The 1,153,433-nt window shown below is 37.2% G+C and overlaps 5 protein-coding genes and 1 non-coding gene across 13 annotated transcripts; 1 reads left to right on the forward strand and 5 right to left on the reverse strand.

The window, feature by feature from the left end:
• The first annotated feature begins 69,197 nt into the window (after positions 1-69,197).
• Positions 69,198-176,659, forward strand: PRKG2 (protein kinase cGMP-dependent 2). Of its 3 annotated transcripts, none has more exons than XM_017659516.3 (19): positions 69,198-69,322; positions 78,074-78,547; positions 99,261-99,427; positions 103,898-104,011; positions 105,431-105,536; positions 108,594-108,657; positions 123,017-123,094; positions 124,725-124,819; positions 127,798-127,866; positions 131,910-132,008; positions 133,397-133,550; positions 135,373-135,509; positions 137,662-137,751; positions 139,725-139,866; positions 158,576-158,739; positions 163,398-163,520; positions 164,489-164,551; positions 171,775-171,841; positions 173,788-176,659. In XM_017659516.3, the coding sequence occupies exons 2-19, from the start codon at positions 78,087-78,089 to the stop codon at positions 173,881-173,883; spliced, it is 2,289 nt and encodes a 762-aa protein (XP_017515005.1). In that variant the 5' UTR covers positions 69,198-69,322; positions 78,074-78,086; the 3' UTR covers positions 173,884-176,659. The 3 variants fall into 3 exon arrangements, with proteins under 3 accessions (XP_017515005.1, XP_036863215.1, XP_036863216.1); XM_037007320.2 differs by having other exon boundaries at positions 133,397-133,463; XM_037007321.2 differs by lacking the exons at positions 69,198-69,322; positions 78,074-78,547; positions 99,261-99,427; ... (5 more) ...; positions 127,798-127,866; positions 131,910-132,008 and having other exon boundaries at positions 133,421-133,527.
• Positions 176,660-206,018: 29,359 nt separating this feature from the next.
• On the reverse strand, positions 206,019-237,086 carry BMP3 (bone morphogenetic protein 3). The gene is made up of 3 exons (XM_017659515.3): positions 233,355-237,086; positions 216,374-217,284; positions 206,019-209,973 (listed from the first exon to the last, which is right to left on the reverse strand). Exons 1-3 carry the CDS (start codon positions 233,662-233,664, stop codon positions 209,782-209,784), a joined length of 1,413 nt encoding a protein of 470 aa, XP_017515004.3. The 5' UTR covers positions 233,665-237,086; the 3' UTR covers positions 206,019-209,781.
• A 44,136-nt stretch (positions 237,087-281,222) lies between these two features.
• Positions 281,223-931,917, reverse strand: CFAP299 (cilia and flagella associated protein 299). 4 transcript variants are annotated; one of them, XM_073237411.1, is made up of 7 exons: positions 931,741-931,911; positions 914,361-914,491; positions 643,584-643,674; positions 383,710-383,852; positions 305,726-305,855; positions 301,082-301,130; positions 281,225-283,575 (listed from the first exon to the last, which is right to left on the reverse strand). In XM_073237411.1, the coding sequence occupies exons 1-7, from the start codon at positions 931,849-931,851 to the stop codon at positions 283,562-283,564; spliced, it is 669 nt and encodes a 222-aa protein (XP_073093512.1). In that variant the 5' UTR covers positions 931,852-931,911; the 3' UTR covers positions 281,225-283,561. The 4 variants fall into 4 exon arrangements, with proteins under 4 accessions (XP_073093513.1, XP_073093512.1, XP_073093511.1 ...); XM_073237410.1 differs by lacking the exon at positions 301,082-301,130 and having other exon boundaries at positions 281,266-283,575; positions 931,741-931,909; XM_073237412.1 differs by lacking the exons at positions 301,082-301,130; positions 305,726-305,855 and having other exon boundaries at positions 281,223-283,575; positions 931,741-931,912.
• On the reverse strand, positions 449,638-449,801 carry LOC140849811 (U1 spliceosomal RNA). Its single transcript, XR_012132000.1, has one exon. It is a non-coding gene; the product is annotated as a U1 spliceosomal RNA (small nuclear RNA).
• A 34,950-nt stretch (positions 931,918-966,867) lies between the features above and the next one.
• On the reverse strand, positions 966,868-987,727 carry FGF5 (fibroblast growth factor 5). Its single transcript, XM_017659144.3, has 3 exons — positions 986,126-987,727; positions 978,915-979,018; positions 966,868-968,503 (listed from the first exon to the last, which is right to left on the reverse strand). The coding sequence occupies exons 1-3, from the start codon at positions 986,484-986,486 to the stop codon at positions 968,156-968,158; spliced, it is 813 nt and encodes a 270-aa protein (XP_017514633.1). The 5' UTR covers positions 986,487-987,727; the 3' UTR covers positions 966,868-968,155.
• A 92,581-nt stretch (positions 987,728-1,080,308) lies between these two features.
• PRDM8 (PR/SET domain 8) lies at positions 1,080,309-1,099,616 on the reverse strand. Of its 3 annotated transcripts, XM_037014873.2 has the most exons (6): positions 1,099,388-1,099,616; positions 1,087,768-1,088,006; positions 1,086,625-1,086,759; positions 1,084,231-1,084,451; positions 1,083,045-1,083,276; positions 1,080,309-1,082,684 (listed from the first exon to the last, which is right to left on the reverse strand). In XM_037014873.2, the coding sequence occupies exons 4-6, from the start codon at positions 1,084,447-1,084,449 to the stop codon at positions 1,081,072-1,081,074; spliced, it is 2,064 nt and encodes a 687-aa protein (XP_036870768.1). In that variant the 5' UTR covers positions 1,084,450-1,084,451; positions 1,086,625-1,086,759; positions 1,087,768-1,088,006; positions 1,099,388-1,099,616; the 3' UTR covers positions 1,080,309-1,081,071. The 3 variants fall into 3 exon arrangements, with proteins under 3 accessions (XP_036870768.1, XP_036870771.1, XP_036870770.1); XM_037014876.2 differs by lacking the exons at positions 1,087,768-1,088,006; positions 1,099,388-1,099,616 and having other exon boundaries at positions 1,080,309-1,082,681; positions 1,086,625-1,086,886; XM_037014875.2 differs by lacking the exons at positions 1,086,625-1,086,759; positions 1,087,768-1,088,006; positions 1,099,388-1,099,616 and having other exon boundaries at positions 1,084,231-1,084,462.
• Positions 1,099,617-1,153,433: the final 53,817 nt, after the last annotated feature.

A 1,153,433-nucleotide genomic window follows, 5' to 3' on the forward strand; every position in this document is an offset into this window, starting at 1 on the left:
ATGTATTCTATGGCTTATTTGTAGCAAATGGTTTCAGTCACTGGATGTGTACAATTCTAAGGATTCAGTTCTCATGGATTCCTAGTCAAAATAGAAGTTTTCTCACATCCAGAATACACTCCATAATGCAGCACATACAGTTATCAGCCTACCACGTTGTTGACAGAAATATGGAAATGGAATTGATCAGAGTTCATGTGTTCATAGGACATAAATCTGTAGTCATTTTACAAATAAGGAGAAGGTCTCTGTGTGAAGCCTCATGTTTTAGTCCTCTCACCTACCAATCATAAAAAACAGATTTTAATTGGTCATGTTAGAAGAAAAATTTATCTTTTTATTCTCTCTATAGAATATTAAAAAAATTGTCATATAAAGAGATGATAAAGGAACATGCAATTGAAAATGTACAGAACAGCAATTATAGACCTATTTTAGCATTGATTTCATAAATATGTTTGTATTATTTTCTGGATTTTTGCAATGTCAGAGGTCATTTTTCAGCCTCTTAAAATTTGTAATTTGTGGTGATTTGTTTTCTCATTCTGAACAAATATTCACCTTGATACCTAATTTTGTATTTGCAGTAGTGTATTTTTCTTAAAAACACCTCTCACAAAACCCAAATCTCTCTCTTCACAAGGCACCATTTTCAATAAATATATTCTTTATCATTCTCACTGAAGAGCACATTTCAAGTATTACTTATTGAGAAGTTGTAATGTACTGTACAAAGTGTTTCGTAGCTATGTTTGACTTGGGGAAATTTGCTCAGCCTCCCTGAACTGAAGATTCTTTATCTATTAAATAGAAACAACAGGCTAGCTCACAACATTGCTTTCCAGATTCAGTGAGGTTAAATGAGGTGCATGGAAGTATATTTTCAATTATCAAGTGTTATCTAGACAGGTCAGCTTGGCAATGCAGTGTTTGAGAACAGACACCTTCTATTTTATTCTGGATTGTACCTTACTAGTGACTAGTCCTTGGGCTGTCTCATTTCTTCACCTGAAAAATGGGAGAAAATGTCCCTAACTCATAGGGTAGTTGTGAGCATTAAAAGGGTAATCACCATTTATTATTATTATAGTATATGTTATTCATCATCAAGATCTATGCCAAATAATGGCTCTTCAGAACTACATGAATATATAGAGACCTTTTAAAATTAGCTTACTGCTTTCAATTAAAATGTATTAATTATTATTTTTGTACATTTACTTATATGAGATTCACTTATTTTGCATCCATGAATATTATACTGGCTTTTGGTTTTGTAATTGATGGTGTTTTGACTTTTTAGCTTGAGCAATATGAATAAAAAATACAGCATGTAGCAGTCTTACTATTTTGTCACATCACTTATATTGTGAAGTCATTCAGATCAATGAGACAACAGCAGACACTCTTAAATATCCAGGACCTTGTAAGCATCAGAAGATTTTGTGCATGATTTGATGAGATGAATCAATAAAATATCTTTATTTTCTTCCAGTTTTTTAAAAATATGGTATTCTTACCATTTCACAACTTTACCATATATTTCAAAAGAATAGAGTCCAAGAGTAACCTTTAGAAAACGAGCTTTCCCAAATGTATGCTCTTTTCCTTCCTCATCCCAGTAGGAGAGAGCTCTTCTTCTCCCATATTCAAAATATTTCTTCCTACATGTATCTGCACCTCACATACAGTGAATCAGGGAAATTGTCTTGGGTCTATCTTTTGGAGGTGTCTGGTGTAGCTTTAGAAATCAGACTACAAGACAGAGAGAAAGGATTAGAAGGAAGATGACAGCATTCACTGGCACTAGAAAGATAAAGATAGGAGATGCCATCTACCTGTACAATAGGCACTTGAATCTAGTTCCTGACAAAAATGTTCTTTTCACGCACAGTCCTCTTTTTTGCTGTGAATTTCCATCTCTCTGGTTTCCCCTGTGGTTCATGCTAAATGTTTCAGTTATTAGTGCTGCATAACAAACCCCCTCTGATTTAGTGGTATAAAACAACCACCATTTATTATGCTTACTGGTTCTGGGGGTCAGGAAGTGTGACAAAGCACAGCAGGGATCGTTTTCTCTGCTCCATAAATCTGAGGCCTCAGTTGGGAAGATTGGAACACTGGTGGTGACTTGAATGGCTGAGAGCTGGAATCATCTGGAAGCTTCTCCACTCACATGTCTGACTCCTGGGCTGGGATGAGTCAAGTTTGGCTTCATCTGTAACTAATGACCAGGAAGTCTATTTCTGGCCTCTGCGTATGGTTCAGACCCCCTCTTAAGGCAGTCTATGGCAGTAAAGGACCCCAAGAGAGTGCTCCAGTGGACAAGGTATAAAATGCAAGGCCCTTTATGACTTAGCCTCAGAGGTAGCATAGTATCATTTCTGTCATTCTCTATTGGACAAAGGAGTTATATGCTAATCTAGGTTCCAAGAAAGGAAACATAGACCCCACTTCTCAATTGAAAATGCATCAAAGAATTTTCAGTGATTTTTTTAAAAACTGCTTCAGTATACAACTTCCCTTCAATTACTGAGGATCAGGAGTGAATGCACATAATTGATATCCCTAGACCATACCACTTAAAATAGAAATCTTGGTGAGAGAAGTGAGATTAGATATTTTGTAGTCTAACAGAGGCAATGTTCTGCACAAGAAAGGGCTTTGTATTGTGGGGACTGATGAGTCAAAAATCCTTTGTTTCATGCTTGAGATTTTTGATCTACAGGATCAGTTTTCCCATCAGGGTTAATAAAACTTGTTAACGTTTCTGGTTGGCATGACAATCCACTGAGATAATACAAAGACCAAAATATGGCTTCTATTAGCATGCCAGATCTCCAAGGCAAATGAAGGCAGAAAAAGATCCAAATTCAATAGCCCCTTAATACTCCATTTTGATTTAGGTTAATGAATCACAGGTTATATCTAGAAAGGAAACTATAATAATCTGATGGGTATTATAAAATTCAATTTTGAAAGAAGTTTTATGACTGGCAATTGGGAATATGTTTCACTGTTTTAAAGACCTAAATTACCCTTTAGGACAATCATATATTATGACCAAGTACCAGATTTGTCTATGACATAAAGGCATGATAATATAGCAGCAAACATTTATTAAGAGCTTACTGTATGTCAGGTGTTATGTTAAGTACTTCACATGGATTTAATTCTAAAAATCCTATTATTATTTTCTAGTGCTCAGATGGAGAAACTGAGGTTTATGGGGATCACGTACTTGATGAAGGTCTGTAAGTGTGTAAGAGATGGAGCTAGAATTTGAATCCAGCTCATATATATTATACTAACTAATGATACAAAACCTTACCTATTTGATAGTGTGTTTGGATTATGTCAACATGACATTAAGTTTTGATACAATCTGGGTAATTTAATTCAATAAATATTTATTAGACAACTTTTCAATCTAACTGAAATAATCTTTAGTGAGAGCAACCAGGCACTGGCATATAGAGTGGACAGGATAAAGACTTCACCTTCAAGGATAGCCCACAGTTTATTAGAATAGAAGAACACATAAACAGATCATTGCAATACTGAGTGATAAATTCCAAACCCAGTTTTAAATATTGTGTGAACACTATGGAAGCAAGAAAAATAAGCCAGATACAGTATCTGCCCTCAAATGTTTGTCATTTACTTGAAGAACTAATTTCTATGCGCATAGCCTCATCAGACAACCTAGGAAGTATCTACTTTGGGCCCTGATTTATGGTTTCTATTATTGATTGTTTCAGATTTCAAGATGGTGCTACTTGGTGAAATATTTCAGCTTTTTAGAATGTAGCTAAACCTGTCAGAAAATAACCAATTATGCTTTTAATAAAATAGCAGCCAATGCAGAGCTTGTATAGATGACTATAGTCACCACACCCAATGACTACAGAGCCACAACACACAATGGATACATTGCCTTCGATTTTCAAAGTGTTAATCACAAAGAGGAAACTTATCCCTGAGGCTTGCCTTTTGGATGGCTTGTTAGTTACATTTTCTTCCTTCCATCCATCCATCCATCCATCCATCTGCCCAACATCCTTCCACTTCCTGAGTATGATGGCATGTTAATGTCAGCTAAAGTTCTATGCTAAAACTGGCTCATACAGGCTTATGAGTGACAATTGTTAAATCCAGGAATTTGTATTCTTTAAACACAGCCATTAAAAAAAATTAATAATAAAAACCTATAATTAAATGAATTAAAAATATAGTTAATACTCAAAACTCATCACTTCCTAATTATTTTACATTTCAGTGTTATCTATGCTCTCAAGGTTATTTAAATTGGATCTGTACAGTAGAAATACAACATAATGGTGAATTATTTTGCATTTCTTCCTGACTCTATATTCAGTCATGTTATGTTGATAGTTTAAAGTCAACCACAGTGGGAATATTTATACTCTGGGAATTAGCAAAAGTACCTTGCTCTATGTCATGAAGTAAAAAATGGCTACCGTTAGTGTTTTAAGTAATGGTGTGCTCTGAAGGTGTTGGTTTGTTTGTTATTTTGTAATTGTCTTTTATTTTATTAAACATTTAAATATACTAAATATATTTCATAGCTTTTTTAAAAAAGTGATATCCTGGAAGAAAAACAAACAAACCCAACTGGGACACAGCCAGTGTAATCCATAATCCTACTCTACATGGCAACAACTTTTAACTCTTAACTGTTTCTTCTGGTAGTTACTTTCCTTACTTAGAAACTGTATTCTTTTTTTCAATATTAAGGTATACAGCATAATGATTTTTAAACTGAGATATAATTGTTGGTAACATTGTACAAGTTCAGTTCAAAGTATACAATTTATTGATTTAATACATTTATGTATTGTAATACGATTATGATCACAGAGTTAGCTAACACCTCCTTCATCAAGTCACATGATTATCATTTCTTTTTTTGTGGTGAGGACATTTAAGATTCAGTTTCTTAGCAACTTTGAAGTCTACAACACAGTCTTGCTGATTTTAATCACCGTGCTGTACACTAAATCTCCAGAACTCATTCATCTTCCAGTTGTAAGTTTGTATCCTTTGACCAAAAAGCAATGTAAGAAACAATATTCTTAAGATGAAAATGGTAAAATGATTGCTTTCAGAAGCAAGGTACCAATTTTATATTGTATTTTTACTGCTCTAAGATAATTAAAACAGTTTTCACTTAAAATATTCCCTCAAATAGAAAATAATGATTTATTTCAACTTCATTTTACTTAATATTTGTACCTAATCATAAGTTCTTGAACTTGCTTGTGAAAATATGTCCCTTCAAATCTACAAAGCAAAGGTTCACTATAATGAGCATTTAAAATTACATAAACCATCTCCACCCACATTTGATTATAGAATTTAAAATTGAAATTATATTCTATTTGAATTTCAAAGACTTCTCCTTTGTCTCCAAGTCATCCACATTGCTATTGGGATGTCTGCTATCTTGTACCTTTGTATTTCCCTCTTTGGAAATTTTTTGGATTTCCTCTTTATTGCTGATGTTCTGGGATTTCAAAATAACATTCCTTTGTGTTTATTTTCAATTCAATGCACTGGACATGCATTTAATCTTTTATTTTCCTTTAGCTTTGTTATAAGAGAGTTGTCTTCCAGCCATACTATTTATTATTATTATTTTTAAATTTCAGGAACCATACTTTAAAGTTCCTGATATGTGTTTCCAAATCACTTTGTTTTCAAATGTGCCACATACAATGTTTTAGTTGGATTTTACTCTATATCCAGTCTGAGAATCTTTTTGTTGTAGTAGGTGACTTCTATACCACTTGTTCATTGATATGACATATATTTTCAGTCTCAACTTTGCCCTTGCATTTTATGTTATGCTGTTTGCTTTCATTTGTTTTATGGGGCACCTGAAGGGATTCCTCAAGCTGCAAAACAGTGCTTCATTGAAAAATACAGCGTGGTGTTGAAGTCTGTTAATTTTATAATCTACGAACTTATAGTCCTATGATAATGCTGAATATGTATTATATATTTAGTAGATATTGTTTATTTGACATTCCATTATGTATTTACTATATAGATGCTGCCAGGAACCTAATTTACTCAATTCTCTCCAGTGCTTGATGTTATTAGGCATTATTTTATTTATAAAGTCAGTAGATTTTTTGTATTGTATCATTGATACACAATCTTATGTTGGTTTCAAATATACAACACAGTATGCAACAGTTACCCATATTACTAAATCCTTACCCCCTCTAGTGTGGTTACTAATATAGGAAGATGTTACAGAATCATTGACTATATTCTCCATGCTGTACTACTATCCCTGTTATCAATTTACGATTGAGAATTTTTGTGCCCCTTTATCCCCCTCACCCTCCCCACCTACCCACCCCAACCTCTTCCCACCCTGGTAACCACTAGTCACTTCTCAGTGTCTATGAGTCTACTGCTATTTTATTGAATGATTAAGTGGTAAAATTAACCCACCCAGGGACAATTTAAAAAAATCAAACTTATTGCTCCAAATTAATTTTAATTTGTGTAACATACGGTAACAATACATCAGAAAAACCCATCTCTTAGCCTGTGACACAGTACCTATAGGATAAGAGAAATGCAATTGTGAGCACTTCTTGTGTTATATCTTTTTGGAAGGAGGGGCTATTCTCACTTATGATCATACTATTATTTTTATCTGGGAATACTCCAATTTATAATAGAGGTCAGTAGGGGAAATTTCCTTTATAAAAATGTACACTATGATCAAAGTCATAGAGCCCATCTTTTCCATAAATGACACAATGTCTAAGAAAAACCAAAAATACCTGTTTTATGATTTTCATACTTATTATATTATTAGAGATCTTTAAACAAAATAGGCATTTAAATAGCTAAATGACACATCTTAAAGTATAGCTTAAGATTTTCCCAGTTTAGTCTTTTTTTTTTTCCTGGTTCCCTTTTGTTAGCCTGATGGAGTGATTTTAAGATATTAAGTCTCATGTGAGTCTGAGCCAAGTTCCTAGCTCAGTAATGTCTTAGTATTTCCAAGTTTCTCAGTTTTCTCCTTAATAGTAAAGCATATCAAACTCTTTAGAAGAAAGAGATCTAAGATAATTCAGATTTGGCTTTTTGTGAATCTAAAACAATATGCTCTGTAGAGTTCAATGAGGTTTCTTATGTAAAAGTTGTCTAGCACTTGAAACTAGACAGATTTTGGGCAAAGTCCCACTCAGTTGCACCCAGGACTAATCTAGAGAATTCTCTCAGTTGTCTATCTCTTATTTCCTTCTTTCACACTTACTTCTTTCTTTCATGTTTAGAAGAAGGGGCAACTTCATCCCTGTCTTCATCTGTGATAACTCCATCAGCCTTTCCTGGCTCTCCTGATGTTTGACATAATCTGATGGCATTAATAAGTAGGTCAGGAGGTAAGAGTGAGGGAAGTGGGCTGCATATATGCCAGTCCTCAACAGAATCATCAATAGACTGTGTCAGGCCTGGAATATAGCTAATTAGGAATCGACATGGACATTTCAGTCTTGGGATTGCCACTTGGTCTAAGACTAGACTAAGATCACACAGTTAACCACCCTGTCTGCTTCCTTCCTTCCCTTCAAACACCACTCTGTGCCAGACACCATTCTGGTGAACAAAACAGAGGAAAAAGACTGACAAAGAGACAGTATACATACTAGGTAATTTACTTATCTAGTATCTTTTTATTAAAAATTTTTTTGCCGATTTTAAAGTTTGTTTTTTAACATTTAGGTTTTCTTTACTAAATGACCATCAGGTAGAATGTTTAATTCTTTTTTTTATTAAGGTATGATTGATATACACTCTTATGAAGGTTTCACATGAAAAAACAATGTGGTTACTACATTTACCCCTATTATCAAGTCCCCACCCATACCCCAGTGCAGTCACTGTCCATCAGTGCAGAGAGATGCCAGAGATCCACTATATCCCTTTTCTCTGATACACTGTTCTCCCCGTGATCCCCCACACCATGTGTACTAAACATAATACCCCTCAATCCCCTTCTCCCTCCCTCTCCACCCACCCTCCCACACCCCTCCCCTTTGGTAACCACTAGTTCATTCTTGGAGTCTCTGAGTCTGCTGCCATTTTGTTCTTTCAGTTTTGCTTCATCGTTACACTCCACAAATGAGAGAAATCATTGGGCATTTGTCTTTCTCTGCCTGGCTTATTTCACTAAGCATAATGTCCTCCAGTTCTATCCATGTTGTTGCAAATGGTAGGATTTGTTTCTTTCTTATGGCTGAATAGTATGCCATTGTATATATGTACCACATCTTCTTTATCCAATCATCTGCTGATGGACACTTAGGTTGCCTCCATATCTTGACTATTGTAAATAGTGCTGCGATAAACATAGGGGTGCATATGTCTTTTTGAATCTGAGAAGTTGTATTCTTTGGGTATATTCCGAGGAGTGGAATTCTGGGGTCAAATGATATTTCTATTTTTAGTTTTTTGAGGAACCTCCATTTTGCTTTCCACAATGGTTGAACTAGCTTACATTCTCACCAGTAGTGTAGGAGGGTTCCCCTTTCTCCACATCCTTGCCAGCATTTGCTGTTCTTAGTCTTTTCGATGTGGGCCATCCTTACTGGTATTAGATGATATCTCATTGTGGTTTTAATTTGCATTTCCCTGATGATTACTGATGTAAAGCATCTTTTCATGTGTCTGTTGGCCATCTGAATTTCTTCTTTGGAGAACTGTCTCTTCATATCCTCTGCCCATTTGTTAATCGGGTTATTTGCTTTTTGGGTGTTGAGGTGTGTAAGTTCTTTATATATTTTGGATGTTAACCCCTTGTCAGATATGTCATTTACAAATATACTCTCCCATACTCTAGAATGCCTTTTTGTTTTGTTGGTGATGTCCTTTGCCGTACAAAAACTTCTTTTAGTTTGATGTAGTCCCATGAGTTTATTTTTGCTTTTGTTTCCCTTTCTTGAGGAGATGGGTTCAGGAAGAAGTTGCTCATGCTTATATTCAGATGTTTGCCTATGTTGTCTTCTAAGAGTTTTATGGTTTCATGACATTCATTCAAGTCTTTAATCCATTTTGAGTTTACTTTTGTGAATGGGCTTAAACAATAATCCAGTTTCATTCTCTTGCATGTAGTTGTCCAGTTTTGCCAACATCAGCTGTTGAAGAAGCTGTCATTTTCCCATTGTATGTCCATGGCTCATTTGTCATATATTGACCATATATGGCTGGGTTTATATCAGGGCTCTCTAGTCTGTTCCATTGGTCTGTGGGTCTGTTCTTGTGCCAGTACCAAATTGTCTTGATTACTGTGGCTTTTTAGTAGAGCTTGAAGTTGGGGAGCATAATTCCCCCTGCTTTATTCTTACTTCTCAGGTCTTTTGTGTTCCATATGAATTTCAGGATGATTTTCTCTAGTTCATTGAAGAATGCTGTTGGTATTTTGATAAAAATTGCATTGAATCTATAGATTGCTTTAGGCAGGATGGGCACTGTGACAACATTAATTCTTCCTATCCATGAGCATGGGATGTGTTTCCATTTATTGGTATCTTCTTTAATTTATCTCATGAGTGTCTTGTAGTTTTCAGAGTATAGGTCTTTCACTTCCTTGGTTAGGTTTATTCCTAGGTATTTTATTCTTTTTGATGCAATTGTGAATGGAATTGTTTTCCTGATTTTTCTCTCTCTGCTAGTTCATTGTTAGTGTATAGGAATTCCACAGATTTCTGTGTATTAATTTTGTATCCTGCAACTTTGCTGAATTCAGATATTAGATCTAGTAGTTTTGGAGTGGATTCTTTAGGGTTTTTTATGTACAATATCATGTCATCTGCAAACAGGGACAGTTTAACTTCTTCCTTGCCAATCTGGATGTCTTTTATTTCTTTGTGTTGTCTGATTGCTGTGGCGAGGACTTCCAGTACTATGTTGAATAGAAGTGGGGAGAGTGGGCATCCTTGTCTTGTTCCCGATCTTAAAGAAAAAGCTTTCAGCCTCTCGCTGTTAAGTATGATGTTGGCTGTAGGTTTATCATATATGGCCTTTATTATGTTGAGGTACTTGCCCTCTATACCCATTTTGTTGAGAGTTTTTATCATGAATGGATGTTGAATTTTGTCAAATGCTTTTTCAGCATCTATGGAGACAATCATGTGGTTTTTGTCCTTCTTTTTGTTGATGTGGTGAATGATGTTGATGGATTTTCGAACGTTGTACCATCCTTGCATCCCTGGCATAAATCCTACTTGATCATGATGGATGATCTTTTTGATGTATTTTTGAATTTGGTTTGTGAATATTTTGTTGAGTATTTTTGCATCTATGTTCATCGGGGATATTGGTCTGTAGTTTTCTTTTTTTGTGGTGTCTTTGCCTGGTTTTGGTATTAGAGTGAGGCTAGCCTCATAGAATGAGTTTGGAAGTATTCCCTCTTCTTCTACTCTTTGGAAAACTTTAAGGAGGATGGGTATTAGGTCTTCACTAAATGTTTGATAAAATTCAGTGGTGAAGCCATCTGGTACTGGGCTTTTGCTCTTAGGTAGCTTTTTGATTACCAGTTCAATTTTATTGCTGGTAATTGGTCTGTTCAGGTTTTCTGTTTCTTGGTCAGCCTTGGAAGGTTGTATTTTTCTAGAACATTGTCCATTTCTTCTAGATTATCCAGTTTGTTAGCATATAATTTTTCATAGTATTCTCTAATAATTCTTTGTATTTCTGTGATGTCTGTAGTGATTTTTCCTTTGTCATTTATTATTCTGTTTATGTGAGTAGACTCTCTTTTTTTATTGATAAGTCTGGTGAGGGGTTTACCTATTTTGTTTATTTTCTCAAAGAACCAGCTCCTGGTTTCATTGATTGTTTCTGTTGTTTTATTCTTCTCAATTTTATTTATTTCTGCTCTAATCTTTATTATGTCCATCCTTCTACTGACTTTGGGCCTCATTTGTTGTTCTTTTTCTAGTTTCATTAATTGTGAGTTTAGACTGCTTGTATGGGATTGTTCTTCTTTCTTGAGGTAGACCTGTATTGCAATATACTTTCCTCTTAGCACGGTCTTGGCGCATCCCACAGATTTTGTGGGGTTGAATTATTGTTGTCATTTGTCTCCATATATTGCTTGATTTCTGTTTTTATTTGGTGATTGATCCATTGATTATTTAGGAGCATGTTGTGAAGCCTCCATGTGTTTGTGGGATTTTTCATTTTCTTTGCATAATTTATTTCTAGTTTCATATCTTTGTGGTCTGAGAAACTGGTTGGTATAATTTCAATCTTTTTGAATTTACTGAGGCTCTTTTTGTGGCCTAGTATATGATGTATTCTTGAAAATGTTCCATATGCACTGGAGAGGAATGTGTATTCTGTTGCATTTGGGTATAGAGTTCTGTAGATGTCTGTTAGGTCCATCTGTTCTATTGTGTTGTTTAGTGCCTCTGTGTCCTTACTTATCTTCTGTCTGGTTGATCTGTCCTTCAGAGTGAGTGGTGTGTTGAAGTCTCCTAAAATGAATGCATTGCATTCTATTACTCCTTTTAATTCTGTTGGTATTTGTTTCACATATGTGGGTGCTGCTGTGTTGGGAGCATAGAAATTTATAATGGTTATATATTCCTGTTGAATTGACCCCTTTATAATTATGTAATGTCCTTCTTTGTCTCTTGTGACTTTCTTTGTTTTGAAGTCTATTTTGTCTGATGCAAGTACTGCAACTCCTGCTTTTTTTCTCTCTGTTAGTTGCATGAAGTATCTTTTTCCATCCCTTCACTTTTAGTCTGTGTATGTCTTTGGGTTTAAAGTGAGTCTCTTGTAGGCAGCATATAGATGGGTCCTGTTTTTTTATCCATTCAGTGACTCTATGTGTTTTGATTGGTGCATTCAGACCATTTACATTTAGGGTGATTATCAATAGGTATATACTTATTGCCATTGCAGGCTTTAGATTCATGGTTACCAAAGGTTCAAGATTAATTTCTTTACTATCTAAGAGTCTAACTTAACTCACTTAATATGCTGTTACAAATATAACCTAAGGGTTCTTTTCTTTTTCTCCTCCTTTTTTTTCCTCCTCCATTCTTTATATTTTAGGTATCATATTCTGTATTCTTTGTCTATCCCTTGATTGACTTTGGGGATAGTTCATTTAATTTTGCATTTGCTTAGTAATTAGCTATTCTACTTTCTTTACTGTGGTTTTATTACCTTTGGTGCCAGCTATTCAAACTTAGGACCACTTCCATCTCTAGGAGTCCCTCCAAATAGACTGTAGAGATGGTTTGTGGGAGGTAAATTCTCTCAGCTTTTGCTTATCTGGAAATTGTTTAATCCCTCCTTCAAATTTAAATGATAGTTTTGCCAGATAAAATAATCTTGTTTCCAGGTCCTTCTGCTTCATTGCATTAAATACATAATGCTACTCCCTTCAGGCCTGTAAGATTTCTTCTGAGAAGACTGATGTTAACCTGATAGGCTTTCCTTTGTATGTGACCTTATTTCTCTCTCTGGCTGCTTTTAATAGTCTGTCCTTATCCTTGATCTTTGCCAGTTTTATTACTATATGTCTTGGTGTTATCTTCCTTGGGTCCCTTGTGTTGGGAGATCTGTGGATCTCCATGGCCTGAGAGACTATCTCCTTCCCCAGATTGGGGAAGTTTTCAGCAATTACCTCATCAAAGACACTTTCATCCCTTTTTCTGTCTTCTTCTTCTTCTGGTATCCTATAATGTGAATATTCTGGTATCCTATAATGTGAGATAACCTCACAGTTATCTCAATATTTAGAGATCCTTTTTTCTCTCTGTGTCTCAGCTTCTTTGTATTCCTCTTCTCTAGTTTCTATTTCATTTATTGTCTCCTCCACTGTAGCCAACCTGCTTTTAATGCCCTCTATTGTGCTCTTCAACGATTGGATCTCCATCTGGGATTCATTCCTGAGTTCTTGGGTATCTTTCTGTAGCTCCATTAGCATGTTGATGATTTTTATTTTGAACTCCCTTTCAGGAAGTCATAAGATCCATGCCATTCAAGTCTTTCTCCTGAGTTATATTAATTTTACTCTGGACCAGGTTCCTTTGGCATTTCATATTTGTATATGGAACCCTCTAGTGTCCAGAAGCTCTACTCTCTGGAGTTGCTCAGTCCCTGAAGCAATGTTAGGGGTCGCAGGGGAGCGGTATTGGTGCCTGGGGGGAGGAAAGAGCTGTTTCCTGCTTCCCAGCTGCTATGCCTGTCTCCACTGCCTGAACCAGTGGGCCAAGCACACAGGTACAAGAGCAGCCAGACATGGATCCTCGCCTTCCACAAGCAGCTGGAATCTCAGTCTCTCCAGGAATTCTGCCTGTCTTAGCCTTCCAACCCTGCAATCATGAGAGTATCACGAAAGCACCATGAAATGTAGGCCAGAGCAGATCTCCTGAGTTAGGTATTCAGCAGTTTCAGGCCTCCACTCCCTCCCCCACTCCGTTTCTCTTCCTCCTTCCAGTAAGCTGGGGTGGGGGGAGGGCTTCGGTCCCACCGGGCCACAGCTTTGGTATGTTACCCTATTCCGTGAGGTCTGCTCTTTTCTCCACGTGTATGCAGTCTCGTGCATCCCTCTTTCCTGTTGCTCTCTCAGAATTAGTTGCACCAACTATATTTTCTAATTGTATATGGTTTTAGGAGGAAGTCTCTGTCTCTCCTCTCACGCTGCCACCTTTAATCCTCTTCAGAATCTACTTATCTAGTATATTAGAAACTGGTAAGTGCTGTGAAGAGAAGTAAAGCAGGGGAGGCAATAGAAAGTGCTGGAAACAGGGAGTGACTCTAGGCTCTAAACTTACTGAGTCAGAATATTTGAGGTGTGAGGAACACTTATCTGAATTATGAACAGGCTGCTCAGGGGCTCATGATGTATTCCAAAATATGAGGAACATTGAAATAAAATTCCTTGTGCTGCACTGTATCTCATAAGTGAAGAAAGAACAAGTATTAACTTTCTTTTTCAAGACTCTAGTTGATTTTATTAGTTGTTGAATATGTCCTCCATTTGTTGGCCTCTGAACAAACACAGAAAACTTGCTAGCATACTCATGTTCTTTTCCATGGCTTTCCTGCTGATATCTGAAGTCTGGCTTTCGGAGGAGGTGGTAAAAGCAAGAATACCAGAGATCTGGGTCTTTAAGTAAGATCTACTGATCAGTTGCAGTTAAATAACTGAAGAAAGTGATACTTAGACAACAAGTTATCATGACGAAATAATTAACTGTCATATTACTTTATTCAATGACACAGCAGTGCTTTTGTTTGGATTTGCAGCTACAAATTCAATTTCCTTTTGCTAAAAACACACATGGGCATAAATTTTTATTATCTTTATCTAAGAAAATAAACTTCTCTTGATGGCTCTAACATCGTAAGACCTGTATGACTAAACATTTGGAAGGGGCACTAAATCTTGATGAACTTTGTCCAGTGCTTTTATTAGTAAAAGATTAAAAACAGATATAGATGAAATGATTTAATAAGTAACTCCCGCTGTTCAGTGGCAGAGGGATTGGGGCTTGCTGTAGGGAAATGCAGCAGAAGCACAGTGCTTTCCCTTCAGCGTCCCTTAGCAACCTCAGGTCTCTGTGCAGTGGATCTTAGAGTCCTCTCAAGAGCTGGCTGTGCAGGTACAAGAAAATCCTTTTGTCCTGACCTCTATCTGAGCCGTGGGAAATAGGATGGAAATTCACACAGAACATGAATAGGACATGTCCCATTCATTTTACAGTGAGAGTGGGTTATTCATTTAACTTTCTTTTAAAAATTACTGCACACCAACATTGTTTTTATATTTTACGCATAGAATGAATATACTCCAATTTAACTTTGGCTCCCAGCAGAGAGGGTAGACTAGGATTTCAACTGGTGAAGTAAATATATTCTCTTTTCTGTCTACAGGGCCTGGTCCTTTATTAAATGGTTCCTAACTTTGAAATTGCTGATATTTTGCAATAGGATGCAGGGAGCAAAATGAAGAAGTGACAGGTATCTTGATAAAGTTAAGTAAATTCTAGATTAGGCTCAGAAGACATGGGTTTGAATTCAGATTACTACTAATTACCTGGTAGCCTTAATTTTTCATTGGCAAAAACTGTAATAATAGGTAAATCACGGGACTATTGGGAGGAATAAATATAATAACATGCAAAAGCTTCGGGCATAATACGTAGCATATCAAATAAGCTCCATTGACAGCTCATGGGGTGATATAACATGGCATGGCATTTCATCCAAGAATCAGTGCATTTTATTCAGCTGGTGAAGCTTTTATGCCTGTAGGAGATTTTTCATATGAGAAATGACAGGGAATTTATTGTCAATGATTTTAGTAGAAATTGTACAAATACTAGAAACGTTAGTATCCTACATTCGCTAGATATAATCATACCAACCAAATGCCAAGCCCTCTCAGGCAACATGCCACGAAAAAATAGCATCCATATATTTTAATAATGCTTTCCATAAAGTGAAGATCTGCTTTAAAAGACAACCCGAAGACTCTGATGCTTAATTCTGTTGGTTCCTAACATAAAAGAAAATGCTGGTCAGTGTATGGGTGGGTAATGGAAGAGACAGGTGTGACTGTGTGGAAGGGGATGGACTGTTTATAAAAGAAGTTTAAATACGTGAAGAATTAGAGCAGATCACAATGGTGACAATGTATTTGCTCTGTGCTAGCTTCTTCAAGTCTAGGAGACTGTTAGCAACTCGGGGTGCTGTCCTACCCAGCATCAGGCTTCCTGTCATCAGCCCCTTTCAGTCTCTGGCTGCCAGTGTGTGTGACAGTGGCACTGAAGTTTATCTCCCGTCTTGCAGACAAATGTGAGCCTTAGTAGCTCTACCCTGGACTTCTAGAGAACAGTTGCTCTTGTGCTTCTCCTCATAACTCAGGAAATATGTTTATTCCTTGGGTAGAACACTCGCTTGCTTTTGGGGCAGGAAGACAAAAATGCTTGCCTTCCAGGCTTTGGTGTCAGGATAATTATCCAGCCGTGGTGTGTGCCTTTCATAGTTACTCTTTGTAAAGTCCTATTTTTACATAGGGCTGAAACATCAAAGCTCTTTTAAAAATGAGTCTTTACTTACTAAACGTTTATCAAAACTTTCCAATGAGAAGGATATAAACCCTAAATGACTAGAACTGGAAAAGGAAGCAATGTAATCCTACAACAGTAATTTTATTTCCAAATCAAGTAATTTTACAAACACTGTCATTTTATTTTCTATATCCTTTTAGTTAGATGCCATTGCTCATTCAGATTTGATTTTTAATTGCTCCTTGGGAGAAATATTTATTACAGTTGGTCCTTTTTAAAAAAACTTTTGCACATAAGTCTAGAATATAAACCTCTAGTATCAAAGAACAAGTTTGTCTTAAGGCATTTTTCACTATAAAAGAATATAGTTCTATTCAGCAAAGTGATTTATTTCAAAGTGATTTATTCAAATGTTGGTGCGCTAAGGCACTGTGGAAGGGGCGAAGGGGAGTGGGCAGTGTGGGGGGTGGTACCCAGCACTGCCCAGGATAGGGCCCCACATCTGACAGGCTCTCAGACTTACTGGGGAAGGTGATGCATAAGTAGGATACAATTAAACTGTAAAGGCAGCACTGTGGGCTTCTGTGCGGGATGAATCACGTAGGCAGAGTTCTAGAAATGGAGCCCAGCCAGCCAGATCCGGCTCCTGGTGTGTGCAGAGTTTTATTACCTCTCCCTGAGGCTCCTGAACATTACTTAAAAGCAAAGAAGAATGGACTGAAGTAGGTGGAAAGTGGTGTGAGGTCTATAGATTTGAACATGGCACAGCAACAGCTCTAGGGCTTGGAGATCCAAAATACCATGGTGGAGGTTTTTCTTAGGCTTCTCTTGAGTCTTCCAGATGCCCGACACAGTCCCTCACATTCCTAAGTGAAAATCTTTCTTTTCTTTAACTAAAGTCAAGTTTGTGTTAGTGATGAACTGACACAGTCCTATGACTTGGTTTCTCTGCCTGAGACTTCTCATAGGGTGAAATTAATAACTCAGAGTCCAAAGCATGAAATCAAGCTATGTCAGGTCAGATAGACTTTATTTACTATCCCAGTGAGGATTTTGGATGTAACGTACACTCTGCCATTGGTCATTACAGTCTGCAAGTCAATACATATTTTCTCTTTCCAGAGATAATGTTTATTCCTGGGACCAAGGCACATACTGGGGACTAGTTTCTAGCCCTGGCACTCATTATAACTAAGTGTTGTAGTGTTTGGGGGTAGATACTGGGTCAGATCTAAGGATGACCTAAGTTAGGATTATTCTTGGAGCAAGCAAGGCAATAAAATCATTCCATTTCAGCCCTTTCACTAAGGTCCCCTTCACCTTTAAATATTCTTTTTAAAAAATAAGGTTTAACTATAAAATATGAGAATGACACCTTGGCATGTTCCTCTTGGTGCCAGCCATCTGGCATTGCTATTCTTGGTAACAGAAACATATTTCAGCCATTATTTATTAATGTTGGGGCCTCATGTCTCTGTCATTGTGAGGGATGTGAGAATGAGGTAACATGCCTGATTCTCATTACTTTCCACTTCCTGCCTAAAAGTAAGTGTGTGAAGCCTTACGTGGCAATACAATGTGAACCACATAACGGGCTGACAGAGCCCTTGAAAAATAAACAGATTCACCCAGATTACTCTCAAGGTAAAATTGAAACCACACTTACATCATCTCTTATTAAAAGAAGTTTCCCCAGACCAAATCTAGAAAAAAGCTTCATTATCTTCAACTCTGGAGTTAGTAGAAGATCTATTATTAGATCCATTTCAGAAGTACTTAGACATTTTTAAAAAATCCATAAAGCATAGAGGGCCTGAACAAATTTAAGATTCTGTGATTTGAAGACCTGTGGATCTTAGAAGACTGTGGCTTCATGTGCCCTTCGTCAAAGTACCGTTTGTCCTGGAGGTGTTGGAAGTTCATTCCTCTTGGCATGCCCTTCCGCATTTCAGGGCTCGAGAGAAAACAAAAGGTCCCAAAACATCTCATCAGCAGGAGTCATGTGGTTGTGTGTGGGGGTCCCTGAGACCATGTGAGACTGTGTCTTTCATGTATCATTAGCCATTCCATACGGAGGCTGATGGCCACTCCATGGACAAGATGTGAACATGCCACATTGCTCATGCGCAGTGGTCGAAAGAGGCACCATTTTTCTTTAGCCTCTCCTTACTCTCCCCTCTAGCTGGTTCTCAGTCTGCAGCTTGGTGTTCCATTAGATGGCTGGCAATCTTGCCTGGTGTTCTAAATAACCGAATTTATTATTTATATCCCATTTACTTCAAGAAAATTTTTGAGATAGTTTCTGCTGAAAGGAATGGACAATAATCCTTTTTTTTCCTAAACTGATGTTGCTTGTGTTGATCTTGATTTGGAAAAAAGGCCACAGATTTCTCTTTTTTAGTATTAGGAAACATGTTGTAACATCATTCTAATCATTCTCGAATAACCAAACAAGGTGATAATGCTCACTATCATTAGATAGCAACTGAAACTAATAAAAATTAGTGAAATGAATGAAAATGAAATGAATGAAATAATGAAATTAAGATGAAAAACTTTTCAATCAGCTATCTCCTATATTAACATAAAAATTTTAAACAGACAAGTCACTATCCTTCTCCTAACAGAGTTTGAAATGCTTGTCATTTTGCATCCAGAACTTTCTTTCAATTCTCCTATTAAGACAACAGCCTTCTCCAATCTACAATGTAGTACTTAATACAGAGTGAGGAAAAGATATTACTTTCCTATGTTTAAAGAAAAAGTTTTCCCCCAAATGAAGAACACTGAATGGAATTCAACATCTTATTTGATTGAAATAAAAAATATGTCTTAGAGTTTAGAAAGAGATTGTCTACAAGTAAATTCCATTGCCAGGTTCTAGACATTTTATTTTTCTCACAAGATTTTTGGTCACCATAAGAGATTTGAGAGAAGAAAAAGCAAAGAAAAGAGGAGAGAGAGGGGAAAAAATTCTGTCACTCAGAAAATTGCTGAAAGAAAAATCCATTATTTCACATTGAGTTGTGTGAAAAAACACCTGTTCTCCCCTGTGATACACTGAAACAAATTGCTGGGAACAGGACCTTGCCTTTGTCCCAGGAAAATGTACATCCCACACTTTAGGTGGGGACTGAACATGGCGAATAGTGTGGCTGGGGAAGAAGTGGGGGAGATCTGTCCGCTTCAGTATGAAGGGAAGACATGTCCACGCCATAGCAGATTGGGGGTGAGGGGTCAGGGAAGGAATAAAAGGACAAAAATTCCTCTTATATCAGAAGCAAGACAGGCACACGGGGGTGGAGGCCTTCCCTGGGTCTCTCTCTGAAGAGGCTTACTGACACATGTCAGAATAATGGGTGTGTTGACTCTGAATTATGCTTCTTGGTGAACAGAGCAACTGCAGTATTTGTCTGTGCATTCGCCCCTAAATTTCTGGAAAGTTTACATCCAGAGATTAATGATCTATTATGTAATCTGTCAGATCAATGGGTTTATTTTTTAAAGACTTGCTAGAGATTGTGATTTAAGTCATCTACCTAAAAACCCAATTCACAGCCTCAGTTTGACAATTCGGCTTTAAGCGCTGCATCCCCTAGGGCTTCATTGGCAGTCTCTGTAGAGAAGGCCTGTGAGATCCTCTCCCCTTTCTTTGCTTCCATGTCCGCCTATACCTCTGTGTGTTCTAGCTGGGCCTGCCAAGGGTGGATTCTCTCTTGTGATGATGTCCAACAAACTCAAGGGGCTGTGGCTCTTGCAAGTGAAACCTGTAACACTCCAAACCCTTACCTGTCTATACTATACTGATGGATTAGAGTTACTAGTAATTCTGTATTGTTAGACATTTGTAGTTGCTGATGTTGTTAGTAACTATAGTAGTATATTAGAATTAAAGGCAGCAGGCATATTAGAATTATTAGTAATATATTACTAATATATAAATATATTAATACTATGTTATATATATTTATATTAATATTAGTCATAGATTAGACATTCATTCAATAAATAATTTTTGAAATACTTTTTATTTGCCAGACACTCTTTCAGATCTATGGACAAAAGCATTTAATAAAACAGACACAAATTCTTGTGACTGTGGAAGTTTACATTTTATTAGGGGAGAACAAATGAACAGTAACTGTAGTAAGTAAGTAAATTGAACAGATGATAACTACCATGGAAAAATAAAAGGAGCAGGACAAGGGAAATCAGTGCTGAGAAGAATGGGGGAGAGGTTGCAATTTTAAAGAAGGTAAGCATCACTGAGAAGTTGGGTTCTGAGCAAAGTCTTGAAGGAGAAGAGGGAGTTATCTGGGCAACAATAGGCCCAAGAGGAGGGAACAGCCAGTTCAAAGGCCTTAAGGCAAGGGGCTACCTGGCTTCTTCAGCAGCAGCAAGGAGGCTGCTGCATCTGGTGCAGAGGCGCTCTGGGGAGAGAAAGGTGATAAGAGCAGGAGCCGGAGAACATGGGATGCCGGCGGGAGAGCCGATCAGGAGTGCCCAATAGGACATTCTAAGCATCTGAGCTCTCCTTGTGAGTAAATTGGGAGCCATGATAGGGATTTTTAATGAAAGGGGTGATATTATCTGATTAAAAAAAAACCACTCTGGCTACATGGTACTCACAAGGGAGGAGGGGAGAGGCTGAGAAAGCAGTTACAAAGCTGCTTCAATAATCAGTACAAGATGATGTGCCTGGACCTGCTGGTAGCCGTGAGGGTGGTGAGGGCCATTTCGAAGTCACCACCAACAGGTTTCCCTACGGTTTTGATCACACCTCCTCTGGGGACCACTTGCCTTTGGGTATATCTATCTGGAGCTCAGATTAAATATGACTAGAGCCCATCCCTCTGCTTTCTCCTTGTTCCTCTATTTCTAATTACATATTCTTTGTTCTTGCTTTAGCACTTAGAGAAAAAAGAATTAAAAATAACACTTGTTTAACAACTACGCAAATCAGGTCTGTTCTGGGCACTTTAAATAATGCATATAATGAATTAACATTTAAGGAGAGCTTACAAAATACCAGGCATTGTGTGAAACACTTATATACAGACCATCTTATTCAATACTCTCAATAATCATGTGAGACAACTATTATTATCCCTCCTTAGAGATGAGGATATTGAGGCTTAAGAAAATGTAAATTAACTGACCACAATTATCTCATAAGCAGCAGAGCAGGGACTCAAACTCCAGTTTGTCTGGAGGTCCTAGTCCTTTGCTTTTCATTTAATCCTTGTTCCTGATACCTCAAAAGGCTGTGAGGTAAGAACTATTGCTTCTATGTGAGTTTAACAAATTTCAGTTTACTGTTATTTTCTATTGCTGGTATGTATGTATCTGCAGACTCTCTCCAACTGGCTTATTAATTTCTTGCATATAGAAAAATTGAATATGTGCCATAGAATCAAGTGTGATGCCTTGAGCATAGCCAGGGTTGAGTAAATACAAGTTGATTGATTTTGTGCTGTGTTGCTTCATGACATCATCTTACACCACATGCAGGGTCAGATTCTACATCTTTATACTCCCCAGAGTACGCACTGCGTGGTGTGTGCTCCAAAAATGTTATTCACAGCATATGTTTGTTACTTAATCTATCTGTGATTCTGCAGTGACTCTTTCAGCTCTCACCCAGCTATTTTGTCTGCTATGACTCTTATGAGAAGAAACAAACACTATTTTTTTCTAGAACATTTTTATTGTGCTCCCACTTGGACAGATAAAAATGAATATGACATCAGTTCTCAAACAACAGCAGTTTTCACATGGACTTGCTTTTCCTATCTTAACCAATCTTATGACATCTGTACATTCATAGTATTCTTAACTTCTTCAACAGATCCTGTAGGGAATTAAAGAAAGAGAGAGCAGTCCTAGCCAGGTCATGGAAATGGATGGGTGTCACTGGCTGACATAAAGAAGAGGCATAAGCCAGTCTGCTAATCGAGGGGTCAGAAGCTCAGGTTTGCTCCTAAAGAACATCAGAGATCTTGTCAAGGATTATATCCAGGGACATGCTAGCTTCTTGCCCTTTGTTTTAATAATCTATTCTGGGACCATGTTGGGGGTCTCCACTTCTGAAAAATAAACAAACAAGCAAACAGTAACTGCAGGAAGACAGTAAAGCACATTCATTCATTACCTAATGAAGTCTTCTTCCCTTATCCTGCTTTAAAAATATTTTCTTCTCTCATCACAGGATCCATATTAGTCAACACAGGCTGCCATGACAGTATAATACAGACTGGGTGGTTTACACAGTAGCAATTTATTTCTCGCAGTTCCAGAGGCTGGAAGTTCAAGATCCAAGTGCTGGCCGACTCAGTTCCCGGTGAGAACTCTTGTCCTGGCTGGCAGATGGCCGCCTTCTCACTGTATTCACATGGAAGAAAGAGAGGTCTGGTGGCTGGCTCTCTTCTTATAAGGATACTAATGCAGTGCAATGCGGGCTCTACCCTTTTGACCTCATTTAACAGTAAATACTTCAGTAAAGGCCCTATCTGGCAATACAGTCATATTTGGGGTTAGAAATTCAAGATATGGGTTTTGGGGGGACAGAATTCAGTCCGTAGTAGGGCCTGTCTTTGTGACTTATCTTAAGGCTGGTATCTGTTTATTGAATTTTTGAATATAAATTTTCTTTATAGTGCTCTCACTAGTGATTTTTAGGAGTGGTAGATCTATTTCTGGGATAGCTGAGTGCTATATTATTCCTATTTTAAGATGACATGAACAACAACTTTAACAATAAAAGCAGATGCAGAAGATGTTTAAAACCAGCCTTGCAGGCCTGACAGCTACTGCTATCAGTGTGTCATCAGAAAACCTCATTAACAATTTAGAAGGTCCCTAAAATGATAAGACAAACCTATTCTACTACTAGCTCTAGGATACTGCATATATCTTCAATAAGGAATCTTTTTAGGTACACTAATTTCCTTCATGGAGAACAGATCATATAATAATAATATTCTAAGCTAAATTTTAATATCCATATTATTAAAAACCATGATATCCTTTGTTTTATGATTCAGTCAAAATAAAATCATGTCATGAAGCCAGCAATGGTGGGAAGAAAAAGTAGTATTGATATTCCCTCAGTTAATGCTTACTTGACTTACTGAATGACAGACAGGTTTCGCCAGTTTACAGAAATAATTGCCAATATAGTAAGAGAGAAAACGACAGTAGTCCAGCTAGTTTTTTTTTTCATCAAACACAAGCAGTACTGACTACAAATCCATGTGAGTCAAACATGTAAATTATGATTTTAAAGGTGCATTTAGACTATAGGCTGCCAAATGCACATCCTGTTGATAGACATCCTGAGAGAAGGAGCTTTAGAGATCTTAGAGTTCAGTTTCTTTTGGTGGCTGAAGTGATCTGTGCAGAGGGAAGGTCAGGAGGTGAGGAAAGGCCCTCATCCAGCAGAACCTGGACTAGAGCTGGGGGCCAGGTGTTATCAGATTGTATCAAGCTTCTCACCAACATCACCCCATTCTAGGTTTAGATTATCTCCAAAATATGCCTCCATGTTCTTTCTCTATCCAATAAAACATTCCTAAACCAGTAATGCCTGAAACATTTTCTCAGGAAAAGGGATTGAAATCCATAAGATATTCTTAAGAATATGAGAAGCAGGCTTTCCTGGATATGCAAGAGCTGTGTGGGCATGGGTCTGTAAATCACTATTCAACTTTTTCTTATAATCATACACTATTTTTTAAAGTTTTAATTTTTAGGTTTAAAGAATTTTCCTGAGTGCCTTAAGGTTTTGTTTACCAGTTCCATTCCCCTATATCAACTACTCTGCTATACATTCTTTTCTTGAATTTGGTTAAACTGCCCCTCCTTCTCCCACTAGCTCTGAAGAATCCACTCCTATTAACTAGGTTTGGTGACTAGTGGAGGTGAGAAAATAATCATATCTATGCATATATCTTCAATAAAGAATTACTGAATTATTACTATTTTTTGAAGGATACAGAATACAAGAATATAGCTGCATATTATATTTTTAAAAACATATTGTAATCATTTCATATTTTTAAGTGGCATGTGATAGGAAACAGCTGAAATGTTTCAAAAATGTGGCAGATATATTAGAAAGCACATGTACATGAAAGATGTAAATTTGTATTGGGTTTGATAAATAACAAGAGACCCTCAGAGAGTGAATATTTTCCATGTGTGATATACTGAGAGTGCTGTCATATTTATGTGGCTGTGTGGTCAAACTTAGGCATGAGAAATAGCTTGGTTTTCTCTGCAAAGTGGGTAGAGTCAGATCATTATGTTGTTGAATTAAAATATGGTAAGTAAAATACATGGGAATAAACCTAACTAAGACAGGAAAAGACCTATACCCTGAAAACTACAAGACACTCATGAGAGAAATTACAGAAGATACCAATAAATGGAAACACATACTGTGCCCATGGATAGGAAGAATTAATATTGTCAAAATGGCCATCCTGCCTAAAGCAATCTACAGATTCAATGTAATTCCTATAAAAATACCAACAGCACTCTTCAATGAACTAGATCAAACAGTTCTAAAATTCATGTGGAACCACAAAGACACTGAATAGCCAAAGCAATCCTGAGAAGGAAGAATAAAGCTGGGGGGGATTATGCTCCCTGACTTCAAGCTCTACTACAAAGCCACAGTAATTAAGACAATTTAGTACTGGCACAAGAACAGACCCATAGACCAATGGAACAGAGTAGAGAGCCCTGATAGAAACCCAAACATATATGGTCAATTAATATATGATAACAGAGTTATGGATATACAGTGGGGAAAAGACAGCTTCTTCAACAGCTGGTGTTGGCAAAACTGGACAGCTACATGTAAGAGAATGAAACTAGATTACTGTCTAACCTCCATACACAAAAGTAAATTTGAAATGGATCAAAGACCTGAATGTAAGTCATGAAACCATAAAATTCTTAGAAGAAAACATAGGCAAAAATCTCTTAAATATAAACATGAGCAACTTTTTCCTGAACGCATCTCCCTGGGCAAGGAAAATAAAATAAAAACTGAACAAATGGGACTACATCATCGTAAAAAGCTTCTGTACAGCAAAGGACACCATCAGCAGAACAAAAAGGCATTCTACAGTATGGGAGAATATATTTGTAAATGACATATCCGACAAGGGGTTAACATCTAAAATACATAAAGAACTCACACACCTCAACACCCAAAAAGTAAATAATCCTATTAATAAATGGGTGGGGGATATGAACAGACACTTCTCCAAAGAAGAAATTCAGATGGCCAACAGGCACATGAAAAGATGCTCCACATTGCTACTTATCCAAATGCAAAAATTAAATGCACATTAAAACCACAATGAGATATCACCTTATACTAGTTAGGATGGCCAACATAGAAAAGAGTAGGAACAACAAATGCTAGTGAGGATGCAGAGAAAGGGGAACCCTCCTATACTGCTTGTAGGAATGTAAACTAGTTTAACCATTGTGGAAAGCAGTATGGAGGTTCCTCAAAAAACTCAAAATAGAAACACCATTTGACCCAGGAATTCCACTTCTAGGAATTTACCCTAAGAATACAGCAGCCCAGTTTGAAAAAGACGGATGCACCCCTATGTTTATCGCAGCACTATTTACAGTAGCCAAGAAATGGAAGCAACGTAAGTGTCCATCAGTAGATGAATGGATAAAGAAAATGTGGTACATATACACAATGGAATATTATTCAGCCATAAGAAGAAAAAAATCCTATCATTCACAACAACATGGATGGAGCTAGAGGGTGTTATGCTCAGTGAAATAAGCCAGGTGGTGAAAGACAAGTACCAAATGATTTCACTCATCTGTGGAGCATAAGAACAAAACAAAAACTGAAGAATGAAACAGCAGCAGACTCAGAACCCAAGAATGGACTAACTGTTACCAAAGGGAAAGGGAATGAGAAGGGTGGGTGGGAAGGGAGGGAGAAAGGGAATAAGGGCCATTACGATTAGCACACAATATGAAGGGGGAGGGAACGGGGAAGGAGGTATAGCACAAAGAAGACAAGTAGTGACTCCATAGCATCTTACTATACTGATGGACAGTGACTGTAATGGGGTATGTGGTGGGGACTTGATAATGTGGGTAATGTAGTAACCACAATGTTACTCATGTGATTTTATATTAATGATACCAAAAAAAGATGTGGTAGATACTATTTATACATACCTATATATGCATAGTAACTCTAAGTATAAATATAAGCCCACATATAAATATATAAATAAGAGCCTATTTACAAATCAGGGTGCTAGATTCTGTGAGAACTGCAAAAGCAAGTAAGAGTGTAGTTGGGGATTGAAGCATGCAAATATTTAAGCACATCGGTTAGAAAATGATCAGAACTCAGGAGAAGCTAGATGTCAGGTAGGGAGTTCTGGAAAAGGTAAAGACACTGAGATCAATGTTTCCAAAACATCAAACAAACCTTCCAAGTGAGACAAAGCAAACAAACAAAATCCACTCTGCCTCCTTCACCACTGTTTTCTAGGACCCTTGAAGAACCTAGATTAGTTCAATTCCTAGGAGTCTCGAACCCAGGTAGTGTGGGTTCAAATCCTGGCTCCATCTCTCATTAACTGTGTGATCTGGGAAAATTACTTCACTTCTTCTTGCCTTAGTTTTTCATCTATAAAATGAAGGTGATGATAGTGCCCATGTCATAGATCATCATAAGGACCAAGTGAGTAAATGTATGTAAAATATTCAGAAACATGGAAGTGCCATAACTCAGTGGGCAGGCCTGGGCGTAATACAGGTGATGGGGAGAATTTGGGATGGGGAGGGGAAAAGGAAGTACTTTCTTTTGCAATTCCCAAGGACAGTATGTTTTCTAGCTTTAAAATCTTTTAAAAAAGAAAGAAAGGAAGGAAGAAAATGAAGGAAGGGAGGGAGGGGGGAGGGGAAATACTATATTGATAAAATATCAAGCTTGCAACAAAATTAAAAGGTCCTAAGAAATTTGAGCACAAGAATCGAACTGCCATAGTCATCTCACAGAGACTCCAAATTTTCTTTGTTGCAGATAAAAATGCAGTAATTATTCCAATCAAATTACAGAGGAACAGATGAATTAACATTGTTTTGTACACTTCACTTCCTGGCATTTGGGTCAGAAAAGAGAAAACTCTAGCCTTTACTCTGATGCGCTATTTTTTTCCCCTTTTATCTGAGAACAACAATATTCCTTCTTGAGTCAATAGGGATCTCTGAGTATACAAGCTATTCCTAGGCTGCTGGATACTTTTAGAAGCAATATTTAGGTCACTATAGCAAAGCATAATGAGATTTTTTTTTAAAAAAACTTAATGTGCTTTGTAAGTAACCGTCATAAAAAATTGTATTAAAATGCCCTCTTTTTAAGTTGCAAATTAGACAGCTCAGACTGTTTTCCCTTTGAAGATTTTTCTACAGAGCACTTTAAAAGATACAAGAAAATAACCCCCCAATGGTCTCAATAATTTCCAGATAAATTCCTTCAATAATGTTAGTATTTAGGCCTTTGAGGCTATGTCATTAAATTGTGAACAGTTTTCTCCTTCAGAATGCTAGTCTTGTTTCTATTTCTCTCTCTCTCACTCTCCCTTCCTCCTCAACATTTCAGAGTGAAGCAGTAGACAGTTTTATGCCTTTAGGATATTGAAAAAGACATAAATTGTTTCTTTCCATAGGAGGACATATTTTGTTTTCATTGATTAGCATTTCCCTGGAAGAAGTCTTGGGGGAAGGCAAGGTTGTGTGGACATTCATACTTTAAATATTGGCCAGAATTAAGGGTTAATGTGAGTAAGCAGAGTTACCTTTCTAAAGTCATAGGGCACATAAAATCATTGATCTCACCAGCAAAAAAAAAGCGAGATTTGAAACAACAGTCTTAACTTTAAGTATAAAGAAATGGGAATTCAGAGGGTGGGCATATCAGATTTAGAAAAGTCTGATTAGCTGATGATTAACGGCAAGAATGTGATTTATAATTAAAGTCAATATGAAGAGAAAAAGTTTGCACATATTTAGGTGGTTCAGCTACCTTTCCTCTTTGATTAATTACTAAATGGTTAATGCAATCAAGTGAATTAAACTGAATAGCTCATCCAGGAAACAAATGGCAATGGTCAAGTTTCAAAGTAGTTATCTGGTTGCTACCAAAGTTTTTTTCAAACATGTATGCTTCTGAAGAAACTACATTTCCACCAGCAATCCTCCATGTGATGTCTAATTGCGTCCCATAATCTTAACAGAGTCCAGTGGGGGTAGGAGAGGACTGTAAGGGGCACTGACAGACTGTAGGTTTGCCTGAAAGATGAGGTGGACAGGAAAGCCTCAGGCTACCTGAGGAAAAGGCGCTCCATTATTTGGGAGGACGATAAGAATTAGGGACAGAGCCCACTGATAAAGGATGGTGAAAGAGAGAGCCATCAAGAGAAGATAGCAATTGACATTTTTATAGACAAGTTACCATTATTATCTGCCAGGCCTTGATTCTTTGTCTGCAGGCTCTCTGACTGCCACAGGGGGCTGGAAGTAAGGGGAATTATCCCTAGGAGATGGGAATTATTTTCCTGAAGCAATCACTGAAGAGAGTTGGTGGAAAAATGTCCAGTTCCCTTGAGGGATTAACTCTGATGTAATTGTCCTACACTGATAACTTGAGCACCCAGTGGGAATAGCGTTAATCGCTTAACAGTGGTAACTGGTTTGATTATACCTTCTTAACTGGCTTCCTTCTCTTTGTCTCTCTGCATTCTACCAGAGTGTCCTGGTACCATCTCCTGACTAACCTGTTTATACTTCATCTGGTCTGAGAGTCAGCTTCAGGAGGAACTCAGACTAAGACAACTCACCCCAGCAAAATACTTGGAAAAGAGGAAGACACGTTTTGTCAGGAGATAGAAAATGTCAATGCATAAATTCCTCTCACAAGACTGCAGTCACAAGGTCCCTGTCATTTGAAGGCTTGACTGGGGTAATAGGATCCCTTCCAAGTCTATTCATATGGTTGTTGTCTCGTGGCCTCAGTTCCTTGCCATGTGGGCCTTCCTATAGGACTGCTCACTACATGGCATCCAGCTTTCTCCATAACAAGTGATCCAAGTGAGAGAAAGAAGCAGCAGAAAGCTGTGGTACTTTGATGTTGTTCCTAATTTTCTGAAATTATAATATAGACTGCAATTAGCATCTTTACAATGAAATATTTTAGACATTCATGTTATTTCTCTAACATATATTTTTAAAGGTAGAATTGTGCTCACACTGCCCTCGTAACTCCAATGTCATCTCCTCTGAGAGGCCTTTCCCAACCTAAAATAGTCTTCTCTCTTGCCACTCTTTATCAAATGATCCTGTTTTACTTCCTATGGGATTATCATTCTCTGAAATTATTTTAATAGTTTATGAAGTTTTCATCTCTTATAATATGTAAGTTCCCTGTAGACAAAGATTTTGCTTTGTTTCATTACTATATTTCTGGAATCTGCAATAGTGTTTGGCAGAAGCTCACTAAATATTCAATGCAAAAATGAATGCATCTGAGCCTCTGTTTTCCTGCCATCTAACACTCTCATTAAGAAAAAAATCTTCAAATAAATGAAAATTGACATCCTGCTAATAGTATCTTTTATGTTTTTGGTCAGTACTTAGGTTAAACTCTTTTTTTCATATGTTTACTGATGACTATAGTTCTACTTTTAAATTCAGTCTTTTGTATTCATTCCCCAGTTGAAAAAATTGGGACATTGTTCTTTTTCCTACTGATCTGTAACAATTCTCTGTATATTGGCTCATCACCTGCCATGCATGTTACTGGGGCAAATTGTTCCAAATTTATTTCTCTATGGAGTCCAGGTCACTTGCAGGCATAGACTTTTCAATTCCAAGATGATAGCGGCTCTGAGTCTGACAGAGACAGGGAGTCTGAATAAGAATGGCTGAAAGGACTCATTCTGTTCTTAGACATGTGGTTGCAACTGCTATTTGCAAAATCTAACCTCTTGCTTGCTCTGTCTGAGTTTTGTGAGTTTGCCTAAGGTCTTTAAAAGTACTTCCCCATCAGACCAATGTGACAAAGCTGGACCTCATCCTCTGAAGCTGTGCTTCAGGGAATCCTTAAAATAGTCCTCCTGCCCCATCCTGCTTGTGGCTGCCCTAGTTTAGCTCACAATTATGAAAGTTCCTTGAGTATCCAGTGGTCATCTGTTTCCCAAATGGGGTCAGTCCCATAAAGATCTGCTAAGATGAACCCTGCTTTACTGTTGGAGTCCCTGGCTGGTCATTTCCTGTTCAATAGGTTCACAGGGAGTGCTTTTGAAAATGCTTGAGCAAGAAGTGACTGCCAAGATAGGTACAATTCTCCACAAGTTCAGAGGTGGGCTTTAAGCTTTGAAGTCACTTTCCGCCTGCCGGCATCTTAATGAGTCAGCCCTCTTGGTTCAGGGTTCGTCAGTCCGTGCAGTTCGGATTGGCAAATCGCTAACACTTTGGGGACTGCTTCCACGTCTGCTTGACTGAAGAAACTTTTTAAATATGAGTATATTCCTCTGAGGTGGTTTAGATACCTTGGCCCTCTCTATCTCTTTCTCTGTCTCTGCCCTCTCTCCATCTGTCTGTCTCTTTGCCTATTTTTCAATGAAGAAGAGGAGAGTGGATCATGACAAGTGACAAAATATGAATAAATATGGTACCATAACTTTGACCTACACCTTTGGTGATGAGGGACTATATATATTATATATGTCTAGAATGGATTTTAAATGAAACCATTACATCAACCTCTTTCTCTATTTAGTATAGCTGGAAAGTAGAACTTTAAACTTCAGCTCTGTATGAAACTTCTAGTTATTATAAAATGGGATGACTAGAGTGGGGAAGGGAGAGACCAGTGTGTGAAAGGTCTTCGTGTTGCCATCTAATTGGGTTGACCCTTGGCTTCTCACTGAACTTTATAAAGGTGTAATTGGAATGTGTGAATGTAGTGCATCAACATCAAAGTGAATCTTCTATCAAAGTTCTGTGTGAAAATTCAGAATCCTTTTTTCCTTTATTGACTGAGCCTTGGTTCAGTGGGTAATTGAATAATTGAATTGGGCCAGTGATAGAATCTTCTACTCAAGGATGATTGCAAAATTATTCTTCTTGAATTGTTAACACAGATGTGAAATTGAGGTCATGTTGTTAATTCTTTTTTTGATTTTGTTTTGATTGAAAACAGTGTGACTGGTGTTTTCTTCTAAGAAAGAGGAGGACTAGTCATTATCTTTTTATTTCATTTTCTGAGAGAACATCTTAATTGGGCCATGGCCATTTTCATCGGTACTTGGGCTATAGCTGAGAATCTGGATGTATGCAGAATATAACTCCAGAGGCCCTGGTAGGAATCTTGTTTTGGAGATTACAAGCTGTAAAGGATCCCTGGGCTTCTGTGGCTTGCTGGTAGTACCCCCTTCCACCAGCTTGGGGGATGCAACTCCTTCCTTAGAAAATGAACTCTAACAACTTTTTGGCTCTGGTCTTCTCTCCTCTGCAAAGGGCAAATAACCAAGTGAGGCTGATGAGCTCACTCCTAGCACAAAGACAGAGCAAGTTCTGCAAGGACCCCATGGTGCTGAGGTGCTTCATAAGCCATGTTAGCAAATCCCCCTAAAGGTCTGTGTTTTAAGATATGCTGCAGTGAGGCTATTATTGCAAGAATCTAAACCAGTGGGGCTATTGTTTTGTTTTCTTAAAAATGGGATTGTTACCTATCATGCCATGTATGCACAATTAGCTACTTCATTTATCAAGACTTCTCTGTAAAGCTGATAATTTTCACTTTCTATATTTCCTTTTCATTTCCATTCTCATTTGTACTTGAATACCATTTTTATTCTTTCTATACTATTGGAGTTGTTTGATGAAGAACGTTTAACATAAACTAAAAAATAATAATCCAGTAACATTTAAAGTGAAGCAGTCGTGCAGACTGAGCGATTTTACCATCACATTTACCAGTTCAGTGATGTGCTGGAAACAGCTTACACTGGCTCCTGAGAGGTGATTTGCTCATCTTTTCCTAGCCCCACATTTAGTGCCGTCACGTTGGCAGAATGAAATTAGCCATGGTGGCTACTCAGGTGTGATCACACCTTTACAAATCACTTGTATTCCCCCCACCCCCACCCCCACCTTCACCTCCAGGAGACCCAATTGTTAAAAAGTGAAAATCCACCGATGGATTCTTCAGAATTGGTGGAGTATTACGGCTACTTAAGTTATGCAGCAATCCATGTAAACGGAGACTATAAAGGACTGAGAACAATTCTTCTGAAAAGCACAACGAAATAGGTTTATTGAAATGTTTTCTTTCAAAATTACCACTATGATAAATGACTCATTTGCTCTACTTAGTCGTCACCACTCAAATTAGTTTTAAAGCCTCTTGAAACCATTTGCTGAGAAATATTTATGAAGCACGTACATGTTTTATTACTCCATAGCCTAATAGGTAAGATACAAGATGCTAAAATACCATATCCTTAGCATATCCCAACGTGAAGCTCCTTAATCTTTTGAGGAACATTCTGTCGTATTTTAGGAATTTATCTTTTAGCAGTCCTCTTGTCACTTAGAAAGAAAATGCAAGAAGAGAAGAAAAGCTTTGAGAAATTGTGTGATAAGTTACATCTACTCATTTTTATATTGTTGGATCAAATTCACTTAACATCAGCTAGCACTCCTCTACTGAGCTCTCTTTGCTCCAATGCTGCTGTGGTTCACAGCGACTCCTGATGTTCCATTTTCCTTGCTTGAGTGGCACTGAGCAGTTGAGTCAGCCCAGCTCCTAAGCGGGTATTAACCAAAACAATGAAACATCAATCTCCACTAAACCTCATTAGAGATCTGGTGGGGCTGCGTGCCCTTTGGATTCAGGGATGAAAAGTCCTCTCTTCCCAGTAGAGGGAGCTGAAGGGCGGAAATGGTTTTTATTCATAACACATCATTGTACCCCCCTAAAAGATGAAGTCTTTCTGGCTTCCATTTCAACTCATCTTGTTGAATGGTGAGAGGAGGAGGAGGAGGAGGAGGAATTCCTCATTCTGACACCTCAAGCTTGCAGAGGTGAGGGGACCCAACTTCTCAGCCAGGGCCGTAATCGTTTAAAAAAGCAGAGTCTTGTCCAGCACCTAATATCAGGAATCCTGTTGAAAAATAGATTTTTTTTTTACAGCTTCTATGTTTGGGGATTCAGGGTGTGAAAAGTGGAAGCAATGCAACACATTAGATTTTTAAATGCTACAACAGAAAGTAACTGGTGAGGTGAGTGTGTGTGTGTGTGTGTGTGTATGGTGTGTGAGTGTGTATGGTGTGAGTGTGTGTGCATGGTGTGTGTGCGTGTGCCAGCTTGTACTTAGAGGAGTCAGGCCTTCCCTCTTTTTTAGTGCCTCACAGGGCTAAGTCTCCTTGGGGCTGCTTATATTGCTGTTCGTTCATTTTTTGATCTATGGTTTTCTCTTTACTCCTTAATCTTTTGAGGAACATTCTGTCATATTTTAGGAACTTATCTTTTAGTAGTCCTCTTGTCACTTAGAAAGAAAAGGTAGAAGGTCAAGAAGAGAAGAAAAGCTTTGAGAAATTGTGTGATAAGTTACATCTACTCATTTTTATACTGTTGGGAGGATCAAATTCACTTAACGTATGCCACTGATTCAAAACAGGTGGACACAATTTTGGAAAAGTGGTAGGAATATTAGAATTTGGTTCCCTTTACCATTTCTCCCTCTCTGTGGGGTCACTATCAGCATTTGAGGGGATAGATTCAGTTGGTTCAGAACTGGCTTGAACTGGGAGATGAGATCAGGGCTTTACTATAGAAAGATTGGAGTCAGGAATGAACAGGAAAGCAGGGAAATAGGACTGGAGTGGATTTTAAAGATAGTGGTGGTTAAAGCAAAGGAGGTTGAGATGGACTTGAGGGTCATCTGGATTAAAAGGCAGGATAAGTGAAAGAAAGGGCACTGCTGGAAGGAAGGTATTTAATTAAACTGAATTCTGTAGTCTGCCCCTGGGAAGTGCTGACACAGATTGAAGAATGATTGGCTTGGGGATGCAAACCACTGTATAAATTATTATTAAATGAATAACACATGGGAAAGGTCTTAGAAGCATACCTGACACATAATGGAAATTCAATTAGTATTAGTTTTCCTTCCCTTCCTGCTCTTGATGATGCTACCAGGTGGCACATAAAACACTATGTGTGAGTTTGGGTCAAAACATCATGTGACAATATTGTTTCAGCAGCATTTCCAATGCAGGTAAAAGTTGAACCAATGTGTGAAATGGCTGAGTGAGAAAAATAGAAGTCACACATCAGGAGAGAAATAAAACTACTTAGCTGAAGTAGAGAAAGAAATAAAGGGGTCTCTTTTCCCTTGGGGGAAGTGGGAGTATCTGGACACCCAAAGTTAACATTCCAAGGGGTCAGTCCATGAGCTAGTGACCACAACTATGACAAACAAGTCAAGGTTAGGGAAGAATATTGGGAAGTCATTAAAACAATCATGTCATAGTGGGAGTCCATGGATAATGAACCATAGCATTTAAGGTGCATCCAAGAATTAATTCCAGTCTCTATCTAAGGGGTCAGGATGCACAGGCTGATTGAAGGGGCCAAGATAGGCAGCTGCATGCTTCTACTGTGTCCTCTGGGTAGCGCCTGGAAGTATGGAGGCTGGGCTTCTGGAATTTGTTTCTAGCTAACTGGGGTCTAGTGTCTCAATTGTTTGCCTTGTCTTTTTAGGGTTTCCTTCTATTTACAAAATTTACACCTACTTGGGAAAAACTCAAAATGAAACTTTCTACTTTACTATTTAATTGATTCCCTCAGTCTTTATATAGATCCTTCACACTCACCCTCCAATCCCCCCACACACTACAAATTAAGCTGTTAATTTCCCACCACCTAAAAATTCTTGCATTTCTACTTGAACCTTGAGACTTAGACCTGATGTCACTTATGAAGTCTTCCCTGACTCCTTCTCTTGCAGTAGTTAAGCTTTTATAACATGCTATAATATTTCAGAACTTCAGAAAACTTTGGTTTGTATAATGGGCCTGCATCATACTCCTGAAGCCATGTTGATTCAGTTATCTTTGTAATCATTTGCTGGGTAGTTATTGTTCTCTGCCACTCACAATCCATCAAACCACCCTTTTTTAAATAAGAATATCTTATTTTCTTTTGGAAGAATTATCCCTCCTCCCTTGTGTATGTGTAGGGAAATGGAAGTTCCTATAGCCAGTATCCTTACCTGACCCTAACATACTTGATGATGTAACTTGCCTACTGCTAGGCTAATGCTTCTACATGCACTAGGAATAAGTTATTATTGACTGAGTCACTACATAAAGAGCTCTGCCCAGTACTCTAGGAAGAGACACAGACAAAGGAGGATTTGGGACCTGTAAACTGCTGGATGCAGATGTGATTCTAGGGCTTGACCTATCGCTGGTAGAATAAAGCCAGGTATAAAACCTTTTACTCTAAGAAGGTTCCATTGTCATTTCTTGGTCTCACTGAATCCATAGTGAACTTGCCTTGGGCTGAAACCCTCAGGCAGTACAGTATGCAGTCTTGTTGAGGATGCCAGTCAACATGCCCTGCCTTCCCCTAGTCAAGAGGTGGGGATAGGAGCCACAATGGCCAATTGGACTCTAGTGGAAATTTCTCTAGCTAACTAAGCAGAAGGAGAGTTATTAGAGGACTGGGCTTTCAGGAATTACAACTACAGTTAGGAAGCTGAAGAATTAGGAAACTAGGCAACTTCTGGTGCCCATTGCAACTGTTGATTTCAGGAATGTGCCACCTTAGCTGTGGCCTGGGAATTAGAAACCACGGCCAGAACTGTCTCCAGAGCCAGTGGACTGCACTAACAAAGTGGGTGATCCATGCCTCTCAACACCTATTAAGCTAGTGGCTATATATTGGGACCTTGGCTAGGGCTACTGCAGAAAAACCAGACATCTTGACATCCATGCTCTCAGAAGAAATCACAGAAACAGCACATGTGTGGTATCCATCTAATTTCTGCCTTTCCAATCCTACACAAATGCATGTGACTAGCTGAATAAAAAATATCTTTGGGATCATTGGCTGCAAGGAAGATTGAAATAAAGTTTTTTGCTTTCTAACCTTTACGATGAGTGAAAGAATCCTGGAACAGGGCAAAATGGATAGTGAGCATCAATCTATCATAAGAGCAATGGACTCTCCCCCAGGCTTTGACTCTTTAGTCTAGTGGCTAAAGGGCAGAAGAATGGTTGAAGCCAGTGCTAAAGATGTTACTTAGATTCCCAAAAGGCCCTGGTTCTTGTCCTTTCAGGCTTTTGCTTCTGCAGATTTCTCCTTGGGTCTCTGAGCCCCATTGTGACTTTAGAATGATTTCCCTTTGACCTGCAGTTAGCCAGAGTTGAGTTCTGTTATTTACAAATATTTTAAATGATACATTTACGATCACTGTTTTGCAATGCCAACAATCCTCAAAGTCTTGTTGAATGAATGCATTAACTCTGCATTTAGAGCTGGCTGCCACTCACTGGTTTGAGTAGTACTCTTGGAATTCTGGTTTCCTGGAACTCAAAATGGAAGAAGTCCTCAGAGAGCATCTATTCCAAGCTCCCCCTCCTCCTCCCCTGTCCTTTTTTTTAAGATGAAGAATTAGAAAAACAGAGATCAGCTAAATGCATTTCTTTCCTTGTTAGATGCATTGCTTTATTATTAACATTATAGGAATTCTTCCTGAAATATTTCATTTTTTAACAAGCACTGTCCAGTTAAGAGCATGGAAATAACTTTGGAAGAAAAACATACACAAACTAGTCTTTTTTTAAAAAGTCATATAGGTTTTAAGTTGTTATTGTCATTAGCTAAGAATTTTATTAAAGAATTTGTAACCAGATTTGTGAAAAGTTGTTAGTTTCTTTGATAAAGAAAATCATGCTCAGTAGAATGATTTGGGGGTTTTCATTCCTCAGTGGAAAGGCTTTGGGGGGTTTTAATGCAGCCATTGAGCTCTCCTCCTTACATTTTCAAAGCTAAAAGGACCTCATCTGTCAAAGCCTTCTGAAGTATTAACTTTGTAACTGGTCCAGCCACAATCTTACATCCTAAGAAGATTTCAAAATACACTCCATGTCCTTCCCGCAGAAATACTTTCTGATGAATAATGTTTAACTAGGTTTTTTATAGTAGTGGCCCAAAGACTTTGAAAACATCCTCAAGGAGCTACTGGAGGAACTTCTAATTTAATGAATTTTAACAGCTGTTTCTGCTATTAGGCCTAACAAGTGGAATTTGATTTCCCTCGAGGCAATTCCATTAATTTGTTTTTATTATTTTAGGACAGCTAATATGCTTTAGCGGCTGGGTTCTGACTAGGAATGGTGCGGGTGGTATGGACATTTTGGTCCTGATCAGTACTCCTCCAGTGCTCCCCTAAAGACCACCCAGATGGTGGCGCTTGCAGGTGGAGGGGGGCAGGGGTGTGTGTACCATGCATTGCCCCTCTCAGCACTCAGCGGCACGGCATTCCTGACAAGCACCCTGGAGAAGTCCTCGGGAGAGCGGGACACACAGTAGTTTCTTTAGGCTATAGAGGAATATTATTTCCTCTCAGCTTTGATGTGCAGACCACCCCTCAGGTATTTAAACCCACATTTGCAGTATGAGGGCAGGCCAGCTGTGCTCAAAATGCAGCTTGGCTTCAAGCGGTCTCAATGGTGGCTTCAAATTCTACATTGGAAAATTAAAGATAATAGTAGCTGCCTTTCTGATTTCTCAGTGCTATAATATGTATAAAATGTGGAAATAATGATGAAGACATTTTAAAAAGAGATACTCCTATTCATTTCATCCAAGGTTTTCTTTTAGACAGGAATCTAATAATAGTGAGCTTGCCTAAAAACTCTGTGCCTTATAGATCATCTTCCTCTCTCCAGCCAGTGAGGTTGAAGTCAGGTTTCTTTTTTATATTTTATTGCCAAAGATGAATTTCAGAGAGAAAGAAGGTAGGATATTCCCTTGAAGAATCTGAGCAGTTTGGTCACAGGGATTCTCTGAGTGAATTATTTCCAGTTTAATAATTTTAGTCCATTTAATAAGCATTTACATTATGGAACGAGGCACAGAATGGTCAGAGCAGTTCTCCTGACAAAATTAATTTGTTAGCTTCTCACATAACACATCAAACTAACAATGACACATTTGAATTTCTGACTAAATGTTCAGATGGTTCAGTTGGTACATTTGGTAAGGACATCATAGGCTTTGTGTATAAAATACATACACACGTGAAACTGTGTAAGGAAACAACCAAATCATACAAATGAATCTGCGCCCTGTGGTTTGTTTTGGTCTGTCTCTGTCATAACAAGCCATTACTTGGGTTTGCCTGGCTTGTAGGATCAAGCATTCAGAAGCAGATCGCTCTGCAATTGATGGAATTGTAAATACTGTCTCAATGAGCAAAATAACTCTGTATCTTCATTTTTATTCCTCTGTATGTAAATCTGTTCTTGTTTGATTATTGTTGCTGATTTTTGGAGTAAGCAGGGCTGGAAAGATGTGGATGTGGCTAGAGCCTTTTGAAAATATAGTTTTCTTCTAATTTAAAAAATTATACATATTCACGGTAGAAAGTATGGAAAATTCAACAAAGAATGAAGGAGGAAATAGAAACCACCCCAGATGGCACTGTTCAGAGCCAGCCATTTCTAACATTCTGGTATAATTTTTTCTGTTTTTTAATTTCCTATGTACATGTATATTTTAGTTTTTAAAAATATGTACTACTCAGTGATCTGATTAGTCCTTGATGTTAAACTATTCATTTGTTCATTAGCTGTTTACTGAGTGTCTTCAATTATGTTTTGCAGTAGCTACAAGACATTCAACATGGTCCTTGTCTTACTAACTTGTAATCAACAAAGGTTGGGAAAGGTGTGGTTTTTTTCTTTCTGCTGTGTGGGCTGCCTTGATTTGGCTCAGTGATATCTCTGAGTCATTCCCAGTTGAATTTCTAAAGACACTCAAGTTTGAAGAACTCGTAAAAATGAGGAAGTATTGTCATTGTCACAAGTATATGAGACATCTTTTTTTGTGTGTGAGCCATTGCTTTTATGTTAATCTCTTTCAATTGAAAGAGCTGCTAGCCATCATCACAGAATATGGAAAGAATCTATAGTACAGTAAGTAAATACCTTATGGCAACAAATTCCTTTCTATAATTTTAAGAACCTTAAATCATTAAATATTATTATCCAAAATGAATATTTATTAAAAGGTTATGTCCACATTTTCCTTTATATTCAAATAAATTGAACAAATGTTTTATATAACTTATCATACATGAGGCATAGAGAAGGAGGATACCAGGGTAAATATGATATGACCCCTACTCACAAGTAGCTCACATTCTAGATGAGGACCCTGTTATGAATGTAATTTTCTAGCATTTACTGGGTGCCAAAGTGCTGTGGCAGTAGAAGAATTAGAGATTAATTCTAATTGGGGATTTAGGAAAGCTTCACAGAGGAGTCAGCATTTTAGTTTGTATTGGAATTCCCTAGACACAGACCCTGATATGAGGATTCATGTGCAAATTATTTTTAAAGGAAGTGCTCCCAGAAGAAACTAGTAAGGAAGTGGGAGAAGTAGGACATGGAAGGGAAAGAAGCCAACACATGGGCAAGCCTTCAGGTAGTCCTGCAGAAGTTTCTCTAGCCTGGTGCTGCCAAGAACCCAGGAGGGTGAGTTCCTCTCGGAGTTGGCCTGAGCTGAAGAGAGTTGGTCTTCATACTCCTGCAGCTGTCAGTCAAGGGCTGAGTGCCATCCTGAAGCGGGGTGTTTGGACACAAACTCCCAGGCTCTCTGCCCTCTACCCCTGCATACACATTGCTCTGGTTGTTTCAGGACAAGCCTCTGAAAAGAAGCGCTATTAGAAACAAAAGCTGAGAGGCCCGGCGAGAGGCACACAGAAGTAATACAAGGGAGCTGAGAGGCTCTGGGTGGAGCACTGACAGTATTCACTACAGTGGTAAACATTGAAAGGCAAGGTGTGCTGGACCATGCAGATATAGAACATTCCCATCAATAGACAAAGTTCTATTGACAGTGCTGAATCTAGACTGAGAATAGTATTAATAAAATCATGGAGATGTGAAGGAGCAAAGTTTAGTAGGGTTATAATGAAGACAGATGGCTGGAATACAGGCTGTGATCAAATTAGAACAAGAACTGGTCCATTGATTGTAGCATGTAAAGCATTGCTGGTGTTCAAGGGGAGCCTGCTGTCTTAAGGACCCCCCTGAAAATGATATAGACACTTGGCAGTACCCAAGTTTGCATCCTAGTGTGCTATAAAAGGGAAACGAAGGCTACTGTGTCATTAAGTTCTTGTTCCACATGCTTCCTGTAGAGCAAAATCTTAACTCCATCCTTTCATCAACCTACATTTTTTTCTATATATGAATTTATGAGAAGACAATGACTGCAAGCTTAAATCATAGAATTTTTAATTTCTAAATAAAAAATATTTGCAGTAACATACACATAACAAAATCCACTGTCTCCATTTTTATGTGTACTTACAGCTCAGGAGTGTTCAGCACATTCACACTGTTGTGCAATGGATCTCCAGAACTTTTCCTCTTCCACAACTGAAACTCTGTATCCATTAAGCAACAATTCCCCATCAACCCCTGCCCTCACTCCTGACAATCATCAGCCCGTGTTTTCATTCTATGAATTCGACTGCTCTGGGTATCTCGGGTAAGCAGAATCATACAGGATTTGTCTTTTTTGTGGCTGTGGCTTAGTTGACTTAGTTTAATGTCCTTATGGTTCATACATGTTGTAGCATGTGATGGAATTTTCTTCCTTTTAAAGCTGGATAATATTCCATTGTATGAATAAGCAGAGTTATAGTCAATTCATGTATATACCACATTTGTTTATTCAGTCATCTGTTGGTAGATACTTGGGCTGCTTCCATCTTTCAGCTGTTATGAATAATACTGCTATGTGCATAACTGATGTAATTTTTATAAACAGATCTTTTAGATTTAGCCTTGGCTTGGTATAAGTTATCATCTTCAATATCACTTAGGTTATGTATTTAATAATCATAATGTTAACCTGAAAGCATGCTGAGGCATTTAAATGGTCAGAAACATTTTTTGGAGACAGGATTCCTTGTTTATGTTCTATTTCCCAGGCCCCAGAGTCAGAGTGAACACAGATTCGGAAGGCAATTATTAAAGATATTTAATATCTTACTCTGCTTTCAGGTTAACATTATTTAAGAAATGATTAAATTATATTCAGTATACTATGATTTCTAAAGCAGCAAAAACTGGTCTAACACATGTTAGCATGGTTCTCAAGAAAATAAACATTGAAATATAAATTGATTATGGGACATTTTATTTAACCAGGATCTCCACTTAACCAGAACATAATAAATATTCTGGTGCTTACTGAGGATACTGCAACTATAAAAAATTGTGCTTCAAAGGATGCGAACCCCTGTTTTAATCAAATGTTGAAAGACTAAAAATGGCATTTGTGTGTGGTTAATTTGGGTAGTATGTTCTCTGCCAGGTGGAAGAACAGCATGATTTCAAATAGGTCCTTTCAGGTCTGAACTTAACCCCAACATGAGGCAAATCTTTTTAAAAAGATGAAGAATTCTCAGCCAATTCAACCAAGTTTCACCAACCATAATTTTTACTGTTATGAATGCCTTCTCTCAAGATTTTTGTTCCTTTTTTTGGAATCTGTTAAATTGCACGGTAAGGTCTTTTTTGCACCACACACTCACTTTAGTCCCAAGCCAATTAAAGGCCTTGCAGCACATCTGTGTAGCTGATAAACAAGCTCACAAAACAGTCACAGGGAACAGTAGAAAATCCGGATTTTCCAAGTTACCATAGTCTCTTCAGTGTGGGAGGAGGAATGTGTGATATTTGATCAAATAGCCAGGCATTTACATGTATCATTTAAATTTAAGTACAAAAGAAATGTAGTCAATCCTGTTAGTTTCATTACCCAAAAGTGAATAAAGCTTGAATCAAGCTTTATTTCTACACTCTTCTTTGGTTTGCAAGGATTTTGTATTTGACCTGTAACTCCCCTTTATTTTTTTCTCCATCAGAGACTAAGTGGTTGCTATAATATCTTGATCTTCTACCTCTCTGTTTAAAATTTTCTATGTGAAAAGCAGAAGGGCTGCCTTCCTGGATAAAGAGACTTGGTTTTATATTTTCTCTATCTCAGCACTCTTTAAAAAGGACCATGACAGATATAAGAGACCAAAATGCAAAAAGCAGAGCCTGCTGCCAAGACTTGGGATCGTGGCCCGCTAGCGTCCCTGGTTTCCTACATGAAACCCCATCTCTGAGTGGGTAATTTCTGTTCTCTTTCATTTCAGCTCCTCTTGGAGGGATGTAATTTTGTCACATGGACACTGTCCACTAAACCAGCCCAAACAGATGGTGAGTTGTAAGATTGTGTACATGGGCAAGGGCCTCGGGAGGAATTTGAGGCTGTGGTACACAGTGACCCCAAATGGGGAGAGATTTCCTGGAAACTGAACTTTAGCTGAAACCCAGGAGCTTAAAAAAGGTAAGAAAGTAAATGTCAGCTTGTACCACTGGAATAAGTTACTGACAGTGGATTAGGGCAAAAAAAAAAAAATCATAGTAATTATCTATATATCCTTATCAACTATGTCTTTTTTTATAACTTAATAATATTAGTACTGGGTTTTAAAATGGTTTCTTTATGTTCATATTTGTATGTGTATGAAAAAAGAATATGTTTTTTAAAAAAATGAAAACTTGAAATGTCTGCCTAGTTTATTTTCCTGCCTACCATTTTCGGGTTCACAAATCTCAATGGCAACTCTGTAAACTAATTTGTCACATGACTCTTACTGACCTGAAAACACAAATGAAAGATATTTGCAAAAGATGAGGTGTATCATTATGTTTCTTTCCCCTTTTCTCTATTCTGAACTTATCTACTTGCTTTTAAGAGGCACTCTTTTCTTTGCTTCACTTTGGCCAGTGTAACATATTTGGTGCAGGCATATATAACTCTTGGCTCACATATCCTTAAAAAATTCTCCTGAGAACATTCAGAAGAAAGTAGGGGAACATGAAAAACTATTATAGAAGCCTTGACTCAGAAGATCTGGATTTAAGTTCTAGCTCAAATATTTAGCAGCTCTGGGATGCTGGGTGCATCTGTTTTTCTCTGTGCTCTGAGGGTCATGAGGCCTGGCTCACAAAGATATTTTAACTAAATGAGATGATAGGTGTGAAGCATTGAGTAAGCTGAAACATACCACACAAATTTGAGACATTTCAATTTTAGATCTAGGTAGGTAAGCTCAAAAGATACCAAGCAAAGGAACTCCCATTCTGGGCTTGAAAATGTGGAACTGATATGATTGAGTAGAAATATGAATGATATCTTAAAAGCCTCTAGATAGTGTTCAAAGCATAATTTTATCAATCCCTTCTATAATCCTGTGAGGTAGTTACTCTTCTCCCATTACATATATGTGGAAAAATGCCCACTTGGATTGGCCTGGTTATATCGCTACTGGGTAGTAGAATCAGGACTCAAACACTGGTCTGTGGGAACAAATGACTTGGTGGTGTGCTGTCTTACCCACTGCTATATACAAGCTTGCTACTAGCTTTTTGTGAAATAGATTGTGTTCTTAAGAAGTCTATGAAATACCTTGGGAACCCCTGGGACAGGCTGAGGATGACCACAGGTTCTGACAGTTAATATTATGATAGAGATTTATAAAATTATTGAGATTCAGAGCATTAGATAATAAGAGGAGGCAGGCTTTAAGTGCTTTCTGTTTACATATTGTTCATTTAATCTTTTTAACCCAGCAAGATGAGCTGTTCTTTACAACCATCCCTGCTTTGTGAATGAGGGAACTATAGCAGGAAGAAGAGGGACTTGAACACGAGCTGTCTGGCTCCAGAGGCCCATGTTCTTCACCACTACGGCTGGGTCTCTGATAATCTGTGGAGGTGAAAGTGCATCCACAAAGTACTCGATCCATATTACTTGATCCTAAGCAATATATTTCCATGTTAATGTTATTCTTTTCAGTCGTTAGTTACTTGTGCAGGAAAAATATACATTCAGTATCACCATGTTCACAAGATTCTGTCTTACACAACATATACATAATTTTCCTAAGGCCCTAGTATGTGTGGAAAATAAGTCAAGTAGGAAATATTACTAAGATAAATCAAGCCTATTCCTTGCCTTTTCTCTTTGTTCTGCTTTGTAGGAAGTAATATGAGTAGAGGGGAATTAGCATGGTCTTTGGAAGGAGACTGACCGGGTTAAAGTCCTGGCTCTAGCCTACTGGCTGACTAGCCAGGACATAATGTGACCTTAGGCTGGGAGCTAAACATCTCTGTTTTTGTTTTGTCCTTTATAAAATAGAGATATAATACTAAGGGATTATTGTGAGGAATAAAGAGACCATTTTGGAAAGTGTCTGCCCTAGAGTCAATGCTGAACGATTTTTGACTTTTTCCGTTTTTGCTTCTATTGGTATACATTCCAGTCATCTAAGTATTTTCACCTTCTGTTTTTTAAAAATCCTAAAACCACAAATTTATCTGAATTTCTCAGACTATCTAATACCTAAGAAGGTGTTTAGGGCATTCAAACATCCAGTTATCCTCACATATCTAGCAACACAGGCAGTCACAGGTTGTATGTAAAGGCCCAGATGATGGCCCCATGACAGAACCTACCGTAAGATTATTCTGACCAGCTCAGTGAGCTCATTAGGTTAGTTGACATTGATTCCATTTATCATGACAACTGTGAAAATTCGTGTTCTGTGTTCTGGCCTTCAGAGCCATACTGATCACAAACCCAGAGGGCTATTTTTGAAATAGCAAAGCAGGGGAATATAAAGGAATAATTCTGGCTGTTGTTGCTGGATATCCCTTTTATTTGGTCTGTTTTTTAAACAAATTGATGTTCCTGGGCAGAGAAACATTTCTCTCCAGATCTCTGGAAAATTTATTGAGTGGGACCAAAGCATTTTATGGACAAGGGAGGCTGCCAGAAACCTTGAAAAGGGGGATTCCAATGGTGATTTTGGCAAGAATATAGACATCAGTGTCTCTTCAACTTAGAAAATTCTGGAGAGAAAAATTATCTAATCTGGTCTGGCACAGACTTTCTGCTCAGGAAGGACTACAACAGGAAATACTTCCTTGTTGGTTCTGAGAAAGTCAAGAAAACTGGATTATGAGAGAGACCCCCGAGGGAACTAGAACAATTCCAGAGTGAATGGGAAAGCAAGGCAATGTTGGAGGACTTCCGTGCCCTCTAATACATGAAGATAAAAAGAAAATTAAAAAAAGAAAGAACTGGTAGAGAGGTTATTACACTACCAGAGATGAAAGACGGAAAGAGGCCCCCAGCCAAAGAAGTGATGATTCTATGCCAAACCAACATTGCCCAGCTACGGACTATTCAAATGAAAGGTCAAAGTTCCAAAGAGTTTCTGGGCAGCCTAATGCGATTGGTAAGCTCTTATTCAGTATAGTCAATTTGCAAACAGAGATAAAATTATCTAGGACTCAATCTACATCCACAAACCAGATACACTTTGTATATTAACAAACTGAATTACAGTCGAGTAAAAGCAGCCGGCTTCCTGGAACATAGGAAATGGCAGACACCCAGTTACAGCTGATGCAAAAAGGCAAGCAGTGTGGAGATCAAGGAGTGGCAAAACCTAGCCATCTCCCCAGACAACCGCAAGGGAAAATGTTGACGCTTTGAAGCAAAATAGTAACTAGCCCTCAATATGGCATGAAACTGGTTGTGGCAGCACAATGGTACTTTTCAGAGTAGGAGTGCCTGTGCTTTTTCGGTGAAGAATCCCAAGGAAATGAAATTTTTGCAAAAAATTGTTCAAATTAAAAATTAAACTACATGTAACATTGACTTAGGTTTACATTGCATTTTAAAGCATGAGTAATCATCCTTCAAAAGCAAAAACATCTCAGTTCTTGGCATTTTCCATACAGTTCTTCATGAAGTGAGGCAATAAGATGTGTAATAAGCATGGTGAGATTTTGGATGAGATTAATCTAGTTAAAATTAGAACAATACATTCTTAGATCCCCAACATGAGAATAATAAGGCTACTTAACTCAACTGGATTTTAAAACATTTCTTGGTAGCAATTTTAGCTGTGCTTAAATATGTAAAGAAAAGTTAAAAGAGAAAAATATGTAACTTTAAGTAAAGGTGAATTAAGTAGAAAAACTTCCTGCTAGGTGAAGAAACTGCCTTCAAAGCAACAGTTGGCTAGGAGATTCATAAGAGCTTTGAGATATGGCCAAAAACATTAGGATAACTTTTGGAATACTAAGTCAAATTTGATGACTGAACACACTTAACACTCACTGTTAAAAAGTAGAATTGCTCATTTCAATGTTTACTCAGTTGGGGAAACATTTCTGACATGCATGAAATTTAATTTCACAAGACTACGTTCATTCTCGTGAAAATATTGGTATTTAGAGATGCAACATTACACACAAAAACAAACAAACCATGGTTTCTACCTATGTGAGGGTGTTGTGAAGTGTGCTTGATTTGATTTTTTAGAAAACAGATCATGTTAAACTTGGACAAGAACATACTCTGAAGAACATTCTTTTGGCAGAGATATAGATTGGAAAGTACTAAATTGGAGTTTGAGGAGATACTGCGATCACTACTAATAGACTTCCCAAAGGATAACCTGAAAGAAAAAATTGAATAGTTGTGGTAAATTACATCTAGCTTATCCGTGCAGTGCTAGAGAGACTAAATCTGTTTTCAGTGAATGTTTACTTCAGCCATGTTTCCATGTCACCAGCACAGCTCTTGTAACTCAGTGATACCTGGGAAGTCAACTGCTGTAGACTGCATGATTGCATCCTGCCCAAACCCACAGCTGAAACTTAATCCCCCAGTGATGGGGGTAGGTAGGAGGGTGATTAGGTCAGAGAGTGAAGCCCTCACAAATGGGATTATTTCCCTTATAAAAGAGACCCTGGAGAGCTGCCTCATCCCTTTACCACATGAGGACACAGGAAGACAGCCACCTTATGAACCAGGAAGTGGGTCCTCGATGGACATCGAAACTGCCAGCACACTGATCCTGGACTTCCCAGCCTCTAGATTTTTGGGAAATAAATGTCTGTTGTTTAAGCCACCCTTCTATGGCATTTGTTGCAGTAGCCCAAATCATAGTCTACAGTCTTAAAACCAAGTAGTAAACACATTGAAATTGAATTAAATATGGTTGTACAACAAACTACTCTAAAACTTAGTAACTTCAAGCAACAGTTGTTTATTTATTTTATTTGGTAGGTCAACAATTTTGGTAAGGCTGAGCTGGGCTGTTCTCCTTGTCTTTGCTGATCTTGGCTGGCATTTGAGCTGAATTGTGTTGTCCCCCATGCACCCGATCTCAAATTAGTATCTTGAAGTCCTACTTCCAAGTATCTCAGAATGTTATCATATTTGGAGATAGGGTTGAAAGAAGTAATTAAGGTAAAATGAGGTCATTTGTGGGGGTGGGGGTCCTAATCCAATATGACTGACTGGTGTTATAAGAAGAGGAAATTTGGACACAGTCACATGCAGAGGGAGGATGATGTGAAGATATAGGAAGAATACCATGTGACTATGAAGACAGTTCTCTGTAAGTCAGGGAGAGAAGCCTGGGACAGATCCTTCCCTCATAACCTTCAAAAGGAGCCAGTCCTGTCAACACTTCGACCTCAGACTTCTAGTGTCCAGAACTTCATGAAAATAAACTGTTGCGCAAGCCACCCAGTCTGTGTTACCTTGTTACAGCAGCCCTAGAAAACTAACATCTCTCTCCTGTATCTGCTGAGATGAGTTAGCCAGCTGTCTGATTATGATGGCTTTAGCTGGGATCTCTGAAAGAACTGGGGTCTCTCTCCATGTGTGCTCTTATTTTCCAGCAGGCTAGCCAAGCTCTTTCACATGGCCTGTGCAGATTTCTCAGAAAGCAAGAGCAGACAATATGAGGCCTTTTGCGACCAAGAGTTAGAACTGGTACAATATTACTGTTGCCCTATTCTATTGTTCAAAACAAGTCCCACGGCCAGCACAGGTTCAACAGTTAGGAAAACAGACTCCACTTTTTGGTGGAAGAAGATACAGGGTATTGTGGCCGTTTCTGCCATCTTCCACTAGCCATTTGACACTATGGCATGATAACTCTTCCACAGATCAGAAGTGTGGGTCAACATTATGTTCCAATAGCAATTCTGGAAACCTCTTAATTGGGACTTTTTATCAAAATTATACTCAAGCCAATATCCAAATAATGAGGACCAGGTTGTTAAACATTGTAGATGCTTAAAAGTACGTACTGTCTCCATAAACAAATAGTCAGTTTCAAGGAGATGTTAATGTATAAGACTGGGTCCCTGATTTTCATAAAAGAAAGTGAAATCTCTGTCCAACAGATTGGTTATTAGATCTTCATTTTTATGGATAAAACTAAACAATTAAAGGGGTCAGAATAAGTCATTACTTGTTGAAACTTGCCATTCCCTAGTTTAGATTATTGAAAACAGAGTTCATCTGCCTTGTTTTGACACAAAGGATTGTCTGGACACTTTAATATTATCTTTTTAAGTATGTTCCATTTGTTTATAATTATGGAATGCATTCATTCAGTGAAGAAATATATGTTAAGGGCCTTATTACTTGCAAGGTCTCATTGATACATTAGTCAACAAAATGAACTTGATCGTTGCACTACTAGATCTTTAATAAAGAAGATATTAAGTCAATAAAAGCACACATAAAATAGAATTAAAATTGTAAAAATTTCTATGAATATAACAAAGTGTGCTATAAAGGATCTCTCATTCAGTAAACATGTGTTGAGTGGCTCTTATGAGCCAGTTAGTGTGCTAAGCATTGAGAATACCAAAGTGAATGAGTCAGAGATATTCTTTATGGAGTTCACTTCCTAATATGAAAGACAGCCCAAAAGACTAATTAATTAATTAAAAATAACGACTTAATGATAACTTGTGATAATGCTAAGAGAAAACAAATGAACAAAGAAAAGGATGAAAGTGGGTCCATCTTTAGAGGCTGTGATTGGATAATGTCTCTAAGAGAAGATGATATTTAAGCTGAGATCTAAAAATGAAAGAAGCTGTCATTTTAAGAAGTAAAAAATGTCCAGGCAGAGGTAACAGGAAGGACAAAACCCTGAGGGTGAAAGATCTTGACATGATGGGGCAGGAATCTTCGTGGAAGTCCAGTGACCAGACCTGAGGGAGGGTGTGAGCCCCGTAAGGCAGGGGCCAGATCACACAGGCCCTCATGGGATGGGGAAAGAAGTCTGGATTTTATTTAAATGCAGTAGAAAGCAGTAATGAAGTAGGAAGGATTTGAAGCAGAGGGTGATAGGACCCATTCTAAGAACAGTGTGCTGCTGTGTGAACAGAAAGAGGGATCAGCAGTGGAAGGAGTGAGACCAGTTACGTAGTTGCTGCAGTGGTCTGGGTCAAGGCTGGTGGTGGCCCAGACTAGGGAGGGAGGAATGGGGTACCGATGTAGGATTTTAACAGGATGGTGTGGTGTAGAGTAGGAGGGGCAAGGAAGGCTTCTCTAAGTAAGGTTACTTTAAGGTGAGACCCATATTTGGGAGGTTAAGAGAGAAGCCTTTATTTATATTGTGAAGGCAGGACTGAATTCAGACCTAAGAAGGCTTAAATTCTGAAAAGGTCATTGCTTTTCATTCCCCAAGACACATGTAATACCTATGCAATTCAAAATTAAACCAGGACTAACCCACAAAACAACTGTAAGAAAGTTCCACTAGATTAAAAATTTTCCTACCATGACTATATTAGAGCTTTTCATTTTGGGATTTCAAATAGTTTTGCTGATATACACATGCTGAATCTTTCTGTTCAATCTGGCTGTGAACAAAGGCCCTGAGAAAGGAATGTGTTGAAGTATTCATCTGGGAAGTTGGAGGTATCCTATTGATCTAGGGGGGAGCCTGGGGCACATCATGCTGTGATCTGCTGTACATGGGGGGTGGCCGGGGGAATGGGTGGACCTTAACTGAGGAACAGAGAAGGAGGCTGTTAGAGAGCAAGGGGCTGGGGAGGGGAGGGAGGAGTCTGGTTAGGATGGGACTGCCCTGACCCCGCGAGAAATGAGCACCCTTGGGGTGCAGGTGATGGCAGTGGAGTGGGGAATGTCCATCAGTCAGAGCCAGGGCCGATGTGTCAGGAGGTCAATTCTGATCAGAAAATGAATAGCTTACCTACTCTACTATTTTTAAAGATACGTTTATTTTAAGGCCATTTCTCTATTTTGACTGGGGAAAAGCAGAGTGGAGAGTTACTTTAGTTGGTGGAAATGTCAAAGGCAATGTATCGGTCTACTGACTTCCTCAAAAGAACTAAAAAATGTCATCATTTTTATATTTAGAAATTCGCTCTCACTTGTTCTGTTTTGATCTGTATGGTTTGCTTTAAACATAATACTGTAGCTACTCAGGCCTGTATGTCTTGCAATGGCTTTTAACCAAACACATTAAAATTCTGACCTATACTGATTCATTTTGACTGCCCCCACCTATTTTTTCTTTTTTACATTTTTGTTTTCTTAACTCTCCTATTAGGCTATGAGCTCCTTTTCAATATTTGAATTATCCAATTCTTTGGTCCACAGGTTTCATAAACTTGAGATGTAACCCTTCATCTTTATATCTTGAGAGAAAGCATAGTGCATGAACAGAAGATCCTTGCTGCTTATGGAATGGAACTGGGGCAGTCCTGCACTCAAGGAGGTGGCAGGTGACTTGGGGGGTCAGATGCATCAAATGTGACACTAACATTAGAAGTGTAACAGGGAAGTATGTCATGACACAGAAGTAGAAGAAAGAGAGATGGATTATTTGCAGAGAGAAGTGTCAGGGAGAACATTAAAAGGAGGTGATTACAGGGGAACAGGTGGGAGAAAGATCATGCAAAGAAGTAATTCAGAGATTATAAAGTTCCAACACCCTTAAATGTGCTAAAAGGTACTAAGAAGATGGCATGTAGAAGGAGACAAAGTCTAGAGATAAGCAGGAGCGAAAATATACAAAGTTTTGTAGATGATGGGGGTAGGGAAAGGTCTTAGAGTGGATAAGCTAAGTCTCACTGTGCTGTGAGATTAGTAAATCTCATAGCAATACGATCAGGCTTGTGCTGTGCAAAGAGCATGCTGGCTGTGCAGTTGGAGTGAGTGCAAGTGCACTGGTGGATTGCCTGGGTGAGGTGCTATGGCAATAGTGTAGATAAGAGCTGACTAAGACTTTCAATACAGCTGAGGCCATGGAAATGAAGAGGCAGGGTAGATATAAGAGATTGCAAAATGGAATGGACAAGAATTGACTGGATATGAGAGTTTGGGGAGAGAAAGGCATTGGGAAGTTTCCAGAGTATGATTTAAGAGACAGGCAAATGACAGTGCCACCCAGCAAGATAGAGTACACAGGATAGGTTGCATGGGTGTGGGGCAAGCTGACAGTAAAGGAGAAAAAAAAGTCAGTGCTCTGGGATGTTTTGAGTGTGGGATAACGGCAGGCCTTTAGGGTAGAGAACACCACACCTTAGTGTCCTTATATAATTCCTTAAGAGCAGCTTTTCAAAGATCTTTTTAATAACACGTATACTTTTGTTATCCCTTTATAGCATCTTCTGTATTATATTGTAATTGTCTTCATCCCTTTAGAAAATCTGCATTTTCTCCTGTGCTCTTCATCCCAATTCATGGTGGCATGTCCTACCCAGTTAATGAAGCTCACCACCTCAGAGTTGATATCAATTCCTCTTTCTTACTAGTCATATCCAATAGGTCATTCATAATGTTCCCAGTAAATCCCCTTCTCTCCTCTTTATGGTAGCTCTTTGGCCCAGTGTACCTGTCCACTGCCATATATACACATATCCCCAGCACTCCCCAGCCAGTTTCCTTCTCCACACTCTCGCAATGATTTCCTAATTGCTATTTCTGCCTTTAAGTTTCCCTGGACCATTCATTAGTCACACTTTTAATGTGGCAGAGTTTAATTTGGCATAATGAAGTTTAATCATATCACTTTGCTACTTAGAAACACCAGTAGTTCCTCAGTGACTAAATGATCATATACAAATATCTTTGTGTTTCATAATTTGGTCCAAACTTATTTGCTAGACATAGCAAATTACTCCTCACTTCACACATGATGCGTGAATTGACTTTAAAGATTCTGAGTCAAAAGCACTTTGATATACTGGTTTTATGACTCTGCATTATCTTAGGTGGATTTTGGACAGTGGGAGTCTGTCTCACTCCCACTACCACTACCACACACACTGTTACATTCATTTCCAACTTTAACTAGTTTAGGATACTGTTATGGGTTGAACTGTGTTCCACCAAAAAACATGTTGGAGTCTTAACCCCTGGTATCTGTGAATGTGATCTTATTTGGAAATTATCTTTGCAGATGGGATCAAGTCAAGATGTGGTCATTAGGGTGATCTCTAATCCAGTATGACTAGTGTCCTTACGAGAAGAGGAAATTAGGACAAGAGTCACACAGGGAGAATATTATGTGATGACAGAGGCAGAGACTGAAGTGCTGTAGCTGCAAGACAGGAAAGGACTGGCAGTCACTACCAGAAGGTATGCAGAAGCAAAGAAGGATTTTCCCTTTCAGGGTTCAGAGGGAGCTGACGTATTGCTTTCAGACTTGTAGCCTCCAAAACTGTGACACAATATATTTCTGTTGTTTTGGTCACCTGGTTTGTGGTGGTTTGTTATGGCAGCCCTGGGAAACTAATACAAGTACCATATTTCACGGAATGTACAGTGGCCACACAGCCTCATTCTCTCAGCCTCCAGCATTTCTGGTGGTACTGTCCCTGCAAGGCAGGTGCCTCAGAGCTGGAAAAAGTGCCATCATTGCACTCTCATTGTCAACTTATAGCACCATTCCTGAAGAATTTACAGTCTCCAGCCTTCTGTTCAAGAAAATGTTTACAAATGTTGCATTCTTCTGGGTCTTGATCCAAATTCAGTGTTGACAAAGCCAAAACTTCATCCAAGGAAAGAAACAACATGAGTGTCAGGCATCTCTGAGTCATGTTTTTGCCTCCAGCTCACTGAAATGCCCATTTCCACACAGACTCACTTTTTGATAAAAACAGTAAAATGGTATCTAGGTTTATACTCAGGAAGGTAATCCTCTTTGTCTTTTACCAACATTGTGATTTACTTTACTAAAAGGCTTTATGTTTTATTTTCTCCCCTGTAGGTATTGCTAGGAGTGATGTTTGAACAAAGGCAATGAAATTCTGATCTTAGCTCAATAAGGAACTTGTGGTATTTTACTCTACCAACTTTATTAATTCTATTTCATTCATTTCCAAATATACTATGTTCTTTTACATCATCTCACTTTTGCATCTGTGGTTTTCATCATCTAGAATATATTCCTTGATTCATTTCTTCCTAAGGAATGTCATCACTTCTGTAATTCTGATAGTCAACTCTGTCCAAGGTACTATATAGACAGGATCATATTTATAGTCTGGACCTTATGATTTAGGCTTAGAGAGGTTAGAAAGGGGTGGAGGTGGCATTAGAACCTGACTCTTTCAGATCACAGAATCAAAGCTCCTGTTTCTTGGCCTCTTGCCAAGCCAGAAATCTTTAACTTCCCTAGCCAAAAATACACTGTTTCCTCCAAGTTCCTATTGAGATTTGCACTTACTTTTATTTTGACTAAGTATTTTTAAATAACTTACTGAGGTTTATAGCCCTATGTGGGGTAAATGGAAGTTTTCACCCACAATTCCCCCCTGGCCTTAGCCTATTTGCATATCAGTGGATGTTTACCATTGCAGAGCCTCTGGTGGAGCCAGGGCAAGTGGTGGAGAGAAAATAGTCACTCTCTCCTCCCTTCCATACCTGGTATGTAATCGGTCTGGTGCCCACCAGTCACCAGGGACCCACTCCCTAGAGTTCCTCATGGAAGGCATGGGTGGGAGAGTGCACATGCATCTTGGAGTCGGGGCTGGCTAGCACAGCCAAGCAAGAGACTGAGCTGTGAGCAATAAAATCCTTCTTCCCAACCTGCCCTTTCCCTTGTCTTCCTTCAGTTTCACCAAATTCATAGGAAACTGGGTCCTGGTGGGGAATCCCCTTACTCCCAGAGCTATACCCTTGTTGGTTGAATTTCATAAGATAAGAAATTATTTTTCTTTCCACCTGCTTTAATAAAGGCACATAATAGGTGCCCAATAAATATCTGTTGAATGGATTAGTACCTGCTGATTAAATGCACGGATTCTAGAATTACAGTATTTTCTATTTGACTGTGAACTTCTTCTAGAAGACAGAGAACTTGCCTTTTTAAATTTTGAATCCTCAGAGTTGAATAAAAGTGTTGGTTGCATGAATAATTTGGTCATGAAGGAATGTTTGAATGAATGATTACAGCTGATTAGAAGCCCAACATGTGGCAGTTTTCCCACCATATTTTATAAGGTCTGGGAGCAGGTGATAAAAGATCACACAAAAAGCCAAAAGCTTGTCTAATCTCTGTTAACCTCAGATTGAATATATCTAATCCAGCTTCATGATGAGGTCTATAATCTAATTTCAAGATCAAGAAAATTCAAATATTAAAACTCAGGAGTGGCTTTATTCTTTCATTCATTCATTCAGTCATTCACTTACACTCAGGAATTGAGAAAGCACCCCAGAGCCGAGTAATTCTCAACCCTCTCTTTTTTGCCATTGTTGGAAGCTTGAGCTTGGGGAGGCCAACTGGGCCACTGGGCTGAATCCCAGAGAGAGCCACTCTGGTGGATGCCTTTGGGACCACCCATGATAAATGAAGTATTATGGAGCTCATAATTTAGAGCGATAGCTCTCCAAATGTAGTCTAGGAACCTATGGGAGTACCCATTATCTTCTCAGGGAATCACAGATCAGAGCAATTATTATGACAATACTGAGACCTTTTTTGCCTTTTTAATTCTCACTCAGTAGAGTTTTCCAGGCACTGTGTGATTAGGTGATAAAACAGCAGATTGAATGTAGAAGTCAATATGCAAATCCAGCTATCTTCCATTAAGCCAAACATTAAAATGATTTTCAAAAACATAAAAACAGGGCTTCTCTTCAATCTTTGTTTGGAAATAGTTATTTTTCATAAAATGATGTCATTCATGTTAATATTTAATGGTTTTATAGTATTTAAAAATAAATAACTACTTATAAAAATATCTCCATTTTAATTTTGAGTATGACAAATATTGATAGATATAACCCACTTAAACAAAAGTATGTTGAGGTCCTTAATAATTTTACAATTGTGAAAGTCTTATGAGTCTCAAAATGCAAGAATCAAGAATCAGTGAATCACTGAATCACAAACATGGACTCACAGGAAGTTTCAAAACCCAGCGCCCTCTCAGGAAGTATTACCTAGAGAGTGTTTCCTTCTAGCTGATGCATAGATTGATGTAAAGGCAGAAGGTGAATCATTTACATAGTTTAGGACACACACCCCCTTCCCTACTGCATTCCTCCGGACTATTCTCTCTAGAAGGCAATACTACTTTTGTTTTCCCAGGAGTCAGCAACTGGAACCCTATAGTTAATGCCTGGCCTGAGGTCAACCTCTACCATCCATTCTCCCTGTGGCAAACCCTCAAAGCATTCTCCTCCCAGCATCATGGAGCCTCAACTCCTACATAAAATCTGTTCAAGGGCAAGTCATTACAATCAGCTACTGGAAAGCATGCTAATTATGTAGTTTCTGAAATGTTCTCTCAATAAGCAGCGATTCATTAATGGGTAAAATAAAATAACTCTTAATCACAGTTACAGAATTTCTAATAAAAATTTATAATTAAAAAATTGATCCTCACACATTTTCACTCTTATTAAATTGCCAAACAAGGTGTGAGCTTCTGGTCTTATAGCTAAGTAACTTAGCAACATTTATACATCAACTCAAGAAATATTTATTGACCACCTACTCTGTGTTAGGTATACTCTGTGAATGTTTGTAAATACCCAGTCTAGAAGATGTATATCCTGTGGCCAACCCCTGATAAATAGTCACTGAATCTTGGCATTTATAATATGAAATAACTAGCAACCAGAACAAATTATGCCTGCAACTCTTAGTATGTTTCATTAATATAGGAATGTATATTTTAAATGGGCCACACTGATCATTAAATTGGTTAATTCACTTCCAATTAGGGTTTGGAAAGGGAAACTAGATGTGTGAATTGCAAAGTCTGTAACATATAAAATGGTCAGGGAAAAGGAGAGGGTCACTTAGTTTAGGTTAATCTGAGGTTACCCCCATTGGTAAGATCATGAAATGGAAATAAACAGAGACAGCTGACAATGTGCTAAGACAGAAGATTATATGTAGCTGTGTTTCACTTGCTTCTTCAAGCAACATGCTGGCTGTATACAGGCCTGGAGATGCTTTATTGTTTGCTGTTTTTGAGCAGATGGTTCTGCCTGGCATTATGGCATCAAATGAGCTCACTTAAAGGTACGTTGTTTACATAGACTGAGCAAAATCAGGAAAACAATTTACCCCGTTGACGTACGGAAACTAAATAGGCTATTACCCTTATTTCAGGGAAATACTATTGCTGACTGATTAAATGAAAACTATGATGTCTGGAGGATTTTCTGGGAGGAAGAATCATTTACAGACAGTCTAGGTTTGGGAAATAAGTCAACTTTATATCTCCAGTGAAGGCCTAATGGGTTTAGTTCCTCTTGAATGGTTACGTGAAAAGATAAATATAATATATAGTTCAAGCCAGGTTTCTTTTGTTTAAATGCCACAATGGGCAAATAATAGCCCATATCACCATGACATGGTGTTCTAAAAAAGCCAAATGAAAAAATGTAACACTCAAGTTACTTTCATTTATCTTTCATTACTTTGATGGTAAAGTTGTCACTACTTTTAATACAAATTAATATATAACAACAACATAAGCAACAAGTACAACAAACCAACAGTTAAACCCAGCCACTATTAGCAAACAGCTTATGTTATCCTGGCTATTGCTAGATAGGCATGGGTGTCCTTTTTAATTTATAGCTAGGACTGACATTTATAGAGCTGTTGCTATGTGCTATTTCCACTTGTTGGCTGTGCTGCATCTGAGTGCCAAAACAGCTAACCCATCTCTAGTCACTGTACACAGGTTCTCCTGCGGGACGGAGGTATTTCCCACCATTCCAGAACAATGTTGCCTCTGGCTGGAAGCTGTATTTGAGTGGCATGTAATGCCATTCTTTCAGTAACTGATAATTCACTAACTGATAACCATGAAGAAGAAGAGCTCATCTCAGCCACACAGGAGTTTACAGCTTAATCCTAATGCAGGTGTGTGAACATGTGATTGTAAGGCTGCTAAATAAAGGCTGTGATACAGACAAATTCTCAGCCAGATTCTTAGTTTAAGGAAGCAGGTTTGGGGCAGGCGTTGGGCTGTGTGAACATGCCTAGAGGACAAGCACATACACATGAAGGAAGTGTATTTGCTTCTCCTGCTGTCCCACCCCTTTCCGTCAGCGCTAACACTGCATAGAGGAAAGCCCAGTGGTGTCTCATCTTCTAATTCTCAAAACCAACTTACGAGTTCAAAAATTGAGTTATTACATGATTCTTCCTTTTTTTCTGATTTAAAATTGATTATATGTATGCATATACATATAAATACATACAAATACACATACACTTGAATTGCTAGTTGGCATAATATTGTGTTGATATGTGTTCTTTCATATACAACAACAATAGTATTATACACAGCAGTAATAGTAGTATAACTCCGTTTGGGTTCCTGACCTGGTTCCAGTGTGTGTAAATATGTGGGAGGGGGTCTTCCTATATATAACACCAAGCAATTCTTGATGCCAGCAGGGTGTCAGAGAAGTCAACTCAATTCGGAGGCTATCTGCCTGGAGATAGCACCAGATTCCCCAGATTAGGGGCTCCATCCTGTAAGACTGCCCTCCACCTCCCAATCCAGACTCCAGTCATAAACCCCAGGCAGTTACTTCTGCCCTCCTGGCTACAGATTGGAGGTTCCTACAACCTTCCCCTTAGGTTCGATTCATTTGCTAGAGTGGCTCACAGAACTCAGAAAAACAATTTAGGTTTACCAGTTTAATAATGGATACTGTAAAGGATGTGAGCCAACAGCCAGATGAAGAGATACACAGGGAAAGTTCCTAAATAAAGGAGCTTCTATCCTCCTGGAGCTTGGGGCCTGGCTTGGTGGCATGTGGAGGTGTTCTGGTTCCCCAAGCATAGAAGCTGTCCCTGACCAAGAAGTAGGATCCAAGAGAGCTGAGAGTGATAAGCTCTTCTCACAGGTTTCGTGAGGCCTTCACTGCATGATTGGCTGATTCAACCTCCAGCCCCTGCCCTTGAATGGGGGTCCAAAAGTCTCTCATTAACATGACAAACACCCATTTTACCTTTAAGTATCTGCAGTGTTTACAGGAACTGTGGATGAAGATCAAATACACCTGGGAAATAAATATTTGGTCTTATAAATGACCGAATATGTATTTCTTATGATTCTTTATATCACATATGCTTTGTAGATACTCAGTTAAACATTTTGTACATTTCTCTTTTACTCTGGAGGTAAGGATTTTTTTTTCCAGGTCCTGTATAATTCCACAGGTCCTTGATAACCGGTCGCCCTAAGCAGTGTGGCTATATGCCTATTAGATTAACCGTGCTTTGAGCGGAGAAGTGACAATGTCTGCTTTGTGTTCTAAAAAGGTCACTTTGGCAGCAGGGTAGAGAATGGGCTGGGGGTTGGGGGATGGGGTGGGAGCAGGAGGGGACTCTCACAGCCACTCAAGCAAGCGATAGTGCTGATAGCGGTGATGGAAAGAATTTCATGGATATTAGAGATATCCATGTGTGTGGCAGAATTGTCAGGACCTTGTGATGGATTTTTTTATGCAGAGTGAAGGAGAGAAGGAGAGAAATAGAATTTTGAACTGGAAAATGGCTTACTCATATAAGAGACACTAAAGGAATAGTTAGTTCTTGGGGAAAATATGTTCCTTTACTTTCAGACATATTATTGAACAGCTTGCATCTTGGTCCCTGAGTGGAAATATCAAAAAATTAGCTGAATAATCTGTTGTGGATCACAGAGAAGAAGTCTGACCTGGAAATGTAGATTTGGGGGTTGACAGCATGCAGATGGTGATTGAAATGCGGGTGTTGCTATGCTTCTTCTTTACTGCAGAACTGAAAGGGGCCACCAGCCACAGAGAGGATAGACAGTCTTGATCGATGCAGCAAAGACTTCCAGCGTTTGTGGCTAGAGGCAGAGTCATTGGCAAGGGGAGCATCTAGTGAAGGAGAGAAATCTGGAATCTCTGTGATCACTGAGGCCATGCCTAGGTAACGAAGTGGGCAACTGTATTCAGTGCTGCTGGGCAGTCAACCAAGATGCAAATTTCCAAGGAAATTAGAAACATGGAGGTCACTGGTGCCCTCAGAGGAAGTATTTTTGGCAGAGTCGTGGGAAAACAGATACTGAGTGTAGTGGGTAGAATAACAGCTTCCCCAAAGGTCCACGTCCTAATATCCAGAACTTGTGAAGATGTTACCTTACACGGGAAAAAGGGGTTTGTGGATGTGATTAAATTAAGGATTTTGAGATGAGATTATCCTGAACTATCTGGATTATCTAAATGTAATCACAAGGGCAAGAATGAGGCAGGAAGGTCAGAATCAGAGAGAGCTTTGAAGATGCCAAGCTGCTGGCTTTGAAGATGGTAGGGGGCCATGAGCCAAGAAATGTGGACAACCTCCAAAAGCTAGAAATGGCAAGGTGGCAGATTGTCCCCCAGAGTGTCCAGAAGGAAGGCAGCCCTAACAAAGACCTGTTTTAGTTCTGACCTCAAGAACTGCAGAAAATAAATTTGTGGTGCAAATTGTTTCAAGTCACTAAGTTGTAGGGAATTTGTTACAGCAGCACTCTGAGACCAATACACTGAGGCTCAAAGGATGACACAGGAAATGAAGACTGTGAGTGCAGATGGGAGCTGTGTTAGACACAATGAAAGAGGCCTTTGCTATAAGGTGGGAGAAACTTAATTTTGAGGAGCAAAGTAGGGTGGGAAGGGATAAACAACCCAGGTGGAAGCATTGACAGACAGGCTGAGGGATACATCATCCTAGGGGAGGTGAGCAAAGACAACACATCCTGGGGCAGGTGGTTTCTAGGTTTGGTGTGGGGATTCTGAGGTAGCTACTTTCTCTGTGCCTCAGTTTCCCTATTTAAAATATTAATAATAATAGTAGCAATAATTGTATCTCAAGGGTCTTTGTGATGATGATTAATTGTATTAATGCATGTCAAGCACAGTGTTCACATGCATTGTATGGGCTAAGCACACGTTAGTTATTATCATCTAGTGGTTTTCTAGAGCCGTATAACAAAGCACCACACACTTGGTGAATTAACAACAGACATTCTTGTCTCATAGACTGGAGGCTAGAAGTCCAAAATCAAAGTGTCAGCAGGGCTAGTTTCCTCCAAGGACTGTGAGGGAAGGGTCTGCTCCAGGCCTCTGTCTTTGGCTTGCAGATGACCATCTCCTTGTGTCAGTTAACATCATCTTTCCTCTATGCGTGTCTGTCTCTGTGTCCACATGTCCCCTTTTTATAAAGACACAAGTCATGTTGCATTAGAGCCCAAATGCTTAAATGCTCTCTCAGAGAGGTCTTGTCTGACCACCTCTCAGAAGTGGTCCTTTACAACCAACCCACATTATTCTGTTTCACTTTCTTTGTAACACTCGTCAATATTGGAAAATGTCTCTTTTAATTGTCTGTTTTTTTTCTATCTCTCCTTCTGTAGAGTTTTTCCTTTTTCCCATTAGTATTTCCTTTATTCAAATACTCTGCTCCCATTCCCCTTCTTCTACAGAAGCAAACATTATAATGTACTGAATTTGTACCTTTTTGTGTTTTTATAAAATGGGTATTGTTGTATTTTATACATATTTTTAATTTATGCAAAGGGTGTTGTGTTTATAAATATCTCATATTCCACTATTTTTAAGGCATATCACTTTCTTTATGAATATCAAATCTGCTGTCCTAAGTGTTATAGAATATTCTATGGCATGCATCCTCTGATAATTTATATATCCTAGAAATGGATATCCAAGTGCCCTCCAGCCCCTATATAACAACGCAGAAGTTTCTATAAACCTCCTTGAACAGTCCCCATATAGACCAGCATGAGAATTTCTCTGGACATGTAGTATACTCAGAAGGGGAATTGCCATTGGGCTGTATACATACTTACTAGAGTAAATCATGCAAGATGGCTCTCCAGATGGCTTTACTAGTCTAATTCCTACCAGTGACCCAGAACTTGAGTTCCATAACAGGGCCAAGTCTGCCTTGCTCCACTAGCACTTACCTTCCATGCACAAGAAAGAGAACATGAGAAGTGGGTTTCCTCCAGGATGGGATCTTCATCTGGCTGTTGCAGGATCCAATACTGAGGCAAGATACCAAGAGTGTGAAATAACTCACTGCATAATTTTGTTGTTGTTTTTATACAAATTGGTATATAGACATACACACACACATTCTGGATTAAAAAAATGTATTCCCATTGCCCCTCTGCTTCTAGCAACCACTAGACCACTAGTCAGTTCATTGTATCTATGAGCTTGTTTTAACTCTTTTTTCAGATTCCACATATAGCATTTGTTTTTCTCTGACCATTTCACTTAGCGTAATGCCCTCAAGGTCTATCCATGTTGTTGTAAATGGCAGGATTTCATTTGTTCTTGTGACTGAAAAACATTCCATCATACATATACCATAGTTTCTTTATCCACTCACACATTGATGAGCACTTAGGTTGTTTCCATATCTTGGCTATTGTAAATAATGCTGCAATGGACATGAAGATGCATACATCTTTTTGAGTTAGTGTTCTCATTTTCTTCAAGTAAATACCTGGAGTGGGATTGTTGGATCATATGATTCAGTAGGTTGCCTTCCATCCAGTAGGCTGCTTTTTTCATTTTGTTGATTGCTTCCTTTGCTGTACAGAAGCTTTTTAGTTTGATATATTTCACTTGTTTATTTTTGTTTTTGCTGCTTTTGGTTTTGGTGTCAGATGAAATATATCATTGCCAAGATATATGTCAGGAAACTTACACCTACGTTTTCTTCTAGGAGCTTTATGGTTTCAGGCCTTATGTTCAAGTCTTTAAGGTATTTCAAGGTAATTTTTGTGTATGGTATACATGGTCCAGTTTCATTCTTTTGCATGTGGCTGTCCAGTTTTCCAAACAGCATTTATTGAAGAGACTGTCTTTTCCCCATTGTATGTTCTTGCCTCCTTTGTCATAAGTTAACTGGCCATATGTGCATGGGTTTATTTCTGGGGTTATTTATTCTATTCCATTGATCTATGGGTCTATTTTTATGCCAATACCATACTGTTTTAATATAGCTCTATATAATATAGTTTGAAATACAATAATGTTTAGTATATTACTATATTCAGTATAGTAGCACATTATCTATTCAGTACAGTAGTATATTCAGTACATATTCAGCATAGTAGCATATTCAGTTTATATTCTGTGTAGTAGCACTATATACAAAACTGAGTAAGAAGCAGGGTAAAGACAGAGAGGAAGGAAATAGAAAGTAAGGAACTAGAGGTCACTTTAAAGTAAAAAATAGTAAAACACTTTATTTGAAGAGAAAGTAATTGAGCAAATAAGCTTGAAGAATGGAAGATGGTGGTCATAGAGTGTACCATTTTATCTTAGCTTAGTTTAGCTTGGGTTCTCTAGAAAACAGAGCCTGAGGCAAAGCTTATGTAATAATTCTTAATTAGGAGATGTCATCTTAATTAACAATCCTTAATTAGGAGATGTAAGCAGGAGTGAGGGGAAAAGAAAAATGAGAGTGAGAAGGAAAAAAAGCAGATTTGAGGTAGTGCATTACCAATCTGTCCACAGCTTCTCTATTAAATGAAGCTGGTTGCTGAGTCATGCTTGAGCGGTCAGAAGTACAGAACCATAGCATCTTCAAACAGCTCCTGGGTGGGCAAGAAGGCTGAGCAATTACTTGCTGGCTTCTTCCTAGTTCCTGTCTCTCAATGGTCAAAGTGAGCCTAACAGGGCATTAATTCTACTGTATTTTTGGGATGTGTTTTGATCCAGTCCAGGCAGTAGCTAGGGAAGTCAGATTTTCTGTGGGTCCAGTCAGATCATACCTGGGAGCTGTAACTACCAGCCCTCCACCTCTGGTGAGTGCTATGGAGGCCATGCTGGTCTAGTTCTCACTCCAGAGGAGGCTGAGGTCAGTGACAGCATTAGTCTAGGCTGTACAACCATGGGACCAGCATGAGGCACTGCTGTGACCATGTCTGAGAAGCAAGGCAAAGGGCTGAAACTGTCGGGGCAGGGAGGGCTGAGCTGATCTGGGGTGCACATAAGCTACCTGAACCAGTGATTTTAGAAGAGATTCCAGGTATGACTATGGGCATGGGTGGCTGAAGCTGAGTGGAGATGAAGGATGTTGGATATGAGGTCTAAGGAGTTGAGAGGTCAAAGTCTTGGATGGATGGTTCACATTGACTTTAAAATAGGACAGGATGGTGGAATGCCATACATAGTGAGCCTAGGGCATACTTAGTATACCCTGGCTATAATACTTAATAAGCATCCATAATTATGAAAAAAATCACTAGGAAAGTCAATACATTATGCACTAAGACTCAGCATATGCAGACAAAAACAGAAAATTAGATGTATTTAAGTGTTGGTCCTTTATGGTAAATTTACTAGCCTCTATTCTAGAAGGAAAATCAAGAACATGTTTTGATTTCTTTCTATAGAATTTCAGAAACATAAGAACAGTTCTTCTCAGTAATAAGTCACAGCTCCCTCTATTCCTAGAATTCAGACCTGTGGTAGATACACTAAGAGATACAGCGAAGATGATCAGATGAGCCATGCCCTCCAGGTGTTTACAGTCAAACAAGAGGGATGAGCAATGCAGGCAGATAGCATTAATACAATGTAGAGAGTGACAAATACCTTAAGAAGGGCTGAGATAAAGGGCCCTTGTGGGAGTTCTGAAGAAAAGACATACATCTGCCTAGTTGCAATGATTGAAAATATGAGGAGAGAGAAAGGCAGGAAGGCAGGAAGGCAGGAAGGCAGGAAGGCAGGAAGGCAGGAAGGCAGGAAGGCAGGAAGGCAGGAAGGAAGGAAGGAAGGAAGGAAGGAAGGAAGGAAGGAAGGAAGGAAGGAAGGAAGGAAGGGACAGACTCCTGAGAAAATTGAGAATGAGTGGGAGTGGGGATAGAAAAGGGAGGACATTCAAGGACAGTGTGGGCAGGAAACCGGCTAATTCAAAGTAGGGAACATACGTAGGCTTTGGAGGAACTGGGATGACATCCAAATGTGCTGTGAGTTAATGCTCATGGGGTTCCCAGTCCTCCCCACCAGGGGTTAGCAGGGAGGGATTTGGCAAATGCCAGGCCATCGTCCTGTGGAGAGATAGGGTGGAATGGAGAATGGTGCTCCATCTGTAGGCTTGGGAGATTGTGTGATGTTAGTAATGAGCTTGCAGGGAGGAGGTCGAGATACACAGGGTAGGGCTCTCTCTCAAGTCTCTAGTATCTTGGTAAACAGGTTTTTCATTTATTTTTTGTTTCAAGAAAATGGAGGCAGCAGATTGAAGAGTGTGATTTTTTGGTTGCTTTTTACATATTGAAAATACTTGAATTGTGTATGTTCTGGAGATACAAGAAATAATACAACAAAGTCTGCTCTGAAATCCAATCAGGGAGATGGACAAGTTAACGAGTGTTTGTGACTCGGAGCAGCATGCTGCTGTAGGGTTGGAGAGAAGAGAATCACCATGCTCCAGAGTCAGTGAGGTTTCATGGAAGAAATGAGTGGCTTTGAGGTGAATAAAGCTACAGGGTGTTGGCTACAGAGAGGCTGGACAACAGGAAACTGTGGTGGAACCAACTGGTCCAGGTTCCTAACCATACTGAGGGATGCTGGCATCTGGAGAGCAAGAACACCAAAGGCGAATGGTAATATTTTTCCTGGGTTAGGGTTTGGTAAAGCTAATAGAAGGGCACAGTGACCCAAGGTTGTAGCCTTAGCAATTGAAATGGCTGCCTGTGGGGCCAGCATGGTAAGATAAGCCATCCAGAAGGCAAAACCAAAGAGAGGGTGAGAAACTGGGCTGGCAGTCCAGATGGTGGACTGGCCTCTTTCATGTCCTCGGGAGATCTTCTGGTGATTTCTAGGAGAGAGCTCAGCTTGAGCCTGGGGGTGATACAGGCTGTGGGGCAAACACTGTGAGCATGAAGGGTGATCTGATGGGGTGGCCTGATAGAAGTCTGTGTGCAAGTACAGCTACAGAGCCTCCTGTGAGGGAATTTATCCCAGGAAAATAGGATTCAGGATAGATGAGCTTGACCCAGAACTTCAGTGTGCAGGGGCCAGGGAGTCTGAGTTCAGCATGGAAGCATTACTGTCATCTGCTCCCAGCTCAGCCCCATGGATGCACGTCCATGTGACAAAGAGAAACTAGGAAGTGCTGAGAGGCTTTATAAAACACTAAGGCTGCTTGGGTACTTCTCCCACTGTGTGCGAAACAATGACATTTCACCCTGCACATCTCCCAGGCTACCTCGGAGCTTTGGCATCATGAGAACCCTAGCTCTCTGGTGACAGTGCTTGGCAGAGACCAGGACACCCAGTGGAGCAGAGGCATACCCAGTAGGAGAGGGTTTATTCATGAACACACGTACTGCACTACAGTGGGCCCAGAGGAACCTGGCAGGGGGAGCCTGACTGTGGGGGAGGGGAGGAGCCTGTATTCCTCAGTCAATGGCCAGGAAAGGCCAGTGGATTTTGCCTTCTTACTACCTTTGTAGAGGCAGAAGAAGTCAAGATTTTAGGCTCTGGAATTAGACTGGCTCTGCAGCTTATTAGTTCTCTGAACTTGACCAAGTTATTTAACTCTTTGAGCTTGCTTCCTGAGGTACACTTACCTCCTTGGATGGATGTGGTGAATGAGAAACTGCATGTATGCCTTTAACATGTGGCACAGAGTTAGATCAGATACTGGACTTCCTCTGCCTGAAGGGTTTCCCTCCACCCTCCTTGCTGACTCTTGCTCATCTTAAGTTTAAATGTCATTTTTTCAGAGGGGTCGTCTCTGAGCTCCTGTAGCAGACTCTGGATTGCCCGCCCAACATCCACTGCCACCTTCTCCTTTCTATTTGGGTATCAGCTCCTCAAAGAATGCAATCCTGAAAAGTTCAGGGACAAACCCTGAAGGGCCTAAACCAATTCTGGTAATCCTCCCTTCATGACCAGCATTTTAGGCATGGGCATGTGACTCAGTTTGGGCTAATGACAAGTGAGAAGAAATCTGCTGGAAGCTTCTGAGAAAGTTTTCCCACTCCAGAAAAGAGACTCTGCTACCAGCGGGCATTGTCAGGGTTGTCTGGCATAATGGGAGCTGCTTTAGCCATGCTGGGACTATGGGTGGGGCAGACTCAGTACAAAGCTGGTGTGATGGAGATGGCGGGGGAATAACGGAAACAGCCGGGCCTGCCCTGACATCACTGAGATGCTGAATTCACCAGCTTAAGCCTTCTGACCTTGGGACTTCTGGCCATATGAAACAATAAATGTCCTTATCATTTAGGACATTTTAAATTGGGTTAATTATTAATTATAGCCTCCCACATCTAAATTATAACCCCATACTTTTTGCCTTCATATCATATTTTCCTTCATAGCATTGCCACAGGCATAGTTACTTTTGTGTATGTTTGCTGACAAGGGAACCAATGAATTGTAGATTTTTAAATTGCCAAGATCATGGGTTGATTTTGTTCACCATCGAATTTCCAGATTTTAGTGTCAGGACTGAGGTATAGGAGCTACTCAAGCACATTTGCTGAAAGAATGGATAGAGGGTTAAAAAATGATCACTTTTCTCCTTTTCCTCACCCTCTTCCTTGTTCTCTTAAGACTCAGTGTGGTATTGTTGACTGTGTACAGGATCCTGGGGAGGAACCTCAGCTGCCCCTAGACTCTGACTAGTCGGGTGACCCTGGGCAGCAGCCTGCACTATATTTGTGGCTTTCAAGCTTTTTCCTTGAGGAACCAAAAATGCGTATTACATGGTTGACCCAGTCCACACATATATCAACACTGAACTGAAATGAAAGATTTATAGACATATTTACTCTTACCATCATGATGTACTCTGATATTTTTATTCTATTCTATTCATTTAAAAAATGCAAGCTTTGATCCAGCACATCAATTTCTGGACCTATTAAATAGCAACTCACAGTTCACCCCAAAAATGGATTAAAGGAACTGTAAGGACTCTGAAAATCTCTGATTTTCTCCTTTTTTTGTTGTTAAACTGTTCATACAAATTCAGTCCATTGACTTAAAAGACCATTATTACCATGACTTAACAATGATTTAATTATTTTTCCTTTTCCTGTGGAATTCTTTCTGGAACCACCTTCTCTAGTTGAGGTATTTTGAAGTCCTGCATAAAGTGGAAAGACTGGTGTATGTTCATGAAAAAGTACTTCATAGTCTTGCTTATTTCATTTCCAGTTAGCATAAAAACAAACAGGGCTACATTATTCCTCATCTTAAATTTAATGGCCCCATTCAACATATGTGGGCCCCATTCCTATATGTTTATGTATGTACTAGTGTAGACCGGTGTTGCATGAGTCCCCTTGCGTGTGGTTTTAAGGCCAGGAGAGCTGGGCTCTAACATTCTCTAGAGGTAGGGTGAAGAAGAAACCCTCACTGTACGTCCCGGTCCTCAGTACAGAAACTGCCCTTGTCCTCGGCGGATTTACCAGTGGAATTCCTCTGGGGGCAGGAGGAGAGGGGGAAAAGCCACACGACGATCTCACAACTCCAGAACACAGCAAATAATGCGGTGGGGTATATATATATTTAGAAAACCATAATGCAAGCTTCAGGAAAAAACATGTAATCAAAAGGCGACGCGGAGAGCATTACCAGTTTGGGCGATCGAGGACGCTCCCTGCCACGACCTGCCGATCGCGAAGGTACAATCTCTGTCCCTTGAAACTCGGTTCAAACCACTGCCCCCGCATCGCCGGCACACTCCGTGGAAGTTACGGAGCCAGAGTCCGGGAAGGGCATGTCGCCCAGCGGCCCCGGGGTCGCATGTGTTCTCGAAGGACGCTGGTGTGAACGAGGAGAGCACGTCCAGGATACAGGCTCTGGTTTGCGCTCTGGGAAGCCAGGCGAGGTGGGGGAGAGCGCGCAGTGAAAACACATTGGAGGGGTGGGGGCACAGGGAGGGGAGGGAGAAGATGAGCATGTCCCTGGACTTTCCTCTCCCCTCGTCCCACACACTTGAAATAGAATAATAACAACATACAAAAAATGCTTACAACCACGATGTTATCTCCCTACTCAGGTTGCTTCACTCTGTAGGGCATGGGGTATAAAGTGCAGACTGCGGCTGTCGCCGCTAGCTTGTCTCGGGAGTAAAGGTCCGGCCTGCGAGGGTGCGCGCTGGCGCGGGTGATCCCACCTCTAGGGAAGCCGGCGGGCTGCCCTTCCCCGCGAGAGCCCCGGCTGACCCCCGCCCCCTTCTTTCCTCCTCTCCTCCCTCCTCTCCTCCCTCCCTCCTTGCGCGTCTCCTCCGCACCGGCCCCCGCGGAGGAGCCAGGCGGCAGCGCCCGAGCCACCGCAGCTCCTGCCCGCAGCGTGCTCGCCCGCGTCCCCGGCTCCCACGTAGCCCGCGCGGCGCGCCCTGCGCACGGCCAGGCTTCGCTGAGCGGACCTGCGGCTAGGGAGGGCGGCGTGGCAGAGGACGCGGAGACGCAGGGGCGGCGACGCCAAGGTGACAAGCTGCGCACCTGGAAAGTTACCCGGCTGTCTGGTGAGGTTCGCGGGTGGAGGGCTCGGGCGCCGGGAGGGCCAGGGTCGGGTGCGCGCGTGTGCCTGCTGGGCAGGCGGTGCGCGCGGGGCGCCTCTGTTTCACACCCAGCCAGTCTCGTGCATGTGCTCTTTGCGTGTGGACGTGTGCACGCGTTGCTTTCGCTTGGGGTGGCAGCCTTTCGTGAGCTCCTGGAGGCAGGGAAAGGCTACTCGATTTTAAGGAGCTCGGCTCGGGGCGGGAGGGGTGAGCTCAGCTCCAGCCGGGAGTCCTCGGGGCTCTCACGCCTTTAGCCCTGAGCAGCCTAGAGGTTGTTGCTCCAGGCTGGGGTTTTGGGCGGTGCAATCGCGGCGTGCGCTCCCGGCTTCGCTTCGCCGAGCTCTGGGTCGCTGGTAGGAGACAAGTACTCGTGCAAGGACTTTTATGAGTCCTTGTAAACTTGTGTGTGTGTCCTGTGGCACTCTCAGCACCTTGAGACAATTTCACATTTTTTTGCTCCGCGTTTCCTTGTGATGAAGAAACAAGAGCAAACAAAAAACCAGAAAATCTACCACTTTGGGGGTGAGAGGAAAATGGATTCAAGTTTGAGAAGAACTAGGATTCGAAGGCATAGCAGTTGAGGCCAGAGCTAAGAACAGAAAGAAACAACGCAGGCAGAATTAGCAGGTAGAAAAGTCTGAGAAACGCCTCGGTTTCCTGATCTTCATCCTGCTCCTGAAGTTCCCAGGGCCTTTTTTTAAAAATAAAGGATGAAAGCAACGTACACCTGCTCCTCCTCCCCCAATACACACAGTTCTTTGAAAATTACTGCCTTTTTTTTCTTTGCAAGTTTCTGTTTAACTCCTGGACAAGATCATTCCACATAACATAGAATTTGTTGCCACTACTTCATGTTAGTTTTACATGGGAGGTTGTAAACTAATGTGGTGGAGAATTCTCTTTGGATAATGAGAAGCCATACTCTTCATTGGAACATTGTGTAACTGAGAATAAGCGACATGAAAACGTGGTACACAGAGATCTTTCTCTTCTATGTGAAATACTTAACTCCAGTCTTCTGAAATCCTTGCAAGTGAGGCTAATTCACGTCACAGTGAAGACATATCTTGCCTGGATGTTGCCCAAGTCTTTTGATCCCATATTGTCTTGCTTCCTCTAGACCGGTTTCCTCCCCTCTTCTCCTTTGATTTCATTTTCTCTGTCTTCACTGATTTATTATTCAGGGATTACAAATACTCTTCAATTTCCACTATTCTAAAAAGCCATTTCATGAACCATGATCCTACCTTGAAGTCCCTGCTCTCAGCATCAGCTCTTCCCATGGTCCTTTGTAATTGGGTTTCTATCCCAACTCTTGGTTAAATTCAATATGTTTTCCTTTGGTCTCATTTGCTTTGATATGTCTCTGGGATGTGTATTGCAGCCTGCTTGTCTCTTGAAAATCTTACATTTCTGGCCTCTTTAATACCTCTCCTAGAACTCTTGTTAGTACAGCTATTCCTTCTCCCTCTTTGTTATTTACTTCTCCTCCTCCTCCTTTTCTCCTCTAAGTAACATCCTCGGGTATTATCTAAATCTACATACATAACAATAGAGACATTTCTTTTTCCTCCCTTAGTGATATCCTCTGCTAATGGGTCTTCACTCTGAAGCGGTCTCTTGCCTTGACTTTTCCTCTTTGCTACTATCTGCTAGATGTTTCCACGTTGAAACCCTCAAACTCAACATACATAAATCCAGACACATTAGTGTCTCCATACGGTGTGCTTATTCCCCTGACTTTGGTCAGGTCTCAGTACTAGCCCACAAATGGTGCTTCATTCATTTTTGAATGAATAAATGAACATGTTACTAGTACTGCCTTCCTCCAAAGCCTTCTAAGATCAAAACACTGGAATTATTTCTGACTCATTTCTTGGGTACACCCATAAGTAGACACATTTAGAGATTTTACCCCACCATTCTCATTTTTTACGTCCTCTTTCACTACTACCAAAGCAATAACTTCTTACCATATATCTAGTTTTTCTTTCAGACCTCGTATAGACCTACACATTATTCCTCTCCTCATTCCCAATCTCTTGGACACTTTCATCTTCTTCAGCTTCAGCTTCTACCTATGTATCCATGATCACTAAATATTTTCAACTTCTTCCTTCTGATTTTCTAGTTCCTAATTTCTTAATGCCTACTGGACACCTGAACCTTAGAGATTCCATAGCTCCCTCAAACTGAGCATGTCCAAAATTAAACTCACTGTCTTACCTTTCACGTATGCTCCTCATTTTGGTAAATGACAACACTTCTTACTCAGTTGCCACAATGGAAACTTACAAATCTTTATTCTCTTTCTTCTTATTGCCACTCATATTCCATCCAATACAATTTCTTGACCTACACCTATAAAATTACATTTCTGTATATTTGCCTGTTTATCTGATAATCTAGCACCCAAAAAGAGCTGAATGAAATGCCACCAAATTTGGCAGTGAGAACATGGGTTACACAGCTTTTATAAGCTCACTGTGAACATTGTGCTGGGGGTGTAGGGGGGCACTTCAAAGAACTAGTCAACCTCTGGAATAGCTGAAACTGGTACAATAAGAATCTCATGTGACTGCCTGATGAGAAAATTGCTCTCCAAATTAACATGCTGTGGACAGGCTAACAAGCAGTGGATTCAAAACTCAGCCTCAAGTCTACAGTCACAAGGTCAGATGGACAGATGCTTTTAATTGTGGTACTGATACAGAATTGTGCTGTTTGTTACAAGGTCAGCTCCATGGGTTTGCTTTAGGGAGGAGAACGGGGATATATATATTCAAGGATGGTTAATCATTTTCTAAAAGAACTTTGGTGAAACAAAGTTAAAGATAACACCAAATGCATCAATTTCACATAGACTTAGAAGACTATCTATAAAAGCCTATATAATCTCTCCTCTCATTTCAGGCTAAACTGCCTGTATCATAAGAAGGAATCCATTCTGTTTTCATGATTAATTGGAAAGGAAATTGAAAGTTGTTGTTTTTCGTTAAATAGCCATAGCTCTTACTAAATCCCTTATGATAATGTTTTTCTCTTCTGGCTACATGGGAGCTGGTCCATTTTTTTCTTGAGTTCAAGAAGTTCAAGACATTACAATAGGGTTGGGACCATCTGGCATTAGTCCTGTCCTCATGGCTTCTTACTTGGATTGGTGCAGTTGTCTCTTACATTTTGTCCTTCACCCATCGTACAGTTCAGCCTGTTCCCTGAATACACTGTCAGCTAGTTTTCTTGCAGTCATTCTTTAGTACATGTTCTTTTTTTTTAATTAATAAACTTTATTTTTTAGAGCAGTTTTTGTTTACAGAAAAAACAGGTGAAAAGTTGAGGGTTACCATCTTTTTTCCCTCATCCCCTTTTCCCCTTTTCTTAACATTTTGCATCAGTGTGGCACATTTGTTAGAATTGACGAACCAGTATTGATATGTTATTATTAGCTGAAGTACTGAGTTTACAATAGAATTCATTCTTTGTGTTGTACCTTCTATGAGCTTAGGCAAATATATAAAGACATGTATCCACCATTACAGTTGTCATACAGAATAGCTTCACTGCCCTAAAATTCCTCTATTCTCCACCAATTAATTCCTCTGTCCTTCTCCCCAAGTCCCAGGCAACCACTTATCTTTTTACTGTCTCTATAGTTTTGCCTTTTCCAGAATGTCACATAGTTGGGATCATATAGTATGTAGCCTTTTCAAATGGGCTTCTTTCACTTAGCAATGTGCATTTAAAGTTCCTCCATATCTTTTTATGGTTTGATAGTCATTACTTTTCATCACTGAATAATAATATTTTATTGTCTGAATGTACCGCAGTTTATTTATCCATCCACCCAATGAAGGACATTTTGGTTGCTTCCAAGTTTTGGCAATTACAAATAAAGCTGCTGTACACTTCCATGAGCAGGTGTTGGTGTGGCTGTACATTATCATATCAGTTGGATAAATACCAAGGAACATGATTGCTAAATCCTAGGATTATTTAGCTTTGCAAGAAATCGCCGAACTGTCTTCCCAAGTGGCTGTATCATTTCTAATTCCCACTAGCAATGAATGCAAATTCTTGGTGCCGCATCCTCTCCAGTATTTGCTATTGTCAGTGTTTTGACCATTATCACAGGTATGTAGTGGTATCTCATTGTTGTTTTAATTTGAGGTTTTTCTATTAATAAATAATGCAAAGCATCTTTCCATATTCTTATTTGTCATGTGTCTAATCATCTGTGGTGAGGTGACTCTATACTTTTGCCCATTTTCAGCTGGGTTGTTTGTTTTCTTGTTGTTGAGTTTTAAGAGTTCTTAATATATTTTGGATACTAGTCCTTTATAAGATATGTGTTTTTTTTCAGATATGTGTTTTGCAAATACTGTCTTCCAGTCTGTAGCTTATTTCATTCTCTTAACAGTGTCTTTTGTAGAGCAGACATTTTTAATTTTAATGAAGTCCAGCTTATTAATTTTTCCCTTCATAGGTTGTACTTTTAGTGTTTTATCTAAAAAGTGTTCACCAAACCCAAGATCATTTAGATTTTCTCCTATATTGTCTACTAGCACAATCTGTATTTTACATTTACATCTTTGATCCATTTTGAGCTAAATTTTGTGAAAGATGTAAGGGATCTGCCTAGATTTACTTATTTTATTGCATACAGATGTCCAGTTGTTCCAATACAATTAGTTAAAAAGATTATCTTTTCCTCATTGAATTGCCTTTGCTCTTTGTCAAAGGTCAGTTGACTATACTTGTGTGGGTCTATTTCTAAGTTCCCTATTCTGTACTACTGATCTATCTGTTCTTTCACTAATACCACACTGTCTTGATTATTGTAGCTTCCTAGAAAGTCTTAAAGTCTGGTAGTGTCACCACTCTGACTTTGTTCTCCTATAATATCGTGTTGGTTTAACACATTTTTTGATCCATAAGTTTTTCTACTAAGATAAGGTACTTTGTTGGGTAAATAATGTTAACAGTAATAATAATAGTAATATTTAATATTAAGTGAACACACACTGTATGTCAGATATGGTGCTAAGTTCTTATCATGGTTTATCTCTTTTAACCCTCTAACAACTTTAAGTGATATGCAACATGATTTTATCTATCTGCCTGTCCATCTATCTATGTATCTATCTATCTCTTCTATTTTTGACACACAAGCCCATTATCATGCCCAAAGGCATATAAAAATTAAGTGAAAGTACTTGGACTGGCACTCTAGCTCTGAAACCTCAGCCAGCACTATACCATCTCCCATATTTACAGATATACATCTATTCATATAATACTCCAGATGGGTAAAGAGAGAAATAGATATTGTCTAGATCAGAGCCAAGATTTTGGTTTCAAACTACTTTGGGGCTGGAGGAAAAACAGACAACAAAGCCTAATTCCGCCCACATTGGCTGCCAGGTGTTAATCCTCATGCAAGAGCCTGCACAGTCAGTTTTACTTTTCCTGTGTCTTTTCTCTTTATCTCTTGTATATGACACTTCCTACATAGTGATTAAATTAATTATGATTTATAACTATATATAAAGTCATGAGGGGAATGCCAAAGCTTGAGGAATCCTTGAAGTCCTGGAATCTGGACTGGGTCATTCATCATGCTTTCTGGGCTCCATCATTTGTGGAGCTCCTCTTTACAAGGAAGGTTTCCCAGGCTGTTTTTTTCTAGAATGACTTCTTTTCTTAATAGGCGATATAAACCAGACAGAGTAAGTTCTCCCCAACTCCAAGGAATAATTTGCAACTTTAAAGACCTCTTGTTTGGAATTCTTCCAGTTTAGTTGACGTCTGTCTCATGCAGCAATGATCCCTTCTGGGCATTTCTGCACACCGAAACACCAAGTGCCTTGTCTCTAGTCACCATGCTGTAAGAGCTACTTGTTGCCTACTGCACGGTAGATATTGTGTTGGAGACCTTACATGATCTTCATAATAACCCTATGAAGTGGATATAATTATATCCATTTTCTAGATTAGAAAACAGGATTTTAAGTAATTTATAGAAGTTTACACAGCTGGAAAAGGGCAAATTGTTTTCTACCCTGGCTGACTTGACTCCATTGCTCAAGGTAAATCCTTATCTTTATCATCTGCAAGCCTATTTCTTCTTATATCATGTGCTGCCTTCTGACTATAAGAATGATTGTAATAACCTAAAGTTGCTAGATTAATGGAGCAACATCTTGTTCAATTCTCCTTGTGGCTAGCAATACATATTTGAGAGAAATAGCTTATCTATCTCAGTAACTGATACAGAAAACAGTGAATCTAATTAGGTGTTGTGAAGCCAGACACTTGAAGCCTTGGCTTGAGGGACATCAAAATTTCAATGGGTGAACTATGAAATCTGATGTGGTATTGAGGCATTCAGTAACTTGCATATCTTAAATTAGTGTTTTGAAAGATGAGTTTAGTTACTATCATTTCATCTCTCTTTGGAATAGCTTGAAAGATTTATACAGCTTCTAAACTGACTTGATTAACACAGAGAATAGTTGGTGTTTGGGAGAACTTAACATCTCCCTAATAGTGCTTCAGGTTTTTAAAATTATTGGATTGGTACAGAATGTTTGGAGTACCATACATAGAGCAAAAATGATTCTAAGCCATTCCACATTTAGAGTACTAGAACTGTTTTTTGTGTCAAATTTGAGTGCAAATTCATGGAGTTACACCCCTGACATAGTATATGACAGTTAGGTTTTAGTAAACCTACAAAATTTTTCCATGAATAAAGACTAAGTCATTAGTTTAATATTAGATTTAAAAGGTTTTGTGCTCACTTTTGTTCTTTATGAGGCAATTTCTTTTCCTCCAACCACTCCCCTTCCTCCATCCTGCCTAGGCTTAAGAATGCTTGTCCAAGAACCAAAAAAGCATGTCTAGAAGGTGGCTTACTGCTGCATGTTAAAAGCTTGTGCACACATTAATTTTAGATACCTTTGGGGGCGCTCTTCTCATGCCTGTCATTCAGAATCTCATTGAAGTTTATTCATAGGTCCCAAGCTAATGTCTTCTGAATTGCTTATTTAGAATACAAGGATGTCCAAGGCCACTTCTTTGAATTCTAGTCTCTTCAACCTTTTAATATATTCTTAATACATGAGAATAGTTAACAGCATGCCAGGTCAACAGGAACTTAAAGGTTAAACTTGCTACATCTCTGCAACATATTAAGGCAGTTCTCTAGAGACCAGTGTTTATTAATGACTACTTTGAACCTGAATTCAATGAGGAATATCTGGGTGTTGCAAGATTATTTCCATAGGTACATTTATTTTCTGGTGGTACCATCCGTCTTAGGCAACCTGTATGGGTGGTTTGGTTGCATCTGTTTAAAACTTAGGGGCTGTTTTGCATCTTTACATCTATGCCTTTGTTGTTACAGAGGTCTTGCTTATTCCTGTAGAGCTAGGGAAGTCAGTCTAAGCATTTCATTTCTTCTCGGAGTTTGAAATTTGGAAGGCAAGAACATGTTGGTTACGTAACTACAAAGTTTCATCTAACTCTTTTGATATTAGATAAAAGAGGTAATTTAAACTTAGTTTACAAGTGTTATAATGTCTCTTGGATTTTGGCTGTCAAAAACCACACTAGCAGAAGTATGAGGTTTAAATAGGTAGACTAAAAAGACTTAAACCTTATGATAATGAATCAAAGCACTATTTTCCAAACTTCACCATTTTGAGTTCTCCTTTTTGATTGTGCTTACATGTGCCTATTATCTGAATATATTTATTTTTTATTTTAATTGAATTGATTCAGTAAATGTAAATACCTAATTTAACCTCTACGTAAGCAATTGTACAATGAAATCACAACTTTGTGGTTCCAGTTATTTATATATCTAATAAATGTTAAATACATAGCTATTGAACTAAAAAACAGTTGTCAATCAACTAAAATCATCCCTCATAATCCCAACCTACCTATCACATCCCAAGACTCACTGGATTAGTGACTACTTTGGGGCCTGAGGATATTTTTACCAGGAAAAGAATGGAGCCTTGCATAGTATGTCACCATTTATTGGACATCCCTGGCTGTAGGATTAAACTAAAGGATGTAAAAGAATACCCATACCTCTGCTTTACCTTTTGGTAACTGCTATCCAGAAGTTTTTAGCAGTGAGCATTATCAGAAGTACTTAATAGGTACATTCAGCAGGAGAAAAGGGCTAATGAAGCAACACCAACTCGGTCTTCTCCTCCTGAGGAATGCAGACGTGTTATCTTCTAAATCAGGGCAACATGTCTTACTTAGTGTAGCTGCATGGGGAACTGGGAGGGTTGTGACATTTCCAAGCCTCTGCTTCTGTGGCTGCTCATTTGTGTTTTATCCTTGCCATGCTGACATCCAAATCGCAGTTTTGCTGTGACGCTTTTGACAGCTGTCCTCAGGGAACAACCAAAGAGGATAGCAGGGAACACACGCCACTTGTGCGAAATGTTTAGGTGTGATGCTTGTACCAGCAAAGGGACAGGGAAGAATGAAACCAAGGGCCAACTCCTCCTTGTGAAGGGATAAAAGAAATCAATCAATAGCTTTCCTTCTGGAAGCATGGGGAAATTTATTGCTTATCGAACAACCGTGACCACTGTGTTAACATTTATGAAACAATTTGGAATGAGAGGCATGGAGGGGGCTGTTGGAAGTGAAACTCCACTAGTTCATTCCCAATTCTGTGCCCTGTTGCAGGTCCTTGAGCAAAATGGGAAATGGTTCAGTGAAACCCAAACATTCCAAGCATCCAGATGGCCATTCTGGGAACCTCACTATCCATGCCCTGCGGAGCAAGGTGACAGAGCTGGAGAGAGAGCTGAGGAGGAAGGATGCTGAGATCCAGGAGCGGGAGTACCATTTGAAGGAGCTGCGAGAGCAGCTGTCCAAGCAGACGGTGGCCATCGCTGAGCTCACGGAGGAGCTCCAGAACAAGTGCATCCAGCTGAACAAACTTCAGGATGTGGTGCACATGCAGGGAGGAAGCCCGCTTCAGGCCTCCCCAGATAAAGTGCCTCTTGAAGTCCACCGCAAGACCTCTGGCTTGGTCTCCCTCCACAGCAGGAGGGGTGCAAAGGCTGGGGTATCTGCCGAGCCTACAACCCGAACCTATGACCTCAACAAACCCCCTGAATTTTCCTTTGAGAAAGCAAGAATCAGAAAGGACTCCAGGTAAGAAGTTTCCATACTCTCTTGGCTAGGATAACTTTAATATTGTAAACACAAGAGTAATATTAAGCTTCCTCAATGGAAAAGAACTTATTAACCCTTTCAGATTTGGGGATAGAGTGGCATTAAAATGGTTTTGTTTTGCAAAAGGGTCTCCCTTTAAGCAAAACTTTCCATTAAAGCAGGAATTATGCTTTACCTGGACTTTGTGATCTGTATAAGTGAGGTCTTGAGTTTATGAATGTCACTTTCATTATCTTGAAAACCCTAGGGGAGTAAAGAGGTAGTTTTTTAAGTCTATCCTTCTCTCTTTCTGTAGCAGTGGACTTAAAAGTATACATGTATCACAATGAATTATGAATAGGTATAGCAAAAACGACTTCTTAACATTTAGTCTGCGAGAGTCATGAAAAGGGAATAAGCTGGAGCCTCAAAGAGGAATGAATCCATTCATTTATTCCACAGTTTAAGTTGAGCACTACCCTCTGCTAGCCACTGTGTTAGATGAGAAGTATACACCAGTGAATAAATAGGCACAGAGCCTTTCTCATGGGGAGACAGTGTACAAGGTAACCAGTAAACACTGTATAATCGTTACTTGGGATTGATGGTGTGATGGGCACCAATAGTCTGGTAGTGGTATCTGGGATGGTGGCAGGGTGGGGGAAGAAGAGCAAGCAAGTAGCAGCATTGGGTTTGTCAAGGAGGCCTGGCTGAGGTGACCTTTAACTGAGACCTGAAGGAGGAAACTAGCATATTCTAAGTGGAAAGAGTAGTTCAGGCAGAGGGAAAAATTAAAAGCTAGAATTAATTTTAAAAATAAGGATTGTTAAAAGAATGTAAAAATATTTACCACAGCATTTTTGTGCTTGTGTGTGTGTGTGTGTGTGTGTGTGTGTGTGCTTCTCTTGATAAAGTTTGACTTTCCTAGTCAGGAAAGATTAATTGGTAGCATCATGAGTTAGGGTGTGTTTTTAAATTATTTTTAAGTGAGTAAATATTTATTAGTTGAAATTAGATCTTTTGCCTTATATCATGGCAGAGCCTGGGTCTCTCTTGCAAAATGCAAGATTTGTGAAACTAAAACAAATTATAATTTACTTACAGGTACAGTAATATAAATCAAGATAAAACACCTGACTTAAACAAAAAAGTGATTAGTTTTGACAACAGAATTATAAAGAGAGGTTTATTTCATCAGTTTGTTGACATTACTTGGCACGTAGCGAATGATCAATAAATATTTGTTAAGGAAATAAATCATGCTAGATTATGATACTCTGTGGCTGATATAAATCTGATTCTTATGAGATTTCAAAAGAGCTTTTTTTAAAGGCAAGAGTTTTATGATTAGTTGATTTAGAAAGGTCTTACCTATTGCCTTTGCAAAAGTAGTAATTACTTAGTTTTAATGGTGTGAATTCAGAAATAAGGTTACAAACTTATGTTTGTTTTTCAAAAATTGAACATCATCTAATGGTTTTTTTTGATATGAGATAGATGCACATAGAGTAATGTCATATATTATGTATTATATCACTATATATATATATATATATATACACATAAGCACAATATATTGTTTACGCCAAATCTTTAAAATAACAATGGGCTTGTATATCTAGGAGAGATGAGAGAATTGACTAACAATTTATATTCTTTGACATTCTCTCTAGCTATTCCACCAGATTTCTCCTCTTGAGCAGAGATTATTTTCAGTTATTTTGTTCCAAAAACTTATGCCCATGTTGAGGCAAAACAGCATTGTTCTGAACAATCGAAGATAAGCATATTCCTTTGTAGTTCTTTCTTGGCTCTACTAAAACACAGGTCTGAAATAACTGGCTAAACACAGGTAGCTAAGCTAATATCAGTTAAGAGATTTTAGATTTTCCAATTTTTTTATTAAAAGTGCTTAATGTTATAGCTCATCGTCCATTTTCAAAGAGTTCCAGTTTTAGAGAAAAGCTATAAGTAAACTTCAGATATTTTTATATGCCTTCTTTACAGTCTATCAAATTTTTGTAAGAAACAATTCTGGAAGCTATAGCACTGAAAAAGATGGGAGTATCATTCACTGATAAAAGGATGATGTACAGTACGCATTGGTTTGGCTACTTTTCCAAGCAGTTCCTGTTCAGTAGTGAAGAATTTAAGATACCAGTCAAAATGACTCCTTTTATTTTTAGGTTCTCATGATTTATTTGTTGAACCTTTATAAAGTTTCTGAGCTGAATTTATGACTAAATTTTTTCCTACTAATGCATTCAACTACGTTTTGGATAAAGTACTCCCTCTACACTGGAACAGAAAGCCATTAAGTGGCTTTATTGAAAAGGATGTCTCTGATGAGTACTTAACAGTGAGAAAGAAAGTGAGGGGAGACTCCCAGCACACCCTGCAATCAGCAGCATGAGGGAGCTATGAAGTGCTGATAGAAACCAGAGGAGAGCATTTGGGGGATTGTAGATTTGGAATTTGAGGATTCAGATTTAGTTACTCACGAGAAAAACCCATTCCACAGCAGTCTGTGAGTGTGCTGAGGTCCCTGTGCTCGAATGTATTGTAAGTGGCAAGGGAACCTCATCAATGCCCAGACTTGTTGTCCTGCACCTACCCAATGTACTTGCAAGGTTTGAAGAGGTAGCTTAGACTGTATATATGTACCTCCCTGCTTTATATAGAGGAACTTATATGCTCTAATGGCATGGAGGAGCTCTCAAAATTTGCTGCTTGCAAAATTTAAGGACCTACTTTTTAAGATCTAGTTCTAGAATAATTTAGTGCTATCTAGTAGAACTTCCTGCACTGATGGAAACATTCTATAATCTACATTGTCCAATATGGTAGCCAATAGCAAATGTAGCTGCTGAGCACTGGAAATGTGAGTAGTGCCACTGAGAAATTGAGTTTTTAATTTTAATTAAATTTAAAATTAAATAGGTGTATGTGTCTAAGGCTACTGTGTTGGACATTGCACTTCTACATAATGTGTTTTTGACTGTAACCTCTGTTTCCTAAGATGGAAATTATGATACAGTGAAGTTTGGAAATACTTTATAGACAAAATAAGACCTGTGTTTGGTTTTAGGGCAAAACCACAGAAAATGAGAATATGCCTGTCAGATGGAGGTGGGCATAATGTGCAATCACTCTTAAGTTGCACTGAACCTGCAGTGTATCGAAGTGTTTGTAGTGACTTGGCTTTGTGCCCACTGACCATTTTAGATCTTCAGAGGCGTGCAACTATGTGGGTATGTAACCCGTTTCTATTGCAGTGCAAGTTTCACTGAAGCACCATAAATCTTGAGGAGTCAGAATGCTGCAGTATATCAGATACTCTGATCTCTGGTTTAAATGTATTATGGTGAACATTGGAAGACTTTAGAGCTAGAAGACCCTTAGAGACTGTTTCATGCTACCACCCTCTTCCTGGAGAAGTGAGGAAACAGGTACATAGGAGTTGCAGATTATACCATGGGAAGTGGCAGAGCTAAGTTTAGAATCCAAGAGTCTTGACTTTTATTTTCTGATAAATGTTGACATGTGTATACACTCATAACTATGACTCAGACCGAGATATCAAACATTATCACTATTTAAAAAAATCTGAAACCAGTTCTTTCCTCCTACAATCCTAGTGTTCTTAGAACTCCCCACAAAGATCAAAGGCATCAAGTCAGACTAGTTTGGGTACCAGTCTGCTTTATGTTGGTGTGCCCTATTGATTGGCAGGAAGAATGATGGAGCTTCCTGGCCTCACCCAAGCTCTGCTGAGCCAAGCTTACCCATGGCGTTGATGTTCCCCAAGTGCTGGATCCTCAGAGCTCTGGTCTGTGTGAAAAGGACACAGAGAGTGGGCTTGATCCATCTGATGGGGCACGAAGGGCTTTCCAAATGGGAACAATGCTTCTCAAGGCTAAGAACTAAATATCAGTGGCAAAGGAGGGCAAGAAAGAGCTCAGACAGCATTTCTGTCCATGCCTGACCTGCCTTGAGCACCAAGACAACAAACAGGCATCTGGAGGTCAGACCTTTCACAGAAATTAAATTTTCTGTTTATGTATACATTGTTTAGCAAACTTCAGCATTGCCAGAGCAAAATTACGAGCTCATGCTGAATGTCTGGTGGAACACAGGCAAATTAGCAGAGACATCTGGCAAGTTGCTGGTATGACTGCCTTTCCCTAAGAATTCCTAAACTATCATTTGAAACTATTGTTCTTCCTTGAAAAGGAAAAATAAAACAAAGACTTGCCATCTGACTTCAGATGTTGACTCTAGTTTTAGGAAGGACAATTAGTTTCATTTGCCACGCCCACCCTAGGAACAGAATAGGTAAAAGTGGAAAATGCTAGTGAGTCATCCATTTAAATAAGACGTGGAAAAGGAGCGAGGAAGAGTATGTTTATTATTGTTTGTTCTTCCTTTCTAAAGCATTTGAATGTGCAGTATGGAAATGTGGCTCCTTTATTGAAAAGTAGGGTTTGTATGGAATAATAATAGTAACATTTATATACCACTAGTTATGTGCCAGGCACCACTCTGAATGCTTCACAAATATTGGATTATTTGATCATCACAATGAACTTATAAGATAGTTATTATTATCCTCACCCCCATTTTCTGTATGAGGAAATGGAGGCATGCAGAATTAAGTAACTTGCCTGGGGTTACACAGTTTTCAATACTGAAACTAGGATTCAAAACCAGAAAATCTGCTATCTAAAGTCAGTTCTGACAAGTCCTATATACTACATTTCTAAGATGAAGACAAGGAGGACTCTTAACAATTAGCTGGGAATGCTTATAAAAAAATAGGTATATAGTTAGAAATAGACACCTTCCTAATGCTTTTTTGGTATTTTTACAAACAGTTCCCCACCAAATCTCCTTGAAAATTATGCTTCCAGAAAGTGCTGCCATGTTACCAGTTTTCAGTAAAGGAAAATTTTGCTGGGGGCTGGAGAGAAAGAAGCCTTTTTTTCTCCATGAAACAGTGACTTAAATGTTGTTTGAGAAACTCTGTAATTAGATTTTAGATATAATTAGATTTTATTTGGATAGATTCTTAGATTTTTAAGTGTATTATTTAATTATCTTAATTCTCAGTGGGATAGTTAAAAAATTAATGCATATGCTTATAAATATTTGTGCCTTAACCTGGGTGCTCAGAAAAGCAGAAAATGAACTCCCTATATAAGGGAAGAAAGAAAAGTCCAATTGTATGGTAATCTGATAGCCAGAAGCTGTGGGTAAAGGCACTGGGTAATGTATCTGGTGAAAGTTGTCAGAATGTTTGAAACCCAAAGGTTATGTTTTACAGCAACACTATGCATTTAGACATCCAGATCAGCTACTCAGGATGGTCTAAGAAAACCAAGTGATTGGTTAACTGCTAGATGTCTGTTGTTTTCTGTCTATTATCTCTTGGAAGCATGAGACTTGCCTAATGAGGTGGGTGTTGCTTTTCTGTTATACCAGAGAAGGTGAAATGAAAGCTCAGAGTCTTTAACAATGAGCCCAAGGTCATGATGTTGGTGGTTCTTTGACCCAGGTTTCAAATCTGAGTCTGCCTGGTGTCAGAAGTGTGTTCTCTTCCAGTGTGCACAACTCTTACAGACCGTGCAGCCTATGATGTGAATGGCTTCCCAGGAGTTGTGTGTCTGTTGAGGGGAGGCAGGGAATCTGGCAGGCTGCTGTTACAAAAAAAGCAAGGGAGTGGTAAGGAGCACAGAGAAGTTAAAGACCCTGCCTAGAATTAAGTGGCAGCTGCCTTGACATCTTGGTGAAGTTAAATAGGTTTTGGCAGACTTTCTGAGTCCTGGCACCCAGTCCCCCTCACTTCCTACTTCTGACTTTTCTCTCTAGGAACCAAAGGCCCTAAGCTCTGCTTACTCTTTACCCCCACGCTGGTCCTATCTCAACCCCTCAAATTATAATCCTTGGTTTATGCCCTCCTCTGTGCTCCTTCTCTCTTGACCCTCAAATCTTCAGTCTATCAGTAGCTAGGTATTAGGAAAAATGCTACATTAGCCTCAGAAGACACTCAGGACTTGAGGGCTTATTGTTGTGAATAGTCAGAAGTCCAAGTACTCCCTGGAAGCATCCAGCTGACTCCAGCCGCCCCTCGCCTGGAGCTCCACATTCCTAAAGTTGTCGCATGTACTAATGCATTTTTATACTACACAAAAACTATAGCAACGTTTGACCCAATAGCCTTGGCTAGCAGCTGTAGTGTTCAAGATTTCCTTTACTTCTTCAGGTTAACAAATTAAATTCAAAAAATATCTATTGAATATTTAGTTTCTTCTTCAGTGAAGCTCATTCTTTAATTTTATTTTTTCCTCTTTTATTTCCTTTTTCTGTATTTCTTTCTGTCCCATCTCCTCTATTTCTGTCACTTACACCTATATTTTGTTTCCTCCTTATTTTCCATTCTCAGTATCAAACAAGTCAATGGCTACCAGTACCAATTTCAAGTACCTATGAGAGGCCAGGCACACTGCACTATGACCTGTATAGAGTTAGCTCATGTATTTTCACCATAAACCTGCTGGGTAAGTGTTACTATCTGAAGGTTAGCAAGCATAAGTTACTAGCCCATGGTCACTGTTAATAGTGTCTAAAGCTGTGTAACTTCACAGATGTTAAGCAGCTGCTTGTTTAATTCGAACAACTATGAAACTTACACTCCTTTTATTTTTCTTGCTATCTTACTCATATATAGGATATTTATAGAAATTTTTGGATCTGCTTAACTCTAAATACATTACTCCAGTGAAATTAGCAGTGCTGGCTTTGAACCAGAATTCTGGAGGCCTAGAAGGAGCTTCCCAGCTTTCCTCACTTACATCTCCTAAATGTCCTCTGAAAGGCGCTACTCTTTTCTAACCCATTTTTTTTTTTCTTGCAAACATGTCATGCCATTCTGGACACCACCCATTCCTTGCTAGATTCCCAGCAAAGAGTATAGTAAAAATAGCATAGTTGAGAAGATAATGTTCTTTTTCTTCACGCTTGTCATATCAGAGGCCACTGACCTTTGCCTCCTAATAAGCAGCACAGTCAGTTTCTCTTGTTCCTGGAAGCCTGAGTGGCTCAGCTCCTGTCATCTACCTTTTTATAGGGTTTGAACTACAATAAAATTCTCAGGAAAGGGAAAGATCAGAAGGGAAGGGTAAAGCTTTTCAGTTTTTAGACTCTGTTTAGAAGCACCATCTATATGAAAGATATTATTTGTATTTATTCTTTGAGTAAAATTGTCTATTTAAAGTCTCATTTTAAAATAATTTGTCTCCTTCCCTCCATGCTGACTCCTCTTAAAGTATTTGTTAGTTGTAAATTTTTCAGTGCAGTCTTGTTTGACAGTTTGTTTATTTTTTAAAGATCTCTAGCCAGTAATGGCCTGAGGTTATCTAATATCTAATTCCTACTAAAATGTGAATGATGAGGAACTCCCAGTTGCCACTTAATCCTTCCAGGAGTGTTTGTCTACCCAAATTAGTTTTAATTGGCAAACTTCAAGTCACAGTCTGATAGTGTTTTTGGAGTTTCTAGATTGACTTTCAGAACTATGAAGGGATGGAAGCTCCGTGGCTTCCAGTCCTTCTCTCCAGATGAGATGAGAAAAAGGAAAGTAAAAAGTGAGCAGAAGAAAACACTACTTGAGATTTCTTGGAAATAGAAACTCAGGGAAACCCAAGTGCATTAGTTTCCCAGGGCTGTGTAGCAAGCCACCCAGAGTTCCTTGCCGTATGTCCTTACAGGCCATCTTACAGCATGGCAGCTTACTTCTTCAAGGTCAGCTGGGGAATCTCTTTACATTTGGCCAAGATGAAGTCTTCCATTATGCACATGGGATGACCCTCCCTCCCATCCTGTTGCCATGTTATGGTGGCAAGGAGCAAGTCACATGTTCCATCCCCACTAAAGAATATGGGATTATATGAGGGCTTGACACCAGGGTGTAGAGATCATGGGGCCATTGTAGAATTCTGCGCATCACATCAGGCCCTTTTGCTTCCTTAGTGTGAGATTCCCTTGCTAAGAATGTTGGCCATACAGGGTATGTAAAGCTGTACATAAAAAGCCCAGAGTTGTAAAGTATGTTCATAGCAGTATTATTCACACTAGCCAAAAGGTAGAAATAACCTAAATTTCCATTGATGGATGAATGGATTAACAAAACACATTATGTCAATAAAATGAGATTTTTTTCAGCCTCAAATAGGAAGGAAATTGCTTCCTTTTCATACTACAACAAGAATGAATCTTGCAGAGATTATGCTAAGTGAAGTAAGTCAGCTTCAATATGACACATATATTAATCCACTTATATGAGATACCTACCTAGAGTAGTCCAATTGCTAGAGATACAAAGTAGAATTAGAGGTTGCCAGAGTCTGGGGGAAGTAGAGAATGGGAGTTACTGTTTAATTGGTATAGAGTTTTAGTTTGGGAGGGTGAAAAAGTTCTAGAGATGGATGGTGGTGGTAGTTGCAAAACAATGGCAATATACCTAATGCCACTGAACTTATACTTCCAAATAGTTATAATGGTACAGTTTATATTAAGCACATTTTACTAAGATTTAAAAAAACAAAGTCCAGAATCCTGGGGCTGACAAGAGAGCAGGTCCCTAAGTGCCAGGCTGTGTTCAGGCTCCATGCAGGATGCTGATCATCTCACATCACTATTTACTTGTTATATTGTAAAAGGACAGTGAGATATGGAAAAGTCTTGTGACAAACATTGATTGATTATTGTTAATTAATCAATCATTGGTAATTACTTAATAATAATTGATCACTTGATGAGCCTTCAATGGAGGATTGTTCCCAGTGCTGTGGGAATACAGAGGCAAGGGACAACTTCAAACTTCCTTGCATTTTCTTGTTTACAGCTGTAATTCTTAATCGTAAATGCACATTTTAATCACCTGGGGAGCATTAAAAAATACCTATGTATGGGGTTCAATCTCCAGGAAGTCTAGTTAAATTGGTTTGGTTGAGCACCCTGGGCATCAGGATTTATGGAAGCTCCCCTGATGCCTGTAATGTGCAGTGACGATGGAGAGCCATTGTGGTAAAGGAGCAGGCTTCCCTGCAGCTGACTCCAGAAATACTCAGTTTGACAGTCTAAGAGAATACTCATCAGAGACATATAAGGAAGCTATTTACCATTTCCACCTAACTGCCGTGCTGCACAATGATGATTATGCATATCATTGAGTGTGTCAGATTAACTGCGTTGTACATTTTGGTTGTTTTCAACATTTCATTATTGAACTGTGTTCTTTGATGCTTCTGGGAATAAGATCATCTGCACACATTTAAGAAAGGGAGAGAGAATGTTTGTTGTGAGCAAGAAGGAACAGTAAACATGATTAAATTACAACCGTACTTAATTACATGGGCATTAGGGTGACTTGACAGGAGACAGTAATGCTCATTTTCTGATTACTCATGGAATGACCTCATTTTTCTCTTGCTAGTTTCTCAAATTATAAACTTGTGCATCCATTAGGGTTTTTTTTTCCTTTTTCGTTTATTACTCAAAAATTTTGGGGGAGAGAAAAATAGAGATGCTTATCCTGCTCATTATTTCTGCCTGGTTTCCTAGGTGACTTGACATTTCCCACTTTCATTCTGGTCTTTGCACCCATAATTTTACACTAAGAGAAAGAATTTGAATGTTCTGTAGCATTCTTAATTTTTTCAAGTCCCTACTCTGTGCCAGGTACAATTCTAGATTTTAGGCAGTGAGGGAATGAAGAAAGCATGGTCATACCATTAAAGATCACAGTCTCTTTGTGGAAATTAAAATACATTGCAGTCTTTTGTGATTAATATTCTAAGAGATAGGTGTACAAAGCAAGGAGCTTGATGGGACCAGGGAAACCTCCTGTGGATAAAGGGAAGGTTCCTGTGGCCAGGATTCTTACCTGGCCCTGGTTAGCTTGCTCACTACACACGTGTGGGCAATACATTGAAAGAGCTCCCGCCTGTGCTCTGGGTGACATGGTGGCAGGGCTGCAAGGCTGGCAGAGAGCAGAGCAGAGGCTGGAGTGGTGGTAGCGCCGAGGACAGAGGCCCAGAGGTGGAGACTGGCTTGCTGCATGCATACTCGCTTTGAGTGGACGGGGTTCTAGTGATTGACCTGCCACCATGGAAATAAAGTTGGATATAACCCTTTCACCCACCCCCAAGGACATTCTACTGTCATTTCTTTGGTCACATTCAATCCATAGTGAACTTGCCTGGGGCTGAAACTGATCGGCAAGATGCCCCCACAGAAGAGACCGTCTTTGGGTTTTGAAGGAGGAATCAATGGCAGGCAGACAGTGGCCTGGCCTGCAGGTAGCTCAGTGGGCCTGGGTGGCCCATGTGGGAGGCTGAAAAGCAGGAGGGCTGGATTGTCAGGAGTTTTACCAACATTGTGAAGAGGGCTCCCTAAAAAAATAGAGGTCTTAATACATAGTTTTTTGAACTAGTTTAAAGGTGCTTAAATTGCTGGTAACTTGCTGACTTAAAATAGTAATAGTTATCCCTTATGTAATGTATTTATGTGCAAGGCACTGTTCTCAGTGTTTTATATTGCTAACGAATTTAAGTTTTGTAGAACTTCTGTGACTTGCGGACAGCTGGGAAAACTTGAGATTAAGTGAATTACCCAGGTTTCTGCAGTTTGTAAACGGCAGAATTAGGAATTAAACTTTGGCATTCCGGCTGCAGATCTGTGCCCTTTACAAATATACTTCACAGGCTCTATTTGTATATAGTCTGACTGTGAAATGCCACCCAAGTGAAATTTCCTCAGCCTCTATGCATACAAGAAATTCTTGATAGATAAGAAAGATGGCAGAGACTGCTGGCCTCTGCTTTGCACTGAGCCTTATGTAAAGAAGGTCACAAGATACCTGCTATGACATGACAAAAACAAACAGTGAGGTCACAGGCCTCTAACAGATGGGACCAGAGAATAAGATTGAGGACCTAGAATAATGAGAACTGTCAGTGGACTTTGACAAATCAAACTTCCTGAAGCCACTTAGAGGCCAAGAATTTATTGCTTCAAAGAATGTTGATTATGTAAACTTGGGGCATAAAAGGATTGAAAGAGGCTTATCATTGGTGCTGATGGGCACGAAATCAGATCCAGTCCTACCAGAAGAACTTTGAGCTGAGCGGAGGGTCTTGGCAGTTCCTCTCTGTTTTTTGCCTGGTCTCTAGAAACTTTCTCATCCTTCTCTTCCCCCAAAAACATGCTCTGACTACCATCATTGCCAACTACTACTACTTTATTACCACCATTTATTATTTACTGGCACCTTATCTTAGTTGATGTGCATTTTATTTTTATGAAGTAGGTAGGATTATTATGCTCTATTCACAGAGGAGAAATCTGAGATTCAGAAAGGTTAAGTGATTTGTCCCAGGGCACACAGCTAGGCTGTAGTAGAGCTGAGATTTGAACCTAGGGTGTTTCTGACTCCAAAGCCATACACACATTTTTTTTTTTTAAATGAACTTTTCACTGAAGTGCACAAACCCCTGTAACCACCAACAGGTTAGGAAATTGAACATTATCAGTACCTTAAAAGCCCCTTCCGGTCCATTTTAGTCTCTACCTCAGAGAGAGTCACTGACTGCATTAGTAATGTCATATATTACTTTTTGCGGCCTGTTTTTGAACTTCATTTTAATAGAATTATAGAGTGTGTACTTTACGGAATCTGGCTTCTTTATACAGTATTGTGAGATTCATTTATGTAACTGTATATAGCACTACATCATTAGCATTGCTATATAGTATTTACTGGGTGACTATACCACAACTTATCAGTTCTATTGATGGGTATTTGCTCATTTCTGGTATTTAGTAATTTTGAATATAATGCTGCCATGAACATTTTTGAGCATGTCTTTACATATGTATTTGAATGGTTTTTTGAGTAAGTATATGACTGATTTATGATGGGTACATACCTAAGAGTAGAAGTGTTGGGTAGTACATTTTATCTAAGTTCACTATTAATATATATCACTAAATAATTTTCCAACATGGTTGAACAAATACATATTCCCACCAGCAGTATATGAGTATTAAGTTGCTCTTCCTCCTCACTGACGTTTGGCATTGTCATCTTTTTCATGTTAGCTATTCTGGTGGGTCTGTTGTGGTAGCTCATTGTGGTTTTGGTTTGCTTTTCCTTGATCATTAACAAGGGTGAGTAGTTTGAAAAGTGTGTATTTTCCATTCATGTCTGTTTTTCCTTCATAGCTCTGTAGTATAACTGTTTCCCTAAATTATATCTGTGTATGTGTAGGTGGGCTTCTGGACTTTTATTTTGTCCCAAAGTTCTTTTTATCCATCCTTATGCTAAGAGTATATTCTCTTAAATAGTTTGAATTATATAATAATTATTGATATCTGTTACTTTGAGTCTTCCAGTTCTGTTTTTCTTCTTCAGTGTTGTGATGGCTACTGTTGGGCTTTCTTATGACTGCAAGAATTTTAGAATCAGCTTGTCAATTTTCATAAACTTTTTTTTGGAGTGTTGATTGGGATTTCACTGAACCTGGTCAATTAGAATAGAATGGACATCATGAAAAATTTTAGTCTTATCTATGACTGGCATATGCAGAGATCTTAACACATTTTTATTACATATAATTCTAACTAGTTGATTTTAAAAAATCTTTCTTAGATGATATTTTTGAAATTTCATTTTTAATTATTTATGTTGGGATACAAAAGTATAATTGAATTTATTTATAAATCTGGTAACCATTGAGATCATTGAATTCACTTGTTAATTTTGATAGCAACTAAGGTATGTTCTTTCAAATTTTTCATTCACACCACCATGTCTTTTAGCAACAATGGCAATGGCAGCTTCATTTCCTCTTTTCCTCTATTTACATCTTTAGTATTTTTTCCTTTTTCTTTTTGTTTCTTTATTTTCCCCTTACTATTCAGACTTCTGGTTCATGGTCAAATTGACGTGTCCTATTTCTGATATCTGGAGGAAAGCTTTCAATATCTTACCATGTGATATGATGCTTTCTGTTTTTGTTTTCTTTACACATATCTTTTGCCAAATTAAGGAAATTCTACTCTATTCTTAATTTGCTAAAAACATTTTTTAAATTGAAAAATCATATATAGGTGTTTAAATTTATCAAATACTTTTTCTGTACCCAATAAGATTTTGCTATACTTTTTTATCCTTCTTCTTTTCATGTGGTTAAGTACATTAATTAATTTTCAGTGTGATTTAGAATACACATTTTACATATTTGTTTGTTTTGTTTTTCACTTTTGCACTTATCTTCATTAAGGATATTAGCCTTTAATGTTTTTTCTTGTAATGTAGATTCTGTCATAAGGCTATTCTGACACTATAAAGTAAGTTGGGGTAAATTCTTCTTTTCTATTTTCTGAACAAGATTATTTAAAATGAATGTTATTTTTTCCTTAAGTGTCTGGAAAACTTAATGGTAATGTCACCTGGGTCTAGAATTTCCTTTGTGAGATAGTTTTTACATTTCAGTAAATTTCTTTATTGCTATTCAGTTTTCTATTTCTTCTTGCATCAGATTTGTTTCATTGTATTTCACTAGGAATTTTTTTCATTTCATCTAAATTGTCAAAAAGTTGGTCATACTATCTACTAAATTTTTGGATCTATAGTGGTGTCTTCTTTCCTATTTCCAATATTGGTAATTATTCTCTTTCTCAATTCCTGTCTTGAAACATATTCTTCAGTTCCATTAGTCTTTCCAAAGAAACTGTGTAGGACTGTATTGATTCTCTTCCTTGTACCTTTTTTATTTTGTTATTTTCTGCTTTCATTTATTATTTCTTTCCTTCTCCCTATTTTGAGCTCAGTGTGCTTTTCTTTTTCTAGCCCTTTGAGATGGACACTTAAGTCATTCACTTTTATCTTTCTTCTTTTTTAATGTGTTTATTTAATTCTTTTAGTTTTCCTCTTAGCATGATTTAACTACATCTCACAACTTTTGGTGTATCATATTGTTATCATTTATGTCAAAATATCTGACTTCCCTAATGATTTATTTTTTAGCTTTTTTTATTGCAATAAAGTTGATATACAGTATTATGTTGGTTTCAGATGTACAACATAATGGCTCATAATTACTAGACGCTTTCCACAATAGGTGTAATTGCCTCATTATCAAATTATACCAAGATATTACAATATTATTGGTTAAATTCTCTCCTCATGATTTAGTCTTTGACTCGTGGGCTGTTTAGAAATATATTGCACAATTCTCAAGCATTTGAGGATTTGGGGATTAGTTTTTACTATTGATCTCAAGCTTAACTCTATTGTAATCAGAGTATTAAGAATATACTCTGATTTTCTTTATCCTATGAATTTATTGAGACTTGCTTTATGGTCTACCATATGATAAATTTTCATGAAAATTCCATTTGCACTTGGAAAGAATGTGTATTCTGAATTTGTTGAATACAATCTTTTCAAACATTAATTAGGTCAAGAGATTAAGTTTGGTAATTAATTGTTTAGAGCTATTTTCGAACTAAATTTTGTCTGCTTATTCTGCCAGTTACTTAGAGAGATGTGTTAAAAATCTCCCAAAATAAGTGTGGATTTGTTTATTCATTTTACTTTTGTTAACTTTGTGTTTCGTATTTTGATGCTATCTGACTGGTTGCACACACATTTAGAGTATTTACATCTTCCTGATGTTATCAATATGAAATATCCCTCCTATTTCTAGAAATGTGTTTTCCATTAACGTCTGCTTTCCTGTATCAAGGAAAATTTTCTTTATGATTGGTGTTCATACATTATATCTCTTTTCACCTTTTTACTTTCAATGTTTTTATATCATCTTTAAGGTACACCTCTTTTAAGTAACAAACCTTTGGTGTTTCCTTTTTATTTAATTTTTTTATCAATCTAACAAACGTCTTTAAATTGAGGTGTTTAGTATATTTATCTTTAATGTAAATACATATATTTGGGTTTAAGTTTAACATATTGCTATTTATTTCTTATTTGTTCTACCTTGATTCTTTTCTTTCCATTTTCTAAGATTTATTAAGTATATGTTATTTTTTTCATTTTTCTTTGATAGCTTTCTAGTTAAACATTCTTTGGGTAAACTTATAGTGGTTACCATAAATTATAACATGCATCCTTAAGTTATTAATTTTCTAATATTGACTAGTACCTTTATCACTTCCTATACCTTAAATTATGTTAAGTCCATTTACTACCCCTCCCCTGCAGTTTGGCTGCTGTTCTCATACATTTGTTTATCATGTATTTTAACTTGTATGAGATACAAGTTACCCTTTTATAAAGACAAGCTCTCTTTAAGCATCCACATATTTGCTTTTTCCATTGCTCTTCCTTCTAATATTTCTTAATTTCCACATGAGATCACTTTCTGTCTCCCTGGAGCTCTCCACTATTATGAGTCTGTTGCCAATTGAGTAACATTTTGGAATGTATTAATTTTTGTATAATTTTTGAGGGCTTTCGTTACTGGGTAGAGACATTGGAAATAGCACTTTTAAGTTCTTTCTAAGTATTCCACTGTGTTCTGGCTTCCATTATTCCAGTTAAAGAGTAAGTTAACCATATTGTTGGTCATTTGATGGTAATGTGTCTCTTCTCTAGCTGCAATATAGATTTTTCTCTTAGTTTTGGTTTTCAACAATTTAACTATGATGGGCCTAGATATGGTTTTCTTTGTATGTGTTTTGTTTGGAGTTTGTAGTGCATCTTGTCTGTTACTTAAGGTCTTTTCATTGACTTTCATTGATTTAAGAAAATTCTTGAATATGTTCCCTTCAAACATTGTTTCAGCCTAATTTTTTCCCTTTCTTCAGGGGCCCATATTACACATATGTTCAACTTTTCTATCATGCTTCATATGTCTCTTAGGTTTGTTTGTTTATTTGTTTGTTTTCCTGGCATAGTGCTACTGTTTTTATTTTGGTATCATTAATGTACAAGTACTTGAACAACATTATGGTTACTAGACACTCCCTATTAACAAATCCCCCCCACATACCCCATTACAGTCACTGTCCATCAGCGTAGTAAGATGCTATAGAATCATTACTTGTCTTCTCTGTGTATACTGCCTTTCCTGTGTCCCCTGCCACTACATTATGTATGCTAATCGTAATGCCCCCTTTTCCCCTTATCCCTCCCTTCCCACCCATCCTCCCAAGTCCCTTTCCCTTTGACAACTGTTAGTCCATTTTTGGGTTCTATAGGTCTGCTGCTGTTTTGTTCCTTCAGTTTTTTCTTTGTTTTTATACTCCACAGATGAGTGAAATCATTTGGTACTTGTCTTTTTCTGCCTGGCTTATTTCACTGAGCGTAATACCCTCTGGCTCCATCCCTGTTGTTGCAAATGGTAGGATTTGTTTTCTTCTTATGGCTGAATAATATTCCATTGTGTATATGTACCACATCTTCTTTATCCATTTATCTACTGATGGACACTTAGGTTGCTTCCATTTCTTGGCTATTGCAAATAATGCTGTGATAAATATAGGGGTGCATATGTCTTTTTGAAACTAGGCTCCTGCATTCTTAGGGTAAGTTCCTAGGAGTGGAATTCCTGGGTCAAATGATATTTCTATTTTGAGTTTTTTGAGGGACCTCCATACTGCTTTCCACAATGGTTGAACTAGTTTACATTCCCACCAGCAGTGTAGGAGGGTTCCCCTTTCTCCGCATCCTCACCAGCATTTGTTGTTGTTTGTCTTTTGGATGTTGGTCATCCTAACTGGTGCAAGGTGATATCTCATTGTGGTTTTAATTTGCATTTCTCTGATGATTAGGGATGTGGAGCATCTTTTCATGTGCCTGTTGGCCATCTGAATTTCTTCTTTGGAGAACTGTCTGTTCAGATCCTGTGCCCATTTTTTAATTGGCTTATTTGCATTTTGTTTGTTGAGGTGCATGAGCTCTTTATATAATTTGGATGTCAACCCCTTATTGGATATGTCATTTATGAATATATTCTCCTATACTGTAAGATGTCTTTTTGTTCTACTGATGGTGTCCGTTGCTGTACAGAAGCTTTTTATTTTGATATAGTCCCACTTGTTCATTTTTACTTTTGTTTCCCTTGCCCAGGAAGATATATTCATGAAGAAGTTGCTCATGTTTATGTCCAAGAGTTTTTTACCTATGTTTTTTTCAAAGAGTTTTATGGTTTAATGACTTACATTCAGGTCTTTGATCCATTTTGAGTTTACTTTTGTGTATGGGGTTAGATAATAATCCAGTTTCATTCTCTTACATTAGGTTTGTTTCTCTTTTGTTGCTCTATTTTCTACCCTAGAAACTCTCCAGTCTTTCATATAGGTATATTCTACCTGCCTATATTCATTTTTTAATCCTTTTCAGCTGTGTTTTATCAGATTTTAAATCCATCTATTAAGTCGCAAACTTCAGATTGTATTTTTCAGTTATAGAATTTCCATTTGATTAAAAAGTTTATGTTCTCCATTTCAGGTTTGGTTTTCTTAAACATATTAATTTTAGGTATATTAAAGTCTATATCTGATACTATAATACCGTGATCTACTATGGTTCTATTTCTGTTGTCTTTTTCCTCTTGGCCTTCAGTCATTCATCTTTTTACCTGACCTGCTTAGTAATTTTTGATGTCATGCCGGATACTCCTTGAGGAAAGCATGTAGAAAAAGTTTGAGTCTCCAGATTTCGTGTATGCATCTACAGAAAATATTTACCTTTGTTTCTGGCAGGCTGTTAGGCTAGGGGCACATCACATCTTAACAAAAGTAGGAATTTATCATTTTGAAGTTGGTTTTTAGTCTTTTTCAGAGCCAGTCTGCTTGGGACTGATCCTTACGCCTAGGTTATAGCCATTCAGACGTCTCATCTGAAATCCTGGGTGTTTACCAGGATTCCTCTTTCATGGTGTGCCTTGAACACTAACTTCTGTCTTCTCAGCCTTTTGAGACCAAAAACTCTGTTCACTGCTGCCTCCAAATCAGCACATTCCCTGAAGGAAAAGCAGAGGTGAATGTCGAGCTCATGTTCTCTTGTTGATCATGGCTTCTCAAGCTGTTGCTATGTTGATAGGTCTTCTGTGCTTCCAAACTGATTTGTAAATATATATTTTTATAAGCTTTTGTAATTGTTTTGTGAGAGCAAGAGAGTTGTGCTGGTAATACCTGGCCTATCACAGTTAGAAGAGCTGCAAAGCTCATACTCTAAATCACTATTGTATGCTGTGTTTTAAACAAAAGAGTCAAGACAACACCCATTCCTCCAAGAATTTATAATCTAGTTTGGAGAGAAAGTCTTTTCTAATAGTAAAGTATTACAATATGTTTATACACTAAACTGAGTTAAAAGGATCTAAGAACTCTTTGAGGCTATGGGCTGTGCTTAATTAATTTTTACATTCTAGGTAAATGCTTGATAAAATTTGTTTAATTGAATAGATATGAATACAAATACTCTAGGAGTTTAGAGTAGAATGAAAGGATTGTGTGAGCTGTGACATCCAGTCAGGGCTGACTAGATCATAACGGGTTTCTTGGCAGATATATAAGGTTTGGGTATGTTGAGGGGAGAAGAAATTAAGTTAGAGGAGAAAACACTGGCCAAGCCTGAAGGTAAATCTGACAGGCACAGGAGACAATGAGGATACCAGTCTATCTGTAACAAAGGATTTTTAGGAATAAAGTTCTAGGTGAAAAGAGTGGAGCCATGCGGTGGAAAGGAGGAATACCAGATTGTAAGATGTTGATTTTCTTTTATGGAAAAAAGGGTTTTCATAGTACTTCCATGGAATGTTCATAGAGGTTAAGCCTAAAGAAGACATTGAGGTTTGGGAAACACTGGTTTAAACAGATTTGTTTACTGCAAGACGTTTTTGAACCTTGAAGTGTGTATTATAAATTTCCAAAATTGTTTAAACTCACTAAAATTTTGCTTATAAAGGACCAGTACTTCTTGGAACATATTTTGTGGAATTGGGATATGTGGGCACTGAGGGAACACTGGCTGGACTTCGCACTAGCATGGAAGGCCCGTGAAGCCAGGGATTTTTAGTATTGTTCATAGTTCTATCACTTCCACTAAGAAGAGAATCTAGTGAAAGTATTTTCTCAGTATATATCAGTGGAATAAATTGTTGGTTTTAGTGGATGAAGGAAGAATGAGATCAAGATGAAGTCAGTTTTTTAGCAAAATTAATCTGATGCTATGGTGTAAAATGGACTGTAGGGGAAAGAGGCCAGAAGCTGAAATACCAAAAACAAAAAAAAAGCTTTTTAAGTTGTCCAGACCTAAGATTTTTTTCTTTGACTGTGGTGACATCCTTGGAAATGGAAATTAAAATGGAAAAGAGTGATATTTTGTAAAGAGAATTGACAAGATTTGGTGATAGATTGGTTGAAGGAGGAAAGAAGTTCTCAAGGTACTCAGAGTTCAGATGGCTCTAAGGATGGTGGAGTCGCTGTAGAGAAGAAGGGATTTCTGCAGAAGACCGTGTTCTGTCTCCCTCCTGTGACCTAAGGGTCTGAAGGCTGGGGTCATGAAGAAAGTATCCAGTATTATGAAATTTTATCTTGTGTTTCAGAACTACCTGTGTAGAAAGAAATCACAGTTTTCCAACCGTAAAGCTACTGGTGAGAGAATTTGAATGACGAATACAGAAAAATACCTTATTTTTAAAAAATCTCAGTGAATTTGAGTTAGAGCAAATGTATTGTGCAAGGATTATGACTTAGCCCTCACGGCAACTTTTCCTTCAGCTCAATAATTTATGATATTTACATATAAAATGTGTTAATTAAAACATTTGACATCTCTGATAATGAAGATTGGGTAATTATTTTGAGCTACTCTTTTCCAAAAGAAACCTTAGTGTTCCATTATTATCAAAATGGGTCTTGGGCTTGGGGAATGAGTAGGTTATGAGATCGGAAATGTGTGTTCTGTTTAGTCTAGACATACCAAGAGTCAAAATCTAGGCAAACCCAGACTGCCACCATCACCCTCTACTTCTGATCAAATCTAGTGAGTCTGCAGGGAGCCAACTTCCCTCGCTCGGGAGAGACAATGGGTGGGATGGAAGCAGCACAAACTTCTGACTCACAGACTTAGATTTAAATTTTGGGAGAATTAAGTTGCTTCTTATCTTTAGTCCATTTATCCATAAAGTAGGAATAGTAATTATCTCACAGGTTAGTGGTAAGGATTAAATAAGATAAAAAGTAACTAGTACTATAGGCATTGTGCATGTGTGCATATGTCAGTAAATGAATACTATGTTGTAGTAGCTTAAATATACTTCTGCTTACAAACCAAATTTACTTTCTGTATAAACTCTATGTGTCCATTAGTAGCATATCTGAGGATCTTAAGAGATGCTGCATTTGTGATGTTGACAATTAGGAGTGATAATAAAATTGGTGTAGTAATGATTATCAGAAAACTATTCAAAAACATTTTCAAAGGTTTTACATATAAAGTATGGTAGTTATAAGGGTCAAGTGTTGGTGGAGCTAGGAAAACAATTTGTCCTTGCTGTTAAATTTGTTTAAGTGTATAGGTAATAATATCAAGAATCAACATGGAGTGAATCTAAACAGCAAAATAGTAGCTTTCATATACTGTTATGTTATGTAACTAACATCTCTTCTATTATACCAGTGAGAAGAAGCTCATTACAGATGCCCTCAATAAAAATCAGTTTCTGAAGAGACTGGATCCTCAGCAGATCAAAGACATGGTGGAATGCATGTATGGGAGAAACTACCAGCAGGGGAGTTACATCATTAAGCAAGGAGAACCAGGAAACCATATCTTTGTGCTAGCAGGTGAGTTTCACAAATTATGCAATTATCATATAACAGATATTTACCCTATTGTCTTATGACGTTGTGCAAATATTTATAAAAAGGCAAAAGTGGTTGTTCTATTTGTAGAAAACATAACAGATCAGGCTCATGAAATAGTAACATTGTTGATGTGATCATGATGATAATATTTACTGATTGCTTCCTGTATGTCAGACATTCTTATTCAGCACTTAACAGAGTTATCTCATTTCATCTTCCCACCAACTCTGTTAGGCAAATACTGTTATGTCCATGTCACTAATGTGGACTATGTCACGGAGAGCTTAAGTAGAGTGGTGGAGGTAGAATGCAAATTTAGGCAATCTGACTCAAGATTCTACACTTTTAATCACAGTGCCACTCAACAACTACAAAAAGGTGTTTCTATTCAAAATACTGCTGCTTATATTCACATTTTAAAGTTGATAAAACAGGGAAAAAAAGTTATTTTCATGGTTCTGTAAAATATTATGGTCATGTACTAAAGATTTCAAAAGAAAATTTAGGTATATTTAACCAACAGGTAAGCCAAATGAAATGCCTTAAGATTAAAACTGGTGTATTTAGAACTATTTAAATGGTTTCCTCTATATATGGTCACTTGAACATGTTTATGTAAATGCTGAGTAGATTTTAATGATTAGATGGACAAAGGATTTTTTTCTCAAAACATATCAAATATATGAGTCTTATACTAGTACTCTAATAAATGCTCTGAGATATAGAAGCAAGAAATTATCAGAACAGAGCTTACGGTTATTGAATACCTTGTCAACAACTCTTTGAGTTTTAGGGTAAAAGGGTACGCTGTCTTACCAGCTGGAGTGGTGACCTCAGATGTGCTGTGGCATTCTATTTTGCATTACAGTTCCTGGAAATCTAAGCCATGCTTTTATGACTCTTGTTTCATTGGGGTCTTAGTTGTAGGCAGAATTTGCCTATCCAAACAAACTAATAAACATGTTTTATTCTATTTATAGTATATAAAAGATTGTTTTCTTATACTTTGACTCTTTAAACATGCTACTTTCATAATTATTGGTGTTTATTTGCCATAAACATCTTTGTAGGCACCCTTACAATTATATAGTCATTCCTAAGAAAAAGTCATTCATTTATTCTACCCAAGAAGTGAGTTATAGTCTCAATTTAGACAGCTTAAATTATTTCTAAAACTAAAAATTTCAAGTTTTTAGGAACAGGTGATCCAGAGCAATTTTCCCCTTTTTCAACTTTTCTCTTGGTCATTTCACTTCTATTTTATCAACACTGGCAAGCAAAGATAGGTCATTAAGTCAACAAATATTTACGGATCGTGCCAGAAAGGATTAGAAACCCATGTCAGTCCATCTTGTTCCTTGCTAATAACTCTGATAAAGGCTTGGAGAGAGAAGAGTTAGAACAGAAGTCAGCATCAATACAGCCACTGAAATCAGGGCTACAACATACATGGAAAAGAAAATTGGATAGTTTCTTATTTGAATTAATTATGATTTATCTAAAGACTGAATTTCCTGATTTGACTGATTGAGCAAATTAATTTGTTAATTAAAAATCTCCCTTTTATAAAATATAATATTGAAGATCAAAAATGGTAAAAGCATATTTAGCTTGAACTTTTGATTCCATATAATTCTTCAGTATTGTTCAAGTCTCATAAGGCATAACCAGTTAGGAAAAAGAAGCCTCAAAATGCATTAAAATTCATGATATCAACTCAACAGTACCACTAAATTGTTTCAATTGAACAGAATTTAGCTGTAATGAGAAATTATTAAATTATATATCATATCTGTAGGAGTTGGAGCCAAAACAGTTTGTTTCTTACTAGAATATAAGTTCCATCGGAATAGTATCTTTTGTTTTTTTTCCTCTGTGTCTCTGACACTTGGACCAGTTCCTGGCACAATGTAGCTACTCAGATTAGATTTGGTGAATGAATGGCCAGACAGAGCTGTTTAGTGGTAAATTAGGCATAGGAAACACTAATTCTTCAAGGGCAGGAAAATAACCTACCATTTTTCTTCCTCTAGGAATATGTCTTTTTTGAATATGACTTTTATTAGGTAGGGTTTTATTTGCATTTATCGGAAGGGAAAGGAAAAGACAATTGCAGGGCATAAGAACTGTGAGGAGTCAAATGATTTCACTCATCTGTAGAGTATAAGAAGAAAGAAAAAACTGAAGGAACCAAACAGCAGCAGACTCACAGAACCCAAGAATGGACTAACAGTTACCAAAGGGAGAGGGGCTGGGGAGGATGGGTGGGAAGGGAGAGATAAGAGGGGTGGAAAGAAAGAGGGCATTAGGATTAGCATGTAAAATGTGCGTGTGGGGCATGGGGAGGGCTGTGCAAGACAGAGAAGACACGTAGTGATTCTACAGCATCTTACTACATTGATGGACAGTGACTGTAATTGGGTATGTGGGAGTGACTTGATAATGGGGGGAGTCTAGTAAACATAATGTTGCTCATGTAATTGTCAATTAATGATAACAACAAAAAAAGAATTGTGCGAGGTTGCCTGAAGTGCTGCCTCTCCCTTCCCCAACCTTTGCCTTGATGAAAACTAGTGTCAAGCACGCTTCTTCTTTGTCTTTTTTACAAGACTTTTCATTTTTTAGAGTAGTTTTAGATTTACAACACATATGAGCAGAAGATACAGAGACTGCCCATATCCCCGCCCCTACACATCCATAGCCTTCCCCATCAACACTATCACTCATCATAATTGTCCTTTTTTTTAATTCAAGGATGAACCTATATCAACATATCATCACACAAAGTTCAGAGTTTACATGAGAGTTAACCCTTGGTGTTGTACATTCTATGGGTTCACACAAGTGTATAGTGACATAGTGACTTATGTCCATAATTATAATGTCATTGAGAGTATTTTCACTGCTTTAAAAATTCTCCAGGCTCTGCCTGTTCATCTGCCCCCATCCTAGCCCTGGAAACTGCTAACTAATCTTGTTATTTTCCCCCCAGTTTTCCCTTTTCCAGAATGTCTAATAGTTGGAATCATATAGTACGTATGTAGCCTTTTCAGATTGGCTTCTTTCACTTAGCATACGCACTTTCATTTCCCCATGTCTTGTCATGGTTTGATGGCTCACATCTTTTTAGTACTGAATGATACTCCACTGTCTGGGTGTATCGTAGTTTATTTATCCATCTATCCACTGAAAGGTATCTTGGTCATTCCCAAGTTTAGCAGTTATGAACAAGGCTTCTGTAAGCATCTGTGTTCAGGTTTTTGTGTGGATCTGTTTTTAACTCCTTTGAGTGAATACTAAGGAGAGCAATGGCTAGATTGTGCAGTAAGAGTATATTTAATTTTGTAAGTAATTGAGAAACTGTCTTCCAAAGTAGCTGTACTATTTTTCACTCTTACCAGCAGTGTATGAGAGTTCCTGTTGCTTCAAATCTTTGCCAACATTTGGTGTAGTCAGTGTTCCAGATTTTGGCCCTTCTAATAGGTGTGTAGCAGTATCTCATTATTGTTTTAATTTGCATTTCCCTGGTAACATATAAGTAGAGCATCTTTGCACATGCTTATTTTCCATCTCTGTATCTTCTTCCATGAGTGTCTGTTTAGGTCTTTGGCCCCTTTCTTAACTGAATTGTTTTCCTATTGTTATGTTTTAAGAGTTCTTTGTATATTTTGTAAAACAGTCCTTTATGAGGTATGTCTTTTGCAAAAATATTTTCTCCCTGTCTATGGCTTGTCTTCTAATTCTCTTGATATTGTCTTTATTAATCACTTATTCTAGAGACTTCTCTTTAATTCACTTCAGTGAATGACAGGCTAGACAGCAACAGAGACATGGTGAACTAATGTACCCAATGTCACACAGCCAAAGAGTAGTCAGGGCCAGGCAGTCTAACTCCAGGGCCAGTGTACTCCTCAGTCATGACAAGTCAGTCCTCCTGTCAGTGTGCACAGCCGTGCTGTGTTCTCAAGACGTACACTGATTGTTGTGTTCTTTGTTTTATGAGCTAGATTTTTCATGGGGTAGAAAGAATTTTAAATTAAACACTTGCCATCCATTGCTTCAGGGAAAGAACTTTATAACAATGATAATAATGTTAACAATAGTTGACACTTACATTGAATTTACTATGTGCTAGCCGTTGTTTTAAGTTCCCTACCTACATTCACTTACTCAATTCTCACAACTGTATGAGGTGAATATCATTATTATCATCCCCATTATCCACAAGGAACCGCAGGCAGAGCGAATAACCCTGTTGAAGTGACCCAGCTAAGAGTAAGTGGCAGAACTGCATTCAGTCTGCACTCTTAACCACTGTGTCAGAATGAAATCATAAGAAATCTTACCTGTACACTTTTTTAAATTAATTAATTAATTAATTTATTTATTTATTTTTAATTTATGGAATCCAGGAGGATTTTGATTGTGTTTTTTTAAAATTCCACTTAGAGGGCCGACTAGAGGTGTTCCAAGGGGAGAAACTGCTGTCATCCATCCCCATGTGGACCACGTTTGGGGAACTAGCCATTTTATACAACTGTACAAGAACAGCCTCCGTGAAAGGTAACAGGAGGCGAAATGCTGTATTTTTGAATTGTGACACAATGTTAAAGACAATCTGAGTCGCTATTGCATTCTGAGTCTTTTTGTCTCCCATTGTGCCTCATGTGCTCTTATTAATAGGAATGCTCTGCTTATAAAGGAATCATATTGAAGCACTTGTCTAAATAACTCAAGCTTACAAGAACCTTTCCATCAGATACCTGTGTATAAAATATTAAAATGGCTTTAAACTGAATGATTCCAATGCTTGCTTTAATTACCACTTCAATTTTTTACTGTCAACACCTGATTTGGTTTATTCAGAATGCTTGATTTCCATTCCGTATGAGGTTCTGACCATATTGTAAATCAGAAAAATTATAACAAAAGAAAGTGGATAAATATCAAAAGGGATATTAATTAATGAGTTTTCATGAATGACTTTTGGTATTAGTTTAATTGCTTTTCCTTCAGGTTCCTGTTTTTATTGACTTAATTCATGGTAGTCTCGAGTTTTCTTCTGAATTAAATAGATGTGATATTTGGTGTTTCTCAGCACTTCGGACTGGGTTCTGTGTCTCAGCACTGTTGAGGTATTTGTAGAGTTGCAGATTCCAGGGCTTTACTCCAAACCTGAACCAGGATCTCTGGCTATGAGGCCCTGGGATCTGTGTTTTTAACAAGAATGTCAAGATGATTCCAGTTTTCTTTGAAGTTTAGTAAATCAGAACTTTGGATTTTGATCTATTTTGTAGACTCTCATTACCCCTTAAAAAATAAAATCTTACAATCATAATTTCACATAGATTATGCAGAATTGCTATTTCGGCTCTTCTTTTTAGATTTTAGTCTTGTTTTCAATGTCTTTCCTATAAAAAAAACTGTCTCAAAAACTGTTTTACTTGTCTTTGAAAATGACTTGTATACATTTTATACTAAAGTAACCATAGAGATCCCTAAAATTTATTGGCTGTCATTAGCAACAATGTCTAAACAACATAAAAAGACATGAAAATACCCTCACACACAAAGAAATCTTTAACTTGCAATTATCTTCTTGTGAATTCTTCATTCTCTGAATTAGCTACAGGCTGGCTGGCTTTCTTCTGTACAGCAGCACAAATCTGAAATACATCCTGATGATGCAGAGTGCAATTAAGAATTGCAAACTAATTTTAATACCATCTTAAGCAAAACACAATTACAAAGGAAATCTTTTGCTTCCATGGTTCATTTCAAAGTCAAAAATGATTTCATAAAATTACTCACTATTTTCATTTTTATTGTTATTTCCTTCCATTTCCATGTTGAAAAATAATGCATTTTCCAAGAAATATTGTTTTATGAGAATATATGAAAAGTTTATTGATTAACATTTTGGAATGTTTTCTTAATGTTTGGGCTACACAATATTTTATTATTTTCTGGATTTTTCTAAAGCTATTACCAATGTTAAAACTTGGGCACTAGATCGAGAGGTATTCCAGAATATAATGAGAAGGACAGCTCAAGCTAGAGATGAACAGTACAGAAACTTCCTCAGAAGGTAAGAATAACACATTGACAAAAGAGCAGAAGATGAGTTGTAGCCATCTTGTGGATATGTCAGTCTTATCAGAATAATTATTCTACTATAGCTTCTCTTGTTTAAACATTTTCCACATGATTAAACCAAAGGGACAGTAGTATTCCCTTGCAGAAAATGCCGTAATACATAAAAAAATTATATTTAATTCCAATTAGCCTTGTGCAGTGATTTATTTCTTTCAGTAATTTTGCCCTTGTATTGATGGAGCCATTGTATACAGTATAGAAAAATGTGCAAAAAAAAATCCTAAAATGTGCACCTGGTTTGCTCAGTTAACTTTGAAAAACTGTATTTTGGAAATAGATAACAGAAGATAATCTTCCTAATAATGCTTTGCTTAGAATAATATTAAAATTAACTTATCCTCCTATCCTCACTTGTTTTTCTTGGGACATTCTTTTTCTCATTTGCATAGCCACACCATCTTCCAAATTACTATTATTTATAGCAAATTAACTTACCAAAAATGTTACCAGGCTTGCTATGATGATACAAACCCTTGGAACACAGTCATTTTGTGAAGTGTTCTGTACCAACAACTTGGGTGCATAAATATACAGAGAAACAAATACATATGTAACTGGAAAAGGCAGTTACACATACAAAAATTTTTTTCTTTAAGAATATAAGTTCCTCATTTAAACTATGTCTGTGTCTTATTGTAGGTGTTTTGGCAATCTCTGCAGCTGTAATAATACATGCTATAATAAATGTTACCTATGATAATTGGTAATATAATAAAGTATCCTGCAATTTCCAAAAATAAATTCTAAGTTCTTTTTAAGTATAGTGATTTTTGTCTTGCATAAGTAGTCTGCAAAGCCAATGATTTTAGGGCTGTACAGTGCCTAGCATATGGCAAGGGCTCAATAAATATTGAATGAGTGCATTGCTAATCACTCGAACATTGTAGGTGTTAAGGTGTCTCAATCAGAATCCTGCTAATTTCCTTTCCAAGAGAAAATAGTGGCTCCTGGCAGAGTGCTGCAATAGTAATAAGCAAGTCCCTTACCAATATGCCAACCAAAGCCTTAGCCATCATGTTATGGGTGTACCTGAGTGTAGGTGATCTCAAAATACAACTAAGCAACACAAGTCAGCATTGAAAGCTAATGAATCATACTCATAACAGGGGCCAAAAAGGGATAAATAAACCAGTACCTGTGGGTCACAATTGAATATCTGAGATAAAACCTTAACCACTAGGCATAGCAATTTATTCCCTTAGAGTTTAGTGTGTTCTGGCTTAGTGAAAGATGCTTGGAGAATTTGCTACTACATACATAACTTTTTCCTTTTTTCTTTCTTTCTTTCCTGTTGTTATCTCATTTCTGCATTCATTCAACAAACACTTATGGCCAGGTCCTCAACACTAATGATTCTGTAGTGAACCAGATAAACCTGATCTCTGCCTTCATAAAGGGGAAACAGATAAAGATATTTTTCTCATATCAATTTCCTCACCAATACCCTAAGGTGATAGGTTCACAGGAGAAAATGTTCACTAATATTATAGATCCCAGTTTGAACCAGAAGTAAAACTGTCATGATGGGCATGTGTTGATCCATGGCAAGTTCTGGTTACCCTTTACCTTTCCTCAATAGGGAGATTAGAGAAATGCAATTCTCTTTATTTTATAATATACAGTTAGCTTTATCTTTTTCCACTTACATCTTTTTATTATGAATTATGTAATGTATACAGAAGATATATAGTATATATAATATATGTAAGTTACATATATAAGTATATATATGTAAGTTATAAAATGTAATTACAAAATGAGCATCATCAAGCCACTGCCCAACCTTCAAAGTAGAAAGTAATGTTGTTGCCCTCATGTCATTTCCCAGCTTCCTGTCCCCCTCTCTTTGGGGTAGTCTGTATTCTGAATTTAGTAATCATTTCTTGGTATTCTTTAGTATTTTGCCTTTAACTTAATTTAGCCTATTTTTTTTAATGTCATAAAAATGGTGTTTTTGTGACTTGATTTTTTTACTTAGTAATTTTTGTTAATGATCATCCACTTGGCTAGTTTAGTCATTTCTCCTGTCAGGGAGTTCTGTCACGTGGCTATGACAGCACATTTATCTGTTCTCCCTTTGGGATGTGTTTTGCAATTACAAACTATTCTGATACAAACATTGTTATACATGTCTCCTGGCCCCATACCTTCATTCCCATGCATGTGTGCAAGGGTCAGTCTAAAGCTGTCTTTTAAAAAATCAGATCCAATTATGTATTTCTGGAGTACAATCATTTTTTCCTCAAAGGCATCAAATTGTAGATGATAAGAAAGAGTATTTATCTTACAGAAATTATATCAACAGTCCTGAGCGAAAATGGGTAAAGTAGAAGGGAAATGTCTCTAAGGAACAATTTAATCATATTGATTGGTTAATCATACTGAGTGGAATTTCTGAGTTTTTTTTTTCAAATAATCAGTTTCAGTATTCTGTTTCATTTTCTGTATATTATTATTATCTCTAAAAATGTTACTATTACATGCCTCTGGCTACCATTAATTTTAAAGGTCAGCACAGTATGACTAATAATCAAAGATCATTTCCATGCTAATTCCCACATGCCCCTGTGGATTCAGTCTTTAAATTGCAAGAATTTAGATGAAAATCCAGTCCTCTCCAGGAAGCAGAACTCCTCACCTGTGCTAATAAAAGAGATATTGCAATGTGGAGAGAAATATATTTCTGGATATGAAAACTGACAACAAAAACAAAATATTTTTTCCCCAAACAGACAAAATTTGATTTTTTTCCCTTTATGGTTTTTTACTATCTTTATTTACTTGCCTATGATAAATGTCTATGATTATATAATTTCAGTGTATTTGAAATACAATTACTTATGTGTGACATATTTGAAGACTTACTTTTGAAAAATTTGAATATTATTTTTTTAAATGCATGTAAAGATTTTTGAATCTACATAAAGATGTGTATTTGTAGTTTGATTCAGGAAGATAATTAAATAAAGATTTCTTTTTAATTTTGAAGTGTATCCTTGCTGAAGAATTTACCTGAAGATAAATTAACCAAGATCATTGACTGCTTGGAAGTGGTAAGAAATTTTAACAGAAAAAATACATTTCATTAAAAGTTAGTGTAGTCTATTTGTTATTAGTAATGTAAATGAATAAAAAGAAAAAGATGGTAGATCACTAGTCTATAGAGACCAGGAGGCTTTTCCTATTGTGAAAAACCTTAGGCCAACTCACCCTGAATTAAGAGGCTCAGATGGTTGAGGCAACTCTTCTGAAATGTGTAAAAGGAAATTGGATTTGCATGTGTTAAGCGACATTTGATTTACATATTTTAATCTTTTTAGTATATTTTATAAAACTAATCTGCTTTACTCAAGAGGCATTTGATTTTCGGCAATTAACATCACAATCCCTTACAGAGTTTTCATTATATAAAGAAATCACTGATGCATAATTAGGTAATGGGGTAAAGTGTGGATTGGAGCTTTTGGTTGCAGGTTTCTGAATCAGGCAACACTCCATACTTGAAAACTCTAGGCCATGAAAAGATGTTTTAAAAAAACCACACTTAAGAAGCACTTTACCTATTTTAACATCTAGGGGCAAATGGCATATTGGAATGTGTACAGAAGTCATAATTAAGGCATCATGCAGATGGTTGGTTGTAGTCCAAGACTAGTCAAGTCTGTCCGTGAATAATGCTTTTACGAAATGTACCTTGGATTCTAATGAGATGTGTTATATGAAAACCTCTTCAGATTTCAGAGATTAAAAATCAAAGCAAATAGCATCTCTCTAATTTATTTGGGGGCCGATTTCATTGAAGCCAGGATGGTTTTTATGGAATTTAAAGGAGGTAAGGCATAGTAAAGGAGTCACATGTAGACTTGAAGCTTTTATAAAGCTGTTCTCAGTGGGAGACATACAATGCCTGCAAGACCGATTGCTGACAGATTCATGCCTCTGTCAATCACAATATACAGTGTAAACTAATATCTGTTGAGAAAGGAGCCCTGACCATTTTATCCTTAAGTGTAAGTGACACCAGTAATGTTTCCATTTACAATTCATGGAACCCATCCAGCCGTTTATCAAGGACAGGCTACGACGACACAGTGCCTGGCCTTGTGTCCTCAGAGCACTCAGATATGAAGTAATTTTCAAGAGGACTGACTGCCCTGCATCTCAGGATTTTCCCAATGTAACATAACCCAATCACAGATGTTACAAATTAATAATTCATCCTAATTTCTGAGAGTGTGTATTTTTTTTTAAAGCTGGAGAAGCTCTATATACATACATAACTATATATATATATATATAGTTAACCAAGGAAATGTGTTTTTAATATAATACTAATAGAGTAGATTTACCAGAGGGGAATTCCATGCTGACAGCAAATATTAAAATTTAGTATCATTAAAAATAAATGGTAAATTGGACATATTTATAGCAGTCATAGGCAATAACTACGGACTGTATAGATGGGGGCCCAAACCCAGTGTTAATTAACACACAATTCAAATTGGAAAGTCTCATCTTTTAAAACATGCTAGAAAAGCTTTTTTATTTCTCAGCATTTACAGACAGCAGCACAGTTTATAAAGGGCTCTTTATTCATACCTGGTAAACAAATGTGTCTCTATAATGTGTGAAAATTCTCAGATGCAGAAGTGATTAATAAGGGAGTAATGGGATCTATTTAGTGCTAAGAAAAGCACATAATTTACCAGTATAGTTTGGACTAATGACCCACCGCCAAGGTCCTGACAGCAGCCAATTACTGCTGCATCAGAGTTAGGCCAGAGGGCCTGCTGAGGTCCAGGGCCAGCTGTCCCTCCCACAGACCGGTTCCCTAATCTTTGAGAAAAACAGGTTGAATCTGGCATGTTGTTTAGTAGTTGATTTGGGAGGTTTTTATTTTTGTGTGGTGGGGTGGGGAGGGGGATTGGAATTACCCATCACTAAATGGTTTGATGTGTTAAGACTGACTGGTGAACTTCTAGACCAAATGGCCCCGATTGTGCAGTGTTCCAGGAGCATTTGTTGCTGTAGCCTAAGTCACCCAGAACATTCAATTCTAGAGGCAGACTTTGCCTTTGAGGCCTCTTGTATTCTGATGGGAAAAGGGGAGTGGTACCAACAGACTCACTGGTGTGCTTTAAGAGTTAACTAATGTACATCATACAGCATGATACAGATTGCAAATGTAATGTAACTATTAGTGATAATGAAAATAATAATGTGACTTGTGTGCCTGGCAGTTGTGCATTATGGAAGAGAAGAATAAGAGGAGTTTCTGGTCCCTTGTGCAGTGATCAATCCAGGAAGCATGGGATTAAACTGTGTGATTAATGGAAAAGTCACCTAACGCTTTGGCGTTTGACCCAGTGACCCTCTGCACTGCAGCCTAGACATGCCACCTTTCGTGAAACTGGAGGTGGGGGTGGGTGGTGTGAAATGTCCTGCCCTTACTCACATCACCTGTAGTGCTGCTTAAAAGGTAGAGTCCCAGGTACTGCCACTTATTACTGAATCAGAAAGGGGTAGGGGACCAGAAATCCACATTTTAACATTTTAACTATGTGATTCTTATGCTTATTAAAGTTTGAGAAGCACTAGTTTAAAGTTATGTATATACCCAGCCAACTTGAGTACAAAGTTACATGATGCAAGGAAGTTGTGCACGTGCATATGTGTGTGTGTGTGTGTGTGTGTGTGTGTGTGTGTGTGTGTGTGTGTGTGATACATCTGATTGTGTATCATCAATACTTCTTTGTAATGAAGATTGCTAGCCACACATTAAAGACTCTAAGGATGTCATCGGCTTCTTTCTTTGTCTTGTCCTCTATCATCTTGTTTTTTTCTTCTGGTTTTATGTGTTCTGTTTACAGACACTCAGCCTCTGTCTAGCATTTTGCTGGATATCACAGAATAAGCATTTTCTTTACAGTGAAGAACTTTCCATCTTTAGCTGCTGCTGTTTGTATAGTTTTCTTCTGACCTCTTCCCCTCAGTCTTCCCTGAAACTGATTTCCTTATTTTTCACTAAGTAACTACTCAGGGTTTCTAGACATCTTCTTTTAGCTAATTTTTTCCAGACTGTGGGTCACAGCTTAGATCATGAGACTGTTTTAAAAATCAGAGTAGGAAGTATAAGCATTCCTTAAATGTGTTTCAGTTTTTTATAAATGTCTTTCTGTGTGCATGCTTGCGTGTCTGTATTTGGGTGCGCATGTAAAATGTATTTCTTACTGTAAGTCAGAGTAAAAAAATGCTTAAAAACCATTGCTCCACAAGTAGGGTCTAGGGCTTCTTTGTCCTCTAAGGGACCCCTTTGCAATGTAACCACAGGACAATAACCACATTGTTTGCATTTCTCTTTTTGGGCTTGGGGACCATGCGGGCTAGACGGGCCACACTCGCCAGTTGACAAACATCGGCCAGTCTAGCGTCATGGCCAGTGCTCACCACTATATATTTTTGGTCTGACCTACATCCACAGCCTTTTCTGATCTATGAAGTTACTGTCAACATCCTGGGAGGTATTATTTATCTTCCTCCCATGGTTTTGGGTGACAAAGAATCATTCCTGGGAAAAGTACCACTAGGAAGCTTGCCCCTTAAGAAACAACAAAGCTCTTTCTCAGTGTTCCTTTCTAGCTTCCTTTCAACATATCTGACTGACAGAAATTAGAGCCGCACAACTGCATACACCAAAGGCTGTACAATAACTGAAGAACAGCCTGCCAACTCTTCAGACATTCCCCATGTTCCTTCTGCTCCTTGTAGGTAATGGGACTGAGATGGGGACAAGTGAGACTAAAGAGCAGACTGCCACAGGAACACCTAACATGACATCACTGTTGTAGAAAGGAGAACTGAGTGGTGGATACACAATGAAGACACCCAGACTGTGGTGGTGTGCTCAGTTACTGCCAAGGGCCAAAGTCGTCTCAACCGTAAAATTGAGCTTGTATGTAGTGAAGTTTTGTGATAAAGCTAAACTGACATGGAATAAAGAGTCAGAGCAAGCAAACTGGTACAAAACCCTCAAAATAGGAGGCGGAGCCAACATGGCAGTGTGAGTAGGACAGTGGGAATCTCCTCCCAAAAACATATATATTTTTGAAAATACAACAAATACAACTAATCCTAAAAGAGAGACCAGAAGACACAGGACAACAGCCAGACTACATCCACACGTGTGAGAGCCCAGCGCCTGGTGAAAAGGGTAAGATACAAGCCCCTGCCCAGCGGGACCCGAGCACACCTCCCGCCAGCTCCCAGCGGGAGGAGAGAAGTTGGAGTGGGAGGGAGAGGGAGCCCAGGACTGCTGAACACCCAGCCCCAGACATCCACACCAGAGCGCAGACACAGTGCATGCGTGGGATCCTGGATGCTAGGGAAACAGGGCAGCAGGACCGGTGAGTGGGTCCTGAAGCTGATGCCCCTGTGACAAAGAAGAGCTAGTGCTTTTTGAAACTCTTAAAGGGACAGGGATGCAACAGCTGGATGGAAACAACACAGGTCACAGTCCAGTAGACGGAAATTACAGGGAAACAGCTCTGAGACCCCTCACGGAGGTAAACAGTCAAACAGTCCCCCGAACATTACCCCACAGGGGTGAGGCGAAAGCAGAGAAGCAGCCTGAGGCAGGCCCCGCCCTCAGAAAGGGAGCTTCTCCATACTGGCCGGGCAAGACACAAAGACCCAGTCTACACGCAATTACCCAACACAAGCCACTAGGGGTCGCAGTTCTCCCAGTAAAGAAAGGCCAGTAGCAAGTGGAAAGTTTGGCCCCCCGCCAGCTGACAGTCAATAGAACCTATCAACATGAAAAGGCAAAAAAATATGATCCAGACAAGACTAACCCAGACAGCTTAAGCATCTGCTACATCTTCCCCTGAGAAGGAACCTGGGAGATAGATTTAACCAGTCTTCCTGAAAAAGAATTCAAAACAAAAGTCATATCCATGCTGATGGACTTGCAGAGAAATATACAAGAACTAAGAAAGGAGAATACAGAAATAAAACAAGCTCTGGAAGGACTTCAAAACAGAATGGACGAGATGCAAGAGACCATTAATGGACTAGAAAACAGAGAACAGGAACGCAGAGAAGCTGATGCAGAGAGCGATAAAAGGATCTCCAGGAATGAAAGAATTCTAAGAGAGCTGAGTGACCAATCGAAATGGAACAATATCCACATTATAGGGGTACCAGAAGAAGAAGAGAGAGAAAAAGGGATAGAAAGTGTCTTTGAACAATATCCGCATTATAGGGGTACCAGAAGAAGAAGAGAGAGAAAAAGGGATAGAAAGTGTCTTTGAAGAAATAATTGCTGAAAACTTCCACAAACTAGGGGAGGAAATGGCCTCTCAGACCACAGAGGTACACAGAACTCCCATGACAAGGGATCCAAGGATGGCAACACCAAGACACATAATAATTAAAATGGCAAAGATCAAAGACAAGGACAAAGTATTAAAGGCAGCCAGAGAGAAAAAAAAGGTTACCTACAAAGGAAAACCCATCAGGCTATCATCAGACTTCTCAACAGAAACTCTACAGGCCAGAAGAGAATGGCATGATATACTTTATGCAATAAAATAGAAGGGCCTCAAACCAAGACTACTGTATCCAGCACGATTATCATTTAAACATGAAGGAGGGAATAAACAATTCCCAGACAAGCAAAAGTTGAGGGAATTTGCCTCCCACAAACCACCTCTACAGGGCACCTTACAGGGACTGCTCTAGATGGGAGCACGCCTAAAAAGAGCACAGAAAAAAACACCCAACATATGAAGAAGGGAGGAGGAGGAATAAGAAGGAGAGAAATAAAGAATCATCAGACCGTGTTTATAATAGCTCAACAAGCGAGTTAAGTTAGACAGTAAGATAGTAAAGAAGCTAACCCTGAACCTTTGATAAACACAAACTTAAAGCCTGCAATGGCAGTAAGTACATACCTTTCAATAATAACCCTAAATGTAAATGGACTGAATGCACCAATCAAAAGACACAGAGTAATAGAATGGATAAACAAGCAAGATCCACCCATATGCTGCTTACAAGAGACTCACCTTAAACCCAAAGACATGCACAGACTTAAAGTCAAGGGATGGAAAAAGATATTTCATGCAAACAACAGAGAGAAAAAAGCAGGTGTTGCAATTCTAGTATCAGACAAAACAGACTTCAAAATAAAGTAACAAAAGATAAAGAAGGACATTACATAATGATAAAGGGCTCAGTCCAACAAGAGGATATAACCATTATAAATATATATGCACCCAATACAGGAGCACCAGCATATCTGAAACAAATACTAACAGAACTAAAGGAGGAAATAGAATGCAATGCATTCATTCTGGGAGACTTCAACACACCACTCACTCCAAAAGACAGATCCACCAGACAGAAAACAAGTAAGGACACAGAGGCACTGAACAACACACTAGAACAGATGGACCTAACAGACATCTACAGAACTCTACATCCAAAAGCAACAGGATACACATTCTTCTCAAGTGCACATGGAACATTTCTCCAGAATAGACCACATACTAGGACACAAAAAGAGCCTCAGTAAATTCCAAAAGACTGAAATCCTACCAACCAACTTTTCAGACCACAAAGGTATAAAACTAGAAATAAACTGTACAAAGAAAGCAAAAAGGCTCACAAACACATGGAGGCTTAACAACACGCTCCTACATAATCAATGGATCAATGACCAAATAAAAATGGAGATCCAGCAATATATGGAAACAAACGACAACAACAACACAAAGCCCCAACTACTGTGGGATACAGCAAAAGCAGTCTTAAGAGGAAAGTATATAGCAATCCAGGCATATTTAAAGAAGGAAGAACAATCCCAAATGAATGGCCTAATGTCAAAATTATCGAAATTGGAAAAAGAAGAACAAATGAGGCCTAAGGTCAGCAGAAGGAGGGACATAATAAAGATCAGAGAAGAAATAAATAAAATTGAGAAGAATAAAACAATAACAAAAATCAATGAAACCAAGAGCTGGTTCTTCAAGAAAATAAACAAAATAGATAGGCCTCTAGCCAGACTTATTAAGAGGAAAAGAAAGTCAATACAAATCTACAGAATCAGAAACGAGAAAGGAAAAATCACGATGGACCCCACAGAAATACAAATAATTGTTAGAGAGTACTATGAAAACCTATATGCTAACAAGCTGGGAAACCTAGGAGAAATGGATAACTTCCTAGAACAATACAGCCTTCCAAGACTGACCCGGAAAGAAACAGAAAATCTAAACAGACCAATTACCAGAAACGAAATTGAAGCGGTAATCAAAAAACTACCAAAGAACAAAACCCCCAGGCCAGATGGATTCACCTCGGAATTTTATCAGACATACAGGGAAGACATAATACCCATTCTCCTTAAAGTTTTCCAAAAAATAGAAGAGGAGGGAATACTCCCAAACTCATTCTATGAAGCCAACATCACCCTAATACCAAAACCAGGCAAAGACCCCACCAAAAAAGAAAACTACAGACCAATATCTCTGATGAACGTAGATGCAAAAATACTCAACAAAATATTAGCAAACCAAATTCAAAAATACATCAAAAGGATCGTACACCATGACCAAGTGGAATTCATCCCAGGGATGCAAGGATGGTACAACATTCGAAAATCCATCAACATCATCCACCACATCAACAAAAAGAAGGACAAAAACCACATGATCATCTCCATAGATGCTGAAAAAGCATTCAACAAAATTCAACATCCATTCATGATAAAAACTCTCAGCAAAATGGGAATAGAGGGCAAGTACCTCAACATAATAAAGGCCATATATGATAAACCCACAGCCAACATTATACTGAACAGCGAGAAGCTGAAAGCTTTTCCTCTGAGATGGGGAACTAGACAGGGATGCCCACTCTCCCCGCTGTTATTTAACATAGTACTGGAGGTCCTAGCCATGGTAATCAGACAAAACAAAGAAATACAAGGAATCCAGATTGGTAAAGAAGAAGTTAAACTGTCACTATTTGCAGATGACATGATACTGTACATAAAAACCCTAAAGACTCCACCCCAAAACTACTAGAACTGATATCGGAATACAGCAACATTGCAGGATACAAAATTAACACACAGAAATCTGTCACTTTCCTATACACTAACAAAGAACCAACAGAAAGAGAAATCAGGAAAACAATTCCATTCACAATAGCATCAAAAAGAATAAAATACCTAGGAATAAACCTAACCAAAGAAGTGAAAGACTTATACTCTGAAAACTACAAGTCACTCTTAAGAGAAATTAAAGGGGACACTAGCAAATGGAAACTCTTCCCATGCTCGTGGCTAGGAAGAATTAATACCATCAAAATGGCCATCCTGCCCAAAGCAATATACAGATTTGATGCAATCCCTATCAAACTACCAGCAACATTCTTCAATGAACTGGAACAAATAATTCAAAAATTCATATGGAAACACCAAAGACCCCAAATAGCCAAAGCAATCCTGAAAAAGAAGAATAAAGTAGGGGGGATCTCACTCCCCAACTTCAAGCTCTACTATAAAGGCATAGTAATCAAGACAATTTGGTACTGGCAGAAGAACAGAGCCACAAACCATTGGAACAGACTAGAGACTCCAGACATTAACCCAGACATATATGGTCAATTAATATTTGATAAAGGAGCCATGGACATACAATGGCAAAATGACAGTCTCTTCAACAGATGGTGCTGGCAAAACTGGACAGCTACATGTAAGAGAATGAAACTGGATCACTGTCTAACCCCATACACAAAAGTAAACTCAAAATGGATCAAAGACCTGAATGTAAGTCATGAAACCATTAAACATAGGAAAAAAACATAGGCAAAAACCTCTTAGACATAAACATGAGTGACCTCTTCTTGAACATATCTCCCCGGGCAAGGAAAACAACAGCAAAAATGAACAAGTGGGACTATATCAAGCTGAAAATCTTCTGTACAGCAAAAGACACCATCAATAGAACAAAAAGGAACCCTGCAATATGGGAGAATATATTCATAAATGACAGATCCGATAAAGGCTTGACATCCAAAATATATAAAGAGCTCACACACCTCAAAAAAAAGAAAGCAAATAATCCAATTAAAAAATGGGCAGAGGAGCTGAACAGACAGTTCACCAAAGAAGAAATTCAGATGGCCAACAGACACATGAAAAGATGCTCCACATCGCTAATTATCAGAGAAATGCAAATTAAAACTACAATGAGGTATCACCTCACACCAGTAAGGATAGCTGCCATCCAAAAGACAAACAACAACAAATGTTGGCAAGACTGTGGAGAAAGGGGAACCCTCCTACACTGCTGGTGGGAATGTAAATTAGTTCAACCATTGTGGAAAGCAGTATGGAAGTTCATCAAAATGCTCAAAACAGACTTACTATTTGACCCAGGAATTCCACTCCTAGGAATTTACCCTAAGAATGCAGCAATCAAGTTTGAGAAAGACAGATGCACCCCTATGTTTATCGCAGCACTATTTACAATAGCCAAGAATTGGAAGCAACCTAAATGTCCATCGATAGATGAATTTATAAAGAAGATGTGGTACATATACACAATGGAATACTACTCAGCCATAAGAATAGGGCAAATCCTACCATTCGCAGCAACATGGATGGAGCTGGAGGGTATTATGCTCAGTGAAATAAGCCAAGCGGAGAAAGAGAAATACCAAATGATTTCACTTATCTGTGGAGTATAAGAACAAAGGAAAACCTGAAGGAACAAAACAGCAGCAGAATCACAGAACCCAAGAATGGACTAACAGGTACCAAAGGGAAAGGGACTGGGGAGGATGGGTGGGTAGGGAGGTATAAGAGGCGGGGAAGATGAAGAAGGAGGGTATTAAGATTAGCATGCATAGGAGGGGTGGGATAAAGGGGAGGGCTGTACAATACAGAGAAGACAAGTAGTGATTCTACAACATTTTGCTATGCTGATCCACAGTGACTGTAAAGGGGTTTATAGCGGGGACCTGGTATAGGGGAGAGCCTAGTAAACATAATATTCTTCATTTAAGTGTAGATTACTGATAACAAAAAAAAAGAAAGAAAGAAAAGGGGGATTACTCCCTGATAGGATAAAACTAACTGTAAATCAACGATTAATGCATGCTTTAAATATCCTTAATTTTTATCACTTAAAGGGTGTCAGATGATTGACTATGGAGGTACATTTTTCTGATAATATTCCTTTCTCTTAAAAAAAAACAACAACCAGTTCCTGTGTGGTGACCTCCAATGAGTTCTACACAATGGTATAAAGGGCATATCAAAGTGTGGGCAAAGGGTCTGTTTGTGTTTATACAGAGGATCAAAGCCTAATTTGGCTACCCAGAAAATGAACTAAGATACGATATGAAGAAGAACTTCCAACATCAGTACTCTCTGGAAGACTCATACCAGAAGATGATCATCAAAAAACCTCAACAAAGATCCAGGCGCTGCTACAGCTGTAGTTGCATTCATCCCACTGGTTCCTGGACTTGCCATGGGAGTGAAGAAGGAGATATCTAAGCTGGTCTGTGCATACAGTAAAACAACAAATTTGACTGGATCTGTACTGTTGGAACTCAACCAAGAATTAGGAGAAGTGCAAGTTGTAGCGCTCCAAAATCTTACAACTACAGACTATCTATTGTTAAAAGAGCATATGGGATGTGAACAGATCCCAGGAATGGGTTGTTTTAATTTGTCTGATTTCTCTCAGACTGTTCAAGTACAGTTGGATAATATCCATCATATCATAGATAAATTTTCACAAATGCCTAGGATGCTTAACTGGTTTTCTTGGTTTTACTGGAGATGGCTGGTAATTATAGGTCTGCTTTGGTTATGTAACTGTATTCCTATTATTTTAATGTGTGTGTGCAATTTAATTAGTAGCTTAAAACCTATACATGCTTAAGTTACTCTACAAGAAGATATGTCAAAGAAATAATCAATCTTCCCATGTTTTCTTCCGCCTGCTACTTCTATAGCTTTTCTTTTTCCTTCCTAATTACAACCCTTAAATAGAATTCGTGCCTCATATCAAATTTACCGAGTATTATAATTCCTCCAAGTGGTAAAGATACCTCAAGACAAATGCTGGGCATAGAAGCCACAGGGCATAAATCTGCAAAGAAGTAAAAAGCTAACCTTTTCAAACAATATTGCCTCTCCTTCACTTACCAACTTTACATTTCCCTGTCTGGCCCCGGAAGATGACTGGTTAGCCAGAGACAGGTAAGATTCCTCAAGGGAGGAACAACCTAAGACAGGCACAGTTAGTCGCAGGGGGGCCATCAGGTGAGAAATTGGGGATCAACAGAGGTGAGGCTTAGAACCTCACCCCTCCTGTTTTGAGAGAAATCTTCTGCATCCGTTGATGTTTTATTGCCCTTGTCTAGCTTAGATTAACACATAGTCTACAGGCACACACCTGATCATCTACATTTGCTCTCTTATAACACTAAACTATGTTTTCTACCTTTATCTTGCATCTACCTACCACCTCAGCATCTTATTAAAAATAATAATAATAATAATAATAATAATAATAATAATAATAATAATAATAATAAAGGGAGAAATGTGGGATCCACATATAAATCAAGTATAAAAATCAAACGAATATTCATATTTGACCTGATTGTTTATAGTTCATAATGTGTAATCAAAACCGAAAGTTTCTGTGATGACTGCCCTTGTACTGTTCACCATGTAAGAACTTATTCACTATGTAAGAATTTGTTCACCATGTAAGAACTTGTTCATTATGCTTCAGAAGATTGGAGACTGACGAAAATTAGGCTTGGGGTGGATTAATGATTGTACATTGAGCATTGACTCCCCTATACAGAATTTTATTGTTGTTAACAACCATTTCATCAATAAATATGAGAGATGCCCTCTCAAAAAATAAAAAATAAAAAATAAAAAAATAAAGGGCTTCTTCTAGGGCTAAAAATTAAAAAAACCCTCAAAATATCATTTTTCAACTAAAACAGAAGTATGTCTCTTGCTCACATACCAGTCCAGGGAGGATGGGCCAGATGGCTGCACTGAGTCATTCAGGAGCCCAGTTGATGGCTGTGCTGACCTTTCAACATGCCGCCTCTCCCACGGTGTCTCTGGGCCATTACAGATGGGGGAAGGTATGAAGACGTTTGCCTGAAATGGTGCATGCCCCTGGCACGGAGGTGGCACACATCTCTTCCGCTCAGATCCTTCAATCACCTGGCTGCAGCTAACAGCAGCAACAGCCACATATTACTGTGGGAAATTCTGATGAACAGTTCATGGACCCTTTCACAGGAATTAACAGCCACCAGGGGCCTGGTGCATACCCAGATATGCTATCTTACTTGGTCCTGGAACATTAAATGTGGTAGACAAGATCATCTTAATTTTATAGAAAAGGAAACTAAAGTCCAGAAGGTATAAGTAACAGCTAAGCAATCAATTATCATCCTTCTCCTTAACATGGCAATCGCTAATTGAGTAATTACTATGTTCCAGGTGCTTTTTGACCCACATAAAAAGGATTGTCTTAAATTGATTCATTGTGATAGCCAGAATGGATCCCCCAAAAAGTCCAGTCCCTAATCCCTGGAATTTGGGAATATGTTGTTCCATGACAAACGGGACTTTGCATATGTGTTCAGATTCAGGAACTTATTTTAGGGACTTTATCCTGGATTATTGAGGTGGGATGAAAATAATTACATAAGCCCTTAAAAGCAGAGAATTTTCTCTGGCCTGAGTCAAATGCACCAGAAGTTTCCAGGTCAGAGTGATTCCAAGTGTAAGAATTCAACATGCCATGCTGGTTCTGAAGCATAGCTTTATGCAAGGACTGGAGAGCGCTAAGGGGCAGCCCCTGGAACTGGGACCTTACCTATCCTATAACTGAAGTCTGTCAACAACCTGATGAAGCTTGAAAGTGGATTTTTCCTGGAGCCTCCAGAAAGGAACACAGGCAGCCCTACTGACACAGTGAAAGACCCTATGCAAAGAAATCCAGTTGAGCCACACTGTGTCCCGACTCTCTGACCCACAGAAACAATGAGATAGTAAAATGGGTGTTGTTTTAAGGGAGCAAGTGGTGGTTATTTGTTAACGGCAGCAATACAACACTAATGTGTTTCTCTTCTCTCAATCTCTGAGGGTAAGTGTTCTTATCTGAACTTTATAGATTGATGAAAGTAAAATTCAAAGCAGAAGTAAAATTTGAATGTAGACCTGTTTGGCTTCAAAGCACTTTTTCCCCTAAAATATTATGCTTCCAGGAAATGCTGAAATGCCTTGTAAAATATACACAGTGCTATGTAAATAAGAGGTATACCTATTCGTATCAAAATGTACAAAATATTAGTATAGGAGTGATATTTATTCCATTAGTGTAAAAAAGGTTTTAAGGGCAAATGACCAAAAAAGATACTGAAATAGAGCAGGCAAAAAAGTAGTCTTGTTTGAATTTATTTTCAAGTCCAAAAAAAAGAAAAGAGAGAGCTATTATGTTGTTATGGCTTTTTAAGAAATTAAACAAGTGCATTTTTCTTTGTATAAATAATTAAGAGACCCATTTCAATTCCATGCCTTTGAGACAACATCAAATTCAAGCAAAGTAAGGGTGGACAGTTTAATCCATCTTTTGTTTTCTAAGAGACTGAATTGCTCTTTTGGTCTGACAGGTGAATCAATTACTCTTTCCTGCCCAAGAATTCTCTTATTACACATATATTAGGGAAACAAAGAAATAAGTGACAATCTGTGATTTCATGTGGTTAAACCTATGGAAGAACAGAGTTTACATGTAAAATTTCAATCTTTTATGAACATAAATCTTTGAAAAGAATCCATATGAAAGAGCTACCTACTGTGTATGTAGAATTTCCCCATCTGTTGTTTTTCAAGGGATGAGAAATTGAGGTTGGTATTCCCACTATCCACTGGGGTTATTTTCAATTTATTAGATAGTCACTTGTTCTTTTTCTGAACTCTAGGCTGAGTTTCAGACTGTTGCAGATCACTGGGGTTTACATTTACATTACGTAGGCAGAAGCCTGCCTGTGGATCAGGGACTGTTACCTTGCTTATAGTTTTCTTCATGTCTTCAGTTTCCGTGCCTGAAACTCAGCACTGCAGAGGGTTTTTCTTCTGTGAAAGATAAACATAAATGCAGATGATAAAGCAAAAGTCTCCTTATTTTTCACAGCTTATGACTGCAATGTTTAAAAAGATTACAGTTAAAATCAACAAAAAATAAAACAGGTGGGGAATGCTCATTTCAAAGACACCAGGAGTTCTAGCTCATTTATGTCTACATCTGTAGGTCTCCCCTGGATTTGACTTTTATTTTTCTCTCATCCCAATAGGAATACTATGACAAAGGAGATTACATTATTAGAGAGGGAGAGGAAGGAAGTACCTTTTTCATTTTAGCAAAAGGAAAGGTAAGTATTGATTAAAGCCTACTTAAAGTAAATCAAAATGTCTTTTCAAATCGGCTCGCCATCAGTACAGCAGTGCTCCACATTGTAGCCAAAATCCTCTGCATTAAATGGGTCAAGGAGCATCTGCACAGAGGAGCAGAGTTTGGTCTGTGCACTGGGTTTGGGCTGCAGGAGACTTGTGATGGGTTCCAGCTGAGACAGTGACTTCTTGTGCTCTTAGGCAGGTCACGTGACTGTATTTGGATCTAGGTTCATTGTGAATAAAGTAACTGGATTATTTCTAAATTCCCTTTTAGCTAGGAGTGTGATTCTCAGTCAGCCCAAGGACAAGATTAGGGCTGGATCATTTCCCCATCCAACAGATAGGGCAAGCAGCAGGTGGAGAAAGCTGAATTCAGCCACTGAGGACTACAGTGATCAGGCATCAAGCTGTAGAATAACATGGTTTAGAACTTCAATTCATATACAATAGTTCGCTTTGATTTAGACTAACATACACAATAGGTCTTTTTCTTTACCTAGGTATGGAGTAGATAATAAGTTGCCAGGTGTTTCTATGTTGACACTTGAGAGTGTTCCTCAAAGATAAAAAGCATTTGTGAAATATTGAAGGAAAGAGTCAAATCTTGAGCACCTGCGTCTATAAACTGTTGGATTTTTACAAATGTTCTTTCTTCTATGAAAGAGTTTATCATCAGAGATGTAGGCACTGCCCTTCGATAAACTGGTTTGTAGTTGAACTACGAACTGGGCCTCCAGTGAAGGAAAAAACAAAATAGTCTCAAACCTCAGAAATTCTTCAGTACTCAGAACCTGTCATTTTCTTCCATCCTGTATCCCTTGCCTTGAAAGAATTCTGGCTAATGAAGAAATTGCACAGATTATTTTAAAAAGTTTTTAATTCATTGTGACTTCCATAAATGCTGATCAGAATTTCTAATCAGAATGAAACATCCTTTGTTACCACATTGAATTGGAATAATTCTAGCCACAAACAGAGAATACTGAAATTTATGTTTAGCTCTGCTATGGGAGTTCTTAAGTCTTCCTGGGCCATGGATCACATCAAAACACCCATAAAACTTGTGGACCCTCCCCATAAGCACATTTTGCATTCAGTTTTAGAGAGTACATAGGATTCAACAAGTGAATCGGGGATACCAGATTCAGAACCTCTGACACTCAACCTTATTCTTGGTTAATTTATCAGCTCTACTTGGCTTTTAGAAATGCAGGTTCCCATAGGACAAAATAGTATATTTGAAATTCCTACTTGAAGCTTAGGTTTTTTGAGGTATGGGTTTATTATTTGTTTTGAGTACCCCTAGGAAGGACTCACTGGATTCATGTAAAAAATTTCTAACTTTGGGAAGTGGGGTTTGAATGGAGAATCTTCCTCTTACAGAGAGTAGAATCAATTGATAGTGTTATATCACAGGATTTCTCAGTCCATCCAAATAAGCTGGCTATAGTTAGATTGTCCTAACTACTGCAAAAATTAAAGGCTTGGCTTTTTCTTTTTTCCTCCAAGTTTATGTAGATCTAGAGGGTCTGGTTGAATTGCTGTGTGTTCAAATTATCCTTTTTTTCCTTCTCTCTCTCTTTTTAAATTGTTTTTGACATCATTTAGGTAAAAGTCACTCAGAGTACAGAGGGCCATGAACAACCACAACTGATAAAAACACTGCAGAAAGGAGATTACTTTGGAGAAAAAGCTCTTATCAGGTGAATCTGTGAATTTATACACCATACTTAAATAATTCTTTGATAGTTTTGCATGTGCAACTACTTATTTAAAGTTGTCAAACTGGCCTACCAAATTAGTGGCAGCTATTATCTAGGAATTAAACAAAAATTTTAAACTGACTTCTAAAAACTTCCATTGTTATGCAGGAAATAAGTACAGGAAATAAATTGGGAAGTCAAGTTTGTTAGGGAAAAAAATTGTCGTATTAGAGTTTTTAGTTTAAAAGAAAAAGAGATTAAGGTTGTAAAAATTGTAATTTTCCTTTGGGAATGAGTTTTATATATCCAAGGTTTGAAATTTTGTCATTTTCCCCTTTCTAAAAAAGTTACCAAATAATGACTTTACATATTTTGTGTGTCCTTAAATCACTATGCCAAAAGTAATATTTTAAAAAATTTTATCAGCTCATTTTGCAAGTTCTAGAAATAACTCAAAATAGTATATTTGAAATTCCTACTTGAAGCTTAGGATTTTTGAGGTATGGGTTTATTATTTACTGTTGCTCTAACTTATGGAAGAAATGTTTGAGAAGATTAATCAAATGCCTTGGGAAACTGTACTTCCTGGAATTCAGAAAACAACCTCAAGTCTGAAGAAATACATTTTCGTAAATATAAATAATTTTATAAAAGATCAGCTTACGGTATTGAACAACACACAATTTTTTGGAGTAATATATGCTTTTAAATGAATACTTGAAATTAGCTGACACTTTTTTATTAGTGTAGTAATTTTTTATTTTTATGTAGTAATCTTTTTTTAAAATTTATACCTATGAAAATGAGTGGTATTTCTGTTCATTTTTTTCCATTTTAATTTTTGTCTGTGAAGCCCCAGTTCTGCTGATTTGTATGTTAGGATCACAGTAAGTACAGAGCAAAGAGTAAGTGTTCATAAATTACATGAAGACAAATATGATTATTTAAAAAATCATAAAACCCCTTTTTTTTAAAGAAAATTAAACTACTTAAACTTAGTAAGTTATGACTATTTTGTAAACAATCTAAAAATGTAATTTAAGTAGTTACATTTTTCTTTTCAATTTTCTAGCTGGTGAACTTGTTTCAATAACAGGGAAAATGTCCTTTTTTGTATGTTTATTATGACAGAATATGAATACATTCATGTAATATAATCACATAACACTATTATTTAAGACTGTAATGTATTTGTTCTTAGTAGTAACAGATTATTTTTCCCATACATCCAAGCAAGACAGCTAAAATTCAAAAGTTTGGAGAATTTTGTAAATGCACTATCGAGTCAAAATAGCTCTTGAAAGGAAATACTCTGTCTGGTTTTGCTGGTTCTGAAATAATTTATACTGTATGTTGCAGCTAGCCAATTATAGCACCTTCCCATAAGAAACATGGGAATTTAGATTCAATTTAGATACTCAGCTCCCCCCTGCATTTGAAAGCATAAAGCTAAAATCAATAAGAAGGATCATTGGATACAAATATTTTTACATTTGTGCATTTTTATGCTATCACTTTTTAAGGCCACAGACTGTGACCCAATATTCCCTATGTTCTGTGTATTTCCATGGCTTGACATTAAATAGTCCCAAGAGTTATTTCAGTATTTTCTGTGCAAAAATAAATCCACAACAGAGTTATTATGAAAGAAACATACATATTTACAAACATCTAACACTTATGAAGTATTTGCAGAGAATATTCCTAGTCAAAATCATGACACTGACAAGGGAAAGAATGCCATCTCTCTTTTCTGTTTCTGAACTCACAAATCAAATAGTTGGCTATATCTAAGATGATATATCTATATCTACATCTATATTTATATCTGTCTAACTAGATATCTACACACATACAAGTTGAGTACTTACTACTCAACTCCCTACTCTAAAGTCCATCAAGCTGAACTGTTTTCACTGATGTCTCCTAGCAAGGACCCTGTGAAGTGGGAGGGACTATGCATTATGTCAGAAGGTCTCTGAATGCCAGCTATGGAGAGAGGGGATTTCTTTTTAATCATTTGGAACCACTGATGCCAACACTTTCCCAGTCCCATCATTAAGGGAAGATGAGGAAACTCTGCTTTGTGTGAGCCACTTTTGATGAAGTTGCTTAGAGCGGTCTAAGCACTATGCATGCAATTCCAGGTTACCTTTAATGAAAGCTCAGCACACTGGGTACTGCATGGGTGTACCTATTTTCAGTGTCTTTAGTTTGTAACTAATAGAGGGAGAAAACTAATATGCATAAAGGTCTCTAAAGAAATACTTTACCTGATGCTTGACCCATTGCTGTTCGTTAGGTAGGTAATTAAATTTATCATCATTAGATCCTTTGCCATAATTCATTATATCTAAGATGCACCATTTAATTATATACCCCTGAGAAAGGAAGACAATGGTGCTAATTATACCAGGACTCACTCATATTACTGTCAGTTGTCATACATACTCTCATTTCAGAGATTTTAAAGGAAAATATAGATTTTAGACTTTATAAAAAGAAGTATTTTACTGTTTGTTTAACTCGTTGGGTGATAGGACACTTTCTTTGGGTTTTATTCTTGATTGCTTATTTTATGTTAATTACTTGGAAGTTTTTCCAATAAACTTCTTTGATCAGTTCATTTCAGTTTTGGCTGCTTATTAATTAACAATTCCCATTTGACCAGAAGAGAGCTGTCTTATCTGGGCCAACACAAAGCACAGAATGAGAGTCCATACCCAGTTGCAGCCACTGGTTTCTCTGTGTTCCCACTGCAGTTCTCTCTCCTTTGAACTCCTTATGTACATCACCCTTACTGGGACACATTCATATTCTTTTTTTGGAAAAGGGTAGACTATAAATTGTAACATTAAAAAAGGTATAATCTTTGGAAGGTTTAAATGATGGTGCTTCATACAAAGTGGCAGATTCCCTAGTAAAAATGGATGCTTCATTTCTAACTAGACAAATGACTTTCCTGTTTTTGTCTGCAGTGAAGATGTTAGGTCGGCTAACATTATTGCTGAAGAAAATGACGTCGCCTGCCTGGTTATAGATCGAGAGTAAGTGTCCTGATGTTCGGAGAAGGCAGGCTGCTGCACCTGGGAAGGCTTGGCCTTCTGTCATTCTGAGGGCCCATCTGTCTTCTCATTATCACTGCTTGGAAATGCTGGCCAATCCTCAGCTGCGAGTACATTTGATTAAAATTCATGGGAAGGAACTGGGCCTTCCCATCTGAATCTGTCTGTGGCAGAGGCAGATGCTGGCAGGCTGAATATTTTGTGCACAATGTTTGTACATAAATATCAGCAATAGACTGATCTGAATTCTACATCTTCCAGAGAAATAAGCTTATTAGTACTTTCATGAATTTTTTTCCCATACCGTATAGTGAGCAATTTTATAATTTATTTCTGAAAGGCTCTAAGCAGTCAAAATAATTTTTGAGCAAAACCTACATCTTTCAGACAAAATATAATATACTCATTAGTTATGTATATTTCCAGAAAAGTTTTAATCTAGCATTTGGAGTAATTTGCAAGTGATATGTGTCAGATGTAATCTCTAAATGTCTTAGGTTTTTCTTCAGAGTAAGTCTCATTTTGTGTCCTTAACTCACTCAGACCACATTTGAATCTGGCCTCTAGACTGCTCAATAATCAGTTAAACATTTATTGATAATCTAGATACAGTGAAGGAAATTCAAATATGCCAAAGCTAGGCATAGAAAAAGAAAAGTCATAGCAGTCAAAGGAGCAGGGCAGACTCATGAAATAGTAATCAAAATAGTAAAATGACAGGAGGCATCACAGGGGAGTATGTAGTTGGTTGCTAATCGATTACAATATTTATTGAATGTAGAATGATAGCGATTTAGAGTTGGAAAGAACTGTAGAATGTTTTTTAAAGTCTGTTTCTAATGGAAAATTTCAGACATATTAAAAATAGACAGCATGGTTTATGAATCCCCAGTGCAAGTTGAACAATTGTCAGTTAAGCCTTTTCTATACCACTTTGCCACCCCCTTCCTGCCTTCTCCACACTATTTTCAAGCAAATTCTAAACAAAATTATTCTGTCTGTAAATTTTAGTAGCATCTCTAATAACTATTACTTACAATGCATGACCACAAGAACTCTCTGAATTTATCATTTATTTTTATTTCTTAATTCTTTTTTATTTTTTAAATTGAGATGGTTTTGACACATACCATGATATTAGTTTCAGGTGTGCAATGATTCAGTATATATATATATTTCAAAATGATCACCACAATAAATCTAGTTAATGTCCATTATCGCATATAGAACAATAATTCTTAATATCACTTTAGGTAATGTAAATCTTTCCCTTACAGATAAGAAAATTAAGTCCCAGACCAGTTAAAGAATTGCCCCAACAGTGCCATCTGTGGTGGAGCAGGGGCTACTGCCCAGGTTTCCCACGTCCTTTCAGTGTTCTTTATACCCTCCCATTTGGTTCGCAAAGCATGTGTTCAGAAGGAGAAGCAATCATAGTGCAGTATAAGTGTGAAAATGGGCTTAATAATTAATAGGCATTTTCTAGGCAAAGAGGAAATGTGGAATTCAATCCAGGTGAAGTAAAACTTAAAGATACAGAGCTAGAAAGTGCAAAGTATATTCAGGTAAGGGTAATCTATGGATGTCAGCTCTCACATGGACAATACATGAGTACAATAATGTCCAGATAATGCATTGTTTTATATGTGAGTCCCTTAGAAATAGTTGCATACCCTGAATAGCAGTAGCTGTGTGGCAAAATATTAAAAATTGCTCCAAAATGCTGGGACTACAACTATGATAGAAAGGAGGAATTCCTTTCCTTTTCCTTCACTGCGATCACAAAATCAAATACTTGTACAATATCTCATGTATTCAAAAGGATGCAATGTTTTTTCTAGAGCTTATAAATTATTTGGAACTGTATAATTTTCAAATGTTTAATTTACATGTGTGTAGTTGAGATTCTATAACATGCAAAATATTATGTTAGGCACAATGAGACATAAAAGATTACCAGGGGTGAGAGAAGCTTGGTATCAGGTATGATTAGGTTGACCAAATATCCTAGATTTCCTGTGACAGTTCTGGTTATCCCAACATATTTATTATTGGCACCCCTCTTTTACTCTGAAAAGTATTCAGTTTGAATGATACATATTATGATCATCATAGCTATGACTTATAGCCTAGATTGAGATCCCAGGATGATTCTCCCATAGCACCCGATATGCCCATATATCATTAATCGCTCTTTATGTAATTGCTTTATCTAACATCTGTCTTCCACTCCTCCATAAGCTCCTTTAGTACAGAAACATGTGCTTGCTCCCTGCTGGTGCAGTCCCTACAGCTGGCACGGTCTTTGGCATATGGGGAGCACTCCACATGTCGGCTGGGTGAGGGCACCATCCTTGCAGTGAAATACAGCATAGTTACTGGAAGCCTATGGCTCTTTATTTCTTCTTTCCTAATTCATTATTTTAAAAAATACATTGAATGCATACAGTGCAAGGAGAATTAAAGGTTAAAATATATTTCCTATTTTGTAAATGTGAGAAAATGTAAAGTATTTGTGGAAAAAGGCAACAGCTCCAAACAAATGGGAAATGTTATTTATGATCTTATTGTCTGGTTGTTGGGACAAATCTTAAAGGAGTTGGTTACCTCTCAGGCTCTAACATCAGAATGAATACATGCTGTATTTGATTGTTACAGTTAGAATGTTGTAGCTGTTTAAAATTGACCTTAACTTCAATTTGCTGAAAATTTCAAGGAACCTGTGACACCGGTGTCACCTGCACTTAAAAATTGAAATTTGTTTGCAAGAGTACTCCAGTTAGTTTAATAGCAAGCAAAACAATGGTGATGTATAGAGTAAATAAAAATAAAACAAAGTACAAAAGGTATTCCCTTTTTACTGGAAAATTTCAATCACTGGAAATGTGAAATTCTGTGCCATTATTGTTTTATTTTTCATGACTCTGCAGTCAACAAAGTCCAGTCCACAGAACAGAATAGAAAAGAGTGGAGAATAGATATAGGGTGGGGAGGGTGGGAGTGGAAAGCACCCAGCACAGTAAATGAGATATGCTTAATACTGTAAATGTAGATTGGTGGTCAGTTAGATGTGGGTAGAGGCCTTCAGGGCTGGGTAGGCAGTAAGGGACAACAGCACACTAATGGGGTGGCTCTGCTTTATTAGCGTTAGGTATGTGTATGTGAGGTCAAAATCCATTCCTTTCATTTTGCCACATCAAGGTGCTTAAGATTCATGAAGATATTGAAGCATGGTTTCTAGAAGGACAGCATTTTGCAGTAGAGACAAGAACTACCCTAAAACTCACAGATCAAAGTAGATTGTCAAGTGTGGGGTGGGGATGCATTGGAAGGAAAAATCAAGAAAATACATGTCACTGGTGAGGGAGGGGATTACTTCTTCTCATGGGCAGTGCTATATATAAGAATTTCCAGAGACAGTGCACTGGGGATGGGGAGATTAGAGGGGGCAAACAATAAACGTGTGAGCTGTGAAGGGTGAGGTGGTCTACAGAAGACTTGTCTGAGCCTCAGACAGAGAGCACTAAGTTAAGGTAAAACATTTGGATTTAATTTTAAGGGAATGTGAAATGAGTGTTATCTAGAGACAAAACAAAGAACAATTTTATCCTTGATTTTAAAAATAAATAGCTTAATTTGATTGAGCGAAGTTAGAAAAATCCATAACCCATTCAGTAAACAGATTAGACTATTTCCTTTCTACTCTCTTCTTGAAAAAAACAAATAATTGTTGGTAACACTGAACTGCAAGGCAGAAAACTATAGAAATGTTTTCTGTTCTCACTGGTAGCCTCTTTGCTTTCATAAACTCAAAGGATCGATTATATAACTTCTATATGACTTGTATTTAGTTCTAATTAATAACTTCTACATTTAGTGGCAACTGTAATATAAAGTAAATTATTGCAAAACAGTTTACAAAGCTTGAACAACCATAGAAGTAATCTTTTGTGAGGTTAAGAAGAATGTCAAGTTGCAACGGTGACTGTCAGTACAGAGCTTTTAATTTTATTTTCTTTATTTAGAACATTCAACCAAACGGTCGGGACTTTCGAAGAACTCCAAAAATACCTGGAAGGGTATGTGGCAAACCTGAACCGTGATGATGAAAAGAGACATGCAAAGTAAGTGAAAGAATATTCACTTACTTCCAGATGTGACTGAAGATGTGACTTCCAGCCATTAATAAAGAAGGGGACTTAGTGATGTGATTCACTATGTGTTCACTTTTAGCGTGCTATCACTAGAATATTTGGGAGAGTTCTTTTAAATTGTTTTTCCACAAAGAGGAAAGAGGATACCACTTATCACTAGTAGGGTATTATTTTAGTCTGTAAGTAGTCAGCTCCTTGTTCTGGGTGATAAGTGGTAATGTTAGGGAGAAATTTCCTGATGGGGAGCCTTGAGAATGGGGGTCTTTACAGTGTCTGGTGTCTTAGCACAAAAGAACATTAACTCAGAAGTGAAGCCTCTCTAGCCCATGAAAATCAAACAGGAAAGCCAGGGCTCTAGAGTGGCCCATTCATTGTGACACTAGGGAAAGAACTAGGGGTAGAGTCAGAATTATTTCAGAGTATTAGGCAGCTGTTGCCCAGGGGTGTGTGTGTGTGTGTGTGTGTGTGTGTGTGTGTGTGTGTGTATGTAGGAAAGGGTTAGATAGGGCTCTAAATGTAGTAATAGCGATGAAAAATTGTTTTAAAAATCTACTGTGTAAAATTAAAGTTATTTGAAAATCCTTTGCTTAAACACTTTGTAGAATGAATACTTCAGTGAAAAATTAAACATACTTACTGGATAGTACTATAGAAGCTGAAGATCAAAACTTCTAGAAAACTGACACTTGAGTTAAATCAGAGGATTCAGTCAGGGCCTCATAAGATTATTTTTTAGCAGGAGTGTATGCACTTGTCATGCCAAAGGCCTTTTGTAGTAAGGACAATTTAGGCATATATAATCCAGAGTAATAAACCTTAATGAAAAGAGAAAAATGAATATTTCCAAATAAAATACTTAGACATAAAGTAAGAAATGTAATTTTCATTTTTCATAAGCAGTTATTCTGGTTCAGCCATGGAAGCATCAAGATCTAACAAAAATAACAGCACACAGCAAAGATTCTCAGTGTGGTATTCCCCTGCATGTGCAGCAAAGGAAATGACTCTCTGGGTTTATTTCCTCTCATCAACTCCTCTTTTTTTTTAAAACAGCTTTATTGAAATAGATGTTCAATATCACACAATTCACCTGTTTTTTTTAACCTCTCATTGATTCCATTTGACATTTGTCTATTTCTTTTCATGCGTGAATATGTCCATTTTTTATTTGCATACTCTATTATTTTTCTCTCCAGATGTAACTGAATCGAGTCCTATCGAAGTTGAAATAGTCTTTGTGGCAATTCTGGGCAGTAATTACTGGCAGATTTAAGACTATTGTAAGAGTGAAATTTATGTGCATCATGGCCCCTGCTTGACTAAGGGGCTGTGTGTAAAGTTTCACTTTCCTTGTACAGGAGATCCATGTCTAACTGGAAGCTGTCCAAAGCACTCTCTCTGGAGATGATTCAGCTGAAGGAGAAGGTGGCCAGATTTTCCTCATCGTCCCCATTCCAGAACCTTGAGATTATTGCAACACTGGGCGTTGGTGGGTTCGGAAGAGTTGAGCTTGTAAGGGGTTTACGTTTCAAGCATCTGAGAGAAGCCTTCTGATTTTTTTTTAATATTCTAGTATATCTTGGAGAAATATGTGAATTAATATTGCTATCTTAAATGTTGCTTTGAACTGAAATTGAGGAAATATACTTTTTACTCTGTATGTTGTATAGTAGCAGGTCATTTCAAGCTTTTCATCACATCTTTTTATGAATTCTTTTCTTGATGGTAATTATTGGAAAATGTACCAAGTAAAGTATTCCCAAAACATAAACCTATAAAACATTAAAAAGTATTTCCTCACAGCCAAATGTGTGTATACACTCATGACACATTAACTATATACTAAAGAAAAGAAGAACATGTCCAGTGGAAATGCCGTAGAAATGAATCTTTAATATTATAGTTCCATTTCTTAAACAGCTCCAATGCCATGTCTATATTTGGCTTTCATTTTCCTCTTTTGGGGTTGCTCAAAATTTAGATTTAAAAAGATAAACACAAGGGGTTGTTTGAAGAACAGCCTTCTGTAGTGTTGATCAGGACAGCTGGGAACGTATGGGCTGGTTTTGGTTGTATCTTCCACATCATCACCTCTCTAAGCTTCATAACCAGCTTCTGAGGAGTAACAGAGTGATACTGTCAGATCAGGTGCTTTGAGGAAACTGTAGAATGGAGGTCTGTGACCTTACTGGGTGCAGGTGGCTCTTAACCCTTGGCAATTACTGAGCCCTTTTTGCCCAGCAGATTTTTAATGATTCACTGTACATTAACCTCTGGGAACTATGCTGACACCTCCATCTGCTGGATGGTCCTGGGCACAAACAGATCTGAAGTGCTGCTAGGAAACTCTGGATAGGACACTTCACAGCCAGTCAATATTTCATCTCTGATGGGTGAGGGGGGAGGAACGATTTCATAATCGGCGAAAGAATATTTGTAAAGTTTCTTACGCCATATGGAGAGATAAGGGCAATATCCATCTGCAGTGGTATTTTTCATCAAAGATCTTGGCAAAAGGATCGATTAACAATGCTGAGATCTGTTTTTTAAATATAGTTAGATAATAATAAAATAATAATTCCACCATTGATTTAAAAGTTATAGCAGCACTAATGGCAGATGTGAGCAAAATATATATGCAGCCATTAGTTGGTAAATGTGGTCTGCCTATGGAGTGTTAAGTCTAATCTTAATAAATACCTATTAATTATTTTTATTTCCTTTTAAGGGAAAATTTTGTTTGCCCATCTAAGGCAGTGATCGCCAATAGAACTTTCTCTGCTGATGGAAGTGTTCTATACCTATGTTGTCAATAGCATAGCTACTAACTAGATGTGGCTGGTGAGCTTTGGAAATTTGGCTAGAGCAACTGAGGAACTGAATTTTCAATTTTAATTAACTTAAAATTAACCTCATGTGACTAGGGGCTATCATATTGAATAGTACAGATGTGGATCTTGAATTTTTGTTTTGAAAATCAAAGGCATGAATCTTAAAGAATAATTTTTGGCAATTTTGAGCAAAGTTTTTCATGTCATATGCTTAAAACTGAATAGATTTCTAATCATTAAGTGGTTTAACTAGAGCTCTCTTCTAGTTTCAATATAAATGTTTTAAAACCGTCTTCCAAATATGTGAACTCTTTTGGAAATCAAATGATAGAGCAGGATTTACACCTGAAATAAACTCAGTTCCCAGAGGGAAAAGTGGTTAAAAGTGTACATACTATCTAAATGTGAAAAAACTTTAGCTCTCATTAGTTAACACATTTTAGATAGATATTGTAACTCTTTCCTAGTAAGTTAATTTTGAGGGATGTTTCTCTCTTACATAGGTTAAAGTAAAAAATGAGAATGTGGCTTTTGCTATGAAGTGTATAAGGAAGAAGCACATAGTTGACACCAAGCAGCAGGAGCATGTCTACTCAGAAAAGAGGATCCTGGAAGAGCTATGTTCTCCCTTCATCGTGAAGTAAGTGAGACTTCGACTCCCAGAACTTAGGAATTCAGGCTCTTATTTTTGAGTATTTATGTGCAAGAGGACAGAAGAGGAAGAGGAGGTGTTACTCTGAATTCTCCATCCCAGTTACAGCGACAATACAAAAAATGTTAGAAGTTTGAGATCTGGAGCCAAGACTCCAGATGTTTTTATTCTAGAGTAAATCTCAGTTGTGTTTGTGTGTGTGTGCATGCACACATATGAAATTATTTGGAATAACTTGAAGTGATTAATGCAGACCTAAAGTAGAATTTGGGAAGCAAGAGTTCATTCCAAACCCTCAGGGGGCATTCAGCTCTTGATTTCTGCAAGAAGTGGCATTTGGACACATATAGGCTGCCAAGGAATAGCAGACCATGGTCCTAGCAGTGCCCAGATGCTGAAAGATCCAGCTCCTAATAGTTACTGTTTTTACTGTAGCTACCACCAGAGTTTGGAAGAGAAATATGTTATTCTAGGCTGCAGCTCTCTTGTGAATTCATAAATTAGTGATACAGGCCAGTTAACTCATATATTTTCATATTTGTCTTAATGCCCCAGAGTTAGCTGTAATGATTTCTAGATGATGTAAAGTGCCCCTATAATGAATAAAATTTGTACTTTTTTGACCAAATGCCTTGAAAGAATTGTCCTGCTGATCCATATTCCCAGACCCATTTTTTCAAGATTAAAAAGACTTCTGAACCCAGACAATGTTGGCAATAGAGTCATCCAACTATCTGTAACTGTATTCCCAGAGTGCCCCCCTTTCTTATTAATAATTCATTAACAAAATATAATGAGCAGCTTCAGGGCATGGATTAGGTTTTATTCATTTTCTAACTTCCATATCTTTTCAAAGTGCCTGGCATATAGTAGGGCAATAATAACAAAAATAAATAGTAATGATGACATTGAGAAATTAACATGTTCTGAGCACTGTTCTAAGCAAATACACACACATACAAACTCACATATGCATCTTATATGTATAAACACTGTATAATATATTCTAAAAAGTTTTATATTTATATTTATTTTGTATATTTATATATACATATATAGATATATAAACAATAATAAAAAATCAATGAAACATATATAATCAAGTGAATATATGTATTCATTTGATCTTTATAAAAGAACAATGAGGTAAATGCTATAAAATTGTCCTTGTTAAATAAGAATAGTAAGAAAACTGAGGTTGCATCGCTAATCAATTGCTGACCAGGGATTCAAGGCTAGGCAGTTTGGTTCCAGAGCCCGTACTGAACCACTTTACTAGGTCACCTCTGCTGTCCATACATGATATGGCTGCTCTGCTTTCTGCTTTAGCCTGGGCAAAGAAGGGTGCCAGGGGAAAAAAGCAGTCTCTTGATTAAAGCTAGGAAACTGTTTTCACCCAGTGTTGGAATATGGCACCCTGCCCAGGTCCCATATCAAGATTGAGATTGTCGACAATTCCTCTAGTTTCTGGGAGTGTTGCCAGCTGAGGACTCTGGCTCATTCCCTCCCTGGCCATCACTGTAAAGTGAGGAGAACTACCTTGCCTGAGGTCATACTCTCTCTCCAGGAACATCCAGCACTAATGATGGCAGAGCTCCTTGAATCTGAGGACTTTGTTGAAATTAGATACTGAACTCTCCCTCTGCTCAAATCTGCTTCCTTCCTCCCTATGGGTACACTCCCCAACTTACTCCTTACAGATCTCTGTCTCAGAGTCTATTCCCTGAGACCAATATGGGACATAAGACATGGGCATGCAAGGGAGACCTTAAAGGAGATACATGCCGAGGTCTCCAGGCTTTTGTGGATGAAGGAGAGGCTATGTTTTGTGCGTGGGACAATGAGCTATTTTCTCAGGAAGATGGACCCTGAGCTTGGCCTTGAGGAATGGATAACACTTTTATAATGAAACTTAATAAGTCTGTAGGTAGAGGGAGGGAAGTCTAAGTAAAAGGGTCAATGTGAGCAAAAGCCAGGCAGGAGGCAAGACCAAAGCATATTGAGTGAGAAGTCCAATATAGCCATAGGGTGTGTGGAAGATGAGGACCATTGTTCAAAACATTGTTTTTTATGATGCTCTAAAGCAACATTTAAGAAACTAGACTTCTAGTAATAACTATGTTTTTATTTGTCTTCACAGATTATATCGCACTTTCAAGGACAATAAGTATGTATACATGCTTCTGGAGGCCTGCTTAGGTGGAGAATTATGGAGTATATTAAGGGACAGGTAATGAAAAAGGATTATAAACAGTAACTTTTGTCTACCCACATCTGGTCTAAAGGATGCTATATTCATCATCATTTAAAGAGATATGAAGAAAAGCATTAAGAAATTATTCAAAGAAAATATGATGAGTTGCTAAGATAAAGAACTAATTGTGACATTTTCTTAGCTAACATTATAATCATGTAACAGATGCTCTGTATCATTCCCTTATTAGAAATTAAAGAATCCCAGGCTTAAGAGAGTACACCCTCTCCGTGTTCACATGGTTAGTATGAGGCGGAGTAGGTATAAGCCCAGATGTTATTAATTCTGAATCTCTAGAAGGGAGATGAAAAAAGGGGTGGGGGGCTGAAAAGCAGGGGAAGATGTCTGTGAAATTCAGTTTTATAAAGGGAGTGGTTTCCACAGATGTTTACTGAGCACCACCTATATACGAGGCTCCACAGAAGACAGTGGAGGTGGGGAGGTGTGGGGGTTTCCAGAAGAGTAAGCTTTTCTAACCAAAACAGTGGAAAATATAAACTTTTCCTCCAGTGAGTTTAGATTTTACTTGGGGAGGTAATATAATATGCAACTTTAAAACATTTCATTATTTAATGTGGAAACTAAGACAAAGAAGTTGGCAGTTTGTCATTAAATGCCAAATGAGTGTCATAGATAGTAAGCTCAGAGGACAAGAAAGATGGAAAACTGTAATGGCAGGGAAAGGACTTGAAGTAAACTCGAGATGATGTTTGAGAAGGCAGAGAGAGGGAAACTGATGTAAGATGCAGGAACGCGGTGGGGGTAGGGTTTCGTCTCAGTGCAATGGACAGCCGGATTGAGTGGAAAGCAAAGGCAGCAAAGGAGGGGAGGAAAGTAGGCTTGCACTAGGCTGTGGAGGAGAATGCCAGGCGAAACACTTAGTATTACCCCAGCCAGTGGTTCCGAACTCTGGCTTCGCATGCCAACCACATGGGCAGCTTTAACAAAGTAAAGATGCAGGGCCCTAAAGCCAGAAGTTGTGGTTCAGTGCCTCTGAGATGTGGTCCAGTTAATGAGTTTTCAGCTGCCTGTCAGGCAGTTCCAATGTGCATGGTCACGACCTAGGAAATAAGAGGCCTTTGAGCATCTGAGTAGAAATGAATGTGCTGTGTCAGGAACATGTGGTTGGATGGATCTGAATGGGGAAAACCTAGAAGGGTGAGGAGAATTGTACAATACCTGCAAGGCATTTGGATCTTCCATCTTTGCTCAACAGGCAAATCTATTTAGAAAATCTAAATCTGTTTACAAAAGGGAGTTCCACTTTGTTCAGTAGGTAGTAAACCCATCATACAGACAGGGATCCAAGGCTCCAAGCAGCAAAACAACTTGCCCAAAGACAGTGAGTAGAAGAAGCCAGAGTCAAAGCCAGGTTCTCTGACTCCAGAGCCACACGCTTCTTTGGTTATACCACACAGCAAACCACATTTTAATAATCTAGTATGCAAATCCACTTAAAGTGCCAACACAAGGCAACGTTACTAAGGTATCCCAAATGGGAAAGAGTTACGACTTTTTTCTATAGGGCATTGTTACATGCAATACAAACAGGAAATGAAAATGATCACTTGAGTCGTTTGAATCCAGCAGTACGTTTCAGAAGCCTGGTTGAAGCTGATTGTGAAATAGTTCCATTTTCTCCAGAGTTTACCATAATGTCTAAAAAAAGTCATTATCTTTCTATTTGATATGACCATATATGAATACCAGAAACAGTCGTCTGGATGTAACTATTTTAATTTTATCGAAGTGCTTCTTCTTTGCATCAAGTGTCCTAAATTTCTTTATGAGTAGTGGTCTAATTCATTGGCAGTATAAAATGCTTTTTAGTGTTGATGCCCTACAAAACATGTATATTGCATAAGTTTACCAATACAATAGCTGGCACCTAGAACAGACAACAAAGATGTGTGTCTAGATTATTAAGAGGGAAAATAATTTCATTGCAGAGGCAGCTTTGATGAGTCTACCTCCAAGTTCTGCGTTGCTTGTGTGACTGAAGCATTTGATTACCTGCATCGACTAGGTATTATCTACAGAGACCTGAAACCAGAAAACTTAATTCTAGATGCTGAGGGTTATCTTAAACTGGTAAGACAAATCTGTAACTTACAAGATATTTCTAAACACAAAGTTGTATTATAGTTGCAATTTTCTTTTAATTTTGTCACACCTGTCATTTACACTTTAGGAGATGTGGCCGTTGAAATTGGCACACTTGGCCACAGAGAACAATGTTACAAGCACATACTTTCTGGCCTCGAAATTTAATGTTTCAACCCTATGTGTGACTCCTACTAAGGATTCACATAATAAAATTGGATTTTGTTAGTATTTTTGTTTAATAATTTTAAGTAGTTTTAATTGATTCCTGCTACATAGAGGGACTGTCTATGAGGAAGAAAGAAAGAAGACAGAATGGCTCCCGCCTCAAGATATCCACTATCTGGAGAAAAAATGCACAAATGAATGTTGGTAGTTTCTTTGAAATGTCACTAGGCTATAGGCTCCTTCAGGACAGAGACTTTCTTTGCTATCTTTCTTTGTAATCCTCCAAGGCCTCACAAGAATCCCTTTGCATTTCACGCTACAGAAAAAAAAAGCCACCAGTCACATAAACTGCTTTCAGTGTGAAACTCTAAGAGAACTGAGCATTCATAACAGATTAGTAACCAAGGCACTTCAGACCTCAGGAGGAAACCCCATCAGGGTGGGAAACCAAGGCTGAATTTTCCTAAGTCCATTTTATCAGTACCTCAAGGACATTAAAACATCTGTGGACTTAATATTTACAAAGATACTGAAAAATTTCTGACATTCAAACTTTCATAAATGGAAATAATAATAGCTACCATTTAATGAACAGTTTGCTACGTAAAAAGCTACTGTGCTAAACATTTTACAATTACTATATTTAACAACTGATAAGATCGTTTTAATCTTTCACATGTTACAGTGTGTAATTTAGCCTTAGGAATTAAGTTTATTATGTGTAATTGCTAAGGGACTTCCATAGTAAAGGAGTAAAATAAGTCCTTTCATGTGAAAGCTGGCCAACTTCCAAGAAACATTTTGATCCATTCAAGCTTTATTTTATCCATGAAAGACAGCTTTGAGAACTGGTGAGGTACTGACACAAGGCCTCAATCACTTTTCTTCTCCACAATTCCTGCATTTGCTATGCCTCTTCCAGCTCTTTAAGGAAACCCTTCAGAATATTCTAGAAGTAAACCATCATGAGGAATGCAGACTGTCCATTAGATTCATTCTTTTTTCCCACAGCTGTTTTTAAAAAATCAGATGGCATATTCAGTATTTATAGGAATAGAAGTCAATAAATATCCTTCCTGTTGGTCATTGTTCTCCATCCAGCTATCTTATTTGCCAACCACCTAATTGAAGAGTATTAACTAAAGCCTTCAGAGATTAAAAAGTAAATGTTGAATATTTCCATTTCTAACTATGTGTCAAACTAGATATACCAAAATTTCTTCACTAAAAATATTTTAAAATACTGGATGAAACATGAAAAGTAGTATTACACACATGGCTAAGTTTATGAGCCAGCACTGGGATTCCCCTGAGGCTGGGAACCAAGCTTGAGTGTAGTATAGGGCAGAACTCAAACACTGAAGCTGCTGTCTTGTGGGCACCCAGCAATTCTAGGTGGCTTGAGGGTTGACTTTAGGAGCTGCATCTTCTGGGAATGGGAGACCAGGTTTTGGACCTAGGCAGTGTGGAAAGTTGAATCAGAGAACATTGTCCAGATCCAGGAATCACAAAGATTATACTCTCAGAGAAATAGAAAACAAGAAAAAAGATCTGATTTATAAAGATCGAATACACACAAGAAAACATGCTTTTCTCATTATTAGGCTCTTGGTAGAAGAACAAAAGTCTCCTCTAAGAATTCTTGGCCATAGGCTGGTTTTCATGGAGTTGGGTGCCCAGTCTTCAAGGATGGAAAAACCCAAGCAAGAATTTAAATGAAAATAGATCCATGTTGTTAGCATGCTCATGCATCCAGGAATCAATGTACATTCTCTCTGGAAAAATATACTCTCAACTCAGGATACAAAGAACTCCCAGAGATAAAATTCCAACAAACATGAGTGACTATTTAAAAAAATAAAACAAAAATGTTTGAGGAAAAGGGTATCATAAACATTATTTAGTAAGTATGTAAGTGTCTGATATACTGGAGTAATTAGTTAAAGATACAAAATAAATATATCTATTGCCTTTTAAAAATTATGGAGGAGAGAGGAGCCAAGATGGCAGCATGAGTAGGGCAGCAGAAATCTCCACCCAAAACCATATATATTTTGAATATACAACCAATATAACTATTCCTAAAAGAGAGACCAGAGGATACAGTACAATAGCTAGGCTACATCTACATCTACAAGAACTCATCACCTCACGAAGGGGGTAAGATACAAGCTGTGGCCTGGCAGGACCTGAGTGCTCTCCCCACCCCAGCTCCCTGGTGGGAGGAAAGGAGTTGGAGTGGGGAGGGAGTGGAGGAAAGGAGTTAGTGGGTAAATACCCAGCCCTAGTCATCTGCACTGGGAGCGCAGACACACACTGCATGGTGTGCTGGATATTAGAGAAATGGAAAAGTAAAATCTACAAGCAGATCCCAGCAGCCGGCTCCTCTGGGACAAAAAAAAGTGGGTGCTTTTTGAAAATCTTAAAGGGCTAGGGGTCTCACAGCTGGATGGAAGCATCCTGGCACACTCAGCCCGGCAGCTGGGTATCCCAGGAACTTCAGGTGCCTCAGACCCCTGGGAGGCCACACAGCTCTGAAGCCCCTCATGGCGATAAACAGTCTGCCAGTCATCCCCCTCCAGCATGGCTCTGCCGGCGTGGCTGAGCAGCCGGAGAGAGGCCCCACACACATGCACAGCAGCTGAACAGCTGGGGAGCAGACGCATGCATGCACGCAGCAGCGGAGCAGCCAGGGAATGACAGCACCCACAGCAATCACTCAGAATCTCCTCCCAGCATGCAGCCATCCGGGCCAGAGCCAGAGGCAGCCACCAATGTGCAGCTGCCCAGCACAGGCAGAGGAAATTGGGGCAAGGCGCAAAGGGGTGCCATTCTCACAGGAGAGCACACCCGGCATGCCTGCCACTCCCTTCAGGGCTCTGGGCTATGCTGGCAGTGACCCTGCCCACGGCAGCTTAGGGGATTAATCTGGAGGCTGCGCCAGGTGTGTGGGTAATTGACACAGGCAGCAAAGAAGGGCAAGGCTACCAGCAAGCAGGAAGGGACTTTGTTCTTCCAGCTGACACTCACTACCTGCCTACAGCTACCTATATCGCCATGAAAAGGCAGAAGAATTTGGTCCAGTCCAGTATTACCCAGACAACCCCGAAGAGAGGGCCTGGGGAGATAGATTTAACCAATTTTCCTGAAAAAGAATTCAAAACAAAGGTCATAACCATGCTGATGGACCTGCAGAGAAATATGCAAGAGCTAAAGGAGTAAGTTGGGAGGGAGAATACAGAAATAAAACAATCTCAGGAAGGACTTAAAAGCAGACTGGATGAGGAGAAGAGGCCACTAATGGAATAGAAATCAGAGAACAGGAATACAAAGAAGCTGAGGAAGAGAGAGATAAAAGGATCTCCAGGAATGAAAGAATATTAAGAGAACTGTGTGACCAATACAAATGGAACAATATCTGCATTATAGGGATACCAGAAGAAGAAGAGAGAGAAAAAGGGATAGAAAGTGTCTTTGAAGAAAAAATTGTTGAAAACTTCCCCAAACTGGGGTAGGAAATAGTCTCTCATATCATGGAAGCCCACAGATCTCCCAACACAAGGGACCCAAGGAAGACAACACTAAGACATATAATAATTAAAATGCCAAAGATCAAAGACAAGCACAGAGTATTAAAGGCAGCCAGAGAGAGAAAAAAGGGTCACCTACAAAGGAAAACCCATCAGGCTATCATCAGATTTCTCAACAGAAACCTTAGAGGCCAGAAGAGAATGGCATGATATATTTAATGCAATGAAACAGAAGGGCCTAGAAACAAGAATACTGTATCCAGCATGATTATCATTTAAATATGAAGGAGGGATTAAACAATTCCCAGACAAGCAAAAGTTGAGGGAATTTGCCTCCCACAAACCACCTCTACAGAATATTTTAAAGGGACTGCTCTAGATGGGAGCACTCCTAAGGCTAAATAGATGTCAACAGAGAAAATAAAATCACAATAAAGAAAGCAGACTATCCAAATACTAACTAAAGACAAAAAATAAAATCAACTACTCATAAAAGCAGTCAAAGGAAACACAAAAGAGTACAGAATAAAACACCTAAAATATAAAGAATGGAGGAGGAGGAATAAGAAGGAAGAGAAATAAAGAATCATCAGACTGTGTTTATAATAGCTTAATAAGAGAGTTAAGTTAGACAGTTAGATAGTAAAGAAGCTACCATTGAACCTTTGGTAACCACGAATCTAAAGCCTGCAATGGCAATAAGTACATATCTTTCAATAATCACCCTAAATGTAAATGGACTGAATGCACCAATCAAAAGACACAGAGTAAAAGAATGGATAAAAAAGCAAGAGACCCATCTATATGCTGTTTACAAGAGACTCACCACAAACCCAAAGACACACACAGACTAAAAGTCAAGGGATGGAAAAAGATATTTCATGCAAACAATAGGGAGAAAAAAGCAGGGGTTGCAGTACTTGTGTCAGACAAAATAGACTTCAAAACAAAGAAAGAACAAGTGATAAAGAAGGACATTATATAATTATAAAGGGGTCAGTCCAGCAAGAGGATATAACCATTATAAATATATGTGCACCCAACACAGGAGCACCAACATATGTGAAAAAAATACTAAGAGAATTAAAGGAGGAAATAGAATGTAATGCATTAATTTTAGGAGACTTCAACACACCACTCACTCCAAAGGACAGATCCACCAGACAGAAAATAAGTAAGGACAGAGAGTCACTGAACAACACACTAGAACAGATAGACCTAACAGACATCTACAGAACTCTACACCTAAAAGCAGTAGGATACACATTCTTCTCAAGTGCACATGGAACATTCTCCAGAGTAGACCACATACTAGGCCACAAAAAGAGCCTCAGTAAATTCAAGAAGATTGAAATTCTACCAACCAACTTCTTGGACCACAAAGGTATAAAACTAGAATTAAATTGCACAAAGAAAACAAAAAGGCTCACAAACACATGGAAGCTTAACAACATGCTCCTAAGTAATCAATGGATCAATGACCAGATTAAAACAGAGATCAAGCAATATATGGAGACAAATAACAACAACAGCAAAAAGCCCCAACTTCTGTAGGATGCAGTGAAGGGAGTTCTAAGAGGAAAGCATATAGTAATCCAGGCCTATTTAAAGAAGGAAGAACAATCCCAAATGAATAGTCTAAAGTCACAATTATTGAGATTGGAAAAAGAGGACCAAATGAGGCCCAAAGTCCGCAGATGGAGGGACATAATAAAAATCAGAGAAGAAATAAATTAAATTTTGAAGAATAAAAGAATAGAAAAAAATCAATGAAACCAAGAGCTGGTTCTTTGAGAAAATAAACAAAATAGAAAGCCCTTCACCAGACTTATCAAGAGAAAAAGAGAATCTACACCCATAAACAGAATGAAAAATGAGAACGGAAAAATCACGATGGACCCCACAGAAATACAAAGAATTATTAGAGAATACTATGAAAATCTATATGCTAAAAAACTGGAAAACCTAGAAGAAATGGACACTACCTAGAAAAATACAACCTTCCAAGACTGACCAAGGAAGAAACAGAAAATCTAAACAGACCAACTACCAGCAATGAAATTGAATCATTAATCAAAAACTACCCAAGAGCAAAACCCCTAGGCCAGGTGGATTCACCACTGAATTTTATCAGACATATAGAGAAGACATAATACCTATTCTCCTTAAAGTTTTCGAAAAATAGAAGAGGAGGGAAAACTTTCAAACTCATTTTATGAAGCCACCGCCACTCTAATACCAAAACCAGGCAAAGACCCCACCAAAAAAGAAAATTACAGACCAATATCCCTGATGAACATAGATGCAAAAATACTCAACAAAATATTAGCAAACCGAATTCAAAAATACATCAAAAGGATCATACACCATGACCAAGTGGGACTCATCTCAGGGATGCAAGGATGGTACAACATTAAAAAATCCATCAACATCATCTACCACATAAACAAACAGAAGGACAAAAACCACATGATCATCTGCATAAATGCTGAAAAAGCATTCAACAGAATTCAACATCCATTCATGATAAAAACTCTCAACAAAATGGGTATAGAGTGCAAGAATCTCAACATAATAGAGGCCATATATGATAAACCCACAGCCAACATCATACTTAACAGTGAGAAGCTGAAAGCTTTTCCTCTAAGGTACAGAACAAGACAGGGATGCCCACTCTCCCCACTTCTATTCAACATAGAACTGGAGGTCCTAGCCATGGCAATCAGACAAAACAAAGAAATACAAGGCATCCAGATTGGTAAAGAAGAAGTTAAACTGTTGCTATTTGCAGATGACATGATATTATACATAAAAAACCCTAAAGACTCCACTCCAGAACTACTAAACTAATATCTGAATTCAGCAAAGTTGCAGGATACAAAAAATTAATACACAGAAATCTGTTGCTTTCCTATACACTACAATGAACTAGGAGAAAGAGAAATCAGGAAAACCATTCCATTCACAATTGCACCAAAAAGAATAAAATACCTAGAAATAAACCTAACCAAGGAAATGAAAGACCTGTACACTGAAAACTACAAGACATTCTTAAGAGAAATTAAAGGGGACACTAACAAATGGAAACTCATCCCATGCTCTTGGCTAGGAAGAATTAATATTGTCAAAATGGCCATCCTGCCAATGCAATCACTATCAAATTACCAACAGCATTCTTCAATGAACTGGAACAAATAGTTTTAAAATTCATATGGAACCACAAAAGATCCCAAATAGCCAAAGCAATCCTGAGAGGGAAGAATAAAGCAGGGGGGATCTTGCTCCCCAACTTTACGCTCTACTACAAAGCCACAGTAATCAAGAGAATTTGGTACTAGCACAAGGTCAGACCCACAGACCAGTGGATCAGAATAGAGAGTCCAGATATTAACCCAACCATATATGGTCAATTAATATATGATAAAGGAGCCATGGACATACAATGGGAAATGACAGTCTCTTCAGCAGCTGGTGTTGGCAAAACTGGAAGCTACATGTAAGAAAATGAAACTGGATCATTGTCTAACCCCATACACAAAAGTAAATTGAAATGGATCAAAGACCTGAATGTAAGTCATGAAACCATAAAACTCTTAGAGAAAAACATAGGCAAAAATCTCTTAGATATAAACATGAGTGACTTCTTCATGATTATATCTCCCCGGGCAAGGGAAACAATACCAAAAATGAACAAGTGGGACTACATCAAACTGAAAAGCTTCTGTACAGCAAAGGACACCACCAATAGAACAAAAAGGCATCCTATAGTATGGATGAATATATTCGTAAATGGGAGAATATATTCATAAATGACATATCCGATAAAGGCTTGACATCCAAAATATATAAAGAGCTTATGCACTTCAACAAACAAAATCAAACAATCTAATTAAAAAATGGTCAGAGTAGCTAAACAGACAGTTCTACAAAGAAGAAATTCAGATGGTCAACAGACACATGAAAAGATGCTCCACATCGCTAGTCATCAGGGAAATGTAAATTAAAACCACAATGAGATATCACCTCACACCAGTAAGGATCGCTACCATCCAAAAGACAGACAACAACAAATGTTGGCAAGGATGTGGAGAAAGGGGAACCCTCCTACACTGCCGGTGGGAATGTAAACTAGTTCAACCATTGTGGAAAGCATTATGGAGGTTCCTCAAAAAACTCAAAATAGACTTACCATTTGACCCAGGAATTCCACTCCTTGGAATTTACCTTAAGAATGCAGCAGCCCAGTTTGAAAAAGATAAATGCACCCCTATGTTTATCACAGCACTATTTACAATAGCCAAGAAATGGAAGCAACCTAAGTGTCTGTCAGTAGATGAATGGATAAAGATGATGTGGTACATATACACAATGGAATATTTTTCAGCTATAAGAAGAAAACAAATCCTACCATTTGCAACAACATGGATGGAGCTAGAGGGTACTATGCTCAGTGAAATAAGGCCAGGTGGAGAAAGGCAATTATTAAATGATTTCACTCATCTGTGGAGTATAAGAACAAAGGTAAAACTGAAGGAACAAAACACCAGAAGACTCACAGAACCCAAGAATGGACTAAAAGTTACCAAAGGGAAAAGGACTGGGGAGGATGGGTGAGAATGGAAGGGTAAGGGGGGCTGAAAAGAAAGGGGGTATTATGATTAGCATGTATTATGTTGGGGGGGCATGGGGAGGGCTGTACATGCAGAGAAGACAAGTAGTGATTCTACAACATCTTACTGCACTGATGGACAATGACTGCAATGGTGCAATGGAGAATGTGGGGGGAACTGGGTGATGGGGGGAGTCTAGTAAAAATAATGTTCCTCATGTAAGTATAGAGTAATGATACCAAAATAAAAATAAATAAATAAACAAGGGAGGAATAACAAATAAGTAAGGAGCAGACTCTCAAAAAAAAAAACCCAAAGATTTTTTTGTAGGTCAGGTATTTGCAGAGTGGTTCAGCTGGGCGGTTCTGACTTAAGGTCTCTCATGAAATTTCAGTCAAATGTTGGCTGGGTCCATAGTCACCTGGAAGCTTAAGTAGAGCTTGAACTAGTAGGGCATCCAGATCTAAGGTGACTCAGTCATATGACTGGAAGTTGATGCTGGCTGGCATTTGGGGGCCTTAATTCATTCTCACACAGGCCTCTTTATAGGTTGAATATCCTCTCATGACTAGCTTGACTAAGAGTGAGTCATCTAATAGACCATGGAAAACTTACAATGCTTTTTAATGTCACATACCAGCATTTTCAATTGCATTCTGTTGGCCACACAGGGCTAGACCCGATTTATTTGGGATGGGACACCTCTGAATATCAAAAGTGGATCATTGGGCCTATCTTGGATTTTGGCCACTGTAATAGCAAAAGAACAGAAACTAAAAGAAAAGAGAGTTTACATAGAAAGGAATAAAAATTAGGCTTTGAGGCGATGTCTCAATAGCAACAGGAAAAGCCAGAATGCAGTGAAATTATATCTTAAATGTACTGAGAGAAAATAACTGTCAAGCTTGAATTATAAATCCAGGGAAACCGTCTTTCAAGAAAGGTGAAATAAAGACATTTTTAAACAAAGATGAAGGGTGTTTACCACCTACATGCAAAGAATGTGCTTATGGGAGATGAAAAATGCTCCCTGACTAAGGTTCTGAGGTACACAGGGAGGAGTGACTATAGAAAAATGGTAAAACATGTTGTTAAATATTTTAAAATGCTCCCTGACTAAGGGTCTGAGGTACACAGGGAGGAGTGACCATAGAAAAATGGTAAAACATGTTGTTAAATATTTTAAAATTATTTTGTAAAGAAATAATTTTCATTCTACTCTACAGTATTAAAAATGAAAAAGTGCAAAACAGCTAAACAGCACCATGTAATCTGAAAGTAAGTGTGATTAGAATTAAAGTAGGAGAAAAATGTTAGTCATTATAAAAGAAGACAGCAAAGGAGACACTGGAAACCTTGAAGACTATCAGAGAAAGCACAAATTGAGAGTAGAAGGAAATACAACATATGTGAATAGGCAACTCTCCAGTTAAAAAACAAAGATTGTCAAACAGATTTAAAAAATAAAAATCAGCTGTACAATGTTTTCCAGAGACAAACATCCTAAAATATGAGGGTGCAAAAAAAGTTGAAATTAAAAGGATAGAAAAAGACCTGTCTGGGAAATAGTCCACAAATTTAAATGCACGTTTCATTATGTTGGTATCAGGGAAGAAGTATTACTGGTCACAAAGAGGATTGCCATTTGACAGTGAAAGGTTCATTTTACCAAGATGATATAAAAACCCTGATTTTTTGTCTGCCTACTAAATGCTTCAAAATTATGAAGGAAAATTTGACAGAACTAATAAGGAGACATGAAAAAATTTAGGAAATTTTAATACACTTCTCTGAGAAATTGATAGAACATTTAGTGATAGACCAAAAATAACTAAAGCTTTACAAGATGTATACGATACAGTTAATAAGTTTGATGTCATGGGCTTATAGAATTTTGTTCCCAATAGTTGGAGAATACACATTAACAAAATTTGATCACATACTGGGCCATTAAGCAAGTTTCAGGCGATATCAAAAAAGGAATTAGGTTGGCAGCTGGCAGCTTCATAGATCAGCTTCTGTTGAGGGTTCCTGAGGGGACTGCAGTGGGGGTGGAGGCAGTAGGGGCTGCCTGGGGACAGCAGGAGCAGGACGTCTGGGTGAAGGTCACCAGGGAATCTGGCCTCAGACACCGAGTCTTTGAAAATGATACTTCCTTGGAAGGGTGAGCTTGGCCTTTCTCTGCAAATTTGGTAAGTGGCATTTTTACCCTTCCTTCATCATTTCTTGACCATATCTGTGAGGGATCAGATGTAAGGACAGCAAGTAAGCAAAGGTGATTTTTGTCCAGCAAAGAATAACCAGAGAAAGCCTAGAAAAAATACTTAAGAGAAGGTCTGGGTTTTAAAAGTGTTTCTCTAGAGGCTGTGGAGCTATGTCCTATTGTGATAACAATAGAGGATGCATTTGTAGTGAGGGATGAAGATTTAATTCTATTCTTCTTCCCCAAATAATGATTGAGACAGGCCAGCCTGATTTATCCCCACTTGGGTCCCACCTGATCCGAACTGTCTCCATCAAGAAACACACTGGAGGAAAAGGATTAGCAAATATTACTGACGGACCATAAAGACTCTCATGTCACTCTCATCTGTCCATCCAATAGTTTCATGAATCTTCCTCTGTGTTCATGGCCAGGAAAAACTGATGAAGGCAATAATGGTTGAAAGCCCTTCTCTGATTATCATGAATGAATCAAGGACAGTACTAAGATGTAGGACAGTACTTAAAGATTTTGAAGAAAAATCCACCTTTTTCTCAACCCAAGCAAAATTTATATAGTAGCTAGCCTTCTTGAGCTGCTCAGGAGAAAACTTGGTCGTAATCTCATAAATCTCAGCTGCTGTTCTATATGATTGTGCTGTTAACTTCTGTGAGTAATACATCTCATTTGGCAACAGAGCAACTTAATCTTACTTATATTGAGTATTGTATAAGAAAAACACTATGTGAAACATATTAAGTGTCCATACTGTTGTCTTCACCTCTAGGATCTATCTGCCCCTCTAAGCTGATAGCTCATGATGGCAGAAATTATGCTGTAGTGTTTACTATTGGATTTAGCATATTGCATAGCATGTAAGAATGAATGAAAGGTCAATGAAGCAACTTCTTCACCACTCCCAAAATAGGAACATAAAGGTTTTGTTCACTGATATCAGAGCATTTAATGTAGAAAACAATAACAATATTTTAAAAACAGGGAGAAACCACTGATAAATATCATATCTTATTGGAATTTTAAGGACATTTCAAAATAACTCAAAGATCAGTGAAAAATTTAATTTAATGAAGGTCATAAGACAGAGTTGCACAGCAGAGAATCCCAATATATGTGGGTTGCAACTAATATGATAGCAAGTGTAATATTTAAAGCCTTTAATATTTCACTAGGAAATAAGAAAGGCTAAAAATTAGTGAGCCAAGCATCTACCTTAAGAAGGAAGAAAAGGGGGAAACAAAACCTAAGAGAAGAAAAAGTAAAATTAAGAACATGAATTTATAAAATATAAAATAAAAGGGATACGGAGCCGAAGGTTGATGTTTGGAAGTGCTAATAAGATTAACAAACTCTGGAAATACTGATCAGTAGAAAAAGAGAAGAGGTACAGATAAATGCAATTATGAATGAATATAATTATACTCAAAGAAGAGATTTATATGGATTAGAAAGTACTTGGGCAGCTCTAGTACTATAATGTGACATGCATGTACTTATATACATGGTGTATATGTATTTATATATAAATGTGTGTTCTGGTGATTGCTCTCTTCTTGGTTTGCAGACAGCTGTCTTCTCACTGTATCCTTACTTCGTGGAGAGGGAGAAATCATCTTTCTTGTGTCTCATTTCATAAGGATACTAATCTGATTCATAAGGGCATCACTTTCACAACCTAATTACCTCCCAAAGGCCCCACCTCCAGATATCATTTTGTAGATTAGAGCTTCAACTTAGTAATTGTACAGGAACACACATATTCAGTCCATAGCACACCAGATCCAGACAATTTACTTCAAGGATTTATACTTGAACTTTTACAGATTCTTTCAGAAAACACTAAAAGGTAATTTCCATCTAACTCCGTCAGGCTAGCTAAGTTTGATTCTCCAAAGGACACTCCTAAGGAAAGCAAATTAATGTCCCAATGTCACTCATGAATTTAGTGTGAAAATCATGAGCAAATATTAGCAAACTGAGTGCTACAATAATTATAAATTACAACAATACATCATAACAAAGTTGGATGTATCTCAGGTTGCAAGCACAGTTTAACATTAAAACTTCTATTAAATCAAATCACTATCTTTATAGATTAAACAAGAAAAACATAATCACATCAATAGATACAGAGAAAATTTTGATGTTTCTACATTCAGTTATAAAATCTCCTAGCAAAGTAGGAATAGAAATACATTTGATTAGCCCAGTGAAAGATACCTAACAAGAATTTAGAGCAAATGCTGTATGTCCGTCATGATGAGACATTAGAGGTATACTCTTAAAGTCAGTTTAACAGTGCTCTTATAAACACTGCTAGTGCTTATACTCAATATTTTACTAAAGGTTCTACTCAGTGCAATAAGAAATACATAAAATTAAAAGAAAGAATGGAAAGTAAACAACAAAGCCTGTTTTCCCATTTGATATGATTAACCCTATAGAAATCTAGAAGTAACAACAAATTATTAAAATTAAGTAGAGTTTAGTATGGTTGCTGTATGTAAGATTAATACTACAAGAAATCAGTCTATTTTAAAATACTAAACAGGAATACAAATGCCATTTACAAAAACCATGAAAATATAATATTTATATAGATATATATAATTTAAATTATAATGTATCTCAAAATAAATCAAACAAAAAAGTATGAGAGTTTTACTAAGAAACTTACACAAATTTTCTTCTGAGCAAAGAGCTGGACAACATACTCCAGCCCTCAGTGTGTTTAGTTGTGACCATATGGCACAATTCCAGCTGGTGAGATGTGAGCCAACACACTATGCACCATATCAGATCTGGGCTGATGCACAGCTGATCTCTATGCAGTCCTTCCAGCTCGTGGCCAACAAGCACAGCAGACTGAAGTTGGCAGAGCCATAAAGTGGAAGGATCCTGCATGTCTGAAACCCTGCTCAGAGGATATCCCCCTGCTGCTTAGAGAAAAACCCATTATATGAGGAAGAAGTAAGTTAGGGTAGAGCTTAAGCTGTTCTATTTTCTTAGATATGTTTGTTGCAGTAGCTAGCATTACCCTAACTCAGAAAGATGTACTAGGTTTAAAAATAGGAAGACTCAACATCCTAAAGACACTAGTAATCTCCATAATGATCTACAGATTTGATCCTTTTCCAGTGGAATTCCAGAAGAGCTTTTCATGAAGTGTGGCAAGCCAATTCTAATGTTTATATAGACTAATCAAGGGCCAAGAATAGCCAAGACATTTCTGAAGGCAAACAAGAGGAAGAGAGTGAGAATAAACTCTCAGATACCAGAACTAATTATAACGTTATAGCTCAAACTAATTACTAATGGTGTGAAAATTGAAACCACAATGATTTAATACTTACAGATGGTAAAAAATAAAAGTTGATATCACTAAAGTATGGTGAGGCTGTAAAATAACAAGAACTCTTACACACTGCCACTGATAAAGGGGATGGTGATGGAGTATAATCCCTAAGAAAAATCATTTGATAATGTGTAGTAAAGTTGAAGATACCGCATCTTTGACCTAGCAATTCTACCTTTTCATTCATGTCCACTGGGTTAAATAGAAAATGATTTTAATAGAAGCATTTTTGTGACAGCATGCAATTAGATATAAGACGAATATCCATCAACAGCACAATGGACAAAAAATTCGTGGCATGTTAATTCAGCAGTATATGGTACAGCATTGAAAATGAATGTACTACAATACAGATGAAATTCACATACATGATTTTAAGTGAAAGTAAAACGCAATTTGCCCAAGAATAGATATGACTTATTAAACATTTAAAAAATGAGAACTATATGTTATTTAAGGATATTAGATAAGTGATAAAATTAGAAATGAATGCAAGACAATGATAAACACAAAAGTCAGAGTAAATGATGACCTCTGGGCAGTGGGCAGGAGGACACTAGGGAGGAGCTCATAAGGCTTCCACATTGGTTCTCTTATAATTATTAAATGGGTGCTGGGTTTTATTTTTATTCTCATGCTTTGTAATTTGAATATATGTCTCATTAGTTTACATGTATCAAGTATTTCCTAACTTGAATGATAAAAGTAATCATCAACTTCAACTACATTCTTTTTGACAGATCATTATTAGCCATACTTATTGACAATTAACTTTTCCCACCAATGTGCTGCACATAATGTTCCTTCTTTTCCCCTAAAAATCTCCTCCTTCACCAGTTGACCTCATTGGAAAGGGTTCCTTTTGGAATCTGGTTCAAATCTCACCTCAATTATCCATGACCTTCCTAGATTTTAATTGTCTCATCTATAACATTGTGATAATAGTCTCTAGCTCACAACATTGTTGTGAAGATTATACATATGCATATTCATATACATATATATCTCACTGAAAGTGATGTTAATGGTTATCTCTTCATTCAGAGATTTTCATCAAACATGTATTGAATATCTGCTGGGTTACAAATGCTGTAGGGGATACAAATAATGTTTTTAACACCTTTCCTCAGAGAGCCAGATTTATTCTCACACAACTACACAATGCTGCCATAAGGGATATCATTATGGAATATAAGGAGTTAAAGAACTTTCACAGGAGAAAGGAATGGGTTTTGTAAATTCAAGGAAGGCTTCAAAGAGGTGGTGGCATGTGAGATGAGCCTCTAGCAATTTTTTCAGTTTGTTTTCGTGTACACAAAGCTCCCCTGAAAATTTCCTACTTTCTTCTAAACACTCTAAGTACCTTAGGTGAGTCACCACACCCCCATAAAGAATGGGTTGTTGATCTGAAAGACTCATTCATCCTATCCCTTAGCCTCTCACTCTTACTTCCATCCAGTGGAAGCCATCCACTGTTAGCCTGGTTAGTGGATGGATGTTAGTATTACAAGGACGTGAAGTCATCACTGGGTTAATGCAAACAGTAAACAGATTCCATTTTACCCTTGTCTAGACTTGAGCAAGTTAAGTGCCCTAAAAATGCCACAGAAATATATATTTTTGCAATGTTATGTCTCCATGAGTCATTTGGCTTAATTAGACTGGTCATTTTGTATGTGTTTTTTATGTGACCAAGGGAACACATATCTGACAAATTTACTGACCCAGGGAGATACTCCTGGGAAGAGGCTAATACTTACTGGACATCCGCTCCAGCAACCACAATGCTAATTTTCTCTCTTTCCAAACGTTGCAATCATCGCGGCAGACTTAAAAGCATCTTTAAACCTTCTGGTTCATTAAAATTTTTGGAGACAATGTTTTTAAACTTTCAGCATAGAGTAAGCCATCTTTAATAACGGGAGCTTGACAGAGGCCACGGAAAACCAGTGCAGTTTCTCCAGAGATTCTTCTTGAAAGCTCAGTTTTGCTAGCAGAATTTACAAAGGGTGGGGGGCAGTCTGTTTTCTTGTCTTCTAAAATGAGCCCTTTAAAACATTAGCCAGCCCATGCATACCCCTTCTCTTTATCATCCAATGGCCTCTTTGAAAAGAAAAATCTGAACCTGTGGTGGTTTACGAGACCACTACATAATCTGCCCTCACTTCCTGCCCCTCTTCCTCCCACACACTATGGCCCAGACACACCGACCACTGCTGGTCCTTAATCTACCACGCACGTTCCCCAGGGCTAGGGAACTCCACTCTAGCTCTTCCTCTGTCAGAATCATTCTTGCTCAGGTTTTTACAGAGCTTGCTTTCTTATTTCACTCAGATTTTGCTTAAATATGCTTAAACACTGTCTCCTCAGAGAGACTTCTCCTGATCACCCTACTCAAACTGCAGTTCATGTTGATCTGTGCACCTAACTCTGCTGTATATTTCTTCATATCTGGCATTATTTTGTACTGTATTACATTTTAATGCTTGTTCACCTTACTCTTGAATGTAAGGTTCAAGAGGACTGGGGCTTTGTCTCTATCCTGCTGCTTGGTACCTACTGGTGTTCAACAAGTAGTCATTGAATAAATAAAGGAAGGACATTACATTTCTGCTGCCTGGAAGAGATAGGGTTAGTAAAAGACTGTGGCTCTATGGTGTTGTACATAGTGGCACATGACATGGTGTACATAATGTAGATTTTTATAGAAAATACACAGAATGTGGCATTAGAAGATCTGGGGCCTTTTATACAAGGCACATGACTTTGTATAGGTCTGAGTGTCAATTTCCTCTGACTAATGGATTAGACTAATGTTGATAAGATAGAAAGAGATGGGGTGGTAAGTTTTATAAATCTTAAAATCGTAATATAAGTATTGCTATCTCTTTGGGCAATATACAAATATTATAAAACCAAAACTAGCTATTCAAATTAACATTTACCACTTACAGAGCTAGAAAAACTCCTAAATATATGCTGAACTTCCAGTTGACCTTAAAAGGAAAACTTAAATGCAATGAAAAAGAATGAGTTGGAAGGCTGTTTTAAAACAACAAAATATAATAAAATATAATGTTTCCATATATGTATGCATACCGATACAATTATAAACATTACTTTCTTATCTCTTAAATTTCAGTCTTCACAAAATTAGCTAGAATTTTCATATTAGTTCTTTCTCTGAGGAATAAGTAGATATGATCTCAGCTGGTTACAAATTTAATTTCATAATATCCCCAGCCATCTCTTAGATAGAATCTTTGTGAGTCATTCTGTATAGATAAAACAATAAAAGCTCACTTCAAATTAGGTTGGTTAATTCCCTTTTTCTAATAAGGAAATCCTTGTTGTTGTGTGATAAGTACTAAAAAGAATTAGCAAAAGAAAGGTAAATTTCTAAAAGATTTATTTAAGGTAAAACAAAGATTTTTAAATATCAGTGTTTGAATAAATATATGAGGGCTGAATTTTATAACTCACTGACATAGTTGTTTTTTTTTTTGTGAGGACCTATTTTGATATGTTAACCTTATTTATTTAGTTTTTAGCTAAGGTTATTCCATATTACTGAGATAGAGGTGTGTGCATAAGGAAGCTATTAAAATGTGCATATTGAAGCCCAGGCGTAATTCATGTGTCTGTTTACTTGAGGGAGGTAGAGGGTGGTTTTAGTAAAATAATATCTGTATGTGTTGGAGATGAAAAGTATGTGCTAAGTAACCCCTGTGGAAGGAAACCAACTGTTTGTTTTATAGAGTAGGATTTCAGTCACATACACTGCCTCCATTCATGAGTGGGTCTTCTATTGCTCCAGCCTTCTGTCCTATTTCTATTCTGTGCACGGAGTTCATTGCATAAAGCCTCAGAACAGTGGAGGGACCCATTCTAGGGAGACAGATGTGGGTAGTACTGATTCCTTAACTTGGGAGAGCTCTTGATCCTCAGTCAGGCCAAGCTCAGATGTCACCTCCTAATGACATCTTCCCCACCCATCTTCTCCCCAGTGTTCCAGAAATATATTTTCTTTGGTCCTCTGAGTTTATGCTTTGCATGGTCTACCATACTATGTATCACATGAAGTAATTAATCACACATGTAAGTATTCCCAACACTCTAGCTTCTCCTGGTGAACTCTGTGACTGTAAGCCTCCCACAGAGCCTGGCCTATCATGGATGCTGGCTGTATTTTTTCAGAATAAATAAATTAATGAGTGCTATCCACCAGCTGCCTCCCTGAAAGGGACTGAAAATGTACAGAGTCCAGCTGAAGTTGAGATGGAATGATCCTGGCCTTTTCTTTTGGAGAGTGCAGACATTGTACTCACTGGTTTTTAAACACTGTTCAGAATTTTAAGCCCCTCTTCTCAACAACAGTCCCTCTTCTTCTCAACAGTAGCCATTTTCCCAAACTCTCAATTCTGCTATTATTTTTCCTTTTATGATGGATCATAAAGTGCACAAAGGTTCATCACTCTCCCGTTCTGTCCTCTTGCCAGTGAACACCACAACTGATTTGAAAAGCATGTGTCTGCTCGCCCTGAGCTTCACATTTGTTGTTAAGGTCTCTCCTTGCTAAAACCTTTCCTCTTGTCCTGTAAGGGTCGTGGGTATAGAGGTGTGTGCATGAAACCTTCTCCCATGTAAATATATTTGTACCTGGCCCTGCAAAAAAATAAATGAAAGGGTCAGGGGTGTGTGTGTGGAAGGTGGGTATGAAGGTGGAGAAAGAAGATTGGTGAAATAAGAGGGAGACTTAAAGAAGAACATGAGTTTTATGGTCTCTGAAAATTTCTTTGACATTCTTTTCCAGGTTGATTTTGGATTTGCTAAGAAAATAGGATCAGGACAGAAAACATGGACATTCTGTGGAACTCCAGAGTATGTAGCTCCTGAAGTCATTCTCAACAAAGGACATGACTTCAGTGTGGATTTTTGGTCCCTGGGAATTCTAGTGTATGAGCTTCTAACTGGCAAGTAAGTATCTTCAATGCACTCAGCCTCTTCTTGAAAGAAGTACAGAAATAATTTACTAATGATAAAAAGTATGTAATTTAAGAGATTAAGATTTTGGAAATGTTTTTGATTAAGTGTGATGCCTTTTCTTCTTTACATTATGTCACATGTAGCAGGCTTTCTAGTTTATAGTGTGGAGAAAAGATTCAGGTAAGGGAATTGCTATGGTTTCCCTAGTATGGTATGGCCTGTTCTTATAAGTGACATTTTAACTGTGAGAAGGTTTTGGTAATCCATCTAAGAAGAAGAAAAGCATAAGATAAATTCTAGCCAAAATAAGCAGGTGCCGAGAGGCAACAAAGTGCCAGGCAGTTTATTTGAGCGCAATTCCCGGGCGAGGTTCACCAGTCTACGTAAATGGAGGCTGGGGAAGTCACGCCCTGTCAGGGAGGTGGGGGCTTATAAGGGATTAGGAGGGGGAGGAGTGGGCAAGCTATCCTAGGGGGTGTGGAGAGGTATGATTGGCTAAAGGTGACATAATAGACAACTAGAAACTTTTTTTCCTTCCAAGAAGGAGGAGGCTAACATCCGGGTCTTAGTTGGCACATCAGAAGGATGGAATTCAGGAAGAGCTGTCCCCTTTCCATATAAGGCACGGACCTTGGGGTCTGGTCTGTTCTCCTTTTATGGTATTTCTCTGTTCTGTTTGCATGTCCTTGTTTTTCCTTCCTTCAGCCTAACAAAAAGGAATTTAAGTTGTGGGCTGTTATTATTTCCTCATATATTTTCTTTATAATTGAGGAAATAGCATTCACAGTTCAGTTAAACCCATTGATAAATTAAACTAAATTTAACCATGTTGTTCCATCTTCCCAATAAATTATCGGCCAGTTATGCTAAGAGAAAGCAACACTGCTGGATTTAAATTTTAATTCCTTTGTCAACTGCCTTCTGGAGGTGCTAATGAACAGAGAGACAAAGCACAGCAGGAGTTTTAGCAGTTAAAATAGAATTGTCATTCCTGAAGAGATTAAAGGGCCATATTAATGAATCCAAGACCCCAGATATTCAACATGCGTGTGCACACACACATTTGTAAGTACACACACATATACACACATGTAGGCTATATATAGTATTACCTCACATTTGTAAAGCACTTTACAGGTTACAAAGCCCTTATAATTGTATTATCTAGTTTAGTTTTCACAACCTTGTGTAGAAGTGAAAGCAGGAATTTTTGTTGCTATTTTATGATTTAAATTTTTATTATGATTCATTAATTTAAATTCTATAGATCTGAAAACTGGATTAGAGGGCTGCCTGCCTAAGGTCAGGGATTTGATCCTAGACTTCTGACTTGGAATGTGACATACTTTCTGTTATACATGTTCACCTTATACATATGTGATTTTAATATATTTCATGCTTACACACACAAGATGAAGATCAATGTGATTTCCAGTTTTCTACCTCCATTTCTCATTAACTGATATATCCATCCTCATAAACCTTTATAACCAGTCTTACAAATTAAGACTTCTCAGTCTTAATCTCAGGGAGGATTTACATATGGAATGGTATAAGAGATAGTGGAAGGAGCCCAGTGATGTGAATTCAGGTCTCAGCACATTTATTACAAAAAGAGTTTTGTAGGATGTTTCTTGAATTACAAATTACAATGCTGGCTACTTCCTTGTCCACATGCATTGAGCAGATGGATATGAAAGATAATTTTACATTATCTGTAATCATTTTCAAATGTTCATTGCTTAAGATTTTAAAGGAAAAAAGGGAAAAATTTCCAATCATTCAGAGAGAAAGTTGCTTCAAGTCTTGGGACATAAGGAATTCTATTTTATGAATTTGTTTCCTCAACCCTGGGAAATTTGTCAGATGCATTTTTGAGAGATGTATGAAGGTTCCTATAGGTAACTAGAGAATTTGCATCACAGTCTTCATCAGTGGAATAAATTGCTATAAGGATAAGGGAAGTGAAGTGAAGCAATTAGAAAAGGGGTGGGGAAACCAAAAACTTGGAGTTGCCCTACTAGCCTTGAGATATCATAAAGAAGTTGAGAAATTGTTTTTGTGAAAGTTTTCAGGGTAATCATGAGAAAAGTTAATTTTAAATGCTCTGAACTGTAGAGAGTAAGTACATGAAAATGAGGAAAGAACTAAAAAACAAAAACAAAACAAAACACGACATAGTTATAAATATATAAGCTGAAAATATTAATGTTCTTGTTTGCTATCTCATTTTCTTTACAAGTGAAACATAGATTATTGAAAAATTGTTACAGCAACCTGGTTTCAAGTTTACCAAGGGTGGGAACTCTCAGTATCAAGAGCTCTCAAACATGACAAAGATACAGCAGAGTATTTCATGAAAGTCATCTTTAATTTTCAAAATTAAAATTACAAAATAAAATGACACAAGGAAATAGATATTAAAGTGTTTTTAAAAGTGAAGTATATGTGTTAAATGTTATCCAAATTCAATGGTCAATTCCCAATGCTTTCTTACTCACCTTAGCAATTTATCCTTGAAATAGTCTCTTCAGGTGGCTTCCAGGACTTTCCTTTCTCTCATTTCTTTTCCTGCAGTGGTGACTCCCTCTCAGTCTCACTGCCAGACCCTTTTCATCATCCTGGCTGTTCCACACTGGGCCACCTCAGTCCTTGACCTCTTCCCTGTCTATTCACTGCTTGTGTGACATCATCAAGGGTCATGGGTGAATACTGTCAGGTGACTCCCCGGAAGCAGACCTGGAGCCCTAACATTTTCCTGAATGCCAGACTTACAAATTCAACTCTGTGTGGATGTTCAAACCATAAATCTTGATTCTCTTCATCATAATTTGCTCTACCACCCTGCATCCCTACTCTGATCCCCACCCTAAACTTTCTACTCTTAGTAAAGATAGCTTCATTTTATAGGTCAAAACACATTACCATTATTCTCAAATCCTTTCTTTCTCCTGCACACTGCATTCACCCCATTAGCAAATCCCATTGGCTTTCCTGCCTAAACAGATCTAGAATCCAACCACATCTGACCACCTTCTCCACCACCAGCCTAGTCTGGGCTACCAGACCCTCTTTCCCTCACCAGTAGCACCACCACAGCTCATTCATCCCACTGTGAAAATAAGCCTACTCTGGCCACTGTAAGTTACAGCCTCTGGCTCAGTACAGTTCCCCAGGCCCTTACCATAGCCGGCTAGCTCTATGTGAGGTCACCTCCTCTCTTATACCCCTCTGCTGCTTGTTTACTGATTCCACCAGCAACACTGCCCTCCTCCCTATTCCAAAAACAACCCATGCCCGCTCCCCACTCACGGTCTTTGTACTTGCTGTCTTGGAACCCTTTCTTAAAACAATGTGGCTCATTCAGTCCTCCTCATTCACACTGTCACTGGCGGCTGCATCTGCGTAGGTCTCTCCCCAGGCACTAGACAAAACCTCAACCTGGATGGGGAGGGAGGGCTTTTGACTCTGATTAATCAGAAAAGAACTCTCAATCAGGTTGAACAAGTGCCCTCAGGGAAGGAATTCATTCAAGTGAAAGCAGAAGTGAATGACAGCAGCCATATAAGCAATAGAGTACAAGGAAGGGCAGAGAGAGAAAAGGGAAGTTCCTTGAACTCCTGCTCAGTGAGGAGCAACTCCCTTGCCAGCTCCTAAAGCCAGAGTCACCTGGAGTCCAGTGTACACTTGAATTTGCATGATGTGGGAATTATATCCCAACCACCCCAGAATTTGGGGGAGCCATGGGCACTTGATGGATTGAATTTATGTTCTGAGAATTTCCACCTCCCTACTGGTGTGAAATAAAACAGGTAGAGAAAAAAGGATTGTTTTAAGATAGAAAGCGGAATGAAATAGCGAAGTGACAAAGCCACTTGCCACTTTCCACCAGAGGTGAAGGTCAGAGAATTCTTGTTTTTATCATGAAAAAGAGTTCAGAGACAAAGTGCAATAGGCTTATGCAATAAGAACATTTATTTGATAAGACAGCACACACACTGATGGGAGTGAAGGCAACCTCAGAGAGGAGGTGCACTTAAGGGTTTAGGGCTTGGGGCCTTCTGGGTAGGGGTCAGCATAAGGCATGATGTATCCAAGTGATTCATAATTCCTTTGAAGTTTTTTCTTGAGAATAGGGTTATTTAGGTTAACTGTGTTGATCTGGATCTCAGTATTCTTTACCCATGTAGGTTCATTTACACTCCAGGGGTCTACTTAACCTAAGGGGCTGGAAGAAGAGGAAGAACAGCATATAGATTAAGTTAAATAATAAATGGGGCCTTTTTCACAGGCTAAGTAGATTTTACAATGGTGTGACCCTTTTCCCATTCCAATGCTCTCTCTCATTCCTGTTATTCCATTGTCAATTTACAGGATAAGCTTTTCCTACCCACTGTGTCTAAAAAATTCACACCTCTCTCTGTCACTCTGTCCATTTCTTTTTAGTGATTATCACCACCTGACAAATTACTTGTACATGTGTGTGATTTGTTAAGTGATATGAAATTAATGAGATTATTTTCTAGCATATATCCAAATTTGTTATAAAACAATTAATTGGAAGGAGGGAGTGAGAAAAAAAAAGAAAGGAACAGTTGTAAATATGTCTCAGGCACTGGTTGTCATGTCCTATTTTGGCTTTTCTCTAGCCCACCCTTTTCTGGGATTGACCAAATGATGACCTACAATTTGATTCTCAAAGGAATTGAAAAAATGGATTTTCCTAGAAAGATAACAAGACGGCCTGAGGATTTGATTCGGAGGCTTTGCAGGTGAGAATGACAATTAAAATCCTCTTGTTCTTGGGGAAAATATGAAGGCTTCTCATTTGTGGTTTCAGACTTTTTAAAATTAGGTATCTGTTTACTTTTTGTACTATTCTATGTAGCTAAATTACATTTAAGGAAAATTATTTTCTGTTCTGTAGTCTATGCTAGGAATTTGAGTTTACTTCATGTTACAGAATCACAGTATCTACTTAAAATTTAAAAGAGATCCAAATATTTCAGGTTATCTTTGGGAATCATCTTTGTTATAGAGCAAAATAGATCCACAAACTTTAGCTTAGTAAAGTAGTAATTAATTTAAAGTCTTGTTATTTTGAGAGAAAATATCAGTGGTAATGATAAAGTGCTACTATATGCCCTCTAAAAAAAATACTCTTCTGGCCTTGTTTTAAATTACTCCAGATTTCTATTTACCAATAAAATAATTTATTGGAGAACAGAAGACTTCTAGAATTTTTGTTAAACATCACTTTTTCACTGTTTTTTGCACATTTGAACTTTTTCTTAAAGCATTAACATTTAGTAAATTTAGAACATGAAACCTAGCTGTGGGTTGCTAAAAGAAATTTCTTCATGTTTCTAAAATTCCAGCTCAGATGTAAATGATTCTCTAAAACTTTCCTTGGCTTTCTCAGCAGAGTTGGTAAGATAGCACCCTCCTGTTCTTTTCAGCATTTATTCATAGCTCATTAGAAGCACCAGGATGTATCTATATATCTGTATACAACTATAGTTATTTTATGTACATATAGAATATATATAAAATAACTCTAATTTGACTGTGGCTCCCCCAGAGAGGGACATGTGTTTTTCATCTCCCTATACGCAGATGCCTGGTCTATGAATACTGACGAATAAATGAATTAATGAGAAAAGAAAGAAAAATGTTGTTTTATTTAAAATTCACTAAGCATAATTATTTTAAACTGCTTTTTAAAAAAATTTCTTTTTAGGCAAAATCCAACAGAAAGACTGGGAAATCTGAAGAATGGAATCAATGACATTAAGAAGCACAGGTACATGTTACTTCTTTGCTCAGAAAGAAAGCACATGTTTATAGAAAAATGTGGTAATCTTGAAGCTTCTCACATTAGGCCACAAGGGTCCCTTTACAGATGCTCAATTTTTACTTTTTTGTATTTTGTTTTTAATTTGTGTCTTACTAGATGCAGTTACAGTAATCTATCTCAGAGTGATTTTTCTTATGTTTGAAATTCATTATCAAGAACAGATGAAGTTATAAAACAGGTTACAAAATCACATTTTCAAGTTATAGCAACTTAGCTTTTTATCCACTGCTATTTTTATTATTTTTCAATATCAACTTGGATTCTATAGAGAAATTAAGTTCTAATTTTGATGTTTGATTTGCAATTAAAGTAGGATATAATTATTGCTGTCAATATTCAAGAGACTGGGTCCACTAAATCAACTGAGATAGTATTATATTTCAGTATTAATTAATATTAATATTTAATTTAAATATAACTTTCCTTTGACTAGTCCTCAAATTCTGAAGCTTCATGTTGTATTTTACTTTTGGTAAAGTATATTGATTTCCACAAAACCTCAATGTTTTATTCTTATATAGTAACCTAACATACATCTTTTCCGTTCTATAAATTTCCAAAGCTGGCCTTCAGAACCATCAATAACTTCCATAATATATCCCCTGAGTTGGTTGTATAGGTAGATGGAAGTTCAAGCCTTTGAGATTTTTATAAAAATTAATACCTAGCTAAAAACCTTCAATCCTCAAGATGTTTTAATTTTTCTCATGAATTACAGATATAAAATACCACCTATTGATAATACCATTGCTAATGCAAAAAGTAAATTTGAGAATTTCATTATGGAAAACCTATGAACACACTGATGTGTTTACTCAGAAATGAAAACACCTCTCCACAGTTTTACTGAAGAGTTAGGGGCACACAACACAGTTTGAAAATAGAGGGAGAGATGCTGCTGAACAGAAACAGTATTCATTTTTCTTAACAATTGTGGTGCAGCTTCAAAACAAAATCCCCAAGCTGCCAGTCCTGCCTTGTCTATGCATGAACTTCAAGTTAAGCCACATATTCCCAACACTGTAAATTGATAGAGAACTCTGCCTTAAGGGTATATTAGGAATGGAGTGGGGTTGGGGAGAGATACATAGAGACACTGACACATCTGTGGATTTTATAGACATCAAAATGTTTATAGTATTTTATTTTTCTTTGTCATCCTTTGTCTTGCCTTCAGGGTAAAGTTCATTATTTGTCTTAGATCCAATTTGTGATTCTTCCTACATACTGTTATCACAATTTCTTTTCTCATTATAAAAATCACACATAACATACCAGGCACACTGAACAAACAAGTGTCCCGTCAATTAAAATCATTCTCCTAATATATTTTCCTCCTTCCTCTCATTAGAGAGACATCTGCATGTTTTACTCTAGGGTAGTTGGGTTAAGAGATTCCAGTTTTATCTTTTACTTCTTATTTAACTGAGGCTCATTTAAATGTAGCTGTCAGGGTGTGATTGGATGCCCCTGCAAACTGATGCTAAAAGATTGTCTCACCTCAGCAAGGTAATGAAGACTTTTGAATTTCCTTCCCCGTAGGGATTAATTTGCCCACAATTCTTACCAGGCAGGATATTCTTTGCCATGTAACTGTAGAGTCAAAGTACAGCTTATAGGGTACATACACAGTGCCTTCCAGCAAACCCAGGGAGCTCAAAAATATTATTTTATCGTATCTTCATAGTGCTTTTTAAGATACAAAGCTGGGGCAGGGGGACCTGAAAAATAGATCTATGCCTTCAAATAGGAGTGTTCTAAAAACATTCCATGCATCTCCAGGCATGTAGTTCCTCTACCCAGTATATTCTTGGAATTAAAAAAAAAAAATCTTTCTAAAATTGACTATCAGATTTCTCCACTCTTTTCTAAAGTAAAACATCAGAATTTTTTTCTTATAGAACTATTCACTTTAATTTTGTATTTAAAAACCATATAGTCAAACATGGTATATTGTTATATATTTGTCCATTTTGGGTTAAATCATCTTTCCTAAAAATAATTAGAGTTACCCCCTCCACCATGTATGAGCTAACTTGTAAACTAGACAGTCATGTCTCCCAACACCTATCTGAAAAGAGGGATGATATATTTGTAGAATACAATTAAACTTTTCCTGCTAGGTAGAGGAATAATTTGTTTCAAGTGTCTTAATGTTACCTTTAATATTTTTAGTTTCTAAAATTACTTTTAAGAGTAGTGCCTACAAGTCTTCTAAAAATGAAGAAGCAATTTGTGTATCATTGCTGCTAACATTTCTTTGGTGAATATTTTTCACACACGAGCGCCTGCCAGTACTTGCACTACTTAAAATGTGGTTAGTGTCAAAAGGCCAAGTGTTAAGTGAATAGCCACTCAGGTTATGTAAATATTGTCATAAGTCTAATTATAACAAGTACTCAGCAAGAAATGCATAGGCTTTTTGATTTAGGAGAGTAACAGTAATGATTTTTATTAATATTTATGGAGCAACTTCTGGGGAGAGACCATTGTAAAATCTGATAAAAGGTATTATGGCAGTATTTGGTAGTAAAAGTAAAGAATCCACAAAACTGTGTGCCTAGAAATCCCTAAAAATAGAGCCTCGGCCTATGCAAGGAAGAGGATGGGTAGATCAAGGAGGGCACATTGGTGGTTTTGTAGCAAGGGTCAGGGAAGCTGGGGCTGCTGTCTGACTCTCACTCTTTGATTACTCTTAGCAGCATATTCCAAAATGGCACTTTGGTTAAGCATGGCATCTGAAATGGAATGCACACCCTCTGGTTTTAGTACTTTTTCTCTTGCTAAGCTTAGATTTGGAATGGTACATCCAGTCAAGGACTGAACCAAAAGCAACTCCAGGGATGAGAAGGGATTGAAAAATGTGGAGGAGGGTAACTTTTGCTATATGGCCGCCAGACAGAGGAATGTGACCACCTCCTAAAATCAACCACCCTTCATTCTGCCTTCCACCTCCCACCACTGTCCTGCCCCGTCACAGCCCCTGGTGGTCATTCTCCACATAGCAGCCAAAATTATCCTTTGAAAACTTATCTACGTTGCAGCATTTTCTTAGAACTTTCAAATGGCTTCCCACTGTTCATAAAATCTTGATTCCTGACTGTGTTCTACAAAGACTTACATGGTCTGGCTTCTAGACAGTTCTTAGACATCTTGTTTCTAGTTTCTCCTCTATTCACCACACTTCAGTTCAGTCCTGTCATTTCCTGTCATTTAGAAGTCCCTTGCCACAGATCTTTCCATGGCTTTCCCTTTCTCTTCATTCTGACCTTAATTCAAATATTATTTCTTTCTCTTTTTATTTCCATTGAATCTTAACCCCAACTTGTGTAGTTACTATCTGTCAACATAGAAAGATGTTATAGAACTATTGACTATATTCTCTACTTTCATCCCCATGACTAATTTTTATTACAATTGAGATTTTGTGCCTCTTTATCCCCTTCACCCACTTCATTCACGGACCCCGACCCCTCCCATGTGGTAACCACCATCACTTCTTAGCGTCTCTGAGTCCACTGCTGTTTTGTTAATTTTGTTTTGTTTTTGTTTTTAGTGAAATTGTATGGTATTTGTCTTTCTCTGACTGGCTTATTTCACTTAGCACAATACCCTCTAGGTCCATCCATGTTGTTACAAATGGCAGGATTTCTTTTTGTTTGTGTGGCTGAATAATATTCCATGTGTGTTTGTACCACATCTTCTTAATCCATTCACCTGTCGATAGACAATTTGGTTGCTTACATATGTTGGCTATTGTAAATAATGGGGCATAAACATAGTGCAAATATATTTGTGAATCAGAGATTTTGTTTTCTTTGGGTGAATTCTTAGAATTTACATACTGGGTTGTATGGTATTTCTATTATTAGTTTTTGAGGATCCTCCACACTGCTTTCCACAGTGGCTGCACCATTTGACATTCCCACCAATAGTGTAGGAAGGCTCCCTTTTCTCCACATCCTCATCAAGACTTGTTATTTCTTGTCTTTAGGATAGTGGCCATTCTGACTGGTGTCAAGTGTTATCTCACTGTGGTTTTCATTTGTATTTCCTGATGATTAGCAATGTAAAGCATCTATTCATGTGCCTGTTGGCCATTGTATGTCTTCTTTGGAAAAATTTCTATTTAGGTTCTCTGCACATTTTTTAATAGGGTTTTTTTTTTTTGCTGTTGAGACATATGAGTTCTTCATATATTTTGGATGTTAACCCTGTATCAGATATATTATTTACAAATATATTCTCCCATACTATAGGCCTTTTTGTTCGGTTGATGGTCTTCTTTGCTGTACTGAAGATTTTTAGTTTGATGTAGTCCCATTTGTTTATTTTTGCTTTTGTTTCCCTTGCCCAGGGAGACAGGCCCAGAAAAAAATTATTCATGCTCATATTTAAGAGGTTTTTGCCTACGTTTTCTTCTAAGAATTTTATGGTTTCGTGTCTTATATTTAGGTCTGTAATCCATTTTGAGTTTACTTTTGTGTATGGAGTTAGACAGTAATCCAGTTTCATTCTCTTGCATGTAGCTGTCCAGTTTTCCCAACACCATTTATAGATAAGATTGTCTTTTCCCCATTGTATTTTCATGACTCCTTTGTCATATATTAATTAACTATATATTGTGGGTTTATTTCTGAGTTCTCTATTTTGTAAATAATATTTCTTTAAATACCACCCCAGCTAAAAGCAACCCCACCCAACCCATCCCTATCCCAGCCATCATCTATCACTTCATTCTCTTTTATCTTCCTAGTACTTACTAGTATCTGAAATTAATTTAAGTTTTTGTATTATTTACTTGTTTTTTTGTTTGTCATCTCCCATACAAATACAAATATCATAAAGGCAGCATCTTTTATTTTTCAGTGCCTGGGAACAAATTGACTTCATATAAACTCTTGTTGTTTGGCTGACCAGACCTCAGTTTCCCCATAGAGAAAGTCAGTGGATATAGAACAGTGTTATTTCATATTCTTTGTAAGATCCTGAGAGACAGACTACATTGTTTATGTCTGAGAGAAGCAAGATCTTCTCACTTCTGGAGTTGCATTTCCAGCCCACCAAGCCTGACATGCATCCTAAAGAACTGATCAGTCCTTTTAGATCAATGATGTAAGAAGCAATACATGAAAGAATTTCATCTGGCCCTCAGCTTAATTCCATTACCAATTACTATAAAATACGTTTGTATCTTGGAGCTTTTTAAATACGTATTAGTAGGAGCATCACTGCCATGGCAGTGTGATGTTATAAGATGTGATAGTAAGAGGTTCTGTGATACAAGAGGTTCTATACATTAGATAGTCAGTGCTAAGGAGAAACAATGAGGCAGGAAAGTAAGATGGGAAGTATGTGGGGGTTAGTGGGTGCAATATTAGATTGGATGGCCAAAGAAGGCCTCACTAAGCAGATGACCTGGAGAAAAGACCTAAAGATGTTGAGGGAATAAACCATGTGGAAATCTGGGGCCAGAATTCAGCCAGATGGCCTTGAGTGCCAAGGTCTTAGAGTGCATCCCTAGCTTGTTGTAAGAATGGCAAGGAGATGACTGATCAAGGGATGGAGAAAGAGAAAAGTAGGACAGTGGTAAGAGTGGTGGTGGGCAGGGTGATTTTGAAAGGCTTTATGGATTATAGTAAAGATGTGGCAATGACTTTGCCTTTTATACTGAGTGAAACGGGAAGCACTGGGGAGTTTTGAATAAGGGTATGATGTGACCTGGCATGTTTTAAATGATCACACTTGCTGCTGGGTGGTTTCCATGGACAAAAATCCATTAGGAAATTATTATAATAATATAGGCAAGGAATAATTGTGGCTTGGCCCCTGCTAGTAGAGTGAATGTGTTTAGAACTCTTCAGATTTTGAATTTATATACATTTTGATGGTAACACTGACAAAACTTGCTTATGAACTGAGGTAGGGTGTGAGAGAAAAGATAACTCCAAGGTGTTTGGTTTGAGTAACTGAAATTATTGAGGCAAGTTTGTTGGGGAAAATCTGAAACCTCAAAGTGGATTTGATACATTGATAGATGCAGGTTAGATATCCAGTTGGGAGATGATAAATAGCAGTTGAAAGTATTAGCCTGTAAAACAATGGGGAAGTCTTGGTTGGGAATAGAAATCTGGGAGTAATCATTATATAAATGCTATTTAAAGACACAAGACTGAATGAAATTCCCTAAGGAAGTGAGAGTAATTACAAAAGAAGAGATCCAAGGACTGAGCCCTAGAGCACACTAAATTCCAATGGGAATAACATTGGAAAATGAAAGAAAACACCCAAGAAAGTAGGAAGGCAGGACAATAGCATGTCCTGGAAGCCAAGTGAAGAAAATATTTCAAAAAGTGTGACTGATGAACTGTGGCAAATGCTATTAATAGGGTAAGTAAGAGGAAAACTGAGAATTGAGGTACTCCCATGGAGTAGAGGGGGTGAGACCTGACTGTAGTGCGGTCAGGAGATAATGGGTCAGTAGAGGGATTAGTTAACTCCAGTGGGAGGAGAGAAATGCAGTGAGAGTTGGAGGGGACCTCAGGTCACAAGAGGATCTTTTGTGGTTGGAAAAAATTAAATGTTTCCATACCAATGGGAATGATCCAGGGGAAGATTCAGGAGAGAGGCAGATGGCAGGAGCAGGTTTTTGAATAGAGAAAAGGCTACAGGATCAAGGACACACAAGAGAAGTTGACCTTAGGTAGAAGCAAAGACAGGTCATTCCCCGGGCAGGAGAGAAGGGATCACAGGGATGTGGGTAGGCAGGCAGATATGCTGGAGGAGGACTGTGAAAGTTCTCTTTTTTGCTTCTGTTTTCTCAGTGAAATAGGAAGCCAGGTCATCACTTGGGAATAAGAATGGGAAGACAGTTCTGAAAGTTTGAGGAAAGAGGACAAAGTATGATTTAGAGTCTAAGGAAGGGAATGTGACAATGAGGGAAACAAGGACATCTAGACTGCTTTTGGGGCAGCATTAAGTGCCCCCTTGTGGTTAGTGGACCCAGGTTGAAGGCGACCAGATGACCAGTGTGGCTGAGTATTCTCTGACCACTTGTGGCTGCACTGTAGCCGGCAGGGAGCAGGCAATGAAATGAATTGACAGGCAACTTGATATGCTAATAGCTTATCAGGCAAGTGATATTCCCCTCTACTCTTCTTATTTCTCAGGTGGTTGAATGGTTTTAATTGGGAGGGACTGAAAGCACGGAACCTTCCCTCACCTTTACAAAGAGAGGTACGGTGTCTATATGTTACTCTCTTGTTTTTTTTTTCTAGGTATTTGTCTTTGTAAACAGATTTTAGGGGTATGTATATATGTAACAGATTTTAGATTTTTAATAGTTTTCCTTTTTAGTTAAGTGAACTTGTCATAACAATTGCATTATAGGGACTAAATAATAATAATAATACCTATTTGATGGACATTAGTTCAAATCTCAGGAACCAATTACATGTAAATCTAACCTCCAGGTAGTCAGTGGTGGTTAGGATAACAAATGGCTCTGGAAATGTAATATGAACCACATATATAGTTTAAAACTTTCTAGTTAGCAACATTAGAAAAGATAAACAGGTGAAATTCATTTTAATTATCACAATATGTCCAAAATATTATCATTTCAAAATGTAATCAGTATAAAATATTAATGAGATGTCATTATTTTTTCATATTGTTTTTGAAATCCCAAGTGGATTTTCATACTTCCAGCACATCTCAATTTGGACGAGCCACATTTCAAGTGTTCCATCACCACATGTTGCTAGTGGGACAGAGCAGCTCTAGAGAAAGCAGAATATCTGCTAGCCTGCAAGGAAGAATGACTCAGGAGTGATATAGGTCAAGACTCTATAGATTTTAGGCTGTGTTCCCTCTAAAGGAATTTTAAAGACCTATGTCTCCCCTTGTACATTTTTAGATTGGCATTTGAAGTCCTTCATTATATGTTTCAATCATTTGGAGAATAAAGTTTCTAGTATGTTATAAATATTGACATTTTAAAGTAAAACATTACTGTACTTCACTCTTTTAAATGTATCCATTGTGATCTAAATGTCACTCAGATTTGATACCCATCAGACATTTAAAAAATAGAAATATTACATCATTCCTTTTCTCTCTGAATTCTTGTTTCCATTTTCCATTCAAAATTTTGTCCTATATAAAATATTTTCATGCTTGACAATCTTTAGTTGATCATTAAGTGCTTTTAAATTACAGTTTTATACATTTAAAAATTTCTGACAACAGAAATTTCTGTGATAACACAAATGTTTTTTCTGGATTCAGTTATAACCACATTTTTACAGCCTGCAGTTTCAAGCAACATAAATATATTGCAAAATTTTAAAGTAGTTATTAAACAAATATTTTGAAAAATTATAAAATGTACTTGTGGAGAAATGTTATTTATTAAAGGAATAGAATCAGACATCAATTTGTTCCTTTTAAAAATTACATAGATGCAAGTGCTAAGAGTTGTTTTTACATAAATAAGTCCATGGGAATGGAAAGTTTTATAATAGTGATGTCACTTTGAATGCTCTCTGAGTGATCTCTCCACCCTCTCAAGAAACATCTTATGATCTATCATAAGTTGTATTTTTAATAAGCTATTAGCTAATAATTCAAGAAGGTGTTTCTTTAATTTGTTTGAAAGTAAGGAATTGGAAACCACCTGATTTGCAAAATAGTATAATTCGAGAGTTATTTCATTCTTTCAACAGGGTCAATAATATTTTGAATTATCCCTTTGTTTGGTATTCTGGAAACTTCATATGGGTCAGTTAACCATATAAAAATTTAAGTTTGGTGAGAAACTTATGAAGTGGAAAAAGATTCTAGCAAATTTTGAGTTTTTTAAAATATTTGCCTTCAAAATGTTTTTCAATTTGAAAAGAAATAGACATTTCTGTCATCTTTTCTCTTTTGGAAATAACTCCTCAGGCCAGGTAGCTTCAATTAAATGTAATCCAGTGACCCAATCCTTTTGGTCTAAAGGAGAGATCTCATGAGGCTGAGAATGTGGTTCAGCCATGATAACTGGTCATCTTTTCCTTATATGTAACTTATCAATGGTTACAGTATAAAATCAGTGCTCAAGTCTAAAAACCATGACCCCTGCATAACAGTATATTTCATCAACATCATCCTCACCTTTGGCTTACTCCTTCCTCTATTAGCTCAGTGGACCCACAGATCACAGCTACTTTGACAAGTACCCTCCTGAAAAGGGAGTGCCTCCAGATGAACTGTCAGGCTGGGATAAAGACTTCTGACAGAAGAAAAATGATTACTGCCTCTACATACAGAAGAGAACTGTGAGGACCAATAACCCAGCAGTGATTATTTCTTTCTTTGAAATATTGTATCTTTTGGAAGACGATTAGGGAAAAGAAATTTCTGCCCATGGGGCTGGGGTGGACAATAGTGGGTATGGAAGTGTCTGAATTACAACATTTCATTTAGATGCTGTGAATTATTCATGTATTCCATTCTTTGCTTTTCTCAAATGTTGAAGGCTATCCTATTCCCCTCTCCACAGTCTGAACCATTTTTGTTGAAGGGGTATCCATTACTCTGCTATCTGTTGCTCCATCCCGATCATACTTGTCTCTTTTGAGTCTTATTAAGGTTTAAAAAGTGTCTTTCCCTTAAGCAAATAAGTCATGCAAACATGAAGGAAGAACAAGGGTGATTTTCGGAAGATTTTCCCTGCTCTAAACAAATGCATGTGCATAACGGTATCTTAAAGTCATGATTTGTGGAAATCTTGGCAGTCAATAGAAACTCTTGATTTTCACCTGCATTCAACCTAGAAATATATTCATATGCTTCTGATACTAGTCTGGGGAAAGGCAAGTTTCAGTATTAGTCAGTGGCACCACTTCCTAACATCAGTGACTTAATTAATCCAGCCCAATAATTTTATTCTAATGGAGAACCTGGAAAAAAACATAGCAAAGAGTATTTTTCATTCTCCTGTGCCCAGCTGCGACACCTCAGAGATTTTTCAAAAGCCTTGTTAAAGGTGGTTATATGTGTTGTTAAGCAATGGGCCTTTGGTAAGCTTTTATCTTATATACTAAATATTTCACAATCAAAGTAGCAAATATGCAGGAAGAAAATTGTGAAGGCTTTTCCTTTCCATTAAATATGAAGGAGAATACATTCTAATAGGTAAGGTTGCTGACTCCTTGAAATTTTGAGCTATGTTGGCCAATTTTGTGGTAGTTTCTATAAATAAACCAAGAATATAGAATAACTACAATTAATTTTTAATGAAAATCCTATTGGCCATTGTTGATGTACTGTAATCACTGCTGCATTAATAACTTTTTACAGATAGTTGAGTCATGGATGTGTTTATAGTTTTAGATTGTTAAGGTAGGCAGGCTGCTGGAGAAGTAATGGGGCTTGAGGAGTAAAAGGACACCCAGCATCTGCCCTCGGTCTCCTCCTTGCAGTCTTCCAAATAATGAATCGATTATCTTCAGTAGCAGTGGACACTAGTACCTAACAACTTCACTGGTGAATGTTTTTATGTATCAACCATGATCCCACCAAATGGATGGGAAGCCAACTTTCTCTATATCTTTTTGATCTGGCAGAGTAAAAATAACATCTAAATTCCTGCATTATTCAAGCTTCTGGTTGTATTTTCATATGCTAAGATTCTATGGGAAAAGTGACCTCTACTCACACTTGACCCACATTTTCAATATTCAGAGAAAGTCAGCTATATGCTTGCTGAAAGGTTAAATCAGATAAGTGAGGTCCAACCCAAGTAACTACATCTTTAACAAACTGCATTTCCACATTTAGAATCCTTTTGCTGAACCAAAGACTTTTTGTTTCCTGGAGTAGTATTTTTAAAGATTATGTATTGTATATAGAAGAACCATTTGTAATAGGGTCAACATAACCTGCTTAATGAATTTCTAAGATTTTTAAAAGATTTTTATTTACATTTAGTTTCTAAGCACTGTATGTTTTTCCATGTATATATTTTTAAATTACTCACCTATAAATGTAGGAAATTTATGCATTGGGTGGATATTAGAACTGTACAGTTACAAAAGCAATGATATTCTCAAAAGAGATACATAGTTGTAATACAAAAAAGACATACCTACAAATAAAAACCAGCTTAGAGTACTACAGGTTTATTTTGCCTGTGATTGGCTATATCAGTATTTTATCTCCACATGTGTTTTTGTTGTGTTTCCTTTAGAATACTTTATAAAGATGAAGAAATAAGAGATTGAATCATCATATAATCCCAATTTCCTAGCTGGGTGGCCTTGGAAAAATGACTTGACTTCTTTGAGTACTAGCTTAGCTTTCTCACCTGCAGAGAAATGTACAGTAAAGTAATACCTTCTTTAGAGGTCTGTTTCAGGGATTAATAAGATATCTAGAACGTTTTTTTGCTGATATCTGTGAAATAACCAGTGCTGTATAGATGGAAACTATTGTTACTATCTCTTTTAGAATTAAAGGGGCCTTAATAACTATTTAGTCCTGAACCTTATGTATCATTGATATCTGTATGTGCAATTGTACCACGTAAATCCAGTAATATTTTTTTCTTTTAAATCATGAACTAAAGATTGCTGATCAAACTTTAGTGCATAGGGTAAAGTGTTAACCCACACCAAAATGAAGTGCTGTATTAAGAGCTCACCTAAATTTCTAAATTTCAATTTTTTTATGAATTAAGGATATACACACACACATATATATATATATTCTTAGAAATAGAAAATCATGAGACTCAATACAAACCTACCATATTCCTAAACATCAAATCATTCATATTCTCTTTTCTCAGTGCAAAATTAATTTTTCATTCTTGAGTCCTTTCTGTATGGGGCCAGACTTTCATAACTGTAGCTTCTTAATCTTTTCTCTAAATATTAAAATATCTGGAGGGTGGAGAATGTAATGGTGAAAAGTAAGATATTTAGAGATGAAAAGATCTGGATTTGAATTCCAGTTTTGCCCAGATTTGTGTGACCTTCCACAATAAACCACATCTTTATTCATCTATAACTTGGAGATGTATATGTAAAGCTTTGGAACACTGGGCCAGAGTATTATTACTCATAAGTCATTAATAATAACCATTTGGAAATAAATATATACATATATTTCTATTATAATAATGATAAATCATTGTTCTTCCTTGCCAGGCATTGTTCTGGGAGTATTTACATCTATTATCTCATTCACACAAGATGCTAACATAGTTATAAACACACACACATATAAAAAACTTTGTGTTTTCTGCCCACAAAGTTAAACATTGGCCTCAAATGTACATTTCTTCCACAATTTAGCTGTGATGGTTTTCCATGACTTAGTCCTAGTTACTACGACTATAAAAATCATCCCCACAACTTGATCTCTCAAAACAACCATTATAATTCTCTGAGATTCTGTGGGTCAGGAATTCAGACAGCACATGGCAAGGATGGCTTGTCTCTGTGCCACAATATCCTGGGCATCAGGTGGAAAGACTCTAAGACTGGGGTGACTCAAAACTGGGAGCCAGAATCACCTGAAGCCTCTTTCACCACATATCTGGAGCCCCAGCTGGGACTACTCAAAGACTAGGACTGCTGAGCACAGCGCCTATACAGGTCCTCTCCATGGCTTGGATTTCTCACATTATGGTGTTTGTAAGCTAGTCAGACTCCTTTCATGGTAGCTTAGAGTTCTAAGAGAAAGTATTCCAGGCAACAAGTGAGAAGCTGTTCAATCCTTTATGGACAAGACTTAGAGTCACATAACATCACTTCTGTGGTACTGTATTGGTGGAAGCCCCTTCCCCCCCAACTCCAGATTTGGGGAGAGAGAACATAGACTTCCCTTCTTAATAAAGAGAGTTTCAAAAACTTTGCAAGCAGGTTTTAAAACTGCCACAATCCGTTTTCTGACCACAGATAAATTATATGACTGCATATGCAAAATGAATTCATTTCTTCCCAAGAGTCTCCTTAAAAATATCATCTCTTTATAGCATCAGGCTCAGGCTCAAGGTCTAGGATCTTACCATTGAGATCCATTCATATGTGAATGAGGCTCCTCAAGTGTTAATTCCTTGCATACATTCCTTTAGGTCTGAAATTCTGTGAACTAAGTAAACAAGTCATCCATCAGCACCCTTACAACATGGAATGGTGAGATGATCAAGAGATTACCACAACAGATACTTGCATTCAGAGAGGGAGAAGATGGGATGCACAAAGCATCACTGGTCTATAGAATTCTGAAATTTGGTCTGACACATGTTACCATTTCTCTGCTTAGAGCTGTCCTATTCCCTGTGAGTTGTTCTTCAAGGCTCATGGATCCACCATGGACAATCTCAGTTCTGCCTTCTGAATTAGCCTTCCTTCTTTGTAAGATGTGGCTGGTACTTGCAGCTAAGTAGACCTCTTAACCTGTTTCCTCCTGGTAAATGCTTAGTAGTAGAGATGCTTCCCACCACCCCCGCCCCCACCCACCCAATTTGTCTGTCTCTGTCTCTTTATTTCAAGCTGATGCATTTTCTTTAAAACCTTTGTGGGTTTCCTATGTATGTATTCATTATCTACTCCATTAGATAAAAGCTACACTCACAAATCTTTTCTGTGAAGATGCTGTAGGGAAAATGATTTTTAGAAGTTCTATTGTTTTGAAAGTATTTGCACAACACATACTTTAGATACTCACAGGCCTTTTGTCTGTTTGAAAGGGTGTGGTAGGCAGCTTCAAAGATGGCTTCCAATGATCCCTGCTTGTGATATTCATGCTGTTTTATAATCCTCTTCCTTGAGTGTTGGGTGAACCTAGTGACTTCCTTCTGACAGAGTATAATAAAAGTGATGGGATGTCACTTCTGAGACTAGGTTACAAAGTAACTCTACTTCTGTCCTGTTTACCCTCCCTTGCTCTCTCATTTGCTCACATCTGGAAGCCAGATGACATGATAGGAACTTCTCAATGGAGAGGCCCATGTAGCAAATAACTGAGTGAACTTCCAACAGCCAGTGAGGAAATGAGGCCCTCAGTCCCACAACCTGTGATAAACTGAATCCTGCCAACAATTACAGGACTGAGGTTGGAAGCAGATTCTCCTCTAGAGGAGCCTCCAGTTGAGACTGTAACCTTGGCCAACACCTTAATTGTAGCCTAGTAAGAATCAATGATGCAGAAGAGCCATATAAATGACTCCCAAGTTCCTGGCCCATAGAAGTTGAGATAAACAGTGTTTATTTTTTTAAACTACTAAGTTGAGAAGGAAAAATGGATATAAAGTGGAGAGGAGCAAAAACAAAGTGTATGCAAGAAAACAATCTGGAATCCTTGAGGAAACACTGTAATTTGTGATGACAAACCAGAACCCCAAGGACAGACTGAAACCTGCATCTGTCTTCCAAGGCTACCAACCTCGGTCAGACAGGTGGCTTGCAGGGAAGCTGGCACTTGTCACAGATACCTGGCATGGGGTTTGTAAATGCTGAAGGAACAATCTGGCTGGAACTGGAGAAAGCACAGACCACCCAGGCTATGGCTCTCCACCAACAAGGTGAGCCAGCCAATCAGCAACAGTGCACATGGGCTGCAACAGTGGTGTGGTCTTGCAATGGCCTCCACAGCATAAACATGGCTGCTACTCACTTTGCATTTCTGATCTCATGCAGGTTTCTTTCATGGCAAAGCCTAACTCAGAATCATACAGTGAAGGGAGTTCTGGGAAGCATATTTCTGGCTTAGCTAAATTAACACAAAATAAAGTCTCTCATTTTCAAACCTAGTAAAATATATTATACAAAATTATTCCCATATAATTTATTTAATTTGAATTTTTCAAGAATGAGATTTGCTTCCTCTTTGTCCACTATTTATCAACACATGAATAGAGCACAGGCCACATGACTTGGTCGAAACCAGCAATAACAATTTGTCTCGGGTGATTTACAGGCAAGCTCTACATTGAATTAGAGCTAGAGCGTTTTCAGTTTTGGAAGATATAAAACCAAAATGTTCTTCTTTATTTCATTGTTGGTTACTAAATTTAGAATGGTTATAATGAAAAGTAACATCGAATTTTTTTTGATAAATATAAATTTCCTCAGTAAGGAAAAAACAACTAGATGTGCAATGACAAGGAAAAAAAAGCAAACAGTCTGAAGTGCTGAAGGAAGAACATGGGTAATGCTTCAGTCCTGGAAAACAAGTGGAGCAAACAGGGCTCACTGTGGAGGGAGAGGGGAGGAAGCCAGGTGTCACGCCGGAGCCCAAGCTGCCTGTGGGTCGACTACCCAGTGCTGCTATTTAGAGTTCAGGAATATGTTCAGATTGCTAAATGGATCATGAAATGCAAGATCTGGAAAGTTGCCTTCTTCTGTATTCTGCTTGGTCTGCCTCTTTTAAAGTCTGTGTGCAGTTGTGCATTTAGGAAAGGTAGTCAAAAAATTAAAATATGTCTAGAAATACTTAAAAATTCAATCCATGAGTCAAAGCCAAAGAACCTAAGGAAAGGATAATAAAAATATAAAATATGTATTTTTATTTTGGAAGGCCCATAAAGATCAAAGGGAAAAGGGTAATCCTCTTATTCTAATGGATAGTAGAAATGAAGAAAAGTATTTAATGTATGTCTTAATTCATTCACAACAACAGTTATTTACTGAGCACTGTTCCAGGCATTATTCTAGGTTCTAGGAGAGCAACAAAAATCACAGTCCTAATATATACGGACATACCTCAGAGATATTGCAGGTTTAGTTCCAGACCACTGCAATAAAGTGAATATTGAAATAAAGTGAGTCAAATGAATTTTTTCATATTTTAATGCATATAAAAGTTATGTTTACACTATACTATAGTCTATTAAATGTTCAATAACATTATGGCTAAAAAAAACAGTGTACACACCTTATTTAAAAAATACTTTATCATTAAAAAATGCTAACCATCATCTGAGCTTTCAGCAAGATGTAATCACTGTTTACAGATCACTATAACAAATACAATAATAATGAAAAAATTTGTGTTATTGCCAGAATTGCCAAAACGTGTAATACAGACATGAAGTAAGCAAATGCTGTGGGAAAAATGGTGCCAATAGACTTGCTTGGTGCAAGGTTGCCATAAGATTTGATGTGCATAAAAAAATATAAATTAAAAAAATAAGTATCCGTATCTTGTTTATTTGAGCTCTACCTACTGGTTGGTGGGAAGGGCATTAAAAGTCTCATCCAGTTTAAAGTTACTTCAACCAAATAATGTAAACAAGTCTCTCTAGGGCGTGGTTTTTAAACTTTGGTGGGTATCAATTTTTGATAGGGAATAATACAAGTATCAAGGCCTAGGCCCCATCCCACTTCAAGGAGCCTGGGTCTCTGTGGGCTTTCACTGGCTCCCCAGGTATTTCTGATAAGCCACAAAGTATGAGAAGTCATTGCTCTCTGAAACATCCAGTGTCTCTTAGACACAAGTACTTATATTCTCATTTCACCTCTTTTCGAATTGCCTGACCAAGATGATTCAAAGCTCTAAGGCAGATACCTGCTGGGTGGCTGTTTGGTGTTGTGGCAGAAGGTTATGGCTGGAGAAGCTAATCATCTGTCTTCTCTGGGCTGAGACAGGACCCAAGGCCACCCTTGATGGTGCAGTTCCTCTTCCTTACTGCTGGCATTAGAAACCTTTGGAGTTTGACTCTGGTCCCTTCCAGCTGAGACCTGCTTTGTAGAGTTCACTACAAAGCCACCTGCTCTGGTTATCCCCTCTGAGAAGCTCCCTAGCCAGAGCTTCAGAGAGCTGCAGTTCCTGTTCTTTTCTGGCAGAAGCCAAGGGGACCCAGTCAGGCCATGCTATGTCCCCGAGGTTACTGTGCTGCGCTCTGCCCAGGGCAGCCTGTGAGCAGACCCAGACAGGCAGGAGGGGCCTCATCTCCTCCTTCTTTCCTTCCAGTAACGCTAGGGCTTTAGAAGAGGGTAGGCTTTTTCCTCTTTCTCTTCTGTCTGGGCTCCTCTACATATATAAAATTCTCTAGTCTCCTCCTCTGATGCTTTAGAAGCTAAAAGAGATGGTGGAATTTAGATAATCATTCTCTGGACCAATGCTCAGCTTTTGAATTTCAAAATCTTAATGTTACCTAACACTCTCTCAGTGCAGCCCTACTGGAATTAATCCTAATCAGCAGGTGGATGATTCTAGAGAAGATCTAAGATTTGTTCTTAGGCAAACCAAGCAGAAACAAGATCACATTAACAATTTCAAAGGAGAATTATTTCCTATGTGCACAAACAAACAGGAAACTTTCATCACAGAGATAAACTCTTATCAATACAATGAAACAGGAAGATATAGAGTGGGGCTGAAGAGACGTGAGAATGGCTTTGAATGAATGCATTGTAAGGAAATGCTTTCCTGAGCGGGTGATATTTGAACTGAGGCGGGTGATATTTGAACTGAGACTTGAATGATGAAAAGGAAACAACAGCCTTGAGACAGTCTAAGAAAAAGGGTTCCAGGCAGAGAAATCTCATGCAAAAGGTTGGGGCTATTAATGAATTTGGCATGTTTGAGAAACAAAGAAGTCTTGAAAGTTTCCAAAATAGTGAGAACTCAAACAGGTAGGCAGGCTATGAGAAACTCACAGGCCACAGTAAAGAGTTTGTCTTTTATACCCTATGAAATATGAAGCCATTTGATTTTTTGTTTTTCTTTTAGAACAGGGCAGTCATTTGATCTGATTTATGTTTCCAAAGATCACTCTGGTGGCTGTGCTATGATGGAGCATAGATGGGGGAATAAAGAAAGCAGGCAGAACAGCAGACAGTTGAATTATTTAATTCAGAGGAAAACTAATGGGAGCTGACTCAGACTAAACTGTCAAATGGGTCATGTGCAAAAAAATCTTACTGATTTTTTGCTTCTGTGGCTTGCATTTATGGGATGCAAGTATGAAAATAAATGAACAAGAACATTTTTAATCGTAGGAAATGCATATTCAAAAGGTGGCTGGCTACTCAGGAAAGTCACCTGCAGAATCGTGTAATAAACCAATTCATCCTTTACTCCAACATCTCTCTAGAGCTATATTTTGGAGAGAGGAGACAGGACTAGATGTGAGAAATAGAGAGAGTAAGCCTGCTAGGATGATTCTTGGGGTTTATAAGGTTCTAAGTGAGTAAGTATATCTTTTCAGGTATATGATTGTGTGTGTGTATGTGTGTGTGTGTGTATATATATATATGTTTATCTAAGTATATAAATGTATATATCTATATATTCATGTATATACATGTTAAATATTATATACACACCTATGTGCATATATATAGGTGTGTGTATATGCGTGTATGTCACTGCTAGCAGACTGTAATCTCAGTTATTTTCAAGTAGGGTTGCCAGATATTGGTGATTACACTGTTTACCGGGAACTGACATTTTGAAGTAAAAATGTTTAAAAAAAAAAGGAAAGGAATTAACATTTTCAGCACTTATGTGACAGGCAGTGTGTGAAGTACTTTATAAAAGTTACCTCTCTTGAAATTTATGACTCAACTTTATCAAGTTACTGTTTCTATTATTTAATAGGTGAGGAAATTTTACACTGAGGGGGAAAGAAGCTAACATCCTTCAAAAATGTATTCAATCAAAATTTTTAAAAGACCTAAAGACCTACTGTGTGCATTATATTTATAGGTGCTGGTCAGAATGAGTAATATCATTACCATTATTATGACTGTTTACTGGAAAAAAAGTCTTAAATCCTTCTTCTTGTATCGTATATTTTCTGGGCACAAAACTAAAATGAAAGCTCTTTACTTCATGCACTAACTTAAACAGACATTAACAGCTGTGGTCAAAATATTCTCAAGCATAAAGATGGCAGCATGAGAGGAGAGACAGAGGCTTCTTCCTAAAACTGGATACAATTAGAAAATTTAATTGGCACAACTAATCCTGAGAGAGAAACAGGAAAGAGGATGGCATCAGACTGCATACACCTGGAGAAAAGAGCAGACCTCACCCAACAGGGTAACGTACCAGAGTGTGGCTCCATGGGACCTGAGCCCTTCCCCCACCCCAGCTCAGTGGCAGGAGGAAGAGAAATGGAGCAGGGAAGTGGAAGGCTTGGGACTGCTGAATGCCTAGCTCTGGAGTCCTGCATTGGGAGCACAAACCTACATTTCATGGTGCTTTCATGAGACTTGCATGACTACCGGGCTGGAAAGTTAATACAGGCAGAGTTCCTGGGGAGACTGGGATTCTGGCTGCTTGTGGAAAGCAGTGATCCATATCCAGCTGCTCTGGGACAAAAACTTATACCTGTGTGACTGGCCCAGGGGCTCAGGCAGTGGAGATAGGCACAGCAGCTGGGAGGCAGGGAACAGCTCTTTCCTCCCCCCAGGCACCAATACTGCTCCCCTGTGATCCCTGACATTGCTTCAGGGGCTGAGCAGCTCCAGAATAGAGCTTCTGGAAACTAGAGGACGCCATATACAAACATGAAATGCCAAAGGAACCTTGTCTAGAGTAATATTATTAATACAACTCCTGAGAAAGATTTAAAAGATATGGACCTTGTGACTCTTCCTGAAAGGGAGTTCAAAATAAAAACAATCAACATTCTAAAGGAGGTACAGAAAGACATCCAAGAACTAAGGAATCAATTCAGGTTGGAGATCTAATCATTGAAGAGCACGATGGAGGGTATTAAAAGCAGGTTGGATACGGTGGAGGAGACAATAAATGAAATAGAAACTAGAGAAGAGGAATACAAAGAAGCTGAGGCACAGAGAGAAAAAAGGATCTCTAAAAATGAAAGAATATTGAGAGAACTGTGTGACCAATCCAAGCAGAACAATATTCACATTATAGGGATACCAGAAGAAGAAGAGAGAGAGAAAGGGATAGAAAGTGTCTTTGAGTAGGTAGTTGCTGAAAACTTCCCCAATCTGGGGAAGGAGATAGTCTCTCAGGCCATGGAAAACCACAGATCTCCCAACACAAGGGACCCAAGGAAGACAACACCAAGACACATAGTAATTAAAATGGGAAAGATCAAGGATAAGGACAGACTGTTAAAAGCAGCCAGAGACAGAAATAAGATCACATACAAAGGAAAGCCCATCAGGCTAACATCAGGCTTCTCAGCAGAAACCTTACAGGCCAGAAGGGAGTGGCATGATGTATTTAATGCCATGAAGCAGAAGGGCCTGGAACCAAGGTTACTTTATCCGGCAAGATTATCATTTAAATTTGAAGAATGGATTAAACAATTTCCAGATAAGCAAAAGCTGAGAGAGTTTACCTTCCACAGACCATCTCTGCAGTCTATTTTGGAGGGACTGCTATAGATGGAAGTGTTCCTAGGGTTGGATAGCTGTCACCAGAGGTAGTAAAATCATGGTAGGGAGGGTGGAGCAGCTGATTGCAAGGCAAATGCAAAATTAAATTGACTATCCCCAAAGTCAATCAAGGGATAGACAAAAAGTACAGTATTTGATACGTAATCTATAAAGAATGAAGGAGGAAGAAAAAGGAGGAGAAATAGAAAAGAACCTTTAGATTGTGTTTGTAACAGCACACTAAGTGAGTTAAGTTAGTCTCTTAGATAGTAAGGAAAGTAACCTAGAATCTTTGGTAACCACAAATCTAAAGCCTGAAATAGCAATAAGTACATACCTATCGGTAATCACCCTAAATGTAAATGGACTGAATGCACTAATCAAAAGACATAGAGTCACTGAATGGATAAAAAAACAAGATCCATCTATATGCTGTTTACAAGTGACTCACCTCAAACCCAAAGACATGCACAGACTAAAAGTCAAGGGATGGAAAAAGATATTTCATGCAAAGAATACGTAGAAAAAATCAGGCATTGCAGTACTAGTATCAGACAAAATAGACTTCAAAACAAAGAAAGTAACAAGAGATAAAGAAGGACATTACATAATGATAAAGGAGTCAGTCCAACAAGAGGATATAACCATTATAAATATATATGCACCCAACACAGGAGCACCTGCATATGTGAAACAAATACTAACAGAACTAAAGGAGGAAAAAGGATGCAATGCATTCATTTTAGGAGACTTCAACACACCATTCACTCCAAAGGACAGATCTACCAGACAGAAAATAAGTAAGAACACAGAGGCACTGAACAACACACTAGAACAGATGGACCTAATAGACATCTGTAGAACTCTACACCCAAAAGCAACAGGATACACATTCTTCTCAAGTACACATGGAACATTCTCCAGAATAGACCACATACTAGGCCACAAAAAGAACCTCAGTAAATTCAAAAAGATTGAAATTCTACCAACCAACTTTTCAGACCACAAAGGTATAAAACTAGAAATAAATTGTACAAAGAAAGCAAAAAGGCTCACAAACACATGGAGGCTTAACAACACTCTCCAAAATAGTCAATGGATCAATGACCAAATTAAAATGGAGATCCAGCAATATATAGAAATAAATGACAACAACAACACAAAGCCACAACTTTTGTGGGACGCAGCAAAAGCAGTCTTAAGAGGAAAGTATACAGCAATCCAGGCATATTTAAAGAAGGAAGAACAATCCCAAATGAATAGTCTAACATCACAATTATCGAAACTGGAAAAAGAAGAACAAATGAAGCTTAAAGTCAGCAGAAGCAGGGACATAATAAAGATCAAAGAAGAAATAAATAAAATTGAGAAGAATAAAACTATAGAAAAAAATCAATGAAACCAAGAGCTGGTTCTTCAAGAAAATAAACAAAATATATAAGCCTCTAGCCAGACTTATTAAGAGAAAAAGAGAATCAACAGACATCAACAGAATCAGAAATGAGAAAGGAAACATCAAACACCATGATGGACCCAACAGAAATACAAAGAATTATTAGAGACTACTATGAAAACCTATATGCAAAGAAGCTGGAAAACCTATAAGAAATGGAGAACTTCCTAGAAAAATGCAACCTTCCAAGACTGACCAAGGAAAAAACACAAAATCTAAACAAATCAATTACCAACAAAGAAATTGAAGTGGTAATCAAAAAACTACCCAAGAAAAAAACCCCTGGGCCATATGGATTTACCTCAGAATTTTGTCAGACATATGGAGAAAATATATTACCCATTCCCATTAAAGTTTTCCAAAAAACAGAAGAGGAGGGAATACTCTCAAACTCATTCTATGAAGCCAACATCACCCTAAAACCAAAACCAGACAAAGACCCCACCAAAAAAGAAAATTACAGACCAATATCCCTGATGAACGTAGATGCAAAAAAACTCAACAAAATATTAGCAAACTGAATTCAAAAACACATCAAAAACACAAATACACCATGACCAAGTGGGATTCATCCCAGGGATGCAAGGATGGTACAACATTCGAAAATCCATCAACATCATCCACCACATCAACAAAAAGAAAGACAAAAACCACATGATCATCTCCATAGATGCTGAAAAAGCATTCAACAAAATTCAACATCCATTCATGATAAAAACTCTCAACAAAATGGGTATAGAGCGCAGGTACCTCAACATAATAAAGGCCATATATGATAAACCCACAGCCAACATCATACTGAACAGTGAAAAGCTGAAGGCTTTTCCTCTGAGTTCGGGAACAAGACAGGGATGCCCACTCTCCCCACTGTTATTCAACATAGTACTGGAGGTCCTAACCATGGCAATTAGACCAAACAAAGAAATACAAGGAATCCAGATTGGTAAAGAAGAAGTTAAACTGTCACTATTTGAAAATGACATGATATTGTACATGAAAAATCTTAAAGACTCCACTCTAAAACTACTAGAATTGATATAGGAATACAGAAAAGTTGCAGGATACAAAATTAACACACAGAAATCTGTGGCTTTCCTATACACTAACAATGAACTAATAGAAAGAGAAATCAGGAAAACAATTCCATTAACAATTGCATCAAAACGAATAAAATATTTAGGAATAAACCTTACCAAGGAAGTGAAAGATATATACCCTGAAAACTATAAGACACTCTTAAGTGAAATTAAAGAGGACACTAACAAATGGAAACTCATCCCATGCTCTTGGCTGGGAAGAATTAATATCATCAAAATGGCCATCCTGCCCAAAGCAATATACAGATATGATGCAATCCCTATAAAATTACCAACAACATTCTTCAACGAACTAGAACAAATAGTTCAAAAATTCATATGGAAACACCAAAGACCCCGAATAGCCAAAGCAATCCTGAGAAAGAAGAATAAATTTGGGGGGATCTCACTCCCCAACTTCAAGCTCTACTACAAAGCCACAGTAATCAAGACAGTTTGGTACTGGCACAAGAACAGAGCCACAGACCAGTGGAACAGAATAGAGACTCCATATATTAACCCAAACATATATGGTCAATTAATATATGGTAAAGGAGCCATGGACATACAATGGGAAATGACAGTCTCTTCAACAGATGGTATTGGCAAAACTGGACAGCTACATGTAAGAGAATGAAACTGGATCACTGTCTAACCCCATACACAAAAGTAAATTCGAAATGGATCAAAGACCTGAATGTAAGTCATGAAACCATTAACCTCTTGGAAAAAAACATAGGCAAAAACCTCTTAGACATAAACATGAGTGACCTCTTCTTGAACATATCTCCCTGGGCAAGGAAAACAACAGCAAAAATGAACAAGTGGGACTATATCAAGCTGAAAAGCTTCTGTACAGCAAAGGACACCATCAATAGAACAAAAAGGAACCCTACAGTATGGGAGAATATATTTGAAAATGACAAATCCGATAAAGGGTTGATATCCAAAATATATAAAGAGCTCATGCACCTCAACAAACAAAAAGTGAACAATACAATTAATAAATGGGCAGAGGAGCTGAACAGTTCTCCAAAGAAGAAATTCAGATGGCCAACAGACACATGAAAAGATTCTCCACATCGCTTGTCATCAGAGAAATGCGAATTAAAACCACAATGAGATATCACCTCACACCAGTAAGGATCGCTACCATCCAAAAGACAAACAACAACAAATGTTGGTGAGATTGCAGAGAAAGGGGAACCCTCCTTCACTGCTGGTGGGAATGCAAATTAGTTCAACCATTGTGGAAAGCAGTATGGAGGTTCCTCAAAAAACTCAAAATAGAAATACCATTTGACCCAGGAATTCCACTTCTAGGAGTTTACCCTAAGAATGCAGCAGCCCAGTTTGAAAAAGACAGATACACCCCTATGTTTATCGCAGCACTATTTACAGTAGCCATGATATGGAAGCAACCTAAATGTCCATCAGTAGATGAATGGATAAAGAAGATGTGGTACATACACACAATGGAATATTACTCAGCCATAAGAAGAAAACAAATCCTACATTTGCAACAACATGGATAGAGCGAGAGGGCATTATGCTCAGTGAAATAAGCCAGGCAGAGAAAGACAAGTACCAAATGATTTCACTCATCTGTGGAGTATAAGAACAAAGTAAAAACTGAAGGAACAAAACAGCAGCAGAGTCACTGAACCCAAAAATGGACTAACGGTTACCAAAGGGAAAGGGACTGGGCAGGAGGGATGGGAAGGGAGGGATAAGGGCAGGGAAAAAGAAAGGCGGGCCTTATGATTAGCATGTATAATGCGGTGGGGTCATAGGGAGAGATGTACAACAAGGAGAAGACAAGTAGTGAGTCTATAGTATCTTACTACGCTGATGGACAGTGACTGTAATGGGGTTTGTGGGGAGGTTCTTGGTGAAGGGGGTGTCTAGTAACCATAATGTTCTTCATGTAAGTGTCGATTAATGATAATAAAATGAATTAAAAAAAAACATGGGTGTGTGTGCATATGGGGAGAGGAGCTGACATGGAAAATCAGGTGTACTGCATTTGCAGTTAACCAGTGTCCCAGCAGGCTTTCCAGGGCATGTGAGCAAGTCAGAAGAACCGAGCTACTTTCTCCAGATGGTCATTCCTATCATGAAATCCCAGAGAGGAAACTGCAATCAGGCATCACGTTGAAATCTTCATTAGGGAGAGGAGAATGGTTCTTAAAAAAGAAAAAAAGAAAAAAAAATTCTCAAGCATATACTGTACCAGGGTATCAGTCAAAATATGTATATGATGTGCAAGTAATGTAATGGTTTTAGATGGTGTGGCATGACCAGGGTGGGAGTGTTTCAAACTTAGTTTTTTAACTCTCTTCATGACAAGTTCAATTTCGGTTATTTTTTTAGTTTTCATTGCAAGCAGAATTGAGGATACCAGATCTTTTATGCAGTTTCTCTCACAGTTGCCGTCAGTTGCTAGGGACATCACGTCTTTCTTTTGCAGGAGTCTACAATACTTCCCTCCTATGGAACAGACCCAATCCACAGACTCCAGTACAGCTTTGACTGCCCTCCTTGGTTAGCTTTTCTGCACTACTTTCAAACTTAAGCTCAATTCTGGTGATCCCCAACAGGAAAAGCTCATCAAATTTATCTTCTGTTTTTCACATAGGACTTACTGATTTTTTGCTTCTGTGGCTTGCATTCATGGGATGCAAGTATGCAAATAAATGAACAAGATTATTTTTAATGGTAGGAAATGCATATTCAAAAGATGGCTGGCTACTCAGGAAAGTCACCTGCAGAATCGTGTAATAAACCAATTCATCCTTTACTCCAACATCTCCCTAGATGGAAAGGGCAACCTAAAGATATATGGGAACAAGTCAGAAATCAGTACAAGTCAAATCTGAAAATATAGATAGTAGGAATGATAAGCAGTACCATCTGGGTTCCAAAAAGTGTGCTGCTATTAAGAGAAGAAATTTGCTTTCTTGTAAATTGAGGGGATGCCAAAATTTTTTGAAGTATGTAGCATTCCAAAGAAATTAGCTTAGGCATGGAGGGCAGCCTAAGCCTCACTTAGAAGAGTGAGTTCTGATACACTTGCTAAATATTGGGTTATATCATCCTGCTTACACCTTCTTCCACCTGCTAAATTTTATTCATATTCTAATTTTTTTACCACCTGAATTCAAGATCAGTGCTTCTATTCTGGGCATTCATATTTTCAGCTTCTGTCATATTTAAAGTTTTAGTACTTTTTGCCAAACATGTCTAAAACACAATTCCTAGTCTTTTATCCCCAAATCTTTCTTCTCTTCCCACTTCTCTATGGAAATCACTAAGGAGCTATTAAACTCAGACTCCATGGACTATAGAGGCCAACTAAATTAATGTAAAGATGCAACTATTAATTCAACATTTATAATTTAATACTCTTATTCAGGATTCTGGTGTTACCTCTCTTTTAATTCCTCACAACGGCTCTGTATCAGATCAGACCTTCACCACTCTTCTCAATTCCTTTGTCCATCGCTCCTTAAAAATGACTCCACCTCCTACTTTATTTTCAATATTACCTGTATGACTGTGATTCCAAGACCCTATCTGCACCTAGACCTTAATGCTAAGATCCAGGCTAACGTGCCTCGGATTATATCCACTTAAATGTTCTAATTACCACAAACTCCGTTTGAAACTTAACTCCTCCTTCTGCCTCTCTCATCTCTGCTCAGGCTAACCCCAGCCCTTGCTGGGGTTATTTGAATTCTTTAGGATTGCTCTCCTTGTCTCCAGCCTAGACTTATGTCAGTTAGCATTAGTATTTATTAGAATGTTTTTTCCAAAACACAAATTTAATGACAGAAAACACTTTGTCTAAATTCGTTTTCTTTGAAAGCATTTTATCCAAATTAAAATCAAGTTTTATGTTGCATTCGATTTTGGATGAAGGGTCTCTAGATCCACCAGAGAGGTACTTATTGTATTCAAAAGTAGATTAGATAAAAACGACCAAGCACAAGATACAATAAAACTAGAACTAATGGTAGGATAGTCCCCGAACAACTCTTTGGTAGAAAATTAGATACTTTTTTTTTTTTCAAAATGACTCTGAGTTTTAAAGATGACTTTAAGATATAACATCTCATGGTAGACATTTTACCATTAAAAACATAAGCAATATATTTCAAAAACCTGTGGGCTATAACTGAAGAATACTCAGAGGAAAATGGTTATTCTTACATGAACTTATTAAAACACAACAAAAATTGAGAGTAAGTGAACTTCATATTCACTCAAGAGGCTAGGAAAAGAAAAAATAAATCCAAAGGAATTAGAAAAATTGCTGATAAAGTTTAGGATTTTTCTTAAGGTAAACAGCAGGAAGCTTGTTCATTACATGAATTGTTTTGAACATTTTGTGATTGGAGCTGACAGAGAAGTTTGTACACTATTCAGTTTCTGATTGGTTGCTTTGGCCAAAGCCAGGTCTATATATGCCCATAACAGAGGGTGGTTTCTGAAATATGGTTTGACAGTAGTTATATCTAGCATTCTTCTGGGAGATGAAACTGCCCACATGTGTGGGCCCCATTTTATCAATGGCCACCTTGCTTCCCTTAGCCATCCTGACTCCATTTTTATTTTAGTTTATCACATTTCACACATTTTATGTATTTACCTTCATGCTTTGCTTATTTTCTGTCTTCTTCCAGTAGAATGTAACCCTGCTGAAGACAGGGTGCTACACCCCCAGTGACTAGAACAGTGCTTGACATATGTAGGTACTGAACAATTTCTTGGATGAAAGAAAGAATTAATCAATCAATTAATTAATTAATGAGAGAATTACAGGTGGGGTAACTGATCCCAGAATAGTTAAGTAACTTCACCCATGTTAGCAAAACTTCATTGTTGCTCCCATCTTATGATTCCTTAGTCTAAGAAATATTTTCAGTATTCTCTGTCATTATGATATCCATATCATAAATTTCAATTGACTTTGAATTTGTTTTGGTTGTCTGTTACTTTTAAAAACTCCCAAATGAGTAGATTTCATTTCCTTACAGAAGAGCCATAGAATTCAGCGTATACGTTGAATCTCTTGATTTCTCAAATACTTTGTTTTTAGAGTTGAGTGCTTTTTAAAATTTTTTATCACATCTATTGCCTCACAAAGACCCTAAAATGTTCAAATTATATATTATATAGAAGAGCATGTTAGAACAACTTCTGCACAGATACACAAAATTCTGTTTTTATGAGTGTCATGAGATGCAGATGAGTAATCTAGAAATTACACAGTTTACAGCAAATTATTCAGGGGATGTCATCTTTAAACTTTTATAAGGGACCACCAACATTATCCAACATTCTGACCTTCACACATGCAAAGCCCAGTCTGTCCTCATGCATTTTGGCTGAGAATTTTAGTGTTCATCTGTAATTAGAGAAAAATAAGGTTTTAGATTATTTTTTCTGCCTGAACATACACATAAAAAGAAAACCTACAGGAATAGCAATATTACATTTATTTTTCAGAGTATTAAAAGTATACCAGGGGACTTTTGTTGTAACCTCAAGGCTTCTCTTTCTTGCAGGTCACACGTATGGCATTCCTTTACTACCTGTTTAAATAATGGATTATTTCTCCAAGCCTGTCTTTTAAATATCTCAATCTTGAGATTCTAAGTAATGTGGAGGTTGATGCAGGGAAGTTCTGTCATATTTGTTGTGAACTTGAGCTATTTAGAGGGGGACAATATTTATGTATATTACATATGTCTTTAAAGTGATACTTTATTTTTAAATGCTAATTAAGTTAACCTGACTGATGTGATAGTGATCCACCCAAGAAGCTGGGGTGATTCATTTTTGTACAAGTGAAGCAAATGATCTTGAATTTTAAAAAGTGGAAATGCTCAAGTTTATGACTGCCCTTCCTTGTTCTCTTTGTCTTGCCTTCAGCCATGTCTCATTTGTGTCTATGTTTGATGGGTCAGGGAAACACAGAAAACTGAAAATGTAAGAAGTATTCAAAGCATAGGAAAATGTGGCAGTTGAAAAATTTGCCATGTCCTCTGTGAAAACTGAACAATAAGTTATGTGACAAAAGGCGCTCCTGAATACTATTTCCTGAAAAAGATTTAATTGAACACGAGATCCAGAGGAATTCCATTCTAGATCCATTTGGCATTTAATCCTTTAGATTAAATTAAGTTAAATTATTTCTTGGTAGTTTTCCTATTTTCTCTTTAAAAACAATAAAGATAAAGGAAAGCGGGAGGAGGAGAGGAAGTTGTATTTATGAACATCTAAATGCAACTTAAATATTCCACTGAAGAGCCTTTACAAATGGACGGTTAAATCACAACAAAGATAAAGACACAACCCTTTGATCTCCAATCTTATCTAGAATTGTCCACACTGGAAGCAAGGGCTGCCTAAGGACTATTTCTGCACAGTGGTAGCGTCACATTCTGGTGAACCTGAGGGCCACTGGACTCACAGGAAGCTAGGATGCAGTTGAGCGGGTACTTTTGTCTCTTCAGGCTTATAACTGGACTCCATCTAGTGGTCAGAATAATGAAGTAGGACCTATCTGCTTACATAAGGAGACGAAATCAAAGCAGACAGACCTGCAATGTTCTTGAGATTTGACTGATGCTGTTGTCAGAGGGCCTGCGGTGGCTACAGCATGAACAAAAGAAGCCTCCAGGCCCTCCGTGCAGCGCCCTGATACCTCCTCTAGGTGAGAGCCGGCGGGCGCGGAGGCCTTGGAGGCTGCACCCTGCATTTGCCCACTGTAAGCCTCCCCACTCTGATGGCTTTGTGTGATGCATTTTATTTTCTGGGAAACAAGACAGGTTGGTGGAAAGAGCACCGGGTGGTGTCAGGAGAATTGTCTTGCTAAGTGACTTTGGGGAGGTCCAGGGGCTAAACCTGGTGAGGCAGTTTCCTTGCGTCTAAGATGAGAGGGTGAGATACACAGCTTTCCTCCCCTTGTCTATTTATACTTGCCACGCACTCTGCTGGGTGCTTTGTGGGGCTCAAGGAGATTAAGAGAAGAGATAAATGTTTACTGTAAACATTGAAAACATATTATAGAAGGCACGAAGTTCTATACCAGAAGGCACAAGACTGCTCATGTAGAAGCCTGAGGGTTAGATAATTCCTCCGGGGTGGTAGGAATGAGGAGGCGGCACAGCGTCTCTATCTGTGTCTGAGACTATCCATGGTTATCACTATATACATTTCTATTCTGTGTAGAATACATATAGATTAAAATATATGCAGACACACTCACATAAGACAGATAACCACCTGGGGAGAACATTTGGAAGATGAATAATGGATTGAAATATTAATGTATAAAGAATTCTTACAAATGAGTAACAAAAACCTCAGTGACTAAATGAACAAAAGGTATATATAAATGGGTCACTTCAGAAAAGAAGTATAGATATTAAAAAAATCTCTTAAAAATATATTTAAGCTTACCAGCAATTAGTAAATTAAGTCATCTTTTAAATAATTAAATCAGTGTTACTTATTATTATTATTCAGTTAATAAAAGATAATTGTTAATGACAATAGATTAAAATTTCTTCATTAGAAAAGTTTAAAGTAGTGAATAATCACTACTATTCAATGCACCACGGGGAAAATGGGCTTTGGACACTGGTGATGGGCATGAATATTGCTAATCTATCTGAATAAAGCTTGGTGATATGAATCAAAATGGAAAAGATTCCATTTTCAGGAGTTTGTCCAAAAGAAAAAACTGGATGGACAATTACTCAGAAATATATTTGTAATAATCTTCATTATAGCATTTTATATAATAGCAAGAGAAACAGCAAAAACAACCAATCAACCCTCAATATTTTGCTGTTTGGAGTGGTGAACAAATTGAGGTATAGCCACATACTAGATTATTATGGTATAATGAAAATGTATATAGATCTCCATTTATATCATAAAAATATTTATACTAAGCTAAGGAGAAAATAGCTTACAGAAGAATATGGACAATATGCCACAACTATATTAAAGCGGTAAGATTGTGTATATATGAATTAGCATGGAAAAGCATCCAGAAAGATATAAATTAAAACATTACTAGTGGTTATCTCTCAATGCTGAAATCAAAGACAATTTTTACTTTCTTTTTATACCTTTCTCAGGTGTCTGTATTTCCCACAATTACGATAGATTACTTCTACTATCAGATAAGCCACTTAGGCAATTTTTATTGAAGATGGCAATAAAAGGTAGGCAACTGGGGCAGATTTCCATGAAAACTTCTAACTATGCCTTCCACAATGTTTCCTAGTCTGAAAGTATAATTTCCTGCTTCGGTTTATGGTACTGCAGAGGTAAATAAAGGGACTAACAAAAGAGATGTATCTTTCACAGACCATGAAAGTTCCTTTTCACTGATGAAAAATTCTCTTCTCATATCCCTCAGGTGCTATATTAAGGCTCCATATGGAAAGAGGGAAAAAGGAAACTTGCAAAGACACCAAGAGTCTCTGAAGGACGCGGGCCAGCAAAGAGAGCTTGTGTGGTCAGGCACATGTGCATCTGCCTACAGTCATGCACAGTGCCCGGGCGTGTGCTGTGGTCACAGTCAGGTTGTCAGAAGCAGAGCAATGGTCAGTGAGAGCTGGCCGAGGCAGGGGAGGGTGATGAGGGATGAGGATATGGGCTTCCCATGAGCTCAGGGAAATCCACAGACCTCCTGTCTCTCCACACTTTGGTCCAGGCCCTGATTGTCTTCCACCTGAGCAAGAAGGATGTTATGTGCAGGTTCTTTGGGGGTAGTCTTCCTCTTTAGTCTTCAATGCTGTTGCCAAGCTTACTCCATCTGCTGCTACAAGGAGTCAGACCTGTGTTACCATTTAATATCTGTGTGATCCCCAGCAAGTAACTGAACTCTACAATTTCAATTTTCTATCTGTAGAGCAGGGATAATAGCATTGCATCTAAGAGTTGTGAAGGGTGAGGTAGCAATAGTAACTAGCACTATGTTCCAGAAATGAAAATAAAGCCACTCCCTGGCTATTAAAGTAAAGCAGGTTTTAACCTCCATTAGACATAAGGTTGGTGACCATATAGTTTATCAAATAAATGAGGTCACTTTTGAGTGTTAAAGGGTGTGCTATACCAGTGCAGGACACATTCTGGGAACTGACCTGGACAAATTAAGATGGATGGTCATTCGGTTACAAGGTTCCTAATTTGAGTCTCTCAAACTGTACAAAAGTCACAGCAGTTGGTGCTGTGTTATAGCACTGAATCTGGATTCGCTGAATCAGCACTGAGTCTTCCCTACGGAACATGGGTGGGGAGAGTCTGATGATGCTCTGAGCGCACATCTATGTGCATTACTATGATTTGCTTGCATGTCAGTGTCCCCATGGTGCATTATGTGACTTTATATCCCTAGTGCCTAGCATATTGTACATGCTCAATAAATGTTTATTGAATTTATGACCAGATGCCCTGGAACTATTAGTCTCAGATGCCAGGAAATAGCTCCTGCACTTTCTGGGTGGTTCCTGGCAGTAAGCCCAGCTTTCTAGCAGTTGGATAATTGCACTCTGATGGTCAGCCCAAGGCAGAAACAATCATCTCTACAATGAAAAAATCTGCTTCCTGGGTCAAAAATAAAGGTTGCTGACTGCTCCATATGACGGTGCTGGGAACTTTGAGGGTGACAGGACACTACCTGGCCCTCTTGGCATCCTGTTGTATCACTCTGCCTGCTGAATCTTCTATTGAGTTTACTAGACTGTGAGCCCTTCGAGAGAAAATGCCAAGAGTGTTTTGTTTAGGCTTGTATTCCCAGCTCTTATTGAGTGTCCAACACAAAGCTCAATAAATGTTTGTAGAATGAATAAGTAAAAATGTTAATAACAAAATAATTATGGAATAAAGAATCAAGAAACAAAGATAGGGAAGAGATTGTAATTTGCCACATAAATTTAGAAGATTCATTTATCTTTGGGCCTCACTTTTAGTAACTATAGAATGGGAATAATAATATCTCACAGTATGGCACCGTGTGTACCTGTTGTCACAGTAAGTTGTAAGCACTCGTAATAAAGAAGTCCGTAAATCCTAGTGGTTATGCCATTAGCTTGGTTTCAGATGACTCAGAGTTCAAGTGGAGTCTATCTAACTTTTATTAACTGTTAGGTCTTGAACATTTACTTAGTTTCTCCAAATCTCAAGTTCCACTGCTGTAAAGATTAAGTTAGATATTGTGGAAAGAAATTAGTATTGTCTATTGCTTAATTCGTGAAAGAGATTATTATTAACATTATTATATAAAGTAATGAAGGTTACTTTATGGTCTTAGAATTTTATGATTTTTGTTCCTATTATCTACATAACACTTGTAAAATAAGAGAGTGTGGTTAACATTCATATTCATAATTAGAAAAACAGAAAGACTTATTAGGTTTGAATTACTGGAAATGAAGCCTGAATTGATAGACACAATGCATCAAAACCAATAATAACTAAAAGTTGCATAGTATTTTATGGGGCACAGAGTATTTCCACAACCACAAGATTCACTACACTGGAATAAACTATGAGCTGTTCGTAAGTTTTCATGCATTACTGTGGATGGCATTTATTCCTCACCATATTATTTGGGACTTCCCATGAATGCTAAGAGCCATTGGTAACTCATTTACCTGGCTGATTTAAGAGGAGTTTGATAGCTTACAAAAGTTTCCACTCTCTCTTTCCTAGCCAGAAAATCAGAATGCAGGTTCATCAGAGGGACTGGAGGGAGTTTAATGTAGATTTGTTGGGTGGGCAAGAATATTTGGAGAAATGCCTTCTGTAACTCGTGTGTGTGGGTATGAACACACAGGCATCCCTGAACACCCACACACTGCACCCGAGTCAGAGGTGCTGGAATGGGGACAGCTCTTCCTGCATTCTAGTGAGAGACACACACTGTGACAGAGAACACCAGAACCACTTTTCCTGGGCCATGGGAGAGTTCCACAGCAGGTGCTTACATTTTACTTCCGAGTCTTTAGAAGTCTTTCACTTACTAAGTCTTTGTTTGCTAAATAAATAAGTCTACTTATTTACTGGTTTCTCAATCAGAACCTATGAACACTTCTCAATCTTAACACTGTATATCCACATGTCATTATATTATCATCTTGATTGCTTATCATTGCTCAGTTTCCATTTAAAAAATCTTATCTCAGCTATTATCTTTCTTTATAAATCTTACTTTCAGTTTTCCTCAAAACTGGCTGGTAAGCAAGTACTCATTTGCATTCATCCCAGTGAATGGGAATAAAATACTGAGAATAAAATCCTAGAGTTACAAACACATTTTGAAAACAAAACTAAGATATATTTCATATGCACAATCCCTTTCTAAGTCCAGAAAACGCTTCCAGCTAGTTGACATAGACATTTGTACCCTGGGAAATTAAAAACAAAAAACTTTTAAGAGTTTTAGAGGAACACAAGTCCTCAACAAAACAGAAAGCAAGTATGTTCTCTGTGTTATACAGACTGAAGGTGTCTCCTTTAAAACTGTGTCTTCTCTGGGCAAACACCCAGTGTTATCCCGAGAAGCAGCTGACTGCTTCTGTCTAGTTTATACCCACAGCTTTCTATTTTAGCCTTGAAAATAGCTACCTTTGTGACCTTATTTTTAAATGTTTATTACTTATTTTGAAAGTGATTTATCTCAAAGGAAAGAGGGCTGATGAGAAATTTGAGGGAACTACTTATCTTTTTATAAAATATAATTGTATAATATAGTTTTAATAATATTGTGATTCTTTTCTATAACAGTTTACATGGTTGCAACTGATGTCTTCCATTTGTCAAGTCATTCACTTGTAGAAAAATTATGAAGTTACTGTCAAAAAGAAATTAAAATAACTTATGAAAACAGTAAAAATGTTTAACAGTGTTTAACTTATCTATCAATTTATCTATGTGCCTACCAGTTATCTACACATACTTCAATGTTCAGAAAGGGCCAAAGACCTGTTTCTTGCAAAAGTGGAATTAATAAATTAAGAATAACTGTGGACAGAGTTAATTATCATAAAAAATTGTTCAGAATTAAAGGAGAAGTGTGTCGGGAGCTTTCACCCCTGTGACTGACAGATATAAGGGCTGAGCATAGCGTGGCTGTGTTTGAATGGTACTTAGCATCTGTATTGTAAATAGCAGGAGAGTAAAAACACTTCCTCAGTGCCAGAAGGAATGACCAGAGGAAGTTTTTTGGGTCAGAGAGTGATTAACTTACAATCTTAGAGAAATATGGGTTATAAATTACATTTTGTGACAGTTCTTCAATTTTAGGTGCTGCATCTTTTATGACTTTCCGAAGCCTGCTGTCAGCCACGGTGCTCCCTGACAGTGTGCTTTGTTCAGATGAAGATCATAAAACAGACCACATTTTTCTGACATCAAAGAGAAATTACTTCCTGTTTCTCTCTTAGATCAACACTGTCCAAGAGAAACTATTTTGATAGTGGACATGCTCTCTACCTGTGCGGTCCAATGCGGTAGCCACTGGCCACATGTGGCTATCGAATGCTTGAAATGTTTGTTTGCTTATTTAAAGTTAAATAACTGTGTAGGGATGTATGGTTAGAGGCTCCATTAATTGTGCAGCATTAGATTCAAGCTTTCCTAACTCTTTTGTTCTCTGAGGGAATTTTTCTCAATGGTTTAGCATTATCAGATGCTAGACCTTTAAAACTTAGGCCAAAACTAAAACTCAAGCTGTCTGCCATACTGACTACTGGGGAACCTCTTGAGGTTGTTCCACTTTCAGAGCCATTGCTGTTTATGTCAATTAATGAATAAATTACTGTTCAGGACCCCTAGCCTCTAGTGGTGGTCATGGAACTACTCTTTACATTACCAGTGGTTTTAGATATTTTTATTTTATCTTTTTGAGTAAAAGTCATTACAAGCAGGAGAATCATTTTTCATTAGTTATACATATCTAGGACTTGGCGCTGTCATTTTTCCAGAAAGTCAATAAACTTAAAAGAAAATCCTTCTAATAAATAAATATTCAATGTGTAGATTCAATTATTCTATTTTCTACTTATTTTATTTTTTCTTTGTATTCTGGTTCAGGTTTGCTTACCATGTATATGTGCCTGATAACCACTGTAGAGGCTATTGATCCTTCTCACAAGTTCAGATTTTATTCCAGAAAGCTAAAATAGGCCTAAGAAAGAATAATAACAAAGTCCAAGATTCTTACATATTTTTAAAATTAAATAAAATATAACATTTTAATTTAAATCAACATATTCATGGTTAGTTGAATTCCCCTTGTTCTCAAAGCATAGCATCATTTTCTTCCATGTCTACTAGATGGTTCAAAGCTAAAGGCAGTAGAAACTGTCTGCTGTGAGACAGAACTATCTCATCTTGATGGTTAGCTCTAGATATCTGTTCTGGACTGTTTGGCATGGAAATTTTCACACAACTCCTACAACCCTCTGCTAGAGGAAATGTGAATGGCTGTTGACATTAGAGGCAACTGTAACTTCAGCATGCTCTCTAAGCCCAGCATATCAAAACTGAAATTTCCCTCAGTAATATGCTGCTGCCCCTTCAAAGTGCTACAAAGTAAGATTCAAGTTAAAGGAAGGAGAAATCACAGCTCCAAGGGCCTTAGTTATCTCTTGATGCATGACCTCTAGCCAAGTAAGCCATCTACTTCTGCATTGTAAAACCATCCAAATGTTACTAACAGCTCTGAGTTTCCTAATTATTTTATTGACACCAGAGTATTGATTCCAGCTTCCACATCACATTTGTCTATCTGCCTGTTTCACCTGCCAAAATGTTGATATTGTGTCATTAGTTTCTCCTGTTTCTAACAAATATAGTGACTTAATGAAAGTACATATGCTGGACTGAATTTTAAAATCCATGTATGTTCATGTGTGTGTATATCAGTGTTTGTCGTGATGGAAAGTCTCCAGAAAGCAGGGCTGAAGTTCTATAAACACCAAAATGTTTCTCTTAAGCCCATTTTGGGAAAAACTCTGTCACATGGTTCTTGCACATAATTGCCTCACTTCTGGACTTCTGCATTCACATCTGGCCTGAGTCCTCATGAGGTGGGGGGTTGGTTTTGACTGTAACCTGATGGCAGTTTGCCAGTGTTTCGAGTCTGAAAATGTATTGGCTAATATTTTGAGCCAGGCAGTTGAACAGAACCATTCCTCATTCCTTGCTTCAGTGACATTGCAGGGGAGCCAGCATCTGTACGTGTGTGTGTGTGTGTGTGTGTGTGTGTGTGTGTGTGTGTGTGATATTGAGTATGGGGGCGGGATGAAGGGAATGCGGGGAAGGGAAACACCTGCCACTCTCTGATTTTTAACTTTGTTTTAGGCCTGGCTTTCCTATTGCCCTCAGAGCAGTGTTGCAATGCCCCAGAAGGAAATAAGAACAAAATGAAAACCAAGTTGTCACAAATTAAAATTAGCAACATTAAGGGTGGGGGGAGCAGTAGGCTTCATATCCTAACCTCATTAATTATCAGGAACTTCCAGTTGTCTCACAGAACAGACATCCTTCTCTCTGCAGGCTGCAGATCAAATACCCAGACAACTAGTAGGGCTTTGTACCTGAGGCAAACCAAAGACATTTTCTTTCCACGTCCTCTGATGAGTCTGGAGAAAATGGGCTTAAACAAAAACAAATCTCAAGACTCAAATCTCAAGACTACCTGAAATGATTACTGTATGCCATACTTTCTCCTTCTAGATTCATGATAAATGTTCATTATAATTTAAAAAGTGATAGGAGACCATTTATTTCACAATTTACGTTAGGGAGTCATTTTATCCCAGTCCCCACCTTTCCGTAAATGGACTCATCTGCTATCTCACAAGCTAAGAGGAAACCATAGCAGAAGACGCGTCTCCGCTCCCTCCTCTCATGGCTCCTGCCCAGGGGAAAAGCAGCAGCCGTCCTCACGGTGAGGGAGGGAAGACTGGCTGTTCACTGGTTGGTCCGTATTTCTCAGTGGGGCCATGTTAAGATTTGAGATTACGGTCATTTGTGCTTTTGCTCGTTGGGGCCCTCCGAGCTTACTGGGATATGGGGAGGGGCATAATTCCCCATACGACGGCATTTTGGGGTGGCTGGAGGAGGCTGTTAATAATACCTGCCTGCTAGTTTCCCCACACAGGGAGTGGGGATTCCCTGTGCTCTCTGGGAGGAAAAGTATCAGAGCAACATTTTCAGTTTCTGTCTCCATCCTTTCTTTATAAGAGGTGCAACTTACCTGATGGATGATGTGGGAACTGAGAGTACACAGTTCAGCCGGCCTCTGCTTTCCCCTTTTCAGAATTACCTACTCAAAACACATATTTTGTTCCATCTCCTCGGACCTCAGCTCACAGGACAGTCTCCATGCCTCCTGGAATTGGCCTACAATTGGGCAGAGAGGTTCAACTCTGGAGAAAGGCCTCAGATCCAAACCCTAATCAAATATTGCCATTATTACAACTGAGTTTTTGCTCTCTATCCAATTCCCTTGTCTACTTCCCCAATATTTTTCAGAACTGTGAGGGAATACTCTGATGGCCTGCTTTAGGGAGAGGCATCTGAAGCAAAGTGGAGAAGAACAGGGCAGTTAGGGTGGGCGTAATTAGTTCAAGCGAGTCTGCCACTGCTTGAACGCCAGCTCAGCCACTAGCATGGTGCTTACCTCGCATAAGTCAATTATTCTTCTTGGTCAGTAAAATAGAGCTAATAACTGACACCCTACTTCTCAGGGTCAAATTAAGACTCATTCCTGGAAAAGTATGAAGCGCATTTCATATACTAAAAAGGTAATATTTTAGAACATTTACTTTACACTAGGAGCAGAGTTTCATGTGTAATAATTCAAATGATCTTCACAACTCTGCAAGGTAGGTTTTGTGTTTTCTCATTTTACACACAAAGACACTGATGCATAGAGAGATTTTATAACTTGCCCAAAGTCACACAGCTAGTGAGTGACAGGGTTGGAATTATAATAATGCAAATAGTCTGGCTCCCTGCCTAAGCTCGTAACTCCCATGATACCCTCTCTTCTTAAATAATGATAGATGGATCTAGTTTTTCAAAATAATTTTGCTTTTAAAATGGGAGGACAAATGCTTCAAATACAAGTTTCTGTCTCCACAAAAACTGGTAGACTCTCACAAATGCTATCATATAACAGAAACAAGATAGCATGCACACTCCCCTTCTGAGCTGACCCATTTCCTTGTCCTTTCCCAGCTTCCTCCCACTTTCTCTTTCATCACTACTTTTGTTGGTGTTTTTCACTAAGATGTGATCTCACGAAAATGTTTGAGTTCTGATTTAGTAAGGATGTTTGGATCATAGAATCTGATATTATAGAGCAAGGAGGGATCTAAAGACCATCTAAGAGAAAATTAAGGCCACCAAGAGATGAAAGAACACAGCAAAGTTCCATCAAATGCAACTGAAAAAAATATTATAACCCAAATTAAATTTAAAAAGTGGTACCATGAGAACATCCATTAAAGTGTGTGTGTATGAAGAAAAGAACTAGAAGAGGAGACTCATAGAATCTTAAATTTTGTGTGCTGTGGATCTTAATGTTTAACCCTGTAGCATTGTGCTTTTTCTTATTGTATGTTTTAGTTTTACTGGTTGATATTCACTTGATAAATCACCTATTGCTAATCTCCGACTCTAACACTGTGGATGATTTAGATAATGATGCTCTGTATCATCAAGCACATCCCCACAGACTAAGGTAGGGTTTGGCACAATGTGAATAATCCTTAGCATATAACTTTTAGGATGACATGGATTTGTACTCAAAATTCTGTTCTCAACCCTAATCTCTACAATATCTTCTAACAGCTGCAAGGTTAAGAGATAGTTTCAGGCAATCCTTTGGCATGAGAACCGAGTCAACCTATTGTGATAGTGACTCTTTTGGGAGCCTTTGTTAGCCCCAGAACAGACCACCCTGATGGGGCGGTGACCCAGTCAGTGCTCCTCAAGAGTCTATGTCACACTGGTAATGTCAGGGTTTGAACACAAGACTGATCTCAAAGACCATGCTGACTCCACATGTTACCAAGGGTTCAAATGCCAGTTTTTTCCAGTAGTTTGCTGTGTGGCACTGGGCATACTGAACAGTTCAGTGTATTTTTGTGAAGATTCCTTTGTTTGCAATTTACATGCATTGGCTGAAATCTGCTTTAGTTAGAGTAAGTACTTTATGGGGTTTACAGGAATTACATGAGAATATAATCCAAGGATGTGAAATACAGTTTATGAAAGACAGAAACAGAAACTGGAATATCAGGAAACAAGGTAGCTGTTTTTCTTACTCTGCATGTCTCAGTGGTCTGTCTGCCCAGCTCATCCCTCTCTCTCTGAACACTGGGTCTTAAAACTTTTCTACATGCCTGGTTTAAAACACTTAATGTCTTCCTTGGCAGGCTTGCTGAATAACCTTCCAACTTTACCAACATTGGTCCAGCTTCTCTTAGATGCCCATTTTTGTCACGTGCCAGGGAACCCATCTTGTTGGTGAGAGCCAGGCTTTAGAGGAGGGCATGACAAGTTGACATGTAAATAAATGTAAACTACAGCCTATCTACATTTCCTCATTTGCAAAATGGGAGGACTGGATTAAATAACAGTAATAACTGATAGTAACTAAGTCTTTATTCTATTTCAGGCATTTGTCAATGTAATTTACACATATTGTCCTATTAAACCTTGTAACAATCCTATGAGGCAGGAAGTTTATTGCCCCATTTTACAGGTGATATGAGGCACATAAAGGTTGAGGAACAATGATCTCTAAAGTGCCCTGTTGTTCCAAAATGTCAAAATTCCAAATGTAGTTCCTGTAGTTTTTAATGAGACATCACAGTCTGAATAAATCTAACAGAGACAGATTAATAGACTGAAAATAATATTAAGGTATATTTAATTTCTTAACCTTGGGCCTTTTTTTTTCTCAAAGATAAAGCTAAACAAAACTGGTAAAATTCATTTCAATGATCAGATTAATTTAGATGCTTGTTATACTAAAATGGACAGGACATGATAACAGTAAGTGATGAAATAGTTATTGTCAAAATAGTGACTCAGGCATCCAGAAAAAATATCTCCAAGTAGGAAATGTGGAGTTTGTCATTAAATAAAAAGCACACACACACACACACACACACACACACACACACACACACACAAAAGCAGAAAGGAAGCAACACAGGAAGAAAGGAAGAAAATATGAAACAATTCAAGTTGAGTTCCTCAACTTTGGAAGACATGAGAATTTTTCCCTTACAGGTGTATTTCAATATTGTTTGAAACGCTGTCAACCATGTTATATTGATAGTAGGTTACGATGCCTCATTCATGATACCACTTGAAAGTGCCCAAGCTATATTACCTCTTTTCAAATGCAGCACAGTAGAAAAAGTTTTGAAAATGTGGTCTTTCCCAATGATAAGGAGAAAAGAATGGGGAAAATGTTTAATTAAACAATTTTTATTTTCATACTATATAATGAAAAGCTCTACATTACTGGAGGAAAGTAATACAAAGTCAGCAAAGCTTATACATCAGTAGTGAAGTGCCCTTCAAAGTTTCACTGCAATATACGCATGAATGGATTTAACTAAAGAACCAAATTTCATTTTGTGTGTAATAACTACAGTAAAAAGAATTTTTTCTCACCATCTAAGGATGAAAATTATTGCCATTATAGAAAGACAACAGTCATTAAATAAATTAACAGCATCTTCAAAGTTTTTCCATATACATACACAATATATATATTTTAAATTGCCATTGACTGTACAAGCATTAAATTCTCAACTGAAACATTTACAGAAACTAGTGTGGAAAGCTGGAGGGAAGGCCTGGTTTTTAGAAAAGGAGGAATCATATAATCACCCATAAACTACATTAAAATACAATCCTCAAGAGAAAAAGCTATACAGAGATGATCTACTCAGGATTTTTTATTTTATTTCATATCTATCATACACATCAGGTATGCATAGCTGTTCTCTAACCCAATCTTGATTTAACAAGAAGTCAATATACAGACATAATTACTTGTTAACACAGAGAAAAGTGAAAGCAGAAGGACTAATGTTATTATATAAAAATTTAATCAGACTGATAATAGTATTATACATAGATATATGATTGTCTATGAAAATATTAAACAGGCAACAGGAGTTTTTTATTAAGGTAACAAATCTCTTAATGAATAAATCATCAATAGTTAATATGTAGCTAGTTAAATGTAAAAATGTATATGGACGATTGGAGTCCTGAGATCTGGGGAATCCAATCTTCCAGTATAAATTCTACAAACCCAAATCCTGTAAATTGTATATTATTTACACAGGTTATAATAAAATACTTTGAAAATGCTATATTGACATTGACAGTCTCTGAATTTGAATTCAAGAGAACAGCTGTTGAAAAAAAATTCCTTTTTAAAGTGACTGTGTGTTTGTCTCACATCTACAAGTGGGGGTGGAGTGGTGGTTGGGAGAGAGAAAGAGGGACAGAGATGCACGACTTAGGAAATGTTTTATAAACATAATTTCTCTTTTCTCTACTGCCACTTTTATGTCAGGAGATTTTTGAAAGTCTATGTAATAATTATACAGACACTAGCACCTAACAAATTATGAGATAGTCACTCAATTTTCCAGATATTTCAAGTAAACTTTTCTTAATTGAAATATTAACTCATTTATTTCAACCTCCACTACTGAAAAGTGATCTTCCTTTATTCTTTGGGAATAAAACTTTTCCTCTTTTTACTGTAATGAATCTTCAATGCAGTAGTGAAATGATAGTTACAAGGCCACTCAGAAATAACTTATGTTAAAAAGCGACTTTGATTGATAAGAGGTTACCCAAGTTCTTTAATTGTGGTGTAATTTCTTCATATAAACTGCTACATAAAATAATATCTTAATTAGTTTATAACTGTAAATTTCTATTACTAACAGGATTTTTTGACCATTGTAGGATCTGTAATAAGTAGGCATCAATTTAAATTGAGAAAGGTAAAAGACATTTGGAATGAGGAAAGCTGAGGTGTAATAGTGGTAGTAATAGTAATAGTAATAATTTTGATTGAGATTTCTTGAAGAAAAACTTAATTAAGAATTTCATAAAATCTACCAGTGGAAAAGAAGTTTTCTTTATTGAAAGACAGTATGACCAGGAAATGGTGGCCACATGTTGGCTCATTTCTACAATTTTGCTTTCAAATTTTTGACAGAATTTATTGGAAAGTAATTTCATCACCTATCTCATTTAAATCTTTCACTTCATATACCAGAGCAAAAAAATGAACTGTAAGAAGCCAGAGTAACTCAGGTGTCAGAACTTAATTTGTTATTTAGAACTGGTGTGTCTCATTCACGTAGTTCACACACATTCACACCAAGCTGTGTGTATTCAAAAAGTGTTAATGAGCTTCTTTTCATGAGTACCTTATTCAATGGGTTTCCAATAAGACAGAAGTACCACTTAAACCACAGAGAATGCCATACTCACTCGCAGACACGGAAGCATAGAATGTTCCTGCCTTTGGTTTATGAACAGAGATACCGCAGTGTTTCTAGATCTATCACCACCATCAATTCAAGGAAAATGGGTATGAAATAGCTACTATGTAAACTCAAACTTTCGGTGCCAGAAGGGCCTTCCACTCAACTAGTCAGGATCTTCATTTCACCAGTGAGGACACGAAAGACACATAATTAACACAGTGTCTTTTACAAAACAGATGCTAAATAAATATTTATTATTAAGTGGTGAACCACCATTAATAGCTATAAGCAGAGAAAGAACAGAACCCCACATCTTCTGATACTTATAGCCTCTGAGATGGTTTAGTTGTCTTGAGTCAGAAAGACTGAACTAAGATGAGGATTAACCACCGATATAATATCAACAACAATCCATGGTCTGAAAACACTTCTGAGACACGTGTATATAGTGAGTAAAAGACTTTTGAAATAATTTTTCGAGGGCAAAGTGTAAAAGAAGATATTTATGACAAATGGCAAAGGGAAAAAAGAGTGTCTATATTTGACTCCCTTTCTTGTTGAGTGAATTTCAGTGGGCTCTAAATCTCAAGTATAGATTTCATGGTTGATTTAGAAACCTTGCTCCATGTGAAAAAATGCATGGATCTGGAGATGGCTGAAGAATGATATTCAACATGTGATTGGAAGAATTTGGACATTTAAAGAACTCTCCGATATTCTGCCAGGTTTTGAGCCTCAGTATCCATTGATTACTTCACAAGAAGTAAAGGCATTTCAAGAGAACTAAAAAATTCAATAGAATTTTAAAAATTTAATTGAATTTTTAAATTCATTTAGAAGAACTAATGAATGTATTTGTGAAAAAGAAGTATAGAAGAGGGATTACATCTGAGTTTTCAAAAATTGGGTTTCTGGTTCCCTTTTCTGGGAGGCAATGAAATGAAAACAACATCATGTCTAATTAAATGGCTGAGCCAAGTGGTAACTCTCTGCATATGCTCTTGGATCACTCTATCCTTTTTGTTAAAACTCTCATAATTGAATGGTGCTTGCCAGAACTAGAAATGAAAAAACCCAAAAGATCCCATGTAGACTGAGTATAAAGCCATGTTAGCAAAGCTTCCTCCAGAGGGCACATGCATCTGGCAATGTGCACACATACATACACACTAACACTTCACACTCTCCACTCACTCATTCACACGGAAAAACACAGGTAAACAAGATTCCCAAAAAATTTTAAGATAAACAACAAAGTTGATTGGCTTAGTTAGCACTTATTTAGCACTTGAGTTGCTCAGGAATCTAAGGCAATTAGCTTACTTACAAATACAAAATTATTCTCTTCTCTATGAGTAGAGATAAATGGTAAGCTATTGGTGCTTTTCCAATCTATTTTCAAGGCCCATTACAAAAATAAATCAGTGTGTCTTCTAATAATTCTAAAAACAGTGGGTGATAATTTTCTTAGTGTGATTTGAAACAAAAGAAATAAATGTCCGTATTTACTAAAATCTTGTTTTTAGTTACATTCAGGAACAAGATACAGTCCAGTTCTCCTTGGTGGAAATCAGCAGTCTATTTGCTAATTCTCTTTTGACTATAAAAAAATCTTCTGGAATGAAATGCATTGGCAGTGCAAAAAAAAAAAGAAAAAGAAAAAGTATAAAAATAAACTAATGATTGAATTAAGCATTCAAATAAGTTCTTTGCCAGGTTATCTGCAAGCACAGGACTCTACTGTCATGTTAGGATATACTTTAAGTACCACATTCTTATTTTCATCAAAGAATAAGATGCTGAGTGAGGACATCTTTTCTGGCACACAGCAAGGCTCAGGGATTCCAGGAACCACCCCCACAGCTCTCACTATACTCTGGATGGTAGCATGATTTGACGGCTTCAAAGACTAGAAAAGAAATGAGAGAAGAACACGTAAATTGGGTGGACCAGCTTTTCTAATCTTCACCCCTCATCACTAAAATGTATATATGAGGATTTTATTTCAACAATTTAGAAAAGCCCTGGCATTCTTACACATTTGGCCCATTCGATCCTATCCCACCACCACCCAAACGGTGGTCATTTGTTAAATGCCTGCTATGTGCGAGGTATGTTTTATGGAGTCTCTCTAATCCTTACAACAAAACCACTTTGTTTAAATTTTACAGGTAAAGAAACAGGCTCAAAAAGCATAAATAACATGTCTAAAGTCAAATAGCCAGTAAGTGGTAGAGTGAAAATTTGACGCCATTTATCTAAGCAAGAATCACTTAATTAAAAACACTTAGTCTCCCATCAGGGGATTAATGCATCCTAAAATGTTTTCAAGAACAGCACTGAAACAAATAGGATTTGTTCTTGATCCTATGTAACCAAGAAACCTAACAAGCATCCTACTTAACACAGATACATTATTGCCACTGCTATGGTGATATTTGTATTTTGTTGTTAAAATAAAACCAAGCAGGTCAAGGGGCATTTATTTATTTAATAATTGCCACCAGGATGAATTGGACAGTGATTGCTCCCCTATATAATTATTCACCTCTTCTTAGAAGCAGAAACGGGGTTAAGAAGACCACACCATTGGCCACCGGGGGTCACTGTTGCTCCATGGGTTCAGACTTGAATGCGGTAGAGTTAAAAATGCTCGTATCCTCTGGGAATAATCCAGGAGGCCTAAGGTTATCCCATGGATGTCAGAAGTTTAACCAAAGAAGCCTGGGTAAAATCCATTCCTGAGAAAATGCCAAATGGGACCATTAACATCCATGTGAGACATGTGGTTCTGTTTAGAGAGTGCCCTACAGCTCTGCTCAGCACTGAAGGACAGTCCTTTTTTCAGGTCCAGAATGTTTACATATTGCCAGAGTGGCAAGAACTTCTTCAGGAGAGATGCCATGCTTTTCAACATTAGTTCTCTCCAATGTCTCTTTTAGGGAGGTGAAATCAGTTTTGTTTTAAACACACTTAGAAACAGAAATTTGGCGACTTGTCAGAGATGACATGTCAATTCAGGAGTGGGATTTAGGCCAAAACTGTGACTTAAATTTCAGGATTTTGAACCATGTTTCTCATTACTCAGAGGCACCTCTGTCCCAGTGAATTGGAATTTTAATTTCAGACTCCTAAAACTTCAGTATGGGAAACTGCAACAAGCTAAACGGCTAAGGTACATACAAGTCAAGGGAGAAGCAAATAATACAGAAAGCTGGCACACTATAAAACACATAGGATTCTTTTTGGCAGAGAAAGGGCAATTCTGATTTGTCACATCTGCATATCTTAATTTTAATGAAAAATTTGTCCATATATTAGACTTCAACTTTATTGTGAGTGGGCATGAATTATTAAAAAATTAGTCTTAATGATGGACAACTGTTTTTCATTCTTTCTTTCTAGAGATTTTATGTTAAAAAGAATACTTAACTTCCAACGAATTAGCTTTGTAAAATAAGGTATTACATCCACTTAAGGAAAAGAAGTCTACTTTGTATCTCATGTGCCCTGTCTGCCTCATCAATAAAATCTGAGTGACTGACACAAAACTGTAATCAGCATTGCACAATAGAGATCAACAACCACTGTTATTCCATCAGGGTTGGCAATTTCCAAAGAACATTTTTGTAACCATCTACTTTTCTCTGCTGGTTTTTCTGAAGACTCGGTCATTCAAACAGCTTATGGCACTGCCTGAAAGGATTTTCTAAGCCATAGATTTCCCAACATTATCTTGTTATTATCAATGTTTTAATGACTCCTACAATATTGAAATTTCATATGAAGTGGATCTACTTAAGTAGATGAGGCCTCAATCAATAAATACTGCTGTGATTCGCTATTCCTCAGTGCCCAAAAGAGTGTGTGCTCTAGGGATGAATATATATACTTGCTAAGTGGGTGAAATACTCCCAAGAAATAGCATGACCTCCATTTTCCTTATTTCTGTGGAAATAATTCCTGTCAACAAAAATAAAAGTTTCTGTGCAAATGACCCGGAGTAGATATGGAAAATATTCATGGGTGTTTCCTAGGAAAATTCTTGTCTTTTTTTAAAGCTCTAACTCACAAATGAAAGATGCAGAAACTATGAGCAGTCTCTGGTGGGCTCACTGGAATTCTGGTGCAAGCCCTTGATTCTGGGGTGGTATGTCTTATCAGGAGCATCTCAGTTTTATAGGGAGTTTCCCTCTTTTTTACTCACTGTGAAATCCTCTGATAAAGCTGCCATTACCAGGAATAATTATGGCATATACAGAAGATCCATGCTGTAATTTGCTTGTTTGAAGTATATTGCCAGTTGATAATTTTTGTTTTTGAGTTCAGTTCATGTTTCTCATGACTCTATGTAACAAGAAATCTATTGATCACAAATGCAGATCTGTGTTATTTCCATGACTTATCTCATCTCTCTTTTTAATGAGGATGAAACATGACTTCAGCATTCATTTGTAATTTTTTGCTTAGGTAACACAGGACATCAAGATGTAGGATTTTTAGAGTTTGTCTTCATGACCAGAGATTGGAATTGGAAAGCTCAGGAAATTTACTGAGGATGTGTCATTTTGAACTCATTTAATGTGAATTTCTTCTTTATATAGGAGCTTGGTTCAAAGTGTTTAGATCTTTGCTGTCTAATTCTGTGTTTTTGCAATTTCTAGCTTTTCTACCATTCCATGCAAAAATAATTTCATTCTCCGAATTCTCGTTGGTTCTCTTGGATCTCTGTCAGCAACAATGGCTCAATCATTTTCATTTGAAATCTGTTTTCCATCTATGCTAAGGTGGTGAGGGAGGCAGAGGCATACTACTTGGCTTCGGTTATATGGGCATTTTTCATCTCATGGCAGAATTCCAGGGTCTCTCCCTGGGAGAACAGATTGACTGTAGGGGCTAGAAATAAAAAAAATCCACACTACTGTGTCTGTGAATGAAATCTGTAGTGGTCAGGCCTGCACCTGCCAAGCTGCACATGATGTCCTCGGGTTGAATTTGATTACAAATGCATTAGCCGGGGGAGAGTATGTCATCAGCTACAAGGCTTCATTCCTGACCCGGGCCGTGGGGTTTTGCTCCGCTCTTCCAGTCCAGCCCACATGGGTGTGATAGCCCAGAAACTATCTAATTGGAATCAGTGAAAGGGCAAAGCCTGGAATTTGGGAAAGGCAGAACACAGCTGTTCTGAATTACAGAACAGGTTGTCAACTTTTGCAGACGAAGGCCCTGCCATATAGAGCAGGCTTTTGCTCAGGAGGCCAAAAGGAAGAAGGGCCAGCAGAGGAGTCTGGGCTGGGAGAACTTTTCTCTGGGGCAAAATGTATATCTAAAGTCTGAAAGTTCTTTGGCGCTTCAGTTATTCCACATGTGTTTGTGCTGATCTGGTCAGAGACCTTATTCTCCCCTGTTGTTTGGACTGTATTTTTATTAAACTAGTTCACTCTGGTTACTCTGTGGGACACGTGCTGAGAACAGTGATGCTCATTAATTACCCTAATGTAGCAGCTTCATATTGTTTTCCGTTTCTCTTCCTTTGATTGCTGTACTGGTTGAAAGCCACAAAGCCTGGAAGGCTCAAAGGGAACCACTAGAAAGCTTTAAACCGTAAGCTGATCCAGGCAAGGTGAAGACAGAGAACGCCACGTAACAGCCAAACTTCCACTCTCAACTTGGCAAAAGGAAATCTCAAGCTCAGAGAGAAAAGTCCACACTTATCCCTGTGATGCCTCCCCAGAGTTCGGATGCCATTCCAAGTTCTGACAAATGTTGTGATGGGTTTGGTTGCTGCAGCCGGTGCTCTCCTGATTCAATTACTCTCCGAAGAAATGTTGTTGGAAGACCGTACAGGCTGTTGAACCCAAGGGGGAAGTCCTATTTTAGGCTTTGTCATGTTTAAAAGGGACTAGTAACATGTACAAAAGTTTTTCTTGTCTTACATCTTTTGTTCTCTTCATCCCTGTGTGGTCTCTCTTCAGTCCCATACACTTAGTGTTCTCTTCTCAGCCTCAACAATGGCTATTAATAACAATGTCAATAGCAAATATTTATGGAGTGCCTACTCTGTGCAAGGTATCCTACTACTTAATTTTCTCAGTGTGCTTATTATGTAGATACTATTGTTTTTATTATGTACTTGTACCCATTCTAAAGGTAAGAATAAAAATTGTTAAACTTATTTTATCAATATAAAGATTGATAGAGAGTTTGAGTAACTTACCCCCAAAAACTATAGCGGGCAAGAGGTGGAACCAATTCAAACCAAAAGGATTTGACTCACAGTTTTGCTATTTGAAGTGTGATTTGTGGACCAGCAGGATCAGCCACATCTAGAAGCTTCTTAGACAGGCAGAATCTAAGAATCTGAGCTGCTGGATTAGAACCTACATGGTGACAAAATCCCCAGGCAATTTGCAGGCACATTAAGGGTAAGAAACCCAGTTATGACCAAGTACACACATTTAGTCATTCTGCTGCACTCGCATGCTTTTCTCCTTAAACTTACTCACTGCTATTCTTAATTTGTTCCTCATACTTATTAAAATTAGTATTCATTAGATCACTGAGAACCTGTAATGAAGATCTACTGAAGCAACAGCAAGGTTTTTGAACAATAAAAGCACAGAGCCAGTAGGCGATGAGAGGGGCATGTTGGGGCAATCGTGGAGCAGTGGCAAGTGGGGATCAGGCTGGATTTCCAGAGTGGGGGTGCCGAAAAGCTAACTGATGAGTGATCATGGCTTCCTGGGTCCTGAAACCTGGAGTCAGGAGGGAAGAAAAAGTTCATTTCCTAGGCTGCTCAGAAAAAACTACAGCCTATGAGAATGAGAGGGATTATTTGGAAGGCTTAGAGACCCACTTATAATCAGGCATTCTAGGTTTAGAGACAGTTTGAATCCATTCTGCCTGTCAGTGCCACAAAGCCAGACACACTGTAAAAGATTCATCATTGCCTGTTTAGACTTGGCATCTCTGCTGTGTGTTTCTAAATGCTATCCCAGTTTGAATAAGTTTTGTTTCATCAGTGAAATGCCCTTTATGAATATTTAGGCAAGACAAGGCTGTTTATATGACTATAAATGTATATAATCCTTACTTTGTGTTTGGACTTGTAAAGCATGGAATCAACAAAAATCCTTTAGAAAGACAAGGTCTTAGAAAATGTAAAAAGCCTGTCCTTCTGAGATTTTCTAACACCAAAATGGGTTTTCAATCAAGCTCCTGGCCCTGAGGCTGACCTGATCTTGTTGAGCCAGACCTTTGCTTTTCGCTGTGTTACAGTTAGTATGCCAAACATCACAGGACTGGAATTGGTCACTCTTTGAGGCAAACGGTTTTTTTTCTCCATTATTACACAACAGCAAAAGTTGATTCACTTCAAGTTTTGGAAAAAACATAAAACCGGAAAACCCTAGCTCTACTCTTCCTCTAAGTTCTATTCCTGCAGCCACTTTTCATGTATAATAGGGATTCAAACTGTTTTGAGCTAAGAGTGAAAGTGTCATAATAAGCTTAACGGAAGGCCAGAGGGCACCACTGTATTTTGGTAACTCTAAACTCAAAGAGAACTGCCACTTGGCCTTGCTATCAAGATGGAAGTAGGACTGGGGAGGCTTCTGAGAATGTATTTTTCAGGATACTGAGTACTGATATGATAGAGCACAGTCCCTTGTTGATTTTGGAAGAGACACAGGTAAGCCCCGGTTGGTTGAAATGAGTCTTGGAAGAAGTTTACAGAGTTAACATATCCTATTCTGCCTCTCTTTTTGATGTTGATCAGGGAAGCAAATGAAATAAGCATCTGGTGGATTTCATGAGTGCGATTACCTGGCTCAACCCTGATCCTGACCCCGTGAGGACAATTCATCTCACAAGAAACAATCTACCAAAAAATGTTCTTCATCAGGGCATCAATCCAATTTGTTATTCCCTTTACTCCAATGACATGCACTCATTCTCTCAACAGCCCCTCCAAGATCAGTCTTCTACCATTTGGGGCTTGCTTATGTGGACAGGTATAGATACACACAGCTGAACAGACCAAGTAGCTGAATATGTAGTATGTTTGGAAGCAAGACAAAAACCATATTTTACACATACATTTTTTCTCATATCCTTCTTTATACCAATACTGACTTCATGTTACTTTAACAACCAGTAAAGAAAACCAAGCATAATCCTATTACCTATTACACTTCAGAATGCAATAAATAAGGGTCCAAAAGGATTTTATAAATGAAAACACCCACTCAACTTAGTGTGTCTTTCTCCTCTGTGGAAATAGAAAGTGCAGGGCAAGGAACAATGGCTACCTTTGGCATGGGAAACTGGCATGCTCCGGAGCAATAATAGGCATCAAAGGACTTAGGGGAGATAATCCATTCACTCCAGCCAATATCCGCAAAGTCCACTTTAAGGTATCGCCTGGCACAATTCCTAGGCTCGATCCATTGCTTTCTTCTTGCCTTCTTCAGGGTCTGTTCATCAAACTGGAGCGTCTGGCTCTTCTGGTGAGGTCCCTTTCTCTGTTTCTTTTTGTTTTTACTCTTCTCAGGGGGCTGAGTCTGAAGGGTCTTATAAGGCTTTCTTTCTTCCCATACCCCTTCTTCCTTATACTGATATTCTGCCCCAGGAAGCTCATTGTTCTGCAGAGGCAGCAGGACCCCAGTAGAGCGCTTCTTCCTCCGTTCCATAGAAAAAGCAGCCCTCATATGGCTATCTAGTTTTGGCACAGTTCCAGTGGGCAAATTCCGGTGTCCTTGCAAGCTTGACACCACACTCTCAGGCTCAGAAATGGCAGCGTCGTTAGCATACACCAGGATATAAGGCTCAGGAAAAGGTAACATCTTCTTTGGCAGCTGGTGTCCTTTGGAGGTAATGTTGAATCCTATAAGGAACTCCTCATTTTCCTTGGCCCTCCTCAAGAGTTGAGTGATGTCTTTCGATAGCCAGGACACAAAGTCTCGGTGAGGTGTGGCTACATCTACTGAAAGATGACACAGAAGTTGACTTTGGTTTCTGTTGGATTTAAGAATCCATGCAGAGAGATCAATCTGGATGTGTTTTCTCTGAGCATGATGTGAGCATCCTCGGGACACTGGACAACTCAGGCTGATATTTATTAGCTCTCCAATATAGAAATACAGTGTGGCAGATAAAATGTTTTCAGACTTGGTTAGAGAAGTCAAGTTAAAAATATGCAGTCCCTTGCTCTCAAGGGTTCCTAGGAAGGAAAAAAAAAAAAAGAAAAGAGTAAATGGGAGTAAACGAGATCCCTACCTCATACCATATACAAAAGGTAACTCAAAATGAATTAATGGCCTAAGTATAGAAGCCAAAACCATTAAATTCTTGGAAGAAAACATAGGGGTAAAATCTTCATGGCCTTGGATTTTGCAATGGATTTTTAAATATGACACCCAAAGTATGAGCAACAAAAGAAAAAAAAACAGATGTTGATAAAATAAATTGATAACATAGATAAAATGGACTTCATCAAAATTAAAAGCTTTGCACATCAAAGGACATTGTCAAGGAAGTCTGTACAAGCTACAGAATGGGGAAGATACTTTCAAATCATATATGTAGTAAAATCTAGTATCCAGTATATATAGGTAACTCTGATAACTCAACAACAAATAAGTCAAATAAACCAATTAAAAAAAACAGGTAAAGACAGATGGTAACTATACTTTTCATGATGAGCATTTCATAATATAAATGTCAAATCACTATGTTGTACACCTGAAACTAATATAATATTGTATGTCAACTCTTCTTCAATTAAACTTTTTTTTTAATGAGCAAAGGAATCAAATAGATGTTTCTCCAAAGTTATGCAAAAGGTCAACAAGGACATGAAAAAAAGCTCAGCATCAATACACATTAGGGATGTGTAAATCAAAACCACAGTGCAGTAGCAGTTGACACGCACTAGGCTGGCTATAATAATAAAAAACAAAATAGCACGTGTTAGCAAGGATGTGGAGAAATTGGAACCCTTTTATATTGCTGGTTGGAATGCAAAATGCAGTAGCTGCTGTAGAAACAGTTCGGCAGTTCCTTAAAAAGTTAAACAGAACTATTATGAGATGCCATAATTCCACTCCTAGGTATATAGCCAAATGTATTGAAAACAGGTACTCGAACAAGTACATGTACATGCATGTTTATGGTAACATTATTACAATAGCCAAAGATGAAAGCACCTCAATTGTCCATCAATGGTGAATGGATAAATGAATTGTGGTATATCTGTACAACAGAATATTATCCAGCTATAAAAAGCAATGAAGGAGCAATACAACTTATAAAGTGGAGGAATCTTGAAAACATTATGTTAAATTAAAGAAGCCAGGAACAAAAGTCACATATTGTTTGATTCCATTTATATGAAATATCCAGAACAAGTAAGTCTGTAGAGGCAGTATGCAGACTGGTGTTTCTCAGGGACCGGAGGCATGGAGGGATGGGGAAAAACCGCTTAATGGATATGGGGTTTTATTTTGGAATGAGAGCAATGTTTTGGAACTAGACTTGGTGATTGTGCAATATTGTGAAGGTACCAAATGCCACTGAATTTTTCAGTTAAAAATAGTTAATTTTATGTTATGTGAATTTCACCTCAATTAAACAAGAAGAGATAATAGGAGTAATTTTAAAGGCTAAAGAAAGATTAAAGCAAGGATCAGCCATTTTACTATAATTTGTTCTTTCCTTTACTGAAACACCATGAATGTGCAAAATCAGCAACACAGTGGTAAAGTTAGTGGTTGCAAGCTGGGTGCTTTGGCGTTTAATTATGAGATTACTTAGAACTGTTCCTGTAAATTTGGCACAGAATTGTAATAGCTTCTTATCAGAGGTGGTGTACAGCCTACTGGCTGTAAGCATTGGTAAAATTAGACTCACTTTGATTCAAGTACTGGCTCAGCCACTTTGGGCAAGCTAGTGTTCTTATTCATAAAATGGTGATAATGTCTTCACATCTGAGAATTAAATAAGATGTGTGCAGAACAGTTCATAAAGGGTCCAATAAGGGTTTCTTAACTACCATTATTATTGTTACAGTGTTGGTATTAACTGCACTACAAGATTATATCTTCTATCTGCTTTACAAAATTTAGGGTGCAGAATGAGGATGGGTAAGAAGACCATCTCAATATTCAGTACTGTATCTGAAAAAATAATCTACATGTTCAAAAGTGTCATAAATAATTAATGCTGTTGTGGAGCTTGTCTGAAGTTTATGACATTCCATGAACTTAAAAGTTGAATTTCTTCTATCAAAATTATTGAAACTGGTCAATCATATTTCCAATTCTTCAGAAGTGAGAGATAGTAATAGAACAAGACTGATTAATAAGGGCAGAAGTTGGTCCCTTCTCCTATGATCATCTGACAAGTTAGGGGTAAGACTAAGGTTAGACTCAAGAAACCCCCGTCTTGGAATGAGTCACCAGAGCCAGAATCCCTCTTCTATGCTCTTGTTCCATATACATGTTTGTTTCAGAAACATACACGCAATCATGAAATTAGGTTCTTGATCAAAAACATATTTCAGTAAAAAAAAATATTTTTATAAAGATGTGGAAACTTAAAATGAGTTCATTGAGTCCCCAAGCACAAGGGAAATGCAATGTGAAACATATTTTGTTCATTTTTAACATTGTGTGAAGGGAAAGGAGGAAACTGCCATTTGTGCACATTTGTATAATCCATGACACCAGTATAATATTTTACAGACATTTATAACAAAGCCATGGCATTGGGGTTGTTCAGGGACTCTAGCCCTAATTCATACCAGTCAGTGCAGAGTATACTTTTATGCAAACTTCATGTAGCAGATGAAGTTTAAAATGGAAGGAAGAGAAATCTCTGTTCTAAGAATGTGGCAATGGAATGACTGCCAAATCAAACATCCTGGCAGGGAAGATGTGAACTACGAGGGATGCGGGTGGCAGCATCTTAATGGGAAAGCTGCTTATACTCCTTTTCCCCACAGTTTGCTTTAAAATGTTTCCTTCTTTCAACCATGTTTCCAGACACCTTGCGACCTGCTGTTAACCAGCTTCCACACCTCTCTCTAATGTTCAATATCTTCTCATTGCCTGAGAATCTGCCATACTGCCTTTCTGATGGCTTCCATTTTAATTCAGTGCATTGTTTTGAAGTCAAGTTGCTGTGGCCCAGTACAAGCTCCACCACATTCTATAGCTGTCTTCAGGCACATGACCTAAGCTCTTTAAGTCTCAGTTTGCTCATCTGTAAAATGAGCCCAATCAGTAGTGCTAACTGAAGAGTGTTGTGAGAATTAATCGAAAGAATGCAGGTAAGTACATAGCATAGATGTAGCTCTGGGAGTAAGGGGGTTCCCCAACTGGGGCAAGTTCCTTACAAATCCAGCAAAACCAAAGGAGGACAAGGAGAAGGGCAGGTTGGGTTATAGGGTTTTTATTGCTTGCAGCTCAGTGTCTTGCTTGGTGTTTTCAGCCCCCTATCACTTGACTCCCCTGGTCCACTCCCAAGCCCTTCCTCTCCAGCCCCCAACCTGCAAGCTCACAGTGACCATTCTTCTGTAGCATGTATGCTCTCCCACACCTGCCCCTTTGGGAGGGAATTCCATGGACAGTCCCTAGTGACTGGTGGGCACCAGACCAATTAGGTACCAGGAATGGAGGGAGGAGAAAATGGCCATTTTCTCTCCACCCCTTGACCCCCATCAACCAGAGACTCTGCAGTGGTAAACATCCATTGATATGTAAATAGACCCTTACCCGCATATCACTATAGAGGTCAGATGGAAATTCTGGGTTGAAACTTCCATTTACACCACAATAGAAAACACTCAATGAGTATCGCTGACTAGAATGCACTCTCCAATATGATAGTGATTAGCCATTTAAGTTTGAATTGAGATGTGCTGTAAGTATAAAACACACACTGAATTTCAAAGACTTAGTATGAAAGTGAATGTAAAATATCACATTGATATATTTTATATTACTTGGATGTTGACATGTTAATTGGATACCTGGGGTTAAATATTGTGATATTATCAATTTATAATAAGAAATATATTTTTGGTCTTCCTCACTATTTGTGGCAGAGAGCTCCTAAAACCTTTGGAATTTCCTAAATGTTGAGTGCTATAAAGGTGTCTTTAGTGATGTTACTGAGGTGACTTTGAGGTCAGGTAAAGATGGGGCTGGTTGCCATGGGAACGAACCCTTTAACTGGAGGGTTGGAACTTGTAGTCCCATCCCCCTGACCTCTGAGAAAGGGAAAAAGAGACTGGAGGTTGAAGCCATCACCAATGGCCAATGATTTAATCAACTGTGCCTATATAATGAAACCTCCATAAAAAACCCAAAAGAATGGGATTTGGAGAGCTTCCAGGTAGGTGAACACATGGAGATTTGGGGAGAGCAGTGTGCCTGGAGAAAGCACGTAAACTCTTTCCCCACACTTGCCACACACATCTTTTCCATCTGGCTGTTCCGAAGTTACATACCTTTATAGCAAGTTATTAATCTATCAAGTAAACAGGTTTTTTGAGTTCTGTGAGCCACTCTAGCAAATTAATCAAACCCCAGGAGGGGGTTTTAGGAACCTCTAATCTGTAGCAGGTTAGTCAGAAGCACAGGATATGACCTGGGCTTTCCACTGGTGACTGGAGTCTGAAGTGGAGGCAGTCTTGTGGGACTCTGCTCGTTACCTGTGGAATCTGATGCTAACTCTGGGTAGATAGTGTCAGAATTGAGTTGAATTCTGACCCCATTCTGGTGTCCACGAATTGCTGATTGGTGTGGGGGACTGCCCATCCCTGACCCACATTGGAATTGGGTGTAGAACATTTTAAATATAAAATATTACTAAAATTAATTTCACCTGTTACATTTCATATTTTAAAATGTGGCTACTAAAATTTTTAAATCACATATGAGGTCACATTTGTGGCTCAAATTAAATTTCTGTTGGACAGTGGTGGTTTAGAATAGCCAGTTTTGTACTCATATAGTCCGAAAGGAAGAAAAAAGATTTATTTTGCCAAATGCAGTGAATAAGTAGGATTTTGCTAGATGTGAATATGCCAACCAAAAAAGCAAATTGAGCAAAATATTCCCTTCTTTGAATGCAATATACCTTCCTTTATCAAGGACATATTATTAAGTAAAGATAATTTTGGTGGTTATTTTAAAAATTTTCCCTCCAGCTGTAGCTAATTTGTTCAATCTGAAGTCTAAGACCTGCTTTAAAATAGAGTCAAATGGGCAGTTTAGCAACAGTGTTTATGACATAGCAATTACATACTTAGCTTCAATTGTGTTATTTGTGTGCTATACATATACATCCACTACAACCAATGAAGAACCAGAACCAAAACAAAACAAATGTTTTACTGTAACAAATATGAGCTGAACAGCTACTATTAGGTGCTGGACCCTGGGGCTGGGCCTTAGGGCTGCACACATGGCCACCCCTGTCCACACTGTGGCAGGAGGACAAGGCTAATTAGCAACATGCAGGTAGCTACGCTGTGGGGATGTTACTTGCTGTCATTGCTCTTGGAGCACAGAGAAGGGAGTGATTTGCTTTGCTCATGTAAGGGGAGGTGGGGGACACAGGGAAGAGGTAAACTTTCAACCAGATTTTTAAGAATGAAGGGAAGAGGAAGTATTGGGAAGGGAATGGAAGGAGCACATTCTAGCAGTCTGCAGTGCTGGCTATCTGGAAGCTTTTGCATAAACAAAATTTACAGCATCTTAAATAGAAACTTACACAAATATCCCAAATTAACCTAGTTATTTGAAGTCCTAGCAGACATCTAAGTTGCCTAAGTTCAGAAAAGGAATGGCCAGTTCACATTTAGCTCCTAACTAAGGGTATTATTTGCCTGGCACTTGGTGCTTTTGCCATTTCCACCCAGGCTGGGAAACACATTCCCTCTGCCTTAGATTCCCTCCCCCAACCCCTTTTTAAACAGAAAGCTAGAAGTCTCTGCCATTCCACAAAACAGTTCTTGACTTCTTTAGCCTATACTTTAATTTTTGCCTTCTCTACTTAATTTCTGTGCAGGTCAGCACTCTCTTCCCAAAAACAACCGTACAAATACTTAATATTTACAATGGACAAAAAGAGTAATCAGAAAGTTGTATGGAGTTGAGCAAATGACTCTAGAAGAAAAAAATAAGAATAATAAGATAAAAATTAAGGTAAACACTTCCCTGCAAGTTGAAATATATGCTGATAATTTCCAATCACTGTCAAGCTTTTTTTTTTTTGATTCTATAACTAAATTTTCAAATCTGTGTCTTCCCATATTTAAGAACAGGAATTTTTCAGTAGCCTTTTCTTGGTTCCCCATGAGTAGAACAGATTTATCTATGGACACAGCTAGGTATGTTCAAACATCAGTGAACAGAAAGTGCTGTAGTGCTCACTTTTTCTGTTCTTCTGAAATATTCTGATACCTATTTGGAATTATTGAATCAGAACCTGAGGTATACTTTCTGATTAATAGAAATAAACTGATACAATAATAATATAAAAACCAGTATGGGTTTTACTGGGTTACAAAACAATAGCTTATGTATTCTTAGGCTGTTCATAGTCTTCAGGTCCTAGGAAACTTTAGCTGTATGCTACGTCCATCCAGTTATATCTAGAGTTGCTTACTTAATTCTGAATGTTCTTATTTTAACCACTTTATTGATACAGAAGAAAGAAACTATCAAAGTAACCACAATGTTGAAGGGTCTGGAAACCATCTCTTACAACTTTGAGTTTAATAAATAGAGAATACATGGCTTGGAGGAAGAAAAAAGAATGGTTTAGCAATGACATGAGAATTTTTGCAAATACTTGAGGGGTTGCCAAGAGATCTGAGTTTTTTTTCCAATGTCAAAAATGAGAATGAGGTCTAAAGGTGAATTTTAAGTTTAGGTAATGACTTTCCAAGTGTCTAGCCTGACAGTGAGACCCTCTATGGGACTGGACAAACAGAAGACAGCCAGTCATAATCAGGATTATCACAGGAAAATCTCTTTATGGGGGAGCAACTAGGCAACCTCTTAGATTCCTTGCAAGGAGCTACAACAGGCTTTATTTTCAGTTCCCAAGGAAATGTTTTTTATGACAAAATATAACTACCAATAGGTGGTGCTGTTTTCTCACTGTTTGCTGGCACCAGCACAAGCTTGCATTTTCCTTGCTGAGAATACATCTACTGAAGTCTAGTTAGGATTTGCCATTGCATTACAGTCTTATTTTGAATTTTTTAGAGTCATAATATCTGTGAATTGAAAAGATGTTTATAATTCAGGTGACTTTCTGAACAAGCCAAATTTCCCTTTTCATACCTATTAGGACTTTACCTGCTGCTTGTCCTGGAATGCTTTCACCACCCTTGTTCCCCTCCATAATCCAGATTTGTTTTTTATGGCAAAGCAGAAGCCCCACCTCTTGTGGCAAGCTTGTCATGACAACCCACTCCGGTTTGGACCCTCCCTCTGTTCCTATTTTCATTTTATTGTTTCTCCTTCCTGAACTCCTTAAAGACATAAGACCATAAACTCCTTAAAGACAAGGCCCTGTAGTAGTTGTATCAGACTTCTCAGCCCCTAGAATAGGGCTGAACTCAGGCTGTGCTCAGTAAATGCTTCTTTTATGAATAAACAGGTTAAGTCTAACCTATGTATGGTAGAAATGCAAAAACAAAGGGCCACAGAAGTTAGCCAGCTAGTTAGCATTGATTTTGGAGAGGAACCCAGGTATTCTATTACCTATATAGATTTTTGGGGGGAGTTAGGTTATTAGATAAGGGCGGAAGATTTATTTCTGTTTTCCTCTAAAAAAGCAAAGCACTTGTACCTATTACGACCAAAGACACAGGAAAGTGTGGCTTGGGACCCACTGTACTATTGCAATGGTTTAGCAAGCCTCAAGGAGTCGCTGAGGTGGTGCCCAGGGAGTGGTAAGTGGAAGTTCACCTTCATGCTAGCCCACACAGAAGGTTTTCAAAGGGAATTAGAACATACAATGGAAAGCTTTCTATGTAAAGTCTGATTTTAAAACAAATAGACTAAATGAAATCTTGATGATTAGTTAAATCCCCAGAAAGCAGGGAAAACATTTTAGTCATACAGAAAATATGTAACTCAGAACAATTCTTTTTCCCACTTCTTTGTCAAACAAAGTACAGCTGCTAGAGATGACAGAGGTGCCTAGGATAGGGCACTATACACCCATAGCTACAGGCTGAGTCCTTGCTGCCCATTACTGAGTCAGGACTGCAGTTTCCCTACGGCATCTTCAGCTTTCAGGCAAAGGCAAGTTGGAGAGTTTCTAAACACAGCACAAAGTCATAGAATTTTATTTTTCTTGCAGAGTCCCAGTCAAAAGACTGAGTTTTATGGAATCTCAAAACAACCGTTCTCTGTGTCCAAAGTAAAAGATGACCAGAGATGATACAATGTGTATTTTTCTAGAATAGCAAAGTGTTCATTAATCAGTTTATCTGCTCTTTACCTCCACCCAAGGGCATTCCTAGACTGTGAGCTCTTGGGGGGCAGACCCATATCCTAATAAATCTCAGAACTCCTAGTACTTTGCTCAGTCTAGAGCATTTATATCTTGAAAAATATTTGTTAAATTTGTTGAATGAACAACTGTGTAAACTTACGAGATTCAGAAGTGTTTCCTACTCAACACCAAGGTAAAACACTTTAAAGTAGTGTCAAGTTTCCAAGGCCAGAAAAGGCCCTTCTTGGGTGTAAGTACCATATGGAGTTTCCTTTCAGTTCATCAGAATAGAAGCATTATTAGGACAGTTGTATATGAAGAAGAATAGTATGGCCATTCAACATATATGTGGTAGAATGCCTTCTGGGAGATTCTTTCATGGTAAGTTTATTTTTAAAGGATTCTTTGCCTGGCTGATAGCTTTCCTAACATCTTTTTTTTTTCCTTCCTTTTTTTTCTTTCGGTATCATTAACGTACAATAACTTGAACATTATGGTTACTAGACTTCCTCTATTATCAAGTCCCCCCCACATACCCCATTACAGTCACCGTCCACCAGCGTAGTAAGATGCTATAGAATCATTACTTGTCTTCTCTCTGTATAATGCCCTTCCTGTGTGCCCCGCCTCCCGCTACATTACGTGTGCTAATTGTAATGCCCCTTATTCCCCTTCTCCCTCCTTGCCCACTCACCCTTCCCAGTCCCTTTCCCTTTGGTAACTGTTAGACGATTCTTGGGTTCTGTGAGTCTGCTATTGTTTTGTTCCTTCAGTTTTTTTCTTTGTTCTTATACTCCACAGATGAGTGATACCATTTGGTACTTGTCTTTTTCTACCTGGCTTATTTCACTGAGCATAATACCCTCTAGCTCCATCCATGTTGTTGCAAATGGTAGGATTTGTTTTCTTATGGCTGAATAATATTCCATTGTGTATATGTACCACCTCTCCTTTATCCATTCATCTACTGATGGACACTTAGGTTGCTTCCATTTCTTGGCTATTGTAAATAGTGCTGCAATAAACATAGGGAAGCATATGTGTTTTTGAAACTGGGCCTCCTGCATTCTTAAGGTAAATTCCTAGGAGTGGAATTCCTGGGTCAAATGGTATTTCTATTTTGAGTTTTTTGAGGAAACTTCATACTGTTTTCCACAATGGTTGAACTAGTTTACATCTCCACCAGCAGTGTCCTACTATCTTTTCTTATCTAGTCCCCAGAACATCTAATTCAGCTCAACTGAAATATTTATTGAGTGTTTACTATATGGCAAACTATGCCAAGTCCTCAGAATACCAGGATGAAATGAGATATTCTCTTTGCCCTCCAGAGACTTGTTTTATAGACCCCTGATCCCATCCTCCTCCTTCTAGCAAATCTATCAGGCCCAAATTCTGCTGCTGGGAAAGAAGAGTAAGAAGTCTTTATTAACTTACTTTGATATCCCCTCCAGGGCAAAAACTGTCATAAAGCCAGTAATATACCTTCTGAAGTGAAAGAAGCATACTATTATATAAATTAATAAACCATTTGCCCAGTGAATGGTCCAATAAGAGGGACAAAGGAGACCCGGACTAGCATGTTAATCAATCTTAGATTTCAGACACTGTTTATAAGATACTCAGAACTCTAGGGACATGGGCATAGAGCCGTGTGTCCCAAACATGCAATGAGAATCATCTCAGCAGCTTGTGAGAGCAGAGATTTCTGTGCTATGCTTGCAGAGTTTAATTCAGATGGCTTCGTGTAGGCTAGAGAGTTTCTAACAAGGAGATGCTGTTACTGCCAATCTAGGGACCATACTCTGAGAACAACTAACTTCAAGAAATCTTTATAAAAAGGTGCAACCCTGCTCCATTCAGCCACCAAGGTTAGGAACAAAACAGTAACTTCTTGAATGTAAGTTTGGGAGACCACAGATTGTCTTACAAGAGGACTACCACTTCTCTGTGTTCATGGTGCCACTGAGATAGGTCCTTTGTGCCATGAACAAGGCACATGATCGACACTGTAGGTGATTCTAAGGCTTTGTGGGAAGTTAGAGAGAGGTAACTGTCAAAATATTAAGAATATATTAAGCATATTTCATTTATATAGAGCTTCTAAACCTTTAATACATTTTCACATTCATTTTGTCAATTGAGTTCACCATCTTTCTGTGAAACTGGCCAGTAGATATGACTTAACTCATTTGACAGATGAAGAAACTGAGCCAGCCATATTAGAAGACATTATTAATTAGTGGTTCAGCCAAGATTATAGTTTACGTCTCTTAACTCTAAGCTTCAAATAATAAAAAAATTGAAACTCTAGGAGTCTCTTTACTAGAAAACCGTTTACCTTAACCTCTGCCCAAGTGCAGCCATTACACTCAACTCAAACAGTCTTTAGATTAATTCAATGCAAGAATTATTCTCTGAAGAAAAAGCAAATAAGATCATGGTGAGTCTCACTTATTTTAACTGTAAAACCAGAGGACTAGACAAAGAACCTTGCATTTCTACAACTATTGGGTGCAATTATTTTATAAAAGGAATGTTTAACAGAATCTTACTCAGTAAGGGAAGAACTTACTAAAGCTAGTTATACAGTCGGATCAGTTTGTTCAGACACTTTTACCCATAGTGTGCCCAAATAAAATCAAGGCACTGAATTTACTGTCATTCTGTTGCCAAGAAAAAATGTATCTTAAAGGAAGTAGATCAGTAAACACACCATGGTCAATTGGAAATTTTCTGGATTTCTAAATATATTCCATATATGAGGGTTCTTTAATTACACTGTCATCATTTACTACTGTCCAAAGAAGATATTTTCCTGGTATATTTTTGTCACTTGATTAATGTTATGTCAATGTATCTATTACAAAATTCTATTTTTGTGAGTTCATAACATAATCATAAAAAAATCCCTCTGCACTGAAATTTGGCATAGGAAGTTTCAAGTTAAAGACTATTTGTGATGCCAAACTTTGTTCCACTACCATCACCAAAATAAAGCTATTAAGATACTGATTACTAGGGTATACAAATTGAATAGATGGGAATCCATCAAAATTTGAGGAGTAAACAGGAAGTATACACAAAGTTGCTCAATAATTTTCACTAGGCTTTTTGATAGGTATGATTTTATTGCATCTAATAAATACAATTGGGGATTTTATAAAGTATTTGATAGGTGCTATGAGTAAATGTATCTTTAGTCAAGGCACTGATGATAAAACATTAACAAAGTGATGTGGATGATCTCTAGTGAATTTTTCCACAAATAAATAATTAAAATAATAAATATGAACCCTATAGAAGAAAACAGTGAAGGAAAATTTATAAAGAAAAGGGAAAACAAAGTTTAACAGCAGGTTCTAAAATTACACTGAGAGAAATTTAAAACATGAAAGCAGGAAGATGGTGCAATGCCAATGAGACCCAAGTCCAAATAGTAACAATGTGAAAAGCTATACTGTGATAGGTACTAAACGAGAAGTGAGAAATTAAATAATTTTCAGTTGTGATATTCACTTAAATTTTGTATATCTTCTTTCTTGAGAAATTTGAAAGACTCTGAACCAGTGTTTCCCTAACCAGGTATCTTGGAACCACATTTCTCTAAAATGCTCTCCTGGGGAGAAAGTACTCCACTCTTAAGAGAACTCAGTAACATGTAAAAGCCCTGAAAAGCACAGCAAAGAAAAATGATAATTTTTTCCAAACTCTTGACCATGGAATCTAATTTTATGTGGCACCTGCTACAAAATCTTCTCCTAGAAAATCAGATCAGATTATTAGAAATATTAGATTTTGAGATGAGTTTAGTATGTTTGAAAAATCGTTTCGCAAATAGGCCATATTTCTTCTTTCATATAGGAAGGAGTTGGGACTTGCTTTCTTTAAAGCCTCTTCCAAATACAAAAAACTGTATTATTCCAAAACGCTTAACAGCAGGGTTGACATTCATGTCCCTGCTTGTTTTTTTAGAAAAATTGGTACCAGGTCAAGTAAGTGCTTATAAAACCACTGCTTAGACAAAATGTATGTAACCGTCTGAATATATTCTTAATTATGTATAGATTTTTAATGTGCAAATATTCCCTGAGTGAATTATCTGCTTAGGGGATATTTTCATTGACACTTGTAGTCTCTTGGTCTCTTTGAATGTGTCTAACTATACTAAAAAGATAAATTTAAATTATTTTCTATGTAACTCATTCTCTTTCTCCTTTCTATTAGCATGGATAATCTAGAATTCATGGTATTATGGATTCTTAAATGTCAGAGATTGTAAAGCTGTCTTGCTTATTATAGTAAAAACTTCATTAAGAGCTATCATGTATTCAAAGTAGTGTGTAATTCAAAGCAGCTGCACATCCAGCTCCCCCTCTCCAGATGTACTATTGTCCTTTGAATAAAAACATCAGATAATCTAACGACTCTTTAATTTCAAGTCTGTTTCTAAGTGCCAGGCATTTCAAGGTAACTATTCTTTAATAAAGTTATTACAGCCAGCCATCAAACCCATCCAAACTGATGCTTTCCCATTGTCCCATGTGTTTTACAGGAATGGCCCCATTGAAATGATCATTCAGCCCTTAATTATATATTTCCCAAAGACTTGCATTTTAGCCTTATACTTCAGAAACATGTCAAGTGATAATTCCTTATTTTTAAACGATTTTGGTCATAGTAGGAAAGAGTTATTGAAGGAAAACATTCACTTTTGTGACCAGATTTCCTCAGTTTTCTTTTATCTATGAAGTCTGTGATTTTTGTAAAAGGTGACACATATCCACTGAAATGCAATCTTTTTGTAGTTATGTGTTATAACTTAAAATAATGATAGCTTCCTAATGAGAATATGTGTCAGTTGCTTAAGAGGTTAAACTTATGATTAAGAAAAATATGATGAAGTGATTATGGGAAAAATGAGAAACTAATGAACACAAAGTATGTGTCTTAAAGGATCAAGCCAGGAGAAAATCCCATTTAAAATCTTCTTTTCTGTACATAGTAGCCAAGGATAACTTAAACTAAGGTTGAAATAAGAGCTGATTTCATATCCCTCTTGTCTTCCTTCAAGAGGGTGTGTTTTTATAAAGCTGAACTTCTCTGTCATCAATAATTTTGTATATTACCTTTTACAAAGGGAAAGATAAAACCTTTATGTAAACTCTTACACATCACAGAAAAACTTACGAGTGTTCCAAACTTTTGGGTTTGGCGCACTATCTGCATAGCGTTGAGGGACGAGAAAAGGGGTTAGCAGAAAGTGTATTTAGGATGATTGCCGCCCACCATCAAGTAATGGTTTAAGTAGAAAGTAATCAGAGGGAGACCACAGCAGCTAAATTTCAACCAAAGATATTCTAGGTTTAGAACAATAAATAATTTTAATCAGGTATGTTCCAAGGAGCAAATAGAGCTCTAAGGCTGTAACTCAGCCTGAATAAGCACTAGAAAGTTTGCCGGATCAGCAGCCCCTCCACATATACAGCGTATCACCTGACCTTCTGTTAAAATCTGTAACATTGTTGGTACAGAAAAGCCCATATGTTGTGAAACCTAAACACTACGGACTAAAAAACACATTTATTAATGCAGACAGCATCTTTCACCCATATCAGAGCATAGGTCATTAGATGAAGGGTGTTACGGAAATGCTGGTATGGGTAGAGGAGAGGGACCCTCACGAATGCCTTAGCACCTTCCTGAAGTCCTGCCTTAGCAGAGCCAGACTGCCTTATAATGAGGTCTTTTTAGTGCATTGGTAACTAAACACTCTTGGAAGGTGTCCAAAGTGAACCACCTCTCCAGGAGGCTCCAATGTAGTAACATGACACTTAGCTTCCTCAAAAAACAGTGTCTACATTTGATGAATAAGTCATTAAGATAGCCTCTAGGATGCTAGACTACTTTTCTTATCAGGGCACACAGCCTTGTATACATGCTTCAAGCTGCAATTCATCATTTAAAGGGAACTTCTGGCATCTGTATCAGAGTTTCTCATTTAATAGTATTAGACTACAGTGAGGCTGATGAGGGACACTCTGAAATTATAATGTACTCAATGAGTTGAGGCCAAATAGTACATGGGTCTGAGTTATTCAAATCCTTAGCCATCTCCCACTTATAGTTCACTCAGCCTTAAACAAATGTACAAAAAACTACATAATATGCATGAATGAAACAAACTTGCATTGTACCTCCAAATTTTGTAATTCATAAATAATGAAACTTGTTGATACAAAAAATACTATTCATCTCTTGGGTGCCCCAGTGACTCCCTAGGAATATTACCAAGAAAATCAGTATCCAGCTAAGAGTGAGTTGGGGGTCTTCATTATTGCCACTTGCCATACCTGCCCGACTTCCTTCCTCATGCCACCCTCACCCTGCTCCTTCATGGAGCTCTGCTGTCAGAGCTGCAATCCAGTAAACAGGGCTTTCCCTGGTGTGGCCCGCTGTCAGGACAGCCTCCTCAAGTGACTGGCACACTGTGGATAACCCAGAGCAGGTTTCTGTTTCCTCAGCAGAGGCAAACTGCTTACAGATTTTGCTCATGCTTTTAAGAAGAAAGTGAAATCTGGCTCAGCTCAGACTCAAGCTAAAGACTTCTGCATTAGAAAGCATAATTCACATTTATTGTAAATGTCATTACGCCTATGAGCTCTGGAGTGTATTTGCAGTGTCAGCCTAGGCTTTCCTTGATGGATGCATTAGTTTTCCTCTTTCCAGGAGTCCTACATATTAAAGCGTTGGGAGATTTCTTTCTAGTGTTTCTGACAGAATTGATAGAGCATGAAGCCTGGTCTCCTTACTTGAAGATTGTTGGCTATTTTTCAACAGTTCACTGAAGACAAGTTTTGCAGTTACATTTCCCTTTACCATGAATGTAGTGAACAAAAAAGCCGACTGCATCCTCGGTGCATATAGACCGAGTTAGTGTCCAAAGAAACCTTCCCTCAAGCTGTTAGCACAAGGGAGACAGGTTGTTAGTATAAGTTACTTGTTTCACCACAGAGGCCAGGAGAAACCTTGTTAAGTCATGAATTTCAGTCTGTGTGTTGAAAAATGGGATGAGCAGATTTTCATCGGCAGATTTCAAGAGGTGTTTACATTCACGTCTGCTCCTCCACACCCCCAACCCCTCCCAGGGTGGATGGCACAACCGCTGTTTGTCCAGATGGGTTTTAAATAATCCCAACACTCCGAGCACCTGGTTTAGTTTGTGTGTTTGCCACCAAGGGACTATCAAGTAGAAAGTGTCAAATACAGCAACACAGAGGACTGGAGTAAGGGGATGCGACGTCTGGAGAAGCGACTGTCTAAGAGGTGTGGGGAGGTGGTCTAGTTCAAGTTTGACTCCCCTCTCTGGTGCCGTGGGGTTGGCATAAAATGACATCTGCTTCTGGGTAAATATGGCTAAATTTCAGTCCGAGGGAATTACTGTAGACCAACTTAAGTATCAGCTGAAGGTAACCCAGAAGTGCTCCAGACACCCAGGGCAGGGGTAGCCCCTTTCCTTTCTCCCCGCAGCTCCTCTAGTCGATGCTCTCCGCAGCCCGGCGCCCTTCTCTCCACTCTTCCTATACTTCGGACTCTCAAATTTGGCTTATTGGCTAGCGAAACGCGCGATGTGGGGCTGGGTGGGCAGCAACGGAGAGGGAGGGACGGTCTCCAGCTAGCACTAAAGAGCACTGGGCAGCCGAGGAAGCTGTGGGGGCCCCAGGACAAACCTGCAGCGGGAGCGCGGAAAGGGGCGCCTCGGGCACTCACCTGCTGCTCCAGCTCGAAAGCTGCGAACTGTGTTTCCTTCGCGCAGGGGCCGCAAGCCCCGCTCCGAGGACCCTGGTGTCTCTGCCGCCTCGGCCCTGCCGCCGCCGCTGTACCTGTCATAGAGCCGCAGCATGTGCTCTGACACCTTGTCGTGTGGCTGCAGCACGGGGTCAAAGCCACCACCTGACGGGCGCTCTCCTGGCACAACCCTGTAGAGCTCCGGGAAACGCTGCTTCAGCCTCTCTCCCAGCGTCAGGCTCCCGCACAAGCAGCCCAGCCACAGCCAGAGCAGCCTGCGCGCCTCAGCCATGGCGAAGGGCCCGGTGCGGCGCGTCCGCTCCCTGCGTCGCCGGGGGACAATCCGAAGGCGCGAACAACCGGCAGCAAAGCCGAGGGTAGAACTCCGAAACTCCAAAGAAGCCGGGGCGAGGGCGCCGGGAACCCCGGACACCGCCTGAGCAAGACAGCGCCAAGCCCCACTTTCTGCGCTGGCCGCTGGAAGACCGGCAGGTGGGCTCCTCCCGGGCAGCGGCGCGGACCCCACGAGCGCTGGGCGCTGCAGCCGCCCTTCTTGCTCCTACGCTGAGGAAGAGCTGAAGTCGCGCCGTGTGTGGCCGGGGTGTTTGCAGGGTCTGTCTGTAACCTCCGTCCCCGCTTTATTTTCCGGACACCCCGGGCCCAAGCGGCCCAGCTGGGGACAGGGACTAGCGCTGCGTCGGGCGCAGGGCCGGAACGGTGCGCCCAGAGGTCCGGAGGCGCTCGCTGGCCTTTTCCAGGGATTGGAGCAGCCGCGGAGTGGCCGGTCGGAGTTTTGAGTGTGAACGTGTGTGTGTGTGTGTGTGTGTGTGTGTGTGTGTGTGTGTGTGTGTGTGTGTGTGTGTGAGAGAGAGAGAGAGAGAGAGAGAGAGAGAGAGAGAGAGAGAGAGAGAGAGAGAGACTGACTTGGTTCTCTCTGATATGTCCAGTCCGCAACCAGTCTCGCCCGCGCCCTCGCCAGCAGCGTGGACCCTGCTGTAGCCAGGAGAGAGGGGAAGGGGAAAGTAACCAGCACACCAGCAGGGGGAGGGAGAGCTGAGGAAGTAGGGGTGGGGTGGTGATGGAGAGAAAGAGAAGATTGAAGAAGAAGGAATGGGTAGGATGGACGTTAAAAAAAAAAAAAAACCCTTCAGGAACTTTGGCTGTCAGGAGCGCAGGGGAAAATAGAGTCCAACAAAATCAAGACGTGAGCACCGTCCTCGCTGCCTTTCCTTGGGCCTCTCCTGCTGCAGGTCTCCGGCACCTGCTCCTGGCTGCCACCCGCTCCTGTCTGAGAGCTTACCCATCACAGCTCCTTCTCTTCTGAATCTTCACTTTGCATTTCCCTCAGGAGAGAAATATATGAAAGTCAATCCCATCTTAACAACAAATAAATGAACAAACAAACACACCACAAACACCCACCCCACCCTTCATTCTCCCTCAAGTTTTCTCTGCAGGATAGTGGGTGGTGGTCAAACCCAAGGGCTTCTGGGAGACCCCGGAGGCCAGGGCAGGCTCTTCCAGTTGCTAACTTGGAGATCCTTACTCACCTTTCTCTTCTTGGCTGAAAAATGGAGATGAAGTTCCTAGCTAACATTTTCCCCCACGCTTATCATGCCTTGGGCATTCATTGTTCTATATATTTCATGTGTATTAGCTTTAAAGAATTTTCACAAAGAAGCCTATTTTACAAGGAAACTGAGGCAGAAGGACACTCAGAGATGGCAAAGGTAAACTCCAAACTCAGGGAGTCTGAGTTCTGAGCTCAAGCCCTTAATCACCACAGTATTAATAATGAAATTAGTATTTAAACTGAAGTTTCAATGTGACAATTCATGCAAATATTCTTAGGACAGTGTCTGGCCTGGTGCAGTAAAGACCCCAGTAAATGTCTGTTGCAGCCATCAGTTCCCTGTGTGGGAACTGTAGTGGGTTCATAGAAAAGGAGATAGGCTCGGGGACCACACTGGGCTTCCAAATCAGTTTCTTTTTTGAAGGTGAATCATACATGCCTATTAGAGGTTTGTTTGGATGAAATCAGAAAACAGTGCTAAAATGACAGGCATGTTACTAGCCTTTAGGAGGGCTCAATCCCTTTTTATCCCTAATTCATCTCAAATGTAGACTACAGACTTCTCAACCCACTGAGGTTTGGATTTTGCCTTTAGCCACCCCCAGAACTGTTCTGCAGGCACTCACACATACTTCAAGGGTGGTTACGACGATTAAATGAGATCATGTGTGTGATCTTTGCTTGGCATAAAGAACATAATAGCTTTTGTGATTAATAATGAAGACTCAATTGCAAAATTCAACAGGCCCTGAAACTCTCTCCCTCTCTGATTTTCCCCTGTGATTCTGTGGTTCTTTCTGCTCTCCCTCAGTTCTGTGGGCTGCCTCCTCTCACTAGGCCTGCCTCCAGTGCTCCTCACATTCTTATACTCCACCCTGGGAGGATGCCAGAGTGAGAAGAAAAATTTGCTTTGACCTTTAAATACATAGTTCCAGGTCTCTCCAAGCCCCCGTCTGCTCTGCCACAGTTGCACCCTCTTCCCCTTTGAAGCCATCCCTTGGACTCCAACAGAGTGCATACCTCTATTGCTCCTTCACTGTTCTGTCCTGGACATCGTCCTTCCTTTGTGGAAGCTGTGTTGTGGGTGCCAGGGCTGATGGCAAGTCCCCGAGGGCCAACATTACTTCTTCCTGGGTGTATGCGTGCTCCCTCCCCTGTGCTTCTGCTTTCTGATTTGAACCACAAGTATAAACCCATCATTCCTGTCTCACAGGGTGTTTGTGAAGAAATCACCAGACAGTCCATGTCAAGAGAGTAGTACAGTGCCCAGCACATAGCAAATGCTTAAGGAGAGTCTGCTATGAGCTGAGGGAATCACCTGTATGTTTTTGTCCAAAAGGGAGGTCAAGCCATACCCATGTTTATACTTTAGTGACCAGCCATTACATTCAGAATAAACATAGTAATAGGAGATGTTAAGCAGATGGAATAATCCCTAGCTGGGATTCTCAGCTGTAATTGCGAGACTGGAAAAGAAAGTATGGATGGAAGCCAGTCAACGGAATACCTGTAGCAGCCAAATCCTGGACCAGAAGTGGCTCACTGGCAGCAAACCTATACCCAAGAAGATGGAGGAAGGAATGAAACTGATGAGGCCAGCAGCATCATGTCCAGGAATGGCAGGTAAGTGGCACCCTTTTCAGACCCTTTGGGTGACCTCCTGTAAGTTGAATTGAGAGCAAATTGATTTGGGGTAATAGATCCTGCATCAGAACACCTGGAGATGCTATCCTGTGATACTTCAAGACCATAGCACAATGCTTCCTTTATCAAAGGCCACAGAATCTCAGATCTGGATGGATGAGGTTGTCTCAGAATGATGGCATTTTTAATGCCTTCCCCAGAAAAGGAATAAATCATGGGATTCATCATCTCAGTCAAGCATCTGGCTTTCTTGGTATATGGAGAATTTGCAGCAATTGAGAAAGAGGAACTTCAGAATTAAATATAATGGTGGTACAAATGCATTGTGTCCGATTTCTTAGTGAGTTTGGTTAATAAAATTTACTTTACATTTTAATAATAGGAACTTCCTATTTTATGCTAGAGAGTAAGTGTTATTGTTACAGCCAACCACTAAATCAGATGACACTTACAATTGTTCTCTTTCTCTAAACATAAGAAGAGTTAAAGAAAGACATTTATATAATTAAAAATAACATCAAACACAAATTTGGAATTTTAGTAAATTATGTTGAGTTGAGCTCTACTTTTGACTGAAAGTTCATGTGCATGTATATGTGTATTATGTATTATGCATGTCTTCATTAGCTCTCTTAAGCATTATATACATTTATTTTCTAAAAACTTCCCATCAACAATTATTATTGAATACTTAAGTAAGGCTGCATTAGCAGTTGTGGGGCAAATATATAAGGAGAATGTGTCTTAGGCTTGGAGGAGTTTACCTTCTAGTAGGTGAACCAAAAAAACCCCATATGGGACAATTAACAAATAATGGGAGAAGTATTAATACAGTATTCAACCATGTTCTCCAGACTCTGTCACAATTTGCTGTGTCAGATGAAAGGAGGAGATCAATGGGAGAGTAACCAGAGAAGATTGCCTGGAAAAATGGGTAGGATTTTAGACAAAGCAGATATAAAGGCCTTGTAATTTAAGAAAGAGTAATAATAAAAGATAAATCACAAAAGTGAGAATGAGCTTGCCATGTTAATACGGTGGTGTCTGTTGGGATATATGCTGACCTGATTTGCAGAGAGTATGTATGTATGCTGGGAAATAGAGATGGCATAGAGGGTATTTTATGGAGAAACTTGAACTAGACCAAGAGGGAACTACGGAACCATAGAAAGTTTCTGAGAAGAGAAGGCTATCTCCTGGTCAAAAATCTCCAAAATGGTCTGGAAAGTTTTAATAAGTAATAAATTTCCTGCCTTTGTAATTATATAAGCATAAGGTAGATAACAACTTGGAGAAATTCTAGAGCTGATTCAAATACCAGAAGATTGATTGAAGGTATTTAAAGCTTTATTAATTGCAAACTTATTTGGCAGCAAGTAATATATATATGTAATAATAATAATAATATGTATATATCTGATTCATACTGGCTTAAACATACAGGATTTATTTTCCCAACTGTTGTAAGAAGTTAGCAGTTAAGGAGCTGCTGGTATTTGTTCAGTGGCTTGACGATATCATTACTAGTGTTTATGTGACTCACCGACCATTTCCACCTCTCTTGCTGTCTCTGGTTTACCAAATGGCTCCTGCAGCTCCAGCCATCAAGTCCTTGCTCAGGAAAAGAGGAGGAAAAGGGAAGCACCAACTATATCTTTTCCTTTTCACTAGGAAAAGCAGAAGCTCCTTGAGCCCTGGCAGTTCTCTCTTATATTCAACGGTCAAAATTTTATGGTCACCTCTACTTGCAAGGGAGACTAGGAAATCAAGTATTTTGTCTGGGTCTCAGCACACTGACCCTGCAAATAGAATTTGAGTACAGTTTTCAAGGAAGAAGAGGCAATGGAAAATGTTAAGTAACAGGGTCTTTTCAAGGACCCTTCCATTGTTGAGAGTCTATGAATCTTCAGTCCATTTATTAGTTATTTCTATTCTGCCTGTAAACTTGTTTTTCCCCATTCTAAAAACAAAAACATCAAAACTATTTTCCTTGTTTGTGTCACAAACTATCATCCTATCACTTTCTTTTATTTGCACTCTGAACACCTTTAAAAAGTAGTCTACACCTGACATTTCACTTTCTCACTACCTATAATCTTATCACTTCGATTTCTTACCATCTGCAATATTATCTTTGTATTCTACTGAAATTGTTCTTGCATTAGCACTCAACTTCTCACCACCAATCCGACACGTCCCCACCATCATGTGCCAAGTCTTTATCCTTATTTATCTTTAACTGTTTGACATTATTTACCACCTCTTCTGGAAACTCTCTTCCTTTTTTATGTATATGATACTGTTCTGGTTACTTCCTATCTCTTTGATTATTCCTATCTTTTTTCATTCACTCAACCAATATTTAGTGTCTACTGTGTCCTTGGTGCTTGATTTGGGGTTGAGAATACAAAGATGAAATGGTCCCAGTCCTCTGAAATCTCAGTCTATTCAGCAAATAGAAATATTACCATTTGAGAAAACTTATGATAATTTTAATGGCTAAGTAAGGCAGGAAGTGATGCATGGAGGAGATGATGCTTGCACTGAGATCTTAGAGTTAAGTAGGTGGGTTTGCAGGACTATTTCAGAAAGGATATTGCAGGCAGAAGTGTCAAGAACATAGAAGTGGGAGAGGCCTTTCTTCTGGCATTCCCTTCCAGCTTCACATAGCTCTTCCTCTCCAATTATTTCCCTAGTCAATTCACTTCAGCTATATAAAAGTTTATTTATTAATCAGGAACTCAAAAAATGACATCCCTAATATAAGCTTCTCTACAGAATTTCAGACTTCCATTTCTTATAAACTTGAGGTTATCCTGTTTGCATCATAAACTCTGTGTATCTGAAGTGAGACTGATCACCCCCTTGATCTTATTCCTGGTTTCCATTTTTCTGTGAATGACACCATTAGCCTTTCAGACACCCAGGTTCCAGGTCTTAGACTCACATTCACCTTCTTCTTCCCTCTGACCACCATATCTAATCCATCTAATCCATCTGCATCACGTGGTGGCTATCTCCTTGATATCTCTCCCATGTGTCCTCTTTATTTTTAGTGTAACCTCCTTCATTTGATTACTAATTATTCTAATCAAGTTTTATAGTTTCCCAAATGGCTTCCAGGTCTTCCTCACCCCAACTGCATTTGATTTCTATTGCTGCATAACAAATTATCACCAATTTAGAGGTTTAAAACAACACCCATTTATCATCTCACAGTTCTGAAGGCCAAAAGTCCATCTGGGCTCATCTGGGTTCTCTGCTCGGGGTCTCACATTCATGGCATTGGATGTGTGGTGTTCTGATCCAAAAACCCTGAGTAGGGATCATCTTCTAAGCTCATTCAGAGTGTTGGCAGGGTCCAGTTCTTTACAGTTGTAGGAATGAGGTCTGATTTGCTTGCTGGCTATTATTAGGGTTTGTTTTAGCTCCCAGAGGCCACCTGTCATTTCTGCCATGTGGTCCCCTGCATCTCCATACCAGCAATGGAGAAATTCCTGAATGTTGAATATAGTATTTCCAATCTCTTTCTCAAGAAATGGCCCCCGTTCTTTTAAGGGACTTGCCTGAGGTCAGGCCCACCAAAGATAACTTCTCTTTCTTAAATATAATTTTGCCATTTAACATAAGCTAATCACCAAAATTCTGTCCCATTATATCCATAGCTTCCTCTTACACTGAAGATGGAGGGATACATACAAATGAAGAGAGCCATTTTTGAATCTTGCCTACCATAGTAATCATCTAAACACTGCCACTAGCTTTATCCTAAAATCCAGAAACATTATAAATGTTCTCAAAAAGCAAAAAGTAGTTGCTGGGAGAGGGGCAAGTGTTATTACACCGATCTTACTTATTAGATGCAAGGATCTTAAAGTCAGGGATAATTGTTCATCTTTGATCCCGTCTGGCTTCCCCTAATTTCCTTATACATCATTACATGCTTAACAAACATCTGCAGAACTAATCCAGTTGAATATGAATAAGCTAAAGGGGTGTTACAGCAGATATTGCTTGCCAAACACATTTGTTTTCCTATATAAATATATAGAATAAAAAAAATAAATTTATCTTCTTATAACACAAAGTAATTTGATTTCAGCTTTTGCATATTTCTTCTTTTCTGAATTCATTTCAACTGCTTTTCATTGATGACATTCCTTAAAATTGCAATGATGTGGAAATTAAAGATGACTAAACAAATACAATAAGGAATAAGAATTAGTCAGCTCCTTGAGGGCAGAAACTGTGTTATATATTTTTGCATCACCTGTAATCAAAGGACTCAAAGAAAACCAAAATTAGTATCTTAGGATATATCTTCCCAGTCTCCCTTCTTCTGTGCCTATGGCATAGAATATTTCTGTGTGTTAACTGTATCTTTATAATCATACAGTACTTTTGTCTTTTTTCTGTGTAATTAAAAAGGAAATAAATTACATCGTGAGGGGATGGATCCCTTTTTATGCTATTTTATATTCTGCTTCATAATGAACATATTGGAACAACATGCACATTCAGATTGTATAAGTAATGGATATGGCTAGTCATATTTCCTCTTGTATTATTCAATTACACCCTATAGCAATATTTTCTACTGATAATGATGCTATGAGAATTTATCACTCTACCTCTCCTTTCTCCCCCAAGCCTCCCCAAAAGAAAAGGATTTTACTTATAACAACTGATGTTTTTCTCTTTGGTAGAATGTTTTGTGCCATGCTCAAATCACAGCATGAGGAATTTTGCAAGCCCATCTTGAAGGTTTTCCTTTGCTGGGGTTTTAACTTACTCCTTGTGATCTGATAGTTGGAGCATCTCCTCAGGTGTTGTTGGGATTGTTTTCCACGTGTGGTCGGTAGGATTTGCATGTGGAACGTGACCCACCACCCTAATCAGCATCTTCCTGCAGGCATTTCAGGTGGCTTCCTTCCTCTGTCATTTGTGTTGAAATTCTTACAGTCTCCTAAAGATTTGCTTTTTACAAGCAGATTCCTCTCTTTGGGACTCAGTTTTCTGAACACAGCAGTTTACTGAATCTTGCCTTTTGGGAAAAGTTACTTTATAAACTCTTTTCTTAGTATTCATCTCATGAACATTTGCATTCAGACTTCCACAGTACGCTCCCAGCAAGTCATGCCTCCGAGCCTCCATAGGGAAGAATTAGCTGGAATATGTGTAGCTCCCTCTTTCCTTTCCCTCACGCTTCCCCTCCCAGGCTCAGTGCCTCTCTCTACTTTCTCCTGTTTCTTAATTCTACCTCCTTTCGTGCTTCCTTCCTCCCAGCAACCCTACCCCTAATGCTGTCCAGAAGATGTTGGCACTAGGACTGTGGACTCGAAAGGTTACTGACCTTCCAGGATCTGGAGCTGAAAGGCACTGCAGGAAGGTGATCTCATTTGTCACCTCAGCAATCTAGGGATCCAGTCATTGGCATGGCTGAAAGCATCTGCCTTTTTCCCCTGCGATTTTCTAGGTGTAGCTGCTCATATGACCTGTGTACATCCTTAGCAGGATCAATTAAAGCGGCTTAGGTATGCTGATGGATGTTTTAAAAATATGGACAGATGGGGGTGTAGAAATGATAAATATTGTCACTGGGAACTAATTTTATTATTTACTTCTGTGTCAGGATTTCCAGGTGTTTTTCTGTCATTTCTTGCTTGAGGGAAGTCATTTCAAACTTCCCCATGGGTATCTGCCCACAGAAAAGCAAACAATTTTTCTTTGACCACAAATGATCACCACCAACAACTCCTCCACCCTGTTTTTCAATTTTTGAACTCTGAGGTAAATTCTTGCCTTATAAAATTAAGATGTAGATAACTCTGGCAAGGAGCCAGGCCCTGCAAACCAGTTCTTTTACTGGGCAATGAAGAGTGATTGCATAAATGCTAGGTAAATATTTCAAGTATCCATGTTGTCAATCCTGGTAACTAGTTCTGAGCTGTAAACATAACAGAGGTGTCTGGACAGTGCTGAGTGGGCTGAGCAGAATTTGGCTGGGCAGGAATTAAAATCGAATGGAAGCTGGTAAATTCTAAGTTTCGCAAGATGAAGAGTTGCTGCTTTTTCATTTTTGCAATCCCTACATTTATACTAACTATGCAACACATTTTTATTGAAGTACATATTTTGGAGGAAGTGAAAATAATTAAAAAGGGATTTGTGATTACCTTTGTACCTACTTCATTATGTATTTTTGAATTCTAGGGAATTGGCAAAAAATACCATTAAGAAATCTGTTGCTGTTCAATGGCAATTCTTGCTTTAAAACACTCTGGTACAAATTTCCTCATGATACGACACACAACCGAAACCAAAATGCTAATCCTTTCCAGATTAGCAAACTGCAGCTTTCATTTGTTTTCATAAAGCCTTCAGGGATGACTCAAGACCATTATTATTTGATGCATAAACATATGAGAAGTTAGCTGACGGCATAAAATGGGCATTTGTTTACACTGGTATCCCTATTTAGAATGCAGCTTTTTAAAGACAAGAATCATGCACAGCACCTACAAGTAGATATTGAGAAAATACCTTTTAGAGGAGCTGCTGAAACAAAGACAGAGTCAGTGATATCCTAATTCTGCCACCTAAGATGGCAGGCAGGTGAAAAAAGAAACTTCTCTTTTTTTTTAACCTGGGCATAATCTGTTTTGTCTCTGCAGCCTCAACAGAGCAGTACAGAGGGACTTCATGTGCACAGCAGAAATTTATTTCCTTTTAGATATAGAAAGGCAGTACTACTTCTCTTTCAGTGCTGAAAAGATTGGGAGAAAAAACATTTTCAGTATTTTTCTCTGTGCATTCAGCACTTGTACATAAAGCGTGATTGTCTTCTCCAAATCTTTTAAATGATGAGTGTCATGAAAGATATTCAAGTGATCATACAGCAAACCTCAGCCCCTGAGTTTCTAGTTCCCATTTTCTTCTTATATTAAACATAATAATAAACTGGCTATTTGAAATTAATTCAGGAAATCAGACATCAGTCCCAATAAAGGGCAAGGGACAACCAACCATTTCCTGGTGGTTTCAAATTGTTCCATTTTGTAACCCCCTTCAGGCAGACAAAGCTCTTAAATCTCATTGATATTGGAAATGCTGTAGAAATTGTCTGTCCTGCTGGGTGAAAGAAATCCCACCTGGTGGCAGTGTTTGGACTGTATTCCCAGTGAACATCAAGAAAGAATTCACTTACTAACAATATTTGGGCACAAAGAGTGGAGTTAACAAAATGCTCAGAAAGAACCTGACCCGTCCTGATCTCAGGTAGTCCTGGGTGCAAAGATGACAGTTTTGTTCCACTTCTGTCCTTAGGACAAAGCAAAAACCTCAGTGCACTGGCTGACATCATAGGAGAGAAGGTTTTTCTCTGAATGGCCCCCCTGGGTAGTACACTTTGTGAGCTTTGAGAAGGGAGCAAACCCTCCATCAGCTGCTCAAAGAGCTCCTTTCTTTGGTTCTTGAAATTCAGCCAGTCTTCAAGAGCCCCCTAATAAAAGGTAGATATCCCTGGGAAGGCTAACACCTTGAACATTATCAACTAGTATCAGTTAACACCTTGAGGGAAACTTAGGAGAGTTGCCAGAAGCTGGTAGAGAAAGAAAGAGGAAGCAGACAGTATTGCCTACCTCCCTCTTCCGTCCAGGGTCAGCCCTGCTTTTGTCTCTAGAACAAGTGGACTTCTGTCTTACCTCACTGGCCTTGGCCTTGGGCAAGTCCTCCAGCTAAGCTAGTTTCCAGCTTACCTGTTAATTGGGGAGAGTAATTATTCTTTATCTCATAAAGGGTGTTGGGAGAATTTATGGTCTATAAAACATTTGAGATATTCAGTGTGAGGCAGTTCATAAGTACAAAGTGTTATCAGTTTTATTATAGGATTGTAAAGGTGATACAAGTAGCATCATAATAGTAGTATTTGGTGCAAGGATTTATCTCTAGTTCTGCAGAGAGGTGGACCTATTGGTATTTGTTTTTCAGGCCATGGTAGAAGTACTACAAATATTGATGAATATATATTCCAGTCCTGATATAAAGGAAATATTGTTGGCTTTTATTACCTACCAGGTGTTTTATGGTATTTCTTATCAAAGTAATACCCAAATGTGTAGCTAAGCCCTGCTCAAAGTCAGTCTGGGTAGGATTTTCTTTTAATACCATGAAAAAATGGGAATGCCTTCTTTTCCTTTTCCACAGTCCTTACTATTAGCATGCTCTCTCTAGGAGGCAGGTCACACTTGTATTCATGCCAGTTTAGAACAATTGCTTGTTTATGCCCGCTATCTCTTTCCGCATGTAGAAAGAGGACAAGGATAGCCAAGGATGGCCTGGTCACTTCATGCTTTGGGTATCTATAGTGACAATCCAGAGCCTAGCATATTTAACATTTGAACTCCTCAGTCCAGAATTCAGGAGTCTCTCTCTTCCATCAACCTCATTTCTATTTACTTTTTCAATAAACTCAATATATCCAATTATTTTGTCACTAATGGCCTACCATCTGTGTAAACTCTATGACTCTAGGATAATTATAACCTCAGTACTATAAAAAGCATCTGGTACCTAGTACTGTGAAGTAGCTGTTCAAAAAAGTGTCTATGAATGCGTGAATAAGTGATTTCCTCATTCTCTCCCGTAATCTGTGTTTCTTCAGTCATCAGGCCAGCTCAAAACTCAATTCTTTCAATATGATACATCTTTCAATTCAATGTGGTACATCATCAGCCATATCCTACATGCTTCACCCTATGAGCTCCTCAACTGAGCCCCCTGATTGTTTGTCCTTCTGTTTCAATACCATACTTAAGTTTGGATTTAATTCTTCTGAGTTGCCATTTCATAAAAAATGAGTGTTTATGGTTTACTATATGCTATAAATATGTGAGAATGAATTGCCCCTATTTAATTGTGATTTGGGGGTAATTTATTGAACCTCCCTAGGCCTTAGCCCCTCTGTATTTTTCACACATACAGATTCATATGTAATAGTACTAGGATATTTGGAGGATTAAATTAATAAAGCCAATCTTTCAAATCTCTTAGCTTCCTCAGTAGTAGAAGAAGGTTGCTAAGTGGTTCGTGCAAAGATTCATATATGTGGAATACACTAGTATAGATGAGTGACATGGTTGGGAGAGGATATTTGCAAAAATCTATCTTTTGGTCCAGAATGAAAACTTTTAAAAAAATCTCAAATTTAAAAAAATTTTTGTTTTGTGAACTCCTTTATAAAACCTGGTATATTGAACATAATGTTTTCAAGGCATATACATGGTATAGCATGTATCAGTACTTCATTCTTTTTCATTGCCTAATAAGATTCCTTGTCTGGATATACCACATTTTATTTATCCATTCATCTATTCATGGATATTTGGGTTATTTCCACATTTTGGTTATTGTAAAATAAGCTGCTATGAACATTTGTGTATGAAATTTTCTTTAAACATAAAGGCCACATATTGCATGATTACATTTGTATGAAATGTCTGGAACAGGCAAATCCATAGAGACAGAAAGCAGATTAGTGGTTGCCAGAAGTCAAGAGAATGGCTGCTTGGTGGGTATGGGATTCTGTTTGGGGTGGTGCAAAGATTCTGCAAGTAGGTAGTGATGATGTGCACACTGATGTGGAATTTTAAAATCGTTTCAGTGGTAGATTTTATGTTATGTGTACTTTCCATACACAAACATAACCTACTAAAGTGCTAAGTTACAATGGTTTGACTTGTGACTGGCTGGATAACTTGTGTTAACAACAATTAGAAGGATTCTGCCAATCTGTCTACCACTAATATTCCTTTTCACCATACAATCTGATGTAGGAAGAGATACTTTAATGCAAGGTGACTAACTTGTCCTGGTTTACTCAAGTCTATCCTTGCTTTAGGATATGTCCATGTCCCAGGCATTCTCTCTGCCCTGGGCAAATCAGATGGCTTGGTCACTGGATTAATCAGGGCTCTCCAGAGGAACAGAATCAATAGGACATACACACACACATAGAGATACAGATTCATAGATATACAGACTCTATATCCATAGATTTAGACAGATATAGATATCTATCCATATATCTATCATCTATCTAACAAGAAATTTATTTCAAGGATTTGGCTCACATGATTGAGGGGCCTGCCAAGTCTGAGATATGTAGAGCCAGGCCAGCAGGCCAGAAATTAAGGGAGAGTTGATGTTGCAGTTTAGAATCTGAAATCCAAAGGATAGGCTGGCAGGCTGGAACCTTAGAAGGGATTTCTATGTAGTCCTCATTCCTCAAAAACCTTGATCTTTGCTCTTAAGACTTTCAACTCATTGGATGAAGCCCACCACATTATGGAGAATAATCTGCTCTACTTAAATTCAAATATCTTCTCAGAAACATATAGACTAGTGTTTGATGAAACATTTAAGTACTTGCCTAGATAAGGTGACACATACAATTAAACATCACACACATTTTCCTTCTAAGCACTTCTTGAGAACTGATGTCTACATTACAAACTTGTGGAAACAATGAAAATAAGATATTTCAAAAAGAAGTCTAGGTAAAATATCAATATTGATAGTATGCTTTTCAGGAAACAAAATATGAAGATGAGCTATTTTATAAAATTGACAGAATTGTCAAAATACTTGAGGGTGCTGAAATAGTTGTCTTTGCAATTACAGAATTTCTAATTCATTTGAAATTGTATATAGAGGTATAAAGCCAGTGAAAGAGGGTAGCATTTTATGCTATGGTACATGCAATCACCTTTAAATAATTATTCTTCAAATATAGATCTTGCAGTGATGGACCAAGAGGCAGTGGGAGGAGGCATTGATACACTGGCTATAGTCAGATTTGAATTAAAATCTGTGTTTCTTTACTAAATGCTCTGGGGACTTGGACAAGCTATTTAATCTCTATGAGCCACAGTTTACTCATCTATAAAATGTGTTTGAACACTTGTCATAAGGATGTTGGAAGCGGGTACATAAGTACTGTGATTCTGGTTCAGTGGTTGACTTGGATGGCATTCCCTATACCACAGCCAAAGAGAAGGAAATAGAGAATTAATGTAGTTCCTAGTCACTGAGCTCTTCCATATGCTAAAGACTGTGCTGGTCTCTTTATAGACATTAGTTGTTTAATCCTCATAGTCACCCAATTATGTACTGATCCTTATTGTCCCCATTTTACCTGTGAGATAATTGAGCTTGGAGGGGTTAACTGATATTCTAAGATCAAACAACTAGTAAATAGCAAATCTGGGATTTGAACCCAGCCATCCAGATTCCAGAACCTATGTTCCTAATCCTTCTAGCACACTGATTACTTGGAAAAATTAGTTAAGGTTAAGGTTGCTAGATGAGGCCGAGTTTACATAATTATTGAGCCAGTTATTTCCTATCCATGTCAAGCTGTTTAAGCTCTCTAAGTCCCTTTTCTTTATTAAACAGGAGTGATAATAACTATAGTCGTTCCTCATATTTGCAGATTCTGTATTTGGAAGCCCACATACTTGCTAGAATTTATTTGTATCCTCAAAATTAATATTTGGCACTTTTGCAGTCATTCCTGGACATGTGCAGAATGGCAAGGAATGTGAGCTGTCCATTACTGGCTGAACAAGGCGGCAATCTGCTTGCTTATTTCAGCTCCCATCTTATAAACAGAGGTATTTTTTCACAGTCTATTTGATGCCATGTTTTTCATATTTTTGTGCTTCTTGTTTGTGATTTTGCCTCCTGTATGGCTTCCAACATAGTAGTCAAATGCTGCCTAGTGTTCTTAAGTGTAGAAAGGCTGTGATATACCTTATGGAGAAAATACATGGTTTATATAAACTTTATTCAGGCATGAATTCTACCTAGATGTTATTCAGTTGGCCACTGAATAATATCAAAATATATTAGATAAGAGGTCTTTAAATACACATGAAACAAGGTTATGTATTGATTGGTTGATGAATATATTGTGACCAGAGGCTTGCAGGACTCTAACCCTGTTATTTCCCCAGGAACAGTGGTTCTGTATCCTCTAATATAGTATCTGTGGTGATTTTATAGAAGAAAACTATTGTGGGAAGCAAGTTGTCTCTATTTCTTAAGAGTATTATAGGGATTTAATAAGATAATGTAATATGCCTGGCACAAAGTAGAAACTCAGCAAACTAGTCAAATTTTTTTTCTCTTTACGGATACTGTATCACTTAATTCTAATTCAGATAGAGATCATTTAGTACAAATCTTACTATGTTGTTCCAAGAGGCCATTTCTAAAAGGCAACTTTAAAAATACATGTTATAACCATATCTCAAGGAATCAACAGAAAACACTTGGAATGTTGTAATTGGAGGATATATGGCAAAAACTGTTGCCTTTTAGACTTACTGGGAATCCTCATGTATAGATAAATGGAATTATGCAATAGAATCCAGTAATTACCATTTCAGAAGACAAACTCTTATTGCCCCAATTCTTCCAATCATAACAATGAAATTTCGATTTAAAACAAAATCAGGAAGCTTATAAGTGTTCCCTACAATTGCACAGAATCCTTTACTTGGTGTTTTTTGTTTGTTTTCTGTTGTTTTAAATTAAGGTCATTATGGCCTTTTCAGTAGAAAAAAACAGAATGAACATTGAAAGAATCTCTAAGAACTTAGGTACTTTGTAAAAATACTGAATTACTAAGTCACTATTTTAAACCATCCTTTATCTGTCTATGTTACTCAGGTAATAAGGAATGGGTATCCAGCTCAATTCTTTTTGAGGGTTTCATAAATTTCTTAATTGCTCTCAAAGACAGTAATTTCTTCACATCCTCTTAACCTCTAATCAAAAGATTATGTATTATTCTCTGGAAAGAAGCCTACATTAGAGTTTAAGATTTATAAGATTGGTTTTAAAAATGTAACACTCAAATGTCAGTCCAGTGGGTTTTAATTTGCTGATCACCAGTCAGTTCTTTCTACAAGTAAAGTCATGCTCAGTGGGGCATGTGGCAAACTGCTCAACCCTTGAGAACCCTTGAGAAGTCAGCTTTTACTTCCTTTGTGAGGTCTATAGCCAAAGGGAGCTTCCTAGGCTTTTGATGGCACACCCAACATACTCTGTTGTCTTGTGTTACACCATTAGTATCTTATTTTCTTCTCTGTCATTCGCCACAGTTGTGAACAGTGCCTAGTACAAAGAGGATATTCAATAAAAGTTTGTTGAATGAATGAATGAATGCCACACAAGTTCCCAGTTTGTGTGTGTCTGTGTATGTGTGTGTTTATTTAGCTACAGCACATTGCTTTACTTATCCAAGGCACATAACTAGTAAGTGGCAGGGGAGGGTTAGGAAAAGAATTGTTCTTTGTGATCCAATGTTATTTACACTTTATCCTTTATCTTTACTCTCTAACCTTAAATCTGGGATCCTTGAGACCTGGTGTATTCTGACAAGGAAATTTTATGGTCTGAGCAAGGAGATGAGTCGGTTAAGTCCATGACCTTAAGAATAAATAAGGGGTCATTCACAAATGTGTTTTTCTTCTCCAACACTTGCCTTTTTCAGCAGAATGAAGGATATCTTCACAAACTGTAAAACAAACTGTTAGCTCTAATGTAGCATATGTTAACATTAAGGATCTTACTGATGAATTTAAGATAAGTAACACTGAAGTCTAAGAGCCACTCTTGACCCCAGTGCCTGGAGAGCTGTGAGTATTCTGACATCAGTTACCACAAGTTGAGAAAAACTTACTGACTTCTTGGTTTTCTATGGTTCTTAAAATGACTGAGGTCCTTTATATTAAGGAAAATATCCTCTATCATGTGGACTTTTTAAACTAAACCTCCCATCATTTTGCAATCTTTCCTCCTCTTTTATCTTATCTCTTATTGTTCCCAAATGTTGCTAGTTCTGGTAAGTATCTGATCCTTTCTCACAGAGAGCACTCTAATTCACATCTCTATGTTCTGAGAACGATATTACTGTAGCAACCTCATGAAACAGTTTTGCAACCTTTCAAATTCTTGATTCTTCTTCCCATCCACCCATTTTGCATACAGTTGACGCATCATCTTTCTGGAGTATACATTGATTCTGTTTTTCCTGTGATAAAACCACATTTAATGGTTTCTTGTTGTCCCTCTGAATAAGGATAAAATTTCTGGGTAACTCAGGGTATGAACATTAAAAGAACCTCATCAACATTCTCATATTTTTATGATTTGGCCATAAAGTTTATGCTTTATGCCCATCTTTGCTAATGGCTCTATCCCAGGGCCCAGTAAGGCATGTGGCAGAAAGGAAGCATACATACATAATTTTTGATTGAACAACTCAATTGATAAATTGACTTTTAAATTCCATTTGATATGGGTTTAACCTCTAAAGGAAATAATGTAGTTCTATGATACTTCATGTTAATGTACATGGAGTTGCAGCCAAAGCAGTTTGAGTCTATAGGAGGCATGAGGCATGAATTTAGTTTTAGCTCTGCTTCCCAGCCAGTGTAGACACATTCAAGTTTCCTCAGCATTTTGCCTTTATAAATTAAAGTTTACAGAAGTAGCAGTGGTTCATGGATAACTTAGTGTGTCTAAATCCATGAACATAATCTAGATCTTTATTTTTTAAAGCTCCTGTTTTTATTCATATTCTAGTATGGCTTCAAGTGATGAAACAATTAGGGTTTGATGATTTTTTCCCCTATTTCTTCCAGACCCATTCCCGTTTCAGTTTTCTTTCCTACCACCTTTCAGTGGGTAGAAAAGGTTTAAATGTTACATAAATTCATCTTTTTCTGTCTCTTCTTTATTGTGTCTCTAGTGATACTGCTATTCTGTTCCATGCTTGGATCTCTAAGGCACCTTTATTTCTAAACCAACTTTCACTATGAGGGGAAGGAATATCTGCTCCTTATCTCACCAGGGGCAGTATCAGTTCATGTGATTAAGGCAGTATTGATCAGCTTTACTGTATTTGCTTCTGTTGAGAGAGTCTTTTAATCCTCACTAGTTGACCACTCCACCCATTAAATCTTTTGAATCCTTTCCTGGATTGTGACAAAGGCTGGGCTCAGCTGTGATTTCTTAATCAGCTCTCATGGGATGTCCATATGGTCTTTTCTACTTCTTTCTGGCCCTTCCTTTCCCTGTCCCCCCTCCCTTCTTCCTGTCTTCTCTGCATGTTCCTGCTCTTGCCCAACATTTGCCCTTGGCCCAAGGGGCAATTTCCAGCTCTGAGTATTGTCTATTTTTTTTTTTACAACATGTCCCTCAGGGCAATAAACACTCATTTGCATTTCAATAGCAACTCCTGGCTATGTTTAAAAAGTACCACCCACAAATAATTAATATTGTAAAACAGGAAACTCTGGCTCCCCTTTCTGATCTGCCACCCCCTGCTTTCAGAAGCAGGGCACATATCTCATACACTGTTTGCTATGAGTGCAAGTGAAGCTTAAAATAGTTATGCTTGCCTAATTGTGCTTTTCACACTTTGAACTGGAGAAAACTGCTTTTCAACTTATGGTTGTGACTGTTATCTGTCACATTTCTCCTCAGGGACGCACCACACCTTGTTCCATATAAACCATCCAGTGCTTGACTCAACAGAGGCAAATGGTGAGGACTCCGTTCTCTCACGTCACACATTCTGCAGACAATCCCTCTGAGTTTTCTTCCCTGAGGAAGATGATTGAAGACTCTCCAACTTTCTCCTGTACAAATGCTCACCTCTCCCTTTTCCATTCTACCATTAACTTCATCCCCACACCTTCATTTTGTAAAGGTAAATGGAGAGGGACAAAATCTGTGGAAACACATTAGTGATTTTTCAAGGAAGTGAAATAAAAATCACTTAATTGTGTATAGCATTTGTCAATTCCAGAACATGCTCACTGAAAGTCACAATAGCCCATTTGGGGTAGGAAGGATTATTTAATTATAATATTATTATATCTATTTTCCTAAAGAAGAAACCGAGGTTAAGAGAGGTAGGTTAATTGATTGCCTTCTGCCAAAAACCAACCAACCAGCCAAAAAACCCCCACATCTTATTCTGTACTTTCTAACCTCTTATAATCTAGGATTAAACTCATTCATTTATTCATTCATCCAGCTAACATTTCTGAATTTCTCCTGTGAGTGAGGCTTATTGTTGAATTCATGACTGGGTTGTGTTTATGCTGGATGGTGTGGTTTAAAGCTGTCCTACAGATGTCTCAATTAGACCAACCCTTCTTTTCTCCCCTCTTAATACTTTGACTCCACTTCAGAATGACACAATTGATTCTTAAATGTTGTGACTTCCCATCCTTCCCATACTGGACATGTCCTGCCTGTACAGTTCACATGAGAACTGGTTTTTTGCAAACATCAGTTGGACTTTTTCTAACTATTAATTGCAATATTTACTTTTCAAGAATTAATGGATTCTTATTTGGTGGACTCAGATTCTCTCTGCTTTTTCAGTTTGATCCTATTTAGGTTTTCTTTTTGGGAGAAAGAGGAATCAGGCATAAATATTTCCTAATCCCAGGTTTAAAAAAAATGCCATATAGACATTTTATTTGCCAACCTTTTATTAGACATTGAAAATAAGATAGCTGATTTTTAGATTATATGTCAATGATTAATAATATACAAACCAAAAAATAATAATAATAATAAACAAATATACCTTTGATGTAACACTTCAAATAATTTGGTCCCAGTGTAACAGGCAGCTCCACTCCTTTGAAAATGTATAGAGACACAGATACTGCATAAGATGTGATACTGCCATCCTGAAGCGTTTTCCTTTAGTTAGCAATTAAAGGAATAAAATATTGGCACTAAGAAATTTGTCAAGAATATTTTCTCACATTGTAAATGCACTTACACAACTACACAGTAGCTACATATTTTAAATTAGAAGCAAGGTACAAGGTAAGACAATTTTCTAAGAATGGGTTAAATTGTCTCAATATTTCCATGGCTTCAGTACAAATTGTACACTCTTCTTATTGCACAGAGCCATTTTTGAGGTAAAATGGCAATAGCTTTATATTGGCCTCATCCAATAATCAATTAAAATGATTAATAGTTAGCTTAGATAAAATACTGAATTAAATTTTGGTGACAATATAGTATGTGCTAAGCACTATTGTAAGTACTTTACACTTATTATCTTACTAAATTATCTAAGTAACCCAGTGGACTATGTACTGTTATTATTCATTTTACAGATGAGAAGATTAAGGCTCCACGTGGCTAAGTTATATTCCCTAGGTTACACAGCAAGTAAGCAGCAAATAAGGGCTATGTTATGAACCCAGGCAATCTGGTTTCAAAACATAAACTCAAAATTAATCCTTCAAGCCCAAGTTCTATGACATACATTTTGAAAGGTCACTTCATATCATAAAACTTATTGATAGTAGAGGAAGTGAAAGTCCATTGTGATCATATTTCCAAACAAAAAATTTGGGCGCATAGTTTGACAAATAATAATAATATACTCTGTATGGCACTTTGGAGCCACTCAATAATGGCTTGGGGTGAACAGGGTAGGATGTTTGAAATCAAGTTTGTTTTGGAAAACCTTAGGAGATTTGGCATTGAGTACCCCTCAATGTGCTAATCATAGACCTTATGCATAAGATGCGTATTAGAAAATCCTCGAAATAAAAGACTATTTGACATTCTTTAAATACTGTTTTAAGTCTATCTAGTCATTCACCTAAAACAGAATCATTTAATCTTTTGTTGACTTCGTTGTAATATTTTAATCTCTTGGTAATGCCTGAGTCAATTGAATGCTTAATTTTCCTGGTAGAGCAGGAAGTATAAAATGGTTTTTGTATTATTTATAATTAATTTTAGTCTAGGCTTGATGCAGTATTATAGTATATTTTGCCTGTTCAATTGGGATAAGTTTGCTGGGGGTTTTCTTAAAATGGTATATTACATACTGATTGCTACTTAGCACACAAAAATAAATCAAACTTATACGAAGGGGGAAAAATAGAGAAATTTATGCTCCTTTAATGTGTTTGTAAAAATAAGACAAACATTTCAAAAAGAAACTTTGTCTAGTTTTAAACTCTAATAGAAGTTACAGCTTCCTAAATCACTTTTTTGGAAAATTCAGTTAACCTATCTCTATCTGACAAAGACTCAGCAACAATATTGGAGAGCACAGTGTGGAAATCTTAGGATGGTGCGTAAGCCAGATCTTCACAGAAAACAAAAGAAATAGTCTGGCCTTATGTCTGGCCTGTTATTCTTGCAGATCCTTACCTCCTAATGTCATTGGTCTTCAAAAGAATCTTTTAAAAATAAATGTAAAAAGGATAAATCAGTTCAGCTTATTGTAAGACATCTTTCATCAGTAGTGATACAATAAGGGGAGTATTGTGAAATAGGAAGTTAAATTAACTTAAGTTCTGATGATTTTGAAATAATTTATCAGTAAAAACATTCAGACAGTTGGAGGGATAAGAACAGTCAGGAGGGATGAGATATTCCCAAGAGAGACATGATATATTTATGTCACACCATCTTTTACTCACTTGGTTTTATATTCCCAGTGACAATTTATGTGTAGAATTCATATTCTATAATTTTAAAGCAATCAATGAATGAGTTGGGTGGATATTATAAAGACAATGTAGTTTTTGGGTGATTCTCCTGTCTGTGTAACAAATATGCTGCTGAGCCAGTTGGACCTTTAATCATCACATTCACATCTTTTCTTTAAGATGTCACCTGAATGTAGAGATGCTTGTCACCATTGAAGATTAAAACTAGAGGAGATGAGCATATGAAATATTTTTAGAAGCAATTAGCAGGGGAGATAAGAGCGTGAACTGAGGCTCAGCTGCAGATGTTCAAATCTCAGCTTCACTGCTTATAGCTGTGTGATCCTCAGAAACTGACCTCACTTCATTGTGTCTAAGTTTCTGTATCTGTACAATGAGGACAACAGAACTTTCTTTATAGGATTGCTGTGAAGAGGAATTAAGATAACACAAGTCAAGTTCTTAGAGCAGTACATGTAAGTGCTAGCTTCTCACTTATCTGGAAAGCTAGTCCCTGCTGGAGAAATACTTTGCAGGTGTGCAAGCAGGAAAACGTCCCATTAACACTCTTAGTTGAGAAACATAAGCTGTTTCTTCAGAAACTAAAAACAAGAATAACAGCCTAGTCTATGTTACTTCACTCTGAGTGATGACGGGAGATTGGAATTGGCCAGCAGAGATAGGAGCAAGAACTTTGTACAAAGTCAGACTTGCGTGCCTGTGGACAGGTCCTCCTCTGGGCTTAGGCCCTGTGGGTGAGGTGTAACTTTTGAGTTACTCCAAACCCTCTTGCACGTGCTTCGTGCTCACTCATCAGGCCCCTTTCTGACAGGAGTTTAGTTTCTCATGTGCTGGGAAGGCAATAGGCTGGTGAGACACCCTGAGTACTACAGCATCGTTGCCACCTGTATTTCTTGTAATTCTTTCTTTATTTGCATTTTGGGGCATATCAGATTCTTGTGGGGTTTAGTTAGTATTGTGCAGAAGCTCTCAAATTTGCAAGTGTGAAACAATTACTTGAGAAACTTGTTTTTTTAAAGAAAACCTAGATTCCTGACCCCTTTACCTCACACCATACACACACACACACACACACACACACACACACACACACACACACACACACACACACACACACAGATGTTGGTGGAAGGAATGGCCTGGGGTCTAGGAGCCTTCGTTACTAGTAGACATCCCAAGTGATGCTGACATAGGTCATCTGCAGAACACACTTTGTATGGGACTATTGGGGAAAATTAACTTTATCACTAGTGAGACCAGGGTTTAAAACCAAGCTTTATATCTTAAAGTCTGTATGTATGATTTGGAGCAAGTTAGTCAACATTTCTGAACTTCAGTTTCCTCATCTTGTAAGACGGAGCTAATGAAGTGCTAGCGAGTACCAGCCTACTGGTAGGCCAAGTGCTGACCAGGCCTTTGTGTGGCGATTCTACTAGGTTACCAGGGTGAGGCAGGCTTTTGGAACTGTTATTCTCTAAGAGAAGTGAAGCCCCTATTCAAGTGCTCCAGACTGTGAATGCTCAGGACTAGAGCAGAGAAAACAGAGCCCACCATGATGCTGCCACTCTCTGCAGCCCTGCCTTTTCTGTACACTTACTTCAAGCATTTAACCCACTGGTTGCCAAATGGATATTAAGTCCCTTCTGTCCTGCATGGACAGAAAGCATCTTTAACTTATTTATCCTTTGTTTCAGAATTCCCAAGATGAAGAAGCGAACTGCCAAAGCACACACTGGTATATCACACTTGTTTTTTTCTGTTTAGGACAAAGAGCCCAAAAGTTAAAATACTCGTTTTTCAACTTGCCAAATCACTGAACCTTATCCATTCAGATAAAAAGATAAACCACAGCCTACTTATGCTTTTATTACTATTATAGGGATTTAAACTTGGAAACAGCCTTGAAATCAGATCCTGTCTAATGTAAAGATGAAGAAACTGAGGCCTAGGGACACTCAGAGCCAGGTCTCAATTCCCGTTTCTAGTCCCTTCTGTTACTCCCTTTTTAAGTGGTCCTTCAGAGAGATGCATCCCAGCTGCTCAGAGTGCTCTGTACTATGAGTGTGGCTCCGGAGTGGCAGGTTTCACATAGGCTGGGTTCTGTTTATTGTAAGGAGGTGGCTGTGTGACTTCAGACAGCTTTGCTTCACTTCCTGGATGAGAAGCTGACAAAGTCCAGGCCCTTTGGATACCGCTGAGTGCTGACAAATGGGAGACAAGGAGAGGGTGCTGGTAGGCAGCAGAGGCTACTTTAGACCAAAAACTAAGGGTTACACAGTGATTCCTGAGGCTGCGGCTTTCCACGTGCCTCATCTGCTTGAACTGCATGCATGCCTCTTTTGGTCATGGCTTGTTTTGTATTTCACTTGATGTGCAATGTCAACCTGCAGAGAATTTGTCCTGTTTATTATAAAGGCTAAGTTAGAAATTCATTTTAGTGCTGTACAGTGTACCAGGCAAGTTCATATATGGGGATAAGAGGAAGTGGACTTTGTCCACTCCTTACTGTCCTATAATCTTTTCCTCTGTAAGATACTGAGATCTGAGAGTTACATGCATAAACATTTAGACTTTACCCTTGCTTTGTGCATACTAAGAAGCAAAAATTCAGCTCGATATTCCAGAAATGAATTTTTCACTCCAAACTTTGAGTGGGAATATTTCACATTCCTCTGGTAAATGCCCCTCACAACGTACTTTTATCCACTCCATTAACATATCCTGACTGAATATATGTATCTGAAAACCTATGATCTCAATATCTCTAGATATCCAATTTCATATCATTTTAATACTGACTTTATGGTATTTTCTTTGACTCAGTTCTCTTCTGTTTCTCTCTCTCTTTCAACATAGCTCAAAAAAGATAAAAAAATTTGCCTCTTTTTTTCCTAATTCTTCTTACATGATATGTAATACAGTGCTCCATAAAGATCATTTTCAGAATGATTTTAAGTGTGGGCATAGGTAGTTCAGCTTCATCTTTAATGGGGTTTAATGAGAGTTAACATCATAGAGTTATAATGGGCTTAGCACATATTAAAGGCAGGAAAAAGGTGGGAAAAAGGGGAAGAGCTTTGGGCTGATCTGTGAAATATGGTAGGACATTTCTGGGAGGAGGGTGAGAATAAAGGGTAAGAAGGATGGGTCAGAGAAGTCTTAACAGCATGAAGAAGGGCAGGAACCTGTATATAGCTGGAGAGATTTGTGTCAGTAAGGGGTGTGAGATACAGTTGCAAGGTCAGACTGAGCCTCCATCTTAAAAGGCAGACAGGAGAGTTTGTACTTCATTGACTAGACAAGAGAATGCAGTATGAAAAAAGTCAGAGCTACATTTAAGGAAGCTTAATTAGGTAGTGTCAAAGATGAAACAGAGAGGAGAGATTAGAGAGTAGTAAAGGGTATCAGTCTCTCCTCACCCCACTCAGTTTCCTTGGCTGCCAAGTGTGAGCAACAGTGTTCTCTTTTAGGGGTTACTGTGATGACCAGGTGAAGCCATATCTATAAATGATGGGATGCACCTGGCACAGAGTAGATATCTAAAGGTACTTCCTCTCCTTCCAAATCCCTCTCTTTATAGCTGACTTTCAATCCCCCAAATAATAGCGTATTTCAGACATAACTGGGAGCTTGGTAACATATGACTGGATGGGAAAGGGGCCAGTAATCTGTATAGAAACAGATGTAAACTGTTTTCCTTAAAAAGACTTAAGGACAAGAGAAAGATGTGTGGGAGGCTGACAAGCTATGGAAATACTGTTCTGCTATGCAGGCTCTGGGTCTCAGCATTCAAGTAATTAGCACATCTTGACATGGTGAAAGCGGCCACCCAGTCTCTCCCTTTGAAGGGGCAGAGGTCATTGACAGCTGCTGCTTGGGCCTTTGGGGGATGTTCTGCTCAGGACCAGCTGGGGGAAATAGATCCCCAGGAAGAGTGGTCACTCAATGAGGAGAGCTCTGCTCCTTTTTCTTGTAAACAGTGCACACCCTTGAAGGCCCATCTGCCCTGTTTCAATATATTCTGCACCTGGGTTTTTGTTTTCTTTGCTGAAAAACAGTTGCCTGGTATGCATCAGGAGTTCCCATCTGTCTTACAGATAGTCATGGAGCTCTTGACTGTGTGCATTTATCTGTGAATGAGTGACTCAGTTCATTCCTACTCCCAAACAAAATCTCATCCTGGCCCCAAATCTCAAAATTATGAATGTTTCAGGGGCATAATTCGATTATAACATAAAATAAACAAATATATACCTACACAAGACTTAGAAAAATGATGTCCTTGTCTGGTCATTTAATTAAAGTCTCATACTTCTGCAGATTTCAACTCCAGAATTTTTAGCAAATTGTGATGTATGTAAAAACACTGTTCCTCTGGAAATTCCAAACATTCTACGTTTGTCACTTGGTGAGAAATACTGAAATTTGTGTTTTATAAGTTAAAAAAGCAGGAAACCAAGTACTAAAATACTTGCCAATACCCTTTTAGAAAGAGAAACAAAAGGACAGGTAATTTATGAATCCATAAGCACCCAAGTTCTAACTCGGTCTACTGATTTTTTTGCAATGTCTCTTTGCAGATTATGTCTGCATGGTTTTTGTTCATATAGAGCATTATGCCTTTCCCAAAAGGCAGCAGCATATAATTGAGGGGTGCACATTTACCCTTTTCTCAAGGAAGTGAGAACCAGAGAGGTTTCTTGTCTCCCTAAAAATCCTGCCTAGTTGCTTGTCATAAACATGTGTCTTAGATGTAGGAGAGCAAAGCTGGGACTCCTATCTAGAGCTAAGAAAAGTCCAGTTTGGAGGAAAGCTGTCTTAATAGACAACAAAAGGTTTTTAACAAAAGGTTAAACTTTACCATTAGGTGCCAAATCCTCTAGCTATGAGTAGGCTGATTACTGCACCCTCTTCTGGGGGCCCACAGAGCTGGGCAGGATGATGTGGAGATCTAACTCAGCACCCTCAGTCAAGACACAGTGACGCCAAAGTGCTTTTCCACTCCGAAGAAGACATCACTGAAAAACAGCTTAAAGAGGTAGTGATATTTACTGCCCAGATGAGCAAACTAATTCCATGAAGACATGGATGACAGAAAGCCTACGTATGCTTTTGACAGAATTTTGTTTGTTTTTTCCTGCTCCGGCATCTTTACTCTTAATATGGGGGATAATATGTTCCTCACAGTCTTACTGTGAGAGTTAAATGAAATAACCTTTGAGAGGTTACCTTACACATTCTATTTTCCTCAATAAATATTTGTTCTAAGTGTGACTGAATCAGTCAACAACCAAAATAGAAGTAGATAGTTTACCTGAAATGCCTTCAATTGAAATTAGAGAAATTTAAAAATTATCTGGCAAGAAAATAAAGTATGTAAAATACAAATATGAATTACATTTTTATATAAAACACAAATATATATAGCTAAAAATATACTCTTCTGAAAGTTTCTGCTAAAAGGTGATTCACTATATGGAAATACTATGAGAAAAGAGAAGGGAGTGGATGACTAGGTCCTGGTTGATGGTCTGTTGTAAATTCAAGAGGCCTGTTAGGTTAGAAGCCACCTTCTGGGACATCCGTCAGTGTAAAGGGGTAATAGCTGCCTGTTTAATTTCCAAATGTAAATGAAATGTAATTAGTTTGAGGAGCATCCCATTTCTTTTCCCCTGAGTATTTTTTTTTCCTTTACATAGGAGTCTTATTGACGTAAGAAGAAAATCTTAATTAGCAAAAATCTTGGTTGGAATTTGCAGCTCTATAAAGACAATTCAGAGAGCTGTGGTATTACTTAATGGAACAATAAATTGCTGGTAGTGGTAAAAAACAGCAATAACAATGAACTATTGGGTTCCTAATAGCTTCTATTAGGTTTCTTTGAGGGCTCGGTAGTTGCAGAAGATGGAAAATAAACTATGGACTGTGAAGTATTTTTTAGATGATTAAAAATAAAAAGTGTAGATAATAATGTAAGTCTATGTCTGAGTATTTTGAACAATTCAATAAAGTCTATTCCATGCTCAAAATAGCTTCCAGGAGTAACATGGAAGGAAGTTTTATTCTATAATGAAAAAAAGTTATATAAATGGAAAGAATAGGAAATATGATGAACATAGTCTTTAAAAATTTTTTTCTCTGAGCTCTGTAAGTCACATTCAGATTCTTATATTTCACTAACAAAATTTATTAAAAATAAAATAAACTTCTGCACACTATAGCCCCAATTACCTCAAATCTGCAATTTACTTCATTTTGTGGATTGCATGAATGCAGTATAACTTTCCATGTATTTCAAACCAAAGTCTCCTAAAACAACATCCAATTAAGTAAAATTAGACACAGTTTTGGTTTCTTTGTTCCTTTGTCAATAACATTCCCTTTCATTTGGTTGACTTTGCATTTTCTACGTCATTTTCACTGCATTTTTTCTTTTCATCATCCTTGTGAGGTAGGTTCCTACGAAGAAGAGGAAGCCTCTGAGAGGCTAGCTGTCCTTAGCTGCACAGCGATTATTAATCAGCAAAATCATGATTGGCATCCAGCTCTTGTGACTACAAATTCAATGCTTGCTTGTTCCACTAGGCTGTAGGTTTTCGTGAATTAAATGAGTTTTAGTTGTAGAGTGGACTATTGTTCAAATCCCATGTCAATTCTAACTGCAGAAATAGTAAAGGAAGTAATACCAGGCAGGCTGGGATAAGAAAAGAAAAAGGAAAATAAAGATATTTGCAATAAGATGAGAGAGAAGAAAAAGAGAAAAATAGTGGTAAAAATGGAGAAGGAGGGGGGAAGAAAAAGCCATACATCAGTGTTTGGATCGTTTCCTTAAAGTCTGCTCCCTTCCACACCCAGATATTCCATGATGCCTTTACTTCTTCCACATACTTCCATAGAATATTGTATCTCTCTAATTATGGTACTTAAGGCATTACATTAATCACTTGTTTAACCATTTCCTTGTTCTTCAGTAGGCTCCATAAAGACAGGCGATATCTCACACCATTGAGATTGGCGTGTTATATGTGCTTACTAGAAGTATTTTGAATGCATTAGTAAGTAAGTAGGGAATAGCAGTGTACCTTGAACTGCTGGATACCACTACATTTTGCTCACATCTATCCTACAAGCAAGGACTTTTGAAGCTGGGATGTTTGCTTAAAAGTGGATCAGAAGTGGTTGGATCCTTTTTGTCATTTGAACTGAGGAAATATTTACTATTATTAAAAAAATGTTATGTATATTGAACACCTTAAATTAATTAAGACAAGTTCCTCTGAATTGAGTTTTCAATTTTTTTCCTGAATGATAGCTGATTGTACTCTGTCTCTTCATGGTAGAATTTTCAAGTTACATAATTAGACATGATTCATGTTATACTCATGTTAAAAAGTGAGTTTGTTTCATAAAACTTAATCTGTTTGGCAGTAGAAAGTTTACTTCTTTTCCTTCACTAATTTGATCAAGAAGCCCCTGGTTCATTCTCCTATAATAATAACAGCTCTAAAGTATTTGATCCTTACCCAAGGTTATCTATGCCTCAAGAGCCTTTATGCATCCTTTTTATCTTGTGTCATTTCCTGAGACTATCTCTGTTAAAATATTAGATAATTAAATAAGAAAACAGGTAAGGAAAAAAAACGTCTCCCCAGGGACAAAAGCAGATTTCTTTAATTGAGTTTTATGTTATAAGAAATATTCATAGAGCCATAGAAAAATGCTTTAAGGGCTTCTTTCTCTCCTACTATTTAGATATTACTTAAGCTGGAGAATAGGCTTGTGTTTTTAGGCCACAGAAATCTTCAAGTGAAACCCTTCAGCTTACACTATGTATTAATTTCTTTGACTAGATTGTATAATATGGATCATGTTATTAACATCAAACTCAAACAAGTAGATGTTTTGTTTTTCTGAAAGGTAGAACCCCTTTACAGTTTTGAGTTTCTGAGACACTAATCCTAGTCCATCTGGTGTATAGTCCAGAAATAGTCCTAGTGAATGAATGAGTCTTTAAATTATAATAAATTTGAATTCAAAGAGAGCTGTGTGTATGTATGAGTGTGTGTGTATATGTATGTGTCTTATTCTTTGACAATGCATTTTGAATTGTAGAAATACCTTTCAGTGGGCATCTCCTGATTGTGCTTGCTAATACGGGGTCCTCTACATGGAGGCAGGACAACTGCTAGGCTGGGATAGGGTCTGGGATTTCTGAAGAGAAAGCAAAGTTTTATAAATAAGATTATTTGGTCTAGTGGGTCTAGTGTATTTTTCTTTTATCTGGTGTTCTAAAGCTTTATTCGGTCTGTGTTATTTCTTTCCTCCTTCTCCTCTTTTTTTCCCCCCTTCTTCTTTCTTCTCCTTCTACTTCACTATCTCCAAACATTTAATAAAGCCTGTTGAATGTGTTGGCTTATCTCCAGCCATGCTAAGAGCAGGCAAGGGGAGTCGTGGATGTACACTAAGGCTGCACTGATGGGCAGCAGTGGCCCTCGATGATGCAGCCATGATTAAAAACCATTTTCCCACGTGGAGGATGAAGCCCAACCCTAGAATGATCAACAGAAGCTGCTGAGTGGGAGAGGGAAAGGAGAAGAGAGAAGAAGCTAGTCATGTTCCTCTGTTCCTCTGCCCCTTTCCAAGCTTCTAACCCTGAAGCTAGAAATAGTTTGGGGGTTAGAGGAATGGGGAGTTATTTTAGTTTTTTTACTATTTTGCCTTTTAAAAAACTTTCATTAACACATTTTTAATGTAACATTCATACTTACAGGATGGTGCACAGATCTTAGGGAGGTGGTAGGTTTAAGTTAAATTTTTTACTATTACCCTTGACTGGTATTAGTAAAACTGGATCTTCCCCTGATAAAAATCCTGATTTTTAGCATTGGTCAATTACATGGTTAAAATATTCCCACCATGGCCAATATCAAGCTGTGAAAGCTTTAACAACTGGCATGAAAAATCTCTGAATAGCAGACAATTAAAAAATTTAGCTGAGTTGGTGCAAGTTAGGTGAGATTGTTTCTGAATCAGCAGAGAACAGAAAGGTTATAAGGTAAGTTTCTCCTCATGGAATTTTGGGTGGGAGTTGGTGTGAGTAATATGACAGGCTCATAGAATCAGTTTATCAGGAAGAAAAAGTTATGTACCTGCATTAGGGATCTCCAGAGAAACAGAACCAACAGAACTCAACAACAGTCTATCTCTATGCCTGTCAATTCATCTACCTTCTTATCTACTTACCATCAATCTATCTTCTATCTTTCATTCATCTGTATCCTCTATCTATATCTATATCTATCTATCTATCTATCTATCTATCTATCTATCTATCTATCTATCATCTCATCTTTCTTTCTGTCTGTCTGTCTATTTATCATAAGGAATTGGCTCATATAATTATAGAGGCTGAGGAGTCCCAAGATCTGCAGTCAGCAGACCAATGGTGTATTTCCAGTCTGAGTCCAAAAGTATGAGAACATGGAGAGACAATGATGTAAGTTTCAATCCAAGTCCAAGTCAGAACACAAGAGGAGACTCATGTCCTACCTTGAAGATAGTTATGCAGAGACAGAATTCTTTCTTTTTCTGTTCTATTTGGGCCTTCGATGGATTCGATAAAGCCCTCCCAACATTAGAGAAGAGCAATCTGCTTTACTCAATTTACTGATTCTAATGTCAATCTTATGCAGAGATACTCTTATGGACACACCAGAAATAACGTTTAACTGAATATTTGAGCACCTTTATGTCTACTTACGTTGACATATAAAATTAACCATCACAATATTTTTATTATTGAATTCAGCTCATTGAGTTAAAGTATCTATGCAATAGGATATTTAAAGTGATTTCCTGAATGTTAGCTAAAGTTGAAAGCTGAAGATAATAAGAGATAAGTATCTGCATATTCTAAAGATAATTAGAAGAGCTAAATTTATCTCTTCTTTTTCTATGCCAAACGAGCTTGTCTTTCAACAAGCAGACCTCATCTCCAGCATACAGGAGAGAAAATTACAATTTAGAAAGATCAATTTTCTAAAGAAATTTATAGGAGTAGAAAATATTTTGACTTTTCTCTTGCCAGAGAGAAGATGGTGCTTCTTTTCCTGGTCAAATGAGTCTCTAAGTCAAGAAACACTTATCAAGACTGGGTGGATATAGATTGGGCTGTAAAATTATGACCTGAAGCATAGTCATGAGCCTTGACCAAAGCATAAAATAACTCAATGCTTGTTCCCTAGTGATCGGAAGTATATGTGGTTATAGAGATTAGTGACTGCTTTCCACTTGGGAATTTTGTAAGCAGGATAGCAGGTTGAGGAAAGAAGGCCATGGTTGGGTAAGCTTAACAGGAAAATAAAGCACGTCGTTTCCTGAAGATTGAGGGACATTTGGACAGTGGCTAGGTCTGAGCTGTCTTGAAAAGAACCTACCTCAAGGGGCTGCCTGGCAGACCATGGCTTCCAAGGAAAGAAGCTGTCTCATACTTTCTAATGAGAGGATATGAAAGTGCCATTGCCTAAATATTTTGATTCATTAGATCCTGGATGTAGCTTAGAATATGTATTTTTAAAAGACTTTCCCAGTTATGTCTAATATTGACCAAATTTAGGATCCACTGGATTTTTAGATGATAACCTTTGTGAATGGACATCCTTCTATAACCACCTGCCTAAATATCCTCATCACTGCCTCGTCACAAACATAATGAACAATTTAGAATAGTACTTTCCAAACTTTTTGGAAATGCATATAATCAAGATGTAAATAGGAATATATATGCAGTTATAGAAATTATTTTTTATCTCCCTTAATGCACAAACAAGTGCATGCTCTATTACTTCTAAGTATAATCTTTTTCCTTAGCATATTGCTGTTACATAGGTGTATACCCAGAAACTGACAATTAACTACTCAGAAAAGATACAACTGTTCCCAGTCCCACCCAGTTTCAAAAATTAGAGGGATTGAAATCTGATAAAACATATTTTTCTGACATTTTCTTTTTAAATTGTAAGATGATTTTGATCTAATATTTCAACATCTGTGTAATTTTCAGCAACCTCAGTTAAACTCACATAGAAGTCATGTTGTAAAGCAGAAGATAACCCTTGAGTGGTGTACACATCTCTACTTTTCTCATGGGAACAAGTTTTTGTTGCTGGTGCTTTTTATTCATTTTAAGGTATAATTTTTCTCCTGATTTTCAAAGTATCACTTGTCCTATAAGGAGAATGGCAGTGGAGTTTAGCAGACAAGCTGTTGCAGTTGAGAAGAAAGCCCTTCTGGTCTGAGTATGCATCTTACCTGAAGCCAGTTCAGCTCTGACGTCACCCTGAGAACAGGGCTTTATTTAGTAGGTGCTTTAGGTTGAACATAATTCCTAATATTACTTTTCCTTATTATTACTTTGAGACACTGCCCAGGGGAATGGCCAGGCTCTGAACTTTGATGATAGATGGCAGGCTTCCGTGATTTACTCATGAAATTTGATTTCTGAATCCATTTTAAAGGTCTAGCTCTGAAAAGTTTGAGGCAGTGAGGAGCTTTCCTGGAGTTGAGCCCATGGAACCTCTAATTTCTTGGCTACAAGTCACATCCTTGAATTTCTCAAAAACGAAAACAAAGAAACAAATAACATCAAAATACACACAGCTCTATATTCCTTCTCTTGGATGAGAGAAAGTCTTAGATTTATTATACAAAGAGAGAAATCAGATAATAATCCCTCCTCCCTTATTGTCACACACAATTCTTCCTCTTCGGTCTTAATACCAAATTCTAGCCAGTTGACACTGTTCTCATTTATTCTCCCTCAAATGCTTGATTTGGGGTTATGCAGCCCCAGATAGACACACATAATATAAGATTCCACAGGTTCCCCAGGGTGGGGGACAGTGAAATATATTCACACCCAGGCCACATCCAGTTCAGGGTGTGTTCATCAGATGTGGATGCTGCAGTTACTGATGTTCACATTTTGTACTGGCACAGAAATTAATTTAATGTGTTCAGATTCTTAAATTTACTATTAGAATACTTAATTTAGACCTTGGCCTCCTGGAGGTAATTTATAACATGTATTGTTTCCATTATAAGGGTAATAGGATTGATCTGCAAGTGTTTGGATGGACTGACTGGCAGGTATAGCCAAGTAGCTTTTTTTCTATTTTCTTTTGGTAAAAAAAACCATTCATGGCTCAGAAAGCCAGAGAATAAATAGGATTTCAGAAATGAAGCTTTAATTAGGGAAACCCTATCAAACATGGTCCCCAACACAGTGAAGTAGACATTGTCTGTTTAGAATATTGCCATCAAGTGTCCAAATGATATATTACAGTTTTAACCTATCACACACCAAAAGGCCAAATGGATTACTACTTTACCTAAGATGTACAAAGCTAAGTGCCCTCAAAATATGAAGTATTATTCTGTCTATGCCCTGCCTTTTTGCTCAGAAATTAAGAGTATTTGCTAGTCTATGGCCTTAGGCATAGAACCAGTAACTTACAAAGTTAATGAATAGGTTATAGATATAGTCAGAGATGACTACTTCTAAATTTCCTGAACTTTCCTGGACATCATTTTCTACAAATTTTGTGACTATTGGAGGACACTGTATGCAAAAATACTCTAAAATAGTTCCTGCATATAATAGGTACCCAGCAAATATTAGTGGCTTTTCCTTTTGCCAAGTAAAAATATATAGAAACGACTCGCAGAAGGTGGAACCTAAGTCCACTGTCATGCATTTGTTCTATGTATTAATGACACATTTGGGCAAAATTGTAGAAAACATTTTAAATGAAACATCATAATAAGTAATAAATTTTTAGCTCTTGGATAACTTTAAGCTTAGATATTTTAAGCTTGGATCCAACTTTAAGCTTGGATATTTTTAGACATCTACCATGAAGATGCTCTGCTAATATATGTAAGTGCCAACATAACAAACCAAGCTTTTCTCCCATTTCCATGATGCACTCTGTGCTACTTTCATCAGGCTTAATATTGTTTAATGCTTTCATCATTTTCCCAGGTTCCCTGGCTCGAGATCACCAGGGCATCTGCAATTTCTTCCTCCTCCATTGCCAATAGGTCTCTAAACAGTGTTAACACTACTTCCAAAACATTTCTCACATTTGTTTCCTTCTTTCTAGACCTCTGTCACTGCTCCATGACCTATTGTGATAGCCTCCTCAGTGACCCTCTTGCCTCTCATCTCTTTAGTCCAATTCATCCATTACACTGAACAATCCAATCATATGATGGCAGAAGCTCAAGAACTAACCAAACCTCTCAGTTCCTCTCTCCAACCCCAAGTAATCTAATCTAAAAACTAAAATGTTCTGTCTTCCATTTCATTGTACCTTACTTTTACTGATATGTCAGCCTTTTCTGTTTAGTTTCCCTTTTTGTCAAATCAAAATACAAATGCACAAGTAGAGGGCATGAGACCTTTCATGATTTGGTTGTTGTTTACTTCTTCTTTGTCTCACATTCATATCCTACTGTAGACATTTTATTCCAGTAGGTCTAATCTACTTGAGTTACTCAAACATGTTCTGTTCTTTCTCTAATTCTTCTATTATTGCAGATGTCTTACCTTTGCTTGCTATTTCCTCTTCCTTTTTCAAGACTTATCTCAGATATCCATTCACTCAGAATGCCATATAGATGTTCTTCGTTAAACTATGAAATAATCTTGTGGAAACTTTGCTTATACTCTTTATCCCACTTCATTAAAATCATTTCACTGTCTATTCTTACTATTATATTCTCCATTCTCAGAAATTCTTAGAAGTCCTCAGGGGCAGGTTAATTTACCAAAAGTTAAATCACTGACAACAAATCACTGAAAGCCAGGTAATCCCTTGGTGAATTAACTCAGTATGAGTTAGCCTAGAACTTAAGTTTCTTGAGGGTAAAGCCTTATATTACTAATTTTGGTGTTCCCAATTCCTAGTCTAGTGCCCAGCAGTGCAGGCATTCAAAATATGACCTCTCCAATATAGTTTAATTACTACTCTCTTTATGTCTCCAAATGTTGTTAGTTTCAACAATGGTGATTTTCCTTTTTTCATAGAAATATCATGTCCCAACAGTACCACTTTAGAAGTAGAGTCAACATTCTGTGGGAATAATGAAGAGATTTTGCAAGTCAAGAAGGTGATTCTCTTTTTAAAAAAATAATGAACCAGTTTACTTATCCTTTTCTTTTTTTATGATTGCCACTTCAGCAAATCTAATTTGCATTTCCTTTGGCTGAAAGTCCCAAAGCCCAGGAGGACATTCTGAGAACTTCCATGTGGTTATTACTTCTGGGAAGATCATTCCCCTGTCACACATATCTTTGGCACATTTGTCTCACTCTGTCTGCCTAGGGCTCTGGGATGGATGACATTGTTTAGAGATAACAGAATTGATATGGAAAAATAAGCAATCAGAGAAAGGAGAATCAAACATTGGAACATCCTTAAAGAACACTATCAACCAAGGGAAATTGTTCAGACTACAAGACTGTTCATGACCTAAAGATTATCTAACAGTGTTTACTGCACTGTATATTATGGAGATGACATTGTTGTATCAGAAGATTTTTATTATGACTGCCTTCTAAGACCATGATATGATATATACTCTTTAGTATCATGAAGATAATTCAATAAAATTAGTTTTAAAAATCTGAAGTGTTCCTTTAAAGCAGATCAGAAATACTACACCGCGCCTTCTTTAAACTGGTCAAGAGAAAATGACATAAATGAGTGTATTATTTATTTATTCATTACTTTATTGTTCCTCTTGTTCAACAACAAAAACAGATTGAGTATTCAGTGCACCGATCTGAACTCAGTCCACTAGGGATGCAAAGAGAAAAGCCAAGATTCTTGTATTTGAAAAGCTCATAGATCTAATAAGGACAAAGTAACATTTCTGCATAAAGAAGGTAGGATAAATTCAAACAAAATTAAGAGACATAACCAATAGCACATAAAAGAACAGAAAAGAAAGATTTTTCAATTTCCAGCTAGATAAATCAGAGAAGGCCACTAGATAGTAATGGATTTCAAATTTGAAAGATCATGAGAATTTCAGCAGGAGGAGATGAAGAGGAAGCACATACCAGACACAAGACATGCAAAGGCACAGTGGTGGGAAAGTGAAGGTCTGATTTGGGGAGTGGCTTATAGACATTTCTTAGGTGTACACTTGTGAAGGATAATAGTGGAAGATGCCTGCAATGAAACCATAAAATCTTTTGTATGTCAGGTTGAGTCATCTGAATTATACTTGGCAGGCAAACGGTTGCTACAAAGAGTCCTGAATTGGAATAAAGGAATAGGGATGTTCTTAAATTGATTAACCTAGGGGCAAATGAGTATTCATTTGCTAATTGCTGCTGTAGCAAATTACTACAAACAGTGACTTAAAACAACATAAATTTATTATAGCTCTGTAGGTCAAAAAGTCTTTGGAACTGAGTGGAAGTTCCTAGATACTAAAAGATGATATCAATAGGAACAGAAAGTTCAGGAGGAGGACAAAGTTTATAAAGAATAATTATGAATTCCATTTTGAATTTGTTGAGCATGATGTGCCAGGGAATTATTCAGGCAGAAAAATCCCACAGGCAGTTGGAAACATGCAACTGAATCTTGGAAGACAGGATGAAGCACAGAAATATTAAAGTTTATAGACTCCATGGCAGAGGACTACACATATCCCTATTGATGATGTGATATATCATCTTAGATAAAAGTCCTTATATAATGTTCATTGTAAAAATAAAAAACAAGTTGCATCTTGTCAAGTGAATACAATTAATGGAACAAAGTTGGTAGTCCCCATATCAAATTTTAATTCGTACTTTAATAATGTACTCTTATTTTATGTTGTCAGCTTTCACATCATAATGTAAAAATATGACCTGACACTTAATATTTCTGCCCTAAGTTTCATTATGTTTGGTAAATTTCTTAGGCATTTAAAAAAATTGCTTACATTTATTTGAAACAAACATCTCAAAATATCAAAGATTGTTATCTCAGTTTAATATTAGGGTATTGAGGTTTGCCTCTCAAAAATGCTTGCAGCTGAGAGAGAATCATCTGAATTTAATTTTGGGGTCTAGCCATCTCTTTCCTGGCTTTTTGCCTATATTATTTTGCCACTGCCTGCTGATGTTCCATTGAAGTTAAGAGAGCATTAGGATACGTTGTGTACTGGGCACACACAACGTGTTTTTTTAGTGTTTATCACTATAATACATTTTTTTTGGTATCATTAATCTACAATTACATGAAGAACTTTATGTTTACTAGACTTCCCCCTTAACCAAGTCCCCCCCCACATACCCCCTTAGTCACTGTCCATCAGCGTAATGAGATGCTGTATAATCACTACTTGTCTTCTCTGTGTTGCACAGCCCTCCCCGTGCCCCACCTTCTCCACATTGTACATGCTAATCGTAAGGCCCACTTTTGGGTATTTTTGCACTCTTCAGTAACTGTAAAAAGGACAATTAGAAGAAGACATTTATTGGTAGAAAGAATACCCTGTTTGAAGATGACTTTAACCTTATAAATATTTTTCTTTCTTTTCAGGATTTATTAGAAGCTATTGTTTCAGGTATTATGTTAGTTAATTTGAACAATAATGGATATTGTTATTCTTATTTTTCATGTGGGGAAAGTGAGGTTAGGAAAATTAAATTGTGATTTTAAAAATAACTTAGCTAAAATATGAATAAATTGGCACACAAATACTGGTCTCTTGAGCCCAAAGTCATTGCTTTTTGTATTATTCTTCAGTTGTCTCTCACTCTAGAAGCACAGTTTAAAATAATAGGGTAATGCTGTTCTTGGCTTTTTCTTTGTTTATTAATAGTCTGTGTTCATCACTGCAAGGTAAGATCTCTGGGATCAGGGGCTTTGACTATACTGTTTACTACTCCAGTGCTAGGGCTTAAGGAGATTGCCTGGCACATAGTAGATGCTCGCTAAGTATTTGTTTTCATTTTTCTAGGCACTATGCAGTATGTGACAGTTCCAGATGCAGGCCTTAAGGTGCCGTGAGTTGAGCACTGATTTTCACTGGGGTATAACTAAAGGAGTGCTCACAAACTAGTCCTAAACCAAATGACTGGGAGGTCCCTGTACAATATCCTGAGCTGTGCTTAACTATAGTTAGAGAATTATGACATGCTAGAGTTGCACAACTGCAGAAGGGTCCAGAGTTGGTTAAAGACCTTACTGAAATAAATTGCAGGGCACTGAAAATCAGAAGATGAAGTGGGATCTTCCAAGGCTAAGGCTGGTGAAGGTTGTTGGGATATGTTGGCATCTAGGTGTGGGAGAACAAGGCCATACTGTAGCTTCTTACTTTGCACTGTAGCTAAGGCTGGGCAGAGTTATATACACCAGTTAACCTGCAGACAAGTCTGAAAAATGCACCTTTCGGTACAGGAATCCAGAATCATAGGTTTTACCATTTGTATTTCCAAGAGCCTCTTGAGAGATTTTGTTTGTTTGAGCCACCTTCTCTTCTCCCCAGGGTATCTGATTCTATGTTTTCAGCTTCTTCAGTACATTTTTGGATATACACTGGAATTTCTCTTTATTATAACAGCTAATCCTTACAGTGATGAGTGAAAGAGACAATTGACCGTTTTAAAACTGGCAAATGAAAAACTGAAAGTTTGATTTATAAGTTCATTGATCTTTTAACTTTTACATAGGTCATAATGTACATAGTACATGCATGTTTTTGTTTTCATCATCACATGACACCTATGGGATAAATAATCTTCCAAGAAAAAACAGAAACTATTTTCAATTTTAAATATTATTAATTACATAATCAGTTTAGCAAACATCTACTTATTTGATTTCCTGAAAGAAGTGGTTAATACAACATACTACTGGCTGAATGCTCATATTTCTTAATAAGGAAGTTATTTTTTGAGAAAAGGAAACTTTTCAAATATTGGTATTTTAATTTTTTTGGTTATGAACCATTATAAAATTGAATGAAATGTTATTCTTCCTTAGCAATTGACAGTTTTGATCTCTAAAAATAGAATCATTGATGATAGGATTGGGAGAACCAAAAGGATGATTCAAAAACTTAGCAATATGCACTGATCCATTTTCGAAAGTGTAAGAGTTGAGCAGATGAAATGTTAGAGAAAACAAGGTTCCAAACTGACCATGTACAGAGAAGTGAAAGTGAAGCCAAGATTGACTGGAGACTAACAGGACAGTTACCAGGGCTCCACTACCTCTGCACGTTTTGATAGGCTACTGAAGGCTGAAACCCACCAATGAGGAGACATTGTTTGATTGTTTCATGTTTATTTGCTGATCATCATTAACTGATTTTTAAGTTCCTTATTACTATGCCAGCAACTTAAAATTTAAAGGTCCCAAGGAGGCTGGTATTAAATGCTATCACACTAGCTTTTCTAACCCTATAAAAATTAAAACACTAAATCTAACAGAGTCTGGAGAGAACCTCTAATTAAAGTCTGCTGAAATGGATTGGTAACACAATTTGTTACCAAAAGCAAACTTGTGAAACTGAAGGAAGTTATGGAAGTACTTCATGCATCTACTATTATGGTTTTGCTATACAAATGTGTGACCTATACCAGTGGTCTCAATTGGTGACAATTTTGCCAACTGTGTGATTTGAGGCAATTTCTGAAGATATTTTTGTCTGCCACAATTGTGAAGGGATTGTTACTAGCTACTAGCTAGAGGCTAGGGAAGTTTCTGAACATTCTACAATTCACAGGCTATCCCGCTGCAGTAAAGATTATCCAGCCCCAAACATCACTAGTGCTGATGTTGAGAAAGCCTGGCCTGTGCACCTGGTGAGTCAGACAGAAGTCTCTCTACTGCCTTGTCCTCCCCTTTCCCACCTTTACTTTTAACTAATGTCATCATTTGTCCAAATGGAGTATTTCTGGAAACAGAAAGGAGAGCTGTTTTGGTTGAAAATGCACAGGCGTCTTGGAGCTACATTAGCTCTGACTCCTATTACCCTTTGAGATGACCCTTAAGGCTTTTAAACATAACCTCAGGGCTCTGAAGAATATAATTAAAGAAGCACTGCTCTCTGACATAGGTACCACTATACTGCCACTCTTAAAATAACTGGAAAAGAGGGGATCTTTGCAGTGGGATGTATGTATGTATGTATGTTTCACATACAATAACCTTGGGCAGAGAGGAGGCATCTTAGTAAAAGTGCAGGCTGGGAACAACAATTGTCATGATATTCTTTGGAATCATGAACATTGAAAGTCCTCCCTCAGCCCAAGAAAGCTCCACTACATAAATGATTTCTAGAGCTGCGTGCATTTGGCTACGGTTGAAGGAAAGATAAAAGTAAAGAATTCAAGCAACATCCAAGTGCAAAGTGAATGGAATGGAGACACAGGAAGTTTCACCTTCTCTGGTAGCAAGCACAAGGACTAGGTAGATTTTGCTTCATTGCAGAATTACTTAAGAAGCTAAAATTTCCTGCTATTTACTATATGACAGGTGTTATTTTAAATGCTTACCTTAAATGCCTATAAAGTCCTCATGTGCTCTTTTGAAACTTCAAAAATGATATTCAAGGAAATGTAAAAAATAATTGAGAACTGTAAAAAAAATGGAATAAAGATAAACTTGCCCTAAAAGATATTAAAAGCTATAAGAAAAAAGAAATTAAAGCACGCAGTGACCCAGCAATATATAACATAGAAATAACAGAAATAAACTGAAAAATAAGAGTGAATTTATTATGATAAATTTGGGATTTTAAGTTAGTGAAGAAAACACATTATTTTGCAAAATACTGGGACAAATTCATAGCTACTTGAAAAAATGTTATGCTAAATTCCAGTATCATTCCTTATATCAAAATAAATCACAAATGGACAAAAACGTACATATAAAAATGACAACAAAAGTAGCAGAAGAAAAATTTAAAAATTTCACCATTTTGGAGCAGAGACATCTTTCACAAAACACAAAAGCTATAAATAAAAGCATGACTGGACTTGACCACTTAAAAACTAAATTCTTTTGCATAACAAAAGTTGCCAGAGAAAATCAAATAACAACTAAAAAAAATCTGTATCACGTATTTTAGAAAAAATTAATTTCTCCAGTGTATCTCAAACTTTTCCAAATCAATTAGAAAAAAATAACATTAAAATAAGAATAGGCCAAACCACAAAATGATATCAAGATATTCTATACATATATGAAAATATGCTCTAACTCCCTTATAATTAAAGAAATTCAACTGAAACATTTGTGTTTTACTATTTTTACTATTAGAGATGTTTACTATTAGAGAGGCAGATAATGAAAAATCGTCTAAGACTCTTTATCAGTGAAGGAAAAGATGCAACTTCATGTACACTTCAGAGTTACGAATTTTTTGAAATGGCAATTTCATAATATCTATCAACACTAAAACATATCTGCCTTTTGGTCCTGCAGTTCCATGTTCAGGTATTTCTCCTATATCTCTTTATATATTCACTTTATTGTATAAAAATACATGAAAAAGAATGTTAACGGAAGTAGAGTTTGCGACAAGTCCCTGCACATCATCAGTATCAGACTGGTTAGAAGCATTATGGCACATTGCTACTCTGGGAGGGCAGTTCTTAGGAGGACTGAGATATATTCATGTTTACTGGGTCTTTGTGTTGTTTAAATGCCTAGGACAGTAAGCAGCCAGAAGGCTTTTAAAAAATACTTGTTGAAGTGAATGGATGACCCTCACTCTAACAGTGGAGCAATGGGGAACAGCAGGTAGTAATGATCTCAAGTATTATAAAGAACAGACCACACACACACATAGGCGTACACTTTGGGCAGTTTTCTGGGGAGATAAGAAACTGTTAGCAGGGGTGTTCTTTTTGGCAATCCAAATTTTACATAAAAACTTTTCTGGATTATGGAAAAAAGCAACTCTAATTTAAAACAAATTTGTTAAAAGTCTGTTTCCAAAACCATATCCTTTAAAAGAATGAAAAGAGAAGCCACAGACTGGGAAAAATATTTGCAAAACACGTATCTGATAAAGGATTTGTGCCCACAATTTACAAAGAACTCTAAAAACTCAACAATAAGAAAACAGTCCAATTAAAAGGTGGGCAAAATATGTGAAGAGATACCTCACCAAAAAAGACATACAGATGAAAAACAGCATAGGAAAAGATGCTGTAAATCATGTGTCATTAAGAAATTGCAAATTAAAAAAACAATAAGATACTACTACATACCTATTAGAATGGCTAAAATCCAAAACACTGACAATACTAAACACTATCAAGGATGTACAACAATAGGAACTGTCATTCATTGCTGGTGATGCAGCATTTTTGAAGGGAGTTTACCAGTTTCTTATAAAGGTAAACATAGTCTACTATAGGATTTAGCAATTATGCCCCTAGATAATTACCCAAATGTGTTGAAAACCTATGTCTTCACAAAAACCTGAACATGGATGTTTATAACAGTTTTACTCATGTCAAAACTTGGGAACCGGAAAGATACGTGAACTGATAAACTGTCATACATCCACACAATGGGATATTTTAAGTAGTAAAAAGAAATGAGCTATCAATGATATGACATGGAGGAACCTTAAATGCATATTACTAAGTGAAAGAAGCCAATCTAAAAAGGCTATACACTGCAAGATTCCAACTATGTGACATTCTGGAAAAGGCAAAACTATGGAGACAGTAAAAAGATAAGTGGTTGACAGAGGTTAAAGGAGATAGAGGGGGAGGGATGAGTGGGGCTTAGAGGACTTTAGGGCTTTATATTTGGATATTTGCATTGATAGTGTCATGGTAGATATGAAAGAGTATGAATTTGTTAAAATCCATAGAATTGAACAACACAAAGAGTGATCCCTAATGTAAACTATGAACTTCAAGTTAATAATTTTTCAGTTTTGGGATAATCAATTGTAACAAATAAAGTGCACTAAGGCAAGATGTTAAGAACAGGGTAAACTGTTTAAGTATAGGGAGAAGAGGTATATGGAATCTATCCGTACTTTCTGCTCAATTTTTCTATAAGCCTAAAGGTTATCTATGAGAATAAAGTATACAAATTTAAAAATTACATAAAATTCAATATCCAGTGTCCATAAATAAGGTTTTAGTGCAAAAGAAGAGAAAAAAAAACTACATATATAGAAAGAACTCTCATAGGGTTGTAAAAAATCTCGAATCATGTATGAGCATACCCATTTGGACAACTTATTGAAGAAATCATTCAATAAGCATTTTTACCTGGAATGCACTTCAAAATGTATATACATATAATTTGTTAATTAAATTTGCTTTATTATTAATTACAACTAGTAACTTTTTTATGATTTCAATTGATGGCAAAACTACATTTGGAAGGATACATGGATATCCATTCCTTGTTATGTTTCAAAACAAAATTAGGAATAGGAGTATATTCTCCCTCCCCCAATTAAAATATTAGTATTAAATCGAGTTGATATCATAATGCCTTTTAGCAAAGTGTTTTACAGTACTAGCTTCAAGAGATTTCATAGCAGCTCTTTCTTGGGGTATCTTCCCAACCCATGGTAGTCCCTTTCTCTCTAGAACAGCCTTTGAGATATACAGATGGACCTCCAGGTGTTACTGCTAACTTCTGAACTTGACCACACCTGACTGATTTAGAGATGGACACCTGAGCCTCATAGCTGATCAGGATCCCATTTCCTTTCCTGAGAATTTGAAATTTGGGATTGGTGAATAGTTGGAGCTCAGCTATATTACTGACAGTGTTTAACAGAAAGGCTTCCAGAAAATTCCTCTTTACTTTTTTCCTGTATCTTGGTCAATTCTTTCTTGGATTCTAGTATATTCCTCTTTCTGCTTAAATGTGCAAGATTGTTTTTATGTGGCTTTCAAACAACGAAAAACCTCAAGTAACACAGACACTAATAGGTGTTTCATGGTGAAAATGGAGGGTTGTTGATCAGTGGGCAATTTGCTTGGGAATTTAGGTTAAAAAGCATGTAGAGCTCTCTTTATTTTGGAACTTCTCAGAGTAAATAACATGTCACATTGTGAGTCTGTAAGAGAAAGCTGTGGTATGCAATTTCACAATCTTGTTCCACCCCGGAATTTTTTTTTTCGGCAGATATTTTAATAAGACTGGTGTGCTGTAATCATGCCTTGGGAAATACTTCCCTATGGTATTCCCAATAAACCAGTATCATCCTCCTCATCTGGTTCTGGAAAGCCTTGGGCAATTCGTGTAGTACATTCAACAGCCTCTTGGTCACTGAGGAGGAAATCTATTCACAATAGCAGCAGCAAGAACAATAACAATAAAAACATACATTCTCTTAGCTTCCTTTTTAGTCCAAGCTGGTGTATTTCTTGAAGGAATTACTGTGCTCCGAAGAGTATCTGGCTCACATAAATAAATGAGTAGATATTTCCTTTCAGTTTCCTTGACATGAAGATTATTTATTGTTATGGCCTATAGTTTAAGTCATATTACTCTGAGATATAGTAAAATTGAAGAGGTTGGTGATATATCAGATAGTTTTGAGTATATAATTGCTTATCTTAGAAAATTCTGTTATAAAACAGGAAGCATACAAAGAGAATATTCATCCAGTCACATGTCCGTGTTGCTTTTCCTTCTGTTGTTACCACCCATGAAAAGGGGAAGAATGAGCTGCTGCTCTAGTGACTGAGTACCTGAGCATCTGGGACTTTCTCCCTTTCCTCTCTCCTGCATTCTCTTTCTGCTCCACTGAACTGGATGCATTGTTGTGTCAAATAATTACCTGCTTTTCTAAAGTGTCATTATCCACCAGGTTTTCATAGTTGCTATAATTATGGAACACAATTCTGCACAGCTTGACCATTTTAGATTTTTAATTTTAGTGGGAGCTGGGTTTGTGATTGAAGTCAGTGAAATGTCCCTTCTGTGGGATTCTGGACTTTGGAAAAAGAGAAGGGAAGGGAGGGAAGAAAAGAGGGAGGAAAGGTTGGGAGAGAAGGGTAAAGTGAAGGAGGGAAGTGGGAAGTAGGAAGGGAATGAGAAGGAGAAAAAGAGAGAGAGGTGTGCGTGTCTGGAGAAAAAGGCTCTTTTGCTGGAAGAATAATGTTGCAGAGGGAGGAACACAATGATGAGACAGAGTGGGATTTCTGATGGCATTCAAGGGTTTGATTATGATTATTCCTGGGATGCAGATATATTCCTTTACTTAGTTCTGGGAGACACCTCCGTGTTTTCATAATAAAAGTTCAAATTGGATTCCATCACTTGCAACCGGAGTCTTGAATAATACACTTGAACTATCACTTGGAGAAAATTATGTTAAACTTGAAAGGCTATCCTATTCAACTGAGGGGAGTCTATAAATAGATTAGAAAAACAGCATGGAGAAATCATAGATGTTTTGGATTTTGAAGGGACATTCAAGAGCCAAAGTCTGGAGAGATAAAGTGATTTGGCCAATTACCAACATCAGCTTGCCAAATAGTCTGGTTCTTAATACTCTACTCGTTACTGCATTGCTCAATTTTTTGTTTCATTTATTTTTGGTCAGCTCACTCATTCCTTGGTCCTGTGTCTTTGGCCCACTGTTCTGCTGACTCTCACATACAGTTCACATATGCCCTTTACCTGGCCCTGCATTCAATCATCAGCTTCAGGTTAAAATTACTTTCTTAGTGTTTCCTGGACCGAAGCATAACAGTTCTCTTACTGCTTTTTCTTCTTTTACTGGGAGCAAGAAATGAGCTTCCATGAAGAGAATTTCCAGTTTCTAGTAGGAGCATTACTTTGACTTTAGAACTGTGACCACAAAGCAAGGCAAGATGTGAGAGATATGCTCAATACTATCACATGTCCTTTAAATACTTATAAGAGTTGTGGCTTTGCTAATGGAAAGAGTATAAAAACAATTTAGAAATAGAATGAAACCTGACATAGATTCACTGAATATCAGTCAACCTGCAATCTCAACTCAGATGACAAAATGAGGTGATAGATGACATTTGAACCCAGGGCTCATGATCAGCAAGGCAACCAATTGAAAGACATGATATTGGAACCCTCAGAGATCTAGACCTGGCTTAGCATTGGCTGAGAGGGTCTAATCAGGAGAAAAATGTCCTGGATATTTGTAATCCACATCCCATGGGTTGGATTGTGTCCCCCCAAATTGATAGTTGGAACTTTACCTCCCAATACCTCAGAATGTGACTGCACTTTGAGACAGCCTTGAAAGAGGTAATGAAGTTACAGTAAGGTCATTAAGTTGGACTCTAATGAATCTGACTAGTGTTCTCATAAGAGACATTTTGACTCTTGGAGGGACACTAGGGATGCCCACGCAGAGGAAAGACCACGGGAAGAAGGAACGAGGAGGCTGCCACCTGCAAGACAGGAGAGAGGTCTCAGAAGAAACCAAACTTGCTGATACCTTGATCTTGAACTCCAGATCTGTCTCCAGAACTGTCAGAAAATAAATTTCTATTGTTTAAACCACCCAGTTTGTGGTATTTTGTTATGGTGGCTCTAGAAAATGAATCCTATAGCCTAACTCAAATTTCCATTCAGTATTTATTCTCGGTAAATTCAGTTCAGAGACCAACATAAAATTTAGTTGTTATGATATACCTGATTCTTTTAGTGGCTTAAACCTTGAGATTAAGTGTAGGAATGATCTGTAAATGTATTAAGTATTTTAAATACTTTAAAAATTTATAATCCAAGATATTTAAAATAGTTTTAACATTTAAGAAAAAGTGTCATATTAGAGGATACAGTTTCTAATAAGTAAGCTTTACTATTCCAATTTAAAATGTAACATTTTAATAATTAATTCAGACATGATTTTAAATTGGAACTGGTAGACTATATTGAAACTTTTAAGAGAGCGTAAGATTAATTTATTAAACTTAGAAGAGTTATTTAAATGTACATAAACCTTGTTAGTTGAAAATTTGAAATTAGAAAATTGAATGAAGTTCACAAATAAAATTTTAAATTTACTTAAATTTATATTAAATTTACTTAAAAAGGAATTTAATTAAACTATAGAAGAACTCTTAAAAATGATTAAAATTTCATCAAATCTATAGATGGAACAATAAACTTTCTACATATACTTCAAGTATAAGTAACTAGAATTTTTGAACTTATAAATGTAGTAAATCGGATTATTTATTTCAAAACAATCTCAGACTTACAGAAAAATTCCAAGTACAGCACAAAGACCTTTTCCCCCTGAAATATTTATAAATAATTTGCTGACATGATGCCCCTTGCTCCCAAATGCTTTAGTGTAATTTCCTACAATCCAGAAGATTTTCCTAATAGAACCACAACATAATCATCAAAATCAGGTCATAAACATTTTTACATTACTACCATCTAATCTTCAGAAACCATTCAACTTTCATCAATTGTTCCCAAATTCCCTTTATAGGATAAGAATACAAATAAAAAATCATGTATTGCATCTGATTACCGCATCTCTCTTGTCTCCCTCAGTCTGGGACAGATTCTCAGCCTTCTGTTTTCATGACCTAGACACTTTTGAAGATCTCAGGCCAGCTGTTTTGTACAATGTTCCTGTATTTGGGTCTGAGTTTTCTTGTGATTACAACCATGATATGCAATTTGGGCAGGATTATTATAAAAGGGATGCTGAGTTCCTCTGTTGCATCTTATTTTGTGGGGAGCAGATTCAGTTTGCCTCATTATTAATCATATTTTCTTCAATCCACTTACTGAAAGTGGTGTCATCCAGCCTTTTCCATTGTTCCCTCTATAATTAATAATTATTTTGCGGGAAATACTACGTAAATATCCTTTTCCTCTTTGAAGTTTCCATTTTATTCATTTATGTAGATCAGAATGGACTCGTGGTTTCCTGTTTTATGCCTGCTCTTATCATTTAATTATTTTGATGTGCAAACTCTCCCTGATTTGGCCAGTGGGAACCTTTTCAATGTGGATTCTGTGTCCTTTTGATAAATTCCCTTCATTTTTCAAGAACTTCTTTGCTTTCTGGCACAAAAAGATGTTCTAGCCTCTTGTATTTTCCTTGCCTCAGCCCTAAAATCAGTCATTTTCCCAAGGATCCTGGCTTTTTTTGGTAGAAAATGGCATTGAGTATCTAAGATCTGGGTGCCAGTGTGCTCGCTGACATTGGGTGTTGTTGCTCTGAAGCCCTCCCAGGGCGCAGAGTGAGGGAATAGGTAGGCATGCATGCATTAACATATATTCTCTATCAGTTGTATATTGAAAACAATGAGATCACAGCAATACATCCAATTCTAATTTAACACCACTCTACTCTGATTGGGTGTGAGTAGTACTCATTGTACTACTCACCTCATGCCAGGCCATCACTTCCCCATGCATACACCCTTTTCACCCCATAGGAGCTCTGACACCTTGCTCAGGGCTCTCCCACCCTGTACATGGAGCAGATTTCCACCTTGCTTGGCCTCATCTAATTGCCTTATCCTGAATTATAGAAAGGGAAGAGAAGGGAGTGGAGAGGAGAAAATGGAGGCCCAAATATTAATTTTAAATCACAAGTGGTCCCTGAATAATATTTTTTCTGCACAAAAGCCACCTGCAGGGGCACAGTAGCAAAGTGTTCTTTTTCTCTTATGCTTTAAAATTTTCTGATTTCCTTTAGATTTCATTTTTTCAGCTTCACTGTCATGAGGTTTAAATGTTCTAGACACAATGATATATCAAATACTGCATTCATTTTATGCATAATCTCATGGGATTTTTCAGATGGTTTTACTCATTTAATGCTACTGAATGAATACCTTGTATTTATATTTCCTTATGCCCATTCTTCAACTTGAGATCTCTTATCAGTATTCAAAAATCGTAGGATATAGCACTAAGACATGGCATAAGGTTTCATCTGCTATATTTGGCAACAGAAAGTGACACATTTTTGTTTTGGAAAATCTGAGTTACAAAATAAGGGACTAATTACTATATCTCTGAAGTAGCACAAAATTTTCTCTCATGAATTGGCTGCAGTTAGCTTCAGGGATTTGGGGGGAAAATTAGAAAAACCTCAAATTAGATTAAGAGGCTATCTGTACTGCAAAAAGACAGTCAATATTACAGTTTTCTTTCTAATTTACCAACTTTTATTATTCTAATCTACCTTCCAGCTAGAGTCCTCAGTTATTATTCTAATTTCTTCTGGTTACAGGATTCATTTCAATTTAAGAAATCATCAGGGAACCATCTACCATGTTAGTTAGTTAAGTCTTTCTTCTGGAAATGTGATCAAAAATGACAGCTTGTATGTAGAGTTCTGTCTGGATAGGAGTTCTGGTAGAGTTGTCACCTGGTTGAGCCTAAAATACACAAATTGTTATTGTTAATCAGTCCAGTCCATGCAAATGATTGGCATTAAATGAATTTTCTTCTTGCTTCAGTATTATAGCAAACAGAACTAAAAGGGATGTGTCCATGGAGACATTTTCACATGTTTCCCCAGATTCTTTTTCTCAGGAGAGATGATCATTCAAATCAGGAGCTTTGGGGCCCTGGGTTGTGACATTACTGAAAATATCTAGGATCAAAGTATTAAAGAATGTCCTAGGCTCATTCTTGTCTAGACTGCTGATCCCCATGGGTCACTTTGCAGAATTCTCAGTGAAGAGCTCTGCAAACACATGTGATTGCAGGTTAGTAAATCAAAAAGAATCCTATCTTGATCTCCAGTTTGTCAAATAAAAATGTCTCAAGTTTGGAATTGATTCAAACTATTGGAAGTACCTGTAGGTTTCATAAAAAGCTTCTCATCACTTAAAGAACTATTTGATCTGCTTTTTTTCCCCCCTTCAAATTACAATCTGTGGAAAAAAAGAATTGTTCCTTTTACCTTTATTCATGATAGTCTATCATACTTACAGGTTTTGAGGGAGCTCCTAGTGGGTCAGATTTTCAGGTGTGCCAGTGTGATATTGATTAGAGAAGAGAAAGATACTATAAGAGTTGGGTAATATCTACAACTGAAAAATATTAGTCATTGGGCTTTTTCCATATTTAATGTACAAAAGAATGATGTTACTTGCTCTCTCTTCTTTTCTTGTAGGAAGATATGATAAGAAATTTATATCTGGGGCTAGAAAGCAGCTTTGGTATTATCTTTTCTCCACAGTACTTGATTTCTTGTGCAAGTGAGAAAGCATATATTGAACCCATCTTTTATAATTATAATTATAAAGACTTTGAAATGAGTAAAATAAAAAATGTGGGTGTTCTGAGTGGCCCACTCCTCCAACATTTTTCTGCCTTTCATTATTTTTGTGCTATTTCACAACTCTTGAAGTTGTAGAAAACTGATAGCAAAATATTGTCTACAGAGATACAAATTAATGGTACCTAGTGGAATACAATTAATTATTGCCCTGTATTGGGACCTGCTTTGCATCTGTTTGTAAATTAATTACAACTTTTCTTATTCCCTATATATATTCTGTTTTTTGAATTCTCATTTGAATGGCTTGTAATATTTTTTCTGGTTTACTCTATATTTAATGAATTAAATAAAATCTTTGGCACATTCATTTCATACCTGTATAAGAATCACGATTTTATCTTTTTTAGAAAAATTTATCTGTAAACATTTCCGAAGTTCCACTGTGATGCCCAGTGGATTCACCTGATGGCTCAGTAACCTGCGCTCCTGGAGAGAAGTGGTTCCTCAGGGATAACTTAAACACAGGCATTTCTTTTCTTGGCTCCAGGAGGTAAATTTGCAGTAGTCATGGAACTTTCACTTTGTTGATCCTCTGTTTGTTTACTTTTTTTTTCACTTTTTTATTTTTTGTGTATTGTTTTTGTTTTTAGAACTTTTACAATCAATAAATTATTCTCTATTGGTGATGGTAATGATTAGGAATTTGGTTTTACTGCTGAATCTTTGTGATCTCTGTAAATGGACTAATAGATGATAGATAGAGATTTATTTGTCCTTAGGTGAGAGACAACAGAAAATCTGACTTGTATTTTATTTTCTTTGTCTACTTGTCTATTTTGAGCTCAAATTAAGAATCTTGTGCCCACCAGGAAAGAGAGCAACTTTATTCTATACAGACTGATAAATTTTTGTGTGTTTACTTTTGACCTGTGGTTAATGTTTAAAATTTCATGAAAATGAGTAAATTAGAGTTTTCATACTTGAAATGCTCTATATCCAAAAAGTTATTCTTACAGAAACTCAGAAACATTTTGAAAATTTAAGGTCATATAATTAAGGTAAAATTTTGGTAAATCAGACTGGTATGATAACTTTGGTTTAATACAAACAACTTGTACTCTGATTTATCAGTGGTAGGTGTAATATAAGCATACATTTTATTCCACTTGGGTTGGTTTTTCTTAAATTTACTCAGGTATACTGGTCAAAAAGCTAACATTATTCCTATACAATATTTGAGATAATGAAAAATAGAAATTTGTATTCAACAAAAGCAATTCATTATTCTGACAACTTTATTTCAACAGTAAATTTTTTTTTATTATGTCAGCTTGAATATAATTCCTCAGACCTTAGGTAGCATAAGTCCTTAGACTGCTATTACGTTGAATTATATAATGAATATTCATTTGATATCTACATACTTTCTAACTAAGAATATTGAAAACCTGATGCCTAATTATTAGGCATAATCTTCAGTTTATATACTTTTGCTTATATTCCACGGAAAGTTCCTATCGTGGGTCATGTCAATGAACACGTTAATTTTGTCTTTTTAAAAAGGCATGCATGTGGCTATAGAAAGTTGCAATATAAACTTTACTAGTATGTTAAAATGCATTTGGAAGACAGACAGTTGTTAATTTTCTACATCTAGTTTTCTTTATGAAATAGAAGTTACTTTGGTTAAAAGTCACAATATGAACAGCTCCAATTACACTATGATTAATAGGGACAGATTAATACCACTGTCTATGTGCTTTCGTGTTCCAAAGAGAAAGTAGTTTTGTGCTATAAAGGAGGTTTTGTAGTAGTATTTAGTAGTGATCACACTCAAACACACACACATAAATAGTTTTCAGGCTGTTTTTTACTTTTTGTTCCTTTTCAGAACCCCTGTCCAATCTTGAGTCTTACTGAGGACCCCAAAGAACTTTCATGTGGGCTATATCTGTCAATGTTTACCATTCTGGCAGTTAAAGTTGGGAAATTTTTAAATACTTACTGGTTCATTTGACTGTAACAGTGATGAACATGCATTGAAATGTTAATAGAAATAACATCTTGCTATTAACATAAAATTATTTTGAGCTAATGGATCCCCTGAGAATTCCGATATGAAAAAGCAAATTAAAGGGCAAATTTGGAAGTACATTTTACTTGCCTTGATTTATAGTATTTGACTCTGAAAAGAAGGGATGAAATATGCTAAAATTTTGGTAAAATTTGTCCCATCTTGATGAGCTTGCCTTCTTGGTTCACTGGTTATTTCCTTTGCCTAATATATGAAAGGTTTTCTTTTCTTTTCTTTTTTTTTAACTTTCTATGTAATCTGACAAGGTAGCAAATATTCCATGTTTTATAAGAATAATTTTCTGTGCTTTATGTTGAATTTATTACATTCTTGATTAAAAAAAGAAAAAATAGAAGCAAAGAACAAAGATTCCTCACTTATAAAGAACTTAGATTCTTTATAATCATGTTAACATTTATGTTTATCTTATTTTTTATTGTTTTAAGTGTTTATTAATTGAATAGTTACTCTATTATTTCTTTAGCACCCTGTTCCTATCTTAATCAAATGTCTAAGTATCTTCTGACAATTTTTTTTACAATTTTGCCTTTACATAATTGGATCCCAGGTATAGAAAAAATTAAAACTTTCAATACATCTTTTTCACCTAAGAGATATCTCTGAGATCTCCCAGAGGGCCCCTGGAAAAATCATAAAGATTTCTTTTTTCATCTTTGGAAAGAGGTTCTTGGAGTAATTAGCTTTGTCTGTAAAATTCCAAGGGAAGACAAAAGAGATGCATGACCTTACCTAGGTAAATGTGTATAGGCACAGTATTATTAATGTATTTCAGAAATTTTGTATGCTTTATGGGAAGTCCCCAGAGTCATGCCATTGCCCTTGCTGTCTTATGGTTTCCCCTTAGGGAAACCAGATCACAGCTCCTAGGAATATATCAGTCAGCTTCCCCTATATTCATCAGAGTTCTGGCAATAGCAGGATAATGTTACCAGTCATAATTTCAGCTATTGTTTTTAAAAATAGAAACGTTACTGCCCACTTACTTACTCTTTACTTGATATTCTTGGTATAAAAAATAATATCTCAGGGTCATTCTATATCATATCTCAATATTTTTTTCCTCTATAAATCATTTTCATATATTTCTTGGATCAGATATAGCATTCACAAACTTCTTTTAAAGTAAATTTAATCATTATACTTAGATGATTTGTCTAATTTTGGGTGTGGGGAATGGCTTTATTACCTTTGTTCTGCATGCCACAGAAGGAACTAAACTCCGTTTTTATTGTGTTATTCTTATTATGAACCCCCATAGGACTGTTCACATTTGATGATTATTAGTAATAAATCACTTATAGCCATTTCAAATCCTATCATCTACAAACAGTATTATTTTATTATGATGCTCCCCCTGAAGTCTGTCTTATAGGTTACAGTTTTACAAGAATAAGTTGTGTGTTTTACAAGAGAATTTGTATCTTCAAGAAGGAACAGTCTCAGAATTTTGTGGAAAAGGACCCTACCAGGCACTTCAATTATTGACACATCAAAGCTTAGCTGACATAGATTACATAACTTTCAGAGTATACCAGAGATGGACTGAGTCAGGATTTCCAGAACTTATTTTAGGCCAAATGAGAAGACTGCATATGACAGCTAATATCAGATCCAGTAGGGCAGGAATCAATGATAGAAAACCAAATAAACTAAGGAGAGAAACTTCATTGTGGCTATTTGTCTAAAATATTGTTGATATTCTTTTAATGTTCTGTTTTCCAGATACATAAGAGCACACTATCTCTTTCTTGTTAAATACTCTGTAATACACAGCAATTTTTTAGTGGACTCTGCTTTTGTAAACTGAAATGATACATTTTAAAATGATATCTGATTTCCACTTATTTCTCTAGGATTCAGAAATTCATCTTATGTCTCCTTACTTTCCATGGTCATTTAGGTTTTTGCATAGGTTCTATGAAAAGCTATCAGTTTTTTTTTACCAGACATTTATGAATTGCAAAACCAAGGCTTTGTCTGGAATGTCTTATTTGAAGCTGATGCTCATTTCATCAGGTAGGAACAGCCATTCTTCAGGGATTAAGTTTGACTTGACTTGTGGAAGTATTGTACACAAAGCCCTGGCCTATTTCTTGGCTTAAAAAGCTCAAGAATATTATTTGTTATACATAAGTAACTGTAGGATATTTGGGACTTTGAGGAGAAAGGAATTTGTTCTGATTTACAGGAATTTCAGGTGGAAATACGGTAGAAAGCATTTCTTGGGCTTGGTTTCCTTACCTCAGGTCAACAAATAATAGAGGGCTTTAAAAATCCAATTTGAGATTCCTTATGGAAACTTAGAGGCATGATTTAATTTAGTATTTGTTCAAAACTGTTTAGCTTCAGTTTACAAAGGAAGCTTTAGTTATCCTATATGGTAAAACAACACTTTTACTACATCTATGTAAACAATCAGGCAAATCTAATGAGACCAGCCTTATTTTATAAGAATAATCTTTGTTTAAAATTTTAGTTGACCCTTGAACAACATGGGAGTTAGGATCACAGAACCCCCTGACCATGCAGTAGAAAGTCAAGTAGAACCTGACTCCCCAAAATCTTAACTACTAATAGCCTAGTGTTGACTGGAAGCCTTACTGAAAACATCAACAGTTGATTAACAAATAATTTGTATGTTATATGTATTCATACTTGCTCTTACAATACAGTAAGCTAAAGAAAAGAAATGTTTTTTTCAAATTGTTCCAAATCTCTAAAAAATTTTCCAATATATTCCTGGGAAAAAAATCCACATGTAGTGGACCCATGTAGTTCAAATCTGTGTTGTTCAAGGGTCAACTGTATTATGATGAAAAGAGGGGAGGGGACTGTCAGGCAAAATCAGGAGAAATTTTGAGATGAGCAAAAAATCAAATAGGGGCTATCTTGATTACTCACTCATCTAGGTTTTCTCATCTTTTTTTTTTCTATTTATGAAGTTTGTGTTTTATTTTTTTGTGTTAAATGTACCTGTCAGTTTCACTTTAAGTTGGCTTCATCCTTATGAACTTACATTTTTACATTGAGAATTTTTCTTCAAAACAATGAGCCCCTTATACCTGTTTATTCTATACTTGATATGTGACCCAGAAAACAGGCAATACAGTCTATCTCATGCTTAGTATCTAGTCTTTTTCAGTGTGTTGTGTGTATGACAATAAAGAGAACAACAACAACAAAATCATTCTTATATTCAGATTAATTGTTGAGAAATTGTTAGAAAACCAGGAAACATTCTCACTTTTGTGATCCTAATACTTTAATACATACCTTATACCCAGTGTTTATTTTGTCTTAATTCAAATCAGTTATGATTTTGTCTTAATTAGTAGTTACTCAGTGTTTGGTATTTCTGTAGTTAAAAGTTTGGATTTTCTTTTTAAAAAAATAAATGTGAACACAGGTTCTGATACTTTCTTTTGTTTTTCAGGATACTATTTTTGAGACAACAAATCAAGGAACTCGAAAAACTAAAAAATCAGAATTCCTTCATGGTGTGAGGATGTGAATAATTGCACATCATTTTGAGTATAGGAACTGTAAATCTATTTAGCCCAATCTTAACATTTTTTTTTTTGAGAGGGCATCTCTCATATTTATTCATCAAATGGTTGTTAACAACAATAAAATTCTGTATAGGGGACTCAATGCACAATCATTAATCAACCCCAAGCCAAGTTCTCAACAGTCTCCAATCTTCTGAAGCATAACGAACAAGTTCTTACATGGTGAACAAATTCTTACATGAATAAGTTCTTACATGGTGAACAGTGCAAGGGCATTCATCACAGAAACTTTTGGTTTTGATCACGCATTATGAACTGTAAACAATCAGGTCAAATATGAATATTCATTTGATTTTTATACTTGATTTATATGTGAATCCCACATTTCTCCTTTATTATTATTATTATTATTTTTTTTTTAAATAAAATGCTGAAGTGGTAGGTAGATGCAAGATAAAGGTAGAAAACATAGTTTAGTGCTGTAAGAGGGCAAATGTAGATGATCAGGTGTGTGCCTATAGACTAAGTATTAATCCAAGCTAGACAAAGGCAACAAAACATTCACGGATGCAGAAGATTTCTCTCAAAACGGGGGGGGGGGTGAGGTTCTAAGCCTCACCTCTGTTGATCCCCAATTTCTCACCTGATGGCCCCCCCATGACTGTGTTTGTCTTAGGTTGTTCCTCCCTTGAGGAATCTTACCTGTCTCTGGCTAACCATTCATCTTCCAGGGCCATACAGGGAAATGTACAGTTGGTAAGTGAGAGAGAAGCCATATTGTTTGAAACGGTAAGCTTTTCACTTCTTTGCAGATTTATGCCCTGTGGCTTCGATGCCCAGCATTTGTCTTGAGGTATCTTTACCACTTGGAAGAATTACGATACTCGGTAATTTTGATATGAGGCACGAATTCTACTTAAGGGTTGTAATTAGGAAGGAAGAAGAAAAGCTATAGAAGTAGCAGATGGAAGAAAACATGGGAAGATTGATTATTTCTTTGACATATCTTCTTGTAGAGTAACATAAGCATGTATAAGTTTTAAACTACTAATTAAATTGCATACACACATTAACAGAATAGGAATACAGATACATAACAAAAGCAGACCTACAATTACCAGCCATCTCCAGTGAAACCAAGAAAACCAGTTAGGTACCCTAGGCATTTGTGAAAACTTACCAATGATATGATGGATGTTGTCTAACTGAATTTGAATAGTTTGAGAAAAATCAGACAAATTAAAACAACACATTCCTGGGAACTGTTCACATCCCATATGTTCTTTTAACAGTAGATAGTCTATAGTCTCAAGATTTTGGAGCGCTGCAACTTGCACTTCTCCTAATTCTTGGTTGAGTTCCAACAGTATAGATCTAGTCAAATTTGTTGTTTTACTGTATGCACAGGCCAGCTTAGATATATCCTTATTCATGTCAATGGCAAGTCCAGGAACCAGTGGGATGAATGCAGCTACAACTGCAACAGTGCCAGGATCTTTGTTGAAGTTTTTTGATGATCATCTTCTGGAATGACTCTTCCAGAGAATGTTGATGTTGGAAGTTCTTCTTCATATTGTATCTTAATTCGTTTTCTGGGTAGCCAAATTCGGCTTTGATCCTCTGTACAAACACAAACAAACCCTTTGCCCACACTTTGATATGCCCTTTATACCATTGTGAAGAACTTATTGGAGATCACCACACAGGAAGTGCTTTTTTTTTTTTTCTTAAGAGAAAGGAATATTGTCAGAAAAATGTACTTCCATAGCTGATCATCTGACACCCTTTAAATGATCAAAATTAAGGATATTTAAAGCATGCATTCATCGTTGATTTACAGTTAGTTTTATCCTATCAGGGAGTAATCCTCCTCTTCTTTCTTTTTTTTTTGTTATCATTAATCTATAATTACATGAAGAATATTATGTTTACTAGGCTTTCCCCTATACCAGATCCCCCCCACAAACCCCTTTACAGTCACTGTCCATCAGAAAAGCAAAATGTTGTAGAATCACTACTTGTCTTCTCTGTGTTGTACAGCCTTCCCCTTTCTCCCACCCCCCCATTATGCATGCTAATCATAATACCCCCTCCTTATCCCTCCCTACCCACCCATCCTCCCCAGTCCCTTTCCCTTTGGTACCTGTTAGTCCATTCTTGGGTTCTGTGATTCTGCTGCTGTTTTGTTCCTTCAGTTTTTCCTTTGTTCTTATACTCCACAGATGACTGAAATCATTTGGTATTTCTCTTTCTCCGCTTGGCTTATTTCACTGAACATAATACCCTCTAGCTCCATCCATGTTGTTGCAAATGGTATGATTTGTTTTCTTCTTATGGCTGAGTAATATTCCATTGTGTATATGTACCACATCTTCTTTATCCATTCATCTACTGATGGACACTTAGGTTGCTTCCAATTCTTGGCTATGTAAATAGTGCCACGATAAACATAGGGGTGCATCTGTCTTTTTCAAACGAGTGCTGCGTTCTTAGGGTAAATTCCTAGGAGTGGAATTCCTGGGTCAAATGGTAAGTCTATTTTGAGCATTTTGAGGAACCTCCATACTGCTTTCCACAATGGTTGAACTAATTTACATTCCCACCAGCAGTGTAGGAGGGTTCCCCTTTCTCCATAACCTCGCCAACATTTGTTGTAGTTTGTCTTTTGGATGGCAGCCTTCCTTACTGCTGTGAGGTGATACCTCATTGTGGTTTTAATTTGCATTTCTCTGATAATTAGCTATGTGGAGCATCTTTTCATGTGTCTGTTGGCCATCTGTATTTCTTTTTCGGAGAAATGTCTGTTCAGTTCCTCTTCCCATTTTTTAATTGGATTAATTGTTTATTGTTTGTTGAGGAGGGTGAGCTCTTTATATATTTTGGACGTCAAGCCTTTATCGGATCTGTCATTTACAAATATATTCTCCCATACTGTAGGGTTCCTTTTTGTTCTATTGATGGTGTCTTTTGCTGTACAGAAGCTTTTCAGCTTAATATAGTCCCACTTGTTCATTTTTGTTGTTGTTTTCCTTGCCCAGGGAGACATGTTCAAGAAGAGGTGACTCATGTTTATGTATAAGAGGATTTTGTCTATGTTTTTTTCTAAGAGTTTTATGGTTTCATGACTTACATTCAGGTCTTTGATCCATTTTGAATTTACTTTAGTGTATGGGGTTTCATTTTCCTACATGTAGCTGTCCAGTTTTGCCAGCACCATCTGTTGAAGAGACTGTCATTTCGCCATTGTATGTCCATGGCTCCTTTATCGTATATTAATTGACCATATATGTTTGGGTTAATGTCTGGAGTCTCTAATCTATTCCACTGGTCTGTGGCTCTGTTCTTGTGCCAGTACCAAATTGTCTTGATTACTATGGCTTTGTAGTAGATCTTGAAGTTGGGGAGTGAGATCCCCCCTACTTTATTCTTCTTTCTCAGGATTGCTTTGGCTATTTGGGGTCTTTGGTGTTTCTATATGTATTTTTGAACTATTTGTTCCAATTTGTTGAAGAATGTTGCTGGTAATTTGATAGGGATTGCACCAAATCTGTATATTGCTTTGGGCAGGATGGCCATTTTGACGATATTAATTCTTCCTAGCCATGAGCATGGGATGACTTTCCATTTGTTAGTGTCCCCTTTAATTTCTCTTAAGAGTGACTTGTAGTTTTCAGGGTATAGGTCTTTCACTTCTTTGGTTAGGTTTATTCTTAGGTATTTTATTCTTTTTGATGCAATTGTGAATGGAGTTGTTTTCCTGATTTCTCTTTCTATTGGTTCATTGTTAGTATATAGGAAAGCCACAGATTTCTGTGTGTTAATTTTGTATCCTGCAACTTTGCTGTATTTGGATATCAGTTCTAGTAGTTTTGGAGTGGAGTCTTTAGGATTTTTATGTACAATATCATGTCATATGCAAATAGTGACAGTTTAACTTCTTCTTTACCAATCTGGATTCCTTGTATTTCTTTGTTTTGTCTGATTGCTGTGGCTAGGACGGACCTCCAGTACTATGTTAAATAACAGTGGGGAGAGTGGGCATCCCTGTCTTGTTCCTGATCTCAGAGGAAATGCTTTCAGCTTCTCGCTGTTCAGTATAATGTTGGCTGTGGGTTTATCATATATGGCCTTTATTATTTTGAGGTACTTGCCCTCTATACCCATTTTGCTGAGAGTTTTTATCATGAATGGATGTTGAATTTTGTCAAATGCTTTTTCAGCATCTATGGAGATGATCATGTGGTTTTTGTCTTTCTTTTTGTTGATGTGGTGGGTGGTGTTGATGGATTTTCGAATGTTGTACCATCCTTGCATCCCTGGGATGAATCCCACTTGGTCATGGTGTATGATCCTTTTGATATACTGTTGAATTCTGTTTGCTAATATTTTATTGAGTATTTTTGCATCTACATTCATCAGGGATATTGGTCTATAATTCTCTTTTTTGGTGGGGTCTTTGCCTGGTTTTGGTATTAGGGTGATGTTGGCCTCATAGAATGAGTTTGGGAGTATTCCCTCTTCTTCTATTTTGTGGAACACTTTAAGGAGAATGGGTATTATGTCTTCTCTGTGTGTCTGATAAAATTCCGAGGTAAATCTGTCTGGCCTGGGGGTTTTGTTCTTGGGTAGTTTTTTGATTACTGTTTAAATTTCTTTGCTCGTAATTGGTTTGTTTAACTTTTGTGTTTCTTCCTTGGTCAGTCTTGGAAGGTTGTATTTTTGTAGGAAGTTGTCCATTTCTTCTAGGTTTTCTAGGGTTTTCTCATCTTTTACTGATATTGCTAACTTTGTAAATTATAGGAATCTGATAATAATGCCAAACTTCTTATCTATATAAATGCAAAGTAGTTGTGCTCGAGGGAATACAATTGATTTTTGCATTGATTTTGATAGATTAGTTTTGTATCTATTTGTAAATTCTTTTCAGAATTCCTTATTCCCTTTATATGTCTCTGCTCTTTGAATTCTTCTTCAAACGAAATATAACACCTTACTGGTCCCCCATTAATTGAGCTAAAAGTCTTTGACACATGTTCATTTATGTCTATATGAGAATCATAATTCTACCTTCTTTTAAAAATAATTCCTTAATAGCAACAGTGCTAAGAACAATCTCATACATAACAGCAACAAACACACTGCAGTTGGTTGAGAAAATTCAGCACTTAGAAAATCCTGACTTCAACTTCATAGCACTGTAAGGAGCTGTTGACAGACTTCTGACTAGAGTCATTATAGGTCCCAGGAGAGATGGGACTGCAGGTCAAATACATAATTGGAGCAAAGCAAGATACTGGGGTAAGATCAGCAGTTATAAATGACTGAAAAATAACAATTTATGGAGTAAAAGGACTCTACCCATACTCCACAAAATCCCAGAAGAAATATAGACTTAAAATGTATTAAAGGAACCACAAACTATTCTTGAAGAAAATACAGGTAAATATTTGCCCAGTCTTAGTAGGGGAACCTTTTTAAACCTGGAAACATAAGAAGAAATCAGAAAGGGAAATCAATAGTTTGGAGTATATAAAAATTTAAAATTTGCATGAAAAAATCATTATAAATGTTAAAAAATAGATTTCTGAATCAGTAAAAAATATGATAGCTAAAGGTTTAATACCTTTTATATACAGAACACTGAAAATTTAATGAAAAAAAAGCCCTAGTAAAAAGTGTGTAGAGAGCAATAATTACAGAATACATTAACATGCATATGAAAAAAGTGTTCATCCCTAATAATAAATGAGGATTAAAATGACTCCAAATGAATTTTAACTATGAAATTATGAATTTAAAAATTATGTTAAATAAATAGGATATGGTAAATGGACAGTCTTATATGGTTCAGGTTAAATTGTAAATTGCTATTGTCTTACTTTAGCAATCTCTCTCTCTCTCTAAAGCTTTAGAATGTATGCATCTTTTGACTAAGCAACTTTCATTTAGGAATCTGGTTTAAAGAAAAAAATCTGAAACTTGTTTTGAGAGTTATTATTTAAACTGGGGAAGGAAAAACAGAAACCAATCTAAATGTCCATCAATGGGAAATTGTTATATAAATTATGATGACCTCACAGGATACAATACTATTTACATTATTTTACAGATTTCTTTTTCACTTAATAATGTATATTGAACATCTATTCACACTAGTACACCAACTTCACTAAGTATAGCTTTAACTCATTTTAAAACTGAGGCATACTATTTCACTGTTTTGATGTATTGAGTTTGTTTAATCATTGCCCAGTCATGGGCATATCGATTACTTCCAAATCTTAACTATTGTAGTGAAAAATGATATTCTTTTAGAACTTTCACTGTTTCTAAGTTCATACACCACCCGGAAGCAAATTTATTCACTGAGCACCTACGCAGTGGCACATTAAACATATTCTCTCATTTAATCTTCACAACAACCTTGGGTGAAATAGCTGTTTTTACAGATACTACAGGTGAGAAAACAAGTGCAGAAGTGCTCAAAGGGGTTAAGTAATTTGCCCTAATTACAAAGCTGATATGATCTATTAACTCCAATTTATTTTATATATTAGCTCCTTTTAAACAGTGTTTGCCTGCCTGAGTTCTGGCTATTCTTGACCCTTTCCTACTTGCCCTGTTCTTCCAGGCCCTTTCAACCACTCCCAGGTATTTTGGAGAGGCCTTAGGTCTTCAGTTCTCAAGCAGAATTCATCAAGAAACTTAGGCAGATCTTTGAATATTCCAAAATATTATAAAACTATTCTGTAAGTATGGCCATATGTGGATTTTCTTTTTGAGCAAATCCATGAAACATCAGATTTTTAAGCTGTATTTCCCAAGATATTAAAAACCTATTTTTTGGAACAGGTTCATGTGCCTATAAAATAGTTTTCTGGGCTAGCAACTTAGGGCTGCCATTCATTTGTTTGTTTCATTGTGTTTTTTACTCTTGGTTCAGCCATTTGAGACAATATTGTTTATCCGAGCCAGCATTAACCACTTCAGAGTTGTCAATGTGATATTTTTCTTTCTTGCCAATGTTGTTGATCACTGTTCATGCTACTGTGTCCCAGGTTTAACATGCTTCAACATCCCTCACTCTCCTTTGGGATTTCACTGCCTCAGAAATTGTTAAGCACCTACTGGGGTGGTGAATGGTTATTTGTTCCGGTGTGGAGACCCAAAAGAAATGATATCCTCTTTGAATTAGAAACAACCCTGCGGTCTTGTGCCCCCATGACTCCATGCTAGACTCATGTGCTTTCTGGTGCCTGCTTCTTCGTCATTAGTTTTTGGGTCCTCAGGCCTTTAAACTATGGAAGTAACACTGATTTTGTTCTTATTCAGTCCTTTCATTCAGCCAGGAAACTGATCTTCCACTTGTCTGGATTGGTGACAATAAATCTGGTTTGAAAGTGAGGATGAATTGTAGCTAAAAACTCTCTTCCTCAAATTTCTCCATTCTCCTTTCTGTATTGGTCCCTTTTACCTTTGGCATAATGTTTGATTAGGTTGCCCTGAAACTGGAAGCATGAAACAGCAATTTTTCTTTGTCATGTATGTTTTACTGGGATATGTACTTTTCTTTTCATGGCACATATTCAACTAGGATGGTGGAAAGTTATCATTTATACTTTCTTATTACTAAGTATTGATACACATACAATAACTCAAATTCATATATTTAATTTCTTTCTTTCCTCCAGATCACCTTTCCTGAACTACACTTCATATATGAGTTCATACATTGAACACTTAACAACATGCTCATCTCTAGAAGTTGTTCCATAATACTGCATATAAAATTAAAACCAGTTTTCCAGGTCAAAAGGAGGGCATAGCATTGAAGTTTTAGGAGTTTTAATTCATAAAAGCCAAGCTCTCTAATGTAATTTTAATGTAGTGCTTAAGGCCATTGACTTTAACTCAGTTGAGTAAATACTTAATTTATATGTGGTGGACTTTTAGTTCAGGTGTATCAGGTGATTGCCCAGGGGAGAAAATGTTTAAAGCTCCTTAGTATGTGGGTGTTTTAGGGCTATAATTAGCCAAACAGTCAGTAATTTGGGCAGCAAAACCAGAAAGTTGGCAAGGTCTTATCTTCACTTAATAACTGTGATCTTGCCACAGTTAAAAAGCAACGTTTACACTAGGCCTGTGAGGAAAATCTAAGAACCAAAGAAGTGGTGTTTGTGATTCAGTAAGTGTCCCCTGGCCCATTAATTCAGTTTGTGCGGAGTGTGAGGAACACTGTTGAAAACTGAGGAAACTATAGCCTTGCTTAAATTTAGTCTATCATTATGGAGTTTTTTTCTTAGGTGTCCAAGCGAAATATACCTGGCCCTGTAAAAAGATGGTAAAGTTGAGGACCTTCACTGAGAGGGTGGCACTTCACGAGATTGAATTTGAAATGTCTGGAGAAAGGATGGTAGGAATGTTATTTATGGGCCTTCATTTTGAGAAGAATGATTTCAAGCTTCTGATAGGTTCTTTTTGATTTTAATTTAGTCAGTGAACTCGGAGGCAACATTAAGAAGGCAATCAGCACCTTTCCTACAAATATAGCACGTGCTTGAGTGGAGTTTGCTTGGGAGGAACAGAAGAGAAGGGAGGAGCGCCCTCTAAATTAAAAAGCAAGCAAACAAAAAACAACAAAAATGTGTTTTTATTGGTAGAAGTCCTTTAAATTTTCAACCTTGTTCATGGTATTCTTTTACTCATAGAAAAAGGCAAATTTGGCATTTTTTGGCATCTGTATAATATGTAATAATGACTACACATTTATTTTAAAGAATAAAATAATTGCTTTTCTCATTCACCCATGGACCTAACAGATCAACGCCATTGTCCTGCACACTCAGGATCAGTGCTCCCAATTTCAGCAAAGAACCCCCAGGGTGAATTCACCTACCAAGGAGAGAAAAGCACCAGAGTCAATTACTCTGGTAATTTTCAGCTAAAAATAGCATTAGCTCTACATATGTTCCTGGTGCCAAAGATCCTAAGATATTTTAAAGTTAACCTCAAAAGTTTCCAGGATTATTTTTGGCCCTACAATTCAGTTCTTTAGCACTATTTAATATTCAATTTATTCATTCCACAGATGTTTACTGAGTATCTAACCTATACTAGCATTGGAGATAGAATGGTAAAATGAACAGAAAGGGTCCTCGCCCTGTTTCAGTTTGTTTTACAAGTCTCTGTCACATGTATTGTTTCATTTGAGCCTCTGGAAAGCCTATCTCACAAAGTGCTTCTTGATGAGGCAGTGATAACAAAAATGGATACTGCCACACCCACTCTATAGTCATCCAGATAAGTAAGAAGAAATAGTAGCAATTTATCAGTGAAAGCATCAAGTACCATCAGTGGTATTACTAAAGAGACGATTATCCAGAAGTCTTTGGTATATGATCTGTGCTTTTTGGTCTGCTTGTGCATCTCTGGAATATGTAATTAGGCTTAAAATTAAGACTGTTGAATTAAAATTTGTTTTAGAGAAATGAAGTTTGACTTTTTTGTGGACATACAATTAAGTGAAACAACAGCTACTAAAATACTACTGTGCAAAGCAGTGGATATCAAATTCAGCTAATCTTTAGGATCACCCGGGAAGACATTTAAAAATACAGATTCCTGGACCTTGCCGCAGACCAATTCAATCTGAATCTCTGTTGGTGGAGCCTAGGGTTCTCCTGACTGGCCAGTGTGAGAAGAAGGGGAAATACTTTACTGAATTGACAGTACTGCTCCTAGGCAAGCCCTGGTGGGCTGGAAGTTGATGGAGACCTCTTGTGGTAACAGTTGCATTTCTAAGTAGCACATTTTTGTGTTTGAACGATCATGATTTTCAAAAAACACAAGTCTGGATTAAGGGGCTACCTGTAGTGAGGGGTATTGATAGGTAAAAAGAAAATAAATACATCTTGCTATGTCAATGCATATTTTGCATTGCACATGCCTTCCAATGTCTGTGACACTCTGGATGGCTCCAGAAAGGTTTAATCTATAGCAGTGTCTTTTGTTTCACCAATTCCCTACACTTCATAGAAATCACACATCTCTAAGATTTTTAAACTATTTTTTTGCTTTTGGCTTGTTCTGTTTTCAGTCATTTATCAAGGAACTATCTTAAAGGTGTACTTTATTAGATACTACACAAAGCAACCAAAAGGAGACTCTGTCCTAAAGAATTTCATGTTTTTCACACAATTGATTTTCTTTTTTGCACCATAAAGCTTAGCCAATTGAAAAATAGCATCACCTTTTTTCAAAATGGCTTAATGATTTTGATACTCAGAAATTCTGATTCTAAGTCATGACATAAATCGTACATATTCTCATTGAACTGAGTAGGATGGAAAAAACCCATTAGATTTGGCTTCCATGGTTGGAGTTCAGTTTTCTCTCCAAACTTCCCTGCTATTACTCTTCTTCCTGCATGTTGGTCTCAACCCTGGAGGCACATGAGAATCACCTGGGGAGCTTTTGAAAAATACAGATGCCCAGGCCTTCCAACCAGACCAATTAAACTGGAGTCTTTGGGGGTGAGGCCAGGCATCATGGATTCTGAAGCTTCATGGGTTATTTTGACATCTGGCTCATGCTGAAAACTCCTCTCTGTCCAAAAGGAGGGCCTCTTTCTTCCTGTGGAGCTCCATGCTCTGTGCTGACACACCTTCACTTGTGAGGTTCCTTCCTACCCCTTCTGCTCCAGTCCTCATGTTCTTATCACACCCGTCCTTCAAGATCCAGTGCAGATGCCATCTATTTTATTAACTTGTTTTTGAAGCAAAGGTTCAAAGTAAATTCTGCCTCCTCTGAATTATGGCAGAGCTTTTCCTGTCATCTCAGGTCACTTTCTAGCTTGCTTTTCTGTTTGTGTTATATTTTCCCAGCCACCCACCAACTAATTTGTAAGTTTTTTAGGGCAAGAAACCCACCTTTATGATGCAGCTTTTGTACCTCACAGTACCCAATAGTTACTCAGGAAACATCACATAAGGAAGAGGAGGATTGGAGGAAAAATGAAGAGGCAACAGACTTACTGACATCAACCAGCTCACCTCTTCTCTGGATACATCCAGCACCAGTCCATTCTCTCTCTCTTGTTTCCTGAGGGTTGGGGTGAAGTGAGATAGCTCATCCACTTTTTCTAGATATGCATTCTTTAAGTTTTAGTTGCAATATTAAAAACATCAGCTCAGATACTTGCTAACTACAGCAAGATCCCCAGTTCTAGTCCTCTTTGCTCTTCACCTGGACTGTTACATTCTCATCTGTTATGTTCCAGTTTTTCCAACTTAGTCTGTCCTAACCTACATTCTCTAATTATTTTAAAACATAGCTTTTCATCCTTTGCATACTTCCATTTTTCCTATCAAGTCCAGTCCAAGATTCTCTCAGTTATGCACTCAAAGTTTTTCATGACCTTTCCACACTTAATTCCCACACCACTCCTTCTGTAAGCCATTACCGCAGCCAAATTGAACTATTTAGGTTTCCCTTTGTCTGTTTTACACTCATCAACTTTATCTTTGCTAACAGGTTTCATTCCTGGTGCTGCCTACCTCTCTATCTCTATGAGTTCAATTCTTAGTAATTCTTTAAGCCCAATTAAAAGATTATGTCTTCCATTACCACCTAATTATCCCCAATACTATCCCTTCACCATATCCTCTCCACTGGTTCCTGCACCAGATCAAAAGTTGTCTCTTCTTCCACTCAGTTTTCAAAGCATTTGTGTCTTTTGCAACATATCACTTTCTGCCTTATACTGAAGTTATGATTTTTACATACCTGTTTCTTTAAAAATACTATAAACACTTAAAGGGCAAGGGTTGAACTCTTGCTCATCTTTATATCCTTCGGGTGTCTCATATGTTAAGCACCACCACCAGGTCTACAAATTATGAACTGTGACCTTGAGTAAATCCTTTAACCTGTTTGAATCAATTTGTTCATAAATCAAAAACATGTTTTAATTCAATGGTCTCAATTTGAAATGGTTTAAATTACATATTCCTGGGACTGCACAAGAAGACTAGAAAGCACATACTAAAATAAGATTTCTGCATAACCTCTACAAAACCTAAAATTATGGCTGTGCTAGCTATGTCCAGTGATAAATTCCTGCAATTCCTTTTTTTTTTTTTACTTATTTAGATCAATAGAATACGGGTGGTGTATCTTTTCTGGCTATCGCTACTGTATCAAGTATCAGTATACTTATCAGTATAATCTACTTCTTTAGTTTTAATTAGTGTAGCATTATTTTTGTGTGGAGGGAATCGCTGAATCATTTGTTCCATGAATATTTACTGAGTATTCATTAGCCAGGCAATTTTCCTGGCGACAGGAGCTCACATTTAGTAAATGGAAGAGGGGAGAGGAGAGAAGAAGGTGTAAGGAAGATTTTTTTGTTTTCACTATTCTACACAATCTCTCTCTCATTAGTAGATCATGAAGGTTTTAGACCACTCAAATTATGTTAAGATTCAAAGCAAACTTTCTCATTGCTAATATTTCTTAAAAGCAAAATAAATATGACTATTTTTTTCACATTTGTCCAAATAATTGAGGGGAATGGGTACAAAGTGCTTCCACTCAATCCTTCTAAAGATAATACACTGGAAACATTTTAGTGGGTGTGAATCACTCAGACAAGCATTCTTCACTCAAAAATAGAAACTTGCCTTATTTGTTCCAGATGTTGAACAGCTGCAGGGAAGTTAAAGCCAGTGGTCCTGTTTTCAATGCAACCAAACTCTTATTGCATTTGGAATTTCTTAACCAATGAACTCATATTATTTGTACTAAGACCTGCATAATTTTCATTTTTCCACTGTTAACCATTCGCAAACAACTGTGTTTCATTGGAACTGTATCAAATATATATCAAGTATGATGGTTCTGAATTAAGTCTACATCTGTGTTGTACAAAGGAAACATGCCCTGTTTATCACTGTCTCTACCTTTCATTTATCTTGACCTCCTTAATTTTAAACCTAAAATATTTCAAAGAGAGTACTTGAAGGAAAGGAAAAGGAGACTTGAGTTGCATTTTTACAATATTTTAAAGCACCTTAACTATTTTATAGGAAGGTGTATTCTTAGGAAATTCTTAGGAAGAATTTAAAGGAAAATTATTAAGAAAAATATTGAGTATAAACATGTAATTCTTATCATTGTGCATTTCTGGTTTTAAAAACCTGACATTTTAGCTTATTTCCTGATTCTCCTGTATGTCTCTCAGAGATGTTATGTGTATGCAGTGAAATATAAAAGGATCATGGCTTTTTGAAGAAGCTGAATAAGAAATTATATAGGAAATGTACATTCTAATTTTATATCTAGTCTATAAAAATGAAAATATATGTGGTATATTTTGAGAACAAAAGGTTGAAAACACTTATGTTTGGGCAAAAGTGCCCTATCTCTTGAGATTATTGTCTTTTTTCTGGAGAAATTTTTCTCAAATTGCAGTTCATAGGAGCAGAAACACACTGGTTGCCTATGAAAATATGTAGTTGTTGACCCAGCTGAGTCAGAATCTCTATGAATTGGGGCTGCAGAGAGACCTTCAAGATCAGGAAACAATGACAACAACAGCATCCTCATCTTTCAGTTATGAACATTAAAGTGCAGGGAGGTTAAAGAGAATTTCTCAAGGCCATGCAACCAGTTAATAGCAAAGTAAGACTAATAATTTCATTTATTGATGCTCAAACCAGCATTCTTTTCCAGTGAATCAGCTATTAATTTTTATTTTCAAAAGATAAAATTAAATTAATATTCAAAGATATATATGTATCCAGATAGTATCAGGTGTTCCAGCCAATAATCTACTCATCACTAATTAACAAAATATTTCTTTTCCCTCCAGGAATTGCAAATAACTTTCCTTCAGACTCATCATATGTCTTGAATTATAATCAAAATACAGCCCTAAAACAGTTTGTGTGATGTCATTCAAAACTGATAAAAAAAATTTGGTTCCCATAATTTAATGAAGCTATTAATAATTTTATATTTTTCTTGTACATAGTTTAGCCTTCTAAGAGGAAAAGACTCTGTCGATGCTGTTTATTAAGTTTTCTGTGCTTTTCCTCAACTGAATAACATTTTGACACCCATTTGGGATAAAGAGGCACCACTAGAGAGAAGATGTGCTGATAAGCTTCCCTGGTGTTCATAAATTCATAATAAATATGGCTCTAGTGATTTTCAGGTCCAGTCCTTTATTTTACTAGTGGGAAACATGAATTAAAAAAAAATAGTATTCTTTTGAAGGAATAACGTTGTCAGAAACTGCTAATTATCTACCAGACTTCTCTTCTCCCTTTCCTAGGACTCCTGATTTCAGCTAAGTGTATGGTCACCTGAATAAAGGATTACATTTCCCAGCCTTCCGTGTAGCTAGGTATTGCATGGGTCTAAGCCCTTGCCATTGGACCATAAGTGAATGTTCATGTGGTAGCTTTTTGGAAACTTCCTTAAAAGACAGTGGGGACATGTGCTCTGCACCTCTGAGCTTCTTACATGGATTCTGTTTGGAATGTGGTTGTTATGGCTGGAAATGTATTTTGGGCCATAAGAATGAGGGCCACCCTGGCTCAGAAGACTATGGACCTACCATTTTAACTTTGGACTGACATGGGATGAGATGAACACATGGAAGAGAAACTTCTATTCTGTTGAAGTCATTGGGTTGGGGTTTCTGGTATTTGGAGATGTATGTGATTGCAGAGAATAATCCATTTCTTGCTACAGAATTTTATTCATTCTTTTTTGAGCATGTAGTTATTGAAGACTTTTTATGAGCATGGAACTATATTATGAAACAAAATCATTTTATTTTTTATTTAAAATTTATAAAAAGTTTTGGAGAAGTTTTCAGAACCAGACTCCTCTTTACCTTTGGTTCATCTTTACTTCTATCCCAGGCATATCATACAATTCCTATTTCTTTCACCATGAAGGAATTATTTTTTCTGACTGTATTTTACACAGATGCTGGCGTGTGAGTATCATATCTTGCAAAAGTTAACAACAATGCCTAAGCAACTCAAGCACATGACTTTCAGTAAGTTTTAACCTTTATTCCCAAACATATGCTAAGTCATGATTAAAAATTATGATGTAAATGCAGCCTTTAAAAATATGAGATGTAAATTTATTTGTCCTTGAACAAATTCAAAATATCATGGGACTAGTCCTAAGATTTTTACATACTATGTACTTTCTAACTTAACACTTAGAAATACTCTAAAGGCCATACTACTCTCAGTGTTACCCGCATAACAAAAAGAGATATTAGAATTCTGGGTATATATGTGAGGTTAGAGTTTCCCTCCCCTTAATGACTCATCTCCCGATTTAGAGCAAAAATGTTACTAGATATCCCCAGGATCAGAGCAAATAAATGCATTGCCCACTGGCTCCCTTAACTAATTCTGCTGGTAGGGATGGGGAAGTGCTCCTACTTTGAGTTCTATTTAAATTCTCCCAAAACTCTTTCTTATTGATTTGTGATTATTTATTAAGTTTTGGAGTTTTTCCTTTAATAATAATACATGCTCTATGTTTCAACATAGTGTTTCATTTCTAGATTTAAAAATTGAAACATGTCAAATATTTAATAGATAGTAGAATAATGATAGAAATACAATAAAATTTGGAAAGATATATAAATGTAAAAGCAGATTTACCTTTGGGTCCACTCTGAGAATTTTTCTGTCTCTTTTGTATTTGAAAAGTAAGCCTTCTGGATTATCAGCAATCACTTGATAATTGGGAGTCGATTTCCAAACAGCAATATGACTGTCCCAGTTATAAAAGCTATAAAAAATATTTATTAGCAATGAATATGCATAATACATAAACTTGACAAGTATATTTCAGAAAATATTTGGGGCAGTTCAGTTTCAAGATAAATGAATCAGACAATAGTCTGTATAATCATGTATTATACATATGATTAAAATTCTTGCAGAAGATTTTAGACTGTTTTATTTTCAAATAATTTAAATTCATTTTTATTTATTATTATTATTTATTTTTTAAATTTTTTAAGAATTCATTTTTATGACAATTTTGCAGGATTTCCTGGTTTGGACACTTTAGGACCTAGGACCCATTCCAATATTAGTTTCCCAGGAAGCCAAGAAGAAAATTGATGCAATTTAAAGCTATGGCTCAGATTCTTCAGAGTATTAAGAGACAGTTTACCGGAGGGAAAGGCAAGCTAAGTCAGCTCCTCTCATTCAAAACAAATTAATTCATTTCTTTCAGTCTCTATTTTTCAATAATATGTTTCCCAGGGAGTGAGGAAACTATTTGAATTTGAGAGGTTGTCATAAGCCAGGTATAAAGTGACGTATTCTATCACAACACCCAAACAAAATTCTTCTCATTTCATGAGACAAGGCTAGTCAACCAAGAGAGGTAAAGTAGCAGGTTAGGGTTGGTAAATAATATGTCATAGGTCTAATGGTTCAACCCAGATACGTGTGTTTCTCATATGAGTTGGAAGAGTCTTCAATATACTTATTTTATTATCTATTCCTGTTAATTCATTTCTAATACTATGTTACTAGTTCAAATAGTAACACATTTCTCATGTCTCATATTATCCTGCTTCTGGGTTGTTTTGCCTGCTATTACTCCCTTTCTTCATTTGAAAGAAATTTTATCGATTAAACTTATTTTGAATTATAATGTTTTTGGAGGCATTAACTTTTGAGCTATTATCTAAAAGTGTAATATTTACCCTCCAATTTTCCGGCATTCAGGAAGGACTGAATACATAGATCATATGTTTGTATCAATGGGGCATATTAGCAAGAACTGTTTTCTCTCTTTCCCTTTACTATTTTTTCTGTAGCCAAGACATAGGAGTGTCTGCCCTATCTGAGCACAAAGTTAGGAAAAGTGATTTTCTAACAATCTTTGTCTGCTTAATTAGTCTTCCCCAAGAGAGCAGGAATGACAGAGAGTATCTGATTGGTGAATTGAGGAAAAGAGCTAAGCATTCATGGCCTTCTAAGTCTTCACTTTGGCTAGCCTTCATAAGTGAAGCTTACCATGGCAAGCTCATCCCCCAGTATGGTGGTAGGGCGCATCTAGAGTCCTGCTGATGAATTCAATTCAGTGGTGAAGCATTAGGAGCCAATCTGACCATACACCCAAGCTGGGTTCTCTAATTCAGCTTAACCCATAATAAAGAAGACAATCTGACCTTCATCATACTGGTGTTCAGTTAGGAGATTGCTAATTGGAATAGAAGACATGAGTGTAATTCTAAACCTTATATATAAGTCTCTCTAAATATTTATAAAATATATAAATATAGATAATCCAGTAAAACATTTGAGTAATAGCTAAGCTTAGAGTGGCGTTGTTTGTATCACACATTCCTATCTTGTTGTTCAGCCTTCACACTAAAAGCCTTTTTGAAATCCAGGCAGATTTTATTTATTTATTAAAAAGTTAATTTATATAGCATACAGTACTTCTGATGAAACAATTTGGATACTTTAGTTCTCCTAGGCAGGAATGGGAACAAATTTTGATTCACATGCCAATTCTAATAGCTAATAATTATTACTGTTTAATAAAGATGATATTTATTTAGTAATTACCATGTGCTAGGTATTGTTCTACCTAATCTATTACCTCATTTAATCCTACCACCAACCTCATGATGTAGGTATAAAATTATCCCATTTTTATATTTGCAGAGTCACGGTGCTCCTGAAATGTACTTGTGGAAGAAAATGAGGGACTGGATTTGAAACATTATTAAAAAGTGGACTCCTCAGTGATTATGAGAGAAGTAAGTGACAAGAGTTTTAGGATTATACTCAGATTTCTGGTTTAGATTGCAAAATGGATGGAATTATTTATTAGGATATAAAATACAAGAGAAGAAAGAGATTTCAGGAGGGTAGGGGAGTTTTGGACATGCTGAACTTGAAGTTCCCATGAAACATCCAAGAAAATGAGAACAAGGATTTGGTTTGTATTATTTACTGCCCTATTTCCAATACCTCTTCTTAGCCCATTTCTGACACATAGTAGATGCTGAATGTGTATTAATTGAGTGAATAAAGAATGTATGAATTTATGAAATTCAGAGAATTTTCTAAGATGAAATAAGAGATCTGGAAGTCAGTGGTACTTAAATTCATAGATGTGGCTGAGGTGGACAAAGGAGATCATGGAGACAGTGATGAAATCTGGGAGCATCAATTTTAGGGAAGGAAGAAGAATCAGCAAAGGAGAATAGAAAAATGGTGATCTGAAGCATCAGAAAGAATGATAGAGTTACTTTATTGTAGAAATTGAAGAGAGGAGAATATTTCAAGAAAAAGCATTTTTAGAAAGATAATAATGCCAAATGCTTTATAAATTAGAGAAGGTATGAAAAGAATCCGTCAAAATTGGTACTTGGAAGAATATTACAGGGAAAGCAGTTGCAGTGAAGTGGTGGGAACAAAATTTGGGTCATAGAGAATTTAGGGAAGGTGAGAAAAGATTACTTAATAAAAATAATTCCTTTAATAATTTAGCTGTGAAGGAAACAAAATTAGAACAGCACTAGAGAAGAGTATAAATAAATTAAGGGGCAGGTTTTTTTTTTAAGATGGAATATTCTTGAGTATGTTTCCATGATGTGAAGAGTTGGAAAAGTAGAGGAAGCAGTAGAAGCAGAGCTGTAAAAAGACTTTGTCATAAAAATTTTTATATAAGAAGATGTATTTAATATGCAACAGCACTATGCTATTGCTTTACCTATGTAGACTAATTTGATTTTCATAAGAGCCCTGCATATTATTTATTACTATTCCTATTATACAGATGAAAGAACTGAAGCTGAGACAAGATCATTATTTTTCCAAGTTCACATATCTATTAAGTACTGGAATACAATCTCAAATCTTGACTACAGAACCTTAAAGAAGTGCTCTTTTATAAGCATTTTATTTTATTATAAGAAGAACATTTAACAGGAGATTAACTCTCTTAATAAATTTTTAAAATTATACATTATACATTGTTGTTGACTGTATGTACAATGTTGTATAGCAGATCTCGGTAGCTTATTCGTCTTGTTTAACTGAAACATTATGCCTCCTGATTATTAACTCCCCAATTTCCCCTCCCTGTCCAGGCTCAGGCAGTCATCATTCTGCTCTTAGAATTTTTTTCTATGAATTTGACTATTTTAGATACCTCATGTAAGTGAAATCATACAATACTTGTGTTTCTTTGACTCAATTATTTCACTTGGCATAATGTACTCAAGGTTTATCCATGTTGTCACATATTGAAGAATTTCCTTCTTATTAAAGGCTGAATAAATATTCCACTGTATGCATAACCACATTTTCTTCATCCTTTTATCTATCAGTGGACAATCAGGTAAGTTCCACATCTATAAATAGTTTCTTTTAGACCGTATATAGTTGAGTGTTTTTGTTTATTTTATCTATTGAGCCACTCTTATGTCTTTTGATTAGTGAGTTTGCTCCATTTATACTTAGAGTAAATATTGATATGGAAGGGTTTTACCCTACCATTTTATTAATTGTTTTCTGTTATGTCTTGGAGTTCTTTTGTCTCTCTTTTCCCCTCTTGCTGTCTTCCTTTGTGTTCTGTTGACTTTTTTATTGATACAGTTTTATTGAAACCTTTCTCTTTTTCTTTTGTGTATCTTTTATAGGTATTTGTTTTGTATTTATCTTAGGGCTCACATAAAGTGTCAAACAGTTGTAACAGTTTTAAGGTGACAATAACTTTAGTTCAATCACATACACAAACTACATTTTAACTTATTCCCCCCTGCCATGCACTTTTATTGTCACAGTTTACATCTATTCATAGTGTGTATCTTATTGGGTCTTTTTTAAAGTTACAGTTATTTTTAATTTTATGGTATATTAAAAGTGATTTTTGCACTACTATTGCAATAATACAGTACTCAGTATTTGCTTATATTTTATCTTTATCAATGAGTTTCATACTTTTATATGCTGTCATATTTCTGTTTAGCATCCTTTTATTTTGAACAACTCCCTTTAGTATTTCTTAAGTAAGTCAGGCCTAGTGCTGATGAACTCTCTTAGCTTTTCTCTGTCTGGGAAAATCTTTATTTCCCCTTCATTTTTGAAGGACAGCTTTGCTGGGTATAGTACTCTTGATTGGTTGCTCTTTTCTTTCAACACTTAATATCACCTGATTCCCTTTTGGCCTGTAAGGTTTCTGCTGAAAACCTGATGGTTGTCTTGTCACTCGGATGTGACAAGTCACTTTTTTTTTGCTTCCTTCAAAACTGTCTCTTTGTATTTGACTTTTGACAATTTGATTATAGTGTGTCTTCATGTAAATTTCTTTGGAGTCATCTAATTGGCTTTTCTTGAGCTTCTTGGATCTGGATGTCCATTACCCTCCCCAGATTTGGGGAGTTTTCATCCATTATTTCTTTGGATAAGTTTCTGGTCTTTTATTTCACTCCTCCTCTGGGAATCCCATAATGTATATATCTGTCCCTTCATGGTGTCCTATTCCCTTAAGATTTCTTTACTCTTTTCTTTTTGTTCTGACTTCAGTTATTTCTAATTATTTGTCTTTGAGTTCACTTATCATTTCTTCTGCTTGATCCAGTCTAATGTTGAAATCATGTAGTGATATTTTAAGTTATGTTATTGATTTAACTTCATTATTTCCATTTGGTCCTGAAATGTTTCCTATCTCTGTTGCATCTGTCACTTTGTTCATTCATTGTTTTTTCTTCACCTCAGTGAGCATCTTTATTACAGTTATTTTGAATTCTCCTTCAGGTAAATCATACTACTCTACTTCTTTAGGATCAGTTTCTGGAAATTTGTCTTGTTCCATTTTAAGGAAATTCATTGCATAGTTCTTGATTTTCCTTGACTTTTTATTTTGATGCCAGCACAGTAGACAAAGTAGGCACCTCTTCTAGTCTTCATGTACTGGCCTCATACAATCAGCTTGGCTAGAAGTTCTGGGGGCCTTTTCCAACTTTTTCCCCTCCCTAGGGAGAATTAGGCAGGTGTAGGTTTTCTCTGCCTTCTCTGTGATAAGTGGGGGATAGGAATATGGTGACTGTCAGCCAAGCCACTGTTTCTCATTCTCCCCTAGGTGAATAGACTGTGCTGGACCCATCAGAATTCCAAGGCTGGAAATATAGAAGCCAGACTTCTGGGAAGCCCTTACAGAAAAGTTGGGGATCTGGATAAATACTACAACCCTTTCTTCCCCTGAGAGAAACTGAGAGATGGGGGTTTCTTTCTGATCATAAGGTGCTGTTCTAGGGGCAGAGAATTCAGCAAGAGCTTGTACCAAACCTTTCCACTGGCTTTGACAACGCTGATTTTACATTTGCTGAGGTTGCAGGAGCCTGTCAATTAGCTTCTAGATTTCTCTCAAAAGGAATCTGTCTGAATTACTGCTGAATTTGTGTGTTTGTAGGAAAGTGAGAGTCTAGAGCTTCCTACACTGCTATCTTGCTGTTGTCACTAATACAAATGCTGTTTTTAACTACTATATTCCTTGTTTACTTTTTTCTTTATTATTTATTTACTTATTTTCATTAAGGTATGATTGATATACACTCTTATGAAGGTTATACATGAAAAAACAATGTGGTTAGTACATTTATCCATATTATCAAGTCCCCACCTATACCATTATGCAGTCATTGTCCATCAGTGTAGTAAGATGCCACAGACCCACTATGTGCCTTCTCTGTGCTACAATGTTCTCCCCGTGATCCCCTAAAACGATGCATATTAAACATAATACCCCTCAATCCCCTTCTCCCTCCATCTCCAACTGCCCTCCCACACCCCTCCTCTTTGGTAACCCTAGTTCATTCTTGGAGTCTCTGTGTCTGCTGCGATTTTGTTCCTTCAGTTTTGCTTCATTGTTATACTCCACAAATGAGAGAAATCATTTGGCATTTGTCTTTCTCCACCTGGCTTATATCACTGAGCATAATGTTCTCCAGCTCCATCCATGTTGTTGCAAATGGTAGGATTTGTTTCTTTCTTATGGCTGAATAGTATTGCATTGTGTATATGTACCACATCTTCTTTATCCACTCATCTACTGATGGACACTTAGGTTGCTTCTATATCTTGGCTATTGAAAAAGTGCTGTGATAAACACAGGGGTACATATGTCTTTTTGAATCTGAAAAGTTGTATTCTTTGGGTAAATTCCAAGGAGTGGGATTCCCAGGTCAAATGGTATTTCTATTTTTAGTTTTTTGAGGAACCTCCATATTGTTTTCCACAATGGTTGAAGTAGCTCACATTCCCACCAGCAGTGTAGGAGGGTTCCCCTTTCTCCACATCCTCACCAGCATTTGTTGTTCTTAGTCTTTTCAATGCTGGCCATCCTTACTGGTGTGAGGTGATATCTCTTTGTGGTTTTAATTTGCATTTCCCTGATAATTAGTGATATGGAGCATCTTTTCATGTGCCTGTTGGCCATCTGAATTTCTTCTTTGGAGAACTGTCTCTTCAAATCTTCTGACCATTTGTTAATCAGGTTATTTGCTTTTTGGGTGTTGAGGCGTGTAAGTTCTTTATATATTTTGGATATTAACCCCTTGTTGGATATGTCATTTACAAATATATTCTCCCATACTGTAGGATGCCTTTTTCTTCTGTTTATGGTGTCCTTTGCTGTACAAAAACTTTTTAGTTTGAAGTAGTCCCATGAGTTCATTTTTGCTTTTGTTTCCCTTGCCTGAGGAGATGCATTCAGGAAGAAGTTGCTCATGCTTATATTCAGGAGATGTTTGCCTATATTGTCTTCTAAGAGTTCTATGGTTTCATGATTTACATTCAAGTCTTTAATCCATTATGAGTTTACTTTGTGTATGGGGTCAAACAATAATCCAGTTTCATTCTCTTGCACGTAGCAGTTCAGTTTTGGCAACGCCAGCTGTTGAAGAGGCTGTAATTTCCCATGGTATATCCATGGCTCCTTTATCATATATCAATTGACCATATATGGTTGGGTATGTATCAGGGGTGTCTAGTCTGTTCCATTGATTTATGGGTCTGTTCTTGTGCCATTACCAAATTGTCTTGATTACTGTGGCTTTGTAGTAGAGCTTGATGTTGGGGGGCATAATTCCCCTAGCTTTATTCTTCCTTCTCATAATTGCTTTGGCTATTCGAGGTCTTTTGTGGTTCCATATGAATTTTAGAACGATTTTCTCTAGTTCATTGAAGAATGCTGCTGATATTTTTATAGGAATTGCATTGAATCTATAGATTGCTTTAGGCAGGATGGGCACTTTGACTATATTAATTCTTCCTATCCATGGGCATGGGATGAGTTTCCATTTATTGGTATCTTCTCTAATTTCTCCTAAGAGTGTCTTATAGTTTTCAGGGTATAGGTCTTTCACATCCTTGGTTAGATTTATTCCTGAGTATTTTATTCTTTTTGATGCAACTGTGAATGGAATTGTTTTCCTGATTTCTCTCTCTGCTCATTGTTAGTGTATAGGAATCCCACAGATTTCTGTGTATTAATTTTGTATCCTGCAACTTTGCTGAATTCAGATATTAGATATAGTAGTTTTGGAGTGGATTCTTTAGGGTTTTTTATGTACAATATCATGTCATCTGCAAACAGGGACAGTCGAACTTCTTCCTTGCCAATCTGGATGCCTTTTATATCTTTGTGTTGTCTGATTGCCATGGCTAGAACCTATGTTGAATAGAAGTGGGGAAAGTGTATATCCTTGTCTTGTTCCCGATCTTAAAGGAAAAGCTTTCAGGTTCTTGCTGTTAAGTATGATATTAGCTGTGGGTTTGTCATATATGGCCTTTATTATGTAGAGGTACTTGCCCTCTTTACCCATTTTGTTGAGATTTTTTATTATGAATGGATATTGAGTTTTCTCAAATGCTTTTTCAGAATCTATGGAGATGATCACATGGTTTTGGTCCATCTTTTTGTTGATGTGGGGGATGATGTTGATGGATTTCCGAATGTTGTTCCATCCTTGCATCCCTGGAATAAATCCTGATTGACCATGATGGATGATCTTTTTGATGCATATTTGAATTCAGTTTGCTAATATTTTGTTGAGTATTTTTGCATCTATGTTAATCAGGGATATTGGTCTGTAATTTTTTTGTGAGGTGTCTATGCCTGGTTTTATTATTAGAGTGATGCTGGCCTCATAGAATGAGTATGGAAATATTCCCTCTTTGTCAACTCTTTGGAAAACTTTAAGGAGGGTGTATTAGTTCTTCACTAAATGTTTGATAAAATCCAGCAGTGAAGCCATCTGGTCTCGGAGTTTTGTTCTTAGGTAGTTTTTTGATTAGCAGTTTGATTTCATTGCTGGTAATTGGTCTGTTCAGATTTTCTGTTTCTTTGTTGGTCAGCATTGGAAGGTTGTATTTTTCTAGAAAGTTGTCCATTTCTTCTAGGTTACCCAGTTTGTCAGCATATACTTTTTCATAGTATTCTCTAATAATTCTTTGTATTTCTGTGGTGTCCATAGTGATTTTTCCTTTCTCATTTCTGACTCTGTTTGTGTGTGTAGACTCTCTTTTTTTCTTGATAAGTCTGGCTAGGGGTTTATCTATGTTGTTAATTTTCTTGAAGAACCACCTCTTGCTTTCATTGATTCTACTGTTTTATTCTTCTTGATTTTATTTATTTCTGCTCTAATCTTTATTATGTCCCTCTTTCTACTTACTTTGGGCCTCATTTGTTCTTCTTTTTCTTGCTTCATTTATTGTGAGTTTAGACTGGTTATATGGGATTGTTCTTCTTTCCCGAGGTATGCTTGTATTGCAATATACTTTCCTCTTAGTATGGCCTTGGCTGTGTCCCACAGATTTTTGTGGTGTTGAATTATTGTTGTCATTTGTTTCCATATATTGCTTGATCTCTGTTTTTATTTGGTCATTGATCCATTGGTTATTTAGGAGCATGTTGTGAAGCCTCTATGTGTTTGTGGGATTTTTCATTTTCTTTACATAATTTATTTCTAGTTTCATACCTTTGTGATCTGAGAAACTGGTTGGTACAATTTCAATCTTTTTGAATTTACTGAAGCTCTTTTTGTGGCCTAGTATATGATGTATTCTTGAAAATGTTCCATGTGCACTTGAGAAGAATGTGAATTCTGCTGCTTTTGGGTGTAGAGTTCTGTAGATGTCTGTTAGATCCATCTGTTCTAATGTGTTGTTCAGTGCCTCTGTCTCCTTACTTATTTTCTGTCTGGTTGATATGTCCTTCAGAGTGAGTGGAGTGTGGAAGTTTCATAGAATGAATGCATTGCATTCTATTTCCCCTTTTAATTCAGTTAGTATTTGTTTCACATATGTAGGTGCTCCTGTGTTGGGAGCACAGATATTTATAATGGTTATATCTTCTTGTTGGATTGAGCCCTCTATCATTATGTAATGTCTTTCTTTGTCTCTTATGACTTTCTTTGTTTTGCAGTCTATTTTGTCTGATACAAGTACTGCAACTCCTGATATTTTCCTCTCAATAAGTTACATGAAATATCTTTTCCATCCCTTCACTTTTAGTCTGTGTATGTCCTTGGGTTTAAAGTGAGACTCTTGAAGGCAGCATATAGATGGGTTTTGTTTTTTTTTATCCATCAGTGACTCTATGTCTTTTTTATTATTATTATTATTTTTATTTTGTTATCAATCTATATGAAGAACATTATGTTTACTAGGCTCTCCCCCACCCCAAGTCCCCCCTACAAACCCCATTACAGTCACTGTCCATCAGCATAGAAAGATATTGTACAATCACTACTTGTCCTCTCTGTGTTGCACAGCCCTCCCATTTCACCCACCCCCCATATTATACATGCTAATTATAATACCCCCTTTCTTCTTCCCCACCCTTATCCATCCCTACCCTCCCATTCTCACCAGTCTCTTTCCCTTTGGCAACTGTTAGTCCATTCTTGGGTTCTGTGATTCTGTTGCTGTTTTGTTCATTCAGTTTTTCTTTTGTTCTTATACTCCACAGATGAGTGAAATCATTTGGTATTTCTCTTTCTCTGCTTGGCTTATTTCACTGAGCATAATACCCTCTAGCTCCATCAATGTTGTTTCAAACTGTAGGATTTGTTTTCTTCTTATGGCTGACTAATATTGCATTGTGTATATGTACTACATATTCTTTATCCATTCATCTACTGATGGACACTTAGGTTGCTTCCATTTCTTGGCTATTGTAAATAGTGCTGCGATAAACATAGGGGTGCATCTCTCTTTTTCAAACTGGAGTGCTGCATCCTTAGGGTAAATTCCTAGAAGTGGAATTCCTGGGTCAAATGGTAAGTCTATTTTGAGCATTTTGAGGAACCTCTATATTGCTTTACACAATGGCTGAACTAATTTACATTCCCACCAGCAGTGTAGGAGGGTTCCCCTTTCTCCACAACCTCGCCAACATTTGTTATTGTTTGTCTTTTGGATGGCAGCCATCCTTACTGCTGTGAGGTGATATCTCTTTGTGGTTTTAATTCGCATTTCTCTGATAACTAGCGATGTGGAGCATCTTTTCATGTGTCTGTTGGCCATCCGAATTTCTTCCTTGGAGAATTATCTATTCAACTCTTCTGCCCATTTTTTAATTAGATTATTTGCTTTTTGTTTGTTGAAGTGCATGAGCTCTTTATATATTTTGGATGTCAAGCCTTTATCGGATCTGTCATTTATGAATATACTCTCCCATACCATAGGATACCTTTTTGTTCTATTGATGGTGTCCTTTGCTGTACAGAAGCTTTTTGGCTTGATATAGTCCCACTTGTTCATTTTTGCTTTTGTTTTCCTTGCCTGGGGAGATATGTTCATGAAGAAGTCACTCATGTTCATGTCAATGAGATTTTTGCCTTTGTTTTTTTCTAAGAGTTTTATGGTTTCATGACTTACATTCAGGTCTTTGACCCATTTTGAAATTACTTTTGTGTATGGGCTTAGACAGTGATCCAGTTTCATTCTCTTATATGTAGCTGTCCAGTTTTGCCAGCACTATCTGTTGAAGAGACTGTCATTTCTCCATTGTATGTCCATGGCTCCTTTATCGAATATTAATTGACCATATATGTTTAGGTTAATGTCTGGAGTCTCTAATCTATTCCACTGGTCTGTGGCTCTGTTCTTGTGCCAGTACCAAATTGCCTTGATTACTGTGGCTTTGTAGTAGAGCTTGAAGTTGGGGAGTGAGGTCCCCCCACTTTATTCTTCTTTCTCAGGATTGCTTTGGCTAATTGGGGTCTTTGGTGTTTCCATATGAATTTTTTAACTATTTGTTCCAGTTCATTGAAGAATGTTGTTGGTAATTTGATAGAGATTGCATCAACTCTGTATATTGCTTTGGGCAGGATGGCCATTTTGACGATATTAATTCTTCCTAGCCAAGAGCATGGGATGAGTTTCCATTTGTTAGTGTCCTCTTTAATTTCTCTTAAGAGTGTCTTATAGTTTTCAGGGTATAGGTCTTTCACTTCTTTGGTTAGGTTTATTCCTAGGTATTTTATTGTTTTTGATGCAATTGTGAATGGAATTGTTTTCCTGATTTCTCTTTCTATTGGTTCATTGTTAGTGTATATGAAAACTGCAGATTTCTGTGTGTTAATTTTGTATCCTGCAACTTTGCTCCATTCCGATATCAGTTCTAGTAGTTTTGGAGTGGAGTCTTTAGGGTTTTTTATGTAGAATATCATGTCATCTGCAAATAGTGATAGTTTAATTTCTTTACGAATCTGAATTCCTTGTATTTCTTTGTTTTGTCTAATTGCCATGGCTAGGACATCCAGTACTATGTTAAATAACAGTGGGGAGAGTGTGCATCCTGGTCTTGTTCCGGATCTCAGAGGAAAAGCTTTGAGCTTCTCACTGTTCAGTATGATGTTGGTTGTGGGTTTATCATATATGGCCTTTATTTTGTTGAGGTACTTGCCCTCTATACCCGTTTTGCTAAGAGTTTTTATCATGAATGGATGTTGAATTTTGTCGAATGCTTTTCCATCATCTATGGAGATGATCATGTGGTTTTTGTCTTTCTTATTGTTGATGTGGTGGATGATGTTGATGGATTTTCGAATGTTGTACCATCCTTGCATCCCTGGAATGAATCCCACTTGGTCGTGGTGTATGATCCTTTTGATAGATTTTTGAATTCGGTTTGCTAATATTTTATTGAGTGTTTTTTTCATCTACATTCATCAGGGATATTGGTCTGTAATTTTCTTTTTTGGTGGGGTCTTTGCCTGGTTTTGGTATTAGGGTGATGTTGGCTTCATAGAATGAGTTTGGGAGTATTCTCTCCTCTTCTATTTTTTTGAAAACTTTCAGGAGAATGGGTATTAGCTCTTCTCTGTATGTCTGATAAAATTCCAAGGTAAATCCATCTGGCCCGGGTTTTTTTTTCTTGGGTAGTTTTTTGATTACCGTTTCAATTTCTTTGCTGGTAATTGGTTTGTTCTGATTTTGTGTTTCTTCCTTGGTCAGTCTTGGAAGGTTATATTTTTCTAGGATGTTGTCCATTTCTTCTAGGTTTTCCAGCTTCTTAGCATATATGTTTTCATAGTAGTCTCTAATAATTCTTTGTATTTCTGTTGGGTCCATCATATTTCCTGTCTCGTTTCTGATTCTGTTGATGTGTGTTGATTCTCTTTTTCTCTTTATAAGTCTGGCTAGAGGCTTTTCTATTTTGTTTGTTTTCTCAAAGAACCAGCTCTTGGTTTCATTGATTTTTTCTATTGTTTTTATTCTTCTCAATTTTGTTTATTTCTTCTCTGATCTTTATTATTTCCCTACTTCTGCTGAGTTTAGGCCTCATTTGTTTTTCTTTTTCCAATTTTGATAATTGTGACATTAGACTATTCATTTAGGTTTGTTTTTCCATCTTTAAATAGGCCTGGATTGCTATATACTTTCCTCTTAAGACTGCTTTTGCTGTGTCCCACAGAAGTTGGGGATTTGTGTTGTTGTTGTCATTTATTTCCATATATTGCTGGATCTCCATTTTGATTTGGTCGTTGATCCATTGACTATTTAGAAGCATGTTGTGAAGCCTCCATGTGTTTGTGATCCTTTTTGCTTTCTTTTTACAATTTTTTTTTCCTTTTTTTTTTTTAGGAAGGAAGAAGAAAAGCTATAGATGTAGCATATGAAGGGAACATGGGAGGATTGATTATTTCTTTGACATACCTTCTTGTATAGTACCTTAAGTATGTATAGGTTTTAAACTACTAACTAATTTGCACACACATATTAACATAATAGGAATACGGTGACATAAACAAAGCAAATCTATAATTACCATCCATCTCCAGTGAAGCCAAGAAAACCATTTAGGCACCCTAGGCATTTGTGAAAATTTATCTATGATATGATGGATATTGTCCAACTGTACTTGAACCATCAGACAAATTAAAGCAGCCCATTTCTGGGATCTGTTCACATCTCATACGTTCTTTTAACCATAGATAGAATATAGTCATGAGATTTTGGAGTGCTACAACTTGCACCCCTCCCAACTCCTGGTTGAGTTCCAACAGTACAGATCCGGTCAAATTCGTTGTCTCATTGTATGCACATGCCAGCCTAGACATCTCCCTCCTCATTCCTATGGCAAGTCCAGGAGACGGTGGGCTGGATGCAGCCACAACCGCAGCATCGTCCGGATCCCTGTGGAGGCTTTTTGATGATCATCCCCCTGCACAAGTCCTCCAGAGAGTGCTGATGCCGGAAGCTCCTCCTCATATCGTATCTTAGTTCATTTTCTGGGTATCCAAGCTAGGCCTTGATCTTCTGCGTAGAAACAAACAGACCCTTTGCCCACACTTTGACATGCCCTCTATACCACTGTGCAGAACTCATTGGAGGTCAGCACACAGTAACTGCTTTTTTTTTTTTAATTAAGAGAAAGGAATATTATCAGAAAAGAGTACCTCCATAGCTGATCATCTGACACCCTTTAAGTGATCAACATTAAGGATATTTAAAGCATGTGTTGATCTTTGATTTACCAATAGTTTTATCCTGTTAAGGAGTAATCCCCCTTTTCTTTCTTTCTTTCTTTCTTTTTTTTTTTTTTTTTAATTTTTAATCTACACTTACATGAAGAATACTATGTTTACTATGCTCTCCCCTATATCAGGTCCCCCCTAACAACCACATTACGGTTACTGTCCATCAGCTTAGCAAAATGTTGTAGAGTCACTACTTGTCCTCTCTGTGTTGTGCGGCCCACCCTCCCCTTTCTCCCTCCCCCCATGCATGCTAATCTTAATACCCCCCTTCTTCTTCCCCCCCTTTATCCCTCCCTGCCCACCCATCCTCCCCAGTTCCTTTCCCTTTGGTACCTGTTAGTCCATTTTTGGGTTCTGTAATTCCACTGCTGTTTTGTTCCTTCAGTTTTTCCTTTGTTCCTATACTCCTCAGATGAGTGAAATCATTTGGTATTTCTCTTTCTCCGCTTGGCTTATTTCACTGAGCATAATACTCTCCAGCTCCATCCATGTTGCTGCAAATGGTTGGATTTTTCCACGTCTTATGGCTGAGTAGTATTCCATTGTGTATATGTACCACATCTTCTTTATCCATTCATCTACCGATGGACATTTAGGTTGCTTCCAAATCTTGACTATTGTAAATAGTGCTGCGATAAACATAGGAGTGCATCTGTCTTTCTCAAACTTGATTGCTGCGTTCTTAGGGTAAATTCCTAGGAGTGGAATTCCTGGGTCAAATGGTAGGTCTGTTTTGAGCATTTTGATGCACCTCCATACTGCTTTCCACAATGGTTGAACTAATTTACATTCCCACCAGCAGTGTAGGAGGGTTCCCCTTTCTCCACAGCCTCGCCAACATTTGTTGTTGTTTGTCTTTTGAATGGCAGCTATCCTTACTGGTGTGAGGTGATACCTCATTGTAGTTTTAATTTGCGTTTCTCTGATAATTAGCGATGTGGAGCATCTTTTCATGTGTCTGTTGGCCATCTGTATTTCTTTTTTGGAGAACTGTCTGTTCAGTTCCTCTGCCCATTTTTTAATTGGGTTATTTGTTTTTTGTTTGTTGAGGCATGTGAGCTCTTTATATATTCTGGACGTCAAGCCTTTATCGGATGTGTCATTTTCAAATATATTCTCCCATACTGTAGGGATCCTTTTTGTTCTATTGATGGTGTCTTTTGCTGTACAGAAGCTTTTCAGCTTAATGTAGTCCCACTTGCTCATTTTTGCTGTTGTTTTCCTTGCCCAGGGAGATATGTTCAAGAAGAGATCACTCATGTTTATGTCTAAGAGGATTTTGCCTATGTTTTTTTCCAAGAGTTTAATGGTTTCATGACTTACATTCAGGTCTTTGATCCATTTTGAGTTTACCTTTGTATATGGGGTTAGACAATGGTCCAGTTTCATTCTCCTACATGTAGCTGTCCAGTTTTGCCAGCACCATCTGTTGAAGAGACTGTCATTTTGCCATTGTATGTCCATGGCTCCTTTATCAAATATTAATTGATCATATATGTTTGGGTTAATTTCTGGGGTCTCTAATCTGTTCCACTGGTCTGTGGCTCTGTTCTTGTGCCAGTACCAAATTGTCCGGATTACTATGGCTTTGTAGTAGATCTTGAAGTTGGGGAGTGAGATCCCCCCTACTTTATTCTTCTTTTTCAGGATTGCTTTGGCTATTCGGGGTCTTTGGTGTTTCCATATGAATTTTTGAATTATTTGTTTCAATTCATTGAAGAATGTTGCTGGTAATTTGAGAGGGATTGCATCAAATCTGTATATTGCTTTGGGCAGGATGGCCATTTTGATGATATTAATTCTTCCTAGCCATGAGCATGGGATGAGTTTCCATTTATTAGTGTCCCCTTTAATTTCTCTTAAGAGTGACTTGTAGTTTTCAGAGTATAAGTCTTTCACTTCCTTGGTTAGGTTTATTCCTAGGTATTTTATTCTTTTTGATGCAATGGTGAATGGAATTGTTTTCCTGATTTCTCTTTCTATTGATTCGTTGTTAGTGTATAGGAAAGCTACAGATTTCTGTGTGTTAATTTTGTATCCTGCAACTTTGCTGTATTCCGATATCAGTTCTAGTAGTTTTGGAGTGGAATCTTTAGGGTTTTTTATGTACAGTATCATATCATCTGCAAATAGTGACAGTTTAACTTCTTCTTTACCAATCTGGATTCCTTGTATTTCTTTGTTTTGTCTGATTGCCGTGGCTAGGACCTCCAGTACTATGTTAAATAACAGTGGGGAGAGTGGGCATCCCTGTCTGGTTCCCGATCTCAGAGGAAATGCTTTCAGCTTCTCGCTGTTCAGTATAATGCTGGCTGTGGGTTTATCATATATGGCCTTTATTATGTTGAGGTACTTGCCCTCTATTCCCATTTTGCTGAGAGTTTTTATCATGAATGGAAGTTGAATTTTGTCAAATGCTTTTTCAGCATCTATGGAGATGATCATGTGGTTTTTGTCTTTCTTTTTGTTGATGTGGTGGATGATGTTGATGGATTTTCGAATGTTGTACCATCCTTGCATCCCTGGGATGAACCCCACTTGGTCATGGTGTATGATCCTTTTGATATACTGTTGAATTCTGTTTGCTAATATTTTATTGAGTATTTTTGCATCTACATTCATCAGGGATATTGGTCTGTAATTTTCTTTTTTGGTGGGTTCTTTGCCTGGTTTTGGTATTAGGGTGATGTTGGCCTCATAGAATGAGTTTGGGAGTATTCCCTCTTCTATTTTGTGGAACACTTTAAGGAGAATGGGTATTATGTCTTCTCTGTGTGTCTGATAAAATTCCGAGGTAAATCCGTCCGGCCACGGGGTTTTGTTCTTGGGTAGTTTTTTTTATTACTGTTTCAATTTCTTTGCTTGTAATTGGTTTGTTTAACTTTTGTGTTTCTTCCTTGGTCAGTCTTGGGAGGTTGTATTTTTCTAGGAAGTTGTCCATTTCTTCTAGGTTTTCCAGCTTGTTGGCATATAGGTTTTCATAGTAGTCTTTAATAATTCTTTGTATTTCTGTGGAGTCTGTCATGATTTTTCCATTCTCATTTCTGATTATGTTGATTTGTGTTGTCTCTCTTTTTCTCTTAATAAGTTGGGCTAGAGGCTTATCTATTTTGTTTATTTTCTCAAAGAACCAGCTCTTGGGTTCGTTGATTTTTGCTATTGTTTTATTCTTCTCAATTTTGTTTATTTCTTCTCTGATCTTTATTATGTCCCTCCTTCTGCTGACTTTAGGCCTCATTTGTTCTTCTTTTTCCAGTTTTAATAATTGTGATGTTAGACTATTCATTTGGGATTGTTCTTCCTTCTTCAAGTGTGCCTGGATTGCTATATACTTTCCTCTTAAGACTGCTTTCGCTGCATCCCACAGAAGTTGGGGCTTATTGTTGTTGTTGTCATTTGTTTCTATATATTCCTTGATCTCTATTTTGATTTGTTCATTGATCCATTGATTATTTAGTAGCATGTTGTTAAGCCTCCATGTGTTTGTGAGCCTTTTTGTTTTCTTTGTAGAATTTATTTCTACTTTCATACCTTTGTGGTCTGAAAAATTGGTTGGTAGAATTTCAATATTTTGGAATTTACTGAGGCTCTTTTTGTGAGCTAGTATGTGGTCTATTCTGGAGAATGTTCCATGTGCACTTGAGAAGAATGTATATCCTGTTGCTTTTGGATGTAGAGTTCTATAGATGTCTATTAGGTCCATCTGTTCTAGTGTGTTGTTCAGTGCCTGTGTGTCTTTACTTATTTTCTGCCCGGTGGATCTATCCTTTGGGGTGAGTGGTGTGTTGAAGTCTCCTACAATGAATGCATTGCAGTCTATTTCCCTCTTTAGTTCTGTTAGTATTTGCTTCACATATGCTGGTGCTCCTGTATTGGGTGCATATATATTTAGAATGGTTATATCCTCTTGTTGGACTGAGCCCTTTAGCATTATGTAGTATCCTTCTTTATCTCTTGTTACTTTCTTTGTTTTGAAGTCTATTTTGTCTGATATTAGTACTGCAACCCCTGCTTTCTTCTCACTGTTGTTTGCCTGAAATATGTTTTTCCATCCCTTGACTTTTAGTCTATGCTTATCTTTGGGTTTAAGGTGAGTTTCTTGTAAGCAGCATATACATGGGTCTTGCTTTTTTATCCATTCTATTACTCTATGCCTTTTGATTGGTGCATTAAGTCCATTTACATTTAGGGTGACTATTGAGAGATATGTACTTATTGCCATTGCAGGCTTTAGATTCGTGGTTACCAAAGGTTCAAGGTTAGCTTCTTTAGTATCTTACTGCCTAACTTAGCTCGCTTATTGAGCTGTTATATACACTGTCTGGAGATTCTTTTCTTCTCTCCCTTATTATTCCTCCTCCTCCATTCTTCATATGTTGTGTGTTTTGTTCTGTGCTCTTTTTAGGGGTGCTCCCATCTAGAGCAGTCCCTGTAGGATGCCCTGTAGAGGTGGTTTGTGGGAAGAAAATTCCCTCAGCTTTTGCTTGTCTGGGAATTGTTTAATCCCGCCATCATATTTAAATGATAGTTGTGCTGGATACAGTATCCTTGGTTCAAGGCCCTTCTGTTTCATTGCATTAAGTATATCATGCCATTCTCTTCTGGCCTGTAGGGTTTCTGTCGAGAAGTCTGATGTTAGCCTGATGGGTTTTCCTTTATAGGTGACCTTTTTCTGTCTAGCTGCCTTTAAAACTCTTTCCTTGCCCTTGATCCTTGCCATTTTAATTACTATGTGTCTTGGTGTTGTCCTCCTTGGATCCTTTCTGTTGGGAGTTCTGTGTAATTCCATGGTCTGTTCGATTATTTCCTCCCCCAGTTTGGGGAAGTTTTCAGCAATTATTTCTTCAAAGAGACTTTCTATCCCTTTTCCTCTTTCTTCCTCTTCTGGTATCCCTATAATACAAATATTATTCCTTTTGTATTGGTCACATATTTCTCTTAGTGTTGTTTCATTCCTGGAGATCCTTTTATCTCTCTCTATGTCAGCTTCTATATGTTCCTGTTCTCTGGCTTCTATTCCTTCAATGGCCTCTTGCATCTTATCCATTCTGCTTATAAATTCTTCCAGGGATTGTTTCTCTTCTGTGATCTCCTTCCTGACATCTGTGATCTCCTTCTGGACTTCATCCCACTGCTCTTGCATTTTTCTCTGCATCTCATCCCACTGCTCTTGCATTTTTCTTTGCATATCATCCCATTGCTCTTGCATTTTTCTCTGCATCTCTGTCAGCATGTTCATGATTTTTATTTTGAATTCTTTTTCAGGAGGACTAGTTAGGTCTGTCTCCCTCTCAGGTGTTGTCTCTGTGATCTTTGTCTGCCTGTAGTTTTGCCTTTTCATGGTGATAGAGATAGTTTGCAGAGCTGGTACAAGTGACCTGTGGAAAACTTCCCTTCTTGTTGGTTTGTGACCTTTTCCTGGGAGAATAGCGACCTCTAGTGGCTTGTGCTGGGCAGCTGTGTGCAGACAGGGCTTCTGCTTCCTGCCCAGTTGCTTTGGGGTTTATCTCCGCTGTTGCTGTGGGCTTGGCCTGGCTGGGGCTGTTCCTCCAAAATGGTGGAGCCCCGTTGGAGGGGGAGCAGCCGGGAGGCTATTTATCTCCGTAAGGGGCTTCTGTGCTCCCTGCTGCCCAGGGGGTTAGAGTGCCCAGAGATCCCCAGATTCCCTGCCTCTGGTCTAAGTGACCTGTCCTGCCCCTTTAAGACTTCCAAAAAGCACTCCCCTTCGCAAGGTGCTGGGTTCTTGCAGGTGTTGATGTGGTCTGGATGTTGTCCTGTGTCCTGTGGTCTCTATTTTAGGAAGATTTTTCTTTGGTATATTTTCATAGCTCTATGTGTTTTTGGGAGGAGATTTCCACTGCTCTACTCATGCCGCCATCCTGGCTCCGCCCTCCGGCATCTCCAGTTTTTCTACCAAATCCTGAAGAAAGTGGAACTATGACCATAGTACTCTGGGAGGCATGGCCAAAACACCTTTCCACAAGTACTTTGAGGTCTTCCACAGCCGCGTTTCCTCCGAGGCCCACCTATCGGAGGTTCCAGAGAAATGACTCGGGCTCTTCTCTTTTTACAATTTATTTCTAGTTTTATACCTTTGTGGTCTGAAAAGTTGGTTGGTAGAATTTCAATCTTTTTGAATTTACTGAGGCTCTTTTTGTGGCCTAGTATGTGGTCTAATCTGGAGAATGTTCTATGTGCAGTTGAGAAGAATGTGTATTCTGTTGCTTTTGGGTGTAGAGTTCTATAGATATCTATTAAGTCCATCTGTTCTAGTGTGTTGTTCAGTGCCTCTGTGTCCTTACTGATTTTCTTTCTGGTGTATCTGTCCTTTGGAGTGAATGGTGTGTTGAAGTCTCCTAAAATGAATGCATTGCATTATATTTCCTCCTTTAGTTCTGTTAGTATTTGTTTCACATATGCTGGTGCTCCAGTGTTGGGTGCATATATATTTATAATGGTTATATTCTCTTGTTGGACTGAGCCCTTTATCATTATGTAATTTCCTTCTTTATCTCTTGTTACTTTCTTTGTTTTGATGTCTATTTTGTCTGATACTAGTACTGCAACACCTGCTTTTTTTCCCTATTGTTTGCATGAAATATCTTTTTCCATCTCTTGACTTTTAGTCCGTGCATGTCTTTGGGTTTGAGGTGAGTCTCTTGTAAGCTGCATATAGATGGGTCTTGTTTTTTTATCCATTCATTGACTCTATGTCTTTTGATTGGTGCATTTAGTCCATTTACATTTAGGGTGATTATCAATAGGTATGTACTTATTGCCATTGCAGACTGTAGATTCGTGGTTACCAAAGGTTCAAGGTTAACTTCCTTACTATCTAAGATTCTAACTTAACTCAATTAATAAGCTATTACACACACAATCTAAGTGTTCTTTTCTTTTTCTCCTCCTTTTTCTTCCTCCTCCATTCTTTATATATTAGGTATAGTGTTCTGTACTCTCTGTCTATACCTTGATTGACTTTGGGGATAGTTAAGTTAATTTTGCATTTACTTAGTAATTAACCTTTATATTTTCCTTACTGTGGTTTTATTACCTCTGGTGACAGCTATTCAACCTTAGGAACATTTCCATCTATAGCAGTCCCTCCAAAATAGACTGTAGAGATGGTTAGTGGAAGGTAAATTCTCTCAGCTTTTGCTTATCTGGAAATTGTTTAATCACTCCTTCAAATTTAAATAATAATCTTGCCAGATAAAGTAATCTTGGTTCCAGGCCCTTCTGCTTCATGGCATTAAATACATCATGCCACTCCCTTCTGGCCTGTAAGATGTCTGCTGAGAAGTCTGATGCTTTCCTTTATATATGATCTTATTTCTGTCTCTGGCTGCTTTTAACAGTCTTTCCTTATTCTTGATCTTTGCCATTTTAATTACTATATGTCTCGGTGTTTTCTTCCTTGGGTCCCTTGTGTTGGGAGATCTGTGGATCTCCATGGCCTGAGGGACTATTTTGTTCCCCAGATTGGGGAAATTTTCAACAATTACCTCCTCAAAGACACTTTCTATCCCTTTCTCTCTCTCTTCTTCTTCTGGTACCCCTATAATGCAAAAATTGTTCCATTTGGATTGGTCACACAGTTCTCTCAATATTCTTTCATTCTTAGAGATCCTTTTTTCTCTGTGTGCCTCAGCTTCTTTGTATTCCTCTTCTCTAGTTTCTATTTCATTTATCATCTCCTTCACCATATCTGGTTTGCTTTCAGTACCCTCCACTGTGCTCTTCAATGATTGGATCTCCGACCGGAATTCATTCCTGAGTTCTTGAATATATTTCCATACCTCCATTTGCATATTAAATATTTCCATTTTGAATTCCCTTTCAGAAAGAGTCATGAGTTCCATGTAATCTTTCTCTGGAGTTATATTAATTTTATTCTGTACCACTTTCCTTTGGCATTTCATATTTGTGTATGGCATTCTCTAGTGTCCAGAAGCTCTACTCTCTGGAGCTGCTCAGCCCCTGAAGCAATGTCGGGGGTCACAGGGGAGCGGTATTGGTGCCTGGGGGGAGGAAATAGCTGTTTCCTGTTTCCCGGCTGCTCTGCCTGTCTCCACTGCCCGAACCCGTGGGCCGAGCACACAGGTCTACGTTTTTGTCCTAGAGCAGCTGGATATAGATCCCTGCTTCCCACAAGCAGTTGTAATCTCAGTCTCTCCAGGATTTCTGCCTGTCTTAGCTTTCCAACCCTGTAATCAGGAGAATATCATGAAGATACCATGACGTGTAGGTTTGTGCTTCCAGAGCAGATCTCTGGAGTTAGTTATTTAGCAGTCCCAGGCTTCCACTTCCTCTGTGCTCAGTTTGGGTGGGGTAAGTACTTGGGTCCTGCTGGGCCACAGCTTTGGTAAGTTTCTCTGTTCCGTGAGGTCTGCTCTTTTCTCCAGGTGTATGCCGTCTGGCGCAGTCTTATTTCCTGTTGCTCCGTCAGGATTAGTTGTAATAATTGTATTTTCATATTATATGCAGCTTTAGGAGGAATCCCGTTTCACCTCTCATGCCACCATCTTTAATCTTCCCTGTTTACTTTAAAGTGACAAAGTAATTGACAACACAGAGTAGGGTAATGTATATTTCAACCTTAATTTCACTTCTTTTAAGCCATCTATGTCCAGATCCACACTCTAGATGTTGTAATAACTCGTAACACTATTTGAATTTTTGTTGTCTATTACTTTTTTGTTAGTTCATCAACACTATGGTTTCAACCTTATCAAGGTCTTGAGTATCTTGGCTCACCCTTTTAATCCTAATTTACAACAAATTTATTTATTTATTAATTTATCCATGATTCAGAAGATATTTGCAAGTAATTACAACTTTCTTACTCAATTGGTCTTCTTCGTATTGAAAAATACGAGCTCTAGACTTTCTCAACTGTTTGTCTTCTCTGTTTCTGCATATGGTCTTCTGACAACTTTTGTTGAAAATACATGGCACATACTGTTCTATTGATGTAATTCTAAAATCCATGAATTTTAAATTTAAATCTCAACCCCACCTGAATTTTAAACACTGCAGAGTAATTTTTTTACATGTCTGTAGTTATCTTTCTCTATCACTCATTACACTGTTCACCTCTCCTATTCCTTACTTTCCTACTACCTCCTTTCATTCAACTAAAAAAAAGAGGTACACCTGTTCCTTTGCAGGATAAAAATCTTCTTCATACTTGTTCTTAAATCTATACTTTATTTCTCTTTATTTCAAATAATTAGCCAAAATGTCCATTATAATCAAACTCACCTCAACATAAAGTGCTCCCCAGAATTAACAAACACATGTAAATGATCCCAGTGAAACAAAGAACAGGAAAGAAGGAAAGAGAAAGAAAGAAAGGAGAGAAAGGAAGGAAGGAAAGAAAGAAAGATGAAAATAAGGAAAGTAGCAGCAAGGGGAATAAGGAGCAGAAAGTGAAAAAGAGAAGAGAGACAAAGATTTCCCTAAACTCAGATTCTTTCCAGGCTATCAACATTTATTCTCCTAATACATTGTATTTATGTATGTCAATTTACCCCACCTCTTGCTCCATTCCAGTTCTCTCATCTGAGCTGCTGATTGAAATGATTTGCTCAATTGTACTTCTTGAAATAAGCCATAGACTCCTCAATCTCAATACATCAAAAACTAAATTTTTCTTTTCCATCATCTAAACCTCTTGCTGTATTCTCTGTATCAATAAGAAGCATTCAACAAATGTATATCAATTAAATGGATATACCCATTTCTACTATTACTATTTATGATCCAATTATATTATTATATAATTATATATTTTTGTTTATATTATTTTCAGTTATTACAGAGTTAAAATAAAGAAGTAGCAAGAAAAATTATTTTCAAAGGAAATTAAGAGAACTGTTCTAGAACATTGACCTGCCATTTGGAAATCTAATTCCTTATGCAATTGCAATGTTTTCACTTTTCTTTTGGTTCAAAGATTGAAATGTATATTGTAAATGCTCTTTATTCTATGATTATAAAGGCGTCCTTTGATTCAGTGGGTTCTTATATTATTTTGATTTATATCTCAGTGTTCACATCTTGAAAATACTTGTAGAAAGTTCAAATGTACTGTATCTATAATTGATAGAAGAACTTATGAGTTAATTTATGTTAAATGATTTAAGGTTGTCGGAATAAAAGAACAATTTTCCATTTGTTACCGAAGATAAACATCATAGGAATTGGGCAACCATAATTATAAGAGTATACTTATGTACAATCTTATACAAAGAAGTTGGAAGATAAAATGTAATAAATATATGTAGCATCTGACCACTAACTGATAAGGAGATCTCATGCATGTTTCTGGAAAAATTACCTGTAATCTATTTTATATGATAACTCCTGATACCAGAGAAAATATTTTGATGACATCAGAGGACAAAAGAGCTTTGGACCACCAGGGGGAATAAATTTCAAAGCCATTGTCTCCAGGATTCCTTTTTTGCCCTAGTTTTGCTCAGATTCTTCCTTCAAATGGAACAGACAGGCCATATTTATGGAAATTATGAAAGCAAAGAATGAACAATGTTTCAAATATTTTTAAAAATTACACATAAAAATACATTTAAAAGCAAGCTAAGGTCTTGTGGGTGAATAAGGAACAAAAACAATGATTGAAACTACTCCAGCCTCTAGTATGTAAAGCATGGAGAAAAAATGAAATCACTACCATGCAAACATGAAATTTGACATTACAGAGAACACATCAGAGAAACTGAAGCTATTATTATCTAATATATTTTCCCCATGAATATAAACAACATTTTTAATGATTAGGGAGGAGTTTTTGCTTCAATCTCCATTAATAATGGAATTTTTTTGGGTTTTATATAGTTGGACAAGTAGGCATTAATAATATCTAAAACTTGTATATGGTTATAAAGTCAAAACCTATTTCATTTGAAAAAAAGAAAAGGAATATTTATAAGATACAACTTTTTTAGGACAGAGAAAAATTCAAATTTAAAGGAAATATATAAAAACAGAAATAAGTTAAAAAAACCCATATACAGAAGTTGTTTCTGTGAAATCAAAAGATTTTATCAAAAAATTAAACTTCAGGAGATTTCATATCAATAATGGGACATTTTAGCGTTAAACATTGTCTCCTTTTTAAATGTCTGTAAGTAGGATATCTTTATAATTTTATTGCTCAAACTAGGATACTTTGGAGAAAAAAAGGGCTGATACTAATAATTGGGACAAGACAACAAGGAGAAGCCCAGATGATACTGGGAAAACTGAGATGTGTAGTCTTCACACCTATGAACCATCTAAATACTGCTGCTTTGTGTAAAATGTTTTCAGAGTTTTACCACAGATTTGTCAAAAAAAAATGATAATGATGTTTGGACAATACTACAATGCTTTTTTCCATGGTTGATACTTTTTATTTTATTTTATTGCTGTGGAAAAATTCTATTATATGCAATTGCAGTTGTGGTATAGAGGCATGAAATTTAACCTAGAATAAGAAATATTCCTGTTCTTTTTCTATTTTTCAAATAATGTCAAAGCAGTAAAACATCCCATAACAACCAACATTCTGAAATATATTCCATGTATAAATGTATGTTCTGATTAGTTATTTTGGTTAGTAAGAATATGAAATTTAAAGTTTAGTGTCTCCATGAGTTTGTTAACTTGGCTTCTATTCATGGCTATATACTGTATTTCTAAATTCAATTTACTATTTAATAAATGCATATGCCAGTTGGATAACTGTTGAACAACCTGCTGTAACTATTAAAATAATTGAGAATATTAAAAGCCCTAGAGACAGATAGTAAGAAGAGTCATTCAATTCAAGTCAACACAATTTTGAGCATCTATTCTGTGCCAGGGAATGGTTCTGAATATTTAACAATGAAAAGAAACAGGTCTTAATTTCAAGGAATTCACAGTCTATGGGACTTCAAAAATGTAAACAAAAGATTATAATACAGCATGAAAAATGATATGATAGAAATTAATATAAGGTATTTGGGGGCCATAGGGGTCAAGAATATGTCTTGGTGAAATGCATTTCTAATAAGAGTTTCCTGGTGGAAAGCAGCAGGGCCAAGCATTGTAGGTTGAAAGGACAGTAAATGTTACATTAGACAAGAACACACATCAATATTATCCACTATAAGGAATTTCTCAGTAGCACACTGGGAGATGGGGCAAAATATAAATTGCTGTGCATTGAGAATTAATATGAAATATGAGTCTTAATTGTCTCCTACCAAAGTGCAGAAACTCTGGGTATCCTTGCTCTTTGGGGCTGAAGTGGGCTTACAGTGAAGGAAGCAAGGAGAGTTGGTATGTTTGGCTCTCCTATCACCTTAAGGGACATGATTAGAAGGTAGAATTGATCGACAGTTGACAGTCACTCCTTATTTTCACTTGAGTAAGAAGACAGATGCACACTGGGGTGGGGTGTAATGGGCACTTCAGTCCTACTATTAGAAGGAACTGAATTCTGCCAGTGATCAAAATGGGCTTGGGGGTGGATTCTTTCTTGTAGCATCCAGAAAGGAATGTAGCCCTGCCAACAATTTCATCTCAGTCTTGTGAGACCCTGAACTGAGAATCCAGCCACATCATGCTGGACTTCTGACCCTCAGGCTGTGCCATAATTAAATGAGTGTTATTTTAAGCCACTGAATTTGTAGTAATTTATTACTCAGCAGTAGTAAACTATATATTAGGCACTGTAGGAGCTTTGGAGTTACCTTATGGGAGCATGTTGAAGAGGAAATAAATGTTTATGACAGTCAGAATGCTAGGATGGACTGGAGGCTCAAAATTAATTTTGAATATTAAATGGAATATGACCTCATTTTGTGCTGAAGACTGGAGAACAGGAATATAAGTTATAATTAGAATGTGATCAGGGAGAAACAACAAAAGTAACACTGAAATAACACAAACTAAATCAGTGAGAATGCACAAAATTAAAAAGCCACCTTAGGCAGAAAGAGAAGCTAAATGCTTCATAGCCTTTGACTTTTCTCTGGGTAATTTTGTATTTCTGCAAATGATATGGAAAGCTATCTTTAAAAAATATCTGTCTACCTCAACAGTACAAAGCTAAATCAAGGAAAAATGTGCTGGGGCTTCTGGGCCAGGATGAAATGGGAGCAGCTATTTGCTGGGGCCCAGTGTGGTAATGGTAGCAAGAATCAACGAGAGAAAACACCGAGTGGAAAGAATCAGAGCTGCTAATACAGCCATCTTTCCTCATCTGACATATCTCCTGAGGGCCTTCTTTATTCAAATAATAGTGTTTAGTGTTTTATATTTTACAAGTAAGACATGAACTTATACTTGTTCTATAAAACTCCTACACCAGAACTCTTTCCACTGTACACAATGCTACTCAGTCTTTTCCTTTACAAGTGATTCTCCTCCTCTTTCCTTTGCCATTTTAAAAAAGTGAAGCATAATAAGCAATGTCCTATCATGTTTATGAGTCATAATTTGATGAATATGAATCATCAGTAAGTGATAGCCCTATCTGCCCAGCACTCAAGCTAAAAATGTGGGTCATTTCAGGCTTTTCCCTGGGCATTCTCTCAAGTCTTGTAGATTCATCTCCATAATCTCTCATGTCCATCTCCTTCTTTCTAAATGCTGCATCATACACCAATTCATACCTGAATTAATATAGTAGCTTCATAATCAGTCCCCCCTTTCTGTCTGCATCCCCTCTCATCCATTATCTTGTAATCAGTTACCTTTAAAATGTCACATCAGATTTCATATCACTGCTTTAAACAATTTCTTAATATCAGTGGCTTCTTAAACACCACTCTGTAGCTTAGGACACAAACTGTCTAAAACTTGGAAGCTGCCTCTCTGGTCATCCCATGCATTCCCAACCCCATATTTCTCTTGAACTTTTTCAACAATGTGCATTTCCTTAAATGCCATTCCAGGCCCTGCTGGTAAATCGCCACCTGTGGACATACTGTGTTCTTTGCCTGGACTGCCCTCACTACAGTTCTTTTTTCCATCTAGTTAAGTCCTACTGATTCTTCAAATTTTGTATCACAGCAATACCTCCTAAGAGAAGCTACAATCCTCAACTAGGCTAATTTATATTCCAGTCTCTGGGCTGAATAATCTACTATAGAAACTAAAGTTCTGTCCTATAATAACTGATTTGCTCTTCTGTCTTCTTAACTAGCTGTAGGCACCATAAGGGTAGGAACCAGGCTTTATCTGACTGTTCCTAGAGTTACTGCAACACCTGGTACTTTGGTTTGTTCCTACAAATGTTTAGTTTACTCTGCTGCTACCATAAGATTGCCATGAGGGGTGTGACTTGGGATTCATCTTTAGCATCAGCTTCTCTTTTGCTCTTGTGTCTGCTTTTACCTTCTTTCTCCTCTAGTTTTCTATCCCACTAAGAGCTTGGGGTCAGGATATTATTAGACACTTACGTATTAGTACAAATATTCTGTCTTTTTTTTCACTTGCTAATACCATGTGTCTCTAATTGTGGGAGTATATGCCCTGTCACTTTTAAGAAGATATATTTTTGGAGTGGAAGGTAAGGCAGTGTCCTGACTCTCCTTCAACCACATCATTGACTCAACAACCTCTTTTGTTTATACAAAGTGTAACTCTCTTGTCAGTAAGACAGAAGCAGCAGGCAGTCCATAAGTTGGGTAAAACACTGCATTTAAAAATTGTTTCTCCCTTAAGAAGTCAGTTAAGATACACCTTTGACACATATTTGAACTTGATAATGACAAAACATAAAAAGGTAAACCAGTATTTTATTAAGGAAAGATAGAGGAAGAAGATTAAAAGAGAATACACGTTGAATATTGTAAAGCCTCTAGAGGAAATGAAAGGGGGATATATAGGTTGCTGTTTATTCAATTGGTACATACTGAAGACTTTCTAAGCTTAAAGGTAATGGAAAAAAATCCTAAAGGAAAAGATAGATCAATTTAACTTCCTATCAGTTTAAAATATCTTTACGTTAAGAAAAGTCATACATAAAAATAAAGGCAAGCGACATATGGGGACAATCAGTGTCATAAACATTCTTAAATTATAAAACTGTCTTATAAAGTATTATATTTTACTCAATTTTACTTTATTATTAACAAAACATGTTCAATTCACTTACTTGTTGGCTATTATTTCCTGTGATACTTCAGGGTCAATTAAAAAATTTCAGTGACCCTAGCTTTAAACATTGGGAGAAGACAAGAATAGAAGTATCACAGGAAATAATAGCCAACAAGTAAGTGAATTGAACATAAATTTTGTTAATAATAAAATAAAATTGAGTAAAATAAAATGTTTTTGTTTTTTAAAATAAGGAATAATTAAAAAGAGTATATTATACCCTACCAGCTCATTGTGGAGAAGCTTGTGAGAAATAAGTTATTACATTTTAGGAGAACAATTTGGCAACATGCAGAACAAGCCTTATAAGTATTCATGTATCTATTGACCCTGCAATTCTACATCTAGGAATTACAGACAAAGGCATATGCACATAAATATTCTTCACAGAAACATTTGTAACAGTGAAGATTTGGACTAGCCTATGTGGCCCAAACTCTTATCTCAGCAATCAGGAGCCAAATTGTGACTTAACTTGAGTCTGCAACAAGCAGTAGCCTTGACAAGTTAGTAGTGAAGAAGGCTGACCAGGAGCTGGACCTTGCAGAGAACAGTGGTTTTTAAGTAGCAGATATCATGGATATCATGGTCCTTTAATATGAATTGCAACATCTATTTGGTGGGCCACAGCCAGAATGAAAATATGTAATAGTGAGAATAGAATAGATATAACAGAAGGCACTTCACTAGGTAGTAGTGAACAAAAAAGTTCCACAAAGTGTTTATCTGTAATATTTATTTAGAGACTCAGATAATCCTCTCTCGCTTTTTTGAAAAACATATTCTGGAACATTTCAAACATACCTAAAATAGAGACTAGAGTAAGGAATCACTATGTACCCATTATCTAACCTCAACAATCATTCACAAACAGCCTACTGGTTTCATTTCTCCTTCCACAAACTCACTCCCAACAACTAGATTATTTTAAGGCAATTCCAACACCATATCATTTTGTCTGAAAAAACACAGCACACATTTGACCTGCAGTCACCAACTTGGTGAACACATAATTCTGCCCAATAGTCAGTCTCTTCTCTCTCTTTAATATATATTTGTGTGTATGTATTATATGTTTATATTATGTATGTATATATACCTACACTATTTGTTTATACTATTTCAAAATATTTTTATAACATTTCATATTTCATATTTATAAATTGTAAAATTTAAAACAATTTCAGATTTTGAGTTGAGAAATTAGGAGTGATTTCAGCTTTTTCTCTGTTATACTTTATAATCTCCTAGAGTTTACATATTTTCCATTATGAGTATGCATTACTTTTAAATCCAAGAAGAGCAAAAGTGTTTCATGTGATGTTTTATAAGATTACATGAAAAATGTTGGGAATATGAACTGGTGTTGACTTTGAGAAACAGAATATCTTTGAAGTTTTTATTTGGGATAGTAAGAACTCCCATAAAATCCATTTATAAACAGAAGCTGTTTTATTATTAAGAACAATATTAAAAATACCCCTCAAATTTTTAGTCATAAAATCATGAAAAAGAATTGTACTGTTTTCTTACCTTTTTATATTTTAATTTGCAAGTAAAGTTTAAGCATTTCTGCCAACTGTATAGCTCAAAAAATATGTGCTATTTACATATATACAAAATAACAGCAGTCATTCTTCAAACACAGCAAATGAAGCTGGTATTCCTATAAAATAACATCATCACTGCTGATGGTAGAAGAACAAATTCTTTGAATAATTTCATGTTCTCTAATTGTTTCAGTTACTGTTTATACTAAAAGAAATTCCCTATTTATTTCTCTGCTCAGCCATCCCAGAGATTCAGTCATATATATGTCTATTGTATTCTAGATATTCCACTGGCATTTTATTTTATTTTAGACAGTAAAGAAAATATTTTTATTAATTGTTAAGTTAAGTTATAATCAAAAACTTCTCAAATCATAGTCAGAGAGGTGGTTCACACAAACATGATCAACTTGAAGGAACAAAATGCTAAATATCCAAATCCTTTTTAATTTGATTAAAATAGGTTCTTTCATTCTTTAGGAAAGGTCCCAGTTTTCAAGATCACATTTGTCATTCTCATGCAATGCTTTTGTGCAGTGATGCTAAGTAATAAAACAGTTCTTGAGCTAGAACCAGAAGTACGCTAGCTTGTGAGAAGTCTAAATGGATTCACACCAAGAAGCAGGAGGTCTCAGAAATGACCTGTTAGATGTAAATGGAAATCTTGCCTCCTGCAATACCATCTGGCTAGCAAAGAGAGGGCTGGGTTAATTTTCAGACGTTAATTATAAATCTGTGCTAATTTAGACTTAAAAAAAGTTACATGGCATGGAGCCTCCATCATCAAGTTAAGAAAACTGAGGCAAATCGTAAGGATACACAAGAATCAACCCTTGAAGGTCTTGGGATCTTAGGCAGGTCTATTGGCCATTCCTTGCTTTCACTCTTGGCTAGTGAAGCCTCTCTCTCATGAGGTGCTACTTTCTTGGGCATATCTATTTCATTAGCCTGTTTCCTTATTTATAAACAGGAGACTAGTTTCTACTGCACAGGGCTACTGTAAGGATTAATGAATTAATTAATGTCAAGCACTTGAAACAAAGGTGCATTGCATTAATCCTTTAATTCTTCCTCTCTCCTCAAAGTGCTTCTCTCTCCATACTCCCTGCCAACCTCACTCTCAGCTGATGACTTGCTTCATATTTCATTGTGAATCCAAAAGCAATCAAAAGAGAATGTCCATAAACTCCTACCATTACCTGGGCTCAGTAACTAGCACTGGTGCTCCACTGGCACTTGAAATGCAACATGTCCACAAATGAGTCCTTGATCTGCTTCCTGAACTACCATCATCCTGAATTTTCTATCTTACACTTGTTGGTATGTCTATTTATTGAGACGCCCATGTTGTAGATTGGAAGTGTGTTCAATTCTTCCCTCGCCACATAGCCAGTTTCCCTCTATAAATATTTCTCCTATCAGGCCCTTATCATCTCATCTCCCCCTCACACTGCCCTAATCCAGGACCTGAGCAGCAGTTTGTCTGTCTCTTGCCTCCTGTCTTCCATCTATTCAATCCATCTTCTACGTTACCTCCAGGGGTGTTTCTCACACACAGATTTAACCAGATTACTCTGTGATGCAAATCCCTTTCAGCGACTCAAATCACCTTTAGCATAAATTCCAAGCTTCTTAATTTAGACTGCATGGCCCTTCATGTCTTATTGTTCCCATTTTGAGGCTTATGCTGTAGCAACCCTAAACTGCTAGTAGTTCCTCTTTCATATTTCATATTGTTTTTCAGTTTTATGCCTTTGTTCATCCTGACCCCTTTTGCCTAATGCTATATCCCCATCTCATTGCCTAGAAACGCCTATGCATTCCTTCAGGATGACCCATGTCAGCACCTCTCCTAGGAATCCTTGCCTTTTCCCCCCACATCAATTCCTACTATTTTCTCCTCTATACTTGGATATGCCCTGGGCATAGCTATATGACTGTATTTCCAAATTGTTTTATAATTGTCTCTCTATGACTGACTTTCTACTACACCATGTGCTCCTTGAGGGAAGGAATTGTGTCTTATTTATCATTTATCAAATCACTTAATACTATGCTCAACACATAGAAGGTTTGTAATAGAAATTTAGAAAATAAAGTAATAAATGATGTGTGAGAGGATATCCTGAACTGTTTCACCAAAATTCCTGTGGATTAAGGACATGTAATTGGGTTTGGTGCTTTTCTTTATCAATTAATGTGGGGGAAATGGTCACAAAAAGTTAGAAGGAGACAAATACACTTTAAGCAAATAAAATGGTCATTAATTCATAAGGAATAGAATAAAAGTTAATAGAAAGTTAATGAAAGTTGTGCAGTGATGCTAAGTAATAAAACAGTTCTTGAGCTAGAACCAGAAGCTAGCTTGTGAGAAGTCTATCTGGATTCACATCAAAAGGCAGAGGCAGAAGGTCTCAGAAATTACCTGTTAGATGTAGATGGAAATCTTTTTCATAAGGACTTATTTGAGTAACCTTTATTAGTGAAAAATATTTTATTGGTAAATTGGATTTAATTTCAGTTGCATTTAGAAAATCAGTCACAGTCCAGAATGGAAGTCCTTATCCTTACCTTAACCACATCTCAACCATTCCTTTCCCAAATCCCCATAGGCACCCTTGTGATAAAATGAGTTATAAGAAATATTTGGTCTTCATCCACATAGTTCCTGAAAATGCTTCAGAGCCTTAAAGGTCAAGTGGGTTTCTTGTTACCTTAATGAGGAGGATTTTGACCCCCATCCAGGGTAGGGGCTGGTTGCCAGGAGAACCAACCATGTCAATAGAGGGCGGGAACCCTCAGTTCCCAGCTCCCAGACCTGGGCAGGGGAGATGGTCAGAAGCACAGATAACAGCCTGAGGCTTGTCAATGGCACCTGGAGTTGGGGGTAGAGGGCAGTCTTGTAGGACAGACCCTTGATCCGGGGAAGCTGGTGCTGTCTGGGAAGATGTCAGAACTAAGTTGAGTTCTTAGACACCCTACTTGTGTTCGAGGATTGCTTGGTGTCGTGCCTGGAAAAAACCCCTCCCATGCACACACACATGGGAATCAGTCTGGGAACCCTAGTGGAGCCCTTGAAGTTAGTAGAAACTGAGACCTGAGCTCACCCCTTCCTGCTACAGAAAGAAGTCATGAACATTCAGAGGAGGTTCGTACATTATTAGTAAGCAACAAAAATGAGGCTAAGGCATCACTGTTTTATAGGAAAAGGTCACATGTCTTAGGACAGCCTGGTTCAGGGACATCAAATGGAAAGTTGCTAAAAAGAAGATGCGTTATAGGAAGGGAAAATAGGAGAAGAAGCTAGAATAAGCGGATAAGAGGGTGCCCATGTGGTAGATCCTTTCACAACCTAAGGATATGGTGTGAAGACTTGAGTCAAGAATTTTACTCCTTTCTGTAGTACAAAGAAGCAGGCTGGATACACTGACATTACAATCTGGCTTGAATCCTATATGATTCAGCTCCCAACGCTTTGATTAGCTTCAGTTGAACTTGGTTTAGTTAGGAAATGCTCCCATCTCCAGCAGGATCCAGCATGTATTCAATGGAGGGAAGACAAGCTGAGTCACAGGTATACTGAAAAGCGAGTAGTCTAGTTCCATATTCATCTCATGGACACTGACCAGTCCTCATTATGAACTATTTGTCAGGAAGGAATTCTGATGAGGATTTTGTCTTACCCCATAAATTTGAAAGGGGACATATGAGGGTAGAAGTAAAAGATCCTGGGGTGGAGGTGTGGATAAGAAATGCATAATACAAAAGTAATATTTTGTATAAAGGAGGTTTTGCAAGTCTAAATTTTTGCTAAAAGTTAAAAAAAATAGGTCACACAGTTTTCTAAGAAGTTATGTTTGTGACTTATATTGTAGAGTTGGATGGAGTATCCTAAGCCTAGATATACTGGGGAGGCACATCAAAACCCAGCCTATGCAAATAATGTGAGGTAGGCAGATAGCTTTTGACACCTGAGAGAGTTGGGTTCATGTAAGAAATTTATAGCTTCCTTTGATTCTCTCTGAATGGTTGTCTTTGTAGTAGTAGTATCCAACATTGGCCTGCAATCAATAGACACAATGAATTTTCCTGGAATGACCTCAATATCCTGATTCTACGTGAACCAGATAAATTTGGACAAAAACAATAGAAAATGGTGTCTGCCTACTAATAAACTGATCCAAACATTGAATTTGTGAGTCATGGACTAAGAAGGAAAACAGTTTCTTGGGTAGTTTGTGTAGTTTGGAAAAATGAAAGAACTGCTTAAGTTTAAGTAATGGATAATTTAACTTTACCTGAGGATCTCATACTCATAGTTGAAAATGGAAATGGAAAACATTGCAATAGCCTGAAACTGTAATAGAAAATTCTACCCACTTGAGTTATAATGTGCTGAGAACTGCAGATGACTGTTTTTCTGCTTTGGACATGATTGTGACCAGGGGCTAAATTCTTGAACTTCATGTACCACATTTGTACAATAAGCTAAATTAGAAGGTTGCATGGTAATTCAACATGGTCATTAAAACATATGGAGGTTAAAATACTGATAAAGTATATTGGATTATAACCTGAATTGTGGAATCTGGAAACCATCTAACTAGGAATATTCTGTTTTGTAATTTGCTCAACTTGTACCATGCTTTAGGAGTAATCTTCAGAACTGAATGTGCATTTAGTGAAAGAGTAAGAAGAAAATAAATTCAGCACCTCAGGGTTTTGGGTTCAGTGCCAAACTGTGGAAACTTCAGATGGTCCCTGGCTTTCACCCATACAACCTAATACCAATCATTGCACATGAGTTCTGAGGGGCTCTTCCTTTACTTCTGATTGAAAGAGGGGCTCCAGATGCTGCCAGACATCCCAGCTACCACCTACAGATCTTTTACTTTCACTTGGCTTCCTTACAGATGAATCCTATAAACAGTACATCCTTAGGAACCACTTCCCTGAGCCCATTACAGCCTCCGTGTTTCAGCCGCTGCCACTGAAGCGACCCAAACATCAAACTGTGAGAACCGCAAGGCTCCCCAAGCCTTTCCTCCCGCCCTCTCAGCACTCTTCCTCTTTAGGAGCTGCGATGTGCAGCCTGTGGCTGGGTAGAGTAGTGTCCTTTCTACCATTTGGGTGGGGAAAATACATTATTAGCAACAAATATTAGAACTTGGTAAAACATTTTTTACATAAAACCAGTGTCATAAATAAAGAAGAGTTAGTTTGCCATTAAAAGTTTACACACATACACACATGCTGTAAAATTAATAGTATCCTGGAATCTACCTAACTGCAATATATAACATTGTTGGGACAATACAATAAACTTTCCTAATAGCCAGTTTGCAAGCTTCTGAAATATAAATCATTTGTAAATTGGGGCCTACAAGGATAAGCTAGATATGATTAGTCATAAATAAGAATCTATTATTTGTTAGCTTTTCCCACTAGTTTAAAGTTGGGAGAAAATTCTCTTTGTTATTCATAGCCATGGAAACCAGAAATTTATCTCATAATCAGAGTCAAGGCATGTAGTAACAAAAGAGATCTAAGCAAAATGCTTGTTTTAGATGTGTTGTGAAATCACTGAATCATTTTAGGTCAACTGGAAATAACCCAGCATTGCCCAGCTGCTTTATGATTGTAGCAGAAAACCAGAACAACGTAAGACAGTGACATCTAAGGTGAATAAATTGAGAAATGCTTGACTGGCATCTTCCTATCTTAAAAGGCTTTTAAAAAATGTTTGCAAAGGAGCAGCATATAGTACTGAACAGAATATCATGAAATTTAATTCCAGTTCTAAGTGTGCCATTCATTTGAACTATACCTTTTTAACCAACAATTTCTACATCAACTCAATAAAGCATCTGGAGTAGATGATTTCTAAAGTCCCCTAGAATTCTATAATTTATGTTTTTGTCTAATGATTAATTCAGAATAGCAAAGGTGATTGGGTTGCTTACTCTAGGAAGTTGTAGAGAATAGACAATTATATGATGTATCCTGGAAGTTGTCTGTATCATAAAATGAGCAAAATAAAGATTGATTGGGTTTTTAGATTATTTTTGCTATATGAAATCTTTCCTCAAATTACAAGAGGCTCAGATTCTTTGGGAAATGTGCCATGGAAAGGAAATGAAAGTATTAGCCTGGCAATTGCTAGTGGTGACTAACTGGACTATTTGGAGGCTTGTTTATCTGATGGTTAGCCAAAATCTGGTAAAGAATACGGACTGGAGTTCCCTCAAACACATTTTATGCCAGGCTTCCAATATTTGTGCAAGTAATTACACAAATAATAGCTTCCCTTGCATTATTATGATATTTCCAATTCTTTTTCAAATCTAGAAACCGAAAGGCATTCAAAATCTTAAACAGAGAAAATATTATTAGTTTTTATTTTACTAGAGTAAGATTGACATGAGGATAGAATTTTGAACAGGAAAATACATTTGAAAAGCAGCTAAACTCATCCATATTTGACGATGTCTTTTTTTTTTGTCCAAACTTAGACCTACTGCCCAGATCTATTATCTGTGAAACAGTAAGTTATCTTTCAACAGACTCCAGGACATTGTTACTTGGATGTATCACCTTCATCATAAAATACAAGTCCAAAACTTACTCATCTCCCCTTTAAAGCTATTTTTCCTTGCTCATTTATTTTAGTATCACCTGGATAGTAATCTTGGAGTCGTCTTTGATCCTTCCTTTTCCATTCCTGATATCACTCTAACCAGCTTGCCACCACACCTTTACTTTCAAATAATTCCTTCCTTACAAATGTTGCTCATATTAACCATTTTTTCTCTTCTTATTTCTCTATGCTTATCACTATTGGGTGATACCTGGGTTATTCAGTCAATCTTAACTGGTCTTCCTATTGCTAGACATTCTTTTCTTGGATACATGGAAGATATCACTTTACCTCATGTTTTATTTCCTTGGATTGTATTATTTGTCTTCTCAAAAATCAATAATAGTTCCATCTTTACTCTTGAATTAAATTGCAACCTGGTTAGTCAGTTTGACTTTCAATGCCTCTTATAATTTGTATTCTCCTACTTATATAATCCAAGGAACCATTATTTCCCTTTCACTTAGAATTTTCTGGAATTTGTTCTGGCTAAATCAAAGAAATAAGGAATTTATATAAAATATCAAAGGAAGAGCTCCCAGAACTCACACAGGATTGGAAGTAGTTCATGTTCCCCTCAACCAGAGTGCAGAGATTTCATAATACATGGGTAATTACGAAGAGTCACTGGAACAACCCAGACCTCGATTCAAGGCTGCCTTTAATCTGACAAAACGTTGCTTAAAAACATGTGTCAGAAAGATCCTACTGATTCTAAATAACTCAATTACATTTCAAGACAAATAATACAAAAATATCCAGTATTCAAAAATGTAAAATCCACAAATCCCAGTATCTAATCAATGTACTAACACATACAAAGAAGTGGGAACAAATGATCCATAACCAAAAGAAAATATCAACTAAGGAAAATAGAAGTGATTAAGATGATGGGACTGGTGGACAACTGTAAAACAGCTAGTACATATCTTATAAATATGCTAAAAAATATACACAGTAAGAAGAGAACATGGAAGATATGCATATAACCCAATTAAATTTTAGAGAGGAAAAATATAGTATCTGAAATCAAAGTACATTTGAAGGGGTGTTAAGAGCAGACTAGACATTGCAGAGAGGAAAAAATTCAGTAAACTTGAAACTATGGCAATAGAAACTATAAAACAGAAAATAATAGAAGTTCAGTGAGCTTACCTATGTGTATCTGGAGTCCTAGGAGAGAAGAGAGAGGAAGGACCCTGAGAGGTGGTAAGAAGGAGATTCAGAAAAAAATACTTTCAAAAGTAAAGGCTTAAAATTTTCCAAATTTAATGAAAACTACAAACTCAGCCCATAAGAAGTTCAATGAACCTTTAATAGAACAAACATTTAAAAAATAAAAAAAACCCTAAACACCAAGGTACCCTAAATTGTGGAAACTACGCCAAATTGTGGAAATCAGTGACAAAACAAAAATCTTAAAAACCAGAGAAAAAGATACATTATGTTCAGTTTAAGGGGTAAGAATTATAGACAATATCTCACCAGAAGCTATGTAAGCTAGAAAAAAATGGAGTGACATCTTTTAAGTACTTTAAAAATCTCTACCAACTTAGAATCCTATACTCAGATGAGTTTATCTTTCAAAAATGAAGGTGACATGAAGGCACTTACAAGAAATGATAATTCAGAGCTACTTTCAAAAATCTTTAAATAACCCATGGGTTAAAGCAAAAATCATAAAAGCATGTAGAAAATACTTGACATAAATGAAAATGAAAAGAAATGTACACAAATTTGTAGGATTGTGCTAAAGCAGTGCGTAGAGAAACATTATAGCAATAAGTGCTCATATCAAAAAAAAGAAAAAGGTCTCAAATCAATTACCTAAAGGAAAAAGAGGAAATAATAGAAAGTATAAATCAATAAAACTGAGGACAGAACAAAATACTCTATGAAATTAAAAAGTTTGTTCCTTGACATGATCAATAAAATTGATAAGGCTGCAGTATGTCCAAAGAAAAAAGAAAAAAGAAGACATATCGTATAAACAGTAAAAAGAGTAATAAGGGAATATTAGAACAACTTTAAGTTAATTTATTTGACAACCTAGATGAGACTGACAATTCCTTGAAAGACACAAACTGTCAAAGCTCAACCGAGAAAATAGATAACTTGAAAGACCCGTATGTAAGTCTCTTCAGAGATGCTTACTGCTACTCATCATTAGAGAAATGTAAATTAAATCCACAATGATATACCATGACATGATTCGTTCTCAACAGGGAAGAGAGTATTTGCCCCCAGGTGAGTTTTGGCAATATCTGGAGACAGTTTTAGCTGTTACAACTGGAGGATTGCTACTGGCATCATGTGGGTAGAGGACAGGTATGCTTCTAAACATATACAGTGAACAGAACCAAAAATTATCTGGTCCCAGATATCAATAGTGCTGAACTTAAGAAACCTGACACTACATGTAACATACGATAATAGCTAAAATTAAGAAGACCTAAAACAACAATGTTGGCAAGGATGTGGAGCAAAAGGAACTCATAAAATACTGGTGGGAGTGTAAAGTGTTCCAACAGCAAAACAGGTTGGCAGCGTCTTATAATGTTGAACATGAGCTTATTGTATCCAACAATCCCTCTGGTAGGTATCTGCCTGAAAAAAAATGAAAAGTTATGTCCACACAAAGACTTATGTATGGTCATAGCCATTTTACTCAGGTTAGCCACAAACTGGGAAGAACTCAAATGCCCATCAACTGGTGAATAAATAGATTGTGGCATCTCTATATAATGGAACACTATTAAGCAATAGAAAGAAATAGACTGATGCATACAACAGCATGGATGAAATCTCAAAAGCATTAGTCTAAATGAAAGAAGCCATTCCCAGAGACTACTTGCTGTTTAATTCCATTTTTATGAAATTTGAGAAAAAGCCATACTGTAGTACCAAAAAACAGATCAGTGGGGCCAGAGTGAGGTTGGGGATTGACTACAAAGGGGTAAATGGTGTATTTTAATAGATGATGAAAATATTCTGTATTTTGATTGTGGTGGTATTTGCATGACAATATACATTTGCTGGAAGTCATGAATTATCCTTTAAAATTAGGAAGTTTTAATCGTTATGAATCTCAAAAGTAAACTGATGAAAGGAATAAAAGAAAACTGCATGCCAAATGAGGAAACCCCCCCTATAACTGGGCTTCAGAACCACTCAGCCTCTGTCAAAATGCTCCTCACCAAGGTGCATACCAGCCAATGAGCGGTTCTGAAGCACCCACCACGATACCTCAGCTCCCCTTCTAGTGGCTGGCTAGTCGCTTCCCTGCTTCTCACATTAATACGTTTATTTTCTTCTTTCTCTTTTGGGACCTTCCTCTTGCTGCCTCTCCAGCTCTCCTTTCACTTAGTGTCAGTCAGCCCTTCCTTCTTCCTATCTGGAGCCTCGCTGTCCTTCCAAGGCAAGCTCCAGCCCTTCTGAGAGTAAGGCTCTTAGGCCCAGGGCTTACATCAAAGGGGGCCCCATGCTTTGGAGTACCTTTCTAAAAGAAGTCTAAGTACCCTTACAATAGTATTTAATAATGGGGACAGACTGGAAGGCAGTGCTGTATGGGGGAGAATCAGACTGCACCAAGAATATGTTATCCCTGATCTCTGTTCCCCTTCAGGTTATTCTCTGATCCTTTACTCTTGACTCCTTGTCAGGTCTACCAGAAGACTCACGGAGCTCCAGGACTCATGCCTACAGAGTCTTCCTGGACCCTCTAGCTGGGCTTTTATTGACGGTCTGGAAAGTGGATTGCTCCCACTGGCTATCACAGCATTTCTTTCGTGGAATCATGAGAGACTGTGCTCCTGGAATGGGGCTGAAGTTTGATTTTGAGTGATTCTCACATCAGACACAGGAAGTGTTCAGGCTACCATGTGTGTCAGCTCTCACCCATCTGTGCAGGGATTGAAGCCCTGCTCAGGTCTGTAGCACCCCATGCCCTCTGCAAGCCCCCGGCAATGAGGGAGCCAGTGTTCCAGGGGTGGCCATGCTTATTGACTCCAAGGACTTTTGATACTGTTGTTCAGCTGCACCAATTAGCTCTTTCAATTGATGCCCAATCTTGAATCTGAAAGACTCGACATCATGTTCTCCTGGGTCTGTCTTAGCCATGTGGATCTAAGGATGCAGCTTCCACACTCACCATGCCCATAAGCCCCTCACCTGTCCTGATGTACCCTGTGGGAAAGCAGGGGGTAATTTGATGCCTAAGTATCTTCTCTAACTGTAGGTTAAATGTTAATTTTGCTGGTGGACTCAGAGTAAGACCTCAGAGAAGAGGAACTGTATCTTAAATATCTTTTGCATTTTCACTACACCTAGCTCTCTATTAGGGCACTAACATTTGACTATTATTTGTGGTTTATCTGACATTAATTGAAAGGCCCATAGAATACTCACTCTTCTCAATCAAACATTTCATTTAGGGCATCAGATGCTTAATTCCCTCTAATAAAAGAAGCTATTAAACAATGTGACTTATTGCCATGATGTCAGCATTCCTCAAATAAAGAAAGGTAAAATACACATTTCTTCTTTGAGTAACTGCAGACAAATTCTGTTTTTGAAATTGAATTCTAAGTTTGTTACAATGTCAAAGACTAAACGATTTTTACATGGTATGAAAAATAATCCAGTAAATGGATACAGGTTTCTTGAATGCAAAACAAGTACCTCTTCCATTTTTGTAAAACAGTTTCCTTTTGAAGACATACTTCTTATGGCATTTTGCTGATCCCGACAGAAGCAATTTTGATTTCTTTTCTCTGATATGTGGTACAGCTTTACAGGTAGGTGTGATATACTTTAGTAGGACATGAAAATCATCATGAGATTTATAGAATTGACCAGAATCTTATCATAGCCAGGTTTTTTCCTCACAACCTAAGCCTGACATCAAGTTGGATGATGAATGCACTAAATTTGTATTTCATTTTAGTATACAGACAAATTGGTGGTAACAACAAAAACAAAAACTGCAATTTGGAATAGATACTTGGTTCCAAATCTACCAAAATTGTGTGTTAATAATAAAATTTACCTGAAATGTATTTGATTTCCTTTTACTTTTAATCAACATAATCACTTGTATATTTACTGTGACATTCCTTATAAACTAATTTGCATTTATGTAAGAATAATGTCTTTGAATGTGAATTTGGCAGAACAGAATGGGAGGAGTGTATGAATGAAAAATATGAGAAAGGTTAGAAAAAAGAATGGTTACAAGAAAAGATACATAAGATGGCTTAAAAAAACAAGCAAAAACTTTGAAACAATAAAACAGTTCAGAAACAGAATCATAGAAATGGACAACTTATGTTTTATTTAAATACTTTGAAGTGCTCAACTGTAAATCCTTAAATAATTTAATATAAATACTTATTTTAAGAATAAAATACTAATCTTGTAATAAGTCAAGAAACTGAAAGCTAAAGAGTAGGAAAAATTCAATAAGATAAAGGGTTACTGAACATGTATTAAATTATTCAGATTGCTTTTTAAAATTTGGTAGCATTTCCAATAATCTATCTTGAGAACTAGAGAGGATGGCACAAATCTTGCAGGGAACTCTAAGTTCATATTTATCAGACTATTCTACTTTTAGAGTGGCCAATGATAACCTGTTTTAGTGAAGTTAATGATTAAAAAAAATAAACTGTCTATTCGGAGGTAAAGTTAAGATGTAAACACTGGTGTGCTGATCAAGTAGGCTAAAAAAACTTAAAAAAAAATTAAAGTATCACTGATATACGATTTTATGAAGGTTTCAGATGAAGAGCATTGTGGTTTCAGCATTCACCCATAACATCAAATCCCTCCCCACCCCATTGCAATTGCTGTCCATCAGCGTAGTAAGGCGCTATAGAGTCATTACTTGTCTTCTCTGTACTTTACCGCCTTCTCTATGACCGACCTATAATATGTGTGCTAATTATAATGCCCTTTAATCCCCTTCTCCCTCCATCCCCTTTGGTAACTGCTAGTCCCTTCTTGGAGTCTGTGAGTCTGCTGCTGTTCTGTTCCTTCAGTTTTGCTTTGTTGTTATACTCCACAAATGACTGAAATCATTCGGTACTTGTCTTTTTTCACCTGGCTTATTTCACTGAGCACAGTACCATCTAGCTCCATCCATGTTGCTGTAAATGGTAGGATTTGTTTACTTTTATGGCTGAATAATATTCCATTGTGTATATGTACCACCTCTTCTTTATCCATTCATCTACTGATGGACACTTAGGTTGTTTCCATATCTTGGCTATTGTAAACAGTGCTGTGATACATGGGGTACACATGTCTTTTTGAATCAAGGATCATGTTTTCTCGGGGCAAATTCCTAGGATTGGAATTACTGGGTCAAATGATATTTCTATTTTTAATTTTTTGAGGAACTTCCATATTGCTTTCCACAATGGTTGAACTAATTTACATTCCTATCAACAGTGTAGGATGGTTCCCCTTCTCTACATCTTCACCAGCAGTTGTTATTTCTTGTCTTTTGCATGTTGGCCATCCTAACTGGTGTGAGGTACTGTGTCATTGTGGTTTTAATTTGCATTTGCCTGATGATTAGTGATGTGGAGCATTTTTCATATGCCTGTTGGCTATTTGAATTTCTTCTTTGGAGAAGTGTCTGTTCAGATACTCTGCCCAATTTTTAATTGTGTTATTTGTTTTTGGATGTTCTTTATATATTTTGGATGTTAACCCCTTATCAGATAAGGCATTTACAAATATAATCTCCCATACTGTAGGATGCCTTTTTGTTCTACTGATGGTGTCCTTTGCTGTACATAAAAGCTTTTTAGTTTGATGTAGTTCCACTTTTCCTTTTGTTTCCCTTGCCTAAGGAGATGTGTTCAGGAAAAAGTTGCTCATATTTATATTCAAGAGATTTTTGCCTAAGTTTTCTTCAATGAGTTTTATGGTTTCATGACTAACATTAGGTCTTTGATCCATTTTGAGTATACTTTTGTGTATGAAGTTAGAGAATAATCATTTCATTCTCTTACATGTAGCTGTCCAGTTTGGCACACAACATTTGTTAAAGAGGTTATCATTTCCCCATTGTATATCCATGGCTCCTCTATTGTATATTAATTGACCATATATGCATGGGTTTATATATGGGTTCTTTACTCTGTTCCATTGATCTGTTCTTGTGCCAGTACCAAGTTCTTTTGATTACTGTGGTTTTGTAGTAGAGCTTGAAGTTAGGGAGCATAGTCTCCAAAGCTTTATTCTTCTTTTTCAGGCTTGCTTAGGCTATTTGGGGTCTTTTGTGGTTCCATATGAATTTTAGAACTATTTGTTCTAGTTTAAAAATGCTGTTGGTATTTTGATTGGTATTGCACTGAATCTGCAGATAGCTTTAGGCAGGATGGCCATTTTGACAATATTAATTCTTCCTATCCATGAGCACAGGATATATTTCCACTTATTGATGTCTTCTTTTACTTCTCTCATGAATGTCTTGTAGATTTCAGTGTGTAGGTATTCACCTCCTTGGTTAGGTTTATTCCTAGGTATTTTATTTTTTTCAAAGCAATTTTAAATGGAGTTGTTTTCCTTATTTCTCTTTCTGCTAGTTCATTATTAGAATGTAGGAATGCAACTGATTTTGGTGTATTAATTTTGTATCCTGCCATTTTGCTGAATTCAATGATTAGTTCTAGTAGTTCTTTTGTGGATTCTTTAGAGTTTTCTATGTACAGTATCATGTCATCTGCAAGCAGTGACAATTTAACTTCTTCCTTATCTGGGTGCCTTTTATTTCTCTGTGTTGTCTGATTGCCATGGCTAGCACTTCCAGTACTATGTTTAATAAAAGTGAGAGTGGGTATCCCTGTCTTGTTCTCAGTCTTAGAGGAAAAGCTTTTGTCTTTTCACTTTTAAGAATGATGTTCGCTGTGGGTTTGTTGTATATGGCCTTCATTATGTTGAGTTATTTGCCCTCTATACCCATTTTGTTGAGAGTTTTTATCATGAATGGATGTTGAATTTTGTCAAATGCTTTTTCAGCATCTATTGATACGATCATATGGTTTTTGTCCCTTTTTGTTAATGTGGTGTATGATGTTGATGGGTTTTCGAATATTGTACCATCCTTGCATCCCTAGAATAAATCTCACTTCATCATGATGGACAATCTTTTTGATTTAATTTTGAATTCGGTTTGGTAATATTTTGTTGAGTATTTTTGCATCTATGTTCATCAGGGATATTGGTCTGTAATTTCTCTTTTTGTGGGGTCTTTGCCTGTTTTTGGTATTAGAGTGATGCTGGCCTCATAGAATGAGTTTGGAAGTATTCCCTCCTGTTCTACTTTTTGGGAAACTTTATGGAGAACAGGTATTACTTCTTCACTAAATGTTTGATAAAATTCAGCAGTGAAGCCATCTGGTCCAGGAGTTTTGTTCTTAGGTAGGTTTTGATTACCAATTCAATTTCATTGCTGGTAATTGGCCTGTTCAGATTTTCTGTTTCTTTCTGGGTCTGTCTTGGAAGGTTGTATTTTTCTAGAAGTTGTCCACTGCTTATTGGTTATTCAATTTGTTAGCATATGATTTTTCATAGTCTTCTCCAATAATTATTTGTATTTCTGTGGTAACTGTAGTGATTTTTCCTTTCTCATTTCTGATTCTGTTTATGTGTATACACTCTTTTTTTTCCTGATAAGTCTGACTAGGGGTTTATCTATTTTGTTTATTTTATCAAAGAACCAGCTCCTGTTTTCATTGATTCTTTCTATTGTATTATTATTCTCAATTTTATTTATTTCTGCTCTGATCTTTATTATGTCCCTCCTTCTACTGACTTTGGGCCTCATTTGTTATTCTTTTTCTAGTTTCATTAGTTGTGCATTTAGACTGTTCATTTAAGATTGTTATTCTTTCTTGAGGCAAGCCTGTATTGTTATATACTTCCCTTTAGAACTGCCTTTGCTGTATCCCACAGGTTTTGGGCTGTTGAGTTGTTGTTTTAATTTGTATCCATATATTACTTGATCTCTGTGTTTATTTGGTCATTCATTAATTATTTAGAAGCATGTTGTTAAGCTTCCATTTGTTTGTTGGATTATTTGTTTTCTTTGAATAATTTATTTCTAGTTTCATACCTTTGTGGTCTGAGAAGCTGGTTGGCACAATTTCAGTCTTTCTGAATTTACTGAGGCTCTTTTTGTGGCTTAGTATATGACCTATTCTGGAAAACATTCCATGTGCACTTGAGAAGAATGTGTATCCTACTACTTTTGGGTGGAGTGTTCTGTAGACATCTGTTAGGTACATTTGTTCTAATGTATTGTACAGTGTCTCCATCTACTTACATTTTTTTCTGTCTAGTTGATCTGTCTTTTGGTGTGAGTGGTGTATTGAAGTCTGTCTCCTAAAATGAATGCATTGCATTCTGTTTTCCCTTAATTTCATTAGTATTTGTTTCACATGTTTAGGTGCTCCTGTGTTGGGTTAATAGACATTTATAATGGTTATATCCTCTTGTTGGACTGACCCCTTTATCATTATGTAATGTCCTTCTTTGTCTCTTGTTACTTTCTTTGTTTTGAAATCTATTTTGTCTGATACAAGTGCTGCTACTCCAGCTTTTTTCTCCTTACTATTTGCATGAAATATCTTTTTCCATCCCTTCACTTTTAGTCTGTATATGCCTTTGGGTTTGAAGTGAGTCTCTTATCCATTCTGTAACTCTATGTATTTTGATTGGTGCATTCAGTACATTTACATTTAGGGTGATTATTGAAAAATATATAGTTATTGCTTTTTAGGCTTTACATTTGTGGTTTCCGAAGGTTCAAGGGCAGCTTCCTTACTATCTAACAGTCTGTCTTAACTGGCTTATTATGCTATTTTAAACACAATCTAAAGGTTCTTTCCCCAACACCCGCCGCTTTCATCTTCTTCCTCCTCTACTCTTTATATTTTCAGTGTCATATTCTGTAGTCTTTGTGTAGCCCTTGACTAACTTTGTGGGTAGTTGATTTAATTTTGCATTTGGTTAGTAATTAATTAGTTTACTTCCATTACTGTGGTTGTATTTTCTATGGTGACAGCTATTTAGCATTAGGAGCACTTCCATCTAGGGCAGTTCTTTTAAAATACACTGTAGAGACAGTTTGAGGGTGGCAAATTCCCTCAACTTTTGTTTATCTGGAAATTGTTTTATTCCTGCTTCAAATGTAAATGATAATATTGCTGGGTAGAGTATTCTTGGTGGGAAGCCCTTCTGTTTCATTGCATTAAATATATTATGCCACTCCCTTCTGGCCTGTACAGTTTCTGCTGAAAAATCTGTTGATAGCCTGATAGGCTTTCCTTTTTAAGTGATCTTTTTTCTCTCTCTGGCTGCTTTCAATACTCTTTCCTCATCCTTGATCTTTGCCATTTTAATTATTTTATGTCTAGTTGGTGTCTTCCTAGGGTTCCTTGTGTTGGGCAATGTCTACACTTATATGGCCTGAGAGACTATTTCCTCCCCCAGATTGGGGATTTTTTCAGCAATTATATCCTTAAGGAGACTTTGTATCCCTTTTTTTCTTTCTTCTTCTTCTGGTACCCCTAATGTGCAAATGCTTCTCTTTTTGGATTGGTCACACAGTTCTTTTATTATTTTTTCATTCCTAGAGATCCTTTTTTCTCCCTGTGCCTCAGCTTATTTTCCTGTTCTCTAATTTCTATTTCACTTACTTTCTCCTCTATCTCTTCTAATCTCTTTTAAATTCATTCATTTTATGTTTCATTTCAGATACTGTATTTTTCAAAATTTCTATCTCTATGTTGAAGTCTTGAATATTTTTCTGTAGCTCTGTGAGCATGTTTATGACTTTTACTTTTGCAATCTTTATGAGGAAGATTGGTGATTTCAGTTTCATTAAGTCATCTTTCTGGTGTTTTTTCTTGTATGTGTGTTTGGACCAAATTCCCCCGTTTCTTCTTTCTTTTCTTTTCTTTTTTTCTGTGTTTCTTATGGGACAATAGATTTGTGCAAAGGCACCCTGTATTGCTCAGAATCTCTACTCTCTGGAGCTGTGGAGCATCTGCAGCAATGGCATGGGTCACAGGTGAGTGGAACCTGCACCTGCTGGGAGGAAAGATCTCTTTTCTGCCTTCCTCATTGTAAGTCCTGCCTCTAATGCCAGGTCCATTGGGATGAGCACACAGGGAGGGGTTTCTGTGCTATGGCCCTGTAGGTGCTGTAGGCATGGCCACCCTCTGGCTTGCTTGGCCCTATGGTGGGGGCAGCAGGTGTGCAGAACCAGTGTCTGCTAGGAGGAAGGAGCAGCAAGCTGCATACCACAGTGGTGGACCTCAGGGCTATGTTTCCAGCCAGAGGGATGGAACATCTGAAGCTCTTGAGAATTCCCAACTTGCTGGGCTGAGTGTATTGGGACAATTTTGTCCACCTGCTTTTCTCCTAAGCAGGAAGCTCTGTGTTATCTTTGCCCCTTTAGCACCCCTCTTGCTGCTGGGAAGTCTTTCAAACTGCCCACCTTTCTTTTGTCTCAGGAGGGCCAGTTGTGTATACCTGTTCTCCACAAGTGGCTGGAATTTCAGTTTCTTCTAGTTTTCTGCTTGTCTTTGCCTTCTCACTAATGCTTTCAAATCCACTAATCTCCAGAGCATCATGTAGTGTGGGTTCCTGCTCCCTCAGCAGATCTCCAGGGCTGGGTGTTCACCAGTCCTGGGATTCTACTCCCTCCCTGCTCTGTTTCTCTTCCTCTTGCCCGTGGGCTTGGGTAGGCGGAGGGCTTGGGTCCTGCCAGATTGCAGCTTTGCTACTTGGCCTTTTTCTGTGAGGTCTTCTCTTTCCCCAGATGTAAGCAGTCTGTTCTGCAGTATTTGAGTTGCTTTTTTCAGGATTAGTTGCATATGCTGTATTTTTGTGTTTTATGTGATTTGGGGAGGAGGTTTCTGCCTTACTTCTCACATTGCCATCTTTTTCCCCTCTCACCACTAGGCTACGAAGGCTTTTTATGATCAAGTGTATATTTAGTTTTTCTGAGCCTTTTCCTTATATACTAAAGTTAGATGCAAATATAAATCTGTGACCTTTAAAAGCATAAATTAATTTAAGTAATTATTATTGAAAGCAAAGTTATTAATGGGTTGTTTGAATTACATTTATGGTTTTCAAAAATTCAATTATTTGACTAATGTGTTCTTTAAGAGAAACCTTGTTATTGTTGCAAGCTTGTTCCTGAAACTTAATAGAGTTTAAACCATACTGTTTTCTAAATCTTACATAGAACTTTTGTTCCTTCTAAAATCACAGATTTTATTTATTGTTTGGGAATGTCAAAATATTTCAATTTGTAAAAGAATAAGAATTTTAAAAAGTTATAGTAAATTCTTTTTCCATTTGAAGTTTAAGAAGGTCATGGCATAAAGAAAAAAACTTTATCAGATGAAAAATTGCAACTTCAAGGCATACATTGCATATGAAATATATAGTTTAAATGTTTTCTGGAACTCTAAAGTTACATATCATTGACACATATTCCTTTGGATTCATTAGACAATTATAATAGGAAATTATAGACTCATTTCCCATATCTGTTTTGAATAGCTAATTAAGAATTTATTATTAAAATTTTAAATATAATTAAATGACAAATTTTAATCTGGTACTAAAGTGGGGAATTAAATCTTGTAACAAAATTTGGATAAATTCTCCTAGAAAATACTAAATTCTTTTTTTCTGCAAAAAGAACCACTCCAGGCACTGGTTGAAGTTTGATGACTATTGAACCAAATATAGTTGTTTGATAGTACTCAGTAGTGGAAAAAGTAAAGTCAATTGATAAGATATTTCAATTTAATTTTACAACCATAACTCTAGATGTTTACATTTGTAAAACCGGGAAGAACTGCAAGAATTAAAGAAAATTGTGTAGGTATTTTGCAGAGTTCAAAGCCTTTACCGTGCTATGAGACTTTCCAGAGGTTTGGGGATACAATGTCAGATTAGCATGTGACTTTCATCATCTGAGCATTTGAGTCAGATGGAACTAAGGCAGAATGCATATGCATGTATATCTGTATGCACACACACATGAATGTTTGCATATTTAAAATGCATTTCCAAACATTTGGATTAAAACCAGAATTATGTTTTTGGTAAAGGTCAAGCACTAGAGTAAAGTATTAATGAGAGATAAGCATTAGCACTGAAGGATAATGTCAACACTGCAATCTGCTTGAGCAAATAAATATACCAACTGAACAACCTTAACAATCTTACCTGAGGCATGGTTCACCAATACCAACGAGGAAATTTGGCTTTCACAGTTACTTTCAGATACATTTTAATCTGGAGATGTAATGAGAAGCAGGACTTAAGGCAATGCTTTCTTTTTGGTGACTCTAACTTATAGAAGATACATTACCAAAGCAGAGCACAGAAGAGTAAAACTCTGGCACAGGAGCAACTCTGTATCTTGGATCAGGTCTCCATTAATTCTTTCCAAACCTTGTTACTTAAGTAGGTAGGTGTGTCATGCTAAATCCATACTCTCAAAATATTAAACAAAGAGTCATGGAGACCAAAACCTGAACTCAGAAAAAATATTTTTAAAGTTTAAACTCTATGGGACATCCTATCAACAGACTAAATTAACATTATTGAAGTGTTTTGCAGCTATTTTCACAATTCTGGTAAATATAACACATAGGATTTGTCCTCCATGTGCTGTCAGGTTGTAACATATACATATGCAAATTGTCTCAATTGCAACACCGCAATTCATGATATACTCTCTAACTTAGTTACTATTGTCGACCACTGAGAGAATAGCAGACAGGTTTGTGAGAGCTGAGCAATTCAAACATCAATGAACAAGACACTCGAGGTTCCCTGAGCAGTTTGAAAACACTTTGCATTTGTCTGTTCATCTTAAAATGAAAAGTTAATCTCAAGTTGAAGAAAAATTTCAGGGATGAGCCCTTTACCCTTTACAGGGAAAGTGCACCAAAAGCGAGTGGGAAATAGCAGAGCTGCTTCTCCACTGTAGCAACAAGGTGCTGGGAAACAGTCCCTTAAACTTCCTAGCAGGGTCTTTTTTTTTTTGGTGGATTTGATGATTTTTTGGTACCATTCTAGGTGAAGGAGATTTGGAGTAAAAATATTTCCAGATTTTCTTTGCGATTTTACTGCTGTGCACATCCTACCCTTTAGAATTCTAGTCTTCTTAAAAAGATATATTTTCTGGTTAAGAACCATTGTAATGATTAGAAGTGACAATGGAAATCAGCCCTGCAGTCTCAGTCCAGGAGCAGGAATTAGATGGCAGTCTCCGTTTATAGGCAAACTCACCAATAAGTTTGATATGATAGTTAACTTCTCTTTTCCTGCCTTTTTTTTTTTTTCACTGAATGGACCAGACTTAAATATATTGATCCTTAGCTTGATGTAAGAAATGATCAAATGATTGAAATAGTAAATGCTGGCAGTCAAGTAATACATGTATTTGCATTGTAACAAAGAGTATTCTATTTGTTAAGTTAAGCATTTCTAGTTTTTCCCAGTCCCAAGAAATGGGGACCTTTAATATAAAAAGTATGGGAAGTGGGAGTACTGTGTCTTTTAAAAATTGTTTTATCTTAACTTATAAAATTTGGATCATGTTTTTATTATAACTCTTCTCATGTAAAATTTCATTATCCAACACATACTTTTAAATACTATAAAGCTGGGTATTCAAACAAAAGCTTATTATATTGGTAAATCACTTTTTATTCATCTCCCAAAGTGCAATACTATTTTTCTTCATATTTAGCACATGCTTTTTATTGCCAGTGACAAAGGCTTAAGATATTCATGTTTGCTTATGACACACATCACAGGGTTCCCTGGGTTCCCTGAAGATCAAAATCAGGTTCACTGTACATCAAAAAGTTCAGTTCTTTACACTAAGATGCATATATGCATGCTTTTCATGGTAAGGCTGAACCAGGGGGAACCAACAAAGATGGATTTTCTCAGTGCAGGCTGACCTAAGGCGTATAACAAACGTTCTAAACAGCTTCTTTGTCCTTTTTATCTAGTCCTGATCTCTAATATTGGTCCCTCCAGATCTTACCACACCAATTGTGAGGAAAGTTAACCTCCAAGGAAAAATCCTTCAAGGAAAATGAGAGGGGAAAGGGAATTCCCTTTGCCAGAGTATGAAACAAAAAGATGAGATTATTCAATTTGGAGCTTTTTAAGAGGGGTTCCCTATAGCACCCAAGCAAAAGGCCCCCACTTGCCAATATTACCAGGACCTTGGGTAGGGGTGGGAGTGGAGAGCGGTGAGTGTCTTTATATCTTTACTGCAGCAGGCCTCACTCATTGATTTGTTAATATGCACTTTAAGACTCTAAAAAGAGTTGAAGCTGTTCCCAGCCTGACTCTGAACCATTCTTTGAGCATTGCTTGGATCTAGTGGCCAAAGATGTTCATTCCTCCAACTGGATCATAAGATTAATCCAGACAACACTTAGCATCGTGCTTGGCAGAGAGCAATGACTCTAACATTTTCAAAAACAATATAATCAAAACTGGGAAACCTTAAACTTTACTTTATATCTACAGATAATCAGCTAACTGTACCTCACATTTGTTGCTCTAAATAGTCTAAAGCGCACAAATACATTATGAGAATTATTTTAAAATAGCATTGCCTCTATGAGGTCAAATAAACAGTGATAGATATTCTACCAAGTGTATATGTCCTTGGGCAATACAGAGAATGCTTCTCTACGTTCCTGATCAAGTATTAATTTAATTTAAATTCTATTTTTCTATGAATCCCTACACAGATAAAGAGAATAATGTAAGTTTCTTAAGACCAATGGCTATGTGTTACATTACTGTGTATGTTATAGTTAACCAATATTATTTAATGGATTTCACTGAACTGACTGATAGATATCTCTCAGATAAATGTTTGAGGGACTTCCTTACAGCGAATGAAATAATTATTCTAAAAAAGACTTTCTTAGAGCAATTGAAATTATTTTCTATGATAGCATGATTCAAATTTTGAAGAAAAGCTGTATTAGGAATTATATATTTATATCTAATTTGTACCTATATTAATATCAATTTTGATATATGCCTCTACACATAAGAGAATACTAAAGGGAAAGAAATCCAAATAATGATAGTAATATCTCCAAGTGGTAAAATTATGGGTGATTTCAATTTCCTTTATACTTTTCTGTACATTCTGTATTTTCTTCAGTAAAGGTAAATTACCTTTATAATTATAATCCAAGTAGTATTATAATAATAAAAATAACTTCTTATGAAAAATTTCTTTATATTTGATTGCAGTTTATTCCAATTTATTTTAAAGGTTACATTGAGATGGTTGGAGAGATACAGTCTTGCCAAAAACCACACCTCTGGCACCATGACTCACAAGCAGGAAAGGTCTCACAAATACGGAGTATCCCTGAGGAGCGAGGGGTTCAAGTCTCATATCAGGCACCCCAACTCTAGGTACCTACACTAGGGATATAAGCCCCAAAATGTCTGGCTTTGAAAAGCTTGGGCACCCCAAGACTCAATGCAAAAGGACCAGGTTGAAAAACACATAACATATTAAAGGAGATTCATTTGCTGTTCTTAAAGCATCTGTTGGTGGGGCATGGGTCTCTTGGAGCCCTCTTTGGAGATGGAAGTGCTGGTGGGAGCTATCCTCCCGTTTGCCCTCTACCTTGCTAGTGTGCTTGCCTTGCTCCTGTGCCCCTCCGAGGCCCCATACCCCTACACCTGGCAGTTGGACTTGACCTGCCCTTGAACTCCTTGATGGCTCTGCCCCAATAAACAGTGAGTAGGCTTGTTACAACCAGGTGCTCCCTCATGACCCCAGTTCACTAAACACAGGAGGTGGGTGTGTCCTGGCCTGGCACTTCCCCTCAAGCCATACCAAAGCTGTGCACTCCACACAGGGAACATTCCTTTAATGTCTGGCTCTGGTGGCCAGAGGGGCTTGTGTTTCTGGGTCCCACAGGAACTGAAACAATTGGAGAGACAGTTCTTGGCAGGCTACCATCCCCATGACACTGCATAGACAGCAGAATGAAACACAGACAGTGGTCTTGCTGTGACCACTGACTGCTTCAAAAGTGGGAACATTAAACATGTTACCGAACCAATGAAGAAATCAAAGGAGAAATAAAAAAATACCTTGAAACAAATGAAAAGGAAAACACACCATACCAAAATATGTGGGATGCAGCATTAATAGCAATACAAGCCTACCTCTAGAAACAAGAAATCTCAAATAAATAACTTAACTTTACACTTAAAGGAGCAAGAAAAAGAAACAAAAATCAGAGTTAGTAGAAGAAGGAAATAATAAGGATCAAATTGGAAATACATGAAATACAGATTAAAAAGATATGGAAACAACCAAAGTGTCCACTGATGGATGCATTGATAAAGAAGATTTGGTATATATGTATGTACATGCATATATATATATATATATATGCAATGGAAAGCTAGTCAGCTATAAAAAATAATGAAATCTTACCATTTGTTAACAACATGGATGAGCCTTGAGGGTATTATGTTAGGTAATATAGTACCAACAGAGAAAGACAAATGACATATGATTTCACTTATATTTGGAATCTAAAAAACAAAATATATGAACAAACAGAACAAAACCAAACTCATAGATACAGAGAGCAGACTGGTGGTTTCTTGAAGAAAGCAGGTGTTGAGGGTGGGTGAAATGGGAGAAGAGGTTCAACAGGTAGACACTTCTAGTCATAGAATAAATAAGTCATGGGGAATGTGATGTACAGCATGGTGGCTACAGTCAGTAATACTGTATTGCATACCATGTAATTTTATACAGCAATAGGGAAATTAGACTTATTGTGATCATTTCATGCTGTATACAAATATTGAATCAGTCCATTGTATCTGAAACTAAAATAATGTTACATGTAAATTACACCACAATTAAAAAAGAAGGTCATATACATATATGCAAAAGTATATAATTTTAGAGATGGGGAGATCAGAGCATGGGAAGAAAGAAAACAAACATTAGCCTGAGCCAAAAACTATTTGGGTAACAGAAGAGGAAGGAGAAAAATTCCATTGGCAATCCTTGAGAAGGAAAAATGAAAACTATTCTAAAACTTTAAAAGAGGGTTTAATTTTGAGTTCTCTTTGGAAATTTTAGGCCTAATAACCCTCTGCTCATATTCAGGCTGAAGTAGGTATCCATATCTGAAAGAAATGAGAGAGTTGGACAAATAGCTGGCAGTGATCAGGCCAAAAGGACAAAATGTTAATAATTATTAAATCTACAGCTTAGAAACCTGTTATTCTAGACAGTAGAATAAGACAAAAATTTTGAGTAGCAACCCAATTTGAGTGAGTTTTAAATTCCAAGCAGATGAAACAGGCTGTCATATACCTGTGGAAAAATTTAAAATCATGAGCATCTTAGAATTGACAAAGTTAAGCCAAATATCTTTCTTAAAAAATGTTTATTACCTTGGATGGTATGACAGCAAATGACTTGTGTTCTTTTTTACCCTCAGAAAGACCCAGAATGTTTAATAACAGTATCTCATAACAGCCATTACATCATTACACTTCTTTATCCAAAGGAGAAGACAATGTTTCTACCAGATCCTGAGAGCTACTAAAAATATAGTCAACCCTTGGATATAGCAATGGATTTCAAAAAATAAAAAATTTTAATATGTGATGTGTACATGTGTATGTGTGTGTATGCTCTAGCCTCATGCTAAAAGAACAGATTCTATACCTGGATTTATGTTTTATACTGCACTAGGTATATTTTGTATGCCTTTCACAACCCTCTTCTACCTTTCTTCATGCTCCAATGGAGAGTCTTACCTCAATAGTCAACTTTGCTGTCTGATTTGAGTATAGTTGCTTACTATGGTGATTTGTGATTTTACTCATGCTCTCCCATAGCTGTCCATTTTCCAGTTTTATGGCCAAAATTATTCCAGTACTTCACATAGTTTTCTCAAAGTATAGTTCAGTTTACGTGAACTATACTAAAGATGGTCCATGAAAATTTACACCTTCACAGGCATGCATAAGTTCTTTTTATCCTACCTATTTTTTTAAACCAACTTCATCACTCATTGATGTATAATACTTAATGAAATGATCAACAGTGTCTTAATTCATTTATCATGTGATTCTCTACCAATTGAAGAGAACGCTATCATCAACTTTTCTGTGGAGTCCGTTGTGATGTTTATTTTCTCATTTCTGATTCTGTTGATGTCTGTTGATTCTCTTTTCCTCTTAATAAGTCTGGCTAGAGGCTTATCTATCTTGTTTATTTTCTCAAAGAACCAGCTCTTGGTTTCATTGATTTTTTTCTATTGTTTTATTCTTCTCAATTTTATTTATCTCCTCTTTATTAAGTCCCTCCTTCTGCTGACTTTGGCCTTCATTTGTTCTTCTTTTTCCAATTTCGATAATCGTGACGTTAGACTATTCATTTGGGTTTGTTCTTCCTTCTTTAAATAGGCCTGGATTGCTATGTACTTTCCTCTTAAGACTGCTTTCACTGCATCCCACAGAAGTTGGGGCTTTGTGTTGTTGTTGTCATTTGTTTCCATATATTGCTTGATCTCTATTTTAATTTGGTCATTGATCCATTGATTATTTAGGAGTATGTTGTTAAGCCTCCATGTGTTTGTAGGCCTTTTTGCTTTCTTTGTATAATTTATTTCTAGTTTTATACCTTTGTGGTCTGAAAGTTGGTTGGTAGAATTTCAATCTTTTTTCATTTACTGAGGCACTTTATGTGGCCTAGTATGTGGTCTATTCTGGAGAATGTTCCATGTGCACTTGAGAAGAATGTGTATCCTGTTGCTTTTGGATATAGAGTTCTATAGATGTCTATTAGGTCCATCTGTTCTAGTGTGTTGTTCAGTGCCTCTGTATCTTTACTTATTTTCTTTCTGGTGGATCTGTCCTTTGGAGTGAATGGTGTGTTGAAGTCTCCTAAAATGAATGCATTGCATTATATTTCCTCCTTTAGTTCTGTTAGTATTTGTTTCACATATGCTGGTGCTCCTGTGTTGGGTGCATATATATTTATAATGGTTATATCCTCTTGTTGGACTGCCCCCTTTATCATTATGTAATGTCCTTCCTCATCTCCTGTTACTTTCTTTGTTTTGAAGTCTATTTTGTCTGATACTAGTACTGCAACACCTGCTTTTTTCTCCCTGTTGTTTGTATGAAATATCTTTTTCCATCCCTTGACTTTTAGTCTGTGGGTTTTAGGTGGGTCTCTTGTAAGCAGCATATAGATGGGTTTTTTTTATCCATTCAGTGATTCTATGTCTTTTGATTGGTGCATTCAGTCCATTTACATTTAGGGTGATTATCTATAGGTATGTACTTATTGCCATTGCAGGCTTTAGATTTGTGGTTACCAAAGGTTCAAGGTTAATTTCCTTACTATCTAAGAGTTTAACTTAACTCACTTAAGATACTGTTACAAACACAATCTAAAGGTTCTTTTCTGTTTCTCTTCCTTTTTTTTCCTCCTCCATTCTTTATATATTAGGTATCATATTCTGTACTTTTTGTCTATCCCTTGATTGAGTTTGGAGATAATTTAATTTTGCATTTGACTCATAATTAGCTGTTATACTTTCTTTACTGTGGTTTTATTACCTCTGGTGACAGCTATTCAACCTTAGGAATACTTCCATCTATAGCAGTCCCTCCAAAATAGACTGTAGAGATGGTTTGTGGAAGGTAAATTCTCTCAGCTTTTGCTTATCTGGAAATCGTTTAATCCTTCCTTCAAATTTAAATGATAATCTTGCCAGATAAAGTAATCTTGGTTTCAGGCCCTTCTGCTTCATGCATAAATACATCATGCCACTCCCTTCTGGCCTGTAAGGTTTCTGCTGAGAAGTCTGATGTTAGCCTGATGGGCTTTCCTTTGTATGTGATCTTATTTCTGTCTCTGGCTGCTTTTAACAGTCTGTCCTTATCCTTGATCTTTGCCATTTTATGTGTCTTGGTGTTGTCTTCCTTGGGCCCCTTGTGTTGGGAGAACTGTGCACCTCCATGGCCTGAAAGACTATCTCCTTCTCCAGATGGGGAAGTTTTCAGCAACTACCTCCTCAAAGACACTTTTTATCCATTTCTCTCTCTCTTCTTCTTCTGGTATCCCTATAATGTAAATATTATTCCATTTGGATTCATCACATAGTTCTCTTAATATTCTTTCTTTCTTAGAGATCCTTTTTTCTCTCTGTGCCTCAGCTTCTTTTTATTCCTTTTCTCTAGTTTCTATTTCATTTATTGTCTCCTCCATCATATCCAACCTGCTTTTAATACCTTTCATCGTGCTTGTCAATGATTGGATCTCTGACCTGAATTCATTCCTGAGTTCTTGGATGGCTTTCCATACCTCCATTAGCATGTTGATGATTTTTATTTTGAACTCCCTTTCAGGAAGAGTCACAAGGTCCATATCATTTAAATCTTTCTCAGGAGTTGTATTAATAATTTTACTCTGGACCAGTTTTCTTTGGCGTTTCATATTTGTATATGGCACCCTCCAGTGTTCAGAAGCTCTATTCTGGAGCTGCTCAGCCCCTGAAGCAATGTCGGGGGTTGCAGGGGAGCAGTATTGGTGCCTGGGGGGTGGAAAGAGCTGTTCCCCACTTCCTGGCTGCTGTGCCTGTCTCCACTGCCTGAACCAGTGGGCTGAACACACAGGTATAAGCTTTTGTCTTAGAGCAGCTGGATATGGATCCCTAATTTCCACATGCAGCCAGAATCCCAGTCTCCCCAGGAATTCCACCTGTCTCAGCTTTCCAACCCTGTAATCAGAAGAGTATGATGAAAGCACCATGAAATGTAGTTTTGTGCTCCCAGTGCAGATCTCCAGAGCTAGGTATTCAGCAGTCCCAAGCTTTCCACTTCCTACCTGCTCAGTTTCTCTTCCTCCCACAGGTGAGCTGGGGTGGGTGAAGGGCTCGGATCCCGCTGAGCCACAGCTCTGGTACGTTACCCTATTCGGTGAGGTCTGCTCTTTTCTCCAGGTGTGTGCAGTCTGACACCATCCTCTTTCCTGTTGTTCTCTCAGGGTTAGTTGCACCAACTATATTTTTTAATTGTATATGGTTTTTGGAGGAAGCCTCTGTCTCTCTGCTCATGCCTCCATCTTTAATCTTATCATCAACTTTTATAAGATGGAGAAACTAAGGACCATAGGGGTCCAGACACTTGTGAGGATAATAGAACCAGAATTAGATTAATGATTCCAAAACCCAGGCTCTTTAAATACAAGATACAACCAAAGGCATTGCTATTTTAATATTTTCCATATTATATTATTGTGTAGTTATAAGGAGTGAACATGTATACATATAAGATGATAAAAACAAAACATAAGAGAATTGATTTAGAATGCCAAAGGATGGAATGATTTGAATGCATTTCTACTTTCTCTTTGCTCTTTTATCTCCTATACTAAAAAACTTTCTTAGTTCCTGTATCTCCCTTCCATAGTGGACTGCTTTTCTCATCTAACCTTACTACGCACATAAACACACACATGTTTCTACAGCTTTCGTTTCTTATCAAGCTTCTAGAATTTTCTACCATGCTGCCTCTTTCTACATCTCCAGATCACCTTTCAAACCATGGCAATAGTTTTCCCCTAATCCAAAACCAACATCATGTGATGGAAATTGTTCTTGTAAAAATTACTACTGTTCTCCATGTTTCCAGTTACAATGAATATTTTTTTAGTGCTTATCTTAACCAATAGATCATATTTCTTCATTCTTTATTTTACAGCTTTATGAGCTATAATTGACACATAACACTGTGAAAGTTTAAGGTATACATGTTGATTTGATATACACATATTGCAAAATGATTAACCATATAGCACTAGCTAACACATTACATCACATAATTAATATGCCTTTTTGTGGTGATAAAATTTAAGATCTCTTAGCAACTTTAAAGTGTATAAACAATAACCACTATGCTATATATTGTAGATCCTCAAGGCTTATTTATCTAATTGTTGGAAGTTTGTACTCTTTGACATTTCACCTTTTTCTCCCACCCCCAAGTCCCTGGTGACTGCAATTCTAGTCTCTGTTTCTATGCATTCAAGTTTTTTTTTGGATTCCACGTGTAAGTGAGATCTTACAGTATTTATGCTTATCTGTCTGGTTTATTCACTTAGCATAATGCCTTCAAGGCCCATTCATTTTGTTACGAATGGCAATATGTCCTTTCTCATGGCTAAATATTTTGTTTTCTTTATCCATTCATCTGTTGATAAATATTTAGGTTGTTTCCATATCTTGGTCATTGGGAATAATGCTGCAATGAACATATGGGTGTAGATGATTCTTCAATATCCTGTTCTCATTTCATTTGGATATATACCCAGAAGTGGGATTGCTGGATCATATGGTAGTTCTATTCTATTTATGTATATATTTGAGGAAACACCATACTGTTTTCCATCACTTAATTCCTGAAATAATCTTCTCTCTTAAGTTCCACAATACGACTGTGCTCTACTTTTCCTCCTGTGCTACTGCATCTTCCTTCTCAGTTTAGTTTACTGGGTTCTTTTCCCTTTCCTAACATTCCCAACATCTAAAAATTGGTTCTCACATTATCTCTCTTCTCTTGTTAGTAACATACCTTCTCAGAGATTTAAACACTAACTTCTTGTGGAAGACTTTCAAATTTGTATCTCCAGACTTCTCTAGGTATATCTCATAGTAACTCAAACTTAACATGTTGAAACAGTTAGTGATAATAACAAACCTTGTTACACGTGCTATGTGTCAGTCACTGTTGGAAGTGTTTTACATACACTAACTCATATTATCTTCACAGTAATCTTCTCAAGTAGGTATTATTATTGTCCCCACTTTATAAACAAAGATAGTAAGTTAAAAGAGTTTGAGTAATTTGTCCCAGATCACAAAGAAAGTTTTAACCTAGTTTAGTTCCAGAGATCTTGTTCTGTAACAACTAGACTCTGTATGATCTCTTTGTCTAAGATCATCTTTTCCTTACTCTTTACATGGGAAGTCAGGAATCACACTCATCTTTTAGGAATGAGCCTAAATCTTACCTTTTCAGAAACGCTCTCCTTGCTCAACTTGTCTAGAACAGCTTCTGCCTGCTTATCAGTCTTAGCCTATTTATTTTCTTGAAATGATTTATTAAATGTTGTAAATCATGCAATTCACTTTAACTTTCATCAAATACCATGGATTATTTTGTTCAATAACTGCTTAATCCCTTTCTGGTGTGCCTTCCTGTACTGTGTATTTTGCTGGCAGAGCTAAAATACACTTTTCTAAGGTTACTTTGCAGTTGGGTTTTTCCATGTATTTATTTCCACCAATCAGAAGAAATTAATTTGGAACTAAGTTATGTGGGGAGAGACACAGAACATAAGGAATAATTTTGCTCAGATTATGTCAGAAAAGGTACAGTTCTAGAGCTGTCCAGTGTGGCAGAAGATTCCAGATACTACATGTTCTGATCGTTGCAGAAGCAACGTGAATTGTCAACAGTGGTGGAAGCTTTCTGATAACATTTCCTGATTGTAGTAGAGGCTTCAGCTTCTTTGTCAACTCAACAGTTCTGCAGTGTGGCTTAAATTTGGGACTCTCAGTTTAGAGTCTGTTTTTTCAGTCCTCCAAGTGATTTTGTGAGCTATTTATATCCTTATTAATCTCTTTGTGCTTAAACCAGCCTCAGTAGAATCTGTTGTCTGCAACTAAGAATGGTGATGAGCACATCTAATCCTTTTTGTGTCTCTCTTATCTACCAGAATGTAAGCACTCCAAGGGAAGTTAACCTTTTACTGTCAGTTGCTGAATTCTCAGTAGCAGGTACAATTTAGCTCATAGTACATGTTAGTATATCATTACTGAATTTCATGACAAGTTTTAGAAAAGCAGCTTCTCATACAATGATAGAAACTGTTTTGGAATACCATCTAAACTAACTTCCTGCCAGCCCATGTTGCTCTTTCTTTATGTGTAATATATTTCATTCAGCTTGGTCCTAGAATATGATATATCTAGGGGACTGAGATGCTGAATAGGTATCAGTTACTCAATGTTTTTAAAATTTCCCATGTTTCCATATATTTCTGCTGATATTTGGAATACCCTGTCTTCCTTTTTTTTTACTGGGAAGACTCCTTCTGATTTTTCAAGGATAAACTTGAATTATTTTCTTGCAGTAGCCATTCCTGTTGCCCAAATGATTAATTAATCACACAGTAATTAGTTTTTCCTGTAATACTTTGTAGATATTTCATTATAGCATTTCTAGATTAGTAGATTACATTTTATTATTCTGAGTCATTGTGTTATAATGAAACAAAATGTATGGGTGAAGAACATTAAAATGACATAATGCTTGTGAAAGTGTGCTATAAACTCATGAATGTAAGTTTTCTTTTTACTACATTCAAAAGTAGGAGAAAAATTATTGTTTGATTTCACGTATTTCTCTTCCCAGCTAGGTAGACTTAAATTTATTACATTTACCTTCTTTTTGTGGACTTACTTGACTTACACATGACCTGGCATTTTCAGGTCCTAGAAGGAAGGGCCCAGAAGCCCTAGGAAGCCACATGTTAATTTGTGTGGCTGACCTGAAGAGCAGAATGCTCCCTCAGAGGAGGTCTTGGAAATTAAGGAATAATTCAGTTTAAAACTAGTTCATTCCTGCAAACAAATATTACAATACTGTTCTCAAACAAATAAACATGAGTAAATCATTTTTATTTCCTTTTGAATGAATTATGCCAATTTGAAAATTATGCTATATTCTAAGTATCTCAAAATAACTATTATTCTGATAATTTTTTTCATAGTATTTAATATATTGGGTGACTCATATTGAAACAATATGAGTGGTTATTTTTTCCAATATATGCAATTTTATTCTTTAGAGACTTTTGTTAGCATATGTTGACAGGTAATTTGTATTTTGAATTTTTATTTGAAATATTAGCATTAGTAATATTAATGCCAAATATTTTTGCTGATTTTGATTTTTGTTAATAAACCAAAATGTACATCAAAATAAAATAAAAAATGAAAGAGGTGATATTTACAATGTTAAACATAAGCCAGATGTGAAAGCATACTTTTCCAGATGAAACATTTACTGAGTTGGCAGGAAAGGACTTTCTTCCCCATTCATCCAAGTAAGTTTTGTTTGAATGGATTTTAATTTCTTATTCTCTTACCCTTTTCACCATCTTTCTGTTGCTTTGTTTACCTAATAGTGGTTTTTCCTTACCACTGCCTTCCACAGTTCTGCACAGCTGCTTCCCAGATGAGCTAACTAGCTCATTTTCATCTTTAGACAAGTTTAAACTAAGGGCTAATCCTATATGGCTTTCACAGAAACAATGACTGAAATATTTTTGACAGTTGCCATTGCTACCTTTTTTTTAAAAGGGAGTATTCAAGAGACCTTGACTACAGAAAAACACTAAACATCAGTATATGATTCTGCATCCTTCAAATCATGTGTCCTTGAAACCAAGTGTGGACAAGCCCTAGATTTATGAAGAACAAAATATGCATTTGGAAAACAAAGCAAATGGACCTTTTTAGCAAACTGAGGAAGTTTCTAATTTTGTTATCTACTAAAAGATGGTTAACCAGTTTCTACGGAGTATTTCCTCCAAATGTCTTTAAAGTGACTTCAATCACCATGAGTGGAGGAACCAAAGCAGTAATTCTTGCTTAATGGACTCATCTCATGTATGCACACATACAATGAAAAGATTCAAGATCTTGCAATTTAGAGACATTTCATTAAACTTCAAGCCATTTTTCCTTCCTATCCTTTTTTCCTTCCTTTATTCATTCTCTCTTTTCCTTCCCTCCCACTTTCTCTTCCTTCTTTCTTGTTTCCTTCTCTTCCCTTCCCATCTTTTCCCTTTCCTTTCCATGTTTACTTTCTGCACTTTCTTGACAGTTCATCAAAAGGACTTAGGCATGCAGCATACTCTAAAATTTAAACAGTAAAATCCCAAGGGTTTGACATTGCAGACTTCCACTCAGATGGACTACAATGGTTAGAGATTATGGAAACCAATAAGAAGATATTTTGGCATTCCCAATGACTTGCCTTTTCATGCTGGACTTGCTTATTGCTTTCTTTATTTGAAGGTGGGAGAGGAAAATGAGTTGAATTCTGAGTTATGACCAAAGAAGCTAAATTACTTAAAAAAGTGCCATTATTCCATTTTATTAAATTTTGGCACAGAGGTGCATGCACAAGTTACTGGATTATGAGGTGTGCTCATGAATCAGAATAACACAACTTGAGGGCTTGTCTAGTTTATACTCTTTTACAAAATGACTATGTAAAAAATAAGTATAAATCAAATATAAATATTGATAGAAAATAAACATGCTGAGGGTTAAAAGAATGAAAATATAGGTATGGGATTCTTAGATCCATGTCACCAACAAGTTTGCTTCCCTTCTTGCGATTGAACATAAATGACTCAGAATATTAATGTGTTAACAGGCCTTTACCAAATTTCTCTGTGCTTATGTGCATATAAGAGTTTGATTATATACCTTTTACTGCTGTTTCTATAGCTAAAAAAACATCCAATTCTACTAATGTGGGAGTCAGGTAATCAAATAGTTATACTAATCATTCCTGAATTTAAATGCTCAGGAAAATGGAGTTAGGTTTAACTACTTCAGTTGAATGTGCTAAGATTAGGTGTGAAATCTTTGTAAGTTCCTGATTTTTTTAATAGAAATAGACAAAGGTAAGGCATAATTGAATCAGGGTTTCTGTTTCATTCTTCTCAGTTGTGTCCATGGATTCAAACTGAGTGATCATCAAATTGAACTGAATGATTTACTCCTTTTAAAATAACAGTTTTTACTCCTAAAGGTAGGGGCAGGGAAAACACAAAATTACACACAGATTTTTCTCTTTACAACAAAATACTTAAGATCAGTTTGACTTTTCAATTGTTCTGGTTTTGAAACTTATGTAACAAACATTTTGAAATACTTGAACTCATATACTGTTTGAAGAAACTTGTCTCACACTGTTTCATTCAATTTCATAAATTAGTAGATGGAATTAATTTAATAGTAATTTGGCATTGAAATTTTAAAGTTTAAGCATAAGCTTGTGTCCCAGTTTATTTTCTAGTGCACTCCTTTTATGTAATGCACTATAACCAAATGGAAATTAGATAATATAAGAAAATAATTCCTATACTAAAGCCAGAAGGAAATTCAGAGACTCTGTACATATCCCATAGTATACTCTTGAATGGTTATGAAACAATGAAAGCAATATTATACTAAATTTTTAACTATTCTCTAGCTTTTACTTCATGTGAAAAGATAGAGTTTGATTTGGAGAACATTTATAAAAAGGTTTTAATGTTACCTGACAGTTTGAAATCTAGTGAAAACTATCCTACAACCAAGAGAAATTTTGTGAATCAATGGCAAACATCCAGACTTAAAACATAATAAATAAAAGAGTATAAATAAATAGAATTACTTTAGTTTTAATAGCCAGTACAATTTCAAAATTATTGTGTCAGATACCCAGGGTCATTGAAATGTAAATATCAATTGTAAGGAAAAATAACATACAACTTCACTCATTTATTTGAATACTCTTCTATAATGGTACATTTCTTTTTTAATTTAATTAATTTAAGTAATACTACATTTCTGAAATCTCCCAAAACTGTGTTAAAGCTCTCCTTAGTAAAAATCACTTGTTTCATTCAACTTATTCCTATAATTGATTTTTAGTAAGTCCCTGCTGCATACCAGATCTTGGGTAGGTACCAGGTATACAAATACTTTATAAACAAAAACATGACCCTCCACATTTCTACAGGAGAGGACTTCCATAGGAAAAGTAACTGATTTGCAGGGTGGTAACCTGATTTACTTTGAGCCATATATTTTTAGTAGTAGGGTTCATAGATTGAATAGTCAGCAGAGAGCTACCTGGGGGCTCTTTTTTCTTTTGCACATTACCTTCAAACTTCAAACTCATTAGTTAACCTGTTTCCCGGGGCCACTTCATGGAAGCCAAGTTGGCCCCTCTGCTCCTCATCACACTGACTGCCTCAGGGCCTTATGTCCTTTGCCTACAAAGACCACCTGGTCTCCCCATGGTTGACGTCCTTCAAGAGTCTGTGCAAATGCTGGTTTCACAGTGCAGTGAGGTCTTCCACAACCACCACAATTTAAAAAGGCAACCAGGAATCCTTTTCCCTGCTTTATTTTCCTCCAAAGCACTTAGCTTCCTCTTACATTTCACACAGAGATACAGGTACTGAACTACTTAACATAAATCTATATATGTATATATAAATGTAGATGTATACACGTGAATAGATAGATACATTGTTGTTGGTTCATTTTCTGTCCCCTATTACTTCATCATAAACTCCATGGGAAAATGCTTCTTTTATTCTTATAATTGTTTGTGTCCTCAGTACCTAGAACTTGGTATATTGAAGGTATTCAGTAACTATCTGTTAAATGTCTCCTCATGGGAATTTCTGTGTTTGTTCTTTGTCAGTTAGAGCCCCGAGAACAGAGAAAGTACAGGTATTAGGTACCCCAAACCTTCAACACCATGGTTTTTCTTGTGTTGAACAACTCACAGTAAACACGACAATATCATGTGGCTGATGTAAAGGAAGAGCTGGACACAATGAGATGGGAATATATTAATGAACTCAGTCCAAGAAACTAAGGAATTTGAGAAAGGAGGTCACACTTGAATTGTGCTCAAGGAAGGGTTCACTAGGTGGAAAATGTGGGTACATGTATGTCTGGGAGAGGGTTATGGAAGGCCATGATATATCTAGGAAACAGTGAGTTGTCATTGTAATTAAAGCATGAGGAGATAGGGTAGACACATGAAACCAAACGGGAAAAGTTAATGGGAATTTTTCATTTCCTGGAAGGTTCTGATTGTCTTGAATCTTAAAAAACATGTTTATTCTGAGGTTTTTAAGTAAAATTCTATTATTACTGAAAGCTAATCTTGAGTCTTGAAGTTTGAGATGATTTTTCTAACATGAAGAGTAGAATTTCTGGGGCAAACAGAAATCAGGGTGGGGAGAGAGAAGTAAATTTGTTAGGTTCAATTCCTGAATGGCTGAAGAACTTCCTCACAGGAAGTATTGTAGATAGATTTGGATTTAGTCCATGTGGTTTTATTCTCCACTCTTCTGCATGTTAACTCAATCACAGACAAGGGAAAATGTCATAAATGATATGTGATTTATAAACAACTAAAAAAATTGAACTAATTTTTGCTCATCACCTGGGTTAAGGTAGTACTGTTTTAAAAATAAATTTTTAAAAAATTTTATTTCAAAGCAAAATAAAGGCACTCAAGTCATATGTACAGATAGAAAAACACACAGCATGCTGTAATGCTAAAAGAATTTGGACTAGGGATTGGGAAACTTAAGATCTAGTCCCATTTCTGTTACCTCTACCCTTCTGTGCTTAAGCAAGCCATCAACCCTCTTCTCATTTGTGACATTTACAACCAAGCATCCTTGGATTTCTAGAAATTCAATCACCACTAGATTCTAGCATTCCCCAAATTTTGAGTGTTGGATTTTTGAACAGATTCTACCAGGAATGTATTGATTTACAGTTATTCTAAGAATAGGAACTGCTCTTGCCTACTACTCCAGAGAGCAAGATGTGCTCCCCCGAAGCATAACATTGCCTTACTTTTGGAATTCTGTGATGGTCACAGTCACGGAATCTGTAAGATGATTATAGTGCATCCTCTACTTATTTTATTGACCTAAATAAGATGGCCACCATACAGCTGGGACAGGGAAATTGCAGGAGGATGTAGACATTTATTTGATGTCCTCAAATTTTTTCTTGCTACATACAACAAAATTAATTTTTCAGTGGAAGTAATAGGTTTGACATTTTGTGAGATGAGCTGGGAAATTGACACTTTCCCTAGAAAAATGATTCTGAGTTTTCAACAAAAAACAAGTGCAATTTTGGTGCACAGTTTATTTGCACATTGGAAGTTGTCTATGATCCCTGATAGCTCTATACTGTAACTTTAACCCTACTTGAAATCTCTTCTAACAAATATAATCATTTCATTTAATGTAGAAAATTAAATGAAAAAACTCTAGGTATCAAGGTTGATTATTTGCTTCTTACAACCCTTTTTTTTTAAAAAAATGTACATTTTAAATTGGAAAAAGACAAATAGGTTTATATAAAATACATTTTAGTTCATACTAGTTTAGCTACTATAAAAATCTACCCCCCAAAAATGAAAATATATCTTTTCATAAAAGATAATTAGCAATTTTTCTTTAACTAAGGGGTCAAACTGACCATCACTAATAATGGGACAACTTGACATTAGGTGCCTCCTGAGATGATTCAATACATAGTTACTCACCAATAGCAAATTCTTGCTGAAAAAATATTTACTCTTAATACAATCAAGCCTTTAGAATCATCTCCCAACTTAAAGAAAATATAGAGATGAGAGGTAGCAGTGAACGGATAGCACAAAGAAACAATGAGACAAATTCAGAATGTGGCACAATGTAAAAGGCAACTGGCCTTATCTCTTCAAAAAAGTCAATGTCATGAACAAGAAAAAAATATCTTGTTGGCAAGTGGTGGATGGGGAGTGAGGGAGCAGCTGTCTAAGAGTAAAAGATAGCCAGGAGATGTAAGCAATGCAATTTTTGTACATTCGTTGAATGATGGTTCACAAACTTAGGTAGAAAACACAGTTTGGAACAATTATGGAAATCTGAATGTGAGCTGAATATTAGATGATAATAGGAATTAATTATCAACTTTCTTATGTATGATAGTGGTGATGTTATATGGGAGAATGTTCTTATTCCTAGGAAATGCATGGTGAAATTCTTAGGTGTGAAATCTGCAAGCTACTTTAAAATGCATTACAGCACTATACTAAAAAGAGTTGAAGCAAATTTGGAGAAATGTTAACAATTGTTTAGTCTAGGTGTGAGTACATTGGTGTTTACTGTACTGTTCTTTGAACTCTTCCAAAACTTTTATGATAAAAAGTTGGAAGAGTTGCACAATTTGAATGTACCTAATTCCACTGAACAGTACAGTTAAAAATGGTTAAAATGGTAAATTCTGTGTTATATATATTTCATAAAAATTTTTTTAATGTCGGAAAGAATCTTTTGCAAAGACGAATCCTGTTGTAACCACAGTAAGTGTTGTCAATAAACCAGAGGCTGTCTCAGATCCATAATTATTCACTTAAGGTTTACCCAGAGACATAGCCTTTGGGAAAGCACATCTCTGATAATTGAAGAGACTAGCTGATGATTATTCTGGGATTCTGACTTTTTTTAAAGCAATGAACCAAACAGGGCTGAGATGAAATTCTGCCATAGAATAATGCGAAAGGATGTTTCAGTAGGAATTCAGTAGGAATGGTTACTTCTATTATGTTTGAGTTTTATAGACAGGCAACAAGAGGTCCATCTGAATACAGCTTTTGGAACCTCTCTTCTCCATCCCTGAGTTTTTCATAAGAGATAGTACTTCATGTTTGCGTGGGATAAAGAAACTAAAATGAGTTAAGCACTGGAAGACTAAATTTATTTGTAAGAGAATTCCAAGTAAATATTACAAAAATTATGTGAACCACAGTTCAGAGGATATGAATAGATTCTAAAAGTATCCTGGGACATAACTGAGGTTCAATGAGTCAGGGCCAATTTTTCCCTAAAGAGTTGTAGGCTGAAGCCACAATTAAAGGCCACTTTTAGTTCTGTCCAGAGCACTTCCAAACACAAAGCTGTGGGACACTCTAATTCTTACTCACAGTGACTGAAAATAAAAGCCTGGTTAAGTACAAAGAGCTGTTTTTTGCCAAGCTCAATGTAAAAAGGAAGTGGCAAGGGTGGGTACAGGATGGCTGAAATTCCCTAGTCCTAACTGTGGATAGCAGGACTGCTTAAAGTTCTGAAAAGCAATCCCAAATTAGGTCTTGTCAAGTCAGATGTACATCTGTAGTGAACTGACAATGACTAGGATATGGATGTAAGACCAAAGGGGAAAATGATATCTTTTCATGACAAAGTTTTAAAGTAGAATCATGTATTGATTTAAAAAAAAACATGGCATTTGGGACCCCACATATCTCTATTTGGTCCTGAATTTCTAGCTGTGAGTACAAATGTATTTGTGTGTAACTCTGGTTAAGCCAGTTAACATGTCTGTGATCCACCTTCTTTGATAATAAAATGTGAAAAATATCCCTAGCCCATATGGCTGTTACCCAGTAAGTGAAATGATGAATATAAATTTTTAGCACAGTTAAGTGCTCACTTAATTTTTATCAGCCTCATAATCATCTCAGACTGACTCAGTCTAACCTGAGCCCAGTGGCTGGAATTAAACCTACCCAGAGTGGGTGAGCAAAGGTCATGACTGGGCTAACGGTAAATAGGATTCCTAAAATTCAAGACAGTAATTTAGACCAGAATTCACAAACATAAATGTAGAAGAATCCTATAGGTACTATATGTGAGTAACTCAAGGATGATGGTGCGGGTGCCAGTATGTGTGAGTGGTCAAATCTATGTTAATCCGATAGGAAGGCACCCCATTTCAGGGGCAGTTATTTAATACTAGATCATGGTTGGGATGAAAGAACAGAGGTTCAATGTGGAAGAACTTACTAGTTTTAAAGAGAAACTGAAAACCTAAGATACTTTATGTGACATTTTCTGTACCTAAAACACTGACCAATTTTTTAAATATATTGTGCAGGACAAATAAAATATGTCTGCAGTCAGATACTATAAATTGGTGATCTCTGGTCCGTGGTTTCTTACATCATGACTATCTAAGATCAGTATTGATCCTAAAGACTGGGATGGGATTGAACCTTTGTGTTGGGGAGAAGTAGACCAGAAGAGTCCGTCCAAGCTGTCATTCACATATATATGTATTAAATGTGAGCCATAGATGTAAGCCATACATGTTATTCTGAATTTTCTAATAGCTACACTAAAAAAGCAAAAAGAAATAGGTGAAAATAATGTTAATAATATATCTCATTTAAGCCAACATGGACAACATACTATTATTTTAACGTGTAATTAATGTGAATTTGCTAATAAGATAGTTTCTATTTTTTGTGATGTCTTTAAATTCGATGTCTATTTTATACTTACAGCACATCTTAATTCGGGGTTAGTCACATTTAAAGTGCTCAATAGCCATAGGTGGCTAGTGGCTACCCTACTGGACAGCACAGGTCTAGAGTATGCTTCTCAAACCTAAATACATGTATTGAAATTTGGGGAATCATGTTAAAATGCCAATTCTGATTTGTTGGTTGGGATACAGAGTGAAATGCTTCACTTCTTATAGGGTTTCAGGTGGTGTCAGTGCTACTGGACCATGGACCACACTTTGAATATCAAGGAGGTAGATGGCTGTGGCAAGTCTCTCAATCCTAGCATTCTTTTTCCACCCAAAGCATTCCCTCCTTTTTCAAATTCAGCAAATAATCTGCTGAAGAGACTAAACTGATATTCTAATAGCTGATCACCATATTTACATGTGGAACATTAATGAACTTTAAAAAGAGGCAAAATTTTATATTCTACTTGTAGAAGCACTGACTCATTTATTCCTTTTTTATTTTAACTTGAGAACCTGCCAATTGTTACCAAATGCTTTTATCAGAATGCACTTAGGCACAAGATAAGCAAAACTTTATAATTTTAACTTCAGAGGTTTGGCACATTACACATTTTAATATAACAGACAATGTTATTGTAAGGGAAATTTATAATAATACCTCGCAAAAGCTTTAGTCCAAGGGGCTTTCCTTGGTCAAGGTATGAATAATTCATGGACTTTCCAAAGAGAAACACATAGAACTTTTTCATTTCCTCTTAACAATTCTTTTGAGGGATGGGTAGAGCTGTAGAGTTGGACCTTAGATCTTTGTTCTACAATACATATATATGGAAATTTAAGCAGCTAAAGGTAGGCAGAATCTAGCTCAAGGATTCTACACAGTGCAATTATTCTCAGGATACAAAAGCTTTCAACCCCATAATAGTGTTCTGGAGGTGAGCAGTGAATCATAATTCATAAGAACTTGTTCTCAGTCATAACTGTTTCACTTGTGAACTTCTGCAAGTAGTTTACTCTATGTTTTCCTCTCTCAGATGGTAAGAATAACGCTTATCAAACCTATTTCATGAAGTTATTGCAGGGAAGGATAAAAGAACTTGGTAAACTGTCACATGCTATTCACTTATGTTATTCACAAGTGTGCTGAGGGGAAGGTTTTGAATCTTAAACACATAATCAAGATGGAGTCAACTGACAAGATAATCAAGTTCTCAGGAGTTTTCTTCTGCTACATTTTATAATAGTTGCAGCTGTCTATTGACATATTTTCTACAGTAAAAATATAAAACAGGATTCTAATCACAGAACTAATTTTTCTTCCTAAGTAGAATAAAACAGTGTGCCAAAAGTTAACTAAATAGAAAGAAACATTATGAAATCTCTAATCTTGAAGTCTTTGCCTTAGTACTGACTCTAAGTATGCAACTACATGTACAAGATATTTTCCCCTTAGTAACAACTGTTCAAGTCATTTATTGGCATGAAACCTATTGAGTGAAAAATCTAAATTTTGATTCTGATAGATTCCTTAAATTAAATTCATGTGGTAACAATCAGTAGGATTACTGGACTAGAGGTAATTTTTGTTTAAATAGTCAGAAATTATCTGGCACTGAGGAGAAAAAAAAACTCAAATGATAAAACTTTAATTAAGAAAATTATAAAATATTATCAGAAGACATTGAAGAAGTCATAAGCAAATGTAAATAAATAATGGAAGACTAATATCATAAAGCTGTCAATTAATTGTCCATTGGTCATAACTTGAAAGAAATTGCCATCAAAATTACAATTTTTTGTGTATGTGAACTTCACAAGTCAATTCTAGAATTTATATGGAAGAGTAAATGGCAAGCATAGCCTAGGTACTCCTGAAGAAAGAAAATAAGGTGAATAAATTACCTTTTTTTCTATTAAGAATTATTATGAAAATATAACAAATGAGAAAGATTTTACTATTTCAAGGAGAGACCAATAAAACAAAAGAGTGAGCCCAGAAACAACCCAACATATACAGAACTTAACTTATGACACAAATTATTAGTCACATGTGAAAATAATAAAAAGTGGACCCTTACCTAACCACTATATGTTATTAAATCTGTGTAGGTTAAAGATATAAAATAGATAGCAAAATTACAATACTCTTTAGGACAATATCCTTATGGCCTCTAGAATGATAAGGCTTTGTTAAAACACAAATATAAATGTTAGAGGAAAAGATTAATAAAATGTGTTAATCTGACTATCAAAACTTTTGACTTCTGACCATCAAAAGTCAATGTAAAGGAAATTAAAGTATTACATACTGGAAGATGATATTTTTTAAAACATGTAAGAGGCAAAGTACTAAACAATATCCAAATAAGAAAAAGAAAAAGAACTCCTACAAGCTACAAGAACAAGAAGAATAAAGAACCAATAGAAAATAATTAAGTCTTAATAGATAATTCACAGAAAGGAAATCTGAACAACCATTAAATACCAACCTGATTAGTAATCATGCAAATGAAAATAAAAACCACAGTGAGAGATCATTTAACTCACCAGAGTAGAAACAAAAGTTTGTTAGCATCTGTGTTAGTGAGGATGAGGGTTAACTAGACCACTTGTGCAGTACTTCTGGGGGACAAAAATTGAAACGACCACTTTGGAAACAATTTGGCATTATCTGTATACTCCTCTGTGCTTTTGGCTTTGCATTTCCTCATACATTTAGTAAAATAATATTTGTTTTTGTCTTTCTGCATGAATTGAATTCTATTTCAGGGTGACCTAATAAGTGATGAGGAAAAGTTACTCTCAATGGAAGAATTCTAGCTAAAATAGCAGAATGAATGATAGAATTAGAAAATAACCATTTTACAACCCTCAGTAAAAATATTTAGGTAGCCTTCATTATTGTATGCTAAAATCACATTGCAAAACTTGATGAAGAAACTATATAATGGAGTGATCAGACTGATACCACCTGAACCCACTGATCAAGCTCACAAAGCTTTATATATTAAAAATTCTCATTTAAAAGAAAAACTGAATTTCATCAAACTACTTGACAGGCAATAGGAGACCAGAAGCAGGGCATAACAAAGAGCAGAATGACGGTGATCAGTCACATGTGGAATATGAGACATTTCTTGGGACAAATGACCTGTTTTCTCCAATAAATCAGTAGCGTGAAAGATAAAAAGGAGAGGGGCTATTTTAATGCAAAAGAGTTGCGAAAGATAGAATAAGAAAACACAATATTGTTTGGATTTTGATTTGTCAAACCGATGGGAAATGATAACTAAGACAATCAATGAAACATGAATGAGAACTAACCAGGTATTAGATGACATTAAGGTATTATTTTGTTAGTTGTCATAATTTCATGATGTTTTCTTTTAAAATGTTATTAGAGTCATACTGTGTTTTCAGGTGAAATGACATATATATTCTGTAGTATAAACAAGGCTGTGAAGGTATTAAAATCTAGTATTTTTAGTAACTCATTAGTTACAGGGATGGTGACGGAGGGGAGGAGGTCTAGGAGAACATCTGGATTTTGCCTTGGACTGTAAGGGTGGTGCCAATTGTTAAGATAGAGGACACAGAAGCAATAGTAGCCTTCTGGGGTTAAAATGAATTTTGAAAATAAATTTCAGTGCTAATGGAAAAACAAGAAGGTTCTCTGAAGTGCGCAGAAGATTTGAGTCTGAAATGAAGAAGAGAAATCTATGCTAGGGTTGAACAAATTGCCCAGTAGAATGTATATGGTAAGAAAAGAAGTCTAAGGGTGAACTCGGGTGAATACCAACATGTATGAAATAAACAAGGGGAGAGTTCAGTGAGGGATTCTGAGAATAAAAATTTAGAGTACTTGAATAGTTTTGAGAAGAAAGGATTAATCACCATGATGATTATCAACTAATTAAATAATACAGAGAAGATAAGTAAGATGAGAACTGAAAATAATCCATAGGATTTTGAAATTAGTGGTCAGTGATGATTTTTAGCAGGAGTCATTTCATTTGAATAATTATGGTAGAGAACTAATTACAATGGGTTAGTGCCTATATGAGAAGTAAGAATTGGAGACATTTAGAGGAGCTTAGCTGGAAACAGAGATAAGGAGTACAAAGACAATTTCCTTTCTTTAATATCAAAATGACTTCAGCATGCTTAGAGGCAAGATAAAGATACCAGTCAAGAGGGTCATTCTGAGACTCTTTTCAGAAAGAGGGAACATCAGATATAGTATAGCTTCAGTGGAAAGAAGGGCAGAAAGCATAAAAAACAAGTTGAATCAATTAGCTTTAAAAAGGACAAGGAGTTCTTCTGTGAATCTGGGAAAATGTGGTAAGAGTAAACACATGTATTAAGGAATATTTTACATAGTAGGAATGAATTACTGTTGTTTTTTTTTTTTTTCAAGAAAAAAAACCTGTTTCTATAAAGTAGAGGGTTCAGTCACCTGAGGTCAGACCTACTTTATTTCAGAAATGTCACCAGAAAAGCTTCAGTTACTCTTAGGGCACATACTCGCTCATGGTTCTGAGGAAACTAAGCCTTGCTGTGTTGGGGGAACATGGATAAATCTGCAGCCAACTGGCCCTCTGAGAGGCAGGCTGCTGGACAAAATAGCATGGTGGTGTTCCAGGAGTGAGGAACAGACATGTTCAGAATGGAGATGCTGGGCCTCGGGAGTGATGGCTTCTGTAACGGAATGGTGACTGGAAATCATCAGAAGGGCACTCTGAGGGGGACACTGGTTAATGAGGAAGTCAATCTTGGTTGACAGACAGATAGCTCAGTTGGTAGTTTTTATGTTTAGACCCAAAACTCTCCTTGAAATGTGAGGCAAATCATATATTTAGAGGGGTCAGGGTCAGCAGCTGAGAACAAAGATTTGCAGAGAGTGGCATAGCTTTAGAATATTTTTGGGAAGGAGGGTGAAACTAAGTATTGAGAAAAAACAATAAATGGTGGCTGGGGCCACAAAGCGCTCAAATGAGTTTGGAGAACTTGACTTATTAATAGCGGCCATCAATGCCTTAGTGAACTTTCCTAAAGTCTCCTTCAGCAGTACCCGGCGTCCAGCTACAGGTACAGTGAAGAGGATGTCCATACTTTCTTAGGCTAGCAGGATAGATACAACTAAATCACAAAAAGACATGGGGAGTGAGGATTATTATAGGAGAGAGGCTAAATGACATGCCTACATCTAGGCTGGGTAGGAAAAGAGTAGGTCCATTAAGTGGTGATGGGTTAGGAAGTTAATAACACTAAGTTAATAGCAATAAGAACAGATAGAAGATGGCAGGGATGTCAGAGAGGGAGAGTGTTGCTACAAGTATCAAATAATGATCAGAGACAACAGCCATAAGTTAAAGCAGAATGGGTTCTATGGAAAGTGGGAGAACAAAAAAATTCAGTTTGAGAGCTACTCAGAAGGTGGTAGAAAGACTGATCTGTGCAACAGTATAGAGTAGATCCTATGTGATGGGATGAGGTCTACAGAGGACAGGGTAGGGGTCAACAGTGAAAAGAATGATGGGTGAGAAGGAATCCCAGAATAGAGCAGTGATGACAGTAAATGAGACTGAGCTGGTCAGAGGCCTGTACTTTGGTTGGGGGCCAAAGAAAAGTGGGAGGAGAATGTGTTAGACTGCTCTTGAGGATTCTAGGCAGAACAAGTGCAAGTCCCAAGTGATGTAAAGCCTTATGAGATTAACAATTTTAGGCTCTACTTAACCTTTAAAAGGAATGTCACTTAGAATTTACTTATCTCATCTCTGAGAAGTTCTCTTCCTTAGCCAGTTAATGGGAAAAATGCATCTGTGTTCATTCCCCATTTTAAATTTTATTTGTTTTTTATTCAAACCACTCTTACATTCCTACTACATGCACACTAGCTCTCTAAGCACAATGTAGAACATAAAATGAGAATCCTTTATTCCTGCTTCTGTGGAACTTGTTCTCCAATTGAAGGTGTGAAAGGTGTGTAACTTACCTCATATCTGTGTGTCTTGGCAGAAGTCGTCTTTTTCCACTAAAGTAGACTTCAAAATCTTCAATCTTTAGCCTGTGGGCATAGTCAATGTATCCTGACACCTCCTGCCCATGAGAATTTCTGTCACGAATAAAGATCACAGACTGGTGGCACAGAGAAAGAGAGAATTGAGTGAATGAATAAAAGTTATTTGCATTAATTACATATAATGATAAAAGCTACAGTTTTTGTGTGCTAGGAGGTTTACATTCATTATCTCATTTAATTCTCTGAAAAGTGTATAATGGCTACATAGCACCACTATCCTCATTTTATAAATGTAGGAGCTGAGAGCACTATGAGTTCTCAAAGCCTCCCCACGGATGTGCGGCTGGAGAGGGGGCACCCACACGTACACCCAGGATGGCTTCCCATGAGGCCCATGCTCTAACCACTGCACAGTGGACACACAGACCTGGATCCAAATGCTCACCCTGCTACCTACTTTGTGAGACTGTTAAGTTAGTTATCCTTTTTAAGATTCAGTTTCTTCTATTATAAAATGGGCATAACACCTACCTCTCAGGGTTACTTTGTGAATTAAATAGCACTATTTTTGTTAAGCACTTAATGCCTGGCACGTCATAGTAAACACTCAGTAAATATTATCACTTTACAATTTTTTTTGTATTTTATTTGTCTTTCCATATTTTTTCTTCCTTCTTGCCTTCGTTTCATTGATCACTGTTTCTCATTTTATTTTTTCTTTTAACATTTTAAAGGTCATATACACTGTTTCCTATTTGTTGATGGTGGTCCTAGATTTATACATGCACATTCATCAAATTCTAAAATTAATGAATACAGCTACTCTCATTCTAAAAAAATCCAAGGACACAACATTTTGATGTTGATTACTCCTTCCAAACATACATAGTTTTTTTAAAAATGTTATATTGTTCTTTTTTACTGATCGCATTAATATTATTTTATACAGTCAATATTTGTTTATATTTACCTATAGATTTACTATTTTCTTTATCATTCTCTTATCTCTGACCTTCTAACTTAAATATTTTCTTTTGCCAGAAGTATGTCCCCCAGAACTTCTTTGAGCAAGATCTACTGCTAGCCAACTCTTTCATTCCCTTGATCTGTAAATTTCTACTATTACTGTTGCTATTGTATTTATAGTATGTTAAGAGATTTATCAGTTCCTTAGGGTAAGGAAATGGAATAATCATATCAGAATTCCATTGCAAGGTGTGTATAATTATGTTTAGGTTGTGTACATGGTTTGATTCCTTTGTTCAGCAATCTCAGTTAAAACTTTGGATGTATTTAGAACTTAAAATTTAAACCATCTTTTCAGGTATTATATACAGGATGGGTCCAATTGACAAAGTCATGATTCTGGCATCTAGAACAGGCAGAAAAGGTTAAGGGAGCCCTTCAAAGATTAGGTTTATTCATCCTGTGATATATTTTAGTAAATGGAAGCTTATTGGAGCCTTCTTGTTTCGATAAGGAATTGGAAAATGTTATAAATAGTTGCAAGTTTCTCTTAAAATATTCCTTTTTCTTTTTTTAATAGAACAATGAGATACAGTTTACATAACATAAAGTTCACCTTAAAGTCTTAAGTGCTCAATTCAATGATTTTTAGTAAATTTGCAGAGCTGTGTAACACAAGCCAGTTTTAGAATATTTTCATCACCGCAAACAGATCTCTCGTGTGCATTTGAAGTCATCCCTGTTCCTACTCTCAGCCCCAGGCAATCACTAATCTATTTTCTGTCTCTCTATATTTGTCTTTTCTGGATTTTTCATATAAATGGAATCATACAATTTATGCATGCTGTTTTTCATTCTAATAACATTTTTTAATCACAGTTAATTTCCCAAAAGACAAGTGAAAACTATATATTTTTATATACTTAGGGCTCTTTAAATGATGATGTTATGTTCATAAAAGGCAAACTTCCAAAATGCTCATTGTCTGTAAATAAGATGCTTTAATCCTTTTTAGAACAAGTCAAAATATAACCAATGCAAGTATTTCAGTTGAAATAAAATATTCATTTGAAGTCACTAGTATTGGTCTGCTCATGAGTATTTGCAACCTAAGAACACTGGATTTTTTAGTAAGACACCCCCCCACACACACAATATTGATAACCATCAAGATACAAGGATTCCCGATACTGAAGTAGAGGCTCAGACACCAAGCAACGTGTGGAATCTGAGGTTTTACTGAGATGGTCTGTGACCTCAAGTGCGAGCCAATTTTAATTGAAAAGACTTATGGAATGCTTAGTTAGGTCTTATTACTTCTCATGTGTTGGGAAAAGATGAATTGAAGTACAATTTAGACCATTAATATATCATTTGGATCTTTGGCTGCTTGTCTTTTCCCAGAAGTGGATTAAAATACAAACTCGTAAACTTGTTATGAGTTGAATACATATGTTGCCTGATTTTTCTTGCCAAACACTAATGAGGAGACATAAACCTGATACACTGAAATGGGACTTTTTGTACAGTGAAGCCAAAATCACTTAAAAAAAAAAAAAGAGCACAGTAAGCAGTCCGTCACTGCATTAAAACTGAAATGGCCATTTCAGGGTATAAGAGCTGTTGAACAAGCTGTCTTGGGCCGCCCCTCTGAGACTGTCAGTGTGTTGCCTAATGAAGGCAAATGAAGAAAGAATTTTTATCTCCTAGAATTTTAAAACTCTGGAATGCTCTTATGAATCATTAGTTTTAGGAATCTTCTTATCGTTTCAGAAAAGCAACGATTTTGCAAACAGAGTCTAACTTCTGACAAGCTATTTTTTTCTAACATTTCAAAAAGTCTGTCATTTAAATTTTCTCCGAAATAGTTTATTTTCTGAAATATCCTATGCTGGCAATTATTTTTCAGTTCTATACCCTCTTACTCAATTGCAATTAGACACATTTCTTTTCACTATACACACAATTCTTAGATTTATGTTTAAGATAGTTCTTTGTCCTTCCTGTTAGAGGCTTACGCCCAGAACCAGCACACTGTTACTTCCACATCCTGTAGCCAAAGCAGATGACAGGCCAGCCCAGATTCAACAGGTGGGGAGAGTAACCTCTCTTGATGGGAGGAGCTGCAAAGTGTCATTGCAAAGGGGCAGAGATAAAGGACAAATGGAGAACAGAGGACATTTTTGCAACCTATAATTATTTACCATAAAGAAAGAGTTTTGTATGTAGCTGGTTTGCTCATATTGCAACACTTGGAGATTCAATTTCTGAGGAGAATCACTGACTTTATTTTTTCTCTTACAGTTTATAAAATACATCTATATTTGAAAAGGCATTTTTGTATTACCCATGAGGTTAAAATAATTTAGAAATACCTGGTCTTACTACTAGTATCCAAAATGTTCTGCAAATTTTAGCAAATGAAAATAATATTGTAAACTCTAAATATTAGAAATAAAAGAAAATCATATTTGTTTATAAGCTGACAATTTATTTAGAAAATCCAAGATGGCTAACTGAAAATTTTGTAAGCTCAGTAAGCTGATATCATATAAAATATTTATTAAAAAATCATAGCTTGGTTTTACAATAGCAAAAATGTATTGGCTATTGCAATGCAATCTTTATTTGCATTATGCTTTTTAAAAAACATAACATTCTTCTAAACATTTTTTATAAAAAACACTTTCTAAAATAATATAAAAGTCAACACAGAGGCTACATTGCTGGAGGGAAGTTATTATAAAATAAATGTATTTAAATCCTAAGCAAAATACCAATGGGGTATTTTTGATTATTTAAAATTTTACCTTGAAGAATAAATGATTAACACTATCTAAGATAATTTAGAAAAGGAGGAATAAACAGCAGAACATGCAGTATTACATATACAGTTACAATGATTAAAACTTACACTATCTGTATTGTGATAGATGAATACTGGAAAGTAATAACTTCAGAACCCGCCTCCTCCTCCACACACACAAATGTGTGTGCATATAGTATACATAGTTTTCTATAGAGTGATATTCTCTATTTTCTGCTATGAGTAACTACTCTTTTTCTAGCTACATGATCCCAAAATCTTGTCTTCACATACCACTCTCTAAACTCCAGCTCTTATTTTTCTAGTTCACATACTCTGGAAGACCCAATTAACAACCCTTTAAGATCTTTGGAGCTGCTAATCCACTAACCACCACATTTCACTGTTTATTGCCCTCCACATATTTATTTTACCCTTTATCCAGCTTAGATTCCAAGATGTAACAGCATCATTGTTTGCTTGCATACCCCTTCAGATTCCTCACACACATCTTTCTGTTTCATTCATTGGAAAAATTCCAACATTGTTGCAAACCAACTTTCTTTTTTATTCTGTTTTTGCATAGCAACAGCTGAATCTGGCTAGAGAAAAAGAAAACTATGATAACTGGTTCCACAAATATTAATGACCATAAACTCAACTGGACCCATAGCCCTTGCATAATAATTATCTATGATATGATGTTGTCTATGATATGATCTTCCTGTCTTCCACAGTCCCAAATGTTTTCATATCTTCTCTCTTCAGACTTTCAGCAATATATTTTTTATACTCAATGATTTTCTCTCTGAAAATACAAGCAATTGGATTGGTACCACATCATTTTCCTCCCAGCAAATCTATCTATGCATCTTCATGTAGATCTACTTTCTTCCTTTTATCCTACTGTAAGAGCTAGGATATCCTGGTGGCCTCTTTTGTGCACTGAGCCACACTTCCACTCTTGTATCATTTGATTTTTTACTTTCTGTAATATCATTATTATTGACATATAAACATGCTGTAGCATCTACTATTTGGAAAAGAAACAGCTAGTTACAGTCCCAGGTTTTGGCTTCTCTTTACAGTTCTTGTGGTCTTTTTAGCCATTACAGTCTTTTTCCTGGAGTACTCAGCTAAATACCTTTGTCTCTCACATCTACCATTTCATCTTGTCAAATCCAATGGTCAATACTTATTTTTTATTTTACTTGAACTCCCTGCAGCATTCAACAAAATTGTTCACTTTTCTCTTTCCTGAAATATATTTTTTTCCCAATCTGGTTTTAGTGAAATCTCATATTCCCAAGATTTCCTTCGGCTTCACCTGTCTTTCCTTTACTGATTCCTTCTTTTCTTTCTGATCTCTAAGTTTGGAGTTCTCCAAGGCTCAATTCTCACTTTTCCTCTGTCTACATTCACCTACCAGTTGATCTTACCCAGTTCCAGAGCTTTAAGTATCAGTTCTTATTCTTTCACGAACTCCAGGCTCATGGATAATTATTCTCAAAATCTTTATCTCCAGCCTTGAAGTCTTCCCTGAATTTCACCATTGTATGTATTCCTGTCTACTACATAACTGTAATTGGATGTAATACAGGCATTTTGGTGTGCAAAACCAATCATTCTATAAATTCACTTTTACCTATACTTCCTACAAAAGCAAATAGCTTCACCATCAAAATATAGGAGCCATTGTATTAACTTTGATTTCTCTTTTACTTCCCATATTTAATCAGTCACCAAGTTCCCCTGATTTTATGTTTAAGATATATCTCAAACCAGGCCTTTCTTTTCTATGACCACTGCCAACATTGCAACCTCATTATTTCGCAAATACCTGCTTTCCTTGACACCATTTATCCTTCACTCCAGCTATCTTCAAAAATCCCCCAGGATTTCCTCTCTAAAACAAAAATATGAATATGTTTCTCTTTGTTTTCTTACCTATAACTTGGAGTCTGAAGCACAAATGCTCTAGTATTGTAGATTGACCATAATATGATGCCAAACTACCATTCCAGGAACCCTCATCTTCCTACATAATTCATTTCATGAAAGATATTCATAGTTAATTTCATATTTATTATTTATTTGTACTCACTAATGCATTCATGTGTTCTCTAAGCTTCAAATACTACCACAAAGCTTACCGAAGAATATAGTTCATCTTCTCAATTCCTCCCTAATCCTGATACCTGTTTCTCACAACCTCATTCAACTCTTTGAGCTGTTTGCAAGTAATACATTAATACTGATATTTCTTTTTTGTACTTTTTCCTGCTTCCTAATGTAGAAGACTATTTATCTCTTTTATCTGTCTCTCTTTTCCTCTTAAACCATTCACTTTTCCTCCTCCTGTATCCCCAATAGAGCAATATCATAATTTTAGTTTAAGTGATTATGCAGTGTTTACAATTTTAGTACCATTTAAACATTAGCTACAGCTGGGCCATAGAATCAGAGAGGCCAAAGTATTTATTCCCTCAGCTATGATTATATTTTTCTTTCTTCAGTAACTTTTTATTTTCAGGAAGTTAATTGCCTTGGCTCCCTCCCCCTCCTCTCTCCCCAGCTAGTTTTCTGTGTACCTATTGCTAATCCACTCCAAAATTTCCAAAACCATACCATACATATTCTCAATGCATTCATAATCTGTCAGTTTTTCTTTCTTATGGACACATACCTTTAAGAGTTCACTGTCTTCTTTTACCTGTACTCTATTCTTTGTAAGCTTCTGCTAGAATTAATCAACATTTTGGGGAATTCTTCTCACAATTATCTTGAGAATGTCTTGTTTCTCCTATGAATTCCCACAACAGTTTTAAAGTATTTCTATTTTTCACCTACTAGTTTATTTTGTAGTTTTTGAAATCCTTGCAGGCTGGAGACCATTTCTTTTTCTAAATTGGTCTGCTTAGTACCTCTTCTAGTTCCTAGCTTATGACAGGTGTGTAATCAACATGGTTTTGGAATTGAGGTGATTATACAAAGTTCAACAATATAATCTGCCAGGGTGCTATTTATTTAATCATGCTTCACCAAAAGGGTCACGATGCAATAGAATAATAGCAGTGCTAAAAGCTATTTAGCTTTTATTTGAATGGGTGTTCATTATGTGCCAAAATTCTCTCTTGTTTAATCCTAACAGAAGTTCCATAATGTAGGTACCGCTATTAGTCCCAATTTATTGATAAGAAAGCTGAAGCAGGAGAGGGTGCTGGGGCCTATTCTCATATAGTTAATGCATCAGTCAGAATTCCAACAGAAAACAATGGCAACATTTGTTTATACACAGAGAGCAATGGATCGTGTGCAGGGTTACTACAAGAGATTCTGCATAAAGCCAGAGCTAGTAATAGTGTGACTATACCTTCACTGACACCAGCCTCTCCTTCACCCCCCAAAGTGGGGGAGTTTATCAGAACCTAAAAAAAGAAGAGAGATGTATAGATTGAGAGCTTCCTGGAGAAGAGCAGAGGCTTGATGTCAAGGGACATAAAAAGCTGTGGAAAACCTGGCAAAAGGTAGGCCAAGGGAATAAGCTTCCTGTTGGAGCCTCATAGTGACTAAGTCTAACTGGGACCAGAACCCTGATACCATATGTAATCCCATAAAAGCAGACTTCTAGGGTAGAAAGTAAGGCAGAGAAGAATGGAAGAGGATCTGGAGCAGCAAAACAAAGATACTAGGAATGGTTAGTTATAATGCTGGGATTTGTACCCAAACATCTGGCTATGAAGCCTATGCTATGCTTGTCGGGTGGCAGGTAGGAAGGGAGGTTCTGTTTTAAGTTCAGATTCCAAAAACAAATTGATTCTTATGAAAAACATTTTTATTTCTTTTCACCATCAACATTGATAGGACATTCATAATGCAGGGAGAATATAATTGCTTAGGAGAATAAGAGATTATCTTGGAACCTAACAGAAAAATGATTGCAAGATTGTGTAGGCATTATGAGCAGGTGGACAGGCACATGTATTTGAACAATGTTTTGGTCTGGATCAAAGGGCTTCAGGCTATAAGCTAAGATTAAAAAATCAGAAATAAGGCTGAAAGAATGTGGTCATCACAGTGGGATAACAGTGCCCTGAGACATACAACAGAGGATATTTCCAAGCTAGAATAGAGTTTCATCAATCAACGAAACTAATTGTAGTTTAAAATCACTTCCGTAGTAAGGAGAAACTGTAAATTGATATCAGAACCCACTATATAGATAGATATAAATTCAATGAGTATGAATATATAGTAAATTATTTATTGTTTTTATTATAGATTGGATTCTGTCAACCTCAAAAAATCTTTTCACTCAGAAAAAATTCTGAGTTAAAAACTCATCTATATCTTTTAATAAAGGCTTCTGAATATAGTAAACCATACTGTGCTTTAGAGGAGCTCATTCAAATATACTTAATCAAAGCTCAGTGTGTACCAGTGCTGTCCTAGGTCCTGGAGATTCAATATTGAACAAAATAAGACCCTGACATCACGGAGTTCATAGTCTAATGAAGAAGACAGCAACTTCTTCCGGAAATCTGGAACGAATTTTGTTTCCTTTACTATCTGGGTATTTTCTCTTATCTTTTGAAACTCCTCTTGGAGGATTCTGTGGACCAATCCTTTCTCCCCCATGCAGAGTTCCCATAGAACCCTTTTCTTAGTTCTCTATAAACTGTCACACAGTATCTTGACTACTTTGTTGCCCTGTTAGACTGTGAGCTTCCTGTGATCAGGGATGCTATCATTATCTTGGTTCTTCCACATTCAAGTCCCATTCCCAGCATGAAGAAGACACACAGAAATGTTTGTTGATTAAATGCATAAATGAACAAAAGAAAAAGATGAATAAATATGTCTTTCTTCTCACCTCTCACATGTTTATTTATCTCAAAATGGACAGGAGCCATCTGCACACTTGATGGTGAGAATAAGAGTCACAATTTATTGATAAGTCTCTATGTAATAGGGACTTTACTTGCATTTCTTTTAAGTAAGAAAAGCATTTCTATTTCATTTTTATTAGTCACATAAGAAAAACTTAAAATTTTCCCCCTAGATCCTCAGCTAGTTAGTGGCTAAGTTGGAACTTAATGTTTACTAATTCCAGTCTTTGCCCCCTGCAGTACACCATCTTCATTCCAGCAAGCATGGAAGAATGCTTCAAATTAGTTGTGATTTGTTGCTATGACAACAAGCATCTCTAGGAAGATGTCCTGAGGCTTATGTATAAATAAGGAACATAGTGGGGTTACGAAAACTCCACGGCTGTGCTTCCCCTTTTATACAAGATTGTGTGTGATCTAAAGGAATGACTCAAATTCTTATTTTATCTTCCCTGCTTAACTACTGAGGGCAGGTGGAGAAGAGTCTTCAACTTGGTTTCAGAGTGACTTTTTCCCCCTAACCTATAGATAAAATATTAAATGTCTCACTTTAGTTGTTGGAATATACTTTTAAAATCCTGTAATCTAATTAGGGTGAAAATCAAAAGAAGTAACTATTTTCCCATGGCCTTCAATAGGCCTTTAAAATGTTTAGGTTTAGGAAAAAGACCTTTAAAATGATATCAACATATCTGAATTTACAAATAACATGTGGTTGCTTAGGAATGGGGGAGGTGCAATGGGAGAAATTTGATGTTCTTGAGAGATATCAGTGTATTACTTGTTTATTCAAGTTAATCCACATTTTAAAAGAGAACTCTCAAATTAAAAATGATGGGACATGCTAAATTCATCTTTGTCACAGCTTGTCAATATTTATATGAACACAAAGCAGTATGTTTATTTCAATATTAATTACCACAAAGTATTGAACAAATAATGATTTACCTAAAAATATCATTCAGAATTCATATACATCATGGCTACTTTACAACAAAATACAATTGTAAGTTTTATGAATAAAGATGGACAATCAAAATTGACATATATTTATTATATATGTACAAAACATAATGCATTTAAAATATATTTTTAACTAACTGCTGTCAATACCTATTGGATGTATAAAACTGGAGGACAGAGACTTAATCCTGTTAATTAGGAATATCTGTTTGAACAGTGTATGACATATACAAGGCCCTTAAATATTTGATGTATGAATAAATGAATGGCTTATTGAGTTAAGGAAAATAAGCACGATAGAAATCCATGTTGATTACTATATTTTCTTGCTTAAGTTGTTGGGGGGTATAATAAGGGGCACAAAAAATGTGAACAAGAGTGAAAAAGAATAAATGTGGTTATGAGAAAAGGCACATTAATGCACAAATAAAGAATGTAAAGAAAAAACAAGTGTACTTTGGAATTGTTTAAAGGGCACAGGGAAGACTCAAAAGATATAGAGAGGTCTTGTGTTTTCTGGACCAGGTATCTCCAAGTGATATTTGCCTGGAAGTGAGTCCCTTCTAGTGGAAAATCTAGGGTCTACCAAATGGCTTTGTAAGTGTCCCACCTCTCCTTCCCCAACCCAAAAAGAGAGGTGATGATGCCCTACTCAGAAGTCAGTCAGCAAATGGACAAAGCAAGACCATGCAGTCTTATCTGAAAGGTGAAACATAGAATGCCTACATGGAGAGTCAGAGGGCTTATGTGAAAGATAACTGATATAAAGGGAACAAAGTCCTACTAAACACTGTTGTTCAGTGTTGAATAAATTTCACAAACATGGAAAGAGCAGTAGGTTAACACCAGCCTACTATTAAAAGATTTCAGGCCACTCATTCATTCTCACATTTAATGAATATTTATTGTGAGTCCATGAACAAGTCGCTGTTCTAGACACTGATGATAAATGGTGAATAAGGTAAGATTCCTGCTTTCAACAGATTGCTTTCAGTGGAAAAGGAAGAATCATAAATATGTAAACAAATTGTTGCAGGTAAAGACATTGTGCTGTGCGAACAATAAAATTGATATGAATTGGAAAGGGCCCAGCTACTTTAGATAGAGAGGTTGAATCAGGTCTCTCTGAGAAACATTCCAGGCAGAGGGAATAGCAAGTGCAATGGCTCTCATTCAGGAATTGGCATGGCTTGTCCAAGAAATGGAAAGAAGATCGATGTGGCTGGATCATTGTGAGAACACTGAAGTGGGTGGGGAAGAGAAGATATGAGATTAATTTGGGATCACGTAGGAGCCAATTCTATAGCCAAGGGGGCTCTAAGTATGATTTCCAATTTTTAAGTGCAATAGGAAGTTACTAAATAGTTTTATGCAACAGAGTACCATGGTCAGAGTTTTAACTTAAAGGCATTATTAGAGAATTTGAAAAGTCTCCTGGAGAAGACAGTGTGGGGCTTGAGCAGAGGGTGCTATGCTAAGAATGGAGATTAGAATAGAAGAGATGATTGAGCCATATAAATCAGATGAAAACTTTGCCCTAACCCTTCAGGACTTGAGGACTCCTACAACCTGTATGAGCACAATAGACTTAAGTTCTATTTATTCATGGTTTAGGCAGTATGTTGGCATTTAACCTACATTATGGTTAAAGGAATGGTAATAAGAGTGGATTTAGCAAGAATACCCCAGACTGTCAAATCTTATCCACTACCTGCTCCTGCAAATCTTTGTTGGCAATACCTGGTGTCATAGTCTAAGGTCTTAGGCTGAACCATATGAAGGTACAACTTGCTTGTGTGCCCAAGGTAACCTTCGGTCAAAGATTATATGTAGCTGGCTGAAAGGCCTCCTCTTCTCACATCCCATTTAAGCTCATACCCAAGCTTTGGCTATTGTTATTAAAAATCTAATATCTATTGAGTGATCAAACTGGGTCATGTACTTTGTGCTAAACGCTTTACATGCATTACTTCATCTACACTGACAATGAACTCACAAGCACAATTACACCACTATTTTACTGATCATAAAACTGTGACTTAAGAGAAGTAATTTTCCAAAGTTATAGCTATGTGACAGAGCTGTAATTAGAAGCCAAATTTGCCTGATTCCTGAACCCACTTTCTGCCCTGTTACCCTCTACTGCCAATCCACCATCCTGATAATGAGGCAAGGCCAGAGGTATCAGCCAGTGAAATGGAAAAGGAAAGAAGGGCCAACTCTTCCCCAGTATCTAGGATAGAACTGGTAAATAACTTGGCCAAGTTCATGCATGTAGTAGGTGGTGGAGCCAAGGTTAGAATTCAGTAAATCACCCATGGACATTGTCTGACAACACGTTTCAGCCTCTTGTCACCTGTAAGCTATTTGTTGTTTCTGTCTAGAGTAAGATCCAGCGAAGTCCTCATGCTCTCCCGCCCCCAGCAGTCATGTTGTGCTCATACCACCTTCAAGAAGAAGTGATGAGTCAGATCCCAGGATACGGGTCTAGCGGAAGTGCCAGGGGCATGCATTTTCTTTCCTTGCTCACAGGAAAGAGAGGCTGGGGTGAATAGATTAGGCTAGTTTCTTCCTGGCTTTAGAAAGGAATTTTGGCTTGTTTTCTTGCCAAGACATTCTTATTAGACTGGTAAACAAAGATTTAGAAGACGGTTGGGTGAAAAGGAAATAAGAAGGACGTTCAATCTACTTCAAATGTCTTAGGTTACTTAGGACAAAATGTAGTACTGACCAAAAGCATTCTTCGTGTGGTTAAGCTGAGCTCATTATAGGTCTACTTTGGGATTTGGGACAAAAGCCTCATTTAAAAGAGGGAGCCATTTGCCCTGGCTATTTTCTTAGGGTGTTATTGGGAAGGTTGTTGTCACACATATTTAAGTTACCAAAGGATCAAATATAACTTTTTGGACTGAGATCAAAATATAGTCATAATACTACCTTAGATATAACTTACATTACCTAGTATGAATTTTATAATTTTTCAATTACTTACTTGGTTTCTCAAAATCTTATTACAGAACCCTATTGTGACAGCCTGTGTAGACTTGTCTACTTATCTGGGCTGCACAGTACAGTCAGTGATTGTGTTGGAATATCAGACTGGGGGGTTGCAAAATGATATTTGCATAGGGACCTGTGTATGTTCACTTTGAGCACAAGGAATTTTCAAGAATAGTCTCTAGTGGTTGTTATTTCCTCTTAGATACAAGGAATTTGTGACCTTTATAGCCAGTGATACCACAAAATTGAGGCTAACTGAACAGCTAGGCTTCAATTAAGATGTTTACCTAAGCTAAAGATGATGCATTGATTCCTACGCCATGTGCAAGAGTGAAATGAGCACTGGTCAGCAGCTCAATTATTTAACATATATTTATAAAGTGTTTATTGTTACTGAGTGCTAGGCATATGGGTGAATAAGATACTATCCTTGCCCCTCAGTGTTCCTACATTTGAATGTATAATTACATACTTATCCTTGGAAACATCCAGTTGTCATGAGTAGCACTTTGGTATGGTGGGAAGAGCCCGAACTGTGCAGGAGTGAAAACATCAGAGTCTACTCCCAGTTCTGCCACCAGCCAGCTACATGACCCAAGGGAAACAACTTACGCTTTTCCTGACTCAATTTCCTCATCTGTAAAAGGAAGGTGGCAGGATTGATTAGACATCTGAATCTAAGAGGAAAACACATTTTTGGGGCCTATTTTAGTTTGTTTTTCAAACTTCTGGAGTAACATGTGTGCTTAATAAATATTAAATAAAAATAAGATCATCTTAATCTTCTTCTTCCTTTGCTCATAAGTACAGAGGATCTTTAAAGAACTCAAAACTCTTATGTATCATGGTAGGGGGAAAAAATCAAAACAAACTCTGAGAGTAAGCATTAGATAAAAAGAACTTCCCTTAATCCTAAATCTCTGAAATCCAAAACAAGCAGGATGTGGTGTAAGGGTAATGTGCAAATACAAAATTGTGTTTTCAAGATTAAAAAAATAATAAATATGTGTTTATCTTTGCTATCTGCCTATCTGAAATACTTTTGTTCTTAACCATGATAATTATGCCAAAGTAACCTAGTAGCATTTACCTTTAAGACAAAACACCAACTTGTCTATTTATATTGATGTTAATTAAATATTAAGTCATCCAAGACCTTTCTGCCTGTAAGATTAGTTAAGGCATTTTTAAGCCCATAAAATGCTAAGCATTTTTGACAAAGACAGAGAGGTAGTTAATGCTATACCTTATTAATTAGTAAAGATTAGAACATACCATATACCACTTAGTTCAAGTTATATATTTTGATTACGAGAAACATTAATTTGAATTTGATCAATTTGTAGATCACTCAAATCTGAGCCATCAAATTTATGAGCTTTTCATAAAATATACTTCTTATGAAGATATGGTACATATATACAATGGAATACTATTCAGCCATAAGAAAGAAACAAATCCTACCATTTGCAACAACATGGAAGGAGCTGGAAGATATTATGCTCAGTGAAATAAGCCAGGCAGAGAAAGACAAATGCCAAATGATTTCCCTCATTTGTGGAGTATAACAATGAAGGAAAGCTGAAGGAACAAAATGGCAGCAGACTCAGAGACTCCAAGAATGACTAGTGGTTACCAAAGGGGCGGGGTGTGGGAGGGAGGGTGGGGAGGGAGAGAGAAGAGGCCTGAGGGGTATTATGTTTAGTACACATGGTGTGGGGGATCAAGGGGAGAACAGTGTATCACAGAGAAGGGACATAGTGGATCTCTGGCAACTTGCTGCACTGATAGACAGTGACTGCATTGGGGCATGGGTGGGGACTTGTAAATGTGGTTAAATGTAGTAATCACATTGTTTTTTCATGTGAAACCTTCATAAGAGTGTATATCAATCATACCTTAATAAAAAAATTTAAAAGATATATATATACTTCTTATGAACATCAACAAAGTAAATTGATTAATAGACAAACATTTTCAATTTTCCTGAGTTAAACACCTAAAGACAATAAACATTTGGAATAGAGTTTTTACAAAAATTATCTCATTTACTACTCACAAGAATCCTCCAAGAGAGTTTCATCATCTGTACAGTGGGGATATGGGTAATAGTTCAGATATAATAGGCCTCAGATTGGGCTTGGTTGTTCCTTGCTGGGACCTTGATCATTTCTTGGATGTTTCCCCGAAACTTGAAGGTATCAGGAACAAAAAAAGCAAATGAGCTGCATTGTGCAACTCTGCAAAGCAGAGCAGGGCATATGCTTCCCTCTTCAGGTGACAATGGATTTTTAAAACGAGAATTTCAGAATGTCTTTAAAAAATCCTTTGTCCCCTTGGGGATTCTTATTTGAGAATGTGATTTTAAGATTACCATGAATAAGAATTTTTTTATATAAGGAATTAACCTTTTCAAAGTGAATTATCTTCCATTTCTTTATTTAACCTACAGTAAATAGCCCAGGGGTATATATAGGAAAGAAATTGTCAGAGTGGCTATTTTACAGATGAGGAAATATAGCAATAGCCAAGATTACCTGGCTTGCCTAAAGTGTGTTGACTAGTAAAGACCTGGACAATGGGAAACAGATCTGGTTTTTTCAATCCCTTAAAATTTCCATTAGAGCACACAGCCTTTTTATTCTCATGCTGGACTGTAAATTCACCAGTACAAGAGACAATATTTCCTTTCCTGTGTATGATGCAAGAAAAAATGTGTTAAACATTTTTGAGGACATTCTTTGCTGTTCTAAACAATGAACTGTTATTTCTCAGCAAATGCTTACTGGGGGTGCTCACAGTGATGATGAGGAAGAGGATGTTATACTGTTGACCAATCAATAAATGTACCCCAATTACCTACAGTGGGTAGAACAACATGATAAGCACAAAAGGAATATGAAGAAACATAGTTATATAATTTGTCACCATGTACTTCACAATTCATTTGGAAGGAAATATTTACCCTTATAAAAAGCAATGAATATCTTTCAATGTCGACAAATAGTAACTGCATTAGTTGGGGTGAGGATTTAATAATGTGGGTAACTGTTGAACCACTGTGTTGTATACTTGAAACCAATATAATATTGTATATGAACTATACTTCAATAAAAAAATACTTTTAAAGCAATGAATAATTCAAGGCAACTTATATGCACCAAATGAACAACATATCAAACAAGCAGTTTAAGTCTTTGGAAGAAGAACCCTATCACTGTGAGATGGGATGGTCAGGATAGGCTCATGGGAAGAGATGAATTTAATGGGTTTTGATGAATTTGTGGATTTGAGACAGAGAGAAGTGTCCACACACATAGAAAGGAAGGGAATCTGCCATTTGTGACAACATGGATGGACCTTGACAGTATTATACTAAATGAAGTAAGTCAGACAGAGAAAGACAAATACTGTCTGATCTTACTTACATGTGGAATCTAAAAAATCCAAACCCACAGAAACAGAGAACAGACTGGTAGTCATCACTGGCAGAGGGTTGAGAGTAAGCAAAATGGGTAAAGGTGGGCAAAAAATACAAACCTCCAGCTGTAAGTAAAGAAGTTCTGGGTATGCAATGGTGACTACAGTTTTAAATAATTATTATATATTTCTAATTTAAGAAAACAATAATTCCAACATAAAAACTACTCTAACAATAATTCTCAAAATAATTAAGTCTAGAAATATATTTTAGCAGCATTATACAAAGATAAAATAGTTGGTTGGCTAATGCTTCAAATAAAAATTCTTTTAAAGTGAGTGACTTTAGAGAATAAAGAAAAAAATCAAAAAGGCTATTTTTCTTCTCTAAAAGTAATATGAAATAATAAAACCTCCTACATCATCAAAATTAGGTTGTCAAACTAGAAAAGTTGTAGAAAGTATGGTGGGCAAATAATGGTTCTCCAAGGAAGTCCATGTCTTAATCTCTGAAACTGTGAATATGTCACCTTACATAGCAAAGTAACTTTGAATTTGTGATTAAGGATCTAGAGACGGAGAGAGATCCTACTGAAGGAGCGTCAGATAGATGCAACATTGCTGCTCTAACTATAAAGGAAGGAACCATGAGCCAAGCAATGTAGGCAACCTCTAGAAGCTATAAAAGGCAAGAAAACAGGTTCCCTTCATAAGTCTGCAGAAAGTAACTTATCCCTGCTGATGGTTTCATTTTAGCCTCAGACGCATGTCAGATTTCTGACTTACAGGACTGTAAGATAATAAATTGTGTTGTTTCAATCTTCTAACTTAGTGATAATTTGTTATAAGCAGCATGGAAAATGATACAGCAAGAAAGTTAGATTACTTTTATATTAGAAGTGGTTATTCAAGTATTAGTTACACTGAGGCATTAATTAGAAGAATCAAATGCTGTAATTAATTATACATAGGTTTAGTGCAGAAGTGCAAAGCCAAGTAAAGAACTGCAATAGTTAATGAAGTAAGTGAACAGGCCCAGTCACTGGGATAAAAACATCTTCCAATGCTGAACATCTAAGTGTATCTAAAACTGAAAAGTAAAACGAGACAAATGAGCAAGTTATCTCATGCAGCAATATGAGGATCTCACACAAAGGACTTTTTACCCTAAAGTTCCTAAAAAGGGTTTTCTGAAAAGATTTGAGTCTTAATTAAGACACTGAAGGATGGGGGATATTTTGTTTGAAAATAAATTAAAGCTGGTACATTTGTTTCCTATAACTGCTGTGAAAAGTACCACAGACTTGGGTGGTTTAAAGCAACAGGTTATTCTGCAGTTCTGGCAGCTGAAAGTCCCAAATCACGGGGTTGGCAGGTCTGTGTTTCCTCCGGAGCCTCTAGTGGAGGAATCCATTCCTTGCTTCTTCCAGCTTCTTGTGGCTGCATTCCTTAGCTTGTGGCTGCAGCACTCCACATCTGTCTCCATGTTCACATGGCTTCTTTGTGTGTCTAATCTCCCTCTAACATTCCTGATGAGACTGAGTGTCCACTTGGATAATGCAGGACAATCTTTCTGAGACCCCAATATAATGATATCTATAAAACTTCATAATATAAGGTAACATGCATAGGTTCCAAGGATTAGGATTTTTGGAGGCCACCATTTAGCCTACTACAGTTGATTTCTGGAGTGCTGGCAATAATTTTTTTTTTATCTGGGTACAACTGTATTTAGTTTATAAAACATGTCTGACTCCAGACCTACTAAAACAGAAGACACATTTTAATAAGATCTCCAGGTGATTTATATGCACATGAAAGTTTGAGAAGGGCTGCTCAAGAGCTATTTGAAGGTAACATTGACATAATTTGATGAGTGATTGGATGGGGTGACTGGCAGTGAAGGAAAGTAAGGATTAAGTGGAAAGGTAGCGTGTGAGACATTATCAAAATGTTTGTAACTTAAAGAAATAAAGTTGTAATCTAAAGAACAAAGTTTTTCAGTTTTAATGAACAAATTTCCAGAATGAAAGAAGAATGGCAGAGATATTTGCAGTCTGTTTGCCACTGAATTCTCCAAGATTGTTCTCTGAAAGTAGATGTCCATTGTTCAGAGGTGTGAGACTGTCCTTCATCCAAGTACTGAGGATGAACTCCAGAATCATCCAAAATGTCCCAGCAAAATCGCCTCCTGCTGTACATGAAATTTGATAAGAACTGCTCTGTAAATATTACTAACCCAGGTTAGTAATAATTTGTTAGTCCAGTATAATGGGCATGAAACTGTTGCAGCTCTGTTCTGAATGTAGTGTCCCTTCCTCTGTCCTAGCAAGCCTAAATAGACACTAGTCCATGGAATTGTTTGGCAGAAAAGTGGAACAATCAGACTGGAAACTCTTAGTGAAAATTCTTTTAGTCATGAAACTCAGAACTTTCAAAACACTTAGGCCTCACATGAAGTATTAGCCATTGTAGCATTGATAACAGCATAATGATCCTAGCAACCATCAAGGGTATATTTAGTGACAGGCATTCTCTCCTAAAGAGGTTTATGGTCTCAGGTAATCTGCACAACGACCCAAGAAGTAGGAAGGTACCTGAAGACGAGAAGACCATGGTCTTCTCTGCACACCTGACCCATGGTCGCTTCCACATTGTCCAGTGCTTCTAATCACAGGCACGTCTTAGAAAGCCTTGCTAGCTCACCCATTCTGTAAATATTTATTAAGTGCTAGATGATGTGAATAAATTGGGAATACACACCAACTTTAAGGGAAAGCAAAGACAAAACAAAAACAAAAGCCAAAAATTGAGCACTCTGCTCTTACAGATGTGGATACAAGTAGCAAACAGAAACTCATGAAGATTAAAGGAGCTTTACTTATTTCTCTCTCCCTGTGAATCTAACCTGCAAATTTATCCATTTACTCTGTAATATGCCACTGATTTGGGTTATTCTCTGCCAGCTTCCACTTTTTACTCTTTTCTGGGCCAAAAATTAATTCCTGGATTTCTCTCAGGAGGAGGAAATGGAATTGTCTTGTGTATCATTGTAGGAGTAATGTCAGTGCCAAGGAGACCAAATACTATTTCATCTCTACAAAGGAAGTTTTTTCCCTCCATAGAATACGCATACTCTAGGATGCAGTTTTCCATGCAAGGCAGGTACCACACACAGTTTGCTTGCATTTGAAATTCATAAAATTATCTCCAATAATCAAGCAGTTCTATATATCGCAGGAGAATCAGAATGGATGTATGAAATATTGAGAAAAATCCCAAACATACTTTTAACCAATAATGTCATGTATTTCTTTAAACTTATCAGAGCTTCCAAGAGATAATAAATTCATCAAATGTATGTTTTGACTCTTCTCCTTCCCCTCCTGATTTTCTAAAAGTACCTGCCTCATCATTGTGTGGCACACAGTAGGTCCAGGACATATTTCTCTTGGACCTCACAGAACTGTTGATAACAAGTAACAACAGCTAGCTGGAGAGGGCAAGATGAGTATTAAGGAGGGCATTCTGGGTTTTTGTTCCAAAATAAGCAAGTGTTGATTTTAACTATTAATATTCAATATATTTTAGGTCCAAAAACATCAACATGTCTTCACTACAGTACTCTGAAATTAAATTGATAGTACTTTATAAACTAGGTTTCTGGACTTGTAATTATTCTTTTTATTATCTAAAATATTTGACCCACTTCTGGTTACTATGTTCAGTAAATATTGCAAAACGTGTTTTGCATAATCACATGCTGAGTATAACATGTTAAATTGAGTAAAATATTGTTAAAGTATATGGTCAAGAAAATATGATTGCTATAAATTCGCAAAAGTTGAAATGTAACACTCTCCGCTATTTGTCAATATTTCTCATTTAGACCCTTTTATTTAGAAGACTCTTGATATAAAATATTTAAAAAACAAAACAAGTCAAATGTAACAGGAAAACACCACATTTTCTTTTTAAGAATTAGAATTTTTATAAACTGGATATATCTAAATGGTAACAATTATTTCAAATTTCTTGAAACATTTGAGACATACTATCTTCTTGTCCGATGTAAAGTGGCATTTTTACATCAGAATCTGATAAGAATGTTTTCTTAATCATCACAACAGGTATTTCTGTAATGGAAAACATTCTTGGAGTGGGATCTCAACTTCTGTGATAACAAACCCTATTGCTCTGGAAATGAATTAAAAATCATCTACATAACACTTACTTAAACAGTCAAGATTAAAATAAATAACATTAAATCTTTACATTTTATATTAAGCCAAATAATGGAAAAACCAGAACTTTATATATACTTTAAAACTTAATATTTTTGAAAATCATATACATGTTTTTGTGACCAGCAGTCACAGTCCTTTTCACATTATTTTCTGTTAGAAATTATTGATAATGTTATCTCTGGCGGATACATGTCTTGCTTTTGTTTTATTTACCAATCCACTCTTAAACTATTTTAGTCAACAAATTTGCATTTACCATTTCAAGTAATGCACATGTTTTCCAAAGCAATGTAATAGGAAATAGTAAAATGACTTACTTCAGAATTTAAACATTCCCTAGGGGTATATTTATTGCCTCTGAGAATGGGCACCAGGTTGCACATGATGGATCACAACATGAATGGTGCTGAGCCCTGGAGTTTTGCAGTGCACATCCTGCATAGCTCTACATGACAGCCCTAACTAAAGGGCACTGGGGACAGCTCCAGGGGAGACTTAAAGTCAGTGCGCGTTAATCAACAAATACTTTGCAGTATCAAAGGAGTAAAAATCCATTTATACTGTGTTCATTGTTCTGACACAGTAAAACAAATCTGACGCGTCTTTTCTGTGGAAGCCTTATTTAGAAAGAGCTTCTGTAACCTTGCCATGGCCTAGATTTATTACGAATGGGTGTAGTGTAGTTTTGACAGGCAAAATTGTTTAGAAGGCCATTAATGAGTATCAGTTCCTGCCGATTCAAGAATTTGCGTTCTCTTTCACACAATAGTGACTGATTCTAGAATGACGAGAAGTATTACGTTTTTAAATGCTTAATAAGAAGGAACAAAATTATAGATGCTAAAATGGTATGTCCTCAGTGGACACCATCAGTGTTACACATTTGGAAGACTAATGGCATAGCTTTTATTATTAAAATATCTAATATGAATGCAGATAAATACCATATACTAAAAGTTTCTAAATGTATCATATTTAACGAGTGGGAAGTCAGTGAAAATGCAGTTTCTAAGCCACCCTTTTGATGAGTTAGATCTAGAAGCATGGGGCGGGGCCTGGAGTGTGCATCCGCAGGAGCCCTCGGGATTCCTAACGCCTGCAACCTTGCTCTCCTGGTTTGAAAAACCACTTCCATGAACTGTATATAATAACGACATCTCTGATAAGTTTAAGAAAAACACAGATACCTCTCCATATATTTATTACATGGGTTGAAGTCCAGACATGCCTAGATTTTTTAAATCATACAGGTGATTCAGATTTGTGGCTAGGCTGAGAAACACTGGTAAATAGAACTATCTTCCATTTGCTGCTTATTATTAAAAGCTTTTAACGGTTTACCTATTTAGCTTAAGAAAACAGCAAAACTTCTTTTGATATTTAGATCATGAAACTAATTAGACGTAACATCCATTTCCTTTAAAATGTCTTAAAAATATTTTTGTTGTCTTTATCCTCTTCCCCAACACATCCTCTCCCATTTTTCTTTACTAGATGGCCATACCATCTACCCGGATGAAGAGAGATTGTCTAGGTTGTGGTTATGAGCATGAATTCGGGAGTGAATAGTCCTTGACTGCAGCCCCACTTCTGCTGTTTCCTATCCGTGCGACACTGGACATGCTCCCCAGCATTTCTAAAATAGCAAATACCTGGTCAAGTATTGTGAGAATTAAATGAGAGGACTTGTGCAAACACGCTTAATGCAATCCCTGGGCCATGAACAGCCTTTTTTAAAAGTCATCTGTTAGTATCACTCTTAACTCCTTCCTTTTCTCATAGGTGTCCCCATTTTCTGACTTTTCAAATTGTTAATTAGCTCGAGTATTGTCCACTCGTATACACCCTGTTGCCACTACCCTGCTCCAGCCAGTATCACCTCTTGCTTGGATTATGACATTTAGCTGAGTTCCTTGTTCTCAGTCTTGCTCCTTCCAGTGGCAGTCAGAGACATTTAACATGCCAATGTCCCACTCAGTTCTTCTGAGGGCTAACTTCTGCCCTTGACATTAAATCTGAACTTCCTAACATGACTTACAAGATCCTCCTCATTCTATTTCCTACCCAAACCTACAGTCTTGTCTCTTGCTACACTTTTGCTCCACTCTTAAATTTCCAACCTTACTGAGCAGTTGTCATTCCAGGAATGTGCTAGACTCTCTTTTGCTTCTGGGTCTATGTACCTCTATTCCATCTACCTAAACACATATGCATCTCTATTCATCTTCTTTACCTTCCTTTAGAAGATTATCCTTCTCTTCAACTGGGCTAGACCACCCCTCTCTGGGCTTTTCCCCTTCAAAATATACATCGTGTTTTACTGTGCTTATTCATTTGAGTGCACTTTGTGCTGGGATGTGGGAGTCGGATTGTCCTTGCAAGCATTATTTGACAACTGGAAATCCTACAGCATTTAAAAAAATTTGAAAATAATCTATAAAATCAAAATAAGTATATTCTGGAGTAGCTGGATGACTACTTGTTTAAGTGTTTGTATTTATTTTCAATTTTTTCATTGTGAGATACAACATTAAAGTTGCCATGTTAACCATTTTTAAGTGTGTAGTTCAGTGGTATAACATATATATATATGTGCAGCCATCAACACCATCCATCTCCAGAACTTTTCATGCTGCAAAACTGAAACTACATATCCATTAAACATTAACTCCCCCCTTTCCCTCCTCTCTCCAGCTTCTCATAACTGCCATTCTACTTTCTGTCTCTATTTTCACTACTCTGGGTATCTCATTCATATAAGAGAACCCTTACAGTATTTGTCTTTTTATGACTTATTTCACTTAGCATATGTCTTCAAAGTTCATATAGTGTATGTTAGAATTTCCTTGTTTTAAAGATAGTAACATTCTATTGTATATATACAAAATAGACATACACAACATCATGCTTAGCCTTTCATCCACTGCTGGATACTTACCTGGCTTCCATGTTTTAGCTGTTGTGAAAAATTTTGCTTTGTACATGGGTATACAAGTATCTCGTCAAGACTGCTTTCATTTCTTTTGGCTATATACCCAGAAGTGGATTTGTTGGATCATATGGTAATTTTATTTTTATTTTTTTTAGGAACTGTCTTACTGTTTTCTATTTTTCTTACTGTTCCATTTTAATTTCCATCAACAATGCATAATGGTTCCAATTCCTCTACATCCTGCAACATTTATTTTCTGCTTTCTGATAGTAGCCATCATAAGAAGTGTGCAGTGTTACCTTATTGTAACTTTGATTTGCATTTCTCTAATGATTAGTGATGGTGACCACTTTTTCCTGTACTTACTGGCTATTTATGTATCTTTGGAGAAGGATTCAAGCCTCTGTTGACTTTTGAATCTAGTTTGCTGTTGTTGATTTTTATCCACATACATCATATTATATTTATCTGTATGTATTATAATGTTTATATATATCCAAATATATTATGGATATTTAACCCTTATAAGATGTGTGATTTCCAAATATTTTCTCCCACTTTGTAGGTTGTCTTTTTATTCTGTTGATAATGTCTTTTGATGAACAAAATTTTTAAATTTTCATTAAGTCCAATTTATTTTTTCTTTTGTTACTTGTGCCCTTAGTTTCATATCCAAGAAATTATTGCCAAATCTAATATCATGGAGCTTTTGTCCTGTGTTTTCTTTTGAGAGTTTTAAAGTTTCAGCTCTTACATTTAGCTCTTTAATCCATTTTGAGTTAATTGTAAATGTGGTAGGAAAGGATCTAATTTCATCCTTTTGCATATGGATATCCAGTTTCACTAGTACCATTTATTGCAAATACTGTCTTTTCCTCATTGAATGGTCTTGGCATCCTTGTGAAAATCATTTGACCATGTATGTGAGGGTTTATTTCTAGGCTCTCTATTCTATTCTGTTGTTCTATATGTCTGTCTATGCATCATGTTGTTTTGATTACTATAGCTTTGTAGTAAGTTTGGAAATCAACTTTGTTCTTTTTCAAGATTGTTTTGGCTCAAAGATACCTTGAGATTTTCCAAGAATTTAGGATGGACTTTTCTATTTTTTCAAAAAACATCATTGAGATTTTTACAGGGATTGCGTATCTATAGATCACATTTGATAGAATGGACATTTTAATAATATTAAGTATTCTAATCCATGAGCATGTAATGTGTTTCCATTATTTATGTCTTTTTAAATTACTTTCAACAATTTTTCTTTGTTTTCAGTGTATGAATCTTTTACCTCCTAGATTAAATTAATCCTAAGTATTTTCTTCTTTATGATGCTGTTACAAATGGAACCATTTTCTTAACTTCCTTTTCATATTGCTTATTTTTAATCTATAGAAATGCAATTTGTCTATACTTTTGTGTGTTGACTTTGTATCCTGATACTTGGATACTTGGATGAATTTGTTTATTAGTTCTAAGAGTATTTTGTGGAATCCTTAGGGTTTTTGACATATAAGATTGTATTTCTGAGAACAGAGATAATTTTACTTCCTCCTTTCTAACCTGGGAGCCCTTTATTTCCTTTTCATGCCTTTACTTTTTCTGGTTAGGATTTTCAGTACTACACTGAATAGGATTGGTCAGAGAGGACACCCTTATCTTGTTCCTGACATTAGGAAAAGCTTTGAGTGTGATGGTCATTGTGGGTTTTTCATATATGAGTTTTACTTTGTTGAATTTATTTATTCTTAATTTGTTGAGTGTTTTTATCATGGAAGAATGTTGGATTGTGTCAAATGCTTTAGATGCACCAGTTGAGATGACCATGTGGTTTTTTCCTTACATTGTTAATGGAATTCATCGATTTTCATATGTTGAACCATCCTGGCATTCAAGAATAAATACAGTTGGTCATGACATATAATCCTTTTATGTTGTTTAATTCAGTTTGATAGTATTTTGATCTTTATTTCTTCATGTGGCTTCAGATTATGTCTAGTGTCCATTCATTTCAACTTGCAGGACACCTGAGCATTTTTTGCAGGGTAGGTCTAGTAACAATCTCCCTTAGCTTGTTTATCTAAAAATTTCTTAATTTTGCATTAGTGCATAATATGGCTCTGAATGGATATCACTCAGTCACAATATGATGTATCAATGAATGCTTCATGCAAATTAAAATAAAAGTTATTTTCTTCTTGATATTTTATGAAAATATACAAATGTGCAGAAATGTTGAAAAAAATTATGCAGTGAACCCTCATACACTTGCTACCTAGATCCTTTAAGTACTATTTTTGCAAGAGATTTTGCAATCCAAATATTAATTCTATTACTTAGCTGGATAACCTTGGGCAAGTTACTTAACTTCTCTGAACCTCAGTTTCCTTATCTAGAAAAAGGGGATAATGATAGTACTTTATGTATTGCTGCAAAACTTACATGATATAACCTATGTAAAGTACTCAACCATCTACCAGGCACAAGATAGATATAAGCAATCAGTGTATACTATAATTAGTATTTGTTGAATAAATGAAAGAATGTGTGAATGCATGGATGATAAAGTTCTGAATCTTCTAAAAGAACTTTAATGTTTGTATTTCATCTGATGGATGTAGAGCAGTGGTGTCTCTATGAAAAGAGAAGCATTGATTTATATGAACTCAGAAAGTTTTCTTAATAGCTGGACCAATGTATCCATGTAAGAGTTGCACCAGCTTGGTTATTTACTACTTGAATTGCTCTGGTTACATGCAGTGAAAGAAGGTCACCCATATATATCTTGGGTTTCTTTCATAAAAACAATAAAAAGACAATATGGGTGAATTGCTATAATATCTGATTAATTAATATAAAGCAGTGACTACTGGCTATATTGGGTTTTGATCATCTGCTGGAGCAGGAGAGAGGTATGGGAGACAGGTGAAAAGCCAAACTAGAGTGAAGTGGGAAAAAGAAGAACCTCGGAACAATCTTGTCAACACAAACTAAGACCTAAGCCTCTTGCTCTCTTTAGGTTCCATTACTGTCCCTTAGGAGTCCAAGGGCATGTGTTCAGAGTTAGGGCAAAGGAAGAGGTGCTAAGTAGGTCCAGGTGGAATTCCTTAAGGCATACTGGCTTTTCTCCAGCTTCAGGTCTTGCTCACATACTTTCTACAGCTGCTTTGCTGCTTAAACCACAGCTGGTGTGTTCTTTCTTGTCCAAGAGTGGTTTGGAGTACAGTTTTCCCCCACTATCCGAAAGTAAAGCATTCCCATGAAAACTTCCACAAGCCAAAATGGTTTAAAATGAAGAATTAATTACCATTAATTTATATAAAAAGTTTTTGAGCATTCTCAGACCCAGAAAATAACTTCTCTTAGGCTTTGCTAATGCCATAGTATGCATCTTGCTAAGAGATGCACAAAATAAATCAAGATAAAGTGCAGACACTCACAGACACAGTTCAGAGCTATGGTGGCCTGATGCTGAGGTGATGAGTGTAGTTCCTGTGGGAGGACCTTAGAGATGCCATTCTTGCTGCTCAGGGTGCACTACCTCTATAACCACAGGCTGCAAAACAAATGCTGAATGCCATTTTCTTTCTTTTTTTTTTTTTGCCTTTTTTTTTGTAAAAGCAAAAGTCCTCTTAGGATTTATTTTGGTTGGCAAAAATAGGTGCTGTCTTGCCAATGGGTTTCAGCCCTGACAAGTTCACTATGGATTCAATGAGACTGAAAAATGACAATGGAATGTTCTTGGGGTGAGAGGGTTTATACGCAACTTTATTCTAATGGTGGCAGGTCAGTCACTAGAATCCCACCCACTCAGAGTGAGTCTGCATGCAGCAAGCCCGTCTCCGCCTCTGGGCCTCTCTACCCCTGCAGCCATCTCAGTCTCTGTTCGCACCTCTGCTCCCCTGCAGCCGTGCAGCAGTGCCACTGTGTCTCCCAGAGCACTGGGCAGAGCTCCTTATATAGAGTCAGTAACAATGTGTTGCCTACATGTGTGTAGTGAGCTAGCCGACCAGGGCCAGGTGAGAATCCTGGCCATAGGCACCTTCACTTTATCCACAGGTGCTAATGTAGGTCTTTTGTAAAAGCAAAATGGCATAATACAAACTTTTGAAAAGCAGGGAATATTTGTGTTCCTAAGACTTGATGTGAGAGTTTTCAAAGACCATCAGAAAGATGTACTTTGCTAATGAGAAAAAAAATGAGACAAAAAGAAAAGATTTCAATATGTAGGACCTCTAAACCAGAATTTTAGAGATCGTACCCAATTTTTACTCACTTTTCCTATAAAAGATTATTGCATCATTGACAAATTCAGAAGGAAGACATGCACAAGGTAGGCTGCACAATATTCTAGAAAAAACACATTGTATTAGACATTTGAAATTTAGGTTCCATGTTAACTCTGTCCTTATCTCATGTGGCCCTTTGTTGTTATATTACATCTTTGGGTTCAATAATTTTTTGTTCTTATGCCCTCTCATAGATCTTATCCAGTTCAAAAATATAAGTGAATTGAATCTTAGGTTTTTGAAGCTGCACAATTATAAAAGTCTGCTTTTTGAAAGTCATTTCTTTTGTCATGAATAAGCATTAATAAAAAATATTGAGTGTACTGAATATTTTAAGTACCAAGCAGGCTCCTTAAAGATATTAATTATTGTACATGAATACATTTAAAATAAGTTACTTTCATAACATGCTGAATGCTATTACACATATATTCTTATTGATCCATTACCAACTTAAATCATATTTTCTGAATTATTTAGAAAAAATTTTCAAACCTGAATTCATGGAAGAAAAAAAGACCTTTGTTGTCAATTCCAAGAAACCCAGTTCTGAAAAGTTTTCAAATGTTAGTGAAGGCTTTTCAGGTTACTTGAATGCACCTGCTTGATCAGACCTTCAACAAAGTATTTTCATTGGCAAATATGTAATTTATGAATAAATAAGAAGTTGGATCCTGAGAAACTGGAATAATAAGCTCCATGCCTTAAAGTCTTTGTGCAAAGGCTTGCCCAAAGTTTCTACCAAACTTTTGCAAAATTAATTTCAGCAAGTCCAAGTGCTTGGGATACAGGGAATGACTGCATACAGAGGCCTTTTCACACATTGCTCCTCACAGTCAGCGGTTCTTTCTTTCAGCTCCACGTTGGCAGTACGGCAGGTCCTCAGGAGGGTCCTTGGTAAACTTTCGGGTGTGTTTGCATGTGTGTGCGTGTATGTGTGGGTACCGAGCCAGTGGATGGCTCCCCGTCCATCCCAGTCCAAATGTTCCCCTCGGAGGAACAATCCCGCACTGTAGTGTTTTGCAGGTGTCTCTGGGTGTCAGCTGGCTTCTGTTTATTATTGGTGCACTGTGTACAGGGAGGCCAAGCAGGCCATCAGTAACAACTCTTTGCAAATGGGTCAAGGCAATGAAAATAAAGCTGTGCTGCAGGAACTTTTAGGGTCTGGGGTTTTGCTGTCAAAGTCTGCCAGAGTTCCTCTTTAGGTGCTACTTTAAAATTGCTACTTGTTTGACTTGGACGAGACTTCACATGGCGAGACCGTGTGAGATATGTCGGTGGCAGGGGGGACCAGCTGGAAGCAGGTGTGCTGCCTCTTCATTTTAGCATTTACCAGAAGATCACATCTCTGCTTGGTTCTGGGGCACTTCTATTCAGAAGCTTGTTTGTATAATTTGTTTTCCAATAATGGAGGTGGGGTTACTATTAAAGGAGTTAGGAATCATTCCCATGATTTTGAATGATGTTGTTTTTCAAATCCATTACTCATGGTTGAATAAAAAGAGGCAAACATCTTTTAAAATGTGAAACCTTTTCTGCCTCAGCCTATGTTTTCTGGGACCCAAGAATAAGAATGGAGTTTTCTTATCAATACTGCTCTGTGATGACTTTCCAAACACACAACACACAGGAAGGCCACTGGTTTACGTATTAGGCTCACTCATAGTAAAGTGTATCAAGTTTGATATCTTAACTGCAAGATAGAAAAACAATTTCTGCTGAAGGAACTGCTAATTTCTAGAAGTTAATTAGCACACCACTTCATGATAAGTTGGTTTTGTGATCATCTATGCCACCATTTCCTATAACAAATAGTATTCTGGATCCTATTGATTACACTTAGAGGGAAGTGATAAAGTTAAAAGTGGTTCAGGATTATTAAGTCTGGGAACCTTATAACTGGTTCACAGTGCTTAAAATATTTCTCTTTCATACCTATATTTTTCAAAATGATATCATCTGAGAAGTTGCTTATAAAATCTATGATCAGTCATCAACTGCTCCATTCATTCATTTATTCACTCACTCCATGAGCACTGACTGAATTACCAATGTGTGCCAGGCACTGTGCTGGGCAAGGCAATGGGGACACTGAAGGTATGATGTTGCACCCACACCCCCTCTGACTGCCCACCACAGTGACCCACAGCAACTAGAGGGACACTCTGAAAGAAGCCAGGTCATGTTGCCCCTTTGCTTAGAACTGCTACAGTGACCACTAAGCCTAGCTCCCTACCCTGATGTCCTACTCCACTCCTGCCCTCACTCTGCTGCAGAAGCACTGGCTTTCTTGCTGTTCCTCAGACTCAGGAAGGAGCCAGCTTCATTGCCAGCTTCCTGTTCTACAAATTGTAGTTGCATATTTCTCTCTTGTATCCGTGGTATTTATCTCTTGATCTGATTCTGTTTTCATTCATCTCAAGCTTTGGTCTGACTTCATGATTATTTTAAGTTTCATGAGGGCAGAGTCCTTGGTGTATCGTTTTTCTCTCTTGTATCCCCTCTGTCTGGGACAATCATTCATATAATAGAAAGTCAATAAACATTTGTTTAGTGACTGAATGTATGAACAAAGTATAATTAGAAAGAGATTATGTGAATAATAATAGATCATCATAAATCACTGGAGTGTTATGGTGTATGTTGTATACCTGTCTCTACTTCACAAAATGTAAAACCATATGATATTAAAGGTGTGTTTATAAATCAAGGAAAACACCACGTGTTTCAAGCTTATATAGCTAGCATTTCTTTTGGGTACCATGATAAAGCCACTTTCATCTGTAATTCTCTTATCACTTCTCAAGCTGTTTGGAGGCCAAAGAAAGGGAAAGGGAGGGAAGGAGGGAAGGAAGGAATTGTTTTTCCATGAATTTCCAGCTGGTTCTTAAGAACTTTGGCTGCAATTTTGGAGTTAATCTTAGGAGAACTTCTCAGACTTTGACTACCCGTGAGAATGGAGCCTTTTTAAGGTCTCTAAATAGTGTGATGTGGACAACATTGTTGTATTTGTTTCTGTCAGTTTTTTATTAAGACTCTCACAGGACTTATTCAAGCTAAAAGCTTTTTTGGATTTTACGAGTTGGGATGTTTCCCAATAGATTTTTCAGTTTAGTAAATAGAAAAAGAATAATAAAGGTCAGTGTTCATAATCATGTAGGCTGGAAATGAATAATTCTATTGCTGCCCTACTTGTTCTTATTGAGATCATGAGTTATGCAATTTTCTCCTCCACACCAGTTAGCTACTCTTTTTTCCTTTTAACTTATCTAGACATCATGTTAATTCTGACCACCTACCTGGCTTATCTGACCTGAAAACGTACTTATTTCTTCAGGTATTATTACTTATTAGTCTAGCTTTTCTCTGATTCCTTCTCTTGACAGTCCCCAGAAGCTAACATTTGATTCAATCTCTTCTTTGAACTAACACACTCTTAACACTCCTACCCAGAAGTCCTAGGTCACCTGCACTCCCTGATGAGGCTTGGCTTTTAGTTGGTACTTTTGTTTTACCAAGGCTGTTTTAGACATCTCCTTTGACTGAAGCCTGCAGAAAGTTTGTTTTTACTCTTGAATTCTTTGTTGTCTACTTGAAGCCCTCATAAATCCTACATAGCTTCTTCCCAGCTGAGGATTGACTGCTCAAATGTTATCACTTTCAACTTTCTCTTGCCGTGCATCAAATCACTTTCATATACAATGATTTCCCAATATACCTAAATCAAAGAAAATCACATTCCTCCAGTTCTCTCACATTGCGTATACCCATCAACTCATCCGAACAGACATCTGCCTCACTCTGAGTTATACGTTCGCATTTCCCAAAGCTCGCTGGTAACACTGTGAAGTTAAAGCTTTTTCCTTGCCCTTACAGGCCATTTCCTGTTGAGAATCTTTCAGCTTACCTCTCATTAATGTGCTTCAGTAATTTAGGTGTTTCTTTTTTTTTCTTTAAAAGATTTTTAGTCAGTAAGTTTTATTTGATTCAACTGAAATAATACTATGATGATTTAATATAAGCCAATATATTTAAAAGGATGGGTAAAAGGACAGCATTTCAGAACAAGCAATGTGAAACATGAGGGAGGGGAGGGAAGGTAGAAAGGATGGCTCATCAGCTACCATTTGCTGGAACAGTATATAATTCTGTTTGATTTGGGAAACAGGCTTTGTATGGATAATATATTTCCCAGTCTCAAATCAGGGACAGGCTGCTGTTATTTTTTAAAAATAAAAGTTGTATATATGTGAGTTGTACATGATGATTTGATATACATATACACAGTGAAATGATTACTACAATCAAGCTAATTAATGTATCATCTCTTCACATATTTACTTTTTCTGTATGGGATGAGAGAGCCTAAAATCTACTTTCTTAGTGTGTTTCCAGTATTCAATATAATATCGTTAACTAGTCATCATACTGTATATCAGATCTCTGGATTTACTCATCCTATGTAACTCCAACTTTGTGCCAGTTGACCAACATCTCCCCATCTTCCCTCACCTTCCCCAGGTCCTGGCATCCTGGCAATCACTGTTCTACTCTGTGTTGCTATGAGTTTATATATATATACATATATATATATTTCACATATAAGTGAAATCATACACAATTTATCTTTCTCTGACTGGATTATAATTTGTTTTTTATTCTGTTTATGCTTACAGATTCTTGAGGTTAAATGATACATTTCTATGGTCCTAGGTGACATTTTAATGTGACAACTCTCTATTTTTAGTTCCTTATGTCAAACTGTTATCAAGTCTGTCCAAATCTGTATTTTGATAGCCCTCTTTGATTTGCTTTTTCTGATTTCAGCAAATTATTTTATACCTTAATTTCTTTCTTTCTCTCTTCCCTTCCTTTCCCTTCCCTTCCCTCCCCTTCCCTTCCTTTTCTTTCTTTATTTCTTTCCTTTTTTATGGTTGAATAAAACAATTCCTTATAGTCTCTTGAAAGAATGTAAGATAATCTAATGGTATGATAGAGAGAAGAATAATGAAGCATGCATGGCTGACTGAATATAAAGAATATTATAAAACTATAATAATTTTACTAATACATCAATAGCCAAGATATTGTCAGATAGAGTAAAAGAACCAAATAGACTATAACAGACCCAAGTACATACAAAATTATTTTGTATATGAAAAAGTAGTGCTTCAAAGCAGTAGTGAGAGGACAGTTTGTTCAATAAATGCTCTTAGAAAACACTGGCAAACTATCTGGACCCAAATGAAAGAAAATGAAAAAGAAAATAGTTACTTTATAAAATTGAAATAGACTACATACAGTTAAAGATGACTGAAGTATAAAATGAAAACTATAAAAGCACTAGAAGAAAATTATGGCACTAAAAGAAACTTGGGATGGTAGTAGACATACTGAGCATGGCACCAAAGCCATAAGTAGGAAAACTCTTCCATCATAAAAGGCTTTTTTTAACCTTGATTTTAAGATATAGGTAAAATTAAGAGGCAAAGAAAAGTATGTGGAAAAAAAAATTTTGACCTACCTACAAAAGTACTTTTGAATAAGAAATATTTCTAATTATATGCTATGTGCCAGATTTGTCCTAAATGCAAATCACTGATGGCCCCTACTCTCATAAAGCTTCTAGTCTAGTGGGATTAAACACATTCTTACTTTATTAAACAAATATTCACCCAGACGAATATACAGTTAGACTCTCTGGTAAGATATGTGAAAAAAACTGCATGATGCTATAGGGAATAATATCAAGGGAATCTAATTTGTATTTTGGATCTAGACCACATTTAGATTGCTATATTTATAATGTTAGTATTTTCATATTAATATTATAAAACCAATTAATTTTAATTTGTTCAGACATCTGTACTTATAAAATATAGATTATGAACATTTCCACTATCAGTTGTTATTGATCAGTCCTTATATTACTAAGTTTTGTATTATATTCTTAATATACAGAGAACTCTTCATTTGAATACTATTTTTAACTTGATAGAAAAAATGGACAGCAATTGCATATATAGCTTATCAAAAAAATTAAAAAATGCCTAATAAACATAGTAAAAAGTTAATCTCACTTGTTATGAAAAATGAAAATTAAAACAAGTATTTTCATGTCTTCCAAGTATCATATGCATTCTCAAACACATCTGGTTGCCAAATTAGTGCAATATTTCTGCAGGGAAATTGAGCAACAGAAACCTTAAATTTGTGCATGGCCTTTGCTCCAGGATTCCACACCCATAAACATGCCTAAGGAAATTATCAAGAGTCTGCATTGACATGTATATAGGATATTTTTCTGAAGAATCATTTAATAGCTTTATTTTTTCAAACCAAAAGCCCATAAATACATAGTGCATTCTTCCACTGAAGCATCATGTAGCAGTCCAAAAAGATATAAATACATAAGATGGAAAACACCTATAATTTATTAAGGTAAAACACAGAGTATGAAATATATTTTTACATGATTTTATTTTTCAAGTAAATATATGATAATGGCAAAGTTAATAGTAGTCATATTTATGCACTTATTTATTTAAAAAACAATCTTTTTGCTTTTGTGCTGTATTTTTGTACAATTTATTTTAAACATTTATTACTTTGTAAACAAAAGTCACCTTCAATGAAAATATTTATATAAAGGAAGAAAACTGGAAAAAAGGTAAATGGAATATTATTGAACTTAGAGTGGGTTAGAAAAGCTGATTATCTTAGATTGGATTCCTCACTAAGCAGATTTTGAGATGAATATTTGTATGGAGTCTTCGGGGACATGGTGTAGGGATGGACACTTGTGAAGGGTGCAGGAGGCAGGGAGGGAGAAGATGAACTGTGATGCAGTTGCAACAGGTGCCTTGACTAATCCTCTGAGATGTCCTAACTGAGGCAAAGAGGACAGGTTTTTTCATTACCTTCCCTTAACCACTGTCCTGGAACAGTCACTGGATACAAGCTGCTCCCAGGGATATACTTAGGAGCTTCTTTTGGTTGATATCATTTCTGGGGAGGAATTCAGCTGCTGGTAGAGGAGTGAGTGCCTTGAACCTAAAAGTGAATGGGGTGGAGCATCCAAGCATCCATTATACTGTTGGTTTCCTATTGATAATTACATGGAATCTATAAAGAGTTATCAAGTGTCTGGACAGAGCTGACAAGGGTAGGGTCTTATATCCTCTTGAATTTATCAATTTCTGCCTTAATGAAGGCAGAAGAAATTGATTTACACAATTCATAAGAGAGTGATATACATATAAAAACTCCAATTTACTAGTTTTCACTGAGCTATATAGCTGACATGAAATCAAAATATTGTCTAGCTGACATCAAATCAAAATATTGTCTTGGCTGATAGTACATTCTCTACTATGTTGGAAAACCTCCTTGTAAAAATATTGATAGTAGGCTTCTTGGTTTGTACTGTGTCAAGAAAAAAGTGATGGTATTAAAAGATGCCTGCTTTCAAACAGAGATAGTCCTGTTACATCATTTTCTATATTAGAAAGATTCATTTTCCTTTACTGGTGAAGATATACTCATAACTTACTTTTCTCAATTTTTTTCCAGACTTAATGTAGATTCTACATTTTACCTTTTTTATAGCTTACATGTTGGTTCTAGATTTGGAAGAATCTTATCCACAACCATTTATAAATCATCTACATTGTGAGTTGCTCTTGGAAAAATTTCACATATATTTTATATGATTTATTATTCCAAACAAGGTGTATTTTAAAAAGAAACATTCTCAAATTCTGACATACTCTAATTCATTGACTTTACAAGTTGCTTTACAGAAGTGGTTTGTCAAACAGGAGTTGTATGATTACATATGTGATAATTTTCTTTTTCAGAGATCAAAATGTCTTTTATTGATAGAATTATCTTTAGAAAATAGCAAAATCTTTCTTATATTTGTTTCAAGTCCTGTAAAAGTATTATATTAAAAAAAATTATTCACTGCAGTTGTTCATCACCAGCCTTGGCCCTAGTTCAGTCCCTGTCCCAGACAGAAACATTGTCAAAATGTTAGAAATTTTATATATACCTTTCTAGTTCTTTACCTATGCATTCACATTTATACATATGTACATATATGCAATATTCAAACATAATTGTGATCATAACATATACATATTGTTTTTCTACTTGCTTTATCTTATTTTTGTGATAGATTTGGGTAACTTTTCAGGGCTCCACAGTATTTTTATAACAAATTGATAGATACAGTATCTTATTTTAATAAATTTACTTAGTTCATATTGTGATTGGCAATGTTTACTACCTTATTTTTCCTGTCATCTTAATTCTTAAATACCTCATCACACAGTTCCATTGTTTTTCATTATTTCATTTTTCTCAATTATTTTATTTGTTTCATATGTTCCTCTTTCTTGAGTTTATTTCATATTGTTTGTATGCAGCCTTCTAATACAGTAGTTGAAAATAATTAGAATAGAAAAGGTTAGTGACTTTCTGAGACCTGACTCTGAAAACTGTTTACAATATTGGGAATTTATTTTTCTTTTTATTTCTTTGTTTATTTTTTCCTCTGCATTTTTTCAGCCCTAGCCTTCTAGAACTCCTAGTAGACAAATGGTAGAATTCGTAAATTAATTTTTTGTGCTTCAACTTTTTTTTCATATTTCCTATTGCTGGATCTTTTTATGTTACACTTGGAAATTACTGTATTATTTGGATGACCACATCTATCCATCATGGTTCAGTTGCTCTTGGGCTAGTTCAATAAGAAAAAAGTTAATAGATGGAATTGGATACTTATAACATCATCTGAAGGGCAGTCTGTAATTGGGAAGTCCAGGAACAACTCTCAGAATATAGTAGCAATGGCCACAAAGAAATCTGCTTCTGCAACTCTGAAGAACCTGCCACCATGATTGCTGGCTTGGTGTCCAAATGTCTCAGCCACAATCCAGGGATAAGGTGCCATCACCTTACAGCCCTGCTGGTTGCAAGACTATGCAGCCTTCTCCCTGACACAAACCAGTAACTGGATGCCACATGCTGAAGGCCCACGGGGCTAGAGAACAGACACTTGGACCTGTACTAGAGCTGCTGTAGAAAAACCAAATGCCCCCTGATTGTACTTGCCAGTAGATAAAACAAAAGCAGCTAGAGCGTGGCCTCCACCTCAGCATGTTCACGTCTGCCTTCCAAGCCTCATGCACTGCATTTCCCTCTTACAAAGCTAGCTAGGTCCTACACTATACCCAAGTGGTAAAGGAGTTTGAGAAATACAGACTTTCTGGTCTCTAGCCCACAATAAACAGGGTATGCTACAAAAGAGTTAGAATAGAGGGAGGAAATCTTAAGCATTTGGCACATCAGATTTTTAATTTTTCAAGTTTTTATTTCTCTTTCATAGCAGCTTGACTTTATTTCATAGATACAATGTCTTTTCAACTCTACATTAAATACCAATTTAAACATTTTTCTGTTTTAGCTATTAACTCTTTTTGGTTGCTAATTATTCTGTTGAGTTTGGCACTTCTCTTTGACTACTGATTTTCATCAGATGTTTGGCACGTTTGGTTTTTTTGCTCATATTTTTACTTGATAAACTCCAGTTTGCCTTTGGCAAATGCAAGGGCTCATTGTGTTGGCCAGCTTCTGTGTGTGTGTGTGTGTGTGTGTGTGTGTGTGTGTGTGTGTGTGCGTGCGTGCAGAATATGTACCTATTTGAGATATCTGGGTGGCAACTCTTCTGAATTTTACATCTCTTGGGGCACTGCCCTGATACCTGAGTCACAATTTTCAATACAGACTTTATCCTAGGAGCAAATACTGGTCCTCAATTTTTTTTTTCTCCCTCAACTGTCCTTATGGGGATAAGATGTTACCTTTGGCTTTGCCTATTTGTATTTTTAGCACTAATATTCACTTGGGAGTTCCTCTCAGCCAAACTATTTAATTTGTTAAGAAAGCAAACTAAGATTTTTTAAAAGCCTTTATTTTAAATTAATAGCTAAAAAAAGCAAGTAAAAATAAATAATTTTGCTAAATACTCTAAGGAAGTATTTTAAATTACATACTTAGAACTTAAACTAGTTGGGAGACATTAAATTACCCCCAAATTACAAAAATATAGGAAATAAATGTAGATATACAAAACTCACTGGGGAGTTGATTTCTTGCATATTTTTCAATGGTGTGTGTGTTTTTGGCTCAAGTACTCCTCTTTCACTGAAACTATCTAAAGGCCTTCAAAATCCACTATAGACATGGGAAATGTCTCTCTTCCTGATTTCCTAATGACACAATGACACTCATATCCATCTGTGTTTGATATAAAGTGCCAACATCAAGTATGCTTAAAAGCATGAAACAGGCACATGCTTTTAACAAGTCTGGGGGATTACTGAGGAACGTGTGTGGATGTCTCAACAAACATTTTAAAAGGAAAGGACATCATAAGCCCACTTGTCTAAAAGAAGTGATGAAGTATATGGAGTTCAACCTGTTTAAACACCCTTTACAAAGCTTTGAGCAGTATAGGTCTACTTCTTAGTGTCTTGAGAGAGAGCAATGGCAGAAGACAGAAGAAGAAAAATTGTGCTAAAAAAACTTTCCAGTACCTTCGAAAGGTAACTAACACACAAGCAATCACAACAGTTTGGAATATGTAGAATGAGGTACACTAACTTATTAAAACAGTTAATTAAAAAAGAGAAAATAAACAATATCAAATGCTTCCTATCTTTTTTAGCAATAACAGTAAATTCAGGTAAGCTGATCAAAATGGTTACATGATGAGCTAAGGACTTTTCAAATAGCCTTCCAATTTGCTGATTTCTTTTTTTCTTTTTGCGGAAAGAAATTATAACACTCTTTGGCATTGGGTTTGGCCTCAAATCTATACTTATACTTTTGGCAATGATTTGATAGTGTTGCTTTTATTTCTTTGACTTATAACACCTGTTTTGAATATAGAGTTATATGTATTTCTCCCACATGCCAAAAAATAGATGTTTAAAGGAACTTGCTTCCTAAACTTCTGCAAGGTCCAGATTAGGTTGTAAAGCTCTAATTCCTGATTCACATATATTCTGTCTCATTTGATGCAGATACAGTTGATGAGGCCTAGGTTTTATTCACAAGCCCAGAGGCTTGTTATTTAGACAAGATATCTACCTCCAGTAAATACACTGGGAGAAACTGAAGATGTCTCTTCTGTTAGTACATAGAGAAAACTGCTTCATCTCATTGCTTACTATATACAACTCTCCTTGATTTTCATAAACATTTTTTGAGGAATTTAATATAGTTTTAATGTTAAACTTCTAAACTCCAGAAAAATTATTTTGTTCATGGAAAGCTGCTTTCTGTAAATCTAGTTTCTGAGTGACAGAAAACTGCTTCTCAATTATGTCGCAGACTCAAGATAATATTTCTCATATGCTTAATGACAACCTAAGATTTGATGATATAAACTTTTTCTCTGTGCTACTAAGTGTACTTTAATTAAGTACATACACTTTTTTATATGCATGTCATCGACATTTGTACATGCAGGCAGAATAAGCATTTTATGTCTGCTGGATATTGTAACTAAATATGTGATGATAGGTTTTCACATCATTCTTATATTCTGAAGTGTTCAGTTAAAATATTTTAAAGTTTTAAAGCAACATATTTTTCTCCAGACTCTAACTGAAAGTTAACTAATAGAATACCATTTTAGAAAATAATACTTCATGTGAAATGTCCACAAACCCTAAAATACAGGTGCCTTTAAATACATTAGTAATACTGTTAGACTCAAATGTGAAATATGAAACCACCAAATAATACAGAATTTTCAACCATATTTTAACCCATTTTTAGGATGAAGTGATATGAAAACAATTTTTGTAAATTATGATTAATTGAAGTATTTCCTCTGTAGCCATTTCATTTTTAATAAGAATACTTTAATCTTCTTAGGCAAAAACTTTGATCAGTTTGACAACAATGTAACAACTATTCCTGCTAATTTGACCATATTGGTTGTCTGCTCTGGACTGCAAGGTCCATATTAGGTTGTAAAGCTCTGAAGGTTTTTCACATCCTCTGTGGTACCTTCAAAATAGCAGGTGGTTCAATAAATATTTACTAAATAAATAAATGGAATAAATGCAAGCTGCTTTTCATGATAGACTTTAGTGCTTCTGCCACTTTTCAGAGCCCCCTTCTTCAGATTAAGAGTTATCTCATCTGAGAAACTTTCCTTGCTCAATTCCAAGATAAAGGAGGGGACTCTTTTATATAGTACCTAACCCTTCTGCATACAAACCTTTACCAAACACTGTCACCTGTTCTTTAATAGTGTCAGTGCATTCACCCACGTCTGCAGTCTTGTGAGAGGCAGGGATGATGTGCAGAGAAGCTTCTAGAATATAACAGCAAACTGATAAATGCTGAAGAAAAAAAATATCATGGCAATTGGAAAACAGTTCCTTCCAGCTACAACTCATTGGTCAGCTTATTTTACTGGATACAGACTGAACACATACTATTCACCACTTTTACAAGCTCAATTTTTGGAATTTTGGAATGTATGAACACATTACTCTGTTTCATTAAAAAGAGATTCCATCTCCCACTGTTAAAACTATGTGGCTGCTATTGAAATCTTCTTTTACATAACCTCTTTGTTCTTCAGCTATTACATATGTCACATTTTTATGTATTTGTTACCTCCTATAATCCTGCTCTATTCCAGATTTGTTCAATTCTCTGACACTTGCAAAATTTCTGCCTTTGCGTTCTGTTGTTTGTTTCCATCTGTTCTCTTTTTCATTCATTTCTGGCTCTGAGTTTTCAGCTTACACCAAGATTAACTGCTCAAGTCTAAAGGGCCAGATGTCCTATCTTTAATCTTTGAAGTCCTTTACAACTGGCTCTCCAGCAATGCAGCTTCTCAACTCACTGCCCTCTGAACACAAAGTGGACACAACTGACCCAGTGTTGGTAGGTCACTCCTCTGTGACCAGGAATCTGTGAGTCAGCCAGCTGCGGTAAAGGGGACAGTCTGCAGCTGTGGAGCTGACCAGGCCATAAGGGGATCAAGCCCATGGCCTTAGCTATGGTCCTCAAAGTGCTAATTATTAACAACTTGGTGGAACAGTCACCCATATATCCACCATATTAACTAGATGGCAAATCTGGGTTACATGCAAACATTTTCATTGAATGGATAAAAAATTTACACAAGAAACAACGTATTATGCCTGATGATGATGTATAAAATTAAGTCATGGCTTAAAGAATAGCTACCGTATGAGGGTCACATGTTATACATAGTATTTGTATTTTGGGGAGGAATATATTATATTTTTTGCAATCAGCGTTGCATACATATGCTTCTGGCTATCAGTGTGACATGACATCACTGAAAAGGTATTTAAATATACATTTTACATATTTTAAATATACAATTTGTATACTAACAGAATTCTTGGTAAAAGATTACAATTTAAATGAGTTTTTCAGTAAATGTATTCATAAAGTTCAGAGGCAATTCGGATCAATAAGTTAACATTTATGATAGCCTATAGTATTAAAATTACTGTAAGGGGTATAAAATGTTTTCATCCTTACAAAGTTGATGGTCCTGCTGTGGACCCAAGACATATATATATCCGTGCAAAGGAAAAAAGGAAGGACAATATCGGAGCCTAGTGGACAGATGGCACATTTCAGTGAAGGTTCAGAACAGGGAGCATTTGTATCAGGCTGGAGTGATTGTTTTTTTTAAATTTGTTGTTACTTTATTGGTTTGGAATAGAACAAAGATAATATTGAAAGTAAAATACATTTATACTTTTCTCTATGCTGTACTTTAATCCCTGTGATTAATTTATATTATGATTGAGATTTTGGGCCTCTTTATCCCCTTCACCTCACCCAATCTCTCCTCCATGGTAACCACCAGTCCCTTCTCAGTGCCTGTTTTGTTTTTTATATTCTACATACAAGTGAAATCATATGACATTTGTCTTTCTCTGCCTGGTTTATCTCACTTAGCATAATACCCTCTAGACTCATCCATGTTGTTGCAAGTGGAAAGAATTCTTTTTTTCTTAAGGCTGAATAATATTCTATTGTATATATGTGCCATGCCTCCTTCATGCATTCTTCTACTGATGGGCACTTTGGTTGCCTCCTGGAGTGATTTAATCTGTGAAGGTTTCACCACATAGGTGGGAACTGAACTGAATCTTGAAATAGAGATAGAATGATGCTTTCATATTAGTTTCCTGAGGCTTTTATAACAAATTACCACAAACTGGTGGCTTATGTCAACAGGAACTTGTTCCCTAGTAGTTCCGGAGGTCAGGAATCTGGAAATTAAATATGGGCAGGACGGTGTCCTTCTGGGGCCTCTAAGTGAGAAACCAGCACATGCTTCTCTCCTAGCTTCTGGTTTGGTAGCAAGCTTGGTATTCCTTGGTTTGTAGATGAATTTCTCCAATCTCTGTCTCTGTCTTCACATGATCCTCTTTCCTTTTTTCTCTCTTCTTAGAAAGATACCAGTTAATGGATTTAGAGCCCACAGTAAATTCAGGTGATTTCATCTCAAGATTCTTAACCAATTCCATGTTCAAAGCCACTGATTCCAAATAAGGTCACATTCTGAAGTTAAGGATGAGCATGAATTTTGGGAGAATACCGTTCAACCTATTGTACATGGATAGGAGAGTGTTCACAGAGGCAGAGGACTCCAATTACATTCTTTCAAAGACTGGGTAAGTGACAAATAAGTTATTAGACAACAAAATCAGTCTAAAAACATACAAATACAAAAAATAATTAAACATAGCTTGCCAGATAATACACTTCTGGAGGAAAGATTCAGCCAAAGGATATCCAGTGAATTCTCCAGTAAACAACAGCAGCAATAAATAGCTATCAGTGTGTGAGTGCTAGCTATGTGCAGGCACTGTTATAAGTGTTTAACAAGTGTTACTAATATGTCGAATGTTCACCCAAACCCTAAAATACAGGTCCAACTATTAGAGACACTTCATAGGTGAAGATCTTGAGCACCACTGTTATTAAATCACTGACCCCCAATCATCTAGCTGGTAAATGACATGACAGGACCTCAAACCTGGACAATCCGAATTCAAGAGGCCATGAGCATTTCCAAACACAATACTGATACAGCACTTTAGGTAGCGAAACAGCTACAAAAAGAGTTTGAGGACAGCTTTTAAGGTCTGTGAAAGCCAGATAAAAGAATTTTGTCTCTGTTCTGTAAGGAATGGGAATCAATGAGGTTTTTGAGAGGATGTGTGACAGGATTGAAACACGGGGATGAGAAGATTTTGTCAGTGGTTAGTAGCATGGAGAGACTCAGGAATGGGGATCTTGATTCATCTGTTAGGCGACATTTGCACCAAGAAGCTTTTGCAATAGTCAAGAGATGATAAGCACATGAACGAGGGCAGTGGTAACCATGACTAACATCAAACATATGCTGGAGGGAATAACCCTAGCTGTGTAGAGATCCCTCTTTCCCCCTTTCTCTTTTTCTTTCACAGAATTTAAAGAGTCTCTCTTTGTAGGTAAGGAAAAGTATGAAAGGTTATCATAGAACACTTGCATGGTTTATGCTGTGGACAATTTCACCTCCTTAATTTTGTCACCTAGATCAAAACAGTGCAACCCCTCCTGCCCTTCCCCAAAGGGTTTAGCTATAATACACTATCAACAAAGTCATGGGTGATCCCTTCCCATGTAATTAGAGGGTGTGCCACAGTACAGATGTCACCATGCAGAGCTGGAGTAGCCTGCAATTAGCTGGAAGAATTCTGCAGCAAATGTGGTTAGAGGCAAAAGGTTTAATCTAAATTTGACAGCTTTAGCTATAGCTATAAATAGTTTAATCTTTTTTTTTTTTGTCTTTGTCAAGGATATTTTTTGCTTCATCTGAGCATTTTCTGCAAACCAGTGTTACAGCTATGGGTGCCATATGTAAAAGCTGTTTCTGCTTTGGTTTCTCTCCACTCAAAAGTCAGAATAATCTATTATGAAAATATCTCTGCATTTTCCCTGCATCTGGAAGGTACGCATATGGGTTTATAATGTTTATGTGAGGCAAAAGCCAGTAGCTAATCCATCTGATTTTAAATCATGTGACCACATTAAAACTTAGCCACAAATAAAACTTAACCTATAACTGGGGCTCTTAGAATCACGCCACTCACAAGCATTCAATCCTAAATGTGTCATATGTAAGAGATGCTTGAAAAATCTTATTAGTTAATATCTAACATGTATAGCACATGGAGTGGCAGGTTAGCAGGTTTTGAAATGCTTATTTTATGGAGCAACAGAGAGGACCACTCAATACTCAATGCAAATACATTATGGCTGACCATGTAACATATACTGAAATCAAAGATCTTTACTTCACGAAACTCAATAAATTCCCTGCACAGCAGAACTAAAGATATATTTTAGAGCATTTATGGATCATACACTTGACTGGAAAAATAAGTTCAACTTCTTTTTTCATGAAATTATGGCGCTATTCTGTAGGAAAATAACTTAAAATACAGATTGACAACATGTCACTATGTTTGGTATTGCAGGTTAACTAATACTCCCACCATTTTGCATTCAAGTGCTTTCATAAAGGTCACCCAGGGTAGCAGCATATTATGATCTATGAATGCCAAATTCTTTGCTCAAATAGAATTTTGATTAGCAACCAAAAGAACTCTGAAAGAATATGGCTTTATCATAATAGTAAACATATGCATCTTAGAAAAATTTAAACAGCCAAATTAATTGGTTTAACTCAGTATTTCAGTATTGGCGTATCAAAAGGGAAAAATGAAATATAATTTTATGAGCTTTCAAATATTTCTGTACAAAATCCTGTATTTTATGTTTAACATTTTTAAAAGTTCCATATTATAAAATAAAATGCTTGTTTCCCCCTTTGTTTTCTTTGCTGCTCACTAACAGTGTTTACATTGCTCAAGGTCCATGGGCAAGTTCTCTTCTTGGTTTTCCTGTTTGTGACATCTGCATGCAAGTTTTGGAAACAGGGCAATTCAGCCAGTGAGGTACCCTCATCCTCTATTTCCACTTTTAATTATGCCACACAGTGTAATGGGTTACATTTTTAACTCCAAGACACATCATTACTGAACTGAGGTTCCCAAGCATGTAAGCTTTGAAATGTCTGAAAAATATCATCAGTCAGGGGAATATACTAAATTACTATCAAAATGGCGTTTTTTAAAAAAAATGAAAGCTCTTTGTCCTGTTTATTCAACATGAAAGCCCTTTAAACCAGTTAGAGCAAAAGAACAGCATATTTTCAGGATATTGCCATTACCCGGGCTGAAACCTTCTATTAAAAAACAGATTTAAGAGTGCATTTTCCTATTAAAGTCTCTTTATTAAAAATGGACTCACTTTAATGCACCACATTTAAGTCACTGAATTTTTTAAAGTATTAATAAATGTCTCTGAACAATTACTGATTTTTTCTCTGGTGCCTCTTTGTGATTAAATGAGCATAACCTAAAATGTGTATGGTATGCCATAGTGCAGTATCTATTAATTACTTCAAACTGGCAGATATATGTATTACTTTTGAATCTAAACTAAATTAACCCCCAAATCGCAATGTATGCCTACTTGGTGATTCTTGGGATGATTATACGTTTACAACATATATCATATATTTCATTGTAAAGATAAATTTTTATTTAAAATATTTGACTTGCCTGTAGGCAAAATGTAGTGCTAAAGAGTAAGTTTATATGTTTAAGGAAAAAAAAATCCCTTTTTAAAATACTGAACTCTGTTTCAGGGGATAATTTGCTTTGAATACAAGAAATACTTAGTGCAACTTTGTATCTTTAAACCACCATCCTTCAGTTGAAAATTTCAATACCTCATGAATGAATCCAAAGGTAGTTCTTTCTTATTTTCAATGCATACTTAATATAATTTGGTCTATATTCTTACAATATTAAAAGAAGCCTAACATCTTCAGATGATTAAAAATTAACAAGATACAACCTAGAGATGGATGACCTGGCATTTTCCACTATCTAATTGGTTTTAAATTTCCTTACCATCAAAGTAATCGAATGTCGTCTGTGAACAGATACCATGTCAACCCTGTTCCCCTCAGTAACTTTGCAAAGACTTCCACTTTCACCAGGGACATCTAACACCTCCTTGTCAACCCAGAAAATTCCAGTTCATCCTTCAAGGCTAACCCCACGTGTCCCTGACCTCTGCAGTTTTATTGACTCTTCAGAATTAATTATCTCTTCATTTAAGGTCCAATGGCACTGGAAAATTAACTGCAAGGGCAGAAATTTTTGATGGTATTGCTTGTAATGTACCTCCACAGATATCTCTTGAACAGAGCCTGGCTAGTGGTAGGAGTTCAATAAAATTCATTGAATGAATCTCTCTTTGCAAATTACTTATTTATAGAGGCATTTTCACATTATATTTTGGTTCTGTATCTGATTGCCATAAGAAAGTTCTTCAAAGACACCTTTATAACTCTAGACTCTTTATCAGGCCCTATCATGGTGTATGTGCTCAGTAAATACCTAATGAATCAAAGTTTTGTAAAATGACTTTAGAAAGAAAGTAAAGGGTCATTTTCTGAAAAGTTAAAAGAAAGGTAGAAGATGAGAAATTATGGGTTAATCTCTTTAACAGGAGTTGAATGTTAAATGATAACGTCTGAAGTATGCTCCTCAATAACTGGCATATAGAATGTATTCAGTAAATCACCCATTTACAATCATTAAATCAATCAGTATGAATATTAATTTACATTGTTTTTTAAGAATGCACAGAGACAAATGAGTTCACAGTCTCCCTTAGTTGCTATTTAGTATTTTATTGTTCTGGTGCTTAAGACATCCTTCTTATATTTAATTTATTATTATTTTACATGTTATTAATTACTATAATTTTCCCCCATATGTTATAGGATCCTTGAGTGCAGAGACTATTATATTTATATTCTCAGAGGTTTTGTCATACTACTAGGCTCTGAATAGGTGTTTAAAACTAACTGCTAGTTTATCTGCTAAGTACATTTTTGCTTTAATTTAGAATCATTTATTTTATGAATTGAAGATACGTAATCCCTGCTTTCATGGAACATTATAATTCAGAGGAAAGATCCCTTTATATCACTTTCCTCTGAAGGTTTGTCATTCTTTTCTTTTTTAAAATATATGGTAAGAAAAATTATACCAACAGGAGCTTGAGTTGCAGAGTATAGTGAAAAATTTTAAATATGATTTTTGTATTTCTCAGTATTATCTATAAAAGACCCTATTCTCAAAATTTCTTTCACATATACAACCTAAATGTTATACCCTGAAATTTGTGTTCTCAAAATGAAAATTTCAATGGACAGGGCTCTGTGTCTTAGTTTCCTTCTCTGTAAAATAGAAATGATAATAACAGTATGGCCACAAGGATTATATGATTGATATAGTTAAACTCTCAAACATGGCAGCTATCATTTCTTAATCATCATATTTTCTATAAATTTGACTATTTTCAATTTTTCAAGGTCATTTGGAATTTAATAGTACTGTAAGACATTGTTCTTGAAATTATCTAGAGATAAATTATGTGAATAAAGAAAGATAAGGATCATGTATAATAATAACAAATCAGTAAAAATAATATCTAGGTGGTAGAGAAGAATGGAAGAGGCAATGGTTAAATGGTTAAATTTATGTATCATCTGCATGAGAATTTCACAAACCACAACAGAAGTTTGTGTAACTATATAAATAAGAATAAAGTAAATTTTCTCATTTAGTCACATTTGTTAACATACTGATAAATGTGTGTCCCTACTATACTTACAAAGTTGTTTTCAATACTATTTTAAAGGTATGTTTTCTAATATTTTTAGTGATTCTACTACTAGATGTAGAGGTAAAAAACAGATCAGCAAATTCTCATTTATCCAGATGGGTAGTAGTTGTTCTAGTTAATTGAATATTTGGGTTAAGAGTGATGTTACCTCATAATTTATACATAAATTATCAATTCCCAAGTGATTAAAGTGGTAACTAACACTCATATTATTTAACAGTATGCCCGGACTGCTCTAAGTGCATCACATTCATTAACTAAATTAACCCTCACAACAACCCTGTGAGGAAGGTAAGCTATTATCTCCATTTTACAAAGGGAAAACTAAAGTACAGAGAGGTTAAGTAACTCACCCCCCCAATGATTTCCCCTATTACACTGTATCATAATTATTGGTGAACACCTGTCTTCTATAACAGAGTAAGTTCTTTCATAAATTCTAGGTGGAGGCACTTAATAAGTGTTTATAGAATAAAAGAACATAAGGGGAATTTGGAGTCAAACAGATTTAGTTTGAATTTTGTCTCTATCACTGATTAGATATGTAAATTTGAAAAATTTGTTTAAACTCTAATACACAGATGGTGTAAGAGGTTGAGATGACTTGTGCTTTACTGCATACCACTTGACACTCCTTTAAAAAATACATCCTTTATATTAGCTTCATTGTCTATATCTCTTGTCAATAAAGTATATTTCCAGATTTTATAAATAAAGATGTTTCTAGGTTTTGGTTTATGGTTAATGAGAGACAGCATACAAGAGTTACTGGAATTATACAAGTTAATAATGCAAGTGCAATGATTTAGAATGGCAATGTTTTACATGTTTGCTTTTTAAAATTAAGCAATTTTTCTAAACATGAAATTCATTACAGTTAAGTAGATACAAAAAGCTCATACTTAAGAAAGACCAAGTGAAAGATGGTACAATCTTTTCAAATTATACTTTAGTGAGGGACATGGAAGGATGAAAAGGCCTGGTGGAGCTCATGTCAAATACTGATCATTTTCCCTGAATTTCTTCTAAATACTGGAGGTTTCAAATATCAAAGACTGTCTCTGATGGCAGCAAGAGTGGAGTTCCCCTAACATGGCGGAAGGAGAGTGTAAAGCCCGCATAGATGGCGACTAACGAACTGACATCCTCGTGGCTAGAAATGAGGTCATGTTAAAGGCAGGTATTAGAGAACCCTTCATTCTATTATTCTTTTAAAGTTAAATGTGATAGAATGAGAATAAGAAATGAAAAATAAGCAATACCACAATCATATAGACAATAAACTCAAAGCACTCATCCACTTCTAAAAACACGTATTTTGAGTAAAGCTAGGCCTCAAAATGGATAAGCCTATGTGTTCTAAAACTTCTGCTCCATTGCATTCAAATATATTTAAAATTTTATTTACTCCCTCTTTACATCCAGTCTTTCTGTTGTAAAATAAGTCAGGTGTTTCAGATAAGAATGTTTTCAAGTTCTTTAATTAAAATGATGAATAAAGCAATCATACTTTAACAAATTTTAGGCTGATCGTGAAAGTTTAATTTACGTTTTGAAAACACAGTGATTTGTTCTTTGTGCTATTTTATGACTTCCTGCTTCAACAAGAAATGGCTTTATAGAGACAATACAATGTATTTCTCTGACATCAAAAAGTGCTTGCAAAATGTTCTGCTGAGGTAGCTGAAAATGAATCAGAAACATAAGGATTGTATTTCTACTGAACTTCATAGGACCTTGAATGTGAGAAAGCAAAGTGATTTGGGTAGAATGCTTTTGTGATTTTTTTAACTTATCTTGTGAAAGTTAGAGGCACATCTTTTTGCACCAAGATTTGCCTATCCCAATTTGACCAGCAGTTTATTTAGCTCTCCATTCTTCTGCACAGTTGATGCTATAACTGTACAGAACTTGAGAAAAATCTACAATTCTCTGATGCTAAGTGGAACATGATTGTTACCCCTTCATGATTTCTTCTGAATCATGAATCAGAAGAAGCAAGAGATTCTGGTGTAATAGTTAATAGACTGATTTAATTTTATTAATTACATGGTCAGAAAATAAACAAATTGAATATTGTTAGAAAGCTACTTTTACATGAACATTATCTAAGGATCAAGCTTAGAATCTCTTTTTGATGTACAGCTAAATAAATATATGCATTAGATGTCCAAGTTTTTAGTTAGACCTAAGAGTTGTACATGGATATATACTGATCTTGCAAAAGTCAAGTTGCCTACACAAACTGAGTTGTGGAAGGGGTAAATATACAGAACTACCTGAACAAACATTTCCCAAAGAGGCTTTGTTTATGTAGGGACATAAAGAAAAGAAATTCCAGGTATGATTTTCTTAACAACTTTTGACTATTTGCCCATTAATGCTGTCTTAAACCCACAGTCACTGCAAAAATAACATTTAATGAAGTAGGCTTAAAATTTGTAATCACTATAATGATAGCAACAAATATCAACACTACAATTTTACCCAGAATGTTTTTAGTTCTAACTCATTTCTATCTTCTCTGAATAATTCTTTCACTATCTCTGGGAGGTATTCTTTTACTTTCTTGTTTAGTCTGTCATTCATGGTGTAGGAATTTAATCCAAAACTATAGTAAATCCTATTGCAACTCATTGAGAACAATTAACTTATTTATGAGTAAGTTAAATAAATTAACAAACTGAGATATCATTTTGCTTTAAAGTTCTACCTGATGCCTGTAAAGCCTTTACTAGATCAATTGTGTGGAATAGAGATCATAGCTATTTATTTTTTTAATTGAATGATATTAAAAGTCCAACTCAGTATCACTGAGGTGCTATGTTTTTAACTTAATTTTAATAGCCACATGTAGTTATCAACTATCATACTGGAAGATTATCTGATAAAAACTTCAGGACAAATATAATATATATATAATAATGTGACATAATAATATATATGTGTGTGTGTATATATATACATATATATATGTATATATATACACACAAAATGTGATTACAACACTATAAATTTTCAGGTAAAATTTATTGTGACATCAAGTTATTAATTTCACCTGATTTGGCATGTTTTTGTTTAGTAGTTCTTTGCCTAACTTGTTTGTATTTTTGATACCTGTGACTCAGTGCTGTCCACCATTCTACCATGCTTTTAAGAACACATGCAGGTAGCTAAACTAAGATTTTATGCATTTCAAACATATATTTGTCAATATTCCATTATGTGATGAAAAAAGATCTCAACATCTTTTTTTTTTTAATGTTCCAATGGTCCTTTTTTTTTTTTTTGAGAGGGCATTTCTCATATTTATTGATCAAATGGTTGTTAACAACAATAAAATTCTGTATAGGGGGGTCAATGCTCAATGCACAATCATTAATCCATCTCAAGCCTAATTCTCGTCAGTCTCCAATCTTCTGAAGCATAACGAACAAGTTCTTATATGGTGAACGAATTCTTACATAGTGAATAAATTCTTACATGGTGAACAGTACAAGGGCATTCATCACAGAAACTTTCGGTTTTGATCAAGCATTATGAACTATAAACAATCAGGTCAAATATGAATATTCGTTTGATTTTTATACTTGATTTATATATTGATCCCACATTTCTCCCTTTATTATTATTATTATTTTTATTTTTAATAAAATGCTGAAGTGGTAGGTAGATGCAAGATAAAGGTAGAAAACATAGTTTAGTGCTGTAAGAGGGCAAATATAGATGATCAGGTGTGTGCCTATGGACTAAGTATTAATCCAGGCTAGACAAGGGCAGCAAAACATCCACGGATGCAGAAGATTTCTCTCAATACAGGGGGGGTGAGGTTCTGAGCCTCACCTCTGTTGATCCCCAATTTCTCACCTGGTGGCCCCCCTGCGACTGTGCCTGTCTTAGGTTGTTCCTCCCTTGAGAAATCTTACCCATCTCTGGCTAACCAGTCATCTTCCGGGGCCATACAGGGAAATGTAAAGTTGGTAAGTGAGAGAGAAGCCATATTGTTTGAAAAGGTTAGCTTTTTACTTCTTTGCAGATTTATGCCCTGTGGCTTCTATGCCCAGCACTTGTCTCGAGGTATCTTTACCACCTGGAGGAATTATGATACTCGGTAAATTCGATATGAGGCACGAATTCTATTTAAGCGTTGTAATTAGGAAGGAAGAAGAAAAGCTATAGAGGTAGCATATGGAAGAAAACATGGGAGGATTGATTATTTCTTTGACATATCTTCTTGTAGAGTACCTTAAGTATGTATAGGTTTTAAACTACTAATTTGCACACATCCAATGGTCCTTTTTATTTATTTATATTTTTATTTTTATTAAGGTATCATTGATATACACTCTTATGAAGGTTTCACAAGAAAAACAATGTGGTTACTACAATCACCCATATTATTGAGTCCCCCCATACCCCACTGTAGTCACTGCCCAACAACATAGTAAGATGCCAGAGTCACTACTTGTCTTCTCTAAGCTACACTGTCCATATCTTTTTTCAGTGAGGTTCTAAAATTTTTATTTCATTTATGTAGGTAATAATACAGCTTACTCCTTGAAATCTTCACTCATTAGCCATTATCCCCAGACTTGTTTTCTTTATAAAGTCAGTTTGCACATATTTAAGGATTTGCAAATGTGTAGTAAAGCACGTTACTTTTCTTCCTCTTCACCAATGACATGTCATGTCTAGATTTCAGTGTTAGGTTTTAATGTGCACGGAGGGTTTACTTCTATTTTATCAAAATACATTTTATGGTGTAGTGATTGCTAGAGCTGCTAATACATATTGAAGACCTCCTGTGTGCAGTAATGGTACTAAATACATTATGTGGATGATCTCAATCCTTACTACTCCTCTCAAAAGTAGGCATTTTTATCCCTCTGTATATCCTCTTGACTAACAGTCAATGAGGCTAAGTATTTGCCCAAGTTCACACAGCTAGGTAATAAGAGAGCTAGGATTCAAATCCAATGTCTGCTTTTAAAGCCCATAAACTTAAGTATTTCTTCCCTGAAATTCTGAGACATCCATAATAGAGAACCTTTATCTTTTGTGATCACGGAACAAAAAGAGACTTGCTAAGTAACACATTTCCTTTCTCTAGAATAATAATGAAACCTGCAGCCAGTCAGAAATTTCAACTGAAAACTTTGTTCATGTTTCCTCTAAGCTGGTAAAGATCTAGTCATTGGAAACAGGTTTTTCTGTTCCCCGCCCCGACCCAAGGGAAGAGGCATGTATGTTTAGCATTATACAACTGGAAAATTGCAAGGCTTCAGTTATATAGTCCCTAGTTTAAGATATATTCAAAATTAAGTGTCTCCTTTAAAATTTTCTCACGGGACTAATTTCTGCTATTGAGTATGTGGAGTGAAATATTTATAATTTCATAATTGTATAAATGTTTTTTGCTAAAATGTAATGACTGTGATACAGTTAACAAATAAATCTTTTCAGTAATCATGAGTGTTTTGACTGTGGTTCAAGGTGGGTCTCAGTGTTTATGAAAAAGGAGATCATGCCATGACCATTAAGACAAAGACTTTCAAACCTTTTAGAGCCTGTGAGATCTCTGTGTTGTACTATGACTATGAAATTTCAAAATGCTGTGTGAACTAGAGGACAACGGAGAAGCTGCACTTGTTTTTGCCACAGGTAAATTCCTGTTTCAAGGAAACCTGTGTGTCTGAAGACTATAGCCAATGGTTCTGTAGCATCTTTCTATTTCGAGAGATAGTAACTGTACTAATTGGGGTGAGGATTTAATACTGTGTATAAATGTTGAATCACTCTGTTGTGTACTTGAAACCAACAGAATATTGTGTATAAACTATACTTCAACTTAAAAGAGGGGGAAAATGGAACCTGGTGGTTTTCAAACTCTTAAACAGTAAATTACAGTTTTGTTTCAATAAACATAATACTTGATATTACTTTATGCATAAAGGAACTGTAACAGGAATTCACAAAGGTAAAAAAATTAGATTTTGGGGGAGAGAATGTATGATGTAGACTCTAACTTATTTGTTGAATAATCTTGAGCAAGTCTTCTAGGTTCCTACTAATGAAATAAGATATTAGTAGATATATTAGTGTTTGTCTTTATCTGCCCATTACAAGTTGAATTTGTAAGGGTGGACAGCACATTTTCATTTTTTTAAAGGCAAATTACCCTTAGGTGAGTGATCTATGTCAGCAAAATAACTGGATGGCTAACACAGAGAAAGAGTTAATGCAGCTTTAAAATATATGCATGGTGAATTGATTTTCATGCTTAACAAGAAGGACTTAGCTGGAATGTGGTAAGTGCTATATTTGCAGTCAGGAATTGGTCCCAAGTTTGCTTACTAAGAGTTATTGCCTTGGGAGAATCTCTCTTATTCAGAGCTTCTGTTAGCTCATCCAAGATAGTAATAAAAATCAGCCATGTGAATAATAAACATATATCAAAGAGCCTGAAACAGTATATGTTTAATTAACAATGACTGGTTTTTCATTCACAGGTGAAAGAAACTGGGCATCAGTCTGTAAGGATGTTTAGGACAGAAAATAATTTTTTAGAGTATTAATAAAATCATCATCCAATAATCCTGTGTCAGGTAACTTTGTATCTGTATTAATTTTATCCAAGTTAATGAGATTATGTGAAGTAAGTAGAGTAGGATAGGTTCTAACTGAAATCAACTGTCCTTTCTAAAAGTTCATTCTACTCTCCTCCCAAATCCCCATTTACATACACTAAAGATTCAGTTTATTCTTGGTACTTAAGTCATTCCAACATCTGAGTAAGATTATTTCCAAAGCATGCCCAGTTTTCAGGATTTCAGTGGTAAAAATTGCCTCAATGACATCCTAAAGATCTGGCAGACTGAGGTACCTGCCTACCTATCCAACAATGGTCAGAACAGAGCCAATTATATATTTCTATCAGACAATAGCTGTTCAACTGTATCTCCAAGAATTTGGAATTTTTTTTTCACAGTCAAATCTTTAGCATTTTAGTGTGCACATATGTAAAACCTCCAGATGACTAACCTCATACTATATATTAACCATTACTCAAAAACTGTGTTTCAGCAAAACCTTCAAGTGACTCGGCAATGTGCCGAGAAGAGCAGATATAGGAGATGAAGAAAGGGTTAGATGTTTATGTTAAGTCAACCACATTTAATTTACAGGCTTACCCATTCCAATGAACACCAAAGCTTTGAAAATTCAGGAACATATTGTGTAACCCTGAACCACTTTTAATAAACAAGGACTTTCCAGTTACCATAGAAAACCATGTTTCAGAGGCCTATTACATTTCCTCCTGCCCTTTACATAATGGCTTTTCTCCTCCTGCTGCTTCCCTTGCCCTCCCACCCCCCACAGACTCAGGTCAATATAAACTGTGCAGCTAATACAGTTAGTAAGCAGAAGAGGGAGACTTTTCAAACAAATGTCTTCATACTTATTAGATACCACTTACTAAGTATTTAAGATGTACTGATCCATGAGCTTCTCACTACACACACACACACACACACACACACACACACACACATACTCCCCAAACCCCAGAGGATTACATTCAATATATATGTATATATGTAACATGTATGTCAATATATTTAATTTACTCTTCTTACCAGATATATTAGATACTAGTTTTTAATCCTTAAATGGAGATAAGGAAACTGAAGACTTAACAGCTAAAGTTAGTTACTCAATAGCTAGTTCAGCTAGATACTACTACAATAAGGTTACAAATGGATTTCTGCCATCTTCCAAGTCTGTATGTTTTTATTTTTCAGCATTGATTGCTTACTGAGTATCCAGCTCTGTGCTTGGGTACTAAAACTAAATGTATAGACAAATAAGACCAAGTCCTTTGCCTTCAAAGAGTTCATAGTTGCATTGGAGAAACTACATTGTCTTATCATTTCCTGTGTTTAATTAAAATCTGGTATAGTGATTCTAAAAGTGTAATCCCTAGACTATTAGCATCAATTTCCCCTATGTATGTATTAAAAATGCACCCTCTCATGCCCCATCCAAGATCTACTGAATCTGGATTTTAAAAAGCCCTCCAGTTTATTTTAGTGCACACTGAAGTTTGGAACCAGTGACCTAATTAGACAGGGGTGGGAGAGAAGATGTAGTTTAATTTGGAGATGTGAGAAGGCTTCCTGGAGGAACTGACACTAGACTTGTATTAAGGAGGATGTATACATTTTTTTCCAGGCAAAAAGGACAACATTAATAAAAACAGAGAGGGAAGAATGCCATGTGTTTGACATTCCTAAAAATTAAAATTCAGAGGCAGGGATGGTAATAGACAAATAGTAATTATACAGGGCCACAGTCAATGTGTGTGCCTTAAATATTTTAGGCTTTATCTCATACAATGCTTGGTATAAGGGTTGTAGTAAATAACTTCAGAGACCCACTGTGAATAGGACCTGGAATTGATGTTCCTGCAAAATTAGGGTTTCTTGTTGATAGCCTGTTACTGCCCATGACTTCCTGAAGCTCCTCAGGGTACTCTTAGGCAATGTGAGGAGGATACTTTGCTGTCCAAGAAGGAGATGCTGGGAAAAAAGGAGAGAACCAGAAGGAAGCCTCAGACTCAGGTGCTTCTAGACAGGAGCAGACGCTCTGGGACCCAGTGGGGCGGTAGCAAATTAAATCAAAAGTGACTAGGTTGGAGTAAAGAGAGGGAAGAAGAGGGGTGGAAGGATGGGAAAAGGTGACTAAAATTCAGGTTAACTTTATTCTAAATAAGACACATACCATAACTACAACAATAACAAAAACAGCAAAGGGGAAATTAAGATTAACCACATAGATATCTATGACTATTACACAGCTACTATACATACTCAGTCACAGACCAGGATATAAGGACATTATCTATACTTCATCATTAGCGAATATACTCTTGACAATAACAGTTCAAGGATTATCTCTGCACACTTCTATTTATTCCCTCCTGTGTCTTCACAGCAATCTGTTACTTACAAGTTTGGAAGTATTATTTTATAATCAGCAACCCGTTTTATAGGGGCAACCTCTGCATATCTTACTTGTCCTTTTTATCGATCAAGTGTGTTAGAAGGACAAATTTCTTTGCACAAATGGTATAAACATTTTGAACAGTGACGGATTACATTGAAAGTAAATATTTTGTATTAATCACTGGGGAATCTGGGTTATAGAGTGTGGTTGACTTCAAGAATTGGTAGCAATGTAGCAACCAAAAAACACTTTTGAACTCTGGGGCCTCCAGTGGCTGAGGCACAGCTACAGATTTAGCATTCCCCCATTTTAAGCATTCCAAAACATTTTAGTGATTGTCTTGATAGGGTTCCAGTAAAAGACAGCTGTCAAAATCTATCATATATTTACAAACCTCCTACATAGCAAGTTACTATAATTGGTTGAGGTTTGTTTTTTTTTTCATTTCACTTTTAAAAGGTTGTGGAAAGCATAATTTAGGTTTGGTCAAGCTTTTATTAATGTTCACAGGAGGACTACAGTCCATAATTATACTTCAGTTTTTAAATTGTTTCATATTTGAAAAGCAGGCAAGCACATAGGCATCAAATTATCTTTACAACTTTGCTAATCTGAAAGTCGAAGCCCTCCTGAACTCTATATAATATGTACATAGTATTGCAAATCACCACATTTTACTCTATTGTATCTGCCCCATCAAATAACCAAACTAATTTGGTCAGCAGCGTTTTCATTGGTTTTATTATCTCCTTCCCCACCTCCTTTCCACTTCAGACTATGATTTAATTGCACTGAGGTTACGCTTTTAAAACCATGACATGAAATAGCCCGCAGTACTACAGCTCTTTCTCAGAAACCATAGTGCACTAAACAGAGGGGCTATTTCACTAGCCACATGTCTTTCACGAGTGTCTTAAGAGTCCAGGGTAACTGGTTTACTGGTTAAATCAGAGCCAAAGACAATAGCAATTCTAAATTGCAAAATTTCTAGAAAATATGTGGAGGTCCCTTCTGACATTAAAAGAAAAAAAAACATTAAAACTTATGAGACGTTTTTTTTTTTTTCATTATTCTGTTCTGCTTGGCCCCGAACACTGAGTTTTACTGCCAGATCCAAGAAAGGTACCTCAAAAAATATTATTTTACTATTCTGAATTACTTTAACTGTGTTTTGAAGCAAGGCACTTTGCTATATTGATGAAACCAATTATAGACTCATTCAATTTAAGAAAAAAAGTTACACTGTGGATAATATCAACTCTAGTAATCACTGGGGGAAATATCTATTAATATGGCTTCAATAGATAGCTCTATATGCCTCAGAGATCAGAACTTCTATCCTGGCCGCTTGCCCTCCATGCACTGTAATGATCCTTACTATCTTTAGAACATTGCTATTTTATTACTATCCAAAGCAAGTCTGTCTATGTAAGAGCCCATTAATTCCCTATTTTCACTATTTTCAGTAAATGAATGCTTGGGTCTCAGCATTAATGCATGAGTCCCAGCAGTGAGTTGCCAGGGTGATAAGAATATGGATTGAAATTTTGGTTGTGTTAATGGAGATGAAACAGATGAAACGGTGAATTTCCAGAGATGCTTTGCAAGAATTCTAGACTTCATGGGTAAGAGAACACCTTTGCTCAAGGGTGTGATAAATGGGATAACATTGGTGGGGGTGAGAAAGTAGGATGCTATATATAGATATCCCCATGAAAGTGTGACCTAATGTTTTTAGCAGGGAACTTCTAACACTTGTAAAATAAGAACCTTAGGTTGAAGCAAAAAAAAAAAAAATCATAGATGATTATCAAACGTGAAATGCAAAACCTACAGGCACAAGGGAAATATTTAAGAGTTTTCTTTTTGCCATTTAGTCATACATAGTTTCTCACTGAAAATGATATTGAAACTTGGTTGAGCATATCAGCCAATATATGTCCACTAAAATAATTTTTAAAATAAATTCTTTGATACAACTTGTCTTCTTTATCAATCTCAAAGCTGTTTCGTAATATGAAACATGCCATGTGGACAGCAGAGCATAAAGACATTTAAACAGTTATTAAAGTCTTGACTTTGAACTGGGAAAAGCCTTCTAAATATACTGTTGATCCAAAAGAAAACCAATATGAAAGGATGAGGAAAGACAGGCTATTTAAAGCAGGAAGAAGGAAGGAATAAGGATGAAATATTAACCACTCAGGATATTTTGGTGAGCTAACATTTTTTTGGAAAATCCTTTTTAAAATGTTCTACATAGGGTTCTTTTTAACTTTACTTACAATTTGCTTCCTTCCAAGTAAGTTATTTACTAATTAACAGTTGAACTTGTACTTTTCTCTTTGCCTCTGTGGAATGTCTTTGCCCTTCCCTGCCCGTCTCCGTGCCCCTGAAGGCGGACCTAGAGAAGCACACTCAAGGCCCCATGCAGGAGGCTGCCTTCTGACTGGGTCTGGCCAGTGGAGATGTCAGGGATGTTTTTCCAAATGCCATAATAAATGTGAAATCTCTGAAAAAGTCTTTGGCAGAGATATATTACTTTAAGCCTTACTAATATGTTATAGTTTTAAAAACAAAGACATATTATAGTATTAAAATGATAGAAATAAACATCGAATAGGTTTTACATTCTACAGTTTTACATCCGTTTATAAAGGAAAGTGAGTTGCTGAATACATTATAATTAAGTAATAATGGATAACTTCTACTGAGGCAGTTTGCTAAAAACATTGCATTGAGGTTAAGAGAGTAGGTTTTGGAATAGACTGGTTAATTACCAAAACTTCTTCCATCACTTAATAGCTATGTGACATTAGACAAAGTACTTAAATATTCTAAGCCTTAATTTCTTCATTTATAAAATGGAGATAATGATATACTCCATGTGTTTAGCCAGTCTCCAAGACGACCCCCAATGGTCCCTGTCTCCTGGTATTCATGTCCTTGTGTAGTCCCCTCCAACACTAAACAGGGCTAGCTAGAGTAACCAAAAATATTATGTTATGTAAGTGATGTAGTGTCACTTCCAATACTGAATCATAAAATATATCAAAGCTTCTTTTATTGCATCATCAGTCTTCCATCTTGAAAGTGGATTCTCTAGCCCCAGTCAGGCCTTCAGATATCTGCAATCCCAAATGACATTTTAACTGAAACCTCATGAGAGATTTTGAGCCAGCATTACTTAAACTGCTCCCATATAATTCCTGATTTACAGAAACTATGAAAAAATAAATGAAAGTTTTGGTGTAATTTGTTACACAGTAATAAATAACTAATATATCCTGCCTGATAAGGATGTAAGGATTATATGAGATAATTAGGTGAAGCCAATAGAATAGTTTCCAGAATATGATGAATACAGAAGTAGTCTCAGTTACATTCCTGAGCACCAGCCTGTTTTTGGAACTGGGATATAGTTAGCATGCTTTGTGTTTCAGTTGCCAAAAGACCCAACTCAAACTGGCTCAAGCTGAACTTCCTCCCATCCCACAAACAGGGAATTTATTGGTTCAGGTAATTAAAGTACAAGGGGAGAACTTGTTTCACAGACTACTAGATTCGGGGCTTAAACAGTATCTCCCTGGTCTCCCTGTATCCTTGGGCTTTGTTATTTATGCTCCCATTTTATTTTAGTTCTCAAGCTCTTCATAGCAAGATGACACCTGCAGCTTCAGTCTTAACTTCTCCTAGGTTCCAGTCTGGTGGGAAAGAAAATGCTTTTGCCTCCCAACAGTCCCAGAAAAATCTCATTGTGTCACTTTTGCTCTGAATGGACAATGTCAATGTCTGTGACCCAATCACAAAGACAGGAAAAGGAGAGCATAATTAGCCAGGTTAAATTATTTACACGCTTCTTCTTATGAGCACCCAGGTTAAAAGTGGAGCAGGGGTAGTTGCCAGAGGAAAACCAGGGTACTAGGGTGTTATGATTAGAAGAAGAGTAAGATGGATGCTGGGCAAAAATAACAGTATGTCCCAGGCCTCATAATAGTGATATGAAGTAGGTGATGTTATCATGTTCCACAGACAATGGAGCATAGAGCTTGAGTGGCTTGTTTGAAATTTACTCTTAGCCCTGGCTCTTTTAAAGTACTGGGAAATTGTTAGTGATTATTAAAACCATTCTGTTAAGTTTTTCAAGATCAACAATATTAGAACTGTTCGGATGATGATGAAATAATTTCCCTTTATGTTATCTTCCCTGAAACAAAGAAAATGGTATGACTTTTCCCTCAAAACAGGATTATTTAAATTATTCATGAACAGCAGTAGACATTTGGGGCACCTAAGTTTTCTTCTTCCCCTCCTTAATATCTCATAATAGGGATTCTTGACCTGATTAAATATGTTTCTTTTAAAGAAAACAATGTGATATGATAATGTTATCTAAATATAAAAAGCACATATTTATATATGTTATAATTATGTAATATACACTTTGTATAAATTTCTTATAGCAGAATGTCACAAAGAGTTGGCATGAGAATGAAAATACATGAGTTTGGGGTCTAATTCATAGGCATAATGTATCAACTGAACACTTTTTATTCTTTAGATTTTTATTTATATCAACTATAAATCTATTTCTACCATAAATGTAGACTGTGTCAACTTAGTCACTGTGTAATCATTGACAGGCTTAGATTTTATATTTTATATGTGTCTTTTCTACATTCAGTTATTTAAGTATATAGGTTCAACTCAAATTTCCTTCAGCACAAGTCATTAGCAGTAACTGCATGCATTTGATTAAAGAAAAATATTTTTCTAACTAAAAGTTTGTAGCAATAGATATGAAGGGAATTACTGATTTTAAAGGTACTATGAAGCCTATAAGAATCATCGGCTTGTTTCTAAGGCTCCCCAGAATTTCAGTGTTTCCCGTAAACCTGAGTACATCATATTTCTATACCCTATACTGTGATGCTGTAAATATCTCAGTTATTTATTCAACAGAACTGTCTGGGTGGGCCACATAGTATGCTGTGCTAGTTGCCATGGAAATACAAAGAAGTACTTTGCCTGAGATTATGTAGTGGCGAAGATGGGAGTCTAAGAAAGTGACACTGCCATTCAAGGACTTAAAATGGCACAGAGACCAGCAACAGCAAGAGATCTCAGTGCTAGGTGACATATTATTAAATGACAAAATGATGCATTGGTACAGGCCATTGCAGCCAAGTGATACTGGTGAGGAACATACGGGGCTGGGGTGGAGTGATGGGAGGCAGCTTCTCAGAAAACCTTCTTGAGTTTGGTTGAAGAATTAATAGGAATTGCAAATGTGAAGGGGAGGTAGGAGAACATTTCAGGTAAGAGTAAAAGCTAGGGGTCAAAGCAAAAAATGAACCATCATGACAGAAAAATTGGAAATGTGGGAAGCAGAAGAGGAAGGTCCAGAGGGGGGCGGCATCAAGTTGCAGGAAATAATGTAAAAGTGGAGTAAATACAAGTAGAGGTGTTTTCACACTAGAGCTTAGAGCCTAGAACTCTAGGTCAATGGGATTCTGGAGACTTTTTTTTTCAGTACCTTTCACAAACTTTTACAGAGGCTTTTACATTTGCTGTCTTCAGAGAAGAGTACTACCACTTTATACATACATAGGTAAGTAAATCCATAATAAATAAATAAAAGCTGACAGCCAAAGACTGAGAAGACACTACAATGCTGAGTAGGGGTGCAACAAGGTGAAAATTTAGGAAATGATGTGCCGAGGGGATGCAAAGGAAAATACATGTCATTCTGGGGGTTGAGTGTGGAGGCAGGGCTGGCAGAGGCTAGAGGAAGACAAAGGGGTCACAGTCTGTTACAGCAACATATGAACACTGTCTGAATATCTGAATTTATTATCTCGAAGGAATTCAGATGTCTGATGACAGGGTCTGGCCCTCCCTGTGGTGGAGTGGAGAAGGAACAGCAGATTCAAGGGGAAGAGAAGGCAAATATTCTTGTTATGATCTCTCCAACACTGTGCCAGACGGCTGACTTGCCTGGTCTCATTCAATCTTCATATCACTCCAGTAAAGCAGGATAGAGTGTGGCTAGTCAGGTGCTGGCCACATTGTGACCTGACCTTAGAGTCACAAAAAGTAGCTTTTCCATGGCAAAACTAGGTAATATATTGAATAGAGATGTTGACTCAAAACATTTTCATAGGACCCACTTAAAAAATATGGAAAAGCTGAAAAATAAAGTGATTTGTCATGGCATACAGTGTAGAGATTAGGAGCAGAGACTTTGGATCAGAAAGCCAAGTTTAGTTCTGCCCCTGGTTTGCTGTGTGACACAGGTGCTAAGGTACTAAACCTCTCTGTGCCTCAGATTTTCCCTTTACAACAGAAATAATAAATAGTGCCTACTTTCTGCCTGTTCTCAGTATTGAGTTGATATATGTAAAATGCTTAGAACATTGTTGAACATATATTAAATACTACATGTGTTGGGCATTATTTTTATAATAGTTCAGGTAAGACAGTATCCGTAAAAAAGCATGTGAGTAAAAATGTGTGGGTTAATCTATATGTGTGGCAAAGCTGCACTAAACTGAGTACATATAATCAAATGAATAGAAGTAAAATTGAGGAAATCTCAATAAGATCTGTGTGTCGTATCTGTCAATAGACCTGGTTGTGATGTTGTACTACAGTTTGTAAGATGTTAGCATAAGGTAAAACTGTAAGGGATATTATTTCTTAACAACTGCATGTGACTCTACAGTGATCACAAAGTAAAAAGTATAATTAAAAAAAATGTGGATTTTTCCCTATCCCTTTATAAATCAGTGGAAGGGCTGGGCACAGTGCACTGGGTTTTGTGAAGGGCAGGATTTTGTGTGACATGAAGAGACAAGTCCTTTATTAAGAGCTTAAAAGCAGTCTGTGCTAGCAGTGTGTGAAGGCAGGAGAGAGTAGAAATCACGTCACAAGAAAGGCTCTGACACTGCATCGGAGTAATATGCATTTCAAGATAATTTCTTCTTCTTCCTCCTCTTCCTCCTCCTACCTGTCTGATAAAGAAATCAGGTCATATGCCATTAGAGTTTTTGACATTCTGGATTTGGTTGACTTTATAGCTGATGACACTTAACATGTTCCTCTATATTCTTGTGTTTTCTGTAGTTACATATTTAGAAGTTTAATCAGATTCATCTGATTTCTGTACTTTCTAGTTAATAGTCAATGTCAGTCTTACTGCAGGTTCATTGAGTGAAATGTACCTTTTTTTTCTCTTTCTGACTGTTTTAACAATTTTTCTCTTTATCTTAGGTTTTCATAAAATTTATTATTGGATACATAGGCATGGCTTCTTTTCAATCACCCTTTTAGGGAATAATAGGGCTTAATTAATTTTTAATTTGACATCTTTTTCATTTTTTTAAACCTCAACAGTATCTCTTCAAATTTTGTTTCCACCTCATTATCTTTCTTCTCTATATTAGGACCCCTATGACAGTCCCATGTCTCTTATACTCCATTATATATTGACCATCCTTTCTTTCAGGGCTTTATGTAGTTTTTATCTGCTTTTAAATCTATCTATTGTTCTTTATTTCATTAATTGTATTTTTCATTTTTAGAATTTTCAGTTTTTGCATACATTATGGTTCTGTGGTGAGTTATCAATATTGTCATCTATTTTCTTAAATGTATTAATCAGTTATTTTGAAGTCTTTGCCTAGTATCTTCAATATCTTGACCACTTTACAGTCCCTTCCTACTATTTGTTGTTTTCTCTTACTTTTCTGTCATTTGTCCCTATTTCCTAATGTTTCTGGTAGTTACTGATTAAATGTGAGGCACTGAGTATTGAAAAACTATAGAAGTTCTGGACAAAGTTACGTTCTCCCTGAGAGGGTATACTTTACTTCAAGTTGTAGATAAGAATAGGTGTAAATCAAGGACTTTGATCAATCAAGAAGTGAGATGGATTGAGGCGGGTATTAGGTTTTATGGAAGCTGTCTATTTTGAATTTCCCTTATTAATAGAGCATAGCCTTTCAGAGGTCTCAACTGAAATGTGTTTTCCAGGGCCCTTTCTCACTGGCAGTCCTAAAATCCAATATTTATCCTTGCATCTCTGTGAGGTGACATAAATACTGCTTTATATTCTACAGTCTCTGATAAACTACTCAGCTCTGTTACTGTCTTGTAGAGGCAGCCACAGACATTATGTAAGCCAATGAGCATGGGGCACACCAAGTGAGATTCGGCCCACAGGTTGTAGTTTGCTGACCCCTGCTATAGGCCGTAATTTCTCTTTCACTTCAGTGCTCAGCCTAAAATTTGGCTAATATTCTACAGGGTAAAAAATTGCTGAGAAAGTTGGCTAAAATTTGCTAATTTGGCTAATATTCTACAGGGTAAAAAATTGCTGAGAAAGTTGGCTCACCTAAATTTCTGTCTGGAATGTGGGACCTTTCAATGCTGGCTACTTTACTTTAAAACATTGAATATATTTATTTACCTATTTTTATCCTGCCCTTATAATTATATGCAGTAAAACAAATGATCTGGTACAGATTACTCCATAATACCTAGAAATAGAAGTTTCATCTAGGTTTCATTTTCTTCTTTTATGAAACAGTTTTCAACACATCTCGGTATTCTTTGACAGCTTCCCTGATTTCTGCATTATCAGGACACTCCACGTTGATCTACATTTCAAGGGGGCAAGTGTTATAATCTTGATAGGCTGACTTCACTTGAAAAATAAAGATGTGAAGGAGAGGAAATACTTCTTTTTTTTTTTTAATTGCAGGGAGCAATCCAGACAAAATAAAGAGAAAATCAAAAGCCTTGATGTGGGAGTTTGTGTGGAAAGTGCTAGGAACTGCAACAAAGTCAGTGTGGCAAAAGCCAAGGGCAAAAGGAGGCAGTAGAGTTCAAGGGCAGAAGGGTGCATGTGGCATAGGCCTAAGAATTTTCTAAGCATCCCTTAGTTTCCTACATAAATATATTGCTGTGGAAGTATAAACACTGTTAAAAATTCAATGTGGGGAAGTGGGAAAGGAAAGAGCTATTCTAGAAAATTATGTACAGAGAATCTTTTTTAATTCTTAAAACACTATGAATTAGATATTAATATTTCCATTTTATAGATTAAGAAAGAACCTGATGCTTTGAGATGTTAAGTAAACTGTCCAAGATTATGTAACTAGTAAGTGATAAAACCCTAATTCAGACTTCAGTGTTTCACATCTACATGACTTGTATTTCTCCATATTTCATGCTGGGAAATTTCAGAGGGTCAGTTAAGATGTGTGTTGATGTAATTAACAGAGAGTTTAGCCTTAATGGAACGCAAAAGCAAGCAAAGGAGTGTTTCAGCAGAGGGGGAAATAAAATAATTAAATGTCCTAGTGACAAGAAAGAGGATATGCAGTTGGTGTGGGGGCTGGGATAGGAACAAGGGATACACAGTTTCAGTATATTTATTTCTATTTTTCTATTTTAAATTTTTTTTTTTTTTTTTTTTTTTAATCAGGGGAAAGCGTGAACGCAGTCCCCCACTACCACAAATAATGCAGTCGAGTTTCCCACATTTGGGGAAATCGCAGGGGTCAGCACATCCGCAGTGCAATGGATAAGCCTCGCCCTGGGAAAACCACCTTCGTGATCATGGTATCTCCCCTGCCAGGTAAGTATTTAAATTTTTTTAAAGATACAAAATACATATTTAATGTTATATATTATACATAATATGTAGATAATTAGACAAAATTCTATAGGATATAAGAATGGGTTATTGTCCCGACCCGCGGGATTAACGTGGAGTGTAGCCGGAGACGCCTGCAGAAATGAACAAGCAAGGGACACAAAGAACAACCAGCAAGACAGGGTGTCTGATCAAGCTGGCAAAGTTTATTGTTCACAGGCTCAATTTATACAAGTAGCAAGTAAGGGGTGGGTCAGGAGATAATTGGACCTTAGGTGGCGCTGGCGGGGAGGTGTTTTCACACATCCTCAAGGTCTCCCTATTTTCAGAGCGAGGAGTCTTGGCTCATCTTCAAGGACAAGATATGTTTTTGTGAGCAGATAACTTCCAAGGACTGCACCGGTTGCTCTCAAGCTTGTGCTTTCCCATGCTGCGTTCAGACGTGGGGGAAGGGACATAGCCCCGGCTCCCAACATCTCCCCCTTTTTTCTTTAATAAAATAACCAGCCTAACTCAGACTGGGTCAAGGTATGTGCCTGTCTTAGGTTGTACGGTTGAAGTAAATCCTTACCCGTCATGGGGGCATAGTCCTCTGTCGACCACTCCCTGTCTTAGGTTGGTATTTACTATTCAACCATATCTTACCCGTCACTGGCTACCATACTTGACTTTAGATCTTATGATTTACAAGTGGGGGAGCCGTCTGCAATTTCAAATAATGCAGGTCTCTTAAGGCTTGTTGGATGAGTTAGGAGGGATTGGGACAGGAACTTGGAGCTTTTTATCTACTGGGTAGACGGTGCCTGTCTTAGGTTTAGAGGTTTTGTACCTGGCCTCTGTTTTTCAGGAGCTTGCCTCTTTTTGGAGTCGGCCTGATATCTTCAGGGGAGCTTGCCCTAATACTGGATCGGCCTACATAAATAGGAGCTTGCCCCAGTATTAGATCGGCCCCTGTTATTTTTATCAGAGGTCTTATGTCTGTCCTGTATTTCTGCAGGTACAACCTCTTAATTACCCGTCATTGACTACCCGCCTTAATTGCCCAGAGATGTTGTCAAGGGACAGGACAAGAAACCTTGACATAGCTCGTTCCTGGTTTATTTTGTCGCCAGCTCAGGGCTCTATGTAAAGATTCACACCTTGGTCAGCTAAAGCAAGGCGGTGATAATGAACTTGTATGGGTTTTGCTACGAGGGAGTCAATTTGCTGTTTGATTAACATTGTAAGTTTTTGAAAAGCCCAGGGGCCGAAAGAAAGTACTAGTAGTAATCCTAAAAGGGGGCCTAATATAGGAAGGAGGTATGGGAGGAGTCCATTTAGTCCTGTCCAAAGAGGGTTGTTCTGAAGTTCTTTCCTTCTTCTCTCGAGATCTTCTTGAAGAATCTTTATTTTATCTCGAACAATGCCGGACTTATTGGCATAGAAGCAGCATTTTTCCTGTAAGGCTAAACAGATACCTCCCTGTTCTGCTGTGAGAAGATCTAAACCCCTACGATTTTGCAAAACTACTTCTGCGAGTGAATTACAGTAGCGATAAGGGAATGGGTAGTAGACATGATGACAAGTTTAATATCTCAACAAAATCAGTACGCCATAAGACATACTCTCCTCCTGACAAAGCAGCTCGGGCTAGGGAAAGCCAGTCATTAGGGATTAGCCACCGATCACTCAGGCTTTCAATTAATGCTAATGTGAAAGGAGCTGCGGGGCCGTAATTGGTGACGGCTGCCTTTAAGTCTTTTAAATGTTTAAGATTCAGGCGGCGATATTTTTGGGCTTTAACTGGATCTCTTATGTTGGTATTGGGCTCTTCATGGTCTGAGGGCTCTCCCTCGGGGTTTTGTTCCTGGTCTGAAATATCTGGATCTTGAGAATCGGGGGCATTTTCATCCTCACTCTCTCCTACGACTTCTGGGGGGGTCTCTGGGCGGCGACCACGGACGAGCGGGCGGCCGCGGGTGACTGGAAAGGCTAAAACTGGGTTTTTAGGTTTCGCATTCTTCGTGGGTTTTTTAGGAAGCGAGGAAGCATGCGCAGAATGTAGTGAAGTGAGCTCTGAGTCAAGGGCTTTAATCTCTTTAACGAGCTGAACATGTTCACGCTTTTGTTGTAGTATCTCTTTAAGCGAAGAGACTTCTTTAATTAGAGAAAGTTTTACTTGCCTGATGGGGTCAGTGGAAGAAGATAAGTTATGAAGTACTTCTAGAGTAGGATTTTGAGGTATGGGGGCGCCTTTTGGAAGAGTGGGATTATACGGAGGGGGTCTATAACCTATGTAGGTGGTATTATAAAAGGGTGGCGCTGTAGGGCGCCAGGGGTCTCTTTCAGCCTGGCAAGGGATGGTCTGATTTTCTAGGGGTTCTTCAGTTTGCGATTTAAAGGACGTAAGTGCAGGATAAATATTTGGAATCTTAGGGGGATCAGCCATGTCCTGGGTATCAATTTTATCATGGGTATTTGGAGATTCTGTGTCTGGTTGAGATTCGGGGGATTTGTCAGTATGGGTTATGGGTTCATCAGGAATATCTACGGCTACAGAAGGGCAGGCAGAGGGCGGTCGGGAGTCCTCTCTGAGAGCTTTTTCTCCTGTTTTGATTATAGTTTTAATGTCAGGATCTTGTGAATGAACCTCAAGGACGTCATGAATAAGGTTCCAATATGAAAATGCTGAGACGGGAACCTTTTCAGGGCCAAAGGTCCGATAAAAATCTTGAAGGGCATCACCAACTCTTTTCCACTGTTTGTGATCAATAGTGCCCTCTAGGGGAAACCATGGACAAGTCTCATGGATAAAAGTAAAAAAATACCTAAGGTCTTTTCTTTTAACCCTAATTCCTCGTGTCCTGAGGGACTCCTTGAGTCCAGTAAGGAAAACCTCATGGGAGTTCAGAGAGTTGCCCATCACTATGGCCGCAACCCTTGCACTGTAAAAATTTGAAACTTTTCCTCCAATGTAGCCGCAACTACATCAATGTCCTGAAACACTGGAGCCACTCTCGTCAGCTCTGACGAGCCCTTGTTTACGTAGGACAGTCGGCAGGTACAATCCGCCTGCTCGGACCCTCTAGGGCAGGGACTCTGGAGTCGGAGTCCCCTGGGTATGCCTTCGAGGTGGACGACCTTTAGCCCAAAGTAAACACAAGGTTTTCAGAGAGGAACGGCCAGTGAACAAAACAAGGAATAAATCGCGGCAGCAAACTGGAGGAAAGTGATAAGATCAAATGGACTGCTGAACACCCAAGAGGTTGTCTGGAATCTTGCTTGGGGAATTCGTCTACTCACCTCTCAAGGATCTGTGTTACGGACGGGTGAGCCGCAGTGATCCTTCTCCATGCAGAGTCGACATCAGGTCAATACCCGTGCGGTGACTCAAATGAATGCCTGGCCAGGGCTTCCGAGCAGACGTTTCAGCAGGAGTCCCGGGGGGCCCCACGTTGGGCGCCAGTTGTCCCGACCCGCGGGATTAACGTGGAGTGTAGCCGGAGACGCCTGCAGAAATGAACAAGCAAGGGACACAAAGAACGACCAGCAAGACAGGGTGTCTGATCAAGCTGGCAAAGTTTATTGTTTACAGGCTCAATTTATACAAGTAGCAAGTAAGGGGTGGGTCAGGAGATAATTGGACCTTAGGTGGCGCTGGCGGGGAGGTGTTTTCACACATCCTCAAGGTCTCCCTATTTTCAGAGCGAGGAGTCTTGGCTCATCTTCAAGGACAAGATATGTTTTTGTGAGCAGATAACTTCCAAGGACTGCACCGGTTGCTCTCAAGCTTGTGCTTTCCCATGCTGCGTTCAGACGTGGGGGAAGGGACATAGCCCCGGCTCCCAACAGGTTATATAATTAGACATAGTATATAATAGTATGTAATTACAAATAAAACATTATGTATTATTTGTTGTGTATTCTATTACATCCATAGTTTCAGTATATTTCATGTAATTGTAGCAAATGCAGTTTCCAAACAGGTAAGACAAGTTATATTTCAAAGAGGAAAAACATTTTATGGCTCCTTCCAAAAGGCAAATATTTCTCTATTAAGAAGAGTGAATAAAGGGCTAGACTTATTCTGTATTGTCCCAGAGGGTTTTGGGGATAGAAAGGTAGAAATTATTCTAATATCATTTTGTATGTGCCTTTTCAATTATTTGAGCTGTTTGAAAATGGAATCAGCTGCCTTTGCAGTTGTTCTAATTCTTTTGAGGTCACTGACACTTTTGGGAATTTGGTTAAGTATAGAAGCTAACCCACATATCCAAAAATTAACATAGAACTTCAAGGTGTTACCTGATCCCCAAAACTTATTTAGGCACTCTCATGGCATTTATGACCCCAAGTTAAGAACCTGGAAGAGACTGAGAGCTTTCTGGTTTTATAAACATTCACGTAGAGGCTGGACAACTTTAGCCTAACACAGCAGAGAAAATGGAAGCACAGACTGATGAAATCCTGGCAGTGGTCCTAAAACAATTGTGAAAATTGCCAAATTAGCAGTGATACACCTGTATGTTCCCTCTCTTGATCACCTGCATGAGTATACCCTTGTATCCTAAACAGTCATATAAAAGCCTGTATTTTCTTGAAGCATTTTTATCCTTGCACCTTTTAAATTATTTCCATGGTGTTAGAGTTGGCAAGAGTGTGCTATGAACCTAGTGAAAATGATCATCCAGGGGGAGAAACAGGTCTAAAAGAGATGTAATATGAGCCAGAACCACCATCTACTCTACAAGACAATTTCTTTTATAAAATGCCAATATCCTCAAATGGCATCAAATTGTCATATTTATTTTGTTGACTCAGCTGGTTCCTAAATTGCAACTCAAATCAGTTACTTGAATATTTCAATGTGTTAAAAATAATGTCGAAGCAAACAAAGACTCATGCCTTTTTCACTTCATACAACCATCTTGTTTATTAATCTGCATCCCAGACGAACTTGTTTTATTTGGATACACAATTTTTCAAAAATATTCTCCAAAATTCTCACCAGCCCAAGATTTTTAACTTTTGTGCAAACATATGTGCACTGTTTTTGCTTTTTATTTCACTTTTAGTGTTCTGGTGCTACTTTAGTTAATTTTCAAATTATTTCTTATTTTGCAGTGTAGTCTTGGGAAAGGAATACTTGGTTGGAATTTGGAAGAATGTGTTCTAATTTCATTCCCAAACTGATGAGCTAGATGACTTAAAAATACATCAACTAAACAGAGCCACCTAGCAAGAAAATAAATATGGTGCTTAACACATGGAAGAGATCTCATCAGGATTCAGTAAATATATGAATGAATACAGAACATTGACTACTCATTATTTTATTATTTTATTATTAAATTTTAAATCATTTATTGTTTGTGATTATTAAAGCATTGCACACTCGCTGAAGAAATCCTGGATATACAGAGAACAGAGGAAACATATTTAAGAGTTTGTAATTCTACTACCCTGAGATATTAAAATTATAATACTTTTCCTATCTTTTTTATACCGCAAATGGCATAAATATCTCTATTTTATATGTTCATTTTAATTAGAAGCAGGTTTAATAGGTTTATATACAGGGTGTATACACATACACACACACACACACACACACACACACATATATGTATATCCCCACACCATAATTCTTTGAGAACACAGTTTAATGTCTATATCATAGTTCACCAAATGTAAGCATTATTTTTTAATGAGTCCTTCCTTTGGACATTTAATTTATTCCAAATTTTTTACAAGTACAAGTTTAATGAATATCCTTGTCCACAAATATTCAGAAATAGGATCATTAGAACACAGAATGTGGACATTATAAGCTATTTGTCACATATCACTGAAGTATGTCTGACCATTTTCAAGAGCATCACCCATGTATATGAACACTCATTTCACATCATTAATTTTGCCAACAATGCTTATTCAATACCAGATTGAAATATGAAAATTATGTAATTATCCTAATATAATCTATTTAATTGAAGCTGAGTCTGAATATTTTTCACATATTTTTTTAGACATTTTTTTGTGAATTAGTTTTTTAAGTCTTGGTCTAAGGAAATGTGTTTTTTTAAAAAAGAAAATAAACTAAGTACACATATATATGTGTATATTTCTATTACCAGAGGAAAAAATGCAAAAGGATATACACACTGGAAGGGGGTATTTGGAAGTGCAGAAAGATTATTTAGTTTTTACATGTAACTTTGTTTTGTTTAAATTGGTATTACTTTTGCTTTTAAAAATATAAAGTAATAGTATGCTTCTCTGAAAAAGCATATATACCTGTCTAAAATTTTGATGATTCTGAGGATAATTTGTGTGCCTGAAAAAATTAATTATTTGGGTTTGTTAAATTAATATTAAACAATAAATTCATAGTTTAAATTTTATCTTATATTTTTCTTCATTAGTCTCTTTGTAAATTGAGTAAATTTTAACAGTATCTTCAAGAGAACTTTTGATTGATGTACAAGCAGTCTAATATAAACAAACTAAAATTTCTTAACAATCTCTACCATTTACAAAGTCAGTTAAATTCTTTGAAACACTTTCAACTACAGCTCATGTATAAATTGAATATATTAACTTTCTTTTGAAGTATTTCAATTATACTTTTTCTAGTCATTGTAACAGCCATGGATTCAAGTCCATACCTTCCAAATGGAATTGGCTAGTAGCACTAGGCCTCTCAACTCAAAAAACTAACAGAGATTTTCTTCTGTTTGGTATCAGTCAATAGCCTCATACCCTAGTCTCTGCTTCATACTATTCTGAATTTGTTTCATATTCTTACAGTATAACCAGGCCACAATTCTTAAAGATAAATGGTATTTCATTACATTCCTTTTATCTCTCAGAGCTAAGCTGATTCTAGGATTACACTGATTATAACTGTCATTAGTATAACTTTAATAATGTAAAGAAAGCAATGCATATTAGAAAAATGTGCTTTTTCATGTAGTTATAGACAAATGTGAGAGTTCAGTTTGATGACTAATAGGAGTCACTATTCTTCTCAGTGGAGGGGACAAGTTTCTGAAAAGGAAGCATCACCTGAATCAGAGCTGACTAAAACTGATGGTGCCTGCTGCCCACATAGCTGTGTTCCTGTCTTTATATGGCCAGTCGCATCCCCTTTGGTTGACATCCACTGAAGCAATCAGGTGCCTGCATCATATTTTTTTCTGGCAAATCTTGACATGTTTTTGTCACTTTCCTTCATGCTCCATTGATGTTTATAATGTCCTTTGTAAAGTGAAGAATTTCCATTCATTTCTTATTGATAATCTGTCCTTATTACCTGTTTCTTTTCTTGGTATCTTAAAGGTGCTTCTCTTCCCCAAGCTAGCAAAACTCTAGGTTTTCATATCTTAGATTTTCATTAGTGATTCTTCTTACTAATATTTGCCTACCTTTCATTAGCCAGAATGGGCAGATCTAAACTGGCGATAACAACCTAAAGTATTGGCAATAAAACTCAGGGCAGAAATTACAAAACACATGACAGTCATTGCTAATGGTCCTTTGAACTCCATTTTTCCTTTTCCTATAATAACACAACTTTAGGCTGGATCTGCCATAGTTCAGCATAGACTAAATTTCTTAGAGTTCCTTATAGTTTGGAATGGCCATTTGACTAGGCTCCATAAAAACGGGATGAGAGAGGAAATAACTTCTAGTCATTCTCTTTAATAGAAATATCCATGCCCTCTCTGTTCTTCCCATTTTCCATGTTAGCTGGAGTTATGGCAGGGACCAGAGAAGCCACTTACAGTACATAATGAGAGACATGTATTTAGAATGGTTGAAAAATAACATAGAAGGAGTATGTGTCCCTGGGATGACAGGGTCACTGTGTCAGACCTAGAAGTTTATGTTCAGTCTGTTGATAAACAGAGATAAAAAAGTCCATCTTGCACTTTACCATTTATTACTAGTTGAATAGACTTCGAACTAGTAATGTGAGCTGAGGAGACAAACTGTAATGTGCCATTGTTGTTTCCATTGGTTGAAGACATATAATAGATTTTATTCAATTGAATTGATCAGGTAGGAAGAAATGTAGTTATATTAGCAGTACCAGTCAGTATTTCAATTAATGTTTATATATTTAAAATATTTCTCTAGCAAATACCTACATTTCTGAACACATATGAACCTCTTCATCAGTGGGAGGTAAATAAATTTGGCTTGTGCCTGATACTTTGAAAAAGCATGAACATCTATGCTTTTAACATGTTAACTAAGAAATATGCTTCAAAATAACTTCAAGAGAAGACAGTACAGCCTATTATTAAGGGAGGGGGCTGTAGTGCACAGGGATCTGGATTTGGATTATGGCTCGGCCACTATAGTAGGCACAATTCTAAATGACCCACACAATACTCACCCCATGGTATGCATACTTACTATAATTTTCTCCCTTTGAATATGGGAAGAACCTGAGAATATAATAGGATATCACTCCTATAATTGGTTATGTTTTCAGCTGACTTTGAGTTAATCAAAAGGGGGGAAAAATCCAGGTGGGTCTAATTAGACGAGCTCTTAAAAAATGACAGGATCATTTCTGTTCATCCTGAAGTCAGAACAAATTGCGTGTGAGAGGGCCTCTGCGGGGGGGTTGTGAGGCAAGGACCTGGAAGCAGCCTCTAGGAGCTGGCAGTGGTCCCCAGCTGCCAAATAACAACACAACAGGGATCCTACTCCCACAACCAAAATAACTGAATTCTGCAAACAACCTGAGGGAGGCTGGAAGCAAAAATTTCTGTAATTGAGCCTCCAAATGAGGAGGTAGCTGGCTCACACACTGATTTCAAAGAAATGTGTTTTTGAAAGAAAAGATAAAATAAACTTTAGATACACAGACATGTATTTGTACCTTTTTACACTAGCAAATAAGAGAAGTGTGAAAGGATACACACCTCTGGAGGGGATGTTTGGAGTGCAGAAATGTTAGTATTATATGTATCTCATTTGGACTTTAAAAGAGGAAGAGAGATTCTTGTAATGGCATAATGCTTATTAGAAAAACTGTCTCCTGCATTTAAGTGCAAAGCTGAGCTTTTAATCAACATACTTGGACCTAAAGTTGAGATTTCTGAGCAAAGTACTGAAGGTGCTGCCTGGGTTCTTTTTGCCACTTACAGTGTAATGTTGGAGAATTTAGTTACATGAAAGCTGTTTTAAGAGATGAGGCATTGCCTCACAGATCTCAAATAAACCAGAGGACCTCTAAGAAGAGAAGCCAAAAAGAAAGAATAGATCTGTGGGTATGGCTTTTGTCCAATGGAGTGAATACCATGGAAATCCATGGAAGATGCACAAAGTCCTTGAAAGAATCGTATCAGCAGAAACACCCCAAGCTTGGCCTGAAGAAGATAAGAGAAGTACAAACGTTAGAAGGTTGTCAGAACCCTGGAAATTCTACAGGCAGGAATCAGGCTGATAAATTGCCAAGAGACACAGAGAATTTTACAGTCTTTATAAACTAATCAAGAAACTCCCATTTGCCAGCCAGATTACAGAATTGGTTTGGACCGGTGACACCTTTTTACCTTCCATTACCCCTTTTTTGAACCAGAATGTTCATAGCTATTATTCTCTATGCCTGTCTCACCATTGCATGTTGGAAATATTGTGGGAAGGTAACTTTTTCCTTTGATAGGTCCACAGACAGAGAGGCATAGTGCCCCAGGAATTGTATTTATGAAATATAATAGAAGCCTCATTTGCCACTCATTAAGATGATTTAGATGATTAAATTTGTTTTACCTTAAGCTAAGGAAATTGAGCTACCATTTTGGACTTGACTTGATGAGATGATGAAATTCATATTTAGATGATAAGATTTTGGACTACAGCTGATGCCATAATGGGATGAGTCTTTTGGGGACCCACTTAGGAAGGGCAGACCGTGGTAGGCAGAATTCTTAGAGGGCCTCCAAGATTTCTGCTCCCTGCTCTAATACCCTGTATAGTCATTTGCCTTCTGTTGTGGGTGGCACCTATGACTATAATGCATATCGCTCATTTTCAGATTAAGTTTTATGCCAAATGGTGATGGGATTGCCACTCAGTGATTACTTTACATTATATAAAACTCCGTCATAGAAGAAAATAGAGGTATTTGATGTCAGAGCGATCAACTTCTGCTGGCTAGAGAGAAAGCAAATTGATACACTGTGAACTTCCTATGGGACTCAGCTGGAAAGGAACTGGGGGCAGCCTCTTGTTGCCAAAAGTGGTTCCCAGCCAACAGCTAGTTAAGATGATGGATGTTAGTCACAGCCACACAGAAATGAGTCATGTCAACAACAAATGCACTTGGAAAAGATGTCCAAGCCTCAGAGAAGAATCATAGCCCTGGTTAACACCTTGATTTCAGCTTGTTAAGACACTGAGCAGGGGACTGAGCTGACCTGTACATGCACTTCTGAACTACAGTACTATAAAATAATAAATGATAATTGTTTCAAGCCACTAACTTTATGGTAACTTGTTGCACAGCAATATAAATCTAATATAGCTACTAATGAACTATGGCATCCTCAGTAAAATTCTGAAACAGTCTCACTAAGCCTCAGTCTCACTAAGCATCAGTAAAAGAGGATGGTAATACCTATGTCATACCATAGTGTATTGAATGAAATAATTTCTATTAAGCTGCAGTAAAATGTCAGGCACCTAGTAAGTTTTAACATGTATATATCATTATTTCCAAGAAAACTGTAAAGATCTTAAATTTTCTTTCAACTGACTTATTGGCATCTACCAAAGTTTTAACCTAAGGTAATCTAATCGGCTCTGCTCACCACCTATTCTTACTCTTGTGGTATAGTAAAGAAAGCAAAGACTCCAAAGAACTGGAGTCAAAAGGCCTGGAAAAGTAAAAAAAATCTTTCAAAGCCTTATTCACACTCTCTGTAAAAAAGAAATAATAATCCTATCTGATCTAATTTTAAGTGAGTATGTGTGTGTGTGGGGGGCGGGGGGCATGCCCATATCAGAGTTATATAGAAATGTTGTTGAAGTGCTGTATTAGCTGCAAAGACCCGTAAATGATATAAAACTTTTTGCCACTGCCAATGATTTCTTATTGTAACTGCATAGGGAGGATAAAATTTAATCATCCTAAGAACTTACAAATAAGCAAGGTATTTCCTGTATATATTTGGTATCTGTAAAATGGACTCTTACACTTAAACAGCAGTTCAGCTGAGTCTAGAACTCTAGTGGAACATTTATCATCCCTATGAAAGTTAGAGCTATCTTCTCATTGTCTTTTGATGTCTATTGCTGTTGACATTTTAGATTATTGCAGACATTTTGACTTGTCAGCTCAACTATTTTTCCCTTATAGGTGATTTGGGTTTTTCTACAGTTCTTTTAAAGATTTTCTATTTGTCTTTGGTGTTATATACTTACACTAAATTGTGTCTAGGCAATGGTTTATTTTTATGTACTGTGCTGTTAACTCATTGTGCTTGTTAAGTCTTAAGGTTCCTTCCGTTTATTCAAAAGAACTTTTAGCTATTGTTTTTTCAAGTATTGTCTTAGTGTCATTCTCTCTACTCTGTCCTGAAACTCAGAGTAGAAAGGTGCTGCACCATCTTATTTTATTATCTGTGTGTCATAATCTCATAATTTTTCAAGTTTTATATCTCCATACTATATTCTGGATAATTTCTTCAATTCTATATTCCAAATTACTAATTGTGTCTTCAGTTTCTTTAATGTTATTTAACCTGTCCATTGAGATTTTTCTCCCTTAATTATGATGTTTTTATTTCATTTTAGAAGTTTACATTAGTTCTTTTAAAATTTAACATTTTCACAGGTCCTATTTGTAAAGGTCCAATAATTTAACTTATAAATTTCTTCATTTAAAAAACGCTTCTTTTAAATTCTCAATCTAATTATCTTAAATTCTTGAAACTAATGCTTTTAATCTAAAAATTAACCCATAGGGAATTTTCTTGATGTGTTCTGTCAGTTTTTATTGTGAGCTCATCTCCAGTAGCTAGCAATGTTTCTTTTTTTTTTTTATGGGAATCACTTGCACTCTGGGTGGTGTAATTGCTTCTTGAAAGAGGTTTAGCATTCCTTTTTATGCCAGTAAGGTAAAGTGCTATTTCTGACTAAGGACTGATTTTGTTATATTTTTTAGTTAAATGAGGCTTCCTCAACCACGTGGTCTGAATAAATTTGGACCTCAAAATAAGCAAGGCCCACATCTAGCAGTTAGATTTCTCAGAAAAACTTTTTATATTCTCCTCCTACCCAGGATTTTGGGAAAGACAGACTGCCTTTCTGTGCCATTAGGCATATTATCTTTAGCCAGCTCTTTCACCAAGCATACATGTTGCAGATTGGGTTCCCTGGAAAACAGGTTGAGAAAGAGTTTAGGGTTCAAGCCATTGGTTAGGAAATGCTCTTAGGATTAACATCTGTGGAAGGAAAAGAAAGAAAATAAGACTGGACAGTGGAAGAAGTTGAGCTGTGATGCAGTCATATTAAATACCTCGGCTAACCTTCTGTGTGACTTTGGAGTTGATACAACCCTTTATAGTTGCTTCCCAATGGGGAAACAGGGCCAGGCCTTTATACCCTGTCAGTCCTTGGATGCTGGCTACCCCAGGAAAGAGACATGGCTTTGCTGAGACAACTCTCTTTAGCTGAGATCATTCCCAAAGGGGGCTGGCAACAAAGGACTGTCTTCCAGTCACTCCCAACAACTAGGATTATAAATCCTTTGTTCCTGAGGGCATCTAGCAGCACTTCATTCACCCCAGTACAGACATCAGAGGCCCCAGCTCTCTTCAGGTAAGCTCTGAATCTCATCTCCTATTCCCATATGAACATTAAGCATATGTTCTAACTACCGGCATCGTAATTACCAGCACCATTCCCTCCACACTCCCCACTGCCTAGATCAGGACCAGGTGCATTAATAGTTCATGAGTTTCTAGTTCCTGTTTACAGTTATTGGAGTCAATCCAAGCCAGACATTTTGTGAAGTTGAATTACACTTGGACAGTAAGAGCAGGATTGTCCCAGGAAAAATGGGAAGTATATTTTTATTTTAAGTATCTTTTTTTCTTGTGATTTTATTCACAAGATCAATTTTTGGTTCTTATATTTTCTTCCTCTGGCACTTCTATGTATATTTGGGGAGTTTTTATGTTATGTTAGTCCACCAACTTGCAGGAAAGGAAAGGTATGCTTTCACTTTTTAAAACTTAACCTGAATTTATCAGAATTGCAGCAAAGGTAATATATGTATACGTCATTACATTTTATTTCAAGCTAAAGTCTAGCACTATTTATCAACCAATTAATAATTTTTGCATTGATTTAAAATGACACTTATATTATATGCAAGTCCCAGACACATATATGTACACAGATATTCAACTCTAAAATCTGTTCTTGTGTTTTTTTATTCATTTCCATTAATCTGCTCATTTCTGTACCAGCGTCACATTGATTTGACATTTGTAGATTTGTAACTTATTTTACTATGCAAGATCCTCTTCTGCTTTCCTTACACAGGCTATTACTTAAAATAAAACTGCACAAAACTCCCACTGGAAATTTAATTGGAGTTTATTACATTACATAGACATGTATAATTTTTTTATTTGCCTAAATATTTTATATTTATTGTTATTATTATTCAACAGCTTTTCCTTTACAGAGTTGATTATTGTAGATGTAGAGGAGAGTTTTTGCTTTTTTTCTGTTTATGTTCTGCAGTCATCTACTTTATTAGACAGACATTTTAGTTGTTACAGGCTGGGTATCTGAATCCAAGGTGAAGCATTTTCTTTTTTCCTTTTCATACAAACATACCAATTTCTTAGTTTTGAACAGTGCAGCATATCACTGTCACTAGAGATTGACTGCACTGATAATAACCGTGGGAAGTAATGCACAATTGTGGTTTCTATAGTGGTCTAATTCTAAGCAAAATTCCACTGAGGTTTAGTTTACAGGAGAGTCTTCCTATATTTTGCTTTGTATAAAAACAAAGACCACAATTGTGACCACCCAGAAGCAAAGGACTTGTTGCCAGGAGGATATGGAGAGAAGAAGTTTGTGTAAACACATGTTCTTGTTTATAATACTTTTAGACAAATTTAAATCAAGATTTTAAAATGAAATGCTGTTTTTATCTGATTTAATTATTTCTAAAACATCTGCTGTGAGACAATAACATCAATTAAAAAGCACTCTTATCCAGGATTGGAGGCACTTTTAAAATGACAATCCTCAGATAACTGAATTAATATCAAAATGAGTATGGGAGCAGGAATAAAACATACTTATAAAAATTTACCAAAGAAATAGTAATTTGTTTATCACAGGTTACTCATTCCTTCTGGGGACTCACTATTCTTTTTATCCTGAACTTTCTTCAGGTGTCCCAAGATGCCATGATAGCTCTTGGTTCTGGGGCATTTCACAAATTACTTTCCTTTCCCCCATCTCTCCCTCTTCTGTCACATCTGCGCATCCATCAGGTGTCAGTTTAGATGTTTCACTGCCAAAGGAGGCTTCCCTTCCCTGGTGACCTCCTTTGGAAGGGCCTTCGTTATTCTCTCCCACTTTAACCTGTACTTCTACTTACACTTTTATTGTATTTGATTCTTATATTTGTGTCCCTGAAAAAAAGTTAAAATTTGAAGTGTTGTTATGCCTGTATTACTATCATTTATGTCCACAAACTTATGCCATTTAGACATTATTGTCCTTTATTGTTTATACTATGAATGTTATAGAACATAATAGTTTAATGCAACTGAGACTGGGAAAATAAAAGATGAATTTGTGAAAAAGTTAGAACTAATGTTTAATTAAGAAATAATGTCCACATTAACTAGCTAATATCTAATACTTGACTAGTAAACTGAATAGTGGAATATTAACTCTGGTAAGGAGATACGGAAATTTGCGGGACTGAAGAATTGCCTTGACATTAGGGAAACTATAAGGGGACCTAAGTTTGGTATAAATAATTTGGTTATCAGTAAATATTTTGAATAAATAAATACAAACTAAAATAACTGAAATTTACTACTGAAATATCCTTAATGCATTGATATTCTCATTGGTGATAAATCCCATTGTTTGCAGTCATGAGAAAAAACAATTTTAAAATTACTTTTTAACTGAGTTTTGAATATTAAACTTTAGATTAATATTTTAAAAATTGAACTTTCAGTAATTATTAAATATCCTATATTTTGTATCTAATTATAATTTTGCCTTCTGTTTTTAAAAAATTCCTTCCAATGTTTCCTATATGAAGTAATAAAGAGAGAGCATAAAAACCAACTTATTAGAACACAAAAACCACCGAACCTTGACAAGTTGTGAGAATAGAAATAATAATAATAGTTTCTATGTGGTTTGAGTAATTATTCTCATTATTTTAAAACTGTTCATCATATGAAATGATTAAAACTCAAACCATGGTGTGTGCATTCTTAGGGAGTCATACTAATAGCTGCATGTAACCACAAAAGGTCAAACACAATATTTTTTAAATATCTGATATAGTTGAGGAAGTCATGAATTCTATGATAATGATAACAATATCCACTCCTTCATATCATCTATTGTTTGGCCCATGTTTTTCTCCTTAAAATATTCCTGATCTTGATCAATCTAGATACTTTATATATAGCATAAGTCAGCAAACATTTCTGTAAATTGGCAAATAATAAATATATTTTAGGCTTTGTAGGCTGTAGGGAAGTTGGGGTTCCTATGGCCAGGATCCTCACTGAACTTAAACCACCTGATGATGCAACTGGCTTGTTGCTAGGATACTACTTTCACACCTTTAGGCAATAAGCTCTTATTGCGCTATATAGAGAGCTCAGCCCAGTGCTCTGGGCAGAGGTAGAGGTGCTAGTGTTCAACCTACCGCCAGGAGAACAAGTTGGGTAATAAACCCTTTCTCCCCGAAGAACGCTTTGTTGTTAATTTCTTTGGTTACATTGAGTCACAAGAGAACTTGCCCAGGGCTGAAACCCAATGGCAAGACAATTGGTGAAACTTGGCAGGGTTCATTGTTGAATAAGGAAAAAGACAGGCTGCCCTTATGGGAGGGGTGCTTCAGCAGGCTGCCCCTGTGAATGGGGAGACAGTGAATTGTCCCCCAGTGGGTATGTGGTCTGAGGTGGCTTGCCTCCTAGAGGACTGGGCCCCATCCCAGGACTGGAGGCAAGTGGAGGTGACACCTGAGGCTGTAGGGGTGGCCCTTGGTATAGTAGGTAGGTCTTTTGAGAAACAGAGTGCCCGTGAGGCAATGGGGACTGTGAGTTGGCTGCTTCTCTGAGTATTAAAACGGTCTGCAGAAGAGACCCAGAAATCATGGCATGAGAACACGAGCTGCAAACTTCTGTGGATTCACCGAAGAAGGAAATGGCATTGATGTGAGAGGAGGCAGCACGAGAACACCAGGAGCAAGGTACCATTGAAGAGGTAAAAAATTCCTTACAGAATGAGACAGCAGTGCTGCCAGGTGTTCTGAAGGAGGAAGAGGCCATGAAGGAAAAGGATGAACTCCTGAGGGAAGCACAGGTGGGGGTGGCACGAGAACGTCAGCTGCGCAGCATTGAGCTGAAGGTAAGAGAGCTTCTGAAGACAGAGGCAGCATTGCTGCGAGGCACAGTAGTTACAGTAAAAGTTGTAGCAGTGGAGGCACTCGGGGGAGGGGAGAGAAAGCTGCCATCAGCCCCAGAAATGGAGGAGCTGGGGAAGGATGAAGGGGTGGTGCTGGAGGCATCGGCACCTCCTGTGTTGAAAGCATGCCCAGTGGTTGTAAAGAAAATAAAGACCCAGCAGCTGAAAGTTCCCCAAGGAGAGGAGCAGCCCCCTCCCCAGGTCGTGGGGCACTCTATGGTTCGCCTCTATACTCAGGCTGAGCCGGTGGATTTGGGCTCCCGGTTTAGGCAGAAGCCCTCGGAGTCAATAGAAGCTTGGCTCCTGTGTCTGTGGGACTTAGGGGTGGATGGAATTGTTCTGTCGTGATCAGAGATGGGAAAGCTGTCTTCCCTGAAAGTGCAGCCCGCTTTGAGGCAGCAATTACAAAATGAACATCAGACCCCAGGGAGTCACTCCCTCCTCGACTGGCTTATGGCTGCACTTTGTGCTGTGTGGCCCAATCTGGGTGATCTGCCATCCTCTCCTGTTAGATGGCAGACATATGCTGAGCTCCAACAGGTGCTACGAGAGCTAGGCATAAGAAATGCCATCTATAGTCCAGAGAATTATGGCCCAGATGAAGAGATTTTCACTACTGGAATGAGAAATATTGTGCTTCAAATGGCTCCTACATCCCTCTTTGGGTCTCTAATGGCCATTCTTTCCCCTCACTTAGGGCAGCCCATAAGCGAAGTGACACATACAGTGGCAGACTTAGGAGAGGCAGAAGCAATGAGAATCTGGAAAGAAAGAAGATCTGTTACTCACAAGAAGAATTTACAGGGCCCCATGAAGGTTACAAGGACCCAGATGTGGGTTGATTTAATATGGGCAGGAGCAGATGGAAATAAATTAGATGGAAAGTCCCACTGGAGCTATGGCAACAGCTGAAACCAGAGCAGCAGTTCCAGCCATTAAGACCAAAGAGGCAGAGATCAGAGACAGAACCATGAGTCTGGCCTGTGTGTTTGCAAGACTTGCTGCTGGAGAGTGAGCCAACCTAACTTGAGCCCACACAGTAAGGTGATTGGGGAACATGGTTTGACTGACGGGAAGGTCAAGTTATCTGCCCTGAGGGACCGGGGAGGACCAGAGGCCACATGTTGAAATAGCTATGCATTGGTCTCCAGTGAACCTAGAACATGTCCTGGCTTTGGTGGACACTGGGGTTGAATGTTCACTGATTCATGGTAACCCTGAGCAGTTCCCTGGGACCCCCACTATCATAGATGGATACGGGGAGAAGACTATCAGAGTGAAAAAAGCCCAAATCCCTTTGGGAATAGGGCGTCTACCCCCAAAAGAGTATTCTTTGTATATATCTCCTATCCCTGAGTATATTTTGAGGATTGATATCCTGCAGGGTCTATGGTTGCAGACCACTGCAGGTGAGTTCAGACTGAGTGTATGTGTGGTAATGGCAGTTCTGACGGGACATGTTAGGTACCCACCCATAGATTTGCCTTTGCCTCTGTGGATGACTAATACCAAACAATACAAACTGCCTGGAGGGCATAAAGAGATTGGATAAACTCTCCAGGAGCTGGAAAAGGTGGGTATTATAAAGCCCACCCATAGTCCTTTCAATTTCCCAGTGTGGCCTGTAAAAAAGTCAGATGGCTCCTGGCATATGACTGTGGATTACACATACCCCCTATGCATGCTGCTGTCCCCTCTATTGCAGGCCTGATGGATACCCTCAGCAATGAACTAGGAACATACCATTATGTGGTAGATCTTGCTAATGCCTTCTTGTCCATTGACATTGAGCAGGGAAGTCAGCAACAGTTTGCCTTCACGTGGGAAGGACGGCAATGGACTTTCACTGTCCTTCCATAGGGATACCTCCACAGCCCCACCATGTGTCATGGACTTGTAGCCCAGGACTTGGCTACATGGGAGAAACCGCCAATGGTGAGGCTGTATCATTATATTGATGATGTCATGGTCACGTCCAATTCTCTTTCAGATCTAGAAGGTGCAGCACCTAGACTGCTGTAACATCTACAGGAGAAAGGATGGGCTATGAACAGCACTAAGGTTCAGGGACCTGGTATGCCTGTCAAATTCTTGGGGGTCATCTGGTCGGATAAGACCGAAGTCATACCAGAAGCAGTTATAGGTAAAGTCCAGACCTTTTCTATTTCCTGCCCCTACAACTGTAGCATTGCTACAGGAGTTTTTGGGTCTTCTAGGCTACCAGAAAGTGTTTATCCCACACTTGGCACAAATTCTGAAGCCCTTATACTGGTTGGTACAAAAGGGTGTCAGGTGGGACTGGGATGAGACATGTGCATCTGCCTTTACTAAAGCAAAACAGGCAGTCAAGGCCGTGCAGGCCTTGAGTGTGATAGATCCATCAAGGCCCTATGAGCTGGATGTTCATGTGACTGAAGGTGATTATGGCTGAAGTCTCTGGCAGCAGCTTGAATGAACTCACCAAGCCATTGGATTCTGGTCACAACTCTGGAAAGGGGTAGAGGTATGATACACTTTGATAGAAAAACAACTGGCTGCTGTGTATCATGCCTTGCTGGCTACAGAACCCATCACTGGAATGGCCCCGATAAAGGTAATAACCACCTATCCCATCTTGGGGTGGGTACAAGACTGGACCCAAAAGCCAAGGAGTGATGTGGCACAAATGCCCACACTGGCCAAGCGGGGTGCTTACCTACAGCAGTGTAGTGCCCTCTCTAGTAGCTTCTTGAGTGAAGAACTCAAACACTTGTTGGGGACTGTGACATATACTAGTGAAAAGCATAAGAACCTGCTTTTGAATCATTAGCAGAGAGAGTACCTATCGGGAATGAAAATACCTGAAGACACATGGTACACAGATTGCTCCAGCCATGGGCAGCCCCCAAAATGGGGGGCCATAGCTTTCCATCCTAAGACTGAGACAATATGGCTGGAAGAGGGTGAAGGGAAGAGCAGCGAAAGGGCAGAGTTGTGGGCCATGTGGCTTGTGATCAGCCAGGAGCCCACCCCCATATTTGTCTGCACTGAAAGTTGGGCTGTCTATTGGGGCTTCATCCTGTGGCTACCAACCTGGTACCATGCCAACTGGCTGGTTGGTCACCAACCCCTTTGGGGGCAAGAATTGTGGCAAGACTTATAGGCCTGTGGTCAGACTAAAATAATTACAGTATATACCATGTGACAGGTCATTTGCCACTGGCATCCCTAAGAAATGATAAAGCAGTTAAATTGGCCCAGATATGTTGGTTAGAAGGAAAGCCTGCCTCTGACGTAGCCCAATGGTTACACCAGCGTTTGTTGCATGTGGGGCAAAAGACAATGTGGGCTGTAGCTTGTCGGTGGGGCTTGCCTTTGACCTTTGAAGAAGTTAGTAGAGCCTGGCAGGAGTGTGTTGTGTGCTCCAAAAGGGACTTACACTGAGTTCCACAGCAACATGGGACAATAGCTTAGGGACCTATACCCCTCGTCAGGTGGCAGATAGACTATATTGGGCCTCTACCTGTGTCTGAAGCATATTAGTATGCTATGATTTGTGTGGACACAGCTATTGGACTTCTGGTTGCTTTTCCTACCCATTGTGTAGACCAGCAGATGACCAAAAGGGGCCTGGAGCGTCTCTTTGCTGCCTATAGCCAACCAGAGGTAATTGAGAGTGATCAGGGCACCCATTTTACTGGACATACACTGCAAGAATGGATGCGACAGATGGGAATCAAACGGAAGTTTCATATGCCATATAATCCTACCGCAGCAGGCATGATAGAGAGGCACAATGGCTTGTTAAAATCTAAACTGAAGTCAGATATAAATAGTCTGTGGGGACAGTCAGTCTGCTTACAGACTGGTACGGCATTTGAATGAGAGACCCCAAAAGGGAGCCCTGAGCCCCATAGACATGTTAACACATATGGCTGCCTACCCTGTACAACTGCAAGTACAAACCAAGGAAAAGTCACTGAAGCCAAGTTCCAGCCACCAGAATAACATCTTGCTGCCAGCACCAACTGTACTGAACCCCAGAGACTCCATTGAGGGGACATGGCCTTGGACCCTTAGACACATGGATTAACAATGGCTGGCTCTCCTGGCACACTGGGGACAGGGCCTGGAAGCTGGTCTCCCGTGTATTCCTGGAATAACAGCAGAGTAGCTGCTAAATGTCACAGTAGTATATCCTGAATGGCCGGAAGGTAGGAGTATCTTACAGGGAGTTTTCTTTTATCATTATGGCCAGTGCATGCACCTCCAGTAGCACTATATATAGACCCTTCAGTAACCCTCATGGGGAAGGGAGTAAAAGTATGGTATACTAGACCTGGAAGGGACCCCCTTCCTGCTACAGTCCTATCACAGGACCACTCTGTTGCATGCATCCTACCTGATGAATAAGATTTGCCTATGTTGGTGTCATTAAAACATGTGTCTTATCACCCCTAAAGTCTTTGTGGATTGGGAACTTCCTCTGGCTTGAAGATTATTATAATTTTTTGTTATTAGGAACCTCCTCTAGCTTGAGGATTATTATAATTTTTGTTACCTATATCAAAATCTTGCTGTATCTTAATTTTTATTTTCTCTAATTTGTTATCCTCTGTTGCTATTGTGGAATCTGGTTACAGTGCTCCAGCTTTTTCACACAGGGATCATTGCAGATTGAAAGCATGTAGATTGTAAGGTGAGAATCCTGGAGGAGTGGAGTGTGGGGAAGTTGGGGTTCCTATGGCCAGGGGATCCTCACTGAACTTAAACCAGCTGATGATGTAACTGGCCTGTTGCTAGGCTACCATTTCCATACCTTTAGGCAATAAGCCATTATTGCCCTATATAGAGAAATCAGCCCAGTGCTCTGGGCGGAGGCAGAGATGCTAGTGCTGGACCCACTGCTGGGAGAACAAGCCGGGTAATAAACCCTTTCACGCCAAAGAACGTTTTGTTGTCAATTTCTTTGGTCACATTGAATCCATAGCGAACGTGACTGGGGCTGAAACCCATTGGCAAGACAGATACACAGTATGCTGTAGAACTATTTCTGGGGTTGGGACAGGATCACAGGGATGGCCCTACTTTAATACCTGTTGACTAAGTGCTTGCCTAAGACTAGGTCTTAATCAGTACAACAAAGAATGTTCCTGTCCTCCACCCGCAGCAGGATGGCAAGCATTGGGGCCAGTAGTCTTGGGAGAGGGACAAGAGCTTATAAGAAGACATTCTAAGGCACCAAGCAAAGGGGCCTAAAATATATAGAACAGGAAAAAAAAAGATGAAATTTGATAGTCCTAAGTATTCATCTCGGAGAGAAACATATTTTTATCTTTGATAATAACAATGAAAATGTCCCCTGGAGATACTGATTGAAAATAAAAAGAGTGAAAGCATAAATAACCAAAACCAAGAATGAAAAAAGAATGCTACTTCAGATCATACAGACTTTAGAAAGATCATAAAAGAATTTTATAAACAAGTTTATGGCAATAAATTGAAAAATCAATGAAGATATAAAATTCCTAGAAAAGCACATCCTACTAATCTGACTTAAGAAAAATAATTTCCTTATATCCTCAAAAAAATTTTATTTGAATCCATAAATAAAAATCTTTTGTACATCAAAGCTCTGGCTGAGATGGTTTCATCAATGAGCTTTACCAACATTTAAGGAAGAAATAATGTCAATCTTATAAAAATCTTCCAGGAATATAGAAAAGGAGAAAATACCTCCAAACTTGTTTTATGGGGCTAGGATAATCTTGCTGCCAAAATCTGTAAAAGATCATTCCAAAAGGAGAAAATCATAGGCTGAGCTAACTGATGAATGAAACTGCAATATTTATGTGCAAAATACTGACAAATGAAATACAGTTATATACAAAATAGTAATATGTCATTACCGGGTTAGGTTTATAATAATTAGAAAATGAATTGCTCTAATTCAACAGATTACAGAGAACAAAGTAGGGAAATGAAATTATTTTCTCAAGTAACATCCAAATCAAAGCATAAGTAAATTTGTGATTTAAAAACTCAGCAAAATTAAGATTAGAAGGGAATATTCTTAATCTGATTAAGAAGATCAACAAAAATATCTAACTAGATTTCATACTTACTGGTAAATATTTCCCTCTGCTCTTAGGAGCAAGATATGGATGTCTACTGTTAACACTTTTATTCAAGTTATAGTGGAGATACTCATCAATGAAAGAAAGCTACATCTATGAGTTTTAAAATGAAAAATGATCCATTATTTGATTATGATATAGAAAATGCAAAATAATACTTTTAAAGTAAATAAATGAGCTAAGACAGTTGGCTTAATAGAAAGTCAATACTTAAAAAAATAAATTCATATTTCTATTTTTTAGTCACAAAGAGTTAAAAACTGACATTTTCAAGCTATAATTCATAGCAACACCACCACCAAACACTTAGAAATAAATCTAATGAAAAGTTTAAAACATTATCTTGAGACACTAAGTAAGTCCTACATAATGGAAGGAAATACCATATTCATTAATTTTAAAAGCCATTTTTTACAGGCTCCCAATTTTCTCCAACTGTTATATAGAGTCAATAAAACTCAAAGATTGTTTTTGTGAAAACTGACAAAATGATTATAAAACAGTTATAGATATGCAAAGGTCAATTAGCCAAGACAACCTTGAAGAACAAGATGAGAGAATTTACTCTGCCTAATATCGACACCTTAATTCAGAGAGCTGTTTGTGTAAGGACAAATAGATCAATAAAATAGAGAAACAGATGTACAATGTATAATCATTTCATTTACAAGAAAGATGCCTCTAAAGTGCTGAGGTGAAAGGGCAGTTGTTTTAATAAATGGTCCTGAATCCAAGGGATATCTATATAGGGGTAAAAATAAAACTGGATCTTCCTACCTCATCTTATGAACACAACAGTTCATTCTATGTAGTTGGTAAACATATATATGGAACAGGAAAACGTTTCTTAAACAAGACAGGAAAAAGGCACCCACCGTAAGAGATTGGTATCATCGGCTACATTCATCCTGGGAGCTTCTGTTCATCAAAGACACAATTAAAAGAATGAAAACACAAGCTGTAGAGATGATATTTGCAACCTGTGTGTTAAGTTTTCTTTCATAGTTCTGGATGACTGGACTCTGAAATCAGTGATCATTGGGCCAAATTAAGGTGTCAGCAGGTCCTAGGAGAGAATCTGTTCTTTGCCTTTTCCAGCTTCTGATGGTTGCATCAATCCACGCTCTAATTCCTTGTTACCTTATGTTTGTGCCAAATCTTCCTCTTAAAATGATTGCATTTATAATCCACCCAGATAATCCAGGAAATTCCTCCATCTCAAGACCCTTAACTCATTTATACTCACAAAATCTTTAGCATATAAAGAAACATTTACAGGTTTCAGGGATTAGGACCTAATGTATTTAGGGGGCCATTAGTCAGCCTACTCTACAATGTAACTGACAGGGCTCCAATATAACTGCATAAGAAAACTTCTGTACATCAACAAGAGAAAGGCAATCAGTCAAAAATTAAACACATAACTTCACAAAAGAGGATATCCAAATAGCCAATAAACATGAAAAAAAGAGTCAACTCCATTAGAAGTCAGGGAAATGCAAGCTCACTAGAATGGCTAAAAAAAGAGACTGATACATCTCAAATTTTGTTAAGATATTGAGTAACTGGAAGTGTACCACAACCTGATGGGAGTATAAACTGTTCAAACTTCTGTGGGGAACTGTTAATATTTCCTACTAAAAAAGAAGCTAACAACAACCTGTGGCAAAGAAATCCCACAGTTAGGTATGTTTCCTATAGTAATATATGCAGAACTCCACCAAAAGACAAGTCAAAGAATGTGCACAGCAGCATTATTTATAATAGCCCAGAGCTAGAAACCAACCCAAAGGTCTACCAACAGTATAATGGATAAATAAATCATGGTATATTTACACAATGGTGTATTATTGGTAACAGATCTTTTAGTGCTCTACTTAATATCTTCTTATATGTCTGCCATCTTCATAAGTGTACTTCCAATAGCCAACACCTGCACCCCTAGATCACAAGGCTGTCTTTAGATTATAGGAACCTAATTTACCATGTAGCCAGAGTGCCAGAAGAGCTTGGAAACTTATGTACTTTATGGGCAATCCTTAACCAATGAGTGACAGGGGCAAGAGTGTAAATTTCCCAGCATTTCTATTCCTGCTCCAGACACCTCTGACTTCAAGTTACACTCTTCCCAGAGTGCCCCTGTGGGATGGGGCAAGTACCCTTCCTGGTGCCTTTGCTTGATATTGTACCTGCCTTGCTTGGCCTCCAACCTTTCCACTCCCATTCTTACAGTCCCCTACCTTTTATCTCCCTGGGATTTTATTAGGAATGGTGAAATCACTTAATACAAATCTCTGTCAGATTTTGCTTCTGGGGAACACAATGGAAGACATTTTCAAACATGAAAATGAACAGAATATTGCTACACATAACACAAATGAATCCCACAATAATGATATTGGGCAAAATAAACCAAACACAAAAGATACATACTGAATGGTTTATTTACATAAAGTTTAGTATCAGGAAAAACTAATCTAATGTAGTTAGAAGTCAGGATATTGGTTTACTTTGCAGATGAAAAAGATCTTCAATGATGAAAGGGGTGTGCTGGCAGTGTTTTATTTCTTGATCTTGGTGATATTTATGTGAGTGTGCTCACTTTGTGGTAAAACTCTGAGCCACAGATTTGTGATTTATCTATTTTCTATATTTAATGGAATATTTAAATAAAGGTTTAAGCCACATAATGTACTATAATAGCTATAGCATAATCAAAGCTATCGATGAAATCATCCTTTTTGTTTAATATATATTATAGCAGGTGTACATTTCAAATTTAAGATTTTATATATATATATATATAAATGAATTATTTAATATATGACCAAGTAATTGGATTATACTTCAATCATAACTAATTAAATCTAAATAGTAACTAATCAAATCTAGATAACAACTAGATACACATACAGTATAACTGAGATAAAAGATTTTAGGCACTAGTGTAATTTAGATGCACTTACTTTGCTAGCCTGCCATTTTCCCTAAAATTAACCTTAATAACATTCTTAGAGAGCTCTTCTTAATATCAATTTCAATTGTGCTAAGAATTATTACCTTGGGAGTGTAACAGAATTGAGAAGTAGATACACATTAAGGTGTAAATGTTGGAAAGCCAGGCACTACAGATAATAGGCTCCCCAAATTGTTTACAGTTGCCTGCTTCCTCTGGACCAGAGTGATAAATGGGAACCACAGACAATTTTCAGCTACTTAATAATTTGGTTAATGAAACTACAACTTCATCTCCATTATCACTAACATCCTTGCCTTAATCCTCAACTCTGCCATAATCTATATAAACTAGTAAGTACTTCATATCCTTAAGTGAAGGCTGTATATTGAATCACAGTCTGTATTATTTTTTAAACCTATCAGATTGTATTTACTGAGATTTTTCTTGATCAAAGTGTTTGCAACAGCTTCCCCCCCCCACCAAATACAGAAACATTTCTTTAAATTGTTCAAATAAATTTAAATATTTAAGAAATTAAACATTTCTTAAATATTACAGACAAAACATTGTCTGTAATATCACAAACTGAGTGGCTTATGAACAACATACATTTCGTACAGCTTGGCGGCTGGGGAGGCCAAAGTCAAGGGACTGGCATACTCAAGTGTCTGGTGAGAGCCTGCTTTCTGGCTCACAGATGGTTGCTTTCTCCCTGTGTCCTTCCACAGTGGAAGGGAGAAGGGAGTTCTCTGGGGTCCTTTTACAAAGGCACTAATGCCATTCATGAGGTCTCCACTCTCATGACTTAATCACCCCCCAAAGGATCCCCTTCAAATACCATCACATTTGGGATTAGGTATCAATATATGAATTTCAGGGTACACAGACATTCAGTCTATAACAGACATCTGAAATTCATGTGCAGAAAAATTTACAAAAATTACATTGCAAATAGAATGCTTCATCTTTTCTGTTTCAGACAACAGAAATGGAGGTTGAATTTAAGCCAATGAGATAATGTTTTACAAAAATAGCATTCCGTTTTGTAATATTTAACAAAAATGAGACAACTCATACTAGAATTCCTGCATACCTTTATAATTTTTCACTTCTCAGTTTATAGCTTGTTAGTTTTTAAAAACTTAAACATAATTAAAAAATGGACTTTTTTTCCCTTTTAAATGAAACCTACCTAACTCCTCTGCACTTCAAGTTCTTATTCTGGAGTGGTAGCAAAGGTAAAACTATAGGGCATATATTAGTGCATATACATTTGGAAAGAATTTTGGGAAATAGCCCATGTATATGCTTATAACTAAAAGAATCTTCAATACAGAGTATTTATTTGACTTGAATATTAATGTAGAGGGCTTGACATGCTTCAACATTTCTCCTGCAGGGGACATTATTCTTACCTTGCTGTCTGAAAAATTAATCCTACTTAGACGAATGACATTTATTACATTTAATATAATAAGTATTGATTAAAAATTCAAAGAGCCATAAAATTCAAATCTATCCTTGTGTGATGACATCTATATGAATTTAATATATATTCTCTCTACTAGGAACTTCTCCCAGATTTCTTTGGCTGGAATTGTTCCTTCTATCCGTATTCTGATTTGCTCAAAAATCTATTATAGGAATTTGAGCTATGTCCCCCCAAAATTCATGTGTTGAAGTCCTAACCCCAGTACCTCAGAATATGGCTGTATTTGGAGACGGAGCTTTCAAAGAAGTAATTAAGGTAAAACAAAGTCATGCGGGTGGGCCCTAATCCAATATGACTGGTGTGCTGATAAGAAGGGATGATTAAGACACAGATGCACTGAGGGAAGACCATGTGAAGACACTTGAGGAAGAAGGACAACTACAAACCAGACTCACTGCTCTGCAGGCATGTTACTTGGTAGGCTCAGTATTTGGAAATTTATTGGAGAAAATGCTGCCTGGAAATTTGCTTTCCTTTTCCTCCCTCCTCCTTTCTCAGGCCTCTATTTTAACTTGACAAGTGAACCAAACTCCTGAAACTCTGAACATGGTATTAACATTCTTTATGATTTTGCCTTTCTTAAGGAATAGTTTAAGCAGAGCCTCAAATAATCCAAACAAAAATCCATTTTGTTTCTGATGTCTTAACAAAAAGATCAAATCATGATATTGCTGAAGTAACTCACACATGGACTGCAGCTTTCATTATAGCTTAAATCAAACACAAAGTCTGTCCTGTAAATAACACTAATGGTTCCAAGCCCATAAGATAATGAAAAAAAGAATATAATTAATGGCCACTGTGTTTTCTTATCTGATAGACAGGTGCACTTTCACTGGAGCTGAAAAATTATGGCTCAGTTCCAAGACCATAAAGCCACAGGTGGATTCTTATTATACAAGATTTATGATTCTTATTCACATATTTCATTGTTACCAGACTTGTAATGAGCTTGATAATGACATTATTCCACATGTAACCCAACAATTATAAGAAATTATATCACAATATTACAAAGTCTAACAATTACTTGAATATTAAGAATATAATCCTCTTCCCATTTAAGTATGCAAAACACTTGGCAATTTATGATCTAGATATGTCAAGCATGTTATAAATAAAGTGCTATCCTTTTTTTAAAAAAAATTACTATTTTCAAAAGTGATTCTATAACAAGTGGTAGAGAATCTTTTCATTATAATGCCATTTATAAAGTTTGAATGATTTATCACTCATTTGTATAATCTTTACAATATTAACAATTTACATTAGAATGAATAAGTATTGGCATGTTTTAAAATATATTTTATAATACCAAGCAATAATTTCAAATGAAAGATTTATCTTCCTAAGTTTTAGTTTAGTAATTGCTAAGATTTATTAATTGTTTACCAAATGCCAATTCTATGTTATACACAAGGAAATCAAAACAAGTAGTTTGAATAGCATTTACGTGGTGCAATAAAGATTCAAAATCTGGTTATAGATTCCAAAGCCTTGTACCTTCTACTCAGTACAGTCTCTCAGGCATTGAACAGTACATAAGGAATTATTCATGATTTCCTAATTATTCAATACATGTTTTAAAATAAATGGATGAACGTTATCTTTCTATTTAATGATGTATAAGCAGATCTCAATCATATATGGCTTCATAAATGCTGCCTATTAAAAGGGTGAAGGTAAAATGTTTAAAGAGAAAAAGTAATTTCATTCTATAAAGAGAGAGGAAATTAAAATAGTTAAATCGAAGCTACTACGGTATTCATCCTGCAATACTGTGTATATGGACAGATGTTTACTTTTCATATTGGATGCCAAATTTTTGCTGAAAACAGAAAGTACCCTGTCCACCGTTTCAGTATGATATAGAATACACAGGCTTACCACATGAGACAAGTGACCAAAATGTATAATCCTTCTATGAGAGCAAGGCCAGTCCCAAACCCAGAAGCAAACAGTGGCAGAAATTTTGCAGAGCATAACTGGAGAGCAGAGTTCTCCTTAAGAATATAATATATAAAGACACTGTAGGTAAAATGTATTTGAGCAAATTCATAAACAACATTGGTGATAAATATCTAAAATTAAAAAAGCGATACTCTAATACACAAGAATATGGAAAAGAATACCATGATACATTGTACCCACTCAATAAAATAGTACATTGAACTATTAGGTGTGCAAAAGAAAAAAATAGTATGTTTTCATGGAGTTTGCCATCCAGTAGAGAAGACAGACATTTATTTAGGAGAGTGATAAGACATGAGGCTGGGGAAGTCAGCAAGGTTAAGTCATACCTGATTGTTTAAGTCATTTTAAAGGATTAGAAATTAGGACTTTTTATAAAGGTATAAGCAATCATTGAAACAGGTTAAGTAATGACAAGTTAATATTTACATTCTAAATTGGTAACTCTTCACTGTGAAGAAGGAAGTCACAGAGTAGATGTAAGGGGGCTAAGAGCTGTTGGTATAATCTAAGACTTGATAGTGGCCTGAAAAAGAGAAATATTTAATTAGTAGAATGGCAGGATTAGGTAACTTAATAAACAAGGGATAATAAAGAAAAGATGGGTATAAAACCTGGTCTGCTAGAACATGGGATAGAGGATGTATGGTTGTATGATTTATCTAGATAGAAAACATTGGAGAATTGTCAAGTTCATGAGTACATTTTTAGGCATGTGTGATTTAAAGTGCCTATAAAACATCCAGATATTACTTAGTTGGGTCTATAAATCAGAAATTCAGAAAGGTTGTTTGATTTGAATATATAAATGTGTAAGTCATTTGCATATGGCCATGAATAAGGATAAGAAAATACCTGAGAGAGAATAAACAGTGAGAAAAGAAGAAAGTATAGGAGAGAGAGCTCTATGAATTTCACCATTTCAAGTCAGAAACTGTAGAATTTGACAAAAGAGCTAACAAGTTACAAAATCTGTAAAGTATTAGCTATGTGAGGGAAGACAAGGGAATGAATTGAATAACTAGTATGTTATCAATATAGATGACTATCAAAACATTACAGAAGATGAGAATGTGAAAGCATAAACGAAACCATACCCAGGATTATTCTTATCATTATCGATGGCTCCCCGCAAGATCATCAGGAAGGACCAAGTCAAAATTTATTTCAGAACTTTACTATATAACTGTTTATGTATATAGTACCATAAGGGAAAAGATCTTCTTGACCCTAATCTTTCTCTTACAATGTTCCATGCAGTTTTAAATCATAGTTCATAAAAAAGATGCCATTTTCCATGTGCATAACATCAAACACTGAAATTAATAATCTAATAATTTTAAGTAGATAAAATTTGTATCAGAGTAGAAAAAGAATCTGTTAAGCAACATGCACATAGAAACAAAATCATCACTGGTTGGCTAATAGCTGCCTCTTGCTATCTCACACTACAGGGCTGGAGCCTATGGAAATCCAGGAAGGGTCATTATAAGAATGAATCAAGGAAATGCAGAAGAAAAAAGAGAAAGAACATCATAGGCATCAGTTTTGCTTGGTATATTGATTATTTTAGGCATTCAGTCGAGTGCCAGTTAGATGCCAGCAATTTCATTCAATATGGTAAGTTTTTGTTACATCATCAGTGTGTTAAATGTGTACCTGCTAAAGGACAGTTCCCTTAAACCCCTGGTAATCCCATGGGCAGATCAGAAAGCCCTCAGTTAACAAATGCATAGCAATGAAGCATACCACTGTGTGGTTAAGTGCCAACAGTCTCTTTACCCTCCCTACCCCTTCTTTTTTTAAGTGACTGCTCCTTGTCAAAGTAATTTGATTAGTAGTGAAATCACAGACTGTTTAGAACTATTGCCTTGGCAATGTATATACGAAGCCTGATTTAGAGAAACAGAGCTGGACGCTTGGGATACTGTCAATAGATATGCTGATGTCATAGCATCTGGAAACAGAAAATGTCTCATCTGTAAACCAGTTGGGCTCTAAACATAAGGCTCCTATTTGTTTGCTCATTGATTAGTTTTGTTGAAGCTTTTATTCCACTATGACCCTAATAAAAAATATTAAAGTAAAGGAAACTTGGATTTAAGAATAGTTTTCTTTTGTGTATGTAGTCACTCTTTCCTTTTTTCCCCACCTTTATAAAATATGTGTAGGAATATTAGCTACATGAAGGTCTCAAAATGTATTAATAATTAATGCTGTTTTGTTCTAATAAAGCATCAAACAGTGAAACCACCAAATATGTCTGTATTTCTTATGACTGTAATTATTATTATTAGTTGGAAATATATTCAAATTTAAAGCCCAGGTGAAATTTGCAAACTTAAAAAGAGCACATTTATTTAACAGACATTAATACAACTTGCTTACAGAATGTTACAATTTTTAAGTATTTTCATTTAGAGCATATATTAGATTCAGTTAATCTACACAACAATATTACTTACAGATAAAACAAATCTAACTTATGGATGGTCCTGACATGACACTGTTCAAAATAAGAGATAGATTTTTAAGAAGAAAAAAAATTAACTAGAACTCAGGATTCTGGTAAGAATACCCTTTTCTCCATTTTTAATTTACTTAAATTAAATTTACTTAAAATAAAATTTGAAAAAGTTCAGTAAAAATAAAATCACTATCAAGCTAGTATTTACATTTACTGAAAACTGAAGAGACATGGGGGAAATTCATTTGCAAATTTCTTATTTATATACTCCATTCATATTAAATTTCAAAGTTCCTTCCATACCTGATATTTTCTTTCAGTTTCACTTAGTAAAATCTTAGAGCATTTTAGCCATAATACACATATATAAACAACCTCTTTACATTGATTGGAGCACATAAAATTTTATTCTTATTAGATGTATCAGTTAGTTCTTCTCCTCCCTCATTAAATGTTTATTCTCATTTGAATTTCCAGAGCATGACACTGTTCTTTATATTCACAGCCTTAAAAAAGATTGGGCTTAAAGCAAAATGAAATAAATCCTCTTTATATTTAGATATACTTTATGAATATATGGAATCTGATAAAAGTAAATCAAACGTGCAGGGTTTTTTTTTTTTTTGAGATTGTTACATTCTGTTACAATAACGGAGGACCAGTTGGCTAAACTATGAGACAAGGGCAGTCAAATATCCAGCTCAATCAGGCAAAAGTTATAAATCCCCTTAGATTACAAAGGATTAAATTTTATCTGCAAAGATTTCCATAGTCTCTTTGACATATACCAGTAGTGCCTTCTCCTTTTTTCTGATATCATTCTCTGCTTCTCCATTTCAGTAGATTTAAAACCATCATCCACCTGCTTCAGATAAACTTAAAATTCTCTTATAAATAGAGATTTCTTCCAAAACCAAATTAAATAGAAAACAGAAAGAAGCAGCAGAGAACATTAAATTTCCTTTAGGCTCCCTGCCTAATTCTTCTTGGGCTCAGAGCCCAATTTCCATTGGGCCATTCTGGTTTCTTTAAAGCCATGGATACAAAATCCAGTCCTTATTTTCATGATCACTCAATTTTATCTAGCTTGTCATATTCTGAAGACCACTTTTTAGTTTCTAGTTTGTTTTTCTAACAGCCTTATTCGTGCACACAAGCTTTGAATGGGCTTGATTGGGTTACTTTTCAAAGGCTAAACTGAAAAATGCATTACAAATAATACTACATACTATCTCTTGCTATTTTCACTATCCACTTGAATAGAGGTCTGTGAAAACAGCTGTCTGTTCCAATAGTAGATTATTTTCACCACAGAATTAACTATTGTTTGACTATGAATATAATGTTAATCGTTAGTTAGTCAAGGGTGATCAGCCACTAAGGAGCTGATCTGTCTCTGCTTCTGAAGGAAGTCACATCAATTTGATTGACATCAACCTCTAAATTTGATGAACAAAATTTTAGCACTATAAAACCTGAATAGTATGATTTTTTACTCAGAAAAAGAGCTATGGTATCATTCTGGTGACATCATATGCAAAAATGTTACTTCCTTTAGGATAATATGTATTTCCAAATTAAATATTTTCACGAATTTAATAGGCTTACTTCTCAAATCACTCATTTTCAACAGGTTTTTATAATGGCTTATTCTATGCCTCTCTTTGTAGGTAGCATCTAATACTATTATTTAAAGTTACTACTACTTATTAATAGCTTACTATGTCAAGGAACTATATTAGAAACTTAGACATGCTTCATTTCTTTTAATCTTTACAACATGCTCTAGACTGGAAGATGGCCCTTTACTTAAAAATAAACTGGCTCTAGGAGATTAATTTATTTGCCCAAGTACAAAAATCTAGTAAGTGGTTAAACCAGACTCAAGCACATGTCCTGTCTGCCTTCTGTACTATTCCCAGTTCTTTGTTGGAAGAAATCTCCAGGTCCTAAACTGCTTCTACCTTGAGATGTTTACACCATGACATCAACCCAGGAGACTGAGAGCCAGAAGACTGTAGAAAATTGGGATAGGATTTGAATTCTTTGGGAGATTTCTTAGCATCAGACAAATCCCTGCTGAGGGAAGTTCCAGTGAGGTGAGTACCCCTCAACATTGTGAAATTTCCAAAAACACTGAGGCAGAGAGGAGACCAAGGAAACATGGCTAAATGAAGTGTGATCTCCTGGATGGGATCCTGGAAGAGAAAAAGGGACTTAGGCAAAAACTAAGGAAATTTTAATGAAATACAGACTTTAGTTAGTAATAATAAATCAACACTGGTTCATTAATTCTGATAAATGTATTATACTTATGTAAGACACCAATAGTGTAAACTGGGTGTGTAGTGTATGGGAATCTTCTGTACTGTGTTCACTAATTTTCGGTAAATCTAAATCTATCCTAAAATAAAATCTATTTAAAAAAATTTAAGTGCTACTCTGTAATTGTTTTTATTAAATGAGACACAATTATCAAAGTAAATGCAGTATTTCTGGTGAAGACTAATTTTATTTGGTGCATCTAATCCATGTGTAATATTCCAACCTGCAACTTAAATTAATTAAGGTTTGGTTCATATTCTGTTTGGGAATGCTGGTCATTCTAGCAATATTTTTATACAACCTATGTCATTAGTTTAATCTTTATTTTCAAGGCATGATCTTCACAAAGTCCTTAACTAGTCTCAATCTGTTTCCTTAAGTGGAAAGTGGGTTTAACAATGGAAAACTCACAGGACTGAGGTTAGATGAAATGAAATAATGGCATCAAGTTCCAATCGAAGACCTTCATATATGTAAGCTCTTAAAAATACTGCTGTCCTTTCAAACATAATTTTTGAGTACAGAACATCAAATTTGGTTCCCCTGCCTGTACCATCTGAAAACTTTCAGAAGGAATTGGAGCAGATTAGAAATATCCCTTTGAGATTTCACTACAATATGGGCTGGGACACATAGCATCTGGATGAATCACAAAATATGAGTCTTCAGGTGTTACAAGTTATGTGCAGAAATGGTGATTTTTCAAGATTTGCTGTCTCACTGTTTCTAGGTCATGTTATTCCCATGATTTAATGCCTGCCTATACCGTGCAGTTGGCTTAGACACTTAGTGTAATCTTTATTTCAAAGTTAGTTTTTATCTGTCCTTTTCAATTTTGTTAGCCAGATGAGCCATTTGGCTTCATCTTGGTTGAAAGAAACAGTGTCCTGGAAACCTCTCTTTGATAGTGTGAGCCTTAGTTCAGAATACTTTTATTCATCTATCAGAAATATTTTCTTATCCCTCAGGAATATTCACTGCCACATATAAGGTGACCAACCCAACTCCCAACCAGTGGAGCAGCATTTTGCATAATTTTTTTAAGTGATCTGCATCTGAGATATTTGGGTTGTTTTCAGTCATGGAACTCATTTCTCAAGCTCATGGAACTCATTCCTCTCAAGAGGAAATTAGAGGTTTATCATTATTATAAAAGGTGGTCAAATTGTTAACAAATCAAGGTACTTCCTGTCAACTATATAAATGACTCCAAAGGAATAATTGTATGTTGGGTTGATCTTGTGTATTAAAAGGAATTAATAAAGTGAACAGACTTCAAAAAGAAAAGGAAGAAAATCATAAAAGGAAGAGGAGGTGCTCATGAGAAGCAGGACTGTTTGCCAAAAATGGAACCCAATTTGAAAAATGTTAGGGCCAACCTGCATTAGTAAAATAGGTACATCACATTTTCCAGAAGTGGAGATAAGTACCTATCCACATACTTTCATTATTTTTTGCCCAGTTCTTCTGAATCATGGGAAACACCTCTGAGCTGGCTGGTCAAATTTGGAGGAGAGCTATAAACTGAGGTAGAGAACACAGCAGGGAATACAACCAGGACTTAAATGAGGCACACTCTCCTGGGGCTCTTCCTACGACATCCAGGCAATGGAAACACAGAAATGGCACTTCTGTCAAGGTCATTATATTGCTGTCTTTTAAATGAGATGTCTCTATAATGAAGAAACTGCCATCTTACTTTCCTAACTTTTTCTCCCATTATCTTTTTACAAAAAATCAAGAGCATTCAGTGGTAACATGAATTATTTAAATAATCTTATATACCTTTAAAAGTAAATGAAATAATCTAATCTACAGAGTGTAGCAAAGTAGAAAGATATTATATTTATGGAAAATTCACATCTGTAAAGAGTTGCAAACAGATTGAACTAAATTTCCCAAGTAACAGCCTGGGCCCATATTTACAATCTGGCAATAATCTTATTTACTATAAATGATGAAAAAGACCACTTGTGTTGTACATGCAGGCATGAAAGACCTTTAGATACATTTGCTTTTATGGCTTCTGACATGTGGCAAATGAAGTCATATTTTATAGATTTCAATTCTACTCATTCTCAAATACCACTGAGCAGCTGAATAGTCTTTCTAAGATCCCTACTTAGGCTAAACCAGAAACTAGTTTGTGAAAACCAAGTCATTATATATTGAGGAATAAAATTCAATTTAACATTATTTTATACTTATGATCATTTATCTACATATATTAATAGCCTTATCAAATACATTTCCTATTTTATCACAGGTGAAAAGCTAACCACAGGGTCAGATAAATGTAACTCTGTGTGTGAGGGGTGTGTGTGTGTGTGTAAAACAGTATATATAAATATAAATTTATTGAAAGAATTAAGTTGGGTTAAGATGTCTAACATTTTCCTTCCTCTTATTTTCATGTAATTTCTAACAACTTTATATGTGTGTAAGTCATAGTTGTACAAATATTTTTTTCCGAATAGTTCCATGCTGGTTTAAGGTTGCTCCTTTAGCATTTACATGCCAAGTTACAGTATTAGTGGAAGAAATTCAAGGAATTATGTACTAAAAGTAAGCATTGCTAATGTGGAGTGAAGCCTGGCTTATGACAATATTTAAACTCTTTGAAGTCAAGTGTGTTCATGCATGTAAATACATATTTAATAGTTATTTTTTGAGACTTGGGGCAAGAATTTAGATCTCCCCTTTAAAGAAGAAAAGAATTATTTTATCTACCTAGATGTATGCTTTCAAAAATGAATATTTACCATTTCCTAGTCTTTTTTTTTTTTATCAAAAAATGAGTGGAAGTGAAACAAATGTTACCAGATACTTAAACATGAGAAAGATATCTGATGATCTAAATACAACTTCTTTCTAGAAATAAAAATAACACCCTACAGTGTGCTCTTAGCTAATTACTTGCCAATCCACCTCAAAGAAACCCTAATATTTTAATGATTATTAAGAAAATGATGTTTGAAAACTGGCCTGAACCTTTCTATGAATGAGACACATCATGATATAACTTAAATGCATTGTGTTTGTAAACACACACACACACACACACACACACACACACACACACACACTTACATAACTACTGATGACATATATGATACTCAAATTTGATAAGAAGGTACACAATCAGGTTGAGTCAACCTCAGAAGTAGTTAGACATAACCAAGTCAATTGATTTCACACTTTCTAGGATAAATTTTTTATATAATATCTAAGTATTTTTCACAAACAGAGCTCTCAATGAAGAAACAATACAAATTGCCAGAGTAAGTCACATTTCCTGGAAGATACAACATTGCTTCTGTTTCTGAAATGAATTTGTCTTGTTTTGAGCTTTAAAACAGAACATTGAGGCTGTTTATATGTCAAATCAAATTAAGACCAATAATTTTTGGTTTCCCTGGGCATCCACAGCTGGTTTGCTACATCTCAGTTATCTAAAGTTACATAGTCTTCAAAATTATCCCCTACGTAGAAACATTTTCAGATCTTGCTATCATTATTCTGATAAACAGTTCTCTTCTTATCACTTACCAAAATCGCCTACTTACTCTCTGACTAACCAGTTTTCTTTATAGCACTTATCAAAGGCCCACATTCTTTTTGTCTCTCTGTCTGCCTATCTGTATGTGTGCCTGTTTATCATCAGTCTATGTTAGATTTGTTTATGGTCTATCTCCAACACTATAATGTTACCTCTATGAGGCAGAGAATTTTTTTTTTCTTCTGTTACAGCCTAGTACTAGAATGATGCCTGGCACTTTTTAGAAACTCAGTAATTATTTCTTGAATAAAAAAGGAAATAAACAAACACAATGCCTTTCATTATAAATGCACATTTCTTCTATGAAAACTCTATAAAGTTCTTATTTTATTCCCCATGTTAAGCTGAGACACTATTAGCTGTTCATTAAAATTGGCATAAGTTCAAAGAGTAATGTAGTAGTTTATTAAAAGTTTATTTGCATGCCTTTATAAGTTTTAATTTATATCCAATACCTATTCATAGATTTTCAATGATAGTTCAGGCTGGTAGATTTAAGTATATTTCAAAAGTATTACATACAGAATTTACCATATTATCATCTCAAAAGTATAGCTACACACAGATGATAAACAATCATAGTCACATTACTGATGTGGGTCCAAATAACTGGTGTAGTAGTGTACTTGAAAGTAACCCACACCAAGCACTTCATTAAGGCTTATGATCCATCAAAAGCTAGAAAACAATCCTAAAACTGCTGTCACAGCTCTTGGAAGATGATGAAAACTTCTACTGCAGTTCTTTCCTCTTGCTTCCTTTCCTAAAAACATTTGATTGAGAGTCCATTATATAACAGACTTTCTTCTAACACAAAGAATACAGACAAACATGAGCTCACAGTCTAAAGGGAGATAGAAAGGAGTAAAGCAATGTGATGAGCACTCAGTGCAGGGACCCAGGAATGCGTGTCAGAGACTTTCCTTAAGGAGAACAGTTGATCTTGAGGTTAGAAGAGAAGTTCAGTGGGAAAGAAGAGAAGGATAACAGCCAGGAGGGACAACTGCTGCTCTGATTCTAAAAGTGAATTGGAACAGTAAGAATTAAAGACTATAATGTTTCACAAGAATTTTTTTTGCAGTCACTGGTTCTTTCCTTTATTGGCTCTGTAAATAAAAGATCAGATGCATTTTCTAACTAACCTTGTATATAATCTCACTGTTTTCTCTATTGCCAGTCAAATATGAAGGTTATTTCTTAATTATTAAAAAGCTGAGGAACCAAGGTTAATGTGTAATGGAAGAATAGGCAACAGGTGATGCTATGCATCTGGAAATAACAAGCAGAGCTCATAGTTCAAGGTGTATGACTCTTAAAGCAAACTCCCAGAGCATCTATGGCCTTTCTCCAAGTAAACATCAAGATTTATGAAGGGAAACCATGAAACTGAATCATTTCTTTCAAATAGTCCACCCTTTCTGGCATGTTTCCAATCAGATTGGTCTTTTTCCTGCTTAGAGTGTCTCCACTCAAAACACACAATATTGTTTTTTTTAAATGCAGGGAAACCACTGCACAGCATTTTTAAGGAGAAATCACATATAAAAAAAGAGAAAAGTTATGGAAGCTTTTAGTAATGGACAATTAGGGGTTGTACTATAGCAAACACGTGACAAGCTGATGATTTAAAAATTATAAATTATAAAAATAAATAAGCAAAGGCCACATTGGCAGTTGATGAGAATTTTAAAAGTTGGGGATTTTTTGGAATTCTATATCTAGGAAATGAACAGGCAATAATCATGACATTATGAGAGAAAGCATGAATAGCTGACGAAAATCAACTCAGCCAAAGTTTTTCATAGTTTCAGGCCAATGAACTTAAAAGAATACAGGGTCACTCACTATTTGATTGTGGTGATACCAAAGAATTTTTCTTTTTTCTTTCCACTGGCAAATTGAACTTGCCATGGCAGTGCTAAATGAGTGAGATGATGAGGGTGAACAGATGGAGCAGGCACTGGGGTAACAGCCAGTGATAACGGGATTAAGTGAAAACAAAAACATGTTAAAAACAACTGCACCTGCACCCGTTAAAGCCTGGGAATGGCCACTGGGCCCTGATAGAAACCAGAATGCTTGACTCCTTGTAATTTGTAAGTTATTTTACAAGCCATTATTGTGCATTTCCTCATGCATGCCTTCCTTTTTATTGTCAATGGAGGTTTCAAGGAAAATTGCCACAGGGCGTTTTTACAATGCACATGATCTGGTGATTTTACTGTGCCTGTTTTTGTTTACCCATGTATTCTAAGCTAACACTTATTTTAGCAATGTGGAATTACCTTGTACCTGTTTCAATATGTGATTTGATTGGAATTTTAAAGCTTTCAGAGGTTGAAAAATGTAAATAAACCAGGCACATACTACTTTCACAAAGGTTTTCCTTTATATTTTCTAAGAGGAAAAAAAAGTAGCTGTAATCTTTAAGCATATACACAGAGAAAGGAGGCACTTAGAATCAGGTTATATAGTTGTGAGTCAGAGTAAATCTCAAGTTATTACAATAGAATATGAGCAGTAGGTACAAAGCATAGAGGTAATATGGTAGGAGAGTTTTTTACCACCTTAGGAAATCTCAGAGTAAGACTATAGAACAAGGACAGTCTAAGAAGAATAAAGGCATGTGCACAGACCAGAAGTGAAAAACATGGTGTGTATGGAAATTTCTAAGTTCATGAGTTTAGCAGTGTAATTAAGTTAATAGCACCCAGTGCATTGAATAGAAAAGCAATGGCTGTGAAGAACAAAGTATTAGTTACCTATTGTCCAAATAACCCCTAAAATCTAGCAGCTTAAAACAACAATTTATTAGTTCACAGCTCCTGTGAGTCAAGAATCTGGACCTGCCTCAAATGGGTTCCTCTGATTCAGGAGCTGTTGGTCAGGGCTATAGTCATCCAGTGACTGGGACTGGAGGACCTACTTTCAAGCTCACTCAAGTGGATCTCTCCCCACAGCTGCTCACAGTGAGTGATCTAAAGGAAAGTACCCAAGAAAAAAGCCACAGTCTTTATATAACCCAGTCTCACAAGTGACATATCATCATTTCTGCTGTATTCTATTTGTTAAAAATGATTCACAAAGTCCAGCCCACTCATAGGGAGGTGATTGCCTAGGTGTGTGAATATCAGAAGGGAAGAAGACATCTAGGAGGTGCCTACCACAAATACACGTGAATTTAGTTCCAGGCATGGCTTAATATGGCCTTGCTGAGGTTGAGGAATCAAAAGAGCAACCAAAAGAGCTAACCGGTATTAGCCAAAAATTTCAGGTAGAACCTTATCTACTGCTCTGTCTGGGACACCAAACTGGCAGCTTAATTCTGCAGGTGGCTAGGAAACCTGTGAAAGTGTTGTAGCAGCACTACAGACATGCACTTGTGGTAAAGACACATCTATCTTCTAACTTTCTGTAATCTTAACCTCCATCACTGAAGGGGGACAAACCAACAACAACCGGCAACCTTCTTTTTCATCTAAGAAACTTTATCTTGGCGAATCAAACTCATTTTTCCTGATCACATGCAACAGGAGTTGATCTCTTTTGGCTGCATGTGGGTTGAGGGGAGCTTTTATGCACTGATTTTTTAAAATGAGTGTACTTTTGGTGCAAAGGGAAAATCAAGACACTGGACAGGTAGACAGGTACCAGGAAAGAGATTTTTTTCTCTTGAATGAAGTTTGTATTTATGCTGTGGGCAACATGTAGCCTCTGAAGGGGACTGCCTTTTATAGTGATCATATTGACAGTAATGTGGAAAGAGAGTGGGCTTGAGGGATATCTGGCAAGGATGATCATTTCTGCAAGCCCTTGTATTTGGGACAAGGGCAGGAACTTAGAAGCAAAGAAGGCAGAATGGAACTGAGAGATTTTTACGAAGCAAAATGTGTGGGACTTGGCAAGTGAATGCAGAGTGTATGGAAGAAGGAAGGGTTTATGTTAGTTCCTACTCTCCTGGTCTAGTTGATGAGATTAATTGGGAATATAGAAGGGAATATAAATTCAAAAGAAATGATAATAGGAAAGGATAAATAGAGAATATGACTGAATAGTTTTATAATGTAAGGTCAAAAGCAAATAAAGAAAACTAAAATATGCTGTGGTGCTAGGAAGACTACTTTCTTTTTAAAATAAGAAAATAGAATCCACAGTAACATTCTTCAGACTGTCTTTTGTTTTTCCACAATATTTTTCAGTCTATTACTCCTTTGTCATTGGAATTGTTGGAAGTGCTTAGCCAATGTTGTGTGGACTTGGAATTAAAGGAAAAACTCTAAGATCTCTTAACCATCCTATATGATTTTCCAAGCATTTGGAAACACAAGGGGATAGAAAGTTTTGTGCAACAAATCATATCAGTTGGAAAATTACTTATTGAGCTTTGAATATGGAAATATTAAGGATAGTTTTTTTTCCAAAACCAACTGGAGTTTTTTTAATTGATATTAATTTTTAAGTTGTAATATATTCTGAAGAAAAATCCCTGACATTCACGGTTTTGGACATAGAAATTGTTTTTGTTATTCATTAAATACATAGTTAATTCGAGATTTTCTTAGACTGCAAGTTAACTGCTGTGTAAAAATATTTACAAATTTATTACTGCTATCATTTCAAAACAGTACAGGGAATTTCCTAACATTTTATCAAACAGTTCACATTTGTCTTCTAGACTGTTCTGAAATATATTTTGCTAGCCAATTGAAGCCGAGTAAGTCAGGAATCAATAATGTACTTGGTAACATCTTAAAATGAGCTTCCTTGACTTGGTAATAATGATGCTAATAATTTATGATAATAATGAGAGTTTATACATAATATCTGTTGAGTTCTTGCTAATTAGCTATGTTATACTTTTTATGTGTGTTACCTTTCTTTAAATTTCTTAACATTTCTATGTGGCACTATTATTAGCCCTTTTTAAGAAATGAGAAAAGCAAGGTCCACGCTTCTATAAGACACTAAGTGGTGGAATCAAGTTTTGAAATCAGGAAGACTGGGCTCAAGAGTCTATTATTCTTAACCATTCTATATGTTTTTCTAAGCATTTGCTGTCCTTAAAGCAACAACCCATGACAGCAGCATGCAAGTTAATACAACTCATGTTCTACAATCTTTATCCTTTTGGAGGAATAAAGTGAAGCACAGGCTATAAAATAATTTTCTGAAAATGTTCCAGGTATTTAAAAATCTTAGAGTAGTAACATGATAAAAAAAATCCATGAAGAAAATAAGGACATGTAGATACCTTCATTAAAAGACCTGGCATTCTGAACTATGTCATATTTTACTAGTGTGCTGAAATAAAAATATTTTTTCTAGAAAGGATATGTAGATGTTCTTTCACATTGAAAGTAAATATTTTTCTTAAAATATCTAAATGTTATCTTGGAACATATAGGACATTGCCCTAAGTCATGACTATCTTTTTTCTTTTATTTATTTTTGCTGGAATGTTGGGGGTACGGTGTGGAAAGAGAAAAACCTAACATGTTTCCTGAACTAAATTACTGAACTGAAAGAAAAACAATACAATCATGAACAGTATTCCTAGATGAGAAAAAAACCAGTTGATAAATACATATCTGTATCCAACTGATTATATAATACCTCATGGGTCCTGTGGTAATACTGTAAAAACATGGTTTGTATCTTTGAAATATCAGACTTAATTTAAATCAATTTCAAGCCAACTACTTTATTCCACCACTGGTGAGTAATACAGCCAATCCCCACAATGTTTAAGTTAGTGAAGAAATGGAAAATCAGGGAAAGAACATATGCTAATGCTGAACTGCTATAGATGTGAAATGCCAAAAGCATTACAAAGAAAGATAGCTTGTAACATGTTTCAGCACCAGTGAAGTATGGGGAAAAAAGTAAATCTCTTCTTGATGCATTTTGTTTTTCCTTCCCTTTTCATTCTCACTCTTTGAATGGTTACTTATTTAATTTTGAATACAAGTTGTATGGATACATTTGTTTTATTTTAAATTTAAGTATATTTAAAATAAGAAAAGTGTAAAGTAAGTATAAAATAAATAGATTTGGAGCCTTTTTAAGAGACATTTTCTTCTCCCTCCTAATACAATTTAAATTTATGGGGCAATTTCTTAAAAAGGCAAAAGAAAACCCACCCAAATACTGGAAAATTACAAGCAGCTTCAGTATATCAATCTTAATGTTAGTATTTTAATTGTGTCATAGAGGAAGAGTCCAAACTTCTGGTTAAATATGTCAGGTTGAACATGCCTATTTACCTTTTCTCCCTTTGGAAAAACCTAATGAAATAACAGTAAAGGAATAAAGATTACATAAACTCATTAAGGGCAATGAGAACTAGAGAGGAAGTGAGTGAAGCAGAGAGGAATCCATGAAACTGTGGATGTGAAACAGATCATTGAGCATTAGCTGATACAGCAGAAGAGGACGATACCCAAGCAGGTGTGAGTGAGAAAATTAGAGAATTAGGTGCATGAAGATGCCAGTTGGTGTGGGGCTAAAGTCAGGAGAATTAGTGAAAGTCTGTATGAGGACTAGTTAGAACTCCCTTCCATCCCCTCTCTAGCTTTGGCAGCCAGAAAAGTTTCCCTCTCTTCCTTACCCTAGCAAAGGTTAGAGAAGTTAAAAAAACACAGGTCTCTGGAACTCAGATATCAGCCCAGCAGGAGGATCAGAAGCCATATGAAAAACAGGATCATGAAGTGAAAGCCAACAAACTGACAGGTCTGAATAAGAAGACCCCAGCCCCTTTTCCTACTTAGCTCTTAGGTTGGCAGTGAACTCTGTTTTTGACACTTTTTTTTATCCCCAATATGCAAAGAAGATTAGAGAAGTCTTTACTGGTGCAACTGACCTCTGAAGAATCTCAGTTGCAGGAGACCTCTCCTAACTATTTGCTTCTGCATTCATACTTCCATGGCGAGATATACCTATGCACTTTTGGAAAAAGTCAGACAGGGATAAAGATCCTAATGGCTTTTTAGTGCTTTCTTTTAAATATAAATAAAAATGAATCTCCAGATATTGAAGTTTCTAACATGAAAGATGACAAAAAAGCCAAACAGTAAAAAAAGAGACTCAGAGGAAATACAGTCAATGAAGAAAAGAACCTCAAAATACATAACATCAATATCCGCAAAGAGTTAAAAGAAAGTAGTTCACCCATGATATAAAAAAAGAAACATTCAGAGAATAAGATAACTTTTAGGAATTAGAAATATAATGGAAAGAAAATATTCAACAGGAAATATTTAGAAAGTATTTGGAGATAATCGTGTATCAAGGCAATGGGAGTGGCCTTCACTGGGTGCAGCTGTGTGTAGAAAATTTAAAATTTAAAAATAATAAAATGAACTAAAAGCAGTCTTCTTTTCACTATTATAATGAATAAACATTTCCAAACAATGCCAGTGTTAAAATATTCTTACCCACAAGTTTGCGTGCATCTAACCTCTAACAAGTGCATTACACTTTTGTAGTTTCTGTTGAGGCTAAGAAGAAATGTACCCACTGAATAAAGATATGGACAATATTATAATTTCTGGAATTGATTGTGAAATGAGGTTTTAATGTTTTAATAGTTATTTACTTCATCACTTCCTATCTAATTTTGATCTGATAGTTTTGTATGATTTTGTTTCCCTTCCTCCCTTTTTAAATTAAATTAGCTGGTGGTTTGTCTGTTTTGTTAATTTTTTTCAAAACAACAGAATTTTGAATTATTAGATAGGTGGACTATTTTCCATTGTAACTCAATGATCTCTATTTTTATATTTAATAATTTTCCTTGAGCTTCCTTTGGTTTATGTTGTTTTTTATCCAGTTATTTTTTTTGGGGGTATTTAATCTATTTATTCATTTAATTTTTATATTTTTAATATGTACTAGACACACATTAAAATATGCACATATTTAAAGTGCACTATTTATCTGTACAACCCATAAAATCATCCTATCAATAAGCAAGAATAATGAAGCTAGCCATTGTCCACAGTTTTGTTGTCACCTTCTTTGACCTGTCTCCTACCTATGCCAGCTCCTCATCCTGGGACAATCACAGATCTGCTTTCTTTCAGTACATATTTGTTTGCATTTTTAGAATTTTGTATAAATAGAATCATCTATGGACTCCTTATCTAACTTCTTTCACTCAGCATAACCATTTTGGGATACATCCATGTTATAACATGTATCAGTATTTCATTCCTTTTTTGCTAAGGAATATTCCTTTGTATGTCTATGGCACTACTTTTTTATCCTACAGCCTATTAATGGACGTTTGGGTTGTTTCCAGTTTGGGGCTCTTATGAATCATGCTTCAGTGACCTTTCATGTTAAAGTCATTGTATGGGCATATTCTTTTGATAACTAACTAGGAGAATGGCTAAGTCATATGGTAGTTGTGTATTTAACCTTTAAGAAAGTGTCAAAGAAGTTCTCCAAAGTGATTGTACCATTTTGCATTCCCACTAGCAGAGAATGAGAGTTCCAATTCCTCCACATCCTTACCTATAGGTGGTATGGTCTGTCTTGTTTATTTTAGATATATTAAAAGGTGTAGTGTTTTCCCATTGTGGTTTTAACTTGCATTTCCCTAATAAAACTAGTGATGTTGAATATCTTTTCAAGCATTTATTAGCTATCTATATACTTTCTTTCATAAAGTGTTCAAATTTTTGCTTGCTTTTATTATTGCATTGTTTATTTTCTAGTCATTGAGTTTTGAGATTTCTTTATATATTCTGGATACAAATATTTTATCAGATATATGCTTGGGAAGTATTTTTTCCCAGTCTGTGGTTTGTCTTTAAATTTCACTTGAAGCATTGCTTGAAGAACAAACATCCTTAATTTTTGTAAAGTACAATTTATCAATTCCTGTTTATGGATTATACATTTACATATGTTAGAAAACCCACAATTTATTATTTTTGCTTTAAACAGTTTATTATATTTTAAAGATATTTAAATAATTAAATCTTAAAACATCTCTTCATCAACATCCTTACCATTTCTGGTGTTCTTCATTCATCTGTGTGGATCAGGTTTCTATCCAGCAGTCTTCCTTCTGCTTGAATGATTTCCACTAACATTTGTTGTAATACATGTTTGCTGGTGATGAATTATTTCAGCTTTTCTATGTTCAGCAACATCTTTATTTTGCCTTGATTTCATGAACAATAGTTGTCTATTTGGGGGGTGTAACACGAATCCTACATTGACAGGTTTGTTTTTTTCAGGTCTTTACAGATGTTTCTCCACTTTGTTCTCACTTGCATTATTTTCTACCAGAAATATGCTGTCTTCCTTATCTTTGTTTCTCTACATATAATGTATCTTCTCTCCTTCCCTTTGTCTTGCTATTTTAAGTTTTTCTATCACTGGTCTTGAGGAATTTGATTTTGATGTGCCTTAGTGTGATTTTTTTTTTATATTATTACACATGGGATTCACTGGGCTTCTTGGATCTGTTGGTCTATATATTCCATATTTGGAATTTTTCAGCCATTATTGGTTTTTTTGTCCCTTTTTCTTTTGTGAACTCAAATTATACATATAGTAGGTTGTCTGAAGTTATCCCTCAGCTCACAGAATTGCTGTACATTTTTAAATTATTTTTTCTCTGTGTTTAATTTTGTATAGATACTATTATTTATTTTTAAGTTCATTAATCTTTTTTTCTCAATGTCTAATCTTCTACTAATCCTATCCAGTATATTTTTCATTTAAAACACTGTAGTTCTCATGACTGAAAGTTCAATTTGGGTCAATTTAAAAATATCTTCCAACTCTTTACTTAATATGCTGAGTCTTTTCTCTAATTTCTTGAACATATTGAATATAGTTATAATTATTTTAATATTGTTTATCATTAATTATATCATCTGTATCAATTCTGAGTTAGTTTTGTTGGTTGATTTTTCTCCTTTCCTGTTGCATACAGTATTTCCCTGTTTCTTTGTGTATTCGGTAATTTCTATTAGATGCCAGGCATTGTGAATTTACCTTTCAGAGTCCTAGATATTTTTGTATTCATATAAATCTTCTTGAGCTTTATTCTGGAAAGTGATCAAATAACTTAGAATTAGCTTTATTCCTTCAATTCTTGCTTTTAAGATTGGTTAGGTGGGGCCAGATCAACATTTAGTCAAGGGCTAATTTTCCCTACCACTGAGGCAAAATCCCTCTGAGCATTCTATCTGATGCTCTGTGAATTGTGAGATTTTTCTGTTCAGGCTAGTAGCCCTGTTTTGGCTTTAAATATTTGTGCTTTTTCATCCTTTCAGGTAATTCATTCTCCCACACCAGGTAAGATGCTCACATGCATCACTGATACTCAGTTCAAGCATTGAGCTGATCTCAGAGGTTGTCTCCTTATGCAGCTCACTTTTCTCTAGTCTACTTCCCAGAGAACCATAGCTGTTCTGGCCTCTTCAGTTTACTAACTTTGTCTCCTCCACTCATGGAGACTTCTGGGCTCTGCTTGGTTTCCCCTTTTCTGCACTGCAACCCAGATACTTTCTCCAGGCTGTAATTTGGATAAATTGCAGGACTCATCTCATTTATTTCATGTATTTACCATCATCTCTCAGGGGTCACTGCCCTTTGTTCCCAGATACCCAACCTCATGACAATTGTTGTTTCATTTGTTTTATGTATTTCTTTAGCTGTTTCATGAAGGAGGTAAATCTGGCCCCCTTTTACTCCACCTTGGTTGGATGTGAAAATCCCTTAACTCTTTGCAAATCATTTGGGGCTGATGTCTCCTTCACTTGCATCTCCTGCCAATTCTCTACCTTTTCACTAAGACAGTAGCAGCAAAGGTCTTAATTCATGTTTTTGTGATGAAAACATTAAGAGCTTTGAATTTTCTTCTTTAACTATTTAAATATATGCCATTGGTCTTGACACGTAGTTTTTAAAATTATTACTGTTAGGAAATTATGTTATTTCAGTTTATTTTTCTTTTTTTCATCTGAAAGTTGTTTAATAGAAGAGTTTAATTTACAGGTGAAAGGGCCATTTTGGACTTTGTCAATAATTTCTAATTTTATTGCCATGTGATTGAATTTTTTTGGTAATAATTTTACTTCCATAAACTTACTGATGTTTTTATTTGTGACCTAATATATGATCAATCTTTTAAATATGAACATGTTTTTAAGTATTATTTTTATTTTTTTGTCCTTGTCTTCAATACTTTTCAAACCTCCTCTCTCACTTCCATTAAATTCCCCAAATCCCCCTACCATTGGGCGGGTGATTGTTTACTCTTGACAACTGTTGAAAAACAGTGTTCAGAGACACAATTCCTGTATGTTTACACTGATGAAAATACCCGTTTTAAGCTCATTCCTTCCTGAAGCGATCCTTTCCCTGCCACCTGTTTATTATTCAATTCATCAAAAATTTATTGAGTTTAATGTGGATGCCATAGACACCAGGTTGGAGATGTGGTCCCTGCCCCAGAGGAAGCATGGTAATCTGACATGTTTTTCCCTCCTTGAGTGTTGCAAGTATATCTCATGGCTTTGTTTCCATATTTGCAAGTACAAAGTTCCACAGATTTACTGCCACAGAGTGTTACTCATTGTGCCGCCTCTCCACAAACCTATGTGGATGACCTCTGATAACAAGACTGCGCATCATCCTCACTTCTTCATGTTCTCTCTTATCTTTCCCTAGGTTACAAAGACTCTGGCGTCAACACTTAGTAGGGTATTATTATTACAAAGGGTAAAATTAAAGGAGAAACCAGAAAAAAATAGATACTGGAGAATTAATATAAAATCATAATTGCAAAAATAAAAATGGTCAAATATTATGGTGATTAATAATGAAAATGTATTTGTGAAATGGGGAAAGTCAAATGTTTCAACCAGCACACAGCTGTACATCCAATATTTTAAAAGTGAAACTTCATGATTAATAGAATAAAATGAGAATCAAACTAACTTAATTTCAATTTTTACTTGTACAAAATGGTGATAAAAATAGCAACCATTTGAGGTTGTTGATTAACATTAAAACTAATGAATGAAAGAGATTTCCTGACAAATAGCAGTAGTTATGTTTTCACTATTATTAATTCATTCTTATATAAAGATAGACATTAACTTTTCTTTTTAAAACAGTGATCCTGAGACATAAATAACTTAAAGGTTATGGGAATTCAAATGTTTTTTGTCTACCAGTAGGTGGAAAGAAATAGTAGTAGTCATATGTGATTTCTGCTGACCCGAGTTTATTTCTAGTAACACACAGAGGTCACAACAAGCATTCAAATATGACTATGTATATTGCAAATGTCATGGGAGAAGCTAGAATGACACAGGAGAAAATCAGTGACAGACATTCTGGTTCCCCTCTCCTATTTAAAAAACAGCTAACTCAACTCATCCTTCAGTTTTCTGCTTAACTATGCTAATTTCCTCAGTAATGCCATCCCCTTTAGGCTAGACTCCTCTAAGTGGTCCTATGCCAAAACCCCAATTTCCCTTACCATAATATTCATCACTTTTTTTCATAATTACTTTTTAGTTGTATTACTTCCCAGTATATTGCAAACTTCATAAGAGGAAGAGACATGTTTGTTTTATTCATTGTTGTAGCCCCAGAACTAGGCAGACTGTTTGGCACTTTGGTAATTCAACAAATATTTATTGAATGAATGAATAGGTAAATGAATACATTCCCTAATTGGTAAGCAATTTTAAGTTTAGGGCCTGAGAGAGCTCTAGAATCTGGGTCTGAAACAAACACCAGAGAACAAGCAAACACCTCTCCAAGAGTTTTGATAGAATGAGAAAATGTTATTTGCATCTCCAGGACAACCTCTCACTCTCTGGTAATCATTGCAGACCCTCAGAGGCCTTCAGGATTCATTGCTTTGGAATCAGGTAGGACTCCTTAATCCAAAGCTCTACGTTGAACATACATACATTCAAATTCAACTAAAACTTGTTTATAGAGGACTAACTATGTATCAGAGCAATGTGCTTTATCATGTAATTTCACTAAATGGCACACACTTTAATGGGGCAGGATGAGCATTTCTACTGTAAATAGGGTGAATGTTACAAAGATATCATAACTTAAGCAAAGTCATCTAGCTTGTCAATAGGAGAACCAGGATGTATGGATAAGGTAGAAGCTCTCATGTTGGGAGTGAATGCTTTAGGGTAAGGCACAGCAATGTAATTATGTTTCAGTTGTTTTCACCTGGGTATAGACAGGTCTATACATGTCATTAACAAGCTCAAGTGAAGCCCAAATTAACTTGCTCAAATATATATTAGGAGTCAGAGTTATCCTTACTGACATTCACTTGCTGTCGGACATTATGTATTTAAGCTTTCTAAACTTCATTTTCCTTATTTGCAAAGTAAAAATACCATGTGCCTTGTTTCTGTCACATGGTCATTAGGAGAAACATAAGATACCATTTAGACTTAGAAATTTGATCTGGTGAGTATTTTGGAAATGGATGTGTGTCTTAAGAAGTGACTCACATTAACTAATATATGTATCACCAATATGTAACAGATAAATCCAGATGCTATTTTAAGTATTAAAACTGAGAACTATAACTGCCTGTGTATCTGTGTACTTCATCCTTTACCCAGATCCTTTACCAGGCAGTCCAACCACACTCAAAGTCATATTATTAATTCTAAGTTTGCCTTGAAAGACAGAATCTGAGTAAGGATTATTTACTTTGTGATTTTGAATGTTTAATTCATCATACCAGATGACTATTTAAAAAGTAGAGTTAGTCCTTTCAGGAGGCAACCCTTTCCAAGTACTTCTGAAGCCTCTTTCTCCCCATCTCTCCCTATAGCCCACTCTTCACACAAAAACATCTTCCAGGAGGAATAATCCACTGAGTCACTAACAAATAGCTGTTCAAATCAGTTTCTCAGATAAATTTTATCCCTAGATGTGGGGAGACAACAGTAGATCATAGATAAATTAGGGAGGAGGACAAGTCAGTAAGAAATAAAAGTGAAGAGATAAGAAGAGCTGAAGGTACATTCTGCTTCTTTGTAAGTTTAATAGGACGTGCTTTGTGGCTTCCTTCTGTTGGATTTAAGCAGCTTCCTCTGGAGTTCAGGCACCCAACAAAATGACTGCCAACTTGGAGTCAAATGCCTCTTGAAGAGAGGACAAAAGCAGTCAGAATGCCCATTTACTTTGATTACATTAGGAGAGAAATTTATTCAGTTTTTATTCTGAAATCCATTATATTATGCAAAGTAATAAATAAGGTTGGTCATATAGCAATTTAACACTACAGCTCTAAAAATAATGTGGCTTTGAGTCTCAGCTCACCCATTTCCTAGTTGTACGACCTCAAAACATTGGGATAAATAAGAGCACCTAACACAAAATCATAGTAAGGATTGTGCTGGAAAATGCACAGTCTTGGCAGGGTGCCTGGCACATAGTAAGTGCTCCCTAATTTCTGGTTGCTACTATGTTACTGTTGCTATTGGTGATGTCTTTGTGGGATTCTTCCAATGCCCTCAAATTCCTCCCACATTACTGAAACTATTTTCTATGGGGTAAGAACAGCTTAGATCAGACTGTCATCATCTTTTGCCTGGCTCCTTGCCTTAGAGTCTCATAGTTCTCTTTCTCAGAATTGTACACAGCTTCCTGTTGACAACTGGATATGCAATTCTCTTGTTTTCAGCATCCTCAGTGGTCTCCTACAGGGGCTTGATAACAGGGGCTCTCCTTCCGGACAAACGTTTGCCCAACTCCAGCCTCTTCTTTTTACTTTATGATCTGTTAACACCATTAACCTTTAGTCCTTACTACATCATCTTTCTCACTTCCAAAGCTTTGCTCCAGGCTCTCTGCTCTCCTGGAATGTCCTCTCATCCCATATCAGATTAACTCCTGCATATCCTTAAATAGTCAGTTCTTACATACTTTCCTAGCCCCCACCAACTCAATGGTTGCCTCACCACTCTTCCTTAGCACCCAACACAGTTCTTGGCACACTGTAGCCTCTCAAAGAATGAATGAGAAGATACCCCTCTGACAGAGTAGCCCACTACAGAGAGATGAGAAAATGGAGGTACAGGAAAGTTCCAATTTGCAGGTGTGAAATACAATATTGGTCATATTGGGAAAACAGTCTTTACATATATAAACACAGAAGACCTTTTAGTACCATTTTTGTTTAATCTAAAGGTCAACGGATCATTTTAGGACAAGCTATTTACTGATGTGTCAAATTAATCCAATTATTATGGAAGGACAAATCATTCAAATCATCTCTATACCAGATTTTTTAAAGTTTTTGGACAGAATATATTTGGTTATTGATTTGAAAGTTTAGAGTTTACTCATTTTAGTGAAGAAATATTTGAAAATTCTTAAGTATGGATCATACACTTAGCCACCACCACTGACTTACACATTTAACTTGCTCAAGTTAAAATAAGATTTTTCATACAGCCAGTGCTGCAAGCTCAAGCGAGTAGCTAAGGAATGAAGACTGTCATTATTAGATGTTCTTCGTCATACTTTGTTATCACATATAACCTAGAATCTAGACTTGTATTTATCAGTTTTTGCTAATACATGAGGTTTAATGAAGATAATCTCTATCCTTGCTGCAATTCTTTGTAATATTAACAGCAGTACAAAAGTAGGGCTTTTCTATCAGTATGCTTAACAGAATTAGATAGTACTTAAGGAGCAGATATTGGAAGATTATTGTTCTGAGGACAGTATAGCTATTGAGAAATAACCAAATGGCTTAAATATATAAATGTGGTATGTTGTCTGAGACTTCTACCTTTAGCTTTCAAGAAGGGAGGTTACCTCATAAACACAGCCATAGCATATCTGAACCCACCAGAAGTTTGGCTTGTTAAACTTGAGGAGTTTTGAAGGACATTTTGAACTAGGTAACTATTGCTTCCTCATTTCTAATATTAGAGTTTAAACATAGAGAATGCTGCATTTTAGAAATTCAAGCAAAGGATGTAACTTTAAACTCTGGAATGGTAACTCCAACTTCACATTTTAATCTCCTTCAAGAGAACAGAATCAATTCATAGAACTTGTTGTTCTATCATGTCTGGGTGACAACATATCTCAAGTCTACTGGGAGAGTCCAATCTTGAAGTAGCCTTATCCTGATGAAAGGTAGCAACTCATTTTTCCAGCATAATTAGAAAATATGTCACTCTAAATAAGAACATCTCTCAAATGACTAAATATTTGCACTTTTTAGGCCCATAATTTTAAAAAATAACAATAATGGAAGATACTTTAAGGGAGTATGGTATAAGGGAAGACCTTCAGCTTTGGTTCCATTTAGGTGAGAATTAGGACCCTTGCCCTGCTACTCATTAAGCTATTGGCTTTAGACAAGTCACTTAGCATCCCTTAGCCACAGCCTCAGTTCCATCATCTATAGAATAAATAAAATGTTACCCCTTAAGGTAGTTCTGAGGATTAGCCTAAGGCACATTAAAGATATCCAATGGTTAGCCAGTGTTACAGTTCATTCCATCATTATACAAAGAGACGGATGGAATTTTAGAGCCAAAAAAAAAACAGTAGAAAGGTAGAGAGTTTTCAAATTTACATGCTGTCAGGAGCAATGCAAGTGCATGAGTTAAGGGGCACAAAGGGTAAAGAGACTAGGAGAGCCCTGATAGAATTCGGGAATGTATAAAAGCCTCTATAAGACTTTTAAATCCAAAATCTTTGAAATATATGGGCAAAAAAGAAAAAAACCCACTTCAGTTCTTCAGATTTGATACCATCAATCTGTAATGTTTGATATTCCAACAGAATTATTTTGAAAGTAAGAAAGTCAATGAGCAGAGAGACTATTACTTGATCTAATCACCCAGCAGCTTAGTGGAACTTGGAGGAATCACAGTCGGCTTCTCCAATGTGTGTACTTGAGCTTCCTTCTTTCAATCTCAAGTTTGTCTCTTTCTGGAATCCCTGAGAAATCCAATTTCCTTTTCTGGTTTCTGCATGTTGTTTTCCTTGGATGAAGTTAAACCTATTTTCCTCAACTGTCTTAGCCAATGAGAAAACAACTTCATCTACTTCCACACTGAACCTCAAAGAATGCAGCTAAATAAAATGTTCTCCCAGCTCACATTCTTCTGATTTTTCAACAACCCTGGAAATAGCTAGTTACAGAGCTTTCTTCCTTCTTTAAGCCCCAATTTCTAACCCCACCAATTTTCTTTCAGCTACTCCATGTTCACTATTGCCTTATGTAGTTCAGTCTTGAGTTATCCTTCTCATTATTCTGAGATCAATATCTCTATCTGGAATTCAGATAAATTTGATAGTTGCCTAATAGCCATTAATTTTTATTGCTTATCAGAGGTATAATGAGAAGTCAATGATTGTGCACTACTTAACTGCATATGTGTAGTCACAAATGAGTTCACAGGTTCTAGTGTGTCCTAGCTGAGTAACAGCTGGGATAGCTGCCAACACTTATTATGTGCTTAATAATTTCCATAGAAACTTTACATGTATTCATTAATTCTTACATTTGAAGGTAGGTAGTATTATTCCCATTTTACAGATGAAAAAATGGAGACTTAACAAACACTGAGCAACTTGCCTGAGGTCACAGAGCTGTACACTTGGAATCCTACTTCTGAGCACCTTGAAATATATTCATATTATGTAAACAAAAGTTGTATTAAGTTAAAAGACTTTTAAAGAAAATGAGAGACCCCTTACACCTGGGCTCAAATTCTGACCCTATTTTCCTTCCTTTTTCAGACACATCTTGAGCCCCTACAATGTTGAAGCAATACACCAAGATTTTTGCACATTGCCACCAGCATGAGTGAAATCTGGTTCACTGTATGAAGTGTTGACTTAACAAAACAAACTTCTTGTACAACCAGTCTGTTCAACCCTGTGCCTAATGACCCCATGGACCCATCTGTGTTTGTGTTACAGTTTATCTGACTTTTGGAGGACAGAACACCGTGGGCCTTTGCTGAATCAGATTGTCCAGCATCTGAACTGGTAGGGGGCAGGTTTAGCACTGACCCATTTAGACTGAAGAAGCAATTTGAAGTTGGGAAGAAACTTGCTCAATAAAGGTTCTTAATCATAGGAATAGTGATTTATATCAAAATATGAACGAGGAGAGCAGCAATACATAACAGTGCTCTGACAACCCTGATATTTAACCCAGATTATTTATATGTGTTACAAGCTTATACTCGTTTGTAACCTTGGAAAAATTTTCTTTTATCTTTATTCTTTACAACAGCATAATTTGCTTTCATTTACCCATACAACAGAGAGACTGTAAATCAAGCTGTTTTTCAAAGGAGCCACATCCTTTAACAAATGTAAAACATGTGGAAGACTAAAACAGCTATACTCTAAAAAGAAAAATGAGGTTTTCTAGCTACTGATATCTAAATGTAAAAGGATTTGACTGTAGGGATATATTTGCCTTAGTTATAACATTTATTAGGCTCATTTTGATTTAGCGTACTTTTTCCAGCTATGGAAAAAAAATAAAACTGTTAATAGCCATAGTATTTACAATAGTAAAAACAAAGCTGACGTTTTATTTTGTGTAAATTTTATAGTTTAAATCTAATGTTCTACAGATCAGGCATCAAATTAATCATGTCCTGGTTCTCGATATTAATCTTTAAATATGTTTTTCTTTATATTTCAAGACAATCTATTTTAATATTTTATGTTGTGCTGCGGTTTTGGTAACTGGAAGTTTAAATTCAAGGGCATTTTCTCATAATATCTCAACCTTAAATGTTATTTTTTAAATAACATTAGTATTAAAAATTTTTTGTGTGTGTTTGACTAATCATAAGGAGAGAGACCTTATAGTTTAACAACTCTGAAAAATTGCCTAACAGATTCTTTCCATTGAAAGAAAGCTGCTTGGACAGGTCCATGTGTACTCCTTCCAGCGGGTTAAAGATACTAACATCAAAGGTATTTTTTCCCATAAATATTTTACACTAATTTAAAATAGAATTCTAGTAAACCTTATAAGATACTAACTGACAGTCTTTCCTAACTGAATTTCTCTATGAAGTGTATAATTTGAACTATAAATAGTTATTGAATCTAATAAAGAAAATGACAGGCAATGAGTGGAATGTTGGATTCAGTTTTACCTACATTCAGTAAAGCAGAATGAATTTGAAGTACATTTATATAAAGAGCAAAAAGACAAAGAATGTGCCTGTTTTCTACTAGGAGTGGGCTCTTACTTAGGTGGTCTGCAAATACAACATAAATGTAAAAGTGTAAAACACAAATTGATCAGTCCTTTCTTTCTAGCCAGTTCAAAAGGGGAACAGATTGGAATCTAACAGGAAAGCCTTGTGAACTGATTAGAATCTAACAGGAAAACATTTGTGGATATGTATCAAATGGCCAAACTGTGAAAATCACATTAAATGAAGCAACATAATTGAAAAATTTGCTAAGAGTTGTGTTTTCCGGTGAGCAGCTGTCACCTGGATATACTAGTAAAGTTACCATTCCTGATTGCTTTGATACTGTATCCAGATTTCCTGATATGGAACCAATAGTCTCAAGCTTATATTACCTGTCCTTTATGGATGATGATAATTAAAAGCTCCTGATTTCTGTTGCCTGGACTTTCAGAAAGTTCCTCATTAGGTTCCTGAAATGTTCCTGCCTCTAAAGACTATTTAGTTTGATTCATCACAGATAAAGCAATTGTGACAAATGGTCACATGTACAATGGTACTCTGAATACTCATTTATATCAATTTTGCATTTGCTACACAGATACTTATAACTTAACAACATGTGTGACTCACTTAATGAAGTTTTAAAATAATCAAAGTTGAAAGTTATGGGATTACTATTCAGATAGCAGATGGAAATAAAGTGGAATGAAATATCTGGGAATCTAGAATTTATTTTCTATGCCTAGGACCAGAAGAGTGGGAATTAAGAAGCATTGTAAAATAAATAAATATTAGGCAAGGTGAGCTATTGAGCCATAGTAATGGTGAGGTTGTGCATGTCCTAGAAGTTACACAATTTTAGTAGTTGAAATGACAATTAGAGCATGTCTAAAGTATAGGTAATCTAAATGTCAAAGGAAAGTAAACTATTGGTGATTACAAGGATTGCCAGGATAGGAAAGATATGATGAAGTACACTGGGTGTATTAGCTGAGAATGCTGCTAGATGGCTGATTAGTCACTGTGGCTAAAAGAATAAAAGAAGTTATGTAAGAATGAGATTGAAGACACAATTTCAATTAAGAAAGATAGGAGGCTGCTATGGCAAGGGAAACCATAATTAATGACTGAGAATATAGGAAAGTTGAAAACATAGGAGCTTGTTATTTTACAAAGTTGACAATACTGGAGATAAGGCAGCTGTGAATGACACATGGAGCAGATTTGCAAGTGGGTAACTGTCACAGTGTGACAGGAAAACCTAAAAGGCCAGGAAGGACATAAAAGTTGTGAGATCAGAACATTAGAACTGTCATTATATAAATGTTGAAGTTACTGAAGGTAGATATAATTGATAGGTGAAGAGAAAAAAGTATGTTTTCTATTACTATATTTGAAGAAGACAGAATCATTCACTTTCATTCAACCACCTAATATTTGTTGAGATCATTCTACTTCTCAATGATACTGAATCAAGTGCAAGAAATAACATATCTGTTTATCTTAGAGATAAAGGTGGAGATCAAATTTATATGTAGATATCAAAGAAACTCACAAGAACTTAATTCTCTTTATTTTTTCTCAAGAGAATCTTATAATTTATCTATCCTAACACAGATAAGAAAAAATTAATTATTCCATGTTTTTAGTTATAGGTAGTTGTATTATTTATGCCTGCCAAATTTCACAGTATTACTCATGAGATTCAAATAGTCTATCAGCACTTGGCATTCACCACTGTTTCGTACAACCAGGGGTCAGAAGTGTCAGTTCATTCCTGGATAAATTTTTAGCATATTTTGGTTTCCAAAAATGTGATCCTGGCCTGTCATAACAAACTCAACCAGTTCAAGCATCAAATGTAAAATGTTTCTGTTATATTTCACATGAGTAGTTGTGAGCAGTTAAGCAGAAGGAAAGCTGATTTTAGAACTGAGATGTCTCAGATTTTGTTCTCCATATCTTCATGTGTTGCTTCTGGAAATCACCATCCAGGGCTTCATTTAAACTCTTGTCCCATTGATCCAATCTCAGTCTATAAAGATTTGTAGAAATAATTCCTCCCCAAACAGCTTTTAACAAAAGCTTCATTGTTTCTTTTCAGCCTCAAGAGGCTGCCTACATTCCTTGGCCTTCCTTCAAAGCCAGCAGTATAACATCTTCAGCTCTATTTTTCTCTCTCATGATCTCTTCCTCTATCATCACATCTCTCAAGATCTTAATTCTTAGGACTCTCACTTTGATACAGAATTTTACTTTATAGTATCATACACTTTTCTTGTTTTTATTTTAAGATAGACATTTTTAAAACACCCTTTATAAAATATTTCCTCATTTACAGCAGAATTGCAGGATTGATTCAGTACTTTTTAAAAAGTAATCTGAAATGGAATTAGTAGTTGGACTCTAAACTCATTTTTTTTCTTTTTCTAGCCAAAATATACTTACTCAAATTATTGTGATTCCAACAATTGAAGTGATTAATTTTTGTAAATCCACCAGTTCTGGAAATCATGGTTTTTAAAAAGTAATAAATAAATCTTATATCAGGGGATAAAATGTTTCACCATTTTCCTTATTTAGTCAACATTTTCTGAACACCTACTATATTCCAAGCACAGTAAAAGAAACAGAAGATATTTAAATTAGTAAGAGTTGTATTTGTGGAAAATTCACATTCAAGTAATTGGAGACAGATATAATCATGTGACATGAACTAGAATAGAATTCTATCAAAGCTATATGGAACTAGCAGACAAGCAACTAAATATGTTAGGAGTCAGGAAAGGCTTCATAGAATAGTTAATAATGGAGCCAGGTTGTAAAGGATGTGGGAGAAGACTGCAGAAAGAAGGGGTATGTCAGAATCTTTTGGGTACAGAGAATAGTACAGACATGGAATGCTGAGCGGGTATGTAACGTTTAGGGAATGATGTGAAGCACAGTTTGGTTAGACGACAGGGTATAGAAAGGGACTGATTGATTGGGGTGGTGGTAGGTGTAATGTATGCAGGTGTTAATGATGCAGTATTTGACCTTCTCAAAACATAAACCTACAATACTATCCCTTACTTAAAACACTTTAATGGCTTATTCTTTCATTTAGGATAACTCTGTGCAACAAACTATGCAATGCTTTGAATAATGTGTCTTTTCCTCCTTCCCTTATGTCACTCTTTTCCTCATATGTGATGCTACATGCCACAAAAACAAATTTTAAAAAATGTTTACTAATTACCTACTAGGTGCTGGAGATGTTGCAGTGAGCAAAACAGGCCCTGCCTCAGGACCTCTGAACACATTGTTCCCTTAATCAGAATGCTTTTCTTTCCAGTTTTTTCATGAATAGTTCATATCATTTGAGTCTCTATATTCACCACAGGAAAGGATACCCTATGCATCTGATAGAATGGAGACCCTTATTATTTACTCCTTTTCAATTTTTGCTTGTTTTTTCCCACCGGAATAAACTCCATGAGCAAAAGTATTTTTGACTGTTTTGTTCACTGCTGTATCTGCAATGCCTAGAACAGTGCTTTGATCAGAGAAAGAAACTTAGTATGTATTTTGGGTGAGTTAATAGTATTAGCTACATTTTATAAATATTTTAAATATTTGCTTTTTATTTTACTTAATTTTGTTTTTGTTATGCTTCCCAAACTAGAATAAAAACTCATGAGAGCAGGAACTAGCAAGCCTGTCTAGTTCAGCCTATACCTCTCTGCCATGACTAACACAAGTGCCTGGCACCTAATAAGTGCTAAATACTTATTATAGCAATGAGTAAGGAAATGGAGGAGTTGAGGGGTAGGGAGGATGAAGAAGCCATACCAAAATAGAAAATTCATGGAGAAAAGCTGGACATTTTGTTGGTTTTGTTTCATCCTGAGAAAAATAAAGAGATGGGTGCAGTTGAAGTACTGTAAGTTAGACAGGCCTCCTTCATACGAGTTTAAAATATGAAACTTGAGTTTGGAATAAAATGTAATATTGAGTGGCCAGAAATTGAAATTATAGGAGTGAATGAGATTATCTTAGGAAATCATGAAGTACACTCATCTCAAAGTGGAGGTCAGAAATGGTAATACACAAACAGTAGCTTGATTTATGTTACCAAAGGATATGTAGCTGTATCTTAATATTTTGAGGTTGTATCTTTCTTAGGGGAGCCTTTATTTCAGTAATAACACAGAACTATTATGTAGGCACTCTACAGGTTTCAATTTTCCACCTCAAGATTTTATAATAGGATAAAAAGTTTATTGATGGAAACTCACTAGTAAACTAACAATTTCACTCTTACAGGTCTATTTTTGGCATATATAGGTACTTACACATACAATTATATAACTTCTAAATCTACTATCTAATAATATAAAGAACATTATGAGATTATTAACAGAAAATGCTATGTGTGCTGAAATTTCCAGAGTATGAAATTTATAATAAAGCTTAATCAACCTGAGAACTACAGCAGTGGTCAAAACAGAACTGCAAAGAAAGAAATCATGGAGACATTCTTGATGAGGGGGTTGTGTAGTCAGTACTACACAAGCCATCACTCAGAAACTAGGACCAAAATATATAGACTACCACAGTCAACATGGCCTCATAGCAAATTGCATGATTCTAAAGCAAGTGATAACAATTTTTTTTTCCTTTAAAAAAAGACAGATAGTAAGTATTTTGGGTTTTGTAAAGAAACAAAAATGAGGAAATTATATAGGTAATTATATAACAATAAAAGTAATTTATTAATGAACTTCAGACAATAATGATAGAATTAAACTTTTTCTAAGACAGGCCTATTAACAATTTTTAAAAAATATTTTGCTCAATTGGGGGTTCAAGTATATTGTTCCATATCATCAAAATCAATTGTAAATTTTCATCTGTTAATGATGATCTGCAATGAGATGTTACCTACTTATATTTCACACAGATAGGTATTGCCAAATATTCTTATCAATCCACAGAAATATTATTTTAATTGAATATATTCACTTCTTGGAAGGCATTTATAGAATTCTATGACATTCTTTTGATATTTTCCTTTTAGCATGTTATTTATTACGTTGCAGATCAATCACTCCCAATTGAAAGTTATATAGAAGCTTCTCAATTGCACTGTTAAATGGATTTTTAAGTATGGAAATTTCTTTTGTACTTACATAGAGGTCTGAAAAACATTACTGAATCTATAATTTATCTATAGTTTACAAAATACATCCACTGCAAATTTGTATGGAAATGGAGTTCTTGCTTTTCATCTTACCTTTTGACAGCACAGGAAGTACATAAAGTACCTTGATACCATTTGTGTGTGATAGGCAGAATTCTCAGATGATTCCCCAGATCCCTGCCTTCTGATGTTCAAACTCTATATAATTTCTGGGACTGTGAATAAAATGGATTTTACTCTCATGATCACATTTAGTCATATGAGCCCTTTATATACGGTCTAGAGGGATAGATGAAGTCTGAAATTCTAAGGATGAGAAGGATCGCTCGTTTACAGATGGAGAGGACCATGTGGCAGTAAGTGTGCGCCTTTTTAGATTCTCAGAGTGGTTCTTAGCAGAAACAATCATGGAAACTTGATTTTCTGTCCTATAATGGGAAAGAATTGAATTCTGCCAACAAGCATGAGCTTGGAAGTCGGTTTTTCCCTAGAGCCTCAATAGGAGAACTCAACTTGGCTGACACTTTGATTTCAGCAGACAGAACCGTGAGTTAATAAATGGGTTTTGCTTTAAACTGCCTTGTTTGTAGTAATTTGTTATGCGGTAATAGAAAAGTAACTTACTTGATTCAAATGTATGTTATTGTTGAAATGATGTTATTACAGTAAAAATTTCACATATAAGCCCTGTTTTGCCTGTAAGTTTAGCTTGAATCCATTAAGAAACATTATCAAGTCTGAAGTAATACTAATTTCCAAAATCATTTACTATTTGATAGTGGTTTCAAGGTTGTTCCTCTTGTTCAGAAAAATTTCAATCTCAGCCCAAGCTAAGAAAAAAAAAAACTGTCATAAAATTGACCACTGTTAAGCCATTGAATTGCTGCATGGTGGGGCAACTCAGGATACTCAGTTTATATTTCTGGCAAAATTCATGGAACTGACAATGGTTTAAGCCACAAGAGTGAATAAAGCTCACCATTGACACTATTGGTTCAATAATACACTATAAATTCAAATGTTTTCCACTAAGTACCAAGTAACAGATAATATTTTAAACCCCTTTTTGTTTCCCCAAAATTTCTAAATTTGTATAACTGCTTTCTCTGCTCTACACATATTTTCAATACCATTAGCTATAACATCTTGGCTCATTCCACTTCAGGTTGTTCTGAATTAGTGTTTTCTCAACTTCTTTAAAAATTTCTTTCCTGTCATTGTCTCATGCAGATTATTCACAGGGGCTAATCCTTCAGTACTTTCCACCTGGTACTGCCTCCTCACATACACAACAATATTTGGCAGTATCAGCAACATATGTGAGCTGATAAACAGCCAGGAAAACCACTCAAAATCACTTATTTTGTTTTTCAATTGACTATTGATGTTCCTCTCCAAATCCTCAATTCTTTCACAACTGTTCGGACAAAAAGGCTAAAAGTTTTAAACAAGTTTATTTTCTCTGAATAAATTTCTTCAGCTACTATAATCAAACATGACGTAATTAACTCAACATATGCAAGTAGCTTTCCTTGCTTGACTAACAAATGAGTGACTCTGAAACTTGGTCGTCTGTTCATTTTCATTTTTTACTTTTATGAAGAAATCTGCTGTGATGAGATTCCATTTTAATTTTCTGATTTTTCCAACTATTTTTTTCTTAAGAACTGGAAATATTATTGATGAGTGCTTAGTTTGGTAATATGGACATATGTTGTATTATTTTAACATAACTATAGTGTCACTGTATAATAAACACAATGTTTTGCCAAAGCTGTGATATGAGCATATGTGTGACCCTTGAAAACCTATAGAATTATAACTGTGTTATTGTGATTGGTAGTGCACTGAGCAGCAATGTGAAGTGATGAGAGAACAACATACAGTGTCTGTGGTGGCTACTCAACTGTCATTGTAGTGCATGAATGGCCAGTTAACAAATAGATGAGAATGTTCCAATAAAACTTTATTTATGGGCACTGAAATTTGAATGTAATATTCACATGTTATTAAATATTCTTAAGTATTTTTTTTCAACCACTTCAAAATATAAAAGCCATTCTTAGCTCACAGGTCCAACAAATACAGATGGCAGGGCAGATCTGGATCAAAGGCCACAGTTTGCCAGCCCCTGTTCTAGAGCTTGGATGTCATGCTGAAAGGTTAAATAGGGTAGGTTACTGATCAGAGCTTTCATGTGTCACTACAGAATTCAGATTAAATATGAATCTGAAAGAACACAAAATATTTAAGAAACTTCACTTTGCTTATGCCTTGATGTAAGATGCATGATAAAAGAGTCAACATGGAAATACTCCTTGAAGCACTCCCTAAGGCAGTGTTCCTTGACATGTGTTCCATGGATCAAGCACCTTGTGGATGCACACTGTAAATGAATATTCATGCCTAGTTTTATTTCATTAGAAATCTACACTTTTAATAAACCATCTGGTTAATTTTTATATGTACTAAAGTTCAAGAACAACTTCCTTAAGATGGAGATATTTTGGTAGGTTCTACAAGTGACCAAATCAATGTTTCATGCTCATGCATGAAACTAGAAGAGCCCATGTGTATATCTGATTATAAATAGAAATGTCAAAACTGACTGTGGCATAAACCCATTCAGTAAATATCACTCTAACAAACTGGTACGAGGACAAAGGGAAACTAGGAAATTCAGTCTTACATGTATTCTAAACATACATATATAGTACACACACACAAACACATAGACACACAATCTTCTGTCCCTCAGCAGGAAATGATTTAATGTATCTATTAACTTTTTATAACTATCTCCTTATAATTATTCATGCTATAATTTCATGTATTGATATTTATGACTATTCAGAATTTGTATTATTACATGTTGGTAGGGTATCAAGAGAGAAGAGGATAATAATTTAAAACCTGATTTCAATTCTTATTTTCCCCAGAAAACCTTTCCTTTGGCAAAACCTTTATTCCTTAAGACTTTGAAGCTTGTGCTAACTGGTGAGGGCAAGACTTAATATGAATCATTTTTCATCTAATTCTCAGACCATTCAGGGGTTCTGGAACATTCTCATTTGTCTTAATTAAAATTTTCAATTTTTAAAAATACATTCACAGAAACCCAACTCTCAAATGTGAGAAAAAATAAATAATAGTTTCATAAGACATAGCACAGAGTACATAGTAACAAAGGCAATAATAATGACAATTTTTAAAGAATGAATCTGGGTATACTTGCTTATGAAAATGTATATTCTAAGTCAAGTTAGGATTATAAGGGACACATAATCTGAATTTAGAACATCTGTAGCTGCCATTTAAAGATAAAATAAATGTTAACCAATCTCAACACAGGAACTTAAATACATTGTAGAAACTTGTACTCATCATTAAAAAAGCAAGTGTTTATTTATTACATAAGCAATATTGCAGTAATAGAAGAAATTTTAAAAATAAAAAAAGATAATTTACTACCTTAACAACAAATCAATATTCTGCCCCCTAGTCAAAATGCACTCATTATTTTTATAGTTATCAATCATAGTGGGGATAAAACTCTTTGTGTCTTTGCAAAAAACAAAAATTTTCCATGTTGCTTCACTATCATCATTAAAGGTCATTTATAGAATTGGCATTGAGTAGGTGAATTCTAATTAAATTCAACTGTCTCTGAATGTTGGATAATGAAGTTAATTGTTGATTTCTTAATTTTGAAAATGTTTTCCAACAAGAACAAACCATCAAAGTGTTCCCAGTCATAAAGAGGAGATTGGGGTTAGGTAGGAGATAGCTTTCCCTAGTAGATCAATATACTAGTCGTTGTCACACCTCTTACTCAGGTGTTAGTATGGCACTGACTATGAAACAGAGTTGTCCCATGCCAGCTTTCCTCTTTTTCTGGGTACACACGATTAAACACTCAGTTTACCTTACAATTAATTCAGCCACATGGCAGAGTTCTGGATAATGGAACTCTGGATAAAGCATACTCAGCTTGCAACACTTCTAAACTGCCATCAAACTTCCAATAAACCCAATTATATGACTTGACTCATTCTCTCATTGGAAAGAGACAACTATACAACCTTGGAAGCCATGTGTTGATGATTTTAGAGACTCCATTAACCTGGTCCCTGGATAACTAAATACTAGAGTATTCTCTACTTTTCACTAAGCAGGAATAGCTCAGGACTGTTCTATGAGCAAGAAATAAACTTCTAGTTGTTTAAGCAATTATAATTGTGGTCAATTTTTGCAGCAGTTACTATTACTCTACTATTATGTAATTGGGGATTACTGGCAAAAAGAAGGTTGTATTTTCTTTCTTTTTTCACTACAAATCAAAACTGCTAGCTCTCTTGTCCTTCAATGCCTGCACCACTTCTAACTTCATTGTCATCATCTCTAGTTTCTACCGGATCCTGTAATAGAGCCTAAAGACAATGGTTCTATACTCTTTTATCTATACCAGAACTGGGAAACCTTATCCTATTTCTAACATCACATCTAAAATGGTGAAATAACCACTTAGTCCTATAGTCTTAGTTCTTCTTAACTGACAACTCCTATAATATAAAAATCATGTATATCAATACTTTATAAAATATAATGAATTAGAATTGACTGAAACCTCCAAAAATGCCTGGCACATCTGCTGATACCATTCTATCTAGAACAGGCAGGGTTGGTATTGTATTAGATTGTTTTGGCTATCAATATTTATCCATTTTATTAAAATTAAAGGTTTGAAGCATGCTGCTTGTACAATTTCAGGAATGCTAGGTCTTTTGCCAACAGTTACACTGTCATGTAATTATGCTTATCATTTGCTGTATCTATCATGAACCTAACCATAAAATGTAACTTTACAACATCATGTCTTCTTAGAAGTTAACAAAATATGAGATTGTAGAAGTATAATTTGCATCATCTCTATATGTGTCTAATCTCAAGCAGGTCTCCAATTTAACTTTACATTCCTTAAACTCAGCTGACAACCTACCTTATTTCCTATGAGAGCTCGCCCAAAACTTCTTACATGTCCACCTTCAACCCTGCATTTTTCATTTTCAGCAGTTATGTTACTGAGAAGATGCAGGCCATCATAGTGAGTTCATTCAAATTCTTTAACTTTCACCTATCTATGTCTCGATCTATATGTTCCTCCTAACTTATCATAGAAGACAGATAACTTCCCAGTATCTCCTTGAAGCCATAGCATATACCTCCTAGATGTTAGGTACACACCCACGCTTACTCTTCATTACATTTATTTTCACCTCTTCCAGGTTTTCTCTGTCAAGTTTCCTCATTTCCCAGTTCATACAATATTCTCTTCCTCTCTATTAATTTATTTTTCTCAGTCTAAAGAAAAATTCTACATATCCATTAGGACCAAAAAAGAAAAAAAAAAGATAAAGGAAATTTTCCTCAAGGACTCTCAATGTTATTCCATCTTTCTTCTCCTTTTTACTAATGGATTTTTAAAAGAATGTATTTTCTGCTTCTTTTTGCTTCCCCAGGTACTGGCTTCTTAATTTTTCTTAATCTAGACTTATGAGGAGGTAGACTGGATATTGTCAGCTGAAGATGGACCAAGACAGCCATAGGAATAAATGAGCAAAGGCAAGACAAACGGACAACATGTTTGGAGAGAAATATACTTACCTTGCCTGGTGGCAGGATTGTGTACTTGCGGGAAGAACAACAGAAAGGGCTGGGAAAATAGAGGGTAACAGAATGTAGAGAGCCTTGAATGTCAAGATCTATGTAGTATAGTCAGTGGTGTCATTGTAGCTATTTTTAAGCAAATCAATGCTTCATAAACTCTGAAACCACCAAACTATGAGAACACACTTAAATCCAGGAAAATGGGTAATAAGGGACCTTAGCTACTCTTCTTAGTCCCAACTCTTTGCCTTTTGCTACATTTTATCATTTATTTTTTGTCATTCTATTCTCCTGCCTTTAGACCATATCTAATTATCCATGTTCTTGTCACATTATAACAATTCACAGCTTTCTTGGTCAATCAGAACGGACATTTTCATATGTTATATTTCACATAATACACTAAAAACAGTGAAGAGAAATCTGAGTGTGTACATAAGCCATTATGTATCATTAAGATATTTTGGTTTACATAAAACAAGATTTTTTTTTTTACCATCACTTCCATGATTTCCTATGGGCTTTTTAAGATCTGATAATTTCACAAGTTGCTGTGACTGTAATACGAAACTCACTAAATCAGTGATTCAGCCTTGAACAGAAGCACTCTTTTAGAAATTCAACATGCATAGTTGTCACTGTTCCTTCTGCGCTTTCTCATAGAATCATGGTGTACAACGATGTCCTACGTGCTCACTGAGGCAAAGTCTACAGGATGACCTGGTATGTGCACAACTATCCATAGGAACTGAAGGCTCTCACTTACTGATTGCTTTCTCTGCTCTAGACATTGTTCCATAAGCTTTGCACTTGCTAACTTATTTAATTCTTAAAATAAGAAAGGTTGCTCAGAGAGAACAAGAGTTGGGTTATAATGGAAGAAGCAGGATCAGGCCAGGCAAATGAGTACTTGGCCCATGCTCTCACCATCACATAATCTGGTCCTTTCCCATGGCACCAAAAGCTGCCGCTTACATGTATGACATATCTTAAGTTAAATCCAGTAAAAACAGTTTGTGCAGACAACAAAGGCAAGGAATATTTTCACAAAAATGCAACAATTTAAGAAAAAGTGGCCTTGAGGAAAGAGATGTTATATTTTTCCATAATAACAAACAATTGTGCATGCGTCAGTTTATGTGTTTTTCAGTTTAGAAAGCAGATGGCACTACTCTGTAACAACTAAATGGAAATTATATCATTTTTGTGTATAGAAGGGAAGGGCCAAGATTGTTTATGCACTGGTGATTACATAGGGACAGACGGGTGCAAAAAGGAATGAGAGTGTTTTCCTGGATGTCAGAGACCTGCGGAGAATAAGAGAACACAGAAAAGACAGGAAGAGGCTAGAAAGAATGCTACAGATAATTTGCATACATTTCTAATGATATTTCAGTTCTGTTTATAGTTCTTATTTTCTCTCTTTAACTCAACTGTCTTATTTATTAAAATTTTCACCCTTGGTAACAAAAAAATATGCTGTTATTCTGCACAGGTCTAAAAATATGCTGATTATCAGTATTATTCCTATCATCTAATTATCACTTAGTTGTCTTTAAGGAGATGTATAAGGCAAGATAGATTATTCTTTTCTTGAGATCTTTCAGACATTGACATTTCCTTTGAGGTAATAGTGTTTGTTTTATAAACAGCATTAGGTCAACAAATTCAGGGCCAAAGATAGTCTTTGGTCAGAAAGATTTCAGTTTAAATTAACAAGAAAACTATAGACGTTGACTAGGGTCAACTTGTAGGGAGATCTATTAACTTCTTTATTAAGTAGACATATGCTTGTTTATATTAGTGGGCAGGTGTAGATTCCCCTCCAGTTCCACCTAAGTCAGAAAAGATTATGGAAGGTGAAATGGACTTAAATAGGAAAAAAGCTGAGTATATACTGAACTGGAGGTGGATCTAACTATGAAGGATGGTATTAGCAGTTTATTTCCATGATAAATTTCCAGAAAGTTAAGCATTTTTTCTTCCACTATCTCAGTTTTTCCAAGGCTAATACGGAAATACTCCATGAATCAGAATACAGACTCAACTGGAATATTTTCAAGTTTTTCTGATGAGGCTTTTTTGTTACATGATAAAATATTTTAAACCTCACTAGCAATTAACTAGGATAAAATGCTTAATGTAGGCAAATTTAATTGGGGCCTCATATGCTTACTTTTAAAGAATATAAAACATAAACTACCACAGAGATGCATTTATTTCTTACTTAGCAGACACTGATGAGGCAAGATGGCCAGGAAAAAAATATTCAATAAAATTCCAGAATTTACTCAAATGGCAATAACTTTAGAAGGAATAAATAAAAAATAGTTGAATGGTCTTATCTGAGTACAATTTTCTAGAATGACCTAATTTCCACCACAGACACAGATTATCCTGCACTGATGCCAACATTTCAGACATTTGGTAAGGTCTTTATCTCCATTCCACTTAAGCAGCTCTGAGCTGTGTATTAAAGCAGAGAAATCACTTATTTCTTCAGCATTTCCAAGAGAAATTTTCTGTGCCATAAATTTAATTGATAAATATCTTTTTACAGAAATAGAAAATTGAATAAACCAAGTATGGACTCATAAAATATATGTAAAAGGAGTTTCTGAAAAATGAGTTACTTGAAAACATTGAAATATGTCCTCTACATTGTGTTAAGTAAAAGAAAATACAAACTATGTAATGAGAACTTCCTAACCTTGCAATTCACTTGAGTAATTGAAAAAGGCCAAGAAGAGTTTTGAAAGGACATTTCAAAAATATATCTATGCATCTTTTCAAGCATCATTGTAGAGGTTTTCTATTCCACCTCATTCTCCCACCTGCTTTGAAAGATATGTCCTGGCAGCTTGTCCAGGACCTAAGATCATTCCTAACCACATACAAATGAATTCCAGCCTCATAGCATCAAACCTCTGGGGAATAAAATTTGGCCACATACAAAGAACACAAACTGTTCCTTAACAAGACAGCAGGTATTTGGCACATGCTTTAGATTTTGTTTAAACAAGCTGATTAGCAGTATCACTTTGGCAAGTTCATTGTTTATAATCATTCTATTTCATTTGCCTATAAAAAGTAGAAGCACACATTCTGTTTTATGAGCCTGGTATGAATCAATAGGAATTTTTTTTTCCTTTCAAGTAAATACTGCATAGCTACAAACAAGGGGGAAAAAGGATAATTTAAGCGTAAGGGATTTTAAAGCCCACCAACATTGCTGTAAGAAAAAGATTTCTGCTAACAATTACCCCATTAACCACACTCAGACTTCTGTGGAAAAAAAAAGAGACACACCAGTAAATCTCACTGTATTTCCTGTCTAAAATCAGTGTAGATAAATGGACTCACATCTAGGATTATTACTTTTAAATATCACTTTCAAATCCTTCTTGCCAAAGGAGTCTCAGAACTTTCTTAAGAGAACCAACATATTTAAATATTTTGAAAAAGCAGTAAGTTAATTAGATTTGTTTGATGACTGGTGTTTGACAACTGAATATTAAGGTTCAGACATTTCTAATACAAATAATGTCATTTCTACTTTCACAGAGATAGAGCTATGAAATATCTATTTTCCATAGCCTTTTATTATTTAATATCTCCTTTTCTAACCCAACCCAAAGATTCTTAGACCATATCCTCAATTATTTGATGCTCTTGATATTTTCATTTCTGTTCTCAATTCTAATCCCTACTATTGTACTTAGGACCATTGTTCATTATCCCTTTTATTCCTAGTGGGAAACAAAATAGTACAGTGCTTAGAGGCATAAATTTGGGTACCAGGCTGTCCCGGGTTCAAGGCCACACACCCAAGCTCAGCCTCTCAAAACCTAAGCTTCCTCATCTAGTACCCATCTTACCTGGTTGTGAGGCTCCAGTGAGATAATGCATGGAAGTGCTTAAAACAATGACTGACAAACAATAAATATGTTTTTCTCTTAGCATATAATATATATCAATATTCATTATTTTTATTGTTAAGTATTTTCATTTCCTTGCCCTTTTCTGGCTTTGTATAAATTCAGTCTATAAATATATTAAATCTATTCTATTTTTGTTTAAAATATTAAAAAATTTTATTTTAAAAAACTTTGTTAAAAATTTTTTTTTCCCTCTCTCTGGCTACAGCCGTACTTATTTTCTTTCTCATCTACAGCTTCTCTAAAAAATAGGCTCGCCATCCTGTCACATTTTCATTTCATTTATTCCTGAACACACTGGTTTCCAGTTAGTACCCCAATCCTAGCACACTGTTTTAGAAGGCAATCTTACCTACTCAAGTTTTTCTAGCTAGAACCCTTGTTAGAACTTCAGAATCATCTTCTGGTTGTATGTTGCTCCCTGGCTATGTGACTGGTGCATCAAACTCAGTAAGTCTAAATTAAAACACTCTTAGTTTTCAAATTTGCTTTGCCTCTTCTATTGCCTGTTCCAGTTTGTGGCACCATTACCATCCATTTGACCATACCAAAATAGCAAGTATTATATTAACTGCAAACTGTGACATCAATCACTAAAGCTGTCTGAATGTTTACTGTGTGTCAAGCATTGTTCTAAGTATTTATAAATATTAACTCAGTGTTCACAAAAATCCTATGAAGTAATTACTATCCTTATCTGATGAAGAGTAGGCTTAAGAACTTGCCCAGGTCACATGGCTAGTAAGTAGTAAAACCAGGTATTCTGCCTTTGGACCCTACATATTTAACCACTTCACTGTTGTGACTGAAGCTTGGAAGTCAGAAAGATGAAAGCCACCTTTAACTTCTCAATTTCCTTCACTTCCTTTATTGGGTTAGTATCAAATTTTACTCATTTTAACTCCTATATACCTAATAAATAGATCTCTTCAGATTATTATTTTATCTTACCTATGTGAGTGTTACATTCTTTGTTTCTAGTTTTTTCCAATCCATCTACCCTAACCCTGCTAAAAGGATCTACCTAGTATTACATTCTGATGAGTTACTTCACAGCTTAAAGGGTTCCTAATGACCTGGAGGATAAAACTAAGTTTCTTACAGACACTTTTCATTGCCAACTCTTGTCATTTTTATCCCCACATATACTGTTACAGGAGAATAGGGATCCCAAACTGAGTCTAGGCTGTGTCCAGGTCTGTGGTTCAGGCATGTGTAATGACCTAGCAGAGTCTCTGATCAGGGGACTTCAGAACTTTCTAAGAGAACTCAAGCCTAGGAATGAATGTACTAACTAACTGACTAAATAAGATCAAGAACTAACCAAAGAATGGGATAGGACAGTAGGAGTCAGTAAGTTTGAGACATAACACAATAAGTTAAATTTTGGAAGTACTGAATTTGAGGAGCCAGTGGCATATCCACATGGTAATGTACAACACATAGTTACACCTGTAACAAAGCCCTAGTTATCAGAGTTAAGGAGGTATTTCAAATGTGGCACATTGACTTTTTTTTATTATTTTCTTGTTGATGAACAGTTATTCCTTGAATAGTTTAGACATTAATCTCTTACTTACTCAGACATTATAAATAAAACTTTACCCATAATATGTTTTGTTGAAAGGAATCCTTAATTTTGACTTTTCAACTGTTCTCTGGAACTTAACTACCTGTAACACAACTGAGAAACTGTAAATACTACTTAGCAGCATTTCTTGGGACTCTAATAAAGTGTAGATTAGAGACAAAGTCACCTTGTCCATTTTCCCACAGAATTACTTCGCATTTCATGCACTATGGGGATTCAGGGTGTTGCTGGTACTGCCTGGTGGAACAGTAACTGGGCTTTCTGCATCTGGAAGAAATGCTGCAGCTGATGGGAAATTATGGACTCTGGAAAAGTAGCTACAGATAACGTGGTATCTTTTGGAGCAACAGTGTTGTACAGTGAAATGTTGACAGGCCACCCACAGCCCAGCAGAGTCTACCCCGACCAACAGAGCAAATGAAAAACCTATTTGGAATAAAGTTTTTAGAAACACATTTGAGATAACATAAACTAATTTCAGGTGTAACTAGGTTTCCAGGGGGTAGGAATCAATTACACCCCCCTGGGTCTGGGTGCCCAGGACACTTCTTAGAAAGGAAGAAGGAACAGAATATAAATATTCACTGTTAAGTTACTTATTTGGTATAAATAAGCTTATGAGGATCGAGGGAATTAAAATTATGCCAAAAACAAAACACGTGGCAATTTTCCAAATACATTTGACCTGTTTACTATTCTAACCCTTATTTGTGTTGGGATTGTCTTGTGAACTCTCTGAAGACAGTAATTATTTAACCTAAAAGAGTGCTTAGTAAGTACCTAAAAATATTTACTGCACTGATTGAATAATAGTTGAGATAACATCCAATTATTTAACTAAAGAAATTCAAATGCAATAGACACATTCACTTACTCATTCATTCTTTCACTCATTCAAAAACATTTGTTGACTTCTACACACTAGACTAGATCCTGGCAATGTAATGGTACAAAAGATGTTATTTGTGTCCTTAAGGAGACCACTGTGATAGAAAATAGCAATGGCATATTTCGGTGTACTTACTATAAGACAGACACTATGACAGTGTCTTCATATGAGCTCTCTCATTTAATTCCCACAAAATAATGATGAAGTTTGCATTATTTTCCCTATTTTACAAGAAGTGGTCCATTAAAGTTTAAAGTGATTTACCAAAGTCACACAGCTAGGAAACTACAGAGCCAGAATTTCAATTTTGGAATCTATGTTAGGTCAATGCTAGCATTTCTCAATCTTTCATCATTTAGCTATGACATTGACAATTTTCTCATATCAGGTACTATTTCCCTTTATGTATTTTTATTTTTATTTTTATCTTTTTCTAGGGCTAAAGTAATCTTTTTTTTTATTAAGGTATCATTGATATACACTCTTATGAAGGTTTTACATGAAAAACAATGTGGTTATTACATTCACCCTTATTATTGAGTCCCTCCCCATACCCCATTGCAGTCACTGTCCATCGGTGTAGTAAGATGCCACAGAGTCCCTATTTGTCTTCTCTAAGCTACAGTGTCTTCCCTGTGACCCCACATACACCATGTGCACCAATCATGATACCCCACAATCCCCTTCTCCCTCCCTCTCCACCCACCCTCCCACACCCCTCCCCTTTGGTAACCACTAGTTCATTCTTGGAGTTTGTGAGTCTGCTGCTATTTTGTTCCTTCAGTTTTGCTTCATTGTTATAATCCACAAATGAGGGAAATGATTTGATACTTGTCTTTCTCTGCCTGACTTATTTCACTGAGCATAATACCCTCTAGCTCCATCCATGTTATCGCAAATGGTAGGATTTGTTTCTTTCTTATGGCTGAATAGTATTCTGTTGTGTATATGTACCACACCTTCTTTATCCATTCATCTACTGATGGACACTTAGGTTGCTTCCATATAGTGGCTATTGTGAACAGTGCTGTGATAAACATAGGTATGCATACATCTTTTTCAAACTGGGATCCTGCATTCTTAGGGTAAGTGAATTCCTAGGAGTAGAATTCCTGAGTCAAATAGTATTTCTATTTTTAGTTTTTTGAGGAACCTCTATATTACTTTCCACAATGGTTGAATTAGTTTATATTCCCACCAGCAGTGTAGGAGGGTTCCCCTTTTTCTGCATCCTTGCCAGCATTTGTTGTTCCTAGTCTTTTCTATGTTGGCTATCCTAACTGGTGTGAAGTGATACCTCATTGTGGTTTTAATTTGCACTTCCCTGATAATTAGTGATGCTGAGCATCTTTTCATGTGCCTGTTGGCCATCTGAATTTCTTCTTTGGAGAAGTGTCTGTTCATATCCTATCCCCATTTTTTAATAGGGTTATTTGCTTTTTGGGTGTTGAGGTGTGTGAGTTCTCTATATATTTTGGATGTTAACCCCTTGTTGGATAGCATTTACAAATATATTCTCCATACTGTGGGATACCTTTTTGTTCTGCTGATTGTGTCCTTTGCTGTACAGAAGCTTTTTAGCATGATGTAGTCCCATTTGTTCATTTTTAATTTTGTTTCCCTTGCCCGAGGAGGTGTGTTCAACTATTTCCATTTAAATTAAGTCACTTGGACTTATCTAGAAAATGTCTATGAAATCCTTATTTGAGTTGTTTTTTTCATAATATGCACTATAATAAATGTATTCCCATCATAATAAAAGGCTTATCCCCATACTAATTCCAAATTATGTTGAGCGTCACCTTGTCATGTTACTTCACATGAAACTGGAGGGCCAAAGTGAAGCCTGGTGCTAGCAGTCATAAATCTTGCTCTTGTGTGCTACCATCGTGAGAAATCTAATTGTTATGATCATTCTTACTTTCACCTTGGTCCAAAGCCATTACTGAATAGATCTAGAAGGTACCAAGGACCCCTCCTGTGGAGTGGCCCCCACTACTTTCACCCAATGACACGGCTGAGGATAGCCTTAGTTACGTACATTCGTAACACCATGCTCAGAAGGCCAGGGACCACTTGATCCTCATTTCACTTTGTCTTTCACTATTGTTGCCTTGTTTTGTTTATTTGTTTGTTTGGAGATAGGGGTAGTCATGGGCTCTGATATCTGTTTCAGTAGACTGGGAAGGATGAGGCAATAAGGTTCTATTATGAGAATGACAGAAATTAAAAAGACCACAGAAACAATGGTTGTACAAATACATTTGTTTCTAAAATTACCTTCAAACCTTAGAGTGTCCTATGAAGACATTCATTGTCTTTAAAACTTCATTTAACAAGGATCTCCAGTCCTGAGTTGTTTCACATAGATCATTCTCCTCACAACTAGAAACAACTTCTTTAAGTAGTGACTAATTTTTAAAGATTTACTTTGATTAAAATCTTTATTCAAACATTAGTCCTCTATATGTCTCAAGTGTAGTGAGCATCACTTCACTTTTTCCACTGACACATAAAATATAATTCAAATTGCTTTTCTTTTCAAATGGTCCTATATGATTTGTGCCTGGCCACCTCCCCACCTTCATCTCATCCTGCTCTTTTCAGTGTTCACCATAGTCCGAGTACATTGAGCTGCTCCCATTCCTCATGCAAATTAAGCTTATTTATGCCTCAGGGTATATAATTCACACTTACTATTCCTTCTGCCTAGAACACTCTCATCTGTCTTTCCACTGCTATTAGCCATTCAGACCTCACCTCAGTGTCACCATCTCAGAGTAGCTTGGGCCACCCTTTGAAAGTTGCCCCTCACTCTTTATCACATACCTTGTTTTTATTCCCTTTTGCATTTATCACAAGATTATCAAGTTTATTTTTCATTTTTGTTTATTGTCTATCTCCCTGACTAGAACACAAATCATATACGAAGAGAGACTTTGTGTTATCCTCTGCTCTACATACTCAGTGTCCACTTTATTCACTGTCCATATCCTTACTATCTAGGACCTAGAAAAAAGTTCATTAAAGAGAATAATTTTAGAGATTAGGTGACAAAGTCTGTAGATTCACTCTACTTTTACAGATCTTGTGCTGCGTTATTTCTCTGTCTTGTGTCTTAGTATTTGACTGTCATTTGTCACTTTTGACCCCTGTCAGGGTGTTTCTCATATGGTGAAGTAAGACCACAGTTTTTCATGCATACAGCCTCTTCTTCTTCCTATTTGTCCACTGATCAAATGACTCATTTGAAATTAGTATATTTAAGAGAGTGGATCAAATTTTTTTCTCCTCTTCTTATCATTTTAATATATGAAACTCTGTGTAGACCCAAGTTTTTATTACATTTTAGATGATAAAGAAAAGACCCATGGTTGTTTCCTACTCTAGTACAGTAGAAATGTGTGGTCTGTATTTTTTGATTTCTGATACAGTCAACTCTAGCTATATGAAAGGAGATGGTCATCTGCAGGTAATGTGGTGGGTAATAACACAAACAATATTTATACAGATGCACACATCCATTTGGGTCCCACTTTCATTCTGAAAAAGAACATGCAGATCAACAGAATACAGATTGTCCCATCTGAGTAGTGAAGGTATCTCCTGACGATGGCAACTGAACCTCATTCATGTGAGAAAACTGTCTCTGGAATAAGGTAAGTGGGAAGAAGCTAAGTGGTAAAAAAGACAAAACAAAACAAGAAGTCTCTAGCAGTGCAAAGATTATCACTAGACTTTACTTGGAAGAGGTGTTTATGGAACTGATTTTCTTATTTATCTAGGATTATCCAGAAAAGTCCATACTGGTTATTATTTAACAACACATCAATTATTTCCCTAAATGAATAATGAGGTGTGGAGGTGCTAAAGAAATATCATCCTGTGCCCAAATAAGGAAGCTACCTGCACATATGTATTAACTTGGTTTTCATCACAACTAAGTATATACTTTGCTTTTATGAGGCTACTATGAGACATTTCCAAATACTACTGATACTATAGGGTTTGTTAGAAAACTTAATGATCTGGTCACCACTTTAACAGTTTTAGCCCCCAAAATCTGGCTCTTGCATCTAACAATAGGTTAAGTTATAGAGATCCATTCAAGCTATGCAAATGAAGTTTTTGTTTTGCTTTGGACTCAAACTTATAATGCAATTGTTCTGTACAATTCAATCACAGTAGCTTTTTCAATTTACTTTTTAAAGTTTCAAATTCAAGACACAACCAAAAAAAAAAGATACCCCAATTTCATCTAAATACATGTTGCAAATAACCTGAGATTTCTTAAAAATAGCAAAGATGCTTTCTATCAGAAACTGACATCTATTAAGTAATGGAAACAATGATTTCTAATGAAAGCTGAAACTTCTGAAAGAGCTAGTGCCAAATTAGCATTCAAGATACCAGTTAAACACCATTTTATTCTGGCAAATAATCAAACACAAATATTGTGCAGATACTGGCAATTCTTCTGCATACCTGTTATTACATGCTACAATAAAATTAAAATATTCAGAATATTTGGCAAGTAATCTGGCTTGAAACTATTGGTAATCAAAGTTGAGAGTAACATATAGATATATACTGTTCTTTCCTACTGGGAAAACATTAGCATATATAAAACTGCTGGTGCCCAGCATCTGGACTTGCAAAATAAGAAGGAAAAATACAGACTTCTCATTCTCAGTCAGGTGGTATGAGTGCTGAACTTTTTGCTTTTCATTAGAATCTGCAGGAGAAGAGCTGAAGAAGCCTGTCTTGTGAAACGTATGTATTGACCTCAAAGGGTGAAATGCAGGGCACTATTTATTCAGGTGAAAAAATACAAAGCTTTGCATGTTGTTCAGCAGTGATCAAACAAGGAAGATTCCAAAGAATGTCCTCCATGTGTGATTTTCAGAACTCAACTGTTGTATTTCCAGTATTAAGTAGTGAGACAGTTATTCCCTAACACCACAGTTGTTAGAGAAGTGAAAATTTTAACCATATTAAGTTTTCAAATACAGGATTTTTATAATTTTGTGCATAGAGAAATACTAGGAATGATTTCCTCTGTGACTAAATTTAGCTGTTTATTATAGCTAATAATCTACTGAGTTGAATGAAAGAATCTTACAAATTATTTTGTTGCTAAATTTCTAATGATGGAAGCTAAAATTCTATGGTTTGGATAACCTTTAGGTGACTAAAAATGCTTACCATATTCTATCATGCAAATCTGATCAGTGCGTCATCATCAGTGCACGTATTATGTACCTGCTTGGGGATGGATGTAAGACGGAGACCCTGATCTCAAAGAATTTACAACAGCTATGTCTTCACAGACAGTGTGAATATCTCCTCTGTGAATATTTAATACTTTCTGCAATAGCAACCTAGCAATTTTATCTTCTGTGGGTCTCATTTTCTTATTAATACAATGAAGATATTAAGATAGATTACTTACAAAGCTCATTTTAAGTATGAAAATTCTTATATATTACAATAATTAATTTCAAGAGTTCTGAGGCTGAGAAGATCATGGGTGTGGGGGCTGAAGTTTGAGATTAATGTGGAATACAGGGCTTTAGTATAGATAGGAAGGAAGAGCACATTCAGGGAAATGGAGCTGGGAAGCACAGGTTAAAGAACGTTGACATACAGTATCAAAAGTCTAGAGATAGGATGGATTTGCTGTAGTGCAGACATGTATTGGAGGGCAGTAAGGGAGAGATATGGTCCAGATAGTGGGATAACTTGATTATTCAGCTGGGGTTAGGGTTTTATTATACAGACAAAAGTGTTTTCTAAGGAGAAGGGTAACTTTTGTAAAGTATGTTTCATAGAGATTTATGAAACTGACATGCATGGGTGTATTAGAGGGGATAAGTCCAATCAGAAAGCCATAAGTATACAGGGACAGTTACATAAGGAGCGTTGCTCAGGTGGTTTCAGTTGGAAGCACAAAGGAAGGAACAGAAATGTTATACCACGCGTGTGGTCTCCAAATCATTGTGCTGCAGGGTGGAGATCAGTTCTGCATGCATCTTTGGAGGAAATCTGTCCATATTTTAATTTTGCAGGGCAGATGCTTCACATAACAGCAGAAATTTAGGCTCAGGAAAGACCATATCCTGATTAAGTGCCAAAGATATGATCAATAATTATATTCTCTAGAAATCTTCCTGCTCCTCAGAATTAGGAATGATGTCCAGCTGCTGCCACTCACTTATGAACCCCACAGTTGCTCAATGTCAGTAAAACGCACAAAATAGTGTCAGTTTGGGAGCATTTCTTCATCCAGTAGGGTGACGAAATTTTCCTTGACACACATGTATATGATTATAATGAACTAAAGAATTACTTAACTTTAATGATTTTTTTTTAAGAAAGAGAGATTTGCCTATAACCTCAGAAAGGATTAAAGGGATAGTATAAAAAGCTAGAGAAGCATATGAGCAACTAGAAGGCAGAAGGTTGCAAAATGTGGATTTCACTAGATACGGCAACAATCTAAAAAGTTCCCTTAGGGGTTGATGCTAATAGCATTCAAACAAAATTTTCATAGACATTCTCATGGATTTATTTAATCCTCAACATGTAGGTTATACTTGGTTGGTTAATGCAAATTTGCAATTAAATTGTGAAAATGGTTCTTAGTATGTTATACCTCTGGGGTCTTTTTTCTGACTTAGTTCCCACAAGAAGATGAAATATATTAAGAACCTGAATCACTCAATATTACTTGTGCCAGACACACTATGTAGATCCCATGGTAGGCATATTTAATGAGGGAGTCAATTGCTGCCTCAGTTCTAATTTGGCCTTTCCCAGTGTCCAATATATTTCTCTCAGATGAACTGGTCCACAGGGAGCTTCAAAAAGTCAGGGTGTGTGAAGAGAAGGAACAGGAAAAATTTCAGCATTATGACAGTTTTCTGCAAGCTTTATTTTCTTAAAAAGTTATGTCAATTTATTATTATGGTTTAAATTAAGCAGAGCATAGGCACCTTAATTAATCAAAAAATTCCCCTTAATATCAACTCAAACATATGCTACCATTCCACTGTGGAGAAACGTATTTCTGCATTGTTGTACATATGGTCCAAATTAGCACCTGCATAGTTCAGTTATTAAATGAAAAACAGCTCTTTACTTGACCTATAGAGTTCTTGTATACAAGACCTATCCAACAGCATTATGTCGTCCCTTATCAGATGTGTGTGGTATGACATAATGAATGTAACACTTCAGTGCAATTGGCAAGAGTTCAATTCCCAAGCATGGAGTCACATTTCCCGTCTCATTGTTTTGAAAGCAGACATTATGCATTGGGTAGCTAACAGTGAAGCTCTGGATTTTTTCCCCTAGCGATTTCAACCAAATCTGAAAAACTAGTAACCTAAATTTAATAACAGTCTGAAAATTCACTTGCTGAACAAGAGCTTCTTACAATAAGTGATGAAAACCCCAGAGAAATGTTAGGTGAATGTGTGGGGCCAGCCCAAAATTCTCTTTAAAATGAAAAAAATTTAAAGGACTATTGAGTTGCAGCGAGTATTTAATTCTGGCTTTATAAGTAAGTTTCTTTTTTTGTCGCCTTGATAAAGCACTGTCCAGATCCAAATTTTAAATCATTTTCTAGTATATTTAAGTTATATGTAATTATAAAAATACTAAATACCAATATCATTGTGCTATTTATGTGAACTTTAGTGCTTTACTTCCATTATTTAAAATTTTTTTTCTGGACTTTAAATTGGGACAAACATAATATATACACTTACATGTGAAGTTCCTAGCTTCAGTGGAAGAGAAATAAAGTCTTGAGACTGTAATCAGACATAATAGAATCAATAGAATTATATATATTTACTCCAAAAAATAAAAGCATTAACATGATTGTAACAAGAGTTTTCAGTGATGTTAAAGACTAGTAATCCTGGCAAATAGTGGCTAAATCTTATTTGTTGGGTAAAAACAAGAAAAATGGAATTCATTTGGGAAAGAGGAGCCTACATTAGATAATATTAATTGCTTCCTGATTCTCTTAAAGTATTAAACTAGCGTATAATAGAAAGATAAAAAAAATAGATACCTTTGGGTAAATGGCAGAAATAAAACAAACAAAAACATCTTAAGATGGCTTCAAACAACAAACAGTGGTCAGGTATATCTGGAAGCTTACATTCTGATGAATCAGTTGTAGAAAAATAAAAATATAACTACTTTGGCAAGAGTCAGAAATAAACAACTGCAATTAGCAAGAATGGTATATAGCTGTCATATAAGACTATATTTGAAACAACTGGGACTTTAGAAAGTAAAATTTAAAAACAGGATTAAATTCTATGGAATCCTAAAAGTTATAAAAATGGAGTTATCTGCCAAATATTAAGATACTAGGACTAATGTGCCCTCCTTGGCACTCAAAGAAGGAAGTTTTAGAATACAAAAAAAGAAATAAACTAGCTTTTCATGATAATACAAAAGCTCTTTAAATAAATATTTTCTTGAGCATCTGCTGTGGATGAGGCACTGTGTAAATAATATGTGCTCAGTAACTATTTCATAAATGTGCTATTCCTATTTCCCAAAACTAAAATTGTAAAAAAGTTCTAAAATAATTAATTAGTTAAGTAATAAATATATGGAATTCAACTTTTAAAGTTAAGCTACAAATATAAATACATTCAAGATAATATATTAGTTTAGTTGAAGGAAAGTAGAGACTTGCTAAATATACCTGTAAGTTTCATGTTAAAAGATAATTACCTGTCTCCCCTATTTAAAAACATCTCTTGGTAAATAATAACAAAATATCAGGTTGAATAATCAAGGGAAACTTTATTAGGCACTAGATTTTATTACTAACAGCATGAGGACCTATAGAGATTTAAGAATTGAATGATAAAACTATCTGTCATTATGGAGGAGAATGTATTGAGAGACCCTTTGAGATATTCCCTACCTTTGTGAATCTACAATAATAGATTATAGACATTTCACATTTACATTGTGCTCTTCCCACCAGCACCACCACATCAGCCCATAGAATAGCAATTTTAGTCTTGTATTGTCTTTGACACAGAGGTGTTATACTAGAGAGAGAAGAAAAATTTGGCAAAATCTGTGGACCAGATGAAGAAAAATGGGCTGAATCACAGGTAATTTACAACCTGTAAATCAGCAGTCAGAATTGATAGGGTGAAACTTGGAAGATGAAACCTAAGCAACATATATAAAATACTGCCTTAGAGTCTTAAAATAAAGGGTGGAGAAGACCTAGCCAAAAGGCAGTGAAAATATGACTTTTGAGAAAGGGACTTAACCTTCTAAGTCTAATTTCCCTCACCTGTGTGATGGAGGTAACAGAAACGTTGTTAAAAAGAATAAGTGTGCTATGCATAGAAAATGCATAATGCTTAGCATTTAGTAAGGTTGAAGAAATTTAAGCTATTGGTCTTATTAAATACCTTATAAGGGATAACTGTAATCTGCCAAATATCTCTTGTGAGTCTGTAACAAACTATCAAAATAAAATAAATGGCAGATACCATGTGCTGTTCAACAGAACACACTAATTCTAATTATAAAAATTGTATTACTCTTAAGAATATAGAATGTTGGTAATACTTTTAAGATATAAGAGATAGGTACAATTTAAGAGTGGAAGACTTGACTTTGAAATGAGATTAACCAGCTCTGTTGCTAGCTACTAGTCTGATTTAGGACATGTTATTTGAGGTGCCCATTCCTCAATTTCCTCATCTGTAAAATGAGAATAATAAGAATAGCTAAATCACATAGTTGCTGGGAGGGAAAACTCCAGAGATAAAATGTGCAGAGCTCTTAGCACAAGTCTGACTCATCGGAAATGCTCAATAAATATTAGTTATTACCATTAACAATGTGTGTTCATCATCTAAATTAGACAATGAAAACTGAAAGATAAAAGGCCTTTGACAATATTTTGTATGTCTTCACAGTAAGTCCTGGTTTTAACACAAACTAGAAATAAGTGAGAAAATTTATATTTTACAAAGCAATTTAATGAGGTTAAACTTTCCATGCTTTACACAATATTCAATTGTAATTATCCATTCCAAAGCTATGGCTTATATTGACAAGAAATTGAATTAGTTCCACATTTTTACCTTAATATTAATGATACTACTGATTAAGAACTTAATTTATGCATGCAAAATCCTATACTTGAAGGCTTCATATTTATTAAATACTAACTTCATGTCAGGTCTGGTCTCCAGAAAACTGGAGAGAAAGTAGTAGTTCCTCCAAGTACAGCTTCTTTCGTAATGCCTTTTCTGCTAACCCTTTCCACTACACAATGTTCTCCTTTATCTCTTTTTCACTTTTATTTGAAGTAAAAAGTTATACTGTTAAATTGTTAATATCTGCAAAGCTGTGATTCTTTGATTGTCTCATGCATATTTACTTTTCAAAGAACTGAAATCTTAAAACAAAGGATTGAATCTATTGACTGGGATTATCTGTTGAGTTCTGCAAAAATCACCGAACCCTGCAGTCATTTACAACTCTGCATGTTTAATTCATCAAAGACATGAAAAGATGCTAGTAAGAGATAATCAAAATCAATGAATTTTGAAGGCCAATCAAGATATTCACTTCTTAAACTCACAAGTCAAAAAGTACAAATGGTGCCAAGAAATTTGATTTTATGGAAGCTGAGAATTATTGCACTTTAAGAATTATAATGTTCATTTTCCCTTAATTTTCATTACCATAGATAAGAAAATCAGGAGGTTGGCCAGAATAAGCCTATTTAATACATGGGGTATATTTAAAATCCCCAACTATCCTTCATATATTTGGAGTAAACAAAGAACACTAACAATTTGAAAATTACCTTCTTCAGACAGACAATTTGCTTTCAATTACAAAATGCTGTGCTTTAAAATATAATTGAATGTATATATTTCTGAAACTTTTATCCTTGAATATTTAAAATCCCCTTTTAAATGGTTTGAGTATCTTTAAAATTTTTCTCTGATGGCTGTTAGAATGTTGGGGAAATGTCTAGAAAATAAGTTCAATTTCCTTTCTTTCCTATTTCTAACAAAGTCTCCAAACAAATCAAATTCATGAGTTTGAATATAAAACAATAAGCATTTCCTAACTACAATAATGAGATTAATGACTATAGAATGAAAAATAAAACCTTCAGGAACTAACCTACTGGACATCTACAGAACTCTACACCCAAAAGCAACAGAATACAGATTCTTTTCAAGTGCATATGGAACATTTTCAAGAATAGATCATATACTAGGCCACAAAAAGAGCCTCAGTAAATTCAAAAAGACTGAAATTGTAGCAACCAGTGTCTCAGATTTCAAAGGTATGAAACAAGAAATAAATTACACAAAGAAAATGAAAAATCCCACAATCACATGGAGGCTTCACAATAGGCTCCTAAATAACAATGGATCAATGACCAAATAAAAAGAAAGATCAAGCAATATATGGACACAAATGACAACAATAATTCAACACCGCAAATTTTGTGGGATGCAGCCAAGGCTGTGCTAAGAGGAAAGTAATTGCAATATAGGCCTACCACAAAAAGGAAGAACAATCCCATATAACCAGTCTAAACCAACAATTAATGAAACTGGAAAAAGAACAACAAATGAGGCCCAAAGTCAGTAGAAGGAGGGACATAATAAAGATTAGAGCAGAAATAAATAAAATTGAGAAGAATAAAACAATAGAAAGAATCAATGAAAGCCAAGAGCTACTTCTTGGAGAAAATAAACAAAATAGATAAACCCCTAGCAACTTATCAAGAAAAAAAGAGAGTCTACTCACATAAACAGAATAAGAAATGAGAAAGGAAAAATCACTACAGACACCACAGAAATATGAAGAATTATGAGAGAATACTATGAAAAATTATATGCTAACAAACTGGATAACCTAGAAGAAATGGACAACTTTCTAGAATAATACAACCTTCCAAGGCTGACCACGGAAGAAACAGAAAATCTAAACAGACCAATTACCAGCAATGAAATTGAACTGGTAATCAAAAACCTACCTAAGAACAAAACCCCTGGACCAGATGGCTTCATGGCTGAATTTTATGAAACATTTAGTGAAGACCTAATACCCATCCTCCTTAAAGTTTTCCAAAGAGTAGAAGAACAGGGAATACTTCCAAACCCATTCGATGAGGCTAGCATCACTCTAATACCTAAACCAGGCAAAGACACCACAGAAAAAGAAAATTACAGACCAATATCCCTGATGAACATAGATGCAAAAATACTCGACAAAATATTAGCAAACTGAATTCAAAAATACATCAAAAAATCATCCACCATGAAGAAGTAGGATTTATTCCTGAGATGCAAGAATGGTACAATATTCAAAAATCCATCAACATCATCCACCACATCAAAAAAAAGGACAGAAACCACATGATAATTTCCATAGATGCTGAAAAAGCATTCAACAAAATTCACCATCCATTCATGATAAAAACTGTAAATAAAATGGGTATAAAGGGAAAGTACCTCAACACAATAAAGGCCATATATGACAAACCCACAGCCAACATTATACTTAACAGGGAAAAGCTGAAAGCTTTTCCTTTAAGATCGGGAACAAGACAAGGATGCCCACTCTCCCCACTTCTATTCAACATAGTTCTGGAGATCCTAGCCACAGCAATCAGACAACACAAAGATATAAAAGGCATCCAGACTGGCAAGGAAGAAGTTAAACTGTCCCTGTTTGCAGATGACATGATATTGTACATAAAAAACCCTAAAGAAACCACTCCCAAACTACTAGATCTAATATCTGAATTCAGCAAAGTTGCAGGTTACAAAATTAGTACACAGAAATCTGTGGCATTCCTATACACTAACAATGAGCTAGCAGAGAGATAAATCAGGAAAACAATTCCATTCACAATTGCATAAAAAAGAATGAAATACCTAGGAATAAACCTAACTAAGGAAGTGAAAGACCTATACTCTAAAAACTATAAGACACTCAGGAGAGGAATTAAAGAAGATTCCAATAAATAGAAACACATCCCGTGCTCATGGACAGGAAGAATTAATACTGTCAAAATGGCCATCCTGCCTAAAGCAATCTATAGATTCAATGCAATCCCTATCAAAATACCAACAGCATTCTTCAACGAACTAGAGAAAATCATCCTAAAATTCATATGGGAAGGATCACGGGAAGATGGCAGCATGAGTAGTTCAGAGGAAATCTTCTCCCCAAAACATACATATTTATGAAAATACAAGGAATACAACTTATTCCTAAGAGACACCAATGGATGCAGTACAACAGCCAGGATACATCTACATCTGTGAGAACTCAACATCACACAAAGGGGGTAAGATACAAGCCCCGGCCAGGTGGGACCTGACCACTCCCCCACCCCAGAACCCGGTGGGAAGAAAGGAGTTGGAACAGGGAGGGAGTGGAAGCCTAGGACTGCTAAACAACCAGCTCTAGAAATCCGCACCCGGAGTGCAGACACAAGGTGCATGGGGTGCTGGATATTAGAGAAACGGAAAAGCAAAATCTGTGGGCAGGTCCTCGCAACCAGCACCCCTGAGATAAAAGAAAAGCGAGTGCTTTCTGCATGTCTTAAAGAGACAGGGACCCCATAGCTGGATGAAGTCATCCTGGCACACTTGGCCAGCAGCGGGGAATCCCGGGGAACCTTAGGCACCCTAAATCCTGGGGAGGCAGCACAGCTCTGAAGTCCCTCATGGCACTAAGCAGCCTGCCAGTTGTTCCTCCAACTGGCGTGGACCCCGACACACCGGCCCAGTAGCGGGAGATTGGCAGTGTGTGCCAAGGGGGGGCGGTGCCAGAAGGGACTGGGAGCAGATTGCATTCGCCAACAGCACCAGAGCGGATCAGGAGAGGCTTGTGCGAGCCCGCAGCGGTGACAACCGAACAGCCCAAGTGTGGCTTGCACGCACTGGCGGCAGTGGAGCCAGAGAAGCCCGGTAGAGACATGCGTGGGAGATCCCCATGCACACCAGCAGTGGAGCAAAAGGGACAGGTGCGCTCCCAGCAGCCGACCGGAATCCCAGCCCAATGCACAGCCACCCGGGTCAGACCCAAAGGCCGCTGCTGCAACACAGCTGCCCTGCAGGCGCACCACCGTCATGGAGTAGAGCACCTGGTATGCCTGCCACTCCCCACAGGGCTCCGCGCTGCTCTGACGGAGATCCTGCCCACAGCAGCTTAGGGGACTAACTCGGTGGCTGCTCCAGGAGTGCGGGTAACTGACACAGGCAGCGGAGAAGGGCAAGGCATCTAGCAAGCAGGAAAGGACTTTCTTCTCCCAACTGACACACCTGCAACCAGCCTAGAGCCACTGCTATCACCATGAAAAGGCAAAAAAATTTAGTCCAGTCCAAGATAGTGCAGACAACACCTGAGAGAGGATCTGCAGAGACAGACCTAACCAGTCTCCCTGAAAAAGAATTCAAAATAAAAATCATAAACATGCTGACAGAGCTGCAGAGAAATATGCAAGAGCTAAGGGATGACATCCAGAGGGAGATTACAGACATCCAGTGGGAGATTACAGAAGGGAAACAAACTCTGGAAGGATGTATAACTAGAATGGATAAGAGGCAAGAGGCCATTGATGGAATACAAACCAGAGAACAGGAATGCATAGAAGCTGATGCAGAGAGAGATAAAAGGATCTCCAGGAATGAAACAATATTAAGAGAACTGTGTGACCAATCCAAAAGGAACAATATCTGCATTATAGGGGTACCAGAAGAAGAAGAGAGAGAAAAAGGGATAGAAAGTGTCTTTGAAGAAATAATTGCTGAGAACTTCCCCAAACTGGGGGAGGAAATAGTTGCTCAGACTACGGAGGAACACAGAACTCCCGAGAGACGGGATCCAAAGAGGACAACACCAAGACACATAATAATTAAAATGGCAAAGATCAAGGACAAGGACAGAGTATTAAAGGCAGCCAGAGAGAGAAAAAAGGTCACCCACAAAGGAAAATCCATCAGGCTATCATCAGACTTCTTAACAGAAACCTTACAGGCCAGAAGAGAATGGCATGATATATTTAATGCAATGAAACAGAAGGGCCTTGAATCAAGGATACTGTATCCAGCACGATTACCACTTAAATATGAAGAAGGGATTAAACAATTCCCAGACAAGCAAAAGTTGAGGGAATTTGAATCCCACAAACCACCTCTACAGGGTTTCTTAGAGGGACTGCTCTAGATGGGAGCACTCCTAAAAAGAGCACAGAACAAAACACCCAACATATGAAGAATGGGGGAGGAGGAATAAGAAGGGAGAGAAATAATCATCAGACTTTGTTTATAATAGCTCAATAAGCAAGTTAAGTTAGACAGTAAGGTAGTAAAGAAGCTAACATTGAACCTTTGGTAACCATGAATCTAAAGCCTGCAATGGCAAAAAGTACATACCTATAGATAATCACCCTAAATGAAATGGACTGAATGCACCAATCAAAAGACACAGTCACTGAATAGATAAAAAAGGAAGACCCATCTATATACTGCTTACAAGAGACTCACTTCAAACCCAAAGACATGCACAGACTAAAAGTCAAGGGATGGAAAAAGATATTTCATGCAAAGAATAGGTAGAAAAAAGCAGGTGTTGCAGTACTAGTATCAGACAAAATAGACTTCAAAACAAAGAAAGTAACAAGAGATAAAGAAGGACATTACATAATGATAAAGGGCTCAGACCAACAAGAGGCTATAACATTATAAATATATATGTACCCAATACAAGAGCACCAATATATGTTAAACAAATACTAACAGAATTAAAGGAGGAAATAGAATGCAATGCATTCATTTTGGGAGACTTTAACACACCACTCACTCCAAAGGACAGATCCAGCAGACAGAAAATAAGTAAGGACACAGAGGCACTTAACAACACACTAGAACAGATAGAACTAGCAGACATCTATAGAACTCTACATCCAAAAGCAACAGGATACACATTCTTCTCAATTGCACATGGAACATTCTCCAGAAGAGACCACATACTAGGCCACAAAAAGAACCTCAGTAAATTCCAAAAGATTGAAATCCTACCAAACAACATTTCAGACCACAAAGGTATAAAACTAGAAATAAATTGTACAAAGAAAGCACAAAGGCTCACAAACACATGGAGGCTTAACAACATGCTCCTAAATAATCAATGGATCAATGAACAAATTAAAATGGAGATCCAGCAATATATGGAAACAAATGACAACAACAACAAAAAGCCCCAACTTCTGTGGGACGCAGCAAAAGCAGTCTTCAGAGGAAAGTATATAGCAATCCAGGCATATTTAAAGAAGGAAGAACAATCCCAAATGAATAGTCTAATGTCACAATTATCAAAATTGGAAAAAGAAGAACAAATGAGGCCTAACTAAGGTCAGCAGATGGAGGGATATAATAAAGATCAAAGAAGAAATAAATAAAATTGAGAAGAATAAAACAATAAGAAAAATCAATAAAACCAAGAGCTGGTTCTTTGAGAAAATAAACAAAATAGATAAGCCTCTAGCAAGACTTATTAAGAGAAAAAGAGAGTCAACACACAACAGAATCAGAAACGAGAAAGGAAAAATCACGACGGACCACATAAAAATACAAAGAATTATTAAGAATACTATGAAAACCTATATGCTAACAAGGTGGAAAACCCAGGAGAAATGGACAACTTCCTAGAAAAATACAACTTTCCAAGAGTGACCCAGAAAGAAACAGAAAATCTAAACAGACCAATTACCAGCAACAAAATTGAATCAGTAATCAAAAACCTACCCAAGAACAAAACCCCCAGGTCAAATGGATTTATGTCGGAATTTTATCAGACATACAGAGAAGACATAACACCCATTCTCCTTAAAGTTTTCCAAAAAATAGAAGAGGAGGGAATACTCCCAAACTTATTCTATGAAGCCAACATCACCCTAATACCAAAACCAGGCAAAGACCCCACCAAAAAAGAAAACTACAGACCAATATCCCTGATGAATGTAGATGCAAAAATAATCAACAAAGTATTAGCAAACCAAATTCAAAAACACATCAAGAGGATCATACACCATGACCAAGTGGGATTCATCCCAGGGATGCAAGGATGGTACAACATTTGAAAATCCATCAACATCATCCACCACATCAACAAAAAGAAGGACAAAAACCACATGATCATTTCCATAGATGCTGAAAAAGCATTCGACAAAATTCAACATCCATTCATGATAAAAACTCTCAACAAAATGGGCATAGAGGGTAAGTACCTCAACATAATAAAGGCCATATATGATAAACCCACAGCTAACATCATACTGAACAGCAAGAGGCTGAAAGCTTTTCCTCTGAGATTGGGAACAAGACAGGGATGCCCACTCGCCCCACTGTTATACAACATAGTAATGGAGGTCCTAGCTACAGCAATCAGACAAAACAAAGAAATACAAGGAATTCAAATTGGTAAAGAAGTTAAACTGTCACTATTTGTAGATGACATGATGTACATAAAAAACCCTAAAGACTCCACTGCAAAACTACTAGAACTAGTATCGGAATTCAGCAACATTGCAGGATACAAAATTAACACACAGAAATCTGTAGCTTTCCTATACACTAACAAGGAACTAATAGAAAGAGAAATCAGGAAAACAATTCCATTCACAATAGCATCAAAAAGAATAAAATACCTAGGAATAAACCTTACCAAGGAAGTGAAAGACCTATACCCTGAAAACTACAAGTCACTCTTAAGAGAAATCACAGAGCTCACTAACAGATGGAAACTCATCCCATGCTCCTGGCTAGGAAGAATTAATACCGTCAAAATGCCCATCCTGCCCAAAGCAATATACAGATTTGATGCTATCCCTATCAAATTACCAACAGCATTCTTCAATGAACCGGAACAAATAGTTCAAAAAATCATATGGAACAGCCAAAGACCCCGAATAGCCAAAGCAATCCTGAGAAGGAAGAATAAAGTGTTGGGGGGGGATCTTGCTCCCCAGCTTCAAGCTCTACTACAAAGCCACATTAATCAGGACAATTTGGTACTGCCACAAGAACAGAGCCACAGACCAGTGGAACAGAACAGATTCTCCAGACATTAGCACAAACATATATGGCCAATTAATATATGATAAAGTAGCCAAGGACATACAATGGGGAACTGACAGTCTCTTCAACAGATGGTGCTGGCAAAACTGGACAGCTACATGTAAGAGAATGAAACTGGATCACTGTCTAACCTCATACACAAAAGTAAATTCGAAATGGATCAAAGACCTGAATGTAAGTCATGAAACCATAAAACTCTTAGAAAAAAACATAGGCAAAAATCTCATGGACATAAACATGAGTGACTTCTTCATGAACATATCTCCCCAGGTAAGGGAAACAAAGGCAAAAATTAACAAGTGGGACTATATTAAGCTAAAAACCTTCTGTACACCAAAGGACATCATCAATATAACAAAAAGGTATCCTACAGTATGGGAGAATATATTCGTAAATGACAGATCCGATAAAGGATTGACATCCAAAATATATAAAGAGCTCACACACCTCAACAAACAAAAAGCAAATAATACAATTAAAAAGAGCTGAATAGACAGTTCTCTAAAGAAGAAATCCAGATGGCCAACAGGCACATGAAAAGATGGTCCACATCACTAATCATCAGAGAAATGCCAATTAAAACCACAATGAGATATCACCTCACACCAGTAAGGATCGCCATCATTGAAAAGACAAACAACAACAAATGTTGGCAAGGCTGTGGAGAAAGGGGAACCCTCCTACACTGCTGGTGGGAATGTAGATTAGTTCAACCATTGTGGAAAGCAGTATGGAGGTTCCTCAAAATGCTCAAAATAGACTTACCATTTGATCTAGGAATTCCACTTCTAGGAATTTACCCTAAGAATGCAGCACTCCAGTTTGAAAAAGACAGATGCACCTCTATGTTTATCGCTGCACTATTTACAATAGCCAAGATATGGAAGCAACCTAAATATACATCAGTAGATGAATGGACAAAGAAGATGTGGTACATATACACAATGGAATATTACTCAGCCATAAGAAAAAACAGATCCTACCATTCACAACAACATGGATGGAGCTAGAGGGTATTATTTCTCCAGGTGGAGAAAGACAAGTACCAAATGATTTCACTCATATGTGGAGTATAAGAATAAAGGAAAACTGAAGGAACAAAACAGCAGCAGAAGCACAGAACCCAAGAATGGACTAACAGTTACCAAAGGGAAAGGGACTGGGGAGGATGGGTGGGAACGGAGGGATAAGGATGGGGAAAAAGAAAGAGGGCATTATGATTAGCATGTATAGTGTGTCGGGGACACAGGGAGGGCTGCGCAACACAGAGAAGACAAGTAGTGATTTTACAGCATCTTACTACGCTGATGGACAGTGACTGTGAAAGGGTATGTGGGGGGGGGGACTTGGTGAAGGGGGGAGCCTAGTAAACATAATGTTCTTCATGTAAATGTAGATTAAGATACAAAAAAAAAATTCATATGGAAACACAAAAGACCTCGAATAGCCAAAGCAATCCTGAGAAGGAAGAATAAAGCAGGGGGAATTATGCTCCCCAACTTCAAGCTCTACTACAAAACCACAGTAATCAAGACAATTTGGTACTGGCATAAGAACATACCCATAGGCCAATGGAATAGACTAGAGAGCCCTGATAGAAACCCAACCATATATGGTCAATTAATATATGATAAAGGAGCTATGGACATACAATGGGGAAATGACAGCCTCTTCAACAGCTGGTGTTGGCAAAACTGGACAGCTACATGCAAGAGAATGAAACTGGATATGTCTAAGTCTAACCCCATAAACAAAAGTAAACTCAAAATGGATTAAAGACTTGAATGTAAGTCATGAAACTATAAAACTCTTAGAAGACAACATCGGCAAACATCTCCTGAATATAAGCTTGAGCGACTTCTGCCTGAACCCATCTCCTCAAGAAAGGGAAATGAAAGCAAAAATGAACTCATGGGACTACATCAAACTAAAAAGTTTTTGTACAGAAAAATACATCATCAATGAAACAAAAAGGCATCCTACAGTATGGGAAAATATATTTATAAATGACATATCTGACAAGGAGTTAACATCAAAAATATATATAGAACTTACACACCTCAACACCCAAAAAGCAAATAACCTGATTAACAAATGGGCAGAGGATATGGAGACAGTTCTCCAAAGAAGAAATTCAGATGGCCAACAGACACTTGAGAAAATGCTCCACATCACTAATCATTAGGGAAATTCAAATTAAAACCACAGTGAGATATCACCTTACACCAGTAAGGATGGCCAGCATCGAAAAGACTAAGAACAACAAATGCTGGCAAGGATGCGGAGAAAGGGGAACCCTCCTACACTGCTGGTGGAAATGTAAGCTAGTTCAACCATTGTGGAAAGCAATATGGAGGTACCTCAAAAAACTAAAAATAGAAATAGCATTTGACCCCGGAATCCCACTCCTAATATACCCTAAGAATACAACTTCTCAGATTCAAAAAGACATGTGCACCCCTATGTTTATTGCAGCACTTTTTACAATAGCCAAGATACGGAAGCAACCGAAGTGCCATCTGTAGATGAATGGATAAAGATGATGTGGTACATATATACATATATGATGTGGTACATAAATACTATTTAGCCATAAGAAAGAAACAAATCCTACCATTTGCAACAACATGGATGGAGCTGGAGGACATTATGCTCAATGAAATAAGCCAGGCAGAGAAAGACAAATGCCAAATGATTTCCCCCATTTGTGGAGTATAACAACGAAGCAAAACTGAAGGAACAAAATGGCAGCGGACTCACAAACCCCAAGAATGAACTAGTGGTTACCAAAGGGAAGGGGTGTGGGAGGGCAGGTAGAGAGGAGAGAGAAGGGGACTGAGGGGTATTGTAGTTAATACACATGGTGTAGGGGATCACGGGGAGAACAGTGTATCACAGAGAAGGAACATAGTGGATCTCTGGCAACTTGCTGCACTGATGGACAGTGACTGTATTGGGTTATGGGTGGGGACCTGATAATATGGGTAAATGTAGTAACCACATTGTTTTTCATGTGAAACCTTCATAAGAGTGTATATCAATCATACCTTAATGAAGAAAAAAAAGAACTAAACTGCTGTTTGTGATAGAACCAAGGGACCAGTTAGATGTTAACATGGCTTCGTCCTTGTTCTATATTCTCTGGTCTGAAAATTTTGCTCCAAAATGGGATATTAAATAAAATTTTATGTCTGTTATCTCAGAATTTGGCTAAAGTCTTGACACTGAAGATAATAGTTGAGAAACGTTCCACATTCTAAGGAGACATTCTAGATGATAGGATTTACCAAGTGGTTGGACAGATTCCTCCATCAAACTCTCTTTTTCACCCTGCGCAGAGACAGTTAGAGAGTTAGGAACAGGACAATTTGTAGCAGTAAAGACAGCATTGCTTTTCTCTTTCCCTTGGGATGGGAAGATAGCTGGAGTGGTATACAAAAGTAGAGCCAGGAGAAAGTGGTCAACAGTGGGGCAAATGTCACTTTTCCATGTGGCAGGATAAGAATGTCTCAGTTCTAGTGGGTCAAGTCTTCAGATGGAAGGTTTGAGGCATGCCCTCTCCTCTTACCTATTTAAGAAGACTGTTTAGTGCAACAAGGGAACTCAGCTCCAATAATAAGAGACAATATTACATAGTATGTGCCAGCAATGTCTAAGCTCTTTATACATCTTAAACTATTATATCTAAGTGGAGGGAATGATTCCAAGTTTACAAATGGGAAGTTCAGATATGAAAACTTACTCTGTGATGATGGGTAAGTTAAACAGTTCATAACTTTTTCTTTATGTCTGGTAGGCTGTATAAAGAAAATGAACTGGAGTAGCAAAGAGATTAACTCAAAATTGTACTACTTGTGTCAGGACACTGTATAGTGGGAATTTCCATGGTTGGGGTACGTGGAGAGGTCGTGCAAAGAGCCCTTTGGCATAATCTATGAGGGAGGTCATCTTTTGGGCACCACTTATAACCAAAAGAATTGATTGAAATTGATACTGAATACAAAAGCCTAAATCACATAAAACCATTCTCCCCTCTTTCTCTAATCTCTTTCTTTCTCCAACATGAGAAGCCAGATGCAAAGGAGGATAGGTTCAAAAGACTATAAAATAAACAACAAAACAGATCTCAGTTTCCTACCTAAATGTAAGGTGAGACCCTATCTGATAACAATAATTGCACACTAAAGATATGATTTAGACTGAACTGGAGGTTTAGAAACTAAAAGTGAATTTGAATTACTGTAAGACTATTTTTAGTGGTGAAAAAATAGAAAACTGTGACCATGATACTGTCTGGGGAAAAGAAAAGCAGATTCCACTGAACAAATTGGAAAGCAGTGGATGGAGAAAAATAAAATTAACCTTTTTTGTATATCCCACTGAATTCAGCCCATTCAACAAGCTAATTGTTCCTTTTTCTCTTTCATATATATTCCAACATCACTTTGACACTGTATGCTTCACAGTTCCCGAGGTAGTAAATTTTTACGGTCTTCCCCCAAATTCTGGATGGTTCTGATGGGCTAATGTTCCCCAGGTTCTTCAATTCTTAAGGTTTAGCTTTGCATCAGACTACATTAATATATGAAAATTCACCATTTGTCAGTTCCCACACACCAAATGTTTGTCACACAGCATTCATGAGCTTAGGGGACTTTACTGAATATTTGGTAGTTATTGGTCAGGATCATGTAATGCATCTGACATATTTGGCATTTGTTAAATTACATTTGGCTAATCCTATGTCACATACATTCTCCTTGTAATTTCATCCTGTTTTAATTTTTCTGCCTTCCCTTTCAACATTTCAGAAATATTTTTTCTTTTTTTCTCTGCCTCTGTACCTCTAGGTCTCTGGCAACTAAAGGAGTGGGTGGACCTAATTCTAGTTGAGATCCCTAAATAGATATGTCCTTTGCTGCCAAAGTTTCCAGCATTCCAGTCTCCAAATTTCTAGTTCTACAGGCTTTCTACCTCCCTTCCTTCACTGCCCTCTCACAACTTTTTGCCTCTGGCACTAACTCTTATGATTTCTCTTATTTACCTGATTCCTTCTCTCTGCACACCTGGGTACAACTTGTCTTTCATCCTTTGTTAAACTTCCACCTCATCAATTTTCTGATTCATGGAATATTAACAAACACATGCATATAAAAAATTCACAAGAGAAATTTCCCTCTGACACAGGAAGGGACACACATAATACACATTCAGTAAAGAGAAGGACAATTTCTCATCCTCATAATATTTAGTTAGGAGTAGGTAGAGAAAGGGATTAAAAAACTATCATGCAGATTTTTGCAAAGATTACATTTTTCATAAAATTTTAGAGTTGGAATACATCTTAAAGATAATCCACTTCAATGCCCTCATTATAAGAATGAGGAAACTGAGGCCCAGAAGGATTAAATAGTTGGCTGATGACTACACAGCTAGTTAGAGGTTAGAACCAGATTTCTCAACTTCTCAACTACTATTCCAGAGTTTTTTCCATTACAATGATACTTTCTTTGTATTCTAAAAGTAATATTACAGGTAATAGAATAAAAATATGTGCAATATTCTCCAGCACTAAAAAAAAGTTGATGGAATACTAATTGCTTTTGTTCTTATGGTCATTTGTGTGCAAATGAGCAAGGAGAAGATGAAAAATGTAGTTGATAACTGAGATTCATATGGAATCTCAAGGGACCCTGACTAGCCTAAACAATATTGAAAAAGAACAAAGTTGGAGGTCCCACATTTCCTTATTTCAAAATTTAGTACAAATTAAATCAAACAGTGTGATACCATCATAAAGAGAGATATATTGAACAATGGAATGGAATATAGAGTTAAAAAATAAACCCTCATATGTATGGTCAAACGATTTTCAGCAAGGATGTCAAGACCATTCAATGGAGGGAAAGAATAATCTTTTGAACAAATGATGTTGAAAAACTAGATAACCACATGCAGAAGATGTTAGACCCTTACCTTATGTTATTTATAGAACTGAACTCAAAATTGATTAAATACTAAATGTAAGATCTAAAACTATAAAACTCTTGGAAGAAACAAGAGGGAAAAATTTCATGACATTGGATTTTTCCATGGTTTCTTATATATGACACCAAAAGCACAGGCAAGAAAATAAACAGAAAAATTAGACTTTACCAAAATTACAAAATTTTTTGCATCAAAGACATTATCAACAGAGTGATAAGGCAGCCCATACAATGGAAGAAAGTATTTTCAAATCATATATCTGATAAGGGATTAATATCCAGAATATATAAAAGAACTGCTAGAACTCAAGAACAACAATAAAAAATGAACAACCCGATTAACAAATAAAGGACTTGAATAAACATTTCTCCAAAGAAGACATACAAATGGCGAGCAGCACATACAAAGATTTTTCAAAATCTTTAATCATTAGGGCAATGTCAATCAAAACTACTTCACACACATTAGGATGGCTACTATTGAAGACAAACAAACAAAGAGGAAAAAAATTAGTGCTGACAAGGATATAGAGAAATTAGTGCTTTTCTTATGGGAATGTAAAATGGTAGTCACTGTTGAAAACGGTACGGAAGCTCCACCAAAGGTTAAATACAGAATTATCACATGATCCAGCAACTCCATTTCTGGCTATATACCCAAAATAACTGAAATCAGGGACTTGAACAGACATGTGTACACCCATATTCATAGCAACATATTCACAACAGCCAAAAGGTGGAAGCAACCCAGGTGTCCATCAACAGATGAATGGATAAACAAATGTGGTATATACTTACAATGAAATACTATTCAGCCTTAAAAAGGAATGAAATTCTGATACATGGAACAACCTAGATGAATTCTCTAGAATATTACGCTAAGTGAAATAAGCCAGTCACAAAAGGACAAATGTGTGATTCCACTTAAATGAGGTACCTAAAGCAGTTAAATTCATTGAGGCAGAAAATAGAATGGTATAATTTGAAATCAGAATATAAGTTGGTTACAGGGATGGTAGTACAGAATGGAGAATGCAGTTAATAATTCTGTAACATCTTAATACATTGATGGACAGTGACACTGGAGGGGGTGAGGACTTAATAATATGGGCAAATGTTGAACCACTGTGTTGTGTATTTGAAACCAGCATAAGATTGTATATCAATGATACTTTAACTTAAAAAAAAGGCATGTCAGTTTTGCCACTTCTTTAGGTCTTCATTTTACTATGAAGGCTCCTGAGGCATGTAAAACTTACATCAAATAAATTTGTATGCTTTTCTCCTGCTAAAAAGAAAAGAAAAGAAAATAGACTGGTGGTTCACAGGAGCTAGGGCTAGTTCTTGTGGAATGGAAAGTTTTTGTTTAATGGGTATGAAGTTTCAGTTCAGGAAGATGAAAAAGTCCTAGAGATAGACAGTGATGACAGTTGCACAACAATAAGAATTACTTAATTCCATTACACTGTACACTTAAAAGTTAAACTGGCAAATTTTATGTTTTGTGTATTTTTACCACATATAAAATGTTGATCAATAATTTCATTTATATCTCAGTAATCCTTACTCAAAACCATTTATTCATTCAAAATATTTAAATATTAAAGGTCAAAAACTCATGCTAAAAGCTGTGGGAATACAAAGAAAAATATCAACCATTTCTTAAAGAAAATTATAAAACACTAGAGCAGAAAAAATCTTTATGTAAATAAATAAATTCCAATATATAAAATGGTAAAAGAATAGAATTTAAGTGGTTTATGAATGGTAAGATTACATTTTTAGGATTGAGGCTAGGATCCTACATGTGATATGGTCTAGGTATGAATAACAAAAGCACTTGTGTTTGTAGTACAGAAAATGGCAGATATAAAAAGGTAGGTGGGCTGGTCATGGAGAGCTTTGAATGCCAGACTGGAAATTGGAGATAATTCAGTCAGTAGAAATTTTCAATCACTCTTCCTCTCCTGGCACCTTTCCCACTAGGAACTCCACACAGGCTGTCTAAAAAAGTCATATAGTACGCAAGACCTGACAGAAGATATGATGATTGGTAAGTGTGAATACTACTTCTTTCTGCTTAGCTCTTCCCTACTTGGTGGTATCTATGTCACCTGTAGAAACCTAGTTGCAAGAGAGTCTGGAACACACACACACACACACACACACACACACACACACACACACACACACACACACACAACTTTGTTATTTTCCACACACACACACACACACACACACACACACACACACACACACACACACACACACACACACACACAAAACTTTGTTATTTTCCAGCTTCTAGAATACAAGAAGTCAAGATTGAAGTGGGTTGGAATGAATGCTGAAAGAGACAATCTGCTATAGGTAATGTAAAGCTGAGTTTGAAGAGTCTTGAGGAATATTGTGAAAGATAAGGTGGGAAGGAAGACAGTATCTATAGGATGATGTCCATGTTCCTGGCTTTGTCAAATGGTGGTGGGGAAATATGGGGCTGGGATCAGGCTGGAATAGTGAGAAATGAAAAATGGTATGTTCTGTTTTGGGTAAGTTAAGTTCAAAGTATCTGAAGAGCAACTCAGTGGAGATTTACAGTAGCATTTGATGATATGGTTCTCAAATTTAGGGGATAAAGCTGAGATGAAGACAGAGATCTGTGAGACTTGAGCATGGAGTGAAAACATAAGGAAAAAAATACTCAGGGTAAAGTAAACAAATTTAGCCATGGTGAACAGTTCTAACTCCAGATACCTCAGAATTTTGAGACTGAGAGGTAGTTTATTTTTTAAATAATTTAAATGATATTTTTATCAGAATTTAGAAAATTTCCTAAAATACTGATAATAATTCAAAATCATTTGCCACTTCCAAATTCACAATAATGGATATCAATAATGTTTACACTTTAAATATTCACTTTCCTTCCAAGGCATCCTTTAGCATTTAGAATCCTCAAGAGATAAACAAGATAAAAATTGATTAAAGTACATGTTTTTAGCATTAGTTTAAATAGCAGATGCTGACCCTAAATGCAAATAGTAACCAATATTTTTTCTCGTTTGGAGATTTTTTATGAAAAGATCTAAAGTTATAGCTGAAACTATATTATAGACAATAACTTAAAATTTAAGGCAATAATGAACACAAAGAGGTAACAATTTCAAAAAATTATATTTTTCAAAAATTTAAGAAAGAAATTATTAAAAAATAGAACATATAGCTAGACAGACTCAAAAACTGCATTAAAAATGAAAACTAATGAAACGGCACATACTTGTAGTATTGCTGCAATGTGGAGGAATCTGTGGAGAGGAGCACATTTTTTCACATGGCTTTGAGAGAAGCAAATGACCATCATCAACCACCAAAAACTGGATTAATAATTTTGAGGAGTAATCATAAAAATGACTATGTAAAATTTTTTAGAAACTTTGAGAAGGAAAAATTCATCTGATTTTTGTCAGAGGTTGCTAAGAATTTCCAAAGTATAAAGAAAATAATTAAATATATCTCAAAATCCCCAAATAATAATCCATTTTGTACAGTATCAAAGGGCAACAATAATTGTTCTCCTCCAGTTTTTGAAAGTGCCTTAAAATTTTTCATTGCAAACATTAAAACAGCCAAGAAGCAGAGTTACACTGTTCTTTTAATCTGAGCTGATTACTGGCTTACGCATATTTAAAATGATGGCACACAATTCAGTGCAGCTGTTCATTATGAGCAGATGAGAGGAAATCATTAAAGCAACTTCCAACCACCTGACTTCCACCTTCAACTAGAAGTAGAAAACAAGGAGATGGTTTACATGCCACTAAAGATGAGAGGGTGACAAAATGTAAATTTCTTTGTGATATATTTAAATGTTTTCATAAAATTCAGTTGGCAATTTTCCAGCTTTCCTTGTGAGACCCATATTTGTAATTCCAGTTGCTAAAATTCACATAATTACAATTTCAATTTTACTTTGAGAATATTGTTGGGCTTCTTTTGTGCCTGATCAACTGAACAGCTGTGTATTCAAGTTGAAGAGTCTATTGTTTCTCCTCAGTCAAACATTTGAAGAAAATAAAATGAGGATCATATTTGTGGCTATTATTAAAAGGAAAAAAAGTATTCCCGCATCCTTGGAAGATGAGGACTTTTTTATTTGCTCTCCAAGAACAAAACATGCAAAGCATTTCTGAAGCCAACACAGCTGCAGGACTCACATAACATACCAATTCTGTCTACCCAGTATCCTTTCTAGCTTTTATAGATTCATATTTAAGATACATGAAGTTTATTTCCTGCCACAACCCTAGAATATTTGTTTTTAATATCAATATTTCAGTGATAATGTATCAGGTACCAATGGAAATAGCTTATCTTAGTATCTGCCATTGTCATCTTTACCTCACAGTAAACCTTTTCTTTTATCTATCATGCTAAAGAGACTGCTTAGCTTTAGCCCCTACCTACTTTACCCATCCCTTTACCCCCTTCCCCTATGGCAACCACCAGTTTGTTTTCTGTATTTATGAGTCTATTTCTGTTTTGTTCATTCATTTGTTTTGTTTTTCAGATTCTGCATATAAGTGAAATAAGATGGTATTCCTATTTGTCTGAATTATTTCACTCAGCGTAATGTCACAAATTTCATCCTTTTTATGGCTGAGTAATATTCTATCATATATGTGTACCAATCTTCTTTATCTATTCATCTACTCATGGACAATAGGGTTTGATTCCTTATCTTGGTTATTTTGCATAATGCTATAAATAGAAGAGTACCTATATCTTTTTGAATTAGGGATTTTGTGTTTTTTTTGGTAAATACCCAGAAGTGGAATTACTGGGTCATATGGTATGTCTTGCCAACGGGTTTCAGCCCTTGGAAAGTTCACTATGGATTCAGTGAGACTGAAAAATGACAATGGAATGTTCTTGGGGTACAAGGGTTTATTACCTGGCTTGTTCTCCTGGCAATAGGTTGAGCACTAGAATTATGTCTGCATCCAACAGTCTATAGGTCTGTAATCCTCCTTCATCTCTACCTCCTCCCAGAGCACGGGGCAGAGTTCTTTATATGGTGCCTCAGTCAATAATAACTTATTGCCTACAGGTGTGGAAGCAGTAGCCTAGCAGTAGGCCAGTTACATCATCAAATAGTTTAGGTTTAGGTGAGGATCCTGGCCAAAACTTTAATTTTCCTCACATGGTATTTCTATTTTTAATTTTTTGAGGAACCTCCCTACTGTTTTCCATAATGGCTGCACAAGTTTACATTCCCACTGACAATGCATAAGGGCTTCTTTTTCTCCACATCCTTGCTGACACTTGTTATTTCTTGTGTTTTTGATACTACACTGGTATGAGGTGATACCTCATTGTGATTTTGATTTGCATTTCCCTGATGATTAGTGATGTTTACCATCATTTCATGTGTCTGTTGGCCATCTATCTATATGTTGTCTTTGGAAAAATGTCTATTCAGGTCCTCTGCCCATTTTTTCAATCATATCATTTTTTTTTGTAAGAGTTGTAAGGTGAATTGTAAGAGTTCCTTATATATTTTGGATATTAACCACTTGTTGGATACATCATTTGCAGATATCTTCTCCCATTCAGTAGGCTGTCTTCATTTTATTGACGGTTTCTTTCATTGTGCAGAGGCCTTTGTATCTATTGTAGTCCCACTTGTTTATTTTTACTTCTCTTTCCCTTGACCAGGGAGATCTATCCAGAAAAAAACTGCTAAGACCAATGTCCAAGGGTTGACTGCCTGTTTTCTTTTAGGAATTTCAAGGTTTCAGGTCTTACATTTAGGTCCTCAATCCATTTTAAGTTTATTTTATATGTGGTAGTAAATAAATTTAATTGAAAACCTTGACTGTCTTTGCTTAATTCTGAACAGAATACAAACTCTAGGGACATTTTTAAATAAAAGTAATAACTTAATGTTGATAAATAGATGCCATCACCTAGAATTCATCTTTAATGTCTTTTATAAAAATGTTCCCTTTTTTGGGATGGGGTATGGTTCAAGGGACTAGGAAACAGAAATCTTGGAATATTTCTTATTTAAAAAAATAGACCTATCATTCTTTGAAAACAATAACTTAGAATAATTAACATACAATTGTATGCATTAGTAAAGTAGTGTGATATAGGCAGCGTGTCTGTGGATCTCATATATTTGTGTACTTTCATTTTCTACTGACATTTTGTCCTCCAATAATCATTCATTTATATCAGAAAATTTCATAATAGGTTAATCAGACCTTAAACAAGAGTGACCTAAAGGCTGAAAAGAGGAGAGACCAAGTAAACACATTATTATTTAACATGGAGTTTAACAAGACCTAATAAAAGCCATGAGGACTTTGGTACACTGAAGGGTTTATGAAAATTCCATGAATCATTTACACTGACAAATAAATGCCACCTAAATACCTGCCATCTGACTTTATGCCTTTTTTGTGCCTCATATTATCTTGAGTGCATAATGAATTATTAAATGTGCTTCACTTTCCTTGAACATGAACAATTAAAAAGATACACAAAAGTTCAGAAAACATTAATCCAATAGTATATTGATATTGTTGATCTTATTAATCTGCTTTCAGAAGATTCCTGTCACTCCCCATGGAGCTTTATGATCAGGTTAGTGATAATTCAAAGCAAATCTTATATTTAAAATGTAGTAATGGCAAAGAGTGAGCATCTGAAATAAAATCGCTTAATGCCTGCCTACCACAGTCATTGTGTAAAAACAAATTCTCCTTAATTAGCATGATATGCATACCCACATACATATAACAGACATTAACTGATACGTGAGCAAATGATGGCAGTGAATAATTTCATAAAATATCACATGGCATGTCCAGCAAGGAAAGAACACTATTGTCCAATTTGCTGTCAAGAAAAAAATCTTAGACTATGAAAAATGTTTCAATACTGGAAATGTAAAATTTCAAGTGATAAACTTTAAATAATTTCAGTGAAAATCAAAACAATTTAATATAAAACAAGTCTTTCTTTATACCATCATGAATATCTTTTTATATAAAGCATTGTATAACTGGGTAAACACTTTTGAGACAGTTTCTGATTTTTCCTTTGCTCTCAGAATGTTAGCTATCTCTTTGGACTTTTATGCCTGTGCCTCTCTCACAAATAACCTTCCTCTAGGAAGAGCAGGAAACCAGACAGTAAAATTTATTACACACCTGTATTTAAATTAGATGGTCAGGATTATGAGTGGCCCTATTTATTTAACTTTATCCTTCCACAAATATCCTAAGTTTATGCTAATTTTATGAATCTTTTCATTATACATTATCAGTAAAAATTAAAAAACAGTATCAGTAAAAATTTAAAAACTTTTGCTTAATCTAGTGAAGCTAAGGAAGAAGGCTTTTAAACTTGTGCCCTGTTTTTATTTAAAATGCATACATACATGCATTTATTACTTTCCTATGTTTAAACACACATAATGATATTTTTTAGAGGATGTACTAGAGATAAAATATAGAGTACTTTAAAAATAAACATGCCTCATTTTCCCTTCATATTTACATCTAACATTGTAAAATAGTGCTTTAAAATCTAGTCCTATATTCGGATTAGATGCCCACTTGTTCTTAATGTCTGTCAGAACTGAAAAAAAAACTCACAAACTTAATTAGATGCAAGTAGGGAGAGTGCAACCCAAGCTGCTCTCACTAAATCATGACTCATTTTTCAGTTCCATCAATAAATGACACAATAGTTTTGGTTAAAATTCAGTTAGCAAATTTCCATCTTCCCTAATATTAATCAGGGTTTTTTTTCTGGTAAATTAATTGAAAGATACCAGATATTGTAGTGTTGTTGGTTTATTTACTAAAACTTTTATTTAATCTAGTGAAGCTAAGGAAGAAGGCTCTTCATTCCTCATCTAAAAAATGCTTTCAGTGACATATGGAAAAGATAGTGTTTAGAAATGCAGTTTTTATTTTTAACAGTTTCCAAAGATCACAAAACCTCTTCATTTAACAATAAAAGATTTAAAGATTCATTTTCTAAAACTTTTAATTCATAGATGGTTATTTAGAATTGTTCCAAAATTATTTTCAGCAATACAATAGTAGTGGAAAATTTTCAAATCAATTTTCAAAAACCTCTCTCCCATAACAGGAGTGCTTCAAAATGTGGTTTGTTTTCATGCTCTAGGTACTTGACTTGCAAATCACTTGCGTGTCATACTCTACTTTCATTACTATCTGAAGGCTCAGCATATACTTCTGGTAAGATTTACTATTAAAGATAATGGCTGTAAATCCGTATTTCCTATTATCTAATTTAGCTTGCCCAACTTCTTGTCATTCTAACTAGCTCATTGCTGTTTTATATGCAATGTGAATGGTATTAGCTTGTACCACATGTAGAAGGGTCAGTTCTACCACCTACACATTACCACTTGTGTTTTCATCATTGGTGTTATTCCTAATCACCAGGTTTTCTTTCTTCACTCCATTTCTTTCCCTTCTTCTCCTCTCTTCCTTCCTCCCTCCACTCCTTCTTACTTTCCTTCTTTCCTTCCTCTCCCCTCTCTCCTTCTCTCTCCCTCCTTTCATTCTGCAAAAATATTTCTTAGTTTTTTGACTATTTTCTGAGGGCGAATTGAATTGAAAAAAGGTACTATACTTAGTAAATTCATTTAGCCTGACATGGAAACTGCAATATGTCAACACATGATACCACCACCAACTCCAGTTTTTTAATTCCCACACTTTCCTCAATATATCTTGTTGCTATTCATAACCACTGGCCAGAGAGTATATAGATTGAATGAAAAAAGTGACAATCCATACTTTAACAATAAAAATTTATATCTTCCTCATTTTTTGCATTCAAAACAAACAAAGTATTCTCAGAACAAAAAAGAAATGATAATTGTGGTGTGACACAGTGGTAGCTAAAATTAATAATCATATGGTAATATGTAAATGTATCAAATCAACACATGTACATCTTAAACTTACACAATGTTTTATGTCAATTATATCAAAATAAAATAATAAATACAAAAATATAAAGACAAGTGCTAATGTCTTCTTCATGCACTGCATTGGCTTGTCTTATCCACCCTTGAAGTTTGTGCTGTGGAGATCAGTGACAAAGACATTAAGGAGACATGATTTTTGAACAGGAAGATGACATCAACAGATAGACATTCAAGAATGCTCACTCTGTGTAGGGAATAAATTTGGGTAGTCCACCTGGTGAATCAATGAGAAGAATGTTTTTAATTTTTACTACATAATACTATAGCTGGGTAAAAATGGAGCCCTCTATTTTTTATTTGAAAATACAACAGTGAGAGGGAAGGAGAAAAGGAAATAGATGGCATTGGTGGAGTCACTGGAAATAGAGAAGTGAGAGGGCAGCATGACTTCAGGATGCCTCTTATGTATCTTACCTACATCAATTGGCACTAGCCCTGAAATTCACCAAGACATGGCACAGGGAGAGGCGGTTTGAATAAGTGTGAAGAATTAAAACATTCAATTCTGTATATGCTTGACATGCAATTAGAGCATGCAATTGAAAATAGAAATGTAGAGCTGACAAAAGAGATTTGGGATGAAAATTAAGCATCATTTCATAGCTTTAAGTAAACAGCAAAGGTGTGGGAGACTGTATCTGAAGGCCACTGATAACGTGAGACAAGGAGAGAAGAGGCTCTATGCCTTTTATTAGCAACATTCACATATCAATTTTTTAGATTCACTGATTCTCTTCTTGGAAAACATGGGGCATGAATCTGAGACTCTGTGGCAAATAAGTCACAGGTAAGTGAATTGGAGGTAAGTCAAGTCTCAAACCTCAAGCTAATTTGTATGTCTAGAGAGAACTAACCCAGGCTATATCTGCAGAGAAAACTCTGGTCTACCAATTAAGGGCGGTGGTGGAGTTCATCAGAGAGGAGTGAGGGAGCACCAGAGGCACAAAGACACAGAAGGAAAGAGGGGTGGGTGGTCTCTAGCTATGGGAACGTGATGCGGGAGAGGGAACGAGAACGTGATGGAAGTGCCTGGCACACAGAGACACATTCAGTAAATACTATTATTGTATTCATTTTAAATATTTTTGTCTTTTAATTAATTATTAAAATATTTTAATAGCTTATTAAAGCTAGGCCTATGCCTATATAAAGAATAATTATCATTAAAAAAATCTGTAAAACCACCACCAATTTAAATATTCTCAGTACCACTGTTGCCCCCATTTACTCTACCTGATCATACCCCCTTCTTTCCTTCCAACAGGTAACTACTAACCTGAAATTTATTTTCCATTTCTTGCTTTTCTCTATAGTTTTGCCAAATACATAAATACATATTTTATAAAATGTTGTTCATAAAATTTTTATACTTGGTGAAATTTTACCACATGCAGAGAAGTCACTTGATGAAATATTTTTGGTATCATTGACGCTCTACATCAGCTAACAAAAGTATTTCATTATCTATAATGTACAGGGCTACTTCTAATGGGAAACATTTATTAGGAGCCATGTAGTCAGCTAGAAGTTACCATCAGATAACAATTTTATTGTGATAATCAAAGTGTAATTTGCCGTGAGTATTATGAGAGACTTAATTATAGCACTGATTTTTACCTTATAGCATATATGTAGCTTTTCATCTTCCTAAAACTTTCAATCTTCTAAAGCTACCTGAATATATTTTGAGTAAAATATATCATAGTTTCTGATAGTAAATGTAAGAGCTTCCTTTTAGAGAAGCCCCACATTTTTAAGTCCTCAACCTTGCAACTTAAGACTCCTCAAATTCATAAATATATGGACTATTTACATAGACTCTTTGACTTTGTCCTGAATAAAATTGAATAATATGCAGTGGATTAATATTTTAAAACTTACCTGAGTGCTTTTCCTTTTTATGTGCCCATTTGCTATGGTCCCACACTACAAGCACACACACCCATACACACACACACACACACTCCAACACTTGTGTACATACCTAATAGACTAGTTAGGGAAGTGAGGTCCTTCGGTTAGACTTACCAAACTATAAATACCTGCATTTGAAAAATGCCATAAACAAAATATCAAAGAAAGGACAAAGGAGAAAAATACTTGTGACCTGAATGACAAAAAGCACCCACATAAATTCACAGAAGAGTACATTAACATGCAATTCACAAAAAAATACAAATAGCCAATAAATGTGAAGCATGTTCAATATCAAATAAATGATTTTTAAGCAGAAAACTACAAAAGAAAATACAAAAATGAAAACAAAACAAAGGTACTACCTAGGATAGGAGAGTTTAGAGAGAGCAAACATATAAATAGGATAATTATTTCACACTATGAATCAAAAGCTTTAAGATGCTTACTACCTATATCCCTATACTGTCCTATAAGAGATGGGCACAAGTATTTAGTTCTCAGAAAGTTTGCCCCAATGGCAACATTAGAGACAATATTAACAGTGTAAATGCCACCCATAGATGATTGACTAAATAAAATATGATACATCACTATGATAACATTTGTATATGTCATTAACATTCTTTGAAAATGATTTAGAATATTAAACGTTGCTAAACAGATATCCTAAGAACTAAAGCCAAGAAATGATGTATCAGTGCAATTTTTATAAGAAAATACTAAAAAAAAGTACTTTACATAGTTTTATGTATGCAGAAAAAAATCTACCCTACAAAATACTCTTGGGCATGATTGAATAAAAAAGTAATTTTTTTGTTATTGGTGTTTCTAAATCTTTTTCTTTATGTATTAATTTAAGGAATGCTATGCACTCTGCAAATTCTTGCAAATATTAACCTTCCCAATATATTTAAAAATGATTCCATACATAAGCTCTACTCATGTTGTTGCCTGGCAGCTGCATCTGGGAGGTCTCTCCTTGTGCACTAAGTGAAGCCTCAACCTGGATGAGGTGGGCTCTTGACTTTGACTGAGAAAAAATTTCCAAACAGGTCAGGACAATGCAGATAAAGAAGGAATTCATTAAAGCCATAGCAGTAGCAAATGGCAGCAGCTGTGCAGGCAGTAGAGCGCAAGGAAGATTAGAGGGAGAAAAGGAAATTTCACTGAACTCCTGCTTAGCATAGGGCAGATCCCTTGCCAACTCCTAAAGCCAGGGTCACCTGGCATCCAGGGTCTGCTTGAATCTGCATGGCATGAGAACTAAGCCCCTATCACTCCAGGATTTGGAGGAGCTTCAGAGCACTGGATGGAGTGAGATTATGTTCTGAGAACTTGCAAAAGGCAAGGAAAGGGTATTTATAGGCAGGCTACTAAAGAGCATGATTGTCCAGCTGCAGTCCTGTCTGGGTCACCCGACGGGAACTTGCAACGCCAAATCAGAGATCTTAGTAGCCCTTCTGGACTTGTCTGAAGTAGAACAGAGACAGTGAAGAGTTGTGCGTAAGTCTAGAAAATTGAATGAAATAGCAAAGTAACAAAGATGCTTACCACTGCAAAAGCACACAGACAAAGCATGGTCAGTTGAGCAGTGAGAAGTCTGTCTTTATGGCACAGTACACACTCAAAGAAAGGGGAATGAGGGCAACCTCAGGGAGGAGGCATGCTTAAAGCTTAGGATTCTTCCTTTTAAGGATTTCAAGGATGGGGCAAAGGGGTTAGGGAGTGTAGGCTTGGCATGTGGTCTCATGAAGTCTATTTCCAGTGAGATACATTATGTCACCATCCATAGTCAGTCCTCTAGATATTCTTTCTGTAAGATAAACTTAACACAATGAATTTGTTTATCCTGTTCTTCTCCAAGATAGTGGTCACCCTCAAGCAGTGGGGACATATCATTAAGGACTACTTGCCCTGCCTTAGATAAGATTAGTTGTTGGCTTATTACCATAAAATGTTAGGAATCTTACTTCCTAACTCTCTGGTTTTTAAATGGAATCTTAGCCTGAAGATGGAGTCCCTTCTGCTCTTATGATACTATTTATAGCTCAGCATTTTTCATCATAGGTAGAAAAATTAATCATAATGCTTGTCCCATGTCCCTGCCCTGCCTCAATATTTTTCTATATTGTATATATGATATAAGGCACTTCTGTATTATGAAGCCATTTTGTCACTATTTTGCTTATTTACAAGCTAACCTCTCAGCTGAAAGCCAATACATATAGCACTGAAAAAAACTGATACAACTGTACTGCTTTTCCCTATTAATCATGCATACAACTGAAAGTTCATTGCATAAAGAATGTATTCTTCAGTGATTTATGGAAGGAAACTTCTTTATGTTTAAAGAAGACATTTTTCTTAAACATACATGAAACAACTATACAAAAACAATTAGGAATCTTTCAAAAGAGTTAAAAAATTCAATTTTAGTGGTTTTTCAATAATAGTACAATTGAGCTAACATTTTATTTTTCTGTACAATAAAATTGTATTTTTGTTTCACCTTTCATTTTATTTAGTCATAATGATTCAGTTTTGATCTAATGGTTTTTAAAATTAATTTTTTACTTTAAATAAATTAAAAGGTTCCAAGATACTTAGTGGTGTTATTTCTGAATATAAAAGGGCTAATAAAGTAGGAGGAAATGAAAATGTCTTAATTTCCACTCGTTTGGAGTTTACTTTTAAAAATCAATGGAAACTGCCTTAAAATGAAGAGCGACTGCTACTAAGTTCATGAAGGACTGCATTGCACCATATCAACAGCAGTCTTTCTGCCTCTGCTCTTCTCCCTCTTCAAACAGTAATAACCTGTAGTCCCCAGTATGTCTCCATCAAGTCAAAATGACTGTCATTTCCTCTAGCAAGAAGCTTTCCTACAGGCAGAATTAGTCACTGTTCCACAGGTTCTCCCATAATACTTTATACCCATCTGAACAGATGTTCCATGAATTAATGATTGATGTCATTTTCAGACTCGGGTAATGTCACTAGTTAAGTAAAAGTCCACCTTACTTACAAGTTCCAATGCCCTGGCCTACAGGCAGCTCCTTCCCACACCTGACTGTAGGACCAACAGCTTCTTCCCTTCTCTATAAATGCTTTCTGTTTATCTTGTACCTCTTTTTTGTTGGTTGTAACTCCAGAGGGAAAATATTTTCCCAGCCTGGGGCAAATTACCTTTCAAGCTAAAATCAGTCAAAGGGAGAAATAAAGTGGGAGAAATCTGTTTATTGCTTACAAGCAGTCATCCACTTCTACTCACCCATGTGTCCTGCAACCTGGCTATAAAAAGGAACTCCACCCAACCTCTGCAGTCCAGATATGCCCTCACTCCCGCTTGTAATTACCTATTGACACAGAGATGGACTTAGGCCAGGTGAGATAATCTAGAAATACCATGGGCTCCTGAACAGGGAGAAGCCACCCCCTCCCCAGGTTCTGGAGTACTCCATGCTCTTCTCCTATACCCAAAAATAGCTGGTGAACATGAGCATCCAGTATCAGCAGAAGTCATCAGAACCTCTGCCTACATGGCTTTTGCGCCTCTGTGATATGGGGGTGGAAAACATTGTTGTGTCAGCTTCTGAAATGAGTAGACTAGCTTCCCTGACAACTCACCCTTCTCTCTGGCAGTGGTTGCAAAATACCTGTCACACCTAAGGGAACTGGGTGCTTCTGGATTGGCTGACAGCAACCACCAGGGCAGTGTGACCTAATCAGGGTGATTTACCATACTTACCCACTAGCTGGAAAATGAATGCAGACCTCCAACAGGTGTTGTGGGAATTGGGCATGAAAAATATCATCTATAATATGGACCCCCAGGACCCCAATGAGCAGTTGTTCACTGTAGGAATGAGAAATCTGGTGCCGCATACAGCTCTCCCATCTCTTTTTGGGTCCCTAGTGACTGTTCTTACACCTCCACATAGGGCAACCCATAAGTGAGGCTACTCATACTTCAGCAGATCTGGGGGAGATTGAAACAATAAGGGCACAGAAGGAAGTATGGGCTATGACTGAAAGGAGAGGTGCAAAAAGCCCCGTGAAGGTCTCAAGGATCCAGATGTGGGTTGACTTGATAAAAGTTGGGGCAGTGAAAGACAAACTTGATGGGCATCCCAATAGGATCTTATTAGAATTGTGGCACCAATTAAAGCCAGAGCAGCAGTTCCAGCCGCTGATGTCCAGGACATGAAAGTTGGAGGCAAAACCCCATGTTCAGCCTGCGTCCCTGCAAGACTTCCTTGGGGACAGCACTCAGGCTCTGCCTAGGCCCTCACCTCTACAGAAGAATGATTGGGCATTGTAGTTTGACTGAGGGGAGAGTAAAGGCTCCCACCTTGGGGGACCTGATGGGGACCAAAGGCCACATGTAGAATTAGCAATTCATTGGTCCTCTGTGAATGGACAATGTGTCCTGGTGTTGGTGGACACAGGAGCTGACTGTCATAGGCTGAAGCAGTCATAGACAAGGTCTAGGCTATCCCTACTCCTACCACTGTGGCAGGCAGTCCTACAAGAGTTTTCGGGTCTTTTGGGCTACTGGAGAGTGTTTATCCCACACTTGGCACAAATTCTGAAGCCCTTATACCGGTTGGTATGAAAGGGCATCAGGTGGGACTGGGATGAGACATGTGCAGCTGCAAAGCAAGCAGTCAAGGCTGTGCAGGCCTTGAGTGTAATGGACTCATCAAGGTCCTGTGAACTAGATGTTCATAAAATCGAAGATGGTTGTGGATGGGGTCTTTGGCAGTGGCTTGAATGGACATGCGAACCTAGTGGATTTTGTTCACAACTATGAAAAGGAGCAGAGGTCCGGTACACACTGACAGAGAAGTAACTGGTTTCTGTGTACCATGCCTTGTTGGCTACAGAGCCCATAGCTAGAACAGCTCCAACCAAGGTAATAACCACCCATCCCATCACAGGGTGGGTGGGTGCAAGACTGGACCCAAAGGCTACAAAGTAGTGTGGCACAGATGCCTACACTAGCCAAATGGGGTGCATATTTACAGCAGTGTAATGCCCTTTCTACTAGCCCCGTAAGTGAAGAACTCCAATGCTTATTGGGGCAATGATGTATACCAGTGGAAAGCAGAAAGAACTTGCTTTTGAGTCATTGGTAGCTGAGAGTCCTTATCAGGATGGAGAAGCCCCTATATCTGAAGATGCTTGGTACACAGATGGCTCCAGTCATAGGCAGCCCTCGAAGTGGAGGGCTATGGCTTTCCATCCTAAGACTGAGACAATATGGATGGAGGATGAAGAGGGGAAGAGCAGCCAGTGGGCTGAGTTGTGGGCTGTATGGCTTGTGATCACCCAGGAGCCCTCCCCTATAGTTGTCCGCACTGGCAGCTGGGCTGTCTATTGGGACTTGACCCTGTGACTACCAACATGGTACCATGCCAACTGGATGGTTAGTCACCAGACGCTTTGCATACAAGAGTTGTGGCAAGACCAGTGGGCCTCTGGGCAGAGTAAGACTGTTACCATATATCATGTGACTGGTCATTTGCCTTTGGCATCCCCAGGGAATGATGAAGCAGACAACTGGCCCAGATGTGTTGGCTAGAAGGAAAGCCTGCCTCTGATGTAGCCCAATGGTTACATCAGCATTTGTTGCATGCAGGGCAAAAGACAATGTGGGCTGTAGCCCATAGGTGGGGCTTGCCACTGACCTTTGAAGAAGTCAGCAGAGCCAGAAGGAGTGCCTTGTGTGCTCTAAGAGGGACTTACACCAACATGGGGACATAGAAAAGGGGCTGCTACCCCTTGTCAGGTGGCAGACTGTCTTGGGTATATCAGAAGGGTATCAATATGCCATGACTTGTGTGGACACAGCTACTGGCCTGTTGGTTGCTTTTCCTTTATATCGTGCTGATCAGCAAACCACCAAAAAAGGGGCCTAGAGCATCTCTTTGCAGCCTAAGGCTGGCCGTAGGTGATGAAGAGTGATCAAGGCACCCACTTTACTAGACATGCATTACAAGAATGGGTGCAGCAATTAGGAATACAGTGGTAGTTTAATTTACCATATAACCCTACTGGGGTAGGAATGATAGAGCGGTACAATGGTTTGTTGAAATCTGGCCTGAAGTCAGACACCAGTAGTCTACAGGGCTAGTCAGTCGCTTATGGACAGTGCTACAGCATTCGAATGAGAAGCCCCAAAAAAGGAGCCTTAAGCCCTGTGGATATGCTAACATGCATTGCTGCCTCTCCTATACAACTTCATGTGCAAAGCAAAGAGGAGTTATTGAAGCCAGGATATGGCCAGCAGAGCAACATCTTGTTGCCAGCCACAACTGCATTAAATCCTGGAGACACTGTTGAATGGATGTGGCCCTGGACAATTCGACACATAGACCAGTGATGGCTGGCCATTCTGGCACCTTGTAGAAAGGTCTGGAAGCTGGCCTCATGTATATCCCTGGAGTAACAGCAGAGTGGCCCCCAAAGATCATGGAAGGTACTCAAAACATACAGAGGGGTAAGAGCATCTTACAGGCAAGTTTTGTTTTATCTTTATGACCAGTGCATGTACCTCCCATAGCTCTATATATTGACCCATCTGCAACTCCCACAGGGAGAGGGGTGAAAGTCTGGTATACTAGACCAGGACGAGACCCCATTCCTGCCACTCTCCTATCACAGGACCACTCCTTACATGTATCCTACCTAATGGACAAGATTTGCCTATGCTGGTGTCATTAAAACATGTATCTTATCACCCTTAAGGTTATTTTCTTCTTCAGTCCCTGTGGCCTGGATGTGCACCCTGGCTGCAACTGCAGTGTGATGATTGCTCTGAACTCCCTACCTGTTCAGCTACTGACTGCCTGTGGAATGGGAGAACTATGGACTTAATCTGTCCAGGACTTTGAACCTAGTTGAATCCTCCAGCTTGAGGGTTATCATGATTTTATTGATGTTGTTATTTTATGTTATTAGCCTGGTTATAATGTTCCAGTTCTCTCACACAGGGGCCATTGCAGAAGATGGGGAACATGTAGATTTTGAGGCATAATTTCTGGAGGGGTGGGCTATAGGCAAAACTGCAATATTTCCAGAACCTCTCACCTAGCTTTAGTGCATCTGCATATCAACAGGTGTTTCTAAGGGGTGGAGAGAGGTAATCCCTCTCCATATCAATAGGTAATTACATGGGCAGTGAGTGAGGGCTTATCTGGACCAGAGAGGTTGGGTGGAGCTCTCTTCTGCTGCAGACTGGTCAAGAGAGAGATGGGACAACTGTTTTAAGAAATAAATGGGTTTCTTAAACTTTATTTCTCCTTTTGACTGATTTTCATTTCAAAGGTATTTTGCTGTGGGATTTCCCCCCTGAGTTACAATCCCCAAGGCTTATATCTGCACAAAGGACACCAAGATATGTCTGAGAATAACCTTGGCCTGTTCCCATTAACATTAGATTCCGTGCTCCCCTACCCCCCACCCAACCTGGGTTTTTATGTTGCATTATGGGTAAGAACATATGCAGAACCAGAGCAGTTTTACACTCTGAACCTGTCAATCAGCTAGCTCTGCCTTAACCCAATCCTCACACTTTCCTATGAAACCAGTCAAATACTCAGATAAGCAGGGCTGGTCCTGGCCTCTCAGGCTGCTTGCTCTCTCTTTGAGAGGGTCGTTCTGCCTTGCCAAATAAAACTGTCTTCTAGCCTTCTCATTTTGCTTCATATTCCCTGCTCATGTGCACCAAAGGAAGTGTGAGAAAGACCCCTCCCTGTAACAAAAACATAAAATATGTGCTAAATCTATCTATATCATCTTACTACTTGCTCTTAAAATGTTACTTGATACTGTTCAACTGACTATAGAAACAAGAGCAAACACCAAAGAAATGTGTCTGAGACAACTGACATTTGACTGAGCTCTATGCAAGCAGGTTGAACTTATCATTTATAATCAAATTAATTAATATTCATTGACTCCCAAAACATGCAACAAACTGTGCTAGGTTCTAGAAGTATACTGATAAGAAGTTCTATTCCTTTATAGAACTTACTTTCTTGAGCTTCGTCTCTAAAAGTTTTTGTTCACTCATCTCACCAGTAAAAATATTTGAAGATTATCTATATCCATATATCTTTATTTATTTGTATATACACATATCAATATACTTTTACATACACATTAACATATAAATACACATATATACATATTATACATTTATAATCATAGGCAGGCACATCTATGGACATTATACTTTACAAAATATGCCTAGTAAATTTTGAATTCCATAATTCTAACATGGTACAATCATGTTTTACTTCTACTATTTTACATAAGGAACAAGCAAAGAAGTGTAACAAGATCAGTGAAAAGATACAGTCATCCATCCATTTGATAAAAATAATTATAAGATGAACCATATGCATAGATATCAAAAGAGAAAGTTTATTTACCTATCTTCATAAGGTAACAAACTGGTAAGCACAGCAAGTTTTATAATACATGAGAGGGTGTTGCTCTATTTTAGGGAATATTCATAGAGCCTTGGCAAAACCCTAGTACTCACCAGCACACGCTTGAAGACCATTGCTCTCTGGTCTGGAGCACTGAGAGCAGCGTCTGGCACAGAAGGTCTATATACTATTTATTACTTGACAAATGTTATTTTAAGGAAAATTGTTCACATACTTGCACAGACTATATTCTTACACTTTATTTTTTAGTGCTTTAGAAATATTTATATAATCAAAGAATTGAAAAACCTAATTGAAATCCAATTTCCAACCCTTTTTTTACACTACATGTTTCAAAACCATATTGTCAGTTTAGAGAATGTATTATAAAACTGAAACATTTATTAATCCATTCTGCATTTATGTTGTTACCTTATTAGCACAACTAAATATGGCTTATAGTTTGGAAAGGGAAAGAAAAAGAGGAGAGGGAAGAGAGAAGGAGCCAGAGAAGGTAGAAGAGGGAAGGCGGACGGTAGAACAAAACAACATGAAAAGTCCACACATTATCTGGAATCCAGGATTGAGAGAAGACAATGAATATCACCAGTTAAAATTACTGTGCATTGTTTTCCAGAAATGAATATGATAAAGTCTGAAATGAGACCTTGCTATCTGATAAATTTGAAAAATGATTTGGATTGCTTTTTTTCTTCATCCTTTAAAGACACTAAAAAATTCAAGTGGCACACACAGGACAGTTAAAAGTAGAATTTGTAAATATGTAACTGAAAATAAAGCTTTTAATGGAATAAACTGCGGTATTCTTGTTCTATACAGATCTCTTATAATTAGCTGATTAGAAATTAGGATAATATGTCACCAACAATCATCAACCTAAATTGGATGCAGGAGGCCAGCACTGGCTCTGTGACAGGAAAGAGCAGTGGTGAAAGAATTTCCAGGCTGACTAAATATCACATCTGGGTGAAGCATGTCTGCTTCTTTCTTTTTCTTTTATTTAACAAATATTGCATGGGACGAAGGAATGTCAAGGCTAAACTCTCTAATACAGATGTAGAACACATGCATTTGTGCCAGCTCAAAGGAGATTACAGACACTGGAAGCACTGTTGTGGTTTGGCAGTTAAAACTGTCCATTTTCATTAACTTGTGGTTCAAAGATACTACCACATTTAGGAAAAGGATGCTGCCTTTTCAGTAACTAGTGTGTTAAAAGCTAAGTCCTAAAAGCTAAAGGGTAGAAAGAACCACTTGCTTGGAGATCATGCTAAGTTTTGAATATTTCAAACTGAAAGCAATTCAGCTGCAGTAAGAACTCAGGTTCTTAACAAAAATTCTTTGCAAAAAATGTCTACAAGCATTCTCCCCATTTTTACTGCTACAGTTTGTGAGAAAAGCCACAACCGGCCCTTGATCATACAAGTCATGAAGGCCTCAGAAAATATGCCAAGTAAGAGAATGAGCCCTGCATGAGAGTAGCCAAGTATCTCGTCCCCGCCTCCAAAATAATCCCAGTGATGGGAAGATATTTCCATTACCTAGAAAGCTATTAACTCCTCTTTCCCTCCTAGTATTTTACATTCCATAAATTAGATGGCATGCACTCAAAACATCCTAAGTTCTAGCTATTTTCCCAACTGATTGCTGCAGAGGTGACCTAAATTTTTAAAAAATTAATTCATCTTCTAAATATAGTATTACTTTAAATTAGCTATAAATCTAAACAGTCACATTATATAAAGTTGAATCTCTTGCTCTCAATATTCATCATCTATTGAAATAACATTTCATTTATTCTTTCAAGGCAAATAAAAGGCTACCTCTATAATATAAATGGGGTTTGCCCTGGCATAATGATTCTTGATTAGTATTATTGACCATAAAAGTCAGAGGGTTTTGGAGATGGAACAGAATTTCTTATTTCCTAGATGGGGGACACAGGTTGAACCTGCCCAGGATAGGGAGCTTATTAAAAAAGGTGGTGACTAGGCAGGTGTCCGGCACTACTACTGTGCTATGGGCTGTTTCCCATCTGCACAGGTCTAGCCACATGGAACAAGTGTGATCTCAGGAGATTCACTATCACAAAGAGCCTCAACATAAGGGAAGGAATATGCAGTAGTTATCTCTAGTAACCAACTTATTTTAGTTTCTTAGTCTCTGTGTCTCCAAATTCATAATCTCTTATAAACTCTTATTTGTACAAGAGTGATATTTTCTGGAACACTTAATATATCAGAGGAAAGGCTATCCCTGACCCCAGAGCAACTCATGCTGTTCACATCATGGCTTCCTTCACAATTCTCTCTCTCCAATTACTTTCTAAATATTTGATACCTCAACTCTACTTTCCCTTTGTTATGTGTGTCTGTATGTATAATTTGCATATATTTATTAGGGTGAACCATGTGTTAAGCAGAATAGTAGCCCCCAAAGATATTCACATCCTTATCTCTAGAAAATATTTTGGTTACATGACAAGGTGGGATTAAGGTTACAGATAGAATTAAGTTTGGTGACTTTGTGATGGGAAGATTATCCTGAATTATTTGGGTGGGCCTGGTATAACCCTAAGGGTCCTGTTAAGTGGAAGAGAGAGGCAGAAGAGGGGGAACTTCAGAGATGGCAGCATAAGAAAGACTCAGATCAACGTTGCTGGAGTGATCACAGTCAGTCAAGAAACACAAGTGGCCTCTACTAGATTCTCTCCTTGAACCTCCAAAAGGAATGCAGCCCTGCCAGTATTTTCACTTTAGCAAGTGAGACCTGTTTCCAGCTTCTGACTTCCAGAATTTTAGGATAATGGATTTGTGTTAAGTCACTATGTTTGTGGTAATTTCTTACAACAGCAATAGGAAACTAATATGGTCTGTAAGGAAAAGGCAAAATCAGAGTGGAGCAAAGATGCTAATCATTGGACTTTCTGAGGGCCTGATTGGGGAGAACCTGCTTACAACCTCATTCTCACAGGCACTGGCAGGATGAAGTACTTCATGGGCTATTAGACTGCTGGCCTCACTTCTTTGCTAGGTGTTGAAATACATCTCTACAACTGGATGAATGATAGCTACTTCTGTTTCCTGCCTTCTGCCTCTCTGTTCCACTTGCAAGAACTGTAAGGGTTTATAAGGACCTTCAACATTTATGAAATGGCAAACATTGAAGAATAGTGATGGTAGAAATGGGGTGTTCAGTTTGAGCAATATCAGGTTTGAAGTGTTTTAATCTAATGAGGATCTATTAAGGAGGAACTTTGGAACTCTGGGAGGGAGTCTGAGCTAGAAGACATAAACGTCGGTCAGATTTGCGTGTCAGAGTGTGGCATAACAGAAACCAAGTTAATAAAGAGAAAGGAGGGCTTGATTTAAAGTGACAAACACTGATGAAAGATCAGTAAAAGCAGAGGTGAATCATAGTCTGTACTTAACTATCCTTTTTTCCTCACATTTTTGCTATGAATTAGGCATTTTGAAAAGTATTTCATTTTATCCTGAAGCATGAGGAATATTGCCCCATGAAGTTGGGCAATCGGGCCAGAGTCACACACAGGCCTGTTTCAGGGGCAGCAGCTGTCACTGGCTTAAAATTAGTCTAAGATGCAAAATCTACTCAAGGAACAGAAGTTGTCATTTTCTAGACATTCTGCTCATCAACCCTCACAGAACACTTGGACAAATATGTATTATTATCTCTTCCATCTCACTTACCAACTGATCTGTGATTCCACAGAGATGTAGAAAAAAGAAAATAGGATATTGGTATGAAAAATATAAAATATGCAAAAAACCAATAGGGATTTTAAATCTTTTATGAAAAGAATCATAACATGGAATTATGAAGTCTGGTTTTATGTGACTGAAAGATGCTTATTGAATAATTCAGGGTCTCTAGACCTGTTTGCCCATGAGTTTTTAATTTAAAAAAAATGTATCTCCTTATCATCAGTGAAACAGTGAAGATATCTATAAAAATAAAACTCTTAATCTGCCATCCTTTCATTCTCACCTCTGAAAAGGCAATTAATACTTAATAGTCTGTTATGTATTCTTATTTTTTTACAGTAATAACATGATATGTAAAAATCTGGGATTACAATAAGCACATTACTCTGTAATTGTCTTTTCTCACTTATAAATAGATGTTGGAAACCACTTCATTCCAATAGTTATAGGTCTAACTTAGATTTATTTTCTAACACCTATGTAGTATTCCCCAGTGTGGATGCCCCATAATGCATTCAGCTGCTTCCCTACTGATGGACATTAGAGATATTGAAACCACCTTAGAATTCACATGATGCAAAAATCAGTATCTCATACAGATACTAAAGCATTCTATACCGTCCAATGTTGCAAATAACTTCAAGAAGGGCATACTACATTGTAACATATTAATGCTTTTTTCCTTTAAACTATTATAAAATCATAATTTTTCTGATTATTTATGGGAGTTACACAAAAACTCCTCATTCGCAGCTAATTTCTTTGATTCTTATTTTTCTGGAGTGAAGGGGGACTGATACAGTAAGAACAGACATTCCATATGTTCCCCAATCAGATCTACCAATCCCTGCCCTGGACCTAAAATCTCTGCTTCCTCCTTATCAAACAAAAGAAACCATCCATCTTCCTATCCAAAGGCCAACTCTCCAACTCATATGCTGGATGCCACTCCTCTCCCCTACTCAAAGACGTTACTCTAGAATTCTTCCCTTTACTTACTCTATCATCTTTTTTACTTCTCTAGTGGATTTTCCCTTCAATATACAAGTATCCTGCAATTTTATCCACTTTAAAATAGACAAGCCAACTGTGTCCCTCTTTCCTCTCTAGCCATTGGCCTATTTCTCTACTCTCCTTCACAGCACATTTTAACAAATGGTTTAAGTAGTCTGTACTCATTTCTTCTTATTTGGTTTTCTCTTGGTCCCACTCCACTTAAGCTTCCATCCTCACCCCTCTCCTAATAGTTCTTCACAAAGTCACCAACACTTCCTCCTTGCCAAATCTAATGACAACTTGTTCTTCTTCTTCATCACCAACAGCATTTGGCCCAACTGATCACTTCTCCTCCTTCAAACATTCCTTTTACTTCTACTGTAGTAGAAGCTTAGCATCTCTCTAGATTTTCCTCCTATTTCACTCAGTGTCTTTTGCTACTTCTCTACCACTAAAATGTAAGCTCCTTAAGGGAAGGGTTTCTGTTTTGTCTTATTTGCTAACTACTTAATATCTCATTAGAATTATTTGCAATGTATAAATGTTTTTAACTCCCTAAAAGCAACAGATTAAATACAAACTCATCAGACTGGACTCAAGGACCTATTAAATGCAGAACCATCCCACTCCATTATTTTCATGTAGTTACCCTAAATATCCATGACCCTGAGCCATCTTTCTCACTGGAGTAAGTACATGCTTAATCCAGCAGTATCATTGGTTTTACTGTTTCCTCTATTCCCTGAAGATATCCTTCTTTAAGTACATGTTGAATTGTATTTTGCTTGATTTCAGCTAAAACAGAATCTCCCAATCCTATTTTCCTGTCTTATATTGATACCTTCTCCCTTTTTAGCTCAGTACTATGTGACTGTGCCCCACTTGTGGCTACATAATGCTCTTTTAAGTCACGTACATATGATATCTTCCCTGTGTTTCTTGTTACAATCATTTTTACTCTTGTATAAAATGTAAGCTGTAGGTAGATTTTCTTATTCATGATTAAATTCTGTACAACACCTAGCAAAATATCTTGTACAGAGTATATACCTTATTTTAAAAGTTATTAACTTTAGGTGATATATAGGACAAAATGTTGTGTAATCTACAGATAAATACCATTTTAAAACTGGATTAAAAGACAAACTTTATATGTAGCTAAATATGCTATGATGAATATGAATACATTAACCTTAAAGAAATAACTTTTAAGTTATAGATATTTTTTAAATTAATGGACAGAGTATATTTGTTTATATATACTTTAATATTTGCACTAAATGTAAAATAATTTCATCTGGATTTTGTAGAGCAATGTAATTGATGATATTCCCCAATGATAAAATGCAGAGGCTGTCACTTCCTTTACACAGGGGAGCACTAATTAATCTTGGGTTACTCTCTGAGACAGAATATAAGAAAGGTACACAGAGGAGGAAAATAATAATTTACCAGTAAATAGACACAGAAAAAAAAAACAGGCTATGTTGAACCAAATAAAATGAGTATCAGAGGTGATATCTGGTATCACTATTGGAGTTCACTTTTGGGGAATTATAAAATTCCCAGGACTCATTCTGAAACATGATTACATGTTTTTTCCAGCACTCTACGGAGGAAAATATATGAAGATGAATTTTGGGCTGCTGTTAAACTAACCACTGACAATGCGAATACTCTTGGGTATTACTCTGTTTTCATAAGCTAATCAGTATTAGCTCTGAGCCTGAGACAAGCTAACTTTGCCCAAGGGATGTATAGTTGAACAGAACGGGTGACTTATTAAAAAGAAAAAAAAGCATAAACCTGTGTGACCAATCCAACTGGAACAGTATTCATATTAAAGGGGTACCAGAAGAAGAAGAGAAAGAAAAAGGGATAGATAGTGTCTTTGCAGAAATAATTGAAAACTTCCCCAATCTGAGGAAGGAAATAGTCTCTCAGATCACAGAAGTCCACAGATCTCTCACAACGGACCCAAGGATTACAACACCAAGACATATAATAATTAAAATGGCAAAGATCAAAGACAAGGACAGAGTATTAAAAGTAGTCAGAGAGAGAAAAAAGATAACCTACAAAGGAAAACCCATCAGGGTATCATCAGACTTCTCAGCAGAAACCTTACAGTCAAGAAGGGAATGACATGATATATTCAATGCAATGAAACAGAAGGGCTTTGAACCAAGAATACTGTATCCAGGAAGATTATCATTTAAATTTGAAGGAGGGATTAAACAATTCCCAGATAAGCAAAAGTTGAGGGAATTTACCTCCCACAAAGCATCTCTACAGTGCATTTTAAGGGACTGCTCTAGATGGAAGTATGCCTAAGGATAAACAGCTATCACCAGAGAAAATAAAACCACAGCAAAGAAAGCACACCAACCAAATACTACGTAAATGCAAAATAAAATCAGCTTTCACAAAATCAGTCAAGAGAAACTTAAAGAGTACAGAACAAAACACCTAACATATAAAGAGTGGAGGAAGAAGAAAAAGAACAAAGGAAATAAAGAATCATGAGACTGTGTTTATAATAACATAAAGAGTGAATTAAGTTAGACAGTTAGATAGTAAAGAAGCTGCCCTTGAACCTTTGGTAATCAGGAATTCAAAGCTTGCAATGGCAATAAGTGCATATCTGTCGATAATCACCCTAAATGGAAATGGACTGAATGCACCAATCAAAAGACACAGATTAATAGAATGGATAAAAAAGCAAGATCCATCTATATGCTGCCTACAAGAGACTCACTTCAAACCCAAAGACATACACAGACTAAAAGTGAAGGGATAGAAAAAGATATTTCATGCAAACAATAGGGAGAAAAAGCAGGTGTTGAAGTACTTGCATCAGATAAAGCTGACTTCAAAACAAAGAAAGTAACAAGAGACAAAGGACAATACATAATGAAAAAGGGGTCAGTCCAACAAGAGAATATAACCATTATAAATATCTATGTACAGAACACAAGAGCACCTACATATGTGAAACAAATACTAACAGAATTAAAGGAGGAAATAGAATGCAATGCATTCATTTTAGGAGGCGTCAACACACCACTCACTCCAAAAGGCAGATCAACCAGACAGAATATACATAAGGAGACAGAGGCACTGAACAACACATTAGAACAGATGGAGCAAACAGACATCTATAGAACATTCCACCCAAAAGCAACACAATACAAATTCTTCTCAAGAGCACATGGATCATTTTCCAGAATAGACAATACACTAGGCCACAAAAAGAGCCTCAGTAAATTCAAAAAGATTGAAATTGTACCAAGCAACCTCGCAGATTACAAAGGTATAAAACTATAAATAAATTGTACAAAGAAAACAAAAAGGTTCACAAACACATGGAGGCTTAACAATAAGCTCCTAAATAATCAGTGGATCAATGACCAAATTAAAACAGATCAAGCGATATATGGAGACAAATGAAAACAACAGCACAATGACCCAACTTCTGTGGGACACAGCGAAGGCAGTTCTAAGAGGAAAGTATAGAGCAATCCAGGCCTAGTTAAAGAAGTAAGAAGAATCCCAAATGAATAGTCTAAATTCACAATTATTGAAAATGGAAAGAGAAGAACAAATTAAGATCAAAGTCAGCAGAATGAGGGACATCATAAAGATCTGAAAAGAAATAAATAAAATTGAGAAGAATAAAACAATAGAAAGAATTAATGAAAGCAACAGCTGGTTCTTTGAGAAAATAAACAAAATAGATAAACCCCTAGCGAGACTGATTGAAGAAAAAAGAGAATCTACACACATAAATAGAGACAGAAATGAGAAAGGAAAAATCATGATGGACTCCACAGAAATACAAAGAATTATTAGAGAATACTATGAAAATCTATATGCTAACAAACTGGATAACCTAGAAGAAATAGACACCTTTCTAGAAAAATACAACCTTCCAACACTGACCCAGGAAGAAACAGAAAATCTAAACAGATCAATTACCACCAATGACATTGAATAGGTAATGAAAAAACTACCCAAGAACAAAACCCCCAGACCAGATGGATTCACCGCTGAATTTTATCAGACATTTAGAGAAGACATAATACCCATTCTCCTTATTTAACCTTTTCCAAAAAATAGAAGAGGAGGGAATACTTCCAAACTCATTCTATGAAGCCAGCATCACTCTAATACCAAAACAAGGCAAAGACACCACAAATAAAGAAAACTACAGACCAATATCCCTGATGAACATAGATGCAAAAATATTCAATAAAATGTTAGCAAACTGAATTCAAATATACATCAAGAGGATCATATACCATGATCAAGTGTGATTCATCCCAGGGATGCAAGGATGGTACAACATTCAAAAATCTATCAACATCATCAACCACATCAACAAAAAGGAGATAAACTACATGATCATGTCCATAGATGCTGAAAAAGCATTCAACAAAATTCAACATCCATTAATGATAAAAACTTTCAACAAAATGGGTATTGGGCAAGTACTTCAACATAATAAAGGCCATATATGACAGACCCACAGCCAACATCATATTTAACAACAAGAAGCTGAAAGCTTTTCCTCTAAGATCAGGAACAAGGCAAGGATGCCCACTCTCCCCACTTTTATTCAACATAGTACTGGAGGTTCTAGACATGGCAATCAGACAACATAAAGAAATAAAAGACATCCAGATAGGCAAGGAAGAAGTCAAACTGTCCCTGTTTGCAGATGACATGATATTGTACATAAAAAACCTTAAAGAATCCACTCCACAACTACTAGATTAATATCTGAATTCAGCAAAATTGCAGGATACAAAATTAATATACAGAAATCTGTTGCATTCCTATAAACTAATGGTGAACTACAGAAAGAGAAATCAGGAAAACAATTCCATTCACAATTGCATCAAAAAAATAAAATATCTAGGAATAAACCTAACCAAGGAAGTGAAAGACCTATACCCTGAAAACTGCAAGACACTCTTAAGAGAAATTAAAGAGGATACTAACAAACAGAAACTCATCCCATGCTCTTGGGTAGGAAGAATATTGTCAAAATGGCCATCCTGCCTAAAGCAATGTACAGATTCAGTGCAGTCCCTATGAAAATACCGACAGCATTCTTCAATGAATAGCACCAAATCATTCTAAAATTCATATGGAACCACAAAAGACCCTGAATAGCCAGAGCAATCCTGAGAAGGAAGAATAAAGCAGTGGGGATCTTCAAGCTCTAATACAAAGCAACAGTAATCAAGAGAATTTTGTACTAGCACAAGAACAGACCCATAGACCAGTAGAACAGAATAGATAGTCTAGATATTAACCCAAGCTTATATGGTCAATTAGTATATGATAAAGGAGCCATAGATATACAAAGGGGAAATGACAGCCTCTTCAACAGCTGGTGTTGGCAAAAATGGACAGCTACATGTAAGAGAATGAAACTAGATTACTATCTAATTCCATACACAAAAGTAAACTCAAAATGGATCAAAGACCTGAATCTAAGTCATGAAACCATAAAACACTTAGAAGAAAACAAAGGGAAAACTCTCTTGAGTATAAACATGAGCAACTTCTTCATGAACATATCTCCCCGGGCAAGGGAAACAAAAGCAAAAATGAACAAGTGGGACTATACCAAACTAAAAAGCTTCTGTACAGCAAAAGCCACCATCAGTAGAACAAAATGACATCCTATAGTATGGGAGAATATGTTCATAAATGACATATCTGATAAGGGGTTGATATCCAAAATATACAAAGAGCTCACATACCTCAACAAACAAAAAGCAAATAATACAATTAAAAAATGGGCAGAGGATCTAAACAGACCTTTCTCCAAAGAAATTCAGATGGCCAACAGGCACATGAAGGATGCTCCATATTGCTAATCATCAGAGAAATACAAATTAAAAGCACAATAAGATATCACATCACACCAGTTAGGACAGCCACCATCCAAAAGACAAACAACAACAAATGTTGGTGAGGATCTGGAGAAAGGGGAAACTTCCTACACTGCTGGTGGGAATGAAATTTAGTTCAACCATTGTGGAAAGCAGTAGAAAGGTTCCTCAAAAAACTCAAAATAGAAATACCATTTGACTCAGGAATTCCATTTCTAGGAATTTCCCCTAAGAATGCAGCAGCCCAGTTTGAAAAAGACAGATGCACCTTATGTTTATTGTGGCACTATTTACAATAGCCAAAAAATGGAAGCAACCTAAGTGTCCATCAGTAGATGAACAGATAAAGAAAATGCGGTACATACACCCAATGGAATATTATTCAGCCATAAGAAGAAAACAGATCCTAACATTTGCAACAACATGGATGGAGCTAGAGGGTATTATGCTCAGTGAAATAAGCCAGATGGATGAAGACAAGTACCAAATGATTTTACTCATCTGTGGAGTACAAGAACAAAGAAAAAACTGAGGGAACAAAACAGCAGCAGACTCACAGAACCCAAGAATGGACTAACAGTTACCAAAGGGAAAGGGACTGGGGAAGATGGGTGGGAAGGGAGGGAAAGGGGAGTAAGGGGCATTATGATTAGCACACATAATGTAGGGGGGTACAGAGGGAAGGCAGTACAGCACAGAGAAGACAAGTAGTGACTCTATAGCATCTGACTACACTGATGGACATTGACTGTAATGGGGTATGTGGTGTGAACTTGATAATGGGGGGAATATAGTAACCACAATGTTGCTCATGTAATTGTATATTAATGATAACAAAATTTTAAAAAAGCAAAAAAAAAAAAAACATAAACCTTGTTGAGTAGGCAAGAAGTGTTTTCTACTAAAATTACCTGGTCTCAGTCTAATGTTCCAGCCCTCATCTCCTGCCAGCTCTGATCTACCACAAATGTGCCTCTGGCATACCAGCCAGATCTCAGGACTTACCTTTTCCCAGCATGTTGTAAATCAGAGCTGGGTTCATGAGTATGCCCTCAGGACATTCAGCACACCAGCAGTACCCTGAACTCAGAAGCACCCTACTGCACAGTTGGTTTGTTTGTTTTATATCATGGCATAATATACATAACATAAAATCTGTTTTAACAATTTTAAGTGTACAGTCCAGGGACATTAAGTACATGTACAGTGTTGTGCAACCATCACCGCCATCCACTGCAGAACTTTCTCATCATTCCAAATTGAAATTCTATTTCCCTTAAAAAATTCTTCCCTCAATCCCTGGCAAACACTAGTCTAGTTTCTGTCTTTTTGAAGACAGACTACCTTGGGTATGTCGTACAAGGGGAATCATACAATATTTGTCCTTTTGCCCACGCTTGGCTTAATGCTTTATTGTCATTGCCTTTAAATTCTTAATAATTTTAGAACAAAAGCCTCTCCATTATCATTTTGCATGGGTCCCCTCACAAATTACATAGCCGGTCCTGCTGTGAATATAATACCCTACCTATGTCTTCTCCTTACCAAAAGCATCTGCATATCCTTCTGAGTTCTACTTAAATTTCACATCTTCTGAGAAAACAGATTGGTTCTAGCCCACTTTGTTTCTTAGAGTAATTGTATTTTGTTTTCTAATTGCACTCTTCACACTCCATTGTGATCTTTTCAAGTCTGTCTTCCCTGCTAGAGGAAATCCATGTGTCTTACTTATCATTGTATCAGTCAGACCTGGTGTATGTGCTCTGCAGTGAATTGTGCCCCCTCAAAATGCGTATATTGAAGCCCTAATCCTGAGTGTAAAGACATCTGGAAATAGGGCTACTGGAAGGAAGTCTGATGACTTTTTGGGAAAGGGGTGCTCAAGATGGATGGACTGTCTTTATTAGAAGAGAAACCAGAGAGCTTACTCTTGTTTTTTCCACCTTGTAAAGACACAGAGAGAAGGCAGCAATGAGCAATAAAGAGCATCTTTAAATTGATCATGAGCATCCAGAAACTGACTGTGCTAGCATCCTGATTTCAGACTTACAGTCTCCAGAAAACATGAAAAAATTAATTTGTTGTTTAAGCCCCCTAGTCTATGATGCTTTGTTATAAAAACCCTAATAGACTGACAACCTGATGCAAACTGAGTGCTCTAATATGTTCATTGAATATAAGAATGGAGGCATGTACCAATAGTGGATGCATGGTGGATCACCCTTGGCAATGTTACTGGACTTTGAAATTTAACAGGAACTGAGAGGAAAACAACGGAAGATACGGAGATGTGATGATTTTGGTGATGCAGAGACTCTAGTCAGGGATTTGATCTTAGTCCCTGAAATTGAACTGTAACCTAGTGTGCATATCCTCAGGAACTCAGGAGAGTGTGACCCCAGTCTTAGACTCCATGTTTTAAATTATTCAATAGGAGGGGGCGGAGCCAGGATGGCTGCGTGAGTAGAGCAGCGGAACTCTCCTCCCAAAACCACATATAATTATGAAAATATAACAAAGACAACTCTTCCCAAAATAGAGACCAGAGGACACAGGACAACATCCAGACCACATCCACACCTGCGAGAACCCAGCACCTCGCGAAGGGGGTAAGATACAAGCCCCGGCCTGGCAGGACCGGAGCGCAACTTCCCCCGGCTCCCAGTGGGTGGAAAGAAACAGGAGCGGTTTGTTTTTCTTTTTTGGCGAGGGCTTTTTGGAAGCCTTAAAGGAACAGGGACCCCAATACCAGGGAAACAGGGCAGTAAGACCGGTGAGCGGGCGCCTGAGACCGGCGCCTAAGGACAAAACCAATCATGCGTTTTTCAATTTTTTTTGGTGAGTGCTTTTTGGAAGCCTTAAAGGGACAGGGACCCCAATACCAGGGAAAAAGGGCAGCAAGACCAGTAAGTGGGTGCCTGAGACAGGGAACTGAGGACAAAGAAAATCGCGCATTTTTCCCTTTTCTTTTTTTGGCGAGTGCTTTTTGGAAGCCTTAAAGGGACAGGGACTCCAATACTAGGGAAACAGGGCAGCAAGACCCGTGAGCGGGTGCCTGAGAACGGTGCCTGAGGACAAAGAATATCACGTTTTTTTCCCTTTTTTTTTGGTGAGTACTTTTTGGAAGCCTTAAAGGGACAGGGACCCCAATACTAGGGAAATACGGCAGCAAGACCGGTGAGCGGGTGCCTGAGACCTGCACCTGAGGACAAAGAAAATTGCGTGTTTTTCCCTTCTTTTTCGGTGAGTGCTTTTTGGAAGCCTTAAAGGGACAGGGACCCCAATACTAGGGAAACAAGGCAGCAAGACCAGTGAGTGGGTGCCTGAGACCGGCACCTGAGGACAAAGAAAATCGTGCGTTCCTTTTTTTTTTTTTTCTCTTTCATTATTGCTGTTTGTGTTTTCGTTTGGAGAGTGCTTTTTGGAAGTCTTAAAGGGGCAGGACAGGACACTTAGCCCAGAGGCAGGGAATCAGGGGAGCTCTGGGCACTCTAACTCCCTGGGCAACAGGGAGCACAGAGGACCATTACAGAGATAAATAGCCTCCTGGCCACTCCCCCTCCAATGGGGATCCACCATTTTGGAGGAGCAGTCCCAGCCAGGCCACGACCACAGCAACAGTGGAGATAAACTCCATAGCAACCAGGCAGGTAGCAGAAGCCCTGTCGGCGCACAGCTGCCAAGCATAAGCCACTAGAGGTCGCTATTCTCCCAGGAGAGGAAAGACACAAAAAAACAAGAAGGAAAGCTCTTCCAGCTGTCACTTGTACCAGCTCTGCAAACTATCTCTATCACCATGAAAAGGCAAAACTACAGGCAGAGAAAGATCACAGAGACAACACCTGAGAAGGAGACAGATGTAACCAGTCCTCCTGAAAAAGAATTCAAAATAAAAATCATGAACATGCTGACAGAGACGCAGAGAAAAATGCAAGAGCAATGGGATGAAGTCCGGAGGGAGATCACAGATGTCAGGAAGGAGATCACAAAAGCGAAACAATCCCTGGAAGGATTTATAAGCAGAATGGATAAGATGCAAGAGCCCATTGAAGGAATACAAACCAGAGAACAGGAACATATACAAGTTGACATAGAGAGAGATAAAAGGATCTCCAGGAACAAAACAACACTAAGAGAACTATGTGACCAATCCAAAAGGAATAATATTCATATTATAGGGGTACCAGAATAAGAAGAAAGAGGAAAAGGGATAGAAAGACTCTTTGAAGAAATAATTGCTGAAAACTGCCCCAAACTGGGGTAGGAAATAATCAAACAGACCACGGAAATACACAGAACCCCCAACAGAAAGGATCAAAGGAGGACAACACCAAGACACATAATAATTAAAATGGCACGGATCAAGGACAACGAAAGAGGTTTAAAGGTAGCTAGAGAGAAAAAGGTCACCTATAAAGGAAAACCCATCAGGCTAACATCAGACTTCTCGACAGAAACCCTACAGGCCAAAAGAGAAATGCATGATACATTTAATGCAATGAAACAGAAGGGCCTTGAACCGAGGATACTGTATCCAGCACGATTATCATATAAATATGATGGCGGGATTAAACAATTCCCAAACATGCAAAAGCTGAGGGAATTTGTTTCCCACAAACCACCTCTACAGGGCATCTTACAGGGACTGCTCTACATAGGAGCACTCCTAAAAAGAGCACAGAACAAAACATATAACATATGAGGAATGGAGGAGGAGGAAAAAGAAGGGAGAGAAGAAAAGAATCTCCAGACAGTGTATATAACAGCTCAATAAGTGAGCTAAGTTAGGCAGTAAGATACTAAAGAAGCTAACCTTGAACCTTTGGTAACTACGAATCTAAAGCCTGCAATGCAAATAAGTACATATCTCTCAATAGTCACCCTAAATATAAATGGACTTAATGCACCAATCAAAAGACACAGAGTAATAGAATGGATAAAAAAGCAAGACCCATCTATATGCTGCTTACAAGAAACTCACCTCAAACCCAATGACAAGCACAGACTAAAAGTCAAAGGATGGAAAAACATATTTCAGGCAAACAACAGTGAGAAGAAAGCAGGTGTTGAAGTACTAATATCAGACAAAATAGACTTCAAAACAAAGAAAGTAACAAGAGATAAAGAAGGACACTACATAATGCTAAAGGGCTCAGTCCAACAGGAGGATATAACCATTCTAAATATATATGCACCCAACACAGGAGCACGAGCATTTGTGAAACAAATACTAACAGAACTAAAGAGGGAAATAGACTGCAATGCATTCATCTTAGGAGACTTCGACACACCACTAACCCCAAAGGATAGATCCACCAGGAAGAAAATAAGTAAGGACACACAGGCACTGAACAACACACTAGAACAGATGGACCTAACAGACATCTATAGAACTCTACATCCAAAAGCAACAGGATATACATTCTTCTCAAGTGCACATGGAACATTCTCCAGAATAGACCACATACTAGCTCACAAAAAGAGCCTCAGTAAATTCCAAAATATTGAAATTCTACCAACCAATTTTTCAGACCACAAAGGTATAAAACTAGAAATAAATTATACAAAGAAAACAAAAAGGCTCACAAACACATGGAGGCTTAACAACATGCTTCTAAATAACCAATGGATCAATGAACAAATCAAAATAGAGATCAAGGTATATATAGAAACAAATGACAACAACACAAAGCCCCAACTTCTGTGGGATGCAGCGAAAACAGTCTTAAGAGGAAAGTATATAGCGATCCAGGCACACCTGAAGAAGGAAGAACAATCCCAAATGAATAGTCTAACATCATAATTATCGAAACGGGAAAAAGAAGAACAAATGAGGCCTAAAGTCAGTACAAGGAGGGACATAATAAAGATCAGAGAAGAAATAAACAAAATTGAGAAGAATAAACAATAGCAAAAGTCAATGAAACCAAGAGCTGGTTCTATGAGAAAATAAACAAAATAGATTAGCCTCAAGCCAAACTTATTAAGAGAAAAAGAGAATCAACACAAATCAACATAATCAGAAATGAGAATGGAAAAATCACGACAGACCCTACAGAAATACAAAGAATTATTAAAGACTACTATGAAAACCTATATGCCAAAACGCTGGAAAACGTAGAAGAAATGGACAACTTCCTAGAAAAATAGAACCTTCCAAGACTGACCCAGAAAGAAACACAAAAGTTAGACCACTTACGAGCAAAGAAATTGAAATGGTAATCAAAAAACTACCCAAGAACAAAACCCCGGGGCCAGACGGATTTACCTCGGAATTTTATCAGACACACAGAGAAGACATAATACCCATTCTCCTTAAAGTGTTTCAAAAAATAGAAGAGGAGGGAATACTCCCAAACTCATTCTATGAAGCCAACATCACCCTAATACCAAAACCAGGCAAAGACCCCACCAAAAAGGAAAACTACAGACCAATATCCCTGATGAATGTAGATGCAAAAATACACAATAAAATATCAGCAAACAGAATTCAACAGTATATCAAAAGGATCATACACCATGACCAAGTGGGATTCATCCCAGGGATGCAAGGATGGTACAACATTCGAAAATCCATCAACATCATCCACCACATCAACAAAAAGAAAGACAAAAACCATATGATCATCTCCATAGATGCTGAAAAAGCATTTGACAAAATTCAATGTCCATTCATGATAAAAACTCTCAGCAAACTGGGAATAGAGGGCAAGTACCTCAATGTAATAAAGGCCATATATCATAAACCCACAGCCAGCATTATACTGAACAGCGAGAAGCTGAAAGCATTTCCTCCAAGATTGGGAACCAGACAGGGATGCCCACTCTCCCCACTGTTATTTAACATAGTACTGGAGGTCCTAGCCACAGGAATTAGACAAAACAAAGAAATAAAAGGAATCCAGATTGGTAAAGAAGTTAAACTGTCACTATTTGCAGATGATATGATACTGTACATAAAAAACCCTAAAGACTCCACTCAAAAACTACTAGAACTGATATCAGAATACAGCAACGTTGCAAGATACAAAATTAACACACAGAAATCTGTAGCTTTCCTATACACTAACAATGAACCAATTGAAAGAGAAATCAGGAAAACAATTCCATTCACAATTGCATCAAAAAGAATAAAATACCTAGGAATAAACCTAACCAAAGAAGTGAAAGACTTATACTCTGAAAACCACAAGTCACTCTTAAGAGAAATTAAAGGGGACACTAGCAAATGGAAACTCATCCCCTGCTCATGGCTAGGAAGAATTATTATTGTCAAAATGGCCATCCTGCCGAAAGCAATATACAGATTTGATGCAGTCCCTATCAAATTACCAGCAACATTCTTCAATGAATTGGAACAAATAATTCAAAAATTCATATGGAAACACCAAAGACCCCGAATAGCCAAAGCAATCCTGAAAAAGAAGAATAAAGTAGGGGGGATCTCACTCCCCAACTTCAAGCTCTACTACAAAGCCATAGTAATCAAGACAATTTGGTACTGGCACAAGAACAGAGCCACAGACCAGTGGAACAGATTAGAGACTCCAGAAATTAACCCAAACATATATGGTCAATTAATATTTGATAAAGGAGCCATGGACATACAATGGCAAAATGACAGTCTCTTCAACAGATGGTGCTGGCAAAACTGGACAGCTACATGTAGGAGAATGAAACTGGACCATTGTCTAACCCCATATACAAAGGTAAACTCAAAATGGATCAAAGACCTAAGTGTAATTCATGAAACCATTAAACACTTGGAAAAAAACATAGGCAAAAACCTCTTAGACATAAACATGAGTGACCTCTTCTTGAACATATCTCCCCGGGTAAGGAAAAAAACAGCAAAAATGAGCAAGTGGGACTACATTAAGCTGAAAGGCTTCTGTACAGCAAAAGACACCATCAATAGAACAAAAAGGAACCCTACAGTATGGGAGAATATATTTGAAAATGACAGATCCGATAAAGGCTTGACGTCCAGAATATATAAAGAGCTCACATGCCTCAACAAACAAAAAACAAATAACCCAATTAAAAAATGGGCAGAGGAACTGAACAGACAGTTCTCCAAAAAAGAAATACAGATGGCCAACAGACAAATGAAAACATGTTCCACATCGCTAGTTATCAGAGAAATGCAAATTAAAACTACAATGAGGTATCACCTCACACCAGTAAGGATAGCTGCCATCCAAAAGACAAACAAGTACAAATGTTGGCGAGGCTGTGGAGAAAGGGAAACCCTCCTACACTGCTGGTGGGAATGTAAATTAGTTCAACCATTGTGGAAAGCAGTATGGAGGTTCATCAAAATGCTCAAAGCAGTATGGAGGTTCATCAAAATGCTCAAAAAAATGCTACCATTTGACCCAGGAATTTCACTCCTAGGAATTTACCCTAAGAACGCAGCAATCAAGTTTGAGAAAGACAGATGCACCCCTATGTTTATCGCAGCACTATTTACAATAGCCAAGAATTGGAAGCAACCTAAATGTCCATCGGTAGACGAATAGATAAACAAGATGTGGTACATATACACAATGGAATACTACTCAGCCATAAGAAGAGGAAAATTCCTACCATTTGCAGCAACATGGATGGAGCTGGAGAGTATTATGCTCAGTGAAATAAGCCAAGCGGAGAAAGAGAAATACCAAATGATTTCACTCATCTGAGGAGTATAGGAACAAAGGAAAAACTGAAGGAACAAAACAGCAGCAGAATTACAGAACCCAAAAATGGACTAACAGGTACCAAAGGGAAAGGAACTAGGGAGGATGGGTGGGCAGGGGAGGTTAAGGTGGGGAAAGAAGAAGGGGGGTATTAAGATTAGCATGCATGGGGAGGAGGGAGGGCTCTACAACACAGGACAAGTATTGATTCTACATTTTGCTATGCTGATGGACAGTGACCGTAAGGTGGTTTTTAGGGGGGACCTGATATAGGGGAGAGCATAGTAAACATAGTATTCTTCATGTAAGTGTAAAGATTAAAAAAAAAAAAGAAAGAAAGAAAGAAAAGGGGGATTACTCCTTGATAGGATAAAACACTTGGTAAATCAAAGATTAATGCATGCTTTAAATATCCTTAATATTGATCACTTAAAGGTGTCAGATGATCAGGTATGGAGGTACTTTTTTGTGATAATATTCCTTTCTCTTAATAAAAATTTAAAAAAAAAGCAGTTCCTGTATGCTCACCTCCAATGAGTTCTACACAGTGGTATAGAGGGCATGTCAAAGTGTGGGCAAAGGGTCTGTTTGTTTCTATGCAGAAGATCAAGGCCTAGCTTGGCTACCCAGAAAATGAACTAAGATACGATATGAGGAGGAGCTTCCGGCATCAGCACTCTCTGGAGGACTCGTGCCGGGGAATGATCATCAAAAAGCCTCCACAGGGATCCGGGCGATGCTGCGGTTATGGCTGCGTCCACCCCACCGATTCCTGGACTTGCCATTGGAATGAGGAGGGAGATGTCTAGGCTGGCATGTGCATACAGTGAGATAACGAATTTAACCGGATCTGTACTGTTGGAACTCAATCAGGAGTTGGGAGGGATGCAAGTTCTAGTGCTCCAAAATCTTACAACTATAGACTATCTACGGTTAGAAGAACATATGGGATGTGAACAGATCCCAGAAATGGGTTGCTTTAATTTGTCTGATTTCTCTCAGACTGTTCAAGTACAGTTGGACAATATCCATCATATCATAGACTAATTTTCACAAATGCCTAGGGTGCCTAAATGGTTTTCTTGGCTTCACTGGAGATGGCTGGTAATTATAGATTTGCTTTGTTTATGTCACCGTATTCCTATTATGTTAATATGTGTGCACAAGTTAGTAGATTAAAACCTATACATACTTAAGGTACTCTACAAGAAGATATGTCAAAGAAATAATCAATCCTCCCATGTTTTCTTCCATATGCTACCTCTATAGCTTTTCTTCTTCGTTCCTAATTACAACCCTTAAATAGAATTCGTGCCTCATATCGAATTTACCGAGTAACATAATTCCTCCAGGTGGTAAAGATACCTCGAGACAAGTGCTGGGCATAGAAGCCACAGCGCATAAATCTGCAAAGAAGTAAAAAGCTAACCTTTTCAAACAATATGGCTTCTCTCTCACTTACCAACTTTACATTTCCCTGTATGGCCCCAGAAGATGACTGGTTAGCCAGAGATGGGTAAGATTCCTCAAGGGAGGAACAACCTAAGACAGGCACAGTCGCAGGGGGGCCGTCAGGTGAGAAATTGGGGAACAACAGTGGTGAAGCTTAGAACCTCCCCCCCTACCCCCCCGTGTTGAGGGAAAGCTTCTCCATCCATGGATGTTTTATTGCCCTTGTCTAGCTCGGATTAGCACATAGTCTACAGGCACACACCTGATCATCTACAATTGCTCTCTTACAACACTAAACTATATTTTCTACCTTTATCTTGCATCTACCTACCACCTCAGCATTTTACTAAAAATAAAAATAATAATAATAATAAAGGGAGAAATGTAGGATCCACATATAAATCAAGTATAAAAATCAAATGAATATTCATATTTGACCTGATTGTTTATAGTTAATAATGCGTGATCAGAACCGAAAGTTTCTGTGATGAATGCCCTGTACTGTTCACCATGTAAGAACTTATTCACTATGTAAGAATTCGTTCACCATCTAAGAACTTGTTCGTTATCCTTCAGAAGATTAGAGACTCATGAGAATTAGGCTTGAGATGGATTAATGATTGTGCATTGACCATTGACCCCCCCTATACAGAATATTATTGTTGTTAACAACCATTTGATCAATAAATATGAGAGATGCCCTCTCAAAAAAAAAATTATTCAGTAGGCTTGTCTCAGTGTTTCTGATTCTGGAAATTTTGGGCACCTTTTCGTTGAAATAAGAATAAGGCTACGTTACTTGTTTTTATCATTCTCATTAACCTTTTATTCTCATCTGGGGATCTCTGATTAGACCCAAGAAGGATGGCTAAAGAGACCTCAAGGCTTGTAGTATCATCAACACACAATAATATCTAAATGTTGAAGGAAATATCCTGAAATTGGAGCCCTTAGTATAATATAACTCCTTGCCACAACTCGACGAGAAAACTGAGTAAAGTTATCCAAGTAGGGAATTGGATTGGTTCTGTGCAAAGAGCCTATGACGAAAGGTTGGAGTAATTTGTTTCTGATCTATGAGCCATACTCCTGCTCATTGTGTAACTGGATATGAGACTCTCAGAGCCTCAGTTTCCCCATTTGTCAACACAAGAAGATTTGGTGGTGAATCTCCCTGAACTCTGAACACTAAAAAGTCACCAACATCCCTCCTATCCAAATGCTAACTACACACAGAAAGTTAGTAAAAAAATAATTTTCTTTATTGCTAGAAATCAAGCACAATATTATAAATTAAATATCTTAAGAAAGTCATCTGTGTGACAAAAGATACATTGTGCTGACTTTTATAGTGAATTCTCCAATGAAGACTTGAGCAGTAAGGTGCCGTGACCTTTAGTTGAACTGCATGCACATGTTATTTTTTAAAGGATATGATAGAGATTATATATTTTGTTAATTACCCTTTCTGCTACTCTGTTACGTCATATAATAGGCTTGTTCTAGCGTTTCTGTTAGCTCCTTTTGTATGGAATAAACTACCTTACTTATTTGTATCTTTCATGTCAACCTTATATTCTCATTTGGGGACCTATGACAAGTAAACGAGGGCTTTAGAGAAAATGAAATGCTATAGTGCTGGGAATTCTTCTTTAATTTTAACTTTAAACTCGATCTTTCAGTTGCATGACTGACCACCTTATTATTACCTGTACTGAAAAAGGTCCCATCGATACTAAATGTCTTAGGTCCACAGACCAAAGACAAATGCTGCCATTGTGCAGCATGGTATGACCTGTCAAGGAAACATACAGGCACTGACAACCATTCCTTCCCAAAGTAAGGGAATTTCACAAGAATGAAAATGCACATCTATCACTTCTCCTTTTTACTGTACATTATATTATATCCATTATATTTTGCTGACAATGCCTTTTTTCATTTCCCCTCTATTTTGTTGGAACACAATTTAGAGAATATCCATACTTTTTTATAGACCCTCCATACTAATATTTTACCTTTATTAAACTAATACAATGGGTCTTAGATTCTTGTCTTTAAAATATACATGAAGATAATTTCTGTCAGAATCAGTCCTTATAGCATCCAAAGATGGCCATATCTTTATTTTTGATTAGAGACTCAGAGTAAAGTTTCAAACTATTTTTTTCATAGGCATATTGAACATGTTTTTAAAAACTTCAAATTTACTCTTTTCTAGCATACACTCACACCTCAATTCTCTATACAAAGGGTTTGTGGACATTTTCTGTAATAGGCCAGATAATATATATTTTACATTTTGTGGGCCATACAGTCTCTATTACAATGAACTTTTCCATCTAGAGTAAACATAGCCAGAGACACTGTAAATGAATGAGCATGTCTGTGCTCCAATGAAACTTTATTTACAAACACAAACAGGCTAGATTTGGCCCACAGACCATAGTTTGCTGACTACTGCTTTAACCTATTCTGTAACTGGTGTTATGCAAATCATATATATAGGATCTTCAGATAGTACAATGGCCTTTTCTACTAATTATGTCACTTTGGGCATGTCTTTTACCCTATCTGAGCTTCCTCATTTATAACTGTATGTGTTTAGTCTAAGTGAATGTTATCAAATTCTAATATTTCCATAGTCACTTGCACATGCCCTGGACTACTCATGAACAAATGCTAAGAAGCTAAATGTTAAATGTTGTGAACAACTTTTTTTAATCTTAAAAATTCTCTTTTGCAAAATAGTTTAATTTTTTATTGCTTTCCTTTGAAAAGTAAACTTTTAGAACTAATCAATAAAATTTCTGACTGGTTATAAATGAAATGTTCCATTCGTCCACAGCTGAACTTTTAATACTGAAAAGGAAGGATCTGTGGATTATCTGACTGAGGTGTTTGATGCCACTTGAACAGCAAAGGTTAGGGCTTCTCTTCTGCCCCATCAGGGAGATGCTGTCTTTCTCCCTTTCTATTTCCTATTTGCATCTCTTAAGAAGGGAACTTTCAGGAAGAGGATGGATTCTTATTTTCTGAACATTTTGAGGAATATTAGTGGCCATGTACATGACAATTGAGGAAGTACTCGAAAAGTTTATCATTTTGGTAATAACACAGGACTCCTATTAGCTAGCAGAAATCTACTTTTCATGGTACATTTCCTTTGGGTATTAGTGGTTTTATGTGAAGTTTCCTCTAGGAAATACATAGTTTCTATTCTTACCAGAATGTGAAACTATCCAATTATCAATGGGCCATATTTAACAAAAGATCTAACATCTCCAACTTCTTTGCAGTTGCCTAAGGTAGTGAAGTTGAATGAATGAAGGCCCAGCGTTGTGAGAATACTAACCGACAAATGAATTCCTGTGGCTGCTTTCAGTACTAACATGGGTCATGACAATCTGCTTTCTAGCAAAATACTACAGTACTACCTGAGAGGAATCTTGAGGGCAGTTGTAGAAATGTAAATGAGCATGTAAAATAATGAAATTACCTGTTTATTTTATCTTCAGATTTCTTTCTTATTAATTTCAATTGTCTAGTCTAAGAAAAAGTCACAGAGGATAAAGAGGACACAGAAGGCACTAACATATATTACACTTGCAATCAATTTTGTTTGGGAGAATTTATCTTAGCTTTTAATAAAATGTTATAGTTCAACAAAATTTAAAATGTAAATTGATTTTCTTTTAGTGTTATTTGTTCAAGCTAGCCATAAAATGAAGTGAAGTAGGAGAGTAAAAGTGGCTGTTAGTTTTAGGATGATTATAGCAGGAAGGAAAAGATGGAAAGAACAAATTTTAGATCTTTAGCTTATGGTAGAAAGATTTCATTCTAGATTCAGTATCGTGTGGAGTAGCTCTCTCTCCTAAAATGTACTTTCTTTGGGCAACTGCATATGACAGTCACAATTTCAGCTATTTTCAGCTTAGTTCTACTGGCATTAAACTCAAGATGAGGGGCATGGTCATAACAATAACTCTCCATAAACATGTATGAAACTTATTTCCTACTTTATAATTCTAAAAATTACAGAATTTTATAAAGCTAGATTACTTTAAGGGTATCTATATTAAGAAAAGTACAATTTCTGTATAGTTCACCTTTTTATATATTAAATTCCTTTGGGAGATGGCATGAGAAGAAGTGACTTACAATGACCTTAATGGAATACATAATGTTAACTATATCTCACTATTCATATTTTGTTCAAGTTAAATAAAAGATATCCTACAAATGTTTTTCTGTTTTAGCAATTCTGGTTTAACTGTCATTCATAAATGGAACTTTTTGTCAAGCATAACTAATAAAACTACAGCTAAATTATAGTAGATGTTTATAATATTGTCTCCAAAGAACTAAAAAAAAACCTCTAACTGCTTTTAGAAGCTTAGAAAATTCAAATTAGGAGATCCAATGTGGTTGTACTACTGAATACAGTTTAATGATTCACTTATAGTAGCCTATCCAAAAAAAGGGTGCTGCCACATATATTCTACCTATACCCTCAAAGATCACAGTACTTTAAGATAATTGCAATCAAGGTACAATACCTTAAAGCTAAGTGGAAATGTTAAAAATATTAGCTTACATTAATATACTGTTTATAAAATAGCAGGCACATTCTTTTAAGTGTGCCATTATATAAAAAGAAAAAACAGCACTCTAAGGTGGATATTACCTTCTCTACACATGCGGGGACTGAAGACCAAAGAGATTAAGCAGCTTGCCCAAGAAACTGGCAACAGGGCTTAATTTGAACTGAGTTTGACGTGGCTCTAGCTCCTATGCCTCTACGCTTAACTATTACACTCTTCTGTCTTAATAGATTTCCTCTCAGGGAACAAGAGTTTACATTCTTTTGTTTGTTTGTTTTAACAGTTCCCTTGTTTTTCACTGTGTTCTCCACATTATTAAAAATTTTAAGGAGGAAAAATTTTAACCCATGAAAATTGGTAGTTAAGACTAATTATTTTCAGGAAATACTGCTTATTATGCATTAATAAAATTGGTATTGTATAAATTTGATTTCTGACCAAAGTATATAATCAATACAGTTAAAAATAAATTATTTTCCCATGAAATTCAGAAGCAAGAAAAGAAGCAAGATTTTATTTTTTTAAGGCCAGGTTAGTTGTAATCTTAATTAGATGCAAAGAAAATTCAGGAAACAAAGTATCTACATTCCTGATAGTATCTTGCCATGTAAAACCCTAAAGTTATGCCATAATCTAGTAAAATATGTCTAAGAATAGAAAATTGAAGCAAAGTCATAAGGTCTATTAAAATTACATGGTAATTTTTTTTAACATGGTAATTTTTAAACTTATTTTAAGGTAAGTAGTCATGTTCACATTTTAAAGAGACAAGGGTCCACTAACATATTGTATGTGATTTACATAATTTACATGTTTCTCAATTTTAAGAAGAAATGATAGTGTTAAGGTAGACATTTAAATTGTTTTCAAAAATGTTATTTTTAATAGAAGAAAAATTATCATATTTAATATATGTCCTTTCAGTACATTTTTAATGTTTTAATTGTGATATCAAATATAAAACACTCATATAAATTGTCCATTCATCATGCTGAGTTTTCAACATGATATGGATTGTGCTTATTGAAATTACATTATTCATGTAGAAAATCTTTATGCTCTTTTCTATTTTTATGAATCAGATAAATGGGTTTAAAAAATTCCATCAGTGATATCTCAGGAAATATTTAAATTTCTATTTATTTAAAGATACATTTTCTCTTAGTTCTACTATCTTTAAGTGTTGAATATATACAAAGGGTCTTGCAAAAAGGCCACCTCATAAAAAAATGATTTTACTTCTCATTGTATACAGGAAAAGTGACAATTGTATGTATGTATTATCATACATAGGTATATGTAAATTGACCTGCCTTACATAACCATTATTCTTGATCTTTGTTTCCTTCATTGTATATTTTATTCATTTGTTCATTTGTGTATTGTAACATAACAAGAAGCATAAAGGAAAGGATCTTTGCTGAATGGCAAATTCTTTACAGGGAAGAAATGTATACAGCTAGGGAATTCCACCACATATATTTTTTCTTTTTAATACCTAATTTTATTAACTACTGATTTCTATCCCTAGTATTTAATTCCCAATTTGCACTTCATATTTATGTGAGCATCTATTTGAAATACTTGCATTGAAATTTTGTGAACTTTGTATGATTTATTAGCCAATAATATATATGGAAATATAATTTAAAAGGTATGCATTATGTAATACTATATCAACAAATATTTCATATAAAATAAATTATAAATAGCAATACAGTTTACTATTCTTATTTACTAATCTGGCAACTTCCAATAACCACAAAATAAATACTTGGATTTTACTTTGAAATTTAGTTAAGAAGATAATCCTAGTTACTATAACAGTTTAACATATATAGATTGGGCCAACTGATGTGAAAATAATATTATTTTATAATTTATTAATAAAACATTAATACAGGAAGCAAAAACTATAATTTTATGAATAGCCCAACCATGGATCATACTTCTTTTACGCTTTCTAATTTTAATATTTTAACAGTCTAAATGGCATCTTCTAGTCATTAATGAGAGTTGGCAAGGGTCTATTTTCATTTTAAGTCAAACTAACCTCTAAAAAATTTTGTGCTAAATTAATACATTAACAAAACTCTTAAGTATATTTGAGTAAGAAAATAATTTACAAATCTTATTCTTGGCATTTATTTTGTGGAAAACCTACCATTAATCAAGTAATTTCATTTAACTGCTTATAAAAATGCCATGCAGCTATGGTCAATGTATTAATGAATAATAAATGGATCATTAATTTCCATCTATAATCATAATAAATAATGAATAATTTAAATCCCATGTACTAAATAATTAAACATATATGCTAAAAACTTCATCATTATCTTTGTCTTTCTTTAAATGACTCCCATGGCCTTAAAGGAACTCATTTTCCAGATCCCCAGGCTACTTCAAACTTTTGGTAAGTTTATCCAAGTAAAAATAGTTAAGGATCTCAAAGAAGGAAAACCAAAATATACAACTATTTGTTTTCAAAATATGAGGACAATTTATATTTTCAAATACTATACCAAGGAATCTATTTCACAAGTTGTAAGTTTTGAGGAAATTATGAAAGGTACATGTATAATCAAGCCATTAAAAGAAAACAAGAATCCTTAAATAGATTGATTTAGAGTTGCAGTGTGCTGTGTTTATCATATATGTTAGCCATTCTAGTACTTGTACAACTGCATTATTAAATATTCCCAATATTTCAACATATTGGTGGGTTTTCTTGAAATTTCCTAAGAGACTGTATTTTGCTGTTAAAAAATAAGCTTATGCCATTTATTTTCATTGAAATCAACAAAATGTGATTAGATAAACAATGTGAACATTATGGTTGTCATAAAGATCTTCTCTAATGCATCCTAAAACATAACATTTCTTAAACTCATTATTTTGTAATTTCTTTAAAAATTGCATTTTTCTTAATTTAGGCAGCAGTAAAACTAGAGCTTTAAAAGATTATACCATCACCAATTTATAAAGTAGAAGACAAATACAGAGCAGATTATAAATTTGCTTTCAAGACATCTTTAAAGACAGAACTTTCCTGATAACAGGGAAAATAAGCCTGACATACCCAACTTTTACAGATGTGGAGTGATGAGGATAAGTTTGAAATGATTTTACTTAACTATTAATAAATGGTTTCCTTTTCTCCAAAGGAAAAAACAAACAGGCATATGCACAAATGTTGCTTTTGTACTATTACTTCCATTCACTTTTGGAAGTACTGTTCAAGATATAAGCCTCTTAATCTCTCCTCCGTATCTCATGGCTGTTTTATCATCTTTCTCATCTCACTGCTTCACTGTGCTTCATGCTGAGTAAGTTCCTCAGTTCTACCATATAGTTCACTAATTTTCTCTTAAACTATGTTCAGCCTAGAATTTATTCCATCTACAAGTTTTACTAACTTCAATAAAAAGAGTTGTATTTTGAAGTTTCACTTAGTTCTATTCATGTCTATTTTTGTTTCCTTTCTGCCTTTCTTTTTTTGTTTCATAATTTTTGTTCTTTATTCATGAGTATTATTATTAGACTATTCTTCAGAATTAATTTCATGTTATATGCATTCTTGTGAATATTTGGCTAGTTTGTTGGCTGTGTTTCTTAACATTAATTAGTTTGTTCATGTGCTTTGGAACCTTGGCTTACAAGCTCATTTGAATGAAAGGAATTCCTCTGCTCTCTCTTCCTTTCTTTGTTTTCTCTCTTCCCTGTTATAAGTCTTTCTTATTTCTCTATATTTCAGTTGTTTCCTTTTATCCCCCTATGAGGTATGTCCAAAACAAAACCACAAAATAGTTCCTTCTTTATGGTGAGATCAGTGATAGCAAAGATTATCACTATGGGCAACTTGATTCATGTCTAATTTTTTAAAAAGTGATGTATTGGTGTTCTCACCTACTTTGGCCTATAGTGTCTTATAAAGCCATAGCCCTATGCTCATGATCACAGCCATAATCAAATCTCCTTTCATGAGTGGAACTGGATTAGGCAAGAGTCATTCCCAGCCCATACATGAATCAGTAAATCCACTCTCTCTAGTTTCAAGTATTGCATACAGATATTTTAGACCATGTGACACAGTAGCTGGATCCTAGCATACTACAGTACTAGACTCACTCAAAACTTCATGTTTTGGACATACAGAGATATTGTTCTTGCTTTGAACCCAGTTATATCTTTTAGACTTTCTTTTTTTTCATCTTTCACTGTTATTTTGAGCAGAGGTAGTGCTTTAAATATGAATTCATTGGCTACCCCAACCAGAAATGTAAGTTATTAGAAATATATTCATAAGAAAAATCATAAAGACCAATGAAATAACATGGTTTTAGAAAAGATGCCTATATAAATGTCCTTATCTAATAAAGATAACCCTGGCATACTGAGATTTAAAACTGAATGGTGATCAATATTCTCTGCCTAACTCACCTAGGGATGGCCTGATCCAGACTGTAGAGCCATAGTTCAGGTGAAATCATTCTGTGCTGATCTGAAGAGGAAAATAGAAGCTCTGTGTACAGTTCAGACCACACCTAAACTGCTGTCTTCCTACTCAGTGTTACTGCCTGTTTTAGTTCACCTCACATCCTTTCTCACCTGATCTGTTGCAACAGTCTCCCAACTGGTCCCCCATTATTAGTTAATCTTCTTCTATGACCAGAATAATTATTATTCTAATTCTAATAAAAATGACCATGAGAGATCTTTGCATTAAAGAATCCAATCCCTGAGCATGAAGAAAAGAGTCAGACTTCCTAAGCATGGCACTCAAGGCCTATATGATCTGACCCCAGCTTACCTTTATAGCCTCAGCTTGCAGTACTGAACCTTAAGTGCCTCTTTGTCAGCCAAATATTCCTAACACAATGCTTTGCTGTGAGACTATTCTCCCTACCAACTCCACTACCTTAAATATTTTCTTTTTTCTCTAATACATTACCTCCAGCAGACCCACACCCCCAAGTGGATTGAAGAATTCTTACTTCACTAAAGAATAAAGCCAAATATCTTCCTTTTCTATATGTCCAAGCACTTGGTTTAAAACTCATTTGAAGCATTTATCCTGTTGTATTAATTATTTGTAAGGAAATAATTACAATTATGGTCTTTTAGAGAGAGTCCTTGTCTCACACACACGAGGAGCCTCTATGTTTGTCTTTATTAGTTGAGCTTTTTATTCAGTGAGTCCAATAACAAATATTAAAGAATATGATATTTACTTTTTCATAGGATTTCATAATATAACTACTCTCTTAAGGGTATTTAGTAGTGCAAGCCTACTCCTTCGGAAGAGTAGAGTAGTAATCTTCAAGTGGGAATATTCACAACATACATTTCAAAGCATCTTAGATAAAAGTGACTGTGGCTTCACTCCTATAACAAGATCCTAGAGAAAAACAGTTCTCAAGATACACCAAATATTTAAGGCAATAACTGAAGGAGGAAAGCACTCCACTGGAAATACACACTGGGGATCAATCACAGAAACAGTAGCTCAATTTACTTAAATATTCACTTTAGGCCAGGTGCTGTACAGATGTGTATTATTTAGGTTTCATCACAAACCAACCCCACATTCATATATTATTTCTCTCATTTTATAGTCCAGAAAAATAAGGTTTATAGAAGACAAATAGTCAAAACCCTCACAACTAGAACGTGGTCAGGGCAAATTTGAACCCAGATTTACTTTATTCCAAAGCCAGGGCTCTCCCTTCCTAGAGGGAATATATTTAAGGAAACAAAAGAAGCAGGAGAGATTGTCAGTCAGGTAGTGTAGGTTGATTAAACATGACCTCAAAGAACTAATTAAATCAAGTGATGAGAATGATAACAAGAATAAGGAGACCAAACTGAATTTATCAGTATGACTTCAGGAATCAAGCCATCACCCTGAAGCAACAGTAACATAGTTTAAGTTCACTCAATTGTGGATGAAACAAATGAAATACAAAATACAAATGAAAGATTTATTAAATTCATTTCAAAACTGTTATACGAACACCTTTACAGAAAGTTACAGTGGCTCTCAATCACAAAGCCTTTTCAGAAATCTGCCTGCTGTCTCAGAGCAGAAGAACATCTCCTTCATCACCAGAACATCCCTGGCACCTCTACAGTTACCTCCTTTTCAACAAATTTTTCATTTCATTATCCTCTGAAGTCACCCTCTGATGAGCCACTCATACGGTCTTACACTGTACCACACCTTTTGCCATCAAGCAAAGTAGTGGCAAACATTCAGCCCCAAAGATTCTTGTCTATAAATCCACTGCATAACCTTCGTGTGTTGCCTGCAGGTATTGAGTCAAGTGTGTACTGATGGGAGGATTTTTCTTTTTTTGCATCATTTCCCTAAATGTGACTAATGAAAATATATAGCATCAACCTAAGAAAACAATAACAGTGACAAAATGTCTCATATTTTATATCACATATTTTAAAATTGTTTCCATAACCCTATATTATCTTATTCTCTCACATTTCTGGCTGTTAGTGGTATTTTTCATTAATATATCAATGTCTCTATATAAATTGGAAAATAATAATTTTAAAGATTTTAAAATTATTTTCACAGTGGAAAATAGACAGTTAACAGGGTCATGACAAATTCAACCCCAGTTTAGCTCATTGTAATAAAGACACAATCACCCTGTAACATATGTTTAAACATAAAATCTATGTGTGGACTGGTATTTTGCATAAGTAAAGCAAATCAACTGTCACAGCGGGTGATAGGAACCTGGAGAGTGAGGGTTTGCACTGTGTTTTGAGATGAGGGAAAATATACTACTGTGTTCAGTCCTTCAAGAATATTAACTGTCTACTGAATATTTAACTACATTCTAGATACATAATATGTGTAAGGCATACAAGCAGGTGGCTGGCACATAATATTTAATAAATATATTTTTTCTTCCTTTTTGGTTTCTTCTTTCTTTCCTTTAGAATTGAGAAGCATAACAAAGGTCATGGAAATGAGTCATGAAATGCTTTTTAACACTAAATGCATTCAGAAAATTCCATGTGTCTTAAGCAAGAAGTTCAATTATCAAAAATATATAAGAAGGAAATAAAATGTCAACTCTGAAGAGAAGGACCTTTAGTGCCCTCTGAAATGACTCAACCTTGAGCAGGCCACTGCCACCTTGTGGCATTTTGATTCAATGAGTTTTGATAAGTGATCCATTCCAAACAGAACAAAGTGTGAACTGGACTGGGAATATTTCCCAAATATTCATTCTGGGGATAAACAGATTCTAGCTGGATTTTAGTGCTATAGAGAAAATTCTTTTCATATCTTAGTTTGTATTTTAACATATACAGACAAGTCAATTACTTCTAATAAAATAAAATATTCAAACATTTAAAATTGTCCCTGATTTCCGAAGCCTCCATACACAAAAACCAACAAACAAAAGGACAGGGAGAAGGTCAGAGAGCTTCCATGCTGGAGAAACACAGTGCGTCTAGGTACCACTATGCCAGGACAGATGCTCTTGTGTTCAGGACCTTGCCCTATCTATGATTCTCTTTGGCTGGCTGTTGACTTGTATCCTAAAATATCTTTTGTAATAAATTAGTAATCTAGTGAGTAAATGAGCTTTCCTGAGTTCTGTGAGCTGTTACAGCAAATTAATGAAACCCAAAGAGGGGATCATGGGAACCTCTGATTTATAGGTAATCTGTCAGAAGTACAGGTAACAACCTGGACTTGCTATCGGCCATCCTGAGTCAGAGGGTAACTCTGGAGCCTCCAATTTGTAGCCGGTGGGTCAGAAGCACAGGTAACAACCTAGGTTTGAGATCAGAATCTGAAGCGGAGAGCAGTCTTGTGGGACTGAGCCATTCATCTGTGGAATCTGATGCTATTTACAGGCATATAGTGTCAGAACTGAGTTGAATTCTCAGATACCCTGCTGGTGTCCAAGAATTGCTTGTTGGTATGAGGAAGCCTCTATATATACACATTTTGGGCACAGGAACTCAAAAGTACAATAAATACAATATATATAGATGTGACACTTTCTCTGTTTTTTAATGAGTAATTTTTATTATGCATTCCACATGTGTTTTAAGAATTTTATTTCATTTCTACTATTAGAATGCATTTGTTTTGAGCCCTTAAGTTTCTTTTATTTGTAATATAATATACACTACCCTTATTATACTAAGTAAAAATTTCACTTGTTATTAGCCACCTCATCCTCAGGTTGAAAAAAATATTGATTTAATGCATTTTTAGTTCATTAGTAATAAAAACCATAGAAATAAGCAGAGTTCATGTAGCTAATTTGGCTGCAAGATCCTTCAGAAAGAACTCCCTTCCTGCTTCCTCAACTATTTTTATGTGATTTTGACTTGTATTCCATTATATTTTCTAAGACTTCATTGATATTTACTTCATAACATTTCACCTTTAAATTATTTTTATATACCTCTAAATTTTTTTCTAACACAGTAAAGGTCATCAACATTTTTGTATCCATGGTGCACTTCTGAATATAAGAATACTTGACTACACACTTAAAACAATTATATTGAATGATTATCAGTTATCTGGTTGTCCTTCACTCCTATGCCTCTGTTTGAAAGAACTGCTTACTCAACTAACTTACATACTCATGAGATAAAATTTTTACATGTAATTATTTTTCCTTAATAAAACAAAGTTTGTCTTTAGGCAATACCTCCTACTTCTTAATTCCAGGAATTACACCTTGCTCTACCACTTATTTTTTCCTCAAATACCTGAAAAAGTAAAGCTTATTCCTTCCAGACTTAACTTTCATTCATGACCATGACATGCTTCATATGTTATCAGGGATTCTTAAGCCTCCATTGTCATTTGCATATGGTTTGAGGCAGCCAGAAGGCCTGGGCTTACAAAAAACCACTTTGTTCTGGTTCCAGGCTTGACACCCAAAATACACATACAAAATTTTACAATTTACTTGAGAAGACACACAAACAAAACTTACATGAAAATAGGCCATAGTACAATGCAGTATAATACAATGTGATATTGGTTGTAATTTTTATGAGCAGTTAACTCAGACATCTGATGTTGTATTGACCAATTAGAGGAAACAGATCCTCTTTCCTAAACAGGACTAATAACAAAGCAATGGATAATTAAGGTTAATTACCAGTTCCCTAGAAGCTAACAGAATGGAACTGAGCATGAATTCCAACTATATTCTGAAGGAGGTACTGAGGGCCCAAATAACCACCCAGCTAAACCTACTCTACTGTATGCCCACAAGCAATAATGTGGTTTCTTCCAGTAATGTCCTAAAGGTCTTGCAGTGGTTTCTGAGTGAAATAGGGAAGATATAAATTATTTCTAAGCTATAGTTACTATAAGTATTGAGATACATCTCCACCTTAGGGTCAATCAGTGGTGTTGGCTTTCTATTCTAAAGTAGACACACTCCAGTTAGATATTAAAATATTCCTAAACCTTTACTTTGCAAAGAAGTTTTGCTTCCAATAACCCATAACACTTTGTTGCAAATAGAAGAAAATATTAGAAAAAGTAAGCACATTATTTATTTTGCACTTGTATAAGTAAGTTTGCTTCCATATCAGTATTTACCTAGCCAATGAACAATGTTTGACCAGTAAATAGCAGTGATTTCTAAATTCTGCACTCTGTTTGCAGTTCCCTAAGCTCAAAGCTGGATTCCCAAAGTCTAGTAAACTAATTTGCTCATATTAGTAAGTATTATCAGCTTTGGATCTTAATAATAGCCAAATTTTATTAGCTACACAGAGGGCAGGAAAGAGTTAATACAATAAAAATATTTACGAACCTCTCTGTGAAACAAACTACATGAAATTTGTTTCTTTTCACAAGCCTGTGTGGCCAGGCTTCCAAGTATGCATGCTTCTCTGCAGAAGACCTGGTCTTCTGCATTACGCACATCAGATCAAAGGCATCTTCTCTGGGTATCTGATGTCTATTCCTCAAGGTTTGCTTTTCAACAGAAGAGCCTTAAATAATATAGAGGTGATGCTTAGCCACTGGCATGGACTGTATGTCATCTCTGACAGTACAGAGGTACTGCTGTCTGGTCATCCTCAGTCACAAAAACATACTGCTTGGGATATTTTCTGTCAGGAAAACACTTTCCACTGTATGGAATTACTCCTCAAGACTTAAAATATTCTAAGGTAGCAGTTAATTTTAATCAAAACTCTTCCCATTAAGAGAAATAATAGCATAATTTCAGCACAATTGTCATTAACATTTCTTGGGGTCAATTTTACTTGTAAATGGATGATTTGTTACATATACACAGAGGAAAAATGGAATACAGTTACAAATATAATTAACAGATAGGACAGGCCCTGTGGACAACAACATCAATTAACAAACCCAACTCCATACAAGTTGGGAAACAACTGTAATTCTTAAAATAATCAGAGAGAATGAATCAAACATGTGCCTGCCTGTTTTTCTGTGGCAAAAATATAAAGAAAAGCATAGCCAACAATGATCAGTTTTAAACTAAAGACATACTTTTGTTTTCCCCATCATTTTTGTCTCATTAACAGTGTTTGGTCAAGCATTAGTCTGCAGGTGCAGATGGATTGTGAAATGCCGTCAGTTGCAAAGCACCATTATCTTAAAGTACAAAGAGAAATGATGTTGAACTAAAAGGCAGTGGTTCTCAGGACTTTATGCACCTAAACCCTAATCCCTGAGGACCTAGTTCAGCTTTCTACAAAAGCAACATAAATGATTCTCATGCAGGTAATGTGTAGATTGCATTTTGTAAAATTCTGCAATGTGATATGTGATATGTCAGTAAAACATAAAAGCCGGCTGAAATTTGTCAGAGGGGGGGTAGAGACAAGTACTTCTATTTGTCCTGATTGGCAATATGTATGTAAGGTAATTTGGGTTTATAATGAATTGAGTTGAGTGGATTAAGTTATTTAAATTAATCCGAAACCCCATAGTGCTACATCAGCTTTAGAGTTAAGTGGTTCAAGCACCAACAACACAAATACGTAAAACACTGTGTTAATTATCTTTTAGAAAGTGAATGGTTCCACAAAAGACAGGACGCCAATAACTTCAAAGCTCTGTATATTTTAACCATTTCTGTGGATCTCCCTAAAATCCTTTCTCTATTTCTTGCTCCAACAAATATGTCAGACATTTAAACTTGAATAGGTTACATGTCATCCCTGTGAACATTCACCACTTAAGCATAACACGGCTTAAGGTAAAATATCCAAAGTTAATATCCCAATTCTGCTGCTTACTGGCCTTGGGGAAACTGCATGTCTTATGCTTTATATCTTAGTGTACTTATTTGTGAAATAAATAATATGGCTCATGTAAGTGTGAAGGGATTAAACGCATATGAAAGAGCCTGACAACATGTGCAGCACATCATTATTAAGTTTCCCTTCTCTCCTTGGCTTCTCTTCTTTCTTCTCTCACTACTGTGTTTAATTCTTTAAGTGTGATGTTTCTTATCTTCTGAAGGGAAATAAAATTGATAAACAAGCTTGCATGAAATGGAAGAAGACTTGGAGTGAGATCCCAAGGATACAGTGTTAGGGTTCGGTATGTTCAGAGAGGCATTTCATACTTACTTCAGAGGATTAAGAGTATCAAATTCAACCTCTTTTTTAAGTGGAAGTACTACTGGAACACTTTAAATTAAACTATAAAAGATTAGTTAGTATAAGGACTTGGGTACACAAGTAGGAATAATTCAATTTTCATAAATTATATACATACAAAGATTTCACAAAAGATAATATTTAATAATAGTAATTCATTTTCAGCCTTATATACAGATGAGGTTGTCTCTATAAATAAGGGTATTAGATGGTTAGTTTTGAAATAGCTACTTTAGGGTTTTTAACCATCAGTGCTAATGTAATCATTTCCAGAGAAATTAAATTCATATTTTGTTTTTTAGATAAATTCTTTAATAACAAGCTGAGTTAATCCATCCTTTTCACTAAGTTTTAGGCTCTGTTTTTTAGTTTAACATGTTACTTTTCTCCTTAGAGGAAAGAAGAAAAGGGAAAACAGAGGGTAAGAAACAAGGCACAGAAATAGAGAAGTTATGTATTTGCTTTGTGTTCTGAGATATATAATATTTTGCTAATAATGGCTAATGTTTTATGAATGGTTGATTGTATTCGTGTATTCTTAGATATGCCAACATCTAAAGACAACGGCACCTGCTGTCTCCTTGAGAGATGACGACAGCTCCAGTAGCTGAATTGGGAGGCCTGGCCATCACCGTGAAGTCCCGCACTCAGTCACTGACCTAGCTCAGTTTTAGGACAGTGACCAAAAGTTTTTCCCTTCACACTCAGGTACATCAGGTCCAATTTATTCGTATTTAAAGAATTCTCTGACTGGGACAGTGTATGGTGTGGGCAGTAATGATATAATTCAATTACTCTCACTGCTTAAGTCGACACCAACCACAGTCAGCACTATGGGCAATGTATTCAATCTGGCTTTTATCCTTTGGTTAATAGGGAGTTAAAAGACCAAGTCCTCAAAACTTTCAAGAGAATTGAAAAGAGGTTGCTCAATGGAGTTCAAATATCAGGCTAAAAGCAAGTTGCAGTTCTGATTTGAACTCTGCTTCCTACTAATGTCCCAACCCAGGTGTGGCCTGCACTTGATAAAACATTAACTTTGTTCTCTATGTAAATAAATGGTGGCTGTCCAAGTGCACCTGCTGTGTGGTATTATAGGCAGCCACCAAGTTATCAGAGCATAACGTAGAAAAAATAAATAGAACAAGTGTGTTAAAGGGCACATTTAGATTGCTATAGTAGATTTTGTATACATTTAAATCTTTCTGTGGAGTAAGTTTAATGCAGTTACTGAATTAATGTAGAGTTTACACAGAAGTGAATTTCCCCAACATTCCCATACTGTCCCCCAATTTAGGTGGATATTTTTTAATTCTCTCAACAATCACATAACTGGAAGGTATTTAAAAGTACAATAGAGAAAGAAAAAAAAGTGTTGCTTCTTTTTCATTTCTTTTGTGAAATGACATAATGATAGCAAGTACTGGGAACAGTTACTACTGACAGGTGTAATTTCACCCCTACTTGAAAGGCCATGACTTTAAAGGGAGATGAAAGCCTCCAGCTGATGAATGAGGGAGGAAAAGTCTGACAGGAATAACATGACTGTCTCAAGGGAATTGAGTCATGTGGTCCTGCGGTTTACCATTTGGCCATGAAGTTAAAAAGATTTACAGTGTGCTCTGAAGGGGTTTTGAACATGTTTATTTGCATTTTCTTCTGGAGACCTGATAGAACAACTTAGTGAAACTACAGTGTGACTGGCTCATCCCACAACTGATAAAGACTGATAATGGCTACAGGCCACCCTGAGCAATTTAACCATGACTGATAGAACCCTCCTGCCAGCAAGTTGCTGGGCTAATGACAAGATCTGAGATAGCAATCTGGGCATAAAATCCTTTGTAATTATCACTGAAAATGAATACAGGTTTATATTTAGAAAGGCGCTTATATAACCTTTGTAAATTTTATAGTATCAAACACAAGGCCTCAATGGGCTTTTTAGCTTTAGGTCCATTCTGATAAAACCTTAAGTGTCTTTAAATTGCACTGATTACTTAAACCAACACACATTCTATACTATTATTTTCAAGGTGATATGATTAGAAATGGAATTAAAGAAAATTAAAACTGTAAATGAGATACATGTAGGTGTGAATTATTATAATGTAAGGAATAATGTGATGAGTATCATAGAAAAGACACAAGATAGAATGGGAGATTAAAAGTGACCATTTGTCTACAGGCATTAAAGCAGCATAACATTTTGTTAATACTCTTTTAGGAGAAAATATTTACAACCCATATATCTGATAAGAAGTTAACATCCAAATTATGTAAGGAACTCATTCAACTCAATAGCAAATAAACAAATTACCCCATTAAAAAATGGGCAAAGGACCTGCATAGACATTTTTCCAAACAAAACAAATATATGGCCAACAGGTATATGAGAAGGTGCTCAATATTATCACAACAGCAATGAGAAATCACCTCACATCTGTGAGAGTATTATCAAAAAGTCAAAAGATGGTAAGTGTTGAAGAGGATGTGGAATAAAGGGAATCCTTGCACACAGCTGACTGAAACGTAAATTGGTATAGCCACATGGAAAACAGTGTGGCTGTTCCTCAAAAAGCTAAAAATAGAAACATCATGTGATGCAGCAATCTCAGTACTGTGTGTACATATCCAAAGGAAATGAAACCTGGATATCTCAGAGAGATCTGTACTCGCATGTTTATTGCAGCTTTATTCACAATAGACAAGATATGAAAACAACCTAGTATCCACTGATGGGTGAATGGATAAAGAATATGTGGTATGTACAATATTCCATTGAATATTATTCATGCATAAAAATATTGTTATGGAACATTATTCAGCCATAAAAAAGAAGGAAATCCTGCTATTTGCAACAAGATGGATGAATCTCGAGCACGCTATGCTAAGTGAAATAAGCCAGACACAGAAAGACAAGCACTATATGATCTCACTTATATGCAGAGTCTTAAAATAATCAAAATCACAGAATCAAAGAGTAGAATGGTGGTTTCTGGGGGCAAGGGGTGGAGGAAATGGGGAGATGTTGGTCAATGGGTATAAATCCAGTTATAAGAGGAATAGTTTTTTGCTGAGAGTGTATCTTGTGATCTCACTAAATATGTATGTGTGTGTATATATATATATATATATATATATATATATATATATATATATGTGAGATGATGGAAGAATGTTATAATTAGCTTCATTTTTGGAATATTTTCATAAAGTATATGTACACCTTACATGTATACAATTTTCATTTATCAGTTTACCTCAGTAAAACTGGAAAAAAATTGTTCTCTCTTTCTTAAATTTGCATCTTTTCAGCCTTCAGTACTATGTCCAATTGGGATTCTGATGAATTCAGGGATAGTCACTCCAGTAAATCAGTATGATGCCATCAGTGAACAGAGAGCAGACTTTCATTTTCCTCTGCATCTCACTGCTGTTATTTATTTTTATTAGAACTTCTATTAAATTAAAGAAAGAGAACCTACAAGGGGTAAATGGAATCTCTTCAATTAATAAATTACTTAGAACTGCTTCATAAATATAAAGACAAATATGGAAATTGTCTGAAAATCCATAGATACTAATGATTATTACTCAACCTTTTTTGAAAGTCATGAGAAACGTCCCATGGGTAAAATAGGAGAGATATGATTAAGAGAAGGATAGAACTACTAAAACACTTTTGGTTTGTACTAACACAGTTTAGAATTTTTGGCTTCTTTTCACTTTATCATCTTGAGGGCAATTACGGACTATTCAAACAAAGCTATTATTTTACCACACAAAATCCATTACTACGCACAAGGATATGGGTGCTGAAACTTACAGAATGTAGCATACAAACATGCAAATCTACAGACAGGCTAAGTGTTAATGGAAATCTACCAAAATACACCATTAAATATAAAGTAGAAATTATAAGTAATTCCACAAATGCAACATAAACAAAAAAAAAACAGGAAATATTGTAAACATTAATGGCATCATGAAAACAATCACCATAGTATCCCTTGATATTTACTCAACGAAGTTAAAAACTATGTTCCCACAAAACCTGCACACTGATGTTTACAGCATTTTTTTCATAATTGCAAAAACTTGGAAGCAACTAAGATGTCCTTCAGTTGACTGGAAAAATAATGATACATCCAGAAACAGAATATTATTCAATGCTAAAAGGAAATGAGCTATTAAGCCATGAAAAGGCAGGGAGGAACCTTAAATGAATATTACTTAGTGAAAGGAGCCATCTGAAACTGCTACATACTTCATGATTCTAACTATATGACCTTCTAGAAAGGAAAAACTGTGGAGACAGCAAAGACATGAGTGGTGGCCAGAGGTTAAGGGGGAGGATGAATAGGCAGAGCACAGTGTATGTGGGGGCAGTGAAAACACTCTATATGATACTGTAATGACAGATACATGTCATTACACATTTGGCCAAACTCACAGAATGTACAACATCAAGAGTGAACTTTGATATAAACTATGGACTTTGGGTGATTATGATGTGTTAGTGTAGGTTCATTGATGTTAAATGTACCACACTGGTGAAGAACGTTGATAATGGGGGAGGCTATGCATATGTGGGGCAGGAGGTATGTGGGAAATCTGTACTTTTCTCTCAATTTTTGCTGTGAAACTAAAACTGCTCTAAAAAATTAAGACTTTACAAAATCATGACATATTTCATTATTACTTTGGCCAGCTTCAAAAATAAGTGAGAAATAAAAATAAAATTAGCATTTATCACTCTGGATTACTTCAAATTCATGTGATATTAAAGGAATATTTTACTGAAATAATGAAACATTAAGAAAAGTTAAAATCATTACACTTTAATAAATAAATCCGATAAACAAAATATTGAAACATTTCTAAAAGGAATTTCCCCTAAATAACTTCCTTTTCTCACTACATGTTTTCCTGACCTTGGAAATATTTACATGAACTTATCAAGATTCTTTAACACAGTTGAACACTGTATCACAGGAAAAGGTACTTTAATAACCATGAATATCATTCCAATTTCACTGCAAAGTTTTGCTAGTGTGTATAATTACATACACTGGGCAAGAGTCCTGTTTATTTACAAAGTCACATTAGTTAACATAACAAACTTAAGTTTTTTTTTTTTCCAAAAGCAACTTTAAATTTCTGGACTTAGTAAGGTGCTCAAATAGCAAGTGTATGGATTTTAAAAGCCCTTGGAAACTTTTCCAAGAAATTCATCCATATATTCATTTATATTGAATTAAAAGCCCTGATTTAAAAGTATCACACAATATGTGAACCTCAAATATACAGTTCAAATAAATTTAAAATGTACATGATCTCAAGACATTTGTAGAATTGAATTTTACCATAAAAATTTTCATCCAACATTTCCTTTTTTGTCTCCTTTTAATCATCCTCTTTCCCTCTCTCTGCAAACACATACATACACAACACACAAAGGTGCACACACTGTTAGCTTTCCCCAGTTTTATGTAAGAATTCTAACCTATTTCTGACCTTCAGCATGATTTTTCTGTTTCTAACTCTCTATTAATACTCATTAAACCTCCTAGCTTCATCCCATTAGGTAACATCTGCTTTCTCTCAAAGCCAAGGAAGATAGATTCTTTAAATAAACTTTCTTTAAAAAACAGGAATAAAAAGTTGTAGTTATAGATCTTTAAAAAGTGGAAATCTGAATTCCTTTATTACATCCAAAATGAACTTTTTTTCAATATGGACATCATCCATTTACTCCAAGAAAATGATGGAAAATATCAACATCTGTGTATTGAAATAAGAACACTACTTTTAACTGCCATTCATCAAGCCAGGAGTAATTCAGAAAACAGTAGCAATAGACCTTGGAGCTGAATATATGTAGGATGAAGTTGAAATGTTTTTCTAACTTATAAAGGAAACTTTCCCATGAGCATTACTTTCTGCCAGTTGCTTCTTCAAAGTATGAACAACATCAGCCTCCTGTTAACTCCAATAAATTGAAAGGAAATCCAAGTGAGGCATGTTTCATATGTTAACAAATCCTCCTATTAAAGATAATTTGAATCCCACCCTCTGGCATTATTGGAATCAGTCAGTAAGGCACACTGATATTATGAGAATATTGATAAGCAAACAAAAAACAGTGCAACCTGCTATTAATTATGTGAATATTTCACTTACTTTCTTTTCATGAACCCTTTCCAATGTTGGTGAAAAGAGACACATGGCCCAAAAAGGAGATAGTGAAAGAGAAGAAACAAAAAGCTTATAAATTGAATAATCTATTTCCTAATTATATAGGTTTAATAATATTTGTGAATGGTATAAAGTTTAAGATAGTTCATTTCTTTAATGTGAATATCTTCACACATTTTAATTACATAAGTACATGTATGTATGTATATACATATAGAAAAATGGATACGTATGTTTATATAATTGCAATAGAATAAAAACAAATTTTAGCTAGAAAATGTTTTATAAACATCTCTACTATGTTACACTCTAATCTAAAATAAAACTAAGCAAAACTACTTCATAAAACATTCACATGGTTACATTACACGGGCTCCTGGTCCAGTGCGATGTCAGAGCTGCCCCCACTACCATGGATTCATGGCTGTAATTACATTTCTACTCCCACAGCATTAGGGAATAGAAAGCAGGTATTTCACCTTTACTTTCCCAATCCTCTTTGCACCACTTAAATTAAAACAAGCCCTCAAAATAATTTTTATTCTGGACCCATCCAACACCTATATCCTTGTACCCTGTGGTCAGAAGCCAAGCTGTGGGCATTGACTTTGGTTTTCTGGAAGATGACCTAATGTCTCCCTGATTCTGAAGAAAATACTGTGATTCTTATATTTCGGGTTTTTTTTCTTTATTACTATTCATTTTTACATATTTCTCCCATATTTACAGCTCTCACGTGGGCATCATCAAATTTCTTGTCCCCCGCCTGCCTTCCTCCTTCCCTCCCTCATTTTCTATCTCAACTCTGTCTCTTTCTATTTCTCTCTCTCTGCATCACGCTCTCTAATTCTCCTGCCCCCACCATAATTTTTTATTTATACCACACGTTGAGCATCCAGACACCTTTCTGAACTAGAGAATATGCTGACAAACAAGACACACATTGCCTCTCCTGGTTCTTCTTACTTTTTTGTCTATCTAAGGGGACAGACATTGAAAAAACTGCAAGAGTGATAAAGAAGTTTTGGGCATGACAGTATCATACAATATTTAAACCCTGTTTGTTAAACTGTTCCTGAGGAAGTTAACACTCAAAGTGGCCTCTGAAAGATATAAAAAGTAAATATTTAAAAAGTACAAAAATAAAAGATGCAAAAGCACAGCAGAAAATTGGTATGCAAAGGCAATCATAATCTTGGCTGGGAGGTCCTTGCTCTTTTTCACTTAGGTAAAGGAAACTATCCCCAAAAGATTAGCCTGCCTGCCTTTCTTCCCATCTCCCTCCTTCTTCCCCTCCCTTCCTTCTATACACATTTACTGAATGTATACTATGTGCCAAAGGTGAGAAACTTCAAGCAATAATTATCAAAATTATTTAACAATTATCACAATTTAAATGCACAAATGACCATGTTATAAATTTATTTTATGGAAAAATCTCAGAATATGCAGCAAATGTTTGTATAATAGTTTTGTAACAGCAAAAAGTAAAAATAGAAAAAAACTGAATGCTTATCATTTGGCATATAGTTTAAAAAATTATGGCATATTCATACAATGCAGTATTATGCAGCTTTTGAAAAGACTGAACCAGATCTGTATGAATTAAAACTACAACCTAGTTCAGGTATTATTACATGAAAAGACCAAATTGCAGAAGAGTATATATAGTGCAATCCCATTAGGTAAAATGTGGAAAAGGATTTCTAAATCTATATCTGTATGTAATTCTGTTTACAGGTATATCTATACTTCTGTACATGTCTATAACTATTATACCTATCACTGTAACAAAAGCTATATATCTTCTATGTCTTTCTTGGAAGACCAAGATTCTGTTAACTGCAGAACAAACAGTGAGGTTGAAGAATGGGACTCTCAAATATTAAAATATATACCTAGTATTTTTGACTTACATATTTGCTTACATATTCATTTGCTTATTCTTCTTAAATTTATTCATCAGCTAGAATAGTTGGAAGCTTGGCTGACTCTTCTTTCTGCTGTAGGAGTGACCCCTCTTAGGATTACAAAAGAAAGGAAATTTGGCCCCACTGCCCTGAGAGGACTTGCAAACCACATAAAACAGGGATGGACCTATGAAACACAGAACAATGCAGCTCAGCTCGCTTTTGTTCCAGTTCTCAGTAGGTTAAATATTTTGAAAAGTACCATTAAAACTGTAAAGTAACAATAGGTGAATCTGGTAAAGAGTGTACAGGTGTTCTCAGTATTATTCTTGCATCTTTTTATAGTTTGAAATTATTTCTAAATAAAAAGACTCAAAAAAGAAAAAAAGAAAGCTGGCATAATGACATGTTATAAGGCACATGACACAACAAACTGTTCTTTGTTTTTTTTCTTATGAAAACAAAAAAGTCATCCTTTCATTTAATTTATAAATTACATTTAGAGAGAGAATAATATATCACAAAGTAAAAAGCTCATTCTTGAAAACACATTCCTGACATTTGTTTCTTTCGCTTACTTGGTGGTGTAGTAAAGTCAGTAAGACTATTTCATGATGTTATTTCCTCTTGGCTATACATAATCTAGTTTTTCAGTTTTCCACTCTGCATTTAGAGTAAAATACATTAGTGTAACTTCCTCTATGATTAAGCAAAAATGATTATTCTGAGAACAGTTTAGGAGAACCATTGCACTGTTTTCCTTCACCTTCCATTAGGCAACTTTTTGCCTTTGGAAAATAAAGTCAGAGACATGCTTAATTAAACATTTGGTTGAAAAGTAAATGTTCTAAAGAAAATGTATTTGCACAGAAGTATCTCTTCAGGGAAAATCATCTAACTCCCACTTTCTAAAACATACATAAATTATTTTAACATGACCTCAAACAGAATTACAAGTAACCATTTCTTTTCTAATTGAGATATGAATTTTACACAACTTAGGTATGAAAATGTAGCTTTAAAAATTTTTCTCTATAACTGAACTTAACTGATCTCATTCTCACTGGTGGCAAAACATGTGAACTTGCCAATGTAAAATAAACTCATTACTTTTTTTCTAGTTTAAACGCACTTTCTTTGAGGAAAATATTTGGTTGGCTCAGAATTCTCTTCCCCATTTGCTTTCTCTTCTCTTCCCCTTTTTCTTTCTCTTCTTCTTAGTGTTAAATTTTTCCTTCTGGGGACAAGTGTCCAATCCAAAGTCACTGAAATCTACCCATCCTGCCTTTCTGATGTGATGCACAACTCACATTTTTGTACAATTCATACTTTGCTTTTGGACTGTTGTTCTTGCATTCGCCTTGAAACACGTGTGTACCCCCTGTTTTTCAGGTACCAATCCCACCCAGCTCATTGTATCCTCAGAGTGATGGACTGAGTAGTTCTTTGGGTCTTCCTAGGCAAATTTGACTGGAATTCTGCACTCAAGCCACCTGCCCAGGCACCCCATCTACTCTTTGTGTCTACTGAGGCACCATGCTGGACACAGAGCATTTCTACGGGGCTTACAACCCAGGCTACACTTTGGGGAGGTAGGTAAAGATCCTTCTACTCCAGGATTTCCTAAAGCATGTATTGAATTTCTGTCATCTTGCTTGCTACTGCTATGTATCAAAATGGGCCTAGAGAATGGGGCATTGAACCGTTTCCCAGGGACCCACCAGCATCTAGATCTGGTCAAATTCACTTCCAGTTCTCCTTCTGTCAAGTGGTCAAACTTCTGTTATACTATTGGGCAGGAGAAAAGTGCATTACTTTCTATATATGCTGAGGCCCTCAAGTTTTTAGCCTTTGACACCCAAATAATATTTCCTTCCCCCAAAACCCAGCTTTTGAAATGTAAGTTCTTTTAAGACCATGCTTCTGTTATGACACTTTTAATGTCGATTTATATTGAGTCCTCCCTCCCCTAAGGCAAACCTTTGAGGGAATTATGAGGATGAGGATAATGGTTTCAACAAGTAAAATCCTTGGTTTAAATCTCTGAAGCTTAGTAATTTTATATGCCTGTTACTTTTGATGTGAACATTTTATTTTTGTGAGCACACCAAGTAACATGTGGTAAATTTTGGAAAAACAAAAACAAAAACACACAGAAATGCAGAAAAACAAATTAAGGCCCCATAATTCCACCTCCTAGAGATAACCCAGTGATGTCTTATGAGATGAAGAGATTGGTGAAAAGCCTTCCCAGATGAGATGATAAGAGAGTTTTCTATTGTTGAATTATATATTGATAGCATTTTTAAGACATTGTATATTTTCCTGAAACTTCATTAATAGTTGTTCAATATTCCATCATATCAACTAATCATTATTTAAGCAATTCTCTACTGTTAGAATTTAGATTGTTACCAATTTTTTAAAATTAAAAACAATGTTGTAGTTCATAATGCGTGATCAAAACCGAAAGTTTCTGTGATGACTGCCCTTGTACTGTTAACCATGTAAGAACTTATTCACTATGTAAGAATTTGTTCACTGTGTAAGAACTTGTTCGTTGTGCTTCAGAAGATCAGAGACTGATGAGAATTAGGCTTGGGGTGGATTAATGATTGTGCATTGAGTCCCCTGTACAGAATTTTATTGTTGTTAACTGTTAACAACAATTTGATCAATAAATATGAGAGATGCACTCTCAAAAATAAAATAAAATAAAATAAAATAAAAATTAAAGACAATGCACTGATAAATATCCAATAGCTAATTAAACATATTGATGAATATTTCTTTAGAAATAACTCCTGTAAGTGGTTCAAAGATATACATATTTTCTATTTACTGTCACATATTGCCAAAATGGTCCTACCAATAGTAATATGTTAATGCCTTTGACTCTCAACACTCATTGATAGTTATATATACATAGAGATGCCCAATTTGAGAAGGAAAAATTGTATCTCATTGTTTTAATTTACATATTCTATGTCATGTTTATAAAGTGATCATTGGACATTTGGGTATTTTTTTACCTATGCATTCCTCTGCCTATTTTTCTTTGAAGGGACATGCCTTTTTAAAATCAATATGTAAAACGTGCTACACATAGTTTTCACATTTGGTCTTTTGCATATCCCCATCTTTCATACAGGGACTTTTAACATAACAAAATCTTAGGCAAGTTTGTAATTCCCTGCTTTTGATATTGCTGGCACTGGTGTCATCTTTAGAGGTTTCCTTCACCTGGAAAACATATAAAGATTTGCTTATACTTTTGTGAGCACAGGGGTCCTGGCCACACCCACCAATACTTCCCAGGGCACAGAGAACATGGGAGTTTTCAAGAGAAAACTGATGAGCAGAGAAGCAGGAGAGCCCACATTATATCCCAAGTCCTCAATTCATGTCACCACTGCTCAGGTGCATGTGCACAAGGCCAACTTCCTAGTAGAGAGGGGAACTGAATCAGTAACCTCTCACATATTTATAAGGCTAAGGGACAGGGCACATCTGTGTGATCTATAACAGGGGAAACCTCCCAGGAGATAACCTTGTTAGAAAGAGGGAGCCTCCAGACCCCAGCGACCGCTCTGCTGAACTAACTCAGACCTGCTGGGCTAGCTCTGTTAGGCGACCAAGAGTGAAAAGGCAATAAGCCACCTAGGCCATTGGATTCATTTCTCATCAACCTAAAGCTAATGGTTGATTATTTTTTTATATTTAAATTTTTATTCTGGAATTCTCATCTCATGTAAGGTTAAAGTCCGTTTATTTAATTTTCTTAGTAATGTTAATGATTTTTCATGTTCTCTTGAGATTTGGAAAGAATGTTATAATTGATTACTATTGATATTTTGAATTCTTCCTTTCCGTGTTAATGTATTTTTACTTATTTTGTTATGTGATTTCTTAGGCTTGAGCCTCTGAGTAATCTTGCACAATTATAGTGATTGCAAACATTCTTGCCAAGCAGTCTATTCCAACAGGTGTGCATTTAGGGTTTCATCTTTGTCTTCTCCTCATTTACATTTACTTGGAACCTCTTGATTTTTTAGAAAAAAAATCACATTGTTCTTGCTCTCACATTAAACCCGGACCCCAACTCTATTTCTAAAGAGTTAGAAATTGACAAACTAGTGATCTATGCTTCTCTTGACTAGGTGGAGCTAATCAAGCAAAAGCTCTAAGTGTGAAGTGACGTAATGATCCTAGGTAAATGTCCGCTATGCAGAACAAACATTCCCTTTACGCCAGTTGTCCCAAACCTAACTTGGGGAAAAGGTCAGCAACGGCAAGCCATTTGCTTTCACCTTAAGCCATTCTGCTGCTACCGATTTCTCTGTGTGAGTGTCACTATCATTTTCTCATTCTATTTGACTTGAGAATCTTCTCTCAATAACTCCCAAATTTAAGTGATGGACAGAGAAGTCTTACATAATTTCTTCAAACTACAACAGTATTTATTGTTTGTTTATTCATACTAATTATATTTCAAAATGCACAAAACACAGTCTACTTTCTATCAAGGAAAATTCATCAAATGAAAAATTTTAAGAAGTATCTAAACCAGAAAACCCCAAATTTAGGCAAACATAAGGTATAGTAGCATATATTTTCCAGTTCAATGCCATATGAGAAAACTGAAATTAGAAACTTCTCAGATTTATCTTCTTAGATAATTAAGATATTTATATATAATTATTTTATATAAAAGAAATATTATGGTATAATTAACTGTCACATCTTTAAGTCTCAATTTTATCATCTGTAAACTAGAATAATAGTACCTTTTAAGTTTTTCTGTGTAGTTCCAACTCTGGGAAGGCTGCTGCTTTATAGAATAATCTTATGTGTAAATCTTAATAATAATAAATATTTATTAAGCACTCACTAAATACAGACACCATACTAAGCATATCATGTACTCAGTCTTATTTAAAGCATTCCTTAATCCAAGAGTGACAGTCATTGTCATTCTCATTGTCACTCTCATTCCATAGCTGAGGAACATGAGGCGCAGAAAGGGCATATCAATTTTCCAATGTGGTCCAACTTGTAAGTATCAGAGCTCAATTATGAATCTAAAATTCTGACTCCAAAGTCTACTATCTGTACCACAGAATAAGTCTAAATCCATTTATTAGAAACCTTCTTCCTTATGTTTTGGACACTCAGAACCATTCTTGAAGAGCTGTCCATTCCCATGAAAGAACAGTATGAATTTTTCAATGGTGAAAGAAAAATAGAAAATCACAGTATGCAATAACTGTCATGAGAGCTACTTGACACATTTTGCAGCTTGTTTTGCCACATTTAAGACAAAGCTTGGTTTTTGTTTAAAACTTCATAACAGCACAGGGGGTCCAGTCTGTATTATCATACATTAGCATTTGGAAAATAAATTTACACTGTCAAAGGAGAAAGCTGACTTGAACAGAAGCTGATTAAATGTTTGAAAGTACTTCAAGATACTATATGATTGAAGTGATTCCAAAAAGTGACATGGATGTGATATAAGATTCCAAACATCAGAACTCCAGGATTTAGCAAAAGGGTAAGAGGGGAGTTCATTCACATAGAGGAAGAGAAAATTTTCTTTGGACTAGTTATATCAGATAATATGTTTGTTTAAGGAAAAATAAACAGGTGGGAAAAAGTTCTGCATGCCTAACGTGGAAGGAGAGCATATTTGTGCCTAATACATTGCAGAAACTGTTTTAGTACAGCTTATTCTTTCAAAAATATTACCCTCATACAGTGACCAAGGTCAGTTTGAATTTAGGTAATCTGCTATATATAAGTGTGGATCATGTATGTTAAACTGTTCTCAGAGGTATTTGACACCCTACCTTTTAAAAATATTTTCTCTGCTGATTATTCATGGATTACTAATTTTTCCCTTTGAGATCTGGTAATCTTTAGCTGTTAGTTTTGGTTTGTATACCAATTTAAAGTATATAACATCCAAGTTTCCTACTGATAACCAACAGCCTTCATTCCTTCATTGCTAAAAGCACATATTATGATTTAGTCACATACCTTATAAAAGCACTACTGTAAATGTTTCAAAAACAAATGATCCCTTATAACCTAAACATAAGTTTAGACCTCAAAGATTTCCTGGGAATGTAACAGTAGTAGGCTGCAAGATCAGAAGCAGAAGTACCTCATTTTACATGAAATTTATAACAACACAATCCTGGAGTATACCTAAGAGAGTTTTGAGTCTGTACTCATTGTTAATAGTGTGTCCTTAAATTCCATATCTATGCAATTATGAAGTCACACTCTGGGAAATAGAAGGAAAAAAAAACAGGACTGGAGATGAAGGAATTTATTTTCTAGGCCCCCATGAGCTACTAACCACATAACTTAACCTCAAAAAACCTCAGTGTTCTTATTTCTCATTACCAATTCTATGTATGACCATAGAGAATCAAAGGTGGTTCATAGGACATGAATGTTACACACATGATTGTAAAGAGCCAAATACTGTCAGTGCTAGCAAGAACTTAGTAAGGCACCTTAAATAGCTAATGGAGATGTCTTAAGAAACAGTGAATCACAGGATATGACTTGAGAACAAATTATGCAGAAAGTGAAAAAGACCACAGAGTTATGAAGTCAACAATGATGTGAGATACAGACCTAGGAATGACATATAAGGTGTGATGGTGGAGATCCATAATGCATTTTACATCTTTCATAATGTCTAAAACAGTGTATTGCATAAAATAAGCACTTCATAAATGTTGTAACTGGAATTAATGCACATTCAGGGATTTTTTCTTGAGTTTGGCTGAATAAAAGGTACTTTGCACAAAGTTTTAACTTTCACACAGCTGTAGGTGGATAGAGACCAAGTGTGACATTTGGGCACACTTCATACCATCTTGTGGATATTCCTTTTTGCAGTGGTGAATTAAATTGACACTGGAACTAATTTACTCAGACAAGAATTTGGTCAAGATTCCAGGGTTAGGTGCCCCACTTGAAGAAGAAATTTAAAGAAAGATGACTTTTCTCATGATTTCCTATATAGAAAAGCTGAGGAAATATGACCTGAATGACAGTGGGTCACATAAAATTGAACAGCTTTGCTCAAACAGTGCTTGAGATTAGGAGCAATGTCACATAAAGTTGGAAGGTCTCTAGTGTACCAGTCAGATTTCCAGGTATGATCCTATAGTATCCAATATATACTATCAACTGCTTGCTTGTGAATTCACTTTACTTCAAATACTTTAATTTGAATTAAGTATTTAAACTGTTTAAGCAGAAGCTACATGGCCATATGTCAGGGAAGCTGAAAAAGGGAATTCCCAGTTAGGAAACTTTTTTTCATACTATGGATTATGGTAAAATTTGTGTTAAGTATATCTGTCCCTCTGACCTTTTCTCTTTCTCTCCCTTCTTCTCTCCTGCCTTCCACAATCCCTCCCCTGACTCCAAAAACATAATGATAGAAAAGGAGATCTTTTCTCAATTCTGTTTCATTAAAGTGAGTCACACAAAGACCTCCTAGTGTGAAGGGAGCCTTCACCAGGGCCCAGATGCATAGTGCTATGTATTTCATGCACTGCCAACTCCCTCTACTCCCAAAGGAAAGAGTATTTTGAACTGAATGTTGCTCCTCCCAAAATATTTTTCCAAAAATCTTGGAGAACTCCACCATCTCAGAAAACACAGAAGAAAATATGTGCATAATTTCCTTTGCTAGATAAATTAAATATTTAATATCTGAATACAGATAACAAAGTGGTATGCAGCATCTTTTCAATGACACCATTTCTTAGGTTATAGAAACCCCCAAAACAACAGCACTTTGTTGAATTTGATATTCATTTTAGCATATTATCTCAAATACTTGACATGTCATTTTATTTAACTACTCTTCACCCCAATCCAATAAGGTACAGAGCATTTAGATAAAAAAAAAGTCACCTCATACTGGTTTATCAATAAGCATCTATTGCAAAGCAACAAGTACGTATAAAGTGTTGGATAAGTCCCCCCAAATACAATGCACAAAAAATTCCTATATTATTTGGTGCATATATTACTTTTGCTGGTATTGCTAGTAAGCTTTAAAATATAGCAAAATCTGCTTTACCAAAAATAACATTGTAAATGAACACATTATTTTATATATGTACCATAAGTTATGTATATATATATATATGCATTATGCTCTTATCAAACAAGGTTTTTTTTATTAAGTTACTATTGACATACACTCTTACAAAGATTTCACATGAAAAACAATGTGGTTACTACATTCACCCATATTATTGAGTCCCCCCCATACCTCATTGCACTCACTGTCCATCAGTGTAGTAAGATACCACAGAGTCACTATTTGCCTTCTCTGTGCTACAATTTCTTCCCTGTTACCCCCCACACCATGTGCACCAATCATAATACCTCTCAATCGCCTTCTCCATCCCTCCCCACCCGCCCTCCCCCACTCCTCCCCTTTGGTAACCGTTAGTCCCTTCTTGGAGTCTGTGAGTCTGCTGCTGTCAAACATAAGATTCTTGGTAAAGACGTAGTTGCATAACTTTGCTTTAAAAATATAGATTTACGATTAAAATGTATCTATCATTTTTAAAAAAAGAGAAGCAGGTAGAGTTGGGTTTATTGATGGAGGAAGAAAAGAAGGAGGAAGGGAGGAAGAAGAAGACTGTATCCAAGTAGGAAATCTATTTTATCAGCTGACCCCTGGAGATCAGTAATTTCTGAGATTCAGAACTTATAAATTCCAGTTATACAGAAGTCAAGGAGTGAGAAGTGGGGCTAAAACCAAGGTCAGTCACAAATAAACTTCATCTGCATAAAAGAAATTGGTAATAGCCAGACAACCATGTCCCTTAAACAGCCAGACATAAGATGGAAGATTAGTATCTAAAAAAACTGGGCAAAGTCCCTGAAAACAACAGGAGCAGGCACTCGATGCCACAGAGCAACGTCTTTCATATTTAAGAGGGCCTCTGCTTAATGGCAAGCTCCTGACCAGTTACAGACTAATCCCAAACCTATCAGAGTCTATAGTCAGCTTTTATGTTGCCTTTTTCTTAAATATAAGTGAATAACCAAGGATCACTAGACATTTGAGACAAATCTTACAATGAGATAAACACAAATGCATATAAAAATGATTTATCCTTGGAAGACATAGAAGTAGTAATTTAGGAAGTAGATAAACAAAACAAAACAAAAAACTATAGTGTCCTTAGAGATCACATAAGAACATGACATTAGGAAGAAAGAACATCAGCAGAATGGTGATTTGCCTGTTTCATCTGCTCATCTGAAATGATAGGAGCATGACAGTGAAGGAAGAAGAGGAATGGGAAATGAAAATCAACAAATTAATTTCAGACACTGGCACTCTCAGAAGCTGAAGGATACCTCCAAATTTGAAAAATATATAACAAATTTTAGGTAACTCCTGGGTCAAAAAGAAATCAAAAGGAAAATCAGAAAGTGATTTGTACTGCAAAAAAATGAACTGCATGAAAACAAAAACATGACATACCAAAATATCTGTTGGAGCTAAAACAGTGCTAAGAGGGAAACTTACAGCACTAAAATATACTAGAAAAGAAGAAAGGTATTAAATCAGTGACCTAAACTTTCATCTTAAAAAACTAGAAAAAGAAAATCAAATTAAACCCAAAGTAATCAGAATAATAATAAAGAGCAGGCAGTGATATAAACAGCACAATTCAGTAGAGAAAATCAATGAAGCCAGTAGCTGATTCTATGAGAAGATCAATAAAACTGATCAACCTCAGGCCAGAAAACTCAGGAAAAAAGAGAAGACACAAATTACAAATATTAGATATGACAAGACATTGCTATAGATCCTGCAGACATTAAAATGATAATAGAGTATCATGAATAACTTTATGCTAGTAAACATGACAAATTATAGTGCCAACACAAAGCTGGCATACAGTAAAAGACAACCATCTTGAATGTTGAATTGTTAACATTGCAAAGGCTCTATATTGATCACATATGAAGAAAAGTAGAGAGTTCTAAAAAAACAAAAAAAATGACAGATAAACTGACCCTTCTGAGAATTCCTCCCATCTCTCAAGATTGAAAGCAGAATATAAATGCATTTAGCTCTGTTGAAAAATCAAACAGGTATCCTTGCTGTCTTGACTGTAATGAAGACATTGGTTTAGATCCAGTCCCTCCCCTTAAACTTCTGTACCTAGAATGAATAAAAATAGAGACCAGAGGAGCCAAGATGGCTGCATTAGCAGAGCAGTGGAAATCTCCTCCCAAAACCGTATATATTTTTGAAAATACAACAAATACAACTACCCCTAAAAGACAGGCCAGAAGATACAGGACAACAGCCAAGCTACATTTACACATACAAGAACCCAGCACCTTACAAAGGGGGTAAGATACAAGCCACAGACCAGCGGGACCTAAGTGCCCCTCATCACAGCTCCCAGCGGGAGGAGAGGAGTTGGAGCAGGGAGGGAGAGGGAGTCCAGGAGTGCTAAACACCCAGCCCTAGCCTTCAGTACCGGAGCGCAGACACACAGTGCGTGGGGTGCTGGATACTAGGGAAATGGGACAGTAAAACCTGCAAGTGGGTCCCTGCAGCCAGCACCCCTGGAACAAAGAAAAGTGAGTGCTTTTTGCTTTTTGAAAGTCTTAAAGGGACAGGGACCTCACAGCGGGATGGAAACGCCCTGGGAAACACAGCTCAGAAGCTGGGAATCCCGGAAAACTCTGGGCGCCCTAACCACATGGGTGGTAGCACAGCTCTGAGGGCCCTCAAGGCGAAAAACAGCCTCCCGCCCGTTTCCCCTCTGACACAGCTCCGCCATATCAGAGCAGCAGCCCCAGGCAGGCCAAGCCCACAGCAACCACAGAGCTTACTCCACAGAGGCCTGGCAAGAATGAGACCCCATCTGCATGCAGCTGCCCAGCATAAGCCTCTAGGGGTCGCCATTCTCCCAGGAGAGGAAGGCCACAAACTAGCAAGAAGGGACATTCTCCCAGCCGACACACACACCAGCTCCCGCAACTACCTCTATTGCCATGAAAAGGCAGAAGAATTTGATCCAGACCAAAATTACAGAGACAACGCCTGAGAAGGAGCTTGGAGAGATAGATCTAACCAATCTCCTTGAGAAAGAATTCAAAATAAAGGTCATAACCATGCTGATGTTGCTGCAGAGAAAAATGCAAGAGCTAATTGACAAAGTAGGGAGAAATAAAACAATCTCTGGAAGAATTTAAAAGCAGAATGGATGAGATGCAAGATGCCATTGATGGAATAGAAACCAGAGAACAGGAACATACAGAAGCTGATGCAGAGAGAGAGAGATAAAAGGAACTCCAGGAATGAAACAATATTAAGAAAACTGTGTGACCAATCCAAAAGGAACAATATCTGCACTACAGGGGTACCAGAAGAAGAAGAAGAGAGAAAAAGGGATAGAAAGTGTATTTGAAGAAATAATTGCTGAAAACTTCCCTAAACTGGGGGAGGAAATAATTGCTGAGACCACAGAAGTACACAGAACTACCAACAGAAGAGACACAAGGAGGACAAAACCAAGACACATAATAATTAAAATGGAAAAGATCAAGGACAAGGACAGAGTTTTAAAGGCAGCTAGAGAGAGGAAAAAGGTCACGTACAAAGGAAAACCCATCAGGCTCTCATCAGACTTATCAACAGAAACCTTACAGGCCAGAAGAGAATGGCATGATATATTTAATGCAATGAAACACAAGGGCGTGGAACCAAGAATACAATATCCAGCACGATTATCATTTAAATATGAAGGAGGGATTAAACAATTCCGAGACAAGCAAAAGTTGAGGGAATTTGCCTCCCAAAAGCCACCTTTACAGGGTATGTTAGAGGGACTGCGCTAGATGGGAGCACTCATAAGATTAAATAGATGTCACCAGAGAAAATAAAATCACAGCAAAGAAAGCAGACCAACCAAACACTAACTAAAGGCAAAACTTAAAATCAACTACCCATGAAAGCATTCAAAGGAAACACAAAAGAGCACAGAATAAAACACCCAACATAAAAAGAATGGAGGAGGAGGAATAAGAAAAGAGAGAAATAAAAAATCATCAGATAGTGTTTATAATAGCTCAATAAATGAGCAAAGTTAGACAGAGAGATACTAAAGAAGCTAACTTTGAACCTTTGGTAACCATGAATCTAAAGCCTGCAATGGCAATAAGTATATATCTTTCAATAATCACCCTAAATATAAATGGACTGAATGCACCAATCAAAAGACACAGAGTAATAGAATGGATAAAAAAACAAGACCCATCTATATGCTGCTTACAAGAGACTCACATCAAACCCAAAGAAATGCACAGAGTAAAACTCAAGGGATGGAAAGAGATATTTCATGCAAACAACAAGGAGAAAAAAGCAGGTGTTGCAGTACTAGTATCAGACAAAATAGACTTCAAAACAAAGAAAGTAACAAGAGATAAAGAAGGACATTACATAATGATAAAGGGGTCAGACCAACAAGAGAATATAACCATTATAAATATATACGCACCCAATACAGAGCACCAGCATATGTGAAACAAATACTAACAGATTTAAAAGAGGAAATAGAATGCAATGCACTCATTTTAGGAGACTTTAACACACCACTCTCTCAAAAGGATAGATCCACCAGACAGAAAATAAGTAAGGACATGGAAGCACTGAACAACACACTAGAACAGATGGACCTAATAGACATCTACAGAACTCTACATCCAAAGGCAACAGGATACACATTCTTCTCCAGTGCACATGGAACATTCTCCAGAATAGACCACATACTAGGCCACAAAAAGAGCCTCAGTAAATTCAAAAAGATTGAAATTCTACCACCCAACTTTTCAGACCACAAAGGTATAAAACTAGAAATAAATTTTACAAAGAAAGCAAAAAGGCTCACAAACACACAGAGGCTTAACAACATGCTCCTAAATAATCAATGGATCAATGACCAAAATTAAAATAGAAATCAAGCAATATATGGAAACAAATGATGACAACAACACAAAGCCCCAACTTCAGTGGGACGCAGCAAAAGCAGTTTTAAGAGGAAAGTATATAGCAATGCAGACATATTTAAAGAAGGAAGAACAATCCCAAATGAATAGTCTAATGTCACAATTATTGAAATAGGAAAAAGAAGAACAAATGAGGCCTAAAGTCAGCAGAAGGAGGGACAAAATAAAGAACAGAGAATAAATAAATAAAATTGAGAATAAAACAATAGAAAAAATCAATGAAACCAAGAGTTGGTTCTTTGAGAAAATAAACAAAATACATAAAAAGCCAAGGAGAAGATGGCAGCATGAGTTTTTCAGAGGAAATCTCCTCCCCAAAACATATATATTTATGAAAATACAACAAATACAACTATTCCTAAAAGAGACACCAGTGGATGCAGTACAAGAGCCAGGATACATCTACATCTGCGAGAACTTAGCATCACATGAAGGGGGTAAGATACAAGCCACGGCCAGGTGGGACCCGAACACTCCCCCACCCCAAAACCCGGCAGGAAGAAAGGAGTCGGAACAGGGAGGGAGTGAAAGCCCAGGACTGCTAAACAACCAGCTCTAGAAACCCACACCCAGAACACAGACACAAGGTGCACGGGGTGCTGGATATAAGAGAAATGGAAAAGCAAAACCTGTGGGCAGGTCCCCGCAACCAGTGCCCCTGAGACAAAAGAAAAGTGAGTGCTTTCTGCAAGTCTTAAAGAGCAGGGACCCCATAGCTGGACAAAGTTGTCCCGGCAGCTGGCAATACCAGGGAAAGTTAGGTGCCCTAAACGGAGGCAGTGCAGCTCTGAAGGCCCTCACAGGACTAGGCAGCCTGCCAGTCATTCCTCCAACTGGCGCGGACCCCGACACACAGACTCAGTAGCAGGAGAGTGGGAGCGCATGCCGGGGGTGGAAGTGCTGGAAGGAACCGAGAGCAGATCTGTGCGCCGCAGGAGAGGCTTCTGCTAGCCCGCAGCAGTGAGACCAAACAGCCTGGGCGCGGCTCGCGCACACTGGCAGCAGTGAAGCCAGAGCCCGGTAGAAGCCTGCACAGAAAAGCCCTGCGTGCAACGGCAGCAGAGCCAGAGGGAGCAGGCACACTCCTAGGGGCCGACCGGAATCCCAGCCCAATGCACAGCCGCCAAGGCCAGACCCAAAGGCTGTTGATGCCATGCAGCTCCCTGGCAGGGTCACGGCTGCCACAGAGGAGCACACTTGGCATGCCTGCCACTCCCCGCAGGGCTCCCCGCTGCTCTGATGGACACCCCGCCCACAGCAGCTTAGAAGATTAACCCGATGGCTGCTCCAGGAGTGCAGGTAGCCGTCACAGGCAGCGGAGAAGGGCCAGGCATCCAGCAAGCAGGAAAGGACTCTCTTCTCCCAGCTGACACACCCACAACCTGCCTACAGCCACTGCTATCATGATGAAAAGGCAAAAAAATCTGCTCCAGTCCAAGATAGGTACACATGAGAAAGGATCTGCAGAGGCAGACCTAACCAGTCTCCCTGAAAAACAATTCAAAATAAAAATCATTAACATGATGACAGAACTGCGGAGAAATACGCAAGAGCTAAGGGATGAAGTCCAGAGGGAGACTACAGACATCTGTAGGGAGATCACAGATGTCCGGAGGGAGATTACAGAAGTGAAACAAACTCTGGAAGGATTTATAAACAGAATGGATAAGACACAAGAGGCCATTGATGGAATAGAAACCAGAGAACAGGAATGCATAGAAGCTGATGCAGAGAGAGGTAAAAGGATCTCCAGGAATGAAGCAATATTAAGAGAACTGTGCGACAAATCCAAAAGGAACAATATCTGCATTATAAGGGTACCAGAGGAAGAAAAGAGAGAAAAAGGGATAGAAAGTGTCTTTGAAGAAATAATTGCTGAGAACTTCCCCAAACTGGGGGAGGAAATAGTGGCTCAGACTACGGAGGAACACAGAACTCCCGAGAGACGGGATCCAAAGAGTTCAACACCAAGACACAGAATGATTAAAATGGCAAAGATTAAGGACAGGGACAGAGTATTAAAGGCAGCCAGAGAGAGTAAAAAGGTCACCTACAAAGGAAAATGCATCAGGCTATCATCAGACTTCTCAACAGAGACCTTACAGGCCAGAAGACAATGGCATGATATACTTAATGCAATGAAACAGAAGGGCCTTGAACCAAGGATACTGTTTCCAGCAAGATTATCATTTAAATATGAAGGAGGGATTAAACAATTCCCAGACAAGCAAAAGTTGAGGAAATTTGCCTCCCACAAACCACCTCTAGAGGGTATCTTAGAGGGACTGCTCTACATGGGAGCACTCCTAAAAAGAGCACAGAACAAAACAGCCAACACATGAAGAATGGAGGAGGAAAAAGAAGGGAAAGAAATAATCAACAGACTGTGTTTATAACAGCTCAATAAGTGAGTAAGGTCAGACAGTAAGGCAGTAAACAAGCTAACCTTAACCTTGAACCTTTGGTAACTAGAAATCTAAAGCATGCAATGACAATAAGTACATATCTTTCAATAATCACCCTAAATATAAATGGACTGAATGCACCAATCAAAAGACACAGAGTAATAGAATGGATAAAAAAACAAGACACCTCTGTATGATGCTTACAAGAGACTCACATCAAACCTAAAGACATGCACAGACTAAAACTCAAGGGATGGAGAAAGATATTTCACGCAAACAACAGAGAGAAAAAAGCAGGTGTTGCAATACTAGTATCAGACAAAATACACTTCAAAATAAAGAAAGTAACAAGAGATAAAGAAGGACATTACATAATGATAAAGGGCTCAGTCCAACAAGAGGATATAACCATTATAAACATATATGCAGCCAAAACAGGAGCACCAGCATATGTGAAACAAATACTAACAGAGTTAAAGGAGGAAACAGAATGCAATGCATTCATTTTGGGAGACTTTAACACACCACTCACCCCAAAGGACAGATCCACCAGACAGAAAATAAGTAAGGACACAGAGGCACTGAAGAACACACTAGAACACATGGACCTAATAGGCATCTATAGAACTCTACATCCAAAAGCAACAGGATACACATTCTTCTCAAGTGCACATGGAACATTCTCCAGAATAGACCACATACTAGGCCACAAAAAGAACCTCAGTAAATTCCAAAAGACTGAAATCCTACCAACCAACTTTTCAGACCACAAAGGTATAAAACTAGAAATAAATTATACAAAGAAAGCAAAAAGGCTCACAAACACATGGAGGCTTAACAACATCCTCCGAAATAATCAATGGATCAATGACCAAATTAAATGGAGACCCAGCAATATATGGAAACAAATGACAAGAATTAACACAAAGCCCCAAATTCTGTGGGACGCAGCAAAAGCTGTCTTCAGAGGAAAGTATATAGCAATCCAGGCATATTTAAAGAAGGAAGAACAATCCCAAATGAATAGTCTAATGTCACAATTATCAAAATTGGAAAAAGAAGAACAAATGAGGCCTAAGGTCAGCAGACTGAAGGACATAATAAAGTTCAGAGAAGAAATAAATAAAATTGAGAACAATAAAACAATAGAAAAAAATCAATGAAACCAAGAACTGGTTCCTCGAGAAAATAAACAAAATGGATAAGTCTCTAGCCAGACTTATTAAGAGAAAAAGAGAGTCAACACACATCAACAGAATCAGAAACGAGAAAGGAAAATCACGACATACCACATAGAAATACAAAGAATTATTAGAAAATACTATGAAAACATATATGCTAACAAGCTGGAAAACCTAGGAGAAACAACAACTTCTTAGAAAAATACAACCTTCCAAGACTGACCCAGAAAGAAACTGAAAATCTAAACAGAACAATTACCAGCAACGAAATTGAATCAGTAATCAAAAAACTACCCAAGAACAAAACCCTGGGCCAGATGGATTTACCTTGGAATTTTATCAGACATACAGAGAAGACATAACACCCATTCTCCTTAAAGTTTTCCAAAAAATAGAAGAGGAGGGAATACTCCCAAACTCATTCTATGAAGCCAACATCACCCTAATACCAAAGCCAGGCAAAGACCCCACCAAAAAAGAAAACTACAGACCAATATCCCTGATAAATATAGATACAAAAATACTCAAGAAAATATTAGCAAACCGAATTTAAAAATACATCAAGAGGATCATACACCACGACCAAGTGGGATTCATCCCAGGGATGCAAGGATGGTACAACATTCGAAAATCCATCAACATCATCCACCACATCAACAAAAAGAAAGACAAAAACCACATGATCATCTCCATAGATGCTGAAAAAGCATTTGACAAAATTCAACATCCATTCATGATAAAAACTCTCGACAAAATGGGCATAGAGGGCAAGTACCTCAACATAATAAAGGCCATATATGATCAACCCACAGCTAACATCATACTGAACAGTGAGAGGCTGAAAGCTTTTCCTCTGAGATCAGGAACAAGACAGGGATGCCCATGCTCCACACTGTTATTCAACGTGGTACTGGAGGTCCTAGCCACGGCAATCAGACAAAACAAAGAAATACAAGAAATCCAGATTGGTAAAGAAGAAGTCAAACTGTCACTATTTGCAGATGACATGATATTGTACATAAAAAATCCTAAACACTCCACTGCAAGACAACTAGAACTAATATCGGAATTCAGCAAAGTTGCAGGATACAAAATTAACACACAGAAATCTGTAGCTTTCCTATACACTAACAATGAACTAACAGAAACAGAAATCAGGAAAACAATTCCATTCACAATACATCAAAAAGAATAAAATACCTAGGAATAAACCTAAACAAGGAAGTGAAAGACCTATACCCTGAAAACTACAAGACACTCTTAAGAGAAATTAAAGAGGTCACTAACAAATGGAAACTTATCCCATGCTCATGGCTAGGAAGAATTAATATCGTCAAAATGGCCATCCTGCTCAAAGCAATATACAGATTCGATGCAATCCCTATCAAATTACCAACAGCATTCTTCAACAAACTGGAACAAACAGTTCAAAAATTCATATGGAAACACCAAAGACCCCGAATAGCCACAGCAATCCTGAGAATAAAGTTGGGGGGTGGATTTCATTCCCCAACTTCAAGCTCTACTACAAAGCCACAGTAATCAAGATAATTTGGCACTGGCACAAGAACAGAGCCACTGACCAGTGGAACAGAATAGAGACACCAGACATTAACCCAAACATATATGGTCAATTAATATACAATAAAGGAGCCATGGACTACAATGGGGAAATGATAGTCTCTTCAACAGATGATGCCGGCAAAACTGGACAGCTACATGTAAGAGATTGAAACTGGATCACTGTCTAACCCCATACGCCAAAGTAAACTCCAAATGGATCAAAGACCTGAATGTAAGTCATGGAACCATAAAACTCTTAGAAAAAAACATAGGCAAAAATCTCTTCGACATAAACATGAGCAACTTCTTCATGAACATATCTCCCTGGGTAAGGGAAACAAAAGCAAAAACGAACAGGTGGGACTATATCAAGCTGAAAAGCTTCTGTATAGCAAAGGACACCATCAATTGAACAAAAAGGTACCCTACAGTATGGGAGTATATATTCATAAATGATAGATCCAATAAAGGATTGACATCCAAAGTATATAAAAAGCTCACACTCCTCAACAAACAAAAAGCAAATAATCCAATTAAAAAATGGGCAGAGGAGCTGAACAGACAGTTCTCCAAAGAAGAAATTCAGATGGCCAACAGAGACACGAAAAGATGCTCCACATTGCTAGTCATCAGAGAAATGCAAATTAAAACTACAATGAGATACCACCTCACACTGGTAAGGATCACCACCATCCAAAAGACAAACAAGAACAAATGTTGGTGAGGTTGTGGAGAAAGGGGAACCCTCCTACACTGCTGGTGGAAATGTAAATTAATTCAACCATTGTGGAAAGCAGTATAGAGGTTCCTCAAAAATCTCAAAGTAGAAATACCATTTGACCCAGAATTTCCACTTCTAGGAATTTACCCTAAGAATGTAGCAGCCCAGTTTGAAAAAGACAGATGCACCCCTATGTTTATTGCAGCACTATTTACAATAGCCAAGAAATGGAAGCAACCTAAGTGTCCATCAGTAGATGAATGGATAAAGAAGATGTGGTACATATACACAATGGAATATTACTCAACCATAAGAAAAAAACAGATCCTACCATTTGCAACAACATGGATGGAGCTAGAGGGTATTATGCTCAGTGAAATAAACCAGGCAGAGAAAGACAAGTACCAAATGATTTTCCTCATATGTGGAGTATAAGAACAAAGGAAAACTGAAGGAACAAAACAGCAGCAGAATCACAGAACCCAAGAATAGACTAACAGTTACCAAAGGGAAAGGGACTGGGGAGAATGGGAGAGAAGGGAGGGAAGAAGAAAGGGGGTATTACAATTAGCATGTATAATGTGTAGGGGCACATGAGGAGGGCTGTATAATACAGAGAAGACAAGTAGTGATTCTATAGCATCTTTCTACCCTGATGGACAGTGACTGTAATGGGGTTTATGGGGGGGACTTGGTGAAGTGGGGAGACTAGCAAACATGATATTCTTCATGTAACTGTAGATTAATGATAAAAAAAATAGAGACCAGCAATTTGTCAGACATGTAAAAATTGTCCAAAGAAATGCACCCGCCAACATATGTATTGTTTTTCTCATACAAAGCAATACAACCCCGAGAACAATCCCTGTAAAATATGCCCTTCTCCTAAGACTCAGAAATGAGGGAAAAGATTGGGAAGATTCAATTGTGTTTCCTTTTCAGCTATAGCATCTTAGTAAATAGAAAACTGCTTCAAAAGCTTGGCTGTAAATTGTGATTAATTAATTCACCACATACTGGAATTAAGGAGGAAAAAGGAATCATCATGAGTGCTAAATTTCTGTTTGTGATCTAAACCTTGCTGAGAGCACACAACAACCTCTAACGCATTAAATTATTTTCATTTGAAAAATGTAGAGGAAAATTTTCTGAACATGATGCAACATAATTTCCCTCTAAAAGTACAAACATTAGAACTGTTTGGTATTACAGCTTTCTACCAAGTTCACCATCACATTTTGCAAATAGGATTGAGTAGTAATGTTCATAAAAAAATAAATGTTCATAAATAAATAAATACTACTCATAAAGAGTAATCATTGTTATATCCCTCTTATTGCTCTAAAGGTCAGCTGTGTTATTTATTTTAGCATAGGTAACATCTTCCCTGATGGCTAATTTTCATTAGAATCTTCTTTATGAGGGTCTCTGTGAGTTTTAAGAAGTGAAACTATTTGTTGACAGAACAGAATGGAAGACAGAATAATGACATGTTGCATTTATCAAGAATTCTTCTTTTCCCACTGCTTGTTTTGTCTCATTTGAAAACCAGTGTTTGTTAACATCATACAGCCATATTTTTTCTTCAAATGTATGCATTTGAAGAAAAAATATTATTATATTGCATCAAGGATCAAAAAGTCTCCTGAATATACTTTGCACTCATTGCACAGGTCCAAATCCAAAACAATCTGTAAATGTTCCCAGAGTTATATAGAGTAGCAGATTTTATACATAAAAGCCTGTTCTTCAATTTTATCTTCTCCCCCCTTCCCTTTCCAGTCTCCTCCTATCGTGCACAATATAACCACTAGTCTAAATTTGGTGTGTTTTATCCATGCAGTCTTTAAATCATTGGGATGTGAATGTATCCATAAAAAATTAACCATTATGTTTTAAAACTTTTTATTAATATTTTTAATAATGGTGTTGTTGAGCATTTACTGTTTTCAAATCACATTCAAAGCACTTTGCCTGTTAATTCCTTTAATCCTTTCATCAATTTTACTAACTTGACATTGTCATTAATCCAGTTGACAGATGAGGAAACTGAGACACAGAAAGGAACAGAGCTTGCTAGTGACAGGGAGGGTCATTCTGCATATAACATTCTGAAACATGCTTTTTCTTTTAAGTTAGCATGATGTTTTTAACATAATTCCATGTTGATATACAGAATATACATACTTTTTCACATTGATTGCTGTATAATATCACATTCTATAAAAGGACTGTAACTTGTTCTCATGTTTAAAAACACTATTATTTTGTTATTCTAAGTAGTGCTACAAGGCACATTCTTGTAATTATCTCCTTGTATAAGTAATTTAGAGTTTCTCTCATTACATATATTTGTGTGTGTGTAATATATATATATATATGTACACTAAAAATTGTTTTAATTACACATTCTTGTAATTATCTCATTGTATATGTAATTTAGAGTTTCTTTCAATGCATACATATGTGTATAATTATATATTTATATATACACATACACTAGTTTAAAGATTATGCATTTACCAGATATTACCAAACTGCTCTCTGAAGTGTGCGTAACAATGTACTCTTGCCATTACTGAACATGTTTTTTTACTACTTCACATTCTCAAATGCATTCAGCAAGATCAGTCTTTTGAATTTTTTCTGATCTTGTGGGTGTGAAATATAATTCATTTTAATTTATCTGATTACTAGCATAATTGAGCATTATCAGTTCATGCTCCAGTATCATACTGCCTTAACAACAGTGATTTTTTTAAAATGTGTTATTATCAGGTAAATCTGGCTATTCACACCAGTACTCTTCTTTTTCAGAGTTTTCCCATTATTTTAAGAAATTTAAACATGTTCACTTATTAAAGATCACTAATGGTCTTAGTTAAATAATTTTTAAGTGCTTTTGGAATATGATATAGCAATGATAGAAGGTGTGTGTGTGTGTGTGTGTGTGTGTGTGTGTGTGTGTGTGTGTGTGTACATATGTACATGAGATACTAGGGCCAATTTGTAGTTCATTAATCACATTTCTCTTTCCTTCTGACACTCAACTGGAGTACATTTTCCAGTCTACCCAAATAGGTGTGATCATATGACTAAATACTGGACAGAGAACTAGGACAGTTTATAAGCCATACTTTCAAGCTTATAAAGGACCTTCTGAATGATTCTCCTCTCTTTTTTCTGAACTGATTCTCAATGTCTACAGCATTTTCAGAAGCTATATAATGAAGATACTAGAACTTGTCTATAATATAGGTTCCTGAATCAGTGCATGAAACAGAAAAAAACTCTATTGTGAATTTACATGGACAAGCAAATGAGCATAAAGTGAGAGAGCAATAAATTTTTGTTTTATTAAACTGTTAAGATTTGTTTTGTTTTCTTCATAGCTCAGTTTACCATAATTAATTAATACTTCATATATTTATAACATGTATACAGGTTGATAATCTTATATCTGAGAACTTTGGTACTATAATTGTTTTAGAATTCAGCATATTTGGATTTTGGTATGGCAATATGGTAGATATACATATACTAATCAACATTGCCAGGTAAATCTAGGATAGCATCCAAAACCAAATTCATTAATTTTTCTGCAGTGAACTAAAGGGATAGCCACACTAAATAAGTCTATAAATAGTCTCATGTCAGATCAGGTTTCATAGCAAAATTACTGCATTCCAAACTTTAAAAAATCCATCGATTTTCACAACTTGGTGGATTTCAGATTGGTGGTAAAGAGAGTGTGGATTTCATATGACAAAAGTCATTATTAATTTTGTCATATGCTGTGAGTAAATCATTTGGCTTTTTACCATTTTTAGCCCTATTTTCACTTATGTAGAGGAGTTATGCATTCTTAGGACATTCATATCTCTATTTATACCTAAACACTACTACACTTCACAAATATACAGGGTCACTTGTTTGCAGTTTTGGGAGTATAATAACTCCCTAATGTGGCAAAGCAATTCATTTTTCAAATTTTAGTGATTTTACATCAACTTTATTCTTTTTACTATTCCGTAAGGAATCAAAGCATTAAAAAAAATTGCGCTAAATTTGAAATGTCATGTATGGGGAAGCTGGGGTTCCTATGGCCAGGATCCTCACTGAACTTACACCACCTGATGATGTAACTGGCCTGTTGCTAGGCTACCACTTCCACACCTGTAGACAATAAGCTATTATTGCGCTATATAGAGAGTTCAGCCCAGTACTCCCGGCGGAGGCAGAGACACTAGTGCTCGACCTACCTGCCGAAGAATAACCCGGGTAATAAACCCTTTCACCCCAAGGAACGTTTTGCTGTCAATTTCTTTGGTCACACTGAATCCATAGCGAACTTGTTGGGGGCTGAAACCCACTGGCAAGACAGCAAAATATCTAGAATGTAATAAAGTGTATCTCCACTCCTTATGACCATTATTACTTATTATATTCACAAACATGTTTTTCATGAATGCACTTGGACATGATGCTGGTTGTTCATTCATGAGTAGATTCACTAGCTTGATTCTGTCAAGCCAACAAAAAAGCACCCATTCTAATACAGAAACATGTACTAGAGGATATAAGATTTAAATGGGAAAGCTCATTATATATGCAAAATTTCTGGACCTGAAAATCATGTGAAGAATTCCAATTATTTCTAAATGAAAAAGTCTTTGCAGTGAAACAGACTTTAATTCAAATGACTATGTTCTAATTCTGGAAATGAGACACTAAAGAAATAAACTTTAATATAAAAATGATTGATAAATTTAAATATCTTAAACAAAAATATTCTTTACCTACATAAGAATACATTATTGGAAAAAGTGGCATTCTTTTCCTTAAAAAATGGCTAAAACTAAGCTTTTGCATGCATACTATATGTTGATGGTGCTCCTGCTAGATCCCTTTTCCCAGATTGTTTTACCCAGCTCCAGATGCTACAGGTGTTAATGGCTAATGATTCACACCTGCACTCTCCTTAAAAGGAACTGCCCTTAGCCAACTGGGCCAGTTTACTCCCTATTCCCCAGTGCTTGTGGCAGCTGATGATTGATTGATGGAAACAGGAAGTGGGAAGGAGCCTGTGTACAAGGCTTGCCTCAAGGCAAAATAAGCTCTGACACAATCATTGCTCCAGAGCTCCCTGTGATCAGACTGAAACGAAATTTCAACTGAAACCACATCTCTTTCTGCCTTTTACTTTTATTCCATCATGCTTCCCTCATGACCATAACAAGTTTCACATGAGACAACTTTCTCACTTGCACTGAAATCTGCATCTTAGGCTCTACTTTTAGGAAACCTAAACTAACAGAGAACACATTATCTATAATTTATTAAACACCTACTAAGGATTAACTTATTTGTGCTTTAAACATTAAATAATTTTGTTCTAGAAGTATCTCAGTGGTGGAAAAATTATCCCCATACTGTAGGTTGGGACATACTCAGGCTCTGTAGAGTTGAGGAACTTGTATTTATTTAGTTTGTAGTAAGTGGAATATCCAAGAATCAAACTCAGAATAATATGACTCCATAACCTCTACACTTTCCAGAATTTTTCACTGCCTTTATATCATATTTTTACCCAGGAAATAATAACGTTAAAGATCTATGCCTCTACACATTTTTTTTTAGTGAAATGTAAGTTGATGTACATTTTATTTTCCAAAAACATTGATGTAATTTGTTTAAAATGAAGGTAAGATTGTATGAGTCATGTAATTTCCATAAGAGTTTATTAGTGGACAAGCATGGATTCAATTTAAAAGGAAATAAACAAGTGGATAATACCTTCATTTTCTTGAAAGGGGACATTTTATAGTAGTTGAAAAATGGCAAGGAGGGAAAAGATCGTGTCAGCACAATGTTACTGGTCATATACAACGCAATCTTATGTTTCATAGAGATTTCAACACAGGAAATGGGTATATTAGAAACTGCCTAATTCATAGGTTTTTCCTGACCTACATACAGTGGTTTCTTTGAATGACTCTGAAGGAAAAACTGTAAGTAGTGCTTTTATACCAACTTCAATAATGCATATTTCAAAGCCCAAACTAGTCAGCTATGTGTAACTGTTTACATAGTCAACATTCAGTGGGAAATTCAGTGTCAACAGGTTCCACTTTCCCAGCCTGAAACAGCATGTGACCTTTCATTACAATCCCAAGAGTCTATGATTAGGAAGGAAATATTTTATTTTTGTTTTTTCCATTCAATGAATCCAAGATTCTTAGTTTACTAACCTGAAAAAAACAACTCATCCCACCCACACCCCACCACTTAGCCACTTAAAAGAGTTACGTAATTCTACTACATTAGAAACACTGTAGGCAATGCCCATCCCATTTTTGTTTACAGGAAATAAAGTGGTTTGCACAGAATAGAAAAGTACTTAAATGGACCATTGTTTCCTATAACATAAAAAATATATAATAAAGAAAAATATTCTGTGACATAAAGGCCTTTTTTAAATATTCTGATTGTTTCCCTTAAAAACTGTAAACAAAAGTATTACATATTTTCTACAATTTGTTTATTGACAGTTAAAGCTCTAACAATTTTCTTTAACTGCAGAAATCATATTATTTAAATGTCATGTATCATGCAGTGTGCCAAGTGCATAATCTGTATTTTCTCTTCAATAATCAATATTAAGATGAACATACTCTTTTAATCCCTACATTACAGAGCAGAATATTGTGATTTAGAAAATTTAGCACAGTAGTTTTGAAATCTGTAATACTGGGTAAGTGGTGAATCTGTAACCTGAGTTTAGTCACTGTCTACCTCCAACTTCCATGCTTTTAACCACTGAACTATATACTAAATCTTCTAATGCCAAGATCACACTTCTCTTTCCATTAATAAAATTATAACCAGCTGTTCATGCTCTACTGAATCCTCCAAACAGAAACACGTGAATAGTTCTTAATAACTCCTCTTACCATTTCTTACATCAAAACAAAGAACATTGTTGCAATTACCTCCCAAATTACTGCACTCCATCTTTTCCCTACCATTCATTCTGTCATTTCTTTATTCCAGCCTTTTAACAATGGCCTTTTAGTTGGCCTGACTGTTTCAAATCTCATCCCCTACCCTTACAGACACATACTTATCTCCACATACAGCTCTCAGGGTACTCTAAAAAGCACATCTGCTCAAACAGACCTATTTGTCTAATTTCTTTCACAGATACCCATCATCTTCAGAGCATTGTCCATGTTACTGAGTGTGGGTAGAGTTGCAGTATTTCCAGAATCTCTCACCTGGCCTTGTCATATCAATAGGTGTTTCCAAGGGTAGAGAGGAAGTAGTCCATCTCCATATGAATAGGTGATTACAAGGGAGGGAGAAGCGAGGGTATAACTGCACTGGAGAAGTTTGGTGGCATCCCTTTTTTGCAGCCCGGTGGTGAGAGACGGGTTAGCAGAAGTGGACAACTGCTTGTAAGCAACTAATGTTTTTTTCCCACTTTACTTCTCCCTTTGACTTATTTGGTAATTTGCCCTTGGCTGGGAGAGAGATTTTTTTCCCCGGGAGTTGCACTAAGCACAGCACAACAGAGCCCTTAGTGCTGGCTGTTGCCCACCGTTGGCTTCCTTGCCACTTCCCCTCATTTATTTGAGACATATGTACAAGGTAGAATTGACTGGTCTTAGTGACCAACTGAATGTGAGATCTGAGGAGTGGAGGAGGAAAAGAAAAGATGGGATAAATTTAAGTATTTGAGGTATAGCAATGAGGAAATAAACAATGGGAAGAGTTAGGGAGATCTTTTTTGCCATCTAGCTACTTAACATCTCAACAATTTTTTTTGTCAAAGACAACTCAGACTCAAAATATCCAAAATCAGATCCATGATCTCTCTCTGCACACCCTTCCTGACTTTGGGTGCTCCCATATGCCAGCGTAAGAGCATCACATCTCCAACTGTGAAGGCCAGGTCTCTGTGGCCACTCCCTTTGCCTCAAGACCATCTTTAACCATATCCTGTCACCACATTCTGCCTAATTTAGCTTCTAAATAGCTCTCAAATTAATTTTCTTCTCTTCATTTCCTTTATCATCTTCTGGGTCCAAGCTATTATCTTTAATAATCTCATCTCCAATAATCCAATCCTGCATTTATTGACATCTGCTTTATCTTCTCTCTTTTATACTGTATTTACTAAAGGCATACTGATCTTTTCTGTCTGAATATCTGATAATATCATCTCCCTACTCACTATATACAATCAGAGCTTTTTCTGAGTTTCCTTCATAGTTTCCTGTCACAGCTCTAATTCGGCTTTATTTGTATGCTCACTTGATTATTCACTTTCTTTTGCAAGCAACTCTAAGGTGGGGGACATTTGTCATCCTTTGCATCCCCAGAAGCTAGTACAAGCCTGGTACAGACCAGTTATCAACATTTGACAAATAATTTAATAAATCAATTAATAGATAAACAGCAAAGCTCTAGGCCTTTGTTTTGGTAGGAAGAAACATATGGTCAGTGAATTCATGGGGCTGGATGATTCCAAGGACAAGGGCATATAGTGGAAAAGATGTAGGTCAAATGATGGTATAAGGTGGTTAGTTCAAGAAGTAGAGTGAAATGAAAAGTCAGAAAAAAGTAAGGAAACTATAAGATAATTATGTCATGAATACAAAGATAGGAGAGAAAACAGATTGACTGACTATATAAATAATTCAGAGTAATCTAGACAGAAATTGGAAATTATTGTTTCAAAATAACCCATACTATATCTTTAATTTCTACCCAGCCTTTTCTTCATACAATCATCATATCTTAACCCTGAATATTTTTCTTAGTCTGTATTATATACATGAAATTTTCTTAACATATTTCATCTTCATTTAAGCATCCTATATAATTCTACCATTTCTATTAAGATATTTATGGAAATTGCAAGGAAAAAAAACCTTTAATCTAACTCAGTTTCATTTAAATGTCTGATTTACTTAACATTTTCACTGTTTTTTCCTGAGAAAATGATTTTTGCAATATCTCATATAGTCACACAATGTATTCAGTCCTCTGGGATTTTTTATGTCCACTTTTATCACTGTGATTTGCCTCTGATGTGAGTTGCAGGGTATCTAGAATCAAACTTGTTTAATGTGCCTTTCCAAGCACTTGTTATAAACATACACTTTATAAATGTCTCCCTGTGGTGGTAGTGGTAAAAATTTCATAGTGTGAGCTATCAGAAAACTATACTTTCTCCAGAAACAATAAATCTGCTTACAAATGAGAAGGAAATGGTTAATCATTTTAGTCTTTATAGAATTTTTAAGTCTGAAATACATGATATATGAGGTAGAAATGTTTTCTTACATGAATGGCTAAAATAAATCTAAATTTTATTCATAGGGAAAATACTCAATAATTACTGTATCTGTCATTTGAAGTACTGCACAATTTAAAAAATCCTTTCAAACATTTCTGTACATGAATTGCACATAAGGCTCAATGTTTTATCTAATCCAGATTAATTGAACATCATGCATTTTGAAAAAATGTAAAGCAAATGCATGTGTTTTTATGTTTATATATGTACATATATATGTGTTTATACACATATACATACACATATATGTATTATATATTATATGTGAAATTCAGAAGCATTCAAAAATACTAGATTCTTGAATTAAATCAGGTTAGTTCTGGTTTAATACACACTTTTTCTAAAAAAAGGAATTATCTAAACAATAACTATGTCAATAGCAACCAACTGAACCACTGAAATCTTTAAAGGGAGTGTATTTTCAATAATTTTTATCTTTTGAGTAGCAGTTATATAAACTTTTAATTCTCATAAAACCCTGTTCTCTCCTAAGGTATAGCCCTGAGACTTGTATGTCCAATCAATAGGTTTGTGGGAATGATCTGTATGTATATAGTAACTGATAATCCTTTAACTTGATCATTGAAAGCACTGGGGTGGGGGATCCACATGGAAGGGGAAACAGAGAGGAGTGCTGTTTTCAAGAGTTGCAGGCCCTATAAGACAGTAAATTCAAGGCATAAATGGAGAAGAGTAATGTCAATTTTGCAATTAGTTGACCAGACAGAGAAAGAGGACAGCCAGAACAAGATACAATTACACTAAATAGCATTTGAAACCTGGGATCACCAAACTTAAAAATAAAATAAAAAATTATGAATTTGGGAAAGTAAATTTAATCTTTTTCTAATTTCCTAGCTACATTTAAGGAAAAGTACCTAGAAAAATTGCTATGGAATTAGTTCTTCAAGCCATATTAGGCCATGCAGGTTAATTATGTTGGTTCTAAAACTGTATCATAATTTTTCCAATATGTTCTGTCAATAAGATAAAACAAAAAGAGTATCTCTGGGCTGAAATTCTCCATTTATTTTACACCTACACATTATATAGAGAAATCCTAATGCTTAAGAAATAGTCATTGCCCTTGAATAGCTCAGACCTCATAAAATTCATATGTAATTTCTGCTGACAGTGAATTAATATAGATTCAAACTCATGAATAACGGTATATTTTATAGGCTTTCTTTTTAAAAAGTATATCCATTTAGTGATGGTTTTTGAGTAAGTTTATGATCTTAATAATTAGATCTGTCTAAAATATGTTGTATTCTATTTGGAGTCTGCTTTAAGACAAAACTAGGAAATAAAAAATTAAGCCTTAAATGCCTCCTTTGATTCAATGAAATACATTCTGCTGATTATAATATCACAAATTCAAAGGCCCAAACAACCATATATTATTATTTTCAGAGTCAGCAAGCTTTGACTCTGACAAGATTCCAGTTTCCAATCAGTGACAACCTACCCAACATTACATGTTAACTATTCAGTGTACTCAATAAAAGTTAAATCTATTGCCATTTCTAGGGGGAAAAAAAATTACAATGACATAATTAAAGACAATCTGGAGTAATGATGCAGAAAAAAACAGATACACTTACAGCAGAGTTACCTTCCCAGACCCAAATCCACCAACCTACTTAGCAGATGTGCCTCTAGACTCCTCTCTCCTGCTACAACTTTAATAGTGGCTTAAGCCCCTCTGAAAGGGCAACCTCTTCCTGGTTCTCTGGATCACATCTCAATAATATCCATCATAACTGACATGCTTCTGATCTGGGAAAAAGCGTATAATGCTGTCGTTCATTGTTAAAAGAAATACCAATGGGAAAGAAACTTCCCCTGATTTCAAGTCCAGGTTGACTCTATTAAATTATCTAACCAAAGTAGCATCTTTTTTTTCTTTGAAATACATTAAGCATTGTCTGCATGTGAAATTTTCAAGGACCCTGACAGAAAAATTCTAACTTTTTTACTGAGAAAACTCTAGTAAAATAGACCTACTTACAGACACATTTTTTTTGTTGCTGTATATTTTTCATTGAACTATTTCTGATTATTTTTCTGTGAGTCACTTTTTACAGTTTCAGAATGAAACTATTTTTCTTTTTTTACCCTTGCCTTCGAACATTTTCACACTTATAGAAGACTGTTATCACTACTATGATACTATATTTTAATAAAGCAAGATCATGCTCTTCTTAGATGATTCAAAATTATATCTTTCCATTATGTGGTTTAAATCACATCTCTCAAGGTAGGAGTACATTACAAACTAAGGGACTATCTTCTAAAGTAGTTGAAATCAGGTAGGCAGGGGCAAGTCCTGGGACTGGATGTCTGATGTAACTTGGAGAAGTGTACTAGAAGGTTGGGCTGACAAGAAGCAGCGTTAAGATTAACACACAGTTGGAGATGACAACCAGTCTTAAAATTATAGGCATTTTTTTCTGCAACAGATATATAGAATCACAATTTTTTTCACCATTTGGCTACTTCTACAAATATAAATGGGGCTAAAAAGTTTTATACATCTATTTCTTTAATATATCACTAATAAAGAGCCATATTATATCCTTCATGAACTACTTTCCAGGAAAGATACTAAAAGTTACATTATTAATACTAACTGTGCTTTTAATATACACATTTTTAGCTATTGGTTGAAATGTACTCACGCTCATTTTTCCATTGCGATTGTCTTCTTCTCTCATTGCCAGAGCCTTCAGAAAATTATCTTGCAGGTCTTTACCAGCACTTGTTAATGTCCTGTAAAAAGCAGGCCTTCAATTATAATATATTAGAAAACAAATATATTCAAAACAGTCGGGGGCCAACAACCATGCTTCTTTATTCCAAGTGACATTTCCTTTTAACACAAAAATTACATAGACATATGCAATCATTGTTAACCATACACAATCATTATAATCTACTAGATTTCTCAACTTAATTTCATATAGTTGTAGAGACTTTATTGATAAATAATTGAAATCAAGTCTATAAATAATAACATGCCCATATCAATACTCATGCCAGATACGGTTAATTTTATTTACATTCTCATTTTATTTTTATCACACCATGAAATTCAAAATTTTTATACCTTCCACTAACCATAATAACTTTAAATTGCTTATAATTTTAAGTAGAGTTTATTGATTTACTACACAAAAATTAAAATACTAGACACCCAAGCTAATTCAGTTAGTAGAACAGAACATTGATTTTAGCTTTGTGAATGGAGATAATCAAGGCAAGAAAGGAACCTTGGTTATCTTTTGTCAGGATACAAATGAAGGAAGCATTAATTCACAAAAGGTTATAAAATACATAAGACTTGGTGATGTACAGCATGGTAACTATAATATTTTTATATAGTTGAAAGTTGCTAAGAGTAGATTGAGTTCTCATCACAAGAATTTGTAACCATGTGTGGTGATAAATGTTAACTAGATTTAGTGTGTCAATCATCTGTAATATAGACATATATCAAATAACTGTTGTACCCCTGTAATTAATATTATATATCAATTATGTCTGACTAAAAAAAAATTAAAAATAAAAAAAAACAATTCAAGAGAGAAATGACTTTTCCTGGAAGTAAATTTTAAGAAACTTATCACAAGATTTCAACCAAGCAACACTGAACCACATAATAAAGAATGATTTCAAAAGTGATTTGTGAAAAAGTAATCCTTTCTTCATAGGGTAGTTTCCTGTATATTCAACAAACATTTTTTATTATGTATCTACTATGTACTAGGAACTGTACCAGGCACAATGATGAACAAAACATAATTCCTGCTCTCAAGTTGCCTGTGGTCACATAGAGGTAACAGGTATAAAAACATTACAATGTCATACCATGTGATAAATGTAATCACGGAGAAATGGAGTATCAGGTTTCATGAAATAAATATCCTACCTATTAAAGGAAAAGTCACTTAATCTTATTTTTAAAAGCAATTATTGAACAAAATGTTAAAACATGAGACAGCATTAGTCATTTTGGTGGGTCTAAGAGAGTATCAGTAAGGACAAAAGAATAAAGGAACAGAGATTTAAAATTTCAAAGTGCCCTTGTGTAGTTGCAAAGCAGTCAGAAAGTAAGTGCAGGAGGTGAGAGGAGAAACTATATAACAGTCATAAAAGCTAACATTTTTAAAAAAATTTTTTATTAAGGTATGATTGATATACACTCTTATGAAGGTTTCACATGAAAAAACAATGTGGTTACTACATTTACCCATATTATCAAGTCCCCACCCATACCCCAATGCAGTCACTGTCCCTCAGTCCCCTTCTCTCTCCCTCCCCACCCGCCTTCCCACACCCCTCCCCCTTGGTAACCACTAGTTCACTCTTGGAGTCTGTGAGTCTGCTGCCATTTTATTCCCTCAGTTCTGTAAAAGCTAACATTCTTATAGACATGGTATTATAAATATTTATTAAAGGTCACACAGCTAGTAGGAGAACCTATATTCAATCCCAGGCATCCTGGTTCTAGAGCTCATTCTCACAATGACTAGGTGTGCTGCATTTCCAGGAAAGCCGTGTTTGCTAAGGAGCTTGGAGCTCATCTTCCAGAGATGTTGAACCACAAAGGTCTTATGCAAGGAAAAAAGATGGCCAAGCTGTGTTTCAGAAAGAATACTCAGCAGCTTTGAGAAATATAGCCTAGAGGAGAGCAACACTGGGGGGATTAGATAGAGGGTTATTACAAAGCTTGAGCAAAAGATGATGAAAACCTGATGTAAAGCAGTAGTGGTAAGGACAGGAAGGGACAGATCTGGAAAATATATAAGAGGTAAAATAGACCAGGTGATTGCTTTCTGTGGACAGTTAAAGAGAGACTACTACCATGTTTTGTTCAATCAATGTAAACATGTAACCTTCTGATTATTTTGTTGATATAGGAATGCAACTCTTAAATTGATCATTAACCTTTCTGCTTTTGCTTTACTAGCTCTATGTGCCTTGGCCTGCAGAATCAATATCAATGAATAATCCAAACATCTAAATGTATAGAAAATAACCAATAATTAGTAGCAATGGAAAGAATCAGATATTTAAGAATTTTTCAATCCATGTTCTGTTCAAAAGTAAGTTTTTCATATTACAATATACCTATGCACTGTTCTGATATTAAATCTCAAAAACATCAAATTTATTTTGTCAGTTCCTTACTCAAAAAACATGTTTTCATAAGTTTCTCCATGCTCACAGGATAACCTTCTTATCACTTGGTCAGTTTTTACCTAATGTCCTACTTATATAGTCTGTATTTAAAACTAGAAATTCTCTGTGAAATTAATCAGATAATTTTTTTTATAAGTGCATCTGTCAGGACTAGTTAGGTTATGTTGTAGTAACAAATATTCCAAATCTCAGTGCCTTACAATTACAAAGGATTATTTCTCAATAATGCTATGAATCAATAAGTTGACTATGGCTCTTCACTTTGCAGGAATGAACTAAGAGGCTAATGAAACAGCCTCTATCTCAAACATCTTTGGTTACTGATCAGAGGGAAAAGAACATGGCATATTGACTCTTACAGAGTCTGCTTATAAGAGACACATGCCTCTTCCACTTTTATTTTATTGACCAAAGCAAGTACCATGGATAAGCTTGAAATCAATGAAATGGAAAAGTATGATCTTGCACAAAGAAGAGTAGTAAATATTTGTAAACTATCCCATGTACCTACCCCTTGCTTCTTATAGCCAAACAAAGGTTGAGGGTAGACAGTTCAGTAAACAAGATCAGTAAAGAAAACAAGTTCTGGATGAAATTTTTAAAAGTACAGAAAACTTGTTAATGTGGTTCATGCAATATAACCAAGTAAAGACCCTTTTGAAACTTAAGATTACTAATTTTAAGGCTTCAAAACATAACTCTCCTACACATATGCACAGAACATACTAAAAGTTACAGTTGAAGGAATTAAATTGACTTCCATATGTGGTCTTCTGTGACAGCTGTAGACTCCTGCTATTTTGCCTTCTCAACATCTCTTTGCTTGTTATTGGTAACAGAACCCTGATTTTTCTTTGGATAATGGTTCCTCCCACATTTTTTACCTTGGTAAAACAGTCAATCAAGGTACCTATTAACTTGCAACTCTACCCTCCAAACATCTGCTAATGAATATGCATTATGGTGACCAGTGTTCCTGTACCTCATGAGGATGTACATCATAAACAGAGAGGCACAAGAATGAAAATCAACTAGAGTTGTAGTGACTATCTTTAATTCCTACTACACAGCCTTACCATTCAACTTTCCCTTTATATCTATAAGTGGTGCCCCTCCAATAAATTCTTTCTATTTAGTTAGAATTGGTTTATATTACTCACAAACAAAACGTACAATTGATACAATTGCTATTCAGTTAAGATACTCCAGAGTTCCTAATGGTTTTCATATAGTAAGTCTACTCCTCACTCTTACTGCTTCCCCAACGTACCTCATTTTCTTGTAAATCTTTAGAACATTACAGATAAGTTCATGTCCAATTTTATCATTAACTCTAACCGCACAACCAAAGGTAACCACATATCATTACCAATTTTACATGTATCCTCCAAGGTTTAGATATACAGTTGAGATTTGGACAACGTGGAGATTAAGGGCACTAACCTCCCCACATGGTCAAAAATCCATGTATATAACCTCTGAATCTACCAAAAGTTAATTAACAATAGCATACTGTTGACTGGATGACTTACCAATGACATAAACAGTTGACTAACACATATTGCATGTTATACACATTACATACTGCATTCTTACAATACAATAGAGAAAAGAAAATGTTTTTTTCAAATTGTGACAAATTTCCAAAAAATTTTCCAATATATTTATTGAAAAAATTCTGCATATAAGTGGACCCGCACAGTTCAAACTGTTGTTGTTCAAGGGTCAACTGTATATTTGTACACCCATTAGAACATATATAGTATCATCTGGTGAGTCAATCAATTTATTATATATTTTGCAACTTACTGTTTATTGCCATTGTTACTGTTCCTGTGAATAGATCTTTATGAGAGCAAAGGAAGACCAAATTATCTCCAACTATATCAGACATGAAATGCTAGAAAAATAGATTTATAGGTATCACTCCCTAATGGGGAAGGAACCACTAATGTTCTGTCAAGCCTTGCTCTCTTGCTAATGGCTGACATTTTTAGCAGATATCTGGGCCAGACAGGAAAGGGGAGTAATAAGCAGTTAATTTCTGCTGTCCCTGGGCATTTACTACGGCAGACACTATTCTCCCTTCTTCCGTAAAAATGAACTCCCAGTTTTCAACCTGGACACATAGTTTTCTGCAATAAAGACTACATATCCTAACTTCTTTTGCAGCTAGGTAGGTCCATGTGATTAACTTTTGCACAATAGGATCCAGGTGAAAATGCAGAACTTTTAGGAAGTGTACTTAAAGGAGTAAGGTATACTTTCTTCTCTAGCTGGAATGCAATTAAATGACTCTTGTTCCAACTGCCATCTTAACTTAAACTGGAGGCCACCATTATGGAGAAACAAGAGAAAGGTGCAGGGTCCCTGATAGCTTGGAGTGCCAATTCAGCATTGATTGACACCATCTGGGACTATGAGACTTAAAAGAATTTGTATGTTGTTTCAGCCACTGTCATTTTAGCCTTTTCTATTATTTTTAACTAAATGTAATCCAAACAGATACAGTCACCATGTGAAATTTGCTCACCCTTCTGAAAAATGATGTTGTGGGATTGACTTGGTGATCAAATTGGACTTTAATATTATCTTTAATATTCAAAGGATTTCCCAGGAGACTGTATTACTTATGCAACTAAAAAGAATTTTTTTTGAACAATGAGAAAGTTGTCTTTTAAGTGGAAGCATGAGATAAGGAAAATTAAACTAAAATACAAGATAGGACATCAGTCTTTAATTTCTATTCATTTACCAACAGATTAGTCCAAGTCACTACATTTTTCTGAACCCAGGTTTCATGATGGGCCAAATAATCTCTAAGCCCCCAAGCAGCTATAAAAACTGATTTTAAATGAACATACTCTATCATCAATCAGCAAGCATCATTAATTTCTAATCAGTTTAAGAAATGTGACTGTTTAAGAAATGTGACTGTTAAACTGACAATACATTAAGATCATACTGTTCCTTTTTTACTATTATTTAAGATTTATATCACTTCCTATAACCTCTGAAAGGAATATAAAAGTATTTTGGGTAACTGAGAGGATAAGGTATATAACCACTAAGGTATTTGCAGCAAAGTAAAAAAGTTATATAAATAATCAATTATTATATCATGCTACATCTGAGAACCTGAAACATCTCAGCGGAAAATACTGGAAAAGAAAGGAAAGAGTGTGTGGTAAGGAATTCTTAAATTTTTAACATGTATTACTTTTACTTAACTAGGTTTATTTAACAGTCACTGACCTGAAAAGCCTTGCTTAAATAAATATTATAAAAGGAGATACTTCCTCAAGAAGCAAAGTAGGTCTATCACAGAATCTTAGGGTTATAAGTCTTATAAAGGCAAACACTCCATCTTTTTTGTTTACACTCCACTCCACTTTCAAAATGGAATAAAAGTTATACGAATGAGTTTATTTTTACCAACCATGTTTAATTATTAGCTAAACATATTTATATAATCCTACACAACTGACTCTAAATATATGCTTAAACCTCAACAGTTAGGCTACTGGTTTTATGATTTAGTTACGTTGTGTTATCACATGTATCCACATTACTAGATTTACACTTGACGAAAAAGAATAAATAACGAAGGAAGAAAATTGGAAAACTGTTAAAATAGAAACTTATTTTCAAGAGTTATTTTCTGAAGAGTTTACTTATTTTAAGGATTACAATGTCTTTCACTAAACATTTATGACTTGTTAATCATCTTAAAATTTTAAATGTAAAATTAGGAGTGTTCTAATAGGCAAGGTTTGATTGATCATTAACGTGTTCTAATAAGCAGTTTCTGAAAAATCACTAAATCAAATTTGAGATAAAATCCATCTTAGAGGATGGCGGCGTGAGTAGAGCAGTGGAAATCTCCTCCCAAAAACACATAGAGCTATGAAAATATAACAAAGAAAAATCTTCCTAAAATAGAGACCACAGGACACAGGACAACATCCAGGCCACATCCACACCTGCAAGGAACCAGCGCCTTGCGAAGGGGGTAAGATACAAGCCCCGGCCCGGCGGGACCCGAGCGCCCCTCCCCCCGGCTCCCGGCGGGTGGAGAGAAACAGGAGCGGTTTTTTTTTTTTTTTCTTGGCGAGCGCTTTTTGGAAGCCTTAGAGGGACGGGCCCCCGTTGCTGGGGAGGCAGGGTGGCGGGACCGGTGAGCAGGTGCCTGGGAACGGCGCTGGAGGACAAAGAATATCCCGCGTTTCTCCCTGCGGGACCGGCGGGCGGGTGCCTGAGACCAGTGCCTGAGGACGGAGGAGGTCGCGCGTTTTTCCTTTTTTTTTTCTCTCTCTTTTTGGTGAGCGCTTTTTGGAAGCCTTGAAGGGACGGGGACCCCAGTGCTAGCGAGGCAGGGTGGCGGGACTGGTGAGCGGGTGCCTGGGACCGGCGCCTGAGGACAAAGAATATCCCACGTTTTTCCCTGCGGGACCGGTGGGCGGGTGCCTGAGACCGGCACTTGAGGACAGAGGAAATCGCGCGTTTTTCCCCTTTTTTTTTTCCTTTTCTGCGAGTGCTTTTTGGAAGCCTAAAAGGGACAGGGACCCCGGTGCTAGGGAGGCAGGGCGGCGGGACTGGTGAGCGGGTGCCTGGGACCGGCACCTGAGGACAAAGAATATCCCGCGTTTTTCCCTGTGGGACCGGTGGGTGGGTGCCTGAGACCGGCACATGAGGACGGAAGAAATCACGTGTTTTTCCCCTTTTTTTCTCTCTTTTTGGCGAGTGCTTTTTGGAAGCCTTGAAGGGACAGGGACCCCGGTGCTAGGGAGGCAGGGCGGCGGGACTGGTGAGCGGGTGCCTGGGACCAGTGCCTGAGGACAAAGAATATCGAGCGTTGCTTCCCTGCGGGACCGGTGGGTGGGTGCTTTTTGGAAACCTTGAAAGGACAGGGACCCTGGTGCTAGGGAGACAGGGCAGCAGGACCAGTGAGCGGGTGCCTGGGACCGGCAACTGAGGAAAAAAAAAAAAAAAATCGCTTGTTTTTTCCTTTTTTTTTTCTTTCTTTCTGTTCCCTCTCTCATTGTTGCTGTTGTTGTTTTGGTTTGGAGAGTGCTTTTTGGAAGTCTTAAAGGGGCAGGACAGGTCACTTAGACCAGAGGCAGGGAATCTGGGGATCTCTGGGCACTCTAAACCCCTGGGCAGCAGGGAGCACAGAGGCCCCTTACGGAGATAAATAGCCTCCTGGCCGCTCCCCCTCCAACGGGGCTCCACCATTTTGGAGGAACAGCCCCAGCCAGGCCAAGACCACAGCAACAGCGGAGATAAACTCCAAAGCAACTGGGCAAGAAGCAGAAGCCCTGTCTGCGCACAGCTGCCCAGCACAAGCAACTAGAGGTCGCTATTATCCCAGGAAAAGGCTACAAACCAACAAGAAGGGAAGCTTTTCCAGCGGTCACTTGTACCAGCTCTGCAAACTATCTCTATCACCATGAAAAGGCAAAACTACAGGCAGACAAAGATCACAGAGACAACACCTGAGAAGGAGACAGACCTAACTAGTCCTCCTGAAAAAGAATTCAAAATAAAAATCATGAACATGCTGACAGAGATGCAGAGAAAAATGCAAGAGCAATGGGATGAGATGCAGAGAAAAATGCAAGAGCAGTGGGATGAGATGCAGAGAAAAATGCAAGAGCAGTGGGATGAAGTCCGGAAGGAGATCACAGATGTCAGGAAAGAGATCACAGAAGTGAAACAATCCCTGGAAGGATTTATAAGCAGAATGGATAAGATGCAAGAGGCCATTGAAGGAATAGAAGCAAGAGAACAGGAACGTATAGAAGCTGACATAGAGAGAGATAAAAGGATCTCCAGGAATGAAACAACACTAAGAGAAATATGTGACCAATACAAAAGAAAAAACATTCATATTATAGGGATACCAGAAGAGGAAGAAAGAGGAAAAGGGATAGAAAGTGTCTTTGAAGAAATAATTGCTGAAAACTTCCCCAAACTGGGGGAGGAAATAATCGAACAGACCATGGAATTACACAGAACTCCCAAAAGAAAGGATCCAAGGAGGACAACACCAAGACACATAATAATTAAAATGGCAAGGATCAAGGACAAGGAAACAGTTTTAAAGGCAGCTAGAGAGAAAAAGGTCTCCTATAAAGGAAAACCAATCAGGCTAACATCAGACTTCTCAACAGAAACCCTACAGGCCAGAAGAGAATGGCATGATATATTTAATGCAATGAAACAGAAGGGCCTTGAACCAAGGATACTGTATCCAGCATGACTATCATTTAAATATGATGGTGGGATTAAACAATTCCCAGACAAGCAAAAGCTGAGGGAATTTGCTTCCCACAAACCACCTCTACAGGGCATCCTACAGGGACTGCTCTAGATGGGAGCACCCCTAAAAAGAGCACAGAACAAAACACACAACATATGAAGAATGGAGGAGGAGGAATAAGAAGGGAGAGAAGAAAAGAATCTCCAGACAGTGTATATAACAGCTCAATAAGTGAGCTAAGTTAGGCAGTAAGATACTAAAGAAGCTAACCTTGAACCTTTGGTAACCACGAATCTAAAGCCTGAATTGGCAATAAGTACATATCTCTCACTAGTCACCCTAAATGTAAATGGACTTAATGCACCAATCAAAAGACATAGAGTAATAGAATGGATAAAAAAGCAAGACCCATCTATATGCTGCTTACAAGAAACTCACCCTAAACCCAAAGATAAGCATAGACTAAAAGTCAAGGGATGGAAAAACATATTTCAGGCAAAAAACAGTGAGAAGAAAGCAGGGGTTGCAGTACTAATATCAGACAAAATAGACTTCAAAACAAAGAAAGTAACAAGAGATAAAGAAGGCCACTACATAATGATAAAGGGCTCAGTCCAACAAGAGGATATAACCATTCTAAATATATATGCACCCAATACAGGAGCACCAGCATATGTGAAGCAAATACTAACAGAACTAAAGAGGGAAATAGACTGCAATGCATTCATTGTAGGAGACTTCAACACACCACTCACCCCAAAGGATAGATCCACCGGGCAGAAAATAAGTAAAGACACACAGGCACTGAACAACACACTAGAATAGATGGACCTAATAGACATCTATAGAACTCTACATCCAAAAGCAACAGGATATACATTCTTCTCAAGTGCACATGGAACATTCTCCAGAATAGACCACATACTAGCTCACAAAAAGAGCCTCAGTAAATTCCAAAATATAGAAATTCTACCAACCAATTTTTCAGACCACAAAGGTATGAAAGTAGAAATAAATTCTACAAAGAAAACAAAAAGGCTCACAAACACATGGAGGCTTAACAACATGCTACTAAATAATCAATGGATCAACGAACAAATCAAAATAGAGATCAAGGAATATATAGAAACAAATGACAACAACAACACTAAGCCCCAACTTCTGTGGGATGCAGCGAAAGCAGTCTTAAGAGGAAAGTATATAGCAATCCAGGCACACTTGAAGAAGGAAGAACAATCCCAAATGAATAGTCTAACATCACAATTATTAAAACTGGAAAAAGAAGAACAAATGAGGCCTAAAGTCAGCAGAAGGAGGGACATAATAAAGATCAGAGAAGAAATAAACAAAATTGAGAAGAATAAAACAATAGCAAAAATCAACGAAACCAAGAGCTGGTTCTTTGAGAAAATAAACAAAATAGATAAGCCTCTAGCCCAACTTATTAAGAGAAAAAGAGAGTCAACACAAATCAACATAATCAGAAATGAGAATGGAAGAATCACGACAGACTCCACAGAAATACAAAGAATTATTAAAGACTATTATGAAAACCTATATGCCAACAAGCTGGAAAACCTAGAAGAAATGGACAACTTCCTAGAAAAATACAACCTCCCAAGACTGACCAAGGAAGAAACACAAAAGTTAAACAAACCAATTACAAGCAAAGAAATTGAAACAGTAATCAAAAAACTACCCAAGAACAAAACCCCGGGGCCGGACGGATTTACCTTGGAATTTTATCAGACACACAGAGAAGACATAATAGCCATTCTCCTTAAAGTGTTCCACAAAATAGAAGAAGAGGGAATACTCCCAAACTCATTCTATGAGGCCAACATCACCCTAATACCAAAACCAGGCAAAGACCCCACCAAAAAAGAAAATTACAGACCAATATCCCTGATGAATGTAGATGCAAAAATACTCAATAAAATATTAGCAAACAGAATTCAACAGTATATCAAAAGGATCATACACCATGACCAAGTGGGGTTCATCCCAGGGATGCAAGGATGGTACAACATTCGAAAATCCATCAACATCATCCACCACATCAACAAAAAGAAAGACAAAAACCACATGATCATCTCCATAGATGCTGAAAAAGCATTTGACAAAATTCAACATCCATTCATGATAAAAACTCTCAGCAAAATGGGAATAGAGGGCAAGTACCTCAACATAATAAAGGCCATGTATGATAAACCCACAGCCAGCATTATACTGAACAGCGAGAAGCTGAAAGCATTTCCACTGAGATCGGGAACCAGACAGGGATGCCCACTCTCCCCACTGTTATTTAACATAGTACTGGAGGTCCTAGCCATGGCAATCAGACAAAACAAAGAAATACAAGGAATCCAGATTGGTAAAGAAGAAGTTAAACTGTCACTATTTGCAGATGATATGATACTGTACATAAAAAACCCTAAAGACTCCACTCCAAAACTACTAGAACTGATATCGGAATACAGCAAAGTTGCAGGATACAAAATTAACACACAGAAATCTGTAGCTTTCCTATACACTAACAACGAATCAATAGAAAGAGAAATCAGGAAAACAATTTCATTCACCATTGCATCAAAAAGAATAAATACCTAGGAATAAACCTAACCAAAGAAGTGAAAGACTTATACTCTGAAAACTACAAGTCACTCTTAAGAGAAATTAAAGGGGACACTAATAAATGGAAACTCATCCCATGCTCATGGCTAGGAAGAATTAATATCGTCAAAATGGCCATCCTGCCCAAAGCAATATACAGATTCGATGCAATCCCTCTCAAATTACCAGCAACATTCTTCAATGAATTGGAACAAATAATTCAAAAATTCATATGGAAACACCAAAGACTCCGAATAGCCAAAGCAATCCTGAAAAAGAAGAATAAAGTAGGGGGGATCTCACTCCCCAACTTCAAGCTCTACTACAAAGCCATAGTAATCAAGACGATTTGGTACTGGCACAAGAACAGAGCCACAGACCAGTGGAACAGATTAGAAACTCCAGAAATTAACCCAAACATATATGGTCAATTAATATTTGATAAAGGAGCCATGGACATACAATGGCAAAATGACAGTCTCTTCAACAGATGGTGCTGGCAAAACTGGACAGCTACGTGTAGGAGAATGAAACTGGACCATTGTCTAACCCCATATACAAAGGTAAACTCAAAATGGATCAAAGACCTGAATGTAAGTCATGAAACCATTAAACTCTTGGAAAAAAACATAGGCAAAAACCTCTTAGACATAAACATGAGTGATGTCTTCTTGAACATATCTCCCCGGGCAAGGAAAACAACAGCAAAAATGAGCAAGTGGGACTACATTAAGCTGAAAGGCTTCTGTACAGCAAAAGACACCATCAATAGAACAAAAAGGAACCCTACAGTATGGGAGAATATATTTGAAAATGACAGATCCGATAAAGGCTTGACGTCCAGAATATATAAAGAGCTCACACGCCTCAACAAACAAAAAACAAATAACCCAATTAAAAAATGGGCAGAGGAACTGAACAGACAGTTCTCCAAAAAAGAAATACAGATGGCCAACAGACACATGAAAAGATGCTCCACATCGCTAATTATCAGAGAAATGCAAATTAAAACTACAATGAGGTATCACCTCACACCAGTAAGGATAGCTGCCATCCAAAAGACAAACAACAACAAATGTTGGCGAGGCTGTGGAGAAAGGGGAACCCTCCTACACTGCTGGTGGGAATGTAAATTAGTTCAACCATTGTGGAAAGCAGTATGGAGGTGCATCAAAATGCTCAAAACAGACCTACCATTTGACCCAGGAATTCCACTCCTAGGAATTTACCCTAAGAACGCAGCAATCAAGTTTGAGAAAGACAGATGCACTCCTATGTTTATCGCAGCACTATTTACAATAGCCAAGAATTGGAAGCAACCTAAATGTCCATCGGTAGATGAATGGATAAAGAAGATGTGGTACATATACACAATGGAATACTACTCAGCCATAAGAAGTGGAAAAATCCAACCATTTGCAGCAACATGGATGGAGCTGGAGAGTATTATGCTCAGTGAAATAAGCCAAGCGGAGAAAGAGAAATACCAAATGATTTCACTCATCTGAGGAGTATAGGAACAAAGGAAAAACTGAAGGAACAAAACAGGAGTGGAATTACAGAACCCAAAAATGGACTAACAGGTACCAAAGGGAAAGGAACTGGGAGGATGAGTGGGCAGGGAGGGATAAGGGGTGGGGGAAGAAGAAGGGGGGTATTAAGGTTAGGATGCAGGGAGGGGAGGGAAGAAGGGGAGGGTGACATGCATAACACAGAGAGGACAAGTAGTGACTCTACAACATTTTGCTAAGCTGACGGACAGTAACCATAATGTGGTTGTTAGGGGGGACCTGATATAGGGGAGAGCATAGTAAACATAGTATTCTTCATGTAAGTGTAGATTAAAAATTAAAAAAAAAAAAAAAGAAAAAGAAAGAAAGAAAGAAGAAAAAGGGGGATTACTCCTTAACAGGATAAAACTATTGGTAAATCAAAGATCAACGCATGCTTTAAATATCCTTAATGTTGATCACTTAAAGGGTGTCAGATGATCAGCTATGGAGGTACTCTTTTCTGATAATATTCCTTTCTCTTAATTTAAAAAAAAAAAAAAAAGCAGTTACTGTGTGCTGACCTCCAATGAGTTCTGCACAGTGGTATAGAGGGCATGTCAAAGTGTGGGCAAAGGGTCTGTTTGTTTCTATGCAGGAGATCAAGGCCTAGCTTGGATACCCAGAAAATGAACTAAGATACGATATGATCATCAAAAAGCCTCCACAGGGATCCGGACGATGCTGCGGTTGTGGCTGCATCCAGCCCAACATCTCCTGGACTTGCCATAAGAATGAGGAGGGAGATGTCTAGGCTGGCATGTGCATACAGTGAGACAACGAATTTGACCGGATCTGTACTGTTGGAATTCAACCAGGAGTTGGGAGGGGTGCAAGTTGTAGCACTCCAAAATGTCATGACTATAGACTATCTATGGTTAAAAGAACATATGGGATGTGAACAGATCCCAGAAATGGGCTGCTTTAATTTGTCTGATGGTTCAAGTACAGTTGGACAATATCCATCATATCATAGATAAATTTTCACAAATGCCTAGGGTGCCTAAATGGTTTTCTTGGCTTCACTGGAGATGGATGGTAATTATAGATTTGCTTTGTTTATGTCACCGTATTCCTATTATGTTAATATGTGTGTGCAAATTAGTTAGTAGTTTAAAACCCATACATACTTAAGGTACTATACAAGAAGATATGTCAAAGAAATAATCAATCCTCCCAAGTTTCCTTTGTATGCTACATCTATAGCTTTTCTTCTTCCTTCCTAATTACAACCCTTAAATAGAATTCGTGCCTCATATCGAATTTACCGAGTATCATAATTCCTCCAGGTGGTAAAGATACCTCGAGACAAGTGCTGGGCATAGAAGCCACAGGGCATATATCTGCAAAGAAGTAAAAAGCTAACCTTTGCAAACAATATGGCTTCTCTCTCACTTACCAACTTTACATTTCCCTGTATGGCCCCGGAAGATGACTGGTTAGCCAGAGACGGGTAAGATTCCTCAAGGGAGGAACAACCTAAGACAGGCACAGTCGCAGGGGGGCCATCAGGTGAGAATTTGGGGATCAACAGAGGTGAGGCTCAGAACCTCACCCCCCCTGCTTTGAGAGAAATCTTCTGCATCCGTGGATGTCTTGATGCCCTTGTCTAGCCTGGATTAATACTTAGTCCATAGGCACACACCTGATCATCTGATCATCTACATTTGCCTTCTTACAGCACTAAACTATGTTTTCTACCTTTATCTTGCATCTACCTACCACTTCAGCATTTTATTAAAAATAAAAATAATAATAATAGTAGGAGAAATGTGGGATCAACATATAGATCAAGTACAAAAATCAAACGAATATTCATATTTGACCTGATTGTTTATAGGTCATATTGCATGATCAAAACCGAAAGTTTCTGTGATGACTGCCCTTGTACTGTTCACCATGTAAGAATTTATTCACTATGTAAGAATTCGTTCACCATGTAAGAACTTGTTCGTTATGCTTCAGAAGATTGGAGACTGACGAGAATTAGGCTTGAGATGGATTAATGATTGTACATTGAGCGTTGACCCCCCTATACTGAATTTTATTGTTCTTAACAACCATTTGATCAATAAATATGAGAGATGCCCTCTCAAAAAAAAAAAAATCCATCTTAGTAGCAACACTGTCATGTGTTGTCTATCTTTGTATTAATCTATATACTAGGTATTTTGAAAATACTTTTAATTGCCTTCAAATCATGCAAAAGGAAGACATGAACTTGAATATAATCAGTTGGTATTCTAGATATATTTATAATATGAAGTTTGTAATCTAGATATCACTGATTCTAAGCACTGAACCCTTACAATACATCAAAACATCATATTTATATCATATTTTCATATCATGAAAACAATGAGAATTCACTGGGGAGAAGAAACTTAAATTAGCAGAATTATATGCAACCTTCATCTGGAGGTGCCCCTGGGATCAGAATCTGGTGGTCTTGAGACTCTATGGAAAGCTAATCAGCCATAATCATCATTCCAGTTTGATTAGAATTCTCATAAACTGCTCTGATCAGAGGTAGTTTTGATTAACTTTTTTTTTTTTTTGAGAGGGCATCTCTCATATTTATTGATCAAATGGTTGTTAACAACAATAAAATTCTCTATAGGGGAGTTAATGCTCAATGAACAATGATTAATCCACCCCAAGCCTAACTCTCGTCAGTCTCCAATCTTCTGAAGCATAACGAACAAGTTCTTAGATGGTGAAAAAATTCTTACATAATGAATAAGTTCTTACATGGTGAACAGTACAAGGGCAGTCATCACAGAAACTTTCGGTATTGATCACGCATTATGAACTATAAACAATCAGGTCAAATATGAATATTCCTTTGATTTTTGTACTTGATTTATATGTGGATCCCACATTTCTCCCTTTATTATTATTATTATTATTTTTTTTTTAATAAAATGCTGAAGTGGTAGGTAGATGCAAGATAAAGGTAGAAAACATAGTGTAGTGTTGTAAGAGAGCAAATGTAGATGATCAGGTGTGTGCCTGTAGACTATGTGTTAATCCAAGCTACACAAGGGCATTAAAACATCCACGGATGCAGAAGATTTCTCTCAAAACAGGGGAGGTGAGGTTCTAAGCCTCATCACTGTTGATTCCCAATTTCTCACCTGATGGGCCCCCTGCGACTGTGCCTGTCTTAGGTTGTTCCTCCCTTGAGGAATCTTACCTGACTCTGGCTAACCAGTCATCTTCCGGGGCCATACAGAGAGATGTAAATTTGGTAAGTGAGAGAGAAACCATATTGTTTAAAAAGGTTAGCTTTTTACTTCTTTGCAGATTTATGCCCTGTGGCTTCTATGCCCAGCATTTGTCTTTACCACTTGGAGGAATTATGATACTCAGTAAATTCGATATGAGGCATGAATTCTATTTAAGGGTTGTAATTAGGAAGGAAGAAGAAAAGCTATAGAGGTAGCAGACGGAAGAAAACATAGGAGGATTGATTATTTCTTTGACATATCTTCTTGTAGAGTAACTTAAGCATGTATAGGTTTTAAACTACTAATTAAATTGCGCACACACATTAACATAATAGGAATACAGCTAAATAACCAAAGCAAATCTATAATTACCAGCCATCTCCAGTGAAACCAAGAAAACCAGTTAGGCACCTTAGGCATTTGTGAAAATTTGTCTGTGATATGATGGATATTGTCCAAGTGTACTTGAACAATCTGAGAGAAATCAGACAAATTAAAACAACCCATTCCTGGGAACTGTTCACATCCCATATATTCTTTTAACAGTAGATAGTCTGTAGTTGTAAGATTTTGGAGCACTACAACTTGCACTTCTCCTAATTCTTGGTTGAGTTCCAACAGTATAGATCCAGTTAAATTTGTTGTTTTACTGAAAGAACAGGCCAGTTTAGATATCTCCTTGTTCATTCCAATGGCAAGTCCAGGAACCGGTGGGATGGATGCAGGTACAACTGCAGCATCGCCTGGATCTTTGTTGAGGTTTTTTGATGATCATCTTCTGGTATGACTCTTCTAGACAGTGCTGATGTTGGAAGTTCTTCTTCATATCATACCTTAGTTTATTTTCTGGATGGTCAAATTAGGATTTGGTCCTCTGTATAAACACAAACAGACCCTTTGCCCACACTTTGATATGCCCTTTATACCACTGTGTAGAACTCATTGGAGGTCACCACACAGAAGCTGCTTATTTATTTTTTTAAGAGAAAGGAATATTATCAGAAAAATGTACCTCCATAGTCAATCATCTGACACCCTTTAAGTGATCAAGATTAAGGATATTTAAAGCATGTATTAAAAATTGATTTACAGTTAGTTTTATCCTATCAAGAAGTAATCCCCCATTTCCTTCTTTCTTTTTTTTATCTTTAATCTACACTTACATGACAAATATTATGTTTACTAGGCTCTCCCCTATACCAGGTCCCCCCTATAAACCACTTTACAGTCACTGTCCATCAGCTTAGCAAAATGTTGTAGAATCACTACTTGTCTTCTCTGAGTTGTACAGCCCTCCCCTTTCTCCCACCCACCATGTATGCTAATCTTAATACCCCCTTACATCTTCCCCACCCTTATCCCTCCCTACCCACCCATCCTCCCCAGTCCCTTTCCCTTTGGTACCTGTTAGTCCATTTTTGGGTTCTGTAATTCCGCTGCTGTTTTGTTCCTTCAGTTTATCCTTTGCTCTTATACTCCACAAATGAGTGAAATCATTTGGTATTTCTCTTTCTCCGCTTGGCTTATTTCACTGAGCATAATACTCTCCAGCTCCATCCATGTTGCTGCAAATGGAGGATTTTCGCTCTTCTTATGGCTGAGTAGTATTCCATTGTGTATATGTACCACATCTTCTTTATCCATTCATCTACCAATGTACATTTAGGTTGCTTCCAATTCTTGGCTATTGTAAATAGTACTGCAATAAACATAGGGGGGAATCCGTCTTTCTCAAACTTGATTGCTGCGTTTTTAGGGTAAAGGCCTATGAGTGGAATTCCTGGGTCAAATGGTAGGTATGTTTTGAGCATTTTGATGAACCTCCATACTGCCAACATTTGTTGTTGTTTGTCTTTTGGATGGCAGCCATTTTTATGGTGTGAGGTGATACCTCATTGTGGTTTTAATTTGCATTTCTCTGATAATTAGCGATGTGGATCATTTTTTCATGTGTCTGTTGGCCATCTGTATTTCTTTTTTGGAGAATTGTCTGTTCAGTTCCTCTTCCCATTTTTTAATTGGATTAATTGTTTTTTGTTTGTTGAGGAGGGTGAGCTCTTTAAATATTTTGGACGTGAAGCCTTTATTGGATCTGTCATTTTCAAATATATTCTCCCATACTGTAGGGTTCCTTTTTGTTCTATCGATGGTGTCTTTTGCTGTACAGAAGCTTTTCAGCTTAATATAGTCCCACTTGTTCATTTTTGCTGTTGTTTTCCTTGCCTGGGGAGATATGTTCAAGAAGAGGTCACTCATGTTTATGTCTAAAAGGTTTCTGCCTATGTTTTTTTCTAAGAGTTTTATGGTTTCATGACTTACATTCAGGTCTTTGATCCACGTTGAATTTACTTTTGTGTATGGGGTTAGACAATGGTCCAGTTTCATTCTCCTATATGTAGCTGTCCAGTTTTGCCAGCACCATCTGTTGAAGAGACTGTCATTTCCCCATTGTATGTCCATGGCTCCTTTATCAAATATTAATTGACCATATATGTTTGGGTTAATGTCTGGAGTCTCCAATCTGTTCCACTGGTCTGTGGCTCTGTTCTTGTGCCAGTACCAAATTGTGTTGATTACTATGGCTTTGTAGTAGAGCTTGAAGTTGGGGAGTGAGATCCCCGCCACTTTATCCTTCTTTCTCAGGATTACTTTGGCTATTCGGGGTCTTTGGTGTTTCCATATAAAATTTTGAATTATTTGTTTCAGTTCATTAAATAATGTTGCTGGTAATTTGATAGGGATTGCATCAAATCTGTATATTGCTTTGGGCAGGATGGCCATTTTGAGGATATTAATTCTTCCTAGCCATGAGCATGGGATGAGTTTGCATTTGTTAGTGTCCCCTTTAATTTCTCGTAAGAGTGACTTGTAGTTTTCAGGGTATAGGTCTTTCACTTCCTTGGTTAGGTTTATTCATAAGTATTTTATTCTTTTTGATGCAATTGTGAATGGAGTTGTTTTCCTGATTTCTCTTTCTATTGGTTCATTGTTAGTGTATAGGAAAGCTACAGATTTCTGTGTGTTAATTTTGTATGCTGCAACTTTGCTGTATTCTGATATCAGTTCTAGTAGTTTTGGAGTGGAGTTTTTAGGGTTTTTATGTACAATATCATATCATCTGCAAATAGTGACAGTTTAACTTCTTCTTTACCAATCTGGATTCCTTGTATTTCTTTGTTTTGTCTGATTGCCATGGCTAGGACCTCTAGTACTATGTTAAATAACAGTGGGGAGAATGGGCATCCCTGTCTAGTTACCGATGTCAGAGGAAAAGCTTTCAGCTCCTTGCTGGTCAGTATAATATTCGCTGTGGGTTTATCATATATGGCCTTTATTATGTTGAGGTACTTGCCCTCTATTCCCATTTTGCTGAGAGTTTTTATCTCGAATGGATGTTGAATTTTGTCAAATGCTTTTTCAGCATCTATGGAGATGATCATGTGGTTTGGTCTTTCTTTTTGTTGATGTGGTGGATGATGTTGATGGATTTTCGAATGTTGTACCATCTTTGCATCCCTGGGATAAATCCCACTTGGTCATGCTGTATGATCCTTTTGATATGCTTTTGAATTCTATTTGCTAATATTTCATTGAGTATTTTCGCATCTACTTTCATCAGGGATATTGGTCTGTAATTTTCTTTTTTGGTGGGGTCTTTGCCTGGTTTTGGTATTAGGGTGGTGCTGGCTTCACAGAATGAGTTTGGGAGTATTCCCTCCTCTTCTATTTTTTGGAAAACTTTAAGGAGAATGGGTATTATGTCTTCTCTGTGTGTCTGATAAAATCCCGAGGTAAATCCGTCCAGCCCCAGGGTTTTGTTCTTGGGTAGTTTTTTGATTACCGTTTCAATTACTTTGCTCGTAATTGGTTTGTTTAACTTTTGTGTTTCTTCCTTGGTCAGTCTAGGGAGGTTGTATTTTTCTACAAAGCTGTCCATTTCTTCTAGGTTTTCCAGCTTGTTTACATATAGGTTTTCATAATAGTCTTTAATAATTCTTTGTATTTCTGTGGGGTCTGTTGTGATTTTTCCATTCTCATTTCTGATTATGTTGATTTGTGTTGATTCTCTTTTTCTCTTAATAAGTTGGGCTAGAGGCTTATCTATTTTGTTTATTTTCACAAAGAACCAGCTCTTGTTTTCATGGATTTTTGCTATTGTTTTATTCTTTTTTTTTTGTTTATTTCTTCTCTGATCTTTATTATGTCCCTCTTTCTGCTGACTTTAGGCCTCATTTGTTCTTCTTTTTCCCGTTTCGATAATTGTGATGTTAGACTATTCATTTGGGATTTTTCTTCCTTCTTCAAGTGTGCCTGGATCGCTATATACTTTCCTCTTAAGACTGCTTTCACTGCGTCCCACAGAAGTTGGGGCTTTGTGTTGTTGTTGTCATTTGTTTCTATATATTCCTTGATCTCTATTTTGATTTTTCATTGATCCATTGGTTATTTAGAAGCATGTTGTTAAGCCTCCATATGTTTGTGAGCCTTTTTGTTTTCTTTGTAGAATTTATTTCTACTTTTATACCTTTGTGGTCTGAAAAATTGGTTGGTATAATTTCAATATTTTGGAATTTACTGAGGCTCTTTTTGTGGGCTAGTATGTGGTCTATTCTGGAGAATGTTCTATGTGCACTTGAGAAGAATGTATATCCTGTTGCTTTTGGATGTAGAGTTCTATAGTTGTCTGTTAGGTCCATCTGTTCTAGTGTGTTGTTCAGTGCCTGTGTGTCTTTACTTATTTTCTGCCCGGTGGATCTATCCTTTGGGGTGAGTGGTGTATTGAAGTCTCCTACAATGAATGCATTGCAGTCTATTTCCCTCTTTAGTTCTGTTAGTATTTGTTTCACATATGCTAGTGCTCCTGTGTTGGGTGCATATATATTTAGAATGGATATATCCTCTTGTTGGACTGAGCCATTTATCATTATGCAGTGTCCTTCTTTATGTCTTGTTACTTTCTTTGTTTTGAAGTCTATTTTGTCTGATACTATACAGCAACCCCTGCTTTCTTCTCACTGCTGTTTGCCTGAAATATGTTTTTCCATCCCTTGATATTTAGTCTGTGTGTGTCCTTGGGTTTGAGGTGAGTTTCTTGTAAGCAGCATATAGATGGGTCTTGCTTTTTTATCCATTCTATTACTCTGTGTCTTTTGATTGGTGCATTAAGTCCATTTACATTTAGGGTGACTATTGAGAGATATGTACTTATTGCCATTGCAGGCTTTAAATTCGTGGTTACCAAAGGTTCAAGGTTAGCCTCTTTAGTATCTTACTGCCTAACTTAGCTCACTTATTGAGCTGTTATATACACTGTCTGGAGATTCTTTTCTTCTCTCCCTTCTTATTCCTCCTCCTCCATTCTTCACATGTTGTGTCTTTTGTTCTGTGCTCTTTTTAGGAGTGCTCCCATCTAGAGCAATCCCTGTAAGATGCCCTGTAGAGGTGGTTTGTGGGAAGCAAATTCCATCAGCTTTTGCTTGTGTGGAAATTGTTTAATCCCATCATCATATTTAAATGATAATCGTGCTGGATACAGTATCCTCGGTTCAAGGCCCTTCTGTTTCATTGCATTAAATATATCATGCCATTCTCTTTTGGCCTGTAGGGTTTCTGTCGAGAAGTCTGATGTTAGCCTGATGGGTTTTCCTTTATAGGTGACCTTTTTCTCTCTAGCTGCCTTTAAAACTCTTTCCTTGTCCTTGATCCTTGCCATTTTTAATTATTATGTGTCTTGGTGTTGTCCACCTTGGATCCTTTCTGTTGGGGGGTTCTGTGTATTTCCGTGGTCTGTTCGATTATTTCCTCCCCCAGTTTGGGGAAGTTTTCAGCAATTATTTCTTCAAAGACACTTTCTATCCCTTTTCCTCTCTTTTCTTCTTCTGGTACCCCTATAATAAGGATATTGTTCCTTCTGGATTGGTCACATAGTTCTCTTAGTGTTGTTTCGTTCCTGGAGATCCTTTTATCTCTCTCTATGTCAGCTTCTATACGTTCCTGTTCTCTGGTTTCTATTCCTTCAGTGGCCTCTTGCATCTTATCCATTCTGCTTATAAATCCTTCCAGGATTTGTTTCACTTCTGTGATCTCCTTCCTGACATCTGTGGTCTCCCTCCGGACTTCATACCATTGCTCTTGCATTTTTCTCCGCATCTCTGTCAGCATGTTCATGATTTTTATTTTGAATTCTTTTTCAGGAAGACTGGTTAGGTCTGTCTCCTTCTCAGGTGTTGACTCTGTGATCTTTGTCTGCCTGTAGTTTTGCCTTTTCATGGTGATAGAGATAGTTTGCAGAGCTGGTATGAGTGACGGCTGTAAGAGCTTACCTTCTTGTTGGTTTGTGGCCTTCCTCTCCTGGAATAATAGCGACCTCTAGCGGCTTGTGCTGGGCAGCTGTGCACAGACAGGGCTTCTGCTTCCTGCCCGGCTGGTATGGAGTTTATCTCAGCTGTTGCTGTGGGCATGGCCTGGCTCGGGCTGCTGCTCCAAAATGGTGGAGCCCCGTTGGAGGGGGAGAAGCTGGGAGGCTATTTATCTCCGTAAGGGGCCTCCATGCTCCATGCTGCCCAGGGGTTAGAGTGCCCAGAGATCCCCAGATTCCCTGCCTCTAGACTAAGTGTCCTGCCCTGCCCCTTTAAGAGTTCCAAAAAGCACTCTCCAAACCAACAACAGCAACAAAAAAAAAAAAAGAAAGAATTAAAAGAAAAATGCATGATTTTCTTTGTCCTCAGGCACCAGTCTCAGGCACCCACTCACCGGTCTTGCTGCCCTGTTTCCCTAGTATTGGGGTCCCTGTCCCTTTAAGACTTCCCAAAAGCACTCATAAAAAAAAAAAGAGGAAAAAAAATGGCCAGTCCCATTTCTTTGTTCTCTGGCATCGGCCTCAGGCACCAACTCACTGGTCCTGCCACCCTGTTTCCCTAGTATCCAGGACCCCACGCATGCACTGTATCTGCCCTCTGGTCTGGATGGCTGGGGCTGGGTATTCAGCAGTCCTGGGCTCTCTCTCCCTCCCTGCTGACTCCTCTCCTCCTGCCAGGAGCTGGCAGGAGGGGCACTAGGGTCCCGCCAGGCTGGGGCTTGTATCTTACCCCCTTCATGAGGCACTGGGTTCTCACAGGTGTGGATGTGGTCTGGATGTTGTCCTGTGTTCTCTGGTCTCTATTTTAGGAAGAGTTGTCTTTGTTATATTTTCATAGATATATGTGGTTTTGGGAGGAGATTTCTGCTGCTCTACTCATGCGGCCATCTGGGCTCCACCCTTGATTTCTTTTTAAGCCAGTTAAGTCACATAGCCCACATTTCATATTTCTAATTTGTATTCAACTCATTAGCACTTGTTTTTGAATATGTAATTAAACCTCTTGGTGCCTTTGGAAAAATTTAATGGAAAGTAAAGTAAAAAACAGTAGATGAGAAAAAGTTTATTATAAAATTTCTATAATATTATCTTCATAAGAAACAAGCACATATCTACAAAAAAAGGAGTTTTCAGAAATAGCTTTGTTTTTCATGGATAAGTTTACTGACAGAATTGTTTGTATGTATTTATATTTGTATGGTCTCACATAGTATAAACGTGATTTATAAGAAGCCAAAATGGAGAAATATTTGCAAACTTGATAAAAAATAATTTTATTTACCATAATTTGTAGATTTTTAGATAATTCATTTGAGTATAAAATACGGGAAATATGTTTTTATTGTCATTTGATATAGGACACCTGTTGCTTTTTTAGAGAGATGATCCGCACATTTTCTACAGGACAATACAGTACACTTTTGCTTTGTTTCTACATAAATTAGAAGGAACAAATCATACTTTTCTTCAAATTGAGTGTTTCATAAATATCTCTAACATAAGTAAATCTTTACATTTCTCTTTTCAAAGTATTATTGTATTTTGCTTTATATAGTCCATTCAGGCAGCCATAACAAAAATACCATAGACTGGGTGGCTTAAACAATAGAAATGTATTTTCTCACAGTTCAGGAGGCTGGAAGTTCAAGACAAGGTACCATCAGGTTTCCTTCTAGTGAGAGCTCTCTTCTCTGAAGTAGCTATGTGTGCTAGTCCCTCATTGTGCTTTTAATCTGCATTCCCCTGGCAACTTTCAGGTTTTGTATGTACATGCTTTTTTGTCTGAACCATATGTCCTCTGAAAGCTACATGAATGCCAGAAATTGTATAGAAGAAAAAAAGCAAGTAATGAGCAATTTCAATCCTTTCCTTTGAGAACCAATAGGGGAAACCACATTTAATATCTGAGGGATTATTTTTTAAAGATCTGAGAGGGAAATGACAGTCGAACTAAATCCAACATGTAGTTTTTGTTCCTGTCTTATAAGATATTCTTAGTGGCTTTTCATTTTTTTTTTAATTTAATTGAAACAATGCCCCTGAGGAGTCAGGTCAGTCAGGATTACATTAAGAGAGATTTATGGTTTAGGAGTTTTACACTACATACTCTGATTTCCATTGAATTTCAAGGAGGTCATTAATTTGTTTTCTATCGACTTTCAGAAAAGGAGAAAAATTCTTGAGAAATAAGATGCATTTATTGGTAAGAAGGAATAAGAATAAAATTTCCATTGAGAAGGTAAATGGCACCACTTTCTCCATGCTTTGCTATGTGAAGGAGTTTTTAAATTATCAAAGGCACGGTAAAGCTATCAGCATCTCTGGGAAAAAAAAACAAACAAAATCGTCAACTGTTAGCAGCACACAGAAGACAGACGAGAAGCATTACCATGCACACTAGACAGCTGTTTCTCTTCATTTGCTATTTTGAGGAAACCCAAGTTGAAGTCCTGAAACCTGTGGCATCTTCCATCACTCAAACTCCCTGCCCCCTGGAAGAAGCCTTGTGCTTTTCTTTGAGGGGACAAAATGGTTGGTTTCTGTCTGAGAAAATGTCTCTAAACTAGTTGCTTTTTTGTACATCTGAAAATTCCTCCAGTTAATTCTTAACTATAGGATAAGATGTTCCCATACTTCAGTGGGGGAAAAAGGTTGCTTAGAGAGGAAATAAATATTCTTATTCTCTGAATATGCTAGATTTTATTCTGAAAACATCAAAATATAACTTTACTCTCTTCTGGGAGGCAACTAAAACTTTATCTGATTTGAAATACATGTCTTGAATTTCTGGTAATATTTACACAGTAAAAGCCAAAAAAAAGAATAGAAAGGAAGGAAAGTAACCCCTTGCTTGATATACCCACTTCTAGACTCCTCTCTGTGGGACTCAGTCTCACTGCTCCATGGAATACTGAGCAAATGAGGTTTTAGAAAGACAAAGGTCTTCAGGCTCAACATCTTTATACTATAAATACCTAGTCTCTACCTGTGTCTACTTAATAATATTTTGTTTTTTTGTATAAGTAGAGAATTTGAAACAATGGAATTCCAGGGGGCAACTCCTCACCAGAGTAAATCAGTCAAAGCAGAAGCTCCTACTACATTTCTCAACAACTGTAAAGGCAGTAGGGACTGTCATGCATCAGGAATAGTGGGCACTTCAGTGCCCATAGCATAAGAGTATACAGATGAGGGAAGGGACTAAAGGGAGAAAAAGGGGTACTGGTGAGAGACGTTGGGGAGAAAGTCACCTAAAGAAGATTGCTAGGAAGGTTTGCTGCATGATGTCCTCTACATAAGCCTCTGTCTTACCCCTTTAATGAAACCTGCAGTACTAGGAAGCAAGTCTGACTTCCAGTGATAATCAGAGTTTAGAAAGTATAGGACAGCTTTAGAAAAGCAGGGAAAGGAAAGGAAGGGAAGGGAAGGGAAAGAGAGAGAGAGAGAGAGAGAGAGGGATAGAAAGAGAGAAGGAGGGCTGAATGGAAGCATCCTAGACTGTTGAGCAGTCTAATGAAGGTTTAGCAAGGCCATATTCATGTCCTTGATCCAAAGTAAGACAATACAGAGTTAGGGCTTCCAGATATGGGGCCACCTTAATATCCCTGCCACACTCAACTATTGAGGGAAAGCATCCCATGGGAGGCATGACCTTGGTGCAAATACATAATGGGTTTGAAGGAGCCTCTGAGCACTCAGTTAATTACACTCTCTGCATGAGATGTATTCTCACGACAACCACAGTATCCTTTTACCCAAAATCCTCAGGTTCAAAAACACCAAAATAACAACTTGCTTTATCACAAGTATAGTCTCAAAATAAAATTGCCAATATTACTGTCAACAATATGCTTCTTGAAAACACTTTGAAACTTTTTGCAGATCTTTATTCCTTATGGTATATCACACTAGAAATGAATGGCCAACTTACTGTGCTAAAGTCAGTTCACTTGGAAAGGGTCCTTTCTTAATAGCTATGATACCACATAGATAGGCAATTAGATTCACTTACTGATTTTATTTCAATCTTTAAGATATTTTAAATCTTGCTTTACAATTATACAAAATACAGAAATAAAAAATAAAGTCTATAATTTAGAGATTTAGAAAACCTTATCTCCCTCAGTCCCCTCTGCCCTTTTCCATTCCTTCCCTTCTATTTAGACCATTTTTAAAAAAAGATTAGCCTTATGCTCCTTCTTAAACTGTTATTATTTTTTGTATAAGCAAACTATCATCTAGCGAGCCATGTATTTATTTATGTAAATAGTAGCATCCTATACACATTTTATCTCAACCTTGCTTTTTCACTTGGCATTATGTTCAGGGAATTTTGCCATAGAAGCAAGAGACATCTTCACTACATTTTTAGCTGCATAGTACTCCATTGTAGGAATATATAATAGTTCAGTCCCTTAGCTACTGATGATCATTTGAGTTGTTTCCTGCTATTTGCTGATAAATACTGCTTTGGTGTATAGTTTTGTGCATAGGCATTTCACATTTTGGGGATAAATTCTTAGTAGGATTGCTGGTTTTTAATGCATGAATGTTTTATTTCATTAAATATATCATCAAATTCTCCTAAGTAGTTGGGCATTTTGCAATCCTCCCTTCAATTTATAATAATGCCAGTTTCTATATAGCCTTACTAAGAAAGCATATTGCAAAGCCTTTAGATTCTTCCTGATCTGACAGGAGAGAAATTGTATGTCAGTACACTTTTTGTGTATCTATCTTATTATAAACAAATATGATCCTTTTCATACATTTAGACCATTTGCATTTCTTTTTTGTGAACTGTATGTTTACCTCATTTTTCTATAGTATTTGTTGGCCTCTTTCTTCTCTATTTTCTTCTTTAAATGTAAAGAATTTTAATTCTTCTCTGGGATGCAAATTTCCAATTACTTTCTCCAGTTTTTCATTTGTCATTCTACTTTGATTACAGTGTATTTTACCAAGAAAATGTTGTATTTTTATGTTAATAAAATGATCTGTAAAAGTCATAAATCTTTCCCTTATTGACTATGGATTTTGAATGACAACTTTTAGAGGAATTTATCACGTTTTCTTCCAGAAGCTGAATGGTTTCTATTTGTTTATTTAACATTTATATATCTAATTCCTTAGAATTTACCCTGATGTTTTGTATGATAAATTGATCTAACTTTAACTTTTTCCATTTGGCTATTCAGTTATCCCAACACCAATTATTTAAAAGTTAGACTTTGCTTTTTCCGCTTATTTGAGACAATGTCTTTCTGTATGTACTCAAGTCTATTTCTGTGTTTTCTATTTTGTACCATTGCTTTGTCTGTTCAGGGATCAGTAACACATTCTCTTGATTACAGAAGTTATATGTTAATATCTGGTAAAGCTAGCCCCTCTCTTTGTTGTTCTTTTTTCTGGGTTTTTTTGGATATTCTTGCTTATTTGCTTTTTCCAAGTGAATTTTATAATTAAATTGTCTATTAAGAAAAAACTCAATAACCGATGATTATTTACCAAAATTACTTTAAATTTCTAAATGTTATAGTTTGTGTTTCTAAAGAGTATTGCAACAATATCTCCTATCTTGTATCTTCCTCTGTAAAGTGAGCTTTGCTCTTCCCCATAAGAGGTGGAATCTACTTGTTCTATTTTTTACCTAAGTACTATTAAGGAGCGATATTAAAAAGACTTGAAAGCTTCCACTTTTACACTTTGGGCAAGCCAGCCACCATACAAGAAATTGTATGACTCTTCCATGTTATATCAAAGCCCAAGCTAGCTACATGTAGAACACATGTGAAAAGCGAGAGATGTTTGGCCAGCTTCCAGTTTATTCCAGCCATCCCAGCTGAGAAGGCATACAACTGAAGAAGCTTAGATATACAAGCTGCAACAGGTAACATATGGAGTAAAGACAGCCATCCCCACCAACAGCTGCCCAAACTGCAGAATCATGAGCAAATAAATAAATGGTTATTATTATTATCAACCACTGAGTTTTGGGGTAGTCTAATTTGCAGCCATAAATAAACAAAATAAGAATGTGCACAATTTTTCTCCTTAGTGTTATTTATATGATAGATTATACTGTTTCCTATCTCCTTTTGAATCACCCTTGTATTACTAGAAACAAAACTCCACTTAGTCACAATGTATTATTTTTCAACGTATTGTTGGATTTTACTTAAGATTTTTGCATCAAATTCAAAAGTCTGGTTAGTCAGTTGATTACTATTATTAACTTTTTGTTTAATTTTTGTAAGTCTTGTGAATCAATGTTAAAAATATTTCATAAAATGAATAGGAAGTTTTCCTTCTTTTTCAGTGCTCTGAAAAGTTCTAAGTACATCTAGGGCTATCTGATATTTAAAAGTTTGGTGGAATTACTGTGAAACTGCCTCTGCTTAGAGCTCTTATTTGATGGAGCACCTTACCTACTCTAAATCAGGAGTTAACCTCAGGCCTGTGCTGATCCAGGCCTGCCTAAGAGAACGACCTCTAATCCATTCACACAGCACTGTTTTCTTTGGAACTGCAGTTTTGGGACAGAAAGGGGATTTTGTGTCTATTCTACCTGCTCTGTGGGACTGCAGAGGATTGAAGACAGTTTAGGTTGAAATGTAGGCCTTGACTAGAATGGGGTAAAAGACCGGCATGTAACCAGAGTTGCAGCTTCTCTGTGCCATGTACCCCAGCTCCTGTAGACGCTGTGTGCTTTCCACCTTTCAAAAAAAGGAAAATGCCCTATTTGCCATATTCTCCAGTCCTAAATTTTTCTATTAAGCTAATTAAATGTAGTACTAGATTTAAGCTAATTAACTACAGTATTAGATTAAAACCATGCGTTTGATGAGTCTGATCACCCAAATTGGACCCATAAAAAGTATCATACTGTGTACCTTTTACTATTCTTTTGTCTAGCTTTGATCTACTTACACAGTTAAATCATTGATCTACTTATACAGTTAATCTCTACTGTGGCCTGTTTTAGATAGTTGTGTTTCTCTACAAAATGTATGTTTCACCTAATGTTTATTTATTTATTTTATAGTGTTGTATAAAGTAATCCCTATTGATCTTTTAAAATTCTTCTGTTTTAATAGTTATACCACTCCTAGTCATTTCTCATTTTATGTATAGTTTTTCCCTCTTGGCTTAATTGGGCTAGCTAGCAGTTTGTATTTTGTTGATTTTCTTTTCCCCAAAGAACCAGCATTTGGATTCATTATTAATTCTACTTTTTCTTTGTCACTTACTTTATATTTTTAAATTAATGTCTTCCTTTATCTTTTGGGAGGTACTTTATAGTTCTTTTTCTACTTTTTGAATTAGATGCTTAATTCATTTGCTTTTATTTTTTCACATTTACTGATACAGATTTTTAATGCTAAATATTTTTTTCTGAAAACTTCTTTAACTATAAGCCATAGATTCTGAAAGCTGTATTTTCACTATTCTTATTTTTAAGGAATTCTGCTATTTCTTCCTGAAGTCCTGACACACAAAACTGTAAGCAAAACAAAATAGATATTTAAAGCTGAGGTGTGTTTTACAGAAATAGATAACCAGAACAGATCCTTATTTAGATAGTATGGAATGAAATTTATTTCTTATGAAAAAAATTTTTGAACCTTTATCTTTATACTCAATAAATAGAAAGCCACATTTTATTTTATCTTTCATTTCATAAATTTGTCTGTCATTCATAGTTTATTCACACATACTCTAAGAACAAAGCTACTGGATACAGTAACAGACGCTTGTTCAAAATATATTTAAATCTTTGTAAAGTCAGCTTTTATATTAGTAAAATATTTCCTTTTTTCTATAATTCTTTTCTTCTCTACAGTTTCCTTTGTAATATTCTGGACCATACAAATACTTAGGAGACATATTAGAAGACTTTAAGGTCTAGATAATAAAATAAACCACTTCTTTCCAATAAAAAGCATTACAAACTATGCTATTCTCATTGAGAATTTCACCTAGTCGGATCAGAGTTGGCAGCATAATTATATATAAATATCCTATGAAAACATGTAACAGGTCAGGGCTAGGGAAAAGATACTTTTCTTCAGCATTTCCATTTGAGGATACTCTCTACATCAGCAAAAATATGGTCTATCTATATTTTCCCAATTATAAAAACAATCAAGTGTGGTAACCTGGATTAACTAGTACCATATTTCTAATTTAAACCAGTAATATTTTAATACATTTTATTAATTGATGTCCCAGGTAGCATTTATTTATGTCACCTCCCCAAAACACAAACAAACTATATTCTATTATTTAAGCAAGCATTTGTATCTGAATGCTTCCTTGAAAGGCACAGAACGTCATGTTTTTATCTTAAGTCAATGGTTTCAACCCTTTTAAAAACATTAGTAGATATATTACTTACATGAAAAGCTTTTATACACAGAAATCCAAGTATTAGTTATATAACAATTTTAGGTTTAATCTTGGAGGGATGGTACACATAAATTTCCATGTATAAAACTAAACCCATTCCAAGAAAAAATAAAACCTGATTTCAACACGTTATTTATAGTACAGTTAGTTGGTATCTGGACTTAGAATATATATGAATTAGAAACAATAATGTATATATTATCAGAATAAATATATTTTATTTATGTATACCTTATCTTTCTATCTTGTATTTTATTTCCAAATTAAAGATACTTTAAGCATGTGCTATCCTTTATAAGAAATAATTGGATTAGGAAGTAATTTTTTAAAGCTTAGACTGTTAGTCATTTTGACATTGTTGGCATGTTCTCAGCTGCAGAATCTACTATAAAAATTTGATTGCTACTTACATAATCTAATGTACTAGAAATACCTTTGTAAGGACCTTAATACCGCATATTTTATTATTTAATAAAATAAACAAGTAATTGTAAAAACTACACTTACTATATGATATTTGAAACTCCACAGAGTAAATGATTTTAAAAAGTATATTATTACTGTTCACATATGTCAGTTGAACAGTTTCCATGGTTATCAGAGTTTTGGCTTACACTGGAAGTCCACACCTGACCAAATATTGGCATGAATGTTTCAAAAAGTTAACAGCACTACCAGCTGTATGGCCCATGTCACTGACCCAGCATTAACTATATATATGTCTTTATCAGCCTTCTGCTAAGTTTGTAAAACCCACCACTTTCAAAAAGGGGGAAAAAATATAAGTAAGAAGCTCTTCTGAAGTGGTTAGAGCATAGTTTGGTATATATATAGTACATAAAGGGGTAATTTTTGTTCTTCATATTTTGTATTTAGATATGTGTGTGTGTGTTGAGTGATATTTTAAAATATTTAGAGAATATCCTCAGTTATATATATATCTATACCCTAGATCATGTAGGAAGTTATGTTAGGGGCAATATTAATATTATGATAAGAATGGTAGGGATTAAAAGAAGAATGATCAGAATCAAACTCTCATTTTTATATGACTAATAATAGTGAAAAATAAAACAATCTGTTTTAAGCCACTTAAGAAGGTGATATGACCCAACCAAAGACCTAAAGACATTTGAACATTAGTTGAGAATTGGCTCCAAAAATTATAATTTGCCTATATCATATCAGCCAAACATAAGTAGATAAATGTATTTAAATGTCGGAAAGAAAGAGTTGGATATGGTGACTCAGGATTCAGCTGATTAAATTAAAATATAAAGGGATAACCTGCATTTAGTATCAGTCAATAATTATTAATACTGGTTAAATGTTTACTAAATATAACATGATTGCCATATCTTATTCATAGGTTTATATGCCACACATGCTTAATATAGGTGTAAACTCAATAAATGATTACTGGATAAATAAAATATATTGTAATAGGCAGATGAAGGCTATATTGTGCGAAACTTTAAGTAGCTGCATTTTCTTATACCTACAATCATATAGCAGTAATTATAACATATTAAAATTGTAATGGCATTTTGTAGATAAATTTTGTGCAATACAAAATGAAGATGATACTTAATGAGATGGTAAAGTTTAAGAAAGAACAGGAAAAGTTTGACAAAGAATAATTTGTGTAGATAAATTTTCATTTTTTTCCTTTTATATTGCAGCAATGAGAAAGTGCATTTTGTAATATACAAGCAAACTTTTTTCCATTTAATAAATTTATCAAAAATCATATTCTGCTTTCAACATTTTTTAAAAATCTTTCTCTCAATTTCCAAAATACATAAACACTGCCAATCAACTAAAATAATTATTTAAAATATAGAATTTAATATAAACAACTAAATACACTTCTATGATAGCTCATTTACTCCTTTAAGAAGCAAATCACGTTTGTTTGGCAAAAGACTAAGCCCACAAAAATTTCATCAAAAGCAAGAGTTTCCATTGTCTTTCTGCTGAAAATCATATTATCTACATTTTATTTTGAACATTAGCATATTAAAGGCACTGAAAAGTCTTATAACAAAGAAACCTCTTTAACGTTGCCTAACTCAGTGTTTCCAAAATTTATTTGACCACAGAATCATTTTTTTGGTCATTTCACAGAACATCTGTTAACATATATGTAACATGCATATGCATAAATATCTATAATATGTTTTTGGAAATGCTGTTGTAAACATTTCAATAGTTTAACTCATGTGGCCTCCTGCTCTCTTCAGCAAGTCTTGCTAAGTCTCCCTCTGTGATGTATCTAGAATCCACTCAGTTTCCTCTACCTCCTTTGCCACTAGCCTAAATCGAATCCATTATCATTGTCAAGTATGTTAAATATTACAATTGCTCCTTAGCTGGTGTCTTGAATTTTACTCTCTAATCATTTTTCCTCATTGAAGCCAGAATAGCCTAAAAGAGTTTGTGTGTGTGTGAGTGAGTGTGTGTGTGTGTGTGTGTGTGTGTGTGTGTGTTCCCATAGAACTTATAATAAAATCTAAAAAATCCAAAACCTGTCCTAAAATACTTTGCAAGACTTTTCTTGCCACCCCTCCTCCTCTCACTACTCTCTTACCACATTGGTGGCCATATACATTCTTGTATGTTCTTGAAACATGGGATGCTTTTTCCCACCTCAGGTCTCCCTACAAGATGCTTCCTTTGCTGAAAAGTACTACCTGGGATTGTTTTGTCTCTCTAATTCCTGCTTATTCATTATCAGCTTCAGCATAATATTCTCTGAGAGCCCTTGATGACCTTCATTCTAATTTAGGTCACATAGTGTACCATTAAACATTTTCAATGAAAGATAATTAAAGCACTTGAAAATAGTAGACTACAACTAAAATTTTATTACATAAGAGAGTAAAAATGCTAAGGGGATAATGAGTTAATAAGCAAATTGTCATATCCTGATCAGAGTCCTAATTCACACAAACACACAGAGATAAGAGGAGATGGCAGGGCCTCGCTTCCCCTCATGAGGATAAGACAAAAACACATTTCAGTCATATAACTTGAGCTTCTTCTATGTTAGTTTCTATAATTATGTAGATGGATATTTTTAGAGCCTAGCTCTCCTGTCTTATAATGGTTTTCCTTGTTTTTCTTATGAATACACCTCCTGTCCTTGATTCCCTTTTTCATCCTTGGCCAATGATTCAGTGGTGACTTAGTACCATGACGGTAAGTTACTTGGAATTTTTACCACATTACTTTAGAATTCTCATAAGTTCACATAGAACGTTTTTCTTTTTCTTTATAGTACTTATAACATTTATTTTGTGCTTAATTTTTAAAGGTCTATTATCCTCACTGGGCTGAATGTGGTGAGACCAAGAACCTACTTTGCTTAACTCTGAATACTCAATGAGTAGCAGAGCTTCAATAAATGTGAGCTGAATGAATGATTATATGGAATACCTACTGCATCACTTACTCTGGAAAGAACTATAAGAAAAAACACGTGATAATAGTTCCTTCCCTTAAGAGTTATAAATACAATGGGGGAAGTTAGAATATTAAATAACTAATTAAAAGAGAGTTTGATAGAAGCTGTAAAGCACAATTAGTACCAAATAAGGCTGCAGAAATGGCATATAATAAAAAATATTCAAGGTCCTCTTAACTAACATATAATGCTAATAGGAAAATGCTAATATAGATCTTTAGCACATTTATAACTTTGATCGAACTAACCCATCTGCTTCTTTGAAAAAATGTTTAATCCGTATAATGGTCAGAACTACCAACCACAAGGAAGCAACATGGAAATGAAGAGTTTAAATAAACTTAACCAGGTTTATATGGAATACACATAAACAGAGAAATATTTCTGCAATGTCTAAGGAAAGTTAGGAAAAAAATGCATGTATATTTTTTGTCACAATTATCATTCCTAGCATATGAAATATTTCTTTTCTGTTCATATTATATAAGTCACATAAAATAATATCTCCATCATGTTTCTTGGAAAAACAAAACAAAACATTTTACTAAAGGTCTTAAAGGAAGCAAATTTCTCTTTTATAACAAGATTTTAATTCAATTAGGATACAGAGATCAGAGCAAGAATTGAATCATCTGCTTCTCTGATCCTTCTCTGTGGTTAGCAGCTCTGATAATTATCAAGAATAACAATCCTCATCAAAGAAACATATGAGAGTTTTGCAAAAGTTGAAAGGGTTTGTTAGATAGTTGCCTGCTAATCATTACAAAGTTTCTTATATGCCATAGGGAAAAAAAATTACTTAGGGCCATTTGTGGCATATAAAGAACTCTATTATTTCTAAGTTTCAAGTATACTATATTTAATTTACATCATGGAAATAAAACCTACATATGGAGAAAATATGGACTTCATCCTTTTTATTTGAAGTGGGGTTTTTAGCTTGTTATCCATGTAAAGGGTATGTTATATCCTGATGTATGATTAGCAACTCTGCCTCATGATAAAGCAACACTGAACTCTAAATCTCTTTGTGTCATCAAAATAGTGAAGTCAGTACTAATAGTTGCAGTTTACAAGTTAATCTGCCTATTTTTTGTCCTTGCTTGGAGTATTGTAATTATATAATCTTGCACCATATTATTTACTTAAGCTACTTACAATTTCTTCATTTCATCATATGGTAAAACAAAAGTTTGTTTTTAAACCAGAACACTTTTATTGATATTAATATTTAATTAAAATTGTTAAACACTTTTTCTAAATTTGTTCCCTATTTATTAAAAGAAAATTCAACAAAACAAAACATGGACTCCTTGAAATTCACTGCCTATCTCAATGTTCTTAGCTGCAAACAAAAAATCCACTCTGACTAGGCTAAACATAAATGGAATTTATTAAAGGATTTCAAGAACTTACAGATTTCTGAGGAAGGTCAGAAATCTACACTCAGAAACTACTGGAAAATGCTTGATCACTTTGAATTGACTGCTTTGGCAAAAACATTATTGCCTGTGTACTTGGCCAAGACTACAATTTTTACAGACTCCATAGCTTATGCCAAAAATTTTAAGACTAGATTCCAGCAGATTCTCTATTGCTGGCCCTAAGAACTAGATGCTTTATCCACCAAAAGTATTCCCAATATTCTTGCTTCCCTGCCTTGGGCCCCTTGAAATCCAAATCTTTGCAAATGTACTAATCAGTCAAGCTGAAGTCACATGTTTATGCCCTAGCAGTTATGAGAGGCTAGGAAAATAATCTCTGATTTCTAATTTAGGGAAGCGCCTATGTTTTCTTGAATTTGTCTCTGTGGCACACATTAATTACAGGACCACATTAACAGTCAAAATTGTTTACATCTCCCCTGCAATCAGCTTTCAAGGTCACAAACCCTCCAACCAACTGTGACTCCATTCTCTCCAACCATCTCCTTTATTAACTCTCACATACTATGCCAACGTTTCTCCTGCCCTAAATCACCTAGAGCCTGGTACTAAACAACTAGAGACCATCCCTCTTGGCCAGAGCCTCCTGACATCATTCAAATTAGCCAAAAGATCCTTTACCCTGGACCATTTAAAAATATCCCAGGCAAGTACCCTAAATTGGAATTGTCTACAATTTCACTAAGCTTAGTTAACTGGAAAACTTTTCACTAATAAAATGATCTCATTTACCTAGTAGATGTACTGGTCATTTATCGTATTTGTGGCTACGCAACATCTTCAGAACACCTGTCTTATATTTGGACGGTTCATCAGATTATAGCCTTGGACTCCTGTTCTAATATTTGTACTCTGGATGTTGTTTTAATTACATATGGTAAGGAGTCAGACATGGAGAAAACTGCCTTTGAAAAAATAATTTATTAGTTACATTTTCTAAGAGAAGGGAGCATGACACACCATGCAGGGCCACATGTAGAAGAACCAGGTTTTGTCAGGAGGCAGAAGCAGGAATGAGGAAGAGCATGGCCCTGAGCCTTTATGATGTCTTCTGTAAGGAAGGAAAACACAGTATGTCCTTTAAACTTGTCCACCTGAAGATAACTTCAGAGCTGTGAGGCTGGCTAGAAACCTACTAAGGAATTCACAGTGGAGAAATGTGAACTCTACTGTTTATACAACTTTAAAGTAACTTAACCTAAGAGCTGTGGAAAATGAAACACTCTAATTTTTGTTAATGAAATGTGATACATATATATATATATACATCATGATTTAGTTACCTGGTGGAATAATTATGCAGACTTGTTTCTGTAGAACAAAACTACAAAATCATAAAGTCAGAGAACCTAAGGGTTCCTACGCACTGTAGGAATCTACTTAGTGACATCCTTGAAAGGCAGAAATTCAGATTCTGATGCAATATTTTCAATTGCAGGGAATTTTTTTAATGGAATTTATCTCACTATTGGGTAGTTTTAATGACTACGATGATTCTTAACACTGAGTTGAAATTTTCCTTCCTGTAACTACTACATATTGCTTCTAGTTTTGTTTTCCTAAAACCCACAATTATGTCTGTCCATGAGGCATATCTTCAATTCTTTGAGGATAGCTTTTATGTGACTACCTTCCTCTTTGTGCTAAATATCACCAGTTCTCTAACACCTTCAACACACACAATGGTTCTAGAGTTCTCATTCACTTAGTGACCCTCTTCTGAATGACCTTTACTTTGTAAGTATTTACTACAAAATAAAGTTCCCACAATTCAGAACTATACTCTCCAGGTGGCTGAGGGTACAAGGGAAACCATTTGTGCTCTACACTTAAAAGCACTTACATTATGCTGTTGACACATTGATCTTTGTTGACACAATTGATCTTAACAAAACCTAAAAGTCACTTTTAACTAATTGCCAAAGGTATTTACAAGGTTCAGTCACACTCCATTAAAGCTCAAACTGGAAAATGTATCAAAACATAAATAATTTTTTTTAGATTCCTGTTCCTGAGAGTCATTTTTTTCCTCTGTGTAATGTCTCACCTTCGCTATATGTTCACCAATCAGTTATTTATTTATATATTCCAAAACATAGTTAGGGATTGACATGAAGATCCTCAGTCTAGAGTTTATGAAATAGAACTCTTTTTCTTGATTGAAATGCTAGGTAAGGAAAGATCCCCTTTCAGGTCCCATTCTTAGCAATGACTGAAACAGAATGAATATTCAACCTCCTAACGTGTCAGTGAGGGATGAGAACTGGAAATCTGAAAATACATTTCACTCTTAACTCTTAATTTTTTTTATGATGTGTGCTTTGCCCTACCCAGGTTGAAGATGATTCTCCTTAATGAAAAACACACACACACAAATTGGGTAAACTCTGAGCCTTTTTCCTCTGTAATGTAGTTAAATCACACCATCTCATCCAGGACTGGCACAGGAGTGGGATGAAAGATCCCTTTTAATCATGATTTTTTACTTTTCAGAAATCACGTAAAAAAAAAACTGCTTAATTTAGAATTTTTAAGACTTCTTGATACTTTTAAAAATTCATCTCCATCTCTAATTATTCTTTTAGTCCAATGGTTTCATTCTTGTATTTTTCAAAAATGGGGGATGCATGTTAACTAGAAATGCTGATTAAGGAAATTCATTTTTTATGTAAATAGAGGATGCCATTCACAAATATTCCTGTGTAACTCTTAAAAGATCTTTGTCCTATAAATATGTTAGTAAAAGAAAATGTCTGTTAGTGACATTTTTTCACATGAACCCATGGCTTACTTTCCATAATAATAAGAAAATATCTATATATTCCAGAAATAAAACTATAAAATCTAAAATATTATTTTTTTATATTCAACTGATTGCTGTTAAAGTAACTCTGGATTAGGCCCCAAATGGAGTCACTCATGCTAAGTAAGCCCCATATCCGCAAACCAAATATAAACTAAGTTTCTATGCTCAGCTTTCTCAGAAAGGAAAGGACTAGGTCAACTATTCAATACTTTCCTGCTTGGCACAAGCTACCTGACCTGTCTCCAAATTTCCCTTTGTTCCATATAAGGGAAGTGAACCTGTTTCAACCAATCAGTAAATGCCCTGGATAACTTCCTTGTTCCTGCTCACTTTAGCCCATAGGACATTCTCACCCTTGCACAGTTCTTTGAAATTCCTTTCTATATTCTAGACTAGATGTTTCCTGATTCATGAACACTAAATAAAAGCCAACTATATAAGTAAAGTATCTGTGGAAAATTTTCTTTTAATACTACACTAGATCATCTTATTTCTACAGATAAATAGAACAAAAGTAAATTAATTAAACTCTAAGAATATTATCAAAATCTTCAGAGACAGTTTTCAATTTCTAATTGCCAAGATGAACTGTGCATTATACTGAAGTGCATTTAACTACTAAGAGCAAACCAGTATAAATTGCTAACAGCTAACAGCTACATGAAAAGGAATCCTCTTATTTAAAAATGTTATAAAAGTTATCTGAGCTTTCTAAACCTTAAAAATACTACAATAGGACAACTTTGGCTGATTTCTTTATAAAATGAGTTTTCTGTTTAATTTTTGGATACTTTTATGTTTTTAAGGAGAAATTCTTAAAATATATTTTGTTGGCTTATTTTCAATGTTATAAAACTAACAAATTCATCTTTGCAAAGATTTGAAAAACAGAGATAAAAATAGAAAAATAACATCTCCTTTAATCCTACCTCCCCAAAATGGTCAGTTTTACTGTTTGGGGCAAGAATTTTAAATATGTAACATTCAGAATGTTAGTATTCTTTCCTTTGCCAATAGCAGATGTCAATAGTTAATCATATTCTATTCCAGTGATCATAATACTTGCCTCACAATTCTTCTGAGTATAATACTGGATCCAGTCAATATTCATGGACATTCTTACTATTTGTATGTAATATTTTCTGTTTTATTTCTTAGTTAATAAGTCATGAACATATTCTCAGGCCATGAAACATTTATTAAGATATCACTTTAAAGTATAGGTTAGTATTCAATTGTATGTGGATTCTACATGTTGCTGTGGAAAGCTTCCCAGGTATTTTGTGTTTTAAATCACTCTATGATGAACATCCTTGGCACTTTTGTGCATATGGTGTGGAATTTATTTCCATTAAAACACTTCTGAAATGCATTGCTAAACTGTTGTTAAAAGGCTTTTTGAAATATGTTTTTGTTTCAAATATTTAGAGTCTGTAAAAATGCCTGCCTCTTACATATTTAGCCCATAGAATTTTCTCCGATCCTTTTCTAAAGTTGCCCACAGGCAGGAAACGCTGTAGCTTTGTTTTGCCAACTGTTAAGGCTCTTCTATAATTAAAACTGCAAACCCACTCTGAAAAGAAAATTATTTCATGGTAAGAACTTCCTTTCTAGCCAGAGGAGTCAAAAACAAGGTTTAAAGAAGAGGCTAGGATACTCCAGTAAAATAATTTGTAAGTAGGAATCCTGGAATTCTACACCTGTGTATACTAATAAATGTTAACAACATTTATTCAACTTTTTAAAGAGTAAAAGGTAGAAAGATTTAGGCAACCATGTTTGAATACAGTGTTTTCATCTTCTGTGTTTAGCCAAATAACCACTGACAGCTTCAGTTATGCAACTACTATTATGCAAATGATTGAAGCCAGAAGTCGTACACCTGTGCTTGCCTCTGGATTTAATATTTCTAATGAGTTCTTAAATCCTGTCCTAGAGACAAGCATGTGAGGTTGCTCAACTCAGATTACAGTAGAACAGGTGAAAAGCTTTTCAAATGAAGACAATACTTTCAAGGAATTCAATAAGGCATAGTATACATAAGGTTTAGACTCTGTCATATGGGAAATAGACCAAACAAAAGTATAATAAATCATTAAGATGTTTGTTAGTATTGAGATGCTTAGCCCAGTAACATTAAAGTAATGAGAAGAAAAAGGGAAAGAACAGAACCTAGTTATACACAGGCTTCTTCTTGTGGGGTATCCTCTGTACTCTCTTAGCAGCCACCCTTGATGCAGCTGTATCACATCTATGGTCCCTCCAGTTATATGGAGGTTTCTTCCTGCTTTAAAAACAATGTTCAACTCAAACTTTATTTGCAAAATTTTTCACTATTGCTCCAATAACATATAGATTTCTGAATAAAAATAATACGATAACAATAGCAGTTTATATGTAATTAGCTCTTACCATGTGCCAGACGTAGGTTACAGGATTTCAGGGGATTTCCATAATTTACCTATATTATGTCATTTAATCCTTACAATAAACTAATGAGAAAATAAGTATTAATCTTATTTTACAAATGAGGAAACTGAGGCTTAGCTAGATTAGCCAACTAGCCCAAGAATGTATAATGATTAAGGGACACAGCAGGAGACAATCCTAACTCTACCTGACACTACAGAGAAGTGAGCAAGATAAATACGGCTTTCTAATCCAATATGCCACAGTGTTACAAAGAAACGCACAGAAAAGCCAAAAAGTTTACGATGGACTAACTACAATTTTTTCCCTTCTGACAAACTTTTTCCCAACATTTAGCACTAAAGTATCTAGAAAAGTGCCTCATTCCTCCTTATGCTACTTCCTTTTATCTAAAAAATAGAAGTATTAAACTGTGGTTAAGATATTCCCCAAATAACCAGATCTCCAAGACTTTAACTACCCAACTGAGATTTTCAGATGGCTCAAGTCTATGCAGGAAGAAGAAAAGGCAATAGGGAGAAACATCATGTCATCTTTGTTTCTTAAAAAATCTTTCCCAAAGCCTCATCAGCAATTTCACACTCCTGTTTTTGCCTATTATATCTTAATGGCCAGAACTGGGTCACATGGCCACATCTAGTTGCAAGAGAGGCTGAGCAAATATTTTTAGGTAGGAACATTGCCACCTTGAACCAACTCAAGAGATCTATTTCTAGCAAAGAAGGTAATGGATGTTCAGTAGGTCACTATCAGTTTTTCCCTGTAATTCTGAAAGATGATGAAAGACTATAATTTAGTACTATAATTATAATTATAAACTGCTCAATTATATCAGGTGCAGATGATGCCTAGAGTCCTGCAATGACATTGAAGACAAATCTTTTGAACCACAAACTGAAAGTACTAAAAACTAGTAAAATTAACAAGCACTTGATTTCACACTTTAAGAAACATTTATAACTGTTCTAACACTAGAAATGTATAAACAAGTATAAATGTAAATTTTAAAAATAATTTATGATTTTTTTCACTCACATTTCATATCCAATGTATCAGGAAAGTTTTTGAAAGTTACCTTGAAAATATATCTGGAATAAAAAAAGCGACAACCTTCTATTTCCACCCTCTTATCATGGTCCAAGCCATTCTCATTTCTTGCAAGGTTATAAAACTAGTCTTTTAACTGCTCTCCCCACTTTCTCCTTTGCCTCTTCACACAGCAACCACAGCCATACTTTTAAAATGGAAATCATCACTGCCTGTGCTTTTAACATTTAAAAGATTACGATCTTTATCAGAACAAAACTCCAAGTTTGCATGATGACATACAAGGACCTGTGTGATCTGTGCCTTCGTCCATCTGGACAGCACAGACCTTGAAATTCATTTCCTATCAGCTCTCTGGCTATCTATTCAAGCTACTTTGAAGCACATGTCTGCCTCGATATTCCCTGCACAGGCTCTCACACTGCCTGGGGCACTTTCTCCCCCAAATGTGCTTTGCTTTCTTCTTCACTTTCTTTTCATCTCTTCTCAGCCTTTTCAGTTAGGCACTGCCTGATGACACTGTGAAAAATAACAGGACACCCCATCTTCTCTAGCACTCCTCATCCTCCTTCTCCTGCTTTCTTTCTCTCCATTGCTCTTGTCATGTAACATTGCCTCATTACTTGTTAACTGTCTCTCGCCCCTCCACAGAGTAACTCCAAGAAAGCAGAGACTTTACATTTGTTTACTCGCTAATCCTTGTGCCTGGAATATTGTTGGCACAAATTGAGATGCTCAATATTTGTTGAATGGCTTGATGGACATCATTATTTACATCAAAAGAAGACAATCCTTAAAGTTCAAAAATATCAAGAAAACTGGATTATGTCTTAAATAAATTAATTTATTCTTAGGATAAGATTTCCACAAATGATACTCTCCAGAACATATCATCTGGATGGTATGACATGATAGCAGGGAACCAATACCATTTAAAGTACTTTTAAACCATTTCTGCTGGCTGTTTCAGGAAGTATGTATATATTACAAATACAAAACATACTAATTGTGAAAGAAATCTCCATTATTAACTTGATATATTTTGCTACTCTTTGCATTCAAATTTTAAAACACTATAATAATAGTTTCAGACATATTTTTGAATATATTTATGATGTCATTGCAATCACATTCCAAAGCAAACATCTGGTATTTCAAACCCCTTGTGCACTTCATATAAAAATTTTCACTACAATAGTGAAAGTGTAACCTAATTTGCTAGTTCACATGTACTTTAAAAATCAGTATTTATAGTCTGTAAGGAAAAATATTTTCAACTTGGCAATTTATACAATTTTTTCCCTCAGGTCATATTTATTTTACTCTGTTTTCAAGTACTGTTTTCAAAGCAAGAGATTAGGTATTTTCAAATTCTGCACTGGGGAAGGTGGTGTGGGAGATTGGAAAAAAATGCCTGCCTAAAAAGTAAGGCAGAAAACTCCTCTCAAAACCACATAAAACACAAAAATACAGCAAATACAATTAATCCTGAAAAAGTAACCCAAAGACTGCAGAACACACTGCCTACATGTGGGGAAAAAGGAAAACCTCACAGAAAAGGGTAAAGTAGCAAAGGCATGATCCAGTGGGACCCAAGCCCTCCCCCAACCACAGCTCACAGGTGGGAGGAAAAGAAATGGAGCAGGGAGGGAACAGAAGCCCAGAACTGCTAAACACCCAGCCCTGGAGATCTGCTCTGGAAGCACAAATCAACATTACATGGTGTTCTGAAGATTAGTGGGGTTGGAAAGCAAAGATGGGTGGAACTCTGGGAGAGACTGAGATTGCAGCAACTTGTGGAGTACAGGTATGCAGAAAGGCACCCTGGGATGAAAGGCCCCTTGGCACTTTGAAAGGCTTCCCAAAAGCGAGAGGGATGCTAAAGAGTCAAAGATTACAGAGAGCTCGCTGCTCAGGAGAAAGGGCAAGTGGGCAAAATCGTCCCAGCCACTCAGCCCAGCAGGTTGGGAACTCTCAGGAGCTTCAGACACTCCATCCCCCTGGCTGACAAGGCAGCCCCAAGGCCCCCCACTGCAGTATGTAGCTTGCCACACCTTCCTCCCACAGATACCAGTCTTGCAACTTGCTGCCCCTGCCATCATGCCAGGCCAGCCAAAGGGTGGCCCCACCTACCACAGCTGCAGGAGAATAGCACGGAGGCTCCTCCCTATGCACTGGGCCCACTGAACCTGGCAGTGGAGACAGTAGCTACAGTCAGGAAGAAGGAAAGAGCTCTTTCCTCCCAGCAGGAGCTGGTTCTGCTTGCCTGTAACCCCCAGCATGGCTCCAGGTGCTTGGCAGCCCCAGAGAGTAGAGATTCTGGGCACTAGAGGGTGCTGCCTATACAAAGTTATTACTCCATAGGAATCACTAGGAAAATGAAATGGCAAAAGTATTTTGTCCAAACAAAACTACAGGGAAAGATGCCAGAGAGAAGGCTAGGTGAAACTGAAATCACCATTTTCTTGATAAAGATTCCAAAATAAATATCATAAACATGCTCATGGAAAATAGTCAAGATCTTGGGGACAACTTCAAGAAAGAGACAGAAACTTTGAAAAGTACAGTATCTGAAATGAAACATACAATGGAGGGTTTAAAAGTAGATTAGATGAGGTAGAGGAGAGGGTAAATGAAATAAAATTAGAGAACAGGAAAACAAAGAAGCTGAGGCACAGAGAGAAAAAAGGATCTCTAAGAAGGAAAGAATAATAAGAGAACTGTGCAGCCAATCCATATAGAACAATATTTGTATTATAAGGGTACCAGAAGAAGAAGAGAGAGAAAAAGGGATAGAAAGTCTCTTTGAGGAAATAACTGCTGAAAACTTCCCCAATCTGAGGAAAGAAATAGTCTCTCAGGTCATGGAAGTGCAGAGATCTCCCAACAAAAGGGACCACTTGGAAGACAACACCAAGACATATAATAATTAAAATGGCAATGATCAAGAACAAGGAGAGGGTTGAAAGCAGCCAGAGAGAGAGAAAAAAGATCACTTGTAAAGGAAATCCCATCAGGTTATCAGCAGACTTCTCAGTAGAAATGTTACAGGCCAGAGGGAGTGACATGATATATTTAATGCAATGAAACAGAAGGGCCTCCCACCAAGAATACTCTACCCAGCAAGATTACCATTTAAATTTGAAGCAGGAATTAAACAATTTCCAGATAAGCAAAAGTTGAGGGAATTTACCACCCACAACCATCTCTACAGGGTATTTTAAAAGGACTGCTCTAAATGGAAGTGCTCCTAATGCTAAATAGCTGTCACCAAAGAAAATAAAACCACAATAAATGAAGTGTACCAACTGATTACTAAGCAAATGCAAAATTAAATCAACTACCCACAGTTAGGTAAGGGGGATACACAAAGATTACAGAATATGACACCTAAAATAAAAAGAGTGGAGGAGGAGAAGGAAGAAGAAAAATGTGGGGAAGGGAAGAACCATTAGATTGTGTTTGAAATAGCATAATAAGTGAGTTAAGATAGAGTGTTAGGTAGTAAGGAAGCGGCCCTTGAACCTTTGGTAACCACAAATCTAAAGCCTACAATGGCAATAACAACATATGTTTCAACAATCACCCTACATGTAAATGGACTGAATGTATCAATAAAAAAACAGAGTTACAGAATGGATAAAATATACAAGACCCATCTATCTGCTGCCTACAAGAGCCTCACTTCAAATTCAAAGACATACATAGATTAAAAGTGAAGGGATGGAAAAAGGTACTTCATGCAAATAATAGGGAGAAAAAACCAGGAGTACTTCTATCATAAAAAACAGACTTCAAAACAAAGAAAGTAACAAAAGACAAAGAAGGACATTACATAATGATAAAGGGGACAGTCCAACAAGAGTATATAACCATTATAAATATGTATGCACCCAACACAGGAGCACCTACATATGTGAAACAAATACTAGGAGAATTAAAGGAGGAAATAGAATGCAATGCTTTGATTTAATTTTAGGAGAATTCAACACACCAGTCACTCCAAAAGACAGATCAACCAGACAGAAAACAAGTAAGGACACGGAGGCACTGAACAATGCATTAGAACAGATGGACCTAACAGATATCTATAGAATGCTCCACCCAAAAGAAGCAGGATACACATTCTTCTCAAGTGTACATGGAACAATTTCCAGAATAGATCACATACTAAGTCACAAAAAGAGCCTCAGTGAATTCAAAAAGATTGAAATTGTGCCAGCCAGCTTCTCAGACTGTAAAGGTATGAAACTAGAAATAAATTACCCAAAGAAAAAACAGCCCACAAACACAAGGAGGCTTAACAACATGTTCCTAAATACTCAATGGATCAATGACCAAATAAAAATAGAGATCAAGCAATATATGGAGACAAATAAAAACAACAACTTAACATCCCAAAACCTGTGGGATGCAACGAAGGCACTTCTAAGAGAAAAGTATACTGTAATACAAACAAAGTTGTCAACTGACAAGGAATTGGGACTAAGACTGTGGGAGAAGTACACAAAAACTCCCAGTTTTCAGGGGGGCTGGTGGTGAACCCAAATAACATAATGAATATTGAGTAATCTATATCAAGAGAACATGTGTTCTATTCTTAATGTATTTAAAGGAAAAGTTGGTGGATTTAGAAAATAAATTCTCGAAATATGGAGCAGGTAGTAAGTATCCAGTGAAGTCACCCATCCTGGGGCAAGTGTTCGTCAGTGAGAATCTTACCAATACTACTGAAGTTTTGGGCAGACAGGCAGGCAGTGATCTCTAATGGGAAAGCTTAATATATTCTAATAGGCAACAAGCCTTAGCAATCAGCAATCCAGCACTGGCATCCTATCTTTGGCCACATAAAGCAGAACCTCAGGTTGGGAGAAATGAGTGCTGAGGATATCAGCAACAGGACTTCAGCTTTTAGAGTCTGTTTCACTGGCCCTTCAGTTCTTCTTCAAGGTTATATTCTTCCTCCCGTCATCCCAAGGTTCTTTACTTGCTAGGTACCATAACTGAATTCTAGGAAAATCATTAGATCTGAAGATGTTAAATTTCCAAGACATTAGTCTTTCATTACTAAGCTGGCATTTAAATCTTAACATAAAAGCCCTCCAGATCTAAAGTGATAGTGAAGGAGATACTTTGGGGTAAGGAGATACTTTGGGGTATTTCTTGACAGTTCTCAGTTCATATTCTACAAGTCAAACTTATTTTGTCTACTTAAAAAGCTCTTCACACTTATATCCCAAGCATTTCCAACTCCTATTACTTCCTGTGCTTTCTGTAAGTCTCTTTTTAATACATTTGTATTAGTCTAATTTTTCTATTAGACTGTAAACTCATTGAAGGCTGAGAATACATCATCCACAATTTTACTTTTGGCACAGAAAATAGCACTGTGCTTTGGAGAAGCTGACATTTATTAAATATTTGTTGAATGAATGGATTGGTTTTCAAGGTTATACTGTCTAATAAGTAAGACTGATTCAATAAATTATCTGATGTCTTACTCTTTTTGGATGAATTTCAGCTGCTTCTACAGTGACTTAGGGCATTCCCTGCACTTAAGCTGAAATGATAAATAGACTCTAGTTTAATACACTTGGTATTTTTATCATTCTCTTTTGAAAATATATGTTTGGCAAGATGGATTTCCATTTTATAAGCATAAATTACAGTACAGTTAGTACATTTTTTTCAGAAGTACACTCTGATTAAGAAAACAGAACTGAGTATGAGATTCAAAATTTTAGGTTCCTGTTATGCAACCACTAGACTATTCAAGGAATTTCCCCCCCTGAGTTTATTGTGTCACTTACTTATATTTATCTTTTGTTTCAGGAAAAGCTTTGAAAGTGGTGAAATAACTGTTCAATATTTTATTTACATAATTTGCTATTTTCAAAAAGTGTATTAAACACAGTAGGTATTGACATAGAACAAGAAATTTTGTACATGTTAAAATAAAACTATTTTCTTACTTTTGTCATAGCCAAAGACTGTATGTCATAAAATCAATTTAAAGTATAAAAAAATTAGTTTCATATAACAGAAATAGAAACTACTGCAATTTAAATCAAATAGTAGTATATTCAAATGAATGTCAGTTTTGATAGTCATATAAGAATTAGAATAAAACTTATCTTTCACTATGTCTAGGGAAGATCTGTACTCAATGTGCTAAAATTTGCTAGAAGTTTTACTTAAAACAATATATACAAGAGACTATTTTTTGTCAGTTTAATTCCTTAGGAAAGAAACTAAAATCTTTATCATTTCAGTTATTAATAGCTAGCATTTTTATAGTATTTGTACGTTTTCAAATAATCCTAAGATTTTCTATTACCTACTTATTTGATGTCATTGCTTTATGGCAAAGTTTTCTCTATTTTTCTCTATTACATAATTTTTTTTCATTGAGTGATATCTTAAATTGATGGCCCATTATTCACATGTATAGATATCTTTATGTAGTATGTGTTTTTGTAAAGGAGTTATACTCCCAGTTACATTTTATCTTTATTTTTATTCAATTTACATCCTGTTTCTAGTTTATATTTGCTATAAGATGCCTTTACCATCTGTAGAATATGTTAGAATATAAGTATTTTATAGATTTAAAAAACCAGCAGAAAGTCATCCTAAATATGCATAAATACACCTCCAATTTTGAAAACTTGTCTTCAATTCTGTTATCTTTTAAATTACTTTTTAAAATATTTGCACGATTTGGGGATTTTATGCTGACCCAGACTCTTATGCCTGAGTAGACACAGATAAGTAAGGTCTCATTTTCTCATACACAAGGCTGACCTAAGAACCTTGTGAACTTGCAAGCTATCAGAGCATAGCTCGGTTATAGCTGAGCTACTGCCTGTGGGGAAGGCTTAATGAAGATAGCTGGGGGGAAAAAATGTTCCATCTATATTAGGATGTAACTGACATACAACATTATGTATGTTTAAGATGTACAATGTATTAATTTGATATGCTTACATATTGTAAAATGATTGCTACTGTAGCTTTAACACATCATATCACATAATTACCATTTCCTTTATATAATGAATGTATTTAAGATATACTCTCTCATTATTAACTGTAGTTACCATGCTGTATATAAGATCCCAAGAACTTACTTATCTTCTAACAAGAAGTTTGTATCCTTTGACAAACATCTCTTCACTTCCCCAACTTCCCAGCATCTGGTACTTATGATTTTACTCTCTGTTTCTACAACTTTGGCTTATTAAAATTCCACATGTAGGTGATATTATATAGTAATATATTTTATCCTTTTGGTCTTTCATGTCTTTCATTATCTTTCATGTCTGACTTATTTCACTTAGCATAATGTCCTCACAGTCCATCTATGTTGTCTCAAATAGCAGAATTACATTATTTTTCATGGCTAAATAATATTCCATTTCATAGGTATATATCACAATCTTTATTCATGAATTCAGTGATATACACTTAGGTTTTTACCATATCTAGACTCTTGTAAATAATGCTGCAATAAATGTGGGACTGCAGGTATCTCACCAAGATTCTGTTTTCATTTTCTTTTGGATATACACATACTTAAAAGTGTGATTTCTTAATATGATAATTCTTATTTTTAATTTTTTGAGGAACCTCTATATTGCTCTTCATAGTGTCTGTACCACTTTACATTCCCACTAACAATGTGCAAGGGTTTCCTTTGTTCCACATCACTGCCAACATTTACTATTTTGTCTTTTGGATAACAGTCATTCTAAGAGTTTTCAGATGATATTGTGGTTTTGATTTGCATTTCCCTGATGATTAGTGATGTTGTTTTCATGTACCTCTTGGCCATCTGTCTGTACATCTTCTTTAGAAAAATGTCTATTCTGATCCTATGTCCATTTTTGAATGAGATTTTTTTTGTTATCCAGTTGTATAAATTCTTTATGTGTTTCAAATATTACCCCTTTATCAGATACATGTTTTTCAAATAATTTCTTTCATTCTATAGGTCACCTTTTCATTTTGTGGATTGTTTCTTTTGCTGTGAGAATTTTTTCAGTTTGGTGTAGTCTCATTTATTTATTTTTGCTTTACTTCCTTGTGTTTTTGGTATCATATATAAAAAAAAGTGTTGCCAAAACCAATGTCGAGGAGCTTTTTCCTTATCTTTTCTTCTAGGAATTTAGCAGTTTTCATTCTTATGTTTAAGTCTTCAATCCATTTCAAGTTAATTTTTGTAAGTGGTATAAGACTGAGGTCCAACTTCATTTTTCTGTATATGGTTATACAGTTTTCCCAACACCATTTTTAAAGATACTATCCTTTCCCCATTATTTTTTACTTCTTTTTCTCTTAATGTAAAAGAGATGTTTATGCTGTAAGTTTCCCTCTTAGAACTGCTTTTGCAGTATACCATAATCTTGGTATGTTGCATTTCCATTTTAAGATTATTTTAGTTTCCTTTTTGAATTGTTCTTTGACCCATTGATTGTTCAGGAGTGTGTTGATTAATTTCCATATATTTATAAATATCTCAGTTTTCCTTTGTTGGTGATTTCTAGTTCCATACCAGTGTGGTCAGAAAAGATGCTTGGTATGATTTCGGTCTTCTTTAATTTGCTTAGACTTTTTTTTTTTGTCCTGTTATATAACCTATTCTGGGAAAAATTCCATATGCACATGAGAAGAATGTGTATGCTGCTGCTGTAGGCTGGAATATTCTATATATATATCTGTTATGTCTACTAGTCTAAAATAGGGTTCAATTCCAACATTTCCTTATTGATTTTCTGTCTGTATGATTTATTCATTGTTAAAAGTGGCTAGTGAAGTCCCAAATATTATTGTATTGTTGCTTATTTCTCCCTTTGGATCTGTTAGTATTTGCTTAATATATTTAGGTGCTCTAGTGTTTGGGATGTATATATTGATGATTGCTGTATCTTCTTGATGAAATGACCCTTTTAACATGATAAATGATCATCTTTTTTCCCCTGTTGCCATTTTTAGCTTTAAAGTCTATTTTCTCCAATATAAATATAGTCTCTCTGCCCTCTTTTGGCTTCCACTTCCAGAAAATATCTTTTGAGCTCACAGGTGTCTTTAAAACTAAAGTGAATCTCTTTGTAGGTAGCACATAGTTCAGTCTTGCTTTTTTATCCATCCACCCACTCAATGCCTTTTGATTGGAGAATTCAATCCATTTACATTTATAAAGTAATTGTTGATAGGCAAGGACTTATTAATTCCATCTTAATGCTTTCTGGCTGTTTATTAGTTTGCATGTTCCTCCTTTCTTGTTGCATTCCTCTGTGAATTAATGATCTTCTGTAGTAATATGTTCTTAAACTCTTCTCTTTATCTTTTGTGAATCTTCTATAGGTTATTGTTTTTTGGTTAACATGGGACCTACATATACATCTTATAGATATAGCATTCTATTTTACATTGATAACTTCAATTGCATACAAAAACCCCACTTTTATTTTCCCCTTTTATGTTTTTAATGTCACAATTTACCTTTTTTATATTGTTATTCATTAAAAAATTATGGTAACTATGATTATCTTTTAATGCTCTTGTCTTTTATCCTATGTTCTTAATATGACACATCATATTACAATTTTCTGAACTTGGACTGTATATATAAAGTACATATATATACCTTTGAGCTCCTTTCAGCATTTCTTACAGAGCAAGTCTAGTGGTGAAATTTCTTCAGTTTTTATTTAAGAAAGTATTTATTTTTCATTTATTTCTGAAAGACTTTGCCCGATAGGGTACTTTTGAGTTACAATTTTTTTCTTTCAGCATTTTGAATATATCATTTCACTCTCTCCTGGTTTATAAGGCTTTCTGTTGAAAAATCCACTAATGAAACTTTGTAGTTTACAATATTCTTTTCTATTGCTGTTTTTAGGATTATCTGTTTTTGACTTTTGAGTTTTACTATAATGGGCCTTAGAGAAGATTGATTTGGATTTAAATAATGGGGTTAGCTTCATTAACTTGCATGTCCAAATCTCTCCCAACATTTAGGAAATTCTTGGCCATTATTTCTTTAAGTAAGCTTTCTATACCCCATCTCTGTGCCTTCTGGAACATTTAATAATTTGCATATTGGTCATTTTTATGGTTCATATAGATGTCATTTTTCATTCTTTTTTGGTTTGGTCTCCTACAATTGGGTATTTTCAAAGTTCCTATATTCTAACTAGCCCATTCTTTTTTCTGTTTGATCTATTATGTGGTTGATTCTCTCTCTTGCACTTTTTTTCATTTCACTCATTGAATTCTTCAGCTGCAGAATATTTTTAAATTTTTTTTCTCTGTTAGATTTCTTTTGTGTTCATGCATTGTTTTCCTCATTTTGTTGTATTGTCTATGTATTTTCTTATAGCTCATTGAGTTTTCTTAAACCAGCTATTTTTATTTTTTATCATTCCTTATCTTTAAGTACAGTTATTAGAAGACAATTGTGATCCTTTCATGATGTCATGTCTCCTTGAATTTTCATGTTCCTTGGAGTTTTGGATTGCTGTCTTCACATTTGAGGTAACAGTCACTTCCTCCAATCTTAGTACTCAGGGTAGAAATACCTTCTATTAGTCCTGTTAGAGATTCTGAGGCTTTCTCAGACATTGTATATATATACCTGCTCCACACTTCTTGCTCCCCTTTGTGGCAAAATTCTCAAAACTGTGTGTCTTTACTTGCTCCCACAACACACCAGACTATCTTCTGATAGACTCTTTCTTGTTTTCCTGAAGCTAACCCTACAGCTCAAGGTTTTAATTTCCCCCTGGTCTACAGATCCTGGCCTGCTTTCCGCATATGCTTATTAGCATTCTACCAAAGCTCTCTCTCTGTCCTCCAGAACAAGCACAGTGAGCCAGCAGCAAGTCAGGGGATTATAGGCAAGGCATGCAGGTGCAGGGAATAACCATAGTGCACTTGAGGAAATTCACACACGTAATTTTCCGAGCAGCTCATGAGTGGGCTTTCTAATGGAGTCCACCATGCAGTCAGCAGTAGCTATTCCCTTCAGTGCCCTCTGAGACTCTCATGTGCATCTTTCCCAGTCTCTTTCCTCCCCTAGACATGGAGCTCCTGATTTAGGATTCTGTATGTTGCAAGAGAGAAATGAGTTTCTTTAGCAGTGTCCCATACAGCTAGAGAAGCTGCACACTCATTCACCAGCTCTCTCCTTTCCCCATGAGAGAAACTTCAGGCCAAATAGGTCTCATTCAGCCCTAAGCTATGTTGCTTTATGGGAGGGGTGATGCCAGCAAAGTCAAGCTGTTTTTCTCATCCACTCCAATTCATTCAAACTCATATATTTTTCCTCAGAGTGCTAGAACTTCTTCTCTGAAAACCTGGACTTCTACAAAGTCTCTCTTGTCCTTCTGTGGATGATGGCCCAAGTGAGTGTTCTCCAGGTGCTACATCCCACTGCCAAAATGGGCTGGAACTGATTCACAGGCTACTGCAGTGCCCACAGCTGGTACTGAGGCCTGTCAGCCTATTACCAGACACACAGGTGGGCAAGACTCTTTCTGGGTCTCTTCTGGTACAGGATGCCACAACTTCAAAGAGGCATTTTTGTTAGTGAAAAAACACCAAATTTTTGTTGTTGTAGGAGGACAAAAACAAGGGATATCTTATCCTGACATAATGTTGACATCACTACCTCCTTGGGAAATGTTTTGACACTTCCATATTAAAGGTAAAGGAAGGGAATTTTTAAGGCAAAAAAAAAATCTTAAATAAGAAGATTCTTTTGGCCAATCAGGGAAAAGTATAACTCTCCTTGGTGTGTCAGAGAAAATTAACACAGAACAGAATGCTAATACCCAATGAACCCAAAGATACTTCTACTGCATATACCCCATCTGGCTGGTACAGTCAGTATTTTGGTGCCCAGAGGAGATAATATAACTAATGTCCCTTCCAAAACAGTGTTTTAACCAGGCTTATTTCTGTTTGGCTTGCTATATGATACAATTAAACAATTAAACATATTACAAACTTGAAACAAAATAAACACATAGAACACTAAAAAGCTTTCAAATAGAGCTAGGATTGGCTTAAAGATGGCAGTGTGAGAGCTGAGACAGAAACCTTACTCAAAACCACATTATTATGAAAATGTAGCAAATACAACTAATCTTGAAAGAGCAACAGGAAAGAATACTGGGACAGACTGCCTACATCTGGGGAAAAGAACAGACCTCACAGAAAAGGGTAAATTACCAAAGGTATGACCTGGTGGGACCCAAGCCCTTCCCCCACACCAGCTTATGGGTGGAAGAGAAACAGAGCAGGGAGGGGGTGGAGATCTGCTCTGGGAGCACAAGCCTACATTACATGGTACTATGGAGATTAGTGTGGTTGGAACACTAAAACAGGCAGATATACCCAGAGACACTGAGATTCTAGATACTTGTGGAGAATAGGTATCCACAACCAGCTGCTCTGGGACAAAAGAAAGGTGGGTACTCTGAGAGACATTCCAACAGCAAGAGGGCTGCTAAAGGGGCAAGGATTGCATAGAAATTGCTACTCAGGAGAAAAGATGGGCAGACAAAATTCTCCTGGCACAGTAAGACCAGCAGGTTGGGAACTTTCAGAAGCTTCAGGTGCTCTATCCCCCTGGCTGGCAATGCAGCTCTGACACCCCCAACCCCCCATAATGGCAGCCTACTGCTCCTTTCCCCCATTGGCACCAGCTCGCAAACCTGTTGCCCTTGCCATTGCACTAGGCCAGTAAGAGGGCAGCCCTGCTTATGGAAGCCAAAAGGGCATAGTAGCATAGAGGCTACTCCCAGCACATGCTACCAATTGGCACTGGCAGTAGAGACATGCACTACAGCCAGGAATTAGGAAAGAGCTCTCTCTTCCCAGAAGGCAATAATGCCACATTTTTTGCAGTCCTCACAATCACTCCAGGGGCTGAACAGCCCCAGAAAGGAGAGCTTCTGGGCACAAGAGGGTGCCACCTATAAATATGAAGTGTCAAAGGAACCTGGTTCAAACCAAAATCTCACAACCACCAGAAAGCAGACAAAGTGAAACTGTACTCACCAAACTTCCTGAAAGAGATTTCAAAATAAAAATCATAAACATGCTCACTGAAATAGAGAAAAGCAATCAAGACCTCAGGGAGGAATTCAAGAGATAGAAACTTTGGAAAATAAAGTATCTGAAATGAAATATATAATGTAGGGATTTAAAAGCAGATTAGATAAAGGAGAAGAGATAGTAAATGAAACAGAAATTAGAGGACAAGAATACAAAAAGGCAGAGGCACAAAGAGAAAAAAAGATCTCTAGGAATGAAAGAGTATTGAGAGAACAGTGTGACCAATACAAATGGAACAATATTCACATTACAGCAGGATCAGAAGAAGGAAGAGAAAAAGGGATAGAAAGGTAATTGCTGAAAACTTTCCAAATATGGGGAAGGAGATAAGCTCTCAGACCATGGAGGCACACAGATCTTCCAACACAAGGATCCAAGGAAGACAACACCAAGACATATAATAATTAAAATGGTAAAGATCAAGGAAAAGGAGATAGTTGAAAGCAGCCAGAGTGAGAAGAAAGATAACTTAAAAGGAAAGAGAATAAGACTATCAGCAGACTTCTCAGAAGAAACGTTACAAGCCAGAGGGACTGACATATTTTTAATGCAATGAAACAGAAGGGCCTCCAACAAAGAATACTCTAACCAGCAAGATTACCATTTAATTTGAGGCAAGAATTAAACAAATTCCAGATAAGCAAAAGTTGATGGAATTTACCACCCTCAAACCATCTCTACAGTATATTTTAAAAGGACTACTCTAGATGTAAGTACTCCAAATGCTAAATAGCAGTCACCAGAGAAAATAAAACCACAGTAAATGAAGTAGACCAATTAATTACTAAGCAAATGCAAAATTAAATCAAGTTCCCACAAAGTTAGTCAAGGAATACACAAAGAGCACAGAACATGATACCTAAAATATAAAGAGTGGAGGAGGAGGAAGAAGAAGAAGAGGGTGGTAAAAAAAACCATAGATTGTGTTTGAAATAGTCTAATAAGCAAGTTAAGACAGAGTGTTAGATAGTGAGGAAGCAGCCCTTGAAACTCTGATAACCACAAATCTAAAGGCAACCACGGCAATAAGTACATTATCTGTTCATAATCTCCCTCAATGGAAATGGACTGAATGCACCAATCAAAATACACAGAGTTACAGAATAGATAAAAAAAATAAGACCTGTCTATATGCTGCGGGCAAGAGACTCACTTCAAACCCAAAGATATACACAGAATAAAGGTGAAGAGATGGAAAAAGATATTTCATGCAAACAATAGGGAGTAAAAAGCAAGTGTTGTGGTACTTATATCAGAGGAGATAGACTTCAAAACAAAGAAAATAACAATAGACAAAGAAGGACATTAAATAATGATAAAGGGGTCAGTCCAGCAAGAGGATATAACCATTGTAAATATATATGCACCCAATACAGGAGCACCAACATATGTGAAACAAATACTAACAGAATTAAAGGAGGAAATAGAATGCAATGCATTCATTTTAGGAGACTCATCACACCACTCACTCCAAAGGACAGATCAACCAAACAGAAATATGTGAGGAGACAGAGGCACTGAACAACACATTAGAACAGATGGACCTAACAGACATCCACAGAACACTCCACCCAAAAGCAGAAGGATACACATCCTTTTCAAGTGCACATGGTACATTGTCAAGAATAAGTCATATACTGGGCCACAAAAAGAGCCTCAGTGAATTCAGAAGGATTGAAATTTTACCAAACAGCTTCTCAGACCACAAAGGTATGAAACTAGAAATAAATTATGCAATGAAAACAAAAAGCACACAAACACATGGAGGCCTAACAACATGCTCCTAAATACTCAATAGATCAATGACCAAATAAAAACAGAAATCAAGCAATATATGGAGAAAAATGAAAACAATAACTCAACAATGCAAAATCTGTGGGACACAGCAAAGGCCATGCTAAGAGGAAAGTATATTGCAACACAGGACTACCTCAGGAAAGAAGAACAATCCCATAAGAACAGTCTAAACTCACCAAGAAACTAGAAAAAGTTGAACAAATGAGGCCCAAAGTCAATAGAAAGAGGGACATAATACAGATCAGAGCAGAAATAAATAAAATTGAGAAGAATAAAACAACAGAAAGAATCAATGAAAGCAGGAGCTGGTTCTTTGAGAAAATTAACAGAACAGATAAACCCCTGGCCAGAATTATCAAGAAAAAAAGAGAGCCTACACACATAAGCAGAATCAAAAGTGAGAAAGGAAAAACAGACACCACAGAAATACAAAGGATTATGAGAGAATATTATGAAAAATTATATGGTAACAAACTGGATAACCTAGAAGAAATGGACAACTTTCTAGAAGAACACAACCTTCCAAGACTGACCCAAGAAGAAACATAAAATTTGAAGAGATCAATTACCAGCAATGAAATTGAATTGGTAATAAAAAATACTACCCAAGAGTGAGGAGCCAAGATAGCGGCGTGAGTAGGACAGTGGGAATCTCCTTCCAAAACCATATACATTTTTGAAAATACAACAAATACAACTAATCCTAAAAGAGAGACCAGAAGATACAGTACAACAGCCCAGCCACATCTACATCTGTGAGAACTCAGCTCCTCACGAAGGGGGTAAGATACAAGTCATGGCCCAGCAGGACCCCAACACACCCTGCACCACAGATCACCAGTGGGAGGAGAGGAGTCAGAGCGGCGAGTGAGTGGGAGCCCAGGACTGTTAAATACCCAGCCCTAGTCATCCACACTGGTAGCATAGACACACATTATGTGGTGTGCTGGATATTAGGGAAATGGAACAGGAAAATCTGCAAATGGGTCCCTACAGCTGGCACCCCTGGGACAAAAGAAAAGTGAGTGCTTTTTGAAAGTCTTCAAGGGACAGGGGCTTGACAGCTGGATGGAATCATCCTGCCACACTCGGCTGAGCAGCTGGGAATCCTGCAGGACTCCAGGCGCCCTAAACCCCTGGGCGACAGCACAGGTCTGAAGCCCATCATGACAATAAACACCATCCAGTCCATTCCCCATTCAGCGAGGCCCCACCATAGCAGGGGAGTGGCCTGGGAGTGGCCATGCCAACAGCAACAGCCCAGAGCCACCTCCACAGCTGCCCAGGACAGACACAGAGACCTAGTCAGCACATGGCAACCCAGCACAGACAGGGGAAGGTGGGACAGGGTGTGAAAGGTCACTGTTCTCACAGGAGAGCAACCCAGTGCACCTGCCACTACCCACAGCGGTCTGGGATGCCCCGCCAGCTTCCCTGCATGATGGCAGCTCAGGAAATAAAACCAGAAGCTGCTCCCTGTGTGCGGGTAACCAGAACAGGCAGCAGAGAAGGGTAAGGTGCAGGAAGGGATATTGTTCTCCCAGCCGAAACACGTGCAAATAGCCTACAACTACCTCTACTGCCATGAAAATGCAGAATTTGATACAGTCCAGGATTACCCAGACAACCCCTGAGAGGGAGCCTGGGGATATGCATTTAACCAATTTTCCTGAAAAAGAATTCAAAATAAAGGTCATAACTATGTTGATGGACATGCAGAGAAATATGCAAGAGCTAAAGGATCAAGTTAGGAGGGAGAATACAGAAATAAAACAATTTCTAGAAGGACTTAAAAGCAGAATGGATGAGGTGCAAGAGGCCGTTAATGGAATAGAAATAAGAGAACAGGAATGCAGAGAAGCTGATGCAGAGAGAGATAAAAGGATCTCCAGGAATTAAAGAATATTAAGAGAAACGTGTGACCGATCTGAAAGAATATTAAGAGAACTGTGTGACCAATCCAAATGGAACAATATCTGCATTATAGGGGTACGAGAACAAAAAGAGAGAGAAAAAGGGATAGAAAGTATCTTTGAAGAACTAATTGCTGAAAACTTCCCCAAACTGGGGGAGGAAATAGTCTCTCAGACCATGGAAGCCCACAGAACTACCAACACAAGGGACCCAAAGTAGACAACACCAAGACACATAATAATTAAGATGGCAAAGATCAAGGACAAGGACAGAGTACTAAATGCAGCCAGAGAGAGAAGAAAGGTCACCTACAAAGGAAAACCCATCAGGCTATCATCAGACTTCACAAAAGAAACCTTAGAGGCCAGAAGAGAATGGCATGATATAGTTAATGCAATGAAATAGAAGGGCCTAGAACCAAGAATACTATATCCAGCAGGATTATCAATTAAATATGAAAGAGGGATTAAAAAATTCCCAGACAAGCAAAAGTTGAGGGAATTTGCCTCCCACAAACCACCTCTACAGGATATTTTAAAGGGATTGCTCTATATTGGAGCACTCCTAAGGCTAAATAGATGCCACCACCAGAGAAAACATAATCACACCAAAAAAAGCAGACCAACCAAATACTAATTAAAGGCAAAAAATAAAATCAACTACTCACAAAAGCAGTCAAAGGAAACACAAAAGAGTACAGAATAAAACACCTAACATATAAAGAATGGAGGAGGAGGAATAAGAAAGGAGAGAAATAAAGAATCATTACACTCTGTTTATAACAGCTTAATAAGCAAGTTAAGTTAGATAGTTAGATAGTAAATAAGGTACCCTTGAACCTTTGGTAACCACGAATCTAAAGCCAGCAATGGCAACAAGTACATATATTTCAATAATCACCCTAAATGTAAAGGGACTGAATGCACCAATCAAAAGACACAGAGTAACAGAATGGATAAAAAAGCAAGAACCATGCTATGCTGCTTACGAGAGACTCACCTCAAAAGAAAAGACATACACAGACTAAAAGTCAAGGGATGGAAAAAGATATTTCATGCAAACAATAGGGAGAAAAAAGCAGGTGTTTCTGTACTTGTATCAGACAAAATAGACTTCAAAACAATGAAAGTAACAAGAGATAAAGAAGGACATTACATAATGATAAAGGGGTCAGTCTAAGAAGAGGATATACCCATTATGCATTCAACACAGGAGCACCAGCATATGTGAACAAATACTAATAGAACTAAAGGAGGAAACAATGCAATGCATTCACATTAGGAGACTTCAACACACCACTCACTCTGAAGGACAGAGTCACCAGACAGAAAATAAGTAAGGACACGGAAGCACTGAACAACACACTAGAACAGATGGACCTAATAAACATCTACAGAACTCTACATCCAAAAGCAGCAGGATACACATTTTTCTTAAGTGCACATGGAACATTCTCCAGAATAGACCACATACTAGGCCACAAAAAGAGCCTCAGTAAATTTAAAAAGATTGAATTCTACCAACCATCTTCGCAGGCCACAAAGGCATAAAACTATGAATAAATTGTACAAAAAAAATAAAAAGGCTCACAAACACATGGAGGCTTAACAACATGCCCCTAAATAATCAATGTATCAATGACCAAATTAAAATAGAGATCAAGCAATATTTGAAAACAAATGACAACAACAGCACAAAGCCCCAAATTCTGTGAGATGCAGTGAAGGCAGTTCTAAGAGGAAAGTATATAGCAATCCAGGCATATTTAAAGAAGGAAGAACAACCCCAATTTAATACTCTAAAGTCACAATTATTGAAATTGGAAAAAGAAGAAGAAATGAGGCCCAAAGTCAGCAGAAGGAGAGACATAACAGATCAGAGAAGAAATAAATAAAATTGAGAAGAATAAAACAATAGAAAAAATCAATGAAACCAAGAACTGGTTCTTTGAGAAAATAAACAAAATAGATTAGCCTCTAGCCAAACTTATTAAGAGAAAAAGAGAATCTACACACATCAACAGAATCAAAAACAAGAAAGGAACAATCACAATGGACCCCACAGAAATACAAAGAATCATTAGAGAATACTATGAAAATCTATATGCTAACAAGCTGGAAAACCTAGAAGAAATGGACAGCTTCCTAGAAAAATATAACCTTCCAAGATTGACCAAGGAAGAAACACAAAGTCTAAACAGTTCAATTACCAGCAACAAAATTGAATTGGTGACCAAAAAACTACCCAAGAACAAAACCCATGGGCCTGATGGATTTACTGCAGAATTTTATCAGACATACAGAGAAGACATAATATCCTTTACCTTAAAGATTTCCAAAAAATAGAAGAGGAGGGAATACTTCCAAACTCATTCTATAAAGCCAGCAACACACTTATACCCAAACCAGGCAAAGACACCACAGATAAAAGATAATTACAGACCAATATCCCTGATGAACATAGATGCAAAAATACTCAACAAAATATTAGCAAACCGAATTAAAAAATACATCAAGAGGATCATACATCATGACAAAGTGGGATTCATCTCAAGGATGCAAAGATGGTACAACATTAGAAAATCCATCAACATCATCCACCACATAAACAAAAAGAAGGACAAAACCACATGATCATCTCCATAGATGCTGGAAAAGAATTTGACAATATTCAACATCCATTCATGATAAAAACTCAACAAAATGGGTATAGAGGGCAAGTACCTCAACATAACAAAGGCCATATATGATAAACTCACAGCCAACATTATACTTAACAGCAAAAACATGAAAGCTTTTCCTCTAAGATCAGGAACAAGACAGGGATGTCCACTTTCCCCCCTGTTATTCAACATTGTACTGGAGGTTCTAGCCATGGCAATCAGACACAACAAAGAAATACAAGGAATCCAGATTGGTAAAGAAGCAGTCAATCTGTCACTATTTGCAGATGACATGATGTTGTACATAAAATAATCTAAACACTCCACTACAGAACTACTAGAACTAATATCTAAGTTCAGCAAAGGTGCAGGATACAAAATTAATACACAGAAATCTGTGGCTTTCCTATACACTAACAATGATCTAGCAGAAAGAGAAATCAGGAAAACAATTCCATTCACAATTGCATCAAAAAGAATAAAATACCTAGGAATAAACCTAACCAAGGAAGTGAAAGACCTATACCATGAAAACTACAAGACACTCTTAAGAGAAAGTAAAGAGGACACTAACAAACAGAAACTCATTCTGCTCTTAGCTATGAAGAAATAATATTGTCAAAATGGCCATCTTGCCTAAAGCAATCTACATATTCAATGCAATCCCATCAAAATACCAACAGCATTCTTCAACGAACTGGAACGAGTAGTTCTAAAATACATATAGAACCACCAAAGACCCCAAACAGGCAAAGCAATACTGAGAAGGAAAAATAAAGTGGGGGGGGATCTCACTTCCCAACTTCAAGCTCTACTACAAAGCAGCAGTAATCAAGACAATTTGGTACTGGCACAAGAACAGAGCCACAGACCAGTGGAACAGAATAGAGACTCCAAATATTAACCCAAACATATGTGGTCAATTAATATATGGTAAAGGAGCCATGGACATACAATGGGGAAATGACAGCCTCTTTAACAGCTGGTGTTGGCTAAAGTGGACAGCTACATGTAAGAGAAGGAAACTGGATCATTGTCTAACTCTGTACACAAAAGTAAATTCGAAATGGATCAAAGACCAGAATGTAAGTCATGAAACCATAAAATTCTTAGAAAAAAAACATAGGCAAAAATCTCCTGGACATAAACATGAGCGACTTCTTCATGAACATATCTCCCTGGGCAAGGGAAACAAAAGCAAAAATGAACAAGAGGGATTATATCAAGCTGAAAAGCTTCTGTATAGCAAAAGACATCATCAATAGAACAAAAAGGCATCATACAGTATGGGAGAATATTTTAGAAAATGACATATCTGACAAGGGGTTAACATCTAAAAATATATAAAGAACTCACATGCCTCAACACCCAAAGAACAAATAACACTATTAAAAATGGGTGGAGGATCTGAACAGACACCTCTCCAAAGAAGAAATTCAGATGACCAACAGGCACATGAAAAGATGCTAAATGTCCGTAATTATCAGGGAAATGCAAATTAGAACCACAATGAGATATCACCTCACACCAGTTAGGATGGCAAAAATTGAAAATACATGGAACAACAAATGCTGGCAAGGATGCAGAGAAAGGGGAACCCTCCTACACTGCTGGTGGGAATGTAAATTAGTTCATCCATATGGAAAGTAATATGGAGGTTCCTCAAAAAACTATAAATAGAAATACCATTTGACCCAGGAATTCCACTCCTAGGAATTTACCCAAAGAAAACAAGATCCCAGATTCAAAAATACATATGCACCCCTATGTTTATCACAGCACTATTTACAATTACCAAGATATGAAAGCAACCTAAGTGTCTATCACTAGATAAATGGAGAAAGAAGAGGTGGTACATATACACAATGGAATATTATTCAGCCATAAAAAGAAAACAAATCCTACCATTTGCAACAGCATGGATGGAGCTAGAGGGTATTATGCTTAGTGAAATAAATCAGGTGGAGCAATACAAGTACCAAATGCTCTCCCTCATTTGTGGAGTATAGCAATGAAGAAAAACTGAAGGAATAAAACAGAAGCAGACTCACAGACTCCAAGAAAGGACTAGTGGTTACCAAAGCGGAGAGGTTGGGGAGGGCAGGTGGGGAGGGAGGGAGAAGGGGATTAAGGGGCATTATAATTGGCACAGAAGGTGTGGGGTGTCACAAGGAAAACAGTGTAGTGCAGAGAAGACATGTAGTGACTCTGTGGCATCTTACTATGCTGATGGACAGTGATTACAATGGGGTGTGGTGGTGGGGGCTTTATAGTATGGGTGAATATAGTAACCACAATGTTTTTCATGTGAAACCTTCATAAGAGAGTATTTCAATGATACCTTACTTTGAAAATTTCACACAAAATAAGCTTTCAAAGAGCTTTAACATCCAACATGTGCTTTTTTCATACAATCTCCATGTATCTGTTGTGGGCTCTGCAGTGAGACTCTGTATCTAGGCTTGCCTAGAATGGAGATGTGGGGGAGCAAGGAATGGATGAAAACCTCTCTTCTGTACCTCTTTCTGTTCTAAGCCATCTAGACACAAACTGTATTTCTGACATTTTATGAATTGTAAAATGGAATGCTCAGAACTCAGAATGACGCTGCAGTGGCAGACTGACATGTTGGTTACAAGGCTCTTGATCACTTTGCTTTTCTACCTTCTAGTATTCAACATTCATTTGTGGGCCCATATTTTTGGCAGTTGTGTGATAGTGTTGACATATATTTACCTATGGTCAACTAAAACTCCTACATTTTCTCGTCCTGAAATGCTCCTCAGCCTGCCTAGCTCACCATCACATCACCACTCTCATGCTGCTCTTTGGTGACTGAATTCTTGAACCAAGGCTAAGATTGTATATTGGTTTCTATATTAAATTATATATAATTGTTTGGGGTACATTCCAGTCTGGGCTCAAAATTTTTTAATTCTAATTCAAACATGTTAATTTTTCCTCAAAGATTTAGGTCATTGCAAATATGTTCAACAAATATTAACATAGTGATTTTTATGCGCTAAGAACTATGCTAAGGAGTGGGGTTACAGAGATGAAAAAAGACAAAATTGTTTTTTATTTGATCAGCTGCACTGATAAAAATTTTTGACTCCTTTACAGTCAAGACTTAATGTCTACTACTACTACAGGCCATATATCCTGGTGCTCTATCCACACTAAACTTCTCAGTATTCACTTTACATGACAAGTACTTTCATCCTTGTATGTATTTCTTAGTTTAGGCCACTTCTTCTGCCTGTTGTATCCTCCTTTACTTCTTCTCTAACCAAAGTTCTACTCACTTCATCAAGACCTAGCTTAAATGTTAGCCTAGGCCACAGGTGACTAATTCGAGCAACTAAGAGTCTCATACTACCATTCACCAAAGCAGGGAAACCTGATGGCCATGCTAAGTCAGCATGTCTCGTGCAGTCCTGTTATATTTCCTTGGTACAAGGTATAAGGTTCTTCACTCATTTTCTCTTTCTTAAATTTATAACACTGTTCTGTAATTCCTCTCATTTGACCAAGGATTTCAACATTTAGCTCCCTCTCAAAACACTGTCCTCCCCCCAATAAAAGTTTCATGAAAATTAAACTGACCTGCATTTGGAACATCAGCACTGAATGTTTTCTCTATATTCTTGCTTAATTCACACCTGGTCCTCCATACAGAACTCAAAAGTAAAATCTATTCATTTTTTTATGTCCTGTTTTATGCTGGAGTCGGGATGAATAGTCATCATTGTCCTAAGTCCTCAGTGATGCTTCCAGATCTTTATACCTACAGAAATTCTATGAGAAACTTTGGTCTTCAAAGGCTATGGAGCTCTGCAGCTTCCCACCCTCTGTCTCTCCCTTTGTACTGCTTATCTCTTGGTCATTCCCCCACATTCACTTAAGATCTCTGCACTTCTCTCAGCATCTTTCCCTGTACACAAACTGTTAAAATCATCTTGGGTGACTTCAAAGTCCAAAAGGACAACCTTAATCTGTCAGTTCAGTTCTGCTGCTCCATTTCAGTGAGCCCCACTTCTATTCTACTTTACTACCCAATTCTCATGTATATACCCTGAACCTGTCATCTTTTATAGCTGGTCCACTGCCAAACTCCAAAATTCAAACAACTACATCTCTCCATTATTCTAGCTCTACTACTTAGCTTTTTTCACCCTAGCACCAAGTCTTAGATCTCAGTAAGGCAAGCAGTTTCTAAGTGCTTCTACTTTCTCCCTATCAAATAGCCTATCCATGTCTCTCCACTTTATTTCCTTCCCTATTCAACTCCTTAGTGCTTATATCAACAACTTTTATCATGTCCTCATCTCCCTTGCTTGTCCCTACACAACCTTCACTGATTTAAACTGAGCATCCACCTCTATACCTGGACAGCTGAACCTTGCTAGAGAAAGTAAGTAGTGCAAGTCAGTGTCATTATAGAACTGTGACCTCCAACATCAAAAATTCAGTCACGGCTGTTTAGGAATACTTCAGAGTTTCACTAGTGAATTTTTTTTTCAGTTTCCCATGAAGCCATTTCAAAATGTCTCCACTCATCTCAAATCTCTGGCTACATTCATGTTCAATATAAAATAAGAATCTTAACATTTGTCAATAAAAATTAAAGTCAATAGAATTCCCTCAATATTATCTGCCATCAGATCTACAAACTTAGCTGCATCTACATGTATGCTTTCTGTCATCTCTCCTATTACAGTGGAAGAAAGATTTGGCCACCCAGATAAGGGTAATTTCTCTTCCCATGGTATGCATCATACCTTGGAGCGCTTCTCATGGACCTAGCTCTGTTAATTATATTGTCTTTCTTCAGGAGGCTTCTCACAGCATTCAACACAGATCTTTCTGATAAAAATTATCAGGAATTCTTACTCAAACCAGCTTCCTCCTTATTCCAAAATCAAAATTTTCAAAGTGCTGTTGCACAAAGGCTTATATTTAGATGCCTTTCATTTACTTCTCAACAAATTGTGAAACTAGATATTTCACTAAAATATCAGATCTTGCCAAAGTTACAAATAATTTGTTTGCCAAATCCAATGAAAACTCATCTATCTTTGTCTAAATCCACTCACTCACTCAGTAAATATTTATTGAGCCTTTATTACATCAAGGCCATGAAGTAGGTGCTAAAGATAGAGTTGTGAAAAGTAAACACAGACACAGCCCTTATGAATATGAATTATTATGGGTTACTCATACTATGGCAACTACCCACTGAGAGGTACACTTACTGAAGGAATTTTACACTCCCTTCCCAACTGACTTTTAAACCTTGTAACCAGAGTTCCTTACAATTTAAGATGGCAACTACATTCTTGAATGTCAGAGATGACCAAATTTCCTGTCTCCTCATTAGGTGTCATATCTTGCCCCTTATATTAATGCAAATACTTTTGATTTTATCTTCTTTATGTAATGATGTATATTATCTGTCACTCATGGTTATTATCTAAGTTGTCTGTCTTAATTGATCTTTCCTAGATAATATCTGTCACCTAACCATAAGTTTCTTCAGTACAGGTTTATATTGAATTCTCCCTTTTTTCTCCAACAACATCCCAGAGCATTACACACAGCAGATTTCTGAAATATTGTTAAATTAACAGATTATCAGATAAATGGATATGCATGTCAGCACAAGAATAATGAATTAGCATTGAGTCCATAATTACTCCTCCAAAAAGAAAGGCAATTTTATTGGTTAATAGATTCCATGAGGCAAAGGAATCATTTATATGATTTATGTTATCACAGTTTAACTCCCTATGACATCATATTTCCTTTCAATTCCAATTAGGAAGTTAAGCAGAAATAAATGCAAAGTTCTTATTCTTAATTGTTAATGCATAATCAAATCAAAGCATACTTAAAAGGAAAACAGTACGGTAACATGCAAACTTTTCAAAGACCTAGGTAGGTTATTCTGAATGTTGCTAAGCTTTTGCCAGTTTTATATTTTAACACAAAATTGTACCTATAATAGACAATGACATGAAGAGTATAGTAATTATCTAGGAAAGATCAATTAAGACAGACAACTTAGATAATAATATTGAGCTTTCTTGCAACAATTAGGTATAGAGGGCCATTTGTTTCAACAACTATCTCAGCTTTTATCACAATTTCTTGTTTTAATAGCCTCTATGTACACATATATTTCTAGATACTGCATACCTCAACAAATCTTGTTTCATGGGAAAGGAGTTGGTGGAGACATAGAAACAATTGATGGCTGGTTTAAAAACATTTCTCTGGATGTTAAAATTATAACAAATGATTCTAAAGAAAAGAAATTTAGATCATTTTTATTTCCCTGTAGAATAAAATGTTAAAATTATGGCATGCAGTTTTAGATGTCTGAGTGTTATAGTAAAATACATTTAAGCAAAGTAGTTTGCTTTGCAGGACTTTTTTCCCTTCTATTAGAACAGACAAACTCCTGACTGGGTTGAGGGGACTTTGTCCTCTTACTTACCTATTTAATACTTAATATATAACACTTAATACTTAGCAGTATTAAGAAATAGTCTTCATCAAATTAAATTTGGAAATAAGACAAACTAGAATTTAATACAATAATGTGGGATATTAAATTATAATTTTTTTTACTTTTTCTAGCAATTTCATTATTAAACTTTTAAGTGGCCATGCTTTTATCTCCATAGGGTTTTTTCCCCAAAAAAGACATAAATGATAGTCGTTTTTGAGTACTAGAATCTATTCAAAAGGAAGGTAAAATCAAGAAAAAGGAGTGAGTAAGGCAGGGAAAGGAATCCCACTTATACAAAGATGTGTTTAGGAATGACATGATTCTATAAAGTTCAGAGCTTTGATGTGATTCAATTGCAGCATCAAGGGACTAGTGGGATTTAAACAATCATTTTAATTTGTAGTGTCTTGCAAGTCTTTTGGTAATTCACCTGAAATAGCCCATTTTTATGCCAATAATCTTCTTGCTATAGACTTGAAGAATTAAAGACTTCTAAAATTGATCCACTCTATTGTTGGCCTTCTCTTTTCTCATCATGTTATTATGGACACTTAAGTTTACTATAATTATTAGCTACCTCTTAGTTATATTATAAAATTGGCTTAAGAGTTATTAAATTCTTGAAAGATTAATAATGTGATCAAAGAACAAAGCCCATCCCTTAAAATGTGGTCTCAAACCTTAGTTTCAAATTACCATATGAAAAGAAGTTCATGGCCTACTAGTGTCCTAAGCTCTCCTCCTCTATAATATGGTGTATTTTTTTAATTGATATTAGGCTGAAATTACAAGCCATGTCTCTGATCATGAAAGGAATTTATAACATAACATGTAAATTATAGTTTTAAGAATGATTAAGACTTTCAACAGTAATTCTATAGTATAAATTCATTGGAACACCATTTGCCATGACAAGAAATTGAATTATTTCATGGTACTCTCCCCGCCATATTATCTCTTTACTTCCTTCATATTTAAAACACATATGTTAAAGTTTCTCAGTTAATATCTCACATGGGGTAAAATAAATTAATGCTCTTTTAGTTTACATATGTACTATGATTAAAATAATAAATGTGAATAGTAAGATCTGTCTTTAAGAATTTTATTATTCTCATAGCTTGGATGACTTGCAAAAAATGCTGTTATGGTATAATCAATTAATGCAGTTTTTTAAATTAAGAAAACTATCATTGCTACCCATTGACTCATTTAATAAATATCTATGAGGTGCCTATTGCATAGCAGACATTATGCCACATTTAGGGGGACGCTTCAAAGAATCCAAGCATTTACTTGAGTGTGAAATTATCTAACAAAGGTGCATCTTCCAAAATTTCCTCTACTGAACAATGACTTAAATTTGAGTACTACACAGATTAACATCAACAGGAATGAAATATGTGAGGAAAAATTGGACTTGGCATTTGAGACTCATTTGAATAAAATGTGCTAGAAAAGAGTGTTTTTAATCTTAAAAAAATGCACCACAAAATATTTGGAGGAATGCATCAAAAGCAATACAGGTAAGAATGAGCAGGCAGAACTAATGCTAGCTATGATTGGATATAATTTTCACCACTACTTGAGGCTCAGAGCTGCTGCCTGAAAAGTTCCAGAGTTTGTTAGGTTATAACAGCACTTCATAAAAAAATTCCTTGCACCAGGTAAGATATGCATATGCTTCATCAACTAAAGCACCACATTTTTAAGAGTCAAAGAGAATGTTATGAATTATTATGCTGGGACAGATGATATAATCTGAGTCCATCCAAAGCCACCATGCATATATATGGTCTCCTTAATATCAAAGGACCAAACAATGTATAATTCTTCTATACGTTTTTCCTTAAATGGAAATTCAGCAAAGTTGTAAAATTTGAACTCAGCTTAGGTTATAAATGCAAATATTCTTGATCTACTTATTTTATGCCTTCAACTAAATTACTTTAAAGACATGTTTTCTATATACATACTTTTTTATCATTAATCATTCACTTATGTGGGGTTTAAGTGAGGGAGGGAAAAAGAGAAAATTCTAAAAATGACAAATATGGGACTACATGTAATTGAAATTAATATTGTAGAGGCAAATACAAAGCATTATTTTCCTCAGTATTATTTTCACTTAATCATGAAATACATTTGATTAAACTTTCTTGTGATAGGAAGCCAAGGAGACAAAGTTTCTGTTGAGGCTTTAGGAATGTAGAGGAATCACAAGGTGCTTGGATGCTTGAGATTGAAACAATGTAACAGTGTATTTTCCCCCACCAGGACTCGGGCGGTATGGAATAGCTTGTTGATCATAGTCATGGTGGCCTTTTAGTTTATAATAGGGTATACGGGTAACCTTTACAGAGATAGATTAAAATATAACTAGCATCCTTAATACAACTATAGCGACCTAATAGCTCCCATTGCAATAGTTCCTGGGTGCTGACTCCCCCTAACCTTGTAGTGAATGTATAAAAGCCATGGCCCTGCTGCGCTCAGGGCTCAGCCTTTGCATAGAAATCCACTGAGCCAGTGCCAGCACTAATAAATGCTAATAAATGTTTCTCACCAAATATCTCAGTGTCCCGACTCCTTGTTCATAGTTCCCATGGTTGCTGCAACATTCTTGGTCTTGACATCCAAAGTTTTTGTTGTTGTTTTGCACAAAGGCTCTAATATAATTTGTTTGCAGCTGGATAATGAGTTATTTAACATGTTGGTTGAGAGTTGACTAAATGCACTCCTCAGGTTACTGAAGGCAAATTCTGGCACACTAAGACCCCATCCCTTAAAACCCAATCACCAATGACCAGATGGTCGCCTACCTCTTAAGATCCAATCACCAACGCAGAATACACCCCTACCCCTACTCTTTAAAAATGCGCTTCCTCACCCACGAGCTGCTGCTCCCTCTTTCTGGGGGCAGCCATTTCCTCTTTCAGATAATAAAATCTCTTGCATGGGCCCATGTCTCCTGAGTACTTCTCAGGTAAGGAGGGTCGCAGCGAAATACCCTTTCATTGGAGCTGTGACTTTGGATGAGGTTCTCCCATTGACTTTGCTCTTCCTCTAGGAATCTGAGCTGCTCTGGGAACCCTCACTGCCCAATCCTCCTCCATGGGCTCACTGTCCATTTCCTCGGTTGCTTGTCTTCTCGCCCAACACTGGCCTTCAATTTGGTAAGTCTCCCCTTCATGGTCAACTTAAATGTCCCTTTGGAACCTGGGAAGTGACCGTTGAGTGTCTGGCACCCTCAAGGGCTCCTCTGGGACAGGGGCACCCCAAACCATGACTTTCAGAGTCACAGTTGATTCCCATAGTCGACCCTTCTCTGCCTCCCCATGGTGAGAATCCTCATTCACTGAGGCCCCGTCTCCCTTTATCTACTCGTAAACTCCTGGTACCAGGTAACAAGCCCCCTCGGTGTTTTCACCTCGACTGCTCAGTTAGAGGTGGTGATGATCCCCTAACTATGTCTGGTCTTCTCCATGACCTTCTCAATCACTCTGGGACGCCTCAGCAACTTGTGAACAGTCTCATTCTCACCTGGGATCTGGCCCCTCCATTCCCAAAGATTTCACTGCTATGGTGCTTACTCAATAATCTAAAACCCCTCCACCTCACTCCAGACCTCAAATCTTTAAACCTTTTTCACTATTGTAATGAGATCTGGCCACAATATTCCTTGGACAATCAATCTAAATGGCCTCCCAATGGCTCTTTAGATCCTAAAATTCTCCACGACTTACACAACTTCTGTGAGTGCACGGGCAAATGGAAAGAGATCCCATATATCCAGGCTTTTTCCTACCTCCAAACCAAGCCCGCTCTCTGTCTCCCTTGCAATACTAAACATCTTCTCCTCGCTCTAAAAAATTTCACCCCACCACCCACCAATTCTACCACGTTCTCTGACTTTGACCCTGCAGGTGAACCTCCTCCCTACCGATCTTAAACCCCTACAGCTCCGCCTCAACCACCACTTCCTCTCCTGCCCCAACCTCCTTCTCTGCAAGATCAAAATCCCAACGCTCTCAGCTCCCCTAGTGCCATTGCAGGAGCTGCAGCACCTCCTCCTCCTCCACAACCAGTTCCCCTTCCCTCACCCAGTCCCATGCCAAGCCCTCCTGTCACTCGCTCTCAAACACAGATCCTAGCCCCATTACGGGAAGTAGCTGGCACAGAGGGCATCGTCCAGGTCCATGTCCCTTTCTCTCTCTCTCTGACCTATCTCAAATTGAGATAAGATTAGGCTCTTTCACCTCCAACCCAGCTACTTAAATAAAAGAGTTTCAGTACCTAAATCAGTCATATGATCTTGCCTTTCATGATACTCACATGATCCTATCCAACACACTTTTGCCTGAGGAGCATAGGCGAGTCTGGGAACAGGCTAGAATTCATGCCAATGAGGTTCACCAAACTACTCCAGCTCATCCAATTGGTGTTGAGGCGGTTCCTGACCAAGACCCTACTTGGGACTATAATATGGCAGGCGGAGTCACCAGTCGAGATCAATTCTATAAGGGGAATTGGCTGGTCTCAAAAGGCCCTTTCGTAGAAGGGGTATTAAGATTGTGAGGGGAACCTCATGCCAATGAGTTTCACCAAATTACTCCAGCTCATCACTATACCCACCTCTTCTACTTACTTCTCCATCCTTGATCTCAAAAATGCATTCTTCATCACCTGCCTCATGGTAGGTCTCAGGAAGTCAGCCAATAAAGCCATTAACTATGAAAAACTCCAAGAGGTTATTCAGGATAAAAATGAGAATCCCTCTATGTTCCTAGATCACCTCACCAAAGCTGTTTTACAATATACAAATCTAGACCCTGAGACCCCAGATGGGAGAAATTATTAATGACCTACTTCTTCACCCAGAATTTCCCCAACATTAAGGCTAAACTTAAACATCTGGAGAATGGACCCCTGATACTGACTATCAAAAAACCTAATGGCTCTTACAGGCTAGTTCAAGATTTAAGAATCATCAGTGCAGCTGTTATTCCAATCCATCCAGTAGTTCCTAACTCCTATACTTTATTATCCACTATCCCCACTTCTCCTACTTACTTCTCTGTCCTTGACCTCAAAAATGCATCTTCATGATTCTCCTCCATCCCAAAGGGACCACTTATACCTTCAACTCCACAGACTACAAATCCTCCAGTAATCTACTCTACAACCCAAATAGGACCTCCTCACAGCTGCAGAAGGCAGCATACATGCCCTACTCCAAGAACAATGCTGCTTCTACACTAAGAAATCCGGTCTCATCCGGGATGGTGCAAAACACCTCCATGAAGAAGCCTCCAAACTTCTAGAAAACACCACGAACAATCTGTTTCCTTACCCCTTCAATTGGCTCCTGCCCTTCCTAGCCCCTATTAAATTTATTCTTCTTCTCCTTTTCCTTCCCTGCTTCATTAACCTATTCCAAAAATTCATTCAAAATCAAATTTTGAAACTTTCTAACCATACTGTCAACCAGTTACTCCTCCAGAGCTATCAAGGCCTTCTCATGAAGAATAAGGAAACCAGCTAGATGACATCATGAATCATCTCAAGATGCCTGCCCTTCCCCAACTCTACAGCAATGGCCTCGCTAACCCCAGAATCTGCACCCCCTTCCAGCACCCAATTCCAACTGGGCTAGAGAATGAGATTCTATGCTCAGTTTCCCAGAGGCCCAATTAAGAAAAGAAAAAGACAGGAATGAAGGCAAATTCTGGCCCGCTAAGACCCCCACCCCTTAAGATCCAATCACCACTGACCAGATGGTCACCCAACCCTTAAGATCCAATCACCGATGCAGAACACGCCCTACTCCTACTCCTTAAAAATGCGCTTCCTCACCCACGAGCAGCTGCTCCCTCTGTCTGGTGGCAGCCATTTTCTTTTTCAGATAATAAAATCTCTTGCATGGGCCCGTGTCTCCTGAGCCATTCTGGTGTAAGAAGAGTTGTGGCGAGATACCCTTTCAGTTACATTACGGCACCTGCTTGAAATTATTTATTCAAATATTATAGTCAACAACTTCCCCCTAAAATAGGTCTTGCTATGAAATTATATATTGAGTATTTTTCAAAGGAGCTATGGGTACTTCCTAAGCCTGGCCATCTCAGAGAAGGCCAATTAAACACCTCTGGCAGAGGAAAACTGGTTAAAAAGCATTTGGATTGCTCTGACTTTCCTCTCAATTATAGCTGTGGTAGCATCATTTCTGCATTCCCTTCAAAGCTCTCTCTTGGCTTCAGGAATAATGTAGCTACAATTGTCGCACATGTATATTTTAGCAGTGTTAAAAATGCAGAAGTGGAGGGGCGGAGCCAGGATGGCGGCGTGAGGAGAGCAGTGGAAATCTCCCAAAAACACATAGAGCTATGAAAATATAACAAAGAAAAATGTTCCTAAAATAGGGACCACAGGACACAGGACAACATCCAGACCACATCCACACCTGCAAGAACCCAGCGCCTTGCGAAGGGGGTAAGATACAAGCCCCGGACCGGCGGGAAACGAGCGCCCCTCCCCCCAGCTCCCGGCGGGTGGAAAGAAACCGGAGCGGTTTTTTTTTTGGCGAGTGCTTTTTGGAAGCCTTAAAGGGACAGGCCCCCGTTGCTAGGGAGGCAGGGTGGCGGGACCGGTGAGCAGGTGCCTGGGACCGGAGCCTGAGGACAAAGAATATCCCGCGTTTCTCCCTGAGGGACCGGAGGGCGGGTGCCTAAGACCGGTGCCTGAGGACAGAGGAAATCGCGCGTTTTTCCCCTTTTTTTTTCTCTTTTTGGCGAGCGCTTTTTGGAAGCCTAAAAGGGACAGTGACCCCGGTGCTAGGGAGGCAGGGCGGCGGGACTGGTGAGCGGGTGCCTGGGACGGGCACCTGAGGACAAAGAATATCTCGCATTTTTCCCTGTGGGACCGGTGGGTGGGTGCCTGAGACCGGCACCTGAGGACGGAGGAAATCGGGCGTTTTTCCCCTTTTTTTCTCTTTTTCTGGCGAGTGCTTTTTGGAAGCCTTAAAGGGACAGGGACCCCGGTGCTAGGGAGGCAGGGCAGCGGGACTGGTGAGCGGGTGCCTGGGACCAGCGCCTGAGGACAAAGAATATCGAGCGTTCCTTCCCTGCGGGACCGGTGGGTGGGTGCTTTTTGGAAGCCTTGAAAGGACAGGAACCCTGGTGCTAGGGAGACAAGGCAGCAGGACCAGTGAGCGGGTGCCTGGGAACGGCACCTGAAGACAAAAAAAAAAAAAAAAAAAATCACGTGTTTTTTCCTTTTTTTTTTTTCTTTCTGTTCCCTCTCTCATTGTTGCTGTTGTTGTTTTGGTTTGGAGAGTGCTTTTTGGAAGTCTTAAAGGGGCAGGACAGGTCACTTAGACCAGAGGCAGGGAATCTGGGGATCTCTGGGCACTCTAACCCCCTGGGAAGCAGGGAGCACAGAGGCCCCTTATGGAGATAAATAGCCTCCTGGCCGCTCCCCCTCCAACGGGGCTCCACCATTTTGGAGGAACAGCCCCAGCCAGGCCAAGCCCACAGCAACAGCGGAGATAAACCCCAAAGCAACTGGGCAGGAAGCAGAAGCACTGTCTGCGCACAGCTACCCAGCACAAGCAACTAGAGGTCGCTATTCTCCCAGGAAAAGGCTACAAACCAACAAGAAGGGAAGCTCTTTCAGCGGTCACTTGTACCAGCTCTGCAAACTATCTCTATCACTATGAAAAGGCAAAACTACAGGCAGACAAAGATCACAGAGACAACACCTGAGAAGGAGACAGACCTAACTAGTCCTCCTGAAAAAGAATTCAAAATAAAAATCATGAACATGCTGACAGAGATGCAGAGAAAAATGCAAGAGCAATGGGATAAGATGCAGAGAAAAATGCAAGAGCAGTGGGATGAGATGCAGAGACAAATGCAAGAGCAGTGGGATGAAGTCCGGAAGGAGATCACAGATGTCAGGAAAGAGATCACAGAAGTGAAACAATCCCTGGAAGGATTTATAAGCAGAATGGATAAGATGCAAGAGGCCATTGAAGGAATAGAAGCCAGAGAACAGGAACGTATAGAAGCTGACATAGAGAGAGATAAAAGGATCTCCAGGAATGAAAAAACACTAAGAGAAATATGTGACCAATACAAAAGGAATAATATTCGTATTATAGGGGTATCAGAAGAAGAAGAAAGAGGAAAAGGGATAGAAAGTGTCTTTGAAGAAATAATTGCTGAAAACTTCCCCAAACTGGGGGAGGAAATAATCGAACAGACCATGGAATTACACAGAACCCCCAACAGAAAGGATCCAAGGAGGACAACACCAAGACACATAGTAATTAAAATGGCAAGGATCAAGGACAAGGAAAGAGTTTTAAAGGCAGCTAGAGAGAAAAAGGTCACCTATAAAGGAAAACCAATTAGGCTAACATCAGACTTCTCAACAGAAACCCTAAAGGCCAGAAGAGAATGGCATGATATACTTAATGCAATGAAACAGAAGGGCCTTGAACCAAGGATACTGTATCCAGCACGACTATCAATTAAATATGATGGTGGGATTAAACAATTCCCAGACAAGCAAAAGCTGAGGGAATTTGCTTCCCACAAACCACCTCTACAGGGCATCCTACAGGGACTGCTCTAGATGGGAGCACCCCTAAAAAGAGCACAGAACAAAACACACAACATATGAAGAATGGAGGAGGAGGAATAAGAAGGGAGAGAAGAAAAGAATCTCCAGACAGTGTATATAACAGCTCAATAAGCGAGCTAAGTTAGGCAGTAAGATACTAAAGAAGCTAACCTAGAACCTTTGGTAACCACGAATTTAAAGCCTGCAATGGCAATAAGTACATATCTCTCAATAGTCACCCTAAATGTAAATGGACTTAATGCACCAATCAAAAGACATAGAGTAATAGAATGGATAAAAAAGCAAGACCCATCTATATGCTGCTTACAAGAAAATCACCTTAAACCCAAAGATAAGCATAGACTAAAAGTCAAGGGATGGAAAAACATATTTCAGGCAAACAACAGTGAGAAGAAAGCAGGGGTTGCAGTACTAATATCAGACAAAATAGACTTCAAAACAAAGAAAGTAATAAGAGATAAAGAAGGCCACTACATAATGCTAAAGGGCTCAGTCCAACAAGAGGATATAACCATTCTAAATATATATGCACCCAATACAGGAGCACCAGCATATGTGAAGCAAATACTAACAGAACTAAAGAGGGAAATAGACTGCAATGCATTCATTGTAGGAGACTTCAACACACCACTCACCCCAAAGGATAGATCCACCGGGCAGAAAATAAGTAAAGACACACAGGCACTGAACGACACACTAGAACAGATGGACCTAATAGACATCTATAGAACTCTACATCCAAAAGCAACAGGATATACATTCTTCTCAAGTGCACATGGAACATTCTCCAGAATAGACCACATACTAGCTCACAAAAAGAGCCTCAGTAAATTCCAAAATATTGAAATTCTACCAACCAATTTTTCAGACCACAAAGGTATGAAAGTAGAAATAAATTCTACAAAGAAAACAAAAAGGCTCACAAACACATGGAGGCTTAACAACATGCTACTAAATAATCAATAGATCAATGAACAAATCAAAATAGAGATCAAGGAATATATAGAAACAAATGACAACAACAACAATAAGCCCCAACTTCTGTGGGATGCAGCGAAAGCAGACTTAAGAGGAAAGTATATAGCAATCCAGGCACACTTGAAGAAGGAAGAACAATCCCAAATGAATAGTCTAACATCACAATTATTAAAACTGGAAAAAGAAGAACAAAGGAGGCCTAAAGTCAGCAGAAGGAGGGACATAATAAAGATCAGAGAAGAAATAAACAAAATTGAGAAGAATAAAACAATAGCAAAAATCAACGAAACCAAGAGCTGGTTCTTTGAGAAAATAAACAAAATAGATAAGCCTCTAGCCCAACTTATTAAGAGAAAAAGAGAGTCAACACAAATCAACATAATCAGAAATGAGAATGGAAGAATCATGACAGACTCCACAGAAATACAAAGAATTATTAAAGACTACTATGAAAACCTATATGCCAACAAGCTGGAAAACCTAGAAGAAATGGACAACTTCCTAGAAAAATACAACCTCCCAAGACTGACCAAGGAAGAAACACAAAAGTTAAACAAACCAATTACGAGCAAAGAAATTGAAACAGTAATCAAAAAACTACCCAAGAACAAAACCCCGGGGCCGGACGGATTTACCTTGGAATTTTATCAGACACACAGAGAAGACATAATACCCATTCTCCTTAAAGTGTTCCACAAAATAGAAGAAGAGGGAATACTCCCAAACTCATTCTATGAGGCCAACATCACCCTAATACCAAAACCAGGCAAAGACCCCACCAAAAAAGAAAATTACAGACCAATATCCCTGATGAATGTAGATGCAAAAATACTCAATAAAATATTAGCAAACAGAATTCAACAGTATATCAAAAGGATCATACACCATGACCAAGTGGGGTTCATCCCAGGGATGCAAGGATGGTACAACATTCGAAAATCCATCAACATCATCCACCACATCAACAAAAAGAAAGACAAAAACCACATGATCATCTCCATAGATGCTGAAAAACATTTGACAAAATTCAACATCCATTCATGATAAAAACTCTCAGCAAAATCGGAATAGAGGGCAAGTACCTCAACATAATAAAGGCCATGTATGATAAACCCACAGCCAGCATTATACTGAACAGCGAGAAGCTGAAAGCATTTCCACTGAGATCGGGAACCAGACAGGGATGCCCACTCTCCCCACTGTTATTTAACATAGTACTGGAGGTCCTAGCCACGGCAATCAGACAAAACAAAGAAATACAAGGAATCCAGATTGGTAAAGAAGAAGTTAAACTGTCACTATTTGCAGATGATATGACACTGTACATAAAAAACCCTAAAGACTCCACTCCAAAACTACTAGAACTGATATCGGAATACAGCAAAGTTGCAGGATACAAAATTAACACACAGAAATCTGTAGCTTTCCTATACACTAACAACGAATCAATAGAAAGAGAAATCAGGAAAACAATTTCATTCACCATTGCATCAAAAAGAATAAATACCTAGGAATAAACCTAACCAAAGAAGTGAAAGACTTATACTCTGAAAACTACAAGTCACTCTTAAGAGAAATTAAAGGGGACACTAATAAATGGAAACTCATCCCATGCTCATGGCTAGGAAGAATTAATATCGTCAAAATGGCCATCCTGCCCAAAGCAATATACAGATTTGATGCAATACCTCTCAAATTACCAGCAACATTCTTCAATGAATTGGAACAAATAATTCAAAAAGTCATATGGAAACACCAAAGACCCCGAATAGCCAAAGCAATCCTGAAAAAGAAGAATAAAGTAGGGGGGATCTCACTCCCCAACTTCAAGCTCTACTACAAAGCCATAGTAATCAAGACAATTTGGTACTGGCACAAGAACAGAGCCACAGACCAGTGGAACAGATTAGAGACCCCAGAAATTAACCCAAACATATATGGTCAATTAATATTTGATAAAGGAGCCATGGACATACAATGGCAAAATGACAGTCTCTTCAACAGATGGTGCTGGCAAAACTGGACAGCTACATGTAGGAGAATGAAACTGGACCATTGTCTAACCCCATATACAAAGGTAAACTCAAAATGGATCAAAGACCTGAATGTAAGTCATGAAACCATTAAACTCTTGGAAAAAAACATAGGCAAAAACCTCGTAGACATAAACATGAGTGATCTCTTCTTGAACATATCTCCCCGGGCAAGGAAAACAACAGCAAAAATGAGCAAGTGGGACTACATTAAGCTGAAAAGCTTCTGTACAGCGAAAGACACCATCAATAGAACAAAAAGGAACCCTACAGTATGGGAGAATATATTTGAAAATGACACATCCGATAAAGGCTTGACGTCCAGAATATATAAAGAGCTCACATGCCTCAACAAACAAAAAACAAATAACCCAATTAAAAAATGGGCAGAGGAACTGAACAGACAGTTCTCCAAAAAAGAAATACAGATGGCCAAGAGACACATGAAAAGATGCTCCACATCGCTAATTATCAGAGAAACGCAAATTAAAACTACAATGAGGTATCACCTCACACCAGTAAGGATAGCTGCCATCCAAAAGACAAACAACAACAAATGTTGGCGAGGCTGTGGAGAAAGGGGAACCCTCCTACACTGCTGGTGGGAATGTAAATTAGTTCAACCATTGTGGAAAGCAGTATGGAGGTGCATCAAAATGCTCAAAACAGACCTACCATTTGACCCAGGAATTCCACTCCTAGGAATTTACCCTAAGAACGCAGCAATCAAGTTTGAGAAAGACAGATGCACTCCTATGTTTATCGCAGCACTATTTACAATAGTCAAGATTTGGAAGCAACCTAAATGTCCATCGGTAGACGAATGGATAAAGAAGATGTGGTATGTATACACAATGGAATACTACTCAGCCATAAGAAGTGGAAAAATCCAACCATTTGCAGCAACATGGATGGAGCTGGAGAGTATTATGCTCAGTGAAATAAGCCAAGCGGAGAAAGAGAAATACCAAATGATTTCACTCATCTGAGGAGTATAGGAACAAAGGAAAAACTGTAGGAACAAAACAGCAGCAGAATTACAGAACCCAAAAATGGACTAACAGGTACCAAAGGGAAAGGAACTGGGGAGGATGGGTGGGCAGGGAGGGATAAGGAGGGGGGGGTAGAAGAAGGGGGGTATTAAGATTAGCATGCATGGGGGGGAAGGAGAAAGGGGAGGGTGGGCTGCACAACACAGAGAGGACAAGTAGTGACTCTACAACATTTGGCTAAGCTGATGGACAGTAACCGTAATGTGGTTGTTAGGGGGGACCTGATATAGGGGAGAGCATAGTAAACATAGTATTCTTCATGTAAGTGTAGATTAAAAATTTTAAAAAAAAGAAAAGAAAAAAAAAGAAAGAAAGAAAGAAAAGGGGGTTACTCCTTAACAGGATAGAACTATTGGTAAATCAAAGATCAACGCATGCTTTAAATATCCTTAATGTTGATCACTTAAAGGGTGTCAGATGATCAGCTATGGAGGTACTCTTTTCTGATAATATTCCTTTCTCTTAATTAAAAAAAAAAAAAAAAAGCAGTTACTGTGTGCTGACCTCCAATGAGTTCTGCACAGCGGTATAGAGGGCATGTCAAAGTGTGGGCAAAGGGTCTGTTTGTTTCTACGCAGAAGATCAAGGCCTTGCTTGGATACCCAGAAAATGAACTAAGATACGATATGAGGAGGAGCTTCCGGCATCAGCACTCTCTGGAGGACTTGTGCCGGGGGATGATCATCAAAAAGCCTCCACAGGGATCCGGACGATGCTGCGGTTGTGGCTGCATCCAGCCCACCGTCTCCTGGACTTGCCATAGGAATGAGGAGGGAGATGTCTAGGCTGGCATGTGCATATAGTGAGACAACGAATTTGACCGGATCTGTACTGTTGGAACTCAACCAGGAGTTGGGAGGGGTGCAAGTTGTAGCACTCCAAAATCTCAAGACTATAGACTATCTATGGTTAAAAGAACATATGGGATGTGAACAGATCCCAGAAATGGGCTGCTTTAATTTGTCTGATGGTTCAAGTACAGTTGGACAATATCCATCATATCATAGATAAATTTTCACAAATGCCTAGGGTGCCTAAATGGTTTTCTTGGCTTCACTGGAGATGGATGGTAATTATAGATTTGCTTTGTTTATGTCACCGTATTCCTATTATGTTAATATGTGTGTGCAAATTAGTTAGTAGTTTAAAACCTGTACATACTTAAGGTACTATACAAGAAGATATGTCAAAGAAATAATCAATCCTCCCATGTTTCCTTCATATGCTACATCTATAGCTTTTCTTCTTCCTTCCTAATTACAACCGTTAAATAGAATTCGTGCTTCATATCGAATTTACCGAGTATCATAATTCCTCCAGGTGGTAAAGATACCTCGAGACAAGTGCTGGGCATAGAAGCCACAGGGCATAAATCTGCAAAGAAGTAAAAAGCTAACCTTTGCAAACAATATGGCTTCTCTCTCACTTACCAACTTTACATTTCCCTGTATGGCCCCGGAAGATGACTGGTTAGCCAGAGACGGGTAAGATTCCTCAAGGGAGGAACAACCTAAGACAGGCACAGTCGCAGGGGGGCCATCAGGTGAGAATTTGGGGATCAACAGAGGTGAGGCTCAGAACCTCACCCCCCCTGCTTTGAGAGAAATCTTCTGCATCCGTGGATGTCTTGCTGCCCTTGTCTAGCCTGGATTAATACTTAGTCCATAGGCACACACCTGATCATCTGATCATCTACATTTGCCTTCTTACAGCACTAAACTATGTTTTCTACCTTTATCTTGCATCTACCTACCACTTCAACATTTTATTAAAAATAAAAATAATAATAATAATAGGAGAAATGCGGGATCAACATATAAATCAAGTACAAAAATCAAACGAATATTCATATTTGACCTGATTGTTTATAGGTCATATTGCATGATCAAAACCGAAAGTTTCTGTGATGACTGCCCTTGTACTGTTCACCATGTAAGAATTTATTCACTATGTAAGAATTCGTTCACCATGTAAGAACTTGTTCGTTATGCTTCAGAAGATTGGAGACTGACGAGAATTAGGCTTGAGATGGATTAATGATTGTACATTGAGCGTTGACCCCCCTATACAGAATTTTATTGTTGTTAACAACCATTTGATCAATAAATATGAGAGATGCCCTCTCAAAAAAAAAAAATGCAGAAGTGTTTGTGCAGGTTTTGAAAACCTCACAATTCATTACTGATTCTCATTTAAAATAAAAAAAATCAACTTTTATTTTTTAAAAAGATCCTTTGTTGAATCAAGTGAGCCAAAAATAAGTCAAATGAAATAGGCCCATTTCTGTTTCTTGTATTCACCATGCATTCATCTAGCATCTACCCTGGGAAATACAGTGGGTAAGCACCACTGGTAAGATCTCTGTTCAGGTGTTTCCCCTTGTCTTGCCTGAGGGTTTTAGTCCTGGGCAAGTTCACTAGGGATCTGTGAGGAGAAATGACAATGGCAAATTCTGGGGCAAAAGGGTTTATAGTGTTTATACCTGGCTTTTTTTCTCCCAGCAGTAGGTCAAGCACTGGAATTACATCTGTCTCTAGCAGTCTGTATGTCTGTAATTCGTCTCCATCTCTGCCTCTGCCCAGAACACTTGGCAGAATGCTTTATATAGTGACTCAGTCAATAATAGCTTATTGCCTTTGGGTGTGGAAGCAGTACCCAAGCAGTAGGCCAATTACATAATCAAGTAGTTTAGGGTCAAGTGAGGATCTTAGCCATAGGAACTTCCATTTTCCCCTCACCCCTTTTTAAAAAATTACTCAAATATACAAAATAATTTTAGATAATGACTTAGGAAATACACAGTAGGGGAAAAATAGTAACTCTTGTTTTTTTTTAAACAGCTATAATTGAGAGCAAAGTCAGAGCACAAGTGAGAGACAGTGAATATAAATAAAAAATGCTGGTATTTACCTTAGTTTTTGGATTTTTCTCTTTCTCTTTCAATGATGCTTATGTTCACTAAATATTAGCACTAAAGCTATCACCTTCTCTTTATAATCAGTTTCACACTAAAAAAGTATCAAACTACCTCTCCAATTACTTAGACCCACTAAAACAAATCAGAATGCACAGTTCTAATTTCACTACTCCAGTGAAGAGGCACAATTGGGGTTTTTTGTTTTGTTCTGGTTTTTTTTTCCTCATCAAAGGAAGGAAGCTACTAGTCAGTCACACCTTATTGTGTATTTGTTTATGGGATGTGGCCCCAAGTGCTAATCACAGAAGAAAAAGGAGTTTGGAATTGATGGGAAGGGTAGAAGGGAACAAGAGGGTAAGAAGTTATTTTAACACTGTTAAAGAGCAGGCACATGGAAAGTACTGGAGAGAAGGGCTTTAGACAATCAGTACAGGCAGCTTAAAGGCATTACATTTAAAAGAGTGGCTGAAAGGAGAGTATCAAGTACTTGAAAAGAGACAAGAGTGCAGAAAGAGAAATGCAGCTTCATCATTTATCCCAAGCCATGCTAATGAAGGTGTTACTAAACACTCTGGTTTGTCTCCCCATACAAAGAGAGAAGGGCAACAGGAGTTACAGTGTTTTAGGAGGAAGTCAGATATGGGGATGTGGAGATTCTTTAGATACTCACTTTGTGTGTATGTGTATACATACATATATATACACCTATATACCCACACATATACATATATCCGCAAGTGTGTGTTATATAGTCATTGCATGTCCACATGTACATATGTATATACACATGTGTATACATATAAAAATATGTATGTACATATATATTATACACACACACATACACACATATATCTTGAATATTCACATAATGTCCATGAAGTTGGTACTAGCATACTTTGTTTCACAGATGAGGAAACTGAGGCACAGAGAGGATAAATAATCTCCCTAAGGTCAAGGTCACACAGCCAGCAAGTAGGTGAGCTGGGATTTGAACTCATGCAGTCTGGCCTTGGTGTCCTGGCTCTAGGCCACTATAGGTGCAAGTACTGGGTATGGTGATTGTAGCTATGGGAATGATACAGGTATTTATAACATGTTTGCATTTAGGCCTAAAATATAATTGGCAAATCTGTACTTTATAAACTATAATTCCAAATGCTCCCTGAATTAATTCAACAAAATTTTTAATTAGATTGTTTTAGTTCATTTGAGCATGCAACTTTAAATAAACACATGCAGCACCAACCAAACAACTCTGCACTTTATTTTCCCTAAACTAGCTTTCAGCACAAATTTAAATACTACCTTGTGCTACAACGTGAATTTGGCCTAACTTCTATACTTTCTACATTATGTATCTTGCTATGACAGTAGTTCTGGAGACCTAAATATCTGAAATTTTATTTACATTAGAAAAATCTGTTCTTCTTGTGCAATAATTTTGAACCTAAATGTTAAGGATTCATTGAATCTGGTTCCTGTTTACAATTTTTCAGTCTTTTAAAACATATTAATGAGAAACATTTTGAGGTAAATTAGATTTTTACAGTTATACTTATTAATATACATTCTACTGATGTAGTAGGACATGACTATGTCTACAAAATTACATATGGATTACAACATATGTCTAATTCCATATTTTCAAATAATGTAACAATAAATGTACAAAACAGGTACCAAAGGGCAAGGAATCCTGAAATATTTAATCACTCTAGGGTAGAAATCAAAATAGGAATGTTTTCTCCTTGAATTCTATAGAGTTTATTACTAAACTACCAAATTTTAAAAAATTAAAAGTATTACTTTTGGGTGGTGGCTATGTATTAGGCATTGTTCTGAGCATAAAAGTTCATTCATTAAATCCTTCTAACAAACTTATTGGTTATTATTTAATTACTGATAGTAATTATTTTAGAATTTAAGAAGTATTATTATTATTTTACCCATCTTTCAGATGATAATACAGAAACAGTGAGATATTAAGCAACTTATACAAGGTGCCACATCTGGTAAATGGTAGAACTGGGATGTGAACCCAGGAAGTATGACTTCTTGAGCTTCACAGACAGCTCCTTTCCTATATTGCCTCACTAGCAGGTGGCTCTACACATTGGTCAGCTCACACATATAGTGGAATTTATACACTATAAGCCCTGAACACTGCATACTCATGTGGATACAAAACAGGTGTCATACTGAGTACTACCATTTAGAGCTGTTATCCACATGTTTTCAGTAAGCATGTTACTCCTTTAGTTGTTCTGTAAGTTGGGCACAACTTTCCTTTGCAGGACATAATTCTTAGTATAGCATATTGTGTCACTTCTACTTTCTTCAACCTAGTGGATATCTAGGTAATCAATCAAGGAGACAGCTGATGGGAAAATATGTGGCCCTGTTTTTTATGTGTATATTCCCAAGTACTAGCATATACTGTGTAAAATGTGTGTCTGCCATCACTACTAAGTAGAATTGACCTTTTGATTATTTTTGTCTTCTATGGTTTCACTTAACTTTCATTTTTGTCTGATTTCATACATATAAAAATGTTGGGATTTGGAGCTGAATGATTTGATTTGTCCCAGTCCCTAAAAATACTTAAGGAGAGGGCAGGCCCTCTTAAAAAATCTACTATGAAAGTTGATCAACAACTTTCCAAACTTAAGAACTGTTAAAAGTCAAATTCTGGGCTTTATGAATCTCTTCATATATAATCTTAGCCTTAGTGTAGAGATTTCTACAATCCTAAGAAAAATTAGCATTAAAGAAATTTCTAAGTTAACATAACTTTAAAGAGAAGAGGACCTGTTTTTTTATACTTGGTTTGACTATAGTTATTTGGACATACCATTAAAATATATAAAGATTCTCTTTAGTCAACCTTTCGGTCATGTGATGGGCCTGGGGTCAGTAGTTTTATAAGTGGCCCAATATGTCTTGTTTGAAGATTCTAGTCTCTAACAACAAAGAAAAGAAGCACACCCAAAGTGCGGTACAATGACTAGCTTCATTATCGCATCATAGCCTCTACCTTCATTGCTACTAACTACTGACTTAACAAAAATAGATATTAAAATATTAGTCATATTCACTTTAGTGGAAAAATATGAACAAATAGTTTTGAATACTTCAATGTATTTCAGTTAGGAAAGATAAGCCAAAGTAATCATTTTACATATTCAGGAAATTTAATATATAAATCAGCACTGACTATAGCTATAATGCACTCAAACGTTATTAGATGCTGCGGGCATCTCTTGCATTTCATATCAATAATAACAACTGCCAATATTAATATAATGCTTCCTATGTGTTTACAGTTCTAATCTCTTCGTATATACTTAGTTTATCCATGAAATCAGTAGTGAGTAATACAAATTAAGTGGAAGTAGGACTTGAACTCAGATAGTCCACTTGGACATCCATGATCTTAACCACCACATTATATTACTTCTCCAACAAAAAGGTACATTAAAAATTAGGCCAGAGTAGATGGGAATCACTAAAAATTGCTACTGGGTCTGAATAAGGTCTCTCGCAGGGAAATACCAAATTCATCTCTACTAGCTGGCTAAAAAGGAGACAAGAGTATGGAAAGTCATCCATTATCCACCAGAATAAAATATTAGTACTAAATGCCCACTTTTCTAAAGCAGCACTAAACCTAACAGAAGACTAGCAGCTGTGCAAAGTGTTGTACCTAATATAAAACATACCACAAAGAATAAATCGTTGGAGTGTTATATATTTTGTGAGCTGTGATGCGCTTTTGTTTCCACAGGTTTATAAGCAGATCATACTTAACACTATTTCTAGTAACGTTCCTACTTAGAAAGCGCATATATTGTTATTTTAAGATTTAAAGTTTTTGTTTTGTTTTGATTTTAGGGTCTGTACATCTTAAAAACCTTCTTGATAACAGCAATAAGAACTGAACACACACAGTACAGTATCATAGTATATTTGGTCTTTGTTTCAGGTTGCTGGAAAAGAGCTTCTAAAAAAAAAAAAACCCTTGTAATTTCCTGAATGATATGGAGTGTCTTCTGTTATACACAACAGGCCTCTTTCAAACTGCACCTGAGTTTATGCTAATGAGGTGACTCTTGGGATGGGGGTTGGTCACCACAGGAAATAACCAAGTGATTAGAGGGTTGGACGTTTCAGCCCCTACCCCTGACCTCTAGCAAGGGGAGAGGAGATGGAGGTTGAGTTTCATCACCAATGGCCAGTGCTTTAATCAACCTTGCATACATACTGAAATCTCCATAAAAACCCCTAAATGACACAGTTCAGAGAGCTTCAGGGTTGGTGAACACACTGAGGGGCTGGCAGGACTGTCTGTCCTCAGAGGGCATGGAAGCTTGCACACACACACATCACACACTCATATGCTCCCATACCTTGCCCTATGCCCCTCTTCCAGCTGGCTGTTCCTGAGTTGTACCCTTCATAATAAATTGTTAATAGTAGGTAACGCACTTTCCTTAGTTCTGTGAATTATTCTAGGGAATTATCAAGCCCAAGGAAGTTCATGGGAACCCCTGAATTTGTGTACAACCAGGCAGACATGTGGGTTGCCTGGGCACCTCTTTTGCAGCTGGCCTCTGAAGTCAGGGAAGTCTTGTGGCACTAAGCCCTTAAACATAAGACTCTAACTCTAAGTCCAGGTTGTTTAATATAAAAATTAAGTTAAATTGTAAATATTCAGTGTCAGAATTGGTTAGTGTCAGGACGAGGAAAAACAAACAAAATCTGATACAAACTAACAAGGATTAGCAGCTCTAATTCATCAAGGAATTTTGTAAGTATAAAAATATCCGACATCTTTTATGTCTTAGAACTGTATGTCTATCAAGCTATATAATGAAGAGTCAAAATCAAATTCCCAAATGAAAAATAAACTCTGTAAACAATTAATAAATTAGACATTAATAACTCCCTATATATCAATTGAACAAGACTGAAACAACAACAAAAATAACTTACAATTGAACTCTTTGAAATTCATCTGGCATATTACTGAGATAACTTATTTATTTATTTTTAAGAAAATTGTAAATTCACACACAGTTAAGAGAAAGATCCCATGTACACTTTACCAGTCTCCCCCAATAGTAGCACTGTATACAACTATAGCATATCACAATCTGAATATTAATACTGATACAATCCACCATATGTCATTTTCCCCACTTTTACTTGTGTGTGTGTATTCAGTTCTATAAAATTTTAACAAATGTAGCTTCCTGTAGTTACCACCTTGTCAAAATATTGAAAAGTTCCATCACCACTGACAAATCCTCCTCTTGCTCTTTCACATTCATCTCTCTCATGTCCCCAACACTTACTTCCTTTGTTTCTAATCTGTGCTTTCCATTAAAAATCTGTCCTCTATTTAAAAAATGCTCTATAAGTGGAATAAAAGTATGTAACCTTTGGTGATTGACTGTTTTTCACTCCGCATAATTCCCTGGAGATTTACCCATCTTCTTGTATGAATTAATCAGCCCTTTCTTTTTATTGCTGAGTAGTATTTTCATGGTATATAAATATGCACCACAGTTTGTTTAACCATGTAACTATTGAAGGACATCAGGGCTAATTTCAGTTTTAGGCTATTACAAAGAAATGTACTGTGAGCATTAACATATGGGACATGTTTTCATTTCCCTAGGATAAATACCTGAGTGCAATTACTGGGTTGTATGGCAATTGCACATTTAGTTTTATAAGAAACTGCCAACCTGTTTTCCAGAATGGCTGTACTATTTTACATTCTCACCAGTAATGTATGAAAGACCCAGTTTCTCCACATCCTCACCAGCATCTGGTGTAGTTACTATTTTTTTTTGTTCTTACAGATGTGTAGTAATAACTCATGGAGGTTTTAATTTTCATGTATTTAATTGCTAATGATGTTGAGCATCCTTCCATGTGTTTATGTGCTCTCTGTATATCCTCTTCATTGAAATGTCTCTTCATGTTGGTCACCCATTTTCAGTTTATACTATAATTTTACTGTTAAGTGTTGGGTAAGTAAGTTGCAGATATTTTCTCCCAATCTGTGGATTTTCAACCCTCTCTTCATGGGCCTTCCCACAGCAAAAGTTTTCAGTTTTAATGATGTCCAATTTATCTAGTTTCCTTTTTACGGATCATGCTTTTCAAGTTATAACAAATAACTTTTTCAATAATCTTAGATTTTAAATATTTTCTTTAATGTTTTTCTCTAATTATTTATAATTTATATTTAAGTCAATGACCCATTATAAGATAATTTTTATATAAGGTGTGAAATTTAGGTTGAGATTTTATTTTTCTTCTTTTTTGTTTTGTTTTGCTTTGGTTTGGTTTGGTTTGGTTTGGTTTGGTTTTGCCCTTGGATATCCAGTTGTTCCAGTACCAGATGTTGGAAAGACAATCTTTGCTTTATTGAAGATTTTTTTTTTTTTACAACTTCATCAAAAATAAATTGAGCATATTTGTGTAGGTCTAATTCTGGGTTCTCTATTCTAGTCTAACCAATGTGTCCCTCTATCAAAAACACACTGTTTTGATTACTATATCTACATAGTAAATCTTACTGGGTAGAGTGATTCATCCCACTCTATTCTTCCTTGTCCAAACTGTTTTACTTATTCTAGCTTCTGTCACACAAATAAATTTTAGAATAAGCTAGTCTACATTTTTAAAGAGTCTTGATAAAATTTTCATAGGACTTTCATTAAGCCTGTAGGTCAGTTGGGGAGAACTGACTTCTTTATTATGTTGAGCCTCCAATCCATGAATCCACATGTTTAGATATTTGATTTCTGTCATCAGCATTTTAAAAAATTTCCAGCCTATAAGTCCTTAACATGCTGTGTTAAGTGCATAATCCTCTTAACTGACTAAGAGTTTTTATCATAAAAAGATGTTGTATTTCTTTCAAATGCTTCCTCTGTGTCAACTGATAAGATATGATGTTTCTTCTTTAGCTTGTTGATATGGTGAATTTCACTGATTGACTTTTAATGTTGAACAAGCCCTGCATACCTGGAATAAATTTCACTATGTCATGGTATATAATTCTTTTTATACATTGCTGGACTCACTGGACTCATATTGTGTTGAGAAATTTTATGTCTGAATTTATGAGAGCTACTGCTTTGTAGTCTTCTTCATTTCTATTATCCTATTTTGGTTTTGGTGTCAACATAATACTGGCCTCATAAAAAAAGGTAGGAAATGTTTTCTGAAAAAGATTGTATAAAATTGGTGTTAATTCTTTTTTAAGAGATTATTAGAATTCTCTAGTGACATCTGAATCTGCAGATATCCTTTTCAGCAGCTTTTTAATTATAAATTAAGTTTTCTAAATTATTATAGGGCTATTCAGATTATCTGCTCCATTTTCATTGAGTTTTGGGAGTGCAGTTTTCAAGGAATTCATCCATTTCTTCTACATTGTGAAATATCTTAACGTAGAGTTGTTCACAGTATTCATTTCATTCTTAGTGGCTGTAGAATCTCCAAGGAAAACTCCTATTTTTGATATTAACTATTTATGCCTTCTTTCTTCATCTTTTTCAATCTTATTAGTTTATTAATTTTATGGGTTTTTATTTCAATTGATTTTCTTTATTGTTTTTATAACTCCATTTCATTGGTTCCTGCTCTGTTGTTTATTATTTTCTTCCTGTTGCTTTGGGTTTCCTTTCTTTGGGTTTATTTGATTTTCTTGTTCTACTTTCCAAGACAGGAATTTAGATTATTTATTTATTGAAAACTTTCCCGTTTCCAATGGAAGCTGTAAATTGTAAGTAATTCATAAATTATAAATTTCCCTCTAAGTACCACTTTGGCTGAAGTCAATAAATTCTGAGGTTGTATTTTGATTTTTACTCATTTCTATGTATTTTTTCTACTTCTTTTTAGTCTTTCTCTTTAATCTATGTATTATATAAAAGTGTGTGGTTTAATTTCTACATATTTAGAGATGTTTCTATTATCTTGCTATTATTAATTTCTAGCTTTTTATATTATGATCAAAGAATACTCTTTGTATGATTTTAATTCTTTTAAATTCCTAGAGAAGTAAAAGCCTCCAAGACTGGCCCAGGAAGAAACAAAAAGTCTTAACAGACCAATTATCAGCAAAAAAATTTCCCAAAAAACAGAAGTTCAGGACAATCTGGCTTCACAGCTGATTTCTACCAAGCATTTAAAGAAGAACTAATATTCATCCTTCTCAAAGTATTCCAAAAAGTGGAAGAGGAGGGAATACTTCCAAATTCATTCTATGAGGCCAGCATCACTCTAATACCAAAACCAAAGACACCACAAAAAAAGAAAATTACAGACCAATATCCCTGATGAACATAGATGCAAATTGTCTCAACAAAATACTAGCAAACTGAGTTTAAAAATACATCAAAAGGATCATCCAACATGACCAAGTGGGATTTATTCCAAGGATGCAAGAATTGTACAATATCCATACATCAAAATATGATACACTACATTAAGAAAAGGAAGGATAAAAAACATATGATTATGTCAAGAGATGCTGAAAAAGTATTTGACAAAATTCAGCATCCATTTATAAAAACTCTCAACAAAATGGGTATAGAGGGAACATACCTCAACATGATAAAGACCATATACAACAAACCCACATCTAACATCATACTCTGGCAAAAACCTGAAAGCTTTTCCTCTAACATTAGGGACAAGACAAGGATGTCCATTCTCACCACTTTTATTCAACATAGTACTGGAGGTCCTAGCCATGGCAATCAGACAACACAAAGAAATAAAAGGTAACCAGAATGGTAAGGAAGAAGTTCAACTGTCACTAACTGCAGAAGACATGATACTATATATAGAAAACCATGAAGACTCCACAAAAAAAAACTATTAGAACTAATCATTGAATTCAGCAAAGTTGTAGGATACAAAATCAACACACAGAAATCTTTTGCATTCCTATATATTAACAATGAAATAGCAGAAAGAAAAATCAGGAAAAAAATTCCATTCACAATTGCATCAAAAAGAACAAAATACCTAGGAATAAACCTAAACAAGAAGGTGAAAGACCTGCATTCTGAAAACTATAAGACACTCACAAGAGAAATTAAAGAAGATACAAATAAGTGGAAATCTATCCCATGCTCATGGATACAAAGGATTAATACTGTCAAAATGGCCATACTGCCCAAAGCAATCTACAGATTCAATGACATCCCCATCAAAATAGCAATGGGATTTCTCAATGAACTAGAGCAAAGAATCCTAAAATTCATATGGAACCACAAAAGACCCCAAATAGCCAAATCAATCTTGAGAAAGGAGAAAGTTGGGTGTATTACATTCCCTGACATCAAGTTATACTATAAAGCTACAAGAATCATCAAAAAGTATGGTATAGGTACAAGAACAGAACCATAGATCAATGCACAAGTAGGACTACATCAAACTAAAAAGCTGCTGTAAAAGTAAAGGACACCACCAACAGAACAAATGGCAACCTAGAGTATGGGAGAATATATTTGTAAATGATTTACTTGATAAAGGGTTAATATCCAATATATATAAAAAACTCATATGCCTCAAAAACAAAAATAAAACCTTATTAATTCATGGGGAAAGGATCTGAACATTTATCTAAAGAAGAGCTACAGGTGGCAAACAGGCACATGAAAACATGTTGCCCATTACTAATCATCAAGGAAATGAAAATCAAGAGCACCATGAGATATCACCTCCTACCACTTATGATGATCACTATCCAAAAGACAGGAAGTGACAACTGTTGTTGAGAATGTGGAGAAAAATGGAACCCTCCCGCACTGTAAGCAGAAATGTAAAATGGTACCACCACCATGGAAAGCAGTATGGCAGATCCTCAAAAACTAAATATAAATACCACATGACCCAGTAATGCCACTTCTAGGATTCTACCCAAAGAAAACAAAATCACTTATGCAGAAAGATAAATGTCCCCCTGTTTATCACCACATTATTTGCAATAGCCAAGAAACAGAAGCAACCTCAACATTAATAGATGAATGGATAAAAAAGATGTGGTATAAAGACAATGAAATATTACTCAGCCATAATAAAAAGAAATCCTGCCATTTGCAACAACATGGATGAATCTGGAGGGTATAATGCTAACTGAAATAAGCTAGGCAGAGAAAGAAAAATATCATATGATTTCACTTATTAGTGGAATATGAAAACAAAGCAAAACAAAATAAGTAAAACAGCAATAGACTCATAGACATGGAGAAGTGACGTGTTACCATGCGCAAGAGGTACAGGTGAGTGAGTAGGGAGGATAAGGAGATACGGGGGCACAAAAATTCATAATCACAACATAAGTTGGTCATGAGGATAGCAGTACAACATGGAGAATATAGGCAATGATTCTGTAACATCTTCCTTTGTTACCAGAGAGTAACCACACTAGTGGGAGTGAGGACTAATAATATGGCTAACTTGAACCACTGTGTTGTATATTTGAGACCAGCATAAGATTGTTTAACAATGACTCTTCAATAAAAAAAATAAAAGGGGCCCACCACCATCTCCATCACCCACCAACAACACCATAATAATCCAGAGCCAAGGTCTGAGATTAAAGATGGTGGCATGAGAGATGAGACAGAGAACGCATCCCAAAACCACATATAATATGAAAATGTAGTTAATACAACTAATCCTAAAAGAGGAACAGGAAAGAATGTTGCACCAGACTGCATACACTATGAGAACAGAGCAGACCCCATGAAACAGGGTAACATACCAAAGCCTTGATCCTGCAGGACCTAAGCCCTTCCCTCACCCCAGCTCACTGGCAGGAGAAAGAAAAATGGTGTGGGGAGGGGGTGGAAGCCTAAGACTGCTGAACACCCAGCCCTGGATATCTGCTTTGGGAGCACAAACCAACATTGCATGGCGCCCTGGAGATTAGTGGGGTTGGAAAGCTAAGACAGTTGGAAGACTTGGAGAGAAGGGGATTCCAGCCATTTGTGGAGGACAGGGATCCACATCTGGCTGCTCTGGGACAAAGGAAGAGTGGGTAGTATGAGAGGCTTCCTAGCAATGAGAGAGTTGCTGAAGGGGTAGGATTTGCATGGAGCTTGATGCGTGGAAGAATGGATAGGTGGACAAGGTTGTCTGGGAGTGCTCTGCCCAGCAGGTTCAGGACTTTCAGGAACTTCAGGCACTCCATTCCCCCTGGCTGGCTACTCACCTCCGAGGACCCCCCACTGTGATACTTAGCCTGTAGCTGTCTTTCTCCTGGCCTGCTGGCACTTCATCACGAACTGGAAGTCACTGCCCTGGCATCAAGCCAGCCAGAGGAAGATCCTGCATTTGGCAGGTAGAGATGCAAAGCACAGAGGTTTACACCTGTGTGTTCAGCTCACTAGTTCTGATGGTACAGACAGGCACCGCAGCCAGGAAGCAGGAAACAGCTCTTTTCTCCCCCCAAGCACTAACGCCGCTCCCCTGTGAACCCCAACAATCCAGAGGCTGAGCAGCTCCAGAGACTAGAGCTTCTTTCTGGGCACTAGAGGGCACCACATACAAATAAGAAATGTCAAACGAACCTGGTTCAAACCAAAATTTCACAAACAATAGAAAAAGGCCAAAGTGAAACTGAACACACTGATCTTCCTGAAAGAGAGTTCAAAATAAAAATCATTAACATGCTCATGGAGGTACAGAATATATATATTTGAGAATTTAGGGATGAATTTAGGATGGAGATTCAATCATTAAGAAATTCCATATCTGAAATGAAATAGACAATGGAGGGATTTAAAAGCAGATTAGATGTGGTAGAAGAGATGGTAAATGGAATAGAAATTAGAGAAGAGGAATACAAACCAGTTGAGGCACAGAGAGAAAAAAGGATCTCTAGGAATGAAACAATATTTAGAGAACTGTGTGACCAATCCAAATGAAACAATATTCACATTATAGGGGTACCAGAAGAGGAAGAGAGAGAAACAGGGATAGAAATTCTCTTTGTGGAGGTAATTGCTGAAAACTTCCCCAAACTAGGGAAGGAAATAGTCTCTCAGGCCATGGAGATGAACAGAACTCCCAACTCAAGGGACCCAAAAAGGACAACACAAAGACATATAAAAATTAAAATAGCAAAGGTCAAGGACAGACTTGTAAAAGCATCTAGACAGAGAAAAAGGTCACATAAAAAGGAAAACCCATCAGGCTTTCATCAGAATTCTCAACAGAAATATTACAGGCCAGAAGAGAGTGGCATGATATATTTAATGTAATGAATCAGAAGTGCCTTGAAACAAGAATACCCTACCTAGGAAGATTATCATTTACATTTGAAGGAGGGATTAAACAATTTCCAGATAAGCAAAATCTGAGAGAATTAACCATCCACAAAGATTGAAACTGTACCAACCAACTACAGTGTATTCTGGAGGGTCTGCTATAGATGGAAGTGTTCCTAAGGCTAAACAAATGTCACCAGGGAAAATAAAACAACAGCAAAGAAAGTAGAACAATTAATTACTAAGTAGATACAAAATAAAATCAACTACCCCCTAAGGCAATCAAGGGATAGACAAATAGTATAGCATATGATAACTAATATATGAAGAATGGAGGAAGAAGGAAAGGGAGGGAAAAAAACAAACTTTAGGTTGTGTTGGTAATAGCATATAAGTGAGTTAAATTAAACTGTTAGATAATAAGGGAATTACCCTTGAACCTTTTGTAACCATGAATCTAAAGCCTGTAATGGCAATAAGTACATACCAATAGATAATTACCCTAAATATAAATACTCTGAATGCACGAATCAAAAGACATAGGGTCACTGAATGGATTTTTAAAAAAAAGACCTGTCTATACGCTGCCTACAAGAGATTAACTTCAAACCCAAAGACATACTGAAAGTAAAGTAATGGAAAAGGTATTTCATGCAACTAATAGTGAGAAAAAAGCAGGAGCTGCAGTATTTGTATAAGACAAAAATCAACTTCAAAACAAAGAAAGAAACAAGAGACGAAGGACACTACATAATGAAAAAGGGGTCAGTCTGACAAGAGGATATAACTACTATAAATATCTATGCACCCAAAAAAAGAACATCAATCTATGTGAAACAAATACTAAGAGAAATAAAGGGGAAAATAGAGTGCAGTGCATTTATTTTAGATTTCAACATACCACTCACTCCAAAGTACAGATCAACCAAGCAGAAAATAAGTAAGGAGACAGAGGCACTGAACAACACATTAGAACAGATGGACCTAATGGAAATCTACAGAACACTCCAACCAAAAGCAACAGGATACACATTGTTCTCAAGTGTACATGGAACATTTTAAAGAATAGATCATATATAGGCCACAAAAAGAGCCTCAGTAAATTCAAAAAGATTGAAATTGTACCAACCAGTTTCTCAGATCACAAAGATATGAAACTAAATACAAATTACACAAAAAAACAAAAAAAGCACAAAAACACATGGAGACTTAATATGCTCCTAATTAATGGATCAATGACCAAATAAAAACAGAGATCAAGCAATATATGGAGACAAATGACAACAATAATTCAACAACGCAAAATCTGTGGGAAGCAGCAAGGTCTGTGCTAAGAGGAAATGTATTGCAATACAAACCTACCTCAGGAAACAAGAACAATCTCAAGTGAACAGTATAAACTCACAATTTAAAAAAACAAGAAAAAGAAGAACAAATGAGGCCCAAAGTGAGAAGGAGGGATATAATAAAGATGAGAGAAGAAATAAATAAAATAAAGAAGAATAAAATAATAGAAAGAATAAATGAAAGCAGGAGCTGGTTCTTTGAGAAAATACATGAAATAGACATTCCCTAGTTAGACTTACCAAGAAAAAAAGAGAGTCTACACACATAAACAAAATCAGATATGAGACAGGAAAATTCACTGTGGAAACCAGAGAAATACAAAGAATAATGAGAGAATACTATGAAAAATTACATGCTAATGAACTGGATAACCTAGAATAGATAGCTTTTTAGAAAAATACAACCTTCCAAGGACTGAGGAAGAAAGAGAAAATCTGAATTGACCAATTAGCAGCAAGGAAATTGAACTAGTAATAAAAAAACTACCTAAGAACAAAATTCCTGAACCAGATGGTCTTACTGCTGAATTTTACCAACATCTAGTGAAGACCTAATACCCATCCTTCTCACAATTTTCCAAAAAGTAGAAGAGGAGGAAGTACTCCCAAACTCATTATACAAGGCCAGCATCCCTCTAATACCAAAATCAGGCAAAGATGCCACAAAAAAACAAAATTTCAGACCAATATTCCTGATGAACATACATACAAAAATATTCAACAAAATATTAGCAAACCAAATTCAAAAATACAACAAAATGATCATCCACCATGATCAAGGAGGATTTATTCTAGGGCTGCAAGGATGCTACAACATTAGTAAATCCATTAATATCATCTACCACATCAACAAAAAGGATAAAAACCACAGGATCATATCCATAGATGCTGAAAAAGCATTTGAGAAAATTCAACATCCATTCATGATAAAAACTCTCAACAAAATGGGTATAGAGGGCAAGTACCTCAACACAATAAAAGCCATATATAACAAACCCACAGCCAAAATTATACTTAACAGCAAGAAGCTGAAAGTTTTTCCTTTAAGATCGGAAACAAGACAAGGAAGCCCACTCTTCACACTTTTATTCAACACAGTTCTGCACGTCCTAGGCACAGCAATCACACACCACAAAGAAATAAAAGGCATCCATACTGGCAAGGAAGAAGATAAACTGTTCCTGTTTGCAGATGACATGATATTGTACATAAAAAAACCCTAACAAATCCATTCCAAAACAACTAGATCTAATATATGAATTCAGCGAAGTTGCAGGATAAAAAATTAATACCAAGAAATCTTTTGCACTCCCATACACTAATGATGAACTAGCAGAAAGAGAAATCAGGAAAACAATTCCATTCACAATTTCATTAAATAGAACAAAATATCAAGGAATAAACCTAACCAAGGAAGTGAAAGACCTATACTCTGAAAACTACAAGACACTCATGAGAGAAATTACAGAAGACACTAGTAAATGGAAACACATCCCATGCTCATGGATAGGAAGAATATCATCAAGATGGCAATCCTGCCTAGAGCAATCTAGAGATTCAATGCAATCCCTATCAAAATACTAAAAGCATTCTTCAACAAACTAGAGGAAATAGTTCTAAAATTCATATGGAACCACAAAAGACCCCGACTAGCCAAAGCAATCTGGGGAGGAACAATAAAGCTGGGGGGATTATGCTCAACTTGTTCTTAGGTAGGTTTTTGATTACCTTTGTTGCTGGTAATTGGTGTCTTCAGATTTTCTTTTTCATCCTTGGTCAGTCTTGGAAGGTTGTATTTTTCTAAAAAGTTGTCCATTTCTTCTAGGTTATCCAGTTTGTAAACATACAATTCTTCATAGTATTTTCTAATGATTTGTTGTATTTCTGTGGTGTCTGTAGTGATTATTCCTTTCTCATTTCTGATTCTGTTCATGTGAGTAGACTCTCTTTTTTTCTTGATAAGTCTGGCTAGGAGAATTATGTATTTTATTTATTTTCTTGAAGAACCAGCTATTGCTTTCATTGATTCTTTCTATTGTTTTATTCTTCTCGATTTTATTTATTTCTGCTCTCATCTTTATTATGTTGACTCTTCTCCTCACTTTGGGCCTCGTTTGTTCTTTTTCTAATTTCATTAATTGTTGAACTTAGACTCCTTAATTTGACATTTTTCTTACTTCCTGAGGTAGGGCTCTATTGCAATATACTTTCCTCTTAGCACAGACCTTGCTGCTTCCCACAGATTTTTCAGTGTTGAATTATTGTTGTCATTTGTCTCCATATATTGCTTGATCTCTGTTTTTATTTGGTCATTGATCTATTGCTTATTTAGGAGCATGTTGTAAAGCCTCCATGTGTTTGTGGGATTTTTGTTTTCTTTGTGTAATTTATTTCAAGTTTCATACCTTTGTGATCTGAGAAGCTGGTTTGTACAATTTCAATCTTTTTGAATTTACTGAGGCTCTTTTTGTGGCCTAGTATATGATCTATTCTTGAAAATGTTCCATGTGCACTTGAGAAGAATGTGCATCCTGTTGCTTTTTTTTCTTTAAGCTACGACTGATAAACACTCTTATGAAGGTTTCACATGAAAAAACAATGTGGTTACTACATTTACCCTTATTATCAAGTCCCCACCCATACCCCAACGCAGTCACTGTCCATCAGTGCAGCAAGTTGCCAGAGATCCACTATGTCCCTTGTCTTGTGATACACTGGTCTCCTCTCGTGATTCCCCACACCATGTGTACTAAATAACACCCCTCAGTCCCCTTCTCCCACCCTCCCTCGCTCACCCCTCCCTTTTGGTAACCACTAGTTCATTCTTGGGGTCTCTGAGTCTGCTGCCATTTTGTTCCTTCAGTTTGCCTCAGTGTTATACTCCATAAATGAGGGAAATCATTTGGCATTTGTCTTTCTCCACCCAGCTTATTTCATTGAGTATAATGTCTTCCAGCTCCATCCATGTTGTTGTAATGGTAGGATATCTTTCTTCCTTATGGCTGAATAGTATTCCATTGTATATATGTACCACATCTCCTTTATCCATTCATCTACAGATGGACACTTAGGTTGCTTCCATATCTTGGCTATTGTAAAAAGTGCTGCAATGAACATAGGGGTGCATATGTCTTTTTGAATCTGAGAAATTGTATTCTTTGGGTATATTCCAAGGAATGGGATTCTGGGGTCAAATGGTATTTCTATTTCTAGTTTTTTGAGGAACCTCCATATTGCTTTCCACAATGGTTGAACTAGCTTACATTCCCACCAGCAGTGTAGGAGGATTACCCTTTCTCCACATCCCCGCCAACATTTGTTGTCTTTTCAATGCTGGCCATCCTTACTTGTGTGAGGTGATATCTCACTGTGGTTTTAATTTGCATTTCTCTGATGATTAGTGATGTGGAGCATCTTTTCATGAGTCTGTTGGCCATCTGAATTTCTGCTTTGGATAACTGTCTCTTCATACCCTCTGCCCATTTGTTAATTGGGTTATTTGTTTTTTGGGTGCAGAGCTGTATAAGTTCTTTATATATTTTGGATGTTAACCCCTTGTTGGATATGTCATTTACAAATATATTCTCCCATACTGTAGGATGCCTTTTTGTTTTGTTGATGATATCCTTTGCTGTACAAAAACTTTTTAGTTTGATGTAGTCCCATGACTTCATTTTTGCTTTTGTTTCCCTTTCTTGAGGAGATGGGTTCAGGAAGAAGTTGCTCATGCTTATATTCAGGAGATATTTGCCTATGTTGTCTTCTAAGAGTTTTATGGTTTCATGATTTACATTCAAGTCTTTGATCCATTTCGAGTTTACTTTTATGTATGGGGTTAAACAATAATCCAGTTTCATTCTCTTGCATATAGCTGTCCAGTTTTGCCAACACCAGTTGTTGAAGATGTTGTAATTTCCCCATTGTATGTCCATGGCTCCTTTATCATATATTAATTGACCATATGTGTTTGGGTTTATATCAAGGCTCTCTAGTCTGTTCCATTGGTCCATGGGTCTGTTCTTGTGCCTGTACCAAATTGTCTTGATTACTGTGGCTTTGTAGTAGAGCTTGAAGTTGGGGAGTGTAATTCCCCTCCTTTATTCTTCCTTCTCAGGATTGCTTTGGCTATTTGAGGTCTTTTGTGGTTCCATATGAATTTTAGGATGATTTTCTCTAGTTTGTTGAAGAATGCTGTTGGTATTTTGATGGGAATTGCATTGAATCTATAGATTGCTTTAGGCAGGATAGCCATTTTGACAATATTAATTCTTCCTATCCATGAGCATAGATGTGTTTCCATTTATTGGTATCTTCTTTAATTTCCCTCATGAGTGTCTTGTAGTTTTCAGAGTACAGGTCTTTCACTTCCTTGGTTAGGTTTATTCCTAGGTATTTTATTCTTTTTGATGCAATTGTGAGTGGAATTGTTTTCCTGATTTCTCTCTCTGCTAGTTCATTGTTACTGTAGAGGAATGACACAGATTTCTGTGTATTAATTTTGCATCCTGCAGCTTTGCTGAATTCATATATTAGATCAAGTACTTTTGGAGTGGATTCTTTAGGGTTTTTTTATGGGCAATATCATGTCATCTGCAAACAGGGACAGTTTAACTTCTTCCTTTCCAATCTGGATGCCTTTTATTTCTTTGTGTTGTCTGATTGCCATGGCTAGGACCTCCAGTACTATATTGAATAGAAGTGGGGAAAGTGGGCTTCCTTGTCTTGTTCCTGATCTTAAAGGAAAAGCTTTCAGGTTCTCGCTGTTAAGCATAATGTTGGCTGTGGGTTTGTAATATGTGGCCTTTATTATGTTTACGTACTTGCCCTCTATACCCATTTTGTTGAGAGTTTTTATCATGAATGGATGTTGAATTTTGTGAAATGCTTTTTCAGCATTTATGGAGATGATCATGTGGTTTTTGTCCTTTTTGTTGATGTGGTGGATGATGTTGATGGATTTTCGAATGTTGTACTAACCTTGCATCCCAGGAATAAATCCTACTTGATCATGATGGATGATCATTTTGATGTATTTTTTAAATTCGGTTTGCTAATATTTTGTTGATTATTTTTGCATCTATGTTCATCAGGGATATTGGTCTGTAATTTTCTTTGTCTGTGGTGTCTTTGCCTGATTTTGGTATTAGAGTGATGCTGGCCTCATAGAATGAGTTTGGAAGTATTCCCTTATCTTCTATTTTTTGGAAAACTTTAAGGAGAATGGGTATTAGGTCTTCACTAAGTGTTTGATAAAATTCAGCAGTGAAGCCATCTGGTACAGGAGTTTTGCTCTTAGGTAGGTTTTTGATTACCAGTTCAATTTTGTTGCTGGTAATTGGTCTGTTCAGATTTTCTGTTTCTTCCTTGGTCAGCCTTGGAAGGTTGTATTTTTCTAGGAAGTTGTCCATTTCTTCTAAGTTATCCAGTTTGTTAGCATATAATTTTTCATAGTATTTTCTCATAATTCTTAATATTTCTGTGGTGTCTGTAGTGATTTTTCCTTTCTCATTTCTGATTCTGTTTATGTGGGTAGACTCTCTTTTTTTCTTTATAAATCTGGCTAGGGGTTTATTTATTTTGTTTATTTTCTCAAAGAACCAGCTGTTGCTTTCATTCATTCTTTCTATTGTTTTATTCTTATCAATTGTATTTATTTCTGCTCTAATCTTTCTTATATCCCTCCTTCCACTGACTTTGGGCCTCATTTGTTGTTCTTTTTCTAGTTTCATTAATTGTGAGTTTAGGCTGCTTATATGGGATTGTTCTTCTTTCCTGAGGTAGGCCTGTATTGTCATTTACTTTCCTCTGAGCACAGCCTTCTGTGCATCCCACAGATTTTGCAGTGTTGAATTATTTTTGTCATTTGTTTCCATATATTGCTTGATCTCTGTTTATATTTGGTCATTCATCCATTGATTATTTAGGAGCATATTGTTAAGCCTCCACGTGTTTGTTGGACTTTTAATTTTCTTTGCGTATTTCTAGTTTCATAGTGTATGATCTGAGAAACTGGTTGGTACAATTTCAATCCTTTTGAATTTAGTGAGGCTCTTTTTGTGGCCTAGTATATGACCTATTCTTGAAAATGTTCCATGTGCACTTGAGAAGAATGTGTATTCTGTTGCTTTTGGGTGTAGAGTTCTGTAGATATCTATCTGTTAGGTCCATCTGTTCTATTGTGTTGTTCAGTGCCTCTGTTTCCTTATTTATCTTCTCTCTGGTTGATCTGCCCTTCAGACGAATGGAGTGTTGAAGTCTCCTAGAATGAATGCATTGCATTCTATTTCCCCTTTTAGTTCTGTTAGTATTTTTTTCACATATGTGTGTGCTCCTGTGTTGAGAGCATAGATATTTATAATGGTTATATCTTCTTGTTGGATTGACCCCTTTATCATTCTGTAATGTCCTTCTTTGTCTCTTGTTACTTTCTGTGTTTTGAACTCTATTTTGTCTGATACAAGTACTGCAACTGCTGCTTTTTTCTCTGTTAGTTGCATGAAATATCATTTCCCATCCCTTTACTTTTAGTCTGTGTATGTCTTTGGGTTTAAAGTGAGTCTCTTGCATGCAGCATATAGATGGGTCTTTTTTTTTATGCATTCTGTGACTCTATGTATTTGATTGGTGCATTCATTCCATTTACATTTAGGGTGATTATTGATAGGTATGTACTTACTGCCATTGCAGGCTTTAGATTCGTGGTTACCAAAGGTTCAAGGTTAATTTCCTCACTATCTAAGAGTTTAATTTAACTCACTTAAGATGCTGTTACAAACACAATCTAAAAGTTCTTTTCTTTTTCTCCTCTTTTTACTTCCTCCTCCATTCTTTATATATTATGTATCATATTCTGTACTCTATCCCTTGATTCACTTTGGGAATAGTTAATTTAATTTTGCATTTGCTTAGTAATTAGCTGTTCTACTTTCTTTACTGTGGTTTTATTACCTCTGGTGACAGCCATTGCACCTTAGTAACACCTCCATCTATAGCATCCCTCCAAAACAGACTATAGAGATGGTTTGTGGAAGGTAAATTCTCTCAGCTTTTGCTTATCTGGAAATTGTTTAATCACTCCCTCAAATTTAAATGATAATCTTGCTGGATAAAGTAATATTGGTTCCAGGTCCTTCTTCTTCATTGCATGAAACACATCATGCCATTCCCTTCTGGCCTGTAAGGTTTCTGCTGAGAAGTCTGATGTTAGACTGATGGGCTTTCCTTTGTATGTGATCTTATTTCTTGCTCTGGCTGCTTTTAATAGTCTGTCCTTATCTTTGATCTTTGCCAATTTTATTACTATATGTCTTGGTGTTTTCTTCCTTGGGTCCTTTGTGTTGGGAGATCCGTGGATCTCCATGGCCTGAGAGACTTTCTCCTTCCCCAGACTGGGGAAGTTTTTAGCATCTATCTCCTCAAAGACACTTTCTATCCCTTTCTCTCTTCTTCTTCTTCTGGTATCCCTATCATGCGAATATTGTTCCATTTGGATTGATCACACAGTTCTCTCAATATTCTTTCATTCTTAGAAATCCTTTTTTCTCTGTGTGCCTCAGCTTCTTTGTATTCCTCTTCTCTAATTTCCATTTCATTTATTGTCTCCTCCACTATATCCAACCTGCTTTTAATATCCTCCATCGTGCTCTTCAGTGATTGGATCTCTGACCTGAATTCATTCCTGAGTTCTTGGATATCTTTCCATACCTCCATTAGCATGTTGATGATTTTTATTTTGAACTCCCTTTCAGGAATAGTTGTAAGGTCCATATCATTTAAATCTTTCTCCAGAGTTACATTAGTTTTACTCTGGACCAGGTTCCTTTGGTGTTTCATATTTGTATATGGCACCCTCTAGTGTCCAGAAGCTCTACTCTTGAGCTGCTTAGCCCCTGAAGCAATGTTGAGTGTCACAGTTGAGCGGCATTGGTGCCTGGGGGGAGGAAAAAGCTGTTCTCTGCTTCCCAGCTGCTGTGCCTGTCTCCACTGCCTTAACTGTGGGCCGAGCACACAGGTATAAGCTTTTGTCCCATAGCAACCAGATATGGATCTCTGCTTTCCACAAGCAGCTTGAATCTCAATCTCTCCAGGAATTCTGCCTGTATTAGCTTTCCAACCCCGTAATCATGTGAGTATCATGAAAGCACCATGAAATGTAGTTTGTGCTCCCAGAGCAGATCTCCAAAGCTAGGTATTCAACAGTCCCTGGCCTTCCACTCCCTTCCTATTCCATTTCTCTTCCTCCCACTGATGAGCTGGGGTGGGGGAAGGGCTTGGGTCCCACTGGGCCACAGCTTTGGTACGTTACCCTGCTCCATGAGGCCTGCTCTTTTCTCCAGGTGTGTGCAGTCTGTCACCATCCTCTTTCCTGTTGCTCTCTCAGGATTAGTTACGCCAACTGTATTTTCTAATTGTATACAGTTTTAGGAGGAAACCTCTGTTTCTCTTCTCACACTGCCATCTTTAATAAATCTGTGCATCCTGTTGCTTTGAATGGAGTGTTCTGTAGATGTCCATTATGTCCATTTATTCTAGTATGTTGTTCAGTGCCTGTCTCCTTCCTTATTTTCTGTTTGTTTGATCTGTACTTTGGAGTGAGTGGTGTGTTGAAGTCTCCTAAAATGAATGCATTGCACTCTATTTTCCCCTTCAATTCTCTTAGTTTTTGTTAAACATATGTAGGTGTTCCTTTGTTGGGTACATAGATATTTATTATAGTTATATCTTCTTGTTGTCCTGACCCCTTTATCATTATGCAATGTCCTTGTCTCTAGTTACTTTCTTTCTTTTGAATTCTATTTTGTCTGATACAAGTACTGCAACCCCTGTTTTTTTCTCCCTATTAGTTGCATGAAATATCCTTTCTATCACTTTACTTGTAGTCTGTGTATGTCTTTGGGTTTGAAGTGAGTCTCTTGTGGGCACCATATAGACGGGTCTTTTTTTTTAAATCCATTCAGTGACTCTATGTCTTTTGATTGGTGATTCAGAGCATTTACATTTAGGGTGATTATGGATTGGTATGTACTTATTGCCATTGCAGGCTTTAGATTCATAGTTACCAAAGGTTCAAGGGTAATTCCCTTACTATGCAACACTCTAATTTAACTCACTTTGTATGCTTTTACAAACACAATCTAAACATCCTTTTTTCTTCCTCCTTTTTCTTCCTATTCCATTCTTATATATTAAGTGTCATATTATGTACTCTTTGTCTATCCCTTGTAGTTAACTTTGCATCTGCTTAGTAATTAATTTTTCTACTTTTTTTGCTGTGGTTTTACTTGTTCTGGTGACAGCTAGTTAGCCTTAGAAACACTTCCATTTATAGCTGTCCATTCAAATTACACTGTAGAGATGTTTTGTGAGTGGTAAATTCTATTAGCTTTTGCTTATGTGGAAATTGTTTTATCCCTCTTTCAAATTTAAATGATAATTTTGCAGGGCAGAGTATTCTTGGTTTGAGGCCCTTCTGCTTCATTGCCTTAAATATATCATGTCACTCCCTCTGGCCTGTAATGTTTCTGTTGAGAAGTCTGATGATAGCCTGCTGGGTTTTCCTTTTTATGTGATCTTCTTCTCTGTCTAGCTGCTTTTGCAAGTCTGTCCTTTTCCTTGACCTCTCCCATTTTAATTATTATATGTTTTGGTGTTGTCTTTTTTGGGTTCCTTGTGTTATCTCCCTCCCCAGATTGGGGAAGTTTGCAGCAATTACTTCTTCAAAGACACTTTCTACCTCTTTTTCTCTTTTCTTCTTCTTCTGGTACTCCTATAATGCAAATATTGTTCCATTTGGATTGGTCACACAGTTCTCTCAATATTCTTTCATTCTTAAGAGTTCCTTTTTCCTCTCTGTGCCTCAGCTTCTTTGTATGCTTCTTCTCTAATTTCTATTCCATTTCCCATCATTCTACTACATCTAATCTGCTTTTAAATCCCTCCACTATATGTTTCATTTTAGATATGGAATTTCTTAATGATTGAATCTCCATCAGAAATTGGTCCCTGAATTCTCAAATATTTTTCTATACCTCCATGAGCATGTTTATGATTTTTATTTTGAACTCTCAGGAAGATCGGTGAGTTCAGTTTCACTTGGGCCTTTTTCTGTTGTTTGTGTGATTTTTGGTTTGAACCAGGCTCCTTTAACATTTCATATTTGTATGTGGCATCCTCTAGTGCCCAGAAGCTCTAGTCTCTGGAGCTGCTCAGCCTCTAGTGTCATGTCTGAGTTCACAGGGGAGCATCTCTGGTGCCTAGGGGTGGAGAGGAAAGAGCTGTTTCCTGCTTCCTGGCTGCAGTGCCTGTCTGTACTGTCAGAACCAGTGGGCTGAGCACATAGGCGTAAGCCTCTGTGCTTTGCATCTCTAGCTGTTGTTGGGAGGGCCTTCCTCTGGTTGGCCTGATGCCAGGACAGTTACTGTCAGTTTTCAAGCTGGTGCCTGCAGGACAGGAGGAAGTTTCAGCATGCTGTATATCACAGTGGCAGGGGCCTCAGACCTGAGAACCATCCAGGGGGATGGAGCACCTGAAGCTCCTGAAAGTCCCCAATGTTCTGGGCAGAGCATGCCCAGACAACCTTGTTCACCTATCCATTCTCCTGCTCATCAAGCTCCATGCAAAGCCCGCCCCTTCAGCCACCTTCTCGCTGCTAGGAAGCCTCTCAGACCACCTGCCTTTCCTTTGTCCCAGAGCAGCCATATGTGGATTCGTTTCCTCCACAAATGGCTAGAATCTCATTCTCTCCAAGTCTTCTGCCTGTCTAGCTTTCCAACCCCACTAATCTCCAGAGTACCATGCAGTGTAGGTTTCTGCTCCCAAAGCAGATATCCAGGGCTGGGTGTTCAGCAGTCTTAGACTTCCACCCTCTTCCCACTCTGTTTCTCTTCCTCCTGCTGGTGAGCTGCAGTGCATGAAGGGCTTGTGTCTCACAGGATCAGGACTTTGGTACATTACCCTGTTTTGTGAGGTCTGCTCTGTTCTCCAGGTGTATGCAGTCTACTGCAACCTTCTTTCCTGTTGCTTTTTTAGGATTAGTTGTATTAACTACATTTTCATATTATATGTGGTTTTTGGGATTAGTTCTCTGTCTCATCTCTCACGCCACCACCTTGAATGCTCAACAAATAATCTAAAGTGAATTTCTTTTAAAGTGCATATAGTTGTCTTAGGTTTTTTATGCATTCTGTCAATTAATTGATATCATTTCATTGGATTATTGAGACCATTATTGAATCTTTAGAATTTAAAGTCTTCCTTTTTTTTTTTCTCCCTGTTTCTTTCCCCTAGTACTAATTCTTCTATGTCTCCTTCCTTGTCTTCCTGTGGGTTACCTGAATATTGTTTTAGGAATCCATTTGGATTTACTTATAGTACTTTCAAGTGTACCTCTATGAACAGTTTTTGTAGTGTTGCTCTGAATATTACAGTACACTTTTGTGACTTATAATAATTTACTGATATCAACATTTTTGCCATTCATAATTAAGTTTGGATACCTCACTTCCACTTAAGTCCCTCTTTTTCCTCACTTTTAAATATCATTGTCTTGCATATCAGATGATGTTATAATTTTGTTACAATTATCAATATGATTTACAAAATGTATAAGGAAAAGAATAGACAATTATGTGTAACCATACTTCTGATCTTTCCATTGTTTCTTTTCTTTCTTGCTTCCTAAGCATCTGAGATTTTTTTTCTTTCATCATTTCTTTCATGGATATCCTCTAAGAATGCTCTCATTAGTGTTCTATGAATTCAAAACATTCCCAAAAAACACTGAATTTAAAACCAGGCACTCAGAAAAACAGATTTTTTAAGATAGATGAGTGAGGAGACAGAGATGGTCTAGAAAAGAAGGTCCTGAGTGGAAAGACTACACTAGGAAGCTAGAAGGAACTGTGTATCTATGAAGCAAGAGTAATGCAACAAGATGTAAACCCTCCACAATTATGTTTTGGACAATACTAAATTGAAAGAAATGTACTCCTCAAATAAACCATCCCAGATGGTTAATTCAATGTTTCATTGAATGCTTTATTCAGTGGTTTATAAACAATTACAAATTATTAACAATTTAAAATGTTTAACAAATTATTTAACAATAAGTAAATGTTTAAAAATTTACAATTTTAACGATTATAAGTTGTTTAAAATGATAAACAAGCTTATACTTGTTTCAAATATACAACACAGTGTTTCAAGTTACCCATATTATTAAATCTTCACTCCCACTAGTGTGGTTACTATCTGGTAACATAGGAAGATGTTATAGAATCATTGGCTATAAACTATGAATTATTCAATGGTTTATTTAATGTTTCATTCAAACATTATAGGACACCTACAACATGCCAAGAACTGTGGAGGTAGTGGAGTTGCAGAGGTGAGTAATACATGGTCCCTGTCCCAGTTCATGACTGACTTATACAGGAGTGCCTAGAAGTACAGTCTGGGAAAGGGATTCAAGGTATTCTGTACTGCAGAGGGAATACTAAAAGGAGAAGAGCTGGGAGGGGACCAGGATAGGTCAGAGTATGTAAAAGGCAAGGATGTGGACTCACCTATAGTGTACTTTAGTCTGATCCTAAGGGAGACCACAAAGAGCTTTGCTATAACAATGACACCACAGAGTAGCCCCCACTTAAGACAAATTATTGACCTTTTTAACTTTATAACAGCGCAATTCTCTGGAGAAGGCCACTCGTGGGCTATTAGTAGACAGCACTCATAGCAACTAGAAGATAGTGAGCTAGCTGGTAAAACAGATCTCATGGATACCAACAGAATTCACTACACTGTCTGGGAAAAGAAAGTAGATGATAATCAAATTATAGTGTAATTTGGTATCATAGTTCAGACAGGTCCAGAAAAAAATTATAAGAACAAGGAGAAGGAAAGAATAAATTCTGCTGGGCCAGCTGGACAGGCTTGCCACATAGTTTGTAAGACCCCATGGAAAATGAAAGTGTGGGCACCTTGTTGAAAATTATTAATCACTTGAAAATGATGATGGAACATTAAACCAAGCACAGGGCCCTTGTAAATGTGGGACTTTGTGTAACTACACAGGTCACTCACCTGTGAAGCTGGCTCTGATGGTGAGGAATCTGTAACTATGAGAAACCAACAGGATTTTCAAGGAAATGAGTTATAAGCTCCATGCAGTATTTTTAAGAGCAATTTCTGGAAGAAGGACAGAGGATGATCAGGGAGTCAATTCTGTAGGCAATCTAGATGACTTGTCTCTCATCTCAGTGAAACAAAATGTTCAATCTTCAATATGTATGGTGGTTATCTGTTGTTTACTAGTTAATACTGCTGACATCTGTAATAGTTAATTCTATGTGAAGAAATAATAATTACATATTCCTAATGAATGTTCTAACAAATAATATTCTTCAAATTATTTATGACCTGACAAATTCTGTTGCTTTTACTATTTTTCATAAATAGTTAACTTTATAAAAGCATAGTACAGTGTTCCAATATACACACTCAGAGGTCAAGACTGAAGACCTAAGGAAAACTACAATGAATGTATCTTAAGAATCTACTTTTGACTATAAGCAAAATAAATGTGAAGACAACAAAAGATTTTGGTATTCAACTTTCATCTCAATTTAAGTAAAAGACTACTTCATGTAAAAGGAAAGACATCTTAAACTTTGTTTCCTCTGTATGCAAAGTACTGTTGTCAATAAATACATTTAATTCTGCCTTCTCTACTCAAGCTTGTTCTAAAATGTTTTCACATAAATTCAAGATTGAACAATATAATTTAGCATGTAATAAGTTAATAAAGTATGGAATGCTAAGTTATTACTTTTTATAAGGTGTTTAAAATTGAAATTACATAATTTCACATATTTGGAGTATATGGGCAAATGTGTTTCATATTTAATTTACATGAGCCATACTCAGGCATCTATGTCCCACCATACTATATCCTGTGGTTTAAACATCATCCCTCATTCACTTTATTAGTCACCATGGTCAGCATGGAAATACGTGGTTTCAGGAAGTTATCTTCAGGATTTATATTCAAGAAAGGCTAAGGAAGTCAGCTCCTCGAGATCTAGAAGTTTGTGAATAAAAAGTATTCTCAATCATATCCCAAATTTCTTTGTTGTCAGCTTGTCATTTGGCCTATCCTGGCATCTCGAAAGCTGTGTTCCAGAGTAAACCTATAAAGACAGAGGGGAGGATGCAATTCTCCAGGAACTTGGGAACTACTCCCTGTAGGATCAAGAAACCTAAACATTTCAAAGTGTGGCTTTTATCTATTTATCTTAGGCACAAAAGATAGGAATTTATTTACTAATGGTGCTTTTGTATATATGGTAAGTATCTGGATTACTCTCTTGTATAAATCTCAAATGACCCTAGATCAGGGCAATCCCAATTCCCTGTAGACATTATTTATGCTAATCAGGACAGTACAAAATGCTCTATATGTAAACAAGTGGCCCCTTGAATGTAGTAGCTAAGTAATTATCAGCTATCACCATGTGATTGTGGTTGTCGATTGAGTCAAGGATACAGTTTAGTTAAAACTTTCAGTAAGTTTGAAAAAAGATATTGTGAAGCAGGTATGAAGCTACATCTACAAATTCGGTGTCAAAAAAAAACACTTTATTTTTCTATAACAATTAATTTCTAAACTCACTCACACTCTAGGTATTTTTGCTCCAGTGCCAAGGGTCTTACATAGTGTTAAAAAAGTAAGGTTGGGAGGGGCGAAGCCAAGATGGCAGTGTGAGTAGAGCAGCAGAAATCTCCTCCCAAAACCATATATATTTTTGAAAATACAAAAAATACATCTATTAATAAAAGAGAGACCAGAAGACACAGGACAACAGCCAGACTACATCTACAACTGTGAGAAATCAGCGAGTCGCAAAGGGGGTAAGATACAAGCCCTGGCCCGGCAGGACCTGAGCGCCCCTCACCCCAGCTCCGGGCAGGAGGAGAGGAGATGGAGCGGGGATGGAGAGGAAGCTCAGGACTACTAAACACCCAGCCCTAGCCATCCGCACCAGAGCGCAGACACAGAGCAGGTGTGGGGTGCTGGATACTAGGGAAACAGGACTATAAGACCTGTGAGCATGTCCCCACAGCCAGCGCCCCTGGGAGAAAGAAAAGCGAGTGCTTTTTGAAAGTCTTAAAGGGACAGGGACCCCACAGCTGGACGGAAGCATCCCAGGACAGTTAGCCAACGTGTTGGAGCACCAGACATGTCCACAGCAACCATGGAGCTTAACTCCAAGGTGGCTGGCCAAGAATCAGAGGCCCCATCTGCGTGCAGCTGCCCAGCACAAGCTGCTAGAGGTTGCTGTTCTCCCAGGAGATGAAGGCCACAAACCAGCAAGAAGGGACATTCTCCTAGCCGACACAAGTGCCAACTCTGCACAACTACCTCTTATCAACATGAAACGGCAGAAGAATTTGATACAGACAAAAATCACAGAGTCAACCCCTGAGAAGGAGACAGACCAAACCAAACTTCCTGAAAAAGAATTCAAAATAAAGGTCATACCATGCTGACAGAGCAGCAGAGAAATATGCAACAGCTAAGGGATGATGTCCAGAGGGAGATTACAGAAATGAAACAGTCTCTAGAAGGATTTATAAGCAGAATGGATAAGATGCAAGAGGCCGTTGATGGAACAGGAATGCATAAAAGCTGATGCAGAGAGAGATAAAAGGATCTCAAGGAATGAAACAATATTAAGAGAACTGTGTGACCAATCCAAAAGGAACAATATCCAGATTATAGGGGTACCAGAAGAAGAAGAGAGAGAGAAAAAGGGATAGAAAGTGTCTCTGAAGAAATAATTCTTCAGTATTATTTCTTGAAAATAATTCCTTGAAAACTGGCTAAAAACTTCCCCAAAATGGGGAGGAAATAATCGATCAGACCATGGAAGTACACAGAACTCCCAACAGAAGGGACCAAAGGAGGACAATACCAAGACACATAATAATTAAAATGGCAAAGATCAAGGACAAGGACAGAGTTTTAAAGGCAGCTAGAGAGAGGAAAAAGGTCACCTACAAAGGAAAACCCATCAGTCTATCATCAGACTTCTCAACAGAAACCTTACAGGCCAGAAGAGAATGGCATGATATATTTAATGCAATGAAACAGAAGGGCCTTGAACCAAGAATACTGTATCCAGCACTATTATCATTTAAATATGAAGGAGGGATTAAACAATTCCCAGACAAGCAAAAGTTGAGGGAATTTGCTACCCACAAACCACCTCTACAGGGTATTTTAGAGGGACTGCTCTACATGGGAATACTCCTAAGACTAAATAGATGTCACCAGAGAAAATAAAATAACAGCAAAGAAAGCAGACCAACCAATACTAAATAAAGGCAAAAAATAAAATTAACTACCCATAAAAGCAGTTAAAGGAAACACAAAAGAGCACAAAATAAGACAAACAACAAATAAAGAATGGAGGAGGAGGAATAAGAAGGAAGAAAAATAAAGATTCAACAGAGAGTGTTTATAATAGCTCAATACGCGAGATAAGTTAGACAGTAAGATACTAAAGAAGCTAATTTTGAACCTTTGTTAACCATGAATCTAAAGCCTGCAATGGCAAAAATTACATATCTCTCAATAATCACCCTAAATGTAAATGAACTAAATGCACCAATCAAAAGACACAGAGTAACAAAGGATAAAAAAGCAATACCCAACTATATGCTGCTTATAAGAGACTCACCTCAAACCCAACGAAATGCACAGACTAAAAGTCAAGGGATGGAAAAAGATATTTTATGCAAACAATATGGAGAAAAAACAGGTGTTGGAGCACTAGTATCAGACAAAATAGACTTCAAAGGAAGTAAAAAGAGATAAAACAGGACACTACATAATGATAAAGGGCTCAGTCCAACAAGAGGATATAACCATTATAAATATATATGTACCCAACACAGGAGCACCAGCATATGTGAAACAAAAAATGACAGAACTAAAGGAGGAAACAGAATGCAATGCATTCATTTTAGGAGACTTCAACATGACACTCACTCCAAAGGATAGATACACCAGACAGAAAATAAGTAAGGACACAGAGGCACTGAACAACAAACTAGAAAAGATGGACATAATAGACATCTATAGAACTCTACATCCAAAAGCAACAGGATACACAATCTTCTCAAGTGCACATGGAACATTCTCCAGAATAGACCACATACTAGGCCACAAAAAGAGCCTCAATAAATTCAAAAAGATTGAAATTCTATGAACCAACTTTTCAGACCACAAAGGTATAAAACTAGAAATAAATTGTACAAAGAAAACAAAAAGGCTCACAAACACATGGAGGCTTAACAACATGCTCCGAAATAATCAATGGAACAAAGAACAAATTAAAACAGTGATCAAGGAATATATGGAAACAAGTGACAATAACAACACAAAGACCCAACGTCTGTGGGACACAGCGAAAGCAGTCTTAAGAGGAAAGTATATAGCAATACAGGCATACTTAAAGAAGGAAGAACAATCCCAAATGAATAGTCTAACATCACAACTATCAAAATTATGAAAAGAAGAAACAATGAGGCCTAATGTCAGGAGAATAAGGGACATAATAAAATCAGAGAAGAAATAAATAAAATTAAGAAGAATAAAACAATAGAAAAAATCAGTGAAACCGAGAGCAGCTTCTTTGAGAAAATCAACAAAATAGATTAGCCCCTAGCAAAACTTCTTAAGAGAAAAAGAGAATCCACACATCAACAGAATCAGATGCAAGAAAGGAAAAATGATGAGGGACCCCACAGAAATACAAAGAATTATTAGAGACTACTACGAAAACCTATATGCTAACAAGCCGGAAAACCTAGAAGAAATGGACAACTTCCTAGAAAAATACAACCTTCCAAGACTGACCAAGGAAGAAACACAAAATCTAAACAAACCAATTACCAGCAAAGAAATTGAAATGGTAATCAAAAAACTACCAATGAAAAAAAAACCTGGGCCAGATGGATTTACCACGGAATTTTATCAGAGATAGAGAGAAGATATAATACCCATTCTCCTTAAAGTTTTCCAAAAAATAGAAGAGGAGGGAATACTCCCAAACTCATTCTATGAAGCCAACATCACCCTAATACCAAAACCAGGCAAAGACCCCAACAAAAAAGAAAATTACAGACCAATATCCCTGATGAATGTAGATGCAAAAATACTCAACAAAATGTCAGCAAACTGAATTCAAAAATATATCAAAAGGATCATACACCACGACCAAGTGGGATTCATCCCAGGGACGCAACAATGGTACAACATTCGAAAATCCATCAACATCATCCACCACATCAAAAAAAAGGACAAAAACCACATGATCATATCCATAGATGCTGAAAAAGCATTTCAAAAAATTCAACATCCATTCATAATAAAAAATCTCAGCAAAATGGGTATAGAGGGCAAGTACCTCAACATAATAAAGGCCATATATGATAAACCCACAGCTAAACATCATACTGAACATCAAGAAGCTGAAAGCTTTTCCTCTGAGATTGGGAACCAGACAGGGATGCCCACTCTCCCCACTGTTATTTAACATAGTACTGGAGGTCCTACTCACAGCAATTAGACAAAACAAAGAAATACAAGGAATCCAGATTGGTAAAGAAGTTAAACTGTCACTATTTGCAGATGACATGATATTGTACATAAAAAACCCTAAAGACTGCACTCCAAAACTACTAGAACTGATATCAGAATACAGCAAAGTTGCAGGATAAAAAATTAACACACAGAAATCTGTGGCTTTCCTATACACTAACAATGAAGCAATAGAAAGAGAAATCAGGAAAACAATTCCATTCACAATTGCATCAAAAAGAATAAAACACCTAGGAATAAATCTAACCAGAGAAGTTAAAGACCTATACCCTGAAAACTATAATACACTCGTAGAGAAATTAAAGAGGACACTAACAAATGGAAATTCATACCATGCCTTTGGCCAGGAAGAATTAATACTGTCAAAATGGCCATCCTGAAAAAAGATGGCGGCGTGAGAGGAGAGACAGAGGCTTCCTCATAAAACTGGACACAATTAGAAAATTTAATCGGCGCAACTAATCCTGAGAGAGCAACAGGAAAGAGGACACCTCAGACTACACACACCTGGAGAAAACAGCAGACCTCAGCGAACGGGGTAATGTACCAGAGCCCCTCCCCCACCACAGCTCACTGGTGGGAGGAAGACAAACAGAGCAGGGAGAGAGTAGAAGGCCTGGGACTGCTGAATACCTACCTCCAGAGATCTGCACTAGGAGCACAAACCTACATTTCATGGTGCTTTCATGAGACTCGCATTACTACCGGGTTGGAAAGTTAATACAGGCAGAGTTCTTGTGGAGACTGGGATTCCGGCTGCTTGTGGAAAACACGGATCCATATCTGGCAGCTCTGGGAAAAATTATACCTGTGTGCCCGGCCCACTGGCTCAGGCAGTGAAGACAGGCACAGGAGCCAGGAGGTGGGGAACAGCTCTTTCCTACCCCCAGGCACCAGTACTGCTCCCCCACAACCTCCGACATTGCATCAGGGGCTGAGCAGCTCCAGTATAGAGCTTCTGGACACTAGAGGGTGCCATACACAAACATGAAATGCCAAAGGACCATTGTCCACAGTAAAATTGTTATTACAACTCCCAAGAAAGGTTGAAATGATATGGACCTCATGACTCTTCCTGAAAGGGAGTTCAAAATAAAAATAATCAACATCCTAATGGAGGTAAGGAAAGACATCCAAGAACTCAGGAATGAATTCAGGTCAGAGATCCAATCATTAAAGAATACCATGGAGGGTATTGAAAGCAGGTTGGATACGGTGGAGGAGACAATAAATGAAATAGAAACTAGAGAAGAGGAATACAAGGAAGCTGAGACACACAGAGAAAAAAGGATCTCTAAAATTGAAAGAATATTGAGAGAACTGTGTGACCAATCCAAGTGGAACAATATTCGTATTATAGGGATACCAGAAGAAGAAGAGAGAGAAAAAGGGATAGAAAGTGTCTTTGAGGAGGTAGTTGCTGCAAACTTCCCCAATCTGGGGAAGGAGATAGTCTCTCAGGCCATGGAGATCCACAGATCCCCCTACACAAAGGACTCAAGGAAGACAACACCAAGACACATAGTAATTAAAATGGGAAAGATCAAGGATAAGGACAGACTGTTAAAAGCAGCCAGAGGCAGAAATAAGATCACATACAAAGGAAAGCCCATCAGACTAACGACAGACTTCTCAGCAGAAACCTTACAGGCCAGAAGGTGCCACACCAACTCCAGTGGAGTCTGTGCAGCATGGAATTCGAAGAGATTGAATGGCTGCCAGTCCCCAGGTTCACGCCAAGAGCGGCTAGATCTCCTGGAGGTCCCTGGCAGATGCTCATAAAAAGATATCTCAGAAGCATGCTTTCTGGTTCAGGTGTATTGTGCATGGGGCCCGGAATGTGCCTTGTATTATTGATATTTGGCATAACAGTCTGCAGCACTTCCCCTGCTTCAGTGAATCGAGATGTGCCATTAGATAATCCAGAAACTGAGGAACCACAAGTTCCGGTCCAGCAGACAGTGAACTCACTGTTCTTGAGCATGGCAACCTCAGTCCCATCCTCCTTCACCCAGATAGAAAAACGCATAGAGAATAAATTGCATAAGCTTGCTTTGCTTGTTACCTTGCCAGATGATTGTTCCCCTATAGTATATCTTTTACTACAAATGCTGAAAATCCCAAAGAACACATTTGGGGATATTTTGATGAGTTACAAAGGTTAGAGTTGGAGATTCAAAGAACTTCTAGGAAAAGAAAGGACCTTCCAGAAGATAAATTGGAGGCAGAAAAGCAGAAGCTGCTTACCATGGGGTTTGTAGTCAAGATTAGAAATAATAGCATAGAATATCTTATAAACAACAGATGGTGGCAACCCCCTAGATATAGAGGTCCATATAGACCTGGGCCTATCGATGCCCCAACCCCATGGACAGGAGTATATGACAGTAATTTAGACAGATGAGTAAATAATACGGGAAGAGAATAAAATATCAAGATCTTTCCCGGTGGGAAAGCATAAAAAGAGCACGTGCTCCATGATGCACATTGACAGCAGAACAACAATGGCAATTGAGATGGCAAGTGGTTATATTTCTGGCTAATTATGGAAAAACTACTCATCCTATAAAATATAATGTTTATGGTCATCCTAGAACTATGAGAGAAATTTTACAAGTTTTAGAAAACAATCTAAACTGGCTTTGAGAATGCACATCATAATGTATTAACCACAATGTCTAGCATGGGAACTGCAAATGGTAAAAATATCCCTTTCCTGTACAATTTGAAACTGAGAAGGTCCTGTTAAGATGCTTATCGCTGAGATTGCAATCCTCTGAACTTTTGCCAAAAAAACTTATGTTCCCTGTTCCGCAAAAAGGAACAATATATATCTTGGTGTTTGAATAATAAATTTTGCAGCAGCAGCTTGAAACCTCCCTTGCGTTTGGGCTCTGTCTGTCATCCGCCGAATCCGTGCCTGATCTGTTAGTCTAAGTCTGGGTCGTCCCCGTTCTCCCCCTGCAGCAGCCCGCGGCAAGAAGGGAGTGGCATGATGTATTTAATGCCATGAAGCAGAAGGGCCTGGAACCAAGATTACTTTATCAGGGGAGATTATCATTTACATTTGAAGGAGGGATTAAACAATTTCCAGATAAGCAAAGGCTGAGAGAGTTTACCTCCCACAAACCATATTTGCAGTCTATTTTAGAGGGACTGCTATAGACAGAAGTGTTCCTAGGGTTGGATAGCTGTCACCAGAGGTAGTAAAATCATGCAAGGGAGGGTGGAGCAGCTGATTGCAAGGCAAATGCAAATATCCCCAAAGCCAATCACAGGATAGAGAAAAACTATAGAATCTGATACCTAATATATAAAGAATGAAGGAGGAAGAAAAAGGAAGAGAAATAGAAAAGAACCTTTAGATTGTGTTTCTACCAGCATACTAAGTGAGTTAAGTTAGACTCTTAGACAGTAAGGAAAGTAACCTGGAAGCTTTGGTAAACACAAATCTAAAGCCTGAAATGGCAATAAGTACATACCTACCAATAATCACCCTAAATGTAAATGGACTGAATGCACCAATTAAAAGACGTAAAGTCACTGAATGGATACAAAAACAAGACCCATCTATACGCTGCTTATAAGAGACTCACCTCAAACCCAAAGACATGCACAGACTAAAACTCAAGGGATGGAAAAAGCTATTTCATGCAAATAATAGGGAGAAAAAAGCAGGAGTTGCAGTACTACTATCAGACAAAATAGACTTCAAAACAAAGAAAGTAACAAGAGATAAAGAAGGACATTACATAATGACAAAGGGCTCAGTCCAACAAAAGCATATAACCATTATAAATATATACGCAACCAACACAGGAGCACCAGCATATGTGAAACAAATACTAACAGAACTAAAGGATGAAAAAGGATGCAATGCATTCATTTTAGGAGACTGCAACACACCATTCACTACAAAGGACAGATCCACCAGACAGAAAATAAGTAAGGACACAGAGGCACTGAACAACACACTAGAACAGATGGTCCTAATAGACATCTATAGAACTCTACACCCAAGAGCAACAGGATACACATTCTTCTCAAGTGCACATGGAACATTCTCCAGAATAGACCACATAATAGGCCACAAAAAGAGCCTCAGTAAATTCAAAAAGATTAAAATTCTACCAAACAACTTTTCAGACCACAAAGGTATAAAACCAGAAATAAATTGTACAAAGAACGCAAAAAGGCTCACAAACACATGGAGGCTTAACAGCATGCTTCTAAATAGTCAATGGAGCAACGACCAAATTAAAATGGAGATACAGCAATATATGGAAATGAATGACAACAACACAAAACTCCAACTTCTGTGGGACACAGTGAAAGCAGTCTTAAGAGGAAAGTATATATAGCAATCCAGGCATATTTAAAGAAAGAAGAACAAACCCAAATGAATAGTCTAATGTCACAGTTATCAAAATTGGAAAAAGAAGAACAAATGAGGCCTAAACTCAGCAGAAGTAGGGACATAATAAAGATAAGAGAAGAAATAAATGAAATTGAGAAGAATAAAACAATAGAAAAAATCAATGAAACCAAGAGCTGGAGCCTCGAGAAAATAAACAAAATAGATAAGCCTCTAGCCAGACTTATTAAGAGAAAAAGAGAGTCAACGCACATCAACAGAATCAGAAATGAGAAAGGAAAATCATGACGGACCCCACAGAAATACAAAGAATTATTAGAAAATACTATGAAAACCTATATGCCAACAAGCTAGAAAACCTAGAAGAAATGGACAACTTCCTAGAAAAATACAACCTCCCAAGACTGACCAAGGAAGAAACAGAAAAGTTAAACAAACCAATTACGAGCAAAGAAATTGAAACGGTAATCAAAAAACTACCCAAGAACAAAACCCCGAGGCCGGACGGATTTACCTCAGAATTTTATCAGACACACAGAGAAGACATAATACCCATTCTCCTTAAAGTTTTCCAAAAAATAGAAGAAGAGGGAATACTCCCAAACTCATTCTATGAAGCCAACATCACCCTAATACCAAAACCAGGCAAAGACCCCACCAAAAAAGAAAATTACAGACCAATATCCCTGATGAATGTAGATGCAAAAATACTCAATAAAATATTAGCAAACAGAATTCAACAGTATATCAAAAGGATCATACACCATGACCAAGTGGGATTCATCCCAGGGATGCAAGGATGGTACAACATTCGAAAATCCATCAACACCACCCACCACATCAACAAAAAGAAAGACAAAAACCACATGATCATCTCCATAGATGCTGAAAAAGCATTTGACAAAATTCAACATCCATTCATGATAAAAACTCTCAGCAAACTGGGTATAGAGGACAAGTACCTCAACATAATAAAGGCCATATATGATAAACCCACAGCCAACATTATACTGAACAGCGAGAAGCTGAAAGCATTTCCTCTGAGATCAGGAACAAGACAGGGATGCCCACTCTCCCCACTGTTATTTAACATAGTACTGGAGGTCCGTCCTAGCCACAGCAATCAGACAAAACAAAGAAATACAAGGAATCCAGATTGGTAAAGAAGAAGTTAAACTGTCACTATTTGCAGATGACATGATATTGTACATAAAAAAACCTAAAGACTCCACTCCAAAACTACTAGAACTGATATCCAAATACAGCAAAGTTGCAGGATACAAAATTAACACACAGAAATCTGTAGCTTTCCTATACACTAACAATGAACCAATAGAAAGAGAAATCAGGAAAACAATTCCATTCACAATTGCATCAAAAAGAATAAAACACCTAGGAAGAAACCTACCCAAAGAAGTGAAAGACCTGCACCCTGAAAACCATAAGACACTCTTAAGAGAAGTTAAAAAGGACACTAACAAATGGAAACTCATCCCATGCTCTTGGCTAGGAAGAATTAATATTGTCAAAATGGCCATCCTGCCCAAAGCAATGTACAGATTTGATGCAATCCCAATCAAATTACCAACAACATTCTTCAATGAACTGGAACAAATAGTTCAAAAATTCATATGGAAACACCAAAGACCCCAAATAGCCAAAGCAATCCTGAGAAAGAAGAATAAAGTGGCGGGGATCTCACTCCACAACTTCAAGCTCTACTACAAAGCCATAGTAATCAAGACAATTTGGTACTGGCACAAGAACAGAGCCACAGACCAGTGGAACAGATTAGAGACTCCAGACATTAACCCAAACATATATGGTCAATTAAAATTTGATAAAGGAGCCATGGCCATACAATGGGGAAATGACAGTCTCCTCAACAGATGGTGCTGGCAGAACTGGACAGCTACATGTAAGAGAATGAAACTGGATCACTGTCTAACCCCATACACAAAAGTAAATTCAAAGTGGATCAAAGACCTGAATGTAAGTCATGAAACCATAAAACTCTTATAAAAAAACATAGTAAAAATCTACTGAACATAAACATGAGCAACTTCTTCATGAACATATCTCCCCGGGCAAGGGAAACAAAAGCAAAAATGAACAAGTGGGACTATATCAAGCTGAAAAGCTTCTGTACAGCAAAGGACACCATCAATAGAACAAAAGGCACCCTACAGTATGGGAGAATATTTTCGTAAATGACAGACCCAGTAAAGGCTTGACATCCAAAATATATGAAGAGCTCATTCTCCTCAACAAACAAAAAGCAAATAATCCAATTAAAAAATGGGCAGAGGAACTGAACAGACAGTTCTCCAAAGAAGAAATTCAGATGGCCAACAGACACATGATAAGATGCTCCACATCGCTTGTTATCAGAGAAATGCAAATTAAAACCACAATGAGATATCACCTCACACCAGTAAGGATCGCTACCATCCAAAAGACAAACAACAACAAATGTTGGCAAGGTTGTGGAGAAAGGGGAACCCTCCTACACTGCTGGTGGGAATGTAAATTAGTTCAACCATTGTGGAAAGCAATATGGAGGTTCCTCAAAATGCTCAAAATAGACTTACCATTTGACCCAGGAATTCCACTTCTAGGAATTTACCCTAAGAATGCAGCAGCCCGGTTTGAAAAAGACAGATGCACCCCTATGTTTATCACAGCAGTATTTACAATATCCAAGAAATGGAAGCAACCTAAGTGTCCATCAGTAGATGAATAAAGAAGATGTGGTACATATACACAATGGAATATTATTCAGCCATAAGAAGAAAACAAATCCTACCATTTGCAACAACATGGATGGAGCTACAGGGTATTATGCCCAGTGAAATAAGCGAGGCAGAGAAAGACAAGTACCAAATGATTTCTCTTATATGTGGAGTATAAGAACAAAGAAAAAACTGAAGGAATAAAACAGCAGCAGAATCACAGAACCCAAGAATGGACTAACAGTTACCAAAGGGAAAGGGACTGGGGAGAATTGGAGAGAAGGGAGGGAAGAAGAAAGGGGGTATTATGATTAGCATGTATAATGTGGGTGGGGGGAATAGGGAGGGCTGTGCAGCACAGAGAAGACAAGTTGTGATTCTACATCTTACTACGCTGATGGACAGTGACTGTAATGGTGTTTCTGGGGGAGACTTGGTGAAGGGGGGACCCTAGTTAACATAATATTCTGCATGTAATTGTAGATTAATGATGACAATGATGACATAAATAAATGAATGAATGAATGAATGAATGAATGAATATGGTTGGGTGTGCTCCTTGGTATCATCTGGCCATGCTTACACCTCTGAATCTTTTCCTGTCCGTGGTTGGGTCCTTGGAAGTTAGTCTACTGAGGATATGATTCTGCCAAACCTTATTCTCCTCCATGAGGTCTTGTCCAGTTTTCTCTGCTATTTTCATGACCCCTTTGGGTGACTAAGGATACTTATTCACTGCAGAGCAGTATGATCCATGGCAGAATTATGGGCCAGCCTCAGGTCAGTCTACTTAGAGATGTTATGTAGCGATTTGTATTCTGAGGCTTAGACTACCCTCTCCAAATCCTGGGCCTTTCTATAGAATAAGTTCTTGATTTCTTCTGCTCTTGGATCTCAACTCCTCTCTGGGGTCTCTATTGCTTTTGCCTCGATTAATAGCAAGAGGCTGTCATAGTACATGGCCCCTTTCTCAGGGATCCTCAGACTGCATCAAAGCCCTCACCACTTCTTGACTTTCTTCCCATCCCCACCCTTGCAGTTTCCTGAAGAAAAACATTCTCTTGCTTTTCCCTGCATTCTCAGCATTTTTATGAGTGTTCCCTTCATTAGCAAAATGAACAGAGACTTCCTTAGCATACTAAATAGTGGATGGACTGACCAGAAGTTACCAAAAAATTCTTGGATAAAAAGTAAATGATACTTTAAAATACTATCAACTACAAATGATTTAATGTAATGTTTATGGCATGGTCAGCCAATTTTATATGAACACAGTTATTTATGCACATTTTTTAATATTGTTAAAACCTAAAATAATTGCTCAACTGAATATAATTTGCATGTAATAACTCTCTAAAACAATTACTCTTATGTTAATTTTCTCATGTGTATTGTTTACTTAGAGTAAATGTGTGAAATGGCATTTCCTATACCCAATGTTATTAAAAAGTGATCCCTATTTATACACATTTTTTCAGATAGCCAAAGTGACTATAAACATTTACATATTAAGTTTAACAATTACTTTATGAAGGTCTTCTAACATATATTATATGTTTTTACTCCTTAAGAAAAGAAGAGTAGACATGAATAGGACTTCTAAAATGTTTTCTAAATACCTATGTTGCTTCATCTTTTTAAAAAAATCTTGATAATTTATTAGAAAGTTTAATTTCTGAACAATACATATGGTACTGACTGTAGGACTGGCATTCCTATTCCAGGCCATCAAAGTTCCAATAAATTTATGTAATGTGTAGTGGTCTATTTGGAGACATTATGAGACTTTTTAAAATAATCTGAAAATGTGAAACAACTGGATTATATTAAACTGATATTCTTTTGTATATAGTTTCAAGAATAAAATGAAAATTAATTTTTAGTTTGTTTTAAATTTTGCCAAAGGATAATCAGCATTTGGTTTTCATCATTACACCTAAGTTCTACATGAAACCAGTTGTTACTTAACAAAGTGTTATAAGAAGTTAGATTCATCTAAAGCAATTTACTTGACCTCTTTCCTCAAAAGAGAAGCAAGATGTGAAAATACATATTATAACAATAATAAAGATTACTGAAAGGCACTGAACTTGAATTTCATCTAGGATTTCAGTCTAATAATGGGCAATTAATCAATACTTAATTCTCTGAAATACAGAAACATGGCTTGACATTTAGTCAAACAGCAATGAAAACATTATTAAAATATTTACTAACTGGTAAACAAGCTGTCAAGATTGCCAACAATATGTTTTAAAATTTATTCTAAAGGGACCTAGTATACTGTTAATACACTATTCATTTAAGAACTTTGAAAGTATCAAACAAAGGTTAGGTTACAATAAGGACAATCCTCAAGAAAATTTAGAATGAATGACAAATATTAATTCTATGATGCTGGTAGAATTCTAACAGAGAATATATATATGTGATTCATTTATTCAATAAATGATTTTTGTATACCTATTATGCATAAAAGTATTTGCCCTTCATGAGGACACATATAAAAATAGGCAAGGTAATAAGATACAAAAACAGGGTTTAGTATAGAACGCAATGACTGCAGCTAAGAGGTGCTGCTAATTCACTCTTGATATGGGGGCAGGAGAGGAGAGAAAGCCTTCTCAAATGATGTATAAAATGAGACTAGAAGAATTAATAAGATTAATAGGGTGAAGATGGAGAACATTTTCATTGTGTTTCACTCATTCACCCATTTAATAAACATTATTACAACTCAAGTACTGTTGTAGACACTTGCCAATCAACAGGAAAAAAATTAGACTAAAATCCCTGTCCTCAAGAAGCTTACATTCCAATGTGGAGATAGGCTATGAACATATAACCAAGTAAGTAGATAATAAGTCATACAGTATGTGTTAGGATTAGCCTCACTGAAAAGGTTACATATAGGCAGAAATGAGGAGGTAAGGGTATGATCCACAAGAAGGCTATGATCTGGAGGAACATTGTTTCAAGCAACAGAAATAGTAAAAGCAAAATCCTTGAGGTGAGAATTTGTGTGATGTGTTCAAGGTCAGTATTGCTGTAATGAAGTAAGTACAGGGGAGGTAAATAAGAGGTGAAGTAATAAAGGTGAAGCCACTTTGGGTAGAATTTTATAAGACACTGTGAGAACTTTGACCTTTATAGTGAAGGAAAGGAGATACATTAGAAGTTTTGGGTAGAGAACTGAACTGATCTGACAATATGATCTGGTTGTTCAGTTGTGAAAAGAAAGTGGTGGGGGGAATGGGAAGGGCCCAGAACTGGGCAGATCAGTTAAGAGGGTACAATATAGTATATAATACTCCAGGCTAAAAAAATGATGCTAGATAGACCAGTGTGGTAGCAGAAGAAATAGTGAGTAACGATTTAATTCTGGATATTTTAGAGGTAGAACTTCTATGACTTGCTGACAGATTTGATGTTTGAGGCAAGACAGAAAGAAAGGGTTCAAAATAACTCCAATATTTTTTGGTCTGAGCAACTGGATGGGTATATTTTCCATTTCCTGGTATGGCAAAGTCTATAGGAGAAGAAGGTTTGGAGCTGGAGTGGGAAGTCCCTCCATGGGCATGATGAATTTCAATTGCCTGATAAATATCTAAGTGGCAATGTCCAGTAGACATATGAATATAAAAGTCTGGAGCATAGTCAAGGCATTGAAGGTATAAATTTGGAGGTAACACATGTAGTTGGATATGAAAAGGTCAAGGTCTTAGGTCTAGAGGACATAGGCATTTATAGGTATGGAATATTAAAAGTAACTGGTCAGTGAGACTAAGCAGGAATGACCAATGAAGTAGGACAGAAACCAGAGGGACTATGGTTTCCTACAAGAGTCTTGGAAACCAAGTAAGGAAGTTGTTTTAGAAAAATAAAGTGATTTGTCTCTTTTAGATCAGGACTGAAGATTAGCCATTGGAAAAAACAACATGGAGATCAATGGTGACCTGAACAAGAGCAGATGCAATGGAGAAGTAGGGATAGAAGTAAGACTAATTAGAGTGGGTTCAAGAGCAAAGGCATTGCAAGTTTAATGATAGGAAAAGCAATGGTAAGTGTTTCTAGTCATAACATCCTGCATTAAAACCACATACTAATAAACTACTTTTCTTGTTAGTAAAATACAGTCAACTCTAAGGTAAAATGGTAATTCTCATTGTCACAAAGGTAGCTACAAGATGTCTCATAATTTTTTTAAAAAGTGAAATGTTACACTTAAGTATCTCTTTATTGGAAATTTAGTAAAGGGAGACTTTACTTAGTAACAATGTTTTAAAGACATAGAAAGCAAAAAGTTTATAATATATTAAATGGAAACAAGATAAAACTCACTAAAAATATCATGAAAAATTACATATATGCAAAAATTATAAATAACCTGTCCAAGCAGTTTTGTTGTAAAAGGGAACAGAGGAATGATATGGTATCTAAAGTGAAATATGGACCCAAGTTAGGTACTTATAAGATGAGAAGAATTACAGCATGTTTTTCCACTGATGTGAATGATCTAAGAGTGAGAGAAGAGTTTATGTTGAAAGTAGAGATGGTGGCTAGACCAATGTCCTTGAGATGACAAAAGGAGATGGAATTTAGTACATCAGTGGAAAGATTAGCTTTTAATTGATGAACAGTCAGTCCACTGATAAAATCAGAAGGAAAGTAAAAGTATATGGGTACAAATGTAGATCCATGGGTTATTGCAGTGTTAGTAGTCTGTATAATTTCTCTTTCAATTATTCCTATTTTCTCAGTAATGGGAAGAAATGTCATCACTTCAAGTGAGGATACTGTGGGTGGGTAGGAGTGTGTTTTCAGCAATGGGGAAAAGTATGAAAAAAGTCATCTAGGGAGAGAAAAAGATTAGATAAATGTAAAAAGATTGCTTAGAAGCACAACAAGACACCTGGGTCAGTGATCATGAATTTAGAGTGAAATTCAACATAGGATGTACCTTTTTCTAGGCATGTTCAGCTCACAGGTACAGGCACATAGTAAGCAGAAAACTGGATTTTACCAAATCTGGCATTTCACCAGGTAAATATGAAAGAGAGAGAAAGGGGCAAGGGAGTAAGCAGCTGAGTTTGCAAATGAGTGATTATAGAGTAAAAAAAACATGGAATTTGAGTGGGTAACTGGAAATTGAGGACATGAGTGAAAATGTGAGAATTATGAATAGACAATGAGTGAAAAGGTATAAAAATGAGGAAATTGTGCATCTTGGTGAATTTGAAGAATCTTTATCATTGATGACCTGGAGGAAGTGAAGTGAAGATATAAGTGGTGGTTGGGAAATTGTCTCCTTGAAACTAAGATTATAGGTAAGGTTGAAGTTATTACCAATAATAAGGCCGAGGTTATGACACTGGGACTGAGGCAGAGTGAAAGAAGACATAATTGGAAGAAAGAAGGCCAAGGAATTGATAGACTGGGGTAGTGGAAGATAATTGAGATCACCTAGAAATGTTTTATAGGCACTGATATAAAGCAAAACCTTCTGTCTACAAGACCCAACTATCGAAGTATAAATGATGTTCAGCTACTTTCTGTTGAATTAACAGGTATTATTCTTCCAGTAAATTTATTTTCGGTTGTCAACAGAGCTGACTAGAGTTGAAAAGTGGTGGAGACAAGATCCACTTGATAGCAGGTCAGAGGCACTATAAATTTTATATAACTAAATTCTTCTTATTGATAAACTTCCTTCCTTATTTGGCTTATTGGACAGAAAACATTGATTTTATGGGGCCATCCATTCCATTGAGTTTGTTGTAATCCTAAAAACATATCTCTTTCTACCACACAATAGAAAAATAATTGTTATACAGAACTATGTCACAGAATAGTATCATTAGACAGCCCTTCTCTGTGAAGCAAATTATTGCATGGATGGTAAATTAAAAAGGCAGAAGTATGGCAAATTTCAGAATATAATAAGTAGGAAAAAAATCAAATTCATACTAAATACTTTCCCTAGAAAAATAACACCTTTCTCAATACAATCTAAATATAGATTGTTTGTTTTCAAATTTTACTTTTTCCTAGGGTGCAGTAGACATGTCATAATTTTTAAGGTCTCAATTATGGATTATTCTGGTACACCAGCTAAGACCAATTTTAAAAATGTATCTAGCTAGTATAATTAAAGTTATTTTTGGTCTGACTAAGTATGCTCTATAGTATGAAGACAAAACTTCTTTTTATTTTAAAGTATCATCTGTCTTTACATGGAAATCAGTTGTAATTTGTTATTTTGAATAAAGGAAATACAATATGAATCCCCAACAAGTGAAGCTTCTAGAACCTAACAGTCCATCATTAAGGCTTGTGAATTTTGAAGTTTGGCACTCATATGGTGCTTTATTATAAAAGCATTGCATGGGGCATTGTGGAGAAGAAGGGCAGAAGAGTAAGCACCAAGACCAGGTAGGAGGCCAATGTGGTGATTGTCTAGGGAGGAAATTATGTGACTGGATCAGAGCAGTGGCAGTGAAAAGGGGCAGATGTCAGTTAATGGAAGATCTCTTTCTGAGGTGAAATTCACATAATTTTGTGATGGATTAAAAAGAAGACTTGTAAAAGATCCAAGAAAGCAATGTTTCTAAAGCTAGTGTTATAAAATTACTGCAACAGACCAAATGTACTTGGAAAAATTGACTCTATTCTTTTTTTAGGATATGATTCTAAAGACTCCTAAATACACCAATAATATTTTCAAGTAAGTGTAATCAGTATCTATCCTAGGAGTAAATGCAGTAGGAAGTCCATGTGATGCCCCAAAGAATGCCCTCCCATCACATTGCCCGAAGCTTGTTACTCTGAAAATTCACTATTAGTAATGCCATCAGACATCTGTGGAATTTGACCACCTGAGCTAATATGAACAGCTCCTTTCCCCAACTACCCAAACATAAAGACATGTGCTTACTATAAACATGAAGAATTAAACCTCCATGAAAAATGTGAGCAGATATAAGATTCAGAAGATTCAAAAATATTAAAAGATGGATTCCATTTAACTTCCAGTAAATTCAGTTCTCAATTATAATTTAAAAAATCCTAGGAAGTTTAATATCTTTATATCTAAAATGGAAAATATTGTTAGATAGACTTTACTTCAGAGAACTGGGTTAGTCACCATGGACCATGCATAACCAGCTTTTCCTTTATTTATTTTTTTAATTTATATTATATTGAACTTACATGAACTGGAAAACCAACTCTAGAACTAGAACACTGACAATAATTTACACCTATTTGTGTGTTATTTTCTTATCCCATTCCTTTAATTTTCTTGCCAAGTATTTTACAGTTGAAGTTTATGAGACTGAGATAATAGCTATTAACATTAGGATTAGAAGAAGAGTTTTCAGTGAATAATGAAGGAAAAGTAGAAGAAAAGAGATATTTTGTCTTCCTCACAAGTCAGTCAAGGGCTTGCTGGATACTTTATATCAACACATCAGTCTATATATTAATGACTAACTCAAATGACAGAGAAATTAAAGTTCATTCTCCAAATTCTCTTTTCCTGCAAAATCATGAAATGAATTTAAAATAAGGGTGGTAATAAAATTTTCATTCAAAGCATTTCTTAGAAATAGTAAATCACACAATCATTTAGCTAGTCTAGCCTCAAGTACACCTTCCCACTACGGTACTGTCTTTGTACACCTTCTCACTACAGTACTATTATCTTTGCATGTATAGAACTTCCACTGATTTCAGTAGTAACTATATGACTATAAAAAAATAAAGATTTCCCACACCCAGGACTTTTTTTTATATAGATATGTGTTTCAAATGGTCTCACCTGGACTTACATAACCAAAACTTCTTAAAATGAGAACTGATTAAAATACACCTATCTACCATAACTTAGCCTGGAGATTTATGAATAGCAGTGGTTTACATTTAAAGTCTCAAGCAATTAATATCACCATTTTTACTACTTACATCTAAATGTCATCTCCCACTTTGAGAGATGAAGAAAGATGAAAAACATAAAATATGTATTCAAACTTATCCACAAGCAGAAATTATCAAGCAAACATTTTTAAGAACCCAAAGGTACTATACATACCTTATGAAGTTAACAAAAATGTATCTTTTCTTCATATAATATATACTTTTATCCTTGAGATAAAGTCTTACAAGAGGGTGATGAAAGTTTATGTCATTCCCCTGTAATATTAAGGTACCATTTCACATATCAATTAGCACCTATAAAAGTAAATTAATGGAGCAAAGAACATTACTCTAAAATGTGCCAAGTTAGTTTCTCTACTTAGGAAAGAACTGGATTAAATTTTTGTCACTACAAATATAACTTAGCTGTACAGTTCAATATTTCTCAAGGAGTATGAGAGAAGTAAAAGTTGCAAGTCCTAAGTATCTAATTTGTTCTAGAAAAAACTGTGAAAAATACATATACATACATACATACATACATACACACACACACACACACACACACACACACACACACACACACACATGATGCATAATGGGAAATACCACCCCATCAACCAACTAAAGCCTGAATTTTCATGCCTTGGAGTCCCTTTCAATTCAATCTGACAAATATGTATTTTTTTCATTTACTTTGTGTCCAGCACAAAGGTGAATAAGGTAGCTTCTGACCCCAAGGGGCTTGTGGCCTGAAAGTGCTGGATGATGTAGAAAAAAAAAGTGACCCCCCAAAAAACTAAGAAACTGCTTAATATAAGAAATTCTAAGAAATAAATACACATGTTCTAAGAAATAAATATACATGACCCTTACAACAATGCTATGAGTGAGGTACTATCATTAACTTACATGAAATCACACAGGTAATAAATGGAGGGCTCATAATCCTGACTCCAGGTGGTCTGGGTCAAGAGCCATAGCTCTTAGCATCAATACAACACTGCCTCTTGTGAAAATGATATAATAAGAATATAATAAAGTCATGTAAAAAATTCTATGAAAATCTACTGGGTAGGAAATTTGCAGAGGCACAATAACTCATTGTATTTTGGATGAGTAAGAGATGCTTGCCAGGAAAAAAAAATGTGAAAGAAAAATAATAATCTAGCTAAAGAGAATAACAAAAAAAAATGACAAAGTCTGAATTGTGCACTCATGTTTAGGGACCAGCCACAAAGATCAGAGGGAGTGCTAGAAATCAGATGAAAATTAACTTGGAGCCAGGATATGAAGGACTGTAAGTCCTAAGCTAACTTACTTTGTAGAGTCTTAACTTTATTTTGTAGATGATGAGCTAGAACTGAAGGATTTTAATCAGAAATCGGTTTAATGAGAATATCTTGCACATTCAGTTTTAGACAGGATGCAAGAATCTTGCTTATTCTTCTGCCTCTTCATGACATCATTTCCACCACTGCCCTCAAACTTCCACCTCAACTATCAGTTCTTCCAGAAGCCTTCTGTATCTGTCTCTCCATCTAGGTGGGATTCTTCCTTTTAATATTACTTTTTTACTATTTTGTTCTCATAGCTCCCTTGGAGTTTTATTCTAACACTTACCATAGCTTATAAATATATTTCATGGGTGATCCACAATCATGAGCTAAGAAAGGGTTTGTGTGAGTATAAAACTGGAGGGAGTCAGAAGTTGAAGTCACAGGAACAAATGAGATAAACAAAGAAAAACATGCCAAATGGAGGACAAAGAAGCAAATGAGAGATACCAATAGAACAGCATCATAGTAAGGTTAGGCTGAAGTAGATTTAGGGGAAATAGCCCCAAAAAGATCCATGGAGGCAGAAGGTAAATTAGAAGAGAGGTACAACATGGTAGACAGGAGTTGAGATAATACCAAAGAGGTATTCGTCTCAAGTGGCCAGTGCTATACAGAGATGGACTTGGCTATTTGCAAAAGCAACTGGAGTTGTTATTTGCAACTCCAATAAAAGGGTGGGAGGAAATCAGATATTTAAGGGTTGAGAAGTAAAAGCAGCAACACAGACTACACCTGTACTACAACCATAAGGATGCCTTGGGGGAATCTGAGTTGAGACTAAACTTATTCAGATACTCAAGAAGAAAAATTTCAGTTTACTAGTTCTAAGTAATTCCTCAGGTTTTCTGTGATAACCAGTAATATGGGGGAGATGTCTTTCAAAATCTTTTAGGAAGATCTTTAACCCCCACATTGTCTCTCAAACCCTCTATAGGCAGTTAACACTTATCCACTCTTTTCCCCCTCCACTGTCTACTTCATCACCTAAGTTTAGGCTTCCCACTAGAGTTTTATCAGTTCTGCACCAAATTAAATTCTCGCTAAATGAACAGCATTTAGTTAGCATCTCTCTTATATGTCTGTTTCTATCTAGTAAAGAAAAAGAACCACCTGAGCAAAGTGAGTTTACAATTTTAACTCGCCTGATACACAGGTATATGATGCAAAAGTTAAAGGAGACTTTGGTTTTAAAACTGACTTGCCTTTTTTTCTTTTTTTTGAGAAGGCATCTCTTATATTTATTGATCAAATGGTTGTTAACAACAATAAAATTCTCTATAGGGGGGTCAATGCTCAATGTACAATCATTAATCCATCTCAAGCCTAACTCTCGTCAGTCTCCAATCTTCTGAAGCATAACGAACAAGTTCTTACATGGTGAACAATTCTTACATAGTGAATAAGTTCTTACATGGTGAACAGTGCAAGGGCAGTCATCACAGAAACTTTCGGTTTTGATCATGCATTATGAACTATAAACAATCAGGTCAAATATGAATATTCGTTTGATTTTTATACTTGATTTATATGTGGATACCACATTTCTCCCTTTATTATTTTATTATTTTTATTTTTAATAAAATGCTGAAGTGGTAGGTAGATGCAAGATAAAGGTAGAAAACATAGTTTAGTGTTGTAAGAGAGCAATTGTAGATGATCAGGTGTGTGCCTGTAGACTATGTGTTAATCCAAGCTAGACAAGGGCACTAAAACATCCACGGATGCAGAAGATATCTCTCAAAACAGGGAGGGTGAGGTTCTAAGCCTCATCACTGTTGATCCCCAATTTCTCACCTGATGGCCCCCCTGCGGCTGTGCCTGTCTTAGGTTGTTCCTCCCTTGAGGAATCTTACCCGTCTCTGGCTAACCAGTCATCTTCCGGGGCCATACAGGGAAATGTAAAGTTGGTAAGTGAGAGAGAAGCCTTATTGTTCGAAAAGGATAGCGTTTCACTTCTTTGCATATTTATGCCCTGTGGCTTCTATGCCCATCATTTGTCTTGAGGTATCTTTACCACTTGGAGGAATTATGATACTCGGTAAATTTGATATGAGGCACAAATTCTATTTAAGGGTTGTAATTAGGAAGGATGACTTGCCTTTTATGACATTAATGTGAACTATTTGAGGGGCAAGGTGGCCCTACCTACAGTTTTGGTTTCCATAGGAGATAAAAATCATCGAGGTTTTAGACTTTAAACTCATCATAAATCAAAATAAAAAGCACAGTATTTGAGTTTCACCATTTAACAAATCACCTGCTGAACTGATATGTGCAAATCTTCAAAACTATGCAAGTTCCAAATGTTGGTAAGATTAGATTCTGACCCACAGTGGTCTTGAGTAAGATTCTGGTTTGACAACACCTTCTAAATTTGACTCATTCATCTAAGCATTTCATAATATAAAACTAGTGGGAGAGGGATTAATCATGGCCTTTTATAAAATCAGTCATTCTTGACCCAGAATAATTATAAAAGGCCGCCCAAAACATGAAAATATTTCAAATTATTTACCTCATGGTAGAATATTGGGCAGTTAGGCAGAACTGATAAGGGTCAAGACAATGAATTATAACTCTAGTAAAATTACTGGAATAAGTAAAATTCATCCTGAAAAAGTGAAGAACAAAACCACAATATTTCCCTAACTACTATACTTCATATACCTTGTTTTCTCTGTTATAAACAGGAAAAAAATAAGGGGATAAACATTAAATCAAAATAACACCATCTTTTAACACTGTAGACATTTTTTCTGTGCTTGAAAATGTTGAAACAAGTTCAGACTATTAAGAAAACTCTTACAATCCTATCTAAAGTTATATGAAGAGATTTTTTTTAATTTTAATAAATTGCAATTTATATATACATTATATTTATGAGTTGAAATTAATAAAGGATACACTATTTTAATTATAAAGGTAAGCACCTACCGAGTAAAATTGAGTCTACTATTAAGCACAATGTACCAATTCCATTTTTAATACTTTTGTTCCCATTTAAAATAATTTAAAGTTCAATAAGCAATACCTCATATTGTAAATACAAATGTACAAAAGCAGTGATAAGATTAGCTAGAGTTATGACAGTTCAAGTTATCTTACAAATTATGAGAAAGGCTGATCATTAATGCACCAATCTGCACTTGCTATGTGACTTAATTTTACTAAGCCCACACATTTTTCAGAACAATCAGACTTAAACAGCTGTCATTTTTATTAGTTGTCCACAACTAAATCTTAGTTCTTAAGTCTTATTTAGTTAAGTAAATAAGATCACCTTCCATTTGATTATTCTAGTAATTTTGAATATTCAGAAGATCCAGGAAATTTAAAGTGCCACAGTGAGCAAGTAGGCGGCCTGATGGAGGGAGAAAAAGGTTTTAAAAAAAGAACTAAAATCACTTCCTGTGGTTAACGTTTTAGAACCTAGTCCAGAACAGTCTGTACCAATATTGTGGGTTTGTTGGTATTTTATTTATGAGCATTGGAAACAGACTTGCACTGGTGCCATGCTTTGAGCAGGACGCATGTGTGAGACAGATGGAACTTGTATGTCTATCAGATGTAATTAAAGTCTTACTGAATATACTGCCAAACACCACAAATATTAAACAATTTTAGAATAAATTTACTATTGCTTTGACAGCAGTTTCAACAAAATAGCTAGTTGAGCCAACAAATGAGAAGATTGAGTGAACTGAACTAGTAGAATTATTACAATTTGAAGTATGATAGTTTGGTGTAGTCTTAATTTTATTAATATAGGACAACCTATATAGACTTAAACTTAAGGATTTTATTATAATAAAATACATCAAGCTCTTGAATGTGAAAAATTAGGAAACAGCTTTTAAATGAGCTCTCCCAAGGAGAAATTACCAAGTCAGAAGAGAACAGAGTCAGAGATTGAACACTGAATCAAACTACTTTCCATTCACTGGAAGGCCACCCAAAGGAGAATACTCATTAGGATACCTTTCTCTCATTTCCCACAATATTATTCTGGGAATCCCTTCTCAATATGCCAAATGCTTCAGAGAGTCAGTTAGAGCAGCAGTATCAAATGACGAATGGATTGATTGACTAGAAGTCAATAGTGATGAGGCATGGGCAATTTTAGTAGGGATAGGAGTTCAACCCAGATGGTAGATAAGAGTTCCCCCCAAAAATAAAATCTCAACTTATTTCAAAACACAAATGCATAAGACCGCCATTCAAACAACCAAAAAATGAGTTCAATAAAATAAGTTACTTTCTGAATTCCTTAGAACTAGCCTGGCTACTTGATATAAATAAAATATGAGATACAAAATGGCAATGTTTTGTGAGAAGTTACGAGAGTCATTTCGCTATCATACTACAAAATGGGGGTTTTAATCACAGAAATACCAACTTTATGCTTATTATATATCTTAGAAAAAGAGCAATCTAAGTGGCCACTGAGGGATGAATGGATAAAGAAAATGTGGTGTATATATACAAATAGAATATTAGTCAGCCATAAATAAGAACAGACTCTTGCCATTTGTGATAACATGGATGGATCTTAAGGGTACTGGCTAAGTGAAACAAGTCAGACAAAGATAAATATGTATGATTTCACTTATATGTGGAACCTAAAAAGCAAAGAGACTCATAGACACAGACAACAGATTGGTGGTTCTACTAATTCTATTAGTTCTATTCAATTCAACAGATAGCTAGAGGTGAAGGTGCAGAAGCAGGTAAATTGGGTAAAGGTGGTCAAAAGGTACAAACTTCCAGTTATAAAATAAATAAGCCATGGGGATGTAATGTACACCATGACAAATACAGTTAATAATACTGTAATGCACATTTGAAAGTTGCTCAGAGAATAAATCTTGAGTTCTCATCCCAAGGGAAAAAAAAATTTGTAATTGTGCATGATGACTATGCATTTATAACTATGCATGTTAACTAGACTTACTGTTATCATTTTGCAATACATGTAAATATCAAATCATTATCTTGCACACATGAAACCAATATGTCAATTATACCTCAATTTAAGAAAAAAAGAGGAAATAGAACTAAAATGGCCAAAGTAGCATATGCACCTAAATTCCCACATACACTCACCCACTATAATTAATACAAATGAAACAAAAACTACTGAAAATAGGTTAAATTCCCTTCTTAACTATTAGAGATTTTCCACTTAGATGAGTATGAGAAGAAATTACATACACACTATTAATGAGACATACCTAAATACCAAATATAAAAAAATATCAAAAGTAAAAATTAAAGGGAAGAGAACAATATATGAGGTAAATACTACTGATACATACAGTGATGTAGAAATATTAGTGCTGGAAACATTAGATTTACAGTTAAATCATTATGTGATAAAAATAATATTTGTCAGTATTCAAGAATCATTGTACAATAATATAAGAAGAAAATAATCTAACTAGTGAAACATTGAGTGCATTTATAAAAACTTAAACTAAACATGGTACACCCATATTATGATAGTGCCATTAAATATTATGTTACATGAAATTACTATTTGGAAGAGTTATCTGTACTCCTATGTTCACCGAAACATTATTCACAACAGCCACGGTATAGAAACAACCTAAGTGTCCTTCAATGTATGTGAGTTTATATGTACAATGGAACATTATTCGGTCCTAAAAAGAAGGAAATGACATTTGCAACATCATCAATGAACTTGGAGGATATAATGCTAAACAAAATAAGGCAGAGAGAGAAAGACTACTAGTGCCTGGTATCACTTGTATGTAGAATCTAGAAAAGTAAAGAAACTCATAAAAAGAGTAGAATTGATGATTGTCTGGGCCTGCGATGTGAAAAAATAAAGAGTCTGGTAAAAGGGTAAAAACTGTCTGTTGTAAGAGAAATAAATGCATAATACTGTATTTTATCATTGAAATTTGCAGAACAGAATAAAGAGTTCCCCCACCCCAAAAAGAAGTAAATATGTGAGTTGATAGATGGGTTAATTATCTCATGATGGGAATCCTTTCACAATGCAGACATATATCAAATCATCAATTTTCACACCTTAACTATATACAATTTTTATTAAAATATCTTTCATAAATAAACAAGTTATAGAAAAAAACGTAATGACTCCATACATTGTCCATAATATATTAGGTTAAAAATCAAGTTCAAAATGGAATGTATGGTATGATCCAAATTTTAAATAGTGTATTAAATATGGATTCACATATAAGAAAAAAAAGTGAAGTGAGGGGGAAAGGAGGAAAAATATTGCCAAATTTTCAGAATTATAACAATCTTTATCATTTTCATTTTTTCCTATAAAAATATATATCACTTTTACAAAAGTTTATTTTTAGAATAATGACTATCAACTTTCTTATTTGATATTCTATTCCTTAATTTTAAAATGAGCATATGTCTGTTTTATTTCAAGCACCTCATTATCAAAGCCAAGTAAGAAAATCTGCATCAAAAGAAATGAAAAAATCACTTATAATTTAGGAGTAATTTCATTATTGGTTTGATAAAATTTAATGAAAGGAAAAACTGATACAAATTATATAATTACTTGAGTAGAAAATAAAGAAAATTTTCTTCTCAATGAAGAGAAATTGACTGTAATTCAGCTTTTTACCAGCATTAAAATTTTTCAAATGATCAAGAATTGGGAGCTAAATGTGTCTATAATATTTCTTTATATCATTTCATAAAATGTTATTTTAAATAAATAGGTAACATTTGTTTTTAGTGTAGATACTTTTTTGCTTGGAAAGCAAGGAATAAGTATACATTTTCAGCAGAAAGTTAGGATTTCAGCCAAATTAAGTAATTTTTAAGTAATTTTTTCTTCTCCTTCTTGCTACCTTCATTGTAAAACATAAGTTAATACTGAATTTTAGCATTGTGGAAGAACACCAAATCCATAAAATCTAGCCTACCTTTATATGCCTTAACAAAATGAAATAAAATTTAGCATAGTTCATTTTGTTCTAAAACATCTTTAGATTATAACTGAGAAAATGCTGAATTTAGAGTCAGATAAACTAGAATTAAGATTCCTAACTGCCACAGATAACCACTTTGATTTTTCTGAGCCTACCAGATACCTTAATATACTCATTCGTTCCACAAATATTGACTGTGTGTATATCTACTCACTAGAACATACGGGTGGGACTGGAGCAATGGGAGAGAAAGGAAGAGAGAGGGGCTAGATCCCAGCACTCCAGAGGGTTTCATTTCAGTGGAATGAAAGACAATAACAAATACACGAATAAAGATAATTATAAATTGTGGTTTAAAAAAAGTTGTGAAGGAAATAAAACTGACAGAGGGTTAAGGGGCAGAGGATGGCTTAGGTAAGTGGTTAAGGAAGACTGCTCAATATAACTGACATTTTAGCTGAGACTGGAAGGATGAGAAGGAAGTACACATGTAGAACATGCAGCAGAGCAATCCAAGCAGAGGGAACGTGAGTTGGTAAAACAGAAGCGCATTTGGGATGGGAGGAACTGAAAGGAGCCTAGGATGGTGAGAGGGCCATGAGCACATCGGCACAGGTAGAGTGCAATGAGATACTGATAAAAGCTAGGCAACTGTCTGATCGTATAGGGACTGATTAAACCATAGCAAGTTTAGATTTCAGTCTACATACAAAGGGAAGCCACGCAGAGGTTTTAAGCAAAGAAGTCTCCTGATTAGACATATGTTTTTTAAAAATTGCACTGCCTATTAATTGAAGTATTATAGGAGACAAAAAAAATGGGAACAGTTAGGGTACTTAGATGACTTGGTCTAGAATAGTGGAGTTGGGGATAATAGAAAAAGAGCAGATTTGCATGAAGAAGAAGGTTGGGAATTAAGTAACCAATAAACCTCAAGAATATGGTAAAACCAGGTATGAGATGTAGAAGAGACAGTCAGACATACCAGGCTCATTCTCAGAGACAGGCTGGAACTGGATATAAATTTAAGAGTCACCAGCATATAAGTAGTTTTAAAACCATGGGAACGTATGATGGGTGCAGCTACAGAACACAATTATAAAATTATATACACTGCAAGAGTTGATGAGAGATTGTATTAAGCACGTCCTTATTCTGATGCAATGGCATCTGGGGCTTTGCTAACCCTGGAGAGGCTACCCCTTCTTGCGCTAGCCAATTCCTAGAGATAGTAAAGGACTCTCCTGAAAGTATATCTACCTTTCATGTGCAAACTAAGCAATTCAAAGCCCATACTCCCAACAATCTCTCTCTCTTTTTTTTTTATTGAAGTATAGTTGATATTACATTGGTTTCAAGTATACAGCATACCAGTTCAACAGTTACACACACTATTAAATCCACACACTATTAAAACCTCACCCCTACTGGTACAGTCACTATTTATCAACATAAAAAGATGTTACAGAACCACTGATTATATTCTCTGTGCTGCACTTCCATCCCTGTGATTCACTTATATTATGAATGAGATTTAATGCCCCTTTATCCCCCTCACCCATCCCACCACCTACCCACCCCAACAATATCTTTAATGTGGCTTTCACAGGGCTCTTATCCTCCTGGCTACTATCCTCCTGCCCTAATCACCCCAGCCCAGGTACCAGACAGCTAGAGGCAGCCCTATACTCCAGAGCCCAGTGAAACTTCAAAACAGCAACTAGTGTTATAGTCTGCCAAGCTGTATTTCTTTCTGGATCCTTTATGCATTATTCCAAGTCCCTCCACTTTCTCCCCCATAAAAACTCTCTGTCTTTGACCTCCTACTGGTCACAACTATTTTGCTTGGATCCCACAAAGAACTAGTTTATCATGAACCACTAAATGCTTATTTACCTTTCATCAGCATCCCTCATTAATTCCTCTTGACCCTGGATTGCCAAATATATAATCTACGAAACTTGGAGAGAATGAACAGAAGAGTAAAAGTTCCTCAAAGTTATTACACACATATATGGGCTGTGAAATTATTGTACTTACCTGAAGACAACTAATTATTTCTTAAAATAGAGAAAGAAACTGGCTATATTACATTTCTGTCCTATGTATGAATGTTAACTATTGTTTTCATATGCATAGTATATGTGCTGTCCTGCATAACATTTTCCAGATGACTTCTTTTTTTAAAACCTGAGCAAAGCTCATTATTGTGTGCTTTTATCAAATAGCATTCTGAATTCGAAGTCCAATTTACTACCTGTATTTTTATGAACATATTAAACTTATAGAAAACCTGATGTCCAGCTTATATTAATTCTATTTTAAACCCTGAAATTATCCTCAGAATTTTTTAAGTCTTGTTCATTAAATCAATCTTTACATAAAATGTATGGTCCTTCCTGAAAAGCATATTACAATTATTTTTATTACACTTAAATAATTTTGATCCACAGCTTAATGACATCCATATTAGATAAAATTAAACATATTAAACAAAGTATTTCCTGCCAGAATATTCTTAATCTTGGCAAACACTATAAAATGTTAAATTGAACTTTTTGCTAGGAGAAGACAAGCTAGCTACTCAAGCACTGTTAAAACAAAAACTTTGCCATTCTCAAAATGTAGATGTAAACAAGACTGTTTAACCAAGAAAAGTAGCCTCTTTATGGAAACATTATAGAAAATGAAATTCATACAATAAAAAATTATGGATGAAATTATGTTCCAAAAAAGCAGCAATCTCTTACATACAACATTTTACTGAGTTGTTGGATAATTGTAATGATTTAAATCTTACATATAATGACTATCTAATGCACTGGATTTCAAACTATGGGATTACAAAACAAATATTTTTGTTTCAAGTGCTAATTTAAACAAAAAATGTACCCAGAAAGTTTTCGTAAATGTGAAGAATGTAAATTGCAAATTCCCAGAACACATAGATTATACTATTTCTAGATGAAGAATCGGATAAGAACCCACCTGGTTCAGCATTTGTTCAATATTTAATATCTGTTACTATCTTGGCACTCTTCTCAATACTAGAGATTCACAGTAAACAGGACAGAAGAGGTTTCTGTTCCCAGATCTTATACTCCACGGAACAGAGGTAATAAAGAACAAGAAAGTGGGTGGTGACTTGTAAAATCAAAGTCAGAGAGGCTCTGTAAAAGAGACAATATAGGCAGACTGAAAGAGAGAAAAACCAGTGCCAAAGAAGCTAAGGCTTAGAAGAGTCAGAGTCAGCAGAAGCAGGTAAGGACTCCAAAACCCTTTGGGTTATAGAGCCTCTCAGTTACCTAAAGCAGAGAGAGATCCATACATTCACATGTAATAACTGGTATGAGAGGATAAAGAAATCCTCATGAATTTCTCGAGAAACTCTGAGCTGGGTAGATTATATTTAATTGTCACACAGAAATATTACAAGTAGAACAGAAAGAGCAATGTCAGGAAAAAATAAAATAGATTTTGTATTATTTTTTTAAACCTAAGTTATTATAGTTCACAAAGACTGCTGTTGATAAATTTTTAAAAAATTGAATGTACCTTCTATTATTGCTAAAATAGTGTACTAAATAATAGCTTGACATTAATAAACTGATTATTGTGCATGTTCTGTGATGACAGAAGGTTTGTAAATTTTTCCAAAGTATTTGACATAATTGAAATAATGCTATACTACAGCAGCCCCTAGAAATGGGGAGAAAAGAGGTCAACCTATATAAAGTACCCAAACACACTTGGAACTTGGCACCAAAGAAGAAAGTTCTGCTTAGTAGACTGTTATAATATAAGAGATAATACTGATCTAGATAAACATAAAGTCAAGTTTCAATTAGTATTACTATTGTTTGAAGCAGCTGGCTGGTCACACAGACAGGTTGTCAGTGATCAGGCTCAGAGGATACTGATCTCTGCTAACTAAACCCCAAAGCAATTGATGTAAAACCAGATAGCTAATTTGCAATGTAACTGTCTCGGCCAACTAAACTAGTGAGTTTGCATCAGTAAGTAATCACCTTGTTTCCTCAGAAAAAGTATTCTAGAAAGAAACCAAATTTAAAATCAGAAGATTGCCTTAATGACCATAGATTCTAACAACAGTAAACAGCTGAATAATCTTTATGGTCAATAAAAATAATTATAATTAGTAGCTTGGTAGGCTAAAAGTTAAGGATCTATTTCTCAAGTAGACTGGCAAGCTTGAATCATCAAGAGTCTTCACTGGAACTTGTTTCAAAATTTCATACACAAAGCAGTACCCTGTCACTGTTAAGGTAGGTCAAGAGGCAGGGAAACGAACTCTGATTCCCACTAACAGAAATAAGGAGGCTGCCAGCTGTCTGGAACCCTGGCTACTTGAACCTCACCAGCTAGTCAATATCCTAATGCCTTCTGTGATAGAGCCCAGCTAAATGAAGGGCCATATTTGCTTTCTACATTTGCTTTCTGTCTACCATACTATCTCTTGTCCTCTGGCAACACTGACTAAAGCTAAAACTTCATCCACTAACAGACTCACTGAATTTTCATGCTGCCCTAAAGCCATCTGCCAGTAATTTCTCCTCTACCTTGCTCCCAGGTCAGCAACTGGAGAGAATTACCAACTTCAGGGGTAACTGAGATCAGCCCATGAATGGGCAGCAGGCATTTGAATGGCAGCTCCCAATTCAGCAGAACCATGCATGAAATTGTTTTTAAAATAATAGTAAAAGTAGTTTAGATGCACCTTGTTGGAGTGTTAAGGTCTATGTTATCCAAATGCATGGAACAACCCCTGAACCCATCTCCAGGATGAACACAGAAAAAGTACAGAAACATCAAGGGAGGCCACAACTGATCCTTTCTATTAAATTTAAATATAGATCATTGTTCTTTAAGGACGAGGACCATGGAGTAATTACTTTTGTTTCAGGTAACCACAAAGGTGAAGCTGGGTAGTGCCAGGACACTCATTCACATTTCCTTGTCATCTGATTCCACATTCCATACTGAACATCTCTTCTTTCAACAGTTTTTCCTTGGGAACATAAATATTCAGTTGATTAAGAGCAGTTATCATGCTATTTATTTGTTGCTCTATCTCTTATCTAGCACAGAGACTGGCACATAGGTTAGTAAACACATTCAGTAAACATTAATGAATAAATAAATGGAGGTTTAAATCTTCTTAGTTACAACCACAATCTAACTCTATTTTTCTGAGATGACATTCCAGTACCCTTGATTGAGGTTTTTGCATCTTTCCAAAACTCCGCAGGATTCATTTATACCTGCTCTGTTGGGTTACTTCTGCAGGAAGTTGCTACAGTTAAGTGTTAATGTGACTACTTAAAAGTACAAAAGCTTAATGTATTTCACATTCTTGGAGATCTCTTCACAAGTTCATCTACATACCAGTTGACAATAAAATTTTGTCTAAAAATATTATTATTTTATATTTTACATATAAATTATATTAGTATTTTGTTCAAAATTACTAACTTTTTGGAGCTTATTTGAATTTAAGACATTTTAAAAATTAGCATACATTAATAATTAGGAGGTGCTATATGCTATACCATTTTCCAACAGAGATACAGAAAACAGATAAGATACTAAGCCATTACTTTTTCACCAGCTATCACACTTTTCCATGGATGAATTATTAGCAAGAAAATGTAAGATAAGTATCGAATCATCCTTGCCATGCATACAGTTTGATCTCCTTAAAACTCTAATCCTGTCCTATACTTGATAATCTTTGCTGATGTTAATTAATAACAAAGATGTTTAACTAAAAAAGGGCTTAAACAAAGACCCCTCTCTGCCTTCTAAACTCAAAGGAATAAAACTCAGGAGGACACTTTGGATCAACAGTCTCCCTTTCCTTTGCTCTCCCCAACCATCTTCTCTGAAGAGTAAAACAAAAATATGGTACAAGATATACTGGAGAAGAGATTATGCTCCTCAGTCCTATCTAATAGTTAAAGCTATTAGCAAATAGTAAAACAGTAAAAGCTCCCATATTTAAATAAAATCCCACAAGTACCATATTTTTAAGAATTAAAAATTCTTCTTAAGGACTAAGACACATTCTGTACTTTTACATTCTCCAGCAAATTAAAACAAGCTATTTCAAAGACTTGAGAATAATCTTCATTAGATATGAAGTATGTAAAATTCCCCAATAGAAATTATCATTATAGAGAGATCAATTATTTCATTACAAATTTATGAAAATTTAAAGAAGGAGTTGAATCCATTTTTAAAAATACTTATATATTTAAGTATTTTAATATAATATACAGGCTTTGATTCCATCTGAATAATATTACAGTGGTCTCCAAGTGTGAGACAGGCTGTAAACACAGGCACTACTCTCAGAGAAACTGGCTGGCTCCTACATAGCATAAAAGCCTCCTCCCATTCTCTGCATGCCTGAATTTTTATCTCACAGCCACCCAGGACTCTGCGCAAAAAAGAAAAAGAAAACTAGGCCCCAGCCAATGCTGGCCACTGGACAAAAAGCAGGTGGGTTTTTTAAATGGACCAGTGGATCAAAGCTGCCCCCTACAGAAGCTATTCAAACTGAGGCTCAAAAACTATTCAATCTACCCAGGCAGAAGCATTGGTATGTGTTTATGCCTCTTGGCAGCCAAGACTATGTCAACCTTCAGGTGGGGTATGTTCACAGAGATACATCATAATTGAGGCTGAGGACCAGGACAGTTGTCTGGCAGAGAAACAACAGAACTCTGGCAGAAAGAGAAAAGATATATTTTGTTTCATTTTCCACTGTATCCTTACAGATCAATTGAATCAAAATCTTTTTCTCTAAGAAAAGAACATCAGGGCTACAACTTTCATTTTTGGCAATCAAAGACAAGTCAGTCTACAGGTCCTAGAATGCAGATATAAAACTCATAGTTAGGGGTAAGACCTCTCCATTCAGAAGCCAAACCTGGACACGGGCCTCCCTGGATTCTGCTTTGCTGAGCAAGGGTTGAAGAAGAAATCCTGCTTCTATGGAATTTGCCCCTCAGAAGCTTGATCCAGACTACACATCTGGAATTTAGCACCTTGAAAAGCAGCCCTGTGGGTGGAGGCCCCTGCCATTCGAAGGCTCCTACAAAACAACGGTAGAGAGGCTTCAGGGCCTTTCTGAAGAAGAAACTGCACCCACTGTCCCCATTCCCAGTATGGACACTAAGTACCTAAATATTACATAAGACCAAGGAAAACGAACTTGTAATTTGACAGTGTATTATGAATTTAATTTTAGTAATTATATATATATATATATATATATATATATATATATATATATATGAATTAGTGACTCTCTCTCTCTCTATATATATATAGTCATTAATCTGCTTAGGTTAGATAGAACTCAGTGACTAGGTTCAAATAACAATGCTTCACCATGAAAATTAAATTTTGATCATTGGTATCTAAGGTATGATAACAGAAAATAAAAATGCATTATGAGAAATACAATTGAAAGAGCTTTTACTATATTATTAGGAAAGGAACATTTTTTGATCATTAAAATACATAAGGAAAAGGCTAAAAAAATTATCAATATTTTGCCATATTTGCTTCATCTTTCTTTTTCCTTCCTACTTTTTTTCTTTTTTTTCTATTATTTTAAAGCAAATTCTTCAAATAATGTCATGTTTTCCCCTTAAATGTTTCTATAGGTATCACAGGTTTCTTACATAATTACAATTACACCAAACAAAATTAACAAAACTCCATTAATATTATTTAATATCAAGTCCAGATTTAAATTTCTCCCATATCAAAATACCTTTTAATAGTTGGCTTATGAAAGTCCAAAGAAAGTCCACACATTTAACTTAGGTTTTTTTTTTTAATTCTCTTTTAACCAACAACCATCCCATTTCCAACCAGCCACCCATACCATTAAAACTGAGAAATCATGTTGGTTGACCTGAGAATACTTCATGCTCTGAATTCTTCTAATTTCATCTTCTTTTATGGTTAAACTAGTACCTTTATGTCCAGTAGATAATAAAAACTGTAAACCCTCTAATGGAGTCAGGTTCAACTTCTTTAGCAAAACTATTTCACAGGCAGTGCTGTGAAATACATAGAGCATCAAATGAGGAGACACACAATGCCTAGGAGACCCCATTTAGTGAGGCTACGCCTGGATGATTACAGCCTGATCTCCTGTTATAAAGCTCCTTGTCACTCTTTCTTCTAATGGTTTTAGCATTCACTGCTGTTACTGACTTAATCAATTATTTCAATAGGATTGAAAATTATGATTTGCTAATTTTGTCATTCCTTCTGTATTTCTTGGCTGGGATTTTCCCGTAAAGAATGTTCTCTTATCAACTGGAGCTATTTCCATCCTGAAATATAATTTACATTTAACAAGCAGGACAAATGCTTCTTTTCCTTTATCCCAGCTACATAAAAATATAAGCACTAAAAAAGAGCAGAAACATTTAGAGTCACTGGGTTGACAGGTGCTGGAAACTGCAATCATTTTTCTTTTTATTTAAGCTTTCTGTAATAAAGTTGTGTTCATGATGGAAAATTAAAAATAGAATATGTTACACAAATTTTTCTGCTAGAGGAAAGCAAACCTTATAAGAAAAATTTTTCAGCTTGTAGCACTGTACTTTAAACAACTATTGTCATCAGTACTCACTCATGTATTATTGTTACATTCCTAAAATGAATTTATGAACACAGCAATGCATCCTATAAAGTATCTTTAGTGAATATGATTTAGATGTTTTTAGTAGAAATCAATTTTCTATATATGATCCTTTCAATTATTTATCTTATTGGGGCATTACAGTTACAGAGAAACTGAAATTAATAATATCTAGCATACAATAAAGTTTGTTATAACAAAGAAGCTCCATTTTGCTAACTCTTCAGAAAAAAGGAAAAGGTACAGACATGTCAAAAGCAAGTCATTTATTGTTTTAAAAATCACTATAGTTATTTTAATACCTCCTCCACGTTTGAATAAAATGATCCTCTCTACTATGTTTAGCATTAAGAATTTGTTCCTTTAAAGGAAATTTTGATACTGTTATAAAAACCAAGGCTTTAATACTACTGCCAAAAAATCAGATACTGCAATTAGTGCTTATCAAAACAGTAATTTGAACATTGAAGTGCTCTGATTACTTAACTGTAAAAGAAAATTTTTCACAAGAGATTGTTTATTTAAATAATTAACAACAACAACAAGGGTCTAGGTCTTTGATTCACAAAGGTTTTTGTTTGGGACAAAAGGAAGGAGAAACATTTTTAAAAGTTGATCCCATACTTCATCTAGTTAGAGCCTACACTGTAATCTTGCATAAACATAGATTCTAAAAGATGATGGAGAAACAGTATATAATAAAGACAAAATTGAGAATGACAAAAAGACTTTTCTAATATTTTTATCTATATTATTGAATGATGGAATAAAAACTAAGAAAACATCAATGAAACACATCTAAAACAAAATTAGAAAGAGAATGCTAAATTTATACCTGGTTTACTAGTTTTCTGTTGCTGTCATAACCTAAATTTATTATTGTACTGTTCTGTAAATTAGGGCTCTAGTGGAGAATCTGTTTCTTGCCTGTTACACAAGCTAGAGATCATTCCTAGGCTTGTGGTCTCCTTCAGTCTTCAAAGCCAGAAACAGCAGGCAGAACCTTCTCACATAGCATCACCATTACCTCCTCGTCTGCTCTTTCTTCCATTTTCAAAGACCCCTGTGATTACAATGGGCCCACGGGGATAATCTGTGACAGACTCCCTACTTCAATGTCAGCTGATTAGCAATCTTATTTCCATTTACTGCTTTATTTCTCCTGTGCCATACAGGTAACATTTTCACAGGTTTCGGGGATTAGGACATAGACATTCTGGGGGGCCAGTTTTCTGCCTACCGCATCTCAATTCTCTTTGAAGTCTCTGCTTTGGAATTTGCATATACACTACATATATTTAAAAGACAAAAGTTGAGGTGATATTATCATATTGAGCGCTAGTTTTCAAAGAGAGACCTGGTTCATTTCAGTTTCAGCATTTAATAGATATTTGATTTAAGCATATTTTTGAAGTTATCTGGGCAATGTTTTCCTAATCTAAGAAATGAAGACAAAAATACTTCACAGAATTGTTGTGAGGAAAAAAGACAAATTAGGTAAAGGAGTAGACACAAGGCCTGCCTTAGTCTTTCAAAGACACTAGCTAATATTAGTAGATTATCAAAAACAATATACTGTTTGCCACCTCTTTAAATTTTGTCCAAATTTAAAACCATTTTCCTATTCTCTATTGCTTTGTTATTTACTGTTTTACTAACTTGAACAATTGTTAAAATGTATATGTCACTCTAGCTTGCACGCCAAGATATTTTATTATGTGCTAAAACTTTCTCATTTCTTGGATGACTTAATAAGAGATTTATTAGAAGTCTTAAATCCTCGAATGATATTTTAATCTTCCTAAAAAGAACATTTTATGAGTAATATTATTATTAAACAAATGATAGAAATATCATGTTAACAAAAGTGACAGTCCATGGAGTTTCACTCTGCATTTCCTTTCAGCCTCTAATTCTATTCAGGGTCAGAGAAAAGAGAAAAGGCGATCAGAGCCACTACTAACATTATTTTCAGAGTTTTTAATATGTACTTCCTTATTGATCTAGTACACATTTCTGGTAAGAGAATTTCAAGGACCATAAAATCCTTCCTTAAATTCTATATTCCCAGATAGAGTTGCCACCTGTGCAGTTATAGAACCATTTTACAAGATTCTTTGACTCTTCCACTTCTTTTATTACTATTCAGTTTGAGATAGTAATCCCTTCTCATATAATTGCTCAAAACATGTGTGTTCCCAAATGTTCAATAATGCCATATATGCCAGAACACAAAATATTCTTATGTTTTATTTTTTGGAAGGGCATTTCTATATTAAATGCTTGATGTTGAGTATTAGCTATGTACCAGGTCCTAAATATAAACCAAACTCATACTGGAAAATTCTTGAATGGAGAGAATAACTGGGGGAAAAATACATGGCAGCACTGCTATCTACATGTTAATTGGAACAACAGACAAAGTCATTCAGATGTACTTTGAACTTTCATGTTTTTAAGCAGGAAGACTTGTATTTAAACCCTAGCTCTGCCACTCACTAGCATGTGATTTTTGAATGTGCTACTTCAAGCCCACAGACAGGGTCATGAATAGTTTCCTCAACTTGAAAAATGGAAAGAAGACTAGGTCTGCAAGTTTCATTTCAGTTTTAAACTTTTATCCATATTGAATAACTATAGTCAGTAATCAATATTCTCTCAAGAAAATATAAATCATTTTAACAGAATTATTTCACAGGTACTTTGAAAAGCCAGTAAAATAGATGAATTAACTGTTCAACAGTGTTTAAAAATGCCTTGAGTGTATTATCTGCAGTGAGTTTCAATTATTTAATTTAAAACGTCAATAGTTCACTAATATATAGAGATCTTAAAATATGTGCTATGAGTTTCAAGGGATTTAACTGGTGGAAACTTAAAATTTAGCACTTTATTTTTTGTGTGTGACTTATGGAGATTTTTCAGAAACAACCAACCTTGAACTTCACAAGAACGCTCTCATTTCAATGGAGTACTGGCATCCTTGTCTATATCTGTCTTTACAGTCAGACCTAAAATCCTTGAAACATCAGTTAGCTGCCTGTACTGATAACAAGCTTTTGTAACAGTGTTGCCTCTTGGAACTCTCTGTAATTGTGCTTTCCCAAATGCCATATGTGATGATATCATTGTCTTAGAACATGCCATTTCTGCTTGCAAGGCTTAAAGAGACCAATAGTCTAAAAATATGTCTATTGGGCATTTTGATACTGTTCAAGGGATAATGATTACCTTTTTGGTCAACAGTTTATCTTTAACAATAGCACTTATTTATTTAGATGATTTATGAGCTAAATTAATATAGAATGATTTTTTTAAAATACCCCATGGACAGATGTATCTTATACTGTACTCTTTGTAGATAATAAATTGGACTATAAATAATGAGAGCAAACCCAATACAACTTCAGAGGTTTTTCTACATATACTGTAATTGAAAACTCATTTTAATAGGAATATAGTATCTTGAGAATGTAATTCTTTTAAACAATCATTTCAATAAACGAAAACCAAAAGCATCTTCACAGTATCTACCCAGACACCTTATCCTGGGAGTACTATGTAATCCATAAGGAAACATGGGGGTAATTTTTAAAGGAAAACAGTTAAAAGTTTTGCCCTAATTATTTTTAAGGAAAATGCCCTGGTACACAAGGAAAACAATATATCATCTAGGTATTGTCCAGGTCACATTAAATTGCTACAGCTTGGTGTAACGAGAACAAAATATGAATCTGGATATGACCATTAGTAGATACTCGGCCAGCATAAATCAGAACATATGTTTTAGCTTTATGACAATTGGCTGTGAGCTTTTTGTCACTTGGTTCTCTTAAGATTTCTCAAAATGTGTTAATGTACCAGGTGTCCACTTAATTAGTGGACCAATATAAAGTTAGTACCAATATAAGGATTTTTCAAGATGTAGCCTAACTTTATTGAACTAAACAAGTTTATTGGACCAAAATAACATGGCTCTCTATAATGCTGCAGTAAGTTCTATGCAACTACTTAACGTCAAAATATCTAACTGGAATTTAATTAATGGATTTGTTTGCAATGTTCTCTATTATTCAAAATAGACGATTTTTCATAACAAGTAATTCATTACTTTATCAGTCTGTGAAAAATGTTTGCACTTTTAACCAGAAATGTGCTAATTTGGGATTTCCCAGTGTGTTCCACAGAATAACAAAGAGTTATATCTGCTTTTCTTATAAACATTAGCATATTAAATGGTCTGAGAAACCTTGCAGTAAAGAAATCAGTATGATTTTCTTTAATTCAGAATTTCCAAAATTTATTTTACTATGGAAGGCTTATTTATACCCATAAAAGATTAACCTTATGCAGAAAGTACTTTACAAGCTTTGGGATAGGAAATTCTGTTTTTGTATTCTACATTTCTCATATCTAAATAATTTTTTTAATTTTTTCAGTTGTATTTTTTTTTCACTTTCAAGTCCCCTAAGTCTCAGTTTTTTTTTTAATAGAGGCTACTCATAAACTGGCAACCTAAACTTCAACTTTTAGATAATCCAACTCAATGCAGTAAATATTCATTCACTAAGGTACTGTACTTGGCATTGTAAAATTGTTATATCATCCCTTAGTTTTCACATTGGTAGATTAGAACGACCAAAGTCCCACTAATATTTTTTCTTATAAATCACTTTTATAGCCATCTGATCATTCTTCTATAACCCTACCTTTTCAAAAAAAATCTATAATTACTTGGAATTATGATAATCAACTCTAAGCATATCAGTCTAACAAAGCATACTCCATGAATCAGAAGCCACTTTAAATATCAAAACTTGTCTGATATTGTTGCAGATTCCCTTCCTTGTTAGAGTGGAAATCTTTGAAGATTTTATCTTAATTCATCATATCAACATTCTCACCTCCCAAATACGGCTTATTATGCTAGGGTACTCCACTACAGCAATGTCTTCCTAAGCAAAGTATTTTAAACTTTATAAATAAATGATAATATATAAATTAAGAAGTTAAACTTGCATCTAAGGAACATGTAAGGAAATAAGAGTTCATACCCAACTATTACATTCAGAAACAAAATTGTTCCACTGGGTGCATATATTTATCAGAACTTAGAAATTGTCAGTCTCTTTTGACACTGAATTTCCAGTAATTTTTTTATTTTTAGGTTTAACATTGTTTCTCAAAACATGTAACAGATATTTTTATTTGACCAATTGCTTACTAAAAATATTTGTACTCATTAGCTACTTTAAGTGCTAGAGGATTATGACCATGGAAAATAAATAACTTTTAAATTGTGATTTATCTGAATTTTCATTCCAGGTAAGTGTGAGAGGGTGATAAATGAAAGGCTATCAAACACAAAAATTATGTAACAAAATAAAATTCTATGGGATAAGTGGAATGGAAATCAAGTCAAGAAGAAAATGAGTGATAAACATTTTCAATTGTCATAGAACAGTTTGTCTGGATTTTTAAATGGAAAATAGTGGACATATCTGCTATAGTGTTTAGTTTCCACTACATACATTAAAATGGAAAATAGTGGACATATCTGCTATGGTATTTAGTTTCCACTAAACTATACTATACCAGGTGTGACAGCCTTTATAAAAATTATGTTGAATATATTAGAATAAATTTTAAAATAATACAAGGTGATAAAAAGTTTTTCAAAATTCTTCTAGGGAGTAAATGAACAATATGTTTAAAGACCACTGATTTAGGAAAGTGGGAGAGTACATAAATGCACTAGGGAAATGTACTAGGATTGCTGGAGCATTTAGGGTCCACACAGGTTAGTCAAACGGAGACCAGTCACTTTTGCAGGTTTTACTCTGGTCATGTTCTGGTCTGCAGGCACAGATGTGGAGGGAGAGGAGAGTCGGATTTAGCCAGAGTTGGAATTTTGCCAGGCAACAATAATAAAGGAAAAAAATAGAAGCAAGTGAGTTGATAATGTCTGCAAGGGAGTGATTATAATGATGCACTGCGGAATCGATGCTATATAGAGAAGGAAATGGAAGAATGGAGATTTAAGGGATAATTTTAAAAGGTGATAGGAACTATGGGCTATAGGGTTCATGGCAAAGAATAAATCTAGAGAACTAAAGAGAGCTGTGGAAGGTTAAGTGGTACTGCTGAGAAAGTGGGATACTTGAAATTGAGATTATGGAGAAATTGCAGATGTTAGTAATGCAAGATCTAGGGTCTGATAGTGGGATGAGATTGATATGGTTGGTTGGTGGAAAAGCTCATTGGAGGAGAGGAGGACCAGCATCTGAGTGGCCAGACTGGGAGATTAATCTCCATTGTTACTGAATACCCCCAAATTATGGCAAGCATATGGATTGTTTGAAATAATTAAATAACACCATTAGACTGAGGTGGTTCTAATGCCATGGAGGCTTTCATAAATAAGTAAACCAAAATCCAAACCATAAGTGTCTCAAAGTTATGAAATGGAAACCTATGGACAACAATCACAAACAGTCAATTACATTTTAAACTATAGTTAATTAGTAATTTCCTTGCTTTGCTTCTGCCTTTTTTCTATAAAAGTCTCCCCCTGGGTTCCTATTGGTGGAGCACTCCTAACCACTTCCAGTTTGACACTGCCCCAATAAAATCAATTTTTGCTCAAATAAACTTGAAATTTTTAATATTCCTCAGTTTATATTTTAACAGCTTGTAGAGACAGATCCAGGAGCCTAAACTGAAATCTATAGATAACATCAAGAAGCAGGGATGGTGGATAGGATAATCTGAAGACATAAATTTCAAAGCTGAAAGACAGAGGAAAATTGTCTGGAAATAGCAGTCCCAGTGAGGATGTTAGGTCACCTGTTGATGTGTGAGTCTGAATTCAAGACAAAGTCAGGGCTACAGTTGTATATTTAGAAACAGATGGGACCTAACAGTCCCTCTGAGTGGTGCTGCAGAGGAGAATCCTTGAAGGAGAGCCCACTGGCAGGGAAGGAGGCAATCAGAACAGAGCTCCAGAGAGCACAGCGGGTGGGATCCGGCAATTGGGAAAAGATGAGAGATGGGATGAGAAAAGCAGAGGCACAGATGGACTGGAAATTCAGAGTCTCTGTACAAGTGACACAGTGAAAGGGAGCACAATGAGATTAACCTTAATGTTACTGTGGGAAACTACTTGGACTCCCAGAGTTAGTATACAGATTATTATAAAATGAAAACATTTGAACTAAAGAAGATACAGAAAGAAACACTATCCAAACCTCATTTATCTGTCTACAGTAGAGCCTCCCAAAATACAGCTACCTTAACCTCCCTTCAAGGGAGTTTCCTGGAGCTGCCATGAAAACAGACTGTTTGATCCCATTAGCATTAAAAATCCCTAAAGAATTTTCCATGCTTTCCCCTAACCCTAACCCCACCTTGGTAAATTTGGTATATAAACTTTTTTTTATTCCTGGCTATTGACTGAGTGACTTATCACTGAACTCAGGTATGTACCCCCATACCAGCAAAAGCACAAATGAATGTTGTCTTTTCTCCTGCTAATCTGTCTATTGTCAGTTAATTTGCAGGTATCCAATCACTGGAATCAAAGTAGAAGAAGAAAAGTTTTCATACCGACACTATCAAGGCAGACAATGATGGTTGGTGAAGTTTTGAGTGTTCAGGGAGAAGGAATGGAGGACAGGGGATCTTTCAGAGAGCTTGGAGAATTCAAACAACAGTTTCACTACTTCTGTCTTTGATGCTTTAGAAAGTGAAGGAGGGACAGCCTCATTAGAGCACTATGTTGGCCTTGTATTGATCTATTAAAAGAACATGTTACTTGGCCTCACCAGGAACTATTAAGAGTTCAGCAACCTCTTTCTTTACTGCCCTCTGAGACATCACATTCTCCTGATTTCCACCCTGCCTCTTTGGCTCTTTTTTCAGTCTCTGCTAGATGATCTTCCTCTCTTGATCTCAAAATTTTGGAGTGGTCTACGGCTCTGCCCTTAGCCCTCTTTACTTATATCTCTCTCCCTGAGGGCTCTCATTTAGTCCCATAGCTTTAAATACCAACTATTCATTGATGATGCTTATGTATTTCTAAATGTACAACAGTAGCCCTGGCTTTGTCTTGAATTCAGACTCACACATCAACAGGTGACATAACATCCTCACTTGGATGACAGAAGGTATCTCATTTTTGACATGTCCAAACGATATTCTTATTCCCTTCATGCCTGCCAAATAACCTTCCTCTTTCTCAGTTTTCCTCATCTACCCAGCTCAGTAAATGGCACCACAGTTTAATCAGTTGCTCAGGCCAAAAATACCTAAGATGTCCCTGTTTATTCTTCTCTTTCTTTCACTCTGTATATCAAATCCATCAGTATACCCTGCCATTCTATTTCCAAAACAACGATTCATAATTCTGTCACACTCTACCACCTTCCAGAACAAGCCCCTATCATTTCTTGCCTGATTATTGTACCACCTATTAACTGGTTTCTTCCTGCTTCTGTTTCCCCCTATAATTTCCCTCCACACAGCCTGAGTGACTTTTTTATATGCAAATCTGTTCACATCTAATACCCTATTTTAGCTCTAAGCTAAGGGATCCCTAAGTCCTTGCATGGCCTCCAAGTCCCAGTCTACCCAGGCACCTGTGTACCTCATTAGCTCCACTCCTCTCACTAGACCTCTGATCCTCTGCTCCAGCCACCAAGCCTTTTCACTTCTCCCTACACAGGCTACTGTAGTCCCCCATCTTAGCCTTTCTTTCCTTTGCCTGGACCCTTCTGAATCTTTTCAGGGATCCCTCTTTCTCAGTTTCAAAACTTTGAAGGGCTTTTTTTGAACACACTATAAAGAATACCCTGCACTACCTCAAGTCAACCCAGTCACCTTGTCCTCTTCAGTTTCTTCATAGTATCAATTACTACTTGAAGACAAACTTTAAACTGATTTGTTTACTTACTTGTTACCTGTCTCCTGCACTAGAATACAATCCCCAAGAACACAGGCACCACGTTTACCTTTCTCCCTATATTCCCAGAACCTAGAATGATAGTTCTATTAACAACAAATAATTGATGACAAATAGTAATGAATTGATGAATAAATGGTCAATTTATACACACATCCTTTAAGTTTTCATTCCCTTTGTTACATTAAATACTAAATCTCAACTTCTACTGACTTACACAATTTAATTTGATTCTTCTTTGAATCCTGCAAAATATTTCTAACCTGACCCATCCTGCATCCCATTATCTGATATAAAAATCATATTTCAATAGTCATCATCATATACTGATGGGGAGGGGCAGAAAATTGTTTTAAAGTCACACTTTAACATATTCTTCATCTCACACCACCAGGTCAAAGAAGAAAATTGAATGTGTTCTAGGTTGTTTGTTTTCCATAGATGAACAGGACATTTAATACCTTATTAATCTTTAGGTATTTAGAAAGCGACAGTAAATTTATTGTCCCATCCAGGAAATTTCCAGGTAGAAAAACCAGATTCAAATTATAGTCACTTTCTTACTTGCATCTTAAAAATAAGGAATATTATTAGTCATGTCAGTAACCTTACTTCTTAGCTTTTTGAAAAGATTCACAGTAAGATAAAAAAAACTTAAAATCATATTTATGAGGTAAATATGTATCCAAGCATTATTGTTCAGATAAACACACTATTTTTCTCATTCTTACTACTCAGCATGTTTTCTTGTTTAAAGAAAAGATTGATAATACAAAATTGGAGAAACCTGAGACACAGCAATAACATGGTGAAAAACTGAATTTATTTTTCCAGCTTTACTGAGATAAATTGAATACAACACTGTATAAGTTTAAGGTATAAAAGATATTGATTTGATAGTTAGATATTGCAAAATGATTACTACCATAGCATTAGCAAACAGTTGATACATGTTGCATAATTTCTTTTTTGTGGTGAGAACATTTAAGAACTACTGTCACAGCAACTTTCAAGTATATATATAGTATTACAAACTACAATCATTATGCCAGAGCTTACTCATTAAATTAATTTAAATTTAAATCCATTTACTAATTTGTGAAATTCATATGTATAAATTAAATTTGCTTGATTTAATTTCAATTTTAAAATCATAATTTTAAATGGCCAAGTATTTAAAAGAATGATTTATAATAAAAAAATTTTAACAGAAATTTTTAAATAGCAAGAAGATACTTGATTTTGATGTAGTTCATAATCAACCTCTTTTTTATAATTTGTTGACAAACAAAATTTCTAAATTTTTTGAACAGGCTGTACTCTTCCTATTTTACTCAAAAAGGGCATAGGATCTCTAAATAAAAGGGATATTTTATGAGGGTAGTCCACCTCTCTAAAAAAGCTGCACAGTGGATTTTTTTTGAAGCATGACCATTTATACATATCAAAAACTGTGAACTTAAAAATTAAACTTTAGAGCCACATGAGAAGGATTAATGATATCAGCCCTCAGATTCATTTTACTCAGTATGTTTTGTATAAATATGTTTTTGATTTTGGGAATTCACACATGTTCTGCCTTCTACCTAGAACATTCTTTATCCTAATCCTTATCTGGCTGGCCTCTACTCACCTGTCAGGTCTTAGCTTGGCTTTATTTATATGCAGGGTTTTCTGGGCCCACAGCACCTGAGCTAGAGGTTCCTCCTGTGGATTCCCACGGCACTCCACATGTCGCTTCCTGTATTAATATCATATTACAATGGCCTACTTCCTTGTCTCTAACCCCTAATCAATTTTAAGCTTGTTGCGGGCAGGAGATGATTACCTTCTTCAGCAATGTATCTGTCACAAAGAACAGTAGTTTATTCATGCATCAGTAAATTGAGTGCCAATTAATCATTTCAGTCACACTGACTGTACTTCAATATAGCCATACTACCCATTATTTCCCAAGAAATCCAGAGGTCAAAACACTCCACTATTCATTCAACAGGCTATGACAGCAATGGCAAACATTAATTAACGGTCAAATTGTTCATTAAAAAGGCAGCATCCAAAAAGTTTAACTGTCACCACAAAGGTGTGTTATTATAGGTTTTTGCCTTAATATATTGTACCTGAAACCTAAGAAGCCTCAAAAAACCTTTATCCCCATTACCCCTTGCTATTCACTTTACTAAACAACTAACTCATTTTAAGTCCATGATCCCTGTTTTCCAAGAGATGTGAAAGGGGAGTAAATATCCTAAGTCCATATAAAAGCAAAAAGTTACATGAAAACAACTCCCCTGTCCATGCCCTTTTTAAAGTTCAACAGTATTTACAAGACATAATCGATTCCAAGTTGGGATTTAAGAAAATGTCTGTGTAACATTCTAAAATGAGTGAGATTCAACAAACCGATTTATATTAAATTCCGAGCTTAGGACTCCTAAGTCAACATTCTAACAGTGCTAGCTAGTGAAAGTGCAGGGACAGAGCGGCCTGCCATGGGCAAAAGCAAACCAAAAGCTGTGAGTGAAGGATGGCTGCAGGGTCAGGTGCTGCCAAGGCCTCAATGTAAACACAGGTGTGTGGGAAGGCGCGCAAGGGCTCTCCCTTCGAGCAGCTAAAGAAACACTGGCAGTCACGTTGCGGAGTCTGAATGCTAAATTTTGAAAATAGATCATTTTAGTAAAACTGATACAACTTATTTCACATGTTAATACATCCTTAGCTTATGGTTCATGAAGCACACTGGAACCTCTTATCATTGTTTCATATTGAAAAATAAGGAGACTGGAAGGCATATCTTTTTTCCCCAGCTGAGCATCTCCCTGCTGAGTAGAGTAGTTTGAAGTTATTACTACCTCATTTGCTGGCATTTAGCAAGGATTCTTTTTATGGTTGCTGGAATTAATGCCACAAGAGGGATTTTGTTGCCAAAATCTGTTAAATGGCATAGCAGTGCTTTTTAAAGACAAATTATGAATATGCCATACACTACCAATAAAGTTTTCAATAATAGTAACATTCATTCACAGGTATGAGCTTGAGGAGATTTGTTTTCATTTTTAGGGTTTTGACTTTAGTAGTTGTTGACTGGATTTTGTTTTGTTATTTGGGGAGGGAGGCTGGTTTAGTTTTCTGATCTGTTGTTATCAAAAACAGTATTAAAATAGTGCAGAATAACCTTTGGTATAGCCAGTGGTTATGAACATAGACCTGGAAGGCAGAGAGTATGGGTTCATATTTTAGCTGAACAAATTACTACTGTGAGGCTTGAGCAGATTATGTAAATTCTCAAGCCTCAGGTCTTCCTTTGTAAAATGGAGATAATTGTGATACCTCCTTGTAGGAGGTTCTTCGGTGGGTTAAAGAAGTCAATACATAAAAAGCATTTAGTGTCTGGTAATAGTTTAAATAATTATTACTGTGATTGTCACCACTTTGTTACTAGTATCAGTTTATTTCATTTAGAATTTAACTTCATTTTATAGGGTTTCCAAACTGCTAGATTCAGACTGACTGCAACATGCAAATAAAAACTAATCTGTAATTAGTTTCTTTGTTACATGTAAATCTTTTTCCTGTCCTATTCTATTTTCTCAGATTCAGACTTTTTTCTTGAGGCAATGTTCTGCTGGATGAAAGATGGCACTTTGGTAAAAACTGTCAAAATTCATTCTAGCATTTCATTAATTACATACCAGGCTATCATTGCTGGTTCACAAAGTAACTGACAAGTTTTAAGACAACAAAATCCCCAACTGAAGCTGAAGAGAACAAAAACAAGTATGGGCCATTAAATGACATCAAGCAACCCCGTAACACTACGTATAATAACAATTACCTTTGTATAAAGAATCTTAAAGTTTAAGGCCAGGAAAAATGTCTTATTTTTCCTCAAAAAATAAGTGCCTTCCTTTACTCACTGTGCTAATGAGAATTATATAATTTTTCATGTGTTCACTTTTACTTTGGCGGCTGGGACACTCAGAGCCAAATCTGATACTCAGTCACATCAATAATTTAGAGCTTCTTCTGAAATATATTTACTTCTTCCTTTCTATGGTTCTTGTCATCTATTATTTTCATGTACCATTTTTTCATGTAGTCCCTAATTATAAGCTCCCTCACACTTTTTTTTGTCTTAGAAAAAAAATGAAAGAAACAGGATAAAAGCTAGGAGTATCATTTGATTTCGCAGAAGAACTATACTTAAGAATGTTAGAGACAGCAGGAAAATTCCCATACTAAAGGAATGCCTCTGTGTTCTTTCTGTGGTCATGAGATTTCCGAGGCATGGCCTGTCCTTTGCCTAATGAGAAATGCACCTCTAGTACCACATAATGCAAATAGCCTTATACAAAACCAACAACATGCCTTTACCACTTTAGATATGTCATCTTTTCAGTTTTCTTATCTCTTAAATGGTTTATGAAGACCAAATAAGAACATGTACATAAAAATGCTTGGTTGACTGACCAAGGAAGAAACACAAAAGTTAAACAAACCAATTACGAGCAAAGAAATTGAAATGGTAATCAAAAAACTACCAAAGAACAAAACCCTGGGCCGGACGGATTTACCTCGGGATTTTATCAGACACACAGAGAAGATATAATACCCATTCTCCTTAAAGTTTTCCAAAAAATAGAAGAGGAGGGAATACTCCCAAACTCATTCTATGAGGCCAACATCACCCTAATACCAAAACCAGGCAAAGACCCCACCAAAAAAGAAAATTACAGACCAATATCCCTGATGAATGTAGATGCAAAAATACTCAATAAAATATTAGCAAACAGAATTCAAAAATATATCAAAAGGATCATACACCATGACCAAATGGGATTCATCCCAGGGATGCAGGGATGGTACAACATTCGAAAATCCATCAACATCATCCACCACATCAACAAAAAGAAAGACAAAAACCATATGATCCTCTCCATAGATGCTGAAAAAGCATTTGACAAAATTCAACATCCATTCATGATAAAAACTCTCAGCAAAATGGGTATAGAGGGCAAGTACCTCAACATAATAAAGGCCATATATGATAAACCCACAGCTAACATTATACTGAACAGTGAGAAGCTGAAAGCTTTTCCTCTGATATCGGAAACAAGACAGGGATGCCCACTCTCCCCACTGCTATTTAACATAGTACTGGAGGTCCTAGCCACGGCAATCAGACAAAACAAAGAAATACAAGGAATCCAGATTGGTAAAGAAGAAGTTAAACTGTCACTATTTGCAGATGACATGATATTGTACGTAAAAAACCCTGAAGACTCCACTCCAAAACTACTAGAACTGATATCGGAATACAGCAAAGTTGCAGGATACAAAATTAACACACAGAAATCTGTGGCTTTCCTATATACTAACAATGAACCAATAGAAAGAGAAATCAGGAAAACAATTCCATTCACAATTGCATCAAAAAAAATAAAATTCCTAGGAATAAACCTAACCAAAGAAGTGAAAGACCTATGCCCTGAAAACCATAAGACACTCTTAAGAGAAATTAAAGGGGACACTAACAAATGGAAACTCATCCCATGCTAATGGCTAGGAAGAATTAATATCATCAAAATGGCCATCCTGCCCAAAGCAATATACAGATTTGATGCAATCCCTATCAAATTACCAGCAACATTCTTCAACGAACTGGAACAAATAATTCAAAAATTCATATGGAAACACCAAAGACCCCGAGTAGCCAAAGCAATCCTGAGAAAGAAGAATAAAGTGGCGGGGATCTCACTCCACAACTTCAAGCTCTACTACAAAGCCATAGTAATCAAGACAATTTGGTACTGGCACAAGAACAGAGCCACAGACCAGTGGAACAGATTAGAGACTCCAGAAATTAACCCAAACATATATGGTCCATTAATTTTTGATAAAGGAGCCATGGACATACAATGGCAAAATGACAGTCTCTTCAACAGATGGTGCTGGCAAAACTGGACAGCTACATGTAGAAGAATGAAACTGGACCATTGTCTAACCCCATACACAAAAGTAAACTCAAAATGGATCAAAGACCTGAATGTAAGTCATGAAACCATAAAACTCTTGGAAAAAAACAAAGGCAAAAAACCTCTTAGACATAAATATGAGTGACCTCTTCTTGAACATATCTCCCTGGGAAAGGAAAACAACAGCAAAAATGAACAAGTGGGACTATATTAAGCTGAAAATCTTCTGTACAGCAAAAGACACCATCAGTAGAACAAAAAGGTACCCTACAGTATGGGAGAATATATTTGTAAATGACAGATCTAATAAAGGCTTGACGTCTAAAATGTATAAAGAGCTCACACACCTCAACAAACAAAAAGCAAATAATCCAATTAAAAAATGGGCAGAGGAACTGAACAGACAGTTCTCCAAAAAAGAAATACAGATGGCCAACAGACACATGAAAAGATGCTCCACATCGCTAATTATCAGAGAAATGCAAATTAAAACCATAATGTGGTATCACCTCACACCAGTAAAGATGGCTGCCATCGAAAAGACAAACAACAAATGTAGGTGAGGTTGTGGAGAAAGGGGAACCCTCCTACACTACTGATGGGAATGTAAATTAGTTCAACCATTGTGGAAAGCAGTATGGAGGTTCCTCAAAATGCTCAAAATAGACTTACCATTTGACCCAGGAATACCACTCCTAGGAATTTACCCTAAGAACGTAGCACTCAAGTTTGAAAAAGACAGATGCACCTCTGTTTATCGCAGCACTATTTACAATAGCCAAGAATTGGAAGCAACCTAAGTGTCTATCAGTAGATGAATGGATAAAGAAGATGTGGTACATATACACAATGGAATATTACTCAGCCTTAAGAAGAAAACAAATCCTACCATTTGCAACAACATGGATGGAACTAGAGGGTATTATGCTCAGTGAAATAAGCCAAGCAGAGAAAGAGAAATACCAAATGATTTCACTTATCTGTGGAGTATAAGAACAAAGGAAAAACTGAAGGAACAAAACAGCAGCAGAATCACAGAACCCAAGAATGGACTAACAGGTACCAAAGGGAAAGGGACTGGGGAGGATGGGTGGGTAGGGAGAGATAAGGGGGGGAAGAAGAAAGGGGGTATTATGATTAGCATGCATAATGAGGGGGCATGGGAGAAAGGGGAGGGCTGTACAACACAGAGAAGACAAGTAGTGATTCTACAACATTTTGCTATGCTGATGGACAGTGACTGTAAAGAGGTTTGTGGGGGGGACTTGGTATAGGGGAGAGCCTAGTAAACATAATATACTTCATGTAATTGTAGATTAATGATAATTTTAAAAAAAGGAAAGAAAAGGGGCATTACTCCCCGATAGGATAAAACTAACTGTAAATCAATGATTAAAGCATGCTTTAAATATCCTTAATTTTGATCATTTAAAGGGTGTCAGATGATCAGCTATGGAAGTACATTTTTCTGATAATATACCTTTCTCTTAAAAAAAAAAAGCAGTTCCTGTGTGGTGATCTCCATCTCCAATAAGTTCTTCATAATGATATAAAGGGCATATCAAAGTGTGGGCAAAGGGTTTGTTTGTGTTTATACAGAGGATCAAAGCCTAATTTGGCTACCCAGAAAACGAATTAAGATACGATATGAAGAAGAACTTCCAACATCAACATTCTCTGGAAGAGTCATTCCAGAAGATGAACATCAAAAAACTTCAACAAAGATCCTGGCACTGTGGCAGTTGTAGCCGCATTCATCCCACCAGTTCCTGGACTTGCCATTGGAATGAAGAAGGAGATATCTATGCTGGCCTGTGCATACAGTAAAACAACAAATTTGACTGGATCTATACTGTCAGAACTCAACCAAGAATCAGGAGAAGTGCAAGATGCAGTGCTCCAAAATCTTGCGACTACAGACTATCTACTGTTAAAAGAACATATGGGATGTGAACAGTTCCCAGGAATGTGTTGTTTTAATTTGTCTGATTTTTCTCAAACTATTCAAATTCAGTTAGACAATATCCATCATATCATTGATAAGTTGTCACAAATGCCTAGGGTGTCTAATTGGTTTTCTTGGTTTCACTGGAGATTGCTGGTAATTATAGGTCTGCTTTGGTTATGTAACTGTATTCCTATTACAGTAATGTGTGTGTGCAATTTAATTAGTAGTTTAAAACCTATACATGCTTATGTTACTCTATAAGAAGATATGTCAAAGAAATAATCAATCTTCCCATGTTTTCTTCCATCTGCTACTTCTATAGCTTTTCTTCTTCCTTCCTAATTACAACCCTTAAGTAGAATTTGTGCCTCATAACGAAATTACCGAGTATCATAATTCTTCCAAGTGGTAAAGATACCTCAAGACAAATGATGGGCATAAAAGCCACAGGGCATAAATCTGCAAAGAAGTAAAAAGCTAACCTTTTCAAACAATATTGCTTCTCTCTCACTTACCAACTTTACATTTCCCTGTATGGCCCCGGAAGATGACTGGTTAGCCAGAGACGGGTAAGATTCCTCAAGGTAGGAACAACCTAAGACAGGCACAGTCGCAGGGGGACCATCAGGTGAGAAATTGGGGATCAACAGAGGTGAAGCTTAGAACCCTATCCCCCCCTGTTTTGAGAGAAATCTTCTGCATCTATGGATGTTTTGTTGCCCTTGTCTAGCTTGGATTAATACTTAGTCTATAGGCACACACCTGATCATCTACATTTGCCCTCTTACAGCACTAAATTATGTTTCCTACCTTTACCTTGCATCTACCTACCTCTTCAGCATTTTATTAAAAATAATCATAATAATAATAACAATAATAATAAGGGAGAAATGTGGGATTCACATATAAATCAAGTATAAAAATCAAAGGAATATTCATATTTGACCTGATTGTTTATAGTTCATAATGCGTGATCAAAACTGAAAGTTTCTGTGACGACTGCCCTTGCACTGTTCACCATGTAAGAACTTATTCACTATGTAAGAATTTGTTCACCATGTAAGAACTTGTTCGTTATGCTTCAGAAGATTGGAGACTGTTGAGAACTAGGCTTGGGGTTGATTAATGATTGTGCATTGAGTCCCCTATACAGAATTTTATTGTTGTTAACAACCATTTGATCAATAAATATGAGAGATGCCCTCTCAAAAAGAAAAACGAAAAAGAATAATTTAGAACTATAAAAAACAAATAAGTAAATAAAAGACGTAAATCTGAAAAAAAAATGCTTGGTAAATAACAAAGTACTACACACGTTGAAGCTGATGTATACAAAACTTTGTCACGTAGATACTTTGTCAAATAAATGAGTAAACAATAGATGAATTCTCAGTCTACCTTCTCTTCCTCTGTTTCTGGTGTTAAACCTTAATATATTGGTGTACAGAACAACGTTTAAGATGATGCTTCAATAAATGAAATTAATTTTATCATTAAGAACATGGCATTCATTTCACAGAGCTATCACCTCAAATGGAAAGAAGGAAATATCCTCCTGCAAAACTTTTAAAGGAAATTTCTCTCCTGGTTTCTTTAGAGACCAATGGATAGTATATATATTAAATGGTTCCCCTAACATCCCAAACAAGCAATACATTGTTTCCTATTGCAAATACTATCATTATTAATGTTATATGTATAGTAATGCATACTTTTTATATGTTTCACACAAAATAACTTTTGAATTTGATAACTGTTATTATCCCTACTTAACAGATGAAAAAACATTTGTGCAAATGAGAAAACTTAGTAGCTTGCCCTAGGTTGCATGAACAGTAAATACCCATGCACTTTACTCATAAACACTCATGCACATTTGGTACTCCAAATCCCATGTTCTCTCTCGGATAGAAAGACAAACCACATTGGCATTCAGCTCTATGGACAAAGCCCAGGACAGTGGTCTCAAAATGTATCAGGCATCACAGTCACCTGGAGGGCTTGTGAAAACACAGATAACAGAGCCACTCCCTCCATCAGTTTCTGATTCAGGAAAACTGCATTTCTAACAAGTTCCCATGTGATACTCGATGCTGTTGGTCAGGGTCCACATACTGAGAATCACTGGCCTAGAATTTCAAAGCTTCTAAGTATGTGTACTTCTTGTTTTTTCTCAGTCATCCAAAGTCATTTGGCAATGTGCATCCAGTCACAGAGATAAAGGATGATGGAAGAGGAGCCCAGGACGATGCCTAGAAATATCATAAACCACATATACCAATGTGTTCTCTAAAGCTGACTAGAAACCAATGCTCACTTTGGTTCTGTGCCTTCTTTTATTACAGGCATCTACAATGTTTGCGTATTTACTTTGTTCAGTCTTATTTTATGAGTGAAAAATCTGGATTACATATAAGGGCTAAAGGAAAAAAGAAAGGAATCATTAGGCCTATGTGGTATCCACTTTTTCCTTCTGTAATTTCAATCCCATCCACACTTGTATCATATCACTTAGGATTAAGATCTACATTGTCTGGTCTGCATAACATATCCCAGAGTTAGAAGACACATGACAGAAAAGTATTTCCCCACGTGCTGAACAAGAGAGATACAGGTGCAAGTGAAGTTGCAGACTTAGAAGACTGCCAGGTTGAGACAAAACATGGAAATGGGGGACTCTTCTGGCAAGAGATTCAAGAGCTAGATGAGTTTACAATAAAGGTAGAGTGAATAAAGTTGGAGTGAGGAAAGGTGGATTAGTCTTGAGAGGAAACCTAGAGCAAAATGAAGATGAGAGAAAAAGAAAAATGAGTGGTGGTTTGCATTTCAGGAAGTGGTTAAGCAAATGGTACCACCAAGGTATTGGCTTAGAATAGAATGGCTTTAGCAGCTTTGCTCCAGTCAACATCAATATCCTCCACCTGGCTGTGTTTGGAGGGGGAAGAAAGGGAAGCCCTGGTTGAAAGCATTTTCCAGTATCCATGGTGTAAAGGTGTAAATGCTCCCACATTGGTCAATTTCAAACTACCAACAGCTAGTCTATCTAGGTAGAGAAGTGCCCAGTCAGCTTGCTAGCATGTGAAAGCTGACTCTAGCACACCACTCCCCAAACCCACCTTAAATGAAAACACAACCTAACAGTGGCCTTACTATTCAAACACAGCTTCAAGACAACACAGCCTTCTCCATAACCTTCAGCCAGAATGCTGACAGTAAAATGCCCCTAGGTAGAATGAGAGCCATTTCTTCTCTGTAATTGATAGACAGGTGATACTTGATGCTTCTTCCAAGTTGGTCTAAACACAGCTTTGGCATGCAGTTATTTCATTTTTTGAGACTGACATACATCTCTAACCATTCTCATTGCACATACACCCTGCAGTGCAAGAGTCTGAGGTGAGGTAAGACTTCAGCAGCCTGGGGTGAGACAGTATTGGATGGAGTAGTAAAGATTACTTACAGTCAGTTACAGGATGCCTTAACTTTTTGTTGATCTTTATGTTTAAGATCAACGAAGAGAATTCAGGAGCTACAGGATGAGGGGAGAAAGCTTCTCCACTACAGCTGGCTTCAAGGGAAGTAGAAGGAAAGCGGGCCTCAGGAGCAGAGGCCCCCATTCCCATTTACTGCAGTTCTAGTGCTAGCAAACAGTCCGGAGAAGGATTATACCTTAAAACTGAGCCCTGAGCTTAAACCTTTTGAAAAATGGTTCTAGCTGATTTCTACCTATTTTAGATAGTTATGCATATTTATTTAAAAACATACATTGAAATAAACCTTTCATTTCTTTCCTTTCTTCAAACATTTATAAGCAATTCACATAGAATTGTTAAAACCTTAAAATACTTGGTTCTTTTTGTTTAAAAGAATGTAATAATGAATAAATATGGTGACATTTCCATGACTGATACTTGCTATTCCTTTTCACAGAAAGGGTCTAGAAAGATTTTGGCTCAAAAAGAGATTCTAATTTGTATTTTGTGCTATTTTTTTTACATTTCAGTAGATGCCATTCAGGTCTGGGATGGAATTACATAAAAACCGGAATTTTTTTCCTCGATTATTAGCTCATCTGCATTTTAAATATTCGGAAATGATTTGTCTTTTTAGGGCACCCTGAATTATTTTCAGGTATCCTTATTTAAGTTAAAAGGGGACCTCAAAATCTCAAAGTTGCTGTGCTCCCCTGGACTTCGAAGAGGATCCATTTCTTCCCAGAAATTATGGCTGCTGAATGAAAGATGAGTTTGCATTCCTCCATGCATGAAATGCAGCTTGAGTTGCCTGGCTGCATTCCTCACTGTTGTGAATATTAATCATATGAAGTGTTTATTCATTAGGCATTCCATTTTTATTTTCTTTGGGAATGCTTAATTCAGCATCCCTGCTCATGTATGTTCAAGGAAATAACAGTCTACAGAGGGTTAAAAAATTAAGGGAAACCTCCAAAATGTGTTTGAAGGCTCTGTGATTTGTTGATCTGGGTGTTGGTTTGGTTTGCTTTTTTATTCTGTGTCACTCTATTTCTTCCCTTGCTTTTCCTTCACTTTCCCTCTCCCAAGCTGGGGGTGGAGGGGAACAGGCATCTATCTTAATTTCCTCATAATAACAGCAAGATTTTTTAGTGTGGAGGAGATGGAGTGCCAGTCAAGGACATAGAAAGCTGAAGCAACTGGTTTTCTCATGCTCTCCCCAAGCATAATCCCAGGTTGCTCCTGGGATCTGTGGGGACATTTTGGAATCTTTGCCTCTGCAACCATCTACCACCTCTTCTCTAAGGCAGTAAACACTGCCCCTTCCTACCTTTCCCATCATGGGGAACTATGACCCCTCAACACCATCGCCCCCCTGTCTTGTCATCTTAGTCTGTATCTCTGGCATTTTTGAGTTATCTAAATTAGGATATCACAAAAAATAGAAATGCCAAATTTCATTTTTGTCTGTTCTTGACTTCTGTCTACTGGAAAATAAGGTCTAGTATAGCCAATGAGCAGTAATTTAACAAAATAATCTGGATCATTTAGATTACACACACACTCAAGAGCTATGACTTTTTTTCCACTATTGATTGTAAATAAAACTTGATCAATACCTGAAAACAACTTATCCATGGGAAAACAATTTTTAACTGTAATTATAAAATAATTTATAACTTTAAAACCATTCTTAATAAAAGGATTATGCTCACCATAGAGAAAAAAAATTGTCAGTTTTATCTTGTCAGAATAGAACATTAAATAAATGAAAAAGTAAAAGATAAAAATATTCTCTGCAGTTTACAGGATCCTTATTTTCCTATTAATCAATAATATTCTGGGTAATTTTTAAAAATGAAGCTCACTAGAAGATGTCAAAAGATTATGACGAGGTAGAAGAATCCATAAAATTGCTGGAGTTTACAGTTTTTATGTAATTTGGTCCAACTCACAGAAAGCATTACACATTTAGAACTTATTAAAAGTGAATTATTTTAGTACTACTAACTTTATCTGCAAATGGCAAATACAACAAAAAAGAATGTGTTTAAAAGGAAAGGTTAGAAAAATAATGGAAGTAAAACAAAAACAAAAGTTTGCCAGTTTACAGTTTATTTTTTAAGCCTTTGAAGTTTGGAATCCTGGACGATATACCTCATCTGTAAAGCTCTGAAATGTTGGGAGCCAAGTTTTAAATATTAGAAAATTGAAAGACAGTCATTGTTCTTAAAGTGTGCATCACATACAATGGGTGTAAGATTTAAGTGGCCAATGAGTATCACCTTTTTTTCACTTCTCAGTATTCTTTTTCTTAGTCAATGCTGAAAAGAATAAAATGCATAGAAAATTCAGTGCATAGCTTCATGTGTCTTGAATTATGCAGCTGCATTCCATTTTCTTTAGCTTAAGTACTGGTAATGTAAGTAAATATTACAGTAAGCAATTGGCAAAATAGTGATGTTAAGAATCTAGCAACCTCACACATTTTAGGTAACTATACTTTGGTCTTAACACTGACTTGAGGATTAAACCTGGCATGGAAGTTCTCACTGGAATGTGCAAATTTTTTTTGACTTTACAAAATAAAATTAAAATTAGTTTCCTTGTTATTCAGTCAAAAGTAACCAAAAATAACATGATCTTGGGTGAATTTAGATACTTTCATGCATCTCTACTTGAAAATCATTTTTAACTTTAAAAATGAAATGCTGCAGACATTTGTGGATAATGAAGACCAGGTCTGAGTGACAGAGCTTTAATATTTGTGCATATGAGCCTATGCATGGAGGAATAATATTCTAGTAAGCAAAACTTCAATTCAATGCACCTCTACTCTGTTTAGTGTAATGTTATGGCCTGAATTGTGTCCCCCCACAAAAAATCCATATGTTGAAGCCCTAATGCCCCATGTGACTATATTTGGAGATAGGTAAGGGGTAATTAAGGTTAAATGAGGTCATAAGGGTGGGGTTCTAATCTAATAGGGCTGAGGTACTTTTAAAAAGAGGGAGAGACAGCAGCGATCTCTCTTCCTCTCTCCCTCCAATGTGCACACAGAAGAGGCCTCTTGAGGACACAGCAAGAAGGCAGCCATCTACAAGCCAGGAGGAGATGCCCCACCAGAAACCAAACCTGAAGTTACCTTGATCTTAGACTTCTAGCCTTCAGAACTGTGGGAAAATAAACTGTTGAGTAACCCACCCAAGCTGGGTTTTTTTCTTTTCTTTTTATGGCAGCCCTAGCAAACTAATACATATAAGTATATGAAACACTGTAATGACCTACAACTATTTCAACTAAATATTTAATCACTTTAAGGTTGTTTCCTTTGTATAGTTCTTCAGAGATGCTCCCTTGATCATAGCTCATGTCCTTTTTTCATATAATTTTATAGTATTCTTTCCTATATGATTCCTTCTTATGATAGTGATTTTAAAATAGCCATTGTTGTAAGTGATTTTCAGAGTCTGGCTTTTCTTCTAAGTATTTAGTCTGATGCTTCTTTTCCTCTGTTTTATAAAAGTTTTAATATCTTAAGCTAAAAAGATTTTAAAATGTTTTTAATCATTTTATCCTAATTTCATATTGCCAAAAGATAGGTTTTGAAGATTGTTCCTATCCCACTCACTATTCTGGGAGAGCTAGTGATTTCTTTCCTTAGATCTGCAACTTCAAAACAATCTGATGTGCAAAAATCCTATTCTATTCTGGTTTTGCTCAGATATTCACCTAGTCCTATTCTGTTTTCCTGAGGAGTCAATTTCCCCTGCCCTCACTATCTCATTCTCCAATATTCCAGATTGAAGTAGTATGTTGAAGAAAAACCAAAACACTAAAATTTCTGCTATATGCTATTATTTGGACTTTTTTATTCAAACTGAAAGGGAAATATAGGAAGAGGAGGAAGTATCCTTAGGTGATAGGCTGATGAGTTGAGTTCGGACATGTTGAGTTTGCAGCATCTATGATCATCCAGTCAGAGACATCCAATGAATAGTTGAAAAACCAGATCTGAAACTGGTCAGAGGTTGGAGTTGTAAATTGACAAAGCAGGAGTGGTATGAGACCACTCAGAGTCTATAAAGAAAGAAAAGAGCAAAGAAGTACCACCAACATTTAATAGATAGATTGATGGTGGGAAGGCAAGGGCAGATATAAGAAGAAAACTAAAACTATGTGTCAATGAAATTTACAGCGTGGGGTAGGGGAGAGAGAGTGACAACAGTGTGAAATTCAGCAGCAAAATCACTGATGTACTTTTAATATATGAACTACAAAGTCTTTGTTAACCTTTGCAAAAACAGCTAAGTGGGGCGACGGGACAGAAGTTTAGCTGTGGTGGGTTGGGGAGGAGAGTGCATGTAGATAAGTCTATCAGAGAAGTTATTGATGAAGAGGAAAGAAATAAGGCAGGATTTGAGGATTTGAAAGGTTGAGGAAATTTTATTTACTTCATTTATTTTCACAGGGACAGAACTGACTAATCTTGAAGAGGAAAGTGTCAGTAAAGAGGATGGTGGTGAAAACACAGGAAAACAAGTGAATTTATTTTCCCACCCACTCTTGTTTTGAACACTCACTATGTGTCATGTACTGTGCCTCATGTTGGGGATCCAAGGATGGATTGCATTAGCATGGCTGCTGTCCTGTTAAGAATCCCAGATGAAACAAAGCCTCTAGGAAGGTAAATGAGACTGGGTCCAAGTGGAGTAATTAGTTTGGAGAAAGAAGAGAATCAGTTCTTTCATAGAAATGGGGAAAGGGGGCCATGATGAATGCAAACTGTTAGTAGATGAAAGGGAGGGGATAGAAAATTCATACTTGCAGGTCTTTTTATTTCTATGACATAGGGTGAAAATAAAAATGAGGATGTTTATAGTAAAGACTGAAAATAATTATGGAAGGAAATGAGAAAAAGAATCAATATGATACACAGAGTGATCACTGAGCACAGCTGACAATCCACCTAAAATTGTAGGTAGTAGAATTTGGTACAAATCCCCATGATGGTGTGAATTTCTTCAGTAGCAATCAGTGGCAGACCAAATACAGAAAGAGAAAAGGTAGAACTGTGGATTTACTTTTGGTTATGATAACCCCATGTGCTGTAACAGATTAATTTAGAAACTTCAGTGGTTTAACACAACAGAAGTTTATTTCTCATTCACTTAATAGGAGGATCCAGGATAAAGCCATCAGCAGGTTAGTGTAAGAACTGTGGACTTTCAAAACTATGTGAACCATGAGAAATAAAGTAAAAAATGACAAGTATTTGAGTGACAAGGAAAATTTTGGTCTAAGTGCCAGTCTTCTGCAAACAGAAGAGATGGATTAATGTGGCACAACATAATGGTAATAGATGTCAGGAATAAGTTTGTCAGTAGGAGGAATTTTACTGGAAGATGCAGAAAATGGTACAGAAAATTAATAGGTAGCTACAAGCCCTGGGGTGGATGGAAATATGGGATGGATAAGTAATCTCTATTGCAGATGGTTGCCAGAAAAATTATGTCCTCAGAAAGGGGCCATAGTTAAGGATAGAGTAAGGTGTTGCATGAAACATTCTATGGAAAATGAGCACTAAAGTAGAATATAGTTACAGAAGGCCTAGAAGACATCTGCAAATGGCTCATGGGATAGGAAAGAACCAGCAAAATAGTGTTGGCTTAGCAGAAGAACAATGACTATAAAATCTTGAAGTTTCAAGCAGTAGTCTAGGGATCAAGGGCAAGGAGGAAAGGTATGACAGTACTACATAGAATTCTTGCCCAGGAATTTGTTCTAGTGCCTCCTGACAGTCACAGAAGAATGGTATTTGTTGCCTCTAGTCACATGGGCCCTGGAAGTTGAAGGCTGCGCCTTTGTCACACCTGAGGCACAGAATCTGTGGTGAGGCTTGGACCCTCCATTCTTAAGGACCAGGCTCCCTACGCCTATCATTCAGAGTACTGCTTTGAGGTGGGAATGGATCTCTTTCTACACAAAAGATCTGAAAACCTCTATCCCACTGAGTTCATGAAGAAAATCTGTTCTGTACTTCTTACTTTGAAAGTAAGTTTGGATTTTTTCTCTCTCCCCTTTAGGACTCCAATCAGAAGCACTAAGAAAATAAATGAGGTAAGGAAATGCAAAGGATCAACAAATAACATCTCATAAGTTAACTATCATATATTGATACATTTATAATAAATAAAGTGTGAGCAGCACTCTAGGTACTCAAAAATATATTAAAAGCAAAGATATTTCCTGCTACTCTGCCAATCCATCCAAACTAAAGGGATTCAGTGGATAGACAACTGTCACCCCCATTTAATTTTACATAAATAAAATTCAAAAGAATATGTTTTTAAATACCGCCAACATGCAACCTCTTTGACTCTCTCCCCCTAACTAGGAAAATTAACAAAAATAACTTTCCAATATGCCCCAATAATGATTTCAGGCTTCAGAGATTCTATTAGGACATAAGCTATAGCAAAGAAAGTTGCTCAATTTCCCACATGATTTACTGGGGGTGGAGGAATGGGGAGATTGCTGCCTGTGGATTATCAAATAGTTCAACCCTTGCTTTTCAAATCTATGGTTAACTGAATAATTTATTTCTACTCTGCTTACTTCAAAGTTGTATTTGAAGTGGCTGTATTTTGGTACAACCCAAACTACTAGTACAGTGTAACTCTTCCATTTTTACATATTCTCACAGCTTTATAAAATAAAAAGACCACCACCCACCTGATGAAATATTTTTATAAAAGCATTTGGAATGACTGATCACCACCTCCTCAAAATATGTTCTTCTCTTGGTATCCACAACACCTTAATCCTTTTTGTTCTCTTTCTGGCTAACCTTTCTCTGTCTTTGCTAGTAAGTTCTTCCTCATTGCCCGAACCTCTATATGCTGGAGTGTTGCAGGCTCCTTCCCTGTAACTCTTCTCTATCTTATCCATTAACATGATTTTAAATGCCACTATACCTCCATGACTCACAAATATCTCCAATTCAAACCTCTGCACTGAACTCCAAAATACTTATCCAACTTCACTCTGCATCTTCACTTGGATTTCTACATTGCATCTCTAACTTGATAGGTCTGAAACACAAACTCCAGATTCTAACCCTCCATCAAATCCTTCTCCCACCTTCTTCCCTAATTGAATGGTTATTTCAGCCTTCCAGATACTCAGGCAAAACACTTGAAGTCATCCTTGAGTCTTTCTCCTCTTCACATTCTATATTCAATCATTAGAAAAGTCTATTTTTTCTTATCTTCAAAATACATCAGAATCCAGACACACCTCACCACTTCCACCTGATTATCATCCTCACCACTGTTAATATCCTGGTCTGTGACATTATCTCTTATTTGGCATAGTAAAACAGCCTCTCACTGCTATCCCTGCTTCCATTCTTATACCCACTATATACCATTCTTATTACAGCCACGGAGAGATACTTTATATGAGATTTTGTCACTCCTCTGAGTAAAGCACTCCAATAGTTTCATATCTCAAAAATGGAAGTCACAGTCTATACTATGGCCTGCCATGAGTGTGCATCACCTCCTTTATTTCTCCGACCTCATTTGCTTGCAAATCATGCTACTCCAGCCACAGGACTCCTTGCTCTGTCCCAACCACACCAAGTTTGCTACAACCTTAAGGTGCTGACTTTTCCTACCTCTGCATGGAGTATCTTTTCACTCTATCCTCATGGTTTGCTACATTGGTTCCTTCGCTTTTTTGCTTAAATGTAATCTTCTAAATGAGGTCTTTCTTAATCACCCTTCTTAAAATTACAACCCCACACCCTGCACCTTCCTATATCTTTCACCTGCTTTATTATTTGCCAAAGCAATTATGACCATATGTTATATTATATAGTTTTGGGTTTTGTTTATTTTTCTATCTTCCCCAACTAAAACATAAGCTCTGTAGATACAGAATTTTTTCTATGTTTTGCTTAATGTTTTGATCATTACTTGGTGCTTAGAGAAATGATGGACATATAGTAGATGCTCAACCAATATCTTATAATGAATGAAAGAGCATAATTGACTAATATATGACTCATTGGATATTATATCCTGGTGACTGCCAAAATTTATATCTGAAACTATCAACTTAAAAAATTTAAAGGCATTTTAAGGATGTGTTTATTCCCTTGATCTACATGTTATGAAATGAAATAGACCACTCAATATTTTTTTTGGAATTTTTCTCAGCTTTACTGGTCCCACTTTTGAAACCCTTTATTGTACCTATCCTTTTTTAAATATTTCTTTTCTCCAAGTGTTGCTTTTGCATAGGATTGTATCCTTGCTTTTAATTCTGAATAGAGTGTGAAAGTGTGGGAGAGTTAACTGAAATCCCCATATAATTTAAGTATCAAAATATATAATTTGGATAAGTATCATTTGTGCCCAACAGTGCACTTATGGGCATTTTTAAAATGTTTATCTGAATTTTTCCTATGTTTCAAGGTTCCTCAAATATCTGTTCAACCTTTTCAGATTTAGGAATGCAGCAATAAAAACTTAAATATATGTGCATGGGTATGGTAAAATTTTTGGTGATAAGCTGTGAGCTTTTCCTTATGCTTGAAAAATCCTATATCCCAGAATGCTGAGGTCTTTGATTTGGGCACCAACCCTGAACAACAGCTGTCCCATGCAATCCAGACAGTTTATTTCTGAAGAGAAGAACACTCCAATATTTTGCCTAAGTGGGCGCATGTTCATTGTTAGGTATTCTGTCCACCATGTGAAATATAAAAGTATTGTGATCTTTCATATATACACATATCTAGTGCTCTTGTTTTATAACTCACTTCATCCCTGTTCATCAGTCTGGCATTACTGAATCTTGAGCCTCTTCAGGATTCAGCAGGAGAGATTGATTCCCTCCCAGGCCTTGGCCCCCTCTATCCTGTTTCTTCTAATACCACTCCCCAAAGTGCTTTTTGTATGCCAGGAAATTGCTGAACTGCCAACCACTAACAATTACCTCCTGCTGTCTTCATCATGATGTGTTTATATGTTGTAATTCCTTTATCAGAGGTGTCTGAGATGGTAAAGGGCACAGTACCATGTGATTATTAGTGTGTCATTATGAACCAAAAATCCTCTCTGGCATTTAAACCTACTGTAAAATTACTTTTAACTGCTAAAATGCTAGGAAAAATAGCTAGGTAGGTAAAAATGAACAACAGGCTTTCAAAATTATTTTTAAGGGATAATTTAAGGAATTGATATATGAGAAAAAAAATTCAATTATTCATTAGAACATTTGGAAAGTTTTTTAAAAACTTGGATTATCGGGCTATACCACTATTTACATTAAAATTTATAGGAAAGGATACATTCACACTAAAATTTAAGAATAAATTAATTAAAGGGATGAAATATAAGAACTCACCTCTTACCTTGAGTAGCCTAAAGGAGTTTAAATGCCTCTGCCTGAATGTTCAGAGAAAATTCTCCTGCCTATTAAAAATTGGAATGTTCAGTAGACAAAAGCATAACCTCTTCTAATAGTTTTTTTTAAGGCTTTCCTTAAATATAAATAAAGAAAAGGGATTGAGTTCTCACTGCTTACTCTTATAACTCTGTAGAATAATAGGTGAGGGCATGTTATATCAGTACCATGAAACTTGATAAAACTGCAGTTTCTATGAGACCTACTCAGAGTTTATGTTGACTGACTCCCGAGTCAGGCATTTTAATAAACCTGTGCCAATTTTAGTTTCTCCTCTACTCTCAATCCCTATGCAAACACCAGGGGCTGCTCTAATGTAAACACTCTAAGGACCAAATGCATCATCAACGGCCATCTGTTTTTACTACCATTTCTCATGGAGTCTCTGACTTCAACTAATAATGCAAACATCATTTTAAAATTAATCATCAACAGAGTAGTGTGAATTGTTTTAAGTTAAATTAACATCTCTGAAAATGACTAATGGAAAACACCACTGTGGACAGATGTTTTCATTTGGGGAAATGTGTTAAATCCCTTCAAACAAATCCCATAATCTACCCTCACAACTCCTACTGCTTAACAAAATAATCAAGTAAAATATTATAATTTAATTACATTATTTTTTCAAACTTATTGTTGTACCACATTGTTCTCATTCAACTTGGTTTCACAGCCCTTTTAATGTTAACAATAATGGTTTTAGCTCCAAAAAGCATTAAATTTTCTGTCATCTAAAATAAACCAACCATCAGATGTATTTTACAATAGTCTGTATCCAAATAACAGCATGCTAACATAATTCAGCTAGTTCTATACAGGACACCCATGGTCTTTACAAACCTGAGAGACCAGCAAGTTCTCAGAAGAAATTCTAAGAGTAATTTTACCTACTTCTCTTTCCCAGATACGGCAATAGCAAGAAAAGAGTAATTTTGATTCATATGTCTATAATTTATTCTCTTGGTTGTTCCTCTGTATGGAGAGGAGCAAGTGAGGAATGAAATGAATAGCTGAGAAACTGTTTGCCGCAACAGGCTGATGTAATTAACCAAAAGCTACCCACCAGGCCATGCAAAGGCTCCATGTTCATTTAATGTAAGGGAAAGATTCAGGTTACAAGACACAGCTTACCAATCATGATGTGGTAGCCCTCCCATGCAAAGTACAGGCTTCCTGCCTCCTGGCCCCCACCAGTACAACGTCTCTCTGGGGTGACGACCTACCTAGGCCTTATAGAAACTGCCTTTTTATTTCTTCTGGTGGGCTTATACTTTCTAACACTATCAATTATTCTTGTGCACACTAGGCATGTTAACACATAACTTCCATAGCACATTTCTGAAATTTTATTGCAAGAACTGGGTGCAAAGTCAGCTTCCTAGGAGCAGTTTTTCCAGGTACTAGTTTCATGCTTTAGATCTGATGGGATCTAGTCTTTCACCGAGTAATTATAAGATCAATATAATCAGTCTTAAATGAGGCTCCATCTTCTCAGTAGCACTGTTTGTTAAAAGTCATGGTGGAGGTGAGGAGACTAAATCAATCTATGCTACTTAACACAAAAACTTTCTGTTCTTTAAATTGTGTAGAATAATCAAAAGAGGAAAGGAAATGAATTGATTCTGTTGTCATAAGATGGGAAAGAAATTCTAAATCAAACATTTTTTTTAAAAGTTAGTTTTAAATGATATAGTTATTACCATAGGTAATTACTATATTGTGAACCACACAGAACTATGCTTCCCCTATCATTACTGAATAACATGAAAATGATTTCTGCACTGGAAAATATATATTCTTTTGAATGAAGTCTTACAATGGTTTTCAATTGCATTGCCAGACTGGGCTGAACTGTACCACCATAAAATTCTTATGTTGATGTACCAACCCCCAGAAACCCAGAATGCAAACTATTCTTGGAGATAGGGCCTTTAAAGAGGTAAAGTTAAGTAAGTTATATGGTGGACTCTATTCCAATCTGACTGGTGTCCTTATAACGAGAGTGTTTGTGTAGAGAAAGAAGGCAGCCACCTTTGAGCCAAGGGAGGATGCCTCAGAAGAAACCAATCCTGCCAACATTTTGATCTTGAATAAATTTCTCCAGAACTGTGAAAAAATTAATTTCTGTTGTCTAAGCCTCCCAATCTGTGGTACTTTGTAATGGCAGCAAACCAATAACAACTCTCACTCACTCAACAAATATAACTGAGCATGACCTTGAATATGAGTAGGTGCTAACTGCTGGGCTGGGTACAAGTAATTGGAGAGTGCTCCCATTCCAGCATTGTAGAAATACTTGAAGTATGTTTCTCAGTTACTAAAAACTATAGAAATCGACAAAGTTTTTCAACTTTCCAAGAACATGTATATCTTCTTTAGTCTATTTTAAATTTACCTCATTTCTTACCTTATTCTGATGAAAATTATCCAACTCACTTAGTCCAACTTTCTGCTACCTTCTTCATTGACTATTTTGAAAGATGCTGGTTTTTTTTCAGCCCTATAATTCCACCAGTTTTTGACTCACTATTCCCCCCTGCTGAATTATAAAGAAGTGGCTCTCGACCTTTCTAATGATACATAAAAATAACATTTTCACAAAAGTGAATTTGGGAACATCTATAGGGGCTTAGTGGAAAATTATTTTCTTTGTATTTCATGATAATAAATTTAAATAAAATATAAAATATTATGGAAGCTTTTAAATATTGATTACAAATGAACTTCCCCAAACTTTTTTTCAAAACTTTTAATAAGAAACATGAAATTTCTTCTGTGGACATAATGTTTTAGTATATGGTTTTATGTTTGAAATGGTTATACACAAATCCTTATCAAGACATTTTAATAATGATCTCCTTAAATTGTTCATAGTATTATCAATGATACATTTTGTTCACACAAGTAGGTGATAGCAATGAATATATATTGTTTATATTTCAACTGTTGGAAATGGCTTTCTTAGAGTATTATCAGAATTCAGATTAATTCTGTTTAAATTATATTTCAAGGGTGCAATCAGTCTTTAAAACTGTCCTGCTTCCTTTTCTGTGACAAATATAACAGTGAACACTCTCTGCTATTGAACCTTAAAGTATTTTAAAATATTGAAGATTTTCCTTGAACTTGCATAGATGTTGCTTTGCTCATCTTTATTCTTTAGGATTCAAACTTCTCCACTAACACTATCAGCACCCATTAAAATATTTTAATTAAGCTCCTCAGAAGCTGAGAAAACATCATTCAAGTGCTCTATTTTGAAAGTCAACAGCAATACCTTTAAAAAAATGTGCAAAGTGAAAAACCAGTCCCTCCTTCCTCTTCCTTCCACCCCTTTCTCTCTGCTTCTTAAACACGCGCGCGCGTGCGCACACACACACACACACACACACACACACACACACTTTTAATCAATTATTTTATTTTATAAACTCTTGCCTAACTCTCCTTGGGTAAACAATGCACTTCAGTATGAAGTAGTGCTCTCATCATATTTATTTGAATAAAATTAAAAATGGCATTTTAACAGCTTGGATTTTATCACACACCATTTTTACATCTTTTAGTGTGGACTGTAAATCTATGGACAAACATCGACATATGTGAACATCTCTAATGTTAATTAAATAACTTATTTCTGAATTCTAGGGTTTAAAAAAAGCTCTTGAAATAAATTGCATATAGTTTCCTGAGACCTAACATAACCATCAATGCCCAAAGATATACAGGGCTTCCCTAGTATTTTATTTGTTTCAAACATTCCTTTACCACTTTGAACATTTATTCTCAGTAGTTTAATATACAGCTTCTTTGGAACAAATATTCTTCCAGATATTTGTCTTCAGAGATACTAAACAATGTTAATATTGAGTAAATACAGTTACTAATTCTGAGGAATCATCTATTCACAATAAAAACTTTCTGATGTTCTTGTTCTAATCTTCTGGATTCATGTTGTCTCTCTTAGATTTGATAAAAATGTCAGCATATTTACTAATAGTATTATTTGAAAGGACAACTTTTCTATTCCCTTCTTTCATATCATATCATTATTTATGTTCTATAGGCTGATAAAATTAAAGGCTTGCAGTCTGTGCGCTGTCTTTTTTTTCTCGCTTTCGTAACTAACTCTGAAACGTTCTTGGAGCTTGATGTGTCACTATTATAAGTAATCTCAAAGTAACATTTTTTAATTTTGTGCCAACATAGTTTACTTTGCTCCATTGCTTTTACTTCATTTCTTTTCCAGGCAAATAAGATATTTAGGCAGAGGAAGAGAGAATTTATTGGGCAGAAAAAAGCTACTTGAGTGATTTCTCATTATGTTGCTCAGTTAGTGACAAGGTAGATCACCATGTGAATTCAATCATTTCTAGCTTTGAGAAAGAAGTTACATATTTTTAGTGACAAAGTACTTTCTATAAATATTAAATTGAATTAAATATAAACTATTTAAGGAGATTAATGGACCTTTTTAGTTTAAAAAAGTTTGTGAGTGATTTTTAGGTGTTCACTTTCTTAGAAATTATATAAAACAAAATGCATTGAAATCTCAGAAGTTTAGCATATGCTTAACAAAACAAAAAATATTGATAAATTATTTTATTCAATTTTATTGTAATTCTGGGAAATTCAGAAATATAATTATCACTTATAATCACAATTTTAATGTTTTTTAAAAAATCAATTCCTGAATCCAGCAAGACACATAACCCTCTTTAATAAAATCATTAAATTATTTTCAGTCATTGGTTTTTAGAAATTAACTCTTTTCTCTGTCAATATGAGAAGAATTATGAAATTCCATCAAGAATCAGACTTGGGTAATTGTTAATGTAATAGTCAATAAGGAGATAAGGAAAAGAGGAATGAAGATAGAGATAATTAAAAAGTAAATCTGTTTTATTTATGAATACTAATAATAGATGAGTAATAATAATAAAATTAAGAGTGAAACTATTTCAATGTGAAAACTGAAAGCAAAAGAAATCTTAAGAACAGTATTTTACTTACACCCACAAAACAATGAACTTTATTGATAAACATCAAAATTTAACTAATAATCAGACTGAGTAGGAAAGTGGTCACTTTCCTACCTCTGTAGGAGATAGGATGACCTATTCTGATACAAGACCAACTCCAAAGGATTTGGTATAGATTTTTAGAGTAAACCAGAGGGTGATATCTTGACTTGAATCTCCAAAAAAGTATAGAAGGCTACTCCTGTTAGGGTAGGCAGGCAGATAGATATGACCCAGGAGCAGATTGTGGGGGAAATGGAAGGTACTATCTTTAATCTCCAAGGCTACTTTATACAAACCACAAAGCTTAATCTACAAAGCCACCTCAAATAAAAACCTGTAAAACTGTCTGTAGTTAGAATATCTTAACTTTTGCAGAACATCGTGACTCTTGAGGTTAAAACATCCTGCCCTAGTACCCAAGCATAGCCAGACATGCACAGATAAAGGTACAATGGCAAAGTTCCATCACTATATGACCTTCCACTGGGAGCTCTTGACCAGTACATGCAAATGAACCAAAATGGGCATGCATAAAACTGCAAAACCCAAACAATACATGTGGCACCCACCCAGGTATAGGCAGGTGTGGGGTAAATGGCAGAATTTCCAGAATCTCCTGCCTAGCCTTACTACATTTACATATCAATACATGTTTACCTCTGCAGCCTCCAATAGCCTCCAGGGCAAGGGGTGGAGAGAAAACGGCCATTCTCCCTTTCCCTCCATTCCTGATATGTAATTGATCTGGCATCTATCTGCCAGTCACCAAGGACCTGCCCATGGAGTTCCTGCAGTGAGAGGCGGGTGGAAGAAGGTGAGCATGAGCCACCGCTGGAGGAGACAGACAGTGCGGAGGGTGGCTAGTGACTTTAAGGAATAAAAGCCTTTATCCCAACCTACCCTTTCCCTTGCCTTTATTTCGGTTTAAGTGGTTTTACAGGGGACTCGCCCTGGGCCTGGGAACACCCATCCCCACCGGGAGCTACAGGCAGGGAACCACACACCTGCTGCTATGCTAGCCCATTGTCCCACCCTAGGACAGGGTCATAATAACATAAAAACTTAACCCTTGTAAACAAACGGTGCACACGAATCTTCTTGAGTTCCCCTTTTGGACCCCTCCAGGTGTCCTTTCCCTTCTGTCTAATAAACTCTGCTGCTTTCACTTGCAACCTGATCTCTTGACTGAATTCTTTTCTTCAAGAAGACAAAGTTCTGGGAAAACACACCACACACATAGGTAACACTACCTACGAAGAGATGGGAGATTAGAAGATAACTTGGGGTATGTTTCTGTCTCAAGATCTGTAACTGCCTCATCATTTTTATTATATATATGTGGAGAAAATGGAAATATCTGACTAGGATTCTCGCCTGGCCTTAATAGTGCCAATTGTATATATATATATATATATATATATATATATATATATATATATATATATATACACACACACATAAGAGCCTGTTTGTGCCAATTGTATATATATATATATATATATACACACACATAAGAGCCTGTTTGCAAACCTATGGGATGTTTACCAGACAGAGCAGTTGGTCAGTCACAAGAGTACAGGCCCAGGGAAGGGTGGAGAGGAAACTCCCATTCTCTCCTCTCCTCAGTTCCTGGTGCATAATTGGTTGGGCATCTGCAGGCCCCCATACAGGCCCACCCACAGCATTGCTCCTGGTGAGGGAGTAGGGAAGGAGAGAGCTGAGTGGAACAGGAGGAATGGGAGAGAGAGCAGTTCAAGTGGGAGAGAGAGCCTAGAGAGGAAGCAGGGGAAAGAAGCTGCACAGCCCCCGTGCTGCTAAGCAGAAGCAGCAGGGAGACTGAGCCACCAGGGGAAGGCAGCACTGGGAGCAGGGGGCAGCAGCACTGCTGAGACTGGGCAGTCTGTGACAATCCTGAGACTAAATGTGGTATGAACCCCTTTTAAAACCCCTAACTTCTTGCCCTTGTTTTTATTCAGTCTCTGCACACTCATAGAGAACTTGCCAAGGGCAGGGAACCCCTCCTTTCAGAGTAACAATATGTGAAGTCCAGAGCACCAAGGACTCTCATTTAGAAGTGTGGTTGATAAGCTTCTATATTGGCTATTTCATAATTTCATTAGAATAATAAGAATCTCTGCAACTTGAATTCTAAGAATTACTTGAAGGTGAAAGTAAAGTATGTTAACTGCTGAAATTGAATCTGGAGAGCTGTATTTCTCTATTATTTCAATGTCACTAACACCTATACACAGTAGAACATACAGTGTTCACGGCCTTACACGTCACCAATTGCATTAATTTTCAGAGTCAGGATCCAGATCTTTTGTCAAGGTAATAATAAATAACTTTTCTAAGAATTCAGGTTAAAAATAATCATAATAAATGTGCAACATCATGTTTATCTTATAATGAGATACAAATGTGTATTTACTACAAATATAACATTTCAAATCAGTGGAGAAAAAGACTACTTAATAAATTATCTTACAAAAACTAGATAACCTTTGGAAAATTCTCTGCTTTAACAGAAATGGATAAAGCATGTAACACACACATAAAAAAATCATAAATTTGAAAAGATAAAAACAGTTAAATTGGTGGACTAAAATCAATATAGCTGGTATATTTAAGGGAAAAAAATTATTCAGTGTCTTGTTGAGGACCATGGCCCAAGAGCAGCCCATCAGTGTGTTCTGATAAACTGCTCCAAAGCACCTTTGGGACCATCTTCAATACTGTTTTTACAACATGGGTTGGGTGCAAGAAAGAGGTTATGTCAATCAATACATTAGGGCAAATCATAATAGGACAATGAATATTTTGATGCTATCTATTTGCAAGAGGAAGCCATGACTGATTTCTAATTATTCTCCTACAGAATTCTGTGAGATGGGTTTGCTTTCTTTTGAGCATTTCCAGATGATTTTTTCTGGTCATGGGTGAGGGGTGAGGAGCTGTGAGGCTTGTGAATGGCTGCAGGGCATCTCTACAGCAGAGCATGAACTGACTGGCTAACTGGGGGCCTCTACAGCTTGCATGGTTCTCTTTGCCTGTGTAACTGCCTTGGAGAACCACAAAATCTCATTTTATTTCACAAATTTATATTGTCAGAGTTGGGGTGATATTTGGAAGCTGGACAGAAAACAGGTAAGCCACAGTGGCCTTCCTGCTATTTCTCAGACATAGGAGGCCCATTCCAGGCTAATGGCCTTGCATTTTCTGTGGCTTTTCCTAGGCCTCTTTCATACATCCTGCCCCAAATAGCCTCAAGGTTTCCTCATTCCCTTCAGATTTTTGTTCAACTGTTACCTTCTCAGTAAAGCCTTTATTCTCAGGTTGCAACCAACCTCAATCTCTGTTCCCTTAGTTCCTTTCCCTACATCAGCTCTCTCTTAGCATTTGCCACCAACTTCAACTTCTTCAACTAGCCTGAAAGCAAAGGTACTTTTGCTGTATTGTTCACTTCTCAGTGCCTACAAGACTACTAACATACCAAATACTCCAAACACATTTGCTGAATGAAGTAAAGAATGAATGAAAAGTCAAAGGAGTAAGAAGAAAGCCTAGAGAAAATGGTGTAATTAAAGCCAGAATAGGGAAAATGACAATAGTACTATAACCTGTAAAAGCCCAAGTTAAATAAGTAGACAAAGGTGCCCATTAGAATAAAAATTAGAATGTCACTAACCACGGTCTTCAAGCAGTTTAGGAAAAATTCTCTACAGGCCTCTAATTTCTATAGGTATTGCTAGCAGAGATACTGACTGTCCTTTGTTCCAGAATACTTTTTCTCAAGTATTTTGTATAGTGAACAACTTTGGAAAATGTACTATCTACCTCTGAAGTGAAAGGCACGTTTGCCTACAACATTAGGAAATAGTGGAAGTGTCTTTCCTGTGGAACAAAAAGCAGGCAAAAAAAAAAAAAAAAGACTGTGCTCAGGAGTCTTCTATAAGGCAACCCACTGAGTCTCCAGGTATTAACTGGCCCTCTTTGTGTTCCCATTTAGAATTGGGGATCAGAAAACAGATGTAAAAATGCTGATACTCTGGTTGCTGCTGCTGAATTGTCCTTCATCTCTGATCCAGAAGTTTTTGTCGGTATCTAGCATCTGTTAAACAATAGCAAGCTAACTCATTAGTGTATAGGTAGGGTAAAATCCCAGACCTTTTGTTAAAGTAGGCAGATAGACATGAGCAGGGAGGGGGAAGGAGGATTTTGGCTGGTGTTTACATTCAGCTAGATGGTTGTTTACTTTCTGAACATTCCCTGTAAGCTGTTCTGGGATGTAAGGAGTAAGAATACAGAAAATGGACCAGGCAAAACTGGCTGGTTCCAACATGGAGAAGTAGTTAATTTAATCCTGACTTCACCTCAAAATACATTATATTTTAGCATACTAAAAATCATACCTCTTCATGCCATGACAAATACAAGTCAGACCAGCTAAGGACCAAAACAGGGAATCACCATATTTCCCAGAAATCCCCTCCCTATTCTGAGAAAACCCCTCCTATCTTGAATATTGCCCATCCTGCTTAAATTTCAGCTATAAAATCACCCAATCCAAAACTCACTTGCTAGTCATCTCTGGAGCATGCCTGTACTCCCTCCTTGAAAGTGTACTTTGTTTTACATCTTGAGCATGCTCACTTCTTCCTTGAGTACATAGTTCTGCTTTACTAAACTACTCTTTGCTTGTACCTGCTTGACCTGCTCGTGAATTCTTTCTTGATCACAGTCAAGAATGCTTTCTTGGGTTGAGGTCCCACCTACTGCAGAATGAGCTCCCCAGATTGGATTTCTCAACAATTTTACAGTTCTAGATAGAGACATGGAAACAACAGAATTTTGTATAGGCACATTAGAATTAGCAATGGTACAGTCATTTACTTTCTCTCAATACAATACTAAATTACACTTCAGAACAATTAGACTTCTCTTTCACCTAGATCATATTCATACATATGTAACATTTATGAAGGTTACTTAACTATAGTCATTTATCTAGCTATCATAACTCTTAGCTACAGGCAATATATACACTGTGGGGAGGCATATGATCTCAGGAGATGAATGAGATATATATGAAGCAGAATTTACCAGGCTACCTGAAGTATGAAACAGAACAGTTCCAATCAATGCACAAAATCATGAGATATACATGTTTATGCTTGTATGCCACTGAGATTTTTTATATTGTTTATTATGCAGCAATTATTGACTGATAGATGTCCCAAAATACCAACACTCTCAATTTGATATGTTTATTTCTCCTTTGTGCAATATTGTTTCAGTAGACAATACAGGGCCAGGATGGTGGCTCTGCTGAACAGTTATCCAAGGATAAAAGCTCCTTTATCTTGCTCTAACCTCCCTGCAAAATGACCCTTATCTCTTTTTCCAACATAGCTCACTACTTTACTCATGTTCCAAAAAATGGCAGATCAAGGGTGACAGAAATACAACACACTTTCCTTTTAGAAACATCCTAAATTTTGTAACCGACAATCTCCTTATATCCCACTGGCAGATATTAACTATGGAATCACACCTAATTATAGGGAAGGTATATCTCTGTTAAAGAAGGAGAGAATGGAAATTTGAGTACAACTAGCATTACTTGCCACAGTCTATTTATGTGACAACCCAAATATTCATCACAACCTCTCTCCATACATTATCTGCACAAGTGAGAAAATGCCAAAGTCCCAATAGTTACTGTACCCAGCTTAAAGTCTCTCCTCTCGGGATGATGTATAGTACTTTTCATTAAGCATAGACGTAGAGCCTCATGGTTTGGCAACTAAAACTTATATCTATCTATCTCCAATACACTCAATACCCAAGGCATGTGAAGAAAGTAGATATGGCAAACTAAACTGCCCTACTGAGGTGAAGGGGATTGGAAAGCACACAGCAATCACTGGCCTATAGCAATAATCAAATCCTACAAGGTAAAAGTGACAAATATTTCCTGATCCATCAATGGAGTAAGTCCCTTGGTTAGTGTCATCTGGAAGTCTCTGATTTCTGCTTTCTGAGAAGAAATGTCCATTTTCCTCCAAAACCCTTTGTTCTACCCTCTGAAAGATGATTCCTATCTTTTGTCCTCCCTTGCCATGAATAAAGTAGGTATTACAAAAATTACTCCTCTTGGAGACTGCCATGTTTTTTGGAGCCTGCTCCCTGCTGGTCTAGATTTGGCAGCACAGAAATTTCTTAAGGGGTTGAACAATTGCAGGCTTTTGCAGGTCCTGTTGTTGTTCTTTAGCTATACAGTTCCCTTAAAGCCTTAGAAAGCTTCCAGCCAATTTGTTTTGGATTAGTTCCATATGTAAGTAACTACAGCCAAAGATCTAATCTAAATGTGGTCTTTAAATCTGGAAATGCTTGTCTTTTCCTTATTACCCTGTGTGTTTTGTTTACCCCTTCTCTCAATGGAAGCTACATCCAGGCTATCTGAATCATTTTGTTTGAATGGAAAAGAAATACCTTTAATTTGATTTTGCCTCTGGTCTGGCTCCCAAATTCAGAAGGGCACTAAGTTTATCTACTGCTAAGGCAGTGGCTTTGAAGCTATCAATTATAATTGCTTTAGTTTTGAGTACAGAAGTTACTTTTTTCAATCCTTAAAGGCCTCAAATTACAGGATTCTCAGTGAAATTATTTTGCTGATCTGGCACAAAGAACCTTTCTTATCCGAACTGTTTTACCTTCCCAATCTGCCTGCAGACTGGCTTAACTCTAGTCTGAGTTCACCTGACAGGATTTTCCTGGAAGAGCAAGAAGCAGCCAACACATTTCAAGATACCGCAGCTTACTCATGATTTCCCCTAATGTATTTACAACCTCAGTTGCCATTTGGTCTGCCTTCTAAAATACTGCAAGTAACAGTTATATCAATGCTTTGCCTCAACATTTCAAGGATCAATCAGTTTTTCAGTCTCCAGTATCTGTGTCTGCTTCCTCCTTCCTAACTGCTAAATATATTATGCCATGTATCTAGGTTATGCCACTTTATGTACTCCACTTCTGGTACCAAATTCTGTCTTAATTAGGATGTAGGTTTAGAATATTAACAGAGATTCAAATTAGTACATAAAAAAAAAAATAGGTAGTCCTTCCACATTACAGTCTGGAGGTGGTAATTCAGAGCTTTTATGAGGGACCTATGCTCTATCATGCATCTTTGTCATCTCTAAAATGCTGCTTTTATCTACATGGTGCAAGATAACTCACCACCACAAACACTTTTTAAAGCAGCAGGATGGGAAAAAGGTGGCAGAGGTAAGTGCCTTCCTCCCTTTAAGAAATGCCTGGAAGCTGCACATATCGCCTCCATTGGGAAATGTAGTCTTTACTCTGTAGCCACATGTCTTGCTACAAGAGTCCTTTTATTACAGAAAAAGGAAAAGGGGAACATGGATATCAAGAAAAACAAACAGTCCATTCTACAACCTCATTATTTGTTTGGATCTAACATTCTGCTGTACTGTGAACCAATTTTTATAACAAGAACTAAGTTGATTAAAACACTATTTCAAGAGCAGCTGCTTGTCTAATGATATTTATAGAATACTTCACAAGGTATAACACACAAAATATAAATTTTGGTATAAATAGGTATAAACTTACAATTTACCTTTTGCATTAAATATCTGATACATAACAGGCATTTCATTAATAATTATTGAATGAAAAATGAACTGAACAACTAACAAATATTTATTGAACAATTGCAATGAGGCTATAACTGTGTTACACACCAAGGAGATTAAAAAAAACAGGTATGACAATGGAAGAAGTTGGCAGCATTTTACTTGATGATATGGGCAATGTGAAACATTGGCTACATCTAGTAAAGGTATGAAATACCATATATACAAATAATAAAGAAAATAAGACAATAATCAAGAAAATTTCAAAAAAATTCCCCAATGATTGCACACACACAAAAAAAGCTTGTCTTGAGTGAAATAGGTGAAGGGAATAAAAGAGTACAACCTTCAAATTATTACATATTTAGTCATATGAATGGAAGTATAGCATAGAGAATATAACCAATAATATTGAAATATTTTGGTATGATAGCAGAGGGTATCATACTTATCATGGTGAGCATTTACTAATGTATATAATTATTGAGTCACTATTTTATATATCTGAAACAAATATAATAGTGTATATATCAACTTTATTCCAATTTTAAAAAAATTTCTAGATTAAAACAATTCTGAAATAATTTTATAATTCCAAAAAATAAAAAAATTGGGTATCCTCTATTTAATTTGCTCTAAATGAGAAAGTTATTTCAAGGACAAATGAATTAATTGGTATTGATTTATGTAATTTTCATATTATACCAAATTGGAAAACAAGTACTCTATACTTAAGATTTTAGTAAAAAGTAATTACACATTTAGCACGAAAGTGCAACACATAATTATTGCTTAAAACTGGAATATTTTTCAAGCACTTAATATCAGTGACAAATAAGTGAACTATTTATTTACAGCCATCAAAGACATTATATAAAAAATGAAATAATACATTTATATTTTTGAGAAACTGAGAAAAGCAGAACTTGAAGCAGTACTTTTTTTTAAGGTAATATATTCTCATTTTTCCACAAATGTTTCTCTTTTCTAACTTCCATTCCTAGAAGCAAAATTTAGTTATCACCACAGATAATTTTTAGGAGTACATAGCTACAGGCATTGGGCTATATTACTTAGAGAGCTGCCCACACATTAAGGGAAATTAATTGCTTATATACATATATAAAATCCTTGTTTTAATCACTCAGGTACTTGAATCATCCATATTATTTCCAGAAAATAACATCTTAAGAAAGATTACACATCTTTTGCCTTTATAATTCTTTTTTTCTCTATAGTTTTGCATATTTGGGAAGTAACAGATGAATAAAATAAGCTAAAGACAGTAGGTACAGGAAAATAAAGTTCAATGTTTGCCATGCCACAAGAACAGGTATTTTTTTAGTCTCCTTGAAGAGAGTAAATTTCTGTTCTTTGAGGGTGGACAAAGTCATTTAGTGCTCTATCAGGCATATAAGATGAATAAAGATGCTGAGAAATATTTTTATTAAAAATAAAGACTGATGAAAATAATCTGTGAAAGATAGCAAGCTAGGCACATTTATTATCCTCCACCCAACTCCAGATTCCCATTAACATAAGCAAAAGCACATTAAAAATAGGATGTATACTGTGAAAGAATTGAAAACATTGTGCTAAAAACTATGGACTTCCATTTAGAAATAGCACAAATGAAAAAAATGAAAGAACTAAGTGCTAATTCCCAACATTTATTATCATAAAATGATTTTTAGATTTTTTTATCTATAGTTATAAGTGAGATTCAGACATTCCTTCCTTCATTTAATACTAATACTTACTGTGTTCTTTTTTGAACCAGGCACTGTCCTAGGCCTTGATACTCAGGAAATGTTATTATCCTCATAGAGCTTACAATTTACTGTGATAGAGAACAGTAAATGATTTTGTGAATGTAGCCCAGTATCCTAGAAAGTAAAGGAGGAACATTCAGAGCCATGTTTGCAGACAGCAGGTGGGATGCTCATTACAGGAACAAGCTACTCCTAAAACAGAAGAACTTTTGCAGCCACATATCAAAGGCAATCAATGGCATTCAAAGGCAGCTAGCTGAAACAGTCAAATTGTAGGGTTAATGGGCAGTGACACGGAAGGTGAAAAGATTTCTCTATGATGTCCAGGCAACCAACATCTCAGGAAGACTAAATACATACAGTTTACATAACCAAGTGGCTGCCAGTCCAAACACAGAGCTAGGAAAAGAAAACTGGCCCTCACAGAGTGGCTTTTCCAAGCGTGTTAAGAAAAAGGAAGCGAGAGGGAGGGAGGAAGAGAGAGAGGGAGGGAAGGAGAAAGGGAGGAAAAGGGAAGGGAAGATGGGAGGGAAAGAAACCCTGACAAGATGTGGTTCCTCTGCGGCTGGAGCCCCACATCCCATTGAGGACTACTAAGTGCCTGGTGCCTTCCCAATACTAAACAAAACAGATGAAAATGCCTACCCATGCAGCTCACATTCTAGTGGGAAAGGAGCTAGCAATAAATGCAAAATAAGTAAAATTTATAGTATGTTAGATGGTATGTTATATGCAACATACATAGTATGTCAAATGCAACAAAGGAAAACTTAGCAAAGAACATAAATAAGGAAGAGCTATTGTGGGGGAAATCGGGTATAGGGAGAAGATATCACCGAGATGTGCTTAGTGAACAAATCTGAAGGATGTGAATGAGTGAGCCATGACAATATCTGGGAGATTTCCAGCAAAAGGCCCTAAGGCTGGACCATATATGAAATATGGGAAGAACAGCAAGCAGCCTAGATGGCTGAACTGGGGAGACAAAGGGTAATGAGATTAAATTTTTTTAAGTGGATTAAAGATGTGTTGGAAGAAAAAGAGAAATGAAGGATGACTCTTAGAATTTTGGCCAGAGTTGCCATTCATTGAAATGGAGAAGCCTGCAGGACAAGTTGATTTAGGAGGGAAAGCAAGTTTATGTGCATCAGATATTCAAGAAGAAACAGAGTCAACATCATGAATCTGAAGATCAGGGGAAAGGTCTCTCTCAACTGGAGACTAATGAGTAGGCAGTGGTCAAAGCAGAGAGCATATTTAAAGCCATGGCAATAAATACAATCATGGGGATGCAAAGAAGACAACCAAGAGAAGTTCAAGGACATCCCTGGAGCACTTTGATATTAAAGAAGTTGAGAAGAGGAGAAACCAGCAAATGAAATAGAGAATAAACAGCTAGAGAAGAAAACCTGGGAAAACTCCAGAGGTAAATGAAGATAGTGTTGCAAGGTAGAGAAAAAGATTAGCCAAATGCTGCTGGGGGTCAAATAAGATGACAACTGAGAATTAGCCATTCCATTTGTTTGCTTTAATATTGTCTTCTATCCTGCTCTAATATTGGAATTTTTTTCTTAGTCATTATGTCTTCTATCCTGTTCTAATGTTGGAATTTTTTTCTTAGTCATTATAAATTCTCAGGGATTAAAACAGTATCTAGTACATAATTCATGTTTTCAATAAATTTATACTAATGAATCTGTTATGAATATAAATATAAAAATATAAAATAAAATAAAATGGAAAATATTTTATGAGGGTTAAGTATAAACATTGCTAGATGAAAAAATGTAGAACTTTAAGATAAAGCTTCAATTTCTAGATGGCACCAGTTTAAATAAAAAATTCAAAGAGTGATCATATATGGGAAAGAAAGCCTGGAAATAAAACATAAAACTTACATTCCTAATTTCCACTTTAATATGTATATGATTTCTTTTATCTAAGCCTTGCACATTTACAAATATGACCATTTTACATAATGTTTTCAATGACACATTACACATTACATCTCTTGATCCCAAGTCAACTTCTTTCAAAAAACAATGTCTAATTGTAATAAAAGACTCTAGAATCACATTCGTTATTCAACATTTCATAGCCTGTTCACACCTTTAAAGTCAAGTTTTGGATTCATACCATAGTAATCAATCTGGGTCAAAACTACCTTAATGTGGTATCAGATTTCTATAAAACAGAGGTTATAGGTCAACACGACATAAATTTTCAGCACAATAGCCACCAAAATAAACTAACAAGTGAAGATTGCTGATGGCATAGTAAGAATGCAACAGTAACATGCTATTAAATGAAGTTGAAGCAAAAACATTTCTAGGAAGTTCCTACTTAGATCTTATACTGAGATACATAGATAAGGTATTTATATAACTCTATCTTATTAAATAATTGTCTAAGATATTTCATATTCTCAAAGATAAAAATTTAACATGTATATTTTCTTGTCAATTTTTAGCCAAAAGAGTACATGAGTCTTTCAATTAAATATGCCCTATTTAAACAAGGCTAGTAAAGAGTCATCTTATTCAAATAAATAACTCTAGAACAATTAGTCCCAGCTGATGACTGATTTTATATTAGTTGAATATTGGATGGAATGCATGGAAACCTAGTAGGATTTTCCTAGGCAATTTGCCAGAGAGAATTCTTGTCAAGAAAAACAGTACTGTGATTTCAACTTTGAACTCTGAACTGTACATTGTGTGAACTTGTCAAATACTCATCCCACAAATAACCTCATGCTCTTTCTGAAAATCTTGCCAAATACAATGAATCTGATTTAGTGGAAAAAATGTATAAGGCCAAGAAAAATACACACATTATGTGTAGAGTGTCAATAATTCTGGAAATATTAGTTTACCTCTATTCATGATTTCACTTTAAAAAAATGCAGTGTTGTTTCTGCTGAAATATTTTTACTATAATTAGTTCATTTTTCTCCCAAGGAAACATTTTCTTCTTATGTTACTACATTTGTATTTTATTTTCTTAGAGTAACAATTCAGCTGGTTAAAATACAACGCTACTTGAGGTCAAGGTTTCAGATTCTGCACTCCCAGCCATTCCTCATTCCCATGCAGATCACTTAAATTATCAAAATTACACCCTGTGATCTATATCCTGCCCAAATCACTTTATAGAATACAGATAAAGAATAGTCCCTGCATGTGTTAAATGTAGAACAGACTTTTATAACAAGATATTAGATGGCAAGGGATAGAAGCAGAATGAAACCAGAAATTTTATAAAATTTGGAATCAAACTACAAATAAAAAAACAGTCACTAATGGGAAGAACTGTAACATAGTACCAAGCTACAGCATCAGAATGGATATCAGAAGTATCAAGAACAGGAGTGAATTGTAGAACTGCTCAACAAACTCTGCTAAAAATGCATATCTTAAATTGTTGCTATTTTGCAGTGGATTGCTCTCTAACATATTAACTTTATATCTTCTGAGAAATGTAAAGTTCAGATAAGGAGTTATCCTTTATTTATTTTTTTTTTGAGAGGGCATCTCTCATATTTATTGATCAAGTGGTTGTTAACAACAATAAAATTCAGTATAGGGGGGTCAATGCTCAATGTACAATCATTAATCCATCTCAAGCCTAATTCTCGTCAGTCTCCAATCTTCTGAAGCATAACGAACAAGTTCTTACATGGTGAACGAATTCTTACATAGTGAATAAATTCTTACATGGTGAACAGTACAAGGGCATTCATCACAGAAACTTTCGGTTTTGATCATGCATTATGACCTATAAACAATCAGGTCAAATATGAATATTCATTTGATTTTTGTACTTGATTTATATGTTGATCCCACATTTCTCCCTCTATTATTATTATTATTTTTATTTTTAATAAAATGCTGAAGTGGTAGGCAGATGCAAGATAAAGGTAGAAAACATAGTTTAGTGCTGTAAGAGGGCAAATGTAGATGATCAGATGATCAGGTGTGTGCCTATGGACTAAGTATTAATCCAAGCTAGACAAGGGCAGCAAGATATCCACGGATGCAGAAGATTTCTCTCAAAGCAGGGGGGGTGAGGTTCTGAGCCTCACCTCTGTTGATCCCCAAATTCTCACCTGATGGCCCCCCTGCGACTGTGCCTGTCTTAGGTTGATCCTCCCTTGAGGAATCTTACCCATCTCTGGCTAACCAGTCATCTTCCGGGGCCATACAGGGAAATGTAAAGTTGGTAAGTGAGAGAGAAGCCATATTGTGTGAAAAGGTTAGCTTTTTACTTCTTTGCAGATTTATGCCCTGTGGCTTCTATGCCCAGCACTTGTCTCGAGGTATCTTTACCATCTGGAGGAATTATGATACTCGGTAAATTCGATATGAGGCACGAATTCTATTTAAGGGTTGTAATTAGGAAGGAAGAAGAAAAGCTATAGATGTAGCATATGGAAGGAAACATGGGAGGATTGATTATTTCTTTGACATATCTTCTTGTAGAGTACCTTAAGTATGCATAGGTTTTAAACTACTAACTAATTTGCACACACATATTAACATAATAGGAATACGGTGACATAAACAAAGCAAATCTATAATTACCATCCATCTCCAGTGAAGCCAAGAAAACCATTTAGGTACCCTAGGCATTTGTGAAAATTTATCTGTGATATGATGGATATTGTCCAACTGTACTTGAACAATCAGACAAATTAAAGCAGCCCATTTCTGGGATCTGTTCACATCCCATATGTTCTTTTAACCGTAGATAGTCTACATTCATGAGATTTTGGAGTGCTACACCTTGCACCCCTCCCAGAGGAGTTATCCTTTAAAATCACCTGATGATTATTCTTTTTCTTCATAATATACATCTATTGTGGCAAACAATAGCCATTTAATAATCATTTGTGAATTAATATAGATTTAAAAATAATCAGATCTGAGGTGATATGAAAAATAAAGTTCGAATCTACTATAATAGGAAAATAAAGACTATGACTTCCTGACCATTTATATAAATTCTAAGCATTGTACGTAGTTGAAATAAAAACAAAATGTCTTAAATGCCTTCACTGATATTTTGTAATTATCTCCCCTTCTTGCTTAGATACCTAAATTGCTGATTCTGCAGCACTTTGATTTGGGAAAGGCAAAACAGTATTAATGGTGTAACTCTATAAAGGACTGGGTCTTAATGTCTTAGGGGTTATATATCATCTCTTTGAAGATATAATTTTAAAACAATGAGCCCTTTCTACAGAAATGCACACATCTTACACAAAATGCCATATCCAAATGTGCAGAATTACGTAGTTAAATACTAGATTAAACAAAGTTAGCAGGCATTTCTTTACTACGCAACTTTTGGGAGTTGTTACTATGTAAATATATAAAAATGGGATAGATTATGTAGCATTTTCTCAACTTCTTTAGATCATGAAGTCCCTGTTCCATCAAAATACTTGTCACCTGTTGTTGGAAATTACTTATGATGAGTGTGGTAATAACTACAATTGTTTTTATTAATACTGAATTTTGAATGGAAATGGATCTACTTTTAGTCTACATTTTATTTCTTTTGAAAGAATCCCAGTATCAGAATAAAAGTAAAATAACATATTAAAAGTAAAATAACAGATATCTCAAGAAAATTTCTTTAGAACAAAACAGGTAATTTTGCATATTCATGCATAAGAAGTATTAGAACTCAGACGGGCAGGGCAAGGGTCACAGGTAATAGTGAGGCAGTTTGAGCCCAGCAGAGAGGAACTGCTAAGAGAGTAAGGGTAGAAAATCCAACCCACATATGTAGGGCTGCAGAAGCCCTAAGAAATGTCACCTTTTTCCAATTTTTCACCCCATAGGAGTATGTTCCTCTAATTTTCACAGACACTGTGTGTATTAGCAGGAATGATACAGATATTAAAATACACTAATTTTTTAAAAGTTGTATTTGTTTCTGGAACACATCTTATACTTCTCTGGATAAGAATCCCAAATTTCTTATGGTCCATAACCCAAACTGAATGAGAAAGAAATTTTATGGGAAAAAAATAAGAACTAAAATATTGCCCTGCTCTCTAATAACCTGACCGGACTCCTATATCCCTGACCTACGAAGGATAGTAACTATTTTATAGCTCCTGAGCTCAGCTAAGTGACATTGGCATTTCCCCATCTTTAGCACTTTACCTCTGAGTGGTAATTAAGCCCTAATGAAGTAAGGAAGAGGTAAATCAGCTATTAGGTAATTGACAGCTGAAGCAAAAATTGTAACACTGTCTGATGTGGTTAAAAGTACATAGAAGAGATATTTAAGACAATTATACTATAAATGAAAGAGAATAAAAGGATTAAATGGTAGGTAAGGCTTCTGTATTTCCCACAAAGTAAAAAAAAGATTGCACCAGATTGTGATGAGTTATATAGATATAATTAATATCTAGAGCAACTACTGAAAAAGGTAGCAAAAAGTCAGACTTGAAAACAATACAGATAAATCAAAATGAAAATCTAAAAAATGTTCAGGAAATACATAAGAAGACAGGAAAAAGAAAATAAGAAAACAACAACAAAAAAAAATGGCAGGCTTAAGTACTACCAATATATATATTTTATGTATATGGCCCAAATATACCAATTAAAAGGCAGAGATTGACATAGTGAATTAAGTATCATGGAGTAACTATAAGCTGTCTATAAGAAACTTTCTTCAAATATAACAATATAGGCTAGCTGGCAGTAAAAGAATGGAAAAGGGTATATATCATGCAACCATTAATCAAAAGAAAACAGGGGTGGCTATATTAATATCAGATGAAATAGTCTTCAGAGCAAAGAAAATTACCAGAAACAGAAACATACATTATCAAGCAATAAAAGGGTAAATTGACCAAGAAGACATAACTGTCCTAAATGAGTGTGCACCAAACAACAGAGCTGCAAATTATGTGAACCACAAATTACAAAACTGAAAGGAAAAATAAGTAAATTCAAAAATATACTTGTAGACATCAACACCCCTCTTTCAACAATTGATAAAATAACCAGACAGAAAAATCATCAAGGATATAGAAGAATTTAGCAATACCATCAACCAACAGCAATCTCATCATTTATAGAACATTCTACCTGACAATAGAAGAATTATACTCAAGGTATACATATGTGTGTGTGTGTGTGTTTTTTTACACACACACACACACACATACAAAATAACTATATTCTGAGCCATAAAGCAAATCTCAACAATCTAAAAGAATTAAAATCATATGCAGTGTGTTCCCACCAAGGAATTAACTAGAAATCCTTAAGAAACATAATAGGGAAATCTACAAACACTTATGAACTAAACACTTCTAAATAGCAAATGGGTAAAAGAGAGTTTCAAGGGGAATTAAAAAATACATTGGACTGAATGAAAATGAAAATACAACATATCAATTTGTAGGAGACTAAAAATGTAATGCTGAGAGAGAAATTTATATCATGAACTGAATGTTGTAGAGAAGAATTCTCAAACAGAAAACTTAAGCTCCATCTCAAGAACCTTCAAAAAGAAGAGCAAAATAAACCTAAGCATAAGAAGTATGGAAAAAGTAAAGAGCAGAAATCAATGAAATTGGAATACAATAGAATAGAGAACTCAGAATGGGCTCACACAAATAGATCCAACTGGTTTTTTAAAGAAATGGAAAAACAATTCAACGCAAAAAGAACTGTTTTTCCTATAACAGTACTAGACAATTAGACACCCATAAGTAAAAAAATGAAACTCAACCTAAGTCTCACTCCTTATACAAAAATTAGCTCAAAATAGATCACAGATAAAAATGTAAGCTATAATATTTTTTAGGAAAAAAACAGGAGAAAATCTTGAGGATTTAGGATTAGGCAAAGTGTTCTTAGACTTGGCAACAAAAGCATAATCCATAAAAGAAAAAAAGAGATACAAATATCCAATCATAAAATAAATTAGTCATGTAGATGAAACCATGACATAGGAAATATAGTTAATAATATTGTTATATCTTTGTATGTTGACAAAAAGCAACTACACTTATTGCAGTGAACATTTAGTAGTGTATATAACTGTTGAATCGCTATGTTGTACATAGGAAAAAACATTTACAAACCACATATATGACAAAGGACTAGTAAGTAGAACATAAAAAGAGCCCTCAAAACTCAAGATAAAAAAAATAAAATGGGCAAAAATATTAAGAAATATGTCAATGAAGAGGCTATGCAGATAGCAAATAAGTACATGAAAAGATGTCCAATATCATTAGCCAGTAAGAATGCCTAAAACTACAAGGATATGTCATTATTCACCTACAAGAATGGCTAAAATAAAAACTAGTAATACCACCACATATTGGTGAGGAAACAGAGACTCTGGATCACTCATACTTTGCTAGTGGGAATATAAATGGCACAGGCACTCTAAAAAGTTTGGCACATTCTTAAAAAATGTGTAACTCAGTTTTAAAAATGTTTAAAAAATGTGTAACTCTATATGAAGTGTAACTGCCATATGACCTACCAATTACACTCAGAGTATTTATGCCAGAGAAATAAAAACTTATGTTCACAAAAATACATGTACAAAATTGCTTAAACAGCTTTACTCATAATAGCCAGAACAACCCAGATATCCTTCAATGGTTGAATGATTAAACAAACTGTGATATATCCATACCATAACTACTAAGCAATCAAAAGGAATGAACTTTTGATATACACAATGACCTCAGTGTAACCCAGAGAATCCTGTTGAGTAAAAAAACGCCAATTGCAAAGGTTACATATCATATTATCCCATTTATATAACATTCTTGAAATGACAAAATTATAGAAATTAAGAATAAATTAACAGTTTTCAAGAGTTATTACAGTGGAAGTTGTGGTGGGAAGGAGTGAGGGTGGCTTTAAAAATGCTTTAGGAGGGATCCTTTTGATGATGGAAATATCTTGACTGCATCAATGTCAATATCAGGGCTAAAATGTGTTACAGTTTTGTAAAATGTTATTGTTGAAGAGATTGGGTAACGGGTACATGGGATCTCTGTATTACTTCTTACAATTGCAAGTGAATCTAAAAAATCTCAAAATTAAAATTTTAAGTCAAGAACATTTACATAAAGAGTAGTAAGGATGTTACCAAAAAAAAATTAAGAGAGCTTGTGGAAATTAATAAATGAATCTAGTTCCCAAACTCTGCTCCACCTGTTTCAGTTCTCTGAGCTTTTACCTCTGAATGTTGTATCACCCAGCCTCTTCTACCAAAGGCCCTGTAAAACCCCATGCTTTCTAGGTTATTATGATATCTTCCAAGAATGTAGTGTAGTGCAGAAATCAAGCAAGAAATTATGTACTTCTTAAGTATTTACTGACCAGCTAGCTTCCAATGCAAGGATATTTTAAATATTTTTTTAAACCCAGTGAGTCATGAGTACAAATCTATCAGCATGGACAGAAGACCATGAAATGCTAGTACTTTCTTATGGGCAGTGGTATGCTGGTACATATTTAAGAACAGCGCTGGTGAAATGGGGGTGGAGTCTACAGAGTTTCCCAGTTTCAACTTGTGAATATCTCTTATGTTCCATTTCCAGCTACCAAAGAACTTGTAGACAGATACACACATTGTTTCTTATGTGTATATGATATCAAGAACTGAAAAATGATACTGAATTCCCTAAGATTTTGACCTTCAAGCTTTAACACTTATGATGAAACTAGATTTATGTGAATTGAAATAAACTTCCATGGTGTTAGACCATTAGACCAAGGTAATGCTAATGTCTGGGTGGCTTACATAGGCAAACCAAATCGAAGCCCATAAATGTGTCAAGGTTACAAAATCCAAGTGCTAGGGAGAATCAATCATAAAGAGCCAACAAGCTTTAAGCTATAGCCAATCAAATCATTTCTTTTCTTTGCTTCTACACCTTCTCCATATGAGTTTCGTCCCTGACTCGTGTCCAAGGAATGCTCCTAACCACTTCCAATTTGACATTTCCTGATTCAAACTGGTTCTTGCTCAAACTCTTAAAATCTTTAATATGCTTTGGTTTGTCTTTTAACAGCAGTCACTCAAAATAACTCACACTTTTTTCCTAAGTATCTCATGCTTAGTAGCCTCTAATGATTAAAGCAGGTGAGTGCTGAAAGTGTCCTTCTCTATAACTCACTAGCAGACTGTGCAAAAAACAAAGTCAGCTTCACAATGTCTACCACATGTGTAAACTCAGTTTTGTAAACTACATGAAATCCTCACTTGCTCTTGGGCTCTCCAATAATAGGCTCATATTAAGGATGAATTCAGAGGCAATGCAGCATTGTGGAGGCAGGATTATGTGATCTGACTGCCTAGCTCTATAATGCAATGGCCCTTCCTTAAGGGGTGGGACAAAGGACTAAAAGAAAGTCTACATATCTGTACTAGCACAAAGGGATTAAGCAGCCAGATGCTCCAAATTTTTCTATCTCAGCCATCCAAAGTGATGGTGCTTGTACAGTTTCAACCCAACTCACATATCTTGATGTTTTATCAATGAAAACTTAAGTCTAAGATCACTAATGCTAGTTAATAGAGACTTTCTTGAATATTCAGATCACTGTCTCTTTCAAATGCTAACTCTAACTCCTTTTACCCTGTGAATTCCTGATTAGGTCATTTCAAATGCTAATTGTGTAGATTAAAAATAATCTATACATATATATCACACTTTCTATATATGCATATTTAAAGTGTTAAAAATATATAGAGAGAGACAACAGGCACAAAATGGAATCACTTGTGCTAAAATCGTCACCACTCTGAGACTTAATCCTAACTTAATTATAGATTCAGTCTCCCCAAGGAAAAGAATCTTAACAGATCTGGAATTACCTGGTCAGCACTAGTAAAGTAATCTGCTTAACAGACCTGTGCCATTCCCTAAAGAAAGGTGACCTGCAAAAAAAATCAGCTCTTTGCTATTATAACTTCCTTGTCCCACTTTTCTGCCTATAAGTCTTTCATTTAGTACAGCTCTCTTCAGAGTGCCTTTCTATTTGCTAGATGGACACTGCCCAATTCATGAATTGTGAATAAAGCCAATAAGATCCTTAAAAGGTAGTCAGTTGAATTTTGTTTCTTAACCAAAGTAATTTATACACAATACAAAAAAATACCTTTTTAGATCTCTTACAATATTTTACTACAGGAAAATGTTATTATTATTTTGTAATGCTGTATTATATGTGATATAAATGTGCTTTTTCTTTAGGAAAAAGATCAGGAAAGACTGAATTATCTTCAAAGAACTAAAACAGCATGTTGGCTTATTTGGTTCTCACATTAAATAGTACTCAACCTATTTAAGCTAAATTTTATACTTTCTTTCAGAAAATTCATTTTAATATAAATGTTATCCTACTACTAATATTTATTGAATGTTTACCTTGTGCCAGGGCATTCAGCTAAATATTGGATATGAACCTGGACATGTCTTTCTTTATGTGCTTATACCTTCACTAGGCTCTCCTTCCATCATAACCTGACACCTGCATGACTTTGCAAGGATATTTAGCCTTGTCTTGTTTGTCCTCTTCTCTGAAGCTGGTGGCACCAGACAGATGGATTTGGAGCATAATTCCAAGAATTTTCAAGACCCTTCCAGTTTCTGCCCTAACCCCCATGTTCTTTTACCAATAGTATATAACCCATCCCTCAGTCCAATTAGGTAAGGCAGATTTGGGAAAGGTCCCTGCCTTCTCATTTGGGCTGCTCTTCAATAAAGCTTTCTCTGATTCAAACCTGGTGATTCAGAGATTGGCTTGCTATACACCAAGCACATGAATCCAGATTTGGTAACAGAAATAGTTTACATGTTAATTAATCCATACAATAACCCTCTTACCACTGTCCCCATTTTATACATGAAAAAAATAGAGGTGGTAAAATAAAGATTCTTACTCAGGCAATTTAATCCCAAACACCTGCTCTTAACCACTACCCACTCTATGCTGACAAGCACTCCAGGCCCCTCCTTTTGGAGGTTCTGATTTAGTAGAGGCGGAAGATCCAAGAATCTGATTTAGCAAGGGACCTTCCCAGAAGATACTTATGAGCAGGTAAGTTTGGGAAATCTCATATTGTGCTATGCTGAATCTCTGAAAATTATAACTTATGTGTAAATTAAATTCTAATATATGCAACCTAAATTCAAACATTCTAGCTTTTAGATTCACCTTTTTTCCTATGAGGATGAAGAATAGTATATACTTTGTGTCTTCATATATTTGGCAGCTCTGGGTGGTAGGAGTCCCCCACTCTGGGCAAGTTCACTATGAATTTGATGAGAAGGAAAAAAGACAAGGGCAAGCTGGAGGTGTTAAAAGGGGTTCATACCATGTTTATTCTCATGGTGGTCACCTGGCTATGTACCAGTGGCAAAGACAGCTCAGTCTCCTGGCTCCGGGACTGCTCCTCCTGCTCCCAGAACAGGTTTAATCCTCTCCTAGCACCAGGGCTCGTGGCTTCCCTCCACCAGCCTTGGTTCTCTCGTAGTCCTCTCTTTCACTCACTCCCATTCTTCCCCTACTTCTCTGGCCCCAGCACCAGGAGGAACACTGTGGGCAGGTCTCTATGGTGACTGGTGGGCCCCCAACCAATTACGTACCAGGAAATGAGAAGAAGAGAGAATGTGTGTTTCCTCTCCATCCGTCCCCTGGGCTGGGACACCCATGACTGACCAGCCACCCTGTCGCTGGTAAACATCCTGTTTTTCTCATATGCAAAGCAGGCTTATATATATAGGCACTGTTAAGGCCAGGTGAGAAACCTGGTCAGAAACTTCCATTTTATCTACAGTTCTCCCTTTTCATAAAATTGTTAGAGAATGCCATATTGCAATATAAAGAAAATATCCATAGCGTTCCAGAAAACACAGCAAAACATAATGTAATGTTCATTTTAAAATATACATAATAAACAGTTAATAAGAACATCTTTTCTTTTCTCATAATTCCCTTCAAAAAATAATTGAAAGAGTCTCTATTAAATAAGCACTGACTGTGTTTAGGTGAATGTAGGAACAGTCAACATGTTAAATATCAGACTAATATTTTTTAAAAAAAGAAAATTAAAAAAAAAAAGAAAACCAAAAGCTCATCTTCAGTGGTATAGGGGAGGAAGAATAATTTTTTTCTGCCATTCTCGGTTCTTGATTTGAGAACCCCCTGTAATAAAAGATCAATAAGAAAAAAAATAAAAAACAGAAATTTAGTATCCCATATACCTCCTGGGTATATATGAAATACCCAGGAAAACAGTAACTCCCCAGAAGGGTCCAAGCTACCACCTTGAATAGTACCTCCAGCTAAAGACAAAAGAAGATTATGGGAGTATGGGAAACCTTAATGAAAGGTTGTCAGGCAATGCACAGGAAACAAGGGTAAGGTTGTTATCCAGATTCAGGTCATTGCCTTCACCACTGATAAGAGTCCAGAGATTTGGTCATCCTCCTCTTTCTGGTACAGAGAGGGATACGCTCTTACAAATGGAGATTTCCCTAATAAACATAAATGTCCCTTACAAAACGGTAGTTTCTACTTGGTTTTCAGAGCTTTTCCTGTGTCTGCTGTTTCTTAAAAAATAACCAGTTCAAAATAATCCTTGTGCCAAAGAGGCATAATTGGGGTGGCAAATTCTGCCCTCCTTCAGTGGCCATTGTATTAAAAATACTGATGTTATCAAAATTTTAATACACACAGCTGTTGACTAATTGATTCCTTTCTGTGTACTTGGACAAAAATCCAACTTCATCTATAAACTTAAAACACACACACACACACTCACAAACACAAAGCACTTCTGGTGAGATCAGCTTTCATCAAGCTTGTTTGCCATACTTTTTCACTTTAACCTAAGAGTCTGTTATTTTCACACAAGATTATAATCTTTCCCCAGTGTAAAATTACTCCCCAAGCCATTCAGTGGATTAATTGGCAACACCACCCTATTACTAACAACTGCACAATAAAGGAAATGTTTTCAAACAGTGAATATATAACAAGGCAGCAAGTGATTAAAATTCAATACATTATCTCTCTCAAATTTTATTACTGCAGGTGCAGAACATAACTGTTCAGAGGTTTGCAATGAGGTTCCCTTTCATTGCAAACAATTTTATTTATTCACCTGTGCTTACAAAGATTCTAAGTGAAAACACCTAGGAACCGATAATGGAACAAGAAAGTAACACTAAACATTATCTTCACGGAAACTTACATCAGTCCTTTGCCAAGGAAAGAAGGGGGTGTGAGAATAATCCTCGATCCAGCAAAGGTATCCACAAAGCTACATTTGTTCCAGAAATTCATGAATAGTAATAAATGTGTTAGATTATAAGAGAAAAATACATTTATCTCCTTGGAGAAACAGTTACCAGGAGAAAGAACTAAGAATTTGCTCTATGTCATTTGTTATATCATGTTAAAAAGAAAGATACAGGCCCAACATGGTGTCACTTCTGCTTGGCCAAGTCACCAAACCAGGGCCTAATACTTAAACTGGATTACAGTTTCAACCTCCCCCAAAAATGTAGTCAGTCAGGAATTTTCTATTCACCATCACTTATAAAATAATCTGTTACATGAGCCCTTTCCATCTTCCCTAAAAGAAGAGGGATAAGGGATAATCTGCATATAATTCCCCTTGCTCTTCTTCTGGCTAAGAGAAAGTGACCTTGACTGAAAAAAATCCCTTTTCTTTTGCTAATAACTTTCCTGCCCATTTTTCCATCTTTAAAAATCTTTCATTTTGTACAACTCCTTGGAGCATCTCTCTACTTGCTAGAGGGGATGCTGCCCAATTCATGAATCATTTAATAATAAAGCCAATTATATTTTCAAGTTTACATGGATGAATTTTGTTTTTTTAACAATAAATGTTCTTTCCAGTTCAACAGGTATATATTAAGCATCTATTACTCATTCAACAAATATTTATTGGTAGTCTACTATATGTGCTGGGTATACAATGTGAAAAAAAATGTGAGAAATTATGGGCTGGACTGTGAAAGAGGTAAAAATAAATAAATAAAAGACTAATAATTGAAACACGAAGAAGAGCTTATAAGCCAGTTACTATTAGAAAACATACTATACAGAGTAACACAAAGAGGTATGTGAATTCAAAGAGGAGCGGTGCATTACAATAAAGACATGTGTCTTCCCTATGCCTGACTCTATACAACAACTGACTTGTTTGAACATTTTTTTGATTTATAAACTTAAATATGCAAGGAGAGTGTAGTATTTTAAATTCCCCAAGCACCCATCACCAGTATCCACGATATCAATGTTTTTGTCACTCTTTTTATCTACCATTTCCCATTTTTTCTATCCAAGTATTTTAAAGGAAATCCCACAAATCTTATCATTACATACTTATATCTAACAGATAGACTTAGAACATGTGTACACATACACATATAATACTGTTATCACATACAATAATTATAAAATTTAAATTCTTAAAACAATTTAAAATAAAATTCCTTTTTACCATATAAACCTATTCTGTTGTTAACATTTTTTAGTTACTTAATTTAAGGTCAAATTCTATATGGACTTTGTTATTGAATTTAGTTTGCTTTGAAGTTTCTTGAAAACCTTTTCAATTTTTTTGTGATTGTGACTATTGAAACAAAGTTATCCCAGATCTGGCAGAGATTTCCACCTGGTTTGATTTTGTTTGGTCTTACACAGGGGAAGGGAGGGCATTCCTTCCAATACCTCTACCACTTCTTTAGGGGCCCATGGCCACACTCTGTATCTTGAGTGGCTTGGAAGTCCCCAGACCATTGAAAAAGGCATTGCCCCCTCACAAGTAGAGCAGGCTGAACAGTCTCCAGGAACAGATGGACCATTCCTTCTGGGCAATCCATGTAAGTGCTAGTTCTGGCTTGGCTGCCCCTAGAGTGTACAGGGCCCCTGTCTATATAAACTGTTTGATTAAATTATGTATTTTTTTAAATTCATGGGCCTATATGATGTCTAGTGATTGATGACAACTTATAATGGGTAGAAAAGATGTCTTAAATACTTTTCTTATTGTCTAATCAATGCATGCAATGATTCCTTCTAATGTCTACATACCACCTCTTCTTGAACAGGTCCAAGAACTCTTCGTTTTCTTTATTGTTGCATGCACTACTCTCGGTTTATTTACTATCCCCCTCAGCAAGGAAAAGGTAGCAACACTATTATTACTGGTAATGCCATAGCTTTTTGGAAATTGTTCTTATTGAAACAATATAAACCTTCTTGCTTCTGCACTTTCCTAATACAGGTTCTTTCATGCTGATCACATCATTTCTTAGGAAGCTGCTTCATTCTTCATTCCTCATGCCACCAATGAATGCTGGCTTGCAGTGACATACAAAAGATGATACTACTTATTAATAACCAGAAAGATAAGTCTTACCTACAGCATGCAAGAAAGTGAATGATAATTCCTTTTTTGGTGATTCTAAGTTTACTTTCGGAATTTTGTTAACAGAATAAACTTCTTCCAATAGTGCTTCCTCTTAAACTCTTTAGGTTATAATCACTGCATTCCTAGAATATGATCTCTTCCCATGTTAAAACTGCAACCCCATCTTCCCTTCACTGCCTCCAGAGGGAAGATTGGAAAAACAGCCATGCGCAGAAAGAGAAGAGTCCCACTGAAGCAAAGAATCTCTCTCTCTCTCTTTCTACAGGGCTTAAAACTGATCAGGAGAACTGCATCCACATAGATAAGAGACAAGAGAGATCATTGATCAGGAGGGCCCACTGGTATTGAGAGCAATGGTTTCTAAAGTCCCTGGAGGCCAAGAGCATGGGCTTGGCCACACCAGAGAACCACCTGCAGAGAGGTGGATGTCAGTCCTGGATGCCAGTAGTGGGAGGTCACCTGACACTAGGGCGCAGTAGCCTGGAAGCAGCACTACAATTAGAACACACCCACAACACACAGGCCTGCTTAAGCAATTCAAGTCCAAGACTCAGCCTCCCAGAGCCCTAAATTCATTCATTGTCCTACATGGATGAGTCCCCCATATCTGTGTGGCAGCATCACTCTAGTGGCCCAATCTTGCCCAATTAGAAAAAGAAATACTGTGCTAACCAGAGGCAGGATCTGCTCATCAGACTGCCCCTGGATCTCTGGCCCAGTCACAGGCTGAGACAGCCCCAGAGGCACTAGTGCCAAAGCTCTCAGGACATCTAATTGGCTTCATGCACCAGTGAGAAGGTCGGAGAGCTCCAACAGCGGGAAACACACTGCAGCGCACAAAACTGGGAGCTTGCCTGTGCTGCTCTGTAATGTACAACCAGTCTCGGCAGGTATCAGGAACCAAAGGGAGGCTCTGAATGCCTAAGGAAAGGACCTCTGGCAACATAATTAGCTGGGCGTCCTATCTTTTTATTTGCTAAATCTGGCAATTCCAGCTGGAAGGCTTTGCTCCTTCCAGGGATCACCTCAAGTCCATTTTTTATACCATGATTTCTCCATTATTGATTTCAATTCATTTTTTCATCATCTAGAACACTTCGTTTTGATGGTCTAAATGTTTTTAACTAAAATTAATCCCAGAAGCTCTGAGATCCTGCCCACAAAAACCTCTTTTTAAATTTTCAGGGTTCCTTTTCTCCTTTTCATTTCTTTATTCAGCAGGAATTTGTTGAGAACCTATTTTTGCCTGGCACTATGCCCTCTTCTTTTTTCACCATTTCCTGACTTATTTCCTTTCTTCCCCACTAGTTTTATCGAGATCTAATTGACATATAGCTTTTATAAGTTTATGGTGTTTAGCAGAATGGCTTGACTTACAATGATTAACATGACAAGTTTAGTTAACATCCATCATCTCATATAGACACAAAAAAAGAAAAAAAAGTTTTTTACCTTGTGATTAAAACTCAGGATTTATTCTCTTAACAAGTTTCAAATATACCATACAGCAATACTAATAACAACATTCATCAATCAGGTTGTACATTACCTCCAAATGCTTATTTATCTTCTAACTGGAAGTTTGTTCCTTTTGACTGCCTGACATTTCTCCTCCCACCATTCCCTGCCTGCAGTAACCACAAATCTGATTTCTTTTTTTATTAATTTCTTCTTTTATTCTTCTCTTTTTGTTTATATTCCATATATAAAGGAGACCATATAGTATTTGTCTTTCTCTGTGATTTACTTCACTTAACATAATGTTTTCAAAGTCCATTCATTGTTGTTGCAAATGGTGAAACTTCCTTCTCTTTTATGACTTAATAATATTACATTGTCCATGTATAAACCACTTTTTCTTTAGCCATTCATTTGTCCATGGACACTTAGGTTGCTTCCTTGTCTGGGCTATTGTAACAAGGAGATGCAGATATCTCTTCAACATACTGTTTTGGTTTCCTTTGGATATTTTCCCAGAAGTAGAATTGCTGGATCATATGGTAGTTGTATTTTTTATTTTTTGAGGAAACTCCACCTTGTTCTCCACAGTGGCTGTACCAATTTACAATTTTACCAACAGTGCACAAGTGTTCCCTTTCCTCCACATCCTCACCAGCATTTGTTATTTCTTGTCTTTCTGAGGCTGGTCATTCTAACAGGCATGAGATGATAACTCATTGTGGTTTTGATTTGCATTTCTCTGATGATTAGTGATGTTGAGCATCTTTTCTTGTACCTGCTGGTCATTTGCATATTTTCTTTGGAAAATGTCTATTGCCCATTTTTTAATTGGATTATTTATTATTTTGCTATGTGTTATCAGATATATGATTTGTAAATGTTTTCCTATTCTATAGGCTGTTACTTCATTTTGTTGATCATTTCTTTTGCTGTGTAGAAACTTTATAATTTAATGTAATCTCATTTATTTTTTATTTTTTGCCTATGTTTTAAGCATCATATCCAAAAAAGTATTGCCAAAACTCCCAACAAGAGGCTTTTTCCCTGTTTTCTTCTAGGACTTTTAAGGTTTCCAGTTCTGTATTTAAGTCTAATCCATTTCAAGTTCATTTTTGTGAGTGATGGAAGATTAAATCCAGTTTCTTCTTCTACATGTGAATATACAATTTTACCAGCACCATTTATTGGAGAGATTATCTTTTTTCTATTGAGTATTATTGGCTTCCTTGTCAAATATTAGTTGAATGCATAGAATAATCTTAAAATAATGTTCTCAAGAAGGACAATATAATAAGAGCACTTTCCAAACTTTTGCACATATATTTACATTGTGCTTTACATATAGCTGGCAGTTTGAGTTCTGCAGAAATGACTGTGAGGCCCATCTTATATAGATTTTCATGTAGAAAACCTTTCTTTTTCCTTGACACTTATACTGTACATGTATACCAGAAAAACGTATAGATAGTCTACTAATACTTAATTTTATTTAATTATTTGACATGACCAGAGCAGGGTATTGGCTGCCTGAAGACTATGTCTTACTCAACATTGAATCCACAGTGCTCAGTCTTGGTACAGGATATTTATTCAATAAAAACTGGTTTAATAAATAATTGAGTCAGCTAACTCCATTTAAAGAAAAATAAACAGGATGTGGAAAAGCAGAAAGTTGAAAAGTCAAAAGTCCCTGAGGACCTATGTTGGAACATCCTGGGAGAGGCAGTTGGAAATGGAGCTTACTACCATGGTACTGGAGGGCTAAACTGAGGATTTTTTTTTTTTAATTTGGGAAGCATTAGAAAACTTAGTACTTTTAGATTAGTAAGGGAGAAAACTATTTCCTAAACTACAGAGAACTCTTTCCCATCAGGTATATTATACCAGCAACTATAGGACACTGAATTATGATGGATAGTTATGAGTCCAGATTCAGTGGAGTTGAGAGTGTCATTTCAGAGTCACTGAATTCTCTACTTCTTCAAGCCTTGGCCATTTTAAGTAAGGCAGCATTTTTTTCACTCTTTTAGTATTTATGCAACAAATAACATGATCTTTCATAGTTGCACACCCGTCCTTAGGACTGCTGATTTCACACTTTTGTATTTTATCTCATTAAGATGGGGAATAAAGCCAACCTTGGCATTCACTTCTCTAAGTCTTATTTATAAGCGGTCTTTTAGTGAATCATATAAACTGCTTCTAAGGCATGACATTTGGCTGACAACCATATCCTCTAAAACTAATTTATATATAGAATCTTGTTTTCAAAAGCCTTTCACATACAGTGACATTCTTTGAAATACCAGGAAAAGTGGAAGGATGAAGAAGACTAATTAGAATAGTGAGATTTTGTTGTTCTTTTGTTTTGCTTTGCTTTGTTTTAATGTAAAAGTTGCTTTTGAGAATTGGATAAAAACTACTGACTCACAAGATCTGGATATAATACTATGGAGTTCCCAGACACTCTGAAGTCCATTCATGGAGTCCATTCTTCAAGTAGTTTGGGGAACCCAGGTTCAAAACTTGATTTGGTCTACATTACATTATTTTCTATTTTTTCTCCTGACTTATGTTTCTTACTCAAACATTTTAACTAAGGGGAAGATAGAGAGAAATAAAAACTCTTGGGAATATAAGATATGCAAATGTTAATTATTTAGAAAGCTGCTCTACCACAAAATGTCATAAGTAGATATATTGATTTTCTAATTTCTCAACCTAAAAATTAGCTTGAATTTAATCTGGTTTAAATTTAATTTGTTATTTATTCCACAAATGCTTACAACAGTCTACAAAGTACCATGCTAGGGATTATGAGGGAAGCAGAGAAATTAAAACATAGTCTGTGTTTTCAAGGAGACTATAATCTCACAGAAGCTCTAAAAGCCTTACATAAATAATAATAATAATGCAAAACTGAACATGACTTGTCATGAGAAAAATACAAACAATATGATGATATGTCATTAGATTCCCAGGAGAGGAGAACAGGGCTACCAACGTATACAGAGGAAGGCCTCATGAAGTCCTGTAGCTAGGCTTTGAATAATGGACACGATTATATACAAGAAGATTAAGAAAGAAATTATTTTAATGAGAAGAAACGGCAGTACCTGGCATGGAGCAGGCCCAACACACAGTTATCCAATAAATGAGCAAACAAAGGAATATGGAAAGGCAAGGTAACATGGCAGTCCATGCCTGTGTGAAGCACAAGGAGCAGTTTACTTTGGTGAGAGTAAATTTAAAAAGTAGGCAGGAGCAATGGGTGAGAGAATGCTGTTAAAGGGGTTTGATCTAAAGAGAAGCAAAATTAGAGCTCATTTTAGTGAGAATAAAACAGGATATAAGATATAAGAGCAGAGATAAGGGCTGGGAGCCACAGAATGGTGGAGAACATCATAGTCACTCCCTTGTCAAAACCTCCTTACATCGCCTCCCTGCATCTTGGCTGTGAAGCACTTGAAACACTCTTATAATGAAATACAAAGTGTGACTGGATTTCTAGTTGCTACTCAATTGTGAAACTGATCTGTCTTTAATAGCAAAAATGACTTATTACTGCCAAAATAGAAACAAAACATGCTGATTACCACCTTAAGGAAAGAGCCACCTCTACAACATCAGACCATTTATCCTCGATCTCACATCCCAAGAGCTGATGAGACTATTTTACTGTTGGGAGCCTTTGTGGAAGAACTCCTGTCCCAGTGTCATCCTTTTCTGAACATCAGTGTTATAGGTTTTTAAGTCAATATCTATAACACAGTAATGCAACATATAAAATATTTTCACATATTATCTGGTTTGTTCATTATAGTAGTTTTTTTTTTGAGAACTATCCTTATTTTACTCAAATCAGTAAATGGTAGGATAAAGTTTATGGAAAGAGCTTGAAATGTCATGGAGAAATTGGCTATATTTCTTTTATTTCTGATAGGCACAAATGTACAGATCCACAATTTCAAACAAATAAGTAGCCTGCCATTTACAACAAGTAGATGAGATTCTGTATCATCTCTGTATGCTATTAACACATTTTCAGCTACATTTCCCAAATTGAGAACCTTCAAGGAAGGATAGCAGGTTCTTTGTCAAAACCCACTAAAAATAAAATAAAACAATGTAAAAATAAAAATAATGATATATGTATGAGGTAAACTACAATCAAAACATAGTCTTAGGTTTAATATATAACAAAACCAAAATTTTAAGTGACTAAGTCAAATGGACCATCATAAAGACATTCCATTAAGATATTTATGATATATTTTCAAAAATAACCCTGGAGTGTCAGGGTTCCTAAAATATGTGTATCAACTGGTTTTCTAGCATTTATACTAATAACAGTGTGTACTTGCTTTCAGCAACTTTTCAAGAAAACAATGTTTTTCAAAAAGCCAACAGAGAATGAGGAGACAAGCCACAGACTGGTAGAGAATATTTACAAAACACACATCTGATAAAGGACTGTTTTCCAAAATATACAGAGAATTCCTAAAACTAAACAACAAGAAAACAAATGACCCGATTTTTAAAATGGGCCAAAGACCTTAACAAACACCTTACCAAAGATACACAGATGGCAAGCAAGCACATGAAAAGATGCTCCACATCATGTGTCATCAGGGAAATTTAAGTTAAAATGACAAGATACCACTGTGTACTGTAAGAATGGCCATAATTCAAAACACTGGCAACACCAAATGCTGATGAGGATGTAGAGCAATAGGAACTCTCATTCATTGCTGGTGGGAATACAAAATAGTACAGCCACTTTGAAAGGTGGTTTGGCAGTTTCTTACAAACCTTAATGTACCCTTACCATATGATAACAGCAGTCACTCTCAGCATTTACCCAAAACACTTGAAAACTTAGGTCCACACAAAAACATGCACATAGATGCTTATAGCAGCTTTATTCACAGCTGTCAAAACTTGGAAGCAACCAAGACATCCTTCCATAAGTGAATGGATAAATAAATAAACTGGTACACCCAGACAACAGAATATTCAGCATTCAAAAGAAATGAGCCATCAAGCCACAAAAGACATGGGAGAAACTTAAATGCATACTACTAAGTGAAAAAAGCCAATCTGAAAAGGCTATCTACTGTGTGATTACAACAATATGACATCCTGGAAGAGGCAAAACTACAGAGACAGTAAAAAGATCAGTGGCTGCCACGATTGAGTCGGGGAGGATGAATAAGCAGAGCACAGAGTATTTTTAAGGCAGTGAAAATACTCTGTATGATACTATAACAACGGGTACATGTTATTATACATTTATCCAACCCCAAAGAATGTTCATTAAGAACGAACCACAATGTAACCTATGAATTTTGTGAGATTATGACATGTCAATGTAGTTTTATCAACTGTAACAAATGTACCACACTTCAGGAGGGGATGTCAATAAAGAGAGCAGCTCTGCCTGTGTGAGGGCAGGAGGTATATGGGGAAGCTCTACACCTCCTTGTTAACTTTATTATGAACCTCAAACTCCTCTAGAACATTAAATCTTAATTTTATATATATATATATATATATACACACACACATGCACACATACATATATATATGAAAAACAGAATTCAAAAATTTATGTCACTCAGATTCAGTGTGCTGAGGGGATAATACACAAATTAGTAATCACCTATAAGAGGCAGTAATTTTTATGTAAGTTGTAAACGTTTACAAGTATATTTCTATTTGTAGTATAGATTTATTTGGGGGAGAAAACTCAGAAACAAAAATTAGTAGCAACTTCTAAGCCTCTGAAGTCATTTTTTAGGCCTGACACACAAATTAGCAAAATCCAGAAAGACTGCCAAATTTTCATTAGCTATGTTGTCATGGCCACAACTGCAATATTACCAAGTATTATTAATGCTAGGGTATAAATTTTCATTTTAAGTTGACTTAATTCAGAAAATATTTATTGTACAATCACTAGACTTTCGCTGGTGAATTTTTTTTAAGTGTGACACAGTCCTGTCTTTCACTAATTCATCCACAATCATCCAATGCAACTATTGCTTCAGCATACCTATGTTCCAGCCAGTAGTCTGGGTTGATAGGGTCACAATGGTGAACCATCAAAAAGGCCAAGTCTCACCCTTCATGGTCCTTAACACCAATGTCTATGAAACTATTCATATATAACATATATGCCAAAAATGTATAAGTATGCATATAATTAAAATAAATATGTCAAGAAAGACATAATTCTTCTAAGTTACCCCAAGAGTAGTTTCATGTGGATGTTGGGATAAAGAGGGGGATAGAAACAGAAGCAGAAAACAGAACCTATATATATATATATTATGGAGCAGGGAGTTTCCATGCCACAGCATTCCACCCCTATCTGTTTTATCTTGTGGAACTGCACATAAGATTTCATTTGCAATGAAGATTCTGCTGAGGGAAAAAACAAAAAAACTTAGAGAATCACAGACATAACTATTATGTTTCATTTTATCCCTTAAACTTGATGAAAACTACTCTAGAACTATATAAAAATATTTTGATATTCTGAAAAAAGTTTCCAACTGGTTTCTATTTAAAAATTAGACTTGGAATATTATTCTCTAGTTGCACTTTCCAGACATGCCCCAATATTCCAGAAGTGCCCATCCATTACTTTCATGCCTCTCACACCCTACTCCAAGAAGAAAACTGGATTTCCCTTTCAGAGAAGATACAAGCTTATTAACAAGACAATGTACCATGGACTCTGATTCCTTAATCAGAAGTGACTAGATCTGGGTCAGTCATATTTTTCTTCTCCTGGAAATTTCCAGCTGTGACTCACAACTTTTACCAGTTTCTGATTGCTTGAACAGAAAGACATATAAGGCTACCACAGGCATTTCATTGCATAAACACAGAGAAATAGAAAAAACAGGTTTGTAGTTAAAGACAGAAAGAATGGCACAGACATGCACACAAAAGCAAAAAGAATGACCATGAGACTCTGCAGAAACAGATAAAGTAAACTTCATTCCTGATTTTTGAGTTCCTGGGTTCTAGTGCCTCAGGAGATGCACCTATAAAATAGGCTTTTGTTCCTTTTATCCATAATCTATAAGGCATCTACTCCCCACAGTTCCTCCAGTTTCTTGGTCCCTTCATTGTCCCAGTTTCTCCTTTGTCTTTCTAACTCATGTCAAGTGAGTTTCAGCCTCAGAAGTCTGTAGGTACAAATAGGGTTTTAATAAAGGTAATAAGCTACATTTGCAGATATAAGCCCCTGCATAGCGACAAACATCTCCAGCTCTCAAATTCCACCCTGGGTGGTGTCACAGGTTAACTCAAAGGCACACACTTTTTACCTTCCCTTAACTCCTCCTGCAAGAATGCCTGCCGCTTGTACAATTTTCTCAGGGTGACTTCAAAGCGCCAGCCAGGGTCACAGTGAACACCAAGTAATGACGTTAATTGTCTGGGTCTATACTTGAGTCTATGCTAGCTGATCATTTCTGCTCCTCCCATTCTCTCTTTAATCCATTCCAATTAGACTTTTACCCATATTACTGATGCCATTGCACAGGTAGGTGGGATGTAAATAAGATTACTTGGATTCAAACCACCTTCTTCTCTAGCCTTTTAAATTCTGCTGATGAAACTTCATTATAGGCCTAGACATTTTTAAGGGTCTATTTAAGTAGTCTTTGAATGATATTTGGTTCAACTTACAACATTAAATACATTAAAACATATTAAAATGAGTTCACATATTTATATATTTATATAATAATATATGTAAATTTAATATACTCACCTTCCTTTAAAAATACTCAATTGTCTTATTGGGAAAAAAACTTTCTATAATATGCCCTCTATACCACTGTGCAGAACTGTTGAACTAATTTACATTCCCACCAGCAGTGTAGGAGGGTTCCCCTTTCTCCACAGCCTCGCCAACATTTGTTGTTGTTTGTCTTTTGGATGGCAGCTATCCTTACTGGTGTGAGGTGATACCTCATTGTAGTTTTAATTTGCATTTCTCTGATAATTAGCGATGTGGAGCATCTTTTCATGTGTCTCTTGGCCATCTGTATTTCTTTTTTGGAGAACTGTCTGTTCAGTTCCTCTGCCCATTTTTTAATTGGGTTATTTGTTTTTTGTTTGTTGAGGCATGTGAGCTCTTTATATATTCTGGACGTCAAGCCTTTATCAGATCTGTCATTTTCAAATATATTCTCCCATACTGTAGGGTTCCTTTTTGTTCTATTGATGGTGTCTTTCGCTGTACAGAAGCTTTTCAGCTTAATGTAGTCCCACTTGCTCATTTTTGCTGTTGTTTTCCTTGCCCGGGGAGATATGTTCAAGAAGAGATCACTCATGTTTATGTCTAAGAGGTTTTTGCCTATGTTTTTTTCCAAGAGTTTAATGGTTTCGTGACTTACATTCAGGTCTTTGATCCATTTTGAGTTTACCTTTGTATATGGGGTTAGACAATGGTCCAGTTTCATTCTCCTACATGTAGCTGTCCAGTTTTGCCAGCACCATCTGTTGAAGAGACTGTCATTTTGCCATTGTATGTCCATGGCTCCTTTATCAAATATTAATTGACCATATATGTTTGGGTTAATTTCTGGGGTCTCTAATCTGTTCCACTGGTCTGTGGCTCTGTTCTTGTGCCAGTACCAAATTGTCTTGATTACTATGGCTTTGTAGTAGAGCTTGAAGTTGGGGAGTGAGATCCCCCCTACTTTATTCTTCTTTTTCAGGATTGCTTTGGCTATTCGGGGTCTTTGGTGTTTCCATATGAATTTTTGAATTATTTGTTCCAATTCATTGAAGAATGTTGCTGGTAATTTGAGAGGGATTGCATCAAATTTGTATATTGCTTTCGGCAGGATGGCCATTTTGACGATATTAATTCTTCCTAGCCATGAGCATGGGATGAGTTTCCATTTATTAGTGTCCCCTTTAATTTCTCTTAAGAGTGACTTGTAGTTTTCAGAGTATAAGTCTTTCACTTCCTTGGTTAGGTTTATTCCTAGGTATTTTATTCTTTTTGATGCAATGGTGAATGGAATTGTTTTCCTGATTTCTCTTTCTATTGATTCGTTGTTAGTGTATAGGAAAGCTACAGATTTCTGTGTGTTGATTTTGTATCCTGCAACTTTGCTGTATTCCGATATCAGTTCTAGTAGTTTTGGAGTGGAGTCTTTAGGGTTTTTTATGTACAGTATCATATCATCTGCAAATAGTGACAGTTTAACTTCTTCTTTACCAATCTGGATTCCTTGTATTTCTTTGTTTTGTCTGATTGCCGTGGCTAGGACCTCCAGTACTATGTTAAATAACAGTGGGGAGAGTGGGCATCCCTGTCTGGTTCCCGATCTCAGTGCTTAAATGATTTTTATACATTGAGTAAGTTTAACATATAAAGGGCAATCTTAAATTCTCTTAAATATTCCAATACAATAAATAATTATACAATTTATATGTAGAATCACCAATTAAACCCCAATTACTCAGTGACACACTGTAATTTGAAAAATTACTTTGAAAAGTTACTAGGATGTCATTCCAAAAGGCTGAAATTTGCTCATTTTGAGCAAAAGTAATACTAAATATGAACAGATTCCTCCTAACACACTATATTTTTTAGTCTTAAACACCTTTATACTCCATTTAAATCTTTCTGAGTTTGAAAACTGCATGCTATTTAAAGGAAGACAATCACCATCACAATCAACTGATATTATTTTAATCAGAGATTTGATAAAAGAATAAATAGACAGATGGGTGGATATGTGTGTGTGCCAAGGTACCATAATCCAGCAATAATTGAGATATAAATCTACATGTTGCTACATTCCCAGAATCCTCAATAGGCAAAAGCTGCTGGAAAGACGTTCCTATTTCCCACATGGCACATTGTCTATGCCCACACATCTATTTAGTACAAATCTTTTAGCTCTCTGCCTAAAGCAAGATCCATGGCACTACACTTGCCAAATGAGAATGAATCTCTCCTACTTTGTACTTCTGGAATAAGATGTTTATATGTCTCTTATACCAGTTAGTATATTCTGCTTCAAGCAATATATTTAGAATTTATGTTACACTTTAAACTGTAAAAGTATCTTAATGAAAATGGCTTTTTTTATTAAGGTATCATTGATATACAATCTTCTGAAGGTTTCACATGAGCAACATTGTGGTTACAACATTCCCCCTATTATTAAGTGCCCACCACATACACCACTACAGTCACTGTCCATCAGCATAGTAAGATGCTATAGAATCACTACTTAACTTCTCTGTGCTAAACTGCCTTCTCCGTGCCCCACCTCGCACCGCTATATTATGTGTGTCAATCATAATGACCCTTACTCCCCTTCTCCTTCCCCAATCCCTTTCCCTTTCATAACCACTAGTCCATTCTTGGGTTCTGTGAGTCTGCTGCTGTTTTGTCCCTTCCATTTTTACTTTGCTGTTAATACTCCACAAATGAGGGAAACCATTTTGTACTTGTCTTTCTCTGCCTGGCTTATTTCACTGAGCATAATACCCTCTAGCTCCATCCATGCTATTGCAAATGGTAGAATTTGTTTTCTTCTCAAGGCTGAATGGTATTCCATTGTGTGTATGTTCCACCTCTTCTTTATCCATTCATCTACTGATGTACACTTATATTGCTTCCATTTCTTGGCTATTGTAAATAGTGTTGTGATAAATTTAGGGAGGCATATGTCTTTTTGCATCTATGATCTTATTTTCTTTGAGTAAATTCCTAGGAGTGGAATTCCCAGGTCAAATGTTATTTCTATTTTTAGTTTTTTGAGGAACCTCCATATTGCTTTTCACAATGGTTGAACTAATTTATATTCCCACCAGCAGTGTAAGAGGGTTACCCTTTCTCCACATCCTCGCCAACATTTGTTGTCCCTTGTCTTTTAGATGTTATGCACCCTAACTGGTGTGAGGTGATACATCACTGTGGTTTTAATTTGCATTTCCCTGATAATTAGCGATGTGGAGCATCTTTTCATGCACCTGTTGGCCATCTGAATTTCTTTGGAGAAGTGTCTGTTCAGATCCTCTGCCCATTTTTTAATTGGTTTATTTGCTTTTTGGGTGTTGGTGCACATGAGCTCTTTATATGTTTTGGATGTTAACCCCTTATCGGATATGTCATTTATGATTATATTCTCCCTTACTGTAGGATGCCTTTTGGTTCTACTAATGGTGTCCTTTGCTGTACAGAATCTTTTTAGTTTGATGTAGTCACATTTGTTCATTTTCCTTTTGTTTCCCTTGCCCAAGGAGATACATTCATGAAAAAGATGCTTATGTTAATATTCAAAAGAGTTTTCCCTATGTTTTCTTCTAAGAGTTTTATAGTTCATGACTTGCATTCAGGTCTTTCATCCATGTCAAGTTTACTTTTGTGTATGACGTTAGATAGTAATACACTTTCATTCTTTTGCATGTAACTATCCAGTTTTGCCAACACCAATTGAAGAAGAAGCTGTCATTTCTTCATTGTATATCAATGGCTTCTTTATCATATATTAATTGGTCATATATGTATGGGTTTATATCTGGACTCTCTAGAATGTTCAATTGATCTATGGGTCTGTTCTTGAGCAAGTACAAAACTGTCTTGATTACTGTGGCTTTGTACTAGACCTTGAAGTTGGGGAGTGTAATCACCACCACTGCTTTATTCTTCCTTCAAAGCAGTGTTTTGGCTCTTTGGGGTCGTTTGTGGTTCCATATGAATTTTAGAACTATTTGTTCTAGTTTGATGTAGAATGCCATTGGTATTTTAATAGGGATTGCATTGAATCTGTAGATTGCTTTAGGCATGAAGGACATTTTGATGATACTAATTCTTCTTACCCAAGAGCACAGGATGTATTTCCATTTATTAGTGTCTTCTGTAATTTCTCTCATGATTGTCTTATAGTTTTCAGGGTATAGGTCATTCAGTTACTTCATTAGCTTTATCCATAGGTATTTTTTTTGATGCAATTGTGAATGGAATTTTTTCCTGATTTCTTTTTCTGCTAATTCATTGTTACTACATAGGAATACAATAAATTTCTGGGTATTAATTTTGTATCCTGCAACTTTGCTGAATTCAGATATTAGATCTAGTAGTTTTGGAGTGGATTATTTAGGTTTTTGTAAACAATATCATGTCATCCATGAACAGTGACAGTTTAACTTGTTCACTGAAAATCTGGATGCCTTTTATCCCTTTGTGTTGTCTGATTGACATGGTTAGGACCTCCAGAACTATGCTGAACAAAAGCAGAGAGAGTGGGCATCCTTGTCTTGTTCCCAAAGTTAGAGGAAGAGCTTTCAACTTCTTACTGTTAAGTATGATATTGGTTGTGGGTTTGTCATATATGGCCTTATTAAGTTGAGGTACTTCCCCTTTTTATCCATTTTGTTGAGAGTTTTTATCATGAATGGATGTTGAATTTTGTCAAATGCTTTTGCAGCATCTATGGAAATGATCATGTGTTTTTTGTCCTTCTTTTTGTTGATGTGGTGGATGATGTTGATGGATTTTCAAATGTTGTACCATTCTTGCATCCCTGGAATGAATCCCACTTGATCATAGTGTATGATCTTCTTGATGTATTTTTGAATTCAGTTTGCTAATATTTTGTTGAGTATTTTTGCATCTATGTTCATCAGAGATATTCATCGGTAGTTTTCTTTTCTTGTGGTGTCTCTGGTTTTGGTATTAGAGTGATGCTGGCTTCATAGAATGAGGTTGGAAGTATTCCCTCCTCTTCTATTTTTTGGAAAACTTTAAGGAGAATGGGTGTTATGTCTGTTTTAAATATCTGATAAGATTCAGCAGTAAATCCATCTGGTCTGGGGGTTTTGTTCCTGGGTAGTTTTTTGATTACCAGTTCGATTTCATTGGTGGTAATTGGTCTGTTTAGAGATTTTCTGTTTCTTCCTGGGTCAGTGTTGGAAGGTTGTATTTTCTAGAAAGTTTTCCATTTCTTCTAGGTTATCCAGTTTGTTAGCATATAGATTTTCATAGTATTCTCTAATAATTCTTTGTATTTTTCTGGTGTCTGTTATGATTTTTCCTTTCTCATTTCTCTATTTATGTGTGTAGATTCTCTTTTTTCTTAAAAAGTCTGCCTAGGGGTTTATCTACTTTATCTTCTCAAAGAACCAGCTCTGGGTTTCATTAATTTTTTCTCTTGTTTTATTCTTCTCAATTTTATTTATTTCTTCTCTGATCTTTATTATGTCCCTCCTTCTGCTGACTTTGGGCCTCATTTGTTCTTCTTTTCCCAGTTTCAATAATTGTGAATTTAGACTATTCATTTGGGATTGTTCTTACTTCTTTAAATAGGCCTGGATTGCTATATACTTTCCTCTTAGAACTGCCTTCGCTGCATCCCACAGAAGTTGGGGCATCGTGCTGTTGTTTTCATTTGTCTCCATATATCGCTTGATCTCTGTTTTAATTTGGTCAGTGATCCACTGACTATTTAGGAATATGCTGTTGAGCCTTCACGAGTTTGTGACCTTTTTGTTTTCTTTGTACAGTTTACTTCTAGTTTTATACCCTTGTGATCTGAGAAATAGGCTGGTACAATTTCAATCTTTTTTAATTTACTGAGGCTCTTTTTGTGGCCTAGTATGTGGTCTATTCTGGAAAATGTTCCATTTTCACTTGAGAAGAATATATATCCTGCTGCTTTTGGGTGTAGAGTTCTGTAGATGTCTGTTAGATCCATCTGTTCTAATGTGTTCTTCAGTGCCTCTGTGTCCTTACTTATTTTCTGTCTGGTTAATCTGTCCTTTCGAGTGAGTGGTGTGTTGAAGTCTCCTAAAATGAATGCATTGCATTCTATTTCACCCTTTAATTCTCTTAGTATTTGCTTCACATATGTAGGTACTCCTGTGTTCTGTGCATAGATATTTATAATGGTCATATCCTCTTCTTAGACTGACCCCTTTATCATTACGTAATGTTCTTTGTCTCTTGTTACTTTCTTTGTTTGAAGTCTATTTTGTCTGATACAAGTACTGCAACACCTGCTTTTTTCTCCCTATTGTTTTCATGAAATATCTTTCTCCATCCCTTCACTTTTAGTCTGTGTATATCTTTGGGTTTGAAGTGAGTCTCTTGTAGGCAGCACATAGATGGGTCTTGCAGTTTTATCCATTCTAATACTCTGTGTCTTTTGATTGGTGCATTCAGTCCATTTACATTTAGGATGATTATCAATAGATATGTACTTATTGGTATCTGAGGCTTTAGATTCATGGTTACCAAAGGTTCAAGGGCAACTTCTTTACTCTCTAACCATCTAACTTAACTCATTTATTATGCTATTATAAACACAGTCTGATGATTCTTTTTTTCTCTCCCTTCATTTTCTTCCTCCTCCACTCTTTATATGTTAGGTGTTTTATCCTGTACTCTTTGTGTTTCCCTTGACTGATTTTGTGGATAGCTGATTTTGTTTTGCATTTAATTAGTATTTGGTTGGTCTACTTTCTTTGCTTAGCCTTAGGCATACTTCCATATAGAACAATCCCTCTAAAATTGAAGAGATGGCTGTGGGAGGTAAAATCCCTCAACTTCTGCTCATCTGGGAATTGTTTAATCCCTCCTTTAAATGTAAATGATAGTATTGCTGGATACAGTATTCTTTGTTACAGGCCCTTGTGTTTCATTCCATCAAATACATCATGCCATTCCCTTCTGGCCTGTAAATTTTCTGCTGAGAAGTCTGATGATAGCCAGATGGGTTTTCCTTTGTAAGTGATCTTTTTTCTCTCTCTGGCTGCTTTTAATACTCTGTAATTGTCTTTGATCTTTGCCATTTTAATTATTATATGTCTTGGTGTTGTCATCCTTGGGTCCCTTGTGTCGGGAGATCTGTGGACTTCCGTGGTCTGAGAGACTATTTCCTAGCCCAGATTGCAGAAGTTTTCAGCAATTATTTCTTCAAAGACATTTTCTATCTATTTTTCTCTCTCTTCTTCTTCTGGTAACCCTATAATACAAATATTGTTCCATTTGGATTAGTCACACAGTTCTCTTAATATTCTTTCATTCCTAGAGATCCTTTTATCTCTCTCTGCCTCAGCTTCTCTGTATTCCTGTTCTCTGATTTCTACTCCATTAACAGTCTCTTCCACCTCATCCAGTCTGCTCTTAAATCCTTCCATTGTTTGTTTCATTTCATTTATCTCCCTCCTGAATTCATCCCTTACCTTTTGAATATTTCTCTGTAGCGCCATCAGCATGGTTATGACTTTCATTTTGAATTCTTTTTCAGGAAGATTGGTGATTTAAGTCTCACCAAGCCATCTCTCTGGTGTGTAAGGGATTTGGGACTGAACAAGGTTCTTCTGACTTTTCATGGCTTTGGGAGTGATCACCAGCAAGTGGCACATGTGTCAGCTGGGAGAACAAAGTCCTTTCCTGTGTGCTGGTCGCCTTGCCTGTCTCCACTTTCTGTGCTGGTTAACCGCACACAAGGAGAGGCTTCTGGGTTAATCCACTTAACTGCCATTGGTAGGGTGGCCTTCAAGATGGCCTAGGGCAATGTTGGGGTCACAGGCCAGTGGCATGTGTTCTGCCATGAGAACAGAGCCCCTTCATGCTTCCCGGACTCTGTGCCTGTCTCTGCTGTCTGTGCCAGTCAACTGCATGCAGGAAGCAGCCTCTGGGTTAATCTCCTGAGCTGCCATGGGTGGGGTGTCCCTTGGGTTAGCCTAGAGTACTGGCATGGGTTGCAGGTGAGTGGTGTGTATTCTGCCACAAGAATGGAACCCCTTCGTGCTTCTCGGACTCTACATACATCCCCACTGTCTGTGTCATTCAGCCGTGCACAGGGAACAGCCTCTGGGTTAATCCCCTAAGCTGCCATGGGCAGGGTAGGTCTCAGGATGGCCTAGGACACTGGCAGGAGTCGCAGGCAAGCAGCACATGTTCTGATGTAAGAACAGAGCCCCTTTGTGCCTCCTGGACTCTGCACCAGTCTCCGCTGTCTATGCCGGTCAACCACACTCAGGATGCAGCCTCTGGGTCTGGGCTGGTTAGCCATGCGCAGGGAGAAGCCTCTGTGCTAAGCTGTGTGGTTGCTGTAGGTGGGGCTGCTACCCAATTGTTCCACAGCAATGGCAGGTCAGCCAGTTTGTTTGCAGTACCAGTAGGGGAGAAGGAACGGCAGGCTGCTTATTGTCATGAGGGGCTTTGGAGCTGTGTTGCCACTCAGGGGGTTAGGGCGCCTGAAGTTCCTTAAAGTTCCCAGCCTGTTAGGCTGAATGTGTCAGGACGATTTTGTCCACCCCCTTGTCCCTTTAAGACTTTTAAAGTGACTGTTTTTCTTTTGTCCCAGGGCAGCCAGCTGTGGGAACCTGTTTGCAATCTCAATCACGGATCTTGCTTTTCCGCTCCTCCAATATCCAGTGCACCATGCAATGTGTGTCTGTGCTCCTGGGGCAGACCACCAGTGCTGGTCATTTAGCAGTCCTGTGCTTCCACTCCCTCCCCACTCTATTCCCTTCCTCCCACTGATGAGCTGGGGTAGGGGGTGTGCTCGGGTCCCGCCAGGTCACGGCTTTGTATCCTACCCTTTTCCATGAGATGTTGCGCTCTCACAGATGTAGCCTGCCTAGTGTACTGTATCTTCCAGTCTCTCTTTTAGGAATAGTTGTATTCACTGTATTTTCAAAATATATATGGTTTGCGGAGTAGATTTCTGCCACTCTACTCACACCGCCATTTTGAGAATTCCCCCATAGATATTTATAATGGTTATACCCTCTTGTTGGACTGACCCGTTTATCATTATGTAATGTCCTTCTTTGTCTCTTGTTACTTTCTTTGTTTTGAATTCTATTTTATCTGATACAAGTACTGCAACTCCTGCTTTTTTTTTCCCTATTGTTTGCATGAAATACCTTTTTTCCATCCCTTCACTTTTAGTCTGTTTATGTCTTTGGGTTCAAAGTGAGACTCTTGTAGGCAGCATATAGATGGGTCTTGCATTTTTATCCATTCTGTAACCCCATGTCTTTGATTGGTGCATTCAGCCCATTGACATTTAGGGTGATTATTGATAGATATGTATTATTGCCATTGCAGGCTTTGGAATGAAAAGGGCTCCTTTTTTTAGTTTTAACTTTCATCCCAAAATGTGCCTTGCAAAACACATTTAGTAGTAGCTTATAACAAACATATGTTTATATGAATTGTTAAGTTTTTTTGATTAGGTTAAAGAAAGCAAAAAAATAAATAAACTGAATGTTGAGTCAGACTATTAATCAGATATAAGGTACAGAAAGCTTGACAAAGTTGAAATGACCATTAGGAGATTGCATAGGCAAGAGGTCTTAGAGAGGCAGCACAGTAGGAGGCTAAAAGTGTGGTCATTAGATTGCCTGGGGAAGAAGCTGAACTCCTCCATTTACTAGCTGGGTGACCTGGATAAATCACTTGAACTCTGACTCAGTTTCCTATTCCATACAAAGGGTCTAATAAAAGCCCCTAATTCATAGGATGATTATGAGTATCAGATAATACCTATAGGGCATTTAGACTAAGACCTATTTTGTAGAAAGCAAACCACTGCATAGAATAATCATAGTGATGCCCTCTGTGGGCACTGATAGTGAGTGCTCAAAAAATGTTATCTATTATTCTTACATCACTATATAACTTTTCTCTTCCTCGTTACTGTGAAGTAAAAGAAGTTTAAATTCTGCAAGGTGAAAGAGAAACTGGGCAAAGGCATATCTTATCCTAGAAAATAACTTATTAACACCTCTTAATAAACCCTCAAGGGCTCTTAATGCCTATTTGTCTGCTAACCGTCCCAAGAATCAGATGATATCACAGCAACTAAACAGTAAAAAAAATGGTGGAAGCATTCACATTTCTGCTACACTAACAAATTAAGAGCATACATTACATAGCTCCAGGTTCTCAAAATGTTTTCACTGAATAAGCAAATAAGAAGGTACTATTTTCTAAAAACAAGATAAATACCGTAGCATGTTAACTGTTTATTTTTAAATTTGAAAGAATAGATTATTTATATCTCTTTTGTCTATCAGGACTTTCCCATAGGTTTTTTTTACTAGTAATACAAAGATTCAATTAACTCTAAACAAACTTCAGGGAGAGATAAATTAAATGAAGTAATGACTGAAGACAGTTAAGAATTAGTGAATTTAGTACCAAATTATTCACATAAATTGCTATTTATTTAAATTTCCTCTGATATAATTCTATTATCATTTTGTATTTAACTTATATATGAAATTTGAAATAACCCATGTCACTCATTCCTTTTGGATATCTAGATGCTCAAAGTCCAAAGTTTATTTGAATTGTAAAGCTTTTAGGATTCATGAAGCCACCATTCAATAACTGTCTTAATTATGGATCAAACAGCCAAAGGAAATAATCACCTTTGGTTACATACTGAGCTGCTTTGGTGGAGGGCAGCAATTGTGACATATATTATAAAACAGCACCAAATTTTATCCCAAACCTAAGTCTTGGTACTCATTCATTCAATATATGTTTATTTATGTTCTCCTAATGGACATTTTTGTCCCCATGGACTTTTTGTAGCCCACTCTAGTTCTGAATATTAATAAGAGTTGCCAGTATCAATGGCGAATGCTTCTAAAAATGTATGACTTCTCCTTAGAAGAGAAAAAAAAAGACAAGAAAGCCCAGGTTTCTGCCTTTGTCACTAACTCATTAAAGGATCTTAAGATAATAACTAAATTCTCTAAATTTCAGTTTCCTTATCTGTGAAAGGAGAAGTATACTATGTGGCTGAGATAATTTAGTACAATGCCTGACCTTCTGTATCATAGTAGCTAGTATAATTTCCTGTATTATCAGTGCAGATTCAGAAAGCTCAAGGAAGAAAGACCACATGTTACAATTCTACAAATGAATAGGTGAGAAATAGTTTCTCCTCTCTGGCCCAGTAACTAATACCTATGGAGTTAGGAGGAGATCAGAAATGCCCAGGGAAATGCCAGTTACTATTTTGATGTCTGGCTCTGCTGAATTTTATCTTCTATCCTTTGATAAATACTACTAAACTGACTGTCTTCTAGGTAACACTACAAGAGTGGTAACAACATGCACAGAATCTCAAGAGTTGGAGGAGTTTCAAAAAGAGAAACAGAGTAGCTCCCTGCACTGGGATGGAAGGATACATAAACCATCCAAGACAGATGGCTATCTACTCCTAGTTTTAAAGATCCCTAAGGATTGTTTTGTGATATATTCCTTCCCTATATTCCTGGGTTACCTGTTTCAACATTTAATCCCTTCTTATAGTTATGTCCATCTTTATGACCAACTGAACTTTTCCTCTTGCTATAGTTTGAAAGTATTTCCTTTTATTTGGTCTCCTGTGGAAGTAAAAAACATCTGTTTTGCATCTTTCATATAATAACCTTTCAAATACTTGAAGACAGTTAAATCACCCCTTAGTCTTCCCTTCTCCAAGTTAAACAGTACTGCTTCCACTGAGCCCTCTCTCAGGAGCTTGTCTTCATTCCTTACATCACTTTTGCTGATCTTCACTGGACCTTCTCCAGAGTCTCCATATTCTCTGCCAAATGCAGAGTATACTTAACCAAAATCAAATACAGCAATAATACCAAATAAAGCAGGAGGATTACTTTTCACTTCTGTATCCCTCTCTTGATAGAATATTCTAACTGGTGTGCTTGCCCTTTTCTCCAAAAATATATTGCTCTTTATTGTCCTCTTTGCTTTGAAATCCTGTAGCCTTTCATCTTGTGGTACCTTCTCCAAGGTTAATATCAGATTTTGGGTGATTGAAATAATTCCTCCCTGTCAGTAGGACCAAATTTAGAAGTGCACAGCTTCGGAACATTTTTCTACCTTCTATAAAAGCTAAAATAAAGAAGCTAAGAAAGCAAAATAAAAATTCATACAATCCATGAAATAACCATCAATATTTACATCTTGATGACAATTTAGAAACATGTTTTCTTCAAATGCTTGTAGAAATCAATTTTCTTCTAATTTAATTATGATATAATCTGAAAGACTGTAGGAATGTCATGTAAAAAAAAACAACAATAAAGCACATGGAATGCCTGCATTTATAGGTATTTGTCAATAAGTTTATGAATCTCAAGTACACTTTAAATCTGGTTTAAATTTTAACCTACACTCTAGTTCATAATAATACATATTAAACATAAACCTTCTGACACCTGCATCAGTTTAAATGTTCACACGTATTTATTAAGGGATATATTTCTGAGGGTTTTAAAGTTGCCAGTAACCCTACTTTTTATTTTGAACTTTTATAAATAACAATATTTGAAACTATATTTCATTCAATTCAATAATCTTTAGTGATTCAGGAACACAAATCAAGACTACAATGAAAAAACACTTTAAAAATATTCAAATGTCAAGACAATTTGGTACTGGCACAAGAACAGAGCCAGAGACCAGTAGAACAGAATAGAGACTCCAAACATTAACCCAAACATATATGGCCAATTAATATATGATAAAGGAGCCATGGACACACAATGGGGAAATGACAGCCTCTTCAACAGATGGTACTGGCAAAACTGGACAGCTACATGTAAGGAAATGAAACTGGATCACTGTCTAACCCCATACACAAAAGTAAATTCAAAATGGATCAAAGACCTGAATGTAAGTCGTGAAACCATAAAACTCTTAGAAAAACACATGGGCAAAAATCTCATGGACATAAACATGAGTGACTTCTTCATGAACATATCTCCCTGGGCAAAGGAAACCAAAGCAAAAATGAACAAGTGGGACTATATCAAGCTAAAAAGCTTCTGTACAGCAAAGGACACCATCAATAGAACAAAAAGGTATCCTACAGTATGGGAGAATATGTTCATAAATGACAGATCCGATAAAGGATTGACATCCAAAATATATAAAGAGCTCACGCACCTCAACAAACAAAAAGCAAATAATCCAATTAAAAAATGGGCAGAGGAGCTGAACAGACAGTTCTCCAAAGAAGAAATTCAGATGGCCAACAGACACATGAAAAGATGCTCCACATCACTTGTCATCAGAGAAATGCAAATTAAAACCACAATGAGCTATCACCTCACACCAGTAAGGATCGCCATCATTGAAAAGACAAACAACAACAAATGTTGGTGAGGATGTGGAGAAAGGGGAACCCTCCTACACTGCTGGTGGGAATGTAAATTAGTTCAACCATTTTGGAAAGCAGTATGGAGGTTCCTCAAAATGCTCAAAATAGAAATACCATTTGACCCAGGAATTCCACTTCTAGGAATTTACCCTAAGAATGCAGCACTCCAGTTTGAAAAAGACAGACGCACCCCTATGTTTATCGCTGCACTATTTACAATAGCCAAGATATGGAAGCAACCTAAATATACATCAGTAGATGAATGGCTAAAGAAGATGTGGTACATATACACAAGGGAATATTACTCAGCCATAAGAAAAAACATTTGCAACATCATGGATGGAGCTAGAGGGTATTATGCTATTCTACCATTTGCAACAACATGGATGGAGCTAGAGGGTATTGTGCTCAGTGAAATAAGTCAGGTGGAGAAAGACAGGTACCAAATGATTTCACTCATATGTGGAGTATAAGAACAAAGGAAAACTGAAGGAACAAAATGGCAGCAGAATCACAGAACCCAAGAATGGACTAACAGTTACCAAAGGGAAAGGGACTGGGGAGGATGGGTGGGAAGGGAGGGATAAGGGTGGGGAAAAAGAAAGGGGGCATTACGAACAGCATGTATAGTGTGGGAGGGGGGCATGGGGAGGGCTGTGCAACACAGAGAAGACAAGTAGTGATTTTACAGCATCTTACTACGCTGATGGACAGTGACTGTGAAGGAGTATGTCGGGGGGACTTGGTGAAGGGGGGAGCTTAGTAAACATAATGTTCTTCATGTAATTGTAGATTAATGATACCAAAATATATATATATTTTCAAATGTTTAAGAAAAGATCCTCTGACCATACAAGTATTGGATGGGATGTAGATCTAAAACATATTTCTTAACTGGTAGTAGGAAAGTGAATTGGTTCAACTACTTTAGAAGTAAGGGAAAACATTCACATATTCTGCAACTGATATATTCTAGTGTATGGCATATGCCCAGGACAAATTCTTGCATGTGTACATTAGGAGATGTGTTCTCAACAGCTCTGTTCACCAGAGCAAAGCCTATATGCAACCCAAGTCCCCATCAACAAGAATGCTTAAGACTCAATGGTAGGAAAATATTATGTGAAAAAGCACATCCCAAAAGAGTACACAGATCAATACAGTATCTTGTAAAGTCAAAACAACTAACACTTAAAACTGCTCTTTAGTAACACATATATGTATATAAAATTACATAAAAAGAAAAGCAAGAGGATGGTGAGTGCAGAATTCAGGATGATTAACTTCTAATTTCAAGAATGAGTTCCATTATTACAAAAATGGGCTCAATCTTTCATACACCACTCCCTACATTTACATCCTTTGCAATATAATTTTGCACCTTCTTCCATCAGGAGGTAGAATCTATTTCTCCCTTTGAATCTGGACTGGCCTTGTGACTTGCTTTAGTGAACAGACTGATACAGAAATGACACTGCCAGTTCCAAGTCTTGGGTCTCCCTTAGATCTCTCCCTCTGCCAAGGGAACATGCCCAGGAATAGTACTTACTCCCTCACATTCCTGGATGTTAAGAAGTCCTGTGGAGCAGAGTTGAATCATCCCAGCCAAGGACATCCCAGACCAGGCAGCTCCAGACAACCCAACAAATGACCACAGATTCAGGGACAAACCCAGCCAAGATTATGTGAGCCAGTTCCACAGCAGCAGGACTGAGCCTAGCCAGCCTATAACTTGTGAGCTGAATAAATTATTGTTTTAAGCCACAAGTTTTGAGGTGGTTTTCAATGCAGAATTTTCATGGCAATACGTAACTGATGTGCCTTAGGTTGGAGAAGTCAGGGCTGTACTCTGTATGTTATTATTTTGTGTTCTATTCATTTTTTAAACCTATATTTTCATTCATTGACATTGCCAACATACTGACAATATTAATTTTTCTATTTTATTGTATTTCATCTTAGTGATGCACTAATTTACTTAGCTTCATTACTTTATCATTAGGCAGCATAGCAACTGATTCAAAATGTCAAGTCACTCTGATTTTTAAAATACTAACAGGGTAATATAAATTTTTGCTAGTATTTATTTTCTACTTAAAAACTATCTAATATGGAATAACACAGACTTTGAAACATACAGATCTCTGCCACTAGCTGTTTAATCTTATATAAGTAATTTAACTTCTCTGTGCCACATTTTCATCACTTGTGTGATAGAGATGAGAGCATTTACTTTTCAGGATTGTTATGAAAACCACATGAGGTGATCATTCATAGTTTTAACATAATAGACAGAAACAAGTGCATAATAATATTGCAGGGGGGTTCACCAGTACCGAACTTTGAAAAATTTTCCTTTTCAGAAAAAAAGAGTTTTCTTTCACATTCTAATAAATGTGAGTGGCACATACATTTACTTTGATTTAGGAATAGATGGAGTATGAATCCGACACCCACTGGGAAATGCAAAACTTAGAATAACCAATACCAAATGACTCTACCTGAGGTTCACAAACCTGATGGACTAGACGTTTTGACATTTTGGAAGCAAATGTACAAGATCCATTATAAAATCTGTGTGATGACCATACCCTGAATCTATATACTAACATCCTTATGCTTATCTAAAATCATTCCTCCTGGGTCTTGAGTATGATGTTAACTTTTTATTTTTTAGTCAAAACAAAGCATAATCTGATGGGTAGGTATAATTTAAAAAATCACCTATAATGGTATAGTTTCTGATCAGCTAATAAAAAGGAGTATGTTGATATTATTAATAACGATGACTGAAGCTATATACAATAACTATATCAGGGATATAGTTAAGACATTTTTGGAAGCTGAAAAAAGGTTCTAAAATTAAGAAAAGCAATATGCTTTTCAGAATAATCACAAAGGAAATTCTGACACATGCTATAATATAAATGAACCTTGAGGAAATTATACAAAATAAAACAAACCAGTAACAAAATAGACAATACTGTATGATTCCACTTATATGAGGTATCAAGACTAGTCACATTTATAGAGACAGCAAGTAGGATGGTGGTTGGCAGGAGCTATGGGGGAATGGGGAATTATATTTAATGGGTATAGAGTTTCAGTTTTACAAGATAAAAAAGTTCTGGAGACTGATTGCACAACACTGTGAATATATTTAATACTATGAAACTGTACACTTAAAATGGTTAAGACGGTAAATATTATATAATGTTTATTGATAGCATAAATGTAAAATATTAAAAATATGTATACACGCACACACACACAAGTATATATATACACACACACATAGAGTGACCCCTGAAAAGCATGGGTTTGAGTTGTGTGGGTCCACTTACACATGGATATTTTTCAATAAATATATTAGGAAGTTTTTTAGAGATTTGTGATAATTATTTCAAAATTTTATTTTCTCTAGTTTATTTTAAGAATATAGCATATAATACCTATAACATATAAAATATGTGTTAATGGACTGTTTATGTTATTGGTTTTTTGGGGAATCTAAAATTATATGTGGACTGTCAACTTACGGGGGTAGTGTTGCTCCTGTGTTATTCAGGGTCAACTGTATATACTTAACTATTGACCTAATGATCCACCTTAAAAGAAATTTGCCTAAGCATATCATTACACAAAAAAGTAAGTTTTTAAAAGATACATGCAAGGGTAGGTTTTGGCAATGTGAGATTTTGTAATAATGTAGGTTCAAACTGCATGAGTAAAATCACTGAACTCAGGCGAGGGCATGGGTACGAAACATTCCTAGGACTCATTGTTAATGCTGAATAAATACTGGTTTTGCAAACTGAATGACAAATTGTCTTGCTGCTACTTTGTCCATAATATCAGCAACTGGCACTCTCAAGGCCTGAATCATAAAGTAACTTATTCAGCTAGTAATTAATAACCTACTATTATCAGGCACTACCACTGACTCCAGTGAGACAACAGTAAACAAGTGAAAAAAGACACCTGCTCATAGGGAGTTTACATGTACCTTAGAGGAAGTATCATATATATTAATCAATCAATACAAACACAAATATATGAGGAAATAATACATCAGAGAAAAATAAAATAGAACAAATTTATAGCAAGTGACTGGGTGACTGGTATAGAATACAGACTGGGGAGACTTCTATTCAGAGGTGACTTATAGACTAAGACCTGAATGATAAAAGGAGCCATCCACACAATGATCAATCAATCAGAAAAGTTTCCCAAACAAAAAGAACAGGCAGTGAAGAGTCTGCATCAGGAACAAACTTCATGTTCACAAATGGAAAGAATCAGAACTATCAGTTAATATTTTTTAAAAAAGGAAAATGATTCAAAACAGCAGAATCATTTTAAACCTATACATAACAACCTTGAACTCCACAAATTATTGCCTCTACTCCAGTGAAGATTATTAACTTGTTACAAGGAACAAAATTCCCTATTAAAAGGAAATGTTTTGTTGAACCTACATAAACAAATTTTATTTATTCATTGCTGTGGCCTTTCTCAAAATGGTTTAGAATTAGAATATTTTTAAATCACAAAAAAATAATTTTTTTGAAGGACTCAAATTTATTCTTAGGCTGAGAAAGTCTGTTATCATTCTCCAAATACAGGTGCAAAAACATTTTTGCTAGTGTTACAAATTCACTATTTAGAGAGAAAAGCTACCCAAACACACCTGCACCTTTTCAGCACGGATTTGACACTGTGTTAAAGTAAACATATTAAGGACATTCAAACTAAACATATTAAAGACATGACTGTTTAGTCATCAAAAAGCTCTATTGCCCAATTTGCTACTTAGCATGAATGAAATGAGCTACTTGGATTCTGATAAAAAATAGACCTGTATTTCATGACTTACTTTCCAAACCCAGTATTACTGAGTAGTACTCAGCACTTACAATTTCACCTTAATATTAGTTTAGTCATATGACTTATATGACTAACAACACATAGAAAAATGTAGAAGGAAGAGGCTACATTCTGAAGATATGACATTTAGTACTATATTTCATTATATTATGAGGCAAGGGAGTATAGTACTTAAGAATCCAGACTTTGGGGATAGTCCAATACAGCAGCATGAGAAGACAGTGGAATTCACCTCCTCCCACAGATATACCAGATCTACAATTATATATAGAATAATTCCCACTGAAAAATAACTGAAACCAGGGATAAAAGGATCATGGCTAGGAGAGGCAGAGACATCATCTCATCAAAAACCCCATACCCAGGATGGCCACACACAATAGGAAGGGATCTCATAGGCCCAGTGTTTCTTCCTAAGAAGTGAGGGGTTGTGCCCCACATTGTGCACACCAACCCATGGGACCTGCACCAAAGAAAGGAGGCCCCAAAAATGTCAGCTTTGGAAAGTAACAGGGTTTATGTCCAGGAGGCCTTAGGGACTGTGGGGATATGTGATTTCACTTTTGTGGGGCTCATGCGTGGACTCACTCATACTGTGAGAGCCAGTGCAAAGGCAGTGGTCTGAAAGGTGACTATGTTCTACCTGAAGGTGATTCAGTTGCTAATCTTAAAGCATCTGCCTGAGGAGCAGGGATTAGAAGCACTGGAGAGCACCATTTTTTGTACTCTTATTCTGCTTTCATAGTGCAGAGGGGAGCATGGAGACAAAACCTCCCTAAAGCAGAGGGCATGTCCCACCCCCAGCACTTCAGCATAACTTAACTGCAGGCATACCCCACCCCAACTACTTGCCCCAGAACTTGCTAAGACTGTGGCATGCCTCACCCCCAACACTCTGCCTTGGTTTTAGTAAAGCCAGGGAGTGAGCACAGTCCACACAGGGCATGCCACTGAATGCCTGGCTCTGGTGGCCAAAGGGACTATAACAATTGGAAAGATAGTTTTGGGCAGGCTAACACACTCAGGGCACTAGACAACCAGCCAACTAAAACAAACCCCCAGGGTGCAATTGAAAAAAGCCCATTTAACTGTACTGGAGTTTCAAACTGAGGGACAGACTTCAGGTTTCCACACATCTAAAGGCTGTAGACCAGGCACTCTTAGAGAACCTAGGCAAGGAAACACTATCTCTATACCTTCCCTTGGTCTCACTACAACTCACTGGCACCTCCTAGAAAGGATCTTACATACTCTTCTAAAACCCAGATTCCAGCACTACTAACCAGTGAAAACCTCCAGATATTCTGGTCTGGAGGTTAGCAGGGTCTATGATTGCTGTACTACAGGACTGAATAAATTTGCATACTTTACAAACCACTGCTTGAAGATCTGGCTGAGTGTAAATCCTAAGATCACTTCCTTTGGAAAACTGACAGGTCCTGGCACACCCTCAAAAACTGGGAACTATGAAGAATAAATTAGGCTACTCAGACAATCACAAAGATTTGAGAACCAACCAAGACCTAGCACAAGGCTGAACAATAAGAATAAACCTCCCAGAGAAGGCCACTCCTTCCAGTCTGGGAGAAGCTGCTGTTTCACTTAATACATAGAAAAACCAGAGGCAAGCAAAATGAGGAAACAAGACAAAACCTCAGAAAAGAACTTAAGGAAATGGAGATAAGTAATCTACCTGATAAAGAGTTCAAAGTAATGGTCTTAAAGATGTTCACTGAACTCAGAAGAAAGGATGAACACAGTGAAATCTTCAAAAAAGAGACAGAAAATATAAGAAAGTACCAAACAGAAGTCAAAGAGCTGAAGAATACAATAACTGATAGGGAAAATATAGTAGAAGGGTTTGACTACAGACTAGAAGAAGTAGAAGAAGCAATCAGTGACCCAGAAGATAAGGAAGTGGAACTAAACCAAAAAAAGGAAGGAAGGAAGGCAGGTAGGTAGGAAAGAAGAGAGAAAGGAAGGAATGAAGGAAGAAAGAAAGAAAAAAGTAACTTAAAGAGTAAAAATAGCTTAAGAGACTTATGGAGCAACATCAAGTGGAACAGCATTTACTATTATAGGGGTCCCAGAAAGAGAAGAGAGAGAAAGGGGCAGACAAATTACTTGAAGAAATAATGACTGAAAACTTGCCTAAACTGGGGAAGAAACAGACACCCAGGTTCAGGAAGTCCAGGCTGTTCCAAGAAAGAGATCCACACCAAGATACACATAATTAAAATGACAGAAGTTACAGATAAAATAAGAACCTTAAAAATAGCAAGACAGCAACATCTTGTTACATACAAGGGAACCCCCATAAGGCTATCAGAAGAATTTTCAGCAGAAGCTTTGCAGGCCAGAAGGGAGTAGCACAATATAGTCAAAGTGATAGAAGGAAAAAATTTTCCACCAAGAATATTCTACCTGGCAAGGCTATCAATCAGAACTGAAGGAGACATTACACATTTTACATACAAACAAAAGCTAAAGAAGTTCACCACCACTGAAACAGCCTTATTAAATGTTAAAGGGTCTTCTTTAACCTGAAAAGAAAAGGCACTGCTATCACAAGAAAATGTGAAGTGAAAATCTCACTGGCAAAGACAAATATATACCAAGAGCAGTGGATTAGCCATTTATAAAGCTAGTATGAAGTTAAAACTAGTAAAACAGTAAATACATTTATATTTTTATTTGTATTTTGAAAGTAGTAAAGTAGTAAATACAAATAGTGAAATTAAATACAACTATAATAAGTAATTAAAAGATACACAAAATAAAAAGATGTAACATATGACATCAAGAACATAAAACATGGTGTGGGAGCCAAAAATGTAGAGTTTTACAATGTGTTCAAATTTAACTTTCTACTGATGAAAAATAGACTGATACACATATATAACCTATGGTAACCACAAAGCAAAAATGTGTAATAGATACACAAAAGATAATGAGAAAGTAATCTAAACATAACACTAAACAAATTCACCAAACCATAAGGGAAGAGCAAGAGAAGAAAAGAACACAAACAGCCAGAAAACAATTAATAAAATGGCAATAAGTACATACTTACAAATAATTTCTTGAAATGTAATGGACTAAAATTTCCAATCAAAAGACATAGGATGGCAGGATAGATTTAAAAATCAAGTCTCATATATATATTGCCTAAAAGAGATTCACTTCTAAGATCTAAGGACATACCCAGACTAAAAGTGATAAGATGGAAAATGATTTTCCAAATGGAAATGAAAGGGAATCTGGGTTAGCTATACCTGTATCAGGCATAATGGACTTTAAAATAAAGACTGTAATAAAACACAAAGTTATGCATGACATAATGATCAGGGTGTCAGTCCAACCAGAAAACATAACATTTTTAAATATATATGCACCTAACATAGGAACACCAAAATATATAAAGCAAACATTAACAGACCTAAAGGAAGGAAGTGAAAGCAATGTGATAGTAATAGGGGACTTTAACACCCCACCTACTCCAATGAATAGATCCAAATAGAAAATCAGTACAGAAACATCAGCATTAAATGACTCATTAGACCAGGGAGGCTTAATAGATATATTCAGACCATTCCATCCAAAAGCAGCAGAATACACATTCTTCTGAAGTGCACATGGAACATTCTCCAGAAAAGATCACATTAGGATATTAAGCAAGTTTCAAAAAATTACAAAAATTAAAATCATATCAAGAACTTTTTCTGAGCACAGTAGTATGAGACCAAAAATAAATTATAAGAAGAAAACTGGAAAAACCACAAATATGGAGAAACTAGGCAACATACTACTGAACAACCAAGGGGTCAATGAAGAAGTCAAAAATATCTTGAGACAAATGAAAATGGAAACACAACAAACCAACATCTAAGGGAAGCAGCAAAAGCAGTTCTAAAGAAGAAGGTCATAGTGACACAAATCTATCTCATGAAATTATAAAAGTATCAAATAAATAATATATCTTTGTTTTGAAGGTAAGAAACCAGAAAATTAAGAACAAAGCCCAAAGTTAGTAGAAAGAAGAAAGTAATAAAAATTAGAACATAAATAAATAAAATAGAGACTTAAAAAAATATATCGATGAAACTAAGAGCTGGTTGTCTGAAAGATTAAACAAAATTGACAAACCTTTAACTAGACTCGGCAAGAAACAAAAGTTCAAATAAAACCTGAAATGACAGAGAAGTTACAACTGATATCACAGAAATAAAAAAAGATCATAAGAGACTACTATGAATGATTATATGCCAACAAAACTAAATGACATAAAAAAATGGACAAATTCCTAGAAACACACAACCTCCCAAGATCAAATCATGATGAAACAGGAAATCTGAACAGACCAATTACTAGTAAGGAAATTGAATCAATAATCAAAAACCTCCCAACAAATAAAAATCCAGGGCTCGGTGGTTTCACTGGTAAATTCTACTATATATTTAGAGATGAATTAATACGTATCCTCTCAAAATATTCCAAAGAAATTAAGAGGAAGGAATGCTTCCAAACTCATTTTACAAGGCTGCATTAACTTGATAGCAAAATCAGACAAAGACACTACCAAAAAATTACATACCAGTAGCCCTGATGAACATAGATGTAAAAATCTTCAACAAATATTAGCAAACTGAATGAAAGAATATATTAAAAGGACCATACCTTATGATTAAGTGGGATTTATTCCAGGGATACAAGAATGCTTCAACATCCACATATAAATACACGATAGACCACATTAACAAAATGAAGGATAAAAATCACATCATCTCAATAGATGCAGAAAAAGCATTTGACAAAATTCAACATCCACTTACAATAAAAACTCTCAACAAAGTAGGAGTAGAGAAAATATCCCTCAATTTAATAAAGGCCATGTATGACAAACTCACAGTAAGAATACACAGTGATTAGAAACTGAAAGCTTTTTCTATAAGTTCAGGAACAAGACAAAGATGCTCACTCTTGCCACTTTTATTCAACATAGTACTGGAAATCCTAGTCAGGACAATTAGGCAAGAAAAAGAAATAAAATGCATCCAAATTGGAAAGGAAGGAGTAAAAATGTCACCATTTGCAAATGACATGATTCTATATATAGAAAACACTAAAGACTCTACCAAAATTATTAAAACTAATATATGATTTCAGTAAAGCTTCAAGATACAAAATCAATAAACAGGAATCAGATGCAGTTCTATATACTAATTATGAACTATCAGGAAAAGAAATAATGAAAACAATCTCATTTAAAATGGAATAAATAATGAAATACCCTTAATAAATTAAATTTAGCCAAAAATAAAAGAAATTTAACCAAGAGTAAAATAAATTTAACCAAGAAGGTGAATGAACTGTACAGTGAAAACCATAAGAGATGGTGAAAAAAATTTCAGAAGACACAAATAAATGGAAAGATAAATATTACATGGATTGGAAGAATTAATATTGTTAAAATATCCATATTACCTAAAGCAATGTACAGATTCAATGTAATCCCTACTAAAATGTCAGCGGTACTTTTCAGAACTAGAACAATAATTCTGACATTTGTATTGGACCACAAAGACCCCAAATAGTCAACGCAATCCTGAGAAAGAAGAACAAACTTAAGGTATCCTGCTTCCTTATTTCAAACTATACTACAAAGGTATAGTAATCAAAGCAGTATGATACTGGCATAAAAACACATATATAGATCAATGGAATAAAACAGAGAGCCCAGAAATAAAACCATGCACATACAGTTAAGTAATTTACAACAGAGGAGACAAAAATATACTACAGGGAAATGATAGTCTCTTCAAAAAATGGTGTTGGGAAAACTGGACAGCTACACAAAAAAGGATGAAACTAGACGACTATCTTACATAATACACAAAAACTGACCCAAAATGCATTAAAGACTTAAATGTAAAACCAGTAACAAACAAACAAACAAACAAAACTCCTGGAAGAAAACATAAGCAAATAGGTCCTTGATATTTCTTTAGGCAATACTTTTTTGGATCTGACTACAAAGACAATGGTAACTAAGGTAAAAAACAAACAAGTAGGACCCCATAAAATAAAAAGAATCCCATTAACAAAAGAAAAACGCTCCTTTTGAATGGGAGAAAATATCTGCCAATCATATGTTCAATAAAGGCTAGTATCCAAAATATATTTAAAAACTCATATAAGTATAAACTTATACAATAACAACAAAACCACAAGCAATCCAATTAAAAAATGGGCAGAGATCTGAATAGACACATTTCCAAAGAAGACATACAAATGGCCAACAGACACATGAAAATATGCTCAACATAACTAACCATCAGGGAAATGCAAATCAGAACAACAATGAAATGTCATCTCATGCCTGTCAGAATGTCTATTACCAAAAAGACAAGAAATAACAAGTGTTGGGGAGGCCATGCGGAAAACGGAACCTTCATATGCTGTTGGTGTGAATACAAACTGGTGCAGCCACTATGAAAAACAGTATGGACATACTTCAAAAAATTAAAAATAGAACTATCATATGACTCAGCTATTCCACTTCTAGGTATTTATGCAAAGAAAACAACAGTAAGCCAAAAAAATTAATGCATACCTATGTTTATGGCAGCATTATTTATAATAGCCAAGATATGAAAACAACCTAGGTGTTCATGGATGGATTAATTGATAAAGATGAAACCTTGCCATTTGTGACAACAAAGATGGACCCTGAGGGTTATTATGCTAAGTGAAATAAGTCAAAGATAAATATTATATGATTTTTCACTTACATGTGGAATCTAAAAAACAAGCAAATGAACAAACAAAACAAAATTCAAGAAACAGAATAGACTGGTCATTATTAGAGGAGAAGAGGATTGGGGAATAGGCAAAAAGGATAGGAGACAGGCAAAAAGAGTGAAAGGGGTAAATTGTATGGTGGCATACGATAACGACTTACAGTGGTGATCACTTTGTAGTGTATGCAAATATTCAATTATTATGTTGTATGCCTGAAACCAATATGTTATATACCAATTTCACCTCAATTAAAAATAATAATAATCTAGGCTCTAACACCAAACTTTCATCTTTCTTGGGCTTTCATCCTATTTCTTCCTCTTACTGGTTATTTAAATTTGATATAAACTTTATATATTCAGTTTTCCATCTGTAAAATTGTGATAAAAGCACTTATATCTACCAAGGTAGTTATGAACATTAAGCAAGTTAGAACATGTAAAATGTTCTACACTGGCTGTCACATATCATCAAATAACAGTTAAAATACAACAGTTGCAACTACTAACTGTTATTATACACAAAATGCACTCACATCAGTCTACTATCAAATTATTCACTCCCATGAAAGTTTGTGTGTGTTTATGTATGGGTGTGTGTATGTATGCATATATACACCAGCATACAGACATAAAGAGAAAGAATAAATAAAGTAAATAAAGGACAAAATCAAAAAGTTACACTGTTAGTCCAAAAATACAAAAATTAAATTTTAATTTTAAAAATCTAGTAATTTCATGATGATAATTCATTTCAAGCATGTTTCATACACTCTTTTAACCTGTGGCAAAAACAAACAGAAAAAACTCATTTGGTTTAAAGGAAAATCTATGTTTTTTAGAATGTACAATCTGGGTCAAGTCAAAAAATTAGTTCATATCTGCAAATTGTTTCAACATTTAGATTAAAACAAGAAATCATTTTAAATAGAACACATTATCATCTTGATTGGGATAATTTTACTAGTAAGATTATGTATGTTAGAAGGAATTCAATGCATATTACCCATCTCTAAAATTAATACCAATGCTAATAAAATTCTATTTTTTGAACAATTTTATTACATATTTTTATAACTCATTTCTGAATTTTATAAATATGAAATACATGCATAATGATATTTTTTTCTCTAACAATTATCCTTGAAAATATGTTTGAGGCAAACAGGGATGTTGATTTTATGACATATTTAACTGGCTCATGAGAAACTGGAATAAGCTGTTTATTCATTCTGACTCCTCTCCATGTTACCCACTAATTACTAAAAATGAACATCTTTAACTCTAAATGAAGCAAAGGACCGTTACAGTGCATTTTTGCCACCCTTCTCTTAAATCAAATACATGGTTTTATGGTTATATTTAAGAGAATTTCTCCATGAGATAAAAATTAAAACAAAAAGAATTTGTCAACTAGGTAAATTAATTGAGTATGCTGAAAACTTGAGAGAATTACGTAGTACTGTGGAAAATATCGATTGCTCTTTTTACTTATTTTCCCTAAGTTGTGGCTCTAAATACATTAAAATAGAGGGAGAAGAGAAAGGAAAGACAAAGAAACTGTGTGTGTGTGTGTGTGTGTGTGTGTGCTTGCTTTACAGGAAGAATGTAAGCTTCTTTTTTAGGTTTTCCAGGCTCAATAATATAAAAAATAATTTCTATATTAACTGATTACAATGAATAACCAGGAGTTAAAGGAATTAATACCTTATTAACAATTATTACTATAGTTGTAAGTGATTAATTTAATGACTTGAAAAAAGTAATCAGGCTTGAATTTAGTTTTAAACCTTCAAATTGGTGAAGAGAAAAAATAGCTACATGCCACAGCTTTGAGTCATTTATCCATTTATTTTTATCAGATATTTTATCTAACAATTTCTAATAATCAAGTTAAGATTCATCAAACAAACTACAAGCTCCCACTTAAGGCACGAACATTAGAAAATGTTTTAAAATTTCTGGCTATAAATTATTAATCTAGAAAACCACTGTGGGCTCTGAGTCACGCTGCCTGGATTTAAATTTTCATCTATGTACCAGCTGAAGGACTTAAGATATGTTTCTTAACTTCTCTGTGCTTTGATTTCATCATCCATGAAAAATTTTTTAAATTAAATAAGTAAACACTAATAGAGGTATATTAATACTAAATGTCTGAATCTTAATATGTGTTCACTAACATTAGCTACTTTTATTATCAGTTAAACAATGGAAGTATAAAGTAGAATTACCTCTAACTATAACTCAGTCAGTCAATGTAATATCAGAATATGAGTTACCAACACAGTAGGTGGTGATTTCTCAATGACAAAATCAAACCTTTGTCCTCAAATAAACATTTTCTGCCAAAGCCTATATCATTCTATTCATGTTTGACACCCTGGTACATTGAAAACAAAATGTATTCCACTTATTCTGCATCTGCATCCCTCAGATACTATTGAGTGTTAATGTCCTTGGCTCATGCATAAATTTTTTGAACAATTTACTTTTCTCCATCTATTTAGATCTCCTAAATCATGCATAAAACTTTTTGTCCTAATCTATCACCAGATAGGTATTTTCCTCTCGTCCCTTGAAATGGATACTACAGCCAGTGCATTTCTTTCAACCTTATCCCAGCATCAGAGTATCACCCAGTTAAAAATGCAAGCAAAATGAGTTCTGAGGCACCAAGAGTATAACTTGACAGTTTCAGTCACAGATTATGAGTGGAACATTGCTAATTGAATGCCAGAGTCTTTATAAATAAGTGAAGATTGATAATCCTATATAAACATCACTCAAAAACTTATGAGTAATATAGAAATTACAAAATAGTTTTGCTTTTAATTCTCAACATTATGCACACCAGAAAAATAGGATATATGTCCCTATGTCTAGAAGGCATTGTTTCTATCCTAAAAGGTTAGTGTCCTGGACCTCTGGTTAGCAGAAAAGATGAGTAATCAGATAGTAAGACAGATGTATGTGTTTGATGTATGTATGCATATTTGTCTGGGGTATGGAAATTGTGAGGAATGGGTAAAGAAGATATAAAAAAAGAAAACAACTCCTGGAAGGTAAATAATAGTATCTACTAAGACATTTTGACTAAAAGTGGAGGTCAAGGAGGCGGAGCCAGGATGGCGGCGTGAGTAGAGCAGTGGAAATCTCCTCCCAAAAACACATAGAGCTATGAAAATATAACAAAGAAAAATCTTCCTAAAATAGAGACCACAGGACACAGGACAACATCCAGACCACATGCACATCTGCAAGAACCCAGCGCCCTGCGAAGGGGTAAGATACAAGCCCCGGCCCGGCGGGACCCGAGCGCCCCTCCCCCCGGCTCCTGGCGGGTGGAAAGAAACCGGAGCGGTTTTTTTTTTTGGCGAGCGCTTTTTGGAAGCCTTAAAGGGACGGGCCCCCGTTGCTAGGGAGGCAGGGTGGCGGGACCGGTGAGCAGGTGCCTGGGACCGGCGGCTGAGGACAAAGAATATCCCGCGTTTCTCCCTGCGGGACCGGCGGGCAGGTGCCTGAGACCGGTGCCTGAGGACTGAGGAAATCGCGCGTTTTTCCCCTTTTCTTTTTCTCTTTTTGGCGAGCACTTTTTGGAAGCCTTAAAGGGACAGGGACCCCAGTGCTAGGGAGGCAGGGTGGCAGGACTGGTGAGCGGGTGCCTGGGACCGGTGCCTGAGGACAAAGAATATCCCACGTTTTTCCCTGCGGGACCGGTGGGCGGGTGCCTGAAACCGGCACTTGAGGACAGAGGAAATCGCGCGTTTTTCCCCTTTTTTTTTTTTTTCTCTTTTCTGCGAGTGCTTTTTGGAAGCCTAAAAGGGACAGGGACCCCGGTGCTAGGGAGGCAGGGCGGCGGGACTGGTGAGCGGGTGCCTGGGACCAGTGCCTGAGGACAAAGAATACCGAGCGTTCCTTCCCTGCGGGACCGGTGGGTGGGTGCTTTTTGGAAGCCTTGAAAGGACAGGGACCCTGGTGCTAGGGAGACAGGGCAGCAGGACCAGTGAGCGGGTGCCTGGGACCGGCACCTGAGGACAAAAAAAAAAAAAAAAAAATTGCTTGTTTTTTCGATTTTTTTTTTTTTCTTTTTTTCTTTCTGTTCCCTCTCTCATTGTTGCTGTTGTTGTTTTGGTTTGGAGAGTGCTTTTTGGAAGTCTTAAAGGGACAGGACAGGTCACTTAGACCAGAGGCAGGGAATCTGGGGATCTCTGGGCACTCTAACCCCCTGGGCAGCAGGGAGCACAGAGGCCCCTTACGGAGATAAATAGCCTCCTGGCCGCTCCCCCTCCAACGGGGCTCCACCATTTTGGAGGAACAGCCCCAGCCAGGCCAAGCCCACAGCAACAGCGGAGATAAACCCCAAAGCAACTGGGCAGGAAGCAGAAGCCCTGTCTGCGCACAGCTGCCCAGCACAAGCAACTAGAGGTCGCTATTCTCCCAGGAAAAGGCTACAAACCAACAAGAAGGGAAGCTTTTCCAGCGGTCACTTGTACCAGCTCTGCAAACTATCTCTATCACCATGAAAAGGCAAAACTACAGGCAGACAAAGATCACAGAGACAACACCTGAGAAGGAGACAGACCTAACTAGTCCTCCTGAAAAAGAATTCAAAATAAAAATCATGAACATGCTGACAGAGATGCAGAGAAAAATGCAAGAGCAATGGGATGAGATGCAGAGAAAAATGCAAGAGCAGTGGGATGAGATGCAGAGAAAAATGCAAGAGCAGTGGGATGAAGTCCAGAAGGAGATCACAGATGTCAGGAAAGAGATCACAGAAGTGAAACAATCCCTGGAAGGATTTATAAGCAGAATGGATAAGATGCAAGAGGCCATTGAAGGAATAGAAGCCAGAGAACAGGAACGTATAGAAGCTGACATAGAGAGAGATAAAAGGATCTCCAGGAATGAAACAACACTAAGAGAAATATGTGACCAATACAAAAGGAATAACATTCGTATTATAGGGATACCAGAAGAGGAAGAAAGAGGAAAAGGGATAGAAAGTGTCTTTGAAGAAATAATTGCTGAAAACTTCCCCAAACTGGGGGAGGAAATAATCGAACAGACCATGGAATTATACAGAACCCCCAACAGAAAGGATCCAAGGAGGACAACACCAAGACACATAATAATTAAAATGGCAAGGATCAAGGACAAGGAAAGAGTTTTAAAGGCAGCTAGAGAGAAAAAGGTCACCTATAAAGGAAAACCAATCAGGCTAACATCAGACTTCTCGACAGAAACCCTACAGGCCAGAAGAGAATGGCATGATATACTTAATGCAATGAAATAGAAGGGCCTTGAACCAAGGATACTGTATCCAGCACGACTATCATTTAAATGATAGTGGGATCAAACAATTCCCAGACAAGCAAAAGCTGAGGGAATTTGCTTCCCACAAACCACCTCTACAGGGCATCCTACAGGGACTGCTCTAGATGGGAGCACCCCTAAAAAGAGCACAGAACAAAACACACAACATATGAAGAATGGAGGAGGAGGAATAAGAAGGGAGAGAAGAAAAGAATCTCCAGACAGTGTATATAACAGCTCAATAAGCGAGCTAAGTTAGGCAGTAAGATACTAAAGAAGCTAACCTTGAACCTTTGGTAACCACGAATCTAAAGCCTGAAATGGCAATAAGTACATATCTCTCAATAGTCACCCTAAATGTAAATGGACTTAATGCACCAATCAAAAGACATAGAGTAATAGAATGGATAAAAAAGCAAGACCCATCTATATGCTGCTTATAAGAAACTCACCTTAAACCCAAAGATAAGCATAGACTAAAAGTCAAGGGATGGAAAAACATATTTCAGGCAAACAACAGTGAGAAGAAAGCTGGGGTTGCAGTACTAATATCAGACAAAATAGACTTCAAAACAAAGAAAGTAAAAAGAGATAAAGGAGGCCACTACATAATGATAAAGGGCTCAGTCCAACAAGAGGATATAACCATTCTAAATATATATGCACCCAATACAGGAGCACCAGCATATGTGAAGCAAATACTAACAGAACTAAAGAGGCAAATAGACTGCAATGCATTCATTGTAGGAGACTTCAACACACCATTCACCCCAAAGGATAGATCCACCGGGCAGAAAATAAGTAAAGACACACAGGCACTCAACAACACACTAGAACAGATGGACCTAATAGACATCTATAGAACTCTACATCCAAAAGCAACAGGATATACATTCTTCTCAAGTGCACATGGAACATTCTCCAGAATAGACCACATACTAGCTCACAAAAAGAGCCTCAGTAAATTCCAAAATATTGAAATTCTACCAACCAATTTTTCAGACCACAAAGGTATGAAAGTAGAAATAAATTCTACAAAGAAAACAAAAAGGCTCACAAACACATGGAGGCTTAACAACATGCTACTAAATAATCAATGGATCAATGAACAAATCAAAATAGAGATCAAGGAATATATAGAAACAAATGACAACAACAACACTAAGCCCCAACTTCTGTGGGATGCAGCGAAAGCAGTCTTAAGAGGAAAGTATATAGCAATCCAGGCACACTTGAAGAAGGAAGAACAATCCCAAATGAATAGTCTAACATCACAATTATTAAAACTGGAAAAAGAAGAACAAAGGAGGCCTAAAGTCAGCAGAAGGAGGGACATAATAAAGATCAGAGAAGAAATAAACAAAATTGAGAAGAATAAAACAATAGCAAAAATCAACGAAACCAAGAGCTGGTTCTTTGAGAAAATAAACAAAATAGATAAGCCTCTAGCCCAACTTATTAAGAGAAAAAGAGAGTCAACACAAATCAACATAATCAGAAATGAGAATGGAAGAATCACAACAGACTCCACAGAAATACAAAGAATTATTAAAGACTATTATGAAAACCTATATGCCAACAAGCTGGAAAACCTAGAAGAAATGGACAACTTCCTAGAAAAATACAACCTCCCAAGACTGACCAAGGAAGAAACACAAAAGTTAAACAAACCAATTACGAGCAAAGAAATTGAAACAGTAATCAAAAAACTACCCAAGAACAAAACCCCGGGGCCGGACGGATTTACCTCGGAATTTTATCAGACACACAGAGAAGACATAATACCCATTCTCCTTAAAGTGTTCCACAAAATAGAAGAAGAGGGAAGACTCCCAAACTCATTCTATGAGGCCAACATCACCCTAATACCAAAACCAGGCAAAGACCCCACCAAAAAAGGAAATTACAGACCAATATCCCTGATGAATGTAGATGCAAAAATACTCAATAAAATATTAGCAAACAGAATTCAAAAATATATCAAAAGGATCATACACCATGACCAAGTGGGGTTCATCCCAGGGATGCTAGGATGGTACAACATTCGAAAATCCATCAACATCATCCACCACATCAACAAAAAGAAAGACAAAAACCACATGATCATCTCCATAGATGCTGAAAAAGCATTTGACAAAATTCAACATCCATTCATGATAAAAACTCTCAGCAAAATGGGAATAGAGGGCAAGTACCTCAACATAATAAAGGCCATATATGATAAACCCACAGCCAGCATTATACTGAACAGCGAGAAGCTGAAAGCATTTCCTCCAAGATTGGGAACCAGACAGGGATGCCCACTCTCCCCACTGTTATTTAACATAGTACTGGAGGTCCTAGCCATGGCAATCAGACAAAACAAAGAAATACAAGGAATCCAGATTGGTAAAGAAGAAGTTAAACTATCACTATTTGCAGATGATATGACACTGTACATAAAAAACCCTAAAGACTCCACTCCAAAACTACTAGAACTGATATCGGAATACAGCAAAGTTGCAGGATACAAAATTAACACACAGAAATCTGTAGCTTTCCTATACACTAACAACGAATCAATAGAAAGAGAAATCAGGAAAACAATTCCATTCACCATTGCATCAAAAAGAATAAAATACCTAGGAATAAACCTAACCAAAGAAGTGAAAGACTTATACTCTGAAAACTACAAGTCACTCTTAAGAGAAATTAAAGGGGACACTAATAAATGGAAACTCATCCCATGCTCATGGCTAGGAAGAATTAATATCGTTAAAATGGCCATCCTGCCCAAAGCAATATATAGATTTGATGCAATCCCTCTCAAATTACCAGCAACATTCTTCAATGAATTGGAACAAATAATTCAAAAATTCATATGGAAACACCAAAGACCCCGAATAGCCAAAGCAATCCTGAAAAAGAAGAATAAAGTAGGGGGGATCTCACTCCCCAACTTCAAGCTCTACTACAAAGCCATAGTAATCAAGACGATTTGGTACTGGCACAAGAACAGAGCCACAGACCAATGGAACAGATTAGAGACCCCAGAAATTAACCCAAACATATATGGTCAATTAATATTTGATAAAGGAGCCATGGACATACAATGGCAAAATGACAGTCTCTTCAACAGATGGTGCTGGCAAAACTGGACAGCTACATGTAGGAGAATGAAACTGGACCATTCTCTAACCACATATACAAAGGTAAACTCAAAATGGATCAAAGACCTGAATGTAAGTCATGAAACCATTAAACTCTTGGAAAAAAACATAGGCAAAAACCTCTTAGACATAAACATGAGTGATCTCTTCTTGAACATATCTCCCCGGGCAAGGAAAACAACAGCAAAAATGAGCAAGTGGGACTACATTAAGCTGAAAAGCTTCTGTACAGCGAAAGACACCATCAATAGAACAAAAAGGAACCCTACAGTATGGGAGAATATATTTGAAAATGACAGATCCGATAAAGGCTTGACGTCCAGAATATATAAAGAGCTCACACGCCTCAACAAACAAAAAACAAATAACCCAATTAAAAAATGGGCAGAGGAACTGAACAGACAGTTCTCCAAAAAAGAAATACATATGGCCAAGAGACACATGAAAAGATGCTCCACATCGCTAATTATCAGAGAAATGCAAATTAAAACTACAATGAGGTATCACCTCACACCAGTAAGGATAGCTGCCATCCAAAAGACAAACAACAACAAATGTTGGCGAGGCTGTGGAGAAAGGGGAACCCTCCTACACTGCTGGTGGAAATGTAAATTAGTTCAACCATTGTGGAAAGCAGTATGGAGGTGCATCAAAATGCTCAAAACAGACCTACCATTTGACCCAGGAATTCCACTCCTAGGAATTTACCCTAAGAACGCAGCAATCAAGTTTGAGAAAGACAGATGCACTCCTATGTTTATCGCAGCACTATTTACAATAGCCAAGAATTGGAAGCAACCTAAATGTCCATCAGTAGATGAATGGATAAAGAAGATGTGGTACATATACACAATGGAATACTACTCAGCCATAAGACGTGGAAAAATCCAACCATTTGCAGCAACATGGATGGAGCTGGAGAGTATTATGCTCAGTGAAATAAGCCAGGTGGAGAAAGAGAAATACCAAATGATTTCACTCATCTGAGGAGTATAGGAACAAAGGAAAAACTGAAGGAACAAAACAGCAGCAGAATTACAGAACCCAAAAATGGACTAACAGGTACCAAAGGGAAAGGATCTGGGGAGGATGGGTGGGCAGGGAGGGATTAGGGGGGGGAAGAAGAAGGGGGGTATTAAGATTAGCATGCATGGGGGGAGGGAGAAAGGGGAGGGTGGGCTGCACAACACAGAGAGGACAAGTAGTGACTCTACAACATTTTGCTAAGCTGAGGGACAGTAACCGTAATGTGATTGTTAGGGGGGACCTGATATAGGGGAGAGCATAGCAAACATAGTATTCTTCATGTAAGTGTAGATTAAAAATTAAAAAAAAAAAAAAGAAAGAAAGAAAAGGGGGATTACTCCTTAACAGGATAAAACTATTGGTAAATCAAAGATCAATGCATGCTTTAAATATCCTTAATGTTGATCACTTAAAGGGTGTCAGATGATCAGCTATGGAGGTACTCTTTTCTGATAATATTCCTTTCTCTTAATTAAAAAAAAAAAAAGCAGTTACTGTGTGCTGACCTCCAATGAGTTCTGCACAGTGGTATAGAGGGCATGTCAAAGTGTGGGCAAAGGGTCTGTTTGTTTCTACGCAGAAGATCAAGGCCTAGCTTGGATACCCAGAAAATGAACTAAGATACGATATGAGGAGGAGCTTCCGGCATCAGCACTCTCTGGAGGACTTGTGCCGGGGGATGATCATCAAAAAGCCTCCACAGGGATCCGGACGATGCTGCGGTTGTGGCTGCATCCAGCCCACCGTCTCCTGGACTTGCCATAGGAATGAGGAGGGAGATGTCTAGGCTGGCATGTGCATACAGTGAGACAACGAATTTGACCGGATCTGTACTGTTAGAACTCAACCAGGAGTTGGGAGGGGTGCAAGTTGTAGCACTCCAAAATCTCATGACTATAGACTATCTATGGTTAAAAGAACATACGGGATGTGAACAAATCCCAGAAATGGGCTGCTTTAATTTGTCTGATTTTTCTCAGACTGTTCAAGTACAGTTGGACAATATCCATCATATCATAGATAAATTTTCACAAATGCCTAGGGTGCCTAAATGGTTTTCTTGGCTTCACTGGAGATGGATGGTAATTATAGATTTGCTTTGTTTATGTCACCGTATTCCTATTATGTTAATATGTGTGTGCAAATTAGTTAGTAGTTTAAAACCTATACATACTTAAGGTACTATGCAAGAAGATATGTCAAAGAAATAATCAATCCTCCCATGTTTCCTTCATATGCTACATCTATAGCTTTTCTTCTTCCTTCCTAATTACAACCCTTAAATAGAATTCGTGCCTCATATCGAATTTACCGAGTATCATAATTCCTCCAGGGGTAAAGATACCTCGAGACAAGTGCTGGGCATAGAAGCCACAAGGCATAAATCTGCAAAGAAGTAAAAAGCTAACCTTTGCAAACAATATGGCTTCTCTCTCACTTACCAACTTTACATTTCCCTGTATGGCCCCGGAAGATGACTGGTTAGCCAGAGACGGGTAAGATTCCTCAAGGGAGGAACAACCTAAGACAGGCACAGTCGCAGGGGGGCCATCAGGTGAGAATTTGGGGATCAACAGAGGTGAGGCTCAGAACCTCACCCCCCCTGCTTTGAGAGAAATCTTCTGCATCCGTGGATGTCTTGCTGCCCTTGTCTAGCCTGGATTAATACTTAGTCCATAGGCACACACCTGATCATCTGATCATCTACATTTGCCTTCTTACAGCACTAAACTATGTATTCTACCTTTATCTTGCATCTACCTACCACTTCAGCATTTTATTAAAAATAAAAATAATAATAATAATAGGAGAAATGTGGGATCAACATATAAATCAAGTACAAAAATCAAACGAATATTCATATTTGACCTGATTTTTTATAGGTCATATTGCATGATCAAAACTGAAAGTTTCTGTGATGAATGCCCTTGTACTGTTCACCATGTAAGAATTTATTCACTATGTAAGAATTCGTTCACCATGTAAGAACTTGTTTGCTATGCTTCAGAAGATTGGAGACTGACGGAATTAGGCTTGAGATGGATTAATGATTGTACATTGAGCGTTGACCCCCCTATACTGAATTTTATTGTTGTTAACAACCATTTGATCAATAAATATGAGAGATGCCCTCTCAAAAAAAAAAAAAGTGGAGGTCAAGCCGATTCAAGGTCTCTTGAGCCTAGTAACGTAACATATGGTAGCTAGATTTATCATGGTGATCTCTTTATAATGTATATAAATGTTGAATCACTATGTCGTACACATGAAACTAATATAACAGTGTATATTGATAACAAAAATGAAATGAAATTCTCCTCGAAAAAAAAACCTGTATTATGAAAACTTTGCTACGAATCTACCATATTACACTGAACATCACCAGTGCAAACTGAGTCCAAAACAGCACAAAAGCAATATAAATTCTTGATATTCTTATGTCTTCCTGAATTTTAATGAAAGAGAACAGCAAAACAGAACAATTTTAATGACCAGAAGTACAAACAGCAACATTTCTGATGCCTAATACTAATTTAAGACAATTGCTCAACATATTTACTTAAAAAATAGTAATAATATATGAATTTTGATGGATAAAATAAGGTAATTTGATGGGTTTTAAATTTAAGGGATAAAATTTCCTATTGATCCTATAGGATAAAAGTCAATTACTTTTTTGTGTAAGACTTAGTGGTATTGTTATTATAAAATATTGATGGCAATATGGTTCACTCCACCATACTAGGTTCTCTGTCATATTAAGTTTCCTTAGAAGGAAAAAGTACCTCTGCTCTGAGGAAGTTTAGGACACACTACCCCAAAATATGGCACCTTGGCATATGAATATTTTAAGCAGAAACAGGAAGGTCACTCTGACCTAATCTTTTTTGTCCTTCTTCCCTGAAATAGGTTTTAAAATCCTCATGTGAAAGGTGCCCTCCCTATACCTGGAGGAATGGAGAATCCATATCACCAAAGATGAGAATGCCAAGAAGAATCTGAAAAAAACAGGCCTTGCTAAGATTTCCCCAATTTACTAGAATTACCTCATACTCCTAAACCTTTCATATTCTGCCACAACTGTCCACTCTTCATCAGACCTAGCTTAAAATACTAAGTTCTGTTTCTTTGGGTATTTATTTCCTCATGAAGGCTCCTTGTCATGTAAAACATATTAAAAAAATTGTTTCTCCTTTATCTGTGTTTCCTTTTCTCCTTTATCTGTGTTTGTTAGTTTAATTTTCAAGCCCATATGGGGACCCTGAGAGGGCTGAGGAAAAATGTTCCTCTCCTACAGCTCTTAAAACCAGGAATTTCTATACTCTGGTCAATGGTTTTGTTGTTCCCAGATGGACATAATGAATTCTGTAACATAACTAGTTTCCTCTTTGAACTGTCTTCTCAAATCTGACATATATTTTGGGCACCAACTTCAACCTCAGTGTCACTGCATTTCTCAAACCTTAACTTTCCCTTCTCTATACCTTTTAAATTTTTACTGCCATGAGATATTCATATTTGCCTTGTAAACCACATCAAATTCTTTTGTATGAATGCAGATTTAGATAGGTGATAGAGGAAGGAATGGGAAGAGGGCATATGTGAGGAGGACATGTTCTGAAAGCTGTTTCACTGAAGAACAATATGGTCGCATAGAGCTAGACAGTGAAGAAAAATGAGTCTGAGCAATCTGGTAAGACACTGCAATAAACCAAATCAATTTGAAGAAAATTGAATTATTGTATAAGAAGAATGAAAAATGTAGGAATGTAGGAATAAGTATAAACAAGAGTCAACAAAAATCCACTCTTAATTTCCTTTTAGATTTGCTCATCATGTAGATTTTGAAGAGATTCTAAAATATAAATCTATATATTTACCAAAAGCAATAGTATCCCCAATGTAAAAACAAGGCAATTTTGTATTGGGTACAGATCTATAGAAGAACAATAATGAGACTTTGTTGTTGTTGTTTTATGGGTTTGACAACATAATATTAAAAAACAGACATGAAGCTAAAAGTCCGGGAGAGAAGTCAGGATTGTAGATCTGAGAAAGGATAACTGAAAGCATAAAAGTGGTAGAGATGTAAAAATGATGGAATATTATTTTGGTGAAAAAAAAAACAAAGAACTGTCTTTGGGAGAGATCCAAGTTAGTGAGAAGGAACAATACAGCACAGATAGAAGACAATAGCAAACATAGAAGAAAAATGGGAAGTTACAATGTAATAAAAGTCAAAAGCAGGTAACACTTCAAGAAATGGATAATGGCATCAGCAGAGGTCAAGCAAGTCAAGGGAATCTGAGAAGAGATTACAAAGAGATTATGAATGACTACTGAATGAATTAACAAAATTTAAGCCAGGAGATAAACTAAGAACAAAAAGAAACAGAATCTAAATAATATTCTGAAAGACTGTAAGTTTTTAAAGGGGCTTTTATTTGCTTTACGATTAATTATTAGTTGAACTATCACCAATACTGGATTTTGTCTACATAGTTTTTTCTGTGAGTTCTTTTAGATTTAAGATAAAAGAGGATAAGATCTACAACTAAATGTGGCAATGGTAAGAACATGTCAAATACAAATATCAGCACTTCATCTAAGCAATGGGTCTGCCCACTTACTGAGTAAGAGAAATTACACTTCTGAACATATTCATGTAAGTAGTCAACAAAATAATAATAACATGGATATATCTACTGCTAGATAGGTGATAGATACGATGTTCCTTGAAGAGATGAACACTATCTGTAATTACTCACTTGTTGGAGAAAGACAAAAAGAAAAGAAAAAATGAGAGAGATAGAGAGAGAATGAGGGAAGAGAGGAAAAATTCAGCATGTGTTCTTGGTGATCTTAAAATATCCAACTAGTTGCACTAGTAGTGAGTACTTGCCAATTTCATATAATTTGCACACTCAGTGAGTGTGTTTGAAATAATTTTGATTTAGTCATGCCCTTAATTACATGAGAGAATAGCTCCATCCAGCATTTTTTTTACATAGATCATATTAGGAAAATGTTTCATTGAAATGATTTATCAATAATAAGTTTCACAGAAGATTAAAGATGGTAGCATGAGAGGTGAGACAGAAGCCTCCTCCCAAAACCATATAATATGATTAATACAACTAATCTTGAAAGAGCAACAGGAAAAAAGGCTGCACCAGACTGCATACACCTGGAGAAGAGAACAAATCTCACTGAACAGGGTAACATAACAAAGCCATGATCCGGCAGGACACAAGCCCTTCCCCACACCAGCTCACCGGAGGAAGGAAGAGAAATGGAGGAGGGAGGGATTGGAGGCCTAGGACTGCCGAATAACCAGCCCTGCAGATCTACTCTGGGAGCATGAACCTACATTGCATAGTGCTCTGGAGATTAGTGGGGTTGGAAAGCTAAGACAGGCAGAATACCTGGAAAGACTGAGATTCTAGCTGTTTGTGGAAAACATGGATCCATATCTGGCTGCTCTGGAATAAAATAAGGGTGCACAGTCTGAGAGACTTCCTAACAGTGAGAGGGCTGCTAAAGGGGCAAGGATTGCACAGAGCTTACTGCTCAGGAGAAAGGACAGGTGGGAAAAATTGTCCAGGTGCACTTTGTCAGGCAGGTTGGGAACTTTGAGGAGCTTCAGGTGCTCCATCCCACTGGTTGGCTACACAGCTTCAAGGTCCCCCACCATGATATGCAGCCAGCTGTGCCTTTCTCCCAGCCACCCCACAGAGGTTAGCAAACCAGTAGCCCCTGCCCAGGCATCATACCAGCCAAAGGAAAGCCCCATCTATGGCAGCAACAAATGCAAAGCATAGAGGCTTACACCTGTGCATTCAGCCCACTGGTACTGGCAGTGGAGACAGGCACAGCAGCTGCAAAGCAGGAAACAGCTCTTTCCTCCCCCCTGGCAGCAGCACCACTCCCCCACTACCCTAGACATTGCTCCAGGGGCTGAGCAGCTCCAGAGAGTAGAGCTTCTAGGCACTAGAGGGCACAACATACAAATATGAAAGGTCAAAGAAACCTGGTTCAAACCAAAATCCCACAAACATGAAAAATAGGTCAAGTAAAACTGAACTCATTAATCTTCCTGAAAGAGATATAAAAATAAAAATCATAAACACGCTCATGGAGGTACAGAAAAACATTCAAGAAATCATGGAAGAATTCCAGACAGAGACCCAATCATTACAGAGTAGAGTATCAGAAATGAAACATACAATGGAGAGATTTAAAAGCAGATTAGATGAAGTAGAGAACATGGTAAATGGAATAGAAATTAGAGAAGAAGAATACAAAGAAGCTGAGGCACAGAGAGATAAAATGGATCTCTAGGAATGAAAGAATATTGAGAGAACTGTGTGACCAATCCAAATGGAACAAAATTTGCATTATCAGGGGTACCAGAAGAAGAAGAGAGAAAAAAGGGATAGAAAGGGATAAAAGCAGCCGGATAGAGGAAAAAGATCACATACAAAGGAAAACCCATCAGGATATCATCAGACTTCTCGACAGGACAGAAGGGAGTGGCATGATATATTTAATGCAATAAAGCAGAAGGGCCTCTAACTAAGAATACTACACCCAGCAAGATTATCATTTAAATTTGAAAGAGGGATTAAACAATTTCCAGATAAGCAAAAGCTGAGAGAATTTACCTCCCACAAACTGTCTCTACAGTACAATTTAGAGATACTTCTATACAGAGAAGTGTTCCTAAGGCTAATGAGCTGTCACCAGAGGAAATAAAACCACAGTAAAGAAAGTAGACCAATTAATTACTAAGCAGTTGCAAAATTAAATCAAATACCCCCAAAGTCCGTCAAGGGATAGACAAAGAATACAGAATATGACACCTAATTTATAAAGAATGGAGGAGGAAGAAAAAGGAGGGGAAAAAAACAACCTTTAGATTGTGTTTGTAATAGCATACTAAGTGAGTTAAGTTAGACTATTAAATACTAAGGAAGTTACCCTGGAACCTTTGGTAACCACGAATCTAAAGCCTACAATGTCAATATGTACATACCTACTGATAATCACTCTAAATGTAAATGGTCTAAATGCACTAATCAAAAGACATAGAGTCACTGAATGGATAAAAAAACAAGATCTGTCTATATGCTGCCTGCAAGAGACTCATTTCAAACCCAAAGCTACACACAGACTAAAAGTGAAAGGGATGGAAAAAGATATTTCATGCAAACAATAGGAAGTAAAAAGCAGTTGTTGCAGTACTTATATCAGAGGAAACAGACTTCAAAACAAGGAAACAAGAGACAAGAAGGACATTACATAATGATAAAGGGGTCAGTCCAACAAGAGGATATAACCATTATAAATATCTATACCCCCAACATAGGAGCACCAACATATGCAAAACAAACACTAACAGAATTGAAGGGGGAATAGAATGAAATGCATTCATTTTAGGAGAATTCAACACTCTGCTCACTCCAAAGGACAGATCAACAAGACAGAAAATAATTAAGGAGACAGAGGCACTGAACAACACATTAGAACAGAGGGACCTAATAAACATCTACAGAACCCTACACCCAAAAGCAACAGGAGACACATTCTTCTCAAGTGCACATAGAACATTTTCCAGATTAGACCACATACTAGGCCACAAAAAGAGCCTCAGTAAATTAAAAAAGATTGAAATTGTACCAACCAGCTTCTCAGACCACAAAGGTATGAAACTAGAAATAAATTATGAAAAGAAAATGAAAAAGCCCACAAATATTTGGAGACTTCACAACATGCTCCTAAATAACCAATACATCAATGACCAAATAAATACAGAGATCAAGCAATATATGGAGACAAAAGACAACAATAATTCAACACCACAAAATCTGTGGGATGCAGCGAAGGCCATGACAGAGGGAATTATATTGCAATTCAGGCCTATCTCAGAAGAGAAGAACAATCCCATTTGAAGAGACTAAACTCACAATTTAAAAAACCAGAAAAAGAAAAACAAATGAGATCCAAAGTCAGTAGAAGGAGGGACATAATAAAGACTAGAGCAGGAATAAATAAAATTGAGATGAAGAAAACAATAGAATCAGTGAAATCAGGAGCTGGTTCTTTGAGAAAATTAACAGAACAGATAAACACCTAGCCAGACTTATCAAGAAAAAACGAGAGTCTACACACATAAACAGAATCAGACATGAGAAAGGAAAAATCACTATGAACATGACATAAATACAAAGAATTATTAGAGAATTCTATGAAAAATTATATGCTCAAAAACTGGATAACCTAAAAGAAGTGGATAACTTTCTTGAAAAATGAAACCTTCCAATGCTGATCCAGGAAGAAACAGAAAATCTGAACAGATCAATTATTAGCAATGAAATTGAATCAGTAATCAAAAAACTACTTAAGAACAAACTCCCAGACCAGATGGCTTCATTGCTGAATTTTATCAAACATTTACTGCAGACCTAATACCCATCCTACTTAAAGTTTTCCAAAAAGTAGAAGAGGAGGGAATACTTTCAAACTCATTCTAGGAGGCCAGCATCTCTCTAATACCAAAACCAGACAAAGACAACACACACAAAAAAAGAAAATTACAGAGCAATATCCCTGATAAACACAGATGCAAAAATATTCAACAAAATATTAGCAAACCAAATTCAAACATACATCAAAAAGATCGTCCATCATGACCAAGCAAGATGTCATGATATTGTACATAGAAAACTCTAAAGAATCCACATCCAAACTATTAGAACTAATAACTGAATTCAGCCAAGTTTCAGGATATAAAATTAATACACAGAAATCTGTGGCATTCCTATACACTGATGAACCAACAGAAAGACAAATCAGGAAAACAATTTCATTCACAATTGCATCCCAAAAACAAAATACCTAGGAATAAATGTAACCAGGAGGTGAAAAATCTATACTCTGCAAACTACAAGTCACTCAGGGGAAAATTAAGAAGACACCAATAAATGGAAATACATACCCTGCTCATGGACAGGAAGAATTAATATTGTCAAAAGGGCCATCCTGCCTAAAGCAATCTATAGATTCAATACAATCACTATCAAAATACCAATAACATTCTTCAGTGAACTAGAAAAAATAGTTCTAAAATTCATATGGAACCACAAAAGACCTTGAATAGCCAAAGCTCTCCTGAGAAGAATAAAGCTGGGGGTATTTTGCTCCCCAACTTCAATCTCTACTATAAAGCCACAGGAATCAAGACAATTTCATACTGGCACAAGAACAGACCTATAGATAATGGAACAGAATTGAGAGTCCAGATATAAACTCAAACATATATGGCCAATAAATATACAATATAGGAGCCATGGATATACAATGGAGTTATATTTCTCCTGCAATGGAGAAATGACAGTCTCTTCAACAAATGGTGTTGGCAAAACTGGACAGCCACATATAAGAGAATGAAATGGGATTATTGTCAAACCCCATACATACAAGTAAACTCAAAGTGGACCAAAGACCTGAATGTAACTCATGAAACCATAAAACTCTTAGAAGAAATCATAGGCAAAACTCTTTTGAATATCAACATGAGTGCCTTTTTCCTGAACACATCTCCTTGGGCAAGGGAAACAAAAGCAAAAAGATCAAGTGGGACTACATCAAGCTGAAAGCTTCTGTACCACAAAGGACACCATCAGAAGAACAGAAAGGCACCTTACAGTATGGGAGAATATATTCATAAAGACTTATCCAATAAGGGGTTAACATCCTATATAGAGTTCACACACCCTAACACCCAAAAAGCAAGCACCCCAATTAAAAAATGGGCAGAGGATATGAAAAGACAATTCTCCAAAGAAGAAATTCTGATAGCCAACAGGCACATGAAAAGATGCTCCACATCAGGCAAATGAGAATTAAAACTACAATGAGATATCACCTCATACCAGTTAGGATAGCCAACATCCAAAAGACAAGGAACAACAAATGCTGGCAAGGATGTGGACAAGGGGGAACCCTCCTACACTGTTGCTGGGAATGTAAATTAGTTCAACCATTGTGGAAAGTAGTATGGAGGTTCCTCAAAAAACTAAAAATAGAAATACCATTTGACCCAGGATGTCCTCCCCTAGGAATTTACCTGAAAAAAACAAGATCCCTCATGCAAAAAGACGTAATCACCCCTAAGTTTACTGCAGCACTATTTACAATAGGCAAGATATGGAAGTGACCTAAATTTCCATTAGTAGATGAATGGATAAAGAAGATGCGGTACATATTCACAATGGAGTATTATTCAGCCATAAGAAGTAAAGAAATCCTGCTATTTGCAAAAACATGGATAGAGCAAAAGGGTATTATGCACAGTGAAATAAGCCAGGTGGAGAAAGATAAGTACCAAATGACTTCCCTCATTTGTGGAGTATAACAATGAAGCAAAACTGAAGGAACAAAACAGCAGCTGATTCACATACTCTAAGAAGGGACTAGCAGTTACCAAAGGGAAGGGGTATGGGAGGGCAGGTGGGGAGGGAGGGAGAAGAGGATTGAGGGGTATTGTTTATGGTGTGGGGGGTCACAGGGAAGACAGTATAGCACAGAGAAGGCAAACAGTGAATCTGTGGCATCTTACTACACTGATGGACAGTGACTGCAGTAGGGTATGGGGGGGGGGACTTGATAATATGGATGAATGTAGTAACCACATTGTTTTTTCATGTGAAACTTTCATAAAAGTGTATATCAATAATACCTTAATAAAAAATATTAAGAATAAAAAAAAATAGCAGCAACCTCAGACTCCAAGAAAGGACTGGAAGTTACCACAGGGAAGGGATTATGGACCGTGGGTGGGGATGGTGGGAGAAGAGGATTAAGGCGCATTATGATTAGCACACAGAATGTAAGTGTGTCACAGGGAAGGGAGTATTGCATGGAAAAGACAAATAGTGACTCTAAAGCATCTTACTACATTGATGGACAGTGACTGCAATGGGGTCTGGCAGGGGACTTGATATTATGGGTGAATGTTGTAACCACAGTGTTGCTCATATGAAACTTCATAAGATTGTATTATCAATGATACCTTAAAAAAAAAAAGAAACCCCATACCTATTAGCAGTAATTCTCCATTCATCTATCCTTGCAGAGCTTGGCAACCACAAACCTATTTCCTGTCTCTATGGATTTACCTATTCTAGACATTTTATATGTATGGAACTATACAATATGTAGTCTTTTTTCTGGCTTTTTTTCACTTAGTCTAATGTTTTCAATGTTTATCTATGTTGTAGTATTTAACAGTACTTCAGTCCTTTTAATGGCTGAATAATATTCCACTATATGGATACAGTAAATTCTTTTAATTCATTTATCAGTTGAGGGACCTTTGGATTGTTTCCACATTATGGCTATTAACATTGGTGAATGAGTTTTTAGGTGGACCTATGTTTTCAATTCCCTTGTGTGGATAAAATGAGAGTTCCTCTGGCCAGGATTCTCACCTGGCCCTGGTTGACTAGCTCACCGCACACCTGTGGGCAATACATGACTGTTGACTCGATATAAAGAGCTCCACCCAGTGCTCTGGGTGCAACATGGTGGCAGGGCAGAGGCTGGAGTGGTGGCAGCGCCGAGGACAAAGGCCCAGAGGATGGCTGTGCAGGATGACTGTGCAGAGAAGCCCAGAGGACGGCTGTGTCAGACAACTGTGCAGTGAGCCCCAGAGGATGGCTGTGTGGGAATGTTGTGCAGGCAGAGAGGCCCAGAAGATGGCTGGGCAGACAGAGGGGCCCAGAAGATGGCTGTGTGGGCAGAGGGGCCCAGAGGCAGAGACCAGCTTGCTGCATGCAGACTCTGAGTGAACAGGATTTTAGTGACTGACCTGCCACCTGGAAATAAAGCTGGGTATAACCCTTTCACCCCAAGAACGTTTTGCTGTCAATTTCTTTGGTCACATTGAATCCATAGCGAACTTGTCCAGGGTTGAAACCCATTGGCAAGACACCTTGTATATATACCAAGGAACAGTACTGCTGGATCATATGGTAACTTTTATTTAACTTTTTCAAGAACTGCCAAAGTGTCTTCTATGTTCTATGTCCACCAGCAGAGTACTTCATTTACCTAGCTCTCAAATTACTTGAGGGTGGGAACTCCATCTTATGTTCTATCATATCCCCAGCACCTAGCAGAGTGCCTAACACAGTATGGTTGTCTAGGAGGATTTGTGAAGTGAATGACTAAATAAAAAGCCCCAATTACTTTTTTTTTTTTACCTTATGCCGTCTTCTGACAAAACACTTATCAAAATACCTCCCTCCAATATCTTTAACTTTCATCTCTCCTGACTCTTTCCCCTATGAAAGTGATACACTCTTAAGTGCCAGCACTTCCTAAAATGGGTACATTATGATTTCTATACCAGAGGTTTGTTATCTACTTGGAGCTGTTCATCTGAACAGTAGAGAAGTTAATGTAAGATAATCAGATAGTAGAATCAAGTGTTTCTAAGCTGATACCAACTTGTAAGCTGCATAATTTAATGTTCATGCATATTTTCAAAGTGATCTTCTAGCAAACATAGTTACAGGACATATTGGCTCTGAGTCACTATCTGCTGACCCTGATGCCAATAACATGATAATGGACCTGGTTGGTAAGGAAGCAAAGTGACTCCCTCATGGGCAAAAGGCAACATATGGGGCCCATCACATTACAAAGGCAGTCAACGAATATCTGCAGATGAAAGAGCCTTCCATTTCTAGCAGCTCTGGGTGGGCATTAGTCTCCCATGACTGGCACTTAAGTAGCATGATGACTTCCAGCTTTGCCAGTTAAAGAGGCTATTGCCACAGTAAATATGCACTTTGATCCTAAATACATAATGGACATGCACACAGATAGACCTTACTCTTTAAACATGACCAACTCCCCTTGATATGAAACAGGCTACATCTCTAATAAAATACGAGCAGACATTAATTCCTTATAAAATCTCACAAAAATGTCTCCAATTCTGCTCCTGAGTCATAAACATTTATTGATACACACAGAAAGAGAAGACTCCACCGATATTTTACATAAGGCATATGTGGGGAAGTTGGGGTTCCTATGGCCAGGATCCTCACTGAACTTAAACTACCTCACGATGTAACTGGCCTGTTGCTAGGCTACTGCTTCCACACCTTTAGGCAAAAAGCAATTATTCTGCTATATAGAGAGCTCGGCCCAGTGCTCTGGGCGGAGGCAGAGACACTACTGCTCCACCTACCACCGGAAGAACAAGCGGAGTAATAAACCCTTTCACCCCAAAGAATGTTTTGCTATCAATTTCTTTGGTCACATTGAATACATAGCAAACTTGTCTGGGGCTGAAACCCATTGGCAAGACAATTGATGAAAGTCGACAGGGTTCATTGTTGACCAAGGAAAACGACAGGCTGCCCTTATGGAAGGGGTGCTTCAGCGGGCTGCCCCTGTGAATGGGGAGACAGTGGATCGTCCCCCAATGGGTATGTAGTCTGAGGTGGCTTGCCTCCTAGAGGACTGAGCCCCACCCCAGGACTGGAGGCAAGTGGAGGTGGCACCTGAGGCAGTAGGGGTGGCCCTTGGTATAGTAAGCAGATCCTTTGAGAAGCAGAGTGAGGGAGCGGGGACTGTGGGTTGGCTGCTTCTCACAGTATTAAAAAGGTTTACAGAGGAGACCCAAGAAATGGCAGCACAAGAACATGAGCTGCAAATTTCTGTGGATTCCCCAAGGAGGGAAATGGCATTGATGCAAGAGGAGGTGGCAGGAGAGCACCGGCAGCAAGGTGCCATGGGAGATGAGACGGCAGCACTGCCAGGTATTCTGAAGGAGGAAGACGCCATCAAGGAAAAAGATGAACTCCTGAGGGAAGCACAGGCAGAGGTGGCATGAGAACGTCAGTTGCAAAGCATTGAGGTGAACGTAAAAGACCTTCTGAAGACTGAGGTAGCATTGCTGCAAGGCAGCAGAAAAGGTAAAGACTGTAGCAGAGGAGGCACTTGGGGGAGGGGAGAGAAAGGCGCCATCAGCCCTGGAAATGGAGGAGCTGGGGAAGGATGAAGGGGTGATGCTGGAGGCACTGGTATCTCCTGTATTGAAAGCATGCCCAGTGGTTGTAAAGAAGACTTCTGTGGATTCCCTGAAGAAAGAGATGGGACCCAGCAGGTGAAAGTTCCCCAAGGAGAGGAGCAGCCCCCTCTCCAGGTTGTGGAGCACTCTATGGTCTTCCCCTATAGTTGTCTGCACTGACAGTTGGACTGTCTATTGGGGCTTGACCCTGTGGCTACCAACCTGGTACCATGCCAAATGGCTGGTTGGTCATCAACCCCTTTGGGGGCAAGAATTGTGGCAAAACTTATGGGCCAGTGGTCAGACTAAAATAATTACAGTATACCATGTGACAGGTCATTTGCCACTGGCATCCCCAGGAAATGATGAAGCAGATAAACTGGCCCAGATACATTGGTTAGAAGGAAAGCCTGCCTCTGATGTAGCCCAATGGCTACATCAGCGTTTGTTGCGTGTGGGGCAAAAGACAATGTGGGTGGTAGCCCCTTGGTGGGGCTTGCTTTTGACCTTCAAAGAAGTTAGTAGAGCCTGACAGGAGCGTGTTGTGTGCTCCAAAAAGGACTTACACCAAGTTCCAAAGCAACATAGGACAATAGCTAAGGGGCATATACCACTCGTCAGGTGGCAGATAGACTATATTGGGCCTCTACCTGTGTCAGGAGAATATCGGTATGCGGTAACTTGTGTGGACACAGCTATTGGACTTCTGGTTGCTTTTCCTACCCGTTGTGCAGACCAGCAGGTGACCAAAAGAGGCCTGGAGCATCTCTTTGCTGCCTATGGCCAACCACAGGTGATTGAGAGTGATCAGGGCACCCATTTTACTGGACATACACTGCAAGAATGGGTGCGACAGCTGGGAATCAAATGGAAGTTTCATGTGCCATACAATCCTACCACAGCACGCATGATAGAGAGGTACAATGGCTTGTTAAAATTCAGACTACAGTCAGATACCAATAGTCTGCAGGGATGGTCAGTCCGCTTATGGACCGTGCTATGGCGTTTTAACTAGAGACCCCGAAAGGGAGCCCTGAACCCTGTAGACATGTTAACACATATGGCTGCCTCTCCTATACAACTGCAAGTACAAACCAAGGAAGAATCACTGGAGCCAAGGTTTGGCCACTAGAATAATATCTTGCTGCCAGCACCAACTGTACTGAACCCCGGAGACTCCAATGAGTGGACGTGGCCTTGGACCTTTTGGCACATGGACCAACAATGGCTGGCTCTCCTGTCACCTTGGGGACAAGGCCTGCAAGCTGGCCTCCTGTGTATTCCTGGAATAACAGTAGAGCGGCCGCCAAAGGTCACAGTAGTATATCCTGAACAGCCAGAAGGTCAGAGCATCTTACAGAGGAGTTTTATCATTATGGCCAGTGCATCCACCTCTAGTAGCACTATATATAGACTCTTCAGTTTACCCCCAAGGGGAAAGGAGTAAAAGTATGGTATACTAGACCTGGAAGGGACCCCCTTCCTGCTACAGTCCTATCACAGGACCACTCTCTTGCATGCACCCCATCTGATGGACAAGATTTGTCTATGTTGGTGGCATTAAAACATGTGTCTTATCACCCCTAAAGTCTTTGTGGATTGGGAACTTCCTCTGGCTTGAGGATTATTATAATTTTTGTTACCTGTACCAAAATCTTGCCATATATTAATTTTTATTATCTCTAAGTTTTTGTTATCCTCTGTTGCTATTGTGGAATCTGGTTACATTGCTCCAGCTTTCTCACACAGGCACTACTGCAGAAGACTGAAAGCATGTAGATTGTGAGGTGAGAATCCTGGAGGGGTTGAGTATGGGGAAGTTGGTTCCTATGCCAGGATTCTCACTGAACTTAAACCACCTGATGATGTAACTGGCCTGTTGCTAGGCTACCACTTCCACACCTTTAGGCAATAAGCTATTATCGCACTATATAGAGAGCTTGGCCCCATGCTCTGGGCGGAGGCAGAAACACTAGTGCTCCACCTAGTGCTGGGAAAATCAGCCAAGTAATAAACCCTTTCACCCCAAAGAACGTTTTGCTGTCAATTTCTTTGGTCACACTGAATCCATAGTGAACTTGCCCAGGGCTGAAACCCACTGGCAAGACAGCATATCTCATCATGGACATATACTTTGCATCATTTCAATGTTTTAAGAATGGAAATATCTTGCCTGCAGGTTTCAGTCCCAGACAAGTTCACTATGGATTCAGTAAGACTGAGAAATGACAATGGACTCAACTTGGGGTAAAAGGGTTTATACCCAGCTTTGTTCTCTCAGTAGGTCAAGCACTAGAATTATATCTGTATCCAGCAGTCTGCAGGTCTGTAATCCACCTCCACTCTGCCTCCACCCAGAACACTGGGCAGAGCTCTTTATATAGTGACTCAGTCAATAATAGTTTAATATTTCTCTTTATATAGTGACTTAGTCAATAATAGTTGAATATTTCCTATGGATATGGAAGCAGTAGCCTAGCAGTAGGCCAATTACATCATCAAGTAGTTTAAGGTCAGGTGAGGGTCCTGGCCAGAGGAACTTCCATTTTTCCCACAATAAATCAGGTGTAACTGTATTGAACAAACTATTGAAGTTTTATATAAATTACCTGTTGTCAGAAAAATGGCCCTCCCAAAGATGCCCATGCCCTAATCCTCAGAACCTGTGAATATGTTACATTACATGACAAATGTGACTTTGCAGATGTAATGAAGGTTAGAGACTTTCCTGGAGTACCTAGGTAGATTCAGTTGATTACATGAGCCATTAAAGGAGAAATCTTTCTCTGGCTAAGTCAGGAAAAATGCTAAAGAAGGGGAGTTTAAAGATATTTGAAGGATGAGAGGATTTTGACCCACTCTTGCTAGAGGGGGACCAGAAGGAATGTGACCAGTCTGTACAGAAGCAAAGACCAGCCACCAAAATGACAGCTGACAAGGAAATGGGGACCTCAGTCCTACAATCACAAGGAATTGAATTTGACCAGGAACCTGAAAGAATGTGAAAGCAGATACACCTTCAGAGCCTCCAGACAAGAACTCAATCCAGCCAATGCCAGGAGTTCAACCTTGTGATGTACTAGGCAGAGACTGAGAGAGCTGCACCACTGTACTCAACTTCTGACCTACAGAACTATGAGTAAGTACATTTATATTGTTTCAAGCCAGTCAGTTTGCAGTTATGTGTTATGACCACAATAGAAAAAGCAATATATTACCAAATGTCAGTATATTAAATTCCAGTATTCTATGGTTCTGAAACACAATAATCACTAAAATGATCAATTAAAATTGCACATTCCCAGAACCAATTCACATTTTACTTCCAAATGCTATAATAAAGACACAGGACAGTTCTACTCATAATTACTGGTATTTTTTTAATGTCATCTAAGAATTTCTAAGTATTTATCCTCTCCAACATTTACAATTTTAGCATTCATTTTTAAAAAGTGAATAGATAATTACTTTGTCAAGACTTTTTAAATCATCTTATCAATTGCATAGAGATCACTTTAGGTGAACATTGTTTTCCTAATACATTTCATGTTTTTTATTAAACCTGTATTTTATATAACCATATATTAGTCATATTAACAAAAGCCAGTGATCATTAATAGAACAGAATGAGTCAGTGCCAACAAAAATGTAGAAATATAAATGTTGCCTAAGACTTACAGGCCTCAAAAGTGCAAAGAATTCTGAGGCAAAAGTCACTCATATTTTTCACAAAGAAGTACACATAGCTAATAGTATTGAGTTACTTTTTAAGAGGACTTTATTGATAGGATAACTATATTTTATTACTTATATTTCTTAAATTAGTAGCTCAGAGTTACATGTGGCTTTCTTGCAAGAATATCATAGTTCCTCCAGTTCCTGATCTGCAGAACACACTTAGGATGTTCCAAGTTCTACCTCCTCCAGACAGTGTTTCTAACAACAAGGCCAACAAAACCAGACTTTTCCAGAGACTCTACAATATAAAAATCTAGATTTGGCATATACTTACTTTCTCTGAGTTCTTTCAGCCAGCCTTGCAATTTCTATAGCTGCTTTCCTTGCTTCAAAATCTTCCCTTTTCACTACCTCTCCAGTCCCTCGGTAGCCTAGCTCCACCAGCTGGCGTGCCAGACCTTCATCCTAAAGAGAAAATCAATTGTTAGATTCGTAGATGAATGATAGATCTTATTTTATTCAATCTATACTGAAATTTGTTTTAAATGAAAAATCAAATTTATTATGTAAAAATGAAACAAGATCTACTAGATATGAAAAATTAGAATCCTAACAATACTGTTATAAACATCTGATTTATTATCCCTTTACCTTCATGCAAGATGAAAAAAAGAAAAGAAATAACTCAATCACTAAAATTTCTCTTAAGAAATTGGAGGACAAAAGTTTGTTGTGTTTTAATTTGAGAACAGCTGTAGATAATTAATAGAGTATCTTTAAAACAATAAAACTAGAAACAATAGTACTCATACAAAAAAAGACTTTTTAAATACCAATTGACAAAAAGAGAATTGGATTGCTTTCACAAAGTTAGGCATTTCGGAGACTTCCTTGAAGTCACTTAACCGATGACACAGAGCAATGTAACTTCAAATACAAAATAAAGAGCAGATGAATTTCCTATTTAACTAGAAAGATACTGTTTCCATATAATGGTGGTACTAAAAAACCAGAACAGTGGAAATCCAAGAAGATGACCACAAAAAGCTTCAAATTAAAAAAAAAAAAATTTCCATAATCCTTCAGACCTTTTATATTTCAATTACTTTAAGAATCGTCTCACACTTTTATCACTTGCCTAGCATATTCAAAAAGAAATACTGTCTCCCCATAATTTGAAGAGTTGTCATTTTATATGAAGTTACCAATATAAAGACTAAAGTATTACATAAAAATACATATTAATGACAATCCTTAAATTAAATATCATCTTAAACATGAAATATCTTAAATATAAGTGAAAACAGTATAAATTTTATAACATTAATAACTTTAAGTGTTTCTTAATGCATCACTGTTGAATGCAAGAATTGTCTAACAGTATTAAATGAGAAAACTTATGACACCTGGTTAATAATCTATAACCCATAGTGGCTATTTTAAAGTTCCATCAGAACAAAACCAAAAAATTTAGATACTATCAACTTAGAAAACTTGCTACTTTGTGACACATTAAAAGCTAATGCTGAACTCTGTGTAGCCATGTGAATACATTTGCCAAGGGAATACAATGCGAAGTAGCAGACCACAGGAAAGGGATGTTTGTCTTCTTTGTGCCTAATGTTCCCCTGCTTTACTATACTGCTTCTCCCTAGCCGCTGCAGTGTGAACCACGAAACTGAGCAAATACCTCCACCTAGTGGAATTAATATTTAATAGAAAAAGCAATACAGATTTTGGGTTTGAGTTACAAAAGTGAGATGATTTGAGTAGAAATTTTCATAAATAAGTTACTAAAAGTGAGCTTACTGGAAGCACTCTCCCCTAAGCTTTGTGAGACTGGGATTCTTCTATAAGAATATAAACCGCTTGCAGTCAACAGAGTATTTTGTACAATAACCGGACTTAAAAAGTTGCTTATTAATTTTGTATATGTGTTGAATTATGTATTCCTGTGTGCCTTACCTGAGCCACACAAAATCATTTGGATAGTTCTGCACTCATATATACTAGCATATATTGTAACAAATGACAAAAACCTACTGAGAAAACAGAAAATTGAAATTGGTTGCCTCACCAACCATTACCATGTTCTAACTGGTGGAATCAAGAGTCCTCTCTCCATTTTGCAAGGCCATTATCTTTAAATAAGTTATCTTTAAAGAAACTAAAAAATAAAGTATTTTTATTTAATCACATACTTAGCATTTCTGATGTTTTCAGTCTTTTGTGCAGCTCCAAGAAAATATATGACCTTCCCTCTACCTAAAACACTAACATTTATTGCAGGGTAGATCTGCTAACAACAAATTATCTTGCTTTTGTTTGACTGAAAAGAAACCATTCACGTTAATTTTTGAAAGACATTTTTGCTTTATTAGTATTTCAGGTTGACTTTTTATCTTAAAGCGTCTTAAAGATGTCATAGCATACTATCCCATCACTCAGACCTAATGAGAGGTGTTCAGTCTCTCCTATCCTTGTTTTATTATACATAATGGGCCCTTTTTAGATTTCTTAAAATTTTCTTTTTCACTGGTTTTCAGCAATTTTAAGATATTCCTTGGAGATGTCTCTATGTTTATTTTCCTTGGAATACATTGTACTCCTCAAATATATTCTGTTCCCTACTCCCCTCTGATCCTTCTGGGATCCACTTACATTTTTTTTCTTGAGAGGCAAATATAATTTTTATTAAACTCTAGTGGTTTTGATTATAACAGTTCATCTTAGCAAAAGCAAGTTATTAGCCTTGATAGTCGAAGTATAGAAATAAAGCAGTAGTCTTTTATTAATTGGTATTGCTTTTCTCATGGAACATGAGTCATAAACTTCTGGATGCTAGCACTTGGGGACTTCGGGGGTTTTAGTTATACGGAGACATTATGCCAAACAGAACCCAAAGATGACTCACCCCTAAAGAGAAGGCTTCTTTACTATATGCGAACAGTAAAAGAAGTGGCAATGGTAGACGCCACCCAGGTAGGCAGCAAATGCCTGTGAGGGCTGCATCCTGAAGAGATGGTTGGCTCTTATCCCGCGACAAATTTTAAATCTCAGCTGCTGGGAGAAACACTGGGCCCGGAGGACGTGCAGTGGAACAGAGCCTTCAGGTTACGGCAGCCTGAGGCCTTGGAAGATGTTGGATTGGGTCACCGGGATTCCCTGCCCCATGCCCGCGACGTTGCCCAGGCCTCTACGAGCTCTTGAAAGGCTCTAGATTTTAGGCCGCACACGCGCAGTTCGCTCCCGGACTGGTTTCCGGCGGCACCGCCCTCATGCGCAGCCCCTGTTCCCCTCCAGGTGCCCGCTCGCCTCCTGCGAAGCGTCTCCTAGGCGGAGTTTCTCTGGGCGGGGCGGGGGCGAGGCTACGAGGGTTCGGGCCTGCGTGTCAGGTGACGTGAACCAGGCTCCTTAAAGATGAGTCTTGGACAAGGAGCAGCCCGTTTCCAGGGCATCCGGCTGCTTCTTGTATGAAGAAAAGAGTCTACGCCACTAGACCGTTTGTCGTTGTGCCGCAGACTGCGGCTCGGTTGGTTTGTTTGTGTCTTTTATTGTGTTGTTTATTGCTGGAAAACAGAGTTATTGTTGTAGTTCAATCAACGTTTCTTTAATAAACTCACCACTTTATTCTAATAGGGTTGCAGTTAATTTTCTTGCATTTTCATGGTAGATAATCATACTACCTCTAAATAATATTTTGACTTCTTCCATATATTTATGACACTTTTTTTTCACTGTAGCATTGTTTTGGCCAGACTTCCAATAAAGAGTACCAGCAAGCATTTTTATCATGTTTCTGATATGAATGCTAAACTTCCAAATGTTTAACCACTGAATAAGTTTGCCACAAGCGTTTACTAAATACTCTATCAAATTCCAGTATGAGTGAGTTTAGAATTTTATGCTGTGCTTTTTCAGCATCTATGTAGATTAACTTTTTTTTAATCTGTTAATGTCATGAGCTCATCCTTGCGTTCCTATTCTAAATCACACTACCCTCTGATCTGTTATTTCTTAATATATTCCTGGATTCACTTTACATTTTTCATCCAAGTCATAGGTAAAATTAGTCTAGCTATTTTTGTGCTGTCATTTTCTGAGTTGATGTCAGGGTTACACAAGTCTTATAAGATGATAAGATGATTCAAGAAAATTATATCCTTTTTATTAATTTTTAATTATGTAAACCAGACATAAATGCATTCTTCTTGTGAAAAATTATAACTTGGCTTATAGTAGTGAATTTGTACTCTTTTAAATTAACCTGGAATTTAGTTTCCCTTCCTTAGATAGTTACAGATTAGGTTAGACTACAATAGACATTTTCAGTTGATTTGGAAGATAGAAGGGAAGGAGCAGCCATTCGTTCTACATCGTACAGGGTTTGTCCTTCAGCTTCTCCTGCTCTTGAGCCATGTGCATGTTTATTTTAGCTTTGTGACTAAAGGTGCCATCTTCTGCAGATCACCCCTGTCATCAAAGTTAGAGTGGAGGAGGTGAAGGCATAACAGAAGTTCTATTTTGTCCTTGAGAATTCTAGCTGATTCTTATAAGTCTGATTGCCCTTGCTCCCTCAACTTCCCCCTTCCTGGCTGTCTGTCCTAATGACTTTAGGCTCCAGCACCAGACTCCAAAGAAACAGCCTTTTATTGACTATTTAAACAGTTCTCATGATTGTGTAAGGTCAAATCTCTATAAAAATTATATACATGTAACACACATGTACATATACATATGTGTGTGTATGTTTTCTGTTCCTCTGATTGAACCATGAATGATTCATGGCTACTAACAATGGTTGCAGAGGAATAGAAATTTAAGGATGAGTTCTCTGAATTGGTTCTGGGTTAACTGGAATTGGTTCTCTGATTTTAATTAAAAGCCCTATTTGTAATGGTAAAAAGTACACTGTAGTCTATGGGATGCAGAGGCAAAAGTTCTTTATCACCTTTAGATACTTGTACTAGAAAAAAGTCTTTGAGTAACCAAGTGTTCGCTGCCAGGGAACATTTTAGTGGCAATAAGAAATTTAACGGGGTTGGTTGATGGAAGAAAATATCCACTGCTAACCCGCAGCATAGTATGGAGAGAATTTGAAGGAAAAAATACCAATCTCTCCCCTCTCTTGGCTTCTAATTTCTTTTTGGTGCCTCTTATTGGCTGAACCCAGCTGGCCAGAGGGAATGGGAGCCCAGCCGGAGCAGTCAACAAAGTCAGCCTCCTGGAACACAGAGCACAGGGCAGGTTGGGGTAGGATAGACTGTAGATCTCAAGGGCCAAACAGAGAATATCTAATACAAACACAGAATTATAGGCTCCAAGTAAAAATTTCTAAGACATTTAAGATATTACTACATTTTCTTCTAGGAATTACTACTGGGAATGCCAAGTATAAGATCAAGCTATCATTTATAGGTAAGTTGTTGACACTCTGAATCTTTTTTTAATTGTGGTAAAATATACATACTATTAACCATTTTACGGCACAGTCTGGTGATACTAAGTACATTCATATTGTTGTACAATCATGACCACTATCCATCACTAGGACTCTTAATCTTACAGAACTGAAACTCTGTACCAATTAAACAGTAACTCCACATTTCTCCCAGCATCCCCTCAAGACCCTAGCAACAACTATTGTACTGTCTCTATGAATTTAACTACCCTAGGTACCTCATATAAGTGAAATTACACAGTATGTGTCTTCTTATGACTGGCTTAATTCACTTATAATGATCTCAAGGTTCATCTATGTTGTAGTATGTGTTAGAATTTCCTTCCTTTTAAAGGCTGAATAACATCTCATTGTATATATATGTACCACATTTTGTTTATACATTCATCCATCAATAGATACTTGGGTTGCTTCCACCTTTTGGCTATTGTGAATAATGCTGCTGTGAACTTGGGTTTACAAATATCTTTTCAGGTCTCTGCCTTCAATCCTTTTGGCTGTATACCCAGAAGCAGATTGATGGATCATATAGTAAATATATTAAATTTTTGAGGAGCTCCCATATTGTTTCCACAATGGCTGCACCTTTTACATTCTCACCAGTGGTGTACAGTGTTCCAGTTTCTCTGTCTCCTCATCAACACCTGTTATTCTGTTTTTTTTATATTAGCTATTCTATTGAGTGTGAAATAGTGTGTTATTGTGGTTTTGATTTGCATTTCCCTAATGATTAATGATATTAAACATCTTTTTATGTGCTTATTGGCCTTTTGTTTATGTTATTTGGAGAAATGTCTATTCAAGTTCTTTGCCCAAATTTAATCAGATTGTTTGCATTAGTTGTTGAGTAGTAGAAGTTCTTTATATATCAAACCCATATCAGATATATAATTTGTAAATGTTTTCTCCCATTCTATGTGGGTTGCTCTTTCACTCTGTTGGTGTCTTTTGATGCAGAGAAGTGTCTAATGTTGATGTATCCAATTTGAATTATTTTGGATTATTTTTGAGTAAAATTTCATTTTATTCTGAGTTCTGGAATTCTACCACTATATGCGTAGGTGTGAATCTTTTTCATCCATTGGGTATTTGATGGGTGCTAACAATCTTATGCATATCTCTCAGACAGAGAATTTCTTTTTTAATTATTTAATTGATTTATTTATCCCCTTCATTTTCTCTGTAATTTCTTTCTGAAATGTCTGTTAGATAGCATTGAGCCTCCTGGAATTATTCTTTCATATTTCATATAATTCTTATTTTCCTTATTTTTTTATCCACTGCATTCTGGGTAATTGCATCAATTTTAATTTCCAAATCATTAATTTTTCCTTTAAAAATGTCCATTCTATTAGCCCTTTTAACAATATCATCAATTATGTTTTTCATTTCCAAGAATACTTTCTTGCTCCCTAATTGCCCCCTTCTCATACTAGTCTATTATTTTGCTTATAGACTTAGGGTTACCTAACACACAAAGTTACCATATGTCTCTGAGGTAGAAAATTGAAATTTACTTAAAATTCTCTCTGGGTTTTGAAAGTTTTGTTTTCTTTGACATTAATTGTTCTTACTCATCTTGGGCTTTCTCTTTTGTGCTACTGTATTTCTTCAAACTTCTGTGGTACATATTTATGAATGGAGGACTGAATTGATTGGTATAGTCATTAGCATGGATTCCATCTATGATTGTACAGATCTGGTTCCCTAACTGGACTATGCTCTGAATAGGAGAACCACGGAAGTTACATGTAAAAGCAGAATATGGCAACTGTACATACTCCACTCAAGGATATATGGGCATGAAGCAGAAAGGTTGGTATGTACCCCGATCTTCCCAACCTAATTGCCAAAATAAGAAGGGCTAGGCATAATAAATGTAATTCTTTCCAGATTTTCTTTTCCTCTTCAGCATCTATTTTGGACTTCTCATACTATTTAGTTACTTCAAATTTAGTAAGATTATCTGTCAGGCCCTTTACCCCCTCCAGTACTCCTTGTTAGGCATGTATTTCACTCAATATATTAGCTGCAAGGGAAACTGGTAAGTTGAATATCTACTTCTCCCTTAGGAAGGTGTGGGACTCAGAGTTGGGAAAATCCTCAAAACATAATGCTAATGGGTATTCAAAATCACATATTCATTACATGGAGAAACAGGCACTACACAGGGGAGACATTAACATAGGAGTGAAAAAAGAGATAGTGGGCAGAAATTAAGGAACTTTTAAAAGTTTCAAGATAGAAAACTGAAGAGGGTTCTGCCTGACTGCCTTTTCTCCGTTCACTTTGAGAGGTGAGGTCCACCAATTAAGAGTCAGAAGTCTAAAGAGAGTAAAGAAGGTTTGGAAAACAAGTTATGACCAAAAAGCAAGCAAGGGATATCAACAGGCAATTTGCAAAAGAACTGCAAATGGCCAGGAAACATACAAAAAGATGAACAATCTCATGAATAACCAATAAATTAAAATTAAAACATATTTTTTTCACATACGATATTGACAAAAAATAAAAGGATTGACAATCTCAAGTACTAATGATGGTCTGAGGGAAAGGATGTCTCATACAATGCTGGTACAAAAGTAAATGGCTACTCTGGAGGGCACTTTGACCAAGTCTATTATGACACATCAGTTCTATTTTTTAATATATTTACACCGTACACAAGAAGGATGTATAAAAGATGCTCAGTTCACTGTTTTCTGCAATACTGTATACAGGACCAACTTAAGTAAACAATGGATTCAGTGCAGAACTTGTGACATTAAAAAGTCTTTCAGATTCAATGCTAATTTTTTTTAAGTTACAGAAAGATACAGGTACAACCTTTTATAAAAAAATAACAGAAAAATAATTTACATAGTAAAAATATATGTAATAAAAATATATATAATCTTTTGAAGAATACTCGTGTCTATGCAAGAAGAGGAAGGATATTGTCACAAACTGTAGCCTTTGCTGCTATGGTTCATTTCAGAACCACAAATACTCATCTCCAACCTCCACAATCCATTCTGGATTCCTCTCACTCTCAACTGACACCTCTGCTGGTTTTGGTAGCATATCTAGTGATGGAAACAAGACCCTCATTCCTGAGGGTTCTGAACACCTGGTCCACCATGCCCTTTTCAAGCCTTAGTTGCTGCTCTTGTGCATTTACCACCACAGTTGAGAGAGTACCAACAGGCATCCAAGTGAATCACCAGAATCCCAGACATATTCCTTTATGATCTATTATGTGACATCCTTGACCTTTTCTGACAATCCAAGTTAATTATTCTTGCCAAGAGGGTTAATTTTTCTTGCCCTCTCCTTGCCTCCTGAATAGTTGTAACTTGTAATTCAGTGGCACCTTCACTGAGTCACCTGATGGGAGTGTTCCCCCATTAGTACTAGGACAATTAACCCTGCAGAGCCACACTGAGGAAAGAATGCACAGATTCCCCAAATTGGTCATTGCGGATGATGGTAAGATGGTTCAGCCTCTTAGTTCCTACACCAAGGAAATAAACATCAATACAGAGGTCTTTAATTCAGAGTACACACTGCATCATGGAGGATGGCACCCCATTCTCTTAATATCAAGTCCAGATTGGCTCTTCAGTTGTTCATTAAGCAACCCACTCTAAAGCTCTATCTACTGGCAGCTCTTAATGTTTCAGAATATATTATGAGAAGTGAATCACATGGTCAGAAACTTAGTCCCACAGCTCCTTTGTTGTAAAGTAGGTCCCTAGTCTGACACGATGTTAAATGGGACCTTGTGCCTGTAAATCTTATATTCTATAAGCCTACATCTACAGATCCAATACAGTCCCTATGAAGATCCTAAAGGCATTTTTTTACAGAAGTAAAACAAAAATATCTTAAAATGTATGTGGAACCACAAAAGACCTCAAATAGACAAAGCAATCCTGAGAAAGAACACCGAAGTGGGAGGCATCGTACTTCCTGACTTCAAGCTATATTATAAATCTGTAGTAATCAAAATAGAATGGTATTGCATAAAAACAGACACATACACCAATGGAACAGAATCAAGAGCCCCAAAATAAATCTCTGTATGTATACAGTCAACTGATATTTGGCAAGAGAGCCAAGAACACTCAATGGAAAAAAAGACAGTCTAATAAATGGTGTTGGGAAAATTGGATGTTCATATATAAAATAATGAAACTGGACCTATCTCTTACACCACTTGCCAAAATTAACACCAAATGGATTACAGACTTAAATGTAATACTGAAAATGAAGAAATCTTGGAAGAAAACACAGGGAAAAAACCTCCTTGAATGGGTCTTGGCAGTGATTTTTTTGGATATGACACATGAACCATAAAAAACAAAATGAAAAATAAGGACTACATTAAACTAAAAATCTCTGGACAGCAAAAGATATGATCAACAAAATGAAAAGGCAAGCTACAAAAAAGGAGAAAGTATTTGCAAATCATATATTTGATGAGTTAATATCCAAAATACATGAAGAACTTACATAACTCAATAGCAGAAAATCATCCAACTGAAAAAATGGACAGAGGACCTGAATAAAACATTCTTCCAAAGAAGATATACAGATGGCCAACAGGTACACAAAAAGGTGCTCAACATCACTAGTCATCAGGGTAATGCAAATCAAAACCACAATGAGGTATCATCTCGTGTGTTAGAATGGCTATCATCAAAAAAACAGACAATAACAAATACTGATGAGGATGTGGAGGAAAAAGAATCCTTGCACACTTTTAGTGGGAATGTAAACTAGTACAGCAACTATGGAAAACAGTATGGAGGTTCCTTAGAAAACTATAAAAAGAACTACCATATGATCCAACTGTGGGTAAAATTGCAATATTTCCAGAATCTCTTGCCTGGCTTTAGTGCATCTGCATATCAATAGGTGTCTCTAGAGGTGGAGAGGAGTGGTCTATGGTACATATTAATAGGTAATTACAAAGGCATACAAGGGTTTATCTGGACCAGAGAGGTTGAGTTGGAGGCTCTCTTCTGCTGCAGCCTGGTCAAGAGAGAGACGGGACTACTGCTTGTTAGTAATAAACGGTTTTCTTAACTTTATTTCTACCTTTGACTGATTTTGGTTTTAGAGGTATTTTGCCCCAGGATTTTCCTCCCCGGAGTTACACCAACAATTTCACTTCCAGGTATATATATCTGAAGGAATGTTCCCTCTATAGAGCATAGTCTTGCAGCTGGCCTCTCCTGACCCCTGGCTATGAGATAATCTTTGGCTGTGATGCATCACCTTACTTTAATACAGTTGTTATATTGTGTCCTTTTCCTTAGAGATTTGTAAGCATTGTCATTTTGGGTCCCTCTGAGTCTTTTAGCAGTTAAACACTGCTTAACTGTAACTGTTAATGCCAAAACTGAGAAAGTCAAATACCCAGAACAGATTAGTTAGCTGATTATTTACTGATTAAACTACCAAATGTTGCTGAGGTCACAATTTTGAAGATTTTTCTTGCAATCACTTGATCAGTCAGTAGCTTTTTTTTTTTAAGTGTGCACATCAGTGTTTTTTTATTGTATTCAACATGTTGTTTAACCATTACCACTATCTGATTCCACAACATTTCCATTACCTCCAAAATAAATCCCATACCTTTTACTAATTAGCCCTAAATTCTCTTCCCACCTCCATTCCTTTGCAACAACTTTCTGTCTCTATGAATTTTCCCATGCTAGACATTTCACAGAATGAAATGAATACATTATGTGGCCTTTTTTTCTGGCTTCCATCACTTAGTAAGTATAATGTTTTCAAGATTTACCCACAATGCAGCAGGTTTCAGTACTTTATTAAATTTAATGGTGGCATAATATTTCATTGTATGGATATACCATCTTTAGTCAGTAGCTTTTTAAAAACTTTTTTTATTGTAAACTAAAACAGATGTGGAAACCCATACAAATAAATGTGAAAAATGGAGCTTAATTATTATAAGATAAACCCTTGTAACCACCACTCCAGTCAAGAAATTAAACTTTACTAGGCATCTCAGGAGTTCCTCCATGGGGCTCTACCTAATCCCCACTCTATCTTCCCCTAAAAGTAGCCACCTTCCTGACTTTTATAGTAATCACTTCTTTGCATTTCCTTACAGGTTTATCAACCAAGTGAGTATGCCTAGATTCCAGTGTACTCTTGCCTACTTTTCGAAATTTAATGTATCTTCTACATTTCCCTTAATTTACATCTTGCTCGCCCTCCATTCCTTTCCCACCCAATAAGGAACCTATGGAGTCTGATCTGTAGTTTCCCACCATCTGGTTACTGACTGTAGAGTCATGGTACTGTTCGATGTGTCCCTCTGTCTTTTATATGTCCTGCAATTTAGCAACTGGGTAGGGATATGATCAAATCTAGGTGTGAGGTCTTTAGCAAGTTTATTAATGGTGTCTTGTTTTTCATGTACCCATGTCTGATTTTTTCTCTTTTTGAAGTTGGCAGTTGTGGGTGCCCAACATTACCAGTTCTTATGTTGATATCAATTTAGTTATTTTTGTTGCCTGAAACTTATTTTCTAACACATAAATTAGGAAGGACCTATGGTAAAACTGTGTTATTGTATATTGATAACAATTTGTACCCTCGATATCTGAAAATATTTGTTGGATATAAAATCCTTGGCTCATATTTCTTTCCCTTGAGTATCTAAAATATGTGATTCCCTTTTGTTCTGGCATAAAAGATTATTTAAAAGGCTGATACTAATTTTATTTGTTTTCCTTATAAATCATTTTTTATGTCATTTTAAGCTGTTTATGCCTTGATGTCCAAATGACCTTTTGTCTTTTTTTCTTTAAAATCCATATAATTTTAGTAGGTGCACCTTGGAATTGGTCAGACTGTGTTTAAATCTTAGGTACACAGTGTGTTCTTCGAGTACATAGTTTCAAGTCCTTCTTGTTGGTTATATCAAGAAAGTTTTCTTGAATTACAGCTTTTAGGATTTATTCTGTTCCCTTGCTCTGATTTGCTTCTTTAGGGACTCCCATTAGCTATATGCTACATATTTCTGTCTTGAATAATTATGAATTTTGCTTGAATTCTTTATTTTTGTATTTTTAAAAATTCCTTCCTTTTTTACCTTCTATTTCTTTAAGATATTATCTATTGATTCCATCTATTCTTATGTTCCTTCTAGTTAAGTTTCATTTCTAAAGATTTCCTTTTGTTCCTAATTGTTCTCTGATTTCTGTCATATTTCTGAATTTTTTCATGTGTATTTAATTTTCTTAATATCTTTTAGTTTATAGTCAAAACAAAGGGCACAGTTCTGTTGGAGACTGTAGGGATATTATTTTGTTCCTCATCCTCCTTTTTTGTATAACTTTGATTGAACTTGGACTGCAGTGCTTTTCTCTAGTTCATTTTTGGTTTTCTTAAACTTTTAGAAGAAACTATGCTCACAGAACTTCCCTCTTGTTTCCATAAACAATTTTTGTTAAAAATTTGACATGCTTTCCGAGATTTCTTCTCTTTAAATGTCTTTTTATGGCCTTAATTTTATCTGACTCATCTCTTTCAGATTTTGTCTCTGTTGTCCACTCCTGACAGCATCTCCACCATGTGGAACACTGCCCAAAAGTGGGCTACAGAAAGTAGTTTTAAGAGTTCACAAGGGCTGTATTTCTCCAGGTCCTTGAGACCTCACCTGAGAACCTTCATACTCACTTACTAATGATTGGCCAAACCCCTTCCAGTTTTCAAATTGGACCATTCTTGTTCTGCTGTTCTCAAATTGGACACTACATTTCCAGTGAATACCTATTGATTATTTTGCAGCTTCTTGTTTTGGGGTCCTTTTGATGCCCCATTGTTTTCTCTGCTTTCCCCCTACGTGGGCACTGATACCTTCTAGGTGTTACAGCTATGGATGGTTTCTCCCCATCTGCTTTTATGTTGAGGTTCATAGGAATAACTGTCATAGGAATAATACTCATCATTTTTGTAAATGTTGTTCATGGGTTTTTAGTTTTGATATCCAGTTGCTCTTGGCTTCTGAACCATTTTATTCTTCTATTTCCTCCTACCTTTCTGAACCCCCTTTTCATTCTCCTTTGTGAGCACCACCTCCATACCCATGCCTTCAGTAATGTTTGTTCCCCAGTATTTTGTTTTAAGTCCCCTGTCTTCTCTTACTCTACACACTCTCCTGGGGGAATTTTCCCTGCATGCACTCTTATCTTCTCCAAGCAATAGCTTTTGAAACCAATATAAATAAAAGTCAAATGGAACATACTTTAATTATACAGAATATAGATTTTAGGGGATTGTTTGAGACATGGTTGAGACACCAAGGATGATATTAGGCTCCATATCTTAATTTTATCTTATTATAAAGTTTCAGAAGTGTCATGGATATGGCATTCTTGATTCAGTTTCACCCCAAATACCAGAATTCATGTCCATGAGGAAACTAGGCATTTTTATTTAAGAAGAAGTACCTCTATGAACCTACTGAAGGAAGATTATAGGACTCTTAAACAGAGAACAGCTGATTTATGCAGGTTTTTTCTATTGAATAAACAAGATTGTGGCTGGTTCTGCAATAAAATGAACCGAGATAATGCACAGGAAACAATATTTATTCTGTTCCTTGGTGCAATAGATAATGTAAAAATACAATGGCTGGTTGTTGGTTTATTATATAATTATGGTAAATTATGTTCCTAGATTTTTCCTAGGATCTCTCCTAATCAATGCCTGGCAAATAAATTTAAGATAAATTTAAGATTACATCCAAAAGGTTTAATTTGTATGATTTATTTCTATTTTCCAAGTAGTGGGAAAATAATCTCTAAATAAATTTCTACTGCAAATAATTTAGTCAAGATTAGGATCATTAGGTAAATTTTTAAGTAATTCTGAAAACACACCTTGATTCCTTACCTGGGAAAGCAATTCAGTAGGACTTTAGTTCTGCAGTGGTAACAGGCTGCCATTGAAATGAAGGGACTTTGTTTATTTAACATAGAAGAATTACCAAGAAAGAATTTGGAAAATCACAGTGCAAAATTTTGCCTTTCAAGTATTTGTATATTGATTTAGGGGATTAACTTAATTTAACTCCCAGAACAAATACTGTTATTTGGGTTAGAGATAAATCTAATTGTTGATACTGTTATAAGTTTATTTTCATCATTTGTAGATATCTAGTAAAATAACCAAAGCACAGTGGACATGCAGTGAAGAATCTTATGCTCCTTAACTACCTTACCTCTCATCAGCTCGTCAAATAGCTAGCTAATTGGTGTCAGTCTTAATATTTTTCTCCTACTTCTTTTCCTTCCTAATGAACTATCATATACAAAACATTATAGTTATTCTGTTCATACCCTACTTGTATACTTAATAGTGGTCCAAGATGTTCAATGAAAATACAGAAGTCAGGATCATGGAAGGCAAATTCAAGAGAGATGACTAAAAAGAATGAAAACACAATGTACAAAGATACACAAAGGATTAATGGAAACAAATACTGGATGATGAAGCACTTTGGGGCTAGCAAAGGTGGGAAGTCATTAACACTATTAGAAGGTAACACTAGGAGATAGAAGAAACAGTTCCTAGAAAAAACAGCGGCCAACTCCTGGAAAGAGTGCTGTACCTGATGAAATGGGAAATTGGCCAAACCTAAGAAAGTAGCTATTTCCAAACCACATCAGTAGGAAGATGATAGGGGATAAATCTTCTAATGACTCTCTTCCAACCTTCTGGTCACCTGTGAATGAATCCAGGAAAGACAATATGGCCATTTTGTATGTGAATCATTGGTACTAATTTTTATTTAAATTAATTGAAAACTTTAGGCAGTAGAGGATATACTATACAATAAAAGTATACCTGGAAGTTAATAAACACTTGGAAAATATTTGCTGAATAAATATAACTTAGAATGGACTGCAAGCATTACACTGAAGTTAGGTGACTAAGATCAAGTCTAGAACTAATTCTTATTTAAATTCCTAGGAAGGCAATATCTACTACAGTAAGCTCTTGGTGAAGGTTTATGAATTAAATAGATAAATGAATACATGGATGTGTGGATGGACACATGAATTTATAGGTGACCCAGAAAAGTTTACAGACATAAAGAACCTTAAATGTAATCTAGTCTACTCCCTTCATTTTGCAGATGAAGAAATGGAGTTTCAAGTTGTTTAAAAACATAATAAAGAATTAGAACCCGAATATCATGACTCTAGGCTCTCCCATGTTATCCCTCATTAACCATTTAAAATTTGCTACATTCAAACCAATTACTGATGAAAAAAAAAAGAGCAAGAATCACCTCACAAATCATGATCCACAATCCATGACATATGCTTGCACATTGGGCAAGTAGCATGCATCCACAGAAAGTACTTGAGAATTTAGGTCGCTAGAACTAATGGCACTTAAAATTTTTCATTATTCAATTTAAAAATAAATACATTTGCCTTAATATCACTATTCAATTAAATCTTCATCTTATTTTTTATGAAGGTACAGTAAGAATAAGCTTAACCAATGCCAAATTTGCAAGTACATTTCTTTATCATTCTCCCAAACATAGTCACCAATTTCCATTATAGAGACCCTTAAAGTTCTGACTGACAAAACACCAAGTATTAATTTCTCACTCCTAATCAACATTAATGTTTTTAGTTCCTTACTCACATAAGAAACCCTGCCTCAAAAAAAGTTGAAACCCTTCTTAATGATACTGGGACTTAAGTTTGACAGTTTTCCACATGTGCTCTGAAGATTATTTTATTCTATCAGGATGTTAATATTATCTATATTTAATTATTTTTATTTAAACATTCAAAACTTTGAATGCAGATATTGTTTGGCACCATTACTTTTTTCCTTCACTTTAGGGACTTAGATACAAGGCATAAAATTTACCTTCATGACATTAAACATGATCTGTATAAAATAATTAAAAGTTGTTTCTTGAGGCCAGAAGCTATGCTTGCAATATACCTGGATTTGATTTTTTAAGAGAAAATTCCAGAAAGATCAAATTACTTCTCCAAGGTCACAACTTGTTTCTGGCAGATAGAACTAGAATAAAATGTTTCTTTTTCCTTAAAAGTATGTTCATACCTAGCATATGAATATGTTTTGGAGTATAAGCACTTTTCAAACCTTGGAAACCACATTTAAGTAAAATCCCCCTTAACAGAATCTTTGGAGTCGAAACTAAGTAAATGCGGAAGCGTGTTGTTGCAGGTAAGGAGTTTGGAGAGTTGGCTGAAGGATCCCAGCCCGTCTCAGACACGGATGTGTACCACGTAGTGGCACCTGTTCCCTATGGACTAAATAGGAAGTGGACAATTTGGGGTTCAGAGCTTTGGTTCCAGGACAGCAGAATCTCCCCGTCAGTGCCTATTTAGGCGGCCAGGTCTGGGAATATGCCAGAGCTGTAGGGACCCACCATCCACCTCATGCTTCCCAGAACGGTCCTGGTCGGCCTCGCAGAGGACAAGAACTCTATACGCGGTGCCCCGCCCCAGCTATTCATCCACCATCTCTCTCACGCACATTTAGGAATGGGGGAAGAGGATGGTTGCTAGGTGGAAGACAGTAGCCAATCCCATTATGTCCAATTTTGCTGTATTGCAGGCTTTTTTTTTTCTTAACTATCAACATTATTTGTGACCATCAGCTCAATAATATGAGTCAAGAATATACCCACATAATGACCTGCAATACGTAGCAGTAATTTAAAGGCATTCTGTATCAACTAGCATGGGGTGAAAGTTTATGGACACAAAAAACCAGTATAACAGCAGATACACCGGTCGGTGTTGCCACTTGCCCTGGCCTTCTGTTTTTCAGCATAAATTGGCAAAGGAAAGAAAACAACTTGTCAGACCTGAATTACAGCCAGTAATCTCAGTCTCCAAATCCAGCCAACCACCTCAGAGGAGAATGACTTTGGAAGGGGAGTGGACAGGGAGGCAGCCAGTGAGGCGGAGATTCAGAAATTCAAGACTCCCAAGCGGGCAGGCGCGCGCTCGCGCATGTTTCTGCGCTAGGTGACACAAGGGACCCAAATTCTGCACGGACTGAGGCGGAGCGGGGCAGGGAGGGACCCTGTGATCTCGCTTCTATGGCTGCCTTGGGGCCGGGAAACTGCGGATCCCGATGTGCCACAGTCCGCCGCCAGAGGGGGAACACTCCGCCCCACGACCGGGCTCGAGAGGGACTGAGGAAGAGAAAGGCGCCGCTGCCTTACCTCCAGGTAGTACAAGTCCATGGTCGTGATCTGCGAGTCGAGGAAGTCTTCATAGGTGTTGAACTGAGTAACTATACTGTCCACGGCCGTCAACGCCTCTTCCTGATCCATTGCAGCTGTCTTGGCCGAGCGTCCCTAGCGACAGACGCACGAGGGCAGGGTCAGGAGGCTCCACCCACTTCGTTCCTTCCAATCAGTTGGGAACCGCTGCGCAGCTTCCGACGTTAATACCGCCCCCAGGTTTTGCCATTTGGCTTCCCGCGTCCACGAAACCCCTGGGATGCCCGTCTCAAATTACCAGCTCCCAAGTTCTGGTCCGACTCTAGTCAGTAACTGACTCAGATCCTGGTGAAATGTGCAGTCAAGTGAGAAATGAAAACTGCAATGTGAAATTAAAAATTATGAGACTGCCGGGATATTGAAGACATAGGTCCTCGCTCCTAATCTCACAACAAAGCAGTGTTGTGCAGGACCAAATTAAAGTAGGTTAGCGCTCGGGTAACCGAAGGGCCATTTTTGCAAGAAAATTGTCTCAAAATAGAGGACTCTGGAGTGGGTCTTGTGACCAAAGCCAATAACAAAATACACTAATGATTTTCTTAAATTATTTGAAAAAGTATAATTTAAAGGTAGATTATTGCTAATGTATATGAGAAAAAATTTATGAATATCCAAGAGGAAAGATACTCAAGGGAACTATGAAGATTTTTTTCGGCCCCAATAGCTTGTCTTTTTAAACTTTTTTCTTTCACCATTCAAGTTTCAAAAGCACACACTGGAAGTTTGCCTGGCTGAAGCTACATATTTTAAAAGGTAGAATATCTGCTGAAACTTAAAAAGTAAAGCTTTTTACTAAAGACATTTTCTTTAGAACGAAGTTTTGCATTTTTTAAACCTGAATTTCAAGTAATCCAGCATGGCAGCTGGGAAAACTTTTCAGAATCCATTTTTGAATTTTAATATTCTGCAAATCATTCTTGGGAATGAACACATAGTACAAGGCTGGCTGTATGGTAGTTGCTCTCCAGGTATTTAGTGAATTGATTTTTAAGATCTTCACAAATGTGCTGAAAAAAATCATTTAATGAAAAACAATTGGTAAAATACTTGACTTTCAATTAGCTTTCCCAATTTAAGGAAGTCATCTCAAAAATTAGGATGTCACAAATGTACAAATTTTAAGTGACATAGACATAACATCTGGATATAATTGACCCAGTTTTTAATATATTCTGAAATATTTTAAAAGGCATTTTAGACATTTTTAAATGTCATTTAATCATTGAATTCTGGAGAATAGAAAAAAGAATAGAGAAACCCAGGACACTGATAATACAACAACAAAAATAACATTTATTGAATGTTCCCTGCATGCCAAGCATTATCCTAAGTGCCAACAATGGATTATATCCTTAACTAGTATTTGTATTAAACTTAGCAGCCACCAATTTGATATCATCTAATATCTTAAAAGATAACAAAAATTCAGAGTCCAAGAAGGAGGAGAAATCCATGTAACTTAAGACTTCTAACTGATAAAGGACGTAGGTCTCAGTATTCTCTATTATCTAAGCCCTTCTGAAAGAAACATTGTTCTGGGAAAATTGAGCACAAGGAAAGGCTTAGAAAAGTTTTTAGCCACTTTCTATGTATAGAAAATTGAAGTATTTGCTCTAGTACAATAGTATTACTAAAACTTTACTAAAACTGTCCTAAATACTTTACATTCGTTATCTTGTTTAGTTACCATGACAGATCCACTAAGGAAGTAGTATTGGCATTATTCCCAATATAGAGACAAAAATGAGTCTAAATAGATTGGCCAAAGTCTTCAAGATAGAAACAGCAATGCAACCACCAATTTACCACTAACAGGAAATGGGTAAACAGAGTCATAGAGAATTAATTATAAAAGTTGAGTTTTTTAATTAGAAAAAAATATATGTCAAATTGTGAAAGGGAACATGTATCTACAAAAATAAAAGGAGCAAACGTGATGGTATATTCCAAGGTGGAGGGTCCTGAAAGATCGGTTTGTGTAGGAAAAAGCTAGCTACACAGTGTGTGACTGTTGTGGGAGGCCCAGAAAGAAAAGTAGAGAAAAGGAAGCCAGCTAGAAGAGTAAAATTGGTAGGAAGGCTTTGAATGCTAGGTTGAAGAGTTAGCAAAAGGTAGTGATCATGTACTTGAATAAGACAGGGATACAATGAAAATGACTTTGAGTGATGATCATGTACTACTGAAAAAAGAAAAGTTGTCTGACTGTTAAAGCCTTCAGAGTGTTAATATATATTACATTTGCTTTGAAATCCTCCTCCACCAAGATTTCATCACCTTCAAAAAACAGTAAAGTATCTAGAGAATCTTTGGGTTCATTAAATTATAGCACTTGACTACAAGGACCTAAATGTTAGTAAAATGTGAGGTTCATGTTTGCCTATATACCATTCTATTATGATCCATTGTGATTGTGCATTTTCAGTGGAAACCTCGTTAAATATACTATTTGGTCAACAACATTTGATGAAGTAATCTCTAAAGCATCTAAATTTAAACAATCATGAAAATACGTTCCATCAGTGAGTCTAGTAACATCTTCCAGCTCATCACACTGAGGGTAATTTTCAATGAATCAGTTTCTCTCTCTATGAATAGTGAAAGGAGAAAAGAAAATTTATGAATTTAGCCAGTTCCTCACAGAAAGGCTTAAATTTTATCATACACGTAATTCAATTGTCTTTTTCTTAACTTTCAATTTAAGTTTAAAACCACTCTTAGACTTGTGCCTGAGAAATGACTGAAAGGATAGCAACAACAGACTAGCTTCAACAAGTCTCTATTTCATATAGCAAAGTTTTGTTATTATCAAGAAATACTTCATCTTGGATGACATGCATTTCTGCTGAAAGTCTGGGATTTTTAAAGATTGAAACCTAGAACTTAGCACCCAAGCACAGATAATTCATTATTTGCAAAAGGTCCATTAAGGACTGTGTATATTAACCATAGAACTCCAAAATATAAGAGAGAAGAGACATGGGCTATGCAAGAATAACAAAATATATGCATTATTTAGCTTACTTACTGAGTAAAAAATGGCGCAATGTGAAAATAAAGGTCTATTTTCAGACTATATATCAGACTATAGGCAAAATCTAAGCATAAGTATCTCTTTAAAATAGGCTTTGATTTACCTACCTCCTGGGAGTATTTCAAAGAATTTCAAATTAAACTCTATACTTCTCTGTTTCTAAATATTCAGTAACACTATGATATCTGGGAAAGTGGCTAGGAAACATACTCTTAGTATGTTGACATGATAGGAAGGAGAATGTCTTAGTTATTATGTTAATAAGATGCTAAACACGTTGAGTAAGAACTTGAGGCTGTATTAAAATAGACTTAATGCATTACCACATTGTAAGAAGGAAAAACATACTCACTCTAAGATGAGTTTTGTGTCTGATGTTGCCCAGCTGCTTAAGTTTCTGTGAATTGCAGATGAGGACTATTGCTTAATCATCAGCCAAGAAGAGCTCTTCTGCATTTTATAGTAATGACACTGAATTTATTTAAGATATTGTGATGAGATCACTGGACTGCCACACCATCTCAGTTATTCTGAAGTGCTGGAGTTCTGATTTCAGCTTCTCGGTCATGGAGACACAATGTTTTCACATATCGTAACTCCCAAGTTTACTTGTCCCTTGTCTATATCTGACAGTGTAAAAAGAAGACTCCAGATGAGATAAAGACACGTGTAAAATGGAACTGCTCCCAGGAGTGGGCTTGATGGGTGTCAGCAGCTGATAAAGATAGAAAACTACTGTGGTGCTGTGGGATTGATGATGGATGTGATGGCTACAACCATCTCTTTGAAACAGAGCGAAACAGGCTTTCAGAGGCTCTGTAAGGTTTTCCTAACAATTTCACTGAAAATTCCCTCAACCTCTTTTCCTACATGGAAATCAGACTCTTCCCTAGAACTTCCCCCTGGTCGGTAAGAAAACATCCCATGTGGATAGATGGTCATCGCTATCATTGCAGAACTGCCAGTTTTAAGTGGGTTCTCAACACTGCCCACAATCTTACTATGTCTTTTTTTCCCTTTAATTCACTCTTATTTTCTACAGTGCCTTTTCCTACTTCTCTTCTTGCTTTAGTCCTATATCATCCTGTCTCAAAGCAGATAATCTGTACTCCACTCCACAAAAAGTAAAAATCACCAGATTATATATCCTGTAGTCAAAAATACAAGTTTACTCATACATCAATCCTTTATTTCTTCCTTTTTGTTTCAACATAAAATATTTTCCTCCTCTTAGACCATCATTCTACAATGGTTCTCTCCTGTTTTCTCAAGGATTTCTTATTTTGATTATCCCGTCTCTCATATATTAATTTATATCTCTCTTCTCAATCTCTTTCTCACACACACATTCTCTCTCTCCCTCTCCCCTGCAGTTCCTCTCCCATTTTTAGAATAAGCAAATGAACCCCAACCAAACCTTCCTCAACTGCACAGCTCACATCAGCTGTGCATGATTTTCATATTTTCACAGCAAAGCTTCTTAAAAAGAATTATCTACAGTCACTGTCTCCATTTCTTACCTTCCTATTTCTGCGCAACATATCCCAATCAAGTATTACACACTGCTCCACTGAAACTATTCTCACCAAAGTCATTAATAACCTCCTTGTCATTTTCTATCCTCATCCTCCTTGACTCCTTTCTTTTCAAAACTCCCTTAGCTTCTATCACATTCCTTCGCCCTGAGATTCATTGGTCAACTGGGGTTTGTTTTCCATCAGCTTTTTTTTTTTCTCTCAGTTTTCTTTTCTGGCTCTTATTCCTCTTAACTAGCTTTTAAATGTTGGAGATTCTCAGGGTTCTCTCCAAGGCCTTTTTCTGCCTTCGGAACTCTCTTACTTCAGGACTATATCCATAACTGTAGTTATGTCCTACATACATACGGTTCCCAAATCTTTATAACTAGCCACAGCACTCTCCTGAGCTCCAGACCACACACCCAACTGCCTACCAGATACCACTGGATGCATAATCTATGTAAAATTCGATTTTTTTCTCTTCCCCTGCCTCCTAAATTTGGTCCTGAGGCCTGCAGTGTCCCCTCTTTCAATATACAGCCTCCTTTCCTATCTTTGTTCATGGCAGATAACTGAAAAATGGTTGTGACCCCTGCCTTTCCTTCAGACCTGAAATATACTGCCTTCCAAGTACTGTCTCCAAAGTACATCTCTTGAAGACTCCTATTTCTCTCCAGTCTCCTTGCTACTGCTTTCATGTCTAAGCCAGAGATTGACATCTAGACTCCCCAAAATAGTCTCTGTTTTGGTTTCCTAACTCTCCTTTTGTGCCCTCTCCATTCTACCCTTACCATGGACTAAGTGATTACCTAAATACACACCGATCTGATTTCATCACACCCCTCTGAAAACCTCCACTGGCTTCACATTGCCCTTAGAATAATTTTTTTTTTAAACCTGGCTTACAAGGCCCTGTACATTCTGACTCTCCTCTGGCACTTTCCACCTCATACAGTACATGTTCAAATCACCCTGGGCTGCCTTCAGTTTTCAAAGAAGCCACATCTCTTTTGCCACTGGATCTTTAGATGCTCTGTTACCTCTACTTAGTGTATACTCTGTTACACTCTTTCACAGTATACTCTTTCTCCTCACCTTTTAGTTCCCTATTATAGACACAGGTATAGGTATAAGTATAGAGATATAGCAGTTAATATTTTCATATATTCCCAGAGCACTCTCTATCCCCAAAATGAAATGAACATCTCACTTATAATAAAGTATTTGTACAGAATCTGTGCACATGAAAGCAAAGACTATGTCATCCCTTTTCACAAATATGTTCCCAGCACCTGACACAGTACTTGGGGTAGAGTGGCTCCTCCAAAGTATTTACTGAATAAAACAGTTTACTATATGTTTCACTCCTTCATTTTGGAAACTACTAGGTGAAAGTCACTACACCCATTGGAGGAAAATAAGCAACCTAAATTTTAGCACCAAAGTTTTATAAAGGTACTTTGTAATACTAATAAAATAATAACACAAGACGGAGCAATATTTTTGAAGCACAAATTCAGAGCAGCTATAAACAAGTCCCAGCTAGAGGATTTCAAGGAAAGTTTAAAGGATATCCTGGCCTTTGTAGTATTTGAAGTATTGAGACAGGGACCTGGGGCTCTGAATACATAGATGTCCATGTGAATGAATCATATGTTCCAAAGTTTCAAGGTGAGATAATACAAGGCATATTTAGGGAAGAGTAACCAGGTAATTGATTTTAGTGCAGGATATGTGTAAGAGCAGGGAAAACAGTATGGCAAGTCAGAGGCTGACTGTGATGTGATTTGCCAATTTAAGAAACTTCAGGCAAAGGAGAGCTAAAGAAGTGTTTGGAAAGAAGTGATAATCAGAACTGTAGTTTAGAAAGACCCTGATACCAGTAAATGGCTTTAGGGGAGACAGAAAGACCTCTTAGATATAGAAAAGAAGAAATTCGGGGAGTTTGATTTTGAGAATAGCTGTAGGAGTGTTGGATTCAGAAAACGTTTGGAGAAGGAATTTTACAGAGCAGCAACTGATTTCACCTTCAATACACATTTTTACCCTCAATTAAGATTTAGAAGATTTTCATTTTAGATTAAGTTTTTACCTGCTCAAAATAAATACAACAATGTAGTTGTTTTTTGAGGAAATCTTGCTAGTACTTAATAAACTTAGATAATGAGTAACTCACTTGAAGGTTAAGTTCAAATAAAATTTCAGGAGAAAATCATAAGTGACATCTTCAAAACCCCAGAGTCAAGATAGAAACACGCTGCCTCACTGAAGAGTATATTTAGCCCCTAAAATATGCAGTGACCTCTATAGAATTCCTAAGAGGAGAGGCTTAATTTATTTTAAACCAACATCTTCTGGCCTCTAAGTATAATGTCAGAGCTCTTCAGCTACTCAAGAATTTTTGCAGTCATTATAAAATGACCACAGTCACAGCTAAACCAATACAGAAAGAGGGTAAAAAAAATCACTAGACTTCACTAAACTGTCTAGAAAAAGCATTAAAGGAAGAGATGCCAGTTCCACTAAGAGTAATCAACTCATTGGACGTGGCTCTACTTCTCCAGGATATTAATTATCCGACTACAGATAAATTAATCACAGTAACTACAACAAAAGATGTTTTGATCCATCTTTCATGCTGGCTCTTATTTATCAAAGCAAAAGTGAAATGTATTCACTCAGCAATAATTTAACATAGCCAGATTAGGCACTGTGTTGGGCCCTGAAAGTGGGCAACAAAAAAATAAAGCCTGGTCTTTTATATCTTTAAGGATATAATTTGGGATGGGAGGTAGAGGGCTTCAACTCATGAAATGAAGGAAAGGGAGATGAACTAAGCAGACTTGGGGAAAGAAACTTATAAACAAATGAGGAAAATAAAATTTATAGGAATTATGATAAACATTTACAGTGTACAAAGTGAAATTGGTGAGAAAAATGGATTCTATGTGAGAAGGTCAGTTTAATAGAAATAATGCAAGAATGTTATATTTTAAGAAATCAGAAAATTTTTTCTTCTCCAAAACAATGAGGTAGGGCTGGATGATCTCTGAGATTACCTCTAGCTTCAAAATTCTGTGATACTCTAACATATATGTTCATTTAGTGTCTGGGTTTAATCTGAAAGAAAACCTCTGAGAAGAGAGGGAAGGAGTAGAATTCTTGCCCTATAGTGCACCATGCTTCTTAATTTTTCCATTTACTATGTAGTTTCTGAGTCAATTATTGGATTTTTGAGGATTTTTATAAAAGACTGATAATAAGAATTGATTGCCGACTACTCTGAGAGCCTTTTATAATAACTACTCTGGGGAACAAAAAAGTTTTTTATTCCATGTTCTTTCATAATGTTTCCCAACAGATTTCATTTTTCAGAGAGACTATACATATAACATAGAGTAAATACCTGAGTCCTTTTAAAAAATAGTTTAAGAATATTGTCCCTACCTCAATTAAACCTCTAGTATTTGCCTTGAAGCATTATTCCGATGGCAGCAATCAAAAACAATGTAACTTTTGGTGATCATTCCCATTAACCTAATCACTCAAAGTTTCAAAATAATACAGAGGGGAATTTAATTTTTAATTTAAAACAGACTAAAAATATAGTAAGTAATTTAAAAATAAAATTAATACTCCAACTTATCTCTGGAAGTTTGGCCTGCATAATTATTCAAAAGTGAAGAATTATATTATTTGTATAAAATACTTGCATTTTTCCTTTATTATAGGCCCATATAATTTATTGACCATTATGACATACATGATTACATAACTAATTTGTTCCTCCACATGTTAGTCAGCCTTAATTAATAGCTTTTTAAGCTAATAGAATTTTTATGTAGGTCTTTGGATACTAATAGAAAAAAATAATGAAACCTGTTATTAAGTCAAGAAAAAACTAAGACAGTTTTCCTGAGAAGCTGAAATTTAATAAATAAAGTGCTGATTTAGGTTTTAGAAAATTATGGCCCAATTAGGTTTTATTTCATTGGGAACCACAATCAAATCCTATAGCTCTTTTGTATTTCTCTATTGAGAGGCAATAACAATAAATTACAGCTTCCTTCAAGTCATACTTAACAGAGAAGTTAATTAAGAGAAACAAGCTGCATACAACGGAGACCATGTTTTCTGCTTTTTATTTGAAGTCATAGTTCTTCAATCCATGAGGTTTGCCCCCAAGACATCAGATGGCAGCTGGTTTCCAATCATTGTTTAGTTTCTTGGTCCAGAACCAATTGCCCTGATGTATATACTATGTTCCAACCAGTTTCTAACCTTCTTGTTACTGATAAAGTTTGTCTTTCTTCCATTCATAATCTAACTTTGCATTTCTGCCTCGTATGTTACCCTGCTTTCCTGGGTATGACCTTGGCCATTGCTTCTGACAAAGACATGGATTTGTCTTTGTTGCCTGTCTTTCCTTGAGTAATTCATTTAGCCCAACCTCCTGTGGGTGGCACTCCTTCCTGAGTCTCACCAGCCAGAAAGCAGCACTTTCTGTGTCTGCCATTGGTGCCCTGCAGGAACAGTTTTACACACAGGTGAAGGTCATAATACAGTGTTGTTTGGAGGACATCAGGTCCACCAGCCAAAAACTCCCCTAGCAGCCTACCTGAAATTCCAGCCAAAGATCAATAGTGTTGCTCCTTAAAATAACTTGGCTGTTATGAATTGGAATCCTTCTAGCCCCTACTCCTACGTTTTTCTATTTGAATAATTATTTTCTTACATGATTATTGACAAACTCAAGGTTTCCGAAGATTTCAGCAGTTGTGTAATTGCAGAACAAATGGTGCTTGGTAAGCAAGATTTTTATGTTTTTCATAGTCTGTTTATCTTCCTTTTATTCTACTTTAGTATTTAGAAAGAAAAAAGTTTTTTGAAAAAATTTCACCTCCTCACTAAGGACAAGGGATTGTATACAAGACAAGAGAAGAGTGGCCCAGGAGTGATGGTAACCAAAGTGACAGAAACTGTAACCAGAATGAGAAAAATCCATGCAGACACATAGGGAACAGTATTGAGACTGATCCTCATCAGATGATTCTACTTCCTAAAACCTAGGATGCTCTGAGTTTTTGTTTCACTATGGAGGTTTTTTCATTATAGATGCCTTCTGGAGTAAATTTTAACAGGATTAAACCTTTTGTTGCCTGCAAAAATATTGATTAGTGAATGGATCATCAAAGATATAAAAATTGTTTAAGCTACTTAACAGCAGCATTGCACTCCTAGAACAAATGAAGACCTAGCCATGTTGATTTGGGGAAGGATGAGGTGAATCAAATGAGATTGAATCCAGTGAGGTGACCTGTTGTGGTCAGGGATTAAGAGTAGCCAGTGATACACATGATGTGATCTGGGTGCCGTGACGAAATCACCAGCATGACTCAGAGACACATAAAGAAGGTGCAGAGCAGACCAAAGGGGGTCTTTACCAGCTTTACCATTTGCCTAGGTTTGACAGTTAAATTTTTCTGAAAATGTATATTCCTTGCAGAAGAGAGGAGAACCATGGAAACATACACAGAGGAGGATGGCTTCTAGTTAATATCTACCTACAGGCCAGCCCCACTACTTGTGTGTCATGGGGCCCATTCCCCCTCACATCTCATCCCTGATGCATGTGTGTGTGGACACCCCAGCCTGAAGGTTTAATCCAGGCCCAAGCCTGGCCTCGAGCAGACCCATACACCTGCAGTGAGGAGGCCCTTTTAACAGAGAATTCTGGAATCCTGCATACCCAAAGCCTAGTCTGAAAGGAATGGATCCATGCTCGGGTAGTCCTATTCTTTTGGCCGCTTAACTCCTCAAATTGGGAAGGGTAGGGTGAGAAAAGGAAGATGCACTTAAAAATACAGGCACCAGCCTCCTTACCTCTTTGTCCTACCGCCCGCCACAAGGAAGCCAGTTGTCTGTGAGCAGGACTGAAGACCCAAATGGCAACCTTTAAAATGTGATGTGACTGACACTAAGAACATTTGCCAGCCACCACCAGACTACAACCACATTGTTCCTCATGCTCATTTGGTCATCTTTTCCTTCAAAAGGGGAAGAAAAATAAAGAGCAGATGAACTAGAATCCAACATTCTTTCAAGAATAACAAAATGTCATGTAATCTCATCTCTATTCAGACTGGAAGAAATGTCCAGCCATTTTAGAATTGTGACACAATACCATGAGTTGCTCAATTTCTTGTTTATACTAGTGACCTTAATGTAGTATTATATACAAGTGTCATTTGAAGTCTTTCAATTTAGTTTAAGACATGTATGAAATTTTATTACCACTTGGAAAAATAAGAAACATCTCAGTCAATAAAGCATTGTGTTAAGTGTGTAAATTGTGGGTAAAATTCTGATTTCTTCAGAGGGTCTAACCTCTCTCCTCTTTGGATCATAGAAGAATAACTACAGCTTAAAGATCATGTTTCAATATATATATATAATGAAACTGAAATTCAGTGAGTTTCAGCATCTAGACAGTACTTTGCACATGGTATGTGCTCATAAATATTTGTTGAATGAATGAAATATTACTCAAAGCCAGAGATACTGACAGAGCAAGTGTTGGAAGCCAGAGGGACTCCTGATTCCTGGTCGGTTGTTTTCCCAGTAGTCATCCTCACATTTTCCCTAGCCATATTCAGCAATGCATTAAGACATAATCATAGTCATGTGATTATGTGAAAGGAGTAGGAAAATCCAATATGTGAAAGGAGTAGGAAAAACAGAAAGAATGCAACTCCCAATCACAGAAATATGTCTTTGTGCATTTCTAGTTAAGGGAACCATAGCGCCAGTTGTTTTAAGGGGTAAAACAAAATGTCCCTGCCTGATGCTGCTGAACACAAGACGCTGGCAAAAAGGAAGCCATTCTAACCCTCTGCTCAGTTGAGACTAGAAGTGTTTCAGCTGCTTTAGCCCACATGCACACACACAAGATAAAGTTTTTGAAGTATACCTAAAACTCTTTCTTCTGAAGAATTAATGGACAAAAATCTGGCCTAATATAGCTTCCTAGGTACCTCAGCAAATGGCCTGTGCTAATTTTATTTTATAGTATCAAATATTTTATCTAAATATAGTAGTTATTTGAGGCAGAGATCTGGATTCATTGAGGCTTTTATCAACAGTCTATTGTTTTTAAAAATAATACAAGTGCAGATCTGCTTAAAGCATGGACTCATTCCCTAGCAAAGCGGTGTTCCAAATGTAATTCCATCTGCCTGATACTTTGACATTTTAGGTCTGGAAAAGCACAGGGTGAAAGATGGCAAGGAGCTGGGAAATTTTAGTTCAGAAGTGCAACAGCTCACATAGAACAGAGCTTTAGGAAAGCAGAATCCAAAACCACTGTGACTAATATATTTTTCAGATTTATTAAGTGGGAAAACTAAGAGGCAAGAGAGACAAGAGGCAAACAGAATTGGCTCCAACACCAGCTCTTCAGGATTCTGGTGCAGTGCCCTAAGATTATTTTTATAGCTGGGTAAGAATAAGTTATAAATGTATAACTCATAGGCAAGAAAATGCTTTCTGAAAATAGTATTTTCTACTAAGATATCAACAACCAAAAAAAGTATATAAAGGTTACAGCCAACTGTTACTCTGGATAGGGTGCACCTGTTTAAGAAAGAAAAAAAGTCTAAAGAATTTGTTCTCCTATTTCACATCCCTTGACCTTTTCAAACATTAGCTTCACAATACTAATAAGTGACACACCAAAGTTTAAATGAATCTGATTTTGGAAGTATATTGGATGTTTATACATCCAGACCAAATAAAGTTCTCCTCAGAAACATTCTAAAATGTTTCCTTATATTGCATAGGTGTAACTGGAAAACCGGTTTTGAACCAGCTGGATGGTTAATATTAAAAGTGTCATTGTTGCTTCAGAAATAATACTTCTGGATAACATCTTTATTGAAGTGTAAGTCACATACCATATAATTCACAAATTGAATGTGTAACTTAGTGGTTTTTAGTATATTCACAGAGTTGTGCAACCAATCAACATAATCAGTTTTAGAGCATTTTATCATTCCCAATAGAAATTGTATACCCACCTACCCAAACTCCTCCCAATCTTAGGCAACTACTAATTAACTCTCTACCTCTAGAGACTCCCCTATTCTGAGCATTTCATGTAAATGGAATCTCATGATATGTGGTATTTTATGACTGCTTTCTCCTAGCATATTTTATGGTTCATCTATGCTATAGCATGTATCATATTTCATGCATATCACATATCATATATGCATTATATGTGAGGTACAATATTCCATTACATGGCTATGCCACACTTTGTTCATTTATTAGTTGATGGACATTTGGGTTGTTTCCACCTTTTGGCTATTATGAATAATGGTGCTATGAAACTGATATACACGTCTTTATATGTATATATTTTCATTTCTCTTGAATATATACCTAGGAGTGGAATTCTTAAGTCAAATGGTAGCACCACAGTTAACTTTTTGAAGAATTGTCACACTGCTTTCCAAAGTGGCTGTACCATTTTACATTTCCACCAGCAGTGTATGAGGATTCCAATTTCTTCATATCCTTGTCAACACATGTTATTATCTGACTTTTTTATTACAGCCAGCCTACAAAGTAAAATAGTATCCCATTGTGGTTTTGATTTGCATTTCCCTGATGACTAATTATATTGACCATGTTTCCATGAGGCTCTTGGCCATTTGAATGTCTTTTTTGGTGAAGTATCCTTTCATATCCTTTGCCCATGTTTTAACTGGGTTGTCATTTTAGTATTAAGTTATAGGTATCCTTTCTATGTTCTAGATACAGTTCCCTTAGAAGATATATGATTTTCCAATAATTTCTCTCATTCTGAGAGTTGTCTTTCACTCTTGATAGTGTCCCTTGAAGCACAAAAGTTTTTAATTTTGATCAAGTTTATTTAATCTTTTTCCTTTGTTGCTCCTGTTTTTGGTAGTATATCTAATACTTGCCAATAAACGCTTGCCAAATCTAAGGTCATATAGATATATCCCTTTCTTTTCTTCTAATAGTTTTATACTTTTAGCTTTCATATTTAAGTCTTTATTACATTGCATGTTAACTATTACATGCAGTATTGAGGTAGTATTCCACCTTCATTCTTTTCAAGTTGGTTATCCAGTTGTTATATTGTCATTTGTCACGAAGACTCTTCTTTTCTCATTGAATGGTCATGGCACCCTTTTTGGTAATACATGGCTTTCTTTCTGGGCTTTCAGTTCAATTCTGTGGATCTGTATGTCTGTCCTTATGCCAATATAATGCTCTCTTGATTACTGTTGCTTTGTCGTAAGCCTGAAATTGGGAAGTGTAGTCTTCTAACTTTGTTCTTCTTTTTTGGATTACCTCTGGCTATTCTGCATACTTTGGGTTTCTATATGCATTTTAGGATCAGTATGTCACTTTCTACAAAGAAGACAGCTGGAATTCTGATAGGGATAGTGTTGAATCTATAAGATCAGTTTAGGGAGTATTGCCTTCTTAGCAATATTAAGTTTTCCAATCCATGAAAACAGATGTCTTTTTATTTACTTAGATCATTAGTTTCTTTCAATAGCATTTTGTAATTTTCAGAGTAGAAGTTTTATATGTATTTTGTTAAATTTATTCCTAAACAGTTTAGTATTTTTGATGATATTGTGAATGAAATTGTTTTCTGGATTTCATTTTTAGATGGTTCATTGAAGAGTATAGAATATATACTCATATATACAAATAACATATAAATTTTTATATATTGATCTTGTATGCCACAACCTGGCTGAATTTGTTTGTTAGTTCTGGTAGTTTCTTAGTAGGTTCCTTAGTACTTTCTATATAGAGATCATGTCATCTTGAATAGAGATAGTTTTACATCTTAATAATGCTTTTTAAATAATAACTTACTATATTTTAGCCTTAATGGCTAAATTCATTAGCCTTAAATGAAACAATTAAACATGCTATCTCCTGATGTGAGATCATAGACAATTATCTAGATTTTTCATATTTGTCAAAATATACTTTTCAGTAATATAAGATTATCTCTGATAAAACATTCCTTTTCTTCTCTTTTTGTTCCTGTTCTTTAATATAAATTGCTTGGACAATTGTTTCCTGTGACCATTTTACTTCCCCACAGTGAAATTCTTACCTTTCTGCAAAAGATGTTATTACCATTTATTCTAAAAAGATTATGTTATCTAATCAATTACAGGTCAGTAATCTTTGACTCAATAAACTAAGACAAATTTCTTTATAAAGTGATTTTACATGGCAATTAAAGTACAGAAGAGCAACATCAGAATAGTGATAGCAAGTTTGTAGTACTATACATAAGACAGTAGAACATCTATTTGGAAAAGGTCAGTTGAACTTTTGATGTATGCATGTCCCATATTACAAAATGTAAATACTTACCACTTATGGCTACTTTTCCCTTCTACATAGAAAAGCAGGGGAGGCCTTTCAACATGTCTCTCTGTCTCTGCAAAAGCCTCTATCACCCACCTATGTCTGTCTGAATTAGAATTCTGTTTCTAAAGCACTCATTAAGAAGCTCAGCTGATAGGTTAGTGGCTTACCAGAGGGTACTGAGCTCAGGGGCAACCTCCTCACCCCAGGATGTGGCCTCCAGAACCAAGGGATATTACAAGGAGAGCAGCCATGAAGTTTCCCTGAAAAAAAGGAGTTTGATCTGGAAATTAATAGAGAGGCACACAGAGAAAGAAAGACAGTGAGATGCTGCACTTTAGGCTGAGGGTAAAATCCCTCATCAGAAGGAAATAAATTAATCTCTGAAACAACTTCAGCTCTGTTCTGAGATAGTTTGTATATGTGCATCTTTAAAGGAAATATATATAATCACAATTACCCACTCACACATTCTTGTAAGACCAAGCTTTGTGTTATTAAAACAATCATCAAATGTGTATTACAATTTGGCAAAGTTGATAGCCTAAATTATCATTAATTCATAATAAAGCCAACCACAAGAATGCTTACTTACAAGTGACTTATCCGAACATGCCCCCATAAACCATATTTAAATGCTGTTGATTTTAATCTTGATGAAAATAGTGGAGCATCCTTATTAGTAAAGAGGTAGAAAAACCAATCTAGAATTGACTCCAGAGCCTTAGCATTAACTAGAGTGATCTAAATTTTAATCTTGGATCTTCCCTTGTGACTATGTCTTATTGGATTAAGTCTCAAAATCTCTCCTAAGGCTGTTTTTTTATTCATAAGCTGAAAGTAATAGAAGTACTTAGCTTTTGGGGTATTTTAAAGAATGAAATGAGAAAATGCACATAGAAAACTTCAGCACAGTGTTTGGTACATAGTAAGTTCAAAAATGGACCTGAATTCTATATCTGTTCTTAGCCTACTTATCTGAAAATCTTAACTAATAATTTATGTCTTACACTTACATTTAATTGTCATTGAAAGCTAGTAAGAATATACTATAATTCATAGTATATTTATATATAATATTACAATATGTATTATATATGCTATGTATAAAGCACATACATAGTATATGTAACAAATACATGCTATATATATGTATATATATGTACTTTTTTTCCAACTTTTCTACCTTAGCACTCAGTTTATTACCTCCTTTAATTTCAGGAAGGCAGTGTTCCTTGGATTGAAGACTAACAAATAACAAACCTACATTAATTATTAATACCTACATTAATTCAAAAGTCTTGGCTGTGTCTTTTTCAGAGGCACTAGGCACATACTAGATGAGAAATGACAAGCCCATTTCATCTATGTACCACCTAGAGATCTTAACATAGTATGTAGGAAATAGTAGGAGCTCAAAAAGTGGACAAAAATGATATCCCATACATGATGAAAGATAGGGGAAGATGATAAAGTAAATTTAAAAAACTGAATAATAGGGAAAATGTGTCATTGGATATGCTATAAACCAATATAAAAATATTTTACTCCTTTTTGATACATTTCATTGATATTTATGTATTATACTTTGATGCAATTTATAAACAAAGATTAAATTTGGACTGTGGGTACAAATAAATTTTAATTAATAAGGTTGATTTTAAAAGGTATGAAGACTTGGGGTGAGGGGAATATTTCTCCTCCATTTATCTATCTACCTATTGACCCAACCATCATTTTTTTTTAGTTTGAAATTTATCTTACCTGAAATTTTTATTTATATTCAGATGTGATGTAAAAGAGAACAGAAGGTATGAGGGAGTATCAGTGTACATAAAATGGATTAAGAGAAGTCTCTTAGGCATAGAATTCCCCAAAGGTCATAGATACCACACAAATTATATTAAAGTATCTCTACTTTCAAACTCTTAATATGTATTTGAAATATTTCATAACTCACAGTGGGAGAACTTATCTTGATATATAGTTTGCATCTCTCTTGCTGAATTAAAATAATCACCTTCTTATAAGTCCTCAAAAGACTTGTAGGAGTTTTGGTATGTTATTTTTGGCAAGTCTACTTGTTTTCAAAAAGGATTGGAGCTGCCTTTGCTTGTAGATGAACCCAATATACTAATTCGCCAACTTAGGATCTTTTTTGTTACTAATTTTCTGTCATAGATTGTTCCCTGCATAGGTGTTGTTCCTTTATAAACATGAAATAGCAATATATATGTAATACATGTTATGTATTATGTATAACATACAATAAATATACATGAAGTGGAAATTGAAAAAGAGATAAAAACATTTCACAATGTTTTAAATACTTAAAATAATCTTGCTCTATTAGTTTAGTTGAGAGCAATATGATTGTTTTGCTATTTTTAAAAAACTTGGTTTAACTCTTTCTGGTACAGCAATTCAAAGCTATAGACCTTAATTAAATATATTTCAATATTTGATTTAAGTAGCTGCTATAACTGAAAAATAATTTCCACAAGCTACATAAACCCAAATGGAAGAGGTGCCACATAGGCGTGGCTTACTGAATGACAATACCATTTTTCAGTCCCATCTGCCAATTATGTAAAGGATTTTTTTTAATCCAGAACATATATCTCTGTCTTCCCTGATAGCAGTTATTATTCCATGCATGTTAGAAAGTACGGTGCATCTTTAACTACAGGAGATTTTATTTCCTCCAGTGCAGTACTCCCCAGTGTCCCCTCTAGTCCTGGCCCACACAACTGCCTACAAGACCATGTTTTAGTTGAACAAGAAAAAATTATTTTGTTATTGAGGCTGCAAGTGTATGTTTGTGTGTATGTCCATGTGCCTACACTCACACATTCACATACATGTGTATTGATACACAAGTAAGTGTATCAAGGTTTTTTAAAAGCATGTGAATGAAAAGTTGGTTTTGATTGACCTGTGCCTTGACAAAAATAAGTTGACATGAAACTCTTAAAAAAGCTTTTATGATTTAATATACTTGGAGATATGTTAGAGGAAGAGGGAAGGTAGAAGGGAAAGAGAGAAATAGAAAAAGATCTTTCATGCTACCTTCTGAGGAATATTTACAACATTAAAATGTAAGAAGAGGTACAAAAGCAATAAAGATTGAGGCCATATCTGTCTCCTTCCTGAGTACTCCACTTAGAATCTGATCCTTGTTTGGCTTCCAGATCCAGCAGTTAAAACCAACCATGATGAATGGACCATAATAATTGTGTGATACGCTTCATATGGTACCTCTCAGAATCGCATACGACATGGAGTATCATTTATGAACTTCATTTATGAGAGGAAAGGAATGTGTTGTAGCCAAGCCATTCTCAGTCTTAGCTTCTAAGTTGGCTTCATAATAAAAAAGAATCATGAAATCAAATGTAAGCACATCTAACAGTAGTCAAAAAAACAAAAAAAAAGGCAGCTAGAGAAGCTTCTTACTTTCCACAGCCAGTTCCAGTTCTTTCTTTGGTGATTTGACTTTTTGAAGAGGTAAAGTAAACATTCTTAGTTAACAGTGTGAGCATAATTCTTGCAATTTCTGCATTTCCCTTAGAGCATCAGTCTTATTTATTGAAAAGTGAAAGGTTAATTTTAATAAATGAAAAAGTCAAAGGAATAAGACTCTAGGACTGAGATCTGTGATGCATTGGACTATGTAGCCTCTTAATATGTAAATGTACAGATGTCACTTCGCAAGACACAAAAGAAACTATGAGTAAAGTTTTTATTTCAGAACTGAAAGGAAGCTTATTTGATACTACAGAGAAAGAAACAGGGGTAGAGCATTTAGTTTGTTTGACCTAATTGTATAGCTTGTTAGTGTGGCAAGACAGGCACTCCAATGCAGATTTTTCTCATTCTGAGACCAAAATTCTTTCCATGAAAGAACTAACTTTCTCCTCCCACAGAGGATCATTGCAAAGGGGGACGTGGCATCAGTTTCAGGGTGTACAATGCTCCTCAAGTGTGGGCACAGCAGCCCTGCAAAGGCTGCTAACAGGTCAGCAAGAGGACAGTGGCAGTGACCCTGCAATATAGAGTCTCCTAATTATGTCAGGAGCTTAGGAAACAGCTACATGGTATCTGTTATTATCCAGTACTTCATTACATTGTGCTTTAAGGAAATTAAATTGTGCTTTATAAGTTTTTCGATGTTCCAAACTTCAAGTCTTAACAACAGTGATTCTCAACATAGGCACCACATTAGACTCATCTGAAGCAATCTTAAAAATACAGAAGCCTGGGGCCCCACCTCCGGACAGTGAAATTAGAACTGCGAGGAGGTAGCTCAGAGTGGGAGATTTTTGGTGGTGGTGGAGGTGGTTTTTTTGTTTTGGTAAAACCACCTTGGAATGGTACTTTTTGTAAAGTGCCCCCCAGTGATTCTTAAGTGTAGCCAAAGTTGGAAAGCACCCTGGAACTCTCTCCTTCCCTATGGCTCAGGTCTACCCATTTTGTTCCTTTCTTTAGAAAAATTGCTCTAGGATAGTGTTCCCAAACTATCCTATTCATCGGAATCCCCTGGAGGGCTTGATACAAACTCATTTCTGGGCCCCAGGCACAGGGTTTCTGATTCAGCAAGTCTGTGTAGACTTGAGACTTTGCATTTCTGCAAGATCCTGTTGCTGCTCAACCTGGGGTCACATTCGAGAGCCACTGCTCTGAGTACGGATAAAAGCCCCCCAGGTTCCTTCTTCCAAAATCATCTTTTACCACAGGAGGCAAAGTTCTTGGCCGATAACTCCCCAGAGTCCCTGACCACACCCCTCTGGTCAGTGCTAACCTCCAGCAACTGTCCCTGCCTCTCAGTAGCTAGTAAGCTTCTAGCAGATTTTAGCAGCTAGACTCTGTCATTTGCGTTTAGTTTTTAAAGAACAGTTCTCTTTTCCTCAAAACATTTCAAATACATTTAGACAGAATAACTTTCTAAAGAAATTATATATTCCCATAAATGCTGCAAAGCTGTGGTTACAGTACAGTGTCTCTGGCACATGTGCTGTAGACATGAGAGAGCACAAGTGTGTTAAATTTTGCTTTTCCACACAGTAAAAATAAAGAGGTAGAAACTCCCCTGGTTTTCCTCCTTCTGAATGCATTAATTCAAGGAAACTGCTGCTCGTAAATGGAAATTGATGCCCAAAGTCTAGGGAATGCCAGGATAAACTTATATCAAGAAAACTGATAATCATTTAAAATTTAGAATGAAAAGGGAACAACATTTACTGAATGCCTACTGTGGGTCAGAGCATTACACATGTTCAATTTACAAGATGACAGTATATATTTAGCAAACCCTCCAGGTGATTCTTATGCAGACTAATATTTGAGAACCATTATTCTAAGGAAATAAATTTTTGAGTGTTGGTGTTTTGGAGGAAAAAAACACTGGGGTTTTAACACATCTGGATGAGGTCTCCCCTGAAAGAGAAATACTGGTGAGAGAAACCAGGTGGCCGGGAACTGGGGAGAATAATCCTGTGGGGTGGAACAATGTGTGGAGAAATGGAGCCGTCATCTGCTTCAGGCAAGCTTCCTGTGTGCCCTACTGCCCTGTTGTGGGGTGTTCAGGCAGGATGTGCTAGGGCGGCCTTCCGGAAACAGAGCATGGATGTTTTAGACATAGCCTGACTCAGTGATCCTGAGGAACCCATCTCTTGCCAGGGATTCTACCATGCTGAATGCTCGCAGGACTGCCTCAGATATATGCTGAGAATAGAAATTAGTTTACAGGTGGAGTTAAAACAGGAATGGAGTTGTGGCATGCAGGGGCCCAAGGAGGGGATGGAGCAGAGTGCTGCCTAGTCAGACAGATTCAGAGTTAATTCTGATAGTCACTTCCTAGATGGTGAGCTCAGGTAAATTACTTAATTTCTCTTGTCCTTATCTATAAAAGGGGGTAATCATACCTACCTCAGAGAATTGTTGTGAGGATTAAGGGAGAGAGACATGCTTGGCACCCAGTAGGAGCTCAGTTGTCCAGAGGCAACTGGCAGACCAAGCTCTCCCTCGGGCATAATGGAAGTAGTACTACACTTTTTCTTAAGTAGAAGCTTTTCTCTGTGAGTTTTGCTTTTCATTGTCTGCTTTGTCTTTCGTGAATAGAAATGACCAGAGAGAAAGACTGAGAGTAGGTGGGAGCTGGTTTGATATAAGCTTGTTCTTTCATTAGATTGCTCCCCAATCTTCCCAGCTTTTCCCTCCAGCTCTTGTGTGGGCGGGGGTGCCACCCCAGGCATGTTTATGTACTCCTCCAACACTCAGCCAGATCTGCTTGAAGAATCAGTCTTAATTAGTCATTCACCTAGCATAACTCAGCAAATCTGTGTGTTAAGTAAACTATCCTATATAGAACTTAATTTCTCTTATTTTCCATTTCATCTCAAAAAGGTGAAATGGCCAACTCAGGGTGGAGGAGGCTTAGATCTCATTTTCTCTTCAGTCTGCCTATTTTGGATTTGTGAATTTTAAAAGTAATAACTTAATGACCCACAGATGAATTCGCCATGCCAGCTACCTGTCAAGAGTAGCAAGTACTCAGCCAGCTACTGCATTAGGTTTTGGTTTAAAGCCACTCTAAATGATTTATTGTTTCTAAATTATTTATGTGGTATTATTCCTTTCTTGTAAAATGCAGAAGTGCTGTCAGAAACAGCACAGCAGCAAGATTATGAATGGTATTACAAGTAAATCAAGGTAATTAGAGGCTTCAAGTTGCAAATACTGACAAGTTCTCTCCATCAGCCACCATTTCACTGAAGATAATAAAACTTGCATGATTTCCTGACATTATACTCACCACATATTTTCACTGCACTCTCACTGTAATTACTTAGAGCATGATCTCAGGCTCATGGCAAACAGAACTCTCACTGAACCCAACCGTGACTATTACAGATGCTTAGAAATGAAGAGGATGGAATTAAGGGAAGAGTTCCCCACATAGCTTTAGGAATCTGTGATGTATCAACTGAATTTTGACAGGTAAGAAAAAGGGAAATATTCTCAACTACTCCTAATCTACAATCACGTTAAATCATAATGAGTCTAAGGTATCTCAAAAACAGGATTTGAGTCCTGGATTTTGTAATGATTGATTCCTACAATTTGTTTTCTGGTACTATGACCTGAAAAAAAAAGTCAAGGGTGATTTTAATCCTTGATATGAAAGCACATCTAGGCACAACTCTAAGACTATGGAAAGAAAAATTCTGTATTACTCCTCAAAGATCAAAATAGACAAGTAAAAAGGTTTCAGCACACTAAAAGATCAGTGGATACCTGTAGAAGTAGAGGGTAACTAAGGCAGATCAGTTTAATATCTGTAATGCACATCCAACCTCTCATTTTGTCAACTTACTCTGAACTGCTTGGTGCATCTCTCATATATACCAGCACATGCGTTCATACACTCTCCACGTGTAGACTCAGAGAGCCACATTTACATCTGACCATTTGCTCTTCTTTTCTAAGCCCTAGAGCACCCCATAGCTGTCTCAACAGAAAAGGAAAAGTTTAGGCTTTCAACTGTGTAATATATAACAGTTTCAAGGATGAGCATCCTTATAAACTAAAACTTGGAGGACAAGGGAAAAAAACAAGCCCAATTTCATTCTTCCTTTGTCATGTGATCCTCGGAGATTTATATAATCTCTCATCCTCAATTCTGTCAATCTGAACAGGGAAATAACTCATTCACATGTAGTGGTTGTGAGAGCTAAAGAGATAAGGTGCAAGCTGTGAGCACAGTACTGACCTATAAGGAGAAACAGTAGATTATGAATGAAAAGATAGAACTAATTATCCAGAAATGTCCTATCCTATTGCATAGGTCTCTTAGTTAATCCATATAGAATGGAAAGCCTTCCTATGGAAAGTCAGTGTCTGAATTAAGAGAAAACTAGGAGACAGCAAGAAAAGGAGGCTAATTTTCTAGAAGTTAACACTATATCAGACCTTAAAAGGAGAATTTTAGGAATGAATCATTTCTTTCCACACTACAGAAAACAACTACTGACAGAACAACAAAAGCAAGCTAGTTGAGAATGTCAGATCTTAGGCACTGAAAGTTATTGCTCCAAATCACAGTACTCCTAAACCCAAAGGTGTCTACTGGTGAGTCCTCAAAGTAAAAACATTCATGAAGGAATCCCATATCTTAGGCAGGCTCTGGTCAAAGTTATAACCATACTTACCAGATCTACCCTCTCTTGAACTGATATAATGCAGATATCTCCTTTCTTTGTATGAATAAGCGAAGAGGAGCTGCTTTTGTAATGATAAGGTATATGAACTTGTAGTAACAGATGTGCAATCTTTAGAAAAGTAGAAGAAAAGTCCATTGTAAATAGTTGGTGTTAATTACCCTAAAAGATTACATCAAACTCTGCGGTAGGTTTACTCATCTTTAATTATATTCATTTTTAGACTAGTAGTAACTTATGAGATTTCTGGAATGTGTTTAGTAATCCACTGAGGAGACTGACTCAGTCAGCCCTAGAAGAAAGGCATTCACTGTGTCCAATTGCTTTGACTGTTGTCTTCTATCCTTTGTTACCCCACACTTAAACATGAATAGGGAAAGCATCAAAAATGCATAGTTCAATTAGCACAATAGCAAGCATGAAGCTCTTATGTAGATGACATATTTTATGTTGAATCATGAGTGGTCATAACTTCTGCTAAAAATAGCATGTCATTTTTCTTAAAGTGCCCTTTCCTTTGCCCCCTGCTGTACTTTGAAGACAAAACAGATCATCTTTTGTAGAATTTAGCAGTGTGCTCATTTTGTTGTTATTATTAACAATAGTGTTCTCATTTCTCCCACTCAAGATATGTGGAAAACTAATCTTATCAACCCTCTCACAGACATCACAAGCTCTCTGAATGAGTCCTCACTGTTGCTACGTGGCCTATCGTTGAAATATTTAAGCACATCTTAAGATCAGTTCTTATGAGTGCTATCATGTATGGTTTTCATGAAATTTTGAACAAGTGGCTTAAATTATAATTAGCTAGTCAATCAACATGTTTACAACTAGTGAGTTTTATGTATTTGTTAAAAGCTTAGATTTTGATAATGCCTTTGAAGTGATTCACCAGCTTCCTGTATCTAAGTGTATACTTTTATATATTTGCCTTGTTTTTTTGTCATGTTGTATTTATAACTGTTAGAATTTTTCTCTTTTCATTTGAAGATAGTTCACTCTAAGAAAGAATAAGAGTCTTAAAAGGAAATGAGCTTATATATCAGTTGAGAGTTACATTAGGAAGGGTGATCTATTTGGGGAGAGTCAAGTTGAAAATAAGATTTAAATCTAGTAGGAAAGTTTAAAGGTTTTGGTTACCTCTGTACTGAAATAATCTCAATCAACCCCTTCTACTCCAGAGTGGTATAATGTTAAAAGACCTTTAAGAGTTGGCCTATGCCAGCAAAGAAAGTAAAGAAATATTTGTTAACTTTTTTCATTCCTTCGGTTAACTGTACTGATTAAACTAACCATGTCTGACTGGCATTACCCGCTTCCCTCAGTAGTCTGTAACTGTTATAATGATCATTTTTAACGGTACCTTATTAAAAGATTTCAAAGATTTTGTGTTCTTAGAGAGTATTTTTTCTTTCCTCTCTACCTACTAAGGCCTTTCTTAATGTGAGCTTGCAGAGGTCTCCAGAGTTTTGGTGGAGAACAAAGAGCTCTCTGTGATACCCTTTACACTCTGAACAGAGGATTCAGCCCCAAATGTAGCCGGTTTGAAAACTGGGCTGGAGGAAAATCAGCAGAAAACCCCACTGTGATGGTTAAGTTTATGTGTCAACTTGACTGGCCTAAGGGATGCCCAGATAACCCATAAAACATTATTTCTGAGTATGTCTGTGTGCATGTTTCTGGAAGAGAGTGGCATTTGAATTGGTAGACCAAGTAAAGAAGATCACCCTCCACAATGTGAATGGGCATCATACACTCTGTTAAGGGTAAAACAAATGGAATAAAAAGTTGGAAGGCAAATTCACTCCTCTGTGTGATCTGCCGCATCCATCTTCTGCTTGCACACAGCAGATCATTGACTCTAAGCCTTCAGAATCAAGTGAACCAATTCCTGTAATAAATCTCCTCTTTTAGGCAGACAGATAAATGATAGATAGGTAAATAGCACAGTAAAGAACACATTGTGATATATTCCTAATGATCTGGTCTTTTGCTGCATCTGTAAAATAGAGATAGACTCACTAATTTTTCTAAGTCACTGTTTTTTTGTGAGGATTAAAAAAAGTCATTTCTGATATAACCCAACATATATATTTCTAAAAATTACTGCACTATATTGGGAAATTGTACAGTGAAAATCACAGGACCCATAAAATAGGGTTAGAAACAGGCCATTCAAAATTTCATCAGTGACACATAAAAGAGGTTAGGAACCTAATAAATGTGATAGCACAGTTCACACGTGTTAAATGGTTAAGAAATGTATAAATACAAAACAATGTGGCCTGTTACTGCTAAAAAGGTCATATGTTTTGCTTGTACTTTGGTTTCCAGTATCCTCTGTGTAACAGATAAATGAAAGGAAAAAATGAAACAAAATTTTTTCCTTAAAGAGAGAAAAAGAACAGAGAACAGAAAAAATACAAAAACAGCTGAGAGGAATGAGGAAGAAATTAAAAGGAAGGAAGTTGCTGGTCTGCGTGACCAGGATGGCTGTGGGCGGAGCTGTAGCTTGTGAGTTGTCCAGTGATTTGTACTAGTGCTCAGGCTTCCATAACAAAATACTACAGACTGGGTGCTTCCCGCAACAGAAATGTATTTTCTCACAGTTCTGGAGGCTGGAAGTGCCAGATCAAGGTGCTGGTACATTGACTCTCTGGTGGGGACTCTTTTCCTGGTTTGTGGAAGATTTCCTTCTCACTGTGTTCTCTTTTTCCTGGGCTTGCATGGGGAGATGGACATGGAACAGGGCCCTCTAATATCTCATCCTCTTCTTACAAGGATACAGGTCCTATCAGATCAGGGCTCCACTATTAGGACCTCATTCAATTTTAATTATCTCCTTCATGGTTCTATCTCCAAATGGAAATACATTGAAATTAAAGCTTCAAAATACAAATTTTGGATGGGCAGACATAATTTGTCTGTAACATGATTGAAAGTGCATTATCTGAAATCAAGTGGAAATTATAAAACTGATGAGGACAGTATTGAAAGTGTGGCTCATTGACTTCATGAGTTATGTTTAGAATAGTGTTTATGTTTACAATAGTGTATTCCTATGCAGCTTGGTTCAGCTGAAATGTGTGACATTTATTGTAGATGAAATTGCATTTAAGCAAACACAAAATTAACATCATGCTCAAATTATTCCCTTATATATCCGTCATGTTGGAACATATTAGGGTTTTTAAAAACAAGCATTATAGCAGAACTGACTGTATTCTTCATTCATTCAATCAATAAATATTGAGTGCCTGAGGTGCTGACATTTCTATTGCAGGGAGACAGACTAACATTCCCCAGGGGAAACCAGTAAACACAGAAGTATGTAAGATAATTAAGGAGCATGAAAAGTAATTTAAAGAAAATAAGATGAGAATGAGATGGAGTAACCTGGGGAAGGACTTTAAACAGAGTCATCAGGGAAGGCCCCTCTGAGAGGAGGGAGCACGGAGCTGTTGGAGACTGGAGGAAAGGCACTCAGCCCTGGTGGTTAGAGCAGAGTAAGGCTGAAGGAGAGTGAGAGATGGGATCAGAAAGCAGAGATGGCACCAGACCCATTCTAATGGGCTGGGAAGCTACTGAAGGGTTCTGAGCAAGCAAACGATATGATTTATGGGTTAAAGATTTTACCCTGCCTCGTCTATAAGATCCGTTATTGTAAGAAGAAGGGAGACCAGTTAGGAGGCTTAGAGATAGATCAGGCTAAACAAAGATGAGGGCAGCTTGGACTATTAGAGCAGAGATAGAGAGAAGCAGTAGGATTCAGGATTCATGTTGAGAGTGTAGATAAAAGGAGTTACTGGTAGATTGAATGAGCTTTATGAGGGAAAGAGAAGGCAAAAGAATGATTCCTAGATTTTTGGCTCAGGTCGCTGAATAAACCATCATTCTGTTTATTATTGCATCTCTGTGGAAATCTGGAAGCTGAACTGGTTTGGTAACAAGAGCTGAGTTTTGGACAGGTAGGTTTGAGGTTCCTGTTAGACGTCCCAGTAGCAATGTGGAGTAGGCAGCTGATTATGCGCCCCTGTTGCTCTGGGAGAGGTTGAATCTAGAGATTTAAATATGGGAGTCATCAGCATGCAGATCGCACTTGAAGCAAAGGTGAGTTTAGAAAGAGAACAGGAAAGAGCCAAAAACTGAACCCTGGGTCCTGCACAGTTTAGTGAGGAGGAAGGAGCAGCCACTGAGCTAGCAAAAAGACTAGGAGCATGTAGCACTTCGGAAAATAAGCAAAAGGTGTGTTCCATGAAAGAAGCAGTGATCAAATTTTAAAACGACTTTCAGAAATGATGGTTTTAAGTCCCAAATTGAGTTATATTCCTTGTATAATTTTAAGAAAATACAGTTCATATGCTTTAGTATACTGCATACAGATGCACAGACTCACAGCTAATATCTTATGTGATGGAGCAAAATAGTTAATGTCTTAAGATCACATTTTGGATAACTGTTTTAGGGTTTGTATAGCCACTGAAACTTCTGAATTTTGCATTGCTATTGAATATAAATGCCCTTTTGCTCATGAGAATAATGGGATATGTCTGTCCCCACAAATGTTAAAAGAGATTCTTCTTGATCCTTTTCTTACTCCCTTCTGAGTTTCCCTTTGTAGTCTAGACTACTCCTTGGTGTCTACTGACAAGAATAATAACTTGTCCTAGAGAATGGATTCCCTGCAAACAATCTGTGACTGAGAGTAGCACATAAAAGGTTTATGGAGAGTGCTCTTGAGAGGTACACCTGTAAGCAGAGTTGTCAAATTTAGCAAATAAAAATACAGGATGCCCATGATCTACTAATACAAATATACTAACACTAAAAATGTTAGTTTTTTTTACCCAGAATCCAAATTTAACTGAGAATATTGTATTTCATCTACATCCTAACCTGTAAGGAACTGAAGAAGGCATGGTAGGAATAGAAAGTGACCCTCTAAGTGATTATAGTGGAGGCCTCAGATGATCCTACTGGTGCTTTGAAGCTAGTATGGCCCTCCATATTTATTTCAAATTGTGGAAAGTAGGCCAAGCTGTTGTATCACTGGATCAGCCAGTCACTAGCCTCATTGTGCCCCTGGAAGTAGATGTAACCTTGGATAGGGCAGTTCCCTAAGGCCAAGGGACACAGCCTTGAGCAGTTACATCCCCAGCAGATGGGGAATGAGTGTCAGGGGATGGAAGAGGGAATCTGAACCGATCACCACAATATCCAAGATTTAAATGCCATCACTTTAGAAAATGCTCATTTCCTGTTAGGTGGTTTGCCTCTATATCCTATGAGATATGGTAGCTAAATATATTCTGAAAACTAAAAGCTCTAAATTAAAACTAAAAAATGCTGTTCAAATGTAAAGTTGTAATAGTAATTATAGTAGTCAAGTTACTAATAACCAATATTAGTGCCTACTAAGCCCAGCCCCTCCACCATAGCATATATAGGGCTTATTTGTTTAACTGTCCATCTTCTCAGCTAGACTAAGCTTCTTTAGAGAAAAAACCATGTCTTATTCATCTCTGTGTACCCAATACTTAGTGCTGTGTTAGACATGAATTAGGTACTCAACAAATGCCTATGAAAAGCAAGCTGGCAGGAAGTAAATAAGCAAGCCATCCAATTATAGTTTACAGCACTAGGTCCACCCTCCATTAGGGAGGAGGGAGGCAAAATTAGGCCCAGCAATCAATGTGAGACATTATTTGCATTTTTCTCTTACTTTCTTCAGTGATACAAAACTGTCTCTAGACTCCCTAGCCTTTGAGTCTTTTTATTAGGCAATTAGGAACTTGGCAAAGCCTGAATCATTCAACCCATTAAATCTTCACTTAGTGTTTTGCTGTTTTGATGCACGATTCCTAATACGTTTTAAAGAATGAAGGAGACATGGGCCCCCTTCCTCACTTGGGTCCCTGCCTTTTGGAAATTTTGAGTTTTCTTCCTAACAGAAGACAACATTCTACGTTGCCTCAACCATGAAAGCCTGGTAACAAGTACAAGAGGCTTCTATTTCTCTCTTAACCTGCAACCTCACCTCTTATGAATGCTTCCTTCCATTAACCCTTGAGTGAGTCACACTGATGCTTGATGATAATCCTCTGGTGGACATGCTTCTCCTCCCAGAATGAGTGTTGACATGAAGGAGTCTCCAGATCCCCTACAGCCAGACCAGTGGTCCCAAATTTTAACCACATTGGATCTTGCCTGCACATCCTGCCTCTGGCTCCACACCCACCTTTCCACCCACAGCATGAAGCTGTGACCACAGAGGCAGATACTTGCAGGGTGGTCCTCTGAGCACACCGTAGGGGCAGGAGTCATGAAATATTTATTGACTTCAGGCCAGTGTTACAGGAACGCTGGCTGAAACCCTGGAAGGGTGTCTCTGAAACACCCAAAGTAGACACAGCAACATTTGCCAGCCCCTCACATGCCTGGGGGAGATTCATTCACAGTAATCCTAGCAGCCCAAAAGCCACAGCTGTTCTCAGAAGGGAGTCTGATACAATCCTTTGTTTAAGACCAACAGTGAGAGGTCGTAGTTTTTTTTAATATGCTTAATTGTTCCTGCTTTCTGCAAACAGGTTGAAAATGAGCTAAAAAGTTATGTGAGACTCAGGACCACATTCACTTCTTGGTTGTTTAACCCATACATGTGTTTCTATTCTGTGGACATCTTTATCTTGGGAAATAAATCAGACTCTGGGAAGCACAATTCAGTTTTTCCTGTTTCTCAGCCATCCTGAAATTAGATGGACATTGATTTTCCAATCCCACTGTCAAGTCAGTTTTGATTATTACAGATGGAATTTGAGCCTATATCCCATTTTCCTATGCTCTACTGGGCCCCTAAATATATTTTAATGACCATAGAATAATCTTGCATCTTTGTCAAAAAACAATAGAAAACATGCTATAAACTCCCAAAGAGAGTGCCAAAGGAATTTATGAAGTACTTCCAAAGTATATAACATAACCTAAACTTTATGCTTTTGGGTCTATTGTGGCAAATACTATCCTCACATATTAAATTACTTGGGCAAGAATAAGTATCATTTACTGAGAACTGGATGTAACACTCCAAAGATATGATCCAGTGCCCTAATAGTAAAAGCAAGAACAATATAAGTTTTCCCCCAACAGTTGTCATGTTTAGTTCTATCCATAGAACCCCAGCACAATGCCAGTATAAGAGGTTAAATGAACATTGGATGTTTTATTAGAAATGTATTACAGATTTCTGCCATAAATTATTAGCAACCAAGAAATCATTATTCTTTTAGTTTGAGTAGGCTCTTCTGGGCCTTGGAGTTTTCTAGACTGAGTTGACTTCACATCATTAAACATTGAACTCCCTTAACTAGTTGAGAGATTTCATGGTTCATGCTCTGTGCAAGCCCTATGCTATGGGTCTTTTGTTCATTTGAGTTCTTGCTCTCCAATCTGTTAAGGCTAAGAATCTCAAGCAACGTGACTTCTAAGGTGAAAACAAAGTCTCTCTCAGAGCCAACCCAATTTTATTACCCAGTGATACGACTAATGTGGCATAATAAATGGGCACAACTTTCCCTCTAACTAATAATTTACAGGACCTGCAGGCCTCAGAAGGGATTTATAGTAATCATTGTGATGACTGTTACTCTTTCGTTGCTTAAATGGAAAACATGTTTTCATCCCTTTGTAATGCATCCTTTATAAGGAAAAACAGGCTGAGAATGTACAACTTTCATGCTGATTTTTGTCTCTAAAATTTAAACTTATTCTGTCCCATGATCCATTAGTAGGGTGACTGTTAAAGAGGTCTTTGTATGTTCTTCTGGTACATTTAATATTAGTATGAAGTAACACTTGCTCTCAGAGGCTCTTTATTGAGGAGAATGTAGGACAATTAGCAGACTTCTAAAAATGTAAATATATAACTTTTCTCAAAGTATGGAAACAGATATGGAGTGCATGCCTTCTTCAGAGAACTCTATGGTAAAATGAAGTACTACTGTGGAAGCATAAACATAATTGCACTCCAGAGAGTAAAAGACATTGTGTTGCCTCCTCAGCAGAAATTCACCTCCCTCTATGAAAATCTGATATGTGTTTCCATTTCCTGCAGAGGGAGTGACAGAGAATTTAATGAGAAACTCATTGGAATCAAACCTGTCACTGTGTGATAATGCACTTACTAATCTCTCTGTAGAGTACAGAAAGTCAGGCTTTGAGAGAGTTTATCTGAGGAAAGGGAAAAAAACACATCTAGAAACAAATTACCAAAAAGAAATGTCTTTACTCTCCCACTGATACCTACTAACAGCTGGACTGCTTGTTCGGCCTGCTAAAAGCAAAAGCATCAGGATTTGCATAGTAGCCTTTTTTTATGATTGCCAGAAAAATTGAAGTTTCATACAATGGCTAATTTAGTGATATTTAAATGCAGCTTTCAAATGATATTCTTAGTTTGGAGTCAGGATTTTTGTTTGAGAAATCCACATACTGTGAGAGTACAGTAGGGGTTGTACTCGCCATTTTTTATCTCACATAAAATTCTCTTAACATCATCATCACCTTCTTCAAATCTGACTCATCACATCCATCCATCCTATAAGCATTTTTGAGCACCTAACATATGTCAAGGATCTGTGCATAAATACAATTATATACCAAGTTCTGGGATGAGTAACCTCCACAAAGTGTTCAAATCAGAAGTACACATCATTCAAAACTGCTATCAGCTAAGAGTGTTTCTTAAGTTCTTTTCATCAGCCCGACCGTGGGATGAGCACTGTGCTGTGACAGCACATACCTTCCCTGCAGAAGTTGAAAATCTGAGAGTACATTGATGTTACATCCACGAGGAAAATACGGAACAGGTATTGAGCAAATGAAAGAATGTTTCACTAGCTGAGTGCCTTATACAAAGCAGGATCTCAGAAAATACAGAATTATTGGGAAGAAAAAGAAATGCTGATGGGAAAAGTATGCATGAGCTATACATATTTGGAGGAGTGGTAACAAGATAACATTACTCATCTTTCTTCATCAATTTCTAGAAGGTATCATGAGGAAAGTGAGATACCAGTCAAAATATTCAAAGATCACATGTTTAATTAAGGTCCTAGTGCTATTTATTATCAATGATGATACTACCCTGACCATTCAATCCTGCCAGATTCATTCAGATTTGCAAGTCCTTCATAAAATGCTAAGCCCAGAATTGATTCCCATTTTATAAACCTGATCCAATCTCACACTTTTATTTTTTAAATCTGAGACAAGGCCTTTAAGAAATATTTATTACTTCATTGACAGTGTTTTTCATGTGCTTGTCCAATTTTATCTGGATGTAGATTTTTCTCTTACCTGAGAAGGAACCATGTCCTTTCTTTGAAAAACCACATTTTAAAATTCATACAGTCATTGATGACAAAGCTGGAAATTACATTCGAGATCATATGGTGGAGGATGAAACAAGGCCTAGAGACTTGTAGTAAACATATATGGCAGAGCCAGGGCAAAAGACAATATAATAAAATATCATTGTGAGCGCTCTTGATTTCTAGTCTAGTATTTTTTTTGCATAAAATTGCTATAGTACTGATGGATGATTTGTACTTAAGTTTGCTGATATGTCTGAATGTTCTGTGTGATTCCTCCATGTAAAAATGCCTCCATCAGTTCAGGTTGGCTTCTCCCTTTTCTTTCCTGACACTTTCAAAAAAGGACAGAGAATAAGATGAATTAACTCTTTTCTTTAACTAACACTTAATCATATTATGATCTTATTTTAAAACTGGCTAGTACAATTGGACTATTAAAAGAAAAACAAGTGAGTCATGTTCATTCATCAAAGTTTGTGCCTTTTAAAACTTTTTAGGCTTTATAACAGATTTGACATGATTGAGATTTAGATACAGCAATAAAGTAAATTTTAAAGGATGTGTAGAATTCCCTTGAGAAGTTATTTTTGTTTGCTTCCCATTGCAGCAATGTCTAGAATACTGTTTTTGTTTAAAAATTACCTAAAGCAATTTTTTTGTAACTGTAAAGATTGGACCAGAATTCAAGTTTTGGGTTAGTTTTCATTCATTTCATTATTGAAAATGTGGGAAGTCATGGCTTAGTTCCTCTCTCCTTTGAAAGTATAAAAAAGGCTAACTTAACAAAATTCTGCAGTTTTCTATTCAAAATGAATCATAGAAAATTTACCTACAGATTCATGGTGTTTTATTTTCAGTTACAATAAGTAAAAGCATCAAAAAATATATAATTATTAAATTTAGAAATAACATCTGTCAATATCCTTTATTGTCATTGTCACACAATTTTGAACTGCTGGGCCACCATAACTTGACTGGAAGAATTAACGTAATTTATATACACCCACACCCAAAGTAGAATTCTTTAAAAGGAAGTGACAACATAGTTTGTGAAATAAAAACCACAGTATTATTGCATCTTATTGGAAACCTCTGTTTACCTCTACAGATATTCCTAATAAACAATATCTTGTTAAATATAATAAAATTAATAAAACTGAAATGTCAGTCTGAAGCATTTATCTATCATATATTTTCTAGGCAAATCAGTTCTCTAAATTTTAACATAAAATTCATCAACAATTTTGGATGAACATAATCACAATGAAACAACTTTGATTTTAGATGGATCATGTTACTTACAATCATCAGGAACTCCCTAAGCAAGGATCCCCTTAAAAAGTTGTAGGTATTAAGGAAGGAGTTGTATTTATACATATTTTCTGTAGATGAGTTCATTCAAATATTAGTTCAGGTAACTTTATGATGCTTCAGTGAACATTAATTAAATGTAATTGTATATGGCCAGTAAACTAAAGATAAGTGTAATTAAAATTTTTTTACAATTTTAGTTTGGCTTTAAACTTTGAAATTAATGAGTCCTAACTTGCCTAATATATATTTAGTAGCTATCCTACTTTAACTTTCATATACTAATAAAATAAAACTAGGACTGCAAGATAAGCTATTATTTTTTAGTTTAATGTAAACTACCAGCAGGATTAACCTAATACAATGTATGTATTAATTTAGTCTGTTGTTAATCATCATTAATATCTTTTCTTTGCTCACTTCAGAGCGCGTGTCTACTTTTCTCCTCTTTTATAACTTGAGTTTTTCATGTGTACTAAGAATTTGATACACAGTGCACAATTCTTAACAGAGTAAACCAAAGGATTATTTTTAGCCTTATACTGTACGTATAAGGTGGAAGAGTTGGACATATCTTTGTTTGCAAAATCTCATTGTTTCATTTAACCCAGGAGAATTTCAATGCATAAATTAAGTCAAACTTGTGGTATTTCACTTTATATTCTTTTTAAATCCTGCATTAAATGTAAACTATGAATAATCAGATTATTGGCTTTGCAATAAAACACTATACTAGCATATATGCATGATATTTTAGTTGATGGATGATCTTGTACATATTATATGTGTATAGTTTGTTTCCATTAAAACAAAGAAATCTGCTCGAGTGGTAGAAAGTTAAATTTTGGTAAGTTTTCACTTCACGTTTGTGCTCCCAAAATAAACCATACTTTGTTTAAAGAAAATAAAAGTTTATCAATACTCTTTAAAAGAAAGAAACATGCTTAAATATAAACCACAAACTTTCTGTGAACTCTTGTGCTCTTCCTATGATGTAAAACATACTTCTAAGCATTAGTTATACCTCTTTTATTGCCACATTTTTGAATATAAACATTTGTATTTCATAGAACTCCACAGAAATGATTGTCCAAAAAATGAATTATGTAAATTCTCAAGTTAAAATTTCTGTGATTTGTGCCCCAACATTCTGTATTTGGGTTGAGAATTAGTGCCGTTTTCAATCATCAAATTCCCAAATTAAATTTTCCATATTGCATGGTCAGCTTTTTAAAAATACACATCAGAAAGTTTCCTTATGAAAGGGCAGATCTATTTGCTGGAATGGGTACCTTTAGGATAGAGAACTCAGAGAGTGTTTGACTGAGTAATAAGAGTATTTTTGACAGTGGGACTTGATGTGGATAACTGTTACATGATTCATCTCTTTTGGTTCTCCATATTTTCTGCTAAGCAGGTTGCTCCCTGTGAATCTATACAGTGAGGATGCAGAGGGTCATAGAAGAGGGTTTTTTTAAGCACCCTGGTTTCACAGTATATGTCTGATGGACAGAATAGAATGTATTCCTCCAGCTGTTCAGTAATGAGGGCAGGGTGTACATCAAAGGAGAAGTAAAGGCAGGGCAGAATTAAGTCTCAGCAAGTGCTACAAACTTAGTGTACTTGTACCTCTAATCCTTTCCCTTATCTCCAACTTTTAATTCCATCAAATAAATCCTTTTAATTTCTCTTTACTTCTAACCCATTATAGCCCAGCTACCAAAGGGGTAGGATTCCACATAAGGTCATAAATTTACACCTGTGCTCACACACACACACACACACACACACACACACAATATCCATGCTGAGTCTTTGATGCTGTTGAAGAGAATTTGAACATTTTAAGATGTAGAGCTAAACTTACATTATCTGAGGTACGGTAAAAAAATAATAAAAATAAAAAGTGCAATGAGTAAGAAAAATGAAAATAATCCATGTTACAAATGGACTATAAATACATTTCTGATTCTTAAACTGCATTAAAATTGTTCTTTGTGTCATAGTAATTAAAATAAGAAAAGTAAGAAAATATTTTCAATGCAGTGGTACTTTTTTAAAAAAAACACAAAAAAACAAAAGTTAATAAAATATTTTATCTACATCAAAATATTCTTTGGAAACCAAAAGTAAAAATGTATTATGTATGTTCTTTCAGGTTGATCTGTAACAGTCAGAAAAATACAATACACACTGTTTAACTTTCTGAAAATACAGAGTGTGTACTAAGCATAAAGCAAAAGGCTTTATGTTTTACTGACAGAAACACTGTAGTCCCTATATTGGTACAAAGAGTTCCAGTTCATTTCCTATTAGAAAACATTTTTGTTTCAGTCACACTGAAACAAATGACCTGACTTCAATACGGTGCAGTATAGCTGAAGCTGTATCCAAACACTTTTCTTCAAAGCTGTATAAAGACACGTGTAGAAACTCCTGAGGAGGAAGTGTGGTTTCTCACAAGGCCAAGATATATTATCCAAAGCGAAACTTGAGTCTGTATTTCACTGTGTTGGGACTTTTCCGAGGTGTGGAAAGGGGAACCTTTGGCTTGATCGGATTAGGTGGCTTTTTCTTCTCAGGAACAGTAACTGTGAAAGAAAGTTCTGGCTGCTCCAAGTGCTTGAATCTCGGCAGAAAGTGGGTAGAGATGTGCTGGGGCTTAACTCGGGGGCTGCAGCCTCGCTTAGCTTTCCCTCTTTTGTTCAGGGCCACATACCACTCCCGGCCTGTTTTCTCAGTTCTGTATATTGCTGATGCATAGGTATTGTAGCTGTTTTCTTGAAATCGCTCCCTGAACTTGCAGTCATCTGTAAATTTGGCCTGAGGAACAAAACAAAACAAAACAAAATAAATGCAGGTTAGTAATAATATTTTCAGCATATAATAAAATGAGGTCTTGTAAAGAAAAACCAAGAATTCCATTAACCCCTGCTCTCCTTCTACACCCTCTTTTTTAAAGACATGTTTGCTTCTTTGAAGTTGTTTAAAAATTTCCATTTTTATTTCTGTCTCCCTACTTTATTCATCTTTGTAATAATGGTGATTTCTGTTTACTATGTACTTAGTGAAATAATATCAATGTATATAAAACTGGTAACAGGAACTCAATATATTTAAATTTGGTTAGTGATTTTAAGCTATCTTGAAATTTGCAGTTAAAATATTAACTTTTAACATAAGATTCTTTCCCCCTCTTAAGCCATCAGGAAAATAAATGGAACTATATTACTCAGAAATAATTGCCTGGTAAAACATGAATTCATGTTGAGAGAAATAGGGTCATATTATTCCTTTGAACCAAGAATGCATTTTTCAATGTTATCAGTGTGATTCATGGTGCTGAAAGAGGGATAGCATATGGCCCTATTAATATTGCATATGTTAGAGTTCTTTAAGAAAAAAATGTATCTTCTCACAGTGATACAGAAAAGTATATTTGATACCAAGGGGAAAAAATTACTTTTTGAAGTCACTGTGCAGCGAAGATAACTTCAATGAGTTATCTATTACCCTCTCTCGATCTCTCCTCTTTCTCTCTCTCTCTCTCTCTGTCTGTCTCTCTCTCTCTCTCTCTCTCTCTCACACACACACACACACACACACACACATCTGCCCTTGAAATGCTCACAGAAGAGTAGAAAAAGCAGACAAGTAGACATCCATCCCAGTGCAGCTTGATAAATGGAATTATGAAAGCAATATGCAGAGGGTACAGTGATAGCATACAGGAAGGGACTCTAAAAGGAGGGAGGTAGCAGGGAAGAGGGCAGGAAAGTCTTTCTAGAAAAGGTAGCATTTGAGCTGAGTCTTCAAGTACAATAAGATATTAGCAAGGCAGGTTATGTGAGAAAGGATTTTCAGGGGGCAGTAACAAGGTGTTTACCGCTGAGCATGACAATCCTCAATTACACAGTGTGATTTCCACATAGGATACATCAGAGAAGGAACAAGAGATGAGGCTGACAAAGTAGGCCAATCTGTGCTCTAAAAGGGCTTAGTTTTCCATGTTGAGGAAACTGAAGGAAGGTGGAATGGGGGAAGAGTGTAAGCAGGGAGTCTGACAGACCTGCAATCAAATACCAAATTTGCCTACTGAGGTCTTAGCTTCAGGCTCCTATTCACAATCCTGACACTCAGTGGGGAGGTTGTGAGAAGCAAAATACTTTTCTAGGGGAAAGATCAGGAGCCTTCATCAAAAGAGTCCAGAACTCCTAAAGAATTAAAATTCTGATCCTAGACTAGACCAGCTTTTACAGTTTTAGGGAGTACCATTTGCATAGATTTTCTGAGCTTGGAAATGCCAAATATTTTCATGCCTATACATAAAAACACTACACTATGTATATAATACTTTCTACTTTATGTATATAAAAAATACTTTCTGTATCAGACCAAGAGCTATTATATTGGAATTAAAAGTCCTATTTCATTCTTGCTTTTTCTGATAATGTCACACTTTTCTCTGTAATACTGATCACAACACTGTAATCTGAAAGTCTGAACACTGCAAGACAGTCTTCATAGATCTACTGTTGATGGCTACATGGGATTTTTGACTTGTGGAAAGTACTGACAATATCAGAAGACAACCAACTTCAGATTTCAGAGTACTGGGTTCAATTTCAGAGTATTTCCAACAGCGCATATACCTTGTGTACAACAGTTTGCCCAAGGTGTTTATATTCAATTGTAGTTCAATCAATAAAACTCTTTAGTTGAGGACTATGAAGCTATATCTAGAATGTCAACAAGCCTACTGGTGATTCCCAGGATTTGATTGCCCGCAGGCTTGAAGCAGGTGTTTTAAAAACCACTACCTATAGCATTCCTCTCATCCTATCATAAGATATCACCCTAGGTCTAGGCCAAGGCTGCTATGCTGACATTACTTTAAAAGAGACTTTCTTACAAATAAAACATAGTTTTATTTATAGCTGCTTAGCTCTTAAAAGGACTTAAATGCTTTTCCATTTAATTAGGTAATACCAAATAGTTTTATTTTAAACACTGGAATGCATAAAAGGATAAGCATTTTAGAAAAGTGTAGGGGATTTCATTAAAGAATAGCAGGTATATTTACCCTGCCTCATACTTTTTTTAAATGTATTTGAAAACAAATTTTAATATATATAATACTGTATATCTTGACCTGACTTGACCCCTTTTCTCAAAGTCCATTTTCCTGAAATAGAGATAGCAATGATTGATTTATTTAATTTTGACAGGTTTTCTAAGTGTACTGCATTATTTAACATTTTCTTCCCTGACAGTGTCAAAGAAAATAAAGGAAAAAACATGTCCTTTTTTATTGGTATGGCTAAGAGACACACATGCATACACACACATAAACAACGGTGAGTTAAAACTATAGCAATTCCATCTTAGAGTCTTCATTTGAATGAAAGCCCACCAACTCCTGCTAAAATTATTCCATCTAAAAACATTCTCTTTCCCTGCCCAAGATCTATGTTCTAAAGTTCTTTCTTAAAATGAAAGATGAGTGTTCAAGCTCTATATTTTTCAGCACTCACCTAACTTTCACGCAGGGTAGAAATGCTAAGAGTCTGAGGATCTGAGGGCCCACACCCTTCTAGCAGCCTTGCAGCCTTGCAGATACCACGTTAAAACAGGAGTAAGCGTGGTCAGACTGTTTGGGCTTTCTTAATTGACTTCTAACTTGATGTTTTGTCTGAAAAATTCTTCCAGCTATGAAGGAACAGAACTATTTGAAACAGACATTTCAGGGAGTTTTTTCATCTGGAGATCCACTTTCTTCTTGAAGGATCATCTGTTCCTGTCAGCATTGCCAATTTTGTTCAAACAAGATGGGAATCCTAAGCAGTGTGTCTCTGTCCCTAATATCATGCATGAAGTAGAGTCCCTAAGCAGCAGAAGTCTCAGCTACAACTGTGTGTATATGTGTGTTTTATATATATGCATATATAAAATGGTAAACATATATATATGTTTACAACTTAGCATTACACAGTTTTGGATAATACATTTTCCAGGCCACTTTATATTTTTTAAATCACCTTTGAATTATAAGAAGTCATTCAGCAAAACACATACTTTTAAAATAATAGGACTATATTATTTCTCTAGGAAAAAATGAAGTTGACAGAAAGACTTTTTCTACAGCTAAGGTGTGAAGTAGAGTGGTGAATCAAATTTTAAATGAGCTGTTGAAATCAGGGCCCCCATTACCTCATTGCTCTACTACCATTGGCCTCTACAAGAAGACTAATCACTAAAATGTTCATAAAGAACCCCCATCTTAGTTTCAATTCATTTTTTCATGAATTTATTCAACAGACATTTATTGACTATGTATCACATGGCAGGCACTGTGCTAGTTACCACTTTTACAATGAAAATAATATAGAAACGATCCTGCCCATTTTTTTTGTCTTAAATTATCTTTTTCTCTTTAATTTCTCCTTGATCTTGCAAGTGTAAAAACAAGTTACTCTCAACAAGCCATAATTGCAAATTAAAATGGAGTGCTCAAATCAGCTATTTTTATGTAATTTAGTATAGTTCTAATTGACAAATAAGACAAATCAAATTATTTTTATTAAATATCCAAATTATTCAGAGTGCTATTAAGGAAAATAAGAACTTTTGGATTACAAGGATGCTTTGCCTTGATTCTACTCATCTCTTCACACAATGAAGGTGCACAATGGGTGTTTAAAAGAAAGGTCAGATTCACTTCAAAGAAGGTAAAATTCTGATTAACTGGGATATTCCAGAAAATACTAATTTTGCTTAATTCAAATCTAAGGGTCAGTTAAGCCAAAGTTCTTTCTGACATGATATTTTTAAAATTTCTAAAACCTCTTAACATAGTTTTATTCCTTAGTAAATATAATACTGTATGATGATTGAAGACCTTGTCATGAATGAGTTGAAGCTGTGCAGACAAGTTCCACTTCTCATTAGTGCCACTGTAGAAGTAAATATGCAGTACATGACAGAGGCATGGGGAGAGGAGTGGATCTGGACCAACACCAGTTTAAATTTGCAGATTGTGGGATATTTTATCAATGTTAATTCTTTATTTCACTTTGTTTTCTTTGATTTGCCTCTTTCTCTTGAAAAACCTTATTGAGAAATAATGTAAGGAATAATTAACCAAATATAGCATTGATATAGGCTATAATACTATTAAATAATTTATGTGTTATTATACACTGTAATAAAAACAATCACAGACCAAATTATGCTGTAAGCTAAGTTTCCTTGCTGCATGCACCCCTACTTCCAGTTCTCTTAGTGCTTCTTGGTTCCCATCCCTACTCCCACCAGTAGGGCTGCCCCGGCCAAATGCCCTTAGCCCAGAGTGTTTTGTGTAACCATATCTGTATCTCATGCAGGATCTTCTTTGCACAAAGGCACCTACTTTTGGTAGCAAGTGAGGGCTGAAAGCCAGACCCTGCTCCAGTTGTCCCCAAACAGAGTATCACAGTACAGGGCAGTATGAACCAAGAAGGGCATCTTTTTCACTCTTTACTGTATAAGCCTCTTATGTGTCAGTCATAGCCACACCATACTGCCTCCACCACATGGTCATATTTCCTGCTTGCACGGGATATCTGTCCATTCTATATCTCAGTTCTTCATACTGAGCAACCAAAGGAATACACAAGTTGGATTTAGTAATAAACCGATCTGGGGTACTGTAGTGAAGGATACCAACTACAGGATTTCTCCTCTTCTGAACTCTTCTGAAAACTTACAGCTTTTCAGGGAGCCAGTTCAAAATGCAGATTCTGCAGGCCCTATCTCCAGGTATTGTGTTTTAGTAAATCTGAGGTGGCAGCCTGGAAGTACATCATTAACTAGCATCCTATGTGGTTTTGGTGCAGGTGAGGTGAGGACTGCACTCGGAGAAACGTGATATATAGGAGTTTTCTTTCTGTTGCTCTTAATAACTAAATAAAGCTGGGCTGTAGAGGGCTACTGTGTGCCAGGTGTTACATATATTCTTTCATTCTCACAATAATTCCATGACTAGTAGGATGCTATTATCTGATTTTCCAGTCAGAAAAGTAATGAAAGTGATTCATCTACAGCTCTACATTTATCTAGTGCCAGGATAGTCAATCTGTGACTTAAATCTCAGATCTTCTGATTCCTAGATTCAAGCTCTTTCCCTAATACCGTACAAACCCAAGGGTATCTCTGACACTTTTATGTGGTCCTACCTGCTTTGAATTTGCTCCACATTAAAGTACTGATGAAAAAAACAAGTGCCACTTTTCATACCATCAGAGAAATGTAACACCGTCTCTCACTTCAGGCTGAAATGTATCTGATATGAAGCTATAAGTCGTTCATCATACCAAGATTTCCTCAATAAAATAGGCCCTCTAGCCAGACTGACATAATACGAAATAAAGGGAAAACTGGCATTTGCTGCAAAGGCAGAGACATGAACCCATTTGTGAGCCTGAATTACCAAACATTTGATTGTGCTATGTAAATTGAAAGCTCCTGGAGGATAAAGGAAGTTTCTATTCAAATGCCTTGTTATATAGCTCATGGTCTTGACTGAAATAGTGGAGTGCTTAACAATTAATTTTTGATGATGCTGATCACTTTTGCTCAAGCCTCCGTTTCCTCTTTCAGTGGACATGCCCAGCTTCAGAGGCTGGCAACTCCTCACTCTGCCCCTGGCACAGGAAGTCTAGTCCAGACTCTCATCCGGGGTAAACCAGTTGGCACCCTCTGAAACCAGGAAACGAAGATGTTCTAGTCCTTGCTTAGGGCTGATCAAACACACATTCCATGCCTCTTCTGTAAACTCTGCAACTAGCTTCCTTCCAAATATGATCTCCTAAAACCCTGAGAAACAAAAATAATCCCACCACATGCTTCTCTCTGGATTTTAAAACAAGCTAAAATGTTTTTTCCCCATAGGCAATGATCTGGCATACATACTTTATGAAAAAACTAAAGAATACATGGTAACCACCTTTTCCAGGATTTACATTTTTTAGGGGAAAAAAAGGTACATAGTAGGGCTCTGAAATATTTGTTAAATATTTTTGCCTCTCAAAGAGCTTAAACCTGGGACTTTGCTTTCAAATTATGTTCCTGGATAATCAGAAGATCTTTTCTGACATGAAATGCTGTGTACTTTCCAGGCACTATTGTTAAGTGTTCCATATGTATTATCTCATTTAAAATGCTCAACTATCACAGTAGATTGTTACTTTAGTTCTCCTCCTCTTATGACTTATAAAACCAAGGAATAGAAAGGTGAAGTAAAATGACAGTTTAACTTAAGTAGAGTAATGCAATGTAACTGTGCTCCTGACCACCACACCCTAAGTCTCTTACTCTTACATTTGGACCTACCTCAGATAAATCCAGAAAGGCACTCTATCAATAAAGACAGCAAGCCAGACCAGAGAGCAGGAGCAGCATGAGGAAGAAGCTGGGACAGGCAAGCAGGTGGAGAGAGACAGAAAGAGAAAGAGTGCTCAGTCCTGCAAGGTACCTCAGCCTGGGAACGAGGTGAGAAAGAGTGTAGAGGTCACAGCAAAGGCCCGGATCAGGGCGCAGGCTCTCTGGGAGGCAGTTATCTACTCAAGTTCTTGATCATCCTCCATGCATTTTGAGAAAAAGGAAACCATACCCCTTCATCTGCATAAAGAATGCTAAAAAACCCTGCATGCAGGAATTTAGCTGCATTGTGTATTTCAAGTATACTAGTAAAGGTTTAACAGAGAAATGGTTACAGAATGGTACAAGTATGCAGATTGAATGAGTGCAGGAAGCAGTGCACACTGAGATGGTTGAAGTTCAAATAAAGCTCTCTTACCAAATTAGTAGACTTAACACAAAAAGGAAATCAGCACAACTGTTGCTTAAGTCTAACCATTCTGGGCTGATATTTCTACATGTCATCTTTGTGTCCACTGACTGTGAAGCACTTTTGAAATGAGAATTTTCAGGGAACAAAACAGATCTCTTTTCTGTTTTGAAAATTCACCTTGAGAGGAGTTCCCTAAGCAACTCATCATAATATTGAATAACCAACATGTGTAAACCTCTGTGATAAGTTATGTGGCAAACACATCCCCTCCCCTTCTCTAGACTTTAAAATCAAGTACTGGAAACAAAGTAGATTGAAAAAAAAGAGAGTCCAAAACAGAGCTTGGAATAAGAGAAAAAGTGGCAAGCACAATATTGTTAGGGATGCACCACAGTATTCATTCTTTAAAATGTAATATGAGAAACTATTAAACTGTAAAATTATTAATTCCTGTAGATTAATAGGGGAAAACAGTGTAATTGGTTCCAAGCAAAACTTAGTACCTTCTCTTAAGCTAATTTTTACTTACAAAGTATTATAGTGTTTAAAGAGAGAGAATTTTAAAAGGATATGGTTTTGATTCAATCGCTTGTTAACTGTCTTAAGAAAAATATGTAACATCTCAAAGACTCCTTCCTTATCTAACTATGTAATAAGACAACGTAAGTGAAAGAGGTTTTAAAGAACTATACAAATGTGTTGTTCCTGCCTAGTAAGTAGTTTTTAATATTCTGACTGTTAATATAAAAGCAAAATTTAAAATCTATAATTATCCATGAATATTCTCAACACAGTATGGGAATTACTTTCCCCAGAATTATATGAATACTTAGTATTTTTCATTCACATTTATTTTGTAGACAGAACCTTAATGGTGCTCTTTATTAAGTTTTAAATTGTTTCCAGTTTTATTGAGATGTAATTGACGTAATGTTGTATTAGTTTAAGATGTACTGTGTGATTTTATAGATAGATAAATAGATAGTGAAATGGCTTTATAAGTACTGTTTAGATGCCTCTGCACAAGTATTAATTTAAAGGAACTCATGAATTACACATTTAACCTAAAGGTATAAATGTTTCTAGCCTTTTTAGTGATGATGCAACTTTGTAAAAATAAAAACTAAACCAAATAATTAAACCTAAAGTTACAAGAACAGTTTTTCAACATGTTTAACTTGAAACTGAAAACAGGAAAGAAACCATCTGGGCATAAAGCTGATAATTGCTGGGATTAATACTATTTCTAAATTCAACTTCCTTAAAAATAAATCACTTTATAATTTAATTAGGTTTCCATATAGAGAAAAAGTTCTAATAAAAGCTCAGATGAGAGAGAGTGGGCTTGGGCAATTGGTTTAAAAATAATCTACATAATCAGAGGGCTTAATTTTTTATCTACAATTCAGCTCAAAGTCATCAGAATGACATTTGTATCAAAGAACTTCTGTGAGTGACAAGAGCAAGACTTGCTTTGTACTGTTTAAAAGTCATTATTCCATGAAATAACTTTAGCCTGCCAAGATGAGAAAGAATAACAGATGTTGTTTTTGCATTATCTGCATTATTTCAGCGAGCCATCTTTAGACATTTGGGTCAAATTTCTGGAAATTTGTTACTTGCATTTGACAGAGGAATCATGTATCCTAACCTCTCAGTTTGACCTTTCTAATTGGCATCCATTTGTAATACTTTGCTTTCTGAGGCAATTATCCTTATGCTAGCACAAGTTTAGTCTATTTTTTGCAATGCAATAGGGCATGAACCAGAATATTTTAAAAACTAAGATGTTCACCCAGAAAAACAAACCTATGAGAGAAAGTTTCTTTACATGCACCGCATATTATACTGCTTAGATTTTGAAGATGTTTCAATCTGTTACAACCTTGAAGTAGACTCAGTATTCTGTTCAAATAAATGTATTTGATCATTGTTTTCTATTCTGTGTGTTAATTTTAAAAATTCAAGCATTATTTTTTCACAAAATGGCATGTCCTGCTTTTCCACAGTGATGCAGAACCTTGCCTCTTAAAATAAATAATTAAAAAGCAATTTTATGAATATTTTATTCTAGTTTACTAGAATATAATAACCAGCTCAGAAAATGAAGTAGGTAAATCTTTTTATAATTGTTTCAGTAGGTGATTAAAGAGCTTAACAAAGGTTTTCTATTTACCTTACTAAACTGACTTTAGTAGTTTATTATATTTAGTTTATCATATAATAATAGGTAACATTAAACACTTACACTGTAACAAATACTGTTCTAAGAGCATTATATGTATTATCGCATTTAATTCTCAAATAACTTGTAGGAGTAGCTTGAATTCTGCTGTATCCTGCAAAAAGTCTTAACAAATCACCTTGAGATCCTAGGGAAGGAAAATTGAAATTCTTACACATTGAACCAAATGCAATTTTCATTGAATTTTTAAAAGATCTGTATGTGGAAATCACAAATAGTAAGTTTCAATTGATTGCACTCTTAATTAAAACTTCCTGTATACTTTAAAAACTGGAAAAGTGGTATTTCTCCAATTCATTTAATAAGAATTAAATGGAATAAGGATTATAGGACTAATATTAACAAATAAATTGATTTTTTAAAAATGATTTCATTTAACAAAACAGTGCACTACAGAAAAAAACATAAATAACTTTTAGGTGCTGTACATATGAACTAATACAAATATAATCTGTGAGTGGAAAAACTAAACTTATTCCATTTTTAAAATGTTTTAATGCCTTCCAAGTAATGAGCATTTTTAGAACAAAACAGAAATCTATTATTTGTGCATTAATTATAAAATGTGTAAGTGGCTTGAAGAAATTTTTAAGATTGCAAAATTAGTCTTCATACCTATAAGTATTCTTTTTGATGCAACAAATGGATCAAATAAAACTTTCCTATAAAAGGTTAAAGGTTTTTTCCCTTCATACTTAATAATATGAAAATGTTATATTATATTACCTACATCCAGTTTTTTACATCATGAGTTGCTTGTAAAATTAAATAAGATTCTGACTGGCCAAATACGCAGAATCACCTTAAACATGTAATTTTAAATGTTATATAACATTTCCATAACACAATATTCCTATTTTTCCTAAGTTAGACCACTTTAAAGAAATAGTGACAATCATGTTCAGAATGCTATTTTCAAATACATTTATCCTTGAGACTTTCTGTACACTCTATTCTATCTTTCAAGTAAATAAAATATTAAAATGATTACTTACAAAAACACATACAATTCTTTTGGTTAAATATACATAAAATTTTATAAAAACAAAAAAAAACAGTAACTTCTGGGCAAACTGTCTATTTACCAAGTTGGAAAATCACTTCATTCCATTTAAAAATCTCCGTAACACCTTTAACAAATGTAAAGTGGTTTTACTTACACTTGCATGGAGTTTTCCTTTTTTGGACATCGCTAAAAATTTGTTGCTGAAAACTCCTCGTATTCCTACAATCCCCTGAGACACAGCAAATATTTCCAAAATACCTAGGATGACAGAAATCCAAAAATAAAACATGTACTTCTCCATCTATCATTGTGAAGAATTTAATTTCTATATAGATTCTTCCCAGTCTTTCGAACAGTACTTAACACCTTTATTTTTCATGGCATTCATTGTGTAGGGGGAAAAAATGGCTAGTGCTCAAGTGTTCATTTAAAATGATACATTTCAAGATTCAAAAATATAGTTCTACTTCATTAATAATTCTTTATTTTCTTATAAATGATAAGTCACTTTTAGTAAACAACATTTGACAGTGGAATCTTTGCAAGTTCTAAAGGAATTGAAAAGATGTTTTAAAATATGTTTTTCAAAATAATTCTCATGTGTTGTTTTCCTATCAGAAACAACACACTACTTTTAATGTTAAAGCATATAAAGTCTATACCCAAGACTAGTATAAACCATTGAAAGCCTTAGAAAAACAATACTTATCTACATGAAATAAATCCCTCTTATCAAATCATCATAATTGTAAAAGTATAAAGGAGTATATACCATACTCAATCATTTAGTGAGTAGCTTATTTAAGACTACACATAACAAGATACTGAAAGCATTATAAATAATTTGGGATCATTGGCTCAATCAACTCTTTAATGGATTATGGTTTGAAACATCTTTCATTTTGAATGGCTTTTCTAGAAAAAAATTTAATGAGTTGTTTTATTATGTTATTATTTAGGTTTAGTATTTCATACTTAGTATTTCTAGGTCACTGTCCCTCTGTCTCCTGTAATAGTTTGACAACCCACAACCACTGGGTCAAGAGAATCACATACCACAGTTCATAGAGTATTTTAAGAAGATGAAACTCATAGATGAAACTCATAGATGAAACTCTGTATATAATTGGAATTCCTGCTTGTTTATCACAAACTCATATTTAGTGTTATATGAACATGAGAAAAACATATTGCTTTTTGTTAACTGCCTACATCAAGTTGCAAAAAAAAAGGACAAAATAATATAGTTCAGTAGAACTAAAAAGGGACTTGTCCTAGGAAGAAAGGAAAGAAACAAGGATAGGAGGGAGGGAAAAAAACCTCAACATTTCAATCTGTAGTGTTCTGAGCATATATACTAATTAGAATATCTCAGGACTATGGTGATTAGATAAATTCACCATATTTTCTTGAAATAGTAGTCTCCTCCTGGAGTACTGAAGTACATATGAAATTATCCAATTAACAAAAAAAAAAGCTGTATATTGTATATACAAATACATATATAATCACAATGTGAGCTAATATCTATAATTGTAGCAAATACTTTCTATTTATTTATTCAACTTGATTTTTTAGAAATACTTCATCAGAAAAATTCATGGGGGAAAAGGAGTAACAGAACTATTGTTTTTGTAATAAGCACTCTTAATCTGGAGTAAATAAATTTCAAAACAACAGCATCTACTGCTTTATTAATGGATGTTTCTTTAAAAATGAAAAAAAAACACTAAAAACTACTAGAAAGGAAATACTTTTGCTTTTAGGAAAAAGCTCCTAAAGAAACTGTTCTCTCATAAATTATTTTCTTCAAAATGTTTCAAAGTGCTTCTTACAATAGATTTTGCTATATAAATTATTTGACTGTGATGCATACCCAATGATTAAGAAGCATTATCATTCGGTCAAATAGAATGTTTTGTATAAAGTTAAATATACTACACAATGTAATATGTTGTAATAATATTAATAAAGCATAAACAACATCTGATATACAGTTATATTTCTATCAAAATTACAGAATGATATTGAAAACAGCATTAATGAGTTTAGATATTTGGGAGATGGGGGATGTGATTGTGAATACTGTGTGGATGTGTTAAAACACAAGACAGGGAACATGAGAAATTGTGTAGAGAAAGAGATACAAAAGAGAATATGGAGTTGGTAGAAAAGAAGACTTGGTTTATGTTTTTCACCAATTTAATCATGGTTCTACATTTTAATAGATTTTTATTCTGTTCTCTGGAAAATTATCTGGTTTTATAAATGCAAATCTATTGTGTGTTAGTGAAAAAATAATTTAGCATAAAAGATAAAATTCTCATTAGGTATATGTGTTTTCAGGCTAATATTTTAAATGGTTAAGACAAAAGGTCTCTATAAATATTTGTTTAATGGGAATACTGCTTTGCCTATGTAAACTACTGGTTTCTGTCAACTAACATTTTCTCTTTTTAAGAAAGACCCATTTTGACTCATTTAATTTGTTTGCTAACAAGTTTCCTAACTTCATTTTGCATATATATGTTGCATGAAATTTACATTGTAATAAATTTTAAATATAGGAAAGAAGAAATAACATGTGAAAATGTTATTATATACTACATGGTTTCTTTTTTTAGAAGTTCCAGTATAAAGATGATATATTTCCTGAGAATAAAAGGTTGTATAACTTTAAGAAAATTATATTTAATTGAAAACTTAAATGAAATGCTTTTACATATATCATTCTATTTAAAATTATGATGATGCAGGAAAGAGAAAATATGAGATTAGATGAAATAATTGTTTTTTAACATAGGCAACTTAGGTATGATCTATAGCTTAATGTAATTATGGTGTAATATTGGAAACTCTGTTAAGACCATAATTACCAAGGTAATTTCAACAGTAATTTCACAAGGTCATTTTTTTCTAGAACATTGGAGCAGATTCTACAAGCCCCACAATTCAACTTCCTGCCCTCACTTTCAAGAGATCATAGGCCTTTTGATTTTACTATGCTAAATCTCAGTAACTCACTAAAGAATTCTACATAATACTTTAAATTCATGTCACTAAATCATAAATATATATATAAATCTCAAAAAAATTATCTGAAACTGATTTATTTTTCAGTTTCAGTAATTTTCTGACTCTTCTTAGGAGTCATACTAATAAATTTGATAGGAATTTACAATGTAAATTATGGTTACCAAGATGTTATTGCTAAAAAAAATTGTGGAAGGACAAGTGTGTCTCACAGATCATAGATAGTCAAAAAATGTTTGCTAAACTGGATTGTTCCCTTTGACCTCTCTGTCTCCTTTTCCTTTTCAGGATACCTCATGTACACCTAGATATGGAGACATGTTTTAGTATACTCCTGCTGTTTGGCCCTTTCCTGCTTGGGGAGTGGGATAGGGGAGAGGATCAGTGTAAATTAATTCACATTTAGGTGTTAGTGATAATGTGTTATATTTCCTAGGGTGTTCATATTTAAGAGGATAAAAAGGGCAGTGCTTAACAGAAGGAATTACTCTCTCGGTGGAATTTTGGGGTTCTCATGTAGGCTGAAGGAGGCAAAAACTTACATACAAACTTTCTAATCCACTTACTTAGAAGCATGGGCATGCATTACAAAGTAAGTTTATTTCAGTAAGAAAAAAATGTATTTTTTTTTCCTTAGTCCCCTCCAGGTTCATTATTTAATTTAATAGGACTCTGATAATGATGGTTGCATAATTTTGCCGACTTCTTCCTTTTTCCTCTTTTCTTAGTGAATGATATAGAAGGACACAGATATTCCTTGTATTCAGAAGCCTTGCAACAGTCCACCTGAAAATACTCAAAGAAAAATAATTTTAAACTAAAGTTTTTCTACTTGTGTTCACTGCAGCAATACTGCATCATTATCAAGTCTGAGTCTTGAAGTATTCAAGTTACCAGGCTTCATTGATTAAATTAGTAACTTTTTTTTTTCCACTGGAGATTTCTATATAGTATATACAGATTTTGGGAGGCTGTATAAAAGTTGATCTATATGACACCAAAATAGTGAATTTAGATTTTTAAAAATCAGTAAAATTGAGAGTTCAGTTTAGCCAAAATATATGATTAGAATTTTCATGTTTATGTGAACAGTTCAGCTTTGTGTAGCCATAACCTTAAACTTTTGCTCCCTAAATTGACAATTACTTAATTGCCTGTTCTTTAGTGGCCCAAGATAAGTCAACAGAAGTACTGTATTGAAACTAAACTTGAAAGCATGTAAATTAAATCAAAGCTTTTGTTTCTATCCAGTGGTTGAATTTCATCATCTCTCCTGTCCATCTTTCTTCATCCTTCCCTAGTGTTGCTCTAAGGAGTTTACGTACGATGAACTTGATTCTTTTTTCTGTCTTCAAAACTTGGGATAACTATTGTATAAGAGAAGCTAAGATTAACTGAAGTGGTATATCTTAACTAAACAAAAAATATGTTTTAAAATACGCATATATTTGTATCTGTTCTCACAAATATTACTGAAAATTATTGAGTTTAAAAAAACCTATTAGAATGCAGTTTCATGGCATGGTTTTGACTTTTCTAAAGTAGCAAACTGACAAAAATTTAAGTTTTCTGTCATTGTTAACTCATACAGTAGAGTTGGATGAGGTAAAACTCCAATGTATTCTCTGTAATCCCCTATGGCTCCTGCTTTTTCAGTGTCTCTTGTGAGATTTAGACAAATGTTTTCCAGTATACTCTAACCAACAGTCCCTGACCAATACCTTAATTATACATGTGTTAAGAAACTGTCAAGTACCGCCTTCAAAGAGGTATGTGATCAGCTACAATAATCAGGTTTCTGTTTGTCTTTCTCAGCTACTTAAGGGCAGAAAAATTACATGCTTTCCTACTAAGCAGAACATATTGCATAAGTTCTTTATCCATCAATTGTAGTGAAATTTTATGAAGTTGCATTTATATGCCAGATATCACAAAGCAGAAAATCACACACACACAAAAAAAATTCCCCAACCAGAAGTAACCAAAATATCAACCTTGGTGTGGTAGGTATCCTATATGGAGTACATGAATGAATGAAAGAGTTGAATGATCAAAAGCCATATGGAAGATGCCAACTAAATTCTGAAAGTCTATTGTAAACTGGAACTAATTAGGAAAGTGTTAGTTAAATAGAGAAGTTTTATTTAGTTTTTTTAAAATTTATTTACTGTTTAGTAACCATCCCTAATCTTTTGTAGATACCTTTCAAAGTGTATTTTAAAAGTACTTTGGAAATAACATATTGATCAATGTCTTCTTTAGCTAATGTATTCTTTCATTTATCTGTTCTCAATTTTCTTTCCTGTGCTTTTCTACAACTTTGTTTCTGGCAAGGCCTAAGGGGGCAAAAATCTTTGTGTCTTGTGGTTTCTTCCAAGAGAAGAGAGTGAATATATTGGGAGTGGTTCTGGTTTTCACAGATTCCTAACACATCCAAAACCCACCCAAGACACGTCCTTTTACCCTGCTGGGATCCCATCTTCTGCTTGCTGCATGCTACCTTAGGGTTAGCAGAGAACACAAAGTCAGAACTGGGAGCACAGAGGTTATCCTCTGCTGGTGCTGGTTTCCTGGATAAACTACAAGAAGAACAAACTAGAAAAAGTTTTCATGCAAGAGAATGGAGGAAAGATTGTTACTAGTGGGGATGAGCTCTGATGCCTGTTGGAGTGGAGTTTGGGGGCAAGATGAGAAGGACAGATGAAAATACCAGAATAGATGTAACTTGCCAGCCTCTGAAACCTTGGAAAACTCCCTTCCATCTTAATAGACTTTGCCCTTTATCACCAAAGGTGATGATTGTTTGAAAAGAGTGAAATGAACCTTAAAACACAGAAAACCCCTAGGTTCGGTACCACCTCACCACGACAACACAGCCAGCCAGAGTGGCAAATCTCAAAAAGACTAATCAGCGTCAGGGAGCAGGCGTGGACCTGCTCCTACCCTTAGGGGGTGAACTGCCAGGTCTTCCAGCCACCCGCCCGCCTCCTACTCCTCCCTCCCCACCTCCTGCCCTAGGTTCGCACCTCCGACCCCGCTCAGGAGGAGGCGACAGCCTTGGCAGACCTGATGTACTACACAAGCTCCTCCGGAGTTGGGTGAGAAGCCCAATTAGTTTGAGATGAAACCAGTTAAGTACCCCTGGGAGCTGGCAGGCTGTCACTCGAAAGCCAAGCCGATGACCGTGAGCTAAGCGATCTGCTGGCCATGTTTGCGCTGGCTGTCTTCGAGGCCTGGGCTGGGGTTCTTTAGGATTAACCACAGGCAGAGTGGTCTGGCCCAGTGGAGGAAAAGCCTCGCAGAGATCTCCCCAGCCCAGCACACAACCCCAAATTACTTCTCCTCTCGGCTGCCTAGAGGCAGTGACAGGAATCAGAGGAGCGGCAGTGATGGTCTCAAACTCAAGGTGATAGGGAAGAGGAGGTGAGACAGGAGGGAAAGAGAGCTAAAGAGAAAACTCACAAAAATGTTGACGTGGCTTTAAAAAAAAAACCTACACAGTTTGCACCTGTACCGAATTGAACCTTCTCTGAGTTTCTTTTGAAATAAAGAGCTTTCTCCTAATTGTCCTTGGGAATCAAAGGTTGGCCACTCTTCCTAACAAGGTGTTGTCATGATCACAAGACACTAAACGTTGCTAAACCCAACTCCAGAGTTAATAATTTGAATGTCTATCATGTCTTCCTCTCTAAATGTCTCCAGTTTTCCGGATCACCGTCTTAATGCCAGGCGTGGGATGTCTAGCTCCTCTAGAATACACATGTATCCTGTATGTGTATAATGAGCAAATATGAACATACAGTAGACACAGACATCTTTGTATATATGTATGTGCATATATACACTATATATAAATTACTTTGGGGTTTATGATGATGGTGGAGGAGTAGCATGTGAGATTTTATTCTTAAAATAAATAACTTCAGCTATGGGCAAGGAAAAGGGATACACTTTGATGCCTTAAGGAAAAATGCCTAATATACGGAAGCAGAAGGGAAACAAACTAAACGAGGAGAAATATTTTTATTTTTTCTCTAGGCACAGGCTGGAGGTTCTTCTTTGGGACCAGGGCAAACTCGAAACAAGCTGCCTGTCTGTGCACCAGCCTCTGGGGAGCCTACGCTTCAGGAATCGCCTTTCCTCACACCCACGAGAGGGGTGTGTGTGTGTGTGCGCGCCATGTGTACGCATCTCCACCCAAGCCGCGCGGCTGTTTCGAGAGCCAGCTAGGTCTCAGAAGGTGCGCCTGTGGCCCGGGGAATAACCAGCTGTCTCTCCCGAGTCTCCCGCCGCCCGCTTAGGACAGGTTTTACAGGAGAGCGAGCAACTTACTTAACATATTGGCTTCGTGGGAGCCGTTGACTTTGCCATCCGGGTAGATCTGCAGATGGAAACCAATGCCCACTCTGCAATAGAGGCTGCCGGTCCGGCGCCCCGAGGGGCTCCACTGGAAAGGGCTGTGTTCCAGACCGCTGCCTTGGCTGCCGGGAGAAGCCGCTGGGGAAGAGGAAGCAGAGGAAGAGGAGGAAGACGTCGTCGTGCTGCTCCGGCTGCCGCTGGCGCCCCTCAGGTTCCTCCTATCAGTGGCAGCGGGTCTGGGTTGCCCTTTGGGGGCTAGGCGCTTCTCCCCGTGAACCCAGGCGCTGAGGATCAGGTGGCTGAGGAAGAGGAGGAGGAGGAAGGACAAGCTCATTCTTCCAGCCGCCGGCGTCCCAAGTGCATCTTGTAGGGCCGGCTCTGGGCTCTGTAGCCCCTGCGCGGCTGCGTGGCTCTGGCGCTGCCCCCCTCGCCGCACTGGGTGGACATAGCCTCGGGGAAGAGAGAGGGAGAGGTGGGGGGAGAGAGAGGCCACCCGTACGGATCTCGGCGCTGGCAAGGGGATATTTATAACGCCAGTGATCTCACTGCTTGGTGCACGCCTGCGAAGCTTCCCCTCACCCGCCGCTTTGTGTACTCTCTGGCCGTGCGGGAGGGAGCCTCGCGGTCCCGGGGGCGGGGGGTGTTGAGGAGGGAGGAGATGGGAGAGAGTGAGTGGGAGGAGAAGCCGGGCGGAGAGGAGCTGCACCCCGACTCTGGGCACGCGCACACCAAGGCCACTCACCCCGGCAGTTCTCACGCGGCCCTCGACCGCCCTCCGACTAGAACCAACGCTGCGCGGAATTCAGACCCCCGCGAGCAGTCGAGTTCCCCGGGGCCACGACGGGAATGAGGGTTTAAACGTGGACGTGAGTTCTGGTGCTCCCCGACCTCTGCCTCACGCTTGCGTCCCAGCAACGCACTCCTGCCAACATAGGACCCAATTCTGAGGTTCCCTTCCCTTTGCCTGGAATCTCACAGTCACAACCCTGCTCTGGGAATCCCTCGGGAAACTGCGCTCCGCCTAGAATCCCACCGCTTCAAGTGCTTGCGGAGACCCAAACAAGCATTTGTAGCCCAACTTAGGAAGGCTCTGATGGTGTGCAGCTCGGGGAGAAGGCTGCTGTGGTCGCTGATGTGCGGAAGACCTAAGGAATTCGGTTTACTCCTTGTTTAGAGAACCACCCTAAGCCATTGCGCCACTACTAGAACTGCTTTCCTGTTGAAAACTCTTGGCCCTCTAACCACTATGCTGAAATTATTTTTCCTTTTGGGGAGCTCGGTCTGGGTCCCGGAGGGTGAGCGCACACGCACACCCGCGCTCAGAGCAGCTCGAGAGAGGCAGGGTCTGGGCACCAGCATACGTAACTGTCCAGTTGTTCTCTCTTGCCCCAGTATCCCTTTGGCAGGAAGGATTAGCTAACGGCTCGCTTCAGTTTACTCAGAGCTGCCACTGACTTAAGGGCCGACCCCAATGAGTGATTAATGATGCGTGCGCTGGATTTCAGGAAACCTGACAACTGAGAATTTCCGTGTATGCAATGCCTCTACTGTCATTTATCTGAGAAATATATCTGATTTGCATTTTTTGAATATTTTTGTCTGAAAACATATTTGAAGCTTCAAACTATGCTCTGATACATTATTCACTGGTCATTTTAATGAAAGGGCTGTGATTCTTACTGATAATGTTAATCCACATAAGCCAAGGTTGATGTTAAGATATGGCCTTATCCATTACTGAGTACCCAGTTAAGGAGTCCTATCTCAATAATGAAAAGCATATAAAAGGCATGTGGATTTTTTTCAGGATTAGAAATCTTCCTTGGCTAGAATACTTAACATCAAGGCAGCTGTAAAACAAAGTCACCTGGACAACTTATTGAAGCCCCTGTGGGGAGGAAAGGGCACACACATTGCACATAAATGTGTGTAGCCTAGGCACAGTGCCCCTGACACTCTATATAAGATGCTGTCCTGGGCTGCACACCGCTTCTCTTTATGCTGTTCTAGGCTCAGGCTCTATGCTTCTGGCTTAAACAGCATGGGTGGACAATTCCTTTGATTCCCTACAGGGCAATCCTGAAAATGGACATTGAGAACAGGCATGTAGTCTCTCAGAATGGTCCATCTGACTGAAGTTGCCTCTTTCTGGAGGTGATCATTGTGGGATGCCTAGCCAGGTACTGCTCCTTCTACAGGTGATACTCTTGGGTCTGTGACAAAGCTGTCAGCATTTAAGGCACAGTGACGCTGCTGGATGCCATCAGCACGCTCCCCTGCGTGTCACAAAGTTTACCACCCATGCTTCAAGTAGCAAATATTTTCCAGAGCAAATCCACTTGCTTCTTTCTCCCCCTCCTCTTCCCAAAAAATCTGCTGAAAGAGCAGGAGGATGGCTTCAGTCCCACTCTCCCTCCTTCCCCCCAAACCCAGGAAGCTAAGACCACTCTGGGACTGACCTTCTTCTAGATGCTGATATTTTGCCTCTTGTCTTCTCTTCTTGCAGCTTCTCGAGTCCCACCTCCACTAAAACAACCGTTCTTGTATCCCTCTCTTCCTTGGCAAGGTTCCAGATGGGGATCAAACTTTTGTGTAGGGAGACCTATGAAGGCCAAGACACCTGCTTGGGTTTTAGCCCACCTCAACCTGGAGGGAGGTGAGGTGCACTCTGACCTCCTCTGGGGTCCAAGAATGAGACTTTAAAAAGAGCCGAGCATTCACTAAGAAGAGAGAGGTGACCAGATTTTGTGGTCAATGACTGAGTTTGGCAAACCAGATCCCACGTTCTTTCTCAGTGCTATTTGATTGGGAGCGACTGTGGTGGGGGTGGTGAGCATGCTTCGAACCCAGTGGGCATGGTGTGCCTAAGTAAGTAGGGTGGACTCCACAAAACGTTTAAAATTTATAACAATAAGATGCACCATGTATTTGGGTCATTCAAAAAAAAAAAAAGCTGCGAAGCTGATTAGTGAAAGAAGACAAAGAACACTGCCACCGTTCCGTGCGCTGAGCTGCCAAACCCCCTCCCTCCATAGCTCAGCAGAGAGGGGAGCAGGTCGCCCTCCGCTCCGGGCTGCGCCCGCTCTGCTCCGCGCCCTGCCTAACCCGCCGCGCAGCCGGTGTCCGCTGAGTTTGTAGTCACCTTAAGTCTGAGATCGGAAAATTTTCATCACGGTCTCGCCTAACCCGGACTCTACTCCCTACTCCGGTACACTCCACTCGAAAGAGAGTGCAAACCTGTACCATTGTTTCTGTGGTTACTCTCCGGATCATCAAACCCCCTTGCTGGAGACGCTCCCGCGGTTCCTTCACTAACTGCCAGGCTTGCTCAAGGTCGCCGGGGAGGACGCCCCGGGCCCGCGCGTTGGCCCTTCTTAATTCCCGTGCTCTCTCACCCAGGAAGCAGGGTCGGAGAGAAGATGCTTGCGCCTGGCTACCTGCAGAGATAAAGCGAACAGTCCCCGGAGACGAGTTTCCACCCATCCCCACCCGACAGGGGACCGAAAAATTAACCAGCCGGTTAATGGGGTCCCACCGGCCTCCGAATGCGCGTGCGTCAGTCCGGCCTCCCCACCTCCGGGTTTACCTCTCGAATTCCGCACTCGTGCTCTGTAGCTCCGCCGTCTCAGGCTTACCTGTTCTAGCCCCAGCAGCGGAGCCTTCTTTCTGGGCTTCCCCTAGTACTGTGTGGGAAACCGGGAGGTGAACTTCTCTCACGTCTTCTGTAGCTATAAGCGATGATCCAGTCACTAACGACAGGAAACCAGGATATAACCACCTGTAACTTAAAGCTATCACCCAGAAGCTTAAGGAGAGAGAGATCAGGGCAAGGAAGTCAATGCCCAAGCTTCCCTTTACAAGCTCACTATTTACAACATTCTTCCGATTGTAAACAGAGGCCAGAATTCCCTAAGGCCCTTTCTCATGGATGGAGGAAGGCCAGCGCCTCATCCATTGTATGGTTCGTGCTGGGACTAAGGGAAGGGTAAAAGATGGGTAGTGGGACAGGGTTAGCAACCCTGGGTAGAGCGAGCCAGAGTCCTGAGAGGCTCTCCAGGGCGTGAACCGAGCTGCCGCCTGGCCAGCGGACCTTGTATAGGCTTTTGTTCAGAAAGCCTTAGCACCCAGTCTTGGCTCCTGGAGGTGCCCCCACTCTATAAGGTTTGCCTGTTCTGAGATTGGTTACAGTGGAACCCAAGGACACATTTCCCTTGTTTGATCCAAGAGACAAAAGCCCAGGTTATCAGAATGTTTTCCTAAGTGAGTTACTTGAACATGGCCCTAAAGGACCCTGTGATTCTCCCTCTCCATTTCTGTCACCCTTCCGCGCACTCAGAGGCATTATCAGGAGCAGGACCACTTTTTCCTAACCAGTTCCTGGTGACCCCACAGTGACTTCTAGTTTCTTATAATTTTTAATGGAGACGCCGTTGTATTGTGGGAGGAGTCAGCAGCCACTCTGCTGGGGCCTTAGGTCCATGTTGGTCTTGCCAGGACTCTTCCCTCCAGGCTTGGCTTCTCACCAGCCAAGTTGGCAGCAACTACACAACAAAGAGCCTGTGGCCAACAGAGCACTGAGCCGGCGGTGCAGGGCAGGAAGGGGCTGTGTGAGAAGGCAACAAAGAGAGAACATGCAGGGTTATGGTGGTAATTAAAAATTCCACAGGTCCTGAAGTTAGACGTCCTTCTGCAGGGTTTGTTACTTCCCTCAGAGGAGGCAGTTGTTTTGAAATGGCCATAGGCAGCTGGTCTTCTCTATATCTACAGAGGTTAGTAGAAAGAGGTCTTTCGTAATCTGAAATGACTCAGTGAAATCAGTTACTTTCTCTAAAAAAAAGTAAATCAAACTCAACTAAGTTCAACTCTGGTTCTTTCTAACAAAAAGGGACTGCTTTTGTTTTAGTTTCTGGCAAATCATGCACTGAGTCCCAAATACTATAGATTCCCAGTCTCAGCATGCAGGGAATTTAAAAGTGCAGGGAAATAACTGCTCTTACATCATAGAAGACTCTTCTCCTGTCTACACCCAGCCCTAGAAAATGGACAATGCAGTTTTCCATGCTTGTTACACATGAGTCCAAAGTCACTTTCGAAGATCATGCCACCATCCCTTCCCTGAAGCAGAGCCCACTCTCCCTCTGTAACAGGTTTGGTTTCTGGCACAATCTATATCTAATAATGCCTAGAAAGGTCATTCTAAGCATATGTGGAGAGGTGTGGTGCTTCAAGTCTTAATTCCCTGTTAAAAGTGTGTCAGGTGGCTTGAAGACAAGTGGGGAATCAGAAACATTTCTTATATAAAGAAAAGAGGTTGAATTAGAATTGCTGCTGTTGGAATAGTTCTATCATTCTGAACATTTTGTTTGTAACCAGAGAGATGGGCCATAGGCAAACGGGCACTCATTCAAGACAAATGAGGGGAGCAGGTAGAGATAAAGGAAGCACAGTAAGTATCTTCTTCTTGGATGACTTTTTTTGTGTGCCAAATGAGTGGGGTGGATGAGAACCCAGTGAGACCAAGCCTGGTACCAGTGATAAACAGATAGGAAGCTGCTGAAACCAGGGGTACGTAGGATATCCACTCAGTAGCCCAGTCAAAGGCCATTTGCTCAGAAAGTAATTTGATCAAAGCTCATTTCACAGACTAAGTCTGAGAGCCAGTCCACATAGACTATGTTTTCCCCCCCATAATAAGGTGCTTATTTTTCTTCAGTGTTAAAGGGTAGGTCAGGGGACCAAAGTTGTAGTTAATAACTGTTGGCAGAGAAGTACACAGAATTTTAAAGATCTCTTCAATAATAGCAAATGGATGTTTTGCTTTGGTTTGATTTTTTTCTGAGAAAAGTATAGGCATCAGAGTATACAAAAATAAGTATTACGTACTTCTTCAAAAATTGGGAATTTTCTGGAGTCCAAGTGATTTCAGCTTATCTGAAAGCTGTTTTTTTTTTTTTAAAAAAAAGAATCAGCATCCCATTCCTGCAGCCTTTGGAAGGAGAAGTACTTCTTCCTTTTTTTTTTTTTTTTTACATTACAAAATTGCTAGCTCAAAAACCCTGGGCCATTCTTTTGGTAATCACCATATAAAAGCATTTGATAATCAAGGTAACAGCTAGACTTGAACTTTCAGAATGACTCCCTGCTCAGCTCCCATGTAAACATATACAAAAGAGATTTAAAATGGAGCAGAGGGACCTAATGTAAAATTTATTTTGAATATTGTGATCACATTTATATAATATGAAAATCTTACTAATAAAGTCCATGACATCTATTAGTGTCCTGCCCTTGGCCCTTACCAGATCAGAGCCGTGAGTGATTCCTTAGGTCCTGGGGGGTAAGAAGGGAGGGGATGAGTGGCTTATTCATGTTCACAGATTTTTAAAAAAAGAATTTACCTTATTCAAACCACTCCACTCTCTGCCTTATTTCTGAAGCTGCTGCATGATCCTTAAGGTTGGGATTGAGAAGCACATACCATATTACTACCAAGACTTCTCTTGGTTGCACACAAGGCAATATTTGTGCTGAGAGCCAGATTGACACACAGTAGAAATCAGGGCAGTAGTGAGGGTCACCACAAATATATTTTGATTATTGCTCACTTTTCTTATGGGTATACATGGTCTCGATATAAATCACAAGCTCCTCAAAGGCAGTCTCCTTTTAGGATTCACTGCTGTGTAATCCCCCAAATGCTCAATAATGTAAATCCTAAATGAAGATTCTTATGAGAAATGGTTTCAAAAGATGGTTTAATAATCAGTTCCATTTCCCCCCCCAAAGAAGTGAGAATTTGAGCATTTAAAAGTACTTTATATTGTTGGGTGATTTTGAGTCTTTCATTTCCTTTATCCAAGGGACCAAGGATTTGGGGGGATGGCAGTGTATGTATGTGTTTTCATCATTTGAATTACCATAGCTCTTAATTACAGTAATCATTTTCACAAATGGGCTTTGTTTTCCACCCTGGCTCCTTGGCTTTTGGCAGGCTACACTAGGCCACCACCTGTTGTCTGGTTATACAGAGGAACACCTGTCAGTGGAGCCACTAAGTACTAACATAGGAGCTGTCATCTGGGGTCTTGGGAACCTTTGCTATACTCAGAAGAAAGGAAAGAGCACCTGCTTAAGGCCCAAGAGGGCTGAATGATAGCTTATTGATTTCTGACAGAAGATGTCAATGAATCTGTTCCTCTTCCTTTGCCAACTCCTGAGAGGTGCCGCCTGGGGCCACAACAACTGTTAATGAGTGAATGACTGTGGTCACATTTGAAGAAAATTCCTTTTTATAAGGAGACTGTAGTCCAACAGATATTATGGCTTTGAGGCATCAAACTCCAAATGGCTGTTATGGATGAATATCCAGTTGATAAGCGTGGAGGGAGGGAAACAAGAAGAAAAGAGAAAGAATGCAAAGAAATGTTGGGAGCATGAAAAATGTAATGGGAGATTTCCTCCATATGATAATCTCCTTCAGAAAATCACCATTTTGGGTGCAACAGTGGTACTGGGTTGGTTCTATGCAGTTTAATAGACATCACTGGAAGAATTCAGTATCAATTCCTGAAGTAAGCAATCATTCTTTGACAGTTTAGATATTTAGCTATGGCTTATATTCACACATGGAGAAGTTAAAGAACCAGTCTGGGAAGGAGAGAGAGGAGATAAAAAGCTTACATTTTTCAAAGATTGATTTTAGCACCAATATTTATTTTTAAATATCCTAACCTCTTGTTCCCTATGTTTAAGATCTACAGAAATCCAGACTGGCTCAGAAATGTCTGGAATCTGCCTCATCCCATGAAAGATTACCCGTAGAGCTGGGTATTACAAGGATGGGGCCATCAAGCCTTTCCATTTGTATGTCTGTCCAGCTGGAATTGTTCTCCAGGATACTCGGTGGGAGTTGCTGCCAGCATGAATTCCTCTTCCAGATGGACTTTGCTTCCCTCTTCTGACCCATTGTCTCTCACAAAACCACTCTCCTTTGCTTACATTAAAAATTTTCCAAGAATTGGGAGTTCTTTTGGCAGTAGGTACAAAGAGTAAATGAAAGTGGGTGAATAAAACTGTAGGTAGGAAAGAGAATAGACAGGAGAAATTACGAGGCCTTCTAATCTGGGTTCATTCTTGATCTTTCTCTTTCCTGCACCCATTATGCGCTGTGCATCAGGTGTGCCTTTGAACTTTATCTTCTAAATATCTGCAAAATCCAAACACTTCTTACCATCTCCATTGCAACCACCCAGGTCTAAATCATCCTCCCCTCCTATATGAACGACTGGGCTCCCTGCTTTTGGCCTTGCCACCTTACAATTTATTTGTAATGCAGCCCAGTCATCTTTTTAAAGCTAAAAGTCTTAAAACTACCAATCGCATCTCATTTCACAATTAAACTCCTCTCAGTAGCCTTCAAGCCCCTGCCTGCTCCCTGGGCTCACTCCATTCAAGCCACACTGACTTCTTGGCAGTTCTTGAAACTCAGCAAGACACATAGTCACCTTCTGACATACCCAAAGTTCACGTCCTCTATTTGGACAGTTCCTCACCAGTATATTTGTCTGGGTAGTTCTTCCATCTCCTTCAAGGCTTGATTCATATGTTTCATTCTCAAATGCTATCTAACCCCCTTATATAAAACTACACCCTCTACATACTCTCTAACACCCATGCTGCTTTTCTATTTTGTTTTTTCCACAGCTGTTATTTATTTAATAAACAGATACATATCCTTCTTGTGAGCCAGGAATTTTTCCAAGTATTAATTCATCTAATTGATTCATTTAATGCACGTAGTGGACCTTATGGAGTAGGCATTATTATCTTGTCTAATTTATTTGTCATAAGAAAACAGAGAGGATGAGTAACTTACCCAAGTCACACAACTAGGAAGTGGTAGAGCTAAGGTTCAACTCAGTCTTATTCTAGGAGCAAAGCTCTTAAAACCATGTTTGCTGTACTCATTACTTTCTAACATACTATAGGGTATACTTCTGTATTGTTTTTATTGTGTGTTTCACCCTACTAGCACATAAGCTCTGTGAACATAAGGACTTTCTTCTATTCACAAATACTTACCAAACACCTAGAATTATGCTTGACATATTGTGAGTACCCAATATTCATTGAATGAATAAATGAACTTGATGATTGAGTCTGATCCCCAGTTTGAGATGCATTATTTCAGCCTATTACCACAACACCCACTTCTCAAGCACCTCCATTTGTCCTCTATAAGACTTCATGTAAAGTAGAACAAGGAGAAACAGCATTCTAGCTCAGATATTTTATTTCACCCTATAATTGTTGAAGGAGTAAAATTACCTCAGAGATCTTCTGTTATGTCCCTCTGATCTTTTTTCACCGTAAGTTTCCTTTCCAACTCTGCCCACCCCTTTCCATTCTGTATTTGGAGTGGGTAGATGTGAGAGGAAACAATAAGGAAAGGAGGAGTAAGAGGTTTCCTCTTGTTCTTACATACATACTAAACACGAGTTACCATTTAAACCTTATTTCCCGTAAGAGTTTTTGTAGTAACAGCAACACACAGACAGAAAGTGGGGACCATGTGACAGAAATGCAGCTGATTCTTTGTGGTGTCCACATTTGAAAACAGAACAAAGCAAACCTCGTACATCCAGATTTCTTAAAATCCCAGCACAGCAGTAGAAGCCTGAAGTGCTTCAAAACTTAGCTTATTTTGTAAAGACAGCAGGGGGAGCAGTGGAAAAGATCCCCTAATGAAAAACAATATATCTGAATTCTAAATCTGCAGCTCACCTCCACAACAGAGTAATTGTGTAGCTTTTGTCAAACCCTAAAGCCTCATTTTCATTCTCTGTAAAAGTGGGGGTAATAATTTCTGTTCTCGAGTCTTTTGTTAAGAACACAGGTATGACTATAAATGTAAAATAGTTACACAAATTTAATTTATAATTGAAATTATGTAATTATAAAAATTATTTGTTAAATTTGTCAAAATAATGTACTCCCTTAGTAAACACAAAACAAGGTCTGACTAATGTATGAGTATGAAAATATTTTAAACAGTTCATCTTGCCTTTGGAGAAATGCAGATAGTAAAATAAAGAAAATTAATGCTCTTGTATATCATGATTTGTGGCAGAAGAGCTTGCTGCAGTAGCTTTTTACAAGGTTGGGTTGATTCCCTGTAGGTATTTCAGCAGCTGAAAGACAATTCCAGTGAACATTTGTGAGTTAGAGAATGAGTAAGATTTATGTGTTTTATTCTGAAGAATGCTAAAGGAAAGGAAGATAAAGTGAAAAAGACCATCTGCATTTTCAATTGTCTTCTTTAAAGAGTGGTCCTCTTTATGACCAGGACTGCATAAAAGCAACAAGAATCACTGGTGTGTCATTTTTTTCCAGCAGCAGTTTACTGAGTGTGAGGATCTTTCTAGGTAATTTATGCATCCTTAAAAGGAAGAGATTTCACTTCAGATTTCCACATCCACACACCTTTTGTAGCTGTCACCCTCATGCCGCAGTAGTTAAAGCTGTATGTTTTAAAATTAAATAATCTCACATTCACTGAGATGAATAAACAGTGACTGAGGTGCTAGAGATCAGTTAGAACAAACTCTAACCCATTTTCATCTCAGTTTTCCATTAGTAAAACCGAGGTACAAACTTGTCAGCTTCTAGAGTTTTCCTCATATGTGATTAATTTTTAAAGTGTTGAAAAAGTATTTTAGGACCTCTTAGTGCATTAAGTTTAATCTGTAATGTGCTTTGATTTGTTTAGAGAAAGATGAGCAACAGACAGTATGTTTAATATAGCACAGCACTGTAGTGAAGGTTTTTGCACATGTCTAAGATTAAAAATTTTAAAGGTTATTTATTGTGTTTTAAGGAAAAAGAAAAAATCATAAAGGAATTGTCTATTTCAACAACAAAGATCACTGTTGGTTTGTTACCAGTGTAAAGCATTTGGAAACATTTGAAATAGTTATTTTAAAAAACCTTTGTATTGATGAATGAGGAGGTGGGGAAAATTGTGCTTTCCACTGCGATTGTTTCACAACTAATGTATTGTCATGGAAAGCAAAATTGTTAACAAAGAAAAACTCTGGGGCTCTGGTTATGGATTCTTAAAGGGAATCACTGGAAACTACCTTCTGTGTAAATGCTGGAAACCAGGAGGTACTGAGACTGTAATACAAATTTACACAAGATGAAGGCATTCAACAGAAAGAAATCAGCATATACCTAAATATCAGCATTAAAAGCTGTTTGGGTCAATTATTCAGCTTTACTCATCTTCTCCACAAGCACACCTGACCTTGGCACATAAAACAATCCATTCTTTACTACACGCACAATGTTCAGACTACTTCTTAACTCTGCAATGTGGAGCAAGTTTCTTAACTTCTCTGGTTCTCATTTTTCCTTATACTAATATGGAGACAGTAATAACCTCTGCCTCTGCATCCTGCTTTGATCATTATTGTGAAAACTATGGAGCTCATATATGTAAATAAAGCAGTGTTCTCTTTTCCCGACACATTGGGTGCTTCAATACTGTTCATCATCAAAATACCATCCCTCTTTTTCCCCTCACAGAGTTGGGAGAAAATCATTTTGGAGAAGAGGGTGATAAACATTTTGTTGCAAGTCAACAAATGCATCGAAATGAGACTTCTTTTTTCTAAGTCAGATTTCTTCAGTTCTGTGAATGGTAAAGGAAATTATATTTAACCTAAGTGGTAAAAATCATAAGGGATTCCTTTATCATAAATAGCAGAGATAATGTCATCAGATGACACATAGAAGTGACAGCCCTCCAGTTTAACAACAGTGGTACACAAGTTCTTCAGGCTGTGAAGTAATGATCTCTCATGTCTTCCCATTACTGGAATGATGACAGTCAGGCACCTATATCATGTGTTCTACCAGTGATTGTAGCCATATCTCTTCTAGATAACAAAGACACCTGTCATGTATAACAGAATAAAGCTTTCAAATGACACTCCATTTGTCAGAGCAGTATGTTATGAAACACATTTTTCTTCTAGAGATTTTCCTAGCCTGTCTACATATTAAAGCTGTATCAAAGAACCCTTCTTGTGTTAGAAATGTAAGATACTCAGACAATAAAAAAAAGAGCAAACATTCCATTTGCAAGGGGAAGGTCAGAGTTTCCAGGAAGCACACATAATCCTGTGCACACTTAGCTGTTACTTGTTGCTTTTCAACATGAAGCCCAAGGAGCAACTCGATATTAAGTATAGTCAATGTTACACTTAATTTAGATTTTGTTTTATATTTTTCAAAAACTTACATACAGTAAAATTAATTATTTGGTATGTACTGATCTAAATCTTGACAAATGCATTGACATGTAACCATCACCACAATCAAGTTCTTACTTTGGTTTTAATTGTCCATAAAGTAGATGTAACATAATATAAATGACAAATATAAGTGGTTCAGTTCTATCAGTGGAAAACATGAAGAATGGGAGATATGCTAGAAGGAAGTTCATGCGTTTTTAAAGTATCCCTACTTAAGCCACGATTGTTTCTATACAGCTTTTTTTCCTACACCCAGCCTTGTAAGAGATAATTAGTCTAATGCCTCCCACCCAGCCTCAGCTAAAAAAGTAGTTGAGTGAATGATTGGTCCTGCTACTCTTTCCAAAACTAGTATTTGTTCCAACATTTTTTTTTCAGGCACTAGGTTAAAATAAACCTAATTCTTTCATCAAACTCATAACTACACGGTACCAACCATCCTCTAATGGTTAGATAAAAGCTGTGTGTACAACTGAAATCAGCAGCATGATTTATAAAGTACATAAATGAAGTTAAATGTGGAAGCTTTTTATATGAACTTGTTTCCAACCAACAAATGACACAAGACCCACCACCAGTCTAATTCCTCCTGGGCTTAGAGTCCATGCTTAGCCACACTTTTTAGTGGCTTTCACTGGGCAACAAGCTCTAAGCTAAGCTGGTCCACAAAGGTTGATCTGGGTTCAAATACCAGCAAGAAAGGTAATCTAGATGCTAGCAAAGGTTACTTTCACTTCGCTTTACTACAGATCCAGCAATCAAGTAGAGTAAAAGTTATACACCATCAAGTTTACAAGGGAGTGTATGTGATTGATCATTTCTTCTTAGTTCCTTGGGCTAATGTGTGCAAAGTATGTTGGCCTGTTTAGTCTTTTAAAGTACCAACTAGTAAGAGGAGCCAAAAAGCCATAAGCCTACTGCCTTTCATTCTTTTAGGTTGGGTGAACAGGCTGCATCAGCCGCCGCCAAGATCCTATCAAGTAGGAATTCTTGTTACTTCACAAGAAAGTGTTCCAAGTTCTCTTTCTTATGCCATCATTGGATATAGAGCAGCCCAGCCTCGGCCTACCATGACCTCCATGAGAGCCGGAACTGTGTCTATTTGGGTCACTGTTTGAATACTCATTCCCTAACACGACACCTACAGCTGACAATACACTCAGAAAATACTTATTGCATTGGTGAAGAGATAAAAGAGTGAATGAATGAATGGAGTCTGGTTCTGGCTTTGCCACTGACTGGCCATGTGGTTCTCCATGTATCAGGCTTTCCTCAACTGTAAGATGTAAAACCTGTCAAAGTGATTAATCACTATGATTCTATTCAAAACAAGACAAGTATAAACAGGATCAAGAAGAAAAAAACACCTATCTCTGCTCTTAATTTCAGGCTTTGCTGACCACTTTGCAGACTATTTCAATTAAACAAATTAAATGACAGAAACAGTGTTTTATTGCCCTGGCAATACTGATTATGGCTCTCACTTAAACTGCATGGACCTTCATTTCTTATATATAAACATAGGGAAGAATGAGAGCATCTCTGACTTTTCTAATCACCATTATTTAATTATTCTGGTGTCTCTTATATGTTTTGTTTGTTTAAAGTATGTTTTTTTGTGTGTGAAAATCCTTGAGTTAAAGTCTTTTAAATAAGCCTAATTTCCAATGATTCTCTTTAAACAGGTCAAATTAACAAGTCTTCTGAACTTCATGATGAGGATAATATTGTGGGGAAATAGTTATTTCTGAAAAAGACAATGGAGAGTAGGTATTAAACTGGAAGAAACAAATACGAGGGGAAATGATATCCCAGGAGATGGGGCTCATTGAGCTTGCAGAAGGATTAGGATAAGGAAACATGATCGGAGCCTCCTTGCCGGAAGAAGAAGAGTGCTCTAACTTGCAAGAATGGATTAATCACCATTTAATCTCCCAAACTTTTCCTTTTTTGTTCTCTTTGAAACAACAATTTTGATCCAACCAGAGCAATTTTACTTCTCCTAGGATATGAACAGCTTGCATTTCTGCAAGGATTTCTTTTAGCCTTTGGAAAAGTGCCAAAGATCCAGGATTTCTCCAGATTTCAACCATATTTCTGACACTGTGCATCCAATAAGATATGACACATGGACATAGTAGGTTCCTAGAGGTATTTTTAAAAAGGAAGGAAATAAAACTCACTTCTTTGTTACAAAAGTAAACTTCTCAGACTGGCAAGACCAGGTAGGATTAAAAAAAAACCTTTTATATTTTTCTACCTTCTTTTTAGTAGACACTATTTTGCATTTGATAAAATAAAAGCACAGAGAAGGTAGAGAACAAGCCCTTATACAAAGCAGTTAGACTGAGGAAAAAAAAAATAGATGTGGAGGAGGAGCCAAGATGGCGGTGTGAGTAGAGCAATGGAAATCTCTTCCCAAAAGCATATATATTTTTGAAAATACAGCTAATACAACTATCTGTAAAAAAGAGACTAGAAGATACAGGATAACAGCCAGGCTGCATCCACACCAGCAAGAACCCAGTGCCTCATGAAGGGGGTAAGATACAAGCCGCAGCCCGGCAGGACCTGAGTGCGCCTCACCCCAGGTCCCTGTTGGAGGAGAGAAGTTGGAGCAGGGAGGGAGAGGGAGCCCAGGACTGCTAAACACCCAGCCTTAGCCATCCACACCAGAGCACAGACACAGTGCGTGGTGAGCTGGATACTAGGGAAATGGGACAGTAAGACCTGTAAGCGGGTCCCCGCATCCAGCGCCCCTGGGACAAATAAAAGTGAGTGCTTTTGCAAAGTCTTAAAGGGACAGGGACCCCACAGCTGGACAGAAACATCCCAGGACACTTAGCCCAGCAGCTGGGAATCCCGGGGAAATCTGGGCGCCCTAACCCCTGGGCGATGGCACTGCTCAGAGGCCCCTCATGGAGATAAACAGCCTCCCACTTGTTTCCCCTCTGACGTGGGTCTGCCATAGTGGAGAAGGAGCCTGAGGCAGCAGGGTAGAGCTTCTTTCACAGCAGCCAGGCAAGAATTAGAAACCCCATCTGTGCGCAGCTTCCCAGCACAAGCGACTAGGGGTCATCTGTTCTCCCAGGAGAGGAAGGCCACAAACCAGCAAGAAGGGACGTTCTCCCAGCTAACACATATGACAGCTCCCCACAAATACCTCCACTGACATGAAAAGGCAAAAGAATTTGATACAGACCAGACTAACCCAGACATCCTCCCCTGACAAGGAATCTGGGGAGATAGACCTAACCAATCTCCCAGAAAAAGAATTCAAAATAAAGGTCATAACCATGCCTATGGAGCTGCACAGAAATATGCAAGAGCTAAGGGATGATGTACGGAAGGAGATTACAGAAATGAAACAATCTCTGGAAGGATTTGTAAGCAGAATGGATAAGATGCAAGAGGCCATTGATGGATTAGAAAACAGAGAACAGGAACGCATAGAAGCTGATGCAAAGAGAGGTAAAAGGATCTCCAGGAATGAATCAATATTAAGAGAACTGTGTGACCAATACAAAAGGAACAATATTCACATTATAGGGGTACCAGAAGAAGAAGAAGAGAGAAAAAGGGATAGAAAGTGTACTTGAAGAAATAATTGCTGAAAACTTCCCCAAACTGCGGGAGGAAATAATTGTTCAGACCACGAAAGTATACAAAACTCCCAACAGAAGAGACGCATGGAGGACAACACCAAGACACATAATAATTAAGATGGCAAAGATCAAGGACAAGGACAGAGTTTTAAAGGCAGCTAGAGAGAGGAAAAAGGTCACCTGCAAAGGAAAACCCATCAGGCTATCATCAGACTTACCAACAGAAACCTTACAGGACAAAAGAGAATGGCATGATATATTTAATGCAATGAAACAGAAGGGCCTTGAACCAAGAATACTGTATCCAGCATGATTATCATTTAAATATGAAGGAGGGATTAAACAATTCCCAGACAAGCAAAAGTTGAGGGAATTTGCCTCCCACAAACCACCTCTACAGGGTATTTTAGAGGGACTGCTCTAAATGGGAGCACTCCTAAGGCTAAAATGATGTCATCAGAGAAAACAAAATCACAGTAAAGAAAGCAGACCAACCAAATACTAACTGAAGGTAAAAAAGAAAATCAACTACCCACAAAAGCAGTTAAGGAAACACAAAAGAGCACAGAATAAAACACCCAACATATAAAGAATGGAGGAGGATGAATAAGAAGGGAGAGAAATAAAGAATCACCAGACAGTGTTTATAATAGCTCAATAAGCGAGTTAAATTAGGCAGTAAGATACTAAAGAAACTAACCTTGAACCTTTCGTAACCACGAATCTAAAGCCTACAAAGGCAATAAGGAGATATCTTTCAATAATCACCCTATATGTAAAAGGATTGAATGCACCATCAAAATATACAGAGTAATAGATAAGATAAAAAAGCAAGACCCTTCTATATGCTGCTTAAAAGAGACTCATCACAAACCCAAAGACATGCACAGACTTAAAGTCAAGGGATGGAAAAAGATATTTCATGCAAACAATAGGTAGAAAAAAGCAGGTGTTACAGTACTGGTATCAGGCAAAATTTACTTCAAAACAAAGAAAGTAACAAGAGATAAAGAAGGACATTACATAATGATAAAGGGGTCAGTCCAACAAGAGGATATAACCATTATAAATATATATGCACCCAACACAGGAGCACCAGCATATGTGAAACAAATACTAACAGAACTACACGAGGAAATAGAATTCAATACATTCATTTTGGGAGACTACAACACACCACTCACTCCAAAGGACAGATCCATCAGACAGAAAATAAGTAAGGACACAGAGGCACTGAACAACACACTAGAACAGATGGACCTAATAGACATCTATAGAACTCTACATCCAAAAGCAACAGGACACACATTCTTCTCAAGTGCACATGGAACATTCTCCAGAATAGACCACATACTAGGCCACAAAACAAGCCTCAGGAAATTTAAATAAACTGAAATCCTACCAACCAACTTTTCAGACCACAAAGGTATAAAACCAGAAATAAATTGTACAAAGAAAGTAAAAAGGCTCACAAACACATGGAGCTTAACAACATGCTCCTAAATAATCAACGGATCAACGACCAAATTAAAATGGAGATCCAGCAATATATGGAAACAATTGACAACAACAACACAAAGCCCCAACTTCTGTGGGACGCAGCAAAAGCAGTCTTAAGAGGAAAGTATATAGCAATCCAGGCATATTTAAAGAAGGAAGAACAATCCCAAATGAATACTCTAATGTCACAATTATTGAAATTGTAAAAAGAAGAATAAATGAGGCCTAAAGTCAGCAGAAGGAGGGACATAATAAAGATCAGAAAAGAAATAAATAAAATTGAGAAGAATAAAACAATAGAAGAAATCAATGGAACCAAGAGCTGGTTTTTGAGAAAATAAACAAAATAGATAAGCCTCTAGCAAGACTTATTAGGAGAAAAAGAGAATCAACACATATCAATGGGATCAGAAATGAGAAAGGAAACATCACTACAGACCCCACAGAAATACAAAGAATTATTAAAGACTACTATGAAAACCTATATGCTAGCAAGCTGGAAAACCTAAAAGAAATAGACAATTTCTTAGAAAAATACAATCTTCCAAGACTGACCAAGGAAGAAACACAGAATCTAAACAAACCAACTATCAGCAAAGAAACTGAATTGGTAATCAAAAAACTACCCAAAACAAAACCGTGGGCCAGATAGATTTACCTCAGAATTTTATCAGACATACAGAGAAGACATAACACCCATTCTCCTTAAAGTTTTCCAAAAAATAGAAGAGGAGGGAATACTCCCAAACTCATTCTATGAAGCCAACATTACCGTAATACCAAAACCAGGCAAAGAACCCACCAAAAAAGAAAATTACAAACCAATATCCCTGATGAATGTAGATGCAAAAATACTCAATAAAATATTAGCACACCGAATTCAAAAATACATCAAAAGAATCATACACCATGACCAAGTGGGATTCATCTGAGGGATGCAAGGATGGTACAACATTTGAAAATCCATCAACATCATCCTCCACATAAACTAAAAGAAAGACAAAAACCACATGATCATCTCCATAGATACTGAAAAAGCATTCAACAAAATTCAACATCCATTCATGATAAAAACACTCAGCAAAAAGGGTATAGAGGGCAAGTACCTCAACATAATAAAGGCCATATATAATAAGCCCACAGCCAACATCATAATGAACAGCAAGAAGCTGAAAGCTTTTCCTCTGAGATTGGGAACAAGACAGGGATGCCCACTATCCCTGCTGTTATTCAACATAGTACTGGAGGTCCTAGCCATGGCAATTAGAAAAAGCAAAGAAATACAACCAATCGAAATTGGTAAAGAAGAACTTAAGCTGTCACTATTTGCAGATGACATGATACTGTACATAAAAACCCTAAAGACTCCACTCCAAAACTGTTAGAACTGATTTCAGAATTCAGCAAAGTTGCAGGATACAAAATTAACACACAGAAATCTGTGACTTTCCTATACACTAACAATGAACTAATAGAAAGAGAAATTAGAAAAACAATTCCATTCACAATTGCATCAAAAAGAATAAAATACCTAGGAATAAACCTAACCAAGAAAGTGAAGGACCTATACCCTGAAAACTATAAGACACTCTTAAGAGAAATTAAAGAGGACACTAGCAAATGGAAACTCATCCCATGCTCTTTGCTAGGAAGAATTAATATCGTCAAAATGGCCATCCTGCCCAAAGCAATATACAGATTTGATGCAATCCCTGTTAAATTACCAACAACATTCTTCAATGAACTGGAACAAATAGTTCAAAAATTCATATGGAAACACCAAAGACCCCAAATAGCCAAAGCAATCCTGAGAAGGAAGAATAAGGTGGGGGGATCTTGCTCCCCAACTTCAAGCTCTACTACAAAGCCACAGTAATCAAGACAATTTGGTACTGGCACAAGAACAGACCCACAGACCAGTGGAACAGAATAGAGACTCCAGACATTAACCCAAACATATGGTCAATTAATATACGATAAAGGAGCGATGGACATTCAATGGGGAAATAACAGTCTCTTCAACAGATAGTGCTGGCAAAACTGGACAGCTACATGTAAGAGAATGAAACTGGATCACTGTCTAATCCCATATACAAAAGTAAATTCAAAATGTATCAAAGACTTGAATGTAAGTCATAAACCATAAAACTCTTCGAAAAAACATAGGCAAAAATCTCTTGGACATAAACATGAGCGACTTCTTCATGAACATATCTCCCTGGGCAAGGGAAACAAAAGCAAAAATGAACAAGTTAGACTTTATCAAGCTGAAAAGCTTCTGTACAGCAAAGGACACCATCAATAGAACAAAAAGGTACCCTACAGTATGGGAGAATATATTCATAAATGACAGATCCGATGAAGGGTTGATATCCAAAATATATACAGAGCTCATGCACCTCAACAAACAAAAAGCAAATAATCCAATTAAGAAATGGGCAGAGGAACTGAACAGACAGTCCACCAAAGAAGAAATTCAGATGGCCAACAGACACATGAAAAGACGCTCCACATTGCTAGTCATCAGAGAAATGCTAAACCACAATGAGGTATCACCTCACAGCAGGAAGAATCGCTACCATCCAAAAGACAAACAACAACAAATGTTGGCAAGGTTGTAGAGAAAGGGAACCCTCATACACTGCTGGTGCGAATGTAAATTAGTTCAACCATTGTGGAAAGCAGTATGGAGGTTCCTCAAAAAGCTCGAAATAGACATACGATTTGACCCAGGAATTCCACTTCTAGGAATTTACCTTAAGAATGAATTAGCCCAGTTTGAAAAAGACAGATGCACCCCTATGTTTATCGCAGCACTATTTACAATAGCCAAGAAATGGAAGCAACTTAAATGTCCATCATTAGATGAATGGGTAAAGAAGATGTGGTTCATATACACAATGGAATATTATTCAGCCATAAGAAGAAAACATATCCTACCATTTGCAATAACATGGATGGAGCTAGAGGGTATCATGCTCAGTGAAATAAGCCAGGTGGAGAAAGACAAGTATCAAATGATTTCACTCATATGTGGAGTATGAGAATAAAGAAAAACTGAAGGAACAAAACATCAGCAGAATCACAGAACCCAAGAATGGACTAACAGTTACCAAAGGGAAAGGGACTGAGGAGGATGGGTGGGAAGGGAGGGAGGGATGGGGGGGGAGAAAGAGGGTGTTATGATTAGCATTTATGATTAGCATGTAGGGGGGCATGGGGAGGGCTGTGCCACACAGGGAAGATAAGTAGTGATTCTACACTGATCGATAGTGACTGAAATGGGTTGTGTGGGGGCGTACTTGTTGAAGGGAGGAGCCTAGTAAACATAATGTTCTTCATGTAATTGTAGATTAACAATTACAAAATAAAAATAAATAAATAAATAGATGTGGCCAGAAACTCAAGAAGCACAGAAGATACTCTTAAAAGAAAGGAGCTTATATATAGTCACATATGAACCCTTGGAGGAAAAAATGGTGAGTAATTTTAAACAAACTTTCTGTTTAGTGAACTGTCTTAAGACATCATAATTTTATACAGACACACACACACACACATTATTGAACTGGCTACTAGCATCAGGGGCTGGGGTACAAACACTGAGGACATGCCAGGCCCCCTGTAAAAAAAATGCCTCAAAATTGTCCCACAGAAAGACGGGGAACTTGGAGCAATTATCCATTGATTCTTCTTCTTTCCACTTGGAGGCTGCATCTGTATGCTGGTTGAGGATACCAGTGCCCTAGAGGAAAGCCTTGAGGTAGAACAGCAGAGATATACAAGAGTTTCCATTTCAAATGGGACTGTGGCAATGCACAGGGAGCTACTTACTCCAGCGTTGCTGAAACAATTTGGGCAGAGAAGAGATGGTGCAAAGTACCACAGTATCTATTAATATCTTCAATCCAAATTGTTCCTCCTCATAATGCTAACTTTTTCTGTTAATGCAAGTACCAAGTCCACAAGTTGCCCAAGCCAGAGTGCTTTGAGTCAGTATATACTTCCCCATCCACCATATCTAATATTGAGCAGTTTTGCTCTTTCCACACTATTTTTTTTAATTGTGGTAAAACACACATAGCATAAAACTTACCATCTTCACCATGTTTAAGTAGTGTTAAGTATAGTCACACTGTCTTGAAATAGACTTCCAGAACTATTTTACATTGCAAAACTGAAACTTTATACCCATTAAACAACTCTCCTTTTCCTTTTGCCCTTTAAACCTTCAGGTGGGAGAATAGGCTACGTCAACATACAAGATCCTAAACACTAGAAATTCTTACTACTCCCCAGTTAAATGTTCCCCACTTCTCTTTCTTATGTCATAATTGGATATAAAGCAGTTTTTCAAACAAACAAGATAAAGGCCATTTTACTGTTTTCCTGTTTTATTGAGAAACAATGGACAGTTATCACTATATAAATTTAAAGCATATAGCATGATGGTTTGATTTACATATATTGTGAAATGATTACCACAAAAGATTCAGCTAATATCCATCTTCTCATATAGATAAGATAGAAAGAAAGAAGAGGAAACAAAAATCTTTCTCTTTTGATGAGAACTCTTAGGATTTGCTATCATTACAACTCTCCTGCATATCACACAGTAGTGTGAGCTATGTTAGTGTTGTATATTTCATCCCTAGTACTTTTTTTATCTTTTAACTGGAAGTCTGTACCTTTTGACCACCTTCCTCTGGTTACCCCCCACTCCTACCTCTGGAAATCACAAGTCTAATCTCTTTTTCTATGAGTTTAGGGGCTTTTTCATCTTTGTTTATATATATATATATATATATATATTCCACATACAAGTGACAAATATAGTATTTGTCTTTCTCTGACTATTTCACTTCAAGGTCCATCCATGCTTTCACACATGGTAGAATTTCCTTGTTTGTTTGTATGACTGAAAAACATTCCATTGTATATATACCAGAACTTCATTACCCATTCATCCACTGATAGACACTTAGGTTGTTCCCACACTTCGACTATTATAAATAATGCTTCTGTGAACATGGAGGTGCAGATATCTTTTCAAGTTGGTATGTTCATTACCTTTGGACATATTCCCAGAAGTGGAATTGCTGGATCATATGTTAGTTCTGTTTTTAATTTTTGAGGATCCACCACACTGTTTTCCACAATAGCTTTGCCATTTACATTTCCACTGACTGTGAACATTTTCTTCACATCCATGCCTGCATTTATCTCTTCTCTTTTTGATGATGGCCCTCCCAAATAAAGTGATCTCATTGTGGTTTTAATTTGCATTTCCCTAAGGACTAGTGATCTTGAACATCTTTTCATATACCTGTTGGCCTTTCATATGTCTTCTTTGGAGAAATGTCTATCCAAGTCATTTGCCCATTTTTAATTGGGTTATTTGGGTTTTTTACTACTGAGCTGAGTTCTTTATGTTTGTACCCTCTTGTCAGATATATGGTTTTCAAATATTTTTTTCCCATTCTGTAGGCCATCCTTTTACTTTGTTGATGATTTCTTTTGCTGTATGGAAGCTTTTTATTTTATGTAGTCCCTCCCACTTTTTACTTTTTTATTTTATTGCTTTTGCTTTAAGTGACATATCCAAAAAATCATTACCAAGACCCATGTCAAGGAATTTTGTTCCTATATTTTCTTCCAGGAGTTTTATGGTTTCAGGTCTTACATGTAAGTCTTTAATCCAGTTCATGTTAATTATTGTGAATGGTGTAAGATAGGGTCCCAGTTTCATTCTTTTACATGTGAATACTAATTATTCCAACACCATTTATTGAAGAAACTGCCTTTTCTACATTGAGTGTTCTTGGCTCCCTTGTCAAATATTAGTTGACTATATATGCTTGGGTTTATTGCTGGGTTTTTTATTCTGTTCTCAATTTATGTGTTTTTTGTTTTTGTTTTTTTGCCAATACCATACTATTTAGATACTATAACATAGCTTAATAGTATAGCTGGAACCAAAAGTGTGACAGTTCCTGTTTTGTTCTTTCTCAGGATTACTTTGACTATTTAGGATCTTTTGTGGTTGCACATAAATTTAGGAGTGCTTTTCCAACTTCTGTAAAAAATGCAATTGAAATCTTGATAGGATTTGCATTGAATATATAGATGGTATTTGGTAGTATTGACATTTTAGCAATATTAATTCTTCTAATGCATGAACATGGTTTACCTTTCCATTTGTTTGTATCTTTTTCATTTCTTTCATCAATGTCTTGTAGTTTTCAGTATGTAGATCTTTTACCTCCATAGTTAAATTTATTCCTAAATATTTTGGTTTTCTCATTGCTATTGTGAGATTGTTTTTTTATTTCTTTTTCAGAAATTTCCTTGTTAAAGTGTAGAAACACTACTGATTTTTGTATGTTAATTTCTTATCCTGCAAGTTTACTGAAATCATTGATGAGATCTGACAGTTTTTTGCTCCAGTCTTTAGAATTTTCTATATGTAAAATCATGTTATTTGCAAATATAGACAAATTTACCTCTGCCTTTCCAATTCTGATACCTTTTATTTCTTTTCCTTGCCTGATTGATCTAGCTAGGACTTCCAGTACTATGTTGAATATGAGTGGTGCGAGTGGGCACCTTTCTCTTGTTCTGATCTTAGAGGAAAAGCTTTCACCTTTTCACTATTGAATATAATGTTAGCTGTGGGCTTGCCATATATGACCTTTATTATGATGAGATATGTTCCTTCTATGCCTAATTTGTTAAGAATTTTTCATGACTGAGTGTTAAATTTGGTCAGATGCTTTTTCTGTGTCTATTGAGATGACCATATACTTCTTTTCTTTCATTCTTTAATGTCATGTTTCGCAATGATTTATTTGCCTATGTTGAACCATTTTTACATCTCAGGGATAAATTACATTTGATGATTGTGAGTGATCCTTTTAATGTCCTTCTGAATTTGTTTTGCTGATACTTTATTGAGAATTTTTTCATCTATATTCATCAGAGATATTGGTCTGTGATGTTCTTTTCTTGAATTGTCCTTATTTGATTTTGATATTAAGATAATGTTAGCCTCATAAAGTGAGTTTCAAAGTATTCCCTTCTCTTTGAATTTTTGGAAGAATTTGGGAAGGATTGCTTTATTTCTTCTTTAAATGTTTGGTAAAATTCACCAGTGAAGCCATATGGTCCTGGAATTTTCTTCATTGGGAGATTTTTGGTACTGATTCAGTCTCCTTGGTAGTATTTGGTATGTTCATAGTCTATTCCTGATTCAGTCTTGGCTAATTGTATGTTTCTAAGAATTTTCCATTTCTTCTCGATTGTCTAGTTTATGATGTATAGTTATTCATAGTACCCTCTTATAATCTTTGACTTTCTGTGGCATTAGTTGTAATGTCTCCTTCATTTATTATTTTATTTATCTGATCCTTTCTCTTTTTTCCTTGGTTAGTCTCAAGGCAAGTTTTTCAATTTTGTTTATCTTTTCAAAGAACCAACTCTTAGTTTGGTTAATCCTTTCTATCATTTTTCTGTTCTGTATTTCATGTATTTCTGCTCTAATCTTATTGTTTTCTTTCTTCTGTTAAAAGTTTGGGCTCAGTTTGCTCTTCTTTTTCTAATTCCTTAGGGCATAAATTAGGTTATTTATTTGGGATCTTTCTTGTTTCTTAATGTAGGCCTTTACTGCTATAGCATGTTGTGTTTCTGTCTTAGTATGTCTCAAAAAACTTTTTAAATTTTGCCTTTAATTTCTTCTTTGATTTATTTGTTCAGGAAAATTTTGCTTAATTTTCATGTATTTGTGAATTTTCTAGTTTTCCTGTTGTTATTGATTTCTAAGTTCATGCCATTGTAGTCAAAGAATATATTTGGTATGTTTTCAGTCTTTTTGAATTTTCTCACATTTGTTGTATGGCCTAACATACACTCTATCACAGAAAATGTTCCATGTACACTTGAGAAGACTCGGTAGCATATTGTTGTTAGGTAGAATGTTATGGTCTATATATATCTCATAGATCCATTTGGTCTACAGCATTGTTCAAATCTGTTGTTTCCTGATTGATTCTCTGGATGCTTTCTCTGTTGTTGAGAGAGGGGCATTAAGGTCCCAACTATAATTGTATTGCTGTTTATTTCTCCTTTTAGCTCTGTTAGTTTTTTGTTGTATATATTTAAGTGCTCCAGTATTAGGTACATAAATATTTACTTTTGTAACTTTGTGATGTATTGACCTCTTTATCATTATATAATGACTTTCTTTGTCTCTTTCATTGGTTTATGGGGAAAAGTCTATCCCTCCTCCATTTCTGAAGGTCAGCTTTGTAGGGTGTAGAATTCTTCATGGACAGTTACTTCTTTTAAAATTTTGAATATTTCATCCCATTCTCTCCTGGCCTGAAAAGTTTCTGTTGAGAAACCCACCAGCAGACTTTTGAGGGTTCCCTTACATGTAATGTCTCTCCTTTCTCTTGCTGCTATTAAAAAATGTTGTTTTTGATTTTTGACAATTTAATTATGTCTTGGTATTTAACTCTAATAAATTTATATGGGCCCAATCTCTTTGTGATCCTTTGGGCCTCGTGGATCTAAACGTCTATTCTTCTGTCCAAGTTCAGGAAGTTTTCAGCCATTATTGCTATAAATATACTTCCTGGCTCTTTCTCTTTCTCTCCTCCTTCTGGAATTCCTATAATGAAAATACTGTTTCTTTTCATTGTGTCATATAATTCCTGTATGTATTCTTCACTCTTTTACATTTATTTTTCTTTTTGTTGCTCTGGGTAATTTCCAATTCCAATGTCCTATCCTCCAGGTTGCTGATTCTTTCTTCTGCATGGTGAAGTTTTATTTCTGAAACTCCCTGTTGAATTTCTCAGTTCAGTTATGCTTTTAAACTCTAAGATTTCTGGTTTGTTTGATTTTTTTTTGATAGTTACTATTTTCTTGTCAAACTTTTCTTTCTGTTCATGTATTGTTTTCCTAATTTTGTTTAATTGTCTCTATTTCCTTGTAGTTCACTAAACTTCCTTAAAAGATTACACTAAATTCTTTGGCAGTTCATAGATCTTCATTACCTTAGGGTCAGTTATTGGAGTTTTATTGTTTTCCTTTGGTGGTGTCATATTTACTTGACTTTTATGATCCTTGATACCTTACCTTGTTATCTGTGCACTTGAGTAAATGGGGCTCCTCTTCTAGGCTTTACAGAGACAGCTCACCAGTCAGCTCAGTTTGGATTTCTGGTAATGCCTTTTGGAAGGCGCAGTCTGCTACTATGGTCTGAGGGGAATGATAGTCCCCCAGGGTTCTCTTTTCCCACTGTAGGAACCAGAGACTCAGAGGAGACCTCCCCACATGGTTCTGTGATGTCCTGGAGGAGGAATAATGTGGTCGGTGTGTCACCACATCGCTTGCCCTTCTTCTGCAGCCTGTCTTGGTCTCTGTGATGCAGTGGAGTACTTCAGTCTCACCCCATATTCTAGGAGTTTCTCAGTGCACTTGTTCTTGATTTTTTTTGATAGTTACTATTTTCTTGTCAAACTTTTCTTTCTGTTCATGTACTGTTTTTTGTTAGTTGTTAGTTAGTTGTTAGTTATTCTTCCTATAAGGGGGAATCAAAGTCAGGAACAATATGTCACCATCGTGGTGATGTTACTCTCCACATTTTAGTATTTTGTTTAAAATAATAGAAAATTTTGTGCAAATACTACTAAGAAAATCAGAAAACTATCAAAAAAGGGGGAGGGAAGACAACTACAATTCCAACACCTAACCATATTTATAGTCAATAATTTTGGTCTGTTTAGCTTTTTATTTTAACAAGTTTTTCACATGGTTGCAGTCATTTTATATGCGAAATATAGTTTTTTTAATTGTAACATGGTAAGCACAACCAAATTGAAAATTGATAATGATAAAGTCCTAAATTTAGACTAAAAAAAAAATCAGCTGCTCAAGCGCAAGGTAGATGATGAAAGGCTCTAATATGGTTTGTGCTAGAGCATTCACAAATACAACACACAAGTAAAAGACCTGGGGCTTTGAGTGTGCAACAACTTTTTTTCAATGTAAATCTCTATTGAGATACTGCTTCTAAAAAACCAATGCATTTTTGGGAATAATAAATGTTCATTATAAATAAATAATAAGAAATGAATAAATGTTTCCTAAGTAAGATAACATATTTTAAAATACAGCCATAGAATTACAGCTAAAAAGGTATAATCTGAGAATATTATCATTTCATTGAAATATCTGGGGATGTATAGAATAGAAAAGAGAATTAGGAGAACTATACCTTTTTTTGGAGTTATAACTTTTTGACATTTATTTATGTATATTCCCAATTTCCCAGTTATAACATTTATGTGGGTGTATTCCCAATTTCAACCCAAATATAAAACTGAGTACTTAAAAAATAACAGAGGGGGAGGAGCCAAGATGTTGGTGTGAGTAAGGCAGCAGAAATCTCCTCCCAAAATCATATATATTTTTGAAAATACAACAAATACAACTATTCCTAAAAGAGAGACCAGAGGATACAGTACAATAGCCAGGCTACATCCACACCTGCGAGAACTCAGTATCCCATGAAGGGGGTAAGACACAAGCCGCAACCCAGCATGACTTGAGCACACACCCCCACTCCAGCTTGCTGGTGGGAGGAAAGGAGTTGGAGTGGGGAGGGAGTGGAAGCACAGAACTGCTAAATAACCAGCCCTAGTAATCCACACCAGGAGCGGACACACACTGCATGGTGTGCTGGATATTAGGGAAATGGAAAAGTAAAATCTGCAAGCAGGTACCTGCAGCTGACTCCCCTGGGACAAAAGAAAAGTGGGTGCTTTTTGAAGTCTTAAAGGGACAGGGGACTCACAGCTGGATGGAATCATCCTAGCACACTCAGCCCAGCAGGCTGGGAAATCTGAGGAACTTTGGGCACCCCAGCCCCCTGGGAGGCAAAGCAGCTCTGAAGCCCCTCACAGTGATAAGCAGCCTACCATTCATTTCCCCTCCAGTGTGGCCCTGCCAGAGCAGTGGAACAGCCAGAGAGTGGCCGTGCCCACAGCAGCTGCCCAGAGACTCCTCCCAGCATGCAGCCACATGGGCCAGACCCAGGGGCCGCCACAGGCATGTGGCTGCCCAGCACAGGCAGAAGAAGCTGGTGCAGGGTGATTTTATTTTCTGTGGTGTGATTTTATTTGGTGGTGTGACAAAGGGTGTCACGCTCACAGGAGAGCCCACCTGGCACACCTGTCTCTCCCCACAGGACTATGGGCTACCCGAGGGCTGCTCCCAGTGTGCAGGTAACAGACACAGGCAGCAGAAAGGGACAGGATGACCAGCAAGCAGGAAGGGACTTTGTTCTCCCAGCTGACACATGCATCACCTGTATACAACTACCTCTATCACCATGAAAAGGCAGAAGAATTTGGTCCAGTTCAGAATCAGCCAAACAACCCCAAAGAGGAGGCCTGGGGAGATAGATATAACCAATTTTCCTGAAAAATAATTCAAAATAAAGGTCATAAACATGCTGATGGACCTGAAGAAAAATATGCAAGAGCTGAAGGATCAAATTAGCAGGGTGAATACAGAAATAAAACAATCTCTGGAAGGACTTAAGAGCAGACTGGATGAGGAGCAAGAGACCATTAATGGAACAGAAATCAGAGAAAAGGAATACAGAGAAGCTTAGGCAGAGAGAGATAAAAAGGTCTCCAGGAATGAAAGAATTTTAAGAGAACTGTGTAGCCAATCCAAACAGAACAATATTTGCATTGTAGGGGTACCAGAAGAAGAAGAGACACAAAAAGGGACAGAAAGTGTCTTTGAAGAAATAATTGCTAAAAACTTCCCCAAACTGGGAGAGGAAATGGTCTCTCAGACCATGGAAGCCCACAGATCTCCCAAGACAAGGGACCAAAGGAGGACAACACCAAGACATATAATAATTAAAATGGAAAATATCAAAGACATGGACAGAGTATTAAAGGCAGCCAGAGAGAGAAAATAGGTCACCTACAAAGGAAAACTGATCAGGCTATCATCAGACTTCTCAACAGAAACCTTACAGGCCAGAAGAGAATGGCATGATATATTTAATGCAATGAAACACAAGGGCCTTGAACCAAGAATACTGTGTCCAGCACAATTATCATTTAAATATGAAGGAGAGATTAAAAAATTCCCAGACAAGCAAAAGTTGAGGGAATTTGCCTCCCACAACCCACCTCTACAGGATATTTTAAAGGGACTGCTCTAGATGGAAACATTCCTAAGACTAAACAGATGTCACCACAGAAAATAAAATCACACCAAAGAAAGAAGACCAACCAAATACTAACTAAAGGCAAAAAATAAAATCAACTACTCACAAGGAAACACAAAAGAGTACAGAATAAAACACCTAACATGTAAAGAATGGAGGAAGAGGAATAAGAAGGGAGAGAAATAAGGAATCATCAGACTGTGCTTATGATAGCTTATTAAGCAAGTTAAGTTAGACAGTTAGATAGTAAAGAAGCAACCCTTGAACCTTTGGTAACCATGAATCTAAAGCCTCAAATACCAATAAGTACATATCTTTCAATAATCACCCTAAATGTAAATGGACTGAATGCACCAATCAAAAGACATAGAGCAATAGAATAGATAAAAAAGCAAGAACCATCTATATGGTGCTTACAAGAGACTCACCTCAAACCCAAAGACATACACAGACTAAAAGTCAAGGGATGGAAAAAGATATTTCATAAAAACAATAGGAAGAAAAATACATGTGTTGCAGTACTTGTACCAGACAAAATAGACTTCAAAATAAAGAAAGTAACAAGAGATAAAGAAGAACATTACATAATGATAAAGGGGTCAGTCCAACAAGAGGATATAAGCATTATAAATATATATGCAGCCAATATAGGAGCACGGACATATGTGAAGCAAATATGAACAGAATTAAAGGAGGAAATAGAATGCAATGCATTCATTTTAGGAGACTTCAACACACCACTCACTCCAAAGGACAGATCCACCAGACAGAAAATAAGTAAGGACACAGAGGCACTGAACAACACACTTGAACAGATGGACCTAACATACATCTACAGAAATCTACACCCAAAAGCAACAGGATACACATTCTTCACAAGGGCACATGAAACATTTTCCAGAATAGACCACATACTAGGCCATAAAAAGAGCCTCAGTAAATTAAAAAAGATTGAAATTCTACCAACCAACTTCTCAGACCACAAAGGTATAAAAATAGTTATAAATTGTATAAAGAAAACAAAAAGGCTCACAAACACATGGAGGCTTAACAACATGCTCCTGAATAATCAATGGATCAATGACCAAATTAAAACAGAGATCTAGCAATATATGGAGACAAATGATAACAACAACACAAAGCCCTAACTTCTATGGGACACAGTGAAGGCAGTTCTAAGAGGAAAGTATATAGCAATCCAGGACTATATAAAGAATGAAGAAGAATCCCAAATGAATAGTCTAAGGTCACAATTATTGAAATTGGAAAAAGAGAACAAATGAGGCCCAAAGTCAGCAGAAGGAGAGACATAATAAAGATCAGAGAAGAAATAAATAAAATTGAGAAGAATAAAACAATAGAAAAAATCAATGAAACCAAGAGCTGATTCTTTGAGAAAATAAACAAAATAGATAAGCCCCGAGACAGATTTATTAAGAGAAAAAGAGATCTACAGATATCAATAAAATCAGAAATGAGAAAGGAAAATCACAACAGACCCCACAGAAATACAAAGAATTATTAGAGAATACTATGAGAATCTATATGCTAACAAGTTGGAAAACCTAGAAGAAATGGACAACTTCCTAGAAAAATGCAGCCTTCCAAGACTAACCAAGGAAGAAACAGAAAATCTAAACAGACCAATTACCAGCAACAAAATTGAGGCAGTAATAAAAAAACTACCCAGGAACAAAACTCCCAGGCCAAATAGATCCACTGCTGAATTTTATCAGACATATAGCGAAGACTAATACCCATTCTCCTTAACGTTTTCCAAAAAATAGAAGAGGAGGTAATACTTCCAAACTCATTCTATGAAGCCAGCATCACTCTAATACCAAAACCAGGCAAAGACACCACAAGAAAAGAAAACTACTGACCAATATCTCTGATGAACATAGATGAAAAAATACTCAACAAAATATCAGCAAACTGAATTCAAAAATACATCAAGAGGATCATACACCATAACCAAGTGGGATTCATCTCAGTGACCCAAGGATGGTACAACATTTGAAAACCCATCAACATCATCCACCACATCAAGAAAAAGGACAAAAACCACATGATCATCTCCATAAATGTTGGAAAAGCATTTGACAAAATTCAACATCCATTCATGGTAAAAACTCTCAACAAAATGGGTATAGAGGGCAAGTACCTCAACATAATAAAGGCCATACCCACAGCCAACATCATACTTAACAGTGAGAAGCTGAAAGCTTTTCCTCTAAGATCAGGAACAAGACAGGGATTCCCACTCTCTCCACTGCTATTCAACATAGCGCTGGAGGTCCTAGCCATAGCAATCAGACAAAACAAAGAAACACAAGGCATCCAGATTGGTAAAGAAAGGTCCAACTGTCACTACTTGCAGAAGACATGATATTGTACATAGAAAACCCTAAAGCTTCCACACCAAAACTACTAGAACTAACATCTGAATTCAGCAAAGTTGCAGGATACAAAATTAATACACAGAAATCTGTTGCTTTCCTATACACTAACAATGAACTAGCAGAAAGAGAAATCAGGAAAAATTTGCATCAAAAAGAATAAAATACCTAGGAAGAAACCTAACCAAGGAAGTTAAAGACCTTTACCCTGAAAACTACAAGACACTCTTAAGAGAAATTAAAGAGGACACTAACAAATGGAAACTCATCCCATGCTCTTGGCTAGAAAAAATTAATATCGTCAAAATCCTGCAAGCAACTTCAATTTCATGTACAGTTATAGAACAGCATAGATGAGCTTTACTTTTAAAAATATGTTTCCTGTTTGTGGGTATTAGATAATTTAAATTTAATAAAGAAAGAAAACTTAAACAGAGACATATATATTTTTAAAAAGTATAATCATATGTAGTATGTAGTATGTCCTGCCATGCCTTTTTCTGTGTTTTTCTATGCTATTTTAAGTATTTATCCCCAAATATGTACTTGGATTTTTTTTTAAGAAATAAAGCAATCCCCAAATATGTACTTGGATTTTTTTTTAAGAAATAAAGCAATCTATAGATTCAATGCAATCCCAATCAAAATATCAACAGCATTCTTCAACCAACTGGAACAAATAGTTTTAAAATTCATGTGGAAACACAAAAGACTCCAAATAGCCAAAGCAATCCTGAGAAAGAAGAACAAAGCAGGGGGCATCTCACTTCCCAACTTCAAGCTCTACTACAAAGCCACAGTAATTAAGACAATTTGGTACTGGCACAAGAACAGAGCCAGAGACCAGTGGAACAGAATAGAGAGTCCAGATATTAACCCAAACATATGTTGTCAATTAATATACAATAAAGGAGTCATGGACATATAATGGGGAAATGACAGCCTCTTCAACATCTTGTGTTGGCAAAACTGGACAGCTACATGTAAGAGAATGAAACTGGATCATTGTCTAACCCCACACACAAAAGTAAATTCAAAATGGAAAGACCTGAATGTAAGTCATGAAACCATCAAACTCTTAGAAAAAAACATTGGCAAAAATCTCTCTTGGACATAACATGAGCAACTTCTTCATGAACATATCTCCCCGGGCAAGGGAAACAAAAGCAAAAATTAACAAGTGGGACTGTATCAAGCTGAAAAGCTTCTGTACAGCAAAGGACTCCATCAATAGAACAAAAAGGTACCCTACAGTATGGGAGAATATATTCGTAATTGACAGATCCGCTAAAGGGTTGACATCCAAAATATATAAAGAGCTCACCCACCTCAACAAACAAAAAGCAAATAATCCAATTAAAAAATGGACAGAGGAGCAGAACAGACACTTCTCCAAAGAAGAAATTCAGTTGGCCAACAGACACATGAAAAGATACTCCACATCACTAATCATCAGAGAAATGCAAGATATCACCTCACAGCCCTAAGGATCACCACCATCCAAAAGACAAACAACCACAAATGTTGGCGTGGTTGCGGAGAAAGGGGAACCCTCCTACACTGCTGGTGGGAATATAAATTAGTTCAACCATTGTGGACAGCAGTATGGAGGTTCCTCAAAAAACTCAAAATAGAAATACCATTTGACCCAGGAATCCCACTCCTAGGAATTTAGCCTAAAAATGCAGCAGCCCAGTTTGAAAAACACATATGCACCCCTATGTTTATTGCAGCACTATTTACAATAGCCAAGAAATGGAAGCAACCTAAGTGTCCATCAGTAGGTGAATGGATAAAGAGGATGTGGTACATATACACAATGGATTATTATTCAGCCATAAGAAGAAAACAAATCCTACCATTTGCAACAACATGGTTGGAGCTAGAGGGTTTTATGCTCAAGGAAATAAGCCAGGCAGAGAAAGAGAAGTACCAAATGATTTCACTCATCAGTGAAGTATAAGAACAAAGAAAAAAACTGAAGGAGCAAAACAGCAGCAGAATCATAGGACCTAAGAATGGACTAACAGTTACCAAAGGGAAAGGGACTGGGGAGGATGGGTGAGAATGGAGTGATAAGTAGGGGGTGAAGAAAGGGGGCATTATGATTAGCATGTATAATGTGGGGGTGAGGGGACACAGGAAGGGCTGTACAACACAGAGAGGTAGTGACTCTATAGCATCTTACTATGCTGATGGACAGTGACTGTAATGGGGTATGTGTGGGGAACTTGATGATGAGGAGAGTCTAGTAAACATAATGTTCCTCATGTAATTGTAGATTAATTATATAAAAATAAAAATATTAAAAAATTTAAAAAACCACAGTTTTAACAGTAGATGAGTGGGAGGTAGTGAAGCTGACTAAAAAAAATTTTTTTGCACTATTTCTTTGGTATGGGGTAAACTTTATTACATAACTTTGTAAAAGGAATGTAAGGACTTTGAAATGAATTATGTGCATATATGTAAAGTAAAGCTTAATTTTGAAGTATAATAAAAAATAACAGAGATCTTACTGCCATGATTTTATGAGAGTTGAACACCCATTAATGGAATCCTTAATGACTCCTGTATGAAAACCAAAGTTCTGTCAGGTACGTTTGTCATTGTGACTGGGAAAATGAGTTTATAATTTCCAAATCCTGCAAGCAACTTCAATTTCATGTACAGTTATAGAACAGCATAGATGAGCTTTACTTTTAAAAATATGTTTCCTGTTTGTGGGTATTAGATAATTTAAATTTAATAAAGAAAGAAAACTTAAACAGAGACATATATATTTTTAAAAAGTATAATCATATGTAGTATGTAGTATGTCCTGCCATGCCTTTTTCTGTGTTTTTCTATGCTATTTTAAGTATTTATCCCCAAATATGTACTTGGATTTTTTTTTAAGAAATAAAGTCTTGTAATACATAAGGTTGTCTTCCCTCACATAAATATATTCCAAGGGTAGCCCTCTTGGACTGGATTAATACATATGGGTCTAATTCAATCTCTTAAATATTTGATTTATGTTTCATAGAACCACATAAAATAAATATACATTCTTTTATGGTTGTTTCCAGTATTTTTTTACTATCACTACTTAAAATGCAAAACATGCAAATGTAGTTAAGATTTTATTTCTGTAAGATAGCTTCCCAAAACTGGACTATCTGGGTCAAAAGTTATGTGCAATTTTTATTTGAATAAATATTGCCAGATTACTTAAAAAGTTGTATAGCTCTCCACAGATACCTCCAGCAATGCATGAAACTCTTGACTCTCCACTTCTATAGGAACACAGCTAATCTGAATTTTATATTTCTTGTAAAAGATCTCTTTTTGTAAAGGTATCTTCAATTATTTATAGAGATTTGTTAATGACTATTTTTATCTTTCTCGAGCATAGAACTAGCATAGTGAAATTAGCTTTTGGCTTGGTGTATTTTTTCTAATAATTAGAGCTGTTCATAAATGAAATAGACTACCTTGTTAAGAGATAAGTTTACTGTTTCTGGAAGCTGTGCCTTGAATAACCTGCCTAAAAATAATTCTTATATTTGCATAATAGTATTTGTTTACATAGCCCATTCATATCTTCTGATTTCCATTAATCTTTAGGTCTCCATTTTTCTATTATTGTGTAGATAGGCAAGTTTTTTAAATAAATCTTGCTTTCTGAAAATCTAAATTAATCCCACATATATTCTTTTCATTTTCCTTCTCTCTCTCTCTCTCTCTCTCTCTCTCTCTCTCTCTCTCTCTCTCTCTTTTTCCCACCCCCAGTTTTCTCTTGGCATATTGAAGAAACAGAGTATTATGGGGTATATCACTCATCCAGAAGTGTTATATAGTCCTCAAATATCTTAACTATGTATCTTTTACAGATAATACACAACTTAATATTTACTTTTATATCTAAATGTTTAATTGAGACTTCTTGCAAACACAATAGAGCTCTTTGATTTTCATTACCCTAGGTAATGTCAGTGATGCTGGCATCAGACTTTTACAATGTATCCCTTGCTTCCTCTCCCCACAACTAAATTCTGACAGAAGACTCAAAGGAAAAGACTAAAAATAAGCTTAATGGAGTAGTTTTAATTAACAGATTTTATTTTGGTAGAGGTTACAGTTCTTAGAAAGCCAGAAAAAGAAAATGTTCTTAGCACAGTAAACACCACAGACCTCAGATCCTTGTGGTTAAATATCTTGGCAGCAGTGAGAGTAGTACACCATCTCAAGGACAGATGACATGATATTTCCCAGATGTCACTGTTTAGTTGTGTCACTGTCCAGCAGCAGCCACTGATTAGAAAAAAATCCTTCCTCCCCCGAAGGAGCATGGCCAGCACTGAAGGCAGTAGGGGAGATGTTGGCAAGGCACCGGAACAGGTGGCAGCAGCAGGTGTGATGGGCGAGAGATGACAAGGGCACAGAGTGTGCTGCTGGCAAGCTGTCAGAAACCAGAGTTCAGGAACTACCGATGCAGGGAAAGCGTGGAGATGGTGGCACAGGGAGAGCAGAGCAGGGCAGAACAGGCTGTCAGAGCAGGATGACAGGTACCCCCTGAACAAGCACAAATGGAGAACGTGATGAGAGTGGAAGTGGTGGCCTGCAGCCCCAAACTGGCTGGGGAGGATCACACCACGATGGCAGGGGAGCCTGCGGGACTCCGGCAGACGTGCGAGTCACCCAGAGCTCACACGCCAGAAGGCAATCCACACACTGCAGCCACCACGGAGAGAGGAAAACAAAGAGAAAGGAACCTTGGTGATATTTACTTTTTATTTATTGTTGGTGCTCTTTTTGTTTTCCACTCAGGGAACAGGATTTGAGAGGAGCATGGGCGTCCCCAAATGCCCGTTAAGCACTCAGAGTTCTCAGACTGGGAATCAGAGATTAAACATCTTGTTATAGCCCAATTCTATCTGCTCTATTGCTGTGTTGAGACCACATATCAAGATGACTAATTACAGATGACTGTAAAATACTTCTCTCATATTATTCAACTGAGTAAATATTTACTGATGCCAGATTACTGTACTAGAGCTAAATAAAGTACGAAGTTACTGAGGACTGCTGCCATGCTGGATTTGTCCTGCCTTGACACTATGTAATACATAGTGTGAAGACATTTTAATTCAGTGTGACAGAATTCCATCAATATTTTATTATGTTTGCTTTGATAAATTGTCTCATACAAGAAGATACTCCTTGAGGAGAATAGTAGTCCAAAGTGTTAATCCTGCTCAGGGGAAAGTTTAATTGCAATGCAGAATTTAGTTTCAGTACCTTACAATGTATTATGTTTTCTGAAACGTTTAATAATATTAAAGGTGATGGTTTTTAAAATGTCAACTTGTAGCAATTACAAAATTGGTTTATTCATTAAAAACATTGCTTTTCTTACTGCTTATTTTGTACCAGTTGTTCTAAGTGCTAGAAATGTCATAATAAACAAAACAAACACAACCTTTGTTAAACCTACATTGTAGTGAAGAGAGGCAAATGATTAACTACTAAAAATTAAACATGGTAAGCAGGATGATCATATAATGTTGGAGGATAGACTGTTGCTATGTTATACAGAGTGGTCAAGAGAGGCATTTTTGACAAATTGCTTTGGACAGAGACATAAAATGTGAGGTAACAAACTGCAGCTAGGAGAGAAAAAATATTCTGGAATACACATGCTTGGTGCAATTCAGGAAGAAACAGGAGTCAATGTGGTTGAAACAGAGAGAGTGGAAATAGTAGAAGAGGGCAAAGGGGAGAAAGACGCTTATCACATGTCACCTTACCAATGATGGTAAGGATTGTGAACTTTAAATTGAGAGATAAGGGAAACTCTTGAAAGGTTCCGAGCTAAATTGCAGTGATCTGAATTAATTTTCCAAAGCTTTGCTCGGTTGTTTGGTAGAGAATAGACAATAAGGGACACAAAGGTCAAAGACAGAAGTTCTATTAGGAGGCTATTGAAATAATCCAATCCTGAGATGATGTGGCTTGAACTAATATTTTGCAGTGGAGGGAACTGGAGGGAACTGAAGTTGTTGGATTCTGGATAAATTTTGAAGATAGAGCAACAGGAGTAATTGATGGATACAATGTGTGGAGTACAAGAGAAACAGAGGAAGCCAGAAAAGACACCAAGATTTTTTGACTAAGTGACTTAACAAAATGGATATGCCATTAACTAAGGGCTGGATGATTGCTGAAAGAGTATATTTGGGGGAGAAAATCAGGAGTTCTGTTTTGGCTATTATGTAACAACATGAAGATATGGAATAGCTATTGATTATGAAAATCTGGAGTTAGAAAGAAATCAGTCAGTTCTAGGAATATGAATTCAGAAGCCATGGACATATAGAGGAAATTTAAAGCCCTGAGGTCAGATGGTACCATCCAGGAAGCTGGTGTGCGGAGAAAAGAGATCTAAAGACCTTAAAGTTAAACTATGAATAAAATGAAAGCAAAAGAGACTAAAAACCTCCAGCCTGTGAGGTGAAAGAAAAACTGAAGGGTGGCCAGAAACCAAGAGAAGAAATTATTTCAAAAAGGAGGCAATGATCAGTCATGTTAAATGTTGATAGTTAAGTCAGATGACGACAAAGCATTGACCATTACATTTGACGATATGATACTCATCAGTGACCTTGGCAAACACTATGTGTGTGAATGGTGAGAAAGCAAGCTTGATTGCAATGGGGTCAAGAGAGATTGAGAAAAGAGAATTTGGAAAACTCTTTCACTCATTCATGAAATTTGTTCAGGGGATGAGAGAAATGGAGAGGTGGTTAGAAGGGTATGTGGGAATGGGAAAAAAAGTTTTTTTTTAAGGTAGGAGATGTTAATAGTATGTTTGTATGAAGATGGAAATGAGCAGGTAAAAGAAAAAATCTGGTATAACAGAGGGAGGAGAGAGGTGCTGGATGGGATTCAGGGCTCTAGTGTAGGACAGGTTTCTCAGCCTCAGAACTGTTGCGTATTGAGCCAGACAATTCTTCATTGTGGAGGCTCTTTTGTGTATTGTAGGATGCCGAGTGCCATTGCTGACCTCTACTCATTAGATGCTGGAAGCACCCTCTCCTCCACAGTTGAATTGTGATGATCAGAAATTTTTCTAGACTTTGTCAAATGCCCCCTACAGGGAAAAATCACTGAGAATAACTAGTGTAGGATTTGGTTTTATGAATGAGTACGGACAGTGCATCTACAGTAGGAGGAGGAAAGGCAGTAAATGTTCACCGATGCAGATAATTTTGAGGATGTGATTGTGGGAATATGAGGAGTTACTTCTGATTAATTCTGTTTTACCTGAGAACACAAAGGGGGAAGAATGCACTGGAAACTGGAGAAGGACAGCATTTGGGAAAGTGGTAGGATGAACGGTCTAGGGAAATATAGCTGGATTGCCAGAGAGCCCTAAAGCTGGTGGTAATGAATTTACAGTAGAATTGGTCAGCAGGCTTAAGGCATTATGACTATGGTTGTGGGTGGAGGACAAGATCACTAGGGGAAAGGAGATCAAGGAACTGAGAAGAATGGTATTGAATGATACATAATATGGATATGGAAAACATTAAGACAGAACAGAAATAATAAATATGAAAAAGAAAGAGGAGATAACATCTTCGAGAAATAAGGTCAATGTACTTGTAGATATCTCCAGCAAAGAGGGTAGCAAGTGGTATAACTTGATGACATGAGCTCCAAAGCTGGGATTTCAAAAAGATAAGGGGCAGTGATCTGGAAGAACATGTACTTCAGTCCTGGCCCAGTGGCACAAGGAGAATGGGATAGGAACAACTGTGACTTGAGAAAGCTGTTGGGGTAGCAGGGTCCCCTGCTTAGAGGAGAGCAAAGATTAAGTTAGAGCAAGAAACTGAAAGAGCATTTAAAAGTGCAGTTGAAGATATAGATGATTTTTCTCATGATACAACATGAGTTTCAGATGGCACACTGGAAAAGTTTGAGTTAAGGAAGAAGGGAAAAGGGGTTAAATGAGGAAATGAGCAGAGTTGAATGGTGATCAGAGCCTTCTTAAGACAATCCAGTAGGATGGAATGTAGAGCCTTAGTCCTAGAAGTCTCTTGGACCAGTGTCTTCAAAACATTTTGTTTTACTAAGTGCATTTTATGTGGATTCCAGTACACACTTTCACAAAATAAAATTAAAGCTAGCTGTGTCTGATATATGTTTTCCTCATCTAAACTATTCTTTTTTAAATGTTATAGCCTACCAATTTGATTTCACAACCTGCTAATAGACCATATTTAGTAGGTTGAGAAATTCTACCTTGAACAGTTTCTGTGAGGAGGACAGTTTTTGTGTGGTTGGGGAAAGGAGCTTTTTCTTAAACACTTTGCAGTTCTGGGGAACTAAGTACAACTCTTTTAGCTGTATGGTGTAAGTCCAGGGAGAGGAAATCCTGGGCCAAAATAACTCTAAAAACTGAAATCAGTCAAAGTTAAAATCCATTTATTACTAACAAACTGCAGTTCCGGGCCGTCTCTCTTTCCTGCTCCAGCAGAAGCAAAACCAGCCCTCCTCTCTCCTCTCCCGGCACAGATAAGCTCTCCTTTCCCACGTAATTACCCATTGATATGGAGCTGAACTTCTCTCCACCCCTGAGGAATGATGCAAATGCACTAAAGCCAGACTTCTTTCGATCTCTAAACACTTACTGATATGCAGATATACTAAAGCCAGGTGAGATATTCTGGAAATATTACAATTTTAGCCACAGGCCATCCCTCCAGAAATCTCACCTTATAATTTACTCATTCCCCCTCTTTCTATCAATCTAATAACATACAATGGCTACAGCAATAAAATCTTGATAACCCTCAAGCCAGAGGATTCAGCCTCTGCAGATTAAGTAAATGTACTTTACAGCATAATCTCTCACTAAGCACAAAATATGCTTCTAGACTTGTTTACTCATTCCTAACAACCACACTAGATTGCTCACAAAACTTTTACTAAACATTAGACAAAGTCAAGCCTCTCTTTAAGCATTTTTTTCTTGACAACAGCAACACAATCATAATAATTCTTAAGCCAGAGGATTCAGCTAGGTTCGAAGTCCCATGCAGATTAAGTCCAAAACTCTTCCATTCCAGCCATCCCACAGCAGCTGCAGCCAGGGGGCGCTTCCGGGACACAAGGACTGTAGAAGCAAATGACCATGATTTTGGGAGGCCACTTTGCTATTATTCCAGGCATACACAGGAGGCCAGCTTCCAGGCCTTTCCCCAAGGTGCCAGAAGAGCCAACCATCGCTGGTCCATGTGTCAAAATTTCCAGGGTCACGTCCCTTTTATTCCTAATTGCTGCACCCATCCTTGTAACACATGTCCAATAAAGTGGGTGCCTTGATTGCTCTCAATCAACTGCTACCAGCCATAGGCTGCAAAGAGACGTTCTAGGCCCCTCTTGGTGGTTTGCTGATCTGCACAACATGCAGGGCACTCCTTCCAGGCTCAGCTGGCTTCCTCAAAGGTCAATGGCAGGTCCCACCAACAGGCTGCAGCCCACATTGTCTTTTGCCCTGTGTGCAACAAATGCTGATGTAGCCACTGGACTACATCAGAGGCAGGCTTTCCCTTTAGCCAGTGCACCTGGGCCAATGCATCTGCTTCATTATTCCCTGGGGATGCCAAAGGCAAATGGCCAGTCATATGATATACAGCAGATGTCTGTGCCACACCACTCCATGGCCTTTGGGTCCAATCTCCCACCCACCCCGTGATGGGATAGATGGTTATTTCCTTGGTTGGAGCTTTTCCAGTGATGGGCTCCGTAGCCAGCAAGGCTTGATACACAGCAGCCAGTTGCTTCTCTATTAAGATGTACCAGACCTCTGCTCTTTTCCATAGCTGTGACCAGGCTCCACCTGGAGCAGTAGCCTTAGGCTCAGGCCACAGGCTATGGTCGGTGTGGCCAGCAGTGGTTGTGGCACCTCCACGACCACACGACTGTAGACACACGTCCCTTGGCATGAGTGCCACTTCTCCCCATCATTTCTAGGGGCAACCCTCCCAAAAGTCACACTCATTATGACAAATTTCAAGTTCAGAGGAATCCTGCCAACTGCATCAGATGTAAGTCTGGGGAGAGGAACCCCAGGGAAAAATACCTCTAAAAACCGAAATCAGTCAAAGGGAGAAATAGAGTTTAAAATCCATTTATTGCTCACAAACTGTATGCAGTCCCAGGCCATGTCTCTTTCCTGCTCCAGCAGAAGCAAAATCAGCCCTCCTCTCTCCTCTCCCAGTACAGATAAGCCCTCCTTGCCCATTGATAGGGAGCTGAACTTCTCTCCACCCCTGAGGAATGATGAAAATGTACTAAAGCCTTACCTTTTTCCATCTCTAAATGCCTGTTGATATGCAGATGTACTAAAGCCAGGTGAGATATTCTGGTAATATTACAATTTTACCCACATATGGATATCAATTTCCAAACTCATAGGTGCAAAGAAGATAATTTATTTTATATAATAATTGTGTTTATTTCTCTAGCTCTTTATTACATCTGATTGGCAAAATATTAATGAGTCACTCTTGGCCTTCCCATCCTCTTTCCATGTTTGGAGGAAGGTTGAGATCTAGGGGACCTTGTTTATTAGCTATTTTTAATATAGGCTGCCACTGGAATGACCATTGTTCCACCCGAACTATCCCTTCAGAATTCATAAACTTGTGCTAGTGTTTGCTGTATCTGTGGTAGGAATCCACCAGACATTTTTCTTGCTCTTCTTCCTCTCTGATGGTGCTACCAGAGTCTCTCAGCCTCAGAACATCTCTCTCCTCAACATCTTCCTCCAGATTACCTTCTCACAATGTTGGAGGCTATCATTTCAGTCTGTGGGTGGGGATGCCCTACTTCTACTCCTGAGTCTCTAAGGCATCCTGCTGATATCTATGAATCCCCTTGTCCTTTTGTGTTATCCACAAAGCCTCTAAGTTTTCCTGTTTGGGTTATACCCTGAAATACTTGTATCCAGTTTCTGCTTCTACTCAGCCATGTATTTCCTCTAACACAATAAAGTATATAGTCAGCCACTTGCTTGCATGGAGATCAGGGAAAGGGAAAATACATGGGTAAAGGGATCTCCATTTGTAGCTCAAACGTTATCCTGTCACATTAAGAAGCTATTCATGACTACTTTTAAAAGAAAGACTCCTCTAATAAGGGTCATATTTTGAGAATTGTAAATGTAGTTTTCTCTTTCATCTTTTTGAGTATAAGAACATCACCAAGATGACCTCAAACATGTAACTATTTGGGAAGGGGAGATGATTTACTTCTGACAAGTAAAATAGGATTAGGCAATAGGACTAGTTAGGAATAGTTTTGCAAACCAGTTCCTTGTCTTGATAGACCAGGGTTTTCAACCTCAGCAGTGTTTCTTTGTTTGGGGGGCTGTCCTGTGTACTGTAGACCTTTAGCAGCATCCCTGGCTTCACTGAGCAGCACCCCATTCTAAGTCTAAGATGACTTAGAGACCAAAATGTCTCCACATACTGCCAAATAGCTCCTGAAGAAAAAAACACCTTCAGTTGAAAACCACTGTGAAGGAATTTTAGTTCCATGTAATTTTAGTCCCTTGTAATTCATCAAGCCAGGCCTGAGGACTTACATAATAGAATCTTCCACTGGATGAAGAAAATACTTCTTTTACCTTGAGCAGCTAAGCCACAGGAAAAGGACGTAACCCAAATAGAGAAGAAAATGTATAAGCAGAAGACTCCCTCACTTTCTTTATAGCATTAAAAACATGCTTGCACTTTTGCTACAATTATCATCCTCTGGAAATAAATTTAATTATTTATTTAATTGCTATTCCACTTAGTAACACTTCAGCTATCTGAAAGCAATTATTACGTCCCTTCCAGTTCTTCCTGTTTTTATTTACTCATTCCCAATCCCATCAATCAATTTTATACGCTGTTAAATTTTTCTTATGAGTCATTTTCACAGGGGCCCAGAAGAATAAAGTGTAAGGTCTCCTCATTTCTGTGTAAGCAAGAGTATACATCCTCAGAGCTTCTTCAGGTACTCAGCAGACATGTCTCTCAACATACTGACAATAGCCATATTTCTTACTCTTCCATGAATGCATAATTATCTTATATACTACGGACCTTTCACCAAAAGAAGGGACACTTGCTTCTAGAGTGGACTTTGGCAGTGGCAAGCCAGGATCCCCTCTAATATTCAACAAGTAAGGAGAGCCCTGGAACTGCCTGGGAGTGGGGATGCCAGACTCTAGTCTAAGTTCCCACATTAACTGTCAGGATGACCCTTCCTTGGTGACTTAAATAACTGGTGTTTCTTCTTTATAATAATAACTATATCTTCTCACCTTTAACCTTCAGTTATAGCATAAGTACTACCTGCAAAGATAAAGAGGGGTAAAAGTAATGATCGACAGAAATCCAGTAGCAGTTACAAGGTATTGCCAAGGGAGGAATGAATGGAGAGAATATGCTAGAAAAGGGGTTAATAGCCACCAAGAAGTCACTGTATTGGGGTGGGGGGAGGTAGAGAAGGAGCAACAGCAGGGAAGCAGCCTAAATGTGTAGGATAGGAATCTGCTTCCTCTTTGTCCTTTTTGGGAGTTGACAACTCCCAGTCAGCTATACCAACAGGAAGGAGTGGAGAGGGGTGGCTGTGGGAAGACCTGAGAGTACAGAAACTGAACACCTGAGAAAGGAAAAGGAAGGAAAGTGAAACCACTGAGAGAGGAAGTGTGAATGTTCAAAGGTATTCCAAGCATTGGTGTGTTGCAGCTGAAGGAATGGAAAGTGAGCAGAAGGAAAAGAAATCTGAATTTAAAATAGAAATTGGTCACCAGAATAAAATTTAAAGAAGGCAACAAGCAGTGTGACCTTTGTTAAAACTTACCTAGGAATAGATGACTTAGAGGATCTACAAAATTATTATAATTATAGAGAAGTATTTATATATTATAGATTATGTATCATATGATTGTATATTTTATGTAATATATATGAAAATAGTTTCCAAGAGAGTTAAATAGGTGATACAGTGAGAAAAAGAAACCATTTAGGATTCTACTAGCTATGCTGCTCTGTGAACAGGGAATGTTGATTTGTTTGGCCAGCAGTTAAAGTTGAATGGTCTTCCAAATTCTCCTTAAATGTTGCCATGGTAAGAAAGAATATTTTGCAGCAATTCTAATTGCAAGAATGAATATATGTAACTTAAAATTTTGAGGGAGAAGAGACATGCAGTATTTCAAGGAAATTGGAGACTTGGTTTTGGTTTTATGATGTTTGTATCTATGTTTTATAACAATGAAATGCTGAGTTTTGCATAACACCAGAGGGCCAGGCTATGAAAGGGCCAGGCCTGATTCCTCAATCTCCTCTTTTATTACACTCTACTTTTGACCTAGAGAACAAGCATAGGACAAATTTAAAATTTATTGGAATAAAGGATCATTTATTTTAAAATTATTCTATCATGCTTTTAGATTGTGACTGTAGTAGTCCACCAACCTACCGACTTTAATGACCCAAGAGTGGCAATTGTATTTGTTTGCCATGAAGACCTGATAATCTCTGTATCAGAGACTTTTTTGGAGGAGGGTGGGGGGATGCTAATGTATCACTTCCAAAGAAGTTCTTGTAAAAGTTTAAACCCCAAATAGGAGCAATAATATGTTAATATGCTTTTTAATGCATTATTTATTAAGTTTAAAACTAAAAGTACATTTGTTGATCATTTCCAGGGTTACCACGAAGATCAAATGAGAAAAAGTATGTGGAATACTTTAGTAAGTATAAAATACTAAAGAAATTTCAACTTTATTATTATTCATATTTCTCTTAAAATAAGTCATTTTAAATGTGCAATTCTTACACAGTCATTGTAAATGTGTAAATGAACTAATAGTTCAACCAAACAAAAACATTAAGTGATAAAATACATCTGAAGATAGATAATTCAGTTCCTGCACATTTAGAGAAAAACGCAGTTTGGAAGGCAATATAAATATTTAAAGGAGAAAACCAAGAAACGTTGACCAAAGTTTAATGAGGCAAATATTTACTACTGCTTCTCTTGTAAGGATTATATGGGATCTTAAGTTTGCTCAGTTTCCCAACATGGAAACTTATTAGATTTGCTCATAGGGAAAAATTTATGTAGAAATACCTTGTATTTGTAGGATACAAATACAAAAAGAATAAGAAAAATAGACAATAGTTTTGTTATTACATGCAATGTTAATAACAGTGATTTTCTAAAGATGGGGAAGTGTGATAAAGAGACACAGTGCCACAAATAATTTATGTGACTGGCATATAATGATGCTAAAGAGAAGCTAAATTAACATAAAACAATATAAACTAAAATAAATGGTCAGTAAGCAATGGAAACTCTTAGAAGATGGGTAAAGCAGTCAAAGCAAGAGTTTCTGAAGAAAAGCTCCTTGCAAGATTGAGGGAAAAAGGGAAGAGGTGACACAAAGCAGAACAGGCAACCCAGGTGTCTGCCTGAATGATTTCAGGAACATTTGAAATAGGAACGGTTTCATGGACCTGTGACCTGTGGAGTTTGCACAGGGCTCTAGACTCAGAAAGTCTCACTTGGTTTAATTCTGTAGTCATCTGGAAATTCTTTTTTATCTTTGAAATTATGTTTTGGAAATGAAGTCTGATGGGACAGATACCATACTTCCCCATCTTTAGAAAATCATTGTTATTAACACTGTGTGTAATAACAAAATGGTACATGAGAGAGCAGAGATGCTAACACCACCATGAGTGTCCGCCTTGGTCCCTTGCTGCCCCATTCACACGTGGTGTTTGTGATGCCCCATGAGGGTAGAATTCCAATGGATCCATGAGGTTTGGGAGTCAGTGAGGCTTGAAGTCAGTACATGTAAGTTTGTTACATCTAAAATTGAGTAAAGCTACAGGTGAGGGTGAGTTGTTGACACTCCTGGGAGGCCGTGCTTTCTATTTGAACCAGAACTTTGAATGCAGAAAGAAGGCAATGGTGGTGTGATGCTTTTCCTTATTAGCCAAAATAATGACATAGAAGAAAAGGGAAAGATAGGACAACCCCCAATTCCTTTATCTTGCTTACCTTCCTAAGTTATCAGCAAATGTGAAATAGAAGGCATTGGTAGAATGTATGTCTATTAAGAAAGGAAATGAAAGCAGTTGAATTACTTTTGTGTGGATTTCCACTGTTCTGGTAAGAACAAAATACATACACATGTATATAAGGTACAAAAGAGAATGGTGTAATTTTGGTGATTTTACATAACACAACACTGGCATAACATTTAACACTGGCATTGCACAATATGAAGATAAATAGCAAAATGTATGCAATAATTTAAATTTTTTATTTTCTTTACTTAGAACAACATTTAATAGCTAATGAAAAAGCAGCATAAATTGAGACAGAAACAGAAGAAAAGAAAAAACTTCTATATTTTATAGTATCTTTAAAGGCACTTTTTTTCTGCTCTTTGAGTAAGAGGTCCCACACATTCATTTTGCAGAAAGCTCTTAAAATTACATAGCCAGACCTGTCCACACCACCTCCCAACCATCCTCCAGATCCCCTTCCACATACTGGGACCTCAAATTCTGGTAAAAATAACACAGAGCTTGTCATTCAGCAATCACAGGGAAGCTTACACGCTCAAAGATGTGTGATATAGGAAGCAGTGGACTTGACTAAAAAAGAGGGGTCAAGTCCTAGCACTATCCCCTGTGTACTTGGGGAAGTTGCTTATCTTTTTGGTCTCTAATTTCTTAACTGTGCAATGGGCTAACTGACTTGTCTGTAACACCACTTCAAGCTCAATGGAATCTGTTGTTCAACCCATATTAAGAATGTAAATTGCTAAATTATAGACTATGGAATTACTAGAGAAAATGGCCCTGATCTCTGAAAGGACAAAGAATTAGGCTGAAAGGGATGAACTGTTTCACTCTTTGTAGGACCAGCTGTGTGAATACCACACCACAGTGGAAGTCTAAGGAAGAAGTAAACAAGAGTTAGAGAACACTCTAAAAATGTTCTAGGCACTTTTCATGTTACTCCAGTGATACCTCGCACATCAAGCCCAGGAAGTAAATGAAGCAAAAGTGTCCTTGGAAGAGGGAAGAGCCGAGGCCCTGAGGTTAAGCAAATTGTCTGCAGACACCCTGTTGGGAAAGTGATAAGCTTTTGAACCCAGGTCCAGGTGCTAACAAAGAACATACTCTTTCCACTATAACAAAAAAAAAAAAAAAGAAAGTTTTTGGCTAAACAATGAAATTATAAGAAATAAAAAGTTCAGGAGTTAAGTGAGCAAGTCACTTGGAGAAGGAAACTCACAAACTCCTTCCACTTCAGCCTTGCCAGGTGACAAATCATGATCAAAGAACAAGGGGAAGTTAAGCACCTTCTTGATGATATAACTGGAGAATTTTGAGTGTTTTGAATGATGATTGAAATAGAAATATATAAAAATCAGAGTCAAAAGAAAATGTGAAATCTGTACATATTTGGGGATTTTTATAATACTCATTTTATGTATGTAAGCATGTTACTTTAGAAACTGTTTTAAAACAGCTAATTACAATAATGGTTATTGTCATTTTGAACTCATTAAACATTAAAATAGAATGAATAAGTTGTTACTCTCTTTCAATATTGAACAAATTTTCTAATCCTACAATTTTTAAAATTTGTATTTCTAAAATATGTCCTTTGTAACCCAGTAAATTATATTCATTTCCCAAGTTAATTTCCTTAGAACACTGGTTAACTGGGATTTCTTCAAGCCTCTCAATCCTATATTCAGTGCAAAATACAACTGGAAAAGTTCAACTTTCATTTTGAAAGCACTCTTAATTTCTTTGGTCCAGTGGGAAACTGAAGGCTGATAGAACTGCTTGCCTGAATTCTCCAAGCAAGTCAGCAACAGACTTCCAAGTTTTATACGCTTTGCACTGCAGTCTGATCATTATTTCTGCTTGCTCATCCCACTCCAGACATATAACCTTTGACCCTATCCTGGCATGTTAATACTCATTCATTCCTGTGTCCACAGCAGCACAACTGTGAACACTGGCAACACCGTTATTTATGGCTGAGTCACACAGTCGTACTTATGAGAGTTAACTTGGTAAGATTGTGAAAGAAAAAAATGTGCGGTTCCCTTATTTGTAATATAGAGCAAGGCTACCTAACCAGACTAACTCTCTGTGGTTCTGAGGTTTCAGTGAGACAATATGTGAGGAAGAGTCTTGTGAACTACATCAGAACCAGTTTCAGTGCAAAGTAACATTATGGAAAAATCAACAAAATCACAAAGCTTAAATTACATTTGAAATTATGAGACTAATAGAAATTATAACGTTTCTGTATTTCATCGGTATACAGGAATGGGATGAAATTTGGTATTTTCTGATAGTTTTCAAAACTTGGATAAACATCCCATTGCATTATTTCCTGTTGTCACCCAATAGTCTCAGTTATTTTATTGGGTTCTTTCTCTCTGTATTATAGCTAAAATCTCCTAATCCAGAAATAAATAATTTTATTTTTAAATCTTCCATTGACCATTTTATCTCCTTGGGCTAGCATCTCGGCTCTTTTTCCTTCCTTTCATCTTCTGAATCCTCTGTCTCCAAGGTAAAACAGAAAAATTCCAACTAATAATTGAAGAGGAAATGTTAGAATTAGAATGTCACCGTTTTTCAACATTTACTGAAATAATGTGGATCTTGGCAATGACCATCAGTGGTCATTTGCATTACTAAATGAAACAACCTGACTCTTGATGCACATTCACAAAACCACCTGTAAGGAGTTTTGATGCAGTCTCTAGAGATCTAACTGCCAGCTTACAGGAACTAAAGGTGACAGAGAAGCAGATTTAATAACACCACAATATTGCAATCTGAAGAATCTAGAATGTAGGAAGTTTTATAGGACAAATGTCCCAGTTCTTTCACAAAATAAAAGCTTTGTAGATTTTAAAAGGTTTAAGAGACATAAATTAGTTGCAATTTAGACCTAATCTGTAAAATCATTGTGAGACAATCTGGGAAATTTGAACACCGATTTGATACTTTATGTCAAGAAATTATTCTTAATTTTTACAATGTGGCAAATTTTTTTGTTTTAAAAGATCCTTATCTTTTAGGATTACATACTGAAATATTTATGGATGACATGATTTTCATGTCTGGAACTTGCTTAAAAATAATCAATTAAAGCCAAGAGTGGGAAATTATAGATGAAAAATAATTTGTCATGAGTTATTGTTGAAGCTAGGAGATAGTTACATTTGGGTCCATTATTCTATTCTTTCTATGTTTTTATATGCTTGAAATTTCCCGTTATGAAAAGTGTCCAGAATGTAATCACTTACCACCACTAGCCTAAGCAGAGCTAAGATTACCTCTCGCCTGAATTATTGCAATGTCTCTTAATTGATCACAATGATCCCACTCTTGCCCACCAACATCCTCAGCCCATATGATAGAGTAATTATTTTAAAATTTAAGTCAGATCAAGTTATTGACGGTGGAAAAGGTTTTCAGCAAGTAGAAGCATTAGATTCTTATGATAATCCAGGCTTGAGGTCGTCAGGACCTAGGCCAGGCAGATTGGTAGTGGCAAAGATGATGGTACGTGTATCATGTTCTCATACACTTTGACATAACACCAACAGGGCTTATTGATAAGTTGCATATGGAATAGGAGAAAAATGAGAGAATCAGTGATATCTCCAAGGTTTTTGGCATAAAAAATTGTGAGAATAGAATTGCATGTATTTTATGAATAATAATCATATTTTCCAAAACCAAATATAATGTAGTAGGAAGAGAAGCATTGTTTTATGTTTTTGAAAATCTGTTCACTATCTGGATTAAAAGAGACCTGGATTCTCATATCTGCATTCAGTCTGTTGAGATAGCACACATACTGTAGCCTTTGAAACACTTCAGTCCAGTGTGAGAGATTATTTGAGATAGCGTTAACATTATGGAGTACCCAAAAGTATCTTGGGCATCTCTGAACTATCAGAACTGCTGTTGTACACCATTGGTAAATATTTAAGTTCAAATGTCTAATTCTACTTCTAGGATATGGTAATGTCAATTGAATCAATTACTCTGATTTTCAGAGGCATAATTATCCTCTAATTTCAATATTCATTTTCTATATCTGGCACAAAAATAAACATTCTTTAAATGTTTATTGAATAAATTTAAATTACAGACTCACTCTATTGTCACTGGTTAGAAATGTTCATTATAACAAGGTCAAGACGAATATTGGACTACCTATTAGTTGGTAAATCTTAAGCACCAATTTTCTTAAGAAATATTAGACAAATATTTATTATGTAGTTTAAAATTGTGTTGTATTTAATATTTTTAAAATACCAGTTGTATATTCTTTGTATCTTTGGCCACAGATTTCAATGAAAATTAGCCTCAGAAAAAAAAGTTTCAGTTAAGACACACATAAAGGTTAGCTGTTTTAGTTGCCTGTGACTATTTTTCTAGTATTAACCTGAGACTCCCTCACATTAGATATCTAATAGACTAATTCACATTGTATGTAATTTATTTGGAGTACTGGGAAACAGGATTATACATTACTGCTCCACACATTCAGAACAGTAATTACCTTGTTTAACAAGAATATTTTATTATGTTATATGCAAATTTAAATTTAACGTTGTTTTTCCTAACTTAAGAAAGGGTGGCTGTCAAAAAACTTCAGCATAATCATAATGAGGACATATTAAAATTTTCACCACTAAAGCCAAAGGAAGACATAGATGCCCAATATTCCTTCTGTTCAACATTTTAAATATCTACTTAATGCAATAAACCAGAAAAATAAATAAGAGGTATGTATCTGAGGAATGAAGAAACATTATTTGATGTTGATATCACTTATGTAAAAACCATCCAAGAGGGTCACCTGACAAAGTATTAGCATTAATAATTAGAATTAATCCATTCAGGTACACAGAAACAAGATCAGTCTTTAAAAATCTGTAAATGTATTTTACACAATCATCAGAAGTAGTAAAAGAATAAAGGGTTCCAATTCACAGTATTGGTAATGATACTATGACTGAATAAACTTGGCAAGGCCAGTCTGTAAGGAAAAAAAATTAACTGAAGGACATATGTGACATAGAAATTCAAAGATATATTTATTCATTGATGAGAAATTCAATATGCCATTTCTCCCCAGATTAATATGTGAATTCAGTGCAATTCTCCCTTTCAATAGAATTTTTCAGTAACCTTCACAAGCCAATTCTATAATTAATATGAAAGAGTAAATGAGCAAGAATAGCCAAGATAGTTTTGACAAGAATGAAGAAAGATAAAAGCGTTTGATATGTCACTTAGCGAAATGTGCTAATTTTTAAAATGTGGTGTTACACAGGAATGCATGAATAACAGAAGAAACAAACTAATAGTAAAGTGGCCCCAAATAAATCTGTGAACATAAGGAAAGTTTCATTATCATAAAAGTAGCCTTTTAAATCAGCAAGAAAATATACACTATTCATCAGATGATATAAGGAATATTGTTATCCATTTGGGAAAAAGAATGAAGCGCAATTCATACCTCACACAAAAATAATCCTCAGAAAATCTGAAGACTTAAACAATAATTATAACAATAAAATAAGAAGAGAATTAGGAAAAAGCATAATATATAAGTTAAACATAAAAGATATACATATGTTTTGAAGTTAGGGGTGGTCTTAAGCAAAATACCAAAATTAAAGAAAGGCACATGAGAAAGAACTGATAAATTACAGAAAAAAATATTTAAAAATTATGACAGAAATCATAAAGTTAAAAATCAAGAGATGAGCTGGAAAAATATTTGCATGAGTATAACCAGTAAGTATTTGATATTCAAAATATATGAAATTTCCCAGAGATTAGTAAGAAAAAGCAACTGATGCAATAGAAAAATGGGTAAAATATATAAATAAGAAATTCACAGACTTAAAAATATGAATACCCAATAAGTGTATGGAAAGACAACAGACCTAAATAGTACTAATAACTAGGCAAATACAATCTCAAATATGAGATAACATAGAAATGACAAAAAATGTAAAGTTTGTTACTGAATGCTGGCCAGGGCATGGGGAACCTGCTATTCTCCAATTGCTGCTAGTTGAGAGGACTTGGGTGTAAATGCCTGGGAGAGCTACTTGGCAGTATTAAAATATCCTATGCCTCTTCCCTATCATCTAGCAATTCTCTTCATAATATCCACTGTAGAGAAATGCTTGATCAGGTATAGGAGGATATACAAAAAAAAACATTGTTTCTGAGAGGAAAAGATGGAAATTAACTGTACTTCCCTAAGAAAATAGGTAACCATGAATATGTCCATTCTGAAAGGCATTATGCTGTAGTTCAAAAGAACAAGAGGAATTTATAGGAACCAACATGTAAATAACTCCAACACCTATTATTGAATAAAAGTCAGATACATAAGTGACAAAAGAATTTGTTCAACTTTACATAATATTCACTTAAAAAATACATGTGTAAATCTTGCCATTTAGGACAACATGGATGTACCAAGAGGGTATTATGCTAAGGGATATAAGTAAGACAGAGAACAACAAATATCATGTGATTGCACTTATAATGTGGAATCTAAAAAACAAATGTACACATAAGCAAAACTGAAATAGATTTATAAATACAGAGAACAGACAGGCAGTTGCCTTAGGGCAGGGAGTGGGCAGATGGGTTAAATAGATGAAGGGGAAAAAGTGTTAGAATGTTTGATATCTTGATCTGGCTATGGTTATGTGAGTATGTACACATGTCAAAATTCATGAAACTGTACAGGAAAAAAGATGTGCACATAAAACAAAATAATATGGTATATATTCCAGGTGTTTACACTTTTGAATGTAAATGTTCATCATAAAACCTGGAAGAATATACAAAAAGAGTTACTTCTGGGAAAGGTTCAGAGATCAGTATTAGTAAACAATGGAGGCTGCAGCTTATCTGTAATATCACACGATTATACATGGGGAAATTATGCATGTATTATTTCATGCATGAAAATAATTTTAACAAGAAATACTATTAAAATTAGGTATTATATTCTAATGACTTAAAGCAACCTGATCTTCTAAAATGTTTTGGTTTCAGATATTAAAATTTTCTTCAGTAAGATCTTTTCAAAAGTGATAGAAATTATATTAAATTGGCCTCTGTTATAGATAAGTGAGGGGTACGTGAATGACATAAAAAGACAGATATTCTTTTGGAAGACAAAAATAAATCTCTGTATGTGACTTCCCTGTAAATGTCTCTATCTCATAGACAAATGATATCTTGCCCTATTTCGGAGCTGAAAAACTGCTGATTTGAAGTAAATTTTAAGAATAGCTGAAAAATGTTTTTAAGTCAATATAGTTACAGATATAGGGGAAATATAGTAGGCATTTTTTTGTGGGGGCCCAGCCTACGGCCGAGGGTGAGCCCCACTCTAGCTGGACAACGCCCTAAAGATGGCGCCTGCTTCCTAGACACCATCCTTCCTGGCCCTACAGCTCATGCATAAGGAAGTCTCCATGATTGGCTTGTCCCCATTTCCGTGCCCGTGCTCATAGCATGCTTTTCACATGTTTCCGATAAGACTGAACCTGGCACGTGATCAGTCAGCTGATTGGTTGGGATATGCTATATAAGCTGCTGCCCTGGAGGAAGTGGGTGTGGTTGTTGTTTTTTGCTTTTGCCTTTCACTAGATGGATGCTCCGACGCCCATAATAAAGATTCCTAACGAACCAGGCCTTCGGTGATCATTCTCCTGCCATCGCCTTAGATGGCGGGACGCGATAGCTGGTGCCGAAACCCGGGACGAAAACCTGGCGTCCGAGGACGGAGTGGAACTTCTCACCCTGCAGCGATCCGAGTGGACACCCTTTGGAAGAGTTACACGAGTGACTGACATTTTGGAGAGTGTGTAAGAATAGAAATAGGTTAGCATAAGCATAGCCATCTTAAAGGCCTAGAAGCCATTTTCTGAGTATGTGACTTAGAAAGAAAAACTGGAACTGGGTAAGGCCTTGAAAAACAAGTTAATCATGAGCACCGGGTGGTGGGCAGCTGTGACCCTTGGTCAGCTAACCTTGGTCAGTAAATCTTACATACCAAGCTTATCGTGCAGAACCTCCCTAACCATTGAGGAGTAGTCTTACCCTGCCCTTGCTTAACCCCAGGATATATGTCTTGCAAGAATAATGTATAGTTATAGAAAATTGCTATGAGTTAAGTGCTTTGAAATTGCTATATAAACCCTTGGCTCTGAGTGCTCGGGGTCCTTGTTGAGACCCGCTGCATCGGGCTGACTTGGACCCCAACTAGTTGGCTGAATAAAGACTTTGCTTGAATTTACATCTCTATGCCTGTGTAGTTTGTTCTCTGGGGAAGCCTCGGAAGCCTGCACCCTAACATTTGGGGGCTCGTCCGGGATACGAGCAGCTTCCCTGAGAACAAAGGACAGCTGGAGGCAAGGTCTAATTGTCCGGACGGGGCAGTGTAATTCGAGGGTCGCCCCCTCGTGTCTGCATAAATCCATTATAAAGCGGGAGTCGCCATCCCGTGTATGGTCTCGGGTTAGTGGTCCCGAGTGAGGAAGTCCGGGCTGGTAGTCCCGGCCCCCAGGTTAGCGACCCTGGGTAAAAGCCCAGGTAACCAATCCTGGCCCTAAGGTCCGAGTGACTCGGCCTTAGGAAGGCAAATCCGATCGGCAGAAAACTGGCACCCGAGGAGGAAAAGATCGAGCTCGTCACCCTGCGGCAGTCCGAGTGGACGCCCTTCAGGAGAATTACGAGAGTTTTTGAAGACCCTGAAAGTGGTGAGTGTGGTGCGCACCAGAGTGAGAGAAGGACCGGTCCGAACGAGTGCGATCAGATGTGGTGTGTGTGTGCTTAGTGTTATCATTGACTGTTTTACTGTGTTTTGGTTTCAGTTTATATTTTTTTGCGCTTCTCATTTTAAGTTTCCTTGTTCTAAGGTTCTCCTGCTCTCTCCGTTCCTCCTTTCTGCCACTACATCATTCCCCGCGGGCACGGGTCGGGCAATTAAGAGCCATTAGGGCGCCCGCCGCTAGAAGACTCCCGTGACAGGATAAGGGGGTCACAGCCGCGAATCCCAGATAAATTCGCGTCCCCCGTGGAAGAAAAATGTGCAACGACAGGCACTCGTTCACAAGCACATACAACAGTCATTTTGTTTGAAGTGGCATCTTCATCCTTCGCCTTTGTCTCCCTCATATTCTTTTTCCTTCTTTCTCACCATGAGACAGACTCAGACGACCCCCTAAGTGTGTAAATGAATATATCTTTCTACCTCCGGATGGTATTAATGAAATTGATTTAAAGACAAGCGCTTGTGAAAATTGGGTATTCTAAAACTTCCAGAAAACCTGATAAAAAGTGTTAAGCATTAATGCTAATTTGAGTTTGCCTGAGGCGGGCATGTCCTTGTAGTTATCAGCTGCCTAAATTTACCTGAGGTCATTTAAGTCATGTTATCTGCTAAATCTTTTAAAAATAAAATGCTTAAAGGCTTGGCTTTGTCTAATATTCAGTAAAGGTCTTGTAAGTAATCTAGAATAGTTGTTACGAATGAGTGAACTAAATGACTGAAGCAAGTGAACCTCTTTTTAATTGTGTGTAACAGTGTGTATACCTACCTACTGCCTGAGAATCTTTGTAGAAACCTAAAACCTTAAAGTTTTGCTAAGTTAAGAAGATACACTCTATGAGAGATTGTGCTGTAAAGCTCATGGTTACAGAAATTATAAAATGTGTTCATAAATTTGTCAATCTAAAGAATGTTAGTTTAACAGTTTACAATGGCCTGCTTCTCGGTGTTCACTGGAAATTAAAGTTTCTAATGGTTTTAAGTTTTAATTAAAACTACTTAAAGTAATAAAACATTTCTCTATGCTAAAAAATGTATGTTTTAATAAGAAAAAGTATAAAGAATGAAAAGTCTTCTGCATGCTAAAGAATGTGTTTTGTGATAAAGAAAGTAACTTTGTTCTAAAGTACAGCTATTTGTTTAAAGAGAGAAAACAGCGTGGTGCCTTTTGTTGTGGAAGACCCGCTCAGCCTGTTGCTTTGGGGGGGAGGGTCAGGATGTTTAGAGATTCGGTGAGATAAACCCAGTCAAGCCGCAGGCAAACCCAGGCTAATTCTCACCGGCTTATGTGCTTGGGACCATAGGGCAAATGAAGAATAAATTACTATATTCTTACAGATATAGTTGTGCCTAGTGAAATTAAAGCAAGTGAGTCTTGATATCAAGTGCACAGCAAAATTAGAATCTCGTTTCTAGTTAAACAGTTTTCTTTAACTGTTAGTCTGCTCTTAATGTTGAAAGATCAAAGCAGTTTCTCATGCTTAAAGTCTCAGTGAGTTGCCAGAATATTAAAAAAAAAAAAAAATGAAATCGTAATATTAAAAAGACGAAAAGCTAAAGTTTGTTAACAACTGTATAAGCTTTATTTGCCTTTGAAATATTTTGTTATTGAAAACGATTGCATGGCCTGAGAAATTGAATTATTTATTCCATATATTTTTATAAGTGGAAAAATCTCTAACCAACAAATGATTAAAGTTGTTACTGATTATTTGTTTTCTTAATTTATCCACCTAAGCAGAATGGTAACAAAGCTTTTTTCAGCTGATTAAATGCACTTAGTTAACAAACCAAAATTTATTCTTAAAAATTAAACTAGAATCTAGACAAGATTATGTTTCTCCCAGAAAAACAAGTTTCACTGTAAAAGTTTAAATGGACAAACGTGTGACCACTTTTGAGAAAGGTTGTAATAGATTTTTTTGACAACCACCAGGTCTTCTTGTTTAATTTATATGCTGTATGTTTAAAAAAAAAAAAAAAACATGGGGGATGAAAGGAAAGGAGCGACACATAGCAGCAATTAACCGGAGAGTTCCGCTTTATTAGGGAAAGGTGCTAGGTTATATAGGAAGGGGCATGAATTGATTGAGGTGTCACTTCTACGGAGCTGGTGGCTGTTGGCTAGGTGCTGGGATTGGGAGGGGAGCGAGAGGTGATTGGGCTTCAAGTGGCGCCGGCGGAAACCAAGGCCCCCCCCCCTCCCCCCCCCCAAGAGAAGCCGGAAGTTTGCCATCTTACTAGTAGTAGTCCTTCAGAGGACTCTTCATATTTTTTAATGCAAATGATCTTAGAGCTTTTAATAGAATTTGCATAGCAGCTTATATCTACTATTAAAGAGTAAAACATTCTTGAAGCTTTCAGAGAAGACCTGTAGACTTAAGCACTTTCTCTGCTTTTTTTGTATCTGGTCTTGGACACTTATGCTAAGTTCAAAAAAAAGTGCTTTTACCTCTAGTTAACTCTGATATTTTCCAGAGGGCCCCTGGAACATGTCAGAAGAATTTTTTCTCATTAGAGAAAGTATTTGACTAATTTGGCTTATTTATCTGATATATATATATTTATTTACCAGGAAAGCACTGTCAAAGAGAATGATGCTAAACTTTGTTACTAAATGTTTTGTATTACAGAAATATCAGAATTTCCTTATGTCAACTGTCTTACAGTAAGCTCTCATCAGATCTTTAACCATTGTCATTTGTAAGTCTTTTGTCATTTATAGTATTATCCCTAAACTGGTAAAGAACTAGATTTCAGCAGAACAGGTATTAGTTACATAAAATTACATAAACTAAAGAAAATGATTTTGTGTCTTTTTGTTTCAAATGTTGCTGATAAAGTGTTTTAACCTTGTTCTCTTAAACTGACAACAGTTTAGTAAATGACTATCTTTATGAGCAGAATTGAAACTTCCTTCTCTCTACCTGATCCCTCCAGAGTTTAAAAACTTTCAGTGACTGTTTTTGTATTCCATGGCAGTATGTTTATTTGCATGAGTTCAATAAGAATCTGCTTTCCTTGTGAGAAGACTACTTAAGAACACTGGTTATACTGCCAGGGCTTTGACTGGAATGTCATACCTGAGAGACATGTGCATGGACTCAGATGTGAACAACTTTAAGGAACTAAGATTGACTTTATAAAGCCAACAAAGCCCCTTGGAAGAACTGGCCTGGTACCTTGCTTACAGAGTTCCCAGCAGCCTTACCAGGTGAGTAAAGAAGGTCACTTTCTGGCAGGTTCAGAGACCTCAAGAAGAGAAGAATTCATCCAAATCTACAGGTACTGCAGGCAAAGCCTGATGGCAAGTCTAGCTTGGCTGTCTGGCCTCAAGAGGCCTTTAAAAGTTCAATCTGAAATTCCTTACAAAAAGTTCCAGCAAAGCATATTTAAAAGAGCCTGTGTAATCAATTGCTCTTCTTGCTGCACTTGTGCAAATGATCAAGCCAGCTGTTAATTATTTTCTTAACCTGGTTACTTCTAATAAAAATGAGGGTGATTTTAGAGAAAAGTATTGTTTCAATAACTGCAGCCTCCAGAATAGAAAATCCAACTCCAGATGTTGCTACATAACCTAATAACACAATTTGTTTTATCTTGCCTAGAAGCTACAAAACTGCAAATAGTAATAGAAGCGCCAGCCTTCTGAAGCCCTCTCAACTGACCAGTAATAGAGACCTAGCTGCACCCTTTACTGCACCCCCTTCTCAGCACGAAGCAGCCAGAGCGGTCATCGCCCCTTTTCCCTAGCAGCAGCTAGAGTCCCTATCTGTAGAAGACAAAGACCGAGACTCACTTTATCCTCTGCAAGTAGGCAAAGAACCTGCATTGAGAGAGTTCCTAAAACTTACACCTCCCTCTACAACAAGACAGAAGTAATCAGCACCACCCCAGCTTATTCTAACAAGTAGTAGGCCCGCCAAACCGGAGTCACTCCATGTGTTACCTTTATCAAAGAACGCATTAGCACCGTGCAAATCATAGTGTTGAGACAGAACTATCAGAGTGTTAACCAAACAGATGACCCCTAATTTCATGATTGAAATAGATACAAGAAGAAGAGGGGAATGTAAGAATAGAAATAGGTTAGCATAAGCATAGCCATCTTAAAGGCCTAGAAGCCATTTTCTGAGTATGTGACTTAGAAAGAAAAACTGGAACTGGGTAAGGCCTTGAAAAACAAGTTAATCATGAGCACCGGGTGGTGGGCAGCTGTGACCCTTGGTCAGCTAACCTTGGTCAGTAAATCTTACATACCAAGCTTATCGTGCAGAACCTCCCTAACCATTGAGTAGTCTTACCCTGCCCTTGCTTAACCCCAGGATATATGTCTTGCAAGAATAATGTATAGTTATAGAAAATTGCTATGAGTTAAGTGCTTTGAAATTGCTATATAAACCCTTGGCTCTGAGTGCTCGGGGTCCTTGTTGAGACCCGCTGCATCGGGCTGACTTGGACCCCAACTAGTTGGCTGAATAAAGACTTTGCTTGAATTTACATCTCTATGCCTGTGTAGTTTGTTCTCTGGGGAAGCCTCGGAAGCCTGCACCCTAACAAGTGGTGAGTATGGTCAGGGACAAAGTGAAAGCAACATCAGGTCATGCAAATGCAAGCAATTGTGGTGTGTGTGTTTAGCCTTTGTGTTCCTTGTTTTGTTCTGTCTTAGTCTGTATATGTTTCTGCGTTTCCTCACGAAAGAATAAGAGCGCTGTGGAAAGTTCGCAGGTAAAGCGACGTAGACTAAAGTTTGCAGGAAGCGATGAAAACCAGTTAGCGAGGACTCTCAGGCTGTAAGGAGACTCAATTCAGGGGTACAAGCACGGGCGCACGTAACCTCAACTTAGAATAGAGTCAACCTCCTTTCCTCCGCACTATGGGTTCAGAAGTGTCTAGGATGCAGGCGGAGGAACCACTCCGGGCACTCCTAAGGGCTAATGGAGAGGGGGAGGAAGTCCTGGAAGACGTCCGGGAGGAAAGATCCTCCACTAGAACCTCAGAGAGGGGGTCCGAGCAAGGAGGATCTACAGATGAGGAAGGGGAGGTATCGGGGAGGAATTAGAAAAGCATATAAGGAGACTTAGAATCACCCAGAGGAAGGAACGCCCTATCCCCCGCAGTTATCCCTCCCTAACGCAGCTGAGGCAACAGAAAGAGGAAGAGGAGTTGGAGGACACCCCCCTCTCAACAACCCTGAAACTGTCCTTGAAAATGGTGCCGTCAGCACCCCCTCTTCCTCCGGCTTCATTTGCAGAACCGCCCCTGTATCACGTACAGCCCTGTCATCATACGTGTGATTGCAATCAAGGACTAGAAAGAGAGGGGTGGAGGGAGTGGCTGAGAGAACAAGGAAGTGCCACTTTCCCTGTATTTGAAGACCCTAATACACAACAGAGGTATCATCAAGCGCTAGATTTCAAGGACATTAAAAGTCTGAAGGAAGCATCCACAACGTATGGCCCCCAGGCAGCTTTCACTGTTTCTTTAGTGGAGTCAGTAGCTTCTCTTAATCTGATGCCAGATGATTTGGCCAATGCAGCAAGAGCAGCCCTCTCTGGAGGTCAGTACCTGACATTTAAGACAGCCTGGCAAGAATTTTTACAGGACACGGCTTGGCGTAATGCTGCAGCAGGTAATCATCAATGGAACTTAGACATGTTGATGGGCATGGGTCCATATTTGGGTCAACAGAATCAGGTAGGATTCCCCCCCAGAGGTATATATGCAAATAGCCACGGCAGCAGTGAGGGCCTGGAAGACGCTGCAAGGCACAGGTGACCTACAGGGTCAGCTGTCAAAGGTGTTGCAAGGATCTAATGAGCCATATGCAGACTTTCTAGCCAGACTGATGCAAACAGCCGGTCGCATATTTGGTGATGTTGATACTGCTATGCTCCTTGTGAAGCAGCTGGCCTATGAGCAGGCCAACAAATGGTGTAGGGAGGCCATAAGACCCTGGAAGAACAAAGATCTGAGTACGGAAACTTTCTACAGCGAACACTCTAACTGCATTATGAAAAGACAGGGCTACCCCGGGACAGGTGGACTTGGGAAGAACTCAGGTCGAGAAAAGCCCATTCCTTTGTCTAACATTACGCCCAGTTGATTTGGAGGGCCCGGGCTGGGTTTTTCCTCGGGGCCACTGAAGGACAACAGCAAATAAAGATTTGGGTTCCTCAGTGGCCCCTTACTAAAGAGAAGAAGGAAGCAGCCCACATTTTAGTACAGGAGCAGCTTGCTGCCAAGCATATTCAGGCCTCTACCTCCCCCTGGAACACACCTATTTTTGTGATAAGAAAGAAAACAGGGAAGTGGAGGCTTTTACATGACCTTAGGGCTGTAAATAAGCAGATGATGCTTATGGGATCAATACAACTGGGTTTGCCACTGCCCATGGCCCTGCCTAAGGCATCTATCATTATATGGATGACATCCTTTTGTGTCATGAGAGCAGCAGGGAGCTAGAGACAACCCTCAGGGTCAGGGTATGGTGGAACGCACCCACCTCACCCTCAAGAATGCCTTATATAAACAAAAAGGGGGAATAGGAGAAGACTTTAGATCCCCCAGAGACAAATTAAACATCATATTATTCATTTTAAACTTTTTAACACTGGACAAAAATGGCCGCAGTGCAGCAGAGCGGCACGGCCAACAATCCAATCCAAAACACATGCCTAAAGTTTTGTGGAAGGATGTGTTGGAAGGAACATGGAAAGGCCCAGACCCAGTGATAATCTGGACCTGAGGCTCGGTTTGTGTTTTTCCACAGGACCAGCAGAACCCTGTTTGGGTGCCTGAACGTTTGATATGCAGAGTGGAAAACCCCGGAGCGGAGGTACAAGATGATTGCACTGCTTCTGCTCCTGCCGTGGATCATGAAAGGAAAGGAGCGACACATAGCAGCAATTCACTGGAGAGTTCCGCTTTATTAGGGAAAGGTGCTGGGTTATATAGGAAGGGGCATGAATTGATTGAGGTGTCACTTCTACGGGGCTGGTGGCTGTTGGCTAGGTGCTGGGATTGGGAGGGGGGCGAGAGGTGATTGGGCTTCAGGTGGCGCCGGCGGGAACTGAGGACCCCGAAGAGAAGCTGGAAGTTTGCCATCTTACTGGTGGGGACCCTTCATTCCCCCCTTTCTCCTCTATGGGTTTGTGGACGTTGCTTTCTCTCTGACTGCTTCTTGCTGAACAGGGGCATAGAAGGGAGTGAGGGTTTGAGGATTGGGAGGAAAGGGTTGATAGGATTCCCCACAGTAAGGATGAGTAGATGTGGACTTATTCAGGTTGGAAATTAATGAAGGTTCTTTGTAACTATAGGTCGAGGACCTGTTGATTCTAATGGTGCTAAGAGGATATGGGTGTCAGGAGCCAGGGCGTCTGTGGCCATTGTTTCCAGGAACAGTTTCCAGTGGAGAGAGAGGTCCATCTCAGCATGTGGTGAAGAGGTCACTTGAGGGTGAGGGATCTTCTGTGGCCAGAAGCTGGTAGTTCCTGAGTAAAAACGGAGGAAGACGCAGGTGCCGCCCTTCTCGGCTGAAAGCAGATCTAGGGCCCGCCGGTTTTGAAGGGTGACTTTAGCTAGCAAAGTGACCTGTCTTTGGAGAGAGTCTAGGGAATAGGCAGTGGATGTCAGGGCTCCCTCAAGTTTGGCGTTGAGATCTCTAACTGCCTATAGAGAGTGACCAAAGGCTTCTCCCGAAAACCCTGCCCCAATGGCTGAGGTGGTTAAAGAGATACCGACCATGATGGGAAGGAAAGCAGCCCTTTTTGTGCACAAGGGCAAGGGAGGTTGGAGCTTAAGAAATTCTGCCATGCTGTAAAGTGTAAACTGTGGGATTAGGGTGACGAGAATGCAGGGTGTATCGGAGTTGAGAGGCAGTGAGTTGAAAAGACTGCCATTACACTAAAAGAAGTGTCCCAGTTGCATTAAAGTCTTAGAGCCGGAGGTAGGGGTGTAGATAGAGAGGCAGTGAAGTGCACTGGAGGGGGGTGGAGTTGGGTTTACACAGTGGTGGATGGTGAGATTATCTGCGTATTCTGGTTCCCATAGGGGTATGTCTGACAGGGGGCAGAGGGGTTGTCTTACTGCATGGAAGGAGTAGTTGGAAATATTAAGGGGCACGGCGGCCAGCAGTGGGCGCTGTAGTGATGTACACAAGAAACAATTGGCTGTGTTAAGGGTGTGGTTGAGAAAGATGGTGGTGTCTTGAATGAGCTGTAATGAAGAGTAGGAGAAATGGGAAGAGGGGTGGGGATAAGAAGATGAAGAGGCGTCGTCAAGAGTTTGGATAATGACTTTTTCGGAATGTATGATATCTGATGCAACTTGAGAGATCTGGGAATGAGAGGGAACATACTTTTGAGAGATATGAAGGGTACCGTGGGGGTCAAGGACCCCCCCATAGTAAACTGAGGCTGTGACTCTGGCAGCTCATCGAGAGTCCCAGGGATCTGGGATTGATAAGGAGAATGAGCTGTTGGGATATTTCATGAAACGGTTGGAGGAGTAATACTGTGGGTACCGGGAGTTACTCATGTAGTGAATGGCACAAGACCAGTAAGTAGGGACATCTCCTGTAGGTGTCTGGCTATCGCCTGCAATAGGCTTGTTTTTGGTTATAGAGGAAGCAGAGGTAGGGAGAATAAGGGTAGCTGCTAGTGAACACTTCGGTGGAGGGAGGAAAGTGGAGGTATAAAGGCTCAGAGCAGCTTTTCAGAGGGCAGTCTGGTGTGGCAATGAGGGCAGTAATTTTTGTTTGATGCTGTGTGTGAGTCTCTCTGACTTTGAATCGCCATACAAAGGAGGCTGGAGTGGTGGGGAAGACAATAGGAATGAGGAAAAAAAGCGAGAGAGCAGTAAAGGAGGAAAAAGTCATGATTCGGGTATGGATGGCAAAGGGGGTGAACGGGATTTTGGAGGAAAGAGGACAGTAAGGTCAGGAGTCTGGAGGGAGGGAGGGAGAGTCTGTAAACTTTTGTAGGTTAAGAGATCTTTTAGGTGATGTGGGGACAGAATGGTAAGGGGCGCCCTGAATGTCAGTTTATGAGCTTCTTTCTGCAAGAGCTGTCTAGCGGCTAATGCTTGTAGGCAGGGGGCCCATCCCCGAACTGTGGGGTCTAATTGCTTGGAGAGATAAGCTACTGGGGCAAAGGATGGGCTGTAATATTGGCTTAGGACTCTTAGAGCTTGACTGGACCTCTCATGAATGTATAATGAGAAGGGCTTCGACAAATCAGGAAGATGGAGAGCTGGGGCTTCCACAAGGGCTTGACAGAGCTTAATGAAGGAGTGTCGGGGTGAGGAGGATAATGGTTTTTTAGGGGGGGCTCTTGCTGAGGTCGTATAGGGGTCTTGCCAACAGGGAGCAGGGAGAATTTAGGGATCTACGCTCTAAAATATCTAGCCAGACTTAGAAAGGAAAGGATTTCTGTCTTGGTTTTGGGAATGGGCAGGTCAGAGAGGAGCCATTTTCTGTCTAAGGTAATGGACTTTCTTTGTTGACATAGAAGGAATCTGAGGTAAGTGACAGAAGGGGAAGAGATTTGAGCTTTGATGGGGGATACTCGGTAACTTCTGGAAGCTAGAAGGTTAAGTAGGGAGGCAGTGTCAAGTTGAGACTGTTCCCACAAGAGACTGCAGAGTAGAAGATTGTCTATGTATTATAATAAGGTGGACTTGGAGTGATCATGATGAAACTGTTTGAGGTCCTGAGCTAGGACCTGTCTAAAAATATGGGGACTATCTCGGAAGCTTTGTGGCAAAACTGTCCAAGTGAGTTGTTTAGAATGTCTTGTGTATGGGTCCGTCCAGGTGAAGATGAAAAAATCATGGGAGCAGGGGTCTAGAGGGATAGAAAAATGGGTCTTTGAGATCTAGGACTGAGAAGTGGGATGCTGAGGCAGGGATCTGCAATAAAAGGGTGTATGGATTTGGAACTAAGGGATGAATAGGGACAATGGCCATGTTGATGAGGTGAAGGTCTTGGACAAGGTGGAAAGATCTGTTGGTTTTTTAACAGCTAATATGGGGGTATTAAATGGGGAGTGAGTGGGTCTGAGGTAATTTATGTTTAAGAGATCTTGAATGATGGATTGGAGGCCTATGAGGGCTGAAGTGGTTAGGGGGTATTGGGCCTGACAGATATACTGAGAGGGGTCACATAATTTGATAGAGGCAGGGGACATAGGGCCACGGAGGGGCTTGTAATGTCCCAAACTTTGGGATTTACAGGGTGTATGAGGGCAGAACCGGAGCTTTCATTGGGTAGAGGGGGGTCGTTGGCTATGAGGGCCATCAGAAAGGGAGTACTGGGGGCTGTGGGAGTGGATATAGTTATGGAAACGTGGAGGAGGGAAAGGATGTCCCATCTTAGTAAAGGGATGGGACACTGGGGCATAACCAGGAAGGAGTGGGAGAAAGGTATGGGATTGTCTTGGATTGTGCATAAAGGGGGGGTGGGTTTAATGGGAAAATCTGTTTACCTCTTACCCTGACTATAGGAGTAATGGCAGGCATGGTAGGGCCCCGGTATTCTCGCAAGACTGAGAAGGTGGCTCCTGTGTCTAGGAGGAAGGAGATGGGGCGACCGTCTACTGTTAAAGTAACCCTGGGCTCCTGTTGATGGAAATGGTCGGGCGAGAAGCCTCTGGGCCCCGTCAATTTTCTTCTGCCAGCCCCACTACGGTGGGCTTAGGATGGGGGTTGTTCGTCCAGCCTCCCCTTTGGGTGGTTGTGCAATCAGACCCCCAGTGGCCCTTTTTGTGGCATCTGGGGCATGGGGTGGTAGGAGATCTGGGGGAGGGGCACACCCTTGACCAATGTCCCTCTTTTCCGCACTTGAAACAAGCTCCTGGGGGGGGCTTGTCTGTAGAGGGGCACCCAGGTTGTGGTTTTATCAGCTGGGCCAACATTTGGAAATTGGCCTGATCAGCTTTTTGTTTATGGCGTTCTTTCTCCTCTTCCCACTTATGGAAGACTTTAAAGGCCACTGTTAGGATCTCAGTCTGTGGGGTAGCGGGGCCCTGTTCTAAGTTTTTGAGTTTAGCTTTAATGTTGGGGTAGCCTTGAGCTAGGAAGTGTGTCATAAGGACATGTCTTCCTTCAGGTGTTTCTGGATCCAGGCTGGTATACTGTAATAGGGCTTGAGTGAGTCTGTCTAAGAACTCGGAGGGGATTTCGTCTCTCTTTTGAATTATGTCTTGGAGCTTTTGAAAACTGACTACTTTACAAGCTGCCTTTTTCAGACCTGCTATTAAGCAGGAGGCAAAAATATATCAAGAGCAGAGTCTCATGGCGGTGTTATAATCTCAGTGTGGGTCTTGTTTGGGGACAGCAGTGGGGCTAGGGGGATAGGTGGGTTCAGTCTTGTGGGTTTCGGTAGCCTGCGTTTGGGCGAAGTCTCAAACTCGTCTACGCTCTTCAGGGAGGAGAGTATTGGCCAGGATCATGAAAATGTCATGATGTGTGAGGCTGTAAGACTGGAGGGTCTATTGAAACTCCCTGATGTATGTCATGGGATCAGTGGAAAAGGAACTTAGGCGTTTCTCTAGTTGGGCTAAATCTCTTAAGGAGAAAGGGACGTGAACGTGCACGATGCCTTCGGATCTTGCTACCTCCCGGAGGGGGGCGATAATTTTGGGAGGCTTTCGGGACTGAGTCTGAGGGGGACTGAAGGGTTCTGGCTCAGTCTGTGGGGGAGTGACGCGGTCTAGCCATGCCTAGTCGAGCAGGTCCTGAAGTGCAGAAGGGGGGCAAAGAAAATAAAGAAAGATAGAAACGGACCCACATGTTGCCAGCTAGCAGCTCAGCTGCTTACTTCTGCCACTCTAGTTGGGCTTGAACTCATGACTCTGAATTAAGAGTCCCATGCTCTACTAACTGAGCTGCAGCAGGGCTCTAGTTAATTGCTTATGGAATGCGTAAACAGAATGTTCTTTGTTCTCCATTCCTGCCACATCTGCAAGTGGGGGAAGGGCATATTTAGAAGCAGGGGCAGTGTTTCTACACATCTTCAAGGTCTCCCTATTTTCAGAGTGAGGAGTCTTGGCAAGATATGTTTTTGTGGACAGATAACTTCTAAGGACTGCACTGGTTGTTCTCTAGCTTGTGCTTTCCCATGCTGCATTCAGACATGGGGGAAGGTGCTTTCCCATTCTCCCTACAAACATGTGAGAAGACAAAGGTGGTCCCTAACAGGGGAGAAACAGGTGATGAGGGCAAAGACAGAGGAGGCCCCTGGGACCTAGTTAAAGGGGGGCTGAAAGGCTCAGGCTTAATCTGCAGGGAATGAAGGTGGAGGAGGTGAGATGGGGGAGGAGATGGTTAGGGAGGAAGGGAGAAGGGCTGTTGTAGGAGAAGAAGGGGAAGGGAGTGAATGGGAGGCGGCAGCTTGCAGGCTAGGAGAACTTGGGAGGGGGCGGGGAGAGGAGGAGGCGGAAAGCTTGGATATAGGGAATCTCCTTCCATTTTTTCAGGCACTGGCAGTAGTTCAAAAGATCGCGAGTGATGTTAGGATCAAGAGTTCCCCCTGTGGGCCATTGGTTGTTATTGTCTAGGGGGTATGTCGGCCAATCTTGGGAGCAATATTTATGGAGAAGTTTTGGTTTTATATGAGGTGTCAGGGAGGGGGTAGCCAGATGCTTAAGCAGGCATTCAAGAGGTGAACTTTCAGGGAGGGATGAGGAGGCTAAAGGACAGAGGAGACAAACAGGGGAAGACAAACGGAGATCCTCGGACCGAAGGGAGACAGCAAGGAGACAAAGGGCATCCCTGATGATCCTTGGTTGTCTGCGGAAACTCGTATACGAGTCAGAATTTCTTGGGAAGTGTGGGTCATCACCCAGACTTCCCTAAGAAGGCAGAGTGCCGGAGTCACGAGGTATCTAGTGCTAGGCGTTTTCGGCAGACAGAACAGATTTCGGAGGACGGAACAGAAGGAGGAGGGGGCGGGGAAAGGGAGCGTTCTCATCCGCAAAGGAGTCACCTTGTTTACGGCTGTTGGAGGGGGGGCCTGAGATTCTGCCGCAGCCGTGAAGGCCTGAGGCAGGGATTTATGGCTGTTGGGCGAGGGGCCTGAGGGTCCGCCACAGCCGTGAAGGCCTGAGGCGGGGATTTATGGCTTTCGGAGGAGGGGCCTGAGGGTCCACCGCAGCCGTGAAGACCTGAGGCAGGGAGAGTTCCCTCCTCATCTCCGAGCATCAGGTCCTTGCCAGACGATCACGGTCAATGGCACTGTGATAGCTCAGGGAAGAGTGGCCCACCCCGGGGAAATTTTGCTTAAAAAGTTTCAGCACTGATGGAAGGGACGGTGAATGCATTTATGACTGTCGGAGGAGGGGCCTGAGCGTCCGCAGCAGCCGTAAAGGCTTGAGGCGGGGATTTATGGCTGTCGGAGGAGGGGCCTGAGGGTCCACCACAGCCGTGAAGGCCTGAGGCGGGGAGAGTTCCCTCCTCATCCCCGAGCGTCAGGGCCTTGCCGGATGATCACGGTCAATGGCACTGCGATAGCTTGGGGAAGAGTGGCCCACTCCGGGGGGAAAACTTACCTAAAGGCCAGAGAGGAGTGGTGAGTGTGAGGAGCCAGCGCCGGAAAAAGAGGACAAGGGCAAGCTGCTGCTGGTGTCGGGGGGAAGACGGGGCCCAGTTGGGGTGTCCCGTCTCCCGGGTTTCGGCACCAATGAAAGGAAAGGAGCGACACATAGCAGCAATTCACCGGAGAGTTCCACTTTATTAGGGAAAGGTGCTGGGTTATATAGGAAGGGGCATGAATTGATTGAGGTGTCACTTCTATGGGGCTGGTGGCTGTTGGCTAGGTGCTGGGATTGGAAGGGGGGCGAGAGGTGATTGGGCTTCAAGTGGCGCCGGTGGGAACTGAGGACCCCGAAGAGAAGCTGGAAGTTTGCCATCTTACTGGTGGGGACCCTTCAGATCCTACAGCAGGCAACGGCGGAGCTGAGCTGCAGCTGCAGCCACCAGTGCGCTGACTATCACCATTCCTACGGCAGAGATGCTGAATGGTCTGTCCCAGGCCACTGCCTTGGCAATGACAACACAGAACGTCATCAACGGCCATTTTAAGAATGGGATGGCCTTGGTCAACCAATGCATGAACCTTCTAGAACAATTGGACCTCTTGGGGGAGGTTTTGTCTGTGGGCTGCGTCCATTCTTATATGGGGGTGTATTACTGGTATTCCTTTTCATAATTATTCTAAAGCTGCCAACTTGTCCAGACAGTTAGGCAAGATGTTAACCACAAATTGGTCCAGTGAGCTTGACGAGCTCACCACTCAGCTATGGTTAGAAATTTTGAATGTTAGCTCCAAGAAGGTAGAGATGCTCTAGATAGCTCAAATAGCTGAAGCTGTGTTAAATGCCACCAAGGCCTGGTCAGGTGTAGGTGTCATAGGAATATTGCTAATTGTGGGCCTCCTCCTGCTTGGGAGGAAAGTCTGTTAACAGAAGGTCCTGTTGCAGGCCATGGCAGCGCTAGAGGAAGGCATCTCCCCTAGAGTATGGCTTAATATGCTGGAACAGTAGTCAAGGACGGGTAAGATCGGGAGCTGCGCATATCAACCTAAGACAGGGCGCAGACCTAAGTTGTCTGTTGCCTGAGGACGGGTAAGAATGCCGCAGACTCCGGACGACCTAAGACAGGCATGATCCCAACAGCCCTTTTGTTATAAAACAATAAAGGGAGAGATGTGGGGGCCTGGCCTATGGCCTAGGCTGAGCCCCACTCTAGCTGGACAATGCCCTAAAGATGGCGCCTGCTTCCTAGACACCACCCTTCCTGGCCCTACAGCTCAGCGCATAAGGAAGTCTCCATGATTGGTTTGTCCCCATTTCCGAGCTCGTGCTCATAGCATGCTTTTCACATGTTTCCAATAAGACTGAACCTGGCGCGTGATCAGTCAGCTGATTGGTTGGGATATGCTATATAAGCTGCTGCTCTGGAGGAAGTGGGTGTGGTGGTGGTTGTTGTTTTTTGCTTTTGCCTTTTGCTAGATGGATGCTCGGACGCCCATAATAAAGATTCCTAATGAACCAGGCCTTCAGTGATCGTTCTCCTGCCGTCACCCTAGATGGCAGGATGCGATATTTTTTCAACAGGAAACCAGAAATTGCATGTACCTATGCCAGATGGCATAATAGAAAATACACAAAGATATGTATGTATGTTTATAATGTTACTTTTTATGCACAAATAGTGATACTAATACCAAAATAGCAGCTTGTGAACATTTTATGCTAGTCAAAACCTTAAACATAAGGAAAAAAAGACAAAATGTCTTTTAGTTAGATAAACCAAAGTACATCAGGTATTCAGTTTTAGAGTCATTGCATTTTTTTTGATAAATACCAACAATACAGTTATTTCTTACCTTCTTTGTTGTGCTAAAACACACAAATATAAAAATTACCACCTTAACTTATTTTTAACTGTACAGTTCAATGGTCATTAAATACCCATATAATGAACCACCGTCACCACCATCCATCTCCTGAACACTTTCATCTTCCCTCAGTGAAACTGTACAGTGTCCCTGGAGATTGTATTTGAATTTTAGGATGGATTTTTCCATTTCTGCAAAAGACTTTATTGGGATTTTGACAGGACTTATGCTGAATCTGTAGATCACTTTGGGAAGATCTGACATCTTAATAGTACTAAGTCTTCCAGTCCATGAACATGGGATGCCTTCTCATTTACTTCTGTCTTCATTAATTTCTTTCAGCAATGATTTGTCGTTTTCAGAGTATGGGTCTTTCACCAAATTTGTTAGGATTATTCCAAAGTATTTTTTATGGTGTTATAAATGGCATTACTTTTTTTCTTTTCTTTTTTTCTGTTATCATTAATCTACAATTACATGAAGAACATTATGTTTACTAGGCTCCCCCCTTCACCAGGTCCCACCCACATACCCCTTCACAGTCACTGTCCATCAGCATAGTAAGATGCTGTAAAATCACTACTTGTCTTCTCTGTGTTGCACAGCCCTCCCAGTGCCCCCCATGCACTATACATGCTAATCGTAATGCCCTCTTTCTTTTTCCCCACCCTTATTCCTCCCTTCCCACCCATCCTCCCCAGTCCCTTTCCCTTTGGTAACTGTTAGTCCATTCTTGGGTTCTGTGATTCTGCTGCTGTTTTGTTCCTTCAGTTTTCCTTTGTTCTTATACTCCACATATGAGTGAAATCATTTGGTATTTGTCTTTCTCCGCCTGGCTTATTTCACAGAGTATAATACCCTCTAGCTCCATCCATGTTGTTAGGAATGGTAGAATCTGTTTTTTCTTATGGCTGAGTAATATTCCATTGTGTATATGTACCACATCTTCTTTATCCATTCATCTACTGATGGACATTTAGGTTGCTTCCATATCTTGGCTATTGTAAATAGTGCAGTGATAAACATAGGGGTACATCTGTCTTTTTCAAACTGGAGTGCTGCATTCTTAGGGTAAATTCCTAGAAGCGGAATTCCTGGGTCAAATGGTATTTCTATTTTGAGCATTCTGAGGAACCTCCATACTGCTTTCCACAATGGTTGAACTAATTTACATTCCCACCAGCAGTGTAGGAGGGTTCCCCTTTCCCCACAACCTCGCCAACATTCGTTGTTATTTGTCTTTTCGATGATGGCGATTCTTACTGGTGTGAGGTGATATCTCATTGTCACTTAATTTGCATTTCTCTGATGATTAACGATGTGAAGGAGCTGCCCATTTTTAAATTGGATTATTTGCTTTTTGTTTGTTGACGTGTGTGAGCTTTTTATATATTTTGGATGTCAATCCTTTATCGGATCTGTCATTTATGAATATATTCTCCCATACTGTAGGATACATTTTTGTTCTATTGATGGTGTCCTTTGCTGTACAGAAGCTTTTTAGCTTGATATAGTCCCACTTGTTCATTTTTGCCTGTGTTTCCCTTGCCCGGTGAGATATGTTCAAGAAGAAGTCACTCATTTTATGTCCATGAGATTTTTGCCTATGTTTTTTCCTAAAAGTTTTATGGTTTCATGACTCACATTCAGGTCTTTGATCCATTTTGAATTTACTTTTGTGTATGGGGTTAGACAGTGATCCAGTTTCATTCTCTTACATGTAGCTGTCCAGTTTTGCCAGCACCATCTGTTGAAGAGACTGTAATTTCCCCATTGTATGTCCATGGCTCCTTTATCGAATATTAATTGGCCATATATGTTAGGGTTAATGTCTGGAGTCTCTATTCTGTTCCACTGGTCTGTGGCTCTGTTCTTGTGCCACTACCAAATTGTCTGAATTACTGTGGCTTTGTAGTAGAGCTTGAAGTTGGGGAGTGAGATCCCCCCTACTTTATTCTTCCTTCTCAGGATTGCTTTGGCTATTTGGGGTATTTGGCAGTTCTATATGAATTTTTGAACTATTTGTTTCAGTTCATTGAAGAATGCTGTTGGTAATTTGATAGAGATTGCATCGAATCTGTATATTGCTTTGGGCAGGATGGCCATTTTGACGATATTAATTCTTCCTAGCCAGGAGCATGGGATGAGTTTCCATTTGTTAGTATCCTCTTTAATTTCTCTTAAGAGTGTCTTGTAGTTTTCAGGGTATAGGTATTTCACTTCCTTGGTTAGGTTTATTCCTAGGTATTTTATTCTTTTGATGCTATTGTGAATGGGATTGTTTTCCTGATTTCTCTTTCTGCCAGTTCATTGTTAGTGTATAGGAAAGCTACAGATTTCTGTGTGTTAATTTTGTATCCTGCAACTTTGCTGAATTCAACAAAGTTTTGGTGTGGAGGCTTTAGGGTTTTTTATGTACAATATCATGTGATCTGCAAATAGTGACAGTTTGACTTCTTCTTTACCAATCTGGATTCCTTGTATTTCTTTGTTTTGTCTGATTGCCATGGCTAGGACCTCCAGTACTATGTGGGGAGAATAACAGTGGGGAGAATGGGCATCCCTGTCTTGTTCCCGATCTCAGAGGAAAAGCTTTCAGCCTCTAGCTGTTCAGTGTGATGCTAGCTGTGGGTTTATCATATATGGCCTTTATTATGTTGAGGTACTTGCCCTTTATGCCTATTTTGTTAAGAGTTTTTCTCATGAATGAATGTTGAATTTTTTTAATGCTTTTCCAACATCTATGGAGATGATCATGTGGTTTTCGTCCTTCCTTTTGTTGATGTGGTGGATGATGTTGATGGATTTTCGACTGTTGTACCATCCTTGCATCCCTGGGATGAATCCCACTTGGTCATGGTGTATGATCCTCTTGATGTATTTTTGAATTCGGTTTGCTAATATTTTGTTTAGTATTTTTGCATCTACATTCATCAGGGATGTTGGTCTGTAGTTTTCTTTTTTGGTGGGGCCTTTGCCTGGTTTTGGTATTAGGGTGATGTTAGCTTCATAGAATGAGTTTGGGAGTATTCCCTCCTCTTCTATTTTTTGGAAAACTTTAAGGAGAATGGGTATTATGTCTTCTTCATATGTCTGATAAAATTCCGAGGTAAATCCATCTGGCCTGGGGGTTTTGTTCTTGGGTAGTTTTTTGATTACCAATTCAATTTCGTTGCTGGTAATTGGTCTGTTTAGATTTTCTGTTTCTTTCTGGGCCAGTCTTGGAAGGTTGTATGTTTCTAGGAAGTTGTCCATTTCTCCTAGGTTTTCCAGCTTGTTAGCATATAGGTTTTCATAGTATTTTCTAATAATTCTTTGTATTTCTTTGGGGTCCATTGTGATTTTTCCTTTCTTGTTTCTGATTCTGTTGATATGTGTTGACTCTCTTTTTCTCTTAATAAGTCTGGCTAGAGTCTTATCTTTTTTGTTTATTTTCTCAAAGAACCAGCTCTTGGTTTCATTGATTTTTTTCTATTTTTTTTATTCTTCTCAATTTTATTTATTTCTTCTCTGATCTTTATTATGTCCCTCCGTCTGCTGACCTTAGGCCTCATTTGTTCTTCTTTTTCCAATTTTGATAATTGTGACTTTAGACTATTGATTTGGGATTTGTTATTCCTTCTTTAAATATGCTTGGATTGCTATATATTTTCCTCTTAAGACTGCTTTTGCTGCATCCCACAGAAGTTGGGGCTTTGTGTTGTTGTCATTTCTATCCATATATTGCTGGATCTCCATTTTAATTTGTTCATTGATCCATTGATTATTTAGGAGCATGTTGTTAAGCCTCCATGTGTTTGTGAGCCATTTTGCTTTCTTTGTACAATTTATTTCTAGTTTTACACCTTTATGGTCTGAAAAGTTGGTTGTTAGGATTTCAATCTTTTGGAATTTACTGAGGTTCTTTTTGTGGCCTAGTATGTAGTTTATTCTGTATAATGTTCCATGTGGACTTGAGAGGAATGTGTATCCTGTTGCTTTTGGATGTAGAGTTCTATAGATGTCTATTAGGTCCATCTGTTCTAGTTTGTTGTTCAGTGCCTCTGTGTCCTTACTTATATTCTGTCTGGTGGATCTGTCCTTTGGAGTGAGTGGTGTGTTAAGGTCTCCCAAAATGAATGCATTGCATTCTATTTCCTCCTTTAATTCTGCTAGTATTTGTTTCACATATATTGGTGCTCCTGTATTGGGTGCATATATGTTTATAATGTTTATATCCTCTTGTTGTACTGACCCCTTTATCGTTATGTAATGTCCTTCTTTATCTCTTGTTACTTTCTTTGTTTTGAAGTCTGTTTTGTCAGATACTAGTATTGCAACACCTGCTTTTTTCTCTCTGTTGTTTGCATGAAATAGCTTTTTCCATCCCTTGACTTTTAATCTGTGCATGTCTTTTGGGTTTGAGGTGAGTCTCTTGTAAGCAGCATATAGATGGATCTTGCTTTTTTATCCATTCTATTACTGTGTGTCTTTTGATTGGTGCATTAAGTCCATTTACATTTAGGGTGATTATTGAAAGGTATGTACTTATTGCCATTGCAGGCTTTAGATTTGTGGTTACCAAAGGTTCAAGTTTAGCTTATTTTCTACCTTACTTTCTAACTTAACTTGCTTATTGAGCTATTATAAACACAGTCTGATGATTATTTCTCTCCCTGCTTATTCCTCCTCCTCCATTCTTCATTTTTGGGTGTTTTGTTCTGTGCTCTTTTTAGGAGTGCTCCCATCTAGAGCAGTCCCTCTAAGATACCCTGTGGTGATGGTTTGTGGGAGGCAAATTCCCTCAACTTTTGCTTGTTTGGGAATTGTTTAATCCCTCCTTCATATTTAAATGATAATCTTGCTGGATACAGTATCCTTGGTTTGAGGCCCTTCTGTTTCATTGCGTTAAGTATATCATGCCATTCTCTTCTGGCCTGTAGGGTTTCTGTTGAGAAATCTGATGATAGCCTGATGGGTTTTCCTTTGTAGGTGATCATTTTTGTCTCTCTGGCTGCTTTTAATACTCTGTCCTTGTCCTTGATCTTTGCCATTTTAATTATTATATGTCTTGGTGTTGTCCTCTTTGGGTCCTATCTCTTGGGAGTTCTGTGTGCCTCTGTAGTCTGAGCAACGATTTCCTCCCCCAATTTGGGGAAGTTCTCAGCAATTATTTCTTCAAAGACACTTTCTATCCCTTGTTTTCTCTCTTCTTCTTCTTGTACTCCTATAATGTGGATATTGTTCCTTTTGGATTGGTCACACAGTTCTCTTAATATTGTTTCATTCCTGGAGATCCTTTTATCTCTCTGCATCAGTTTCTATGCCTTCCTTTTCTCTGGTTTCTATTCCATCAGTGGCCTCTTGCATCTTATTCATTCTGCTTATAAATCCTCCCAGTGTTTGTTTCACTTCTGTAATCTCCCTCCAGATGTCTGTAATCTCCCTCTGGACTTCATCCCTTAGCTCTTGCATATTTCTTTGCAGCTCTGTCAGCATGTTTATGATTTTTATTTTGAATAGTTTATCAGGGAGACTGGTTAGGTGTGTCTCTGCAGCTCCTCTCTCAGGTGTTGTCTGAACTATCTTGGACTTGACTAAACTTTTTTGCCTTTTCATGGTGATAGCGGTGGCTGTAGGCAGGTTGTGGGTGTATCAGCTGGGAGAAGAAAGTCCTTTCCTGCTTGCTGGATGCCTTGCCCTTCTCCACTGCCTGTGTCAGTTTCCTGCACTCCTGGAGCAGCCCCCGGGTTATTCTCCTAAGCTGTTGTGGGCGGGGTCTCCATCAGAGCAGCTCAGAGCCCTGCGGGGAGTGGCAGGCACTCCAGGTTCACTCCTCCTTGATAGTGGCGCCCCTGCCGGGCAGCTGTGTACCAGCAGCGGCCTTGGGGTCTGGCCTGGGCGGCTGTGCATTGGGCTGGGATTCTGGTCGGCTGTTGGGAGCGCACCTGCTCCCTCTGGCTCTGCTGCAGGTGTGAGTGGGGCTCTCCCGTGCAGGCCTCTACTGGGCTCCTCTGGCTCCACTGCTGCCAGTGTGCCCGAGCTGCACCTGGGCTGTTCAGTCGCTGCTGCTGCAGGCTCTCACAAGCCTCTCCTGGTCCCCTCTGGTGCTGTTGGTACATGCGATCTGCTCCCAGTCCCTTCCGGCGCTGCCACCCCTGGCACGTGCTGCCACTCTCCCGTTACTGGGCCAGTGTGTCAGGGTCCGCGCCAGTTGGAGGAACAACTGGCAGGCTGCTTAGTGCTAAGAGGGGCTTCAGAGCTGCACTGCCTCCCCGGGGTTTAGGGCACCTAAGGTTCCCCGGGATTCCCAGCTGCTGGCTACGTGTGCCAGGACGGCTTCGTCCAGCAATGGGGTCCCTGTCTCTTTAAGACTTGTAGAAATCACTTGCTTTTCTTTTGTCTCAGGGTCGCCAGTTGCAGGGACCTGCCCATGGGTTTTGCTTTTCCATTTCTCTAATATCCAGCACCCTGTGTACCTTGTATCTGTGCTCTGGGTCTGGATTTCTAGAGCTGGTTGTTTAGCAGTCCTGGGCTTTCACTGCCTCCCCGTTCCAACTCCTTTCTTCCCACTGGGTTCTGGGGTGGCGGAGCATTCTGGTCCCGCCTGGCTGTGGCTTGTATCTTACCTCCTTCATGTGATGTTGAGTTCTCACAGATGTAGATGTATCCTGGCTGTTGTACTGCATCCACTGGTGTCTCTTTTAGGAATAATTGTATTTATTGTATTTTCATAAATATATATGTTTTGGGGAGGAGATTTCCTCTGATCTACTCACGCCACCATCTTCCCATGATCCCAGAGTCATTGCATTTTAAAAAGTGGTTCATAACACAGCTCTAATGATCACTAGGGAAATTAAATCAAGAATGATGAAATTCAGAGATTCAGTTTCATAGGTATTTTTTGTGAGTGCTAGTGTTTGTGGCAAGGAACAGAAATTGAATGGTTGCTACTAAGTCTTAAGAAGGCAGTTCATCATCTCTGGTTTGTTCATACAAATACAGTGTTATGAAGCCCATTAAAACTTCAGTAAATAGACATGTGTTGCTAGTGTTCAAATGGTGACATTTAAATAATTGAAAATAATATAGACTTAATTATACATCCAAGAAGGTCATTAAAAATGTTGCAATAGGAAATATACTTTATATATAAGAATATATGACCCCAGTGTCAGAAAGATTTCCAAATAAAGTCTGAGAGCACATATTTTTCAGAGAGGAAACTGAAGTTCCAACATTGGAAACATGATGTAAAAAAGATTCAATGACAGGAATCAAGGCTGAATTTTAACATTTTTAAGGTAAATGAGTTGAAAAGTGACCTCTAGTGGATTCTAAGCTGCAAAAATAAAGCTGGCTCTTTTCATTAAAAAAAAAAAAGTTTTTATTATGAACATAAGTTGCTGAGGACAGAGAATCTGGACAATATATTAAAAAACACACTAGGTAGCATAATGTATTTATTTTTATTGTTTTCACAATTTAAAAATCAGTATTTCAAAAGGAGTTCTCAAAATCTCCTTTAAAGTCTGTATATTTAAAATAACAAACTTTTAAAAAGTCCTTTCCACACATGGGTAATGTTTATTGACCAAAAATGCATTTCAAGTTGGAATAGGACAGACACAGTTGAGATTCGTAAGAAATGAGTTGTAGGTCTCATCAGCACAGGCATTTCTGGTCCTGTTTCATCTCTTTCACCTCCCACGTTGCTGGTCAGTGATACACCTCTCCCAGACTGACCCGGCAGCGCATGCTGGTTTCTCACATTCTAAAGGAAGGCTGATCCTCTGCAGGGGCCCAGATCCTCTGCTGAGATGTGCCATAAACCGGCAACAGTTGTTGCCTGACTTCAGGATCTTAAAAGAAATTCGTTTAAAAAGCACGCATTGCATTGGAAACAAGCTGTTGATTTATAGTAATTTGGTGAAATAGTAAAAGTAGAAAAAGTCCCCACCTAGTTAAAGATGAGATTTTGCTTCCAAAAATCACCATAAAATGTAGTTTCATTTTTTAAAGAAGTAGAGACAACTATTTTTTCCAGGGTGAAAAAACTTAAGATGGAATTTATTGAATAAAAAAAGGAAACGTATTTCAGAAACTGTATTTCCAAGTAAATGTAGAAATTCTGTGCAAGTTCCCAAGAGCATAGAAAATTCCCGAATGACCATTTTTCTCTGTAACCCAAGAAAACTGTCAAATCAGTAATCATCTGGAGGTTAGATTTTTAGAAGCATTAATTTATTGGTCTTCCTTAACTAATATAATTTTATAGAGCTAATGAGGTTTCTGTAACTGTTGAAAACCTCTGCTAGTTTAACTCTACACCTATTTAGGGGAAATATTAAAATGGAATGTAGTGTGTAAGCATAGTGTTATTTTCATCTACTTTTCATATATACTTTAAACTTAATTTGGGCTCAGGCTAAATTAAACAAGGATTGAATTTTACCCTCTAATCCATGTTTAGGTTTTGCTTTTTCTCAACTCTCTTAGAATGAACTACATTATTCTTACATACTATACTTACAGTGAACTATACAGAACCATATGTTTTTCATCCTTTTGGTTTAAATTCTTCTGGCACCTAGGTAATTTAGGAAAAAAGGAGACCTGGAAGGCTATTTACAGAGGTAGAATAATTCTTTTGCAATGTCAAACATAGACACTTGAAAACCTTCCATATAGAATCATTTTTGAGCTCTAATAGGATAATAGGCTAACAAAATACATGTTTTTATTCTTTTTTTGAATGCAGACTTTTTAGTGGCCATTTGACAGTTGGTCTCACTAGCTTTTCAAGTGCTCAGGATGCATTTTCTGTCCTTACTAGCCAGCTTATCAGGACCTCCCAGGCTGCTCACTCCAAACAGGAGTGAGCAAACAGGTCTGGCTGGTGTGCCCTAAAGGCCAACAGCATTCCTGGGCTCCACCAGACCACCAGGGAGGGGAGCTCTCCAGAGTGGGGAGCGTCCAGAGGAGTCAAGGGAATGGATTTTTTCCCAAGATGTTTAGGGAAGATAAGAAATCTACTCTGATGAGTGGAGAGTCCATGATTCAAACTCCAACTTCATTTGTCTTAGTTTCTCACCTACAATTCTCGTGAAAAGAAATAGTCTGTATCCTAGGATATCACCTTTCATAGTTTCCCAACAACATCCTCCTCTTAGTACAGAAAGTACAGGAGATGCCTCCCTTCATTCACGGAAGGGGGGAAAGAGTTTATAGCCCTAAAGTGGGGAAACTACAAGATAATGGATAATTCACAAAGATCTATAAATGGGGATTATGAAAAATAAATAATTTTTATTAATCTAATGCCTACTATGTGACTTAGGCTACTATATTTTCTATCCAGTCTTTATAACAATCCTATATGGTTTTCAATATTTGAGTTTACAGGGGAGCGAGCAAACAGGTTCAGAAAAATAAGGTGACTTAGCAGCTACACATTGCAACAGAACACTACCTGGTGGCAATGCCAAGGTCTTTCTGCCGATAGTACACCCTGTTTTGCTCCACCTCCGAAAACAGCCTAGAAAATTAAGGAAGGGAAGTGGTTATTCCTTAGGTCATTTGCTCTCTCAGTATCTGAATAATCATTCTATTAGCTACCTAGCCAATAATTCTGAATCCTGACTTAATTTTTGTCCCACCAATGAACTAAAAAAATAGTCAATAACAAAACAAAAACTTGTGACTTTTCTCAGTCCACATAGAAGCCAAATACATTCAACTCGAGTACACAGAGGTATTAAAGATACCAGATAAAATCCCCAAATGAAGGCTCTACCTCTTAGGTAGATGTAGAAAGCATTTAGGCAGCTTGTGTAGCCTGTCAATTAATGTCCTTTTCAGATGCAGCAATGAGAGGACAAAGAATTGTTATGATTTAAGATGTTGAAAAAGAAACAAAGACTTTGAATCTCTGAAGCATTTGTTTGACTCTTAGAACTCTGGAATATTCTAGGCTGATTGCCAAATGAGTGTTTGGTTGAATATAAATAAGCTTATTATCATGCATATGTATAAATGTGTACAATAGAATTGAGAGCTAATAAAACATTTTATACCTAAGCAGACCAATATTTTATCAGAAGAACCATTGTCAGTTTTGCTTATATTTCTGTGCACTATTCCATCTTAATATTCTTCAAATTCTAAGTACCAGCACTATTTCCAAATTATTTTATTTTACTTCAATTTCTTTCTATTATAAGCCATAGACAATACCTGGAATTTACCATGTATGACTTCAGAAATCTCTTCTTATTTATCATGACAAAAACCTTTCACTTTCTGAACTCAACTTCCCTGGAATGTGTATCAAATAAATGTGTATTTGGTTAATAAAAAGGAAAAAAAAACACAGTCACAAAAAAGTTGCCTTATAAAGTAAGTACCCATTTCATGGGCCTGGATTTAGGATGTTTTCTTTAACTGAAGTAGAATATTATAGTTATAGATTAGTAGAGAGGGAATCATCTCATCATACACATGTTGTTTAGTACTATTGCCCTACAGTGCAGGGGGAAATGCTTAAAGAGAATAATAATGGTTATCAGTTGACAGATGTATCTGTTCAAGGAACAAATAAATTATGTTGAAATTAAGTCATAGATCAACCTGAGAGAATTTTTTCAAACCTATAGAGATTTCTTCCCTAATGATATGTGTCATGACCTTTAATTTGTCCTTGTCATATCCAACTGTTGTTTCAGGCATGCAGTACCCCTCTTACATATTTTATTGCTAAAGCTACGTACCTAATTGAGGAATTAGAAAATATGTAATAGGCTGGTGACATTGATAATGAAAGTGATGTGAGGCAGCTATATAATCTGATAAAATAGAGTGTTTCACATTATTCTCTGAAATATTTACCGCTGAAACGAGGTGGTTCCGGTTGCTAAATTGTATAGAAAAAGCAATAGAGGAGAAATAGTTTTGCATTCTAATAAAACAAGTAATTTCTGGCTTGGTATTTGGGACTTAGAACGTTATTGTTCTGCTATTTCACTGTGAAAAAAGAGAATAGGTAAAGTGGGCAACATATATCACAAAATGCACCTAAGAATTGATTATTACTAAAGAGAACACGCTCAAAAAAATTTAGGAGGACAAAAAACGAGATGCTAGATGTCTTCTCTGTTCTTCTGAGCTATCGGAAGCAACTTTCCTAGACTTTATTCAGTATATATATACTCTGGAAAATTAACCATTTCTCCTTTGTTCCTTTTTCTTTTCTTCTTTCTTTCCTTGTCTCTTTCTTTTTGTGGGGGTGAGATAGAAGAAAGGAGAAGTAAGGGAAGTTACTGGAAATAATATAATTAACATTCCAAAGTGCCTTGTCCCTGGACAAAGCCTTCAACAGAAGTTTGATATCAGTTTTTCCTATGTCCTCTATTATATTAATGCACATTTAAAGGTAGTTTCTGAAAACTAATTATTTAAAAGTTGAGTGATTATAGCAAGCCACCTACCTATGATATTTCATGACACCTACTAATTTAGCATGCTTCCTTATTTCCTATAGACATACTGACATTTTCACATTAAGTCCATCCTCTTTGAAAGGGAAGGACTTCTATCTTAATTCTGCGCAGAAAGAAATTGTATCCAGCAATTTGAGCCAAAAAAATTTGATAACTTAAGATCCCTGAATTACATCATTTGAAATAGGACTTTTCAGAGGAAATACACCCAGTAGGGTTAACTAATTAAGGATTCTGACATTCTTGGGATATGCCAAGAAGGATATTGGCTATTAAGAAGAAAGTATCTTTAAAGTATTTTATCCTTCCATGGCTATGGTAAGAAAGACTTACAGAGTTAGCAAGTAGTTAATATCATCCTTCATGCTTATTAAAGATCAACAACAGTAAATCAATTTATAGTAACTTCCTAGAAGTTTGGAACAGGAAACCGTTAAGGATGCTATATCCAAACAGAAGCTGCCAGGATAACTTAGCTGGATAGAATGTAATTGCAGAAGTTAAAATTAGCCAGGTCACCTTACTCTTATGGAAAAAAAAAAAACAAACCTGGAAACCTGGCAACCACATAAATAGACAAGAACTTCCTTCCCATTAATAAGCTTCTTTCAGTTCTATGCTGAAACGTAGTTCCAAAGACATACACCCATTAACTCCCCAACACCACTTCCTACACCAAGTTTTGGCACTCACCTTATTATTAAGAAGACCCTGAGCTTAATAACTATAAGTGTTTACCATATATATGATCTGATCATATTAGAATTGAAATATCTTATAAATCATGTAGTTCAACCTTATTTTTTCAGAAGAAAAAACAGGTCCAGAACTGTGACTCTCAAAGCTCAGTCAGCTGCATTTACATTGATTGCTTACTATACTACTGACCTTCCTTGGATGGTAAATAGTTTTTATATCTTCCTGTAAATTCTTCTGTCACTGTAGCTGAATGTCTTTGAGAAAAATTAAGTTCAACTTTATCACTCAGTGTATAGCAATAGCATATGTCTGTGAGTTGTTGCTAAATAAAAATAAATAATATGTAACTTAAAAGTTAAAAGTGATGTAACACTAAATATGGAAGACTTTTTAATTAACAAAGCATAATTATTTATGATCAAAAAAAGTCTAAAAACATTTCTTGTACTAACCATTTCGTGGTTTAAAAACTGAAGTACAACCACATGATTCTGCCTGTTTTCCACTAGGTGGCAATATATCTTTTTCTTTAAGTTAAATGTATTTTTCCAGGGAACGATGAAAATACTTCCTTGAGTAATTTCTGTTTGAGTAGACGCAATTGAAAATTAAGATTAAAAAAGAATTAAGAAAGAGACATTACATTGTAGGGAAGTATTAGGATAGGGGTCAGGACTGTCTTATAAAACCCAGAATCAAAATTAAAATAATAAATTCTGTTTTCCATATATGCTCATCATTACAATTTACATGACCACATAAAAATTTAACAGTGATTTGTTGCTTAATTGAAATCGGTTTTGTTTTTTAAGTGGAAAGCCAAAAGCACTGAAAATTTTCTTTATCCTGTCACTTAAAACATCATCCTCAAGACTAGGTCATGGTATTTTAAACTGTGTTACTTATTTCCATAGCCTATCTCAATCAGGACCTTGAAAAAAAAATTCATTAAAACACTTGTAGTTTATTTTAGCCTTTTCAGTTTATTTGTTTCCATACTGTAGATAGCTAGTTCTGAACTAATAATAAGACAAACAGTATTTTCTTTCAAGTCAAGTAAGTTTCAGTAAATTATTTGACTAATGTATTAGCCTGCTCAGGCTGCCATAACAAAATGCCACAGACTGTGAGGCTTAAACAACAGAAAGTTATTTTCTCACAGTTCCACCAGCTAGAAGTTCAAGCTCGAGAGGCCGGCAGGGCTGCTTCCTCCCGAGGCTCCTCTGCTTGGCTCACAGGGGATGCCTTCTCTTCCTCTCACATGGCCATCTCTCTGTGCTGCGTGTGTCCTAACCTCCCCTTCTTATAACCAGTTACACTTGATTACGGCCCACTCATACTTTATTTTACCTTAATTTTTACATATTTTTACCTTACTTACTGAATTTTTTGCCTTATTTTACCTTAACTACCTCTTTATAGGCCCTATATCCAAATACAGTCACATCATGAATCTGAAGGGAACACAATTCAGCCCATAACAACTAGTAAATCTGAATACACAAAATGCCCATATTTCTACACTGAGGTATTCAGATATAGAACTAAGAATCCTAGATTGGAACTAAGAGTTCTAGAGCTAAGGAAAGATATTAAAGAGTATGTGATCCATGGATTCTTGACCCTTGCTGCCCAGAACTTTTAAACACACCCATGCCTGCTCTCACACTCAGATATCCTGATGAATTAATTTGCAGTGGGACCAGTCACGAGTATTTTTTAAAAACATTCCAAATGTTTCTAATATGAGCCCAGACTAAAAAGCCACTGACCTAGACAGGTATTTCCCAAAGGTGGTTAAAAAATTCCTTAGAGAGTTTATTAAAATGTAAGTTCCTAAATACAGGCCACTGCTGCCTTTGTATGAATCTTGAGAAATGGAGGCGAGTTCATTTATCAAGTGCCCTAGTAATTAGTATGAACCCTTAATTCTGAGAAGCTCTGAGCTAGTCTCTCATTTTACAAGTCAGAAGACCAAGGCTTAGAGAAATTAGTCCAAGGTCACACAGCTAGGGAATGGCAGAGCCGGAAGAAGATTCTATGTTAGATCTCCTGAATCTAATCTAAATCTCCAGCAGGATTCTCTGTGCTAGTAAAGAGCTGTGGACTGTTGCGAGTCCTGCATTCCACCTGGTGCCATCAGGCTCTACCACTTCAATTAAGGCCTGAGTCCTAAAGGTGACTATAGTAATGGGTTAGCAAATGCAGTGAGATGAAGCTCCTGGAAGAGTCTGCCTGGCACCAGGAGCTTCGGCAGAAGGAGTCAGTGGCTTAGACTCACTTGCCATCAGATAGCCACAGGCTTTGTGCAGGCATCAGCTGACGGAAAAACAGCAGTGGTCGACTGGTGAGCTGGACACAAATGGGTAGCTCAAGAGATTTTCAGTTATGCTGCTATTATCCAGGCAAAAACCATGGATAGAGAGAGCTCTTGGAAGCTTGGTGTGGGAGCCCGAGTTGACGAAGTCTGTGAACAAACATGTGCAAGTGAGTTGTGACGCAATTTTAGAAAACCGAATACATCAAAATCCAAAAAACATAAAAAGCGAACTGCTCAAGGGGTGATGATCCATGGATATGTTAAAGATTTCCATAAAGGTTTAGCTTAAAGTTTTTCTTAAACAGAGACTTTCTTATGCATTTATATTATTTTTTTGTTCATACTAATGACCCAGGCTTGAGTGGGAAGGGAAAAGCAAAAATGTTGACATGTTATGAATCACCAGAAATTGAAATCGATCTGAAAGATAGAACATCACTGAAGATTTTTTAAAACATTAATTTATATGTGTAACACTGTAATTCAATTTAACCTTGTTATTTCAGAAACAGCAATTTTCTAGACAGATGTACCATACACTCTGAGTTTCCATAGGGCAGGCTACTGTTCTAAACCCTACACTACATTTCTCCAAGTATGGATCAAGAACCACCTGTTCTAGAACCACCTAGGATGATTACCTAAAATGTAAGATTCTAGACCCCTAATGAGATCTACTCAATTTCTGGAGGTGCATGTAGGAATCTGCATGTTTAACAGCTACCTAGGTGATTTAGAGAGATCTCTTACTTTAGGACCAACATAATGTCCTATAGATATTATTTCTTTTCCTCTGCTCTGTGGGCTCTTAATATCTATCATTTCTGGTGAAAATTTCTGAGAATGGGGGTCTTGTGGAAATGATCCTCCTTCAGAATTTTTCCTTGGAGGCAATGAAATAGTGAAGTCATTATCGAGGTCCTCTCTTTTCAGCATCTTTATCTGGTTTTCCAGTTGATCAGGTGTAGGGAAGGCCCCCAGCCTCCACCTTCCCCTACTGTTCTATGAGGACAGCTTCACCTCTGATATGTCTGGCCTTGAGAAACCTGTTGTACCCATGGGAAAGGAGCTAGATAAGGGCCTAGAAGGCCAGATGCCTGGCCATGAAGGCCACACGCATGCACATCTTAAAACACTTATGTAACCACTAAGAACCATTCTGCTGTGTGCAGAATAAAGTGGTCTCTTTAAGCACCCTCCACGACAACTCCCGCTGCCTTCTTTGCTCTTCACGTTGCCCCAAACCTCAAAGGCAACCCCTGGACCCTGACACCAGGCTCTTGGGTCCCTGAGCAAGCTATTGCAGAGCTGATAAGACAGAGACTAAGAAACTGTATATATTAAACTTTAAATTTTTTCTTCTGAAGTGTGTTCAAGGGAAAGCCACCATTCCAGAGAGGAAAGAAATCTGCGCTATCTGAAATCCCAAGTCCCTTATTTATTGACTGTTATAAAATTGGCTTAATGCAAAATAAATGTATTTTGAATAAAGGATTTAAGAAATTCGTATTTGAGCTTCTAGCAATCAGGGAAATTGACAAAACCTGTTTTACCATTCTGTGGTCTTTATTATGCAAGGAATTAGATTTTTGAGAGGTAGGCTTTCTAAATAACTCCCTGGCTTTAAGTTTAGACATGTTTGGAAGCTTAATAAAAACTTTCAAGTGCAGCCTCAAAATCAAAGACCTCTTTTGGGAGCAGTTTTTGGTATTATCACCCAGGAAGAGAAGTTTTAAGCATTATCACGTCTTCATACCAATGCTTCATCTTTTCTGAGATTGTCCCCAAATTAGAAATTAAGCCCAAAAAGGCAAATGGAGGGAAAAAATACCTTCATGTAAATTTAAATGATTTTTCCTTGTTATTTACTCATACTGGTGGGACTTTTGTATACCACCCCTATGCTGGAGGGAAAAGAACTAAGATCTAATAAAGCCTAAAGGCAAAGGCAACTGAAGATAAGAGGTCTGAGAGGGGATTCAGAAAGCAGATCAAATGCGAAGGTAAACTTCACGGCATTCACTATTTACCTCTATCTTGCCCTGCTAAAGCACATGGTTTAACTTGCCCTCTCTTCGAAAGCATTTTAATGAAGAAGTCTAATTTACCCTTTTCTAGGAGGGACCGTGCAGTAATATCCCCTTTCTTTCCTTTCCTATACCCTTATTTGGCTCCTACCCTGGGGCCCTAAGCCTAGAGAAGCTGATGGATACTAAGATTTTTCTAACTGCATGATTTGCATCATTTTCTGGGATGGATGTCACTGTTTGGCTGTGTCTTTCTCAAAGACCCAGGGAAATCTTCCCTGAGGAGAAAACAGACCTTAACTCATTTGTCTGGGAGAAAAGAAGTCATCAAATGCCTATTCAGAAGGTTTCACGAATCACAAATATTACTAAATACAGGAAAAGCTACTTTGAGTTCTACAAGCAATAGTGGAACATGGGCACCCCCATCCAGACATAAATCCTCAGAGAAGTGTAATCATACTACATTTTTCCAGATTTCAACCCCTGTAGCAGGAGTGTCCTGGGATTCTTGTCAAAGGTGGAATTGATGTTTGGAGTTCTCCCCTGAAACCCCCAGTCCTGCTTTTCTCCAGAGAAAATGAAAGAAAAAAGATGAGAGGGATTTGGAATTGAAGGCTGGACATCTGAAGAAAAGTGAAGGGACAGAGTTAGTTACTTTTGTCCCATGAGTTTTTTCTTCCAAATTTCATTCCTTCTCTTCGTTTACAGAGTGCCTTAATATATTCCCATATAATTCATTCCCTCAAAAATAAGGGAAAGAGAAGATATTGTATACATTCTTCAAATCTCCATTTTTTAAAAAATGGGAAATGTCTGATAAAATAATGCATTATAGCTCAAGGTCCACTTAAAAATACTAAACACATTGAGCTGGAATCAGAGGGCCCTTCTGATGAAATTAACTTACAGATGGGTGTCATTCAGGGGTCACTGTGATCTGCAGACCCACCTTCCTAAGTAAGGTGCGTTTGTTACTTGGTACCCAGATAGAGAACAGGACTGCTCTTCTGCATTTTGACCATCTTTTCTACAGCAGGGAAAGTTGTAGTAGGACTCTTCTCAGAGCCCTTTTCATTCTTACTGTTATGCTGCCTTATAATTTTGAACTACTGGGAACACACTATATTTATAATTTAAGATTATTATAGCTAAGCAATTAAACTACATATACTTAAATGGATCTATAGGCTTGCTTGATTTTTTTTTTTCAAATATTTTTTCAGTGACCCTTCTGTTAGCTTGGGACATAAAGAGGAAGCACCGAGTTGTTAACAACACATCCACAAAATCAAACTAGCTGTTACTCCCACCACAAAATGAGCAAAGATCATTAAAGGAAGTCGAGACCACAAGAGTTCCTATAGAGGTACTGGACCATCCTCACCACCTGAGGGAGGTAAGTTGAGGCCAAAAGCCTGTCTCTTTGATCAACAGGGGAGTCATTCTTGTATAGTAGTATGAAGGGCTTCTACATGAATTGTTTTACTTGCTTTTCAAGACAGCTGTGTGATAAACCCATAGGTGAAGTATTGACAAGTTCAAGTCAAGCGAACTGAGACACATAGATAGAAAGGTGACTGAATTTGAGGCAGGCTTAAGAACCACTCTTCTTTCCATTACACTATGTTATATCTCATCTTTCTGTTCCAAGGTGACAGCCATACTAACTACACAATCTGAAAACATGATGGAGTGGGACCCTTAGTAGCCTTCTTTTAGGGTAGTTTGTGAGAATTAAACTAAGTCAACATGTGAAAAGTACTTAGACTAATGCCTGACAGTTGTATAGCTATATGTGTATACTAAAATGTATATGTACACTTGCATATATATACTATATACACACATATTTATCTGTGTGTGTGTATATATATATGTGTATATATATATGTCATGTGTGCAAACACAAACATATATTTCCCATTGTATACACATACACACACAACTTGAAAAAGGATACCTGAATGATAATTAGCTTAACCAGGACAGCTGTCCAAGTAGGACACTTTATCAGACCTCTAACCCTAGAGATTAAAACTGAATTTTTAAAAGAACTTTTTCTTCAGTTTCTTTACCCATTAGTCTTGGGGAATAGATGTATTTCTAAAGTTTGAAGTCCCGATTTAATGCAAGAAAAACAAAAGTTGCCTTAGGAATACACTTTGTGAAGCAGAGAGGCAAAGAGCATCCCTTCTGCCTGCCCAGCCGGGTTACAAAGCCAGAAGGCATTCAGGCCTACCAATCTAAGCAGATGTTTCTGCAGCAGCATTCAGGCCTCATGACCTGCCTGCCAACCAAAATGCACTTAAAGAGGAAAAGGAGGTAGCCCAGCTTTTTAGTCCATTCCCAGTTCAGCGGCTGGGTAGTCTAAATTTTCTACACCCCTTGGATGTATTTTTGCACCTTCAGGGGAAGACACTGATATGTCCAAGCAAGGCTGAAAGTATATCAGTTCAAAAGCCAGGCCTGCTGTTTTCTCTTCTAGGGGGAACTGTTCAAGAGGTGGCTGTGTGTGTGTGTGTGTGTGTTTGTTGGGGGGACTGGCACCTGCCCATCTCTTTGAATCCATGGTTGGATGACGGGTAGTCGTCCTTGCCCAGTAAATTGGCTGTGCAGTCTCCGGGTGGGCTGGTGCCACCACCATAGGAGTCAGTTGTTTGGATGGCTAAGAATTGTCAAGCGGGGTTCCTCATAAAACTGCAGGAATGTTCTCAAATCTCCTCAAGTGCTAAGAGATGGAAAGGAGCATGAAGGTGAACAGGGATTGAAGAAAAGGAAGACAGGAGATAACCACAGAATGAGCCAAACTGACTCCAGAACATGGAATTGGGTAAAAAAGAGAAAAAGGAAAGAAAATCTGAAACGTCTGGGGAATCTTTGCTGGCAGTGCTTGCCCCTCGCAGTCTGTCCGCGATGATGCTCCTACGCGCTGCGTCTCCGCTCAGGCCTAGCGCAAAGGGCTGCGGCGGGAAGGGGCGCCAGTGCCTCCCCAAGCGTACCTGCCCTTGACCCTTGCAAGACCAAGGGCAGACTCCTGCACGTGAGCTGGAAGCACGCTCCCTGCGGGTGGAAGGGAGTCAGGGCCAAGAGCGGGTACAGAAAGAGACTCAGGAGGCTCGACCCTCGGGAACAGGAGAGGGTGGGGCGCACTTGCTGGACGGTTTTCTGGGTTTATCTGGGACCGCGATATCCACTATCAGTGGGCAAGGCGCTTAAGGAGATAACTGAGGGTGGAGAAACGTAACAGGGGAGGAAATCCGGCAGTGTACCGAAGTTCAGAAACAGTGAGTAGGAGGGAGGAAATACGAAACCTCCACTGGACACCTGTTCTCACGCTGCACTCAGCGACGCCCAACGGCAGCGGCTGCACATATGTGCTTGCAACTGGCGCGCATGTGGCTGCAACTAAATTTTGCAGGGCTCTGGGGCTGTGGAGCTGGAGAACCTAGGAGTGGGCCCGAGACCTTGGGAACTTCCACAGGTAATTCAGTCTTGGGTTTCCAGCGCCCGCCGGCTAGTGCAGAGATGTGCGGGCGTCCCTTCCCGAGCCCTGGGTTTCTGCACGCGTTTGGTTGTTAAGCTATACCCTGCAGGCACCGCCTGGGAAATGCAGGCGTCCCGCACCCTCCTCCTACCCAAACGTAAATGAGGAGAGGGATTTGTAATCCTCTCAGAGAGCAGGCGAGGAAATATCAAGCGCTAGATGCCAGGTCAATCCCAGGCATTCTACCCCTGACCGGGACCCAACAATTGCCGGGTTTTCTTATCCTCAGACTTTAGGATCAGCGGTCTCAGCACTTGGAGTTTAGGCCACCTGCCTGGACTTCATTGGACCAGCGCAGCTCCAAGTCTGCGTGACCCTGTGACCTTGTTTCCTCCGCAGCCATGTGCAGACAGACATGTATGCCCATGACTTGAGACAGACACCTCAGCTAGCTCGGCAGGTACGCGGACTTAGAGACTCCTAGAAACTCTCATCTGAAGAACTTGAGACGCCGGGAGTTTAAGATACAACCGAAAGCTTGAAAATGAAGCATAACATAAAAACATTTCTCAGTTTGTCTTGGCTGAGAAGAACTCTGGGCACCTTTCCCCTGCAACTGCTGCCTAAAACGGTCTTGTGGGAAGATTCATCAGCTTAGTTACCTAGCCCTGAAGTGTCTGCCACAAACACACCTACTGGATCACCTGGACAGCAGCTCAGCCAAAGCTTGGCTTTCTTCCTGATTCTGTGATTAAGTTAATGAACTTCCAAAAGAAAACATAGGGGAAGAGTACACGTCTACATGTATCCTTCAAAAAATATGATTTCAGACTATGAGGAAGTCCTTTTCAAAAAGCAGTGTTTGTTTACCTTTTCCTAGACCTAAATTAATCTCTGAATCCCCAACAGGTGATGAAGCCACCGCAGTTGAAAAGGAGATTCTGGAGGGCTCAGACAGGAATGAAGGAGCACTCACGACTTTTTTTTTTTTTTTGAAAGTTAGGCCCCAGGAAAACCGGGTTTGTTTGTTTTTAAGAAAATTTTGCTCTGCTGGTCCATTGGTGTCCCAGGCATGGCAATTTGGTTTGGCCTCTCAGGAACTCTGGTTTAAAGATCTTTTGAGGCCCATCTTCCATTTGCCTCCAAATATCTAACTCATTTCATGCCATCAAATTTGTTTCACAACCAATCTTGGTCTTTTCTATCTTGACCTTTTCTCTAGAAAGCCCCCTTTAGATTTCATTGCAGCCTGATTAACTCAACACACAAAAAAACAATCCTCCGGTATTAGAAGTACTTAAAAGATATGGGAACCAGCCTTGTTCATTGTACAGATGCAAAAATCAAGATGCACGTCAATCAAATGATGCCAGTAATGATGCAGCATCATATTGGTCATGAATAGCAGAGTTAGAATGGGAATTTTGGACTGTTCTCATCACACTTTGCTGGGGATTAGTATTGCAGATCATCCAACTGCTGCCTAGGAAAATTGAGTACAGGCTTCAAAGAAATGTAGGACAAAAAAGTTCTTAGGTGATCTTAAAATCAATCTGCCTTTTCACCAACCTGCGTCACACTATGGATACATCTCTCTGTCCTACCCATGGTCTTTACCTGCTCCCTGTTCCCAATTATATCTTGTTCCATAGATACCTTAAGATAAAGCTTTATAATCCTTTTATGAAAGGCCTGCAATTTTATAGAAAACCTGCATTGATACCTTGTATAAGTTTCCCAAGTCAGGTATTTTCACAGGTGTCCTTCTAACATGGGGGTGGGGGGAGAGGGTTGGCAAGATGTGAAGGAAGGAGCAAACAATGAGAAAGAATGCCTCCTGTGATAACCAGTGTAGTGTTTGTTACTAGAGCATTCATAGAGATACTTTGAAGATGCCCATGGATTAAGTGCATGCTACTGAGGCCTAAAATATCATCGTTTCTTGGTTTTGTAACTGATGGTTGCTGGACATAACACATATGCCCACATGTGTGCATTTAATTTAACTAAGAATTGTTGTCAGTTATATGAAGACTACAGAGGGAATTTTTCGTAAGAGGAGAATCAGGTAGAGGAGGAGAGTTACCAGGTTCTTCTGTGTGGTAATGCTCCAGGACTAGTTTTTTCCAGAGTTTATGCAGCTGCCCAACGTTTAGAAGGAAAGCTGGGCCCTACAATACATAGTACCCTGGTCATTTCTCCTCAGTTTCTACAGAAACCCCTGGTTTCTTAATGGGTAATTATAGAATGCTGCAGGGTTCTAGAGCAGAATACTTTTCTATGTCGACATCACAAGTAGAACTGAAATGGGCTTTTTATCTGGTTTCCCTGATCCAGGCCTGGAAGTTGTTTGTCTCTGGCCACTTTTGCAGATGCTAATTACTGTGCTGCTAAAAAGAATGCTGATATTCCAGTGATAGGTTCACTTAATGGCAGACATCTTTGTCTAAATGATTTGTCTTTTGATCAGGAAGCGCCACACTTTCCAGCTAAAGATTTTCCAAATAATAATCAAACCTTGGCTTCTTACTTCTAGACTCAAAATTGGCTTAAATAAATGCAAATGGAGCAGGATTTATCATCCCTCTTTTCCGCAATCTCTTCTTTTCAGGGACTTAATGAAAATAGAATCTACTCAAAATGTAGCCCTTAGCAACAAATTTTTTTTAACACTTTCCAAATAATAGCTTCGAAGAAAATAGTCATTTATTGTCAAAGCATCCAACATACCTGGATAATCTATAAAGGTTAATAAATCTTTCCAGGGGTAAAAGAAACACATAACTATTCAGACTCCATTTCACTGGCACAAAATTACACTTTGTATTAAAAGGAAATACATATTTACATAATGATGACATTCTTCATTGAAGTCCATAATCATTTCATAATGCATGCACTTACCCCTGGAAACTTAAATTGGTAACCCCCTTTTTATTTGTTTTGTTCATTTTTGTAAGAACACAACCTGTCATCAAGAAATGCAGAAAGCATGTCAGCCTCCTCCTTTACTTTATATCTAAAATAAATTTTGTCCTTACATTATAATTATTACATCTAAACTGTAAGTGCTTAATAATTTAAGTAGAAACATGACAAATGCATCAATATGTTGCAATATATGACATTTTAAAAAATGTACCTTTGTTTTGGGAAAGTGAAAATGCGTGCACTCAAAAGAAAACTCCTCAAACCCACCCAATCAAAAATCCACCACCCTGTCTCGTGTGTGTGTGTGTGTGTGTGTGTGTGTGTGTGTGTGTGAGAGAGTAGGTCACATTCGATGAAAAGGCTGTGGGCGGGGTGGAGGGGAGTTGCGGTTTGTGTTTCTATCTGTCTCTCTGGGGCAGTGTTTCGGGTCACAGGTAGATGGTAGATGACCTCGCGGGTTTGTTCCTGCAGGTGGCTTGGCTGTGCGTGTGCGCTCATGAAAAGTTGGAGTCCTTGTCAATTATGCGAGGTCATGTGCCTGGAAAGGTGGTGGCGCTCCCTGAAGGACTCGTTGCAAATGGGGCACTTGAGTTTCTCCTCCCGCCGCCTCTTCACGAGGGGCTCCATGGCGTACTCCTTTTTGTGATGCGACCTCATGTGGTACACCAGGTCGGAGGTCATGCGGAAGGAGGCATTGCACTTGGCGCACCAGTTCTGCGCGGGCAGACACAGCGAGGTGAAGGAGGGCGGCAGCAGCGTGAGCGCCGAGGGCAGCTGCAGTTGTAGGGGCCCCGCGGCCGCGGCCGCCGCGGCCGCCGCGGCTGCGGAGCTCTTAGGCCAGAAGGCCGTGGCGTAGAGGAAGGGGTTCTGTTTGGGCAGGCCGCCGCCGCCGCCGCTCGGCAGGGCCCCGCAACCTCCGTTCAGGTCCGCCGCCCCCTGCAGCTTCACGGCCAGAGGGTCGGCGGCAGCGGCGTAGAGTCTGGTGGGGCCCACTGCGTCGCCGGGGTGGCACTGCTCGAGCGCGCTCAGCTTCTGGCCCAGCACCAGCGGGGACAGCTGCGAGAAGGAGCGCGCCGGCTGCGAGAAGGCGCTTTTGCGCTCGTCCGACGCGGCTCCCTGGCCGCCGGCCGCACCGCCAGCGACCCCGGCGCTCGCACTGACCCCCGCGCCGGCGCCCCCCGCGCCGCCCAGCTGCGGCACCGAGGTGAAGGCGCTGCCCCGCGCCGGGCTGCCGCTCTCCAGCCGGCTGGGCAGCGGACCCCCAGGCCGCGGGCCCAGCACCTTCTCCGAGCCTGCGGGCGATGCGGCCACGGGCGTGCAGGAACCGCCGCCGCCGGAGTCCTGGTCCTCGGCAGAGGCGCCCCCGCCGTCGGCGGCTGCCTCCTCCTGCAGCCCTGGCCCTCGGGCAGCCTTCTTCACCTCCACGAAGGCGCTGCGCTTCGCCTCGCCCGTCTCGGGGCTGGGCGGCGCGAAGAGGCGGCCGTTCTCCTCCAGGCTGAAATAGCTGCCCGAGGCGCGGTACTGCTGCGGCGTGCACACCAAGTCCTCCTTGGAGGCGGGCAGGGGCCGCTCGGGGAAGCGGCCCCGGCCCCCGACCAGCCCCGCGCCGCCGCCGCCGCCCACCGCCGCCGCCGCCTCCTCCTCCGAGAATTTCCTCTTGGCTTTGCCGCAGCCGGTGGCGTTGCCGTCGGGACTCAGCTCCGCCTCCTGGTGGCCGCCGGCGCTGCTGCCGCTGCTGAGGCTCTGAACTGGGGAGCGGCTGCTGCCTCCCCCGGAATTTTCCAGCTCGCGGGCCAGGTTATGAAAATCCGTGGAGGGCTTCGCGCTGCCGCCGCCGCCAGCCGCGGGTAGGTTAATGCCCTCGGGGGAGGAGGCCGGGTAGTGATGGAGAGGGCCAGCTTTGCAGAACTTGGGGCCGGGACCCAAGGGTGCCTCCTGTTGCTGCTGGTCCTTGCCACCGCCGCCTCCCCCGTGATCCTTGGTGCCCACGCCGCCGCCTTGCTCGTCTTGAGGGCTCATGTCGGCGCTGTGAAGTCTCTTGGGGCAGCGGAAGCGCAGATGCGCCACATAAGGGAACTCAAACTGGAAACGTTGGCTGCATTCCAGGCATGTGTAAGGGGACGACCCTGCTTAGTGAGAAAACACCACACACACGCACACCATATGATTACTCAGCGTCGTCTCGGGGCCAGCTTGCCATCATCCCCTTTACAAATCCGCCTTCATCTCTCAGGAGCTGAATGCCTGAGAAAGAATATCCTGTCTGGCCCAACCTCACTTTCCCTCCTGGTTTGGGGGAGTGCAGTAACTGAGCCAAGGATTCCCCGATTTATCCTCATCTGTCCCACCTTCATTTCGGACAATCTCTTAGGAGTTTCCGGTGAGAAGCCCAATGGGAGGAAAGGCGCGCCCACAGTGAGCGCCCGGAAGCTCCCTGCGTCTCTCCCTGGCTAACTAAGGGCCCATTCGCAGGTCCCGAGCCAACCTACCATTCATTTTGCTGTGGGATCTAGAGGGGCAGAGCAAGAGTAAGTCAGTCAGTTCTTTCCCGTACCAAACTAGTAACTCCTCGTCTTTGGCAATCCTGCGGAGAGAGCGGTAAAACAGCTGTCCGTTTTTTATATAGGCTTCAAGGTTCTGCTCTTCTTTATCTCTGGCTGATTGGACAAGACGCAGCCACATGAGACCTTCTGAGGAACCATTTGCCGCTGAGGTGTCTACCTACAGTTTAGAAAAAGAAAGAATTCAAGAAGATAGAAAGTGGAAGAGGGAAACTTGTGAGAGAATGAAACCAGAGGAACCAGGACCAAAGAATTATCTGAAATCACACTTCCAAAACCTGATCCAAGTTAGCACCCATTCTGGTGTTTGTAACCAGCAGGCAAGATAACCATCCTTTGAAAAACTGCATCAATCACATAGTTTAAGTAGTTGTTTTATATTTTGGTTGAATATCAGATTTCTTCTTACAATTCAAACTAGTATTAATCACTTGAAAATTTACCTCTGAATCATCCCACATTACAAAAGTGTGGGGACTTCTGTTTGTTTTCGAAGTAAAAAGAAAGCTTAGATCTAAGAAATTGTTCTATAGCATTGACTCATCTTCCTAATTTTGACTTAAACAATAATAGTTTTTCTTTGTAAAGAAACACTAGGAAGCGAGGGAACTTTATCTTCCAACTCAAACATATGGAATAATGATGTTTTATTGTCAAACCATGAACCTCTTTAAGTGTAAACTCTGGGCACTATCTGGCATTATTGGAAAAAGTAACATTTAGGGCAAGAGGAGGCCTCCTAGGGTGGAAGGCAAATGCATCCAATACTTAAAAGTACTTACAGAAAGTACTTAGTATGCAGATAGCCTCATCCCTCTTGAAATCTCCCCAAGAATTAAGTAAGTTATGTTCAGCACCAGGAAAGCCCAGAACTGAGGCACTGATTTAGATCTGACATTCCAGATGAAATTTCGTCTTCTTTTCCAGAAAATCAGTTGAGAATAAGTTGAGTTCAATTTTCCTTTTCTAATTTTTGGTGTGTAAAATAGGATATCTCATGTTATTGCATTTTCTACATTCAAAACTTGTCTCATCTTGTCATTAGAATGATTTCGTAGTCCATTTCCAACAGGACATTATCCTCATACCCTACAGAGCATCGGCAAGGACTTACCCGGAAGATATAAGGGACTGTTCTCTTGTCGGTGGACTTGAGAGCTATGAAAGCTATGCTGTCATACAGGGAAGTATGGCTCAGGATGCAGGGACCGAATATAGCATTCTCAGGGATGTCGCAGGTGGTGTAAACGCTGGTAAAAATATCTGTCAAACATTGTTGGACAGCCTTGGCATCTCCATCCCAGATGCCTCGCTGGATGCCCGATTCCTCCATCACTGGAGACAGATATACAGGACAACAAAGCGAGTTACATTATTCCTTTTGCCTCTGTGAATCCAGGCAGAATATTTCAACTCTAGACAGAATTTTTGTGAATTTGCCTGACTTTTGCATAGCTCTTGAGAAATAAACCAGTAGCAGATTAAATCTGGTAAAATTTGAAGATGCCAATGTAAGGAGTACTTTCCTTTTCTCTTTTTTTTTTCTTTTTAATAATTGGAATAGTGGAAGCTCAGAGTGTACTCCCTGCTTGGGAGAAAGAAAACAAGGCAGATCGTTTTTGCATTACCTAGCGAGAGGATGGGATAAGATTGGGGGGAATGTGGGGAGAACAATAGGATTTTTTACTAGACTATAGACTTCCCTGACTGAAAGAAACTTCTAACCCTTGTTGGGAGACAGCACCTAGCCTCTCCTCTCAAGTATTGAACTGGGTGCTTGGGAGCTGATTTTTTTTTTCTTTCAAAGAGGGGAGCAGCATTCGCAAGCAGGCAGAGACAGCCAAGCATGGCGAATGGATTTCAAGTAGAGTGTCAGGGCCACTGATTCCCTGTCAGCTAACCTTTCTCTGCAGCCTACAAGAGGGGACGTATGTCTGCTCATTACCATAATCCAACACTGTAACTCCGAGGCTTTAATTAAAAGCAGCAAGCGGAGGTAATTATTATTTTTTTGACATGCTTATTTATGGATGAGGGTGAATCCCAGTTACCTTGTTATACAAGGGGTGAATTGAGCCACATGTGCCTCATGAAGTGAGCAGGTACAGGGCAGGCCTGAATTGTTCCCATCTGAAATACCACGTGTGTAATGACTGGTGAATTCTCGCTTCCCCAGATACGACCCTGTCTGGGCTACAGGGGGCAGTCCACTTGAGTAGACCTGGGTGGGCTCTCCAGCTGTTTAATCCCCAGCGATTTAGAAAGTAATACCCCAATAGAGGTTCCTCTATTAAGCTGTCAGAAAGAGACATTTTCCTTCTTTTGCCACTGGACACCCCCTAGAAGACTTACCATTTTTAAAAAAACCCAGATATTTAAATTTAAACTGGCTTTGAGCTAACTGCATTGTTCACTCTGATTAAAAGATACCCCCAAGTTGGTTTTTCCCTAATAACTTCACCAGATGTAGTGATGTATGTTTGTTTTGTATAATTTAAGTAGCAGGAAAGAGTAGATGCAATTCTTTTCCTGAGAATATTATGGAATATTAATAATGTCCATTTTTTATTACTATTAACCAACAAGGTACTGCTTTTTTTCTTTCCAGCTAACAGAGGATGAAACTTTGGTTTTTCCATTCACTCTGCTACATACTCCGAATGTCAAGTATTGGGCTGTATCTGCCAGACAGAAATAAGAGAAAATATCCATAAAGTGGAAACTTACTTTATTATGCCACAGCATCTGTCCCTGGTCATTTTTACCCCTCACATGGTAGCTTTTCTGATGTCCGATTGCAATTTAAATACATTTTTTTAAAACCCTCAGAACTCTCATCTTTTTTTCCAACGGAATTCTCTTCTCCCCTTTTCAATTTCCTCAATTCAGCGATTTATGTCCCAATTTCTCTTTTCCTTTTAAGCCTTTCACACAAGCGTTTCATTGTGCCGGGAGGTCACCCCGTCACTTCGGGCAACAGCAGGGACACAATCATTAAAATGCGGTTCTACCTAGCAAAACGGCGAAAAGCCCCTCGCTCCGCCGCGTTAATGGGGGTCCGCGTCGCGGCGGCGGCGGCGGCCACAAGCCTGGAGCTGGCCACGGTAACCTCTGGGCGAGAGCCTGGGCTTGCTGTCCGCGCACGGTCGCCTTTGCTACCAACCTTCCACAGCTCTGCATCCTCCTCTAGGCCCCGGGTTCTCCTCCGTCCCAGGACTCCTCCCCAGAGCTAGCAGGGCTCGCCGAAAGCCCGTGGCGCCGCCGGCCTCTCGCCCTCCAGTAGGCAGGCATTGTCTGGCGGCCGCGCGCTCCCCACTCCTTGCTTCTCCAGCAAAGTGCTCCCCACCCGCTCCTCCCTTTGTATAATGTTACTTGCAGTAGAGATCCCCTCAACAATTACCCCCTCCCCCTTCTGGATATTGAGGGGACGGAGGACAAAATTTTCCACTTTCCCTACCAAACCTGCCTCCTTCCCATCCCCCTCCAACCTCAATGCAAATAGACTTACCAGGAATAAGGTCAGGACCGAATCGCCCAAATAAGGCCACCTGGAACTAGGAGATACGATGGAGTGTTCTTTTGCTTATTGTATCAGTGCATTTCCATGTCAAGAGGTGTTTGTATTTCCGTCTTGTAGATCTGCCTAAAGAGAGGAGAGATAGATATGAAGAGATGGGGAGAGTAAGAGAGAGAGAGAGCGAGCGAGCAGAGTTGTACAGATGGACCCGATGCAGTGACTGACTGGCACGCAGACACACACTTTTTGTTTGCTGCACATAATCTGCCCAATGACGCGTGACAGCCCACGTCCCCTCCCTTTAACTCTTTGCTGGGCTGGGCGCTCCCTCCGGCGCCGCCTGCCTCGCAGCCGTCTCTCCGGCCTGCCGGCGCCCTGCAGGTCCTGAGCGCCTTCCCCAAGTGGCAACGCCTGTCTGAGTGCGCCCTGGCTGCCTCTTCCTAAAGCTTCGGGCCTCTGGGAATGTCAGGAGGGGAGAAATCAGCTTCGGGGGCGAAAGGGGGAGTACCAACAGACTAGAGAGAGCCTTTTCCCATTTCTCTGGGCACCGGGAGGACCTCTGGCAGAGACCTGGCCACCCAGCGCGCGCACGGACCCCGCGCGCAGTCCCCGAGACCGAGTTCTGTGAACCCGAGGAGGGTTGCAAATTAGCCCCGAGGGATTCTCCGGCCGCGCAGCTAGCTGCCGCTGATTTGCACCGCTCGTTGCCTGGCGGGGGGTCCGAGGTGTGGGAGGATAAACCAACACCATCTCTCTCCTGGAGTACTCTCACTACCAAGCCCTTCCGACTAAGATTCAGAAAGGATGAGCTTTGGTGAGAACTTGGCTCCGTCTTCCCCTGAACGCTGACATGGGGTAAGGAGGATGGAGTTGGGGACGCCGCCAGACCTCGCACGGGGATGTACAGGATCTCCCGGTCCCAGGACACAAGTACCTGAGCGGGGGAATGGGTGACGGGGAGATGGATGGGGGGAGCCCAGGTTACTGGATTCGAGCTGCTCCTGCTCTTCTCCCCTCTGCCTCTGCCCGGAGCGTTCTGCTAAGTCCCCGAGGGGATTCCATGTTGGGGGCGGCCTGTATTCTAGGACCTCGGGGTGGAGTTGGGGATGGGTGAGTCAAAGTAAAAATTATTACAGAGATGGGCTCCATGAGGGCTTTTCACGTCCAGCGGAAGAGTGGAAGCAGTTGCCGCCGTCGTCTCGGGAGCCTCGTTTGTGCGCTAAGCCACTTAGAGGCGCTGGCCTGCCCCTTTAGTGCAGCAGCTGATGCTAATGGCTTGAGGACTTTAACAGGCTGAAAGTTGTCTCGTTCAACAGGGGCCGGAAGACATTTTAGCTGGGAGACTTCGGGGTTCTTTTCACCTTTCGACTCTCCTAAGGGAAGAAAGACCTTTGAGTGGTGTAGAAGGTTCCGCTCCCTCAGCCCCACCCACACCACCAATACATTGAAGAGAGCAATCTGTTAGCTTTAGGATAAATCGGACAGTGTAGTCAGCTCAGGTGGATGAAGCAGAAACACGACTTAATGAGGAGTCAGCCTCGTTTTTATCCAGTGTTGAAATGAGGTAAGTGGATTGGGGGACAGCAAACAGCAATTTAAAAGGAAAAGGTGTGGATAATGTCCGTTCGATCCTCTCACAGCTCTGAGACATCCCTCCAAACCCAGCAGGGCAGTGAGTCACTGAGTGTCTTTCCTTGTGGTGCCTGGGATCGGTGCCTGGGATTCAAGGAGGGGGAGGGAAGGATTTTGCTGAGGAGAAACTTAAAATGTCCGAAGAATTTCCCACTAAGTGAGTTCTCTTCTCTTTGGTCTCTCTCTCTCTCTCTCTCTCTCTCTCTCTCTCTCTCTCTCTCTCTCTCTCTCTCACACACACACACACACACACACACACACACACACACACACACACACACACACAAGGGCTTATTTAAAGGAAGGGTAGGAAAATTAGAAATACCACAAGAATTGCCTCAAACAGCTGTAAAATAATCCACAAGGTTGAAGACAATGTAGTGGCCAGACATTTAAGTAGATTCAGACAAGAAAAGGAAAAAGGGCTGGAGAGGCACAAGGGTAAACAACAGCAAGTTAAGATAAAGAAGTAGCCATAAGAGAGCAGTCTCTGAGGAACTACAGCATGACAAAATGAAGGTGTGTGTTTAAGTCTGTGTACCTAATACCACTAAACCATTGAACAGAATACTCCTTAGAGCCTTATTTTCCTGTTGCTTAGTTTACATTTCCCAAGAAAAGTCACCTTTCCATGCAAGCCACTTAAAGAACTCCTCTTACACATTATAAAAAGAAAAGCATTCACTCCAGAATGTGGGCATTTAGAAAATCTTAAACTCTAAATGGAACGCACTTATATTCTGTGGCCTTTCCTTTCTTAGAGAGGGCACTTAGACTATGGTCTCCTTGAAGTACTGAAACCTAGACTTCGGTTTGTATAAAATAAGGAATGTTTGTGGTTCTTAAATTGGGAGTAGGAAAGCTTGGCCTTCCAAATTTAGAGCTAGAAAATAGCTAAGATTGTATATATCAAGGAAGGAAGAGATTTATTGAGAATCTGGCCGTCAAATATTTCCTCTCACACTTTTCTGTCCTCTAATTAGATTTACCTACTCATTTTACATAAAATTCCCAAAATAAAACAATTTCAAACATTTTATGAATCCAAACACCTCTTTGTCATATGAATGAAATGACTGACAAAATAATAAGGGTAAAATTAAGTTTGAAATTCCTATTTTGAGGGTTTTCCAGTATTTTAAGTGGCAACATTTTTGCTTGGTAACATGAATGGTCTTAATGACAATCATTAATAGAAGGTAAATAAAATTTAGAAGTTGCTTTTATTTCCCTAGAAATTTATGGGCTAAAATGATGTATAAACTACTTTGAAATCACTATGTATTATTACTGGAATTCACTGATACTAAATGAAGGGTTGAGACATTCATTCAGCTTCAAACAGTACTATAATAATGTATTTCAGTTAATAGTTTTATCTAATATGCATTAAACAATGGGTTTATGCATGTATTTTAAGCTCTTTTCCCTGGGATTTTATTTCAATCAGATGGTTAGAGGGATGACATTGAAGAGTGAGGGTTTGCTTGCCTTTCTCCTCTTTAGCAAAGCTTCTTGCAGTTTTGGCAAAAATACATGTATAGATAACTGCAGCATTGTTTTGGCAGAGAAGGCTGGAGAGAGGCTGATGAATGATTTCTGAAGTGATGCCCTTTATGACCTAAGTGAGAGGGTGAAGACAGGGTAAGAAAGGACACTTGATTCTTAGAGAGTATTAGAATGGAAATACTGTTTCTTCTCCCAGGGTAGAGAAATGGGGCCCCAAATAGCTCAACTTCTGTGAGAGGAGGCAGGTGAAGTCCCTAAGAATAACTCACTTAAAAGGATTATTATCCTGTAAGAATAAAAACACACTTTTTCTTTTTCTTTCTCTCCCTTTTTAGGTCCTGGTTCATTCTCCTCTAATCGTATTTCCAAAGCACTAGACCAACAAAGGCTTAGTTGTCAAGATATACACACATACACACATACATGCATATGTGGCATTCATGGGGAAAGGAAAACACCCAGAAGAGAAGAGGATGCCACCAAAGCACAAGGTGGAGACTTTTCCTAAGCATATTCATCTCCATCACGGAGGTCTCTTGAAGGGGCTGTGAGGGTTGGGAAAAGCAGAGAATGGAACTCCATGGAGGCATTTCCTAGCCTCCCCGTGGGGAGTAAGGAACTTTCCAAGGGAAAAGTGAGAGGCAAGAAGACTTACTGAGCTGGATAAGGGTTTACAGGGGTTGGAGGGGCACTTTGTGTTGTATAAGTACACATGGCAAACTCAGTTTGGATCTTTGCTCACCTAGGTATTACAGTGGTTCATTAGGTGATTATGAGTGTTTCCCAGGCTGGTCCTAAGACAGCCAGAGACTCGATGAATGGATAATGTGCAGCCTGTGAGAAGGGACTCCAGGCTCCCAAGTGCAGAGGTCATTACTCTGGACACACCTTTTTCTCTCCTTGGCTTTTCTTCTTTCTTAATAAATAGTAGCTGTTTTAATGCCACTGCTGATACTATGGCTATTGTCATTATGATTATAACCTACTTCTCTCGAGCTTAAAACCTTCTCTCTGAGGGATCTCAAGTTCCACTTGCACTTCTGTTAGAATTCAGCTGTGAGCTGGATCATCTTTGAGAGCTTTGTGTGATTCATTTACTTTCCTGGATCTGAGTTGTAGTCCACTGGCGTAAGGGCTTCTAAGTATGGATTAGCAAACTGAGGTGATACTGAAGACAACTACCACAGATCTGAAATCAGTGACTCATGCTTGACTATATATGAGTGTGACCTGTGAACCAGATCCAATACTCAGCATCCTGACCCCCTGGATTCTCCCAGCTTTCATACTCTTCCCCAGATGAGTATCTAGAGAGCTGCAAGGAATATCCCAGTTTCCTGTCAAATCCACAGGTTTTAAAGTCCTTCCTAGACACCACAGCCACTGAACAGATCTCAGTGGGACAAATAGGATGTGAGGGAAAAAATGTAGGCAGGGCCCTAGTCAGCCACCCTGAATCTCCTCACCACTCGAGCCAGGCTCTCCAGAGAGACTAGGGACCAAGGGGTGTTCAGCAGTCTCAAAAGGGAGGGAACAGATTTGAGAAGACTGACTAGACCTTAGGAATGTCACTGACTTGAGAGGCTCTGCATCAAATTCCTTTACACAGCCAGAAGGGACATTATCCCAACTCTCAGTACCGGAGTTCCACCTCTTTTCCTCTATTTTAGGCTGTGTATAATTCCTTAAAAAGAGAGGCACTAAGTGGAACACAGTGGTTTCATGGTGGGTAGATTGGATTTCCTTGTATCTGATTCCATCTAGCCCTCTGATGTATACACTTAGATTCTAAATTGGGCTGCTGGGGAATGAACAGCATAAAGCATCCCTCTCCTGGGAGAGGGTCTAGGCAGAATGCACACATGCCCAGGACATTCTAGCTTGGAATTTGTCCATGGAATACTTTCCTAAGCCTAAGAAGAGAGACAGACATCTGATTTTCTCTAAGAAAAAGAGAGGGGAAAAAAGAAAAGAAATGAAAAGGATTTGGGGAGCAGATTTCAATTTAGTAATCACAATAGTGACGACTCACATTGCTTTATTAGAGCCTTAAAAATATAATTTCTTCCCAAACTATGGTGACTTATCCAAACTGCTCCCCTAGACATGCTGTAAATCAGACTATTTGAGTGAAAACCATCCTTCATGATTTAAATTAAAATAAACTGGTCAGATTTAACCCAGGGGTATTAATCTAGTGTCAAAGAGGGAATGTCTCCTTAAGCGTATGGGAAGCTTATAGCTTTTAAGAGATTTTCATGACCACCTAAAGACTACTAATGTTAAGTCTTCAATTCTAGTACTTGGAAAAATGGTCTCCCAGAGAATTTAAAGGTCACTTGTTACAAACAATAGTAATAGCATGACCACTAAAAATGATACTGTATTTACATTACAAAGTGGCAGAAATAATAGGCAGGGGGGTTGAAACTTATATTTGTTCTCCTAAATTTGCTTACTGAAAAGCCAATTTCCAAACTGATTTAATAGTCTTCTAGTAATCTAAAAGTAACCAAGGTATAATTTATAATCTCTAAGGTTTAAGGAAAGCCCATATTTAAAAATAATTAATATCCAGATTTCTCAAATGATTCACAAATTCCTAAGAAGAATAAACACATGAATATAAAGACCCGGATGTTGTGGTTTCCTGAAGGCCCAGAATTCAGTGTAGGTCTGAACAACTTGTACCTAATCAGACATGGTGTTGTGTGTGTGTGTGTGTGTGTGTGTGTGTGTGTGTATGTGTGTGTCTTTAAATAGGTGAGGGGTGAGTGTATTTGAAGGTAGCAATTAAAAAAAAACACCTCTCAAGACTGTCACTTTTCTTGATTGCATGTCCTTAAAGTAGCCAGTTCTCCTTGTTGCATGTTTTCATGTAAGGGTGTTCTGAGAAAATAGTTTGTGTGAAGTCATATAGGAGAGCAGTTGAGCCTGGAGAAGAAAAACTGAAGAGAGTTCTAAAGAATAGATTTTTCTACATATGATTAGCATCTAGTACCTTGTCTATGTGATCAGATACACAATCTCATGACATTATCCACATTCTAGAATCAGTTTACATGAGACTAGGAAGTTAATGGTTCCAGACAAATGGGGATGCTCTGAACTAGTGAAAATATCCTGGGGAAAACTGATGTGCTGAAAATGCAGCAGGTTCCATTTCTTATCTATGGGACTAAATTTACTGCTTTTTCTGCAAAGTCACTCACAGTTGAGTTTGGGCCCAATGTTTGGGCAGCAAAGCATGGCACAGAAGTGCCTGCTAGACGCAGACAATTCCTGATGTACAGATTCTCATGTAAATGTCTCAGTGCAGAGAAGGCCAAATGACAGAGCTGGGGCTTCAGTGTAAGTTAATGAACTCTTTGGGAAAAAGTCAGGGAGGTCTCTATCCCAAGAGTATTATGAAGGGCTGACACTGCTCCCACTACTTTTGGGATGTCACCAGGGAGCATTGATCCCTGACACTGAACAGGTTTGGGAAGAAGTCAAGCCACCTTCAGCAAGGGGTCAGTGTTTTAGAAGCAATGTGTGCAAACTATGAATGTAGGGCAAGAAGAGGCCGCATGGCATGCTTGGTGATCCCCCTGACAGCACTGGACTAAGCAGGGAGAAAGCACACAGTTAAGGGCCCACCACTTTTCCATGTTCTCCAGCCTCCTGTTGCTCCCTGGAATTAATGCCAACTCTTGCCTCCTGCTAGACGATCACTTTCTGTGCTCAGAAAGGCATTCTGAGCGCTGGGCTTGCAGGAATAGCAATGCACCTTTTACCACCACTACCTCACCCAACCCCACCCCACCCCCGCACCCTGTGCACCCCAGCCCAGAGGTCTCTTGACACTTTCCCAGGGAATGGGCCTGTGCTCCCAACTCTTACTAGCTGGGCTGCCGAGGGCTGCTTCCTGGGTCGCGGTGAGGACTTAAGAAACAAGGCTGAGCACGTTTGGAAACCCAGTTGCTAAGCAGATGGTAAGGGATTACTTCCAAGAGGTGGGGTTAGTTTCATTTCAGCCCAGGACACCTGAGAGGTCTCAATGCATTCATTAAGGAACATTCTTTTCAGAAGTCTGGAGAACTAACCTAAGAAGGACCAACTCAGGTCACCCACAACTCCATTAGGGGAACCAGACTGCTGGATTCTGAACAGCAGCCCCTGACACTGGGCAGCTAATTTAACCAGCCTGTGCTTCAGGTCTTCATCTGCAAATCAAGGGTAAGGAGAGGAAACTCTCTTCATAAAGTTATTGTGAGGGCTGAGTTATTTAGTAAGCGAAGGGGACAATGTCAAGCACGTAGTAAATACCTATTTCAGCACTATCGTTACTATCAGTAACATGTCTTTGCTTCCTTTGAAGAAAGCTTGGGAATTTGTATTGTGCTCCCTTTTTCAAAGCCACTCCATAAAGCCAAGGATTTCTCAATGTTTCTGTGTGGCTGGAAGGACATGCTGGAGGATTAAAGTAGGCAGGAGTCTGTTCAGGTGTTTAGGGAATCCTTCTACCACCGAAGGAAGGGCCCAAATGTTGCAAGCAGAAGCCGTAATCGCTCCTTTCTTCATGGCAGAGCGAGCAGTGTTCTGCCGGGAGGCTGGGAGATCCGATTTCTATTCCTCATCCTCATGCGAGCGACCTTTCCTTAGAGCTGCTAGCGGAGCCACATAAGGAACTCGCTGCAGTTAGCAAGGCGAGGGCTGAGGCAGGGCGACACCGTTGGACGAAGTCTATGACCGCGCTGCTGGTTAACTGCGGCGGCTAGAATGCCGAGGCCTGGGTGGCCAGAGAAATTTTGGGGACCCGACGGTCAGCCTTGAGATGGGCTCAGGGCCTCCCACTGCGGGCAGCGCAGCGGCTCTGCAGAAGGGCTCAGAAGCCGGCGGGCCTGCGGTGAGATGGGCGGTGCCGGGCCTTCCCCACACACCCAAGTAGGGAGCGTGGCGGGACCAGGACCTACCGGCGCGGGCCTCGCCTGGCCTTCCACACGCGGGCCTCGAAAGGGACGCGTTCCCTCCCGCTGCCGCCTTCAGGCCCAGCCCCCGACGCCCGCGCGCGTGCTGCGCGCGGAGCATTGTGGGCAGCACGGCCGACGGAGCCCCCGGGTACCAGCCCGGGATACGGGGCAGAGCTTCCTCTCTCTAGCCGACACCGCCTGCGCGCAGCCGCAGCCCCGTGTTACATTCGCCCCGCGCCTAGTCTCCAGCTCTTCGAAACCTCCCGCGCGGACAGGGGAACTCGTAATAGAGGTCAGCTGTGGGTTTCTTCTTGCTCTTCTAAGATATGAGAGGCGGTGGTTAAGGGCAAAATTTGGAATCCTAAACACATGTCTGAGTACAGGTCTGCAGTCTGTGTGTCTTTGAGCAATCCCTCAATCTCTCTGAACTTTAGTTTCCTCATTTAGAAAATAACAAAAACATTTGTATCATGGGGTGGCTATGAATATTGCAGGGGCAAGCGTGGGTTTAGCTCCCAGCTGGACCACTTGTTTGGGTTAGTTAGCTCCTCTATGTTTCTGTTTGCTGTGAAGGATGCGGAATCTGTGATCTAGGGATAATAATACTTTACTCAAAGGGTCATAATAATTAAATGTGATAAGCCTGGCAGAGCATTCAGCGTGGCATATAGTAAGAGCCCAGTTAATTATTTAAAGCATCTCAACGCTTGCCACTTTGAAATGCTTGGTAAAAAACCATTTTTAATCTTAGCTCTCCTGCTTCACTTTTTCTCCAGAGAGAAACAAAGTGCAAAGATGCATGTCCATATGTAGGGTGGTAGTGCATGCAGAACTGAGAAGAATTAGCTTGTAGCAGAAGGTTAGATGACAGTTCTGGAAGCTGCATGCCTTTCCTCTTCAGTTTCTAGGGATAAGGTAAAAGAATAGGAAAGGCAAAGAAAAGGAGCTTAGAACATGGAAGATGCTCAATAAATGTTTCTTGAGTTGAAAACACCCTTTCGAATGTTAGGGAGACAAGGAGTCTAACTGAAGTGGGATGGGAGACCCAGGATTGGTATTGGTTTCCATCTGTCCGTGCCTGGCTGCCAGTAGGAGTGGTGGGTGCACTTCTGTGTGACTTTATATTCAGGATCCCAGGAGGGGAAGATCTCAGAGGCAGGGCTAGAAGATAAGGTAGTGTTGCTCTAGGGGAACAGGTTTTGGAGACAGGAGGAGCAAGGGGGTACACCTACTTGCATACGGAGAAGGGATACATCCCTGCAACAGACAGAACATACCTGACTCAAGGAAAGTAAAACTCAGTTGAAGGGAAGAAAAGAAAAAAGATATTGGGGTGAATTATTTTGGAACAAATTAGGCCTCTAGTGGAGGGTTGAATCTGTATATTTTGCAAAGTTTTGCAAATTCAGTTTGGAGTTCAAAAATTTACATTCACAGACTCCCCCATAATCATCCTTACAGCGCATACCCTGTCAGAGTAGGGGAAGCTACCTACACCGCCATATGCCTCATCACTGACCCACTCCTTCAGTACCAGGGTCCGCCTCTGATTTTTCAGATGGGAGCACTTACATCCTTTTTTGTTCTCTATAGATAATAGGATAATGGAGGATGATGTTTTACCGGAAAAACACAGCCCCAAACAGCGTTCAAGAGCATAACCTGCTTTTTTCCTGAGGGCGTAGAATTCTGATACAGCCACAACCTCAGGTGTTTCATAAACTCATGGCTCTCACTACGCTCTCCTCTCAAACCCTGACTAAAAGAGTGCTGTTAGCAGAAAGGAGAATAAAATAAAATAAAACCATTTCCTCAGTGTTTTGACCCTGAGGGCAAAGGAGACAACTGGTGAGAAGGAGCTGCAACTTGGAAAAGATTTATTTTTCCTGGCCATAAATCTCATCCCTTGTTCCTTTGCCCAACGAAGCATGATAAAGTCCTTTTCCATAAAGTATTCAGTATTAGAGCCACAAAGCTCCCCCAATCAGTAGCCATCTGCTTCTACCATAACTGCTGCTCCCGAAGCAGGGAAAGCAGCAGCAGAGAAAGGGCAGCACTGTTAGGCTGCTGGACAAATGAGGAGACTGAATAGCTTTGGTTTTCCTTGTGTATCTGTATCTATAGAGACAGGAGAAGAAAGGCCGCATTATATTGATACAACAATTGTAAAACAAAACACGGAAGAGGCATCTAAAGGGCAATATCGCATGCATCAGGGGTCCCCAGATAAAAGAGGAGCTAACAGATTTATAGAAACCTTTAATTGGTTTTCAATTGAAAGCTAAAGAGGCTGGGGAGAAGCTGTGAAGAGTGGCAAAGTGCACTCCTTCAGCCGTCTGGAAGGCGTGATCGATTTCATAGACGGAGAAAAGAATACGCAACCCGCCGGCGCCTCAGCAAGGGCACCGAGCGACTCTGACTCCGTGTTACTAGCCTTCCTTTTCGGCCAGGGAGTTACGGATACCATAATAAGAGAATCTCGCAAGCTCGCTCTCTCACTCTCCCTCCCCGCCTCCCTTCCTTTTTCCCTTCCTCCATTCGTCCTCCAGACTAGTTAGTGGGCAGATGGAGAGGCAAGGAAAGGATGCAAAAATGAATCTAGCTTAACTCTCCGCGGAAGACATAGACCGCAGCCTAAAAACATCGAGCTTTAAACCTGTTTATCCGCTGGTAGGGAGGCCTATATGAGAGAAAGAGGAGTCCCGCCCTTACCCTTCTCCTATCCTCTCCCTCCTTTTCTAAAATCACAGACGACTGTCCACTAAGTACAGTGAGAAGTCTTTGTGCCCGCCACTGGGTTCATTTCGGAGCAGGTCTCTCCAGTCCGCACTCACCGCGTGCCTTCTCTTAACCCTTTGCTGCGCGGCCAGCGCAGCCCACCGGCCCTGGTTGGCAGTGCCCACCCACAAAGCAGCCCAGTACGTCTGTCCCTTCCTGAGGCTAATTTATTGGCCCGACCCTCCATTATCTTTTTTTGATTTTCTAATTAATCAAAGATAAAAGGCAATGGGGCAAGTTACGATTATGAGGGAATTGAAAGACGGTTTTGAATAAAATAGGAGAAAGGAAATGTAATTAATTGAACAGGAGAGTGAAATCTCAAGTGAGAGGAACAGGCCTCGGGGGGGTCAAACCCTTGACCCTCCGTGTTGCTAGTGGGCCTAGAGCCATCGTAAAGGGACAATTCCCCGAATTAGGTCACTGGGTCCTTAGGTTTAGGAGAAGAGAGAACTGGTTTCCTCTCCGGCTCCCAACTTTACTAGGCACCTGCCGCCCAGCTTCCTCTCCTCTCCTCCCCCACCTCTGCCTAGCAACGCACACTCTGCCGCAGACCCTTAGGAGTTTCGGGACTCCTGCCCAGGGATCCCACTCCACATCAGGAAGGCTTTTTGATTGAAGTGCACCCGCATTAGTGCGCTGAGGAGCCGCAAGTCTCTCAAAGTTTTCCTGTCTTTGACCTTTCTTCTAGGGAGGCTAACTTGTGAAACTGCAGGAAAATAAGTCTTGTAGGTCAAAGATTGCATTAGTTCGTGTACGGGATTAAGAGAGCTCCTGTCTGATGCTGCTTTCCAGAATTACATTTGGAATTAAAAGGCAGGCACAGCACGGGCACACATTTTCTATTCACTGGTGGTTGTGATTAATGTTTCCGAGGGGATTTGTGCTGGGAGCTTATGGAACGTGCTCTCGGGGGACGGATGCCCGACGGTCGCGGCGGAGGAACGAGCAGAGGCTCTGTGGGCACGCGCCAGAGCCCTGGGGATTAGAGCGGACGCCAGAAGCGCGCGGGATGCCAGGCGCCTGGGCTCTTTAGCGCCTCTCCGCCACCCTTGGCCCAACACAGCTGCTGCGGGGGAAAGCAGTGACGATCGTCCGGGGAGGCGGACTTCAGGATTTTTGGGATCTGTGTACGAGGAAGATGCCCTTGAGCGTCTTGACTTTTGGGTGGGAGAAGGGGCTCAGTAGCTCACTGAACGTCAGACCCCCGTCCAGTAAGGGCGAGCTCAGCGTTCAGGGGAGGCGCTCCCAAACGCATCGCTCATTCCCAAACCAAAGAGTCGCCCGGCCTCTGCCTTGATGAGAATAACCTCAATATCCGCGAGCCGCCATTCTTAGGGCTGCTTTCGCAGGCACCCGGGGAGGCGCCTATGGAGAGGAACCAGAGCCTAGGCACAAAATACATCCTCCCTCCCTCTCACAGCCACACAGTGGGCAAACCCTTCCCCAGCGGGGTGAAGGGGCGAGGCGAGAAGAGGAAAGTTCCAGGATGCAAGGGGGGTGGAGGAGGGAAGCAAATAGGAAGTGAGAGAGAAGATGGTAGGGAGAAAAGAAAATGGGGAAGCGGGAGCTTGCAGCTGGTAGGCATTACAGCTCTTCAGCAGAAGGGTCACCTTTCGGGCGTATATACCGCCTTCCACCGGGCTGGGGCGGGACGCCCAGGCAAAGCCCGCCCCCCTGGCAGGTCTGCGGGGCGCTGGGCGCCCCCTCCTGGTGGCTGCTTGGCCGCGCCCCGCGGTCCTGCGGGTGCTCAGGCCCAGCGACGGCTCCACCCGCGGCGCTGACGCGGGGAGAAAAGGGGACGGAGCGCGGGTGTAAGGGTGGTGCGGGAGCGGTCAGGAGCCCCCCAGCCCTCCCAGTGCCCTCCCTGGAGGCTTCCTTACCTGCGGCCTGCAGGACCCTTTCGCCGAGGCCTCAGCTCCCGTGTGCCCATCGGCGGCTGGGCTCCCGTCCCAATTGCAGACTGCGGAGGAGCCCGCCCTCCTCGGAAAGCGGTCTGGATCTCTGCCGCGGCAGCTGGGAGGGAGGGAGCAACTGCCCGCTGCTGCCGGGCCGCGTCTGGGGTCCGCGAACCGAGAGCGAGGAGCCGCCATCTGGAGCTTCGGCAGCGGGCGGGGTGCTGATGCAAGGGAAGGGCCGTGGCAGCTCAGGACAAGGCGGGGGAAGGGTAGAGGTCTGCGCGTGGGAGCGGCTGGAGGGTGTGTGGCGAGAGTGTGTGCGCGGCTGGTATGGCCTCTGGGGAAGAGGAGCAGAGGCCTGCCCCTCTCAAGTCCCCTGAATGCCGGGGCAGTGAGAGCAGGGGACCAGCTCGGGAGTCTCTCCTGCTCCCCGCCAGCCACTACCTGGGGAAGGGGGCCCGAGAGCCTGGTGGGGGGAACCAAAACACTCCTGCACGCGCGCACACCGGCTGTCCATCAGAAGTGGTTTTCTCGTTTCCCTTTCCTCCCACCTCGTCCATCCCACTCCAGGAAACATTCCTTTCCAAACAGCATGGATGTTTGGATACCTCCACACTAAGACAGCTGCTCAAGCCAGAACACGGCGTTGACAAGATATCACCCTTGGGGATAGATACTCTCTGGTTTCTGGTGGACAGCAGGAAAGAAAGGAGTGGGGTGAGGGAAGCTCAGCCTTGCACGTTTAGCATAGGGAAAGAGAAGGGGTTAGGAAGTGCAGTATCTCTCTCCTACCCTCCTTTCATTTCAAATGCTGGCAAGGTTTTGTTTTCAACTCTGGAAAATGATTCCCCTTTCCTGAGCTTGGATAGGGGGCAGGTAGCAAACTCAGGATAGGGAGAAGATCATGAGTCTGGGAGAGAGACAAGGCGGTGGTCAGGGAACTCAGACTCTCCAGTCTCCCTGCTCTCTCTGAGGGAGATGCCCTCAGCCAAAGGTTTTACCCAATGTAGGGGGAGCTGATTGGATGTTTAGGTGGTGGCGGGAGGTCTGAATGAACAAAACAAAACAAAAAACATTCCTACCCTGAGGCATTAAAAGGCAACTCCCCCCAGCTGTCTCAGGTCCGGCAGAATGGCATTATGTAAAAGATCTGGCATGTCACCCAGTGGCACATCTGGTAGGTGTAGATGGCATTCATTAGCACAGGGCTTCTCCTCTGCCGCATGCCAAAGCCCTGACAGAGATACTCGCTGCCAATCATTCTCTGCCAATCCCAGAGCTCGGCCGGGCGGCATGGCTCCTTTCCACTCTGGCACCAGCACTGTAGGAAACAATGTGTTGAGATAGGAAGAGATGAAAGCAGAGCTGAGGATGTGAAGCACCCAACAGATGTATCCCATGAGGAGATAACGATGCGAAGAGTCATTTAGAGAGAAAGCATATGCAGGATCTCAGGAGGGAGGCTTGGGCAGGGATCTGCCTGCCTAGGGCTGAACTGAGGGAGGGGTAGGGGGAACCCTTCAGAAACCTCAAGTTGAAGTTGTTTCTTTAAAAAGACCACTCCCTAACCCTAACTATGAAAGCCCTCTCTCTTTTCCTTCTCCCTCTTTTTCTCTCTCTACTTTCACCCCCTATGTATGCATTTGTTTATTTCGCTAGCTCTGAAAAGGTGACCTCCTCTTTGCATTCCTCAAGGCTTTCTGATTACCGATATAAAGAGTATCTTCCTGTTTTTAATGTTACATCATTCTCTTTGCCTTGTAATTTTGAGGAGGGAGGGGAGCTGTCAGTTATCTTTACTATATTTTAAAAGGTAAAGTGTGTTAGGACTAAGGTTTTGCATATAGTAATAACATGGATTAAAAAACAGAGAGAGAAGTCTTATTTCAATCCCCAGCTTTTTAACAGGGATAAACATGAAGAAGGAAAGCCAGGGAATTATTAAAATGGCAAAGGATGGATAAACAAAGCCTAGGATAGAGGTTGCTTTTTTTACGTTGGGTCATGGTTACCTAGGTGGTCAATGTATCGTTTTTCTTTAAGTCATGCATGTAATTTACAAGTATTCGTTTTATCCACTTAATGTTTAATAAAACAACAACAGAACTCAGAGGTTCTAAGGTTTGCAGAAATTCATCTAACAGCTCTTCACTGAATATATACATATATGTATAAAACTAAAATACTCTTTTCAGTATAAGTATATACTGGTGAAATATTTGGGGCATACTTATATTGGCTCATGTTCATAAAATGATATAATTCCAGGCATCACAATATTGTCCAAAGCATGAAGAAGAGGACAGGGCAAAGAAAAGTAGTTTGTTCCATTTATCGGTGAAGAAACTACTTACACTTTCATTAGCCAGACCTGGGTCACCTGGCCATAGATACCTGCAAAGCACTGTGTGAGAAGTAGCTTTTGAAGTACTTATGAGGGCACAGAGGCAGGTAAAGAAGGACAGAGAATAGATCTCAGGGAGTTGAATGGAGAATAGCTGGCACACAATTATTATTATTCATAAATAAGATTCTCCTCAAACCCTCCCTGCAAACATCTTTTTGATGCACAATTCCAACTGGAAGTAAAAACTTAACAGGCCTAGTCAACCTAACCATCCAAGTTTTTAGAATCATCTCTCAGAGCCCTTTGGGCTGAAAGCTTCCTACTAGCACTCATGAGAGATTTCCAGAGTTCTTGGCAAGCTTTGCAAGCTAAGACCTGGAAGACTTTGAGAGTACGGCCTATTAACTTCCTCTGGGCATCCCCAAGTCTCTCATTTTGTGGCTTCCTGTGTTGGGATCAGTCTTGTTAGGCCTGGTTAGTCACTGACTGACTGTTGTTTCCAAGGAAGCAGCCAGGTTTCAGCAAACGGTGACTATCTCATAACAAATCAACCCCACAGCACTAGGAAATCCTACTAATGAGTTCAGAGTTTATGTGGACTTCAACTGAAGTAATTTTTCCTCTTTCCAACTTTGCCACTCCTATTCTTTTCTCCTGAACCTGTACTAGCTCATAGACAAAATAATGAAAGAGGACAGTGGTGAAGAAACATGTTATTCTCCAGATGTTCACTAGATGTTGGCTCAAACAAAAGCTTCATTTCTGAACCTCCCAGACACTGAGAGTTTGAAAATATGAGAGGACCAATATAAAATTAGCAGTCACTATTTTAATGGAGAGAAAAAATTTAACTATAGAAAAATTGAAAATAGGAGTGAAAAGCAAAAAATGAATGCTTTTGGAAGTACCATATACAATTGAACAATTCATACAATGAAATAGATCAGTTTTGGCACAGGAGCATGGGGAGCTCTGACGACCCATTTTCCAGTGAAACTGGTGAAAATTTATGTGTATGTGTAATCATTTAAAGTCTTTGGAAGTGGTCCTAAAGGCAAATGGCAAATGAAGAAATATCTATCCAAGAAAATCTATAAAAATTTGGCAAGAAAGGTGAGAGTCTGTGGTATTTGAACCAAGACCATTTTCTTCCTTCCCCCTTCCAGCTCAGTAAGGCATAGACTCAACTCCACGACTGCTGCAACCAAGAACACAGAGTTTCCTCTACATCCCCCTGGTTTCAACTGGAGGATTTTCTTTGTAAGAGAAGCAGAATTTCTGCTTTTCTCTTCCTGCCCCTAGCTGCCTGTTGCTTAGGCTAAGTCTCAGGTCCTGAGTGTGGTCAGGAGGGAGGAACTTCCTTCTTCTGCTCAACCCTTAATCGTGAATGGAGGTTCTACTTTAGGTGTGGTTCATTGAGAATCCTGGGACCCCAAAAGGCCTTCCCTCAGTCTTTGAGGAAGAGATTCCATATCAGGGAAAGCCAGCTGAGAGGACTGCAGGCTGCTGCTCCCCACCACACCAACCTGCTCATCTAGAGCAGGGGCAGCACTCACAGAGAAGCTTGTCATTGTTCCCAGCCCTAGTTCCAGAACCCTGGTCCAGAAGTTTTGCCTCTGGATTGAGGAGGAGAACCAGGTCATGAAGCAGGTAGCTCCTAGTCTCTTCCTGAAAGAATTGCCTTTATTGGCAACAGAGTAGTGAAGTTTAAACCTCAAGGGCTATTTTCAAGAAGAGTACATTGCAGTAAATGACAACTGGGAGATTTGTGGATCTACTGAAGATATAGCCTAGAATGTAAGCCAACTAGTACATATGAGAGGACTGGGGAATAAGGGCTGGAAGAAACCCTCCTGGGTTTAGTACAAATACCAAACAGTGACCTCAGAAACTATTCCATCCAAGGAGCTACAAAATGATTGGATTAGTTTGTAAAGGAATTCTGCTCCTGGGAGCTATCTTTTAAAAGTTTATTTCCAGACTTATTGAGATATAATTGACAAATGAAATTGTATATATTTTGAAGGGTGCAAGGTAATGATTTGATATATTTACATGTTATGTTATAATTACCACAATCAAGTTAATTAACACATCTATCACCTCATATAGTTACCTTCTTTTGTTGAGAATGCCTAAGATGTACTCTTTCTGCAAATTTCAAGTATACAGTATTATTAACCATAGTCACTATGTTGTGTATATTAAATCCTCAAAACTTATTCATCTTACAATTGAAAGCTTATGTCCTTTGTTCAACATCTCCCGATTTCCTCCAGTCCCCAACCCCTGGCAATCACCATTTTATTCTCTGTCTCTATGAATGGCTTTTTAAATCTTTAGATTCCACATGTGAGTGAGATCATACAGTATTTATCTTTCTCTGATTTATTTCACTTAACATAATGTCATCCAGGCTCATCCATGTCAAACATGGTAGGATTTCTTCCTTTTAATGGCCAAATAATATTCCATTGTTTATGTATATGTGTGTATATATATATATATATATATATATATATATATATATATGTACAGACACACATATATAACATTTTCTTGATCCATTCATCCATGAACAGACACTTAAGTTGTTTCCATGTCTTGCCTATTATGAGTAATACCACCATGAACATGGGAATGTGGGGATCTCTTTGAAATACTTGTTTTGTTACCTTTGGATATATACCGAGAAGTGGGATTGCTGGATCATATGGTAGTTCTATTTTCAAGTTTTTGAGAAACTACCATTGTGTTTTCTGTAACAGCTTCACCAGTTTACATTGCCACCAGGTGTATAAGGATTCTCTTTTCTTTACATCTCACTAATACTTGTTATCTCTCATCTTTTGAATAATAGCCATCCTAACCAGTATAAGGTGATATTTTATTGTGGTTTTGATTTGCATTTCCCTTATAACTAGTGATGTTGAGCATCTTTTCATGTGCCTTTCTATTGAGCATTTTTTGAGTACCTGCCTATTCATGTTCTTTCTCCATTTTTAAATTGGATTATTTGTTTTTTTTGCCATTGAGTAGAAATTCCTTATATATTTTGGATATTAACTTCATATCAAATAGATGGTTTGAAAATAGTTCTCCCACTCCATAAGTTTTCTGTTCATTATGTTGATGTTTCTTTTGCTGTACAGAAGTTTTTTAGTTTTATGTGGTCCTGCCTATCTATTTTTGCTTTTCTTGCCTATACTTTTGGTGTCATATCAAAAAAAGTCAATGACAAGACCAATGTTAAGGAACTTTTCTCCTATGTTTTCTTCTGGGGGTGTTTGAGTTTCAGGTCTTACATTTAAGCCTTTAATCCATTTTCAGTTGATTTTTGTGAATGGTAAAAGTTGGGGGTCCAATTTCATTCTTTTGTGTATGGATACCCAGTTTTCTCAACATCATTTATTGAAGAGACTATCCTTTCTCCATAGTATGCTTTTGTCACCCTTTTCAAAGATTAATTGACCATTTTTGCATGGGTTAATTTCTGGGCTTTCTATTCTATTCCATTGGTCCATGTGTCTTTTTAAATGCCATTGTAATACTGTTTTGATTATTATAGCTTTCTAATATAGTTTGAAACCAGGGTGTGTGATGACTCCAGCTTTGTTTTGCTTTCTCACGATTCTTTGACTATTCAGGGTCTTTTGTAGTTCCATACAAATGTTAGGGTTGTTTTTTCTATTTCTGTGGAAAATGAGGGTACTTTTGAAAATATTAGAGCAATAGGCCAGGAATTCAAGTTTAACAGTTGAGTGTGGCGAAGGAAAGGGTGGAAGAGAATTCTGCTAATACCACTGTCATCCCAGAGTGACTGTAGGCTGTGCCTTCCTTATCAGAGGGCATCAGAGGCTTAATACTGTGTGTATGTGTGTTGGGACAGGGGATAATAAGAATAAGCCTGAGGAAGGGGACAATTTAAACAGAGTTGCTACAATATATTATCTAAACTGCCCAGTCCATTCCCTGTACCCTACCTACTCCCACCTCCCTACAAATTACAAGGCATGAAAAGGAACAGGAATATGTGATCCATATACTGGTTAAAAAGCAGGCAACTGAAAATGCCTGTGAGATTCAACAGATGTCAGATTTAACAGAAAAAGATTCAAAGTAGCCATTATAAATATGTTCCCAGAACTAAAGGAAAGCATAACTAAAGAAGTAAAGGAAGCATGATGCTAATGTTACATCACGTAGGTAATATAAAGGAAGAGATTAAAAAAAAGAAAAACAAACAAACAAATGGATACTCTGAAGTTAGAAAATGAAATAACTGAGGTAAAAAATACATAGGATGGAAGGGAAAAGGGGATTAAGGAATAGTACGATTAGCACACATAATGTAGTGGGGGACACAAGGAAGACAGTATAGCACAGAGAAACAAGTAGTCACTCCATAGCATCTTACTATACTGATGGACAGTGACTGCAATGGGGTGTGTGGTGGGGACTTGATTATATGGGTGAATGTAGTAACCACAATGTTGCTCATGTGAAACCTTCTTACGATTCTACAGCAATGATACCTTAATAAAAAAAAGTACATAGGAGAGGCCTAACTGGATTTGAACTGGCAGAAAAAAGAAGAAGTGAACTTGAATATAGCTTAATAGAGTACACAAGCTGAAGAACAGTGAGAAAAAAGAAGGAAGAAAAGTGAGCAGAGCCTCAGGCAAGTGTGGGACGCTATTAGGTGTACCAACTTTTGTATTATAGTAGTACCAGAAGGAAAAGAAAGAAGAAAAAAATGGGGAAAATAATAGCCAAAAAATCCACAAACTTACTGAAAAGCCTACACATCCAGGAAACTCAATGAATTCTAAGTAAGATAAACAAAAAGATCTATAAATAGACCAATAATAGAAAATATGTTGAAAGTCAAAGGAAAAGAGAGATCTTAAAAGCAGCAAGAGAAAAATGGCTGTCATTTATTAAGGAAACCCCTATCAGATTAATAGCTGACTCCTCAGCAGAAATAGTGGGGTCCAGAAGGCTATGTGATACTGTATTCAATGTGCTCAAAGGAAAAAAAATCCCTGCTTGGTTGAGCCCACTCCACGGGAGCTACTCCCTTATGGACCCCTGAGTGGCATGCCATGCCTCCTGTTCTAAGTCCTGTGAGCATAATATATCTTTTTCACGTTTACACAACTTTCCATGGTGTTATTTTGTGTTTACACTTGACCATCAAAAAACCCACAAAACCCATGTTAAATAGCATCATTATTCCTTACACTACAACATGATACACAAAATTTAACTGAAAATGAATGAAAGACCTAAATGTAAGAGCATAACTCTTTGAAGAAAACAGAGGGGTAAAAATCTTTATGACCTTGGATTTGGCAAATGATTCTATGATATGACACTAAAATTACAAGCAAAAATTACTGATAAACCTGGAATTCAGAAATCAAATATCTGATAAGAATCTTGTATTTAGAATAAAGAACTCTTACTACTCAGTAGTAAAAAGATAAATAAGCCAATTAAAGAATGAACAGAATTTGAATAGATGTCTCTCTAAAGAATAAGGAAAAATGGCTAATAGGCACATGAAAACAAGTGCAGTTTCATTGATCATTAGGGAAATGCAAATGAAAACCACAATTAGATGCCATTTCACATACACTACTATGCCTATCATAAAAAAGACAGACAATAGTAAATGTTGAAAAGTATGTGACAGTTCCTCAGAAAGCTGATTGTAGAATTACCATGTGATCCAGCAGTTCTACTCTTATGTATATATTCAAGAGAATTGAAAACATGTATTCACTTAAAAACTTTTACATACATATTCAAAGCAGCATCATTCATCAGAGATAAAAAGTAGAAACAACCCAAATGTCCATCAGCTGATGAATGGATAAAAAAATTATCTTATATTCACATGATGTAATATTTAGCTGTGAAAAATGATATACAAGCTGCAACATGGATGAATCTTTAAAATTTATGCTAAATGAAATAAACTGTACATAAAAGGACACTATGATTCCACTTACATGAGGTAACTAGAACGATCAAATTCATAGCGACAGAAAATAGAATACTGGGGGGGGGAGTAGAAAGGAGAGTTATGGTTTAATGATAAAGAATTTCACTTTGGGATGATGAAAAATTCTGATGAGGGATAACGATTGCACAAGAATGAGAATGAACTTAGTACCATTGAACAGTACACTTAAAAAGGGTTGAAATGGTAAATTTATGTATATTTTACCACAATTCAACACACTGTCAGTGGGAACATTTTCTGACAGGGTTTTCATTGTGAGAGACACTTACTGTGATAATATATCTATAGCCTACTTAAAAGGGTGAAATACTCATTCTAAGTAGACTGTGAAAAGATAATTAGTTATTTTATAATACTTTAAGCAATTCTAAAAAAACTATACAAAGATTTATAGTAAAACCGTAATGGATACATTAAAATTAATATTCAGAAATATTTGAATAACTCAAAATAAGTTAGGAAAGGGAAAATAGAGGAACGAAAACCAGATAAATGAACAAAAATCAAATAATAAAATGGTAGATCTAAATGTGAATATACAAATACATTAAATGCAAATAGTCTGAACACATCAGTGGCAAGTACAGAGATAGTCAGAGAGGATTAAGAAAAAAAACAAACCATGAACCAAATTTATGCTGTGTACAAAACAATTATTTTAAATGTAATGAGATAGACTAAAAGTTAAAAATGAGACCTGAAAATATTAATCAGTAGAAGCTATAGTGGACATATTAATAGCTGGCGTAGATCTCATAGATAAATAGTAAGGATAGAAGGGATCATTATATAATGATAAAAGGGACAAATTATCAGTAATTCATAGCAATCTCAAATTTGTATACATCTAATTACAATACTTTAAATTGTACAAAGCAAAACTGACAGAGGTAAAAGGAGAAATAGACAAATATGCAATTATACTGGAGACTCAAAAACTGACCTCTCAGTAATAGAATGAATAGAAAGAAAATCAGCAAAGCTATAGAATACCTGAACATGACCACCAAACAGCTGGATCTAATTTTCATTTACAGCACATTCAACCAAATAACAGTAAAATATTCATTCTTAGCACATACACATAGAATACTCACCAAGATACACCATATCCTGGAACATAGAACAAGGTTAAGAAATTTAAAATAATCATAATAATATTAAGCATGTTTTCTAACCATACTAAGCAGAAAACAGATATTATAAAGATATTAAGCAAGAAACAGATCAGAAAGTTAATAGAAAAAATCTTTAGACACTTAGAAATTAAACAATCAGTAAATAATCCATATATCAAATTTACATTGATATTTTTACATCAGTAAATAATCCATGTATCAAATAGGAAATATCAAGGGAAATTAGAAAATATTTTGAAATGAAAGAAAATAATAACATAACAAAATTTTTGAAATGTAGCTAAGGTAGTGCTTAGATGGAAATTTATAGCATTAAATGCTTATATTAAAAAAGCAGGTCTCAAATCAATAATCTAAGCTTCTACCTTAAACTAGGAAAAAAAAGGCAGTGGAGAATAAACCCAAAAGAAAAAGAACAAAATAAAAATAAAGAACAGAAATCAAATAAATTTTTAATAATAAATATAATCAGTGAAAACTCAGTTGGTTCTTTGAAAAGAATGATAAAATTGGCAAGCCTCTAATAAGACTGATAAAGAAAAGAGAAGACACAAATATCTGATATTAGAAATGGAAGAGGAGATATTACTACAGACTCAGTAGATAGTCAAAGGATATTAAGCTAATACTACAAAAAAATAACAAACGAAGATATTAGATAAAATTCCAGTGCCTTGAAAACCAAAAATTACCAAAAATTACTGAAGATGGTATAGATAACCTGAACAGTCCTAAAATTACTAATGAAATTGAATTCATAGTAAAAAACAAAGACAAAAGTACCCAAAAACCTTTCTGAAAAATTAGTTTCCATGTGTAAATGGCTTAACTGATGAATTCTACTGTGTTTTTAGAAAGTATAATACCAATTCTATCCAATTCCTTTCAGAAATAGAGTAGAAAATAATTCACATTTCTTTTTATAAGACAGGATGATAATCCAGATGATAGCAATAGAGAAAAACAAAACAACAAAACACCCACATGTCAATATCCCTCATGAACATAGACACAAAGAGCCTGGTAAAATATTAGTAAATTGAATCCAGCAATATATAAAATGAAGTGACACTAAAAAAGACTGGACTTTATCCATGGAATGAAAAGCTGGTTCAATATTTAATATTTGAAAGCTAATCAATTTAATCTGCCATCTAAACAAGAAAAACCCACATGATCATATCAATTGATCCTGATACAGTATTTGATAAAATTCAACATCCATTCTTGGTAAAAATTGCAAACTAGGTATAGAGGAGAATTTCTTCAACCTGATGAATGATTACAGACAACATATGATTAACACTATGCTTGTTGGTGATTGAATGTTCCCTATGACTGGAAAAAGGCAAGAATATCCACTCTCACCATTACTATTAAACATCATCCTGGAATTTCTAGCCATTTGAATAAAAAAAAAAGAAAAGATGTGTGGGATGGAAAGGAAGAAATGAACTGTCCCTATTTACATATGGCATGATTTCCAAAAAATTCCCAGGAATTTCTTTTATTGTGCTTTGGAGGGAAGGCCCAAGGTATGGTTGTATGAACTTTTGCTGAAGGAATTTGGCATGTGACTCATGGATTTACTCAATCACCATCAATCATAACAGCTGTGTTCAAAATTGCTGAAAATTGAATACAACCAAAATGTCGTCCAATCGATGAATGGATAAACCACTGGTGGTACATACACACAGTGGAATACTATTCAGCAAGAAAAAGGAATGAACTACTGAAATATAGAAAAACTTGGATGATTCTTAAAGGCATTATGCTGAATGAAAGAAGCTGAAGAAAAAGTTACACACTATTGTCTTTATTTATATAACATTTTCAGGAAGACACATTTATAGTACTGAGAAGTAGAGTGCTGCTGTAACACATACCTGAAAATGTGGAGGTGGCTATCCCATCCTTATTTATTCTTGTCTGTCCTCTCAGTGCTGAGAGCAATGCCCAGTAAGTAGTAGGTGCTGTATATGTTTGATCAGCTGACTTTGCTTGAACATTTCAGTATCTTAAAAAGTCATATATCAAAATGTTATATTCCCCAAAGTCCTGAATAGTCAACATTTATTAAAGTCATTTGCACTCATGCCTTCTCTGATACCACATTGTAAATTCTTAAAGGCAGAACACCAGACCTTCATATTTATACCCTCATAAATTCTAGCCAGTCACCTGTACAGATGCTGGGTGAGAATGACAGTCAGTCCAGGGGACATAGCTGCAATTGTTCCTGAACATACAACTTCCAGAAAAGACCAGGACTGAGAATCACTGATGGACTTGGAAGATGCTTCTAAAGGACATTGTAGAATGGGAAATCAGAGATCCCTGTGGAAAACACTAACCCATTACTTTAAATGTTAAAAATTCTAAACTACTTTAAAAATGCATCACCTGTGAACTGTGAGGGAGAAAATAAAGGCAACAGAGCTGACTGAATTTTTAAAACATGGATTTAATCTAAGACGAACTAATTATGAAACTACAAGCATATCCTAGCTAACAAGAAATGGAGAAAATACTCCCCAGTTAGCATGTCAGTTTTAACAGAAGTCATGTTAAAGAATTATATATCAATTATCTTCAATAAATACGTGGCACTTGGCTTCAGTTTAGTGGAACCTTTTCATCCCTCTTGTTGTGCACTGCCATCTCATAATGCAACCTATGTGTCAGAATAAGATACCAAAGAAAAGGAGGGACATATAATAAAATTAATCTAAGGGAAAAATTTAAATAAAATTTAACCGAATTTTGAAGCAGAAAAAAAGACCCCAAACCCAACAATATGCTGAAGATACAGCACCATTACTAGAATTACACACAATCTAGACTGAAGCATTCCAGAAATGTATTAGTGGGAGTCTATGGTGAAAACAGTCTTTCTGTTGACTTGGCCATTCTCATGTCACCAAGAGAAAGATTACAAAACCAGGCAATGTCATTATTGAGAGGTAATACATTACCATTAATTTCAAAGCTCTCCACTGTAGGCAACATGGTTTGGTTGAAAGCTACTGTTTATCTGGTGCTGACCAAGAACTCTTCTTCCTTGAGAATTACCTTATTTTCCATTGCTAAGCTTTATAGTTGGCCAAAGTACTGGAGCCAGCAGAAATGCTCCCCTTAAGCGAACCACTCAGGGAAAGACTGTTTCCATTTAACTGGTGTAATCAGCTGTAGAGCACACAGAATTTTCTTGGGCTCTGATTTCTGAAATTGCAAAATGCTTCCTGACATCATTGGGATTAGACATTTCTCAAAAAAAGGGCTATTCATATGTGGTGCTCCTGCTCAGTGCAGCTGCTTGTTAAGGGGGGATGGAGGTGGCTCTGGGGCACAAGTCACAGGTCCTTGAAACCACCCTTGTTTCCAGGCCCCTGAGAGCAGGGAGTTGGATGACCCTGGGGAGGATGGTTTCCTCCCCCCACCTCTGTCTCTCCAAGCCCTGCTAGTGTCCCAGACCCAGCTCTCTGTCCCAGGACCTCCCCAGCCCACACTTAAATCTCCCTCCTCTGACCTCCTTCAACTCTTGGGGCTCATGATTGCTCCTCCAAGTGCAGACCATGGGTCAGCAGCATCAGTGTCACCTGGGAAACTGTTAGAGGTGCAGAGTTTCAGGTCCCATTCCATATAGACTGAATCCAAATCCATACTTTAACAAGATCCCCAGGTGATGCATGAACCCATCAAAGCTGGAGGAGTGCTGCTCTATACCACACTCATAGCATGTAATTATACTTCCCCTTGTACTTTTCCCATGCTGTCTGTGTGTGTGCGCACATGTGTGCTTGCTCTGGCCCCAGGGAGAACTGTGCTTCTTGAAGAAGAAAGGGAGAAGCCTTTCCCCATCTCCATCTCTGGCATTCTTTATCAGGGAGGTTGTATAGCATGCCAGTTAAGGCACAGACACTAGGAACTCATTCCGCCTCCCCCATGTGGCAATGGTGTGACTGTGGGCAAGTCACGTAAGCTTTGAGTGCCTTACTTTCCTTATTTAGAAAATAAAGAAGATGGTAATGTTTGTTGTTCAGATTAAATACATTAAATAATGTGAGGTGGTGTCTTGCCAATGGGTTTCAGCCCCAGATAAGTTCACTATGGATTCAGTGAGACTGAAAAAACATAACAGCGAATGTTCTTGGGGTGAAAGCATTTATATCTAACTTTATTCCCACAGTGGCAGGTCAATCACTGGACTCCCATCCATTCAGAGCAAGTCTGCATGCATCAGGCCGGTCTCTGCCTCTGGGACTCCCACCCCTGCAGCTGTCTCAGTCTCTGTCCTCAGCACAGCCACCACTCCAGCCTCTGCTCTCCTGCAGCTGTACAGACCTGCAGCTGTCCAGCTGTCCAGAGCAATGGTGGAGCTCTTTATATAGCGTTAATAACAATGTATTGCTCACACATGTGTAGTGAGCAAGCCAACCACGTCCAGGTGAGAATTCTGGCTATAGGAATCTCCTCTTTTTCCACAGGTGGCTAGGATGGTGCCTGGTGAACAATGAGCACTAACGTCATGTCACTATTATCACCAGAGACACTGTGCGCCTGCTGGTTCCAGGGCGATGCAGGAAATGGTGTTTGTCCTCAAGGAGTGCACAGTACAGGGTGCAGAAATGGATGTGGATACGACTGAATGCTAGGAACTCACTGCTAAGTGTGGCCTGAGAGGGCAGAAGTGCCCTGGCTGCAGGCAGGCAGGGGTGGGAGTAACACAAAAAGCTTTGTGATCAGATCTGGTTGAATGGATGACTGAGGGTTACCTGGTGAGCAAGATAAGGAGAGGGCCTTGCAGGTAAGAAAGCTGGCAAATTCAGCCTCACAGAGGCAGGAACAGTTTAGGGGCAGAGGAACCAGGAGACTTTGTGGCTATATGAAAAGCAAGAGGTGGAGAGGAGCTGTGGCAGGAGATGTGGCTGGGCCTGGCTAAGTCACTTCTCTGGCTTGTGGTGTGGCAGAAAGCAAAAGGGAAAAGTGAGTTACTGCAGCACCCTGCAGGGCAGAGGTCCCCAGTGGAGCCCACAATTTCACCATTCAGGAAGTTGCTGGTTTGGGCTGAGAGCTAGGAATGGAATCCAGGACAGAAAAGGTTAAGAGGAGAGCATCAGAAGTGGGGAAGTGAAGGCAGCTGGCAGCAACTGTTAGAAGTGTGTGGGTGGACCACTCAGGATGAGAGAGGCTACAGGGACTTCTCCCATGGGAGGAAATCCCCCAGCCATGGACTTGCCCACTCATACTGCACTGCCTCCTTTCTCTGCCTGCTCAGCTAAGCTCTGATCAAGGGCAGTCTGGAAGAGGCCATTTGGAAAATGCTGTGTGCTTATTACCAAGTTTTGCCATCGTTGGAGGGAGTATTTAGTGGATGTCAAGTGTATTCATCTTGGCTCTGCCTCTGGGGCCAGACAGACCTGGGACCCAAACCCAACCCTTTCATTAACTTGCTGTGTGATGTTGGGTGATTTACTTAACTTCTTGGAACTTCAACACAAAGTAATAGCTCATAGAACTATTAACTGTTATCCAGGATTTATCAGGTGTCAAGCACTAGATACTCACATACATTATTCAACACTCACAACAACTTGTAACTTGCCTCAGATCTTGTGGCTAGAAAGTGATGACATAAGGATTTGAATCCAGGACCCTGCTGCCTCTATGCCCTGGTTTAAATCCAGTTTGATTTAGAGGCTGTCATCCAAAGGTCACCAGAGGAGCTTCTTGAAAACACACATGCCCTTCCTCCACCCACAGCTTGAGATTCTCGTTTTAACAAAAGCCCCATGGCTTGTTCTGATGTACAAACAGCGAGGCTGAGGACATCTGTGGAATAATGAGCGGTCACATGAAGCATGGAGATCTGTGGGAACTCTTGGGACTCTGTCATCGGAGGATCCATTAGGTTGACCCATGCCAAATTACTGACCTTTATCTCTTTTCACATGCAATAAATGAATACTGCATAGGATTCAAGTTAATCCATCCAGCCTGCACAACTGGAAGTCGAGTGAAGCAATTGAGGTGCTAGCTTGGGGAGCAAAATATTCCATAATCAGGGTAAGTCATATTTTAACACAATATTTAAAAAATCAAAGTCAGAGCAAAAAGCTCATGATGAACAAAATATCAATATTTTAAATAAAGACAGTATCTCACACTGTACTTGCCATGACTCTTATCACTTGCTCATGCTTTTCTCAGCCCTGCTCATTACTGTGTTTTGATGTCTCCATTGCAAAATGGGATACCAATAGTTGCCCTGTTTGCCCATAGGGTGAGAGTAAAGATCAAACAAAATAATAAAATTGTAAGCATGTATGTAAGTGGAAAGGTTCTCAATAGAATAGCATCTTATATCAAGCCATCATGTAATGTGAAACTCTTACATTCAATGTTACCCTTAGAAATCCCTTAAATCTACCATAAAGTACAAAACACACAATTTGCAAAAATTGTACAATCTCCTTTTAAATCCCAGATACTTTTATCTCTGAGAACAGGATCTGCAGATACTTTTCTGGAGTAGCAGATGAAGCAGTCGCCTTGTATTTGGGGACGAAAGTTGTTCTGGCTTTATTTTTCTAACAGAGTACATATAATTGTATGGAGAATTTAAATGTGTGTTCAGAGTGGCTCTGATGTAGTTTTATCAAGTTCTGATGTTCTCCAAAGTGCCCATTGAGTGGGTCATGGTGCACAGGGTTAATAGGGTTGGAGTCCCAAGCAAGTGCAACCCCACTCCTGAGGCCTCTGTGGAGCTCGACTAGTTTTCCCAAACTAGTTTACCGAATGGGCTGCCTGGCAGATCACCAAGGACTCCTGAGTGACCCTATTCCAGATTAAAAGTAGGGCAACCATATTAATGCACAATGTAAAAATAACCAACACAAACACAAGTGTTCAAACAAACAAATAAACTGCACAGCAAGTAGGCAAACCAAGTCTCTGTGGCAGTCTTTCAGTTGCTGTCACACCTTACTGGCTGGCTGCTTGGCCATTTGTTCTGTCATCTGCCTGCACTTGCCAGCAGAGACTACAGAAAGAGGAACCTGGGTTAAAGACAATGTATAAGAGACAAATGTTAAAAATTCCATTTACTGACTTCATTTTTCTTGCCAGATGTGCAGGACAGTGGTGGTCAGTGTCCCCAGGCTGAGCTCAACACCTTAATGAACTTAATAACTGCTGATTAATTTAAAAAACACAAATGACCACCAATAGGTCAATAGATAAATAAATTATGGTATAGCTATTCAATGGGATAGAAATCATCAATAGAAAGCAATAAGCCACAACATGGATGAATCTCAAAAGCTATCTCAAAAAATATATACACATTACTTTGTGTACATAGCTTGTAAATTATGCCTCAGTGAAGTTAATTGAGTATAGTATATAAAGTATACCTCCATAAAGTTAGTTGAATTAGAAATTAAAGGAAAAAGATAGCATAATCCTTATTGTTGGAACTTGGCTCAACTCAGAACTTTGTCCTCTGAGAGCCACTGGAGGGTGATGGTGCCAGCTTCTCCTCAACAGGTCAGATGTGTGTGTTGGTTCCCCAGGTGTAACACATGAGGCCTCAGCAAGCTCCCTCACACCCTCTTTTCCCTGTTTGGATCCTTACTCACACTTTAGAGTTGCCTCATCAGGACTTCAGCCTATGCTCTCAGAACAAAGGGAAGAACAGTGAAGCAAACTGGTCTATGGTGAGACTTCCCACTGATGCAGCACTCCCACCCAGGACCCACCCAGGGCTAAGGCCAGCAAGACAGCTGTGACTTCCTGGTCTGGTTTCAGGAACACAAGTTCTCCTGACCCCCAGACACCACACTGTGCCTTCCTGATGCCTGCAGTGTTTTCATGGGGGCCAAACCTCTTATTCCTGCAATTAAAATGTATCCTCTTCTAGGAGAGGAAACAGTGATTTTTGTGACCATAGGACGTGATAGGACATGACCATACTGATGGACTCATTTCAATCCTGTGACAATGAACTGCAAATGAACTTTAATTGCATTTGGCAATTGTCGTAGAATTCTTTATCCAGCTCACTCTCCTGCTACTCCAGACAACTCTCTCATAATTGTTTTCATTCATGTCTCACTTCCTTCATCTGTCTTCACTCTCAGCTGATGCTCTCCTCTTCACTGAGAAAATTCAAGCAATGGGAAGTGAAATTCCTTAGTCTTCCCTCACCGCTGGCATCTGCACTGAGGATTTTGCCCTTCCTATGAAGCAAATGAAATTTCTACACTCCTGTCAAAAGTCCATCCCTCATCCTGTTAAATTTCATCACCTCTCACCTATTTAAGGGCATCTTTCCAACAGCAATTCTTCTTTTTTCTCCTCTACAGCATCAATTTTACAGTCTGTACTGGATTATTTTCAATTATTGAACATACATACATTATTTCTCCCATCCTAAAACACCTACACTTGACCCACTTCCCTACAACCTACCCAGTTTTTTGCTCTTTGTAGCAAATTTCCTCAAAATTGTTTTCTACACCCACTGTCTGCAATTCCTTTCCCCCTTTTAAATCCATTCTAATGGGGCCTTCATCTCCATCATTAAACCAGAACTACTCTTGTTAACATCACCAGTGAACTTCACATGGTGCCATCCTAAAGTCAAGTTTCAGTCCTCAGAAATACTCCATGGGCTTTGCTTACTTGTCTCCTCTGTGAAATAATCTCTTCAATTTTCTTTTAAGACATAACACTCCCTTGATAGTTTTCCTACCTCACTGGTCATTCTGGTTTATTTTGCTAATTCCTTCTCTTTTTCCTCACTTCTTAATGTTAGAGTGTTCCAAAGTTATAGTCTTTGTCATCTTTTCCATCTATTCTCACTTCCTTGGTAATGTTATCTAGCCTCATGGTTTTAAATTCCATCTATGTGTCATTATTCACAAATTTATATTTCCAGATAAGACCTCTCTTGAACTTCAGACTCATATTCCTACATATATGTCATATAGACATTTCAAACTCTATGCTAGAACTTAACTTTTGTTATTCCTGCTATCTCAGTTGATGGCAACTTCATTCCTCAATCAAAAATCTTTGAAGTTAATAAAAAATTCTTAATAAAAAATCTTGAAGTTAATCTTGACTCCTGTATCTCTCACTCCTTCTTTCCTCACATTTAATCTACTAGGAAATTCTTTGCCTTTACCTTCAAAATATATCCAGAATTTGAACCTCCTCATCATATCCCTGTTACGCCACTCTGATATGAGTCACCATGGTCTATCATCTGAATTACTTCAATAACTTTCTATTTTGTGTCGATTTTTCTGCTCACATAGTCTACATTCAATAAAATCAGAGTTATCCTTTTAAAATAAAAAATAGGAATGATGTCAGGGAATATTGTAGAGTAGGGAGTAGCAGGAATCTCTCTAGCTAGACAAAAATCTGGCAGAAGCAGTTTAAAATGAATGACTACTTTGTAACTCTGGAGTTTATTTTCAGCCTCTAGAAAACAACTTGGCTGATAAAGTGCAGTTAATTTCTATTGATTTCAGCCATTAGGATGGTGGCAGCTACCTATTTCCACCCACCTCCAACCCTAAGGCAGGCATTTGTGGGGACAGCAGCCCACATTTCTTGTATGGCTTAGTAGAGCCAAGTGGGTAATAGAGACTTTGTCCTCCAAATACTGGGATTCTCTGTTCTGAACATGGATTGCTGTTTCAGATCACTAATGGGAAGGAATGGAGGCTGTATGCTATTCTTCCAATTCCCACCAACTGAGTCAACCTCCAGAAGATTTCAAGGAGCAATACTGATTGTATTGGACATTCAAATACAACCCTATAGATGGAGCTCTCTCTTCAGAAGAAAGAGCAGGTAGATGATACCTTCCCAGCCCTCCCTCAGCCCAACAGTTCAGGAATTCTTGGGAGCCCCAGATGCTCCATCTCCCACATTGGCAGCATAGCTCCAAGGCTCCTCCATGTGTGCACTGCCAGCAGTCAACCCACATAGCCCAGCAACAGTGTCAGACTTTGCTGCCTGGCAGGTAGAGGGAGACTCTACCAGCTTTCTTGCCCTATTTTAGCCCAACTGGGGAAGAGCCTGCAGAGCTAACCCTGAGAGTTCCTTCCTCCCTCTGGGTGTCCAAGCTCAGTGCTACACATCCCAGCCCACCCACCCCATTAACACTGAAGATCCAACATCACTGCAGGGCAGGCAAAGGGTGGCCCCACCCACAGTGATACCAGTGGAGGCTTCTACTTATATCACAAAGGTAGCTGAGGCAAACTGTTGGCACTGCAGATGACAGAAAGGTGGTCCCATCTCCAGTACACCAACAGCTGTAGTTTCCACAAAGTAGAACCAGACACTAGAGAGTAAAAGAGGCTTGAGCTTCTGGGCACCATAGGATGTCTCCTTCATGAAGCTATTGCTCTACAGGCCAGGAAGCATGACAGATCCATCTAATAAAAGGAAGAAACACAGAAACCCTGACAAAATAAGGTGGCAGAAGAACATATTCCAAACAAAACTACAGGACAAGACACCAGAAAGAGCTAAATGAAATAGAGATCACCAATCTTCTTGATAAATATTTCAAAGTAAAAGTCACAAACATGCTCACTGTTGTACGGAAAAATATCCGCGCTCTCAGGGAGAACATCAACAAAGAGGTACAAGAGATGAGAAAGAGCCACTTAGAGCTAAAAAATACAGTAATTAAAATGAAACATACAATGTAAGGATTTAAGAGTAGGTTACTGAAAGAGGAAACATACAATGAGATGGAAATTAGAGAACAGGAATACAATGAAGCTGAGAACAGAGAGAAAAAGGGATCACTAAGATTGAAAGAATGATAAGATTGAGCTGTATGACCAATTCAAATGAATCAACATTTGCACAATAGGGGTACCAGGAAGAGAACAGAAAGAAGAAGGGATAGAAAGTCTCTTTGAGGAAATAAATGTTGAAAGCTTCTGCAGTATGGGAAAGGAAATAAACACTCAGGTCATGGAAGCGCAGAAGCCCCTAACAAAAGGAATCCTGGAAGACAACCAAGACATATAATAATTAAAATGGCAAAGATCAAGGAAAAAGAGAAAGTATTGAAAGCAGCCAGAGGGAGAAAAAATGTTATTTATAAAGAACTCCATCAGGCTATCAGCAGACTTCTCGGCAAAAATTTTACGGGCCTGAAGGGAGTAGAATGAAATATTTAATGTACTGAAGCAGAAAGATCTTCAAACAAGAATCCTCTACCCAGCAAGATTATTGCTTAAATTTGAAGCAGGAATTAAACAATATCCAGGTAAACAAAAGGAAATTCACCACCACTAAGCCAGCCATAAATGTTCCTAAGGCCAAAAAGCTTTGACCAGTAAAAATAAACCCACAGTAAAGGAAGAAGGCCAATTAATTACCAAGAAAATAATGAAGTTAAAACAAAACAAAAAAACTAAAATCAACTATACACAAAATCAGTTAAGGGATGCACAAAAAGTCCAGATTATGATATCTAATATGTAAAGTGTGGAGGGAGAAGAAGAAGAAAAAAGTACCTTTAAATTGTATTTGAAACAGAACAATCAGCAACTTAATATAGACCTGCATAGTAAGGAAACTATCCATGCACCTTTGGTAACCACAAAACTAAAGCCTACAATAGATACACAAAAAAATTTTAAATAAGAAATCTAAGCACAACACTAAAGAAAACCATCAAATAACAAGAGAATATGAGAGAAAGAAAGAAATAGAGATATAAAAACAACCAGAAAGCAATTAATAAAATGGCAATAAATATATACCTATCAATAATTACCTTAAACACAAATGGACTGAATGCACCAATCAAAAGACATAGAGGGAAAGAATGGATTTTAAAATATGACCCATCTATATGTGGCCTATAAGAGACTCATTTCACATGCAAAGACATGCACAGATTAAAAGTGAAGGGATGGAAAAAGTCAGTTCATGCAAATAATAGAAGAAAAAAGCAGACAAAGTAGATTTACTTATATCAGACAAAATAGATTTCAAAACAAAGAAAGTAACAAGAGGCAAAGAAGGACATTACATAATGGTAAAGGGGTCATTCCAACAAGAGGATATAACCATTATAAATATCTTTACACCCAACATAAGAGCACCTGAATACATAAAACATATACTAACAGAATTAAAGGGAGAAATAGATGGCAATGTATTCATTTAGGAGACTTTAACACACCACTCACATCAATAGACACATCAACCAGACAGAAAATAAGTAAGGAAACAGGCACCGAACAATACATTAGATCAGATGGACTTAACAGATATCTACAGAACATTCTACCCAAAAGCAGAAGATTACACATTTTTCTCAAGTGTACATGGAATGTTCTCCAGAATAGATCACATATTAGGTCACAAAAAGAGCCTCAGTAAATTCAAGAAGATTGAAATGGTATCAAGCAGCTTCTCAATGGTATGAAACTAGAAATAAATTACACAAAGAAAACAAAAAAGCCTACAAACATGTGGAAGCTAAACATCCTTCTAAATAATCAATGAATCAATGACCAAAGTAAAACAGAAATCAATCAATATGTGGAGGCAAATGAAAACAATAATTCAACAGCCCCAAATCTGTGGGATGCTGCAAAGGTAGTTCTAAGAGGAAAGTATATTGCAATACAGGCCTACATCAAGAAATAAAAAGAATCCCAAATAAACAGCCTAAATGCACAATAATACACTAGAAAAAGAAGAACAAATGAATCCCAAATTAGTAGAAGGAGCGATTATAATAAATATCATAGCAGAAATAAATAAAATAGAGAAGAATAAAACAATAAAAAGAATAAGTGAAACTAGGAGCTGGCTCTTTGAGAAAACAAACAAAATAGATAAACCCCTAGCCAGACTTACAAAGGAAAAACGAGAGTACACCCATAAATAAAACCAGAAATGAAGGAATAATAATCACAAAAGATACCACAGAAATACAAAGACTTATTAGAGAATACTGTGAAAAATTATATGCCGATAAATTGGACAATCTAGAAGAAATGAACAACTTTCTATAAATACACAACTTTCCAAGACTGACCCAGGAAGAAACAGAAAATTTGAACAGACCAATTACCAGCAATGAAATCAAATTGGTAATCAAAAAACGACCTAAGAATAAGTCCCGGTTGAAGATGGCTTCATAGCTGAATTCTACCAAACATTTAAAGAGCTAGTACCCATCTTTCTTAAAGTACTCCAAAAAGTAGAAAAGGAGGGAATACTTCCAAACTTAATATATGAAGCCAGTATCACTCTAATACCCAAACCAGACAAAGACACCACAAAAAAGAAAATTATAGACCAATATTGCTGATGAACATAAGTGAAAAATCCTCAACAAAATATTAGGAAACCAAACTAAAAAATAAAAAATACATCACAAGGATCATCCATCATGACTAAGTGGGATTTTTTCTAGGGATGCAGGGATGTTACACTATTCATGTCAATCAATATCATAACACCACATGAACATAAAGACAGATAAAAACCACATGATCATCTCAATAGATGCTGAAAAAGCATTTGACAAAATTCAACATCCATTCATGATAAACACTCAAGAAAAATGGTTTAGAGTGTGCATACCTCAACATAATAAAGGCCATATATGACATATCCATAGCCAACATCATACTTAATAGTGAAAAGCTGAAAGTTTTTCCTCTAAGGTCAGGAGCAAGATAAGGAAGTTCACTCTCTCCACTTTTACTCAACATAGTACTGGAGGTCCTGGCCATGGCAATCAGACAAAACAGAGATAAAAGGCATCCGAGTTGGTAAACAGGAAGTTAAACTGTCATTATTTGCAGATGACATCTTATTATGCATAGAAAACCCTAAAGACTCCATCAGAAAATTATTAGAACTAATAACTGAATTCTACAAAGTTCCAGGATACAAAATTAAAACACAAAAATCTGTTGCACTCCTACATACTTACAAAGAACAAGCAGAAAGAGAAATCAAGGGAAAAAACTCCATTTACAATAGCAGAAAAAAAATACCTAGGAATAAAACTAACCAAGAAGGTGAAAGACCTTTACCCTGAAGACTGTAAGACGCTCATGAGAAAAATTAAAGAAGGCAGTAACAAACAGAAATCTATCCTGAGCTTATGGATGGGGAGACTTAATATTGTCAAAATGGTCATCCGCCCAAAGCAATTTACATTTTCAGTGCAATGTCTATGAAAATACCAACAGCATTCTTCAATGAACTAGAAAAATAGTTCTAAAATTCATATGGAATCAGAAAATAGATCAAATAGCTAAAGCAATCCTGAGAAAGTAGAACAAAGCTGAAGGAATTATGCTCTCTGATTCAAGCTGTACTACAAGGCTACAGTAATCAAAAAAGTTTGGTACTGGCATAAGAACAGACCCATAGATCAATGGAACAAAATAGAGAGCCCAGATATAAACCCACACACATATGGTCAGTTAATATATGAAAAAGGAGCTATGAATGTACAATGGGGAAAAGACAGCCTCCTCAAGAACTGCTGCTGGGGAAACTGGACAGCTCCATGTAAGAGAATGAAACTGGATTATTATCTAACCCCATACACAAAAGTAAACTTGAAATGGATCAAAGACCTGATTATACATCATGAAACCATAAAACCCTTAGAAGACAATGTAGGCAAAAGTCTCTTGAATATAAAGATGAGCAACTATTTCCTGAACACATATTCTCGGGCAAGGGAAACATAATAAGAAATGAACAAGTGAGACTACATCAAACTAAAAACTTCTACACAGCAAAGGACACTATAAGCATAACAAAAAGGTATTGTACAGTATGGGAGAATATATTTGTAAATGACTTACCTGGTAGGGGTTAACATCCAAAATACATAAAGAACTCCTACAGCTCAATACCCAGTAAACAAATAACCTGATTAAAAAATGAGTGGAGGATCTGAAGAGATATTTCTCCAAAGAAGAAACATAAATGGTCAACAGGCACATGAAAAGATGCTCCAAATTGCTAATCATCAGGGAAATGCAAATCAAAATTACAATGAGATATCACCTCACATCAGTTAGGATGGCTACTATCCCAAAGACAAGAAATAATAAATGTTAGTGAGGATACAGAGAAATGGGAACTCTCCTACACTGTTGGTGGGAATGTAAATTGGTGCAACTGCTGTGGAAAGCAGGATGGAGGTTCCTCAAAAAACTAAAAATAGAAATATCATTTAATCCAGTAATTCCACTTCTAGGAATTTATCTGAAGAAAACAAAATCTCTGATTCAAAAAGATATATACACCCCTATGTTAATCACTGCACTATTTGCAATAACCAAGATATGGAAGCAATCTAAATGTCCATCAATAGATGAGTGGATAAAGAAGATGGGTATATATAACAATGGAATATTAATCAGCCATAAAAAGAAAACAAATCCTGCCATTTGCAGCAACATGGATGCATCTAGAGGATATTAAACTTAATGAAATAAGCCAGGTGGAGAGAGACAAATATATGATTTCACTTATTTGTGGAATACAAAAACAAAACAAAACAGAAGGAACAAAACAGCAGTAGATTCATAGACACTGAGAAGTGACTAGTGCTTACCATGGGGGAGGAGTTGGGGCAGTGGAAGGTGAAGGGGATAAAGGAGCACAATAATTTGCAATCACAGTACAAGTTGGTCATGGGGATGTTAGTACAGCATGGAGAAGATAGGCAACGATTCTGTAACATCTTTCTACATCAATAGTAACTGCACTAGAAGGGTTTAGGATTTAATAACATGGGTAAGTGTTGAACCACTGTGTTATACATTTGAAACCAATATAAGATTGTATAACAACAATACTCCAATTAGAAAAGACAACCCTGTATATAGTGACATTTGGAAAGCATGCCCAAATATAAAGGGAAAATTTCAGTTTTCTACCTCCTGAGTAGGGGAAAACCCTATTCTTCCTTATTATGTCTCTCTTCCCTGTAAGTCTTCTTTACTACTCACATAAAACACTTCATTTCTGACACTCATGGTCACCAAATATATGGAGGATTTTCTCCACACCAAGCAATTATCTGTGACACCAGCTCTGTGTCCTACAATTCAACTAAATTCTGAAACTATCTACTAAGAGATAATGTCAGATCCTACAGTTAAGGGCTTAGTCCCACAGTACTGCACCCTGCACAGGCACATGCACTTCAGATGCCAGTTGCCAGTCTAGGATATCACCTGTGCTTCTGACCAAATAGTTATAGGTCAGAGGGCTCAATGACTCCCAATTGGGGTTTGATTAATAAGCTAGTGTGACTCACAGAACTCAGGGCAACATTTAGTTAATTTTACCAGTTTATTAAAGGATATGATAAAGGATACAGATGAAAATAGTTGAAATGATTCATAGGGCAAGGTATAGAGGGTCCTGAGCACAGGAGCTGCTGTCCCTGTGGAGCTGGAGTGCATCACCCTCCTGGTGTGGATGTGTTCACCAACCTGTAAGCTCTCTGATCATGTACTATTTGGATTTTATGGAAGCTTCCTCATGAAGATATGATCAATTATTAACTCCATTTCTAGTCTTTTTCCTCTCTGAAGGATAAGGGGTGAGGCTAAATATTCCAATATTTTAATCATGGCTTGGTCTTTCTGGTGACCAGCTCACATTCAGGAGCCAACTAGGAGCCCACTCAGAGTAGCCTCAAAAGAATGAAAGATGCTCCCAGTGCTCTCATCATTTAGGAATTTACAAGGGTTTTAGGAGCCGTATGTCAGGGGCAGGTCAAAGACAAATATTAGAACAACAGATAATCCTAGTGTTTTTATCACTTAGGAAATTACATAGATGAGGGGAACTCTGTGCCAGGAGCCAGGGGTAGATATAGTCTATTATCTCACATCAGGGAAAAAGGCAGTTTCAGAAAAGACTTGAAGAATTTTCAGCCTACCCCTCATCCTTTCACCTAAGGCTGACCCCCAGCACAGATATACCCTGCAATAATAATACATAAACAAACCTCTATTGAACTTTGTGGAAGAGGAAAAATATAATTCACAGGTTTACCACATTATAAGATTCAAATGTCCAGCTTTCAACAACAACAAAAAGCCCACGGCCTACCAAGAAATAGGAAAGTATGGCCATTCAAAGGAACAAAAGTAATGGGCAGAAACATACTTGAAGAAGTCCAGATGTCAGACTTTCTATACAAAGACTAAAATAATTGTCTTAAAGATGCTCAAAGAGCTAAAAAGACATGGACACAGGAAAACAGTGTATGGACAAAATGATAATATCAATAAAGAGATAGGAAATATAAAAACAGACCAAAAATAAATTCTGGAGCTGAAGAGTACAATAACTGAAATAAAAATACACTAGAGGGATTCAAAAGCAGGTTTGAGCAAGCCAAAGAAATTATTAGTAAACTTGAAGATCTGATCATTTAGATTACTGAGTCTAAACAGAAAAAAGAAACAATGAAAATAGTAAACAGAATTTAAGGGACCTGAGGGGGCATCATCAAACAGCCAACATACACATTAAGGGCATCCCCAAAGCAAGAGCAGAAAGAATATTTGAAGAAAAAATGGCTGAAAACTTCCCAAACTTGATGAAATATGTAGACAAATCCATAAAGCTCAATAAACAGGTAGGATACACTCAAAGAGATCTATAGTAATATATATTATGATCAAGTTGTCAACAAAGACAAAGAATCTTGAAAACAGTGAAAGATAAATGACTTGTCACATACAAGTGATCCTTAATAAAATTTCACCTGATTTCTCATCAGAAACCTTGGAGACCAGGCTGATATTCAAAGGGGTTGGTATATTCACAGTGCTTCAAGAGAAATATTGTCAACTGAGAAGTCAACATCCAGCAAAACTGTCCTTCAGGAATGAGGGGCTACATTACGACATTCCTAGGTAAACAAAAGCTGAGAGAGTTTGTTGGCACTAGACCTTCCCAGCAAGAAATAAATACTAGGGAGAGTTTTTCAGGTTGAAATGAAGCTACAAAGTAACTTGAAGCCATATTAAGAAATTAAATCTCCAGTAAAGGTAAATATAGGGACTATTATAATAGTATTATTGTAATTTTGGTTTGTAACTCTACTTATATAATGCCATACGCATAAAAAGCAAATTAACCTATGTTGCTGGGCACACAATGTGTGAAGATAGTATCTGTGACATCAATAACAGGGAATACAGAACACTGCAAGAGCATAAGGAAATAAAAGAGAATCAAAAGCTCAACTAAACAGAGAATGCAGTAAAATAGTAGGTGAAAGGCAAAAAGCTGTAACTAATGTAGAAAACAATAACAGAATGGCAGAAATAACTTTCTCCATGTCAGTAATTACTGTAAGTACAAATAAATTAAACTCAAATCAAAAGACATAGAGTTTGGTGGAATGGATTAAAACATGATTCAACTATATACTGTCTGTAAGAGACTCATTTTAGATCAGAAAACACAAACAGATTGAAATTGAAAAGATGGAAAAAGAGTGTAACTAGTAACCAAAAGAGAAGTTAAGTGGGTATACTAATATCAGACAAAATAGACTTTAAATCCAAAGATTACAAGAGACAGACAAGGACATTATATATTAATAAAAGGTCCAATGCAGCAAGAAGATATAACAATTATAAACATGCACAGACCTAATAACAGCCCCTCAATATATGTGAAGCAAAACACATAGAACTGAAGGGAGAAATAAGCAGTAATCTACAGTAATGTTTGGAGTCTTAGATATAACAACTAGACAGAAAGAGGAAAGTAAGGAAATGGAGGATTTGGACAACACAGTAAACTAAGTGAACTTAGGAGACATATATAAAAACTCCAACAAACAACAACAGAATAGACATTCTTCTCAAGTGCACACAGGACCTTCTCCAGGAAGCACTGTATGTTAGGCCACAAAATAAGTCTCATTAGATTTTACAAGTTAGGTATCATGCAAAGTATCCTCTTTAACCACAGTGAGATGAACTTAGAAATCTATAACAGAAGAAATACTGGAAAATTAACAAATATGTTGAAATTAAACAACATTCTCTTAAGAAGAAATCATCTGGGAAATTATAAGATATTTAGAAGTGAATAAAAACAAAATAAAACATACCAAAGCCAATGTACACTTACAAATGGCTAAAATAAATGTTATATATATATATTTTACATAATATAATTTATACAATAAAAAAATGTGAGTCAGATTGGCCCAACTGGCCTGATACCACCCCTTACTGGGTAGCAGGCCCTTACATACAATAAACCTGGAGGACAGTGCCAATCTTCCCCTTTTCTTAACTCTCAAGCCTTGTTCCTCTCCCCAAAAGGTCTTGGTTCAATGGGACACTGTCTTTGGGGAGAGTCAGGGTTCATTCATTAGTGATTCAGTCATATGGTCATATAACTCCCTGGGAGACCCAAGGAATAAATAGAGTGATCTGAACCTAAAAAACAGAAGTGGGTGATTTTGAAAGAAGCCCCAGGGCTGGAATGATTGCTTAGGTTTCTCTTTTCCTTCTGACTCTCATTTCTAGACACCATCAGCAGCGAGCCTCTGGCACAGAGTGGGCCTAAGGGTTGGGTGGACAGGAAGCACAAGGTGAAGAAGTGATCTTTGCCATCTCATGGCATTGCAGATAGCCCCTGGAGGGCTTGGGAAAGGTGGGGAGTAGTGAGCTGCTGTCTAGGAAGACTGATGGATGAGTAGACTGCTGATACATGATTGCCACATCATGGTGGACAGCTGGCCTCATAGATCCAAACAGAATTCTGTGTCACATTTGTCTCCATGTTGGCTGAAACAGGGATGCCAGGTGGCCCCTAGGAAACAGGATAATGTAGTCAGGCTGAAGTTAGGAGGGGTGAAATCAGTGCTGATTTGCCTATTTGATCTGAGCTGAGCTCAGATACAAGTGGAGAGGAGGGAGCTTAGCTTCTAAGGCCACTCCAGCCATTCAGAACTATTGGAGCTGTGCTGCACACTTGCTCAGGATTGCTAGAGTGGATGTTTATGGGTTTGGGGGCTGTTCATGCATTTTGCCTCCCTAGAGAACCCCAGCTACCTTCATCAATAGTACTTCTTCCTGATTGTCATTCAGTCCACTGCTGTTATCATCAGGGGACCTGCAGTAACTGAGCCAAGGGGAAGGTGAGCAGACAAAGCCAGGCTAATGGCCTGATCCCTTCCTGGTACTTAAGCCATAAGACAGAGCGACAACAGTGTAAAAGTAGTTGGGGTTTTGCTCCTTCCACCAGTGCTGTCCTGAGCATGCCATTCCTGCTACCTGAACTTAGCCCTACTCTGCTTCCTACCCCCTTAGTCTCTCTCTTTTCTAAGCCTAGTTCTTTCTGTCAAATCTGACAGTCCCCAACATTCTTCCAATAAATTTCCTCTTGCTAAATTGGCTAGATTTGGTTTCCGTTGCATGCAGCTAAAGAACCTAGACTGCCCTAGCTCTGCACAAAGGACTTCGAGGGCCTTCTCCACCTTCCCTATGCTCCACTCTCAGGTCTGTGGCTCTGAGATCATGGATATCCATTGCTTTGGGTGAGTTACTGCTTTCATCAGATTTGACTTCTTTCCAGCCCAAACTGAAGCCAGGGGGAGGCAAAACTCACAGGTTTCAGAAATGATATGGTTGATTGACTATGCAATTGAACTCCAGTAGGTATTGATTCTTTTGGTGTGTGTGGGATGGTTAGTTCTTAACTTTTATGTATTTCTGAAAGAAGCAGGTTTTTCAACAGTAAAATGTTAACATGAACATCAACAACCCAGAAACAACTAGCAGCTGGCCATGAGTACAGTGTCCCTGTCAGAGTCCCTAAGAAAGGACTCAGAGGCAGCCAGCCCCCTTCCCTCTTGTAGCTTGTGACTCAGTATCGAGTTAAGAGCATGTCCTGGATCAAGCATTTTTCTTTTTGTTTAGTCATGAATGTTCTGCATTTGAGCCCCCATTCCGTGTTTGGGTCTTTTCCACTTTCAGAGACTAAATGGAAGGCAGAAACTATGTCTACTAAAGAGGAAGAAGAGCCGAGTTGCTTGAGTTCCCAGTCTTGCTTGCAGCTCAACATGAGCACGTGGCCAACCAGACACACAGTCCACCTTCTTTCAAAGGAGAAACAGGGATTAGTGCACATTAGGGAAGGGGCAGCAGCTGTGGCCACGTCAAGGGCTCCCCCACCAGCCCTTCCAGAGTGCAGGCGGCAGGGCTCACTCTACAGCAGACAGGTCCTGACGGGATGGGATCTGTGGCAGATTTTGGTTGTGGCCTGGTATCCCTGTCCCTGATATTTTCCCAGGTCTGGTTCCGCCGTCTTATCAGCAATTCTGTGAGCTCCCAATAGTTTTCCAGTAATTTTCTTTGCAGTTAAATCTGCCAGATTTCCATATCTGTTGCTTGCAATGAATATTACAGACTAGTACGGAGACGAGAGATGTAGCCAGCAATCCAGAACCCTCAGGAGGCCTAAGCATTTAGATTTTTGGAATAATAAGGTCCAAGTGCCTTATCTACTTGGCAAATAAGGGCCTCTGTGATTGTGCCAGTGCCTCCCTGCTAGGCTCTTGCTGCCCTCTCCTCCACCTGCCCATTCCCCTGGTTGTCTGAATTACTACAGTTTACCAAGACTGTTCCTTCAGTTTAAAAACATTTTTCCACTCCTAAATCTCATATGGTGGATGACCATCACTGAAGCTAAAAGCACCTTCTCTACAAAGCCTACAGCCAAGAAGAACTGGCTCCCAAACTCCCTACCCACATGTTCAATGTATATCCTGCACAGAGATTCGTAGATAACACAATAACTACACAGTGGCTGTGTTTATTGGTCTCCTCCCTAAACCGTGAGAACCCCAAATGCAAAAACCACACATTACTTCTGCTTTAACCCCAGTTCAAGTAGGAATGAAGAAATGAAGGACTGTTTGGGAAACATCTAGATACTAAGAAGCAACTCCCACACAGTGTGCCAGCAGCACCAAGAATTATGTCCCCCATGATACGTGGAAGGAGACAGGAGGAAAGGGTGGCCAGGAGCCTTTTCTTCTCTTATGGACTTCTTAGATTGAATCATAAAGGCTTTGTGGGAACCTGCAGTTTGTTTTTATCCAGCACAAAAAGTTACCTTGCGAAGACTGTGAGGAATTTTGTGGCCAGTTTCATCTGCAATTCATTCTTTGGAGTCCTTGCTTCAGCCTGTGGCTGTTAGCAGCTGCTGCCGACCTGGGTGTGCATCTTCCCGGGAACTGGACACCTCAGCAGGGAACCTAGACTATAAACTGGCTGAGTTTTTGCCAAGGGGAAAGATGGGGGGCTGAGGGCCTTTGTTGATGCTCTGTCTTCTCACTGCCCTGCCCTTACTGGGAAATAAGGTGTTAACATAAGCCCATTTCTGGCCATCTGAAGCCAAACTCTGCCCCTCTCCTCACTGTAACCATTTCTGAGTGGGAAGACAGGCAATAAGCGACAGACACAACTTTGACTCCTTTATCATTTATTCTGACTCTGTGCTTTCCTCCAAATGAGGCTGAAATCTGGGGACTCACCATTCAAAGAACTGTCCTGAGTGTGGGAAGCTATCTAACACATAAATGTAGGGAGTTACATTATTAGTTTATAAAATTCCCAGGCTATTATTATCCCTCTTGTGTAATTTCTGATTACAGACAGGAGTTCACTAATGGAGATAGTGCAAACTGGATATAAATAGTAAGGGAAGCAAAGTCCTGATGCAGAGATTTTAAGGGATGCATGGAGGGGAGCTGAAGTGATTTTGTTTCCATTAATTCACTTTCAAAATGGCCAATTTCACTTCCTCAGGAAGGGAAGGGAATGTTTACCTTCTGCGCCTGGCATAGTTAGGCATCCACACTGGTTAATTCTTCACAACAATCCTCTTTAAATGTAAATGTCATCATTTCCTTTTTACTGGTGAAGAAACTGAGGTCCAGGGCATTAAAAGACATGTACCAAAGGTCACAAAGCCAGGTCCATCTAACTGCAAACCCCAGAAGTGTCCACTACATGTCCATAGAAGGCTGGAGTCCCTGGGCACTGAGGGACCTGAGGTACTGAATTGGAGCATTCACAGGAGGATTTTTGGCTGAAGTGATGGAGCTGATGCTATCCACTGTAAGAAACAAAAGAACCAGCAGCTGGAGAGCCCACAGGAAAATTGTGAAATACATAATGTATGTCTCTTATGCCCTTTCTCCTGCTTTAGGTCCTCTCTCTCTCTCTGAAGGAGTCTATGCACTCAGCACTTCCACAGCCAGAACTGACCAAAGGAGATACTCCCAGAGTGCACTGTGATCCAAATACAGTGTGACATTGTTTATCAGCAAAAATCCGAAAGTAGTCCAAATGGCCTTCAGTAGGACACATAATCCATAAATTATAGAATACTATGCAGCCATTAACAAGAACTAGATAGGTCAGATTATGTTAATTTTTAGGAGATATTTCCCAGAGTTATTAAGGAGGAAAAAAGAGGGTCTGAACAAATGAATGGTATGTTTCCAGTGGTACAAATTTAAAAAAATGTGTGCATAGGCATACTATGTGATATGTGATTTATAAAATCTTTTTGAAGTAGAAGACTATACAACAGTGGCTTTGAGATAAGATACTGGGAATGGGAGGGATATCATTTTTAATGCATTTTAAATCATCATTTCATAATAAGAATTGTTAACCTATAAAGGGAAGAAGAATTAAAGTGGTATCTTGATCAAGGTGATGGTTACATGAGTGTGTATACACATGTCAAAATTCATCAAGTGTATGTGAAGATCTGTACATTTTATTGTATATGAACTTTGATTAAAAAGAAAAAGAATTGTTAATGTTTATGTCATGTTTACATCATCCTTGGACTGTCCCGAGGTTTTTATGTATTTTAATGTATTTAATCTACATGATACATTGGTATCATTGTTAACTCCTTTCTTTACAGATGAGTAAATCTGGTTCAGAGAAGTTAACTAATCTGCCTAAAGATTCATAGCTACTAGCTGACAGAGTAGGGATTTGAGCTTAGGCACTCATGCTCCAGAGTTTAGCCTCATACTCACTACATGCACTACACTATCTTCCTGAATAGCATAATTTGTGCACATAAGTTACAAAAGAAAAATTGATAAAAGGCTAATATCCAAAAGGAGCAGTTGACTGCCCCATGCACTTCCTCCCTATAGGCAAAACTTTCATATTCTTCCAGCTATTTCTTATGATTATGATATTACCTCCATGTCTTTATGGTAATATGTTTATGCTGCTATTTTTGGTTTCCAAATCTAGGACATAATATATTGACTTCTTCTTCTGGAAGATAAGAATTTAGCTCTCTTCTGCTGCCTCCACTTACTTGTCCCAATTCTGCTTTTCCAAAATTCAATTAAATCTATAGTTAATACTTAAATCTCCAGGAACACATACATATGTTCATGGGTGAGCCACAATGGCCGCATTGGCACTATGATCACCTTTTTTTTTCTCTTCTCTTTCTTGAGTTACTACTAGGCTTATTTTTTCATTGGCAATAGTTTCCTATGAATCCATTCTTTAGTTTTTCAAATGTTCCATCATATCTGTTTTAAAACAACAAATACTAGTTTTCAAATGATCAAATATATTAGATGTGCTATGAATTCCATTTTTTTGAGAGAATTCTTTCCTAAAGTTTTTAATCAAATAATTTTCTATAATGCTTGGAATTTTTTATCATATACTTATATTACATTAAAAATACTAAATAAGGGTTTAAAGCAATTTTGTTAAGTATAATTTAAATAAAATAAACAGAATATATTTTAAGTATACAATTTGATACATTTGGTCTATGTATATATCTGTGAAACAATCACCACAACCAGAATATCCATCACCCCAAAAAGTTTCTTTGGGCTCCTTTGTAATGTGCATCCATCTTGCCTCTCTCCGCAGCCCACCATCCCCAAGCAACCACTTATCTATTTTCTACAGATTAGTTCATATTTTCTACAGTCTATATAAATGGAAACATACAGTATGCAGTCTGTTTTGGCTTCTTTCATTTAGGATAATTATTTTGAAATTCATTCAAGTTATTGCAGATATCAATTATTAATTCTTTTTATTACTTAGCAGTTTTCTTCTGTATCTATATATCACAATTTTTTGACCTATTCATCTGTTGATGGACACTTCAGTTATTTTCAGTTTTGGGCTATTACAAATAAAGCTTATTATGAACATTTACATATAATGGACACATACTTCCTTTCCTCTGGGCTAAATATCTGGAATAGCTAGGTCATATGCTAGGTGCATGTTTGATTTTTTAAATAACTGCAAACTGTTTTCCAAAATAGCTGTACTGTCTTACATTCCCATAAGGAGAATATGAGAGTTCCATTTCCTCCATGTCTTCACCAACTGCGATGTTTACTTTTACATGTCAACTTGACTGGGTACAAGGATGTCCAGATAGCTGGCAAAACATCATTTCTGGGTGTGTCTGTGAAGGTGTTTCCAGAAGAGATTAGCATTTGATTCAGTACACTGAGTGGAGAGGTCTCTTACCATGTGGACAGGCATCATCTAACTCACTGAGGGTGGGAATAGAACACAGAAGGTAGAAAAATGGTAAACTATTGAGCTGGGACATCTATCTTCTCCTGCCCTCAGACATTAGAGCTCCTCGTTCTCAGGCCTTTGGACCTGTACTGAAGCAGACCACCAGCTTCTCTGATTCTCCACCTTGCTGGCAGCAGATTGTGGGACTGCTCAGCCTCAATAACAGCAGGAGCCCATTCCTATAACAAATAAATACATGATAAGTAACCTATTGTTCTTGTTTCTTTGGAAAGACCTGACCAATACACCAACATACTTATTATGGTCACTCACTAATTTTAGTCATTTTAATAGGTATATAATGAATGATATTTCACTGTGGTTTAGTTTGCATTTCCTTAATGACTAATAATAATATTGTATCCATTTATGTACTTGTTTCTTATCCAGAGACCTTCTTTGGTGAAGAGTCTGTTCAAACTTTTGTACATTTTTAAATTGAGTGTTTTCTTTACTCATTGTTAGGTTTTGAGGGTACTTTATATATACATACATTTATTTTGTTATCATTAATCTACAATTACCTGAGCAACATTATGGTTACTAGACTCCCCCCATTATCAAGTCCCCACCACATACCCCATTATAGTCACTGTCCATCAGCATAGTAAGATGCTATAGAATCACTACTTGTCTTCTCTGTGTTGTACACCTTCCCCGTGCCCCACTCGACATTTTGTCTGCTAATCGTAATGCCACTTTTTCCCCCTTATCCCTCCCTTCCCACCCATCCTCCACAGTCCCTTTCCTTTTGGTAACTGTTAGTCCATTCTTGGGTTCTGTAATTCTGCTGCTGTTTTGTTTCTGCAGTTTTTCCTTTGTTCTTATACTCCACAGATGAGTGAAATCATTTGATACTTTTCTTTCTCCGCCTGGCTTATTTCACTGATCATAATACCCTCTAGCTCCATCCATATTGTTGCAAATGGTAGGATTTATTTTCTTCTTAGGGCTGAATAATATTCCATTGTGTATATGAACCACATCTTCTTTATCCATTCATCTAATGATGGACACTTACGTTGCTTCCATTTATTGGCTATTGTAAACAGTGCTGTGATAAACATAGGGGTGCATATGTCTTTTTCAAACTGGGCTGCTGCATTCTTAGGGTAAATTCCTAGGAGAGGAATTCCTGGGTCAAATGGTATTTCTATTTTTAGTTTTTTGAGGAACCTCCATACTGCTTTCCTCAATCGTTGAACTAATTTACATTCCCACCAGCAGTGTAGGAGGGTTCCCCTTTCTCCACATTCTTGCCAACATTTGTTGTTGTTTGTCTTTTGGATGGTGACCATCCTGACTTGTGTCAGGTGATATCTCATTGTGGTTTTAATTTGCATTTCTCTAATGATTAGCGATGTGGAGCACCTTTTCATGTGCCTTTTGGCCATCTGAATTTCTTCTTTGGAGAAGTGTCTGTTCAGATCCTCTGCCCTTTTTTAAATTGGATTATTTGCTTTTCATTTGTTGAGGTGTGTGAGCTCTTTGTATATCTTGGATGTCAACCCTTTATCAGATATGTCATTTATGAATATATTCTCCCATACTGTAGGATGCCTTTTTGTTCTATTGATGGTGTCCTTTGTTGTACAGAGCTTTTCAGCTTGGTATAGTCCCTCTTGTTCTTTTTTGCTTTTGTTTCCCTTGCCCAGGGAGATATGTTCATGAAGAAGTTGCTCATGTTTATGTCCAAGAGATTTTTGCCTATGTTTTTTTCTAAGAGTTTTATGGTTTCAAGACTTACACTCAGGTCTTTGATCCATTTCGAATTTACTTTTGTGTATGGGGTTAGACAATAATCCAGTTTCATTTTCTTACATGTAGCTGTCCAGTTTTGCCAACACCAGCTGTTGAAGAGGCTGTTATTTCCCCACTGTATGTCCATGGCTCCTTTATCATATATTAATTGACCATATATGTTTGGGTTAAAATCTGGAGTCTCTAATCTGTTCCACTGGTCTGTGAGTCTGTTCTGGTGCCTGAACCAAATTGTCTTGATTACTGTGGCTTTGTAGTAGAGCTTGAAGTTGGGAAGCGAGATCTGCCTTGCTTTATTCTTCCTTCTCAGGATTGCTTTGGCTGTCGGGGTCTTTTGTAGTTCCATATGAATTTTATAACTATTTGTTCCAGTTCATTGAAGAATGCTGTTGGTATTTTGATAGGGATTGCATTGAATCTGTAGATTGCTTTAGGCAGGATGGCCATTTTGACAATATTAATTCTTCCCAACCAAGTGCATGAGATGAGTTTCCAATTGTTAGTGTCCTCTTTAATTTCTCTTAAGAGTGTCTTGTAGTTTTCAGGGTAGAGGTCTTTCACTTCCTTGGTTAGGTTTATTCCTAGGTATTTTATTCTTTTTGATACAATTGTGAATGGAATTGTTTTCCTGATTTCTCTTTCAGCTAGTTCATCATTAGTGTATAGTAAAGCAACAAATTTCCGTATATTAATTTTGTATCCTGCAACTTTGCTGAATTTAGAGGGTTCTTTATATTTTATTACTACAAATCCTTTATCAAACATGCAGTTTGCAAAGATTTTTCTCTCAGATGTTGCTTCTTTCTTCATTCTTTTAAGGGTTAAAAAAGGGAAAAACAATAAAGAGAAATCATTTGGTCATCTCAGAAGCAAAGATAGCATTTGGAACAGTTCAATATCAATTACTGGTAAAAACCCTTAAAAATTTTGAAATATAAGGGGTTTCTTTAACCTGATAGAAAGCATCTCAGAAAATTCTAAATTAAATATCATATTTAATGCTAAATGTCTGAATACTACTTCTACTAACATAAGGAATAAGGCAAGTGTGTCTGTCCTCACCACTTCTATCCAATGCTCTATTACAAATTCTAGCCATTTACTAAAGCAAGAAGAAAATAAAAGGAATCTCATTTGGAAAGGGAAAAGTAATACTCTCTTTATTCACAAACAATATGGTCAGAGCAAATCCAATGGTAACTACACAAATATTACTAGAACTAAAACATGAATTTGGCAAGGGTGCAGAATACAAGATGAACATGCCAGTAAATTTCTATATGCTACTAATAATCCATTAATCAGTAATTTTAACAGTAAGTAATTATTTTGAAATTACACAATAGGCAATAGCACATAAGTATCAAATTCATAGAGCTATAAGTCTTAAGGGAGTTGTATGAAACAGACTAAAAGCTATAAAATGTTATTGAGAGAATTAAGACCTAAGTAAGTAGAGAGGTATGCAATGGTCATGACTCAGAAAAACTCAATTATTATTTCTTCTTAAATTCTTAAATTTGACCTATATATTTAGTACAGTCTCAATCAAAATTTATTAGCTGTTTCTAAAACTTATACAGAAATGTAAAGGACCTAGAATAGCCAAAAGGACTTGAAAAGAAAAACAGAATTGGAGGACTTACATACTACCTGACTTTGTCACATTCTAAAGTTACAGTAACCAAGACATTGCAGTATTTGCAAATTAGCAAAGTGCTTGGTCAGATTTCTTGCTCATTTTATTATTGAGTTTGAGACTCCTTTATATACTCTGGACACAAGTCCTTTATCAGAGATGTGATGCCCAAACATGTTTTTCCCAGTATATAGTTTATCTTTTCATTCTTTTGAGAGTGTCTTTTGATGAATACAATTTTGATGAACACAATTTTGATGAAGAGTAATTTATTATTTTTCTTTTATAGACAGTACTTTTGGTGTCATACCTAAAAAGTGTTTGTGAAACCCAAGGTCACAAAGATTGTGATCTATGTTTTTTTCTAGAAGTCTCCTAGCTTTAAGATTTTGAATTAAAGACTTTAATCCTTTTAGGGAAATTGAGAAGGCTAAATTCCTTTCAAAGGAACCTGATCTCACACTCAAAGGAATTTTTAAGGTGAATAAACTTGAGTGATTGTCGATAGCGGGCACAGACTACACTCTTCTTAGCTGCAAGTATCAGAATACCCATCTTAAGTTGGTTTAAACAGTAAGAGGAATAATAGCCCATCAACTGCAAGTTTGAAGTAAGGGTGAGCTACAGTTTAGTTTAGTTCAACAGCTCAGTGTTGCCACTAAAGTTCAGTTCCTCTACTGTCCATTAAATACTGATTTAGATCCACCCTGGGTCACTGAAGGTTGCCTACACTTCCTCACAGCTCAGACAGAGGGAGCGACTCATGGCTGGAAGCCCCCATCCCATCACAAGTTAGACTACATGTCTGAGTGTGTGGCTGTGGCCAGAAGTAGGGATAGGATTATTGTGATTATTCTAGATATGAATCAAATGCCCCACCACCACAGACAACAGCAAGAGACAATAGCTTTCCTAAAAGCATATAAACTGTGCTGGCAAGATGGAGTGGTGAAATTTAAATTGAGGTAACACATAGAAGAGGGGATAGATGTTGAAGAAGCAGCCTCAATATCCATTACAGGTGGATTTGGGGGCAGGAGAAAGGACAGTTTTAGTGATGCTTTATATCTGAAACAATTAAAATTTTCCATAGATATTACTCTTATTTATAGATTCATTTTTATATACCTGCAAGACTCAAAAGAATAAAATGAAATAATAAAAACATTAAGAAAATTCAGTAAGGAGGCAGTTAGCAAAGTCAACATGCAACCATAGATTTCCTTATATAAACAACCATAAACTAGAAAATATAATAAATATAATATAAGAAAATAGCTTATTCATACTGCAAATGATGAGATGAAATACCTAGGAAAAAATGTAAAAAAAGAATGCTAATGTTGTATGAAGAACACTTTGAAATTTTACTGATGTACATTTTTAAGAGACTTGAATAAGTGCCTTGGATAAGTCAATGTGATAGTAATGCCAGTTGTCCCTAAATGCATCTATAAATCTAAGGCAAGCTCAATAAAATTACTAACAGGACTTTTTTAAGAGCAGGGAATTAGAAAAATTCCTTCAAAGTTTATGTAGAAAATAAACATTCAAAAATAGCCAGCATAGCACAGCATGGGGAAGACAAGGAATGACTCCACGGCATCTTACTATGCTGATAGACAGTGACTGCAATGGGTGGGTGAGGACTTGATAATATGGATGAATGTTGAAACCAATGTTGTTCATGTGAAACTTTCATAAGATTGTATATCAATGATACTTTAATTAAAAAATAGCCAGAAAAGTGAAAATTAAGAGTTATGAGGGAGGAAAAATCTTACCAGATATCTCAAAGAATTATGTAGGTGCAGTATCTGAGTTTGTCCTGTCTACTTATGACTAGGCAACAGCAGTGAAAGAGAAGAGAGAGTCCACAAATATTGGAAATACATATTGAAATTCAGGGTACAAAAAGGAGTCCATCTCACTAGAAAAGACAAGATGGACTATTTGACAAATTATGGTGAGACAACTGGTTAGCAATTTCTTACCAAAAAATCAAATACTGATGAATCAGTGATATAAGTGTACAAAATTAACAAAACTGATAGTAACAGAAGGGAGTGATCTGTTTTAATATATACTTAACATTTTTGCAGTAGGGAATAAGTTCCTAAGCCAAACTAAAACATAGGAGCTGTAAGTTTGATTACATAAAAGTTATAATTAGCTATAAGGGGAGAAAATACTGTAAGAATGTCTTTCATTATAAAAGGCTAAGCCAAGAAAGATATTTAAAACACATCTCCCAAAGGGCTACTTACTTAAATTTATAAAGAGTCTTCAAAAAAATAAGTAAATAATGCTTATAGAAGAATGGTCAAATCACATGAACCAGCAGTTTATATTGAAAATGAGTCATAAACAAATGATAATGCAACTCATATTTCCATGTTTTTAATGTCAGATTGGAAAATACAGTAAAGCCCTGCTGTAGTCCAGTGTTTTTGAAATATTGACTAATGTATTTCCCTTCTTGCTAGATATTTTTCTTTTCTTTCTTTTCCTTTTTTTCTCCTCTGCCCTTGGCCATTAATGTGAGCCTAAAGGCCCAGGCTTGTTAGAGATGCTTGTACTGCTTCAGGGTAGTGATGGTGCACAGAGCCTACAGCAAAGTCATTTCTCAGCTTTGACATCTGGACCTTTTAAGGTTCAGAGTGAAGCCATGATCATGAAAGTTAGCCATTTCCTGAAATAGAAAAAGGACTTATAACTCTGAGGGGAGAATATTTTCCCAGCCTGGGGCAAATTACCTTTGAAACTGAAATCAGTCAAAGGGAGAAATAAAGTGGGAGAAACCAGTTTATTACCTATAAGCAGTTGTCCACTTCTGCTTGCTTGTGTCTCTCATGATCAGGCTGCAAAAAAGGACCCTAACCAACCTCTCTGGTCCAGATATGCTCTTGCTCCCCCATGTAATCACCTATTGATATGGAGATGGAATACTTCTCTCCACCCCTTAGAAACACCTATTGATATGGAGATGCATTAAGGCCAGGCAAGACATTCTGGAAATATTGCAATTTTATCCACAGCCCACCCCTCCAGAAATTTCACCTCATAATCTACTTGTTCCTCATCTTCTGCAATGGCCCCTTTGCAAGAAAACTGAAGCACTATAACTAGACTAATAACATACAATAGCAACAGTAATAAAATCATGATAATACTTAAGCCAAAGGATTCAAAATCCTTAAGCAAGCTTCAAAATCCTATGCAAGTTAAGACCATAGCTTGCTCATTCCACAGTTTTCAGTAGCTGAATGGGCAGGAAGTTCAGAGCAATCATCATGTGACAGCTGCAGCCAAGGGGTAGGTCCAGACCACAGGGACTGTAAAAGAAAATAACCTTAAGGGTGATAAGATCCATGTTTTAATGACATCAGCATAGGCAAATCTTGTCTATCAGGTAGGATGCATGCAAGAGAGTGATCCTGTGATAGGACAGTGGCTGGAATGGGATCTCATCTTGGTCTAGTATACCAGATCTTCACACCCCTTCCTTTGGGAGTTACAGATGGGTCAATATATAGGGCTACAGGAGGTACATGCACTGGCCATGAAGATAAAATAAAACTTTCCCGGAAGATGCTCTTACCTCCTGTAAGTTTTGGGAACACTACTGTGATTTTTGGGATCCACTCTGCTGTTACTCCAGGAACACACAGAGGCCTTTTCCCCAAGGTGCCAGAAGGGGCAGCCATCCCTGGTCAATATCAAAATGTCCAGGGGCACATCCACTCAACAGAGTCCCCAGGGTTTAACACAGCTGGGGCTGGCAGCAGGATATTGCTCTGCTGGCCATATCCTGGCTTCAATAACTCTTTGGTTTGCACATATAGTTGTCTAGGAGAGACAGCAATGTGTGTTAGCATGTCCACAGGGATCAAAGCTCCTTTTTGGGGCTCCTCATTCAAATGCGGTAGCACTGTCCATAAGCAAACTGACCAGCCCCATAGACTTTTGGTGACTGACTTCAGGCCATATTTCAATGATCCATTGTACCTCTCTATCATTCCTGCCCCAGTAGGGTTATATGGTACATGAAACTTCTACTTTATTCCTAATTGCTGCACCCATTCTTGTAACACATGTCCAGTAAAGTGGGTGCCTTGACTGCCCTCAATCACCTGCAGCCAGCCATAGGCTGCAAAGAGATGCTCTAGGCCCCTTTTGGTCATTTGCTGATCTGTATGACATGCAGGAAAAGCAACTAACAGTCTAGTAGCTGTGTCCACATAAGTCATAGCATACCGATATCCTTCTGATATGGGCAGAGGCCCAATATAGGCTGTCTGCCACCTGACAAGGGTTATGCGTCCATTTAATATTGTCCCATGTAGCTGTTGACTTGCTGTAAGTCCCTCTTAGAGTGCACAAAGCACTCCTTCCAGGCCCTGCTGACTTCTTCAAAGGTCTACAGCCCACACTGTTTTTTGCCCCGCATGCAACAAACGCTGATGTAACCATTGGTCCACATCAGAGGCAGGCTCTCCTTCTAGCCAATGCACCTGGGCCAATGTGTCTGCTTCATCATTCCTTGGGGATGCCAAAGGCAAATGGCCAGTCACATGATATACAATAACAGTCTTAGATGAGCCAGAGGCCCATAATTCTTGCCACAACTCTTGCCCCCAAAGGGACTGGTGACCAACCATCCAGTTGGCATGGTACCATGTTGGTAGCTACAGGGTCAAGCCCTGATAGACAGCTCAGATGTCAGTGCAGACAATTATAGGGGAGACTCCTGGGTGATCATGAGCCATACTGCCCATAACTCAGCCCATTGGCTGCTCTTCTCCTCCTCATCCTCCATCTCTGTTGTCTCAGTTTCAGAATAGAAAGCCACAGCTCTTCACTTCTGTAACTGCCCATGACTGGAGCCGTCTGTATACCAAGCATCTTCAGGTATAAAGAGGCTTTTCCTTCCTGATATGGAGTCTCGGCTACCAATGGCTCAACAGCAAGTTCTTCCTGATATCCACTGGTACAGGTCACTGTCCCCAAGAAGTGTTGGAGCTCTCCACTTAAGGAGCTCATAGAAAGGGTGATACACTGCTGCAAGTATGCACCCCCCATTTGACCAGTGTAGGTGTCTGTGCCATGCCACTCCATGGCCTTTGAGTCCAGACTCACACCCACCCCCTGATGGGATGGGCGATTATTACCTTGGTTGGAGCTGTTTCAGTGATGGGCTCCATAGCAAGCAAAGCATGGTACACAGCAGCCAGCTGCTTCTCTATCAAGGTGTACTGAACCTCTAGACTTTTCCATAGTTGTGACCAGAATCCAATAATTTGGCACATCTTTTTCAAGCTGCCAAAGGCCCCATCCATAAGCATCTTTGGTTACATGAACATCTAATTCACAGGACCTTGAAGAATGCCTTACACTCAAGGCCTATTCAGCCTTGACTGCTCACTTAGCAGCAGTAAAAGCAGCTGCACATGTCTCATCCCAGTCCCACCTGATGTCCTTTCATACCAACTGGTATAGGGCTTCAGAATTTGTGCCAAGTGTGGGATAAACAATCTCCAGTAGGCCAAAAGACCCAAAAACTCTTGTGAGACTGCCACAGTGGTAGGGCTGGGGAAAGCCTGGACCTTGTTTATGACTGCTTCTTGGATAACTTTAGTTTTACCTGTTCAGACAACCCCCAAGTAGTTTACTGACAAACCAGATCTCTGACACTTGGTGCTTTTCGCAGCCCATCCTTTTTCCTGTCGATGTTGCAGCAGTCTAGGAACTGCTCATTCTAAATCTGTGAGGAATAAGATGTGAGCATAATATTATCAGTGCAGTGATACAGCTGCACCGTTTTTGGTTTCTTCCATGTGGCCAAGTCCTGGCCTACAAGTCTTTGACAAATGGTGGGACTGTGGAGATATCCCTGTGGAAGGACAGTGAATATCCACTGCCAGCCTTCCCACGTGAAGGCAAACTATTCCTGACTTTCCTGTACTACGTCAGTAGAGAAGAAAGCATTAGGAAGGTCCACAATATAATGATACATCCCTCTTTCATGACTGAGGGTGTCCATAATGGCTGCTATAGAGGGAACAGCAGCATGCAAAGGGGGTGTGACTTTGTTTAATTCCCTGTAATCCATGGTCATATGCCAGGAACTGTCTGGATTTTTCACTGGCCACACTAGAGAATTAAAAGGACTGAGTGAACTTTAAGATGCCCACCTTCTCCAACTCCTATAGAGTTTCTTCAGTTTCCTTGTGTCCCCCAGGAAATTTATACTGCTTAGTATTTGTCACCCACTGAGGTACAGGCAGAGCTACAGGTGGGTGCTTAGCATGCCCCCTCAGAACTGCCTTTACCACATTACTCTCAGTCTGAACTCACCTGCAGTGGTCTGCAACCACAGGCCCTGCAGGATATCCACCCCCAAAATATATTCAGGGATGGGAAAAATGTACAAAGTATAGTCATTTGGGGTAAACACCCTATCCCCAGTGGGATTTGGGCTTTCTTCACTCTAATTGCCTTACCCCCATAGCCATCTATCACAGCAGGGGTCTCAGGAAAACACTCAGCATTGCCATAAATCAGAGAACATTCAGCTCCTGTGTCTACCAGTGCCAGGACACATTGTATATTCACAGGGGACCAATGAATTGCTGATTCTCCATGTGGCCTCCGGTCCCGACCACATCACTCAAGGTGGGGGCCTTGAGCCCCTCCCCCCAGTTAAACCACAATGTCTAATTGTTCTCCTGTGGGTGGTGAGGGCCCAGGCAGAACCTAAGTACTGTGCCCCAGGAAGTCTTGCAGGGACACAGGCTGGACATGAAGCTTTGCCTCTAGCTTGTGTGTCCTGGACCTCAGCAGTTGGAACTGCTGCTCTGCCTTTAACTGGTGCCATAGTTCAAAAGATCCTATTGGTCTGTCCATTAAGCTTTTCTTTCACTACTCCCACCTTTATCAAATAAACCCATATCTGTGTCCTTAAGACCTTCATGGGGCCCTTTCACCTCTCCTTTCAGTCATAACTCGAACTTCCTTCCATACTCTTACTGGTTCCACTTCCCCCAGATCTGCTAAAGTACAGGTAGCTTCACTTATGAGTTGCCCTATGTGGGAGGCAAGAATGGTCATTAGGGACCCAAAGAGAGATGGGGGAACTGTATGCAGCACCAGATTTCTCATTCCTATGTTGAACAACTCCTCATTGGAGCCATGGGGGTCCATATTATAGATATTTTTCATGCCCAACTCCTGTAACACCTACTGGAGCTCTGTATACATTTTCCAGCTAGTGGGAAAGTATGGTAAATCACCCTCATTAGGCCAGACTGCCCTGATGGCTGCTGTTAGCCAATCCCGAAGCATCTGATTCTATGAGGTGTGACAGGCACTTTGCCATTGCTGGTGAAGGGAAGAGTGAGTCATCAGGGAAGCCAGGCTACCCATTTCAGAACCCAGTATAACAAGGTTTTCCATCTCCATATCCCAAATCTGCAAAAGCCATGTAGGCAGAAGTTCCAATAGCTTCTACTGAAACTGGATACTCATGTCCAGCAGCTCATCCTGGGTATAGGGGTGGAGCATGGTGTGCTCCACAACCTGGGGAGGGAGCTGCTTCTCCCTGAGGAGCCTGCGGTTGTTGCGTTTTTATTTTCTTAATTACAACTGGGTGGGCCTTTAATACAGGAAGTTTTGGTGCCTTGGGCTGTGGTCTAGGCAACAGTTCCATCCTCGGCCCTACCCCCTCATCCTTCCCTGATATCTCCTCTACCATCTCGGGGGCTGAAGGCACTGCTCCTTCCTCCCCTCCCCACTGGCCTCCTGCAGTGTAGATCCTCCTGCTGCCTCCCCCCTTGCTGCTAATGTATCTTTCAGGAGCTTGATCCATCTTCTCAATAACTGTCTCTCTTCCTTAAGGGCACCCCATAGTTCATTGCCCAGCTTCTCCAAGCGATTCTGAAGTGTCTTTCTTCTCCTTTCCACTATCTGGAGAAACAAGCATTGCCTCCCCCTCCCCCACAATCCTCACTGCTACACAGCCACTCAGGGCCTCTTAGCAATCTTCTCTCTCATGGAGGGCTAATTCCACAGCTTAAGGTGTCTCCACCCTTCCCCAGTTCTGGCAAAGGGCCCACCCATCTAGGAGGTGCTTTACCCTAGACCAATTTCACACTCAGGGCTCCCCAAGTGGAAGCCCACCAGAAAGGGTTCCCGGATGAAGCCACACCCTCCACCACTGCTGGAGGTAAGGGTGAGTTGTCACCCCCCGCACTGCAGCAGCCACTGGGGCCTCCCCACCATCCACAGGGGGGCTTCTGGGTATCTCCCCACCATCTCTAGGGGTAGCCCACCCAAGCATCGCACCCATGAAGAGAGATTTCAGGTTCAGAAGTCCTGCCAACTACTTCCAGGTGCAACTCCAGGGGGAAAATGTTCCCAGCCTGTTTCAAAATTACCTTTGAAACCATAATCAGTCACAGGGAGAAATAAAGTGGGAGAAACCTGTTTACTGCTTACAAGCAATTGTCCACTTCTGCTTACCCATGTCTCTCACAACCTGGCTACAAAAAAGGGACCCCACCAAACCTCTCCAGTCCAGATATACCCTCTCTCCCTGCACCCTTGTAATCACCTGTCAATATGGAAATGGACTATTTCTTTCCACCCCTTGGAAACACCTATTTATATGGAGATGCACTAAGGCCAGGCGATAGATTCTAGAAATACTGCAATTTTATCCACGGAAGTGTTCTCCCTTAGAGCCTTCAGGGAGAGCAAACAACTTGATTTTGGGCCTCTGGAACTATGACAGAACTCATTTATGTTGTTGTGAGGTACAGAGTTTGTAGTAATTTGTATGGAAGCCTTAGGTACAAACATACTTTACTCTGTTTTCAGATTTAGAACTCTGTCAAGGAAGGATTACATTAGCATTATAGAAGACCCCTCATATACATTTGATTTCTTTGTATAAGCTTGGGAGCCTGTGATTCTTGGTTCTGGAATGATTAGGACATGGAAAATGTAGCCCTAAGGTTACACAGACCTCTTCATAGGCCCTATGCAGAGTAAACTCTTAGGAAAAACTTAGGATTCCATGTAACATACAAATTTGCATCTTATTGGGCAATATGCAGTTCCTATGTAAAAGGTATCTTGTTTTCAATCTCCTTCCAGTTGTGGTAGGACTGTTAGGCTAGAAGACAGATATGAGCCACATGAAAAGAGGGTGGGGCCCACCAAGAAGTGAGGTAATCAAATAAAGCCAGAGAGCCAGCAAGGCCTTATAAGAGTTAATGTCCTTTGCAATGTCCTATGCAATGTATGAGGAATGCAATTCATTCCTCATGCTCTGAAACTGGGCTGACCTTGGGATTTGCTCTAACTAATGCAGGTGAGATAGGGCAGAGACATGGGATAAGCATCATGATGAACTTTCCTGAAAATGCCAAGATATGAACAGCATAGTACAAACAGGAAGGACTTATCTTGAGGCTAAGATTCCATTTTTAAAAGCAGAGAGTTGGGAAGTTAGAATCCTAATATATTCTTTGGTAATCAGCTGACAACCTATCTTAAGGCAAGTCAGGCAGTCTTAACTGCTATGTTCCCAGTGCTTGGGGGTAGCCAGGATCTTGGAGAACAGGAATTTATCCTACAGAATTATCTGGAAGACTGACTATGAATAATGTCATTGTTTCTCACTAGAGATAGACATCATGAAACTGCATGACAATCCTACTCCCCTCCCTATCCCCACCGTCCAGCCCTTTACCTTTATCCCATTCTTGAAAGCCTTAAAAGACAGAATCCTAAGCCCTTAAGTGTGCCTCGTCTCTGAGGTTGCCTGCACTCCCCTTGCTTGGAATGTTTATTTTTAAAAGACTTCTTACTGCTCAACTTACTATATTTTGTCTCTGTGCTCTTCCAGTGTGTCTTTGTAACTTTGCTATTTCATTCTATTTTCCAGATTTTAAGCACAACTCTTCACCCTCTCTCTTCTACTTCAGGTAAGTTGGGAGGGGCTACTGAGAGCTCTGATTTGAAGTTGCAAGTTCCCATCAATGAGCTTCCCCTTCCTCTCTGCTTTATTTAAGTAAACGTGCCTTTGTCTACCTTGACTCTAGCAATTCCTCCCTTAGAGTATATTCAAATAAAATTTTTGTTCCACTTCACTACTGTGTTTCTCTCTGCCCTTCAATTCTTTGTTGCAGTGGGGGCAAGAACCAAGGAGAATGAATTCAATCCCCTAACAGGATTACTTCTAGAATAGTATGCAATTTCAATACATAGTTAAGACATAAGGACAATAGGACATTTTTTTCATAAAGAATATGAATGTGCTTTTAAAGCTATAAAGCAGCACTTGGGAATGTTAACTTTATGTGTCAAATTGACTGGGCCATAGGGTGTCCAGATCAAACACTATTTCTGGGTGCATCTGTGAGGATGTTTCTGGATGAGATTAGCATTTGAATTTGTGGACTCAGTAAAGTAGATTACCCTGTCCAATGTCAGTGGGCAGCATCCAATCTGTTAAGGTTCTGAATGGAACAAAAGCAGAGGAAGGGAGGATTCATTCCATTCCTGCCTGCTTTCTTCTGCTGAGACATTAGTCATCTCCTGCCCTTAGAGTAGGATTTATACCATTGGCTCCTCTAGTTCTTAGGCCTTCAGACTAGGACTGGATTTACATCACCAGTTTTCCTGATCTCTAGCTTACAGATGGCAGACTGTGGGACTTCTCAACTTCAATAATCGTGTGAGCCAATTCCTCATAATAAATCTATCTTACCTATCTATCCATCCATTATCTATTTTTTTACCCATTTAGGTTCTAAACACTTCTGTGTTTGTTCTGTTTCTCTGGGGAACCCTAACTAATTGCTAAACAAATCTACTTTAAAGCTATTAATATTATTAGATGACTTTAAGCCAAAATATTGTAACTTTTTTTTTTGAGAGGGCATCTCTCATATTTATTGATCAAATGGTTGTTACCAACAATAAAATTCTGTATAGGGGACTCAATGCACAATCATTAATCAACCCCAAGCCTAATTCTCAACAGTCTCCAATCTTCTGAAGCATAACAAACAAGTTCTTACATGGTGAACAAGTTCTTACATAGTGAATAAGTTCTTACATGGTGAACAGTACAAGGGCAGTCATATCACAGAAACTTTTGGTTTTGATCACACATCATGAACTATAAACAATCAATTCAGATATGATTATTCATTTGATTTTTATACTTGATTTATATGTGAATCCCACATTTCTCCCTTATTATTTTTTTTAATAAAATGCTGAAGTGGTAGGTAGATGCAAGATAAAGGTAGAAAACATAATTTAGTGCTGTAAGAGGGCAAATGTAGATGATCAGGTCTGTGCCTATAGACTAAGTATTAATCCAAGCTAGACAAGGGCAACAAAACATCCACGGATGCAGAAGATTTCTCTCAAAACAGGGGGGGGGGGGTGAGGTTCTAAGCCTCCCTTCTGTTTGTCCCCAATTTCTCTCCTGATGGTCCCCCTGTGACTGTGCCTGTCTTAGGTTGTTCCTCCCTTGAGGAATCTTGCCCTTCTCTGGCTAACCAGTCATCTTCTGGGGCCATACAGGGAAATGTAAAGTTGGTAAGTGAGAGAGAAGCAATATTGTTTGAAAAGGTTAGCTTTTTACTTCTTTGCAGATTTATGCCCGGTGTCTTCTATGCCCAGCATTTGTCTTGAGGTATCTTTACCACTTGGAAGAATTATGATACTCGGTAATTTTCGATATGAGGCACGAATTCTACTAAAGGGTTGTAATTAGGAAGGAAGAAGAAAAGCTTTAGAAGTAGCAGACAGAAGAAAACATGGGAAGATTGATTATTTTTTGACATAACTTCTTGTAGAGTAACATAAGCATGTATAGGTTTTAACAAACTACTAATTAAATTGCGTACACACATTAACAGAATAGGAATACAGATACATAACAAAAGCAGACCTACAATTACCAGCCACATCCAGTGAAACCAAGAAAACCAGTTAGGTACCCTAGGCATTTGTGAAAACTTATCAATAATATGATGGATATTGTCTGACTGAATTTGAATAGTTTGAGAAAAATCAGACAAATTAAAACAACACATTCCTGGGAACTGTTCACATCCCATATGTTCTTTTAACAGTAGATAGGCTACAGTCGCATGATTTTGGAGCACTGCAGCTTGCACTTCTCCTAATTCTTGGTTGAGTTCCTACAATACAGATCCAGTCAAATTTGTTGTTTTACTATATGCACAGGCTAGCTTAGATATCTCCTTCTTCATTCCAATGGCAAGTCCAGGAACCGGCAGGATGAATGCAGCTACAACTGCAACAGCGCCAGGATCTTTGTTGAAGTCAAAATATTATAACTTTTATGCTTTACATTGTCAAGTTTTGTTTGTTTTTCCTTATTCCATTCTCCATTAAGCTCACTTATTCAGCCACTGAGTCAGGTAGCCTAACTTCTTATCAGTTCCCACAATTTTGGATGACTTTTCTATTCCAGGTCAAATTCCTACCAAGAATTCTGTGCCCAGTTTTGAGATTAGTAAAAAGATACAAATTGCCTTTCAATAATTGTGAAAAAGCAGTTTTCTCCTGGGATTAATATATTAACCAAGTAATTCCCTATGTCCTATCACTTCCCTGTTATATATTAGAGCTATCCAATTACTGGAATGTTTTCTTTTTAGGTAAATGTTGGTCTGTTAGGTTCCTGGACCCACTTCCAACATAGACTTCCCACACCAACAAGTTCTTGGACACCAGTAGGGTGTCTGAGAATTCAGCTCAATTCTGAGACTGTTCTACCTGGAGATGGCATCAGACTCCACAAGTAAAGGGCTCAGTCCCACAAGAACATCCTCTGCTTCAGATGCCAGTTGCAAGCCCAGGTCAGCACCTGTATTTCTGACTGACTGACTGTAAATCAGAGGTTCCTGTAACCCCACCCCAGAGTTTGATAGTTTGCTAGAATTGCCCACAGAAGTCAGAGAAACGTTTTACTTACTAGGTTACTGATTTATTACAAAGGATATTAAAGGATGCCAATTCACAGCCAGATGAAGAGATACATGTGGCGAGGTACTAAATGAAGGAGCTTCAATCCTCATGGAGCTTTGGCACCTAGCACAGTGGCATGTGGAAGTGTTCTGGATCCCCAGCCTGGAAGCTCTTTGAACCCCCTCCTTTTGGGGTTTTAAGGAGGCATCACTGCATAGGCATGATTGATTAACTCATTGGCCATTGGTGAGTGATTCAACCTCCAGCCCCTCTCCCTTCCCTGGAAATCAGAAGGTGAGACTCAGTTCCAATTCTCTATTCATGATTGGTTCCTTTGACAACCAGCCTCCATCCTTAGGGTCTTTCCAAAAGTTGTCTCCAGGAACATAAACCCAGTTATGTTCAAAAAGTGCTTATGATGAATAATAAGACACTCAGATCACCTTTTTTTATTTTTCTCTGGGAGGCAATACCCATGAGTTCCTTTTAGTGCCCTGGACTAAGACTGGTCTGAGGTGGTTTGAGGCTTTTAGTGGGCTAGGGTGCCAAACTCAAGAGGCATGAGACTTAGTTTATAGGTGCCATGTTGCTGTCTGTGGCTTTAACCCTGTCGTTTCACCTCTTTGGGCTTTAGTTTCTCATCTGTAAAATGGAGACCAGACTACCTTATTTCCCAAAGGACTGGAGGATTTCTGAAACCCCTTTATTGTAGATCTAATGTGACTAATAAAGTGACCTGAAGTGGCTGTTAAAAGTAGGGTTTTGGGCATGAATCGGTTGTGGGTTTAAATCCCGACACAGCCACATCCTAGCTGGGTGGGTTTGGGAATATTAAATAACCTCTCTGAGCTTCAGTTTTCTTATCTACAGCACATGGTTAAGAACAATGGTACCTACTTCAGGGGGTTCTTATGCATATAAATGACCTTGTGCCATACAGTGCTGGGTAAATGCTTGATATATGGGAGGTTATTATTTGTTTTTACTTCAAGAAAAATGCGTTGACCTAACAAAGATCACATTAGAGGTAAGTTTGGGGGGCATATATACTTATCTATTTTGTGATGTACTGGAAAAAGAATGGGTTTTGGATTTCAACAGTCTTGAGTGTGTGTCTAGGCTGCATAGTTTGCTGTGTGACCCTGGGCAAGCTTCTTTACCCTTTTTTTTTATTAAGGTATCATTGATATATACTCTTATGAAGGTTTCACAAGAAAAACAATGTGGTTATTACATTCATCCATATTATGAAGTCCCCCCTCATACCCTATTGCAGTCACTGTCCATCACTGTAGTAAGATGCCACAGAGTCACTACTTGTCTTCTCTGTGCTACCCTGTCTTCCCCGTGACGCCACACACAGCATGTGCACTAATCATAATACCCCTCAATCCCCTTCTCCCTTCCTCCCCACCTGCCCTCCCACACCCCTCCCCTTTGATAACCACTAGTCCCTTCTTGGAGTCTGTGAGTCTGCCGCTGTTTTGTTCATTCAGTTTTGCTTTGTTGAAATACTCCACAAATGAAGGAAATCATTTGGTATTTGTCTTTCTCTGCCTGGCTTATTTCACTGAGCATAATATCCTCTACCTCCATTCATGTTGTTGCAAATGGTAAGATTTGTTTCTTTCTTCTGGCTGAGTAGTATTCCATTGTGTATATGTACCACACCTTCTTTATCCATTCATCTACTGATGGACGCTTAGGTTGCTTCCATATCTTGACTACTGTAAATAGCACTGCAGTAAACATAGGGGTATATATGTCTTTTTGAATCTGAGAACTTGTTTTCTTTGGGTTAATTCGTAGGAGTGGAATTCCCAGGTCAAATGGTATTTCTAATTTCAGCTTTTTGAGGAACCTCCATATTACTTTCCACAATGGTTGAACTAGTTTACATTCCCACCAGCAGTGTAGGGAGGGTTCCCCTTTCTCCGCATCCTTGCCAGCATTTGTTGGTCCTAGTCTTTTCGATGTTGGCCTTCCTAACTGGTGTGAGGTGATATCTCATTGTGGTTTTAATTTGCAATTCCCTAATAATTAGCGATGTGGAGCACCTTTTCATGTGCCTGTTGGTGGTCTGAATTTCTTCTTTGGAGAATTATCTGTTCATATCCTCCACCGTTTTTTAATTGGGTTATTTGCTTTGTGGGTGTTGAGGCGTGTGAGTTCTTTATATATTTTGGATGTTAACCCCTTGTCGGATATGTCATTTACAAATATATTCTCCCATACTGTAGGATGCCTTTTTGCTCTACTGATGGTGTCCTTTGCTGTACAGAAGCTTTTTAGCTTGATTTGTTCATTTTTGCTTTTGTTTCCCTTGGCTGAGGAGATGCGTTCAGGAAATGTTGCTGATGTTTATATCCAAGAGATTTTTGCCTATGTTGTCCTCTAAGAGTTACA

This window comes from Manis javanica, chromosome 5, assembly GCF_040802235.1.
Source record: "Manis javanica isolate MJ-LG chromosome 5, MJ_LKY, whole genome shotgun sequence".
Taxonomy (NCBI): Eukaryota; Metazoa; Chordata; class Mammalia; order Pholidota; family Manidae; genus Manis; species Manis javanica.

Coding starts and splice junctions, on each gene's coding strand:
- PRKG2 (XM_017659516.3), top strand. CDS start 78,087: ATGGGAAATGGTTCAGTGAAACCCAAACATTCCAAGCATCCAGATGGC. Junction 124,820..127,797: donor GGAGAAAAAGCTCTTATCAG/GTGAATCTGTGA, acceptor TTTTGTCTGCAG/TGAAGATGTTAGGTCGGCTA. Junction 139,867..158,575: donor CTGAGGGTTATCTTAAACTG/GTAAGACAAATC, acceptor ATTCTTTTCCAG/GTTGATTTTGGATTTGCTAA.
- BMP3 (XM_017659515.3), bottom strand. CDS start 233,664: ATGGCTGAGGCGCGCAGGCTGCTCTGGCTGTGGCTGGGCTGCTTGTGC. Junction 217,285..233,354: donor CTTTCGAGCTGGAGCAGCAG/GTGAGTGCCCGA, acceptor TTTCCTTCCTAG/GAACCCTTGAGAGCAAGGGA. Junction 209,974..216,373: donor GCCAGTTTCCCATGCCAAAG/GTAGCCATTGTT, acceptor TTTCTTTTCTAG/TCTTTGAAGCCGTCAAATCA.
- CFAP299 (XM_073237409.1), bottom strand. CDS start 931,851: ATGGATCAGGAAGAGGCGTTGACGGCCGTGGACAGTATAGTTACTCAG. Junction 914,492..931,740: donor TGGACTTGTACTACCTGGAG/GTAAGGCAGCGG, acceptor TTTTCTCTTTAG/GATGAAGGTCTGGCACGCCA. Junction 383,853..643,583: donor ATCGCAATGGAAAAATGAGC/GTGAGTACATTT, acceptor CTGTGCCACCAG/TCTGTGATCTTTATTCGTGA.
- FGF5 (XM_017659144.3), bottom strand. CDS start 986,486: ATGAGCTTGTCCTTCCTCCTCCTCCTCTTCCTCAGCCACCTGATCCTC. Junction 979,019..986,125: donor CCACGAAGCCAATATGTTAA/GTAAGTTGCTCG, acceptor CTGTCATCCTAG/GTATTTTGGAAATATTTGCT. Junction 968,504..978,914: donor AAGGAAAACTCCATGCAAGT/GTAAGTAAAACC, acceptor TTTGTTCCTCAG/GCCAAATTTACAGATGACTG.
- PRDM8 (XM_037014873.2), bottom strand. CDS start 1,084,449: ATGGAGGAATCGGGCATCCAGCGAGGCATCTGGGATGGAGATGCCAAG. Junction 1,083,277..1,084,230: donor CAGTCCCTTATATCTTCCGG/GTAAGTCCTTGC, acceptor TCTAAACTGTAG/GTAGACACCTCAGCGGCAAA. Junction 1,082,685..1,083,044: donor ATCCCACAGCAAAATGAATG/GTAGGTTGGCTC, acceptor TTTCTCACTAAG/CAGGGTCGTCCCCTTACACA.